Source organism: Zootoca vivipara, chromosome 3, assembly GCF_965207765.1.
Source record: "Zootoca vivipara chromosome 3, rZooViv2.hap1.1, whole genome shotgun sequence".
NCBI lineage: Eukaryota > Metazoa > Chordata > Lepidosauria > Squamata > Lacertidae > Zootoca > Zootoca vivipara.
The window spans coordinates 53,184,015-54,244,464 of NC_142586.1; the positions used below are offsets into that span (position 1 = coordinate 53,184,015).

At 41.5% G+C, this 1,060,450-nt stretch overlaps 8 protein-coding genes, 3 long non-coding RNA genes and 2 pseudogenes across 70 annotated transcripts; 6 read left to right on the forward strand and 7 right to left on the reverse strand.

Annotated features, from left to right (window-relative positions):
* Positions 1–9,129: 9,129 nt before the first annotated feature.
* CCDC185 (coiled-coil domain containing 185) lies at positions 9,130–12,449 on the reverse strand. Its single transcript, XM_035110701.3, has one exon. The coding sequence runs from the start codon at positions 12,336–12,338 to the stop codon at positions 10,242–10,244; it is 2,097 nt and encodes a 698-aa protein (XP_034966592.3). The 5' UTR covers positions 12,339–12,449; the 3' UTR covers positions 9,130–10,241.
* Positions 12,450–33,832: 21,383 nt separating this feature from the next.
* Positions 33,833–73,171, forward strand: CLVS2 (clavesin 2). The gene is made up of 5 exons (XM_035110688.3): positions 33,833–35,217; positions 41,870–42,044; positions 61,987–62,097; positions 64,657–64,877; positions 69,362–73,171. Exons 1-5 carry the CDS (start codon positions 34,829–34,831, stop codon positions 69,447–69,449), a joined length of 984 nt encoding a protein of 327 aa, XP_034966579.1. The 5' UTR covers positions 33,833–34,828; the 3' UTR covers positions 69,450–73,171.
* Positions 73,172–104,807: 31,636 nt separating this feature from the next.
* Positions 104,808–270,688, reverse strand: TRDN (triadin). 50 transcript variants are annotated; one of them, XR_015948959.1, is made up of 41 exons: positions 270,444–270,688; positions 252,902–253,105; positions 245,690–245,743; positions 241,141–241,278; positions 238,376–238,405; positions 235,924–235,953; positions 223,517–223,576; positions 222,795–222,854; positions 219,764–219,886; positions 216,427–216,531; positions 213,048–213,113; positions 208,334–208,513; positions 202,113–202,172; positions 182,737–182,802; positions 175,215–175,250; positions 174,039–174,101; positions 173,858–173,920; positions 171,328–171,390; positions 149,963–149,998; positions 148,112–148,165; positions 145,099–145,119; positions 141,860–141,892; positions 141,712–141,750; positions 140,878–140,904; positions 140,244–140,270; positions 139,483–139,530; positions 138,054–138,077; positions 135,075–135,125; positions 132,790–132,837; positions 129,256–129,294; positions 127,382–127,408; positions 123,597–123,644; positions 121,668–121,688; positions 119,186–119,235; positions 118,712–118,738; positions 117,913–117,948; positions 117,721–117,765; positions 116,158–116,202; positions 114,571–114,597; positions 110,361–110,399; positions 104,808–109,877 (listed from the first exon to the last, which is right to left on the reverse strand). XR_015948959.1 is itself a non-coding variant. In XM_088666065.1 (40 exons), exons 1-40 carry the CDS (start codon positions 270,463–270,465, stop codon positions 109,732–109,734), a joined length of 2,328 nt encoding a protein of 775 aa, XP_088522191.1. In that variant the 5' UTR covers positions 270,466–270,688; the 3' UTR covers positions 104,808–109,731. The 50 variants fall into 50 exon arrangements, 47 of the variants coding, with proteins under 47 accessions (XP_088522191.1, XP_060128642.1, XP_034965095.1 ...); XM_088666065.1 differs by lacking the exon at positions 119,186–119,235 and having other exon boundaries at positions 235,924–235,950; XM_060272659.2 differs by lacking the exon at positions 119,186–119,235 and having other exon boundaries at positions 135,075–135,122; positions 139,483–139,527.
* Positions 270,689–332,437: 61,749 nt separating this feature from the next.
* On the forward strand, positions 332,438–811,920 carry NKAIN2 (sodium/potassium transporting ATPase interacting 2). The gene is made up of 7 exons (XM_035109229.3): positions 332,438–333,221; positions 567,052–567,189; positions 593,209–593,289; positions 714,123–714,323; positions 779,159–779,219; positions 801,612–801,693; positions 808,140–811,920. Exons 1-7 carry the CDS (start codon positions 333,168–333,170, stop codon positions 808,147–808,149), a joined length of 627 nt encoding a protein of 208 aa, XP_034965120.1. The 5' UTR covers positions 332,438–333,167; the 3' UTR covers positions 808,150–811,920.
* LOC148686251 (uncharacterized) lies at positions 497,111–502,510 on the reverse strand (annotated as a pseudogene).
* On the reverse strand, positions 741,691–745,247 carry LOC132591851 (lysine-specific demethylase 5B pseudogene; annotated as a pseudogene).
* On the reverse strand, positions 811,256–842,382 carry LOC148686252 (uncharacterized). Its single transcript, XR_015948963.1, has 3 exons — positions 842,263–842,382; positions 820,545–820,649; positions 811,256–811,377 (listed from the first exon to the last, which is right to left on the reverse strand). It is a non-coding gene; the product is annotated as an uncharacterized LOC148686252 (long non-coding RNA).
* Positions 840,695–848,766, forward strand: LOC148686253 (uncharacterized). Its single transcript, XR_015948962.1, has 3 exons — positions 840,695–840,823; positions 844,045–844,163; positions 848,633–848,766. It is a non-coding gene; the product is annotated as an uncharacterized LOC148686253 (long non-coding RNA).
* A 2,941-nt stretch (positions 848,767–851,707) lies between these two features.
* Positions 851,708–899,976, forward strand: RNF217 (ring finger protein 217). Of its 2 annotated transcripts, XM_035110589.3 has the most exons (6): positions 851,708–852,535; positions 868,165–868,398; positions 877,402–877,566; positions 884,653–884,854; positions 892,953–893,024; positions 895,542–899,976. In XM_035110589.3, exons 1-6 carry the CDS (start codon positions 851,930–851,932, stop codon positions 895,619–895,621), a joined length of 1,359 nt encoding a protein of 452 aa, XP_034966480.3. In that variant the 5' UTR covers positions 851,708–851,929; the 3' UTR covers positions 895,622–899,976. The 2 variants fall into 2 exon arrangements, with proteins under 2 accessions (XP_034966480.3, XP_088522230.1); XM_088666104.1 differs by lacking the exon at positions 868,165–868,398 and having other exon boundaries at positions 851,786–852,535.
* A 4,368-nt stretch (positions 899,977–904,344) lies between these two features.
* On the forward strand, positions 904,345–922,094 carry LOC118082187 (uncharacterized). 8 transcript variants are annotated; one of them, XM_088666100.1, is made up of 12 exons: positions 904,345–904,691; positions 904,950–905,034; positions 906,109–906,235; positions 908,014–908,104; positions 909,036–909,114; positions 909,238–909,352; positions 913,623–913,807; positions 914,653–914,807; positions 915,373–915,535; positions 917,158–917,316; positions 918,045–918,212; positions 920,162–922,094. In XM_088666100.1, the coding sequence occupies exons 4-12, from the start codon at positions 908,016–908,018 to the stop codon at positions 920,360–920,362; spliced, it is 1,314 nt and encodes a 437-aa protein (XP_088522226.1). In that variant the 5' UTR covers positions 904,345–904,691; positions 904,950–905,034; positions 906,109–906,235; positions 908,014–908,015; the 3' UTR covers positions 920,363–922,094. The 8 variants fall into 8 exon arrangements, with proteins under 8 accessions (XP_088522226.1, XP_088522228.1, XP_088522224.1 ...); XM_088666102.1 differs by having other exon boundaries at positions 904,543–904,696; XM_088666103.1 differs by having other exon boundaries at positions 904,686–904,855.
* A 2,677-nt stretch (positions 922,095–924,771) lies between these two features.
* On the forward strand, positions 924,772–951,128 carry TPD52L1 (TPD52 like 1). Of its 2 annotated transcripts, XM_088666105.1 has the most exons (8): positions 924,772–924,896; positions 939,366–939,481; positions 942,109–942,257; positions 944,787–944,888; positions 946,239–946,253; positions 947,379–947,417; positions 948,353–948,413; positions 950,316–951,128. In XM_088666105.1, the coding sequence occupies exons 1-8, from the start codon at positions 924,875–924,877 to the stop codon at positions 950,445–950,447; spliced, it is 636 nt and encodes a 211-aa protein (XP_088522231.1). In that variant the 5' UTR covers positions 924,772–924,874; the 3' UTR covers positions 950,448–951,128. The 2 variants fall into 2 exon arrangements, with proteins under 2 accessions (XP_088522231.1, XP_060128646.1); XM_060272663.2 differs by lacking the exon at positions 946,239–946,253.
* A 1,023-nt stretch (positions 951,129–952,151) lies between these two features.
* HDDC2 (HD domain containing 2) lies at positions 952,152–961,426 on the reverse strand. 2 transcript variants are annotated; one of them, XM_035109238.2, is made up of 6 exons: positions 961,308–961,426; positions 959,484–959,605; positions 957,788–957,890; positions 955,477–955,545; positions 954,510–954,648; positions 952,152–952,299 (listed from the first exon to the last, which is right to left on the reverse strand). In XM_035109238.2, exons 1-6 carry the CDS (start codon positions 961,350–961,352, stop codon positions 952,202–952,204), a joined length of 576 nt encoding a protein of 191 aa, XP_034965129.1. In that variant the 5' UTR covers positions 961,353–961,426; the 3' UTR covers positions 952,152–952,201. The 2 variants fall into 2 exon arrangements, with proteins under 2 accessions (XP_034965129.1, XP_088522232.1); XM_088666106.1 differs by lacking the exon at positions 952,152–952,299 and adding an exon at positions 953,688–953,868.
* Positions 961,427–978,392: 16,966 nt separating this feature from the next.
* On the reverse strand, positions 978,393–999,394 carry LOC148686254 (uncharacterized). Its single transcript, XR_015948964.1, has 3 exons — positions 999,223–999,394; positions 996,837–996,936; positions 978,393–982,362 (listed from the first exon to the last, which is right to left on the reverse strand). It is a non-coding gene; the product is annotated as an uncharacterized LOC148686254 (long non-coding RNA).
* Between the last annotated feature and the right edge of the window lie 61,056 nt (positions 999,395–1,060,450).

A 1,060,450-nucleotide genomic window follows, 5' to 3' on the forward strand; every position in this document is an offset into this window, starting at 1 on the left:
CACATTAATATCCTTTAAAAGACAATATTCTCCAGTGCAGAAGTAGGACATGTTGGACTACAACTCCCATCAGCCCCAACCATTGGCCCTGCTGTCTGGGCCAGTTGGAAACTGAAATTCAACAAAATCAAGAGGGCCACATGTTCCCAGCATCCCCATTCAGTGATTACCAGACAAAGGAGATCTGCCATGCACACATACACCTTTTCCATTTAAAAAGGCCTCCATTTCCTTCAGCGGAAGAAAAATGCTCCTCATATAAGCAAGCTTCCCACCCCCCTCCAGTCCAATGAGGTATGGCTGTGTTTTGGGCTGGACTGGTGCAAATGGGGCCAGGGTGGCAGATAGCAAATCTATATATACCGTATTGGCCTGAATATAAGCCTCACTTTTTTCCAAATTCACAACCATGAAAAGTTAAAGTGCAGCTTAAATTCACGAAAAATTGGCTTTTACGATATCACTGCTGAAACAGACATACAGTAAAATGGAACAGGTGTGAGCGCCTGTGGAATTTTAAGGGAGTGGCATATGTTCGGGTATTATCTTTTCTTCTCTCTCTCTCTCCCCCCCCCCCCCGAATTTTAAAGGTGTGTCTTGTATTTGGGTGCAGCTTATATTCAGGCCAATGCGGTACGTAGTACAAAAACGAATTAACTAAAATTTGTAAGTGAACGGCTGACTTATAAAATATGCATAAATAGGCTCTTAAGTAATATCTGTGCTCAGATATTCCAAAGGCCACAATAAATGGGGCACTGTTGTCTTCCGTGCATATCTTCATCTTTGAATATGAGAAAATACCAAAGCTGTATAAAAAGCCACAACATTTCCTTAGAACTGTAAGATGATGATGATGATTGATTTTATTATTATTTTGCAGAAAAGCTACTTCACCAAATGCAGATGTGGTACAATTTTTAGCTAAGAGCTTTAAAAGTATCCAAAATCACACTGGCAGAAATCAATGTGATTAATGGATCCTTCTACTGTGGAACAAAAACTACACATGGTTGTCACTAGATAGTTGCTATGGCTTCTTGAAGCCTCCTGGCAGCAATTTCCTAGCTTGGCAGGGAGGAAAAGTGACACAATAGAAGATAAAAGTGTTCCATCGACTGTTCACAGTCATTGCAAACATGTCCCTCTACATACGTCCTTGACGGTACGGTTTCATTTTTTAAAAGAAGAAGAAAACATTGTTAATGACAAATATATTTTGAAGTAGGTCACACAAGCAAATATATATATATATATATATATATATATATATATATATATATATATTGTTGATTAGTCGTTTAGTCGTGTCCGACTCTTCGTGACCCCATGGACCAGAGCACGCCAGGCACTCCTGTCTTCCACTGCCTCCTGCAGTTTGGTCAGACTCATGTTGGTGGTTGAGAACATTGTCCAACCATTTCATCCTCTGTCGTCACCTTCTCCTTGTGCCCTCAATCTTTCCCAACACCAGGGTCTTTTCCAGGGAGTATACTCTTCATATATATGTATATATACACACACTACACACACTTTATTTTCTTAGAAACATGTCAGAATATACATTTGTGATTATCACATCTTCAGTAACTGCATGAGTTGGCAGTGCCCCAAAGCTACAAAGACAGGAGTGAAGAGCAGGGAAAAGATTTCAAACCACTCTCAAGGCCTGGCTGTTCTGGATAGTGCTTTCCACGAATTTATGATGTAATAAACCAAGATTTAAGTGATTGCTAGATGCCTCAACTTTAATGATGCTTAACATTTAAATTTGGTTTAGAATTATGTGCAAAGGCTTTGAAATAAATAACTTTCATTATAACGCAATAGATTATTTAATTGATACATAGGGCAGCACTTCCAATCCTTAATCAGCCCAGCCTGTCTAGAAAGTTCCATGGCCGATGGTCTTCGAAGCTGCTGAACAATCCAGAAGAATCAGCAAGACAGAAAATTTGACCATAAGAGAAGCTTGAACCAAATACAGTACCAATAAGGGCTGTGGGAACTTCCTCTCTGGTGGTATTCGAGCAAACACTTGATGAGTCATTTCCTGGGGATGGCTTGGTGCTGGATTGTTTGCATCAAGTAGAGGCTGGGCAGGATAGCCTACAAAGAGTCCTTCAACTCTATGATTTCCCCTGTCTCTCTTCCAGCATAGGCCATCTGTCAGAGTGACCAAAGCGGTTTCAAAGCCAAACCCAGACATGAAATCTAACTGAAATGGAACTAGGCACTCCATCTCATCCAAATAATGGAGGCTCTATGGTAGGCATGAAGCCAGAGTTAGTTAGGTGTGTCTTTTTTCATTATTCCTATTAAGAAATAATTACTGTTGCTAACAATCAATTTTGGCTTGGCTTCACTGGTGAGAGAAAGGGAAGAAGCCATACCAAACTGTGAGGGACAGGGGATATCGGGAGGTCCCTCCCATCTTGAGCTCCAGCCCATCTCCGAGCACTGGGGAAAGCAGGGAGAGTTCCGACTCAAGTGGAGAAACAGGAAGTGGTGTCCGAGGCTCAGGCAAGGTAGCAGAGCCACTGCCCAAGGAGGGACAGGAAGGGGGGAGCAAGGGGGGAAGGCCAATCCCACCTACTCCGGAATTGCGCAAGAAACGTCGGGGGAAGAGGCTGGGTCTCCCCAAGCTTTTATGCTGGAGAAAAACGCGCCAACCTCCATTCGGAGGTTCTGAAGAAGACCGATAAGATGTGTTAATCTCTGTAAATAGCTTTTAGCACTGTAAATACACAGCACCAATAAAACAATAAAATGCGGAGCTGTGTGGAGTCGTTTCTCTGAAGTAGCCCACCCAGGCCACTGTGACAAACACTGCACGTTTCCAAGTTTCAAAACATAAGCACAGAAAAGCATTCAAGTTACGTTCACAACCCAGTGATTTGAAGACTGATGTAGATTATTGGGAGAATTAGTTGTCATTTTATGCCATTAGCTATTTACTTATAGCTTCATAAGCTTCCATTGTGATGTTTGTGTACCCTGAGGAAAACTGTAACAAAATCTCCACCCACCCACCATAAAGATCAAAACAACTTGATTCCACGGAGCTATGAGCCATGTTACAAGGACACAAGGAAACTGTATGCGTATGTTTATTGTACTTAAAAGGTTTGTAGTGATGTACATTGGTCTCCAATTCAAGCACTGACCAAGTTTGACAGTGTTGAACAGGAGGTTGGTCAGGACCTCCCAGTAAGATCTCTGAGATACTATTGCACTAGATTAGCCAGAGATTTTACAGTAACAACACACACTCTCTTGTGCCTCCTAGCAATTAATATTAAGAGACGTGCTTGTCTCTAACAGTGCAGGCATAACGTAGCCATTTTGGTTAGTAGCCATTGATAACTTACCCTCCACGAATTTGTCTAATCCTCTTTTAAAGCCATTCAAGTTGGTGCCTCCCATGAGAACAAAAATCATAATTTAACTAAGCACTGTGTGAAGAAGCCCCTTTGTCTGTATATTTATCTACGGCCATTAATATGCAAAATGAGCCATGCGTTTCATAGCTATTTGGGATTTGTGGGTCACACTTCAGAAATTATAGAGAAGGAAGAAATGGGAATCATAGTGTTCTGCTCTTTTTCCTGAAACAGAAAATTGGGAGGGTGGGAGGTGGGTAGGAATAGAGCTAGTTCAAAGGTTAGAAAGAAGAATCTCTCTCTCTCTGAAACATTCATGTTTTATTATCCAATGTGTCTATATGAGAAAGAGAGAGCCATGGTTCATTGGGTCATATACTGTACAATATTCCCTTTTAAAATATATTTGGCACTACATTTCAAGGCTTTTTCCCACCCTGGCAGAAATCACTCCTCAAACAATACAACCCTTTGTTAGGTAGGAGCTTAGTAACAATTGGATTGTGTAGAATAGGCTTTCAGGCTCCTTTTCATTGAATCCGCGTCCATCCATTCTCAACACTTTGGCACTGCCTTTAATGAGCCTGCCTGAACTGTAGTAACCCCTCTGGCAACTTGTAAGGAAGAGAAATTAGATGGATCGCTCTCCTCTGTGTGCTGGGGATGAGGCACTCAACTTTCATTACAGGATTCTCATTTATAGGTAGCAAATCTCACCCAAAAGTTCCAGCACTGTCTATGGGCGTATGCAGCTTCCATTTCCTAATGATGGAAGCTGGTTTGAGGCAAACAGGACCAAACAGAAATATTTCTCAAAAAGCGACAGGATACTGATGGGTCATCTGCACCCCTTCACAGGGCCGGCCCTACGGCAAGGCTGGGTGCCAGGCCGCCAGGGGGCGCCGTGCTGCTGAGCCTGTGGCAGCCGTGCAACACTGGGAAACGGGGCGTGGGGGCGCCGGAGGGATCATCGCACCAGGGCGCCAGATATGCTTAAGACGGCCCTGCCCCTTCAAACACTAGTGGTGGGTGACCACCAGACCTGGAGTAAATAGTAATGTGTACATAGTCTTTGTTTTCTCTGTTTGGAATCAGGGCTTTTTTCCCAGCCAGAACTCAGTTCTGACACCTCTCAAGTGGGCGCCATTGCCATTCTAAGAGAACGAGGGAGGCATTCATGGCGAGTTCTGGCACCTCTTTTTCTAGAAAAATAGCACTGATAGGAATATATGGTTTGTGCAAATGTTTCCATGATCCAAAGACATGCAAAAACAGGCTTTGGAAATATCTGAGTTAATTAATTTCTGCCATTTCTTGCTGCTTTCTGCTCCTATTCAGTAATCAGCAAAAGCTGGCAGAGTGGGGCAGCTGCCTCAATCAGCAAATTCTGAGGGGCAAAAAGAAGATGTATGTTATTCTGAGCTCTTTGAAGAAATACTGGAATAAGTAAAGCAAGTGAGTAGAACTGGCTATTATAGCTACGTTCTTAAAGCCAATGGCCAATATTATGCCAGTTCCTGTGCAAGCAATTTGTGGAATGGCACTACCAGCTAATTTCCTTCTGCGCTTGTTCTTTGGATCCAACCCACAGTGCTCTGCCGTTTGAAAAAGCAGTGTCTTCTGAGGGCTTCAGCAGCCAAGTCCCTAAAAACAACATATCACAGAAATGTTTCCCTCAGCTACCTTCATCTGTCTCCCACCTGAAGATCCAGCTTGTATATCACAAGGAGCAGAAAAAATTGTCGCCTTCTGTTACTACACGGCATCGTCACCAGCCTAACTGAAAGAGCTGGCAACTGTCTCTCTACTGAATGCAAGATTTCCTTTGCTTTCATGCTCGGCTGGTGCTTTGTTAGGCTGTGAATGCTTTTCCTTTAGCCGTCTTTTGTAAGGACAGATTTAGCTTCAGTGTGACAGTGTTGTAAACCGACTGCTGTGCCATGTGTGGACAAAACATGACCAGTTTGGCTGCAGCCAGTTATCGTGGATCTTCTCCATTACATCACCATCAGACGATGGCTTGGCCTAACAACGCAAAACAGACTTCAGCTTGTGAGAGGTGGGTTTTTTTGTTTTGTTTTTTAAGTTAAGAAGAAAGCCTGGCGGAAAAAACACTGGTTCCCCAGACTTCTTTTCTGGTGAGGGGAAGAATAGTTGAATATCGTCTGCATGGTAATAAAGAAAACCAAGTTGGAAACATCATATTCTAGATTTACACAAGAAGGCTTCAGAGTGGGGAACGAGACAGAGAAATGTTGGGAAGCAATGTCTTCACAATTCCCCAATATAATTTATTGGAAGAGAATCCAAGGAATAAATAAGGGATATTAGTTTCATTACTTTCTTAAACGTTTCTGTAGGAATACCATGAGCAAGCAACAGAAAATAAAAAGTGAGCAAAGGGATCATTTGTAAACTAGTTGGTGTTAACCAAATATACAAGTAACACTCGTTTCTAGTCCTGCTAGAGCTCCCAGTCAAATAAGGCTTTTGATGCCTTATCTCCACATAAATATGACATTTTTCTCCACATTTCCTGAGCAGTGGTAGGTTCTGCGTTCTTTGAGAGATCATGAGACTCTTACAGATTTTTGTTGTTTTGGTTTTTAATTTTTTATAATTTGTGTATTTAGGAATGAACAGGTTGTGAGGAGTAAGGGGAACGAAACACCCAATACAACACTCCTTTCTTAAGGGGTAGACAACACATTGCCCTCTAGACGTTGTGGACATCATCCCTCACCATTGGCCATGCTCACTGGACCTGATACGAGTTATCTGAATAATAATATCCTGTTCATCCTCCCAAAGGAGCCCAGTGGAATAAGTACAATCACTAGAATCCTACAAGCCCTGCATAAATCCAACACTCGTGCACTATTATTGCGACATACCTTTGGTTTTTTTCTTTAAATCCGATTCAGTTCTTCAATTAAACCATAGCAGTGATTTCCCATAGGTTTTTTTCTATCCATTCTTTAATAGGCATTTTGACGTGCTTTTGAACTGCTAGGTTGGCAGGAGCTGGGACCAAGCAATGGGAGCTCACCCTGTCACAGGGATTCGAACCACCGACCTTCTTGATCAGCAAGCCCTAGGCTCAGTGGTTTAACCACAGCACCACCTGGGTCACTAACATAGGTTTGTGCTAAGTCAGTCTGCTGTGACTGTGGTCAGTGGTGGATCTCAAATTTCAGCATTGCCTTGTACGACACAAAAATTCAGCGACCCTCTGCCTCTCGTCTTCCATTGTAAATCACAGTTTATAATATATATATATTTTAAAAGGAAACCACATACCCATATTTAATATAAAATCTACCCTTTGGCACTGAGAGACCACTCTCTGAGTATATAATATGGCAAGGCAAGCAACCTGGTAAAGAATCAGCTGAAGTTTCTGGACAGTGTTCAAGGGGCGTCTCACATAGTGCACATTGCAGTAGTCAACTCAAGCGAGGACTGTGGCAAACACCAGCTCTGAGGGAGTGTGGCTTTTCCTCATCCCAATCTAGAACAGCCAGTCCCATCTTCCATACATCAAACAGCCCACCCATCACCGCCACCCATTCGTTATAGTGTAGAGATAGATGTTCACAGCCAGTACCATTGCCCTTAGATAAACAGATGATGGAAAAAGCACTATCATCAGCACGCAGATGACACAGTCCCCGTGACCCCAATTTCACTCAGAGATTTCATATGGATTCTTGAAATTGCTGGGGAAGTTCTTGAAGAGCTGAGATATCTGCACATTTCACTTCTTGTAACTTTATTTCAGGTCAAACCTGATGTAATGACAGTTGATAGCAGGAACCATTTAAAAGCAGAAATGAGCAAGTGACCTCTAAAAGTACTCTGTGACACAAACAGAATGTCCTCTCTCTGTGCTGCTAATAGCTTATCGGAGGTCTAGTAACTGTTAACTGGCCTTTAATGGCAGACAGACAGACTCAACATGCAAGGGAAAGCTGTAGTAGCCGATAGAGAACATGTGCAATGGATCCAGCATTTAAAGCAGATAAGGCATGATCTGAGCAGTTAAATGAGCACCATCTGGTGGAAAGGCAAGATACAAATTTTACAAATATACAAGAGACTTATGCATCCCATTGATTCCAACAGATAACAGTCAAACATTTGCTTAACTCTTCAGTTAGGATCAATGGGATTTTCAAATTTACCTTGATTAGACCAAGCCCATAAGGACACTTTAGACTAGCAGTGCTTTTTTCCCCTTAAAAATGTTTAGGGGTGTTCTCATTTTCCTACTCATATTAAAATACTGCTCCTCAATGAGGCGAAACAAGATTCACAAAATATTTAGGGGTATGCGTACCCCCCAGAAAAACACACACTGCTTTAGAGTATGCGCCATTAAACGAGTTGGGACTTGCTTCTGAATGAGAGGTTTGCACTTGTCATGTATACATGATAAGGCCAATATGTAAAACGATTCCAGCTCCAAAACCTATTTTAACAGCTCTTTCCAGATGAGAAATCTTTGTGCAACTCTTTAGTGCCCTCCTCTGGTCCATTTTAGAAGTGCTACAATCTGGCCCATTTTAGAAGTGCTACATTCTGGTGAGGAATCTTATTTTTTCAGAGAGAAGCATCTACTCCCCTCAAAAGAAATATTGTGAGCTATGTGTTATGCAAAAAGTAGCCTTTCCTATACCCAAATATAAGCATATCAACTTTTCTACGATTAAAGTGTGGTGGCAGTGAGATTGCAGCACCAAAGTGGAGAACATTTATTTCAGTTATACACCAGTTCTTAAACTTTCCAGGGTGTCTTAGGTATATACTGTACTGTGAAATCCAAACTTTGGTCAGCTCCCGGCAGGGCCAGGGTAATATCAACAGTCCTGCCATTCACGTCAGCCAGGGTGGAGACAAAAGTGATTGGGCCAAGATTGGCCCATGTGATGGTAGTGGGGTCTGCTTGGTCTGCATAAAGGCCAGATTTAGAACTTATATGGAAGAGGAAAGGAAGCCATGTGGTCCTGTTTGTTGTACTGTCTGGATACAAGTCCAAACCTTGGGCTCCAAGTGCTCAGTCAAGTATCAGATGTGTGAATCTTGAATGTTTTGGGCACTCGTGGCAATAGAAGTGAAGTTATTGTTCCTCAAGTTCTGTCATTTTATTCTCTCCAACCAACCTATCAAATAACACACATGCTTATTAATTTTTTAATTACACGAAGAAGGGTAATTAAATTACCATACTTATAATTGTATATTGTTTCAGATCACAGATCAACCCAGAACATGAATGATGTAATGATAGTTTCCTGGAAGGACATCCTAGACTAGGACTTAGGATAGGTGACATTTATAACTCTGATGTTAAGATAGAGAAATCTGATATCAGAAACTCAATCCTCCGCAATCCTGCCCCAACAAACATCAGAGCTCCAGGTCGGAGGAGATCAAAGGGGAATGATTTGGGAAGCAGTTTGGATCCAAGATTCCAAATCCTCCTGGTTTCCAGGTAGCTCTTTAGTTATACTCTTGTGCATGACTAAATCTCTCCCTCCCCATTCCTTCCCACTGATTTCAATGGGAGAGAGAAGTTTTTTAAAGCAGAAAAATGTATATAGAAATGTAGGGTATTCCCCTTTCTCTCACTTCTGCCTTACAAATTCAAGCCAAGTTGGATATGACAGTGGAATCATCTCCACATTCCCCCGCAACTTAGTCACTGTTATTGAACATGAAGTAATACAATTCCTACTTTTCAAAATATGGAAATATACTGATCAAGCTTTATTTTAAGAATACTTAATAAATTATACAGTTTGTGTTCCTGCAGTTTCCTTCATGAATAAGTTTCTAATTCACTACATTACAAACTTGACAGAGCCATCATAGCCATATGTTAAAACAATATATTCATATGTTTGCCAAACTACGGTCATTGTGCGTGCAGTGATAAGCACATGTGCTCAGCCGAAATAAATGGGACTAGTGTAAATGGCTGACTGTGCAGATTGCAGGCAACTGCTTAGGTTATTTAGCTATTAAAATAGTATTTCTTTAAAGGTAAAGGTAAAGGGACCCCTGACCATTAGGTCCAGTCGTGACTGACTCTGGGGTTGTGCGCTCATCTCGCATTATTGGCCGAGGGAGCCGGTGTATAGCTTCCAGGTCATGTGGCCAGCATGACAAAGCCGCTTCTGGCAAACCAGAGCAGCACATGGAAACGCCGTTTACCTTCCCGCTGTAGCGGTTCTTATTTATCTACTTGCATTTTGACGTGCTTTCGAACTGCTAGGTTGGCAGGAGCTGGGACCAAGCAACGGGAGCTCACCCCGTCACAGGGATTCGAACCGCCGACCTTCTGATCAGCAAGCTCTAGGCTCAGTGGTTTAACCACAGCACCACCTGGGTCCCTTTCTTTAGATAATAAATTATTGGAATATCTTTAAATATGATTCTATTATTGATGTATGATGAACTGCTGCATACTTTGAAATGAAGTATGTGTCATTAACCATTCACAAATTGTGTAAACTCCATAATTTGTGAACACATCAGATATTCATTGTAAAATAGATTTTTGCAAAATCATAATTTGTTTCAAGAATACTCAGTTCAAAGTGCCTAGCATTAAACCAAGGCCACATCCCGTAAAGAGTAGCACAGGGCCAAAGTTCAATTCTTTCTCTTCATGATCAAATCACAAATGCAAGTGATAGATTTTTAGTATAAACTGTAAATGTCTGTAAACCAAACACTTATGAGTCAAACAGTAATTAAGGCTCAAATCACTTTAGTGTACAGCAATGCAGAGTGAACGCATTACAACCATCTTTTTTTGACACAACACAGTCTGGAATGTTTCCTTAAACTTCATTACAGGCCTCTAAGGAGGCTTGCATTACGTTGTGCATCTAAAGCCATCTGGTCGAATGAATTGCGATTTATCAGGTCTCTCACTTTTTCTCTAAGGTCATAAGATGCTTTGGCTATTCTCCTAGACTCGTCGATAGCTGCGTCCTTGTTCCTTAGAATCTGATTGCTTTTCTGAGCTTTCCTTCTTAAAGCTTCTTGCATTTCCCGTAGGTGACATTTTTCGTCATAATCAAGCTTCTGTTTGCGAAAATGGTGGTTCCGTTCTTTCATACAGTTCAGCTCTCTCACACGCTGCGATCTGTCTCGGATATTTTTGGACATGATTTCTCTGGCCTGCTGGATCTTCATCTCAGCTATCTGCAGCAACATCTCCTTGCGCCTCCTCTTCTCCTCTTCCGTCTCTTTGGCCCTTACCTTGGCTATCAAGCCCTGCTCTTCTTCCTTTAAAGTCCTCTCCTTCAGTTCCCTGTTCCTTTCTTCAAGCAGCTGCTCCAGGATTTCCTGGGACCTCTGAAGCTTTTGTTCAATACACAGCCTCTTGTACAGCTCATCGGCTTTGACCCGATCTTCCACCTGGTCCTTAGCGTTCATGTGCTTGGCCTGCTTGTAGTCATTCATATCTATTTTCCTCCTCTTCCTTTCCAAATCCTTTATCAGCTTCTTCTCCAGGGCCTGCAGCATCCTTTCCTTGTACAAAGCGGAGTTCTGCTCTTTGGTACGCCTATCACTTAACCTTTTGTCCCAGAGCTGCTTTTCCTGGCACCGTTTCCGATACTCTGCTTGAAGCCGAGCACTCTCCAGCTTCTCCCTCCGCCTGCACTCCTGCTCTTTGGCCAGCTTCTTCCACTTCTTGTCACGAAGCATCACGTCCCTCTCCCTGGCTGCCAACAGCTGCTGCTCCTCTAGCCTGAGCTTGGCTTTCCGTTGATCGCGGTCCCTCTGCCACTGGTCCAGGCTGTCAACCAACTGGTACTGCCTCTCCTTCTCTGCCCTGGCTTTGTGCTGCTTCTCCTTCCTCCTCATCTTATCCCAGGCGTCGGAAACCTGAAGCTGACGGTCCTTCATCTCTTCCTCCTCCTGGTGCCTGGCGAGCATGAGGGCCGCGATCTTCTTGTCCCTTTCGGGGATCAGGTCCTCGTACCTTTTGTCTGTCAGGTCCTGCAAGCTGACCTGCGGGTCTCCCTTGCGGGGCTTGCGGCGGGGCTTGCGGCCTAGGAGGTGCTGGTGCAGGTGGGCGCTGGGGTCGCGGGGCAGGTAGGGCTGAGGCTCCTCGTCGTCACACGGCCTTGCCAAACAGTGTATGAGGTCTGCCAGGCTGTGGCTGCTGTCGCAGGGCTCCTGCCAGTCCCTCCTGGGGAGCTCCTTCTTCTCCAGGCGAGGGGAGGCCTTGCTGTCGAACTGGGCGAAGGAGAAGGAAGAGGGGCAGATGGAGGGAGGCTTGCTGGCGTCGGTGGGGAGATCCGTGCCGTACTCCAAGGGCCGAGGCACCGGGCTGGCCCACTGGTCGTCGCGGAGCAGCTCTTCCACGCGGGTGCACCTGCCCACCGGGGAGCGCGCGGGGAGATCGGGGTGCCCGGGGAATTCCCCGCCGTAGAGCGTGGTGCACGAGGTGGTGCACGGCGTGGCGCAGCCTTCCCCCGCTGGCGCTAGGTGCTGCTGCTGCCAGGCTGACAGGCGCAGAGGGGACGCGCAAGAGGCGGACGCGGCGGGCCGTTTGCCGCGCGGCGCCGTCGAGCAGCCCTTGCCCTTGCGCGGTGGCGCCGGGGGCAGCAGCAGGCCTCCCTCGTCGCGGTACGCTTGCGCCAGGAGGTGTCGCCGCAGGCCGCCCTCGCCGCCCGCCGCCTCGGGCTCCGAGCTGTAGGCGTCCGGGAAGGGCCGCGGCGGGGAGAGGCGGCCGGGGCTGCTGCGTCGCCGCGCCATCCTGCGCGGGGTCTCGGCGCCCGACAAGCTGCAGCACGAGGTGGCGGCCGCCTTCTTGCGGCCCTTGCTGGTGCTGGCCGCGCCTCGGTCGCTCGGGGAGACGCGCCACCCGGGCTCCGCCCCGAGGTACTGGCCCGACCCGCGCCGCGGCCGACGCCGCTGCTGGTTCCGCCTCATGGCCGATGTGGCCTCGGGCCCTGGCGCACGCCGCCCCCGCCTGCGCAGCAGCACAGTCGGAGTCCGCGCGCGTCACAATGCCCGGCCTAGGAGGGCCTGCGCCGCAGCTGCCTCGGCCCGCCGGGGCCCTCCGCGCAGCACCGCCCGCCGGCACCATCCTCGGCCGCTCGGGGACCCTGGCGTTGGCTTGTCGCGGTCGCCCCCATCGCCACCTCCTCCTCTTCAGACGCGCGCTTGTTTTCGCTGAAACCAATGGGGTGAATGAAGTCATTCAGCCCCAAGTTTGCATTCAACCCAGTGTTTCATTAGAGGCCGTCCGTTCGCTCCTACTGGGCGCCAAACCCGTGAAGGGGACCTCGGCTAGCCCTGCTGCCCCTAGGTGCCCATGCACGTGTTGGCCAGGCCCCCAGAAGCGCTCTCTCTCTCTCAGGCCTGCCCCTGTGACTCCCTGAATGGGGACAGGGCACCAGGGGTCAAGGAGGGTAAGCCCTAGTGGCCACATTGCTGTCACATCCACACCTCCCAGGGGGACGCGGGTGGCGCCTTATTGAATTGCAGTGGGTTTTAATGCTGTGGGCTTGCTGATCAGAAGGCTGGCAGTTCAAATCTCCGCGATGGGGTGAGCTCCCGTTGCTCGGTCCCAGCTCCTGCCAACCTAGCAGTTCGAAAGCACGTCAAAGTGCAAGTAGATAAATTGGTACCGCTACAGCGGGAAGGTAAATGGTGTTTCCGTGCACTGCTCTGGTTCGCCAGAAGCGGCTTTGTCATGCTGGCCACATGACCTGGAAGCTGTATGCCGGCTCCCTCGGCTAATAACGTGAGATGAGCGCCGCAACCCCAGAGTTGGTCACGACTGGACCGAATGGTCAGGGGTCTCTTTACCTTTAAGAATCCCAGGAGCTACACTTCCCAGGATTTTTCAGGGGAAACCATCTGCCTTCAGGCAGATGTTGTCTGACACATTATACCGTAATATAGCTTCTTAACATTTTGTAGGCAAGAGTGCAAAAACTCATAGTACTGTACAGTAAAGCAGTTTGGATAATCTGGGATGCTATCCTGAGTAAACCCAAGTGGTATTAGAGGGAGACTTAAATTTTGTACAGCGACTTAATGGGATACATAATGCTATGCTAAATATAGCTATAATGCTAAATATATGAATTTTTCAGTGACCTACATCTCGGTTAATACCATATTCCTATGTAAGTTCTATTAAGTGCAAGGTGCCTTCTAAGTAAGTGTGCACTGGATTGCAGCCAGGATTATTGAAGTCACAGGATTACAGTGTTTTAGGTTGCAATCCTCATGAGAGTAAGCCTTATTGAATGCAGTGGGTTTTAACACTCAGACATAGCAAGTGTGCATTTTTAAATACTGTTGGCAGCCTTTTGCAGACAAAAGATCAGGTGTGGTGTAGTAGTGGATAAAGTCTTGGACTTGGATCAGGAAGGAAAATCTGGGTACTGTATATGGCAACCCATGTCGGCAACCCAAAAGCTCCTCTCTTTTTTTTATGCTCAACAGCTTTGGGCAAATCTTTAAAATGTCACAATTTAGCAGCTGAACAGTCATTTCAGTTTATCTGGGAAGTGTTGGTGAAGTTTCCAAGGATAAGGCTACGTCTGGACGAGCTTTTGCAACCAGCCCCTGCAGTTCACATTGCATTGCAGCTTACTTGTATGCAATGTGCTTTCACCCTGACTTGCCGCTAAGACTGTGTTCTGTGCTGTTATAAGCCACCCTGATTTTTGAGATGTGTTACTGCATCACCTGTCCATTTGCACCTGCTCTGGAGTAGCAGCATCAAGTGGCACTGATTCAGCCTCACCATACTCTGAAGGGGGCTTCTTAGCACTTTCAGATGAAGGTATCTGTGGGAGAAGGATGTTGGAGGCCAGGCTTGCATGCATGACCCTCCTGCCCTCTTCACTGACAGTGAATGCTTGAAGAGGACTTTATTTACAACTGAATTACAGCACCTGCTTTTTATGCAGTAAGTTAAAATATGCAAACTACTGCTTTTTTATTTTTAATGTATTTCCTGGGTCTCATTTTGACCTTTAATTAAAAATTATTAGTGCTGACAAGTTATTTTGAGAAGATATAATTCCTCATACCATTAAATCTAGATAACTGGACTAGGGGGTGTAAACTCATTAAGGATGCTTGAAAGGGCTTTCTGTCTTGAGAAGATGATAAATATACCAAGTATTGCCACATGTGCAGGAATCAGGCTGTTTCAAAAATGAATAAGCATCCTAGGAGGTTGGTTTGGGATTTAAGGGGTTAATTTGTTTCCTGGTATCAAGCCTTGCCTCTCAATTAGTCAAATTGGAAGGTACTGTATTATAAGTATAAGAAGGTATTGGGCTCTCACTTGTGGGGTGCCTCAGGGTTCTGTCTCTCCCCCATGCTTTTCAACATCTACATGCAGCCGCTAGGAGAGATCATCAGGTGGTTTGGGCTGGGTGTTCATCAGTATGCGGATGATACCCAGCTCTGCCTCTCTTTCAAATCAGAACCAGTGAAGGCGGTGAAGGTCCTGTGTGAGTGTCTGGAGGCGGTTGGAAGATGGATGGCGGCTAACAGATTGAGGTTGAATCCTGAAAAGACAGAAACTGTCTCGCCAGAGTGGTGCATGCTCTAGTTATCCCTCGCTTGGACTGGTGCAATGCGCTTTATGTGGGGCTACCTTTGAAGGTGACCCGGAAACTACAACTAATCCAGAATGCGGCAGCTAGACTGGTGAATGGGAGCAGCCACTGAGACAACATAACACCGGTCTTGAAAGACCTACATTGGCTCCCAGTATGTTTCGGAGCACAATTCAAAGTGTTGGTGCTGACCTTTAAAGCCCTAAACTTCAGCCCAGTATACCTGAAGGAGCATCTCCACCCCCATCGTTCTGCCCGGAAACTGAGGTCCAGTGCCGAGGGCCTTCTGGCACTTCCTTCGCTGTGAGAAGCCAAGTTACAGGGAACCAGGCAGAGGGCCTTCTCGGTAGTGGCACCCACCCTGTGGAATGCCCTCCCACCAGATGTTAAAGAGAAAAACAATTACCAGACTTTTAGGAAACATCTGAAGGCAGCCGTGTTTAGGGAAGCTTTTAATGTTTAATATATTATTATATTTTAATATTCTGTTGGAAGCCACCCAGAGTAGCTGGGGAAACCCAGCCAGATGGGTGGGGTATAAATAAATAAATAAAAGAATAATAATTATTTAGCAAAGTTTGATGCAGCTCCTATGGTAGAGCTTTCCCAACTTTTTAGACATGCATCATTTCGGAACACAGTAATTCAGTTTTACTAGCAAACGAGGTTAAACTAGCCCCTTTCCAGCCCCAGGAGGAGTGCGGGGAGCATTTGTGTGACACACCCACACAATGCAGCTGACACACTAACGTGTCGTGACACACAGTTTGGAAAGCTCTGTCCTATGGTTTGGTGCCATAGGATTGGTACAGCTGTATTTTCTTCAATGTTTTGAAATATTTGTGGATTTAAATGTAAATCAAAGGTAACTCCAGGCTATAACTAGCTGGTTTATTGCACTGGCATTTAGGTCAGGAAGGATCTCATAGGGGGCTTTTTAAAAGTTGACCTAACAAGATTCTGCCAAGTCTTTAAATGTTAGGGACTGTCTAATTATGGGCTAACCAGATGTGTTTATTCCTACGTTGATTTCTGTATTTCCACTCCTTTTGGGAATTGCTTTGTATGCACGTAGCCACTCATCTGCTTAAGCCTTCCCCCTTTTAAGAACAACTTACCTTTTTAGTAAACATTTAATCATGATTCATAAAACCTTGTCTCCATTATTTTAAACCACCCTGCATTTATGAGCAAACAAACACCATTCTAACGAAAGAGAAGGGAGGTTAAAGCAGCCTGGGAAATGCAGACTTTTGACCTGGTGGCTGTGGACAGCTCATTGTAAGGGAAGGCAAAGTAGAGAGGAACACATTATTTGGGCCAGATCTCCCTTCCCTTCATGGTCCTGGGTGCAGGGTGCAGCTGGGGTGCCATGACACCACAGTATGTGAGAAAGTTTAAAAATGGATCTTTATGCCTCTGAAGAAGTGGGGGTTAGGTTAGATGCATAATCTTATTCCAAGTCAGCAGCAGAAGAAAATGAATGAAAGACCTAAGAGCAAGAAAGTCCAAAGAGTTCTGATTGTTGCATATATTTTTTGTGCAGATATGGGTGGATAAGATAGTAAATTGCCATGGTGTACATGTAGTTATTTGGTAATACTGATAAGCATTTCACCACACAATCTCTCACACATTTTACCATGTTTTGTGCACCTTCATACTGCTGTGGCAGTCATTTTTCTGTGGGACTATCTCATGCTGCAGTGGGAAGGCTGACCAATTGAATGGGCTATTTTCATATAATCCATACTGTGGTGTGTGTGTGTGTGTGTGTGTGTGTGTGTCTGAATTTCATCTTTCTATTTGGTAGGGTAATATATTTGATGGGCACGTTTGCTAGCACAAACTGAAATTCTTCCCCTTACTAAAAAAAGAAAGAAAAGAAAATGTGTCTACATGGTGCCATGACATTATCTGGCTGCTTCAAATATTTGTTTCAGTAACAATTGGAAATTCAGCAAGCCGCAGAAAGAGCCATATGCCGCAGGAAGACATTTACCAGGAACATAATTGTAATTGAATTTAAAGTTTAATTTTCTGTCTTAGTAACATATCATAGGATTAGCCATTTTGACCAGACATTTCCTAGCAAAATTTCTCTGTGATACCCGAGGACCCTTCTAATTATGTGACTGCACTCCACTATAAAGACTCCTCTATTGCATTCAGGTCTCTGTGTCTTTTTTGCTCACTGCATTTCAGGCAAAGTGACAGTGAATTGATGTGCTAAGGATTTGCCAATAGAAAATAAACGATAGGCAAAAATTTGGCACCTATTTTTTAAGGGGAAAGATTAGGGGAACTGCAAAACCTAATGGTTGTTTGCCTTTGGGCACTTCCAGACTCTCACTATTCTCATGTGGGCTTCAGTCACATCCCAACAAGTTCAGGCTGGGCAATTAAAGTTGTCCTGGAGCTCTTACAAAACAAACCTGCTCCCCCAAAATAATCATTTTGGGATAAGGAAAGTGATGAACAAATGCACTGGAAAGTGTGGAATAAAACTTGCTTGATGTAACATTGTTTAATATCCCCCAAACAAATCAGGATGAATTCGTTTTAAATAGCCAGTGTTGCCTAATCTCCATAAAAAACCAATAAAGTTGAATGATCATTATAGCAGGTTGCCTGGAAACAACCTTTGTTAAGTCTGTGAATTGGGTGCCTGCATTCCTAAATACAGTTTCATAAAGGCATGGATGGAGAAACTGGCCTTCCAGATATTGCTGGATTAAAATGCTTATCACCCCTGAGCATGGGCCATGGCGACAGGGGATGATGGCGGTTGCAATCTGACAATGCCTGGAGACCACAGGTTCCCTGTCCCTGCATTAAGGGAACTTCCTGTGCCACATGTCAGTGACTCCATTGCCAGGTTATGCTTCATACTGTATTGGGAGCCATGGTTTGATTTAAGTCCGCCTTCTCCCTCCATCCCTTTTCTTATCTTTCTCTAATGTCCTTTATCAATTAATTCATTTTGCCCCTGGAGTCTAGTTTTCATGCAGTTATAACCACTCCCTCTTTTCTGTTTTGCTTGTAGTATGATTCTGTAATGAATACAGTGGTACTTCGGGGTACAAACACTTCAGGTTACAAACTCTGCTAACCCAGAAATAGTACCTCAGGTTAAGAACTTTGCTTCAGGATGAGAACAGAAATTGTGCTCCGGCGGTGCGGTGGCAGCAGGAGCCCACATTAGCTAAAGTGGTGCTTCACGTTAAGAACAGTTTCAGGTTAAGAATGGACCTCCGGAACAAATTAAGTTCTTAACCAGAGGTACCACTGTATTCTAAATAAAAAATGGGAGGGGGGGGGTTCTGTGTGTAAAAAATTTCCACAGAGAGTCCAGTAGAGAGCACTAAGGGGCCATTGGAAGTGGACCAATCTGGGAATTACACTGAAGGAAATAACTTAATTCTTCCCATTTTTCTGGAAACCTAAATCTAAATATGGCAGTATTTTTAATTGTCTTAATATGTTTTGTAAAAACCTTTATCACATCTAAGCTGTTACTTGCAACTGCCTTTTTTTACTGTTCTTCTGGAGGAATTTCATTCTGACACAAATTCTTCCCACATGTGGCATCATTAGGCAAGTCTGAAAGGACACAGTTTAGGAAAAGACACTTCTTTTGAGGCACGCCAGTGACAGCAATGGGGCACTAGTTATGCAGGCTTCACAAAGCATGTGCTAGTTTCACAGTTTTCCTCATCAACCATTTGGCTTCATGGCATCATCACTGCGAAGACAGATAATGGTTTTCAAGGTGAAGAATCCCAAAGGAAACTGGCGCTAAAATTTCATTGACGGTTCCCATTTTTCTGTTTCAAAAGTACTGACCTTTCTGCTTCAGGACTAAAGCAACTTAGAGGGAGGGAGGGAGGGAGGGAGGGAGGGAGGAAGGAAGGAAGGAAGGAAGGAAGGAAGGAAGGAAGGAAGGAAGGAAGGAAGGAAGGAAGGAAGGAAGGAAGTAAAAAAGAGAATAAGCAATATACAGTTCCTACTATCTAAATGTCACTTTGCTAAGTGGAATCTATTTTACATAATCAGAATTTGTTGGTGTTTTGTGATTTTCTGGCCACAACTTACATGCTTTTTCTGTTAAGTTAAAAATCAGAAGTCTTTTAAAAATAATTATAAAAACATATTAAAGCAGTCCACAAAAGAGTATGCCACAATAAATCAATTAGTCTTTAAGGAACCCCAAGACTATTGCTTTTGCTGCAAGAGATTAACATGCCTACCACTGTGGAAATGGTTACATTTTGATAATGAAAGATCAGTGTTAGTCTATATAACTGTAGACTGTTAGAACTGTATGTACTACTTAGTACAGATCCCCACCATACATTTAAAGTACCACTAAAACACATTTAGGGATGCAGGTGGCACTGTGGGTTAAACCACAGAGCCTAGGACTTGCTGATCAGAAGGTCGGCAGTTCGAATCCCTGTGACGGGGTGAGCTCCTGTTGCTCGGTCCCTGCTCCTGCCAACTTAGCAGTTCGAAAACACGTCAAAGTCCAAGTAGATAAATAGGTACTGCTACAGCGGAAGGTAAATGGCGTTTCCATGTGTTGCTCTGGTTCGCCAGAAGCAGCTTTGTCATGCTGGCCACATGACCTGGAAGCTGTACACCGGCTCCCTCAGCCAATAATGCTAGATGAGCGCTGCAACCCCAGAGTCGGTCACAACTGGACCTAATGCTCAGGGTTCCCTTTACCTTTCAATACACATTTAAAGCATGTGGCTTCCCCCAAAGAATCCTGGGAGCTATAGTTTTCCCCTCATGGAGCGCCCTTTCTCAGCATACTTAAAACTACAGTTCTTAGAATTCCAAAGTCACATGCTTCAAATGTGTGTTGCCTGCGCTTTAAACGTATGGTGTGGATTGCAAACCCCCTAAACACAATCAGATTTGCCCATAGAAACACAGAAATATAAAAGCAGTACGTTACTGCCAGATTTGTTTTCAATCGCTTTGCAAGTGATCCCCAATATGTAATTCACCTTTTTCACAGTTGCTACACACTGGGTCAAAATTTTCATTGAGCTATCCACCACAACTTTAAATTTCCTTCCCTGGTCATTCACTGTCAGCTCAGACGTCATCAGTGTATATGTGAAGTTGATATTCTTTTCTTTTCTTTTACACTTCCTTCCACTCAACTGCATTACAATTTACTGCTCATTTGGAGACATCCTTTTTGAGCTCTTTGATATCCCTTCTTGGGTTCCATCAGCAAACCTGGACACCTCACTGCTTACCCCAACTCTAGATCATTTATGAACAAGTTAAAATGCACCAGTCCCAATGCAGATCCGTAGGGTACTCATTCCTCCATAGCAAGAGTTGTCCATTTATTGACACTCCCTGATTCTGAAGAAGATAAGAAGAGCCCTCAGATCAAAGGCTTATCCAGTCCAGAATCCTGTTCTATTGGTAGCCAACCAGATGCCTATGGAAGTCCAGAAGTAGGGCATGAGCACAATAGATCTGCTTCATTTTCTAGTTTTGTTATTGTTAAGATGACCTCTCTCTATGACATGATGGCCAAGTTTGTTCAGGAGTCCTTGGCAAGTGAGTTTGCCAAATGTCTTCTGAAAATTCAGGTGAACAATGTCTCCTGTATCACCCCCTCTCCACAAGGTTGTTGACACTCTCAAAGATCTCTGAAAGGAAAGGAGACAGGACTTAGAATCATAGAATCATAGAGTTGGAAGAGACCACAAGGGCCATCCAGTCCAACCCCCTGCCAAGCAGGAAACACCATCAAAGCATTCCTGACAGATGGCTGTCAAGCCTCTGCTTAAAGACCTCCAAAGAAGGAGACTCCACCACACTCCTTGGCAGCAAATTCCACTGCCGAACAGCTCTTACTGTCAGGAAGTTCTTCCTAATGTTTAGGTGGAATTTTCTTTCTTGTAGTTTGAATCCGTTGCTCCGTGTCCGCTTCTCTGGAGCAGCAGAAAACAACCTTTCTCCCTCCTCTATATGGCATCCTTTTATATATTTGAACATGGTTATCATATCACCTCTTAACCTTCTCTTCTCCAGGCTAAACATACCCAGCTCCCTAAGCCGTTCCTCATAAGGCATCGTTTCCAGGCCTTTGACCATTTTGGTTGCCCTCTTCTGGACACGTTCCAGCTTATCAGTATCCTTCTTGAACTGTGGTGCCCAGAACTGGACACAGTACTCCAGGTGAGGTCTGACCAGAGCAGAATACAGTGGTACTATTACTTCCCTTGATCTAGATGCTATACTCCTATTGATGCAGCCCAGAATTGCATTGGCTTTTTTAGCTGCTGCATCACACTGCTGACTCATGTCAAGTTTGTGGTCTACCAAGACTCCTAGATCCTTTTCACATGTACTGCTCTCAAGCCAGGTGTCTCCCATTTAAATTTGCAGAAATCATATTGATTCTTCTTCAGCAATATTTGTACTTCCATATACTTGATAGTTTTATCTTTAACAATGCTTTACACCAATTTACCCAGAACAGACATTAAGCTAAGTGGTCTTTAATTTCCTGGGTCGTCACCTCCACCCCCCTTAAAACAAATCTGGACGCTCAAGTAAGTCCAACTGGACCATCAATGAAGGCAGAAAAAGATCTAATTATGTTGCTGTACTGAGGATGATTGGACAAGACACATATACTCAAGCCACCCCCTTCAGTACAGTATAGCAGTTCTTCTTCTAAATCCAGCTTGGCAGACAGTATGTTTAATGATTGGTTCATGATTGACAAGGCGGCATGTTAACATGGGCTAGGACTAAATTCTCTGGTCTGATGCCTCCTTCTCCTCTGAATGCTAATGATGTCTGTCCCAGTGAAATGAATGAAAAGTACATCAATCCCTCGTGGCTTTGTGCAGATGCTCAGTTGTGACAGCTGAATTTGCCCAGGAGAAAACTCACAGCTATAGGGCCATCTGGCTATATAGCATAAACTTTACTGTGTCCAGCCAAATGTTTGGCAAATCAGTAGCTGATAGAAAAGGATTTATTGTTTTCATGCTAGATAGTGCCAAAACCTCACAGGGAAGAAACAGCTATAGATCTGTTATGGGAAATGTGTAGGCTAGGTATAATGAAATTAAGAATCATTTCTGGACTTGGTCAAATAGATATGATTATGGTATACGTAGCAAGAAAAGCTAAGAAGTAGCCACCATATAATGAGAATAAAAAATAACTGTGTTTCTAGTTATTCTGGATAAACTAAGCATTTGCTCTGTTGCAGGCTCCTTAATCATCCTATTATATCCAGCTCCTGTTATAAAACCCATGACATCCTATATTGTATCAATAAATCATAACTATTTTTTTTCAATTTTTTAGGTATCTCACAGAATATTATTTCTGAACTGCATAGTCTATCTTTGAGTATGACTTTTAATATTGATGATGGATTCACACTACTCGGTGCTTATGAAAGGTAGCTGTTACATCTACCGAGGCAAGGAGACGCAATGCGCCATCAAGGACTGAGGCATCTGGGTGGCTAGGAACATTCAGGAAGGACCAGAACACTGGTGGCATCCATACCATACATCGAAAGACCTTTCGGTGCCACTTTTGCAGTCACGACTGGCCCAAAGAATCCTGGGAACTGTAGCTTGAACTAGGCACAGTTAGCTATGGAAAGCTCCTGTCTGTGTGCTTCCCACAGATCTCAAGTTGGCCCCTGTGGGAAACAGGATAGGGGTAGTCCTTTGATTGGCCTGACTCATCTGACCTCCTCTTAGGTCCCTGTGACATATTTTGTTTGGCGTAATGTAAACTCGTAATTTAACAATGTTGCTCTTCCAGCAACGGGTGATTCTGTTTCCAGAACCAGGCAGCCAGCTAGGTAATTGCTGTCATTCTCCCTCAATCTCAGCAATAAAGTTTTATCATTCTATTCAGTATCCATTTTGGCCTGGTTTCTGCCAAGAAATGACCTCACACAAGCTGTAGCAAAAGGAGTTGATGGAAGTTTCAAGGGGTTTAAAGTAGCAGGTATATCTTGCCTTGCGAATCTGCCATCTTAGTGCATTTTTAGGGCTGTTTCCAAAGAGGCATGAAATTGTGCTTAGAAAGGTGGGATCCCTTCATCTGTGAATATGGCTCATAAGGTGCCACATCTTCATTAGCAGGCTGTTTTGCTTGCTGCAGAAACAATGCACACAGTGGAAGCATACACACACACACACACTGACTGTGCTATGATACTCAGTTTCAGTTTTCCTTCCAATATTTCTTTCATGCCCACATTTTATTTCCTTTTGTTTGATAAATGTAAGCACAGTTTTATTGATCTCCTTTTATCATTCTTGCTTTATGGTGCCAGAACTAGAGTGTCGTCTAAATCAGTTTGATATTGCAACTGTCATCAAACATGTAATGATTTCCCCTCCAACCCTCCCATCTTGAAGTAATATCAAGGGAAGATTTATACATCCATCAGTGCAATATTATTTGCCCAGTGGCAAAGGCAAATTTTACATAATGGAGAGAGCAGCAAAACCAAAGAATTCAGTAGCTTCACATGCTGACTTACATGGCCATTTAATTTTTATAGAGTCTTTCTCTTATTTGATCCTGATGACCTTTTTTCATTTCACTCCTCCAGCACCAAACACATGCACACAAGAGAGAGAGATTTCTTTCTTACTGCAGTTTGCAATCATTACCGAAGGATGAAATTTCAGTTTATGTTCAGTGCGGGAGCATTTCAGTCTTATCTTATGTTTCTAATGCTCCCTAATATTTTCCGAAAAATGTCTAACGGCAATAACAAAGCAGGAAGGCCTTCCTGTTGTAGAGCAGCTTATGTTACATAAAGCTGATATTAAGTGTAACTTTATAGTATCCCAGCTCCCAAGATACTTGATATCTCCAGCTGATCATTTATCATTCCATTTCCAGTAGCCAGGCTGTGAGTGGTTATACAGACACACCATACATCTAAAAGTGCAGGACTTCCCCCAAAGAATCCTGGGACCTGTCGTTAAGAAATGACTGGTGCTGGGAGTCGAAGTTTGGTGAGAGATAAATGACTGCTCCCAGGATTCTTTGGAGGAAGCCAAATGTTTTAAACAAACTATAAGTGTAGGGTGTTGGCAGAGGATGCTGCTGCTGCGGCTGCTGCTTGCTTGCTTGCTTGCTTGCTCGCTCACTCACTCACAGAGGAAGCTGAAGAGATGTGCCTTTGAGAAGACTACCTCTGCTCCTCCAGTGCTGGGAACGGCACAGAGCAGATGTGTGGTTTGGAGGAAATGGCCAAATTGGACTTCCTGGTATGCCCACAGCCAAAGATGCCTCACCCCTAGTGCAGATTCTGCGCTAGATGGACCAATGGTTTCACTCAGTATAGGAAGGTTCCTATATATCTGCATTTTACTTTCATTTTAAATACACACGCATACACACACCATATTTTTCCATCTATAAGACGCCCCCAGTTTTGGGGGACTCCAATTTAAGAAAATTGGGGGGGGGAGATCTATCCGTGTATAAGATGCAACCAAATAATTATTTTTAGGGGAAAAACGTAGTCTTATACATGGAAAAATACAGTAATTCTTTTCTACAATAACATTAAGCTCATCCCCCAAGTACATGTGCTTAATATCAAGACACCAGAATCAAACTCTATTATGGTTGAAGTGCAGCTAAAATTCAAAACCGCACATGCATGGAGTATTGTTCTTAAAATTCATTGTCGGCAAACTGTGTTTTCTTTGTGTTTCACTCTAAGAATCAGGACTGCAGCAGCAGTTGAAAACTATGGAATGGTTGTGGGATTATGGGGAGAGAAGAGAAATGTTAACTGGGTGCTTCACAACACATGGCCACCTAAAAGGAAGCATTCAGTCCAAAGTCTAAAATTACCTTGCTCTATCACTGATCAAGGCAGTAAGTCGTTTTCAAGGGAATACTTAAATTGTGTTGGTTTAAGCAAACTGACTGATGTTTTCACGTTCTAAAATACGGGGCTTATCTAGGCTGCCACCTTGCAGAACACATTAATCTCTTTTACATGTGGCTTTAATGTGTGTCTCATTTGTAAGATCTGCACAGGGCACGGCTGGTTAGAACTGTAGTCCCTAATGAGTGTAGCCATGGCTCAGTGGGAGAGCATCTGCGCTGCATGCAGAGTCCCAGGTTAAATCCCTGGCACAGCCAGGTAAGGCTGGGAAATATGCTTGCCTGAGATTCTAGAATTGCTGCCGTCAGTCAGTGCAGACAAAACTGATTAGGTGTCATTCCTACGTACATTACCAGGGTGTTTGTGTGTTGGACTAGATTACCCTTTCAGGCCCTTCCAACTCTACGATTCTGTGAGCTAGATTGGAGGATTGGCGGCCAAGTTCTAATCCATTATGTGCAAAAACAGGAAGAAATAATGACCTGTGTACTTGCCACTCTGTTTCCGTGAGTTCTCAGCTGACGCGCAAGTGATAACCTCTGACAATGCCTATAGACAGCACATTTATCGAGAAGTTATCCTTATTTTACTTGCACAAAGTTTATTTGGAGGTTGGACCATACCTGAGCTTTATTGAGCATTCACTCTGATTTGTTTGAGGAGAGGTTATATGGCCATGAGCATTCATCTTGATTTGCTTGCATGGTGTTTATACGTTCGTTCGTTCCACACTCTTCAATGCATTTTCAATGTACTTCCCTGTCAGTTTCCTATCAGCAAAAACAATTGTTGCACTAGGGCAACAGAGTGCTTTAATTCACTCCAGTTGTGCAAACCTATACATCCTGGTTTGTTCTCAAATTCCTCCTGCAAAATATTGAGTCTGGTGATGCCCTTAAGGATATTGTGAATTTTATTAAACTGCTTCATTGCTACCCCAATCTCTGAGCAGCACAAGATTCCAGGGGTACCAGATCCACTGACCCAGGATTCTAGCAGAAACCAGCCTTGGCTCACTCTCTCTTCCTTTCCAGCCTGCAGCTTTTGCATCCAGCTCCTAGCTCAGACCACTCCACTCTGGCCTTTTCTCTTTCTAACTAACAAGACAATTGAGGGATGGAGGCTCACCCGTTTGCCCAAAGAGCAAACGTTTGCCCTTTGTTCCCTTAAAGACTCATCTTTAGTGGCCATTACCAGGCTGGCCTGGCTATTCCAGCAATGGAATCCATGCTGGATCCTGGAATTAAAAGTGGGGTTTAGGCATACAGCGTCGTCCCTCCCCAACTCAGCCCTGTTTAGGGAGGCTTTTAATGTTTAATTGATTATTTTATTTTATTTTTCTGTTGGAAGCCGCCCAGAGTGGCTGGGGAAACCCAGCCAGATGGGCGGGATATAAATAATAAATTATTATTATTATAACAATACATTTTGTGGGTTTTATTTTCATCTTGCAGTAATTATTATTTTATGGTGGGTGAGCTGCTTGTTGTTTAGTCGTTCAGTCGTGTCCAACTCTTTGTGACCCCATGGACCAGAGCACGCCAGGCACTCCTGTCTTCCATTGCCTCTACTTACATTAAAAGTACAAATACTCCCCCCCTCTTTTTCCTAGAAAATGAATAGGTGATGGGGGGGGCAGTAAGAAATCACCAGTTCTGCAACCACTGCATTTTCAGTCATGATTCCTGAGACAGCTTCTTAACTGACTTACAAGAACAAAGTCATGTAGAGAATACCTGCAGAAACAGTGGCTTGGTTTTATTCTCCTGTATATTGTTTAATTTTATTTCTGGCTTGCATGCGTGATGACATATTGCTTCTTCCTCCCTTTTAATGTTCCAAACATGGGAAAGAATAATCAGTACTTTTAATTGCTGAATTTAAAAACATCCAGATAACAAATGGCCCCTACTTATATAACATTTTGCAACTTCAAAGTGGTATGCAGATCTTAACTCATTAATCTCAAAATATCAGTGTGAGGAAGTTAATTAAATATTACTGTGCATATTTTAGAGATAGGGAGCCTCCAGCAAGGTCACAAAGCTATAATTCACAAAACTGCTTCAACTGGAGTACTTAAATTTGAGGTGTTGGGCAGCGAAAGAGCTCGTTCAGCTTCAACAGAGCTGAAAGATGTTTGTATTGCAATCGGCAGAGACTAGTCTATTAGGGCAAATGAGGCACTACCCAGCCAGTCTTAGTCTGCCCTCAATCAGCCTCTACCTGCTCACTTTCTTATTTATTACCTCCAGTCCAGGGAGTGGCCTTGGATTCTTCCTCCTTAAGTCTCACTGTTCCCCATGTAGGGAGGAGGGCAGGGACAAAACTAGAATTAGTTGGCTCTGCCTGTCATTGGCTCTGGCGCCACCTACTGTTGGCCTCCCAGCCTCCCACCCCACCAGTCCCAATAGCACTAGCAGCCACTGATTGTACCAGCCAAAGCAATAGGCTTTGCTTAGCAAATTGGGCTGAGGAAAAGGCAACAATCTCCTTGCAATCAATCAACTGTCACTGAATTTCTTGAAATACTTGTTTGTTTGTTTTTTAAAAAGACTCCCAGAATTGTGCTTGTTGCAGAGATCTGGGCTTCCAGAGTTTCATGGGACATAATCTCACTGGCCATGGGTAGTGAAAAAAATAACTGTGGGCCAGGCAGCACACAGAAGGTGACCTATGTGAGGTCATAACGTGCATTCCTGAACAGAAGAGAACACAGCTTCCTTTCAATGGCAAAAGATGTGTCTAAGCATATGAAAACATGCTGACAATGTTCAAATTTCCTGTCTTGCATTGCAATAAGATGGCTTTACTGAAACTAATGTCAAATTGAAGAAAAGCATGTGCGTATGGGATTATCCTAGATATTTTCAGAAATTGTTCATAAAATGGAATGCCAAATCTAATACTGCAGAAAACTAGAACTGGATCAAAGGGAGTGGGGATTTAGGCTATGCTTGCAACAACATGAAAATGTGAACAATATTGTTCAAGCTAAAATAATAGTTCAGGGCAACTCATTGCTAACAAAGGTAGAAACTGAATTCAGTCTTAAAGAGTCTTTCTCTCTATGTATATAAGGTGTTCTTTAGATCCTTCAGAACTACAAGTATCATTTGAAATACATTGTCATTCAAATACATTTTTTGAGGTACCTTCTGTGTGCTAAGTTGTGACTGAGGAACCAAACTAGTTAATTCCAAAACTATGAGTGCAATTATATGTAATAGATATGACAACAAAGGAGATTAGGATTTGCCCTAAATCCTAGGCCACCGCCAGTGTAACATTACACCAGCCAAAGAAAGATGTGGCAAGTCATGGTAACTCTCCACACAGGGACACAGGAAGCTGCCTCATACTGAGTCAGACCATTGACCCAGCTAGCTCAGTATTGCCTACCCGGACTGGCAGCACCTCTTTGGGGTTTCAGACTGGGGTCTCAGTCCTCCTTGAGGTGCTGGGGATTGAACCTGGGAATTTCTGCATGCAAAGCGGATGCACTACCCCTGAACCTCAGCCCTCCCCTACTCAATGGAGAACCACCACCTGGTGTTCTGCAACCCCCCCCCCACTAAGCCAGGAACCTCTTTGCAAAGCCAGGCTTTCCCCTATACCATTGCACACACCCCAAGATGTCTAGACCTGTTAGTATAACCGAGTATCCTCTAAAACAGTATTTTAGAAGAGCGGCTAATTGTCCATGTGTTTACTGGTGAGGCATTGCAATGAATAATAGAGAAGCCAGCAGCATAGCTGCCAAGTTATCCCTTTTTTTAAGGGATTTCCCCTTATGCTGAATAGGCTTCCTCGTGAGAAAAGGGAAAACTTGGCAGCTATGGCCAGCAGGCAGAGGGGCACCTCTGGTGCACTTTCCTCACCAGCAGCGCAAAACATAAATCAAATGTTGATAGAGCTTTAGTTTTCAGTTTCAGTTTCCACAACTGCAAAGTTCAATAGTTTCTCATTGTGCCTTTCAGCAAGATGTCAATACTGTATTACTGGGGGGCAGGGGAGAGAATTCCCAATTAACCTCTCTGAAAGCCTCTTCTGCCCTAGAGCAGCCTCCATCCCCATAGCAAACTCTAGATGGTGCTGAGCTCCAACTCCCACCAGCTGCAGCTAAAGGTTGACTGCGGTACTGGGACTTGTAGTCCAAAACAGCTGCCTGAGAGCTAGGGTTGCCAGACTCAATAGAGGACAGGACTTCTGAGCCTTTAATTGCCCTGCTCTCTTTTGAGTCTGGAAGCCTTAAAGAGAAAGCAGACCCTTTGTTTAATTTACAAGCAAAGGGTCTGTTGGTTTCCTCTTTAAGGTTTCCAGACTCAAAAGAGAGCAGGGCAATTAAAGGCACAGAAGTCCTGTCCTCTATTGAGTCTGGCAACCCCACTGAGAGCATTCATTTCCAAACTAATTGCAATGAACATTTCCTTTTTTGTTTAACACACACTGTATTTATTCCCGCTTTCCTTGTGTACTGTAACATTTGGACTGTAACATTTGCTGTTATTCACTAGAAACTTCACCAACTTTGTTAATATGGGATTAGGCCCACGGGTTTTTCATTTTAAAAAACAGATCTAGGGCAGGAGGATAACCAGGAGATTATAGGCTTGTTAGCCTAATATCGGACCCAATTTCAAAGCTAAAATCACCAAACTTATAGAATGGCATTTGCCATCCTGGTAGTCTCATAGCCATGCAGGGGGATTTTTTTGGGGGGGGAGGGAGGATCATGCTGGGGATGGGAATGGATAACCACCCTCTCCCCATGTGCTGCAGTCCCAATAACAATCCCTCTTCCCACACCTGTAATTAAGTAAAGATGAAAACCAGCTGCATGGTATACACTAAGTATACCTTGTATACTTAGATGGAGGTGTACAAAATCTCTCTCATAACAGAAGAACTTGCTGTTTATAATTTTATAAAGTTCAGAGACAAAACTGTCGTGCAATTCTTAAAGCAGATGTTTAACTTGATCAGTTGATTTTCATATTTCTGGGTGGTTAGAGAACTGCAGGTGATGATTCTGACTCCAAAACAACCAAGTTATCAGTGTCATAGCAGCACTGCTCTGGGTGAAGAGATGCAGCAGCAAATATACAGGAATTCTGAGTGGAAATATAGCCAAACAAATTGTACAAATCAGCTAGTCATCAGACTGAGTTATCACATGCAGCCAACTTACTCTTGAGGTTCAGAATAACATACCGGTAATAAGAATGTTTGCACATATAAAAGAATCAACCTTAAGAAATCAGATTCTGAATGTGTGTGTGTAGGAGTCTTGCAAACAGAAATTAAAATTATCTATCACTTTTATTCCTCCTTTTTTTTTTTGCTATGCATGCCAAATCAACAAATCAAGTAATGTTTACAGTGCTTCAGTTCTATAATATATTGAAAGTCCTTGAGAATATCACGTAAAGACTGGCATATTCTTTGGTTTCTTAATTCCATCCAGACCTTTTCTATGCACACACAGTGCATTTGGAGGGGCTTTGGGATCTGTCTTAGAGGGGGAAAAGGAATAAATATTCCATAAGTGCATTTTTGCTATGAAACTCATCCAAGTGATTAATCAAAATGATATGCTGAGACTCCCTATTTATGGCTTCATATTTCAAGGGACAGAGTTAAATATCATGAAACAGTTGAGCATCTTGGTCACCAGACACAGAGATGACAGGCAGCTGCTTCTGAATTATATTGCAAATGCTCATGTAAAGGTCAGAGAAACCTGGTGACATTTGGAGATACAGATTTACTGGAGACTATTTCCTTTGATACAGAACTAACATGTGTCCAGATTGAAAAACCTATTTATTTTCTTATCCCACGATTTAGGGGTTTCAGAAGGTGCAGATTCAAAACACACACACATACACTTACACTTCTCATTTGTAGAGAATATAGCATTTCTATAGATACCATGAACAGGTTGTTAGCAAAATGTATTCTTAAAATTATTGGATTTTTCCTGGAAATTATGTATCTGCAATAAAAGGGGGGGGGGGGAAAACCTGTTGGTACCAACAATCCCACATGGATGTTTTGAAAAATTTGCATATGTGAAGAGCACCCACCCCACAATAAACATCTGCCTGGAAACCTCCTCCTGTCACAAGCCCTCAGTCTTCTTTGTGTACCACAAAGTCTTGGTTTAGTAGCCGTATATCCATGTAAAAGAAGAACTGTACGTTGGGTATATACAGTATACAATCACAGGGATTTATGGAGTAGAAAGATGTGAATACTGTGAAGAACCCTTTAGGTGAGATGCATCTCCTATGCACAGATACACTTTCTGGTACCTTGTCAGGTGTACCTCACTGGAGGCTGGGGAACTATTGCCAAGGATAGGCAGATTTTGACTCTACGGTGAGTGCCCTGGAGTGCGATACTTTTTCCCTGTAAGAGTTATTGGCAGATAACTAAAATGGGATAAATGAGTGAAATCCGGAACAACCGTGCTAATATTGTTGTAAGAAAGTAAGAGGAGCCTCACTGCATCAGGCCAATAGCCCATCTAGTCCAGCATCCTGTTCTCACAAAGGTCAACCAGGTGTCAGTGGGAAGCCTGTCAGCAGGAACCGAGTTCAACAGCAATCTCCCCACTTGCAAATCACAACAACTCACAGCCTCCAGCTGTGGCAGCAGAACACAGCCATTGTGACTAGTAGCCACTGGTGTCCACCAGCTTTGAGTGTGCCATTTCAAAAGATGTACCGTACTTTTGCTGCCAAAAAATTATGACGTGGTAAGAATGATTCAAGGAATACAGATGAGAGTCGCATCATCTGCTGTCAACCGCCGCTCACCTTTTTATGATTGAACAGATAGCCTGATCCCTCCCTTACCGTTTATCACATATTACTGGAAGTTACTGAAGCAAAACCTTATTTAATAAGATGGAAGCACTATTGAAAACATGTTCTTATAGGGAAGATAAATCCATGGGAGAATTCACACCACTTTAGGTCAATTTCCAGTTATTGGTTTGGCTATGGCAGTCATATTTATTGGATATAAAGCCATTTTTTCCAGTATACAACTATCTATGCAACGATCATCACGCACAGTCAAGGGCAACTATAACACCATCTAGATCTAGATTGAACTGCACCTGTCAATCTATGATAATCATATGGTTGGACATCACATAATATTTAGCTGTGATTTGACACGTTGTAAGCAACCCCCACCCCACCCCAGTCCCATTATGTGTCACACCCCTGGCATCGCATGTATGAACCATCGTGCCTCCCTCCCTAAGCTGGGCAGAAGCTTCCTGGCCTTTGGGAGGGAGGTGCCATACTTTAATACTCTAATTGACCAGGAACATTTAGGGGATAAGCCTAAATATGTGCCTGGCCTAGAGAACCCAAGAAACACTTCCAGGCACTTCCCACTACTTCCTATATAGCTACCGTACGGTAGCATTGAGCCCATTTTCCTGCCCTCGCCCTCAGGGTCGTGTCCTTTGGTCAACACAGCAACTAATAACCTATCCAATATAGGTTATCTGAAGAATAGGTTATCTGAATAGGTTATCTGAAGAAGTGTGCATATAGAAGTGTGCATATAGGTTATCTGAAGAAGTGTGCATATTATCAATATAGGTTATCTGAAGAAGTGTGCATGCACACGAAAGCTCATACCAAAATAAAAACTTAGTTGGTCTTTAAGGTGCTACTGAAGGAATTTTTTTATTTTACTTCGATCCAGACCAACACGGCTACCTACCTCTATCCAATATTGGAAGCTATTATTGACCGGCTAGCCACACATAGCTTTCAGCGGCTCCAAAATGTCTTGCCTTTAGTCGCAATCCTGCAAGGGAGCGCCCCAAAGCAACCGCCCTAAGCAACTCATCCCGCGCCACTTTGCACACAAAAGCGCAACAGGCAAGGCGCATTGGGGTGCAGAGGGCTTTCTTTTTCGGGTGCGTGTGTTCCGAGCGTAGATCGCGGAGGGTTGGCCGAGCAGGTGCCGAGAGCGTGGCATGATGCGGGGCGGCTGGTGGGGCTGGGCTCTTCTTGGGTAAACGCCCCTCCTACCCGCGCCCTTCCTTCAGCTTCCTCCTCCCGACCAACAATACCGAAGACTAGCGAGCTGGAGGAAGGGTCGTGCTGGGTAATAACAATGCGCGCGCGGGGGGCGGGGGCTGCATCGGGAGCCACTTGCCGCGGCAACAGCAGCAGCAGCAGCGACGGCTGCCGCCCAGGGAGCCTTGATTGACGTCGACCTGCTCGCGAAGCGGCGCATCGAGCGCCAGGCAGAGCCAAACAGCCGCCGAAGCCACCGGCTGGCTCGCGCCGGAGGAGCACAAAGAGGCGGCAGCTCCATCTTTCCCAGCGGCAGCGGATCGGCCCCTCCGAAGAGGAGCTCGCCGAGGATTGCCGCCCGCCTCCGCGCCCTGTCTGCGGCCAGACGGCGCCGCCATCCGGGCAGAAGGGCGAGGGCGAGGAGGAGGAGGGCAGGGAGAGGTTCGCCGGGGACCCACATGGGCATGTCCTTGGCTCGTCTGACCGCGCTCCTCGCCGCTGCTTCCCAGCGCTAGGAGCTGCCGTAGCTGATGGATGCCGGAAGGTGCCGCATTGCCTTGTGTGGCTTTGCAGCCTGCTTTGCTGGTGCGGATTACTTGGCTGTTCCGTTTTCGCCCCGGATGCCTTTCTCCTGGCGGATGGCTGTTTTGTGGCGAGGCGACTGAATCCTCTCTTGTCCTGCGAGTCTGTCTGTCCTCGCGGGGAGCGGGGCGGGTGGTGGGGAGGAAAGGACCTGGAGGATATTTTCACCGCCTGCCTGAGAAGACCTGGGAACGAACGAGAGGGACATGCGACAGTCTTGCTGGTAGTGGATGAGATCACTGTGTACGTAGGAGGGGAACTGGGGTGGGTGGGAGGGAGGGCGAATCCATCCCAAGCTTCATGGGCTAAAAGGAGTGGGGTGGGGTGCAAATAAGAACCTCGGGTTTTATTTCATTTTATTAAAAAAGGAAGCACCCTTCAGCAGACCAGTTGCATGCCCTTAGCACCCTGTCACGCACTGACTTCTAAATCCACGAGGATCTGAGTCTCTTATTTTGCGGGAGGGAGAAAGTCCCTGGTGGAAACGTTGCATTGCCACCTGATTTATTGATATAGTTCTTCTTGCTATCTCCATTGCACCAGTACCAAGGGTGAGATCACTGGTTTTCACAGAGGAGTGAGGTGGGAATATCTGAAGACAGCGGTGGGGTGGGGGCGCGGGAGAGAGATATCCAGTACTGATCGCCCCCAGCTTGGGGAAAGTCACTGTACAGCGGCTGTTTGGCCTTCTTCTCTGCCATCATGTTGCTTTAACAGTACCTGCTGATCAGGGAATCTGGTGATCAAGCCAACATGACTAGTTAACCCAAAGGACACTATTGAGTGGGAGGGAGGCAGGGAGCACCTTTCCTGTAGCTGGGCTGTAAGAATACCAGCTCCATCTACTTGGGCTGTGCCAAAGCCATTATTTCTGTCAATCAACAAGCAATTGCAGTGGAAGGATAGCAATTGGGGGTTCGGTTATATGCAAGGTATAGTTATACTGCAGCTTTGAGCTGTTAGTGGGTGTGGGAAGGGTGGGAATTTGAGGGCGAGGAAGAAAAGCAGCAGCTGAGTGGAGTCACTGTGAACGGGCCACCGGGAGATGGAAAGGGGAAACAGGAGCTGAGCGGGTTGTGCACACTGGACGACATCAGGGTATTTGCTTTGGAGAGATTCATGCTGTGAGGCAAAGGAGCACCCAACTTGTCGGTTCTGGAAAGGGAAATAAGGAACTCCCCTCTCTTTTTCTGGAAAGAAGAAGAACAGACTTTGTGGCATTAGGGGCTGCCTCCCTTTTTACTTCAGAGGAGTATTGGACGGAGTGGCACAATGACTCATTTGCAGGCAGGCCTGTCCCCAAAGACGCTGGAGAAAGCCCGGCTGGAACTGAATGAAAACCCGGACACCCTGCACCAGGACATCCAGGAGGTGCGGGACATGGTGATCACCCGGCCAGACATTGGCTTTCTCCGCACGGACGACGCCTTCATTCTCCGCTTCCTCCGGGCCAGGAAGTTCCAGCATTTCGAGGCGTTCCGCTTGTTGGCCCAGTACTTTGAGTACCGCCAGCAGAACCTCGATATGTTCAAGAGCTTCAAAGCCACGGACCCAGGCATCAAGCAGGCACTCAAGGATGGCTTCCCAGGAGGACTGGCTAACCTTGATCACTACGGCAGGAAGATCCTGGTTCTGTTTGCTGCCAACTGGGACCAAAGCAGGTAAACATAAGAGTTTTGGTTGTGGGTATCTGGGGTCAGATGAGACACTTGCCTGAATTTACCATCGTGCTGCAGTCCAGAAATGTCACCTCATCATAGCAAACTGAAATCCCGTTTGGCCCCAGTGATGAAATGGTGTTAATATTCCTTTCCCAGCCAGAAGAATGCTGGGTGTAAGGCGTCTTGTTTTGTCCTTAGTTCTCCGTGTGGCAAATTGCAATTTTGATGATCTGATCCAGATGTCCTGTCATAGTGGGGTGGTTTGATAGATGTCCTTCAAATTCTTTCCAAATGCAGAGCTCAGAGATAGGGAGAATCAACCTTCTTAGGTTCACATTTGCATTGGGCCAGGTTGGGCCATAAAATGTAGGAGAAGGGAATGATGAATGGAAACTTGTTCTTTTATCTTGGAGCCTTCACTTGGAGGGCTGTTGGCTAAGCCATTTTAGAGGTCCTGCTCAGTAGGGGAAGAGGGATGCTCTTGATATACCACCTTTAATATCTTTCTGTGACAAGAGCTGTGATGCCTGTAAAGGAGCAAAAGTGTTGGCCGTTTGTCCTGACACTGACAGATATTTATCCAATGCAGTTTTGCCTGCTTCTGTGAAATAAGCAGTCAGCTGGGATGACGTTCAGTAGTGCTCATTTGCATGTCACTGTTGTCCACTCTTTCCAATGTTTCCCAGCTGTTTCCCAGCTCTCAAAAGCAGCTGAGGATGTAGTGTTTGTCCTTCACACTTTGAGGACTTGAGAGGGACTTTGCCATTGTGGGCAACAAATTTTGCACAGAGGGGTCTTTGCCCATCAAATACGACAGCTGGATCTTAAATTTTGGTATGATAATATTTCTTACACCATTTTAATATCCCTAATCCTAATCCTGGCTGTGACATATAAAAGTGCCTCTAGGGCTAAATATTTGTCGTCATTTCACAGGAAAGGACACATCTCTTCTTCCTAATCTGTTTTAACCCAAATGCTCAAAGGGTGGGCACATAGAGGTGCTGTGGGCTGCCCAACATCACAACATTGTTAGAACAGCCTTCCCCAACCCAGTGCCTTTCAAATGTAGTTGGACTACAATTCCCATTGTCCTTTGCTGTTTGGCCTTACTGGCCAGTGCTGATGGGAGTTGTAGTCCAGTAATATTTGGAGGGCACCAGATTGGGGCAGGTGAAGTAAGTGAAGACAGCTTCTTCAAGTCTCTTGGAGTGAGGACTTTTAATGTCATCCTGTTACTTATGAGGGATATATTTATTTATTTATTACATATTTTATTGAAGGAGCTCAAGGCTTCTCTCCCTCTTCTATCTTCACAACAGCCTTTTGCATTAGATAAGTCTGAAAGATAGTTGTCACCCAATGAGCTTCACTGCAGGAGTGGGGATTTCAAGTCCTGGCCCATCAACATTCAACCCATAATTACTCAGAATTTGCCCCAGTTCGGAGGTAATTTTTATAGCGTTTCCTTCTGGTCATCTCCCATGTTGTAGCAGCAAAACCTGAACTTCTGCATCAGCATGGGTTGCCCAGAAGATAGCGATACTTCCTAAGACAACATTCCACTTCTCTTGGTGTCTGCATGGAAATTACCCATTGTGATATATAATTTCAGGTGATACCAATGAAATGTGGGAGCCAATCATAGTGGGGCAGAAAATTGGAACTCTGACTTGTTAATTCTACCAGTTTGGTTCAGTGGAAGATGATGGAATTCGGCTGAGATAAGTGCTGCACACATGCTGATTAAGCACTCTGTCACAATGCGACTGAGCCCACAAGGACTTGATCCAACCCTCTTGCAGGTACCTTGGAAAAGCAAGGACTTTATCTCAGAGGCAAACTCCATGACTCCTGCCAGTAAATCTATTTATCCTAAAATTTATCAGATGCCTTTCCAGGCAATGCACATCAGTTGCTTAAAATGTAGTGAAATGCAAATGCAAAAGCAGAGTAGTCCTAAAAATATATTGAGGCAGGAAATTTAATATTCATCCCCAAAGAAATGCCTTTATTCTCATAAAATCCTGCAAGGCTCCATCAAGTCTCCAGAGCATGCAGACTTCCTGGCTCAGGCTGGTCCCAGTTTCCTTTGTCTGGTGTGTGTGAGCACAGGCAAGGGACCAGCCTGGTTTACACCACTGGAATCTCTGATGTGCTGGAGATGGATATGCTTCAGGCCAGTGATGGAGAATCTGTGACCCTCTAAATGTTGCTGTACTAAACTCCCATTATCCCCGACAAGTGGCCATGCTGTTTTGGGTTGATGGACACTGGAGTCAAACAATATCTGTAGGGTCACAGGTTTCCGACTCCTCCTCTACAGTTAAAAAGGTATTGGCTATATCAGGTATGGCAAAGGCCTTTGCCCAAGGTTTTGGAGGGCAGGAATTACTAGGCACAAACAACCATGGATTAGATGTTCTGTGCTGTGATTGTTCTCATTTGCACATTCTCTCATATATATACTGAATGGATGGAGAAGGGAACAGAATTAGTGTTTGGCTCCATCTTCAACAGGAACAGTAAAACAACAAAATAGGCCTTATTATGGCATAGGTTTTCATTGACAACAGCTGTATTAATCAGATGCAGGAATTGAACTGAGACGGTAGGAGGCATGAGGTGAAGTGTAGTAGAAAATAAATCATACTAACCTAGTTCTGAATTTTCATTCAAACCCTTACATTTATCAAGCTAATACATGTAATACAAATTATTGTACATAGAGCAGAGTGAACAATACAATCTTGGCGAAATGACAACAGAAACCGAAATACAAGGAAGCCACATTTGCTTATAAGCACTTACACTTTTTTTTGGGGGGGGGGGAGGCAGTTACACCCAGGAGTTGATGTTAAACACTGCCACCATCATAAGGTGATTGGTGGGTTGTTGTTGTTTAATTAAAAAGGTAAAGATGACATCATTAGGATGCTGGATTTTGTAGTGTCAATTTTGAGCTTTTCCTGCAATTGCACATAACCATGAAATAGGCACAGCCCTGGTTAAAACCCGCTGAAGCATAATTCGTAAATTAAGCCTTTCCAAAAGTCAGTAGTTTATCATTTACGCTGGTACAACCCCATGCTGTATCAGTGTGAAAATAACAATAGCACAATCCTATATATCTTTGCTCAGAAGGAAGCCCCTTTTGTGCATGTTGGGGATTACTCTCAGGTAAGTGTGCATAAGATTGCAGCCTCAGTATGTGCATTTACTTTTAAGTATGTTTTGAGAGTTGGCAACAGTAAGAGTTAATTTTGCTTATAGCACACAAGTGCTACAACCACTTTACAGATGCGTAATTTTGTCTCTTTTCTTAAGGCATACAACATTTTAGAAATGGGATAAACAGTAGTTTTCTAACAGCATGCATAAATAGGGGGCATTAAACACAGTTAAATTAATCATGACTCTCAGATTATCTTTAGAAATTAGTTACACACCACTGAGTACATAAATGTGACCCACGAGACACTATAAGAAAACTAAGTTTCAGTGAAGGCAGCTGGATATAAAACAGAATTTAATTTACTGGCATGCTAATACAATTTTTCTCTATGTTACTGAAAGGCAATAGTTCCTAATTTACCTTTTCAGCTCTTGACATCCTTTACTATTTCTTTGAGAAAACTTGAAGATGAAGAAGGAAGAGGTTACTCTTACTTAAATTGTGTCTAATTTTGTCTTACAGACACCCTACAGTGGCCTTTGGGAAATTACACATAACTTCATATGTGGCAACATACATACTACTTACTTTTAATCACTTGATAAGTCATTGAAATGGGTTGGGTAAATATTTTATAGGCACTCCCAAAGTTGGCAAGTTTGAATTAGCTCTGAAACAAACTCTGGGGCTGGGGGATCCTGAAGCATATTCTCCAAACTCAGTTTGTACACAGAAATTTGAATGCACGTTGACCCAGTCCTCCCCCCTCCACACACAATCCTCTCATGGATAGTTTTTGATGTGGTGTTAGTTGTAAAAGCACTCCATTTCCTTCAAAGAGACTAACAGGGTTTCAAATTTAAGTGTCTCTCGGAATTGAGCACTTGGGAATTTTTCAGAATTCAAACTCTGGAATGTTGGCAAATTTCAAATTTGAGCAGAACTTCTTTTCAGCTCTACTTCAAATGTAACGTTTCAGTCCTTAAGGTCTATTTCAGAATGGAGCATGTGTTGTGTTTCATCACTCAAGAGAATACGTTAACGTAATCTGTCACGAGCCTGTGATGGAACTTCAAGTTTACATTCATCCGCCTTACTGTGCTGTCAACATAAATAACGATAAGGATGAGGTGAAATGTTGGATATTGCAAGTCCAGGGTGAATTTATGCAAATAGTTCCTTGCTGTGGGAAGACTTCAATGCAGATGTCTTTCATCATAATTTGCTTGGTACTGCCGCTTTGAAAACGAAAGCTTACAATTTGTGATTCCTACAATGTATCATGGGGCTAATGGTTCGGATGTCTTAGCCAAGTCTGGAATCAAGACCTGGTATCCTAACACCAGTTGCTGGGCTTGTCAGCTGCCATTTACACTTCCCAGGACATTCTGGACTAACATTATGTTGGGCACTTTGGAGCATTGCTAGAAATTTAAATGCCAGCTCTCAACCACCCTTGGAGTGCGACTGCCCATCCATTTTTAGTTCGAAAGCACGTCAAAAATGCAAGTAGATAAATAGGAACCGCTACAGCGGGAAGGTAAACAGCGTTTCCATGTGCTGCTCTGGTTTGCCAGAAGCGGCTTTGTCATGCTGGCCACATTACCTGGAAGCTATACGCTGGCTCCCTCGGCCAATAATGCGAGATGAGCGCGCAACCCCAGAGTCGGTCACGACTGGACCTAATGGTCAGGGGTCCCTTTACCCTTTACCTTTAAGGGATCCAGCAACATGAAAAGGGAGACACAGAGGGCATTTTGCTCATGCCTCTTCAAACCTAGCTTTGGCCCTGGTTTATCACGGTTTTTTGAAAAAAAAAATAAGAAAATTGCTGCCCTAAATTGTGTCCTCTAGTGGATATTATGTTCATCAGTGGTTTTGCAAAATGAAGCTTCCTTATCTCAATGCTATGTAAGGCAAGGAGAAGGCCACTTAAGGAAACCAAGGTATCCCACAGAGATTGCATATTGACTGCTATTTTTAAGTACTTTTAATGGGTCTTTCTGGATGAACAGGTTCTTTAAATGCTCGGTTCTTTTTAAAGTTAACGGCTGCAAACCTGAAAACAGTTACGCTTCGAAAATCCAATTGACTTCCATGAGCTTTAAGCAACTCAACAGGGAGCCGGACTGCAGCCAGTATTGCTACTCTCTCTTGCTAGCTAGCTAATGAAAATTCCGCAGGAGGTAAATCATGGAGAGGCATAGAGAAACATACTGAAGGAACATAGCTCAGTGGTAGCGCATATACTTTGCATGCAAAGAATTCCAGATTCAATCCCTGGCATCTCCAAGTAGTTTGGGAAATATTCCACCCCCAAATCCTTGAGAGCCACTGCCAGTCAGTACGGGCGAGAAAGGGATGGGAAACCTGTGTCCCTCTGGATATTGTTTGCACCATCCCTGATAGTTGGCCAGCTGGCTGTGGATGATGGGAGCGAAGTCCAATTGCATCTGGGGGGCCCTAGGTTTCCAGACCCCTGAACCTAGTACTAAGCTAGGCCAATGGTCTGACTAGGTGTAAACACCTTCAGAAATGTGGATGAGGCTCAGTGAGCCTTAACAAAGTGCTGGGCTTCAAACTCTCCCCTCTCTCCCGCCTCTGCCTCCTCTGAAACTGGAGGAAGGATTTATGCCAGGGTCCCCAAACTAAGGCCCGGGGGCCGGATGCGGCCCAATCACCTTCTTCATCTGGCCCATGGACAGTCTGGGAATCAGCGTGTTTTTACATGAGTAGAATGTGTCCTTTTATTTAAAATGCATCTCTGGGTTATTTGTGGGGCCTGCCTAGTGTTTTTACATGAGTAGAATGTGTCCTTTTAAAATGCATCTCTGGGTTATTTGTGGGGCCTGCCTAGTGTTTTTACATGAGGAGAATGTGCCCTTTTATTTAAAATGCATCTCTGGGTTATTTGTGGGGCATAGGAATTCATTCATAATTTTTTTCAAAATATAGTCCGGCCCCCCACAAAGTCTGAGGGACAGTGGACCGGCCCCCTGCTGAAAAAGTTTGCTGACCCCTGATTTATGCTAAGTTTAGTTTCATATTTAAAAATTCTTGCCTTGGTGTTATGTACAAACCAGGAATCCTATTTTAAAATACAGTATATTCTAGCCAGTTTATAAGAAGCCAACTTCAAAGCTTGGGCTATTATTAAACTAGGCAAAGATTGTTGCAAACCAAGTAACACTAAGATCTGAAATTATAAACTAAGAAGGGGGTTGGGAGTGTGCAAACCTGGCACTTCACTTGGACTCAGCCACATAGCTTCATGTTTCATACAAATGCTGCTGTGTCGCAGTGTCACCCCAATCTTAAAGGTTTGTGTATTTATCTGATCACATATAGTGAAACTGTGATTACCATACTTTATCATGTGCAAACTGGATACTTTGACAGCAGATTGCAAGTAATACATTTTCTTTTAGCATCGGAATATTGTTAGCTAGCTTAATACGATCTTGTCTTTGTTGGCAGGTACACACTGGTGGATATTTTGCGTGCCATACTTCTTTCCTTGGAAGCCATGATTGAGGATCCTGAACTTCAAGTAAATGGATTTGTTTTGATTATAGACTGGAGCAACTTCACTTTCAAACAGGCTTCTAAACTGACACCAAGTATGCTTCGATTAGCCATAGAAGGCCTTCAGGTAAAAAACTTTTTAAAAGCATTACTCATATATCTCCTAATCTTCCCTCCTCCTCACCCCCAACCCCCCCCAGTTGGTGTGCTTCCATGCTAAAAACAGAACAAGAAGAATATAAATTCAAACAATCCAGTACAGTGGTGCCTCGACTTACGAATTTATTCCATTCCGAAGGCACCTTCGTAGGTTGAAAAATTCGTAAGTTGAAAAGCGCCATTGGAAACGCGATTTCCCATAGGAATGCACTGGAAATGGAAAAATTTATAAGTCGAAGCAACCCCACCTAAAAATCCGTAAGTCGAAAAAACCCTATCTAAAACCGCCGCGGTTTCCGTTCGGATGTCGAGAAATTCGTAAGCGTGCGGCCATTTGCCCCACTCGTAAGTCGAAAAATTTGGTTGTTGAGTCGTTCGTAAGTTGAGGTACCACTGTAATTGAAATTTTAGGATCTATATTCATTTCTCTCAATTTGTGACCTAACTGAAGAAGAATCAAGTGGTTGTTTATTTTATGGCTGAGAAACCGAGTCTCATATTTGATGGTTGCCTCAAATCAATCAGCTCTAAATTATTATTGAGGGAAGAGAAATAACAAAAACTTCCAAAGGAGGCAGAGTTGGATTACTGATTTTTAAAATATATATATATATTTAATTTTCCATTTTTAACATTGATACAACATCTTATTTTCATTTGCAAATTTTTAGCTCCATAGAGCCCTTCATTTCCAGCAATTTTTATTTCTCATTCTATACATTTTAGCTAATTTAGTTGGGGTTAAAAACCATCTGTACATCATTTTCATTATATTTTCTTTCAACACCGTACATGCCGTAAATTTAATTCCTTCATTCGATAACTTTAACCACGATTCAAATGGAATGTTATGCCCAGACTCTTTCGCCCAGAGTTGGATTACTGGTGGATGTTGTGCGTTGCCCAGTCAAAGCAAATTCCTCTTCAATAGTGGTATTAATTTTGGGATAACCAAATGTGGAGTGTAAGTTCATTCCGTTTGCTGCGTATGCTTCACTCAAGTGAGTTATTTGGAGCTTTCTCTCTGTGTTGTATCTGTCTCATCTTTGCCTGGGGCACCTACGAGTCTGGATTGCAGCAGTTGACCTCTTGTGGGTGGGGAAGAACATCTAAATGGTTCTGTCTTGTGGCAGCAAGGTGGAGTAGATGGCATTTTGGCCTCTTCCTTCTGTAACTCATTTCCCCCCACTGATATCTTTTCTAAAACACAGAATAAGTTGGTTGTGCTAGTTGCTATGTATCACAAACCTATAATGTAATAGATGTGCTTCATTAGGTTTCTGGTGTGTTGTGAGGAGAGAGACTGAACAAATAACTGGATATCCATGCTTGTACGAATGATTGAAGAATTAATTTTACAATAGCCACTGCTTCGGCCACCTCAGGCCTATGGAGATGCATTTCTGAGATACTGAAGGAGTTACTTTCAGTATGCGAAATGTCATTCCTATGCAAGTTTCCCACTTCGACTGTTTCCAAGCATCGCTCAGCACATGAGTTGGGTGTGTGTGTGTTGCACAGCCCTGCCAGCTGCCACCATTGCCTTGAGTAATGCACAGTGGCCTTGTTTCATGTGGTGAATAAATGCTTCACAGCATTTATTTGGGAGGTAGGAAATTTGCTACTGGGACATTGACCACTGTGGTGAAAGTAATGTCTAGATTGGCTAAAATATTGTCCTCAGGATAGAGTTCTGAGGTAGCCTCAGTAGTTCACTAACCACATGGAGAGCTTATCATTTGTAGTTTCAGGCTATACAGTATACTTGCTGTCACCACACACCCAGTTCTCTCAATTTTCTACCATGTTTAGGAGTGTGGTGATTCTTAGCCTGAGGGCAACAGAAAATGAGTTCATTAGTGTGGCTAGAGGCACTACAGCACAATATTTTCAGAGGCCACTATGCAGTAAATGGTTGTGTGATTCAACCCTGTATCTTGAGAGTTTGCTGATACCTTAATGCTTAATGGAGGTTGCTGTGAGCTTTTCCTTAGCCATTAACCGCATACTTGATTAAAGTTATCTATAGGTTAAAGTGCTTCTCTTGCAGTTAAATCATTGAATCATGGTGCATAAGTGCTTTACGTTGTATTTAATAAATGCAAAACTATTTTCATTAAAGCAAATGTTTATCTAAGAGAGAACTGAATTTTTATATCCAAATATTGAGGTTTTTGCCTCACTTCTTACTGCAGTTGGTTCTGCTTTTACTCGAGGAAATGCTTTCATTCCCTTACACTTCAACCTCTGAAATGTTTTTATGACTCCTATAAAGCAAATGAGCAACCATCTCTGTGAGCTTTTATGCGCTTTGATATTGCAGTCAATTTTAGTAGGGTCTGCCAGAATTTTCATCGTTCTTCTGTAGAGTTATGATCTAAGGCCACTTTCCCATGTCAATTCTACACCCAATATACATCAGGCTAATGAAATGGATTCGCATGTCCCTGGACTTGACACGAGACTGTTAGATAAATGCCAGGTTGGTTGAGGAAATGCACATTTCTTTGGGGCTGGGGCAAAAAGGACTCATTTCTCACCCTCATCCCTGAGTGCAGAAAGTTACTTTCCATTTCTGGAAACTTTAGGCCCACTTATTTGTTCTTCTGGGCACCACTTTCCTGCTTCTGTGTCCACTCTAGCCCTGTGTAGCTTCTGTATAGAAGAACATAGGAGCAGGGCTGCACTCAGAAGCCCTGCCTCTAATATGATGGAAGCTGAGAAGCCAGTCTGTTGGCATCCACACATACAGAGTGGATGTCTACAGGGAAGGTGCCCCCCCATGCATACAGCTGGAGGTACAAACATCTACAGATGTTCTCACTGTTTTCACAGATGCTGTGCAAACAGAACACATGATATTAGGAGGCAGATACTACTAGGCCTGCTCCTGCTCCCGTGTCACTGCATGAGTGAGCTAGAATGCCTGAAGGGGGCTACGGTAATTTTGCCCTGTTTGCCCACCTGGTTGTTTAATCTGATTGGTGGTGGTAAGCCATGTGATGTCCCCATAGTATTCTGACATGATGATGCCACAGACACATTGAAACAAAATCACCCAAGCCCATAAGTTGAAATGACATTGTGGGAAAATCAGAAAGGAAACAGTGTTCAGGAAACAACCGGAAGAACAAAAGGAACAGCACGGAAACAATGGAAATGTTCAGTTGGAAAGTCAATCTGCCTCTTATGTATGTTGTTTTCCTCTTTCGTTCCACGCGAGCTGTGGTTACTCTTCCTTTGAAAATGCGCACCCTTGGAGTGTATAAAGACATCTCACAGGTTTTTCAAACAAAAACTAACTTAAGGAGGTAGACTTACTGACAGAGCAATCCCATTACATGTCTACTCAGAAGAAGGTAGTCCCATTGTGTTTACTGTGGCTTGCTCCCAGATAAATGGCTATAGGATTGCAGCCTTCAGTGCCCTTCTCCTGACACCTCATGTGGATTTGTTTTGGGGCATTATACTTCCTTGAGACACATTGGAATTTGGCTTGTGGACAGTTGTTCTACAAATCATCCCTTTGTTTATGTTCCTATTTATCAATGTTAAAGCATTCTTGTACACTGCAATATTAATTCAGCAGCACCCACCAAAGCATTTTAAGGAGCCATTCAGGACTCATGATGACTGCCCTGAATGGGCTAAAGTGTTGTGTTGGGAGGCCGCTTGCTGAATCTGAATGAAAACCTTCAGGTGACAGTCAGGAAAAAAGAGCATTTATAAACTGGTTCCTTTCCTTTTCTTGCCATGTGACGTGCACATCAGAAACTGGTCCATCTGAGTTACAGAGCAGGTTAGAAAAGTACAGATGGGAGATACTGAAAAAGGAGCGTAACCAATAAGTACAAGACTTGCTGTCTCGATAAACAGCTACACTATTTAATCAGTGGAATTGTATTTGCTTTGGCTTACAAGACTTTGCCGAGATCACACGGCAGCTGAGGAAGAAAAAAAACTAGCACTCTAGTAAATTAATTGCTTTTATAGGAAAAGAAAAAAGACACAGAGATGGGTGGTTACCTCAGGATTACAGGAGAGAGAAATTTGGATGGGCGACTCCAGCAGACTAGCACAGGCTGTTTAATGCCAAGTGCACCTGTATACCAAATCAGCCTGCTTAAAGGTAGCCAATATTTTGTACTCCAGATGTTGCACTACAACTCCCATTATCTCTGATTGTTGTCCATACTGGCTGGGGCTCATGGGATTTGGAGTCCATCTGGAGTCCATCTGGAGTTCTAACCCCACTAACCTGGAAGTGAGGTCCGTTGAGGACTTCTGATTGTGCACGATGAGGATTGCACTGTTATTAAAAAAATTAATAATGGTTGGAATGCATGCTGGGTGATTCTTTGGTGACCTTTCTCCCTGCAAGGTACAGAAGCACCTTGGTTGTGTGTAAGAGGTAAGGGATAAATACATGGAAGTGTGTCCTCCAGGGTGCCCTTTTGTCTTGTCTCACTTTCTGGACCCACATGCATGATTTCCCTCTGGATGTCATTAGGCAGCATATGGTCCACCTCTACCTGATTACGTTGTATGGGTGACATTTGAATTCCAGAAACATTTCAGGAGTTGAAAAATAATTTCATACAATTGAGCAGGCCACAATGAAGCCAGATAGATCTGATGTTAGCAGTTCCACATTGTCGCAGTGGTCGTTACACAGGATTGGGCTCCCAAGTCCCCTCTTGCCCAGCTCCTCTGACTTTCAGGGGTTGGTGAAAGAGGTCTTCTTGTCTATACAGTGCTACTTTGGTTTACAAATGCTTCAGGTTACAAACGCTTCGGGTTACAAACTCCGCTAACCCAGAAGTAGTTACCTCGGGTTGAGAACTTTGCCCCAGGATGAGAACAGAAATCGCGCGCCAGCAGTATGCCGGCAGCAGGAGGCCCCATTAGCAAAAGCGCGCCTCAGGTTAAGAATGGTTTCGGGTTAAGAATGGACCTCTGGAATGAATTAAGTATGTAACCCGAGGTACCACTGTATTATTAATGCACCCAACGGCTAACAAGCCTAGTGTTTAAAAATCTGTCCCTGTTTCCTTTCCCCTTTTTATGTTATTACATGTAATTGGCCTTCACACATCGCTGAGCATTTCCAAGGAAGTCTGCTAATTAATTAAAGCAAAAATTACTTAATAGGGATCCTTTTAAGAACATACAGCTCTTCCTTGCTTGAAAATATTGTGATGTTAATTAACACTTCCATAATTTCTCACGCACGGGAGAAGCTCTGTGTGTCATGGAGCTTCCTATTGTCAGTATAACTGAGTGAAGAACAGGGGCTTACATCATGATCCCTGTTCTCCCCCTGCCCCACACTTCCAACGCCCTAGCTACTGGGAATACTAGAATTTTCTTCCAGTTCTCAGGAACCTTTTTCAGCCCAAGGGCCACATTCCCTTCCATGCAACCTTCCAGGGGCCACATGCCAGTGGTGGGCAGGACCAGGGGCAAAAGTGGGCAGGGCAACAAATGTGACTGTGATCTTCGTTTCTTCACACATTTGAACCAGGCAAGCAAGAAGCGTTCCAGCTGCACAAAACTGGGCACTCAAAGAGGATACAAAAGCATAGCTAGTAAGGGGTGTGGCATGGGAACAAGGGTGTGGCCTGGAGAGAATCCCAAGGGCCAGATAGAGAGGCTTGGAGGGCCACATTTGGCCCCTGGGCCTGAAGTTCCCCATCACCCCTGATCTGCTTCCACATTCCCCTTTCCTGCACACAAGCATAATAAGGTATCCCCACTTCTCTCTCTCAGTTCTGAGTGCTTGGCACTTTCCGCAGGGCCAGTATTTAGTAGTTATATTCCCAGGGACTGATGGGTCATTTGAGAATGGTCCAGCACCATACTGGTTCCCAGGAACTTCTGTGCATCTTGATGAGATTCATTTATACTTCCCCCTCACCCCTGACCCCTGCTTTCCCGCCATTATGTTGTCCAGATAAGTTTGATATTTGAAAGCCTCCTTAGAGAACGGCATTCAGCATGACGCTTCGGTTCAAGGATGGCTGGGGCAAGGGGGCAGCCAGGCCTGTTCTGTGCTTTCTCTTTCTCCTTCGACTGGTTTTGCAGAGCTCACTGGCTTGTTGCTCACATTATGTCACAGAATCAAAGGCTAGAGATGAACTAGCAGATCAACACACTGGAAGGTAGCAGTGTGGTAAAAGGTGTTTGTGTGTGAGAGATCTATCATCTATATCTACCTACCTACCTACCTACCTACCTACCGACCGACCGGTATCTATCTATCTATCTATCTATCTATCTATCTATCTATCTATCTATCTATCTATCTATCTATCTATCTCAAATGGAAAGGATAGCAGAGCACCACATTAATTTATTAACATCTCTGTGTCAAGGTGATATTTAACTATTTGAGACAAAGTAAAAGGAGGGGGAGGGGAAAGGATATCCAGTTTAGGTTGCCATCCTTCTAAGGGAGCAATCCTAACAGCGCAATGGGATTTTCCTCTGAGCAAACGCATAGAATTGCATGCTGTGGATGTATGAATAAATCACGTGATAGGACTACTTTTTTTAAAAAAATCACTTCAAATGAGGGAAGGGAAAATAGGGAATGTTCTAGGTGTTATAAATTGATCGTGGGTGGACTCTCTGGACAGAATCATTGTTTTTTACATCTTTGTTTGGAAACACATGTTGGGGGGGGGAAAAACTTGCTCTCTTTAAGGGTAAATTTAATGTTACACAAAGGCAGAAGGCAAATGCCAGAAGTTCTTTTAAAAATTATTATTATTCCATCTCTTTGGAAGTGTCTTAAAGGGAAACTAGAGAAATGCTAAAGCTGCATTTTAAATTTGAGTTACAGAAAATCTATCAGAAAAACAGAGCAAGCTTGTTTTTAAGAAGCTAAGCTTTCCAGTGTTGTCATTTGGTGAAGTCATTTCTGGGATCTGCTGCAACAGATGAAAAACAAAAAGCAAAGTAGGCACAGTGGTAGGCCTACAATACTGCAGCTCTTCATTTGTATGCTGACAGATGGGAGAATGTATTGTTCATGCCTGAGAGGGACAAGGAAGGGCTGTCTGGGCTTGCACTTACAGTAGCTTTTTCTACATTTTGAGCCTTTTTTGTGTAATATAGTTCTATCTATTCCCCAAAATGATTTTGTAAAAGGCTGGCATAAGCAATGGGAAAGAATCTGTATTTTATCTCAGCTATTCAATTTGTATTCATGTTTGTCTTCATGTTTGTCATTGCTTTTACTTGCTGGATTTTGATATGATAAGGTATATAATTTTGAAAAGGGTCCCTGCATCCTTATCTTTGTCCAGTGACAACCTATCATCAAACACATGCATCCATGAACTCCCCGTTTCTTTTCAAGTCTATTGAATGGAAAGGGAAGTAATCATCACTCTTGTCAATGAGCAATTAATTACTATTGCTTGTTCTCCTGTAATGGCATAAAAAAACACCATGCTGATGACATTAACGGCTGTTATTCAAGCCAGGCTAATTAGCAGTTCTGGTCTAAGGTAATGTTGAGTTGCAATGAAAATCATGTCAGAGTAATGCTGGAAATATTGTCAGTTATCAGCATAGTTCTCTGTATACTTGGATGCAAAGCAGTTCCTCACTTAAGCTGACAGTTACCATGGTGAGCCTTGATCAGTTAGTATGCAAACATGCATGAAATTGTGGTACAGGAGAATAAACACAGATCTTAGATGCTTAAAGCGGGAGGCGAATAGTTGTGAACTATGTGAAGAAAATTGCTCCGTTTCTTTTTTTCTTTCTAACTCATAATGTTTCCAAAGGGCAGCCAGTAGGTTTTTAACATACAATAGGAAACTTGGAAATAGACCATTTGAAAAAGTAATCTGCCATTCAAACAACCCCCTGCTCTTCCCTGACTGCTAAATGACTGATGAAATTAGGCTTCATGTTGGTTCTAGAGCAGATTTTGGTTGGATTTTCTTAGCCATTTGAAGAAAAAGAGCCATCTAATGAACTTTCCACAATTGGATTTGTTGCTCTGGGGGTATCACACAGAGACCTCTCTCAATTGACTGTAAAGTTTGTAACCAATTGTAGGGAAGGAAACGATTTTTTTTTTTAGTTCCTCCAAATCAAGCAAGCAAGCAAGCAGGTCAGAATTGTTGTAGCTTTGACCTGAAAGCCAACGTTCAGGCATATTGATTTCTAAAAAGAGAAACTGGAATCTGGAGAAAATGAGTGATAGGTTTCAAAGTTTGGTTTGATTTTCTTTGAAAAATACGAAGGACAGCAACATTCAATTTGTTCTGCTAGGGTTTATAGATGGGGCCTTGGCCTGCTGTCAGAAACTATGCAGCAATCATACAATGCACTATTGGGGTTTTATTGCTATTTTCCCCTTCTGCTTTTCAGGAAGTGGAGAGGAGGACAGGTATACTGAATTGTTTTCTGGCCTGTTGGCAACCCTACTACAATTACGTGGTAGGGGTGGTTGCAAATTAGCCAGTCGAATAGATTGCAGGTGGACCTTGGTGGATCAGAAATTATATAAATCTGCAGCAGGGAAATGACTTTGTAGAGTTGTGACTTCAGTGCTTAAGAAGCTGAGCAGAAATGTAGTGGTAGCAACAGAATCCAGGAAATATGCATAGATAAGGTGACACCTGGAAATAAGATTTCATTCTTGAGAAAATAGCTAAGGGTTTTATCCAACACTACAGTTGCACTTGCTCAACAGACCTCTGCTTGTACAACAGAACTTCCTGTTGTCCCTCTCCTGTGCATTCCCTTTCCTCTCAAAATCTGCTCCAGAGCGTAGGTGGACGCTCCAGAACCTGTTTTGGGGGCACACAGAGAGGAGAGAAAGAGATAGTCCTGTTGTGCAAAGAGAACTATGCATGTTCAGCACTGGACACAATTCTTAAGTTGGGCTTGCTTCCAGGTAAAAGTCTTAGGCTGCAATCCTGTACCCCACTGCTTCTTTTTCTGAGAATATATTTATTCATCGGTGCTGTTAAACATCGATTGCTGGACCACAACTCAGCGTTTTATTGTTTCCCTCCAATATCCATTCACCTCGAAACATGGCCATGAAAGACACAATAAATCCCTCTTTTTCCTCCATAGAATTGATGGATTTTCTTTTGCTTTCACTCACATTATGATGACAAAAAGCCTCAATAATTTTTATTGCTTTGTGTAGGAGTGTAGCACTGAAGGAAACCCTTATGTAAGTGTAACAGAAGAATTATTTAATGACCGTATTATTTATTTATTAATATCTTGTGGACCCAGTCTAAGCTTTCAGCTCTTAGACTCTGCGTTCAAATGTTATGATTCCTACAAGAGGGTTTGTGATATATATATATGATTAAACCACTGAGCCTAGGGCTTGCTGATCAGAAGGTCGGCGGTTCGAATCCCTGTGACGGGGTGAGCTCCCGTTGCTTGGTCTCAGCTCCTGCCAACCTAGCAGTTCGAAAGCATGTCAAAATGCAAGTAGATAAATAGGAACCGCTACAGTGGGAAGGTAAACGGCGTTTCCATGTGCTGCTCTGGTTTGCCAGAAGCGGCTTTGTCATGCTGGCCACATGACCTGGAAGCTATACGCCGGCTCCCTCGGCCAATAATGCGAGATGAGAGCGCAACCCCAGAGTCGGTCACGACTGGACCTAATGGTCAGGGGTCCCTTTACCTTTACCTTTAACCTGTCAGCATCCTCCGCTTAACAACTTCTGCTTTGAAAAATGACATTATTTTCAAAGAGCTATATATCTACATTTAGTTCTGTGAATAAAAACAAACTGATGGAGCTTTGTTCTATCCAGTATTTATGTACAAATTACTGAATATTATTATTATAAATTCTGTTTATATTTATACTTTTTGTTCTGCCACAGGACTCATTTAAATATACATGTTATATGCATTACAAAAACCACCCATGTCCATTTGGAGACAAACACTTTTAAGCCTAGGTATTGGTGCTTTTGGTCAAGTCCCACCCATATCTGTATAAAAACTGCATGATTGGAGTAAATTTTAAACTTGTCTAAATGCAAGATATTTCAATCCTCTTTAGTTCCAGTACAGACATCCAAATGAGGATGGTAATTATTTTCAAAAATCATTAAGAATCCATAGGGTCATCCCTTTCAGATATGGTGCCAAGACAGTGTTCAAGCTTGGCAGTCTCCAAACATTCCCTCAGAGCTTCTTTGTTCATACAATATCTAGCAGTCAGGTTTGCACCACCTACACTAATGCTGCCATGGAGTTTCCGGCAGGAAACATATATAGCAAGGATGAGGAACCTGTGGTCCTCCAGATATCTACTGCTGCAATCACCTGTGATCAACTCAAGCTTGAGGCAGGCGGGAGTTGGAGTCGACACCTGGAAGGTCACAGATGCCTTGTCCAAGATACATAGTGTGCGAGGCAGGTGTGCATCTCTAAATATTAAAGAACACATACAGTCATACCTCGGTTTAAGTGCGCTTCGGTTTGAGTACTTTCAGTTTAAGTACTTCGCGGACCCACCTGGAACGGATTAATACACTTTCCATTACTTTCAATGGGAAAATTCACTTCAGGTTAAGTACAGACTTCCGGAACCAATTGTGTACCGTACTTAAACCGAGGTACCACTGCATTAGGAAGCCGTGATTTGATGCTGCTCCCTTACACACGTCCACCATGCTCATTCAATTCATCCAACCTATTCAAGCTCTGAACAGGGTTCAAGATGATCACCATTAGATCTATGTGAGTTGGCATGCAGCATTAGCCTGAGGTTCTGTCATGCCAGTTACTTCATGACTTTCATCAAACCTAACAAATTGAAATGACAACAACTGAGAAAACCTGAAATATTTGTTTATTGATTGACCACTGGGCTTTCCACAACTACTCTTTGGGTGTCTCCAAGTGATAGATTTGTCCCTTACAAAACTTGCCCTCACTAATGGGCAATATATTAATATGATTAGATTTGCCTGTGATGGTCTGATTTGTGAATGACATTTCCAAAGCCAAGGAATCCTATGATAATGAACCGTGCATGATGCTCATGTGGTGTGAATGGGCTTGAAGAAACTAAACATCATTAAGGGAATATTCAGCATCTGGAATAGTTCAGGGTGAATTCATACTTGCACTTTCCAACCTTACTCTGGACTTTGCACACAGCCAAATCAGTAGGGAGCTGGCTAGCAATATAGACAGTAATAAGGTGAAACACAACATTTGTTGGAGTTACTGCTGGAATAAAGTGATGCTATTTGATTGCATAGATGCAAACACACACACCCTGATGGTTTCCCACCTTTCTTTCCAAACAAGTTTCAGTATATATCTCCACAATAGAGGGTGGTTTCTTTTGAATGTGAGAAGAGCTATGTGGTGTGCATTTGTTAATATTTATTATTTATCAGGCATTTAGACAGTAGATTGGAACAGCTACTAATCTCTGTAATTATGCATTTAAACAGCAGGCGATAACAGCTCCAGAACAACCATTTAAACCTGTCCAATCAATAGTGTGCAACTTTCTGAATGTTTGCTGATTTAAAGCCCATAAACTCATAAATGTATTACTGCTGGGACAGCATTCTGTGCATTTTAAATTCAGGCGTGCAGCTGCAGATACGATCTTCAGACAAAATCTGTGCTGTTCAAATGTGTGCTGAGCTGTCAGCAGTTAGAATGAGCTGCTCTGAATGCTTCAGGGAGTTCAGTGTGCCAGGAAAGTTTTTGCAGGATCACTAGGCTAATGGACATAGCCCATTTGTGTCTTCTGGGCATGCACTTACAATCCAGCAGCCTTTAGATATCAGTCTGTCTCTTAGTTATGTGATTAGTGCATTTCAGCACCTCCAGGGCTCTGGACAGAGCAAGCATGGCTTGGAGTCAATAAGTGACTGCTGAAAACGAGCAGAATGCTTGTGAATTCTAGTAAGCCGTTTCTATAAATCTTCCCCAAACCTAAGCCCTTATATCGATTTCTGCTGGAATTTGAATGAGGGCAAGAAATTCTGAGTAAACTTCCTTCCTTCCTCCTTGTGGGGCCCAGATTGATTCATGGAATTTCCCTCTCAGTTTTTGGCCATCTAATGGTTAGGCTAAGGATGCTAATATCATTAAGATTATAGACTCATGTAGCTGGAAGAGAATGAATTACCCCAGGACAGTACATGCACTAGCTCCCTATAACTCAGCCTTGTTGATCACATGTCACATATAGGGGAAAAGGTGAACATAAACGTGGCTGGAAATAATGCTAGCTTTTCACATCTTTTGTGCACAGGCCATGGAATATGGTAGATTTCAATCAACTTGACCTTTCTGAAGATTTCAAAAGAAGTACGCATTTCTGGGGCATAGCCAGCATTTCACTTCAGTTTATTAATTGTGATAACTCACTGCTGAATTTACAGTTCTTGACTCATTGTTCATTCTATTAAGCAAATGCAACCATTCCTAGTTGCCTTAAAAACAAAGGAAAAAAGTACACAGCAAATTTTCTTACAACTTCAGGATGCAAAGAAACATTATGTGAAGCTAAGGGAGGAATTTTAGACCAAAGAAAATAGCTCAAGTTGGAATCTAAGCTGAATTTTAAAGATACTTTTGAGGGTTACTTTTCCAGAATTTCCAATCCAAAACTATTGAGAGCTTTTAAAGAATTTTGTTACTGGTTTTAACCAGGTGCGGATTGCTGCCATAGAATGCTGCATGATCTCATTCTACATATGTTGTTAGTACTTCAGTTTTAGATGTGTCATGGAAGTAGAAAAGTGTTGCACTGTTGCTTCTTAGAAGAAGCCTAGACAAGGGACATTATTTTTGAAACCATGCATTCAGAACATTGCATGGTTTTGAATTGCCAATATTAGGTAGAGTAAAAAGATAATACTGCATTTGCAGCTTACAGTGCATTTTTGCTGAAACTACTTCTAGATATGCCCCTACAAGCTGGAGGATATGTACTTGGCGGGCATTAGTTTGACAAGAAAATATTTCAGGAAACTCCAGCAGTAGGTAGCTTCTGTTTCTCCTTGGATATTTGAAAGGGTGGCTCAAGTGAGTTGGGAGTGGATCAGTACCCTGTACAATTGCTAGTAGATACCGGTAGTATATTCTTTACTAAGTAGGGTGTGCAGAATTGCAACCATAAATGGATTTTCTGTGCCTTTGGTGCAGAAGGGAAATATTAACTTTATACAGTCCTTATTCTGTCACCTTAAATTTATATCAAATGACTAATAAACACCAAATAAAACATGTCAATTTACTCAAGTCTTGATAGTTTGGGGCCAAAAGAAAAAAAAAATCACTGCTTTAAATCCCCCTTTATATAAGAAGACAGTTTCAGCCTACATTGCCTTAGATTCAGCACTTTGTCTGGCATTTGCTCTGAATACACCCCCGCCCCACTGCCGCCAACCATGTGACCTTGCACCTGTTATTGACTCACTCAAGTGTTTGATTGCTGGCTCCTTTTGTCTGTGTATCTGTACGGAGGTGTGAAAATGACTTTTTTTTTGGTGACATGATCTCTAGGCTGTCTCAGCACCTGCATCCTCTGTCAATGGCAGATCGGCATAAGCAGAATCAATTTGCATCAAGTAAGAGCCGTTTTGATTGTGCCTCTGCTTGTCATATGGCCTCACTGACGGAGGCTGCCTGCAGCTGGTGAAAATATGCCTCTTTTCTCCAAGGGCGGCTCTTGACTGTTCAGTGAAAAGATGGCAATTCTCATTCTGGGATTAAAGCCTCATCCTCTGGGAATGCTGGTGCCGCAGATGCCATTTATTTAAGAGGAGCTTGAGCTCGCAGATCCCTTTAAGGAGCACTCTGGTGTAAATCTTTTTTGTTGCACACTTGGGCATTGATCTAGCTCTGGTAATGTTATTTATTTTAAGGCATTCTGTGCCATCTTCCTGTCAGACATGACATTCAAGGCAGCTTATAGTTTCATAAAAGCAGAATGAATTTTTCAAAAAGCAACCACCCTGAAAACCACTGTAAGAGAACAGAGGGTGATGCCTAGCATGGGCATGCACACAGGGGGGGGGGTGCAGTAGCAACTGGAAGGCACCATATATCTATGTATATACTGTGCCTCAGTCCTGAGTGTTTAGGAAAATACATTTCAGCTCCAATGACATTCGGATGTCCATCTGTGCCCCACTGAAATGATGTGCATCCCCTTATCCAGAGCCACCCCTTTGACTGCCCAGTGATCATGTAACAATTTTTATGTAGGGTGGCTTAGAGATTAGGACTAGGTGTTGCATTTTATGTTTGCCTTTCCCATTAATGATACTGCTTTAAACCGCTGCTCCTAGTTTCTTCTCTGATGCTTCCAATTTATATTGTGGCCTGAAGTATTTGCTCTGTTCTCCTACTCCTCAGCACCTGCAGTTTTGCTGTAATTCATTATCTGGGTCGTATCCAACTAAGTCACACTCACATAGACCCACTGAAATGAATGCACTTACATTAATCAAGTTCACTGACTTCAATGGGTCTTCCCTTATCTCACCAAATTCACAGCGTTTCCATGACTTCTGCCACCTCTTACCGTTTATTGCACCGTCCGACCTCTTTGGGGTATTAACTTCTCTTACGTCTTCAGAACCGAGAGAAAAACTATTCGAAAACAATATTGGTCTAAGGAACTTCATAAAGAAAGCACAAATGGTCTTCCAGCTTGAAATGGATAGAATGCCCCTAGCTCTTGTCTTCTAGCAGGTCAGTAGAAGAGCTTTGCCCTTGCAGATCCTGGAGAGCTTTAGCTGTCATCTCCAATGCCTCATTTATCTGAGCACTTCTTCCAACTGACACCCTGCTTTCTGTGATGGTCTGGTTGGCTCTCTCTCCTAATACACAAGTTGCTTTTCTGTTAACTCTGCTCTTTGTCCTGGACTCTGCTGGCTCCCCCCCCCACCCCCAATAATAGACTCCCCAGTCTTCCCTGCCCCTGAGCCTACTCGCTTGATGGAATGGATGGGCTGGATGCAAAGGAGTGGTGGGAGGCACCAGCTGGGGAACCCCCAGGGGAAGAAGGTTCAGAGCCAGGGGATTGGTGGTGGGACAGAGAAGAGGGGGCTGACTGGGAGGAAGAAGTGTCAGAAACTGAAGAGGTAACAGGGTTTAGTGAGCAGGAAAAGGTGGAGGCAGAGTGCAGTCCAGAATCAGAGGCAGAAGCTGGAGCTGAGTATGGGGCAGGGCTGAAGAAGCTAGAGAACAAAATCTGCAGAGAGCAAAATCTGCAGAGACTTGTGCTTCCTATTTATCTCTCTCTAAGCAAGTAAGGTTCCTTTCTTGATGCTCTTCCTTCCTTCCAAGTGTCATCCTGTCCTTTATTCCCATTCATAATTGCCTCCTTGGCAAGAATTGCAGAGAACAATGATTTTGGTAGATTCCTTCTGTAGGGGTTCTCTTAGCTTACTCAGAAGGGCTTTCCCAAGGTAGTCAGCTCTTATGTGGTTTCTTGCCACTTCCTTCATGTTGCTCTTGCCTCTATGCAGAACCTTTTTTTGTCATCTGTTGTATTTACTTTAAAATGATTCCAAGAAAGCTGAGCCCTTCAATTATCAGGGCTTGGGGGGCATTCCTTTGGTTGGGTCCTCAGGCTATCAGCCTTTGCCAACCTGTAGTGATGGGATTTCCCAACCAAAACATGCAGAGGGCATCAGGTTGGGGAACCTTGAGCTGAGGAGCTTTTTCTTATAAAAGGAGACACATGAAAAGGCACACCCACAGGAGGTGTGGGTAAATCTAGTTAGTTTATTCAGAGGACTTCATTTTGAACAAAGGTGAGGTTAAAAAAATTAGGAGTTTTTTTCTTGCAGATCTATCAATATCACGAAACACACCATTCAGCTTTCCAACTTATGAAACCTCATTCATCAGTAATGAAATGTGTGATCCATAGCTAATGAAATGTGTAGCAACAGCTGTACACCTGAGGGGTTTGTAGAACAGTAACAGATCTGACAGCTCCAGCTAAACTTTTGATTCTGGATTTTTCCATTTCTTTCATTGAAAGAATGAAAGGCACCAGCTGCATGTTATGTCATTCTAGGGTCATATCAACCACAGACCAACTTTATATTGTAAAATAACAGGGGTAGAAGTGTGCTCTCATGCAGTGATGAGCTATACGGCATTTTAGCTTGGGGATTTAGGGTTAGGGTTAGGGTTCACGAAGCTGAATGAGAGTTTCTGATTTGGCACTGCAATGCGCACAGGAACATAACTCCAGAGAAATGATCTGTTGGTCAGTTTCATGAGTCATCATCATGGATTCCTCAAGCCTTCTCTGAGTTGAAAACAAATTAAGAACACTGGCTGGAGTCTACACCACCACCATCATCAGTGTGGTTGAAGATTTTGTATCCACAGCTTGTAGTACTGATAGAAAACAGAAAATCCAATAAACTAGCCATTAAGCTGCCATAGGAACAAAAGACACAGGTACTCCAGGTTTTATCCAAAGTACCACATTGCTTTCAGGAGAAAAGAGAAGAAAAACCACATGTGAAGATTAGCACTTGTAGACTGATGATCCTTACTGCATCAAAGGGCTGATTCTGCTGTTTTATACTCTCACCAGGTAGCTTTTCCTGTTTTGCTGACCATGCAATCTGCAACTCAGGTGTTCTGTAGGGGGGGAGAGAGGTGGATGATTCAAGAAGATAATAAAAGTCACATTTTAAACTTCTGCTGAAAATAAGAAAGCAAGGCATTCCCAGGAATCATGGAAAATTTCACATTTAAGTGTGTCTGCCTCACATTTAGAAAGTGGGTGAAGAGTTTATATAGGAGGGCTCTCATGTGAGGAAGGGCAATATATAATGAAATCATGAAATCACCATCAGAAGATGTTTAGCTGAAAAGGGAAACAGGGAATCTTTTAGCAGGAAGTTTAGGAAAAAGTCAGTGAGATGATTTCTGAGAGAGGCCCTCAGAGTTGGGAAAACATATATGCTTGAATTGTTCATCAGGATAATCATGGTGCAGGCTTGACTGGAAAGCAGGAAGGTGACAAAGGGTATATGTCTACTGCATAAGAGACTTGGCTGTTAAGTTTGAATGAATATGATCCAGCCTCTTCATAAATCTTGATAGTCGGTCAACAACAAAAAAGTTAACCTGATTGTAGTACAAATATATTGTAGCATTAAAAATTCCAAGTGCTATATGTGTTGTTCCCTAATCAGCTCTTGCTACTATATAGTTGTACATGGATATTCAGCAATTACATTAAATTGACATTTAAAAATCCATTGTTCCTTTGCACAATGACTTGTATAATTTCCCCAAGAGCTAGTGAAGTACAACTAGAATATTGCATGCAGATATGGTAAATAAGGTTCCAATCTTTTACACACACAGTACAATGTTTGTTCTGCAGCTGCAAGGAATAGATCTTTTATATTTGTATTTAATAAATATTTATGTATACTGCATTTGATATCTATGTATACATGTTTTTAGTGTATTTGTGTATGATAGATCTTTATATTTCTTTAAAAGTCTGTTAATTTATCTATATTTTGATAATTTTATGTCTACTTGTTTTTACAGTCTGTTGATTTTTTCAGTGTTTTACTTAAGGTACAGGTAGGTAGCCGTGTTGGTCTGAGTCGAAACAAAATAAAAAAATTCCTTCAGTAGCACCTTAAAGACCAACTAAGTTTTTATTTTGGTATGAGCTTTCGTGTGCATGCACACTTCATCAGATACTCTGATGAAGTGTGCATGCACACGAAAGCTCATACCAAAATAAAAACTTACTTAAGGTACATAATGTATTCTTTTTTTAATTAAATGGTCAATAAATCTTGCTTTTTTAAAAAAATCCCCACTTTGCCAGGAACAAATCTCTTAGTCTGGTCTACCTCACTGTGTTGTTGCGAAAATAAATCAGACACTTCTTTTTTTACACACAATGACTGGGTTATTATAGTGGTAGCCTAAACATCTTTACTTGGATGTAAGACCCACTGAGTTTAATGTAGTTTCCTCCTAGCTGATTAGTTTAGGATTGCAGTCTTGCTAGGAGAATTTGACATAAATAAATAAAGTTTAAGAGCATATCCCAGGAGCTGGGCATAGCAGCAAAGCATGGAAATGCATATTGGGTATACTGTATAGGCTTATGTGGGGGTGATGTTCCCAGGTACCATGCAGAATTCAGTGCGGAACACCATCTGAAAAGCCTGTAAACACCCTCTAAACTTCTGAAAACCTTTGAAAAACACTTTAAAAACCAGCAGCACTTACCAGACTGGCATGAATGGTGGCAATGATGTCTCTCAGCCTTCCTCATCACTGGAGGATGATGTGAAAATAGCAACAAAGGGGGTAGACCCAGTACCCCAAAGTGGGATTGCAGTTGCAAAGGTTCCTGGGATTGCTAGCCGTTTTCTTGCTCTTTTCAGGCTGTTTTTGCCCTTTCCATGCCTTTTTGCAGTTTAAACCAATTCATTTATATATTTCCTGGCTTTGCATGTATTTGCTGTTGCACGTAAGTGAAACATGTGTTGGGGTGTGTGTGCCTGTACTGAAGCGTAAATCTTTAAATAACTGAAGTTATTACTTGGAACCTGCCAGAAAGGATATTCTTGATCATCAAAGCTCTGCTGAAACTCATGAAATCACAGCATTTCTCTTGCTGCTTAAAATTAATCCAATAACTGCAATATGTTGAGAGAGGGGTGTGCTTGAAGTGATAACTTGGAAAGATGTTGTAGACAGAGGCTATGATTCTACAGAGAGGATGGATGTGCAGAGGGAGGTGTGTATACATGGCATGAGTGAAAAAAAGTGAGAGGGATAGATGGAACGTAGATAGGAAGGTTCATCTAGGTTACGTTTTCAAGATTTCCTTTTTTCTTTTGCAACAATGAGGCCTTGGAACTTGCATTTTAATATGAAAACCCAACATTCCAGGGTTTTTACAAAATGATTAGAATCCTGCCCCTCTGTACACAGATTCTGTGAGCCGCCAAGTAATGCAGCAGAGTCAAGTATTGCTTGTAAAATTGGTTTGCACGGTTACATTTTCCATTCTTTCATGTTTCTTTAATAGCCGCCTGTAGAGAAACAGCCAAAGCCAATTTAGAAAGCAGTTCAGTAGAGAAGCTTTCTCCCTACATTTCTTATAGAAAAATCTCTCTGAGTGTGCAGCATAGACAGAGGTTCATAAATATTCTACAGTCACATTTAAAGAATACATAATGTAGTTTCAGCTTTATGATATATTGTGAGTACTGAGTAAGTATTTACCTGTAACTCCCTCATCTCTTTTAATAATCTAAAACATAGGAAAGCAAATATATAATTGTTAGACCGAGGAACGGGACAAACTACTGTGTTAATTTATTGAAACATTTATAGGTTCCCCCTCCCCAATCAAAGACTCGTATATAAAACAAGAATAGTGTTCATTCATAAAAGATAAACGAAAGTGAATTTGGGTACATGGATGGGGAAAACAACTTGTGATGGCAAATCTTGTATCTCTTTATCTGAAAGAGAGAGAGAGCTACTGACAGGAAATTGGGCATCTTGGTTCTTGCTATCCTGAAATGAAAAATTGAAATTTCATTCTTTAAATATTACCTTACTTTTGTTCTTTGCCATTTATGTATGAAATAACGTGGCTACATTTTAGGATAGAGAATTCAAATGCCATGCATGAAATGACGTAGGTGTGATAATTGCCAATAGAATATTGGATTTGGAGTGAGAAGGTCTGGATTCAGATTCGCATTCAAGCATGATTGCACTAGCCAAAATCTCAGCCAAACCTACTGTACAAGGTTGTGTGAGGGTACACTTTGCGATGAGAAGGAAGCAAATTGCAACTGTGATGAATAAAACAAGTCCACTAACCATCTTTTATATATATTATATCCTAGGACAGTTTTCCAGCTCGCTTTGGAGGAATTCATTTTGTAAATCAACCATGGTACATCCATGCCCTCTATACAGTTATACGGCCATTTTTGAAGGAAAAGACAAGGAAAAGGGTATTTTTCTCTTGTTTGTTTGCATGGCTTTGCAAAATTGTTCTTTGTTTCTTGATTGATCACTTTGATTGGCAAGCAACACAAGCAGCAGAGGCAGTGCCCCTAGTATTGAAATAAATTCCTTATGAAACACATTCACTCATTCTAAAACTATGTTTGTCTCATCATGCAATGTGCCAATGGGGAATGGCTTCTGTTGTTCTATTAAGAGTTTTAACTTCCAATATATTAGGAAGCTTTGCAAAGTCATAATACAGTAATCATATTTTTAAAAGAGTAAGAACAATTGTAAATATATTTCATGTAAGAGATAAAACATTGATACTAATAGACTGCAGCATCCAGATGATAACAGAGACTAAACAAATTCACCTTTAAACACTGTTCCTTGATCAATCAAAGCTTGCCCCGATTTTACAGTGTGAGAGCCAGTGTGGTGTAGTGGTTAAGAGCGGTAGACTTGTAATATGGGGAACCAGTTCGTGTCTCTGCTCCTCCACATGCAGCTGCTGGGTGACCTTGGGCTAGTCACACTTCTTTGAAGTCTCTCAGCCCCACTCACCTCACAGGGTGTCTGTTGTGGGGGAGGAGGGGAAAGGAGATTGTTAGCGCTTTGAGACTCCTTCGGGTAGTGATAAAGCGGGATATCAAATCCAAACTCTTCTTCTCTTCTTCTTACAGTGCTTTAAAATGTTCTGAACCTAATTCAGTGAGCATAGTTTTAAAATGCTGCGTGTCAGTTAATAAAGAAGCTGTCATGAAATGGGACATCATCAAATTGCCTGTGTTTTAACTTATGGGAATGTACATTTTCACAAATCTTGGTTATGTTGGGTGCAGGTTCCTAACCTATTACTTTTATTGAGATGCCTAACGCTATAAGCAGCCGACATGTGAAGCGTTGGAGTAAAATACTCCCATGAAGCACCCCATCAATAACTGGACTATAATATTTTGTACCAGCTGATACTTCTGAATATCATCTCTGCAGATGATAGTCAGAAGTATCAGCTGGTACAGAATACTATGTTGACTAGTCAAAGTTATAATGCCATGAGTGGCTCATGCTAACTTAACAAAAATACGATGCCTGTGTTTTAACATATGGCGATGTACATTTTCACAAGAGTCATAACTGGAAACCTTACCTGCTGGCTTAAAAGAGAAATGGTGGTTGGACTCTGGGGCATTGATTATAATGACTGCAGCACTCTGTGTTTTCATTGCCAATTTTCATCAGTCCAGTGTACCAATTTGTTTGATGTGGACACTAATCAAACTCCAGGAAAGTACACCAGCAGGAAAACCCAACTCATAGGTGTTAGGGCTTTCCCCCCATCCCTTTCCCAAGAACAGCCCTTGCACCACATTCATGCGCTGCCTTTGAAATCCATAGGAAATTCAAAAGCAGCTTGAAATGACATGCTAAGTAGCACTATTCTTTGAAGGGAAAGAAAAGAAAGTTCCACTGTACATGCTGGAGCCCTTGAGGGTACATGAAAAGGCTAGCTAGATGGCAGCTACTAACGGTATCTAGAAGCAAAATGAGATGTAGCTGAATTAACCATTTCCTGCTGTAGTCGGAGCAAGTGGAATTTGACAAAGGAAGAAGAAATAAATTCCATGAGACACATCACAGATACCACCCAGTAGGATATTTAAAAAGACCCTGGCGGGGTGCTGTGGTTTATCTTAGATTTCTGAGGAGCAGAGCTGCTGTTGTTATCCAAGTCATTCTGGGTTTTTCTCTCCAAAAACACTGTAGTGTTTCTCGGCCACATGTCAGATTTCTTGATTTTTTTTTAGTCTGGAAAATATGCTTGGGGATATTTGGGGTCACTTACGAACCTATGATTGCCTATTCTTTTAATATAAACATACACACACACTGAAAAGCCATCTTGCTGGATATATTTGCATTCTCCCTTCAGCTTCTGCCACAAAGTGTCAGCTGCATGAAACTTATTCCGGCATGAGATGCACTGGAAGTGGTCCGAATTTTAAAATTCTGCCCAGCGGGTTTGTATCCAGTGCTGTGTGAATGGAAGTCCACATGTACCAAGAAGTATCTTTGCAACCATTTGCTTGCACTACCGGTAGCTACTTCAACCTAATTTTGGCAATCCTCCTTCCCTTTTGTACCCTCCTGCCCCACACCTCAGGCCATACTTGATAATGCCTGCCCTTGGAGAGGCTTTTCAGTGGGCACAAGAGGCTACATTGGGGAAGAGGTATGTGGACTTCTGATCGCACTGGGTACAATCCAGTACACATGATTTCTAATAAATTAGAACCCTTTAAGTGGTCCTAAAATGCAACATGCCTTAGAGTTTAGCAGAGCTTATATACATATACATTACACACATACATGTATTAGCTAGGATCCATAGAATGAGATGCGTGCACTAGTGGGATATTTTTTTACTTTTCCTCGTTGAACATCAGACATCCCCAACATAGCTGCTTTTTGAAAATCCTGCATGGATTTGCCATGTGAGAAAGGACTTCTATCCACTGAAGGTGCTGGCTTGTAATGTCTTTGATTCCTCCCTTTAACAGATATTTCTCCATGGAAATAACCTCAACAGCCTGCACCAGCTAATCCACCCTGAGATTCTGCCTTCTGAATTTGGTGGAATGCTGCCGCCTTACGATATGGGCACATGGGCAAGAACGCTGCTTGATCATGAATACGACGACGACAGCGAATACAGTGTGGACTCGTACAACACTTCTGCAAAAGAAGTCGAAAAGGACCTGTCTCCCAAATCCATGAAGCGGTAAGTTAGTCAGGCCTGTTGAAACAGAAAAGAAGGGTGTAGACAAAATGGTACCCTCCAGATTTTTGGATGGACTACAATTCCTGACCATTGATGATGCTTGGATGGGGTTGATGGGAGTCGGAGTCCCAAACTTCTAAAGGGCATGTCAGTAGCTTATCTCTCATGTAGATGATTTTCTAGCCTGAAGGACTTCTGCTGAGTGCCAGGACAGTAGCATATGATATCATAGGAACATAGGAAGCTGCCTTATGACTCAGTCAATGTTGGTCCATTTAGCTCATTACTGTTGACACTGTCTGGCAGCCGGTTTTCAAGCAGCATTCTTTATATACTTGGAGATATTAGTAATATAATCTGAGATTTTTGGCATGCAAAGCATGAGCTATGGTCCTTCCCCTATGTAATTTAGCCATTCCATTAAATTGTAATGCATTTTGATGCAGTGACATTCGTTGTTTTGTATTAAAGCGTTTTGAAGTGGAAAAAGAAAACTCCACTCAAGGCAGCTTGCAACATAGAACATTACATTTTCATTAATGACAAAGAGAGGGGGGGGAATCAGCAGTTTAAAAAGATCATAAAAATATTGTCTGCCTCATATAATAAAAGCCTGCCAGAACAGAAAGTAGTGATGGACAGGGACCAAATGCACTTCATTGATTTGATTGACCATGTATTTCTATGCCACCTTCCATTCAAAGGAGTCCCAATGTGGCTTACCAACAATAAAGAACAGCCACAGCTCTAAGCTACAATTACAATGTCTGGGCCATTTAGAGCTGACCCCACCAAGGCATATAATACCATTAACAAATCAACAATCACATGATCATAGGTAATTATAAAACAATACTAGCAAAACAGCAGCTAAAACACAGGCTAAACATTCACCCTCACCCCTCTGCACATATGGCCTCAATAATCATTTACTTTACTGATTGAAATACAAATCCCAGAAAACAAGAGGACATTGATCCAATAGAAATACCTACAGACAGAACCATACTGCAGCAAACACCTTGTCACCAAGGTGTGTGGGCAGCAGCCCCCCTTCTGTTCCCCAAAAGGAGTACGAACCACCCCCTCGCAAGCAATCTCCATCCAAGAAACAAACAAAAGCAGTGAAACAAACAAAAGCAGGTGGGCTATCCAGTAATTGGCAACGGACACACCTCATCACTCTTCCCAGTAGCTACAGCTCATCAGTGTCCAGGCTGCTAGAGCTGCCAGTGAACTGGGTGGGTGGGTGGAATTAGTTCCCTTTCTCCTCTCCCTTTGCTCGTACTACCTGGTAGTCTGAGAGCCAGTCAGATTCTCTCCATCCACGTTTCATGCTCCAGCTGCTCACCACTAAGAAATTCCTCTCTTTTGTCCCATGCAGCTGTGCTTCCACATTTAGCAGGACACAGAGGATGGCCTCTCCTTCTGATCTAAGGGAGCAGGCGGGATGGTGTGAAGTTATTGCAGGTCATGGCACTTTCATACCAGCCCTGTGGAGTGTTGTGTGATTCCAGATGTGGAGGGCAACCCATTGGGACACAGATATCAGATATTATCATGGGGGAACCAAGTTAATTCCCCCTTCAGGCATTATGCTGGAAGAACAAAAGCTATGGAATTGAAACACAAATGCAGCAAAGCAAGCCCAACGAGATATGCCCAACTTGTCAGACATTGCTCATTTGCTACACCTGTGCAAGCCACGCTGTGTGCAACAGAGTTCAGAAATTTAGGAACCAGAGAAATAACCTCTCAATAACAGGTTAGACAGTATTGTTAGGAATTACATATGTGACTACATTATTATGCTGAGATCTGAAGCTATCCAATTCTACAACATCAGTAACAAATATTAAATTACATCATTTAAGGGAGGATTTTAGAGAAAAAACTGCAGTTTCTTTCTGATGAAAAAAGTGTTAATGGAATGTAGCTGCATGAACTCTGAAGCTTTGTTCTCTGCTAGTTGACCAGCTTTGCTGGAGTAAACTGTCCTTGCTCAGTGTGATAATAGGGTAACATGTTTCCCTTTGTGTTGTCAGAAATATTAGTGCTGGCTGGTTGTCAGTCCATTTAAGTTCAAGTGCAAGGGGTGCCGCCATGTGTCACTATCCCAAAGTATCTGCTTGAATCCTTTCTTTCTAAGCCACAGCCTGAGCTCATCCACCTACTCATGTTTTTAATATCCTCCTTTGGCATTTCCAAGCCACCCACCAGAGATCTACAACCAATTTGTTTCATTAGTCAAGTACTGTAGATTAATCTTTTCTGTTGTACCTCGGCTAGTGGTCAAGTTAATCTCAAGAAGCTGGCACAAGTATTGCTTCAGCCAAGAATCATTCTGCTCCATGGCTTTGGGGTAAATACTGTTTTGGGTGCCTGCTAATGCTCCTCTTGAAAAGGCCAAGTAGGGCCTCTAGGTAGCATGTGATGCCAGTTTCAGAGCACTATTAGCCAGATGGTGTGTTGGAAATATTCCACTGCCAGCAGCCGGCAGCTGGCATGGCTTTGTATGAAATCTAATCCCCTTTCCTCAGTAACAGACCGTTTTCACCTTACTGCCAGCACCAGTGCATGGAAATCCTTGCTTGACTTCAGTAATAGCTAGTAAACCTATTTTTTGTAACATTCATTGAATTCAGATATGTGTTTTTTTAATCTGATATTTCTACAGTCAGTATTTTATTTTTATTTTTATTATTTATCGGATTTATATACCATCCTTTATCACAAGATCACAGGGCGGCTTGTCCTCTTTGATCCATAACAGTTTCACTTCTAATAGGTAGCTCCCATCCTGTGAATTAAGTTGATGTCTCTGCACTTGCTCAGGACACATACCCCTATAGACATGTGTGCATTTTTGTTCAGGAATAAGGCCTTTTGAAACACAAAAGACTGGAAGGGAATTTAGCTCAAACGTGCTAGGAATTTGTTGTTGTTTAGTCATTTAGCCGTGTCCGACTCTTCGTGACCCCATGGACCAGAGCACGCCAGGCACTCCTGTCTTCCACTGCCTCCCGCAGTTCGGTCAAACTCATGTTCGTAGCTTCGAGAACAATGTCCAACCATCTCGTCCTCTGTCGTCCCCTTCAACTTGTGTCCTCAATTTTTCCCAACCTCAGGGTCTTTTCCAGAGGGTCTTCTCTTCTCATGAGGTGGCCAAAGTATTGGAGCCTCAGCTTCAGGATCTGTCCTTCCAGTCAGCACTCAGGGCTGATTTCCTTCAGAATGGATAGGTTTGATCTTCTTGCAATCCATGGGACTCCTCCAGCACCATAATTCAAAAGCATCAATTCTTCAGCGATCAGCCTTCTTTATGGTCCAGCTCTCACTTCCATACATCACTACTGGGAAAACCATAACTTTAACTATGCTAGGAATTACTTACTTGGAACTCTGGCTCTTCTCTTCTGGAGGGTAGCCTGCTGCCTGTTTGGTAGAGATGCTTTTGCCCCATCTGGAACATGATACTTTTGCCCAGTGATTTCCCCTCCTGGTGCAGTCCCAGACCACACAGGAGCCCACTGACCTGCTGGAGGGGCTTTGTGGGTACAGGGGGCTGCAGATGAAGAGAAAGGTTGGTTGCTCAATATGCCTTCTGCTTGCACACACCAATGAATTCCATTCCATTTGTATAACTAATGTTTCTCACATTATTTCAACACCTGACTTATTTTTGTATCCAAAATGAGTAAATTGGATGTTGAAGTTCATTGATTTGTGCAAGATCAGAAGCCTTTAACTTCTATATGTTTTTATCATGGAGTAAGTGATCATGTAAACTTGAGGGTACCCAACAGAGTGCTCTCCAAATGTTGCTGGACTCCATTGGCCATTCTAACTTGGGCTGACGGGAGTTATAGTCCACAACATCTGGAGGGCACCACCTTGGTGATCCCTAATATAAAGAATTCAGTGTTGTTCTCTTTGGTGGGTGGATCAGTTTCAATCAACAGAATGGCATGTGAATGACCCAAAAAGGTATTCTTTGTTAGAATTCTTTGTTGTGAAATAATGATTGAAAGTGATTTATCTGTTAGCGTAGACAGAATTTGTATCTCAAGGTAGCATTCTGGGGTGACAAACCTCAAAAAAAAATTTTTTGACTCTGTCCTGAGAAAAGTTTACCAGCTTTCTTTAGAGGAAGTATGGAGAAGCTGTAGCCCTTTAGGTGTTCTTGGACTATAGCTGCCATCATCTGTGACTATTAATAACGACAATTTTGTTATTATTGGCCATGCTGGCAGGGTCTGATGGGCATCGATTTCCAACAACATCTGGAGGGCCACAGTTCCCCACCCCTGATATAGCGTGTGGAGGATAGGTGTACATCCTTAAATATGAAATATAAACTGGTTGTAGGTATCACACCATATTTCCCAAGCAATTTTCTGGATACTGGCTAGCTTTCAAATAAATAAATAAATAAATGAAGTCTATTTTCATTTGTCTTTAAAAAAATACTTTTTCCCCCACAGGTCTCAGTCAGTTGTGGACCCTGGAGTGTTAAAGCGCATGGATAAAAATGAAGAAGAAAACATGCAGCCCTTGCTTTCTCTTGACTAACAATGTCTGAGCATCGAACATGAATTGGGGTGGAAGGTATTGCCTTTCGGCAACAAGCAAACCATTGGGAGGAGAATGTGTACCAGCCGGAATCCTATTTTTCATGTTAATGTAGCATAACGTAATGAGGCAGCAGGTTTTGCCAGTCAGCCTGGAACATGTGTGCCCTGGGCTGGAAAACAGGGTGGAAAGGAAGAAGATGAAAAGGAGCAAATATCAATAATATATTCTGTTAAGTGCCAACCTGTTTGTAAATAGAGTCTATTCCTTCTCTTTGCATTTGTAAGTAATGGTAGGGATGTAGTACAGGAAAAGGGAAAAAAGAGTGGCTATTAAAATATGCCAGTTGAATGCACTGTAAAAGAACGAAAAGCACTCTGAGAAAAAAGAAAGAAAGAAATCAGACCTAAGTAACGTTCATCCTTTTTATACAAAGCCATATTACACCTTTCATATGGACTGCTTTATTCTGTTCCAACATTTTCCCTTTAAATGAGAAGATATAGGGTCTTGTAGACATCGTTGTAACTGGTGTGATGTTACCTGTCAATCAGATTGTCTTTCACAGACATTGCTGAGATTCATGACGGAGACTAGAAACCATATGAGAGAGAGAGAGAGAAAGAAAGAAAGAGAGAGAGAGAGAAGAAAAAAAGAAGGTATAGACACAGGGAGCCAAGCAGCATTCTTTGGCATATAAGACAACTGGTTTTTAATCTTTTAATACTAAGTTCGGGGTTTTGAGACCCATTTAGGTCCTGAGCATAAGGTGGATCTCAAAGCATCTGCCTCTTATCTGGTCCCCATTTGAGAACTTTCCTCCTTGACTGGACCATTTGTAGTAATGCTCAGCATTCCACACATAATACTCAGTAGCAACAGATTGATGCATTTCTAAAACTTACAAAACTGAAGTCTGAATACATATCTATATATTTTTACCACTCTCTACATATAAAGTGTCATTGGTAGATAAGTATATGTAATCAAGGATTTATAAAAACAAATCATACCTATTTGGTGTGTTTAGAGTTTATTATAGATTGTATATTAAGACAATGTCATCGTTAACATAGTAAAAGATTAAGTACAGCATCCTACTTTGAGCAAGGTTTAATTGTTATAAGTACGGTGTAGTACAATACCATGCTAACGCCATCTTTTGTTTTGTGATGTAATTGTGTAGATGAAACATGTGCCATATTAGACAGAAAATACATTTTTACCTCAAAAGACTAAACAGTCCCTAAAGTGGACTGAACACGGTCAGCTGTAGTTTAGGGGTATATATTCATCTTTGATGTGTGCTGATATGCTTGTGTATTTTCGCCGTACATCAAGACAAGAATGTACCCTACAACTATACAGATCTCTGTCATCAGAATTTAATATGCCACTTGAACAGGAATGACAAGATCTCTTTCTTGCAAAAAAACCAAAATGTTACTACCAAACTCTTAAGGGCTCTGAAGAAATATATTGGAATTAATTATTGGATATTTAAGATGCCTAAGATCAGGCTTAATGCTGCGACAGATTGTGTTCCCAATGAAAATCTTCAGTTTCAAGACAGTAGAATGGCTTGTTTGTTTTAAATCGCCTCCATACCATTCAGAGACAACCTTCAGATAATTCTTGGGGAAAGAGAAATCAAAATACATTCTGCCTGTACTGTCTTTGTGTAATTCAGATACTCTGTTGAGACACCATACGCATGTCTGCTATCATTGATTTCCACTGCAAGCTAGTGTTAAAATGATGCGAGGCTGTAGTGTATTCTAGACCACTTAATGGACTGCTGGATCCACAGTTAAGAAATTCTTATTTGGCTTAATTTTTCTTTTCCTTATTTAAATTATGACAATGGTGTTCTTTGCAGGCTAGAGCATTACGCTTGGTTACATATTGGAGCATTCATCATTCTAATAACATGGTAAACAAGCAACCTATCTATTAAGCATGGAAGCCTTCATAGTGGGAACACTATGATGAATGCATTAACCAAAAGGGAACCTGTTTTTGACAGGAATGGCTTGTCGTTGACAAGACCTATGCTTATCACATCCAGAGATCTTAAGTTGAAGGCTGTGATCTTTAAATAATGACTGCCTATTCTATGATATCAATTGCCTTTGGGCCATCTCACTGAATAAACACTTAACAGGAAGCCATGGCCAATCTAGGCTAGCTAGCATATGTGCCAGGACCAGCAACTGTATCTGGTTTGACCCTTGGTGGTACGTAAGCAGCCTAACATATCACAAGACTGCAGCCTCAGAGTTTTCCTAGAAATACAGCTGCAGAACCTTTAGCAACATCAGCAGTAAGAACATTGCATGTCTCTACATGGGGTTCTACATCAGTTCCCATGGAGTAATTTGATTAGATATGTGTTATTTCTAAATTGAAGCTTGGGTCTCTAACTTTAGAAGTTCCCTGTATAGCACTAATACCTTTTTGCATGGCTCCTTAGGAATGAGCAAGCTGTTTAATGATTGGGATCCTTATGATTCCAAACTGATAAGAGTTAGACAATTTGGTACAGAAAACATGTTAGGCAAAATGAAATGATAATTTGTTCTTAGCTCTATAGTGGATAAGCTTAACTGCAGGTGCAGACATTTGTAGCGATGCCAGACAAGAGGACAAGAGATCTTGGTGCAGCACAAAAAAGTGTCTGGTGTTAAAAACAAAGATGAAACACACCTGTAGTTGGCACCTGTCTGTCTCGGAAGACAACGGACAAGTGTTCTTTTACCGGTGAGATCAAACTGTTGGCAGGTTGCAACACTTACTGTGGCTGTAGATGCAGGAGAGACATGATCTGTTGCAGCTGGGGCAGATGATGATGCCCGGTTGTGCTGTTGCAGACACACCATGGTGTTTCTTCTCTCTGTGATCCTCCCAGAGGTCATTTCTCCTATGCTATGGATACACGACTTGACTGCCCATCTCCAGGCACTGCAGTCATCTGCAAGGGATTCCCATAGAGTGGGGTTTATGTTGTCAGGCTTCATGTCATGTTCACAGACATCTTTATAGCACAGAGTTGGTCTGCCATGTGGCCTATGGAATCCAGTTAAGAGATCAGCTCACCTATTACGCAATTTCATCAAACCACATTGGCAGCAACATATAATGCATGGCTCCGAAATTATATCTGTGAAATGAATAATGGCATCTGTACACAACTGTGTTGTGTACATACAGTAGATCTGGGTAGGTGGTGAATGAATGATCTTTCTGGTGGTTAAAGTTGGGAGATGTTGTGTTATATGGTATGCTAGTCACTTTGAAGTCTTAAGATTTGAGATCTGCCAAATGCACACGTTGATAGAGATAGGAAGCTCCGGGAACCCTGGAATTACGCTACAGCCAGTGTCTCATTGTACAATAATATCCTGGCTGAGGCAGTAGGGAAAGAGCTAAGCAAAGGCTTTGTTGAGTGGGAGAGCATGCTCACTTCATTATGGGCTACAGGAGCTATCCTTTCAGGACCATATGCATGTCAGTGTACCATCTGTTTCCCTATAAATCCTTGTTCTCTGGCAAAAAGCTTTTATTCAGAAAGCCTAGGGGGCGGGGGATAAATGAATTCAAGCCTCAAATACTGTGTTATGTATCACTAGGGCCTGTCCCCATGATTCCTTCCATATATATGCTGTCAGGAAATGGATTATAGGTGGGTTTATTTCATAGGTTGAATCACTCTCATTTAGAGCAAAAAAAAAAAAAGATCTTTTTTCTTGCAGTGTCAGAACTAATTTGCCCAGAGTTAACATGTTCCATATTTAAGCTTCAGTCAAGTCAGTGGCGCTTAAGCCACAGTTGACAGTTTCTGAATGTACACAGACAGAACTGCTGCTGGTGTGACTGAGCATAGCTTTATTAATTCCACTTTACAAAAGCTGAATTTCATTAAGGCTGTTATCCTGGCCTCACTTACCTGGGAATAAGCCCAGCTGAATTCAATAGGACTTACCTCTGAGTAGTCATGGTTAGAATTGCAGTGCAACTCACTTTTAACAGCACAATCCCATCGAGGTCTACTCACTGGATATTAGGTATAGAAAATGGGTATATGATGGCATCTCTAAAGGTTATTATTTTTGCAATCTTCACGAAACTTCATAAAGGAAAAAATCAATCTTACCTCATGAAACCTCTGTATACTAAGTGGCTCATTTTAGTTTTATTTTTGCATTTGAATTCTTGTCTCTATGTGCAATTTCTGAAATGCATTGTGATGCCTATTCAGCTATTGCTGTAATGAACACTCAGATAGTCCTCTCAGGAGGTAACACCATGATTTTACATAATTCAGCCTCCATATTTTGCTGAGAATAAACTGATATGTTCCAAAAGGAAGTACTCTCGTCGTACAAAATCGGGTCTTCAGAGAGCACCAGCAGATTCTAGGCGCACTATGTCCCATAGCCACAAATTAATTCTGCAGCAGATTTTCAGAGGTGGTTGAGGGAAATTAATAGCTTATTCCTGAGCAGGTTTCTTCCTTTTATGAATTCAAGAAGGCTTATGATGCCAGTAGAAAAAGTCCTTTAAACGAGAAAGCCGACCCCTTTGATAGAGGTGATCTAAAGGAATATAGGACATGATAAAAATCTTACTAATTGAGCCATCCTTGGGTACAACCTCAAAAGCAGTTTAGGAACATCCTGTACCTATTTTACATGTTTGTCTGAAATATAAACTAAAACATACTGAGAGCTAGATCCTTGGCAAAGTGATTGTTTTGACTATCATATCCTAGAGCAGCCACGGACTGGAGGTTCAGCCTTAAATCTCACATAAGAACACATGATGCACATTTTTGTTACAGGATCAGCAATTTCACATTTGAGAGAACTCTTGGGTGGATTCCACACTGACCCAGTGAGTTGTTCATTTTATTTCTTAGTAAAGCCTACGACTTCATCTTTTGTCACCACTGCCTCAGATGCTGACTCCCTTCCCAAGAAAGTTAGTTCAGGCACAGGGATCTGCCTTACATCTTCCACAGTTAAAACAGATGCAAACAATTCATTCAGATTCTCTACGGTCTCATTTTCCTCTTTTAGCAGGCCTTTAACTCCTCTGCTGTCTAAACATCCAATTACCTCTCTGCTCCTGGTGTTTTTCTTCTTGGAAATTGTTGGGTTCAACATTTTAAACAACATGCTTCTTAAATTATTATTTTTCCTTCCATCCATTATTGTCTACTTGCATTTCTTTTGCCAAAGTTTACATTCCTTTTTGTTCTCATTTCGACAACACTTCCATTTTGCTTCCTTGACTGCTTGATACACATTCTGGTATCCTCTTGGTCTTGGTGGTACCTTTCCCAGTTCTAGCTAAGCTTCTATTATTGTGGTTTTTAATAACCCCAAACATTCTGGGGAGAATGGTAGCTTTCTGCTCCTCAGGGCACATCTGGACCTCTGCCATGGCTACGATTCCACCCCCGAAGTGGTGGTCCCCAGCAAATATGCATATGTGCCATCCTGCCGCCACACCCTCCATCTACATTGGTCAACACCAATATATGGGTGGCAGCTGTGTTAGGATTGGACTCTAACTCTCTATTGGGTTGCAACTGTTAAATGTCAGTGCAAATCATGACTTCATTGCCATTGCTTTTATTACCACATCTAGTTATGTGTAGGAAAGGGTTTACTAAACCCCTTGAAACAAGGTCACATTTCAGCCTAAGTTAAGTACATGCTTACTGTTCTGAATGAAATATCTGAATCTGGCTCATGCCAAATCTCAGTAAAAAGACAGGCTTCTAAGAATACCTTTTGGTTTGTTGCCATCAACAGGCTTCTAAGATTTGTTAGAAGCTTATGAGCCCAGAGGCAGAAACTGCAACCAGGCAGTTTTGTGGTTTTATTTTGGATTAGACGCTTGATAGCAACTGATATGGCATTAACATGAACGACAATATTAAGCATAAGTATGTTAACATGAAATCAAGCTAATGAGATGTCATTTCTTTTAAAGCTTTGTACTGTAAAGTGCCATATTAATGTGTATAGTAGTGCCTGTTAGATATATAAATATGTGCAAAGCATTGCTTATCATATTGTGCTGGCATTATATCAAGATTTTTGTTGTTTGTGTCACCGTTCTTCAGGTGAAAAATAGAAACTGAGGCCTAAATGCATGCAGATTTCAGATCTGTATTCTTTGCCAATTAATGTTTGAGGCTGGTGGAAAAAGTCAAGCTGGTAACTTCCCAATTCTTTTCCTGAAATTGCCCCACGTGGTCGAATTGAGAATTAACAACACCTTGGAAAATTGTAGGACACATTAATCATTGGCCCATCACATAAGGATGGTGGAAACTTCATCACAAAAAAGGGGGAAATACACCTCAGGGTAACTGTTCTGTCGAAAAATGGTGCAAATCAGGCAAATGTTTTCAGAGAGGAAATGTTGGATGACTTGTCCATACTCTCAGTTGAGCACTGCTAGTCTGTAGTGATTAATAGATTACTAATAGCACTGGCTTTTGTGCTATTTTTAAATACACATCTAACATTATGTATTTCTGTCTCTGTGTGATGTGCAGCACAATCGTTCATATACCTACTAAAAAGTAAGCCTTGTTGAACTCAATGGGGCTTATTCTCCCAAGTAAGTGGGTATGGGATTGCAGCCAGAAGCATCTTTCATGCTCACTCTCTTTTGTGTTATACGTCTGTGCTACCTGTTCATGTGACATTTTTGACTAGGATGGGGTTAAGAATGGAAAGTGAATGATGCCGACAATTTGTGTAGACCATATTGCAGCCAAGTTACCTAAAGCTGTAAGTGCTGGATTTGAAAGAGAAAGATTTTTTTTTAAAAGGAAACACTGAAAAGTTAATTCAGAGAGGGAAATGGAACTGATTTTTTTCCAGTGTTATTAAAAGCCAGCCAGTTTTCAGATGAGGCAGGGACCACATTCCCATGTTCGTTTTTGACAAGAAAGTTACGACATAATGACATTACCTTTTCAATTTCACCTGGTAACTGTTCTTATAAAATGCACCTCCACATGGTGCCAGGTGGTATTTATCACATTAGGAAATGCTTGAGGCCTGCCAGGTGCCCCGAGGCGATATTAAATAGCAGGCACATTTATAAGAATGACCCTCCCTATGAAACTGACAGGGTAAAATTGTATTGTGATTGAATCTGGGATTTGGACCAAATCCATGTTGCTAATGAGAGTTCTGCTGAGAGAGATCTTTTTTCTTGTTCACTGTACTGACTGGGAAGAACGTATATTTATTGTACTACATTTGTGCCAAAACTGATCAGTATAAGTACATGGAATAGAATGTTTCAAATTCATTTATTTGCGCAAGACTCTTTGAAAAGTTGTAACAAACCTTTTCACTGTTTATATAAACAATATATATTTGAACAAAAATAAACAACTGAAGCTAATTAGTAAGGATGGCTTCAATTTTGTCAAAATAAAGCTTTGATGAAAAAATGGCTCAGGACATCTTGATTTTGTCTTAATTTTCATGGCTTTTTCCTTTTCTGACAGTACTGAGAATCAACAGTTTTAAGAAAAAATAGTAACCTTATGATATGTTGCTTAGATGATATTAAATATAAACATCAGCTAATTTTTGAATTATTTTTGATCCAAACTCATTTTTTTATCAGACCTCCTTATTATATTTTAAAAGTTGTTTGCATATCATAAATCTGAATTGCCTTCCTTCTAGAAGGAGCTCAGGGCAATGCACAATAAAAATCCCACCAGGACAGAAGAACATATCAAATGAACAAACCATATACAAATAACTATACATTCCCTGGAGAAAGGGGAAAGAAGGCAACATTTGATGTGCAAAAGGAAGAAGAGATTTGGGGGCTTAAAAAAAAGTACTGCAGTGTTCTGCATTGTCTAGGAACTATAGGATGAACTCTGCCTCCCTAGAAGGTGAAGCTAGGGCAAACCTGTTTCGTTGCTGCCTGTTGTATTTGAGGATGGCTTTGCTGGATCAAATCATCAAATCAGAGTCCCTCTGGTCAAGCATTCACAAACAGAGCACATTGGAAATGAATACCATTTTCAGTTGTGTGTCTCAAGCCACTCTTAATCAGAAATGTACTGCCTTTGAATACAGAAGCCCCGTTCTGATTTATTATGGCTAACAGATAGAATTTGTTTCATTGATTGCCCCAGAGCTCTAATGTTTTGACAGATAGATAATAATATCTCTCTATTAGCTCTTTGCACAATTCATTTTTTAAAACCACTATGTTTAGTAGGGCTGATCTACTGGGGCTCTTCTTCTGTTCTTAATCCAAGACACATTTTTCTCCATCCTTAATACAGTCGCATGCTTAGCTGATGGCTTTAAGAATGTTGCTGATGCTATATATGAATTCCTCTTTCCTTTAGGCAGGCAAACGTTTAATTACATCCTCTTTACAACACTCAGGTTTGCATCTTTAGCATGCAAGATCAAAAAGATAAAGGTTGCCTATTTTACATCATGGATGTAGTGATATCCTAAATTAATTAGCTACAAAAGCATTTCTAGCTTCAGCGTTCATTTGATGTTCTCTCCAAGGATGAACCTCCTACCTACTTGCTGCATTAAAAAGAATAAAACTAGAACTTAATAATAATCTTTCATTTAAAATACGGGTTTACACTTCTGAGAGACAGGGCATATCTGCAGAACACAAGCTTAGGGCAAAAGTAGATGCGCAAAACATGAAATGTAAATAAACAACAGTCAGGTTTTGGGCTCAACATTCCTGGGGTTTGAAGGAGGTGAGGGGAAGAAAAGGGGATGGAACCTTAGCCTTGGCGTAAAGTGTGATCTTTCTCCCCTCTGGTTATCTGCCTCCCTCCCCTCCTCCTTGACAAGGTGTCTGAATGGGTTCACACACTGTGTACTAGGTCTAGTGGCTTCCTCGGGTGCCTTGCAATCTGCTAGGGAATGAGGGGGGCTTGCATGCTTTCCCTTTACTCAACCATGCACCTGTCTTTGCCACCGTTGCATACATCTTCTGTTATGGCCTTCGCAAGATTCTTTCCAGATCAAGTGCTGCATTCTGACTGTGATGCCCAAGTTCCCTGTGCCAGAACTCAAGGCAATCTGTACTTGCATAGGACTTTACCACTTTTGCCTGTTTCCTTGGGCACTGTAGTTCAACAGCACCCTAAAGGCTCCAGCTGGGAATCCCCCCCCCCCCCGGATGTTAATTCCATCTTTGAAATCTCAGATTCAAGCAAATTTTATCGTAGTGCCTCATCTGCTGTTACTCCACAGCTTCTTGGTTGCAGCACTGCTCTACAGCCAGCTATGACGGTTGCTCCTGAACTTAATTCCAAAGCCAGTAGGTGGAGGAGGATTAACAGTTGCCATGGTTTATTTCAGTTTTACTGGGCTGTGTGTGTGTGTGTGTGTGTTCCTCAGCAAATGATGAGTCACCATGGAAAGAGTTCATTGCAGGTTGAAAGTTGGAAAGCGACCAATTTATACTGGCGCATATTTCTGTTCCTGAGTGTTGTGCTGGATCACAATGTCTTGCTGCTGCACTGAATTTGAAAGATGCATTATGGCAGCAATTACAGCACATGGCAAGACAGCTTTTGTCAGGAAGCATGATGAGGTTTCTGTGATGGGGCCATCTAAGGTTAATGAAGAAGAAATAGATGGTGTCGCTAGCAGTTAAGAGGCAATTCGAAAAACATGCCGGTGACATTGATGGGAGAGAGGAAACCACAAGGTGGAAAAGTCACATATAGAACTGCGATGGAGGCCCACAGGCTGAATACAGCTCTTGGGGCAGGCCATGCCCCACTCCCAAGCTCCACCTCTCTCTGCCTCTGCGCCATGCTCGCCTTGAGAGCTTTTGTAAGGTTGGAACGTGTCCTTGAACAGTGGTAACGCTCCTCCTTCCCTGGCTGGAGAGATGACAAAACCTTTGGCTATTGTGGGGATGGAATGTAGCCTACAGTACAAAGGAAAGAGTCACATCCACTTTAGCTTCTGACCCTGCTAACCTTTGCCTCTGGCCAAGCTCTGCATTGTGTTGGCAAAGCAGCAGACACTTCTGGTGCTGATCCTGCACTGTGCTGAGCTCCCAGCTGCCTTGGTACCTGGCAGGAGGGCAATGCAGCCTCACCTGCATCACAATGCTAGCTGCTATTAGCTACCACCAAACATGGACAGATAATAAACCCTCCTCTTCCCTTTTTAATGAGAAGCAGCAATCAGGAGAGAACCATAAGATTCAAGTTTGGTTTCCTTTCGCTGATTTCTCTTGCTGCACCATAAATGTATCCCTCCTCATGTCACATATGAAGAAGGGATGCACATCCGTCGAACTCATTAACTGGCTTGAAAAGCTGGACACAAAATGCTAAGCCCCGTGGCAGAGTGTTATAATTGTGCTTTCCCACTGGGAACAGAGTTTAACACTTTGGGGCAGCCTGGCAGAGAGCCAGGGTGTTCTCTAACGAGGATGGTCAGAAACGAGTTACAAAAGAGGATAGAGGAGTCCCCAGAGATAACAGCTGAATAATATTACTCCAGCCATGCCCTACCTGTGAATGTGTTAACTACCATAATAAATCTCCACCTATAGAACCACCTGGATAAAAGCAGGGAGCTTTTTCCCAGCTCTGCAAACTTCCCTTTCTATTAAGCTGCCTGCAAATGTTGGAAATAAAAGAGCTGCAGTGGTTCACTTCCACCGACCACTATGGCTGAAAGCTTCCAAACATTTCTCAGAGAAGCTGGAAGTTCCCAGGTTAAAAAAACAGGAAAACCTAGAAAGGTTTTGGGGCCATTTAAATGACCAGGGCCCTTTAAACTGGTCATGTTTTAGGTTAGGAGAGGGAAATGTGCATGTGTACAAGGACACCTGGATTCAAAGCAAGACCTAGTGTCATACCTAGTGCTTTTCTTCTAGAAAAAAATGGCTGGTATCCACTATGATGTTATTACAGTAAGTGCCACAGTGCTTTTCTGTCTACCCTTGAGTATCTCCCCCCCCCCCAACAAAAGTGTCACTGGTCAAACCCTCTAACACATCAAGGCAAAAAACTGGGACACTGTCTTCTGGGGCTACACTTTTTGGGGGGCGAGATTGTGGCACCCAGAATGGCCGCTGTGCTCTCACGCGAAAGAACAGGGTGTCCCGGTTTTCCCCAGACAGTTGAGGGGCATGCTGTGTTTGCAAGTCTCAATTCCTTCTTGTCGATTAGCTCTGTTATATGCTATTGACATCAAAGGAAATTTAGCATGCCCTCTTAGAAAGCAGTTTTATCATTGCTTCTTAAGTGGGCCTATTAAATTTCACTTGAAGTCCAAAGTGCTCTTTTACATGGCTTTGTACATACAACATTAGATTGTTGTTGTTTAGTCGTTTAGTCGTGTCCGACTCTTCGTGACCCCATGGACCAGAGCACACCAGATACTCCTGTGTTCCACTGCCTCCTGCAGTTTGGTGAAACTCATGTTCGTACCTTCGAGAACACTGTCCAACCATCTTGTCCTCTGTTGTCCCCTTCTCCTAGTGCCCTCCATCTTTCCCAACATCAGGGTATTTTCCAGAGAGTCTTCTCATGAGGTGGCCAAAGTATTGGAGCCTCAGCTTCAGGATCTGTCCTTCCAGTGAACACTCGGGGCTGATTTCCTTCAGAATGGATAGGTTTGATCTTCTTGCAGTCCATGGGACTCTCAAGAGCACCATAATTCAAAAGCATCAATTCTTTGGCGATCAGCCTTCTTTATGGTCCAGCTCTCACTTCCATATATCACTACTGGGAAAACCATAGCTTTAACTATATGGACCTTTGTTGGCAAGGTGATGTCTCTGCTTTTTAAGATGCTGTCTAGGTTTGTTATTGCTTTTCTCCCAAGAAGCAGGCGTCTTTTAATTTCGTGACTGCTGTCACCATCTGCAGTGATCAAGGAGCCCAAGAAAGTAAAATCTCTCACTGCCTCCATTTCTTCCCCTTCTATTTGCCAGTAGGTGATGGGACCAGTGGCCATGATCTTGGTTTTTTCGATGTTGAGCTTCTGACCATATTTTGTGCTCTCCTCTTTCACCCTCATTAAAAGGTTCTTTAATTCATCCTCACTTTCTGCAATCATTATATTATCATCCCCATATTGTAGATGGGAAACTGAAACAGAGAGAGTTGAACTCTCTTAGTGAGTTAAAGCAGGGGCAGGTTCTGAGTGAGAAACTTCTTGTTAACTCACCTCTGTTGTTCACCCACAACACTATGTCAGCAGCGCTTCTGTAGCCTCACCTCCAACCCCAGTCACCCATGATGCCTAAAAAGACATTTTACCCCTATTATCAAAATTCACACCCTTGCAATATTATCTGAACCCCCCCCCCCGAAACATTACGTGAATTCCTTTTGGAAGATTCTTTGAGCTCAGTATCCTACGCTGTGGCCAAATTTTGCACCTTAGCTATTAAAAAACGTAAATCTCTTTTATTGAATAACATATTGTAACAATTTGTCCTGCCCTCCGATGATGATATTGCTGATCTTTTGTTTGGGGTTGTGTTGTTTTGTATTGCTGGCTCTTGCTGTAATAAAATTGACTGACTGACTGATGCCTAAAAAGGTGTTCCCTGAACTGGGAAGGCTTGTTGAGCCTAGCAGTATAAGGTGGTGCATTTGGGAAAAGAAGAGTAAGTTCAAAGCGCCTAATCTATTGACAAGATAAAGAGAGGAAAAGGAAAGGAAGGTAAGTATCTAACTTTGTGTTTAGATTTTGTGAGTCACCATAAAATATGTCATAAAGCCACATGATTATTCCTTTGTGCTCATGTAGCAAAAGTGCTGGAGGAGACTCTTGAGAGTCCCATGGACTGCAAGAAGATCAAACCTATCCATTCTTAAGGAAATCAGCCCTGAGTGCTCCCTGGAAGGACAGATCGTGAAGCTGAGGCTCCAATACTTTGGCCACCTCATGAGAAGAGAAGAATCCTTGGAAAAGACCCTGATGTTGGGAAAGATTGAGGGCACTAGGAGAAGGGGACGACAGAGGACAAGATGGTTGGACAGTGTTCTCGAAGCTACGAACATGAGTTTGACCAAACTGCGGGAGGCAGTGCAAGACAGGAGTGCCTGGCGTGCTCTGGTCCATGGGGTCACGAAGAGTCGGACACGACTAAACGACTAAACAACAACAACAACAAGCAAAAGTATTGGAGTACTGAGGATTTGGAAACAAGGAAGCAGTGAGGCCATGGATGCCGATATTACGTTGTTATGTGTGTGCTATAGAAAGGCATTCCGCCTTCGCATTAGTCCTTTAATTGCCCTGTTACATCAGGTGCCTCTAAAGCAAGAGCAATAGTCCCACCAAACCTCATGAATATTAATAATCCAGAAATAACTTTTAGGCTAGTCCCACATGAATGGCTATATTATGCAAAAGAACAGCATGCAAGCACAGGCAGGCAAACTTGTGGGAGGCGATTAGAATGTACGAGCGGATCTATCCAGACATCTAAATCACATTTTCTAAATACCATTATTCATTTCAATTTTAGAGCTAGGATTTTTTATGAGATTTATTGTAATTTGACTCCCCAGGTGCTGAAGAATTTAGAATGGCTGTCAGAAGCTGTATCTTCAGGGAATTGCAATCTCTAAATAATACTGAAGGGAAACGTGTTTCAAAGTAATGGGAATTACATCAAATATTACCTTGGTCCCTGCACAGTCCAACATTCATTAGCTGAAACAAATGTATTGCTGTGCTGTGTTTCCCAAGGGGCCACAGGACCCCCAAAAGTTCTAGCAAATGCAACCCTATGAAGATTGGGGGGAGAGGGCGATGCTGGCGGAGAAACTGCCACTTCCTAACTAAGCCATGCAGGGCTCATACCTGGCAGGATGGGGGAAGCAACATTCCCCCCTCCTCACTATTGTTTTTCCTTTTTAGGATATTTTCCCTTCAGTTTGTTCCAGTGGGAGGGGAAATATCTGAACCAGATACGTTTGTCTGAACCAGTACGTTTCCAAGCAGAAGAAGAAGAGTTTGGATTTGATATCCCGCTTTATCACTACCCCGAGGAGTCTCAAAGTGGCTAACAATCTCCTTTCCCTTCCTCCCCCACAACAAACACTCTGTGAGGTAAGTGGGGCTGAGAGACTTCAGAGAAGTGTGACTAGCCCAAGGTCACCCAGCAGCTGCATGTGGAGGAGCGGAGACGCGAACCCGGTTCCCCAGATTATGAGTCTACCGCTCTTAACCACTACACCACACTGGCTCTCAATTCAAAGTGTTGGTGCTGACCTTTAAAGCCCTAAACGGCCTCGGTCCAGTATACCTGAAGGAGCGTCTCCACCCCTATTGTTCTACCTGGACTCTGAGGTCCAGCGCCAAGGGCCTTCTGGTGGTTCCCTCACTACGAGAAGCCAAGTTACAGGGAACCAGGCAGAGGGCCTTCTCGGTAGTGGCACCCACCCTGTGGAACGCCCTCCCACCAGAGGTCAAAGAGAACAACAATTACCAGACCTTTAGAAGGCATCTTAAGGCAGCCCTGTTTAGGGAAGCTTTTAATGTTTGATGGATTTCTGTATTTTAATGTTTTATTGGAAGCCGCCCAGATGGCTTCCAGCCAGATGGGCAGGGTATAAATAATAGATTATTATTATTATTATTATTATTATTATACAAGGCTGATGTAATTTCTGACCCATTCTAGAGCCAAACTTGCCCCTGATCTGCCTCTGCCCTGGGACACCCAGTTTTGACCCTTAATGAGGGTGTGTCAGTAATGGCAGGGAAGGTATTCAACCACAGATCGCCCTTTCCATCTGCAGAAAAGGAGGTTCACTGTATCCTGCAACCTCTTAGCCATTCTCCAGGGGAGCGTAGGATTGCTCTCTTAGTTGTCTTGTGTCAGAAAACAAGTACTTGGGGAAGGGTGTGGAGTCAAATTTGCCTCCATGTTAAATAGATACCAAGGTGGAATGTAAAGATCATGTATGCCTGCCCTCATAGCATCATGAGCGTAAATCATCTCGGATGCACAATAAAAGGGGTGGTTGAAGCAGCCCTTTGACAACCTGCATAGCTAGTAAAGCTCATTCTTAAGTTATCCCGGTGCTTTAGTTGATAGGCTGAAAATATTTAAAGACAGCCAGGGCTTCTGTATCACTAATAGAATCATAGAGCTGGAAGGGACCACGAGGGGGTCATCTGGTCCAGCCCCTTGCACTGCTGGAATCCTTTGCACCACAAGGGGCTCGAACCCATGGCCCTGAGATTAAGCGTTCCGTGCTCTACCGAGTGAGCTATGATCCAACAGTGAATGTTAGTAGCTTCAGCTTCACTGCTGCTTGATAAGCTGGAGCAGCCCAAATATTCTCCTATACATCTCCGCAAGGCAGAGGAACCCAGCCCATATTGGCTGCTGCTTGGTGCTGAGAATATAGGACATGGAGGCAGACACTTGTGCTAAGTGGGGATCTCCAAGAGGTTTGGGTGAGTTTAAATATCAGAAAGTCCATGACAAAGAACAGACCATAGAAGTTTAGTTGTGCTGCTGATGTTTGTGTGTGATCTTGCATCAAGTTAAGAGGAATTATTCACTCTCGTCAAGAAGGGGCAAAATATTCTAGAAGCAGTGGTCCTTGGGAAGCCAAGGAACAGAGAAGAAAGAGAAAACCAAACTCACATTTCGACTAACAGGGCAATCCTGCGTAAGTATATATAGTAGTTTTGCTCCCAAGTAAGTGTGCATAAAGTATGGCAGGCTACATCTTTGGCAACTGAGCTTCAATGGATAAATACAGTATTTGTGCACAAACTGAATTTGAAATGGACATGGCTCTTTCAGTTACTGGCATGCCTGTGGCTGCCAAGTCAATATCTTAGGTTAGTGTAAATGTTTGAGTGGCAAGTACCCATTTGCACATGAATCAAGTATTTACAAAGATCTTGTTCTGAATGACATGGAAATATATGCCCTTTGTGCATGTCTTGGCCCTCTACCAAAATAAAGTATAGTTTCCTGCTGTGTAGGTACCGAAGTGGAAATGCGCGAGCGTTGCAAATTATAAAGCTCATGAATACAGGGAAAGGCAATCATAAAATGCATGGGCTTCCACAGTTTATATTAAGTTTATGGTACAAATCAAATATATTTACTGGGCAACAGGTTTTATAAAGCTGAATAAAGACAAAAAGTCAACTTGTTCATGTCTGTCCTCAAACACTGTAATAAGGATGAGGATAAAGAGGAAACAAATGTGAGATATATTGAAAAATCAGTACTACCGTAGTAGAGTAACAGCCACCACCAGTAGTAGTAGTAGAAGTTCCACAGCTAGGGTGCCACCACAGAAAAGGTCTTGTCCCATGTTGCTGCCAAGCATATTTTCCCCATAAGCAGGATCACCAACAGTATATAAATGATATAGGCCATTCATAGAGACTCTGAAAAATTAACGCCAAGTTACATGGAATTGCATGAGGACAGTGAAAATATCCAAAGTTCCCCTATATCAGAATTGCTCTTCACTGCTTCCCAATCACTATAAAGTTTCATAATTCTTCACACATTTTTACAGCAAATGTATTTTAACAAGCATGCTCCTTAAAATGCTGCCAAACCCCTCAGTCTTACCCTGATGATTGAAGCATTCATTTTCAGGCGGAAGAATATTCATCTATTTTTATCTCGTGGCCACTTGCTGTTTTGATTAACTTACGCTGTAAAAACCAGGATCCCTTTTCCCCGAGATTATATTTGTCCTGGATTAAGGCAATTAAATGATAACGATGGTTTTGCTTTCACAAGGCTGCTGCTGACACAGATAAAATCTGACAGATCAGATCTCCGACAATGTAATGGTGTCACAATGGAAGCATTTCTGCTCCACTTACATCTGTGAGGAAAAAGCGACATGATTGTTCAGGAGGAGAGAGAAAAAGGCAGCGTATACTGAAGCACCCAATTAAGCCACCTCTTTAAGGCCAGCTTTCTGCTGGTCTGATATCCTTAGGCATGTTATCATAGCTAGGAACCTGTCCAGAGACATATGTGTTGCATTTGGAAGGCACCACACAGGTAAAAGCAGTTCACATATGAGTGTGCAACATCACAGCAGCAGGAAAGGGCTTGGTCCCTTTCTATGGAGACCCACATCTGAATGCATCCACATTTCCTGAGTCTGATCTGTGAAGAGCAAAAGGCTGTGTTTTCATTCCTCTCCACCAGTGTTGTGATGGGCAGGGTGGAGGGAAGTTGTTTCTCTGAAACACTGTCTCAGCATTGGGGAGAGTGTCTGCAAGTGTGTGTGTGCTGCGTGTGACATGGGTTTGTGTGTGCTGAACATGTGGCGAGTGTGCATGTATCTGTGTCTCTATGGTGTGTGTGTCTGCACACATGTAAACAAACATTTGCCACAGTTACCACTGGAGGCAGCCCTGGTAGAGGTGGCCAACTGGGTAAAAAAGGTTTTGCCATCCCTGCCCTAAATTGTGATGAAACTTAACTATGGTTCGCTGAAAGGATCCTGTTTCTTAAACTGTGGTTTGAAATTAATAAGGCCAGTTTGTTGAGGTTGATCTAGAGCAGATCAGAGGTTTTCAGACAAAGAGGAGGGAGAGGAGAGAATAGGTGAGGTGAGGTGAGGCTCATCTCTGCTTGTTCTCTAAATGATAAAATATGATTTACCAAGACACTACAAAGGTAACACACACATAGACACAGTACCTCATCAGGCCCTGGAGATTTGAATTGCTTTAAAGTATCTAGGTGTTTCCTTACCACCTCTTTTCTTATCTTGAACTGCAGCTCCCTTCTTACAACATTTGCATCACGTTCCTTTTGGGTGAAGACAAAGACAAAGAAAGAGTTGAGCAGTTCCACCTTCTCTCTGCCACCCAATAACATTTCTCCATCTTCTCCATGCAGAGGACCTACCACTTGCTGGTTCTTCCTTTTGCTTCGAACATAGCTGAATAAACCTTTTAAATTTTTCTTAACCTCTCTTGCAAGCCTGAGCTCATTCTGAGCTTAAGCCTGCCTCATATTAAGCCTGCAACTGCTGGCTACATGTGTATTCCCCTTTCTAACATTTCTTATACTTGCCCTTCTGAAATCTCAGCTCATCTCCTTATGCAACCACACTGGTTTCTTTAGATGCCTCCCACTTTCCTTTCTTGTTGAATTGTCTGGATTTGTGCCTTCAATATTCCACCTTTAAGAAACTCCCATCCATCTTGGACTCCATTCTCTTTGAGTATTTCTGACCATGGGATCTCATCCTGTAGGTCCTTAAGCTTTTTGAAATCAGCCTTCTTAAAGTTCAGAGTGCATGTCCAACTACACTGAGTTCCCTTACCTCTGTATAATGAAACCTAGGAGGACACGATCACTTCCTCCCAAGGTTCACAGTACTTTTACTTCATTGATCAGTTCCTCTCTGTTGCTTCTTCCACCTTCTGGGACATGAAATTGTCAGTGAGGCAATTGAGGAATCTGTTGGATCTTATATTCTTGGCAGAATTTGTGTTCCAGCAGATATTGTGTTCCAACCGATACTGGGATAGTTAAAGTCTCCCATGATTACTGTATCTCTCATTTTTGAATGTGTGGTAATCTGCTGTAAGAAGGCATCATCCAAGTCTTCAGTCTAGCTTGGCAGTCTATAGTAGACACCCACAATTTTTACCCATATACTCTCAGCCTGCCTCTAAGGTCATAGATCTCTTCACAAGTCTACACATCCTTTATTTACAATGCTACTTCTCCTCCCTTCCTGTTTGGTCTATTCCTTTTGAATATGTTATATCCCTACAATTTCTACATTCCAGTCATGAATCTCACCCCACCAGGTTTCAGTAATGCCTATTTGGTTATATTTGCCATCCTGTATTAAGAGCTCAAATTTGTCTTGCTTGTTTCCCACACTCTGTGCATTTGGTTTAGATAGGCCTTTGGTTTCATTCAAGAGGACTCATTTGTTTTCATTGATTGCATTAGGTCCATTCATCTCTACCTCCAAAATATGTGTTCTTGTGATGCAGAAAGAATTGCAGCATTATTCTATTTCTCACACCAAAGCAAATGTATAGTATATTTATTTCCTTGCCATTTATTTCTTAGCAATTGTGGTATTGCAGTAGTAGAACCAATTATAATACACCAGAGAACAATTTTCTCTTTGTGTTACGACATTTGCTGAAATAATATAGAAAAGAAAACTAATGCATTGATTTCAATCTATACCGAAGCCTAGGTTTAAAAAATTGCTTCAATTTTAACTTTGGGGTGTATATATAAATAGTAATGAATTTTGAAATATGGTTGCTATCTTAATTTATATAGTCTACATTGTGGTAGTGGCTCTGTTTTTAAATTAATATGGCTCAGAGAGGACTAGAAATATTGAGTTAATTTCTTTTATCTCTATTATTTTCTTTTGCTGCTCCACTTAGTTAACAGAGCTGATACATTAAAGCAATTAAATACATCAGTCAGTTGCATTCAGATTTTCTCCATGAATGGCTTCAATAGATATTTCAGATTCTCCTGCCAATTTAAAAAAGAAGATAAAGAAAAGGTTTTTCAGTCTCATGGGATACAACCTATAAAGAACAGGTTCATAAGGTGTGCATCCATTTATGAAACATATATTAGCTTAGGCATAAAATGCATGTTTGCCAATATACATAGTAGCTCTATTTCCAATTTGGTTGAGGTCTTCAGATTTAATCAAACAGGCATTGATTAGAGTGAATGTATTTCTATAAAACAAATACACCCTGTTATTTTGTAAAGGGTTCTTGCAATCTAAAATTTGTTAAATAAATGAAAGTTGTGGAGGATAAGTAGCGTAAAACACACTGTCTTAAAGCAGTTCTACATAGTTTGAAGAAGGAACTGTCATCCAGCCCACACACCAACATCACCTTCAGTCTATGCAGTCTAGGTCACATTGTGCCACAGGCTGACACATGATTTAGCAGAGCAAACAGTTCCAGATTCCTCAAACAAGCAAGTAAACTTGCATGTTGTAGGAGAAGGCAACTTTCCATAGATTCTCTAATCAAGACTCCCTCCACAAGCACAACCTGCTACCTATGACTCAGCCCCTGTTGCTAAGCTTGGGACTCATTTAGGGTCATTTAGATCATCAATCCCAGCTGAGCTCCTTTGCCAGTCAGCGCTGTGGCATGAAGCCCATTGCTCTGGCATGAGTTCAGTGCTCTTGCCTACCGACCTGAATGTCTTGCCATTTGTATGTTGTGTTCTCTGCATCTGATCCAACATTATATCCAAGGCAACTGAACATTGATCGTCACGGCATCAGTTTGAAATAGAGATTAGAAACAGATGTTTACATTGCCCCCATATTTGTTCTATCCCTCAACAATAAGAATCAACCTTTAACTCTGATATCTGTGGCCAGCACCCTATTTGCTGCAGACTGAATTTTCTTTCATTGTAAGAATGGCTGATGGAAGCTTCCCTTGAAGATAAATAGCTACTTCAACAGGGGCAGGCAGAGGGAGAATTGGTTTAACCATAGCTGCCAAGTTTTCCCTTTTCTCGCGAGGAAGCCTATTCAGCATAAGGGAAAATCCCTGTAAAAAAGGGATAACTTGGCAGCTATGGTTTAACCCTCTTCCCACAATCCCAATTCTGCTGAGTTCCCCACCAATTGCTATTTAAAGAACAAAAACTGTGCATATTAAATAGTTACAAACATTCAAAATAATGTGTAGTTTGTGTTGTAATATACCGTTACTGACTTGCACTCATAAAAGGGTTAACCTGAGCCCTGAGCTTAATTTCCAGGTGGGAAGGGCTCAGCAGGCCACGAGAAGCCTTTGCCTCTTCCTTTCTCTCTCTCTGCCCTTCATGGAAGAAGCTGGAGCTGCAGTATGGCTCACAGTTGAAGACAAACCATGTGAATGAAAAGTCTCTCTAAATGGAGATTTTTACTCAGGCTTCCTCAACCTCGGCCCTCCAGAGGTTTTGAGACTACAATTCCCATAATCCCTGACCACTGGTCCTGCTAGCTAGGGATCATGGGAGTTGTAGGCCAAAAACATCTGGAGGGCTGAGGTTGAGGAAGCCTGTTTTTACTGCTTGCATATTTCTCCATGATTCTTTTGTAAGGAAACCCAAGTTCTTTCTTTTTAAGTCATTTGGAATCTTTCTTTTTCTTCATTTTACTGCCAGTGTTGGAGAATTGTTTGCTGTAACTCCTGAAACTCTGAGTAAAATTTTCACATATTTGCAAAGCTAAGTGGCTGTGATTTATTCTAGCCTAAAACTTTTTGTGAGGAATACTTGTTTAAAGGTGGATGAGGGCAGATGTAGATCTAACCAAGTTTTAATATTCTTGGACCACTTGCCATTGTGCCAAGTCTGTTGTGAGACTGTAAGAATCTCTCTTCCAAACCCCTCTCTCCAATAGTTTGACCCTAAGTGATATTCACCCCCACTATCACCAACCCCATCAATTATTGGGGCTTGTTGCACAAATAGGGACTGGAGGGATGTGCATGATTGGCGATGATCCTAAGTGTGGGCTCACTAACATGGAGACAGCACCATCACACACCAGGTTGTCTGAGTAAGCACCTTTCCCCATATATACCTCCTAGGCTACTGAAATCCATTTCTAAAGAACTGCTACAGAGTCTGTCACAGTCAAGAGTGGCCAGAAACAAGTAACAATTTTCCTAGTGGAATTTCCCTGTTGACTGAGATGAGATTGAACAAATTTTAGAGTAGAGCTCATTTAGGAGTCCCTTTCCCCCTCCCCCCCAGTTTGAGTAGGTTTAGTTGACAGCAGGTCTATCTGCATTTCAATCCTGCTGCATTATTTGTTGCTTTTCATCAAGATTGTTGCATGGTTGTTATTTTCATTACAGTTTTATTATTCACCATTCTGAGAATGTTTTCATTGAAACGCAAATGATATTGTTTTTCAGACACTACCATGACCACCCACATCCACACCCAATGTTTGGGAAGAGTGCACTTAATATTCGTTAATGGATCCACCACCTAAAAGAATCAGTATGCAGAGGAAGGAGGTGGTCTGGCCTGTTTGGACCAAGTCACCTATCAACACACCAGCACAACCATCTGTTTGGTGCAGAGATCCTTACATGCGGAGGCATCGATGGGCACCATTTGAACTGAGACAAAACAATTCTTTCACAAAGGCTGTTCCAAAATGGAAAAGTTGAGCTCACGATGTATGTATTCAGCTAAAGGAGGAATCTGCCCACTTCCAAGCCATGGCTTTATATCTGAAAGACAGAAAGAAATGCAGTTTGGCTTCAGCTCTCTATTTTTGTCTCTGGATTCTTCCATTATGTGCAGCTGAAAGTTATTTTGGTTTTGCTGTATGTCAGAAAATAACACAGCTCTCCTTAAGGGGCTTTGATTCTGCTAATGTTATTCTGGTGACCTTCAGAAAAGGAGGTTTCTCGTATTCAAGGGCAGAAAGCAAAGGCTTTAGTGATAACACCAGCACATTATAGGATGCATGTGTGGCATGAAATGTGTGACTTTCTAATTGCAATTAAATATATTCAGGATATTAATTGCAGCTGGAGGGCACGGCAGCTTGAAGGCTGCAATAAGGATTAGGAGCTGGAGCTGGAGCTGGAGCTGGGGGGTGGGGTGGGAGAGGAAGGAACTAGTGTCAGGGGCTGGGGGGAAGGCAGATGGAGATGAAATCCTAAGGGTTACAACAATAAAGATTTTTTTATTGCCCCCCCCCCAAGATTCCAATTAACATTCTTCTTAGGAGCACCACAATGATGCTTTCTAGTGTGCTGTGTAACTAAATTGAGGTTAGGGAAAAGAAAGGAAGGAGGACCCGATCTGCCTCCCTGTAATGCGAAAACAGCACAACCAGAGTCTTATGCCCTGGCCTAAAGGGAAGAGAAGCTGATGGAAAGCAAGCTACTTAAGCGAAACCTAGAATTCTGTCGGTTGTAGAGAGCACTTTAGCTTTATTGTCCAAGGCAAGATTGCTATTATATGGAGGGAACTACCTATTGGTTCCATATAGTCACTGGAGTTAGGAGAGGTTTAAGGGGAATACCTTAACCACTAGCCAGAAATCCCAAAGCCAGGGCTGTGTGTACTTAAAGAAATAAAACCCCCAATTCTTGCTGCAAGGCAGCCCAAAATTCAGTGCTAAGAGACGAATTCTGATTATTTGACCTAAATCTAAGAAAATAAGAAAATTTGCATACTTGATCTCACATTGCATAATTTGCTTTGCTTCTTAAAACAATTCTTCATGGTTGGTTCTTGTTCTGTCACAGGAAAAGGCAAGGAAGTATGCAGGGAACTGAAGTCCTGCCTTGCAATCACTGGAAATCTTACCCAGCCAGCCCTTTGGCTTCTGAAATGAGAGTGGATCCGCTTACCTTTAGAAATATGTTCATAGCCATAAACGTCTAGAAATTCACTTTGAAATTATGCACACAGTCCTTCTGAAAAATGCATCTAAAGCAATGCCCCACTCAGCCCCCAACCTTCAGGTGTTGAGTAGGTGTTGATTTTAATTTTTTTTTTGGTGCATCTTCACTTGAATGCAAGTTGAACCCTTCACATGATCAGGAAGCTTTCTTTATCAGGATCTTCAAATATTCAGAAAGTTCTGCTTGCATTCACATGAGCATGAATAAAAGCTCTATTTGGACTTTTGCCACTCAACATGGGGAAGGTCAGGGACTGAGTAGGCTGGGTGATGCGCACCAGGATGTTAGAGGCGGGGCTTGAGTACCTGCCTCTGTCCCCATATACCAAGCACCCCCAAACTTGGCCCTCCAGCTGCTTTGGGACTGCAATTCCCATCATCCCTGACCACTGGTCCTGTTAGCTAGGGATGCTGGGAGTTGTAGTCCCAAAGCAGCTGGAGGGCCGAGTTTGGGGATGCCTGCTATATACAGTCAGAGCAGTCACATGCTGTGTCAAATGCTGAAACATGCCTTGGGTGATAATGGAGTTAAGGGTTGGTAGTGTAGTTTGGCTTTTGTGATTCTGAAATACGATACTCTTTCCTGTAGTACTGGGTGCATTAAAAATATAGCCATAATTTAACAGGGCACCGTATGAAGAAGTGCTTCCTTATGTTTGTACCGAATTGATTGCCCCAAGTTCTAGTATTAAGAGAAGGACTTCTGCATCCACTTTCTACACACAGTTAATTGGCCCAACAGTGGCCCATTGGAACATGCAACAGGCATGCACTGGTGAGGAGGCATCAGCATAACTTTCCTTCCTTCTCCGCTTCCCCTAAAAGTCTATCTTGTTCTAGGGACCTGCTTTGCAACAATTGTCTTGATAAGACCGTAATTATTTCCCAGGGGAGACAGGAGATAAAATTATCACAGCAGTGTCCCCAAAGAACTCACACATGCAATTAGTGTAACTATTAGGTGTGTCTGCAGTGCGCCCTGTGCAGAAGAGTTGTTGAGGTAGAAAATATTCAGCTGCATATCCCTGCAAGTCCCCAGATGCGTTTCAAATGCATGGGCCAGATTAGAAAAGGGTTAATGAGAGTTGAGGCTTACATTAGCTTAACATCCATCTATTAATGGCTGACACTGAAATTGCACCCCGAGGCATAGCTCCACTGATCCTGCTTGGCAGGGGGTTGGACTGGATGGCCCTTGTGGTCTCTTCCAACTCTATGATTCTATGAAACTGACAGGAGGCCCATCTTTGTAAACTCCTTGTTCCAGTCTGGTTGGCAGACAGCAGTCCTGAACACTCTCCAGAAATTGGGCTTTGCTCCTCAAGCCCTTTTAAATCTAGGCCTGGGTTAAGCAAGATCTGAGGTCAGGCAAAGAATCACAGATTCTGAGAGACGACAGGACTGCTTGAGGTCCCCTGATTTTATAATCGCAGAAAACGAGAGATACGTTGCTGCCCCGGCAGCATACCTCGATTTCCTCAAATCCAGAAACGCAAGGGCCTTTACTCTCGTTCAAAGTTCCACGTTGCCCTCGCCGGTTTTGGAAGGATCTTTTGGGAAAGTCTCATATGCCCAGAGACTTTGCGCCTGCCCACTAGGGGAAATAGGAAGCCCCGAACATTTTTTTTTCCAATGCCCCTTTTATGATGAGATACGCAGAGATAGCATTGCCGCCCAACTGGAGAGGCTTGCTGACCTTCTGGATATGCCTAAACTTAATGCTTTCCTCTTAGGCAAAGTTCAAAAGACGACCTGGATGGTCGCCAGAATCTGCGCGCAGATTTGTAGGCGCAGACCATCCTCCCGGAACAAATCAGTCTGCTGGGAAAACAGTCGAAGTGGGCCGCCAGGATGATAGGGGCCAATCTGTATGGTATCTCAAATTTATTTTTTAGGTTCTCACGTGTCTATGCGTTTAACTTAATTTTAATTCTTAAGCTGTTTGCTGTTTGTTGTTTTAAATGCTTATGTTATTCTTGTGAAAGCTGTCCTAGATGTGCCTTTCGAGCTGGTCTATAACCGTAATAAACACACACACACACACACACACACACACACACACACACACACATACCTGCATCATAAATTGCCAATAGCACTGGTAATATCTCAGAGATATTTCATTGAGAGTTGCTCCTCAATATCTTGGTATTTGCTAATCTTGTGCATCAAGATGAAAGAGGGATGCAGCATGGACCCAAATTCCCATTTACCTGGACTATCTCCAAATCTAATCCTGTTTAGCACAGAACTGAACCACACCTTGCAAATTACCAGGATACCTTGTGGTGTTGTCCCGTAAGTACAATGTTAGCAGTATTAGCAATAATAACATGCAGGCTTTTGTCATGTTTGGTGGAGGTGTCCTTTGGGTCAAATATTTGGATTGGTTCATGAGAACTGCTGCAAAATCTTTTGGTGGCAACAGATTTTAGCACAAAACTGGACATCTACTTTATGCCCCAAAGGAATGGAATGGTTCTTTCAATTTCTTGAAACTGCAGAAATGGGCACGCAACAGCAACAGAGAATAATATTAGAATGCAGAAAATATTATAAGAATTACAGTATTAATATTTAGGAGGGTGGGCTCACAGAAAATTGGGCCACCCTACTTTCAACTGCAACAAGAGGTCTTATTTTAAGTTTCCTCTATATAGTTACTTCAGGCAGGGCACTTTTAACCAACACTGGGATACAGACTTCAAATTTTCTTGCAGTTGCTGAGAGGCTCAGAGAATATTGTGTGCGAACCTGGAAGAAAACAAACAGCAAGCTATCAAAGTAAATCGCAGTCAGTTGAAAAGGCTGAATAGAGGTTAATTCAATTATTTAATGGATGTCTACTTCTGTTCTTCCCTTCGGGCAGCTGTGCTTTTGCATGTTCTGCTTTCCACTCCAGACATATTTCTTCAGAGTTCTTTCCCCTAACAGCAAGAATATTTCACCTTCCTTTCTATATACCTTAGTCTTCAGCACTATGACAGTCTTCACATACAGTTGGATGCCTAAATTTTGCTGTGCTCATTGGTAATGTGAATGACACATTCAGTCCAGGAAAAATGTAGGATATTTTTTTTTAAGTGGGAAGGTTTTTAAAATATTAGTGGACAAAGCTTATGAGCAGGCTGCACTTTTATTTATCAGATTAGTAGTTTTAATAATCTCAGTGTCTAATACCTTTGGCATGCAACAGGGCCTGAAATTTTGGGCAACTTATGCCCATCATTGCTGCACCTTCCGCTCTTGAAACTACTTATTATAGGCAGGGTCTGGGTATCTTAACCAGGTCTCACCAGAATGGCTGCATATTTTCAGACTGGGCTGGCTTGGACTCACAGTCCAGTCCAAGGAGTTTACAAAGATGGGCCTCCTGTCAGTTTCATAGAATCATAGAGTTGGAAGAGACCACAAGGGCCATCCAGTCCAACCCCCTGCCAAGCAGGAAACACCACCAAAGCATTCTTGACATATGGCTGTCAAGCCTCTGCTTAAAGACCTCCGAAGAAGGAGACTCCACCACACTTCTTGGCAGCAAATTCCACTGCTGAACAGCTCTTACTGTCAGGAAGTTCTTCCTAATGTTTAGGTGGAATCTTCTTTCTTGTTGTTTGAATCCATTACTCCGTGTCCGCTTCTCTGGAGCAGCAGAAAACAATCTTTCACTCTCCTCTATATGACATCCTTTTATATATTTGAACATGGCTATCATATCACCCCTTAACCTTCTCTTCTCCAGGCTAAACATACCCAGCTCCCTAAGCCGTTCCTCATAAGGCATTGTTTCCAAGCCTTTGACCGTTTTGGTTGCCCTCTTCTGGACACGTTCCAGCTTGTCAGTATCCTTCTTGAACTGTGGTGCCCAGAACTGGACACAGTACTCCAGGTGAGGTCTGACCAGAGCAGAATACAATGGTACTATTACTTCCCTTGATCTAGACGCTATACTCCTATTGATGCAGCCCAGAATTGCATTGGCTTTTTAAGCTGCTGCATCACACTGCTGACTCATGTCAAGCGTGTGGTCTACCAGGACTCCTAGATCCTTTTCACACGTACTGCTCTCAAGCCAGGTGTCTCCCATCCTGTATTTGTGCCTTTCATTTTTTTTGCCCAAGTGTAGTACTTTACATTTCTCCTTGTTAAAATTCATCTTGCATTTCTTTGTACTGTACAGAAGGTATTGATCTGCTGTGTAGAGATCTTTCCTATTTTATAGATTCAAGAGGGTTCTAGAAGCTTCTCTGTGTGATACAAGCTAGCGCAAGCTGGAAGTTTCTAGCCAACAAGCAAGTTTCTATTCTGCCTAGAAACAGGCGGAAGGTTCTGATGTTTGGGTTATTCCTTCAGAGAAGCTGAACAGCTGGTTTCAACTGGTTCTGTTCTCTCTTTCACTCAAGGTCATGCTGACTATAACAATAGGCCAGACGGAGCTTGAGTTTCACTTTCTATCTCTCTTTCCTTCTGGTATGGTGTTCTGTACATACGTAGTATGCTTAGTGTTAAGGTTTTAGTCCTTTTGTAAGTTATTGTAAGTTTAAGTTAAGACTGCTGCAAATAGATTTCTTATGGGCAGTACCAATCCTGAAAGTATGGCTTTTTGACCATTATGCTCATTTGCCTTCAGTAGCAGTAAAGCTCTGTCGGATGAAATATACCGGTAATTGCCTCTCTTCTATTTTTTTTTTGGGGGGGGGGAATCCTGCAATGAGCTACATTTATTTTCCTCTGCCAACTACATGTTGGAATTTGCTCTGGATCAATATTGAGCAGAATTCTTGACACCTCCATCCTAAATCCACCTAAAAATCTGGATATTATCAGAGTTCGGAGGCAATTTTGTCCTTATGTAAGGCCTTGCTCCAACATGCTGGTTAGGAGGAGAAAGACAAACCTATTAGGGGTTGCAACTATTTTGGGCCATGGAGTTTTGAGAAAAAATAGTTGCTGTGGTGCATATGGCAGAACACAAATGGTTGCCATGGGGATATCATAGCACAAAATGCCTCCTGCTTGTAAAAGAGCAGGGAAAGAATGACAAGAGCACAAAATGGTGCATTGTTGGTTTGTGTTGGAATATTGACTGAGACCTTTTATAGGCTCTACAAGCAGTGCTGGACTGGCAAACCTTACTGCACATAATGGTAGGTGCAGCACCTTCCCATCCTATCAGAATGATGGAGATTGCTGTTCAAAAGGAAAGTGGACTTGCTTAAGGCTTTTGCTTCAGATTGCTTTTGCTCAGTGCAGGACAACCGCTGTAGCAGTAAGGCTAATAGCTAGTTGACACTATGCACTGTACATTTACATGCTTTCCACAGCAGTTGAATGAGATGCTTGGAAAGGGGAGATACTTTTTATAATGCAGCTGTCAAGACATTGCCGCCAGAAAGCATAACAGGTGCCATTATGTGAAATCCTATCCAGCTGTCAGATTTTGCTTAGATTTCTCTGGTGAAGAGAATGAAGCAGTAATGGTCCTTCAAAAATAGGGGAAGAAGACCAAAGTTACATCATGGTACTCTGCATGTTTGTTTATTCAGAAGAAGAAAGTTCAGGAGTTCAATGGGCCTTTCTCCCGGGTATCTTTGCATAGGATGGCAGCCATGATGTTACATAATATATTTGGGATAACATAATATACAGAGGAACAAGATGGTTGGACAGTGTTCTCAAAGCTACCAACATGAGTCTGACCAAACTGCGGGAGGCAGTGGAAGACCGGAGTGCCTGGCGTGCTATGGTCCATGGGGTCATGAAGAGTCGGACACGACTAAACGAACGAACAAACAAAGGTATGGGAAGGAATGTTCCACCATATTGTGTTCTGGTTGGTTGTTAGAAAACAATTGGTGTCTGTTTTAGGGGCTGACCATGAGTTTAGAAGTTCATAGGAGGGTCAAATGTTTCATTTAAGGTACTTTAAAGATATGAGTGAAAGGTGGAAAGAAGCACAACAGATTTTGGATATCAAAACTGAAACAGCATTCTGCTAGAAGCTTGAAGTATTGGAAAGTGGTTGGAGTACTGTGGCAGAAAGGAGGAAGGAGAAGGCCTCTAAGAGACCCAGAAGTTGAACTGAGAGAGGCAACTTGAGAAGTATTGTTAGGTTAGGGAAATGGTCCAGAACAGGCATAGTAGTATCAGCCCTCAGTCACTCCAACTGAGCCCCCTAGGAGTGCTCCTCAGAGCCATGTGCTGTCTGTCACATGCCCCTTAAACTAGCAACTTGCCACCAGGTGCACTGTTTTTTTTTAAATCCCATTGTCATTGCTGAAATAAGGTTTCAGTCCAGTCCAGTGAGCTGCTGTACAATACATGTGTTGTGTGTGTGTGTGCGCGCGCCATCTTGTCATATACCTCAGGCAGTCAAATGTCTTTGGCCAGCCCTGGGTTATATAGAGAAAATCATGGAGCAGTGTAGATATAAAAACTTGTGATATTACATTTTGAAAGTTTATTATATATATAGTTTGCTCTGGAGTTTGCTGTCCAGAGAATGCTTTTCTGTCACAAACACTTTCTTTGAAACATTAAGTTTGTATAGGCTTGTTGAGGTTTGCTGTTCTGCTTTTGCTAGGTTTTCCTTTAGCCATAAAGTGGCCCTAGAATAGAAAAGGGGGGGGACCTGTTCACTTTCTATCTTCTTCATCAATCATCCTACGACAACCTATACAATCCATTGCAGAGTAAAAAGACAACCACTGTCTGACTGGGAAATGTAGCAATGGGATAAGTAATGCTTAAGAAATCAGTAGACTGTGACTAACTACGGTTGATGACTTTGCATGTCTCATGCGAGCTCTTTGGTACTGATGCCAATATCCACTGACACTTCCCAGCAAAGGCAAGGAAGAAGCCTTTATTTACATTGTCATTCAACATACGTCAATAACAATAACACAAAATTAGAAAGAGCAGTGTGGTCCATTTGATAGAAAACTGGGGAGGCCACATGCAAGCAAGAACAGGGGTTACGAATATATTTGATATGGTAGAGACTTTTGTTTCATTCCTTCATTTCTATTATTAAAGACTTCATTTGTTTTTCATTCTTAAAATTACTGTTTTCTTCTTAATTCAGTATTCCTTTATTTGTTTTCATTATTACATTTCCCGGCCTTTCTCCCATACCCATAACTTATTTTCCACTACCTACAGATGTGGTAGCAATCAGAACTGATTTCGCAGCAGCCATGTTATTTAACCAGAATGCCCCAGAAGAATGTAACATGTAAAGCATTGGGATGGGAGGTGCAGTAATGGCAGCCACCACATAAAATGGCCTCTGTCTCTGTCTAGATGCTGACATTTTTTCTCAGAACACCCCAGAATGATTAAGCTTAGAATATGTGGAAGAGAGGGAAAAGAAAAGATACCAGAGAAGGAGAGGAAGGGAAGGGAAGTCCTTAGGTGTTTTGTGTTGTGTCCTTGGTTTGTCATGGTTTCTTTACTTAACTTTTTAAAAAACTGTATGTAAAAACGCAAATAATACTTTTTTTAAAAAAGGTATTTATTTGTGTGAATGTTTGCATTGGTGCGCTACAGATCTGGTAACAGTTGAGCCCCTATATGTGAAAATTAGTTTTACCATGATTATTATTACTATGCTAATGGTTATGTACTGGGTGGCGAAATTAACTAACTACATCTTAATGTTTACATGCAGATTGATTTATCCATTTCAACTAAGAGATACAATTTCTCACTAAATATTAATTGGTTCCTTTTGAAGCACGAGGCAATAATATGACATTGTTCATACAAGTAATTGCATTCAAATTGCTGTTGCAGGTTGTTTTTTCCTCATTTTAAATTGAGATCAGTGATGCCAGTCCAATTCATTACCACTATATTAGTCCTTATTCAATACCAGGAGCACAAGCTACACGGCTGAATTAGAAAAAAAATGAAAGTTTGGATAAAATTTTGATCCAGGAGGTAACATTGGGAGATGGTAGCAGTGGGAATATGTTGGTCCCGTGAGTAGACACACAGAATTAAAACTACTTGAGATTAAAGTAGTTGACCCAGAAACTCCAGCGGGTGCAGAATGCCACGGCGAGGCTCCTTATGGGGTCCCAGCCGCGGGATCACATTCATCCAGTGCTTTACCAGCTGCACTGGCTCCCGGTGGAGTACAGGGTCAGGTTTAAGGTGCTGGTTTTGACCTTTAAAGCCCTATGCGGCTTGGGACCCTCGTACCTACGGGACCGCCTCTCCTGGTATGCCCCGCAGAGGACCTTAAGGTCCACAAACAACAATATTCTGGAGATCCCGAGCCATAAGGTGGCTAGATTGGTCTCAACTAGGACCAGGGCCTTTTCAGTATTGGCCCCAACTTGGTGGAACGCTCTTTCACAGGAGACCAGGGCCCTGCGGGATTTGTCATCTTTCCGCAGGGCCTGCAAGACAGAGCTGTTCCGCCTGGCCTTTGGGTTGGATTCAGTCTGACCCCTGTGTTTTCCTCCCTCATGGTTTGGATTTATGGACTACTTAAAACGAGGCTGCATTTTAAATTTTAGTATTGTATTTTAATTAATTTTCTTTTCTTTTATGTCTTATTGTAATTTTATTGGTGTTAGCCGCCCTGAGCCTGGTTTTGACTGGGGAGGGCGGGGTATAAATAAAATTATTATTATTATTATTATTATTATTATTATTATTATTATTATTATTATTGCCTGGGGGAGGAAACTCCACTTGGGTTAAATGGCTGGTGGGAAAATGTTAACGCTTCCTCTTCTCTGCTTGTGGTCATCCCGGCTTGAAGCAGCTTTCCGTGCTGAAAAATGGCCAATGGATTATTATTATTGAGAGTGGTTTTTCTCCCCGTCTCTGATCAGAACACCAGTTGGCATCCTATTCTATTTTCCTATTCACATCTTCCCATTTGCTTTGGCTTTCTTATAATTCCAACTCCCTGTCCTTGCAAAGTCATAGAAACATCTGATGTTTTTTAAAGTCACAAAAGGAAGGGGAAATAACATTCAAATGGCAGCAACAGAATGATGAAAAATGCAAGCTCTGAAATACTTGCTGGGGGGCAAGAAGACTTGCACATGTCCCATCATCTGCCATGGCCGTGCTTAAACTGACTGTTGTTGCCATGCAAATCACAAACACCTCTTCGTCACAAATATGCTCTATTCAACCCTTTTCTTATTTGCAGAGTGGATTGCACAGCCTAGGACAGGGATTAAGTCACAACCATGGGTTGAGAAGATCTTTCTTTCAACCTGATTATTGGCTGTAGCTGTGCCAATGAGAACAGGTGCCTCTGCCACTAAAGGTGCATCTAACAAGGACAGCTGAGGCAGAGGTACTGCACAGTCACCTTTGCAAGCCCATAAGAGTGATCTGCTTTGCAAATTATTAGAGGCTCCACCCCTTCATCTTCTTCCTCATTTTTCTAGGATGCCCTGTTTGCTTTTCCCTCTGCTTCCACCACACCACACATCTTTTTCTTAGGACTCAGTTACACAGCTGCAAATAAAACGTTTTAAATGTGTTGTAAAGTGCAATGTACAAATGTGACACTAGATGGCGATAGTGAGCTATGTAAAATTCAATGTATTTTTCAAAACTTTTTTTTAAAGCATTTTCACAGCATTCAAAAAATATTCCACCTTAGACTTATTTGCTTTCCCTTAGCTCACTTACCTCTGCTAGCATGTCCTCTTCAGTGATTAGTTTTTTATAATCATACAGGTAGCTGTGGGTGGAGTGACAGAATTCATCTACTGGCTGCTCTACTGCAAGACCAGCCATGTTAGCCTGCTCTCTCTCTCTCTCTCTCTCTCTCTCTCTCTCTCTCTCTCTCTCTCTCACACACACACACACACACACACACACACACACTGAATTGCAGTTTCTAGATGGGACACGAGTGGCCTTGCATACTGAAGATATTCCACACTGAAGGATTGTATTGGATGCCTGAATATTTGAATGACCAGAAGTACAATTTTAAATCTGATAAAATGTAAATGATAATGGGGAATCCTCATAGAGGGAGAAAATATACTTCAAAAGGCCAGGAAGTACAAAATCAGCATTTATTTATTTAGAAATGTTGATTTAATTTAAGGCTATTTGTCCCACAGCTTAACAGTTTTTAACATTTAGGGGAAATATAACTACGCCTGAAAATGCAAAGTATTGAGTTTTTGTGACAGTTTGTACCTAAGGCATGTTCTAATGCATAATTCATTTAAGCTGTGTCAGAGAACAAACTAGACCTAGAAAATTATTTCCTTAACTGCCTTTGAAAACCTAGAGTAATGCAAGGGGGTAAGACATGTTATTTGCTAAGTTCACAGTGGCTGAAATCTGTAACTGAATGTGCTTGCTAATTTAATTTCCTCTGCTTGCTCATGAACAAAATAGCTTCCTCTCTGATCTGCAGATTAAAAGTGAAAGGACAGAATATTGGGGTGGGTGGGTCGGTCTGCTTATACCTTTGGAAACTGAAAGATGTGAAAATTGTAGAATATGTAGAAACTCAGCAAATGTGGACAGCTATAGATCGACATGGGTGTTTAATTTCAACATATGCTATGGTGGAGACACCCATTGAATGTTGATTGATATTCCTTCTCCTGTGTCTGACAAATGTACCGTACTAGACTCACGGTGGCAGAGAGGTCAAAATGCCTGACTGTATCCCTCATGAAATGATTGATTGATTGATTGAATGTTCATGGGCAAGCAGGGAGAGCATCACTGTTGAAGTTCAACCTCCCACCTGCCACAGCTAGTATTGTGCCAGAGGCAGTAAAAGTAGAAAGGCTGATCCTTCGCTGTTGCCAGAATTGCCAAGAATATGAAAAGAAAATAGTAAATAAAAGAAAATAGTTCCTAGGGAAAAGAAAATAGAAAAAGCAATGAGTGTGAGTTACCTCTATAAAGAGTGAAGGGAAGGACAGCAGTTGGCCATAAAGGTGGAATGAAACATTGAGCCAGAAACTAGCACATCGGTACCAAGAGTGAGTCATAACCATATGGTTTCTGTGGCCAGTAATTATGGGGTAGTGGTTGAAACTAGGACTTGATAGTCAGAAAAACGCCTCATTTTTTGGTGGCAAGTTATTACAGGCAGGTTACTTGTGGCATAGTGTATGTGTGAAAGTTTGTTCATGCATAGCCCTGATATTAATGACATTTTTGAGGTGGAACAGTGCAGTGTAGGCTGTCCCTACTTACACACAGCCCAGTGGAGCATAAGGACGGCATGTGTTGATAGGAACTGCGGACATGTATTGGCTCCACACTACACATCGTGCTTTGCATGTGTGGGGTGGTTGATGGTTTGTGAGCCCCGGGCTTGTGTCACACAGGTCACACACAAGATATCAGTTTCCCTTCTCTCTTGCTCTCAGCTAGTCCTGCTCGTTTGAATTTTGCATTATCTCAGATAATGTGAGTTTGTTTATTCAGACTTTGCATAGTCAAAGGGAGTAGACAATAGCAGGTCAAATGCCAAACCCTAAATGACTCTACATCAAGACGTGAATATTTAAGCTTAGGAACATGAAGCAGTACCTTAGAGGCTCATCTATTGGGCTGAATAGGGCACTGCCCCCATCAATCTCAGTCTGCCTTAAGTCATACTAGTTCAGGTGTGCCACCAGATACCAGTTTGTTCCTCCTTAGCCTCAGGCCCTTGTAAAATTCAGTAGGGAGAAGATGGAGGACAATTACTGTAGTTGGCTCCTATTCTCATTGCCTTGGGTTCCACTTACTGCTGGTCTCTTAGCTTTCCACCCCACCCCCCTTCGTAATGAGCACAGGCTGCCACTGGAGCTCTGAAGAAGATTTTAAATTATGAATAGTATCATTATCAGATAACGAAGCTGTATTTTACTAAAATAAATGGGAAGCATTGCTGAAATAATCTGCATTTTATTTAGGAGAATAGGTGAGGCCTTCTAAAACATGAATCACTGACACGTTTTATAACACAGGGCAGTTTGACATAAACCAAACAGTGCATTTGTTTGTTAAGTGCCTCTTTGGGTAAGTACAACCTCAAGTTTCTAAACAAGCATCTCAATCTAAAGAATGATATCCCCCCGCTCCCTCGTTCCCCCCAAAAGTATCACAGAATTAATTACAACATTTAGGAGATGACAAAATATGTGCTATATCAAATATATTTTGAAGAACAAAAATATTAAGGAAGCATACTCTTGGAACAGAAACATTTTAGTAGTATGCCAAGGTGTGTACCAAATAACTATCCAGACGGAGAATGCATTCAAACACACAGAACAAAACATTTCCTGTCCTTGGTTAATTTTTCTTTTGAAGAGCCTTTTGGATGCAACCTTCATCACAACAAGAGCCTATTTCTTGCATTTCAATAGTGAAATGAATTGGGGGTGTGGTAGGCAGGGCTGAAATGTTCTTTTGTGGCAGGAGACTGTGTTTCTAATTCAGGCACCTATAATCAACCACTGAGTGCCTACTAGGGCTAAATAATAATGCCCCATTGTCTGTTTAAATTCCCTTATTAAGAAATTAATCAGAATTTCCAAGAGAATGAAATAGGCATGAGAGGCTTGATGTCCCGAGATCTGGAGAAAGCCTTGAATCTAGTTGTGGCTTTGCCTCAGCAGAAAGTTCTGCTCACAAAAGTTCTGTGTGGAAAACCTCTGGAGAGAATAGGTATGGAGTGATGAGCTACAGGAGGTACAGAGAGCTGGTGAAAACCAATAACCAATAGTGATCTAACACTATTTAACACTAAGTGCTAAGGAACATAGTATAAACCCATTGTGGGACACAACACTATCAACCCCTGATAGTGTGCCATTGTTTCTCAAAACTCAAGACCAAACATTTCACTTTCTCGTCCGGCTTCTACTCGGGGTCTGCATGCCCTTCACTTTCCCTGTGCATCTTCTCTCAGATTTTCTCAGCATTCATCTCCCAACTTCACAATGGCGATCTGTCCCTGTTTCCCCGCTCTTACAGCCACTTTTTATGCTTTCATCTTAGGACTCTCCCATTTGTAAAACATGTCTGCTTCTTTTCACTATCACTATGTAATAATTCTCAGATCTTGTGTCCTTTTCGCATAGCTTCCTAGCCATATTTATACACAAGTGCCTCTAAATCTACCAGTTCCCACCATAGTATTTCTCTTTGCTTATCTCTGAGCTACTCCCATTCCCAGAGTGATTCATGTAGTACTGCTACTTGGGCAAGTGGAAGTGCAGCCTTGCCTGCACCTCATACACAATGGATGTTGTGGAACACCAGTCTTAGCATCGTATTCAAATGTTTACTTATCAACGTAACAGAATTTTTTCATGTTACCAATAGCACTATTTTTCTTTTATGTGTTCCTCCCCTGACCTTTCTTTCCTTTTCTTGAAGCTCTTAGAGTGCAGCCCTAATCTGTTGATGTTAATAGCTAGAGTAGGGTTAGAACGACACTTTGCTTCCTCTGTGCTGACCTCCGCCAGCAGAGAGGCATGAGTGGTGCTGGTAGGGCAAAAATACTGCTAGGCTTCAGGTGATGGGCCACAAAACAGGGTTTTTCAAGGATGGGGGCAGCTTTGGATCTGCCAGATCCAGCCCCCGCATGGACACCCCCCCAAAGGGCTACATCTTTTGAATCCCTCAGGTACACCAGCACATGGCATAGTGAAAAGGTAAGGAAAAAACACCCACTACTCCCTTCTATCCTAGTCATTGTTAGCTAGCAGGACCTGATATGTGATGTCTGCTACTCCTTCCTGAACCCTCCTAGGGTTGCTATACAAGATGTCTAACAAAGCTTAAAGCTTCTAATCCCTATCTCCTGTCAGAAATTTAACCATATTTATCTTAAAACACTGGGACCTATATTTTTGTGATGAAGATTTTGTCTTTTAACACCAGGTATTGATGCATTCTGGTAAGAATAGTTCTTAGACAACATCTCTTGTAGTCTTTGCTCTCACACAAAAGCATTTTTTTAAGGAGTAAAGGATTTTGGCTAAAGATGTTGTGTGAAATTGTAACAATGCACACATTGAACATGACCCATGTAGAAAGAGACTCATTATATTTAATTCTTGGTGATAACAATATGAGCATGGACAGGAAATTTGTTTAGAGCTATACACAAACAAACTACTTTTAGGTGCCCCCCTCCCAAATTCTCACACTGATAAGAATGTATCACAGCCACTAGGAGACATGCATTTTGTTTTGCAAAATCCCTAGCAACAAATATACCCATCTTTAAAAGTTAAGTTTCTCTGGATAAAACATGCAATTCAAGTAATGGCATATCAAGGTTTCAGATTAATTGGCTTTATGAAGCAACAATCAATTCATCTGCAAAGCAAAGCAATTAATATTTCTGAGATCAAGGGCCAATGTCTGATTCATACAATTTTGACATTGCTACGTAGCTATTTACTTCCTCTAAGCCCTACTGGTATTGGGAGGAAAAAAGAAGGAAATTGGTTCTCAAATGCGCTATGGTACTTTCTACAGTTAAATAACACTGAGAAGGTGAAATCTTCAAAAAGCCCAAATTAAAAAGCTAAAAAAAGTTTTAACTGAAACTCGCAATAATGAGCAACAAATGAAATCCTCAGGAAAACTTGTGCTAATTCTTTGGCTTAAAGAAAGCTAAACTGGCAGGTCTTTGGAAAGCCAATTCATCTATACTACACAATAGACAAAGCGTAAGAAAAAGAAATGACAGAACCTTAAGGTTTCTGTGTGTCATAAGGTTGGAGGTAGATGCCATCCATCTACGAGAGGCCAGATCCTGCAGTCGGGATCTGAAACCTCTGCGCTCATTGTTTAGCATAGTTCATTCCTGATCTAGGTGGTCTGGTGACAAATTAATCTGACACCAGCTCCCCAATTTCACATCTTGATCAGGCACTGTTAAAAGTCTCGATGTTTCTCATGAGGTATAAAGTATGAATTATTTCACCAAGCGTGACATGATATCAAAAAGGTCAATCACTTCTGTATCTATAGATACAGTTGGATTGAAAGATATCAAAAGTGTCTTTTGTAGATACACTGGAGTTGTTGTTTTCCAAAACAACTTTGTTGGTTAAAGTTGTTATCCTTCCTCATTTTAGTTATCCATGGAAAAGTCTATAGCAAAGGAAGCAGTCCTGCAAGTCCGTACTTCCAAAGAGCTATTCTTCTCACTAGGACAATTTACCATGTAGTTAAATTACTTAGGTCTCTTTTGATTTAGGCTTCTATCTTATACCCAGTGTCCTGGAGGTAAGCCCTGCTGAACTCAGTGGGACTTACTTTTGAGAAGCCATCCGTAGGATTGCATTACTAGCTACCAGTCCAACACATAGTGGACTTTCTCCCTTCCACTAGTGGCAGTAATTGGACTGTTATGAATTCCAGTCACTTCTAGCTTGACCTAGAGGTGAAAAAAAAGAGATGTCCAAACATTGTCGCGAACTGGTCAAGTCTCTTAAGGCACAGTTAACCTGAAGAATTGTACCTTCCTATAAAAATAAATGCCAGTTCTATGGTAATGTTATCTTCCTCCTGGAAACATAGTCTATACACAATAAAGTTTACATGTGTTAAGTAGATTTATCTAAAGAAGTATCCTACAAACTTTTATGAGGTTTGACATTGTAACTACAAGTGTAAAACAACGTAGACAAAACATGACTATATGGAACAACTTGTTTGCAAGGACACATTATTATTTACAGACTTACTGTGACTGACAATTGGAATAAGAATATTCCGACATCCTCATCTAGACCAATATTGTGCATTTCATTTTGATGCTAAGAAATCAGTCTCAAAACATAAAATGAAGATAGATTAGGAGTTAGATGCTCATTTCAAGTATCCAAACTAAAAGTAATTAAGAGTGTAGTGTTTGTGGAAATGCAGCAAAACTGAGCATAATCTTACTTTATCTAATTGGGACAGTACTGCACAAAATAAGACATATATAGCTAAGTACACAATTTGCTTCAATAATAGTAGCATAGTTTCCCATTGTATCTCTCCAGAGCCAAATAGTTAACTGGTTTTTCCCATTTATACATTGTACACTAATACTGAATATGATTTGGAATAGTTTGGGGATAATGCATATGAAATAATTTAAAACACCAAGTCCATGTCTAAAAACCGCTAAACCCTTTATCCTTCATTTAGTTCACCTCTGCTAACCCAGCATATCCTCCAAATTTTAAAAGAAATAATTAAGTTTATCTTTGTGGATACTTAGAAGCAACTATATGGCAGGTTTTCATTGCATGCCTCCAAAGAGATCATCAGATTGCTATACAGTGTATTCTTTAAGGACAAAAAAGCTCCTGAAACAGAGTTATGATTCAGCAAATAACTTTGGCATTGATCCATTTAAATGAACACTAGCATAGATTGAGAATACTGTCACAAATTATTCTTCCTGTGCCTAAGTATTTTTGAGTGTGACATTTGGTGTAAATTGATACTTGGAAAAAGCTTTTTGTTCCAACAAGACTTGAAAAACACAAGACGGAAACATCTGTAAGAACATCCCCCTACATACACAGACACACAAACAAAAGTTTACTTTTTGTCAAGTACTATTTCAGCACCATGCTTCCCTTCAGGAAAGGAGTACTTGGAGTTTCTCTAAAATGCTGTTACATCTCCCCTCTTTTTGCCTCTGCTCCTCTGGAGATGAGCAGACAACCTTTCCAAGTGCATGTGACCTATTGGATCACATTTCTATGATCACAGGTGCTAATGGATTTCACGTGGCCCTCTGTATAGGGCACAAAGTGCAAAATTGTCATAATATCGCAAGTTGAGTGACTCTTATTGTTTTGGTGCCTTGGTCTTTGGCCCAGAAGTCTTTGGCTGTCCGGCCTTCCCTTTGTAGTCTTGAGCTGGAGTAACAGGGTGTTGGGATTTATGCCCATTGTATCCATTTACAAAGACACACTGATAGTAGCGGACAGCAGCTGGGAAGGAAAAAAGAAAGAAAAAGAATAGTCACTAACACTTGGTTTTGGTCACTATTGCATTAAAGTGGCATTAATCTGAGGGAACACCAAGTTTACCAAAGTGTAGGTTGACACTCCCACTTTACTTCTATACTGACTGTTGTTTGACTCTAACTCCCATCATTCCTGACCCTTCGCCAAGTAGGCTGGGATTCAACAACATCTGGGGAGCCACAGGTTCCCCACATCTGATATATATTATACTCAGATAGCTCCCATATATATCTATAATATTGTCAGGATTGATTTTGTTCAGCAAAATCACCCCCCTGCGATCTCATCTTCCCCATGCTTGTTTACCTCTACACAACAAATCCAATATTATGACCTAGAAATGACATGATCTTTCAAATCGAACTGAAATTGAACCCCACATACACCATTCTTATTTTATTAATAGAAATAAGATACAGTAAGAAAACATTCCAATTACAAACTCACATTTATCTTTCTTTGTTGCACTTAGATCAGTGTGTCCCTCTATAAAAAAATGTAGTAAATACAAGGTTCTTTAGTAAAAAGAAACTTAAAACGATCTTTGTATTTTAGGTCAATGATGGAAAAGGGGAAAAATATAAAATCAGCACTGTTTGGGAGGTAGAATTAAGATATTGCAATAGAAACATAGCAAGTTCTTGACCATTTGCATTGATTAGCAGTTTGCTTCCAGGTATAGCTCAAAGTGCTGACCATACAGGCACTGCAGCAGGGTGGCTAACCCTCTCCTGAGTCTTACAGTCAGTTCCCAGTTCTAGATCCAGATGGCAGGATTGGGCTGATAAGTGTCTGAAAATATCAGGCCTCTAGAAGGAAGACAGTGTGTGACCTGCACAATCCCAAAACTATGTCTTTACGAGGAACTCTTCTCTTCTTTATCAAAAATATATATGCAAATATATATTTTTGCATAATGATTATTTGGACTTGCCATCATCTTCTGAAGCAACAAAGATAAATGGAGTGTCCCTGGTTCCTGCAGCTAAAAGTGTAAGCCCTTACCAGTATGTGTGTGTGTGTATCCTATTCAATTACCATGTATTATACATGTCCTTTCTCATCTGCTCTTGTTTATCATAGAATTGTAGAATTGGAAGGGACCCTGAGGATCATCTAGTCCAGCCCCCTGCAATGCAGGAATATGCAGCTGGCCCGTACAGGGATTGAACTTGCAACCTTGGCATTATCAGCACCATGCTCTAACCAACTGACCTAACCAGGCCCTGTGCATCAACACAACCAGTCAGGTTTTCCAAGAAAGCTTTCTTCCTTTCTTAAATCCTTGTGCCATGCATATGTTTCTTGCATGAAATGATTCTCCATACAAGGGGGAAGCTTTATGTGAGTGAGCCTGTAGTGAGGCTAGCTTTTCCAGCCCCACAATGCCCCAGTGCTTGTGGAGGGTTACCTGAACCACACTAAATACACATACACAGGGACACATATTCTCACTCGGCTAATTATTGAAGAGACACCAATGAATAATTGCCACTTTTCCCTACACACAAAAGGAAGCCAGGTAAGAATGAGGAGTCTGTACTGGAGCATAAAACATACCACAAGAAGCTGCCCTGTGCCTTCACTAAACCAATTAAATCCCTGCTTTTTTATGAAAACTCAATAAACTATTGATGCTGGTCTTCTTCAAAGTTGTTTAAAGAATGTAAAAAAGAAAGAAAAAAGAAGCAAGCCATGAAACTTGACTTGAATATAAAAACTGATATTTTGGCTAATTAGAGGCATCTCTGGGCAATTCCATCTTGAGCAAAATATGTAATGAGTTATGTGTGTCAGAAGCAGGTCACCCAGCAGACATTTTTAATTAAAGCAAAGTAGTTTGGCAGAAATGGCAAGGCAGACAGTTTTTTCTTAAGAGACAATGTGAGAAAACAAAATAATTATTCATTTGTATTGATAGGTTAATTGAAGACAGGATCAACATTATGGATGGAAAATTCAACATAGTGCTAAGGCAAATGTTTCATCAGGACAAGGATTTCTTATTGCACAATGGCAATTGCCCTTTCCTCCCCCCTGCACCCCTGAATACTGACCCTTTATTCGGGTTAAGTTATTTTCTAATGAAATCAAACAATTTCAGCGAATCTATAGTGATGACAGGGCAGAAAACCTCCCTAGGCTTCTGCCTAGGCTACAAAATACTCAGCCTGGGCATTGGGAGTGTGTTCACCAGCTATTATCCCTTCTTTGAACTCTTCAAATGATGTATGAAGGAGACCACTGCAGCAGAAAGAAGTTGACCAGGAACAAGGGGGTTTAACCAAAAGAAACTAAGCTGTCCAAGAAGTGGAAGCTGTCCAAGAAGTGGAAGGATGAAGATAGGACAAGCAAAGGTGACAATATGGGCAAAATACAGGCGAGAAGTCAAAAGGTGCTAAGACCTAACAACTCTCAGCACTCTTAACAAACTACAACTCCCAGGATTTTTTTAAGGGAAGCCACAACTGTGTAAACTGGTATCACGAGTTGAGTAGGGATTAGAATCTGGGTTTAGTTCTACGTGCTAACCAATATACGGTCCCTAAAACATATGCTGCTCCTTTGACCATATCGCAGGAGTAGAAGGAGTCCTTGACTTTTTCTTTACACATTTTGTTTAATAAATTAATGTTTTATCCTTATTTCTGGAAAAAAACCTGACTCATAAATTAAGGGTATCTTGCAGCTAAACCTATTGATTTTGTCTTCATTTGGCAACCATGACAGGTTAATTATGGGGATGGCAGGTCTCAGTGAAATATGGTTTTATTTGCTAATCATAACATTTGTTTCATATTCTCTTTATATCAGGTCAGTTTTTGTTGCAACATCTAATTCATTGTGTAATATTATCCCTTGAGAATGTACTTTATGTGGTAACAGCTGTGAACTCCCTTTTTTCGCACAGCTTTCCTTTTCTTTTGTTATTTTATTCTATTCTTTATTTCTTACCAGATTTCTTTTTTTTTTAAAAAAGGATGATGGAGGTCCAAAACATCTGGAGGGAAGCCAGTTGGGCAGGCTGGTTTAGATGCTACATTTATTTATTTTTTCCCTTTAGAACAGGCACCTCCAAACTCAGCCCTCCAGATGTTTTGGGACTACAACTCCCATCATCCCTAGCTAACAGGACTAGTGGTCAGGGGTGATGGGAACTGTAGTCCCAAAACAGCTGGAGGGCCGAGTTTGGAGATGCCTGCTTTAGAACCACACATACTTCTGCAACCACGCTAGTCTTTATTGTTCACTGGCACATACAGCAGGAAAAAAAGCCCTTGACCTCTAGGCCACTGTTGGCATATTTCAAGATGCTGGGGGAGATGATGAGCAAGTTCTACCTTACATATAACAAAATGAAAGGTCAAAAATCTTCCAAGACAATTCGCCCACCTTTTAAAAATGGCACTCCCTAGAAATACTAAATGTAACCTATTAAGTAGTGGGTTGGGGAAAGCCACCCATTTTTGAGGAAACCCCATTATCCTCTTTTCTGTCTGGAATGTGCACTAAAAGAAACACTGGAAATACCACACACATCTCTAATAGAAACTGATGGCTTGTAATTGAAGCACAGTATCGTATGACTTTATGCTGGGAGGTATTTTGCCTAGCTTGGGTTCATGGATGGATGCCTAATGCTGCAGAAGTCTCCCCCCCTCCCCTGCCAACAACTGAGGTTAACCAGAGTGTGGTTATATAAGACTCTCTCTGTGTTCTTCTGATGAAAGGCAAACAGCATTAGGCACTTTTGTGGGGGTTACGATGGAGGGAGGGGTTTTTTTGGGGGGGGGAGGTGAGGCTGTTCTTTACACGAGGAACATACACACACACACAGAGAGAGAGAGCAAGAGGCAGGAACCTCCCTCCCCTGCTTCACTAATTGTAAAGGGGCTGCCATATTTGTAATCAAGTAGGCCAGGGATTTAGTATGCCACATTATAAGAAAAAAACCAAACTATATAGCAGGAGAATGGTCACTGTAACATTCAGTTACTTGCATCTTTCATTTGGTAGGGGTGTGCATTTGTTTCTGTGGGCTTACATTTTCTGTTTTAGCTACCTGCAAACAGCCACCAACCTTAGCAGCAAAATTCAGGAATTCTGTCCAAGCAACTGCAGTGTTCCATGCACCAGAAACTGTTTAGTCATGCTGGCCACATGATCCAGAAAAGCTGTCTGCAGACATCTCCTTGGCCTGCCTGAAAGCGGAGATGAGTGCTGCATCCCATAGTCTAATCTGACTCCACTTAACTGTCCAGGGGTCTGTACCTTTACCTTATTGGAAAGCCCGATTGTCTGGTGTGGTCCACATGGAAACCACAGTGTCTAGAATTTCCCATTACTTCTCATGAGCAAGTGGCAACAAAACAAAACCCTTCGCTCTTCTGAAAATTGACTTCTTGTTCAAATCCCATAACAGAATAGCAGCATCAGGATTAGTACATTTATATTTTAGGGTTTTAAATGTATTACATTTCCCGATAGGCCTATGAAGTTTTTAAGGGCAAATGACTCATTCTTTCTCAGTCCCTGACAGAATAAATAACAATATTCTTGATAACCCAAGTTGTGTTTTGTACAATACTGACATGTACTATATGTCACCTGAGAATCAAAGAAGTTAGCAGCGTTGTTAACCCTAAGCAGAACTTACTTGCTCTTGCAGCTTTTGAAATCTTGTCTGCAAAGGAAAGAAAGTTGTATGTCAGAGAGACAGAGAGAACTTGAAAGTCAATTGAACAACATAACAGCCACCCTCTTTGCTTATTAATACAGGTTTTGATGAAGTTAACTCAGATGAATATATGAAGTTGTCAGGCAGTGATGATGACAATATGCCCTTGTACAACTTCTTTGATAATGTGATTGGAGAATGTTGCTTTGCCCAGGCAAACATCTAAGAAACCCTACTGTTATCTACCACGGTAGGTGCAAAGGGTAAATGTGTTTGAAAAAATGATAAGCTCTGGCAAGAGACAGCTTCACTTGTCTTCCTACTTGCTACCTAATTCATTCATCTTTCCCTGGGGTGTGACTTTACTTATTAGAATAAAGAGCAAATGTAAAGCTCCAATTTATGCTACCTGTACTCAGAGACTGCAACCAATTCGAAATACTAATTTAAGAAAACACCTTTAATATTATCTAAACATGCATTAGGCAAGTAAAATGGCACATAGGTTGTTATGCAGGGCAAACAGTTGGCTTCTGCCACTGAAAAATGAAGAGAGCCATGAAAAATGAAGAGAGCCATTGTTGTGAGTGGTGGAATCCTGTGCATGTACTGCACTTGGTAGTGATTATGGGGCTGGCACATTGGCAGTCCAAACTCAAAGTATACATTCATAAACATGCACTTCGTTTTTTATTACAATGGAGTCCAACCTGCTCTAGTTTTAGCTCCCAGGTCAGCCAAACAACTAGTGACTACATCTCTTCAAAACCAGTCTCTGTTTTATGAACCAAATGAACATTCATTTCTCACAGAATGCTATGTGTGTGTGTGTGTGAATTGCACCAACTAATAATCTATCCCTCTATACTTTGGGAAGATAAATGTGCAGTTAGGTGGATTTGTACTGTAAACAGCACCACTGAAGGACTCCCTTCCTTTTCTCATGTGTTTTTGTAGGGTGGACAAAAAGGGAAAGAGGACACATTTTCTGTATTAATCTGTTTTGCTCACTAAAATCCAGCAGGGGTATACAAAATCTGTTTATCTCCAACTACTGGTACTTCAATTGGCATGTGTGGTCAATAATTTCAAGTGAATAAAGATGATTAGCAAAGATTATAATCCAGTAGGATCATGTGCAGGAACATAGACCACCAGTACAGTGCTGCCAAGTAACATGGGAAATCTTATCTGAGCAAACAAATCTGGTAAAGTAGGGGAATGGTAGAGTTATCCTCATCAACTGACATGACAGTACAGATGGCCAGCTTGCCAAAGTAATAAACACTGAAAACAAACATGGGAAATCATCATGTATGATCCTTGGCTCAAACTGATATAAAGTTGTTTGTAAGTTGCATTGAATTCAAAAGTAACATTCAATTATGCCATATTATGCCTATTAATAGACAAATCCCATTCATTTTAATTGGATTTAAGAAGGCCTATTTTCTCTGGGTTGGCTAATGTTTATATGTTCACCCCTACTAATAATTCAGCTTGAGCTTTACATATGTAGACATTAGAGTGACTTTGGAAACATAGACCAAATAAACTGTTGATTACCTGTTGTCACATTGTGATGGTAGTGGGTTTCCTTTACTGCTGGGACTGTTAAGCAAAACAGAAAGATCCAATTCATTTACATTCCCAAGGTCCATTTAGGAATCAAAGTTTCTCATTAAACCTACTATGTTTTATATATGTTGTAAGACACCCAAACCCAGCCAGGTGGGTGGGTTATAACAACAACTACAACAACAACAACGGTTGCATATTACCTCATTAAGTCACACACATTGTGCAGGTTAAAACAACAACATCAATAATATTTCTGACGCTAATACCACATTTTGGTGCCCTGTTAAAACACATTTAGGGTTCAGTCTGACTCATTTTCTCCTTGTATAAGAACAAGCACAAAGGTTTCCAGCCCGCTCACAGGTGCTTATAATATAATATCAGTGGAAACAGTTGGTAACCGCCTTCAATGTTAACCTGAAGATTGCCACTTGTCCAGTTTTAATTTTAATTTTAATTTGTTTGAATTAATTGTGGGATGTATCTTAATTTATTGATCGCTTGTTTTAATGCATTGTCTTACTTGTATGATGTTAGCTGCTCTGAGCCTGGCTTTGGGTGGGATATAAATAAATATATTATTATTATTATTATTTATTTATTTGTACCCAGGTTGTGCACATCCCTTTATGTTCTAGTAAAAAAATTATGGGGAGTGCATTTGACAAAGCTCCCAGGAGCACCTCCAAAGTTGCTTCCTCACTAGAATCTTGTAGCATTTCTGAGGTATTGCACTCCTCTGGTAATTAGTGGAAAGCAGAATTTAAATGCAGCTTTTACAGAAGCTCTTTAGACAGCATTATAACCTACTTTCCCCCATGGTTAAGAAGTTTCTATCATGTATGCTCAAAGAAAGTCCTGTTGACAGGGCCTACCCACTTAGTGATAAAGAGCCACACTATTGTGTCTCATTCAGGATAGCTTACGTTTTGGAACATCACAACAAAGTGTGCCAAAAGTTGGGTTGGTCTGAATTCAGTGTGTGGAGATGGGGTAGATTCATTTCTCGAAGCATTGGTTGATATGTAAGTTTTATTTGTGTGCCTTTTTGTGTGTGGCTGCCACAGATTGGCCCAGTGCACACTTCCTTCTATATGTATCAGGTGTTCAGAGAGATAATATTTTCTTCAACATGGAATGTAAATTAGCTCATCACTTCTGGGCTACCATACGACCAATACTCGTGCTGCACACTTCTTTCTACACAAAGCTATTCTCCAAGTAGGAAAAATAAATAAGTGTGTCAAATGTTCCTGATATATCTCGATGATGGAGGGCGGGTGGCATATAATAATGTGATGTGCAGGACAGATAATTCTTTTGAGTATACAGGCATAGAAACATGTGCGTTGCCATCTCTGTTGGGTGAGTTCTGCAGGAGTTTGATTTAATTGCTTTGTAGGGAAGCTAAGCACACCCTTATTATTTTAGCTGAATATAATACTCTAGAATTTTGCTGTTCTTCCTGTCACTGTAAAGAAAATCCCATGAAATATAAAACCCCTGATTTATGGCTTACAAGGTTTTATATGTAGCCCCTCGTATTACCTGTGACCTTTTTTTCTTTAAAATGTGGCTTCTCCACTTTTTTCCCTGTGTAGATCAAGAAGTGAGAAATAAAGTACAATATAAGAAGCTGAGAATCAAAATACGCAATGCACATTGTTGATTCTTTTTTCGGGATGGGGGAAAATAGCACATCTGCAATACAACAACCTTTTAAAGAAATCGAGCCCTTACCTTCTTTTTCCTTCAAAGGTGTCTCTTTTTTCTTGGCTGGGGAGATTTCCAAGGAATAATGATTAAACTTTAGTAGCCTTGAATATTTGCACTTAGTTTTAAAAACACCTGGAGGACATGTCTGCTGTGTCACTCCATCAGCAGTAGCAAGAGCGAATGTGACCAGCAGTGGCCTAGTTACTATATTTGCACCATTCTATGTCGCTCTACGGACTTCCATTGAGCCATATCTCAAAACCTTCTGGAGTACACATATGCTCTTTTTCAGGCTTCCAAGAACAGAGTCAATCATCTGTGTCTTCACACAAGCAGACAGATTGAAATTAACAAAGGTGCAGTGCTGGAGGCACTTTCGCCATTCCCTGCTGAGAACAGCAGCAACTATCTGGCAGTCTGCCTTGGTTCATCCCCACCCCCACCCCACCCCACCCCACTCTGATCTGGTTCAATGTCTTCTACAGCACAAACTATCTGCTAAGTTGCAAGCTGGGCTGCCACTAATCAGATCAAACTTCTAAGGAACTGGCGTGCCCAATCCTATGTAGAAGCAAATCCCACTGATTTCAATAGGACTTGCTCCCAATAAGTCACGAGTTACAGTTGCAGCAACTGTGAATGAATAAAACAACTGACAGTTTCAGCCGAATCCTTTGATAAGGCAAATCTAATCAGTTTTCACGGAGCTGAGTGGCTATGGCAGTTTTTATGAGCTGAAGATCTGGAAATGCTAGGCTCCATTAATTCAAATGGTGAACCTGTTCTTATTGCTCAATATCTAAGGAGGGGAAATGATGTTTACCTGCTACTGTGATTTCAGCTGATGGTTCTTCAAGGAAGGTATGCATGAATATATGGAAATAATAATAAAAAATTAGAAAAAGAGGAAGGAAATAAGCGGAAGATCTTGATAATTGGATACGATGACACTTTTGATAGCATGTGCATGAGCTATTAATTTGACACTTGGCACACGACTTTCCTGGGTCCATGCATAAAAATATCACATTTTAAAAGGTAAGCCTTACAAACCTGTGGGGAGTTGCTACCATGTACAAGCACATGTTTGGATTCAAGTCTATGTAATTTGAGAAATGCAAATCTTTAATAATGGGCCATCACAATCCTTTTCTGACTCAAAACACTAAGTCAGACGTTATTCACCCATGATATAATGATGCATTGTTTCTGCTTTGGTACATATTCTCGTTTCACTGTGAACCTTCCATCTCTATTACCTCTGTGATTACTGGAAAGAAACAAAACCCAGCACTACCTTGTTCAAATACTTCTTCCAAAATGATCTTGGCATCAATAATGGCATTTCTATGATAATGAGATAATCACTGTTTCATTAGAAAAACATTGTCTACCTATTTTAGGCATCAAGTCACAACAGAACTTCTTTTAAAACGATCAGCATGCATTAACAATTATTTTAATGTGAATAAAGCTTCTGATGTTGCAAAATTATCAACTCGTGCCACAGGCAATTAATTAAAGATAAAGGGAAATAGGATGAATTAGTAATTATTTTTTTAAAAAATACAGTGCTAATTATTTTCCTTGATAATTATCTATGTGTAGATAATTTAAGGTTTCCTTTAAGTGCAAATATATTTGCATGATCTAGCACAAAGATTACAAAGGGGTTATAAATCCATAGTTAATTAACTTGATATATTTTGAAATCCTGCACTACAACGGTCTGTTGTTATACCAAGAGATGTGAAATAGTCACTGCATTGATAGATTTGTTAGTATGAAGTTAATATTTCCAAAGTTTCACCCTTTCACTTCGCAGTGAGACGCTAAGCAAATCTTTAGTTAGATTGAGCCAGTAAAAATGTTGGTTGTCATATCAGTAAACTAAAACTACATGGACACACTCTCTGTGCGTTTCCTAGGATAAGGCAGAACAAAGTATGCATTTTGTGGCAATGCATTCTAGACACCAAATTCTGCTTAAGTCTTTAAAACAAACATTCATAAGGATCGCTGCCATCTGCTGGCTCCATTGGGAATAGCACAGCAAGGATTTGACAGAAAATTTTCACCAGTCATTCTGTTTTCAGTTTTGTTTGTTTGTTTGTTTTGCAGCAAAGTGCTATCTGACCACAGTAATTCTCTAATGGATACACACTGTTTCTAACCTACTGGGCAGTCTGCATAAATCATAATAAGGTATACCTACCAAGAACAGCAGCAGCAGCTCATATTCTCTCATGCAATCTATCCAAAACCCCATTTAATTACATTTAGATTGCAGTGAGGCCAATTCTTCCCATTTTACTTAATATTGCTTTCTGCAAAGCAGTGAATCATTATACATATTTCATGGACTTTCGTCGATGGGAATTGAATCGGGAGTTCTAAATCCAATCCTATGTTGTAGGCTGTGTTATTGCATTTAAATCTCACCCTTCCTCCAAGATGGGAAATTTCTCATTTTACCCTCATGTAAAATCTGTGAGGGAGGTTGGGCTGTGAGGTGGTCAGGGCCCCAAGGTTAGCTAGTGTTCTTCGTGGGCAAGTGGGGCTTTAACTCAAGATCTCTTTAGTCCTTGTTCAAGTTAAAGCCCACCTGTCTACCTGCTATGAAAAAACTAATCTTCCCCCTCAAAAACAGCTTTTTTTAAAAAAAGGGCATATGTATAAAACACCTCCTTATAAGTGCAAAAAATGCAAAATATTCTTCTGCATGCAAATTACATTTACAATCCAATCCAATGCTTGCCTGCTGAAAAGCAGAACACAGCCTTCCTTCTGAGCAGAAATGCATAGGATGTGCCATAAACTTGGGAGGTTGGATTCTGCATTCTCTTTACTACTAATAGCATTTGCTAAGTTAAGTTCTGCAATTATTATTATTACAGTGGAACCTCGGTTTATGAACACCTCGGTTTATGAATTTTCGGTTTATGAACGCCGCGGACCCATCTGGAACGGATTAATTCATTTTCCATTACTTTCAATGGGAAAGTTCGCTTCAGTTTATGAACGAATACTAATACTAATACTAATATTAAAAAAAAAAATACTAATAGCATTTGCTAAGTTAAGTTCTGCAATTATTATTATTAACCACCTACCATTTACACTATGCTTCTAGGGTGGGTTACAACAATGCAACAATAATATTAAAACACAATTTTAGTATTACACAATATTAAAACCAGTTTTAAACAACCCAATGTTACAGAAATAAGGTGGGTCCTAAAATATTAAGATGTTCTTGCCAGAGAAATGAGGGTAGGGAGATTCATTTTTGCCAAGTTCCCTTTACTCTTGCAGCTCCTAGTGTCACTCTCCACACTGTTCTAAATAGTAACCCCAATATCTGGAACAGATGGGGGGCTGCAGGGGGAGGGAGGTAATCAGTGCTTCCTCCCCCCATTTCACCTGTGGGGTCTCTCTGCTAGATCAGAATCTTCTGCAGGTGAAAAATGCCTTTGTCTTTGGAGGAGACAGAAACTGGCTATCCAATCCATTTGGGTTTACTTGCAAGCAAGTGTGGATAAGGCTGCAACCTTAGTTAGCTGGATTATAATAGTTAAATGTAACCACTTCAGAAAAGGAACATACTATTATTATTATTATTTATTAAATTGGTAAACCGCCCAATACCCACAGGTCTCAGCAGTAGCATAATTAGCATGACTATTTCAGAGGACTGAATGAAGAAAAACAGTGGATAGCTCTGTTACCATGCATGCAAAGTTAGTTTTCTATTGTTATAAATGTACTATGGCACATACTTTTAGTTTCTTTAGGCTTGGCTGGAAAGAAAAGAAGAAGAAAGAAGCATATGAGAACGGAATGAAGTGAGAGAGCTGATGTTGAGGTATAGGCCTTGGTTTGAAAATACCGCACTGTGTATATTCGAATCCCCACGACGGGGTGAGCTCCCGTTGCTCAGTCCCTGCTCCTGCCAACCTAGCAGTTCAAAAGCACGTCAAAGTGCAAGTAGATAAATAGGTACTGCTCCGGCAGGAAGGTAAACGGCGCTGCTCTGGTTCTCCAGAAGTGGCTTAGTTTTGCTGGCCACATGACCCGGAAGCTGTACACTGGCTTCCTCGGCCAATAAAGCGATATGAGCACCGCAACCCCAGAGTCGTCAGTGACTGGACCTAATGGTCAGGGGTCCCTTTACCTTTACTATATTTCCAAATATTCAGAATTACTGGGTGGATGAATCAGATCTTTGCAAATAATCTGACAATCTTTCCAGAGTGTTACTCAAAGATTTGACTGCCTTTGTGCTCATATCTGCTAGGCTTTGAAGCACTGCTTCTTTGGAAGTCCACGACAAACTGTTCTGCAAACTTCTTGTCTGACAACAGGTGATGTATAGAATTGCTGGGGAAACTTACCCATCAGCGTTTTCTTTCCAGAAGACTAATCAAGCCAAATGCTTTGTATTCAACATGACACCTCTCTAACTGGTGAAAAATCTGCCAATCCTTTTGGAAATACTTGTTTTGCTCATTCCTGTCTGACTTTCATCAGAAGAGTTTTTTCTTTTGATCTCCTAACCAATTTCTGTTGGGTTTAGTATTATTTCACTTGTTTCCCTCCCTTGTTTCATTGTTTAATTATGTATCAATCATTTTAAAGATATATGGTAAAAAGAGTTTAAAAGGAGTTTGAATATAGAACAATCACCAAACAATATTAGGTAACTGGTAAACATTTTCTATGGAGGTCATTACTGATTTGATTAGAGATGGGAAAGCAGAATTTTCTCCTTATATGTGAACAAGCTGTTTGTTTGCTTGCTTGCTTGTTTTGTTGGCATAAATTTATGTTGAACAGGAACAATGCCAGGTGCCCAAGGACACATTAGTCTGCTGGATTAGTCAGCTCTCCTTCCTGCTTTGCCAAGTGACTGTGCAACTATTACAATTTTCTTGTTTGTTTCATTCTGTGTATCAAATGGCACTATTTGGAATGGAGAGGAACTGAAAATAGAATATATATTAGGCATGGAGGAGAATTTTGTTTGGTTTGCATTTTAAGCAAACCAATTTAATTCACACCTCCCAGACTAATGGAACATAATTATCCTTCAGATTTTGCACTTCTCTGAATTTTACAATAGAAAGGTTATGGGAATATTTCAGTGTTGATCATTCCACCAGCACAAGCATATCTACCCACCAGATGGAATAATCTACCCCTATCCTCCCCCCATGCATGGTACTGTGAGTTGTTCTCCCCCCCCCCCGAACTGATGGGGACACACACTGTGTGTAGGGTAAGCAGTGGGGGAATAAGTCCCATTGCACTAGCAGCACTTATTGTGCTGGCTCCCACTAAACAACTGTTAAGTTTAATCTGATCCATGTAAGAATTAAATACATTTAGTGATGCATAATTTGGGATAAAATACATACCGGTATTTAAATAAAAATGTCTGTACTTCTTTTTAAGTACTGTAATAGATTAACAGGAGTTACAAACGAGCAGGAATGAAACTGAGGTGGAGTCTACACACATATAAAAAGCACTGTGAAAATGCTTTTTAAAAAAACGTTTTGAAAAATACATTGAATTTGGCATAGCTCACTGTCACCATCTAGTGTCACATTTGTATATTGCACTTCACAACACATTTAAAGTGTTTTATTTGCAGCTGAGACCTACCGGTAACATGGACCGGAAACCAATTCTGTCCTTATACATACCTGTTTTTACTTGAGGAACTTCTTTATCATGCTTAAGGCTATCTTGTTCTACAAGACAGAAGCAGCATAAAATAAACAAGGAGCCAATTTGTCAAATAACTCCTGTCATGTGTAAACTGTCTGAAGAGGACATCACAGGATAACTGCAGGTCCCATCCCCAGATGAGCATGTATTGCTATGCTCGTGTATAGAACTTCCCTATGCAGACTGTCCATCCCAATGTGTTGATGTCTAGGGATGAGCCCAGCACCAGGCAATTTTAAGATTCATGTAAGAAGGGGGCTTCTTTAACTAGATAGGACCCATTCAGGTACCAAAAAAACCCCAATACTGTATTGTAGAAAAACCCAATATGAACATTAAGAAATGCTAAAATATTTTAAAATATAAAGTTATGTATCCCCATACCACTCCTACCCAAAGTCAGTGGAATAATGGAGGAGGTTACATTACAGGAGAGAGGGGGGGAAACACAGCATAACATCTATAATCCACATGTACATTCCAGAAACAGTTCGCTAAAAGAAAAAAAAGGCAACTGCTTCATACAAGAATTAGCTAAAGCTTATTTCTGAAAATGGAGCCCATATTTCCATCTTAATAGGAGTACAGTCATCAAATACTTCTGTTAATCACCTTTATAGGGTAAAATAAACGTGTTAATTTTCCTTTAAACTCAAAAGCCCCAAGAACTGTAATGCATAAACAGTGGACCCCCAACCATGGTTATGATCTAGAGAACAAGGAATTGTATAATGGAAGCAACTGGGCTTCCATTTGTGTGATAATTAAACTTCATAAGATAAGGGTCACATTACTCAAGGGAGATTTAAAGTGAATTGGTTCTGAGGAATCATAATGGATTGCCAATTAGGAATGGCATAGAAGTACTTTTTTATCAGAAAGAATCCAGTTAATAAGGACCAGTGGAAGATAGATAATGCTGCTTTAGTCCAAGCTGCTTTAGTCCATCTGCTGCTACTATAGAGAGAGCATGTTTATATGGCAAGGCCATAATATCATACAAGAATGGCTTTGAAAACACAACATGTGTTAATAGTAAATAGACTTTTCCTACATATTTGCTTTCAAATACAGGTTTGCTTTCAAATACAGGTTTGCTTTCAAATCACTCAAATGCATTTGCAATTCTAGTATTTTCGATATCATATAAAAATGCAGCGATTCAGATTCTGTCATGGTAAGCTTTTCAAACAGAAAGAGGAGGGGAGTTATTTGAGCTGCCTTAAGAGAAGGATAAAAAATAGATCGATTTGTCAGCTCCAATTCATGACACAGTGGCAGAAAGACCCTTATAGCCCTGAGAGAAAAGGAACACCAAGGAGGTGGACAGCGTCATTTCATATTTAGATTTGAATTTTTGAAAAATGTTGCATGGGTTTTCTGAAAGCACCCAAAAACTTTTTCGTCTATTATTGTGCTGTGGAAACCAGGAAATGTTATTGATGGGAGGCAAAATCTCTATTCCAGCACCAGGGCAGCATAGTTTTGGGTCCTTTTCTGGAGCAGGCCAGAGGAAAAAGAGCTTTTTGTATCCTGCAGATTGCAGACCACTCTGCCCCAGGATGGCCCTATTTCTTATTATTTCATTTTATAAAGTAAATAATAATAATAGTAATTTATTATTTATACCCCACCCATCTGGCTGGGTTTCCTCAGCCACTCTGGGTGGCTTACAACAGAAAAATGAAATAAAACAATTAAACATTAAAAGCCTCCCTAAACAGGGCTGCCTTCAGATGTCTTCTAAAAATCTGGTAGCTGTTTTTCTCTTTGACATCTGATGGGAGGGACATCCACAGGGCAGATAAAACAGATAGAACAATTATAACAATGGATGAAAATTAAAAGTTGAGAAACAAAACTACAAAACAGGCACATCAGATCATCAGGTATGGTTCCAGATTTACCAGGATTGTGATGGAGACTACTGAAAATGATGATTCTGCTGTACATGTCAAATAACACATTCCTTAAAGCTGCTCTGGAGTGTTGGGGGGAAATCCAGAGCAATTTTGTGGGGAGAGTACAGGCAATAAAATCCACTGGAATTTGGAAGAAGGCTTGGCATAAGAAAAAACTAACAACCTCTTGCTTTAATATTCAAAGGAAGGAGCCCATTTATATATATACAGTGGTACCTCTACTTACGAATAACTCTACTTACGAATGTTTCTACTTACGAATGGAGCTCCATCCGCCATCTTGGATGCAGTTTAGATAGGATTTTTTCTACTTACGAATTTTTAGATAGGGTTGCTTTGACTTACGAATTTTTCTCCCAATGCATTCCTATGGGATTCGACTTACAATTTTTTTTCGACTTACAAATGTGTGTTCGGAACGCATTAAATTCGTAAGTAGAGGTACCACTGTATATATATAAACATAAAGCAAGTGTCTTGTTTTAAGGCACATGACATTAGCACAAATAAACTTCAAAAACATACATTAACTTCTCTTTAAACAAAAACAAAAACTGAAAGTCAATGTGTTGGGGAGAAGATGTTTGCTATTTTCCCCAGATTCCTTTCTTTAAGGAGCTCCTTTTGTTCTCTTCTCTAACACACTTGCCAGTTGATTGTAAGAACTGCATGCTGCAAACTGTGCACTCAGCTCCATTGCACAGCCACGTAACTCCAACTGACAAGGCAGTTTGGATAGAGTCAAAAATATGAAGAAGCCACTGTTTTACATATTGCAGCTCTTGTCACATGTCAGCTGAATTCTAGTACCGTACGTTCACCATCATCCTCAGTGGCTTTAGATTTACCTGGCAATTTTAATAGTGGATAGAAGAGACAGCACTAGCATATAATACCAGGGGCAAAATTGAGGCACAGCAGCAGCATAGGTTCAAAACTATTGCTTAGCACATGAAGAATCTGCAAGGAGTAGCAGTATTTATTTTATTGATTTTATATCCTGCCCGCATCACAAATAATCACAAGTCACAGTGATTATGTTGTTGGATCCAAAGCATGGTGCTAGGGGGAGAACAGGAGGACTAAGAAAACGGGCTAAAATGGACACAATTGTATTGTTTATAGGTAGTGCATGACTTTGGCCAAGGATCCAGACACCGAACACCCTGACTGCTGACCAATGAGCCTGAAGCCGGGAAATGCTAGTGGGAGCAAGGTGAGATCATGGCCACTCAAAGGTGGGCAGATACCACAGGTATTGCATTCCCAAAACCAGGATTAGGGTTACTAATAAGGAACATTTTCATTGACCAAACAATGGCATCTATGACCACTGCTGGATTTATGTATAAGCTGAACAAGCTATAGCTTAGGGTCCCACTCTCTTGGGGGCCCCCAAAAAAATTAAAGGGGAAAAAACTGGATGTACATTTCCAAAATGTAAGATAAAAAACAAATAAAATAAAACCTACACACAGCAGCAGTGTTTTGTGTTGTATATGCTCCTATGATGTAAGTAATGGGCCCCGCCTGCTAGCCTGCTCCCTAAAATATCACTGGTTTGCTCATTTCTATATATAGGATGCCTACATTCTGCATGGACTGGTTGCATATTTGTTATGTGCAAATGACTTTAGATACCAATTAGGTCCATAAATTACAATATAGCATATATTCAACACAAACAACAGCGACAATTTGTTGTTGACAAAGGACAGCTGTACATATAAAGGGCCCCATTACCTTCAGTAGCTTAGGGCCTTATCAAACCTAAATCCGACCCTGTCTATGACAACTGTTTATTCGTTTTTTTTCTGCTGTGCAGTTTAGCAACTTACTTGGTGGTTTGTGTTCCACTTTCTTGCCTAGAAAAATACAAAGACAACAATGAGCTACATTCATTCATAAAAATAAAGATTGCAGATGAAACTCATTTGAGCTCCGTAGCTTTATACTGTATTGCAATAATAAGATGCACCGGGGGAGCATTTGGGAGACATGGTTTAGCGCTGTTTCCATGGTGCCACATTGTTGCTGGAATTCCCTTCCCTCTGAAGTATGACGGATATTTGGTGCCAGCAAAATACTTCTTTGCCCAGGCCCTGTACAATATGTACAGCTATTTGTGAAGTGACAATTGCCTGTCTGTTGCATTGTTAATATTATATTCTTTATGCTTTGGTTTTAAATGTTATATTTTAATTTATAGGGCGTTCTGCACCCTCCATACTTCAGACTGAGGGACTGGGAGTGGCTGCCGAGACCACATAACACCGGTCTTGAAAGACCTACATTAGCTCCCAGTACATTTCGAAGCACAATTCAAAGTATTGTTGCTGACCTTTAAAGCCCTAAATGGCCTCGGTCCAGTATACCTGAAGGAGTGTCTCCACCCCCATCGTTCTGCCTGGACACTGAGGTCCAGCGCCGAGGGCCTTCTGGCGGTTCCCTCACTGCGAGAAGCCAAGTTACAGGGAACCAGGCAGAGGGCCTTCTCGGTAGTGGTGCCTGCCCTGTGGAACACCCTCCCATCAAGAAGATAAACAACTGTCTGACTTTTAGAAGACATCTGAAGGCAGCCCTATTTAGGGGAGTTTTTAATGTTTAAAGATTTATTCTGTTTTTAATGCTCTGTTGAAAGCCGCCCAGAGTGGCTGGGGAAATCCAGCCAGATGGGTGGGGTATAAATAATAATAATAAAGCATGTGTTCATTCATAAGTCCACCACGACTTATTTCTGCATGGTTTATTTATGTTACAAAGGCACAAAAAAGTACACATGTAGATGTGTATTTTGATTGTATCTTTTTACAAAGTGCATAGCTACAAACATATTTTCTCTCAATATGGTCTTTTAGCTGAGAACTATATCTCAAAATTCTGAAAAGGGCACATTAGCACATTAATTTGGGAGGTGCAGATCAGGCTAGTTCTTATTCACAAATAAGTACCGGCAATTCCCCAAACATCCCAAGTAAAATGCCAACCACACTGAAATGGTGGAGAATAAACAGGCATGGCTTAAGGGTGAATTGATCCTTTTGCAACATGCAGTATCATCCTATTACTTTGCCATGCATCAGGGATTGTAAAAAACAAAAAAGACTCTCTTCAAATAATTGATTCTGGGCCCTTATGTCCAGATATTGGTGCCTGAAGCTCTATTATTGAGGGTCTCTCTCTCTCTCATCAGTTAGTACTTTTTCTATATATTCATTTCAAGTGTTGATAAAGTTGTGCCTTAATCAGAATGCCAGAAAGATATTAATATAAACAGTACCTTCCCCTTCCACCCATGGACCAATGATTGGGATTCAGGATGAAAATCTTTCAACCAATTGAGCCATAAATTGGTAGGGCAAAAAACAAAACATATTTTTGGTAACTTGTCAGCCACTAAATCTGTCTGTATTTAACAGAATGAATGTCTCAGGACTTAAACATTTACATGACACACAACATGCAGCAATTCCAGGTCACCCACCGTTACATTTTTATTTTGGATAATAGAGGCTCACAAAATTGCTGCTGAGATGTTGAAGGTCTCCCATTAGAGAAATTAAGAACTGAAAAACATATCATCAGATATAGTGACATTTTCAAATTGAGATTATGCCCTTCACATTGACCAGTGCAATGCTTTATCTAGAGGAATAATTCAGTCTGTAGAAAACACAAATGCTTTCTGTTAAATACAGAAGTATCCCATTACCTGTTTTAGGTAGACTGACTTCCTTTTTTATGGCAGGTTCTGAGGTAAAAGAGAAACAATTTGTTTAAAAGTCATAATTGCTTGCCATAATTCATTTTACTGCATTCATTATTCCTTGCCTCCTATATTTGATACTAGTTTTTTATGGCAGTGCAAAAATATATATTGAGAAATTATTTTTAATCGTCAAGCATATTCAATATAAAAGTTGAAACAAGCAGCTCAGCTCATAAATCACACAATGAATTGAAACTTCACCACCACCCAATTATGGAAAGAGATTTGATAGGGTGGGGAATAAGCACCATATCATCTATTTTCTTGTTGGGTGCCTACATGGCTATGTAACATTGTCTTGGATCCCCAGTTGCCCCTCCATTAGCAGAAGTGCTTCTCACATTCACCAGTGATACCAGGGGGAGGCAACTTTTGCTGTTCTGGAAAGTCCCCCAGCCCTGATTTTTTGGAAGGCACGGGGGAAAGGAAAGTTAGCAAAAAAATAAGCTGTGTGCGAGGGGCAACCCCACCCTTTCCACCAGTTCCGCAATTGGGAAGTTAGGATTAGGGATGTCAAAGATGGAAAGAGGAGCAGAAATCACCAGCCAATGTTCACTTATTTGTCCAATGTCTAGAACTGAAATCAATACATTTGTTGTTGTTACCACTTTCAGGCTACAAAGCTTGTTGCTTTCAGTTCACACACGTTATGTAATTGTTTACTTCTCCCACTTCTTCTAGTTGTACTAGGTTTCCTTTGGTTTAAAATGAATGGGATGGAATAACATAATGACAATGTAGGTAACCAGTGGTAGCCACCCCATGTCAACAGAAAGGGAAGCAGTTTTCCTAACCTTACCTTTTTGTAAAAAGGTAAAGGTAAAGGACCCCTGACAGTTAAGTCCAGTCGCGAACGACTCTGGGGTTGCAGTGCTCATCTCCCTTTACTGGCCGAGGGAGCCGACGTTTGTCCACAGACAGTTTTTCCGGGTCGTGTGGCCAGCATGACTAAGCCGCTTCTGGCGAACCAGAGCAGTGCACAGAAAGGCCGTTTTACCTTCCTGCCAGCTGGAGTGGTACCTATTTATCTACTTGCACTTTGACGTGCTTTCGAACTGCTAGGTTGGCAGGAGCTGGGATCGAGCAACGGGAGCTCACCCCGTCGCGGGGATTCGATCTGCCGACCTTCCGATTGGCAAGCCCTAGGCTCAGTGATTGACCCCACAGCACCACCCGCATCCCTTACCTTTCTGTACTGGAAGGCAAAAGTGGGAAAAGGGGTGGGGTGGGGGTACTCAAGCCAGTGGCTTGAAAGTGCAAGGTTGCTGGTGTAGCATGGTTGTTGATATCAGCTGGTGAAACCGTCCAGTCAGCAACTATGCATTGCTCAGTGCTGGCTCTGACACCTTTGGCTTCCACTACCACCTCATAACTTAGAAAAGGAAGGTTGAGAATGAACCCCCCCTTTGCCATGACACCATTAACTGCTTCCACTAAATAAAGACACTAGACAATTTCTACAAAGAAATCGCCCACATCTTTTTGCTCATTCTATCTTCATATGCAGCACAGACTTGTAGAGAATGAAACAGCTACATTGCAAATAGTAAGAAAGCTGTGCACCTTTTAATGCTAAATGTCTGTTACTGTCAAAGATGCACAGATGACGAAATACCTTTAATCTAAATAGCAATGCTATAGCTGCACAGTGTTTCTTTGCATATTGTTACGCAATGGGAGGAAAAATCAGAGTGAGTCTGTCTCCATGGATTTCTACAGGGCACTGAATCTTTATAGTCTTTCTTTTTTCTTTTTGCAAGGTCTTTTTTAGACCCTATTTTGTAGGATCTGTGTGGCATGTCACTTATTGTGGGTTTTTTTTTAAAAAAAGAGGGGTCTAATAAAGCACAGCACTGCACATAGGATGCTTGCAGCCAATTTACACATAGGGGTTATGTTTTTCTGACAAAATGTCAATGTCCTGTCACAGACATTCAACATCACGGTGCACATTCAGTTTACTCTGGAAAATACTGCGTTCATATTATATAAATTCAAGCAGATAAAAATGACTGAGAGCTGGTTCAGATCTCTGGTCCCACACTGAAATTCCTTGTGTGGCACAAAATGGTGTAAACGAGTTCATGCGTGAATTGGAGCTATTTGCTCAATATCTTTGAATTTCTCCATCCCACAAGGATCACAGATATTGGACAAATTGTGCATATGTTCAAAGGTATGAATGCTTGACTTACAAATGTGACATAATTTGTGAAGTGCCAGGTATAGATATTTCCATAGCCCGGATATTTCCATCTATTAGTAAGACCTTCCCTTTCCATGCTAAATGTCTCAACCTGCCCTTAGTCCTAGAGTGACATAACTCCATTGCACTGAAAAGGGGAAGTTAGCAATTCTTCTCCAGATCAGATTTCAAACTGAGCCAGAGAAGAATTTGGGGGCTTGTAAACCTCACCTCTACTTTGGAGTGGGCTGTAAGCAGGGCATCTCACCTAATAACATCAGTACTGAAAAGATAATTTAATAAGAAGCTAACTTTTTGAACCCTCCTCACCGCCATATGCTTATATTCTGGAAGGAAAAAGCCTTATTTAAGTTGACAGAAAAGGAATGTAAAAACATGGATCTGAGTGGCATTTTTGCTTAACATATAACATAGCATGGTAGTTGCATTTCTGAGCAACTAGAGTGTTCCTTCATTTTTGCTGCCTCTGAAAAAAAATATCCAATTTTCTTAGTTTACAAATATGGAAATGTTAAGCTTTAATTAGGTGTACTCGCTGCAACATGGAAAATAATATACATACCATCTTAGCATAAGATGCTTTAGCTGTTGCAGAATGGGTACAACAGTACTTCTGCTGGATTAGAATATAGCTAAAGTTGACCATGAAAGTGAAGAATGCCCTATACTCCAACATCCACCATTTTTTCTATAATAGAGTCACAGTAGCAGCTCTATAGTCAAAGTGGATGGGCTTTTCATTATTCAGTCATTTTGGAGCCTGAACATTCTGTTCAACATAAAGTCAAAACAAGTTCATTATATGATAGATGTTTCGTTTGTGTGCCTTTAGTTTCTACAGCGAAAGCCCATTATGTAGTCCTAAAGTTTGTGGCGAGGAAGACAACTGAGGTTGATGGGTGGCTGAAGGGAGATTAAGTTGTAAGTGAGCATGCCATGCTACAAGACACAGAAAATGTGTCCTGGTGCCCTGTAACCAATAAACACATTCTACAGTTACACATACTGTGCTCACTTACAACTTAGCTGACATGCAGTTCAGTTACACCTTTCCTTCATCTTTATCGATGAGAGTAAAACATCCTCAAACTTTTGATAATTTCTCTGCTTTCTGTTGTGTGCGAATTTGTATATGTCTTAACTCTCAGCAACAAAAGTCATTCTAATCTTAGAATAGTCCTGGTAAATAAATGAATAACAAGTTTGCAGCTATCAATTCTCCATGAAAGAACCCATGAACTTAAAAAGCTATGCAACTTTACAAATGGCACCTTTCTCTTTGGCAGCAACTGGAGGCTTCACTTTTTCTTTTGCAGCATCTAGGGGGAAAATAATAATTAATCCTGTGCTTACAAATTGTTTCTTCTCTACGAGTCCTGAGAAGTATGTGAATAGTTCCAAGTGTTCAGTTTTCAAACTTGCATTGTGAAGTTTTACAGCATCAGAGATCAACAAGCTCAGCTGTACTTATGAGATGATTATAATACCAGTCAATTCACATGCTCTGAATATTTCATTTGATGTAGCAAAATAATCTGGCCACATGAAGTGTCAATTATCAGTAATTCCTCCCCCTAATATGGCTTTCCAAGCATCATAACTTTCCCTGGAAGCTCAGGAAAGAGATTGGGTTGAGGCAGAAGACTTAAGATGTTTAATGTTGAAAATTGAAATCAATTAGCTTCATAGTGTAAAAACTAAACATTATCCGTCCATGAAAGCAAGGAGCTTCCTGTCATGGAAGGAGAGTTGCATTTGTGGAAGGGGCCCTTCCATTCAAATCCATTCAATTCTCCTTCCACTTCTCTCTGTCTGTCTCACCTCACCCCCCATGTGTCAACTTAACTGTGTTAACGCAGAGTAAATACGTACTGAACGCAATTAGAAAATATAGGTCTCCACACCTTCCTCTAAAGTCCATTCACATCTCTTGGTGTTTTAGGTTGGAATTCAATATTCTGCTTGGTCGAGGCTAGAGTTTTGTATTTTCTATGTAATTACAGGGTGCACCTATTGCATTGTTTTATTTTGCAGCTGTCTTCAATGCAATTTAACCAAAGCTGGCACTGAATTTTGGCATTTAAATTGTCATGACCTTGACTCTGCAATTATTTTAGCAATTGAATAAATAGCATGTGGTTCAAATCTTGCTAAATGTCATCTCCTGTTGGTGTTGAACCACTGACCTTTCACATGCCGAGATCAGTGATGCTTTGGTAGGAATAGATTGGGACTGATGTGTCGGAAGCCACGAAATCATTTTGGGACTTCCTGAATATCACTTGGTTGGAGTCAAAGAATGCTGTAGCGTATAGCAGCCCTAATTGCATCCGATTATAATCTGCTTGACCTGATATGGTATTTTAAATGCAAGCCTTCTTAAAGGCAATGAATAGGCAAATGTCAAGACAGATAAGCTTCCATATATAAACTAAATGTACAAATGATCACATTCCTTGTTATCTCACATCCTATAGATACATGCAAATACAAGACTAGTTATGCTGGGTCAAGACCAAATATTTATTTAGTAGCCTTGGCAGCTTTGAATGGGACAAACAAATGAAAACCTGTAGAAGTTTTCTAACCATGAAACTAACTGTAATATGTGAAGAGGGAAGCCACAAATCTCTCTTAAGGTGAGAAGAACTGATATGACATAGTAGGCTCTACTTATGAGTTGGGATGGAGGATAAATTCGATTCAGTATGCATATAAAGCCAAATCTATAAAATTCACACTTTCTGAAGCAATACACAAACTAAAACACAGCTATCCATTGAAGATCACACTTAACTGAATTTTATGATGCAGCTCTCCAACCAACCAATGTTTACAAAAATACATATATAAGGGGAAAGTGTGCATACAAATGAGGATATTAGTGAAAATAGCATACAAATATGGATTATATTAGGGGAAAATCCTTTTAAAAATGAGTACATTAGCCAGAGCTGCACATGAAATATGTTTATTGGGAGAAATCCACACCAATATGCTGGTGAATTTTCATGAGGAATTTTTAAATCAAGAAATTGCAAATTGCTACAAAATGTGGAGAACTGAATTTAAGACTGAAAAAATGAGAAACTGAAATAAAGGAAATTGACAGATCCTAATGCATGAGTATAATATAAGATTGTGTTGGTTGGGAAGATTGCAATGTAAGTGTCTCTTAGCAGTGAGCCTGGTGACACAGGGATTGTAAATTAGAATGGGAAAATGGAAGTCAAGGATACCTGGTCTTTTAAATGGGTGTTTAAATGGCCGGAGTGAGTGTTTTTCAGCCTCTGCCTTTATGAAGTCCTGAAGGCATGTCTGTCTCAATCACACCTTCACACCAACCCATATGCTGCTGTTTGACTCCATTTATGTTATATTTGGTTTAAACTGTATTTAAACCTCTCACACATGTGCAGAAATGCTTATACTTAATTTGTGCAGAAATGCTTATATTTAATTTGGCTTAGTCAATTTTGTGTGAGCTATTTTTTAATTATAGTTTTTATTGCAATCATTCTGACTTATGTCTTTGTTTTCAATTGCATGGCATTACCTTTGTCTTTCAATGCTGGATGATGCTTTATTTCTTTTTCTTTGGCATCTTCTGAAAAAAACACAAAAACAACCCACCACCAAACAATTTCAAACAAATAATAGACTTTTCAAACTGTGTGTAAATACATACTGGCCAAATGACAGGTAATTTAGGTGAGAATGAATTATTATGAGTGAGATCCAGATTGGCTGCTCTGCAAAGAGCTCTTTCTGAAAAGTTCCTTCTGTTTACAAACAGCACAGAGATCCAGTGGAAGTTCCCTACTGATCAAAGGGAAGGGAGGAGAGGATCTCGCCAAGACTCTCTTCCTCATGCTGCCCACTTGCACCACCCCAATGCTGCTCTGGAGGGTCCCCCAACCTCCTGGAGTAGCTTTTCAGGAGAGAAAGGGGGCTGCAGGAGAAAGGAGGTATCGGTGCAAATTGCCTCCCTAGCTCCTTCCTCCAATGCAAGCAGACCTTCTTCTTCATTTAAAAACATAAAAAGGTAATACACCCAGAAGACCAATAAAACAGTGAGGATGTCCAATTAGGTAGTTTTTGGAGTATTAGGAGAATTAGAATTCTGGAGAAGGCTCTATCTTAGGGAAGGTGATTTCTGTTGGATTCTCTGCAGCCCCATCTTGCCACCTCCCATGTTGTTCTGGAAGGGCTACAGGGAAGCAGGAGTCAACCAAAAATAAAAATAAAAAATCATCCCCCCTCTTCAATAAGCACATCCCATGAACAGCATTCCAGTAATGAGAACTCCAGATCCAAGCTAAATATCTTAAGAGGGCCTACTTCATAGTGGGTTGTGACCATTCAAAGGTGGTACATCTGAATTTTGATTGTAAAAAAAATTATTCATATTATTTTCCTTGATGTAGAAAACCCTCAGCTCTCATATACAATGTGCACTGATCCTAAACACATCCTCTTCCAAGATTTCAAACAAGCTAGATTTTGCTGAGGGTTTTTATTATTTTTCTTCTGTACTCATGAATAATAACATTTAAGTGGAGCTTCCCAATTTACGTCTGGAAACTGCAATATTTAAAATCGTGGAATAACTTAGCTTATTGATTCAGAAATTTTCTTATAACCACCAACAGGAAATATGCACTGCCATTACTAAGAAGAGCTTTATGGCAATTATTTCAAAGAAAGTCATGCTGATTACTTGATTTTAGGAGATCAAACACTTTTGGAGTCTGACTCATTACTGATGTTGCCTTAAATCCCAAGTGATCTGATAAACCAGAAAATCATGCCGGAAATATTTCAGAAGCTAATGTTGTCTGCAGTGGTAATTTAGCATTTGTGATGCTGTCTTACATGTGCAATACAAATGTGGCTGAGGAACTGGAAATAAGTGATTATGGCTAGCTCAAAAAGAGTTTATTTCAGTAATGAAATATATGACTTACTTTTTGCATTTTTTTTGTCTTTGCTTGATTACATCAGACTACATATATTGCCAGCAAACCTTGCTGAAGCTAACAACTTGAACTATATTTCACTTAAAATTGAAGTACTATGATTTAGGCACAAATCTAAGCACATTTTCTTGGAAGCAAGCACCACTGAAATAATTGTAAATTAGGTCAATCTTTTTAGGACCAGATAAAATAGGAGATACATTTAATCAGTGCTTTTTTCTGGGGGCATGCATACCCCTAAGTATTTTGTGAATCTAAGTTTAGCCTCATTGTGGGGCAGTATTTCAATATGAATAGGAAAACTAGGGTAACCCTAAACATTTTTTAAGAAACCCCCCCACTGCATTTAATTATCACACATGGAACATCACTCCTCTTATTACTTTTATGTCAAATAAAAATCTAATTATCTGAAGTCTGCTCCTCCTGCAGGACAGGATATATACATGTTTATTTATATGCTCCTTTATACATTTATATTTTGACTCATATCAATCTGTCTATCTGAACATACTAGGTGAGATTCACCTAACAAGCCCTGACACCACAAACCCTGCACAAGGCCTTCTGCTTGCACAATGGGGTTCCGCCTTCTCCTCCCTCCATGCCCTCCTCACCCCTGAAATTGGCTCAATGGGGTTGGGAGAATTCCCAGAACATCATGAAGGGGGAGGAGAGGGGGATGAGTTCCATCTGGCAAGCTGCAACACTTGCAATGATGAGATGTTCACTATAACGTGACATTGAATTATACGGTATATTTTTTATACCTACCAATCCAACCAGCAAATACACACACACACACCTACTCATATGAAGTTGTGACCCAGATATTACAAGAGTCAAGAAATATGAGATGGTTTATTTGTATTGTGTCCCTTTACAGACATAAAGCTCCTCGATTCCATGGAAGTTTCCATCGGCGGAAAAGGAGGAGGAGAATTTTGATGATTTCCCCTTCTGTCTGGACACACCCCCTGCACTCCCAAATCTGTTCAAGAAGGTTGGGGAACAGTGTGGAGATGGCTCAGGAGACTGAAGGAGAAAATGTGAATTTGCTAAAGTCACATCCTTACTTTGTGGCATATAGACCGCCTCCCCCTTACCAAACAGGAAATCTATGGAAGAAAATTAGTGCAATGTGGTTTTTCTAATTGTGATCATTATTATTAAAAATCACAATTACAACTATCACACTGCACTTTTGAAATATTGTTGAATTTACCTCATAATACGTGCTTTTTGTGTTGTGGGTTAGCAAAGTGAGCAATTGTAACTATGCTTCCTACAAGGCATACTACATTTACTTGTTGTGTTCCAATTCATGCCTTATTTCTTCTTTCGGTAATGTTCAAGCTGAAACATTTGTTGAACCAAAAGAGGTTTTTGTTTTTTTAAAAAAATAATCCTGTGTTATTCTGTGGTTTGTTCAAAGAATATGTTTGTGCTGATCTTGCTGTTTCTTAAGAGGCAGAAAATGTGAACAAATAGTATATACAGGAAACGTTATTGCATAAGTGATATACAAGAGTCATAGACAATGTCATATGCCTTACTTGATTCTTTTGGTTTTGGTTTCTCTGCAAAAAGAAAAAAAAGTAACAATCCTTCAATTCCCTTAAAGTTACTAAGGCATATAATTTATTGTTAGTTTAGGGTTAAGAATAATCTGTTTAGAAACATAGCATTTGCAGAATAATTTAGTTGCTTCATACTGTTTCCTCCCTCACCAACACGTAGCAAAAGCTCTTGGGTTCCTATTTCCTTCAATCAGATCTGACTAATTCCTTAATGCAGTGTCAGCCCTAAGAATCTTCATTGGACTGAAACAATGACAGTTGAGTATGATGGATTTCTAATATTACCCAATGGCATTTCTCTTGGATGAAATGAAAGACCTAATATTTTTCACACAATATTTTATTTCTGTAATCGGTGGTTCATTTCAGGTAACCAATGTTGAAAGGAAAAGGTCACCATTATGGATGGGACAATTATTCGAATCAGGGACGATAAACAAGGTGAGAGCCCTGCTCTGCTTGCATGCAGCTGGTCCCATTTTGAGCCAAACACAGTCAGCCCCCCACTGAACTTGTCTGGATATAAATTGGGACTTGTGACCTGCTTCAACAAACATTTGCAGCTGAATCATTCAGAAAATTAATTCTACAAATCTGATCAGTTAAAATAATTAAGGCCAGAAATGTTGACCATGTCACAGGTAAATTGAATAGTATGGCCACTTCATCAACAAAAACCCACAGGTTTGTATAAAATTTGGGAATGCTGATTTATATGTACAGGTGCACATTTAGAAATAATTACCAGTACATAATGGTAGTTTCATTAGCAGTTTCATAGTGGGGAAGACAGCATAGTGTGGCTGCTTAGCCTGCTATGCCAACTGCTGGTGAGGCTCTTTAATGACCCATGTGTCCCCTTTTCAGTAGTGGCACCCACCCTGTGGAACACCCTCCCATCAGATGTCAAGGAAATAAACAACTTTCAGAAGATATATGAAGGCAGAAGATATATGAAGTTTCAGAAGATATAGGAAGTTTTGAACGTTTGATGTTTTATCCTGTTTCAATATTCTGTTGGGAATCACCCAGAGTGGCTGGGGAAACCTAGCCGGATGGGTGGGGTATGTATGTATGTATGTATGTATGTATGTATAAATAATTTTAAAGTGGATTAAGAACAGACACCCATCAAACAGAGGACTGTCTTCTGTGAGGTAGGACACATGGCCACCACAAAACTGAAGGTGACTGAATGGGTTAATTCCAGTCACTGCAGAAATATGATTAATGACATAGAAGCTGAATTTCATCAGAAACCTGATCCAGAATTATCTGTCAAGAAAGAATACTAAGGTAGCTAGAGAGACAAAATCAAGATGGTCCACTTTTTGAATGTGATTTTATTTTTAATCGCTATGGCGCTCTCCTTAGATAACATCAGCTTCACTGAGTTTCTCCTTACCTTTCTCTACCACCTTCAACGGCCTATCTTCTTTCTTTTCATGTACTGCTGCAAAACAAAGATAAGGCTTTTGTAACACTTCCAGTCTCGGGAAGAGTGGCTCAAGCAAGCTTTCTCAAAGCACTGAAAACGCTGCTGCTTATTTGAAAGCAACTGACATTATCCTGATATTGATCTAATCTACCTTTCTAATAAATGTTATAAAACTGTAGAGTTACCTTTTTTTGCCTTCCAATAAATCTGCAGGAAGAATGAAGCCTTGCACAGTTGCAAAATGAATCATGGAAAAGTCAGCTGGTATAAAACTCTAATAACATATAAGCTGGCTTATGCTGAATGAGACCGCAGGCTCACTGGTTCATGAACATCTACAATGATTGGCTATGGTTGTTGAGGGTTTCAATCAGTCTTACCTGGCCATTCTAGGGAATAAAGCCAGGAACCAGCTGCACCCCATACTGGTTGAAGGGAGTTAGGCAGCAGTAAATCACAAAGAGTTGAAGTTAACTCTTTGTACTGTGCTGACCTCATCGCCATCTTATCCCTCCTCCTCTATCGCCCATACCATGCTATCTAGTCTGCTACTGATTCATCTGCTGGAGCATGGCTTAAGGTTCCCACATGACACTATACACCCAGCTCCCAAGATTATTAAATTGCACAAACCCATCCTATGTTCACCTTGACCATGGACACAGTCCAAGCACTATACCATATATTGTATAAATCTAATTTTACTGTAAAATGTAAACAGTACTGACCTTTTGGCTTATGAACTTCTGTGGTCACTGTGAAATAAAACAGAAAAACAACAACATTCTGAAAATTTAATGGACATCTAGGATTTATCCAAAACACTCTTGTTAGGGGCAGCTGTGTAAATGGAGAAAATAAATCAATAAAAAGAAACAGCTTCGAGTTGCTGCAACAAAGGTTTCCCTTCAGTTTTAGCAGAGCTCTCAATGCAAATCCTTTCCTGGTTCAGGAAAGGGTTGCATCAGAATCCCCTTCTAAAATGAAGGTGGTGGTGGTGGGGAAACATTCATTTTAGCAGCTCCATGGGGATCTGGGTTGTGGAGCAAAAAAGCTCGTGCCATCTCCGCTTTAAGGAAAAGGACAATGCGTGAAGGAAAAGGACAATGCTTGAAGTGGTAAGGCACCTGCATAGCCAGTGGAATGTCTCTGACACCTCCACTTTTTAAAAAGGAGCACTGGTAGCAAGGCTGGGAAAAACCTTTTCCTAATACAGTACCTGATATCACTGCCAGGTTGAGCAGCAGTGAATTAGATGCACCCATTATATGTCTCAATATAATGAAGCATGTGATATTACAAGATGCCATAGCATTATATATATATATATTCGGGATATACATTTAAATTTTAATCTCTCACCTTTTGGTTTATGAGCTTCATGTGCCACTGAAAAATTAAACAAAGAATTTCAGTGCGTTCAAACTACATATATACAGCTCAGGGGGGAAGGGGGATAGCTTAGTGGTAGAAGTGCATGCCTTGAATGCAGAAAGTCCCAGGTTCAATTCCTATTATCTCCACAAAGGAGTGGGAAAAGATCCCTGTCTGAAACCTTGGAGAATTACTGCTAGTCACTGTAGACAATACAGAACTAAATGATAGACCATTTGGTCTGACTCGGTATAAGGCAGCTTCTTATGTTCCTATGTGCCGTGGCCACCTGAAACAAAGCTCTCCTACCCAAGACCTCAAGCAAAGATGCTTTGACCAAAGGATCCACCAGTAAATCATCCCATTTCAAACTGGTGTATTAATAGTATTGAGGGCCACAATGCATACATTGTCTGTATGAAATTTACATGCCTTTTAAAAAAAACCTGGCCTGCAGGAAACACTGTGATGGGGGAAACCATTGCAATGAACAACAGGTTATGGTATTTGCTTTTTGGTTAGTTAGTTAGTTTTATAAATATTTTTATTGATTTTTAATTTCAAGTAACAAAACATACCCACACTTGCTGATCTGTTTGCTCATGGAATTTAGATTCTACTTTTTAACATAAAAAGCACAGGGAACCCATGGTGGTTAGAATCGCCTCCAAATGATTTCTAGCCATGTTCTCCATTTTAATCCACTAGTTAATTGTTGTAAGGCATACTGAATTTTATAGCATTTAGTTAATTTAAAATTTTAGCTTAGAGATAAAATAGGAGAGCATTAAGTTCTATGATAACATTTCCCTCATGTCTTACCAGCTGCTTTGACAGGCACATCCTTCTTTGGGAGCTTGGCTGAAACACAAACACAAAAGGAGAAATAGTTGGTTATTGCATATCTGGAACAGGTGCATTATCAGTATGTTTAAAGAAAGCAAAGATTTGAAAAAATGAGCATATTTACCTGTTTCTACTGGCTTTTCTTTCTTGTGCGGTTCTACAAAGTTGGAGGAACAAAGCCAGATAATTTTTTTCTGCATTTTGAGGTTTACAGTGAAGATTAGAACCATTACACAGAATGAGATAGCAGACTGAGATTGCAGAACTCTGAACTGCATTACTTTAGCATGCAGGCAGGAGGCAACATTTTGAATGTTCCCCCCATATAGCCAACTTCTGCATGTAATAAGTTGGGGCATGAATGGGGCTATGCAAAATCTTTTTAATGTACTAGTTTACTAGATGCAAGGAGTGGGCAACTTTGAGAAATACCTAAATTGAGTTTAATGATGTACTAGCAGTAGTTTGATTATGGTCTTGATCTAACATGATAGAATGCGCTCAAGCACTTTGTTGGATTCCACTCAGAAGTGGGAAATGGGTTGTTTTTTTAGCCTGAGGGATGGATAATTGTGGTGGCCCTGGCCAGAGGCAAACATGGGTGGGGCCTAAGGTAAAATGGGTAGATAAATATATACAGTATGATGTTTTGGCTCCGGCTTCTGAGTGCCGAGACACTTTTGGTTCCCCCAATAGTTGTTGTTTTTTAATGGGCCCGGCCCCCTAAATGTTCAGAGGGCATTCAGCTTCGACCTCTGGCTCTCACGATGTCAGGCCATTGCAGGATGTCATGTGAGCCATGTCAGGATGTCATGCAACATCACATGCATGACATCAGGACATCACGTTGGGCCCCCTCAGTCATGTTGAGAAGATGGCACTTCTGTTACAGCATGTTACATTCCAACCATACAAAATTCAAAGGTTTCTACATCCAGCTTTAGAAACATTATCATAGTTCAAGGACACACTCCAGTTAGGTAAAAGGACTTGTGGAACAGTGCCAGAGAGGGATATGGCCTAGGGCAGGCACGTCCAACTCCCAAGTGGCAGCGATCTACTCAGAGTATTAAAAAAACAGGCAGTGATCTACCCATTGTCATTGGAGGATGGACCAGAGTCAATGAGCTTCTTTTAGGAAGCCAGAGTTGTTTTTGGAGGAATATCACTAAGATTCGAAGATCGACCAGGATCAACCAGGGCACCCTGCGATTGACCAGTGGATCGCGATGCACCTGTTGGACATGCCTGGCCTAGGGAAAGCCCTACGTCCCAGATGGAGAGGCCTGGAGGTGTTTATTATTTTGAAATTCTTCATGTCATAGCCTTTGATTAAGATCAAACTACGTGAACACTCCTCTAAGAGCTGACTCATATTCATTAGGATCACACCCCAACCTGCCTTCAATGGCCTTCTACCTTCACACTAGGGGAAGGGATAGCAGGAAGGGGTGTGGGTGCTCTCTCTCTGCTACCTGTGTGTGCATGAAAACTGGCAAGAGAAGAGAGGATATTTGGGTGTCCGGTGAAGATATGCTTGCATGACCTTGAGGACTTGCTAAGCCAATTAGGGAGTTGTTTGTCCTTCCCTATGAGAGAAGCCTAAGGTTGTCTACTACGTTCAGGGAAAATATGAACCAATGACTTCTTAGATCACAACTCAGATCTTAGCCTGTATGCTAGAGTAACTCTGAGCTACCATTCACACAAAGCAATAGACTACGACGTACTTTGTTGTAAATAGTATACCTTGTTTGCAAACCAACCAATTCTCAACAATCTTAATGTATATTTGGTAGCAGACATGTCCTTTAAATAACCTCTATTGTCAAAAACACTGACATGTCATTTTAAAATCTCATCAATATAGTTTTGATGTAAATTCAGAGTTTGCTGAAATATGCGTCAGGTTTTTTCTCACAGCTAGCTTGCTCCCCCTGCCTGATTCATGCAGTAATCTCATTGTTCAAGTAATGTTTTCAGTGTACTCAATATGATTGTTGAAAAACATGAATCATGGCATCACATCTGTCAGCTTCTTATAACTGCCCCTGATGACACACACGTATGCTCCCGTTAAAATTATGATAGGAGAAAGATGTTCTGAAGTAAAGCTTTAAATGGAGTTTTGGGCAGACCACTATACATACACCTATGTCCATAGTTACAGGTAGGTAGCCGTGTTGGTCTGAGTTGAAGCAAAATAAAAAAATTCCTTCAGTAGCACCTTAAAGACCAACTAAGTTCATATTTTGGTATGAGCTTTCGTGTGCATGCACACTTCTTCAGATACACACTGAAGAAGTGTGCATGCACACGAAAGCTCATACCAAAATATGAACTTAGTTGGTCTTTAAGGTGCTACTGAAGGAATTTTTTTATTTTACCTATGTCCATGTTATTAATACTTAGAGGGAACCAGATTATGTTGCTGACCGTGCTGCAGAAAATCTACAAATCTCTAGGCACTAAGGTTCCATGATGTACAAACATGGTTTCTTGGAAACAGAAGCATTGGGATTGAGTGGACTCCACAAAAGGACCTCTGTTAGCCTTCTGCTACTGCCATGAGCCTGCACGGCAGAAGCCAAGGCCATGAGGAACTTTGGGAGACTTTGCAGTACATGTTTCTGTACTGTAGTAGCCAATATGGTACCCACAAGATGTTACTCAACTCCACCTCCCATTTAAAAGTTTTACAGTTCAGAGCTGATTTTATGTTTTGAGGTTTCTTTTAAATCCCGTATCACTGATACAGTTTTAAAGTAGATAATCCAAATCTGCATCTTTGAGTGTCATAACTCTACAAAATTCAGCTTTCAGTTTAAACATTTAATTCTTTCCAATTTTCGCATTCAAATATCCTCACGCATAACTTCATAGTTCCAACACTGAGGAATGAGAGCTTAGGCTGGAACGGCATCACCCAGGCTGGCATGGTGAAGACTGGGTGATATTGGACATGTTGCCAGATTAGACATCATGTGGCAGCAGCAAGGCTGGCTCAGAATCCAGCAGATCCAATGCCGGCGAAACCTCGCCTCCTCCCTTCTTTGTTTTAGGGGATTTCACAAGCTATGGGCAGTGGCGATACCACCAGAGGTAGCTTCTCCCTGAGCACTGCTTGGGCAGGCAAACTGTGGTGTATTTTTGTTGGTGGGGATTTACCACTAGCAGAGGATGGTGAAGCCAGGCAACCTCCACCCCAGGTAGCACAGTTAGATATTTTATTTTTATTGTTGGATTCTAGCAAATCATCTATCTTAAAGTAGCATGGTCCTCGAAAATTTTCACAAATTCTGGCTTGTGTTTTTTTTTAGTAGGCAAAACAGAGAATGGTTTGCATAGCTCTTGCAAGCCTACCTGCTATTGACTTCTTGGCAACTTTAAAAAAAAAAGGAAAAGGGAAATTGTTTATTTTTCTTGTATGTACCACAGTGGAGTTTTGTACAGTCAACAGTAATTGCTTTATAATGTAGATATAATTCTGCTGAAGGATGTCTTCATTCAGCTGAGAAACACTTATACAATTCCCCTGAACATGCTTTAAGTGTTGATTTTATATTTCCAAAGGAAACATATACTTCAGAATGCAAGGTCTTCTTTAAAACAAAGGAATCATATGCTGTCAAGGAAGAGTAGTATTTGGACCCGCAGGAGCTTGCAGTTGTTTCATGCTGTGCTATCAAGGGAACAGAACTATTAACGATAACTTGCAGTACATTTGTCAACTGCTATGAAGGCTATCCTGGTCAGTAAGTGGCGTGCTAATGAAGTCCCTTCTGACACACAGTGGTTAGATAAAGTCTGGGATATATCCTATAATGTGGAATTGACCCATCAAAGGTTAGTAAGCTTAGACAGGTTGTTTATGGCTCATTTCTCACACATAGATAGGATTGTGGTTTGCTGTTCCCTTTATGATAGGGGAGGATTAAAGCAGAAATGCACTCACAGTACACATCATTGTGTGCACCATGACATGTGAATACTGTACTGTTAACAAGAAGCTCTCCATATAGTCTTTGTTTTGTACTAATTGAACAATGACCACTTTATAATAATTTTTGTTGCCATTAGACTGACTGCACCCTTTTCAATTTCTGTATTAAAAGTTTTATGACTGCTGTTGAATCCATCTGTTTGGTAATTCATTAACAACACAAGACTCTTTAAAACTTATTGCTAATGTCTCATTGTGTTGGGTAACACTGTATCCCAGGCACCCCCAAACTTTGGCCCTCCAGATGTTTTGGACTACAATTCCCATCTTCCCCAACCACTGGTCCTGTTAGCTAGGGATCATGGGAGTTGTAGGCCAAAACATCTGGAGGGCCAAAGTTTGGGGATGCCTGCTGTATCCAGTATTTTGAATGAATCTATCACATTACAGTGGTACCTCTTGTTGGGAATGGGATCCGTTCCGGCGGCCTGTTCGCAACATGAAAAGGTTGCAACATGGAGCACCGCATCTGCGCATGTGCAAAGCGCGATTTAGCGTTTCTGCGCATGCTCGCAGGTTACAGACACTCCGAACCCAGAAGTAACCTGTTCCGGGACTTCCGGGTTTGGCGCGTCCATAACCTGAAAAGACGCAACATGAAGTGGACATATCATGAGGTATGACTGTATGTGGATTGTGTGATATATATTTCTTTTAAAAACTATAATAAATCAATTGTATAAAAAAATCAATTACGTTTCTGCCTTCCTTAACACAGCGGGAAGAAAATAACATCGTTCTGGTGTATTTCATTTTGGATTTAAAATGGTTAATTTGAGGACAGATAAGTACATCTCCCTTGAGGGGAGTATCTCAAGAATGATACCACATTGGAAGCTCCACCCAATTCAGTCTTCTTCATTTCTAAAATGTTGTCCTGACAATATGCAAGATGGACAAGAGGGGAGGTCTTCACACAACACATAAACCAGGCATAGGCAAACTTGGCCCTCCAGATGTTTTGGGACTACAACTCCCATCACCCCTAGCTAACAGGACCAGTGGTCAGGGATGATGGTAATTGTAGTCCCAAAACATCTGCTGGGCTGAGTTTGCCTGGAGGGCCGTGTTTGCCATAAACTGTTGGGTTCGCTTCTGCAAAATATTGTGGTGACCGCCAATTTGGATAGCTTTAAAATGGGTTTACACCATAGCTGCCAAGTTTTCCCTTTTCTCACGAGGAAGCCTATTCAGCATAAGGGAATTTCCCTTTTAAAAAGGGATAACTTGGCAGCTATGGTTTACACAAATCCGTAGAGAATAAGGCTACTGATTGCTACTAGCCATCATTGCTGTATGCTACCTACTGGTATCAGAGGCAGTCTTCTTTTATATATCAATTGCTGAGGAGCACAAGAGGCAAGAGAGTTGTTTTACTGATATCCTGTCTGAAGGCTTGCCATAGGTATCTTGTTGCCCATTGTAAGCACAGGATACTAGCCTAGATGGGTGCTTCTCTCTGCCCCAACCTTCCCACCAGCCTGCTTCGTCCCAGCCCCATTCAGGTAAGGTGCATTGACAGCAGTGTCAAGAGGTCAGCTCCATGGCTCTGCCCCACCACATAGGCTGTTATCATTCAATGGTCAGCAGACCAAGTTGCTAAGCACCTCTTTTGAAATAGAAAATACAAGTAAATGGCCAGCAGGCGTTCTTTCAGTAGCTGCCAAACAGCTGGAAAGTCCTGGACTGTTCTGCCTCTGTAGCTCAATATGATGTGGTCTAAGTCTGTGGGTGATATTCAACCACATTTCATTCACAGTTGGCCCACTGAAGTTAATGAACATGACTCTATCATGCCTTCTAATTTCAACATGTCTACTCTGAGTAAAGCTTAGTAGAATACCACCCTGTGTGTCTATGAAAGGGAGTGGGGCAGAGGGGAGCTTGAGTGTTGGTGTCAGAACTGAATCAGAAGCAGAAAAATAGCTCTGGGCGGCACCTTTGGGTGGGGCTTCCTCTCTGGGGATGATGAGGAGCAGTGGGGTATACTGCAAGTTATACAGTGAGTCAACTTGGGTGTAATACTTCTATTATAGAAACAATGTAAGTCTCTGGTGGATTCTTCCTCCAAAGGAAACTAGCCCCTGGTAAGAACTGCTACTGGGACTTCCACACTGCTCAGGGAGGTTTTGTGTGCATATAACATTAGTGAAAGCTTTTCTTTCTTAACACACAACACTTGTTATAACACATGTTAGGAACTATAGACACATGCTCATAGTAGTGACACTGCACCATTATTCACAAACCCAAATGAACATTAACTTGCAGAACCCAGCAGATGGTGCTATGATGCAATGAAATGCACCATAACCAGAGCAGTTGATTGAATACATTGAAAATAAAGCAAGAGAAAACAATTTAATCATTTACCTGGTGCTGCTACTTTTACAGAAGCTGGTTGGGCTGCAGGAGCTTTTGCTGGCTCTTAAAATGAGAACAAATTAAAGCAATTACTACAAAGCATTCTATAGCAAAAACACAGAGACCCGGGGAAATTTCAGATGGAAAAGATTGCCCTTAGCATCTCTTGCATAGGAGAGCAGAGAAAGAAGATTATTAAAAATAAAGTGCCTAGCTGCATTCTACTCAATCAAAGGCATGGGGAAAGTAATGAGCAAAAACGGTTATTTGGAACCACTTGATAATTGCTTTCATTAACAAATATGGTTTTACTATTGTATCACTCTGCGCTGCATCTTAGTACAGTGGTAGTTTTCTTAGCCACATGCAGCATTTGCATATATGGCAGAAATAGTTATGGGGGAATGATTTCTCCCCCCCCCCCAGAAGGGAAGCGCAACCTTCTGAAAACATACAGCATTAAGAGTTTCCAGGATTCTTGAGGATTCAGAAATAAACAATAATACTACAGGCTGTTTCCTGAATCTCTAGCCTAGATTAGAGTCACCTGTGCTGTGCTGTGCTAGTGTCAGAAACACAAAGAACTGTGAGGGTAATGTCACTGCAGCAGGAAATAGAAGATGTTTCGGTTGCCCTCATTTTAGTCACAGTTCTCTTTCCCCCTTTTCTTCCGCTGTCCAGTGCTGGAATATACACCTTAAACAATAGGTTAAATAAAAACAATCCCTTTCATCAGTCCCAGCCCTACCCTTATGCTGAGCGAGGCAGCTGATTTGGGATGTCATGAAAGGGAAGCAAATTCTTAGTTGTTTATTTTATTTTATATTATTTTAATTGCCTGGGAGGTGAAGAGACAATTGCGGGATTTTCTGCCTCCGGTGCCAAAATACTTGGATACTATGTATCCTCATGGCATGGGGTGGGAGCACCATTGAGTATTCTGCCATCCATTTCGTGGGGATGGAGTTGGTGCTAATAACACAGTTCTATGCATGTTTTCTCAGAAGCGAGCCCCACTCTGCTCAACAGGGCTTATTCCAGGTTGCAATAAGAACTGTTATTATACCTCAAGTCAGGTACAGGGAACCTTTGGGCCTACACATGTTGCTGAACTACAACTTCCATAATCCCTGGCCACTGACCATGCTTATTAGGGCTGATGGGGGTTGTAATTCAGCAATATCTGGAGGTATCTTCACACCATTATATTATACCTGTATAAATAATGCATAATATAGAAAGGACTTTAATGAAGAGTCTCTTGTTTCTCGTGTAAGCCCCACTGAAATGGAGACTGAAGAACAGTCAAGCTTAGGCAAGTGCTTCCTATATGTTTAAGGTCACGGCATACACAGAAAAGCACAGATGCACAAGCTTCCCAGCTTTCCTTTCCAGTTCTTGACCACCAAGAACATATTCAGCTGAGATCACAGCTGACATTTCATTCCCCATGAAAGCTCTGCTTTTTTGAGACGTTAGATTAAAAAAAATAAATGAGGAAGGGAGGCAATAACTGTCAGTCACAAACAGGAATGCGGAATTGGAAATACAGTGTGAATTGATTTAGAATGGAAGAGGCAGCTGAAGTCTAAACATGTCATTTCAGAATTATAAATGGTGTCACCACCTCCTTATTTGCATCTTCTTGCAATTTTATAGCACTATCCTATGAATGCCTCTTCAGACATATGTCCCATTGAGCACAATGGAACCTGCTGTCAGGTAAGGGAATAAACGAACGAGCTGTTTTTAATTTGAGTACATTGAATCACTATCATTTGGGTACATTGGAACAGGCTGTTTTAAAACTGAGCTATATAAAAAACAGGATGTACAACCATAACTAAAAATGAGACATACTTTTGAGGTCTTTTGTCAAAACAGCTTCTTTCTTATCTGCAAGAATAAAACACACACAGAGGAATCAGCAGAGACATTGTACCAAATGCTATCACATATATTTACAAGTGATTAAATAACACAAATGCCCAAAGAACACATTTGGAGTCTTCATCCTTCATTTTGCAACACAGCACAACCTCAGGTAGAAAGGCAGCCAATTCTTCTTCTTCTTCTTCTTCTTCTTCTTCTTCTTCTTCTTCTTCTTCTTCTTCTTCTTCTTCTTCTTCTTCTATCACTCATAGCCGAGTAAGATTGTCTTCCATAAACACGGTTTTAGCAATGAGTCCGTAAGTGACTGCGGAGGCTAATTCTGGATCCACACGTCCTTCCACAGTGGGAACATTGGTTTCCGAATGGGAGTTGATCATGTTGTGGATTTGCCAAGCGTGCCTTCCTCTTAGCATGTTTCTCCCTTGCATCCTGAGTTTGAGTGTCTCCAAAGCCCATGACACTTTTGGTAAAGGCTGTTCTCCAACTGGAGCACTTGCAGGCCAGTGTTTCCCAGTTGTCAGTGTTTATACTACATTTTTTTTAGATTTGCCTTGAGACAGTCTTTAAACCTCTTTTGTTGACCACCAGCATTAGGCTACGCTTTCCATTTTAAAGTTCGGAATAGCGTAGTCACAAAAAGAACCATATTTATTTTTTATTTTTTGCAGGAATCCTATTAAATGCCCTTTCTTTGATCTAAAGCAATAAAACGCCTAGAAATTTCAAGGGGAAACTCAATTATTCTTGGGTGTACGTACATTGCTCTCTGAACTAAAAATATTTCTGGGTTAATCTGCTGCCTCTATTAGCATGTTTTCTAGGAATCACTTCAAAGCATGCTAATTACCACATTGAGATGAAATTAATCATAAAGCAGCTTTCGGCCATGGGGGTCTGCTGAAGCATTCAAGAAACGCTTTATAGTTGCCAGATATGGAAATTTTAAAAGGTGTCACTTGTAGTTGATATGAATCATTTATCACAATAATCTGCCATTACTGGAAGCTATAAAACCTGAATACACAGGCAGCATTATATGCAATACCAGATGTGAGCTACAATTAAATACTCTGAGCTCGCTTAAAAATGTTCTGAAATACTGGGATAGTGTGATATATTTTGGATAAAGAATATATTTTAAATACCTTCTTCATAGCTGTAGTGTAGTCCATACAAGTGTATTTCATTGTTGGCCTATTTTTCATACTTTACATCCTGATACTCCAAAAGAGTCAAATAAGGAGGTGATGGAATACTGAATGAACTCTCAGGAGTATTCTTTCTTTCTTTCTTTCTTTCTTTCTTTCTTTCTTTCTTTCTTTCTTTCTCTCTCTCTCTCTCTCTCTCTCTCTCTCTCTCTCCATATATATATACACGTATATGAGGTTTACATAAACACAATAAAAATACAATGGCATTTAACAAAATTTCCTTTACAATAGATTAAAATGAGATTAAAAACAAAATTATGTAGCACAAATAAAATTTAGCAGTGTTTAAAAAAAGTAAGTCTACATCTCCTTGGAAGTTCTTAAATATTATCTTAGACTGTATCAGTCTCCTGTGAGTACTTTTCAGTATACATTCATTATATGATCAGTTCCTTATTCAACATGCATTGTATCTATTGGAGAATGAAGATCTTAAGTTTTCAAAACACACCAGAAGTGAGATACAACTAATTGAGCTGCAACTATGAAAAGAACTTCACTCGCAAATCAAATGTTTAGAATGTTGCCAGGATTTTTAATATAAAAGTAATGTTTTATGAGGGGATCATAAAAACTAGTAATCGTAGCAATAATGTGAACGTTTTCAAGAAATGCAAGTCACACATTAATTATAATGGATTAGCAAAATATCAATCGTTTTGCCGTGTAGGGGGAGGGAATTATATTTTGCAAGGTCTAGTACAGTTTGTCACCTTGCATCCCCCCTGCCCCAAAATTCTTAGATCAAACATGATATTATTACAAACTCTAGAGAAGGGCTTGCCAATCCTTTGGGGTCTGTGGAAACATTTAAAAACTGAATAAACTGCAGTGAGCACAATACACATGCCACAACTCTTCTCCCTATCTATATCCCCCCCCCCAAATCCACATGACACAATTGGACTTGAAAAAAGCCTTTTGTGCGCTAAGGAAATTTTCTTTGAAGCATAAATTCAGCTGAGGTACAGGTGGAGGATGGGACCCTGCAGGCTCCAAGGCATGGGAGTGACATATGAATATCAGGACAAGGGATGGAAATACTATCTACACAGTGGTAATAAAAACAGCTTGACTACTTTTTTCCAGTTGAGAACAAGCAGTTCTGGAAAAGAAATACTGTACAGGTAAACATTCTGTTTCTTCATTTTAACAAGCAAATATTTTGACAAACATGATCTATCTATAACCGTGTGTGTGTGAATATATATATATATGAAAACAGAAAAGCTCAGTCTCCTTTTGCCACTCAATTTTACCTCAGGCCTTGTTCAACATTCCTTTGAAGTAAACTTGCAGCAATACAGTAGCTGCAAATGACATCTAAACAACACACACGGTGATAAAAACTAAAGCCCCCCCCCTTGTGCCTTTCATACAACTATATCCCTAGGTGGTTTATAATAAACTGCTATGCCATGCTGCTATTTTTCAGAAAATAGACACTTGGAGCATTATTATTATTATTATTATTATTATGAATCTTGAGTGAGTGTGAATCCCAGGTTTATGTTGCCAAGCCTTCACAAAAATGTTTTGCAGAGTATGCAATTTAGGACAATGGCAGACCAGCTTAGGCCATCTAGGACAGGGATGGGAAATCTTTGACCCTTCAAATGTTGCTGGACTACAAATCACATCACCCCTGACTATTGGCAATGCTTGCTAGGGTTGGTGGGAATTGGAGTTCAACAGGATGTGGAAGGCCACAGGTAAATTTCCAACCTCTTGATCTAGGATTTCATAGAAAGGCAACTGTCCAAGTAACTATGATGAGGCTTGAGCTGAGCTGAAATGGAATGGTGTTCATTCCATTTCATTTCAGCTCAGCTCAGGGGTGTAGCAAGATGGGAGCGGGGGGAGCGGGCCACTCCCAGCTCCCTGTTTTGGGGGGCAGCGCGAGTGCCGGCGCAGGCACCCTGCTGTGTAGTGCGCACGCGCAGCGCTGCTACGTAGCGATGCATGCATCGCACATACACGCTACATAGCGATGCCCCGCCCCCCAGGGGTGCGTCATTTTTGCTGCTCCGGGTTCCCGAGCGGCTTCCGACGGCACTGGTTCAGCTATCACTATAATGTTTCATTTGTTTAGTAAATGGCCATGGCCATGTCTCTCCTTCATTATGCAAACTTGAGCCAAAGTGTTGACAGATAAACTAAATTGTTCAATATCTTTCTAGAAGATGAGCAAAAACAGGGAAATGTCTTTCTTCTTCCTTCCCCTGGTTGGAAGTTTGTATCAAGGGGTGTTTGCAAGAGGTTAATAGTCTTGGCAGTCCACAAAATGCGTCTGAAAGACACACAGAAGACTTGCTCTCTATATTAAGGCATTGGTGTTTCCCTTGGAAATCTGATGGGAAGCAGTATCTGTTGGTGTTCACACCAAGGACCTTCTGCCATCCAACATATATTGTAAATAAAACCTTGCATGACAGAACTTGTGTACAAAGTCCTATACAACTCGGGACGAAAGTACCTAAAAGGGCACATCCCCCCTAGTATTGACCATCTCAGGTCCTACAATCGGTAGGTGAGGGCCTGTTGATGGTGGTTCAACTGGCTGCTGCTTGGTTGCACTGGCGGTGCCTTTTTGGTGGTGGTTTCCCATTTGTAGAATGCCCACCCTGGTAAGGTTCATTTGTCTCTGTCATTAATGTTAAAGAGGAAGTTAATAACATTTCTGTTTGTGCAGGCATTTGGTAGCTGGAAGAGACATTCCTGACCACACCCCCTTAGGCCTTATATTTTGCGGGGTGGGAACATTCCAGCTGCGAGTGGGACTGAAGTCAGTTGTGGGCTTGGCCAGAGCTGAAACTGAACAGTGTGCACCCGGCTTTCTCTCCGTTTCTGTCTCTCTCACTCCTTTTTTTTCTCTCTTGCCCTGCTCCTGCTTAATAAATAAATAAATCTCCTGGCCATTCACATGAAATCAGGCCGAGGGCTGTATGTGCCCCTGGGGCCACAAGTCACCCACTGTGCTGTAGAGGCTCAGGTGCTCTAATGGACCGGGAACATAAGTGGAGCCTGCTGGATCAGGCCAATTGCCCATCTAGTCCAGCATCCTTTACTCACAGTGGCCAATGAGATGCCTGTGGGAAACCCACAAGCATGGTCTGAGCACAACAGCACTGCCCTCTTTTGTGCTTTCCAGCAACTGGTATTCAGAAGCCTACTGCCAGAATACCAGACACGCTAGAAATAAAGAGGCGCCATACAAGATATTTCACTAGGGAAAGAAAGATCATTTTCCCCTTATATTTCGAATCCATACAGTGAAATCTTGCGCATACTTACTGAGAAGTCCCATTTTGTCCAGTAGAACTTACTCCATTGGAAGTGTGCTTAGGATTGTGGCCTTACTGCTATTACTGACTTGCTGCAAAAATAAATTACTAATGAAATGACTGAAGTCTTTCCGACTTTCTGCTCACTGTCTACAAACCGATCAGTGGTTCCACTTACATGGTTATATAAATCTAGCATAACCACTTCCAAGTGCTTCCAAGAAACTAGATAGGCAGAAGGTTTCTAGATACAGTATGTCGGCTGTATGTGTGAAATCATTTCCTGCACATTTGACACATTAATGGGGGCTTTTAAACCAATACATCATGCATGGATGGTACTTAATGTTCCATTTGCTGCCCCGAGCAAAGTGTCCAAATGTGTTAAAATAAAAGAAGAAGCAGGTGGTATACGTTGTCTGAAAAATAGCTTAGCATCTGAACATTTTAGTCAATGAGAGACCATTCTTCATATAGACCAGTCTTAAATAGCAGATTTGCCTGACTTTATATATTTGTTGCTGAGCAGTGTATTTTATTTCTCTCCTGTGATCTAAAAACTAGATATCTATCTGGCCAAAGCCAATAATGAACTAAAATTAAATCAAAGCCATTACATTTCCAAAGCAACTGTTATCAACTATACAGCAAAACTCTACATCCATGTCTGAGTGTATTTGAAAAGCCTGATAAGAAGAACTTATTTATATTTGAGATTATGTTGTTGGGGCAAAATCAAGGCTATCAAACATACATTTAGGGTTATTGTGGTGGTGGTTGGTTGGGAAGAGGCATGGTTAGAGTTATGTTGTTTTCAACTGGATTTTAATTGAATATTTTGCAGGCAAATTCAATCTAAAACTGTTTGTTTGGAGCTCTAAAAATGCAGTAAGCTATACATATTAACATATAAATACAAGTGTATATTTTCAATGCCACTGCAGTGATTTGCTGCAATTCACAAGCACTCCTGTATACTTAAGCTATCCTATTCCCTGTAATGGAAGATGTAGCACTGGAAACTGCCCTGCAGTTACTGGGAAACCCCACTTGTAGAGAAGCTCCAGAAGTACACACGATGGACCATAAGAAAGGATTTTGATCTAAGCATTTGTTTTCCAGTTACTGTAGATGCAGACTGACTGGATAAATTGTGGTGGATAAGCTGCTATTGTCCTGCCTTTGTTTGAGGAGAATAGTGGCTTCCTAAGAACTTTCAGCACCCTTAACAAATAACAGTTTCCAGGAATCTTTGGGGGAAGTCATGGCTGTTTAAATTGGTATAATACCACTCTAAATATACTGTGCAGATGGGGCCTCTGTATTCATTTACAGAACCTCCATTTTTAATCAACAGTAAGGATACTCAACACATCATGGCTACATAAAAATGACTGCCTAGAACATTAGAAAAAAAATAAGATTAGAGATACTTTTTAAAATTGTAGCGGGTTACTTTGATTTTTGCCTTGTTAATTTTTGTATTAATTTTATATGTGTAAATTAATAAAACATAGCAACATCCAGAAAGCTATTGCATATGACTCAAAGCAAGATGAGCAAATAGAGAGCCATTTCATTCAAATATTTTATGAAAGAAACTATCTGTTATGTGACATTGACCTGTGTTTCGGTTTTGCAGTGTTTACTGCTGCTTAGATTAGAAAATCTTTAACTAAAAAGGAATGGGTATTACTTCCCATTCCTCCAACAGTTACACAAATGGATCCTTGTATATTAGTGTTGCATGTAGAACTATTCAGTGCTGAGCTGGACAAGTGTATTGGCAAGGCAGGGACGACAATGGCTCACGGCTCTGAAATGGCATGGAGAATGAGATGCTAATGTTCAATAGCAAGATGAAGGTCTACCAGGCTGGTGTGTTGAGCACACTGCTTTATGGAAGTGACTTGTGGGCAACTTACAAGAGTCAGGAGTGACACCTCAACTTCTTTTCACACATGCTGTGCCAGGAAGATTTTAGGCAGGGCAGTTTTTCTAATAAAGATGTGCTCTCCCAAGCCCACATTCCCAGGATGTTCATACTCCTGTCTTAGCAATGTCTCTGCTGGCTTGGTCATGTCCACGATGTCCAAGATTCCCAAGAATGTGCTCTACAGGGAGCTGGCTTCAGGCACCAGGCCCATAGGCAGACCAACTTTGCATTAAATGGGCTCTCCAATCATGGAGAGCACGAGTTGCGGAAGGGTTAACAAGACATCCCCTGGGTTGTTGGGCAGATTAGGTTGGTTGGTGGAGGGGGTATGGAAAGGCTGGGCCTACCCCTCAAAAATTGCTGCTGCTTATAGAGGTATTCCGTTAAAGGAATCCTGGGGCTCAACGGGCTCTCGTCTGTACCCCTGCAAGGGGCTAAGGCCTTACAAGAGCAAGAGCCTCAGGGAGCATTTCGGGGAGGGGAGAGTGCCTGACTCACAGCTACATCCTCTCCCTCGGGGTGTTTACCTACAGACTTCCCTAGATGGCTAGCGGAAGTCAGTGCGGATCTGTCCCAGGGCGGGGGACAGATGGATTAACCAATGCCTTAGCAACCACTCACATTTGGTTGTATTTAAATAAATTGTTGCCAAATTAATGCCCAAAACCTTAAACTTAAATTGCTGTGAGTTGTTTAAGTTATTGGGAGGGGTGTGTCTTGTGACCTCGACACACAACAGAGATGTCTGCAAACATGACACAAAGGCTGGCAACATCAAGCCTGCCCTGTGGGAATATCTTGCAGATGACCGCAGTGCCTGGAGACAGACAGCTTGTGTATTAAGGATGCAATGTATAGCAGAGATCAGAGGAGGAAGGAGAGCAGAGAGAAGAAACACCATGGTGCATCTGCTGCAGCATAACTGGATACCTTCATCTGCCCCAGCTGCAACAAAGCATATCTCCCCCATATCGGTCTTTACAGCCACAGCAGGCACTGCAACCTTCCAACAGTATGATCTCACCCCCAGAGGTGCGATCCTCCATTGTCTCCCGAGACAGACGGATGCCAACAATAACAGTCTATTTGATATTTGCCACTATTGCTTTGTAAGTTGAAACTACCGTCTCCTACCAAGTCATGCACTTGCTTAACAGTTCAAAGCAAGCACTGGGTTGCTTTATCACCACACAAGCTGAATGTAAGACCTTGCCCCAAGTAACAAAAGGATATAAAGAAGCCACTTGCTCAGGCAAAGTCTCATTAAAGTCAACAGGAGTACATCTGCTGAGGGTCTTCTCTTACATCTGTAAAATTTCAAAACTAATTGAAGGTTTGAGTTTCCAACAGGAAAAAAGGATCTGTCGGATATTCTTTTGATGTAAAAGGGAACAAATACCTGCTGATGTTTTTTATATTTGCAGTGGGCATGATTGCTTTCTGCTAGGACATTGCAGCAGAATCATCAAGAATTTTGTTAAAAGTGTAGTGCAGCCTTTACTGTGCCCATTAGCCATCACAGAAGAAGAATATGCAATAATTATGGTTTCCAGTATATTATATCCCAAGCTATCTCATTAAACCCACAAACATGCTTTGATCGGGGGGGGGGGGGCACATTATGAAAGATGTTCATTCTATGCCACAAGACTAGCTCTTCAGATCCTGCCTATCACATCTTTCTTGATTGTGTGCATCTCTATGCACAAATGGAGGGGAGGGGAGTTCAATGCTAAAATCACTGTTTGTTCATTAGCAACTATTTAACTCAATTTTCGAGTATACTGTCAGATTGTACACAATAATTTGCCAAAATGTGTATTGTATGTGTACTTCAGAACTTTCACACAAGAGCAAGTATGACTAATATGGTTTCTACTGGCCCATTTTAGCAAGGGGTGCCATACATAATTAGAAGTGCACTCTCTTAAGTGCCCAACCACATGTATTTATCGCAATTATTTTCAGGAACACCTGCACATACCGCTAAGCCAATCATTATACAACACTTCATAGAGCTTAATAGCTCCAAGTCATTGAAAAGAAAAAACGGAGGATGGCACTGCATGAAAAGGAGGAGAACTACAATTCCAGCTGCCTAAAACTGGACACACATTGAAATACTCACATAATTAAGGATGCAATGGAATACCTTCCATTTATCTCTAACAACTTGTGTTGTTTCAATTGATCTCTCAGAGATGAGACATTATCAAATTCAGCAGTACATGGCTTAACATGCAAGAGCTTCAAAGGGACAAATTTCACATAGGAAAAAATGGCGGAATTGTGGTTTGAACCACAAATTCTGCACCTGAGATTTGGATTCTTGAAGGTACACATGATCAGTTTTTAAGACCTCTCTAGTCCTTTTCAGACACAGAAAAGCATATGTGGGGGAGCAAACTGGATAGGGATATGCCCATCCTACTATCCAGTTTGAGCCCATGTATGGCTGAATAGAGCTTCTGGAAAATTCAAATGTACAGGGACACAGATCTGAGCTATACAGTTCAAAAGGATTGTGTGATTCATCTCTTGCTGAGCAGTACGGATTCAGGCTGCTGAGGACTGACTTACATGCTTGAAAGTTCCATCAGCACTTGCATGCTAACTTGAGGTCTGAAGTGGTACAGTCCAGCAGGATTTGCCAGAGTCTGGGGATAGAATGGTTAACTCTTTGTAGTCCTTGATAAGATTTGGTAGTTTTGTCCTAAAAATTATGTGGGTCATCACTGGGGTTTTTTTGGTTATCACCTTGGTACCAAGGAGCAAGAGCTAGGCAATGCCAGAAAACATCAGATGAGGAAAGCTTTGCGGGTGGAGGGGAAGAAGTGTGAATGAATGGAGATGAATCAGTCAGCAGTCCACAAGTTAATACTCAAAAGGTAAGAGCATCAGTAAACCCAGATAGCCAAAATAAAAATTATGCTTTCTGTTGTTATTTGTTATCTCAAAACTTCAAATACCGCAAAGGCCTTAACCCAGTCTCCATTTCATGCTGAGCACTATAAGATATCCCTAATAATCAACTGAACTCCTTGATCTCCCTTCCTCAAAAACCACTTGCTTTGGATTATAGTGATATTTAATAGGAAGAAAGCAATAACATAGGCAAATAGAAAAGCCCAAAAGAGAGTAATGGATATTTAGCCACAAGGGGTCACCAACATTTCTTTTGTGAACAAAATCAAATCTATTAACATAGCGAAAGTTACATGAGACTTTAAAGAGGTCCTTTCTCCTCCAAACATCAAGAAGTTTAAAAATTGTCACAGGACTTTTTTTAATGCGTCTATAAAGCAGAGTAACAAAGGCCAACTTGCGGGAGAATGGCTTGGCCTTTTCTCCTCATTTCCCATGTATCGGTGCCCTTTTGAAAGCTGCAGAGATTGGCATTTCAACATCACAGTATTGATGACAATATGACTGCTGTCATGCTATGCAAAAAGGCAGCAGGGAATGCAAACACAGGCCTGTCTCTGAAGCCTGTTTCTTCTGTGCTCAGATGGCAATACGGCTGATCCAGGTATAGCCAATGATAGCCATGTATCTCCAGGTCGTAGGACTTGTTAGGCCTGAGCTAAATAAACTGTTCATCACGTGATAAAGCCATCCTTGGACCACACCACTTCAGACTACAGCTCATGTTAGTGAATGCACCCTAGTTGTGGTTATAATTGGGGGTTTTTTGTTTGTTTTTTAGAGTTTTAAAGTTCAACACAGGAGCTTTAAACCAGTCCCAGAACAAACTGTTATCCATTTGTTTTGGTATTCTCTTCTTGTAATATGACCAGAAAGCACTCAAGAAGATAGAAGGGATATTTGAGCTCATGTAGTCCAATCCCATGTTCACAACAGGATTTATAATGCAGGTTGCAACTACTGCATCCCTGACAGATGGCTGTCTAGAGCAGGCATCCCCAAACTGTGGCCCTCCAGATGTTTTGGCCTACAACACCCACGATCCCTAGCTAACAGGACCAGTGGTTGGGGAAGATGGGAATTGTAGTCCAAAACATCTGGAGGGCCGAAGTTTGGGGATGCCTGGTCTAGAGTGACGGAAAGCCCACTATCTCCCAAGGCAGTATGTTCCGCTGTCAGACAGCTCTTATCATTAGGAAGTTTCTTTCAATATTCAGCCCAAATCTGCTTGCCTGTGATTTCCACCTATTGAATCAACAGAGGACAAGTCTACTCAATCAAAGATTCAGGATTTTGACAGTTGCTTAACACTCCAACAGCTGTGAAACAATCTGCCATCTAGACAAGCCTGTGCAACTATTATGCCATGCCCAGAGCAGTAGAAGGCTGGTCTATGTGGATTTTCAAATAGGGTTGTGCCAGATATTTGTTTTGCTGGTTATGTTTGTTTAAACGAGGCTTCCAAGTCAACAACAGAATTGTCTGGTGTTGTGATCGCTGTGTGTTTCCTCCAGACCAATTAGCACCATGTTTTTGCATTATTGAAGGTCAGAGGATTAATGTGTTTTATCTACACGAACATTTTAAAAAGCTAATTAACAATCCTCGGGTTCATTTTGTGTTGAAGAGTGAAACATTAGTTTACACTGCAGGAAATGAGAGCAAATGGAAGGAAGACTAGAATAGAGAAAATACGAATGCAAATACGTCTCCCATTTAGAGGGATTTGGTTCAGTGATGCACCATGGATGAAAGAGCCCCGTTTCTGAATTGGCAGAAATCTAAATATGTATTTGGCAATTAGAGGAACCTTTTAATGAGCCTGCAAAACAGTGACCTTTAAATACAGAAAACCAGAAGGCTGTATACGGAGAGGTTTTGAAAAGGTGTTGGCAAACCATTTTCTTTTCTTTTTTTTAAAAAAAATTTTTTTAGGTGACTGCCTGTCAAAATAGTCTTATATTTTCCAAGGAAAGATGGCTAATGTATGAAATGCAAGAATTCATAGAAGCAACCAGCATATGTGAAATTTGGCAGGGCAGATAGCAGAAGAGGAGCAAGAAAGCTGTTATAATTGACTCCTGTCTTCATGTATCTCAACCCTGGGAAAGAAATCAGTATTTTCTAACTGAGCGCCATCTCTTTCCTTTCATAGATTTTCTGTCTGTAGATGCCTCTGCCTTCTCAAAGCAAGTCTGTAACAACTTATGCTTTCCTCCCCTCAGTTATATGAAAGCTCTTTCCTGCTTATTTCCCCATCTGTTCCCCCAGCAGAGTCTCTCCACTTCGCTCTTTACCTCCTTTGACCCCTATCTAGTATTCCAAGTCCAGCACACTCCTGTGTTTGTGCCCTGGAAATTCAAAACCTCCTCCATTCCTTCCATTGCACAGGCTTCGGTTACTGCTAGTTTTTGCTTTGATAATAGTGCACAATCAATATTAAAGAGAACTCCTGCCAAGGGAGGCATTAGGGTAAAAAGTCTTCACAAAGAGACACAGCATCACCTTCCTTTAGTTTTTTTTCTTTAGCACAGATGTTGAACTGAAGGAGGTCCTCCTTTCAGCAAGCTGCATTTTTATTATTTTATTATCAGGTTCTGCCTGCAAAATGCTATATGAGGGATTAAAAAAAGAAAACAACTGGGAAATCGGTAGATATTCGTGCATGCAAATGATATATCTTTCATCAGTCCCATATTCATTCATTCATTCATTCATTCATTCATTCATTCTCTTTCTCTCATCCTCCTCAGAATAAAACACAAAGGCTGCACACCTACACACACTTACTCATAAGTAAGCCTCCCTGAAATTAGTGGGTGTAACACAGAGAGAATGAACACACTATTTAAAGACTTAAGGCAATACCTATAAAAGAAACTTAAACACATGAGGAAGCCAGTGGAGATGAGTGTGCAAGATCCTAGGGATGCAGGAGAATTCCAACAAAAATGGAAAATTAAGCAGAAATCCCTGCAGTTTCCAGGTTAATCTGTGATCAGAAATGGGAATCAACTGAGCAAATACAAATGGTGTTTGTTCACATCACTGGCTTTTTGAAGTTCACAAATGATGCATACTTAATGGTGTGGTTTTTTACATTGTTTAGAAGTTTTCTTTATATTTAAATAAGTTTAAATTATGTAATGTGTGTTGCATAGCCGACAGCATGACAGAAGCATAATATTTGGCAGATTATTATTTGATGTATTATTTGACAGAAACCAAACTGCAACAGAATGGAAACAGTGCTAACAAATACAGGTTGGAATGGAAATCACTGCCTTCTAACACCCCTACTAGCTCCCTTTGTATCTAAGGAGGCTACCTGAATATTTTAGAACCCTGGAAAACTTACAAGAGCCTCCACAAATGCAATAAGCTCCCTACTTCAGACAGCCGCCCTCCACAAGTTGAAATAATAATAATAATAATAATAATAATAATAATAATAATAATAATAATTTATTTGTACCCCATCCATCTGGCTGGGTCTCCCCAGCCACTCTGGGAGACTTCCAACAAAGATTAAAATACATTAAAATGTCACACATTAAAAACTTCCCTAAACAGGGCTGCCTTCAGATGTCTTCTAAATGTCAGGTAGTTGTTTATCTCTTTGACATCTGATGGGAGGGCGTTCCACAGGGTGGGCGCCACTACTGAGAAGGCCCTCTGCCTGTTTCCCTGTAGCTTCACTTCTCGCAGTGAGGGAACTACCAAAAGGCCCTTGGCGCTGGACCTCAGTGTCCGGGCAGAACAATGGGGGTGGAGACACTCCTTCAGATATACTGGGCCGAGGCTGTTTAGGGAAACTGAAAGGCAACTGAAATGATGACAAAAGGGAGGGGAACTAGTGTGCTTCTCCCTATTGCCTTCTACTGAGACTGCCTTGATTCAATCTTATTCCCTATTCTACTTAACATCTATATGTTATTTTTGTACTTTTATAATGTAAACCACCCTGTGATCTTCAGATGAAGGGCGGTATAGGAATTTAAGTGACAATATTAATAATAAAAATAAGAGGAGGAGGAGGAGGAGGAGGAGGAGGAGGAAGAAGAAGAAGAAGAAGAAGAAGAAGAAGAAGAAGAAGAAGAAGAAGAAGAAGAAGAAGAAGAAGAAGAAGAAGAAGAAGCCACTGGTTCTGTCACTAAGGGATTTGGGGGATGAGGTATTATTACCGTAATATGTGGGCTCTAATCCATCCCCCCCCATCTGAATCAGATGTGGCAATAGAGTGTAGACAGTATAGGGCAAGGTGGGCCAATGGTCTCAGTAAGCTCAGTTTAAGGCAGCTTTCTATGTTCCTATATTCCTAACTTCTTTATATAAGTTGTGTGCAGATGACTCAATGGGGACAAATCAATGTGCATGTGTCTGAGACCAATGCCCTTGGCCTCCTCCCCAGGCTCCATAATTAGTTTTGATCTTCTCCACAGACCCCCAAATTGATTTACCAGCATGAGTTGACTGCCCCGGATGATACTGTATGTGCTAATTTAATGGGCAAAGTTTCTTTCCTTTGGCAAAATCTTTTCAACAACCCATGATGGATAAATAAAAACTGTTAAACACTAGAAATATATATATTCGGGAATATGTCCAACTTGAATTCAGCTTTATGTGCTTGGCTAACAACAACAACAACAACAACAAGTGGGTTGGCATCCGCGAAGGGGAAAAGATGGTAATTGCACCTGCCATTGCACTCACCTTGGGAGAGTATCTGGTGGTGCATGGAGAGTAAACAGTGGCATTGGTATGAGCAATTGGAGGTTTTGAGAGAGTCTGTTTTGACTACAGTACACACAATTTTGGCTTTAACCCCCATGCAAGTTGAGAGTTGATTGTATATCAGTCATTAAACAAACACACACAGTATCAGTCCCAACAATTACCTTGAATTAGCAACTGTTGTGAAAAGCCACAGGCCACGACACAATTAAGAGTGTGGACAATGGCCCAACAAATAGACAAACCTTATTCCAACTAAGACGCTTCACCCTGGCTACTCTGTTATCCTTATATAGCCCTTCCATCTTGATTGGGTCACATCTTACCTCCTGATTACTATGTCCCCCACTCTTACTATTAGTAGTTCTTTCATCTCTGCCTGCCTTTCAAATATATTCACCAGGAGATGTCTAATTGCAGGTCTTAGTCATATAAACACAACAGAATGTTGGGATAGTGGGGTGAAGTATTGATAACCGAGAGAGAGAGAGAGAGAGAGAGAGAGAGAGAGAGAGAGAGAGAGAGAGAGAGAGAGAGAGAGAGAGAGAGAGAGAGAGAACATCTTTATACTGTATTCAAATCATTGAGAAAACAATGACCTCTAGTTTTGAACTGGTGCACAACCAAAGGGATGTAAACAAATAATTATTTAGCAGTGTTGCCCTCTAAGGGGCATGCACCAGAATAAGAGAAACACTGAAGAAGTTTTAATGAGCTTCTAAGGTGAAATTCCTGTCAGAAGCAGCGTTTATACTTCTGTGTTTGACAGATTGCGTTCCTTTGTTTTTAGCAAAATGCTGCAAATAAAAACCAACAATTTATCTAAAAGAATCCCACAAACCATCTCAGGAAATGAGACCTAGTTGCTATGACACATTAAAAAGTGCAGTTTGTACTGCATTATCTGATGGGTAAATGTGGCAATAATTATTGCTGTATCAAATCAACAAAACAGAGAGAATTTATTTAAAGTGTGACATATATGCAGCATGTGTACCCAGAAATATATTATACTACAGTTTATTAAACTATGAAAAACACAGATCTGTAGGGGTGGCTTATATTGTGTTTTGGCAGATTCTTTTGGAAAGTGAGTCATAACTGTTAGTAACAGGTTGTGAAACTAGACAGATGAATACTTTTACTTTGTATTGCATAATTCTCTTCAAGTGGAATACTGAGGGGGGGACTGCATTCTTACATAATATTGTGAAGCAGATTACAGAAACAAACTAATACACCACTTCTGCATCTAATTAACTATGAAAAGTCATGCCATTATAGGCAAGTAATCCTGAGCACATTTACTAAGGAGTAAGGCTCCATGAGGAAAGTTGTGCCTATTTCTGATTAAAGGTGTCTGGGATTTCTCTGTTGCTGCTTTCACAGAACACACAGAAGTAACTTTTGAATTTTGGGTACCTATTTAATGGTAATTTTATCCCACGACCTTCATTCAGATTTTCCTTGGTAAATTGCCAATCTGACACAGCCTCACGGGAGAACCAAGGGAATCAGCTACACTCTGTCAATTATATCGTTATAACAGCATTAGAAACTTGTGATACCAGATAGCGCTGTAGAGCAGTCAAAAATTGCCTATGAGATTTTACATTATGAGCTTTATAACGTGTTTTCCTGTAACTTTTTTTTTATACATGTCTAGATCCAGCCAAGGTCTTTCACTTTGAACAAGGCCCTATTATTCCTTTTTCAGACTTGTGCCTTTCAGAAGCACATACCGGTAGATGTGTGCATTGGTTAGATCATGTGGCTGAAACAGCTAGATAGTAGCACTTGCATTTAATATAGCTGTTTTCTGTATTCAATTCATTGACTGCCATTTGTATGAATTACAGTAAAATGTATTATCCATGTCACTTTTGTTAAGAACTCATATTATTTATGGCACCACCGTGTTTTGCTTCTTGCTGCTAGACTTACATTATTCCCAGTATAATATTTCTAGTAAGTCTCAACGAAAACATTACTATTTATTGATGTGAGAGTGCATTTAGAAAAGCAAAGCGGGTTCTCCAATCATGGAGAGCACGGGTTGCGGGAGGGTTAACAAGACATCTCCTGGGTTGCTGGGCAGGTTAGTCTAGATGGCCACATGGTGACTGGGTGCTTTTGTTGCTGGGGGGAAAGGTATGTTGCAAGTTAATTATTGACAGCCATTTTAAACTCCTGCATGCAGCTTTCTGGTTTCACTTTTGCCGCGTGCAACAGATCTCCCACCCGCCCGCCCTCTTTAAGGGTCTTCTTGCGATTGACATTGCTATGCCTGTCATGGGGTCGCCTGCTTTGGGGCAGGGGCCTGGTAGGAATTTTGTCCATTTGGCTGATTGGCTGGTGCCATTTGGTTTTTGCCTACTGCGTAGCAAATCGTCACAACTTGTAAGGTTGGCGGTTAGGCATTGGTTAAAATTAGTTCGTGGAGGGGTAAGGAATCGGCTGGGCCTACCCCTCAAAAATGCTGCTGTTGATAGAGATATTCTGTTAAAGGAATCCTGGGGCTCGACATGCTTTTGTCCGTACCCCCGCAAGGGGCTAGGGCCATGCAAGAGCCCCAGGGAGCATTCGGGGAGAGGTGAAGGGCCTGATACCCAGCTCCATCCTCTCTCAGGGGGTGTTTACCTTACTGACTTCCCTAGATGGCTAGGGATGTCAGATCTGCCCCAGGGCGGGGGACAGATGGATGGAACCAATGCCTAAGCAACCACCCACATTGGTTGTATTTAAATAAAGTTGTGGCCAAAATAATGCCAAAAACCTTAAACTTAAATTGCTGTGTGATGTGTGAATTATTTTTTTGGGGGGGGTGCCTTGGGACCCCGACACGCAACCCAAAGGGATGATTCACAACTAATTCATGCGTGGGTACAACTGTTGAAATCAAGAGACCAAGTTGTGGCCTTAGCATGGCTCCCTAGTGAGGCTGCTCCAAAGTCAACAATTTGATGAATGCAGCTTACTAAGTAAGCTTTATAGTCCCCGGCATACTTTTCAAAGATATTTTAATCATGGGGAGGGAGGATCTCTGTACCAAGTGATTTTGTATAGGCCAGACTGAAATGGTTCACTGGAAACTTTTCCAGTGAATTTGGGAGATTCGGGGATGGATAAAACATCTGGAAGAAGATGGGATTGTTTTGAAGAACCACTTCAAACTGCTGCAATTGGCAGCCAGGTAGGCTGTCATATTTTCCCAGCAGAGGCAGTTTCAGTGTAGAGCAACTGGTTCGGCCGCACTGGGCACTGTGCTGCAGGGGGTGCCATGAGACATTGCACACACCTTTGTAAATCAAGAAAATCTTTAATAAAACTACATTAAAAAACAACAATACTGTAGAACAGAGTGTGAGAGGTGGGGGGCGCCAAATGTTAGCACCTTACAGGGTGCTGCTGAAATTCGAGAGCCCAAAGTCCGCCACTGCTTCCAGAATGCTTCAGATGCAACAATGTTCTGTCATAATGTGGCATCACTGACTCAGGTATTGTTAGAGAAAATAGATGGTGACTGTCATTTTTGGACAATTGTGTAAGGTTAGGAGAGAGTTCTGTTTCTAGATTTTTAGCTGGGTAAGGGTTAAATGGCAGTAGCAATGGTTTCAGTGGCATTTCTTTTTAGTGCTAATGTATTTTAAATGTTCCAGGTAACATCTAGCTGCATGGTTTTCAAATACTACATTTTGAGAGGCCTGAGCCTTTGTTGAGTTAAAACTCCAAATAAATGGAAGAACTAACAGCTCACAGAGCTAAACTCCTTTGCATGTAAATAAATGTACTTCCCCCGCTTAATGAAACTTAAATCTGGGTAAATCATGTCTAATACTGAAGCTTATTATTGCTTAAGTGCAAACACACTGTCATTTTTATTTTAGTTTTTGCTTGTAAATCACAGCCATAGGCTTAGTAGCTATGGAGAGGCTGAGGCTGAATTTGTCACGATTTTGGACTGGTGTGAAAAAAAGAGAGCTTCAGTTCCACATAGGCAAACCAATTTTTATATATGCCTAGTAGCCATATTATTATAAATTATATTATACTATAATATCTACATATGACATTTGCATAATGTTACAAAAGCCATTTCTCAATTAAAATTTTTGCCTTCTGGAATTTAAAATGCACTTTCAATAACATCCTTCTTTGTGCAACGAGCATGAGCTTAAATCAACATATTGTAATGACTGGGAATGAATTTGTGTAGACACTCCCCAAATCTCCATAAGAGATCAGCTGCTACATGGAGGCTGACTCCAATTCTGAATAAGGAAGTTCTTAAGAATGCAAGAACTCTGCTGGTTCAGACCAGAGGCCTATTTAGGTCATCATTCTGTCACCACAGTGGCCAACCAGTTGTCTATGAGAAGTCCACAATCAGTACATGAACACACTAAAACTGTCCTGCTTGTGTTGCCCAGCAACTGCTTTTCGGAGTCATGCTTCTTCTAATACTGGAGATTAATAGTAGCTAGTGGCTGTTGATAGCCTTATTCTTCCTGAAAGTATCTGAATCTCTCTTAAAATCATCCTGAGGTAGCAGAAGGAGCAACTGATGCAATGCTGCCTGAGTTTTCATCTTAGCTTAGAACATCTACTTTGGGGGGGTTAGATCCAGTCCTGAGATGACTTTTTACACACATAAATTGAATTAGACTATGAAACCTTTGCTTTGGCAACTCACTCAAGGTAGGTAACACCAATTTACCGCCCATAAAAACCATACTAGATTAATACATCCGCTGACAAACTGACATGAAGGCTAGACACTCATTTCACTCACTTAAGACAATGGGCCACCAACCTCACTGCCTAACATCAAAATGTTATTATTTAAGGATCACGGAACCAAACAGTGTGGTGCTTATGTGATTTTAGAGTTGACTGCTGAACAGCAAAGGCAAAACTCAAAAGTAATCTTCAACAATAAAAACATTTCAATGGTTCTAAACTACAGCAGTGTCAAAACTAAGAGCAGATGTTTCGCATGCAGAACCTGGCAGGGCAGAGAAAGCCTGATGTCTAAAACCCTGGAGAGCCAACACCAGTCAGTATACTGTAATATTGTGCTAAATGGCTTTATTGAGTATTTCCGACCTCTCCTTGGGCTCAGTAATAAAATTAAAATGAAATGATACCCAGGATGGAACAAGTTAACCAAATGCAAGTATTCTGAGTATATGGGAGGGAGATATAGCCTCTGCCAGTTCCTCCCAGTGCTCCCAAGGTGATCAGCACAGTTGAGACTGGCAGTGCACAGATCGTACTCACCAGCCCCGGCTGCTGGATTCAGAGATCCAGCTATGGGCATTATGCACAGCACCCTTTTATGAATGAAGCTACTATGCCACAAGAAGATACACAGGCAAAAGCTTGCATCCATATGAAATGTTGTTGCTAGATGTTTGCAGATGTCCTTGTAGCTAAAAAAGTTTAACATGTTTAAAGCAGCATGAATCTGTGAGCAGGTAAAGGTGAGCAAAGGGAGCGGGTAGGGCTGTGGTCTAAACCATTGAGCCTCTTGGGCTTGCTGATTGGAAGATCAGCAGCTCGAATCTGCATGATGGGGTGAACTCCCTTTGCTCTGTACCAGCTTCTGTCAACCTAGCAGTTTGAAAGCACGCCAGTGCAACTTCAGGGGTCAGCAAACTTTTTCAGCAGGGGGACTTTGTGGGGGGCCGGACTATATATTTTTTTGGGGGGGGGGGAATGATGCAAGAGCACCACGAGCCCCGGTGGCTGCTTACCTTCCAGACCTGAAGCACATGCATGGCTTGTTAGCCCTCCTGGGATATTTTTTTTTCCATTTGTAAAGATCGCCATATCCCTATAAAGTTGTCTTGCTTTATGAGTATTTCAGAGTTTTTATGATGTAGGTTTGTACAAGTTCTTTTCCTGAAAGTGTCTTAAGACACGCCCAGAAATAACTGGTGAGATCTAGCCCTTTAAGAATTGAGTACCACTCAGTATAAAAGCCAGTGATTAGGAACACCTTCCAGCAGTCCTAGCAATAGCTTTGTAATAACGAGACTATGGGAGCTTACATAGCCGTCTGCTGAATCTTTTTCATAAGCTATGATATCTTGGCTTTGAATTTTCTCATAAGTTTTTTAACCTTTGGGTTTAAGCAAAATTAGACTCTTTATTCTGGGTAATTTACCCCTGACTGTCTGGGAGTTTTCAGTTCTTCTTTGAGTTTATGAATCCTCCCCTTATCTTGAATATAAGAGACCTTGAGTCTTTATAACTTATTTTTTTCCCTTCCCTTCCTCCTTTAGGCAGGGCAGGGAGAAGCCAGGAGGAGGGAGGGAGGGAGGAGGCGCTGCTGCCGCCGCAGGAAGGTAAACAGCATTTCTGTGTGCTCTGGCTTACGTCATGGTGTCCCGTTGTGCCAGAAGCAGTTTAGTTATGCTGGCCACATGACCCAGAAAGCTGTCTCTGAACAAACACTGGCACCCTCAGCCTGAAGCAAGATGAGCGCATAGCTGTCAACCCTCCTTTTTTTGCGGGGAACTCCCTTATTCCAAGCCACAGCTGTCAACCTTCCCTTTTTTTTTTTTGCTGGAAATTCCCTTATTCCAGCGCTGTTTCCCGCTGCTTTCCTGGATTGTTAGATATACCGTAGACTGTCCCCGGGACAGGTGAGACTGCTGATCCCTTATTTTCAAATCAAAAAGTTGACAGCTATGGATGAGCGCCACACCCCAAAGTCACCTTTGACTGGACTTAACTGCCCAGGGTCCTTTACCTTTTAAATCTGTGAGCACAAACATTCACATCTATTTCCTTCTGTTCATTAGGTAAGTAAATATGTTGGTTGGTATTGTGCTTATAGTTATTCTTGGCTTTTATGCTCATTATTTCATCTAAAGAACTGTCACTCTCCTAATAGAAATCTTCAACTGACACCCATAAGTTATTTTGTTTTACTGATTGCAAGCCTAAGCAGACCTGCTCCGTAGATGAAGAGTGTGCAGCAATTTTAAAATATTTAATACTATAAAAGAAAATAAAGAACATATTAAAATTCAGTTTTAGCCATAAAGCAAAAAACTAGATAAAAGTGAGAAGCATTTCTCTCAAAAACACTGAATTCATAACATTTAAAAAATCAGAATTTAATGAGCTTGTAATTTACATACCCACCTAATTTAAACTTTTAATGTCTAAAAATGTACACATATAATAATGGGATTTTAGAGAAGAGAGTGACAGATTGATATTTCTTACCTGCTTTTTTAACTTCGGGGACAGCTGTCTTCTCATGAGCTTTCTTTCTTTCCTCTTTTTTTACTAAAAAATAATTAAAAGGAAGCCATTTTATATGCTAGAAATATGAATCACACACTTCAATGTGCATTCAACCAAGCACAAGGAAGAAAATGTGACATTCTCTGATCTAAATAGCTTCTCTCCAACTATTTCAGTTTCCTAGTCATAGGCTCCCAATCCAGATCCCTCTGGGTCAAACTAGGGCCCTATCTGCACTATATATTTAAAGCAGTATCATACCACTTTAAATAGTCATCGCTTCTGCCAAAGAATCCCAGGAACTGTAGTTTGTTATGGGTGCCCAGGGTTGTTATGATCAGGAGACCCTTCTCCCCTAAGAGCCTCAGTTCTCAGATTCCCCTGGAAAAGGGGGGGGGGTGTCAATTTTTAAACTACTCTGTAAAATTGTAGCTCTGTAAGGGGAATAAGGGTCTCCAAACAACTCTCACCACCCTTAACATACTATAGTTCCCATAATTCTTTGGGGAAGCCATGACTTGTGTGGCACTGCTCTAACTGCAGAGTGCTACATGGGGCCTAGATATCACGGCACTTGGGGCAGGAGGTGAGCAAACTGGGGAGGCTCTGAAAACAATGCCTTGGTCCTTGGAGGGGCTTATACCCTTTATTCATTTTGGGTGGACCAGAGAATTAAAGTTCTGTCTTAGGTCCCTCTCCATTCACTCTCTTTCCCACCCTCCCAGTCCGTTTCTGATTGACAGGGAGGGGGGCAAAGAGGCGGTCACCATTATGGGTTAGATGTGCAGCACATTTTTCAATCCACCCCCCCAATACAGGCACAAAGGGCTTCAAACACAATCAGAAACCCAGGCTTGTGCCTTGCTGATGGGAGTACAATGGTACCTCGGGTTACAGATGCTTCAGGTTAAAGACTCCGCTAACCCAGAAATAGTACCTAGGGTTAAGAACTTTGCTTCAGGATGAGAACAGAAATCACGCGGTGCAGTGGCAGTGGGAGGCCCCATTAGCTAAAGTGGTACCTCAGGTTAAGAACAGTTTCAGGCTAAGAACGAACCTCCAGAACAAATTCAGTTCTTAACCCAACACACCACTGTATATTCAATATATTGGGTGGGTACATTAAGCATTGAGAGGATTCATCTACGCTCATCCAGGCTGCCCTTTTCGCTCTAAAAAAAAATCTGATTTCTATCCCCTGCTTTATATATGATTGGGCAGACCCAGGTTTAAATAAATTATTCTGCTGCCATCTTGCCTAGTTTGACCTCAAGTGTGCTTCAGCACACACATGAAGAAGGTGGGCATCCCTCATGGCAATCCCTCATCCTTATTTCATGACAATGAAATTAAGAGGACACTTTATTAATTTGGAATATCGGAATGATAAAATGGAGGGTACAAAGGTGTACAAAGCAAGGTAGATGTACAGTACCTTCCCAGGCAAAACTACACAATTAGGTCAGCAATATACCCAAATTGCTTCCACATGCTTCATTATTTATGGGTGAAATTCAGCTGTGTCGATCTGTCAGCAGAATCAACACCATAGCTGCCAAGTATCCCGTTTCCGCTGGGAAAACCCCCTTTTTCCTACCGTTTCCCGGCGGTCTCCCGTTTAGTTTTTAATCCCGATATTCTCCCTTAAATCGGCTTCTGTCGGCGGCCATTTTTCTGGTGCCGCTTTGCCCTTCTATGGGCACCAGAAAATAGTGGCGCCGGCGCCGGAAGTCGCTTCTGCGCATGACTGGAAACGTGTAAAAGCGACTTCCGGTGGCGCTTTGCCCTTCTATGGGCATCAGAAAATGGCGGCGCCGGAAGTCGCTTTTACGTGTTTCCGGTCATGCGCGGAAGCGACTTCCGGCGCCGGCGCCGCCATTTTCTGGTGCCCATAGAAGGGCAAAGCGCCACCGGAAGTTGCGTTCACGCAACCTTCGGTGTCGCGCACTGCCGATCCCGGATCTTTCCGTCCAGGACTTGGCAGGTATGATCAACACCCCTGTCAGAGCAGATTCCCTCCCCACTGTACACCCCCAAAATCTGCCCCAGAGGGCTAGAGGGAGCTATGGAGAAGATTTGGGGCATGGGGCTAGGTGTGGCAAATGCAATGGGATGCTGTCACAAAGCTGCCCTCCCAACACTGGAATTGCTGTCATTTACCTGGATGGTGCAGGAGCAGGTCTGTGGTGAGGTCAGCATTGCACCTGTACATCGATAGGAGCACTGGATTGCCTCTGCTAGTCCACCCAAAAAGACCTACCAGTAACTAACCTCACCACCACACCACCTACCCTATTCAGGTAACTGGCAGCAATGCTGGGGTCAACAAGGTAGCTCCATTGCACCACACCTACATGGGGGGGTGCAGGGGGAGGAGAGGAAGGGGCTAAAGTGACTGCTTGGCTGTTTGAATCCATCCAACGAGGCAAGTACCCATCATACAAATTCAGTTCAGTAATGATCTATTCAGTAATGATCTAGCAGTGTCATACTTGTGCAGATTGCTTACCTTTCTTTTTAATTTCAGGAATAACTTTCTTTTCATGTGTTACCTTTTTCTTTTCTTCCACTTCTAAAACATGAATCAAAAGATGACGATTTGGCTTTGCATCTTATGGAATTACAGTAGGCAGAGTTCTTTGAACATCAGGTCAATTAATTGCCACATCTTAAAACCAGAAACACCCTACCTTTTGTTTTAATTTCAGGAATAGCTTTCTTCTGTTGAACCACTTTTTTCGCCTTTTCTTCTTCTAAGGAATAAATCCAAAAGGCATTGTTTCGCTGTGTGCATTTCTCACTTAAAATGTATAGAACTTTTATTTTGAGGATCAATTTCTACACTTGAGGAAAAATAAGAACTTAACAGGACCCAAACATAGCTGCCAAGTTATCCCTTTTTTAAGGGATTTTCCCTTATGCTGAATAGGCTTCCTCGCGAGAAAAGGGAAAACTTGGCAGCTATGGACCCAAACCCAGAAAAAATGCAAAAGGTAGAAAATGTTGCCTGGCTAAGTTGATAGCACATATCAACACATGGGGCAGGATTCAACTAGGTTGTTGCATATGTGGAATGAGGTCTGCTTGTGCCATGGAACTTTCCCCCATTCTATTTCCCGTGTCCCCTGAATCTGCTCTGAAGGGTTGGGGGGAACTCCAGAACAGGCTTAGGGAGCTTTTGTGGGGCCTACAAAGGTGGAAAGGGTGGGAAAGTCTTGTGCAGTCTTGTGCAGACTTTTCTTTGTCTTCTCTCTCTCTCTCTCTCTCTCTCTCTCTCTCTCTCTCTCTCTCTCTCTCTGCCGTGTGCCAACTCAAATGAGCAAGAATATGCACATAAGGTTTTTGCAGGGTTTTTGCCTATATGTGCAATACAGTGCCAACCAACATAGAAATACCAACCCAGCAAAAAAGGGTGGGGGTGGCATTAGATCCATATATTCATTTTGGGCTATGATGGCCTATCTAGAGTAGCAGAAGAGTGGCACAAGTGGCTGCCGGGGGGGGGGGGGAGAGAGAGAGAAAAAAGCAGGAAATATTCTCATCCTCCTTCCTCCACAAGGGAACCTCTACTGGATCACAGTGCCTTCCATGAATGGAAGAAGCCCTTTGCCAGATGGACAATTTGGATCCAATCCAGTGTCTCCAGTAAAACAAACGGAATCTACATGCTCTCAGTATGCATTAGGATTTATTCCTGTGAGCAATTAATGATGCACAGGTCAAGAACTGAGCTTGATGTTGAATTCCTGCTTTATTTATACACACATGTAGTGTATCTAGACTAGTCATATGAAGAGAGCTTCAGTGAGAACTAGGTATCACTGATAACCTAAAAACTAAAGAAAACAACAATTTATACTACTTACTTATTGGCTTTGTAGTTGTCACATTAGGTTTTCCAACTGCGTGAGCAAAATAATATAAATACTATTTTTAAAAAAATATAGTTAAACCAAGGAATAGAAATAATAAATTACAAAGGCTGAAAAAGCACAGCGTGTGCTCAGAAGCACAATCAGTGATTGAAAATATTATAAAACAGATATTTTCTCAAGAGCTAGAAACCACATAGTCATTTTGCATATTGGTTCCATAAATATAAGCAAAAACTATAGGGGAGGGTAAGGGAGTGTTTAGAAACATGCCAGAATTTGCACGAAAACCAAATTGAATCTGCCTGTATGACAAACAATACAGTTCGCTGATATCTAAAATGCAATGGTATCTCCATTAAACTGTTTAGTCACATGAGTGGCTCCTTCATCTAGACCATTTTTCTTTTCACTCCACAGTGCATGGGCCAACTCAGGTTGATCAATTCAATCCAGCACAAGTATATCTACAAGACAGATATCCAAGGATACTGCTTGGATTAAAAGTCCTCAAATCTAGCACCTTGCTATAAACCCATGACCTTCAGGAAAGGGCCATCGCTCTGTGGCAGACGAATACAGAAGGTCCTAGGTTCAAGCCCTGGCATATCCAGATAGCTCTGGTAAAAGACTCCTGTCTGAAATGCTGGAGGGCTGCTGCCAGTCAGTGTAGACAATACTTAGCTAAGTGGGCAAATGCTCTGAGTATAAGGCAGTTTCTTACACACACATGCTTGTTAAGGGATGCTTAATATAGTAAGCTCTGACTGTTTATGAACACCTGTTTATAAAATGTAATGTCTCCCCTTGTACGTCCAACAGGTGATCTGTACTATTAGACTTAACAGCAACTACCATCTGTTCTGTGTTGTTGTTTTTTTGCCAGGGCCCACTTCCCCCTGCATCTCCCATGTTGCCTTCCATCCTGTTCTAGAAGATGCCTCTTCTGAACTATAAGTCCTTCCATGTGTGCAAGGACACCAGTTGGATTCCACCCTGTATGTATAGTGTCCTTACATAGTTTAGTCACTATATGAAACTGGACTTAGTTATATCTGGGTGGTGTGTCCTGTAAGCCTTCATAGACCACTCCAAATACATTGGCAGTCCCAGGAACTTCTTAAGCTTATTCAATGAAACATGATGTTTGGAGTAAGAAATATTATGCAATAGGAACTGATGTGGGAAAATTTAAAAACAAAACACGGAAGTATCTTTGGAAGTGTGGGAGAAATGTATTCAGCATTTGATGGGAACAGGGGATTTTAAGAAGGGCACATTGTGTTTTCTTACAAGCAAATAGCCTGAAAAGAACTTATTCCAAGGTAAGTGTACATAGGATTTGCAATCCAAGCCTATTACATGTCTAGCCTCTTTTCAGAATCTTCCATTGCATTAGCTTGTCTCTGTCTCCCAAACATGTCATGACTGCTTCTTCTCTTTCACTCCAAGCCTGACACCTCAGAGATGCATAAATGGGAAGAATAAAGCATGCTAACAGCCCACATAAAGAATTAGATGGATCAAGGAGATTGCATGCTCAGTTTGCCACAATATATGCAGCTTATTTAGGCCTTAGCAGCATTTCCAAGGGTGATCTTCTGTGATATCAAAGAACTGTTTTTAAAGTTCCCCAAACCTCATTTTCTTCTGCAGGCCCTATCCTACCTGCTGCCGTGCAGAATCCTAGGTTTACGGGGAAAGTTCCTGGGAAATTGCCTGAATCAAAAAGGTGGTTTTCTAAAGTGAAATTTAACTTTTAAAAGTCACTGAGATTTATTTCTGAAGGAATGAAGGATTGAAAGATGTGATGAGAAAAATGAGAAGGATTTAATGTTAAGCCTAAAAAGGTCAGGCATATTGTGCTGAATGGTCTTTGGTGGCTTCTGCAGCATCTCATGTTTTCCACCTGTGATGTCAAGTATCTTTTAAGAGATGGAGAGGAGGAGGGGGGTAAGAGTGCTGGCTTTCAGCCAAGTGTCCTTCAAAGTCGATTTGAGTGTAACAACAGCCTGTTGATCTGCTGGTGATGGGAAACTCTAAATATAGCAATGCACTTGAGTTACAAGGCATGGTGCTACACAAACGAGACCCTCTCTGGAGAAACGCACTGCAAGGATCTGTATTTTCACACTTAAACTTCAAAGATGATACAGGTAGTCAGTCACATTAATGCTGACTCTAAAAGAGCTTGCCTGCCCATCCATCATCTGCAAGAGGAGGTAAGAAAGGTGCTGAAAAAAAGCTATCCTCAGTATGCTGTGTTGTTGTGGTGGGGGTGGGGATAACCAGAAGCAAAACTAAACTAGGCAGGAGTGAATGCCAAAAGGGCCTACAAGGTGGTCCGGTTCACTTAAGTCTTTGATGCATCCAGCACTTATCTTTTGCTTCTTATCAAAATCCCTGGAAACCGTTACGGAGAGAATTTTGTGGGAGATATTTTATATATTAGCTCAGCTTTTGATAAAATATTGCTTTGAAGTTAGAAATGAAAAAGTTCAGGAAGATAGAAATGAAATGTATTACTATTAACAGAGTCTTTCAAAACACTTCCGGAGCAGCGTGCTCAGCGAACGGGTGAGGGATTGCGCTCCTGACAACTTGAGGCAGTCCCAACGCCAGAGAAGGAAAGTGGAGCAATAGGCGGTATAAGTTTCCCCCAAACTCAGGTGGGGATCCTGAGGACAGAGCCCAGGACAGTGCAACAAAGGAGTTTCCCCCACCCAAAAACATCAAGTCGTGGAGTTAAAGCAGGGAGAATGTCAGCGCTAAAGGGCAGAACCATTCTCCACCCCTGATGTAGATATTGTTTGCATGTGGACATGCTCCTCACTGTGTGTCAGCTCTCTCCGATTTATTATATGTAAAAATAGGGCATAATATGCACACATACTGCTAATGTCACACAAAAATAGTTTACTAGAATCCAAACTCTGTATGCATCTCTATACTAGTTTTTTAGAATGAATTGCCCTGCATGAAAAGCACTATCATTTCAATTCTTGTTAGCAATGAGGTAAGGGAAATTGCTGCAAATGTGAGCAGTACAATTATCCTGATATTTTACAAGTCCAACACTTGCAATAGTATGATTATATATGCATTTATCATCTCTCTCTTTTTCTTTTTTTTAAAAAAATCCCCAAAACTTATGAAATAACTATTTTTAAACTACAGAAATATTAAGGCAATCTGTGAGCCTTTTATTGTAAATGTTAATGCTTTGAAATGGAAATTTCCCAATATAAGTCATGCTGCCCCTGCCAATCAAAATATAAAATCAATCACTTTGATTTGCAAGAGCAAAAGCTGTAGAATGACAAATGCTTGAAACAGCTATTGTTTGCTGTCATAGAACTACACGGTCTTAGAAAACTGTATAAAGAAGTATGTTATATACGGTATATAATAAGCTTTGTCACACACATGCATAGACACACATACACACCACACAAATAACTGAAACAGTAAGCGACAAGACTGCTGTTCGGTAATGAGACAATAGTTAACATATCATTCAATTTCAGACATTTCACTTCATTTTTTTTTCTTTAAGGGACTGTAGATTGCTTGACTGAGAACATGAACAGCAGAATTTTTATTTTCCATTCTGTATTACAAATCCACTTTGTGTTAGGCAACTGAGTCCCAGGGAGGTTTAAAACTGTGCACTAAAAATATATATATTAGCAAACGGAGTGCAAATGTCCTATAATATGCCAGTTGTCTTAGCTCAGGGATGAGCAAATCTAGGCTCAGGAGTCAAATATACTCCACCAAACCTCTCTTATTTTTCCTTCAGGGCTTCTGCTCAGGCCGCATTCCTCACCAGCCCAGCTTTGCACCCTCCTTGGATATTTTGCCTGGCTGGAATGTGTCCTTAAACTCAGATAAAGCCCCTTGCTTGCCAAAATGTGGGATAGAGAGGGGTGTAGGTACAAATTGCCTGCTGCATGAAGAGGGGGGTACTTGACAGAGAGGTGCCATTTTCAGTGGCAGTCCTGTATCACATGTGTAGCTCCCACCTCAATGAGCTCAATGTCAGAAATGCTCTATTTTCCATGAAGAAAACTGTCATTTCTCTCTCATCTATTTTGTTGCTTTTTTAACCTACAATTTTGTATGCCAGTTCAGCAAACTGTTTCGTTAATGCTCGCTTTCAAAGAAATAATTATCCTTCCATTTTTAATCATTATTTTGTTCATCTTTGCTTGGAGCTTTTCAAATGCAAAGTGTCACTCTTGTTCCAGATAATACTAAATTTTCTTTCTTGGTCTCTAGAATTATTACATAGTGTTTCATAATTCCAGACTATGCCTACGTAGACTATCCATATGATCCACATTTTTTTCTCAAACTTAAATGCTGGACTACAGCCCCAGACAACCAGCTCTACGCAACATGCTTTTCTTTATGTCATATTTTGCAGGGAGCTCATTTATTGCCTTCTTTTGGCTCTCCATTCTTGAATAAATCCCATTGACTTCTGATAACTGAGTTCTTGGGACGAAAATATGGCCCATTTATTTTTCTACAAGGCGCATGGATTCAGCTGTGTATGCCTCGTTCACCATTACTGCAGCTGCATGCATTAGTTAGCTAAAACGATTGCATACAGCCACCACTGGTATGAAACATACATTGTTCATTCAATAATGGCTAAAACTCCTCAAGAAGATGCAGAAGTCATAATTCTCAAGAATAGAAACTAAATATAAATTTTCATTAAATTTAAAACTTAAAGTAGTGATTACATCTCAAGAAAATGTATATTTATTATTATGACAAACAGGTTGAAACAGCAGCATTCAGTTCCTAAAGGATATGGATTTGCTAATAAGCAGAGGAGAAGCAGAACAGTTGCATCCATCAAAAACAACAAGAAAAAAAATCTGCTTAACACCAGACATTGTAAGGTTCAAACTGGGAATCAAGGATTGGTTTTATCCTTGCTCTAGCCATAGGACAGCCTGTCAGAGGAACTTGATTTTTAATTAGATATATAGATAGATGATTGATAGATAGATAGTAGATAGAGAATGTGTATAGATAGATAAATGATCCTTTAAACCATGCTGATCATTACAAGAAAAGCAGTCTGCTTTCATTTTCATTTTCAATAAATATTTATTATTACAAAAACCACTTAGATTTTTTTAAAAGTGGTATATAAATCTTTCTAAATGATTTTAAAAAATCAGAAGGGGGATTTTCACAATGCTTCAACAAAATTTTATTTCATTTCCCTCTTGCCCATCTTTCAAAGAGCACAGGGTAGCGTATATGATGTACCGGTATGTCTCGCACATTCACACCCTGTGGCCATTTTACCCTGAGAAGTTTAGGCATATTGCTGCTGTGTAGGCTGCAAAATGAAGCCTCAGAACATGAAAGAGAATTGAGTAGCTTCACAGATATTGCACAAAATTTAAAGGAAGGGAAATTGTAGGAAGAGAGTAGGCTGAAAAGATGAGGGAGATAACAGATGGAGTATTGTATTCAGTTCTGAAGAGCACAGTTCAAAAAAGAACATTATTGACAAGTTGGAAGAACTATGAGGATAATAAAAGGTTTAGAAGACAAATCACATCAGGAACCCCTGAAAGAGCTTGGTATGTTAGTTTAGAGAAAAAGAAGATTAAGAGGGAATATGCTGGTAGTTTTAAAATATTGTCAAGAAAGGAGAACTGTTTTTCACTCTACCCACCGTGGACAGGAGAGCAATGGATTCAAATTAAAATGCGACAGATTCCAGTGAAGCATTAGGAAACGTTTATAGCTACAAGGATGATTTGGCAAAAGAATAAACTTCTCTAAAAGTTGCAGAATCTTTTTCTTTTGGGGAGGGGGCAGTTTCAATACAAATTTGAACAGGGTTGTCAGGGCTTGCTATTTAGCATGGGACATCTGTAGTTCAGAACACATGTTATTATCGTCCAGGCAAACCCTATTATTTCTTTCCTGAAAGGGCACACTGAACAACTATTATCTGACCCAGGGAAATGGGCCTTTGTACTACATACAAATCCCCTCACTTTAAAGAGGGTGACTATACTGTGCTCACAACATTGCCATAGTTATTATGACGTGTGAAATATAATTGCAAAAAATGCTCTTTAAATACGCTGCTGTCCTCCCCTCATCAATAAAAATATTTGAAGACACCTGCTGTCCAAAGGCCTATGTAGTCCAACATCCTGTTTCTCAAATTAGTCAATCAAGTGCCTCTGGGAATCTCACTAAACAGGACATGTTGACAATAGCCACAACCTAAATGTGGATCCTGGGTGTGAAAAGGTTGAAGACACATACAGGCTGCCTTCATGTAGAAAACAGTTCTATGACAGACCTTCAATGAGAGAATTGTATAAAGTCAGTCACAAGGCCAGCCTGTTTTACAGTTAACCTATGAAGCAGCAAATGGTGACTGTTTTCAGACTGAATCCAATTGAATCTGTGCTGTCCTCCTATTCATAGAAACCTCTTTGATCCAGCAGAAGCTTCTGTGAATGGAAGGGGGAAATGAGTGGATTTTTGAAAATTCACTCTTTCTTCTGTAGCACCCTGTTTCACCTTCCACAGAGTTTCCCAACCCTCTGGAACAGATCAGGTGGTGGCAGCACAGGGAATTACAGAAAGAAGAGGGGAATAATCACCTTCCACAAGGGGTACTCTTGGATACAGCTCCTAAAACCGCCGAGAAAAATAATGTACGGTATTGATTGAAAAATATAGGCGCTTAGAGTCAAGTGTAATTAAGTGGTGCATAAACTGCTAAAATAAGTAAATATTCAAGGCTGTTAATCTCCAGCATGCAGTCTAAAGAATGCAGTAGCAAAAATGAGTGAGGATCTACTTGTATAACTTGAAACTGTTAAAACCACCTGAAGTTGTTCTTAATACTGTGTGAGCAGAAGGCGGATTGTGCAAGGGTTAAGGCCATCAGAAGAGCCGTGCTGGAGCAGAACAAGGCCTTTCTAGTCCAGCAGTTGCTTCTCAAAGTGGCCAACCTGATGCTTGGGGGAAGCCCACACGCAGGGTGCTAGCACAGTAGCACTCTCCTGCTCATGATGCTACTCAAAGGCACAATGTCTTCGATCCTAGACATAATATCACCATCATGACTAGCTGCCATTTTCATTCCTGTCTCAGCTCCCTGTACTCCCCATGAAAAGTCATCCCAGAGTGGCGGAGCAGGGCAGGCAGGCAGGCAAACATGGTGGACTATGTTATCTGAGGAATCCAACTGAAAGGGGGTTGGGAACCTGCCCTACTTGCTCAAGGATCACGATTTTGAGGTGATTCCATTGCAACCCTGCAAGGCGTAGCCCACAATGTTCAGCAGAACCCCCTAAACAGCCAGAGAGACTTTATGGGAAAGTCATTCATTGTGTGAGTTTCATTTCTGTTCACACAACACTGGATACAGTGCATAAGGCTGGCCTCAGTAAAAGCAGGGTTAGGATTCCCCATAAGGATCTATGAGAAATTTTTTAAGAACAGAAACTGAACTTGCCTTCAACAGCGGGGATTGCAGGTGTCATTGCTGGGGTCTGTGGAAACCAAAGGTGAGGAGGCGGCCCTGCACATAAGACAGGAATGAAACATTGATCAACAAAGAAAACATTATTTCCAATGTAGTGCCTACTTAAGTACGCATGAACAGCACTTTCTTTTTAACAGTCTCTGAGCAGCTTGGACTCTCTTCTGAATTGTTTGCGTTTATTACTAAATACCTATCAGCAATGGAATGGAATGGCAGAACAAACAGAACTCATCGGTTCTGCCTTTCAGATTGCTAAGCAAGAAATCGCAGAAGTAAAACAGCAGAAACTTATTTTTTGAATTATTTGCCATTCAATATTTCTTCAGGACTAAAGAACACAAAAGATCGTTAAAAATAAATAAATTATTAGGTTTTACATTTTAGTATTCAATACATTTATCATATAAACAAAGAAGATAGAAATTAAAACTCCCCCCACCCCGTGACTTCCCTCAACTTCTCCTTCTGGTTCTTTAACAATTTGTTACTTCTGCTTGATTCCCCCCTCTTGTTTTTCATCTTTTAATTGCACACTCTTATATTCTTATCATTTTTAAACCAAATTTTCTTCAAATTACATCTTACATTTAATTAAATTCCATATTATTATCTCTTAAACTTTACTCTTGTTTTCTTAATTGTAAGTGTTTACTCAAACCCTTCTCTGAGTCAAGAACACAAAAGATCAATATAATAAAACGCTTTCACATTCGTGTCGCCTTTTATGAACGACAGTACACTTTCTTCTGCTTTTAACATAAAGGGCCAGTCTAATTAACCAATATCCAGTGGACTGTACACTTTTTATAATAAGTAATAGTTGTTTCCTATTATGCATACTGTTCTGCCTAGAACTATAGCGCTATGATGATTTAATGGGCTGCTATGTTATGTTCAGATGGCGTGTTCCTCTCAGGACAGCTTTTTACATCACACAGAAAGAAGAAGGAACATGAATGAGTCCCAACTCCATTTATCACGCTTATGAAATAATATGCAATGGAGAAAACAATGTATTTCCCACAGGTGTCCATGCATCATTGGATCATTGTACAGCATGGTGGAATCTACTGTACACATATATTTTTTCAAAAACGCTGTTAAAATGCTTTTTTGAAAAACGTTTTGAAAAGTACATTGAATTTGGCATAGCTCAGTGCTGCCATCTAGTTTTATTTGTAGCTGTATAGCTGAGTCCTATGTCAGCCTGCCCCAACCTAGTGCTTTCAAGATGTTATTGGACTCCAGTTCCTATAACCTCTGACCTTTGGCCCTGCTGGTTGGGGTTGATGGGAGCTGGAGTCCAAAAACATCTATAGGGCAGTAGCTTGGAGAAAAACTGAAATAAACCACAGGCTTAAGGCATGTTCAGGTGTTTGCCCAAACATGTGAACTGTATCTACGGACTCGGGGCAGGCACCTACACACATGCCCCATCCTAATGTCCCTGCATGCACCATACTCAGTTCCCAGCCTTCTTGTGCTGACCATGGGAGAGTAGAACTCTCCACAAAAGCTGGGTCTCCTGTTGCACAGCATTCTAGTCATGTCCAAGTGAGCTTGAGCAGAAGCCACCTGTAGACCTTACACTGCTCAACAAGGAGATGGTCGGGGGTGAAAGATATCTCTAATGGGTGTGAGAATTTAGCAATGGAGCTTAAGTATGTGCCCCTTCCTCCTTCCACTGATAACAGTGTTTAGAGGTTCAGGCAAATGCCTGAACACACCATATCCTTTGGGGCTTCAATAAAACAAAACAGGAAGTAATAGCTTCTTTCTGAATAGCAATCCATGGGACTAGAATATTCTTGCTCTCTGCTAGTAAATAGCTCTTTCCATGCTCGGAGGATAATTACAATTAAAAAGTCGATTCTTCACCATCCCACCAGCCCCAATTACTGTACATTTGAGATGTGTTGGCAGCCAGTTTGGCAATAAATAGGTACCGTAGTTCCTGCACCTTGTTGGATTTGCCTCATGCATCTTTCTGCGATGTGGTGCCCCCTTACTCCTTTTGTATTTTCTTTTTCGAAACAGATATATCACCCTTTAGCAATATTTTCATAAATATTGAAAACAGGTGCCACTCACAAAAGGAATAGTAATACTTATGACCCAAAGGCTATGGTGTAATATGGACGCAGAGCTAGGGCACTTTTATAGCAGATGTTTCTGCAGGGACTTTTAACAGAGTAGCAAAGTAGAAAGTTTCAGAAGCTTTGCTTCTATCATCACATAGCAATATTTTTAAATGCCCACATTTGTGGAAAATTATTTTGTAAATATACATTATCAACTTTCATTCTGGCATCCGAGCCTTCAGGGCAGATAATGAATGAACAAAGGTGTGCTTTACATATTTTGAAAATAGATCTGACAGTTGATCTAGGGCAGGCACCCCCAAACTTCGGCCCTCCAGATGTTTTGGACTACAATTCCCATCTTCCCCGATCACTGGTCCTGTTAGCTAGGGATCATGGGAGTTGTAGGCCAAAACATCTGGAGGGCCGCAGTTTGGGGATGTCTGATCTAGGGTTTTAATCTGAAATTCCTAATGCTGTCCTGAACACACACCAAGGCAATCCTATACACACTTACCTGGGAGTAAGTCCCACTGAACTCAGCAGAGCTTTCATTTGAATAGATATCTATAGGATTGCACTGTTTAATTCAATACCTCAATCTTCAAGACAAATATTGCAAGGGAACCTATTTTACTTTCCCCCCGGACTTTTTTCTGCAGAGGTTGAGTTGAGATTTGAACTGTAGAATTATATCCTAAATGTGTATACCAAATTTCACCCACATTCAAGGCAGATGTTTAATTACAATCGATTTAAAACACATAGATGGAGGAAGGATGCTTATTTGGACCTGAAATACAGAATTATGGGAATAATTGTAGCCAATTTCATTCTAATATCCTAATGTTCAGCGGAGCTATTACATTATCATCAAACCAAACAGAATGCAGATTGGGCCAGTAGTTATAATACTGCACTTTGCTTGGTGCATACTCGCCAAACCCATGCAAATTCATGTTTGCATTTGCATAAAACACAAAACATGCAATTCATATAAAAATGTTATATCCAAATTTATTTAAAAAGCATGTATGTTTCCGTTTTGGTGTATAAAGCTCCTACAAGAGTGTTTTATTTCTGTTATTAACAGGGAAAGGCTGCATAGCTCAAGGGGAGAACACATGCTTTGCATGCAAAAGATCCAAAATGCAGTCCCTGCCACCTCCAGTTGCTGCCAATCAGTGTAGATAGTAGTAATCTAGAGGGATCAGTGGCCCTACTAGGTGGAAGGCAGCTTCTTATGTTCCTGTGTGATACTATGTTCACTGGAGAACTCTAGAAGCTAACAAACCTCCCACACTTTTATACTTTGGAATATTGCATAGAAGCTTACAGGCTTGTGTGTGTGTGTGTGTGTGTGTGTGTGTGTGTGTGTGTGTGTGTGTGTGTTATTTATTACTTTACTTTATATACAGCTTACACACCAGAATGGCTTCTAAGTGTTTTACAACTATAACATCAATTATAAAATACATACATAATTTAAATACGCAACCAAACAGTTCTATCCAAACAGCAAAACATAATGAATTAAAATACAAACAAAACGGGGCAGTTAAAAATGTATGGCAACTAAAATAATTTAGAACAAACAAACAAAAAATAGCTGGTGGGATGCCAATGCTGATGGTGCCTCTTGTATTACAGCAGAGAGGTCATTCTGCTGCAATACTGGTGCCACCAGTGGAAAACCCGCCTCTGTGTTACCAAAAACCATCAGGCCATGGCAAAACTAAGAACTTTGTTGTTGCAGAGTTAAACCAGATGTCATCCAACTTTGCCACAGAGAGCTGCCTAAGCCCATTCTACAGATGCATATCTCACATCAGAATACTTCTGAATATAATTAAGGAGGAATTTTGACCCATGTCTTAAAAGCAAGACTGGAAGGCTTTGAAAGCTAATGGTGAGTAAATCTGAAGCAATTATGTGCATGCATGAATTATTTGCTATAGGGAAGACTAATGATGTCACCCAAACCTAATTACCTGGTTCAGAATACAAACCAAATAGTATTCTGCGCCGTGCCTTCTGGCATCAGGTGATCATACACCCCCAACTAGCTGCATTTTAGGCCCTTATGCAAAAGCTCTGATGTTTTACTCTGAAACTATCCTAGATTACTGCAACATGAAGTGAAGTAGGTATGTGCAGACTGGTTTTTCTTGCCCAAACTCTTGTTGATTACTGTGAACTGCTTGCCTGGACCACCTGACCAAGTCTTATATTACATGAGTATTTTTCGTTTCTTTCAATCAAATGCATTTAGCTGTTTTCACTATTTCTATGATTGTTGTATCCAATTCAGATCTAGAACCATCTTTTATTCCTGTTTGGTTTAGGAGTTAGGGTGATGCTTGAATTGCTAGGCACCATACTTGACAGTGTACAGATATGGCACCATCCATGAGTACCAAAATTACATGCTAGGAGAGAACTGTAAGAAAATAGATGAGTTCTCTCATGCCTGCATACCCCAAAAGCTAAATGCTCACTGAGGAAGCCAGTTCCAAAAGGAGTTGACCCATTGCTACATAAAACTCCTCAGACATTTCTTATAATCGGGCACCTAATCCAACATGGTTCTTTCAAAGGAGGCGGATTACATATTCAGCTGCAAATCACTGAGTGTTCAGTAATCAAGTATGTAGATATCAAGGAGACTGTGAGCAAGTGTGAACCATTCCGAGGACAGATGAGAACAGGTGAGCAGAGGTCTCTTGTGACTTTCAGGAAAAGTTTTAATAAAGAAATTGAGCTAAAGGTTTTTTTTTTTTAAAAAAAATAGTTTGATAAAAAATTATTTAAAGCCCAATTAGTTTGCCCATTGCCATCTGAAAGAAATGTGATAAATTACACAATCAGAATTAATTTTTTATGGAAGATGATAAAGGGCTGATACTCAGAAGGCTGAGTAAGCCAATAATGAAAAAAGATGGCTGATCATTAAACTTCCCCAGAAGAGGACATGGTCTAGCACCTACAGGTGTTTGCTTTAGGGCCTAAGTATATATATAAAAATGAAAACAGAAAAAACCTTCAACTTGGCAGATGAAAAAAGACCCTTAGGTCAAAATGTTCCTTTTGAGAGGGCCCTCTTCTATCCTGATAAAAGGCCTATCTTATGTTTCCATGTGTTATTAAATGTCTCTCTATTCACTTTGATGAGGAGACACAGAATAGAAGAGCTGAATTAATATTTTATCCATTCTTTTGATTAAATATGTTAAAGGGGATATCCTAAGTCAATTTGCCCTCCCCTGAATAGGTTCAAAGCACGGTTTTAAATTACCTCACAACCATACTGAGAACTGAGAAAGTGGAATACAAATATCATTGCAGTACATGTCTAAATGGTCCTTGACATTAATGCCATGCTGTATGTAAGAAAAGGATGACCACCCCCACTAGTAATCCTGCTGTTAATAAGATTGTAGTCAATCAGATGTTTATCAGAAAGATAAGTGGTGGTCATTCATATTGTAGCAGGACCTTGTGGAAAACATATCCATTTAGAGCCTTTGCAATTTTCAACCATGTTGAAAGATTTGAAACCCTATGGGCAATATCCCTAAGTCATACTCATAGCAGACCCATTGATTCTTGTTACTGGACACTGAAGCATAATTTTTGTTCTGTTATTCCTATCCTGCCTAATTTGCCTTGCATAATTAAAACATACTATGACAGCCCATCTTCAAAGCTAATGTCAACTCTGGCTGGTCCTAAATCTGCTAAATACACCAAGCCTGAACCTACAAGCCTTGCTTGTCCAAAGAGTTGCCAAGGGGGGAAAGATCACTCTAAAGAAAGGCTGGGCCTAAGAGGAGTTTCAGAAATCACCCACCTAGGTAAAAGGCTGCTTACCTCTGGGAGTTGTCATTTTTAGGGCCTCCTCAGAAAACTACCTTCACTCCAGAGAGAGAAATTATAATTATAGTAAGTTTTTATGTTCATTTCTAAATTGTTTGCATTTATTAATGCCTTTATATCTCAGTAAAAATATCATTTTTGGTGAAAGGTTCTAGACTGGAATAACTCTGCAAGCTCAAATCTAACCCCACATGGCTACATCTTCAGGTAACAATAATGATCTTCAGAAGACCATATACATTGAGAATGTAGAAAGAAACCTAGCAACCAAGTACACCTTCATTAGTGGTCTTTCCAAGGTGTCTACCTTGAGGATGGGAAGCACAATTTAGGGTTACTCGTTGCAGCTAATTACCTCCTTGGCATATCTCACAAGTGGAGGTCTTAGAACCCACAAAATCCAGTAAAACAGGGGCATTCAAGTCCTCCTTTGTGGTCAGGTTTTTGACAGGAGTAATCAAAGGTAAAGCTAAGGCTTCGTACCTGGCCAAAAGGGGATGGTGCTGATGTTGTCAATGTATACAAAATGCACACCGGGGGTGGGTACTTTGAAGGGAAGATGAGAAACACATTCTTTGGTGTTGTTTGTTAGTGATGAAGTAACTATCCAAGCAGAAATAGCAGGCAGGCACTTGGACATACAGGTGAGGATGGCAGGAAAATGTCCAGTGCTGAGAAACATAGTTGGGTGGATGGTGCGTAGAAAGAAAAGAGTGGAAAACCAATATACTCCTGTTTGATGAATTCCAACAGATGGAAGGCATATTCCTGAATGACTGAAGAGAGGAGCTGGGTTAGAACTGATACATGGAAAGGTAAGGCCTAGTAGAAGCCAAACCAAAGAGGGTACTCAAGTATATCACCATGCTTTCTCAATGCACCATCTCAATGCAATGGAACAAGCAAACATTTGCAGATACTTTCTCCAAGAACATGAAGAATAAATGAATAAAGTTAACAGCCATCCACAATTTCTCTGATACAGTACAGGGAAGGCTTTCCCACCAAACTGCCAATACTTCTTAGTCTAGCTTCTCAGCTGACATCACACTTTTATTTAAATAATGGCAAGTCATAAGTTTCTGACTAACTTTGTATCACAGAATCTCAGCTTCTAACTATTATGCAGTATATTCTCGTAGTTTAAAAGTGGAGTGGTGGGTGAAAAACAAGGAACTCATAATTATGGCTATCTTTAGGAGGCTCAGAGTAGATACAACTCCCATTGCAACCAACTGTTCTGTAGAGCTCAGAACCAAGCACTTAATTAAAAAGATTATTGCTGATATTACAGTATCGCAACCTCTAATGTTCCATGAGGTCAGTGTATCCTGGGGATGCTGTAATAGGACTGGTAAGCTCAGCTATAACAAGCAGCAATGCAATTAATCATTTAAACGTTTATAATCTGGTACACTTGCTATCTACCAGGGAGCACGCAAGCATGCTAATAGGATGACCCCTGCCTCCAATATGAGGGATTAGATATTGACCATCAAAATATTCAGTATGTTTCGTTTGATTTTTTTAAAAAGAAAATCTTTGAGCCCAACCTTTCAGAAACTTCCAGGCAGATTCTGGGGGGAAAGATTGGTGTACCATCCACTCCCTAAATGGCAGGAGACAGGAATAAAGCACGATTGTGGACAAGTGAACACAGAGATATATTTAAAAAATGCTTTATACCAAGGCAGACCCTTAGCTAATCTAGCTTTCTATTGCCTATTCAGACTGGCAGTGGCTATTCAAGGACTTTCTTAACCTTACTATATGAGAGCCTTTAAGTTGAGCCCTGAGCCTTTGGACCTTCTGCATGCAGACTCTATGCCACGTAAACACATTAGCATGCTTTATACCAAATCAGACTATTGGTCTATTTAGCCCACTATGATGTACTGGTGCTCTCCAAGGTCTCAAGTAGAAACCTTTTCCAGTCCATTTTTCTTTTAAGGGAAGATCCAGTCACTTTAAAGTGAAGAACCTAGATCCTTAGTGCAAGACCTGAACTCTTCTCTTGGGCCATTTGCACTGATCTAGAGCTAGATTGGGGCATTTATATTCTGAATAATTATATTAATATATTCTACTATAGTTGTAAAGCATATTTAGAATGAGAAGATGAACATAAATAAATTTCATATATAGTATTGTTCCCAGATGTGAGCTAATCTCTTCAGATAATTATTGCTGATGGATACATTTTTCAAATGTATTTCCTGAATGGTGCACATAATATGTCATTTATTATTGTGCACTGCAGCCTTCTAGACTTTCATATTGCAGTTTACAGGATCAATTAGGCACTACTTGACACAAATCTTTTGCTCTGGTGTGAACTGTCAGCTTCACTAAGCAAATATAAATGAAGCTACCATGAAAGACCAAACTATTTTAAGTCATAAACAAAAGAGAGCAGGTGTACACAATGAAGATGAACTTTACAAGAGCAAAGCAGTGTTTTGAAGAAATGACACAAGTTGAAACAATTGCTCGTGACACTATTTCTGCAGCTAATGTGAAGCAGCAGTGGTGAGAATTTCTATATAGCTAGAAAATATTCCATGAATCCTAACAAGATGGGTTTAATATGACAAGAGGATGTCATTTGATTCCCCAGGATTCCTTTCTCTTCGTCCCCTCTGCACTCCAGTGGCCTTCTTTGCTGGCAGAAGAGCCCTAATAAGCAGCACTCTTCATCATGCTCACACTGCTCAAAAATGACAAAAGCCTATGTGCAGTACTGAAAAAAAGACAGCATCTTCTTATGGAGTTGCCAATGCTAGCTAATGGCAAGTTCACTAAACTGAAAAGAAAACACAGTAAGCAGGACTCATTTTCAGAACTAAGCTGTAAAAGCCAGGGCTGCTTAACTGGGGTACAATTTATTAAGGTCATCATCAGCATCATGATCCCATCTTTCCTTCATTGAGCTCTGCAAGCATGCTTGGATCTTCCCCATTCCATCCTCACAGCAGCCCTATGGTGTAGATCAGGTTGAGTGACAGTGGCTGTCCCTTGCCACCCAGTGATAGTCATGGCTGAACAGGGTTTTGATCACAGGTCACTCTAGATCTAGCCCAGCACTGCAACTGCTATGCAGCACTGGCAAGAGGTAGGAGAAAATCACACACACACATCTGTTGCAGATCACATATCATTATTTCTATAAGGAGCATATATATCTGTTGACAACTCACTGGTTCTGCAAACTGAGCGACTATTGTTAGAAACATACATACATTTGAAGCTTGCTTCGGGCATTCACTTGCAAACTTGTGAAGGGGCTTTTGCGGGGAACCTGTGGGACTAGCTCCACTCAGCCAGTGATGCCACACCTGCCAGCAATACTCCTGAGTCAACACGTGATTTTCTGAATCTGAAGGAGAGCACCATCATAACTTGCAGGGTTTCCAATACTGGGATGGGAAGCTTGTTGGGCACTCTCAAAAGATGGTGCTGGAGGACATCTACCGTGTTTCCCCCTTTTTAATACGTAGTCATAAAGTAAGCCAGGGCAGCAATTTTAAGCATTTGCGAAAGATAAGCCATACCCCGAAAATAAGACATAGTGTATCTCCATGCCTGCAGCAGCGCGGGCGGAGAGCTGAGCCAGCGGCCGGGCCTCTGTTGCTTCTAGCCCAGTTTCTAGTTTCTAGCCCAGCAGCTTGGAGCACCCAGGAGCACCGGAGCCAGCGGCCCTGCTTCTGCCTGGCCGAGGAGGCCTGCTGTTCCGCCGCCCGGAACCGGCTGCTGGAGCGCGCGGAGCGCCCAGCAGCCCCGGAGCCGAGCGCCAGAGCCAGCGGCCTCAGCTCCATCCAGCCGCCGCCGTCCCGCCGCCCGGAAACGGCTGCTGGAGCGCACGGAGCGCCCAGCAGCCCCGGAGCCGAGCGCCAGAGCAAGCGGCCTCAGCTCCATCCAGCCGCCGCCGCCCCGCCGCCCGGAAACAGCTGCTGGAGCGCGCGGAGCGCCCAGCAGCCCCGGAGCCGAGCGCCAGAGCAAGCGGCCTCAGCTCCATCCAGCCGCCGCCGCCCCGCCGCCCGGAAACAGCTGCTGGAGCGCGCGGAGCGCCCAGCAGCCCCGGAGCCGAGCGCCAGAGCAAGCGGCCTCAGCTCCATCCAGCCGCCGCCGTCCCGCCGCCCGGAAACGGCTGCTGGAGCGCACGGAGCGCCCAGCAGCCCCGGAGCCGAGCGCCAGAGCAAGCGGCCTCAGCTCCATCCAGCCGCCGCCGCCCCGCCGCCCGGAAACGGCTGCTGGAGCGCGCGGAGCGCCCAGCAGCCCCGGAGCCGAGCGCCAGAGCAAGCGGCCTCAGCTCCATCCAGCCGCCGCCGTCCCGCCGCCCGGAAACGGCTGCTGGAGCGCACGGAGCGCCCAGCAGCCCCGGAGCCGAGCGCCAGAGCAAGCGGCCTCAGCTCCATCCAGCCGCCGCCGCCTCCCCGCCACCCGGAAATGGCTGCTGGAGCGCGCGGAGCGCCCAGCAGCCCCGGAGCTGAGGGCCAGAGCCAGCGGCCTCGCCTCCACCCGGCCGCCGACGCTCCGCCGCCCCGCCGCCCGGAAACGGCTGCTGGAGCGCGCGGAGCGCCGAGCAGCCCCGGAGCTCAGCGCCAGAGCCAGCGGCCTCGCCGTCGCCGTCCCGCCGCCTGGAAATGGCTGCTGGAGCGCGCGGAGCGCCCAGCTGCTCAAAGCGCCCAGCAGCGCTCAGACAGCCCAGCAGCATGGCGCGCAGTGCCCAGCAGTGCCCCAAGCCAGCAGCCTGGCCCGGCTAAGAAGACCTTAAGGTGCTGTAAAAACTGTAATAACGTAAAAAAAATAAGACATGCCACCAAAAATAAGCCACCCTGTGGTTTTTTGAGGGAAAAAAGCAATAAGACGGTGTCTTAAAATGTGGGAAACACGGTATGTGATGCCCTGAACACTGGCCTATGTGGTTCCAATAGGTTGCAACTTGTCCCCTGCTATTTATTTAACTCCACCCCCATCGTTCTGCCCAGACACTGAGGTCCAGCGCCGAGGGCCTTCTGGTGGTTCCCTCCCTGTGAGAAACGAAGTTACAGGGAACCAGGCAGAGGGCCTTCTTGGTAGTGGCGCCCGCCCTGTGGAGCACCCTCCCATCAGATGTCAAAGAAATAAACAACTATCAGACGTTTAGAAGACATCTGAAGGCAGCCCTGTTTAGGGAAGTTTTTAATGACTGATGTTTTAATGTATTTTTAACCTTCTGTTGGAAGCTGCCCAGAGTGGCTGGGGAAACCCAGCCAGATGGGCGGGGTATAAATTATTATTATTATTATTATCATCATCATCATCATCATCATCATATCATCATCTACATGAAATTACTGGGGGAAATCATTCAGGGATATAGAGTTCAATGCTATCAATATCTGAGTGACATTCTTTGTCTCTCTCTCCTTTTCATCTTTCTCTAGGGAGGCTGCTGAGGTGCCAAACGAATGTCAAACTGAGCAGATGCAACAAACTGATGCTTAACCCTGACAAGGAAGCTTATCCTGTTCAATAGAGCTGATCCAGACATGGGGGTTCAATCTTTGTTAGATGGCATAAAGAAATGTAGGTTCATATTTGGGAGATTTCTTGGATCCAACCCTGACCTTGGATGATGATAATGAATTTTTTTGTACCCCACTCATCTGACTGGGTTTCCCCAGCCACTCTGGGTGCCTTTCAACAGAAGATATAAAAATGCAACAGTATGTCACACATTAAAAGCTCCCCAAAATACTAATAAAGTAATAATAATAATAATTTGTTTGTTTGTTTCCACAAGATCAGAAATGCCTTAACCTAAGTGAGGCTAGTGTGACAACTGTGACTTTTGAAAACTGCCGTTTTAGCCAGAACAGCATGTGTTACATCACCCTGGACTTCTGTAAAAAATGCACCCACATAGGCTACATAGGGAAAGTATTCGGAAACGGCAATTAGTCCAGAACGCTGCCTGGGTTGTTATATTTAAAAATAAATAAGAGTGGGCCACACTCTTTATAGAAATAACTGCACTGGGTTCTAGTGGCTTCTAATTCATTGGCAAACTTTATGGTTTGGAAGCAGAACATTTGAGGAAATCCTGTTTCCATACCAGGTCCTCCCCCCTGCTATTCTATTTATCAGAGTTCCTCTTGTGTGCATCAGCATTCCCAGATGTATGCTTAGCTGAGACCAGAGAGAAGGTCTATTTAGTGACTGCACCGACTTTCCACCGGATAGCTAAAACCTATGTAGGAGAAACAGCAAAGAGTCTTGTGGCTCCTTAAAACATTTTTTTTAAAGGCATAAGCTCTTGTTGGTTTCATCCCATGCATGAAGTATTAATTGGCAGCTATATTTAGGAAGGCTTTGGGAATGCTAACAGTTTAAGATTCTGAACTGATTTGTGTTTTAACTTGCTACATTGGGGCTGTTTTTATCTCATGAGGATGTCTATTCACACTAATGGCTACCTTTTATCTTGTTTGTACTCTGCTGCTTTTTCTCATTTTGTTTTTCACTTACTACTGTTAGCAGGCAGCCTTGAGAGGTGGGCTATAAATGTTTCAAACAAAGAAATCTTTGTCAAAAAAGATCTTCAGTGCAGGGCGTAATATGCGGAGATGTTTCTTTGCCTGAGCTCCACTGAACTGAATAGGAGCTGGGTGCAGTTCTGCTACATTTCAATGGGATTTACGCAGAAGTACTTCCTGACAAATTGTGATCAAAAAAGGGTTGACACGAAGTAAGCCACTTTTTGATTTTTTTTGCATAACTGAATAGAAATATAAAGAAACGTCTCTGGTGCTGGCAATTGTAATTACAGAAAGAATGGTTCGTGATAAATAATACCTGATTAGACTTAAATGATTCAGTGATTAAGTCTTAATTTTCTATGCTTCTCCTAGAATGTGCTTGAAATTATTCTGTATTATGCCTTCCCTTTCAGACAGATTTAAGAATGTGCAGAGAAATGATCCCAGCATGGTATCAAAAGAGTAAAAGACAAAATGTCAAACCAACAAATAATCCCCAATTTTGTAATCTGCATGGGCCATCAAATAAATGAGAGCTTTGGCAAGGATACTGGAAAGCCAGTTAGCAAAGTCTCATTGGGATTGGGAAAACCTGGGTAGAAATCTCAGCTCAACCATAAAGTGATTTGGGTGACCTTGGGCAACTCACCATTTCTCTATCTAAAATGTTTTATGTGAACATTAAAAAAAAAAAACCCCACACAAATTACCCTGACCTTCTTGGTGATACAGTGGGATACAAATGTAGTGGCTAAACAAAAAAACTAGGGCTTTGCAGTGATCACAAGATGTATCTGTAGCATTTGGAAGCAGCCCAACATGTTTTAGATCCACAACGTGTAATTCCAATTTTATTTGTTACTCAGGTCTGAATATGATCTGGAAAATCTGAAGCTTTGTTTCATTCCTGTTACCTATAATGAGGAATCTCCTTCATGGATCACTGCCTTGCGTGGTGAAGGGGCTTGAATAACTCAGAGAAGCTATGAGCCGTGCAAGGCCACCCAAGATGGACAGGTCATAGTGGAGAGTTTTGACTAAATGTGATCCACCTGGAGCAGGAACTGGCAAGCCACTCCAGTATCCCTGCCAAGAAAACTCCATGGACAAAAACAACAGGCATTTAAAAGTTATGACGTTGGAAGATGAGCCCCTCAGGTCGGAAGGCATCCAACATGCTACTGAGGAAGAGTGGAGGACAAGTACAAGTAGATTCAGAGCTCAGAAAGCGGCTGGGCCAAAGCCAAAAGGTCACTCAGTTGTGGATATGCCTGGAAGCAAAAGGAAAGTCCAATGCTGCAAAGAAAAATATTGGTTACAGGTAGGTAGCCGTGTTGGTCTGGGTCGAAGTAAAATATAAAAAAATTCCTTCAGTAGCACCTTAAAGACCAACTAAGTTTTTATTTTGGTATGAGCTTTCGTGTGCATGCACACTTCTTCAGATACCAATATGCACATCGTGTGCATGCACACTTCTTCAGATACCAAAATATTGCATAGGAACGTGGAATGTAAGAACCATGAACCTTGGTAAGTTGGATGTGGTCAAAAATGAGATGGCAAGAATAAATATTGACATCCTGGGCATCAGTGAACTAAAATGGACGGGAATGGGCGAATTCAGTTCGGATGACTATCATATCTACTACTGTGGGCAAGAATCCCATAAAAGAAACGGAGTGGCCCTCATAGTCAACAAAAGAGTGGCGAAAGCTGTACTGGGATGCAATCTAAAAAAGGATAGAATGATCTCGATACGAATCCAAGGCAGACCTTTTAACATCACAGTAATCCAAGTTTATGCAGCAACTACTGGTGCTGAAGAAACTGAAATTGACCAATTCTATGAAGACTTACAACACATTTTACAAATGACACCAAAGAAGGATGTTCTTCTCATTATAGGGGATTGGAATGCTAAAGTAGGGAGTCGAGATAAAAGGAACAACTGGTAAGTTTGGCCTTGGAGTTCAAAACGAAGCAGGGCAATGGCTAATAGAGTTCTGTCAAGAGAACAAGCTGGTCATCACAAACACTTTTTTCCAACAACACAAGAGACGACTCTACACATGGACATCACCAGATAGGCAGCATCGATATCAGATTGATTATATTCTCTGCAGCCAAAGATGGAGAAGCTCTCAGCAAAAACAAGACCTGGAGCTGATCATCAGCTTCTTATAGCAAAATTCAAGCTTAAACTGAAGAAAAGAGGAAAAACCACTGGGCCAGTAAGATACAATCTAAATCAAATCCCTTACAAATACACAGTGGAAGTGAGGGACAGGTTTAAGGATTTAGATTTGGTGGACAGAGTGCCTGAAGAACTATGGATGGAGGCTCGTAACATTATACAGGAGGCAGCAACGAAAACCATCCAATGAAAAGGAAATGCAAGAAAGCAAAGTGGCCTAACAGAAGCAGATGACATCAAGAAGAGGTGGCAAGAATACACAGAGGAATTTTACCAGAAAGATATGGATGTTTCGTATACCCCAGGTAGTGTGGTTGCTGGCCTTGAGCCAGACATCCTGGAGAGTGAAGTCAAATGGGCCTTAGGAAGCACTGCTACGGTAATAACAAGGCCAGTGGAAGTGATGATATTCCAGCTGAACTATTTAAAATTTTAAAAGATGATGCTGTTAAAGTGCTACACTCAATATGCCAGCAAGTTTGGAAAACTCAGCAGTGGCCAGAGGATTGGAGAAGATCAGTCTACATCCCAATCCCAAAGAAGGGCAGTGCCAAAGAATGCTCCAACTACCATACAATTGCACTCATTTCACACGCTAGCAAGGTTATGCTTAAAATTCCACAAGGCAGGCTTTAGCAGTATGTGGACCGAGAACTCCCAGAAGTGGAAGCTGGATTTCCAAGGGGCAGAGGAACCAGAGACCAAATTATAAACATGCGCTGGATTATGGAGAAAGCTAGAGTTCCAGAAAGACATATACTTCTGCTTCTCTGCCTACGCAAAAGCCTTTGACTGTGTTGACGACAGCAAACTATGGCAAGTTCTTAAAGAAATGGGAGTGCCTGATCTGTCTCCTGAGAAATCTCTATGTGGGACAAGAAGCTACAGTTAGGACTGGATATGGAATAACTGATTGGTTCAAAATTGGGAAAGGAGTACGACAAAGCTGTATATTGTCTCCCTGCTTATTTAATTTATATGCAGATGACACAACCTTGATGGCAGAAAGTGATGAGGAATTAAAGGAATTAGCAGAGGCTTGACAGGCATATGTCAAGAATGCTTTGATGGTGTTTCCTGCTTGACAGGGGGTTGGACTGGATGGCCCTTGTGGTCTCTTCCAGCTCTATGATTCTAAAGAAACGTTTAATGAGATTGAAAGAGGAGTGCGCAAAATATGGTCTGAAGCTCAACATAAAAAAAACTAAGATCATGGGCACTGGTCTCATCACCTCCTGGCAAATAGAAGGGGAAGAAATGGAGGCAGTGAGAGATTTTACTTTCTTGAGTTCCATGATCACTGCAGATGGTGACAGCAGTCACGAAATTAAAAGATGCCTGCTTCTTGGGAGACAAGCAAAGACAATCCTGGACAGCAGAGATATCACCTTGCTGAAAAAGGTCCGTATAGTTCAAGTTATGGTTTTCCCAGTAGTGATGTATGGAAGTGAGAGCTTATCACCGAAGAATTGATGCTTTTGAATTATGGTGCTGGAGGAGACTCTTGAGAGTCCCATGGACTGCAAGAAGATGAAACCTATCCATTCTGAAGGAAATCAGCCCTGAGTACTCACTGGAAGGACAGATCCTAAAGCTGAGGCTCCAGTACTTTGGCCACCTCATGAGAAGAGAAGACTCCCTGAAAAAGACCCTGATGTTGGGAAAGATTGAGGGCACAAGGAGAAGGGGATGACAGAGTACGAGATGGTTGGGCAGTGTTCTTGAAGCCACCAACATGAATTTGACCAAACTGCGGGAGGCAGTGCAAGACAGGAGTGCCTGGTGTGCTCTGGTCTATGGGGTCACAAAGAGTCAGCAACATAATGAGGAATCTAAAAGCAGCTATAAGCCTTTTTTTGTTTTCACATAAGTGGATAAAATGTTAGGCAAAGTCCCCCCTCCCCGCCCCCAGTGAATTACGGTAAACCTGTAGGAAACATCAGTTTTAACTTACAGTCTCTTCACAGATCTCTCACATGCCTTAGAAGCACCTCTTATAACCCATGTCTAACTGAGCCAGGCAGTAGCTTAACATGGAAGAATTTAAGTGCAGCCTCGAGCCTATTCATTTACACTGACTGCAAGAAATCAAAGTCTGCAACACTCTCCCATGGCAGGCAGCAACTCAGATTACTAGGAACTGAATCACCATGGGTAATTTTAAGGTCATATGAAAACTGAACGCTAAATGAAATGTTTCTTTTAGAAGCAAACAAGGGCACATGTCAAATGTACACATATACACATTTGTTGTAAGAGAGCCATATATTTTTCTTGTTGGATTTGTGTGCACGACAGGCAGAAATTCAACAAGGACCTAGGAGAGGGAAGGAGACCATGATGTGATTGCACAGGAAACCAAATGATTACAGGTGAACAAACCTGTTTTCTTTTCTCCATTGTAGCTTTTGTGCAGTCTCAGATATGAGCTATATCAGAGTAGCATGCTTCCTTACCTGAAAAGTGAAGTAGATAGCTTCCCGAAGAGAAAACATCAACATTATCTTGTTGCGTAGTTCCTCTCAAAGACAGCAGAAGAGGACCATTGGACGACATTATTCACATTGGACATTCTTTTACTCTCCACAAAGGAGGAATGGTAAGTTAATGGATATTTGATAAGAGAAGGTTTCTGCTTCTCTGATTCTGAGTTGATATTGGAAGACACGTCTTTCAAACCACCACCACCACTTCCCCCAGTGCTAAATAAGATGCTGAATGTTTTAGGTAGGAGGAGAGTAGTCTTCTGAATGCAAGTGAGTGAAAGTCTTTGTGTCATTTGGAAGGGTGGTGGTGGGAGGAAATCCTGTAAGACAATGTCTTGCAGGTCAAAAAAAAAGTTGTATAGCAAAATAAGATGTCTCAATACATCCCATGAGAAAACCACTGTAGCCTGACCTTGCAATGCAAAAGCTAATTGAGGTGTTTCAGCATATTTTTACAGTAATTTATCTGGGCTTGACTTTTGGGGTATTTTGCATTTTCAGAATTCTGTTAATATATTGGCATCCTTTATTATCTTTTATTTAATAATCTATTTGCACTATTTGTTGTATGCTACCTTATACTTTTCTTTGAGGGGAGAAAATATAAAAGAACAAGACAGTGTAAAACAAAATGCCAGGTTGTATCCTTCTGTATGTGCAACAGAACTTCCTCTCCAGCGCCCTCCCCCCAAAACCCCCAAAATGTCTCCATAGGGTTAGGGGAGGAAAGTAAATGGAAGTCCTGTTGCATGTGTGCAGTCTTGGATAAACCACTAGAAGGAATTTCTTTAACTTCTTTAACTTCAGTTTTTACACAGCATGAAGAACTGTGAAATGTCTATAGTACAAAAGCAATACATTTAGGAGGCATTAATTACTGCTAACTTGGTAAGAATAAATTAGCAAAAATAAATGGAGGAATCTACTGTAATGGTGGAAGTAGTAGTATCTGGGTCCTGATAAGGTGGAACAAGTCACTTGATTTTTGCCAAGATTTGGGAGCCTCACTTTAGACACCTGGCTCTGACATTTTTGGCTTCAATCCTATGTACCTGGGAGCCAGCCCCACGAAACATAATGGGACTTAGTTACTTCTGAGCAAGCATGCACAGGATTGTTCAGTTTGGCCAGCTTTCTGTGGAACAGACATTCAAAAGTGCCATTGAAATCAACGAGACAAGTAGCTATGCTGCTCCTGGATCATGAATAGCAACTGTTTCACATCTAACAGCTACATTTATTATACAAAGGATCTGAGTGGTTTTCAGGTTTCTTGAATAATTTTCTTCAAATTTTTTCATTGAACAGTTTCCTAGAACATATTCAGTGACTGGGCATACCTTCTTTATAAGTGGTAATGGCTCAAAAATCAAAATCTCATAAATGGGTGTTTTGTCTAAAGATTATTTATATTTCACATGGGCAAAAAGGCAGATTCTTTCTTCGCCATTCATTCTGGTGGTAAGCTCATCACAGGATACAATTCATTCATTGATACATACCCTACGCCCATGTTCAAAGCTGATGCCTGATGGAAGTTTCTAAGAGTCTGGCATTCACTTGATGCCTTCAGTCACCATAAGCCTTTAAGTTCACTGACAGCTCCAGCAATCAAAACCATCCTAACCAGCAACCATCACAAATTAACAGCAGTGAACATTGGAGTGACATATGATGAATACACTCTTTGTGCTGGATATCCTATTCTAAATTTTTAACAGATGTGTTTCATATGAATGATTAAGATCTGAATGTAACAAAAGGAGTAAGCTTAAATATGGTGGGCTTTTTCATTTTCTTTACACTTTTGAAGATGGCATAAAGAAATTTAAACCAAACCACCTCTTAACTTTACACATCTATCCCATCCTTTCTATGGCATAAATGCATGCAAAAGATATAAATTCCACACCAATGGATGGTTAAGGCAAATGGTTTAATTCTTTCTTACGTTTCCCCTGGTGTCACCTTTTAAATTGCCATTAATGTCAATGCATGCAATTATAGAAAAGAGCATTAGGAGCTTTAATAATATAGCCATTAGTTGATATGCTTTATTTAAACTCCGTTTGCACAGGCTTCATTTCCACTTTTAACAAATGAAAAAAGCACACACATTCCAGGAGCACAACAAAGCAGAAGCTCTCAACAAAACAGAGAGTGCAATGATAGAGTTCAGTTCAAGTACCTGTATACAAATCCCCGTGCGAAAACATGTCAATCATATAACGACAGAATGCATATTGATCTAGCAGAACAGAAAGGGGGTGGAGAGTAATAAGACACAGTTTACAGGCCTTTTCCAGATCAAGCACTAAAGAGAGAGCTTAGTACTAAAACAAAACCTTTGCCAGTTTTTCATCTCCTGCTCAAAGTAATCAATAACCAAACAGGTGGTGAAATTCATGTTTCTGTTCCTTTTTTGTAAAAAAAGAAAAGAAAAGAAGTGAGCTGCCACAGGAAATGCCTTCTGACTTTCTGCACAATGACCCCCTGTTAGCTCATTGCATCTAATCATGTAGATGCCAGGACTAGATTTCAGAGGCAAATCTCAAATACAGACAGATATTCTTGCACACTGAGGGTGCTACTAGTTTGGAAGGCCCCACCACAGCCAGGCTGTTAAGGCAGGGGACTTCTGGCCCAGGGAACAAATGCTGCTCACTATTTATCTGGCTCTAGGGGTTCTCACCAGGTCACACTCATTACTGCCCCTGCAGCACACCCTTCTCCAGTTCTCCTGCCTGGCTGGAACATGTCACTGAACTGTCACAATGCATCTTCTGTTTGCCTGGATGGAGAGATGTATGTATGGAACCTCTGACTTTTTATGTGGCTGGGCAATAATCTACAGTACAGAGTCACATCTGTTGCCCCACCCACCAGTGGCATGTGGCCCTCCGAAGGTTGCCCAGTATGGAATGCGGCCCTTGGGTTGAGGAAGGCTACCTACTCATAAGGGAAATAAAAATGGCCTATTTTGAAATATCCATGGGACGGGTTAAGGATAGTTCCTCACACTTACATTGTGACTTATGTTACTGTAAGCAACTTTTTTTATTTCATTAACTAATGACTTTGGCTATGCAAACATATAATATTGTTCTCTCTCTCTCTCTCTCTGTGTGTCTCTCTCTCTCTCTCTCTCTCTCTCTCTCTCTCTCTCTCTCTCTCTCTCTCTCTCTCTCTCTCTCTGTGTGTGTGTGTAAATGGGCAAGTCAATGTAGAAAGCCAGACAGAGCCCTGTGCTGGCATTTGCTCACATTATAAACTGGACCATGACATTCTGTGGACTGTGCTTCTCATGTTTTATATACAGCTTCATATACACAAATGCTTGCTCCAGTGCAGAACGATGTGTTAAGAATGTCACATTATTGTATGTTACATGCTATTGTTGCCTGATACTCATATGCCGGGCTAGTTTCACTGAGCTGAAGAAGAGACCTGGCCATTTCCAGTATAATATTTTAAGTAAGTAAATAAATATGCAGGCCAATGCAGAACATCAGGCACACCATCATTTTCATTCTACACAACACACACGGATTCATCAATGAGTATGCATGTATGAAAGAATGAGAAGAACTTACTGATTCAGCAGGGAGGTGGGATGGGAGTGGGAAAGGATGCAGTAATCTGAAAGTATTTTTCAGAAAGCTAGCCAGCCAGCCTGCCTGCCCCGAAGTCTTAGATGAATTTTGCCCTAGCATCAGTGGACCCAAGGCTTCATGTGCTACCTTAACGCTCCTGTCAATGGTCTGATTCATTTATCTAGCAGTGATAGGTGACAGTTTTGGAATCAGTAATGACCATTTGGCTGTCAGCAGGGTTTGCAACTGACCATTTCAGAATAGTTTCAGTTTCCTCCTCTGCTAGAGCTAGCAGCTTCCCCTTAGGCAGAATTTGTGATCCAGTAATATATTTTCTAAGCTAAGTTATGCAAGCCACTAAAAATTAAGCGTTCAGAGATGACAGAAAATTAACCGCATGATAAATTCATGTAACAGAAGCGATATATTACTGATTCTAATTCATTTTCATTTTTCATTCAATAAAACAATATGGGTTTGATGCAGATTTAGTTATGCTTGCATCCAGCCCTGTATTTTTTCAAAAATAAAAATAATCTGCAGGTGCTACAAAATAAATAAACAGCTGTACTCAAGAGATGGAGAATTCTGGATGCTTAACTAAAGAATTTAGGTCAAGTTTATCTTTCTGAGCTATCACAGTTCCAGAAGGAATTTCCATTAAGTACTACTTCTGCACCAATCCCACAACATAGAATTGAGCTTCAGACAGCATAAGTAAAGCTTTGTGAATCACCTCCTGTGATACTAATCTGGAATAAGGATGTGTAAAACCACTGCCTTTAGTACCACTGATTTGTTTGAAGGGGGGACTGTGTATTAAACAAACAAACAAACAAACAAACAAACCAAAGAGAAGTTGCACACATTGTGGCAAAGGGCTGGTGCAGGCTTGTTCATATTTTGCATGCACTAATGCATCTGCAACATTTATTTAAAATATTTACACCCTGCACTTCTGATTGCTCACATCATGACAGACATATCCAGTGCCAATTTGCAGTACCTCCTCCTCCTCCACAGGATTTAAGGAATAGCAGTAAATCTTATACACTTTACAGTGGGTCCAGAATTGATACTATATCTGCATGTGGAATCTGTTTTGGAAAATTACCACAACATTTGCAATCAATAAAGATTATTTTGTACTATCAGTTTTCTGACACAGCATTAAAATGAATGAAAACTGTGAATCAGAAGCTTGGGGTGATTTCTAATATTTAAGCACACAATCTAAATGACATGAAAGTGCCTGGGGGGGGGGGGCAGGAATCCCCATGTTTTGACAAACATTAAGTCTTAGATTGAAAGCCTGCTATGGAAGCCCCATTACGTCCAATGGCTTTCAAGTAACTGTGTGTAGGATTGCAGCATAAATGCACTTGCTCATTAGATGCAGCATAAATACATTTGCTCATTTCTTCTGAACCCAGAAGGAATGCCAGTGGAGTCAACAGACACCCTCGTATTTAATTAATTTTATAAATAATAATAGATTTGTAGAGTTGGAAAGGACCCTGAGGTTCATCTAGCCGAACCTCCAGCAGTGCAGGAAATCTTAACACATGGGCCCTTATCCAATTTGAAACCATACCAGATCCAGCTTAGCTTTACAAATATGCTAGAAGGTTATAGCACTTAACTGCAATAACCTCTAAGTGACTTACAAAGATACAGTCATACCTCGGTTTAAGTACGCCTCGGTTTGAGTATTTTCAGTTTAAGTACTCTGCGGACCTATCTGGAATGGATTAATCCACTTTCCATTACTTTCAATGGGAAAGTTTGCTTCAGGTTAAGTACGTTTCAGGTTAAGTACAGACTTCTGGAACCTATTACACTCATACCTTGGGTTAAGTACGCTTCAGTTTAAGTACTCCAAGGACCGTCTGGAACGGATTAATCCACTTTCCATTACTTTCAATGGGAAAGTTTGCTTCAGGTTAAGTACGCTTCAGGTTAAGTACAGACTTCTGGAACCAATTTTGTTTGTAAACCGAGGTACCACTGTACAATACATAAATAAATAAATATCAGTTAAAACTACAAAAACAAACTTAAGTTAAAATCCCTGCTAGAAGTATTCTGTAGGCACCACAAATTCAGTAGGGAGAGATCCTGTTTGACCTCAGGTGGAAACGAGTTCCATAAAATTGGACCCATAATACTAAATGCATGGCTCTTAGTGGGTGAAAACTGTGCATCTGAGCCACAGCATTTTGCACAGAGCCTCGCACAGAGCACATTGCAATAATCTAGTCTTGAGGTTAACTGAGCCTTGGTGTCCTACAACTCTGCAGGTACATTAAGCCATGACAGAGAACATTAGGCTCAGATGACCTGTCATATTCATAGCCCCATCTAGCCATCTCTCACACCAGTACAAATTACTCAAGCTCACAGCCCACAACCCTTTTTGGTATGAGCACTGGACTTGTGCCTCCATATTTCTATATGAAGTATCTAAGAAAAAGACAGGCATACTAGTATAGTTCTGGCTGGGGGTGGGGTGGGCTATGGAGAGGCAGTAAGAATGTGGCCATGTTCTCCCTCTTTAATATACTTTCTACAATAGTGCAAAATATTTCAAATAAAAACAACATTTTGCAATGTTTGCCTCATGTGCCACAGCTAAAGATTCATGTTAAGCAAATTCATCTTCTGGAAGTAAATATCCGTGATCCTAGGAAGAAATTTGGAACTGAAAAGCTAAGGTTTTTTGTCTCAAACCCGAAACCTGCTGGAATTTGTGTTGTGCTCTTCTAAACTATGGTAAACAGAACAATTTTTATAAGTGTTGTGCGAATTTTATTCTCATTTATACCTGTTATCTTTTCACAACTAGTCATGCTGATAATTTCCAAGGAAAGGACAATTCAGGATTGTGGGACCCTACACGCCATGCTTTCCCGTTATTTTTGAGCAATTATTTTTCAGTTCTTCAATGACATGGAAACTGCAACAACTTACAAATCACAAAGGCCAGGATGCCTAGCTGCACAGATAAAAGACGTTAACTAAAGACGGATGCTTGTAAAGACGGATGCTTGAGAAAGACACAAAAAGCACAAACAGAAGCCTAGTGGGGAATTTTCAATGCTTTGAAACATATTAATCCAATATATTAATAGCACCTCGTTCTTTGAGTGTGAATACCTATGCAGCCAAAACAGTAATATCCATGCATCAGAGGAGGGACTGAAAATTTGAGGAGATCCTAAAGTCTGCAGAAGTACAAAATATATTTAGGAAAAAAACTAAGTAGCCACACCGAAAACTGCTTAATTAGGATTAAGCATTCTCAGTGGGATGACAAGAAAACTGGTGAGAAGAGGGAATGGAATGGAGAATCTTGAAAGGGCACGGCTGGCCGGCTGGCATCCTGAACAGGAGTTAAGGAATGGAATGGGTGGTCTGGCTGGAACTGGCCAGTGAAGTTGCATGTGGCTGAAGCTGGCAGGAGAGGCTAACCTGAGAGAGACGTCACGGGGCACAGAAGAGCAAGGTAGAAAATGGAAGCTAGTGGCCCCTCTGTTGGGGAAGCTAGTGTACTGTATCCAGCAATCATTCAAAACATAAACATAAGTTCATTCTGCACAAGAGGGAAGAATGGTTGGAGAAGGGACCCTTGTCTTTGATGCTGATTTTAGCCCCCTTAACTCAGGGAATGCCCACTCACCAGAGACACATTTGTAAACTTCACTTGTTTCATATTAGATCAAAAGTAAAGGAGGCTGGTTTCCTAATTGGTGATGTAGTTTATGAGGGAGGCCCTCTCTCTGCTGAAAGGTTTCTAATTCCTCCAACTCTCCTGATTACTCTATGCTCTCTCTCTAGCACCTACACAGCAACATGAGAAGAGACCTGCTGGTTCAGGCCAATGGCCCTTCTAGTTTAGCATTCTGTTCTCCCACACACCAGACACCCATGGGAAATATGCAAGCAGAATACTTGAGTGAAGCAGAACTCTCCCCATTTGAGCTTCCCACTGTCTGGCATTCAGAGGCACACACTGCCTCTAACAGCAGAGCTAGAACATAGCCACTGTGACTAGCAGTCACGGATTGCCCCATGCTCCATGAATTTGTCTAATCCTCTTTTAAAGCCATCCAAGTTAGTGGAGATCACTACCTCTTGTGGGAGCAAATTTCATAGTTCAACTATATTTTATCCATCCTGAATCTTCCAATATTCAGCTTCCTTGGATGTCCCTGACTTCTTGTATTAGGAGAGACAGAGAAAAAACTTCTCCTTACCCAACTTTCTCTACATCATACATAATTTTGTTGACCTCTGTCATGTCCCCACTTATTCGCCTTTTCTCTGAACTAAAAAGCTCCAAATGCCATAACCTTTCCTCATAGGGGAGTCAAGGAGATGTCTGTCACTCATGCTGGTGAAACAGTTCAGGAGGAGCAAGGAGACCCACAAATCTTAAGAGAGTGGAATATTATATAGATGGACTGATGACATAGCTCCTTCTTTCAGCTAAGACTAAAGCCTTTCACCTCTTCGGTCTTATATTGGGAAACCCTTAGGAATGGAAGATGTGTTCCGTAAAGAAACATGTGGATTGCAGAAAGAACCGATAGAGGAGCAACACATTAGCCTTCCCAGGCATTTTGGTTTCATTTTCATTTCAGATGTGCTAGAATCCAATGCATTCTTATCAGTTTTCATTCTCATGTGTTAGGGGTAACTCTCTCCTTTTTTTAGGAGTACGTGTATGTATCTGGACTACTTTTAATTCACTGTCTGAATTTCTTTACCCATGCACTTCAGAGGTCCTCTGCTGCTGTCTGCTAGCATTGTTTACCTTTCTTCTCAGACTTTTCTGTAACCACCAGTGCTGTCTCTTCCTTTGCTTTGACTTTGGCAGGCGCAACTACCTCTGCTTTGGTTTCCTTATGTTTCACTCTTTCGGGTGCCTTGGGTTCTGGTTTTCTTTCCTTCACATCCTTCTTAGCCTTGTCTTCAACCTTTATGCTCTTCTTGTCTGCAAGAAATGTATTTGCAGTAGCTCTTATTGTCCATGCTGATTTATAGTTTACCGTTGATTTTGTGAGTTGCATGTTGTTATTTGTATTTAAAAAAAAGAAAAATAGTCCCCAAAGAATTTTAATTATTCTCAACAAACTCCCTGACATATTGAAGAATAAGGAAAGGAAATATCTTTCAGAGCAACTTCCCCTCCTTTTTTTCTTGTTCAAGTTCCACCTATTCTGTTATTTCTGAAATATTTTTTAAAAACAATTTCCCCCCAAAGTTGCTATAAAGACAAGCACATTAACTTACTTTTGAAAGGGAAAAAGTAATTGACACAGACTGGGAGACCCATGCCTATAGATATATTGATTTCTTGTTTTTTTTGAAAGCTTATTCTATCTAAACTTCATCAAGGATTTTGGTGCACGCAGACATGTACAGTACACTTATAGAACTGACAATGAATCAGTTTACAATTAGTTTCCTTTTAAATGCAAAAGTGACGTCTTATCATTTTTCAAAACTGTGCTGTTAAAATTAATCCATATTTTATAGGAATCAGATTTAAATGACTGTGGCATAACTTTCACAATTAGAATAGCTTTAAAAAATTCTTATTTCCACTAGCAATACCAGGAGCATTACACAGGACATATTTATTTTTCTTATGGGGTTTCAACTACATTATTATCATGTTCATCTTTTCACGTTGCATTATATTCAACAGTAGCTCAGAGCACATGGCAAATGCAAATTAGTGCTGTGCTGAAACCTTTCCTCCAATTTCTCAAAACCTTTTTTCCTGTGCAAAAGGAGTTCCCATTTTTTTCTGCCTCTTTCTTAGGGCACTTTACAATTTAAGGGCATATGGAGTTGAGCTCACCTCATCATTGTAAGGTGGCTGTGGGTGGTGTGTGTTTTTACTCCTGGTCTGAAGAAGCCACATAGGGAAAATTTATTCTTCAAGCTTTAATCAAAGCATTAGAAGCTGGGAAGATGGCTTCTGAGTGCCTGAGATCAGTGTACTTGCTGATTTCATCTTTAAAAAATAAATCTTTCTGCACTGATTTCTTTAAAAGAACTGATTTCTTCAAGAAGACTGCAATTTTTTAAAAAAATATCAGACACACAGTTGGCACCCTATCCACCTTCATGTGTATAAAGGAAAGCCCAGGATGTCACAGGATTTTCAGGAAATGGGGACACTCAGGAAGGCTGAACAGTGCACACCGTCAGAGAAAAACCAACAACTTCTAAAAAACCAACAACTTCTGGCCACTCTGCAACTAAGGTACTGGTAAGTGAAAACCTGCACACACAAACATGCATCCCAACCATAAGATGATTAATTGCTGGAGAATGGTCAAAAAATAGTGGGGAGAAATTTTCAGCATAGCACCAGTGCAAATTACAGGTGACATGGAGTTCTATTGCATGAGCAAAGGTAAGTTGTTTTCTCATACACTTCATCAGAAGCGGAACATACATTTAAATTCAATTTAACACTGAGTCTCGAAGAAGATAGCTTGGGCCCCACCATTATCTGAAAAGGTCAAGCAAATGTAGGCTAGAGAGTGAGAGAGAATGAATAGAAAAGACTTTGGAAAATAAATGCTATGATTTGGCTGAAGAGTTTCTCAGAGCTAGGTCAAATAAGCTCACTGACTCCACGGTTTCTCCCTATCCTCTAAGGCTCTGGAGTTTTCTGGGCTTTGCCAATAGTCACTAAAAGCCTTGAAAATCTCCCTTTGAGGTATTTGCTTATCCATCTTTGAGAAGCATTTTGCACCCAAAACTTGAACAAAAATGTAAAAAAAAAAAAGTAAAACCATGTCATACAGAGACATTATGAGTCAATAATATTCTATTTTTCAAATATTCTTAAATTGGTGACCCATTTATGAATCAAGCTTAGGGGAATTCACCCATCACTAGAGGATGGTGGAGCTTTTAAGGAGGTTGGGTATCACCATATCTAATTAACTAAGGATGTTTGAGCTTTTGCCTCCATCCTAAAACCTATGTGTGGAAATGGAGGTCAAAGGTGTGAGGGCGAATAACCTAGAGTTGAATTCAGAGAAAGGAGAAGTAATGCCAGTGGAGATTGCATAGACCTTGGAGGGTGTTAGCATGCATGTTCTGGATGAAATGGAAGTATCACCATCAGAACATATTTTGAATCTAGGGTCAGTCTCTACTCCTGGAAAAGCTGGTTGCTCTGATGGCCAGCAGTAAGTTTTGCAGGCCCTTCTTGGAAATGGGTACTTTGTTGCATGCTTTTGCAACCTCCAGGACAGATGAATAAAGTCTGTGTGGTGTTGCCCATAAAGGCAACTCAGAAACTGCTACTGATACAAAATGCCCACATCCTGATGATATTGGGAGGTGTCTGCATATTCAACCAACATTGTAGTGATTGCATTGGTTGTCTGGGCCCAGTTCAAGATGCTGGAATGTATCTTTAAAGAAGGTGTGGTGGCGAACCTGTGGCCTTCCAGATGTTGCTGGACCACAGTTTCCATAATTCCTGACTGTGCTGGTTGTGGCTGGTGGGTGTTGAAGTCTAGCAACATCCGGAGGTCCACATGTCCCCCACCCCTGCTTCAAAGCATTCATGGTCTGGAACTGAAATATTTTAGGGATTACCTATCCTGTTCAACACATGCCTTCACTTTATGAAGTTAGAACATCAGCTTCCAAGAGCAGAGCTTTTATTGAAATTGTCCTGAGCCTATGGAATAACCTGTTGAAGTCAGAGGACATGTAAAGGTTGCAAGAGTTGTCTAGTTCAAGTAATATTGGCAGCTAATCTGGGTTTTTTGATAAACTGCAGAGTCTTTATAAACCTGTAGTTGCCCTTGTTCTTAATTATATTGTTTCTTATTTTAAAATTAGTATTACATTGTTTTTAAAATCTGTCTTATTCTCTGTGCCATGCTGACTTCAGGAAACATGCCATGTAACATAATTCTAGACATGTCTACTCAGACTAAGTCTCATTGTTCAGTTGGAACAATTCCCAGGTAGAGATGGACAGTTTCTCTCTGTCACACCCATCTTAAGTTCCCTTAAATTTCCACAACGGTTTGTGCTCCCCTGCTACAAAAACACACATGTGAAAAGTCCCATGTAAATTCATCAGAATGGAAAACCATCAGCATTTAGGTGCATAATTCTCCTAATTTTATATGCAATTTTGTCTAATGTACAGTTTTTACAAATAATTTCCCATAATATTTTCACTCACATGTGCATTTTTATGTGCATTTTCTTTTAATATATCCATTTTTCTACAAGAGAACTACATTGCATGCACAAGTTTTGAAGAACTGCATTGCAAGTACAAGTTTTGAAGGATAGCTGTGTTTCAGTTTGTGTATTGTTTTGGAAAGTGCAAATTAGGTAGGTTCTCATTAAAATGTGAACTCCCCCTCCCTTACTCCCAGGAAATTATGAAAAGGGGCGGCTGCAAACTTAAATAAATAATTTTATCCCATTTGTAACAGGGTTTGTCCATCACAAACTTTACCAATCATACATATAAAGGCTGGAAGAAAATTAGATTGATGAGAAAACCTAAAGCTTTTCTTCTATCAAAGTAAATCTAAAAATAGAACAGAAAAATGAAGAATAGAAGTCATCCTCCTCCTCACAGCCTACTACCCTAGAATGTGTGTGGTAATTTTGAGATAGTAGCATCTTATCCAGGCATCTTTCCTCGCCTTGCTGTAAAAAGAAGTGAAACTGTCAGTGACAGAAACACACATAATCTGCTGGAATGAAAAAGTTGGTGCAGTAAATAAAAGAGGGAAAATGAACTCCTATTTTTAGATGCTATGAAAGTCACAAACAAAGAGATGGTAAACAACCCCAAAAACATCCTGATCCTCACTAAACAGAAAACTGATACACAGGTAGAAAAGCTTTGTTAGAAACACATCCCTGGAACCAATTTTGAAGGGGTAAGGTAAGGGAAAGGACAACAACTGCCTCTTATACTATACCCACAGGATACTACCAGAAAACTCTGAATATTCCCTGTGTTTCCTAAGAAGCAGCATTTCATGAAATGGATATGCTATGCATTAGTACTGGGGGTGTGTGTGGCTGCCTGTGAGATATGGACAAATGTCATGCAGCTGCTCTAAAACGAACACAAGCCCAGGGAAGGTTATTGCAAAACAAATTTGTTACACTTTAAGGTGCCCCAGGACATTTGACCATAATAGAGAAATGTGAGTAATGAAGGGATTAATAGTTCTTCATCAAAACACAACACTAAGTACACCAAACCAAAAGTGTTAAATCCATGATGGTGCCTAGGGCAGAAAATACAAAATGGGAGCCACTGGTGAACAAAATGACAACTACTGGGAAGTTGCACATGAATTGGAAGCTGCACATGAATTGGGCACCATGGACCAAGCCTTCTTGCCTTCCATTCCACCACACTTAATGACACCCAAAATTCACTGCCTGATGTAAGGCATTTTCACTGTGCCTCATGGTAGGGCCACTTCTCCATGAAATATAATGAGCATTACCTTTTGGGGAAGGCACTGCTTTCTTCTTAGGCTTTTCTTCCTTAGCAGGTTTCTCTTTGGGAGGTTCTAAAAAGGAACAGACACGATACAGCACTTATACAAAAAATAGCAAGTGAAATCCAGTTATTTCAGTGGGTCTACTCTAATTTAATTGGGTACAATTCTATTTACATTTTACATATCACCTATGAAAATCCACATGTGTAGTTGGGTCTACGTTATACACTCTATACAATGGCAAACAGCCAGGAATGCGTTCACATACTTTTAAAAACAAACCAACCAACCAAATCCCACCAATTAGCTGTTCAGGAGGGCATTGGGGGTGTGGATTCAGTGATTGCAATCTAACCTGAAATCTCCCCAAGGAGAGAGATTTCAGAATTTAAACTATGTATATAGGCTCAGCTACAGCTCATCTTTAGACCTCTGTTTGACTGCAGTCATACATTTGAACTTCTTTTCAGCAGAGAGGGATATTTGAAACAACCAGAAATTAAAGCTCAACACAACATAAATATGGATTATCACATATGCCTGTGCCACACAGACACTGATAATGAGAACTGGAAATCCTTTTAAACCCTGGTTTATCCACTGAAGTTATTTCAGACAATAGCTGTTTTGTCAATCGATAATCTCATTCCCTGCAGGGTATGAACTGTAACCCCATCTGACCACTGCAAATACTGAAACACGATTATGCTGGAAGGAAAGTTTAAATTCGATAAGCTAAAATGAAAAATGACCATAAGTGCTCCTGCAAATACCACATGTCCACTTGCCTTAAGCAAGTCATTTCCTTTTCAGGCAAATACAATGTAATTAGTTTTTCTTTAATTATCATCCATCAACCTTGAAAGTAGAGCACGAGTGGATTCTGTGCCTGGGAGAGCACTGTGTTTTCATGACAATTTCATGGAATAGTCATATAACAGGTACACCGTGATTTGTGTGGAATCACGTAACATAACATTGGACAAGTTACCCCACCTGAATCTTAGAACAGGTATCATTTCCCTATCCCATGAATCTTGAAAATACTCATGGGAATAGCTTCATCATCATTTCCATTTTCCAGATGGAGATCTGAAGCTGAGGAATCAGCTCAAATCATTCTCTGCCATAATTCCCATTCATTCCAATGAATGGCACTTGTGCAGGAAGCACTCTTGGTGCATTGGGCCTTTGGTCAATAAGATACAATTCTAGCTATATGTAGATAAAAGTGCTTTTACTTTTCTGAGCCAATGCGAGGTATGCCCATGAAGCCATGCACCTAAAAATGATTGACAGTATGGCCATGCATTGAAAACTTGTAATTTGTTACTCAAATCCCTAAAGAACAAGGCAGTTAACATTTTACATAACACTTATCTATAAACAATTCGGCAATCACTAAATTAATTAGCATTTCCCCCCTCCCCATCTACTGCCACTGTTGAAACCAGGCTGGCTCATTATCTTATTTAATTAAAAACAGTGTTTCATATATATTTTTTAACCTCACCGGCCTTCCCCTAATTTTGAAAGCTTGAAACTAATCAGATAAAGTTTTAGGTTTTGCACATATGAATTTTTAAATCTGAAAACAACTTTGTGCCAGAGGGCAAATGGGTAGACCCTCCCTCCCTCACCTGGTTGTTGGTGAGAAGGAAAAAGGCATGTGTGTGAACTAAAAGCTAGAAACAGGCTTCAGGCAGAAGCCAGAGAGTGGGAGCCATGCCTGGTTTCTGCTGGAATCCAAGGCTATGACTATAGCAGCATTGTGGCTTGATCCCCATATAGAATAGGGAGTAACTTGGGAAGGTCTGCCACCATCAACAGTCATTCATACAGATGAGGTTCACAGCCACAGGAAATCCTGTTGCCAGCTGATAGGAAGAGTGTCCCTGTTCAGCAGCCTTGTAGCACACTCTGGCGCATCGGTAGGCAAACTAAGGCCCGGGGGCCGGATCCGGCCCAATCGCCTTCTCAATCTGGCCTGTGGACAGTCTAGGAATCAGCATGTTTTTACATGAGTAGAATGTGTCCTTTTATTTAAAATGCATCTCTGGGTTATTTGTGGGGCATAGGAATTCGTTCATTCCCCACCCCCCAAAAAATAGTCCGACCAGCCACAAGGTCCGACCAGCCCCCTGCTGAAAAAGTTTGCTGACCCCTGAAGTATACAAGGTTGGAAGGTGTCTCAGGAGGAAAGGAAGTTTGCAAAAAGCTAATGAGGTGGAAATCATAGATCATTCAGTAGATGTCAGTCAGCAATCCAGTTAGATAGGCGGGGTACAAATGATAAAATTATTGTTATTATTTTTATTTTTATTGATTAGAATGTTGGACTAGAATCTGGGAGACTGGGGTTCAAATCCTCATATAGCCAAGAGGCTCACGGGGTGACCTTGGGCCAGTCACTACCTCTCAGTCTAACCTACCTCACAGGATAGTTGTGAGGATAAAATTGGGAAGGGGAAGAAGCATGCATGCCACATTGAGCTCCTTTGAGGAAAGGTAAGATGTAAATGTAAAAATAAATATCGTTCGGTTGACTTTTGTTCATGGAATGGGAAGAGGCACCAACTTACCCTTTTCCCCAGGCAGCAAAATGGCTTGAGTTTTGCCCTGGCTAGACTGTCACACAATGGCATTGTTTCACTCCTCCCCAATCTCCCAACAGTGTGAAATTCCAGGGATTCCAGGCACTTACTCAAGGTCTGGTTTCCTCAGAATGAGGGACAGCAAATACTGTGGTGTCATTAGGATACGGGGTTTTTTACACAGATATACAACCTGAGCCTACGATGGCTTGCAACATTAACACCCCAAGAAGGTCCTGTTTCTGCTATAGTCATAGCCTTGGATTCCAGCAGAAACCAGGCATGGCTCTCACTCTCTCACTCTCTGGCTTCTGCCTGAAGCCTGTTTCTAGCTTTTAGCTCAAACACATGCCTTTTTCCTTCTCACCAACAGCCAGGTGAGGGAGGGAGGGCCTACCCATTTGCCCTCTGGCCCAAAGCCACTTCTGTTGCTTCCCTAATGAGCCATACATAAGGGACTACTACCCCTATGTATGGCCTGGCAATTCCAACAATTGAATCTTTGCTGGATCCAGAAATTAGGTGGGTCTCAGGCCTAACTCCCTGATCCTCCAAACTCACAACAGTATTTATCTTCCCATGGGACAACATGATAGGTTTGCCTACCTTTTTCAAGAGAAAGACCCTTTAGTGGCTGGTGGATCATAACTGCCCCCCCCCCTCTGGCAAAAGTAGAGCTTCCTCTCAAAGTAGGACATCATCTCTCCATATCCCTGGAGGTTTATTATATGAGTCAGAACTCTTGAGTTGCTCTTTATACAGCAGAATTCATGAAAAGCAGCGATTACCTTTGGCTTTCCCCACTTTTTCAGGTCGTTCAGGTTTGCCGCTCCTGTCAGGCTTTTCTTTCTTTTCGGGCTTTTCATGTCTTTCGGGCTTTTCTTTGTGTATCGCTACAAAAGGACAAGCATATTTAGGTACAAGATATAAAAACAGCATCTTGGCCAAATGGCACCATAGCACAATGGGGCTTTCAGACTAAGCTGAGGACAGATAGCATCCCACCCCCACCCCCCTGGAACTGCTGCCTCTTACCTTCCCTTTATTTCAATGAAACTCAGGCATGCTTGCTGGGGGAATCCCATTTAAATGAATGGCTACAGCACAGCAGCAAAGCATAGGGAAATTTGTTCCTATCTCCTATCTATTACTGGTTGACCTGCTGTTTGTTTGTTTGTTTAATATGGGAAAAGCTAATTATCATTGCCATTTTTCACAATGCACTGGCTTCTAGTATCTATTTTCCTGACAAAATTAACTACTGACAGCTCGTTTTAATTTTTAAAGTATATCCACAGCATTTATTTTTTTAAAAAAATTTGCTCAGCTACTAAAACACACACATACAAACCCCATAATATAAAACTGGCAGGTGTGGGTGCTAAGAGTGCCAAGAAAAACTGGCTGAGGGCCAAAACAGATGTAGCGTCATGGTCTTGATGAACACACACACACACACACACACACACACACACACACCACTATTTAAGCACAGGAGGAAATCTCTCCCATGAGTGCCTACATAAACGTCCCTCCCAGGATTATCAGGAGAGTGTGCTGCGCTCAGGTTCTGCATATGGCTCCCTATAGGCATCAGGTTGACTATTGTGAGAAGAGGATGCTAGACTAAATGGGCCTTTGGCTCTTCTTATGTCTCTATGGCCTTCAGGGGAGGCGGTTTTCATCAGGCCCATATTGTGGGTGGAAGATTACTACACTTCCCCATGTTCCATGTTCATGGCCCTGCAACCCACCACCACAGCTGTTGTCTTGAAATAAAAAACGCATTAAATGCATTTGCACATTTAGCATCATGTCTATTTCGGCCCTGAACCGCTTGCATAAGAATGTCATTTGAGCTTTTTCTACTATGCAGTAACAATAACAAATCACCTCTAAAAATGGCGGAAATGTCCTAAACCCTGGTCCAGTGCTTTCAGGGGAAATGGGCATTCATGTATTTCCCAGTCTGGCTACCTTTAGCAAGTAAAGATCTAGTCCAAATGACCAGTCAGGGAAGATTTTATAAGCCTGAAAAGAATCATAGACTTGCAGTATTGGAAAGAACCATGAGGGTCATCTAGTCCAACACCCAGCAATGCAGGAATCTTTTACCCAATGTGGGGCTCAAACCCACAACCCTGAGATCGAGAATCTCATGCTCTACCAACTGAGCTGTCCCCAAGAGTTGTTCCCATTTTCATTTTCAATTGTCTAAGCAGGAAAGCAAAAAGGGGTTGTTGGCCAGCAACTTTTGTGGATTAGAATGGGGATGACCACACTGACATCACTAGGATTTAGGTATCAAGGCCTGCAACTGATAATTGCAAGAGATGGAGCGTTATGTAAAAATCTCTATTTTGCTTATTTATATATCCCTCCCTACTCACTCCTTCAGAATAAGAGGTTTATTTTGCCTGCTTGCCGTAGAGCACTGGAAGCCTAGGGTAGATGCTTGAAAAGCAAATGCAACAGGAGGCGGGGGAGCAGCACAGTAGTAGACATAGTCTCAAATGACTTAAATCAATTTCAGTCAGATCCTGATTCAGGGAAGCAGTTCAAAATGTCAATAAGTGTTTTCATTAATGAATGATCCTGTACACTGCGGCATTATGGTGGTGAAAAATAGCATGCCATTTTCAATGAAAACTATTATCAGTGAGCGGCTTTGCTGGGGTCTAGGACTTTAAGAGAATAGCAAGTTGATACAGAACTGCTTTGTCCAACTATACCACATAAAATAGGCTAGCTCGGGGTGTGTTATCTTCACATCAAAGCAAAAGCAAGAGAGGAGGGCCGACTCCGTCTCTGGCCTTGATTAACAGTATGATTATTGCAAAGCATGCAGGAATGTGAGCGCTTGTTCCAACCAAGCAAATGACGGATGTTTGTGGAGGCAGCTAATTACCCTCCAATTTTATTCTGGTTATTGTTTTTACACCCGCTTCTGAAGCACTTCACTTGACTGGAAATTAAAACCAGATATTGCTTCCTCTCTGCTGAGTCAAATGAAAGTACACAATAGTGTGGCTTTCACAGGAATCTCAGTAGTGCCATTGGCACAGTGAAGAACTGCACTCTCTGGCACATCGGCCAAGAAAGACTAAAACACTTTCTCACTGGCGTGACCTGCAAAACATGATAAACCAGGTCAGGGCATACCAGAGTGGCACACACATGTGGGTGCCCAGAAGGGAGCTCACACCTGCTTTCTCCAGTCTTTTTTTCTCATGTGCCATGCTGAGCTAAGCCAAGGCTAGGCCTAGTGTGTTGTCCAAACCTAGGCTCATGCTTAAGCTTGCTGACCACAAGCCCAGGTTCGGTTGACATGCTGAGCTCTTTCCTTGCTAACCACAAGTTGTAGTCAGGAACGAATCTTGGGTGCAGCATATGGTTAGCAAGGAGAGAGTGTAACCACATGCTTAGGTTCAGATAACATGCTAAGGCAAACTTTGGCTTAGCTCAACACAGGAGTAAGAAATACCAGGAAGGAGCAAAGCAAATGTGAGCCCTTCTCTGAGAGCCTGCACATTCGCAGAAAGTTATAGTTTGGCTTACAGTGGTACCTCGGGTTACAGACGCTTCAGGTTACAGACGCTTCAGGTTACAAACTCTGCTAAACCAGAAAAGGTACCTCGGGTTAAGAACTTTGCTTCAGGATGAGAACAGAAATTGCGCAGTGGCGGCAGAGCAGCAGCGGGAGGCCCCATTAGCTAAAGTGGTACCTCAGGTTAAGAACAGTTTCAGGTTAAGGACGGACCTCCAGAACAAATTAAGTTCTTAACCCAAAGTACCACTGTATTGTGTTGTGTGAACCAGGTCACTGTGTTGGAATTTGGGTCATAGCAATCTTTTATTTATAGCAGCTGTGTTCCTGTGGTTAAGGTCATCACGTTATCATTATTGGTGCCCACAGGGCAAGAGCCTGGTGCAGGCATCCAGGGCCCCACTCGGCAAAATGTACAGGAGGACCACCAAGCACAGCAGGACTGGCTTACCACATTTTGAAGCCACACCCATTGTCATCTGAAGAGGGACCATTTTGCTCACTCACAATAATTTCTCCTGTGCAGAAGTACATGGGCAAGTATGCACTGCAGCTAAGTCCCTCAACTAACCACTTACCTTTAGAGATTTCCCTTTTCCCAGGTTTTTCTACTTTCTCTGGCTTTTCAGGTTTCTTAGCTTTCTCTGGCTTCTCGGGTCTCTCAGGCTTCTCTGGCTTTTCAGGTTTCTCTTTGGGAATTGCTAGAAATAATAACACCAATATATTCATGTATCTGAAATATACATATAAAATATTTTATTACATACATTCATTTATATGAGATATACATACAGGTATATCTTAGAGGGGAACACCAAAGAATGGTGTCTAACTTGAAAACACACACTCATAGGACCTGTGATGTCTAACACATTGAGGAAAAGTGACTTGCAGTACAATCATAAGCATTTTTATTCCAGAAACTAATGCACATGACGACATGTACACCTGCACCCTCCCTCTGCCTTACACATACACAAGCACACACACAGATGGACAGACACACACTCTCATGGGTGTGCAAACAGACACAACGTGCTAACTACAATATTGTAATTTAATGTTGTGAACTGCCCTGAGTTCCACAGATGAAGGGTGGTATACAGATTGAGTTATTTGTTTGTTTGTTTAACAACTCCCTCACTTGCCTTCGCTCTCATTCAGTTCCCCAATCAGCTGTTGAGACAGTGTCTGTGAGGGCCACAGGAAGTAGGTTGCCCTCGTGTGTTTTATAAATCTAACCTATTCTGCATTGGTGGTGGTGGTTGTCATTAGAAATTAGTTTAGCTTCAAGATGGTGAATTAGCAACAATGTTTCTTTAGTAAGTGTATCTTTTCAGGGAAATCTGCATTTTCAAACACTGCTAGCTCATGGCCTGCCACACAGAATTACAGTGGTACCTCGGTTTAAGTACACAATTGGTTCCGGAAGTCTGTACTTAACCTGAAGCGAACTTTCCCATTGAAAGTAATGGAAAGTGGATTAATCCATTCCAGACGGGTCCACAGAGTACTTAAACTGAAGCGTATTTAACCTGAAGCAAACTTTCCCACTGAAAGTAATGGAAAGTGGATTCATCTGTTCCAGACGGGTCCGCGGAGTACTTAAACTGAAAGTACTCAAACCAAGGCGTACTTAAACTGTGGTATGACTGTAACACCCACAGACAGCCACTAGCTTACACTGATATTGCTGCTGTTCCACCCCCACCCCAATTTTGGCATTAAAGACATTTTAAAATCTTCAGAAACTGCTTGGGAAAATGCTTCCTCAGCAAGATTTTCCTGATAAAAATAACTTTCCTTTGAACTTTAGCAATATTCCTTATCACAAGAGAATGACTGGTGAGGGAGGAGTCTGATGAATTTGGGATTTTAGGCAGCCCTTTCTCCCTTCTTGCAAAAGCTTCTGGCAGACAGCAGAGGACAGTTGTTGCATTATTCTCACCCTGCCTTGAGAATAAACTCTCAGATCCTAGATTTAGTTCTTCAGAGAATAGTAACAATGCACCATCAATTTATAATGAGACAATAAGAACGTGCATGGAGCTTCCAGAAATAAAACAATGGAGGGGGCACTGTAATGGCAACAAAGGGAGAAAGAGGTCCTTAAATAAAAAAGGATGCTTCTTTTTTTGAGAAGCTTTCTTCCTTTGCCTGCAGGAGCTTCCAAAACTCACCCCATCACAATCCATCATTTACATCCTCTCCTGTATCTCCAAGCCATCACCTAAGAGCATTTACACCACCACTAACCCAGCATGACACTCTCTCCTCCATGACCCTTTCTGAACCCCTTCTCCTGGTTCCATCCTTCAAGCCTGAATACAACCACCACCATAGCACTCCTTCTCCCACTCCCCACGCTCATTAACAATTGCCTGTTCTGGGCTCTGAAGTGCCACTTTAACATCCTAATTTTTGTTACTTGTGACTTCAGGGACACTGAATCTAGTGGGTGGTAGTGGGTGAAAGGTGAAGAACCACTGACTTTCTTTATTTTGAAAGTCATGCTGAAGCCCCGGTGCGCTTCCATGGCCTTGCCCTGGAGAATATGTCACCAATCCAAGCGATGTCAAAATGTTTAATCATCCCTAGAATTTGAAGTCTCCTATTTTGGCAGCACCTGCCACTCTCAGATAAGCACATAGCCTTTAGCCACGGCTCTTTCTGCGTCCTTATGAGGAAGTGGTGGTCACTGTTGTCCTACAATCCGAGATTAGCATATTGTGCTGTGAGGATGCTGCCAAGGCTCACCAGGCAGGCCTGGCAAACTAATTAGAACAATCCCTTATCCTATATTTGGTGGCAGGAAAAGAGATTTGCTCATCATGCCAATACATTCTGCACTTATCCACACACACACACACACCCTGTTTACCCAGCTAATTGGTTGCACCAAGGAGACCTCGATGCTGTGTAATTCTTTTTGAAACATCTTTGATGGCAAACTGTGTTAATGTTACTGGTCAGTGTAAGTGCAAAACGAATGGTTTTGGAATTGGTCCTCTCCATCATAGTAAATGTTTCCGTTTTGGTTTGCACCATGGTTGATTTTAAGCCAGCCTGATATTTGTTTATTTATTTTTGCCCATAGCAAGTTTTTAGTTCAGCCTCCGAAAGACTGCTCTGCAACACAGCAAAAGGTCACGCTGTGTTCTCACTGCAGCTGCTTCTGTCTTCACGGGAGACTGAAGGAGGCAAGATATTTTGCAGTGCTCTCCAATGCCTTATGAACACAAGTGTCTGCAATGAAGATTAGCACCTATGCATTTTGCCTCATATATCTGGTTCTACAGGAGCTAGAGACTTGCTTTTCAAGCATAAAAATAAAAGCACAGATTCCTGGCCAGCCAATGAAGCTAACAGGCACTTAATGCTGGGTTAGCAAGTCATATGACTGAGCTGAATGGGCTTAGAGTGCAGTCTAATATCCATTAGGGTCAGCTCATCTGGCCAAGTCCCCACTGAGCTAAATGACCTACTGACTGATGGGTAAGGCTTTTCACTCCAAGAGCAGATATTTGTGTGTTTTCAGCTGTTTCTGATGAGTTCTGCACATTCTTATAAACAGAACACACTTGGAATAAAATACATAGAAATCATCACCTTTGGGTGGAGGCTTCTTTTCAATTTTCTCTTGCTTTACAGGCTTGTCTGTCTGGATTTCTGGAAGCAAAACACCAGTTAGTTCCTGGAAAGCAATTTTAAAAGTACATTGGAAAAACAACAGTGCTAGTTAGCTAGTGCACTGAATATTTGAAATTATTACCATTCTTATTTTGTTTCCAAAAAGTATACCCTACTTTTTTCCATCCACAAAGATACTGCTCAAAGAGGTTTGCAAATATAAATGCAACAATGATCCAATCATTAAAATACAAATCATGAAGACAGTGAAAATGGCCACAAAAAGTAAAACACAGAAAAACACAACCACTACATGAAGCAGCAGGATAATTCAACAGCTTGCTTAAGAAGGAATGCTTTCAACTGTTGGCAGAACATAATTAAGGAGGAAGATGTCCCAACAAATTAATAGGGGGACAGACAGAGAACTTGACATACAGAGCACCAGCATAAAAAAAGCCCCTTTGCATGTTGCAACCAATCTTGACTCAGGTTGCACACACAAAGGGTGCAACCGCCTATCATAAAGGATGGGCAGATTCACAGAAGAGGAGGTAGTCCTCCAGGTAGCCTGGTTACTTGAAGCCCAGTTTAGAACTTTATTGCTAATATCCAGCACCTTTAACTGCACTCGGAAATGCACTGGAAACAGAAAAAAGGGAGGAGAACATACCCATAATAATTTAAATAGAAATTATTACCTTTGGGTGGTGGCTTCTTTTCAGTTTTCTCTGGTTTTTCGGACTTATCTATGTGGATTTCTGGAAGCAAAACATCACTTAGTTATTGAAAGAGATACTATTGTCGCAGGAGGGCAGTGGAAAAAATATGTCAAAAACACATCAAAGTTACCTAGCTTAGAAATGAAACATTTGAAATAGAATATATATTGCCTAGACACAACAGTGTTCTTGATAGTGTTGCTGTTTTCAAAATCCATTATTTATTCCATGGGGGCGGGGAGGAACAGTAGTGGCTCACTCTGTAGGGTCGAGCTAACAAGGAACAGGAAGGGGCAAAGCCACTTACTAGGACAGGGAAGGGCAAGGCAGTGGAAAGGTAGAGGATGCACAGATGCTCCTCAGAGCCAATCCAATGCCCTGACTGGCACATCCACACACCACACTGCCAGTAGCGGTGTGTGGTGGGGGTGGACCCCCCCGGGTGTCATCCTGAGGTGAGTGACATTCGGCACACTGCCTGCCCGTGACTCCCAAGCCTATCCTGACTCCTGAGCTGTCAAAATGAAGGGGGAAGACTGCCAGCAAAGCGGCGCAGCTCCCCCTTTCCCCTGATGGCTCAGGGTAGAGTCCTAAGCCGTCGGGGGAAAGGGGGAGCTGCACCGCTTTGCCAGCGGTCTTCCCCCTTTGTTTTGACAGCTCAGGAGTTGGGGGAGAGTCGCACAGGCGGGCAGCTAGCCCCGCTGGGACACACACGGCTAGCCCCTGGGATGTGCGCAGCTAGCCCCACCCCTGGGTGCACAGCATGTGCGCCGCTCCGGGTACTGGTACATGTAGCTCCGCCTCTGCACCCTGCCATCTCACACGCCCACCCAGTAAACAAATATATATATTTTTTGATGAATTTATTGTTTCCTTCCTTCCTTTAAATTTGCAAAATGGTGCAAGGATGAAATTGTGTGTTAGTGCAACTGAGCAAGACCTCTTGCCTCATGAGTCTTTAGCAGTGATTTGCTCTTTGCTCCCCACCAGACATTTTTCAGGTGCAGTTTCTTTTGAGCTCCCTGTTGTTTTTTATATTCAGGGCTATGCATGTAGAACAGACTCCATTGCAAGTGACTGTCAATGAGTTTTATGGGGCCATGTTCACAGGGGGCAACCTGTGCCAGAGAAGAGACAAATTTCTTTGCCACTCCTAAGAGTCCTGATGTTCTTGGGAAAAGGTACTGATTTAAACCCACTACCACATTTGGGTTGCTGATACAACCTGACTGCTACTCAGTGGGGTCAGTTTTATAGCAGAAAAACAGCAACCCTAAAGAATTTGTAACATTTAAGGGGGGGGAGAAATCACATCCCCCCATTCAGCCTCCTTTCAGTGCCTTTTTTTAAACAGCATCTGCTTTATTCTCTATGACAAATAGCTTTAATTTTCTGCTAATCACATCATATCATTTTTTGCTGAGTTGCCAAAGCAGTTGTATTCTCATAGAAGACTTGCATGGCCAGTTGAAAGGATGCAATTTATCTCTATCAGAGAGGCATATTGTTAATAAATCCTAAATATTATGAATTCATGTTTAGAAAACTGACAGAATCCAGCAGCAGCAACGATAATCTCAGTCACCAAGGCAACCATCCTGATTCTCTATAAGATGACAGTACAGTTTATTAAATTATTGTGAGAGAGTATGTTTTTTTAAAGAAGTATTTCATTGCTAAATTTTCATTAGCTACCAAGAAAATCCGGAGGGGGGGGGGTCCACAGCTTTCTTTCTACACTGCTGGTTTCACAGCAGTTTAGTATTTTATTTCCTTGATTGTGGATATCACCTTTTCTGATAATAGAAAGATACACATCACCTGTAGGCAAATAATTATTTTATATTCTCTAAGATGAAAAGTCAATAACCTGTTCAACTACAATTTTAAAATATTGAGGAGATATGTTTCTATAAAAGTTTAGCAGATCAGCATAGCCTTGCACTGCTCCATTTGGAATTCCCAAGCCACGGCACAGATTTTACAGATTATGATATGAAATTGTTTTCCACATATACACTGTGGTATTTATTCAGACTGAGTATTCTCCCTGCATTATTGCCCAGGCTTAAACCACAATAGCAAGAAAATGCTTGTGTGCAAGCTAGATACATAGATATGTTTCATGTATAATCACACAAAAAGTATGGTTCAGCCAAAGTTCAGCACTAATCTCATCCACATGCCACAGTAAGACATAAATTGTGATGGGTCTTACTTCTTTCCATCCTGCTCTCCTGGCTTGCACTTGGGAGAAAAGAAACCATGATCCCTGACTCAGCATTACATCTGAACCAGGATTTGTTTCACTCCCAATAAACAATTATCTATAGCCAATGTTTGGGTTTTATATATATATACTGTATAGCTTTCTGATCATGATTTGTTGGACCCAAACCAAACATTAGCTCAGATTCAGTTGTAATATGAACATAAGGTAGGATCCAAAATTGCATGGGCAAACTTCCACTTGTGCAACAAAACCATACATTCTTCTCCTTCCGCCTGTAGACCCCATGTGCCACCAGATGTTCTCCAGAGTGCCGCCCAATCCCCCAGAACAGCTTTTAAGGGCATGTGGTAGCTGCAGGGGGCAGGTGAACTTCTGTTGCACAATAAGTTTGTTCTGCTCACACATAGGCAGAATTAGATACAATCCATGGTTTGCTTCTCCCCAGCTTGGTGCATTCATGGTAAACCATTAATTATGTTTCACTGTGTTGTGTGAACTGAGCCACAGTAAAGTTCCTCCAAGCAACAGTAGAATTTCAACTACTTAAAAGCACCTGAGATCTATGGATATAGGGCAGCATGCAAAATCAGTCATTCAATCAGTTAATTAATAACTCTCCCACTGAGATCAATGGAACTCAAAAGCACAAACATTGCTTGGAATATTCCAGTTTTTGCGATTCAAAATCCTGGAAGATTAGAGTTTGATTTCAAATGATGAAATATAATCTTATATTGACCAGCTCCTGCACCAATATAACATGAACTCTTTAATTTTAAAGCTCATATTTAAGCATTTGGGGGTGAATTCCGACAGCAATATGTCTGTCTTGATTCCTTTATGTCTAATGCATATACCAATATAGGAAAAGGCAGAAAGAATAAAGCCTATATTATAGAAGTAGTTTGGCAAGCAGTGATCAGAATAATTTTAGCTAAGCATTGTTCCTCTCCTCTGACTGCAAAAGTGTTGGGCTCAGTGAGTGGGAAATAACATCTTTAGCAATCTAATTAGCTAGATCCTTTTGTAGTTTTAACCACAGATTAACAAGGGTTTATCTCTATGCTGGCTTGCTGCTTTGAAGTCCTATTTTCTGTCAATTCAGGATGCTAACTGTCCCATACTGATGTCTGCCAACCATACAAATTAGAAAAGGACATCAGATTTTGCCTTCTGACATCCAAGGCCCCATTCACCTGTCCTGTTGACATTTTGCTGCTGCCTTCTGAACCACCTTTGTTGCCATCACTGTTCTCGTCCCCTCGGTCTTCCAGTTCAGTCTTTTCAACATCTTCAGGGGTGTTTATCAAATGGATAGTGAATGAACACAAGGTGCAACACAACACTCATGTACTAGGCATAGAAAGTCAACTTCTGCTGACTTCTACAGTATATGAAAAAAAGCATTGGCAATCAGCCAATGTACATTCTGGATTCAGAGCAAGCAAACAGCAGGAGATAGAGGGCATGTGAACATGCATGTTGACTGGGCACATGAAAAGCATGGAGCATCTAGAGCAAGGGTAGGCAACCTAAGGCCCGTGGGCCGGATGCGGCCCAATAACCTTCTCAATCCGGCCCGCGGATGGTCCGGGAATGAGCATGTTTTTACATGAGTAGAATTTGTCCTTTTATTTAAAATGCATCTCTGGGTTACTTGTGGGGCATAGGAATTCGTTCATATTTTTCCCCAAAATATAGTCTGGCCCACCACATGGTCTGAGGGATGGTGGACCGGCCCATGGCTGAAAAGGGTTGCTGACCCCTGATCTAGAGGATGAATAAGCATGTGTTTAGAAGATGAAGAAAAATAAAGGATGAGATTGAGAAAGAATGGGTGGTGGCAAAAATCTTTAAGAAACAGAGAAATAGCAAAAAAACTAAGACAAAGTGTGTTTGGGTAGGTGAGCAGGGTTAATTTTGTGGTCCCAGTCACAGCACCACCCTCCCCTAGGTAACGACTAAAGAAAGGTGCAATAAAATAACCCAATCAGATGATGATCTGGATTAAAATGGGCATTAAAATGTAGAAAGAATTTGGCTCAGGCATTGGGTGTATATCCATCCCAGCCTCCTTGGTGGAGGCCTGATACTTTTTCAGGGCCGTGTCAAGGATTATGGTTATCCCAGGATGCTGATCTACTAAGGTGGCTGTCCTAAGGTCACCACTGGAAGCTCTATGACCTCTCTGCCCCACACTTGGCTTCTCGATAGAGACTTCCACAAAGACCCCTCTAACAGGGTACCCTGAATACGCTTCTGGTTCAGGACAGGGGTGGTGCACCACTTCACTCAAAAGCGACTGCACTGTGGAAGACACACACAACCAGCTTTTATGATTGGCCCATTTTGAACTTAAGCTTTTGGCAGGAAGTTGCGCCCTGTGACCCTGCTGGCTGGGGAATTCCCAAGCGGCCAGTCCACCACATGTATTCTGTCTGCCAGGGATTGTAGCTGAGGGTGATGGACTGCAACCATTGCTTACCCAAGAAAGGGGTGAACGGCCATTTTGGTCATTTGAAGACACAGAATTACTTTTTTTGTGTTTATAGTTATATAAAAGAAGCCCGTCAAATCTGATGTACAGTGGGCAGATTTGCATTCATGAAACATTCATCTAAATGCCTTTTATGACTCTAAGCTATCCCCTTAAACCATAACAAATAACAGAGCACCTCAACTTCCTGTAGAAACACACAATGCAATTTCAATACAGGAATTCAAAAAGCAGATAAGTTATTGGTTTTTTGTTTTTTTTTAAAAAAAGGTTAAAGACCCCTGAGGTTGTGGCGCTCATCTCGCTTTATTAGCTGAGGGATCCGGCGTTTGTCCGCTTCCGCAGACAGTTTTTCTGGGTCATGTGGCCAGCATGACTAAGCCGCTTCTGGTGAAACCAGAGCAGTGCATGGAAACGCTGTTTACCTTCCCGCTGCAGCGGTAGCTATTTATCCACTTGCATTTTGACATGCTTTCAAACTGCTAGGTTGGCAGAAGCTGGGACTGAACAATGGGAGCTCACCCTGTCGCGGGGATTCGAACCGCCGACCTTCCAATCGGCAAGCCCAAGGCCACATTAGATATTTGAAAGGTCACCTGACATGCAGCTAATCCAGAGTCCCCACTGCAAGCTACAATCCTCCATAATAATATAATAATAATAATAATAATAATAATAATAATAATAATAATAATAAATTTTTTATTTATACCCCGCCCTCCCCAGTCAAAAACCGGGCTCAGGGCGGCCGACACCAACAGAACCACAATAAAACATAAAAACAATTAATTAAAATACAGATTAAAATACAGTATTAAAATTTAAAGTGCAGCCTCATTTCAAGTAGGCCATAAATCCAAGCCATGAGGGAGAAAAACACAGGGGTCAGGCTGAGTCTAACCCAAAGGCCAGGCGGAACAGCTCTGTCTTGCAGGCCCTGCGGAAAGATGACAAATCCCGCAGGGCCCTGGTCTCCTGGGAAAGAGCGTTCCACCAGGTTGGGGCCAGTACTGAAAAGGCCCTGGCTCTAGTAGAGGCCAATCTAGCCATCTTATGACTCGGGATCTCCAGAATATTATTATTTGTGGACCTTAAGGTCCTCCGCGGGGCATACCAGGAGAGGCGGTCCCGTAGGTACGAGGGTCCCAAGTCGCATAGGGCTTTAAAGGTCAAAACCAGCACCTTAAACCTGATCCTGTACTCCACCGGGAGCCAGTGCAGCTGGTAAAGCACTGGATGAATGTGATCCCGCGGCCGGGACCCTGTAAGGAGCCTCGCCGCGGCATTCTGCACCCGCTGGAGTTTCTGGGTCAGCTTTAAGGGCAACCCTGCGTAGAGCGAGTTACAATAGTCAAGCCTGGAGGTGATCGTCGCATGGATCACTGTGGCCAGATCGGGGCGAGAGAGGTAAGGGACCAACTGCTTGATGCGGCGGAGATGGAAAAATGCCACCTTTGCTGTGGATGCAACCTGCGCCTCCATGGAAAGGGAGGCGTCAAAGGTTATACCCAAACTCTTGACAGAAGGCGCTGGTACCAATTGAGCCCCTGCAAAAGATGGGAGTTGGCCCCCCAACCCCATGTCGCCCCGAACTAGCCAGAGGACCTCTGTCTTCGAAGGATTTAACTTCAGTCGGCTCCCACGTAGCCATCCAGCCACAGCTTCCAAGCACCTGGTGAGTGTGTCCGGGGCCAAGGCAGGGCAGCCGTCCATCAACAGATAGATCTGGGTGTCATCAGCATATTGATGACAACCCAGCCCAAAACTCCGGACAATCTGGGCAAGGGGGCGCATAAAGATATTAAAAAGCATTGGGGAAAGGATTGCGCCTTGCGGGACTCCACACACCAAGGGGTGCCGCGGCGACAACTCCCTCCCTAGCGCCACTCGCTGTCCCCGACCTGACTCAATGTGACTCAATATGATTGATTGCTTCCTTGTGTTCACTATCAGGCCATTTGGCATTCCACAAGATCCCACTGACATGATGGGAAAGCGAGATGAGCTCCGCCTTTGACTGGACTTAACTGTCCAAGGGTCCATTACCTTTACCTTTACATGCAGATGATTAGAGTTTGTGATCAGTATATGCCTTCTTACTGCTGTGCTGGACATAGTGTGCTAAAATCAAGCTGTTTGCTCTGTGTGCCACAGTAAACAAAAATACTATGGCTGGGAATCTTAACTGTTATAAAATATTTCCATTGCAGTCCTGGAACCATTATACATGCATCCTTCCCTCCCCAAATTACTTTACTTGGATCCACTGAGAAGCAAACAACCACTCTCAGGTCTTAGAAAACCCAGCAGCTCTGTGTTTACCAAAGAGATAGTTGAAATAGTCTGATTTTATGATGCATTCAAATACAAGTCTATTTTGTTTTCAGGAAGAGAGCAATACAGATTTATCATGGATTAAGGCTTTACTGCTGAGAATTTTAAGTGATTTCCCCACTGGGGTGTAGCTCTATTGAAGCCCTCAGTGATGAAAATATTAGTGCCAGCAAGTCAAACATATCCCTTCTTCTCCACAGCAGCAGGTGTTTTGATTTGAGAGATAATAGTTTTGATTATTTCTTTGTTGGGCAATAAGGCAAAAATGGGAGAACTGCATGAAAGTACCAGTACTTTTGATCCCCCAAAGGGGAACAAATATCACAACTGGAGAGAGACCTGTTGGAATGTAATGTAAAAGTGCTGTCTAAAATGCATAAAATATTATTGGAATGGGAGACAAAGGATGAGCAAGTAAAATCCTCAATGATACATTGGGCAATAGATATCGGTCATAATACAGACAGGGAAGCATGGCAAGGATTGTGGAATATGGATACAAAATTTACAGCATGTTATGGTCTAAGAGAAAATTATATGAAAATGATATACTGATGGCAGCGGTGGAGCTTCATGCTCTGCCACAGGGGGCGGAGAGCAGATGTGCTGCCCCCAGTGATGTGGCACGCGTTTTGGGGCGGGGCGCACCGTGCGCAGTGATGTTGCACACGTTTTGGGGCAGGGCGCGCTGTGCACAGTGGTGGGGCACACGTTTTGGGGCGGGCGGGCAGCGGCGATGGTGCTCCTGGGATCACGTCACTTGGGGCGCGCCACCCCCACCACCCCTATCTTCCTACACCCCTGACCGATGGTATCCAACACCAAGCAAATTGGCAAAAATGTATAAATCAAATAAGTGTTGGAAATGTAAAGAGAAAGAAGGTTCTTTTTATCATATGTGGTGGTCTTGTAGTAAGGTTAAAGCTTACTGGGAAATGATATATAATGAAATGAAAAGGATGTTTAAAATAATGTTTGTAAAAAACCCAGAAGCTTTTCTTTGAGGAATTATAGGGACAAAACTACCTAAACCATATAGAAACTTATTCATGTATGCTACTATAGTGACAATAACGTTAGTCACCCAGAAAATCCTATGGGCTTGGGATGGTTAAATTCAGAGCTAGCCTAACCATGTGGTGACATAAAACAAATGTTTCAACTGGAGCTAACAATAGTGGGCTATAGTGGCAATTAGTCTCACCAGTAGTAGCAGTCAGTGTGGAAGGGTGGCGGTGTTTTCCTGACCTGTCACTGCCATTGGATACTTACCAACAAGGGGAAGGGGCAAACATCAAGCAGGTCAGCATGGTGCACCAGCAGAAGTACTGGATTGGCTCTGCTGGCACATCTGCACTGCACCAAACTCCCTGCCACCTCATCTCTCCCTGTTACTCTCCCAGTACAGCACAGTGATCCTGGTGGCAGAAGGTCATGTAAGCGCCACCACTCTTCCATGCGGACTGCTACCAAGGCTGCATTCACAGGGCAGTTTATTCCATTTTCATGATGTTTTCCACATTATAGTAGAGTTTCCACACAATGTAAAAGCTTTTTGCTCTTCTGTTTCCTTTCTATTCTCACACCAGCAGCTACCAGAATATCTCTCTTCCCTGTACCTTCCTTAAATTCCCATCTAATAATTCTGCATAACATAATCTCAGCATGTTGCCTTCTTTTTGCCTAGGGTGCAAAAAGAGAACAGGAATTTAAGCTACACCTCCTGTTTTAATTAAGCATACTGTTTTCTTTGACGGAACATGATAATTTCTTTGCTCAGGTGTGGTCCTTTACTCTAGATGTGCTGCTATGGTACGGATGGATCCATGCTGGATTCATTTATGAAGGACATTCATTTTATGGTTTTTTTTTTGATGCCTGAAAGGTGGCCACTGATTTCAGGAAGCCTCTCCATGCACTGTTATGCACTACAAAAACAGTTATGCAATCCTGCAGTCTTCCAAAATAAAAGTGTGTATATTTTAACACAAAGTGCTTTGCAGGAAGATTCACAAAATTGTCTTCCGGTGAGCAGTAGTTAAGAGGCAGCAAGCCCCCACTGCAGTCCACGGTAAAAGCAATTCACATACAAAAAGAAGCACAGTGCCATATGGAGATATAAAGAGAAAATCAGCTAAACTCTGAAAGCACTAAATATGCAAATTGGGATATTCTTTAGAGACGAGTGAATGGAATAACTAATTACCCAAATGGTGCCAACATCAGCCATACTGGCAAACTCTATAAAACCCCACAGGTCTTGTGCTATTCTAGCGCTTGTATTTTAAGTGGCTCTGCAGCTTGAAAGAGGGATTTTGGATTTAGATAAGGACTGGTGTTTTTTGTTGGCTGGTTAAACAATTTCCATAAACATGAACATTACCAAAATGTTACTGCCACCCCTGAATATTATTTAAAGATTGTTGAAGTGAAAGGAGAATAAGAGTTTTCAGTCCTAAGCAGGTGGATAGAAAGGGGACAGCAAAATGTCAACAAAGTGACATTTACAGGTGTGTGACACATAGGCCCTGGGACTGTGCAGAGGCCGTATACTGTTAGTTTTTGTTATGAAAGCATTCGCAGTAGTCTTAATGGCATAGTAATTATATTTAACATCTCCTGCCTTACACACAAAGGCACTTTTTAACAGAGCAAAAGACCGGAGGTGTGACCCTGATCCAGGGATGGGGAACTTGAGAGACATATTTCTTCTTGGGCAACCTCCCAGATGGCAAAAGTGGATGTGGTCAGACACACAGCGCTTTCCATCCTCCATCCAGGCAAGCATTATTATCACAGGACACATTCTAGCCAGGTATTATCACAGGACACATTCTAGCCAGGTAAGATCACTAGAGGAGGACCCAGAGCAGGCCTAACAAGAGGGGTAGCAGAACAGGCCAGATAGAGAGGATTCACATCGCAGACCACATTCATCCTCTAGGTCTGGGATTCTCCCAGGGGCTCTTGCGTGGCCCTAGCCCCTTGTCAGGGGTACGGACAAAAGCATGGCGAGCCCCTGGATTCACCCGTGCAGCAGCAGCAATGGAGGTCCAGGCACAGCCAATCCTAACCCCTCCACCAACCAATTTTTAACCAATGCCTAACCGCAACCTTACAAGTTGTGACGATTTGCTACGCAGTGGGTGAAAACCAAGTGGCACCAGTCAATCAGCCAAATGGAAAAATTCCTACCAGGCCCCTGCCCCCAAAGCAGACGACCCCATGACAGGCATAGCAAGGTCAAACACAAAAGCCTAATTAAAGGGAGGGTGGGCAGGTAATCCGATGCACACAGCGAAAGAGAAGGCCCAATGCTGCGTGCAAAGAATATGGGCTGTCCATCAAAATTGCAACATAGAAATCTCCCCAACAACCCAGAAGAAACCAATCACAGTCATGGCCATCTAGACGATCCTGCCCAGCAATAGAGGGGTGACTTGCCAGACCCCACCGCAACACATGCTCTCCATGAGAGAACCCGCTTTGTGGTCATTAACCAACTCCAGGAATTACATTTGCTACTTGTTTTGGGAAAGAGTTAATTTCCAGACCTTTGCCTAGGCTTTTTGGTTTATGGAAATAAAAAATGTTGGAGATACAAAACACCCACTGGAAAAAGTTATCTGCTCTTGAAGTTCTTTTTTATTAAAATTGCTGGATATGTTGCTCAAGCAGGAAGCTCCATATTCACCTCCAAGCATTTTGATGTGTCACAATATGTGGAAATGTTATTATTATAGCTGTGGGCAGGGGTGGGGTGGGTGTTATACCTTAACATTTGGTGGAACTGACTGCCATTCTTCATGCATTTACATCTTGATGATTTCAAAGAGTAATGGTAATGGGGTAATGGATTCCAATGGATAATGGATTTCATGAATCCATAGCACTTAATTTTTAAAAAGGTCTTTGGTCAATATTTATTTTTACTTTGGGATAGCAGTGTCAGGGTCTAAATGGCATCTCCTTATTTATAGCACAGCCCTATGCAAGTTTACCCAGAAGCAATTCCCACTGAGCTGAGTGAGACTTAGTACCTGGGAAGTTAGGCGGCCTGATACAATAGGTATTAGAACACTGCAATATTTAAAAGAAATTCCAATAAATAACTAGTGACTGTAACAAGCTTTTAAGCAGTAGACAAAGCCTGCATGTGGCCATAACTTTATCTAGTTCGATATCTAGTTCTTTCTAACATCATTTATCTCCTAAAAATTATAACGAGTGAGCCACACACCAAGTGATGGGAATGTGTAGGAAAATATGATGGAGTTTGTGGGTGACTGTCAACCCCACAACCTCTCTTCCCAGCAGGTTTTGGCCCACTTTTATTTCCCTTGTTCCTCTCCCCCTCCACAATGGTTCTCCATTGTCTGCCTCATCAGATCAGTCTCCTTCTTTGGAGGTCTTTAAGCAGAGGCTTGACAGGCATATGTCAAGAATACTTTGATGGTTTTTCCTACTTGGCAGGGGGTTGGACTGGATGGCCCTTGTGGTCTCTTCCAACTCCATGATTCTTTGATTCTTGCCTTTTCCCACCTCCTATTCCAGCTGTGGCCTTTCCATTTGAAGTCAGCCACCAATGTATATTCAAATATAAGCATATAGATGAACTGTAGCTGGGTTAGAGGTAGATAGCCCAACAAAATTTGACTTTGCCTCCTGGCCCATTTTCTTGACCTTTACGTCCTGCAACTTGTCACCTCCCCCCTCCTTTTTACTGCCCTTGCCACCTGATAGGCCAAATTAAATATATTATAGCCATTTTGAAATTTGCAGAATAGGCCAATTTAACAATTGCTGTTTAGAATGCTTGGCCATGCAAAAATGGATATACTGGTTGATGATGTCAAACTGCCCTTTAACTCGGCTCCTAACAGTTTTAACAGTTCTCTCTCAGGCAAAATCTCACGTTATCCAGATATGTTATATCCACTCTACCAATGTTATCTTTCTGAAGGTACAGGTAGGTAGCCGTGTTGGTCTGAGTCGAAACAAAATTAAAAAATTCCTTCAGTAGCACCTTAAAGACCAACTCAGTTTTTATTTTGGTATGAGCTTTCGTGTGCATGCACACTTCTTCAGATACACTGAAACAGAAGTAAGGGTCTGGTTACTTCTGTATAAATAAAATAAAATAAAAACTTAGTTGGTCTTTAAGGTGCTACTGAAGGAATTTTTTAATTTTGTTTCTGAAGGTAGTTCTCTTTCCCATGGCAGTTCAGCAGTGATAAGCCTGGGAAAGAAGTCCTCTCATTTATGAACATCTGAAATTTTGTGGTAGAAGATGAAACTAAACTAGCTTTGAAATTTGCTTACCTTTCTTTTTCACTGGTGGTTGGATTCCTTCTAAAAAGAGAGAGAGAGAAAACACATAAAGTTAGGTTAGTTTGCAGTTTAGATATATTTCAATAAACTATTCTTCTGTGTTCCAGTCATAAGCTGTTCATGTAAAAATAAGTTATATTGGATCCACTTCTGTATGGATAGAGGATGAGGCTATGTATTAGTGGCTACCTTGTATATCTGAGATACTATGCTGAGAATCACAAGCAGGAGATGGCTATTGCTCTCACGTTCTCCACAGGCATTTGGTTGGCCACTGTGAGATCAGGATGCTAGACTGGATGAGCCTTTGGTTTCACCTAGAAGGGATCTTCTTATGTAGGGTCAGGGTGCTAATTGCCAGTGCTTTCTCTTTTACCATTAAGCATTGCTTTAGTATTAGTATCTCTGAGACAGTGAGATAGGAACCGATACCTGATCACAGAAAAATATACAAGAATGTATTAGAAGTTGGCTAGACAATAAAACAGGGATGGGAAACCTGTGTCCCTCCAACTGTTGTTGAACTCCAACTCCCACCAGCCCCTGCCAGCATGGGCAATGGTCAAGGATGGGAATAGTAGTCCAGCAACATCTGGGGGAAGGGCACATATTCACCACCCCACCTGCTATAAATGAAGGCCCTATCCACCTATCTCAGCTCTACATTCCCATCTAGGAGGGAAAAATGCAGAAATCAGAATGGCTCCCCTTGTGATCATAGCTCTCCTGTCTGAAGTTTTCACGATGGCAGGAGCTGAGCCACCATAGCTCTGCTACACTCTCACGTGTCACTTGAACTCTCATCATTGGCTGATTCTTCCTACCTCATTCTCACTTTCTCTTAGCTCAACAGATTCAATATATTACATTACTCCTCTTCTGTGCCTTAAATAGTTGTGTAGGAGGGAGATCTTCAGGAAGCTGATATTTTCCTGTCATAGTACTTCAGGAGAAGTGACACTTGTTATGTTATATGCTGTGTTATAGGGTTAGATTCAGACTCGCCTTCCATTCACAGAAGAAGGACTGAGATCCAGCAGAGGCTCCTGCTGTTCTTGAGGGTCTCCCAACCCCCCCCAGTAGTTTTGTTTGTTTGTTTGTTTGTTTGTTTGTTTGTTTGTTTTGAGGATCCAGTGGGCTGCAGGGTAAAGAGGGGAATTGGTGAATATTCCTCCCTCCTTTTCTTCCAGCAGAGCATGGGTAGAGTTCTGGATCAAGCCCACAGTTTATTTCTTTGCTGATATTCAGCTAAAAAAAGGGGGGGGTTGTGTATATTCAAAATTCAAACATACAGCAAACTATCCTTCATACTACTTATTTTCCTTCTGTATAACAACAAGAAGAGCAGAAGGCGTGTCCTCTGTTGATTCTGGCAACCCTGTTTCCTTTCCATCCCTGCTCAGTACAGTATATTGTACAGTATTGTGTTCTTCAATCTTGGATCCCCCTATCTCGGGTCTTTTACTGCAACTCACATAATCCTCAGCCAGCTTAGCCAGTGGTCAGGGGTGGTAGGAGCTCCAGTCCAACTACATCTAGGAACCCAATAATATTGCACTGTATCAAGGCCAGGTATAAGTTTTGAATGATAGCACAGGCACATTTTTGTGCTAATTTCTGTACCATTTAAATTGTCCCTCTTCAGCACTCAGTAGGGTGTCCTGTAATATCAGGGACCAAGGCTGTTAGTGCCAATAGGAGGCTGTTCAATCTGATCAAAAACTGATCAGGAACCTTTAAGGGCAGACTTTCCCAAATCAAAATGTGGGTTAGTTTTCATTTCATTCTAGTCTCCCCTCTGTTCTGTAAAGATAACAAGTCCTGACTATTTGAGCAATGAGTTCCCAAGTATTTCTGCCATGCTCTTTTGCCTGTCAGTCTGTGTATTTGACTTTGGGAAACAATCTCTCATTTTTTTTCCTGCTTCTTTGGGGCTTATTGCCTATAACAGCTGGAAAATAGGCAGAATCCAATATGCTTTTTCCTAATACAGTGAAGGGGGTGGAGGGAATCTGCTCTTGAATTTATAAATGCCAGGCTGCTAAAGATATGGGAACTCTGCCAGAAAAAACAAACAAACAGAGCAGTCTAATTCAGGTGTTGTTATTGCAGGTTAGCATTGCATAGGATGCTCTGAAAATGAACTCTAGTTGCAAACCCTTTGGAGCTTAGCAGCTTGTGTGCATGTATTGTCTCCATTAAGCAGTATCCCTTTGACACTCACATTCAACAGTCCAGCTTGATACTCGGTGTGCACAGCACAGGAACAAACTATCCTGCATGCCATGCAAATGATTTTAATCTACAGAGAGGATGCTCAATTAATGGAAAGATGTATGTAATTAGCAATAAGCATTGGCAGCATACAGCTGCATTGTTCCTGCCTAATACCAATCTAATCTAACACAACATGTGACCTTTTATAAAGATGAGCAAAACCAACCTTTTATTTTCAAGGAAGGCGCCACTTCACCTAAACCAAGAGAGAAAAGAATAACCAGATGAATAGCAGCATAATCAGATATTAGCAATATATATATAACTCCATCTGGGTTATCTTCATATTTAAATGCACTCATTGTACAATGAAAATAGAAAGATTGAGAGATTTTTATTCTGATGCTTCTATTTTCATATGTAGATCAGGGAATTTGTAGCTTTTTTGGCTCACACATAATGAGAGGCTTAATGGGAGTTTGAACATTATACCCATGTGGGTCAAGATACATGTGGGTCACATACACTGGAGCTGCCTCCCACAATTTCCTATTCCAATTGCACTCTTTGTGCTCCCCCAAAGGTACCACTCCCCCAACTCAGGTGGGGTGAAGTTGGATGAAGGGACTGCAAAATTCCCTACATTTTTTGGATCCCAAAGAGAACATTAATGCCTTGATAACTTGAAATGTGAAACTGCAAGAACTAGTCATCGTGTATTGAGTCATCACATATTTCCTCCTAAATTTAGAATTACCATAATCCAAACAGACCATATCCTTTTTAGAAGTTAGAACAAAACAAAAACTAAAATAAAAATGTATTCCATGCTAACTCTTAAACAGTATAGGATCTCTTTCAGGTTCAGGGCTTGATAAAGTTAATCTCCCAATCTAGATTTTTTAGGAGAAGTGGTGCATAATGTCAAGTTCTGAAAATCCTAAAAGTAGCCCTGAAGTTATTGTTCTTATCTGTCTTGGTTTTGATAAATTATGATGGGCTTTCTGTAATGTTCACGTTTCCCTTTGCAAGTATGTTTGCATTATTGAATTACCTTTGTGTTTATTTCATGATTTATACAAGGTATGCTTTACCCCAGAAGCAATTTCTGAGATTAGACCAGAGCCCCAAAAGCCTATTGTGGATGCATTCAAAACTAAAAAATTAAAAATTCTATTTCAAGTTTGTCAAGGATTATACTGAGGAACTGCAGAAGTAAACCACAGAATAGGGTCTAGTGTCAGAAAGACCTGCTGGTTTGTTGTTGTTGTTGTTGTTGCTGCTGCTGCTGCTGCTATTTAGTCATTGAGTCATGTCCGACTTCGTGAACCCATGGACCAGAGCACGCCAGGTTAGTATTCACATGTAATTCTTATCTAAGAGCTTTGTGGTGGGAAAAACTGGGTACTACTACTACTTCCAACTGACAAATCTTTGGAGTAACCCATTTTTTAAAATTCCAGCTGGATTTTAACTGTATTTCTTTTGAAGAGTGTTTTCTGAAGCTACAAAGCAATGATGACTAGAATCACAGAATTGTAGAGTTGGAAGGTACCATGAGGGTCATTTAGTCCAACCCCCTGCAATGCAGGAATCCTTTGCTCAATGTGGGGCTCAAACCCATGACCCTGAGATTAAGAATCTTATGTTCTACTGACTGAATAACAGGCATTACATACGTCACCTGTGACCCAAGTACCTATCCACTACAAAACTGATTATCTTTTGATGTTCCATTAACAGAGTGTCACAGTTGACTGAAGTCAGGGGTAATGTATTTTAATTACTGTGAGGGACAGGGGATACCGGGAGGTCCCTCCCATCTTAAGTACCAGCTCATCGCCAAGCGCTGGGGAAAGCAGGGAGAGTTCCGCCTCAAGCGGAGACTCAGGAAGTGGTGACCGAGGCTCCGGCAAGGTAGCGGAGCCCATGCACAAGGTGGGACAGGAAGGGGGGAGCAAGGGGGGAAGGCCGATCCCGCCAACCCCGGAATTACGCAAGAAACGTCGTGGGAGGAGATTAGGTCTTCCCAAACTTCTTTGCTGGAAGAAAACGCGCCAACCTCCATTCGGAGGTACTGACACCTGACTGACAACATGTATATAGATCGCTCCGAGCACTGTAAATAATCAGCACTTAATAAAAGCCTAAAAGGACAATGCTGTGAGGAGTCGTTACTCTAGAGTAGCCGCATTTGCATCTCTGACAATTACAATCCTAAAACAACAGAAATACTAGCCTACAGAGGCTTTTGATTATTTTGCCCAAGTTGCTGGCTATGCTTACCTGCATTGCAGGAGTTTTTTAAGTGAAATAAAAAAGGTTTTAAAAAGTGCTAGTTATGTGCTAAGGAGTTCCATTAGGGTGCAGGAGCCAACAGATATCAGCTTTTTACTTTTTCTGTTTAAGTAGCCCCTGTCACATTGCAACAAAATAATCAAAAGCCTCTTTGGGCTTGCAGTTAGTTGTGCAGTTTCCCTGGATTCCAGCCAGTGTATATATTGCCTAGACCACAGGTAGTGCATTAGAACTCAACCACTATTGTCAGTTTCAGCCACAATGCCAACTACTGCTCAATATCAAATACGGGGTTGGTCTTAGAATTCTAATGCATCCAGTGCCGATTCATTGCTCAAAGGGTATACAAATTTAAGTAGAGAGACTTGGGAATAATTGCTACTGTTCCTTGAAGTTAATTCTTTGGCTGTATGCTTGCATTGTACTTTTCCAGTTTTTGTATAATCTAGCACAACTAGAGTAAAAATAAGGGAAACATTGTAATCCTGGCCTCCTTTCCATAATTGGAGTATTAAATACTATACAAGAGCTATTCAAAAGAGAGGCCAGCTGTGAGGCTATAGTGGTCATTTGATGAATTCTTGCCTCTTAGCTATCTATTTTGCTTGACCCTACTGGACGGCAGGATAAGAATGCAGCTGTACAAAACCAATCACTTGAAAACATCAGAACATGCCTCTGGTTAAAGAATACCTCTTTCGCTCTCATCTTCATCTTCAAATATGAGGTCGGTCAATAATGAAAGAAAGCCATACACCCAGTCTGTTGTATCTTCCACTGCACCATGTACGAGTCTCAGTGGATCAGTGGTGAGCTTGTTTACAGATTGTCCTGAATGCAAAATATAAAGAAGATTAAGATAAAGAACATTAATTTAACTGACTGATTGATAGCCTTTCAATTAAAAAAGATGAATTCTCTAAAAAGTTGACTTTGATGAAGCAATCCTAAATGTGTGGGTGCCTTTTCTTTTGTAGACAACAGTTGTGATCCACAAAAATGTGAGCATATTTAAGGGCACCAATAATTTGCCCCTGGCCAGATATGCTAAATACACAGGCAGATTGTTGCCTACCTGATACCACAGACCCTGTTTAGGATCAGGAAGGGTATATTTAAAAAGTGGAGTGCCCTAACAAATAATCTAGTTACCATAGTCTATATGACGACTTTACTGCCTTAGCTCAGTCCCTATAACCTCAGGGTAGCTAAGATCAGAAGTCACGTTAGTCTAAACCCAATTGGCTTGTTGCTGAATTAGCGATTCTGCCATCGCAGCTCAACCTTTAACAGATATTCTTCTTCAGTCCTCCAGGAAACAAACTTTCTTGCTTCCCATTCCACAGATGGATACAACCCGAACCAATTTGCTGTTTATTAAAATGGCACATAGATTCTATTTGCACTTCTTCAGAGAACCAAAGCTTTGGCCTAGAGGCAGCCTGTCTATGTATCTGGCATAGACTGGAGCAAACCATTGTTATGCTTCCAGTGTTTGTACAATACTGTAGAAAACACATGGAATGAAAAATAAAATATAATGAAAAATAAAATCTGATTAAGAGAATTGTAAGTCAGCTGTGATACAACTGTGCAAAGGGAGTTGCCTGCAGAAGGCAGAACTGTGGTAAACAAAAGGGGAATAGTGCTAGGAATGGTGTGTGATATACATACATACATACATACACAATCCTGGGTGTCCAGGTTGGTAGGTCAGCAATAAAACAATAAATCACCCAAGGCTAGTGAAGTTAACTATTCAAGGGAACAAATCACAGCTCAGGCCTTGCCCTAATGAAGCATTTGCGAGGACTGAAGGTTCCCCACCTTCCCTCCGCTCTCTAAGGCTCCTCCCCTGGTTCCTTCCCCAGCAGCCTTAGGCTTTGCCTTCTTGCCTCTTGTTCCTCTGCCCTCTTCATTTCTCTGTGTGTGCTGGGATACCAGAAGGGAGGAGAGCTGGGTGCAGCAGGATGAAAAGTCTTCTTCCACAGCCTGCCTACACTCAGCTTCTGAGTCTGCACTGCTCCCTGCCACCACCTCTTCCTGCTCATTAAACACTGTAGCCTCCTCTGCTCCTGACACCTCCTCCTCCCAGTCTGCTCGCTCTTCTCCCTCTGACCACTCACAGTCGTCCCACCACAAATCCCCTGGCTCTGAGCCTTCTTCCCTTGGGGGTTCCCTAAAGGGCTCCCCAGCTTGTGCCTCTCACAACTACTCTGCATTTAGACAGTTCATGACAATGGGTCACCTGTCTTCTGCTAACACAACCAGTGCAATCAAGGTGTATATGCAGACTCTTATTCATCCCTCTTAATAATGTGCTTGTAATAGACTATATTGTAATGTGCTTGTAATAGACAAGGAGCCTTGGGCTGCCCTGAAAATCAATCAAGCCCACTGAGTGCTCAAAAACCTTTGACGTTTGAAAGGAGCATTCAATTCATATCGCCCTATTGATGCATTTACTCACCCAAAGTGGTGGTGGTGGTGGGGTTTCACTGAAGTGATGGGGTGATGGATTGGGGTAGCAGGTGGGAAATGATTTTGAAGGTGAAGTCTGTAGGGCCTCTCCTCTTTCAAGCAAATTACAAAGGCAAAGTCATTTACAGATAGGGATCACAGGGATTGCAGTTCAGCTCCATGATGCCCCAACAGCCGAAGACACAGCCAAAATCACTTATCAGAAGGAGGAGAGGGGTGTATCTACATCACTTGCTACCTCATCCCATTTCAACATGGTTATTCTTCCCATCTCCTTGCCCTTGGGAGAGGGGAACAAGGTAGCAGATGATGCAGGGCTTGGAGCAAAAGCAGAACTGAAGTTGGGAGGCAGCTCAGTGTTTGTTGTGTGCCTGCCTTGATTCAAAAATTCAAGCAGGAGTGTTGAATTTTCATACCCACCTCTAGTTTTTAGCCTTACCAATGCTTATTGTTAATTTATTATTATTACAGTATCATCATCATCATCATCATCATCATGCTGCTCAAGGAAGGTAACCAAGTGCAATAGAAAAGAGGGCGTCGGCAACTGCAGCTCTTCTTACATTTGTAGCACTATGGACGTACTCTGGGGAGACACCTGCCAAAATGCCCCCATATGCTGCAATAAGTTGCACATGGGATTGCCTTCAAAAACAGCTCAGAATTTCTAGCTGGATAAAAATTGGGCTACTGGAGCTGGCTGATGAAAAACATTCAACTAGTACTTTTCCACCTACACTTCCTAACAGTCCATTTCCAGACTCATTTCAAAGTGCTCGTGTTGCTCTTTAAACCCCTAAACAGCTTTGTCCAAAGTACCTCAAATACTGTCACCTTCCTGGACTCTTAGGTCATCTGCAGAGGTCCTTCTCAGGCTCTCCCCACCATTTAAGGTCCCGTTTGGTGGGGGTGGCCCCTTGTTTCTAGAATGCCTTCCCTAGATAGGCTCCCCTTGCACCTACTTTATGATCCTCCACAGCACAGGTCTTGGTGCTGCCATTTTTACGCCTTTTTTGTTTTGTGTTGTTTTATTCTTGCTTTAATAGTTATGTTTTAATTGTTCACCACCCAAAGAATGTTAGATATTGGGCAGTATGGAAATATTAATAGTCTTAATACCAGTAGAGATAAGTAATAAATTAAAGATACAAGAGTCTGGTTTTATTTCCAGAAGAGGAGCAATATTAAGCACTGTGATTATGCACATTCTGTTAACATTTTCTTTTCTTTTTTACAATTGTGTTATCTAAGTATTCAGAAAATCACATACAAATCTGTTTTACTGTTAATTGTGCACCTAATGTTACACAACAAATACTAGTACCACCACCTCACCACCTTAAGCTCCTTATGGCTGCCAAGGCAGTCACAAATTATAACAAACAAATTAAAATATATACCACATAATTTGTGAGTTATTTGAAGAAGACTATAAAAGTTTCACAGAAAGAGGTAGAAAATGAAGGTTAAAAAATGCTGAAAGAAGTAGATAGGTAGAGGATAGAAAGAAAGAAAGAATGACACATACAGTAAGTACTCTAATAAAATACTGTATGGCATAATGAATTTAATAATGTTTGGAGAACAGTGTTTGATGTGGGTGCACAGTGATTGGCTTCTTGCTGCCCAACAAATGGCTGATGGAACGGGAGGAGAGCCAGTCCCCACCCCTTCTAAGATAGGTATCTGATGTTGCAAACCTGACACACTAATTCCAAATCCAATGTCAGGCTTCATTTGCAAATGATCTCAATAACTATGATTCAACTCTAGAAACCATGCATAGCACACCTTTGTGTATATGGTACTTCATCCAACAAGAAAAAAACACACACACACAAAAGCCTGTCCAGTTCTACACACACATCACCTTTGATAGAATGCAGAGGTTGTCAACACACTATGTCAGGTGTGGGAAACCTTTGTGCCCCCCCCCCCCGGCTGTTGCTGAAGTACAACTCCTGTCAGTCCCAGTAAGCATGACCAAACCAATGGCCCTATGTTGTTTTCAAGGGCATTAAAACAACTTTTCTTTTTTTAAAAAAAAGAAGAAGAAGATGGCATTTACTTGCAAATAAACCCAATCTATTAATTATATTTTTTCCACCCAGTTCCCCAAGGAACTGAGAGCATCTTACGTGTAATTCCCAGGTGTCCCTTTGGTTCAGCATTTGAACTATATTTTTTCAACCATTCTCAGAGCTCAGTTACAGTGTACTTAAGCTGAAGTATTTAATGTGATTTAATGCCAATTCACAAATGTACACATAACATTTGTTTTCTCTCCACGACTTCCCACTGAGTGTGCAAATTGACTCCATTTACAAGCATTGTGTTTGAAGTGCTATGAAAGTTTGCTCTGTGCTGCTTGACTTGCTCTGGTTCATTCATGCATGCGAGCCCCTACTTAATTTTACAGTTATCAAATATAAATAAAGGGATGTGTGAACCAGTCCTAATAGCTCCATTCTCTTCAATGTGAAGAGAACTACATTGGCTTAATATTTAAGTCTTAAATCTCCCTCCCGTTCTTTCTTAACTGCTTTGTGGATCGGCACTTGTGTCGGTTTTGCTCGTTTTACCTCAGAGCATTTCGTTCCCAACAATGTATACTGCAGGTTTATTATGGAGTGTCTATATCTTTCCTGTAATGTGGAAAAACAAAACAAAAACCCTTTGCAGCAGTTGTGCAACTCAATACGATCAAAGAGCATGACAGATATGTTTGAAACGTGGAAAAAAAATAAAATGGGTTCCTTGCCTCTAGGGATCTCAGCTTTCCCCAATTCTTTGTCAATATCAAGTTGATGTATTCCTATGAGAACAAAATACACATGAAGTAAGAGTAAGAAGAGGAAAAGTTAAACCTGCCTTCCCAAGCCCCTCCCTGGTTGGCTTCCCACTACCCAGTCCTTCTACTGCCTTCCCCAACCCCCAGGCTTACTGAGCAGTGGGGATGACGGGCGCACTTGTTATTATCCTTATGAGCATCCAGGAACACTTTAAAGCAAAGTGTCTGCCTGGAGCCGTCTACCATCTTTATATCCCAAGGATGCTTATGGGGCCCAAAGGCATTCTGGGAAATGAATATGATAGGGGAGAGGGACCAGTGCTTCACTTTGAAATGATCCCAGCTGCCCAGAGGGAGGGGGAAAAAAACCCTAAAAATCAGAAGGAGTTTTGCTGGGCATCAAGGATGGTATCTGTAGGCGCTGCGGCAGCAACATCTGCTGCACTGGGAATCCCAGGGTAAAGCTACATACATGTTATATATGCCATTTTCTTTACCTCCTAAATTTTCCTGGTGAATGCTACACTTCCAATCTACAAAATATCCCAGGTCAATTTTGAAGAGGAGTTTGATACACCAAAGAAATGGGGAATTGAGAAACAGGGTCTGTTACACATAGGAAAGCAGGGTCATATTTCACTTCAGTTGCAAGGTAATTGGAGCTGTTACATGTTATAAGTGAAGACCAATGGAAACATCTTCCACAGTATTTGCATATTTCACCAGAAGACCAACCTCTGGATTCGTGCCAGGGCAATGCTTTCGAATTTTCCCATGGAATGAAATATTACATAATATAAGGCTATACAAAGTCCTTAACAGCTCGGGACCAATTGACTTACAAGGTCGCGTTGCGCACTATGTGTCTACTTGACAGCTTCAGTCTGTGGAACTGGCACTACTACAGGTGCCCCATGATATTTTGTGCACAGTTGTAAGAAATTATTATTTTAGTGTGGCAGCAGCTACACTTTGGATCTCTGTGCCTACTGACATCAGACTTTTGCTGTGCTCTTTCTAGTACATGCTTAAAATATTCTTGTTGAGGCAAGCCTATCCAGACACATAGATGTTGATGTATTTTAATCTCTTTTACTGTTAATTTTAATAGCTTTTAAATTTTAAAAATTGATCTAAATTATTAATGTCAATTTAAACTGTTTTAATTGATCATTTTACATTCTTGTAAAACGTTTAGAGGTTTTGTTACAATTAAGCTGCATATAAACTTTGTTATATACAATAAAATAAAATATTATAAAATAAGGTAAGATGATCAGGTTATATAGCTGGATCTGCAAATACAGGTCTATGCAGGGCTTTGAGAATAAAAGTTTATTTGCCCGATTCTCAAGGCTGGCTAGTTCTGCATTCCACATATTAGCTACATGAGATCCATCCACCTTTGAAAGTAGGCAAAGAACCAAGGAAGAGAATCATTCTGCAATTCCACCTGAAGTTCCAGCACCTTGAACATTCTTAATTGTCAAAACAGCTGGATGGTCCAGCATATAAGCAAGTTCTATCTGTCCCTTTGCCACCTCCAATTCTCTATACTAGATTAGGGCTGAAACAAACACAAATAGTCAAATTCACTTTCAAAATGCATTTGAAAGTCACACCACAAAGTTCACAATGCCTGCAGAATCAACAAAGAGTCGCTTTAAAAACAAACAACCCCCTGTAATGCAGGAATATGCAGTTGTCCCATAATGGGATTGAACCTACAGCTTTGGCTTCATCAGCACCACGCTCTAACCAACTGAGCTATCCATGTCTGGTCTTAGTCAGAATTAGATCTGCCATTTTTGCAGACATGAAAACAGTAGGTTTAGCCTTTTCTTTCTTTCTTTCTGAATTTAAATCAGACATCTTTTAAAAAAAAATTCTAAAGAAGTACCGGTAGATACCCCCCCCCCCAAAGTCTCAATTAATTGCCAGTAAGTCAAATCAAATGCAAGTTTAACATAGTATTTGAGCCATATCAGGCAAAATTCAAAATTATGCCTTTAGAGAGCTTGTGGTGCCCATTTGCTGCAAGAAAGGTGGGAATTTGCTTCGATTTTCTTTGATAAACACATTCAATATGGGCAAAGGTTTTCTTTATCTTCTAGGAATTGCTGTGAGGATTAAGCAATGTTGAATCTCATGAACCCCAGATGGATTTGAAAACTAGTTCTCATGCTTATTATATCCAAATTGGATTAATCTATTTCTTTGTCTGTGGCGTTCCATAACTGTTGCTGCAAGGACTGAGGTTTGGTCCAAAACGTGACAGCAAAAATGATTGTATATTCCCAAAGGAAAGAGCCACACAAAATACACTTCTCCAACTCTGAATTATTTGTCTCACTTTTTCTTCCTAAGTAGCACAATCTTAAGCAGGTTTACCTGGAATTAAACGCCACTGCATTTAGTAGGCCTAGTCCTCAGGTAGCCCAAATGATAACCTCCAGATGCTGTGGACTACAACTCCCATTATCCCTGACCATTGGCAATGTTGGCCAAGATTGATGGGAGTTGTAGTCCAAAACATCTTGAGGGCAATGCATTGGCTTTTCCTCCCCTAGTTGGTGTGCTTAGGATTGCTGCTCAAATTATTTTAAAATAAAAACTTACATGTTTTTAGTTAATGAACTGATAAGAGGTAGAGCCACACACTGGGCCTTCATAGTTTTGAAGTACAACACAAATGTTGCTCGAAATCCATAAGAAGATCTTAACATGAGCATTTCATATTGCTATTTTGCATTTTGTCAAAGCAATTTTGTTTTAGATTCGACCACATCACCACCCGATGCAAGTCTAGTCAGTTTTGTTCCAGTCAAGAATGCACCTCAAACAAACAGTTTGCCTGAATCCTCCATTTATATCATATTAATACAAAGCTTTTTAAAAAGCCAGCTTCTGCCACCTCCCAATATACTTTTCTCTGTCTCTCTTTCTAGTCCTGGAAACAAAAGACAAAAGCCCCTAAAATCTTATTTATAATGAGAAATTAGAGAAATGTGCAGGCTTGATTTAGCCCACCACAGCATACAGCTCACAGATGTTCCCAAACTTTTGGATGAAGGGATCTGTACAATCCTGGCCTGACAGTGGCTGGAGAAGCTGCCAACCTGACTGAGCTAGAGCTAGAATAAAGTCCCTTTTCTGGCTATGGGGAAGTAAGAGTCTGATGCAAGCTCCATTTCCAGCCATACCTGAAGTCACATGGCCATGGCAGGATGTTGGGGGGGGGAGTGTCTTACATAATGGATTTCATTCAGTTGGGTGAAGCTTACAAAACAATCCTCATCGGAGGCTAGAGACAACCTGAATGACAGAGCCATCAGGAGCAGGAGGACTCCCCTGCTTGAGTGCCTGAAGGCTAATAATAATAATAGTAAAGGTAAAGGGGCCCCTGACCATCAGGTCCAGTCGTGTCCAACTCTGGGGTTGCGGCGCTCATCTCGTTCTATAGGCCGAGGGAGCCAGCGTTCGTCCGCAGACAGCTTCCAGGTCATGTGGCCAGCATGACAAAGCTGCTTCTGGAGAATCAGAGCAGCACGCGGAAATGTCGTTTACCTTCCCGCTGGAGCGGTCCCTATTTATCTACTTGCACTTTGATGTGCAATAATAATAATAATTTATACCCTGCCCATCTGGCTGGGTTTCCCCAGCCACTCTGGACAGCTTCCAACAGAAAATTAAAATAAAATAATCGATTAAACATTAAAAGCCTCCCTAAACAGGGCTGCCTTCAGATGTCTCCTAAAAGTCTGGTAGTTGTTTTTTCTCTTTGACATCTGGTGGGAGGGCGTTCCACAGGGCGGGCGCCATTACCGAGAAGGCCCTCTGCCTGGTTCCCTGCAACTTGGCTTCTCGCAACGAGGGAACCGCCAAAAGGCCCTTGGTGCTAGACCTCAGTGTCTGGGCAGAACAATGGGGGTGTTGCTGTCCAGGAAGACTCCCCTGCTTGAGTGCCTGAGGGCCCTGTTCCTGCCACTCATCATCTGGCCCAGGGCGGGGCCTGACAGGCCTCATAAGGACGGTTGCTGCTGCTGCTGCTGCTGCCCAGGAGGACGCCCCTGCTTGAGTGCCTCCTTACTGCCACTCACCATCTGGCCTAGGACGGGGCCTGACAGGCCTCATAAGGACAGTTGCTGCTGCTGCCGCCCAGGAGGACTCCCCTGCTTGAGTGCCTGAAGGCCCTGTTCCTGCCACTTACCATTTGGCCTAGGGCAGGGCCTGACAGGCCTCAAAAGGACTGCTGCTGCTGCTGCTGCCCAGGAGAACTCAGAACAGAGCAGAGTTCTTTTTAAAATGTTTTTTTTTAATTTCTTTTTTACCTTTTTAAATTCTTTGTGGTGTGGGGGGTGGGATGGATGTTTAGTTGGGTTTGGGAATTTGTCATACAGTGGTTCCGCTCCTTCCTCCTGGGCCGTGTTCAGAAAGTGGTGGGGGGGATGAGTGTTCAGACCCCTGGGCTCTCACTTGTGGGGCGCCTCAGGGTTCTGTCCTTTCCCCCATGCTTTTTAATATCTATGAAGCTGCTGGGAGTGATCATCAGGGGGGTTGGGCTGGGTGTTCATCAGTATGCGGATGATACCCAGCTCTACCTCTCTTTCAAATCAGAACCAGTGAAGGCGGTGAAGGTCCTGCGTGAGTATCTGGAGGTGGTTGGAGGATGGGTGGGGGCTAATAGATTGAGGTTGAATCCTGACAAGACAGAAGTACTTTTTTGTGGGGACAGGAGGCGAGCAGGTATGGAGAACACCCTGGCCTTGAATGGGGTAACTGTGTCCCTGAAGGACCAGCTGCGCAGCCTGGGAGTCATTTTGGACTCACAGCTGTCCATGGAGGCACAGGTTAATTCTGTGTCCCGGGCAGCTGTCTATCAGGCTGAGACCCTACCTGCCTGCAGACTGTCTCGCCAGAGTGGTGCATGCTCTACTTATCTCCCGCTTGGATTACTGCAATGCGCTCTACGTGGGGCTACCTTTGAAGGTGACCCAGAAACTGCAACTAATCCAGAATGCAGCAGCTAGACTGGTGACTGGGAGCAGCCGCCAAGACCACATAACACCGGTCTTGAAAGACCTACACTGGCTCCCAGTACATTTACAAGCACAATTCAAAGTGTTGGTGCTGACCTTTAAAGCCCTAAACCAGGGGTCAGCAATTTTTTTTCAGCACGGGGGCGGTCCACTGTCCCTCAGACCTTGTGGGGGGGCGGACTATTTTTTTTGGGGGGGGGGAATGAACGAATTCCTATGCCCCACAAATAACCCAGAGATGCATTTTAAATAAAAGGACACATTCTACTCATGTAAAAACATACTGATTCCTGGACCGTCCACGGGCCAGATTTAGAAGGCGATTGGGCCACATCCGGCCCCCGGGCCTTAGTTTGGGGACCCTGCCCTAAACGGCCTCGGTCCAGTATACCTGAAGGAGCATCTCCACCCCCATCGTTCTGCCCGGACACTGAGGTTCAGTGCCGAGGGCCTTCTGGCGGTTCCCTCGCTGCGAGAAGCCAAGTTACAGGAAACCAGGCAGAGGGCTTTCTCAGTAGCCATGTGGGTGGAGTATAAATAATAAAATTATTATTATTATTAATATCACTGCATCGGAACCACTGCTAAGTTGGGAAGGCAAATTGGGGGCCCTGTGTGAGATTTGTGGTGGTTTTGATCCCATGAATGCAAAGCCTCTGGTACTCCAATCTATCTGGCCGAGGGGAGATCTTTCTCCACCAATGTGAGAATTGCTGGCAGCAGCTTCCTGTCTACTATGGCAGACTTGGCAGAACCTCCCCCCCCCCCAATCTTGTTCTTCGACCATGACTTTTGACTTGGGTGTTATTTGTTTAGCTGTTTGAAGAAAGGTCATCCCTTGATCAGTATGCAAATTTCAAAACAAAATCTAGAAATTCACAATAGTTCAGCACAGCCCTAATGAGTGCTCATATGGAAGCATGTAAGTGACTAACAGATTGGTCTGTGCAAATTATTTCGCTTAATTTTCTAATTTTAATGAGAGCACAGTGGATTAAACCTTGGTCTTCAGTTCATTTCTGTGATTGTTAAATAATTAGAAGAGTCATATTTTAACTGGCTTTGGATGGATTGCAAAGATTTGTTTAATAATTGATTTTTTTTCAATTATATGTGAAGATATCAGTATATTAAGTGCAATTAAAATAACTGTACAAATGAGGGCACTTTATGCAGACAGATTTATTTATTAGATACAATCTAATTCCCTAATAATGGCAAGCTATTGTATGTGTGAATCCTTTTAGACTAATTTCTGTCAGACATGAAAGATATTAAAAGCATTTCAATAGAGTGAGTTCTCAGAAGCATTTTAGTAGAGCGTGCCTGCCTGCCTGAAATGAATATACTGTGTTTCACCTAATTAATATTTTGAAAGTCTTACATCATTAATGGTATTTAAAAGAAGACCAGTGTATCTTATATGAACCTATTAAATTGAGTAGACCATTAGATCTATCCCATATCTTGCTTATTGAATTCCATTTAAGTACATGAAGAACACAAACCTCCTACATTTGAAATACCCCTCAGAAAATCAGAGGATTTGATCAGATTAACATTTAAGGGGAAAATCCACTGACATTATCTCACAAAGAAAAATAATTCAACACCTATATGTGTGCGTGTGTGATACACACATGCACAAATTCTTTGAAACAACCTATGAGAAACATATATAGCATAATGTTTTCAGATCTAGACTGTTTATAACTTATTTCTTATCTCTCTGTCCTGCCTGACACTAGTACACTGGACACTGGAAATGCAGAAGCTACCACATACACCTGACACTGGAAATGCAGAAGCTACCATCTACAGTATCGTACAATAAACTGATGGAAATATTCTAGGGGAAAGCTTGTACTTCCCACTTTCCCCAGGGCACCATGTTAACCACTAATCATCTACATTTGCAGACCTAAAATAATATTCGTGATGTCAATATAATGGCAACCTCTGGATATAAATACCAGCTGACTGTACTGAATCTTTTAAAATTAGACAATATACTATTTTCAATGGTTCACTCTCACACTTAGCTTGGAGATAGCAGTCATTTAGTGGTTCACAGAAGGACCTTACGAACTGTATCTACATTGAAAGTGATTGCCTTACATTTTGTAAGATATACGGGTCTCACCTGCCAGGGTTTTGTAATCTACCAAGTCGAACATGACAATGGCCACAGCTGACCAGGTAACGATGAGTGCAGCGACAAGTAGCCATGCTGCTGGTGAGCTGAACGTGGTGGCAAACTCTTCTGAAACTTTCTTGGATACTTTCACATGTGGCATGGGGACTGTTCCATTCTTGCCGTCTATCACTGTAGTGGTGGACACAGGTCCTAAGAAACAGGTAAAAGATATGTTATAAATGCACAAGTCTTGACAGTTGCACCTCCCAGCATTAAGAAAACATTTACAATATACATTTGTAGAATTTAAGGCGCAATACAAAAATGAGATTCTGCCCTCTGAGCTCAACAATAACAAAGCTGTGGATGGAATTATGAGAAGAAAATTCAAATTACATATATCTATATCAGGGCTTGCTAGAAGGCCTGGATCACCATGGCTTAGTTTTGGAAACTGCTTTCGGTTCCAAAACAGGTTGAAGGCTTTTGAGCATGAACACATGTTCTCTGCCTTGCCACAAATTAACAACATCTGCTCTAGTCTCCACATTTAGGAATGTTGGGGCTAGGGTTCAAATTAAACCAAAATAAGCTTTATTGTACAAGCCAAAGGCCATCACAAAACCCTACACATACTGTCAGGAAAAGAAATAACTGTATATAAAAAACAGAGCCACTGCCTGAAGTCTAGGGTTCATAAGCTGTAGGGCACCTTTCAAGCCCTGGCATTTCTCCAGATTCTACTATAGTTTAAGAAATTAAGCACTGATCAGAAGCAGTAAGTATTTAACTTACAAATGGGCAATCTAACAGCATGCTGTTATGTAAGTAAGTGCAAAGATAACTGAATTCTTGTAACATGCTGACACAGCTGCTGTGGTCCATCACATTACTTCCTCAGAAAATAAATTTAACGTGAGGAAGATGTCTCAATTGCCCCTTGACCCTTGTATTTAACTAAAAACCCTCAACAGAGTTTGATTTCCACCCCCCAAAAAAAGTCATAAAATGCTCATGATGCAAGTGAAATAATGCCAAATCACATTAATTTTATTTTTGACTTTTAAAAATTGGAAGCCTGCCTTTTCTCTAAGGAGCTCAGTGTATTGTGGACTGCATTACACACTTGTATCTTCACAACAACTCTTTGAAGTAAGTTTTGTATGAAAGAGAAGGATTGGCTCAATGTCACCCAGCAACCATCATGGCAGAAATTTCTACCCAAGACTCCCTGGTCCAAGTCCAATGTTTTATTTGCCTCATCACACTACTTCTCTAAATATATGCAAATCTAAAGTTATACATGTAAATGAACCTCCAGACCCTTGGAATAATAATGTTAAAAATCACATTCATGTCCATGTAACTGGTAACCACCTAACTTCCTCCAAAATATGAGAGCTAGCTAAGCTGAAGCTCAAGGCTAGATTTCAGCAAAATATAGTAAGGTAATGCCATATGCCAATTTCAAAAAAGTCACCGCCACCTGTCAGCTGGCTAAGTGATAGCTACATCTTTATGACACACTAGTATTTAGTATACTTCCATTTTAGTAGTTAAGAACACTATATTCTGCACACAGTTCAAAAGAGCATAGTCTCTGGTTTCATTATATAATATTCCATGTTGCTAAAATTAAAATACTTAAAAGCAACAAGCAGAAGGGTACTTGCACATGTTTTTCTCTACTCCAACTACCCCAACCCCACCTTTTTGCTTTTTGTAATGCGAGTCATGATGCCTACATACATTCACATAGTCTGCATCAGTTATCCATTCAGTTGGCAATGCCAGCAATCTATTGTGAGCCTCTGTGTAGCTCTGATTGGCTAAATGTTGTGGCTGTTGCCAGGATAATGACCAGTTTGAAGACCAATAAGGCACCAAAGCTCCATCCAATCATATCCAGCTATGTGACTTGATGGCAAAGCTTCTTAAATATGTAGGCATTGTCCTCACTCTAAATGATTTCTTTTGCCCTCTGTGAGCCACAGCTGCGCCATATATTTAATACCACTTTAGATCATGCCTTCCACTAAAGGATCCTGGGAGCTGTAGTTTGTTAAGGATGCCGAGGTGTTTTAGGATACCCCCTCACAGAGCTACAATTCTCAGAGCAGTTTAACAATCATGGCTGTTATTAACCATGGCTGTTAATAAAGTGGTACTGTATATATAAGTGCGTTAAATGTATGGCTGATTGGTTACACAATGATGTCAATGTTACCCAGAAAGAGAATTGTTTTGGGAGAGGGAGAAGATTTAAAGCAGCAGACATTTGGACTGTGAACCTCAGAGAAGAGATGTGAAAAAGGACCACTTTTGCGGCCTTTCTAAAAATGTTTCAGATTCCTCCAAAGCCTTTATTCCAGGCTTTAAGGCTTTAAAAGCTGCCAAGGAAGATTAACTATCTTCATATTGATAAAGAAATAATCAACCCAACAACAATTGTTTTCAAAGCTACAGAAAGCCCAAGAATCCACACTTTCTTAGTGATCCATTTTAGGAATGTCCTAAGTAATTGTATGTTGAGACAGATTAATACACTACCATTTAATAGTCTGCAAAAATCTAGCACTAAAACAAATTTCACATTCAAAAGATTGTAAGGTTGGATATAGAGGGGAAATGACAAAGATCGTGTCACATTAGAATTCAAGCGCTATTTTCACAGATTGCCTATTACCCTCAGAGCTAAAATCTTGGAAGCACTTGACTTTCTTATATTAGAAGGTGAGATGCTTATGGAAAGCTTCACTATCAAATCCCTCCACAATTTTACAGGATAAAATGTGCATTTACTTTTCTAGAAATGTTTACTATGAGCACTGTTAGAATCCATGGCTTTTCCGGGCTGAATTTTTGAAGTGGGTGGCAGGTTGGGAGTGAAGGAAGTGGCAGTGGGGCTGCAGTCATAGAAACATATTTTTTGCATCTAAGAAAGTATCTTGGCCTCTTTGTGTAAATAAAATAATTTAGCAGGCATCCTATGGTTAAGAAGCCCTAGCAAGGCTCAAATCCGCATGAAAATAATTTGATTCTCTGTTCAGCTCAGTATTTCAACATGCCTGCTATACTAGGGGCCGGGGAGAGGAGTACAACTTGGTACATATTGGGACAGTAGCAGTGCGCGTTTCCAATAGGTGCTGTAAGGTGGTGTCTATGGAAAAGGTAGGCAAGGTTTCTTGGGATACCCAAGGGATCATTACAATGTCCCCTATTGGCAGCAGATGCCTGCTGGTCTTGCACTAAGCCTAGGCATTCAGTTTTGACTGACAGGTATCCGGGAAGATCAAGAGACCTTGAAGGTCCACAGTCATGGACTGGAAGTCAATCTTCACAATTGGAGCTATTGTTCGGCTGTGTCCTTACAATCATTTGTGAAGATCACAGGCTCCCTCAGTCTCACCACAGAAGCTTCTAATGGTTTTCAGAGCTGACAAAAGCTATTCTAATTGGCCTCCTTGTCAGCTCTGCAGTTCTAACCCATTTTGCTTTTGTACACAATTTCCCTTGTTCTTTGTCCTCTTTTCATCTCACATTCCTTTCAAACATCCCAATGCTGATCAAGTGATTTGTTTTACACTCAAGATTTCTAACTTGTGATGTCGTGTAAGCCGAACAAGATTGGCATGCTACATAGCTTTTGCCACTAACATAAAATGTGGTCTTATTTATGAATGATGCATTTGGTTCATGAGCACTGTCTCGTATACTTAGATACAATCCATATGCTCATTTCTTTTTCTTTTCCATTTTAAATACATCTCTTATTCCATGTCCCTAAGCATAATTTTGGTTCAGTCAAATTGCACCAGGAGGGAAAGTCTGCCGAGTAACAAACAGTTATAAAGATCTACCACACAATGCAAAATTACAAATCAGTAACATTACACATTCAAAAGTTGAATGTTGGTGATTACGACAGGTGAGTGTGCGTAACACATTCTTCTTCTGCTGCTACAATGGCTGCTACTATATAACAGTTATATAGGTCCATTGGTGCCAGTATAGAGCATTACCTAAACCAAATAACTAATGGTTTGAAAAATCTACAGGTGCCACATCTTATTTTAAACATTAGGAAGCTAAGCAGGAAAATCTAGTGTGTTTCTGAAATTCTCCTGATCTGAATCACAGCACCACCAAATTTTGGAGTTTCAAGCCCATAGAAAATAAAGGTACAGAAAGGGGCAAATCATTTCATTCCTAAGTAAACTCACCTGACTCCCCATATTTCTCCCATGGAATATCCATATAGTGTGCAACTTTTTCCAGCTTCACTTCAAGAGACAAGAGGTTGAAGAGCTAAGGTGCTTGCTAGGTGGAGAGGTGAATCAAGTCTGAATTACATTGCTTGCATGATTGTTCTTTAAACATAAAAAGGGAATACTGGGGATAATTCAATCCTTTCCTCCTGTGCCTCAGTCTGAACAAAAACCTTTCTTCATCGAAGCTGCTATTCGGTATGGTAGGATACTCCTGTTGCCCTTATAACAAACAGCATCTTTAGATGAGTATTTTAAAAAGAAAGAAAAGATGTAACCTTGTGCACAGGACTACAAATGATAACTACAACACACACCCTTGTTTATTGGTACCAACTGTTGTGAAGTCATCACACTAAAAGCTATTATTAGTTACTAAAAAGCAGGGTTGGATTAATTGTTCTGCTGATAGCACAGTGCTAGACCTCAGCTGATTTTTGAAAGGTGTTATGTGTTTGCCTGGAGCTTGCAATGTACTGGCTTGCTCATCACTGCAAGTTTCCTCTTGTGGTCTTCAAATGCAGAGTGTGCTGTGGGGTTTGATTTTCAGAATAAATACAGATGACCATTTACCAAGATGGTAACGTGCTATTGCTGAGGAAGTTATACCATTTACCAGGATGATAACTTGCTGTGATAAGGATATAATCACTGGGAAAACATATACCATTTTGTCAGGTGGAGGAAGTAAATCTCATCCATCTGGGGACAGAGCTGACTTGAGTTCTCACAAGGACTCCACTCAGGTCCTTTCCCAGGGAATAAAAGGGAAAACTCACCTTACCTTCCATCACATCTCCCACACATCCTCCCTGTAGTCAGGCTTCCACCTACCCATCATTGGGGCTAGCAGTTTTGTTTTGGTTTTACCTTGCTTCAGATTATAATCGGCTGCTGTATTTGGGGTCAAGGAAGAATTTTTCCTTCAGGTAAATTGGCCAACCTGGTTTTTTTTGCCTACCTCATAGCAACTGTCACAACTTTGGTGGGTAAGGCATTGGGTGAGGCCTTAGTCATGGTTGAAGGGGAGGTTGTAAACCTCTGCCTGCGTCTCCAAGGGAATGAGGTATTCTGTTAAAGGGATCCTGGAATAAGTGCTCCTCTCCAAATGCCCAGGCAGGGACTAGGGTCATAGCATCCCTTCAAAAGGCAAACCACATAGGGTAGTACCTATTTGATGTACCATATGTCTTGTATTTCCTCACCACCGGTTCAACCTCTGGGAGAATCATCTAGCAGGTGGGCTGGTTGATACGGGTTACACCCAATGGCCTAAGCCCAAACATCTTACATCTGTAATCAATAAAATTGTGGCCTGATTTTAACCAAAGGATTGTTGTCATGAGCGGTCATTCAATTACATTCCACAGAGCAGGTCGGCAGGCTCATGTCTTCTGGGCATGCAAAAAATACCTCCCTTCCTTTTCCATTGATGGAAGTTTCTGCTGGATTAAAAAGTTTTCCATCAGCAGAGAACCATGATGCAGCCAAAGTTTCAGGTTTGAGAATTTAAATGTCATGTTCCTGAATGTGCATTGCCCACTGTACAACCAAACATTAGTGTGATCCTGTGCTGCAGGACGGCCTTTGCAAATAAGGGGATGAGCCATAAGCTCCAAGGGCCTATAATTAAAAGGACCTGAGGAAATGCAGTTGGGAAAAACTTTTGGCAACTATTGCCCATTAGAATAAAGTAGACAATACTAGGTTGCATGTTGTATATGGCAGCTTCACATGGTCATACTAATATGTATTATGCTTCCGAGATGAGGGGCAATTCAGAATATGGTTTTATCTACTGCAGGATTAAATAGAAAATTGCACTTAACAGTTGAATGTACAAGTTGTCATGCAAAATTATACACAAAACCATCTTCCCTACATAAAGGCCTAATAGGCCTTTGCATGGGAAAATCCAACACAGAAGAAATTTGGGAACTGAGCTTTTAAAGGCAGGGGACTACAGACAACACTCTTTAGAAACAGTTTCTGATCTGCTTATTGCCTCTGTCTTCTTTATTTTTAAAAGGCATTTGCATGGAAACAAGATCTCTCTTTCTAAAGAGTTCATCAGCTCCCGCTGCTTACATCCACCTGGAGTCATAATCCTGCCTTTGTGATATCATAATCATTTTGCACATCAATATATTGTGAGGATTATGATTACTTTAACTGAGAATGAAGCAGTGGGGACATCTGGTTTTTGTTTTTGTTAAAAAAGCAGGTACTATTTTAATGCAAATATGTTTAATAAAAAGACAAAAATGTAAACTCTGTGAATGTACTTTTCTTTTCTCCTAAACAGAATATTTTTCAATGGCTCCATAGTGCATTCATATCCTTACAAATTTAAAAGCAACAAAAACCAGAGATTTCCAAAACTTGATAGCCATGTCCGCATTATAGCGGGAGCAGGCAGAAAACCGATGAGGCTCTACTGGTAGATGTAGATCATCAAGGATTTCTGACTCCCAAATATGTAACAATAGCAACTACAAAACAATGTTTGTTTGCTTTATTCCGAATTAGTCTGAAGATGAAGAAAGGCAGTAGTGGGGAGACCAATAATGGATTTTTTGTGATAAAATGACTGTGTGCTGATTCTGGTACCAAAAAGAAATTCTGCATATGTTTTCAGAGGCATTTCTCTGTCTTAATGCTAACCACACATCCACCCAATACCCCCAACCACTATTTTATGCCTGATTCTGGTTGGTGGACATCAGCACTGTAATAAAAAGCAAAGTAGTTTTCAAAAGCTTAAAATCTGCTCATCTCTGATCTGAAGAATATAGGAAATATACCTGATGTTTCCTAGCATGAAATAGAAGCATCCCATATATAAATCTATTTATTTACAGCTAGCAAAATTCTTGCTAGTGCAAGGGGACTTTCCCTCCACTCCTCCCCACACGTGCCCCATAATCAGCTCCAGGTGGTCAAGGGGACCTCCAGAACAGTGAGTATAGAGCAGGCATCCCCAAACTGCGGCCCTCCAGATGTTTTGGCATACAACTCCCATGATCCCTAGCTAAAAAGACCAGTGGTCAGGGATGATGGGAATTGTAGTCCAAAACATCTGGAGGGCTGAAGTTTGGGGGTGTCTGGTATAGAGAGAGCAGAAGTGCAAGAAGATAATTTCCAGAGAGGAGAAACACTTGTGCTGATGGAATGATCTCCTTAGTGCTGTTGCACACAATCCTTAGTATGGCATAAGCTTTCATGGACTCAAACCAACTTTGCCAGATACATGGGCTTGAGTCCTTAATAAATGTGCTAGACTTTAAGGTGCTACAACACCTTTAGATCATTTTTGCTGCAAGAATCTAACACAAACACCTCTCTGGAAATTTATTTTAAAGCATTTTAGCCAACACCTCCGCAAGGAGCTTAAGGCCACATATATGGTACTTCTCCCCCGTCTAAAAATAAAATAAAATCCTATGAGGTTGATAAAGCTAAGAAAAAAAACTGGCATTAACTCTCTAATTTATAAGAGCACAGTCACATATTTCTAAACCTCATCTATAACTTCCAGATGGCAAGCGTATCATGAAAAAACGTGATCTGGAAGACTTTTTTTTCTTTCTTAAAATGATTGGAGTAGTAATTTCATGGCCCATTCAAAGGAGAATTTTGAAAAGCATGCTCAGTTTATTGTGAATGTATATGAAGATGAATACTGTTCCTATGAAGACATTTGGACCCCTCTTTTTATGCAACAGTAGGATTTTATGTAAGGGCTTTTTATGCGCTTCAGCTTTATTCGATCATTACAACTAGGGAAAGGGGATTAGCATCAAAAAGTCTTCAGACGCTATTGTTGATCCTGTCAAAACACTCTCACACAATTGTGAGTGTATTGTATAGTCCCACACAATCATTTCTGCTTTAAATGACTGTGAAGAGAGCAAAGTCCTAAAGCCTGGGTTTCAAATACTTAAAAGAACATAATAGCAGGTTTTAGTGGGATACTGTGTACACAGTCTATGTCATCTGTAGCTACATCACCTTTGGCAGGTAATCTCTGCCAAAGACCACGAGATCAGCAGGATTAGCAGTAGTTGGTCCAAGTATTCTTAATAGCACCTTTTCTCTTCAGCAGCATGAACTACTGTGTAGGTTTAAGAGAGCAAAGCATTTTTGGACTTATCAGAGCTATATAGGGGAAAGGAGAGAGATAGAAAATCCAGATGCCTGTGGTAAAATGAAAAGTTGTGGTTTCTCTCCATTTCCTATTTTTCCAGTTCTTCACATCTTCGCAAAAAATTGTGGTTTGCTTTTATTTATTTTTTTAAGTACTCATTAAAAAAATTCAGCATTTTTGTATGCAGTTTTTACCAACATACATATTTGTAAGCAACTTTCCCTAACAGAATGCATTTTCGTATGTTACTTTCACTAAAATATGCACTTCTACACATGCTTTCACCCAGATATAAACAGTTTCTTGTTGGAGGACTGTATTGCAAAATTCAGCAAAGTCCAGATTCTGAACAATAACTGTTTTCTTTCATGCATTTGTGAAGAAGTAAGCAGGTCCTCATTAAAAAGGAAATGAAACTGAATTCCTCCCCCAACCCTCCCCCCCTAACATCCACTCTGTTCCTCAGGCATGAAACAGAACTACTTCATTCTGGAATCCACCAAAACAATTTTGCCTACTCAGTTATAGTGGACAAGATGAAAGTTTCCAAAAACTTTGCCTTTTTGAACTTAAAATAATCTGCTGTTATCCTAGCTAAGTTGAAAATAGTTTTCCAAAGTTTCCTTATTACTAGCACAAAACTTTCATAATAACTTCACCAGCCTGATAATATTATTCAGATCTTAATCAGTCTGTTTGATATTTATAATAAGAATCAAAAATCTACTTATTTATTCAACGTACACCTCTGCATTTCACAGCCTACTGGATTGTGGTCATTCATCATGTCACCTTTTTTTATTCATTTCCTTTCCTGCTATATAAATAGTGCTGGACTTTGACATTAATTAGATAAGCAATAATCATAAAAAATGTGTACTTTCAGTTTTATTGAAACTGGATGTTCACAATACTGTTTTAGCCTCTCACAACTTACTGTTACATTACAGATTTTACAGTTTACTTCTTTCTTTTCTTTCTTATTTCTTCAAAAGTAAAATAATTATGGACTAAATCCAACCCAGATAATTTTGTAGCAAAATGAAGAGTTTTATATGTGTGGTATAAAATAAATTAACAGTAATATGGGCTATCATATCCACAAAGCAAAATAATCAGAGATTCAGTTCACAAGAGTACTCCTATTTTGCCATAAAATTAACGAGCCATAGTCCTGAAATTACAATGAGCTTCTAAAGATATGGAAAACCATTCACTATCTGCATATTCTCCAGAAATGTCACCTGAATCAAATGCAAAATAAAGTATAAAATAATGAAACCTTGATCCTCTGGCCATTTGAGCTAGAGCACTTAAATAGACTCACTTGGCTCCACCCAGGAATGAATAGGAAGAGCAGTGGCAGATTGAATGGATTCCATATTAAGCATGGAAGAAATATAGGGGTTGAAAGGCCACTTGAGAATAGGGATTACTGGTAAGTAAGAAGACTGAATCATTGCATGTTTCCTATAGACCCCCTTGAGTGTTAAGATCAGCAGTGGGGGCCCTTTTAGTAGTTCTACCACTCTCAGTCATTTGGGGGGTACAAGCCAAGAAAAAGCATTCTCTATGGTAGCACCTTAGCTGTGGAATTCCTTCTCTGCAGAGCATCTTCACAATGTTCGTTTTGTCGGAAGCTGAAGACGTACCTCATTACCCTGGCCTTTTACACCTGAGCTATATATTTTTGGACCCACCTTATCTTCTAGATTGCAATCTGGTTTTCCCCACTTTTAATGTATTTTTAAATTGATGTAACGTACCCTGGGACCTCACAGTGAAAGGCAAGTAAGAAATTAATGATAACAATATTCATTACTCCTATTCTTAGAAGAGAAAATTGTAAAATGAAGTGCAGTCAATCTAAAGAACGGAATTTAAATCAGGGGTCAGCAAACTTTTTCAGCAGGGGGCCAGTCCACTGTCCGTTAGACCTAGTGGGGGGCCAGACTATGTTTTGAAAAAAAAATATGAACGAATTCCTACGCCCCACAAATAACCCAGAGATGCATTTTAAATAAAAGGACACATTCTACTCATGTAAAAACATGCTGATTCCTTGTGTGGCACTTGTACAAAACTAAAAAAATATATTTTAAAATACAGTTGAGTATGTAGGAACAAGAAATTACAATTTCCCCATCACTTAGTTGTTTATAGGTTTGGATACACATGCTTTTATCACCTCTCACTGCCAAATGCATTAGCTTATTCAAGCTGACAAGCAAAGGTATGGCAAATATAATTTCGCGAGGAACATTTTTTTAATCAGCTTTAATGAGGAAAGAAACCCCAACACATCACTGCCTTGAATAATCACAGAAAGAGTTATCTTAAATAAATTTATGCTAACTAAATATGATTTTGTAAACCCCTAGAAATCAAATCTGCATGCGTTTATGTGTGTGTTTTCCCTTAAGGCAGCTTTCAACATCAAAAGAATTTTTAGTTGATAAAACTGTTGTTGTCACTGTCAGCAGATCCTCTTAAAAATCAAATAAAGTAACACACTTTTTTGTTTTGCTCTTTACAAGACAAAGGGAAAAAATCAACAGCAGCAGCCGCACTTTGGTAATGAATTGCTGTTGAGTGGGAGGGGGGAATTGGTCCATGCCTTGTTAATGTCCAAGACAGATGGTTAAAATGAATGCAGCAGTGGCGGCACTTGAGAGAGTGGAGCAGCAACCATCTCCCAGCACCATACTCACTAAGAAAAGCAGTGGTGAGGCCGAGAGAGCTACACGTCAGTGGCAGCCTTAAAGGTGTGCATTGCCCCAACGCAAAGCTATCTGGACCTCGCCACCACTTTGACCCAACCCATCAGGGCAAGTGCAGCACCGTGGCTGTCCAGAGGGCACTGCTGCTGCTCCACACACACTTTGTCGCATGACGCTGCTGTTATAATGCATTCTGTATGGGGCTTCCTATGGAAAAAAAATGAACTGGATCAAAGTACAGTAGGCAATAGTTAAAAACCTGCCAGTTCCCCTCTCCTGCCTGGGAGTAATTCAAAGAGATGGTTTTAACCTAAAGAGCTCTAAACACACTGGGACCAGAATATCTTAAAGGCAGCCTGCTCCAGTCTGAACTTGCTCATTTGCTAAGACCTTCTGCTGGGGCATGTCTGTAGGTTTTTCCACCTTCTGGGAGTAGTCGATGGGCACTTACAAGAACAGGGCCTTTCCTGTGATGGCCCCCAGACTTTAGGGCACCCTTTCCAAGCACATCCACACAAATACCTACTTTAATTTCTTCTATAACGAAGAGGAAAACAATTCTTTTCTCTCTCAAACCTTTGGCAGGATATATGAAGCTACCTTATACTGAATCAGACCATGGGTCTACCTAGCTCAATACTGTCAACACTGACCTGCAGCATCTCACCAGATTTCAGACAGGGTTCTCTCCCAGCTGTATCTGGAGAAGCTGGGGACCGAACCTGGGATGTTCTGCATACAAGGCTGATGATCTACTGCTGAGCTATGATGCCACTACAGAAATGTCTTGTTTAATTTTACCTGCTGGTATGATTCTTGTTGTTGTTTCTATTCTATTAATTTCAATTTTTCAATTTCTTTGTCCTATAATGCTTGTATGATGCCTTGAAGACTGGCCACCAGAAAGGCTGGATATAGACAGGTAAATAAATGCCTAAATCAAACTAAATGAATCTGTCCTATGCTTTTATCTATACCAAGCCAAAGCTTAACTCCCATCACAGATACGTTCTGCAGTATTCTCCCTCCAGGGGCAACTGCAGCTGCTGTTGATGTAAAACTGTCTGTGCCCCATGAGAGAGGGGAGCTCCAGGGGGTGCTGACCCATCCTCATCATGACGATTTCCATGAGCCAAAGAGCTCAAATTAGAAGTCGGGTGGACTAAGAAATCTATTTTAATGACTCCCTCCACTTCAAGCCAGATTGCTGAGAACTATTAGATTGCATTAAACGTCTAAGCATATGTCAGTTACATTTCTGAATACCCCAGAGACTATAGGCAAGACCTAGTGTACGACTTTACCCGTCTCTTGATTTGTACTGTTTTATGCCTGTGGCAACACTATTGTGGTATTGCAGCAGCATTAAAATGAATGATGAATTACTTCCATGTATCAATGACAAAAACATTATATTCCACTTATGTGCCACAATGTATAAAATAAATAGTAGTAGTAGTAATAGTAGTATTAGTAGCAGTAGTAGCAATATATTATTTATACCCCGCCCATCTGGCTGGGTTTCCCCAGCCACTTTGGGCGGCTTCCAACAAAAGATTAAAAGTACATTAAAACATCAGTCATTAAAAACTTCCCTAAACAAGGCTGCCTTCAGATGTCTTCTAAACATCAGATAGTTGTTTATTTCCTTGACAACTGATGGGAGGGCGCCTGTAACTTCACTTCTCACAGGGAAGGAACTGCCAGGAGGTCCTCGGCACTGGACCTCAGTGTCTGGGGAGGACGATGGGGGTGGAGACGCTCCTTCAGGTATACAGTACACACATAACATCTATTAAACCCACACTAATAATTACAATGAAAGCAGCACCAGCCCTTTCATTAAAAGCAGTCTGCTTCTAAAAGCCTGTTGAAACCATGAGATGGGCCAGGTGGGCCACTGGGTTGTTTCAGCAAGCTCTTAAGTTCTAAGGAATTGTATCAGCAGAAAACTATTGCTGATACACACCATTGTGTAACTGGCTCCACTTTGCAGCAGCATTTTGTGACTGGTAGGCCTCAGTTCAGCTTTTTCAAGTGGGCCCTGGTTGCAGATAGTGTGGCATGACCATAGCTGCCAAGTTTTCCCTTTTCTCGCGAGGAAGCCTATTCAGCATAAGGGAAAATCCCTTTAAAAAAGGGATAACTTGGCAGCTATGCCCCTGGCCTAGATGATACCTGTGTAGCTGTCAATATATAACAAAGGGATAGACCAGGCACCCCCAAATTGCAGCCCTCCAGATGTTTTGGCCTACAACTCCCATGATTCCTAGCTAACAGGACCTGTGGTCAGGGATGATGGGAATTGTAGTCCAAAGCATCTGGAGGGCCGAAGTTTGGGGGTGCCTGAGATAGACGAATAGATGCATCTAAGAATAAAACAAAAATGCATATCCAGATTGTGAGACAGTGCTTCCATCCCCGGTGTCTCCAAGTATGGCTGGGAAAAGCCACTATTTGAAACCCCAAAGAGGCTTTAAGTTTCACTGAAGACAAGGGAGCTAAATGGACCAGTAGTGGCATCCTATGTTCCAATGGTTCTTAGAGACCTAAATTCAATACACATCCAGTGTTTAAACCTTAATAGATCTAACTACTTGGAACTTTTTTTAAAAAAAATGGTATCAATATATATCTTCCCAATAGCTTTGAAAACTGGTGCAACCTATATGCCAAAATTCACCCTTCTCTGAAATTTTTGCCACCAAAAAGCCTCTCATACTCTCCATGGTGCAAATTAACAGAAATTGTAGCAGCAGAATCGACCCTACAGTGCAAAAGACACCTTTCTTTCCCAGCATTTATATCCTGCCCATCTTCCAGTACATTCAATCAAAGCTTTAGATTTTAAATTACTAATAGCAAGATTCAAGCAAAAGCAAATTAACAATGCAGATACTAAAATAACTCACCTTGTAGAAATGCCCAACTTACTTGTTTTAGCAAAGGAAATTACATTTTGTTTTACTCTAATTAAAGATCATTCAGATACGACACTTTATTACATTTTCCAGAATTTTGTTTTTCATTTCTTTTAGCAACTGAATGCTTGTGTCCCTCCCATTTTTCAAGACATTTTTGAATTGCTGCTTCTCCCTTGCCCCACAAGCAGTTAGAATAGAAATTACAAAGTCAAGCTGTCTACAAAGCTGGCACATCGGGAACGCTTTACAGTAGGGATCAGCAAAAGGATGTTCCTAGAACCAAACAGACACACAGACTCCTTTCTGCTCAAAGTGCTCTTGCCTCTGACTTAGCAACTCGTGTGTGTGTGTGTGTGTGTGTGTGTGTGTGTGTGTGTGTACGTGTACTTGTCAACCCACAAACTAGAATTTGGTGAGTAGAGGACTGTGTTCTGACAATGGGACTTGCCAGCATTCTACTTTAGGAAGCGGGTTTGCATACTGGTCCACAATCTTCTATAAACATAAAGGGACCCCTGACCGTTAAGTCCAGTCGCGGACAACTCTGGGGTTGTGGCGCTCATCTCGCTAGCTGCTGGCATAGGAGCCAACTTCTAGGGGCAGTTTACTTTGCCCCCCCCTAAAATATTTGAGGGGCCTGACTCCGCCCACCCCACCCCACCCCCCAGTTAATGGGCATTGCCATTCAAATTGTGTGGGTGGGTGTCACGTCTTGTGATTGATTATGTGGAGGCAGGGCTTACCTCCCCCCCCCAATATTTAATTCAAGCTGTCACTTGAATAAGTGCTTGCAACTTTCTTCCAAATCTATTCATGAATAAAATTTACAGCATCTATCTTTCTTTCTTTCTTTCTTTCTTTCTTTCTTTCTTTCTTTCTTTCTTTCTTCAAAAATGTCAGTAAACCTAAGCCTCCTTGAGACAGCATTGCAAAAATAAGCTATTAGAGTGAAATAACTTTAAGTATTTTCTATGAAAATGACCTGTCCCTCTGCCCTCTTGCCGCACTCTTACTTCTCATCTGCATTTTCTCCCACAAACATTATGTAGGTCCAGGAGACCACTGATGAAAATATATAACTGCATCAGCTTTATTATTATTATGCAATGCTATTAGGAAATGTACTATTGACTATAAATATGAGCAAAAGTTCCTGGGCTCCATTAATTTTGCAATCTTTACAAAGAAACAGATTCAGTCCCTAATAATGCCTAACACAAATCCTCTTACATGAAGCATATATTGCTTTAATATTTAATTAATAACGACAGTGACTTGGGGCACAGTGCCTTGGTTTGGTGAATAAAAAGTGCACAAAATATTATCTGAGAGACTTTTCTTTATAGAAAAAAAAAGAACACAGTAATAAGGTTGGGGAAAGAAAATGGAATGATCCACAATGGAAAAGGCTAGTGTTAGATTCCATTGTAAAATTGAATATTTGATTTTTAAAAGCCTGCATTTTAAGGGGGGGAGATCCCCCTTTTTCATTCTGTTGGATAAAATGTTATTTGTATATATTAATGGTCAAGACATATTAAAATTATTCATGAACTATTCATATTTCCCAGATAACCGTTTCTTTATTTATAGGCTCAGATCTCATTCTTTTTACCCGTTGCTTAGGCAAAGTTCTCAAGGGACTCTAAAAGTGTATTAATTGCTTAAGGCTTCCAGGATTAATATTGTGTAGCCTTGTATCGAGAACTGAATTTATTTTCAATTTGATACGACACATTATGGCACAGTCTGCTATCTTTAACTCTTGATCATATGTTTAAGTTACTGTTTCTCAGTGGTTAGGATCCTAGTGTTTTGCTCAATCTACTTCATCCTGTACTGGATTAAATATGGAGAAATGGGATGGGGGGGAGGGTGGGTGAGGGGCTCCTGTTTTGAGGGACAGTCCTGTCAAGTTCTGCCCTGGAAGGCGCATTTTAAAATTAAGGTTTGCAAGCCTATGCACATTAACTGACAGCAAATCCCATTGAACTCAATGGGACTTACTTCTCAGGAGACATGAGTAGGATGGCACTGTAAAAGTATTCCACAACCACAAGACAGTAAGAGTCAGCCAACACAGATCAGAGAGAAACAGAGAGATAAGGGCCTCTTTACTAGAGATAGGAGTATCTGTCCGTTTTGGTTTCACTAGGTTTTTCCATTTTAGCTCCCTACATTTCCACATCACATTCATATATATATATATATGTATGCAATTTTTCCCAACATATACATTTTTGCAAAGAAAGTTCTCCTGGTGGAAAGCATTTCTGTATGTTGCTTTCACTAATATATCTATTGCTATGCATACTTTGCCCCACCACGCATTCTGGTACATATTACTTGGCGGATAAGAGAACTGAATTGCCAAATTGAGAAATGTGTGAATCTCAACAAAAAATGGCTGTGTTTCAGTTTGCATTTAGATTAAAACTCACCTTGTTCGCACTTTCAGAAACAATATGCAAACTGAAACACAGCCATTCTTTGAGATTCACACATTTCTCAATTTGGCAATGCAGTTTGCGGATTGTTTCTGAAAGTGCGAATAAGGCAAGTTCCCCTTTAAATTCAAACTAAATTCAATTTGTACCTCATCCCTTGTCTTCACACTCTACTTTTTTTAAGGTGCACACATCATGTTTTATGGAACAGGTGTTTTTTAAAAAAATTTTTTAAAAAGCACTAACCTAAACATGTAAAGTTATGAGCAGTGCAATGAGTACCTAAACATGTGATCATATAGGAGCCCACTCATCAGAGTATCTCCCAGTGGAAGCATAGAATTGTAGAGTTGGAAGGGACCCTGAGCCTCATCTAGTTCAACCCCTTGCAATGCAAGAATCTCAACTAAAGCAGAGTGTGTCCTCTGTGGCAAACTCAGCTTTGATGTTCAGCAATGTGTCAAAAGGCACATTGTCAACTTATAGATGCAAAATGGAATTGAAGCAGGAAAGACAAGGTATGAAGCAGGAAAGACAAGGTAACGTGGTCTCTTAAAAAAGGTTCTTCAGCAGGTGAAAGGCAAATTCAAAGAAAAATAAATCTTATTCTCAAATGTGTGTGTAGCTCCTACAAAAAGCATGAGCACCAAACAAGAAGCTAATAAGTTATCTACATCTACATCTATATATCTATATAATCTATATCTATATCTTCTATATCTATATCTGCAACGTCCAGCTTTGAGATGCTTTATTTCTCCTTACTTTTATTTCTTCTCTCGCTGCCTAAGCGAGCATTGCTGAGGTTATGTGACCAAGGCTATTTTTAGAGGTGTATGATGATCAAGCTTTACTAACTAGTACAAATTCCAGCTGCCGTAGAAGAGCAGCTTCTTGCCTTGAAACTCGCCCTACAGCAAAAACTGCAATTCCCTAGAAGCCAGAGATCATGCTCACAGGCTGAGTCTATTAAAAAATGTCAAGGCTGAAATCTCTCCTTTTTTATTTCCAGGCAATTAGAACATCAAGATTGTTACAGTACCTTCTGCTGTAATCTCTGTCATAACGGTGACGGTAAGGAACACTCTGGTGAAAAAGGTTAAGTTATATTGGCAGCTGAGAGGATATGACCAGGGTCAGCGCTGACTTTTGCAGGAGACAGCAAATTGAAGGATGGGAAGTCCTCTACAGTTCTGATTTTTCTTTGGGGGTCTTTTCTTCTTCTTTTGAGCTATCTTCTTAGTGAAGCCCTGCCTCCCCACCTCCCAAGACACTAACCCCTTTCCCAAGGCAATGCTTGCAGCCCAGACTAAAGTATCAGCTCCTTACAAAAATAGCCGTGGCTCTCAGCAAATCTCTAGCGCGGCTTTTTTGGCATCCTGGACACCACATTCAGGGACCAACTCTTTCCTTGTTTTCTGTAAGCGTCCAGACCCAAATAAGACAGCAAAGCAGGTAAAAGCAGCAAGCAGCAGCAGCACAAAGGAACCGAAAAGAACTGTTTTAAGCCCCTGCAGCTTCTTAAATATGATTACAGTTCTTTTGAGGTCTGGGTCACAAAATATGAAATATAGACTTGACTGTAATCTTATCCAACCAAGCTCAAATGTATTCTTAGCACACTCTTAGCACATTCTTTCCGGGCCTTATTTGGGTTGGGGAGGGTGCTATGAAGGCAGCCACAATGACTAAAGAAGAAAACAAACCTAGGTAAATTTCACCCTGTTAAATTGCCCGTTGACACTTAAAATCACCAAAGTACAACATTTTACCCTCTGCTTCTTCTTTTTTAGTTGCGGCTGTTGCATTAGTTCATAAGAAGAATCCTGCTGGATCTGACCAAGAGTGCATCTATTCCAGCAACTTAATCCTTAAATCTGTGAGCCTGCATATTAAGAATGGACAGCGTATAAGCTTCTAGTATGCAATTTAACAAGTGTTTGCAGTCAGAAAAATATTAAGCAGTGACTTCTTTGGGATTCAAGTGCACTTATTTGCCTAAGGTATTTTGTATTAAAAGCATGGAATTTCAAGGGTGTTAATAGATGCATACAACTCCTTATTAAAATACAGGCTGTCTGGTGTCCAGATTTTAAGCTTACAGGTAGCTAAGAAGAATTTGCAAAGGTATTGTCCCAATACTCTGGAGAGCCCTGTGCATGGACAAAATGGGCTGATTCATTATACAGTGGTACCTCGGTTTAAGTACACAATTGGTTCCGGAAGTCTGTACTTAACCTGAAGCGTACTTAAGCTGAAGCAAACTTTCCCATTGAAAGTAATGGAAAGTGGATTAATCCGTTCAGACGGTCCGTGGAGTACTTAAACTGAAGCGTACTTAACCTGAAGCAAACTTTCCCATTGAAAGTAATGGAAAGTGGATTAATCCGTTCCAGACGGGTCTGCGGAGTACTCAACCTGAAGCGTACTTAACCTGAGGTATGAGTGTAATTGGTTCCGGAAGTCCGTACTTAACCTGAAGCGTACTTAACCTGAAGTGAACTTTCCCATTGAAAGTAATGGAAAGTGGATTAATCCGTTCCAGACGGGTCCGTGAAGTACTTAAACTGAAAGTACTCAAACCGAGGCGTACTTAAACCGAGGTATGACTGTATTTCAACTTCATATGAGTTTTGCAGAATTAGAAAACTTTAGCTGGATCCTCTATCACTATCTCCTTTCTGGCAAGGAAGTCTGATATATTATTATTTCCCCAGCGGTATAGTATCTGCTGCAGCACTAGGGTGACCATTTGTCCTTATTGGCAGAGAACAGTCCTCTGTTTGAGGGGCTTTTAGCAGCCCTCAAATGTCCAATCCAAGTTCAATGTAAAGATAAAGAACCCTACAAAGGGAGATTTGCAGGGACATTGAGTTGCCCATCAGCTGTAAGCACCTAGACAGTAGACTGATGAGGCATGCAGGTAACTTTGTCACAGTTATGCACTCTATGGGAATATATTTCTATTTAAATAATAGCAATCATTTCTAAATTTGCACACATTGCATGTGTATTTTTGTGCAAATGTGCATCCTCTTTTCTGTCAATGCACTTTCTCTTTTTAATGTGGTATAAGTGGTTCTCTTGTCTGGTGCAGCTTTTTCCTCCAGGCCAGCAAGAACCCTGGACCCTGGACCACACAAAAGAAGCCCATGCTCCAGCATCACTATTATTTATTATTAATTACTACTACTACTACTACTGCTGCTGCTGCTGCTGCTACTACTACTACTACTACTGGGTGGCACTGTGGGTTAAACCACTGAGCCTAGGGCTTGCCAATCGGAAGGTCGGAGGTTCGAATCCCCACGACGGGGTGAGCTCCCGTTGCTTGGTCCCTGCTCCTGCCAACCTAGCAGTTTGAAAGCACGTCAAAGTGCAAGTACTGTAGATAAATAGGTACTGCTCCAGCAGGAAGGTAAACAGCGTTTCCATGCGCTGCTCTGGTTCGCTAGAAGCGGCTTAGTCATGCTGGCCACATGACCCAGAAGCTGTACGCCGGCTCCCTCGGCCAGTAAAGCGAGATGAGCGCCGCAACCCCAGAGTCGTCTGCGACTGGACTTAACTGTCAGGGGTCCCTTTATCTTTACTACTACTACAACACGATCTCACATACTATAACATATCTTTCTCTCTGTATTTTATTTCATTTTTGTAAACTGCCTTGCTGAAGGGCAACATGTCAATCTTTGAAATAACTCATATACATAAATGGGAGTGCATCTTCTGGAAACTGGGTTAACTGGCTCCTCCAACCCAATACAATACTTCTCAAATAATTCAGTAGTCCTGTAAGGACCATTGCAGTCCCTGTTCAACTGGAATAACGTAATTTGCAGCGCATATCAGGGGCACCAACAGAGAATGCCACCTGTTTCCCTGGCTGGAGTGTTGGAGTGCTGCTGCCGCTGCAGTGATAGAGCAGGTTTACAGCATCATTACCCTTGCAGGGAGATCATAGTGACATACTCTGGCTGCTATGAGTTCTCTCTCTCTTCTACCCCCCTCCCTGCCCACCTCTCTTCTGGCAGAGAGAGGACTCATGCACAGAAGAAGGCAGAGGGAAGGGGATCAGCTAGCTAAGAGCAAGAAACAGGCAAACACCCAGGAGTTTTTTTTAAAAGGCCATGCTATCCTTTCTCCCACCCCCAATCCCTGGCACTACCTGACTGCTTAATGGAACTCTGGGCAGACATTCCCCTCACTGCAAAGGACCCTACTTCCTCTTTTAGCAGTGTAGCTTGCTGACCTTTCATGCTGTGCAGCCAACATTTTCAGTGACAGGGCCCCACACAAAAATACATATTTAAATATGTATTTAAAATATGCATTTAATAATGTTTTTAAATTCTTATTTTAAGTACACAGTTTAATGAACACTCTGTTTCAAAATAAGCATCTAAACACATTATTTTGATACATTAAAAACTGCTGAGAACCGATTTGCAACATCTGAAGAAGTATACACATTGGTAGATAGCTTAATTCAATGTTTTAGTCTAGGAGGTACACATCAGGTCATTTGATATATATTGGGGCTTGAGAAAACCAAATTCCTCAACCACCCTTAAATCAGATTAGGTAAATAAATTGATAAAATAGCATGCACAGAGTGCTGTGGTTGTGCACATTCATGACCTGCCTAGCATCATGAACTGGTTCTGAGTGTTAAGCCTGACAGCATCAGTAACAGAAGCAGCATCCTACTATAAAACTAAATTCTTGCAAATCACAGATATGGAATATTATTTAAATATCCGATGAAACCTTTCTACCAGTTGGTTCTCCTGGAGCAGGAACAGCTGATGGGAGGCTCAGGATCCCAAAGATATTCTGTACACCACTGGATTCCTCATGTCCTGACAATCCTACACTTGTAGGTCACGGTATTGAATTACTACTGACGTACAGAATGCAGCATGGGTGATGACAAACTCTGTGGGTATTGCCAGCACAGGCATTTCAACACTTGGGTGAATTCTTGACACCCCTGAAGATATGGACATTTTTAACCATCTCCTTATTAAAACTAAGGATTACAGACAAAGCTCGGGTTAAGTACGCTTCAGGTTGAGTACTTTTTCAATTTAAGTACGTACTCCGCAGACCCGTCTGGAACAGATTAATCCACTTTCCATTACTTTCAATGGGAAAGTTCGCTTCAAGTTATGTACGGACTTCCAGAACCAATTAAGTACTTAACCTGAGGTCCCACTGTACACTGCAACTTGGATCTGAGACTTGTAAAAGTATTTGACTTTCAGATGGGCTGTTGGGCTAACATAGTGTAAAATTAGTCACATACTTATCTTTAGTTTCTGAGATACAATTAATGCCTCCAGGATTCACCAATCAGTAAATGAAGCATTTGTGTTTGTGCGTGTGTGATATAGGCAAGGCAATATCTGCTTTTCAGCATTGCGGTATATCATCAGCCAAACATTGCGGTCTGGTGCTATATCGCAATGTTGATGAAACAAGTTGCATTAGCCTCAGCCTGCAATGCATCGGGTGAAATTGCCACAGCTCTCACCACAGAGCTGAGGCGGTTTCACCCCAGTGCCTAGCGGGCTGAGACAAGGCAGCTTGTTTGTACGGCTCAGCTGGGGCACTGCTTCCGATCCCCAGCTGAGCCATCCCTGTGCTCCCCCCCCCCCACTTGCATGGGAGCTAGCACCGGGCTGGGGTATCCTTTAACTGCTCGGCTGAGGGGAGCGGCAACCGCACACTTCTTAGCCGAGCAGTTAAAAGATGCAGAGGGAGGAACAAGCTGTAGGCATCTCGCCAGCGCATATTTTTTCTCCCTCTGCACAGTATGAGGGCAGAATAGGATGGCAGTTTCACTCAGCGATATATTGCTGGTGAAACCACCACTTCTCCCTCTGCTAGCAATGTTCGCAAGAGAAAGTTGCTAGCAGAGGGACTCAGGAGCAGTGACAGTTTCACCAGTGATATACCACTGAGTGAAGTCGACATTGTGGTCTGCTCCTCATACCGGTCCTGGGAGATATATTGATATATCACCCAGGCTACACACACACACACACACACACACACACACACACCTTTCTTCAAGGAGCTTAAGTTAGAGAGAACATGGAGTTCCCTCATTTTAATCTCCACTAAAGATCTATTTACATTAGGTGGAGTTATTTGTGCAGTAATCTGATCATTTTTGCCACATAGGATTCTATAACCATTACCTGCTAATCACATTTCTATAACTTCAAATTAAACCACTATCCACAGTTATAGAACAAAGGAATGATTTGTAACTTACAGTACCTGAATGTTTAAATAAACATAAATGTAATTCCAGATAAAATTTATGCTTTTAAGAAAGACAGAACTACAAAATTCAGAAGAGCAGTAAAGACAGACCTTTGTTCTGACCAACCAGTGTCCATTCACTGAAATATGACAGCTTTCAGGATACACAGAGCTGTTCCTCACAGCAGATATATGTCCACAGAGCGCATTGTAAGCATTGATAAAGGTATTATTTTGCCAATATTAGTTGAGTTGTATTTCAATATATTGTTGGTACCTTGTATTTTCTGGCTTTTGGAGTGTTATTGTAATATTGCATTTTTATATGCTTATATTTTGTTCACTTTTTTTAGTGGAATTGGTCCAGAAAGGCGCTTAATACGTACTGTATATTCCTGCGTATAAGACAACTTTTAAACCCAGGAAAATCTTCTCAAAAGTTGGGGGTCATCTTATACGCCGGGTCGTATTTCTTATATGGCGAGTATATCCCAAACTCTATATTTTAACTGGAAACATCGGGGGTCGTCTCATATGCCCAGTCGTCTTATACGCCGGAATATACGGTATTTAAATTAAACTGAACTAATCCTGTAGATTCAGTTTATGGATCAACACAGCCCTCCCTTTTAATCTACTGGATGACACTCAGAAATCAGCAGTCAATAGTCTGAAGGCAGAAGATGTGGTTTTGTTCTACTGAAACTAGGCAGGCCTGGCCCCGAAAGTGGCCTTGGGCCCATCTGCATCCCTCTGGAGAAAGAGCAGGATTTAAGTGGTGAGGGAATCTGTGAAAGTCATTTTGTTTCAGAAATAGATGCAGATGACAGTGTGAGGTGCTCAAGGTCAAAGCTGAAATTGCCAAAGTCAAGAGTCCACTCTCACTTTTGTATTGAAAACCCTGAATGGAGAGCCTATTTTATTTGGCAAGTTGTGGTCTTTGCAGAGTGTGAATGGGAGTCATGAATTAGCAGATCCTCAGCGTCTCAAGGCAGCTGCAGCTGTTCTGAAGGAGGACAGTGAATAAAGGGCATTTTAAGAGAGGAAGAGAGAGAGAAAGGAGGGGCTGCTTCCTTAATGGCCCTGTCATTCAGTTTGGCTTATGTATTAGTGTCCCTGAACAATATGTCACCACTTGTGATTGTCAATCAACATAAATTCTTGACCACACTCCAATACAGTCAGCTCTCTAATGCACTAGAGTGTATTTTATAATATTGTGGTCCAAAGAAACAAATCTTTCTTTTTCTGTTCCTCATGCCCATAAAATTCCATTTGGAAGTGTGATACCAAGATTTCAGAAGGAAGCAATTAAAACATTTTTTAAAAATTACCCAGCTTAATCTAGGAACGCAGAAAACTAAAATTATGTAATGTTCCAACAGACAGGGTAGTTTAATACTATATCATAGTTACTGTCACAGTAACCCTATGAAACAATAGCACTAAACTCCTATTAAGGTGTAAGGAAGAGCCAGCCTGTCCTGTTCACCTGAACTTGCATAAATTATTAACATCCACACAAATGCAAAATACAGTAATGTAGATTATTGCCTCAGAGTTGGTACACTATCCGCCTTGCTGGTGAGGACCAACTTGCATGTAGAAGGAACACTGATTCTACAAAAAACAAAACACCCATCTGAAGCTCCTTAACTACGTATCAGATAACTGAAGCAAAACTAGTTCAAATTATAACCAACATTCATCAATGTATTAAATTTTATTAGCATTCAGTTGTATCACTATTGTATCAATATTCAGTATGCAATAGGCATACTGAGATTAGACCCATTGAAATTGATGGACAAGACTAACATAGTTTATTAATTTTGCTGCATCTACTTTGAGTAAAATTTAATTGAATACAGCCCATAATTCTTGATTTCAGACAACCCAAACTGAAAAATGTAAGAAATTCATTAAAAGATCCAACCCTATTTTAGTTAGGCTTAAAAATAAAAACAAACAATGTAGCGATATCAATACAAGAGAACAAAAGCTTCATAGTATCTCACAAATAAAGGCTGTATCATTATTGTGCAACAGAGAAACAATACTTTGAGCTCAGGGGAAAGTTCATAGGCAAGATTGTTTCAGAGTTGTTATGGTTGTGCTTTTTGTGACAATGTCTAGAGTGGCCAGGTATTTGGAAAGTGTAAAGACTTTTTTTAAGGGAAATATTTTCATTTCATTGCAGGTTAACTGCTACAAATCAGGATGTACCAAATGCACAGCTACAGTGGTGCCTCGCTTAACGAACACCCTGTAAGATGAAATTTTTGCTTAAAGAAAGGGTTTTTCTAGCAGAGGTTTTACGAAAAATTCATCTAGCGAATTGCGGTTTCCCATAGGAATGCATTGAAATTCAATTAATGCGTTCCTATGGGCAAATAATAATAATATTAATAATAAATTCAATGCATTCCTATGGGATTCGCTAGATGAATTTTTCGTTATAAGAGTTGACCCATGGAACAAATTAAATTCATCTAGCGAGGCACCACTGTATAAGGCTTTCAGAGGACATCTGCACCCAAAACTTATTGGGTTTTTTTTTTTATTCATGGCTGTTTACAGTCATTGTGTTTTCCCTCCCGGCTTCTCCTTCAATCCTGTTTTTACTGTTTTTGCTTTACTACGCTGCCATGTAAGGCTTAGGGAGCTTGCCAGAAACCTCGACAATGACTTTATTATCCCTCCCCAATATGAACAGAACAGGAAACCCTGAGTCGGTGATATGAACATGTAGTCCAATGCCACCTGCTGACTAAACTATATAACAACATTATCCACAAAACACAATATCATCAAGCTAGGGATCACCTACTGACATGACTTACAGTGGTACCTCGTGTTACGTACCGCCCCCCTTACGAATGCTGTGGGTTACGCGCTCTGCTAACCTGGAAGTAGATGCCCCTTGTTGCGACCTTTGACCCGGGATGTGAACGGAAGTCACACTTCGACGGGGCGGCAGCAGTGGGAGGCGCCATTAGTGAAAGCAAACCTCATGTTACGAGTGGCTTCCTGTTACGAACGGACCTCCGGAACGGATTAAGTATGTAATGCGAGGTACCACTGTACCTCAATGCCATGCAACCAGACAGACTTACTACTATGACAACACCACCAATGAAAAAGGTAATGCTTCCAGTATGACAATGCTCTCACTGGTCAGAAGTGTGGTAGAAATAGGGGACATGGAGGAAAGTGGAGAATCAGCAAAACCTGGACCACTCCAGGCAATGCAGACATTTCATGTCCCATGGTGCTGTGATAGCATTTATAACTGGGAAATAAATGGTTTGGGTGATGCAGGGTAAAGAAACAGGAAAAGGAACTACCTTTTCATTCCTTTGGAAAACTATGCTTAGATAACATGCTAATGGAGGACAATGAAACTATAATAATGGTTATGAAGTACTGCCACTCTCTCCTCATAGCCTTCATTTCTTTTCCTTCCTTGCTTTGCTCTCTTCTCTTTCCTCTTTATTGTTGTGTTTATTGCTTTATTGTGTATGAGAAAATGAAAATGAAAACAATTATAACAAAAATAACTGTTTCAAAAAATCTCAGCTAAGCGCGAATTATAATTTCCACTGTTCATATACAGACTTTGAACCATTATTCAGTTTTATTGACTAGCTAACCAATTCTTCCTTGACACTAACTTCCCTTCTCATTTATCAGAACTAGTTGTTTTCCTTTACCCTTTGTTCTTTCTGGTTTACATGGGCTATGAGCCTAATCATATGTCATCATTCTCCTGTTACTATCTCCTGTTACTATTCAACTTGATTAAGTTGGAGCAAGGTGATTTTACTAGGTCAATTTCCTATGGTGAGAATTTCATTAGAAAGTGCCCTCATGTGGTGAGCAGTAGTATTTGACACATTATCTTACAACATGAGGTCACAAATTGAGGGTTCTTTTGTTTTGCTTTTTACTCTTTGTTGTTTAGTTGTGTCCGACTCTTCGTGACCCCATGGACCAGAGCATGCCAAGCACTCCTGTCTTCCACTGCCTCCCGCAGTTTGGTCAGAGTCATGTTGGTAGCTTCGAGAACACTGAGATCATTCTATCATATTGAGATCATTCTATCATTTTTTACGGGATTTCTATCATCTTTTTTACGGGATTTTTACGTGATTTTTTACAGGATTTTACGGGATATGATGGTCATCCAAAGTGATTTTGCCCATTCCCGTCCATTTTAGTTCACTGATGTCCAAGATGTCAATATTTATTCTTGCCATCTCATTTTTGACCACATCCAGCTTACCAAGGTTCATGGTTCTTACATTCCATGTTCCTATGCAATATTTTTCTTTACAGCATTGGACTTTCCTTTCACTTCCAGGCATATCCTCAACCGAGTGACCTTTCCAACACCAAACTCATAGAAACTACTTTTCAAGTTATTAATGTTGATGATTTCACTGGTAAAATGATTATATGTATACTTTTTGAATATTTAAATAACCCAGTGATTTGTATGAACGCTTTAGCTTTAAAAGAGCTTCTTTTTTTTTTAAAAAAAAACACAACAACTTTCAAATCAAGTAGGGTGTTTTTTTTTGTGTTTTTATAACACAGAGGGAAATGAAAATAAATTAGCACTAAAAAGCCGTTAACTGTTATTCCCAACCAAGCCTACACAAGTTGCAATGCAATCAGCATGCTGATGACAAACAACTATCTCTCACAAGCTATCTGAATCAGGAAAGGCAGTTCAAGTGCAGGAGTGATACCTGGGAGATTGTAATGGGCTGGATGTGAGTCAATATAATGAATCGAAAAATGGTGGTATGTGTTGTGGGCTCTTGGGTCTGGAGGGTAAATAGATAACCTGCTCTGGAAGGAGGGTCATTCCCCTAGAAAGATCAGGCTCACAGTTTTGGGGTACTCCTTGACACAGCACTGTTGCTCAAGGCCAAGGTGGCTTCAGTGACTAAGACATAGCTGCCAAGTTTTCCCTTTTCTCGCGAGGAAGCCTATTCAGCATAAGGGAAAATCCCTTAAAATAAGGGATAACTTGGCAGCTATGGACTAAGAGAGTCTCTTTTCTGACTCCAGCTGGTTCAATAATCACAGAGACAGAGACAGCTTGGCTACGGAGCTCCATTCTTTGGTCACTTCAAGACTAGACTATTTGTAAGGCATTCCACGAGATACTGCCCTTGTGCATAGTTTGGAAGTGGCAACTGGTGCAGAATGCAATGGCCAGGATGCTGCTGGGCACATACCAAATTGGCCTGAATATAAGCTTCACCCCCCCTCCCCCAATTCTGACTGTGAAAAGTCAACGTGTGGCTTAAATTCACGACCTGACAAAAATGGGCTTTTACGATATCGCTGCTAAAACAGATATACGGCACAACACGGAATGAGTGTGAGTGCCTGTGGAATTTTAAAGAAGTGGCTTATATTCGGGTGCGGCTTATATTTGGGGCATTACGGTACTATTCCAGTTCTTCAAAATATGCACCGGTTGCTTGTATGTTTCCTAGCCCAATTCAAGGTGCTTACATTGATGTACAAAGCCCTAAACAACTTGGCGCCCAAATATCTGAAAAAAATATATCCCATATAGTCCTGCCCAAATATTGAGATCTGTAAGTATTTCTGCTGCCCTGTGAAGTTCATGAAGTGGTAGTGCACGAGACTGCCTTTTCTGTGACCCCCAGGGTGTGGAGAAAAGGAAGTCGCAGCTTCACATTCCACAAATGAGGTTTGATGCAGATCCAAAGGATACTAAATGGCTTAAGTACTCCAAATTACACCTAAGTACCGTAGTGAAGCTGTGGAAATATTCTAACTCGGGTCTTCTGGAAGTAGGCCTCTCGATCTCCCTGATAGCCCAACGCTATAGCATACATAGAATCAAACAAAGTCAGTGTTTTCCTTCATAGCACAGAAGCCATTCCTAGTTTTTAAAGAGACTAGATCCTAAGAAAATTTCAGCAAGTCCAGGACACTTTGGTCTAGAGAACACCTCTAGAGATGTTTTTTGGATGCATGTTTGCTCAATGTGCCTTGTTTCCTTGGAATTTCATGGAATGTTTAATTTATTTGTTTAAACTATAAAGCTTGATGAGGAAAATGAAAAAGATCCTTTGAGAGTACGGTATTCTTTTTGTCTGCACCTGTGGAATGCCCTGCAGCAGTTCCATTCTTCTGGCAAAACAAAAGTGGTCTGAGCTACAAATGCAGCAGAATAAGGTAGGAATGAGCTGGTAAAGGTTTAAGGTGGTAGAATGGACTATACCATGTCAAACTGCAAGTGGTAGAATCATGTTTATTAATGTCCTTTTTTAAAAAAGTCCTAAAAGTGAAAAACGAAGACAGTAAGGAGCAGGCTGGGATAGCACCTCTATCTTGCTGTGCTAGAGTTTTACTTGGAAGCACATTTTAAAAATAAGCCCTTACCTAGATTCCGATTTGGAATAGCCTTTTCTAACACCTCAGGATTTCCCCCTTCATTCTGCTGCTTGTGTGGATAGACTAAGTCAGTGTTCAAACACCAGATAAAAATTATGAGAGCTCCAAAGTTAAAGTCTTCACTTGTTTTGGACCACAAATGCAGAAATCTTAAGTACTCTGTTCTTAGTATACCATTAATTGTCTCAAACTAGCTAAGGTTATAAAACAAGACTGAATAAAATACTTGAATGAAAAGCACACATGCTCTTCAGAGAAAAGATGAGACTCTAGAATAGTGGAATGAGAATTAGTTATTTGCATCTCTTTACCGTCATTACTGACCTTGATTTTTAAATTAAAACCACAGTATGTCTCCTGATTGGATCTGTAGATGGTCCAACTACAAATTGCAGGCAAATGGAGGTTAGTTGAAGACTCCTTAGGAGAATCCAGCTCTCTTTGGCAAAAAATGCTGTTGCACTTTGCCACTTGGATATTTTGTCTGCAGCTGCCCAAAGTGCAATTATTTATTTGTGCATACTCAGAGACAAGGCTGCTCTGTCAGCTGCGCCACCGCAGTAAGGGCTATAGGGGAGCACATACCAGCCAAGCAACAAGGGACTTGCCCTTGATGTGGATTCATGGCAGTTGACCTAGCTGCTGGTGTCTGTACCTGCAGGAGTCAGAAATTAGCAGGCATTTGCTTCCCAGCAACATTGATCTAAGTATCTCCCATGCCCTCTGGGAAACCCTTTGCTCCTTGAAGTAAGACTGGGCTCCAACAAGCATTAACAACTGTTTGTGTATTGTGCTTTTGGTTTCTGTTTCAGACACCCGTTTGTGTATTATGCTTTCAGACTCACCTCTGCGCTGAAAATCAATGGCTGGGTACAAAGAACATCAGGCTGATACACTGAATGCCAAGAGGGTTCTGAATGGCAGTCAGGGATGGCATGACATAAATAAAGAGTAAGCTTTTCTCTCTCTTTCTCTGCAGCATGCTGGGAGTCTTTAGTGATACTTTCCGCCCAGTATGGAATTATGGGTGCTGCAATTTCATCTAGCATAGCACTCCCATGTGCTCATAAGCACCATTCATCCAAGGCTGCAAGACAAATCTTGTGCATCTTTTTGGGGCCCTGCAATTTAGCTACTTCTCTCCACCATCAGATTCCTCTAGGGCAAGTTTGCCTGTCATACATTTAAAAAATCAGACCCATGTAGTCCAGTTTGAGGGATGAGTTCAAAATCTTCCCCATGACTTGTAATATCCAATATTTCTTTTTTAAAACTCCTCTTTCTATTTGCTAGTTGGGGGGGGGGAGGTCTGTAATTGTCTTTTTGTAATTCAAAGGAAGCTCAAAGTTCCCTTATCCCAAGGCTTTCTAAAGAAATCTATTTTTAAATAGCAGCGTATCACCTCTCTTTCCAACTTCAGAAAGACCTACCAGCCTCAGATTTAATCTTTTTCTCGTTATTTTCCAGAGCTACACATTCTTGTGAGACTTAACAACAAAAGACTGATTCCAGAGATTCTGACCTTATTCTGCATTCTGTCTATCTACAATACCACCAAATATGCCCTCATGCTCAAAAAGTTTTGGGACATTTCATATACACCAGTCGTTGGCATTTGTTTGTAATTAGCACATTAAAAATAAACCCTAAAATGCAGTTGGTAGAGACTAACTGGGTGGAACCTAGACTGGGTGGGGTGCCTAGGAGGTCACATATGGGCAGCATCCAGAAGGTCTCCATACTCCTTCTTGAAAAAGTAGACAAAAAGTAGCATGGCACCAGCCAGAAATTCTGGAATTAGCAGTCTTAGCCCTTGTCCCTGGTAGAAAAAAGGCTGCTCTGCTGGGATCCTGGGAGTGCTCTCTGCAACCTCCACCACTGCCTGTACCTTCCTGGATATGTTCTTGGGTTGGGGAAAAGGGAGAGAGGACTTGCAGGATCCAGGTGAACCAAGAAGAGAGAGAGAGAGAGAGAGAGAGAGAGAGAGAGAGAGAGAGAGAGAGAGAGAGAGAGAGCACATTTGAAAGCCTGCAGCACCATACTTAAATGCAAAGAAAAATGCATAGGCTATCTAGCATCAACAATCTACCTCCCATGCATTTCAAGCCTCCAGAAGCCTCTGTTCTGACCTGGGAAAACTAGGTTCTTTATAAGGCTCAGGCTAAGAGAAAGATGGCCATGCTGGCTGAGCAAAGACCCTAGATTTCTCTGCTGCAGCCATCTTCCTCTCTACGTTTTTAAATGCTGTCTCCAGCTCCTCAAGAAAAGGCCAAAAAGGAAGGCAATGCTTTCCCTATGCAAGCAAGTGTCTCTTTCTCACAACCCATCTTGGCACAAGAGGAAAGATTTGCTGCTTCATGTCTGCCATTTCTCTCACCCACCCTAGTTTTACAATAAAAGAAAAAGGCTTTACAATAAAGAAAACGTTTTTGCCTTCTTGCCTCCTCAGTGAATAGTCGTCCCACTGACCCATTGGTAAAAAAGAAAAGAAAAATGAAAGCTAATCTCTCTCTTTCTCTCACTGCTACAAGCATATGAGATTAAAATGGGCTTGCATACTATGTGTCTTTCGCCACACATACAGTTTCGAGAAAGAAACGAAGTAAATAAGTTTAACACATCCTGGGCTGCAGGTGAATTGTGTATATCCTAAACACTTCTATTCAATTGCAGTTTTCTTTTTTAAAAAAATCTGGAGTTATAAGCTTTGCTGTTGCTGCTGTTGTTCTAAGTAATTAGCACTCATAATTTTCAAAATAACCCTCAATTGCAGAGTGTTTGGATGTCTGAAAAACCAAAAAGCAAATAAGGCAATTCTGAAATGATCATTCTCATATGTTTTTACTGTAAGCCTTCCAGAGAGCTTTGCTACCGAGTGGCATATAAATGCTGTTAATAGCAAAAGCAAACACAGCGGTATTTCCCAAGTTCAATTTACCGTTTTGAAGAACTGTTACAGAATGTTTAACATTTAGGCTCAGCCCAGCAGTTTGGAATCTTAAATGGTAAAAGGGGGCTTGTTACATGATGGAACATCATGCACAGCAGCCACCAGTACTATAACATTCTATAGTCTGCATATGTAGCTATGTTTGGACATTGGGGGGAAAAGGTGTGTCCACATGAAAACAGCTCATGACACATTTCTTGGATAGCTCAATTCAAAATTATTCCAGCCTGATTCTTCAGTTTCATTTATGAGGCTGAACTTCCTCCTTTGCATTATGCAGAGTTTTTGCATACTAATTAGACTGCATCCCACCAAAGGGCCCTATTAACCTACTCATGCTGCATTCTAAAGTAAATTGCTTTTAAACTCGTCTTTGCTGTAGATAACAAATGATGATAGCTAGGGGTGTGCTATAGCAACCCCTTTCTTTCCAGATTCCTTCATTTCAGCTCTATGTTTTAAGATAGCCACAGAAAACCTATCAATGTCTTGGTTATCCTCGCTTTCTTGAACAAAATCTGCACATGTAACAATCCTTGTTAGTTTGTAATCACAAAATATCAATTGCAAACAAATGCATACTGTAGCGTAGGGGTGCTAAAACCATGGCTCTCCAACTCTCATTAGCCCCAGTCAGCATGGCCAATGGTCCAGGGGGATGATGGGAGCTGCAGCCATGTTCCAGCAAGTGGCCAGCCATGCATGCCAACATTTTACGTGCAAAAATGCATGCACACCATCACCGATTGTTCACACCATGGTTAGATAATGCTCAGTTAGCACTGAATATATCAGTTACCCTGCAGCTTTGAAGTGAGTCTGAAGTCTCTTCACTGCAGTGATGAAAAGGGGCTTGCTAGGAAAAAATACCAAGGTTTTGATTTCCACCACTGCTCTTTGCAACCTCTGATTATTCAACCTTGTATTAATCAGCACTGTATTTCCAACTGCACCTCTTTTTTCTCCTTCTGTGACCAGCGTGCATGTGAAGGTTTTTTTTTTTTGTAATAAATTGCATCAGGGTTTTCAGTATTGCAATACAGTACAATATAAAAAAAGGAAAACAGATATAACTTAAAACAAAACACACAAATAGGAGGCAGAGGATACATCTGTGCATACATCTGAGGCAACAGACTCGTCTGGATGATATATATCAGGGGTGTCCAACCAGTCAACCGCGATCCCTATTGATCGGCGGTAGTGATAAGCAATGGAGTGAAAGTCCCCGCCCTCCGCCCCCACCACTCTTTTCCTCCGTTGTGTCAAATGGGTATTTTCCTGAGTTAGAAAATGAAAGTAGTCATTACCGCTGCATCTTTGTTATAGGTGAGCGATGCCCCCCAAGAAATCAAAACATGCTTTTCTTTCTCCCCTAAAGCTCAACAAATTTGTCTTTGCCCTCCCCCCTAAAAGAAGCTAAACAACTTTGCCCCCCCCAAAAGGTAAACAACTTTGGCTCCCCCCCCTCATGGGTAGATCACTTCCAAAATTTTTATACTGTGAGTTGATCGCAGTCTCTTGGGAGTTGGACGTTCCTGATATATATAATGTTATGAGTTTGTGGGTGCTAGAGAGCCTAAATTCCTGGAACCAATACATGTTAGAATTTAATGAAGGCTCAAGGTGTTAAAACTTGGGGTGCAAAACCCATGTGTATTAAGTTGGGTACTAGACACTTCTTATCTTCCTGGAATCAGCATTAATTAATCCAGGTGAAGGTTCCTGCATGAGGCAATAGCCTGGGGAATGAGCTATTAAGACTACAAAGGATCAAATGAACTCTGTGTGAGACAGTAAATGGGAGGGGTCCCTCCCTCAACACAGCTACAAGATAAAGCCAGAACTTAGAGCTTAGAGCAGGCATCCCCAAACTGCAGCTCTCGAGATGTTTTGGCCTACAACTCCCATGATCCCTAGCTAACAGGACCAGTGGTCAGGAAAGATGAGAATTGTAGTCCAAAACATCTGGAGGGCTGAAGTTTGGGGGTGCCTGGCTTAGAGTTAGGAGTTCTGTGACCAGGAGAAGAAAAGTAGCAGGCAGAGGACTATGGCTAATGGCAGGGCTGCACATATGGAAGAAGTAAGATCCTCTTGGATTGTTGATGCTGTGAACCTCCATTGTAGGCTCAGGTTGTTGTTGTTGTTTAGTCGTGTCCGACTCTTTGTGACCCCATGGACCAGAGCACGGCAGGCACTCCTGTCTTCCACTGCCTCCCGCAGTTTGGTCAGCCTCATGTTGGCTCAGGTTGTAAGGTAAAGGGACCCCTGACCATTAGGTCCAGTCATGGATGACTCTGGGGTTGCGGCGCTCATCTTGCTTTACTGGCTAAGGGAGCGGCCGTACAGCTTCGGGGTCATGTGGCCAGCATGACTAAGCCGCTTCTGGCGAACCAGAGCAGCACACGGAAACACCGTTTACCTTCCCACTGTAGCGGTACCTATTTATCTACTTGCACTTCGAACTGCTAGGTTGCCAGGAGCAGGGACTGAGCAACGGGAGCTCACCCCATCATGGGGATTCAAACTGCTGAGCAGCAAGCCCTAGGCTCTGGTTTAACCCACCCGTGTCCCTGCTCATATGTATAAATGGCAGGTATGTATAAATAAAGCATATATCATGAAGTCACCCAAGTCTCTGCTGTGCCTCATTTCCAAAAGGACACAGAGCCCCTGGGTGAACCCCTGGAACCTTACACCACTGTGGAGATTGGGCTGGCATGCAACAATATCATTGAATGGAAATGAGAGGGTGAAAATGTGAAGGAAGAAGTCAAAGTGCAGTAAGTCTTTGCTGTCTTGCAGAGCAACACATCCAGAAAAAAACTCCCCCACCCAGCCTTGAAAGCAGAACAGGATCTGGACTTGCTGGGAACTCTCCTGGAAGGAACAGCAATAACTTTTCAAAGAAAATACTGTGTGGGTCATTGAAAATATGTGAGAAAAATTATTCCCCAGCCAATTATATTTAAGTTGCCCCTCACTAGATTTTCATTCAGCTTCGAAAAAGCAACAACTCTGTAACAGAGGGTTTTTTTTTAAGACTAATAAGGAAGCAGGAATTGGATTTTTTTATTATTTGAATGATCTCTTGCTATTTCCAGTTGACTATGATAACTTGAGATATTTTCAGCTTCCAAGCAGCAAAAAATGTGTTTGCTATGTTTTCAATGCTAACTGTTGTTTGGTGCAAGTGTTTAGGAATTCTGTTATAAGATGCAGCCCATCTCTCAGATCTGCAGTTCCCGGGTTACCCTGGTGAGAATGAATGACTATTAAACAAGTTAAGTAGAAATCTGTGATGTAAATATGACCTAACGCTTCCAATCTTTGTTGCAAAATCAACTTATATAAAAGCTAATGGAAAAAGGAAAGTAGCGAACGAAAGTAATTACAGGTCCTTTCCCCAGTACCACAGCTTTTGGGTTACACACACAATTTTGCATTTCAGGGCTCAGTGTGAAATTAGTGCTATAGCCAGTTTCCAGGCGATAACATGCAGTTGCCAATCTTGTTAAGCAAATCCTTCATATCTAGAACAGCAGCTATAAATAGCTTTTGACTATTAGTCATACGTTTCCATATAGATTCCCTTTAGAGTTTATATTATTCCAGCTCTATACATTATCTGGATTAAAGTTATGGATTTTGCAGTCACCAAAAGAAGATATGTAGTAACCACTATTTCAGGAAACCTTCCTGCAAAGTCTGATATGAATCAGGACCATAGCTGCCAAGTTTTCCCTTTTCTCGCGAGGAAGCCTATTCAGCATGAGGGAAAATCCCTTAAAAAAAGGGATAACTTGGCAGCTATGATCAGGACTAGTAGTAGTTCAGCCTCCAAATCTGGTTTTCAGTGCCAGGAATCACCTCTTGAACACATGCATTTCAGCAAAATAGTACCCATAATCATGTAAAAACAGCTTTTCCTTTGTTAAATTTTGTATTGATTTTCCATTTTCAAAACAAATATCCAATATCAATACTAAACATTAGTTTTTCATTCCCCCCCCCCCTGTTGACTTCCCTCAGCTTCCATTTCTGGTTTATTACATATGTAAAAAACAGCTTTTCAAAAGCACCAAGTTAACAGTACTCATCCCTTGCATTCCCAGAAGTGGCAAGCCTTTCTTTTTATTCATTCAAATAGTACTCACATTTGAATGTATTACCGTAAGTAAAACAATGAATAAACATTATATAGTGCATCACAAGTCAGTCCTAATATTATCTTGATTTTAGGTCCAGAATATATGATGGGGAAGTGTCCAGAATCTTCCCGTATGTTTTGCAGTGGAATCAAGGCCTGAATTCCGGACTCCAAAACAAGTGACAGGCCTTCATCAAATTTCTAGACAATAAACCTGGGTCCACCAAACCTTCTAGGATGAAACTAAATGGTTCTTCCTCCAGCTCTTGGACCACAAGTAATCCTTGTTTACTCTCAAATTGCCCTGAAGCTACGGTAATTGAATAATTAACTGACGATACAAAGTTATTTTATATCACAGCTTGAGCCTTTAGGCAACTGAAGAGACTAGGGTTGCCAGAATCAATAGAGGACAGGACTTCTCTGCCTTTAATTGCCCTGCTCTCTTTTGAGTCTGGAAACCTTAAAGAGAAACCAGCAGACCCTTTGCTTGGAAATTAAACAAAGGGTCTGCTGGTTTCTCTTTAAGGTTTCCAGACTCAAAAGAGAGCAGGGCAATTAAAGGCACAGAAGTCCTGTCCTCTATTGAGTCTGGCAACCCTAGAAGAGACTATTTTACACCGTGTGAAATGCACCTCTGACTATTTTGTCAAAGCAGCCAAGTTAGCGCTGTCTAAACATACAGATTCAGTATAGAAGGCTTGTGCAAAACCACTGGATAGACCAAGTGATAGCTAGGGGGAAGTATAAAAAGAAGTGGAAGGTTTGGGACTAGCTCTCCTAGGTATAATTCTTAACAAACTTTTTAATGATGCCCTTTTGGAGCAACACCTTGATTTAAAATGTGCTGACAAATTCAACTCTGTGGGGAAGCAAAAGTTGTGAAACATTAAGTACCACACCTCTCTTATTTTATTTCCTGTTTCCCCAATTCAAAAGTATGCCACATCCCACTCCAAAGGGCTGAGAATGCTAAAGTTAAAACAGGCAACAAATGCCATTAATATCCGGGGAGGGGGGGTGAGATAAAAGAAGCAACACACAACAACACTGAAAGCCCAATAGACTACACAATTTGTGATCTGCCAAACAAAGTGTGGCTTACCCACTCTGCACTATGTACACAGGTGCACTACAATCAGCAGGGCTTTTAAACCAGTGAGTAGAATTTTACCTGGCCAGTCACAACTTCTGAAGGCTTGTATTACTCACTCAACCTCTGTCCCCAAATTCACTTAGATGGAGACACATTTGAAGGGGAGAAATACGTTCCACAGAGAAATCCCATGGAGAGGAGAGGGGCTGGTGTTGTGCAGTCCTTACAGCCTGGTTGACTGGGAGGAAAGTTCCTATAATGCTTCATCAGCTCCCTGGGTCTTACCTTTATGGAGAAGTCCTCTTAGATCTAGAGGGGAAAGCTCCTCCTTCAGCCCCAAAGTAAAAAAAACAAAAACAAAACCCCCACACACCCTGAAATACAAGCTAAGGAAATGCCTTAATTTTCCAGTAGATTTGTACCCTTTCCCCCAGGTGAAGATCTTCCCAGACATGAAAGAGGCAAGACCACTAATTAACAAGGGGAGTGAGTTTTCCTTATGGGGCTTTTTAGTCCCTTAGTTATTCCTGCTTAAGGACTAGCCATTTTCTAGCTAACCTCTCTGCTTCCCCCTTCCCTTCCTCCACACACACACCATTTTTTCTCCTCCTCCTCCACCTCCTTGCCCTCCTCCTTGGGAAGGGTTCTACTCTCTGTTAGCTGTCTCTCTCTCTCCCCCCCCTCCGCTTCAGCAGTGGTTTCCTATAACAGTGTCACTGAGGGCATGGAAAGGGCTGACTGATGTTGCAGCAGAGCAGGGGTAAAACCCTACAGTTGCTAAAACTGTATTTGCTATAGAGGAGCAGCTGATGTATCCATGATTGCCACTGCCTGAATTCAGTGGGACTTATTTCTGTGTAGACATGGTTAGGATTGCACAGGAAGAGGAGGGGTGCGGGAAAATACCATGAATTAAGTCCCTCCCCAGCACACTCTTACAGGTTCACAAGGGTTCTGAAAGGAGGGAAAAAGAGATAAAACTGTGGCCATATAGACAGCTTCCCTCTCCAACTTTCTCATCTAGAGGTGCTGGCTCTGCCTTCCTCATTATTGTACCGGCTCCCCTGAAACTTGTAGAGGTGTAACAGCCCGAAGAGAGGACTCTCTTGTACTGGCAGAGACTCCTCGCACCTCTTTAAAGCATTTTCAGAGCTGTGAAATGTACAGTGAGTGTCCCCAATACAGAAGTCTCCTCACTTCAGGCTGTTGAACTCCAAATTGTGGAGATTTGGTAACAATGACAGCAAAGGGGAGCAGAACTAGCACACTTCTGCCCAGATGCCTCCCCCCCATGTGTTTCCTCTACACTAAGGATGAGGGAGAAAATCCAGGCGAGCCTACCTGATTTGCACTTTCCAAAACAACATGAGAACACAAACATAAGCATCATTTGACCTTTTCCACTTCTTTGAATTTTGCAATGCAGTTCTCCAGCCAAGTAACATGTACAAAAATGTGCACACACACACACACACACAGAGAGAGAGAGAGAGAGAGAGAGAGAGAGAGCTAGGGTAAAGTGTGTTTAAAAATGCATATATTAGTGAAAATGAAAATAAAAATGTGTTTTGCTTTGCAAAAATGTGTATGTTAGGCAAAATTGCATACAAATGTGCATGTATAGGATAAATTTGCTGAAGAATTTTCGTAATGACTTTAAAAAAATGCAAACTAATGTGCAAATGTGGAGAAATGAGCTTAAGATAGGGCAAATGAGAAACTGAGGTAATCCAAAACTGACATATTCACCCATCCCTACTCTATACTGAAAGGCAACGCCTGAAGCTGACTTAGGTTAGGAAAGAAAGTGTGCAACAGACACCAACAGGGGCTCATGGATCACTGTGGAAAGATATGGAGGACTGACAGCCTAGGAAAATATGCAGTGCTTGATCAACTACTGATTACATAGTTGCATTTACTGTTGTTGTGTTTTGTTATTACTAAAATTAAAAATTGGTCATAGAAAATGAAGGGCCTTTGAATGGAGCCTTTTGCTCTCCCCCAATATATGAGAATTAAGTGAAATGTGTTCTTGGGCAGAAAAGTAGCAATTTCTGTAGTTGCCAGTGAATATCAAACAAGAGTAAGTGAGGTTTGTGTGGTGTGCTACAGACTGTAAGCAACATAGAGGACTCAGATTAAAATCATAGACATGGGCAGTTCAGTATGAATGCAATCTACCTCACAGGGTTGTTGTGAGAACAAAGAAAATAAACATGCCAAGCACTTTGTTTGTACACTGGAAAGTGCTAGAGAAATGATTTGCAATCATTTAGGCAAGCATGACTAAGCACTCAAGTGCCTCCATTCGGTGCTAATGGCTATTATGTGTGTACTTCCCCTGAGCCTTGGTTAACAATTAAAGTTATGTAGTTATTTATGAATCCTCAAGAGTTTAAGAAGTGGACACTTATGGGTTTAGAAGTAACACAAGAGTAAAGAGGGCTAAGAAATAATTATTTCAGCATATCAGTAATTACAAAATTGGCATTTCACTCTACAGGCACTGTGAAGGAAGGGAGGGGGGAAGCAATTACGAACGTCAAGACAGTTGTTGCTAGAAATAACATTGGAGAGAGGTTAATGAAGGAAATTTCTTAAACTGTAATGCAGGCAGATTGTTGTTGAGAGTGTACTTTTAGAAAACAGTAGGCGGTATCAGTGGAGAATGTGATAACAGGATAGCGGTGGGGATTCAATTTGGAAGGAGCTGCCGCATCCTCCATCTGCATCTCTATTAAAGAAAACCCATTTTAAGACGGTTGACAAAGAGAAACTCATAGTTGTGAAATTCAAAAAATACATATGGGCAAGGGGTAGAGAAAAGATTTTTCTTCTTCCCATGACAGATGGGGAGAATATCTGCATAGTTTGTCAACAATGGTGAATCCATACATATCACAAATCACATCTAAAATAATGCTCTGACTCAAAATATTCCAAAGCATTTTGGTAATAAGAAGTATGTTTATTGTTTATGCAGTGAGCAATTAATTTTGCATTTTCTTGTGGCTACCAGATGTTCAGTTGCAGGATCTGAAAGAAGCTGTAGGGGCATGAATAAGGAAGAATGTCACAAACCTTTGCCTTGTTGGTTTCCAGGGTTTCGAAACTCCCTTAGCATTCATTTTTTATTTGTATTTTTTCCCTACATTCTCTGAGGGTAGAGGAGTAGAGGTGAGAAGAGAAGAAGGCAGAGCATAAGAGTTTCAAATGCTGGGGGGGGGGGGTGGCGCCAGAGATTTTGCCGCAAGGATCTAGACACACAGATTGAAAACAACAAACATTCAAGAAACATTTTCTGCACACAATGCAGGATTTACTTTGAGGTGTAAAAACAATAGCCCTCAACATAGGATAACTGGTGGCCATTTCTCAGAAGATGTGATTTTCCTATACCAAAATTGATCCCTTGTAGAAATGAGTCCTACCTACACATCACCCTGACAGATGGGCATATATGTTTCACTTCTACATGAGTGGCACACCACCAACCATTGTGGTTTCCTGCTATGTGTACACACAATTAGACTCATCTGCAGTTATCACCCATATTGAGAACAAAGTTTAAATTCTTGGAGAAGGCCAAAAAACTAGCATTCCTAGCACTGCAAGCCCAGATCGACTTGAGCTAGGCTCTTGCAGATTAGGTCTCAAACTCCTTGTCACCACCAAGGTACCTGAATGGGATTGGAAGAAACATTTCACTACTTTGAATAACTGCTTCACCTCCTTCAGTCTACTGGAACAATGGTCTGCGAGATTACATATTTTTTAAGCATTGCCTTTCTCCACCAGCTTTTTCACCTTTATGATAAATCAGGCTATTGGAGAGGTGAACCCATTTTTTTTAATGAATCACAATCAAATCTGCATTCCCGCCCATCTTATTCTCATACATACACCATTGATTAGTATAATACAGAACAAAATACATTGAAACCTGGCAAGTTCTTCCCGCCCCATATTTTAACATTAAAAAAACATTAAAACATAAGCTTCAAAGAAGCTCCCTCAATTTAAATATCAGAAAGGAGAAAAAATAATTAAGCAATAAAATACCAGCAAGGCAGCTATTACAACATGATAATAATTCTCCAGGGTGTTTTCAGTGGTCTCTAATCCCAGCTATAAATAGCATAAAAACAAATGCTGAAGCTTTCGTTTTGCATTCCTTTTCTGTTTTACAACTCTGTGATGCAGGCAAAAGGATGCAAGATGGTGAATGTTCAGGATGGTTTACAAAATGAGCAGTAATGCAGGTAACAAGGTTCAGTTGGGTTTACTGAAACCCTTAAAATATATTTAATTTTACCATTGTTTAGATCAAAACATACACAAGACTACTGTCTATCTGTATGCATGTTTTTCTTGGAAACAACTCACAATGGGTTTCGTTGAAATTGCTTTTCAACGAGTATGTATCCTTACAGTCCTCTTCTACAGCAGGAATCTTCAGAAGTGACCTATTGAATTCAATGGGACTTACTCCTAGGTAAGTGGGTATGTTTTGATTTAATACATAAGAAAGGCCTTCCCATGAGTCTGTCCTTACTATTGCAAATTCTGTAATTCTTGGGAATTTAAGAAAGTTTCACCATTTTGCCACTGGTTAACCACATAGATGAAGGGACCCATGTGACGCTGTGGGTTAAACCACAGAGTCTAGGGCTTGCTGATCAGAAGGTCAGCGGTTTGAATCCCTGCAACGGGGTGAGTTCCCGTTGCTCGGTCCCAGCTCCTGCCCACCTAGCAGTTCGAAAGCACATCAAAATGCAAGTGCAGTAGATAAATAGGGACCGCTCCGGTGGGAAGGTAAACTGCGTTTCGGTGCACTGCTCTGGTTCGCCAGAAGCAGCTTTGTCATGCTGGCCACATGACCTGGAAGCTGTCTGTGGACAAATGCCGGCTCCCTCGGCCTATAGAGCGAGAAGAGCGCCACAACCCCAGAGTCGGACACGACTGGACCTGATGGTCAGGGGCCCCCTTTACCTTTACCTAACTACATAGATACTAAGGATTAAAAGGACTGATGCTAATATTTTTTGGATGAATTTGTGGCAGCTGTAATAAGAATCTTGCTTCACATAGCTGGACAAAATCACTATGTAGTTCTCTTATAACCACCAGGTTGGAGTAATGGCCGCTTGCTCCCAAGTTCTGTTTAGGACTTGCAAAGGGACCATGGCTATGAAATCTCCACACTTGATTGTCACCATACCTGCATAGCAAATCAGCCTTTGACCGAAGTCTTTTTCACATGGAGGGCTCCCATGTATTGAAGCAGGAGCAGGGCTTGTTCTTGTCCATGCCTGAAATTGCATCCCTGGGCTAGTCCTGCCCCCCCCCCAATGTCTACACATTGAAATGGTGTCTACACATTGATGTCACCTAACGTGTGAGCAGCTGCTGATAAGCATGTTCCCACATCCTTGGAACACCTACACAATTAGGAAGTGGTTTCCTGCTTACATAGTCAGGACACCAACATCAAGGTTCCTTTTCAGACATCCATGCTCATTGTGGGGCTAGCCAGCATTGGTGTTGGGCCAAGAGCACAAGTCCTTTACACATGTAACATGTAGCCCTAAACAGGGCTTAAGGTAAAGGTAAAGGAACGCCTGACCATTGGGTCCAGTCATGGCGGACTCTGGGGTTGTGGCGCTCATCTCGTGTTATTGGCTTCTAGGTCATGTGGCCAGCATGACAAAGCCGCTTCTGGCGAACCAGAGCAGCACACGGAAATGCTGTTTACCTTCCTGCTGTAGCGGTCCCTATTTATCTACTTGCATTTTGACGTGCTTTCGAACTGCTAGGTGGGCAGGAGCTGGGACCAAGCAACGGGAGCTCACCCCATCGCGGGGATTCGAACCGCCGACCTTCTGATCGGTAAGCCCTAGGCTCTGTGGTTTAACCCACAGTGCCACCCGCGTCCCTTAAACAGGGCTACAAACAGTTAAATAAGTGAAGCAGGAATGAAATAATCTCTGTGCATTTAGAAAAGGAGGATTAGACAGGTGTTACACCTGCTACCTTTACCTACAAAATTAATTGGTTTAACCCCCTCACCTCAGGCATCCTTACTGCTGCTGAAATTGAGTGATTAACAGAGTCATTATCTAATTAGTGGATGATTTGGCTAAACTATGGGTGCTAGTGGTTTTACTTAAAAACAAAGCCTTGCCCAGCTGTGACAGTCATATTTGCTCTGGTAGGTATTGTTCATACGTAGTCCCATAGAGAAACCTATGAATGATCTCACCTACTCAAAATCCCCAGTGTGGGGGGGACTTGTTTTGGTGTAGGCAAACTCCATTTGCAGTCAGGGGAAAGCTAAGCCAACCTAGCAAGTTTCGAACAGAGAATTGAAAGTAGAGATGTGCTTCGGGGGGGGGGGGGATTCACCTGCTGGGCCTTTGGGTGGCTTTCGATACAATCAACCATGGTATCCTTCTGGGCTGCCTTGCTGGGATGGGACCTGGAGGAATTGCTTTACAGTACCTGTCCACACACATACCTATGAAAACGATTTATCCAACAACCTAAATGACAGCAGCAATAAGAAAAAAAAGAAAATTCCCTTCAATTTGCACTTAGTTCCCTCCTGAAGGAGATTCTTATTTGCCCAAAAGTGACCAGAGGAACTGAGTAGCTGTCTTATATGGCCTGGTAGCACAGCATGTGGTTTTAAAAAGCTGGCTTCAGAATGGGGATGGACACTGGGTGTTCTACATCTCTAGACATGACTTAAATAGTTTTACCAAAGAAAACGAACAAAACAGGCACTTAAAAAATAAATAAATCTGACACCACTTCCTGTATGATCCTCAAAACAAAGCCAAGCATTGTATTGTATTATCAGGAGATTGAGATCTGTGTCTGTGATTATGATCTCAGAGACTCAGGTTGAGACAGAAAGGCACACTTCAGCTGCAAATATGTAGCAATTACCATGAAATGAAGTTCCTGGCACTTTTTCTTGTTTTTCTTTTTTCTTTTTGCTAATCACCATGGAAACCTGTATTTGTTGGATTCACCCAGGAAACACTTTAAAGCATTTTAGGTTTTATGACTGAACAGTTTCTTAGCAGTATGATACTGCAGCCTTGCATTTTTGGCCAATAACCTTTGCGTATATCTAGTGGAACTAAACAAATAAATATTGAGAACCCCCCCCCCCCACAATTGCTTCATACTTTATTCATATTTCAGAGGGGAGCTTTATCCGAATCAGAATTTCAGATTCAGAACACTCGTGTACTATGCTAATTTCCCCCCTTCTATTTCTTTTGGGAAGGCTGAAGGTTGTCTCTTTTTATGCTAAATCTAAATGTACATTTCTTACTTTTTAATAAAGACAAGAACAAATGGCCTTCTCATCTAAAACATTATTTGGAAAAAGTATTGCAAACTGGAAATAGAAAGAACTGAATTTGTATTGAATGTGGGTCTTTCATGTCATTATCAGGAACTGTGCATCCACAGAGGTGTCTATGTGGCTATTTCAGTCACAGTTTTGGAGGCTTAGCAAGAAAGTCTGTTTGTTTCCATTGTTGAATGAAATTTAGCAGCATTCATTCTGCACACATCTGAATCTGTGTTCTTGCACTGTGGGTTAAACCATAGAGCCTAGGGCTTGCCGATCAGAAGGTCGGCGGTTCAAATTCCTGCAAAGGGGTGAGCTCCCGTTGTTCGGTCCCAACTCCTGCCAACCTAGCAGTTCGAAAGCACCTCAAAGTGCAAGTAGATAAATAGGTACCGCTACAGCGGGAAGGTAAATGGCGTTTCCGTGTGCTGCTCTGCTTAGCCAGAAGCAGCTTAGTCATGCTGGCCACATGACCTGGAAGCTGTATGCCGGCTCCCTCGGCCAATAACGCGAGATGAGTGCCGCAACCCCAGAGTCTGTCATGACTGGACCTAATGGTCAGGGGTCCCTTTACCTTTATATGCCCATATACTTAGATGCACATAAATATGTATCTATGCATATGTGGCCAGAGATGTGGAAAACTTGCCCGGGCAGAATAAGATTGTGAAATGGAAGAACTCAGAGGAAGTAGTGTGATTCTGTTTAACACAGAACATTATTTAAAATAAAGTTAAAAATACAGGCACGAAAAAGGACAAAGATACTTAATAATACCAAAGATTTCCAATAAAGGGGGTGGGGGGACTCATTGAGTAAGCTTGTACCACAAATGGGGTAATATAACCTAAAGACTATCGAGAGAGTTAGTGTAATTTATATATATATGGTTGAAAAGACTTGAAAATATGCTTGAAAGACTTCTACATGGGAGAGAAACAGTAACACAACATCTATTGTTGACATAGAAATTTACTGCTTGCTGCACTCGCTTGGGAAGCTTCCAAGCGCATGACTTAGCTGCTGTATACAATTGTTTAAGAAAGTCTTTATGCAGGAATTCAGGATTGTTAGGTTCAAAGTCATGAAAAAGCATAGTTTTAGGAGTTACCTGCAATCTAACGAGGATAACTTTCTAACAATAATTAGTAGCCATGTTCTAGATTCTAGAACATTTGCCCTGTTAGACATTCCCACTCAAAGTGAAATTATGAACAGACTAATCTACACCTGTGCCAACAATGCTAACTATAGATGCATTAGTTATTCTTTTTAACCATACCCAGTCAGGTCCCAAGTTAAATAGTTAGATGAATATATGACTTCATTACATCACATGAACCTTTAGAATAATCTTTTCAAAGGACTTATACTCTGGCATGTGCCACCCAACAAAAATCTTGAACCATTGCTATTCTTTTACAGTGAAATACAGTGGTGTCTAAATTGAAATTACTACTAGCTAAGCATTTAGTATTATCAGCCAAATAACAGGTAAAGTGCAGAAGCATCATGATGCCTGAGTGTTCCTAATATGAGAACATTTGCATAGCAAACCAATTGGGATTGCTATACTGTCAATCCTTGCTCCTAATAAGGAGTCTTCTTTTTGTTTCAGAATAATTATGTATACAGAGATTAATGCTTAAACAAAAACATGAATGCTCCTAATAAGGGTTTTCTTTTTGTTTCAGAATAATTATGTATACAGAGATTAATGCTTAAACAAAAACATGAATTGCCATACTAGCACATATTCTCTGAGAGGCACTGGTAATCTAAATTAAGTTCTATAGGGCAACATCATATTTCCCTGTAGATCCAAACATCAAAGGAAACTGCACTTAGACGTTGCATAATGTTGACTCTTTTACCCTTGAGACAGATGTGATTGTCTTATCATTAGTGAGGCAACAGCTAGCCAGTCAGTTGGTGTCAATCAAAAGCTACAAGACATTCACAAATTAGTCCTTATTGATATATAATGATATATGAATCAAAAGCAGGAGAAGGAGCAATTTGTCATTCTAACAGCCAGGTTTCCAATTAGCCTTTTTAGCTATTATTTGCTGCATATGCCACATGCATTTTTAAATAACTCAATGCATTTTAATTGAATATCAAAAATGCTCAGAGGATATGATATTAATCCCTACCAAAATCTTTGTTTTTAATTTAATAACGGAGAGGCACTTCTGTGTATTACACAGAATTATAAAAGGGGACAAAATACTCTTTTCTGATGTTAATCTGCACCTAACTTCAGGAATTATTTTGAATTGCTGTGATACTGGGGATTGACCCTGGAGATCAGGCAACATTTTAGGACCCAGTTTTGAATGTGGAATGGCTGCTGGCAGGAGTGTGTTGTGTTCAGGAGTAGAAAGCCATTGTTCTCAATGTAATACGACCATAGCTTCATTTTTGAGGGTATTATTGTGAATGCTATCCACACAGATTTTTCTTGCACCTTCCTTTGCTGGCCTCTGGATATCTGGAAGAGTCAATATTGAGACTAGAATTGCTAGTTGCAACAGATCCATTGAAAATGGGAACTGCATGTAAGGCCCTGATGCTGATTATGTGCCTTCTCAATCCCTATCCACCATGACTGATAAAATCTAGCAGGAGGGCATTGACTGGATGGGCCCAGGGAGTGTTAATACATGAGTTGGGGATACTTGAAAGATATACAGTACTGTATTTCCAACAAAGTAGCAAGGAACCAGGGAAGGACATTGACAGTGAGACATGGTAGTGTCAACAAAGCACATCCAATATAATATAGAGAATGATCTGTTATAGTGGAAAATACCCATAATTTTGTTTGCATTTGTGGAGTCTTTATCCAAAATACCAAAATCAATATTTGACCAATATGTTTTTCTGTGAAAAGGCCACACAAGAAATCCTTCCTTTCATTCCCAGCAACAGAATAGAAATGGTGTCTTCCCAAGAACTAAAAAAACAGATAAGAAATGAGACAAGCCTAATGAGATAAAACTGGAATGACTGGTTCCTTTTTTACTGAGTCCAGAAAATGCATAAATAATTCTCCCAAAACTGGGTTGAAAGCCACAGAAAGGAGGATAGTTAATGTTTTCTGAAAATGGCTCTTCTGTTTAAGCTATACTTTATTTGGATTGTGGCTTCAGATCAGCAAACCTTTTGATCCTTTTCATTTTTTAAAAATGCAAACTTTCTGTGTGTATTGCAACAGTCCAGTAATCCTACTTAAATTATCCTGAACTGGTATTATTGTAAATTCTAGCTTTTAGAGTTTTATGTCTCAGCTTTTCAAAAGCACACAGAGTTGCCATTTCTTCAGCAACTAGGACTCACAAACTATGGAAATTTCATTAAGAAATCTTTGGCATGCTTTAAAATCAACATAATGCTAAAACAGAATGAGATGCATATATTTTAAATTAAAAGAATCTGACAAAAGCCTTTACTTTTAGCCACTGAAGTGCATTAAATAATTGCATGATACTGTTGAATAATCACAAGTGGGGGGGGGAACACACCAGATAAAGATGAAGATCTTGCATCACTAGGAAATATTCAAATTTTGGCAAGCAGGGAGATTTTTGAATCACTTTCTCTACTGTGAAATGAAACTTTGGAGCAGATTCCACTTACTGGCACTACTGGCAGAAGCCTGTGCAAGGACTTGCACTAGTGCTATGGAGCTTTCCCCCCTTCTCCTCCCCCTGCACACACACTGCCATGTCCCCACTGCTTTCATGTTAAGGTATGCCAGCACCTTGATACTCATTCAAGTGTCTTCTGTGTCCCCTATTATGAGTGTGTATTTGTTTCAAAATGAGTAAAAAGCTGAATGGAGATATTCAGTTCAGTTTGCTTTTGTACCAAAGCAGATACCACATCTTGTGAATAGATGTGAATGAGGTTCATCACGTTACCTCATTCACACCAATTTGTCACTTATTAGTGGAGGGTTTCATTATTCAATGGCAAGAGAGGTCCTTTTGGCAGTTCCCTTCTTGCAGCTGCCATTTTTATTTCCCAGAATGCCCCAGACAGTGTGAATTCTGGCTACATTTACCCCCAAGCAAAGATGGACTTCTGTGATTATAAGATGAAACCAGAAATTTTAGGGGGAAATAATCACCAAAGCCTGCATGGTCCTATCAATGCATTTTGACTAACCAGACAAATTGATCTCCCTTCTCCTTCCCTGTGTGTACTGCTGGGGGCATGGAAGAATAGAGGGGGGGAGTCCCATTCTTCTAGTGGGAGACCTTGAACTGTTGGTGGGATTGGTTAGTTGAAGTCTGTCCACAGTTTCCCATTTCATTCAAACAAGGGAACTATGGTTAGCAACTTCAAAACAAGCTAGGATATTGAGCCAACTTCAAACCCAGTTTAATATCCTAGCTTGTTCTGAAGCTTGTAACCGATTTCCTACCGTGTTTCTCCTAAAATAAGACACGTCTTATATTTATTTTTCCTCCAAAAAAAAACACCACGGCTTATTTTCAGGGGATGTCTTATTTTTTAAAAAATTAAGTGTGGTACAGCGATCTACAGTTATTCAATTATAATTGTGTGTTTGCTTATTCCTTAATTGGTAGCAGTCCTAAACATACCTTACTTACGGTACTTCAACTATGACTCACTAAGCTCACAGTAAACATTCATAGGATCCATCTCAATTCTTGTCACCAGAAGCATTTCCCCCTTCCCTCGGCCTTTTGATCGCAAGGAACATGGACATGAAAGGTTTCGGAAGAGGGAGGGGGTCCTGCTTCGGTGGAGATAAACTCTCTCACGCTCTTTGAATGTGGCAGGCGCGCAAAAACTAAAATAACAGGGGGGACGGAGCGCGAGCGCGCTCAGCACCAAACTGCACGGAGAGGGACGGTGCAGCAACACAAACGGTGCGGTGCGGTGGGAGGGACACAACTGGAGCCAGCGGGATGGGAGAGCTGCTTCCCTCCTCAGCCAAACCCGGCTTGCAGAACAGAGCGGGTTTCTGGTCGAGCAAGCTGCCGGCACCCACCGGGCAGCCAACCACGTCCCTGTCTGCACACACACGCTCTCTGGAAGGCGGGCGGCAACTGCTATGCCATGGCCGCCACTTCCTCTTGCACTGTCTGCGCTTCAGCGTGCAGGACCCGGTAGACGCTGCAGCGAGGAGAGGAGGCGGTGACAGCAAAGGGGGAAGAGGAGGAGGAGGCGATGGCCTCCTCCCTTTGCAAGGCTCCTTGGAAGCCTGGGCATGAGGCAGAACCTCAGGCCCGGGAGCCGCCGGCCGGCACTCACCAAAGGGAAAGGACCCGCGCCCCCTCGGCGCGCCAGCAACGCGGCTTGCGTGCCTGTCAGCTGCACGGCTGCTGCCCCCATTGCTTGGATTCATTCACGCCGCCTCCACCATGTTCCTGGGGCACCGCACATGGCCGGCCCGGCAACGGGACTGGGGGCGGCACTGGGGGCTTCCGGTTCCCTCCGCCTTTGCATCCTCCCTTTGCAGCCTCCTGACAAGGGCGGAGGGTGCGGGTGGTGGCTCACTCACTGTCTCCGCCGCTGCCACCATGCTGCGGACCCAGCTCGGAGGTTTTGGAAGAGGGAGCGGGGGCGGGAGGTCCCGCTTCGGTGGAGATAAAAACTTGTGCACTCTGAACGCGGCAGGCGCGCAAAAACTAAACTACCGGTAACTAAACAGAGGGACGAAGAGCTTGCGGGGTGGCAATGGTGGCGGGGGGCACCCTCAGGAGCTCTAGCCAGGGTCGTCTTAAGGGGGGTGCCGCGTCCAGCCTAGCCTCTTCCTTGGCGCCCTCCAAAACTGCGCCTATCAGTATGGCTTATTTTCGGGGTATGTCTTATATTTTATTGCCTCGAGAAAATCGTGCCATGGCTTATTTTAGAGGCACGTCTTATTTTAGGAGAAACACGGTAGTTGGGCAAAAGTGATAGTGAATTAGAGCTTCCTGGTTTATTCATGGTTCATACAAAAGGAAGAGTTAAGGAGCTCAGGGCACAAGCAAAAGGCTTATACACATTTCAGCTTAATAAACCAAGATATGATAATCCAAAGCAGCTATTAGCAACTTCCTCCATTATCAGTGATAATGAGTTTTTCTCTTAATTAAAACTGAACTTGATATATGACTTATCTGATATCTTTGACTTTTGGGAATATAAATCTGAAAACTGTGCTCTACATCATCTTTATAACATTGGGTGTCAAAATACAATCACAACCTTTGAAGTAGGGTTGATTGGCAAGGGTCAACCTGTAAATAAAAGGACTAGTTTACACACTTTGTACTAACCTTGGTGAAAAGCTGCATGTACAAAACTGTAGTTACCAAGTTGTCTGAATCCTGAGAAGCACTGTGAATGGATGGAACATTAATTTACTGTCTCATGCAACTTACCTCCTTGTGCATTCAGCATGCTTACCATTATAGCGTAGCAATGGCTCACGTTATTTGATAAATATGAAAGAAGAAAATCTTAGTACTTTGTAGACTATGGAATGTGCTCACAGCCCAGCAAGGGACCAGTTGCCATGACTCCTGACTATAAAAGCAGCTGATTATAGCAATATACTATCTATATACAAGAAAATAAAAATGAGACAAGGGAAATAATCTCCATATGTTTGCCTTCTGATGGCATCAGTTTTTGTGGGATGAGCTCTTTTTTTTTAGTCTTGTGTCCCTACTCCCATTTGTGCTACTCAAAGGCCAGTCACTCTTCCCAATGGGATTGTGAACAAGTTCTCCATGCAGTTCTGACCTTAGGATACACCTACTGGGTGAGGATAGGATCATAAATCCCTTGTACTGGCATCACTCAAAGGTGCACCTGTGAAAACAGGTGTATAACATTTATTTATACATACATACATACATACATACATACATACAAACAAACATACATACATACATACATAGGGACGCGGGTGGCGCTGTGGGTTAAACCACAGAGCCTAGGGCTTGCCAATCAGAAGGTCGGCGGTTCAAATCCCTGTGACGGGGTGAGCTCCCGTTGTTTCATCCCAGCTCCTGCCAACCTAGCAGTTCGAAAGCATGTCAAAAGTGCAAGTAGATAAATAGGTACCACTCTGGCGGGAAGGTAAACGCATTTCCGTGTGCTGCTCTGGTTCGATAGAAGCAGCTTAGTCATGCTGGCCACATGACATGGAAGCTGTACGCCGGCTCCCTCAGCCAATAATGCGACATGAGCGCTGCAGCCCCAGAGTTGGTCACAACTGGACCTAATGATCAGGGGTCCCTTTACCTTTACATACATACATACATACATACATACATACATACATACATACCCCACCCATCTGACTGGGTTGCCACGGCCACTCTGGATGGCTTCCAGCATAATAAAAGCACAGCAAAATGTCAAATGTTTAAAACGTGCCAATAAAGGGCTGTCTTCAAATGTCTTTGGAGAGTTGTGTAATTGTTTATCTGTTTATCTCTTTCACATCTGATGCAAGGGCATTCCACAGGGTACGTGTGGATCAGCAATATTATTGTGCTAGCATAATGCTATCTGATGCTGGCAGGACACTGCTTCCAGAAGGATTGAGTTGCATTATGGGATAGTACTTTCAGTCAAGTCAGTCTTGTGTTTATAGAAACCCCTCTATTTGTTATACATGTGGAGGGGGATCCACATTATTAAGGAACAGTGGAGGCACACTGCTAGAACTGGGCCTCTCCCAAGGTCCTCTGAGGTCCATACATAGGCATGGTCACCTGCAGGTGGAAAGCGCTTACGGGAGCTGAAATTTGTGATTGCTAATACATGAACATTGGGGGCAGGGGTAGAGGCAAGACAAAACCACATGATTTCAAGGGCAGAGCATATGGTGCAGCCCCACTGACCCACATGGGCAACGGACCCTCCAAGTGTCCCTATTTTCCAGGGACATTCCTGATTTAGAGAAGCCATCCTGGTTTCCGATTTGATCCCAGAATGTACCACTTTTCCTTAGGCTGTCCCTATTTTCATTGGAAAAATGTTGGAGGGTATGGAGTTATCTGACTCCCGAGCCATCTGAAGGCAATCCTGTATAGGGAAGTTTTTTTTAATGTTTAATGTTTTATTATGTTTGTATATATGTTGGGAGCTGCTCAGAGTGGCTGGGGCAACCCAGTCAGATGGGTGGGGTATAAATAGTAAAATTTTCATTACAGAATGGGACATCCCTATTTCCATCGAAAAATGTTGGAGGGTATGGGACAATCCTTTAGTAAAACAGCATACGAAGGGAACTGACATCCCATTGCAAATGGAAGTCCTAAAATTCTGATTTGAAGTAGAAAAGATATATAGCTCATTCAGTCTTACATCTGCCTTCCTTACTCCAGCTCAGTATGGCTTGTGGAAGCTGTTGTGAAAAGTATCCCACAAGGGACCTATGGGCCAAGAAGCCAAGGCAGCATAATGCTTAGACCCTGCAAACCTTATTATATCTCAAAAAGTTACATGGAAAGAAAATTGTGGAAAGCCAGTTGTGGTTCCACCATTGCTACAGCAGTGCGAATTTCTAAGACTAAGGGACAGTGTGGCCTAACAGGTAGCAGGATGGGGTGAAATACCGCATTGCACTTATTGATGTGAACTAACCAGTCTATCCTTGGCCTGCAGCCTTCTAGTCTTTTAAGTACATCTTCCTGCGGAAAGTGCCATAGTCTCCTTTTTAGTACAGTTTACAGATATTATTATTTTTGTAATAAATCTCCTTTTAAATTTAATTTCTAAATGCAAATTCATGGAGAAGGAGGTTCGCACTGGCTACTAACCCTGATGGTCATATTCCACCTCTACCACCAGAGGCAGCATGCCCCTGAATACCACTTGCTGGAATGGATGGGAGGGGAGAATGCTATGGCACTCAGGCCCTGCAGGTGTGCCTCCCACAAACTCTGGTTGGTCCCTGTGAATATAGGATGCTGGACTTGCCTCATCCAGCAGACTCTTTTTATGCTCTTAAGTTCTTTATCTTCTTATTCATTTTCCAAGGGTGTGCTGCTCCTGGAAGATTTAATAAATAAAAATATTTAGTTAATTCTTGCCCTCCCCTGCCTCATCCCATGACAAAAAGTTAGAAATTGTGTGGAAGAGTGGGGTGCACACACACACATGCACACACACACACATTTTTATACAACCAAAGAACTGACGCATCAGAATTGCTTACAGTTGCTTTTTCTTTCTCATTAAAGAGAAGAAAAAAGAACTCGCCAATTTCCTCTTAGTAATTTCATAGATCGCCAAATTAGTTAAAAGAACAGAACAGAAAAGTTGTTATCTTCCCTCCACTGTACACCAGCTCTATTCTTTCTTCATTCTCAGAACAAAAGTTCAGAAGGTGGTTATTTCTTTGATAGCCCGGTCATTACTGATGCTTGTGTGGTGTCAGTTTGCTAGCTACAGGATTACAAGAAATTTCATCTTCAGCTACAATGAGCTTCAGGAAAACCAGTTGTTTTCTGAGCTTTAGCAGCAATCAGGTAAGTTCCAAACCAGTACACAGACTACATTATATTGCCACAAATGTATAATGGAAGGGTCCCATTCTGCTCTTCTATTTATACCAATGAAACATCTGTCATTTGCTTTTAGATGGGCTAAATCAGACCCTACCTGCACAAAGATTAGCAGTGCAATCTTATGCATTTCTGCTCAGAAGTAAGTCCTTTTAAGTTCATTGGGGTGTACTCCCAGGCAGCCTAAAACTTTTTAAAGGGCTGTGTCCTTGTATTTCTGTGCTGTGTGGTGTACCGTAGATAAGTATTAAATAGCATGAAGCATAAGGAATACCTTTGTTATAAATGTATTTTATTTTTATTTAACAGAATTTGTATAACACATAATTATAAAAACCTCTCAGCAGTTTGCATGTACAGTAATATAATATATATATATTAAAATCATCAATAAAAGTCAAGTTAAAAGGAAGTTGACCTAAAAAGGATTCAAAATATAAATAAAATCAGTAGTTAAAAATCCGGGGTGGAATTCAACACCACACTATATCAATGTTTGTCAACTTTATAGCTTCCTATGAATTAAATGGCCTTCAAGGATCTTCCAGCTCTACAATTTTATACTCCAGGAAAGAGCCTCCATGGGAGCAAAGATATATACACATAGGGGGAAAGTCTGTTGAGGAAAGTAGTTGACATTTAAACACATTTCAACTAAGAGATCATGATGACTAAGGACTAAGTCTTGCTGAAAGCAATGGGACAAATTAGTAATGAATTGTTTTCAATAGAGCTTGGCCATGACTTATTTTAGCTGCATCAGGCTATGTTATCTCGATACTGTGTAAAGTGAACACTCTTTGTATCCCTAGTGGAGATCTCAGGGGGCTACTAATGATCACACCAAACAAATGTAATGCATGACATGGAGAGCTCATCAGTTCTGAAGGCTGGGGATTCTTGTTGACCATCCGCTGTCACCAAGATTCTTCTAAGATAGTCCTTATACAAACAGCAGCAACATTGGCACAGTAAACATTATTTCAGAGCGAAGACTATTATCACAACGATCCTCTCATAAATTCTTCTATGGACAGCTTGTAAAGATGGAGCTTTTCCTTTGGATCTGTATGTGATAAGCATTCATCCCTAAAGCAATAGCCACATGAGGTCACTGTTGTTCATATGAGAATTACAAGTTGAGACCTTGATAGGCAAGTTGACTTTTCCCAGGCTGTGACCATTATGATATAAACTAATAAAGTCAAGTGGTGCTGGAGGAGACTCTTGAGAGTCCCATGGACTGCTAGAAGATCAAACCTATCCATTCTTAAGGAAATCAGCCCTGAGTGCTCCCTGGAAGGACAGATCGTGAAGCTGAGGCTCCAATACTTTGGCCACCTCATGAGAAGAGAAGAATCCTTGGAAAAGACCCTGATGTTGGGAAAGATTGAGGGCACTAGGAGAAGGGGACGACAGAGGACAAGATGGTTGGACAGTGTTCTCGAAGCTACGAACATGAGTTTGACCAAACTGCGGGAGGCAGTGCAAGACAGGAGTGCCTGGCGTGCTATGGTCCATGGGGTCACGAAGAGTCGGACACGACTAAACGACTAAACAACAAAATAAAGTCAAGTAGACCATGTAGCAATACAGGAGATTTCCACTGCTTAAAGTCTGGTTTGCATCTACAAAGGATTAAAATAAGAAGCCAATGGACTAGAAAACAAATGAGAATGTGTAGTTTAACTGTCTTGAAATTATTGTATATATTTCAGGAAAATGTTGCAGAAGTATTATATTCAAATTCTGAATTTCAGTGGTCTAGTTCACATCATGCTAAACCAAACCATGGCTTAGCATGAATGCATGGGTGTGTGGGTTCCCAGGAGGGTTTCTCTGCCTGCCCCATGTAGTGATTTTGCTGAGCTAACCAAGTTTTGTTCTTAGCTTAAAGCTTGGGATATGTTCAGGACTGCTAAACCACCAGCTCATGTTTAGATGACACAGTGAGCCAAGCTGTGGATTAGCTGAGTGTGGGGCAGAAGCAAAATGACTGAGAAGGAGTGAAGTTACTGTCATCTCATCTCTGGGACGCCACACTCTTGCATGTGTGAACCAAGCCAACAAGCAGAAAATGGATTTGCATAAACTGCTGCCTTCACCTTGGGGCTATTTGTATAGCCATAGTCATTAGTGTTATTGTGTCATTTGTATGTGTCAACACAGTTGCACCACAGAAGGAGGCTAAAGAATGAGCCAGCAGCATGAGGGCAATCATGGCATGGAAAGCCTTGGGTGAATAAGACAGCAGGCTGGCTCGCCAATACTGCTGCTACTATTTATTGATTTGAACCAATATACCTGCAGATGTTCAAAAAAATGTTTTAGCTAATTATACACCAAGTCTGTTGTCTTATCTCCTTCCTGCCCACTAGAATTCCAGTCCTTTCTAACTGGTATATCATATGAGTTAGGAACGTGACATTTTGAGAACACATCGGTTGCCCTTCACTGCCTTTCACATCAGCTTAAAAAGTCAATTCTAACCTGCTTGACATCTAATTAAGGCGCTGCTAATGAGGCTGTAAAAATTGGGGTCTCTAGAGAGCAGCTACTGACATCCACTGCTCCCTATATCTGAGCAATATATAGCTGCCTGTTTTTGGTCATTTACAGGGATAACATCCCCTGGTGTAACTTCATTCAATGGTAAGTTTTCAAGGGTGCAGCTATCTGTTGCAAGAAAAAAAAGAACAAAGTAGCGAAACCAAAGAAACTCTTGTTGGGTTGTGGTGGTCTGCACTTTGTATTGAGGCAGACAGATAATATTTGTGATATGACTGTTGTAGTTTCAGCACAGCTTGATAGGGCCATATCCAAACAGCGCTCAAAGAAGTGACTATAAACAAATGCATGCTGATGTCATTCTGAAGAATTTCATATGCCTGCAATTTTCTAATTAGGAAAATGAAAGTTATCTAAAAGGCAACATATTGTTCTATGCTAATGGACCATTATGGCATAACTTATTTACTTAACAGAGTTATCTGCTCAAGCTTAAATTCAATTTCAGCAGTTTTGGACACAAAAGCCCCATAGGCTTTTGCAATTTACGTGTCATAAAACCACATCCAAATCCAAGTCACTCTCCATGTGTTTTTTCACCTCCCTAAAGCTTTGCTACAGTCTTTAGTAATGTATTTAGATAATATAATTTTCCACTCTCAAGGCATTACTGTTGTGGCTATCAGCTCAGAAAACTCACAGCACCAAGAGCCATGTGCCCAGGCATACACTCACACGCAATGAGGAAACAAGTCAGAACAATTGGCACCTTATTACTCTTGCCACTTGTATTCTGCTTACTTTTCCGCTAGTTTATTTCTTTGCTTCTCCTTTCATCCTCCCACTTTCTCTTGTTCTTTCCACCTCTGACTATTTCAAGTCTCCTTTTTTTATTCTGTAAGAGTGATCTCTCCCTCCATCAGTAGCTTGGAAATGACAGGGCTGAGAAGCAGGTGATGCAGCTGGCCACAAGCCAGGTGGGAACTTACCACAGACAAGAGGTTCCCTAACCCTGATGTAAAGTGCCATTTACACTGATGGGTCTACGTAGGAGTCCTGCTACTCCCACTGTTCTACTACTATTACTAACAGCATAATTCATATGCATAGCTACTCAGAAGCAAGTCTATGAATTTAATTACTCCCAGAAAAGTGCATACAGGATTGAAGCCTAAGTAAATAATAAGGCATGGGGGAAAGTTGAATTAAAAATACATTTCTGCAAATCAAACTGAAAGAAGCAATCAAAGATTTGACTGATCTGCTGACCAGAAGGTATACATCCTTTCATTAATGATCATATCCCTCTGTCCTATCCAGAAGGCATTCCCTTTTGTAAAATGCTGAGCCCAAGGCAATGCACTAATTCAACCTCCTGAGTATATCAGAATATTCATCTCACATGTTTCTTAGGGCAATTTAGTTGGGCACCTGGAAAGCTTGTGTAAGGGCTATCCAGCCTTCCTCTGTGCCTGTACTAGGCAAAGGTCCATGCTTTCCATGTACATGTCTGAGAGGTGTGTTTTTAATTTTTGGTCCCAGCGCTTTTCTCCGGAAACCCACTGTTTACTGCTGAATCAGAACAAACAGCAATTTGTAGGTGCTCACTTTAAGCTCCTTACAGTTCCTTTCTAGTCACATCCTTACCAGCCCCACAGCTAACATCATATATTATGCTGGGCCTGATCAGGCTCATAGGCCAGCAGTCCCCCACCCCTGATATAATGCATCTGAGGGACCAAGATAGGAAACTGGGAAGATACAGGTTTTTTTCACATTTGCAACAGTGACATATCACTGCAAGCACTGTATGCTACCACTGCCAGAGGCTACCTGAGAGCTCTTCAAGGAACAAGGACCCTGCTTTTTATTACACCTCCCAACTCTAGCTGCTATCAGGGCTAGTTGAACACTGCAAATACCGTGTTTCTCATATTATAAGACACGTCTTATATTTATTTTTTCCTCAAAAAAACACACTATGGCTTATTTTCAAGGGGTGTCTTATTTTTTTCCTCCTCCTCCTCCTGCCGCGGCCGGCATTGCTGCTGCGCCTATCACTATGTCTTATTTTCGGGGTATGGCTTATATTCCTTGAATGCTTAAAATCCTGCTATGGCTTATTTTATGGGTATGTCTTAAAATATGAGAAACAGGGTATGAACAGGCAGGCACACAAGTAATTCTGTTCTGCAGGCCCTATTTAGCCAGTGGTTACTCTATGGCAACATCCTGCCATCAAAATCTCTACACAGTTCTGCATCAGTGCAAACCTGACAGTCAGCTGCAAACCTACTCATGCTAGTTTGATCCTATTCCCATAAATATCTGCCAGTCATCCTTCATGGGTGCAGTTCAGCAAGAAAAAGCAAGAGGGATGGAGAATGCTGATTGGCCATAAAGAGTTCTTTGAGGCTTCTTTCTGTATACAGTACATGGAATATATATGTTTGGAGTGATGAAGGCTGGCTGGTTAATGTACATAACTGGCCATTGTTCACATTCCCCATACTTCATGTAGAATTTCCACATGCCATGAACAGTCCATGAAGAGTGAATTGTGCACATTTCCTGGTCAACATGCATACTCTCCAGCATCTTGACATAATCTCTAACAGGCCTTTCGACAAAGTACATATCTGACTGCATTTTGTATACAGTGGTACCTCGGTTTAAATCAACAATTGGTTCCGGAAGTCCGTACTTAACCTGAAGCATACTTAACCTGAAGCGAACTTTCCCATTGAAAGTAATGGAAAGTGGATTAATCCGTTCCAGACGGGTCCGCAGAGTACTTAAACTGAAAGTACTCAAACCGAAGCATACTTAAACCGAGGTATGGCTTTATTCTCTGGGCAATGTGCTTACGTAAAAAAACAAAACAAACACAATACCCTGGAGTTCAGGACTAGGGTACCCCATTCTGTAATTTATTGTGACTTTTGGTGCCCTCTCCTGCCAATCAGCTGAGCAGTGGGGAGAAGAAGCTATGGCTTCAGCCTCTTTTCCCTCACTGCTCAGCTATTCCTCAACAATCCATTGAGATGCATGGTGGGCAGATGATTGTAGGGTTAAACCTTCCTATAATTCTGAAGATCCCCAGTGCATTTGAGTGGCTGCAGCCCCCTTTTTCCTGCAGCATAGGTGGTCCCTGCCAATCAGTTGACCAGCATGGGGAGGAATGCAGGAGGAAGGACAGTTAAACCAGGGAAACAAAGAGTTAAAGTTCTACCCATGCTGCTCAACTGAGCAGTGGGTGAAAGGTGACAAAAGGCTGCAGTGATGCCTCCCCCCTGCTGCTTTGTTGGTTGGTGGGAAGGAGGCCAAGCACCACATAAAATCAGACACTGCCTGCAGGAAAATAGGTTACCCACTTCTGAATGAGTGACAGAAACAAAGGGCATGTTTCTTAGAGAGTATTCATACTGTCTAAAAATATACTGCATGCGGGAGATATTCACATTCCTCAAAGCTTATTGGAGATTATGCATAATGACCAGAAAATGTGCATACTTCCTTCTACACAGATACATTATGTGCACATTCTGCATGAAGTATGGTGAATATGTACAATGACCAGTTGTTAAGCGCATGAACCCCTCAAGTCCCATTATCCCTAACATATATGCAATGGGAAATGCCATTATCCCTAACATATATGCAATGAGAAAGGTGGTATGTCATGCCTTATCAGATATATATATACCTTATGCACTATGCAATTTTTTCTAAATGTTTTAAATAATTTTTAAAAGTATAAGTTTGAAGGTGATCCACCTTCTTTTCCAAATGCCTATTAAAATGTACCCTTCCTATAAGTGCCTTGCAATAAAGCCTTTTCTCTAGACTTCCCCCATTCCCATTGATTAACATTGTTAAAATAATCCATTGTTGTTTTTTTACCCAGGAGCAACTTGACACTCAGGCTATGAACGCACACCACACTTTAAAAGCACTCATTTGCCTACAAGAATACTGGGAACTGTAGTTTAGCCATCACACAGCTACTTTCCCCAGCACCCTGAGCACAAATTGTTTTTATCTTTGGGAATTACCACCATTCAACCAAATTGTGGAACAGCCCACTTCACAAGTTGATCTTACTTGTGCACAGCCTGGGAGTCATTTTGGACTCACAGCTGTCCATGGAGGCGCAGGTCAATTCTGTGTCCAGGGCAGCTGTTTATCAGCTCCATCTGGTACACAGGCTGAGACCCTACCTACCCGCGGACTGTCTCACCAGAGTGGTGCATGCTCTGGTTATCTCCCGCTTGGACTACTGCAATGCACTCTACGTGGGGCAACCTTTGAAGGTGACCCGGAAACTACAACTAATCCAGAATGCAGCAGCTAGGCTGGTGACTGGGAGCAGCGGCCGAGACCACATAACACCACTCCTGAGAGACCTACATTGGCTCCCAGTACATTCCCGAGCACAATTCAAAGTGTTGGTGCTGACCTTTAAAGCCCTAAATGGCCTCAGTCCAGTATACCTGAAGGAGCGTCTCCACCCCCATCATTCTGCCTGGACACTGAGGTCCAGTACTGAGGGCCTTCTGGCGGTTCCCTCATTGTGAAAAGCCAAGCTGCAGGGAACCAGGCAGAGGGCCTTCTCGGTAGTGGCGCCTGCCCTGTGGAACGCCCTCCCATCAGATGTCAAAGAGAAAACTGGCACTGGGTTGTTTAGGATGAGTAATTTCTTTATACACAACCCAGTGTCTTCTTGAAATCAGGCCTAAGCTATTTTTATTTCATTATAGCCTTTGAGGGAACTGGCTAAGTAACATTTTATTTCTGCTAACTCTCGATGCATATTAATTTTTGCCCTCCAGTTGTCATTTGTAGTTTTATTGTTTAATTATAACTCCATTTAGATTCTTCTTCAGTGGTATTATTACAGGAGCTGCCTTGGGGACTCTCTGTGGGCTGAAACAAAGATTTCAAAAATAAATAAATGACATATTTTAGTACCGTATTATAAATTGAGTTTATACCCCACAGTCAGGGTTTGCTAAATACAAATATATTTGCTAGCGAGGTGAGAAGCCCCTACCCCTGTTGACTTCCTCTTCCACATGCAAGCTGGCAGGGCAGCCATTCGTGCCTATGATGGGATGGCATTAGCATTTTTGTGGGCTTCCAATATGATTAGTTGGAATTCTTTGATTAAAGGAGATTATTACGTTTGATCACTATCCATTTAATTCTGTCAGTGGGGAAGCTGTCCTGTATTATTATTCTGATTTTCTGATTAATGGTCAGTTCTCCAAGATAAATGTCAATTATGCCAATATTCTAGTTCTCTTGGTGTTTGTCTCTCACCTCTCCTCACTAGTGTATGCAGGCTTAAATTTAGCAAATATTGTGGCTTCGTTAGTACCCCAATCTTCTACTCTCACTTCTATATTGTTAATGAAGGTGTTAAAGAAGATTGACCTATCACTGGCTCCAGTGCTACTTCATCATTTTAATTTATCATTACCCTTTGTTTGCAGTAATTAAGCTGGATTTCAAGCCATGTGACATATTCATTATTTTCAGATCTACACCAATTTGAATTAACTTGGGCAAGATTTTGTTAAAGGGTTACTCTAATGAATCACATAAATCAAAATATGCATCTATCACATTACTTACACCCAATATTTTTGTAATTATCAGGTCTGGTTTATTCAGGAGAGCCACTTTTAAAGTCACACTGTCTGAAAAACAACATACACTAGAAATAAACATGTGATCACTTGTGGAAAAATCTATAGGCTCATAAGAACATTAAGCAGGACATACTTTCCCATTCATGGAGCTTAGGGTGAGAAAAGACCGTTTTAAAAAAATCCAGATAGTTGAATGTATTTTTGAGGAAATATTGGAAGACTTCTCGCTGGATATATAAATAATGATCAGATATGAAAACTCTCATTGTATCTGAAATATTAAAATAGAGAAAAGCAATTCAAAATATAATTGCCACTTAGATTTGAGGCATTAACTTCTAATTTACAGCATTAGCAAATTTCAAAGTGATTTGGGACTTTATGAAGATTTTAAAATAGTTCCCCCCGAATTTCTTACATAAAATGAAACTGATGGGACATAACAATATGTCTGTCTCTGTCCCCAAACACTGAAATGTGTGATTTGGACCATTAAACCCCACCCTCAATGAGTTATTCATGAATTTACCAACAGCATCAAACATATTAAATGTAAATAATTAGCACAATGCAAGGCTTTTTGTATGTTCTCATGACTAGCTTAAATTAGGAGTTAAGAATTCATCAGTCCCAAAAGATCAGGAAGGATTCCACCACACAAGCCCCCATTTACAATATGAAGAGCAACAGCTCAGACTTGGGTAGACCACCTCATTTGAGAACTAGAACTGAGAGTGATATGCCTGAGCCTGTAATTCTATTGGCCTGGGTGTAAGTCCCATTGAACTAAGAAAATGCTTATAGGTTTGCATTGTTAATAGGTCACAAGACTATGAAAGCTTGCTATTAATTTGGCAGGTGCATTGTCTTTTTTGAAATATCAGAGATGAAATAATGTTGCATCTCCCTCTGCTTTTTACATCATGTTAAAATGATGCATGCGTTATAAGAAATGGGCTTGAAAACAACTAATGACTAAAGGCACTTTCTATGGCAGCTGAAAAAAATGTTCTGCTTTATTGGAAAATAATGATCATGTCTAACAACAAAATATTATACCACTGCATTATTTACAAAGCTTTGAGAAGACATATTAGAATACTCATTACTAGGGAAGTTTCTGTGTCTCTACTCCCAACACTTTGCAAATCTAAATACTCCATGGGATAAATATATACAGTATTTGTAATACTGTTTTGTCATCTACCCGGCAGGTGGCAAGCTGCGGTATCAGCTTATAAAAACAACAACTGTTATTTCATGATATAAATCCCACTGCCCAGTTTTTGATATAGTTTTTCTTTCTAAGACTTGTGTCTGTAGTTTGAGATCAATCTAGCCTTGTTTGATTAAACCCTATCCCCACAGTCAGAACAATAACAAATCAGCAAAATGCTCACCAAGTGGTGGGGATGTATATGTAATAGCTATGTAGGTTGTTTGGTACCTCTGTGTTCCCAAATTCATTCTTTGCTCCTTTGGTCCCTTGGTCCCTGTGTTGGTTACTGGACATGCAGATATGTCTGAGGAGATTAATATCAATGTTGTCTCTCTAAAGAAAGAGGAAGCAACAATATACCACAGTACAGGTCCAAGGATTAAGGGAAATTTGTGAGCTCTCTCCAGATTAAAATGTCCAGATTACCTAACCACATTCCCCCTTCTCTCTCATTGCAGATTGTACTTTTCTGACCTAAGCCAAGAAAGACATTCAGTAACATGAGAAGAAGAGTAAAATAGACCTGCATGCAAATAGACCTACAAAAAATTGGAACATGGTTATATTTATATGTTGGGTATTTGCATAGTACTTCAGAATATCATTTATTTATTTAAAATATTTTGCAACACACAATAAAAACACACAATTAAATTTCAAGAAATGTAGTAAAAACAGCTGGACGCAGTCCATGGTCAGTTCTCAATAGCATTTCTATCAATGACTAGAAATGACCTGAGCAAACAAATATGTTTTCAGGAGGTGCTGAAAACTCAGGAGCTTTGGTGCCTGCCTCAAGCTATGTGCCGCCAGCACATTCAGGAATCCCTCAGATTCCAGCAAGTCCTGGGGGCTGATCTTAATGGATCCCACAACTGTACTGGGAAGACTACTGCTGTAAGACCAAACTTCAGCAGAAAATATTATGACCATGACAATGTACTCACTATCTCCATACCATGGTTCTTGCACTCTAAGGGAAGTACTAAATTGAGGTTATGTCCTGTTCTATGTGTATAACTGTCGTATAGGCCATGAAGTCTGAATCAGCCCATTTGAGGTGGCTTTGGTGTGTATGTTGAAGTGTGTGTTTCTCCAACCACTTCTTTCAGCTGAGTTGCAGAGGCTGCTAGGCAGCAGGGTGTGTCACCCAACAGCAGCATCCCCAATCTGTATTGGTGACCCAACATCTGGTGCCAGCCCTTGAAGTCTGCTGCAGATCATAGAGCAGGCATCCCCAAACTGCGGCCCTCCAGATGTTTTGGCCTACAACTCCCATGATCCCAAGCTAACAGGACCAGTGGTCAGGGATGATGGGAATTGTAGTCCAAAACATCTGGAGGGCCAAAGTTTGGGGATGCCTTATCATAGAGGTTCACTGCTGAAGGGAGATACAACCTAAATGGACCGCTGCAATTTCCTCCGGCTCCCCAAGCTTAATTGGTGCTGCATGGAGGCACAGCTGTGTTGTATGAACTCCATCCAGCTCACCATCCAGGTCTCCATAATATATGCCAAGTCAGCTACCTCAAATCTTGAATGTTTGAGACCTTACTGAAAACTGATCTGGCAAAATAATAATAATAATAATAATAATAATAATAATAATAATAATAACAACAACAACAGTGCCACCAGACTGAAAAACAAAAGAGCAAACCAGCACCTGAAGAATGGAGGAGCATTTCATATTAACTACCTCAATCATTCTAACAACAGCTCTGTGAGATGCTCTTATTTTTTTGCATACAATTCTACTCTGCAAAAAATATCCCGCAAAAGACGAATTAAATGGTTAAGCTACAAAAAACAGTCCTTTCGTATAAAATGGCCAGCTTTGTTCTCCATGTGGTATATTCCTTAAAAGATGAAAAGAAAGAATGCAGAACCAATTGAAAGTGTAAGTATGATATTAAGTTTCAACGCATAGCCCAAAGCCCAATAAATGGTGAGTAAACAATGAAGCCTGAGGTCATTCTTTTCCTCTGAACATTTTTGAGTCACACTGATTCTTTTCATCTGCATTTTGCTTTTTCTGAAATAAAAAGCGTATTTTACTGCTGGGCTCCACCTATATTTAACTGTGGTTCCTTCTTCTATCTGTGGTTGCTTAGCTGTTCTAACTAGTGTGTAGCTGAAAGGGTGTGATTATGACTAATAAATCCAGTCTTTGTCCACTTTATACTTCCTCTGCCATTGCGGGGGGGGGGGGGGAGACTAGCAGTGCCTGTGTGGCAAATAGTACTGAATTAAACTCACCAAAGAAAGGCATCTCTGAAAATATGCCCACAGTTACAGGAAAACAGATAAATGAAGCATCACAATCTAAAATGTTAAGAATGTATCACGCTCATCTTCTGCTATCCAAGGATGAATTCACACAACAAAGTAATTTATTTTATCCATCAGCTTGCAGAGAGAACATGATTCTGAGGCTTCCTTTTGTATTGAAGCCTGGAAATTCAATAAGATTCAATTGCACTGGCTCTCAACAAAGGACAATGAAAAGAAAACATGCTGCAGCAGGGGGGAAATGTCATATACCTCTCAGGAATGCCTACTCCTCTATAGACCTTCCCATTCCCAGACTAGAAGACGGTTGAATTATCCCTGGCTTCCTCCCCTCAACATTGTGAAATACCTTGGCTTATATTTGAGCCAAACTGAATTCTGGAAACAAGTCATGTCCTCCAGTGAATCCCACTCCACCCATCAACCCCCTCCCTCAGGCCTCCACAGCCCATTTATTTGATTGTTTGCTTGTTTGCTTATTTGCAAGCATGTATTAAACTGCTCAACATTTTGTACATCTCAAGTGCTGCACAGTTAAAAGCAAACAATGCCATTAAAACAGGAAATGCAACCTAAAACCAATTAAACAACAGCATAAAGGTAAAGGTAAAGGGGCTCTGACCATTAGGTCCAGTTGTGACCGACTCTGGGGTTGTGGCGCTCATCTTGCATTATTGGCCAAGGGAGCTGGCGTACAGCTTCTAGGTCATGTGGTCAGCATGACAAAGCCGCTTCTGGAGCAGCACACGGAAACGCCGTTTACCTTCCCACTGTAGTGGTACCTATTGATCTACTTGCACTTTGACGTGCTTTCGAACTGCTAGGTTGGCAGGAGCTGGGACCAAGCAACGGGAGCTCACCCTGTCGTGGGGATTCGAACCACCGACCTTCCGATCAGCAAGCCCTAGGCTCTGTGGTTTAACCCGTAGCACCATATAAAAACAAACCGGCAATGGACTTGGGTCATTGAAACACATAAAATGGGGTCCAGTCTTGTGGGTGGGGGAAAACCTGGGGGAAATGATAAGTATTTACAGGGCTAGTGTAGCAGTGCTCTGGAGCAAGTGGGGACAAAAGCCCTTGGTAGACATTGGGAAATGGAGTTTTTCCATGGGCTACTACACTGACATTATTGATTGGGGGATCTATATCTCACCGGGGGGGGGGAGAGCTGGGAAATGCCTCCATTCCTCCCCTGCACTGGCTTGCAGCTAGAGTGGCACTGCTACAACCAGAAAGGAAGGGAGTTGAGGCAGTGGCAAAGCTTCAGAGGCAGTGCACTTGCCCTGCACCCCTCTTCCTCTGCCAGTGAGTTGAGGTCCTGGGACTGTAGTGCTAACCTCCTTCTAAGGTAAGCAATTGGAGAATCCTGTTTCCAAGCCTAGAGGTTTCACATACCACCCTCATATATGGGGAGAATGAGCCCACAGGCTAGCCCTGCCCCCCCAATAGCTGATGTGCACAGTGGCTATGCTTTCCTGCTGCCCGTGCATTTTGCTGGCATGTGAAAAGGCTCCACATTAACTCAAGTGCAGAGCTCTTTCACAAGTCAGCTGGACATGGGGGCAGGGAGCTGTGTATGCCAGTCTCCCACTCAGGCATTTTATTGTTACTGAGTGAGGAGATCATCTGGACACACACACCCTCCTGTGGCATCAGGTAATCAAGCTAAAACTTCTCTGCATGATGTTAAATCTGCTTGAAAGCAACTTGGGGTGTTTGAGTAGCAGCATCTAAACCTAAAACAGCCTTTCCAATGACATCTATAAGGCCTATTTGTTAGCTTCCTTCCAACAGCAAGCTATGTTATTTTAATTCTCAAGAGACTGCTTTTTAACTGAATTGATATTTCACATGTTGCCTTTAGATTATGCCATTTTTAGTTATTATTATTTATTTTGTTGGCCAGTATGTGTTATTTTATGGGGAAAGTGATCCATGGTTGCTGCAAACAAAATAGAAATTGCAGGCACCTTGGTATGCAACTTATAATGAACCAGGCAAACCTTACTGTAGAGTTGGTTTTCCAACACAGTCTCTGCGTCGAGACCTTCATGTTTGCCAAAAGATTAGGAACAGTCAGATACAAGAAGAGCTATGGAGCCACTGCATGCTAATCGGAAAATGGCCCCTTGGTGTTGTGATGACCAGAAACTGTTGCCAGGGACAGGTGTAGTATCCCAAGATTTTGAATGTTGCAAGGAGCCAGAAGCTAGCACAGAGAGAGATGGACCATCTGGTGCTATTTGGTAGCTTAGTTCCCACATTGAATTCCATTTGTCCATATAAATGCAAGTGATTATATTTTTATTTTCTTTAAAAAATATATACATGTAAAGACACTTAACCAAAGGACACTTAAAGATGCTGGCAATATTAGAACTTTCAGTGGCCAATGCTTCAATCTATGATGTACTTTCCCATGCCATACATTTTATTTGATAATTGGCAAGAATAATAGATAGCTAGCCTTTTATATCCCGAAGAGTGCTTCTAATATATCCATTGGCATCCTTTTAAGATGGCTAACTTCCCCTAGAGGGTCAAGATAGATCATCAATTTTTGACAGCAAGATGGTAAAGCTTTTAAGCATTTTCTTTCACAGAGTGCTTAGATCAGGAAAAACTGGGGAACATTTAGCCCCGAGGATGGAAAGGGGAAAATATATGTCATATTCAAAATGACAAGAAAAATAGAACCACCCAACCCAAAATGTATTTATTTTTTCCAGTTATATCTGACTGTTAAAATGTTAATAGCGAACTAGCTAATTTGTACTAGGGCTTCATCCCATTTTTAGTGGTCTGGCTCAACCATAGAGTGAATATAGCAATGATGAAAGCAATGCCTCTGGGCTTGTTCAGAATGCCTGCCTCTAACCACACAACTAAAGTTCAGGCAAATGGATTACAGGGCAGGGACATAATTTTTAATATTAGCCTTTACAGGCAATGTGCATAATTATTCATTTGTTGCAGGGGTACTAGACATTTTGGGTAGTACTTCTGCTGCAGGGAGATCAAATTTTCTAAGCACTTAAGTCACAAAAAGTTGTTACTTGAAAAGGCAGTCCCTGTCCTAGTTTACCAGGTCTGCTGTGATTGGGAGTGATGTGTAGGATGTGTAGAATGCACAGGTATCACAAGTCCCTAATAAATAGATCTGCAGCATGCTTCAGAGAGAAAAGCAGCAGGCAGCAGGTGTAGCAGGTGTAGGATTGGCCCAATACAGGACCTTGGACAGTTCCTTTAGCACACAAAGAGAGCACAAGGGAGTTGCTATATGCATACAGAGAAGTTCTGACTAGATTTCCTCTGGCCAAGTCACTGTGTGTACACTGGTGTTTGAGTTTTGTTTGGAAAAGAGAGGTAGCAGAAGGCCCCCAAACAGCATGCGTTAAAACTGCTCCAGGGAAATGTGCTACAGAACCTTGTTCAAAACTCTGACACCCTGGAAACTTGTGGTCATGGTGAGGTAGAATAAAAATAAAAAAATAAAAAAACCAACCGTCATATATGCAATTGGCATTAGGCTGCATTTGACACTGTAAAGGAGGATTTGGGTCTGTTTTTTTTTTAAATAAAAAAAGCAAGATGTCTTCATGGAGTTTTAGCTATTTAGAAGAGGAGCAGCAATTGTCATGGCACCATTGCTTTCAAATCACCAGTCATCTAGCTTTAGTACAGGAAAATAATTCACAATACTATTAGACTGTAGGAACAGTCTCAGGATAAAATTCTGTGCACAGTTCCATGGAAATAAGTGACACTGAACATAGCAGAAATTTCTTCCAAGTGAAAATGCACAGGATTGAGTTTTCTCATTTTGCTAGGCTAAACAAGTAATTTACTAGTTGGTGACAGATTACTTGACATGTCTAATCAATTTCTCTACTAATTGCCACTACCTTGACCACATGGCAAACTTTCTGCTGTTTGTATGACTGCTTTTCCAGCCTCTTCACATCCTACCTTTCTGCAGGTATCAGCATAGTTCCTTATTACTATTTGTTTTTGCTTCAAGTAAATATATATATTTACTAGGCGTTCAGGCTTGTTCTGCCACCCATATTCTGTGCATTATGTGAATATTCTGCTCCAATATCTCTCAGGCTATTGTACTGTGGGGTTTGCTAGGCTCCGACACAACTCCCACAGTTTCTCTTGTAGCACTCAAGTTCCTATCTTTAGTGCTCAGGCTACTATTCAGGCTACTATCTCCATTCAGTACTGAATTAATTTAAAGCCCTCATAATTAAGTTCACTACATCTGCTGAAAACATTTCCCCCATTGCTCATGAGGTGCAGCCTTGCCTTGGCAGGAATCCTGTGTTAAGGAAGTTCAGATTGTGGCCCCAGGAACTGAATGTCTCTTGTCAACACTGTGTATGTGGCCAGTAATTCACCTTAAGCATTCTTCTCTGTTTGTAGCCATCTACTTTTTGAGGAACAATGACAAGAGCCCCACCTGGGTCCCATGGTCCTTTATTTTCCTCCCAAGCATAAAGCAGCAGGCAAAAATGTTTCTCTATAACCAAGCCTTTGGCGATTGAACATTCTATGGTCTTTCAAATGGGGTTGTGAGAGGGAGGTTATTGGTTTGTTTCTGTTTTGCTTGTTTGATGACACTGAAATAGCTCAGTCAGTAGCACATAAAACTCTAAAGCACAGGGTAATGTTTTGAGCCCCATGTTGGTCTAAAGATTCCTGCATTGCGGGAGGGGGGGGGACAGGGACGATGACGACGTTGGCTTAGATGATCCTAGTGGTCCCTTCCAACTCTAGTTCCTAGCTCCTAATACCGCACACTTATGTCCCATACATGAGTAATGTTTGGACAGGGATTAAATGTAGGTATGCATCCCAAAGTCACCAAACCCAATGCTTCCCAGAATGGTAATGGATAGATTTGTGTTGATGACACTGCAATGGGGATTATCAGTTTCATTTTCCAGTGTTGGTTCTGCTGCCCCCAGCCTCTTCCCTCTCTCTACCTGCTCCACTTGTTGCAACCTGAACTGGGCAGGAGGCAGGTAGCCTCCTTTTCATGGGCTTGTGGTTAGCATGGTTCCTGAACACCACCTTGCCATAGGGCAGGACCAAAAGGGTTGGTTCTTGGTAAGCCCTGGCAGTTTGTCAGAAATTCTAACTCTGCATAGGATCAGGCTGTTGGACACTACTCAAAATCTAGAACCTTGATGATGTCTACAGATTTACTGTTCACTCAAATAATGGAAAATATATTTTTAAAAAACAAACAAAAAAACTGGGTTACCATCAAGAAAGTAAATTTCCTCCAGTTGATGTCTGACTGGTTAAACAATCTTCTAAGCTGTAAAGGGAACAAGTAAATTGCTTCATTTTTGTATTGCTGTCATGTCAGAAAATTGTTGGCATGGATGCACTGAATTTGATCATATATATCTTGAGTAATAGGTAGACCCATATTTCAAATTAACAAACAGAATGCCTATTCTGCAAGTATATGCTTCCGAATTTGAAATAATAATATTCATCTATATTTATGTGGTGTAGTAAGCCTTTCAAGGGGTAGCCCAGACAGATTTCAAAGATTGCATCTCCCTTTCAGAACCTCGTCAACCATTAAGGATTCAGCAGTAATGCCTCCCAATCCTTTGTGCTGCGTCAAACTCAAGGAAGTCTATCAAAGGAAAGGAAAGACAGAAAACACCCACCCTCTGGCTAGAAGATTGAGAAGACAATACCCTTCTCATCCAGCACAAACTCCATTAGAACTACCAGTTGTCCTCTTGATTGCTGCATTCACAATTTCTGGATGTTTGGGAGCTCTTCTTACCGGTAGTTCATTGTTGGGACACTACTTGAGTTAACAGAGCTCCCTCCTTCCCTCTGTGTGGTTAATGCACATACAGTGGTACCTTTGGGTAAGAACATAATTCGTTCCGGAGGTCCGTTCTTAACCTGAAACTGTTCTTAACCTGAGGTACACTTTAGCTAATGGGGGCTCCTGCTGCTGCCGGCACTTCTGTTCTCATCCTGAAGCAAAGTTCTTAACCTGAGGTACTATTTCTGGGTTAGCGGAGTTTGTAACCTGAAACATTTGTAACCTGAAGCATTTGTAACCCGAGGTACCACTGCATTTTCTCCCTCCTAACATTACTACACCTGTGCTAGGTGTAGTTCCCCCCTGATCAATGTGCATGGGTGAGGGGGAGTGGGTTTAGTATCCTGTCTAGCAGCAAGACCTGTATGCTAGCAGGAGTTTTGGTGGACGTACTCTAGCAGTGTAAATGCCATCTGGCTTCCTTTAGTCCTCTATCTGTAATTGCAACTCTCTTTGAATCTTAGGGTAGAATAAACCACATTTTGAAAAAATGATAAAGAAACCCACAATCCACCCACCATCAAGCATTGCTGCAATTTATCAGCCAAATCTGACCATCTGGATTACTATATCAATCCACTCATGATAAAGAGCCACAATAGAGGCAGTGTTAGAAACTGAGATATGAAAGCTAGGAGCTAAATGGCACCTTAAACCTAGGTTGTGGGTGCAACAACGAAATGTCTAGGCACACATTTTTATAACAAGAATACAAAGCTGTGTAAGCGAATGAACTGCAGCTAAAATCTGTTTTCTTTCACATTACTGGCTAAGTAGTTAAGGCATCAATGATCTTGAAGAGCACAAAAGGTCTCTAGCATGTTTGCAGTTGTCAGAACCAAAGAGGTACCATATGTTGATATAACTGTTGGAATTTTTGTAAGCCGCTTCTTACAAACAGAAGTCCAGAACACTCCACTTTGCAGCTAGTTTTGTCACCAGGTTAAACTCCTTTCATAAGGTTTTTCTCTCTTTTTTTGTATCCTTCCCGCACAACCGATTGATGAATGATTTAATGTGTAAGCATCACTTATTACATCTTGCTGTTTATGTAGTTAAACAAGGTATTTCATAGATAACTTCCATATTCATAAAGCCATTTTAATGCACTGAATATCATCATTATTTTTTCAGTAGGATCTGTTACTTAGTTAAATGGATTTGAGACATCAAACTATTATATGACAGACGATTTTGTCACTATGCAAAATGTGAACCCTGTAATCAACTTGTTATGCCATTTCACAAAAGTATGTGACAGTAAAATAAGTAAACTGTCATTTGGGCAATCAAGCTTTGAAATCCTTCAGGACGAGGAAAAAGGCATTTGACACAGTCTTCATTGTAGCAATGAGGTTCAAAGATAATTTAAGACTATTACAGTCATACATGACTGCATAGCTGAACACAATAATATAACAGAATGTATTGGAATAGTTCCTAGTGACATAAATGTGAATTTCCAGTCATTTTTCATAATATTTTAATCACATTTTCCTCTTGATTTTAACCCACATATAATAGTAACTATAGACAGACAGAAATACAGATATACAGTTGCATGCAGAGGGTGCGTTTCATGAACAAAAACATTATTTTCATTTCACTCAGATTCATGGAGGTTTTTGCTAGAAGAAGCTGGGGAGGGGTTTTTCTCAATTCCCCTTTAAGAACATTATAAGAGCCTGTCAGGCCAATTGCCCATCTTGTTCTCATAGAGGGCCAACCTGTGGGAAACCCCCAAGTAGGATTCAAGCAGAAGAACACTCTCTCCTGCTGTATTCAGAAGCATTCCTGACTCCAACTGTGGAGGCACAGCATAGTTGTCATGGCTAGTAGCCTTCAATAACCCTCTCCTCCATGAATTTATCTAATTCTCTTTTAGAACAATCTAGGTTAGTGGCCACCACTGCCTCCTATACCACCTCCCATACTGTTCTGGTAGGATCTCCAAACCCTCTAAAACAGAAAGAAGGCTCTGCAGGGAATTCTTGACATGCAATAGACATGCAATAAACTACCAAACAAGCTATGATTCATATGAAAATTGATTATGTGGGCAAGTATCTATCTTGGAACTGTCTACCCAGGAATCAAGATGTATAAATAGGTGAGAGACATGCCTGAATTACTTGTGTTGATATGCAAAACACCCTCTTGGCCACTGCAGATGCAGTATTCTCCATCTGCAGTCTATAATAGCTAATGCTGCAAAATGTAATTCATTCCAACTGCCTGAATGGTGCTTGCTTTGGGCTGACATCATCTTGGTATGGTCTTTAACCAAAGATGGTTTTGGGTTTTTTTTTGTAAGCTTGCACAGAATTGGTTCTAATCTTTCAAATGAAAATATAGGGAAGTATTTCCTATTGTGATTAAGCAGTAGCCCAATGATGTGTTGAATTTCCTCTTGAGTAAGGTGTCATGAATTACTTTCATGCCTTGATGATGCAGGAAAGAAAGGCGATAGCTTCAGTTGAGGGCAGAAAAGAGAGAAGAGAGCAGCCTAGAATGAAAAGGCCAGGAGAATATAACACAAAAGGAGCACTGACATGTGGAATAAAAGGAGGAAGATGTATGGATGGAATGAATGTGGGGAAGAGAGCTGAAGATTCAAAGGGTGGGAAGCGGAAGGGAGAAGTGGCAGATAGAACAAAGGAAATTGGAAGGCTGACCTGGAACGAAGGATGGATGAATCTGCCCATTTCAGTTTCTCATTTCCCCAATATTAAGTTTAGTATGCCACACTTCTGCATCATTTTGCACATTTTTTTTAAAAAACTTCTCACACTTATCGCTTTATTTCATGTGTATCCTAATATACACATTTTTGTTTTCAGTTTGTGCCTAATGTACATATTTTGCAAGCATTTTGCATAATATAATGCATTTTGTGAATGCATGTGTTGTTTATGCATGCTTCCCCCTAATATACTTATTTTTAGTTTGGAAAACTGCATCACAAAATTTGGAGAATGCAAGAATCTGGAGAATTTCGAAGGATAGCTGTATTTTTTGCAAAGTTAAAATTAGGCAGGGTCCCACTGAAATGTGAACTAAACCAAATTCCTCCCTCCCACTCTTATCTGCACAAAACAGGCAAAAACAAAAATGTTGCTAAAATGATTAAAGATGTATGAAAATGTATGAGCTCCATTTCAATGCTCCATCCACTTTTCAAAGAGTTGGGAGAAGGAGAGGTCTGGCAGTCCTCTCTCTTCTTTAAGGGAGCCTTCTTCCACCTGCATCCCATTCCTTGGCACCAAGATAAGTATTTGCTCCTTGGGTGTGGAGGACAGGAGCTCGAACAAAGAAATCTTAAATTTGAGCAGGGGTGTTTGCATATGCAAAAGCTCTACTGTGCACATGTACATGTACCTGTCAGAAAATGAAGGTAAAAAGCTCTCTACTGATGGAGCTCTGCCAACAGGCAATGAAATACTTGTACCCTAGAGGCCCCCACCACACCCAGAGAAACCTGGCATTAGGCCCCCAAATGGAGCATTCCAGGGACAGGGTGGATCCAGAGCCTCTCTATTCCCTTGAGAGATGACAGCCTGCTGTTAGTGTGGGTAAACTCCCGTCACTCGTAATCTGGGGAACCGGGTTCGTGTCTCCGCTCCTCCACATGCAGCTGTTGGGTGACCTTGGGCTAGTCACACTTCTTTGAAGTCTCTCAAAGTGTTTGTTGTGGGGGAGGAAGGGAAAGGAGTATGTTAGCTGCTTTGAGACTCCTTCGGGTAGTGATAAAGTGGGATATCAAGTCCAAACTCCTCCTCCTCCTCCTCCTCCTCCTCCTCCTCCTCCTCCTCCTCCTCCTCCTCCTCCTCCTCCTCCTCCTCCTCTTCTTCTTCTTCTCACCAACCCATTGCAATGTTTACTTAAAAACCCTATCAGGGCTAAAATAAAGAAGCACATTGCTTCCCACCTTTCATGCTTGCTGGTGTAAGCTGGCAGGTCTTTGGACAAGAAATATCATTAACCACTTCCCTCCCGCTTAGGGTTGCTTTGAAAGACACTTATAAATTCATTTATGTGCCAAAAAGCATGGAAATTATGCCATGTAAGCAGGAAACCCAATTCTGCAATCTCTCACAATTGTGCTTGCTTGCTTGCAATTTAACATCTACACACACACACACTTGTATAACAATACATACTATATAACATATTTGGTTAATTGTTGTTCATCCATTTATTTTTAATCAAAATAATATTAATGGAGTGAGTGGGGACATTATTGTGAGGTAGATATTTTTAACATGTTACTATAGGAAAGGATGATTTTGCCTCAGTAATTTTCTGATAACTCGAGCATCCTTTTTCTTAAAATAGATCCATCTGCAGAGACCTGCTCAGCTGCTGAGGTGGATCTTCCACCTGGAGTCTCTAAGATGACTGTTAAATGAATGAACAGACATCTTTTATTTCTGTCAATGCAGAACCATGGGCAGAATTAAGAGTGTACTTAAAAAAAGCAGTATTGTACTGGCTCCTTTTGTATAAATATAAAAGAGAATGTGTATATATCAAAAGGGAGGTGCTATATATTTTCCAGTAGCAATTTGATTTGGAATTGAACTCTGTCTCCCACTGACAACAGGCAGAACTATATGGGGTTGTCACCCTTTCATTGGGTTTTCATCATCCTTTGAACAGGTGGAGGTTTAACAAATGTAACAGTAAGTCATCACTAACTGTAGTGGCTACTGTTAACGAAAACTACAAAATTCACTCAGGCAATACTTTTGATGGTGAGGCTGAACAAAATGGGAGAATGCCTAGAAATGCCTATCCATTCATACAAATCACCAAATAGCTCTAGTTCATGCAACTCACTCCTGGTACTATTTTATGGGTTAGTTTTCTCAAGATACTACATGTGCACTTATGCGCAACTGAACCATGTAATCTGCTCTGTTGTAAATCGGTGCATTCAATGTAAAACCAGTAATCACCACAGAAGGATACCTGGGCCTATGCCAGCTTTGTTGCTTGTTGTGACTCACAAAGGATACTGGTGAGCTGGAAATGGTCTAGAAAAGGGCAACCAAATGAACAAGAGGCTTGAGAAGCTCCCCTCTGGGGAAAGGTTACTTATTTAGGGCTTTTTAGTTTAGAAAAGGGACATGGGTGGTGCTGTGGTCTAAACCACTGCCAATCAGAAGGTTGGCGGCTCGAATCCCCTCAATGGGGTGAGCTCCCATTGCTTGGTCCCAGCTCCTGCCCACCTAGCAGTTTGAAAACACGCCAAAGTGCAAGTAGATAAATAGGTACCGCTCCGGCGGAAAGGTAAACAGCGTTTCCATGCACTGCTCTGGTTTCGCCAGAAGCGGCTTAGTCATGGTGGCCACATGACTTGAAAAAACTATCTGCAGACAAATGGCAGCTCCCTCAACCAGTAAAGCGAGATGACTGCCGCAACCCCAGAGTCGTTCGCGACTGGACTTAACTGTCAGGGGTCCTTTACCTTTACCTTTTTAGTTTAGAAAAAAGGAGTGCAGATTTGTATAAAACTGTGTGGCATGGAAAAAATGGAGAGAGAGGTTTCAGAATACTATAACCTATTATTATTATTATTAGTAGTAGTAGTACCGGTAGTAGTAGTATCCTGTCTTTTCCTGATACTGGGACTCAAGGCAGCTTACACAAATGATAACACGGATAAAATACAAAATGCTAAAAACATTTAGAAGATAATAGATAAAAAGTAATTAAATTCTAATAGAATTAAAGCACTTAAAACAAATTTATTAAAGTACAGATTAAACACAGCACTCTCAAAAACCCTTAAAAACAGCCACAAACCATTTCATTGCTTTTTTGGGGGGGGGCGTCCTATGATTTTGTTTGTTGCTTTTCTCTATGCATTAATATGAACATAAGAAAAGGACATCTAGTCCAGGGGTAGCTAATAGGATGCTCTCCAGAAGCTGTTGGATTCCAGTTTCCAAAAACCTCAGTCAATGTGACCAACAGTGAGGAATTAATGGAGTTGAAGTCCAAAACCTTCTGCAGGGCACCATGTTGGCCTCCCCTGATCTAGTCTAACATCCTGTTTCCCATGGTAGCAAATCAAGCGCCTCCAAGCAGCCTGCAAGGAGGGCAAGAAACAACTAGTTCTCCCATGCTGTTCTCTTCACCATGTCAGTACTGTATTTATATTATACCTGAAAGCTGAGGTTATTGGTGTTATATAAGCAGCTGTAAGATCCTTTTTTAAAAAAGAAAAACAGTTTTAGGGTCTTTTTTTTGGTGTTGATGATGTTATTGCCATGTCAAGATGTTTCATGGAAACCAATTCATAAATCAAAATATAAATACATAACAGTATATTCCATTCATCTCCCCTTAAAGCAATTGCAATCAATCATCGAACCAGGCTAGACTTCCTTTTCTCCTCCTCAGGAAAAAAAAAAAGACAGCTGTGTCTGTATTGCGGGGGTGGGGGTGGGTGGAATTCAGGGGGCCTTTGTAAGTCCAACCTACCTGTTCTTTTCTTGAGGTCTCAGTATTTAAACTTTCACTGAGGTTAATGGAAAATGTAGACTCAGAAAGTCAACTGTTTGTAAAACTTAATTTATTCAGAGGCTTATACATAGGAATACACCCTCACACTTCATTAAATAGACCGCAGCGCATTGCAGAACGCCTCGTTTTTGGGGATCCTGTACAGTATGTCTGTTTGGCTCGCCCCTTAGCCTGGGGTCGAGGAGCCCCACAATTTGACACGATGTGTTGGGCGCCTCATTGTCATCTATGGGGACCGACCTTTTTCTTGAGCCTTTCACAGGTGAACGCTAGGACAGCCCTTATGGGGAACTCCTCCTTACTCAAAACTTAGAGAAGCTTTCCTCATTCAGGAAGGCAAGAATGGCAGAGACCTGCTCAGCTCAGCCCAAAAAACGAAAATGGAAAAGTTGGAAGCATCTACGTCTGCTACCGGTACTGCTTTCGTGTTTTGTTTTGCTGTGGTCACTGCGGCTGCTGCTGCTGCTGCTTTCTCGCCCAAGGCCCAGCAGGCGGCAGCAGAGAACTCCGCGCTGCTCAGCCGACCCCCGAACGGTTTCTCCGCACCTTCATCCAAAGCCCCTATTTCCCCTAGACAGCGAAAGCACGCTCAGAACCAAAGCAGCGTCCTCACGTGCACCGGGCGGGAGACCAGGAGCGCGCGGGCGCGCGTAGGCGTGACCACTGGGCGGGGGCGGGCAGAGTCTCTTCCAGCCAACAGCACGCCTGTAATACCAGTATACAGCTGCCGGGGCTGGCGAGCCGAGCACAAGGAAGCCCCCGGCTGCCTGTGTGGGTCGTCGTCTCTCAAACGTCCTCTCCTCCCGCTGCCCGCCACCTCTTGTGTGAGGGGGGAAACACCATTCAAAAGCAGCAGACCACCTCCCTCAAGTTCGTTGTTTCCTCAGCGACGCTGGCGGGGGTGGGAAAAAAAAAACAAGGCGGAAAGAGAGAGAGGGAGAGGGACGCGACAGCGGGAGCGGAGGCTGTGTCGGCGCGCGCGCGCCTGCCCATGACAAGGGAGACGACCCCGAAGTCTAGAGCAGAGCCAAAGTCATAAGGGGATTGGGAGGTCCTCCTCCGCTCCTTTCCCGCTCCCCACCCCACCCGCCCCCTCCCGCTCCCCGCGTTCTCCAAACTGGGCTGGAGCGGCGGCAGCCGTTGCCTTGCTTACAAGGAGAGACAGCGCCTGTCATGCTTGTGAGCAGCGGCAGCCGCCGACAGCTCCCTGCCTCCTCCTCCTCCTCCTTCTGTTGCTGTGCTGCATTGGGAATAACCGCTCTGCCATTGACTGGAGGTGGACTCGAGCCCTCGCGAGGGGAATAGTACCTGGCCGAGCGCTGAGCCTCGGGGGCTTCTCGGCCGCCTGTCTGAGGGGGGACAACAACAGCAGCAGCAGCGGCGGCAGCGAGAAGTGCCCGCGGGAGGAGAGGGGGCTTCCCGGCCGCCGCAGCCCGCAGGAATGAGCTGAGCCCACTTTCGCCCGCCTCTCTGCCCGAGTGGGCTGGATGGCTCGCGGGCTGAGCGCAAGCTGCTGGCAAACTTGCAGGGCCCGCCGAATGCCTTCGGGGAGCGCCGCTGCTCCCGCCGGCTTCCGGGACGCCGCCGCCGCCGCCCGCGCCGCTCTTGGCGGAGGCATCTTGGCACAAGGGGAGTGAAGGCTGCAAAGGCGGCTGTTGTCCGCGCAGGGGGTGCTGCTCACGCGGTCCTAATGCCTGTTACTTCTCGGGACGCGCTGGTGGCAGCGGCGGCTGCAGGCGGGAGCCCCCCGAGTGCTGCTGCTCCGGCTTGCTTGGCTTCTTCCGGCATCTGATTGGATACGGCCGGGCTCTGCGTGGGACAGCGGAGCTGTGGCGAGGGGCCTCCGAGAGAGAGAGAGGGAGAGGAAAAAACATGGGTTATTGCAGCGGCAGGTGCACGCTGATCTTCATCTGTGGCATGCAACTGGTACGTGAGTCGTTGGTCTCGTTGGTTTTCTTTTTTTCTCTGTCTGAATCCTCTCTCCAATAAAACAAAAGTATAAACAAACCCCAAGAAGCAAGAGGCCAAATCCGACGGCTGTTTGTCGTTCGTGAGGGGGAGAAGAGGTTAGAGAGGAATGGACTGTAGGAGTGAGCTCAGGGCATGCCTACTCAGAAGTAAGCATCCTTGTTTTCAATGGAGTTTGCTCCCTGGCATGTGCGTATAGGCATTGCGGCTTGTGTTGTAACAGGGACTCCCTGAGTGACATTCACGTGGGCACGGGGTAAACTTGTTTGAGGCTGCAGTTCTGTGCTGGTTTATTTGAGAATGGAATTGATTGGGACGTAGTTCTAAGTGAACATGCATAGGATGTGACTGCTAACCTTAAAAATTAACACACACACACCCTTTCTCCTTGAAGGCTCAAGAGATCTCAAAGAGATTTGGGAACTTTGAAAGACTGAGCATGGTTTTTGTTTGTTTTTTGAAAGGAAGGTAGTTTATAGGTAATTACAATGGATGGAGGGGCTGATGAGAAGCATTGAGGGATGAAAAGTTAACTCATTTTAAGAAAGGTATGAGGTAGAGACTAGAGGTTTCCTTAATTAAATGGAATGAGCACTATTTTAGGCATGGTTATGAACTTGAGCAGACATAATCAGATAAGAGACAAAGGGTGTGTATGAATTCAGCAGGATGAATGTTTTGAAGTATGTGGTGAAATTTTTCATTGTTTCCAAGCAATGCTAAAATTATGTTGTTTCCAAACAAACAAAAAAGAGTAAACACTGTTCGACTCTATGGTGGCCACATATTGAAGATGAGATGCTAACTAGAAAATCTGTTGCAGTGCCTATTTTATGCATGTCTAACTTCACAGATGGAGTTTTTCTGAACACCCTGAATGGATGTTGCTGTTACGCAGTTAGTCAGCCTCAGAAGATGCCACATTTCTGAATGTACCTTGAATGAGTTGTCTATAGTAGAACAGGTTTGGAATGGGGCCTTAAGGGTGCAATCCTACACTCTTGACCTGGGAGCAAATCCCATTGAGCTCAGTGGGACTTACTTCTGAGTAGGCATTCACAGGATTGCAGTGTTAAAGCAGTTAACCTTGAAAAGGGAGAAAACGGTTACAGTGTGCACCCTTCCAACTGGCAGAGTACCACCAGTTTTCCCAAAAGACAGGTGCTTAAGAAGACTGTATGGGGGAAATTACCATTCTGGGAACAAAATCAGTACATGGGAAAGATTCACTTACCGTAGCAGAGCCTACACATCTGTGATGTTTCAGTGAATCTATCATCTTTGTGTGTAGCAGGAAGCATTCTGCTTGTCTAAATCCTGTTCTTCATAGAAGTATCTGATCCTGTGTGTTTGATTTATTCTTGTGCAAGTTATTTGAAAGAACCCCCCCCCAACCCTGTTAAATGTAAGTCTACAGTAAACAAAATTGTTGGAATGTAAGCTGTTTAACATTATCACTGGAGTTCCTCCCCCAAAGCTAATTGGAACAATAGTTTTATGCTTTCTATGCCAAAGGTCAGAATATAGAAACTGCCTATCTGGATCAGACCAAATATTCACCTGGTCCTGCATCCTGTTTCCAGCAATGGCTAGATAAATGCTTCTGGGAACTTCATAAGCAGGGCATGATTAGGACAACAGCTTTCTCCTCCTTGCTGTCCCCAGTGTTTGATATTGAAAGGTTTGTGCCCTTTGTTGACTCGACCCAATATAGCAACAACAATGTATTTAAAGGTAGCCACAAGAGTATTCCATATATCCTAGAGGTTGATTATAAACTTCTGCATCAACATTAGCTTGGGAGTGAGATGGCAAAAGGCAGATAGATAAACATTTACCATTTCTTGGGATCTATGAAGGAACATAGATTACAGGACTGAGTGTGTGAATAAAAAAAATACAACCACCATCCTAATACTGGAGCTTATGAAATATGCCTTACTGTTATTACTTTAGCTCTGCTGGGCCCTGGAATGAATCAAATGTAAATGTTACATGACACTCATCCATAGAGAGAGAGAAAAGATTTGGTATTTTAAATTATAGGACATAATGACAGCCTGGATGGTTAGACGGTTTATAATGCAGGATAAGTAAATATCTTACAGATATATTCAAGTATTGAAGCAGATTTCATGAACATGGAACAATGATGGAGGGATGTTCCTTTCACACTAAATAAAGCTTATTGCAATGTTGGATCTGTTGGAGTTAGGAACTGCAACTGGCTTTCAGTGACCACCAAATTTTATTCCCCAATTCCTCTAATTATGCATCAGCTTTCAAATGCTCACTCATTAGTAGTCTCAGCACTATGATGGGTTTCAGTCTGCAAGATGCCACATGTGAGTTCATTTTGGGTTGGGGAAGTATGAATAAGGCAAATGCCATGCAGACAGCTTTTCTCATATGAAAACCGTAACTGCCTGCAGCTTGCTGTTGAATGTACACTTGGTGACAAGCCTGAGATTGATGCCATATAATATGTGGAATAGCCCTTAACTGGCTTGGGTTTGGATAGGGGTAATCTTGTGGCCCTTATGGGATACTTTGTCTACTATACTTATCAGGTACTGGACTTGCTTGATGAGAGGTGTTAATTTGTAAGAGACTTATTGTGTGGAGGTTGTATGTGGAGGTCTATGTCCAGCAGCAGAGATCTTGTCAATATTATCTCTATGTTCCTACCACTATTAATCATTGTTGTACATTCACTTCATACTCAGTTTGTTGGGAAAACAGGTTCATTCCAAAAATAAAACCAGGTTTAAATATAAAATTGAAGCAATAGTTTGTTTAAAATACATTTTGAAGTTTGATTCGTTGCAGCGATGCACATGGTTGCTCAGAAGTATTACTCACTCAAGACAGTGTGGCAAACTTATGAGCAACTCTATTTAGTGGATTTGAGAAACCTGTCACCTTCCAGATGTTGCTGGCTTCCAGCTCCCATCCTCCCTGACCATTGATCATGCTAGCTTCGGCTTATGGGATTCAAAGTCCATAAATATATGAATAATCACAGGTTCCCCACCCTCACTGTATAGGATTACAGTCAATATTTATTTATTTATGTTCAGTCTGGAGGCAATGTGTTAATTTCCCCTTTCAAAATATGTAAGTAATTACTGTGGAGGTGAACATCTGATATAATACATAAAGTGGGTTTCTCTCTCTCTCTCTCCTTTGTCATGGTAGGATGAGGAACAGTATTATGCTCTGTATAATGCTTTAAAATTTGAAGAATAACCCACATGCTTGTCTTGCATTCTGTTCTTTCTTCCATTTTCTTGTTAACACATACCCACATACCAACCAGCTTTCATGTGTGTCATGGAAAACCATTTCTGACAGCTCATTTTCTTCTCCAACCTATATGAGAAATAATAGAAGGTAATAAGCTTAACCTGCTGATAGCTAATGCTATTAATTGAATCAGCATATTAAAATCTCCTCCTAATTTCTCAAAGTTGTTAAAGTAAGAGGCTGTCTTGAAGAGAGGTGATGTTGTGGACCAGAGTGGAATATGAAAGGCTGTTGTTTATTTTTTCATTCAAGACTACAGCAGTGCAACACATTGCCTGAGGCCTCCAGTCTTAACATTTAGAACACTCGATAGCAAAATCAGAGCAACTTTAAATTGAATCCAGAAACAAAAAATGAGTAGTGAAGGCTGCTGATACAAAATTAGGATATAGGATATAGTTAGACCATTGAATGCATCTGTAAGTGACCAGGCTCTTTTTATCCAGATATGGTTGCAGTTAGTGAACCAACCTAACCTGGTAAAAGACACACCTACCTACTAAGATTGCCTGTGCCTCCATAGATAACTAGAGTACCTCTAAACTCCACAATAGTGCATCCAAAACCAATTGCAAACCTCAATCTAGTTCAACTCACAGTATTTCTATCTTATTTTGATTAAGATTCCAGTTTGGCTGCCTATTCTGGATTAGCATCCAGGCATCTGGTTTCTGTTGCATCCTAGTAAATCTGTGTACCACCTGCATACTGGAGATACCTCAGCCTAAACATCTGGATAACCTCTTTGAGTGAAACTCTGTGACACCTCCAATGCTGGTGGCCATAAGTTAACATACGGTAGTACTCCTTCAATGGAGTGTTCTGGACTCCTCCAGAAAGGATTGTTGTCACTGTAATACAGTACTGTGTTTCCGGGCTCCACTCGGGCAACACAGTCAGATGGATATGATGGCTAGTGGTTTTGAAAACCACAAAGAGCTCCAGTGCTTGTTCATCTTTACATCCAGAGGTGCCAACTTGTGAGAGAGATTGGGGTGGGGGCAACATCACGTATGTGACATCCCAATGTTGCATCAAGACATCAGAGGGGCCATGGGCAGCAGTGCAGCTTCAATGGCAGGTGGCTCTTCCTCCTGCACCACTGGCTTCCCCATTCCTTCCCTTCCTTGGTAGTAGTAGTAGTAGTAGGAGGAGCCAGTCACTGAAGCTGTATGATGCTCAGATCCATGCTTGTGCCCTGGTTGTTGTGGTTTTTTTACATTGCCCCTACCCATATTGGGGGGACCCAAAAGGGTTGGGCTCCTAGGAGTTGGTGCCCCTGCCTACATCCATCTCCTGATGAAGGTCATTCAAGAGGGTGACCCAACAATTTTGGCACCATAGTCAGGGTTAAGCAGACTGTATCAAAATAATCAGTGTCATCCAAAGCTACCTGGAGTTGAAACATGATAAGCTGCTCCCCTATCTTGCCCAAAAGCAATTCTGTGGCTGATAAAAGTTTAAGGGAAAGTAGAGGGATTTAGCTGGGCCATTTTATGTTAATGAAGAAAATACAAGTAAAATATAAATGTAAAAGACATAATATGATACTGTTTACTAATAAGAACATTGTCACTGGCCAAATGTTATGTAGGTGGTGAGTGGTATTTTTAATCGCTATGCGCACTGCAAGTTTTCTGCAATTTACTTTGTGTATCCCTCTTTGAATGCAATTTTGTGAAAGTTCTTACGTAAGAGTACTCTTGGAAGTAACAGCCTTTAACAAAATGACTGTGATTACTATGAGTCAGGCATGTAAGTAGCTGCTTGCTTTGTCATCTTCGAAGAGGAAAACTTAGCTCTACATGACTAGGTTCAGAAATAATTTACAATTGTTGAAACTGCCTTACAGTTTTGGAGGGGAGGACAAAAATTATGTGGGCAAATGGATCAGTAGAAACTTTGTGATATCGTCACTTTCATGAGTCCATTGGCAAAGTTAAAAGGTAGTTAAAATATCCACACCTATAGTTGTATCTGCGAAACCCCTATTTACTGGCAGGGTTATCATTTTATCAAGTAGTTTCTGTGCCTGTGCCACAGCAGCTTGTTATGTAGACATCAAATACAGTAATTGATTCTTGTTATTTATTCAATTTATACCCCACTCTTCCTTCTGAAGGACCTTAGGGCAGCATTGGTTATATATTTTTAATAAAATTCTAAAAACAGTCAAATACATCCCAAAATAGTTAAACATTCTCTCAGCCAGTGATCTCATGTTTGTCAGAAAAAGTGTCCTTTAGCCATAAAAAGTTTGAGTGAATGCCAGTGTAGTGTCGTGGTTGAAGTGTTGGGCTAGGACTTGGGAAACTGCCACTGAAAATACCATATTATGGGTCAACACCAGTTGGGCAACCCTCAGGCACCACCAACAAGGGCTCATCTGCTGATTGTAGAGTCTGAAATGGTGATACTGTTTCTCTACATGCTCTGAAAATCTTCCACTGTCGATTTCTCCAACAGCTGTGCTTTTAGAAGCACAACAGCAGGGTTGGCCAGTTTTTTTCTCCCCTTGGCCAATTGGCAGAAATGAAAAAGGGGTGAGGTAGAGCACATGCTTTGCATGCAGAAGTCCTGGGTTCAACCCCTGGCACTTCCAGGCAGGGCTGGGACAGATCCCATCTGAAACCCTGTCTGTCGGTGTAGACTAGGAAAGAGGAAACTGAAGAGATGAGCCCTTCAGCTATCGTTGGACTCCAGTTCCCATCATCCCTGGCCATTGGCCATGTTGGCTAGGGCTGATGGGAAATCCAGCAACATCTGGTGGGCAAAATATTGCACATCGCTCATGTAGGTAATACTGAGCTATGAGAGCCATTCGTCTGACAGTATAAGGCAGCTTCCTGTGTTCCTGTGGCAGCATTGTTTACTAGAATTCATTTTGAGGCCCACATATAGCATTATGTAAATCTGTCTCAGACTCTGGCTAATAGCACTTTGGTTTATTTGGGTGCCTGACTATGCCCACACCAAGCATGTCTCCTCCAGACCATTGGAAACTACGTACATATAGGTAATTTAACTCATACAAAATGTTCTGGGAACCACTCTCATCTGAAAATATTTTAAGGCACATTTCTCTGCCTTAGTAACTTAAAAGTTACTTTTAAAACTTTAATTGTCATTGCCTTACCCAAGTTCTTATACTTGGCTTGCCACAGCTTTCATCCTGGGAACAGGTTTTACAATGGAGCCAAGTTTCCTTTGACATTCCCACGATTCCTTGGGGACGACATGACAACTAACTTGTCCTAAAGAATTTGAAAACCAATTATTGTTGAAGTTTTCTTGGGTTATGCAGCAGAGCTGGGACTCGTAAAACCAAAATCGGGCATACTTGGTTACTGGTAATTTGTGTGGTGAAAAAAGTAATCAATTTTGTTTCATATGGACTTTCTGAAGTACTTCATACATAAACATAAGTTCAGTTACCTATCTCATGATTAATTGGAATAATTCTACATTGAACTAAAGCCATCATGTATATGAGTACAGTACTAGCAGTAGATGTATTATTTGTGGTTACTAAGGTATTATAAACTTGCATATAAAGGACGGCATATGTATAATATTATGTTTGTGCAATCTAGCAATATCGTCAGAGGCATCTAATCTTCAGAAGAGACAGTACTATTATTCACATCTTACAGCATTTTTAATTGTCTGTATTGCATAAATGGTAAAACAATGATACATTTAACCACATAGAACAGAACTCGATTCTCTATACAAGGGTTATGACATAAACCATTTTTGGCTTAAAGGGCACAGAATCTCATTGTTCATTTAACGTCTCACAAAGCATAGCACTCAGAGATTCGTTGTTTCTTTCATATGAGACATTTATGAAATTGTCACAGTTCACAGGAGAAACTTTGAGACTGCCCATGCCTCAATGATAGATTCAACCAGCTTCATACTATATCATATATTCATGTAGAGTAGCACAGTTTGGTAAGATGAGTGGGGCTGTTCAAGAAAAGGCTATGTTTCATAGTCAAATAGTTTATCAGCTACTCTTGAGAGATGGAACTGTGTATGTCACAAGTGGTTTTGCTTTTGGAGCAATATCAGACACTTTTTGCAGTTGTATACTTCCCATATTCCTGCCAACCTAGCAGTTCGAAAGCACGTCAAAGTGCAATTAGATAAATAGGTACCGCTTCGGTGGGAAGGTAAATGACGTTTCTGTGTGCTGCTCTGGTTTGCCAGAAGCGTCTTAGTCATGACCCGGAAAAACTGGACAAATGTCAGCTCCCTTGGCCAGTAAAGTAAGATGAGCGCCGCAACCCCAGAGTCGTCCGCAACTGGACCTAACTGTCAGGGGTCCTTTTACCTTTACCTTTTATTTTCCATATAATGTCTGCATGTTCTACAAGATTAAAACAAACCTGACTGTCTCCACATCTTTATAGTTTGGCCATGAAATATTATCATTATTCTTTATTAACATATTTGTAAGCTGCCTTCAATAATAATTTTTAAAGCGGTGAACATTTGACAACAAAGTACAAAAATAATGCACCAGCAATAAAAACATAATATCATAATTGTTGGAATACATAGTCACAAAGCAACAAACAACTGTGTGCTCATCTTATTAACTCCCATATACTGAATGAAGCGGACAGATTTTTCAGTAGGTGAGCAGAAGATGCCAATGAGAACTCCAGTAGGAGGGAATTCCACTATTGGGGAGTCATGACTAAGAAAGCCCCTGTGTATGGCCAGAAATGGCTTTATCATTGACAAACTACATACTGAAGGGAGGGTCACTCTGTCTTCATGTGACTGAGATGGGAGCTGGCAGCCTATGAGCCAACACCAGCAATACTTACCATTGAAATGGACAATGTAGCCCTATGCATCTTTACACAGGTCCCACTCTGTTCAATGACATTTACTCTGTGGTAGTCAAGGGTTGCAGCCTTAATCTTAATTGAGAAATTCAGTTTTAAGGCTCATCTGTGTACTCTTCCTTGCATTATGAAGCAGTGCTGGAAACTATTGGGGAAAGGACATTTTAGTTTACTTGCTTTTGATATCTCTTGGGTAAGAGGGCAAATTATGCATGTCAAGTTGTCTGCAATGCAAAAGAGAAAATTCAAAGAATTAATATCTGGTAATGAAGGAAATCCTTGGAGAGAGCGAGAGAGGAATAAAATATGTTCTGTTCTCTTCTTGAAATTAAATGCAATGCACTGATAATTATTTACTTCATGAGACTTGGAGGTTGTGCATAGTTCCAAATAAAGAAAGTTTATAAACTATGGTAGTGCTTTTTTGTATATAGTAAGAATGCAAGTCTAACAGTGCAATATTTATAGTTCAAGGGGACTTCATCCCAGATAAATGTGCATTGGATTGTAGTCTAAGTGACATTTTTGTGTTTTGGTTTTTCCAATACACTCTCCCTATTTAATATGGAGGCATTCACCTTGTGCTCAAAGATTCAGACATGTGTCTAGTACAGCCTACCGACACCTGGTGCCCTCCAGGTGCTTTGGATGCAAGTCACATAAACCTTGACCACTGGCTAGGGTTGATGGGTTTTAGACTCAAACACTATCTGGAAGGTGCCACATTGGGGAGGGTTGTGCCACCTTTTAATATTTTCACAGGATTCTATGGAATATTATTGCAGTGATACTTTTAAAAGACATCTGGAGGCAGCCCTGTTTCGGGAATTTTTTAATGTTTAATCCTTTATTGTGTTTTTAATATTTGATTGGGAGCCGCCCAGAGTGGCTGGGGAAACACACCCAGATGGATGGGGTATGTATAAATATAATAATAATAATAATAATAATAATAATAATTATTATTATTATTATTATAATGACACATTATTACTTTACCAAGCAGTGCTTCTGTACAGTCAGCCCTCATTCATTTCAATAGGCTATTATTTGTAACAATAGCATATTATTGAGTCTTTCTATTAGGTTTCATAAAGCTCGTTTCAGCTTTTGAACTTGCAGTCAAAGTAACCTGGTTGATGGAACTGACAAGGCCAGAAAATGCAGACCAGCAGAATGGTTTTCTGGCTCTGTAGTCCATGACTGGGCTGTTCAAAAGGCTGCATATTTTTGGAATTTTATAACTATTTTTTGCTGAAATATTTAGGCCAAGATCCAAGAACCATGCCAACTGTTTCTATGTGCCCAATCCTAAATGTGTCAGGGCTGGTTCAGCTGCAGGTCAGCATGGAGATTCAGAGACGAGCAGTAAAGTTGATTCTTTATCCAAGAAAACTGAATACAGAGAAACCTATGGTGAGACTGGCCCCAGTAAAGCAGTTGCCAGAATGACAATCTGGGCCTCCCACTTCCCCCTAAGTCTCCTCTCCATCTGGCTGTTCCCCCCTCCCTCCCTAAGCTGGTTAGAAGCTTCCCAGGCTTTGTGAAGGAGGTGCCAGGGCTCTGACAGGACGCTGGAGCCCTCCTGACACCTCCTAAAAGCCAGGTGGCTTTGGAAAGATGGCAGGATGGATCTTGGACCCATTGGAGCCTCGTACTTCCCTCCCTAATCAGGGCAGAAGCTTCCTGGGCTTTGGGGAGGAGGCACCAGGGGAACATTCAGGGGACTATCCTAGTTCTCTTAGTCCAATGACCGCACACCACTGCCCATTACTACTCCCCTGCCTCTGAGCCTTAATCTTCTGATGCTTCCCTATGGGTTCTCCAGCTCAAGCCTCCCACCACTCCTTATCTTCCAGCCAGTCCTTGACATGCCTGTGTTTAGTAAAATATGCAACCCTTTTTGTACTTAGCTAGGTTATCAGTGATAGAATATTAATCACTTTTTCTCATGTTCATCTGGCTTACTGCTCAATGTATATTAAATCTAACAAATAATAAAACAAATTATTGTGCTAAATGCCATAGCTTTGGGGGGGGGGATTTAATTGGCACTAGCATAAACAGCCAGACATTTAACTTTGCTCTGCGTTTAACTCCAAGTAAACATGGATTGGGCAGCTCTTAGCATTAGTTTGCTGGTTCTCAATTTGGATGAAGGAAAGGTATTCTATAATTGGTTTTGAGCACTCTCTATTCGCAATCTGTGTGATTTTACACACACACACACACACACACACACACACACACACACACACACCAATATATATGAAATCTCAGAGATTGTGAATAGAGAGTGCTCAAAACCAATATTCTATAGAAATACTGGAACAAATTATATATTCTTTGACATTTTGCTGGTGGAAATGATGCTGGGAGAATGAAATTGCCTGTCTTTGTACTTGCTAAAAAGTAAACATGCATAGTGAATAGTTCTATTTCCACATGTATCCCACTTATGCATTTTTAATAATTTCTTGATTTCAGTTCATCCATAACTTATGAGAAATGTTTATCGGTTTACAACTCTGTGAAGGTGCCAGGTAAAACGTGCACACATTTTCTGTATCTCTCAAGTGTCCTTTCTTTTAAAAGCATATTTACCGTTACCACACATTCCTTGTCTTGCATATAAATTGTGGCATAATGCAAATTATTGGGGAGTGGACCCTAGCCCAGTGATAAAGAACACAACCTGCATTGCAGAATATCCACGTTCATTCCCTGGAGTCTAGGGAGGTCCCTCCCTGTCAGGGGAAGGTGATCTGTTAGGGCTATTGGGGCACAGCCCTTCCAAGGAGAATTTCAAACAATAAAAAACACCCTCCCCCCAAACCCCCTTCAAAGCTGAACACCAATTCCTGTCCCACACACATTCTATATTTCTATTTGAACTTAGAGAAGCTCTGCAAACATTTCTATCAATCGATAGCACTCAGCCTAACCTAATCCAAAAGTATAGCTCTGGCAAAGAGATCCTTCCCATGTGCTCTACGCAGGAAAACAACAGCAGCAGCAAGATGTGATTGAACTGCCCGTCAAGGTTGCCCCACCATAAAGGCTTCCATTCCATCTCTGCTTATGAAGGCTAACCAGTACCCACAGTATTGGTCTACTAGGGCTGCCTTGAAGAGCAGTCTGAGATTGCTCAGAGCTGTTTTCGTGAAAGCCACTTCTCAAAGCACATTCTTTGTAACTAGCCAGGAGAAGAGAGTGGTGGTTTTTCATGATTCCAAACTTGGCCCTCTCCCCTAAAAATTAAAATCAGGGGCAGGCAGCCTAGAAGGAGTATTTCTTTATTATTTTGTTTGTTCCTTATGAAGATTTCATTCACTTTGAAAGCACTTTGCAAATGTTAAATATTATCATTACTTATTGTTACCCAAGTGTGGTATATTAAATAGTTTACTATAAAACTTCATTATAGGAAGTAGCTTTGTTATAAAACTTCCTTGGGAGCATTTTCTTCCCTTATTTCTTGCAATAGACAATAAGCTTTTGTTTATGCACTAGTTCTCTCTCTGTGTAGCACTGCATCTGTCACTCTTCTTTGGAGAATTGCTAAAGCACAAAAAAGTGTTAATGCACTAGCATGTGGTACATCTTATTAAACTATTTACTGTATTTCACGGATCTGTCAGTTTGATCTGGCATGACCCCCCTCCATGCTCTGTAATTGGATCATAATTCTGTATTTTTATATTATTTTACTGTTAGTGGATTTCTATATTCTTTCTGTTTTATGTTTTGGTTTGTTTTAACTTACTTTCTTTACATTTAGTTGTCATTGCTTCTGCTTTATGCAATATTTAGATGACAAATTCCAGCATTATTATTTTTTAGAATACTGTATCATAACATTGTATAAACTACAGTCACTGTCACCAAAATTAAATGTGGGTGTACTTAGGGTCTATCAGTAGGCAGAAACTAAAGCCAACACACTGAGCACAATATTATTCCAGGACAGTCTTAAGGGGGGAAATTGCATTGAAATTTGGCATTGCATACTTCCTATTTCCAGAGTACCGTAGATATAGCCAGAGTGACCCCATGATTGATTCCCACCCACCGCAGTCGCTCCACTAGGGCTAATGCTGACATAATGTAGTAAAAAAGTTTATGCTCAGCCAGCAGTAAAATCAGAAGCACAACAATATCTGCAGTAACAAGTGCCAACTGAGCAATGCAGATACATTCTCACAGATTGTCTTGGTAACCCAGCTGCCACCACAAAAATGAGTCCATTCACTGACAACATCCTACGTTAGCCATGCAGGGAAGGTACCAATCAACACATGATGATGGCTCCCTGACCTCATCCAGTATGCACATAGCTTCCACAAACAATGTGTAATCAGGCAGCTAGAAAGAATCTATGAAGCCTGCTGCTGTTTGGAGATACAAGATTGAATCACTTAGCAGTCCAAACATAAGCAGCTTGCAAAGAGTCACCCTTTTGCTAGAAAAAACAGCCAGGGCCACAGGGCACCCAGTGAAGTGGCATGCCATTCCAGTTTCAACATCCAGCCAGCTCCAGTACGTTTGAGACATAAATGGAGTGTTTCCCCAGGAGAATTGTTGCAGCATTGCTAAGCAGTCACAGATGAACACCTAGCAGAACATTGGATGCAACTCAGTTGTATTTTTTGCCTATGTGAAGGGAACTAGTTCTGTTTTTCAGCAGAGAACTGTGCATCAACTAAGAGCTGAAACTACACCACTAGACTCACAGCAACAAACATGGAGGGCTACTTGATGACTCAGAGCATTGCAGTAGAAACTACGGTAGGAGCTGTGGGTTGAGTAGCACACAGGAAGACGTTCCAGTAATTGTTAACAAGGCAAAGCTTACTTCTGGGTTTGCCACTAAATTATATAATGCCTTTCAAAACATGATTATATTATTAATAGTACCTATTTAATTTCAGAAATTCACAAAACAGTCAGTTTGGTCAAACTACCATAGTTGCGTAGGACAGAGTCACTCCTGTAATGGAGTGATCAATATTTCAATGAAGCTTCTACGGTAGCATCCTTGCTTCCTGCTATAATCAACCATGTATGTGGGGTAAGGTTAATTGCATTTTGAATATGCATGGCATTGACTATATTCCCCGCTCCCTGCCCTGATAAGGTACTAAGTGTGAGATGTTAGTTTATTCACAAGAGCAGTTTACTCTACATTCATGGAGAAACATTGAAGTAAATTGTGGCTTTGGTCTTGAATTTGCAGCTGGCAACAATGGTGGATTCTTTACTGATTTCAGTAGGTTTTTAGGGGCAAAATTTGGGATTTGTGAGTTGTGCCATTGCAGCAGTGATGACAGCAGTTATTTAAATGGTCCTGAATAGTGACTATGCTTTTCCAGAATAAATCCTGTAATGTGATGTCATGATATAGGGAGATGTTCAAATAAGTTTTACTCAGAGAAGAGCCAATGAAATTAATGACATAACTTATGTTCATTAATTTCAGTGGGTCTACTCTAAGTAAAATTACATTGAATACCACCCAGTGTTTGCTAGAAGGAAATATGGGTTCTTAAAAATATTGTTAATTTTATTTATAGGTACCTACTACAAAAATAGACTGAAGGTGGCTTACAATATACATTACAACACAAAATATACAGAAGGTTAAAAAAATAGCAAAGCACTATAAATAGTTGGAGATTAATTCTAAAATAATAATGAACTAAACCCCACTTCTCTCCATCACCAAGAAGGTAGACAGTTAAAACACCCATTGAGATAATAAAGAGGTTAACAGTAAAATGCCTGCTAGAAGAGAAAGGTCTTCACTTGGCACAGAAAATATGTTAATGTAGGTACCAGGTGAACATCATAGAATCATAGAATCATCATAGAATCATAGGGTTGGAAGAGACCACAAGGGCCATCCAGTCCAACCCCCTGCCAAGCAGGAAACACCATCAAAGCATTCTTGACATATGGCTGTCAAGCCTCTGCTTAAAGACCTCCAAAGGAGGAGACTCCACCACACTCCTTGGTAGCAAATTCCACTGCCGAACAGCTCTTACTGTCAGGAAGTTCTTCCTAATGTTTAGGTGGAATCTTCTTTCTTGTAGTTTGAATCCATTGCTCCGTGTCCGCTTCTCTGGAGCAGCAGAAAACAATCTTTCTCCCTCCTCTATATGACATCCTTTTATACAAATGGGTGACCACCACTGAAAAGGCCAGAACTGGCCCCTATTAATAGTCTGGCTTCTGAGTTTAACACCAGCTGTAGGTTCCATACTCTCCAAAGGCAGCCCCTCATGCACATTGCAATAATCTAATTGGAGTTCGGGATGGTTGAGTCTGTCACTTTCTGTTTCTCTTGATTTCTCAATTTTCCAATCTTCAGTTTAGCTTACTAACAGCCATTGATAGCTTTGCCCTTCATGTATTTGTATAACTCCCCCTTTAAAGTCATCTAAGTTTCCATAGTTTAACTATAAGCTCACACTGGAGACAAGTTGCTTAGATTGAGGAGAAAACTCTGAGGCAAAGATTCAGCCGAGAATGATTGATAACGACAGGCCCAAGGGGTCAGCTTATAATACCCTGGTAGGCTGGTATTTCAGTTTAGATGGTGCCCATGAGCTTCAGACCTCAATCTTGCTGTGAGATCAGAATGCCTGTGGTATACTGCAGGATGCTTATTTCAAGCCCTTTCCCACCCCTGGAGCCCTACAATTCAGCAGTGAGACAACATAAAACTAAAGAATAAATAAATTTTGTATGTTAAGAATGCATCCTTTGATTCCTGGAATATTTTCGTTGAGCAAGATAAAACATGGTCCATAAACATCTTTGAAAGGTCAAGAAGTAAAGATGATTTATTTCATTCAATTGAAATTCAACAAGTCTCGTGTGTAGGAAGAAAGAAATAAAAAATGTTAGATGCATTCATATTTTTCAGATTGAGGACCAATGCTTGAAAAATGGTTCAGCCACTGCTGTTTTGCAACAAAATAGCAAATATCCAGCACTGCATAAATATTTCTCAGTTGTAATATATTTTGCTATAATGAAGTGTTCCAGTTCTTTCCCCCCTCTCTTTTTTTTGTCTTTGACCATCTTCCTTCCCTTATTGATTACTCACCCACTCTTAAGCAAAACGAAAACACCACATGCAATGGCACCTTCAAAAGAGCAAAATCTGTGGGGTGAGTGGGTGTTATAGATTTAGGGTAAAACCTAGAAATTAATACAATCTAGGATTGTAAGTATTGGGGTGGGAAGGGAGAAATATAAACTGCAGAGGAAGGGCCATTAAGGGAACAATAAATGGCTATTGAGGATCATTGCCAATGCAAGAGAACTCCCCTAACCCCACTCAGCAGAGAGAGGGACAGGCACCTGGCTTTTGTAACAGGTGGGAAGTCAGCATTTCATCCTTTCCTTACCTACTTATGCTTTACCTCCATTCTCCAGCAAACAGCTTCCTGCATAAAGGGTTTTAATGTGTATTTTCCACATTTCAACATGTCTTTTTTGGGGGAAGTGAGGATTACAGTTTGGAGAGGATATAACCTTTCATGAGGGGCCTTAATTGGAGGTGTCCAAAGTTTTTTTTTCTTACTGAAAATATATATATATTGTTTTTTGGCCACTTGGCTGCCCAGTGTTTTGTACTTAAAAGCAAAATTCCTCCTAGATGACACTGCCATTGCCATTAAGCTTGAAGTGTGATGTGGTTGCATGAATATTATAGGTACTTAAGCAAATCTTAGTAGTCTCTTAGTAGTGCTGTTAGTAGTCCCATCAGTTTCTCCACTGCATATCTGCATAATTTTGTGGACCTTACTTTTTCCCATTTGGCTATAGAGCTTAATGGTACATGTGGGCTCTCTCCCACTTCTTTGCTTGTTCAGAGTGAATATCCACTACAACAAGTTAGTAAAAAGGGCAAACAGATTCATAGTAGATGGTGTTAGGCTGTAAGCCAGCCTTTCCGAATCTGGTGTCCTCCAGATATTTTGAACATGGGCCCCCATCCAAGTTTTGCTCAGTTTTTACCGTGCCTGAATTATTTAGCACAATCAAATTCCAACCAAAGGGTGTAGAAAGGAACCTGTTATATGTAAATATATCTCTAATTCTATAAAATGAACTGTCAGTAATTAATGATGGGATGCTAAATTTGTACTCTGGTAGCCCACTGGCCTACTTAGTTGTAAACAGATGACTTTTCCCAGTGCAGTCATGAATTGTTATGACTTAAATATACAATAAAAGTATTAGTAATGATTTCACAGCAAAATCTTTAATTGACTCATAACTGGTTGACTTTACTCGTGTGGATTTATGGGCAAGGTTCAATAAAGTTTTATGGCTGGTTTTATATTTAATGCATAAATCAACAACACAAAGGCAACATTTTTCCACCTGCATTTTTTCTGCTTGACTGAATACAGATGTCAATTTCCACCTAATCAGTAGTGCTCAGTATTGGATAGAAATCAGAAAACTGAATGTCGGTAGACTACTGGGAGCGTAACTATTCTATATTAACAGGAGTTGATAATTATGTCAACTTTGCAATAAAATATTCAAATCATGCTGAAACTAGGGATTAAGGTTAGAATGTGTTACTTGGTTGCTTTGTGATGAGATTTGAAAACAGGGAAAGAGGTCAGCCTAAATACTTGAACTAATGACTGTATTAGATGCTCTGTTAGTAGGGGGGGAAACTCATGATAGAAAGCAGAAATTAATAGGGGAAAAACAGCATAATCAGATGAATTTGTTTGTTTTATCAAGCTATTTAGTAGACAGGCATAGCTCAGAAATATTGCAAGTTCGGATTCAGGCCATTGCAATAAAGCTAATCACACAATTGTTTATTGCTTCCCGATGTAAGTTTCCTGGTGCCAAGTTATGCTTTATATGTAGTCTGTTAAGCCCATCCTACCTGGCTGAAGAGGCTGCAGGAGAAAAACCTAGCTCCAACCCTAGCCAGCTCCATTCCCCAGGCCAGAAGAGGGGTGACAGTGGTGACCGGGGATCAGGCTGCCTGTATCTGCTCCAATGTCCTCATAAGGAACAATATCTGTGAAGTGCAATAAAGTGAAGCACAATAAAATGAAATGTTTAAATTTTGGACAGCCTCCAGATATGTGCAGATTGACTGCTGCTATTTTTATATCCTTTATTAATTGTGTGATACAATTTGAGAAAAACTCATTTAAGAAATGTTGAAATTAGTATATTAATAACATGTAAGTTTGCAACAATCATATTGTGTGTGTGTGTGTGTGTGTGTGGAATTTCAACATGTACCATCAGCATGCTAATTCCTTAGTGGTAGTCATAAGCCCCTTTATACCAAAAACTGAGGTGTGCCAGTAAAGCATTATACATCATGACTCAGGACTGAAGCCCATGAAGTGGAAGACTGGATGTGTCATCATATAAAATCTCACCAGGAAGAGAAACCCTGAACAAAAATGCATATCACTGAATTTCTAGTTATAAACATTCTGACAAGAGCTTTGTGCATCATAGAATGTTTGCCAATTAAATATATTTTCCCCAATGAGATTTTTAACACAACCAACCATAAAAAGAGAACTTCTAGGGAAGTATTCTACCATGCACCCGAGTCGAGTGAGGCTGTGCAGGTTCTGGACCAGTAGCTGGCTCCTGTAATAGGAGGCCCAGTGGGATGAAGATGAAAAATTGAAACTGAATCGCCATAAGATAGAGATGTCATGATCTGGTGGCTCCCAGAAAAGGGAATGAGGTGAATGGTCTATTCTTGAAAGAGCAGATGTGTACTGTGGGTATGTACACCTAATTTCCACCCTGTCACTGAAGACTCAGATGTCTTCAGTGACTCAGAGTACCTTTCTCCAGTTCCTGGACAGAGACAGGCTGGCCACAGTAATCCATGCTCAGATAATTTCCAGTTTGGATTACGGTAATCTAGGTAGGGTTGCTCTTGAATATGTCCTGGAAGCTATTTCTAGTGCAAAAGGTGGTAGCTTGACTTCTGAGTTGCTAGTCATAATACCTCTAGTCTCAGAGGTGTGAGTTTTCAAAAAATCTTGGATTGGTGGGTTGTTGTTGTTGTTTGCAATTCAAATTGGGGTAATTTGCACAGTGTAATTTGCAGGGGATGGGTGGCTTCCATCACAAAAAGATTCTGTTTGCATTGGAAAATTTTCTGATGCCCCTAGAAAATGGTTTAATTTAGGATACTTGTTTTATTTGTATTTCATAAGCAATGCTAAAAACTTTGAAGCTGCCAAGTTTGCCTACTATTATTTACAATTAGTATCCACCAATTATTACTAATAGACTGCTAAAATATTTTCCCCCACAGAAGAATACAACCCAGAAAATTCCTCCCTTGAAGCTTTGGTAACCAAATTTTGTTCCTGCCATTATTCTCTCCTCTACTCCATCTGGGTCATTTGAATCAGGGTCACCAATGGCACATTCAAGGAGCGAAGAATTGCAGGTTTCATGTCTTATGGTGAGGAGAGCGTGCAGTGATTGATAATGCACATGCTAAAGAAGAGAACATTGCATTCTTTGGGGGGGGGGTTGTTCGTGGAAACTTTTTGCACAGTCTAAGCACTCTTATTATTTAAAATTATTACATAGGAAAGCAATGGGGCACACTACTTTGCCTTTTCTTGAGACTAATAAGTGTGAAAGTAATTTCAGAAACTCAGCCTGATCATTTAAAGTTCTCAGCTGGTTCAAGCCCCTAGTGTATTCACTGAAATGAAACAGTCTAACATAGCCAGAGGGAACCAATATTTGCCAGCCTGTCTCACCTATCACATTTTAATCTTTGATTAATTGAACCCTACACGATAGTGTGATTCTAATAGCTATATTGGAGTTTTTATCCTCTTAAGTTCTAAAAGATCTACACGACGTATTTAGTACATACTTTCCCCTTAAAAATGGGTTTAGTATTGGAGGTTAATTTAGGAAGTTATTTTGCCCTTCTGAACAAATGGTGTCTTGATATTCAAAATCTTTGCATGCCTGCAAAGAAATAGAGCCCTTACACCAATAGCCAGCCCTTGCATTTGAAAAAAGGGATCTTTATTATGCTGCTGATCATCTAAAACTAGAGGCTATATACTGACTAAGATAAAGCTTATGAGAGCTATGCAGTGTGGATGTTTGTCAGATGCAGATGGTCCCACTGTTCCAGGTTTAAAATAAACTGGTAGGAATGTTCATCTTCTCCATAGCAATGCAATCAGAATGCTGTTTCTGTATTATTATTATTTTGCAATTCATAAAATTGAAATCTACATAGTGCAGCTGTGACATGCAGTTTAAGAGCCCTGGGCAATCTTTATCAGACTGGTTGGAATAAGTTGGACGCTGTTTTCCATGGGAGACTGAAATGTAAAAAAGAAAGCCTTAACAAAGCTGTAAGGATACAAATCTGAAAGAATGGGTGCTTAAGTACTTGCATTCCACTTTGCACATATGGAATCTCCTCTGTGGCCCCAATGCAAAAAAATAAAATAAAATAAGAAATCCCCCCACCAGACAAACAACAAAGGGTGGAAAAGAAGGATGTTTGAACCATAGACTGATTGGCTAACAGAAAGAACTAGATATAGTCTGACCCCTTTGCAAACTGTGTTAGAGTGGATTACTGTAATTAGAATTGTCCTGAATTCCCTCAGTGGAAAAGATGACAGCAAGGTACAGCCAGGTCTTTGGCGCAGGATGGGGTCCCTCCCTGGTTCAGAGTTTTTGGAGGGATTAAATTTCCACTTGGTGCTATAACCCTGCTCTGAATCCTAGTGGCCCTGAGATAGAGTACTGACTCACACTGACACCACTTTAACAGTTATGGTTTCTCTTAAATAATCCTGGGAATGACAGTTTGTTAAGGGTTGTGGGAATTGTAGCTCTGTGAGGGGTGAACTGCAGTTCCCAGGATGGAGGCATAACAATCTTCCCAACATTGGTGTGGCTGTAGCTTAATAGATGAGGCTTGAATGCAGGGCAGGTGAGGTCAGAGCCACATGGTTGGATGCTATAAAGGTTTATTGAGTTGCTGATTCCCCACTTGATTGCACGTACAATTTATTATATCTATCTATCTAATGAATAAACAATGTTTGCCCTGGTGTTGTACGAAGCCTATATACCAGCAATCTTCAAAACTGACGAAGATTATATTTTGTGACAATTACAAATTAATATTGACTCATAAATCAAGATTCTAAAATATTCACTGCCACTTTAGCAGAGCAGTTCAAAGAGTAATGAAGACTATAATTCATAACAATCAATCTGGATTCATTAGAGGATGACAGGGATCTGATAACATCTGTCGGTTGATTGATCTGATTGCTATCACTAAACTCAAGTGAGACCCAACTGCTGTTTTATAGTTTGATGTGCATAAAGCATTTAGACGCATGCCAATCTGAATTCAGATTGGAATTAATATTTTTTGTGTTTTCTTCTAAAATATGTCACTTTTCTGAATTTTAACTGGATTGAAATTATTTATAATCCTCTAAAGAATTATCAAATTTATTATATTATGTGGCTTTTCTACTTAAATGTGGTACAAGGCATGGATGCCTCTTCTCCCCTATCTTGTAATCAACATTTTTGCCTAGTCAGTTGAACAAGCAGGTATACATGACATAAAATATAAAGATGTAGGACACAGCATCCTATTATATACTATTTTGTTTTCATTTTGAGAAAGTGCTCAAATGCAGCCACATAACCTAAATTAACAGTATTTATAGAAAGGGTTTTCGCATCATTTGAGTAAAGCCACATATTGAGAGAAATAGGAGTTGTTATGTCCTTCAGCCAAACAATATATAAAAAGCCTGTTATTTAAACTGGATAGCCTGCATAAAGCTTGAAGATCTGTTTCAGGTTGCATCCTAAAGAGATAATACTTTCAAAAGGTCATAACTCTTGCTCTATGATTCCATAAAATCTAATACAGAATTGTGGGACATTTATGTAGACATGGAGAAATGACAATTGCTATGCGTCTTGGTGAAGATTAACACAATTAACATGAGAAATGCCTCTCATCCTAATCCTAGTTGCTTATTTTAATATAGCTAATATATTGGTATGTCATTTCTTTTGAATAAGCCATATTTCTTGTCATGGGGAACATAGGATGCTACCTTATACCAAGCTAGACCATCTGGCTCTGTATTGTCCACACTGACTGGCAGTTGGTCTTTGGGGTTTTGGACAGGGATCATTACCAGTCATTCCAGAAAATATTGGAGGCTGAACCTGAAGATTTGTCGCATGCAAAGCAGAAGCTTTGTCTACAGATGGACAGCTCAGTCTATTTTTGGTCCATGTCAATTTCACACGTGTTCATTCATAAATCCACCCCATCCTATTTCTACAATAATCGTTGGTTTTACTTTTTAAATTCATATTTAAATACGTATTTTGTGATTAAATGTATTTTATCACAAAATATGCACTTAAATGCATATATTTGCTCACTGTGTTTTTATACTTTTTTTTTTTGAGGCCAGGACTATCACAGAGAAGTGCAAAATCCAATGATGTTCTGGTTCATATATTAGGCTGAATTAGGTCATTTCACTTAAAAAATGCAGATCAAGTAAAGTTCTGTTGCATCTCAAGCTCTTCCACTGAGCTATGGTCAGAACACAGTACAATATGGCTGACCAGATTGGTCAGTGCAGAAACCTCACAATGATCTAACTCTGAGCTAGGCAGTTTTTGACCTTTTTTTAGGTCACAAGCATTAGAATAAGTAGCATCCAAGTCATTTCCACAATTGCTGATGCTAGCCTATGGTGTGTAGGACTGACACTTAAAATCTAATCTCTAACTCTGAGAATCTAATTTAATAGACCAATCCTGACCTGTTGATATGAGGCAAAATATTAGATCACTTGAGAACTTACTATCTTAAGTGAACTAATTGGACCTGGATTTTTTTGGATTTCACTTTCAAGTGTGTGAGCTTGTTGGGACACCCCAATAGCAGTACAGTGGTACCTCAGTTTATGAACACAATTGGTTCCGGAAGTCTGTTCATAAACTGAAGCGTTCATAAACTGAAGTGAACTTTCCCATTGAAAGTAATGGAAAGTGAATTAATCCGTTCCAGATGGGTCTGCGGTGTTCATAAACCGAAAATTCGTAAACCGAGGTGTTCGTAAACCGAGGTTCCACTGTATATCCCACTTAAACAACTCCCTTACCTCTACCTTTGGACCTCGTGGCCTTTCTCTTGTTTCCTGCTCTTGAGGCATTGTTCCCAAGCCTACAATATATATTAATGAGAATTAATGCCAAGTTCTAAATTTGACAGAAATAAATGCTGAGCACACTGGGAAGAAGAATTGAGGTCATACATATAAAAAATGTAAAACAATATTGTTAGCCATAAAACAACTTAGCCTTGATGTTAGATGAAGATTGATCCAGCAGAAATTAATTCGGAGAGGCTATTGGACTTCAGACTATATCAAAGGGGTATGCACAGAACAGCTCCTTGTGCAGCTTTGAGGGAGGCGTTTACAGTAATCCATATGATCTCGTTCTGACAAATAACGCAGCCCCTATGGATGGAAACACAGGGCCTGTGTAGGAGCTTGAACGTAATTTTGGAAAATTCACTAACCTTCAAACAGCTGTGCTTGAAACTTTGACTTCTACCTGCATCCTAAACATTAAATAGGAGAATTTTCATTTTGTTAGGGTGTGCTTTGATGGCTACAAGAGACTTACACTACAGTCTTGGAAGCTTTATAATTTAACAGAGGAAATAGCCTGATGTTTGATAGAACATAGAGCCGATCTAGTTAAGCGTCCTGTTCTCACAGTGGCCAAACAGATGCCGTTGAGAAACTCACAAGCAGGAACTGAGTACAGGAGCACACTCCCCTCCTGTGATTTCCAGCAACTAGTATTCAGAAGCATTACTGCCTTCAATCTTCTCTTAAATTCTGTTGCTGGATTTTAAAAGTGCCTGCCCTTGATTATACTTGATTAAGTCAAGTATAATCACAAAATGAAACTGGACACTTACCTTTCTACCTGGATATAATAATTAAGACATTAACTTATTAGAAGCACTGAATGATACATGAATATACTTGAATAGCAAAAGGATGCTGGGAGATGGTCAGAATGAGCTCAGGTTTGCAAGAGAGGTTAAAAATAATGATAAAGGTTTATTCAGCTATGTTTGAAACAAGATGAAGAACAAGCAAATAATAGGTCCTCTGCCTGAAGAAGACAGGGAAAAGGCAGAACTGCTCAACACATGCTTTACCTCTGACTTCACCCAAAAGGAAAGCAATTCCCAACTTAGTGATAACAGATTGATGCAAGGAGGGAGCTGCAGCACAAAATAGGAAAAGAGATGGCACCTAGCTACTGTAGATGAATTCAAATCTCCAGGGCCTGATAAACTGCACCCAAGGGTACTAAAGGAACTTGCAGATGTAATCTCTGGTCCTCTGTCTATTATTTTTGAGAATTCTTGGAGAACAGGTGAGGTTCCTGCAGACTGGAGGTTGTCCCCATCTTCAAATAGGAAAAAAAAAGGAAGATCCAGGTAACTATTGACTGGTCAGCTTGACAATGATACCAGGAAAGGTCCTAGAACAGATAATTAAAGAGTCAATCTGTGAACATTTAGAAAAGGATGCTGTGATTGCTGAGACCCATCATGGGTTACTCAAACACAAGTAATGCCAGATGAATCTCATTTCTTTTTTACAAGCTTGGTGGATCAGGGTAATGCTAGGAACATAGTGTGCCTTGATTTCAGTAAGGCTTTTGACAGTGTCCTCTGTGGTATTCTTGCAGAGAAGCTGGGGTAACTGTTAGGTAGATTTATAGCTGGTTAATCGACCAAACCCAAAGAGTGCTCCCTAATGGTTCCTTATCAGAGCCATCTTTCCCATTGGGCTTAGTGGTGCGTTGAGCCAAGGCACCAGCCTCTCAGGGGTGGCCCAGTGAGTGGGGGAGCTGTGCGGCTTTGCGGACAGCCTCCCCTTTCCCTGCACGCCCACCAGCTGTGTGCCATCAACCATATTATTATTTATTATTATTTATACCCCGCCCATCTGGCTGGGGTTTCCCCACCACTCTGGGCGGCTTCCAACAAATACCAAAATACAGTAAAATATCACAGATTAAAAACTTCCCTAAACAGGGCTGCCTTTAGGTGTTTTCTAAATGTCAGGTAGTTTATTTTCTTGACCTCCGATGGGAGGGCATTCCACAGGGCGGGCACCACTACTGAGAAGGCCCTCTGCCTGGTTCCCTGTAGCTTTGCTTCTCACAGTGAAGGAACCACCAGAAGGCCCTCGGCGCTGGATCTCAGTGTCCGGGCTGAACAATGGGGGTGGAGACGCTCTTTCAGGTATATAGGACCGAGGCCGTTTAGAGCTTTAAAGGTCAGCACCAACACTTTGAATTGTGCTCGGAAACGTACTAGGAGCCAATGTATGTCTCTTAGGACCAGTGTTATGTGGTCTCGGCGGCCGCTCCCAGTCACCAGTCTAGCTGCCGCATTCTGGATTAATTGCAGTTTCTGGGTCACCTTCAAAGGTAGCCCCACGTAGAGCGCATTGCAGTAGTCCAAGCGGGAGATAACTAGAGCATGCACATATGGCTGGCGGGCATGTAGCTTGCCTTCTAAGGCTCCTCGGGAGGAGAGCAACCCTGCAGAGGTTTAGGATGGAAGCTGCACCCTGCCAACTATATGGCCGGCAGGCATGCAGCTTCCTTCCCAAGCCTCCGCGGGAGGAGAGTGATCCCTGCATAGGCTTGGTCAACAACTCTGGGAAATTGGGGGGGGGGACGGGACCAGAGGGATCTTTGCACCATGGTGCCAGATATGCTTAAGACGGCCCTGTTCCTTATCATCCTGAAAAAAGTAAAAGTGGGGTGCTGCAAGGTTCTGTCCTGAGCCCATTGTTCTTTAACATCTTTATAAATGACTTAGATGAAGGAATTGTGAATGTTCATCAAATTAGCAGATGACACTAAACTGGAAGGGGTAGCCAATGCCTGATAACACAGAATTGGAATTCAACATGACCTTAACAGGTTGGAAAAATGGGCCCAAACTAACAAAATGAATTTCAATAGGGACAAATGTAAGGTTCTATACTTAGGCAGGAAGAACCAGCTGCACGCCTATAAGTTGGGGGACACCTGGCTTACTAGTAGTGCATTTGAAAATTATCTAAGTGTCTTAGTAGGCCACAAGCTTAACATTAGTCAACAGTGTGATGCAGCAGCAAAAAAATGCTATTCTAGGTTGCATCAACAGAAGTATAGTGTCATGATCGAGGGAAGTCATAGCTGTGCTCTAGTCTCCCTTGGTTAACCCCACCTGGAGTACTGTGTCCAGTTCTAGGCATGACAATTTAAGAAGGATATTAACAAACTGGAATATGTGCAGATGAGAGCAACCAAGATAAAGGGCCTGGAAATCAAGCCTTATGGGGAACGGTTGAGGAAGCTGGGTATGTTTAGCCTGGAAAAGAGGAGACTGAGAAGAGATATGACAGCCATCTTCTAATTCTAAAGGGCTGTTACATGGAAGATAGAGCAAGCTTGTTCTCTCCTGCTCTGGAGGCTAAGATCCAAATCAATGACTTCAAGTTACAAGAAAGGAGGTTCTGACTAAACATCAGGAATAACTTTCGGATAGATCTGCTCCCATGAGAGGTAGTGGACTCTCCTTCTTTAGAGTTTTTAAAGCAGAGGTTGCATGACCATTTATCATGTATAATCTTGCTGAGAGTCCTGCATTGCTTGGTTTGTATTAGATGATGCCCTGGGTCCCTTCCAACTCTATGATTCTCTAAGGGCAAATAAGGTTCTGAAAGGTCAAGGTCTATCATGCACGCGTCGGTTGGAGGAAGAGGAGAAATCTCTTTAGAAATGGTAACACAGCAATTCAAACCATGATTTTTTGACCAGCACCACTAATTGCACTCTTCTGAAAGATGATTAAAGGAGGCGTGACTTTTTCAAAAGGAAGGGAGAATTTTTCTACCAGTGTCTCCTAGTGTACTCTCAAAAGACATGGCTCCAGATTTCCTGTTACCCCTATTTCATCTCAGTAGCCCTGGGCATGGGGGAAAAACTAAGAAGAAATGATCCATACATCTGCTCTCCTTAGAAGTAAAGTTGCATCAGTATAATGATATTTATCATTTCCACTTGAAAAGCAAAGAGTGTAAGAGCTATGAAGAGTACTTGTATTCATGTGTGCTCCTTTAGTGCAAGAAGATCAATGCTTGTTTTTAGTAACTGCATTTAATCTCTGAGATGGTGTTAGCTGCACACTTTTGTCAAAGCAAATTTATGTGAAAAGCAAAAGTGACAGAAATTATGGGTCTGACAATGTTAAGTAGTTAAAAGCATACATATCTGGTATAACTGATGACTTGGAGATGGATGCATTGCAGTTTGCTTCTTGTGGCTGCAGTGCTGAGGATATTCAAAGCAACTCTTCTTATCAAGCGGCTTACCTCGTACAATACTTTCATGACTGCGAGAAATGTAGCAGCTTCAACATTTTCTGTGCTGGGAAAAGCTCCACCTGTTGTATGCAGCTTTTTAAAAGGCATAGGATTCCTGCCAGGGGCAAATTAGGTAGCATTAGTGGGAGGCTAGAAACACCAGGGGATTTGAGCACAGGACAAACAATAATTAGAATCCTAGAATCATAGAGTTGGAAGAGACCACAAGGGCCATCCAGTCCAACCCCCTGCCAAGCAGGAAACACCATCAAAGCATTCCTGACAGATGGCTGTCAAGGAACATGGCTATCGTATCACCCCTTAACCTTCTCTTCTCCAGGCTAAACATGCCCAGCTCCCTAAGCCATTCCTCATAAGGCATCGTTTCCAGGCCTTTGACCATTTTGGTTGCCCTCCTCTGGACATGTTCCAGCTTGTCAGTATCCTTCTTGAACTGTGGTGCCCAGAATTGGACACAGTACTCCAGGTGAGGTCTGGCCAGAGCAGAATACAGTGGTACTATTACTTCCCTTGATCTAGATGCTATACTCCTATTGATGCAGCCCAGAATTGCATTGGCTTTTGTAGCTGCTACATCACACTGTTGACTCATGTCAAGTTTGTGGTCTACCAAGACTCCTAGATCCTTTTCACATGTACTACTCTTAAGCCATGTACTACTCTTTCACTTGTACTACTACTCTTTCACATGTACTACTCTTAAAGCTATGGTTTTCCCAGTAGTGATGTATGGAAGTGAGAGCTGGACCATAAAGAAGGCTGATCGCCGAAGAATTGATGCTTTTGAATTATGGTGCTGGAGGAGACTCTTGAGAGTCCCATGGACTGCAAGAAGATCTAACCTCTCCATTCTGAAGGAAATCAACCCTGGGTGCTCACTGGAAGGACAGATCGTGAAGCTGAGGCTCCAATACTTTGGCCACCTCATGAGAAGAGAAGACTCCCTGGAAAAGACCCTGATGTTGGGAAAGATTGAGGGCACTAGGAGAAGGGGACGACAGAGGATGCGATGGTTGGACAGTGTTCTCGAAGCTACGAACATGAGTTTGACCAAACTGCGGGAGGCAGTGCAAGACAGGAGTGCCTGGCGTGCTATGGTCCATGGGGTCACGAAGAGTCGGACACGACTAAATGACTAAACAACAACAACAACACTCTTAAGCCAGGTGTCACCCATCCTGTACTTGTGCCTTTCATTTTTTTTTGTCCAAGTGTAGTACTTTACATTTCTCCCTGTTAAAATTCATCTTGTTTGCTTTGGCCCAGTTGTCTAATCTGTTAAGGTCATTTTGAAGTGTGATCCTGTCCTCTGGGGTATTAGCCACCCCTCCCAATTTGGTATCATCTGCAAACTTGCTCAGGATGCCCTCAAGCCCATCATCCAAGTCATTTATAAAGATGTTGAATAAGACTGGGCCCAAGACAGAACCCTGTGGCACCCCACTAGTCACTTCTCTCCAGGATGAAGAGGAGCCATTGATGATTGAACCCTTTGGGTTCGGTCAGCCAACCAGTTACAAATCCACTGAATGGTAGCATTGTCTACCATTGTTTTATTTCTACCCCACCCCAAGACAATATCCACTTCTCCAACCTTTCACAGCTTAACATAAAGAAATCATGCAGGTGATGCTTTTCCTAGCATGAGATAAGGTGATTCGGAAAGCTTTACTCCTCTTATGTTTAAAAGTAGGCAAAACATTATAGTAGGTAATTGCATAGGCTGGACAGTTTTAGAAATCAGAGATCCACAGGTTACAAAAGTGTCAGGTGATCATATACTAAATGGAAAAGATATCTGTGTCTTTATGCGGTATACAGAAAGTAAAATTCCACCATCTGCAGCTTCACCTGCTTTGATACACAAAAGAGCCACACCTGGTATAATTTTCACTTCTATGCAGTTCTTACTAGTGAAATTTTGGACAGAGAAGCTCATAGAGATAATGTGAAGGTAAGATAAAAGCTGGAAGCTGTGTTTTGTTTTGTTTTTTTACTAACAGTTTCATTAATCTATAGAGGGAGGAAGTCAGGGTGGCATGGTGAGCTCTAGTTCAGGCTATGCCTTTGCCCTGCAGACTGGCTCTGTTTGTGGAGCACATAAAGGGCGTAGTGGTTAGCTTGTTGGACTAGCACTTGGGAGACAGAGGACCCTCTGTAAATTAGTATATATGGTCATCCTACCCTGAGCTCCTAGGAGGATGGATGGAATAAGAATGTATGTTAGGAACTGCCAGGGCTCCGATGGGTGTGTGGCAGAGGCAGACTAGTGACTTATGGAGTTAGATGCTGCCTGCAAGGCAGGATACAGGGAAAGTCAGGGAAAGTCAGGGCAGACTGAGATGGATGAAGGTGTGCCAGATGTGGTAGAAGAAGAAGAGGCTGTCCAGCTGATAGAGGGGTTAGTAGACTCTCCACCTTCTCCCACCTCACTATCTCCTAGGACAGTGCCTTCTGTGTAGGAGAAGTCTCAGGTTGCAGGCATGCAACCCATCAAGGGATAGTATATAAAAGCTGGCAGAGGGGTGGGACTCCCCTGTTGCTGCAGGTGCTCCATTAGGGCCCAGACATGTGGACAGCTGCCTAAAGGCTAGAAGTGTGTATGCATATATATCTGGAACACCTTATCTGTGATGGGCCGTGATAATGGTATTATTATCATTTATGAGAAACCAACATGTCGGGCTTAGTTTGGCTCATTCGCTCTGTATCTGGCAATAGTTTTGTTGCTTGAGATACAAATTAGGTTATTTGTTGAAGACTGGCAAGGTGAGTTAGGAACTCAGGACCCATCTTGCCTCCGCTCATGAGCTCAAATCCACAGATGGACCACAATGGTGGCTCTGGCCTTTTGATGGCATGCATCTAAAGTTAGCTGTTGAAGCACCAATTAGGAGTAACAATTCAGTGTCATGTTCTGTAGCTCTTTATCTTTAATTTTATGATGTAGTATAAGTAGTAATTCATTAGCTAGCTCATTTGTCAATTTACTCCAAGATGCAAAAACCCTGTTAGAATCACCAATAAAAGAAATCATCCCTATCAATTATGCTCTTAAAAAAAAAGTGTCGCCGAGTCAAAAGTGTAGGGCCTCACTCCAATCTCTATACAGTAATTGTTATCTCTCTGCTAAATAGCAGAAGTGCATTGTGTCAGTAAAGAACTAATGTGACTGTATCTTTTTTAGATAGCTTTCACACTGATCTACTAAGTTATTTTCTACTGAGACAGTATCAAATCAGAGCATGTGTCTCTCCCCCCCCCTTACAGAATCTGTCTCTTCCTGATTCTTTTTGTATGGCTGGATTATTTGAGTACTTTACAATCTAGTCATAAGTCTTGAAGTGTCTGCACATAATTGCATAGCACAGGCTATGCAGATGAATGACAAAAATTCCAGTGCAATATTGGATATTATTACGTTTTGCTGGCATTGCAGCTGAATATGTTGGAATAGGATATATGTGTTAGTACTGTTACCCAGCTCAATCAGGAGCACAAAACCAATTTACAAAATAAATTTTCTACATTTTTTCTAGAACGCTGTTCATCCCACCGTATGAATTCTGCTTTTACAAACAACAACCCTCCCAACTTTTATTTTATACATACAGTGCTCTCAAAGAAGGATTTATTGTTAAACCCAGGAATCTGATATGAATATTTTGAGTGCCCCAATGTATAATGAGCAAGTTTGTACTGTTCATGACCTCAGTTACTTGTAGTGGAGTGTTGGAGAATATAATGGTGCAGGTGTTTGACTTGGTTTCCACCCACAATCCTAACCTTCATGTTCCAGAGCAGCTGAAATCTCAAGACAGCTGCATCGGCTAATAGTCAGTAGGGAAATAGCGTAAGTGACAATCACTTTGACATTGTGCCACTTCAGGGGTATAGCTGTTGTCAGAGATAAATGAACACTGGGATGATTTTATTTTTGTCTCTTAGGATCAAAGGCTTCTCTTTTTGACAGAGTATTTATAATATACATTTTCCACATGAGTTGAATAAATAGTGGATTATTCCATTTTTTGCAGGATATATATATAAAACCCTGTTTTTATGGAATCTCTTGAGTCCACCACAGATGTGGTGGATGCACAATAGTTGCTCTTGTTTTTCACAGTCTGTCAGGAATCAATAACTGAAGGATGGAAAGTGTTTCTGGAATGTAGAAAGTAACTCTAAAGAAAAGTATTTCTGAGCATGTGTAGACTATCTTGCACTTCAAAAATGCTGTATTTTGAAATTTAAAAATTGGCTTCGAGAAATCCACAATTGAGGGTAATTAATTATATGCAGCAACATATAATGCTATATAATTTGTTGTTTAGTCGTTTAGTCATGTCTGTCTCTTTGTGACCCCATGGACCAGAGCACGCCAGGCACTCCTGTCTTCCATTGCCTCTGCAGTTTGGTCAAACTCATGTTGGTAGCTTCGAGAACACTGTCCAACCATCTCATCATCTGTCGTCTCCTCCTTGTGCCCTCAATCTTTCCCAACATCAGGGTCTTTTCCAGGGAGTCTTCTCTTCTCATGAGGTGGCCAAAGTATTGGAGCCTCAGCTTCACGATCTGTCCTTCCAGTGAGTACTCAGGGCTGATTTCCTTCAGAATGGATAGGTTTGATCTTCTTGCAGTCCATGGGACTCTCAAGAGTCTCCTCCAGCACCATAATTCAAAAGCATCAATTCTTCGGCGATCAGCCTTCTTTATGGTCCAGCTCTCACATCTATACATCACTACTGGGAAAACCATAGCTTTAACTATACGGACCTTTGTCAGCAAGGTGATGTCTCTGCTTTTTAAGATGCTGTCTAGGTTTGTCATTGCATCTTTTAATTTCATGACTGCTGTCACCATCTGCAGTGATCATGGAACCCAAGAAAGTAAAATCACTCACTGCCTCCATTTCTTCTCCTTCTATTTGCCAGGAGGTAATGGAACCAGTGGCTATGATCTTAGTTTTTTTGATGTTGAGCTTCAGGCCATATTTTGCGCTCTCCTCTTTCACCCTCATTAAAAGGTTCTTTAATTCTTCCTCACTTTCTGACATCAAGGTTGTGTCATCAGCATATCTGGGTCTGTTGATATTTCTTGGGATTCATCCAGTCCAGCCTTTCACATTATGAATTCTGCATATAAGTTAAATAAGCAGGGAGACAATATACAGCATCGTCGTATTCCTTTCCCAATTTTGAACCAATCAGTTATTCCATATCCAGTTCTAACTGTAACTTCTTGTCCCACATAGAGATTTCTCAGGAGACAGATGAGGTGATCAGGCACTCCCATTTCTTTAAGAACTTGTGGTCGACACAGTCAAATGCTTTTGCGTAGGCAATGAAGCAGTAGTAGATGTTTTTCTGGAACTCTCTAGGTTTATCCATAATCCAATGCATGCTTGCAATTTGGTCTCTGGTTCCTCTGCCCCTTCAAAATCCAGCTTACACTTTTGGAAGTGCTCGGTCCACATACTGCCTAAGCCTGCCTTGTAGAATTTTAAGCATAACCTTGCTAGCCTGTGAAATGAGTGCAATTGTGCGGTAGTTGGAGCATTCTTTGGCACTGCCTTTCTTTGGGATTGGAGTGTAGACTGATCTTCTCCATTCTTCTGTCCACTGCTGAGTTTTCCAAACTTATTGCATATTGAGTGTAGCAACTTAACAACGTCATCTTTTAAAATTTTAAATAGTTCAGCTGGAATATCATCACTTCCACTGGCCTTGTTATTAGCAATGCATTCTAAGGTCCATTTGACTTCACTCTCCAGGATGTCTGGCTCAAGGTCAGCAATCACACTACCTGGGGTGTATGAGACCTCCATATCTTTCTGGTATAATTCCTCTGTGTAATCTTGCCACCTCTTCTTGATGTCTTCTGCTTCTGTTAGGTCCTTACTACTTTTGTCCTTTATTATGGTAGTCTTTGTACGAAATGTTCCTTTCATATCTCCAATTTTCTTGAACAGATCTCTGGTTTTTCCCATTCTGTTGTTTTCCTCTATTTCTTTGCATTGCTTGTTTAAGAAGGCCCTCTTCTCTCTCCTTGCTATTTTTTGGAAATCTGCATTGAATTTCATGTATCTTTCACTATCTCCCTTGCATTTTGCTTGCCTTCTCTCCCCCGCAATTTGTAAGGCCTCATTAGTCAGCCACTTTGCTTTCTTGCATTTCCTTTTCATTGGGATGGTTTTTGTTGCTGCCTCCAATACACACACACACACACACACACTAAGAAAAACTATCAGCACAGTTTAGTGAGGTGAGATTTGGTCCTACTCTCTCTGAACCTTCGGTTTGGCTATTAAAGGAGATTCATGAACACTGCTGCACTCTGTCTCTGGAATGGCAAAGTATTATTCTTTTATTTAATGTAAATCAGTATTCAATACCACAAAAGAGTAATGACAGCTGTATATAGGTTTAGCTTAGGAAAAAAACCTATATAAAACAATTGATATGATTAAATAGCAATATGCTGATTGAGATATTTTCGCATAACAATTACTTTATCACTTTTGGTTTAAGAACAAAACAAGAACTTGTTTCTGCCTTTCAAATATCATACTTATTTGATTTGGCTGTTTGAAGATGTGGTGTCCTCGGCTGTGTCCACTGAGGCATGACAAAATGTACTCCAAGCAATGTTTCATATACTTCTTTCTGTACTCTAATTACTTTTGCCTCTTTATATTAGTTAGTTCTATTCACCTATAAGTCATTTTGAATTTCTTAAATTGTAAAGTTTGATGTCATTTTGAAATGCTGCATTTTTAGCAAAATGGGGAACTATTCCTTTAGGCTTTAAAAATTTGCAGTCTCTCAGGCAGACCACAGTGACAGGTGAGACACCATTTGATACCAACATTGTAATAAAATAAAAACCTGATGCAGTGAAAAAGTACAGAAATTGCTAAGGCGGCACAGTAGTTTGAAAAGTACTCTTCTGTAGTCAAGACAAATTCTTGGACCACAGCAAAGGAAATTAAGAGAGCTTAGAATGAATTTATGCCAAAGCCTGTATACAGGTACTGCTTTTCCTGGAAAGGTGCCAGATTCAGTATGGGTCAGGCCTGTGATTTGTCAATTTGGACATTATGCCAAAATAAAATTGCAGTGAAAAGTGTTTTTAAACCATTTTTTGTTGTTGTTCTGGTTTGTTGTCTGTTTGCAAAGAATGTGCTGCCAATATGTCCATCATCATGCCTAAACTTACCTAAGCTTCCTTAAACACAAGCCTGAACTGCACTTGTGAGAAGTGAAATTAAACCCTCTCTTCAATAGAGGAGGAAAGGGGGAGGAAGTAGATTTTTATCATGTGATCTCTTAAACAGGTACAATTTTCCTAGAAGGAAATCTGGGACATTGCCTTTATCAATGATTTAAAAATGGTAAACAGCCTATTAGTTTCTTTTGCCAGAACATACAAACCTGCAAGTGTTGTGAACACCAATGATGAATACAAATACCGTAGAGATATTAGCTGAATTAAAAAAAGAGATTCAACCTAGAGAAATAGTACATTAATGCACAGAAGGCACTAGGTAATAATGAGCATATGAGACAAATATTAGGAAGAGTTATAAGATGTAAGTCACTCAGTTGAGCTCACAGTTTGGTATTAGGTAAACGTCACTTCTTCCCCTCCCTTTTTGTAAAATGTGGATAAATAGTGGTTTGTTATTGAGTTAGTATAGGAATTACTGAGGAATTACTCTGGCACATAAATAAAGCATTATTTAAGTCCCATCAGTTTCATGGGGAGTTAAAGCATGTGTTAAACTCTCTCCCTCTTGAAATAAATTGACTGTAAATGGTCTTAAATTGGATGGGATCCTATACCTAGCATTTATAGAACTTACCTTTTTCACAAACCTCGTTATAATGTTGGCCCATCTAACTCAAAGCTGTCTTCACTTGCTGGCAGCAGTTATACAGGTTCTCTCAAAGCCCTATTGGGAAATGTTGGGGATTGAACTGGAGACCTTCTGTTCACAAAGCAGATGCACAACCACTTAACCACAGTCCTTTACTGCCCCCCCCCTATTGCTATGTTGCATGGACCACCCACAAGGTGGCTGGTACTGATAATAATTTCTACTGTTGCCTATGATTTGAACATTTTTGTTCTTTCATGACTTAGATCTCTAGCCCTTTAAAATGGTTCAGAATTTGACAAAGAAAACTACTCAGAGGAAAAACACCCTTTTAACTCTTTTTGCTGTCATAAAGCATGACAAGAAGGTTCCATTAAACTGACCTGATTTTGTTCTAAAATAGACTTCAATTGACCCTACTTATTTGAAGAGATTCATATATTTAATGGATGGAAACAAAATAGTTTGCTTTCACTTTGATTACTGCAGCCGTTTCCCCCCCAACCTCTTGAAATATGTTGATGATTTTATTTATTTATTGTCCTCTTATGCTGCCAGTGATGACCACGGAGGACTTCTTCCTACAACTTTAATTCCATCTGATTGTCACAGGATGAAAAAGCTAAATTTTATTGGCAGCTGTATTCAAATAACATTTAATGTTTAGAACTATTTTATCCAAAAGTAAAATCTAAAGACCTAGATTGCATCCTATGTATGATTTACAGATTATGCATTTTTGTCCTGAAATTTTCAGTATTGCCCCACTTTCTAAATTATTTCAGTATATTGTGAATCTTTTCTGTTTGGTGAATATGTTGTATCTCTCTCTCTCTCTCTCTCTCTCTCTCTCTCTCTCTCTCTCTCTCTCTCTCTCTCTCAGTTATGCATTTACACTGAAAACTACTTATTGCTTATTGTGGCTAATAATTCTACAGCCATAGGCTACTGCACTTAATCCTTCCAGATGGTATTGACCAATCCCATTTTAGACCCTATGGACTAATGCTGATGGCTGGGTTCAGACAGTGGGTTAACAAGATATTTTATACCACCCTTCAAACAAATTCTATATCACTGTACAACAAAAGAAAATATACAGTAAAATAGTTAAAACAACATATTAAAAATACAAAACACACACACACACACACACACACACACACACACACCTAAAAATACATCACTTGCATCAGATCTGAGGAGAAGCCCCCCCCCCCTGGTTATGTGATAGCCAGTGGCTTGGCTTGGCTTCAGTCACAAAGGTAATGGCCTTTTTATTCATTCAGGGTTTTTTTATTTAATTTTAAAAAAACCTACTGTATTTTGCAGATTCTTGGGGTGGTGCCAAAAGTTGTAATTCTTTGGCAACCTAACAACTTAAAATTTGTAATGATTTTAAGAGGGCTACTTAGTCTAGATTAAATTGCATGTAGGAAGAAGTTGGATCCAAAGCACATTTATTTGGAAGTAAATCTCATTTGTTTAAAGTGATGGTTATTCCTACAACCCTCACATAAATGCTGCATTAAATAGTTCTGACATACTGCTGCCCAGGTTATCGGCATGGAATGTTGCTTAGTACCATCCAGAAGCTGACGGGGGCTTATTGGAGTTGTAGTCCAGATGTTGGACTCCAGCTCCCATCATTCCTAATTACCAGCCATCCTGGCTTGGGCTGTTGGGGGCTGGAGTACAACATTTGTAGGGCTACAGGTTCTTACACAACTGCTTTGAAACAACAAACCCATTATCTCTATATAATTATTCACCATCACCTGTAGGATGCACAGTAGAAAAACAGTCTAACTGAAATTGCTCACAATCCTTTGGACTTTCCTTCCTTCTTGAGTCCTGTGAGTAGTCTAAAGCAGTCCAGGCCTGCCTACTGAGCAGGCTTCAACAGCTAGCTCCAGGAAGAGAAAGGTAAATGCCACACATTATGCTGGTAAATACAGACGTGCTGGGTTTCTGGTCAGTATTGCTACTAACACAAACACTTCTTCTTCTTCTTCTTCTTCTTCTTCTTCTTCTTCTTCTTCTTCTTCTTCTTCTTCTTCTTCTTCTTCTTCTTCTTCTTCTTCTTCTTCTTCTTCTTCTTCTTCTTCTTCCCCCATCCATCTGGATGGGTTTCTCCAGCCACTCTGGGCGGCTTCCAACAAAATATTTAAAATACATACAACATCAAACATTAAAAACTTCCCTAAACAGGGCTGCTTTCAGATGTCTTTTAAAAGTCAAGTAGTTGTTTATTTCCTTGACATCTGATGGGGAGGGCATTCCACAGAGCAGGCGCCACTGCCGAGAAGGCCCTCTGCCTGGTTCCCTGTAACTTCGCTAATATAATAATAATAATAATAATAATAATAATAATAATAATAATAATATAGCATGGGTTATAGCCTGAAAGCTAATTAGAAGGGGTAATAACATTAGATTTTGCTGGTATGCACATCTGTGATTTAAATAGCAAATCTGGTTTGAAGAGCACTGAGGAATTTACAGAGACTTACTTTAGTGTTATGCCTGTGTTCAACCATTTTCAGTATTGTAAATGTCCTAAGCTCTCTTGCCCAATTATGGATTTTCTCTTTGCTTATCTTCAGACAACATACTGAAGCCTTAGCCTGAGCTGGCAAGTTATTGGATTTTTCATTGTATGCCTTTTTATCTAAAAGTGGTGGTGTTCAACTATATTTTGATGGATAAAAAGTGTGAGTACAATTGTGATTAATCTGTTAGTTTGTTCTTTAAAGGTTTACATTCCCCCCTGCACTTTTCTTTCTTTGGGATCCAGCTTAGAAAAATTCGTTTTTGGAAAGCCTTCTTAATGGTGTTTAAACAGGAGGTGTTTGATGACAGGCCAATGCAATTTCAAACCAGAAAGTTTATCACTAATATCTGTCAGAGGGTTAAATGGACAAGAGTCAAGTCCTGCCATTCGAATGATGGTGCCCTAAGGATTGTTCCAGGTTCATGCTAATAAGCTTGAACTAATTTGACTTGGTGTCAGATAAGTTAGAATTTTTTTTCATTTCCCTTTCAATTCTAAAATTGTTAAAATACAATTTAACTAGTTTGTATCAATGTCACACACAGCCTTTTTCCTACTGTGTGAAGCTGAAGGCTAAGAATTAAGTATTCATTCTTTACTCCTGTGGGTTAGGGGAGTTCGAGATCAACTTGGAAAATGCCAGTTGAATTCCTTTCTTCTATGTTAGTTTGATTTTGAAATCAGGTTGTACTGTGTTAGTTACAACTATGTTGATTAAGTGGTCTACAAATTGTGTGGTGTAGAAGAAAATAATCACTTTTCTAGTCTGCCAAAGACTGTATAGCTGAGAAGTTTTTTTTACATGGACTAATTTGATTACAGTTTATAGCACAACCACTAGAGCAGAGATTGGGAACTTGTAGCCCTCCATATATTGTTGAAATAAAACTCTGTCTGGTCCTAGCCAGTGTGGCCTTGGGCTACGGACAATAGGGGTTACATACTAACAACTTTTGGGGGGGGCACAGGAAGTTATGATAGTGGGTTTCCATATTTGAGGCTACTTGGCAGTCACGCCAATCTGAATGGCTTTTTGTTGATAACTACTTCTCACCTGGGACGCGGGTGGCACTGTGGCTTAAACAACAGAGCCTAGGGCTTGCCAATCAGAAGGTTGGCAGTTCGAATCCCCGCTCCTGCCAACCTAGCAGTTTGAAAGCACATTAAAATGCAAGTAGATAAATAGGTACCGCTCCGGCGGGAAGGTAAACTGTGTTTCGGTGTGCTGCTCTGGTTCACCAGAAGTGGCTTAGCCATACTGGCCACATGACCTGGAAGCTGTACGCCAGCTCCCTTGGCCAATAACGCGAGATGAGTGCTGCAACCCCAGAGTCGGTCACAACTGGACTTAAAGGTCATGGGTCCCTTTACCTTTACTAAGATTGTGGAATCTGGATGGCTTTTAAAATGTTGTAAGTGCCAAGAGTTTATGACTGTATTTGATTATGTGAACAACTCAATGTATGGATGAACCATCTCACTTATTTTATGCCTGATTTGAGCTTTTTTCCCGCCCCCCTTTTCTATATGCAGTTAAAATATTGTTTGCTTATGATAACTTGTCAAAATATATAGTCAAAGTTCCTTAGTCTTAATCACTTATCATCATCAACAAAATCATTCACTTTATAACTTTAGATGGAAATAGTGATTGCTTTTAATAAAAAAAATGGAATTGGAATTATGGAACAAAAAGCACTTACGAAAGCAAAGCACTGTAAAAATCAATAAGCTTGCTAAATAGCTATGTGAGGTTGGGTGGGAAAAGGCTTGAGAAAGTGTCCAGAGCCTTTGGGGGTTTAAAGGCATGAACTAATCCCAGTTTGAGTTCAGTACTCTGTGTGTGCAGCTGAACTCCTGCCTTGTTCATTCTTAATTTGGCAGAGACAGGATCAAGCCAAGCCCTTTTAAGACCCATTTATTTCATTGGTAGGGTTCAGCAAATGCTCATATCTTTCTCATTGAAACAACAATAGAATAGAATAGAATAGAATAATTTACTGGCCAAGTATCAATCATACTTGGAATTTTGCTTCGACTACATTGCAATGTAAAGAAAAAACGTACCTCATACAAATAGTATTCCCCTCACAATACAACAGCACAGCGAAAAGATCCCACACCACCAACTGGCCTCCCTTCCGCCCACAACTTGCTTAACTTCAGCTCAATCATGCTCTAGAATATGCTTCTTCAAAGAAGCATAATTTTCCAAAGCACCCTCACCTCCAGTGATGACTGATCCTGCAAATTTTATTTTTAACATGCCATAGCGTGAAGATTTCTCCTTCAGAGTATTTTGCGCACTACGGAGTGGGTTGCCAGTGGTGCCGCTCCAGTGCCGGGATCCCAGCGCTGGAGTGGCACCACCAGCAAACCACAAGCATGCCGCGGAGCGAGGTTTTTTTAAAAAAAGCCTCGCTCTGCAGCTTGCTTGCTCACCTATTAGGTGCACACTTAGCTTTTTCCTGCTGGGGCAGAGGCGAGGGGCGGGCCAGGGAGGGGATGAGAACAGAAATTGTGCTCTGGTGGCATGGCGGCAGCAGGAGGCCCCATTAGCTAAAGTGGTGCTTCAGGTTAACAACAGTTTCAGGTTAAGAACGGACCTCCGGAACAAATTAAGTTCTTAACCAGAGGTACTACTGTAATCACAAACTGGTCTGTTGAGGCCTTTGCTACATGATAGAGTATTGCGGTTCAACTTCCTGTTTACCTCCTCTCTCTAGTAAACTAAATGCCTAGACACCAGCAGTGACTATCTAGTGCCAGATCAAGTTGGGCATAAAGGTGTCTGCTTTAAAAAATATTACCTGCCATTTTTGCTCTATTATGTTTAAAATTGATGAATAAATTCTGTAATGATTTTGAAAAAAAGATAAAATGTTGGAACCCATGTCACATGGGCTGATGGCAGCTCCGCAGTAGACCGTTCCCTTTTCCCCTCCACACACCCTATGCCTCTGCTAGCAGGCACATAGCAAGGGAGGGGGGAAGGGGGCAGGCCGCCCCTAGCTCCACTCTGGCGGGGGCAGCGCCCCAGCCCCTGGCCTGCCCCTCACCTCCTCCGCCCAAGCAGGAAGAAGCAGAGCGTGTCTACGGAGTGGATTGCCGCCGCTGCCCAGCAACGCGCTACATAGCGTGCTCTGCTTCAGAGCGCGCCAGGCGAGCAGAGCAGCAGTGCCAACCTGGGCGGACTGTGCATGTGCGGACGTGCACAGTCCGTCCTGGCTCACACGTTGTGCATCGTGATGTCAGGACGCATGTGCACTGCGGAGCGATTCCCTGCTCCTAGGGGGTGCCGCCCCAGGCAGCCAAGCGGCACCGTTCGCCACTGTCTGCTGGGAAATTCTGGGAGGTGGATTGTACAGCACAGATGGTGGAGTGAGGGGCTGCAATAGTAGTGGAAAATTGTTCCCTTGCCCAAGGTGTATTTGCATGTGCTGTTCTTATGAAGCATTTCATGGGGTGCAAGGGACTGCTTTGGGAAAGGCAGGGAAAATCCATTTTATGAGTGGTCATGCACTTGTTCAGTTCTGGATGCAGCCCATTGCTTCATTTTGTTTTGCCTAACTTTGATAATTTCTTCAGCTCTGTTTTCTATCAGGAGCTACAGTGTGATCTTTTGAACTGAAGGCCTGGAGGGTAGAATTTCCTTTTAGTAATAAATTTCTTTTTAAAAAAAAGAAACAACCCAAAAAAATTGACTGTAGTTTTCAGACTACCTTTAATTACTATAAATGAGATTTGCATATTTCATTTTTAAATTCACTTTTCATTTTTAATAACATTTCTATTGCTTCCCCCTCATTAAGACATTATTAATCCATTTTTAATAGAATGCTAAGAGCCAGCACTAAAAATAGCATCCTAGATGCCTTCCCACCTAAGGTTAAAGAACTGAGCAGTCTATATCTGAACACTTTAAGCTATATAAAATAATATCAGCTCTGTCTTTATGATTTGCCCTCATTTGATATTTCCTATTGGACCTGGTCTTGTCTTGTAGGCAGCATGGCTTGGTCAATAGAATTCTGAATCACACACCCTTTGTTCTGCAGGTGAACATCTGGTCGTGCGGCACCAAAAGAATGTATATGTCATAAAAGCAAGACAGCAATGCAACAAGATATTTTTGTGCAGTTATGATACCAAGTAAAAAAATAAACACATGGTGCATCAAGTCTGAACTGCTTGTGCATTTATTTTCAGCTTGTCTTTTTGTAATACATATGGTTCACTTATCACTTACATGGCTAAAAATACAAATGTGTAGTTCAGTTATGATGCATGGAATCCAAATGTTCAAGGATACACATTAAATTCAAAGTGTCTCCAAGGGCTATGAGTCACAGAGTTTATGGCTCAATATCCCCACCCCACCCCATTGTCACAATTTTCCATTTATTTTTCCTAAAATATGGTTCTCATTATCACACCTATGTTGTTTTCTTTTATTCTGATGAGTTTTGAAATGCTGATTCATATGTGCAATATAAGGTGTACAGCATCTGCTATGTAGTTCTGAAGCTTTAGGCTCATTGTGTTAATTTGGGAGCAGAAATTATCTGCTTTTCCTGAGACCTACATGAGTGACATATGCTTGGTAGGATAATTGAGGGGAATGGAGAGCAAAGAAATTTATTTACCTAAATCTTAGAAGTTCAGATGAGACATTCACAGAGAAGATGTAGAAATTGCTTTCAATATTACTATTGTAGGATGAGATTGCATGCCTCACTGCATAGAATAATTTCCTGTGCCAATTGGAAGCTGCATTTGCAAGTCCAAGTTATTTCTCAAATAGTGCTTATTCAACCTCTCTTTAAACTTAGTAGATCTTCCCCATCCTTCACTGCCTACTTAAGTATAGAAATCTCTTTGGTTAAATCTGTCTAGCTCATAAAACTACCCCCCGGGCCAAATCAGTCACTCTGTCCTATAATCAAAACAAAACAAATAAAATAAAATAAAAATCCTTCTAGTAGCACCTTAGAAACCAACTAAGTTTGTCTCTAAGGTGCCACTGGAAGGATTTTTGTTTGTTTGTTTCAACTATGGCAGACCAACATGGCTACCTACCTGTAACTGTCCTATAATCACTTATTCTTGCAACCTTCACAGTTTGAAGTGGTGTGTGATATGCTATCCTATTTCTTTTTAATGGATGTAAAACAATATCAGGACCCTATGTAGAGCCACCCAAGGTCCAGGCTTAGGTTTTGGCTGAAACAGCAGCTGTCTATCCAAGTGCCTGCCTGCTGACTCCACAAACAGCTGCAGTCTAGGCAAACCTAGAAGATGGAAGTGGGACCTGATGAATGCTAAATGTGATAATATTTGAAAGGACATTCAACCACTTAAAAACAGCTGTTAATACTTCAGTCATGTAAATGACACATTTTTAATGTGCATTCAGTACTATATTATTTCTCTAATAAGAAAACATATTTCTAAAAAATAGCATTCAGTCTGTGTATCAGCTTGGCCTTCCACTACAATCATTTTATGCCTGAAGCATATGTAAAATGTTTGGAAAATGGACAGTATCATGCTGACTCTACTTTTCTTTTCTGAAATGAGAGAGTGAGCACTATGGATGCTATCTGGTGAATTGCCTACCCAAAATATCTTCAGAGGATTAGGAAATCCCCATAACAGATTTAGGGAGCATGGGGGAGAGGAGAGGGTGGGGAAGTTTCATTGTAATGCCAGAGGTCCTTGCATTAACAGCAGCACTTTGCTGGATATTGCCAAAGGAGAATATCTGGAAACCTTTTTGAAGGCATGTTGTATCTAATATTTGGACACACCCAGTAGTGTGTCTGACTTCTGATATAGTGACTGTTAATTCTTTTGAATAACTATGTTAATTCTTTGGAATAACAATTGACTACAACCATTTCAAAGCATGAGTGTATTAAATTCAAGCTTGTTAGGAAAAGGGTATGCAATTATAAATATGGTAAGTGGACCATAAGGGACACAGGTGGCGCTGTGGGTTTGCCGATCAGAAGATCTTGCCAATCAGAAGGTCGGCGGTTCGAATCCCCGCGACAGGGTGAGATCCTGTTGCTCAGTCCCTGCTCCTGCCAACCTAGCAGTTCGAAAGCATGTCAAAGTGCAAGTAGATAAATAGGTACCACTCCGGCAGGAAGGTAAATGGCGTTTCCGTGTGTCTGGTTTGCCAGAAGCGGCTTAGTCATGCTGGCCACATGACCCGGAAGCTGTACGCCGGATCCCTTGGCCAGTAAAGTGAGATGAGCGCCACAACCCCAGAGTCATCCGCGACTAGACCTAATGGTCAGCAGTCCCTTTACCTTTACCTTTAAGTGGACCATAGCCTAAACTGAGTCTCCCTAGTTTCACATGGAACCATCTCACTTCCTTCCCTCTGGGTTGAGCACTCTCCACATTCCTTTGCCACCTCACCTTATCACTTTTCACAATTAACTGAGACTGCATTATGAACTCCTCATTCCTTTCTGAAATCCTAGTGGATTTGCAGGCTGCATGTTTGAAATCCTTAGCTGTGACAGTTTAAATCATAATGTTTGTGCTGTGAGCTGCCCTTCTTCCCCAAATACTTCAGAAATACATTCAATAATATTAGAGGTTTGTTTTCTGGCCCAATTTAAAGTGCTTTAAAGCCCTGCAGCTTTGAACCTGGTTAACTGAAAGACTGCCTCATTCCCTATCTATCTTCCTAAACCTGAAAATCCTCTTTGGAGTCTCTATTCTGGCTGCCTCTGCCAAGTGAATGAGGGAGGTAACTACTAAAGAGAAGTTCCTTTTGGTGGTGGCACCCTGCCTGTGGAATAACTTCCACAGGCAGGGTCACCTGGCACCTTTTCTATTATATTTGTATTTATTTAACATGATTTCTATGCCACTAAATCAGCAAGAACATGTAAGTGTTGTGTGTGTGTGTGTGTGTGTGTGTGTGTGTGTGTGTGTGTGTAAAACAATGTGAACTATGTATAAGAACAATACACAAAATCAAACTTTAAAAAACCATTTTTAAAAAAATCAAAGATTAGATAAAACCTTATTTGGCACCTTTTAATTCATCTAGGCTTTTATATTGTATTTTAAAACTAGCCTTGGGCTGCTGTAGCTTAATGTGATTTTAATTTGAGTAGTAAACTGTGTTGTCTCTGTTACAAGTATTATTTTTGCTGGGAAATATTGCTTATTGAAGATTTTAATTATTGCCTACACTGTATTTTTAATACTTTCTTGCTTGTAAGCTGTTTAGTGAGTATTTATTGATGGGTTGTTATGTAAATTTAATAAATAAGTGAGAATGGGTGTAAAATGTCAAATAGATTTGAGTTGGGCCACATGTAACGAATGAAAACGTTTTCTTCATTTATTACTAATAAATTTTAGTTGAAGAAGTGGTGGAGCTAACTTAATGTCACCCTGTGCAAGTAAAGAGAGAGAGTGCTTTAACTGACAGAAACAAGGCTTCCTTTCTGGGAGGTGGGAGGATGCCTGGCTCTGATGTGTAACCGTTTCAGCAAGGAATCAAACAAAATACCTAGCAGGAGATCATTAAAAAGTACCCTGTCACTTCAGGGAGACCATGTATTGTAATGCAGATTATATTGATTTTCTGCAGATTCATGTGCGGAAACTAAAGGCTCCTCCAAGTGAGCATAGGTACTAAATCTCTTTGAGTTACACAATGGGAAGCAGCAGCATGGTTGGTGTGGTGCTTCTCTTATCCAAAAGTTGAGATCAGGAGGTTAATAGTGGGAAGTTTCTGGACTTCCCCTTGAAGGCTTAATAAATTATTGCATTCACACTTGGTGGATTGCTAAAATGAAAAGATTTGGGCACCAGGGTATAGAGCTTTTTGGCTGGAAGTATACATTATTATTCTTCCTGCCTCCCTGCCCCCCTTTTGTGCACATTAAGTCCCTTTATCTGGGGAGGAAGAAAGTTATCCTAGATCAGGGGTAGGCAACCTCAGGCCCGTGGGCTGGATGCGGCCCAATCGCCTTTTCAATCCGGCACACAGACTGTCCGGGGATCAGCATGTTTTTACATGAGTAGAACGTGTCCTTTTATTTAAAATGCATCTCTGGGTTATTTGTATGGCCTGCCTAGAGTTTTTACATGTGTAGAATGTGTGCTTTTATTTAAAATGCATCTCTGGGTTATTTGTGGGGCATAGGAATTCGTTCATCCCCCCCCTCCCAAATATATATAGTCTGGCCCACCACATGGTCTGAGGGACGGTGGACCGGCCCACGGCTAAAAAAGCTTGCTGACCCCTGTCCTAGATATAAATCCAGAGCTTGTTTTCAATCTGTCTCTGTAATTACCAATGCTGATTCTTTTCTTCCCTACCTCTGTCCCCCACCCCAAAAAGTATGCTCATTTTTAAATTTGAGCTGTGTCAGCTCTCATTACAATTAGGCATATGGAACTAGAGATCATTTTACTAAGAAAAGCTATAGCACAACTGTACAAAAAGCATAATGAAGGAAATCTTATAATAATAAAAGTAGGAAATTATTTATTTTATTTCACAAAATTTATACACCACTTAAACATAAAAAACACACCTTGAAGTGGTTTACAAAAAGATTAAGACAATAAAATCAATAAAATTTTACAACCCTACTTTAAAACATACAAGAGTTAAAATACTAAAACAGGTTAAAAATACCTCAACTTTATAAGCATCTGGATAGGCATGTCTAAACAAGAATGTTCTTAGCAGGTGTCAAAAAGAGTAAAGTGGAGGTGCCTGCTTGATCTCAATAGGCAGGGAGTTCCAAAGTGTATGTGCTGTCACACTAAACAACCGAGTTCTTACAAATGCAGAATGAGTATTATGTGACATATGTAGTAGTGCCAATTCCGCTGATCAGAGCAGCCAAGTGGACGCATGTGGGATAAGGCAATCACATAAGTAAACTGGTCCCAAGTTGTTAAGAGCTTTATATACTATTAGTAAAACTCGGTAGATTTCTGTGTAATTTGCATAAATTGGTAAGTATGTTGTTGTTTTTTAGTCGTGTCTGACTCTTCGTGACCCCATGGACCAGAGCACGCCAGGCACTCCTGTCTTCCACTGCCCGCAGTTTGGTCAGACTCATGTTCGTAGCTTCGAGAACACTGTCCAGCCATCTTGTCCTCTGTCGTCCCCTTTTCCTTGTGCCCTCAACCTTTCCCAGCATCAGGGTCTTTTCCAGGGAGTCTTTTCTTCTCATGAGGTGGCCAAAGTATTGGAGCATCAGCTTCAGGATCTGTTTTTCCAGTGAGCACCCAGGGCTGTTTTCCTTAAGAATGGATAGGTTTGATCTTCTTGCAGTCCATGGGACTCTCAAGAGTCTCCTCCAGCACTATAATTCAAAAGCATCAATTTTTCGGCAATCAGCCTTCTTTATGGGCCAGCTCTTACTTCCATACATCACTACTGGGAAAACCATAGCTTTAACTATACAAACCTTTGTCGGCAAGTATATCAGATGCCAAATAATTTTAGTACTGGGCCATATTATTCAGTCCAGACTAATTTTTAGCATTTTGGGAACAGGGAGTGAAAACTTTCAGCTGGAGTTGGGATAACTTTTTAAAGATGAAGTGGCAGAGGGTCTTAACCTTCCGGTGGGTGACTTTCCCACCCCACAACCCTCCTGCTAGCCAGCTGCTACCCTGTACCTGATTTGGGTTGGTCAACCTTGGGGTTTAACTGAAAACGGACCAGCTGTTATTTTATTTATTTGCTGCCATTGTCTTAACTTGTACAGTTAAACTTTCTTAAGGTATAAAAACCTTGAAAATGCATCGCTAGATGGCAAAATAATTTAATCATTCACCTGCACACAGTGTTGGACAGTTGTGGCATGTTAACAAGATGAAAGAAAAATACAGTGCCAATTATCTTCCAGTTTACAACAAAATCTATGCATGGTTGGCTGGCGGTGATAATTACTTTCCACAGGTCACACCAAAGCTAACGTAGCTGGCCAGACCACGTTTTCTGCACTTCTTCAAATGTTGAGGCGGATTGATGGAAGGAAGTGATAAAATGAAGCATGACTATATAAGGCAAAGGGGGAGAGCGCCATGAAACTGCTGGCAAACACAAACCCCTGTGTTCCAAAATGTAACAATCTACAAAAATGGAAACGCAACACGCTGGCTAATAACTGTTAGTGAATATATAATTGATTATGATGTCATTCAACATATATGAATAAGCCACTTTAAAATGATGTATGTATGATACAACACATCTCACATAATATACAAGTAACTATAAGTTGTTATATGTATCAGAGTCAAACAAAGAATTGAACAAATCAATGAATAGTGAGAAACACCAAGCCAACTCTCAAAGGAAGACATCTCCCTGAAGTCTCAAAAGGACAGGATATCCGGAATAGTTCAACTGTTTCGGAATAAAGTCTTCATCAGCGAATAATTGTCAATGAAATATTCATACTAGTGGGGATCATGCTAGTGGATCAGGGCTCTGGACGTACTTGTATATTTTGTGATATGTGTTGTATGATATATGCATATTTGTATATTTTGAATGACATCATAATATATTCACTAACAGTTATTAGCCAGCGTGCTGCGTTTGCATTTTTGTAGATGAAACTGCTAGCGGGCACGTGAAAGATCTTTTGGCCTTTTCCTTGTTTGTTTGCTCCCAGTTTAGCGGCTAACTTTTGTACCAGGACAAGTAGTCATTGACTGGAGGCTCTACCCATCTTCTGGCTAGGTAAAGGGCTAGTGCAGCTGTGGACTCATTCTGGGTAATGGGGTTTCCAGTTACTGAGATCTTTCCTTGGGGCTCTCTTTATCCCCCAAGGAACCAGCCATCAGAGTCTACTGACAGAGGTGCCTTCTCAGGCCTCAGGGGATCAAAAGTAATGCAAGTGCTAGTTTGGTTGTATGAAATACCTAAAAATGCCTTACGTATCTTTTGTATAAAGCAGGCATGTCCAACAGGTAGATCGTGATGCACCGGTAGATCACTGGATGTCTGCGGTAGATCACTGGTAGATCACTGGCTCCCTCCAAAGAAGCTGAACAACTGGGCTCCCCTAAAAAAGCTCAACATTTTACCTCCTCCCCGAAAAAACTCAACAACTTTGACCTGAACCCCCCAAAAGGGGGTAGATTACTGCCAGTTTTTAACTCTGAGTAGATCACAGTTTCTTGGGAGTTGGCCACCCCTGATATAAACAATAGTATTATGGTTCTGTTGGAAAAGAAACACACACCAGCAAACAAAAAGCAGAGTTCTCATGCTAACTACATTTTTCATAGTTCTCTGCTCTAATTTCCTCTTCTTGCACATACTTGGTGTGTTTGTGGATTGTGTTATTATTTTCGCTACAGGGCGACACTGGACTTACCGGTAGTTGTATCTGGGTGGAGTGAGGAGTTTCCTGTTGCTGTTGTGTTCTTGTTTAATGGACACACTAAGGTTCTTGTCTGGCTTTCTGACTAGTGTGTCCTCTAAGTCTTCCACCCTTTAATTTAGTACCAGAATTTAGTTTTAATGAGTTCAGTTTTGTCTTGGAATGCAAATGCAAATAGCAAATTGTGCAATTTCTAGAGATGTCTTGAGGCATGAGGGGAAAATTTTTTAGCTGTCACTTTGAACTGCTTCACTTTTATGTAATGGGTCTGCTATAAAAGAGGTAACAAATACTACAATTGGTGTATTCAGAGGGGATTATCTGCTTCATATGCAGTCTTTGTGGGATTTAGAAAACAGCTGTCAGACAAAATAAAAATACATGATTTTTTGGACTCATCTCTTTAATTGATTTTAATCTATTTGCATCCGGCCTTAAAAAGTTCCTTGTTGATGATATGGCAAATAGTGTGAATATAATTAGTTAGCAATTCAGTGAGCCTTCCGGGGGAGGGGGGGGGACCTTTCAAGTCTCTAAAAACAGCTATTGTGAGTTCAATCCTGAGAAAGTAAGCATTTCTATGCCTTACAGAAATCAATATTTGCATCCACAGTGAGGGACTTTCTCTGTCTTTTGCTCCTAGTTCAGTTTTCTGAGTAACCTCTGGTCTATTCAAATGTTCTGTTGAACACACAGAAGGTGTGAAATCACACATACACTGTCCTGCCTCCCAATCCTATAGTATTAAGCATTCATCTTAATGTTTGTAAGAACCTGCATGTGTATAAACTGTACATATATCATGCAGAGCATGCAGATGTTAAGCTGAGTACTGTATACGAAAGTCAGAAGTAGAGACAGACAGTGCTTTTCTCCTAGAAAGAAGGTGCCAGTACTCACCATGAAGTTTTTACAGTAAGTGTCACACTTTAAACCGGTGTTTTTCTCCTAGGAAAAAAAGGTTTCTGTACTGCGTACCCTGAAAAAAAATCACTGGAGACAGATAGCACATGAAATCCCACTTCATATGTTAAATGTAATGGGTAAATAGGCCTAACATTTTTGAGTAGAATAATATAATGAGATATAATAATAATTGAGTTAGAACTAGCATAGCAGTTCCTAATTTTTGTACAACTGGGGTACCAAGGGAGGCAATGGATGCAGCCAGTAGCAAATGGGGGGTGGGGTGCTCCTCACCGCATGGGAGGTGCGTAGGGTGTCACGGGGGTCTGTAGCAGCATGTTGGCTGCTGTGCATCTGGGGGTGGGATTCTGGGTGACAGGAGCTTGAGGGTGGCACATCAGTAGCTGGATATTTCAGGCACTGCAGGGGGGCGGAGCCACTTCCTGTGAAATGGGCAGCTACAGAATTATTGTGGCTGCCTTTAAAAAAGCTCAACAGCGACTTTGATTTCCTAACAAAAGCTCAACAACTTTGGTCTGCTCCAGGTGCTGGCAGGGTTTGCTACGCCACTGAATACAGCCATGTAGTCAGAAGTGTACTAGGGGCTGGTCAGGTTGGCCCCTGCTAAGGGCAAGGACAGAAAAACTGTGCCACTCTTGGTGCTTGGTAGGAGAAATCTGGATGCTGGCATGGGCTGTTGCAGCAGCACTGTGGATTCCTCTTCCCAGTTGGCTCTGCCCTCCGCTCCCCCAGCTTGCCTCGCTGTGGTGATGTGGTGACTGATAAATGTCAGGTGAGGCTCTTAATTTATCACAGCTGAGTTGCTTTTCCCTGGTGTTTTTCCTGCACGTGCCACTGCATGCTTATCTCAAAGAGCAAGGCTCATTTACTTAAGCAGGGCTTACTTCCAAGTAAAGTGTGCACTGTGGCGCATCCTCCCATTTAGTTCTTTTCTGCTGGTGCCTTGTTGGAAGTAGCAGGAAAGGCAAGCAAAATATTGTTAGAACTTCCTGCCTACGGCTTGTTAGATTTAGGCTGCAGTCCTGTACCCACCTTTTGGGGAGTGTGCCCCATTGATCTTGGTGGGATTTACTTTTGAGTAGATTGTGCTGTTAAACGCCCAGTTTAAGAGTAATTTGAGACAATTGAATTAGCTCATTTTTTTCTGGACATGTTGATACATCTCCTTACCAGGAGCGCAAGGGAACCTAGGTACACCTCTGCATGTAGTTGAGTGCATTTTTCTCTGGAGTTGCATTACTTTCCTTATCTGCAACTTTACAGGTTCCTTTAGTGTAAACAATGAGCCAAGCTGTCTGAAGATTGATAATACTTAGTGAACTTCAACAGACAAGCAAAGTGAATTCCTATCTCAGATTATTGGATCCAGCAAATCGTACTAACATACCAGAAATTCATTCCTGTGGTGCTTTAGGTTATTTCTCTCTCTCTCTAACTTTTGTGATATTATGATTTGAAACAGACTGAGTCATTATTTCGACTGGAGTGTTAGGTATAGATTTTGCTCTAGATTCATGGTGCTACTTTAGTACCTTAGCCTTGAGCTCATTTAAGGGCATTTAAGGGCGGAGGCAAAAAGAGTGGTATACTGCTGCATTATTCCAGCATTGAACCACTAGGATTATGAGAGTATGTATCATCAGAGTGTCTCTTCTTTGGTTCACTGACTTGAGTGCTTGCAGGAATAAATCATGTTTTGTTTCTACTCCAATTAAAATGATGGATGTTTGAAACCACTGCTACAGGTTCTACATCCTCTAATCCAGGGGTCAGCAAACTTTTTCAGCAGGGGGCCGGTCCACTGTCCCTCAGACCTTGTGGGGGGCCGGACTATATTTTGAAATAAAATATGAACGAATTCCTATGCCCCATAAATAACCCAGAGATACATTTTAAATAAAAGGACACATTCTACTCATGTAAAAACATGCTGATTCCCGGACCATCCACGGGCCGGATTTAGAAGGTGATTGGGCCGCATCTGGCCCCCGGGCCTTAGTTTGGGGACCCCTGCTCTAATCTAATGAAGCCTGTATAAATGAATAGGTGGTCTAAGGATGAGTTTGTGGGGGAACAAAACTTTACTGCACATTGCTATCTACTGGTAATAATGTCCCACAATTAAATGAATTAGCAACAGCAAACAGATTACTGCCAGTGTTTTTATTACCCTCTTTAAAAAGTTGGGGGGGGGGGGAAATGCCAATGGAAACAAGAAGTTGCCTGTGTGCTGTATTTTATAATGCTCAACATAGTGAATGAAGGTTAGGTCCTGCATTCATAGATGTTGGCCTGTTCCAGTTCCCAGGTTGCTTTTTTGTTGAGTTCTACAATGATGCAGAACATACCATGGATTGTCATGCTGCATAGTGTCCATGTGCTTTAATTTTTTTATTAAAAAAAGCATAGTCAGATAATAAGTATCTCAAATATATTATTACTTCTGCCATCATGAGCAGACCATGTGGAGTTAACACTGGCAAGTTATGCAGAGGCAACTGAGTGTTTTTGAGTACCATTGAAATACACTGAAGCACAGTTCCACTGCAAGCACCACTCATTTCAATTGAATTTAAGCCCCATCCCCTTTCTCTAGATTGAATGTTGCCAATGCTGTGCCCCCCAGATGATCTCCCATCACTCCTGGTTGTTGTTGGCTTATGTGGCTGCAACCAATAGGAGCTGGGAGGCAACACATGAAAGGCACATGATTGGTTTCCTTAGATCAGAGCTGTCCAACAGATCAATCGCGATCTACTGGTCGATCGTGGGATGTACATGGTCGATCCTGGTCAATCAGGGCACCCTGACCCCCCCAAAAGCTCAACAACTCTGGCTCCCTAAAAAAGGCTCAACTGCCAGTTTGTTTGTTTTTAGTGGGAGGAGATCGCAGTCTCCTGGAAGTTGGACAGCCTTGCTCAAGATTGTGCTCATGGGTTTCAGATGCAAATAAAAATAAGAGACTAGCATTGGGAAAGGAATTATACAAAATCTAATTTGCATGTGAATTCACTACACCATCCTAACCAATGTGTGGATTTGGTGTCTACTGGATGTCAGCTTTCCAGATCACCTAGTTGCACATCTTGTATGAAGTGGGCCAAGGGCTGACTTGCTTGTCTTAAAGAGCAGTTATAGCAGCCTGCAAGTGGCTAACTAGCATGTAGTGATCCTGTTACATATTGAAAGCATGGCAGCAAATTCCCTTGGGAGTGACACATCATTACTGCCATGCGTTTTCTATACAATTTCTCCAGAGAGTGACAACATGTCATAAAGTCCTGGTGTGTGTGTGTGTGTGTGTGTGTGTGTGTTGCGGCTATGTTTTCATTGCTTTCCAAGTGTACAGTGGCAAGAGCCCCCACATTTGTACACAACTGTAATAACATTTTAAAGACAAGCGAGAGAAGGCAGAGGCAGCTCTTAGACCAGCTCAAAAGCATGTTACTAGATTTCCGTAAACTAAAAAACATTCTCTGGTGGGTTTTTTTAAAAAAGAATTTGTGCAAATTCCTCTTAAAATATCTAAATATCTGCATGGAATAAGGACAAGGCAGGCATTACACCAGTTACATGAGGAACTAGGACCATCTAGAATTTGCTCTTGGTCCCATTCATACTTACATCAGAGTATGGATCTTCCTTGAGAATGCTCACTTCCAAACTTTGTCTATATATGTGACACCACAAGGCAGTAAAGCAGAGGTGCCAAGGAAAACTTTCTATCTTCTTTATCTGTGCTTGACATTGACACTAACTCTCTGTGTGGCTCCCCTGTAACTAAGCACCTATTAAGATTTCAGGACTGTAGTTTTGTCAGGATTATCTCACTGGTCAGAATTTCAAATAACAGTACCGTAGGTGTTTCCCAAAAGCCATTCCTTTGTTCAGAAACTTCCATATGCAGATACACACAAACTAGGAACTGATTCAATTTGACATATGTGTATCTACTATGCAAACAGTGTGTCAGTATGTAGTAGTCAACCCTCCTCTGTTACAGTAATTTGTTGACTAAAAATGGCAACACAAGAAACGGCTTTGGAAAGATGGCTACATCTATTTAGCTTTTTTCTTCCAGGCTTGTTTACACAACCATTTGACATCATTGAATAGGAATATCTGACTGAAACATGAAGAAATGAGGCAGAAAATCCATTAAGGAATAGCTTCCATACTTCCCATGAGGCTTGCGAGAGGAATTATCTTGGCATAGTTCCACCCAACTACCACAAGAATCATGCTTGATTTTGCCAGATAAAAATCTCACATACCATGTAACCTTTCTTTGTACCTCTCGAAATGAGCTGCCAGCAAGAAAAAGATCTAGAGTTATTTTGGTTTAATTTCTTCATTCTGGTCCTGAAGCAAAGGTAAATGTAAGGTAAAAGGTAAGGGACCCCTGGGTAAGCCCAGTCAAAGGCTGGGGTGTGGTGCTCATCGTGCTTTTTAGGCCTAGGGCAAACAAAATTAGGGTGTGAATTGGATGAATTCCTTTAATCTCTTTGAGTACCAGAGACCAGAATAACAATAACAATAACAATAACAATAACAATAATAATATCTTATTTATACCCCGCCCAGCTGGGTTTCCCCAGCCACTCTAGGCAGCTTCCAACCGAATATTAAAAACAATACAGCATCAAACATTAAAAACTTCCCTAAACAGGGCCACCTTCAGTTGTCTTTTAAAAGTAAAATAGTTGCTTATTTTCTGACTGACGGTCGAATAAAGAATAATGAAATGAAATGAAATGAAAATAGTTGCTTATTGCCTTGACATCTGCTGGGAGGGTGTTCCATACAAGAATGCTTGTATTGCTTGAGCTTTCTGCATTCTAGTCTTGACTATTATGAGTTTTGATGCCATGGGATATTCTCAGTGTAAAACCAGCTGGTCTCAGACAGAAGCTGAAGGCTCCTCTCCCCACATACATAATTCTGTCTCTGAAATCTTTATAAAGTATGGGTATCCAGCTAATATTATTTTATTTATTGGGATGAGTGTACTGAAAAAAGTGTGTGTGCATGTGCTTACATAGTGATTCCTTGAGAATACATTGAGTAAACTCCCTTCAAATAAAAACAAGTCTCCCAAGCCAGCAACTGCAGCATTCTTTGAGCTAAAATTTACATGGCAAAAGTAAAAAATCCTTCCTTTTAAAGCGGGCATCCCCAAACTTCGGCCCTCCAGATGTTTTGGACTACAATTCCCATCATCCCTGACCACTGGTCCTGTTAGCTAGGGATCATGGGAGTTGTAGGCCAAAACATCTGGAGGGACGAAGTTTGGGGATGCCTGTTTTAAAGTCTTGTTTTAAAGTCAAGCCTTGTTCTAGGTGCATGTCACTGATGAGAAGCTTATTTCACTGGAGGGTCTACATTTCGTAATGCCAGAGCAGTAAATCAAATTCCAGAAGATAAATTAACATGGAGCAAATTTGTACTGGCTCTGTTAATAACTAATCTGGCATTAGGTTTTTATTACATGCACAATAGGAGCTTTGAGAAGCAAAGAGGATGACGAACAGGCTCATACTTTGGTATTTTATTTAAAAGTTAAATCTCTGCTTGCACAAACACTTCTTCTTGTTATTTTATTTTCAAAGTGCTGGTGTCTGCTTATTTCCCAAAGCATATATTATTGATTGTCACCCTCCCTTTGACAAACTTTACAACCATACATTTCCAATACTTCCTGAAAAATAGCAACTGAGTGAACATCATGGTATTTCATGACATTTTCAAATCTGAACATCTGGGAAGTTGAGTGTGACACTGACAACAAAGCTGACAATAAGGTTGATTGTTTTACAGCATCTGTATATAGCTGTGTCATTGGTGCCTGCTTTAAAAACAAAACAAAACAGCTAACTACAGCCTTTCTGTTTTTGCCTTGAATATAAAATAATATACCACATTCATTTTCATAGAAGTTTGTGTGTCATGTGGTTCAAAAAGAAAGCAATGCAGACATTCACTAAGGGGAGGGAGGCATTATTTTATATTGAAAGAGGGGAAACTCAGCTGCAGAATGCAGTATAAGTGATGGCATTGGGAGAATTGGGAGGATTTTGACAATCAGACATCTTTCTGCCTAAAATGAAAATGAAGCAGCTAAACATTAATTACTCGTACTATGACTATTATATGTTGTGATATAGAAGAAGATATAATCAGAGATGGGGAAGGTTTCCCCCCACCCCTGTTATGTTTTGGAAGTCTGGATTGGTTAGTGTGGTTGAATAAGTAAGTGGTTTATAACAAACATAAAAATTATTTGATGGGATGCAACATTTTGTAAACTGCTTTGACATTTTATTACAATTAAGTGGTATATAAATGTGAAATCAAACTTGTAGAGAGGGTTGAAATGGTTAAATAAAAAAACTGTTTTGTCTTTATCTGCTGTATCTTATGTTAAATATGATTTTTAGTGCTTTTGTTGTTTTGTATGTATGTAAAAAAATCCTTTTGTTATTATTTTTATTTTAATAAAATTTAAAAAACAATCTTGAAAGGAAGGGAAACTGGAGGTTGGGGAATTAAGTGAGAATAAAAACACTTATGTAATTTTACTAGTTGCTATATTTGTATTAATTGTAATATGATTTGTTGAAAGCTCTAGAGCAGGCTTCCTCAACCCCAGCCCTCCAGATGTTTTTGGCCTACAACTCCTATGATACCTAGCTAGCAGGACCAGTGGTCAGGGATGCTGGGAATTGTGGGTCTCAAAACATCTGGATCGCCGAGTTTGAGGAAGCCTGCTGTAGAGTTGTATGGCATGTATTTGTAACCTTATTCATGCTGGGCATCCCATAACCTGCCTCACAGATATAAGAAAAGTGTTTACGTTCCTGAGTATGAGCATCACATTTTGCTGGGAGATCATCATTCTCTAGTGTTAGCCCTTCTTTCCCTTTGGACAAGGATTACTGCTCAAAAAGAGGGCATCTGTTTTACACACAGAGGGAGACAATATTGAGTCCCTGGCAACTGCATCCGAAGACCCCTATCTGAAACTCTGTGATCCGTTTTGAATTATACTAAGCTAGATGGACCCAATGGTCGTGAAGCAAGATCCCATGTCACGCAAGCAGGAACAAAATGGCTTCTCCATAGCTCTATTAAAATTAGCAACTGGTACTGTAATTGGAAGGCCCGTCAAAACATACATGAGATGCAGATGGGGTGGCCTTGGTGTTGCATGGTCCTCTGTTTGAAGGGCTGTTAAATCCAATGCTGGTATAGCGATAACTATTAGATGGGAAAGCAAGGATACTGAAGCTTCCCATCAGTAATTAGAACATGGACATTAGAGTAAGCTAGCACACAGGTCACCAACTCATAGCCTTCCCAATTATGGTGAGATGTTTTCTTTTTAAAATTATAGTAATTATTTCTAAATTTTCAGCCATGCATATAAATTAGCATATAGAGGTTGCTTTCTTCCTGGGAAGGCATTTTTTCCTTAAAAAAATAAGAATAGAATGGGCTTCCTGGTCATGGATACACAATCTCATGTAACAAAATCAGTTGCAAAATTTGTATTCCATGCTATAAAGATTCGTAAGCAACTTCTACAGAATTGTTAGAGGTGATGGCTTTGATTTTGCCCTAATTTTAAATTTTTAGCACTACGTGGAGAGCCAGTGTGGTGTAGTGGTTAAGAGCGGTAGACTCGAAATCTGGGGAACCGGGTTTGTGTCTCCACTCCTCCACATGCAGCTGCTGGGTGACCTTGGGCTAGTCCAGGGGTCTGCAACCTTTAAGAAAAAAAGAGCCACTTGGACCCGTTTCCGAAGAAAAAAAATAAACTGGGAGCCGCAAAACAGGGACGTAATTAGAAATCAGAGGGCCCCATAGCAAAATTTGCCATGCCCAATAATCAATGCCCCAAAATGCCATAGAAAATTAATCAGGGCCCCAGTGTACCATAAATCATAATCAGTGCCTGATGTAAATAATAATTAATAATGAGGGCCCAATGTCATCCTCGTCATTATAAAAATAACTTTGAGTTTGGGCTGCCTTGATTACTGGGAATGGGCAAAACTCTGACTCCCTTATTAGGACACCTGTATGGTTTCATGTGTGTTGCTCCCATCAAGTGAACTTATAAAATTTCCTCATATTGAACCAACCCATTGATTAATACATCTACCTCAATCTCCTGACCAGGCCGGCAGGAGGCCGCAGGCAGGCCGCAGGCAGGAGCAGCAGCAGCAAACACGCGCTCCGAGCCCGCAAGCCGTTTCTGCTGCTGGGCAGGAAGAAGCGTGCCCGTTTTAAAAAATAAATAACTCCCCCCCGCCCCTGTGAGCCTATTGGCTGCAGAAATGCGGCGGGGAGGGGCTGATGCAGGGAGGGGGCCGACCACACTCCCCGGGCTGCTAACGTCACCTTGCGTCCTTTTTGCACAGCGCACGCGCACAGCGGAGTTGTGGACTCCGGCGGGCACCGTGCGGGGCGCAGGCGCACAGCGCACCGCCGCAGCTGTGTGCTGCGGCGGCGGCGGGCACCGCGCGAGTGTCTGGCGGCCGCATGGTTCAGGCGGCGCATGGCTCGGACGCCTCCTCCCCTCGTATCCGCAGCAAAGGTGTAAAAGAGCCACATGCGGCTCCGGAGCCGCAGGTTGCAGACCCCTGGGCTAGTCACACTTCTCTGAAGTCTCTCAGCCCCACCCACCTCACAGGGTGTTTGTTGTGGGGGAGGAGGGGAAAGGAGATTGTTAGCCGCTTTGAGACTCCTTCGGGTAGTGATAAAGTGGGATATCAAATCCAAACTTCAACTTTATTTTGGGAATTTGAAGGTCTGCGGACTATTAATACATTTTAATACCAAATTCCTTGGAGGCTTTCTGATTTAGTCTTCTGTGAGTTTTGTCACCCTAATCGTATGGTTTTACAGAATTGCATGCATATGAATTACTAGTCAGCAGCAACAGAACTTTGCATAAGAACATGTCTTGTTTTTAATGTAGCTTTTCTGCCATTATATAAGGATGACTCAATGGAGAGGGTGGCTGTATATTGGTGAGTAGCAGCTAATGGATGAGTTGATATCTGAAAATGATAAGGTCTAAAAGGTGTTACACAAGTGGTTGGATTTTAAAAAGTGCATTGCCTACTTGCCTTAGCACTTATGTAAGTCTTAAAACATTTATTGCTGTAAAAAAATTATGTATAAAATTGCATAGAAGGAGGCAGTGTTTGTGGTTAATTCTTTTAAAACGTACTTCAGACCTCATTGATTTTAATTTCTATAATTCTGAAGGTGACTTGCATTACTATATTGCCAAAACAAAACTAAGCTACTGATATTTGAAGTACTAGAGTGGTATTTGACTAAGTCATACTTGGAGAAGTCCTATTTCAATCAATTGAGTTAGTTCATATTCAAGCATAGTCTATGACTTTGTTGGATACCATCCTAGGCAGCCTAATATATTGATTTTAGAGAGGCTTTGTCCTCGTTTTCTGTATTAAAAATGCTCCCACAATTCCTATTTTAGAAAAAAAAAATTCCACGAGAAGAAAACCAGTTTACTGTAGTTATCACCAATAATTTTCAACAACCAGGGTGCTTCTAAGAACCATCTATGGGTCCCTAGACATTAGGATTAATTCTGTTAGGGCTGGGAAATACTCTTGTCTGGAATCCAGGAAAGCTACGGAGTCAGTATGAGGCAGGTTTGTCCAGTGTGGTATCTCCAGATCTTGTTAGCCACAGACTCCCTTCAGCACCAGCCAATATAGCCAGTGGCCAAGGAAGTGGGCAATTGGTGGAAGGCACCACTCTGGCTAGCCTTGGTTTAGATTTAGATAGTACTGAGCTAGATTGAGGAGCATAAAGCAGCTTGCTATGATATTGCTAGGGTATCTGCTGTTCTAGCTTTGCTTATCAACAAGCATAATAATACAACATATTACATCTATCAGCGACAAATTCCTGCTGTACACTGTGCTGCAGTTATAGGTTATTTTTATAATACACTTTTTTTTGTTTTGGGGGGAGCTTTTTCAACTCTTTTACGCTTCTTTTGAAAACAAATCCTACTTACTGAACTTTCTAGTTTCTCTATGATTAGTCATTTTAACTGGGAAGAGTTTGCAAAAATTATTATTAAGCCCCCCACATCATGTTTTGCACAGCACCATTTTGGATACATTGTCTGCTGCCTTATTTTTATCAAGTATGTTATGATGGTCTGAGTCATGGGTTTTTCAAGGTGTTTCTTAAAAAATATATATGTGAAAGCTTGTGTGGAAATAACATTGCAGTATGTATGATCTGTTTTAAGGGCTTACAGCCCAATCCATATCTTGATTTAGCCAAACTGCTTGGGTTTATGTGAATTTTTGACATTGGTATTAGTGGGGCCAGCAGTTAAGTTTTTGTCCTACAATACTGACATAATGTAATGGATCAGGATCAAAAGAACTTGAATTTCCTCTGTGCTGGAATGTGTTTTCCTTACAATTATAGCTGCTTATACCACACTAGAGACCACTACCAGAGTTCTAATAAGAGAAGAATATAACAGCCTTTTTGGTTCAGGCCTATCTATTCAACATTCTGTTGTCAAGACGGCCAACCCAGTCAGCTCTGTGAAATGCTCAACAATATTCTCCTGCCCATGATCCCCAGAAACTATTATTCAGCAGTAATATAGCTTTCATAACTGGTAGCCATTCTTAGCTTTATTTTCTATTAATTTGTCTATTCTGCTTCCAAAGCCATACAACTGAGTGACCATCACTACATCACGTGGAAGTGCATTCCATAGTCTACCTGTTACCTATGTGCTTAATTGAACAATATTCTGGTTCTAGAAAGGGAGAAGATTCTCACAATCTACTTTTCTTACACTATTCATACTTTTATAGCCTACACTGCTGTCATGCCGCCACCATTACTCAAACATTATTTTTTTCTAAATTAAAAAGCCTCAAGTATTCTGGCTTGACCTTAAATGACAGTTGCTGATTATTTTTATTTGCCATTTTCTGAATCTTTTCCAGTCCTACAAGATCGTTTTCTTGAGGTGTGGTGGCCAGAACTGGTGACCGGAACTGTGCATAGTTTTCCAAGCATGGTCGGAATATAAATTTGTATAATGGCATTATGAAATGGGCAGCTTTGCTTTCAGTCTCTCTTCCCGATGACCCCCAACATGGACTTCACCTTTTTCACAGCAGCTGCACGGTGGGTCGACATTTTAATTGAACTATGCACTATGCCCCAAATATCTCTTTCCTAATTGGCCACTGTGAATTTATATCCCGTTAATAGATAAGTGAAGTTTTGGGGAAATTGCCCCAATGTACATCACTTTACACTTGCTGATATTGAGTGATTTCCCATTTTACTGCCTATTCTCCCACTTTGGGGAGTCCCTCGCAACCCCTTTCAGTTATGAACAAGTTAAAAAGCACCAGTCCTTGAGTCACCATACATTTCTCCATTGTGAGAAATGTCTATATATTCCTGCTGTTTGCTTCCTTTATTTTTATCCTGTTACTGAACCATAGGGAGACCTGTCCTCTTATGCCATGACTGCTAGCTTTATTTAGAAGTGTTTCATGTGGAACTTTATCATGAGGTATTTGAAATTCCAAATATAGAACATCTACTGCAGCCTGCCCCAATGTTGTGGACTCCAGAGGTTTCAGACTATAAGTCCCATGCTGGCTGGGGCTGATATGTGGCTTGAGGTTATCCTTGGGGAAGGCTGGTGTCCTGGATCATCCCCATCCACCTGCTCTGAAAGCTTAAAAGAATGAAGTGTTTTGGTGTGGCACCTTAAATGCTAACAATTTTATTATGGCATAAGCTTTCGTGGAGTAGACTCCATAAAATACCTAAAGTATTACCCTGAGTTACAGGTGCATATACATGTGGTGATGGTGGTGGAAGGGCACTTAAATGCCTAATAGCACAGATGGTGAATTGCATAACTAACAGTGGTAATTCATAACTTGAGATGTTTACTCAGAAGTATGCAGCAAGGCTTATTTCCATGTAAGCATGTGCAAAACACGAGTCTTAAAGCTCATGTTAATCTAGAGTTGAAATCGGAACGTTCAGGCACTGTTTACGGCATACTGCCTAGATTTCCTACATGCCCCCCTATAAGTGCTCATGTAAAAATATCCCTGGAGCAAAACTAGCACACGTAGGACTATAAATACTGTGAATTTAGTTGTCAAGAAATGCTTGTGGATCTTTTAAACCTCTGAAGCAAGTTGGAAAGAATAGGCTATAAAAGTGACATAAAGTTGTGTTTTGCTTTCCATCCTTCGGCTACAAGTTGTCATCTGCCCAGTGAAAATGGTATATAATGAGACCAGCCTTGGTTTAGATTGAAGTTGCAGCTTTGCTTTCCTTGTACTTGCATGTTTTACAGCCACTGTGCAACAAACTGAATTTCTCTCCACTCAAGCTGGTGTCTGGATAGTAGGTTACTTTATAAGTCATTGGACCTACTTTATAAGTCAATGCATAATTCTCTGCCAACATAAAATAGAATCTGAATGGTAACTCTTATGATAAAATCTCTTGTATCCATTATCAAAAAAGTCTATTTCCATGTGAAGGTAGAAGTTTAAAAATATTGCTATTTAACCTAATGCTGTGTCATTGAGTGGCTGGCAATTTCTGATAGAATTGCTTGTGACCAGTAGTAGTCCAATCCAGACCTTTAATTTTTTATCTTACAATTTTATACACTGCATATTAAAAAATAGTAATTCCCTAGGTTATGTGCATAATAAAATCAACATAAAATAAGATAAAAAATTATAAAACTGTCATAAATATGGGAAACCCTGAGTAAATGACAGCTCTGTCTATATGTTCTACCTTTATAGCTATTCAAGCATGTGTGCGTGCGTGCGTGCGTGCACACAAATATTCAGGAGTCAGCAGATTTTCTGTTTTCCTTTATTATTCTTTTGGATTGCTCAGATCTGCATCTCACATTTTCTAAAAAATAGTTAATATATGTGGATTTGTAAAAAAATCAATCAATCAATCTGATTGAAGAAATTGCATCAGTTTTCTCTATTATGTGTATAGGTGCATTCATAAAACAATGCTCCTGTTTTGTTATTCATGGCATGCTTACATGTATGTGTGATTACAACAAGGTCCTTTGTGAGGTGTTTTAGTGATACATGTGCTGCTGCTGCTCAGTGGTTTAAACATTTTTGTGTGTGTGTGACAATGTTAAAGGCAAAACTAGATAGTATGGTAGCTTGATGCCCTTTCAGGACATTTTCTGAGCCTCTGCTTTTCAATCTGTGGGAGCTGCCCCTGGACTACTGCAACTTTTGTGCTGCTGTTGCAATATTGCCTGGGGTTCTATGAACCCATCTACCGTGTTTCCCCCTTTTTAAGACGTAGTCATAATATAAGACGTAGCAGGATTTTCAAGCATTTGAGAAATATAAGCCACACCCCGAAAATAAGCCATACCTAAGACGGCCCTGGATAGAGCTCCTGAGGGTGGCCAGCCTCGCTATCGCCACCTCCGCCACTGCTGCCACCCCGCACGCTCTTCGTCCCCCTGTTGTTGTTTTAGTTATTTAGTTTTTGCGCGCCTGCCACATTCGCAGAGCGCGAGAGAGTTTTTAATCTCTGCCGAAGCGGGCCCTCCCCCCGCTCCCTCTTCCGAAACCACCACCGAAACCTCCGAGCCGGGTCCGCAGCATGGTGGTAGCGGCGGAGGCGGTGGGTTTGTCAGGGGGCTGTGAAGGGAGGACGCGAAGGGGGAGGGAAGCCCCCCCCCCGTGCTGCTGCCGGGCATGTGCGGAGCCCCAGGAAAATGGCAGAGGCAGTGTGAATCCAAGCGATGGGGGCAGCTAACAGACACACGAGCCACGTCGCCGGCATGCTGAGTCCTTTCCCTTCAGTGAGTGCCGGTTGGGGGCTCCCGGGCCCGAGGTTCTGCCTTCCGCTGCGGCTGCCGAGGAGCCTTGCAAGGGAGGAAAGGAGGCGAAGCCGGAGCCACCTCCCCCTCCACCGCCTCCTCCTCCTCCCCCTTTGCCTCTTCTCCCCGCTGCAGCGTCTCCCGGGTCCCGCATGCTGAAGCGCGGGCAGATGAAGGTTCGCTCCGCATAGGATCGGCCTGCCTCTTTCTCTTTTTTTGCCCAGCTGAGGAGACCTGCCGCCCCGCCGCCGGAATCGGCGGCTGCAGAGCGGAGCGCTCCGCAGCGCCGAGCGCCCGGCAGTGCTGGGCAGAGCAAAGAGCCAGCGACCTGTTGCCTCGGTGCCTGGAACCTGCTGCTGCTACAGCGCCTCGCAGAGCGCCCAGCAGCACCATGCAGAGCACCCAGCAGCACCCCGAGCCCTCGGCCGGCCCGGCCAAGGAGGCCTTAAGGTACCATAAAAACATAATTTAAAAAATAAGACATCCCCTGAAAATAAGACACCGTGTGTTTTTTTGAGGGAAAAAAGTTATAAGACGGTGTCTTAAAAAAGGGGAAACACGGTATCTCCGCTGCAGGGATGCACAACATAAATTCCTAAACTATTATTTTCTGTCAGAATAGAAGCAACAGTGAAAACTTTATCACAAAGTTGGATTGCTGTGAACCATTCCTGTTCATGCTGTGAATTGCTCTGTTTCTAGGTTTAGCTGCCTGCAGTGGCAAGATCAGTGTTTTCCTTTTTAAGTTGCAAGTTTAAATAATAGATATAAAAAGATACATTGCAATAGATCCAAAGCCTTTATTAATTCTACACTCCAGTTAAAGTCAATACCAGCAGGATAACAATGGCACAGCAGAAATTTATTCAGACTGTGTTAGTGTGCCTAATGACAATGGTCTATGGAACATGTATGCCACCCTTTTAATATAACTTACTTAACCAACAGGTACAGATTGTTGTACACACACACACACACACACACACACACACACACACACAGTGTTTTCCTGTACCTTGTAACCAAATACTGTGGCATAGCAGTAGCCTATGTTTAAACCAGTATTCCTCACTTTTTGAACCAGGGTCCACCTTCTGAGCTTATTCTACCCTGTGTCCCACCCTACCTCAGCACCCATAAGATGTTTTGGACAAATTTTGAAGTTAATTTTTCCCATAGTTTGATTAAAGCTGCCATTTGAGAGGTAACAAATGTGACTCCTCTCTCTCTCACACACACACACATAAAATATTTCTACTACTGTTGAAATATGTACAATAGGCATCCCCAAACTGCGGCCCTCCAGATGTTTTGGCCTACAACTCCCATGATCCCTAGCTAACAGGACCAGTGGTTGGGGAAGATGGGAACTGTAGTCCAAAACATCTAGAGGGCTGAAGTTTGGGGATGCCTGATGTACAACATGATCCTTTCCCCTCTCCTGCTAGTGCTTGGTTATGATTAGCTCTCTTAAGATGAGAGCTGGTCCTGCCCCTGGGCATGAGGCAACAATCTCAGGCAGCGGATGTGGAGGGCAGGGTGGGAGGGAACAGCAGCAATGTGTTGGAGGACAAAGTGGTATGTTTCTGCCATGTGCCTCCTAAGCTACAGTAGTTTGCTTCTTTAGGTACAGTGGAGGAAGCTGTCCTGTTGCCAATATTGAAGTAAACTCCAACTACCCATCCAGTTGATGTTTTAATCAGGAAATGTAAGGTGATGTAGAATTGATTTGAATGAATGAATAAATAAATAAATAAATAATATTAATAAAAACTATTAATGGTGCCTCAGTGGTTAAAGAAGCATTTGCAGAAGTCTGGTGAAGGCATTTATGCCTGTCTTCCCTACATAGGTTACATTGGCTGTGAATGTACAATGAGGAAATCAAGTAAAATAAAAAAATTCCTTCAGTAGCACCTTAAAGACCAACTAAGTTTTTATTTTGGTATGAGCTTTCGTGTGCATGCACACTTCTTCAGATACAGTGAAATAGAAGTCCCCAGGCACTTATGTAGAGAAGGGGTGGGGAGGGGTGGGGATGGGGAGGGGAGATCACTCAGAAGGGTGGTGGAAGTGGGTGATTGACTGACAGATAGCTGTTGATGACCGAAAACGACTGCAAATGGTTTTGCATGAAAAAGCAAGGGTTGAGATGGCTGAAGATCGCTTATCATGTATAATGAGATAAGAATCCGATATCTCTGTTCAAACCAGGTCCCTCCATTGTTTTGAGCTTGGTGATAAGTTGTAATTCAGCAACTTCTCTTTCCAGTCTATTTCTGAAATTCTTTTGTAGTAAGACAGCTACTTTGAGATCTTGTATAGAATGTCCTGGGAGATTGAAGTGTTCTCCTACTGGTTTTTCTGTCTTCTGGTTCCTGATGTCAGATTTATGTCCATTTATCCTTTGGCGTAGGGTTTGGCCTGTTTGTCCAATATAGAGAGCTGAAGGGCACTGTTGACATTTGATGGCATACACAATGTTAGAAGATGAGCAATTAAATAGTCCAGAGATGGTATGTTGGATGTTTTTGGGGCCAGTAATGATGTTGTCCGGGTGTATGTGGCAGCAAAGTTGGCATCTGGGTTTATTGCAGGCTCTGGTACCAGTGTCCATGTTAAGTCTGGTGGTTGTATTATTGTGGGTGAGGAGTTGTTTAAGATTGGGTGGCTGTCTGTAGGCAATGAAAGGTCTTCCTCCCAGAGCTTGAGAAAGGGAGCTGTCATTGTCCAGGAGAGGCTGTAGATCTCTGATGATGCGTTGTACTGTTTTAACTTGGGAGCTGTATGTGATGACTAGTGGTGTTCTGTTATTTTCTTTTTTGGGTCTGTCTTGCAGCAGGTTCTCTCTAGGTATCAGTCTGGCTCTGTTGATCTGTTGTTTAACTTCATCAGGTGGATATTTTAGTTCTAAAAAGGTTTGCTGTAGATCTCTTAGGTGAGATTCTCTGTCTGTAGAGTTGGAACAGATGCGGTTGTAACGTAGGGCCTGGCTGTATACGATGGATTGTTTGGTATGTTTGGGATGGTAGCTAGAAGCATGTAGATATGTTTGTCGGTCAGTTGGTTTTCTGTATAAGGTGGTGTCTATACGTCCATCCTGTATTTTTATAGTAGTGTCCAAAAAATGTATTTCTTGCATAGATTGGTTCATTGTTAGTTCAATGAGGAAATCAAGATATATATTTTTAAGCATTGTGATTACATAAATTAGACTGACAATAGCTTCTGTTCCAGCCAGAGACCTCACCCCTGCTTCATGGTGAATGGTACCATCTTGAAACCCATAGCGGCCTTCCATTCCATGAGTAAGATATGACTAGCCAAATTGGACACATGTCAAACAAAATTTTTGTGTCATGTTAATGTGCAGTGAAAATAAGTTTTACAAGATGGACCACAGAGAGGTTTGTTAACTTAAGAAAGTAGATCATAAGTACCTTCTTGCAGAAACAGGCAGCTAATTCCAAGAGAGAGGCTGAGCTGTAAAGTAGGACTTGGATCTAGAGCACATAGAAACTGACCGTTCACATGCAATACCTGCTTCCACAGGAACATAATGTCAAGTTCATTTGGAACTGAGTGAGAAATGATGGTTCATATTTTTTTTTCCTTAAAAAGGGTATGTAGAAAATGAATTGAGAACCATAACATGGGTGGAGGCACCTTTTCTCCACTGCACAATTGCGTTTAAAGGCTCAGGGACTGATATCAGAAGAGGTGTAAATCCTAGATGTACTGGAATTTCTTTTCCCTGAGTTCTATAGCTTGAGATTGCAGCTATCACTCTCAGCACTCAGAAATGCACAGCAGTGGTTGTAAATATGGAATCGACTTTCAAGTGTGATGGAGCAGTAAAAATGTAAAGGCATAATCATGCCTGTTTCTCTCCAGTGCCCAAATTTTGGCTTCAAAGAGGAACATATATTAGAAACACACACAAACACTTTCTCTGTCATGTTTTACTATTTCTGCTTGTGAAAGATTAAATACTTCCAGGTATGGAATAATATTTCTTGAGAAATGGCAATAGACTAAAGGCAAAGGAAACAATAACAGAATAGTGTGTGCATTTTAATTCTATCAATCTGTTTCATGGGTTTTCTACATAAATATTGTAAAGTCATATTACATGTGTGCAATTCAAAGTTCTTGCTCATCTGTTTAAAATAGAATAATCAATAAAATGCACACAGAGGTCACATTGCCCACATATCTGGATTATCACATTCCTTGTAACCTCAGTCCACCCCACAGCATTAAATGTCATCTTCTGGAATTTCCAAAAACATTTCTTTAAAAATCCCATTTTAAATAGGTATTTAAATTAGACAGAGAGTACTGATACTGTAATAAATTGGTCATAGAACAAATGGTATTTTGAAGAACTCAATCCACTTGACAAAGCATTGTGGATTAACAGGATCAGTAACCTGATTCACAGAGCATGCTGAGGACGCATTTGGTTCATCCTTAAGCTACACAGGTTGAAAAAGTGAGACCAAAGAAATTATAAATCTTAGAAAATGTGAACACAGCAACTCAAAGTTCAGTATCCCTTATTGCATTGCTAGCAGTTCTCACCTCACTAATGAATTACACTTTGCATAATTTATTATATTTCTGCCCTTGTATCTCAGTAACAGGAAAGTAACATAGCCATGGAAAACTCTGCGGTGAAGAAGTCATTCTGTTTTAACCCACTGTGTAGCCCAAGGAAAGCCAACCTGGTGTCCTTCAGCTGGTGTTGAATTCTACCTCCCATCTTCTACAGTCAACATGGGCAATAGTTAAGGATTATGGGAGCTGAATTCCAACATCTGAAGGGCCGCATGTTGGCTATCCCTGATATAGCCTAATGTTCTTGAATGACTTGAGCTCAGAGGTTGAGGAAAAGTTCCAAGGTTCCATCCCTAGCACTTCCAGGTAGGTCTGAGAGACAACCCTCCCTGGAATCCTGGAGAGCCATTGCTGGATAGTGTACTGTAAACAATACTGAGCTAGTAGAAGGACCAATGACACGACTCATTATATGACTGATTCCTAGGTTTATGATTCAGTTTAGAGAATAATTAATAATACAGTATTGTAAACATTTGACTGAAGTTTTCATAGGCACACAATAGCAAGGAATCTCTAACGCCACCTTCTGCTGAATGAAACATATTTTTATTTAATTAGCCATAGACAACTTTTTGTGGGATTTTCAGTAATAACCCCCCCACCCCCCGAAGAGCAGCACTTTCCTAGAAGGAACTTGCCTTTCAGTGCAATATTGGCATCCCGCCTACACTCTTTGCAAAACACTTGCCAAGGGGATTCTTCTGAGCATTACACTGGAGATTGCTTCTCAAGTTGGCTACAACAACTACTTTAAAGAAACTAATCCGTAGTACAGTGGTACCTTTGGTTACGAACTTAATTCGTTCCAGAGGTCCGTTCTTAACCTGAAACCATTCTTAACCTGGGGTACTGTACCACTTTAGCTAATGGTAATGCCGCTGCATCACCAACACGCGATTTCTGTTCTCATCCTGGGGCAAAGTTCTTAACCCAAGGTACTACTTCCAGGTTAGTGGAGTCTGTAACCCGAAATGTTTGTAACCTGAGGTACTACTATAATATAAAGGCTGAATTCTTCCCAGTCTTGTCAAGAGAGGCGAGCAGATGCTGCTACACATCACACTGCAGATGAGGAGAACATTTTTCACCCCTTTTTGTTCTCAAAAAAGGGATGCCCTCAGTGACTGAGTTCTGTACAGTCGTACCTCGGGTTACGACCACCTCGGTTTGTGAACAGTTCAGGTTACGAACTGCGCAACCCCGGAAGTGTTTTTGCCGCGCGCGCGCAATCTGCGCATGCGCAAAATGGCGGTGCCCATCGCGTTCGGTTTACGAACTATTCGGGTTACGAACTGCAATCCGGAACGGATCGCGTTCGTAACCCGAGGTATTACTGTATATTTAAAAGTTCTATTGCACTGAAACTTTATAACAGTGTCAGCAGCAAGGTTTGGTAAGGTTTATCTTATGATGTTTTTCTTACATTCCCCTTGAGTCTGAACTCCATAATGTTTGAGAATATATCTAACTATATGCTCGTCTCTGGTGTGTGCATTACACATTAAAACTTATTGTAGTTATCTAGGATAGACAGCTGGCAGCCTAGGGACTCATGCTGGTAACCACGGTTTCCCCATGTGGCTCCCAATATAGCCTCAATCATCCAAGCTCCCCTGATTAAAATGTTCACACATCCCTATCTCATGTGTAGTAGGTCAAGTCACAAAGTTCTCTAACCCCTTCTGACTGTGAACCATCAATGAGCTATTTGGCAGAATCCTTCTCTTAATATGCTCCTCTACTTTCTGGATCCAAAGGGTGACTTAATCCTGTGTGAAGAACACACATATTTTTTCAGAATATAAACGAAGGTACTTAAGGAGATTGTGTGCAATGATAAAACACAAAACATGATTCAAAAAATTGGCAACACTAAGTGTCCAAACTCTGGTTGAGGCCAGTCAGACCGATGTAGCATGGGGGATAATCAACAACACTCCTAATGATCTCAGTCACTGAACTGGGATGTAAGGGCTTAAGTGGTCCTTAAGGTGTTTGATGTGTTTGGGAATAAAGTTATATATGAGTGAGGCAAGAAAATAGTAAACCACAAAAAGCTAGTTTGTTTCCTGTTGCATATTCGTAGGTACATAGTATAGACATACTATATCTGTAAAAGTGATGCTTGTTGTATGGGGGTGTATGGGGTGTTAGAGGAGGGGAAATACCTCTACTGGGGGACATGGCATGCTCCTTCTGGGGTAGTTTGTCCATCTTTGGTCCCCACTCTGCAGTCAGCTCCCACCTGTGGGTCCTATAAGTTGTTGGCATGCAACAGCTGCCACACACAGGGAGCAGCTTCACATGCAGGACACCCCTGTATATAATCCAAAAATGGAGTCATGCCTAGGTATGAAAACTTAACTGCTGAATTGCCTATGTTTTGAGTATGTAGCCATACATTCTTTTGAAATAAACCATTTGTATTGCATTCTAAAGTATCTGGAGGATTATGAAAACTAAATCCCTTCAGAAATAGGTTATGCTATACTGGATATGACATCAGACAGAAAACCCAAATCAAACTCTTTCTAATCCAGACTACTTGCCATATCTATCACACTAATGGGTATGGTAAGAAATAAGCCCAATTAACAGTTTCGTTTGGCCCTATAGAGACAATATATTTCTGACTACTACACTACTTTAGATTTCTTCAAAGGCAGATTCACTGGGGTCTTATTAATGATGATAATGTGTATTGAAGTCTTAAAGAAAATGGAATTGTATAATTTTATTTAAGACTCCATTTGGTTATTAGATTTCATTTCTGAACAAATGATCGCTAATTAATAAGGAGATTGTTTCTAATGCTAGAACTTCCTTCTTGTTCAGGTTAATTTAGATCGGTTATCAAGTCATGAATTTCCACCAATGTAGTATAGGAGGAGTGTACGGAATGTTAAGTCAGCTTCATCATGCTAATGTCTTGGCCTCTTCTCTTGGAGTAGTAGGAATTAGTTTCATTGTTAGTACATGCCTCTTGACACCTGTAAAAAACAGAAATGTGTGAATACTTTATTCCAGAAGCTGTGATTCATTTAGAAGAAAGTGGCATGGAAAGTCAGAAATGACAATGTCATGTTCTATCATTTCTTCAACATCAAACCCAACCAAATCCTTATTCTTTCCCTAGCAAGAGAGCTAATACCTATCCCAGGAGTTAATTCCCAGTCAATTATTTTATGTTGGATTTAAGTGAATTCACAGTATTTTTTCCAGTTTGACAACACGGTTAGTTGTTCAGCAGCTGCTGGTTTCCTTGCAGCTAACTAATCTTCTGTGTTTTCTGCCTTACTGTACATTTTCTACTATGCAGCTCTACACACAGATTTGAAGTTAATTCTCTTAATTTCCTATTGATTTATAGTGTGGCTTAAATTTGTGTTAACATTAAAAAAGGAAAATTATTTTTAGTTTCTTTGTTTCTTAAGTTAGGTTAGCCAGAAATCTCATCTGTAATGACATAATTTTTGTATAAGATAATGTTACTCCAGGAAGTATAGTATACAGGAAAATAAAATAAATACAGTGTTGTGAGTAGGGACATAAGAAGGCATCTTTTTTTCTCTCATTTCACCTTGTATTTGTCAAATGCAGGGCTGTTTTCATTCTGATGCAATTCATCTTTCACCAAAAACTTTGTTGTCTCAATGTTCACTGTGTAGAAATTAGGTATAAATTACCTAAGTTATGTTGCCATAATGTTCTTCCACCCCATTCAGGTCAATGCAGAGGAAGTGCAATACAGATGTTGAGGGGGGACCCCATAATCAATTTTGATTATTTGAACTGAAAGCAACAACAGCAAATACCACAACTGAATTCAGTGGAATGATTTTCATTCCAAACATGGGATGTGTAAGCAAACATTAGCAGTTTCTGCTTCCATTTCTGTTTTCTTCAAAATTTCTCCAGTATCCTAGTTATGAGCTATGTGTTCTCTTTGCTCTTTTCCAGGATTAATTGAGTGTGATAGAATATCCCTTTCTTTCAGTAAGTTGCACTCTGTAGTTGAGGGTTTCTCACAAGAAATTCCTGAACCAAATAAGGATAACAGAATGTATTTAGGTCTGGCCATGTCATCTCATGGTTATGTTAATTCAGAGTAGGCTACTTGTATTTGTAATTTTTTAGTTAGAATGATTGTGGCTATGTTTGTATCATAGCAATTATATTGACCCTCAGCTTAGTTTCTAATTGAACATGATAGATTTTAGATCTTAAAAAACAAACAAACCAGAAAATGTTCCCCTCAGTATATAAACATGCATCTTCTGAGGCTAAACATAACCCATGAATGGAGACACACACAAAAGAATTAATATACTAAGTTTCAATAGCTTTGAAGATTATATGAAGAGAATGTGGAAGCCAATGAGATTAATCATAAACATAGAGATTGGGTAAGTAAAATTTGGCCAACAATGCAGCTAAATAAATTAAGTGAAATTGTCAGACTGAGAGATCTGGAACAGCAACAATTTAGAATCAAGTAGCAACTTTTTATTATTAATAATAGTTTTGTTCAAGATTTACACATTTATTTTAATATCTAACAATTCCTTTAAAATTTTTCATCTCTATGCCCCATAAATAATTAAACTAACTCAACATTTGTTTTTCTTTTTATTCTATTATGAATTTAGACAACCTATTACAATAAATAGTTTTGGAAGACTGGATATAATTTTATTTGGTTTCCAATTAATTGAATATTAACTGTTCATTATAATTTAAAACATTGGCATTTTGATTAAATGAATTAAACTTATTTATAACGTGTATCAATTGTGTTATGTGATCATAATATTCAGGATGAGCAGTATGAATTAGGTGCATGGAAGCGTCTTGAAGCGAATTGAAGTGTGTGAACTAAGAAAGAAAAATGGCAAAACAATGCAAGAAATAATAGCAATCTAAGGATAGGAAAAATAATAGATTTTGAAAATATGAAGATGGAGGTGCTGAGAGGGGAAAATAAAGAAATAAACCAGTGCCAACATCAATATTGGAAGCTTGTAAAATGAAAAAGGCAATAGTGATACTGAGAAAATAAAAAGGGAAAGATATGTTAAGGGGTGGGGGAACAGTATGATTTTAGAAAAGTTAAACTGAGGGGAAGGTAGGATTAAAACATTGTGGCTGAAAGCTGTAAGCATAAAGGTAATGCAGAATAGCTCCGTTGGTAGAGTATGAGGCTCTTAATCTCAAGGTCAGGGGTTCGAGCCCCACCTTGGGCAAAAAATCCCTGCATTGCAGACAGAAGAACTAGATGACCCCTGAGGTCCCTTCGAACTCTGCAGTTCTATGATTCCATAGGAGACCCCAAATTGAGTCTTGAGGCTCATATAAGGGAAAGAGGAAGGAAGAGGCCAAGTAAAAGAATCTATAGTGCCTGCATTAGGTTCTTATAAATAATATGTAGTATTAGTAGTTTAGTAATAATAGAGCGGCAGGTGAGTTAAGCTTGAAACCATGAGAAAACCGAACTTTTGAAGAATGTGACTGACAGTGTCAAAAGCAGAAGACATTTTGAGGAGGAGCAGAACAGAGATGTCTTGAAATTCGGCCTGAAGAAGATTATTTGAAATTCAAGCCAGACTGCTTTTTAGTTGAATATACAGAGCAAAACTCTGATTGAAAAGGATTGAAAAGAGAGTGACAGAAAAATCTGAGTGAGAGACTTGAAATAACATGTTCTTTGAACTCAGGAAGAAAGGGAAGGACAAATGGGTGAGAAATAAATGTGAATACCTGCTCTGCCATTGAAACATCATTCCAGTATAGATATAACATCAGAATTTGTTGTTTTCAGTATACTAAATGATTTGGTTATAGTTAAGGAAAAAATGGGTAAATCTTTTTTATTTGAATCAATGGAACTTAAATTCTTTAATCTCACAAATCCCAGTGAATTTGGGTTACAGGTAGGTAGCCGTGTTGGTCTGAGTCGAAGCAAAGTAAAAAAATTCCTTCAGTAGCACCTTAAAGACCAACTAAGTTTTTATTTTGGTATGGTCTTAACTTTACCTGGAAAATGCTCTTATTTCTGACATTTTGAAAGAGAAAATTTTCTCTTTCCATTATTATTATTTTATTACATTATGCGTAATGCTGTGCACAGTCCCATCATCCAGCTTCCCTGCTCAGAGGGCAGTCGCTCCAGTCTTTTCATCACTTTGGTTGCCCTTTCTGCACCTTTCCCATCCCTATCATACCTTTTTGAGATGTGGATGACCAGAAGTATATAATGGTTTCCTCTCCTAATTATTCCTGACACAGAGTTCACTTATTCCACAGCTGCCACACACTAGGTCAACATGTTCATCAAGCCCCATGACAGCCCCATTATCTGCTTTCTGGTCAGTCACTGCCAATTCAGATTTATTTATTTATTTATTTCTACCTACCTTTCGGCAGCAGGGATCAGGTAAGGGTACAGCAATTTAAAATTCAGAATTATAAACAGTTAAAATAAACTGCAGCCACAGGAACAGCCACAGGGAAGTTAATATTTACTTGCCCCTGTGTGCATCATTTTACACTTGAATCATATTTGCTGTTTTAATGCCATTAAACCCAGTTTGGAGAAATTCTTTTTTTGTTTTCCTACCCCAATTTTGTGGGTGGCATCAGTGTTTGGCTACCTTGCTGTTCATCCCAACTCCAGATAATCCGTGAACAAATTAAATCTAAAAAAAGGGCCTACTAATACCTATCCTTAGAGTTGGATTCCCATTTTAGAAATGTTGAAGGAATCATAAGCTTCCAATGGGAATCAGGGTATCACCCTCCCATCATTTACTATGAAGATGTAGCATATACAGTATATATTTGTTCCTTCAAAGTTAACGTTTTCGATATTCTTCTCTTTCATGTCTTTATTCAGATTTGATGTATGTAGGCAACATATTAATCGCTGCTACAAAAAATGGTTTGTAAAAGCATTCTGAATACGTAAGTGTTGAAGCACCAAAACATAGCATTGTGAAAATTAGGGAACACCAAATGTGATCTGTCAGCCACTCTACTGGAAAGAGAACATTCAGAAGTCACAGGTCAAGGAAATAAGGTTGCTAGGCCATTTCCAGAAACCATTTCTATTCATTATACCAGTTGGAAATTTACAAATTTGTTCTCAAGGTCCACTTTAAATAATTGCAAAGTTTAGAAACGGAATGAATGAATCCCAGAATAGATGTAAGGTTGTTCGTTCAATCCAAGGGAAGGCCAAAAGAATCTCAAAGCACAGAAGTATATCTGAAAGTACATATCTTTATTTAGCTATAATGGTTTATTAGAAGAGGAATAGGCAGATCAAAGGAAAAATGAAGATAAAATTGTCACTTCATATTTTTACATTTACAATATGCTGAGAGCAAGGAAGAACTATTTGTCAGTAATGTCATTTGCCTGGGATTCTGTAATGAAGAGTGTGAATAGGAACATTTCATTTTCCTCTGTATGCAAGTTATTATTCATCAGTGGACACAAACAGAAATATGCTTGTGCAGAGACTAGAGTGTTTATTGGTCAGAATATTCTAAGCCTACTTTACCATTTATATTCCATAATAATTAACATGCTGAACATTTCCATGCCAGTAGCATACCTGTATATTTTAAATATCTTGCAGTAGAATGGATGTCTTCACATGCAGTTCATGTGGTGAGAACCTTATATAATTTTATATGGTCGCCACTTACCCACATGGTAAGAAGTTTCAAAAGCATAATTACAAGGCATATTTTCACTGGATGAACCTACCTGAGTTATGCAGTTTCTGCAATATTTGCTTTATTTACAAATACATGAACAGCAAAGAACTTTTTTTTTTTGGAACCAAGCTGGCACTGCTGCGGCAGGCAACAAATCTGTTAACCCTATAGCTGAATTCCAGAAATACCGTCTACACACCAAAAATTATACCATATCAGCCATTCTATAGCTCATGTGCCCCCCCCCCCCCCCGTGTGGGGCAGTCTGCTGTTTTCTCTCTAGCCAGAGGGTATAACTTTTTGAACATGGTAGGTCTTACATTCAAAGACTGGGTAAGGATTCTGAGCTATCAAGCTTCTTCTGTTAAATCCCTTGCTCCCATCAGGCAACAATTTATACAAAATCATAGTGGTAGATTGACATAGCAATTAAAAAGGCCCAAATAATCATATTACAGTGAAATATGCAGTCCTTACAGTGCTGTTTTTCAACTGCAGTTTCCAGTGCTTGCTTTGTTAATCTTTATTCATGTGTAGAAAGTGGCAACATTCGTACACCATGTTAAACAGTAGTGGTTGGTTAATGAGTCGTTTACCATGAACATGGCGATCACTCAGGCTTTTCTCCAACAAACAATGGTTGGGAAGCCAAGAACAAACATTGGCTTCATATTGTGATTTGTTTGGAGCACAGGAAACTCAATTCCAGGTTCAGAGATAACACTAAGCCAGGGATCATGGTGGAGGAGGAGAACTAAACACGAACCACTAAGCAGAAGCCATCTGAACATCACAAACCATAGTTAATGCACAAAAGTAGTAATGAGTTCTTCAATTATCTGTATAAGCACATCTTTAAAAAGTATTAGACGTGTGACAACAGCATTAAGAAGGGATTCCCCGTTCTTTTCTTTTTACTAACACACCCTAGCAGTCATCAAACATTCATTGTTGTTGTTTTTTTTAAATGCCTACTTGCAATAATATTAAGTTAGTTCCTAGAGACTATGGGGAGTGGGCACAAGTTATTTCCATGGATGTGAAGACAAATATTCAGCCAGGGATTTTATAAAGCAGTGATTAATACAAAGTGACAGCTCTTCATTCTCGTCCTCCTCTTTAGAGCTAAAGTTGGAGTGCAAATGCAACCTCTGAACAGCAAAACAAACAACCCACCCCAAACATGATACAAAAACTAGGAGTTCTTTGAGCATTCACCTCACTTCTGCTTCAGGACTGGCATCTGCTTCTCATTGCTACCTACATTTCAACATGATGTGCTAAGATGCTGTCCACTTGTGCTACGCAACAAAGCCAGGTGGTCGCATTTCTTCACATTACACCAAAAGATAGCCAACAATGCAAACTGTATTTTGTTAGTATCAACTTCATCCATTTCTTGCTGTATATCAGATCCAATTCAAAATAACTGTTGGGAGTGCCTCCCCCCACTCTTCAAGTGCTCGAAAATGGATGAACTTTCTTATCTTAGTTCAAACCTCACCTCAGGCAGAGACCAAGCTAGGAAATGTCACTATGGAAGATGACTGCTTCAGAAAATGATGAGTGACAGAAATCATAGAAATGCAGTTTTGTGCGTCAGTAAAATATAATAAAGGCAACCTACACTTTTTATTCTGGATCTTGTGTGCAGTGTTTTACATACATTATCATGCAGCACTTGGATAACGCAGGGTGGCTGTTTCTGTCATTTCTCATCAGTGCCAGAAAACAGCTTTATATTATGCAATCATGAAACTGAACACTAGCTGTATTCCAAAAAAATGTTTTCATTAAAGTCCTATTATGTTCTGGAAAATATTTAGTTATAAATGCACTTCAATGATCATTTTAATTCTAATGCTATTTAAATATCTGGGCAATGGATTTACTTAGTTACCCCTTTCTTAGCAAAGTTTCCCTTGATCATATGAAAGAAGCATGATTGGAGAGAACAACAGAAAATTGTAAGTTTTCAGAATACTGGCGACATCTGTTAGCAGAACGCTACAGCTGTGCTATGAAAAGACAATCGGAACCTCGTTGTTAGTGCTTCTCAAAATAAAACTATTTCACAAAGTGTTTCAGCACATACTGTTGATGGAAATGTGCTATTGTGAAATGAAAATATTGTGGTGCCACCAAATACCAGAAAGCAAGCTACTTAGAAGATTTTTTAGCCCAAGGGGGGAAAGAGGTACACAAAATTTCAAGCAGTAGTTCCTCAACTCACCCCCCTCCATGGACCACGTGAAAATTACTGAGGGTCTTGGCAGACGACTGTGATTTTTCTGTCTGTTGTAACAATTGCAATGCACCATTGTTAGATGCTGTATGATTTTTAATTGTATTTTTATTGCTTCTTCTATTTCTTATCTATTCCATTTTCTTATGTTACAGCTTGAATTCCTTAGAATCCAAATTGTAATACAAAAATAAACAACATAAGAAATAACAGAAGCAATAAAAAATATTTAATTTGATAGATGTGCCAACTCCCACCTTCAACTACCAATTCACAGACAATATGCAGACCACCTGAATTAAAGTTCCAGGCCAGTGGTGGTTTGTGGACCACAGTTTAGGAACCCCGATCTAAAGCATTAAAAATATTAACATCTGCATCATACCTGGGTAAAGCCAACAGAGTTTATCTATCTTCTAAAACAACCCATTGCATTCCATTCTGAACTGAGACTGTATATATATTGAACTCAGGAACAACAGATTGCTGTCTGTGGTACATGTGAGGCCTTTCTCTGCTGGCAGATGAGGAAGAGAAAAGAGCTAATGTAGAGCAGTGTACTTTTTCATTCACTGCAGTTGACCATGCAAGGACCTTGCCAGGCTGCTTGTGAGCCTCACTACACTGATTTCAAGCCCAGGAAAAGCTTCAAGTGCTGGCCTGCTCTTGAGGACTTCCCCACACAATCAAACTCATATAATAACTGCTAGGGATGCTGTCAGTGCTAGCCCTGCCATGAGCAACTGCTTTGGGTGGCAGGCGCTGAGGGCTGGAGAGCAGACAGATTTGTGTGAACCCCTGGATGCAGTGAAGGACTCTTTCCCATTGTCACTGTTAAAGTAAAAATAAACTGCCGCTTCATTTGGCGTTGCTCATGATTAACTGTGCTGGAAAAGCAAAGGTTTGCAAAAATGTGTTTCTCAAGAAAAAGCAATGACTTGATGGTGTTATAATTAAGCCATTTATGTCTTGTTTTGGTTTTTTAAAATCAGATTGGGAGTTTGCTGTGTGTGATTTTCCTAGGGAGTGAGGCGCAAAAGCTAAGTCTGCACATTTCAGTTAGAACCATGTATAGTAGTGGGGGTGTGTGTGTCACTGATCACTGGGACCATTGTGTGGAAAGAACGGTGCTTAACTTTTCCCTACTGCTTTCCTGTTGAAAATCCCCCCTCCCAAATGCTACTATTTGCAGGTGCAGAAACAAATAGGGTGTTCAATAGGGTTTCAAAAGTTAAAGGGGTATGCAGTGCAGTTCAAGAAGGATATAAAGATACTCAAACATGTCCAGAGAATGACAAGTCCTGTGAGGAAAGCCTGAAGGAATATAGGATTAATGGGATGGTGATTCAGTGAAGAAGGGTCTCCTGTGCTCTTTAATACTGAACTGCCATTAATGATTTATAATGTGCCATTCCTATCAGATCAACTTCAACATAAAAGCCAAAATACTACCAGTAAAAAAGAGGAAAGGAATTGTACAGCATGGCATTTCAGAGGACAGTGAGTGTGCCGAGCAGTTAATGAGACGTAATAGCTTCCTTTTGAAAAGGAGACAAGTTGTTTTAATCAAAAAGGTCATGCATGTCAGATAACATTATTGTTTTCGATGTTAGCTTGACTTAACCTCAATCTGTGGGAATTAGTTTTCAGCGTACATTACTAATAGAAAATAAATTTGTCTGGAGATGTTGGTAGAAGTGATTTTGCTGAAGCTGTGATGTCAATAAAGAATAAAAAAGTATTGGCATCAAATTTTAAATTAATAGAAAATTTTGTCCATTGCTAAAGTTCCTAGAGACAAGCAAGTATTAAATATGCAACATGGAAATGACTACACACCCACCCACCCACCCACCCACACCAGAGAGGAATGGCTTGAAGTTTCAAGGCAGCCCCCTTGAAGTCAAGTTCCTTTATGTTCCAACAACTTTATGTTGTTCTCCATAATTACAGGCAACACAAAACTGGCTTACGGGTGGCTAAGGGGGCTAAAGGTTTTTTGTGAGGTCTCCCCCCTGTCTCCCAGCAGTTGCTATTTGGTAGTTGCCTGAATTGGTTTTTGAGGACAGAAGAGAGAAGTGGGAAGCTAAAACATGACTAAAATTCACAGGTTCATTGGATCGAGAATCCATCTATTCACATCCCTCTAAGATTTGAAGTGAGGTCAGCATCATGCTTGGTGACTGTAAAGAAAGATGACAAAGTATAAGATGGCAAACTGTTGCCTCCAAAAACTGATGCACTGATTCTTATCATTACTTAGGAAAGATTGTGGATGTACGTTCCATTCTATAGTCTCCTTTGCTGATGCTTTAATCTTTGCCACCCCCTACCTGTTATAGTTCACTCAAGTGAAAACTGGCAGGTTCTTTCTAATTTTATTTCTTTCCTTCCTTTATCTAGGGTTTTTCTCCCCTCTTGGAAAGGAAATTGAATCAAGATATTTTTGGCTCTGAGCAATGTAATCCAGTTTACAAAATGAAGCCTAGTTAAAGTATTGGGAACTAGAAATGAATGCCCATATTGAAGAAAGTCAGGCATAGGTCACATTGGCTTATAAAAAAAGATATGAGTATACTGGATACAGTATTGCATTTTTTAAAATGAAAACGTAAATATGATAAATGAATGTGAACAGTACCTTTGACTGTAGTTCTGGGTTTGGGTGGCAGCAAGGATCAGAAGAGTGGGACAGCTGTATCTCTTTTCTAAAGAACTGTGGAACTTTAAAAATCTTTCCCTGTATTATTCTTGAGGATGGAATTTGTCATTTTACAGCAGGCTTCCTCAAGCTAGAATTGTTGTTTTGAGACTACAATTCTCACCATCCCTGACCACTGGTCCTGCTAGCTAGGGATCATGGGAGTATAGGCCAAAAACATCTGGAGTGCCCAGGTTGAGGAAGCCTGTTTTACAGTAACAGAGGTTAATGAACAAGAAAAGGTTGTGAATATTGATGAGTTATTAAGTGGCAGCATGGTAAATGTGAGTTTACTTGCAAACTGGGTGCCACACTCTTTATAGGCTTATTCTACTTTCACTCAACACACCAGTTTAGTAGTTTAATTTGCTCCTGAACTGACAGCTGAACAGTAATACAAACACCTTGGACAATCCCGATCAAACACAGATCAATGCCAGGTCACATATTCCAAGGTAATAAATCTGGATTGTAGTGCTTTACTCAGCTATTTATGAGGGGAGGGGAAAGAACTTTAAAGATGAATTATACAAATCAATTGTGAAGCCTCATATAGTAGAGAAAATGGCCAAATGGCTCTTGACACAGAATCAGTGGCTTCAGACCAACCAGGCAATTGGTACTGAATTATATTAAGATGAAGTCTTGTTCTGATACAAGTAATTGCATATCCAGGGTACAGGTCCACTATATCTTATTCATGTCCCACCCATGCCTGCTGATAATATGGAAGCTATGTAATGTTAGGTGTTTTGTTTTGTTTTAAAAATAATAATCACTGCATATGTGAATATATCCTCATAGTAGAAACAATAATATAATAAAAGTGTATGTCTGAAATCCCAGACTTTTCTTTTGTGTGAGAATATCAGGAAATAATTTCTAAATGTCCTCAACATGTTGAAATGTTATTCACTGGGGATTAGGAAGACAGAGACAAAGAGCAGGCCACAACTGATAACCTGATGCCTCAAATGAGCATAGGGACATGCTGCTGAATCCTAACTTGGCTGCAAGTGATGGAATAGCACTGTAGGATGCCTAGTTAAAAGCAACTTCAGCAATGAGTCTTATGATTCTGTGGTCATGCTTGGTCTTTGGAGGTTGTTAGCAAGGCATCCTGGGGCTTAGATGGAGTTAGCTGGTGCACAGTTCTTTACTTTTAAAAAGCAGGTGTGTCTATAAAGGTGCACAGAGTGGTGGCACCCATTTCATACCTTCAAAAAATTGGCGAGGAGCATTACACTGTGGAGCAGGAACCTTGGCAACACAGGATTCCAGGTCGTAGGAAAGCTTATATACACATTCAATCAACCCCTTCTCAGACCTCTCAACTCAACATGGGAAGCTCAGGGCTGGAGTAGGTGTCCTCAACTACCACTCCTGTGTTTAAACCCTTACTCCATTTTTTTTGAATGTACAAGTAGGACCATGGGCACACGCTGATGTAATTCTACTCAACCAGTGTTATGTTTGTTTAAAGTGCTTGTCAATCCAGATTATTCACACAGGCTATCTATTTTAGGGCTTTATGAACACTCCCCCCCCCACACTTTCCAGGCACTGGTCCACACTTTCAAGCTCAGTGCACTCCCCACCATACCCCACCCCCACCCCGCTGGAGCTTTCCCCTCAAAAACCATAGCTGCCAAGTTTTCCCTTTTCTCGCGAGGAAGCCTATTCAGCATAAGGGAAAATCCCTGTAAAAAAGGGATAACTTGGCAGCTATGTCAAAAACCCACTCTTTAAAGCTGAAGTGCAACAATGACCGTTTCCCCAACATAAAAGGGGAGGCGCATTTTGCGCAGTCACGTGCAGCCCCCCTCGGATCCCTGAGGCAGTTCTGGAAGTTTGGAAGCTGGCACTGCCTACCTGAGGCTGGAGGCTGGAGTCGCCGCCCACTCAGTTAGCCGACCAATCCAGCCAAGGGGAGGCGTGCCAGGGGGATTGGCCAGGTAGGATCAGGTAGGCTTACCTGCACACAAAGAAGAGGAGCCATTCTTGGGAAGCAGCCGACAGAGTCAGAGCTTTCCCACCCTCCACTCCCTAATTTTATGCTTGCTTTACAGGTTATTTACTTCCACAGGCTGCTTGCTTTACAGGTTTTTACTTCCACAGACGTACATGCATGCAGGCGCTGCTACGACAGGCTGCTGTTAAAGGGCTGGAAAGGAATTTCCCTGCATTGGCAGGTTCCGTCTTTCCCGTAGCAATTCGTCACAACTTTGGCGGATGCAGGCCTTGGGCAGAATCCTTTAGTCATTTACATAAAGGGGAGGGGCGTGGGGGCGGTGGCCCCCCCGCCCTATTGCGGCGGCGATAACAGGGTTCCCGTAAATGGGGCACCGGGGGGGGGGGATTTGGCGATGCCAATTGGCTCTTATTGCCCTCCCCTTCCAGTGGTGGCGATCGAGGGGGGTGGGCTATCTGCTTGAACATATGTTCTCCAGAGTTAGCCCAACCCCCCCCACATGCTGGACAACCCTGAAGATCACCCCACCCCGGCTGGGGGCTGGGAGGGGTATACGCCCAATGCCTGCACCAAGGTCTTCCTACATCTGAATTTTAATAAAGTTGTGGCCACTTTTAATCCCATAAAACGTGGTCTTGTGTCATTATTCCGCTTGGGGCTGCCCTGGGGACTGGGGGGGGGGACTCCGCCTGACTGCGCAAACTGCAGTTGGGGTTTTCTGCTGCTTGCCATTTGCTCCAGTTTAGCGGTCAAGAGCAGGTTTTCATGGGGAAAGCTCCAGAGCAATAAATAAATAAATTAAAAGTTACTCAGACACAGAACTTTAAAGTGTGGACCATGACTGGAAAGCACGGAAGTAAGGTACGTGTGGATAATATGTAAACCATATAATGTGGGTAGTGGCAAAGCTGCTAACTCTTGTTGAAGGAAATCACACATGCTAAGCATGTAACATAATTGTTGTTAAAGTTATTGTTACGACCTCTACTACTACTACTTTCTTTTTTAAAAACAACTTTGAATAATACTTCCTGGAGAAAAGTTATGTGTTATTAGGTAGCCTGCTTTCAGCATTTTAGATGTTAGCCTACTCTACTCAATGAAGTTATTGGTTCACATGCTTTGAATAATACCTGAATTCAGTTCCTCCACTTCCCCCTAATGCTGGTCCAGTTACATTACTTTTTACTTATTTCTCACTTGCTCCCACATATGTCAGCTTGCCTTTCTGTATCACAACAGTGTGCTTCAACTAAGGAGGCAGCCATCCATACTTCATACAGTCAAGGGCCCATTTGTAATTAGGATCAAAGTCCTGCTTAGAAGAATCAGTCAGCAATGCTTCAGTTCTAATAGAATGAGCATATAAATCCATAGGATTCATTAGCCTTTAAGGCATCTGAAATTAATTGGGTACCATACTGGAGATGCAGATTATCTGTTGCTTTAAAATGGCTGAAGCATTCTTTAGAGTGATCCAATTATCCAAGATATTCAGATAAGTTTTAAACACGAAACAGAGCATATGGCCATCCCTGTGGGAGTTCTCTGTGGCCCTCATAATCTCTTTCCATATGACATGTGTCAGTTTAAGTGAGTTGCCATCTGTATATTAGATAGCAGTGAAGTATACCATTTACATAGCTATACCATTTTCTTGTACAAATGAAAACCCACATGCAGGTTGTTGCTCGCCTGGTGTAAGTAGCATTTGCAACCATCTTAGACAAATGGGAATGACATCCACCCCACCTCCCTCAAGTTTTCCCTTTTATAGTGGACTTTCTGTTGCCTGAAAAAAAGAAGAGGAAAACTTTTCTGAATGAAAATTTCTAGCCACTGTTGCAGCAATGTAGCACATACGTCTGGATCCTAAATCACTCACTGTAAGGCGCTTATAATTTCCACCCCACCTTCCAGCTGCCCATTCCATATCCTGTACCATTCGCATGGGTCTCCAAACTCCCTATATATATATATATGCAGGCAAAAGGGTCTTCAGAGGAAAAGAGGAAAAGTTAAAGTCCTCTTCAGTGAGCATGAACACTGTTCTGTTAGTTGAAAAATAGGATCCATACCAATATTTCTTTGTAAGAGCAGTGTCCTGGCTATTTAATTGACCAGATTTTGGACCAGAAGCCTCATGATTTTAGGCTTTGTCCAAACCTAGTAAACTAACACTGCAGCTCTTTTAACATACGAGATGCATTCATGGGACATCATAAAACTACTGGGAGTGAGGCAGTGTTGATGGCTGTACTCTCAACCATACATTTTGTGAATTGACAAAAGTAGGTGCTGATGCATTGGACGTGAACTCTAGGATAATTCAGAGTCCTGCTCACATAGAAGCCTATGAGTGAACAGCATGGCCAGTGGGACCACAGTGTGTCCCTTTGCCCAGTAAGCATGTGAAGGTAAAGGCAAAGGGACCCCTGATCATTAAGTCCAGTCACGGACGACTCTGGGGTTGCGGTGCTCATCTCGCTTTACTGGCCGAGGGAGCCGGCGTTCATTCGCAGACAGCTTCCGGGTCATGTGACCAGTATGACTAAGCCACTTCTGGCAAACCAGAGCAGAGCATGGAAACGCCGTTTGCCTTCCTGTCGGAGTGGTACCTATTTATCTACTTTGCACTTTGACATGCTTTTGAACTGCTAGGTTGGCAGGAGCAGGGACAGAGCAACGGGAGCTCACACCGTCATGGGGATTCGAACTGTTGACCTCCCGATCGGCAAGCCCTAGGCTCTGTGGTTTAGACCACAGCACCACCCGCATCCATGCTTGTGCGGGTGGCGCTGTTCTCATGTTTCAAGCGCAGAGGGTGTTCCTGGCCTCTGATCCCCAGTAAGTTGCAATCTATCAGTATGGGTGTCAGTCTGTTGCTATTCTGGTAGACTGCACTTGGCTCAACCTGCCAAACACTTAACAGTTTTAGTGCTTGCCCACACCAGGGTTTACTGTTTTGTTTTGCTTTTTCAGTTGTTTGCATTTCCATTTAATTTGCACAATCCACATGATGCTATCCTCAGACAGTACCAGTTTAAATGTAGGTTTACACGATATGGCGATAATCTAAAAAAAGGGGGGCGGGACATCAAGCTCCAAACTGTTCCACTAAGTGTTGCAGATGATGTGTTTTAGGATGGTGGATTATTCATCATTTTCTGCTATTTTTCTTTTCACATCCACTAATTCCTCAGGGTTTCCATTTCTTTTCTAGCATTCTCATAACTTTTTCTGATGCAATCTGGAAAAAAGCAAAGTGCATGTGCAACTAAACTATCTATCCATGCATGTCCATATTGCAGCCTATTTCAAATGGGGGGAGAAAGTGAACTAATAAAATAATGCTCAGATGTGGACAGGCGCTTACTAGACTGTCCCTGATTAACAATATAGACGAGTGAAGGAGAACAAGACCTGAAATAGATTCTTATCTTGGGAGATAGTGACACTTTTAGCAAAACGAACTGGAATACCCAATAAATATTTTGAAATATTATGCAAATATAATGCTTTCCATTATAGGTGGTGTGTGTGTGTGTGCGCGCGCGTGTACATATACACACACTTGGTTGGTGATGCTTGTTTTTGTGCAGCTGAAGGCTCTCCATGTTTACTTATGTTTACTAAGTTCCATGGTGTTTGATAGTAGTTACTTCCAGCTGTGTATAGAATGGCAGCCTTAATAATTATTAGCCCCCTATATGTCTCTTTTCAAATGTTTAGTATTAGTATTTTGGAGGCTTTATGTTAAATATATAATATAGTAATTTAAAAGCAACCAAATTAAGAACTTCTGTAATATTAACAGTATTAATTAAATTAGATTCTGCTAGTCTATATTTGGTAACTGGATTAGATTTGATTTCATGTCTTTGAAGTTCTTCAGGAAAACCTGAAGAATGATAAATGGCAGCAATATGCTGCTGTATAAAAAATATCAGACTTGTGAAGAAAACCCTACAGAAAGCCTAGAATTCATTAATGGAGTTCCCCCCCCCTCCACCTTTCCATATAATACAGTTGCCAAAACAGCTAGCCACAACAGCTGCTAATGGATTTAATAGGGTTGACCACTGGGTTTGAATACTGGAGCATGCAGTGCCTTAAAATGAAAACTGCGTTACTACCTCAGGACAAACTGTATGAATTTTTAGCGTTCCATTATGGGACTCTCCACAGCATGGATATAATCTCTAATTCCTTGAAGACTCCATGCCGCTTTTAAGAAACGTAGAAGTCTGTTTTGGTGCAAATAAAACTCCAGTGACCTTTTCATGCAAAAGGGAGGCTTTCCATTTAGATAAGCCCTTAAAACCTGAAAAGGTTGTGGAAACTAAGGGGAATAAAAATAATGAATTCTTCGAGTGCTCAGACGAGGGATGTTTTAAGGAGCCAACCTGTCCAAAGCATTTACTGTGTGGTATGTGTGTTTCTGTCGAGTAATATCCTTTCCACAGATGAAGATTTTGAGTACAACTCATGTTTAGCTTTAAAACAACTTGCCCCATTTTAGCCACTTTGGGAGGCACTCACAATCTCCATAGGGGCAGAGGCTTATTTTGTACTACTGTAATTGTTATTTACCAGTATTTGAATAGGCTTAATGGTAGGCAATTCAATGTAGTTATCTGTGGTGATAGGGTTTTGGGGGGGGGGGGTATTTATGCTCCATCAACAGATAGAGGCCACCTTTCTTTGCTGTGGCTGCATAGAAAGAGGACTAGAGCCCTATTCTTTATCTTGTCCACGTCTGTGTAAGATAACAATGCAGAAAGCTTACTATGGTTTTAATGCAGCCTCAATGAGTGATCAGACCACAGGGAAAGGCCCTTTTTGGAAGCTATACGTAGTAGCTGGGTTCAGGTTTGGGGTCGAGGCTGGATGGTTGAGCTGTAGAAGCTTATCAAGACCAATAGAGGAGCTTACTAAAAACTGTGGTAGTCATATTGGCTGATATGAGCTTTATTCTATGTGTTTATTTTTCCTAACACAGTTCTATAATTTGAAAACTCTGCCATGATCTTGATTACATAAATAGGAATGTGCTGGAAGTGAATACTTCCCAAATGAAGCTTGCCTTATTTCCTCCTTGCTTTCATCAAAATCTTATTTGGTCATGGTGGCAGCATTCTGAGCAGTGCCTGACTAATGCTCCAAAAGTCAGGGCCCCTGAGATGCGTAACAGGGATTTCAGATGTTCTAGGAGCCACACATCCCAGATCTCCTTGTTCCTGGTGTTCTGCTAAGAAACTCACAACAAAAGGATAAGGAGCTGTGTGCCATGCAAGGTGCCTAAATCCCTACTAAATACTGGAAAGCTACACATTTTCAGATTCCTTGTTGACTTGTATATACTCTGTATCTCAGTTTACATTCACAGAGGGAGCAGAAATTTTCAGGGAAGTTGTGTTGCATTCATAGGACAGCAATCTGCCATGGACAAAATTGTACCCTTAACAAGGTAAACCTGAACTTCAATGACCTGTAAAACTCTGATACAGATAAGAAATGCCACAAAGCAGATGCTTATAGAAATAAATAAATCTTTTTTATTTTGGAAATTGATTGGGAATAAGGCTAGGACTGGGGCAGGACTATAATTTGAATAGATCCAGAGCACCAAATTGTATGAGTGTTACTGTAGCTCTGACCAAAGCCAGAAATTCAGGAGAAGAATTTGCAGCAGAATTATTTTAGGAATTCACCGTTGCTTATTCTGGATGCTGTACACCTTCGAAGATCTGACCCAAAGAGCATATAATTTGAATGTGACTGTGAGGACTGATTAGTTGAGGAGGAGGAGGAGGGAAAGTGGAACCAGTGATTTGTCCATGAGCTAGAATTTGCAATTGTATGATAAGAATCATCAACAACATGTAGTGCTCAACATCAGTTTTAATTAACATTGCTACCTTTGTCCTCTGAAACTCGGGAGATTAAAAATCTGTTCTACTAGGAAAGATGACTTTCCCAATCAGCATCTTGATTCGTAGTTAATCAAGACTGTTGGAAAATGGCAATGGCAAATAATATATATAGCAGGGACAGTGGTGGAGAATATATATAGGCATGGATCTTTCAATAGGATTTCTAATGTATACAAATATTTATAAACTAACCATGTATAAAATATCAAGGTGCTGTACAGCAAGGTAAGCATGAAAACAGTACAAAATAATATAATTATGATGAGCTCCTCTTAAGAAAAGTTAAGGAACTGAATAGGCCTCCTGGCACAAAACGGTAATCAAGAGATGCCTGAAAATTAGCAGTTAGAATGCCTGTCAAATATTTGCTAGTAGAGTAACTCACAGCATGGGATGCCCAATTTCTAATTTAAGATCAGTTGGTCATCTGAAACACAGTAGACAACTAACTTCTGGATGATCTCAGTGATAAAGCTGGGATATAAGGGCTCAGGCATTCCTTAATGGTCTCAGGTTGGTCAGGGCTTTGTATATTGATACCAGAAGCTTGAACCTGGCCTGATACCATATGGACAGCCAATTGAGATGTTTTAGCAGAGGTGTCACATGCTGTCAGCTGTCTGCCCCCATCAACAGTTTAGCTGCTGCATTCTGCACTAGCTGGAACTTCTGGGCTAGGCCCAAGGCACTGCAGTACTCCAGTCTTCAACATAGCTGCCAAGTTCTCCCTTTTTTAAAGGGAAATTCCCTTATGCTGAATAGGCTTCCTCATGAGAAAAGGGAAAATTTGGCAGCTATGGTCTTCAAGTTACTAATGCATGGACTCCAGTGGTCAGGCTAAATGCAGCCATAACACATACCAGATAAAGTTGGGGCATCTGAAGACAAATATGTTTCTAGTAGTACTCTACATACATGGTCTTTCAGAGGGTGTGTACTCCCATACAGAACAGGCAGTTGACCCGTCTTCCAGACATGGGAACCACCTACTGCTGGAGCTTCTCAAGATGCAGCTCACTTTATCCAGTCCACCACTGTATTCTGGCACTTGTCCAAGCCTTGAAGAGCCTCTGCTGATTCAGGTATTATGGAGAAACAGAGATACATGGCAGCAGCATACTGATGACACTGTGCTGCAAAATCCCTAAGGACTACTCTCAATGACTTTATGCACATCTACTAAGAAAACTTAAGAAAGTTCATGGTATGAAAGCTTCTCTCCTCATTCCCTCCTTCGCCAGCAACCACCTTCACTCCCTCAAAAGCCTCCTCACTCCCTCAAAAGCCTCCCTGGAGTGTCAGAGGGCCTCTAGCCAATTTGGATGATTCTTTTCTAGTCCAGCATCCCTCCCAATCTCATCCTGTAATATTTAGGAGAGTCCTCAACCTTGGTAAAGGTTTTCAGAAAGTTACACTCCCTTGGGTAAATATAAACATGCCTGTGTATCTAATTACTCTGATGTTTCCTGAACTGGACATGCATTAATGATGTTTTGGTGGTTTGGGGGGGGAGTGTTGGGGGGAATTATGCCATCAGAATAGAATTAACATATGTGAATAATTGACATAACCATGAGCATGAACTGAGAACCCAAGAAGGCTTATGTTATGCATTTATAAGCACACGCCATAGGTGAAAGCTTACATTATGACCAGGCCATTAGTGAACTTTGGACTGATTGAATTCTACTCCAAGTTTACAGCAATATGAGGAGATTTGAGGTCCCAGCTGAGAGCTTTAAAGTGGGTTAAGGTAATCAAATTATTGTAGTTCTATTTGAAGGTACAAGAGAGTGAAAGAACAACACTTTGTTCTGCTGAAAGTGAAGGATTACACTGGAAGCATACTTAGCTCAAACAAAGTCCTCATTCTGTCCTGTTTAACAAGTAAAACATAGAAAATCTCTTTTCCCCCCCAATCCTGTTCCCCAGATAATTTATTTGTATTTATAGTTGTTGTTTTTTAACTTGGTGCTATTTGTTCAGTTAAGAAGACATTCAGAAAATGGAAAAGAATAATTAGCACCAGGTTGCATCTTGTATTGCTCTTCCAGGGCATTTGATCCAGCATAAATCTCCAGTAATTGAAGGGGGAAGATGATTTTCACAAATTGTTCCGGTACTGCCTTTCACATTGTACTGCTTGTTCTGCCAACCATCCTGAGCAGAAGAGGAGCTAGAGATGGAAGGGGAGGAATCTGTTAGCATTGGTCTCCACTTGATCAAAAGTCCTTCCACAAGTGGAAGGACATTATTAACTACAACTCTTAGTACACAGGTTGCCAACGCAGGACCCATGCGCACCAGTGCACCTGCTGAAGACTTGTATGATTTTTTTGAAAGCTCTCAGGAAAATCCCTCTCCCAAAAAACAAATCAATTCACAAGACACTGTATTACTGTTTGCCTGTTCTGGCTAGATTTCCTCCCAGATTGAGCACATGCTCTTAAATATAATTGGATAGCAGGATTGGACTCCCTTCCTCCTGTATGTTCAGAACTTTTGAGTGCTCTGGTGGCTGAGTACCTTCATTTCCTTTGATGGTGGTAGTAGTTGATGAAAGAGCCTGATTGGAGGCAGCTGGCGTTGTCTGACTGATTTGGGTGGCAACTGGCAACAGATTGGGTTATTTTCCATTATCCCAGCCTTGCTATGTGCTCAATGGATCCCCACATCATAGCCAAGTTATGATACGCCACTTCTTGCAACAGCCATTGTGAGGCTCATGTCCACAGTATTCTCTCAAATATCCAAATGTGTGCCTGGGCTCCAAAAGGTTGGCAACCAGAGCCTTAGTATTCCCTCTTCCTGTTTTATTACAGTCTTGCATTGTGTTAATAATTGAAGCTATAGAGGAATACAGTACTGTATAACCTTTCAGTGCGTGTTTCTGCACCGACCTTTTACATCAGTTAACACTAATCTCTGTTTGTCACACATCTAGAAAAGCTTTCCCCAGCTAGGATCTATTGCAAATAGTGGAGTCAGAACAAATCCTCATCAATTTCTAAGCAGAGAAACATTGCTTCCCTTATGTCAGAGAAAGCAGCAAGGAAGCTTCAGAGGGAATGGCCTTTTAAAGGCCCCGTTGCTCTGTCTTTGTCTGAAGCAACAAAGTTGACTTCTGATTTAAAGTGTCAAGGTGCTCATTCTTGTGCAGTCTTTTCCTGAAACTGAAAAGGAGTAAATATATAGTTGCTTTTTACACAGGTATTTCAATGTATATATTTGCTTCTTACACAGGTATTTATGTCTTTGTCCCGTTCAGCCTATAAGTGAAGGCCATAGCTGCCAAGTTTTCCCTTTTCTTGCGAGGAAGCCTATTCAGCATAAGGGAAAATCCCTTTAAAAAAGGGATAACTTGGCAGCTATGACTAAGGCTCCTAAATTTTAAAGCAGTTGGTTTACAAAAGTGTTTGCTGTTGTTGTTTAATCATTTAGTCATGTCCGACTCTTCGTGACCCCATGGACCATAGCACACACTAGTGTTAGTGAACTTTATAGCACTACTTCATGTTGTCTGCTGACACTTGACTATGGAATTTGGGCTCCACACAGGTGTTGGCAACTAAACAAGTTTATTAACAGTGTCCTGTCCGTGATCTCACTCCAGACCTGTAGCAGTATTCCTCTTAGTCCATGTAAAGAGTGGAGGGGCAGGGGGGGGATACATCTAGCTTGGATTTAGGGGGGTGGTACACAGTTCATTCAGGGTGCCTAAACTAGGGATTAATGAATCTGCCAGTTTTTATTTTTCTGTTTCTCATTTTTCCATGCTTAGGTTCAGTTCACTACATTTCCACATCAGTTTCTGAATTTTTTAAGACATTATTTTGCAAAATTGAGAGCATGTAGCCTGCATTTCTCCTAACACAACATATTTTACTAGAAAATTTCCCTAGGATAATGAGCCCTTGTATGCCTGCCAGGACTTGCTTGTTGTTGCAACCAGTCATGGGTGAGCAAGGGTGTGTGGCTTGGGAGTGAACCAGAGGATGCAAAATGGTAATATCTCTTTATTGATATTAGATCCAATTGGCTCTTATCAGGAAAGTAATACTAAACATACAAACCTGATAATGATAGAATTCTGTTTGAGCTACTTTTCAGCACATATTAATTACAGCCTGCAAACATGCATTTGACATTAAGAGTAACAACTTCACAGCAAGGGATGAGGCTTTCAGGCAGGCTTGAAGCCCATTTCGTTTCATTAAAAATTATTCTCAGATGGCCTGGTGACTGTTGTAGGATGATACTAAGGGGACATGGCTACAGCCACCTTCTCTGTTGTTACTGTAGAGAGGGTGGGTGTGTATCAAAGATTTGCTTTACAGTTACAAACCTCTCTAGTATTTTATATAAAATTTAAATTATAATATATACTAATTTACAGCTGTGAATTTCAAGGAGATTCCCACTGAGACAATTCACAGTCTTTCAATATGAGAGCCCTAGAGAAACTGAGAATACCACTTTGAAGTGCCATCTAATTCAGAACTCTCTCAAAAATCAAAAATCCTATTTTGCAACATTCCTAGATCTTCCTTCTCAAAATTACCCTGAACAGCACAAACAGAAGTGTGTTGTAGCTATACCATTATGAAATATGTTCCTTACATAGTCCCTTTCACATACCATATAGATGACTTTGTGGGATAACAATCCTTCTGTATATACTTATGTGAACCAGGTGCTTAATGTTGCTCTCTCTCTAATTTCTTAAGACCTGGTTTAAATGGAAAGTGAAAAGACTCAGAGCAGATGGCAATGCATTTCCATACCTGCTCTTCACTGTGAGGTCATCAGGGTGGGTTGCAATAATTTTAAAATGCAATATTAAATATATATATATATACGGCCAAGAGAATAGGGTAGTCCTAAGACGTGTGTGTGTGTGTGTGTGTGTGTGTGTGAGAGAGAGAGAGAGAGAGAGAGATGTCTTAAACACATAATAAAAGTGACATAATGAAAATGCCAGGTGAACCTCTTAGGGGAGAAAATTCCACAGCTTTGGGGCTGCCATTGAGAACGCCATTTGGTGCACTCCCCCAACACCCAAATTTCAGAGGACAGTGGACCTCAGGGCCTGTTCCTTCCAGGGGAGTGCAACCCTGTCCAGAATATCTATCAGCTTATCTCTCCATCTCCTGGATTCTAGAACTTGGAACACAAAACACCTCTATCTTTTTAGGATTCAGCTTAAATATATCAGCCCACATCACCACCACCATGTTTGATTTAACACTTCAGCTGCCTTGCCTGTTTCAGATGGAACAGAGACATAAAGCTAGATAAATGTTCCATCCACTGTGAGTAGAGCTTCTGCTAGAAAAGTGCGTTAAGGATTTCAGTTACACAAAACAAAGCGCAGAGGGATTGAACTCATGGTGGATACTTTAGACTTTTCAAAATAAGAAAACTTTTCTGAGGACAGTAGCAGATAATTGTTTGGAAACCATTCTTAGTATGGCTAGGGTTGTGAAAAAATTAGGACTAAGCTGTTTAAAACAACAACCAATCCTTTAGGTCAGCATCCTCAGATGGTTCCCTGCTAAAAAAAATGATAAAAAGTAAATAAATCACAAATTGGTATTAACTGATTGACACTATTCCATGTGGGTGCATTGTGGGTACAATTACTAGGCCGGACAAAAAATGAGGGACAAGAGTTGATGACCGGAAGATAGACAGATGACAAAAATATACATCTCAAGACAAACGTGTTTTGCTGTCTCCCAAAAGAGAGGTTTGACACTGTAAATATCAGTATTGCAAGCAAGCTAGCACCATCAAAAGGATCACAGGAGAATTACTGTACCTAAGAACCTCATCAAGTTTTTCATGGCAATTGGAAAACAGCCTCTTTAAATGAGCATAAGACCTCTGTCTTATGTTCTGTTATGTTCTCTTTCCATGTAGCTAGTAGAGGCCCCTTGCAGAATCCTGATGAGAAGCTTTCTTTAATTTGACTTTCCAGTCACTGCTGGGATCACTCAACATTCTGTTCCCTGCAGGAAGTCAATGTCACCAACCACTGCCTTGGGGAGGGTACTCAGCAGCCGTTTCAACTAGAGTGTGAAACCTGCTAACCCTTCCTTGCTTTTCCCTACATGATATTCTTTTGATATCATTAAGTGAGCTGTGGACAACCCACAGTATACTTGTATCCCTGAGGTTCTCTTTCAAGAATAAAAAAATGACTGGAGAAGTATGGAGTCTCTGAAATATTTTAAGATGTTTTCCAGACCTGAACAGCCATAGAGTTCTTAAACCAGTCTGCCCATATAAGTCTTAAGATTTGGGAAATCAGAGTAAACTTCACAAATATAATGCATGTGGGGGGATTGTTTTTAAAAAGGAAATAAGATCTAGTATTTAATCTATGCTTTTTCATACTGGCCTAGTTTGCACATAATGCTAAGCCAAACCCCAGTTATATGTGAACACACAAGACTACAGGTACTCTCAGCAAAAAATGTGGTCACTTATCGTAATTTCCTCCCTGATCTTTCTGCTATCACTGTGCTATCCAGAGTTAAGCCCTGGTTTGGCTTTGAATTACATCTGAACCCAGGCTCATGTTTTGTCTCACTCCTGACAAGCACAAGCTGTAACCAAAGTTTGTTCTTGGCTTACCACTTATAGTTTGTCTAGGGGAGCTAAACCACAAACCTGGCTTCAAATTACAGGTAGGTAGCCGTGTTGGTCTGGATGGAAGTAAAATAAAAAAATTCCTTCAGTAGCACCTTAAAGACCAACTAAGTTTTTATTTTGGTATGAGCTTTCGTGTGCATGCACACTTCTTCAGATACCTGAAGAAGTGTGCATGCACACGAAAGCTCATACCAAAATAAAAACTTAGTTGGTCTTTAAGGTGCTACTGAAGGAATTTTTTTATTTTATCTGGCTTCAAATGTAACACTAAGCCATACCAGGGTTTAACTCTGGCAGCAAGAGAAATTGATGAGGAGTGAAGGAACCGTGATTTTTGCCATGAGTACGCACACACTCGTGTATTTGAGTTTAGCAATGTTATGATCTAACTGATCCACTGTGTCAAATGATTGGTCCAGAAGCATTGGGTGAATGTTATATTCTATAAGTTATGTCAGATCAACATTAATTCACCCCATCCCCAACACTTATTTCCTAGCATAGCAAGTTTTGTAAGAGAGTCCCTTCTTTGTCTAGGGATGGGTTGATCTGTAAATTTCAGTTTCTTTCAGTTTTTTCATTATTCCAGTCTTAAGTTTACCCCCCCCCCACACACACATTTCTGCATCAGTGTGCAAGTAAACAAGTGTCCTTGGATACCACACTTCTGAAAATACTTGAAAGGGGTAGAAGGAAATGGACAACATTACAGGCTTATCTGAATCTAGTGGTTTGCTATTTAAAGCCCATTAGGAAGCTGCTAGACAGGAAGGAAGCAATATCTATAATTTATCACAGTAATTTATCTCTGTGTTAGAACTATATTTGCTATTGATATGCTACACACCAGTTTCATCCGCAAGGTCAGAAAAACAGAGTGAGGTGATAAGTCAGCGTTAAAATGAAATGAAAAGGGTTGGGTTGAAGTTGACAAGAAATTTCGTAATGGGCACAAGGGCAAATAGGACAAATAGGGCTATGCACATAGATTCTGGAAAGACCCGGTTCATTAAGCCTTTTTACAAATCAGGTTCAGGGATTGTGGTCCCAGTCAGCTGTTTTTTTGCTTACCATATTCTGGGTGTTTTCTAGCCATTATTGTGTTGTGCAGGTGCCACAACTATGGCAACTGCCATATTGGACACAAATAGGAACCTCCGGTCCCCAAACCAAGTGTGGCCCCCAAGGCTTCTCTACATGGCCCTCAGCACTTTCTGTAGGCCACATCCCTCAATGTACCTGCATGGAGGACGGAGGGGTGTATGCAGTGCTTTTTCTGGGGGATGCAGGGGGATGCATACCCCTAAACATTTTGTGAATCTAAGTTTGGTCTCCTTGAGGGGCAGTATTTCAATATGAGTAGGAAAATGAGAGTATCCCTAAACATTTTTTTAAATAAAAAAAGCACTGGGTGTATGTGGGCTTGTGTATGTGTATGTGTATGTGTATATGTATGTACCTCTGACTTTTGCATGGAAGTTTCATAGATGCAACTTCAGCTAATTCTAACACACATCTTAACACACACGGGTCTAGCAACCAGTTTTATCACACCAGCCTTAATGATATTCTAACACTAAGTTGATCCAGAGTAAAGGGTGCCCTGCACCCACAGATTCAAAACACTATGAACCAAACCATATTTCACCTCAATCCCTTTTGCTACACACATATTCTTCTAGGTTGAAAGGAGAGGCTAAAAACAGTAAAAAAAAATGTTCACAATTGTTTTGGGTGTAAAAAAAAACACCCCAAAGTGATGAGATGGGGTTTAGGGAGCAGAGACTGGTAAAAACATTGGCCTGCAGAATTGGACATGAGTAATGATTTGGAATCAATATAAAAGGTTGACTGATGCCAATAAGTGGTTTATGGAAGCAATTTATTTTAAAATTAGAATGAGAAAAATTGCACAGTCTAAAGAAACTGCAGCAGATTTTCTTCAAAGCAAAATGAAAGAATAGGAAGCAGTTACATGATTTAGAAAAGAGCAGGGCAGACTCAGCATGGCAAAATGCCAGACCACTGCCATCAGTTAGATATTTGTGTTATAAGTGTTAAGAATAGTATTTTGTACTTGAACGTATGCCATTTGTTCTCCAGGATTGTAATACTATGTGATTATGAATTTATCTGGAACTTGGGGGAATACCATAAATTTAGTTGACTTAGTTAATATGACTGGAAGATGTGGCAAAGGAGGGTGCTCTCTCTCTCTCTTTGGCCTAGGTGTTAAGAATGTCTCGTGAAGATGCTCCTATTCCCTTCACAAGTGTCTCCTTTTTGCAACTCCTTGTTGTTGAAGCCTCAGACAAAGAGTTTAGTATTCCTACTCTTTTACTCATATCTAGCACCAGCTGTGCAACTGAAGGAATACAACAAGTAAATGGTAGCTGTCAAAAGGCAAATTATAATTAGCAGCATTTTTACATTTTTGGCTATGTTTCTATGTTTCGTATCTGAAGAAGTGTGCATGCACACGAAAGCTCATACCAAAATAAAAACTTAGTTGGTCTTTAAGGTGCTACTGAAGGAATTTTTTTATTTTACTTCGATCCAGACCAACACGGCTACCTACCTGTAACCAAAATAAATCTCAGTTAGTTTCAAGTTGTCTACAAGATATGTAGCACACAAAAAATGTCAACTTCTTTAAAGAATACCCAATGATACCGTAGTTATTCTGTGGCCCGGTGGGAGTGTAACTCACCTGTGCTTTAGAGTTCTTCCAAAACTATTTTTATGTCATTCTGTGGGCCATATACCTGCCTAAAAGAGATAAAACACCTCTTCTTAGGATCAAAGCTAACTTCAAAACGAATATGATCACCACGGCTTATTTCATTGTGCTTTAAGCTTGTTTGTTTCCCCTTCTTTTAGTACCACAGTTTTTCTTATTAAAGTTTTTTCCCTGGAGTGGAGCCACACCTCCTATTTAAAAATAATTTCATTTCTGCTTCCAGCTCAGTGGTGCAAGCTGATTCTCATTCATCAACAGGAACCTATCAAATTCCGGAGCAAAACTCTCCCCTACCGAACTTAGTAAAATGACCCCCACTAATATCTAGTTTCTTAGACAAAGGGGGGGGAGTATCAGACTAATGACTGCCCACTCCATAATATTTTATATAATTCACATTTTCTCCAGGTTCCCAGATTTTGTGGAAACACTGGAGTGCCTGTGTGGAATCTTATTTGGGGTGTCTCCTATTCCCCACTTTCTCTCTACACATCTTCTTCTGTAGGTGCTCATAAGGAGGATACATTAGCCACTTCCTCTTTGTGATAATCTTTAAATTTGAGGAACATTTTCCCCTTCTAAACACTGGAGTAGTACAGTATATGAAAGCAAGGGGACTTCATTGATCTGTTATAGGAGTTTGGGTTTGTTGCTAAATCCAGAATCGTGAGAATTAAAGCAGTGTGAATATCACTGCTGATACTATGGTTCCTTAAAAGTCATCTAGATCCAAAAGATCTAGATCTAAAAGACATAACATGCCTGTATCCTATCTGCATTTGTGAATCAGACCCAAGCACATACACTGAAAAGAGCATAATATTGGACTTTACATACATAGCAGGAATAGGAATGGCTTTACAGTTCTTGTTGTCTCCTGTCTAAGGATATGATTTTGTCCATTAGATTGCTGGAATGTTAGGATCCACTGATTAACACTAACCTATTAACTTGGCAAAATTCACTTTCATTCCAGCTAGACCAAAACAAACTGAAAAGCAGGGAGTGGGAACTGTAGACTCTGTGGCTGTCACTCTCCTGTTGGACTCTTCATCCTATTTAGCCTTAGAAAGTCCTAAATTGCTTAGGTGGTTAGAAGTGCCTATTGGTAGAGTTGCCTTGACACATGAAGTGGGACACACAAAGGCCATTGGCATAAAAGCATCCTCCTTTTAGTCCTCTCCCCATTGAAAAACAATTTGGGGAAAGTGGCACAGGGAAAACAACAGGCTCTGTCTGAAATGTCAGGATCCTGGAGGTTCTGTGGTAGTTTCTTCTCCTATCCCGAGCTGAGCTTCCTTAATCCAGGTTTGGTTAGCTGTCTGTATTATCCTGTAAGTGTTGATGACAATTTCACGAAACATCAGACACAGAAAAAAGGTTGTGTGTATCCATTCTGGATGAAGATCCAGTAGGAACTGGAGAAGTGGCAAAATTTGTCCTATGCTCCAGCGTATGATAAAATACTTTTTTCCAGTATAAACTGTCCACATAATATTTTTATAGGATACTAACTAACCAACCAACTAACTAACTACCAGTAACTAACTAACTTCATTTTAGCTCTTAAGGATTTTGATAGGTATTGTGCAGACTCCTGTTTTTTAAATGAGGTAGTATGCAATGAAATAAGAGATAGACAGGGTGCTAGTAAGCAGAAAATTCCTATGCAGCAGTATGATAGTATGTGACCTCCGGAATATTCCTAGAATAGCACTGGCAGACTAATGGAATAAGCCATACATCTGTGCCTTGGTTAAGTATTTGCAGCTTTAGCATGGCATGATACAATTTTAAGTAACTTACAGAATATAACTGGCTTCTGCATATAATAAACCATGTGTACCTACTAATAAAGCATTCTATTTGTAACTTATATCATTTTTCTTTCAGAACTCATTTCTGAAAAACAGTTTGGGGGTGTGTGTTTTTTGGTTGTTTTAAAAAGCATGAGAAATAATAGACAAGGTACTGCGGGAAAGAAATAGCTCTTTGTGTAAGTGATGTGTTTTATCCTTTGTTCTCAGTGTTATTTGATTGAAAGGCATCTGAGGTGATTTAGTTAATTTAACAAAGCTGACATCACATCACACTTGGCACATTAAGATAGAGGACAGAGAGCTGTTTGCTGGTGGTTCACTCATTAGTGACAAATGCCATTCCACCCAAAGAGGGAAACAGACCTCTGAATTATTAAACATCTGGATCAGCAGCTCAGTTGGGAATTTTCTTGGGTCATGGATGTTGGCAGGTTGTCAAGGAAACGGGAATAATGCAACTACATGCTTAGGTTTATTGTGAAATGGCTTCATCTTTCATTTTTTGCTTTTGATTACTAATACTGTCTGCTATACGAGCTCAGTTAACGGCAGGAAAATAAAACTAATGTGCTTTTTATTTGCTATCAACACCTGCTATGCAATAACGTTCTAGGGCTTTTTTCTGTTTGTTTTCTTAAACTTTTACTAAATACTTTATTTTAATGTCATTCTGAATGGCTAATATTCTCTTGTATTTTAATGGTGGTGTAATGAATTAAATGAAATCCTGCAGATTTGGGGAAGGAATCAACAAATTAGTCCCATCAGTGGAAGCCCTGCACAAGGACATTGCATCATGGAGCTTTTTCTCTTCCTCCTACATGTCCCCTGTGCCACCCAAAATTGGCTCGGGAGGTTGGGAGATTCCCCCAGAACAGTGCATGTGGGGAAGAGAGTGGAGATCATTCCATTTGGCAAGTTAATATGCTTGCTCTGACACAATGATTGCCTTAGCACAACATTAAGCCCTCCCATTATTTTTTTGCCTTGCACAATATTAAGACTCAGCTACATTGGCAAAGAAAAAGTGCTTTATATGCGTTGTATATGTGATATAACACTGTGACACCAGAAGGCACTGTGGAGTCCTGTCTTTCCCTACCGGATTTTTCTGTATGAGTTTAAAACTCATTTAACCAAATTTTTTCTTTGACATGTCTGGATCCAGCCTTAGAACCCCAATTCATTCAAGACATCCACTCAAAACAGCTATCCTGTAGTATCAGTAATAGATTTATAGCAGAGAAAAATTGTCCTTTAAAGTTGTCATATGATGTGGCTGGTGTTGCTGTCATAAAAGCAGTGGCACAAAAGCTTATCACTGAGATGACAGGTTGTGCTGCTGTTAATAATAATAAAAATGCTAATTCTATGCTTGGAACTCCCCCACAGAACAAGGGACCTCCTCTCCCTTCTGTCAAACTTCTTATTAAAACTCTTTCTCCAGGAAGGCTTTGGCTTACCCCCTTAATCTTCTATCTTAAATGAAATAAACTCTTGAGTCCATTTAAATATAGTCATCCCTTTGCCTTCTCCACTTCTCTCTTCCCATCTGTGATTCAGGATTGTAACTGTTGGATCAGGAACATGTTTTTGTTGTTACTTTATAAAGTGCCAATTATGTTGATGGCCCTGTAATAGAAGAAGAATAAATGGTCTTAAGTCCAGGGCAATATTGCTTTTCACTGGCAGGTTTTGCAATGAAAATCACTAAAAATAGCTCTAGCATCCCCATTTTTATGTTCACTTTTCAATGCCCCAGTTCCTCCATTTAATTCCTGTGTGAATTGTAGCTTTTGTACATCAAACTTCTCTGGCAGTGATTTCACACCCCAACCTGTGTTTTTGAGATGTGTGTTACCCTTAAGTAATGCTGTTTTCATCTCAACAATTCAATTGCACCAAAAACTAAGAAAATGTCAACTTTTAGAAACCAACCCTTTCATCTCATTTTGTGTCTACATCTGAATGATCCTTGTACTTTCATTTGACAAGCTATATTATCAATATTTCTGATAATCTGTTCTACATTACTATATACTGTTTAGTTCTTTACAAGCAAACCTTTTTACAACTACAACAGCAGCAAATTTAATTCCTTGTGTTGCCTGTTCATAAAAACTGGGATACAATATGTATCCCATAGCAATCGGTATCATCAAGCCCATTTCTTATCTGTTTCAAAGGAGTTTCTTTAATGGCTAATGAAAGCTTTGGAAAGATTAGCTTTTGAAGAGGAGAGAAGCTTTCATTTATATTTCTTCCCTTTTGCCATCAGCTAAATTTTATAAACCATTTTGCTACTCAGTATTAAATTCAACTGATGCACTATCAAAGGGTATCTTGGTGATCAAAGTTTCATTTCTGTTGTTATCAAATGGCATTCCCAGGCGGAAACTGGTCAGCCCAGATCTCATAGACAGCCAGTTTCAGTATAAGCGTCAAAGGCTATAGCAGTCAATAACACAACTAACATTAGTTATAGTTGTGGAAACTTTGATATGCACAGGCACTGAAGAATAGTTTCACTGCTTCCATTAGTGAATGGAATGGAATTCACTGGTCAGAGAGTCATGCTTCTCCATGTAACTTTCATGTAAACAATCACAAAGCTTACATTATAAGTAATGTTCATTATGCTCTTTATGGCATTGATGGCATTTCATGTACAAAACCTAGCAATTAATAAATACATGTTTTTGTTTCCCGGTACAGTGCTATGAGGAGCTGCCTTCCCTTTTATATTTCTAAAATAGTACTTGGCCCCAACACTCATGGTTACTAAGAACACCACCCCATGGTAAAATCTTAACATCCAAGTGTGCTTTTAGGGAAGGAAGCATTCTTCTAGGTGTTTGGCCTAGGTAGCGCCCCAGGACTTTAAACATCAAATGAACACCTTTAATTGGGTCCAGAAACAAACTGGCAACCAGGACAGCTGCTTTAACACAGGAGTTATAGGAGTTCTAAATCCACAAACTACATTTTGGACCAGTGAAGTTTCTGAGTCGTCTTCAGGAGCAACTGTATGTAGAGCATGTTGCAATAATACAATCTGGACATTAACATGGCATGGCCAAGTGATCTCCGTTCAGTAGGATCCAAAATGATATCTCCAGGTTAGATGAATAAGAGAATGTGTTTTGATGCAAGCAAATGTAAAACGATGCACACATTTATTGTTGAGGTCTGAACTGGCAATGGAACCGACAAGGAAAGGAATTGAAAACTGCCAATATCATAATGCCATTTATACAAATCTATGGTGAGACCTCACTTGGAACACTGTATACAGTTCTGGTTGCTATACCTCAAAAGTAAAATTGTAGCTGGGAAGGCAGTGTTGCCTGTTGGAAAGTCCTGTTGGCCACACAGAGAGCCACACTCATCTCTCGGGCCTGAGATCCCCCACCCCTGCTTTAGATCTTAGGCACCTCCAATGATTATCCCTTATTTTCTTTTCTTTCTTGAAAACATCTAACTGCAGCTAATCTTGTCCCAGTTTGCCAGTATGGTTCAGGGAATGAACTTAAGGCACACTCAATTTCAGAGTTCAAAAATGCTGACGGACTGTAATTTCTGAAGACCCTGAGGTAGATAAAGAAGAATTCGGCAAGTATTGACTAGGACTGACCTGAAATTGATGCTAATAATAATAATAATAATAATAATAAAAAATAGTTGCTCCAAATGCTTCACTGCTCATTCTTGACATTTATTTGTTACTCTTTGAAATGTTTGCCTACATTTTTCTGGATTTTGAAGTGCACACGTTTCCTATTCATTGACAAGTTGTATAACGCTACTACAACATGTATGTTCGTGTGGTATGCCATTTAGTTCTTTTGGTATACATGACTTCTGTACTACACTGCCATAGGAATAGTCATGTAATGTTATGTCATTTCCAAGTGGACTACATAGACTTTGTTGTTGTTGTTTAGTCGTTTAGTCGTGTCCGACTCTTCGTGACCCCATGGACCAGAGCACGCCAGGCACTCCTGTCTTGCACTGCCTCCCGCAGTTTGGTCAAACTCATGTTCGTAGCTTCGAGAACACTGTCCAACCATCTTGTCCTCTGTCGTCCCCTTCTCCTAGTGCCCTCAATCTTTCCCAACATCAGGGTCTTTTCCAAGGATTCTTCTCTTCTCATGAGGTGGCCAAAGTATTGGAGCCTGAGCTTCACGATCTGTCCTTCCAGGGAGCACTCAGGGCTGATTTCCTTAAGAATGGATAGGTTTGATCTTCTTGCAGTCCATGGGACTCTCAAGAGTCTCCTCCAGCACCATAATTCAAAAGCATCAATTCTTCGGCGATCAGCCTTCTTTATGGTCCAACTCTCACTTCCATACATCACTACTGGGAAAACCATAGCTTTAACTATACGGACCTTTGTCGGCAAGGTGATGTCTCTGCTTTTTAAGATGCTGTCTAGGTTTGTCATTGCTTTTCTCCCAAGAAGCAGGCGTCTTTTAATTTCGTGACTGCTGTCACCATCTGCAGTGATCAAGGAGCCCAAGAAAGTAAAATCTCTCACTGCCTCCATTTCTTCCCCTTCTATTTGCCAGGAGGTGATGGGACCAGTGGCCATGATCTTGGTTTTTTTGATGTTGAGCTTCAGACCATATTTTGCGCTCTCCTCTTTCACCCTCATTAAAAGGTTCTTTAATTCCTCCTCGCTTTCTGCCATCAAGGTTGTGTCACCTGCATATCTGAGGTTGTTGATATTTCTTCCGGCAATCTTAATTCCGGCTTGGGATTCATCTAGTCCAGCCTTTCGCATGATGAATTCTGCATATAAGTTAAATAAGCAGGGAGACAATATACAACCTTGTCGTACTCCTTTCCCAATTTTGAACCAATCAGTTGTTCCATATCCAGTTCTAACTGTAGCTTCTTGTCCCACATAGAGATTTCTCAGGATACAGATGAGGTGATCAGGCACTCCCATTTCTTTAAGAACTTGCCATAGTTTGCTGTGGTCGACACAGTCAAAGGCTTTTGCATAGTCAATGAAGCAGAAGTAGACGTTTTTCTGGAACTCTCTAGCTTTCTCCATAATCCAGCGCATGTTTGCTATTTGGTCTCTGGTTCCTCTGCCCTTTCGAAATCCAGCTTGCACTTCTGGGAGTTCTCGGTCCACATACTGCCTAAGCCTGCCTTGTAGAATTTTAAGCATAACCTTGCTAGCGTGTGAAATGAGCGCAATTGTGCGGTAGTTGCAGCATTCTTTGGCACTGCCCTTCTTTGGAATTGGGATGTAGACTGATCTTCTCCAATCCTCTGGCCATTGCTGAGTTTTCCAAACTTGCTGGCATATTGGGTGTAGCACCTTAACAGCATCATCTTTTAAAATTTTAAACAGTTCAGCTGGAATATCATCACTTCCACTGGCCTTGTTATTAGCAATGCTTTCTAAGGCCCATTTGACTTCACTCTCCAAGATGTCTGGCTCAAGGTCAGCAACCACACTACCTGAGGTATACGAGACCTCCATATCTTTCTGGTATAATTCCTCTGTGTATTCTTGCCACCTCTTCTTGATGTCTTCTGCTTCTGTTAGGTCCTTACCATTTTTGTCCTTGATTATGGTAATCTTTGTACGAAATGTTCCTTTCATATCTCCAATTTTCTTGAACAGATCTCTGGTTTTCCCCATTCTATTGTTTTCCTCTATTTCTTTGCATTGCTCATTTAAGAAGACCCTCTTGTCTCTCCTTGCTGCTTTTTGGAAATCTGCATTCAGTTTCCTGTATCTTTCCCTATCTCCCTTGCATTTTGCTTGCCTCCTCTCCTCCGCTATTTGTAAGGCCTCGTTGGACAGCCATTTTGCTTTCTTGCATTTCCTTTTCCTTGGGATGGTTTTCATTGCTGCCTCCTGTATAATGTTACGAGCCTCCATCCATAGTTCTTCAGGCACTCTGTCCACCAAATCTAAATCCTTAAACCTGTTCCTCACTTCCACTGTGTATTCATAAGGGATTTGATTCAGATTGTATCTTACTGGCCCAGTGGTTTTTCCTACTTTCTTCAGTTTAAGCTGGAATTTTGCTATAAGAAGCTGATGATCTGAGTTACAGTCAGCTCCAGGTCTTGTTTTTGCTGACTGTATAGAGCTTCTCCATCTTTGGCTGCAGAGAATATAATCAATCTGATTTCGATGCTGTCCATTTGGTGATATCCATGTGTAGAGTCGTCTCTTGTGTTGTTGGAATAGAGTGTTTGTGATGACCAGCTTGTTCTCTTGACAGAACTCTATTAGCCTTTGCCCTGCTTCATTTTGTCATTTCATTTCCATTTCATTTTGTCATTTTCATTTCCATTTCATTTTGTCATTTCATTTCATTTGTCATGTCATTTCCAAGTGGACTACATAGACTTATATCATCCATTTTGAAAGTAAGCCAGCAACATGTTGTAGGAGGAGAAATGATTTAAATTATTAGTAAAACTGATACTGTGTAATTGAAAAGTTAAGTATGGGGAATACTGCTCTCAAAAGTGCAGTAACATAGTATTATAATAAAAGAAGATGTTTTGCAAAGGTTTTGCATATTAAGAAAAAATGTGCCCTTTTGAAAAAGCAGGCTAAAAATAAACATGGGAAAGGTAGGACTGTCCCTGAGAAAAACAATATTTATTTCAATTGGGACTGAATGGAAGGAGTGCTGCTGAGTGAATTAAAGTATTAGTGTCATCATTTACATGCCAAAAATAACACAGAAGTTTGTACATTAAAAGGACTGAATTCACGAGAGATCCAAAAAGACTGGGCACCTTCAGGTGGGTGATAGATTTTGTGTTAACTTCAAAGACTTAACAGCAGAAAGGTGTTTCATTTACTTTCATTGGCTTCTTGGGCATCTACAAAAGCTGTTAAAACACACTTTTCTTCTTTCACAATTCAGAATGGAAATGGAATTTTATGTAAGAGTTTTATAAATAGTAATTTGCATATTTATTAATTAAGCTGAACAATTATACAGTTTAGCCATCTATGGTAATTTATTCCAGTTGCATAGTGTTGAAAAATGTCCACACACCATATATTTCACATATTTTAGGATATATGACTAATTAGTAAACTGGCAGTGCTTACTATTTAATATTACGTCTGCATGGAATTATATTATGAAATGTGACTATTGGTCGATATTATGTATAGCTTCATCAGATGTATGGATCAGTTTGCATAATCCTTCTCAATTATGTCATAGAGGGTACTAATAAGTTACATAAGCAGATAAATTTTAAGGCCTTTATTCACATGCTTTTCATCTGCTTTCTTTCCATAGTGCATATTTCAATTTGTAGCCTCTTAAGTTAACTCCATCACAAAATGTGGATTTATCTTAGTATCTCATTAAAGTACTAGGTGCATGGACTTTATAAGACAGTACTAAATTGAAAATGGAAATAAAGAAGACAGTCAATAACACGGTGCATAGATGCTAACTCACTGGGGCCCTGGGTGCCAGAGCATCCACAAAATTCCCCATGAAGGGGCCAGGCACCCCCAAATTTCTGTGCTAGGGCCATGCATGCTGCATGGCACCCACAGCCCCAGGCACCCATGGTCATGGGGCCTATCTGACATTCCTGACACAGTGAAAGCTCAATGAGCCCCAAACCTGGAATAAAAAGCCAGAATGTGAGTGATGGGTGAACTAAAGGACACAACTTTATTTAACTTTCACAATGTAAATCTGCAGCAAGGGCATGACTACCTGTGCAGTAAATTGGCTAAGACATTGGTCACCTTGCTGCCTCCTCCTTACCTGCATTTTGCTAAGCCTGACTAGGCTAATCTTGCCTTAAGCATATGCAGTAGATACCCCCAGTTCTGTCTGACAAGCCACCCTCTTGGATGACGGGGGCTGGCAAATGCAGTTCATTGTGAACAAGCGTGAAATGATGCATGGTGAAGGTGAGGAGGGCATCTTAATTTCATATATATGTTTATGAACTGGTGGTGACTAACCAGAATGAGACCTTGGGATCATAGCTGATTGCTCAATGGACCCAGAGCATGGCAGGGATCCATGCTGGGATCATGAAGAAAGGAATTGAAAATAAAACTGAGATAAGGCCATTATATAAATTTAGAATGCAACAGCATTTGGAATGCTGTGTACATTTGTGGCTGCCTCACCACAGAAACAATACAATAGAGCTTTAAAAGGTTCAGATAAGGGCAACCAAAATGATCAAGGACATGGAACAGGTTGAAGCATTTTGGTCTTTTTGGTTTAGAGCAGGCATCCCTTGTTGTTTTGGCCTACAACTCCCATGATCCCTAGCTAACAGTACCAGTGGTCAGGGAAGATGGGAACTGTAGTCCAAAACATCTGGAGGGCCGAAGTTTGGGGATGCCTGGTTTAAAGTAAAGGCAAAGAAGATTCGACATGATAGAACTTTATTAAATTATGGTGGTTAGAGAAAAGTTTTCTCGCTCTCCATGTGTAGGATAGTAACCTATGAATTATTAGATGTAAATTACGTGTCATCTGCTTACCCATTGTTATTAAGAGTGGTGTTGCCACATGAGCTTGCCCAAATGGTACACTTATCAGTAGAAGACTTTCTTCAAACCCCCCTTCCTTCAATCTGATTGATGTGCAATTATTATAGAGGGCATTTTCAATAGTGCCAACTTGTATGTGGAATTCTGTCTCCAGGGAAATTTGCCTTGCACTAGTGCTGATGTATGTGAGATAATGTTGTGAAGCACCATTATAGCAAAATCACAAGCTGATGTGGAAATGTGGAGAACTGTATTTAACACTGGAAAAAAATTGAAACAGAGAGAGAACAAAATTGACAGATTCATCCATACCTTCTGGTACTCACTTCCTCGCCTTCTGTTTAGTTATAGTTTTTTAGCTACTAAAGCAAGACATGCTGCTGAAATTTAGGGATAGGAGGAAGAAAGGTAGAGATGAAAGAAAACAGGCCAAATATTATAATCGCAGAACCTCCATACCCTGCAACATCGTGAAGGCCAAATCCAGGATGGCATCTTTCTGAACTCCATCTTCTCATTTTTTTTATCGTGAGATCCCAACAGCCATTTGGGTTGCTCTGATCTTGCACAATTCCACACTGTGGTCCCCTCCCCCACAGAAATCACTTTTGGGCCATGGTGCCCACATTTTGGGGCACCATAGCAGATCTCAACACTGGAAAGGCTTTTTCCCCCGCAAGGGGGGGGGGAATGTGCTTCAAAATTGCATTGGTCTCGACAACCAAAATGGCTGCTGTTCTCTCACGATAAAATGTGGGATGTCCTGTTTTTTTTCTGGGACACATGCATAGCTGCCAAGTTATCCCTTTTTTAAGGGAAATTCCCTTATGCTGAATAGGCTTCCTCGTGAGAAAAGGGAAAACTTGGCAGCTATGGACACATGCAAGGTGTGCACCTCTGGTTTCAAACTTCTAGTAACCATGCTGCTATTAGTTGTGCTTTCAACAAATCTGCCTAAAAGACTGGCTGGCACAAACAAGCTTTATGCATTCCAGGAATATATGCACTCTCACAGTATTTCAACAGTAAATCGTTCATATTCCCACAAGGCTTGATGACAACCATCTTCACCTGTGACCATAGCTGCCAAGTTATCCCTTTTTTTAAGGGATTTTCCCTTATGCTGAATAGGCTTCCTCGCGAGAAAAGGGAAAACTTGGCAGCTATGCCTGTGACAGTTGCAAAGCATGCTGCCTTAGGGTTACAAAGCCTTGATGTGATGCAACCACGAATGAATGAGCTCAAAATCACCCAATATATTAAGTGAAGAAGGAAAAATGTAAATAGAAACCATGTGAAATTGAAATAGGCAGCTTTTAATTTTTAGGGTTTTTTTCCCTTGCAGAAGAGGCCTGCTTGGGGCCAGGGAAAGGGAATTAGAAATATAATTCTACCTATAGGCTTCAGGAATAATTACTTAATAGTGCAATCTCATGCATGCTTACTCAGAAGCAAACCCCACTGTTTTTCCTTGGGTTTCCTCCCAGGCAAATGCTCATAGTAGGACTGCTGCTTAAAAGCAGTATGTTGCAAAGATTTTGGCCAAAAGGTATGTACCGTATACGGTATGAGTTGCTAACTATAATAACCATAGGGAGCAAGCAGGAGACTAGTGGCTCATCTGAAAGATGTGTTGGCACAAACAGTTATTGTGCCAACACTTTTATTTCCATGAAAATGTAGGGACTAGCAGCTGCTATGCATAATACTCACATTTTCAGCAGATTTTATTCATGTCTGCCCTTGTCTGAACAATCACTGCAAGCATCATGAATAACAGCTTAATACTTAATGGGGGGGGGCAGGGATGGTAACCTAGTAACCTTTGTGTAGTTGAAGGCTTAAAAATGAGGCTAAGTGGTTCTTTCATGGCAAGAGTGATTATAGTGTTGCAGCTTATTTCAATGTATTACATTTTGCCCACATTTAAAAACAAAGTTGATGCATGGTTTTCAGAACCTAATTCACTAGTATAACTTACTGTACTAGTAAAGTTACAATATTACTCAACATAAAAAATGGCTGAGGTTACCATGTGGGTGGCTACTTTGATTTGCCTACGTCATCCTCAACCATTATTAATAATACTGTATTTTTCTGTGTATAAGATGCACCCTATTTTTTCGAACGCCAAATTAAGAAATCAGGCCAGAGCCTGAACCCAAGCCCAGGCCGCCCACACCGGAGCCCGAACTTGAACACCTGTGCATTCACTATCCATGTATAAGATGACCTCTAATTTTTGACTATTTTTTTAAAAGCAAAAAACATTGCCTTATACAGTACATGGAAAAATACGGTATATTATTAATCAGAATAAATTAAACAATGCCCAAACCCAGTCCATCCAAAGCAGAATTAGGTATCTAATAGTCTCTTCTTCACCTGCCTGCCTCCTTCCCTTTCCTGCTTGACCTTTGATGCGCCTGTGGTAGGGGTCAACCTAACTGGAAGTGCCTGATGAGTACCTTTCACACGAAGGGGCAATGTTGCTAGGGACAATGGAACTTGTTGGAGAAAAGCAAATGCATTTCCTTCTGAACTTCTAGTTATTGCATGTGCTAGTTTAAATCACACAAGGGCACTGTTTGTGTAGCAATATAGCCAGCATTTGTTTGTAAGTCTCTATGTTTATGTTAACCCCACCTCTAAAAAGCTGAGTTTGTTTGTTCTTCTCTCCAGATAAGATATCTGCTATTTATTCTCTCTTAACTCCGCTCATACTGTAAATATTTTCTGCATGAATAAAGTTTTTGAGTTCCAGAAACTGTGAATGGTTATTCCAGTCTAATTTAACCCAAGCTGCAAGGTCTGCAGTGCTAACAGAACTTGCCATTGGTCCTACTCCTGATATTACATAGCCCCCTGCCCTCTGGCATCCATTTACTAACTGTGGACAGCTGAGTTGAGTAGGCTGCATGCATAGGCAGTTTGTATGGAAACTGGAATCCTGTGTAATCATTATTTCACCTTTGCACAGTCTATGTATTAAGCTTCTCCAGCTCAAGATGCCCATGAACATTAGAGGGTGGGGCCAGGGAGCTTTGCAACCTCAAAGACAGGTCCAGCTCATCAGGGCCAAGATGTTAGACACAGCTCTGCCATTGTTTGTTTAGCCAGGGTATGGTGTGTTTGGAAGATTCCATGGTTCATTTTCTGACTTATGGTTGTTGTTAGCTTATAAATCATGGCCTGTTTTTAACAATAGTTTGGTGTTGTGCCTGAACACATTGCCTTGTTTTTGTTGTTGTTGTTTAGTCGTTTAGTCGTGTCCGACTCTTCGTGACCCCATGGACCATAGCACGCCAGGCACTCCTGTCTTGCACTGCCTCCCGCAGTTTGGTCAAACTCATGTTTGTAGCTTCGAGAACACTGTCCAACCATCTCGTCCTCTGTCGTCCCCTTCTCCTAGTGCCCTCAATCTTTCCCAACATCAGGGTCTTTTCCAAGGATTCTTCTCTTCTCATGAGGTGGCCAAAGTATTGGAGCCTCAGCTTCACGATAATCATGGTTTATTTGGCCATGCCATCCCAGACAAGTTCCAGAGAGGCAAGAGCATCTGGAAAAGAAGCTGAGCTTTGGAGGCAGATTGTGGTTTATTGAATAGACGATGGTTTAAAAAACACCATATCTTAACCATGACACAACCATTGTCTGGAATAAGTCTACCAGGAAACCAGCCTGGAAATTTTGAATGAGAAAAGTTGCCTTTCATTTTTGCTTCTTATGTTTCAGTGCTCACCCACAGCACATAAAGTAGGTGGATGCAAAATGAGATGGTGATTTTTAACATAACCTTTCGAATTATGAGCAGTGTGTTCCTCTCAGACCTCTTGCTGTGCAGTCCAAAAATGATTTCAGTGGCACAGTCAAAATGATTTACTGCCACCCAAATAATGAATTAAAGAACATAAGCAATAAAATGAATGTGTTGAGGTATAACAGTAGGTCGTCTTTACTTAAGAGTTGTATTTATGAGGGAAGGAACCATAAGTAAAGCAAATAGGTGATTATACAGAATAATCACATCATAAATTGAATATAATCTGTTTTTTATAAGACAGATTTTGGGTCTCTTCTACAGAATTCATCTTATTTAGAAAAGTTTATGGTTTTATTACTTCCTAAGGTAAAAAGTGATACATTTTTAATGTTGGAAAGACCATGAGATGAATAGATTTTCATTAGAATATATTTCTAACTGTGATTAGGGATCTCCAAGGAAATTTCCTCACAGGCTCAGAACACTAACTCTTGATCACATGTTTTTTTTTTGCAAAAAATCTTTATTAATATTAAAATCAATACAAAAAGAAAGAAATAAGCATTTCATTTGCACCATAATCAATAAAAAAAACAGCTTCCAAAACTTTAACACATCACTTTCATTTAAATTTTCTCTATTACTTGCGTTACTCCCCCTGAAACAAACATTAAATTTAGATTCCCTTCTTATCAAATTTCCCACTTAAATTCCTTGTGGTCAGCTAGTCGAAACAGATCGCCAACTCTGTTTTAATATCTTTTTTCTTAAAATATTCCTCTACATATTCCCATTTCTTTTTGGAACTTTGCTTCGATTTATTCCTAATTGCCGCTGTCATTTTATCAAGGTTCATGAACTCAATTAATTTTAATTGCCACTCTTGAATTGTGGGTATCTCTTCTCTTTTCCATTTCTGCCCAATCAGTAATCTTGCCGCTGCGCAGGAATAAAGGAAAATGTCTATCCTATCCCTTGGGAGGTTTTCAGGTACCAGACTCAATAAAAAATATTCTGGGCTCTTTTTAAAAGTGGTCTTTAACATTTTTTTCAACTCTTCATAAATTTCCCCCCAAAATTCCTTGATCTTGACACACCCCCACCAGCAATGCATATAATTTCCTCCTTTTTTTTGACATTTCCAACAATTTATTTCTTCATTCTTATATATTTTAGACAACCTATCTGGTGTTAGGTGCCACCTGTAAACCATCTTAAACATATTTTCCTTTATTCTAGCGCAAGCCGTGAACTTCATTGTAACTTTCCATAATTTATCCCATTGGGCCATATAAATTGGCCTTCCTAGGTCCTGGGCCCATTTAACCATAACACATTTGATTGCTTCATCCTTCAATTCCCATTCCAAAAGGAATTTGTAGATCTTCGATAAAGGTTTAACTGTATTCCCCAATAACAACTCCTGTAATTTAGATTCCTCTTTCCCGAAGCCAATTTTTTGATGTTCTTTAAATAAGCTTTGTAATTGCATATATTGTAGCCAGCTCGAACAGCTTGATTTGATTTGATCGTAGGGCTTTAACACTAATTGTTCTCCATCTTTTTCTATTAGGTCTTTATACGTTAACCATCTCCCGTTTTTGCTTCTGCCTCCCATTGATGTCATCTCCAAGGGGGAGATCCACCAGGGTATTTTAGGTTCTAATAAATCCTTGAATTCTCGCCAAATTTTTAGGATTGATTTTTTAATTACATGATCTGGGAATTGTTTAAATTTTTTTGTGTCATTCTGCAAAAGATATGCGTGCCACCCCGTAACATTCCTAAAACCTTCTACTTCTAAAACTTCTTCGTCCTCTAGTACCAACCAATCTCTAAGCCAGCAAAAACATGCAGATGCATAGTAGATTCTCAAGTCCGGGACCCCCCATCCTCCCCTTTCTTTGACGTCGGTGAGCAATCTATACTGAATCCTTGCCTTTTTCCCCTGCCAGATGAAATCACTCAGATCCCTTCTCCAATTATCAAATACCTCCTTTTTTCCCACTATAGGCAACATTTGGAATAGGAATAAAATCCTGGGCAATATTACCATTTTGATCGTAGCTATTCTACTTGATAGTGATAAATTTAAATCTTCCCATCTTCCCATCTCCTTTTTAATATCCCTCCAGACTTTCCCATAATTGTTTTCAAAAAGCTCTATATTATTTGCACTAATCTCGATTCCCAAATATTTAACTTTTTTGACTATTTCCCAATCCTCTGATATCCCTAGATTTTCAATTCCTTCCTTTCTTATATTTTTGACTAACATTTTAGTTTTCTTCCCATTAATTCTCAATCCCGATACTTCTTCGAATCTTTTTAAAACCTTTTTTAAGATCATAATTGATTCTTTTGGATCCTCTGTCGTCACTATCATATCGTCGGCGAAGGCATAAATTTTATATATTATCTTTTTAACTTTAATTCCTCTAATTTCCCTGTTTTCTTTAATATCCTCCAATAAAAACTCAATAGACAATATAAATAATAAGGGGGATAGGGGACACCCCTGCCTCGTTCCCTTTTTTATCTCAAACTCCTCCATTACCTCTCCATTTAAAATTAATTTTGCGAATTGGCTATCATAGACCGAATTGATTACCTCCAAAAAATTCCCCTTAATTCCCATTTTAGCTAACGATTTCTTCATAAATTCCCACGATAACGAATCAAAGGCTTTTTCTATGTCAAGGAAAACAAAAGCTGCCCCCTTGCCCGGCGACCAATCCAAATATTCTACCAAATCTAAGAGGATCCTCACATTCCTGGCCATTTTCCTACCTGGCAAGAATCCTTGTTGATTTTGTTCTATAATCCTGTTCAAAATTCCTTTTAATCTACTCGCAAGGATCTCTGCAAATAATTTATAATCTACGTTGAGGAGCGAAATGGGTCTAAAATTTCCGACTTGTTTAAATTCTTCCTCATCCTTCGGGATCAAAGTAATAAAGGCCTCTTGCCAAGATCTTGGTATTGGCCCTCCTTCCATAATTTTATTAACTAAATTCTGATATACCCCTCCGAGCTCTTCCTTGAATATTTTATAATGCTGGCTGGGCAGTCCATCCGTCCCCGGGGACTTACCCACTTTTGCTTTCTTAATGGCATCATAGATTTCTTGCAGAGACACTGGCTTGTTTAATAAATCTATTTCTTCTTTCATAATTATTTTCTCTTTTTTCTTTGAAAAATAATCCTCTAGCTTCTTTTCATTAATATTCCCCTTCTCATATAATTTTTTATAATACTGTATAAGGCGTTTCTGAATATCTTCGATTCTTGTCAATTTTTCACCTTTATCTATTATCCCCGTAATCAATCTTCCCTTTTGCATTTTCCTTAATTTCCATGCCAGTAATTTCCCTGTCTTCCCTCCCCATTCAAATGTTTTTTGTTTACTCCATCTTATTTTATTTTCAATTTCTTCCCCCACTAATACTGAAAGTTCTCTTTGTAAAATTTTCATTCTCATCACTAGGGCCTCGTTCCTTGGGTTACATGCCAATTCTCTTTCATTCTCCTTAATTTGTCTCTTAATTTCTTCCAAATTTTTCTCTCTTTCCCTTCTAACTTTATTTTTTTGTTGAATATATAGGCCTCGAACAAAGGCCTTACCTGCATCCCACGTAGTTCTTAAATCTACCTCCTCTGATATATTATTCTTAAAAAATTCCTTTAATAATTCCCTCATTTTTTTAACAAAAGTCTCATCATTCAAAATTCTTTCGTCCATTCTCCACCTATTAAACTTCCTATTCTTTCCCTTTATTTTCATCATAATTGGGTTATGGTCTGTAATTGATTTAATCATTATTTCACTTTTAACTACTCTTTGTAATATAACAGGGGTAGACCAAATCATATCAATTCTAGAAGCTGATTTTCTTGCATTAGAATAATACGTAAATTTTGTCTCATTTGGGTTATCTCTTCTCCAAACGTCTTCTAATTCATAATTTTGTATCATATTCAAGAAAACCTCTGGTAGTCTCCCTCTATCTTTTTTGCCCATCCTTGTTCTGTCTAATTCAGTTTGTGTTACTCCATTAAAATCTCCTAATAGAATTATTCCTTCATCTCCTATATGTTCCCCCATCTTCCTTCCCAATGTTTTAAAAAATTCTTTTTTACAGCCGTTTGGCGCATAGATATTCACCACTATTATGTTCCCCTCTGGTAAGTACAAACGCACGCCTACCATCCTTCCTTCGCTATCCTGAAATAATTTTTCAGCTTTGATATTTTGTTTAACATAAATTACCACCCCACTTTTCTTTTTCTTATTTAATGATGTAAATTCTGTTCCCAATCTCTCATTAATTAATATTCTTTCATGCTTTTGGGAAATATGGGTTTCTTGTAAACCAATAATATTCCAAGAACCCTTCTTTAATATACGCTCAATTTTATTCCTTTTACACTTATTGTTTAAACCATTAATATTCCACGAGATTATATTGAAATCCATTACTTTATTAATTAAATTGATTTAAAATTCCTTAACCTAAATTCTCAAAAAAAAAAAAAAAAAAGGGGGAAAGAACAAAAAACCGCTTTTTGCCAAGGAAGGGTTGATAGAGTTGCGTCCGTACTCTTTCCTATATGGAAAATACAGAGGTTGGGGAAAAAGGAAAAGGAAAAAGGAGGAAAATATCGTTAAATCCCAAATACAAAATCAAGCTTTTAAAGGACTTTGTTCCCCAGCTTTCAACCATTCAGTTAACCCGAGTTGTCTCCGTCACCCTCCCCCTCTTTGAGTAACTCTTTCCTGTTCCTATTGCAGAACCTCTCGGCCTCTTCAGCTGTTCTAAATGTTTTCCTCCTACCCTTAAAAGTAAAGGTGATTCCTTCAGGGTACTCCCAAACAAACCAAATTTTTTGCTTAAGCAAGATCTCTGTCACATTTTTATAAGCCTGCCTCTTAAGTCTAAATCTTCTTGGAATTTCTTTAAAAATGGCTACAGTTTTTCCCTCAATTATCAAGCTCTCTTGTTTTTTCTTTTGTAGAATCTTATCTTTCAAAAGTAAAGAACTTAGAAATAGCATACAGTCTCCTGGGCCTTTGATATTTTTGGCTCTGTCCACTCGGATTCTATAAATCTTTTCCACATCAAGCAGTAGATCTTCCTCCTTTACGTGCAGCCAATCTGCCAAGCCTTTAATTATTTTCTCTTCTATCTGTTCGTTGGCTGTCTCTGGCACGCCTCTCATCCTCAAAATCAATTCTTTCTGCTTCATTTCAGGTAGAGCAATTTGATCGGCTAATTCCTCTTGCATTTTCCTCAGTTTCTTTATTTCTTCCTCTTCTTTCTCCTTCACTGATCTCATCTCCTTATTTTCCGTTGCTATTTTCTTTATTGTGTCGTCTTGTTTGTTCATTCTCACATTCAAGTCCTTCACTGCCTTATCCAATTCTTTATTTCTGCCATAAAGTTCTTTCATCTGGCCGGACAGGTCTTCAATCAATTTGGAATTCCCTTCTATCTTAGATTCCACTGATGTCATTTTGGATTCAACAGATGCTATCTTAAATTCAACAGAGTCCAATTTCTCATTCAAGGATTTATTCATCCCTGTAATTAATTCTTTCAGGTCTGCCAAGGCATCATTTTCTCCTGGTGTTGATATAGATAGCCTTTTCTGCTGCATTCCCGCCATTGCTGTCGTGTTTCCTTGCTGCTCTTTATATTTCCTTAAAGGCATTCTCTGTCGTTATTTAGCTGTTACACAATCTTTCTGTGTTGTGACAGAGACCTGTTCCTCTCTCAGTTTGGGAGCTCCCTTCCCCACCTTTAGCCACACATCCTTTTATATTGGGTCAGATTTGTCAAACTGGGGAGATGGGGCCCGGGTTGGGGGGGATAGAGCCTTTGCGAGATCTTTAAAAAGCACAATTCCGCTCTTACGTCTGGCTGTTAGTTGGCAGTCAGTCAGTTTGTAATCTAAAGCCTCCAGACCTTCCCAGATCTGTCGCTAGGTTACTATCCACAGCCGTCTCTTTGATCTTCTTAGTTGTGCTAGTAGGCACGTCTCCTCCTCTCCCCTCCTCCTCTCCCCTCCTCCTCTCCCCGTCTTTCCTTCTAAGCCGGAAAAGAACCCTTCAGCGTGGCTTGGCAAAAGTCCAAATCTCCATTTTAAAGCAAAGCTCGTGAGTCCATAACTCTGGGGCTCATTCTTCTCCACTCTTTTTTACTCAGTAATTCAGCAATTACAATGTAGCCCCCAATGTTACAGTCCGCGATCTTTTCTTCTCAAGCCTCTCTCCTTCCCCCACAGGGCTGTCAGCCGCAAGACTGTAGCGATATGTTAAAAAGTTTCTCCGACTTTAATCCCCGCCCGTGGATTGTCAAACCCTCTCAGTTATTTTGTAAACTCACGGAGCGGTGTTTCTTTTGTCTTCTTTGTCGAAGAGATCTGGTGCTTCCTAGGCGAGTCCTTGGGGCGCCGCGGACAACGGACACTTGTAGCTATGCAGCCGCTGTTAACGTCGTAGCGTGTGGCTCCTCTCGGCAGCTTTCACCCGTTTAAGGTGCCGCTGCCAAGTTCCGCCACGATTCACGCCGCTTTTCTTTCCTCCGCAAAGGACCCGTACCCTTGCTTTCTATATGGAGGGGGATTCCAGGCGCCTACCCCCCTCAAATAGCTGTTTGTCCGCCGTTTTTTGCTCCTGCGATCGCGGAGCTCTTTCTTCCCGACCCGCTCTCTAGGGCACCGTCACCGGAAGTCCGATCACATGTATGCAAATAAACTTGAAGGAAGGAGTCTTTGCTCTCATCTAAATAATTCACCTTCAGCTGGAAAGAATAATGGAAGCTGCTAAGGAAGTGTATAAAATTAAATGCAGAGTTTGCTACCATATTTCAGCCACTGAGCACGAACAATTCATCCCTACCATGCAGTATACAAAAGTAGTTGTAGAGAATAGTAGGGATGCTAGATTTCATTTGCAAGGAGACAAGTTGTCTCGCAAAACCCAGCCATGCTTAAGGACAAGGACATGGGGAGACATGAGGAGTGTTCAGGCAAAAATGGTGTCCCCTAATGTATGGATAATTCAAGTTACTTGAGACAGACCTTGCTGGTTTTCTCATATATATATATATATATATATATATATATATATATATATATGGATTGTGGAATGAAAATAAAGCAGTATTGCTGAAAACCTTTATCTGAAGCATTCAATAGGAAGGAATTGGTATCTTGGTTTTATGAATTTGTCTGTGTGTCAATTTTTATCTTGTTTAATAAAATGTGTATTTTGCAGAGCAATTCTTATTTTTTGTGAATTGGAAAAGTGGGGGGGGGGAGAGCCATAGATTACTGAATTCTTGGAACAGAAAACTGATATTTGGCCGTCATCAATAAATCCTATGTATGTTGCAATGGAAATACTTTCATTTTATCTGAGTAGGACAAAACTTTCTTCTGTAATATATTATAAATGAGATTGATGATAAACAGTGATCTATGTTAACTTTTAATAGGTATGGGCAATGCCCTTCCAAATTGCTTTGTTTCTCCATTTGTTTCCATTATATTACAAAAGCTTTGGTTTTGTCACAGACATTTGCTTCCCTCCCCCTCCATTCCCGTTTATTTTTTTTACCATTTATTTCAATGTGAAAGCCAGCTGTTCTGCTGGTGCCTTTATCTTCAGGATTTTTCATACTATTGACACATATTTTCAGGCATCCTACTTCCTATCCCCCCCCCCAAAAAAAACAAGGGATCAAACATGCAAAATTTCAGAGAGGGGGAATCCCAACTTATAAGCAATTAAAATGGCACACTATCCAGGCTTAAGATGGCAGATTTTACAAGAAAATGGGCACGAATAGGCAGACATGGGGAGCAGACTTGACAAAGCAGAGGACAGAGGCAGATTTAGGGGAGTGCAACCAGTTCAGTCGTATTGGGTGCGGAGCCATGCGGACACTGCAGGAGATGTTGCAGCTATGAAGTAGAATGGAAGGCAAGAGGTGGGGAGTGCTGAATTTGGCAGCGCACAGGCATTGCGCAGATGCACGTAAGCAGAAGACAGCATGATAGTAAAGCAGAGGCACTTACAATGGCACAGAAGCTAATAGAGAGGCAGGCCTAGAAAGCAAGCTAAAAAAAGCAGAATCTGCAGGTGCATGAGAGCAAAGGCACTGTGAGACAATGCTTCTGAGATCATCATAACTATACACAGAGGAAAGATAAATATGTGTGTAGGGTCGTAGTGGATGCAAGAACTTCCCTTTCAATTTCCAGAAGTTACTTACCCACACAGCAGAAGGATAACAACAACTTTCAAGCCAGACTATTTCAATTATAAACCCTCACTCCAGCCAGGCAGCGTTGCTGTCACACCCACTTCTTGGAGTAGCTTGGGATCAATGTGACAAGTTGCATTGCTCCAAAGCCAAGGAAGCTCAGCTAGCAGGAAGCAACCAATCCACTTACTGGAATGGTATGGAAGCAATACATTTTATCATACAATGTAATAAACACCCCCTATATACCTATCATCACCACCACCACCATCATTTGTATCTCTTCAGTATACAAGATCACAGGGTGGTTCACAAAAAAATAAATACAAAATGAGACCACAAAATAAATAGTAAATACCAGTGGCATAGCGAGCCACTGTGACGGCAAATTGCCATGCACCCGGGGTGGGGTGGGGTGTGGCATCGCTGCTTAACAACGCATGTGTCACTACGTGGTGGAACCTGGGGCGGATCGGCCCCCCCCCATTGCGACGCCCCTGGTAAATACATAATAAAACAAAGACAAAAACAAACCAAAAATCCCCTCCCACAAAACATTTATAATGCCATGGAATGTTCAATCAGCCAAAGGCCTGCTTATAAAGAAACATTTTTGCCTGGCGCTTAAAGATATGTAATGATGTAGTATAAAAACAATTTAAAAAATAAATAATTTCACAGAGCAATCAGGTGTTTTTGTCAATACTAAATTGAAAACTATTGTCTTGCCACAACTTTTGCCTTTCTCTGGCAAAATGTGTATTTTAATTTCTCCTTTTCTCATCACTTCAAAACAATTTTTAATATTAGTTTATATTCCCTGAAAGATACCTAGTATATCTTTATCTTTAAAACATGATGTTATAATGCAGAGGTATTATAATGCATTGTGTTAAACCACATGTTGTTGATGCAGATTTCCTGCCAGATCAATCATCTTTCTACCTTCATATACATTTTTGCCTCTGGCCACAAGTAATTGAAACCAGTGTCTATCTTTGTTTAATTTGCATTGAATGATAAAGCATCCATGTCACTCAATACTCTGCATATTTACTTGGAAGTAAGTCCGCTGAGTTTAATGAAGCTGGCTGCCATGTAAGAGTGCATAGGATTTACAGTGATATGATTTGATTTATTATATTTCTATGCCACTTTTCAGTCAAATGAATCACAAAGCTGCTTACGAACAAGAAATAACAATAATGTAACAATAACATAATAGAACATCACAAATACAACATAAATCACATAGTTCTAGTTACAGGTAGGTAGCCGTGTTGGTCTGAGTCGAAGCAAAATAAAAAAATTCCTTCAGTAGCACCTTAAAGACCAACTAAGTTTATATTTTGGTATGAGCTTTCGTGTGCATGCACACTTCTTCAGATACACATCTGAAGAAGTGTGCATGCACACGAAAGCTCATACCAAAATATAAACTTAGTTGGTCTTTAAGGTGCTACTGAAGGAATAAATCACATAGAATAATTAACAAATCATCAGTGAAACAATTAAACAGTCTATAAAACATTACTAATAAAACAATTGCATACATGTCCCCACCCCACCCCCACCCCGATGGAGGACCTACTGTGTTCACTCAGACTTAATTCAAAATGCCTCTCCCCCTATGGATGCCATGGGTAAACTTACTCAGGTTTCCATGCTCCAATAGGTTCTGCATTCCAGTCTGCACTCAGCAAAAATGTCAAACAGCTTCCTTAACTTGAAGCACAAAAAGACAATAACTTTCTTGTAGATAAACCAAGCAGGTCATGCGTTCCACTTACACCAACATTCAAAGGAGAGCCCACTCCTTTCTAAGGCAGACTGCTCCACTGTTAAACAGCTTATACCACCAGAAAGTACATTCTAATTTTTAGTCCCTTTTCTTGTAGTTTGAACCCATTGGTTCAGGACTTTCCCTGTGGAGCAACAGTAAACAAACTTGCTCTACCAGCAGTGTGACAGCCCTTCAAATATTTGAAAATGGCTATTGTATTGCCTTTTAATCATCTCTTCTCCAGGCTAAACGTACTCAACTACTTCAACCTTTCTGCACAGAACTTGGTCTTCAGACCTGTCACCAACTTTGTTTCCCTCAACAGTGAACTCGGTTCTCATTTTATATCCAATAACTTGACTACAGTCTCAGAGATATTAGTAGTTTTATCTGAAATTAAAGTGTTGCCTAAATACCAATACTCGCTGGCATAATCATAATGTGAAATTTTAGGACACATAATACAAACAGTACTCATTAATCGTGAAATGTAGTCATGATAATTGGCAAAAACTGCATAACCTATTTTAGAACAAATCTTGTAATAGATTAACTGAACAAATCTTTGTTTATCTACTAAATGCCTGTGAATTGTCCTATTTCCATTAAAATTCATTGCAATACTGGAAAAGATAACAGTTGGATCTACGTGGTTTAGGAGGGGATGGATGAGGTGATGGGAGATCTGTAATGAGATCCCCCACAACTTTTAATTGCAGGGGAGCATGCATTTTCTCAGCTCGTTCCAGGCTGCTATTGACCCCGTGGAACAAGGCATATACATGTATGTATTTTTTGCCCTGTGAGGCATCTAGCAGTTCCAAAAGTGATTTGGAAATCATCATGGAAGGAAAGCATTAACCATTCCAGTCCTGCAGTCCCAGTGTGAATTTGAGCCTCATTGTTAACCTGTTATAAATCTGTCTCCATCACATCCAGGTTGGTTCTTGGGCAGGCACATATTTGCCATATGAACATTGGGCTAAATAATAATATGCTTTCCTGATGATGGAAATGGAATTACCGGTAATAATAATAATAATAATAATAATAATAATAATAATAATAATTTATTATTTTTACCCCGCCTATCTGGCTGGGTTTCCCCAGCCACTCTGGGCGGCTTCCAGAAGGATATTAAAATACAACAATCTATTAAACATTAAAACCTTCCCTAAACAGGGCTGCCTTCATTGCAGTCTCACAGTAGTCTCATTGCAGCCAGTATTGGGATCTCCATTTTGTTACGCAGCATTCAGATTCACATGAAGATAGGGACCACATTCAGAAAAAGGCTTTATGGGAATTTCCTTACTAGTGAGCAGCAGAGAAGTCCACTACATTGCTCATGTGAAATCTCATTTTATATTCTAAAGGCCCTTGATGAACTGTGACCCTTCTCTTGACTGTGGTGACTTTTGAGGGTTTTTTTTAAAAGTTTTCCTATGTTTAAATAGCAGTTTGCAAACCAAAGTCTCATGATTATCCTCTCCCCCAAATTCCTATGCTACATAGCAAGTCCAGTTTTTAGTTTTGCCCATCAATTTTTTCACTGCCACACCGTTATTCTCTGAATATTGGAGATGAAAACAAGTCTTAAATATCAGCTAGTTACTCGTACAGCTCAATCCCATTTGTGTTTACTCAGAAATAAATCCCACTTCATTTAATGGAGGTGACCTCTAGGTAAGTGTGCACAGCCCAAATTGTTATGCTATGTTGTTCTAGGAGACCTGTGTAATCTTTTACTTTTATGAGGTAACCTGAATCTTTACTCAGTTAATATTCAGGGAGGGGGGATATCAAAGGTAGTCAGATGACAACTTGAATGTAGAACATCTCTTTACTGCATTTTTTGAAATGTTTTGTTCTGAAGACTTAAGTTCATCTAAAAATATGTCTAGATATAATAATAAAATATAATTCGTGCATGTATGTGCTTGTGTGTGTGTGCAATCACTTTGCATACTTTCTCCCTTAACCCAGGGGTTGTCAACCTGGTCCCTACCGCCCATTAATGGGCGTTTCAGGATTCTAGGTGGGCGGTAGAGGGTTCTACAACGCAAGCTGAATCCTCCTTCAGGAGGGCGTATGGAAAGTTTACCATCAAGAAAGATGCATTAGTGGGGGGTAGGTATAAAAAGGTTGACTACCCCTGCCTCAACCTGTGTTTTGTCTTGTGAGCCACATTGTATAAAACAAGGCTGTGTTTCCCCCTTCATTATAATGGGGTTGATACCTTTTCCCCTTTGGACCAAAGTGGATGAAATTTACATGCACTGGTATTCCTCCAGATTTGCTTGCCATTTTGATGAAAAATAGGTCAAGGGATATTCCCTTATGCAGAGAAGTGGGTTATCTATTTCTTCTTTTTAAAATAATTAAGAGCTGGTGAAGGTGTGTGCATCCCTGCTTGTACATTTAAAAAAATATGTTGCAGCTTCATATTGGCCTATTTTCTAGTGGTTTCTTTGTGCCTTCCAATAGGCTTTGCAGCTCTTTGATAGACCTTGCCACGTGAAACTTTCCAGAATACTGCCTGCAGAGTTCTGAAGAACTCTGTTGTTCCTGTTAAAGCAGAACAGTGTAGGATTCTTTAAAAAGTTAGATGAAACTTCTAATTTCAACTTTTAAAAAAAACCTTCCAATGCTGTGCTACAACAACAAAACAACAAAAATCAGGCGCTCTTTGGTGCTCCACAGGGAACATTTTCAACAGTGTCACTTCTTGCAAAGCCCATGATTCTAAAGAAACAGAGATACTGTGTGGGAAATCATAGAGCTGTATATGCTCAGAAACTATGCTTTTGTAGAGATGTACAATCTGATTTAGGGGGCAGTTAATGACATTGCACTTAAACTAGGGAGTATCCTCATTCAGTATTCTAAACTTTCCGTTCTGTGCAGTCACTCAAGTTCTTTGCGCAACTACACTCTGTTTGCATCAACAAAGACTATAAAGGTATGTCCTTGTACCACTTAAATATGTTGACGTTAAGGAGGGTGTTGGAAAGGCAGCGGTGCTTTTTCCATGTGGAACACACGGTATCTAAATATAGGCAAATAATAAATCTGTATCATTAATCATTAATGGGTTAGTAACAAAATACAGGCTCAGCATAATCCCTTTGGACATTGACAAGTGCATGCTGCCACCTTAAATAATGGCATAAAAAGGTTGCACAGCTACCCAATATAGATTTACCATAGCAAATGAGTTTGCGTTACTGTATATATTTTGTTGTACATTCCTCTATTATCAATAACATTCTTTATGCCTCATAAAGGGCAGCCCAAGCAGGAAAAGAATAATTGCCATTCTGCATGGAGTCGGTTTATTGATGAGGTGGACAGAAGTAATATTTTTAGCCTGCTGGCTGTCCATCTGTAAGCAGTTTCCTGGAGCTGCCACTTCTCCTTTCTCAGGAAACTGTTATGGCTTTGTCTACCCAAGGAAAATAATGAGACCCATCTATCAAATGGCAAGCAAACAATAAACTCTATACCTTCCAATTAATTTGTTTTTTCACCTCTGTTTACCAATGTGCATGCAGTTAACTATCCATCATATTATAAGCATTTAAAGAAGTACATTTTTCAAAGGCTGAATCCATTAACCCCTTTGCTAGCAAATATATTTGAATGCCCTCCAGCTAAAGAGGGTATTTGACAAAATCAGTCATTTTAGAGAGGCAGCAACCTAACCATATAAAGTGCCTAGTGAAGCATACTGAAATGGTCTCAATCAAACCCATGGGGTGGCCAGGTCTTTATTTTCAGTGAACGTTGGTTTCAAAATGTAACATGTTTTAGGTGAGTAAATAATACCTACTTCCTCTTCTTCTCTTGTACAATGAAACCTTTGGATGATGCTAATACTAGCAATGGGGACATTTGGGGGTTGGTACACACAGATCTACAGAAATGAATCGCAGAGGACAGTTTCTTAGCTGAAAATGCCCCCCCCCCTCAGATTCAAAGTGCCTTTTCAGTTTACTTTTGCTACCATCTATTTAAGTCCTTAATAGACTTCACATGACAGCAATAAGTTCTTGGAAGGTAGCGTGCAAGCCACCTGTGCAACATTGCAAAAGGCAGCATCATGTTGCGGGCAGCTGGTGCAAGTGTTTGATTGTGGCCTTGTAAAATGTTTGATTTACTCTTCATTCCTAAGACACTCATGCCAACAAAGAAGTGCTTAGCCTAAGTAGCAGCTGCTACACCTCCACAAGGTCAAAATTTATGACTTGCACCTTGAAAAATACAAATAAACAGCTAAAAAATTCATTGGTAACCTTGAACACTGATGAACATTCCTCACATAGAAAACCCCAATGGTCCCCACATACCCATTTTCTCTGTCTGTTGCAGATTGCAAGCCCTATTCTGCATCTGCAAGGTTCAGCAACCTTTTGTAGCTGTGGGCTGGCCAACCGTCCCTCAGACCATGTGGTGGGCTGGACTATATTTTTTGGGGGGGCGGTGAACAAATTCCTATGCCCCACAAATAATGCATTTTTTTAAAAGCACATATTCTATTCATGTAAAAACACCAGGCAGCCCCCACAAATAGCACAGAGATGCATTTTAAATAAAAGCACACATTCTACTCATGTAAAAATATGCTGATTCCCGGACTGTCCGCGGGCCTGATTGAGAAGGCGATTGGACCGCATCTGCGGGCCTTAGGTTGCCTACCCCTGCACTACAGCATATAGAGCATTGTACACCAAACAAATATTGACAGAGTAGCAGAAGCTGAAATATACATGATATCTGTTCCACCTAAATGGGGCTGCTTAAATTTTGTCATTATTAGATTGGGGGGGGGGCATTATGAAATAAGCCAATCAACAGAGGTACTGTTTAACATAATTGCCCGGATTAGAAAAGTTATTGTAGGTATACCATGGTATTGTAGGTACACCATGTCCCCTACAAAATATATAGTGAATTATTTTTATTTACATATTCCATATATAGTAAAAGGTTTGCCATGATTGGGATAAGGGAGGAGCTGCTATTTGCGAAACTCAAGCCTAAATGTGCAGTTCTTTGGAACCCAGACAGTGGTATGAACAGTGGCAGATGCAGCCTACCACAGTATACAGCAGTAACAAAGGAAAGGAGGACTTATAACATCTAACAGTATTTGGAATTTACAATCTTAGGGTGAAATCCATGAATGAGAGTGAGTGTTGTCGAGGCATGAACAGACTTCTGCTCACACAATGGAACTGCACCTTTTATCTCCTCCTTCCTGTAGCTCCCACCCCCAAAAATTTATTCCGGGGTCAGGGCATTGGATTGTGCCCTTGGTTCATTTTTCATTGTGGCTAAGATTGGAAATGTCTTCTCTTGAGGTGCAGTGGTAAATCTGAAGTACCCAATGTCATGGTGATAGCCCCTATAAGCCATGTCCTCAAGGCGAGACAAGCCCACAAAGAGATTTCAGGCGACTGTGTTGATACAATATGTGAAATACATACCAAAGAACAACCTGTCATACTATAATGGCCCAGTGCAATTCTGCACATAGCTTCCTGGGAGTAAGCTTCACTGTGCTCACCGGTGCTTACTTCTGACTGCACAGGTTCACCTGCCATACATAAAACATACCGCAAAAGACCTGAAATGCACCCTTTTCCATTTAATTTGAAATGCAATTAATATTGCAAGTATTACTATTTAAGCATAGCATGTAGTAAGAATGCCATCAAATGGAAAGTATCTAGCCTTTGCTTCCTCTATGCTAATATGTCAGAAATAGCCTTGAAAGCCTCATTATCACCTTGTTCACTTGCTGGAGCAAGGAAGCTCTATCAGTTACCAAGTACTCTCTGGCAGTACTCTCTGCTCTGAAGAAAATCGTGAAGCTGTATTCTCCTGCGTTCCTCCTGGACTTCTAAATGATATTCTTCCCACAGGTGGTGAATAAGAGAGATTGATATTTCACATGCCAGACAACCACACAAAGCTGTAATATTTAAGTATCACATACATGCATCCAGCCGAAAAGCACAGTTCATTTCCCCCATATAGCCAAATCGTGGCATAGATGTATTGTTGTTGTAAAGAGAGTATTGCATATTTGGTTGTTGCTTTATTTTTACTTTATTTTTATCTACTACAAATCCCTTGCAGAAATTCAAAACTCCCGACTAGTTAAACAAGCCTTTACAGCCCTTACCGACAGCAGTACCTGGTCTAAGGCCATGGAATTCATCTGTGACCGCTACTCCCTTCCAGACTTTGCTGCCCTGACCTCATGGGAAAACGAAAAATCCACAGTTGGATCCTAGCTAGGGATGAAGCTTTCGATCTAGCACAATCTAAAGCAGCCAAACTCTCCACGTGGCTTCCCCATGTGAAGGCAGTTAGATCTCTGGCCCACTAACTGAGTGATCTGACAAACCCCACGTTAAGAAGGACCTTCACACTAGCTCGATTCCACGTCATCCCCACAGCATTCTTTCGTGGCGTTTTCCCCAACACACCATTGAACCTTCGACTCTGCCCATGCAATGAGAGAAAGATTGAGGACTATATACACTTTTTCTTTTACTGTCCTTTATATGCCTCAGTTAGATCCAGGCTTCTCCCTTTAATCCCGACGACCTTCACACGGGACATCGACCGCTTGAAGTACCTATTGGTAGACCCCAAAGCCTTGGTTTCACGCAATGTGGCCACCTACATTTTACAGGCCCTGAAACTCAGGGCCACCTTTTTGGCTAACTTGCCCAGCCCTAGTCCTATGTAAACCCCTGTTATACTCACAGTCAACACGCCTTGCTTTATCTTTTACCTTACCAGTCGCACTCAGCTGGATTTTATATTTAATGTTATAGTTGTATTTGTTGTATTCTATGTGGTGGTGTGACAGTTGCCTGTTTGATCTTTTATATGTGCTATGGCTATATGGCTAACGCAATAAACTTTGACTTGACTTGACACAAAGCTGTAATATTTAAGTATCACATGCATGCATCCAGCCGAAAAGCACAGTTCATTTCCCTCATATAGCCAAATCTTGGCATAGATGTATTGTTGTAAAGAGAGTATTGCATATTTGGTTGTTGCTTTATTTTTGTAAGAGTTTGCAATGGTTTGAAAACTATTATGTTACTGATTTTGTTGTTGTTGACAGAAATACATTTGCAGAAAAAGTCAGAGAGAGGTCAGCTCAGTGTAAGTTAGCTAATTAATGGGGCAGATGTATGACCTGGGAAGACATCCAGATCCATCTTTTTAAAAAATTATGCATGTATTGGCTTCACTGAACAGTTCCCCCTCTATTGCAAGTGTAACTAATGGTGTTCAAGCCTAATGAAACTTTGACATAATCAGCAGTAAAAATATTCTGTCTTTATTTGCAGGTTATGTGCATGTGTGCTCTCTCTTTATATATATATATATATATATATATGCATTATAAACAATAGCTTCTGCTTGTCAAAATTCACATTACTGGATTCTAATCATTTAATGTATGTGTGAGGCATAAGTAGTTTAATCCTGCCGCCTTTGTTGGTGGGCACACATTTTCTGTTGCTGCCATGTCTGGAATTACAAAGGTTAATATGGATTACCCATAATGGGAGCAGCAGTTCATTCACACAAGCATTGGGACAGTCTTTTGGGTGGCGAGTGGGGTGGGTGTGCAAAGAGCTCTGAAATGAACTCTCCAAACTGTCTGAAGGGAAACAAAATGGCAAAAGAGATTCAATGTAACTTCTTTCGCTGCAGATTGATTAACAGTATCAGCTATTAGCCCTAGAGGAATAGTGTACTTGGAAGGCAAGAATAAGATTTCATAGGAAAAGACCACAAACCCTGCGGTATTCATATTACGTTTAAAGCAATATAATCCGTTGTGATCAATTGCAGATTTTTTCTTTCTTAAAAAGCTCAAATCCTGGGAAGTATTTTGTGAGGGGGGGGGGAATGCAGTGCGAGTGTCTTCTGCTATGAAATAAATGGCACAGGAAATCAGTGAAGAACGAGCTCTGTTCAAGAACAAACCTTCCAGGAAGCTGACGTAGATTGAATCCACGTTATGCTAATAACTACCGACTGATGTTAGGGTCATTTTTGAATGAGACACACATTTAACCCTACAACACAAGAATAAATCTCAGTTAATGCTCAGTACAGATGGATCACATATTTGTTGGATTTTGCTGTAGGCACTTCCCATGCTAGTTTATCTCTATTTCTCTCACAGGCCCTATATTGGCCATGGTTATTGCTATTCTGAGTTGTGTGTTGGTTCACAAACCCCTTCCTAATATTTTGACAATATTTAGGTGCTTCAGTGGTTGTGGAGCTGGGGTAATGCAGATCTAACGGGTGGTATTAAAATGCAATTAAAAGTGGACAAATCTCTGAAACAGATTTTGGACAAACCTTCAGATGTCTGCCTGTTGTTCTTGCCTCTTAGAGTTGATACGTAGGACTATCCTCCTTCCATATTTTTGCCTGCTTTGACTACTTGATTGTGATAAGTAGGTTTACCTGACCCTTTCACAATGAGAAAAGGCTGCAGTTTTGTATGCCAGCTTTCAGTCAACATTGGATTGCAGTGGAAAAGCTGAAGGTTCTCTTTTCAATAAATAAGTCAGATGGATCCATTTGCCCTAGCAGCAAGCAAACCAAATCTAGACTGATTTCAATATTTGACAGAAAACTGGTAAAGAATCTCTTACAAAGTTAGGCATCTTTAGCAGGTTTCCAGTTGAACCACCTGGTGGATTTTACTTTTAACTACTACAATAACATAAAAATTGGCCACCAGTAGACCACCTACCCACCCTGAACCTATTAGTCTGAAATTTGGCATGTTTTATCTACTTTTTGGGACGTGGGTAGTGCTTTGGGATGCGGGTGGTGCTGTGGTCTAAACTACAGAGCCTAGGGCTTGCCAACCCAAAGGTTGGCAGTTCGAATCCCCGCAACAGGGTGAGCTCCCATTGTTTGGTCCCAGCTCCTGCCCACCTAGCAGTTCGAAAGCACATCAAGTGCAAGTAGATAAATAGGTACCGGTACCACTCCGGCGGGAAGGTGGGAAGGTAAACAGCGTTTCCGTGCCCTGCTCTGGTTCACCAGAAGCGGCTGAGTCATGCTGGCCACATGACCCAGAAGCTGTCTGTGGACAAACGTCGGCTCCCTCAGTCAGTAAAGCAAGATGAGCGCCCAGAGTCGTCCGTGACTGGGCCTAATGGTAGGGGTACCTTTACCTTTACCTACTTTTTGTAATTTGCATGCAGGGTAATTCCATTGGTTTATGTAAAAATGTTCTGGTGCTGGTAGGAGCTAAAACCATACTTTTGATTGCCCAGTACTGCACAGATCCAAAGTTGAATCGGGTAGTCCATTAAGCACTTCGGATTCAGGTGATCTGTTTTTCAAAGTGCAAAACTTGGGGATTAAACCAATTTGTTTGATCAGTGCACAACCCTAGTATAAAGTTTTGTGTGAAATATGCATGTATAAACAGATAGATAGAACTTAGCTTTTCAGAGATCAGCTTAATATGTGTTGGCAAGATTTGATACAAAATTGTCAGTGAGGGTGTGTGAGTTTCTGTGTGTGTGTGTGTGTGTGTGTGTGTGTGTGTGTGTGTGTGTTAGGTAGGGTAAGAAGCTTGAAAATAGTAGCTGTGTGTAAGAACAGCCTTGGGTGAAAGGGGTCTGTCTCAAACATTTGTGAGGTCAAACTCTTGATCTTCACAGCTGGCTTTAAGGAATCATTGTAACAGCTTCCCATCAGCCAATTAACCTAAGTCCAGGAAGAATCCCCTTTCTTCATCGCCAAGTAATCTACCTTTAGTGCTGCCTGCTGGCTGGTGTCTGTGGAAGGATTTCGAAAAGCTCCTTCTAGGTTTAAAGGATTGGATTCTCTGTTACTGTAGATCATGGGTGTCAAACACAAGGCCCGGGGGCCAAATCCGGCCCGCCAGACCTCATCATGTGGCCCGCCGAGCGCCCCAGCCAGCGGGACCTTGCTGCTGAAGCGCTGCGCTGACAAAGCGCCGACAAACAGCTGGGGCCGGGGGGGGGGTCCCTTCGCACTCTTTTCTGCCGCTGAATCAAGGCGGCGACCCCCCTTCCCTTTCTTTCTTCCTCTCTCTCGTTCTTATTCTTTCTTTCCCTCTCCTTCCTTCCTTCTTTATCTCTGTCTTCTCTCCCTCTTTCTTTTTCTTTCCTTCTTTATTCCTTCTTTCCTACTCTTCTTTCTCTCACCTCTTTCCTTCCTCTCTCCCTCCTGCTCCCTCTTTTCTTTCTTCCTTCCTTCCTTCCTTCCTTCCTTCCGTCCTTCCGTCCGTCCTTCCCATCTTTCTTTCTTCCTCTCCCTCATTCTTATTCTTTCTTTCCCTCTACTTCCTTCCTTCTTTCTCCCTTTCCGTCTTCTCTCCCTCTTTCTTTTTCTTTCCTTCTTTATTCCCTTCCTTATTTCCTACTCTTCTTTCTCTCCCCTCTTTCCTTCCTTCCTCTCTCCCTCCCACTCCCTCTTTTCTTCCTTCCTTCCTTCCTCCCTCCCCTCCCCTCCCCTCCCTCTCCCTCTCCCTCTCCTCAGAAACATAGGATGCTGCTTTATACTTCTGGCCCTTAAACCCTGGAACCAGGAGAGCAGCTCCAGTGAGTCAACCTCAGCCAGTCCCTTTGGTGAAGGGTGGTGGCTCACTGGCAGAACATCTGTTCTGCATGCAGAAGGACCCCAGCATCTCCAGGTACTAGTAGCTCTGCAAAGGTCCTGCATGAAACCCTAGCGAGCCTCCACCACCCAGTGCAGTTACCAAAAATCATTTTTCAATAAATTGTACAATAATTGTACATTTGAATATCTACTTGCCATTATTCTGACTATGTTTCTGCTTTCAGAGCTAGTTATTACTTACATTATTACAAAAAACAGTAATAATTGAATGCAGTGACAATAATTTATGATAATAAAGAGTGGACACATAGTCCTACAGATACAACCGGCCCTTTGAGGGTGACCAAACTGCTGATGCGGCCCCCGATGAATTTGAGTTTGACACCCCTGCTGTAGATAATACTTAACACATATAAGAAGATAATGTTTGTAAACATCAAGGCCTGTGCTGCCTGATAAATAATTCTACTGAAATAGTAAAGGACTGTTCAAGGATTGCTGTAAATGTCAGCATCTTTCCTCTCATGACATTCCTCAAATTGACTTTTGTTCACAGGAGAAATCACAAATGCACTACATTTAAAGATGGCATGAACCATTTTAATAATAATAATAATTTAAAATTCATTCCACCAGAAAAAATAAACAGAATTTTGTAAGCAAGCAAACAAACAAACAAACAAATTATATAGGAAATACAGTAGATCATTTCATTCACATAAAATTCAAGATCATATGTTTCAAAACACACTCACAGTTAAACCTGCAAAGTTTACAGCCCTTGTAGCTTTGTGTTGTTGGTCAAGCTGAAACTATAAACTAAATATGAAAAATACACAGTTGTCTAGGTCATTTCACTTGCCAGGATTTAGAGAAAGTATAAAGGAAGCAATAAATGCAAGCTCTTATTCTTTCTAAATCATGGATTTTATAGCCTGCCGGCATTTGGCCACTTACAGAGTAAGTTTATATGGGGTGATGTCTACATCCTTTGCTTCTGTCACATTCCTATCTCAATAAATGCATCCAATCTTAAATTAATATATGGCTCCCCTTAAGCTCTTTGTAACACTATATCTATCAAATAGATTGAATAAGTAAGTTAAATAACATAAACTCTTAGCTTTTTCTTTTTCTTTTTGTCTAGGTACAAACATAATTTTCTGTAGCCTTAGATTACATTCATACAACCTTTTAAACATATTTCCTGTCTCTTACTTCTCTGGGCAGTGAAGCTTGGCTATCTTTGCAAGGCACAATGAGTTAAAAGGTCCTGTTGAGCATAATTGTGTGTGTGCATGTGTATGAAGTTTTTAATAGCACAAAATCTGCCAAAATCAATTCATTCTAAATTTGGGGGTGATAAAGCCTATTGTTTAGAGGAAACATTCAAGACACATCACCAGACACCAGATGGTAGCACAGCCTGCTGTCAGTTTCAAAATTCCTAGCCAGCGCTTGACACAAAGTAGCATGGTGAGATTAGCATGCCTTATTCATTGGGTAGGAATACTGACAACTTTTTTAAAAAAGTAGTTTTTAAATGCTGTTTTAATTTAAAATGCAAATAAATGTCATCGTCCCCCCCCCAAATTGTAAAATAAAGTTTTCCCAACATCAACACCTTTTGAAAAGTTGCAAATTTAGTTGTTAACAGACAGAGCTTAAACTTGGACGCATCATAGGGATATGCAAAACTTTCACTTTCATAGATTTGTTTCCAGTTCCCCACATGCTGGTGGAGTAACTATAGCAATGAAACTCTTCCAAAGTTTTAATCTGTGTGCACATCTGAATCATTATTGTACATACATGCTTCGTGGGGAATTCTTTGTAGCAACTGGATGTGGTTAATATTTCAGCATGTCCAGTTGAGAAAGAAACAAGCACAGAAAATTTCACTATTGCATGAGAACTTGTTCATTCAGTTATCACACATTGGCAGAGCCAAACCAGCCCTCCTGCCAGGGCATTCACACAACTCTCACCTCCCCAACATACCCCCCTCCCCCTCCCAGTAAGTTGTAGTACCTCTGATTATAGGAGGCTATTGAGGCAGCTCCCCCTCAACCAGCAAGCCACTCCTGGTAGCTACCAGGACCTTCATTGATTAACGCTTCAGGATTTGAAGTGGAATTGAAACATGTCCTCTCTGAAGCCCACAGGCGGATGCAAAGGGTTTGGAGAACACTGCTTCCCTCAAATTTCTATTGTAAATTGTGGTTATATGGGGTTTAAATATTTAGCTTAGTATAATACGGCATACTACATTTCAAATCCAGTCCAAGAATATGGCATTGTATTATCATTAGCATTGTAAAACAACTTACTTTAAGAAGATGGTTTTCATTAAATTAAATTGGTTCATTAATGGAACCTAATTCATTGGAATGCAATTTTGCACTGACAATTTTGCTAGTGTGTTTTTGTGTAAACTTCTATGGGACCAGAAAAGCAGCAGGTATTGTAGCAAAAAGATAGTCATCTCTAGAAATACTATGTTAGGCATTAGCATAATTTAGTAATATAATTTTGCAATAATGAAAGGAAAGTCAGCCAAATATCTTTTTTCTAGAACATCATGTAGGCCAAATGGTACAAATGCATGTTTCTGTATACAAGAGAGATCTAAATTAATACTGGAAAGTAGCTGTGTGTGTGTGTGTGTTTAACTCCGTTGCTTTTTAAAATGTCATATGTTTTCCTTGGGGAAAGAAAGTAAAAAGGCTTCCAGGGATAAATATATTAGCAACCTTGAAGTAATTGTGTGCATGGACAAGTTAGATGGCTCACCTGAGTTTGGTTTTTAAAAGCAAACAATATATTAAAGTAATGTATTATGGAGGTGGCAAGTAACAGGGTTGCAAAAATGCATTTATTTTATTTTTATTTTGCTTTAAGATGGCATAGGACTGTATGAAAGAAATAAAAAAGTACTCTCAACCCTTTCCTATCTTGGCTTGTAAGTTCAATGGATGGGCCCAGTTATTAGTGGTGCAGATGCTTCCATGTGGCAGGGAATTGTGCTGTCTGCTTTGAAGGGGAAAGTGGTACATCTTCTCAAGAAGACCTCCCTGTCACTCAGAAGTGTGTGACAACTACTGCCCACACTCTGGAATTGCACTGCCAATCCTGACAGATGTTGCATAAACCCACCCCAAACATCCAAACACTAAGCATGAACAAACATCTGTAAAAGGAACTCAAAATGCACAGATCCTCTACAGCAGGGGTAGTCAACATGATACCTTTTGATAGACTGCAACTCTCATCACCCCTGACCATGCTGACTGAGACTAGTGGGACTTGAAATCCAACATCTGGAGGGCAGGATGTTGCTTTCCCTGCTTTACAGGACCTGAAATCCTGCACAGTCTCATTTGACATTTTGAACTAGAAACAACTTCTAGAGGAAATACCACTACGTTTGTATTCCAGCAGAGCATTATGAACTGCACACATTCATACACCAAGCTAGGTAATTACAATTTCTGCTGTCATCATTGTCTACAAGTTAAGGACTGAGGTACTAATGTTCCAACAACCAAGATACTCTCATACATTCTGCGTACATGTCGCAAACCAGTCTTTTCTTAGCAGTGCTACATAGAGTTATATCATGCTATTTCAAACTTGCAGATTGTAGCATTTAACAGGGATATCACATTTATGTCTAAGTGCTCTCTCTCTTTCTCTTTGAAGGAGTTTATCAGTAATATTGTAAACAGCTCTCTGGGGACTTCATTTTTATTTTCCTCCTCTGGAAAATAATAGGAAGCAATCATCTTTTCCACCAAGTGGCATTGTATTAAGCATCAAGTTCAGCAGTCCCCTTGGGGGGTTGCTGAAACCAGTTGCCAAAATTAGTGTGTCTATATATTGGCATGTGGTTACACGTAGTTATGGTAAAATGCATTTCGTATGTCCAATGCTCCTTGGATGCAATTGCTTTCATGGGATAGTTTATGGACCCAGTGGCAAGGTCATTTAAAAAGAATCAGCAGCACTTAGTGCTGAATGCCAAAAGAAAATAAAACCTTGAATACACCAAGCATTTATCTAATGAAGTAAATAAGCGTGTTTGCATGAATAAGTTATTGCTCTGTCTCCTTGTTAATCTGTTTGACAGCAGGAAACCAAGGTGATGTATTAGTGCTGTAGTTCTCCTTCTGTTTTAATGTCATGTACTAATCTCCTTTGTATCAGATCAGAAACGTTTGACACAGTATTTTCTGATAACTTCATTTCTCTTATGGTCACTAGTAAATTTGTATGAAAGGCTGTAATAATTTAATTGAACACAGGTGCTTATAGAAAGTGATGTATAACCCCCAGGTGGAGACTTTTGATTCATTTATTTTTTAACCAAAAGCTTCATTAGAAAAATGAACAATGGAATCTAAAATTTCATTCAGTTTATCTATGGCAAGAAGTATGAGGGTCTGAGATCTGTTCAGATGTGTTTTAATTCCTTTACCACAAAGGATTTGGCAAGCATTTTCCCCCCTCACACCTTTGTGGTCAATTTTTGTGGTCTTTTTTGGCAAACAATTTCTTTCAGACTTTGTGGTCAGTTACCTTAAATATTTATTGGAATACTGGACAAGATCAAAGGCTATCTGGATCTTATTAGAATGTGTTTCTAAATAACTGACTCAGTGAATTTCCCCAGAGACAGGGATGGGGCACTTGCAGCCTTCAGGCCAAAATAGCCCTAATTTGGCCTGTGAGGCTGTTTTCCCTGAGCCACCAATATCACATGTAGACTACCCTGTTTCTCATATTTTAAGACATACCCATAAAATAAGCCATAGCAGGATTTTTAAGCATTCAAGGAATATAAGCCATATCCCGAAAATAAGACATAGTGATAGGCGCAGCAGCAATGGCGGCCGCGGCAGGAGGAGGAGGAAAAAAATAAGACATCCCTTGAAAATAAGCCATAGTGTGTTTTTTTGAGGAAAAAATAAATATAAGACATGTCTTATAATATGAGAAACACGGTGTGAGGGACAGGGGATATCGCGAAGTCCCTCCCCTCCTGAGTTCAAGCCCATCCCCGAGCACAGGGGAAAGCAGAGAGAGTTCCGATTCCAGTGGGGAAGCAGGAAGTCGTGTCCGAGGCTCAGGCAAGGTAGCGGAGCCAGGGTCCCAGGTGGGACAGGAAGGTGCAAATAAGGGGGGGAGACCCATCCCCCCAACTCCGGAATTACGCAGAAAGCGGAGAGGAAAGAGGATGGGTCTACCCAGGCTTTTGTGTTGGAGAAAGACGCGCCAAAAGCCATTCGGAGGTTCTGAACCCGACTGAACACTTAGCTCCGTGTAAATAGCAATGACTTCAGCACTGTAAATACGCAGCACCAATAAAAGAATAAAATGCAGAGCTGTGTAGAGTCGTTACTCTGAAGTAGCCCGCTCCGGCCACTGTGACAGCAACCTCCGAATCTTTTTTTGGGCTACTTTGGAGTTGCCGGGATGAGTGCGTCAGAGGCGGAGAAATGGCGGCAGATCGCGGAGAAAGCCCAACAGGACCTGCAGCAACTGGCGCTGCAGGCACAGGGGGAATTAAAGGCAGCTAAAGAAGAAACCAAGAAGGTCCAGGAGGACCGGCTACAACTGGCGGAACAGGTGAGAGCGCTTCAGGAAAAAGAACAGCAATTAAGGGCGGTGGCGGTAGAGCTCCAAAACAAGTTGGATGCCGAGAAAAACAAGGCGGGAGGGGCCCCCCAACTCCAAGTGCTGCCAGGAAGGAGAGCGGGGACCCTAGTAAGCAAGTTCAATGGAGACCCGAGGGAATATCATGGCTTTGAGACTGAGATCGTGTATGCTCTTGAGCTGCACCATGATGAGTTCCCTGATGATGAGCACAGGGTAGCGTTTATTGTGGAACACCTTACAGGGGCGGCCAGGGAGTGGCTAAGACCGTTAATCGCGACAAAAAATCCTTGCATGAAGAATGTCAAACTATTTCTAGAGGCTTTAAAAACTATGTATGCGTCCGATAGCCATATGGACCAGACCAAGGAGGAACTGCATAATTTAAGGCAAAGAACAATGACAGTTCGCGAATATTGGGCGAGATTCACCATGCTAGTGCACAGACTGGGGTGGGAACTGCACTCGCCTCCGATGGAAGCGGCGTTCTACCTGGGGTTGAATGAGGATGTGAAAGATGAGCTCTCGAGAGGTCCAAAGCCCAGTAATATGGATCAGCTGAGCAAAGCGGCTCTGGCGGTGGGGGTGAGACAGGAATCCCGGTGGAACGACAAGCAAGCAACGCGCGCAAAGCGGGCTTGGTTCCCACGGTCGCAGGAGAAGCCACTCCCCCAACAACCCTTCCAAGCCACGCCTGGGGCCAGCCAGGACCAGGAACCCATGCAAATTGATAGCGCGCGTGCGCGGGGGCTTTTCAAACCCCAGCGGCGACAAGACGCAAGGAGGGAAGGGGCGGGAATTGCTTTCTCTGCAACTCCCCCCAGCATCTCGTCAGAGACTGCCCACATCGCAGAGAGTGGCAAGGAAAGGCGGGAACGGTTGTGCCCTCCCCCACTGACGCAGCACCACAGCAGGGAAACGGGAAAGCCTGGTTGCAGGAGACAAGGGGCAGCAGCCAGGCGCAGTCAGCAGACAACAGCCCCAGCCCGCCCACCCGCACAGCGCGGAGCAGAGCCAGCCCACCCCTCCCAGAGCAGGAGTGGTTCTAGAAGTGACGCTAACGCTCCCAAATGGCTATCCCCTGACGGTCCTCGCCTTAATTGACAGTGGTGCATCAGCCAACTTCTTCTCGAGAAACTTTGCAGAAGAGCACCAGATCCAGCTTCTGCAGCTGGACTTTCCCCTGCACGTAGCCACCATTGACGGCAGGGAGTTGCTGGGAGGGGCCATCACTCATCAACCCCCCCCATGAGAATGACGGTGGGAAGGCACTCAGAGACACTGGCATTCAACGTCACCACCATCTCAGACCCCCCCATCGTCTTGGGCATGAGCTGGCTGGCGCGCCACGACCCCTCCATCAGTTGGCACCAGAGATGCATCACGTTTGGGTCGGACTTTTGTCTGGAACATTGCATGCAGCACCAACCAGGGGAGGGGCCTCCAATAGCCACGGTGGCCACCATGCACGTCAAAGGGGGTGAGGCGATACCCAAACCATACTGGGACCTGCAGGAGGTCTTCAGCGAAGCGGAGTCCGACCACCTGCCCCCACACAGGTCTTTTGACTGCCAGATCAACCTGGTGCCAGGGGCAACGATACCCCCAGCCAAGCTGTACGCCATGTCAGATCAGGAACTGGAGGATCTGCGTGCGTTTATAGACAAGAACCTCAAGAGGGGGTTCATCAGAGAAAGCAAGGCAGCAGGGGGCAGCCCGGTCTTCTGGGTGGACAAGAAAGACACGCAACAGCGCCGTCTTGTGGTGGATTTTAGACGGCTCAATTCAGTGACAGTGCCAGTGGCTTTCCCCATGCCCAGAGTGGACGATCTCCTGACAGCGGCACGCAGGGGCAAGATTTTCACCAAGCTGGACCTGAGGGGGGCGTACAACTTGATCAGGATCCGGGAAGGCGATGAGTGGAAAACCACGATGTTCACGCCTCTGGGCTCTTTCGAATATCTGGTGATGCCCTTCGGGTTGCAAGGGGGCTCAGCATGCTTCCAGGCCTTCATGCACCACGTCCTGGGGTCCCTCCTCTTCAAGAACTGCTTGGTCTTCCTGGATGACATCCTTATCTATTCCAATGACCCAGTGCAACATGTGAAGGATGTCAGGGAGGTGTTGCAGCGCCTGAAAGAGAACCACCTGTATGTGAAGCTGGAGAAGTGCAAGTTTCACACCAGGGAAGTAGACTTCCTGGGCTACAAACTGTCAGACAAGGGGCTGGCGATGGACAAGGACAAGGTGCAGGCCATCCTGGACTGGCACAGCCCCAGGACGCGCAAGGATGCCCAACGCCTCCTAGGCTTCGCCAACTTCTACAGGAAATTCATCAAGAACTTCTCGCGTGTTACGGCTCCCATCACGGACTGCCTGAGAGGCAAGCAGAAGTTCAGGTGGACACCAGAGGCGCAAGCAGCGTTCGAAAGCCTCAAGAGGGTGTTCGCTTCAGACCAAAACCTGTTCCACGTGGTGCAGGATGCGCCCCTACGCGTGGAAACAGACGCTTCAGACAGGGCTTTGGGAGCGATCCTGTTGCAACTGGACGCCAACAGAGAGTGGAGACCTTGTGCCTTCTTCTCCAGGAAGCTGACCCAGCCGGAGCGCAACTACACGGTGTTTGATAGAGAACTTCTTGCGATCCACGCTGCTTTCCAGCACTGGCGACACTTCCTGGTGGGCGCCAAGCACCCCATCCAGGTGTGCACGGACCACAAGAACCTGGAGTTCTGGAGAACAGCCAGGGTGCTCAACCAGCGGCAGATACGGTGGGCAGAGTTCTTCTCGAACTTCAACTTCTCCATCCACTACATCCCGGGGGAGCAGAATGTCAGGGCGGATGCCCTCTCCCGCAAACCAGAGTACATGGAGCAGGAGTTGCCACCAGCACCCAGGCACATTTTTTCCCCATCAGCATGGTCCTGCGGAGCAGCAGTGGTGAGCGAGGCAGAACTCACAGCACTGACAGCAGCTGATGAGTTTGCCACCCGCATCTTCAGAGAACTGAGAGGGGGGAGGGAGCAGGCAAAAGACTTTGCAGAACGCAGGGGGCTGCTTTTCTACAAGGGGGCACTGTACCTGCCCACCACCCAGCTTAGACGTAAGGTCCTCAAGCAGATGCACGACAACCCAACGGCGGGTCATTTTGGAAGGGACAAAACCGCTCACCTAGTCATGAGACACTTCTGGTGGCCAGGGGTGCGGGAAGATGTTAGAGACTATGTACGGGGCTGTGACACCTGCCAGCGGGCAAAGGTAGTCAGAGCAGCGCCAGCAGGATTGCTGGAGCCCTTAGCCACACCACACAGGCCGTGGGAAGTGGTGTCCATGGACTTCATCACGGACCTGCCTGCGTCCAGGGGCAAGACCGCAGTGTTGGTGGTGGTGGACCTTATGTCCAAAATGTGCCACTTTATACCGTGTGCCAGGGCGGTCTCTGCAGAAGAGACAGCCAAACTGTTTGTTGACCACGTATTCAGACTGCATGGATTACCTTTAAGGGTTATTTCGGATCGTGGCCGCCAATTTGTTTCCAGGTTCTGGAGGCGGCTCATGAACCTCCTGCAGGTGGAGGTCAGCTTATCGACGGCTAGACACCCGCAGACCAACGGACAGGCGGAGAGGGTCAACGCCATTCTGCAGCAGTACCTGAGATGCTACGTCAGCCAGAGACAAACGGACTGGGTGGATCGCCTGCCACTGGCGGAATTTGCCTACAATAATGCAGTGCACGTCTCCACAGGGGTGTCGCCCTTTAAGGCCAACTACGGGCGCGACCTCAGATCTTTCCCGGAGAGGGAGGGGGAGGAGGAGGGCCCACTGGCAGAGGATTGGGCAGAGGAACGAGAGACGGTGCACCAGCAGCTCAGAGAACACTTGGAGAGGGCCAAGGAAGCCTACAAGAAGGGGGCAGATCGCCACAGGCGACAAGGGGAGGTCATCAGGGTGGGGGGACAAGGTTTGGTTGTCCTCGGAGGGCCTTCCCATTAGAGGGAGGTGCAAAAAGCTGGCGCCCAGACGGCTGGGCCCCTTCACGGTCACGCAACAGGTCAATCCGGTGGCCTTCAGATTGGCACTACCAGAGGACATGAGGGTGCATCCAGTGTTTCACAGATCGCTGCTGTCGCCGTACAGGGAAAGCAGCAGGCTCCGAGACAGCGAACAAACCCCCGAGGGAGGGGGGGAGAGGGAAGGCAGGGAGCAACTCAATGAGGCCACGGCCATCCTTGATTCACGGAGAGGGGTGGGGGGCCTGGAGTACCTCATGGCATGGGAGGATGCTCCACCGTCACAGAATGAATGGGTCCCAGCCACTCAGATACGGGAGGAATTCTTGGTGGAAGAATTTCACGCCCTCTTTCCCCACAGACCCAAGCCCTGGCACATGGAAAGGGAGGGGGAGGGGGAGGGGGAGGGGGAGGAAGTACTGGAGAGCAGTTCACCATGGGGATGGGAAGCGGAGTTTGAGGAACCAGAGGAAGAAGTATGGGCGTCGCCGAGATCCACCCAGTCAGAGGAAGAAGCAGACTGGCAGCACATTTTTACCCCCACCAGCTCTGACGCCACGGACTTTTTGGGATTCCAGTCCTCCCAGGCGGAAGGGGGGGGCTCGCAGGACTGGGGGGAGGTGTTCACACCAACGGGCTCGGAAAGTACTGAGTTCTTAGGCTTCCAGTCGTCACCGACACCTGGGGGGGACCTGGGGAGGGGAGAAGGGGAGCTTGGGAGGGGGGTGGATGTGAGGGACAGGGGATATCGCGAAGTCCCTCCCCTCCTGAGTTCAAGCCCATCCCCGAGCACAGGGGAAAGCAGAGAGAGTTCCGATTCCAGTGGGGAAGCAGGAAGTCGTGTCCGAGGCTCAGGCAAGGTAGCGGAGCCAGGGTCCCAGGTGGGACAGGAAGGGGCAAATAAGGGGGGGAGACCCATCCCCCCAACTCCGGAATTACGCAGAAAGCGGAGAGGAAAGAGGATGGGTCTACCCAGGCTTTTGTGTTGGAGAAAGACGCGCCAAAAGCCATTCGGAGGTTCTGAACCCGACTGAACACTTAGCTCCGTGTAAATAGCAATGACTTCAGCACTGTAAATACGCAGCACCAATAAAAGAATAAAATGCAGAGCTGTGTAGAGTCGTTACTCTGAAGTAGCCCGCTCCGGCCACTGTGACACACGGTATATAAAGTGTGGAGTGGGACAGGTAAAGGATTCATTGGACGCCTGATTCTTCCAGTTATTCACCTGCAAATAGGGTTTGCATTTGGCACTTTTTAAATCTGATGCCAAACAGAAGCACTCCTGTGATCAGCTCAACTCAGGTGGAATGATTAGAGGCTCCGAGTGGAGCCAAACTGCACAACAGATTTTTTTGTCCCCCCCCCTTTTAAAACTGACTTGAATTCAGGCCAACCAAAAGGAAACACTTTACATGATGTCATATTGACAGCATGTGATTGGCAGGTGGGTGGTGTTAAACCATAACAGGACCCAGTGGCGGAACTTCATGCTCCGGCACCGGGGGAGGGCAGGGCACATCGCCCAAAGGGGCGTGGCATGCACCCTGGGGGGCGGGGTGCCACCGCCTGCATGGGTGGGGTGCCCAGTGTGGGCGGGGGGCAGCCGCAATGGAACCCCACCGGGATCGCGCTGCAAGGGGTGGGGCACTCCCCCCACTTTCCTCTTCCTCCGCCAGTGACAGGACCTTCTTGGTAGTGTCCTGTTTGTGGAATGCTCTCCCTGATGAAGTGTTATCTGTCTTCCTCATTATTAACGTTTATGAAGAACTAAACAACATCTCTGTTTACCTGGGCATCTGATGACTGAAAGACACTGTTCCTGGAAACCTTGAAATTAGTGGTATTAATTGTTATTAATGTGACAGTTTTACATAGTTTTATGAATTCCTAATGTTTTCAAAGGTTTTAGGTGGTTTTTTTAAAAAAAAAAAGTTTTGCTTTATATTTAATAGTATTTTACTCTGTTCGGTGTCTGTTGGCCTGGGCATCTTTGGGAGGAAGGGTAGGATATAAATTTAAATAAATAAATAAATATCCCAGGCTCTTTTTGTGCAGGTTTCTTCTGCATCTGAGGAGCCACTTCCTAAGTCCCTTACTGACCCTCTTCATAGTCCCGCAAAGGTTGTCCCTCTGATGCTCATACAGTGCTGAGGCTGACCTTATATACTGTTCAGCAGGATTCTCTAGTCAGTCAGCATATTTCTGCTGGAAGGTGACCTATAATTATGGTCCAGTAGGTTTGAATGGATTATCAAGTCAATGACCAATCATAAACTGGCCACTTTGGACCCTAATGCTAAATACATAAAAACAGTCTTGCATGGTGCATCTCTTACACAATGGTAACATAGCTGCCAAGTTATCCCTTTTTTACAGGGATTTTCCCTTATGCTGAATAGGCTTCCTCGCGAGAAAAGCGAAAACTTGGCAGCTATGAATGGTAAGGAACTCCGGCAGGCTATAACCTCAACAAAGGAACTAGTCTAGTTTATATTTTAATATTAGTTAGATCCAGGGGTTAGAAGGATTTCACAGGCAGCCTACTCCCATAACCCGCCCCCCCCCAAAAAAAACACCTTCATAACATAATTGTAATGAAGCATAACTATGTAGAAAAAATACCACACCTTCTGAGTCACAGATATGATACACAGATACACAGAACTTTCCATTCAGGCTGAAAATGAATAAACGAATGTCATTAGGATAGTACACATTATACCAGGGTTTCTACTCAGTAAATAGATATTTCACACAGGTATCTGGGGAAATCCCAATGGTCTGTAAAAAGGTGATTTTGGAAAAGTATTACCTGCATTGTCCCAAAACTTTGCAGCTGCTTATTTTTGTGCAAAGGAAGGCATCCCATAGGAACTGCCCTTCAGACTGAAGACAAGAATTATATGTTTAGGACCCCAGTAGTGATGGAGCTGTAAAAGAGTGTTGGCCCTGGGGAATGTGTGCTTCATACTCTCAAACTTCAGAGACCACAGTAACTTTTAAATTGCATCCTATTTTTTATTTGTACACTTCAAACAGATATGTGTGTTTCAGAGTAATGGCAATTTGCTCATTCTTAGCAAGTGTTGATCTTTTGAATTGTAATAACACTTATTTATTGATAGATTTGATTTCTTACCTGGCCTTCACCATGAAGTCGTAACAACAGTAACATGTACAGTTATAAAACAAATACAACTGTTATAACCATAACACACGAAAAGTGTAAAAACAATTAAAAACAGTTTTTTATGTAAAAGAACACCACACACAAACACACACACACACACACACACACACACACACACACACGATGCAAAGAAAATGATTCCATATATAAATGAATCAAAAATCCAATACAGATGCAGACAGGGGTCTCCACTTAAAAGCCTCATTGAAAGAACAAAGGGGGGGGGAGACAATTGAGAAGGAAAACACAATTAAAGAAGCAAGAACATTCCTAAGCGTAGGTGCCAGCACACTAACACCCCAGTTCTTATATAATAAAGAACAGACCTCCCATACATCTTCTGCAGAGCATAGTAATTGTTTAGATATAAAATAAAAAAATTCCTTCAGTAGCACCTTAAAGACCAACTAAGTTTTTATTTTGGTATGAGCTTTCGTGTGCATGCACACTTCTTCAGATACAGTGAAATGGAAGTTTCCAGGCACTTATGTAGAGAAGGGGTGGGGAGGGGTGGGGATGGGGAGGGGGGATCACTCAGAAGGGTGGTGGAAATGGGTGATTGACTGACTGATAGCTGTTGATGACCGCAAACGACTGCAAATGGTTTTGTATGAAAAAGCAAGGGTTGAGATGGCTGAAGATCGCTTATCATGTATAATGAGATAAGAACCCGATATCTCTGTTCAAACCAGGTCCCTCCATGCTTTTGAGCTTGGTGATAAGTTGCAATTCAGCAACTTCTCTTTCCAGTCTATTTCTGAAATTCTTTTGTAGTAAGACAGCTACTTTGAGATCTTGTATAGAATGTCCTGGGAGATTGAAGTGTTCTCCTACTGGTTTTTCTGTCTTCTGGTTCCTGATGTCAGATTTATGTCCATTTATCCTTTGGCGTAGGGTTTGGCCTGTTTGTCCAATATAGAGAGCTGAAGGGCACTGTTGGCATTTGATGGCATACACAATGTTAGAGGATGAGCAATTAAATAGTCCTGAGATGGTATGTTGGATGTTGTTGGGGCCAGTAATGGTGTTGTCTGGGTGTATGTGGCAGCAAAGTTGGCATCTGGGTTTATTGCAGGCTCTGGTACCAGTGTCCATGTTAAGTCTGGTGGTTGTATTATTGTGGGTGAGGAGTTGTTTAAGATTGGGTGGCTGTCTGTAGGCAATGAAAGGTCTTCCTCCCAGAGCTTGAGAAAGGGAGCGGTCATTGTCCAGGAGAGGCTGTAGATCTCTGATGATGCGTTGTACTGTTTTAGCTTGGGAGCTGTATGTGATGACTAGTGGTGTTCTGTTATTTTCTTTTTTGGGTCTGTCTTGCAGCAGGTTCTCTCTAGGTATCTGTCTGGCTCTGTTGATCTGTTGTTTAACTTCATCAGGTGGATATTTTAGTTCTAAAAAGGTTTGCTGTAGATCTCTTAGGTGAGATTCTCTGTCTGTAGAGTTGGAACAGATGCAACATCCAACATACCATCTCAGGACTATTTAATTGTTTAATATAAAATATACTCCCTTCCCTTTTCCGTCCTGTGTTAACAACCTTCACACAGGGACACAAATAGTTCCAGGGAGATTCTGAGGATTTCCTAGTGGCATGTGATGGAGTATCATTAAATTGTTACTGTTCCTTCTTATAGCAAACTCACATAGTGAGTGTCAGTAGGATCTTAGCCAAACTGGGATCATAGAGAAACTAGAAGGAGGTATCAGCATGCTTGGGGAAACTGCGAGGAGAACAATATATACTTTTCTTTCTTTCTTAAAGAAAGCAATCTTTATCACGCCTAAAAAGAGTCCAAAGAGGACCAAGCATTGTCAGTAGCCATAGAAGTCACAGAAACACAGAACTGGATGAAGCGAGGAAGAGTTGCAGACACTGCTTAGAGGACAGAGGCAGGTCCCACTTTCACTGATTATTTTAGCATACAATATGTCCTCACAATCTGCAATCATAATTTGCTTGATTGTTGTGTGTTTAAAGGTGTGTTTGGTCTACATATTGCTTGAAGTGCTGTTGGCAAGATCAGAAGATGGCTTTTTCAGTTTTGTTATCCACATTTGGAACTCCTTGCAACATAAGATCTGTTTGACCACTGCTCCTCTGGTGGCATTTTGGTGTCTCTTGAAATCTTCTTTGTCCGGACAGGCCTTTGATTTGAATGTTGATTTTCCTGGTTATCTTCAGTTTCTAGATCTTGTTGCCATTTCATTTGCATTTGTTTGCTTCTATCTTGGTATGTTTTGTGATTTTAATTTTAATATTCTTTGCTAGGTAGGTTTTATTTTCTTTTTGTTTGGTTGTAAGTCGCTTTGGGTTGCCCTTGCCCTTGCCCTTGGCAAGATAAAGTGACTGATGAATTTAATAAATAAAATAAAATAATGCTGACTGTGTCTGGTTCGAGGATCAGCCTTTCTGTTCATAGCTGAGCATAAATCTGAACCCAGATTTTTCAAATTCAGATTCAGCAATCTTGTGTCTCCTATGAAGGAAAGCTAAAATCAAAACATGGAAACTTCATTATTATCTGTTCATTTCAGACTGGTTTCACATGCCTTTATTCGTGGAATAAATACACTCTGTCTACAATGGACAGAGCCTTCTTTGAATATATAGCATTAGCATACTTTGGGCTGCTGTTGAGAAAACACACTTAATCCCTCATTATTGCCACTTCTCTAAAACAGTTTGCTACCACAAAAACATACTGCATAACTGAAGGGATGCTTTTATCTGTAAATTCTAGATTTACTGGAAGGAGGAAATGTTTTGGCAGGGAAAGCTGGTAAACAGGCTGTGAAAGCCTCCCTTGCTCATTTTTGGTTCCCAATGCTGCTGCTCCTGTCATCTCCTCTGAAGGTGGAGGAATTTGTGCTGATTGAAACCCTGTTGTAGCATGGAAGATGCTCTCACAATCTGTAAGTCTAATTTGCCTGATTCCGGCACCTGGCATTTTTAAATTCCACTGAGAAGATTGCAGCCTGTTTTCCTCCAGCTGGTTAGGTGTATCCCCCTCCCACTCTTCAAGTTTTCATATTGGTTCAGTTTTTGATATTAATAAATAATTAAAATTCAAATAAATTCATATTATAAAATGCAGCCAATGGCCACTAATATTTCAGTGTCTGCTAGAGGAAACAATACCTTAATTTCAAACAATAAGCATAGGATTACTTATAGCAATACCAGAACTCTAAATTTAGCATTCACAATTTGTGACAGCAATTGTCAATATGGCCAAAACATGTATGTTCAAAGTTCCCTCTCCTCTCAATTTCGCTCATTTGTATCTGCCCTCCACAGTAATATATATTTATTACTTAAGTTATTACATTTATATCCCACCTTTTCTTCAAGGTCACATACAAATTTCTGCCCTCTCCATTTTTATCCTCACAAGAACCATGTGAGGTAAGTTAGCTGGAAGAGGGTGACTAGCCCAGGGTCACCCAGTGAGCTTCATGACCAAGTGAGGATTTGAACCCTGGTCTCCCAGGTCCTAGTTTAGGGCCACTATACCACATTGGTTTTCAACTACCATTGATTATTGTGGAGGAGCCTCTTAATTAGACTGTGCTACTGACAGGAGTGCTAACTTGGCCCCGTGACTGTGGGTGCCTGGGGACATGGGTGCTGTGCAGCATGCCTGGCCTTAGCACTGATTGCGGGTGCCTGGCCCGTTCATGGGGAATTTTGTGGGCGTTCGGGCCCCAGGGCCCCAGGGAGTTGTCACATATGGCTAATGAGCTGTCTTTTCTTCATACTAGAGAGGTCCATAGCATCAACACCCCAAAGCGTTCTTGTTTCTCCCACCGCTGCAGCCTTGGATTCAAACAGAAATCAGCCTTGGATTCAAACAGAAATCAGCCTTGGATTCAAACAGAAATCAAACATTGTGCTCTGCCTTCCTGGCTTTCCAGCTTTGCTACTTTACTTCTAGGTTACATCACAGCCAAGCTCAACTCTCAAACTCTGACTGTCCTTCTAACTATCTAAGAGTTCAAGGAGGGGCCCCACCCATTTGCCATCTGGCCCAAAGACCCCTTTCCCTGATTACCTTAATGGCCCCCACCCAAGCATTTCCTCATCAGGAAGCTGGTCTGGCTTATAACACTTGCAAGATCCAGGGATTAAGGAACCTTGCTTAAATTCTAACACTTGCTGAATCGAGGAATAAGAAAGATCTGGCACACAGAAACTCATAATACAGTAATATATTTTAACTGTGCCAAGTCTCTGGGAAAAGAAACACCCTCCCAAGCTCAGTTGGCCGAACTATTAGAGTTACTTCCTCTGGGAGTGTAAAAGGAATATGAACTATAGTTCCATCTGGCCAGAGTGCTGTACAGACAAAGAAAAAGTGTAAATGCCACTAAAGTAGAGCAGAAAATGTTTTTTTGACTGGTGAATAAATGCTGAAGCCACAAGTTGAAGCATGAGACATTTTTGAATGAACAACACTGATCCAGTGATAACACTTTCTCAGTGTGATTTCTGTAAAAGGAATTGATTGGCATAAATGTAATGTCTTCATCAGATATTTTCTAGTGGAACAAATGGTATTTGCCCACAGTGAGTCTAATCCTAGTGAGCAGATAGGATGTCCATCAGCATCATTAAGGATGTTGAGTAGGAAGGTCTGTTGGAACATCTTTTTTTTAAGTAAGATTTATTGCCTTATCAAAGAAATAAAAATAAAAATATCACTCAGAATTTCAACACCCTTGGAGATGGGAACAAGCATTTAGCATCATAAACCCCAGGAAGCTATCAAGCTAATTATAATTTCTTAGCTCTAATCCATCTGGCTAGCATTTAGACCATAGTGTTCTGTGAGATGTGTGCTATAGCTGCTGTTCATGCAATTATGTAAGGGGTTTCGAGTCATTTCTGGTTGTTAGCTTGCACTGATTGTAGTGTGTGTGTGTGTGTGTGTGTGTGTGTGTGTAGCTCTCCAACACAATAAGCTTCATCACAGTACAGGGATGAGGAACCTATGCTCCTCTGGATGTTGCTGGACCTCCATCAGCCCCAGCTGGCATGGCCAGTTGTCAGGGATGATAGAAGCTATAATCCAACAATATCTGTAAGGCCACAGGCTTCCCATCTCTGACACAGGATGTCATCTTGCATTGTGGCCAGTTATTCAGAAGGTTACTGGGTTATCCCACTCCTGTGAAATGGCAGCTCCTGCCATGTCCTCTTTGACTGATCAACTATTTCAGAGTCAAGTTGTTGCTCAGCCTCTGTACCAAGTCGTATGCCTTTCTTCATGACTATTAAAGTGGTGGAATACTCCATTAAATGTGAAGTGTGGATGGGGCCTTAGGCTTTAGTTTGCTTATAGCAGTGTCCCACGGAGAGTGAAACTATGGAATATCCACACTTCCCATCTTCCCCAGTGCACTTGAGGGGTAGAGCACAAAACATCATTGGTGGGGATTTACCCCACCCACTACCATTAGAAACACAATAAGAAATTGTTACAGGGGAGAGACAATGAGGAACATCATAGAAAGGGATGTTTCTAGGACCAAGGTGAAACTCTCATACTCCTTTGTTATTTTTTTACCATTGACTGGAGATGTTCTTACACTTGAAATATTGAAATGCCATTTTGTTTGTTGCTATTAATTGTTTTTATTATTTCTCTTATTATGAAATTGTTCTTTAAATTGTTAATTTTGTTATAATAGTGCTTTGTTGTAAGCTGCTCTGAGTTCAAGAGAGAGAGGGGGGGGCAGGCTACATACCAATATGATGAAAAGGTGAGTTCGCCATGCTCTCATTTTAGCACTTCAGAGGTAAACCCCAAATTCGGGAGAAGAAGAGAAAACCAGAAATCTGTGGCTAATATTACAATGGCTGGGACCAACCCTGTTGGCAAGCTACAGGTAGCAGGATTACTGCAGGCCAAGTACCATCTGCTGTGTAAACTGTGGGGATTGGGTGGTACTAAATGAGTGCTTCCAGTTACTTGAAAAAAATAACCAGTATAGATATACCTCTGTCTTACCCAAAGCCACATCCATCCATCATTTAGGTGAACATCCAGACTCAAGTTCTCTGTGTCTTAATTTCCTTCTGAAATGAAAAGTATGCTTGCTTTACCCAGTTGTTGAGGATTTATGAGCAAAATGCCCATGAGCAGACAAAAATCTGTGTAAAGATAACAAAGCAATAGGTGGATAGAATCAGCTAGTGACCTGGCATATTGAAAGTTTTCATGATGCTTTCTTTCACTTGGGGAAAACTGAATTTTATTTACAACTTGTTTTGTTTTCTTCCATTCTGCTTTGATCGTTTTGTGGAATGTTCCCTCCATCCCAACATCCATTTATGTTCAAGCAGGTAATATTACAGAGGCTTATGGCTAGCGATCTGTGATAGGAATTAAATATTCATGGGAATGAAAGATTAACAGCACTGACTAGAGGCAGGTACAGAAAAGGGATGTACAGAAAAGTCTCGCTCAGCTGGGTCAGCAAGCACAATCCTCCTCATTTCTGACCCACAATAACCCTGATATGCCAGCCATATCATTGAGCAAGTCTGGGAAATTATATTACAAGAGAGGAGTGCAGCTAGAAAAAAAATCACGTATTAGCCTCTCAGAAATGACATCAAAAACTTTGTTGACACTGAGGGCGAAGTGAAGCCATGACTCATCTTCACCAGAGATGTAGGAAATAACTTTCCCTGGGTGTGTTTCTCTTTCTTGCCCAAATCTGTACTTCCTGTAAAATGGATCTCAAGAATTACAGCGCCATAGAAGGGTGGGGAGGATTGTCCACTTTTCTTGGTAAAGTTTAAAATAAAGTCTTTCCTTTGTTTTCAATTGTCATATTGATTTGAAGAACTCTAGAGGGGGCACAGATTCCCCACCTCTGGCATGGACCATCATCAGCTCCATGGCCACTTGACTGTCAGCTAGTTATTGGGTGATCCCATTCTTTTCTTTTAAATGGTCATATTGATTTGAACTTGTTGCTTAGTATTCAGCTAGACTCACTGAAGCTCCATTAACCTTAGTTACAGTTTGCTCAGTATTTTGTCACGAAGTTGTCTACACATCACCTGCCTCTCTTTTTTCTTCTTCTCTCATCTCAGAGCACTTGTTTACTTCACACATAAATCAAACCCCATAGAGTATGAGTGCTGTTAAACACATCGGCATCATAGCTGCCAAGTTTTTCCTTTTCTCGCGAGGAAGCCTATTCAGCATAAGGGAAAATCCCTGTAAAAAAGGGATAACTTGGCAGCTATGATCGGCATACACTTGTGACCTGTTTTCTAGGAATCAATTACTTCCCTTCCAATGGGTGTATTTGCAACCAAATATAACCATTTATTTATGACAGTGCTTCATACACAGAATCTGCTGAAGTCAGTTTGAGAATTTGCATGTTAAAGATGAGTGATGGAACCCACTCCCAGGTAAGAGAACATAGGATTGCAGCCCATGAACACTTATCTAGGAATAAGTCCCCAGAACTCAGTGTGAGCTACTTTTCAGTAGGCATGCACAGAGTTGTGCTGTTAGGCACTTGAATGCAGATTAAAGACAGACGTGAATGCAGATTAATGGCAGCATTCCATACCATAAATTCCCAAGAGTTGGAAAGGTTGCCTGTTCTTGATGGAGTTACACTCCTTCTGAAGGAACAGGTGGCAAGGAATACCTATACCAGCTTCAGCTGTTCATGAACCAGGATAGTTGAGATACATTACTACAGGCATAGACAACCTCGGCCCTCCAGATGTTTTGGGACTACAACTCTCATGATCCCTAGCTAACAGGACCAGTGGTCAGGGATGATGTAGTCCCCAAACATCTGGAGGGCTGAGGTTGCCTATGCCTGCACTAGTACATGCTCTGGTAACCTCATGCTTGGAGCGTTGTAATGTGCTCTCCGTGGGACTCCACTTGAAGCCAGACTGGAAGCTGCAGCTAGTACAGATTGAGGCTGTTGGGTTACTTACTGGTGCCACAAAATAGGGTTGCATTTCCAACTCCTAAGGAGACAAACCACATTCCTGTTTCTTAAGAGGCCGCATTTAAAGTGCTTACCTTGATGTATAAAGCTCTATATGGTTCAGGACTCAAATATTTGAAGGGTTGTTTTTCCCATTATCAACTGTTCTGGGTCTAAATATCTGTGGAGGGCCCCTGCTTGTGGCTCCATCAATGATTGTGATTCATTGTGTGGTGATGTGGATCAGGGACTTCTCTGTTGTGGCCCCCCTGGTTGTGGACCCTCCCTCATTGCAGATATAGCTGTCCCACATTCCTACATCAAGTAAAGATTGTGAGGTTCTTTTATTTAGACTTTTAAAATGGCTGAAGTAAAGAACTGTTTTTCCTGTTGCTGGATTGTTCTTTATGATAGTTATTATTTTTATGATTATTAGTTATTAGTTTTATGATTCTTCCATATGGCTATATTGTATGTTATTTATCTACCATACTGGGTACCTTTAGGCTGAAGGATAGGATGCAAATTAATTAATAAATAATCATCAGAAATAAGGTGCATTGAGTTCAGACAGACTTACTCCCAGGTAAGTAAGTGTAGTTGGGATTGCAGCCTAAATTTGCACACAGGATTTGTTTCATAGCCATTTGCTTCCATCCAGCATACTTAGTATTTAAATGAAAATGCAATTCTCACAGATTTTGCTGCATCCATAGTGCATTAATTGGCAGTGCACCTTCTTGACCTGAAAGGAACATAGAGTGTTCCGCCTTAGGCAGGCAAATTATACAGTCAGGTTTTGCAGCAACATGGAGCTGATGATGAGCAGATCTTTCAAATGAGTTCAGTAGAAAGTCATTGAATTACAATATGCTTAACTAATAAAGTCCACATTAGTTAGTGTAGTATTCGTATGCCCTTAAAAATGCAGAGCTAATCCCATCATTAAACTCCTTGTTGTACAGTATTTCTCTATTATATGCATGTTCAGGTTTAAACCTTTCCACACCACTGCTAAAACATTGTAATTTGAGGAATCATTATTAATATACTATTTTAATTAGCTAAATGGAGGTTTCAACAAATTAAGGAAATTAGAGATGAAACATAAGCATTAAAAAAACCACCTGTAGGAGTAGAGATAATTTGGTCATGGCAGTATAAAAACTGTCAGAGCACCAATGAATGCAGTTTCTTGGCTAAAAAATTAAGTTTCTCTGAAAACTCTACTAATGGTCACTAGTTTCTACCCTGTTCCTTGCTCTCTAGCTGCCCATTACAAATGGAAACAGTGAACACCGGGCACCCCCTTAGATTTGATGTTCTTTATTTGTACAGTGCAGAATAAGCAAGTTGTTGAAAAGAAGGTTGTCTGAATCCTTCTTTGAGGAATAATTTAGACAACCATCCAAAGGTGATGATATTGGTTGGATTTTTTTTTTACCTGAAGTGAAGTACTCAGGTAAATTAGTCCTTCCCAAATATTAATTGGCTATGTGACCCAAACAACTTTGGGAAAACAAAATAAAAAAATCCTTCCAGTAGCACCTTAGAGACCAACTAAGTTTGTCATAGGTATGAGCTTTTGTGTGCATGCACACTTCTTCAGATACACTGAAACAGAATTCACCAGACCCTTATGTATAGTCAGAGGGTGGGGAGGGGTATTACTCAGAAGGGTGGTGGGAATGGGTGATTGGCTGATAGGAGTGGTAAACCTGTTGATGACTGTTAACGACTGTAATTGGTCTTGCAGGAAAAAGCAAGGGCTGAGGTGCTAAAGAAAGCTTTATCATGTATAATGAGATAAGAATCCAGTGTCCTTATTCAGACCAGGTCTCTCCATGGTTTTAAGCTTGGTAATGAGTTGCAATTCAGCAACTTGTTTTGACTGCATCAGACCAACACAGCTACCTACCTGTAACTACTACTATGGAAGGCACCACATTGAGCCGCACTTCTGTTTCAGTGTATCTGAAGAAGTGTGCATGCACACGAGAGCTCATACCTATGACAAACTTAGTTGCTCTCTCAGGTGCTACTGGAAGGATTTTTTGTTTTGTTTTGACTGCGTCAGACCAACATGGCTACCTACCTGTAACTTTGGGTAAGTATGCTAAGTGGCAGGATGGTCAGAGTTGGCCATGGAACAAAGTGTCATGTGGAAACAAACATAAGGCCACACCAGTGTTTGCTTAGAGAGGAAACTGCAGTTCGGAGCTCAGTATCCAAACTGGTTTCTAAGTTTTTGGTTGGAATTGAGTCTGCTGAAACCATAACTGTTTAGGGAAGTACAAAGGCTATAGTCTGCAAATGACTGACTTTGTTACATTTTTCCATAATACAGTACTGTATGGCTAGCCTCCTGCTGTGCTAATTACATATTTAGCCAGAATGGCTGTTAAATTTATCTGTGCAAAGAAGATAGGTTTTCTCTTGCTACCTGTGATTTATATTTCTAGTTGCTATGGTGTCCAGGAATACCAGAATACTTTTGAAGAGGCTATCCCTTTGTAAGCCTTGATTTATTTTAAACATGATTTGGCACAATGTTGCTTTGGGATGAGGGAGTCCTGAGTATGTAGGAGGGATTATTTTTAAGCTGTTATTTTTATTACCTTCATCCAGCCTTGAAAGTATCGAGAAAATTAAAGATAAAAGTAGAATTTAAATAACTATACAACCCAAAATAATTTCTGAAAAGAACCAAGCAAAAGGATGGAGCAGTCTAAAGTCGTTTTGTCAATTATTTATTTCATCGTTACAGGTAGGTGCTGGTCTGCCGTAGTCGAAGCAAAAAATATAAAAAAATCCTTCCAATAGTACCTTAGAGACCAACTAAGTTTGTTATTGGTATGAACTTTTGTGTGCTACTGGAAGGATTTTTTATTATTATTTCATTCCTTTGGCCTTTAACTACTGTATCTATGGCCTTTGAGAAGTAGGTGGGGTGTTTTTAGTTATTTCTTTTTCTTTGTTTTAATATATCTTTGTGTGTTTTGTCTGTTTGTTTGTAAGTTGCTTTGGTTCCCTTGGGAGGTATTAAGTGACTAACAAATAACAACAACAACAACAACAACAACATTCTTAGTTACAGGTAGGTAGCCGTGTTGGTCTGAGTCGAAGCAAAATAAAAAAATTCCTTCAGTAGCACCTTAAAGACCAACTAAGTTTATATTTTGGTATGAGCTTTCGTGTGCAAGCACACTTCTTCAGATACCTGAAGATACTTCTTCAGATACCAGATACCTGGTATCTGAAGAAGTGTGCTTGCACACGAAAGCTCATACCAAAATATAAACTTAGTTGGTCTTTAAGGTGCTACTGAAGGATTTTTTTTATTTAACAACATTCTTAGTAAGGGATAAGGATTAGTAGGAGGTTAAATGGCAATTCCCTAGGAACAACATAAATGGACAAAAAGAAACGTGCAAGCTTTTCAAGAAACAGTAAGGGCAACATTTACCCAATGAAGAGGAGAAAAGGCATATGCATGCCTAGAAGCCCCTCCAGGTTGAATAAAGACTGCCAAATTACAAGTATATAGGTTCTATCTGTGTGTTGGATACCTTTTAAGGTTTAATATCTTTTTCCAAAAATGAATAGTCTCTCTCTCTCTCTCTCTCTCTCCCTCTCCCCCCCTCTCTATATATATAAGCTGTACCTGGCCACACGTTGCTGTGGCCCATACCTGTGACTCCCCCCAGCCTGTCCTGACCCATGTCCTATCCCGCCCCCTCCTCCCCCACCCCCGGCTCATCCCTGTGACTGGCCCCACCCTGTCCTGACCCATTACCTATCCCTTCCCCTCCTCCCCCCAACCCCCCACCCAGGTGAGTCCCCACCTCCACTCGGCACAGTCTGTAAAGCTGAGCTGAGCTGTTTTGGAGAGGGAAGCTTTTTTAGATGCAGTACCAATGTAGTCGTCACTAGAGGGTGCTGTTTTGCAACCTCTCCTGTTCATGTTTGTATGGTATCCCCCCAATTTTTTAACTGTGACAGGTGTGACATCTGTATAATCTACGTATATGCAAACACTCACACATCTGCAAGGAACGTTGTGTCAAAATTTGAACGCAATCGGTCAAGCCTCTAGGAAAGGAACAAGCCAAACTGTAGACAAACAGGTTCAGGTTTGGTGGCTATGTTTGTTTCACTAGACACTTTTAAAGCTATTGGTGGGGGATAATTATAAGGTGTTCACTTTCTTCCCAGTGGCTTTGTGGGTAATAACTTTATTAGGAAAACAGCACATACCAAAGAGGCTTCCCATGGTAATTACCCTGCAAAATTTCTATGTAGGAGCTAAATAGTTATGATAAATGGGGTGGGAAGAGAGTTTCAGACTTGTGTTCTGTTAAATTGCCACTAAAATTCACAGTAACCAAGTGCAAAATTGACTTGACATGAATGGGTGTGTGGGCCACTGAGGGTGGGACAGAGGGCTACTAATGTATTGGGCCTACAGCAAGCAAGGGGCCCTGACTCTGGGTTTTATTTTTTTACTATATTTGTTCTTTAAATTGTTAATTTTGTTATAATAGTGCTTTGTTGTAAGCTGATCTGAGTTCAGGTGTTTGTGTGTGGACAGGCAACATACCAGTATGATGAAAAGGTGAGTTTGCCATGCTCCCATTTTTGCACTTCAAAGGTAAACCCCAAATTCAGGAGAAGAAGAGAAAACCAGAAATCTGTGGGTTTTATTTTCTAAATTATATTTTAAGTAAGCTTCTAGCCTGTTGAACACGAATGTTTTTAACCAAAATGTGCAGGTATCATTCAGAGTAATTGCTTTGTGAGAAATGAGCCTGTCATTTGTCAGTGTTTTTAGCAAATGAGTGAAGTCAGAGCCTGATTGATGAGTAGAGTCACAGAGAAGGGACTTCATTGCCCATTTTGAAGCTGTTTTGACATCTTTCTTGGGGTTGATTTTTCACTCCAGGTTCAGGAAACAGAAGACTGCCTGGTTAATTTTGAAGGGACTGCCTTGTTCTTTTCATCTTCCATGGTAGAGAAGTAATTGTTGCCCAGAAAAAAATTAGTTGAAAAATCCAGATTTTTAGTGTAGCTCTCACTGGGCAGTAGTAACAGGTCCATCCAAAAGCAAGACGTAGCAGCAAAATATGTTCTCGATTACTCTGGTATAATCTCTCTCTCTCTCTCTCTCTCTCTCTCTCTCTCTCACACACACACACACACACACACACACACACACACACACACAGCATAAATGCTTCCCATTTTGGAGTGCACCATATGGGTTTTGTATTCTCAGAAGACAGGGAAAAGCAATGACTATGTGTCTGTCTCCAAGGTCACATGCACTTCCATAAACATTAGACTGCACCGTTTGAGAGGGATGACTACTAGAGCTGCCAAGTTATCCCTTATTTTAAGGGATTTTCCCTTATGCTGAATAGGCTTCCTCGCGAGAAAAGGGAAAACTTGGCAGCTATGCTTTTCCCCCTAGGTATATAAACATTAAAAATATTACCAAGCTAATTCAAATAAAATTCACCTTTAGTATATTCATATTCCAGGAAGCGCAGGATTTTGGTTGAGAAAGGATGGGTTACACCAGCCCTGTAAAGTAGTGTTGTTGTACAAATATTGCTGAGGGGTGTCTAAGAAAGATTGGTGTACAGTAGTCCAGTGTTGTTACCTAGTCTCTGGGAGTGGCAGTATCTGTGTTGGGGGGGGGGATGTCATGCTCCTTCTGGGGTAGTCCGTCCAACTTTGGTCCCCACCAGCAGCATTTTCCCAACAAGCAACTTTGATTTTCCCAACAAGCACCTTTGAAGAAGGTGAGAGGTTGCATAGGCTCTGGTTCGACTAGCTCCCTGCACCCTTGCAGGCAGCGCTGACCCAGGGCAGCAGCATAGGTCAACCAAGGGTGAACACCTGGATAGGCGGAAAGCCATGAACAGACTATGTTCACCACCCAGAGGTCCCCCTGGACTCAGGCATGGGCACAACCCCCTCTCGGGGGTTGAACAAACCAGTTGAGTCCATGGATTCATTTAACGGAATACCTTTCACATAGGGATGGCGAGCATTCTCCCATCCCTATCACCTGAACAAGTGCCTATCCGTCACAAACAAGGCAAAATTGAATTGTTCTTAGTCCAAAATTATTTGGAATGCTATATCAGCTGAGCACGATCGTTGATCAGTGGAGCAGCCATCTTCCTTCCCCTGGAGTCAATTCCACGGGGGCATTTTGAAAGTCATTGCTTAAAGGGAGACCCACAAACACCTTGTCTGAACTAGTAAGCCCTTTCTCTCTTTCCAAAATTGTTACAGTTTGTCCTTACTGTCTCATGAAAAGTCACTGAATATCATCCCAACTTTTGCAAGGGACAGATGATTGGCCCAGCTTTATTCCATGCCTGATTCCTGGTGTTTAAAATACACAGTGCCCTTTAATGCTTTCTCTTTCTTCAGTCAGATAAGGAAAAATAGAGGGAACAGAGACTGTCTTATGGTTTCAAAAGCTTTGTAAATTAAAGTTGCTTAAAAGGGTGTATTTTTTATTTTTTTAAAAAAAAACACAATTCTGCCTCAGTGTTCTAGCTCTAACATGCTTATATTCTCAGGAAAATGGCTGGGGGGGGGAGGTTAAATATAGCAACTCTACCTGGCACAGTAAGGGATTTTGTAAAACTGGGGTGGAGGTAATATAGTCCCCCTCATTTTCAAAGCATGATGTCCTCCTACGCATTAGACAACCTGTTCACAGCCTGCAAATTGCCAGGTGCACAGCTGTGCAAGGTAGTTTGCGTCTTTCATAACTCTGCAGCATTTTGTAGGGAGAATGCAGGGTTGCATACTTAGCCATTTTTGCTGCTTCACTTGCACGACCTCACATCCCCCTTTGTTCTGGATTACTGTATTCATAGTAAGTTGGTGGCCTAAAGTAAATACCATCATTCACTTAGCTCCCCTTTCTCTACCGTTATCTAAAATAAGTATGAAGCAATGTTGTGCTTAATTATAGCTACAGAATTTGAGATGAAGTAACAAGGGGTAGGAAGTTTTGTATCTTTTCTAACCTTCATAAAAAGAACCCATTGGGGGCAATTGCTTTGTGGGGAAGGGCTCAAAAAGCATGAAAATACTTGCATGGAAAAGAAGGCATCCCCATCACCAACACATATGAGGTTGGTTCAGCAGCAAGGCATTCCCCATGCTTTCCACACCTGGTTAAAATAAGGACCAAGCAGTGGCTTCATTTGCCCTCGGTGATGTTTGTAAAGCAAAGGCTTCCATGCTTGTTTCAACAAGCTTCCCTTTAGAAGTGCGGGCTGTACTTCTTGTTTTCTCCAGTTGCTTTCAGAATGGAAAAGTGGAGTCAAGTATTACTTGCACAGCCTGCCTTATTTTAAGGTGTGGAGGCAGGGGACTCGCCTTAAAATATAGTGTAACAGTTCTACAATATCTATTGATATGCATCAATATACACTTTTTCTTCCTTTATGCATTAAGTGTGAACAAGGCTTTTTGTATAGTATGAGAATCAGGTATGTGGCTTGAATATCTGCATTTGTTGGTTTGTATGATGCTAGTGCAGCGGGTGTGTGTTCATGAAAGATAGACTCGGGTGTCTTCACGTTCCACATTTCAGTTAAAACTAAAAGTAAAGGTAAAGGTACCCCTGACCGTAAGGTCCAGTCGCGGACGACTCTGGGGTTGCACACTCATCTCACTCTATAGGCTGAGGGAGCCGGCGTTTGTCCGCAGACAGCTTCCGGGTCATGTGGCCACCATGACTAAGCCACTTCTGGCCAACCAGAGCAGCGCACGGAAACGCCGTTTACCTTCCCGCCGGAGCGGTACCTATTTATCTACTTGCAGTTGACGTGCTTTCAAACTGCTAGGTGGGCAGGAGCTGGGACTGAACAACGGGAGCTCACCCCGTCGTGGGGATTCAAACTGCTGACCTTCCGATTGGCAAACCCTAGGCTTTGTGGTTAGGACAATAGTCTAATTATAGACTATTGTCCTATAATTATCTTTTCCATATATACAGTATATATAAAAAAGATCAGAAGCGGGCACTTTTTATGTTTTAGCCTTTCATGTGATGTTGCAATTTGGTCAAAATGAATTCAGCAACTGGCAAAGCTGTTCTACTTGTATTTGCTTAGTGCTTCATTATAGATTCATTTATGTTTTATTTAATTAGCAGGGCTCTAGTAGTCATCCCTCTCAAACGGTGCAGTCTAATGTTTATGGAAGTGCATGTGACCTTGGAGACAGACACATAGCCATTGCTTTTCCCTGTCTTCTGAGAATACAAAACCCATATGGTGCACTCCAAAATGGGAAGCATTTATGCTGCATTGATGCCAAATTAACTGTCATTACATTTGAATAAAAGGTGAACAGTGTAAGGCAGAAAGCCAATAATCATCTAGTGCCGCTTAGATTCTTTGTACAAATTGAACATCTACATTTTTAATAACAATGCAGAAGACCAAAGTATATATCTGTTAGGCTGAATATGTGAAATAAAGATATGAGGCCACAAATGAGGTTAAGTGCCACAGCTTTATTGACTATTAGCACAAGGATCTGCAATGGAAAAGGGTTTACTAACTCAGTCTGTGCAGGAATCCTAACTGGAGGAGACAGATAGACATGAGCTTCATGGCCATGTGGGATTTGAACTCCTAGTCCCTCCTCCCATTGTAACCACAATACCAAACTGGATCTTCAGCAATTGGTTGTGTTGGCTTGGGGCTGATGGGATTTGGAGTCTACTGACACCTGGATGGCTACAGGTTCCCCATCCTGGTGGATCGTGAAGTGCATTGGGACACATGGCGAGATAACATATTCATTTTTGGGATCAGCAGCTGTTAACATGCCTAGCAAAGATTAGGGCCTCCATGGACTGCGGCAGTCTACCCATAAATCTTGTTTGGCCACTGAGACACTTGTTGTTGTTCTCTGTGCCGGCTCCAGAATTTGGCGTGGGGCTCTAGCACAGCACCCTAGTGAACATTTTTCAGCAGGGTTACAAATTTGATTTCAGTTTTTCAACAGGCAGTGTTTTTCTTTTTGTTGCAGAATATTGTTGATTCCTGCTGCTTAACATCTCTAAAATGTGCCTCTTTCTCTTATGATAAATAGAAAATCTTTAGTCACTTTCACTTGGAATACTGTAATTTCTTCAAATATTTTTGAATATACCTTTTTCATGTTTATCTGTTTCTCACTTGAAACCTCTCTCTCTCTCTCTCTCTCTCTCTCTCTCTCTCTCTCTCTCTCTCTCTCTCTCTCTTTGAATCCAGTTGCTTATATTTCCCATGCTCGTTACTTTTTGACCATGCTCCCTTTTTTTGTTTGCTGTGTGACTTTGGCTTTCTTTTATATTCCCTTTGAGATGCATTTAAGCATCTGTACTCTGTTACACTCTTTCCTGGCTTTTCATAGCACTCTTTCAATATCCCCTCATACTCTTCAAAACTTATGTTATCCTTTGTGTTTCTCACCTGTATGGGTTTTCTCTCTAGACCTTAGTTTTTGGAATGCTATTCATATATCCGCTTCAATTATAAAATGCCATCTGAAAACCCATTTTCTATCTCTGTTATTTGGTTTTAACAGAGCAGCTAGATGGAACGAGTGCTTAGTGTATGTGTATGTGTATATATATATATATATATATATATATATATATATATATATATATAAGCAACAGTAGCAGCAGCAGTATGCACATATTTTTCAGTATAACCTCAGCTCTGATCAATCATTACATGTGTTCTCCTTGAGGTTTTGATCTTTTCATTTATTTATTTATCTAAATTAATTATTCATTCTAAATATTTTAAATATGTATATGTGCCTCTGGACTTAAGGTGCATTGTAAAATCTAATTTATTATTTTCATTATTTATTAATAGCAGAAGCCACTTTTTGAGTGGCATTTAGTATATGGTTTGCATTTTCACATGAGGTTTCCAAAGGACTTGATGAGCAGAATTTTGTGTGTGTGTTTGTGTCTGAATTTGTGTGTGAATATATAAAAACAATATATTTTTAAAATGGAACAGAGCATAGGCAACAGAAGTTAGGCTATCCTTGTCCAGATAGGGGTGCAGCTGCCTTCACTGCTACTTAATAGGCTCAGTAATGAACCCTCACTACTGTTCTATTGCATTCAACTGGAGTTTTCCTCCACATGCATTCAAATCATCTTCCAACTTGTCTCATTGGCCTAAACTCTGGAGTATACCAAGGAACCAAGTGGGCTCTATGAGTGGGAGATGGTGCTCAGGGATGATTGTGTCAATGGCCTGAGAGATCCACATGTTCCAGAGGTTGGCCAGGGCTTTGACAAGACTGCCAGTCATATCAGCTGGAAAATCCATGAGAGCTGTCAGGAAATTTATTGGATCCACCAGCCTCCAAAGGCAGACCATACTAATAGGTCCCCCACCTCTGCAGAGGTGGAAAGGTGCTGAAAGCCTAAATCTCAACAGGAAATGATCTGACCTTGATAAGGGACTGATGTCAATATCCCCCACTTTCAGATCACCCTCTTCCTGCTCAGTTGAACAAACAAGGTCCAGACTGTGGCCTGCCACATGCGTTGGGCCAATGACATGATAAAACAGTTCCATGGTTGTCATGGTTGTCACAGTCCTGAGCCACCCTAGAGCCAGTCAATCTAGAGCCAGTTTGGGGGGCCTCAACTCCACCTGTGGGAACAGCTCTGTCAGCTCAGGCAGGGAGACTGCTGGGCAGCAAGGTGGGCACTAAACCAGCAGAATCCCCATTCTGTCTCGATTGCCCACACACTCTAGATCTCTCCTCAACTGGACAGAAAGCTTGGAGAGAGAGAGAGAGAGAGAGAGAGAGAGAGAGAGAGAGAGAGAGAGAGAGAGAGAGATGGCATTTCTATAGACTGCAGCAACCCTCCCCAACCCTCAAAGTCTGCTCTGATGCTGCACCAAGTACCCAGGTTGGCACAACAGTGTGAAATCAACTCTACCCTGATCACTCACCCAGGTCTCAGTGATACAGACCAGCCACCTCATTCACAATCAGATCATGGGTGAGGGTTATCTTATTCAGAGCCGACCTGGCATTCAACAGCAGCAGCCACAAACCCAAGGGCTAGCAAATAGGACAACCACAGTTCCCCAGGTTGGAGGAAGGGCTGGCATGTGGCACAGTCACTAACTGCCTTGCTATGTATCCGTTGCCCGGCCTGTCCCTTCCCCACCCTGGTGTACAGCACAAACTGACTCTCTCAAAGGAAGCAAGGATACAACCCACTATGCCCCAAACAGTCCACAATACTGTTGTGAATGCCAATTGTCCCTCTTTAAGCTTGTCAGTACTACTGTCATTAAATGCAGTGTATAAGCATGTAGCAGTAATTCCTTGAAAGTATTGTGACAGTTTCTGTTTAGACCTTTTGTGTGACAAGGCTGAGAGACTACTGCTATCCAGCTATCTAACAAAGAAAAGGAATATATGATAGGGAAAATGGAAGACATTGAAGTGCATGAAATAGCAAACATCCTTTCACAATAGTACCGTGGTTCATCTTTTTACATTTTACTCACCAAAAGTAGCTAAGAAGCAAGATTTGGCTCCCTGACAACTTTTGCATTGTGAAAGTTCAAGGCATGCTGATTTGATTATTTACTCACAAGATGTGTACTGTATTAAATGTAAATTCTATAAAATCCCCTTAATGCCAACTATGTGTTAGGATAGTACAAAAGAACCACTGAAAAATATCCAGCAGATGAACAATATATCACACACACTTAAGGACCTTAAAAGCACAGGTTGTCCCTTGAAATTAGATTTGGACGGTATAATTGAAGTGCAGTGTGAGTGCATTAGCATCGTATTCAAATAGTACCTTGTAATGGTATCATGGAAAGGTTTTGCTTCTCATCCAGTCACTCTATCTCTGCACCCGTAAATCTTTTGTAGAGCTAAATTGACTTCATTGGTAAATGATTATTGCCTTCCAGAATGGGAGCTTCTCTGCCTCTAAAAATAAAGCATTACAGCTCTCTTCTAACTATGCAAATAGGCCTGCTGCTTGCAGATGTGATCTATAGTTCTGTTTTTGTCAGTGGAAAAATGGCCACAATAAGGGTGCATTTCCTGTATCTTAAAGTATTGCACATTAAATTCCAGAAATCATGAATTCTAATGGAAAAAATATCAGCCTTAATAAATTAACTCTGTACTGTACAATCAGGTAAAGAAACCATCCTAATTCTGACAGAGGCTGTCCCTGGACTGTGCACTTCAACAAAATGAAGAAAGATGGTGCATGTTGCTTGCTTCACCTTTCCGGCAAACACTGAAGTGAGCTGGCCTTGAGGGGAAAGTCACAGGTGCACTGTTTACACAGAACGTCCCAAGATTGTGACAGCACTGCTTTTAATGATAACAGCTACATTAGTTTGTTTTAGAGCGGTAAAAAAAAACCAACCCTTTTTTATCAATCAGAAAGGTTCCTATAATTTAAAAGGCAGGATAAAAGGTAGGCTAAAGGACCCCTGTCAGTCAAGTCCAGTTGTGAATGACTCTGGGGTTACGGCGCTCATCTCGCTTTACTGGCCAAGGGAGCTGGTGTTTGTCCACAGACAGTTTTTCCAGGTCCTGTGGCCAGCACGGAAATGCCGTTCATCTTCCTGCCAGAGTGGTACCTATTTATCTACTTGCACTTTGACGTGCTTTCGAACTGCTAGGTTGGCAGGAGCTGGGACTGAACAACAGGAGCGCACCCTGTTGTGGGGATTCAAACTGCTGACCTTCTGATCAGCAAACCCTAGGCTCAGTGGTTTACGGCAAAAGTTACTTGAGCCCCAGATGCCCTTGAAGATTGCCTGTTTCAATCATGCCCCTCATTGCAATCATTAAGATTTTTATTTTTTAAAAAAACACCATTTGCTGAACCTTTGTCCATGGGCATCACAGCATGCTCAGACACACACACCTTTAGTGCCCATCAAGGCCTACTGCCACTTCCAATTTTAATTCTTTGAAATTCTTACCATGGGTAGCACTGGGTCAGCAGAAAGTGTAGTCATCCACTCAGCAAACTCCCTTTACCCTGAATGCTGGGGAGAGACTTTGTTGCTTTACTGTTTTGGTTGTATGGAGTGTGTTTTGCCTGCTTTTTCTTTTGTTTGGTTGAGTGGAGGTTAGTTTAGGGAGGGGTGTTTCCTGCTTTTTGCTCTGTGTTTTGTTTGATTTAAGTGGGGGGAGGGATGTCATTTGTTTTGAGGGTGTGTCTAGGGATCACAAAATCTGTAAAATAGTTATTTTTCTGTGCACACTACATTTTCTTAGATTTCCATTTGTGTCCAAGGTCCATATTGTTCCAGTTCCAGTACCTATGCAACTAGTTTAATTTGTTTCACTTCAGTGCTTTACTAGAATCCTAGCCTAAATTTATTTTGAAAAATTATGGGCTACTGTAAAGCACTCTATGTGGGGCTGCCTAGAAGGCAGGTCTTGACGCTGCAACTAATGAAGAACACAGTGACTAGATCTGCTGACTGGGGCAGTTTACCACAAGCCACTTTTAAAAGAATTGTCCTGGCTGCCAGTATGCTACCAATTCAGGTTTAAAGTTTTGTTGCAGAGCCATTAACATCTTCAAACAAGGCCCTGGTCATTCTTCAGCACACAGAAGCCTGCATCAATAGGTCCATCTTTCAAGAATCAGGATGAGGGCCGTTTTGTTATGGTTTTCACTCCACGGAACAACCTCCCCTAAGAGATCAGACAAATGCCTAATGTTTGTGGGTGGATTTTGGTACTTCCTAAAAACTTGCAACTTCTACCAGGCCTTTGCTGTCCATTAATGTTAATGAGCTGAGTTTACTTGGAACATTATCATTAAACTGGAAATAAGAGAAGCGTCCCTCGGAATGTTTTAACTATTAATGGTTAGAGTGAGAGTTCTGTCATATTCAGTTTCAGATTTGTACTCTCCAAAAGTTAGTACTTAAAAATGTTGGCAGTCTGGAAGTGACTCTGGACACACTGAATTTTATGTGAGGCTAAAGAAGTCAATAGTGGCGATTTCTTCTTTATTACAAAAGACAGAGCCTCAGGGACTCAGGGACTCAGGGACGCAAGATGCAGCATTTAAAGGTTTACTTCTCTAGCTTGCTGGTCCAAATATAATCCAAGATAGAAGCAACAAGATCTTATCACTTTCTAATGGCTGATTTATGGCTTTAGTCTATTCCCAGTGACAACTTATAAAAGCATGCCTGTTGGTATCCAATACAAATAACTGGGGTCAGTGTGGACTACTGACTGAAATCACCTAATGAAACTCTTTGCCCTCCAATTTCAGATGTTTCCTGTTGGTGGACTGATGATGGAAACAGGCACTGTGGTTTATTGTGTCACAGATGCCTAGTGCACTTGTGTGTGGTGTATCCTGCTAGCATCTTTCTGCAAGTCCAAGGATTCTTTTATATTGTTTCAGCGTGTGCCCCACCCATAATATAACCACATTGTAGTACATCATCAAACAATTTTTTAAAGGGCTTTGGTGGCATGCAACTCAAAAAGCATTATATTTTCAGAGGAAAAAAGAACAAAAACCTAAGCCCCAGAAACTGCACCTCGTCTCAAAATAGATGTGCAAAACCATTTACTTGAGCAATATTATCTTGCGATTCCTTCTGCTATTTGCTTCGCATTTCACTAGTGCTGCATATGTTTAGTATTATAGCAACCCTGCAGCATTATAGAAAAATATTTTTCACTATCCCTATTAATAGTAGTAGGACTAGTAATAGTAATAATCACCATCCTTTTCCTAAATGTGAAAAGCTAGCGCTTACAACAACAACAACAATTTATTATTTATACCCCGCCCATCTGGCTGGGTTTCCCCAGCCACTCTGGGCAGCTTCCAGCAGGAATATTAAAATACAATAATTTATTAAACATTTAAAGCTTCCCTAAACAGGGCTGCCTTCAGATGTGCTCTAAAGGTCTGGTAGTAGTTTTTCTCTTTGACATCTGGTGGGAGGGTGTTCCACAGGGCGGGTGCCACTACCGAGAAGGCCCTCTGCCTGGTTCCCTGAAACTTGGCTTCTTGCAGGGAGGGAACCACCAGAAGGCCCTCAGCACTGGACCTCAGTGTACGGGCAGAACGATGGAGGTGGAGATGCTTCTTCAGGTATACTGGACCGAGGCCGTTTAGGGTCAGCACCAACACTTTGAATTGTGCTCGGAAATGTACTGGGAGCCAATGTAGGTCTTTCAAGACCGGTGTTATGTGGTCTCAGTGGTTGCTCCCAGTCACCAGTCTAGCTGCTGCATTCTGGATTAATTGTAGTTTCCGGGTCACCTTCAAAGGTAGCCCCACGTAGAGCGCATTGCAGTAGTCCAAGTGAGAGATAACTAGAGCATGCACCATTGGTGAGACAGCCCGCGGGCAGGTAGGGTCTCAGCTTGCATGCCAGATGGGGCTATTACCAGTATTACTCCCATATTACCAGTATTATTCCCATATCACAGAGGTGTGGCTGAAAGACAGCCCTTTCCATAAAGTTATCCATGTCCAGGGAGCTATTGGCTGTGCTGAGATTTGAACCAATGTCCATCTCTATTGCTTACACTGTTAGCCACCATTCTATACCAACTCAACACTGTTTGCTTATGGAGAAGACTGAATTAGCACAGAAGCTGAAGCAGTGGAAACAATGTCAGTGTGTGTTCTCACCAAATCCAGAGATGTGCAAATAGATTGGACCTGTTCTATAAATAAATACTGGGATGTAGATTATTCTGTTTTGTTGTTTGTCTAGCACCTTTTCAAAGCTTCTGAGGCTTATTTCAAGCATTGTCATGTGCGGGCAACAGAAATAAAACCCTCTAGTCAAATTCTTGACTAATTTTCTTGATTCTGTTCTTTGTGGAATGCAGAGTTTATTCTTTTCTAATTAAATATAGAAAAATGGAATGGTGTTTTTTAAAAGTGATATGTAGTTTTATTACACATTTCTGGGCCGTTGACCTGTAACATAAATTGGTTGCTTTTATTTCAGTTGTTGTCCCAGCCTGAATTACTTTTTCATCGCATGTTGCTTTTCTCAGCTTTCAGGCACTCAAATCTGTCTTATTACTTTCATGCCCTTTTCTCAGTAGAATCAATCGATAGAAAGTGTTTTTAGCAGTGACACATGACACCAGTTTACTGCAGTGTAGGTGCTGGATGGTATTAACCCTGTTGACCTCCTTTTACACTGTGTTTTGAGTTAAATAGTAGGTATCATTTGTTGATTCTTTAATATAGGTCCTCAAGGTGCTTGAACATGCCTAGAATTAGGCTTGAGTAATATACATGCCTTCTTGAATTCTGAAGGGACTCTTCTTCCACTTCACAATTGCTTCAGATTATGTTTAAAGACCAATACACTCCTGTGTGTAAGAGTCCTTTATTCCAAAGGAATAGCCTCCCTCCCCATTCCCAGAACTGCAGTTCTCCACAAAATAATTTGTTGTTGTTGTTGCCAAATCTGTGGATTCGCATCATAGTCATCCCAGGCTGGTTCTCATCATGCTACAAAAGGCACATTCACATATACATTTGTTTAAAACAGGCTACTAAAAAACCATTCAGTAAAGCACACCAGCACAAATATATATGTAAACTCGGTAAACTTTGCCCCAAATGCCTGGGAGAATAAAAATGTCTTCACTTGCTGACAGAAACTGACCAGAGTTTATCTCATTGATACCTCCAGCAGAAGGGAGTTTCACAGTCATGGGACCACACAGCAGGGCAAGACCAGTAGATACAGTGGATAGTATACTGCTCTCATTTGTCAGGCATGAAAGAAATAGTTATGATATATGTGTCTTGCAAGTGATTTCTGCAGTTCCTGAAAGGGACTTTTCTGTTAGCCTTACTCCTCAGCTATTGTTTCTTACCATCACACAAATATTCACTGATACCCATTAGAACTTCAACAATAGCCATTGGCGTGGTGGGACAGAGCTGCAGAGACACCCTCCTGACACTGCCATCACTACAGCTTACCTGGGTGGGACAGAGTGCTGGCAATGTCAGGAGCTATGTGGATGCATTAGCAGGTGTGCCAGATTTGTTTTACCAGTGCATCTGGGCAGCCCTAATCGTGCCACCATCTTGCCCCACCCAATTCCCATCTAGGGAAGATGTAATAGTGGTTGGAGGGCAACTCTGCAGCTCTGTCGCACCACCCTAGCTACTACTACTATTTTGTTTCTTCTGTGTAAGCGGACTGTCAAAAGCTTCTGCTTGTCCAACTGGAATTTAACTAGATAAAAAATATACATTTCTTTGTGTAGAGAAGTGGTTCTTAACCTATGATCCATGCACCCTAGGGGATCCATGATGGGCTTCAGGTCTGTGCACTAGGTACACATACACACATACACACACACACACACACACACACACACACACACACTTCCAGATTCCTTCCTGTTACTTTGCAAATTGTCTTTGTGGGGAGAAAAACTGGGGAGGGCATCCATAGCTTTCATCAAATGCTCAAAGGGGTCCATGAGTCAAAAAAAAGGTTAAGAACAAGGGGCCTAGAGTGCATGTGTTTTGTCCTCTTTCTACATAAACAAATACTGAACTGATTTGTAAGAAAAACTCAAGGATATGCTAGTACTGTACGAACAGTGGGCATATAAAGGGACATTAAATGCATGGAATATAAATTCTTTTCATTCAGGTTTAATACAGCATTAATTCTCTTTTAAAGTATTTGCTGTACATATCCCCTGGAATGATGCATAAATAACAGGGGAAATAATTATCATATGAATATTGCTTCTAAAAATATTTTCTGTAACTTCTAAGCCCTGAGTTTAGTGACCCTCCTCAGCACACACTAATTTTCCATAGTAAACACAGTTTCTCCTTCAGTTCCCTTTTCTTATGTCCTTATGAACCTTCATTTATACGATTTGTATGCCTTTTGATAAACTGATTGTATTGGCTGAGTTTTGAAGTATAAATTTTCATCTGTCTCAAATCAGCATTTCCTCCCTATTTCAACTTTACAATTCAGAAAAATATTTCAGATACACCACATTAATCAGAAATAACCTCTTCCCTCCTTGCCCACCCCCTCCATCCTAAGCTAGGAAAGTGCAGTTGATCAAAAATGCATATTAAGACCTCCTCATCTTGGAACTCTTTTGATGAGTTTTTATGCTTCTCTGATGGTTGCCAGAGGCTTTTACTGGTGTCCTCAGTGTCCCCTCTCCCCACTAATATAAGCCTTGAAGGAAGCATTATGTTGTAAAGTTGATGTCATATGTTCCCAGGACTGTTTATGGATGTGTGTTGAAAGCTAAAAATATATTTCTATGGTAAGACCCAAAGTGTATCAATTAGCCTGGAACAGTGGAACACCATCTCTTGGGGCGGGGGCAGCAGCAAGCTGCTTAGGAATAAGTTCACTGATTAATTGGAGTTCATTTTGATCCCCACCCCGCCCCCATGAACAGAGGAAAATGATTGACAAAGAAGAAGATGAATACTGTACTTGAGAAAAGAAATAAGGACGTTATATAATCCCACGGAAGGTTTCTGATCTGACTGCCTTGAGAGCCAGAAATAAAGGCTATCTCTGAGTGAAACTCCAGGGCTATGAGTTTGGTTCCTAAACTATGCATCATATTTTCTGTTCTGATGGCTACTTGCTATCAGTTCAACCATAACTGCTGAAAGTATAAGAAGATGTTTTCACACAGTGAAAGCCCAGTATGCTCTCCCATGGAGAAGAAAATAGCCATGAAATGTTCTTTTAAACTCACTTTCACTGGGGAATCAGGAGCAAAACAGTATCTCCCACAAGAAGATCAACAGTACCTTATGTCTTTCAATTTTATTTCCCATTGCTATGCAGTGTTTGTTTGTTTATTTGTTTGTTTTGCATTTTCCGACCACCTCTTACAAACATTGTCAAAGAAGGAAGAAGGTTCCATTTGCATGGTGGATGCCCCAACACAGAGACCTATCAGCCTGTGCATTGGTGGTTTTAACTAATGTATGCTGCTATAGGCCCTGCACTCACCACCTTCCTTATTTTACAGAGGATTTTGAAAAGTTCTTTCCACAACCTGATAGGCAAGTTATGTTTCTTTACATTTTTCATATTATCATTCAACTTAGCTTCAGCAAGGTGCTAGCTTCATATGTTCTCAGACCATACCACTTAAATATTATAACACACATACACTTAAATATTATAAAGATAATGTTACTGTGAAAGGTATGCTGTTCATAATCTTTTGGGACTTCTTTTAGCTAGCATCTGCTTCTTTCCTACAGGACCATTCTCAGCAATTTATTCTTGATCTTTATCTGTGGTGCTGTGGTCTAAACCACTCGGCCTCTTGGGCTTGCTAATTGGAAGGTTGGCGGTTTGAATCCCCATGACAGAGTGAGCTCCCATTACTGTGTCCCAGCTCCTGTCAACCTAGCAGTTTGAAAGCGTAAACAGCATTTCCATGTGCTTTGGCTTCTGTCGCGGTGTCCCGTTGTGCCAGAAGCGGTCCCGTTGTGCCAGAAGCGGTTTTGTCCACATGACCCGGAAAACTGTCTGTGGACAAACACCAGCTCCCTCAGCCTGAAAGCAAGATGAGAGCCACAACCCCATAGTCGCCTTTGACTGGACTTAACCGTCCAAGGGTCCTTTACCTTTTTACTTTTATGGACTGGAGGCATCAAATCAAGACAGATATAGTTTGATAAAGGTTCCTGGAGATTCTTAACGAGATTCATTTTTCACATTAGAACAAAACAACTAAACCTGCTGCATTCATCAAACTCTTTCATGATGTAAATAAGGTTCTTTGTTTAATGCTAAATTATTCCCCCACCCACACCATTTTTAGATAGATTTTGCATCTGAGCAAAATTGGTTTAAGGTCTGAACATCAGGCCTTCAGATTCTGACTTTGCTTCTGTATAACACAGAAAACAAAGGCTGAGGTTATACAGTAACAATTACTTTTCACCATGCTTACATAACCATGTTCTAACTGATATACAAACACTCATGCACTTTAGATCCATAAGAGGTATGTTTGCCTCTCTAATGATACAGGGTTTTCCTTGTGCATACAAATGTGTATATTCCAAGATATGCCAGGTTATCAGAGGTAATCGTTTAACGTAGTTGCATATCATCACTGAATGGTGCTGGCATGGGAATTTTGAGAATCTGGTATTTGGTCCTCTTTATGAGTGTCTGCATTGTATCGTAAATCCTGCATACTACAGTTGCTCTTTTACTTGGTAGTAGTAATCTGCTGCTTGTGTGTCTTTATACTAATGGCAGTCTCCACAAAGGAGGCTATTTCCTTGTTAACAGATTCTAGCAGAACGGAAAGTGTGTGTGTAACAACTTCCTATTTTGAAACTCTTGTCATATTATCCTGATGTCCATACCTACTCCACAAACTGAACCAAATTAAACCAGATCATACCAGACAAAAGTTCTAAAATAGGCTGACTTATGCAGAATATGCCAAGCACTAATCTCTTACCACATTGTCACATGTTATGATTAAAGTAATGTTTGTTTCAGCCAAATTTATGATGTAAATATAAAGCCTGCATTGGATGGAGAACTCATTCTCATTACCAACACCTCTCATCCACATTAGCAGCAACTAAAATATCACTATAACGGCTAGAGAGGTCTCTTTCGTTTCCGTCCCTGCTTTCTCCCTGTCTTTTCCTCTGCACTGCATATCTTTAATCTTGCTGCCATAGCTTGGGAAGATCCAGGGTTGATTGGATTGACACAGTTATATCAACTGCTATAGGATCTCTCTGTGAGTTCTCTGCATTGAAGTGACTCATTGAGCAGGGTAGTGGAGGCATGGAGATAGAAGCAGAATAAGTAAGGAGGATTAGATGATAGATAGATAGATAGATAGATAGATAGATAGATAGATAGATAGATAGATGATCGATAAATAGATAGATGGTAGATGTTAGATAGATAGATAGATAGATAGATAGATAGATAGATAGATAGATAGATAGATAGATAGATGATAGATATAGATGACAGATAGATAGATGATACAACAGCATGCTGGACTGCTGGGCTAATTGTATGGAAACTTGTATCATGGGCCTGTGTCCACAGTCTTTCACATACTAAGCAACGCCCCTGGGTCAGTCCTATGCAGATTAAAGTATTGCTCTAGTTTGCACATATCCAGGAAGGTGCCAGATTGGTGAAGAACTAGGGTTACAGAATAGAGTCAGGAGCCACCAGGTCCTGATGTGGAAACCTTCAGACGTGTGTACCAGCTGCATGTTGTAGCTGCTGATAGCATCTGCCTAGAGCCCTAGGCAGTTAAGTTCCCTCAGGCCTGGCTACTGGAGACTTCTAGACGTGTCCTGCTCAGTTCTATGCACTTGGCGCAGACCACAGTGTTGATTCAAATGAATAAAACTGAGGTAATGGATGGTAAAAGCAAATATGTGCCAGTAGCAAGGCCCTTGGGATATAGCCAAGATATAAAACCAAGTGCTGAGTCATGATTTTCCAGTTCATATGCTTAGCAAAGGAAACACTTTACAGAAGGACTGATAAAATGTTTTGCAGCTTAATGCCTCTTTTTTCATGCTGGTTGCACTAATTGCAGTTATAGCTAAACAATGGAGTACAATCTTTATAATTATTCAAATAAGCATATTTGCTTCTGTGAAGCAGATGTTAAAAAGGAGGCGAAAAATGTATTAGCTTTCCATGCAGTTTATTTATTTATTTTAAGATGGAAAACATCAGACTACTCATCATTGTCAAGAGATTTTAGGCTTCTTACTATTACTGTATTTGTACTTGGGCTAATTTGATTGTAAAAAGTCCAAATTAGTTTTGGGGTGTTTGAAAGAAGATGAATTACATGATAAGTTATTTATAAATAATAATAATAATAATAATAATAATAATAATAATAATAATATGGTAAAAAAAATTAAAAAATCATTCCAGCTTCAGATACACTGAATTAGTTCTAATTCAGTGTATCTGAAGAAGTGTGCATGCACACGAAAGCTCATACCAAAATAAAAACTTAGTTGGTCTTTAAGGTGCTGCTGGAAGGATTTTTTTTATTTTGTTTCGACTACGTCAGACCAACACGGCTACCTACCTGTAACTAATAATAATATGGGTGACTGTTGTTCCTGTCATTGTTTTTAAAATAAAGTTATTCTGGCAATCATAAGATCTTTAAAACTATTTATTAATGTTGACTAAAACCATTCTAAATGAACTGATCCATCTTGGGATGATACATACATGGAAGCAAGGTTCTCCATTGATGGAGCATAACAATGGGTGTTTACTCCTAATTCTACAACTAGTCCAGCAAACAAAGATGTGCTCTCCTAAACCCACATTCCCAGCATGTTCACAATCTCCATGATGTCTATGCTGGCTTGGTCACGTACAGAATGGAAGATGGCAGGATCCCCAAGGACATGCTCTATGGCAGGCATGTCCGACTCCCAAGAGACTGCAATCTACTCTCACTATAAAAAAAAACTGGCAGTGATCTACCCATAGTTTTGACCAAAGTTGTTGAGCTTTTTTGGGGAAGCCCAGTTGGAGATGCCTGCTCTATGGGAATCTAGCTCCAGGCACTAGGCCCATTGGCAGACCAACTCTGTATTACAAAGATATCCAAACATGAAATGAAGGCTGGCAACACTAACCCCACTGTGTGGGAATCTGCAATAAAACGTGTCTCACCCATATTGGTCTCTGCAGCCACAACAGGCACTGTAACTCTCCAACAGTTAGACTTTACCCCAAAGACTTTACCCTCTTGCATTATCTCCTGAGACTGATGGATGCCAACATGTACCTGTGGCTGCACACACATAGCCCATTAAAAGATTCATGCTTCTGTGCATGGAATTGGGAGATTAATTCAGTCAATGCTATTCCCTTTTCCTTTTCAGACAGTTGATTGGTGGATTTGGGATTCATTTGATCAAGAGCAAGCATTTTGTTGCCTTTCTGTAGCTCCAAGTGCAGTACAATGACCTCAAAATAAGTGCTTTTCGGGGACAGCATGCTTTAAAATAAGAGATAGTAGAAGAAAAATAACAAAGCTTTATGAAATATTAGGCAAAAATAGAACCTGAAATGGTGTATAAATAAGTTTTGTGTGTATGCCATTGACATTTCCTCTCTTTGGTCTGGAGAAGGGCTATGAATCAGGGGTAGTGAATGTGCTTTGCTTGCAAAATGTTGCATTTTGCATTTTGCAAAAGGTTACATTTCCCAGCTTCTTCAAGTAGGGCTTTGACAGGCCCTTTTCTGAAACCCTGAGGATCTGATGCCCATCAGTGTACTGCAGACAATACTGAGGTAGATGGATATAGTTTTCCCCCTATGTTAGTTTCTTTAAAGCAGGGATGCGGTACCCGTGACCCTCCAGATTTTGCACAACAATTTCTCAGCAGCCCCAGCCAGCATGGCTAGTGTTCAGGAATGATGGGAGTTGTAGTACTGTACAACAACATCAGAGAGGGTCCAGATTCCCCATCCCTGTCTTATGTAATGAGCAACTTTAGTTAAGCCAATAAACAAACAGGTAAGCAGTGCAAATCCAAAGCCTCTGGCCCACCCCAGACAGTAGTCTAGCAGTGGCATGGCCATCACTGAGGGAGAGATGAGGTAGACAAACAGTGCATATGTTCTGTATTTCCAGCCTTAGATATTGATCACTTACAGCTTTTCCTCAATTGCATGCATCTCATTTTCTAGCTAGATATTGGTGCCAAATGTTTGAGTCTCTTAAATCACAATATCTCTGTCAGGGAAGTTATAAAAATAATTACTCTAAAATGGAAAATTCACAATTCACTTAGACATTCCTAACTGCTAAGGACTTTACTGAGAGAAGAAAGAGAGGTTCTGATATTCAAAGAACCTGAAATGTATCAGATAAAGGTCTGCTGCACTTTGTACATTTTGAATGGCTGAGGGAACTGAACAGAGCAGTGCCTTAATCTTTTGAACATTGACTCTTAACTGCCCTTATGAAGAGAAAATGGATTTTGTTGTCAGAAGTCAGTAATATTTTTCAGTCGTAGGCCAATTTGATATCACATTATCACACAAAAGCCAGTTTGAAAGCTGTTGTTTTTCCTAGATATCTTTAAGACATGGGTGTCTAACCTGTGGTCCTTCGTATATTTTTAGACTCCAACTCCCATCAGCTCTGGAGAGTATGGCCAAAGGTTATAAATTAGGGCCACAGATTCCCAACCCTTGCACTAATTTGTAACATTTATCTTTAGATGTGCTATTAACTGCCCTGAGATATTATGATGATGGGTGGTATATAAATTTAATTAATAATAATCGCAATAATAAATAAAACAATCAGCAACATCAAAGAAAGCTCTGGCTTGGAGATAAATTCATCTCTCTCAGCTTCCCTAATATGATATTAATCTAGTTACAGGTAGGTAGCCGTGTTGGTCTGAGTCGAAAAAATTCCTTCAGTAGCACCTTTAACTCATTAGCAAGCTTAAAACCATGGAGCCACCTGGAATGAACAAAGACATAGGATTCTTATCTCATTATACATGATAAAGCTATCTTTAGCACCTCAGCCCTTGCTTTTTCCTGCAAGACCAATTACAGTCGTTAACAATCATCAACAGGTTTACCACGCCTATCCGCCCATCACCCATTCCCATCACCCCCACCCCCACACTCTGAATATACATAAGGGTCTGGTGGGTTCTGTTTCAGTGTATCTGATGAAGTGTGCATGCACACGAAAGCTCATACCAAAATAAAAACTTAGTTGGTCTTTAAGGTGCTACTGAAGGAATTTTTTTATGATATTAATCTGTACAAGTCTTCTGACAGTCTTCAGCCATGGCCAAGATTCACCTGGGAGCATCCCAACTAGCCTTTCACTGGCTGCTGGAGATATAGCAGCACTGTATGCACCAAGTTCTGAACCTGATTTGTGAGCAACTTTGTGAGGACATAAACAGACTGCTTTCATTTTTATTGTTTTAGGTTAGGGATGGAGAACCTGTGGCTTTCTAGATATTATTGGACTCCGGGTCCCATCATTTATGACTATTAGCCATGTTGGCTGAGGCTGATGGTAACTGGAGGCCAATAGTATCTGGAAGGTAGTCCTTGACAGTTACAGTATTTTGTTTTGTGGGATCTACCTCTTTTGCTGAATCTACTACCAGGAACCCCCACTCCCCTAATACAGAGGGATAAGATGAGGATGCTCTGTGGCAAGTATATATTTTGCATGTAGCGACATGCACACATATAGAAAACTCTGGAATTCCATAACTTAAAAAGGGGGGAAAAACCTGACACATTTTCACCACATGAGAGAATATTTATCTGCCTAAATAAATGCAAGTTTCCCTATTGAGTCATTTAAGGCTTGAAAAAAGTGTTTAACATGTCTATTATATATGTTAGAACTTCAGCATAATAATGCAGAATTATCGAGCAGTACCACAAATTCAATAAGGGAACACGCAGACCAGGCTTGTCAGAAACAATAATGATGTAGACTAGTGCAAAATCAATGATCCAGCAAGAGTTTTGATTTTCAGTTAAACGGTTTCCCTGAATTATTGTAAATCCTTCAAGAGTGGCATTTTTCAATAGGCAGCTTGAACTCACTGTAACTATTACTCTGGTTGGCAAGTCGCTGGGAACACTAAACTGAAGCACAAGGTCTATTGATCCTGGCGAGGCTTGAAATGTTAGGTCTTGCAAATCCAAACAATAAAAAGAATAAATTTGGGGTGGGAGAAATGCTCAAAAGCCAGACTCCTAACATTTCCATAATTGGAGGACAGATTTTGATATTGGGATCCTAGGAGGAACAGATTTCCTCATAATCATGTATTTTATGACTCCATGTCTAATACAGCACCACTGTTATGGAGAAACCAACAGTGAATATAGCCTTTGAGCTACTGATTTACTGAAACTTTTTGAAGGACTCTTCTGAGCTGCTGTTTGTAGTGTTGGGCTGCCAGATGTGTGGTCTACTACAGATCCCGAATCTGGGACCTGAGAGATGCCAGGAGCAGGGAGTCAGACTGATTGGCAGTCTCTAGATATGGCCAAACAGGGAAAGTAAAAGGAGATAACCTAGGCCAGCTGTAACATGCCAGAACACCTATAGGCCAATCACCTATTAAAAATATCCAGGTGAGCCTTGCTCATTAGTATCAGCAACTAGGGCAGGGATGTGCAGAAAGCAGCTTGGAGTCTATGGACAGGCCTCTGGGTGATTTGCAGTAGATCAACAAGGGTTTCTGACTCCCAATTTGTTTAAAAATAGCAGCAAAACAACTTGTTCCACTTAAATTAGGCTGCTGGAATGAAGAAAACAAAACAGAAGTGGATTTTGTGTGCAAGGAATTTTAGCTCTGATGCTGAAAGCAATCCCTAGGCTCTAAAGAATGTGCACTTTTAGATTAGTTATGACAAACCTGAAGTCTGTCCATCCCTGACTTAGGATGATCTGCTCCTGTTGTTCCTTGTGCTAGCTACACTTGGTCCTTTCCCTGCCTTGCCATTGCCTCTGTCTCTTCCATCCCAGCCCTGATACGAACTGGGCCTGGCACAACACAAGGACTACAACAGCATACTGAATTTCTAATAACATTATTTGGGTTAGTAATACTGATGAACTATTTCTGATACAATACTGACTCCGACTCAAACACAATACTTGGACTTTCTACTCAAGGAAACCCAGAAACATCAGTCAAGAAGTCAGCACACAGTGAAAGTATCAGCTCAGATGCTGGAGGCTCCTTGGTGATAGGACCAGAATCATGTCCTTTTGACTCTCCCATCACCTCTACTTTGGCAAACCTCGACAGTTCACCAACCATCTTCTCAGTTGCCATGGGAACTTTGCATTCAGGGGGCAGAGTGGTGACTTTCTCAGATGGCTCACCCTCCCCTTCTGTGTTGTTCAGCAACAATGTGGCAGAACCCTCTCCCAGTTCACTGCTCAACCTCTGATTCCTCTTCCTTTGACAGGTCTTCCCATCTCATTCCAGTAGGCACTGTGGTAGCCAGAACATAATCTAGTGACTTTCCTTTATTTGGAACTAGCAGCCTTGCACCTGGCATCATTTGGGAGATCTAAGAAAAATTATGGTAAACCAGTGCAGTTTTGAAAGTTTACACCCACCATCTTTATTCAAAATGGCATCCAGTTTTATCTATACATAGATGAATACATGCTCCTTGATCTCAGGAACCGTCATTCAGATTTGGTTATGATACCTTAAAGAGTGTCCAAATGCAAAGAAACAAACAACTTTCCAAAAAATATGGTACATGAATGGAGAGTCAGAAAGTCAAGAAAGTAAAGTAAATGCTAGCTGCTGCATGTGAGGATCATTTTGTACATTTCTCTGTATTGGTCATGGTGAGCACAATGCACATACAACTTATTCGGGTTAATCACATTTAAGTATGGCTTGAGAAGTGATGCTCATTACCTGCATGCACAATTTCAGTACTGTAATATTTAGCCAGTAAGTATATAAATGCAGTATCGTTTCTCAGCTCATTGAAATCTTTATTTTTAAGCCTGCTGCTTCACCATATGAACCTTTAAGGAGCTCTTCAATAATTGCATGTGGTTTCACAATAGTCGTGAAAAGAGTGCTGGTAATCATTTTGTGTCTCTCTCTCTGTGTGTGTTTAATCCTTAATACTTTCACTGTGCCTTTGAAATGAAAACATGGAAAGCAGCAAGTGCCTCATTAGCTGTTGTTATTTTTTTCCATATTTATTATTTATTTTGATATATAATACATGAAAAGCTTTCTGTGCTCTTATGCCACGAATGAAAAATACAGCCATAAAAAGGTCAAATCAGCTGCTACTGTTCACGTCTGAAATAGAAAGTAAATTCAGTCAAAATTCATGGGAAAACTTGGGGGAGTGCAAAAGAAATTGAATTTTCATTCAGCATTTCAAGCTTTCTCTTATATAAATATCATGAGATGACAAGGTATTAAAAGAACAAGCAAACTATGATAGTGGCACACAATACAACTAAAATTAAAAATTGTTTGAATATACCTGTTCCTTAAATATGAAAAATTGCATGTCAAGATTACTCCAGTCCTCCCTTAAAGTCCCAAGGATCTTCAAAACCCCACAGTGTCTCTTATTTTCAGAGACCACCTGGTGAGCCCATTGCTCTCACAAACCTGGATGCCCTTGCCATCATTAATACTGTTTGTTTTACGTAAATAGTCCTAATTACAGTCCCACAGGGTAGGCTCCCTGCCTCACAGAATTCCTTCTCAACTCCCTTAAGCTTGCCACTGGATGTTTCCTGGTCCCCTGATCTTCCTTGCCAACTGCCCTTCCTTCCTTCCTTCCTTCCTTCCTTCCTTCCTTCCTTCCTTCCTTCCTTCCTTCCTTCCTTCCTTCCTTCCTTCCTTCCTAATGTAGCCCTGTGGCAATAGTTGCCAGCTGTTCCTCCACATCTCTCCTTATCTCTCTATTCTCTTGTCCCTTAACTTTCTCCTTCTCTTCAGTTCTCCTTTCTTCGGTGACTCTTGTATCCCCTAGCTCTGTGTGGCCATTTGGCTCCTGCTGTGTTGTTGTTGTTGTTTAGTCGTTTAGTCGTGTCCGACTCTTCGTGACCCCATGGACCTGCTGTGTTACTGGCCCACATCTCCGCTTCTGGTCTATCCTGACCAGCTCCCAGTTGGGATACAAAATTAAAGGAGTAACAGGAAGATTGCTGTGATGCTCCCTACATGACTGATCAGTCACAAGGTAGAGAATCAAGTTACCATGTGGAGTCTAGAGCTGTCCACATGCTAGCTGAACACTTTTGCGGAGTGCCAGGAGAAGCAGGAGCCCCTTGAATTCCATGACAACAACACACTGCTCTCCCCATGCTTTTATTTTCTGCAAATCCATATATTGTTGGGGATATATCTACTTAAGCTGGGGTATATCTATTTGGCATAGGATGCTTCTCTTGGTAATGGAGCATCTGGCAACTCCACTGGTGTCACTTAGCAGTCCTTTTCTTCCAATCAAGTCTTGGCCTGCATCTGACTTACTGAAGCCAAATGGAGGAGGCAATATAAGGCAATGAGCCAGCTCCCCACTGCCTCCTCCCACAGTTGAGTTACAGCAAATGCTATGGCTACAGTTCTCTTTCAGTCCTGCTGGAGACATAGTGATCTTCTCACATTAAAGCTACGGAAGACAGCAATTAAAAGCAGATTGTCACTGTGGTTTGAATTCAGATAGCAGGAGCAAAAAGTAAAATAAACATAAACATAAACCACAATTAGTATGGTATCTGGGGTTATTTATTTCCCACCTTCTCCTCCAAGAAGCTCAAGGTTGTCCACATGGTTCTCCCCCCCCCTCATTTAAATCCCACAACAACCCTGTGAGGTAGGTTAGACTAAGAGGCAATGACTGGCTTCATAGCTCAGTGGGGATTTGAACCCTGGTTTCTCCCAGATCCAACCACTATACCACACTGGCTCTCAAAATGTATTGAGGAAGTATGATCTTGTGAACTGAGGCCTTTCCACAAAGCATCCATTGTGACATCTGGGGTTTCTCAGCTGTTGCCACCCAGTTGAGAGGACTGACCTGGTTCAGTACACCCAGTACACCCAGTGTGAAAGCCAAGGCTAATAGAGGAAAGGCTCCATACTTCTAAAATTCAGCATTATACAGCCTTTCATCAGACGTCTAGGGTAGGAATGGAAAGTGTATACTGTATAGTAGAGCTTCTGTGGCCAACAGCCCTAAGGGACAAAAGACCCTGAACTGAAAGCAAATGCAGGGCTCCCAGCCCTTATTTTTCACTTTTGTTTTGAAGTGCCCTTTCCTTTCATATTAATCAGGAGAGATGCTGCAGCCGTGACATCTCTGCCACTTGTGTCTTTCCAGGTAGGGCTCTATAGCTGTTCCCCCACAGAATAGTCGCACAGGTACTTCCTCCATGATTGCATCTATCCCTTGGGATCCAAGTCACAGATGTCTTGCAACACATTTGAATCAATCTGTCTCCAAGTGAGCGGTGGCCTCTTTCTTTCCATGTCTCCTTGGGTATTAAGGGAGCAGTCTCATTGATCTTCCCTTTGTCCTTATTTTTCTTCTGTTTGCTTTGTTCTCCTTGAATGATGATGCCAGTAAGTATTAGCTTCTTTTGAGGCAACTGGTATGCAGGTCCTGGCTAATGGTGCTATTAATATTGTCATCCCCACTGGCTAGCAAAGGTGAAACACTGCTGTACTTGTACTTTCTTGTATAGAAAGGTTGCAGAGTAGTCTATTATTCAACGTCCTTGATCCTGAGGAAAGTCCTCTACTTGATTTATTTGAAAAGGGGCAAAGGGTACCTCTGAGCTACTAACATCAGGTCCAGATCAATCCCAATGTGAAATTTCTTAGGAACCAAATCCCATATGGTCCATATGGTCTATAATGCACAGCAAACCACACTTTGAAATTTTCATGTTGTAAACCACCTTGAGCAGGGTTTGAACTGTGGAAAGACGGCATACAAATAAAATTGTGTGTGTGTGTGTGTGTGTGGTGAATGATGTGGGCAATCAATCCACTCAAGGAAATATTGAAAATTTCAGTCTATTTCAGGGACCAAATTGGCTGAAGAAAAGACTCAAAAAATATATATTATAAAGATGGGACCATTTTTAAATAATTCAGTTTTTGCTCTTTCTTAAGTCCCAAATGGGAAACAGTGTGAATCATTTATTGCATTAGCCGTATGGCCATAGCACAAGTACAGACAGGCAACTGTCGCACAACAATAAAACTACAACAAATACAATTAGAACATTAAATATAAAATCCAAGTAAATGCAACTGGTTGGGTGAAGGTGAAACAGTGTGCCTTGTGCCACACAACAAAAATTGAGTATGTAACTTAACTTATTAAGCCACACACCCCCAATCCCATTACAGTCATACCTTGTTTTGTGGCTGGGATCTGTTCTGGAGCCCTGGCCACTAGCTGGAAAGGATGCAGGGCAAAGTGCTGCGTCTGTGCACATGCGTGGATCGGTTTGTGCTTCTGCGCATGAGCAAAGTGTGATTTAGCACTTCTGTGCATGTGCGAGTGGCAAACCCGGAAGTAACCCATTCCGGTACTTCCGGGTTTGCCGTGGATGTTCGCTGGAATGGACACTAGACAAGGTGGACGTTTGCGGAGGCATTACTGTAGTGCCATCAGAGCTTAGAAATGTTTTCACTCCTCTGCATAGTCTCATAACCCTCAGATAGCTTTGTTGAATGTTGTCAAATAAACATTCTTGTCCAAAAATGCAGAGCACCAGTAACTACCACTGAATTACCACAAACTACCTTCTGTTAGTATGTAGTTATACAACATATGCCAGTGTGAAATCTTTTTCATTCATATATACGAGAATGATTTTACATTGGTATGTATCAGGAGTTTAGCACCTTGAGACCAAGAACCAAATACTTCTTTATTGAGCTCTAAGGATTCTTGTGAAGGCTGCATTACTTCTTCCCAGTCCTTACCCCTTACCAGTCTTCTTATGCATCCTCATGTGCTTTTACTTGGACAGAACATAAGAGTCTGATCTGTTGCCTCACCAATATTTTGCCCTTGGTTCCATCCACTTTTTCCTTCTATCTCCTGCCACCATCAGCATATAAGCTGTGGACGCTTCCCTGCAAGAGAATATGGTCCTACCGTGTTTCCCCTTTTTTAATACGTAGTCAGAAAGTAAGCCATGGCAGGGTTTTTAACCATTTGAGAGCTATAAGACATACCCCGAAAATAAGCCATACTTCCGCACCAGCTAGCAGGACCCAGCATGCCGGCCGCGACAGGAGGAGGAAGCCTGCCGGGTCGGGTCAGTGCCCGGAAGCGGCGGTGGCTGCTTTAGTGCCAATAAAGCGTGCAGCAGTGCCGCACGGAGCACCAGCCAGCAGGACCCAGCTCCTGCAATGCCGGCCGCGGCAGGAGGAGGAAGCCTGCGGGGTCGGGTGGGTGCCCAGAAGCGGTGGCGGCTGCAGCGCTGACAAAGCGTGAAGCAGCGCCGCACGAAGCACCAAGGGCACGAGCGGCAGGAGGAAAGAGAGAGAGGCTCGTTACTTGCGGCACTTTAAGAGAAGCAGCCAGAACCGATCTCCATATTCCGAGCCTCCCTTTTGCGCGTGCGGGCATGTTAAAGCCCCGATCACTTCACTCCCCACTTCTTCCTCGCCATCCCTCCCTTTCACGCATTGCCTTGACCCCGCAGCCCCCCTCCCTGGCCATCTTCCCCTAAGTGCAGCGCTGCTTCGTGAGCGCTGCAGCCGCACGCTCTCTGTGTGTGCTGCAGCCGCACGCTCTCTGTGTGTGCGCGTGTCTCTTTCTTTCTCTCCCTGTGCGTCCGTCTCTGTGTGTGTGTGTGTGTGTGTGTGTGTGCGCGCGCGTCTCTCTCTCTCTCCCCCCGTGCGTCTCTCTGTGTGTGTGTTTGTGCGCGTCTCTTTCTTTCTCTCCCCGTGCATCCGTCTCTCTCTGTGTGTGTGTTTGTGCGCGTCTCTTTCTTTCTCTCCCCCGTGCGTCCGTCTCTCTCTGTGTGTGTGTTTGTGCGCGTCTCTTTCTTTCTCTCCCCGTGCATCCGTCTCTCTCTGTGTGTGTGTTTGTGCGCGTCTCTTTCTTTCTCTCCCCGTGCATCCGTCTCTCTCTGTGTGTGTGTTTGTGCGCGTCTCTTTCTTTCTCTCCCCCGTGCGTCCGTCTCTCTCTGTGTGTGTGTGCGCGCGTCTCTTTCTCTCTCTCCCCCGTGCGTCTCTGTGTGTGTGTGTGTGTGTGTGTGTGTGCGCGTCTCTTTCTTTCTCTCCCTGTGCGTGTCTCTCTCTCAGTGTGTGTGTGTGTGTGTGTGTGTGTGTGTGTGTGTTTGCGCGCGCGCGCGTCTCCCCCCCCCACAGAGAAAAGGTTCCGCTTCGGCTCGTCATTCAGCCGCGCGCGCGCGCCAGGGGCATGGGCCCAAGCCTCGTCCCCCTCGCGCTTCCCTCACAAGCATCTCAGAGCGGGACGGGTCACGGCCTCCCTCCTCATTCCTCGGCCGGCGTGAGAGAGCCCAGGGAGCAGAAGGATCCCAGGTTTAACCCCCAGGTACCCCCAAGTTTGAAATTCTGGAGAGCTGCTGCCAGCCTGGTTGACAGCAAAACCTGGATAGCACAGTAGGCTAGAGTGTGGTGTTTATAATGTGCGCGGAAGAGAGCACCGAGTGTCCTGAGCCAGTGGGACCCAGTTGTACCAGCACTTAAAAAAAAAGACACCCCCTGAAAATAAGCCACCGTGTGTTTTTTTGAGGAAAAAAAGTTATAAGACGGTGTCTTAAAAAAGGGGAAACACGGTAACCCCTGCCATGTATGTCATTATTTTTATTTAAAAGTATATAAAATGAGTTTAGAATATAATTGTGCTATTTAAAAGATGGCACTTGTGTTTGCAAAACCTAGTCAGACTTCCAGTGACAGGTGCAGTTTTATAGACTAATTTGTCTCCTCTCCAAACACCTTTGAAGAAACATTTCGGCCAATACATGATTGTCTTCTGAAACCAGTGCATGGACTTTTAAAGCAATTAGGCTTAGGCTTTATTAACGTTCCAGAGAATGGATTCCTACAAAGAATAGTTCTCCTACGCATCCTCATCCCTTACGCTTTGTGAATATGAAGGCACCATTTTCCCACATCTTTTCTGTCACAATACTGTCTTGCCTGTCCATACTATATTTCAGCACAGCCTCCAGATTGCAAAAAAGGACTGGCTGTATCTATTTTGGCTTTAGTTCTTCTTAGTAGCACAACGACTGCTTTAAGTTATTGGGATTATGCAAACAAGGAGCTTTTGTGGTTGTTATCATCAAGTTGGTGCTGGAGGAGACTCTTGAGAGTCCCATGGACTGCTAGAAGATCAAACCTATCCATTCTTAAGGAAATCAGCCCTGAGTGCTCCCTGGAAGGACAGATCGTGAAGCTGAGGCTCCAATACTTTGGCCACCTCATGAGAAGAGAAGAATCCTTGGAAAAGACCCTGATGTTGGGAAAGATGGAGGGCACTAGGAGAAGGGGACGACAGAGGACGAGATGGTTGGACAGTGTTCTCGAAGCTACGAACATGAGTTTGACCAAACTGCGGGAGGCAGTGCAAGACAGGAGTGCCTGGCTGCTATGGTCCATGGGGTCACGAAGAGTCGGACACGACTAAACGACTAAACAACAACAACAATCATCAAGTATCATTTAGCATATACTGAGTCAGACAATTGCTCAGTATTGCTGTCAATGACTAGCTGGAGTTTGCCATGGTTTCAGACAATTTCTTACATATTCTTATAGTTTTAAAATATATTTCATTCTCTTCCCATTAATGCCATCAAGTTGTGCTAGCTGGGGTTGGTGGGAATTATAGTCCAAAACATTTCGAGGGCACAATATTGAGGAAAGCTGCCTAGACTGAGTTTGTTGAGAATATAACATGACATCCATTCTTATAACATGGAACCTGTTGTGAGCATATAGATCAGATATTTAATGTTTCCTTCTATGAATCAAAATAGAGAGAACTTTAGAAGAAAAATGGTGGCTAGAGCAATAATTTGTAAGAAATAAAAGATGCCAAAGAATCGATAGGAGCTGCATCAAGCTTGCTTGGCAGCCATATCATTCATATGATCCCTGAGAAAGTTGTAATTGACCTACATCAATGAATGAAGTTTTTCAAAGTATTGCTATAAAGATTAACCATCTGGGGAAGCTTCTAGAATTATATTTGGACAAAACTAAATGGAGTATGGATTTCTGAAAGTGGAGAAGAAACAAAAGACATGTCCCCTCCCCACCTGGTATATAAATACTAGGAAGATATATTTGTCCTTTCAGAGCTTTGTTAGAAATGCAACATGCTATGGCTTCCTTCCTAGTCCATGGCCATATAGAATCAGAGGACAGAGTATGGCAGGCATCCCCAAACTGCGGCCCTCCAGATCTTTTGGCCTACAATTCCCATGATCCGGAGCTAACAGGACCAGTGGCCAGGGGTGATGGGAATTGTAGTCCAAAACATCTGGAGGGCTGAAGTTTGGGGATGCCTGAAGTGTGGTAGAGCCTCAGTCTTAAGTTTAGAACATCTACGCTCTCCAGAAGCAACCCTTTTCAAAAATTGTATATTGAAAATGGGCCAAAATCGCCCATGTAACACACATTGAGTAAATACTTTTTCAATAGGTGGTGATGTTTTGTGTCCTTCAACATCACTCCTTCACTCAAGGTGGGTATTAAATTCCTCTAGTCTCTCCTATCTATTCAGTCATGGTAAGCAAGAATCAAGAACACAGATGCTTACCTGTCACTGAGATGGTAAACTTCTATTTCAGCTCTACAATTTCAGACTGCAGCTGTTTGCACAGAAAACTGATTCTCCTCTATATGGAAAACACCTACACATATACAAACACCCTACACATAGAAAATTTGATTTCAAGGAGAAGGATTCTTGCTAAGCCTTCTTCCTAACATGCTAGATTTCTGCAAAGGAGCATTCCTTTACCTCAGTTTTCATTTGCAGGTTGAAGTGGTACATCAGGACCCAAGCTTACTAACTCAGTGACAGCTAGGACTCAATCCATGGTCACTGCAGGAAAAGCATAGGGCCATATACAAAATCTGTTACGGTACATATTCCCAAAAGAAAGGGTTTGAACTAAGCAAAACTCACTCCCCATGAATGATGAACTGACTTTTCGGCAATATTAGGGGGTTGGACTGGATGGCCCTTGTGGTCTCTTCCAATTCTATGATTCTATGAATTTATTTTTGTGTTCAGCGTTACATGAATGGCATGGTTATTTTTTGTTGTGTGAATTTTGTGGATAAATGCTTTTAGTGTATTTGCTTCATTCTGAAGGATTGTTATTGTATATTTTGTCTATTGTCCTTGAAAAGCACTCCAGGAGTCCTTCTGGCAGCATGAAGCTGTAGTAATGGGAAATTATAGTGCTAAACACTGTCTCCTGTTATTATAGGTTGGAGTTAAGACTTCATCCTTTTAGCTTATTCTTGTAGGTACTTTCATTTTCCTATGCAGATGGGTGTTTATTGATGAACAGGTTAACAGCCTTTATTTCTGGGCCAACAAAGTGAGCAACCCTGCTGTATCTATATTGTATTTGCACTGTTTTCATTTACTGTTTTTCAATGTTCTAAAAGCAAGAAGGGGGAGGAGGGGGCAGTAAAAGGCGGGGGGTCATGTCTGTAATAAACAACTGGGAGAGTAAGGGAAGGTCTTGGTGAGGAAAAGAAGGCTCTGTCTGGCAGTCCTAGCCCTCCAGTGACAGAGGGGGACAGAGGATAAGGATGGATCAGGGAAGGGGGCAGTGGAATTGAATGGGGTAAATGTAGCATTTGGAGGACTGAAGGGGTATATAGGAGGTAGAGAGGGGGGAGGGAGCTTTAGAGCTTTGGTGACAAATGTAAAGAAAAAGAGAAGGAAGGGGAAGATCGAAGTGGATGGGGTTAACGAGGGCACTAGCCGTGCTCTGGAAGAGCAAGAGGGTGCATTGAGCGAAATGAAGGGGATCCCTTTTTGGTAGACTCAAACTTCTCTCTCTTCCATTCCTCAGCTGTGTTGTGCAAGAAAGAGAAATGATGTAGAGCCCTCAAATATTCCATAGCACTTTGCATAGTGTATTTCACCCCTGGTACCATGGGTTGTCTTCAACATGAAGTTCCAGACTCAGTGTACTAATCTGGAACAGATGCCACACTGTGTGCAAGATGGAATTGAGAAAAAGGAGGAGGGAGGGGAAAGGGGTTGCAAAGGTGGATGCCAAAAAGGAAGTAGGAGGGATTAGTAATGAGAGTGAAAGTAGGAGTAGAAAAGGGGCTGCAGAATAGAAGGGGATTGTGATTTCATTATTCAGCCAAAGGTGAAAAGGGTGTTTAGTAGATGCAATGTGTGGAAGGAGGAAAATGCAGGCGGTTGCCATGGGATGGTCTGTATGTAAGAGGGGGTTGCAGAAAAGGAGGGGAAGGAAAGGCATGGATGTGGGGAGAACATGAAAACAGGTGCACAGCAGGTCTGCAGAACAGAAGAGAAATGTGGCTTCAAAAATAGGGTTGGGAAGGTGAAAGGGGGATTTTAGTAGCTCCATGGGGTGGGAAGGGGAAGCTCTAGGGGGTTAATGTGGGGAAATGGCAGAGGGCTGGTGAGTGGAGCTGGCAGGGAAAACACACACATACCCCAGCATTTAAGAACTTAACAAAAACAATATGTGAAATGAATTGAACTGAATTGTTTATGAAATAACTGTCAAAAGCGAACATTGTTGGTTGGAAATTCAGTTCATTGGGTATCCAGATTCTATTATGCTAACATAAATCTCATATGCTGAGAACAAATGGGATAAGACTGATAAAGCACATTTATGTGCTTAAAAATAACCATAATTATTGTGATGTTAGACCAAGGGGTTTAGGACAAAACAGAAAATGACGTAGAAACAACTTTGATGAGGAGGAGCTGATGGTTAAAAGGTTCAGGGAAGAGTTTTAGATTCACATAAGTATTTTCTCCACTGCATCTGAAGGAGTGAAATTGTAACAATATTAACCTCTGATATTGACATACTTTAACAAATGAGCAGTGATAAAGAGGGAAAGGATAAAAGAACTTATGGAAACAATGCTGCCAAGCTCTGCTGGTTTCATTATAGACAATCAATTTTCTACTGTCCTGCTAGCCTAACATATTATTTAATGCTTCTGATACTTTACAAAACAAGTCACTTTTTTCTTCTTAGAATTATTTCATACATTTCCAAACTCTGGGTGAAACTCAGAATGTTGCACAACACAGAGAAGTGTTGTGGATTGTTTATCTACTGATCTCCAAGCTCTGATTTCCAGGTGTTAGAAACAAACAAGAAAGAAAGAAAGGGTAGTTATCACCCATTTCCCCCAGCTTCTGATCTTCTGAGGGCATCTGGCATGGAAGACAAGATTAACTTTTCTCAGGGTGCATTCAGACCTAGGAGGGTTGTGTGTGTACAGATTAGTGTGTACACAGCCATTGTTTGTTTGTTTTTCATTTCACCATAATCCACATTGAGATGGGTTGCAACTGCATACATACTAGCTAGCTATATGAATCAGGCCTGAAATGGAACAGTGAGGACAACTGTTCTCATGCAAATTAATAGACACAAACAAGAGCTGTTAAGTACCGGTACCTAATTATTGCAGTCTCTTTCTTCTTTCCCCTCTGACCTCATTGTTACAATCCCCTCCTCCTGAAACTGTGTGTGTGTGTGTGTGTGTGTGTGTGCACGTGCACGCGTGTACCTGCAACTACATGGACAGAGCAATTTAGGTCCATTCAGTATAATTTTCACTGGTGCAATCATAGATCCATTCTGGTGTGTGGGTGTGTGCGTGCATGCTTGGTTTTTCTGAAGTTTTCAAAATAACACACCAAAATCTGCATGTAAATTGTACATATTTTGTAAACAGTCTCCCCCTAACATTCAACTTATGGTGTATTTCAGTGCTTTTCAATGCATTTTCATCTGAGGTATGCATTTTTAATGCAGTTCTTACTTAAAATGCATATTTATGTGCACACTTGTTGGTAGTGAAATAGCAAAATCTGGGGAAGGTCATAATCCAACTGGAATTTGCTCTGCAAGTGAGGTTGATAATGCTAAATTGGGTTGGTCCAGTGTGAAAAGCGTCCTGAATAAATTTCTCTTTTATTCCTACTTTCAACTCAGGATAATGCTTCATGCACCTGGTGAAGTCAACTGTAGTCCATGAAAATATATCCCATACTATATGTGTTAGTCTAAGGTACCACAAGATTTATTGTTTTTGCAGCAGAATAGGATGGCTACCTACCCATCTCGAACTAGAAAAGGATTTGTGTTTCTAACACATTTTGTACCCTGATAAATATATAGCTTTAATCAGTAAAACTCTAAACTCATTCTGTGTTTGTTTTCATCAGTCTCAAAATAGCACACCCTGTTTTCTTACTTATTGAAAACAAAACAGCATTATTTTTTTCTGCACATTTTCTTCATCTCTTTTTAATATGATAGGCAGTAGCAACCCACATGGTTTTTGTTGCTGTTTCAGTGCATCAGATACTATAACAACATGAGTGCCCATAGTAAAGAAAATCCATATGGGATGCTGCAACAAGGTGAGCAAATTAGCCCAAGGTCAGTGAGGGCAAAGAATAAGAACATGGCAGGAGAAAACAAAATTATTAATTCGTATTGAGAGAGAGAGAGAGAGAGAGAGAGAGAGAGAGAAACAATACACATGCTCAGGTAATGATTTGTTTAAAAAAGAATTTGGCTGTGTGAAATCTGTTACTATGGAGAAAAAAGCACAAAAATCAAATTATCACTGATGAAGCTATTGCTACAATCCTAAATGTTTTTACTAGGGAGTAAGCCCAACTAGTCACGGTGGAACTTAAAATGTATGACTACCTGTTGGTGAATCTGGGTTTGGTGCTGTCCTTTAGCTGAAGCCCCGCACCTAGAAACCAAATGAATGTCTGGCTTTTGTTACAGCAAAATCTCTCTCCTCCCTCCGTTGTGAACTGCTCTGTCTCTTTTCTCCGCCGCCCCCCTTTTTGAACTGCTCTTTTAAAGATAAATAATACATGCTTTTGTATTGTGAAGAACTGCAGTTCTAAGTTAACTGGTATTGAAGGTGTACTGTTGCAAGGCAGACTTTAAACTTCAGGCCAAAAAAATGTTAGTATAATAATAATAACTCTTAATAGGGATCATTGCAGTGAAAAGCAGTTAAAGGAAATTAGGTATCTTTTGTTGGAGGTGTAATTTAGGAACTACAGACACTTAACTTGCAGCCTACCTAATGGCATCTATATCTTCTGGTTCTATTCATGGCAGCTGCTAATTTCTGAGAAAAAGAAAAATGCTGGCCATTCATTGAAGGTACTGCTGTTTGTCTTGAGCTTTGCACAAATTTGCAAAATAGGTTTTCAGTGAAGAATCTCTATATTTTGCTGTAAGCAACAAACCTAGGAGTGCTCTCCTTTCTGTGGTTGGTGCACAGAAGGATTCTGAACAAGGACACATTAGGTTGTTGTTGTTGTTTAGTCGTTTAGTCGTGTCCGACTCTTCGTGACCCCATGGACCATAGCACGCCAGGCACTCCTGTCTTGCACTGCCTCCCGCAGTTTGGTCAAACTCATGTTCGTAGCTTCGAGAACACTGTCCAACCATCTTGTCCTCTGTCGTCCCCTTCTCCTAGTGCCCTCAATCTTTCCCAACATCAGGGTCTTTTCCAAGGATTCTTCTCTTCTCATGAGGTGGCCAAAGTATTGGAGCCTCAGCTTCACGATCTGTCCTTCCAGGGAGCACTCAGGGCTGATTTCCTTCAGAATGGATAGGTTTGATCTTCTTGCAGTCCATGGGACTCTCAAGAGTCTCCTCCAGCACCATAATTCAAAAGCATCAATTCTTCGGCGATCAGCCTTCCTTATGGTCCAGCTCTCACTTCCATACATCATTACTGGGAAAACCATAGCTGTAACTATACGGACCTTTGTCGGCAAGGTGATGTCTCTGCTTTTTAAGATGCTGTCTAGGTTTGTCATTGCTTTTCTCTCAAGAAGCAGGCGTCTTTTAATTTCGTGACTGCTGTCACCATCTGCAGTGATCAAGGAGCCCAAGAAAGTAAAATCTCTCACTACCTCCATTTCTTCCCCTTCTATTTGCCAGGAGGTGATGGGACCAGTGGCCATGATCTTGGTTTTTTTGATGTTGAGCTTCAGACCATATTTTGCGCTCTCCTCTTTCACCCTCATTAAAAGGTTCTTTAATTCCTCCTCGCTTTCTGCCATCAAGGTTGTGTCATCTGCATATCTACACATTACACATTAGGTACCCGAGCATTAGAGTTAAACTATACAGCAATTGTGTCATGAACTGGCAGGCCTATGGGGAGGAGGAGGAGGAGGATCCCAGCATAGCTGCCAAGTTATCCCTTTTTTAAAGGGATTTTCTCTTATGCTGAATAGGCTTCCTCGCGAGAAAAGGGAAAACTTGGCAGCTATGGATCCCAGTGAGGGGTATAGCCAGGATAGGGACAGACTGGGACAAACTGGGGATGAGGAAGGAGAGGTTGGTGTAGGAAGTACTTACAGGGTGACAGAGTATGATAAGGTGATGGAGGTTAGTGCACAGGAAACAGAGCAGCAGGACCCATCACCAGAGCCAGAGGGGTGCCTGTCTCCATGAACACGGTGGGCTCTGAGGTGTAGGGAGCAGTGGGTGGGGTGCTCCAGGAGGCAGAGGCATGCAAGGGCCCACAGTCCACTTCACTAGCTTGCCAGGTGAGGCTTGCTAGCTCTGGGAGGAGGCATGTGATTCTTCAGCTGGAGTGGGCTTGGAGCAGGTGAGGCTCACATGCCTCATCAAGCCCAGGTGCTGCAATCAGCAGGCATAGTAAAAAGGACAGCAGAGTTCAGGTGCTGTGTATGCTCATGCTGAAGGACTATAGCTTCGATGCTGCAGGATCTCTCCAGAACTGTGCTTCAGTTTGGACATGTGGGTTGACCCTGGATGGGGAACTTGGCATACTGACTTGCTGCCAGGTAGGCCAGGGCTTCAGGATATATTGGTGGTGAAAGAGGGTGAACTGTGGGAGCAATTGTGATGGACACATTATGGCCTAGTCCAAATCAGTGTCCCCAATCTCCCAACCCACTGTTATTGTTAACTATGGCTAGGTAAGAGCCAGCATTTACAATTAGAGTTAGAAATAGGTTGTCCTTAATGTTGCTGAATTATAACTCTGAACTATGGAGATTGTCTTTGGAGAAGAGTGGTGTAGGGTAAATTTGCATGCAAGAGGGAAGGTAAGGGTACACTACTACACCATGACTGACAGATGAGAATGTGATTTCACTGGACACCTGTGTCCAAATGCAATAAACTGGATGGAAGTATTTGGAAGTTCATAACAGTGTACAAATTACATCCCCAGAATGCATACATTGAGAAATTAAAATGGGATTTATTTATGAAGATGAGCACCGTTTGGGCAGATGTGTGGCAAATGAAGGGTGATAGTGAATTAACTTCAGCATAAGTAGTCAGATTCTAACATTCACCCAATTTAATTAGTTAACTAAAGTCTGGAATCCTGCACAAATCTTTATGGGGGTAAGGTCCATTCAGCTCAATGGAGCTTACTTCTGAGTAGACAAATGTAGGACTACACTTTAAATAAATACCGGTAAATCTGGAAACATATATATCAATGGGGCTGAGAATAGACATTTTCGTCTGTGTGTGTTTCTTAGCCTATATTACTGTAGTCAGGAATGAAAAAGACAATGTTTTAGCTGTTTCCTACCTCATTTTAATTTGTGTGAACAGCCTTATATATTGAGATTTTAGGTGGTTGGCACCATTATTTAAACGGAATTGAGTAACTGGTTAAAAGGCATATGATTAATCAACTAAAATGTTTTAATTGATTTGTCAGCCTTAGTTTCCTGACATTTATTTAGTGATTGCATTGCACTGATACAGTATGCTTTTAGAAACTAAATTGAATTAATGAAGCAATTTGTGAATACAGTTCATGTTCTATAAACCTTTATTTACCCATGCCTCTCTATAATTTACAATAGAGATTTCCCTAGGTGAAAGCAGGCATTATTCCACAAAATGGTTGTCGTGTTTCTTTTTTTACTTTATCTAAAATATTTATAGCTTGCTTTTCTTTACCAAACATGCATCCCAACATTGGATAAGTTCTTAAAATACAAACATAAAATAACCTAAAAATAAACATCAGTAAAATCAGTAAAGCTTCATAACAGCAAATTAGCAGCAATAACTCCTCCAAAGTTCTGGAAGTTTCTGCCAAAAACGGATGATACTGTCAACCTTATTTAATATGGGAAGGAATTCCTTAATTAGGGTGCTTGTATTGGCTTGTGGGTTGAGTATGCTGCTTTATGGAAGTGTGTTGTGGGCAACTTACAACTACCCTGAGCAACACCTCAACACTTTCCACATGGGTTGCGTCAAAAAGATTTTGAGTGGCAGAACAAATGCTAGGAATGTTGGTTGGGAGACTGGATGTTCACACTCCTGTTCAATGGCATCTGTGCTGACTGTTCAATGGCATCTGTGCTGACTTGGTCATGTCCACAGAATGGAATATGACAACATCCCCAAGGATGTGCTCTACGGGGATCTGACTTCAGGCACCAGGCCCGTTGGCAGACCAACTCTGCATTACAAAAATGCCTGCAAATGTGACATGAAGGCTGCCAAGATCAAACCTGTCTTGTGGGAATTTCTTGCAGATAACTGCTGTACCTGGAGATAGTCAGGTCATGTATCCAGGGCAGCAAACATATAGGCAGTAAAACAATACAACTGAATACATCTAAATTATTTTTAGATAAGTTTTTAATGTTTGATGTTTTATAATCTGTTGGGAGCCGCCCAGAATGGCTGGGGAAACCCAGCCAGATGGGTGGGGTATAAATAATAAATTATTACTATTATATAGATTAATTTGGTCCAGTACAGCATCATACTCTCTCTCTCTGTGTGTGTGTGTGTGTATGAATATACCGTGTTTCTCATAAGACACATTTATTTTTTCCTCAAAAAAACACACTATGGCTTATTTTCAAGGGATGTCTTATTTTTTTCCTCCTCCTGCCGCGGCCGGCATTGCTGCTGCGCCTATCACTATGTCTTATTTTCAGGGTATGGCTTATATTCCTTGAATGCTTAAAAATCCTGCTATGGCTTATTTTATGGGTATGTCTTAAAATATGAGAAACAGGGTATATATATGATTACATACACACAACACACACACACATCACATATTTTGCAGGACTGTACCATGTTGGTAAAGACCGCTATCAATAAAGTGCAAATAGAACAGTTATCCCCAGTTCTGACAGTAAGTTGAGCAGCAAGAACTCATCCAATTAGGCTGAGCAAGGAAAAAAGAGCAAAACCATTAAATGAAGCCAATTGTCTGCAGGTAGGGAGGAAATATATGCTGAGCTAATTAGGCTGCAGACCTCTGGCGAACTCTGAAGTCAAGTATCACCCATTCTGGTCTGGGATATAATGAAAACTGAGAAAAGTAGCTAATTAACTCAACTGTAATAAGAACAGTTATCTCAAGAAAGGGCTATTATAGATATGTATTTGTTTTGTTGACCTCAGAGGCCTATGTAGCTTTTCTCTGGAGATAAGAAATATCTATCTTCTCTGAAAACTCAAGACACTATTCACAGGTGTTTTTTTTTTAGTGTAATGGGCCAAACAGCACTTGTTAAACCCTTTTTATGAAGGATGGTATACTAATAAAAATAATATTTTACGGGAGGGGAGTGGCACTAGCAAGAAATAGGTTGCTATTCTCTAATAGCAAGCTCTGTGCGTGAAGGGAGACAGAATTGCAGCCAAAGCCGGGCCACAGACAGTCAAGGTGAAGGTATCAGGCAGAACACCAAACTTTGTAGAAATGTAAGAAAAAATTTTTTGACAGAGGATCCTAAGGGAGCAACCTCTCCTTCCACAAGTTAACAACCCAATGAGCCAGAACACTGTCTGCAATCTTAAATCCATTTACTTAGGAGTAAGCCCATTGAGGTCAATGAGACTTACTTCTGAGTACACATGTATGGGATTGCACAGTCAGTGCTGGGTGGAATAGAAAAGGTGGAGAATGGAATAGAATGTAGATAAGATATATCATAGCTGGAAGGCTTGAATCCTGAATGTGGTACATTTCTTTTTTTTAACCAATTACCTATTTTTTTAAATCTTTATATTTTAACACATGTTCAGCTGCTAAGTTTTATAAACTAGAAAGCCCTGATTTGGGCCAATGTCTTGGTCTGTTCCCTGTCTTACATTCATGAAAAAGAAAACTCTGTTTTCAGGATCCATTGCCAAAAACAAAAGTTTGGGCAGGTACAACTGAGATAGGGCTGTTCAAGTAGGCTAAGACGAGGCAGAATAATTTGTTAATAGTGGTGAAGGGTTGATTTGGCAGATATGAGAAAGCTAAACGATGGGCATAGTTACGATAGTGAAAACCACAGCTAAAACCATTAATAGCTTTAGGTTGCTAGTCCCATTGTAAAAAGCCCAGGAGGCTTTAAATATTAAGAAATGCCAGTGCAACCAGGTTTTTGTCATTGGATAACAACCCCATATTTCTTTTCCAGACCACAATGTATTCTACCTGAAAATAATAGAGTGTTGATTATTATGCTGCTATGATTATTGTGTGGCATATAATTGCACAAAGCTAATTGACTCCTACTTGTTGGTGACATAAGTGATCATTAACGTTATTTTTTTAAAAAAAATCAAAATTACTTGATGTTTGTGTGTACCTCCTCTATAAGAGTAGTGTTTATTAGTTTTGTTTATTAGGTAGTCCTGAAAATGTACAGTTACAAAATATAAGGATTTCAATTATATTTATCATTGTGTTTGAGAAACAGCGCTTGATTTCTAAATGTAACAGCCCTGGCAGTAAATTCTCCCTGGAAGCAATACGATGTGTCATATAACCTTTCTTTTTATGATACTATGTCTCCCCTTCTGTATGACTACATCAAATATGTCGAACAGGTCTTGAACCTAGTTCCAAAACCAAACCTGGTGAGCCCTGGAACACATTTAATTCTGCTTAAAAGATCAGTACAGGATATACTGTTGCCCTAAAGATTAAAATTCTTCCCTTGGAGCAAATCATTGAAACTAGCTAGATCTTCCCATATGTTTATGCTCTTACTTTGCTCCTGTTCTCTTTAAACATTGAAAGAGCAAGCAAATGCATTTGTGTGGTACTACTGCTGTACTTGCATTCTCCCTGAAAACTGTCAGGCTAGTTTGCCAGTATTTGGGTCTTCGAAATTTGTTTCTGTGTGAAGGCTCTAATCCCTTTAAGGGTGAAAATTCAAGGTCACATAACTTTGAAGCACTTAAGAAATAAAATTACTTGTATTCAATACGAGTTAAGATTGAAAAGTATTAGAATATTACAACAATATATTAAAACAATTTAATGTTCATCATTTAGCTTTTGACTGAGGATTTTGTAGATTTAATTTTTGCTTGTAGTAGATATTTACCCTTCAAAATATTTTTTTGCTTGCAGTACAAATGGTTATTTTCATATATTTCAGTCTTCTGTGTTCATCAAATCAAGTACTTGAACTCTCATTCTTATCTTTATTGCTCTGTAATCAGCCTTAGAAACTGAGATATGAAAGATAGGAGCTAAATATTTATGTATGCAACCACTGCAGCCAGAGTGCTGCTGGCTCAGAAATGGAAAACGCAATACATTCCAACTGTAGAGGAATGGAGGGTAAAAATGGTAGAATATTTAGAATTGGCTAGACTGACTGGGAGAGTAAGAGAACAAAAAGACCAGAAAGCTCAAAAAGAGTGGGAAAAATTTAGAGAATATCTGAGAGTATATGGTAAACCAGCAATAACATTGATTGGCTTGACATAATACCTACAACAGTTGAAAGAAAAAAGAAATAATGGAGAAATAAACAAAATAATGGAGAAATAAACAAAAGAAAAACGTATAGAAGCAAAAGAGAAATGAATATAGAAAACCAAATGCATTCCTATGGGAAACCACGATTCGCAAGACTATTTTTTCACAAAACGAATTAGTCTTGCGAGTCACCATCAGATAGCAAGACATTTTTCGTCTTGCGAAAAATTTGTCTTGCAGGGCATTCGTCTTGCGAGGTACCACTGTATCTCAAGGGCTGTCACATAGAAGATGAAGCAAACTTGTTTTCTCCTGTTCCAGAGGGTAGGACCTGAACCAATGGCTTCAAGTTACAAGAAAGCAGATTCCAACTAAAAATCAGGAAGACCTTTCTGACAGTAAGAGCTGTTGGACAGTGGAACAGTCTCCCTCAAGAGGTTGTGGACTCTCCTTTCTTTGATGGTTTTTAAGCAGAGGTTGGATGGCTATCTGTCATGGATGCTTTAGCTGAGATTCATGCATTGTAGGGGGTTGAACTAGATGACCCTATGGGTCCCTTCCAGCTCTACAATTCTATGATTCTAAGCATACATTTTGTTTTCAAGTACTACTCACTCTTTCCCTCTCTGTCTCAAGTTTAAAGAATTCAGAATGGTGGTAGAAAATAGAGAGCTGAGAAGCTATTAAAAACAAAGCGGCACTAATATCTTATAGTTAATTTCATAGGTTTAAGATAGAAGGCCTGTGCCTTTAACAATGTTTTATGAATTAACCGAGCACTGAAGTATGTTTGCGTGAATTAATAAGCTATTCTATTTGTGTCTCTGTATTTAAGTGGAGTTTCTTGAATGGTGTGTGTGTGTGAGAGAGAGAGAAAGAGAAAGAAAGAAAGAAAGAAAGAGAAAGGGGGGGAGGGAGGGAGGGAAATAATTGAAAATAAATGTCTTGAAAAGACCTATGAAGCCATGTTTATACCAACATTGCTCAGTCGGTAGAGCATGGGACTCTTAATTTCAGGGTCATGGGTTGGAAACATGGGAAACTCAGAGAAATAAAAAAATGTCAGATTTGTTCATCCCTAAGAGCAGAAGTGAGGAAGCACTGGCCACCCAGATGTGGATTTTTAGTTCAACAGAAACATCTGGAGGGCCAAATGTTCCTCACCCCAGGTCAAGGACATTAACAGCATCAAGTTCTTAAAAACTCTTCTCCCCAAGCTGTACACAGACGTATATCAACACCAAGTTGATATTCTGTGTGAATGGGTAGTAAAGTATCTGAATATTTTAAATAAACAAATTGACATTAATCATCCTGGACCAAATCAAATGTTTTGATTTTCATTTGAAATTGCTAGACCCTATAGCCCATTCTAAGTGTTGTTCCATTGTAAAGGTAAGTAATTCAATGCTATACGGGCCACTCCACTCATCCATTCCTTTCACTCCTCACTGTTTTCCTGTCACTCAGCATCCACTCCACATACACCTGGACCCTTATTCTGAACAAATAATAAATGCTGCTTCAGGCACTGACCTTGTTTCTTGCTATTGGTTCCCGTGGTTCTATGATTGATAGTGCTACTGTAGATTTGAGAAATTCCTTAAGTGACAGTCCTGAAACCCATTCTCCGGTGGCCAGTTGTGATTTCTTATTGTTTAGTGGAACACCTCTGAAGCATGTCCCTTCAGGAAGGTACTCAACTATGTCAACATTATAGTTATATGACTGCAGTTGAACTTGCATTAAATTTGCAGAATATTAATGATACAGAGAATATAGAGAAATAATGATAGTGATAAGAATGTGGCAAATGATATACTTGCCATCTCATTACAAGGAACCACAGTCAATTCTGCTGTTTGATAATACAATATAATTGTTGCATCCATATTCACTCACTTTTATATTGCACTTGAATAATACACACACACACACACACACACACACACCCTGCTATATCAAATATTATCTCTCTCCTTCATTTCTTACAAATGGATCGATTTGGGATCATAATAGTAATAAGCACAAAACACAAACCAGGTCTCTGGTTATAATGGAAGATTCTTGTCAAACCTAACTGATGAGAATTGTAATCAAGGGAAGTTCAGCTTGTTTAATGACAGTGGAATATACTTTCTGTGTGGGAAGATTAATTTCTAAAATTGCATTTTTTCCATAAAATTAATTGACAACCTACTGAACCTATATAGTAGCACATCAACTTTCCTTTTGTTTTCATTTCCACCCTTGCAGTTAAGCAATATAAGGGAAATGTATGCTATTGAGTTTATTATTTAATAAGTTGTTATTGCAATGTATACCTGGCCTTTGTGCCCATAGCACTCAAGGCAGCTAATGATACATTGAAAATACAATAAAAGTAAAAGAACATAAATACCAGTAGGTAAAAAACAATGTGAAGGCCAAATCAGGATACAGGAGATGTGTATCCACCTCTGCTCATCTTAAGGTTTTGCATGCCAGAGTTTAAGCCTCTTTCTTCACTAGCTCTGAAAAGAATGATCACTGCAATACATAAGTTTATTATTATTATTATTATTATTATATTATCATTAAATATTTATACCGTGCCTTTTCCCTGACAGGAACTCAAGGCAGCTTACTGATAAAAATAAGAACAACTAAAACATAAGTGGAAAACCCCAATCATTAAAAAAAACTATCAAACATTGATAGATTAATTCTGTCTATAATCTATTAAACCATACAGTCAGTTCCCAAAAGTCTATGAAACAAGAAAGTCTTCACCTGCCAACAGAGGTGGGCTACATTCATCCTGTAGTCCAAATACAGCTACCAAGGTACTTATGCTAGATAAGGATAGTTTCAACCTTCTTTTTAACTCTCTCAAAAAATAAAAGTTAACTTTATTTCTGTTGCTCACAGCTTTGGAGATAAGCCTGAAGACTGGAGGGCACTGTGCTCACAAGTGATTGCAACCAGCAGGCAAATAACAGAGAATTCCACATTTATACATTTAGAATTTTGTGTGGAGGTAGATTCTGATTTAGATTCATGGGCAATGGCAATTTCAGGACCCTTCATCACCCCAGCTCACTGTTAGACTGAGGACATTTCAAACAACATACTTGAGGCAGAATATACTGCAAGGCAGGGAAAGCCTATGGTACTGTATGCAGTATTGAGAGAAGGTGGGATCCATCTACTGTATACAGTTGACTGAAGGAAGGTGGAGATATCGGTAACTTAGGGAAACAGTGTATGAGGAAAATGGCACAGGCTTGGCATACTAAAGACAGCCTCGAACCAGAAGCTTCTGCCAGGGAAGTGACCTTTTGCACAAAGCTTACTGATATGACAAAAGTAACAGAAATTTAAGGCATTACTGGAATTCTGGCCACATGTGTCTTGCTGGATATGTTATCATGTTATCATAACTGACAGTGCTTTTAAAAATATAGTCGTTTTAAGAATGTGTCTTTTCAGTACATCAGTCAATACAGATTAAGCAAAAGTGACTGTGCAGTAAATAAAATAGGCTATTAGTAGGTCTTAAAGCTCAAGCTTCTTCCATAACATTTTATATAATTTGAGCTGCAATAATTATTGCCAGCCTTTTTTTTTTTACAGGGACAAGAAGTCTCTGAGGTTTGCTTGTGACTTAGTTTGTGTATACACAGAGAGAGGGGGGGGGCTATAAATAAATAGCATTTTTATTTTATATTCTATTTCCAACTTTCAGAGAAGTGCCAAAACAGCTATAACCACACACAAACAGGATATACGAGCAAGCTTCGGAAAACAAGGTTTCCAAGAAGTACAAAACAATAATAGGAAGAAACAGCCCAGTAAGGACTGAGCATGCTCGGTGAGCATGGAATACTTGTGCGACGAAGCTCCCAGAAATCCCAAATAACTCACAACTGACACGATATTTTAGGTTTGGGTTTTTGGCATTATTTTGGCCACAACTTTATTCAAAATACATTTTAATTCTGAGTGTTGGCTTAGGCTTTGGTTAATCCATCTGTCAACTCTAAGGGACAGGGCCATTTCCATCTGACCCACGTTGGGTCAGGACCATTCCATCTGCCCGGGTTGGGCAGGACCAATTCCATCTGACCCATTTGGATCAGGACCATTTCCACCTGACCCCCTTTTGGGTCAGGACCAGCCCCGACTTACCTAATGGTAGGTAAGTCAAGTAAACACCCCAAGGGATTGGAGGTACTGTTCACAGGCACTCTCCTCTACCAAGGAATGTTCCCCAAGGCTTGGCTCTGTAATGGCCGCACCATCCTTGCCTATGACAGGATGAATGGACTAGAGTCCCTGAGCCCCAGGATTCCTTTAACGGAATACTTCTATAAGGAGCAAGTTAGGGGGGTAGGCATTTTTATGCCATGCCCCTCCTATACCAATTTTTAACCAAAGCCTAACGGCCAACCTAACAAGTTGTGGCAATTTGCTAAGCAGTAGGCAAAAACCAAATGGCAACAGCCAATCAGCCAAGTGGCAAAATTCCTACTGGGCCCCTGAATACAGGCGACCCCTGAAAAGGCGAAGCAATGTCAACTAAAGCCTATAACACGGCGGCGGGCGGGTGGGAGATTCGAAGGCTTTCCGAGAGAGGCTAAAACGAAAGCAACTGGGCATTAAGTAAAATGCTGCTGTCAATCAAACCTGCAGCACGCCTCATGACTCAGCCTAACTACTGCCCACCCCCTCCCAGATTTCTTTCGAGCTCGTCCGCAACCCCCACTACGCTCTATGGAGCGTAATGGGCTTTATTGACTATTGTGGGGTGGGGTGAGCAATCAGAAAACAGGATGGGAGGTGGAATAGAATGGAGTGGCTGGAAAACAGACATAGATATAATGATAGATGCAGCCATCTCATTGGACAGGTCAGCCTGTGGTTCACATTGAGAAGCTATTGTTAAATGAGAGCTTTCTATAGAATTCAGTTGAGAAATCCAAGATTTTAATGAAGCCATGAATAGGAACAAGTAGGTATGCTCCATCCCCCCTCCCACACCCCCATCCTCAAGCTAGCACAAAATAAAGCTCTTGGTGTAAAACGTTTTAGAAAAATAAATAGCCCTGCTAATGCAAATTCCAAAGCAAATGCAATTAACTATCTCAGGTTGGAAAGGTTTGTGGTTGTAAGAGAGAATGATTTAGAACAGCCCTGCAATGTAGTTTACAATATCACATATCAAGTTCTGAGGGTTTTACAACAATCCTGCAGTTTTGTCTCGGTGGTTGGACTAAAGCTGAGAGAGCAGCTGGATTTTATCCCCACATTGTGGGTTAGATTGAGAGTACAAGACAAGAATCCTGTAGGTCATGTTATGGCTATAAATCATTGCAGTTTGGAAGATTGGGCTTGAGAAAGGGGAAGTGGGAGAGGGAGCACTGCAGTGTAGTCCATTATCAATATTGGGTCTCAGATCTGTTAGGATTTCCAGTCAAAAACCCTCCATACCCTTTAGGTTGCACCAAAGGTCAGTCTACTTAAATTGCCTCCTCAGACCTGCCACCCAGGCCAAAACAAACACACAGTTGCACGCAGAAGCTTCATGCTCCATTTGTTTGCATGCAGACTTGGGGCATTTTTCAATGTTCAAAAGCTAGCTAAATAAGCATGAGAAAAGACCCAAGCTACATCAGGGACAACTGTTTTTTATAGTGCTAACATCTGTTTTCAATCCTATTACATGTATTTAAAACACATAAATGCTCATGCATGTGTGCATATACAAGGATACCCTGCGACTTTTTATTATGGGGGCCTGCTTGTTAAAATAATGTGGCATTGTACAACCACTGGTGTGACGGTATTAGGGAGGATGTCAGTTCATTGATAAGGCTCTTAATACAACCAATGTTTTTATCCGAGTTTTAAAATATTGGCTTTATATGGCAGATTGCATGTGATACAATATTATTTTTACCTCTCTTACATTCGTCTTGGTTCTCCATTCATAATTGTTTTACTAGGGCTGCTGTTTTCCATTCAATGTAATGAAAAGAAAGTGCATGCATACAAACATGAAGTGCATAGAGCTAAAGGAGGGGCTCTTCTAGACTTCTGTAAAGTGTAGATCAATCACCTCGCAGATAAGTACTGGCCACTGTTCCAATAAGTGCTACTTGTTAGCCAGCAAAGCACTTGAAAAGTTAGAATGAGAGCAAACAGAAGCATTTGTGAAAAAGCATAACATGTTTAGACATGTTCACTCTTTGAGGTTCCGTGTCCTTTTGACCAAGATTCAAGAATAGTAAATGCACCAAAAGTTAAAGCATATTCATTTTTCTCTAAACACTATGCACTGAATGCAGCATAATCGTAGGGGACATTCTACAAGAGGTTTCTGAAAAGTCTTTCAATGCGTATTCTTTAAAATTCTCCCAGCCACTAGATTTCCATTGCCTGTCTGATAATCTTTGATTAAAGAATTACATTTGTTGATGTTAATATTTATTTTAACAGGTGGGGGATTTATGGCACTGAGAAAAGACCAAGGAAAACCTGTCTGTTTGAAAGTTCATGTAAATGAACAAAGTGGTTCTATTTGTTACACCATCAACAACTTCATTTCTATACTTAGCTCTTACTTGGCAGCAACACTTGTTCAACCTTTGAACTTTTTACTTAGTGCTGCATGGGCAATTTATTTAGATTGCTCAATAACAAAATACTTTCCAAATACTTAACAAAGTGTAATTAAATATATTGTCTTGAACACATTTACTCTTTAAAGCCTTTTTTATGTGTTGGAATCCAGCAGAATTCTTTGAGCTCATTTCCATAAAGTTTGTGGCCTGTATTATTGCTCCTGTTTGTCTAGAACTGGTGAACCATCTTGGTCTGCAAGTGTTTCTCATATGTTCAGACTCTTTTGCAAAACGAGTGCCCATAGGTCGAGGGTGGCTGCCCCTGTAATATGCAGGTTTATATGCATGTCTGCAATGTGGCTGTGTGCATGCCAATGCACATATGTTGGGGGTCAGAGCCTGCAGCCCTCATTCTGCACACATATATTGAAGGTTACAGGTAGGTAGCCGTGTTGGTCTGGGTCGAAGTAAAATAAAAAAATTCCTTCAGTAGCACCTTAAAGACCAACTAAGTTTTTATTTTGGTATGAGCTTTCGTGTGCATGCACACTTCTTCAGATACAGTGAAAAAGTATCTGAAGTATTTTTCACTGTATCTGAAGAAGTGTGCATGCACACGAAAGCTCATACCAAAATAAAAACTTAGTTGGTCTTTAAGGTGCTACTGAAGGAATTTTTTTATTTTACATATATTGAACACATGGAGGAGAGCCGGATGTTCTCTTCAAGACACCTAGTTTGGTGGTCCTAGGGGATTTTAACATCCTGGTGCAACTGGACTTCTCCGCGACCCTTCCCCTCTGCAGGGAGGTGGGACCGATTCGGATGGTCCGCCCCCACCACTTAATGGATCCAAATGGTTTCCAGAGAGTTGTAGGGGGTGCTTTATCCCATGTTGATGGCCTTTCAGCTGATTCCCTGGTAGCCCGCTAGAATATGGAGTTAATCAGGGCTATTGACTGTTTGGCTCCAAAGCGCCCTCTCCAATTGCATGGAGCCCGGACAGCCCCATGGTTTTCCACGGATCTGAAGGCAATTAAGCAATCACTGAGATGGCTAGAGCACCGGTGGCAGATAACTAATTCTGAATCTGACCGGACACGGGTTAGAGCTCAATGTCCAGCCTACCAAGTGGTGATAGTGATGGCGAAGAAGACCTTCACCGCCTTTATTATATCCGCGGAAAACAGCAGCAGGAGACTCTTTTAGGTGGTTCACAATTTAGCGGAACCACCTGCTCCATCGGGGCCCTCTACGAGCCACATGATCTCCTGCAATGATTTTGCAGGGTTTTTTTGCAGATAAAGTCGCTCAGATTCCCCCATGCTTTTTAACATCTACATGAAGCCACTGGGAGAGATCATCAGGGGGTTTGGGCTGGGTGTTCATCAGTATGCAGATGACACCCAGCTCTACCTCTCTTTTAAATCGGAACCAGTGAAGGCAGTGAAGGTCTTGTGTGAGTGTCTGGAGGCAGTTAGAGGATGGATGGTGGCTAATGGATTGAGGTTGAATCCTGACAACACAGAAGTACTGTTTTGGGGTGACAGGGGGCGGGCTGGTGTGGAGGACTCCCTGGTCCTGAATGGGGTAACTGTGCCCCTGAAGGACCAGGTATGCAGCCTGGGAGTCATTTTGGGCTCACAGCTGTCCATGGAGGCGCAGGTCAATTCTGTATCCAGGGCAGCTGTCTACCAGCTCCATCTGGTATGCAGGCTGAGACCCTACCTGCCTGTGGACTGTCTCATCAGAGTGGTGCATGCTCTAGTTATCTCCTACTTGGACTACTGCATGCAATGTGCTTTACGTGGGGCTACCTTTGAAGGTGACCCGGAAACTTCAACTAATTCAGAATGTGGCAGCTAGACCGGTGCCTGGGGGTGGCCGCCAAGACCATATCACACTGGTCCTGAAAGACCTACATTGGCTCCCAGTATGTTTCCGAGCACAATTCAGAGTGTTAGTGACGACCTTTAAAGCCCTAAGCGGCCTCGGCCCAGTATACCTGAAGGAGCCTCTCCACCCCCATCATTCTGCCCAGACACTGAGGTCCAGCGCCGAGGGCCTTTTGGCAGTTCCCTCACTGTGAGAAGCAAAACTACAGGGAAGCAGGCAGAGTGGCGCCCGCCCTGTGGAACACCCTCCCATCAGATGTCAAAGAGATAAACAACTATCTGACATTTAGAAGACATCTGAGGGCAGCCCTGGTCAGGGAAGTTTTTAATGTGTGACATTTTTATGTATTTTTAATCATTGTTGGAAGCTGCCAAGAGTGGCTGGGGAAACCCAACCAGATGGGCGGGGTACAAATAAAGTATTATTATTATTATTATTTATTATTATTTCTGCTAAATATGTTTTAGGTTATGAGTTCTCCCTACAGTGCACAGATTAGGGTGAAATGGTCTTCTGGAGTCACAGTTGTGTAATTTTGTTTTGAAGTCCTCTTTTTACACACACCTTGTTTGGATTGCATAATTTCCCTCCCACTCCTCCTTAGCAATAATTATGGTTTATCATAATTGTTGCAGACATAAGCACAGTTACTGTTGATCATAGTTTGCACTCATTTTCTTCTCTGATTTGATAGGAAACCAGGGTTAATGGTAACCATAGTTACACTGTTCAGATATCATGGTGAACCATATGATTGCTAACAAGAAATGGGAGAGTGGAGAAAAGACGTCTGTGAGCCACCAGGGCAATGCCAATTGCCAGTCTAAAGGTTAGCAATATCTGAGCACAATGTCTGAACCGTGACACTATTGTTAACACATACAAACCTTTATGGAAAGTAAACTCCACATGGGTTAGCAAATGACATCTATCCCAGAAGCAAACAGAAAGAATATCCAGTACAACAGGCCTGCACATTTCTGTACTAAATAACAATAAACTGCATCATAGTAAAAGACCTTTTCATTAGGATTGCTTTCATTCCTTTCATGTAATGCATAATGAAAGTGTTGCTATTCATAATAACTCCTTAGGAAACTATTTGCTGCAATGAGCAAATTATTCAATGAATATCAGCTTCATTTTTTAAGTTATCCATGCACAGCTTTGCTACTATTTGTGAATTTGTTAGTAGTTTAATATTGTTCAACAAATGCATACTGGAAATAGATTTGGGCATGTGAAATCTGTTGTTGTTGTTTAAAAAGTCTCCAGTGGCCCTGGCTTTAAGTAGCTATTATTTCCGCCTTGTAATTAGCCCTCTATAGCTTGGTCCTAAGCAGGGCTTTTTTTTTCAGCCAGAACTCACTGGATCTCGGTTCTGGCGCCTCTCAGGTGGGCGCCATTGCTACTCTAAGAGAACAAGGGTGAGTTCCAGGACCTCTTTTTCTAGAAAAATGGCACCGGTCCCAAGATTAACTGAGCTAGGAAAGCCATTTGTAGGATGAGGAAGTCCAGGTTGGTATGTTGTTATGAAGGGTAGTACTACACCAGTATAATATCGTTATGCCAGTATTTCAAGCAAACATGTTAACATGCATAGCTAAGATAGTTGTGTAAGCTCCATGGTACTGAGAATAACATAAGAACTGTCAAGTACAGTCAGAGCACTGATCCCTCTGGTTCAGGCTTCCTCAACCTTGGGCCTCCAGCATAGCTGCCAAGTTTTCCCTTTTCTCGCGAGGAAGCCTATTCAGCATAAGGGAAAATCCCTGTAAAAAAGGGATAACTTGGCAGCTATGGCCTCCAGAGGTTTTGAGACTACAATTCCCATCACCCCTGACCACTGGTCCTGCTAGCTGGGGATCATGGGAGTTGTAGGCCAAAAACATCTGGAGGGCCAAGGTTGAGGAAGCCTGCTCTAGTTCATCATTCCATCATCCAGCAAGAATCAGTCACATGCCATAGGGAAAATTACAACACAAACAAAGCATGATGGTGATGTTTGTTGCTAAATCCCAAGCTGTTCATGAACAGTTTCTTCTTCTTCTTGCTTTCATGACTGGTTGTTTTCACAATATCTATCCTAGCTGTGTATTATCAGATGCTTTTAAAAGACCTTATATATTAGTGGCCATTCCAATCTCCAATGGCAATTAATTGCATTAGTTAATTATATGTACCAGCAGTGTGCACTGACTGCAATATTTGACTTGTATCTGAATGTGTAGCTTTGATAGAGCAGCCCAATCTGTTTTTGACTTGTTCTGTCTTTCTAGTTTGACTCATTATCTGTGACTGAATTAGATCTATTAAAAATGAAGCTGTGTGACCACCCACCCCATCTGGTATATATTTTGGAAAGCAGTTTTTCTGTCTGTTTTCTATAGGTTCAGATTCCTCTTGAGATATCAGCACCAAACTCAGCATGAGGTTTCCCAAGGTCAGATTGACACTTTCCATCAACATTTGGATGCCAGAAAGACTTTAGTGTGACTGTACCCTTTTTTTTAAAAAAAAATCTGTTTAAGATATTGTCAAGCTTGGCACTAAGGTTCCCGAGGTGGGTGGGTGGGGGGTCTTGTAAACATTTGAACACTAGGCTCCATTTTGAATCAATACGGTAGACCAAAACATGACTTTGGTGTAACTTCACACAAATTTTAGTGTGACAGCTCCAACCTCACAAATTATACTATCACTTAAAAATCATAAAAAGTTTGTTTCTAAATATTCCTGGGCAGTGCTGGGCACTTCCTACTATTTCAATTTAATAGGGAACTTAAAAGGCTGTATCATTTCCCCATTTTCACAGAAGTGGATGAATGTTGCGGGCAATCGTCTGCTACAAGTGGATTAATTCTGCAAATTTGTAGGCAGGTCTATCTTTCACTCACACGGGCTGCTTTAATGCAGGTGGGAGAGACTGACAGTGAGAGAAAACTGGCCTTGATGCCTGCTTTGCTGACATAAAACTGGATTTCTCTCTTCATTTTGGAAAATGCACAGGGAAATTATTTGGAAGAAGAATGAAATTGGCGTAAATAAATTGAGGGGGAATTTGAGGGGGATCTATGGAGAAATTCTTGCAGATGGCTTTAAAAGGGGATTATACAAATCATTGGAGGATAAGGCTATCAACATGTAACAACGTATGGCTATGTGCTACCTCCAGTTGCTAGGAAACAACAACAGTGGGAGATAACTATTGCCCTCTTACCCTGCTTGTTGGCTTCCAAGAAGCACTTGGCTGACCCCTGTGGGAAACAGGATGTTGAACTAGATAATCTTTTGCTCTAATCCAGAAGGGCTCTTATGTTCTAAATTAGGAGTGGGAATCCATTTGGTAAGCCTTTGGGAATCCTTATCTTTCCCACCCCCTGCACACCAACTGTGACAGGTTGGTGTGCCATCCACCTGTCAATCACCTGATGTCACAGTGATGTCAGGTGACCTTTTTTGCATGGCAATGCGCAAGAAAGCTCCAGTGATCAGCTGATCATCATAGTTGGCAAAACGTCATGCCCAACTCTATGCAAGCCCTGCTGATCAACTAATTGTGAACACTTAGAATTCTTTAAGGTATCTGCTCTGCATGTAGGTTATATCGTTCTTTCTGAATGCACTGTAGTTTCAGTCTGGATTGTATAGATGTATGGGGGTGGCAATATCATGTACAGTGGTACCTCGGGTTACAGACGCTTCAGGTTACAGACTCCACTAACCCAGAAATAGTACCTCGGGTTAAGAACTTTACCTCAAGATGAGAACAGAAATCGTGCGGCGATGGCGCAGCAGCAGCGGGAGGCCCCATTAGCTAAAGTGGTACCTCAGCTTAGAACGGTTTCAGGTTAAGAACGGACCTCCGGAACGAATTAAGTTCTTAATCCGAGGTACTACTGTATAGCTGACATTGTGTTTCAACAGTGGACTTGTAAGTATACACAACAGCTGTAGATAGATGACCAGAGTGTTTTCTATAGGCTGCAACTCTTGACCTATCAGATTTCATCACTTGACCTGCCAGGCTTTTCTCCTTGACCCAAACAGCCTTTGCTGGTGGGAGATTTGAAGTGATTCAACGTTTTGGCACCCAGTGTTTTGGAGATGCAAAAATTCAGCACCAAAATACACATTAAGGCAACATGCTTAATAGGCCAACCAAAATGGTGCAGAAGTTTGTGCAATGTATAGGCTTTCAGGTTCTCTAGAACTCTTCATCAGGATGGATGGGTGATACTGGAGGCATGGATCAAATCTGCACGGAGTCAGTTTCAAGATGGAATGTGGGATGAGGCAACAGACATTCCAAGGCGGCACATTGAAGTGCTCTGCAGGTTTCAGTTTGAACCTACGGCTGATGGGAAGAAGAAACATGCAATATTTGATCCCCCACTTTTGAAAATAGAAAATCCAGTTTTTGTGTAGATGGGTGGGCTTTAAATGCCAAGGAGAAAATGTTCTAACAAGAGTAGCAGATTTTATTCGATGTCTTGGGTCTGCAGTCCCATCAATAGTGTTGCTGATGTTTTTAATTTAGATAGATTAGGCAAGTAGCTAGGAAACACATTCAGTTGCTGTTCTCACAGTTAAGTAATTTTCTAGTTCATTTTTTAAATTTTTAATTATAACAACCAGTGGTCCATAAATTACAAGTGCCCTTGGATTGTTAAGGTTGGATTTAATTTTCTGGTTGAACATTTTGTTGAATATTCATTTTGATTGAATATTTGACTCCAATAAAATAAGTAATCCTGGAAACTAATAGGAATAGTTTTAAAATTACGGTTGGAAAAGAGCAGCTCTAGAAAAACATGTTTTTAAAAGATAATGATCCAATTGGAAAAGTAATATGCAAAAAGTAGACAATAAAAAGTAAGTCTTATTCGTAATACTATTTTCCCTTCTTTTGCAACACGGATAAATGTAAGTTGTTGCTGTTTTAAATACTTCATTTCAGGTGGCAAAACCTGAAGGAGTACCAGGTAATATAGTGAATGCAGCAACTTACAGATACATCTCTAAGATTTGTTGCCTGACTGGGTCTGTAAAATACAGTTGACGGGGACTGACAGTTTGTGGTCTGTATTTGGCTGGGTGAAGTTCCCAGCTCAGCTGATTTCAGAGGAGATGGATGAGTGATCCCTAAGGTGGAGGGGGCAGTTGTGTGACACATGAACTCCCACCAAGTGTCCTATTGTCTTCCCAACCCCAAATCATGACCTTTGAAAAGAGGGAGGGGAAACTGGTGGCATTGTGGGCTCTCTAGCAACAGGAGAAACCTTCCTAGCAGCTCCTTAATTAGAAGCAGTGCTACTGAACTTCCACGGTTGTGTTAGTGCTTGCCAGTGAGCATGCAATTTTACATTTTCTCTTGTCTTCAAAACTAAATCAGGAAAAATTCCTGATTTTTTTTCCAGCCAGAACTCACTGGAACTCAGTTCTGGCCCCTCTCAGGTGGATGCCATTGCCATTCTAAGAGAGAAAATCATGGTGAACTCCTTTTTCTAGAAAAATAGCACTGCTAATACTTTGGTATGAAAGGGGAGAAAGCCCTGTCTATATGACATACTCTACAGCAGGGAGTCAAGAATCCCTGATCCCCTCTTTGACTCCACTCTCCATGCAGCAATAGAGAGTGTGGCAGGAGTTCCTGCTCATATGAATTTAACTGATTATTACTTTATATCTAAACAGGACAAGTGCCACACAAATTATGTGCTAGTTTTTCACATATAACATGTGAAAGATATATGAACTTCCAACATTCATGAAAGTATTGTGTGCCCAGATCTACAGGCAGTTTGTGGAGAATAGAGATGACTGGGTGCATGAGGCAAGGCTGAGAGTTGAAAATCTTGATGTTATAATAATAAAACAAGCATTATACCCATTTGGTGGCTTAAAGGTAAAGGTAAAGGGACCCCTGGCCAGTTGTGGACAACTCTGGGGTTGCGCGCTCATCTCGCTTTACTGGCCAAAGAAGCTGGCATACAGCTTCCAGGTCATGTGGCCAGCACGACTAAGCCACTTCTGGTGAACCAGAGCAGTGCACGGAAACACCGTTTACCTTCCCGCTGTAGCAGTACCTATTTATCTACTTGCACTTTGACGTGCTTTCGAACTGCTACGGTAGGTTGGCAGGAGCTGGGACCAAGCAATGGGAGCTCACCCCATTGCGGGGGATTCAAACCAGGGCCATCTTAAGCATATCTGGTGCCCTGGCGCCGTGGTGCGAAGATCCCTCCAGCGCGCCCCCCCCATTTCCCAGCGCGGCTGTCTGGCGGGCGCAGCACAGCACCCCCCTGGCGGCCCGGCGTTCTGGAACCCAGCGCCACCCAGCCTAGCTGTAGGGCCGGCCCTGATTCAAACCGCCGACCTTCTGATTAACCCACAGCGCCACATGCGTCCTATTTGGTGGCTTAGTAGGGGCATTTTCTGTGGTAGCTCCTAAGTTGTGGAATTCCTTCCCTGCAGAGGTGTGTCTGGCACCTTCATTATATAGCAAATGCTGAAGACACACCTTTGTGCCCTGGGTTTTGACACTTGATATGTGCCTTTTTAGAACCCACTTTATTTCTTTGATTGTAAACTGTTTTAAGCTGTTTTAAAATGATCTTTAATATTGTATTTTAATCCTTGCCCTGGGATCTTAGGGTGAAGGCTGGGTAATTTTTATTAGTACAATATTAGTATTAGTACAGTGAATCAGAACTCCGACCTTCAGTCACTGCCATAAATCTCAAAACCTTACCAGTCTTAATATTTACCCTAGAGTAGCACTGCCAAAGTCAATGGGATTGCTTTAGAATTATTCGTAGCAAAGTGGGCAACAATAGCAATTACAGTCTGTGTTAGTCTGTATTTAAATCTTCCTTTCGTCTCCATAGAAAAATATTCAGTCCTTTGCCAAGCTATATTAATGTAATAGTTATGAGATAATATTTATCATCGGCAGTATGAATCTTTTGTACATCTATTTTAAACTCTCATTTTCTTTGTGAAATATGTATCTAATAAAATTACTTTCTAGTAAGATAAAATATCATAAATATGTGTACCACTGATGCACTTACTATGTGGCATATTCTTTAGCTTTCATTACTCTTTGATTGATGAAACCTGCTTGGTATCTTAGCCTTTGTACTGAATTAATGTTGGCCCTCTCGGCATAGATATCGGTAGCTAAAAAATAATAGCTGGGTAATATTATTCATTCTGGCTCACTGCAGTGCCATTTATTCCATCATTCCTACAAAGACCTAAGTTGCACTTTGCTTGAATATCTGCAAATATACCCCTGGGGCAGTGTTTTCTGGAAAACCACCACTTATTTTTGAGAACTCCTCCCTCCATAGTCATACATTTTCTTAGGCAGCTGACGCGTTTAGTCTAAAATTACTATCATCAGTGTATATTTAAGGTAGCAGTGGGTATCTTTCTCAAATATTATAAATGTAACCAATTCAAGTGCATACAGATTATCTTGCAAAAAGCTTCAATTAAGACAGTAAATAACAAGAGGATAAAGTTGTTTGGATCAGAAGAGCTTCATTGTAGAATTGTGTCTTTGCAGTTCCTTTCAGGAAAACACATTCAAACAGACAATTTGGACCAATGGCGATATTCCTCAATGGGACTTTCCTCCCTCTCTTTCACCTCAAGCACCCTCAAAATTACCTCCAGGTGGGCAAGAGCATGGCAAGTGGAAGAGGCAAGAGCGGATTGTTCTACATGACATGTTTGGAGTTTGGGGCTTTGGGAAAGTAAATCCAGTGTGTGTCCCCCTCCCCCCCACTACCCCAACACCCAAAGTATTGAAGGGAGGTGTCCTGGGCAATCTTTCAGAGCCTTGTGAACTATCTTTAGAATACAAGAGTGTAGCTTAGTCATGCAGTCTAAAAACACACACACACATGAAAGTTTATAGTGAATAAATTAATAAAATTGATAACGTTTCTTCAATTAAAAACGATTGTGACAGCTATGCTGGGCTGCAGTAGGAAGTCACAGCCATGTAAGTGTATGAGCATATGATGAACAATAACCGGGGCCCCACTTACCTGAAACAACAATATGGTTTCCACTGAGCTGTAGTTACTTCCACATTCTTAGTCTCCAGCATTGTAGATTGCATAGTTACCGGGGATAAATAGTTTTTCTGCCAAATTCCATAATTCTTCAGTGAAATTTAAGACAGCCTCACCAGATTCCATGATGAATTCTGGCTTGATCATCCAAGTGTGATCAAACATTTCCAGATGATGCAACATCAACACAAAAATGGGTAGCAGGAGTTTATAAGTGAGCCCTGCGACCTTGTTTATCTACTTTAACATAGCTGCCAGCCTTATTCTATTTATTCTGTTCAAAAAAATTTTTTAAAAGCTATAATATGACTTGCACCACTTGCATTTTTACATTTCTACATATGGAGCAGCTTTAGAAAAGGATTTTCTCCAGAAGCAACCAGAACATTTTCAAATATTAAAAGTCACCCTTTGGGTGTGCAAGTAAAGGGAGGAAAATGATCAATTTTCTTAGGAAAGCATTTTAAGAAATAAGCCTTTATCTATAACAGAACATCTTTTCTAATCTTACCAGAACAAATGTGCAGTTAGTTATGGATCTGTTGGCCTCTCTGAAATGTGAGTACATTTCAAAATTTCCTACATCTGTTGGTTTTATACTGGGGGGGAGAGAGAGAGAGAGAGAGAGAGAGAGAGAGAGAGAGAGAGAGAGAGAGAGAGAGAGAGAGAGAGAGAGAGCTGAGTGGCACACCTAATAGCAGACCTTGAGTATTGCGTCACAGTAATCACTGGTGGATTTTCTGATTGCAAATTGAAGGCTGCTTTACATTTACCTGATATCCAGAAGGGTATTCTTTCTTTCTCGTTTAGCTCTGATTTGAAGCTTTAGGAAATAGCACAGCATCTTGTTTTCAAATGTATCAAAAATGATTTCTTAAAATGCAAAAACAGGATTTTAAAAAATGAAGTACAACAACTGATTAAATGTTACTTGGTTTCATTATCAGGTTGGGGCATTGTTTTCCAGGTACCCATGATACCTGTGAGAAGGAGGTAGAATTCTGTCACATTGTCCAGGAAATCCTTATCAAAACACAGCTTGGTTCTCTGGTGGCCTGGGGTGTAAGGCTTGATAAGTGAGTTCTATTTTGTTGCCTGAACACCAGTTCTTTGTTGCAGAGGGCATTTATTAAGGAAACAGATGGAGAGACATCAGTTATCTTTTGTACCTTCTGTTTTCTACAAAGGCCAGGAATCACAGTCAGAATAATTGAAGGCGTCATAGAATAAGTCAGGTATGTCAGGAGAGAGCAGCTTTACTAAACCTTCAAGTCTTGGTGTGGTTCCCAGTAAAGCAAAGCATTTCAATCTTTATGTTTGTGTTTGTGAAGGATGTTGAAGAAACTCAAAAGAATGAAAAGGTTTTTTGTTTCTTCGCTTTTCATTGATGAATATAGAAAGGCGAATGGGTCTTTAGAAACAACAGCAGGTGTTCAAAAAGCCCATGTTGCATGCCTTAAATACTTTATCTAGAATGCGTGCTCCCCCCACCCCACCCCCATTAAAATTCCTTGTATACTTTAAGATACCACTTTAAAGGTTCCCAGACTTTCAAGGGTGACATTTATGAGCATCTGAATTGCCCTTGTGCACATCTGGGCTCTATCCAATAAGTTTATATCACCTGAATAATTTCAATAGTGCTCCTCCCCCATATTTACTTACTGGTTGCATCAACTATTTTGGAACTTGAGCAACTATAATGTCCAAAGACCAAACATTTTTTGCCTTCAGTCCATAGTTAGTTAGTGAAGGGAATGGGGAAGAGGTGACAGGTCTCAGGCATTCCTTGCCACTCTACATCCTAATGCAGGCATCCCCAAACTGCGGCCCTCCAGATGTTTTGGACTACAATTCTCATCTTCCCTGACCACTGGTCCTGCTAGCTAGGGATCATGGGAGTTGTAGGCCAAAACATCTGGAGGGCCGCAGTTTGGGGATGCCTGTCCTAAAGTGAGGGGGCAGGTGGACTGGCCATGTTTACTCATGGATGAGCAAGAGGGGGAGAAAAATGTTTAGGAGTTAATTTACTACTTCAAATGTTTCAATTCCAGAATTAATTACAATTTGTTCAGCTTCAGGATGTCATTTCACCCTCCATGTTAATGAATAATTGAATTTGGCAGTTATTTTTGGGATAATATTTTAAGTGTAGATAATAGAGAACATTACTTTTTTAAATGGGAGTACATGCTATCTCTTTTGAGATGTTTAAATTGTGAGGGGCAGCAGACTCTAAATTATTAATAGATTATTAATTTTTATTCTTTAGGGTGTTTCTTAATCCACTGAAAGGCCCTGGGATAGGTTAGAGCTTATGAAACACAATACAATGAAAACAATGAAAAACAACTCCTCACACATAACCCCAAAACAATAATTCCACACAATTTATGAGAGGGAGGACACCAAAATCAATTCTACAAATTTCAAAGGCAAGGATAAAATATGCATTCATAACAGCAAGCAGTGCTAAGCTGTTGAAGCCCTGTACAGTACATCCATTCTGGACTGGGCTACCATAGCAACACTTCACAACTAAAGGATATATGGGTGAGGTATTCTCTGACAATAATGTATTTGTGGTGTTTTCCAGAATTAGTATTACATTTCTATGGCAATTTTATAATTCCATACTTTGTGTGTCACATGTGCAGTATGGAATTTGAAATGCCTCTATAAGCATATATAACTTAGTTCTAATATTCCATTCTGCTTTGTTTTAATTTCAGCACGTACACCTTCCCCACCACCCCCATTTCCTTAGGCCTAGTGTGTGCCCCAAATACAAAACCTCAGGAGTAAACAACCTGACAGTTAAAGGCTTGGGAGCAGGGAATCAGCGGCGTAGCTAGCTGCCTGGCTGCCCGGGGCAGCAAATCCGAAGGCACCCCACCAAGGGGTGGGGTGTCCGTCGCGCTCATGCGTCGCGCATAACTACACATGCGTCATGACGCACGGTGCATGTGTCGCGGTGCATGCGCACACAAGAGGCATGCAACGTGCCGACGTGGCAAACCCTGCGAGCAAGCCGCGGAGTGAGGCAGTCAGGGCTTCTCTTCCATGGCAGCAGCCACGGCAGCGGCCGCAGAGGTGGTCAGCCCCGCCCAGCCTGCTGCCCCCTGCCCAGCCTGCTGCCCGGGGCAGCGCGCGCCCCCCATTACTACGCCACTGCAGGGAATCACAGATTGCTTGAAGGCTGCCTTAATTTCAGGTGCCCTTGCAACTTGCAAACAGTGTTGGCCAGTGTGGTGTTATAAAGGATCTGCAACTATGTGGAAATGTAGACTACATAATAGTTAAATATATGGATGCTCTCACTCAGTTGCTATACTGCAGCATTCTTGACATAAAAGCTAACTGATGGTGAGTTGATTTAGTACAGTATGATGAAGCTTTCTAAAATGCTGTCTGTGACTCTACTGTATCACACCCACTGCATATGCATCATTACCCTAAATCAGCCTGCTCACCCACCAGTCTTTCACCCTGAAACTTAATAAGCAGTGGGTTCATTACTGACCACTTTTAGAGGATGGCAGGTGGCCGATAAAGCACTCCATGGAATTTTCCATCTGGCTTTCCACGTTTGTTCCTATCCAGGATTTGCTAAGAGATACCCTTTCTCCTCAAACCGCACACTTCAAAATGCCAAAAATCATTTCTCTTCTGGTGCTCTGACTTCCATAATGCTTCATCAATCTGACATGACTTTGTGATGACACACATTTTTGATTTATTTTCTAGAGTGACATTGTATCCTAGGTATACACTCTTCATGGTGCTTTGGCATTTAGTGCTCAGCAGCTGAAAAGCCCTATTAAAGCAGAATAAATTCACACGGGGCATTTTAAAAACACACATAAAATCATATTAATTTTGATGTTGTACAGGAAATTCAGCAATCAACCTTTGCCATAGTTAATACTAACCAAAGTTCCCCATTTAACTATACTCTGTGGTTCCTTAAGGTATAAGAAAAGCAGCACACACACACACCCCAATAGCCTAGTAATGATAAGGTTTGAAGGGCCTGCATGGCTTGATTCATCAATGTGTCACCAGCACTGTGAAATAAAACCATAAAAGGAGTCCACAAAATCGACTGTGATATCTAAAGGATTTCTGAAATGATCTTTAAATCATAATAGGAAACAGGAACTTTGATAGGAAACGGGAATGGTTAGCAGTAAGCATGATTAAAAATGGTGCTGATATTTCCAATAACTCTGGGAGAGGGGGTGAAAGGAGTGGGGCAAGTTATCATGACAGGCTCTCAATCTTTTAACCATGGTGAAGGAGGAGGCATTGAACTTCTTTGTATTGGGCACTAAGTCAAACTATGGTTTAGCACAGGGGTCCCCAGACTTTCTGCGCGGCGGGCCGGTGCCCGCCGCGCCGACCGCGCGGTGGGCCAGAGGGCAGGGGAGTGCGCGCGCAGCGGGCCGGAGGGCGGGGGAGTGCACGCCCGTGCGCATGCGCACACGCACACGGGCGGGAAAAAATCGCCAAAAATCGCTTGTGCGCATGCGTATGGGCCTCCCCCGCCCCGGAAGTGCACCAGAAATGACCTCTTCCGGGTCGGGAGAGGCCCATACGCATGCGCACAAAGGATTTCCGGCGATTTTTTGCCGATTTTTTAGATCGTCGCTGCGCCGCGCGCCGTGAGAGCGGGCGGCGGCAGCGGGCGGCGGGAGTCGTCGCGGGCCGGATTGGAAGGCCGATTGGGCCGCATCCGGCCCGGGGGCCGTAGTTTGGGGACCCCTGGTTTAGCACAAATGTGTGGTTGGGTTGGTTTGGCTTAGCATGTCATCCAAATGCAGGCTCATGGTTTGTAGAATGGCCAAGGTTTGTTTTGAGGTATACAAATTTATTATTTGGCTTCTCAAGACAAACCATGAGCCCAGGTATAGATGACATACTAAGCCAAACCATGGTTTAGCTCACTACAGCACAGCAGGAGGCAGACTAAGAGAGAAGCACAGCGGCTATGATATACTCTAGATAGAAAGTAACCCTCTCAGTCACACATTCATGCTAAGTTATGGTTTGGCTTAATGTTATGTGTGAAGCAGTTCAACATGTCTGCACTGACCCTGCGTGTGGTTTCACTCCTATGCTGCTTACATCTCAATAATTTGTGATGGCCAATATCTTAGACTTAGACTTTCTGCAAACATGCAAAAAATGAGATTAATACACTGAGAAAACTGTGTCCTGGAGTAGCCTGAATGACACTTTGACTTAGAAAATAATGCAGTACTTAGGCACATAAACTTGGTTTTATTTCACAGAAAGCCATGCCATTGCATCTTTACAGATAACTCTTAGAAATAGGTTTTTCCCCAGGCTCTACCACTCAGTTACTTGGGTGACCTGACTCAATTAACTTAATTGATTCTTGGTTAGATTGTCAATGGCAAACACACAATGCTTCAGTGCCTAAAACCTATTAAAATCAAAAGGGATAACTAGACCTGCTAGGAAGCCAAACACTCTCAATCCATGCATGAAACTGTATTCCACATAATTTAAGAACTGGACAAATAGCAAAGCCCTGAGTATTAGGGGGCAACCCTGAAATGGGCAAATCCAAGAATACTGCTCTAGTGCAAATGGTTTAATTACTGTTCATAACCTTTATAGCCTCAAACATTTTGTCAGTGTTGGGACATGAGCAGCAAAGTTGTAGGAAGTGGGCTGAGGCACAGTGAAGTGCAATAAACACAGGACAACCATTTGGGGTTTAAACAAGCCACAACTTTATTGATTACAGATGTCAGCAGATTTTGGCACAAGCATTGGCTGTATATCCTGAATCAACCATCTTGTCTGCTGGTAGATCATTTGGTAGGATTAAGAAAGGTTCAGGATAGGCCTGTGACGTACAACAAATTGGGAAGAACATTGAGGGGGCCATCAGCCCATGCCTGGGTGTCTGGACAGCACCCCCCTGTGGATCCCTTTAATGAGAATGAGATACCTTGATTCCTTGCACTGGAGGGGTATGCTGACCCCCCCCCCCAAAAAAATCCACCTAGATTAAGAATATAACCCAATGCCTCCAGCGCCGGCTGAGGGCTATGCATGGCTGGTTTTTATGGCCAGGGAGTGGACCAGAAGGAAGACATTTCTCCTCTGGTACACTCCCTAAACTGCACCATCAAGCTCGTCCACATTTGGCTGCAACTACAGGTGAGCCTCAGGAGCCAGCACAGCCAGCAGAAAAGGAATGACAACCTCCCCCAGCTGCGCTGAAGCCAGAAGATCATGCCACTCTGCACCAGGCTGCAACCTCCACTCTCTATTAACTTGCAGGCAAGCGGCCATTCTCAGCAGACAGAGATGAGATTAGAGCCAAATGCAGTGTCGGGACTAGACAGCAGGTAGAGAGAGATTAGGGCACTAGGCAGGAAAACTGGGAAAGGTAGCAACTTAGAAAGAATAATAAATTGTGGCTGATAATGATCTTTCCTGTGCAAAGAATCAGAGTTACCTGGAACCAGTTATGGCAAGGCCAGGTGAAAGCAGGCAATGCTTGGGTAGTTGAAGCTATGCTAGAACCTGAAGTATAATACCATTCTGCAACCTTTAATGTTCTGCTCCAATTTGAAGCCACCTGGTTCTAGTTCTGGTTGTCTCTGATACATGATATTTGGATCTTTGTGCTCTGCATCTTTCAGAATACTCATCATTTATCCAAGGGTATTTGGAATTTGGTTTATTGAAATCTGGCACAGAATACTGAATTGCATATTTTCTCATTTAGGTCATTAAAGGCTGAAGAATTACCTTTTTATTTGTACATTTTGTTTTTAATTAGCAATATTCCCATTAAGAATGTATGTTAGAAATATGTTCAAATTGGCTAGTACACCTAATTTAGCGTTTTCATTGATATGGTCATTTAAGCAACAAAGCAGCAACTCAATGGCATTCAGTGTATTTTTATATTGCTACCAACTGCTGAGAATTTCTGTTGCTCACTAACTTAAATGGAACATTAGATTTCCCTCATAGCTTTCTTCTCCTAGACTAATCCATGTTCAATGGGTCAAAAACAATTGTAAACACCTAGCTTTTTGCAGGTCATGATTGCATAGATAATTGCTTCTTACCATTCAAAGAGGGTCATTAGCTAACAAGCCGGAGTACTCAAAATGGACAAATTTAAGTGGCTAACCTGAAATTTTCAGCTCACTTTTTTCCTGATAGGCACTGCAGAATAGTCAGACGCAGACAGTTTAATTTGCCTTTCATAGCCTGTGACAAGGCTCATGATTATTACATACAACAAAATATTCAGTGCAACAAATTAGCAGATTCTGCTGTTTTGGACAGGCAGCATTTAAATTCCTGCCACTGAATTGTTGGCTGCATCCCACATTGTCAGCATAATAATTACTGCTGAGTTTTTGGACCTCATCAAGTCAGCAAGGTGATAACCCTATTGGAACAGATAGGGATATGAGATATGGCCAAAAGAAAAAAGGACAGAGTATTGAAATGGCAACATCTCTGCGTTAGAACCCTGGCAAGTGCCACTTGAATTATGGCAGTTGTTTGGCAGGGGCAGGACTATTCTGGAGAATAGCTTGCAGCAACACTAGATTACAGCATTTGTTGCTTCCAAGGGGAATTGCTGTGAGCACTGAAGCAAAGAAACCAAATCGGAGGGTGGAGAAAGTGAGGGTTAGAAGGCAAATGTAGTATGGAAAACTGTGATTTGTGACAGTGTTACAAGCTCCTGTTTCACTGGACTTGCTTGCATTTTCTGCCAAGGAACAAAGTCCATGATATAACCTAAAGAGGTATATGCGCCTCTATTTTCTCTTATGCTGTTCTTCTAGCCTTATCCAATGGACACTGGTGCAGCAGCAAGCAGGCTATATAATGTCAACTGAACAGATGATTGCACATAGTCTGGCTAGACACTGTAGATGACCTATGGGGTGTCTGTCTAGCTTCTCTCTCTCACACACACACCAGGTGATCATCATTGTCAGAGCTGGCTACTCATATCATTGTTTAGGAGAATCCTGCGCAAAATCAGTCCAGCACAGATCGCTGCATATGAAGCCCTGTGTCAGGTTTTTACCCTTTACCCATTGTTACCCTTTGTTAAATGCATGACAAAATTCAGCAGATATATCCCACTGTGCTAGCAGGACTCCTTATACAGGACTTTCACTTATGCAGCAGGTTAGGTGAATCCCACACATGGTCAATTTTATAATAAATGTTTAATATATACAACAATATACTTTTCCCCATACAAATCTCTACATTTAATTTGGTTAAAGGGCATTCTGTTCGACATACAGTGGTACCTCAGGTTACAGATGCTTCAGGTTACAGACCCCGCTAACCCAGGAATAGTACCTCGGGTTAAGAACTTTGCTTCAGGATGAGAACAGAAATCGTGCGGCGGCAGCAGCATGGCAGCAGCGGGAGGCCCCATTAGCTAAAGTGGTATCTCAGGTTATAAACAGTTTCAGGTTAAGAACGGACCTCCAGAACGAATTAGGTTCTTAACCCGAGGTACCACTGTATACAGTACGTATATCTGTTAGTTTTGATATAATCTCTTTCCTTTAGGGTTAAATTTACCCCCATTTAATTTTTGTATGAATGAAAAATATTTTACCAAAAATAAATGCTAGAGGTGTGAGCAAGACATTTCATATTATAAAAATAATAAGTAACATCATATCTTGGTAGAATTTCATATTTTTTTATATTTGCCACTAGCAGTAACTTTAAAGATTCAATCTGTTTCCTAGGATGTGTAGAATGCAACAGTGTCTCATTAGATTTGTGCTTGGCTTGTTATTGCAGTTGTTAATGAACAGGAAATCAAATACGGTATGGAGACTACTAGTTCACTGCATCTCAAAGATTATATTGTGCATTGCAAGTTTGTAGCATGGAAATTGCAAATAAGCCATATTGAACATCTAACACAGAGAACAGTTTTCACATGGCTAGCTTTCTCTGATATAAATCTTGTTACTCTGTGTCAGCGAATGCTAGGTAGTATGCAGTACAGACTGTCTTCTAAAATACATTGATATTAATCTTGTCCCTGTATATCAAGTTGGTAACTCAAGTATCCATACATACTAAATGTAGCCTGAATACCCTCTCTTCATTTGCAGGACCACTTGTCTCTCACTAACGGGGTATTCAGAAACTTTCAGGATGTGGGTGAAGTTTTAAAGAATTCTCAGAGGATGGTGGTCTTACACTTTTCGCACCTGTGGAACAACAGTATGTCACATTCTACCATTCAGAATCAAAGATCACAAGTCTCCCAAAAATCTACCCCAGGTTCTTCTGACTGCCTAATTTAGCAGCTTTAATGCAGCCTTCCTGGGCCTCTGAACAACTTTTCTAAATCAAAGTCTTTCTTGCCTTCTCTCTCTCTCTCTCTCTCTCTCTCATATAATTTGTATTGATTTTGAAAGTGTGTGTGTGTGTGTGTGTGTGTGTGTGTGTGTGTGTGTGTGAACAGACATTACAAGATATTCAAAACAAATATGCCACTCAATACTTTACAGTCCAAACAAGAAAAAGAAAAGAAGGAAAGGAAGACAAATTACAGACTAAGCATCAGAGTCCTTTTTAACTGTTTCATCTTCTTTACAGGGTTTAGCAAATGCAGTTAAGGCATAGAAAGTCTATTTCAGCTATAAATCATTCCATATACTAAGTGAGGGCTACTGGAACCTCCATTTTTATTAAGAAATTTTAAAAAATCACACCACATCAAAAAGTACCCTTTTTGTTATTCCTTTATGTAAATGTATATTTTGGGTTAGCTTTTCAGATAAAGCCCCAAACCAGACTCTATTATGCCAATATTCTAAAGGAGCATTTTCCTAATATTTCCAGAATCTTGTAATGGTTAATCTAGGCACCAGTAAGAGGAAGTGGATTACATCTTTATTCTTACAATCAAGATTTTGCCCATCTCTGATATTTAAAAGTGCAATGGATGGAATCACAAGAACATTTAGGCAAGAAATCGAGCACCTGGCACTAGAATCTTTCCACCTTGTATAAATTTACCACATGTGTAAATAAGTTGCTTTTGAGATGTATGTGTGACAGGTGTCAAGTGCCATCCAAAAAACAATGTTAAGGTTTGTTTCCTTACCTAACGCTGAAATTGAATGTATAAGTTTAGTGGCCCAGATTTTTTTATATTTATTTATTTTTGTCAAGCATCTACCTTGAGTTGAAAGCTAAAGCATTATTTCCAGCATTCTTTTAGTGCCTGAAGGGAACCCATATTGATTCCAATCAGTTGATAAATCCAGCCCTTGCTATAATTTCTTTCAGAAAGAACCACATTTCATATGCATTCAAGTTTCTGGTGGCACCTAGTGAGTGGTTTTTGCTATTCATAAACGTCGCTAAGCATCTGTACTACTGAACAAGCTGTTCTGTAGTTACAGCTGCTGATATCTGATTGGTGCCAGTCTTTCCCACTGCCAATGAGATAATTATACAAATAAAGATTATTGGCAATGTTTCAGTGTTAAAACCTTCTGTAGTGATTGCCCCCTTTCCTTGTATTTATGCCTATATCTCTCAGCATTACTTTCTTTCTTGTTCAATATTGCACATTTGCTTATATTTGATTTTTGTCTTCATATAGTGAATTCTGATTGGACTTGAATACTTTGTTCCTGAAACAGATCTTTCCTGCCTATCCATATAATGTATTTTCCATTTTCTTGAAGCAGTTCTCAATTTCTTGAAGCAACCTCTTGTCCTCGCTGTGATCAAATTTTCAACCCTTTGCATTGCATTTCAGTTAACAGTTTGGGTCCCCCACCATAGCTGCCAAGTTTTCCCTTTTCTCGCGAGGAAGCCTATTCAGCATAAGGGAAAATCCCTTTAAAAAAGGGATAACTTGGCAGCTATGTCCCCCACCAACCTTCTAGAGCAATTTGAGATTGGTGCAAGGCACATGTGAGGAGCAGAGGTGGAAAATCCTGTTGCACAAGAGGAAGTCATTCTGCTTCCACAATTATTTAGTTGAATACATCCCATTGTTACCTGCTTCTTAATTTCCTTCCCTAGACTTTATAACTCTCAACAAGTTGTCACAACCCATGCATTATACAGACGTCCCATGATTCCTTTCCTTTGGCAAAGTTGTTTTATATTCCAACAGTGCAACTGAAAATTAACTTAGTGTGATTCTATGCATGTCTCCTTAGAAATAAGTCCCGTTGAGTTCAATGGGATTCACTGCCAGGTAGAAAGGTATAGGATTGCAGCTATAATTGTCTGTTGAGGACTATTTTAGTACTATTCATTTCTGAAGTGACAACTGTTGTTTTGCTTTTAAGGGTCATGTGATTACAGAGATTAGTCATCCTTGGAATAGTACTTTAAAAAACATTGCCTCATACCTAAACATACAACCCATTCCCACAATCATGGCTAATCATACTCTGCTAGGTTCACCAGAAAGATGGGATAAAAACAAATAGCAACTCAAGAACAAATCCAATGGTATATGATAGTCCAAACAGAGCAGTCCAAAGAGAGATCAACAAGTGATGCAAGACACAGAAAAGTTCAGCATGTGACATTTCCATCAATGACAACACTGCACATGTGACCAGATAAACCTTACCTTCAGAAATCCTTAGTACCCACATTTATTGTATTGTATTTTTAAAAGGAAAGTGTATTTTGGACAGTAATTGGCAGCCAGTAGGAAAACCACTTTCCTCTCAGCACACACACTTTAACATACCATCTAGCCAGTTTAATCTTATGGAATTGTCATCTTGAAAACTTCAGTCAGTGGATACATTTTTAATTGAATAACTCAATGCATTATTTACTTACCCATGTTGTTTTCCTATTAGGTTTCTACCTCACAACCTTGGTAATAAAATAGATACAAACGTACATTACTGGTCTATAAAATAATGTGGGGGTGGGGTGGGGGATGCAAAAAATTAGGAGAGCAAACTGAACAACCAGAATGAAATACAGAGATTTGAACAATATGTTGTTCTGGGCAAATGTGTTTAAAAGTCATCACAAAAAGGCCCAGTTATCTGTATGGTGTGGGGCTCAAACCCCACCCAATAATTTTCTACTTTACTGTGAAAGGGAGGGGGGAAATGTGCTGTCTCATTCAAGAATGCCAAGAAAGATCCACTTTAGAAATATATAATTGAACCATAAAAGATACATAGAAGAACCATCAAAATAATTGGAAGCATGAAAAAAATGGGAAAGAAATTCAAGCATGTTCAGGGCTTTTCAGCTTAGAAGAAAGAGAGCAGGAGGGTGGGAAAATAGTTGTGTCATAAGTAGTGTGGGAAAAGTGAATAAGGTACTATTACCTGCTCTCTTTCTCCACACCAGTTGTGACAGGATTATCTCCCCAGCCTGTCATAACACAGTGTTGAAATAAGCAGTTATTTCTAAGTTCATTATTATAAATCTTGTAATAAATGTCTTCAGTAAAGTACATCTCTGGGATAGGAATGTGAATCACAAATGTAAACATTTTGATCAATGGTCACTGTAATTTTATTCTGCATTAATTGTGTTTAAGAAGTGAAACACACGATCAGAAAGTTCACATGATGATCAGCTGTTAGACAGCACCACATCAGCCTATAGTTGGAGAACTGAAGACTTGGTTGTTCCCTGATACAAAATAGTAATAATAAACATCCTTTCACATAACTACTGTGTTTTGGAAAAGACTAGGCTAAAGCTCTTCTCATTCCTATACTGGATTTTTGTATATGCTGTAAGTTTGCTCTCAAACCTCTGAAGTTACATACAGTTACATACATACATACATACATACATACATACATACATACCCTGTTTAGGGAGGCTTTTAATGTTTAATAGATTATTGTATTTTATTTTTCTATTGGAAGCCGTCCAGAGTGGCTGGAGAAACCCAGCCAGATGGGTGGGGTATAAATAAATTATTATTATTATTATTATTATTATTTATTATTACAGTGCAGATCTATTCATGTCTACTCAGAAGTAAGCCCTATTGAGTTCAATGGAATATACTTCACGTAACCATGTATAGGAATGTAGCCATAGTCAAGCAACAGACATCAAGTGGAATTGGTGATCATGTCATTTGACTATAAATTCAGAGCACAAAGAAACTTCAAAGAAGAAGATGGGGAAGGAAAAGATGTTCCTTCTAAAAAGTAAAAAGAAAGAAAGAAAGAAAGAGAAAGAAAGAAAGAAAGAAAGCCTAGAAATACTCTGTGAATATATCTACCTTGCTCATAAGAAACAATGGATCAATTGAATTAGGCATTTATGTCATGCGGGTACCTTAGTTAATTTTAAAGTTAATATTGGGCCTGAGATTAAGTACCACCAGAATAATTAATTTTGTTTACTGATTTTATTTTAATTTAGAAAAGCATTCAAGGACATAACCAATCAAAGTCTCTGGAGGGAACTAATTCTTATCAGTCTGCTGCTGAATATTTGCCCTCAAAAGCCAAAATTGATTCTCATGTAATCCATTCAGAAATGGTGATGTTTGTGTTTATTCTGCACCCTGGAATTGGGTCCAAAAGTACCACATGAAGATGTTTTTATACTGTCTGAAGCAAGAGCCCCTCTTTAGGAGCACCCCACCACTACGTTTTCTCAAGATTATTAGGAAATCATCACCCCTCTCTCTCTCTCTCTCTCTCTCTCTCTCTCTCTCTCTCTCTCTCTCTCTCTCTCTCTCTCATCAGCTCAGAGAACCTACAGGAATCACTACAGTGCCCCATGTATTTGGTGATAATTGCTGCTAAAAACAGGGCCTCAATGAATGATTTGTCCCAATATGTGTTGGACCTGGAGTAAATTTCATTTCAAGCACCCTCCTACTCAGTATGGATAAGAGGTTCCTTCCATACAGACCAGCTGAAAATAAGTCAGAAGGTAGAATGTTGGTGAATTTAGACCATTGTGATGTCCATTCATAGCTGAGCTATAGCTCCCACTGATGGATTGATGCTGTCTGTTATGGAGTTGGGACTTGATTTCTCCATCCAGATGTATGACAAACAGTGTTTGATTGGTCAAAATCAGTGCACTGAGCATTGCTTGATATTCTGCAGAAAACCAGTTTCTGGATTCTTCCAGAGTTTGGTGCCGTTTCAAGGATGAATGTACAGTATTGAGCACACTTTTTGAACTTAGAGATGGGCAAATTTGTCAGTTTTGGTTTTCTCAGGTTCTCATTCCACCCCCCTCCAACCTTGAGTTTTCCACATTTCCATCAGTCTGCAATTAATTTATTTTTTAAAAGAGTGTCTGTGCATTTTAGTGCAAAATTTTCCTAATAAGCACGTTTTTATTTACTTTTATCTAATATGCAGTATTGCAAAGCAATACTCCCTAATACATTGTTTTCACTATCATATGCATACTTTTACCTTACTACAGGGGGGCACAACATGCAGACCTCCAGATGGTTGTTGGACTACAACTCCCATTATCTGTGATCACTGACTATGCTGTCTGGGAGTTGTAGTCCAGAAACATCTAGAGGGCCACAGATTGTGCACCCCTGCCTTAGAATCATAGAGTTGGAAGAGACCACAAGGGCCATCCAGTCCAACCCCCTGCCAAGCAGGAAACGCCATCAAAGCATTCCTGACATATGGCCGTCAAGCCTCTACTTAAAGAGCTCCAAAGAAGGAGATTCCACCACACTCCTTGGCAGCAAATTCCACTGTCGAACAGCTCTTACTGTCAGGAAGTTCTTCCTAATGTTTAGGTGGAATTTTTTTTCTTGTACAGTGGTACCTTGACTTACGAAGACGATCCGTTCCGCGGCACTCTTTGTAAGTCGAAGTCTTTGGTTGTTGAAGCGCCCATTCTGCGCATGCGCAAAGCGCGATTTTGCACTTCCGCGCATGCGCAGACTGCACGTGCCACTTCTGCGCATGCGCAGAACATGCATACAGCGGCAAGGCTTCCGGGTTTGCCGACTTCGGAAGTTGAAACCTTCGGAAGTCGAGTCATTCGGATGTCAAGGTACCACTGGTGTTTTGAATCCATTGCTCTGTGTCCGCTTCTCTGGAGCAGCAGGAAACAACCTTTCACCCTCCTCTATATGACATCCTTTAATATATTTGAACATGGCTATCATATCACCCCTTAACCTTCTCTTCTCCAGGCTAAACATACCCAGCTCCCTAAGCCGTTCCTCATAAGGCATCGTTTCCAGACACATTTTTGTATAAACTGTTTGGTTGGAGAAATCCATTGCAAAATTCTGAAAAGTGTGAATTTCAAGGGATGGTTGTCTATTGTTTACCTATTGTTTCAGAAAGTGCAAATAAAGGAGGTTCACCTTTAAATATGAACTGAATGGAATTTCTCCCCAATCACCTTTTCTATTATGTAGCAGTTACATCAGCTCTGATTTGATCTACACGAGAAAAGTGTTAAATCTGGCACAGAATTTAAAAAGAGCATTTCTTTTTGTCTTATTGATGCACCATTGCTCTTAAGGGGAACGGGACATATTTTACATTTTTAAAACATTTAATGCCCCCCAAGACTCAAGGGGAGAATTCAGTGTAAAATAGTAAAATATATGTGAAAAGATGTATGTACTTTACACACATTTTAAGCATTTTACGATTCCCCCTGAGAGTGATGGCAGGTGATCAAATTCTGTAACTTCCAGCAGGACTTACTACGGTGATTTCAATGTGCATGGCAACGAGCTACTTTTTAGGCTAGCTGTACACAGCTGGATGAAATCGCTTTTTAAAAAGAACATGATTAGGCAGACAGCCCTCAGATCACCTTGTGAGAGCTCAAAACTTAGACCACCTCATAAGTGGTGCGAGGGTTATTGTTTTACAACCAAGCAGTATATAAATTTTATAAAACAAACGTTCCCCCCCTTGTTTTTTCATTGAAAAAACTTCTGTGCAAATTTTTAATGATATATACTTTAAAAACCTATCCTGAACAACCCACATGGAAACGGGATGGAATGGAATTTTGTCCTGTCCCATGATGACATTGATTTATTCCCTGGTTCTATCCCTAGTTTTTAATAACTCAAGTAGGTGAGAAGTGTGATGGAAAGTAGCTCCGAAAGGGTATATTTGTATGTGAGTAATATATATATATATATTATGTGTGTGTGTGTGTGTGTGTGTGTGTGTGTGTGTGTGTAAATATGTGTATAATACAGTGGAACCTCGGTTTATGAACACCTCCGTTTACGAATTTTCAGTTTACGAACACGGATTAATTCACTTTCCATTACTTTCAATGGGAAAGTTCGCTTCAGTTTATGAACGCTTCAGTTTATGAACAGACTTCTGGAACCAATTGTGTTCATAAACCGAGGTACCACTGTACACACATATCTCTTGGTTATGAGAAATTTCCTCAGGAATGCATCTGAAGTAAAGGCTAAGAGAAAGGATGAGTTGGTGCAAACGGAGGGGAAAGATGGGGTAGCTGTGTCTTTAACTTGGCTTGGACTTCCAAACTAGCTAGTGATAGAGAGCCTGTCAGTAATAACAGTAATAAATGACAGGTGTAGTCGTGCTGTTCCTGCTTCAACTAAAGCATCTCCTTGAATGGGAATAATATCTTGGCAAAATTGTCCTTGTGAATATTTTTTGCTATCGGATTATAACTCAGTGGACTGTCACAGAAATGCTGTTTTCAGTAAAACAAAAGGAGTGAATTGTTGCAAAGTCATCCCAACTTTCCCCCATGCTTCCTGAACCATATATCTAGTGAGGCAATGTTTCTAGTGGTGGTAAGTGAAGAGGGGAATTCTTTCCAAAGCCTCTGACTATTTTTTTCTCATGAGTTATTCTAATCAAATCATTGTTGCTGTTTAATCCTAGGTATGTGTGCTGGAGAGACAGATATTTGATTTCCTTGGTTATCAGTGGGCACCAATCCTGGCAAATTTTGTACACATTATTATAGTCATACTTGGCTTATTTGGAACCATCCAGTATAGACCTCGCTACATAACAGGAGTAAGTACAATTCACCTTGTATCCTTAACTCTGTATTTGCCATGTATGGTACAAAACAAACAAACCTGGAGGTGGGAAGAAATTTTATTTGGAGATTTGAAGTAATATGCCCAGTATATCTAGGTAATTGTTTTCAACACATTTAAATGTACAGTGTTTTTTTTAAGGGTGGGTGGGTGTGGGAGTATATATTTTTTTAAAAAAATCCTACAGAAATATATTGCTATATTATTTATTGCTACATTATTGCTATACACGTGGAAACTTAAATTATTTCTGCTATTGTTTGTATAGAGAAAGCAGGAATGCAATCTGTCTCCTCCTTGCTTCCAAAATGGATTAAACTTGAAAACCATCAAACAGCAGAGGAATCCTGCAGAAAATGGCCATAGTAAATACTGAAAGCCAAGAAATAGATGGAGAGAAAATAAGACTTGCAGCCTGATCCTGTGCATGTTTGATGGGTTTCAAAGTAGATCACAGCCTTAGAACAGTGTGCTAGTAACAAATCTAAGTGTGAGTTGAAAGTCAGGTAGGTAAGTGCTCGCTTCGGCAGCACATATACTAAAAATTGGAACGATACAGAAAGTCAGGTAGGTAGGAGTTAAAGCTGAAGGGTGATCCAAAGAAGACGAAACTGATGAGCTGTAGTGAAGCATGGTAAAAAGAAATCTGTTAGCAACCCCTAAACATTACTACATGGCAATTAGGCTATCAAAAGGGGGTGCAATGCAATACAGTTTGAGCTTAGATCAGTGGTCTCCAACCTTTCTGGTCCTATGGACATGTCTGCAAACTACAGCAACTGTTATGAGCACCACACACACTCTGGCTGCAACTTTACAAGATACCCCATACCACAATTAGGCTTTGAAGAAAAAGCTTTCTGATGACCAAAGAAGGCTTCTTTCAAGTCCAATTTCAGCGTGAGAGGGAAGACTGTGGGCCCTGGAAAGGCCTCTCTGGGCATATGTGTGCCTGCAGTTGCCACATTGGCAACCCATGAACTAAACCAGTGGCTAGAGATAACATGGATATAATCCTCATAAGAGGGAACTTCTAGATCAGGGTCCCCAAACTAAGGCCCGGGGGCCGGATGCGGCCCAATCGCTTTCTAAATCTGGCCAGCGGATGGTCCGGGAATCAGCATGTTTTTACATGAGTAGAATGTGTCGTTTTATTTAAAATGCATCTCTCGGTTATTTGTGGGGCATAGGAATTCGTTAATATTTTTTTCAAAATATAGTCCGCCCCCCCCCACAAGGTCTGAGGGACAGTAGACCGGCCCCCTGCTGAAAAAGTTTGCTGACCCCTGTTCTAGATGTACCACAGACTTCTGAATTTGGCAAATGATAATGAGTGAGCAAATTGAAAGTGAACCTGAGATTCCCTTGCAGCAAACTCATTCCCACTTTCCTATGTTGCAGACTTATTATCAACCTCTGACATCTTCCCTAATTTATGACATGGCTTTTTAATATCAATTTGCAAGCCCTCGAGTCAAGGACTGTCCTTAGGCTTGGTTTGCATGTATTTACCAGCTGCAGGTGAAGGAGATGTGGTATCCTGCCCACAAGTCTGGGAGTGCCTGTGCTCCCTCATGGCATACCAGGCTTATACTTGTAGGTATCCTTGTTAGCACAGAGGCTACATGTGAAAAATCCAACAAGTGTAGGCTCAATTGATGTAATCAACAACCCACATACATTTTGGAAATTGGCCAAATGATTCAGACCTTGGTGCATCAGCTGTATTCAAATATTATGCCATTTGTGAATGTCCTTTGGGCCCATAGGCATGGATGCTGCCCAAGGACAAGGCAGAACAGTATACAGTAATCCCATTGCCCCTGTTGCATATGGCTGGGATGTTTGTCCAAACAAGCTTAGTACAGATTAAAATCTTAGCAATCTTTAAAAGCATAATAAAACCCTATTCCTTTAAAAACAACAACACACCTCTTATTCCTTTCTTTATGATCTTAGAACTTGTATTGCTCAGAAACATTAATAAAACACACTATTCATGATGCCCCTACCTCCTAACCTTTGTGAAGATCCTTCTTTCATTCTTTCTTTAGAATAAGTCCTGTGAAATAACATCAGAGTGACTTGTGGGTTCTTGACATTTTTACAAGCAATCTCCTTCTGTACTAAATATATAGCACTTTGTACTGGATAAAGCACAGATCAATGAACTTTGTGGGTGCTTCACTGACTACAAGCGTTGCCACTCAAGGATAAAGAAATCTTTCTTTGGCTTGGAATGCCTCACTTTGGTGGTCTTCCTGTAACCAATATAATGAAAAGGAAGTTCCAATATATATATTTTTTGCACAGCAAGTCAAGTCCCCTTAATTTTTGGTAATGAACCTTGGAAATGTGGAGTCTCTGTCTGAATCTTCAGGTTTCTACACCCCAGTCTTTCATACAGCAGCCCATTTCATATTTTCATGTGAAATCAAATGAATACATGCCAGGGAAGTGGCACTGTGTAAGTAAGTTCCAGACCTGACCTACATACATTCATTTGAATGCATCTGTAGAGAGCCCACAATGGATATGAGCGTTGTTGTGTTGGTGTATGCATGGCCACACTTAGTAGGACAAATTGGCAGTTCACATTTCCTGCCAGAAGCTCTTCCTGTCAATGGCACAAATTCCATTCAAAGTAGCACAAAAGTGGAGAACAGATGCAGTACCATCAAGAGAAGAATGGCACCTTAAAATATTAGAATATATAGAATTTGCCAGCATGACAAACAGATTAAGAAACAAAGATGATAAGAATTTAAAAGAGGACTGGACATTTTATATATAGAGAAAATATGGGAAAAAAATAGTAAAACAAGAAATGAAGTGTAACAGACTGAAAGAAAATACTCAGCAGTAGATGTGGCAAAGTGGGACAGTGTAAGGTAATGAAAATAATTTAGTAGAATAAGAAAACGCAGTCAAAAAGACAACAGATAGGAAACCAGAGAAAGAGCAGAAGGGGAGTTAAAATTAAGGCTCATAGGAGTCAATTAAATTGGAGGAATAAGCTATGTCACTACAGTATTATTATTTACAGATATATGTCTTATACTTATGCTATTTTCCCCTCTTCTTACTATCATGTGTTTGACTGTAACATACTATGCATTGATAATATGATTTTAAATTTTTAAAAAAATCAATTCAAAGTCTTTCACCTGGTAAAATAGTTCACTATCACCAGTTTGAAGTGGGTAAAACACAATCTCAAACTATTTGATAGATATTAGGGGTTATGGAACTTACCTATGAGAACAGAACTTCAGTTTATTTGCAGTCTCGCCCTACAAGTCATCGTACTCTTAAGAACAGCAGACTATCTATCTCATTGACTCCTATCCTTGGTATAAGGATGGATCCTTCATTTGGAATGGCACTTTTGGTGCATCTGTAGTGCCATTTAAAGTTCCAGAGTTCCTTTACTGAGGAAACTTCCATCCCCTTTTAAAATAGCAATACGTTCCATTGTGTAAAAACATAGTTTCATGTTAATATTAGTAAAGACTCAAAGAGCATTATTGCAGCAGGTAACATTTACCATAATAATGGACCTTCCAAACCTCTCGGATGGGAAAAGTAAGTAAACAAATCCTCAGTCTTAAACTGGAGATTAGCAGTTAAAATTAGTCCACCTTTCTATTTTTACAGCGCAAGATGGTGCTTTAACTACTTCTGTGTAATCCTCTGCTTGAGTTTCAAGAGCTAATATGGATTTATAGGATAAGGTTGCAAACTGTCATTTATTAGCCTTAAGCTGCAATCCTAAACACATATATTTGGAATTAATTTTGGTGAGATCAGTGAGATTTTCTTCCAAGTAAATTGGGATTTTTTGTTAGTTTCATTTGTCAGTTTTATGGATTGGTGTGCTGCTGAGAGGATACATGATGGTGGGGAAATGGTTGGGAGGATGTTTACTATTGGGTGCACATCCCCCTCTGCCAGAATCCTTTAAGCCAGGCATCCCCAAACTGCGGCCCTCCAGAGGTTTTGGCCTACAACTCCCATGATCCCTAGCTAACAGGACCAGTGCTCGGGGAAGATGGGAATTGTAGTCCAAAACATCTGGAGGGCCAAAGTTTGGGGATGCCTGATATAGACTAAAACTCTGCTCCCAGGCTGCTGCAGGCTGCTAGTTAAAGGGCCCGTGACCATTAGTGCAGCCCCCTCTAGGTGGTAATGCTTTGGGATGTGGGGCCTTAATTCATGTATTCTCTGCAGCACTTCCATGATCCTTAAAGGAATCATTTGTTGATTCTTCAGAGTCCCAAGGCAAAGATACATCTTTGGTGTTTGGGTCACTATCCTATATATCTATCTATCATCTATCTATCTATCTATCTATCTATCTATCTATCTATCTATCTATCTATCTATCTATCTATCTATCATCATATTTATGCACCACTCATACAGCATAGCTCTCTCCATTATAAGCCAAAATTTTAATGAATTCCTTCCTTTGCCTTTCACTCCTCACCCCAAGGATCCTTTAATCAGCGATAGGACTTCTGCCTTGCAACATAGAGAGTGGCCCAGAGTTTACATTTTTTAATAGGTTCTCATCAGCGAAACCATCCCAGAAAACATTATTTCCACAGTTCCCCATTTTGCAGTTCATTCAAAGATGTGTGTGCAACAGGGAGAGACTGAATAGCTGTATGTTTGAGAAATGCAGTCCTTGTCAATTATGATAGGGACTGACCTGATCTGCCCTTCCCAGCCTAATATGTGGACTGAAATGTAATGTATTCATTGGATTTTGCACTTTACTGAAGGTTGCAACAGGGTTCACAACTCAACATTATTATCTGTGCTCCACTTGCAGAAGAATGAGCAGCCTGCAGGGTGGGATAGCATTGAACACACCAATCCAGTAATGGGTTAAATATGCCCACCACTGTAATACTTCCAGCGTGTCAGAGCTTGGTGTGCCCAGTTTTTCCTTCTCTTGTCTTTTCACTGGGGAGAAGAGGAGTAAGCTGCCATGCTCTTAAATCCACCATGGTGTGCAGCATTCTGGTGATCCTGCCCACAACCTGCTTGTTTGGCAACCAGCCTTAACTCTGTAAACTGGAGCTGAGACTGTCAAGTAGTTCTAGTTAAAACTTTTCATGAAGCTCCTGTTACTAGGCTGTTGATCCTGCCCAATCTCCCCTGCCATATCAATTTGTGATTAAAAAATAGCATAAGAACAAGAAATTCTTTATTACTATGAGAATGGTGAACTCTTTATTGCTTTATTGAGGCAAGGTGAGATGACTGCCTCAGGTGGCAGGATCCACCAGGGCAGCAGATCCCAATGTTGATATTTCTTCCCCACTTGTTCCTGATGTAGAACTTCCCTCGCTCCTTGTTCCTTGGTGGGGAGGGGGACGCCCCATCAACCAGTAGCTGGCCACAGTCCACAAGCATTCTCTACTTTTTAGGAAGGGTGGTTAAGTTGGGAGCAGGGAATCCTGGCACCCATGACATCAATTTATAACCTAGGAGTGGACCAAAGTTCTCATTCCATTGAATCCTCTGATTGGCTCTCTCTGTGTGTCAGGGTTTGTCCTGGCCTGCATCACCATGATGCTGCTTCTACTCGAGCACTTCCCTGTTGGCTGCACAGGCAGCACATGGAAGTCCCCCATGGAGACAGTGGCGAACCAAGAATTATTTTTGTAAATATTTATGTTCCATCCTTCTAGGGCCTATGCACCATTCCATGCATAGTTTGAGATAAAATACGTTTAGGAATGTGTGTTTCTAGAGGAACATATAATGTTTGAGCAAAATGGTGGCAGCACATATGAACATCACATGAATCCAAAATAAAATTGCCCATCTATCCCTACTATATCCATTACAATCCTTCCCTGATCTTTTTTTGTGTGAGCAGACATTCTCTTCACAATGTGACTGTATCTTCTGGGTGGCCAAGGCAGGTGGGGATGTTCCATTGTTGCCCTGAGGTCATACTGTGAAACACTCACGGTACCTTTCACTTTTTAGCCACAGTGCTTTGTGTAGTAACACAGTGGCTAGCTTTAGCTTTGTTCTAAAAGCTGTTTCATGCTGTTTGCCTTTCTTCCATGAACCTATGCACTGAGCCCCCTGTAAATCTTGTTGTTATGATCACTTTCAGTGCTTATTGTTTCAACATGTTCTTCACTTTCCTGGTGGACTGCAGGAAAATAGCGAATTACTTTTTCAAACCATCCCTGTTGTCATGAGTGCTATTACCAAGAAAGAAACATTTTACAGCTGACACTGAAAAGCAAGATAAACAACATGCATGGTTGTAAAAAGCAGCAGTAAAGAGGTTTCAAAATTTCAATTCCTCACCATTTCCATAGTTTGCCTGTCAATTGTGCTATTTATTATGAGATTTGCTTTATTGTCTATGGACAGGCCCAAATGATAAGGCTACACATAATTCTTGTCAGATAAGCTCAACTGCAGATAATAAATAAATTTAAAACTTAAAGTAATAAGGATCTCAGTGAAGAAGCATCTCCTGTTATGTGAATTCAGCAGATACTGTGTGCATTATAAATTCCTATCAAGGAGGCACTTTATATAGTCTTTGACACAGAAATAATTCCACCCCTAAACATTTCTACTGTAGCATAGTTTTTATCTTTGCAAGTTTCATGATTTTTAAAAAATAAAAAAGACATTGTGAAGAGATAAAGAGGAGCTACTACTAAAATAGGTTCTTATCACTCCCTTGTTCAAATCCAGTGAAAAGTCAGCCAATTATGTATCTCAAAACTCTTTATAGCATTTTGCATCCATTGCAGTATCCACTCTTTCTTTGTTTGAACACAGAGCTAAACAATTTCAAGCTTGAAAATCCTCTTCATATATTATTTAAGAAATTAATATCTGCTCTGTAACCATATTAGAGCACCATTTGTTTATCTATAAGGTTCAGAGCTTGACATGAGTTGCATAGCTCATCAGTGTGATGAGTTAACAACAGATATTACTTTGGGTATAATCTTAACATTAGTCAAAGGAGATGATATATTTAGATTTAGTCAGTTCACTCTGGCCAAAGTTTGCATATGGAAATAACATGTTTTCTTTTCCAGTAATTGCTCATTTGTATCGGTTTGCTGGAATGTATATTTTAATTATTATATAAAAGTAAATTTGAGAAACTTACTTAGGTGCAAGAAATTTTTGAACAAAAAAGTTATTTTCATAATTCTGGACATTTCTCAGCATATCCTGGTAAATTTACTGAGGCATGATGGAAATCGGGAGGAAATTGGATCACTTGTTGAAGACAAATGTCAGGTCTATTTTGAACACTTACCAATCAGCCATTGTATATGTCATCCTTCACTGCTAAATGAGGGAAATGAGAATGAAATTTGGTTATTAGCCAAAGGCACTTGGCTGACACTGAAATTTACTGGTAATCAGAATGTACCACCGGTTTTCTATTTTGCTAAAAAAATATATTGGTAAATGTCAACATTCTTCATAACATTTATTCTTAATGCATTCTTGGCGTTCTTCATGCATCTGATGAAGTAACCTGTTACCTGCAAGAAGTCTTATCAAATAAAGTACTGGTCTGAGTGCTACAACAGCTTTTGCAACCAGACCCAGGCATAAATAGGTGAAACACAAGTGTTGTGTCAAACTAGGGTTACATTTTTGTTAAAAACATCTGCAATATTATTAACAATGAGAAGGCCAGGAAGCTAACTTCAACCTTTGATGATATTATTGAAGGAAAATTATGGGATGATATCAAATGTTAGTCATACTCAAAACAGACCTATTGGAATCAATGGACTTACATTGCCTATGACTTACTTTGATATCAACGCCAATGTGCTAGATGCCCTTTAGATCTGCAGCTGCAATAACTTGCTCTCGGTGAATGTGAATGTCGTGGCAAGGCAGTTTTAAATCAGCTTTCTGACCTACTGAGTGAACTCTATTGTTTGTTCTTTTTCTAGAAACTGCTTTGTGATCATTTTTCAAAATGAAAAGTGACATACAGACATGTGCGTGTGTGTGTGCGATAAATATAGAATAATTGCCCTCCCTTTAGGAATTATGCATTTTTTCATATTTCACATTTTCAACAATACTGCTGATAAGTATGAAAACGTGATTTCTTGCACTAGAACAGATAGTGGCTACTTGAAATGACATCAGATGGATGCACATAGAACATATTTCGGAAGTCAAAACAGAAAATAGTCTTGTGGCACCTTAAAGACTAATAGATTTATTGTGTCATAAGTTTTCACAGTCCACAGCACACTGTCAGATGCACCAAGTGTTGTCTTCTCTTGGCAGATATATATACACACATGAGTACGGAGGGGAAAAAAGAATTCAACAGTAGAGTCAAAAGGCCATGAAATGTAAAAAAAAGGTTCAGTATGCTATGCCAATGCCCAAATGTTTTTATGATAAGAACCGATAAACTCATTTCCAGCAGCGATCACAGGGAATAATACTTTCTAGCTATCTGGTAGCTTGTTTCTCATTTGCAAAGTTATCATCACCAGTGACTGTAGAATGAGAAACCTTTCCTCTATGTGGCTACATATCAAATAGCTTTAATTTAGCCTCACATTTTATAAAGATTCATCCTTAAGCAATGTGCAATGGCAAAACCTGTTGTTGCTGTAGATACCAGCTGAGGTCAAGAACGTTCCCCAGCAACTTCCTTTAATTTTCAGTAATTTTCCTTTCCTTTCTCAGAAGTGGCAGGGATTGTCATGTGCTGCTAATGTGTAGCATTAGATTATATAAGCCGATGCTGAGGAATGCTTTTGTTAAGGTACAGAATGCATACACACAAAATGAGTTACAGGAGTGCCAAAATTTCAGCTATGATTAAATTTTCCATTTATATTAGAGCTGCCATCAAAATTTGACCATAAAGGAATTTTGTTATCTCTAAATATTACTCATAAAAATTATAAGAGGCCTAAAAAAACTCTGCATTCTCATCCAATAAAGTTATTTTGGTCAACCCCCCCCCCCCAGTATGCCAACATTCTGCAGTAATAATTGCTATATATTATTGAATTATTTAACCCTTCTTCAGAAAACCATCTCCTGTAGCTGCATTAAATCCCATGCTATCCTTGACATACATAATGTTTAACAATGCATTCCTATACATATTTACTCAGAAATAAGTTTCACTGGTTGTGTGAAACAAGTGCTCCCATATAGGATGGAAGCACAACTACCATGTCAGCTCTCAAAAGAACTGATGATCACAAAAGTGTGTGCCATGTACGCATATTTCCCCATACCCACAACTTCCCATAAGAGCAACAGGAAGCTTTGGTAGCACAATAATAGCTCCGCCCATCAAAAGCCTGGGGTGCAAGGAGATGAAAGGCATAAGACAGACCTCACTAGGGAGAGCATTCCACAGATAGGGAGGCACAACTGAAAAGACCCTCTTTTTGTCATCACCCTTTTAGCATCACCCAGAGGGCATTCCAGAGAAGGGCTTCAGAAGAAGATATGTGTGTCCAGGTAGGTTCATATCAGAAGAGGCATCCCAGAAGCTATTAGGACCTGAGCTGTAAAGAGTCCTATAGTTCAAAAGCAGCATTTTGAATTGGTGTTATAAGATCTGTTCTCATTGAAGAGTTGGGGATCTGCATTCTGTACTAACTGAAGCTTCTAAAAAGCAGCCCCATGTGAAGTGCATTGCAATAGTCCACTCTTGAGGATATCATAGCATAGCTAACTGTAGCATATTCCTTTGAATACCGTACTATACATGGAACATGTCCTAAGAAATGTCTTGAGTCCTGCTGGATCAAGTCTGATGCTTCCATGGCTACTAGTCTCAATGAACAATGAACTCTGTAACTGTCATTGTATATAATAGCTTAGCTGAATAGTATCAGGAAAGAGCGAGGTCTTCAATATTGAAATACTGTGAACTTTTGTCAGAATTGTAAAGGCTCCATGTTATGGCTTGTACTGTGCTTTCAACTTCATTCTCAGGCTTCATTAAAGTCCATAAAAAGACTTTTGGGGGCTAAATTACCAGCAGTCATTGAAAATTGTAGCTTGCTGTGGTCCATCAGAGTTACTGGTACAAATTTGTGCTAATGTGTGCAGCCAGGACTCTGCACCTGAGCTTTCCCCTGGTTTTAATCTCTTTTATTTCTTTAGTTGTAAATTAATTGAACATTATCAATATTTTAATTATGTGCATGTGCATGGAAAGCCTTTGGCTACTGGGTAAACATTTCATTACTGTTAATAATGCTATTGCTGTTGCTACTGTGACTGCTATTATTACTAGACTATAATAATATAAGAAATAACATAAATGGAGATTAAATGAAGTTAAAGAAAAAAGAAAGGGCCTGAATAGGTGTTTTTTTTAAAGATAATTTTTATTAAAGATTTTCCATTTAAACATTTCTCATGAATTGATATACATTACATAGACATTTAACCAGAAAAAAATGATACCAATGGCACAACAGAAAAAATAGAAAAACAGGAAAAAAGGAGAAAAAAGGAGAAAAAACCCCAAAGAAAAACAAAACAAAAATTATTCAATCTTATCTAGTATTCCATGACATATCTTGGACTTCCCCGTTCCTCCCCGCCCGAGTCCATTTTAAACCCAGCTTCAGCAGTTTTCCCATTTTACGTATTTCTCTTATATCACAATCTAAATTATAACATAATTAATTAATTTCACATCCAAGTTAATTCTCTTAAAACAGAAGAAAAAATAAAAATATCGAATCTACAAAAAAACCATTAGCCTCTCATTTCCCTAAAAAAATACTCCCAATTAATTATCTAAAACTGAATAGGTTTCATGAGGTTACAAATACAAGACATAATCTGTACAAGTAATTTTCTGTTACATCAATACTTCAGTGCTTAATCCAAAGCAACTTCTGAGCTTTGACTTTTCTCACTAGGGAGCTTCTATAATATAGATCATATCATCATGTATTGGTCACATAAATAGCCCTATTGCTTGCTGTCCAATTTTGATTACTGTTCCATAGTTTCATTCCCTAGGTGCTTCCCCCATCACACCCCAAGAGGACCATTGCAATATTGTTTATCATTAGGATGGGCAACTGTTACTTGTTCTATTCCCACTCCCATGTCTACTGCAATGAACTGGAATATTCTTCATATGACATGCAGAAGCCCAAGGCCTCCTGTTTCCTCTTCCCCACATGCTCCCATTCACTTGCTTTCTTCCAGGCAACACAACAAGCAACAAACCTTTAGTTTTCTTCCCAGAAAATTGTTTCTGTCTGGGTAATAAAATATATCAATTTTACAGAAGGCTTAATGGAACTTCTAACTTGGCTCTGCCTGGCATGGCAGGGGTACTTAATGAAATCTGGGAGAGCCATATTTTGATTCTCAGCTTCAGTGACTCCCACTTACACTCAGGGTAACGCTGAATAATAATCAAATTTGAGGGCATCTTGACTGAAAACTGGGGACATAGAGGACAGAACCATTCAAACCCAAATGCTCTCAGTCATTTTTCAGTGAATATCAAATGCATTTCATAAGTAGTCTCTCCCTTCCCTTGTTGCACTACATTGAAAAGATATAGTAAGCTGCCTTAACCAGGTCGTTATTTGCCATTCTACCCTAATATTATCTGCCCTAACTAGGAGGGACTCAAAACTGCTTCAGGCAGACATTTGTCAAATCTCTTGCTATCTAATCTTGCCAGAGATTGGATATTGGAGAGATCTTTTGCATGCAATGCATGTACTCTGCCACTGAGTTACGGTTCCTCCCTGTGTCACAGGACTATTTCCACACATTGCTTGTCAGCAAACTGGCTTTGCCCCAAGAGTCTGTTTGATGGGCCTGCAAAGAATTGTGGCTCACTGATTAGTCTATCTGTATGATGGTTACATTGTGCTGGAAAGTCACTTACGTCACTTTCTCTACATTTTTATACCACTTGTTTGTACTAAAATGCCCAAAGCACTTTACAAAATGAATAAAACAATAACATTGGTCAGTTAAAAAAACTGTTTAAAAACAAGTATTTGAAACATTCAATAAGCTAATACCAGATGAAAACACACAACAACTTCTAAACTATTGTGTTGTGTGAGGCAAATTAAATGATGTGTGACGCAACATTTTATATTGAAACTCATATTTTCTCATTTCTGCAAGCCTCTTACCCTGGCACAAGAAACAGGAGGATGAAATGAGAGTTCACCAGGATATTGATCATATTTTAACTGTTAATGAGGTATAGATGAAATATTCATATATACAGTAGAAACCTCTATTATTCTATCTGCCCAAAATAGCCTGCTCCTGACAGCTGCGTAAGTTTTGGGGCTGTTAGTGAGGAAAGTACAAGTCATAACTATTTGGAAATGTTAACATTTGGAATTGAAATTATGTTCTTTGTGATACTCAAGGAAAGTATAATTAAACCAATATATGTGCGAATAACAGAGACAGCTTATGATCAGATTAACAACATTCACCAGATTTCAGTTTTATGTCGTGTTGGTTTATCTGATGCCACATTCCATCAGGAAATAATGAGCGTTGGTGAAAAGTTTTGCATAATCCTTCACCAAATAAGAAAAGTTTGGCTATGTTTATCAGTTTATTATTGTTAAGTTACCAGGGTTCAGAGGCTAGTCACATGACTACAGATTCAAGTTTGTAAATATGTTTAACTTTCCTTGAATGAGTCCCAAAGTAAGGTACCAATTAGCAGGTTAATGAAGAAATCCCTTTAGATTTAAGCCCTGATACTGAACATGTAGAAAGTGAACAGAATTGCATCCACTGTGTCAGCCCCCCATTTTATAGGTGTTAGTCTTTTTTTCTATTTCTTATTGATGCAACTTTGGTGGAGAAGGACATTGCTCAAGATCAGGCATAGGCAACCTTGGCTCTCTAGGTATTTTGGAACTACAACTCCCATGATCCCTAGCTAACAGGGCCAGTGGTCAGGGATCATGGGAATTGTAGTTCCAAAACATCTGGAGAGCCAAGGTTGCCTATGCCTGATCAAGATCCACAGGGGAGTTGGGAGTGGTGCCTCAAGGTCTTGAAGGGCCTGGGGGCACCTGCTACATAACTGAGCTAGCTGGCAGATGCCACAAGAGCAGCTTGCACCATGGTGGGCCTTAAGAGCTTGGCAAATCCCACATTGTGTCCCCATCAGACAGGTTGGGTGACTAATCAGCCAGAAGACAGGCTGCCTGATAATTTTTGCCCTATGCCAGATCAGCCTCTGGGGCCTTGTTTGACCCATAATGGCCTTTCTGTGCTCAATCATTGCTCCCTTGGATTATACCTAGCTGTGAATGCATGGTGAACAGAATACTGACAATCTGGAGATGACCTAAATCACAGGTCCTGAGATCCTTTATTGAGTGCCAACAATGTTTAAATGTATGTTCACATTTGAGGATGAAGGCCTAGTTTTAAAAATTGGTCCCTGTTTTTTTATAATTTGCATGTGAATTTTTTTAAACACAGTCACCTCTACAAGTGGGTGATAAATTACACATACAGACACCATTTGGAGGATTGCCGACTAATTTCACACCTTTTAACTGCAATTAAGTGCTTGCTTCCAGCATGCTGAAAACGGAAATATATTCCTGATAGCAATTCATATTTTAAAGGCTGTTGGCTGGCACTACAGTGGGACAGTCCACCAGTTAAGTTAAAAATAAGATCTTAATTCTGGGAAGCACTACAAGGTCTACATAATCAAGTGCCCTGCCCTGTGGCAAGATCTTTCCAGCATTGGCACCCTATAGGCTCTCTGTATTATATAAATTGCCTGAGTTGCAGTTTTTATTCCAGCTACCCTTCCAATTAAATCTAATTGGGATAACTCATGATTAGTTGGTCCAGGTTTATTCTCAGAACAATTTTGCAGCGCATATATTTACTTCATGCCAAAACAAAATCCCACACAAGACTTACTCTTTTGAAAGACAACATGGTAAAGAACTCTGTAGACCTGACTCAAATGTTTGTGAGATTCAGCTTTGTTTCAACACTTGCATAACTGATGAGGAAGAACCATTTATCAAACTGCAAAGAAAATGGCCTTTTAAAAAATTGTGATTCTGGATATTCCAGCCTGGAATAAAAATAATGATAATAATAATATAATTGTTTCCCCACCCTCACCCTAAGGTTCCAGGGTGGGTTACAACATTAAAACATTAATCACAGCTTAAGGCTACAGTGAACTGTACAGTGATAATTATCACTGAGTTATCACAATGGCGCATAGCTCAGAGAAGCTCTGAACCTAGGAAGCAAGAGATCTGTGCAGCCCCATAGCTTCTGCGGGGGGGGGGGGCAATGCTTTGACATACACTTGTATAAAGAGAGTCCATTTGTCATGGCTTCCAAACCTGGCCTCTTACAGTACACTGAGGAAGACACCAGTTGGGAGGGCATATAGACTGCTCCACTTGATGATCATCCTCAACTCAGTTGGAGAGGACCTAACTCTTGAACCTTCCTAGGACTCATAGAATGAAGCTGAAATAGCATTCCCAGGCCTAGCACAATGTAGAAGTCAGTGTCTCCATACTTAGGCAAGAGCCCTTTAAGTCAGTACAACCGGCTCCTTAAGGAAGCAGAGCAACTGCAGTACAGGCCATGCCAACCTCCATAAGGCTAAAAATGGGTCCAGCTCTTGATTTAGACACCATCTTTGAAAACTCCAAAGCTCAAGCAGCAGGGCCTGCTGGGAGCTGCCCAGGGTCCTGACCTATTAAGAAAGCCATGCTTCAAACTGCTTGCCTCACCAGACTTGACTTGTTTCTTGCTTCCACTTGCCCATAAGGTCCAGCAGAGCAAAAAACTTTGACTCTCTGGAGAACTTGGTCAGATAATGATAGGATTGTCCTGTTTCAATTTTAGAAATTTTTCATCTGACATATTCTGAAACAATTAATTTATTTTCCACTCCTAAGAAGAGATATTGCAGTTCCTGTGTACCCAGATCCTTATATCCATTTACTGCATTTTTTAAAAGTACTTGTTAAACTGAGTCTGAAAGTTTAAAAGCAACATTCTATTATGAACCCATTTTACCCCTAAATTATCTCTCCCTGCATGGATTCTCTTCTGAAGCTTCAATGGTTTTCTCACTTCCAGCTGTATTTATTTCTCACCTTTTATAATTGCTTCTTTTCCCCTTTCTACTAATCAGTACACACATTACCAGTATGACTCTAGCTTTCAAGTATCAATACACAATCAGATTTCTATCTATTGTATCCACAAGCTGCTTGCATTAGTAGAAGTATAGGATGTTTTATTAGTATTCCAAGAAAGTTAGGAAAGAGTGAGTTAATTACTGGGAAAATCCTTAAGATGTGTACTCAGGAGCATCCATTGAATCTCTGTCTGAAGAGGAGCAACCATTCTTTGCTATGGCTAAAGGAAGTAGGGGAGTGAGGATTCCCTAGCATTGGACTTGATTGTTCCAGCCTCTTGTGATGTACCGTAGGAGAAATCACTTTAAATGCTTCTGAGCATGCCCCCCCCCCATATAAGTGAATGGCTACAATTTGCTCCTGGGACACTATTTCAGAGGTAGCCAAACCTCTCCTATCTCCACTGACACTGGCAGAGATTCCATTGGGGGCAAAGCATTTGTGGCTTTAGAAATGCATTGTGTTCCCCCCTCTCCCAGTGGATCTTTACTGTAAAGCTTTTAGGTCTGTGCTGTGTTTATAAATTTATGCAGTGACTGACACCAATCCAATTCCTAAATGGCAGGAATCTTGCTGAATACTCCAGGAATACAAATGTATGCTAATCATAATGATGAATGCAAATGCCTTATCCTGCAACAATAGAAAGTACTACACAGGCCACTTTAAATGCTCACAGCCCTGTAAGTCTTCACATGCATTTACTACAGTCCTGTTCAATGTATGCCACATCCTAGGATTCCGGCTTTAGATTTGGACATTATAATAGGAAGCATTTAAGATTTTATTGTTACCTAGTCAAATTCATCTTGGTTCTAAAGTAGGCCACAGTAATATGAATCTCTCATATCATGTATGAATAAATGGTGGCTAAAGTACAGCTAATGTTTTGTTTATCCAGCATCAAATTTCTGGTGTCCTAGGACTGTGTGACCCTGTGAGTGCAGAACTGATGTGATAAATGCATTTGCGGCTTCCTTCAAGTGAAATTAGTTTTCTTGAAAGAAGCCAGTTTGGGGGCATTAGAAAATGAATCATGGTTTTATCTCCTGAATATTAGCACAGCATGTCCCCACCTCCCTTGCTCTCCAGCATATGTATCAAAACCTTGGCAAGGGAGGAGGCACACCAGTTCAGCCTTCCTTCCCAGTGTTCATTTATGCAAATTCGCCATGACCAAATATTTCAATCTTTGGCCTGTCTGCCACATCCAATCTAATCACAGCAGTTTCTGCTACAGAACTCATTACATTGGTGCAAGTGCTTTATAAAATTATAAGTCAGCAAAATGTGGAAGTGATTTGGCTTATAACAACATCTTTCTTTTTTCAACTGCATCCATTATATTGCCAATTGTAATTTATTTACATATTTGCTTTTCTGTTACCTCTGTTTCCTATTGTTGCCCTTTTCGTTTCCAATACCTTCCTTTGTGGACAGCTGATCATCACTAAAACCACCCAAACTTTTTTTTCTCAATGTGATGGTTGTTGATTTAATAACAAGACACAGCATTTAGTTTGTTTGCCATAAGGTGTTCTAACTGTGGCCTTTCACTATAGTAGAGTAAAAGACCATATTGTTTCAGGTTCAGCCTAAAGCACAAGAATTGTGGAATCATACTGTTAAAGAATATATTGTGCCAAACAACATAGCTGCCAAGTTCTCCCTTTTTTTTCAGGGAAATTCCCTTAAGCTGAATAGGCTTCCTCGCGAGAAAAGGGAAAACTTGGCAGCTATGCCAAACAACCCTGTATAATCACACATAGCTTTAATCCCCCCCCCAGCATTTTATCAATACTCCATTGTGAGTTTTTCTCCAAGTGCAAATAGCAGGTGCAGGTGTCCTGATCCAGATCAGGGCCACAGTGAGGAGAAAATAATTAAAGATCCCTTACCCCTCTCATGCCAGGGCTTCCCATGCCAGCTAAAGTAAAAGCAGCTACACAACAGAAAATTATATTCAAAAGTCACATTTTAAAAAGTAAGCTTGACCCTTGCTATTCATGGGAAACAACTCTCAGGTTCTTACCAGACATATTATAGATATGCAAACCTGTGGCCAGTTTGGTTAATTTCGTGTGTGTGTGTGTGTGTGTGTGTGTGTGCGTGTGTATATATATATAATTCCTAAATATATTTCTAATATTGACATGGAAAATACAGTACTAAAATGCTTTCCATCTTTCCATTTTAATTACTGAAAGAAATGTGGGTAAATCAGGTGAGTTGCATTTTACTGAAGTAGTAAGGATGCTTGAGTCAGGATTTTGAATTTATGGATTCATTGCTGATTATTATTTTTAAGTCACATTTTTCTCTTTGAGATCTATAGCACTTAAGCATGTTTAAGTGTGAAATAATGTAATTTTCCTAAACTGAGCCTGAGCTTTTGGCTGTTTTGACAAAGAAGAGACAAATACATATGCTTATTGATATCATTAAACCAATAGGGTCCATTAGAAGAGCAATTAATATTTGCCCCCAAAACGAATGTAGAAATCAGCCTTCAACTCAAAATGGGTTGACTATTAAGTCACAAGGGAATTCCTCACAACCTTTGTTAGGAATTCTGACAAGGGGAAGGCAACCACACTAATTTGTGCTGCTAAATTGCTGTGGAAAAAAACTGCCCTGCTTGTATGATTGTGGTGCTTGCAAATGAATCAATAAAGCCATCAAAACTGCTCAGGCATTTGGCCACAAAGCAACAGGAGTTTAAAGATAAGGCTATAGATTTTCTTTCAAAAGGACATTACAAGAATATAAGAAGGTTTTTTAAAAAATGAAAAATGAGTTTACAGTATCAGCAAGAGAAAATAAAGGATACATAGCTGATTTCTCTTTTCCAGCCCCTTGTCCTCAAGTGCAAGCATTTGCTGCCTTTGCCATACACAAATAGGGTTGTATCCAACAGTTGCTCAACTGATGCTAAGACTTCCATCAGTGGAACAGGAAAGTAATCAAATATTATGCAAGGGGAACTCCCAGATTTAAAGGGGCACAGAAACTGCAGGGGGAGGGAAAGTTGTTTAAAAACTGTTTCTCCCCTTTTGGCTGATGGAAGCCCTACTCTTAGCTGAATTACACCACTGAATACAACAGAGTTTGTATAAAAACGTTCAAGGTGCAGGCACTAGTATACAAAGTCATCGCCACCAATGGCTCTGATACGGTATATGCACTCAGTTGTCAGGGAAGAATCTCTTTCATTAAGCAAAATAGAAAAATTCCTTCCAGTAGCACCTTAGAGACCAACTAAGTTTGTCATTGGTATGAACTTTCGTGTGCATGCACACTTCTTCAGATACACTGAAACAGAAGTCACCAGACCCTTATACATATAGTGAGAGGGTGGGGAGGGGTATTACTCAGAAGGGTGGTGGGAATGTGGTAAACCTGTTGACAACTGTTAATGACTGCAATTGGTCTTACAGGAAAAAGCAAGGGGTGAGATGACTAAAAATAGCTTTATCTGAAGAAGTATGCATGCACACAAAAGCTCATACCAATGTTTAAAATATGGATAGATTCAAAACTGCTGTGAAAATTGTAACCTAAATTTTCATATGTATAATGTACGGTTTTTTCATACATTATAATATATATTGTTTATTATATATTTCATTTATGAAGCATTTCCTATGAAGCCTCTCATGGTGAGTTCACAGTACAGTCGTACCTCGGGTTACGACCACCTCGGTTTGCGAACAGTTCGGGTTACGAACTGCGCAAACCCGGAAGTGTTTTCGCCGCGCGCGCGATCGCGCGATTTGCGCATGCGCAAAATGGCGGCGCCCATAGCGCTCGGTTTGCGAACTATTCGGGTTACGAACTGCGATCCGGAACGGATCGCGTTCGTAACCCGAGGTATTACTGTACAACAAAAACATATCTAAAAAATTGCAAAAATAAAAACAATTTGAAATTCAATGCAAATACCCACTGGAATAGAAATGTCCACTTCTTGAAAGAAGAAGATCTTAGTAGGCATTGAAAAGAACATAGAGGGAGGGTTCCGGTTCCCGCCTGCAGGAATGGCGGACCTGTTTTTCATCCCTCCGACCTTCGTAAGGAATTTGGCAGTTGCTAGGGGAGTAAATGGCAACCCCCTACCCTCTCCGGGGGTTACGGAGAGGGGCCGCTGGCCCGCGATGCCCCCAGACCCACTCCGACTGTTTTTGGAGTGGGGGGAGCTTGGGCTGAAGCACTTACGAGGGCCGGGACTCCCGAACGCTAATCTGCATGGCGGGGATTTCCATGGTTAAAGAAGATAATTAGGCTTAAATCTATGGACATACTTCAGAAGGAGGGGAAGAAGCGCTGTTTACTGCTGAGAAATTTATGCTGCTGAGGGAGAGGAGTCAAAGGCTGTATTTCATCTGGAAGGATTGATGGGGACGGAGCGATAAGGGAAGTGAGTTTTTTTTATTTTTCTTCATATGAGCTACTTCGTACCTTCCCAGACGCGATGTCCTGGCTTGTTTGGAGTGAAAGAGAAGCAAAAGACTGTGTGAGTTGAACTTTAGAAACTGTTGTTACTGAGCATATTTTTTAAAGATGTGGAGTTGCCGACGAGAAAAGCCCCCCTCTAGTTGGACGGGAGGAGTGCCTGGACGCGTTCGGAGGATTTATGAGCTGTGACGCACTTTGAATTGGAGCAGCGACCTGAAGCTAAGTTCAGCTATAGGGCAAGGAGATCCATTAATTTACCAAGAGTCTATGCATGGTTTGATGTCTGGATCTTCTGCCTGGAAAAGCTGTAAATTTTACAAAGATCGTTAATCTACATGGTTATGAGAGAAAACGAAAGTGATTTGAGTTTTTTAAGATGGCGCTGCTTCGTGTTGACGACGCAACAGGGAGCTCCAGACCAAGAAGATTTATGGGGAGGCTGGACTGATTAACCCACACAGGAGAAAGAACATTTGTGAAACCTTGTTTGATATTTATCTCAGCAGCTGGGAAACAATCGGTTGAAAGAGGAAAACATCTATGGAATAGAAATGTCCACTTCTTGAAAGAAGAAGATCTTAGTAGGCATTGAAAAGAACATAGAGGGATGGTGCCTGTCTGAAATGTTACAGGACATAATTCCAAAAGATAGATGATGCCACATTGAAAGCTTGATTCTGACATTGTGTGTCATGGACCTCCTGATAGGATGGTATCTGCAGGATCTCCTCTCCTACCGAGCACAGGGATCGGTTGGGTATATTGTTGAAGGGATGAGATTTTGTGTGGTTATCCTAGCAGTTGTAAGTACCAGCACCTGGAGCTTAGCTCACCAAGTTGTAGCTTCCATTAATATTTTTATACAAATTTACTTTTTTCCAGTTCAGCAGACAGTAAAGCACAATGGACATGAAATAGGTTTTCAGCAATTCCCCCTGCAGGAACAGAGAAGTGTGATTGGTTGAAATAGTAGAACTATGAAACCAGAACCTCAGATACTTAAAAGAGTCAGCATGTTCTAGTCTATGGCCATCCTTGGGCTTTCTTTTTGAAAAATTCATAATCTTCGATTTTCATCATTAATTGTTTGAAATTCATTTCTACAATAATATGCAAATCCAAGTAGTAATCTAATTATCAGTGATCTGACTGGTTGAAACAGCAGGCTATTTAAACAGGCAGCATTATTTATTACTACGTCCCCAATGCAGTTTACACCTTCAATAAAACAATCCATCAATTAAAAGGATAAACCAAATACCAATGAAACCAACATAAAATAGATAATTGCAGTACTTTTTCCACTCAGTACTTCAGGATTTGCATAAGCCTTTACCCATCACCAGTTTTCCTATTGCTGTTGAACTCCCCATGAGAACCAGTCATGGGTCTCCATCACTTACCAATTCCTTAGTTACCAATAGTCTTGCACACCTGTAAAAGACCCAGACAATTAACTGATAGTATGATGCACAGATGTGGAATATGCTGTGACATGTATCCCAATGTTATTGTTTTTTACTTATGCATAAGTCTTATGGAGTTGAGTAGAGGTTATCCCAAAATAAGTGAACATAGGTTTGAAGCCGAACTCATTCTGCAACCTATTGCAGTGTCAAACAAAGCTTCTTTTCCCATTTCAGCACCTTATTCATAAGTTTTTCTTCTGTTATTTGTCTTTGGTTTGTCCTGCCTTCAGTTCTTTTGTCTTTTGCATGTAGGTGCTTCAGCAGCATTCTATTGTTCTTCTGTTCAATAGCATCTTCATTTTATGGTGCTATAATAAATTAGTGCATGCAGTTGTCACAAAAGTGGTTGAGAAATGCAATGGAACATTGTACACCAATGATTTTGAGCTTGTCAGTGGGAAACCTACTTTGTGCAAAAGAACTGGCAAGGTTATGGATGCTGCCTGTCAAAGGCCATTACTTGGCGCTAAGACCCAGTCAAACACTCCAACTGACTGATGAGTGGGCACCAGGCCATCAAAGCAGATGGACATGAGTGTGCAGAGCCAAAATACAATGTATGTGCATCAAGTGTAAATGTTGATGGCAGGTTTCCCAGCCAGTGTCTAAGCTTATGCATCTGTAGTTACAGAAATGCCAGGCTTGTTCTGGATTAAATTTTCAAACAATTAAAAGGAATGGGGGCAAGGGAAGAAATGTTTTTTAAAGCAGGCCTGGGTAGAAAAGTGAAAATAGAGAAGGTTTAATGTTGAGGATCTCATCTGCTAAATTCTCTCAGAGACACTTCCACAGGTTGAGCCACAACCAAAATTACTATTGACTGGATATTATTCAATCAATAGGAAATTGACTGAATAATTGACTGAGCCTAGTCTTAAAATCTTTTTAAGCTTCCTGCTGAGCTGTGTTGATATGCCAAATCCCTAGTATAGAAGCTCATTGGGTCTGGTGGCCTCATCTTCATAGCACAGTGAAGATTTTTCTGGCTGGCTTTTGCAGACTGTTGGCTTTAAAGTATTTTTCAGCACAGAGCCCTTTTAATGATAGACATTCGCATTTTGCAAAACCACAGGTAGACTTTCTCTCCATTGTCATGGGGGATGGAATGCAGGCTTCATTTCAAGCATATTTTCAAACGGGCTGGCTTCCTCTCATATCAGGGTTTCCAGCCCAGGCTTTGAAACTGTTTCTTTAAAAGCAGTGAACTCTAAAAAGTAGTATCTAGAAAGAAAACTGCCTAGCCTATTGTTTACATAAATAACATAAGCTGCTCATATAGTCCAATACAGTATTGTCTCTCTCAGCTGACAGTCTAAGTCCTGGTTTCTTTCATTCATTCATGTATCATTTCTGTATATTTAGCTCTTCAAACTACTTTCTAGTTTCCCAATTCATTATTGCAATAATGTCCACAATTTGTACCCTCATTACTTTTATACCATTTTCATTCCACTGTCTATACTTGATTCCCCCCCCCAGTGTTGCTCATGCCTTTTATAATCTGTGGCATACCTTTGCTTTTATTTTATAATAACCTCACATCTCCTACTAAGTGAGTTGGAAGCAGGGTCCTAGAAAACACGAGAGAAGACTGAGCTGGTGATGGCAAAGGCAGGAATGTTCAGTGAGCTGGTGACTGGGAGGGAAACAGACTGTTCATCAGGCAGTATAACAGCTGGGTGGGAGCCTGTTGACTCCTCCTGTCACCTGATCCTTGCTGGGCTGACAGCTATGATCTGCCAAGGTGGCTCAGGGATAACTATCTTCCAGAGCTGCCAGAGTCACTATTTTGAGACTTCTGGTCCCTTATTAAAAATAAACAGGAAAAGAGAGAGAGAGAGAGAGAGAGAGAGAGAGAGAGAGAGAGAGAGAGAGAGAGAGAGAGAGAGAGAGAGGTGAGTCTAAGGAAGGGAACAGCAGCAAACTGAATCCTGCAAAAGATTCAGTGAACTCTACAGAGGTTCAAGCAGTCTTTTGTAAGTCTTGCTAGTCATATTTTATCTCATCATGCTGAGTGCTGGCAAGCCTGCTGAATCCCTGCCTGACTTTCCCTAAGTTCAGGACCCTCTGCAGTCTCTAGTCTTGAGACTTCAAAGCTTACTTTCAACCTCTCATTTCTGGAAAATGACAGTGTTGGGTTTTCTCAGCCACTGTCCGCAGGTGTACATGATGAATTTGATAGTATTGTGGTTACACCCCCCCCCCCCCATAAAATTGGTGCCGTAGCTCTTGTATCATTCCCTGCCTTGCGCTCTTGAGCATTTGGCTTGAGAATTCTGTTTATGAGGATCCAACACAGTAGCTGAGCTATAGTGATTAAAAACAGTAAAAAGATATGGGACAAAAAGATGTCTTGTATTACTGTATAGCAATCACTTCTCATGCAGTGATACAATAACTGCAACCACCGTTGCATGTTTTCTTCCATACTGAAGGGATTTGTAAGTGTTTACTTCTAAGAAAACGACATTTTGAGATACCCAAAGCACTCCTGTCTAATGCTGCTAACTTTCACTTAAGCATAATGGTCCTAGCCTGAGCATTTTAAAAATACAGACACAAATACAGAGAGTATTTGATGGAGACATTGTTGATATAATTGCAGTTCTCTCATGATAACTTGGATGTGCAACAAGCTATTATCCATTATGACACAATCAGTCACTGATGGATTGTTGCTTTGTATTAAACAATTTGCCCAAGAACACGAGCCCATACTAGGGGACAATAAGCTTTTTAGAGCTAGGCTATTACCTATCGCATGATGAGTATCACACACTCCTTTAATAATCACGGCAGTCTGTGTTTTCTGCTCCATAGTGGAACTCTGCTCCTATTTTTGACTTTAGAAATGTTACTTATTGTTTACACATGTGCACAACAATTATTCACATTTCAGCTATCTCACTCACAGCCCTTCAGGTGTGTCAGAGATGTTTGAATTCTAGTGCATGGGCCTAAGAATGAATATCCATTGAACTGCTTCCTTTTCATCCTCTCCTTCATAAGAACATAACAGTCCTGCTGGATCACACAGAAATAGGATATTGACCTTATGCCATACCATTTTCCTCTGTGAAGCTATAGCTAATAAAATGTTACAGTCATCATACATTCTGGGTTGGTGCCCCTGCATCAGCTATGCTCTTCTGGTTGCAGCTATATATGCAAATGATGAAAATGCCATGCTTTTGTGTAACATGGGGCCACCATGTTTTATCATGATGGGAATGAGTTTTTGAATCAGGCATTACCCCCTATTTTCTCTGGTGTCTCTACACTGAGGAGATTTGCAGCTTTTGCTTTGGTTTTTGATTTGCTACACTTTAATACCAGTTTGAGGTCTGGACATAATTCAAATCTCAACTGTGCTTTGTTGAACAAGTCTGCTACATGTTTTGAAGTTGGCTTGTTTCAACAAACCATAGTTAAGATTAACCACAATTTGTTTGGTTCAAACAAAATAGCAAACTATGGTAAATCAAAAACTGTGACCAAAGTGGAACGAAATGATTTTCATTGAATTGCAGAACAAGAACAACTATTCTTATCAAAACACCATGGGTTGGGTTCAGACTTGCCTGAGATCCAATGGAAACTTCTACTGCAGGAAGAGGGAGGTTATCTTTACAAATACCAACCTTCTCCTATAGCCTACAGCTTCAAACCCACCCCACCCCCAGTTGTTCCAATTTTGGAGACTTCTGGAGCATCATTTTAGTGGTGAGGAGGCACAGGCAGAATGCAAAATAACTTCCCCTTTCCTCCACAATGAAGCTCCTATGCTAGTCTGGATCCAGTTATTCCCCCCCCACACACACACACAAACACACTTTTATGCAAATATTGCATTTGAAATATAACATATGGTACACACAGCAAATTATTATTATGAAAAAGGATGGCAAAATGTGGAAGGTGGTCAAAAACAAAAGCACTGTAATGACCACAGAAATATGAGGTATCAAACTAATAAAAAGAATTTAATGATGACAGTGTGTAAAATTAAAAAAATGGAATATAATAGCACTGAATAACTAAAACACAGACACAGTGTTTAACATGGATAGAACAACAAAGAACATTTACTAAATAACAAAATGAGGATGCATAGCCTTATGGCTGTGTTTATAGTAGCTTGGAAAACAATTTTCCACATAAGTGATATAATGGGCCTGTATAATCAATTTAATTATTGTGAAAATGAGGCACATTAGCATAAAGGTCCCCCCCTTAATTTAGTCTTGTAGAAATATCAGAGGTTGTTTTGGGATTTTTGTTTGTTTGTTTTGGCAAAGACTCTAGCAAAGAAATAAAAAGGGGTGCATAAAAGGTTGGTCCATGAATGTAGATGCAATGGAGAGAAGAAGGAGGGTTACAAGGGGTAACAGAAAGCTGTGCTAAATATGGAAGTTCTGTCCCTGTCCTCCTTTACACTGTTAGAAACTCTCCATTGACCTAGTTTCTGAATTTCTACACCTGTATCAGGCAGTTTTAGAATTTCAAATAGTCATCTGCAGCCATGGCACTTAGAAATATAAAACTTCTTTGTCATAAATACTGAGATCCTTAGCTTTATATTACATTAAAGTCTTGCCACAAGCTGCAGTTCTATGTAACAAGACATATTAATACACCTGCAAGTTTTCTAAAACCAGCAGCTATAACTAGTTTGTTCAAAATGGAATGGAAATATATTCTTTTATGAATGAAATTCCACATAGCCTTAATGCATCGACAATGCTAGGGTGTTGTTGTCATTTGATATTTGTAGTTTAAGCTTAATTTAAACACCACTGATTTTGGGATTCATGATGCATTATTCCTTTTTCCCTTTTTTTACAGTACGCTGTCTGGTTAGTCATCTGGGTTACATGGAATGTATTTGTTATCTGCTTCTACTTGGAGGCTGGAGACCTATCAAAGGTAATTTGCCATTTGATATATCTAAGTCAACTGATGTTAACACCCTCCAAATTCTGAGGATGTTGCTTTGTATCTATTTAAACTCCTTTCATTTTTTTTAAAATGAAGAAATCACATTGAGAACAATGAATAAACTGCATGCCTTTTGCTGTGCATGTCCTAAATTGTTGCAGAAATCATGTAGGTCTACAAGCTACCTACATGATTTTGTGTGATTTAGGGTGTGTGTGTGTGTGTGTGTGTGTGTGTGTGTTTGATGTGAGAAATTTCAGTAGATCTCATACTTTCATTTAATGAGAACTTCACATCTGTACTTATCAAAGCTGATAGTTAATCAAAGGATAAATACATTTGTATTTTGTAGCTTACTGCTTTCTCGTTCCTTTATAGAGTTGTGAACCTAATGTGAAAACATAAAATAGTTTTGCTAATTAAATGCGAGAACTGAGGCATGATAGTGAGCCAAAGTTCTCTACTCCTTGACCCCTTGTTAAGATTATTGTGATGGGTTGATTAGTCTGTGATATAAAGGATATTTAAAGGAGTGAGAGTTTTTGGTTGTATCTTATATTGTATGTGATTTCAGTGGACTTCTTTTCACAAATGTAGAACACAGCTGTGGCTGAGCAAGAAGTACTGTTTCCCTTTAGTCCTCTTCTGCCTTGAGTTTTATTATAGAACATAAACACCCACCTCCTTAAGTTTATATCCTACTGCATCTCAATTTACTTGATGCTCCATCATTTCTGCGCTGTAGGAAAATAAGCCATGATCTAGCTTGTGTAGTCTGAACCCATGGCTTCTTCCTCTCCAAACAAGTCACTAGCAAAGGTTAAGGTTTGTTCTTAGCTACAGGAAACAATGGGATCTAAATCTGAATGCTGGTGGTTTACTGCATTTTGTTACCATAAAAGTAATGTAAAGTTAGTGCATATGTTTCTTTCCTGGGAGTAGAGACATCTGAGGACATTGATCTTTGCAAATTCCAGTATAAACCAACCTGATTCACATGTCCTGGACTCATTTCAAGATGGGTTTAACAATCAAACCCTCTTCCCAAGGAACTCTGGGAATTGTCGCTCTGAGAAGGTGTCTCCTGACAACCCTCAATGCCCTTAGCAAACTACAGTTCCCAGGATTCTTTGGAGGAATCTATAGCTGTTTAAAATGGTTTGATATTGCCATAAATGTAAAGTGCAGATGGGGCCTAGGCTGTTGAGTCCAATAGCTTCTCCAATATCTATACATATTTCTGAAACTCCCTGGTAACAGCTGTATCACTTGATGCTGACCTATTCCTGATGTCCTCAATCACCAATCCATCACAGGCCTGCAGAGATTAGAATGTTAATATAAAATGTCAGTACAGTATAAGATAGTGATAGAAATAATCTAAAAATGTAGAAAATGATTTGACCTAGCTGTAAACCAGCAACCATCTTGGCTATGAAACTCTAGTGTGCACATTGCAGAACATATTCAGGCTAGTAATGAGGTAAACTGTGAATTTCGTCTAGAGGAGCATCTGTTAGATTGTCTCATAGATATCTCATTGAATTCTTTGCATTACTTGAATTTGCAGCTGAGAATAAATATGACATCAAATGTGTAATGGCACTCCTGAGCCTTTCCTCCTGCTGGGAAAGGAAGATTGAATCTTTAAAAAAGAAAGATATTGCACTGAATTAGCTCTAAATAGAGAATAAAAAGTAACCTTTAGGGAAGCATGGGGCTAAGCATTATCTTACACAAGGGACATGGCTGAGGTTGTAAACCATGAGAGATAATCTTGCACAAGATGGTTTTAGGAATTGCTAAGTAAAAATTATAGTCTAATAATTGCCCAGCTGGGTATACTTTGTTGTATATGGGTATGATTTATGACTCTCTGCCACAAAAAAATATTTGTGGGGGTGGGGAGAGGTAGGTTTTGAGGCTTGCTTCTCTTGCCTATGTACAACTGGTTTTCTGTCATTACTCAGTAATATCAAGATGCCAACAACAGATTTCAAGCTACTGGCATATCTTCTGTGGAGAAGTTTAGTAATGGCTGCTTCCTTTGCCCCCCCCCTTCCCCTTGTCACAGAGGTCATGTCATTTTTTACAGCTGCTCTTTATTGAAGTGAAAAGAGCCCTGATAACGATAATGGGCTATTCAGAACGATGAGATTACCAACCTCCTCATAAGATTGAAGCAGTTAAAGAACTGCCAGTGAGGAGCCTAGCAGAGCTGTTCACATCACATTATAGCCTGGGACAGATACATAGTTTGAAGTTTGGCAGTGGACTCAGAACACTTTGTGTCATTGTGTCACTGTTAATGTCTTCCCTGTGACAGCATGGCTTTCACAGCCTGTCAAAATTATTATGATCATGTAGGCTGGTGACAAAAAGGACAAAAGATATGTTTTAGAAAGCTGCTTTATACACATACAATTTGCTGTCAGGAATTCGTATCACCCAGAGCATATCCTGTTACACAAGTACTGTTAAGTCACTAGTCACCATGTTGCCACCACCTCAGTCATATATCTGCCTTACTTAGTAGAAACAGACTGATTTACTAATTTTTAATGTTATTTTTAAGGCAGAATTTATTCCTAATTCACAAACAGGTGCATCTGGTGCCCTTACTACAAAGCAGCACTGGGTGTTTGCATCACATTTTCATTTTCCTCTTATTACCTTTAAAGAAGGTAACTTGAAAGTATTGGCATGGAAAGAGTTTGCCATGTTATACTGAACACAGGATTAACTGAAAATATTTCTGTATTACTACTTGCGGAGTCAAACTTGCCATGGCATCAAGCGTAACTTGGCATTAAAAAAAGATACATCTAGTGGCGCTCCAAAATCTTCTAGGTCCAACCCAAAGCAAGTCCCATTGAGTTCAGTGAGGCAGTAATTGATGACATGGTGGGGTGGTAGTACTTACCACACCTCAGATTTGTCATGCTGTTGCTGCTTTCCAGGAGATAGAGGGGCAAGCCAGCGGTAGCAAGGCTAGCATGGTGCAAGCACACTGGCAAGAGCACCAGATTGGATCTGCTCATGGGTTTGCATTATACAGACTTTACTGCCGCCCCCTACCTCTCACTTAGCAGCGACATGACCAATGGTTGGTCAGATGAGTGATGCCCCTCTACACCGTTCCCTATTCCTCCAAGGCCAGTGTTGACTGTTAATATGGCACAGACATCACACATTCATCCCACTGCCCTCCTACTTCCTGTCCTCCTCTGTAAGCCCATATCTTCTTTTTATCCATCAGTGTGAACTGCAACAATACAGTTTCATTCAGTATTAACTGAGCTGAAGTTTCTCAGAAGAGGCTTTGCTGAGAATTTTCTCTTCCTTCTCAACACTGACTATTGTAGAAAATCTCCACCATCCTCTTTGATGATATTAATTCAGCTTAATGCCCTACTACTTTCATCCCCATCAAATGGGGGTGAACAGTTTGGGCAGACAACTTTTGCTCAGCCTTCCTTTAAAACCTGACTCTTTAGGAAGACTTTTGTGGCTAGTTGATTATATATACTTAGTTTCCAATGATTTGTTTTTGGTCTTGTTTTGTTTTATGAGTTTCTACTGCACTGTAGTTTTGGTAATTTTTTACTATGGTATTATTTTTCTGTGTTTTTGTTTTATTTGTTTTTTATAATATTTCTAAATTTGTTGTTGTTGTTTAGTCATTTAATCGTGTCCGACTCTTCATGACCCCATGGACCAGAGCACGCCAGGCACTCCTGTCTTCCACTGCCTCCCACAGCTTGGTCAGACTCATGTTGGTAGCTTCAAAAACACTGTCCAACCATCTCATCTTCTGCCGTCCCCTTCTCCTTGTGCCCTCCATCTTTACCACCATCATTAGGGTCTTTTCTAGGGAGTCTTCTCTTCTCATGAGGTGGCCCAAGTATTGGAGCCTCAGCTTCAGGATCTGTCCTTCCAGTGAGCACTCAGGACTGATTTCCTTCAGAATGGATAGGTTTGATCTTCTTGCAGTCCATGGGACTCTCAAGAGTCTCCTCCAGCACCATAATTCAAAAGCATCAATTCTTCGGTGATCAGCCTTCTTTATGGTCCAGCTCTCACTTCCATACCTCACTACTGGGAAAACCATAGCTTTAACTATACGGACCTTTGTTGGCAAGGTGATGTCTCTGCTTTTTAAGATGCTGTCTAGGTTTGTCATCACTTTTCTCCCAAGAAGCAGGCGTCTTTTAATTTCGTGACTGCTGTTACCATCTGCAGTGATCATGGAACCCAAGAAAGTAAAATCTCTCACTGCCTCCATTTCTTCCCCTTCTATTTGCCAGGAGGTGATGGGACCAGTGGCCATGATCTTGGTTTTTTTTATGTTGAGCTTCAGACCATATTTTGCGCTCTCCTCTTTCACCCTCATTAAAAGGTTGTTTAATTCCTCCTCACTTTCTGCCATCAAGGTTGTGTCATCTGCATATCTGAGGTTGTTGATATTTCTTCCGGCAATCTTAATTCCGGCTTGGGATTCATCTAGTCCAGCCTTTCACATTATGAATTCTGCATCTAAGTTAAATAAGCAGGGAGACAATATACAACCTTGTCGTACTCCTTTCCCAATTTTGAACCAATCAGTTGTTCCATATCCAGTTCTAACTGTAGCTTCTTGTCCCACATAAAGATTTCTCAGGAGACAGATGAGGTGATCAGGCACTCCCATTTCTTTAAGAACTTGCCATAGTTTCAGGCCCGGCTCTAGGTAAGGCCCCGTTGGCGCGGGGCGCCAGGGTCCCGGGCCAGCAGGGGGGTGCTCGCGGCGAAGCCGTGCTGCGCGCTGCGAGGGCGGGGGCGCCAGAGTGATCTTCGTGCCTCAGCGCCAGGGCGCCCAACCTGCTTGAGACGGCCCTGCATAGTTTTCTGTGGTTGACACAGTCAAATGCTTTTGCTTAGTCAATGAAGCAGAAGTCTAAATTACTTAGACTTAAAGAAAACTCAAAGTGGTATGCAACAGTAAAAACACATATTGAAACAATTTAAAATGAAGAACTAAGAAACTAAAAACTAAGAAACAGATAACAGTGTAGAAGTTTCTAGTTCAATTGGTCAGAGAAAGCCCAAGCAACCAGATGGGATTTTACTACATGAATTCTGCACTAGCTGCAGCTTCCATTCCATTCTTATGGTAGCCCTGCATAGAGTTCAGTAATTCAAATAGATCAGCAATTAATTAATTTTATTGTTTAAATATTTTGATATCAGTTCCTTGATGTCAGCTCCATACGCATGTAGGTTTTACCTTTTCACACATGTTCAACTCATGGACATCAAGGGGGGCTATTGGGATGGGGCTACCTAGATCTGCCCAGCTCATATGTTTTAACTTGTGAGCTAGCTTCTGAAAAAGACTTTATTCCTAGGCTGCTTTAAAGACTGCTTTCAACACCAGATGATTTTGAGCTCAGCCTAGAAACAAACTGGTCGCCAGTGAAGGCGACTTAATGCATACATAATATGCTCTGGTTTGCAAACACCTTCCTCCCTCCCACCCCAGATAGCAGTCATGCAAAAACAGGCTTAACTAGGTGAAACTTCCTAACTAGCTTCAAAGGTATAGTTTGGATTTAAAGATATTAGCTTCTTTTTCAACTATATTTTACATTGCCTTTATTTTATTGTACATATTTATCTCTCACTGTCCCTGTGAGAGATAAATATGTACAATATGTACAGATATGAGGCAGAATGATTGTCTGAAGCACTAGTAGCAAGTCACTGAGGATAAACTGTGGCACATTAAAATAAACAATTACTCCAAGGAGACACATAATTGGAGATACTAAATATCAAGGCACAGATTATAGTAGCAGAAAATGCTTACATTTGTTGAAAAGGGAGTTATAAACAGAGGCATTCCCACTGGTTGTTTCCCCTTTCTAAATCGTTTTGAATAGGTACGGGGAGAGCTATGCTTTCCTCTTGAGAGAGTATTGAAACCAAACATGGGAAACCAAACCAACTATGAACATAATTAGATGGTAGTGGGCAAACTGCATTGTGACCTGATAGCCGGATAAAGAAGGCACATGGGGTGGGTTGAACTAGGACTGCTTTATTTAAGATTAAAACCCATTAAAAAAAACCCTGCTGAGGGAAACACTATTGGTGAAGGAGCAAGTATGAATATGAAATAATTTGCAGCCTTTAGGGGAACCAAAAGCCCTGCCTGCAGGAACCGGATGCACAGCTATCCAGCCCACCTCCCATTCCCAAGACCCACCATGAAGGTGAGTAGGAAGGCCTATGCTCTTCCACCCCCCACACCTTGAGGTCCCATAGCTTTGGTTCAATGAAGCAGTTTAGCCTCAAGGGCAGCCCCTATCCCAACCCAGAGCCCAGGAGAGCAAGCCTCAGGATGAGCCCATCACCCAGAAAGGTGCATAAAGGGGGTCACTACTCCCCTTTCCTCACCTGAACCACCAAAGGTGATGGGATTAAAGAGCAGATTAACCTAATTAACAACATAGGAGTCCATCTAGTGCCCACCACCCAGTCAGTAGGGCTGGGATTTTCAACCAGAGTGCTGTGGCACCCTGGGGTGTCTTGAACAATGGATGGGGTGCCATGGTCAATGCTGGCCTCTGTCCCACTTTCCTCCCCTCCTTCCTCTGATGTCCTCTTGTGTCCCTGCCTCCCAAAGACTTGCACACGTGTTTATTGCAGTAGCCCTGGCTATAAGCTCCCCAAGCAAACAGTGCCTCTGGAAAACACCTCTCTTTGGGGCAGAGGAGGAAGCTCCTGGAGGACTCCCAAGTAGAGGGGAGAGGAGAGGAGGTTGAGGGAACACTCCACAAGGGAGGCTGTTCAAAAAGGGGTAAGGGGCTGCCGGTTCTGCAGGCAAAGGATGACATGACTGGGCTCCTGAGCTCCACATATATTTATCCACATTCTGCAAATAAATAAATAAAAAAATTATATACTTTACTATGCTATACTGCAGACATAGGCAAACTCAGCCCTCCAGATGTTTTGGGACTACAACTCCCATGATCCCTAGCTAGCAGGGCCAGTGGTCAGGGATCATGGGAGTTGTAGTTCCAAAACATCTGGAGAGCCAAGGTTGCCTATGCCTGTGAAAGAATAATATGCCACACATCTATAATTGGAGAGGTTTTGTGAGATGGTGATGAAGCATGTTCCTGGCTGTAGCATAAAATGACGAGTTCACTGAGATATCCACATGCATGGGAAAATCACTGGTGCAGTGCCGTGCAGAGCAAAAGATTGCCTTCCTCAGCCTTCTTGATCCAGTGACACCTGCAGCACCAGCAGTCTACCTTGACATGCTGCTGCAGGTGCTGGGATTTCTGGAGTGCAGAAGACTATCTGTAAGGCTACTGTAGATCAGCGACAGGGGCTGGATCTCTAGACGCATTTAAAAAAAAAAGCGTTTCAGGAAAACACATTGTAAACATTCATAATGAGAAATCACATTGGCAAAAGATGGGACTCCACATCGCCATCTGGTGTCACAGTGTTATAGCGCATATAAAAATCTCTTTCTTTACTACACTAGAGAGCCCTGTAGCAGTAAGAGCATAATGAAATGGACTGTTGAGGTTCTCATACACAGCATGCATTGAGGTCCATACAAATACCTAAGGTAGTACTTCCAGCATCCTGGTATTAAATTTTCAATAATGAGTCAGTTAAATGTGACATTTCAAAAGAATGTTTAACATACCAGTTAAAAATACTAACTGTTTCGTAATGTTTAAAAGGTAGGAAATTAATTTTTTAACATGACAATGTTCATTGTATTAATCCTTCCATATTAGCTACAAGAGTGATTTGGCAGTAGAGATGTATTGGTGCCTTATTAGTTTATAACCATCAAAGAAATAATTAAATTGTTGTGGTTCACATTTATAATGAAGTGGTTAGCAGTTAAATTTCAGTGTTGTGTGTATCCTAATAAGGCTACCTGCAGGATATTTAATTTTGAACACATTACCTTCTTCGGATATTGGTTTAACAGATGTTCTGTTAAGATAACGGTGAAATTAAATTAGTTTTCTTCTCAAAGCATCTGGTTAACTTTGTAGGTAAATGCCTTTGAGCACGAAATCCGACCAGGATTTTTTGGACAAATAGCTATCAAAATGTTTTAAGTAAATGACTTCATTTTATTTTTCCAACTTCTATTACTCAGGGCAGATTTGACATGGTTGATCATATATCTAACAAATGAAAATTGAAAATAGTGCTGGGATCCAACAGCGTAGGGTTATATTGAAGGTAGTTTCATGGGCAGATACTATTAAGCATGCTTGTGGTTCCAGATAAATTGGTTTTCAGCATTTTTTTTTAACCTCAGCATCTCTACCAGTTAGAATGGAACTGATTACAAAATTAAATTCCCCATTACTGTAGATACAGCACATTTGGGCAAGCTTTCATGAACACTTCCATTTTTGTACTCTCAACTAATAATTCATATGGTAATGAGAAGTTAAAGGTGATAGAATAGAGGGGAAATTGTATTCATGGTCTGTTAGAAATGGTTGGATACACCGCAGCCTGCATTGGAGGTTTTGGGCTAGTTTATTATTATTATTATTATTATTATTATTATTATTATAAGATGCTCAATAAAATAAAAAAGAGGAAACTGGTCCTTCTTGAATTTCACATTTGAAATACTATTATTAAAACAGCCAAAAACATATTGCTGCTGAAACTTCCAATACAGTTTAACCACAGTTCCCAAACATCAGCCCAGATATCACAAAAAGGTTTTGGAACACTTAATAAAGGGGGGAATTACACCAGTAGTAGTTTAAGTAGTTTCTATGAGAAGGAGTTACACACTTGTAAAACAGCTGTTGAAAATGCTTTTCTATATGACCTAATAAAGTGCCAGACTCTGTTCGTTAGTTGTCTTCCTGAATTCCCTTTGTATAATCTGCATCATTGGAAAACTTTAAACAGATTGCTAGTGTTTGGTTAAAAAGAAAAAGAAAATCCATGAAACATCAGGCCTGACAGCCTATCTGTACTCCGCATCAGTAGAGCCCCTCCTCTGAATAAGATATCCGGTATCTGTTTGGTATACCTGATTGATTTTGCTGTCCATGTGGCATACATCTATGTAGAATAAACCTTGCTAGAATTGGTGCAGAGACAATAAATTGCTCCCGACTGCATACCCTCCAACATTTCTCCGAAGAAAGTAGGGACGTCCTATTCCATAATGATCATCATCATATAAACATAAAACTTAAAACATATAAAACATAAAACTATATAGGGCTGCCTTCAGATGTCTTCTAAATGCTGTATAGTTATTTATCTCATTGGCTCTGGGGACACCCTAAGAAAAAGCAGGACCTTCTGGTGTCAAATAAAAAACTGGGGTGACTTTTGTAAATTTGGGGTGTCCCTGGAAAATAGGGGCAGTTGAACAGTCTGAGACTGGTGTAGCTGAGGGTCCCAATCCTCATATTACACAGAGGCACAATGGAGCTTTGCATACATAGGATCCAAAGCCATGAATACAAAATGTGACAAGCTCCATTTTGATATCATATGCTGGCAATAGCTTTCTACTCAACTTGGTGAATCTCAGGTGGTCACTGTGGTGGAGCTCTGACAACCAGCAGCATGGTGGAGGCCAGGATAATGTCCTAGCAACCACCCCCACCCCCACTGCCACACATCATCTACATAGGAGTTAGGAGTGCACTGAACATCAGCTAAATCTATTAAAGCTACCTAGTACACAGCATGCTTTTAAATTTATTTTTATATGCCTGAATTACCCTTCTGCGTTTTTTCTAAATAAATCTTAATTTTGTGGTGATTATTATTTATTTTGCCAAGGTTATTCAGCAGTTCTTGACTAACTCTGATATTTAAAAGTGCAGCACTCTGTGTGTAGTAGGGAGGAAAGAAAATAGATATTTGGGAGACCATCCATTAAATACAAAAGGCATGCATGAACTATATCGGGTCTCCCCTAATAATTTGTGAGTTCCCAGCTCTACAATTCTATGATTCTGTGATCTTGGGAGAGATTGCCCATCTCAATTCATTAAGCACATCAACTTCACCCCTGGTTGTTACATCTTTAAGAACTCCCATCATCCTAGGTATTTAAAAAATGGTATCAGTATTTGATAACTTAGCTTAAAAACTGAAAAAAGCAGAGGTGTGGGGGAAGAGATTTTGAGAATAAGAAGCATATGCCTCATCCAGAACAAACTTCTGTGATTTTAGGAGACACACCAGAAGGACCAGTTAATGCACCTTAAAATAGAAAAATGGAACTCTACATTAATATTTGGAAAATAATAATAATAAAGCAGTTACTTAATACATTAATATGTACAATTACTTTAAATAAAAACAAGTGCTTAATACATTAAAATAATTACCTAACACATTATTAAAGAGGTTCCATTCTGATAAAGTTCATGTGCAATAATCAGCATCACTATCTTTGTGGTATATTGTAGAGCAGCTGCCTGGCAGACACCAGTGACTTTCACCACTCAGGGTAAAGTGTTTAATAAACATGCCACAGCTTGCTCAGCTCAACCTGTGAATTTAAAGTTGTTTATCTGCACAATACCCCAATTTATTGTAATGTGTTTTTTCATGCAAACCTACGGGAAATTTGTGATGGGCTTAGGATGAAGTCCAACAACCATTTGCCTCATTGTTGAACTCAATAAGACTTTCAACTAATGCAGACTACAACTAATCCAGAATGCAGCAGCTAGACTGGTGACTGGGAGCAGCTGCCGAGACCACATAACACCGGTCTTGAAAGATCTACATTGGCTCCCAGTACATTTCCAAGCACAATTCAAAGTGTTGGTGCTGACCTTTAAAGCCCTAAATGGTCTCGGTCCAGTATACCTGAAGGAGCATCTCCACCCCCATCGTTCTGCCCGGAAACTGAGGTCCAGTGCCAAGGGCCTTCTGGCAGTTCCCTCGTTGTGAGAAGCCAAGTTGCAGGGAACCAGGCAGAGGGCCTTCTCGGTAGTGGCGCCCACCCTGTGGAACACTCTCCCATCAGATGTCAAAGAGAAAAACAGCTACCAGATTTTTAGAAGACATCTGAAGGCAGCCTTGTTTAGGGAGGCTTTTAATCTTTAATCGATAATTTTATTCTTCTGTTGGAAGCCGCCCAGAGTGGCTGGGGAAACCCAGCCAGATGGGCGAGGTATAAATATATTATTATTATTATTATTATTATTATTATTATTATTATTATTATTATTATTTCATTTGAGTAGGCATGTAGAGGATTGTACTTTACATTTCTTTAAATTTCCAGAACTTTTTAAGAACTTTAAGATACTGTATGTTTGGTTGGCAAATGAAGGTGGGGTAGGAAATGGACAAAATAATACTCTTTTCCTCAAATGTTTCTTACTACGCTATTTTGTAATGGAAAGTCAGGTAAAATACACATTATTCCATTTTGTCATATAATGTCATACATTTGTGAATTCAGCCCTAGAGAATCCAGGTCGAACTTAATGCATCTCCTTTCAACATCTGCAGCAACAATTTCAATGGGATTAATTTAAGGTGTATGCTATCTATTCAGGAGTCGATTGCAGTAGTATAGCATTATATTCCACTTATCAAGCTACTGCAAACACCTATTTGGAAAGAAATTGGATTCTGTGTTTTGAGGGTAGGACTTCATTGATTAAGTAACCTTATGAACTGAACAGAAGTGCACTTGATTGTTGGTTTCATACTAAGAGTGTGCTCTTCAACAAGCAACAGAATAACAAAGCCCCTTTCTCCCAAAATAGATGACTAATCCAGCAATTCTGAGATGATCAGAACTTCACTAATCTGATTTTTCTTAGTGGTAAATTTTGTCTCACATGCTGCTGATACCATATGGTACAGGCTGTGGGACGGAGGTGCCTAATTAGCCCCTAGCTGTAATTCCTCCAGATGATCCATTAAAGAAGCTTTCAGACCAATTGACAGTTTCAATAAGTTAGAAAAGCAATAACTGAAAATCCAAATTTGGAAGAATTTGCAAACAGCCAAGCTATCATTGGCTGTTCCTGTTTCCTGTATCATTCATGTATCTTAGTTCCTCCCCTAAGTGTACAGACAAAGGGGGGACCCCCCCTAATATTAATAACTACTTGATGCTGGTCAACGTGGCATTGATGTAAAGGAAGACATTTCTCTGGTGGGAAAAGGAATCCCCCCAACCGTTTGGATGGAAGCTAGGTCATCAGGGCAAATGGGGCACTGCTCCCCCAACCTCGGTTTGTGATCTGTCTGCCACCATCTGTCTGCCTTCTTACTTGCAGCTATTCCAGGGGGTGGCAATGTTTGTCAACTTCTTCCTTAATCTCAGTGCTGTCCTGGTGCAACTCCAGAGAGAAAAGGATAGGAACAATAATAGAATTAGCTGGCACTACCTGCCATTAATTCTGGTCCCATCTGCTGTTGGTCTCTCTGCCTTTTGCCCTACCAGCCCCAGTGAGCACCAGCCACAACTGGGACTCACCATTTGCTAGGACAAGCCCAATATATTTTGTGAGCAAATATCTTACATCAGGAACAAAGGTGGGAGGAAATCAGCAGTGCCTCCTATTTGCCAAGAGGCCACTGCAGAGGCAGCATTGAGGTAAAACAGGGTCAGCATTGAGGACCAGAATGGCAACATCAGTGGACAATACATCCTTTGGAAGCTGGATTTGCTGCCCCTATTGATTCTGCCACCTGATGCAGTCACCACTTTGCCTCATGGATGGGCCAGCACTGACCTTGGCAATAGCATATCTTATTTCTTTTTCCTAAAGGTCCCCCCCCCCCTGATTCTGCTACTTTAGCTGACAACAGAAACTGTATTGGCAACCTGGTCATAATTTTGTTACCCACCACAATCTAGAGTTGCTCCATATTATGGGAAGAAAATGATGGGAATATTTCAAGGAAAATTCTGCAAAGTGGCCTTCTTCTTTTAGTAGTTGGTGGGAAGTTAGCAAGTGGTGGGAACTCAGAAATTTCCTCAGACAAATGACTTCTGATCATTTTTGGGCTTAGCTCTACTACTTACTATCAACCGTCTCTACCATTTGGCCTTCCAAAAATCTATGCAGGGACACAGCTGAGAACTGCTGGATGCTCAGCTGATTCTCCTTCTCAAAGTAAACATTATGAGTAAGTGTGTGTGCATGCTTCACTTTCTCAGTGTGCTAAATTTGTGCTGATCTCTTTTGACCCAAGAAGAGCACATGGAAAGTTCATTGAAAGTAGAGATAGAAAATTAAAAATTAAAGATTGAAATTAAAGATTGAAATTAAAGATAGAGAGTTGAGTGAAACTGCTGAGCGTTGATCAAAGAATATCAAAGTTCTAATAGCAGGCAAAACCTGACTATAGTTCTTTTAGCTACTTCCTGGGTCATTATGTGTATTTTCCCCCCATTTTTAATAAAGGGAAAATGTGATGGGCTCTGATGTAATCAGGCATTTGTTTGGAAGGGAGGCTTGGGGAAAGGCTTGCTAGGTAACTGATTACAACTACTATGTAATTAGTTTTTCTTCATTAGCACATATAACCTGTTACAGGAATAAGAACATAATGATAATTGCACGACTCTTGGGTTTTGCTCTCTGAAATACCATAATGAATGAAACTGGAGTAATTGGGAACTGTTACAAGAAATGTTTCCTTCTCACATATTTAAAGTAGGCTCACTTCCCAGGCTACTGAAATATCTCTTTAATTTTGTATTGACTTTTAAAAATTAAGAACACAATCTACTAGAAATTCTCCTCTGCAAACCCTTCTGAAATACATGGGAGTTGCACACGAGCACAATAGCTTTGTGGATCCAGAATTGGCCTCCACAGTCACTTACGAACCCATTGTTAAAACCGGGTTTATGGAAGACAATCTTACTCAGCTGAATTTGTATACCATACCACCCTTCATCCAAAGATCACAGGGCAGTTCACAACATAAAAATACAAAATTAGAACACAAAATACAAAAACAAGCCAATATTCCTCCTCCCATAAACACATTTAAAAGGCCATATAATGTCAATCAGCCAAAGGCTTGGTTGAAGAGAAACGTTTTCACCTGGTGCCTAAAGATATGTAATGAAGGTTACTGGATGCAGAGTAAACAGTAATATGTACACAGCTTTAACTGGTCAACAGAAAAGGAGGCCACTGCTTCATTGGCTTGTGTTTTGAACTATAGAAATTCTTTTTGTTAAAAAGATTCCAGCACAGAGATCTTCTCAGTTATACTGCAACAGAGCTCCCGGTTTTGACTGGGGCCACACAGCACAAAAGTGAACCCTAATCTGACTTTACTCTGCCAGATCTTTGTTTCTTTCCACTCAGCGTTCCCACAAGTGCATAAATGTTCATTTGCCATATACTATGCTTATTTCTACAGAAATTTATTTTAGTTCTCTTCTTCTAGATTTTTTTTAAAAGTAGGATTGGGGAAGTGTAAGGATTTAGACAATTGTGTTTTGCTTGGCATTTAAAATAAAATGTTGCAATTGTTGAGAAGTACATCCTTCTGTACTTCCAGAGGCATAAAACAACATGGTGCTAGTTTCAGCAGACAATTTCAGTCAGCTTTAATTAGGGCTTTAGAAGTGTTTACAAGCCAGTTACATATTCATATGTCATTGACAAATAATTGGGACTATAGCTAATAGTTCAAACTCTCATACAGTTTTTGCACCTGTGTTTGGATTCTTGCTAAACTGTTATTAAAAAGCCTGATTGTGAGATTGACTTTGTTCATATTTGGATATTTAATCATAGCTGTCTCTTTCTGGAACATTTGAATATTGCTTGGCAAAGCAGAAATAATAGATGTCCAAAATATATTGAATTTAATCCATTTGGAAACTGGTTTTTTCACCTAAATTGTGTATTTAGGATTGGAGTGTTAAATGGCTTACTACCTCAAGATGTTAACACCAAATGTTTGCTCCAGTATCTATACCTGTGACATCATCACAGTCCTGAAATATATGTGTAAATAGGATATAGCATTGGCAATTATGCTAGCACTCCTTAAAGCCTATAATTTTAGCTGTTCTGGGTTGTGGATTGGGATGTTTGTGATGAACGTTATGTTTCCAGGGATACTGATATAAAAGCTTTTCTAACTTTGCCAGCAAAGTTCATGTGCTTCTGTAATATTCTGAATTCTGTGCTCTGTGAATTTTGGGTGAGGGAAAATAAGCATCTGGCACTGTGTTCTAGTTTTATGCACATGAGTATCTTGTGTATACAGCATTTTCTTCAGTTTTGAATAACTTCAGGATTTCATAATATTCCAGTTTGTATGAAAAAATACTACGGTAACCATGTGAGCTTTGTAACATAAACACAAAGTAAAACATTAATGAATAATTTTACCAACAACTATTCCATGTTCACACCTCGCTCAGGGAAAACAGATTTACAATGGAAGCACACAGCCACTTATTGGATAGTAGCTGCTTTGAACTTAAAAAACTGTTTTATTCTTACAAGAGCTTTGAGAGGTGGGTTAGGATGAAAAGGGGAGGGAGACTGAATTGGACCAAGGTGGTCCTGTGGTCTAAACCACAGAGCCTTGGGCTTGCCGATCAGAAGGTTGGCGGTTCAAATCCCCGCGACAGAGTGAGCTCCCGTTGCTCAGTCCCTGCTCCTGCCAACCTAGCAGTTCGAAAGCACGTCAAAGTGCAAGTAGATAAATAGGTACCGCTCCGGCGGGAAGGTAAACGGTGTTTCCGTGCGCTGCTCTGGTTCACCAGAAGCGCCTTAGTCATGCTGGCCACATGACCTGGAAGCTGTACTGGTTGGCCAGTAAAGCAAGATGAGTGCCGCAACCCGAGTTGTTCATGACTGGACTTAACAGACAGGGGTCCCTTTACCTTTTAATCTAGCTTTGTGTTTGAGCAATCCCCAGTCTACCTGGTACCTCAGTTCATTACTTGAGATTTTATGAGGTTGTTTTGATTATGTTTGTTTTAAAACAATATGCATAGTTGTATGCTAATGTAAATAAACACAGGTCATAAGTATTGTGCATGGAATTTTAAAGTCATCATCTCTCATACAATTCCATCCTGTTAGCAACTGAACATGAGTTGCTAACATTTCAGCACCCTTTTTTTTTGCCACCATTTTTATCTGTTGGAGAAATTTGGCATGGAGGAAAGGGTTACTTTCCTTCATGATTGTAAATCACCTCATGGATGGGATAAGCCAACAAGTGCATGGTCAACCAAGCCAGTGGCTATGGTAATGGCCCAGTGCGTGTCAGCTCAGTGTCCAGGGTCTTGTGCTGTTGTGTCAGTCAGAGTAATGAGTTGGAGTCTGTTACATCCTGAATTGCTGGAGCAATAGAAATACTTCCTATTTGTATATATCTGTATCTGTATCTGCAAAGCCTGCAAGTTGTATGTATATATCAATGTCCAGAACTGTATTCCTGAAGCCTTATCTTCTGTAGCAGTAAACTACTCTGGAACTTAAGTAGCCTGTGTGGTGAGTGGAACTGAGGGCAACTTCCACTGCGTGGGAATGTCACCTCAGATTCCCAACAAAATCATCTTAGGGAGACTCATGACATACTTAGAAAATTAATTATCTGTAAATGAGAACAGATACCTCCCATCCTTCTCCAAGTCCCTTCATCCTTGAACCATTGGACCATGCTGACTGACCCAAAACATCTAGATGGCACCTGCCTTACATACTGACTTCTGTGAGGGAGGTGTCCAGGTGTTGGTTTAATTTTCTGCCTCTCATATATAACTTTAGCTATGTTTATGGTTTTCTATTCAGTTGTGGCAGGCAGTGCAACATAGTTAACAGAATGCCTTTTCTGACATAACCTATGCTCTCTGTATTGGACAGCAAACCAGGTTTTGTTTTGTTTTTTAAATCTAAGTTTCTCAATTCATGGGAAACAATCCAACCAGTCTGCTTATTGATCTGATATGACCTATCATTTTCTACCCCTTCTAAAAAAATGCTGTGGTCCCTAAGCAATATTTTACAAACAGAACAAAAGATTTGAAGCAGAGTATTATCTAATATGTATATACTGAGCATAGGAACCTAGCTGGAAAGCATTTTACAGTACTGTATAAAGCATAGGAATATTATACACTTTTCCACCTGAGTAAGATGAATTGCCCAAGATGGAATTTGGTTAGGTTGGCCAGGGCACTGCAGAGCAGCCCAGGGTATTGTGATTTTTGGCAATTTCTTCTCTGCAGATTGTCTTGCTTCTGTATCAGTTAGCAGTGTTTCTAACATTTTCAAGTGCATATTAGAAATGCATTTAATCTTGTTTTCATAGTTTTCATTGCAGGCTTAAAGAAGTGATACCATATATATATATATATATATATATATATATATATATATATATATAAAAGAATTGTAGAAACTTATAATACTTCATCTAAAGAAAAGAAAAGAAAGTTGACAATTCAATAGGTAGCATCAACAAAATATTATTTTATGCAAATGGAAGGTAAATAAAAGCATTTTCCCACTTTCAGTACCCCCAAAAAATGATCCCTAAGGGACTCTCCAGAATGGGATGGGGCATGGGTAGAGGCTTCCATTTGCACAAATGGGCTATATTTTTATTGCATCATAAGAGACATTTTGAAAGGTTGTGCTTTTAAAGAAGATGCAAATGTATTTCAACAGTATACCTGCATAAACTCCCTCCTCTCTCTTTCTCTCACTTGCACTTCTCTCACTACTCCCCTCACTGGCTTTTGTCTGCAACTTGTATCTGACCTTCCTGGCATTTGTAATGCTCCTCTATAAATGGTTCAAGTATTGTAAAATGAAGAAGAATAAAATGCCTATCACATAATGCTGAGATAGTAAATGTTAGTCACTGGCACTTTTAAAAAATATATGCCTTCTTGGTTGTCAATGGCTACTTTTTAAATGTTATTCATGTTCCGTTTAATGGGCTTATGTAAGCTATCTATCACTGATTTAAAACTGTGTATAATAACTCCAGATTTCTGAAGACAAATGTTCTGGCGTAAGTAACTGCAGTTGCTACTGCAGTGGAATTAAATGCCGAGATGCTTGTGGAATGGATAACAATAGTACTATGAAATATGTCCTTTAGAAGAAGTGGCAGGGCAAGAGCATTTTATGAAGCAAAAACTTGCTGTATTTGAACTTAAATACATTTGCACTTTTTTTTACAACTTTAGATATGTTGTAATAAGATTAGGATTTTAAAAAATCAATTCAATCAGAGTGTTCAAATGTCTGCACTCATTAACAAATTGTGAGTTTTAAATCCTATTTAAGTATGCTTGATTTTTCTTACTTTAATTAATCTCCAGATTAAGATTGGTTTGCTTTTTGTGCCCTTTATCCCATTATTAGTTTCTACCCACAAAACTTTCAATGGAACGTGTTGTGATATATGATTTGAGTGCTCATCCCTTGCACTTAGAAGGCCACCTATGGTTTTATTTTGGCCGCTAGAGGCTACATAACAGTTTAGAGAACATTTCTTAGGAGGAGTGCAGTGGTTTGTTTGTTTGCAAATATTTAACTAACTCACATCTTCCTTAGCTGTATTTTTTCTTAGCAGAAATGCTATGTATCACTGCAGACTTAATTCATATTGCGGAGCTTTCCTTGATCCTCCTCTTTTCTCTAGCCTGCCACAATCTCAGAGAGGGAGGGGAAGCACTCCTGAGGGTCAAGGGACTCTCTGGAATGGGGCATTGGGACTGCAGCAACAGGGAAGATTCAATGAAATTTCGGTTGGCTGCCTTGCATAATAAGCCGAAGTGCTGTGTACAAGATAGGTTTAGACTGATGCTCACATATCCAATATCCTCTGAAAGGCTTTGGCAGCTAGAAATATTGTCATTCAATTCAAAGGTGAGCCTTCTGCTCACCTATTGCTCTAGAGGAGTTTTGAGGGTGCTGAGAGATATACTGCTGCCGCTGCCATGTGGTAGGAACAGCCAGGTACTCATCCCACTATTGGTCAGATTTGTGGGACTTGCGCTACCTGCACACTAGCCAATGTCTGGCCTGCTTCATGGATCAGCTGTGTTGTGCTTTAAATAATTTGATACATCATATTTGCTTAAATGTTGCAATTATCCTTTTGTAAATCACATATGACAAATGCAATATGGCTACGTAAAGGCATACAAATGAATAGATGCTGTATCATACTGTACCATACTGTACTTTATTCAGCAATGAAGAATATTTGGTATCATAGGTCTTGAATGTAATGAACACACATTCAAATAAATGTAGAGTATATCTTAACGATCACTCGTAGCCGAGTAAGATTGTCTTCCATAAACATGATTTTAACAATGAGTCTGTAAGTGACTGTGAAGGCCAATTCTGGATCCACAGGTCCTTCCACAGTGGGGACATTGGTTTCCGGATGGGAGTTGATCACGGTGTGGATTTGCCAAGCGTGCCTTCCTCTTAGCACATTTCTCCCTTGTGTCCTGAGATTGAGTGTCTTCAAAGCCCATGACACCTTTAGTGTCCAACTGGAGCGCTCACAGGCCACTGTTTCCCAGTTGTCAGTAAAACAAAAAAAATTCCTTCAGTAGCACCTTAAAGACCAACTAAGTTTTTATTTTGGTATGAGCTTTCGTGTGCATGCACTAATATGAATTAGTGTGCATGCACACGAAAGCTCATACCTGAATAAAAACTTAGTTGGTCTTTAAGGTGCTACTGAAGGATTTTTTTTTAATTTTGCTTCGACTCAGACCAACACGGCTACCTACCTGTAACCAGTTGTCAGTGTTTATACTACATTTTTAAAGATTTGCCTTGAGACAGTCTTTAACCTCTTTTGTTAACCACCAGCATTACCCTTTCCATTTTTAAGTTTGGAATAGAGTAGTTGAGTATATAGACCAGCACTGCACTGCAAAGAAAGGGAGAGGGAGAGGTACATGGATTAAACAGGATTTAAGTACCTTTGTCATTCCATGCCAGATGTTTTGCTGCCAAAGATCTGAACAGCCACACTGAACAAAGGAAACATCTATATGTAATGTGTCCAAAATAGCAGTATGATTTTGACTACTTAGTCATTCCACCTTTTTATTTACCTGACTCAACATAATGTGATTAAAATGGCATGCATGCAATTAGAAGCAATCATGGGTGATTGCAGACCACTTTAATTATTTATAATTTGCTCTCCCATCTCCTTCCAACTCACTAGTTTTATGATCAACCTAATGTAGTATGCCTAACTCTTTCCCAGGCCACTCAAGACTAGGAAAAGTAAATGTCTTGCAGTTCTGTCCCAAATCAATATGTGATTTTCCAAATGCCGTGGAAAGCCTTTGCTGTCTAGTTCTTTTATATTGGCACTTAAACTAATCGAAAAGCTAGTGAGGAAAATTAATTTAGGGGCAATTCATATTTTCTCAATGACATTTCTAATTTTCAGAGAAGAAGACATGTTGGAAATGTACACACATACAAATAGTCTGTGGACTACTAAACAGTCCTAAGGGTGACTGGCTGATTTCTATACACTTGGCATTCCAGTGTGCAACACAACACAGGGGCTACACTTTTCCTTGGTATACATTGTTCCATGTTTTTGCTCTGGCTGGACAGAACAAAAGATGTTTAATGATGGTAGGAATAAAATGGCACCTTCTCTGCTGATTTACAACATTTAAAGGCTGCTGCATTTGGAAGAAAATGCCAGCTTCTTGGCTATAATTGTTGGTAATTTGTTGGAAGGCTTGAAATCTAGTTGACACATGCAAAAGAAGAATAAGGCATCTGCGCTGAATCTCTTTTTTTCCTTTCTTGTGGCATGGAAGTCCCTTTGTATGAGAAATAATGTGCACGGCACTAGAAAATGCACAGCAGTTCAAAAGTCCATTACTGCTCAGTTCCTGAATACATTTCCATGTAGATCAAAGGTTATGTGACTTTTCACTCATAGATTAGCACTTCGAAAAGTGCAGCGAAACTTTTTACTGTGGATAATAATATGCCATAGTTGAGCATGTACTCTAATCAACAACTTTTGAATACCTCCAGGGCCTCCAGAATAATTGTATTCAGTCATTTCATAGAATATATTTCTAATAGGGAAATCTCTCTCCCCCCCCCCTTAGTTGCTAGAGACAGGTTCCCTAGCAGTTCACATATTTATAAGAAATGTTCAGTCCTCGTTGGAAAAAAGGGGCAGGGGATCTGCTAAATATGTAGCAGGTATTTCGTATGTCAGTGTGAACCATATGAAATGTAGAGAAAATGAAGATTGCAACCACTATTTAAATCTCACCTGTACTGCCTTTTAGCTGCCTGGGCAGAGCAATCCTATAAGAAGGGGCTGAAGTGAACGAATCACCCAATCCAGTCCTGCTGGGCTCATGCTAGCTGAAAGCAGGTGGAGATAAGGCAGATAGCAAATCAGTACATTAACTCCAGAGCTGGCATACTTTCCTCTCTTGTCCAGGAAATGTAACAGGGTAACATGAGAGCTGTGGATCCAGAGCCTCTCCTGATCATAAGAACATAAGAAGAGGCCTGCTGAATCAAGCCAAAGACCTATGTAGTCCAGTATTATTATGGGAAGGTTGATGAATATATAATACGTTGTGTTTTAGGATACTGCTTGCTTATAATGAGGTTGTGATCCTATTCCATTAAAATCACCGGAAGTCTTGCCTGTAATTTCAGTTGGATATGGCTTGCGTGTGATACTCACTTTGGGGCTTTCATTTGCCTTCATGGTGGTATTAGCCATTACATCCCATGATACCCTGAACTTATGTATTTCCATAATCACCCATTGAATTACAATTTTATTATGGTGTGTATATCTGAATGAGTCACTGAGGCCCACTTTTATAACTTTGGGGGAAATACCTGTTTTCTAAGTCAGTTATGCATATAACCTGATAGTTGAGGGCATTGCTAGCATGGTGCGGTGTCTTTCCTGCACTGGATTTTAGAACTACAAATTTCTGAAATGAAACCTACACACTAGTATAGCAAATACTTTGACATTATTGGTTCCCATGCAAATCTTACAAATAAACTACCCATTCTTCCAGAGAACTCTCAATATGCAAGTGAGAAATTTATTACCACTGCTCACTTAGTTAGCGATGATTCCCTCCCTGTTAAAGATTACATTAAGGTGTCTAATTTTAATGCAGCAGAAAGTGCTACAGTAATTGCATGGCAGCCTCCCAAATGTTTCTGCTATCTTAAAGTTTAGTGTTTGCTCTAGGCCTGGAGAGCTTCCAACTTATTGCAGATGAATGTATCAAGAAGTGTGCCCTGTACCAAATGCCTGGAAGGGGAAATGCAAGGAAAATCAACAACCAAAATGTCATTCTTATCCTATCAGCAGCACCTTCAAGAATGCATTCCTTGAAGTCATTAATTTAGCTGTCTTTCATGTGGTGAATGGTGAAGAGATAAAAAGGATATCTCATTTTGGTTTCCCCCTTTCAGTCAGTACAAATTATAAATGTCTAATTCATAATAAGTTACTATCTCAATTTTGGCAATCCCTGATAAAGTGATTTGCTTTATAGATCTTGTCAAGAATGTGAAAATGGAGAAAGCGTACTCAGGGAAACCTAATGTTTTGGATACAGTCTAGTCTAGATGCAGGTGAGAAAAGATCAAGGAGACTAGCATCAGTTCTGGAATAGGATGGCTGCGAGATATTCCCAGGTTCAATCCCCAGCATCTCCAGGTAGGGCAAGCAAAGATCCCTGCCTGAAACCCTGGACAGCTGCTGCCAGTCAGTGTAGACAATACTGAGCTAGACTAACCAATTAGTGTGGTGTGGTATAAGGCAGCTTCCTATGTTCCTAAATACTAGCATATGCTCTTAGGAATTTTAATATATTGCATGCTGATGTGTATGGTTTTAAAACATAGAGGATGCTAAAAATATTTCCTAGCAAACATGCTTCCTGTTCAAATGGGGAAAGCGTCACCTAACCTCTTACCACCATAAATTATTCTACCGTTAGCAGCTTTGGCTTATGCAGTGTTCAGAGCCAGTACATAGAAACAGACCATAGATAAAATATTAAGTATCTAGAATGGAAAGAGACAGCAGAATCCCTTGGGTTTTAAGAACTGGTCTGTTGTTAAACTAGTGAAAGGGAGTGTGAATTAATTTGTGACTGAAATGGATGATAGAGCAATGCATTAGCGAAATGAACTATTACTTAGATCCTCTCTGTGGAAGGACTGAGTCAAAGAAATAGTTTAATAGTAACCAAATGTGTTTCATGGGCAGGAATGCCACAAAAGTAGGGCATTCATTTCCAGGCTTAAACCTGCAGTTTTAGTAGGGAGTGAGACCCATTGGATATAGTGGGACTTAAATCTAAGTAGACATGCATAGCAATACACTGTAAATAAGCTTTGACTTAGTTTCATCCTGGAATATGAATGCAAACCCTACATTGATTATAGTAGGGGATTTCTTCTAGGCTATATCCTGCATATAGGGTTTACCAACACTTTCACTTGTCCCATGTCTAGAAAGCATGGATCCAAGAGGTTTTCGGCTTGTCCTGCTGCTTTCTCTGGGAAAACCTACTGTTTACTGCTGAATCGGAACAAATGTCAAACCACAGAAAATATTATTTATGTTTGTTCCGATTCAGGGGTAAACAACAGGTGTGGATGAGCCCTTAATGATGGAGCAAAGGACAAACAAGAGGCACAGATTAATATTGGGCCAAAACCTGTCCTCCAATTTCTCAGATTTCTTCCCCTGCAAAATATGCTTCTATTTTTCTTCCTTGCTTTCAGCATGCTTTAAATTTCCTTAGCATTTTTTTCTGAATTTTGGTGAATGTGAGGTGAGGCTTATTTTATTGTTGTGAGCAATTTGTAGCCTCTGATCCAAAAACGCTGCACTCTCTTCATCTGAGCTTTAACTAAGGTGCAGGAATCCAGGGAGGCTGACTACTGAATGCCAAAGACTGGTACTGTTCCTGTTTTTGATTTTAAGGGAACTTCTTCCTTTCAGCTTTGAAAAAAAAAATATATCCACACTGATTTCTTTAAAAGTCTAAAGGCTTCATTTTAGAAAAATAACTATTAACAGCTACCAGATGCACAGTAAGCAGCCTTCCCACCTTACCGTGCTGACAGGAAAGCCCAGCTAAAGATGTCACGGGCTTTTCAGAAAAGAGGAGCACCCAGGAAGGCTGAAAAATGCAGGCCACTGGAGATCTTATTTGTTGAATGAAAGAACACACACAAACACCTCTTGGCCAAGCACAATAAACCACTGCAACCTATCCATCAGAATTTCTCTGATTTTTTCTCTTCACTTTGATAGTTTTAAAAAGCAATTTCTTTAAAAAATGCAGGATTCGGGGCGGGGGGAGTATCACACTCGAAAGTAGCAGCCAGCAGGGTGCTATTGCTTTGGTGCTGGCTTCTGGATGCTGCATGTCACTGCCAGTTATCAAGTGGGCTGGAGGGGCAAGGAAGTGGGGAACCTTGTGCATTGCAAGCACAGTTGGTAGAGCCAATCCAGTGTTCCCAAAGCTCCACTGTGCTGAGCTCACCATCTCCCTCTCAAATACCAGCAATAACGCACAGCACTGGGAAGCCAACATAGCAAGGTAGCCATGACCCACCAGCTTTTGCTGGCACTATACCAAATATCCATAAATTCTGCCAACTATTACTTCCATCCAATGATGTTTTTTTGAGCATTCCTATCCTGGTCCGTCTCATACACAGAACAGTTTTCTCATTCATTTAAACTGAAATAACTGATCCATATGTATGTAACTCTGTGCATGCAAATCGGCTTCCACAACTTACATGAATAGGGAACTCTGTACAGTTTATCAAGTTTGGGTAACCTCCCCCCATCTGTTTGTTGAACCACAAATTATATACCGCTATATCATAACAAAAACATCAAAGCAGTTTGTAATAGTATCCATATAATAAAAAACGCATAATTAAAAATCAGAGACTGTAGACTATTATGGAAAATTATTGTTGCAGGGACACATGGGATATGATTACTATATTTGTTTACTGAATGAATTAGTAAGGATTAGGAGCATAGTGTAGTTCTTTGTTACTTATTTGGGAAACCTTGACAGTAAGACGTAGAATTGTTCATTCTTTAGAGGCCAAATCCAATCGATGTTACATTTTTTCAAGTCTTTTGAACTGCATGATAAAGCAACATGTTGAATTTCTATGAGTAGATTCACAACCAACACATTTTTTAAAAATGATCTCTATAATTTGCCTTCTGTTACAGCTATTGGCCGAAATCCTAAAATGATTTGAGAAGCAGCTATTGTTAAGAACTTAAGACCCTGTGAATTTCTAAAACCCTCACTCAGCTATAGTGACCTTTCAGTCCATCTCTTCTTGTAATTGTCAAATGTATCTTACCGCATTATTAAAAATACACAGAAGAAAAACATTTATACATTTCCACATAAAGTACCTCAAAGAGTCTTTAGTACATAAGTCTACACACCTCAGTCCCCCTAACTGTCTGGGAACCAAACTGGGCAAGACACTGGGCATGCTGGTTAGCAGCATGGAAGAAAAAGGGGGGAGAAACCCCCTCTTTACCCTTTGCTGCTTGACTGATGCTCCAGCATAGGGCTCACATAGCTCATTTTCCCAGACTGCTGTGGCAAGATGTACGTTTTCTAGGAGAATCCACAGACTGACTTGAGAACGACTGACTGTGTCTACTTATCTCAAATCAATATGTGAAATTTAGTCCCTTCCCCCCTTGCCCCTCTGATATACTCAGTTTCTCTTCCTCTTTTATACTTAGCCTTTTGTATTTCCCACTGCAAATCCTATGGGTCCTTCTGCCCTCCTTCCGCCTGCTTCTCAGGTCACTGCACATGTGTTCTCCTTTCTCCCTTTCATTCTTCGTTACCTCCTGGGCCCTCTTCCTATTCAGCTTCCTCCAGCATCCTCAGTTTCGGATCACCCTTCCTTCAGTCCTCTCTACCTTTGTATTCTGCCAGCAGCACACCAACTCTTTTCTTGTAGGGCAAGAGGCAGGTTATCTGTATACTTAAATGAATAGAGAATCCAAGGCACAAAAATTGTAGTTTATTCAGAATCAGATTTAAAACATTTTGAAAATGGGTTAATCATCTAAATTTTCATGTACAGTCCAGCCTTGTTAGGGCTTGATTTTCTCCCTATTATTTAGCTATTCCACCTGTGACTTTAAGGAGTTAAAAAGTAATATAGCCGTTCATTTTCAAATTACTTTTCGTTTGCCTTTTTCACATTTTCCTCCTTGTCCGTGGCTTCGTAAATGTGCCCCAGTGTTGCCCCTACTTTATTATTATTTGCATATTTATATTCCATTGGCACAGAATGACTAGTCTAGATTACTGCCCCAGTGCTGTTGACCTTTTTCATAATCTGATTTGCATACTGTTAATTGTGTAGGGAAGGAAAGATGCAGGCACAGTGCCCTTTCCGCTTCTGTCTCCAGCATTATTGTGAAATGGCAAGATAAGCGCAGATATTAACTCTTTTCTGTTACATAGAACTGAGAAAATAAAGACAACCTTTATATATAATCTCTGTCCCCATTAGGGTTTCAATGAATTAAAGCAGTTTAGATGACTAATTGCCTTTTTATTTTATTAGGAAAATGCAAATAGGCAAATACAAAAAGTAATCCTAACATATAACAATCCTTTAATTAATTCAAAATATCATATTAATTTTACTAAAATAAACAAAATCAGTGTACGTCAGACTATATCAGTGAATATAATATCTATAGTTGACTATTATATTTATGTTTTGTATTCCAATGATTTGTAAATGAGCTCCACTTTTCAATAAAGTAGCTTTCATGTAATTTTAAAGTTTTTTTAAAAAATTGCCCAAACCTCACTCATACGAGGGTGATCTTGAGGTTTTCCAAAGCTATCTGTTTTTCCCCCTTGTTAATCAATTACATAATAAATTTTAATAGTACCCAGATATTATTAAAGTTGTTGGGGATAGTCTATTTGCAGGGCTGTTGGTGGTTATATGAATCTATCCATGCTCCAAGGTGTCAGAGGTTCTTTTTCTTGACCCACCTTTAAGATAATTTAGACGGACAACTACAAGTGACAGGGCTGTCTCTGCAGGGTCCCCTAGGCTATAAAATTCCTGCAAAAGGAATGTATGGTTGACCCCTTCAGTTGGGGTATTGAAAACAGCTACTAAAACAACACCAGTTTAGATTGCCATTTGGACATTCTGCTGCTTATTTTATTTTACTGTATTTTATTTTTTAAACTGCTTTGGAAATGGGTTTATACAGCTGTCATTTATTAGTTGTAGCAGTAACATTCATTTTTATTTGGGTTCTTTATCAATTTAAATTTTATCAGATAATATGCTTTTTGTCCCACAGCAGAGTGGCAAAGATGAACCCTGTTAACATTGGGTTTTTTAATAAACAAACAAACAAACAAACAAACACACACACACACACACACACACACACACACACACAACAACAGTGGGCCAATGGCCCATTTAGTCCAGTATCCTGTTCTCTCAGTGGCCAACCAGATGCCAACCAGATGCCAGATGCCCACCTGGGATTCGCAGTAACTGGTATTCAGAGGCATATTGCCTTTGGACAAGTGGAAGTGGAGCATAGCCATTGTGGCTAACAGTCATTGACAGCCTTGTCCTTCACGAATGTGTCCAATCCTTCTTTAAAACCCATCCAGATTGGTTATAACGCCTCCTGCGGAGCAAGTTCCATAGTTTATGTGCTGCATGATGAACAACTTTCTTTTATCTGTCCTAAATCTTCCAACATTCAGCTTCTTTGGATGTCTATGATTTCTAGTGTTATGAGAGAGCAGGGAAATTAGCACTAGCACTTTATGTTAGTGGAGAGGGGGCAGAATATACAAGCACCAAGCTGGTGCCAAATGTATTGCTCTGCTTTCTTTGGACCATATCAGCGAGGCTGAGAAGGGGGTCTTATTGTCTGGGCAGCCCAGGACCTCCATACACACTGCCCAGGCTTGCACCCCAAAGGAGGTCACTTAAGTGCTGCTAAGGCAGTGGTTTAATTTCACCCCCAGAGGTGCACTCCATTGTATTTCGAAACAGATGGATGCCAACAACAACAACTGAATGTAAAGACTTTGATTTAAAGACTTTAAACTACTCAATACCCAATCCTCAGTTCAGTGATCCTGTCATGCTCTTGATGATGAAATTGGGTGTGCAAAGGGGCCTCTGAACACCTCTCCTCCCCATGAACTCTTAAACTCTGCCTCACCACCCTTTCCTCCCCCATATCACAAGTACTAAGAATCCTGGGAAACTACACTTCCCAGGCTCCTTGGCACCTAGAATGCTCCAACAGTAGCATCCCAGACACCAGGAACCTCAATTTTGTCACAAAAGTTCAAAATACTTCAGAAGCCTTTCTTTCTTTGAAATATATTATTTTCCTTTTCACGTATCCCAGTCTAATTTTCCCCCTCCTCATATTGCCTTCTACCTGCAATAGAATTTCCGTATTTTGGTACAGATACTTTATATTCAGCTTCATTGATCCCAGTCTGTGATAGTCACAAAGCATCAACAGTACATCTACAAGCTGCAAAAACAACTCTGCCTTGATCCCATTCAGCTGTCATCTGCCTTATGATATCTTTTTTGGCCTTTGGGGTCTCTCTTTCACAAGCAGTGGAACTACACTAACTGCTCTCACACTTCTATCAAAAACAGAGATAAGAGACACAGTAGAAAAATCAGGTTGTTTAAGTTATGACTGGAAATATAATTCTGCTTGCCTCAATGTGCACTGCAGGGTGAACCCTGTACAGGAGAGAGAGAGAGAGAGAGAGAGAGAGAGAGAGAGAGAGAGAGAGAGAGAGAGAGAGAAGACACTTGACAGCATCCACAACTTCAAAGGCAGGGCTGTTTGTACACAGCATGTGGCACAGGTGCACATCTTTATCATTTTATGTAGAATTCTGTCTTAGCCAGCCCTTGCACATTTTGCTGGATTGTTGTGTATGCTGCTTTGGAGTGCCTGCAGGGCCCCATTGCACATTGCTCCCCAAGGGCCCAACAGCCAACTGGTTTAAGATGTTTGGGAAGTACTGAGCTTACAAAGCACTTCCTGCAGCATTTCCCAAACGCCTGATGGCAGCACTTCTGAAGTTGGTTGTCAGGTGTCTGGGAAGCACTGCACAAGGGACTCTGACAGCTGTAAATTACCTGATGTCATTATGATCATTATCTCATTGTGACCTGCCAAGGTTGGCCCCAAAGTGAAGGAGGGTAGAAGGATTTGGCCTACTGAGACCAAAATTTTCCCACTCCTGCTATGCATCATGGAATAATATTTGTGGGACTATATGGTATCGCATTGTATCCATAGGAATGCCACCAAAACTGGCATATCTGCAGTAAGCTCCCTTTACAGATGTACTGTTTATCACTATTCGTTGATGGGAGTGTTGTGGGTTTTTGCCTTGTTTTTTTTTTTTACTGTGTCTGTTCCCACCTTTCTAAAACCAGATGTTTTCTCTCATAGCCAATATACAGCTACCCAGTGACTCCCACTGCAATCATTGTTCCATTTTAGTTTACAGAGATTCATCAATTAGCTTCTCTAAATAGACATAGTTTACAACTGGACACTTGGTTCTAATTTGTCCCATTTTTTATTTTATGAAAATCCACTTTGATAAAGCATAGTGTCTTTATGGCCATTGGTTCTTCAGACATTATTTTGTCTCGTGAACACAGAACGTATGAAGCTGCCTTATGCCGAGTAAGAGCATTGATCCATCTAGTTCAATATAGTCTACACTGTCTGGCTGCAGCTTTTTCATTTTATGGTGGGGGTCTCTATTAGCCCTACCAGAAGATGCCAGGGATTGCACATGGGACTTTATGCCTGCAAAGAATATGCTCTACCCACTGATCTGCTGCCCTTCCCCAAAATACCTAAGGGTATTCTGCAATTCAAGCATATCTGCAGTAACATAAAAAACAAATATACCATATCTTTGAAAATACCTCTGGCATTCTATCAGAGTTGGCTTTTTAATGCCAATTGGTTAAAGCAGGTTATTAATTTTATGCTTGTGTGTAAAACCAGCATAGGCATATTATTTTGCTTTAACAATACTGTGAACTCTTAATAATACATGACATGTAGTAAAAGAGTAAAGTAAATCAAGTATCTTTATCCATAGCAGCTATAACCAACACTATTATTTCCTTTAAGTGGGTAGTGTAGCCTCTCTTCCAAAGCTGTTTCTTTTTGTTGCTGCTAAGTCAGCCTCTTTCATATATGAAACACTATTTATTCAGAGAAATGCCACCATGGTTTTATCAAATTTGGCGCCTAGCATTTCATTGGTTGATGATCCCCTTCATCTTCTGTTACCAAAAAAGTTTCCACCAGAGATTTTACAGAGCTCAGGATCAAAAGGGGACCACACAATCATCTATTTCTAGCAGCTACAATATTGCACAGATTTCTGCCCCCCAAAAGAAGATTCTGAAACCCACAAATGGATTATGATAATATGATGTTTCACAATTATATTATAAACCTTACAATTAGATTGCAAACTCTTTGGGGACACAGCTCCATTTCCTTTAATTTTCTAATATCAAATTGTAAATATCATGCAATCCATTTTCAGCTATGGCTTTAGCATGGGCTGCGAAGTGTTTTTCAAAGCCTTCCCTGGACTTCCAGAGTCTCACAACTTAACCCTCCTCTACCCAATCTTCAGTACTCCCTTGTCAAGCCCTGTACCCTCACTTCACCTTTGTTCTGCCAATCTCAGATTGTATGCCCTGTAGGCAAGAACTGTGTCAACTTCTGTGTTTTATGCTACCTCTCTATGAGTGCTTTGATGCCAGAGAGACAGTGTCTTCACCCCAGGCTCTCTTGGATAATTACTCAGCATTTGGGTCCCAGCTTTGAATCAGGTTTGATACTTAATTGAGCCCTGAATCTCTTGCATGATGACATTCTGTGTTTGAAGCTTCCCATGGCATGTGATTCATTTTTCATGCATTGCACAGGGATGGCTTTACAGAGTCACCATTTCATGCACCTTCTCTTTCCAAGTCATTTCTTGCTACTATAGTATTGTTGTGTCTGCAGATTCTGTTTTTACTCGAGTACTTCAAAGGTGGTCCTCGGTAGTGTTTTTAATTAAGCATCTTCTTGTGGAAACCTATAAACACTGGCTCGGCATTAGCTATTGTCTGAAAGACACACATGCAGATGCACATACACTCAGGTGCACATACTGGCGCTCTAGCAGCTTGATAGTATTACTATAATTTACCATAACCACACAAAAAAATCACAAACTAAGGTGACAGGGTTATGTGGGATTTGTAACATGCTTCTGCCCTGACTCCTAGAAACAGAAAGGCTTTATTTTTCCTTACTGTATACTATTCTGTAGATGGCTAGTACTAGAAGTGAATTATTACTTAATAATGCAAGGCATATGCCACAGCATATGAGAGCCAGTGTGGAATAGTTGTTAGAGTGTTGGATTAGGACCTGGGAGACCAGGGTTCAAATCCCCACTCAGTCATGAAGTGCACAGGGTGACTTTGGGCCAGTCACTGTCTCTCAGCCCTAACCACCTCACAGGGTTCTTGTGATGATAAAATGGAGAGGGGAGAAGTGTGTAGGCTACTTTGAGCTCTTTGGATCAAAGGTGGAATATAAATGCAATAATATATAAATACATAATAAACTAGAGGTGGGGAGGGAATAAAAGAGCCAAGAGGGAAATTCTGGCTACCAGTACTTGGAGGGTTGAAGTGTACATTCTGAGGCATTGATTGTGCAGGCGCATATAAACACATGGTACAGAGAACAGTTTTTATGAGGGCTCTCAAGTTTTTATGGGCAGGTGCCGCACTCCTGGAATATGGTGTTGCATGTAAGTCATCTTCTGCATCGGCACCCTCTATGACTTCATATAAAATTCCAGAATTCTGATAAACTGTCACAAAGAAAAATGATAAAGGGTTTTATGCTCAATTTTGCTGGAAGGGAGAAATGCGAGGGCTGTCAGTCTGGGTCTTTAGAACAAATGAGTCACAGTTCGTAAGGCAGCTCAATAAGGCTATCATTTCCCATCAGCTCCCATCCCCTGACAGTCACAAATTTATTGTCTGGGGGAAAGCGAAAACCGGCTAGGTTTTGGTGCCAGGTGAGTCCGACACTATTACTCCATCAAACCAGACTTGTATAGACAAGAGCCTACCATGAATATTTGATATAACCTTCTTCCCAGAAAGAACACAGTGAAAGTGTTCTCTCATTTGCTGAGAAATGTTTCCTTTGTGTCAGCTTGAATCTCTTTGAAAAAAAGGCCATTTGTAAACCACAAAGCTTTCTCTGGCGTTTTCACTTTTTGCTTGGATTGTTTGGCAGTGCATTTGTGGCATGCTTCTTATTTATAGCTTTAGTGGAATGAAACAAAAGAATCCTCAGGCTGCTAGATTTTTCTCTTTTTTCTTTTATCCAATGCATTTGTCATTATCCTTCTCACATGGTAGCATTATGCATATTGCAACACACCCACCTGTGTTCCCAAAGAAAATAGACTTTGCCATTCTTAATAAAAGGTAAAGGTAAAGGGGCCCCTGACCATTAGGTCCAGTCGTGACCGACTCTGGGGTTGCGGCGCTCATCTCATATTATTGGCCAAGGGAGCCAGCGTACAGCTTCCAGGTCATGTGGCCAGCATGACAAAGCCGCTTCTGGCGAACCAGAGCAGCACAAGGAAACACCGTTTACCTTCCCACTGTAGCGGTACCTATTTATCTACTTGCACTTTGACGTGCTTTCGAACTGCTGGGTTGGCAGGAGCAGGGACCGAGCAACGGGAGCTCACCCTGTCGCGGGGATTCGAACCGCCAACCTTCTGATCGGCAAGCCCTAGGCTCAGTGGTTTTACCCACAGCGCCACCCGCGTCCCATAGCCATACTTAATACTTGTGCTTAAAATGTGCTGATTTCTCAAGCAGAAAACTAAGGCTCTGGATAAAGCATGGTATTTTTATCTTCTTACTAAGGGTAAGCATTTCAGTTTGGTTTCCACTTACAATTGATGGTGATCAAAGTCTTCTGTTGGAGATAAACTGTAGGGTCTTATTGAAAAGCTCTACATTATTGGGGTTTCTTAACTGAAATCTGTATCTCCTTCATCACCGAAGGGGTGATTTATGTTTTGAAGTTGAATGAAGTTTTATGTATATATTTTGTTTAATGTATAACTTACATTAGTCCTACTTTAGTTGTATTTCTCTACTCTGTCTAGTTTTTAAGCTCTTCAGAGTCATTGACCAAGGTCTTTAACTTTACATAATACTTGATTCTTAAAAAAATTATAGAGTACTAGGGAGTGGACCTGAGACCCTTCACATGTAAATCTTGTGCTCTAACACTGGTTGGTGATTCCTCCCTATCGCCAAGTTCTGCTGTAAACTGAAATGAATATTTATAGCATCTGTATTTAGCAGGTTACCAACATCACTAATGTATGCTGCACCAGAGAATCAGGAGCTCAGTGAAAAATCACAGCATCTTTATAGACTCATATGCAAGTACTTTTGATATGGTCAGAGTATAACGCAATTCCAGAGACCATAAAAAGCTTTCAAATTATCACTCAGCATACCTTAAGGGGAGAGGAAATCACCCATATGAGCCAGGTCTTTTATAGGATTTTAATAACCCAAATATTTTCCAATCAAGTTGCCTATTAAATTATATCGGTATAACTAGTCTTCAAATCACATTTTTTCCTGAGTGCTTATGTTCATTGTTTTCATTTTTAAAAAAAGAGTCCACAGTCAATTTACAGCCTTCAGCCTTATAAAACTTTGTATCAATGTATTCTGCTTATATATATATATGTACTGTATATACTAGCAACAGTGAATAATATGGCATACATTTCAGGCCACTACAAGCTAGAGCAAAATAGTGTACAATCACAAGAACACAAGAAGCTGCTAAACACAAAGTCAAAGCATTGACCTAACTAGCTCAGTACTGTCAATAATAATAATAATAATAATAATAATAATAATAATAATAATAATAATAATAATAATTTATTATTAATACCCCGCCCATCTGGCCGGGTTCCCCCAGCCACTCTGGGCGGCTGTCAACACTTACAGGCAGCAGTTTTACAGGTTTTAGACAGGAGTCTTTTTCCAGCCCTATCTAGAAATGCCAGGGGTAGAACTGGATACTTTTTTATATGCAAAGCATGCGCCATACCAATGAGCTATGCCCCCCCGCCTTCCCCACATGATGGCTAGTGTATTTAAAATGACAAAGGAGGGAAACTGAGTCTTATCATTCACCATTAGTAATAAACAGTATTTATAAGAGGTTTTTTTAGCACTGATGCAGCTACATAATATCATGAATCCTTCCCAGCACTCTATGCAAACTGCGATTCTGGATCATAACGAGGATTGCTGTCAGTATCACTTGATACTCTGGCTCTCATTTTGAAAATACAGTGGTACCTTGGTTTATGAACACAATTGGTTCCAGAAGTCTGTTCATAAACTGAAGCGTTCATAAACTGAAGCGAACTTTCCCACTGAAAGTAATGGAAAGTGGATTAATCTGTTCCAGACGGTCCATGGAGTACTTAAACTGAAGCGTACTTAACCCGAAGCATGGGTGTAATTGGTTCTGGAAGTCTGTTCATAAACTGAAGCGTTCATAAATTGAAGCGAACTTTCCCATTGAAAATAATGGAAAGTGAATTAATCTGTTCCAAATGGGTCCGCGGTGTTCGTAAACCGAAAATTCATAAACCGAGGTGTTCATAAACAGAGGTTCCACTGTATATTTATCCACATTCTGCAATTAAAATAAAAAAATTATACTTTACTATGCTATACTGCAGGCATAGGCAAACTCGGCCCTCCAGATGCTTTGGGACTACAACTCCCATCATCCCATTTTTTAAAATATAACAGGACCAGTGGTCAGGGGTGATGGGAGTTGTAGTCCCAAAACATCTGGAGGGCCGAGTTTGCCTATGCCTGCTATACTGCATGTAAATTTTCAAATGCTTCTTTCATTGTCCTTCAATCTTCCTGACACATTTGCCATCCTGCCACACCCTTTGAGAACCACTGCCCTAGAAGCTGCAGTATCCTCCATTTGAAGCTTCCTCTTACACCAATAGTGTTCCCTCCACAGGATTTTTAGTTAACAGTTTAATCTTAAATAAACTGGCCCCTTTTCAACCCAACCTCTGTGTCTCTATTTATTCGGTCACCAGGTCACAATGTGTGAAGTGGGCCAGTGTCAGCTCTGTGAAACGTTTTTTATTCTCATGCACATTAAAGGGGTTTGGCTTGTTTTCGTTCATTATCAGCTTAATTTTCTCCGTGCTTTCTCCGAAGTGCCACTGAGTTCAGCACGCCTCACACCCAAGTAAGAGTACAGAGAATTTCAGTTTTAGCCTAGAGTTTTAATCAAAATCTATGCACACTCCCAATGTCCCTTTATATCTGCATTATATTGCTCTTCTGCTTCTCAGAGTTGGAGAATTTCAGCCATACATGTTTCAGATTGCTCAAGGCTTGTAAATCTGCCACCTAGGAAGACAATGGAAGAGTCAGTAATGATGCATAAAATATAGACTTTGCCCAACTGTGCAGCAGAATAGAAGTTAGGTAAAATAATATGCATCACTGGAGAGGGGGGGGGGAGAACTGACATAAAATAATGGCCTTTCTCTATGCAACTCTCTCTGTAGCAATTTAAGCATGAATGCACAAGGCCCCTCTCTATGAATCACTTATCTGTATTCATAGACAGGTGATCCAGGAGCCCATAGGTAGCACCCAGATGGTTTAAAATCTTGGATCTAATATTTCAGTAAATCTTTCTATTAATACATATTCAACACAAACGTAATTGGCCTTGGAGAGCTAGAATCTATCTCTAAACTTCCCATTGATTAACAGAATAGCCTCATTAGGTTTACATTGTCTCTGTTTAAAGTTTGTAAATTTTTCAGATGATTGCAAAATCCATGATTTGCCTGTCAGTATAAGCACTATGATATTATTATATGTGCTTAAGTGTTGCCAGAGACCATTTCTTTAATGCATCAACCACGAACATTCTGATCCTTTTTTTATATAGTTTCCGGTCACAATCCTAAATAATAACACAGTGGTACCTCTACTTACGAATTTAATGTGTTCTGAACGCACATTCATAAGTCGGAAAAAAATTGTAAGTCAAATCCCATAGGAATGCATTGGGAGAAAAAATTCGTAAGTCAAAGCAGCCCTATCTAAAAATTCATAAGTAGAAAAAACCCTATCTAAACTGCATCCAGGATGGCGGATGGAGCTCCGTTCGTAAGTAGAAACATTCGTAAGTAGAGGTACCACTGTAATAAACAACAACAACAACAACAACAACAACAACAACAACAACAATAATTTATTATTTATACCTTGCCCATCTGGCTGGGTTTCCCCAGCCACTCTGGGCGGCTTCCAACCGAATATTAAAAACAGTACAGCATCAAACATTAAAAACTTCCATAAACAGTAATGATGCATAAAATGATGCCTTCAGTTGTCTTCTAAAAGTAAAATAGTTGCTTATTGCCTTGACATCTTCTGGGAGGGTGTTCCACAGAGCGGGTGCCACTACCGAGAAGGCCCTCTGCCTGGTTCCTTGTAACCTCACTTCTCACAATGAGGGAACAGCCAGAAGGCCCTCGGTGCTGGATCTCAGTGTCCGGGCTGAATGCTGGGGGTGGAGACGCTCCTTCGGGTATACAGGACCGAGGCCATTTAGGGCTTTAAAGGTCAGTACCAACACTTTGAATTGTGCTCGGAAACGTACTGGGAGCCAGTGTAGATCTTTCAGGACCGGTGTTATGTGGTCCCGGCGGCCACTCCCAGTCACTAGTCTAGCTGCCGCATTCTGGATTAATTGCAGTTTCTGGGTCACCTTCAAAGGTAGCCCCACGTAGAGCGCATTGCAGTAGTCCAAGCGGGAGATAACCAGAGCATGCACCACTCTGCGGGCAGGTAGGGTCTCAGCCTGCGTACCAGATGGAGCTGGTAAACAGCCGCCCTGGACACAGAATTAACCTGTGCCTCCATGGACAGCTGTGAGTCCAAAATGACTCCCAGGTTGCGCAGCTGGTCCTTCAGGGGCACAGTTACCCCATTCAGGACCAGGGAGTCCTCCACACCTGCCCGCCTCCTGTGCCCCCAAAACAGTACTTCTGTCTTGTCAGGATTCAACCTCAATCTGTTAGCCGCCATCCATACTCCAACCGCCTCCAGGCACTCACACAGGACCTTCACCGCCTTCACTGGTTCTGATTTAAAAGAGAGGTAGAGCTGGGTGTCATCCGCATACTGATGAACACCCAGCCCAAACCCCCTGATGATCTCTCCCAGTGGCTTCATATAGATGTTAGAAAGCATGGGGGAGAGGACGGAACCCTGAGGCACCCCACAAGTGAGTGCCCAGGGGTCTGAACACCCATCCCCCAACACCACTTTCTGAACATGGCCCAGGAGGAAGGAGTGGAACCACTGTATGACAGTGCCCTCAGCTCCCAGCCCCTCTAGATGTTATGGTCGATGGTGTCAAAGGCCGCTGAGAGATCCAGCAGAACTAGGAAACAGCTCTCACCTTTGTCCCTAGCTCGCCAGAGACCATCGACCAGCGCGACCAAGGCAGTTTCATTCCCATGGCGAGGCCTGAATCCCGATTGGAAGGGATCCAAATAAAATATGCAAATAAAAGTAGGTTCTTACCACAGTTTCCTAGCTGATGAAGTCTGAGCTGCACTCTGTTCAGAATGGTTTGGTTGCAACACTGAACCATAGCTTGGTGTTCTCTGAATGAGCTTCTCAAGTTTCTTTTTTTTTAAGGTAAGATAAGATATCTTTATTGTCATTGTCCCCTTGCAGGAACAACGAAATTACTCAGTTTCTGACCACCTTCCCTTTCTGACCACCTTCCCTTTTCTTCAACACTAGAGAGGGAAACTGGAAGCATCTGCTTTCTGCTTTAGAATAGCCACACTTTGCTGTTATGTTCAGACTGGGTGTGAGTTACTTTAAATGTTAATATATGGTTTATTGGAACAAGCTGGTAACTGGAACTAACTTTAAACTCAAGCACAGGACATGACAAACTGATTAGTCTAAACCTGGAAGTGAAAACTTTAGATCTCCTCCTCTAGCACAAGAAGAAAGGGGAAGCTTGAACAGCATCACTTGCATAATGCTGAACTATGTTTTAGTACTGCACCCAATACAAGGTGTAATTTTGCTTCCAGAGCTTGTCCTTGCACAGAGTATGGGTGATTCTTGGGCTTCCATACCTCTCTTTTTGCCGCCTCACTGTGCATAGGTGGTAACAGGCAACCTGGAAGAACAGAATTCTTTAACAAGGGCTTTCCTAAACTCTGTTTGGAAGCAAGACTGGAGTCACAGGATCAGAAAGAGATCTTTTTTATGATTATTAGAACTTTTGGCCTCTAGTTATTATATTCAAGATTTAGGGTTGGGAGAAGTAGCATGTGATAGCTAGCTACAAGTACAAGATCTAGGGTGACTAGCCCTTGAATCAGCAGCTGGTCTTTTGGAGTATGCATGAAATTCCACAGGAACTGAAGTGTGTCTTCTGTGCAATACACAGCTGATATAAAGCTAATTTTGAGCTAAAAAATTGGCTCTGTTCAAAGATGAAAGAAGTACCTCCGGTTTCATGTTATCTGGTATCCACTTCCATGCTCTGTAAAACATCTCTGTGAATTCTGACATTTTTCAATGTCTGTTTCCCCAGACAGAATTGGTTTGTCCTGTCTCACATGGCTATTGAGAAGAAAACTGCAGTCAGTATAATAAGCTGCTGAGATGGGATCAAAAGAAACCCTAGTTGTATAAGAGCATGTGCCAAATTGTCAAAAGGCCTGTTATAAGCATTATAATTTTCAAGTGTGGCAGGCACTTAACAGATAATACCTCCATCTTTGGTTAAACAAGGTTCACCTTCTCCATCACACTCTATTGCCTCAGAGAACATCAGTGGGAACAGTTGCCAGGCAATTGACAATTCCAGAAAGAGACGTTTTACCTCCTTTAGGGGTTGAGTGAGTTCCACTGCTCACCTTCATTCTATGCCTTAGAACAGGCACCCCCAAACTTCTGCCCTCCAGATGTTTTGGACTACAATTCCCATCTTCCCCGACTACTGGTCCTGTTAGCTAGGGATCATGGGAGTTGTAGGCCAAAATATCTGGAGGCCCGCAGTTTGGGGATGCCTGCAGAAGCATCAGTAGACTTTGCTGCCTCATAGGCAGAGGCCAAAGGGCAACACTAAGGAGGACCAAGGATGAGGGCAGGAAATGGTTCCTGATTAATCCACATGCTTTTTCAGTACCTAATAGCAGATTTGGAAGATAGTGGTGATTTAATTGCCTTCCACATATATGTCTCAATGTGATGTACAGAATATAATTAAAAATAGTTAAAACCAGCATAGAATACAACTGAAGATGAAAAAAATATAATGCAGTTGTCATAAACCCTGCAGCATTTTCAGGGTTGATTGAGCTTGAGTTGGCAGAAGGAGAGGAGGAAACTGGGGTGGGGCAGACTAAGGCCAGAGGAGGGAGACTGTCCCTACTGGGCCTTGTCTTTAAGAGCTTGGTGGGCAGGGTGTGGTAACTGTTGAGACATCTTACGGTAGTTGCTTCCATCCAAGTCTGATTCCAGAACTTCTGAATTGTGGCTCTTGATTCTGTGTCTGTTGCTTATACCATTACTTGCATGAATAAATATTTCTTTTTTACTTGCACTTAAAAGTCTTTGTCTGCATATGTTAGGATGGATGCAAGTCGGTTATCTTTATTATGAGATTTATTTATTTTCTGCAAGCTAGTTTTATAGCTGGATATCATTATTCCAAATAAAGAAATAAATATTGCTGACCATCGTCAATCTTATACAGAGGGACAATGTTTACATAAACTGGTTATTTGCCAGGCTCCTATAACAACAACAACATCCCTATACTGAACAAAATACAGAGTTAAAATTGATAATACAGCAAATTGACAAGACTTGTTAGCCATATAAATATTAATACTTTCATACTCTGCCACAAAATTAATTGTGTATGTAAATGTGAATGATCTAATAAAGGTGCAAAGGAAGGAAAACCAGCCTGTCATATGTAGGGTCACTTTAAATTTCACCCGAAGTTTTAACCACAATTAGCTCAGCACTTTGGGGTTATTACCTGATAGGCAGCAGGGGCCTATTAGAATTAACAAGCAGCTCATAATCTATTACAATTAGGCTTAATTGGCCTTCTCAGTCTCTGTTCAGCAATGACAATCATTTCAAAATCTTAAAAGGTGGTTTTCCCCCTTTGGCCACTGCCAAGATCAGTGAAAGATATTGTAAGAATCAATTGCTAAGGAATGTAGAGTTTTAATCTTGACGTCTGAAATTCTAAGGTTTACTCTTTCATGCTTTTCAAAATTATGATGCAATTAATTCTCAATACATATCAACAGAGCCCTGGTAAATATATGGGATTAATAAAAGCTGTTTGCGCAGCACCATCTTTATACCCCCTCCCCCCCTTTGAGCAGTTGCACCTGATGGAACCTGTATACAATGATCATTAGAGCTGGCCTCTGAAATTTTCAACATCCACAAGCGTAGTAATAGGTTATGTGGCATGTTTATAAGGTATTTGTTAAAGCACCTGGTTACAATTCGTGCAGTTGCTTTGTGGAGGTTCCTGAATAATAGACATGGAGAGTGTTGAATAGCTCTAGGAACACAGACGTTGCCAGTGAATGCCTTCATGTGGAACATGACGCAGATTTAGTTGCAGATACATTAAAAATAAAAGCATAGGTGGTTTTAGCATGTTGAACACATTAGATGTAAATAAATTAGCCTATTATGAACTGCTTTCATTCAAAGTAGTGCTAATGCAATCACTCTGTCTGCACAAGCATTTCTGCTTGCCTGGCGGAATAATCTGCTCTCCCTCTTTGTTCTATGGGTTCTCTCTATCCAGCCCCAGGCAATCAGGGGACACTGGGGCATGCAGGGGGGAGTGGAGAATAGAAAGCCCTATTGCACTGGCTTCCGATAGTGCACACTATTTGGTTGAATTCAGACCATTGTCTTCAGAAATGATGGCTTCTGATATTGACCATTCCTGTTAAACCAGCATCAAAGTGATTATTGTGATGCTAAATCCCATCTGAAATGGACATAGTTTTATGTAAACTTAGCAATGACAAAAGGCAAGGCCCCTTTGTGGACCAGGAACTGGTTACCTAACAGGAATCAGAGTAGGAAGAAATGGACAGTTCTCCCAATATCCAGTTTGGGAACCAGCACTTTTCTGTATGTTTACTTCATGTCAATAGAAAGCAAAACAGACTGGCTATAAAAACGATCCTTTCAATATTTCAGATTCTGTCTTAACTGTACACACACACAAAAACACACAATTATGCAGGATCTTCTTAGTTTTGTTCCAGTATAAATTATTGATCAATTTGGTTTATGGTTAATGTATGTAGTGTGTGTCCCTGTGCTGAGTGCTCCCTCTTCTGAAAGAAATTTTCTTCATCCACTGTGATCCCTAGGTATTGTCCCTGGTCAATCACTGCCAGACCTTGTGAGCATGTATCTGAAATTTATTTATTGCCATGGCATGCCCCACTTTAGACTTGTTTACATTGAATTGAACAGGTCCTTCTGGAGCTCTTCGCAATCCTTTTTTGGTTTAATAACCCTGAACAATTTAGTATCATCAGCAAACTTGGCTACCTTACGGCTTACCCCAAACTCTAAACCATTTATGAACAAGTTAAAAAGCATTTGTCTTAGGGATATGTTACTTTTGTTTTGTTTTGTTTTGTTTTGTTAGAAGATCAGCAATTTCACACAGAGTTCTTTGAGAACTCTCAGGTGGATGCCATCTGGGTCCAGTGATTTGTCAGTTTTTATTTTGTCTATTAGGCATAGAACTTCATCTTTCATCACCACTGTTTACCTCAGTTCTTGTGATGGGAATGGCGGAAGATTAAATAAGCATGCTGGTGTACAGCCTATGCTACAGGAATAAACTATGGACAGGGGTTGAAGTTTTCTACTGCTGCAAATTATGTTGAAAACAATGGACGTATATTGGACCCAGATTCACCATCTGAATAGCATGGTATAAATACAACATAGTGTACTTGCCATGTATCCTGCCGCATGTTTTGCTGCACATGGCACATTGAGTCTAGATTAGGTTAACCCCACCAGACTTCATCTGTCCACCAGACTCTGCACTGAACCTCAAGCTCTTGTGCCTGGAAGTGTCCCTATTTTAAAGCAATTTATTCTAACTGTGGTCAGTGAATGCACTGCCATACCTTTTCTTTTCTTTTCTTCACTAAGCTTTTTCCTGAAATGGTTGGTCTGCATTATTATTATTATTTTCTGTGGGACTAGCAGATTCCTTTTCTTTTAGTTCAGTTTCCTCCCAGAGATTTATTCATCAGTGCTTGATATAGCTTTCTAGCTTTGATTTGGTTTTTATTTCATGGGGAAAAATTGTTCTCCTGGTATTGTAGCAGTTACTTTTAAATATGAATAACTTCAAGCATCAGCATTAAATGGCTGTATGCCTAGTTTCTTCCTTTTAAAACACACACACACAAAAAAAAACCCTGTTGCCTCCAAGGATGAGATCTGCTCTGTAAGAGAAATTTATGGATGAAGTCTTGAACAATTCCTTTAACAGTGGCATGCACAGCTTCCTCCTGAATCTTTGAGCCAGAAATGTGAGAAAATGAAGGTGACTGAAGCCTGTCTGATAGGAAAAGAAATGCCCGAAGAGTGATTATGTGGATCCACAGATAGCAAAACTGAATCTGCTGCCTTCGCTGTATTTATTATTCAACTGGATGAAAACCTTTATTGAAACCATGATAGGTTGGAAATGCACAATTGTAAAAACTGTCCATCCAAGAATAATTGTGAAGCCCTGAATTAAGCAGCTAATTTCTTGTGTCATGGTGAAATCTCATCATTCAAGTAGCTTTTGCATTTTATTGGATTTCTTCTTCATATATTAGCAAAGAACCGCTCTGTTTCCATGGCTTCATTAGGTATGCAATCCAATGTGAATTTAGAACTCCACTGTTCAGTGATGAGTATTACTCCTCATGCACCGTCTCTCAATATGCATAAATCATCCCATGACATCAAGCTCTCCAGCACTTGCTCACTACATGTGCACACCAGAGTCCTGTGAAGTTTTGAGCTGTGGTCAATAAAGTAGTATTCTTTTCTCATGGTGCAAGACTGAGCCAAATATAAGACTTTATGAGAGTACCAGAAGAGATGGTTAGAAGGTGACTCGTGGGAAATAAAGTTTGTTCCTTGGTATCTGAGAACAAACGTAACCTCATGGCCACCGTATTATAATTCACCTAGCACGAAATGATTCTAGTCCACCCCCCTGGTAGATCAACATAGCTGTAGACTTTTTCAGAGAATGAATGCAAAGCATTCTCTCTGACATAGTATCTTTGGGAGAGAGCTACTTCACACATTTGGCTCCCTATGAGAAAATCAGGTGATAAAGACAGTGCCGGCCCAAAACATTTTGCTCCCTACTTCCTGCCTTCATCTGTTTCCCACTCTTCTGCCATCTGAAGCTGGTTGCTACACCCTGCTGCAGCCCTGGGAAAATCCACCATGTGAAGACTTTCTACTACCACAGTTATTGCATGTAACATGACGCCGACTCTTGAGGGAGATGCCTTTATAAATTGCTATTTAAATTTTGGACAGGGTTTTCCTCTGCATTCCTGTATTGTTTTTCTACCCCAGCTATCAAATCAATTCTGCAATAAAAGCACCTCAAGTCCCAAAATCCTTCTCTTTAGGCACTGTTTTTTTTGGTAAAAAGAAACGGTGAAGTGCTGATACTCATATACCAATAAAAGTGTTGCGCATGCCAGCACCAAATAACTACTATGCCAATACTCTGTTCCTTTTAGTACTATCATAAAAACTCCTGTCTTTAGTTCTGTTGCACCAGTAGAGGTTTTCTTGTGCCTCCCCATCCCGAACATGGTAAGAACTGGATATTGTGCTAGTAACATTTGTGAGCCACTCACCTGTTATTTTCCAATGGCCTTTGGGGAATGTCAAAGGAAAAGATTGGCTAGTAATTCCCTATGTGCCATTCTGAGCTGCTTTAAGAGGCAGGGTGGAAACATAAGAAATCAAAGTAAACTTGATTTAACTTAACAACTGAGCATGAACAATGCTAATAAATCTGCAATTCGCCTCTTTCAAATACAAGCTTCTATATAGCTTCTAATTGCATGCAGTTCTTGAAGCATAACACCGTTTCAGCTGTGTAGATAGGCTGAAGACATTTCTTTTTCCTGTCCCAGCATTAATAATGAGAAATGAGGTTAAAGATCATTTTAACCAAATTAGGGCAAACTGCAGTTACAACTCAAAGCTTTTTTTCTTTTTTTAAAAAAAGTTTAATCTTATAGTAAGGGACTGAACACAAGCACAGTTCTTAAAAAGAAATGCAACAGCATGTATAAGCCGATAGTGTGGTTCGTTCTCTCTCTCTCTCTCTCTCTCTCTCTCTCTCTCTCTCTCTCTCTCTCTGTGTGTGTGTGTGGTCATGAAGGAAAGTTCTCCAAATCTTGTTGGATGTGAAAGTGTCTGTTTTCATATGAAAATGTTTGTCAGTTTCCAGAATATGTATCACCACCAGTATTCAGTTTCAGCTTATCTTGAGAGGAGGATGATATTGTAATTTCTTTTCATTTTATAACAATTTCTAGAAATTGTAGAGTATTGATACACACACACACACACACACACACACACACACACACACACACCAAAAAAGAACCTATATAGGTGTGAATTGATTTACCTCAGATGTATTGCTAAGGTTTGTTCAGAGACTGTCAATTTACAGGTTCTTTTCTTCAGAGTTAAAAACCCCACACATGTGTGAACAAACAATGTAGGCAGGACATTAACAGCTAGATACAGAAACACAAGAGGTAGAGTTCTGTTGAGCTCCAAGTACTGAATACTTTGCTGATACTATTTTGCTAGGAAATACTAGTCTCTGTTCCTTATAAAGATTTAAATGAACACATCATTGTTCAGCAGATCACGCATCTATCAAAATGAGCCGTGCAAACATTGCATTCATGCCCCCTAAATACTCCATGTACACAATTTGTACAATTAAACCTTAACCCACCTTTTAATGAATTTACCATGTCTAATGCTTTTTGTTTCAAATATGTCAACATCTATCATTTTAAATGCATTGGTTTTAGCCTGCTGCAGGAAAATAGCAACAAATCCTAGAAAGTAAGGAATACCAATCTATGACTGGCAGATAGTAAATGGATGTTGACACTGTGATTTATCAGTCTAGGTGATGGCAAGGACATAAGTCACTAGAAGTGTGTGTCAAAAGGCAAACAAACAGCAACAGTGATCATAAAAAGTGTGTTACCGGTACCCTTACCAAAGCCTTATGACATAAATTGGATCACTGCAATGTATTAGGGATGGGGCTGCCTTGAAGATTGTTTGGAAACTTCAATTGGTATAGAATAACATGGCACTATCTCCGGGCACTATTCAAAAGGCTCATTCTGGCCTAATAGCATTCTTAGTGGCCTGACACTTAGAATGTCTGAAACACTTCACGTATTTAATGTGGTAAGATTTCAATTGCTTCTTCTGATATCCTCCTTCAGTTGCTTCCATCTTTGTATTCATTTTTTTGTTAAAAGGAAAAATGCTAGGTATAATAAATGGGGAATTGCCTGTCTGACTAAGATCCAGGTTTGGAACAACTACTCTTTGGTGAGAGAACCCCAGCAGAGATTTAAAATCACAAAACATGCAGCAAAGTAAAGCATGGAAACATGGACGGTAACACCTTTAAAATATCCCTTTCTTGCTTCCAAAGTTCCCTTGTTCCCTTAGCATAGAAAGAAACCACAAGTTTGGTAAGTTAAAATGGTTTACCTACAAACTTTTCAAAGGTCAGATTCTGGTGCTTTTTCATACACCAGTAAGAAAACACAGACAGTAGAACTTAGGTGCCAAAGTGATAAATGTTTCTGTATAGAAACAGAAAGATGGCTTGCTTAAGCCATGCAGGCTGAGCATGGAGCAACCAGCCCAGACTAGCGGGGTTCACAGGCTTGATAACCCTTCCTCCTAAGGTGAGGGTGGGGGTGACCTAGCAAAACCTTGCAGAACAGGTTACTCTATGGTCTTAACCCCCTCATGCATTAATTAGACAAGCATTTTGGTTATATGACGCTGCTTATCCCATCCTTTAGAGTTTAAGCCGGTGGAAATCGGTGGGGGGGGGGGGAGTTATGGTGATGACTCATTGTGGACTGTCCTCCCCATATATGTCTGCCAGGCACCATCATTGTCAATTTTCAGGCTTCAGATATGAACCATCCATTTTGCCCGAGTATTAAAGAATAATTTATTATTATTATTTTTCTGGGCAACTGTTAATATTTTTATCTGCTGCTTCTGTCGTTTCTTGTGCTGCCTGACTTTGCTGCTATTATTGTTTGCTGTTATGTGATTTTGTAAACTGTATTTATTATTTGGTTTTATTGTTACATGCTTTAAGCTGCCCTGGGAGGCAAATGCTGAAAGCTGGAATACAAATAGTGTAGGCAGGCAAGCAAACAAACACATATTAAACACTTCCCAGTGACTGAAAATAAAGTGTTATAGAATTCAATTCAAAGCAAGAGTTGGCAGTGGAGTTTTGGTTCTGCAAGTCCTGAGCCAGAACACTGGAGACAACCTCAGCAAGGCTCATGAAGTCAGCCAGAAGCATTATTGCTGTTGCATCTCCAATGGTTAGATACCTTAGATAGCCCTTTTAAAAACAAACATAACGGGGTCCAGTATATTCTAAATATTATTTTTTTGTTGTATGAGCCTCAATACACCCTTGTTATATAGTACTTAAAACAGTTTCCCACTGTGTGGTCAAAATTGAGATCCCTACTGTAATTCTTTACTGTGGGCTTGGGTGAAATGATGTCATAAGACTAGACAATATACCATAAGAAGCACTGAGAGTGTGAAATGATCTATGAAGTCACTTATCCTGAAGGGTTTGTGCAACTAAGTGAAAATTAGGGGGGGGGACAAATTATTCTCATTTTGCATTATTTTTTATCTCAGTCTGTATTTTTGAGTGGACAATACTACAGCTGGTAGTTAATGTAGAATTTGATCTACTCTTACATTAGTTGCGCTACTGGGGTATATAAAATGTTGCCAGAATGGGGTTATTTAAAAATAAATAAGTATCAGCTTGAATACAGATAAAGGTAGCAAATCCAATTAGGAAGTACATTTTGAAAAAATCTGAAAGCCAGCTTTATCCTCCTTTGCTAGAGAAACACAGCTGTGTGGAGTTGTGCTAGTAATACAGTCTGCATTAAGCAGATTGCAGAGGAAAACAGATATCCTTATTTTGGACACAATTCAAATCATCTTCTAAGGTCACTTGCTCTACTTCATTATCATGCATAGAACTTGTTCATACCTTGTTATACACCTATCAACTCTAAGTGAGATATTTTCATGCTGCTTCTGTATTGAGAGGCATTGCATTTTGCAATTTACAATATTTAGTGTCCAAGTGGATAACTGCCAACCACAATTTACCACATACACATTTTGCAGAGCAAAAGCCTCTGTAAAAGTTGTTCATTATGCTGGACAGGCAATGTGCAGATGTTCCATGTAGGGCTACAATGCTTAATTGATTAATCAGTCAAATCAAAGGAGGGGATGATCAAGTCAGCAGGCCTAATTAGGCATAATATGAGTCCCAGTTTGGCCCACAAGCCTGCTTTCCCCACTCACTCACCTGCCCCACACCCAATGTCATGTCTGCAAAATAAAGATGTCCAATTGCAGGCATGTCTTGATTCCAAATTGGCTGCATACAGACTTTAAAAGGGCTCCTTGCAACAGCTGACTGGCACCAACAGTGAATCTTCACAGAGATTTGCTATAATGGTTGATCAGCTGACTGACAGGTACAACAAACCCCTTTGAACTTTGACACTGGTATTCTGGGGACAGAGAAGGGATGAGCCGGCCTGGATCCACTGCTGTCACTGGTCAGCACTGGGCCCAATCAATGTACCATCTCCAGGGTGTAGTGGTAATTTACTTGTCCCCCAGCATCTGTCCAGGTCAGCATGAACAGCAGGGGTGCAGATGCAGCCATTGTTTGGCCGCTCTGTTGAACCCTACTGCTCGCTAAGCACAATTCTATGCTTATCTACTCAGTAGGAAGTCCTGCTGCATTCAATTGGACTTACTTTAAGGTAGGTGGTACTGGATTTCAGCCTAAAACATATACAATTAATTGACTAGATTGCTTTAATCAGGTGAGAGCCATAATTTCAACCATTGTTAATTTGGTTCTAATTTGCTGTAGTGAGGAACAGAATTTATGCTGATGATACTGTGAAAACGGTTGCTCTAACTTGGACTGAACACTTGGCTTAACACTTTAAATAAGACTGTAGAATGCAGTCATTACCAGCCCAGAAGAAGTGCAAGGTACTTTCACCAGCTGGTTTCCTGATGCTAATAGAAATAAGAGCGTAGCAGTTTCACAAATCTGATACCTGAAGTTTAGATAATCAGCCACAATACATCTCTGTACAACAGATTTTCTCCAACGTTATCAAAGGAATGGATACTGGATTTAACAGAAATGAAATTTATTTCTCTTAACCCCCTCCTACAGCTGTTTCTGTCAGCTTAAGGCCTGTAGGCTTTATCAGGCCAACTACCACTTTTCACCTCTGAGTAACTGGCTATTGGTTGTGCTCTCATGCAGAGCCAAGGGATAATCCTGTTTAAACTAATCAGCTTGTTAACTGCTTATTGCAGAATCTGAGTTTGAATAGATGTAAGCCCCTATAAAAGAAAGCCCCTTACACCCATCTACTTATATTTGATTCCTGGTCACTGAGCAGCTGCTGGTTATAAGGGAGTTACTAAAGCTGCCATTGTAGTAACCTTTCTCTTTGCAGCTACCAGGAAGCTGCCCCATGAACAACTACCTAAGACCAAATATCAAGTACAATACCTCTTAACTAGATCAACGCTTGCATGTAACTGTGCCAGCTACTAAAGCTCTGGAATCAAACTCACAAGCAGGGGCGTAGCAAGGGGGGGACAATGGGGGCAGTCTGCCCCGGGTGCTACCCAGGGGGGTGACACTCGGCGCACCCCTTGCCTCTGCGCAGTCCTACAGGGGAACAGCTCTTTCTTTTGAGACTTGGTTGAACAATAGATGAAGACAAATTGTAAATGAAGTTCAAGGCTTTGAGAATATTTGGACAGTAGGGTGGGGGTGGGGAACTTGAAAGCCTGTGAGTTCTAAGACTGTGATTAGATGGTGATTACAGCATAACTTGGATGTAAGGATGTGCTGAACAAGGTGGGGAAAGAGGAAGGGCTTGAAATAACCAAAACTAAGATGGATTGCTTTGAAAAACTAGTATGGAACAGAATTTTCTTTCAGTTACTGACTCTTCTCTTTTACCTAACAACAGATATAAACAGAAAACATTGGATCAATTGATAACATATGTGACTGATTCATTGACAAATTGATAGCATTATACATGTGGTCTTTTAATCAGTGAATTAAGGAAATTGTGGTATTAGAAAGGAATAAGGAAAGGAGGGTCAGAATTGTCTAAAAAGGAAAGTATGAGGAACTGATTTTTATTGGAATTCTTATGGAAGAAATGAAGTGGAATATTTCAGTGGGTAATAAAGTTTCCTAACTGAATCTGTGCTACTTAAACCTAAATAGAAGCTTAATAATTAAAACTAATGGGAAAGTTTGTTTTAGGAAAGCTAAGAGGAATCAAGAGTAAGGGGATCAATTATGTTTTCTTTCTTTCTTTCCTTTATTGAAAGAAGGAAAAGTATAATACATTAGACATGGGGCGGTGGGAGACCTTTGTAGAAGAACACCCAGAAGCTAGACCAGGCAACAGAAGAGGTAAAAAGTTATGACGTTCTACACAGAAGGTTTCAAGTAGAAATGTATGGAATGCAGCTCTTTCGGAAACTGCTTTTCAACGTATCCTCCAAGACTGCCTATGGGCCGCCTTTATCTTCTTTCTTAGTTATGAGCCACTCAAGCCCAACTTCCAGCCATCTTGCCTGCCTCTGAGAGGGTGTGCATTGTCAGGTATAATGTGCTGTGGGAAGAAAATAATTGCCCCCCCCCCTGTTACTATATCTTCCACCCAAATGCAATATCCCTGGGAAGAAAAGCATATAATCTTGTCCCATTACTTCCAGGGGCATTTGTGGCAACTTCATAAAATACTTTTTTTCAATACAGAAAAATACAGAATAAGGGTACAATCCTATAGTGGAGTGGTGTGCCCTGTTTTGGGCAGTATCACCAGTGGTAGAGGTAGTGCAGCAGGACTTTCCACCAGCATACCATTCACTCCTCCAGCTGCTTGTCGTTCCTCTTGACTGGAAGAGCAGGCTTGACACGGCTTCCAACTGCTTTTCACATAGCCATCTTTTAGATAGCTCTGCCAACACATCCATCTCAAGTTTCTCTTTTCTAAACAGTTCCTTCTGTGGGAGAATGGGTCATGCCTTTAATAAAGACAGTTCTGGATTTACATATAAGCTAAACAAGCTATAGCTTAGGGCCCCAGTCTCTTGGCCCCCCCCCAAAAAAAAAATTAAAGGGGGAAAAACTGGATGTACATTTCCAAAATATAAGATAAAAAACAAATAAAATAAAACCTACATACAGCAACAGTGTTTTCTGTTGTGTAGGCTCCTGTTTGTTATGTGCAAATGTCTTTAGAAACCTATTAGGTCCATAAATTACCATATAGCATATTTTCAACACAAAAAACAGCGACAATTTGTTATTGACAAAGGACAGCTGGACATATAAAGGGCCCCACCACCTTCAGCAGCTTAGGGCCTCAGTCATCAAACATAAATATGGCCCTGAACAAAGATCATAGTATTAATTTTCTTGAGCATAACCTGTAGTTTTTATCTCTACAAATATTTATTCTGGCAATGATTTCATTACTTGGAATGCAACAAATCTGTCTGACCCCTTCAGGAAACAGATGTTTTCAGTGCTGGGGAAGTCCTATGTTAGGGTGTCTAGTCTTACATAGATTAGCACTCTCTTTGTTCCCAGCTGATTGGTCTAAGGTTCTCTGAAACTTAGTCACTACATATTAGGAAATACATTATCTGTTGAGAAAACAATACATAGCTGCCAAGTTATCCCTTATTTTAAGGGATTTTCCCTTATGCTGAATAGGCTTCCTCACGAGAAAAGGGAAAACTTGGCAGCTATGAAACAATACAGTGAGAGAAAAAATACAGTGACCTTTTTCTGCACAGATTTGAAACATTTTAAGTGGTGAATTACCTGCTGTAGATTTTTAAAAGGAAAGGTTATTCACATCAAAACCTTTATCATTCCTCCCCCAATTATTTTGAATTGTGAGAGCCATCCCGTGTAGTGGTGGTGCACATTTGTATTCCTGAGTTACTTACAAGAAGCAATGGTAAAGTATTTTCCTAAAATTAAATTGCTGCCACAGAGCTTATGTTGTTTATAATTTATGTTTATATAAAATTATGAATAGTGACATACACATCAAAATAAACTCCTGATTCCAAAGCTTGAGGGAGAAAAGATGTGAGGCTGCAATAACAGACTCCTAAAAATAAATGATTCAATGATTTTAAAAAATAGATTTAATTTAGTTAAAATGTTCACTGCCAGTCTGCCAGCCGAAAGACTCCAGCAGTGCCTCCTTGTTTCTACTTCTCTCTTGTTTAACAAGCATATGCAACAAATCCATACATTAGCATACAGTAGTTCAGTTTGAAAATAACCTTAACTGGGCAATATGGGTCTTTGACTTTTCCGCCATAGGTAGTTATGTTCACTATTTTACAGAGAAATGGTAAGTTGTGAAAACAATCACCTAGTTATTGTCTATACAGTCACACCTCGGTTTAAGTACACCTCGGCTTGAGCACTTTCAGTTTAAGTACTCTGCGGACCCGTCTGGAACAGATTAATCCAATTTCCATTACTTTCAGTGGGAAAGTTCGCTTCAGGTTAAGTACGGACTTCCAGAACCAATTACACTCATACCTTGGGTTAAGTACGCTTCAGGTTGAGTACTCCGCGGACCCATCTGGAACGGATTAATCCACTTTCCATTACTTTCAATGGGAAAGTTCGCTTCAGGTTAAGTACGCTTCCGGAACCAATTGTGTACTTAAACCGAGGTACCATTGTATCATGAAATTAGGTGGTAAAACAACAAACACAGACCAAAACCTACAGACTTGGAAGTATATAGTTAAAAAGTGAGGGCTGTTCATCGCCAAATATAGGGTGCCTTTTATTCATCCATGGGCTCCGATTGTTCTATTAGTGACCTTCCACTGTCTAACATTCAAGATAACTAACACATGTTAGTAATATACTGTAGACAGTGTGCTTGTTGGCACGGTATTCCCCAAATAATGTGTCCAATTTATTCGAGCCATTCCTAAGTGAGACAGTACAGTACCAAGATGCCTTGAGGTGGGTCATTTCCCCAAAAAAGTTAAAATACATCAACTCGCTGCCTTCAACCATTGTCTTCTTTGAGAAATCAAGCTGTCTGGGGAAACACCCTGAGCTTGAGAGGGGAAGGGTGGATAGGAAAGGAGGAGAGAGAGGGGGGGTATATTACATTTGGACAGACAGGACTACTTTTCATCACAGCAAAAAAAAAAAATCAGTATCACTCCAATTAGAGTGATCTGGAGGAGAGATATTGAGGGAGAGAGAATGAAGAAACAAAGTTGTTCCTCAAGTGGGTTGTCATTCTCCTTTGTGTATTGGCTGTGAGAGCATAAGCAGTGGAGTTAGACTATTGAGGTAGCCTGCTTTTTCCCATTTGTTCTTTCTTTTCTTTTCATCATGAAGGCTACTTGTGTGGCAATGTCTCTCCTTCCCCGTGAAATAAGACACAAGACACAATGAATAGATTTTAAGTGGGCGAAAAGGCCACAACTTTATTGGTTATGGATGTTGAGCGGTATTGGCTTAGGCATTGGAACCTAACCGACTATATCTGACTGCAACCCGTGTGTTGCAGTCTGGGATAAAATTAACAACCAGAAAGGAGCCCAGTGATGTACATCTACCGGAACTCCTCCTGTGGCCACCGTTGGGGCGTGCCCTACGGCCCTGACCTCCACAGGCTCAGGACAAAGCTCCGCCACCGGAAACCTTTAATGGAATACTTCTCGAATTTCTGGGCAGATGATGACATCATCTGCCCCCATTCTTCTTTTTATGCAAATTTCCAATGCCTAACCGCCAAACCAAAGTTGTGACGAATTGCTACGAGGTAGGCGAAAAAACCATCTTGGCTAGCCCAAGTGGGAAAAGTCCTACCAGGCCCCTGGCCAACCAGGCAACCAACCGAAGTCCATAGCAGCGTCAGCCTAGCCTAAAGGGTGGGTGATCCAATCGGGCTGGGAGCAAGGGGCAAAGAGGCAGAGTTCCCGCCTCCGGCCTGTTTAAAAAAGGGGAAGCCCTGCCCCCGGCCGACTTTATTGGTTGGCCCGGGTCTGATGGAGGCGGGAACTCCCACATCGTGAGGGTACAGTCGGTCCAGACCACAACTCCACCCCCGTGGGAATGCAGAAGTGGTTTTCCAGGAACAAGGGGTGGTGAAAAAAACCCTGTGCCTTTCCCCCTTTTAAAAAACAAAGCTACAATTTGCCTAGCAAAATAGCCACTGGGCCCATTTGTCTGAACTTTGGCAGGTTTCTTACTTGTTCCCACATTTGGAAATTGATGTACCATCAAAAATTATGGGATGAAATGTGTCCAGTGCCCACCCTTGCAAAGAGAACCAGCTAATTTGGCAGGTTTGATATCCTCAAAGGGGCAAGAATGCCTGCAATTTGCATCAAACTCTGGCAGAAAATACTAATTTAAAAAGTTGGGTACTTTTTCTTACAAAAAAGTAAAGGATTTGTACAAGAAAACTCCTGTCTGGGTCTGGCTGAAACGTGGCAGATTTAATCCTCAGGAGGGGTGCATTTGCCTGCAAATTTTATCCACTTGCACGAAAAGGAATAAAGTTACAGTTTCAGATTTAACAGATGAGATCTGGACCCAATAACGGGTGGCACAAAACAGAGTCAAAACAGATAGGGCTGCTTTCAAATGTTGCAAATAAAGATGAAAGGCAAATATTGTGGTGGATGCACATAATTTACATGTCCATCTCTTAGTAAAAAGGAAGAAAGGAAGCAACATAAATGTTGAAACACTTACCGGTAGTTGGGTACGAAGTTAGCCAAAATTTGTGCACCCCTGGAGATCCACTGTATTAAAATATCCACATTTTAGATTTGTTCGAAGCCATTTAACAGGCATTGTTGTTAACATTTCCCATCCACTGTTAACAGTCAAATCTTTAGTAAGCCAGCTGGCATTTTGATTGGGATGAATTACCTGCACCAATAGTTTATATGTTTTGGCCATTAGTTATATTTTGAGCAATTTTTAAGTCGGGAAAAGAATGAAAGATTATTCTCATTTTTGCCTCAGCTATCTTGTACTAATATGGGAACTGTGGGCCAATAAAAATATCAATATTTTTTACCATCCTGAACTTTTCCTCTCTTTCTCTATGTGAAGCTATTACTGTCAGACCTATACATTTAAATCTGTCTCTAGAGACACATATGTAGAGTGAAGGTTGACGTTCCAGCTTTCAATTTTATTTTGTATTTATTTTGGTACTACATTAACGATGTTGTTGACATAAACGTTCCTAATAACCTCGAGATTTCGCCTTTCAGTTGTTTTTTATGTCATCATCACAGATTGATATTGGCCATTTGGTGATACTGAAAATGGAAAAAAAGAAGATTGCTCTTCACTGGAGCAGATGTAGAATTGCTGTTGGAAGGTCTTGAACGAAAATATCTTATATACTGGCTATAATTCAGGGCTCAAGACAGCTAGTCTTGAGGAGTATCAAAATCAGTGCGATGGCATTGTTTTCCTCCTCAGCAAAACAAAGTTTCATGGCCAGTTCCTACGATAGTATGACTTTTTTTATATAACTGTAACTATCACATTATACTTTGGTTGTGCCAAAGGTACAACCTAAGGTAAAGTCTTAGGTGAAAGAAAGGGTTTTATGTGTCTTACTCTGGGATTTGGGTAATAATATATTACTTGTACCCTGCCCATCTGACTGGGTTTCCCCAGCCATTCTGAATATAAAGAACACATTGTACATCAGGCATCCCCAAACTGCGGCCCTCTAGATGTTTTGGCCTACAAATCCCATGATCCCTAGCTAACAGGACCAGTGGTTGAGGAAGTTGGGAATTGTAGTCCAAAACATCTGGAGGGCCGAAGTTTGGGGATGCCTGTTGTACACCATACACTGAAAACTTCACAATACAGCCCTGCCTTCAGATGTCTATGGAAGGTTGTATAATTGTTTTTCTCTTTGACACTGAAGGGAGGGTGTTCCACAGGGCAGGTGCCACTACCGAGAAGGCCCTCCGCCTGGTTCCCTGTAACTTCACTTTGCACAAAAAGGGAACTGACAGAAAGCCCTCAGAGATGGACCTCATTAGTATGCCTTCCATTGCACAAACACATATGTTATGTTTGGGGGGGGGGGAGAGAGAGGTGGAACTGGAAAGGGACAGAGAGCTTTTTCTTCTACACAGCATGCTAACTTCACATGTATACACACCCTTCCTTACCTAGTTCTACATGTGTGCATACAAAGGTTTTTGTGCATCTTATTGTGTAGAGCAATCCTGAGCATTTACCTGAGCTTGCTTAGGATTCCAGTCTTAGCTTTGTAGACACAGGCTATCCTAAAGTGTGAGGGGTAAAGTGAAGAACATAGCGGGTTGATTCTGTCAGGGTCCTTCCCATAGCTTTCCTGGTGCATTTTAAGGGTGTTTAGGCTGTTCCATCATTCTAATCTGCAGTAATAGCTAATCTTTTTTGCCATAGATTTGCAAACAGTCTGGGGATTGATATGCTTAGCACTCTCAGTGGACTCATTTAAATATAATTAGATATGCTTTCTTACAGAAGTTTTCTGGAACTGTTGGAACAGTTCCACAGAAATGAACGCTCGGGGGGGGGGGGATCTCTCTGATTGTATGTATGTTCATTTAAAAAGTATTCTTTTTAGTGAAAATTGTGACAGATGGAACTTCTTTTCAGGGGGAAAGGGCTTGAGAGGGCAAGTGGACTGAAGGGGTGCCCCCTATGGCTGTGTCACTTGACTATTTCATAAATAACCTTGAAAAATAGTTAGCACTAGAGGAATGGAGAGTGATTTGTCCCTGCCCTTCCTTAGGCTGTGTTTCACAACTAAGATCAAGCTTGTGCTGCCTTCTAGTTCCAAGGCCTGGTATTCATGTTGCCCTGGCAGTGTGGCAGCTACCAGAATAGTGCAAAATGCCCCATATAAGCAGGAAGCGTTCAGTTTGTGGCTTGTCTCCACACTATCATTTAGCCATGGGCAATTAGCTTTAACTCTGACATCGAATGGACTCCTGCCATGTATGTGTTCCTGAGCTTCTCCTGTTACCCAAGTGCCATAGGAAGGAGCAATCCTGGTGTGATTCCTATGTTTGTTGCCAGAGTAGCATAATGGCCCAACCTAACCATCTATGTGCATGTCCCGATCAATATTAAACATGCTTACATTACACTGATTCTATACTTTGAAGATTGTACTGTCTGACGCATATCTTGAATTACAATTTGTATTTTGTGTAAACTTGAATTATTTACAAGAGGCTTTCTTTTTCTTCAGGGTTAAGAAAATAGTTTGCTTGCTTGCTGCTCTTGAAGTTTGTATTTTTTTAAATTCAATGGAAAAGTAACCACAACCATTGAAATAGTGAGCTTATATTTTCTTTTTTAAAAAAGTTGCATAGCAAAAGAATGTCAGCACTAAACTGGCTTTCTGATCCGAGAACATTAAATTATTTTAATTACATTTTTAATTATGTTTATTTTTTTAAATGCCATTATCCACAACACTGCACCTATTCCACTTGAGGGAATTTCATAATTCTTCTATTTTTCAGTCAAAAAGTTCCACAGTCTGAACTTTCAGTGACGCTCTTTAAACTATCTAATACTTCTTGACTGTGTCAAAGCCTAGTTATAAGCCATACTGATCTAAGATGAGAGTCCTGCTGAAAGTGGTGGCAAAGTGCAAAATAAGTTCCCAACCCCACTCCCACCACCCCTAAAAAGTATCCAGTATACAGTACTGGTGCTGTAGATGAATCTGATATCCATATTCTTTAAGTGACACTTCCTGATAGACTAGCATTACATGTTCCTGATTGATCAATGTGACATATATATAAAACTTTATCCTTGACAGAGTATCATTTTTGAGAAAGTATCGTGCCCCTGTTTTGGTATCTACATATTTTTGTACCTTTTTACTCCTTGGTGCACAGCCTTCAATGCCAGCTGCTGACCACTGACTCATAAGAGCTCGGTGAGAAGGTCTCTTGTCCCCAACTCTTTCATTTCCCTAGGTAGACATGAGCTAGAACTGTTAGGTTCTTCTTCCTCTCATGTGATTGAGTAAGAGTCAAATGTCCTTGTTGTCTATCTTTGGTCTGTGCTGCCGCATTGTCTGGCTGAGTGATTTGCAGGGCACTGTTTAATGTAGCACTGGCTATTTGTACTGTGCAGAGCACAGTGTATGTGTGTCATTTGTCTCATTTTTGCCTTGGTGGATGGAAGCTTTGTGTATCTGAAAGTAGCATTGTCTAGGGACAGAGGAAAAGCAGCTAGCGCTAATTTAAGGAAGCCAAGAGGGACTGCTGTGGGCTCTAGTGGTAACTAATGAAGATGTAGGAAGCCAAATAAAAAAATCTGCTTCCTCGGCCAGCAAGAACAGGAAATATGTTTTTAGGTTGCTGTGAAGCCAAGTAGCTAATGAAGCTTCTGAGGGCAAATGCTCAACAGAAGGCCAAATGCTAGAAAGATTAAAGTCACAGTGTGATTTTAAGAGATGGAACACAGTCTCAAGAAATCAAATCACCATCTGCTGAGAATCCCCCCCTGCCAGTGAGCATTACCTCAGCTACAGAATTCCCTCCAGAAAGAAGTTAAGTTAGCCCTAACCATGGTAGTTTCTAGGCAGAAATAAACCCCTTTTTATTTTGCCTGGCTTTCTTTTTTTAAAAAATAGTATTTATTAAGTTTTCCAATTTAACAATCCAATGAAAACCACACTAAAACATTCCAAATTATAATACAATAAAAAGCCGAATTCATGCCAAATTATATGTGTTTGGGTGACTTCCATTTATTTTGGCTGGCTTTCAACCATGTTAGAATTCCAACTTTTTTCATTTCTCTGCTCTCTCAAGCTTTTAACAAACTTCTAAGTCTGATTGATTTCACTGGATCTGCTCTAAACACAACTAAATCTGAATCCACCCATTGTTTTAAACTGTTTAATGAGCCTATTGTTTTAGGGCAGTGGTTTTCAACCAGTATGCCATGGCACCCTGGGGTACCTTGAATGATGGTCAGGAATGCCACAGGCAACACTGGCCTCAGTCCCTCTTTCCTTCCCTCCCTTCCTCTGGTGCCCTCTTGCGTATCTGCCTCCCAAAGACTTGCCCAGCTGTCAGCGGCCCTGGCTGCAAGCTCTCCAGGCAAGTAGTGCCTTACCATCTAATACTGTAGAAGAAATCTGATTTAAATATTTCTAAAATTAAGGCATCATTATTTGTACTATATTTCTCTCCTGCACATAAGTGCCACCTTACTAAAACATTGTAGCAACCTGTAAATACTATCTTTAATTTCTTTCTTTTGGGGGGAAAACACAAGTACTTTAATACATAAAGAGGTTGCTTATATACCTTGCTTTGAATTAAGTGTAATTTTGTTGTCTGAAAGCAGCCTTCCTAACAGCTTCTCACACTTCTGCAACTTCTCTCTAGTATAAATTGACATTGATTATCTAAGTGACTCTGGACAGGACATGCTTGCCGACAGAAATAATAAGAGGCTCTACTAATGCTTCTTAAGACTGAATGCCAAAGCATGCCCTTGAGGGACTTAAACAAGGGAGTTCAAAATTAGCTGGAGCACTGAGTTGGTCACTTGTTAAATAATTATCATTTACTTATCCTGCTGAATCTCCCCTATGCTCGGCTCCCCATCGGGCACATAAATTCTTTCCCATAGCTCAAATATAAATTATACGTATGTGTTTAGCAGCTTAAGCCATCATGCACAGAAGCATGCTAGCAAAACTTTTATGATGTTCCTAAAATATTTATGCAACTGGATTCAGCGAGAGGTAGCGCTTCACCCTTTTAAGATAACGTGCTTCTATCAGCTATTGGTTCACATTAAAAAATAAAAGACATGTACCTTTGGGCAAAGCATTTCACATTTATGGTGTCCAAGTATACCAGAGTGTGCAATTCATTTGAAATGCAGCACATTCTCATGGTATTTGAAAAAAGTCTCAGAAATCAAAGGAGTTTTTGACCATAACTTTTATAAGACTGGTTTCCAAAGGAGCCCTGGGATTCCTGAACACGGTCAGTAGTGGCTGACACATTTAAGGGAAGGACAGTTAGTGGACCACCACCCAACCTCTCCTGTCAGATGTGCAGCTGCAGAGAGCTGGCCACATTCTAGACTTGGAATGACAGCTAGGCCTGAATAGTAGCCCCACTGAAATGAATATGCCCCATAGAATAGTTTGTAAAGTGTTGTGTGTGTAGGTGAGGCTACATAAACACCTAAATCAATAATACAAGTCAGTATGGAAAGATTTATCTGAAGGCGGGTTTCAAAACCACTGCCATGGTAATATTTTGATGATATCCCTATGTCTTTTTGGATCTAGACCAGGAGTTCCCAAACTTAGGTCCATTGACCACCAGTGGGCTGTTAGCTTTAATCAGATACCACCATGTGTCTGTGGGAGAAGGCATATCCATTGCACTGAATATTCACATTTATTTTAAATTGTGTATTTATTTTATTCAGAGAGAGGGAGAGAGAGAGAGGGAGAGAGAGAGAGCATTGTTTTACTGTCAATTTTGGCTGGTGGCCTAGCTACACCTCTATCTGGACAGGGATAGCCTAACTTTTGTAACTACAGTGGAACCTCGGTTTATGAACACCTCGGTTTATGAATTTTCGGTTTATGAACGCCGCGGACCCATCTGGAACGGATTAATTCACTTTCCATTACTTTTAATGGGAAAGTTCGCTTCAGTTTATGAACGCTTCAGTTTATGAACAGACTTCCGGAACCAATTACACCCATGTTTCAGTTTATGAACGCTTCAGTTTAAGTACTTCGCGGACCCATCTGGAACGGATTAATCCACTTTCCATTACTTTCAATGGAAAAGTTCGCTTCAGTTTATGAACGGTTACTCCGCGGACCATCTGGAACGGATTAATCCACTTTCCATTACTTTCAATGGGAAAGTTCGCTTCAGTTTATGAACGCTTCAGTTTATGAACAGACTTCCGGAACCAATTGTGTTCATAAACCGAGGTACCACTGTACCGGTACATTCTGGTAACCTCTAGGTTGGATCAGTGCATGCATTATATGTGGGGCTGCATCTGAAGACAGTTAGGTAACTGGTGCAAAATTTTGCAGCCAGACTGCTCACCTGTACAAGACAGTATGAGCATATAATGCTGATCCTGGCCTGACGCTGGCTCCCAATTAGTATCCAGGCCCAATTCAAAGCGCTGGTGCTGACCAAAAATCCTTACAGGGCTCAGAGCCTCAATACCTTAAGGACTGCCTCTCTTCATATGAACTAGCCCAGATCCTGTGCTTGTCATCCATAGTCCTTTTCTCTGTCTCCCGTCCCAGAGAGGTTCAGAGGGGTACAACATGAGAACAGGCCTTTTCTGTGGTGGCTCCCTATCTGTGAAATTTCTTCCTAGAGAGGCTCGCCTCGTACCATCATTACGTGTCTTTAGGCACCAGGAAAAAACATTCCTCTTTATCCATGCCTTGTCATTAAATAATATATGGCTTGTTAAATTATTATTATTATTTTAATATCATCCTGTGTGTGATTATGCTGTGTATTGTGCTTTTATTATTATGCTGTGTAAAATATGTTCTTAATGTTGTACACCATCCTGGGATTTTGGATAAAGGGCAGTCTAACAATTGAATAAATAATAATAGTATCTGTATGCTCTCAGCCTTTGAAACTCATAGTTTGGGGCCTTGTGGCTTTGGGATATTTCATATTATTTTTCTTTTAATTTATAAACTTGCATTTCTGCCTACCTAAAAACATCCCCTGAGTATTTAGAAACCAGGCTCTTTTTTTTTTAATGATACACAAAGGGCATTAAACAAGTGAAAATTTCTAGCTAGACTAACAGAAACATTTACAGGGCAGGGCACTTGACTGGCATCTCGCTCTCCGTAGTCTAAATGCCCTTGTCCTATAAAACCCTTGAACTATTATTGCTTGTTTGAATCTTGCTGATATTTTTAGAAATACAGCACTATAGTAGAGTTACAAATAAAATGCTCTGCACATGTACACTAGGTTCTAGTTTGTGGCCATATTTCTACTCATACAGGAAATAATTGCATTTACATATGCAAACCCAATCATTTCCAGTAACCTAGGACTTTGGAAGCAAGGTTGTTTCATCATAATAATTATGTTTGTAAAGCTATCCTTAGCTCAAATGAGAGGACAGACTGCTGAAGGTGTCATTGGCCTTTGTGGCAACCTTTAGTGTAAAATTATAATTGCCTTAAAGGTGAAGGGAAGCTGAGTTCTGATCAATTTGTCTTTATTTCCATGGGACAACTCAATGAATGTGGCAGATTTATGAGACAAGAAAAATAGAAATGTTTAGTGTTATATCCAATTTTAGTCATACTCAATGCACCCACGGACATTAATGGACGTGAACAGGAGGTTGCAGGTTCTCTCCCCATATGGGACAGCTGTATATTGCAAGGAGCTGGACTAGGTGATCCTCATGGTTCCTTCCAGCTCTACAATTCTATGGTTGTATGACCAAGTTAGGCCCGTAATTTCAATGAACCTATGTGTTTGTTTTTACATTTGTACAGCACTTGTCCAGCAAGAAACTGGAGACAGCACTGAAGCAGTGGGTGTCATGAGCTCAGAGTCCAGCAGTGATCAGGATACAGTGGTACCTCGCAAGATGAAATTAATTCGTTCTACGAGTCGTTTTGCATTGCGAAAATTTCGTCTTGCGAAGCGCGGTTTCCCATAGGAATGCACTGAAATTTAATTAATGTGTTCCTATGGGCAAAAAAAGTCAAAACAAAGTCAACCCTCAGCCTGATGGGGACATAAGAATGCGAGGGGAGCCTGAGGTGCCACTGCCCGTTCGCGTGCAGCCTCTGGAGTGCAGGGTGGTGAGGCTACTTCGTCTTGCGAAGCACGGCCATAGAACAATTCGTCCTGCGAGTCTCCCAAAAAATCACAAAACGCTTTCATCTTGTGAGTTTTTCGTTGGGCGAGGCATTCGTCTTGCGAGGTACCACTGTACTGAGTTAGTAGCTCAGAGACAGTTCTGTTAGTGACCAGGAGCCCCCTGAATCTGAGGCTGGAGCCCACTAAAGCAGACCCGGCAGCACCATGTGCACCTTCCTCTAGTCCTGAGGAGCTGAATGCCTGCAACCCTACCTTAATTCAGATTCAGGGCCAAAATCTCAGGCTTTTTCTCCAGAGTTATATAGCTAGAGGTCTGCAGCACAATGTACTGTTGCCTTTAACTGCTTACTGGTGTAGCTGGGAAATGACTGTAGAATGGAAAATTGGCTTTCTGTTTACGAGAAAGTAGAGCTTATTGGGCTTGAGAAGGCGAAAACAAGCAGAGGGGGAGAATGCATATATTAATAAGACTTATTTCTCTTTTCATTAAAATTTGTTTTGATCTCTTTGAGTATAAAGAATATTGAATCTTAATCTTTGATCTGAGACCTTTCACAGCAGACATTTCTGCTTTGTGACATTTTCCCTCGCGTTTAATTGATAAAAGGAGTGGTATAAAACGTCAGATATGCATTTCATCACAAATGTTAAGAGCTTGATTTTAATAAATATTATACAGTTTTCAATTATGCTGTTCTTTATGCCTTTAAGGATTTTCTTAGCACTAAAAGGCCCACTACTTTAAGCAATCTGGTTCACAGCAAGGTGTTGAACTTGACATTTTATACAGCATAGATATTTGCATCCTTTGCCTTTTCAATTCCAAGCATGCTAATTGTGCATTTTCAGATGTGTGTGCGTTTTTTCACTGATCTTACTTCTACTTTACTTCTACTTCTTACTGCTCTTCTGATATGATGAAGAAAGAGGTTAGAATAATTGTAAGCTGTTGTTATACATTTCAGTGGTCTCTTCTTCCCCAAGATCCTCAATGAGCTACCAGGTGAATAAGGAATCTGTCTTAAATTGCCATCAAGTCATCAAATAATGTAGAGAGGTGACAAAAGACTCTGTTGTTGTTGTTGCTACTGCTGCAGCAGACTAACACGGTTATTGCTCTGCAAAGTCACAAGGGAACTTGTATTTAACTAGCATGGCTACCAGTTTCTGGCCCCAATTTTAGTTTTACCCAATGTTGTTGAACTTTTTAAACAAAACCTCCAAAAATGGCTTGCTATACATCCGGATTGTCCCAGACCTTTGGCCAATTTCCACCCAGATACTGCTTGCGACAACAGTGTTCTGGTTATGTCCATAAAATTCCAGACGTATGACAACTCTAAACTATGCACAAATTTGGGGTGCTGTAGTACCTTGAACTCTACCCTGGAACTATTTCCCATTCATCTTATATGCTTTGTCATTTTTCATTCTGCAGAAAAAGACTTACAGACTTTTAAGACTATATTGGGATAGGATTCAGTCACATGCTGGGAAATTCTGGTTGTGCAGCAGTGGTAGGTAGGTTGTTGCACAAGAACAACAACAACAACAACAACCCCGGTTGGATTTTTTTTGCAATGGCGGAAAACACATTGGAAAGTATTAAATAACACTTGTTTTGATGAAACATCATCTAGCCAGTGGCAGAGCTTCATGCTCCGGCACCGGGGGGGCGGAGAGCAGGCGGGGGCGGGGCTGGCACGCATCCCGGGGGTGTGACACACTGCCTACGGGAGCGGGGCACCCAGCACGGGTGGGGGGCAGCCACGATGGCACCTCACCAGAATCGTGCTGCTGGGGGTGGTGCACTCCCCCTGTACTCCTCTTCCTCTGCCAATGCATCTAACCTCCCTGCAAACAAATCAGAATGAGGGCTTATTAAAGAGCCAGCATCATGTAATCTCCCCACAGACAAATGGAGAATAATGCTCAATAAAATATATTGTATGGAAGTGCCCATAGTTTATATTTTGCTAAGTTTACTGCTTCCAAACAATTATCTAAGCATTAGCTACTATGACAACAAATTGCCTGATGTTGGTCATCTCTTTAGTTCTGCTAAGACGCATTTTTCCCCATCAAAAGAAAATGTGCCAGACTATCTACTTAACAAAAGGAACTGCTCTGAACATGTTTTGCAATCCTCCTTGTCTGAGGATTCAAATCTTACAGCTAACAAATCACAGGGCTGGATGGTGTTGTTTCATTTTTTAAAAAATGAGGGGTTCACAACTTTCAGCAAGCTCAACCTCATTGTGTCACTTCACCCATAATATGTTATAGCTGTCAAATGACATCTCTGACCATTAACTATTATGGCAATAAATAACCTATACCTGGCCAACTCTTTATACAAAGTCCCATTCTCCCAGCAAAATGGAAATGTGCTGAATGGCTCTATTCAGTAGGCAAGAAGATTGTGTTTATGAGTGAGAGAAGGAAAGGTTTGTACTGCAGAAATTTGTTTTATAATTCTAAACTGATAGCTAGCCATAATTGATTAAATGTTTGGGTTTAGATGATTCCCTGCTCTGTATAAAATATTCAGAAACACAAGATGGATCCAAGCAATCACAGTATTTGGAAACGAATTGGCTCAAATTGGGTCTTTGTCAGTTTCTTCATTCCCTTTTCTGAAATATCATTGAAAAGTCTCCTTGTCTCACCTTTGAAATGGCTGGACAGTTCCTGCAAAGCATCAGGCACACTAGTTGATTAGAAATGTAAGTGAACTCCCTTGCGGTATGGAAAGAGGTTGTTTCTGACAAATGGAAATGTCTGCTAGCAGATACATAAAATACCTAGAGAGCACCTGATGGGCATCCATCGATGTCATCCTGTCTATTGCAGGAGAAATCACATTGTGGGAGGCAAAATATCTGCAACCCTATTGTCCTTTGAAACAGGTTTTGTTAGCAAGACAGAGTGAATCCTTGATATTCTGTTTCGGAAAACAAAGAAATGAAATCTAAAGTTAATAATTAACATCTCTCTTTCTCTCCCTTGTGTTATTTTTATGTGTCAGTATGTACATCTATTTCTTCACTAAAAACAAGCCACCATATTTCACCTATTATGTTACTTTATATTGCTGTAACTTTCCCCTGCCTCATTTCTTTCTGTCTTTTGCTGTGTTCCCATAGCTGGGGGAAATTCATGAAGAAGGTTGGGTTCTCTGCAACATGTTACAGCTGAAGTTCCCAAAGCATACCATTACCTTTGGTGATAACAAAATGCATTTATCTTCTATGGCATTTTAGATAGTTTCACAGCCTGCTGTGTATTCTAATGAAACCTGTATCGCTACCAATTAGACACCTGCAGTAGAAGTGGGCTATGCAAATGCAATGTCCCAAATGCTATTTTCCATCTCGCATTAAGGTTTCAAACTAAATTTCATTGCAGATAATGGCTAAAGGCCTTCTCCCCCAAATTTCAGAGTGCTACATGGAATGTCGCCAAATATCTCCTACTGATTTTAATGGAGGTGGTGTGTTCGCATGTCTTTGAAAGTGCATTTGCATTGCCTCCTACATTAATAAACTTCCCCTCTTTCAGGGAAAAAAAAACCTCCTACACTTTGATAGGCTTGGCAGAACTGTAGGTTATTGCTTCAAGCTTTTCATCTTCAGAGGCATGGAGTTCAAATGTGACTTAATATAAGTCACAGAAGACGTGAACAAACGCTCCCTAGTAATATAAATATGGTGCAAAATAAACAGCAGGTAACTGATTTATGGAACTGCATTTCTATCTAGGGGTTCAGGTGATAAAATAAACGATGAGAATTCAGCACACTTGATTTATTCTACATCCAGAATACCAAAATAAAATTATAGCTTCATAATTCAAAGTTACTTGCTTCGTTCTTCCCAAACATAGGTCTGAGCCTAAAGTCACAAGACACAACCTGTTTTTTGCTATCTTCATCTTTCACCCTGTCACTGCTGCTGGCCTTCTCCCAAGCTGTACTAGTCATTTTTAATTGCTGTCCCCCCCCCCACCCTATGCCATGGAAGATTTAAATTATCTTCGTCATTGGCAGACAGCAGAAGCCCTCTCCTGCCTCCCAGTTTCTTTGGGGTTTTTGTTTGGGGTTTTTTATTAGCCAATTGCCATTTTCTCATAGGAGCTGTGTCTTTTTATTAAAGATTTACTTAATTTACAGAAATATGTGCAATGTCTCTCGTAACATTTTTGCAAATCAATTTCATTTGTTGAGACATTGGGAAGAAAAGGGGAAAAGAGGTAGATGGGGGTGGGCGTGGGGTGACGATGTTTCTATTTTGCTTAATATATGCGGGGGGTGTCAGCATCGCTTGTGTAGGTTCTCTGCTGTTCGTTTGTGTTCCTTTAGTGGTGAGATATGTTGGGGTTGGCCTGGGATATGGTTGTTCATTTCTGGTTGGCTGTGGTGGTCTTTGTTTCGTGCGTGAGTGGGGTGGGTGGGTGTTTTGGATCAGGTTAGCCATATTGATTTGTATGCTGTTAGTGGATTTTTGTTATTGTTTTGTTGGGCTGCGTATGTGATAAAGGGGAGCCATACTGGGGTGAAGGCGTCTTCTTCTCTTTGTCCCCGTGTCAGTTTCAACTTATTGGTTAATTTTTCTAGTAAGGCTGTTTCTCATACAATTTGGTACCGTTGGTCCATGCTTACTCCTGACAGGTCTCTCCAGTGTCTGGTTATGGTGTTTCTGGTTGCTGAAAGTAAGTTGGTTATGAGTTCTTTGTGATGTAGGTGGGCATTATTGTTTTGGAAGATGTTTAGCAAGGCCAATTCTGGGGTTATTTCTAATGTTTGCTTGGTTATTTTAAATATTTCTCTTATGGTTGTTGTCCAGAATAGTTGGATTTGGAGGCACTCCCACCACATGTGGAAATATGTGCCTGTTGAGGTGCACCCTCTCCAGCATTTTGAAGTCAATAGCAGCTCATGAAGAAAGGCAGTGGGGCTGAACTGCTTACCTAGCTTCACAATACCAGCTTTGCTGTCAGCTACTGGGAGGGGAGCGGCAAAGCAGCAAAGGTTGGCACAGTGCTGGCACAGTGGAAGGAGCATAGGGTTGACTCTACTGTTGTGTGATAACACCACAGCTAGCCAACTAACCAACAGTGACTCCAACATTGGGAAGCCTGGTAAGAAGCTGCAACCACACACCTGCCCTGTCAGATGCTACTGAATGAAGTATAGTCTCTAGCAGTTAGGATTTGCTTTGTAAACACAGAAACATAAACAATGCAAGCAATGTGGAGACTTCCAGAAAGTTATCAACGTGGGCTAGAGCAGGGGTCACCAACCTTTTCAAACCTCATGCACACATTTCAATTTTTGAATGACTGTGCTGGGCACTATGGAATGTGAGCCTTGGAAAGTACATAGAGCTGAAACAGGAAACGGGAAAGGCAAAACAACATACATTTTTACATGGTCCTAAGAAAAGGGAAATGTTGGGATGTCTCCAACTAAGTCACACTCAGAGCAGACCCATTGAGCTGAAATAATTTTACAATGGGGCAGGGGACATTGGTGGCTGTATGCTTATGAAAGTTTGTCTGAGGAGGAAAATAGTGGCATGTAGGTTTATAAAGCATTGTGTCAATATACCCCATTGAAAGCAAGGTAATAGCTTCACAGCTATTTAGATGTTCATTCCAATCCATGTTCATTTGCCAATTGTTCCTAAAAGTAGAATGAGACATATGGCAACATTTCCACAAGTAGCTGAGATCAGCAGGGGTAGAAAAGCAGGGGTGAAAAAATATGTACCAAGAAAGTAGATACAGATACCCAGGAGCATATATAGATCTGAGAAATGTCTAGTTGCTGTAATATATTTGGTAACAACTATATTTGGGAAGAGAGTAAATCATTTTGCTATGTACTTTCAGTTCCATAAATAATTCTCAGGTTAAAGAACACTGCAATATGTGTTGGCCAAGAATATACAGTTTTGATTATGGTATTTTGTAGTCGCTGCTTGCAGAATAGAAGAGGGAAGATTGGTTATTAACTTCTATCAGTTTTCTTTTCCTTTGGGAACAGCCTGGGAGTATGACAACTTTGTCTTATTGGACCAAAACTGCTTTGCATATGGGTCCGGTTGGGACAGCGGATAAACCAAAGGGACTGAAGCGACTACCATATGTTTCATTCCCCTGGCATGGATCATTGTAGAACAGGAGAAGCAGCATCTGAGCCAGCATTTATCCTTGCTTAATCTATGCAATATCAGTGTGGTTACATTAGCATCCCACTTCATCGGTTCTGAGACTGAGCCCCAGCATTTAAAAGATATGCTGGCAAACTTTATCTTGGGAATTAGGAAGAAAGGAAGCCTCTCCGTACCAAGTTGGACCACTGTCTGCACCAACTGGCTGGGGCTCTCCAGGGCCTCAGACAGGATATTGCCCCAGGACGTGCTAGGGATTGAATCTGGGGCCTTTCATTGAAGCATTCACCTTTTAAGACTTGCTAGATATGGTCAGGGGGACCCAGGTGGCGCTGTGGTTAAACCACTGAGCCTAGGGCTTGCTGATCAGAAGGTCGTGGTTCGAATCCCTGTGACGGGGTGAGCTCCCGTTGCTTGGTCCCAGCTCCTGCCAACCTAGCAGTTCAAAAGCACGTCAAAATGCAAGTAGATAAATAGGAACCGCTACAGCGGGAAGGTAAACGGTGTTTCCATGTGCTGCTCTGGTTCGCCAGAAGCGGCTTTGTCATGCTGGCCACATGACCTGGAAGCTATACGCCGGCTCCCTCGGCCAATAATGCGAGATGAGTCGGTCACGACTGGACCTAATGGTCAGGGGTCCCTTTACCTTTACCTAGATATGGTCAGATCACCTTTTATGTCACAGGGCTCAGTTAATAAGAAAAAAACTGCATTTGGGCAATATTTGGCAACTGTTACAGATGCAAGAGTTTCAGGACCAGACTTTTTAACCCTTAGCTATGAATGTGTTGAGCACATGCCATTTGGGCCTTTTTGCCCATTAGGCAGCTGGAAAGCATGTCTTCTATAGCCTTTTCAATATTGCAGCCTTTTATTTATGCATACAACATGGAAGGGAAATACTTTTCACAAAATAATACCTACTTTCATTTCCCTGCTTCAGGTTTTATCTCATTGTTGTTGTTGTTCAGTCGTTTAGTCGTGTCCGACTCTTTGTGACCCCATGGACCAGAGCACACCAGGCACTCCTGTCTTCCACTGCCTCCCGCAGTTTGGTCAGACTCATTTTAGTGGCTTTGAGAACACTGTCCAACCATCTCGTCCCCTGTCGTCTCCTTCTCCTTGTGCCCTCAATCTTTCCCAACATCAGGGTCTTTTCCAGGGAGTCTTCTCTTCTCATGAGGTGGCCAAAGTATTGGAGCCTCAGTTTCAGGATCTGTCCTTCCAGTGAGCACTCAGGGCTGATTTCCTCAAGAATGGATAGGTTTGATCTTCTTGCAGTCCATGGGACTCTCAAGAGTCTCCTCCAGCACCATAATTCAAAAGCATCAATTCTTCGGCGATCAGCCTTCTTTATGGTCCAGTTCTCACTTCCATACATCACTAGTGGGAAAACCTTAACTATACGGACCTTGTCAGCAAGGTGATGTCTCTGCTTTTTAAGATGCTGTCTAGGTTTGTCATTGCTTTTCTCCCAAGAAGCAGGTGCAGAAAATCTCATTACAGGAGCAGAAAATCAAAATAAAATAAGAATCAATGCATTATTGGAGAAATAAATCAGATGCAAGCAGAGAGTGATCAGAGTGGCCTGTGTAATATATTCATAAGCACCACAATAATAAGGGGGAATTGGTGGAGGGAACCCCATAGCCTGCTTGTACACTTTATAGTCACTGGGCAGTATTGGGTTTATCTGGGTGGAATCAGGAGTTTCCTGCTGCTGCTCTGTTTTTGTTTAAGAGAAAAAAGAAGCTCTTGACTAGCTCAATGATATACGTTTCATAAGCAAGTATACTTGTCAGCACATCCTACTGCTGCTAGGAGCCATTTAGATGTTTCCTAGCAATTTTGCACCTTGTGCTTTACAGAAGTGCTTTGGCTGAAGTACATTTTCTTCCCAACAGATGGTTCTGAGGTTTCAAGCATAACTGCCTCAAAAGTAGTTTAATCTGAGGCACAATGGAGGCAATACAGCAGGTGCCCTGTAGCAAACTTTGTGACTTTCACCCTCCTAGCGTGGCTTTGCTTCCTCAAAGCAAATGGGCAATCTATATGTGAAGGATATTATTTATCACTGTTTGTGCATACAATAAAAGGAACAATGCCGTATTAGAAATCTGTTAGGCTGGAAAGGCTAGAACCTATTTGTGCCCACTTGCTGTGCTGGGTCAATGAACAAGTCCCGAGGGATTTTATCTTAGAGTGGAGTGCTGTAATGTAACACTGGAACTCCTAAAGTACCAACTGAAAAGCTTCCTCTTGAGCTAGAAATTGCTCAATGCAGTAAACTTTCTTCTTCAAGATTACTCCAAAGCATTCTCGGGAATATTAGAGCCAGCAGAGATTTTCATTTCACAACATTTTTAATTTCTTTTTGCTTTTAGCTTGTTTTTAAGTTTTTGTGGTGTTATTGTTTGGTTTTATGTTTTCATATGGTTGTAACCCACTGTAATAAATGTTTATGATACAACAATATACATATTTTAAATAAATTATGAACATGGATAGGAAATGTAGTCTTATCTACCAGTGTTCTAAAAAGCAAAGCAAGAGGTGCTTGCTGGTTTGCTTTTGCCAGCCAGCCTTGGAGAGGGTCCTTCCTCTCTTCCAAACCATCATCACTAGTTGCAACTATTTGTCATTTGGACCACCACAATTAGGTACTGTCGGAAGGTATGATGAACAGGTTTTCTACAAAGCAATTGCCAGGGACAGCATAATGATGGGTAAATAGTGGTGATGTCACTCTTTCATCTTCAAGAAAATGTAAGACAACTGGTCAGTACAGTTCCCCATCGGCTGTCTTAATTGCTGATGGACAGAAGTTCTTAGTATTCCAAATAGGTACTGCTGTACAGATGGTGGGATGGAAATGTTGAAATATCATCTAGGAACATATGCTGATGCCTTATACTCACATAAGCCTAATTGTCCATTCCCATTCAGCTGGTTTATATAATACTAGTCTGTGCTCTTGGTAACAGAATATACAGAATCTCTGTTATCATTCAATTACTGCACCATTCCCAGTGGATTGTTTTGACATAACTCCTGTCTGGAGTGGGACAGACTGACCACCTCATCAAGCTTCCCATCTTTCATACATTGATGAATCAGACCTTGAGTTAGGTTACATAGATCTTCTAAACACACCAGAAACTTAGGTAAAGGTAAAGGGACCCCTGACCATTAGGTCCAGTCATGACCAACTCTGGGGTTGCGGCGCTCATCTCGCATTATTGGCCGAGGGAGCCGGCATACAGCTTCCAGGTCATGTGGCCAGCATGACAAAGCCGCTTCTGGCGAACCAGAGCAGCACACAGAAATGCTGTTTACCTTCCCGCTGTAGCGGCACCTATTTATCTACTTGCACTTTGACGTGCTTTCGAACTGCTAGATTGGCAGGAGCTGGGACCGAGCAATGGGAGCTCACCCCATCGCAGGGATTTGAACTGCCGACCTTCTGATCAGCAAGCCCTAGGCTCTGTGGTTTAACCCACAGTGCCACCCGCGTCCCCTTACTTGGGGACAAATCTTCATTCTTCATATGAACATTTTCAAAAACTAATATTTCAGAGTTCGTTCTTAAGAATAGTAAGTTGATTATTGTGAAATCAAACTGTTTTTCTAAAGCAATAATAGTGGGCAAGAAGGGCATATGAGCTTCCTCTAATATTTGATGCAGCCCCCCCCCCTCAAAAAAAATCCTTACACTGTAGCATGCCAAGAAATGTGCCCGTGCAACACCACAAACCATGATGTTACTTTAGCTTTTTGAAAGCATTGCATTGGCTCTGCAGGAACAAATAGTGGGAAATGTTTCTCGTGGGCAGGCCAGACATCTCAATAGATACTTTGAAATCATAATAAAGAATCACTCAGACAAATGGCTCTTTCCCCATATCTACTTTGCATATTTTAAAAAGAAACCTTGGGTAAAATAAACAGTACATTCTCATCAGAGTAAATGTATTTTAAAAAGTCAATGCCAAAAGTATTTCTCTTAGTTGAATAGATCATCACATATTTAGAGCCCAGACACTAGCATACCTTTATTTTCAGGGTCGCAATCCATTTATAAATATTTAGGATGTTGTATACCAGGACAAGTACTAGTGCCATAGTTGGGTGTTTCCTATTTTCAATATCAAACATTAAATTAAACAATTAACAGGGACATGGTGAATTTTTTAAAAAGTTTATATTTACTTAATTTTTTTGAAGTGTGGGAGCAGCTTTATACTTGCACTAACATATTTTCTGTGCTTTTGAGCTGAATGCCATTAAGTAAGGCTATTGTCCTCCCAGGGGACACCTGGTTGTTGAAGTCTCCATCAAAAAGGGGGCTTCTTAAGAGTATGACTATCAGAGGGTCGTCGTGGCTAATCTAGAGTAACTCCGCCTGAGTCCAGTTTGTCTTCAAAGACGTTTATTGTGCTATTTATTTACAGTGTAGAGACAGCTTAAAACATGACCTCTCATCCCAAATCAGAATCAATGGCGTACATCTGTTCCTACACCAGAAAAGTAGTCTCGGCACCCCAAAACGCCGCCCCCTTGACCTGCATTGCGGCGCTCTCCTTCTGGCGCCGGAAGGAGTGATGCCCTTTCAGCTTCCTCCCTCAGCGGTCGGTCGGTGCCCTGGCTCTGCAGCATCCCTAAGCATCTGCCTGCATCCCTCCGCCCCCCAGCTTTCCCATTGTTCCTCCCTCTGATTTCTCTCCTCCTCCGAGTCTCTCCCTCCCCCTCTGGCTGCTTCAGAGCCACTGGTGCTCTCTGTACTTGATGAGGTGGATGTCAGGATGATGGGGGCTGGCTCCCCGTAGGGAGTCACCCTTACAATGACAACAGCTGTCTGTGCACTGGCCCAGTTTTCATGATTCCTCTTTAAAGAAGAAGAGAAAGATGGTCCCTTAAAGAAGAAGGGAAAGTGGTGTGCCCACTTCCCTGTGCTATGATGCAGCCAGGGCTCATAGTGAAGCAAATATGTGAATCACCAGCTCATTGTATTAGGTGGGTTTACTGACCCAATCACAGAACAGCTAGGGTAAGCCCTGAAAGAAGTAGGCCAGGAGGACTGAAATGTGCTGCCACGTTATGATGACCTTGCTTGGGTCCCAGTGGTTGTCTGAACTGACAAGCTATCATCTCATGCTGGTGCTGGGAGCTGGTTCATGGGAACTTCTGCCTCATGACTGGGATTCAAGATACAAATTCAGCTTCTGACTGCGACATTCAGGCTTGTGGTTATATATGGCTCATAAATAACCTGATTTTATTTTGTGCTAATGACTCATTGAACTTATGAGTGCTTCCTGGAAATTGGGGACTGTTACTGGAATCCATTAATGCATCAGAAGACTCATTAAGTCCCTGCATGACTACAAAAAAAAAATACTCATCTTCCTGTACCTAGGGCAGAACATTGTTTTCTGGGCCTTGGTTGTCTGCATATTAAATATAAAAATGTCTCTATATATGGTATTGTAGGAAATCTAAAGACATTTTCCAAGGGGAATGGCAGAGATGTTCCTGAGCTCCCAGGCCTGGCAATTAAAATCTGGGCTCATGATATTTGCTTCAGTTACCAAATAAGTATTAACTCGTATCACTTTCCCAGGTCCATTTTATATATTCCTCTCCAAATGTAGCAATGGTGTGGTGGTGAAGCAGTGGTTCTGACCCACCCTCCTAATGCTGAGTTGCTACTGCTTTCTGTGTGGGAGGAACAAAGGGGCAAGGTTGTGGGGAGGTCAACACAGTACAGATGCCTTTGATTTCCCAGCCTCTTTCCTTTAAATCCCATTGCTGGCAGAGCCAAGTAGCCACAGGGAGAGGGAAGAAGAAGGTGGTTCTCTCTTTACCATCTCTGGTGCCTGGCACATTGCACAACAGCACACCAAGAGTTAAGGCCCCAGTATGCCCCTTGGGAACCATGCCATAGTCATTGAGAAACAATACATCCAAGAGGCCTTGTGTCTACTATGCATCATTCCAGAAAGCCAATAGAGAAGGGAAGGATCCTCTCTTTTTCCTCCTCCTGTGGCTGCTCACAATCCAATAAGTGCCGCGAGCAACACCAGCCAGTAAGTGGAATTTGAGGAAAAGGTGGAGCTGGGCCTGAAAGTGAAAGAGCCAGGCAGGGAGTGAATTTTGGAGCCTCACAGTGGCTCAGAAATTAGCAAAGCTGCTCCCTGATTTGTTTGGAACTAGCTCAGTTTATTTCCAACCCAATGCAAACTGGGCAGAAGGAAGAGGAGCTGCCCACTTCTAATCTTTTATGGATGGTGGTTGCAGAAAGATGCAAAGTTGCACCAAAGATGCTAAGTAAATATAACCCACCTTTGTTCAGCTTTCCTTCAGGCTGTCAATATAATAGACCAGAACATCTGGAATCTGGCACCAGAAACAGGTCCTTATTATCAGATGGCACACAATGCTTTCAGGCTTCATTTTGGAGGAAAGGGGGAAATTCCTGTCTATGCACTACAATCGGGAGTCAGGAATTAGTTTTTATGAAATTTCACACGAACCTGTTTAATTATTACACTGCTTCTAGAGAAGAAATTAAGCTGGATGGCCATAAATGCACTTAAATCATATTCTAATCAACCTTAAGGATTCTGTTTACACTGTGAAACTTTAAAATGTTGCCTCATTGAATATGCACAGAATTTTGCAAAAGCAGTATGAATTGTAACTTTTGATTTCTTTGGAAACAGCCTTTTAAAAAGTATAGAATATTACAGTACAGGGCTTCTGTGGAAACCCATTGAGGCAGTTTGTACTGGTGCTTAAACATTTTGTGAGACACATTTCAGATAACTTCCAGAAAACAAAGTCTACACATACTTAAAAGAGCTGAATATATCTTTCCCTGATCAGTTTTGCCGAGGTATCTTCGTTTTCTTTGTGAAGGCAAATATAAAATTAGAAGCAATCCTAGTCTTTTGAAACATGGATAGAAAGTTGATTTCATGGCATGTGCATAATGTCTGCAAGAATGAAGCATCATTCTTGCTTTCCATACAATAACTGAGAAGGAAAAGCTCTGTATATAGGAGTTGGTACATTAATTTGCTTATATTCTTCTTTCCTACCTGTTACTTTTAACCTTTAGTGTAGTGGATTTTAAATTACTAGCTGCCCCAATTCTTTGCATGTATTTATTTGAATACAGGCAGAGAACGATGAGTGATATACAGCAGAATACCTCAAAACTTGGTCTATTTAGCACTTGTGTTCTTTATCACCAATATGATGAGGCTTATGCCTTTTTACCTAATGCTCCTATTTAGTTTTGTTTTGCCTTGCTTTGCTTTGGATTCATGTTTTCTAAATCCACACATGTTCCAGTTATGTTTGCTTCGTTCTGGAAGAATAGTGATTGTAGTACATGTGCAAGGAATGCTACTTTATTTGTAGACAGTAAACAGGTAGTTTAAAGATGAGGCAGTACTAGAACCGCAACAATCAATTGTCAAGCTTAAGTGCTCCTGGCTTGCAAAAGCCTCTTCAAAACAGCCCAAAGGAAAGCCACACTGCATAATTAAAGCATATGATTTGTGATTACTAAAATGCATCTGTGACGGTTCAAGGAGTGGCTTGACCTGGTTGAATCTTGTGCTTGGTAAGCTTGGAAAGTTTGCTTTAGCATGCTGCTTGTCAGTTGCTGCTGGTACTAGATGTCTGTTTCTTACTGTTTTTTGGAAGATATCAAGATGTTTAAGCCAAAATCTATTAGGAACTACTTAGAATGTACTTCGCTGAGCAACTCCATTCTGCTACTAAGCCAGCCCAGTTCTCTGGATCTGACCTCAGATAAGGGAGTTCTCTCCTATGGCGGCACAGACCTCAGCTAGTGATGTGTGAAACAAAGCTAATCATGCCTCAAAAACCATTTGTGGTCTTCATATGCTCCTTTGAAATGGTGGGGGCGGGGACTCAAAAGGGTTTTTGCACAGCCTCCTCTCATGCAAGCTCCCACCTGCCCCCATTTGCCAGAAAAGACCTTCCCTCTGCAGAGGAAGAACTGGTAGCGAGATCATGAGTTCCTGTGTTTGCTGCTAGTTTTTGTTTTTAATTTGACAGGATTTCCCCCAATGACAAATACACAGAAATTCTGGATACTTGAATTGTTTCCTCTGGAGCAGCAATCACAAGCAGAAAAGGTTTAAGAATAAACCAATAATATCCTTTTCTAGATTCTAGATTGGAAGTGACTAACTGATTTTGGTTTGACCAAACTGTGGGAGGCAATGGAAGACAGGAGTGCCTGGCGTGCTCTGGTCCATGGGGTCACGAAGAGTCGGACACGACTAAACGACTAAACTAAAACAACAACTGATTTTCAGGGGCCCAAGCATATCCTCTGTCCAGCATCATGATGCAGTTTCCCTCCCTGATCACCAGATTGATTGTGTACAAATCAGCTGATAAGGTGGTCCTGGGTGCACAACTGAGAAAGTATAAACCCACTTTTGACCACACCCAAGGTCAAGGGTAAATGTCACCCTTAGGCGGCAAAGTTTACATGCCTCTGATCTAAACAATGAGTGTTTCACTCTAGCCTTCTCTTTGCCTAATTGGCAAAATTTGTTTTCCTAAATCTCAGTTATTGCTACCGGTATGATTTTATTCATTGGATAACAACACAGAAAGGCAGGAACAGACTTATTTCTCACAAAACACGATAGTAAGAGGATAGCGGCTGTACCTTTTGTCTCCTATCTTTGGTTGTAGAGATGCTAGGAACTTGTTTTTAAAAAGAAAGAAAGCTGGGCATCAGGGGAAATGCAGGCCCAGGTGCAGCAAGGCTGTGGGCAGCCTGCAGCTAACATGGGAAGATGAAAAATTACAGGACAATCACTTTAGGATAAAATAGACCACAATTTTATTGATTACAGATGTACATAGATCTTGGCGCAGCACTTTGGCATAGCACCTCCCCCCCCCCGGCTACTGGTTGATTTCTGAGCAGGGTTAATCCCCATTGACATCCATCATATTGGGGTGATTTCTCTAAGATCACAATTAGGGGGGGGGGGTGTCACGGCTCATCAGCCCCCATCTGGGCATCAGAATGGAAACACATCCCCCTAGACCCATTTAGTGGAGTACATTAAATGGAGTACACCAATGGAGTACACCAATCCCTTTGAGTGAGAAGGGGGGTCCCAACCCCCTTTGTCTTATTTCCTCCTCCTCTTTGGAAGTCAAGCGCCAAATGGACCTTGGGCAACCTAGCTTTATAGCCAGGGAGAAGATCTGAAGGGTAAGGTTCCTACTCAGGTCTGCTCCAAAGTCCCACCGACACTGACCCACCCATGATTGGTCAAAATCATTGGCGAGCCACTATAAGCTCCTGCTCACTTCCTCTGTTGGAGGAGGAAGTGAGGAAACTGGCATCGCCACCCAACCCCCCCATCATTGCTGCACCAGCCCACAATCACTGCAGTTCTTATAGCTCATATTGGGAGAAAACAGCTTCCTTCTTCCCCGCAGACAAGCCTTTCTTGTTCATTTGATAACTCCTGCAATGTCATGACATGCAGGGTTACAGCAGCATTATGGGATAACTTTGGGCATTCACAAACTCCCTTAAGGTTGGCACTGGTGTGCCAGGAACAACCACTATTTTACTGGTCATTCCCTCACCACATTACTTTTTTTAACACTTTAGCACCCAGTTGTGTATATAATACATCTGGAATCAGTAGTAGTTTCATTGCCTACCCCAAGCTTTGCTTTGGATGCTATGCCTAGGTTTATCCTATAATGCTTATGAAATACTGTGCGTCATAATGTCTGTTTGCAAGGTCAGTGGTTCATACCATTGGGCTATACATTTTATTATCTCTTATTTGTAGAATATAATTTCCAGAGTCCTCCTGTGATATGAAATAATCCCTTCTATGTTGTTGTTGTTGTTTAGTCGTGTCCGACTCTTCATGACCCCATGGACCATATCACGCCAGGCACTCCTGTCTTGCACTGCCTCCCGCAGTTTGGTCAAACTCATGTTCATAGCTTCGAGAACACTGTCCAACCATCTCGTCCTCTGTCGTCCCCTTCTCCTAGTGCCCTCAATCTTTTCCAACATCAGGGTCTTTTCCAGGGAGTCTTCTCTTCTCATGAGGTGGCCAAAGTATTGGAGCCTCAGCTTCACGATCTGTCCTTCCAGTGAGCACTCAGGGCTGATTTCCTTCAGAATGGATAGGTTTTATCTTCTTGCAGTCCATGGGACTCTCAAGAGTCTCCTCCAGCACCATAATTCAAAAGCATCAATTCTTCGGCGATCAGCCTTCTTTATGGTCCAGCTCTCACTTCCATACATCCCTTCTATAGTAAGAAGTAAAGATTAAACACTTCCCTTCAAATGAATGGAGTAGTGTTTTCTTTTGTTTTTTTTAATTTCTCGGCACAATATTGAAGGTATCAATTTCTATAGTGTTATTTTGCTAGAATAAATTTCCTTCGAAATAATACAGGAATGTTCTGGGTTCCCCACACACAAATGTATTTTGAACCATCTTTGCTTTGGAAAGTAAAGACTCCAATTTCTTCACATAAAAGCTATTTTTCCAATAGTGTCATCTGTTTCCTAGGAGACTCGATCACACTTGTGTTAACCTCTTTCAAGTTCCCCCTGGATGGATCTGTCATGCAATTAGGTTACTGAGGGGCTGCCATGACAAATAGGATTCTGTTTGCTTTTGATATACTTACGAGCTGGAAGCTTTACTTAAGCTTTTCTGCTAGTATATGGTGTCTTAGGAGTGCTGCATGTTGTTTTAACTAACAAGCAAGCAAGCAAACACATAAAAATCTACCCCATTAACTCTCCAGCAACTTTGTTTCATTATTTCTCATTTATTTTATTTTTTTATGATTTTTAGAAATTCTGTCCATCTTTTCCCTCCACTGGAGTCACTCAAAGTGGCTAACAGAAGATTAAGAAGCAAAGAATAAAAACAATAATTGCATCCAGTTCATTAACAGAATCTAAATACTGCTTAATCATCAAAGCCTCTAAGCAGTTTATATAATCTGGCCAATAATCCAGCCATTCACACAAATGAAATGTAAACACAACATATCTCAATACTAGAAGCAGCATTTTACCTTTATTTTTTTTAAGGAACCAAGAGAACCAGAACTCACAATTAATATCTGAAATACTAAAAGTGTTTGATGAAGGGGGGCAGGGGGAACAGGCCTTCTGATGCTGGCAACAGAAACAAAGACACAGATGTTCAAGCTTCTTGTGAAAGTGAGTTCCACATACTGGGTGCTGCCACTGAAAAGGTCCTCTCACACATTGCCACCAAGCACACCTCAGATGTCAGTGGCTTGCAAGGCCACATCAGCAGATATCAAATGATGCACTCAGGGAGAGGGTTTTCTTTTTCAAGGACCTTGGTTCAAAACTGTTTAGGGCTTTAACGGTAGTAACCAGCACTTTGAATTGCACTCTGTCATGAGCTGGCTTGCCAATGAAATTGATGCCATAAAGGGGTTACATGATCTCTGCTGGTCAAGATTTCAGCAGCATTTGGCGGCGACTGAAATGTCCAAGTGGTTTTCGAGGACTACTCCTCACAGTGTGTGTTAATGTATGTCCAGCTGAGCTGTAACTAGTGCATGTATGGCAGTGAGGCCAGGGGCAAATGTGGGTGAAGCAATAGATGTAGTTGTTGCCTTTCTATAGGATGTGGCTTCCAGCCACAAAAAGTCAGGGATTTCTACACGCACAGATCCATGTGCATTTCTCCAAGCAAGCAGAAATCTATACCAGTTGCAGTTCCCAGACTAATTTTAAAAAAGACATGTGGAGCACATTAAAATTATCTACCCAAGTTTACCAAAGCATGGGGCACTGTGGCCAGGCCCTCTGTGGCCAGGAATGACTACAGATGGCAAATCAGCCAAATCTGGGAATAGGCAATTCCAATGACACCGCGTGGGCTTCCAGGGACAAAGCTGAATCAGTGAATACCCTCAGACAATACACCTTATTCCTTCAGAGGGTGTACAACTCTGTCCAGAACAGGAGACCTTCTAATTCACAGACCCAAGACCCACCAATACTTTGTTGGGGATTCAAACTCGGTATATTGGCCCACATCCAGTTGATTATTGCTCTTGTTGAAAATGCATACTGTTAACCTATACTGCACCAGCTCTGTCATTTATTTATTTATCATTTAGCATATACAGTGGTACCTCAGGTTACAAACACCTCAGGTTACAGACTCCACTAACCCGGAAGTAGTACCTCAGATTAAGAACTTTACCCCAGGAACCGAAATCGCGCGGAAGTGACGCGGTGGCAGCACGAGGCCCCATTAGCTAAAGTGGTACTTCAGGTTAAGAATGGTTTCAGGTTAAGAACAGACCTCCGGAATGAATTAAGTTCGTAACCAGAGGTACCACTGTACTCAGATATTCTTGGAAGGCACTGTTGTTAGTAGCTGCAGAGAAAAAAAATGCTTTGTTGGGGATCTGCTATTAGGTCTGCTAATGTGGACTCCACCATAACATTAATCAAATAACGCCCCCACACAAATTCTAATGGTATTATGGGTTACCTGTGAGGAAATACAAAAACTGTTTGTCTCATGCCGAATTGTAATTCTTCTTAGAAAATTATGCTGTGCAAATACTGCATTGATCTTGAGAAAATATAACATTAATAATATCTAGAGGGTTAATATTCTAATGATGTATGTTCAGTGATATTCTTCACAATTAGTATTTCATGATGGATGTCAGTGGTATTAATTTTTTTCACTTTAGCGAGCAAGGGATTAGCTGTAAATAGCCTGAGAAAGGGCTGTAGAACTTTCTTATGAATAAATTAAGTGTGAATATTAATCAAAATAATAAATGTAACTTCTAATACCAGCTTGCATTGTTTTATGAACTGCTCAAATATATATAATTCAAACACATATAAAAATGTAGCACTGAAAGTAATTGTAATAATTAAGTTTTAAGACTTTTTTTCAGAGAAATGTGATAAAGAATCTGGATATTGTTCGGTTTTTGTAAATAAATATATCACAACTTGTTACATAGTTTTATAAGCCATTTAAACCAGAGGGGTTCCCCCCTTTGACTTATATAAAGCTCAACATCAGGCATCCCCAAACTGCGGCCCTCCAAATGTTTGGGCCTACAACTCCCATGATCCCTAGCTAACAGTGGTCGGGGAGATGGGAATTGTAGTCCAAAACATCTGGACGGCCGAAGTTTGGGGGTGCCTGCTCTACATTATACTTGAGACAAGAGCTGCCACAAGTGGAAGGTCACTTCCTAAGCGGTAACAACACAGGTGCTGATGCTTAATGCATCAATGTGGTGTGTGTGCCAATTCGCTGCATATGAGGAGTTTACTGTGTGAGTTAAACAAACAACACCTTTCTCATTTGACAGGTTTTCTTTCCAGGGCACCCTTTTCTGAGGAGCATGGTGTAGCTAGTTGCCAACCTTACAACCTTAATGACTTCCAAACTGGATTATTTTAATGAGTTCTGCATTTGGCTGCCTTTGAAACATCTCTGGAAACTTTGGTTGATCCCAGTGTGCAGCAGCGATGGTGTTAGTGGGTTTACACCTGTGGGAGACTATTTTGCAATAGTTTTGCTGGTTGCTGGTTTGTTTCTGGGCACAACTGAAAGGACTAGAGATTACTTTTGAAGCAAAAAATGGTTTGAGCCTACTACAGGAAACTGAATGCAGATTTCCCCCCAAAAAATAGCAAGAAGAGACAAGAGGCCCTTCTTAAATGAGCAATGCAAAGAAATAGAGGGAAACAACAGAATGGGAAAAACTAGAGATCTGTTCAAGAAAATTTGAGATATGAAAGGAACATTTCATACAAAGATTACCATAATAAAGGACAAAAGTGGAAAGGACCTAACAGAAGCAGAAGACATCACGAAGAGGTGGCAAGAATACACAGAGGAATTACACCAGAAAGGTAGTGTGGTTGCTGACCTTGAGCCAGACATCCTGGAGAGTGAAGTCAAATGGGCCTTAGAAAGCACTGCTAATAAAAAGGCCAGTGGAAGTGATGATATTCCAGCTGAACTATGAAAAATTTTAAAAGATGGTGCTCACTGGAAGGACAGATCCTGAAGCTGAGGCTCCAATACTTTGGCCACCTCATGAGAAGAGACGACTCCCTGGAAAAAGACCCGGATGTTGGGAAAGATTGAGGGCACAAGGAGAAGGGGATGACAGAGGGCGAGATGGTTGGACAGTGTTCTCGAAGCTACCAACATGAGTCTGACCAAACTGCGGGAGGCAGTGGAAGACAGGAGTGCCTGGCGTGCTCTGGTCCATGGGGTCACGAAGACTTGGACACGACTAAACAAAGGATACTTAGGGTCCATCTTTTCCCAAACCAGCCTATCCACTCCCTAAGATCTGTGAGGGCGGGATTCTTTTTTGTGTCCCAGTAATGGCTAAGGCAAGGCTGCTCAGGAAATAGTAGGGGCCTTCCCTGTTGCCATGCCTAAACCGTGGGACTTCCTGCCTCACAGGTCTTTTGGGCCTCTTTCCTTATTATTTGCTGCCTGGCCAAGTCATTTATTGCTATTACCATTATCATTCGTATTCTACCAAGCTTTTGACCTGCTAGATTTACTTCTGTTTTATTATTGTTTATTGCTTGATTTTCATTGGACTTGATTGTGTCCAATGATGTTATATTATATTAAAAATGATGTAAGCTGTTCGGAGTGTTGCAGACATAGTGGAAAAGCTAAGAAGAATTCATTGTGTCCAGCCCGTTAAACTAATGAAAGCTGCAGTGAAATGTTAGTCACTCCATGTACCCTTCTTCTTCCATTTGAGGATAAAATGATTTCTCCCAATCCCATAAAATAAAAGTTGACACACAAAAAGGTATTGGCATATCAATGCTAACATTTCCCAATATTTTCAAAATATTGCGGCAGCCATCAATAAGACTGTACTGTATTGAATTTTGCAAAACAGAACCCTGAGCTCCCTAGTGCTATTCAAGAAACATGCTCCTCTGCCCTAACAAGATACACTGACAAGTACAGAAAGACAATGCTTGTATAAACTGTACAGAAAGACAATGCTTGTATAAACTGAAGATTTAACAATACAGTGGTGCCTCGCTTAACGAATGCCCTGCTTAACGAAATTTCCACTTAACGAAAGGTTTTTTCTAGCGGAGGTTGCCTCGCTAGACAAATTCGTTTTATGAAAAATTTGTCTAGCGAATCGTGGTTTCCCATAGGAACACATTGAAATTCAATTAATGCATTCCTATGGGCAAAACAAAAAACAACACCCCCCCCAAAAAAATTAAATGTATTCCTATGGGATTCGTTAGACGAATTTTTTGTTATAAGAAAAGACCCGTGGAACGAATTAAATTCGTCTAGCGAGGCACCACTGTACACTGGAAGAGCTCTCTTGATGAGAGGACTATTTTATTTTATTTTTACTATCTAGTATGGGAAGAACCTACTCTACTGTAATACACTGGGATATTCCCAATCTAAAGCTGCAGTCTTGTATCCACTTACCTGGCTACAAGGTTTCCAGGTAATGCAATGGATCAGTAGGTATGCATGGGATGGTACTGCAACACATTGCACGGCTTCACAAAATCAGCTAATTTATGCTCATGAAAAGAAAAGAAATATGACCCACTGTGGATTTGGTGTGCTTGGAAGGAATTGTAGTGTTGCCGGGGGGGGGGGGGTTCCCCTGCCAACATAAGCACCACAGAATCCTTTGCAAGCATCCATGTCCCATGTGGGCGGTGGGGATGATCCTTAATAATAGTTGGATTTCCTGTGTTAACAGCTGAGGCCACAGGCGCCAGCTCTTAGGGGTCAAGCCCTTTTGGTCCCTACCTATTTTTGGGGGTAGGGGCCAGATCTCCTCTCCCCAATGTCCCAAAAGCATAGAGCTGAAGTGCAGAGCTGATTGTGGTGTGCCTCCAACAACCATCTCCTCCTTCTCCTGCTGCAGAGGGGAAGAAGGGTTGAAGCAGCCTTCTGCCAGTGGTGGCGCCAAGAAGAGGAGGAGCCTCTGCCCACCATGCCATGCCGCCATCACGTTCAGCTCCACCCCCAGCTTCTCCCAGCATCCTGACATCATGCACGTAACTTTGCCTCTCCCCCCTCCCCATCTGCCCATGCAAGCTGACACCTTTGACTGAGGCTGAAAATCCTCATAATTAGTTTATGATGACAGAACGGCTGTAAAAGCTCTTGATGCTGAATTTTATCGTGCATAAGAGGAAATTGTGGTACCTTTTCCCATTATGAGTAGTACCTTAACTATGTAAGGGCAACTAATGATAAAACAGTCTTATTCAAGAGAATGAGACACTGGGAAATCTGCCTAGCTCCAAAAGCTTTATTCATCATTTGCAGCATATGTATTGTTTTAATGGTAAAAAAGACTATCCATTTTTGTTTAAGCATGATGAAAGAAAGAAAGAAATCTTTACAGAGCAAACTGCTTAGAGCCTGCTGCTGCTTGGTGACCACTAGTATCATAAAATGCAGAGACGTCCATGGTAAAATCCATGTGGAACCTTGTGAAAGACCCAATGCACATTTAGCTCAGCTTTGAGGTTCGTGTGGCAGAAACACAGAAATCCGACTTAAAGGAAATTTGAAAACGCCAAGCCGACTCTCTATTGTGCAGTTCAGAGTGGGGAAATCATCAAGGGTTTAAAATATGCAAAAGCCTCAAGATTCATCAACTAAATAATTCTAGATGTTGTTCAGCATGGCCATAAGGAAAACACTGCCGACAAAGTGAGGATTGGAATGGTACGATGTGAACTGTGAATCTATGAGCTGGAATTGTCTTATCAAAATGTCTCAAATAAGGGGTATATAGGAGCTGTGGTAGAGCAGGGATGGCTAACCTGTGGCCCTCTGGATGTTATTGGACTCCAACCCCCCAACTGCCCTAGCAGAAATGGCCAGTGGTGAGGGGAGCCCAGCAACATCTGGAGGCACACAGTTCGGTATACAGAATCCAATATGAAAGGCATGTTAGCAGAGCTTGGAACTTAGTTTAATTAGATTGGAATAATCACTTACAGCTTTCAGAGTTCAAAGGCTCATCTCCTTCAGCATTCTGTTCTCACAATAGCCACCTAGATGTCTACGGAAAGCCTGCAAGTAGGCCATGAGTCCAAGAGCTCTGAAAGCTAATAACATGCCAAGTCATTCCCAGTTTATTGCAGGGAAGTTGTGGGATTTGAACCCATGTCTCCAAGATTGAGACCTAAATCCCACACATTCTGTACTGCAAAATATTGGCTTATTTCCCCCTTTCTTCTCCTATACTCTGAGGAATAGTTTAGATTGCTTTTATTTTATTAAACTGACTCCTGGAAATGTTTTCCTTAATGCATGTAACTGTAGAAATTCAGTTCAAAGAGATGCTCTTTAACTCTTCCCTACTATTATAAAGGTTCTGATTGCTCTGTGTCCCCAGGGCCAGCCCTATGTGCAGGCTGGGTGGCGCAGGGCACCACGGCGCCGGCCCGCCAGGAGGGCGCCGCGAGCTGCACCCGCCTGCTGGCCGGCTGGGCCGCTAGGCCGCCGCGCAGCACGCTGTGCCCACCGTGCAGGAAAACGGGGCGAGAGGGCGCCGGAGAGATCGCGCTGTGCCTGCCCGCCCGCCCACCACGCTGGGAAACGGGGCGGGAGGGCGCCGGAGAGATTCGGCGCACCACGGTGCCAGGGGCGCTTAAGACGGCCCTGCGTGTCCCCATTGGGTGTCTGCAGAAATCAAAAAGTGTGAGGCAGGAATCAGATGTATGCTTCTCTTTCATGATGAAGGGAGAATAACTTACTGTATGCAGTAAAAAGGTAAAGGGACCCCTGACCATTAGGTCCAGTCGTGGCAGACTCTGGGGTTGCGGCGCTCTTCTCGCGTTATTGGCCGAGGGAGCCAGCACACAGCTTCCAAGTCATGTGGCCAGCATGGCAAAGCCGCTTCTGGTGAACCAGAGCAGCACACGGAAACGCTGTTTACCTTCCCGCTGTAGCGGTACCTATTTATCTACTTGCACTTTGACGTGCTTTTGAACTGCTAGGTTGGCAAGAGCTGGGACCGAGCAATGGGAGCTCACTCTGTTGCGGGGATTCGAACCGCTGAGCTTCTGATCTGCAAGCCCTAGGCTCTGTGGTTTAACCCACAGCACCACCCGCGTCCCCCACTGTATATAGTAGAGAAACATTAATAATACCATTCAAGAGTGGTGGGATGCATATCAGGGTTCATCCAGGACTAAGATTTTTATTGCAGGTTTAGAGAAAACACTATTTGCAAGAGAACTGCACTGCTTTGCATCACCGGCAAGGAACATTTTTCAAACAGAGGGTTACATTCTGATCTGGGCAACCTTCCAGGACCATATGTCAGTGGTGGGTAGGTCTAGTAGCAAAAGAACAATTGCTTTGGATAGTAAGCTTGTTTCTGCATATGCACGCCCTTCTCTGCCATCCAGGCCACTAGGAGGCATCTTCAGAGTTCAAAGACACATTGCAGCCAAGCAAACACTCAAGGATGGTGAGAAATAGGGGTAGAGATGCGTGTGAACTGGAGAGGAAGGAATGCTGCTTTGGGAGAATGCTAAGGGCCAGGGAAAGAGGTCTAGAGAGTCACATTTGGCCCTCACATCTGGGATTCCCCACCCCTGCTTACAATATTAAAACCTGAGTGCTATGATCATGTTCCTCCTAGTCCTATGTTTCACCAAAACAGTAAAACACCAAAATAGTAAAAACCTGACTGTCTCCACTATCAAACCTGCCTTGCCACTTCTGCTGTTGTGTTTATTTATCTACTGCCTTGTTGATGGCTAGGTAGTGAATTGGCAGAGTTGTAGATGAAAGCCTGTTTCTGAAATTGGATTAATATTGGTTTCCATCCCCACTTTCAGGCAACCTTGCAATTTGTAAAATTGAGTCCTTGATCATGTTCTTTAGAGCACAGCCTGGAGATAGCAAGCACTCCTCCCCATGTCAGCCTTTATGTCATCGCAAAATTTTATAGAAGTTTGTTGAGGGGGAAAGATAAATTTACAGTGCAATCCTATGTATGTTTACTCAAACATATGTGCAACTGAGTTCAATAACAAGTAAGTGGGTACAGGATTGCATATAAGGAATGTGCACAAACCACAAGATTTCCCATTTCAGTGCTTTGGGAAAGAGCAAGGTTCAATCCAAAGCTGTTCCAATTTGACCCAATGTCTGATTCTGACTCCCAATATGGAATAAGAAAGCTCTTGTGCTGCTCCTATTCACTATTATGAGGAAATAAAAATGGCTATAGCCTTTTCCCCTTTTGACAGAATTGAATGTAATTTGCAAGCATATTTCTCCTTTTTTAAAAGGGGCCATCTGTAACTTTGGAGAGGATTGTTTTTGGCAGAATATGATTGAATTTGCAAGTCCATTCTGAGGGGATGAATATTGTCAGATTTCAGAAGGATGTATGCAGCAGTTTATGTGCAAGGATAACCTTTGCAGTTTATAGTGGTCAAAAAAAGACCCACTTAATCTCTCCTGTTTTATAGGCAATTTGTATGCAAGTAGCATACATTAGGCATGTGCTCCTATGTGAGAAACCTGCCAAATTGAAGACAAATCAGTCTAGGAGTTTTGTACTGGGTATCTCGAAAGGTTGATTTGGCTGAAAACAAAAAGGGTTTTGCTTCCTGGTTTGTGTTTTGTGGCTATGAATGGCAACCACAGCATAGGTTTTCCTAAAATATAAATAAATACCTCTTGGCACAAGGATGGAGGATTATGCTCGGGAACCCTCAGGAATCCAAGAGAGGGTACACCTTGCATCCCCATCTGTAATATCATTAAAAATAGCCCCTCCCTCTGCTGCAATTAGTATTTGATGGGAAACTTTCATTGGTACCAACTGGAGGTTTTTTCCTATTGCTAACTGCCACACGGGAGAAGGCCAGTTCCCCCCCCCCACCAAATATTGCAGCTGTAGGTCTAGATAAGGCATCCCCAAACAGCGGCCCTCCAGATGTTTTGGCCTAAAATTCCCATAATCCCTAGCTAACAGGACCAGTGGTCAGGAAATATGGGAATTGTAGTCCAAAACATCTGGAGGGCCGAAGTTTGGGGATGCCTGGTCTAGATCTACCCTCCCAAAGCACTGCATTTCTGAGAACAATACACACATACACACACAGAGTGCTTGGTATTTAATTTTTTAAGACCTTCTGTGATTGCTAAAAGCTTTGAGGCCATAATTGTCTCAATGATTTAGATGCAACATACAATAAAAATGCATAGTATTCTGTCTTCAGCAGCATTGACTACCCCTTCCAGTTTGGTGTCATCTGCAAATTTGATGAGCATCCCAATACCTTCATCCAAGTCATTTATAAAGACGTTGAACAACAAAGGGCCCAGGACAGAACCCTGTGGCACCCCACTTGCCACTTTTTTCCCCAGGATGACGAGGAACCATTAGTGAGCACTCTTTGCATTCAATCAGCCAGATACAAATCCACCTAAAAGTAACCTTGCCCAGCCCACATCTTACCAGCTTCGCCACAAAAATATAGGGGACTTTGTCACGAGCCTTGCTGAAATCAAGATACACTATGACTACAGAATTCCCTTGATCCACAAAGCTTGTAACTATCAAAAAAAGAAATGAGATTTGTCCAGGCTAAGTTGTTTTAAGAAACACTTACTGGGTCTTAGTAGTCACAGCATCCTTTTCTAAGTGCTGGTAGACTGACTGTTGAATTATCTGTCCTAGAACCTTCTTTGGTATTGATGTCAAGCTGACCGGCCAGTAGTTACCTGGATATTCTCCCCACCACCACCACCACCTTTTTGAAGATGGAGACAACATTTGCTTCTCTCTAGTCCACAGGGACCTCACCTGTTCTCCAGAAATTTTCAAAGATTTTAGACACGAGTCTCTAATATTACATTCACAAGCTCCTTTAGTACCCTTAGGTACAGCTCATCAGGCCCTGGAAATCTAAATTCATTCAAAGTAGCTAGGTGTTCCCTTACCACCTCCTTTCCTATCTTGGGCTATAGCTCCCTCCTTGCATCATTTATTCTGTTATTAGGTTGGGCACTGCTTTCCTTTTGCGTGAAGCGGCTAAGTGGATGTTGAGCAATTTTGCCTTATCCCTATCACCCAATAGCATTTCTCTATGCTAGAGACCTACTCCTTGCTTGTTCTTCTTGCTTTGAACATAACCAAAGAAACCTTTTTTGTTACATTTAACCTCTCTTGCAAGCCTGAGTTTATTTGGAACTTTGGCTGACCTGACGACCTTGCAAGTGTTGGCTACTTGCTCTTCATTCATGATTTCTCCTTTCTTCCATTTCTTATACACGTCATTCTTAAATCTCAGCTTATCTGTAAGCTACTTATGCAGCCACACTGGTTTCTTTAGGTCCCCCCCCCCCACTTTTCTTTGTTGTTGGAATTGTCTGCCTTTGTGCCTTCAATATTTCGCCTTTAAGAAATTCCCATCCACCCTGTACTCCCTTCTCTTTAAGTATTTGTGACCATGGGATTTCACCCACTAGTTCCTTAAGCTTTTTGAAATCAGCCTTCTTAAAATCCAAAGACTACATGTCTGACTACACTCAGTTTCCCCTTGCATTTGTATAATGAGAGTAGATTAAAAAGTGTGGTACAGTTCTCACATGGGGACTTTGAATAAGCCCATATGTGAAAATTTCACTCACTATGAAATATCTGCCACAACAAACAGGTGCACTGAGGTTACTCAAACATAGGTTTGATGGGGAAGCTGGTAAACAAAAAAAACACGAACTGCAGCTTGCTCTGAAACAAATATTTATGAAAATGTCATGATGTTTGTAATCCCACTTGAAGTTTGCACAAGGCTTTTGTTCTTCCTTGTGACTCCCTCGTTTTGTATAATCATAAAATCCTAGGGCCATAACAACCACAGCAAACTATGGCAAGTTCTTAAAGAAATGGGAGTGCCTGATCACCTCATCTGTCTCCTGAGAAATCTCTATGTGGGACAAGAAGCTACAGTTAGAACTGGATATGGAATAACTGATTGGTTCAAAATTGGGAAAGGAGTACGACAAGGCTGTATATTGTCTCCCTGCTTATTTAACTTATATGCAGAATTCATCATGCGAAAGGCTGGACTGGATGAATCCCAAGCTGGAATTTATATTGCTAGAAGAAATACCTCAGATATGCTGATGACACAGCCTTGATGGCAGAAAGTGAGGAGGAATTAAATAACCTTTTAACGAGGGTGAAAGAGGAAAGCGCAAAATATGGTCTGAAGTTCAACATCAAAAAAACTAAGATCATGGCCCACTGGTCCCATCACCTCCTGGCAAATAGAAGGGGAAGAAATGGAGGCAGTGAGAGATTTTACTTTCTTGGGTTCCATGATCACTGCAGATGGTGACAGCAGTCACGAAATTAAAAGACGCCTGCTTCTTGGGAGAAAAGCAAACCTAGACAGCATCTTAAAAAGCAGAGACATCACCTTGCCGACAAAGATCCGTATAGTTAAAGCTATGGTTTTCCCAGTAGTGATGTATGGAAGTGAGAGCTGGACCATAAAGAAGGCTGATTGCTGAAGAATTGATGCTTTTGAATTATGGTGCTGGAGGAGACTCTTGAGAGTCCCATGGACTGCAAGAAGATCAAACCTATCCATTCTTAAGGAAATCAGCCCTGAGTGCTCACTGGAAGGACAGGTCCTGAAGCTGAGGCTCCAATACTTTGGCCACCTAATGAGAAGAGAAGACTCCCTGGAAAAGACCCAGATGTTGGGAAAGATTGAGGGCATTAGGAGAAGGGAACGACAGAAGACGAGATGGTTGGACAGTATTCTCAAAGCTACGAACATGAGTTTGACCAAGCTGCAGGAGGCAGTGGGAGACAGGAGTGCCTGGCGTGCTCTGGTCCATGGGGTCACGAAGAGTCGGACACGACTAAACGACTAAACAACAACAGGGCCATAATATGGAGAACTTCTCAAATTCACATCATAGTGTTATGTTTATTAGGCTAAGTAAATGTAATAAAAGCGTGCAAGCTTTCAAGTTCTTAGTTTGAGAGAGGGTCTGACTTTAGGTGCACCCAAAGCCTTGTGCATGCACAGCAAGACTTCAGTTTTTGCCTTTGAAGAGCCAGATGCTGGCACTCTTATTCCCCTGCTATCTCAGAAACTGGCCCTGAAACCCCGCTTTTGGAATTGTGAACATTATCACTCTACAACTCAACCATTGGTCCTGCTGGCTGTGGGGGATGGGAGTTGGAGTCAAAAGATATCTGGAGAATACCATATTGGCTACCAGTGCTCTACATAAATCATTTTAGCAGGTTCTGAGGAACAGTTGAGATTATGAAGCTGATACACATTATTATACTATATTATGCATTGTGATGGTTTGTGAATGCTCTGGCATGATTCAGATGGTCAGTTACATAAATATACACACACACAAACACACACACACCAGCATTCTTTCTAAAGCTGTTTGATTCCAGACTTCACAGCATAGTTCATTGTTATGCAAAGTGTTTTATTTTAACTATATTATCTGACATCCCCAAATCTACACAAATCTACACATCTTCAGCTCAAATGAGTCCATTATAAAATAGTCTCTAATTCAAAATAGCAACTCATAGGTAACGATAGATCGGTGGAGGGATTAGAAATGTCATCAAGGTCAAAATCAAAATTGATTTAATCTTCAGCATTCTTGTGCCAAGTGTAACACTAATATTTGCAAGTTTTATAGAGTAAAAGACCACATGGAATAAAAGTTACCTGGGAAGAAGAAGAAGAGAATCTCTCAGTAGTTTCTTAAACCAGTTTGTCAGGTTTAAAAAGCTACCTGGGACTCTGGACATGGACCTGCTGCTAGAGAAAGTGAGTTCAGGGATAAACAGAGATTATACCAATTTGGGACTATAATGGACCTCTTTGATTCTATTACATGCATGACAGGCTTCCTGGTGTACCCCAGCAGAAATCTTCTTTGAAATGAGCATCAAGGAGTATGGAGAGATTGATCATTTATCTGAAATAATGTTATTTCTCTGGTTTATTCTGTTTGTGCAACCACTGGAAAACTATTTCCTTTCTTGACAGAAGCATCTAACAGAGCTTATCAACCTCAGGGGGGGATTCTTCTGCCACAATAAATGGGTTCCTTATTAAATAATTTTTTTACTGTTATGTTAATACTAACATTGCAAATTAAGTACCTTCTAAAACGTCTCCTTGTTATAAGTTGTATAACTCGTTTCTTTCTTCGTCAGGGCTGAGGGCTTCAGTGTTTTGACTCATTTTTGAGCAAGGAAACAGCAAGGTTGTGCTATTGGCCTAGAAAAAGTGGGATATTAACCTGTTGTGAGCTATATCATAGAGCAGTGGGCTCACGTCGTGCTTGGCAGCCTTTCATAGGAAACTACGAACTGTTCCCAGGAGAAGGGTCAGTTCTTCCCTAGCCCTTCCAAATGGATGCTTTGCTTTGCTTTTGAAAAAGCAACCTCAACCTACTGCTAGACACTTCAAATCAATGTCTATTCTGTGCTCATTTATATTTATTTATTGACAAGGACATGCCAGTTTCATTTGTGAAGAGCAGATGGGAGAGCTCTCCATTCTTGCTTGTGTGTAGTGAATATATGCACAAGAAAGCTGATGCACACTCCTAGCAATCATCTTCCAGGATAATTTAACCAACAATGCTAGAGGAGGAAAGAGGTGGATGGTGCATTATGCAATTCTCTTCCCACCTCCAACCCCTGCCAGTTGCTTCTGATCTGTTTACATGCCTAAAGGGAAGATGCATACATTTTGTCCCCTAACCTACTTTAGGTATTTCTTCGGGACACTAAAGCAGTAGCTGTTCTTCATCTTGTACAAAGGCAGTTTAAAAAAAAGTATGCTGTTGTTATCATCTGACGTGCAGCTGAAGAGCTAGTGTTAACAATTAAAGCAAACCTTTTTATTTTAGTTTTATTGTCCGGAAACACACACTAGGCAACTAAATTCCACATGGCAGTAAAGAGCATGTTCAATAAAATATCTTGCAGGGTGGTGCGTAGGTAGGCAAGGAAATTCAGTTCTCCTGCAGTGCACATGCTAGCAGAGAGATTAAACATTTGGATCCAGAACAACTGTAGTGTACCATTGTACAAGAATATGCCCTAGGTTTGGCACAGAGACACACAATTACATGTGACCTGGATAAATTTTTCCTTCTGTAACAGAATGGCAAATTCCCCTTGTTTATATAAGGGACTGATGAAACAGAACCAAGCTGCTATTCTATTGCATAGGCAAGAAGGGCTAGTCTAACCTTAAGCACAGTAGTAGAAAGTGGGTTTGCTGGAATTGCAGACCCTTATTCCACCAAAGTTAACTTCCCTGGCAAATCTAGTAATTAGGATCACCTCAGTTCAGAAAGGCACCTAAGCATTAAAGAAGATTTAAGCACATGCCTAAAAGTTCAAGCATGCCCTTAAGTATGCTAATGATTGAGTTGTGCATGTGATTAACTCATTTCATGAGTGTAGATTGTGGTAAATTGAAAGGCAGGCTAGGTAGAGAGATTACGATAGAGAGAGAGAGAGAGAAGTTTAGGCATATCTGTGTGGGGTCATGAATATTAATAGTTTTGTCTCTCTCCGATCTTTCAGCAAGCAGTTGTGATTTTACTTATCAGTCACACCTACGTGATTGTGCCTTGTCTTAATCAAGTAATAGGCACTTTCATGAATCACATAACTCATCAACATACCACCCACCACTCCCATCCCATATTCACCTTAGGATCCCACCCTACGACTACTAACCTTAAGCATCCAAAATTATAAAATGGCTTTGGAAGTGATGAGCTTTGAAGACATGTAGGTTCATTGATTTATAGATCCTGTGCATTTCCAGGATTCCACCATCATACGTTGGAATCCACCTTCCCACCTCATAATATCAGCTAGTTGGAGAAAAAGTGGGGGTTCAGCAGTCTAATAAGGCCATTTGACTGCTTCAGGGGCTTCAAGTTATGACAATATTTTAGTTATGACAATATTTTGCTACCAGGTATTACTTAGAAGTAGAGGACATGAAAGGATTCATATTTTTACTATGAAATTGAGGTAGCCACATTTCCCTAAACTTTAAAAATGTTTTGAGTTGAGAGGTTTTTGTGGAATATGCTTTATCAGCATCAGTCAGTGGGAACTTTGGGGAGCGGCACGTATTAGAAACAGGTTTTACTAGGGTAGATGACTTACCTAAATCACGAAAGGCAGCTAAGAATTGACAAAATACCAAGGCAACATATTTGTGACTCTTCATGGCAGAGTGGAAGGTAATAAAATGGGGATAACACAGAGATACATCCATCTCTAATTTGTTGTATACATATAGCAGGCAGATGTTAACAGTGTAAGAGACTCTTCTTTTCAGTCACTTAAAAATTTACTGTATTGCTTCAGCACAGATACACATTCCGCCATCTATCCTGAAGAGCAGGGGCGGCTTGGCCCATTTTTACACCTGAGGTGAAACAGGAAGGTGCTTCCCACCTGCTGCCCCCATCCCAGCCCATCCCAGCCCAAGCTAGGTGTCACACAACAGTGGCTTCTGGAGAGATCCAGACCCTCCAACTTTTCTCCAATGAAAATAGGGACGTCCCATTCCATAATGATAATTTGACTATTTATACCCCACACATCTTAACTGGGTTGCCCCAGCCACTCTGGCCAGTTTCCAACATATCATAATAAAACATTAAACTTTTTTTTTAAAAAAAACACTTCCCTATATAGTATTGCTTTCAGACAGCTAGAGGGATGGATAACTCCATAGCCTCCAACATTTCTCCAGTGAAAATAGGGACATCCTAAGGAAAAGTGGGACACTCTGGGATCAAATCAGAAACGGGAATGGCTTCTCTAAATCAGGGATGTCCCTGGAAAACAGGCACACTTGGAGGGTCTGCAGATCTCTCTGGAAGCCACCACCACTTTTACAGTAGTGGCAGGGGTAGATGGGGTGCCATGGGGGTGCTGCCTCACAGAATTCTTTTGCAACCTGAGTGCAGAAGAAATGGTTGCCCGGCATGTGATGTCAAGGCACATGTGTCTGGTATGCTGGGGAACAGAGCCAGGACCTGTGCTTTTTTTACCCTGTTTTCTTTTCTTTTCTTTATTTATTTTTGCAAGTTATGCCCCATCTCTGATATTATGAAATGGACATTAAGAATGAGGGGAATCCAGAAACATCTATCCTAGAAAACCAAATCCTTCAAGATTTTAACATGGGATTATTGAAGTATCAGATTAAAAGGCATTGAATATTACGTCTCAAATTAAATTAAATTAAATTGCCTCCTTCTGAGACTTTTTCATTAGCCTAATCATAGCCTTTGTCCTGGATAATGATTTTTAGCATTCTTTCTTACAGAGTTTTACTTTTCTGATGAGTAGGAAATAATCTGATTTCTAGCCTCAATGTATTCATGGTCATGTTTGTATCCTTGATACTTGCAAAATATATTTCCCCCCTCTACATTCTCCTTTTGCTTGACATTCTTTCAACAATTGTGTTCTAATTGGAAGTGAATTTTTAAAAAGAAAAGCCCTGCTAGTCACAGGGGGAAAATTAGGTACAGTAATTACTAATAGCAATCCTGATAATAAAAACACACCATCTGCATCTGTCATGGGGCACACTTTTTTTTTCCTTTGAAGCTTTAAGCTGCAATTCATGAAATTTGTTGCATTCATTGATTGGCTTAAGAGGAGTTTGGCAATAGCTTTAAACTCCAAAAACCTGCTTTGAAGCCAAAATGTAGCTGTCAATGAATTGAATTTGATGTTCTAGCTTTCTTGAGAACAATGTCTTGCCTTTGAGAAGAGTCTCGTGAAATTTAATATAATTGTCAATCTGATCAAGGGAGACAGAGAGAGCAGTTTATTAACATACTGTAGAAACCAGACCCTCTTGTCAGTCTACAAAGAGTAGGGCATGTTGAGAAGAGTATGGTGCATAGTTTAGTGTGAAACCACTTGAACACACATATAAACTTCTCTCATTCATATTCAGTGATACCCAATTAAACGTATAGTCTTTAGTGGAAATCATGTTTAAACTCTTGTAACTTTTTTCATCATGTCCTTATTTCCTTTAGTAACAATTTAAAAGCAATTATGAATTTTTAAAAATATATATATTTGAAGAGTGCAGCAATTCGGGGGGAAATGTTAGCATACTTTGAATTGCCCTTCTACACATGATCGAGTGATAACTATGCAGAGATCTATCACCACATATTTCTGTAAACATGGAGATACGCTTCCTCTGCTGAACTGCGCAGGGAAACCCACTTGTGTAAGTACTATGTTGCTGTATTGCAGTGACTGTAGAATTCCGGACTAGGCTACAGTTCTGAAATTCTTAGACTGTGCATTGTGTGTCATTAGATCTATTCATGCCTTCAGTATTCATGAATGAGTGGTTCCTCGGGTTAAGAACAGCCCTGTTTATGAACAATTCGGTTTATGAACTCGGCAAAACTGGAAGTAGTGCCCCGGTTTGCAAACTTTACCTCGGTCTAAGAACAGAAGCCGAACGGTGGAAGGGCACCGGCGGCGGGAGGCCTTGTTAGGGAAAGCACGCCTTGGTTTAAGAATGGTTTTGGTTTAAGAACGGACTTCCGGAATGGATTTAGTTCGTAAAGCGAGGTACCAGTGTAATTGCATAAAGAGGTTCTCAATAATGAGCCTCTTCCCCTATCTACTGATGCATGCACCAGTCATGCCCCCCTGCCAGGTAATGGGCATTCAGAATCAGTCTGGAGGGGGCCTATTCACAGTGGCACAGCAAGGTCGCCCCAGGTGCCACCCTGTAGGGGGTGACACTCGGGGCAACCCCCCCCCGGTGAGTGAGCAGCCAGGCGCCACCCAGTAAAAAGCCTCACTCGGCGGCTGGCTACTTGCTCGGCCAGTGCACGCTTTGCTTCTTCCTGCTGACACCCCTCCCTGGCCCGCGCCTCGCCTCTGCCCCAGCAGGAAGAAGCAAAGCGCACGCCGAGCAGGTGAGCGAGCAAGCTGCAGGGCGAGACTTTTAAAAAAACCTCGTTCCACAGCTTGCTCGCGGTTTGCTAAGAAGCTAAGCTGTTATATGTTCTAGTTGCAGCTTTCCCCCCCCCCCACTGAAAATAGTAGCTTCAGGGGTGAAATATACTCGGAGTCAAGAGTGAATTTCATGCTCTTTATTCAGCTCATAGTCATCAAGGAGGAGAAGAGAAGACGAATGGCTCTTTTCCCCAAACCATCTGCTTATATACATTATTTACACAATGGGCCTTGCGTGATTGGCTACTTCAGGGCTACACCTGTGGGCCAATTATATTATGGATTGACTTCTGCCTGCAGCCTGATTGGCTGCTCCTACAGGCCAATCAGGTAGCAGATTCACTTCTGCCAGCCGCCTGATTGGCTGCTCCAGCAGGCCAATCAGGTTGCGGATTCACTTCCACCTGGAGTTGGATTGGGTAGCTCCCGCTGATTCTGAATCCTATTGTTCTAGGATTCAGCTCAGTACATAACACCCCTCCCCTCTAAGTTCCAGTCCTGCCCGGGAAGTTGCATTCGTAGTCCCCAAGGTCTGCTGGCCGCCTCCGTGTGCGTTGTGGCCTGGGGTGTTCCTTGGTCAGGGGTTCTGGTTCTGGCTCGTGTTCCGAGGCTGCTGGCTGTGCCAGGGCTGTCTGGTCTGGCGCCACTGAACCACTAGGTTGTAGCTCTGGTTCCGGTGTCCTTCCAGCCTCGGGGCGCCCCTCTGTGCCTACTGCTTCTGCTTCCTCTGCCCACCCCTCTCGCTCTACAGGCCTCACTGCCCTGCTGTCCCCTTGGGTCCCCTCTGTCCCGCTCTCCTCCCGGGTTCCTCCTGGGAATCGTCGCCGTAGCTGGTCGCAGTGGCGGCGCCAACATTGCCCCCCTTCCGTTAGTACCTCGTACGACACGGGACCGGTCACCTTGGTGACTGTGGCGGGTACCCATGCTGGGCCTGCCCCAAAATTCTTTGCATACACTGGGTCCTGGGCCACAAATGTCCGGGGGTTCCTGCCTTTCCCCACCACTACCTCATCCTGAGCTCTGTCGGGGTGAAGTCGGTCCAGTCTAGTTGCAAGGCGCCGGCCCATTAGTAATTCAGCTGGGCTCCGGCCCGTCGTTGTGCTTGGGGTGCTGTGCTGTGCTAGAAGAAATGCGGCAAGGCGGTATTCCCAGTCCCCTTGTGTCATGCGGCGGAGGCTGTCCTTGGTGGTCCGCACCATGCGCTCCGCTTGGCCATTGGTGGCAGGGTGGAATGGTGCTGAGCGGATGTGGCGGATGGCGTTCTGCGCTGTGAAGGTCTGGAACTCCTCTGACGTGAATGCGGTTCCATTGTCCGAGATGAGGGTGTCAGGGAGCCCGTGGGTCGCAAACAGCTTACGTAGTACCCGGATGGCTGCCGCCGTAGAAGTGGATGGTACCAGTGCGACCTCCAGCCATTTGGTGTAGGAATCCACCACTATGAAGAATGTTTTTCCCTGGAAGGGGCCAGCGAAGTCCACGTGCAAGCGTGACCATGGATGTCGGGCGGACTCCCAGGGCTGGACTGGGGCCCTTGGGGGATCCGGGCGGGATTCTTGGCAGGTCTGGCAGTGTTGGACCCAGGCCTCTATCTCTCTGTCAATCCCCGGCCACCACACATAACTCCTGGCAAGGGCCTTCATCCTCACTACCCCTGGGTGTGTCTCGTGTAGGGCTGTGAGGACCCTTTTGCGGAGGGGCTGGGGAACAACGACCCTGCTTCCCCATAACAGGCACCCCTTGTGGGCCGACAGTTCATGTTTGCGGTTTGTGTAGCCAGCGAATTCTGGCCCGGGGCTGCTGCTGGGCCATCCTCGCCACACCCAGTCCAGGACCCGGGAGATGACCCTATCTTTTGTGGAATGGTGTGCAACTTCTTGTGCCTGAATGGGTCGGTCGGGAAGCAGCTCCAGGGTCATAACCTCTTGCGCAGGCGCTGGGTCGGGGCCTGTTTCTGGTAGTGGTAGCCTGCTGAGGGTGTCTGCGTGGCCCATCGCCTTCCCAGGGCGGTGGATTAGTGCATACTGGTAGCCGGCAAGGAAAATTGACCACCTGAGGACACGTGGAGACAACACTTGGGGGGTCTGCTTCTCGGGGGCAAACAGGCCAAGCAACGGCTTGTGGTCAGTCACTATGGTAAAGGGCCGCCCGTACAAGAAATCATGGAATTTTTTTACGCCCTTCACGATTGCCAGACCCTCCTTGTCAATCTGTGAGTAGTTTCGTTCGGCTGCAGCAAGCGTCTGGGAGAAGTATGCCACCGGCACCTCTCTTCCATCCGGGAGTTGGTGTCCCAGGACAGCGCCGATGCCATAGGGAGAGGCGTCGCATGCCAGCACCACTGGCAGCCTCTCGTCGAAGTGTGCTAAGACCGAGTTCGAGACGAGCAAGTCCTTGACTGCCTGGAATGCGGCCCTTTGTCGCTGGCCCCACACCCAAGGGGCCCTTTTATCTAGGAGTCTGTGTAGGGGCTCCGCTACCGCTGCCTTATGGGGAAGGAAGGCATGGTAAAAGTTCAATAGTCCCAAGAATGACTGAAGTTCGGGCTTGCTCTTGGGCGCTGGGGCCTCACAAATGGCCCGTACCTTGTCACCGGTTGGATGGACCCCTTCTGCGTCCACCTTAAATCCCAGAAAGTCCACCTGCGGCACTCCCAGTAAACACTTTTCCCGCTTCACCTTGAGGCCCGCCGTCTGGAAACGGTGCAGGACGGAGCGGAGGCGGTCCTCAAATTCCTCTGGTGTGGGCCCGGCGATCAGTACATCATCGAAGAAGGGGGTGACGCCAGGAATCCCTTTAAGGAGAGAGTCCATTAGATTCTGGAATATGCCTGGTGCCACGCTAACGCCAAATTGCAGCCGCTTAACTCTGAATGCCCCTCTGTGCGTCACAATCGTCTGAGCCTCTGCTGTGGCTTCGTCCACAGGCAACTGTTGATACGCTTGGGCCAAGTCCAGTTTGCCAAAGATTTTTGACCCAGCCAGGGTGGCGAGGACATGGCTGACCACTGGCACTGGGTATGCATGGGCCGTGAGAGCCTTGTTTATGGTGCATTTGTAGTCTGCACAGATGCGGACCGAACCGTTAGGCTTGACGGGTGTGACAATTGGAGTTTCCCAGGGGGCGTTGGGCACCGGCTCCAGCACTCCTTGCTCCACGAGCCGGTCCAATTCCTCGTCTATGCGGGGTTTCAGGGCGAACGGGACCCGGCGGGCCTTGTGCCTGATGGGTCGTACAGCGGGGTCCAGCTGTAGGGCAATGGGGGGTCCTGTATATCGTCCCAATGCCCCATCGAAAACCCCTGGAAACTCTTTGCATATGGCGTCCACGTCCACTTGTAAGCTAGTGCGGTTCACCCCGGTAACGGCTAGCCCCAGAGGTCCAAACCATGCCAGTCCCAGTAAGCTAACGTAGGGGCCCTTAACTACCAGCAAGTCCAATTGTTGCTTTCGCCCTCGATATTGCACCCTGAAGGTCCCCACCCCCATAGTAGGGACCTTACGTTTCTGGAAGTCCCGGAGGGTGAATGGGGCCGGCCTTAGTTTGGGACCCCCATTAGGGCACAGTTCCCTTAATGTTCGGGCCGAGATTATGGATAGAGTTGAACCCGTGTCCAGCTCCATGCGGCATGGGGCTCCCTCTATCTGTACCTCTATATAAATTTTCTCTGTGCTGGGATGGGGCAACTGGAATACCTGGTAGTCCGTGATCTCCGTCGAGTTGCCTTGGTGCATGGTGCCGTGTGACCTGGGGCTCCTGGGTCGGTCATCTGATGCTTGTCGACGCGTGAGTCGAGCCCGACACACCCGGGCGATGTGTCCCAATTTTCTGCACTGCCTGCACTCTGCGTTGCGGAAACGACAGGTCCTCCTCTCGTGGTTCTCCCCGCAGCTTGCACAGTTCCCTCCTTCTCGTCGAGGCTGCTGTGGTGTGTGTGCTGCTTGAGTGCGCCGCTGTACTCGGTGTACTTCCTCCCTGTCAGATTCGGATTCGTCGGTGAGGTCTTCGTGGTAGACCCTCGGTTGGGATGGCGGGGCCGGTCGTGCCTCTTGCGTTGACCTCTCGGCGGCTTCGGTTGCCAGGGCTTCCTCCAGAGCAATCTGGAACGTGAGGTCTTTTTTGGCGTAGAGGCGTCGTTGCAACATCTCGTCCCTCAGGCCACCGACGAGGCGGTCACGAAGCATGTTCTCCAATTCTGAGAAGTTGCATAACCGGGCGGCTTGGCGGAGGGAGGTCACAAACCCAGTTATGGTTTCCCCCGGGGCTTGCCGCTTTGCGTAGAAGGCATTTCGGCAAGCTACCACCGAGGGCTGTGGTGAGAAGTGCTCCTTCAGCCGTTCCATTATTGTTTTGTAAGAGACGGTAGCGACATCTCTAGGTGCAAGGAGAGCCCGGGCGATTTCAAACGTCTCCTCTCCACAGACGCTGAAGAATGTCGCCCTCTTCATGGCATCGTTGGTGACTTCTTTCGCTTGCAGGAGGAAGTTGAAACGGGCGGCGTACCCTTCCCAGTCTCCTGATGCTGGTTTGAATGGCGAGAAGCTGCTGTCGGTTGCCATTCTGGGTTCCTTGGGTCCTGGAGCTGAAGCCTGGATGCACGGTGCGATGCAGCGGTGCAGCAGGTGGCGGTGCTGCGGTGCAGTGCGTGGTGGCGGTCAGCTCAGCAGGATCCCACCTTCGTCGCCAGTGAAATATACTCGGAGTCAAGAGTGAATTTCATGCTCTTTATTCAGCTCATAGTCATCAAGGAGGAGAAGAGAAGACGAATGGCTCTTTTCCCCAAACCATCTGCTTATATACATTATTTACACAATGGGCCTTGCGTGATTGGCTACTTCAGGGCTACACCTGTGGGCCAATTATATTATGGATTGACTTCTGCCTGCAGCCTGATTGGCTGCTCCTACAGGCCAATCAGGTAGCAGATTCACTTCTGCCAGCCGCCTGATTGGCTGCTCCAGCAGGCCAATCAGGTTGCGGATTCACTTCCACCTGGAGTTGGATTGGGTAGCTCCCGCTGATTCTGAATCCTATTGTTCTAGGATTCAGCTCAGTACATAACAAGGGGAAAGAGTTTTCAATAGGAATGTGGCACATAAGGAAATGGTTGCTGTCCATACACTGCAGCCACAATCCTGATCGGACGCCACCACACACACCCAGCAGCTGTTTTTATAAGTTGAAAATAAGGCATGTTTAATATTAAATATATTGTCTGCTATGGTTCTTTCATTCTTTTCATGCAGAATTTAATGGTGTGATTTATAGTATCTATTGCAAAATAGCACCCATTTATGGCAAAATAATGCAGAGTGTGGTGCACAGTTTTCAGAAACCAGAATGAGTCAGAGAAATAAAATAAAATTATCAGCAGAAAATGATGGTGTTGAATGTCTCTCATATTGGCCTTCCACTGTGTATATTCGGAGGTGGCCATCAAGACATCTCATAAGCTTCTCTTAGTTTTCCCCTTCTGTAGAAATAGAGTTTGCTATGTTTACGAATAGCAATTCATACCTCAGGGCAGCAATTAATTCAAAAAGCTAAGTGCTGTTATTAAATCACTAAGCAAAATAATCTGTCTAAATAAATTTTAAAAGAATAATTAGCAGTTACGCAGGATGCGGTCTTTGCCATGTGATGAGATTAAGAACCAGATAATTCTATCTGGGTTTTTTAAAAAAATCATTTTTATTAATTTTCCAATAAAAACAACCAAATGACTTATATCTGTGGAATGCAAAATATGTAAATATGTGCTATTTCATTTTCCAATTATGCATTTTAAAAAATAATGTCATTTTCGATTTTTGTTAGATTTTTTAAAGCAAAAAACACATTTCTATCTTTTAAGAAGCATGTATCCCTTTCCCAGCTTTGTAAAGTGTTCAATTTCTAAAAATAATCATTATCTTAAAGTGTGGTGACTAGCAACAGCCTTTCAAGGGAAGTTTCACCTAATACCTTTCCTAATGTTTTTATGATCAAAGAGTTCATCTAAAGTTCAAAACAGTAGTGTGTAAGAGAAAAGAGTCCCTGAATAATTAGTGCTTCACTAATTTTATAGTGAACTTGTTTATATTAAGTGATAGAGGAGTAGAGCTAAAAATCACAGGAAGCATATGATCTGTAGGAGAAAGGAGAGAGGGGCACGAGATACCTAGGCTTCCTCAGACAGAAGTGGATTTGGAATATTTCATTATCTACAGCCACAGCAGGTAAACTAGACCAATTAGCCTCTGAAAAACATGCTCCACATTCCCACTTTCTAGCTCTCTTTCTGTCACTGTAACCCTCCCACTGATTTTTGGGTACATGCACGCATATGTGAAAACATGTCACGTACATACGACAGACACTTGTGAGCATACTGGTCCCAACAAAACACTGGCATTCTGAACTGTGTGTGATGGTGGGCATGGCTTTGCTCTGACCTGTGCAAGCTGTCAGTTTCATGAGGAAATGGCAGAAAGCAATGGGAATCCCAGGACCAGCCATACCTCAGGCAGCGACAGGTAGTGCCTCTAAACTAGACTCTTGTATTTCCTATACACCCACAGCATTAGAATTCTAGAATATACCCCCATTAGATACACATTCCTATGCACATGCTCATAATTCTGACATTTACTGGTTGGAGGAACACAATGTTATGTAAGAGGTGTGACTACAGGAATGCAACTCTTCCCAATTCAAGCACAATGCTCTGTTAATGTGGAAGCACACTCACTCTCTGTTAACAGTGATATGTGACCAATAGTGCAAAGAATCAGTGCCAAATTCACTCTTAAAAGCCACCATACCATTATAAAAGATAAGTGCAGAAAGGCCTAAAGACAGTGGCTACATCCTATAATGGGATCATGTGTGCATCATAATAGGCCATGAATCATGGCTTACTACCAAGGAGCAGTGTGCTGATGCATGCTGGTCAATTGCTCTGTCCTGCCTGGCCTGGGAGAAATAAACCATGAGGCATGGCTTAGCACTGCATGTGAACTCAGGCTTTGCTTCTCCTCTCCCCCCCCCCCCAAAGACATAACTGCAAGGAAAGTTTTGTTCTTGGCTTACTGCAACAAACAGCAAAGAAGCAGCAACTTAACAGCATTCATGGCAAACACTGGTTTGTTATTATAATTATTTTTATACCCTGCCTTTTTCCCAGACCAGGACACAGATAAAATACAAAAAGCTAAGATCAGATGAAAGACAATTGTTTTAAAGTAATTAAACTCTAATAGGATTAAAATAATATAAAAAGAAACCTTATTTGAATTGTATTTGGGTTGTATTTATTTGAATACAGATAGGTTTATTTACCTCGGCTTATTGCAACATTCGAAGAAACCTACTTATTCAGAGAACTATAGACAAATGATGACCTTGTTGGCAATGCCTGTTCCTACTGTTGTTCTGGTTCAGCCCCCTCTTGGCTTTGGCATAGCAGGAGTAGGCACTTCTGCCTCTTCTAGCTGTGCCAACTGCCGAGGATGCACCTGCCTGGCCCTCTGACCAATCACAGGCATGCAAGAAGGTGTGGCTTGGGAGTGGACCTGAGAAGAACCTCTTCCCTCTGGCCCACTCTCCAGCCATATAAAGCTAGTCATGCTGGGGCTTTGGGTTGAATCCTTAGTCCCTGCTCTTCTGTCTTGGGGTATCCCCTTATGGGAGCCTGAAAAGGTCTTCGTGTCCAGATTCCCTGCTTGGCTGTTGATGGGCCCTATAACCTCCACTTGCAGTGATCTTGGCTGGTCACTGGGGTGTGATGTATTTTGCAGGGTGACCCTTAACCTTGGTCAACCCTTTTAACCAGCCAGTGTTTGGATAAACACCCATTGGATACACACCCAATGGGCCACACCATCAGACATCCGTCAAAAAAGATTTGGTCTTACTTTATTCCAATACTGTTTTGTTTTGTTGTGCAATAGTATGTCCCCTCACTCCTCCGCCACTGCCTCTACCATGCCTGGGCCCACAATAGGCCTCTTTGCATTTCTAGAATGTGCAAATTAGGCCAACGATATCTAGAGTTACACTTGCACTCTCCTTACAGAAAAGTAATAGGCACTGTACCACTACATATGCTGTGTTTGTTAATAATTCCTTTCCCTATAATTTGCCTTTCACTTTTGTGCACACATCTGCTAGATGCTAAGATTTACATTTTTTGGTAAGAGTTAAATGATAAAATACAACTAAATAGGCTCTCTATTTTTTGAAAGAACGTAACTCTGCAAGGACAAGACAAAATGCTGAGAATGCCAGAGATATTGTTGAATTGTATATCTGTTAAAGGCAGTCTCTAAAAAAAAAAAAATCATTAGAACAAAGCGCATTTGAGATGAAATAAGCATGGTGACATCAGAAGTGATAATGCTATATGAATCACAAAAAGGAATGATTAATGGTATAAAGGAGTCACAGATCCTCCTACTGCAGCCACCTTTTGGGCTGACTTATGATCAGTAAGAAGAGCAAATAGTGAGAAACATTAAAGGGTAAATAGAGAGAAAACCCATTTGGTGCCTTATTGGTCACCTCCTGTTTTGAATAATACTCAGTAACAAAGGGGAACAGATCTTTCTCTCTCTTCTGCATGAGATCCATTATCTCTGATTAATTTCACATGTTTAATAAAACTGAGTCTCAAAAAAAACCCCAAAAAACCCAACTATTCCATTAAGTTCTGAGCTGAATACTGATGGGGCATTATCAGCCTTTCCAAATAAAAGCTTAATGGTTTGGATGGCAAGGTTAGTTAGGCCAGGTCAGAGCACGCTAAGCCTTTTAGCATTGTGTATGGACAATTCAAATTTATTCTTATCTAATGAAATAACTGGCTCAGAAGCTTGGAAAGCTTTAAATACTGAATAAAAGTGTAAACTCTCAAAGTTGGAAAGCTTCAGCTTAAAATCTTGAAGAATAAAATCTTCTAGAAACAGTCTGGCCATGAGATCAAAGGTTCATAGGCAAGTTTAAACATAGCAGAGATGAACTTGATGGTATTGTATCAAAGAATATATATGAACAGTTTGTGTCGTCTCCCACAGTGGTCCCATAAGAACCATGGATGGTGGGTGTTTCAGGTAATATAATGTACATTTGTGTCATCAGCCAGTTATACATTTGCACAATATGTACAAGAATTGTGCATAGAATAATGTATAACATTTCCAGCAATTAAGGACACTGTATGCCCATTAGGGTTAGACAATTTACATACATTTTATATGTAAATGATCACCTGATGTACATGATTGTCCATTAAGAATAATCTTTGGTGCGCTTTATCTTATTTTTCCTACATAGATTGATGATGATAAACAGTAATTCAAAGCGACTTACAATGACAATTACAGCAAAAAGGGTTCTAAGGATTTTAGTTCTCATGCCTTTGGAAAAGCAGTCCCCTGTAAGGTCATCAGAATCTGCTGGTGTGTTTTATTGGGTCTGGACTTCAAATCCCAGAGATTCCCATGAGCTGTCTACCAAGCACAAAACCCCCTCCAGGTATTCTAAGGTCCAAAAAGGGATCCCAGCTGTGTATCTTAATATTCAGAGATTACTCCTCATCCCCTTAATGGTCTTCGTCAAAGTGTGACGGAGATCCTTGTAGTTGTGACCTCTCCAGCTGCCTTTCTGAGGTAACATTTTGGCTGCCCTCATTTCTCTCTTGGATCAGGAATCCACTTGAAGGCAGTCGACTAGCTCCACACTTCTAATTCCACATCTTCAGCCCTGTATTAGGAAAATTTTAATGTATGATGTTTTCCAATCTTTTATATATGCTGTAAGCCTCCCAGAGTGGCTTGGGAAACCCAGCCAGATTGAAGGGGTATAAATCAGGGGTAGGCAACCTAAGGCCCGTGGGCCAGATGCGGCCCAATTGCCTTCTCAATCCGGCCCGCAGAAGGTTCAGGAATCAGCGTGTTTTTACATGAGTAGAATGTATCCTTTTCTTTAAAATGCATCTCTGGGGCTTGCCTGGTGTTTTTACATGAGTAGAATGTGTGCTCTTATTTAAAATGCATCTCTGGGTTATTTGTGGGGCATAGGAATTCGTTCATTTCCCCCCCCCAAAAAAAAATAGTCTGGCCCACCAATGGTCTGAGAGACGGTGGACCGGCCCACAGCTGAAAATATTATTATTATTATTATTATTATTATTATTATTATTATTATTATTATTATCCTTGCCTCCTTCCTCTTGACAATATACGGGCAATATCTGTACCTTCACCTCCCTTCAAATCACCTGATCTTTGCTAGGCAGCTGTCTGGCAATCCTTCTTGTTTGTGAGTTGTGGGTTGTTTTTCCTACAGAGCCAAAGGTCTCTTACATAGTTGGGCACCTTTATTAGGCAGTGTTTCATAGCACACAGTGGTTTTTAAATAGCTTTTTGGCAATGGATATGCAAGTATAACTAATATATGAATTCAAAAATGTATGTCCTGTGGCATGGCTTAATTTTTAAATATAAGGTATGGAGTCAATTTTAGCTGAAAATCTTACTTGGGTGCTCTTACATGAAAGCTATTCCTCTATCCAGGGAATAATTAATTTTTTTGTGAGAAAACAGTGGCATTCTGTGTAATGACACACTTTCCTAAGTATGTGCTGCATAAGACCTATTGTGATGAAAACATCAAGGTTAAAAATTGCAGCCCTGAGCTTCCGGTTCAGCGCCAGCGCCGATCGGCGGGGTCCCGTCTCGTCTCCGAGACGGCCCGTCTCTGCTAGGAGTGGGGAGGGCAGCGAGAGCGACGCTGCGCCCCTTAGAACCTCGGGAAGAGCGTCCCGGGGGCGAATTTTGCTCGGCAGAGCCCCAATCCGGACTCCCCAACTCTCCGGTAAGCTCTAATAAGAGCTCCGGAGCGAGTAGGGTAGAAGTCGCGGGGGCCATTTTGAGCGGTAACGTTATCCTAGCGGAGAGAAGCTTCAAGCCGAAGGCGGAGAGCGCTGGATTCTTCTGAAAATAAAACGATTGGAAATAAGAGTGTAAGTAATCTCACGATTTGGATTATAAAATAATTTGGACTTGGGAGAGAGGGGGGAAAGAGGAAGCCACCCCCCCCACGGCAATTTAAGAGACAGTAAATAGAAACCCGAAGCCGTAAATAGAAGATTTCAATTTAAAAGGTTCCCTCAAAGGCATCAAAGAGAATCTCCCCTAGATGCAGGGTAAAAGGGGAGAAAAACTGGTTGTGAATACCCTGCAGAAAGAGGTTAAGATTAAGAAAGACCTTTCTTTTCCTCGGGAGCCGGCAGCCCAGACAACCCAGTGAGCTGATCAGGATCTATAAGTCGAATCTTATTTTTATTTTTATTTCTGGACTTTTTGGAAATTTTTTGGTTTATATGCTTTTGAAATGTGAGTTTGAACTTTATTTCTTATAAGACTTGGAGAATGCAGCCAGCTTGTTAAAATGGAGTCGAGAAAATAAACTGTGACCATTTTCCACCCCATGTGACAAGTTTTGACCTTGACAGGATTGAACTATGTCAACAAAAAGGTATTCGCCTGAGTTCCAGCGAACTGTTTTGACCTTAATGTGGGAAGTAAGAATAGAACTATGTCAAGAGGAGACACAACAGCAAGAGTTACAGCAACAATTTCAGATGGTGATGGCAGAATATGACTTCTTAGAGGATGAAGCTATTGAAACCGAAGAAGAGGATTTTGACAATGATGGGGACTGTGATTTGGAAGGAAAAGATGAAGATGAGGACTGTGATAATATAATACAAAATGAAGCGCACCACGAAAAAATTATGATTTTACTCTACAAAAAGTCAGATGGAGTGCCCCTCCTTTGAGGGGGGCACGATTGGATTTACTGGAACTCCAGAATGCCCACAGGGAAGAGGAAAAAAATAAGCAGAGAAGAGAAGAAACTCAGGGGTGCTGTATGGAGGCCTGGATGGCAAAAGGCTGTAAAAAGGGGGTGGGGTGAAGGGAAAGCGAAGTTGTGATTATTAGGATGGATTAATAGGATTAAAACTGGACTGCTGACTATGGAACTTGCTGGATTGGGGGGTTGGAGCCGGAAATCGGGGTTGAAAGGTTAGATTGGGAATAGTTATAGTTTTAAAAGTGAATTGATTTTGAAAAAGGTGAAAATATGGAGGCTTATAGAGGGGGTAAAAATTAGGCACGGGAAGAAAAAATGGGAGTTTGATTTTTCAGTGATTTGGATATTAGGTGAAAATGATAATAGCCAATTTAAAAGTAGTATGAGGTATAAAGGTAATTATTTCATAGAATAAGAAACTGTTGAAGAGGATAAAAAAGGGATGAAAACTGGGGAAGGGGGGAGGTTGGGGAAGCCCACAAAATATGGTTTATCAATTATGAATGGAAAAAAGATTATTTTTGTTTTGTTTCGTTTTTTCTTTTTTGTCTTTTTTTCTTCTTTCTCTTTTTCTTTTTTCTTTTTTCATTCTTTTTTGGTATGAGAATAGATGTTTGGATGGATGACTTCCTGCGTACTGCCCTGGTTTCCTGGAGTTCTCTGGTGGCAGGGGGGGGGCCTTTGGGGGCAGGGGAGGGGGAGGAGGACAGAAATCCAATCATAAAATGGACCATCTCTGACTGTTCACCTGCGTGGGATACTTCTGTGGCAGGGGAGGACCCATGGAGGGGGGTGGAAAGAAGGTGGAAAAGGTGTTCATGTATGTACCGTCTTTTGTAATTTGTAAAATCAATAAAAATTATGTTTAAAAATAAAAAATAAAAATTGCAGCCCTACCAAGTTAAAATGTCACCAGCTTCCATTGCTGCTAAGAAGACCCACCAAGCTAATTGCTGTCATTGGTGAACACACAAATCAGGCTTCTAAAATGGGTGTGCTGATATGAGTGAAGACAGTCCTTTGGTAACCCATTCCCAAATCATCTAGTGTTTTAAAACTCAATACCAGCACTATAATTTGGACCCCGAAACACACTCTCAACCAGCTCAACTGGTGCAAAACAGGTGTCACATGTTTCAACCACCTAAGCTGAGCAGCCACATTTCGCACCAGTTAAATATTATGAATCATCTTTAAAGGAGCCTGTGCAGAGCATGTTATAGCAGTCCAGTCTGGTATGACAAGATGCTGAGAGGTCCAGAGAGCCAAAAGTATTCCAGCATCACTTACCCTTGCCCCTTCCATTCCCAGGTATAAGGCTTCCACCAGGGCAACCAAGCTAGTTCCTTCCTGAAACCAGGCTTGAAATTAGTCTGGAGTGGACTGGACCCAAACAAGATACATGTCACTGCAGAAGCAAATTCATTAGCAATATCATATACAATTCAGTGCAAGGAAATCAACATTCCATCACTTATTCTCAGTAATTTAATAGTTATGGTGCTTGTGCATTGTTTGTTGGAATGTTGCATTTCCTGTATTGGATAAATGTATATTATTTTCATGAAATCTATATTTCACAACATTCTGTTAAACTACCAGCAGTATACTATTAATTCTGCTACTTTGAGTTCACATTTCCTAATGTTTTACAAGATTCTGAATTCTCTGAAGAAAGGGAGGGAGGAAGCCCTCAATACCATTTTCCCCAGCCGGAGCCCTATTGAATAAGACCAGCTTTCCAATTCAGAGTAATAAAAGCATCGATCTTCTAGCTCTCTGACACAGTAGTCCCTCTAATTCTGCATTAGCACTAAACACAAACAAAAATTTAGTATAAGAAGCCCCAGGAGACAGTTCAACCACATTTCTGCATTTCCCAAGGCCAAATCAGCTACGGAAAACTTAATTTAAGAAACTGACACAGACACCACAGTTAGAATGGTAAATCTGCCATCTGCCAGATACCTAAATAAAGTTTTCAATCACCGATTCAGCCTTCAGAAATAGGGAGTTTGGTTTCTAGCTGCCTCTCCAGGAAGTCATTCTTATTAAAGTTCATTGCTTTTAGTGCTGAAAGGTATCTATCTGGAAGGACTTTGGGGAGTGAGGGCTGGTGGCTGAACAGCTTTTTCTTTCATGGACTCAGTTGATTAAAAAACTGGGATGCAAAAAATGCTGCTTTAGAAGGTTCATTGTAAAGATAATGGAAGCCCTTTCTGCGCCATGGGGTATGCCATTTAGTGGGGAGAAGCTGTGTAGAAGGAGGCTGTTGGGCCGCCATAGCAAGGAAGACGAGAGGACTTCCAAAACTGGTTCCACAAGCTGTGTGACCTATAAAGATGCCTTTGCATACTTGTTTCTGGATGTTATGTTACATGGATAGAGAGGAGAGAAGCAAAGTTCATTGACCTCCCTTTCCTAGGGATGGGGGGAGAACTTCAATTCAGTTTGCATTTAAAAGTGATCTTATTTAACTGGCACTTTTCAAAGCAGTGCATGAACAGAAATACATTCAAAATATGAACTTTTGCAATGCAGTTCTCCAGCCAAGTAATATGTAAAGGTAAAGGTACCCCTGACCTTTATATAATATATAATATAATATAATAATATAATAGGAGTATAGCATCTAGATCAAGGGAAGTAATAGTACCACTGTATTCTCCTCTGGTCAGACCTCACCTGGAGTACTGTGTCCAGTTCTGGGCACCACAGTTCAAGAAGGATACTGAAAAGCTGGAACGTGTCCAGAGGAGGGCAACCAAAATGGTCAAAGGCCTGGAAATGATGCTTAGGGAGCTGGGTATGTTTAGCCTGGAGAAGAGAAGGTTAAAGGGTGATATGATAGCCATGTTCAAATATATAAAAGGATGTCATATAGAGGAGGGAGAAAGGTTGTTTTCTGCTGCTCCAGAGAAGCAGACATGGAGCAATGGATTCAAACTACAAGAAAGAAGATTCCACCTAAACATTAGGAAGAACTTCCTGACAGTAAGAGCTGTTCGGCAGTGGAATTTGCTGCCAAGGAGTGTGGTGGAGTCTCCTTTTTTGGAGGTCTTTAAGCGGAGGCTTGACGGCCACATGTCAGGAATGCTTTGATGGTGTTTCCTGTTTGGCAGGGGGTTGGACTGGATTGCCCTTATGGTCTCTTCCAACTCTATGATTCATAGGGCCACACATTTGAAACTTGGCCATCTGTGTCAGTAATAAATCATAAGAACATACAGCCTGTTAACCAGGCTGATAGCCCATCTAGTCCAGCATCCTGTTCCAACAGTGGCCAACCAGGTGCCTGTTGGAACTCTTCTGAGCACAAGAGCACTGTCATTTCCTGTGGTTTCCAGCAACTGGCCTTCAGAAGCATACTCCCTTTGACCCTGGAGACAGCATAACTTCCATCATGGCTAGTAGTCATTGATAAGACTTATCACTGGATTGAACAAAGGGTTTGTAACCTTGAAAGACCTCAATCTCAGAGTCATGTGTTCAGAATGGTTTAAATTAATGGACCTTCAACAGAGCTAGAGTTTATATCATACAGTGATGATTAGATTTCAGTTGTGTAGGAGAAGAGGTGAATAGCACATAAATTGTGGTCCCCTGGTGGAGCCCCTACTGCCTGCTGGTATACATGCAAAGCATACTAAAATATTAGGTGGGCCTTGATCTATTCACCAATATACTTCTCATGTTCTTAAAAAGATCCTAGGTGTTTCTGCCTTAACTTTTAAGAGATTTAAGAGAGCTGTCAGCAGGCTATACACAAATGAGGATTTGTGGATCAAGGCCAGTTATGTGGGTTCAACAATACCGTACCCTGTAACAAAAATGTTTATCCAAACATCTGCTTTTCTGAATGTGCAATCGCACAAATGAAAATATACAGCATCCAGACCTGTGCTTGGAAATGTGGCACATTTGAATGTGTCTTTTTAATTTTAATGACACATTAAAATTTAAATAGTTACATTCTTTGTCTCTGCCCTTGAATTTATCACATTCAGGTGGAAGCTCAAGATTATTATTATTTTCTTAAATGGCCATAAATATTTAGGTGGCTTTTGCCATTCTTCAGCAGCAGCACAGAGGATGATTGTGACATGTTCGTAATGTTAGCTTTTTGGTGCTGCGTTTTTAAGCCTCCATTGACCTTTTATTTTCTACAGTAAATGCAATATTTCTCCAGACTGTTTGGACAATGCCCAGAGGATAGGAAGAATCACAGATCCAGGGTTTTTCGGGTAGATGGGCTTGCAAAGTTTCTGCATCTTTTTAAAAAAAATCCACTTAATTGTTTACTACTTTATGCAAAATGCACAGTATTTAGGAATGCCAATTATTTCTACCTAAAACTCCACCTATCCAGATAGGAGACCCCCACAACAACTCGTAGTGCCATGCCATTCTGGCTTAAAGTGGTTACAGTGGAGACAGAGCTGGCCATAGGCATTCAGGTGGTTCAGAGGGGGTGGGAGCATGAAGAGAAAGCATCAAGTGGAGCACCCACCTCAAATAAACTGAGGCTCTGCTCTTACAGGTTTCATTGCTCAACTCTGAAGACCTAAAGGAAGGGAAAATCTGACCTCCTTTGGGACCAAAGTAGCAGCAGCCTCTGTCTTTTAAGCAGGAGGCTGGAGCTGAGGGAGGCTGTCTGGATCAAAGTGCCTCCTGCTACACTCTTAATAACCTGCAGCCCTAAAGCAGGTTGAGGGTGGCAATGGCAGTGTGAAGCCCCCCCCCCCTCTTCAGCCCCACAGTAATTGAAAGCAGGAACCAGATCAAGAAATCCCTTCCAGTCCCATGAAGCAAATCCTTGCTACTCTGCAATATGTTGGGGTGCTGGTTCAGTTTCAATAGAAATGACACAACTGTATGAAAGGAGAGATCAAATACTTGCCAACATGTCTCGGCACAAAGAATGTCAAGGTACATGCAGTTTTGAAACCAGAAGTCAGGAGTCAAGTCCCTCTTCTCTCAGTGCAAAAAAGCTCAGCTCTAAGGCATTTATAACTAATAAATTGTGTGTTAATAATTGAAGTGAGTGCCTTGAGAGAGTATTTGCAGATCAGCTTTATCGCATCAACTAAGAATAAATGTCTTCAAGACTTGACTGCTGGGCAGGCAATGCCTAGAATCTCTCCGTTTATACATCAGTAAATACAAAATTTGAATCTTGTGCTTGCAAAGTTCGCTCTCAGTCATGTCCAGCATGTAATGACTTTGTTTCACCTGACTGCCATTCTGAAGCTGGTAAGATTTTCCTAGAAAGGTATATGCTGTGACTCACTGTGAAGCATACAATCCCTCTCCTTTAGATTAATGTAGTTTCAACCTTTAAAGAAGATGAAAATAATGTGCTGAAGCCCCACTGTTCTCACCATGGGCTATATTCCTGCACTGGTTTTCTCCCTGGCCTCTTGCCATAGTGGCTGTTTCAGTGGCCAATGATGCCACCAACCTATTTTTATGGAGGTTTCCTAGGACTCTTCTTTTTTGTACACTTGCTTCTTGCCCACCCAGAATGCGCTTTAAGTCAGAGTTGGAGAACTCACATGCTTGAGTATTCTATAGTGCACATTTTTATCTTTAATACAGTTGTAACCTCTTTCAATTATTTATTAACTCTTTATAAAATATTGATGAAATGGAGCCTTGCCACAAAGCAATTTGCCATCATGGCTGTTGTTAAGATATTTCACATATTAACTGAAGCAAATGTCAAGTGCAGGGAGCCAAGCAACCACTGCACACACTTTTTTATTTTATATTCACTTAACAGCTAACTGTAGATTTATTTGTATTTTATCCTTCTCCACTCTTCTGTTGGCTAACCACATTGCTTATAACAAAACTAAGGCCTTTAAAAGTGCACCAAATCAGAGATTCGTACCTGAGTTGGATTAAACAGGCTGTGGGTGAACCTTATATTGAACTGTATTTTAGGGCACATCACTTTTCCCCTAGCTATAAAGAACAACCACTTTCTTGTGTCTATTTCTAAAGATATGTGCAGTGGCAAGAGCTGTGTCCTGCCACTCCCCTCTAGCAGACACTTGGATCCCCGCACTGGCCCTGCTTTGAACACTCCTTGAGTGTTATTACTGGGCTATAAAATACTTTTTGCTTGCTGCTTTATAGTATTTTGAAATCACTTTGAGATGTTTCATAGGAGCTGATTTAATAATACTAATACTAATAATATAAACAAGCCTACTGCACAAAGGTGTCCTGGACCCCTGGCCTAGCTGGCAGCTAGTCAGTATGCCAAGTCCAAAGTCTGAGGTTCAATCCACACAAGCAAAGTCCAAAGACACAGTCCAGGGTCAACCCAAGAAGCCAGGTCTGAAGTCCAACAGTCAAGATACAATCCAGAGTCAAACCCAAAGCACAGTTCTGTGGAGGTACAGGAACATCCAAGTCAAGGTCCATCAACATGGGCAGGTGAGAAGAGCAGCGCTTCAGCTCTGCTTCATTTCTGTACTTTGCATGCTGATTGCAGCATCTGGGTTTGACCCTCACCTGTTCCAAGTCTACTCCAGCTGAGGAATCACACAAATCCTCCCAGAGCTAGCGAACCCCACCTGGCTAGCTAGGGAGCTGGGCTGTGGGCCCTTGCCTTGCCTCAGCCTCCTGCTGATCCCTATGCCTCAGAGCCCGCTGTGTTTGTGGGGACAGGGGCCTCTCTGGTTCTGGGTCCTGCGGCTCTAGATCCTGTGCACTGACCCCCACTGCCTTGTCATCCTCTGTCACCCCGTGAGCACTTCCTTCCCCATTCCCTGCTTGCCCTCCATTCCCAGCTATAGCCCTCACCTGGATCCTCTTCCTCCTCTCCATTGTTTTGCAAGTTCATGGCAATAGGTGACAATAACACTTGTTGCTTCTGGTCCTGGGATACTGGCTTCAGAAGGTTGCCTAGAAAGAAATGCAGCCCTCATGTTGAAAAATGCCCCCCACCCCTATGTTTTAATGTAGGAAATGTGATGGTGCACTTCCAAATGCTAGGCAGTTAACTGGCATTTTACATTTTCATTTTAAGTAGAGTATGAAAGCTGTTCTCCTTTCATAGGATAAGGGACCAGGTGCCATGTTCCATGCTGCTAGAGATTTTAAGGGAGTTCAATGCAACATATCAGGAGATATTCTCTCCACTAAGAGATGTTCCTCATAGCAACATGTCAAGTCATGCCCTAGTCGGGCTCAGCTAGTATTCAATTGCCAATGGTTAATCTAGTCTTGAATGAAAGAGTGGAATTCACGTTGTTAAATTTATTGTGGCATGTAGAGCAAAATGAGATGACATATCATGGCAGAAAATTAGAGCTGAGTTTATATAGTTTTCTTAGTTTCACGTTTGCTTTTATTGTTGAAAAGCACATCCGTTTTCCAGGGTGTTTTCAGCAGTTCTCAGAAATTAAATCTAGTTTTTATTTAATTTGTGGATACTGGAAGAAAATGTACAAAAACTCCTCATTACGGTTTTTAAGAATTCTGCTGTTCTTGAACTAGCTCACAGGGAAGTTGTACAATCTCTTAGGCTGGCAGACCAAGTCTAAGGAAGCACAGTTCTAAGGAACTTAAGCAAAAACCTTTTTTATACTCCCTGTATCGCCTTCTCTCCCCAGCATACATGCTGAATAGCCGCTGCCCCCAGTCCTATCAACAATTTCACAATCAATATAAAGGGTGTATTCATTTAGGTCAGGGAAGTTCATCAGGTTTGGCCAGACATACTCAGGAATTGTACAGTTTCCTTACTCCAAAGATCCACAAGCTTTCCTGAATTGTGGGCAAAATTAGAAACAGCACAGTACTTGGAGCTTTACAAATAAGCTTTTGTGGCTTTCCCCCAGTCCTTTCTGAATGACTCTTACAAGAATCAGAGAAACAGTTCCATTTTCTTAATATTTGCTTAGCTGTTCAAAACTACTTCCCATCATTGACTAAGCAAATTCCATCTTGAAACTTGGCAAACAGTTCAGTTCAGCTCTACTAGACATGGATTTTTGTGTTTGATACAAGTTGGAATCACTAAGGGCAGGGACGAATTGTTTTGGTGAGGGACTTCTAGTGTGAGGGAAATATAGTGTTTACTGGATCAACTTACCCACTTGCCTATTGACAGAATCAAAGATTTCTGAAGAGTTACTAAATTATTGTATTTTAATACTGGTACTTCTGTTGGAAGCCGTCCAGAGTGGCTGGGAAAATCCAGATGGGCAGGGTATAAATAAATTATTATTATTATTATTATTATTATTATTATTATTATTATATTACTATCTAGTCTCAACTGTTCCAACATCAACTGTTCATCAGACATGAACTTGTCTCATCTAATACGTGGTTCTTCTTGGTTGTGACTTTGTTTGAGCCTGAGGTGTGTGTGTGTGTAATCAGCAGTCATCTCTGCAGGATGGTTTTTCAACAGGATGATTGGCAAACATCCTATGCTGCTCCACCAGTATATCTTACAGAAAACCAAGGGCACTATTTCTATATGGATTGCTTTCCAACTGGGCTGGGGAAGAAAGTCAGTTCAGATTGCACTGAAAGGCTAGCCTACCTAATTTGAACCTTCCAAAACAACACATGAACCATTGAAAGGCACACTTTTCCAGCTGTTGCAAAGCACTTCTCCAGCCAAGTAACTTATTTTTAAGAATCATATCCTTGGGTAAAGTGTACATGCATTTGTTCGTGAAAATAGCATACAATAACACATTATATGTGGGGAAATTGATTAGCGAAACTTGTGTAGTAGGCAAAAAATGCAGACAAAATGTGGCTACTAAGATAAATTTACACTAAAATGCTGGTTCATTTTCCTGAAGACTTTTTTAAAAATCACAAACTAATGAGGAAATGTGGAAAACATAACCAGAGACCGGAAACTGAGAGAAACCAAAACTGACAGATTTTTACCTTTACCTTAACTTCCAGAGGGTGGGTGGGGAATCAGATCACAGGTGTTTAAAATTAGTTTCTAAGCTAGAATTCATGAGAGGAGGCATGCCTAGATAAATTCTTTCTTTAAAAAAATTATGTTACATTCTCACAGGCAGGCCACTTGTGAAGTTGTCTAAGCAAACCATGTTTCTAAGAATCTAACCTGTGCCTTTCCATTGGAATAAACCCATACCTAACTCATTTAGAATCATCTTTTGTCACCTTAAGAATGCCAAGCAAGACACTTTTTTTTTTTACATCACGCCCCCCCACTCCTGCTTCTCACTTGGACAGAATGCTAAATCTACTTTAATACACTCATTTTCATTAGCAGGGCTTTCAAATATCATCAGGATTTACAAAAGATTGACGGTATTCATAGGCAATAAATAAAACTTGCACAGATGTAGCTCTGTGTCCTGAAGAGGAAGCAACTGGGATTATAAATTCATCCTCAACATGAATGCTAGTAAGAATACAATATTGACATGCCAAATGTGTATCAACACTTCCTGTTAAGTTCTACAGCTTCAAGGCAGCTGTTTCTCTGGCAGTCTTTGAAACACAGATGTTGAACAGAAAACATACGGCAACTACTCAAGGCAGGGTGGGAGAGGTCCCTTGCTATTATTGCAGACATTTTTAGAGTCCACTAAAAATTCATTCAGCCTGTGGTATGCTCAGCCGTGTTTTAAGCAAGACCTATATTAATAGTGTGTACAACAGTGGTATACACAGCACAGTTGTAATAGTGGTGTTTCATCTTAAATTTTGATGCTCCAAAATAATAGATGTGAAAAATAATAAATTAATCCACTGGTTTTTGTGCTTTAGTACCAGTTGTTTTCTTTAGTTGCTAATAAGTTGAGCCTAAGCTGTGCCCTCAGCATTACTTGTACTACCTAAAAGCGATCTGCACTGTTAGAATTGACAGCATCAATTGCTTGTTGGGTGTTGCAAGAAGTGAAAGCTGGTTTCAGTGATCAGTGGAATCTGAGGAGACAGCACTGATCTCTTGGGGCTGTGAAGGGCAGCAGCGGAGATGCCGCCTTCTGCTGCATTGAAGTGCCCTTGATCAATGCTTCCCTTCTCCCCAAAAAACCTTAACTTAATTTGCAAAATGTTAATGATAAAAATAGTGGGATTGTCTGCATAATATGTGGGATTGATTGGGTTCAGAGAGGGCATTTGTGACGTGAAGCTTTGCCTTTCCTCTGCATGACTGAGCACATGTGCCGGTTCTATTTCTCTGGATATTCCTTTCTACTGAATGTGCCAGCTGGTGGCAGACTTTGTTTTCACTGAAAATACATGAGACAGCCACGGTGCCTTGGGAAATAGCTTTCGGCAATAAGTGTTGCCTAGTGAAGAGTTAGGAAAATAATAAAACGGAGCTGTGTATAAACATTTTTATGGAAGCAGAAGGGGGAAAGGCAAGAGCTTGGTGTGGTTACAATGTCACATGTATTATACATACATTTTAAGGCTATAAGAAGAACCCTGTTGGATCAGGCCAAAAACGCACCTAGTCCAGCTTCATGTTCTCACAGTGGCCAAAGAGATGCCTATGAGGTGCCTACAAGCAGGACATGAGCACGACAGCACTCTCCCCACTTGTAATTTCCAGAGGTACACCTGCCAGTGGACACATTTATAAATGTGCCATCCTCTTTGGAACATAAATAGAATGGAGATGATTCAAATTCCAAATTCAGATTCAATTTTTATTTGAGTGTCATGAGTGAATGAGACTTTCAGCCCCATGCTTCATTCAGCTCTCATGCTTATTCTTAATGGCTCTAGATGTCTGTTCTTTCTAATGATAAGAGAAAATTGAACCTTGGTCCATAATCCTACTACTTTTTTATCCTTTTGACAGGAAACAGATCTTATACTGACCTTCAATATCTCAATGCACCGTTCTTGGTGGATGGAGAATGGGCCAGGCTGCACAGTGACATCTGTGACCCCAGCCCCAGACTGGGCACCGGAGGACCATCGCTACATCACTGTCTCAGGTTGTGTTCTTGAATACCAATATATAGAAGTGGCTCACAGTTCCCTACAGATCTTTCTTGCAGTAAGTATCCAATTATCTCCTCTTTCAGCACCCTTTTGTGTAGTATATCCCAACAGAGTACAATGTAACTATATAGCTAGATAGGCATGGTTTAAGCAATCATTAAGTTTTAAGCATCTGTTTTCAGCATGAATCACATTCTTAAAGGATTACCGGTTAGTTGGCATCCAACTGTCTCAGGAGACAATGGTGGAGTGTGCCTTTATAGGTGACATAAAATTGATGGAAAGTTACAGTAACTGCTGTGGCTATAGAGACCAATATGGGAAAGACATGTTTTGTTGCAGCTGGGGCAGATGAAGGCATCTGGTTGTGCTGCTGCGGATGCACCAAGGCGTTGCTCCTCCCAGCGGTCATTTGTCCTCTGCTCACTGCTATAGATGCACAGCCTTACTTCCTGTCTCCAGGCACTACATTCTAATATTAATAGAGGGTGAAAAGTTAAGCAGTGTACTTCAGAATAACTGTAAACTATAGGTCTGTAATGCAAGCCTGAGGGTGCCATGTACACATTCCACACAACATTTGTGTATTACTACAAAATTACTGTATCACCAAAATTAATGCAACCCACTAGACAGTTAATTGACACCTACCAAGTATGTGAGAAGCTCTCTCCTGCCAAGCTTTGTGTGCAACCCTATGTTGGTTTATTCAGTTTTACTTGAGCTCATGGACTTGGTGCCTAGTAAATGTGTATATAATGTAGCATGGATGGTGTAGCAGTTGTGTGCCCAACAATGATAGCAAATAGCAACTGAGGGAGGGGTTACACTGGAATCCGATGAGGAGCTTGTCTCTGCCTTGCTATTTCTATGTGAACCAAGTAGAATCAGTCAACATAGTGTGTTGGAAAGATTTCCTGCAGTCTTTTTTATTTACATCTAGTGTTTCTATCATCTCCGTTTCTGCAGATAGGAGGTACCTAAATAAAGTAATCCACATATATGTCCTTCAGTTCTAACATACCAAATTTCCCCCAGTTACTGGTACTTTGGTTTAGAATGACCACAAATCATTCTCGGCTTTGTGGTATACTTCACTTGGTTCAAAATGATGGATTCTTCTTTCTTTCTTTGGCTCCTCTGTTTGACCAAAACAAATGTCTGAGGTATGAGCTGGTTTGGTGATAAAAGTGTATTAACTCATGTTGCTCTATACATTAAAATGTCCTCATTCACTTAATGGCTATTGATTTTGCCCGCCTGTTTCAAAGTCACCATTTCATTTTCAAATCCCTCGAGTTAACAAATATAATTCCATCAAAATAAAATAATCTTAGTTGAGCTATATTCACTACACATTTCAATTCTTGAACAATAGCCTTATAAAATGTAGACAAAGCAAAAAGAAATATTTTAAAAACAATCATTGTATGACATTTTCTTGTTAGCATCTACCTGTCTTGGGAGACAATGAAGGAGTGTGTCTTTGGGAGGTGAAGTCAAGCGGTTAGATGGTTACAGAGCCTGCTGTGACTGTAGAGACTTGATGCAGGAGAGACATGTTTTGTTGCAGCTGGGGCTGATGAAGGCATCCGGTTGTGGTGCTGCAGATACACCAAGGCGTTTCTGCTCTCTGTGCCCCTCCCAGTGGTCATTCCTCCTTTGGTCACTGTTATGGGTTCATGACCTGTCTGTCTCCAGGCACTATGGTCATCTGCAAGCAGTTGATGTTGCCAGCCTTCATGTCATGTTTGCAGACATCTTTCCTTTTGAAGTGTGCATTTTAAAGAATGCCTGTGTTTTGGTTTGCATATTGTTTCTTAAACTGCAAATTAGGTAGGTTTGTTGGCAAATGCAAACCAAATTGAATCCCCCCCCCTAACACTACTATCTATATCCTTACAATGGCATGCAGCAGTTGTAGGATGAGCAAGTAGAGGATTAAAACATTTACTCACTTTGTTCGTGTTTGTTTGCCTGTAGTGTGATTTGTGCCATTTTTTCACATTCTTATCAATAATTTCTGGACCAAGCAGCAGCAATTTTCATCCATTGTTGGGTTACCACTCTCGTACACTGCAACGGTAGTGTTTTGGCTGGGTGGATTATACAAATATATGGCAGATGGGAATAGGTCACAAACATATATAATTTTGAATCCTTTGCTCCAAGTGATTTATTTTATGTTAAAATAAGACAAGCCACCTAATATTTGCAAAGCACAATCTATTGTCATTATAAATCAGAGATTTATCATTGACTCTAGTAAGAAGAAAATCACACCTACAAACGGATTTTTACACAGAAATAGTAATAATAATAATAATAATAATAATAATAATAATAATAATAATACTGCCATTCATCCGAGGATCACAGGGCAGCTTACAGTGTGTGTGTGTGTGTGTTTCTATATTTTGTATATGTTTCAACATTATGCTTTTGTAGGAAAACAAAAATCATTTTTATGGGAATTATTTCCAGTTTACCGTTCAGTTCTACCAGACTAAAGGGATGAAGGTGAATGAAAACTGCAAAGGGCCCAGTGGCTGGATAGATCTGTCAATTCCAGTTTCTCTCATTGGTCTCGTCTTGATTTTAGTTTGCCACATGGCTGCCTTGGAGACATGGCATAACACAAAGTGGCTGCCAGATCTAAAAGGGCAGAAAAGGAAACAGGACCACAAAACAGAGCAGATATGCCCCTCACCAACCCCATCCCAACATCACCCGGGGGGGGGGGGCACTTATATCAGCCACCACCATGGTTGCTCACAATTGAAAACCTCTTTGCACCTCTATTCAGTTCTTGGTGTCCAGTTCTGTCATCCAATAAAATGTGGGCATTTATAAAGGTGTGTGTTTCATGTAGGAAACACTGGGCCACTGCAAATAGGAACTGAGCAGGAAGAGCGAACATTCTCTCGTGCACTGTGAATTTTGGAGGGGATATTTATTGAGACCTTTCACGGGTGCCATAGTAGGTTCTCCTGGGCACACTGGCACCCATGGGAAACCTCGTCCTAAGGTAAAGGTAAAGGGACCCCTGACCATTAGGTCCAGTCGTGACCGACTCTGGGGTTGCGCGCTCATCTCGCATTATTGGCCGAGGGAGCCGGCGTATAGCTTCCAGGTCATGTGGCCAGCATGACTAAGCCGCTTCTGGCAAACCAGAGCAGCACATGGAAACGCCGTTTACCTTCCCGCTGTAGCGGTTCCTATTTATCTACATGCATTTTGACGTGCTTTCGAACTGCTAGGTTGGCAGGAGCTGGGACCAAGCAATGGGAGCTCACCCCGTCACAGGGATTTGAACCGCCGACCTTCTGATCAGCAAGCCCTAGGCTCAGTGGTTTAACCACAGCGCCACCTGGGTCACTGTGAATTTTGGAGGGGATATTTATTGAGACCTTTCACGGGTGCCATAGTAGGTTCTCCTGGGCACACTGGCACCCATGGGAAACCTCGTCCTAATATGTGTATTTTTGTACACATTGTTTGGTTTGAGAAGTTCATCACAAAATTCAAAGAATGTGGATTTTGAAGGATGGCTGCATTTCTGTTCATGTATTGTTTTAGGGAGCGTGAACAAGGTAGCTTCACATGAAAATGCAAACCAAACCAAATTCCTGATCCACCCGTAGCTGTGACAGATGGATCTTATGTGTAATTTGTGTTCTGAACTCCACTGACTCCCTTTTTGTGCTACAGGTCTCTGTCATACTAGGCATCCAGTGTGTACACACACTCCCTACAGGGGATAAAATAAGCAAAAGATAATTCAGTCAGTAGAGCATGCGACTTTTAATCTCAGGGTCGTGAGTTCGAGCCCCATGTTTGGGGGGTTGGAATTCCTGCAATGGAGAAGGTTGGACCCATGTGGTCCCGTCCAGTTCTATGATTCTATTTGCGATCAACAGTCCTAAGTGGCACTAATTGAACCAAAGAAAAAAAATTATCAGCTGCCCTTCAGGTGCTCTCTCTTCTCTAAATGCAAATGTAAATAAATGTGCTACATATGCTACTAAGCATAATTCAACAGTACTGTAACAGAAAAAAAATGAGAAAAAGTCCTTTATTCATATACTGTAAATACATCATCACTAACAACTTAAATACAACCAGCTACAATAATTTATATAAAGGCTGGCCATTTCCATATTGATCCTGCTGAGTGCCTTCCTATATAACATGCTATGTATTGACCACAATTTCTCTTTGCTTGCACTGAAACTAACGTAATACACTGCAAGAATTATCATGGTACCATTACTTTCTGTTTAAAAAACAAATCCCGTAATCAAGTTAGCTGTTCTAGAGCTTTCCAGTAAGTGCTTGCCTTTCAGGACAGCATAATTAATTTTAGGGCTGAGATGAGTATTTGGGACCTTGTAGTTTCGGTGTGCAAAGGAGGCCTGATATGTTTCTCCAAAGTCCTGCAAAAAAATCAGATTGTTACAGTAAAAGGATCAAGCATCTGCAGCCTCAGGGCCCTTTTTGTCCTTATTCTGAATTACCTTTGTTTGCCTTTGAATATTACCACCAAGCAAAATCTTATTGTGGTGACATTACCATAACTAGAAGGACTGTCTTCAAACAAAAAGCAGCAGCTGATTGGAGCTGCAAAGAGGTCAGCCATTGGGATGCTGCTGGTTGAATGCAAGTGTTGCAGCAGGATGGGTTGCTTAGCTTATGTGCTGAGGAGACACTTTTTCACCACCTTCTGTACTTCTCCTCCTGAAAAGTCACTCAAACGTACCCACACTGTGCATTTAAGGTGCGTTTATGGCACATTCGAAGCCCATGACTTCGCCCCAAGAATTCTGGGAAGCGTGGCGTGTTAATGGTGCTGGGAATTGTAGTCCAGTGAGGCTACATGGCATTAACCAGTGCCATGACCAGGCCCAAAGGCAGACTGCAGTGGATCCAAGTAATATCTTCAGAAGCACACAGATTATCAATTCAGAATCATTACCTTATGTTCACACATGCAGAGAAATTTCTAGAAGACATTGTGGTTTTTATGAATCCTAGTGTCAAATCAAGTAGTTTTCAAAATGCAGGTTATGCAGCTCTAAGATCAGCAAGATAGATCAGCCGAATAAAACAGGGTAAGCAATGTGACAATGAATGTACTTTAACAAACAGCTGTTTACTGATTGTGGCAGGTGTTACGGGCATCGTCATATGGATCAATTTGTTAGAGGCTAAATGGTAGAGTGGTCAGTGTTTCCTTGTAGTGGTGGTATCCTATGTAGATCTAGATCCCTTCCAGCGCTTTGATTCTAGGACTTTGAACACTGCTGACACTTCTGAGCACTGGTTCAGATCGGAACAAAAAGCTATGGCTACAGTTTCAAGGGCACAATTTCCCCCACAAACTAAGGAGCCAATTCAGTTTTCTAGAACTAGTGGGGAAAGAGGAAGAAATGCGTCCTGAAGTCAAATGCAGCTTGCCAGTAAAATGAGAGATATCCTGTTCTTTTTTCCCCTCAGGTCTAAACAAAAAGTTCCAAGGCTCAGATTTATTAGTCCCTAACTTTAGGACCCTTCCTCCAATCCCTGGTTGGGATTAGGCACTAAAGTAGAAGTGAAGACAGCCACATATGGCTGGCTGGAAGACAAACCTGCTTCCTTCTCTCTTTAGTGTCCCAGCCACCAAGGGCATGCTCTTAGTTATGAACAGTGCCTAGGTTTGGTTTGGTTTTTGCAACCCTGTTTGACTAGGTATTGCTCCCATTTCATTGCATTCTATCTTTTGCTCTGACTTTTGCTGTATGCAAATGAGAAAAGAGTCAGATTTGTCAGAACTTCAGCTCCAGTGCCTGAACCACTTAAAATCAAGTTTATGATGAATGTCAGTATAGTTACTTTCTGTTAACACTTCTCAGAACAGCCAAAGACCTTTAGCATCCAGATGGTGAGAGTGGGGGGCAGGGTGGGTGTGACAATTGTAGATTTCTCTTTTGCTAGAAGAAATTTCCATTATACTTCTGTCAATCAAACACTGCAAGAGGTTTTCAAACAGCAGGTGCTATCTGTATATCCTTAGCTCACATCCTGCTGAAATGAGTGGCTTTCATGCCAACTTTAATAAGGAACATGTACATATTACATATCTGCAGCTTACAAGTGAACGTTCATCTTGAAGAATTTTCTTACAATGTATTGGAGAGAACCCACCAAGGCTTTCTGTGAATCAACAGACTGGCAATAATTTGTCATGTTAAATGAACCAAGATCTTTTGTAATCAAGTTTGGGCTCACTGGGCATGGTGGAGAAAAAGAACCTTATTTGATTAAGATGGAGCTCTTAGTCAATACAATTCTTTTATTATTATTATTTTGTTAAAAGAAGAACTATTGATTCTAACTGATATAGATAGGTGCCATAGAAACACCATTCCTTAAGTCACGAACGAGTGAAATTAGTAGAAGGGAAGAAGGGTTTGAGCCACCCCCCACTGATAATGTAATAACACCGTCATGTCTTATTAGCAAAGAAGTGACCAGCTTTAAGCTGCTGTGACATTGCCTCAGAGCATGGTATATTCCTGAGAGTCTGCTTCACAGTAATATTAAGGAACACCTCATTAGGGGTGGAAGTACTGAAAAAGAAGCTTCTTTTTTACCTAGCTGCATTAATGTATTGTTTATCAGGTCTGATTTACCTAGTCACCACAAGCCCTTCCTTTTTAAAGGGAATTTCATATACAAAACCTGCCCTTGATCTTTTACAAAGAATTTTTATTTTAAATTGGGTTTGATGGAAACTATATGGAATAATTCAACACTTTTGTCAGCTTCGCAATGAATTCCATGCCTTGGGCTCAGGGAGACTAATCCTGGACTGTTATCATTTTATCTTGCAGTTCATCATTACTATAATGTACTTGCGAAATGACTTTCATGATGATGGATTGGCTGTATTAGGAAGGAGGGCATTTATATTGCAAGGGCCCTTTGGAAAGCACAGAATGGTGCCTTGCACCCACCTATAGAAACTCAGTGAGGGCCTCACTTCACTTAGTAGTGCCTCCCATGTATTTCCCATTATCCCCAGCAACCAGAGAAGGAACCTGGCATCTTTACACAATTCAAGAAAAGTATAACAATTATTATTATTATTATGGAAGTGCACCTGCTTTTTGTGCTTCTTGGAAAATATATGAATAGTGAAATCACACTTATTGAGATGTGCTAGTTCCCCATCCCAAAATGTGGGTGCACAAATTACTAGGATATCAATTTTGCATACTTCCGGTGTAATGTGCAAAGCTGTCCCTTCCCGTGCATGTTTATCAATGAAAACGCTGCATGTATTATAAAGAGGCAGGTTTGGGGGTAGAGTGAATGGTAGAGAGCAAAAATAATTATAGTTCTCGTATTACTTTCTCTGAGATATGCCTTTATTAAGCCCAAGTGCAGATTCTGTGGATAGCCGTTAACAGATTAAAAATTGTGGAAGTGAAGATGCAATTAGAAAACCACTTACTATGGAGCAGTCCCAAAGGCATTCCACAATAAGTAGTTTTGGTAATGGTGAGAGTAAATAATCAGCTCCTGACTGAGTATGTGGTTTCAGGACTGCAGTGTAAGTGGGAATAAGAATTGCAAAGCTAGAGCCTCTAGCATAATCAAATACATTGTGGAAGTATTAACCACAAAAGATGCACAGTCTTTGCTTTCCCTTTTGGCTTCTTACCAAATAATTTGGGCCACTCCTTTGTAGATATGTGTATTAGAAAGAGGCACAATGAACCAGGATAGTATAAAAGAGAGGGTGTTGGACCAGGGTTCAGATCCCAACGCAGCCATGAAGTTCACTAGATAACTTTGGGCCATTTCACTGTCTCTCAGCCCTACCTGGGGGCCAGTGTGATAGTAAAAGTAGCACAGGGGCAAGGAAGCTCATGCTTTTTTCATAGATTTCCCAATCTAGTTCCCCTGAAATATATATATATATATATATTTCAAGGGGGGGTCAATGCTGAAGGATTAGGTAGGAAAGCTGCTGAGGGAAAAGGAAATTGCCCCAAATGGTACAGAAATACCTTCACAGGCAGAACTTGCCTCTACTCCAGCAGCCTCCCCTTTTCTCAAAAGAGAAATATCCCCCAAATATCCGGATAGCTTTTTCAGGGATACATGTAGCTAAAGGCAGCAGTGGGTGAGGATATCTCCTTGCATGATCTTCCTTCCAGTTGCACTACTTGGGATGCAAACTTTATGGGGCATAGAGTATGTCGCACCCTTTGGACATGATTTTGATTTCTCTCTCTCTGATAAGTAAGAAAAATAATAACTTAGTAGTGCACTCAGAAGTGGCTAGCCTGGGGCGACGGAACTGCAACACTAGCTTCCCAGCATCAGGGTTATTATTAAATCTCTATACCTCCCTTCATCCAGAGATCACAGGGCTTTTTATAATATAAGAGTTTCTGCAGCTTACTGGGTTGGGACACTATGGACACTAGTGGGGACACTATGGGCACAACAACAGAAACCACCTTGCACTGCACCATATCACCCTTTCTGCTTCCTCAACCCCCCCTCTCCCAGGAAGTGGCAGTTCCATTGCTGCCAGGAAGCTAGTCTTGCCCCTCTGCTGTACCAGGTTAGCCATTTCTGAATGTAGTGATTAGAGTGCTAGACGAAGACCAGGGAGACCAAGATCAAATAACCATACTGCAGCAAAGCCACTGGTGACCTTAGGCAAAGTCACTCTTTCTGGGAAGAAAAAGGGAAAAGAGGTAGATGGGGGAAAGATGGGTGGGGGTGGGGTCAGGTGACGATGTTTCTATTTTACTTAATGTATGTGGGGGTTTTTTTGTCAGGGTCGCTTGTGCAGGTTCTCTGCTGTTCGCTTGTGTTCCTTTGGTGGTGAGAGATGTTGGAGTTGGCCTAGGGTATGATTGTTCATTTGTGATTGGCTGTGGTGGTCTTTGTTTCGTGTGTGAGTGGGGTGGGTGGATGTTTGGATCCAGATAGCCATATTGATTTGTGTGCTGTTGGTGGATTTTTGTCATTGTCTTGTTGGGCTGTGTGTGTGATAAAGGGTAGCCATACCAGGGTGAAGCCATCTTCTTCTCTTTGTCCCCATTCCAGTTCAGCTTATCAGTTAATTTTTCTAGTAGGGCTGTTTCCCATACTATTTGGTACCATCTATCCATGTTTACTCCTGACAGGTCTCTCCAGTGTCTGGTTATGGTGTTTCTGGTTGCTGAGAGTAAGCGGGTTATGAGTTCTTTGTTGTGTAAGTGAGCATTATTGTCTCGGAAGATGTTTAGTAGGCCCAGTTCTGTTCCAGGGCCACCTTGAGGCCCTTGGGAGGGGAGGCAGGATATAAATATTAATTATTTAATTAATAACAGAGAGAGCTGTGCCTTACAGCCACCAGAATATGCTGCTGAAAGGGGGGGACCCATGGTGTGATTTGCTCTGATACCTAGGAGCAATCATCACATGAAACCATGTAAGGATAAAACAGTACCATGAGTTGCGGTACACCCATGACTGCAATGGGTGATGGTGAGAATAAACTCACAGTGTGTTGCTGATCAGTGCAGTGCACGGTCCTGAATGTTATGGCAGGATGGCAGTAAATTCATGGGATTGCTGATGGCTTTGCATGAGGGTCATGTCTCATTTCTACAAATGGGGTAGGTTTGACTAACATCTATTAGAACCTTCATCGTTTTTGTTATAGGCTCTCGGGACCTGTCTTAAAAAATTATTTTTTTTAAAAAAATGTTCTGCAGGCTTCAGTGAACTATCATCAGCTAGTTACTAGATTTTCATCTGGTCTCACTGTAGCATTGGAGCCTGCCTTTTCTCATGTCACTCACTGTGCCTTCTCACGCAGGCATTCCTTCATTCTGCCTCTGCTGCTAGAAAGAGGCAGTGGCAGGCAGCTTGAAGCGAGCAGCTGTCCTCAAACAAAGAAGGTAGAAATGGAGGAAAGGCTGTCGAATCCATAACAATAAGCACATCATGACATAATTACAGTAAATCTCCAGAGTGATCTTTATGCACATAATGCCATATGTTTTCAGAAGAGGAGATGTGCCAGTGTGTGTATTATAGTGGAATGTAAGCATCTTTTAACAATATTCCGGTAGTGCTGAATTGATTGTGTGTTTTTTTAATCCAGGAAAGTAGCATATATGTGATGAGAGAACAAATCAGTTAAGTAAGCTGTAGGTAAAATTTTAATAATGATTTTTTTAAGGCTGAAGGGCATAAAAAGACAAGAGGAAATGATTGGCAGACACAATAAATATTGTCCTGTACAGATCATCAATTTAACCCTTCCGAGCACTCATAAGTAATCATTTTTCTGGTGCTTTTGTAATATCCTTTCATTAGGTTATGCCACTATGCTATAACAACAGTTATGGGAACAATTCTTTATCACTGGTACTGTATTTTCATTTCACAGATCAAGAACTTGTTGTCACTCATCCAGATCCTCTCAGTTCTTGTTTTTATTTGCATGTGGTATATTTGCTCCAAAAGGCAGCACAAATTGGGTCCACTTTATTCTTTTCCGACACTGTGTGTGAAAGTGACTCAAAATATTTTATCAGAATTTGAAGCTAGTTCACTCTGGTCCAAGTCCACAATACAATCCTTAATGCCACTGTGTTGCAAATGCTTTGTCACAGAAAAGCTCAAAGTTTTCAGGCATGCAACAACTTTTGCAGCACAAATTCATCGGGTAGAAAGCATCCTTTATTGACAGGAAACTGTCAAGGTTCTTCACATACAAAAACTGGATTGGAAGGAAACAAGGAATTTGTGCCTACTCTGGGGAGAACCACCTCATATTCTAAGTCATGGAACCTGCTCAAAACCATTCAGTGAATTCCTAATTGAAGGGGCATTTGGATCCTCTATACCAGAGTGGGAAAACAATTTTTTTTCTTGCCAAAAGCCACATTCCCTCTGAGGTAATTTGTTTGGGGCTGTGTGCTATTGGAGGCATTAATTTAAAAAGGGCATCACTGTTCAGCATCTTTATTCTCTTTTTTATCATTTCCACTAGATGCTTCAAGGTGGGGGGCCTGCATGCCAGCAGGAAGTGCAACCAAAAGTGGGTAGGGACCCCCTCTTTTCAGTCTCCTCCTGCCACCTCATTCTCTTTAACTCTGCACTTGCTCTCCCACTTCTTTCTACTTGGCATGCTGGGGGCAAGGGAATGTTCTTCCCAGAGGTCTGACTCATCACATCCCGAGGGCTTTTCCTTTCTCCTTCATCTATTTCAAATTTCCCATTTTCCCTCTTTCCTTCCCTCCTTCTCTCCTTCCCTCTCCAAGCTTCCCATCTCCCTGTGTGAAATTAGGTCAAGGGCTACATGTTGCCTCAGTTCACTGGTTGGTCACCAATGCTTTATACATTGTATGACCCAGGCTACAAATGCCAATTCAATGTCCTTCTAACAATACATGTAATAGATGTTTCACTGTTCATTTTTTCAATGTCTTTGTTTGACTTTGAGTAGGTTAACAGCATTTAATGCTCCTACCTACAAAGCACTTGTCAATATATGCAATAGCTTGTGGTCCGTCAAAGATTAATAAACTGCGCCCTCCATGCCTGCTTTGGGAAATAACTTAGTCTTCTGAAGATTTAAACAGGATGGTATTTTGTTTTTGTTTTTTGTTTTTAAATATGGGTGGAACAGCTTAAAAGCCAATTGATATTGTCAGTATTAGCTGGTTAGACTACCCTGTTTTTCAGAAGATAAAAAGCCTAATGTCCATTAGAAAGAAGCTGGCAGTGGACCTAAGTGGTAACAAATCATAGATCAGCCAGCTACCGGTAAAGTTCAGTGACTCCAAAGGTTTACAAACTTCAGTTTTCAGGAATCAATGTTGTATTTAGTTGGGGTGTTTATATTTGATAAAGAGCTGTCCTAAATCAAGAGGCAACATGATTCCATCTTTTTTCCCTTATTCCAGAATTTTTAGAATCATGCTAGTCTGAAATGCATACATACAGTATTTGTTATATTGAACCATCACAATGTGAATGTATTTTTCTTATTTAAAACCAAAATGCTAGACTTGCTGTTAGGTAGTATAAATCCTAAATGCTACAAGAGCCTATGAGCCTACAAGCTTAGTACATCTTAGATTTCCTACTCCCATTCTTCTTTGGCAATCCTTTTGCTTTCTTAAAATTCATGTTTCAGAATTCCTTGAATAATCATTTCCTGAAAAGGTGGGCATGGTTGTCTTTTCCAGTTGTCTGTGACAACACATTAATTATTCTCACAAGAAAAAGTGTTTTGGCTTAACACAATCTATATGTATATATATAGAAATGTAAAAGGGGCATGTGGGTAGGTCTCCACTTTTCTCCAAAACTGCTTGACCGATTGCGTTCAAATTCGAACACAATGTCCCATGCGAATGTCTGAAGGATCTTAGAAAGACAAATGTCACACCTGGGCCACGTTAGACCCCCAAAAACCCCTGTTCCAGAACACACAACTCATCCTAAAGTGCATGCTGGGAAAAGAACCAGGTTGCACACCAGCACCCTCTAGCGGCAGCTACACTGGTACTGCACCTATAAAACCTTCCCTCTCAACAGTACCTCAGCTCCCGTTTGCATACTAGGCCGAAGCCTTTACAGACTAGGCCAAATGGAGATACTGACTCACCTGGGTGGGGGTTGGCGGGAGGAGGGGATGGGATAGGTCAGGACACAGTGGGACCAGTCACAGGGATGAGCCGCGGGTAGGGGGAAGAGGGGCCGTGATACATCATGGGTCAGGACAGGGTGGGGGAATCACAGGGATAAGCCGGGGTGGGGGGAGGAGGGGGCAGGATACATAATGGATCGGCACAGGGTGGGGGGAGTCACAGGGATGCGCCTGCATAAACAGAACACGCGTAAAACAGGGTGACTCTGAAGGTGATGGGAGTCTGAAGGGGGACTCTGAGTCTCCATTTAACAGACTGAGCCACAGCAATGCGTGGCAGAGCCAGCTAGTTGTTCCTATGTTTACATCATGACGAAATGAAATAATCCTGAGGCTGAACCTGACATGACATTTTAAAGGCACAGAGTTCACTCCATTATCTGTAAACCAGTGAATGCAGGTGTCATCCAGTATCTATAAATGTAACCTGAAAAGCAGCACTTTAGTCTATTCAATCCATATACTGCAGTTGTAGAAGGAAGTTACCAGGATTAGTGAAACTATACCCATCAATATCATTGAAGTACAAAGTTGCAACTTAAGTTCTGTTCTTTCCTGGGCACTTTGCTAATCAAAAGGTCCACCACCAGGTTCAGAATGCTTGAGAACAAAAGCCCACATTTGATCTCAATGTCATTTGTGGTTGCATAATAAGAACAGGTGTAGGAGTGGATTAAGATGAGTTTTCCTTTGGGGGTGGGTTAGAAGCATTTTCAACTTTTAGCTGTATCTTGTGATGATTTAAAAGAACTTTTGAAGTCAGGTTATACAGTCAGAGAAATCACCCTTTCAAAAGTTTTGTAATTTCTACTTGAGCTAAGAAGCAGCTCTATCAAAAATTTGAACCATGCTTATTGAAACCAAAGGCATTGCTGGCATGCATTGAACTACTACCATGTGACAAGCTGTGTTTAACTAAAAGGACACACTATGGAGCAACTTTTTCATCTTAATGAGGAAGCTAATGTATCCAGCATGACAAGACAGTAGAAGATGGACGAGAGAAACCAGTCTTCTAGAGTGAGCAACAACAAATAGCAGGGCAGAAAGGGGAATACCAGGATGAATGATGTTGCACTAAGTAAACGCAGTTACACATGCGCTGGATTAATTACCAAGTTCTGCAAACATAAGCAGGAAAATAGTAGACTTATTTAGGAATCACCACCGGGGATCAAAAGATGTGCTGTGGCAAATCACGCAAAACCAACATTATGAATCCCTGGAAAGTCCAATGTTGTAAGTTCATCACAAGCAGAATAATTGTATGCGAATTGTACCAATTAAGCAAGCAGTAGTACTTTGATCTATTTGATCTAATAAATCAGTAAGAGTTAATCTATTAGACATCAGCAGATGATGCTAACAATTTATTTGAGATGCATTATTCTAGGGTCTCTGTCATAATAGAAAAAATATTACAATAGTAATATTATGAGATACAGGCACACAGAAAAAATAAATTGGAATTAGAAAGCATGGAGTGGTTTTACATCCCAGGCCTATGACTGTTTACTTGCAGGTAAGTTCTACTTTGCTAGAGGGGTTCAGTGGATATGGCCCCCATTAAATCACGCTCCACAAAAAAAGGGTTTTCCAATACCGAGCTGCCAGGTTCTTCTAAGTACACCTCACACCGAGTACAGAAAAAGGAAAGTATGGAAGGTACAGGCCAAAGCCAATGAGCAGCAGTCCTGTGCATTCAAAAGCTCCTCGGTGATAAGGCAGCACTCCTGGAGATACTGCTGGGACAGAGAAGAGGGCAAGGAAGAAACCAATCAAGCACTGGCTGGATGAGCATTATTCATGGACCCATTGGGACGACTCCACAGCCCAGCACAGATCCACAGGCCACACAGGTTGGGAACCACTGGTTTAAGAAGCATTATATTTATGTATAGGGACACGGGTGGCGCTGTGGGTTAAACCACAGAGCCTAGAGCTTGCCAATCAGAAGGTCAGCGGTTCGAATCCCTGCGACGGGGTGAGTTCCCATTGCTCGGTCCCATCTCCTGCCAACCTAGCAGTTCAAAAGCATGTCAAAGTGCAAGTAGATAAATAGGTACCGCTCTGATGGGAAGGTAAACAGCGTTTCCATGCACTGCTCTGGTTCGCCAGAAGCAGCTTTGTCATGCTGGCCACATGACCCGGAAGCTGTCTGCGGACAAACGCTGGCTCCCTCGACCTATAGAGCCAGTGTGGTGTAGTGGTTAAGAGCGGTAGACTCGTAATCTGGGGAACCGGGTTTGCGTCTCCGCTCCTCCATATGCAGCTGCTGGGTGACCTTGGGCTAGTCACACTTCTCTGAAGTCTCTCAGCCCCACTCACCTCACAGAGTGTTTGTTGTGAGGGAAGAAGGGAAAGGAGAATGTTAGCCGCTTTGAGACTCCTTCGGGTAGTGATAAAGTGGGATATCAAATCCAATTCTTCTTCTCTTCTATAGAGCAAGATGAGTGCCACAACCCCAGAGTCGTCCGCAACTGGACCTAATGGTCAGGGGTCCCTTTACCTTTATATTTATGTATTATTTATTTATTTAGAGCATTTATGCCGTGCTCTTCAGCCAAAAAGCTCCCAGAGTGGCTTACATAATAAAAAACAAGGCAGTCCCTACCTACAGGCTCACAATCTTACAATCTATGACACACAAGGTAAAGAGGACAAGGAGGGAAGAGGAAAGTCATAATAAAAACTCATTACCTCCATGTGTGTGAGAGAAGTATAGACCAGCAGGTAGAGGTGATGCTTAACCATTTATCTCCTGGTGTGTGTTTTTTTCTGAGCAAAACCCATTCCTAAAGTTCCTTTTTATTCTGCCCCCTGCAAAGTGTCTGGTTTGGTCTGAAGTTATTTACAGTCCAATTTCACATAACATCATTATGGAGACTCCAGTCTTTGTATTTGTGAAGAATGACTTGTCTGTTTGTTTATTGTTCTAAGTTGCTTTGAATAACTTTGGTTAAGAATAGGTAACTAAGTAAAGTTTAATAAATAAAATAAATAAATTGTCCCTGCTCTCATTATCAGGCAGTTTTATCAGTTTCAATCACTTACTACTATTCAATATGGCAAACACATGTAGGCACAATTTAAATACTTTATTTACAATCTGTATAATTTTTACCACATAACATTAAATGACATATCTCACTTTGGCAAATCAAAACTTGAAATATAAAGTAAGGTAAAATTAATATGTGTGTGTGTGTGTGTTTAAAAATGCAAATTGCTTTATTAGCAATGGTAAAATCACTTTTTCAGGCAGGGAAATGTGCTGCTTGTATATTGATGTGTTGTGCTATTCACTGTGAACTAATGCTTTCCCCAGAAGTTAATTAACAAACTGCAGGCTTGCATTGTTGCATTACCTTTATTAAAATGTGATGCATAATGCAAAATTGGCTCCTGGAAGCAAACCTAGATATCATTCAGCAAGTTCCCTACATAATGCCGAACTAGAGATGTGCTACAAGGCAATATATGACCTTAATTTATTTTGTTTACTGACAAATAAATGCCTCTAAAGCTGTAGAGATAAGCAAGCTGAGATGCAGTGGTATCTTGCTATTTGGAATGTTTGTTCAGTAGAGAATTTTTCATCTCCTGACGCAGAATAATGCACCTGTGACCATAGCAGCTGATTGGAACTGGAGTGGATGCACAGAGGCAGATGGATTAAAACTGTCATAATTGTGGGTTTTCCTCCCCCCCCCCATCTTTCCTGGATTATAATTTTAACAGGCTCCAGGTGATTTCTATTTTTTGTAGCATCACTCATCTCAAATAAGTCCTGGCAGGCTTGGAAAGAGAAGATAGATGCATTTGGATTCCCACCCCCCCTCATATGAGCCCATTTGCATTGTGAGCACTTAAGAGAGTTGTGCTGTGAAAAAAGCAATTAGCTGCTTTAGTCTAGGGTGCCATTTAGAATATCCAGGTCTGTGCGCTTCATCATAAAATTGACCTTCTAAATTTTTTATCTCTACGATTCTCATATATATATATATATATATATATATATATATATATATATATGAATGATAAAGCCTAGAGGGGAGGAAAAAGAACTGGTTGCACATATAGAATTTATTAAAAGAAGTCTAGCTCTAAAGTACTGCTTCAGTTTTCTCCCTATTACTATGAATACCAAGCATATGGTATTGCAGCCTTAATGTTTAAATAACATAATGACACCCATGATAGATGATAGATAGATAGATAGATAGATAGATAGATAGATAGATAGATAGATAGATAGATGTTAGATAGATAGTAGGTACATAGATAACATAGTCAAGCTATGCTCAAGGGAGTTAACAGTAATTTTTTTACACGTGACTCTGAAACTCATTACACCACCATCACCATCCTACACACACATTTGTTTTGTGATCTTTGAATGATGTCCTCTAAGAACTGCTCCATATTGCCACAGTCATGTGGCTGGTGCTGAGAAATCCTTCCATGTGGCATGAGCAGCATGTGCAGGGGGGTGGGGCATGCTGTGTTGTACGTGAATGTCTTGGCCAAGTAGATGTATCCACTGCTGTTGTCATGGCAACCCAGTAGGACCAATCCACAGAGCAAGCATCTTATGTTTGGCAGCACCTATTTAAGAGGATTGCTGTGTGGATTGTCCCTGATGGGCTTTCACACCACTGGGCATTCAGTTGTGAATGCTCGCAATCCCAGGTGGCTCTTTTCAAATGTCTTAAAATAGTTTCCCTCCCATTTCATACATCAAACATTTATGAGGGCTGAGCTTGAATTTGAGGGTGGTTTCACACAGGGCATTTTTAAGGTGGCACTGGTAATGTAAGCATTCAACAAATGCAGTTTTTCAACCACAGTGGGTTACAACATGTCAGAAAACCCAGGATTGGCTTGGGCTTGTTGGTACATAACATGCAGTTGATCCAGGAGAAACGCCTATTTTCTGCCATGTGATGTGTGAAGTATCCCTGAATCAGAGGGTGCCTGGTGTGGAAGTGGATTGGCTGGTAGAAGGGCTACAGAGTCATCAACCTGGAGCAGGCACCTTCTTGCAGAATGCATATGTTTAAGTTAGCTGCTTTTGTAGCACATTTGTGTACATGTTCCTTTAAGAAGTATGGCAAAATTATATTTCTGCACATGCTCTATAGGAAGCTGAAGTGTGGAGCAGCTACCTTTTTCTTTTTCTTTTTTGAATTATACCCTGCTTTCCACTATCTGGGTCCCCTTGGGCCACAGGGAGAAACAAATATGATTTCATCTGCCATGAGGAGCTGGTGATTAGATAAGGAACAGTTGGCCACCTCCTTACTGTAAAGCCCACAGGAGCAGGGCCGTGGAAGTTTCCTTTTCCTTTACAGAACTTGTTTTAAGAAGCCTGCTTTGGAACAGCAGAGAGTGAAGCATAAAGGTTTCCTCTTTGTGAACAGCTGGACTAAGCTGCAAAATAAAACTTTTGGAACTGTTGGAGAACCTAATAAATGAAATTATCTGGCATTATTCTGGAAGAGAGAACTTTAAGTAATCTAATACAGTGGTACCTCGGTTTATGAACACAATTGGTTCCAGAAGTCTGTTCATAAACTGAAGCGTTCATAAACTGAAGTGAACTTTCCCATTGAAAGTAATGGAAAGTGAATTAATCCGTTCCAGATGGGTCCGCAGCGTTCGTAAACCAAAAATTCGTAAACCAAGGTGTTCATAAACCGAGGTTCCACTGTACATGTTTTATTGTGGCATTTATGTAGAATCCAGACATGCATATATGATCAAGACAGTATATTGCTTGATTTATGAATGTTACATCCAGTGCTTTTTTTCTTTAAAAAAACATTTAGGGGTACTCTCATTTTTCTACTCATATTGAAATACTGCCCCTTAATGAGGCCAAACTTAGATTCACAAAATGTTTAGGGGTATGTGTACCCCTGCGTCCCCCCAGAAAAAAAGCACTGGTTACATCATGTTTGGCTTTGCATCAATCCTTCGTTGTAAGTCCCTCCAGAGACCCTGAATTGGTTGAAATTATATAAAAGCAGAACAGAATTTGGGGAAGAGTCACACTTTTACCATGTTTGCTATGACTAGGGGTATCAGATGCAAATAAAGGAAGTGAAAGCTTTATGTAGAAGAGAGAATTTCAGGAGAAGCATTTTTTTCCTTCCTCTGTAAGACAGACTGCACCTGCCTGAGTTCTGTCTTTTATAGATTAATTAAAGGTAGTGGAGCTCTAAGTTCCTTTTGTATATGGCCAGCCTATCTGAAGCCATTTTAATTTTCCCAGCTCAATTGCTTAAGCTGCAAACTTCAAGACAAGATTTAGGCTGGTGTGATGGTATAAGGTAGCAGTAATATTTGACTATTCTCTCTCTTAAATGAAGGTGATATTTCTTTTCACTTCTCTGAGCTAGTGGTGAACAGATGGGAAGGAGGGGACCATAATAAAGAACCATACTTTATTATGTGGTGGATGTGTGTGTTCCATTAGAATATTGTTGCAGCTGAAAACATTAAAAAAACTGTTTAGAAGAGCATCTTAATATATGAGAAGGAAAATGGTGGCATAAATATCTCTATGACATAAAAATGACCACGTGGAATATATTTTTATCTAGGCCACCAGTTCAAATCTAGCATGAATAAAATCAATATAACTGTGTGCAACAGTTATATTCCTACTCTGGTGATTAATTGCTGAAAATCCAAACAATAGTTTATGCAGTTACATTAAAAGCAAAAGAGGAGTTACGTGTAAGGCAGCAGTCGATAAATGTGAACAAGATGAAAGGCTTGTTCTCACTAGTTATACCCTAGGCATGGAGCAGAGCCAGGAGGACAGTGAGAATTGGAAGTGTGAACATCAGTCTGTCGTGGAGTGTAGGAATAAAAAATAAACCAGGATCTTCCTTTGAGGAAACATAAGCCATAAACCAAAAGCACTTTCAAAAAGCCAAGGTACACTGTAAGTGCTCCCACTGGAGTTTCAAAGACATGGCAAGGAAGAATCAAACAGAGGGATGTAAGATGCTTATGAAACTCAGTTTCCAAGCAGAAGAAGTGCCAGAGAAAGAGCTTGACCTGGATCATATTCTGGACACAAAAGAAGATCAGAACCTCTGACAGAAAACCAGGACCCATGAAATACTCCTGAAAGCAAGAGAGCAGGAGTTGAGAGCAGAAAAGAGAAAAACAACAGCACTGTTGCTCAGTTTGGGAAGCCTGTATGGTTTTCAAGCCTAAATGAAGATGAGATTCCCTTAAAGTCTCAACGACTCGGCTGTATCACATAAATATTACAGGCATTATTGGATATTGGCAGGATAAGAATGGAGTAAAGTGTCACTGAAATGTCCAGGTGTAAGGTGTTAGCCATGAAATGCTGCAGTTCTCTAGCAGAACTGAGAAACAATGCTCTTTATCCTCTAGTTCAGTAGTGGAGAAACTGATGCACAGGTCTGATCTCTCCCCTCCCCTCCCCTCCCCTCCCTTAAGTATTTTTATGATTTCCCCAAGCAGCAGAAACAAAAATTATATTGTATGGACTGCATTGGTAGACATTTTGCTTGGGCAGAGCTGCATGGATGTCTAAGCTTTACCTAACTAGACCAGGAATAGTGCTCTGGACTCATCCCATGTATTATATGCAGATGTATTATGAGCTGAATTTTAAATAACTCTATAAAGATGTTATTAATTTCCCTGCCCAGTGTCTTTAATGAAGTACTTACATCAAGTGCTCTTCCACCTTTCTGGAAAATGTCTAAAATGATTGTGATACCTAAATCAAATGGAGGGAAAATCATATATTTAGAAAGTTCATTTTAACTTGCTAAGATACCTAAATATTCACAGCTTCTTTAGCAAGGAACTTGAATACATTAATTAATCATGCCACAGTGAAAGATCAATGTAGTTTTGACCTTACAAGACAATTAATGGACAATGTCAGAAATACTTTAAATGTACTACATCAGGCAGAGCAAACAAAAAAACTGACCTATTTGTAGTCTTGCTGTCATGGGACTGCCAGGGAACGCCTTTGAGTAGGGGGGGGGGAGGAGAAGAGTCAGAACGGGACGGTCAGGAAATGACGGAAGAGGGAGAGGGGGAAGAGAGCAGGAGGGAGCCAGGAGGTGTCAAGGCTCTCCGATGCTGAAACAGACCCCCAGCACTGCACAGGGAGCTTGGGGACAGATGGAGAGCCTATGCCTGTACCTTCGGCCCAGGAAAGGAGCGGATTAAAAAGGAGGGATCAGAAACATCCTTTAAGGCTTCCTCGCCTCTTATGTTGGAGGAGAAGCAGGAGGAGGCCACTCCCTGAATGTGGAGGATTCGGATGCATAAGTTGTACTGTGGCTGCCTGTACATACCGCTATCTCTGAGTGAGCAGAGGGTGCTTATTGCGAAGAGTATACACAAACCATCACACTTGTTCAGTGATGTAAACAACAGACATGATAGCAAACAGCTTGGGCAGCATTTTGGGTCAATATTATTGAGGACATGAACTTGGTACACAACTAGTTAAAAGCCATACTAGAGAAAGCTGTTGCAAAGTTCATTTGGGTGGGGTGGGCAGGTGGACAATAGTTCTGCTCTGTCCAGCTTAAAAGCACACACACACACTCTCTCATCGGGCGGAGAGCACAAAAGAACCTGCAGCAGTAGAGGAGCTTCCATTCACAAAGTTAAGCTAGGTTGGTTGATGGTGCATCACTGAGGTTTTCCAAGTGTTGAAGTGTCTCTCCTGGTGTCTTCAAGTCTTCCCACATGGCCCTTGGGGCTTCAACCTGGACAACCTCTCTGCAGTGCAACATGGAAGAAGGGGTGCTCAGGCAGAAATCATCTTGTTCTGGAAGCCTCCTAAAGTTTAAATCTTGGGCAACAGTTCAGGGATAGATTGGCTACTTCCATCCATGCTGGTCAGGGCAGGCCCTGACTCCCTCTCACCAGGGCTTTGTAGTGACTTTAGGGTTCAGCAGGGGATAGCCAAGCTACATGGTATATATGTCCCCTCTGTTTTCCCAGTACATTCATAACAAAAGTTGGATCCAGACTTAGTCATGTTTGGGGCAGATGCATTGAAATGAATGGGACATAAGTTAGTAATGACCAACTGTTTTCATCGAGTCCCACTGATTTCATTGAGTATCCAACACATTAAGAGGCATGTACAATTTGTGACCCAACAAACACAAAAGCAGGCAGCAGTAGCATGAGTTTTATTGAACTCCTGGTGGACCACCACATGGCTGGTAGCTTGCATCTTATGAAGTGTGCCCAAAGCTTTATAGGCCTGCCTCTGTGTCAAATCTTTGGGACAAAGGTTTCTTCTTTCCTGTGCTATGATGCAATAGTTTTAGACTCCGGAGCCAGCCTAGCTCTCTTCTGTGAGTCAGGAAATGCTGTCCATGTATAAGGTTTCCTACTGTGAAGGTAGACTAGCATGGGAGGAAACATCTTCTGAACATGTGCCCATCAAAACTATGCAGAACTTGGGTTTGCGCTTCTAGTCTCCTTAGACTTTCTCCTTCCAGATGGACAGCCTTTAATCCCTATGTTATTTTAGTGCCCTCCTTAGTATTTTTACCCCTGTTTTATTTTATCCTTCTGGAGGTGAGATGATCTGAATTAGTTAATTCAAATTGTACAAGCACTTCAGACACTGGCTGTGATGTCCTTGAGCTCTGAAGGAATCCAGTGCCCCTTGCATTAATTTAAAATAGCACAGCACTGAAGATATAAAATGGAATTTTACTCAGGGCTGTTGTGGCAGTTCTCCAAATGGTTCCTTTTACTTTTAAAATATAAATGATTGTATAAGACTTGATCTGCTCTACTGCTTCACATGTATTACATTTAACAACAGATAAGGAAAGAAAAGCTACTTCAGTCGCAGCTCCAGCAACTGATCTGCAATGGAATGCAACCATATCAGAAGCCATTCTAATTGCTTATGTCATTTTAATGGGTTGTGTGAATATTTATCATGCACTTTGTGTGCTTCTGTCAACATCCCACAGCTGCCTTCCTTTAAGGGTATGGATCTGATATTTCAGATACATCCAGGGGTCAGTCTTTTCCCAATACTCTCTCTGAAGGCAGCCAGTGCAGATTATTTTGGAGGCTTCAGACTTTGGTAGGGTTGCCATATGCCTGGGATTTGGCTATTGGGAATTGCATCCGGGTGGCAATCCATGTCAGCAGTCCTGAACTCCACAAGAATAGCTCAACAACTTCATTTTTATTTTATTTTTTGAGATTGTTCAACAACAACAAAAAGCTCAACAGCTTTGCCTTAAAATCTCAATAAATAACTTTTGTGTCTGGATTTTGACTTTCTGTAGGTTGTCTAAATTTTCTGGTTTTAATTGATTGTATCCATTTGTATTCTATGTTATTAAGTCACTTTGAGACTTGTTTTGTAAAAAGCAACTAATAAATGTACTGTATATTACTTCTTCTTCTACTACTACTCCACGCAATATGTAAAACCCACTCTTAAACACCTTTATTTGGAAGTCGTACTGATTTCAGTAGGTCTTGCTTTCAGACAAATATATTTAGCAGCCCAATCCAGATACATATTTACTCTCAATGCAAACTGAGTTCAACTAGAGTGAAACGGTTGGGAATGGGGAAGAGTGTGCAGCCATGCTGCCTCTTTCCATGCCATGGAAATAACCTGGATATAAACTGTTGAAGAGGACTATTGTTTTTATTAAATTATTAGTGCTGTTTTGATGTTTACTTTCTTAAAAAATGCTGTAATGAGGTTGTCCACGATACTTCTGCAGTTCAGCCTAAATGATGAAGAACTTACTACTGAAGTATTAAAAAACTGGAAGTACCTGAGCTTATTTTTGAAGGATGGATTGATTTAACATTTAAGAGCTATCTCATTGATACAAAGCTCACAGTGGTTGGCTACTCTGTTTCCATCCCAAGATTTAACAATGTTGCTGAAATGTTTTGCATGGGTGCTTATTTCCCTCTAGTCAAACTCCAGTCTATCATTCTCTTAGTTTACAGTGTGGTACCTCTACTTATGAGCACCTCTGGTTATGTATCCTTCGGGATACACACACGGCAAACCCAGAGCTATTTTTCCGGGTTTCAACGCAGTTCTACTGCGCTGTGCACATGCGCAGAACAGGCACCTCCAGTTGCGAAAACCTCAGGATCCAACTGGAGCTCAAGAATGGATCCCGTCCGCAACCAGAGATACCACTGTATTTCAAAAATGTTCATCCTGCTTCCCAGTCAGTGGAAGTCTTATAAAGAGGCACCCACGACCATAAAAAATATGGTATATAGATTTAGAAATCCATTCCATACAACTAAAAGATGTATAGACATAAAACCACAAGATACACTGGTAATCATAAAAATATCATTATCCTAAAGTCCTATGATTCCACTGTTCCCTCATCTCCTCTTGCAGCTTCCCAGGGGTATCTGATTGGCCATTGTGAGAAGAGGGTGCTAGATGGGATTTGGTATGATCCAGTAGGGCTATTCTTAGAATTTGCCATTTTTTATTCTGTGCTAAATCCTGTTACTCACCTGATAATAAATCAACAGTCTAGGAATTGTGCCATGCTAAAATAATATAAGAGCCCAGCAGGAAGTGGCTGGAGGAATTCAAGCACAGCCAGCCAGCATAACTGGCCCTGCCTTGCACAGGATAGAGGTTCATGGACCAAAAGAGAGGCCTAGGCAACTGCAAGCTTGAATCAACAAATTAAAGTTCTACTCTATTTTTAAAGCACAGTGCAGGTTTATGCCATTGGATGAATGTATTAAACTTGGGGTAAAGACAAGATAAACCAATCAGAAGGAATGCTTTGTGTGATTAATGACTATGCCATATCTAATGGGGCACATGTTTAATAGTCTCCAAGGTTCTGACAAGTAAAATAGCAACTAATTGTGGTGCCTAAGAATTATTCAGTCCTCGAGGCCTAAACAAAAGTTTTCGTTCGAGTTGAGGAAGGGTGGAGGTGTTGAGAAAGTTTACTTATCTTCTTTTCTTCAAACCACACCAGCTGTCATAATACATATTTATTTTCTGAATTTTGCTTATTAATGGCTTATTTCACTTTAAGCTCTTTCAACCTACGCAGCAAGAAGCAGGCAAACACGGAGGTTTTTTGCAAGCAGACAACAAAGGAAAGCGCTGTACTTACAAATCTAATTTTCATCTAAGTACTGTAGATTGCAGCTCCCTGAGGCAAAGTCCTTGATATCAGAAAACCAATTTCTGGCAGATTGGAGGGGTTATTCCCCTTTGGTTTTCCAGCATCAGCGAGGAGATGGGAATAGAGGACCCATTCTCAGGAGGCTGGCAACTTCACAAAAGAAAAAACAGATGGGACCTGACAGGCTATTTCCAGGAGATGGAGTCTCTGAAGCAGGAAGCAGCGATGCCTGAGTGACTACTGGGAGGCCCCTGCTTTTAAACTGGGAGAGTCAAGGACTCTGATGAGATGACAGCAGGCAGCATGCATTGTCAGGCTTCCACCTGTCCCATCAACATTTACACTCCCCACCCCCTTCCTAATATATAATTTGCAGGTTGTCTTGTGAGTGCTGTATTGTTTAACCCTGATAACACCCTTAGCTGTACTCTGTGAATATTTGCTATTTATTTGTTTTTGCCGTTTTCCAGAATTTGAGGCTGCACTATGTAGGCATAGAACCTTCAGCTATTTCTATACTAAAATTATATCTCTGATTCCCTATTCTTCCCTATCTCTTTCCAATGAAAGAGCATGCAAGGATAAGAACACTGGGGTGTATTCTGTATTCAGAGTCCACCTCAGAATATCCTACATTCTGAGAGAAAATTATATTAGGCATCAGTTTTCCCTTCTCTCCAAATCCTTCTGAAATAAGCACTATTTCCCACTTCATCTTGGTATTTGAATTCGGGTTTTATTTCCTTCTTCAAAGTCATATGTCATCAACTTTCCTGAGCCAATTATGAAAAACATCTGCTGGCAAGATTTGTACAATGAAACCAATTTATCTACAGTTAAATTTTGTATTTTGAAATAATTTTGGAATTTTGTACATGACTACCATTAGCCTAGGGACGCGGGCGGCGTGGGTTAAACCACAGAGCCTAGGGCTTGCCGATCAGAAGGTCGGCGGTTCGAATCCCCATGACGGGGTGAGCTCCCTTTGCTCAGTCCCAGCTCCTGCCAACCTAGCAGTTCGAAAGCATGTCAAAGTGCAAGTAGATAAAGTGGGAAGTTAAACAGCATTTCTGTGTGCTGCTCTGGTTCACCAAAAGCGGCTTTGTCATGCTGGCCACATGACCTGGAAGCTGTACGCCAGCTCCCTCGGCCAATAACGCGAGATGAGTGCCGCAACCCCAGAGTCGGTCACGACTGGACCTAATGGTCAGGGGTCCCTTTACCTTTACCTTACCATTAGCCTAGGGCTTGCTAATCAGAAGGTCAGCAGTTCGAATCTCTGTGACGGGGTGAGCTCCCATTGTTCGGTCCCAGCTCCTGCCCACCTAGCAGTTCGAAAGCATGTCAAGTGCAAGTAGATAAATAGGTACCGCTCCAGCAGGAAGGTAAACAGCATTTCCGTGCTCTGCTCTGCTTTGCCAGAAGCGGCTTAGTCATGCTAGCCACATGACCTGGAAGCTGTCTGTGGACAAACCCTGGCTCCCTCGGCCTATAGAGCAAGATGAGTGCCACAACCCCAGAGTCATCTGCAACTGGACCTAATGGTCAGGGGTCCCTTTATCTTACCTACCATTAACTCTCAACAAGTTGTTTAGAGTCCAGTTGACCCCAGCTTGCTCAGTTATCTTTTCCCAGAGACCACTGAGGGGGGAAATATGCCCAGTTGTGAAGATACTTGATCTCAGCCCCTTATATTGTTGGCTGTGAGCTGCTGCTGTTGCTGCTGCATCTAAGGAAACTGATAAGCAAATTCTTGGCTGTGATTAAGTCTAAGATGATGAGGGAGGGAGCAGGATTGGGTCACTTTTATGTCATGGGAAACTGATTATCAGTTTCCCATGACATAAATGCACAGAAACTTTCCAGCCATTTCCAAATCTGATAGCATGAGAGACTGGGTACTCCACTTCCCAGTCATCTTCTAAGTATGATCCAGTTTTGGCTGTAAAAGGACCCAGTCAAAGGCGACGATGGGGTGTGGCACTCATCTCACTTCAGGGTGATGGAGCAGGCACTTGTCCACAGACAGCTTTCTAGGTCATGTGGCCAGTATGACTAAATCACTTCTGGTGCAACGGAACAGCGTGACAGAAACCAGAGCACATGGAAACGCCGTTTACCTTCCTGCCACAGTGGTACCTATTTATCTACTTGCACTGGTGTGCTTTCGAACTGCTAGGTGGGCAGGAGCTGGGACAGAGCAATGGGAGCTCACCCCATTGTGGGGATTCGAACCACCAACCTTCTGATTTGCAAGCCCAAGAGGCTCAGTGGTTTAGACCACAGTGCCACCTGCACCCCTGTTTTGGCTCAGTGTACATCCTTTGGGAACCACCTTTTTCTTGTGGTAAGTTTTTTAACAGACATTGTCCCCTTGACTAACACTGCATAGCAAGAACACAATTTGATAGCTGACCAAAAACTGTGGAACTCCATTCCCCTAATAATATCTGAGCCTGTACAACTTCAATAGCTCTGCAGGGCCTTCTTGTTTGGTACTGCTCATATACAGTATTTTATGGATTACAAGAACAGTAGACTGCAGACACTGCAGTTTTACACTTTATGCACTGTAGTTCATCACCGGGCAATATTTACGAATTCACTCTCTCTGAATCAGTAACCCCCAGTTTACACACATCCTCCCGTAAAGCCTTTTCATCTTCAATCAGTTATGTCTTTCTCAACAGTACGTAGATGCTACCACTACATCAAGAGTCTCTGCTTTGGCAGCCATTCTGCATATCATATCATGAGAAAACAAACATTAGTGGTGTAATAAGTGATAGTGCTCCACATATTGACGTCCCAATGGCAACCAGTCAACAGGGCAGAAATTAACAGCTTCAGCAGAGTTGAAACCTTGGTTAAAGCCACTATGATAGGCTCTTGGAAATGTAATCACAAATTTACCAGCACACTGGTAGGTACAGTAAATAGGCCCACCATGAGACATTAATGTATTGGGATTCATAATTGTAACCAGCTGATGTAAAAGGTCTGGCTGAGATTCAAATAGCTCTGGAGCCAACTTCTTCATTACATCTTCCAGTTGTTCAGCTGCATATCCTGGGGCTCCATACCATATTTTAGGCTCCCCCCAATGCAGATAGATGATAGAATAGCTCCAGTGATCCTCAATATGCCAGTGAAATGAGGAAAAACAAATCCCTATGTGTAGCCAAGGCAACTTCATTCCACATATATCTGCAGTGATGTGAGCAAGTACAGATTGTTCCATCACAGGCATATGCAGATTCCATCCACTATCAATATACTCCTCTTCTTCTGGTTTTACCGTAATTTGATTTTCCCACCTCTCACAGGAAACTCACTGCAAACTCCTTTGAAGCAATATCAGCACCATATTCTACTATAACATCCTCTTCAATTGTGCTAACATGACGCCAAAACTCTTTCTCAACCAATTCTGTAGGAACCACATGCACTGGCATATTAAAATAATCTGACTTGCAGGCACCTGCCATTTCTCCAAATGTGCGAAGTGTGCAGTCTCGTGCTGCCTGTTCCAAACCAAATACTTCTTGTGGTTTATTACATCCCCAGTCCCCCTCGGGGAATATCACAAAGAGGTGGTATTAAGCAAAAGGTATGGTAACTGTCATCACAGCCATCTCATAGGAGCAGACTATCCCCATCATTACCACTGCCGCACAACAGACAAACATACAAATCCACAGCATTGAAGCTTTTCTTAGAACATCCCTTTGGTTGTTCTCTTTCTGTTTCCCAGATGGCTTGCGTTTTTTCAACCATTTCCCATTTCACTAGGCTATGAGACTCTTTATCACTGCCAGGCTCAAGCTTTGGAGGGGTGGTTCCCATTCTATGTCTCAGATTGTGAGTTTTTGTTTCTATAAAGGTAAAGGTAAAGGGACCCCTGACCATTAGGTCCAGTCGCGGACGACTCTGGGGTTGCGGTGCTCATCTTGCTTTACTGGCCGAGGGAGCCGGTGTACAGCTTCCGGGTCATGTGGCCTGGCCAGCATGACTAAGCTGCTTCTCGCGAACCAGAGCAGTGGATGGAAATGCTGTTTACCTTCCTGCCAGAGCAGTACCTATTTATCTACTTGCACTTTGATGTACTTTTGAACTGCTAGCTTGGCAGGAGCTGGGACCGAGCAATGGGAGCTCACCCCGCCGCGGGGATTCGAACCGCCGACCTTCTGATCAGCAAGCCCTAGGCTCTGTGGTTTAGACCACAGTGCCACCTACGTCCCCTTTTTGTTTCTGTAGCTTCCTCCAAATCAGTTTTAATATTAGGCGCCTCTGCTCTCATGCATTTTGCTCGATGAGCAGGTGGACAAGTTTCAGACAGCTGAACAGGCTTGTCTTTCAGGAATATAATGGGGTTTTTATTCCTTGTCCTTTGTGCTGCTGGTGGTATCTGGCTTCTGAAGACACTTTTCCAGAACTGCATCATCCACTAAACTCATCAATTTGGAACAAATGTCTGGCGCCATCAGACTAGCTCCAGTCTAAAATAAGTTGTAAGGGTAAAGAATGTGCTCATAATGAGCACAAATATGTGAGCCCACAGCTTTGCCAGGAACAAACCCCTTCTTGGTAGCTATTTTAGTCCATTTTCTGTCCTCACACACCAAGTCAAATCCACCTTCTTCTGCAACCAGCCTATTAAACTGGAATAAATCCAAGATCTTTCTTTCTACATGTGGAATTTTCAGTGTGCATCACTGAAGTTCCCAAAACTTTGCAATGTGGTATTTTACGTTTCCAAGTGTCTTGTACTACTTCTTTTACTATTGTCCTCTCATTTGTGTTATTACCTGGGTAAGAAGCTGCTGGAATGTAATAAATAAGAAAAATGTGTGGGCAGCTTCTTGAGAGTGGAGAGCACAAACTGTTTGACCTTTGCTTGTAACATTGATTGATAGGCTAGAAGCAATTGAACCAACTTGCTATTTTTCATCGCATCTTTTTTCTCACTTGAGCTGCCCATCTTTATTTCGTCTTCATTAGTCTTAGAGTGGCTTGTACAACTGGCACTTGATTTAGACATGTTCACCAGCACAAAGTTTGCAAACCTCTGAAACAAGTGATTGTAACCAAGCTAGACATATCAGCCGTGAAGCTAGTGTAAGGTTCTAAATCAAGACTTTTTAATGTGCTTTTCTGGCAAGAGATTTTTCTTTTCCTACATTAAGCAAATATTAATCCCTTAACACTTAATCCCTTAAATTTGGCTCTGTGTTATACTCACAATCATAGGGCAAAAGAGCAAGGTGGAGGACTGCTGGAACGTAAGTGGAGAAAAGCTCCAAATAAGTATAGCCAAACACTGGTGAGTGTGCATTTTCAAGCATACTTAGTGGCAGTGAAGGCAGCAAAGAAGGCATACTTTGCTACCTCCATTGCATCCTCAGTATGCCACCCTGCACAACTTTACCAGGTAGCAGGGCCCTTTGCATATTGGCCTGAAAGAGGTGGTAGAACAGACAGAAGTTTGCTGTGACTTGTTTGCTAAGCATTTTGAGAATAAAATCGCTTGCGTACCTGGGACCTTGACACTGTTGCTATAGCAGTTGAATCTTGAGAGGTGTCCAGAGCACTGTCTAATTCTGTTTTGTTGGATGGATTTCAGCTGTTGAGGCTCAGGTGTGTGGACAAGGTGCTTGGACCCTTGACATAAAATCCAGCAGGGAAGAGACAGCTGCCTGGGCCAGGGAGGTGGTCAATACCTCTTTACAAGAGCGGGTGTTTCCTGCCTGTTTGAAGGTGGCAGTAATGAGACTGCTTCTTAAGAAAACATCCCTAGATTCTGAGAACCTAAGTAATTACCAGCCAGTTGCACTGTTAGTGGGTGGTTTCCTAGACTGGATGGATGGGAGACTGCCTGCTCTTGAGGGAGTTACACTGCCTTTTAAAGGGGTGTTCTTGGATCCATTACTGTCACTTGAGGCCCAGGTGGCCTCAGTGGCTCAGGGTATCTTTTGTCAGCTTTGGTTGGTGGCCCAGCTATGCCCCTATCTGTAACTTCTGTGGCCTGCACTCTGGTAACATCTAGGTTGGATTTCTGCAATGCATTATACATGTGGCTGCCTCTGAAGACGGATTGGAGGCTTCAGCTGGCCAGATTGCTCACCAGTACAAAATAATTTGAGCATATAAAACCAATCCTAACCCAACTGCACTGGCTGCCATTAAGTTTCCGGGCCCAATTCAAAGTGTTGGTGTTTTACCTATAAAGCCTTACACAGCTCAGGACCTCAATACCTTAAGGACCACCTCTCTCCATACAAACTAACCTGAACCCTGCACTTGTCATCCGAGGCCCTTTTCTATGTCCCTACTCAGAGAGGTTCGAAGGGTGGCGACATGAGACATCTCTATGGTGGCTCCCCATCTGTGGAATGTTCTCCCCAGAGAGGTTCATCTGACACCATCATTTGATGTCTTATGCACCAAGCAAAAACATTCTTCTTTACCAAGGCCCTCAGCCTTGGTATCTATGGCCTGTTAAATTGGGGAGGGGGGCTGTTATTATGATTATTTTATTATGTTGTCTATTATTATTCTGTCTGTAATTATTATGCTCCATAAAATATGTTTTTAATGCTGTACACTGCCCTGGGATCATATGATAAGGGGTGGGATATTAATCAAGTAAATAAAGGTAAAGGGACCCCTGACCATTAGGTCCAGTCGTGACCGACTCTGGGGTTGCGCGCTCATCTCACATTATTGGCTGAGGGAGCCGGCGTATAGCTTCCAGTTCATGTGGCCAGCATGACAAAGCTGCTTCTGGCAAACCAGAAATAAATAATAAATAACAATAAGATAGAGAGTATATACACACTAGGAATGAGGAAGAAATTCAATTCACATTTAAATAGAAACCTAAATAATTCTCACTTTCAAAACAGCAGAGAGATTAAAACACAACCAGTCTTCAACATTCACACTACTCTGAAATTTGCAGTGCAGTTCTCCAGTCAAGCAATGTATTTCAAAAAATGCATATACTGGAGTAAAGTGTCCATAAAAGTGTGTTTTAGTAGTTAAAATAACACAAAAATATATTATTTTATGTAGGAATTGCTTTGCAAAAATGTGTATATTGGGCAAAATTGTATGCAAGCATGTTTATATTAGGAGAAATTCAATTAAAATGTTGATAGAGTTTCATGAGGACTTTTTTTAAAAAAAATGACAAACTGACCTGAAAATTTGGAGGGCTAAATTTAAGTTTGAAAAAAAATGACAAACTGAGAGAAACTAAAATTGACAAATTCACCCATCCCTAAAACACACACACACACACACACATTCCAACACTGATCAAAGTCTTGCCTTATATGGAAACCAACTCTAAAGTTTTGTGTTGTAATGCTTGAATAATTTTTTAACATCTTCAGATTCAGATGGCTCTCCAGAGAACTAGCCCATATCTTCGTATAAAAAACAACCCACCTGCTTTTCTATAGTGCTCTAAGGCTTTCAGAAGAAAATTAATCGTGTAAAAAATATGAAAAAGGAGCCAGTCACAGCCTGTCTCCTCCCAGGGTCCATCATCAGCCAGCACCATTTCACTTCCAGGGAGGGTGAGACACATTCTGTCGGCCAGCTGAAACCAATTTTATTATATCATGTTAGCCAACTTCGGTTTTTCTTTCAAAAAGGGCAGGATATAAAAATGAAAAATATGAATTAAAGATGGTGATTAAAAAATGGAGTCAGATATCCTTCCTGTCCAAGTAGCTGCCTGTAGGGATGCAACTACATCATCTAGAAAGAAGAATGCAGTAAGAAAAAGAAACCCAGACATAGCCTTATGAATCACAGCATCTTTTGCCAAGTGATATTGTCACCTTGATCAAATCATTTAACTCTCACTTGTCCCCAATTTTATATGCACTTCAGTAGGCCCATCAATTGGTATATTTTTTAATGTTAAGAATTTGCCTGTTGGGTTGAAGAGGTGAAGCCGAAGTGAATCCTTTATCCCGTTTGCTGCCCTCCTAGAGCCACTGTTAGCAACCCAATGACTAACCAGATTTATACCGATATTTTAGGTCTTAATTAACCTATGTAGAACTTACAGGCAGTTAGATTGTCAAGGAATATGAAAGCAGTGTGGATCCAAAAGGGCAAGTATAATATATTGCAATGTGAGGATGTCTAGTTCCTTCTGTTATCAAGACCATGGTGGTTTAGATAAGCTGTAAGCCAGAAGCAGGTCATTAACTACCAGATTGAAATTCTGTGGACAAGGATTTTCTCATGTTCTTCCTTAGATATTGACAAGCCAGGCAATGTGCTATTTCACTGCAATAACACTGACCATGTGAAAAAGAAATATATGCTTGTGTGCATTCAGTGGATGCCTGGTATCAAGTTCTTCAGGGTTTGTTCCTTAATGTGTGCTCCATTTATCACTTTTTTTAAAAAAAAAAAAATACCAATTTAGTACCATAATATGAATGTATAATTGAATTTGCCAGCCTGACAAGTAACTTTTTTCAGTAGGGTTATGAAGGCAGCCAATCTGCCATCGGCAGCAAGCCACAGCTATATCTTGGATTTGTACTGTTTAAATATTCGTGCCTTGCAAATAATAGAATAAACACTCCTTCTACCACCACCCCTTTATTCCCCTCCAAGCCCTCAAGACAAATATTAATAATACAAGAGATTGTGGGAAGATGAATAAAGCATAATTTGAGCTAAAAGCCTACAGATGGCAAAGAAATGGAAAAAGCTAAGTGAGGTGGAAGAGAAATGTGTAATTGAGCAACACCAGCACCATATGTCAGATGCTGCCATAAAACAAGACAGCAAAAGGAAACCTTTGCCTTTGCTCTGTGGAAAACACCAAAATGAGTGCTTGGGTGAATGTCTTTCTAACTCTGATGCATTAATCTCATCAGGGAGATCTTACCTGATCTTGCATTTGACAAGTTAGTATCTCTTTTTATATAGAGAGTGACAGTCCGTTGGTCTTCTTTTCCTTTCTTGATAAGACGGGAGAGCCATTCAAATTTAGCTGTAGCCAAAGTGATGAAAGTGAATTAGGCTGAAAGCACACACATCTCCCGTTAGATGTCCTGGAGAGCTGCTTCCTTCAAAGCCCCCTCAAAATGTTTGAATTGTTTCCTCTTGCATATTTCTAAGCCGTTTGTCAGAGAGGATTTCAAAAGATGGGGAATGATCTGCCAGTCTGTCTGTCTAGTCTGTGATTGTGTGCATTGCTTCCCAAGGAAGATCAAAGAAAATGCTAGCTTTTCCGGAAAATATCACTTTGAAAAATAAATAGAAGAATGTGATACTGTGGCCTTAGTTCTGCATGTATGAATAGGGAGATTTCTCATGGGCAACCACACAGCTGAAGTTTCATTATAAAACTCTGGTGCTGAAGTTCTGCTCACATACAATATTTCTATTACCAAATGGATAAAATCACTAGTCTTGCTTGAATTAAGATCAGATAATTTATGGAGTCATTCCACTTGACACAGATGAAGCACAGAGAAAGAGAAAGAGAATGGTAAGTACATGTAATGATGATTGCTTATGATTGTTTCATGGCATGAACCTTTGCCTGGCCCTCATTTTCTCAATAAGAAACTAATGTGATGCTAAATATTGGTCAGAGGCTGACTTAAATGCATCAAATTAACTCCAAGTTCCTGCTTGGCATGCAAGTTTGTCCCTTGAAAGTTTCTGTAGGCTGACTACAGATTTCTTGTTTACCTCAGAGATGGGGTGGATGAAAGTCAAAGCTCGTTGGTGGTCTGTGTTGAAGTGAAATTTGGAAGGCCACTCACAGCAAAGCTTTGGAATGGACCATGGCTTGCACCATTAGTCTGGCACAGTGGTGGATGCTTAGCATCCTACGGGGTATGGCTTCTTACTGGATTTGCTTGAGCATCATCACAAATAAGCCTCCTTTCTCATTAGGATGTTTGCATATTATGATGCCACCATCCCAGCAATCCACCTGAAGCATCTATTATGCCTGCATCTCCAGACCAGCTCACCATGAGTAAAGTATAACAATGCAAGGGCTGTGTCCCTGCTTGCTGTACCAGCCAATTCTCCTTCCCTCCTTGCAGGGTTCCCAGCATCCACTGCCGCTGAAATTTTAAATGCAGGCTTCTAGCTCACACTTCCCCCAGTAGTAGGGTGAGACAGGAAAGAGGAAAATAAGCTTCTTTCTCCCCTTTGTTTCCCCCACTACCATCACTGCTGCAGGAAGGGAGACAAGAAACTTTTAGCATGCAGGCTTTTTCTCTTCCTACAGCCGGCATCCCCAAACTCGGCCCTCCAGCAGTTTTGGGACTACAACTCCCTTCATCCCTGACCACTGGTCCTGTTAACTAGGGATGGTGGGAGTTGTAGTCCCAAAACATCTGGAGGGCCGAGTTTGGGGGATGCCTGCCCTACAGCAACAGTTGGGGCAGCAGCAAGGAGGGTGAGGTAACACAATGAGAAAATAGCAGCATGGGGAGTGCAGGAAGGCTTGCAAAGCCTGTCCCACAGCAGTCTTTTCAACAATGAAGGCTGAAAGGAACAGCACAGGGGGGCTTGGGCCTTCTTCTTTCCATCTCTGTGCCACTGCCACTGCTGCAGATCATGAGGCCGGCCAGCTGGCACTTCAGGATGCCTTTCTCCTCCTTCATTTCTCCTCCTGCTGTTCTTCATGATAATCGGTAGTGGTGGTAGTAGGGGATTCTGAGGCCAGCTATAGAGGAGGAAAGTGAGCAATAGCACCACCAGCTGGCCTAAAGATCTGGATCTGACAGTCAAGGGCTCCAAGTCTGGCAGGCAGAAGAGCCAGAGGAGCTGGCCACAGTTCATTCTGACTGTTCCTCTGCAGCAAGTCTGGGCTGCCACCTCTCATCACGCTGTAGTTCACAGCACCACCTATTGGCAACCATGCAAACTACTGCATGACAACAGTGCAATGCAAATGTGTATTATATAGTGTATTTTATAACTAAATTAAAGTACAGAATAGTCACCAGCTAATTAAGAATATATTCATAGTATCTCTGAATATGTCACACATAATAAAGATAGTATGCCTTACACATTCCACTAAATGCTTCAAAGTTGTAATATTTTTTCTCTTTCATCTCCATTAAGCAATTAAAAAGAGAGATTGCATTTTAATTCCTTTATGTTTATTTAATGGTTCTTTCGGAATAATTGGTGCAGTTGGTACTACAGATTAATGGCAAAGCAGGAGGGAATGAAAAAGGATGGCATATTTTCAAGTTTATTCTCAATGCGGGGGGGGGGAGTCTAGGAAGAAATTAAGCATACAAGCAGTCTTTTTACTGTTTACTTTTGAAACTTTTTGTCCTAAATTACAAATTCTATGGAAGTGAACCATTATTATATTTTACCAGGTTTAAAGTAACAGTGTGGTGAAAGTGACATGCTGGGGGGGGGGGAGAGAGAGAGAGAGAGAGAGACCAAGTTCATTTTATGAGTAAGTGAAGCTGCACTTAAGTGTCAGAGCTTCAATTAACAAGATCTGGGAAATAACCACTTCAAGTTAAGATCTAAAATGCATGGCTCAGGCTGATTTTGCTTCAATGAAATTACTTTTAAAAGTGTATATGATCAGACTTTTAACAGGCAGGGAACTGGGCTTATTTCCAAATTGCAACTTTAAGATTTATTGTATTTTTACCCTCCTCTCTTTAGCCCAAGCCTTGCTGGCTGGCTGCAATTAATACAGATGTTATGGTTTTTGATTTGCATTGCTACAGCATATGAACTCAATTACTTTTCATTTGTAGCCCTGAAAATGGCATAAACCCCCTTTGTGATGAAGTTTTTCACTGCATTGGTAGAAGTTACTGAACCATGGAACCAGGCAGATATCAAGTGAGCCACAGAGAGTACCTTCCTTTTGTTTCTGTTTAATATACTTTGCTTCCCTTATGTGATTCTGCTATGGCAAGAGGTCACTGATGCAAGTGCTGCAGCTGATTTTTAAATGGCTCATTATAAGATTTTCTCATGGGGAAAAATAAGACGATGTCTAATTTTTGAATGCTATGACAAGGATAACTAAATCCATGCATAAAAATGCACAGGTCAAGATTTTCTTCCCATATTATCTTTAAGAAAGCTTTGCTAATGAGTGCCAATTTTTACTAGTCTGCTTTCCCTCCTCCTGCTCTGCAGATCTAATAAGCCCCTTTTTCAGATGCTATGGCAATCCCCTCAGATTACTTGGTTTCTGAGCTGTAGTCCTAGTAATCAGTAGTAGTCAGAGAGGAGGGCTGGCGCCACCCATGTGGCCTCACGGTTTACCAGAAGAGAGCGAAAAAGGTGGCAAGGAGGTTGGTGCTGTGTTGGCATATTGGGGGAACTAATCCATCATTCTTTCTAAAGTACCTGCATAGAGCTAACCTCCTGTCTCCTCATTTCTCTACCTCTTGGTACCTCTCAGCAACTCTACTTCTGAGAAGCTAGGTGTGTGGAGGTAGCTGTCCTCACCTACCACTCCTACTGGTAACCTCCAGGAACAAAAACAGTTTCAAGTAGTGCTATGGCAGCTCAGGACTTCATGGCTTCCATTACAACCATGGGGTTCACTTAAAGCAGTGATGGCCAAACTTGGCACTCCTGGTGTTTTTGGAATACAACTCCCATCATCCCTAGCTAACAGGACCAGTGGTCAGGGATGATGGGAAATGTAGTCCCAAAACAGCTGGAGGGCCGAGTTTAGCCATCACTGACTTAAAGCATCAAAAGTCCTGACTATAAATAGTTTTGGGTGCCACTTTCCTTTTTTTGTTTCAGGCTTGTGGCTTAAGTCATTTTCATTATGTTCTAACTGTTATGAATGTAAAATATGACAATGATTTCTAATGATTTTGCTTATTGAGTACTTTATTTTATTCGTAAACCATTTTGGTGAAGAGAGAAACATTTTAAAAATTAAATAAACCTCCAACTCCCAACAACCCCAGGCTGCATGTTCAACAATTAGGTCAGGGATTATAGCATTCGGGAGTCTAACAACGGATGCTTTCAGAATATCACTGTTTTCAAGGAGGATTCAGTAGCATACCAGGAAATGCAGACTGAACAATTAAAGCTGATTTGGAGCTCCTATGAAACAAAACTGCTTTCCCAAATGATCAGACTTTTGTGATATGGAAAGCAATGGGGAAATGCACTGGAAAGGGTGTGATAACAGCTGCTTGATGCAATGACACCTGATCTCTCTGCAAACAAATAATAGTGAATGTTCATTAAATAGTCAGTGCTGTGTAATCCCCCTGCAAACAAATCAGGATGGATGCTCTTTGAACAGGTCATCTGGAAGTGACCAACATCTGGAGAGCCACAAGTTTTTCATCCCTGCCCAGAGACATGTTCCCCATCACCCCCTAAGTGACAAATCTCTTCTGTTTTGAGCCTAATCAGTGTCCTTTTTGTGTTCAAAAAGATACATTTGACTGAGATTCATCCAAAGATAATTATTGTAAAATATCCTAGTTTGTAACTGTCTGCAAATCCTTTGACATAATTTAATCTCTGGATGGGGTGAAACATATCATCAGTTTCTAACACTGTCTCCTTTCCCCTCTAATACAAGGTTATTTTCTTTCTTTTCCTTTAGTTAGGGCAGAGGTCAATTATCACTCAGTCCAACAATAAATGGACTTCTGTCTCATTCTCATTGGCGAAAGTGAAGCCTAGCAAGAGCATCCACCACAGTTCAGATGCAGTTCAAATCATGACCTACAGAAGGCTTATTTTTAACCACCCAGCTATAATTTCTCCTGTCATTCAAATTGCTCAAACTATAAAGCACATGAATTGTGGGAACTTAAAGTCACAATAACACTGTTATACTTAACATTTATCTAATAATAGTGCCATTTTTTGTTGCTGGGAAAAATGGTTTAGGAGGAAATAAAGCTGGACAACAGCCTGTGAACACAGCTGCCAAGCAAGGAAGCAAATCAACTAATCACATCAACACTTAAACCAATGATAGCTGTTTTACAATAGAGGAAAATTGAATCAGACACATCAAACACCTGGCGCAGTAGGGCACTTGCTAGCCCCATAGAGATTTGTGTTCGTGGTGGAATAAATTTCACCATCATTACTGGCAAGGATTTATGATCGTAGGATTTAATTGTTGTTGCTTGGATTAGCATGGTCTGTACTGACAGAACATACATTAGTGGTCTTCTCAACTATAAGCAACCAGATCTGCTAGGTAGAATCACATGCATGAGAGTGTTCAGAACATTTCACAAGACTTACTTCAGCAGTTCTTACAACAGGCCTGCTGATGTGTGGCATTCCAGGCCAGATACAGCTCACTATCATACATGGCTGCTCACAATAGTGCTCAAGGACCCACATGATATTCCTGCCTGTTTTGGACAGTAAAAGCAGCAGTGGGCTGTCAAATGCTTGGTAGGCCACAATACCAAACAAAGGCATCCTTTAGCTCGGTGTCTTACAAGCTGTGCAGCCTGCCTTATAACATCTCCGTAAGGGACTGCAGTATTATTGCCTCTTTGTTACATATATCAGGGACTGAGAGTGAGAGATAAACCACCATGTGGGATTGTGCCAAGAAAATATTTGGACAAAGGCTCCCATACGGACAAAAGCACCAGGAGTTGTTCTGGCCACGCTGCCTCCTCACACACCATAGTCTGTGATTTTGCCACATCCACCCATTTACAAGGAAGTTGCTCAGGACGGAACAGATTTTCATGAGACTAACATTTTTAATTTCATTTTTTGTTCTCAAAATAGTATATAATGAAATAGAAGAAAGGCAAAGGAGCCCAAGGAAACATATGAAGCAATTCATGTTGTTTATTATAAAAGGAAAATGACCAGCATTAAACCCTAGGACTATGGAATTTGATCCACATTCTGCAGGAAAGAACCATGGCCCTGTTTTATTTGTGGAGGCTCCATAGTGCCTCCCTGCTGCACAAAATGCACCCGGGGCTAAACTCTGGCATTCAAGACAGGCTATTGGGCAAAGATCTGATGTTCCCTGGTACATATTAAAGCTTACAAAGCAGTAATTGTGTTGATACAACTGCCTGTAATGTCAAAGAACCATATGTGCAGTGCCAAACATCACATTTATGATATTTCTGTGGTGCATTGGCTAGTGCTTGTCTTCTGGAAAGCACCAAAAGCGTGGGATCAGTATGCAACTTTGTTCAATTATAACCCTGGTCAACTATGCTCTGAATAGATCAATGACAAGATTTACGAATGTTACAAAAGCATGACATGAACTTATTTTATTATTGCATTATATCAATAAGACTGTTCCTGCAAGCTCAACTAGGTGAAGAACCAAACCTTGTGCTCATTTTAAGAATGGCATGAACCTTGTGGGAATTCTCAATTATGTATAGCAGGCATCCCCAAACTCTGCCCTTTAGATGTTTTGGGACTACAACTCCCATCATCCCTAGCTAACAGGACCAGTGGTCAGGGATGACCAGGCTGCATTTCTCAAAATACTGTGCATGACAGCCTAACAGCACAATCTTAAAATTCGCAAAACCAGCAGATAAATGCAGGAGACTGTATTGAGGGTGATTTAGTACTGAGCTACATGAAATGTGAACTATAGGTGGTCAGGTATAAAGCTGAAGCATTACTGATCTTTCTTTTGGGTTTGCAAAACAAAATGCACAAGTTTATAGGTGCAAGCAGCTGGGGATTTTCACTCCAAATGTTAATCTCCAAACTGCCTTGATCCATTTGAAAGAGTAATAGTGAGAAGGCAAATGAAATTCAATATAAAGTGATGTGTATTGGAGCAAAGCACCCCAAATTCACAGACACACTGATGGGATCGGTGCTGGCTGATGCTCTCCAGGAAAGACATATTGGAGTTGTGATAATGATCAATGAAATAACAACTGAATGAGTAGTGGCAGTGGAAAATGCAAATTCCATATTAGGAATTATTGGGGGGGGAATTGAAAGTAAAATGACTAGAATCAAAATGTAGAGGTGTACAGTACATTGATTCTGTGTGCGAAGCAAGTAGAAACAATCTGGGTGAGGTTTTCAAATGCCCAAGTCAGACTGTGTCATTAACAAGTCAAATCAACAACTCCCTAAAGTCCCAAGTTTGCTCTATGTACTCAGGTGTCCAAAAGCACTGCATTTCCTTTTTTAAGTGAAACCAAACTGACTAAGGAAATGACCTGAATTTGAACAGGGATAGGCAGAGAAGTTGGGTTGGATCTTTCATTTGATGGACAGGCCTACAATAGGTTTTAATCACAGTGAATTATTTTCCCAGGATACTCCAATCACATTGATTTAGGGGCGAAAAGTTGAAGAAAACAAAAGTGTTTGCTTTTCACTTGGCTGTTGTTTTGCCTGGGACAGTAGGGTGTTTAGAAAGGCAGCAGATTATTAGTGTCCTTCCCAATCACCTGGTTCCTAACAAGCAATTAAAATACTTCCATTGATTCGTGTTCATTCCACTCTATTTATTTCTCCTCCCCCCCCCTACCCCCGGATCCTGGTTTGTGTTGGTTTGGCTACTAGTTTTCAGACTTTTGGAGAGCTCAGTATAGAGTAATTCTATTTTCCTGTTCCTCAGATCCATTGTTGGGCTTTGCCTGTGATTTATTTTTCTTCCCAGTTTTAGTTCGCTTGCTAGAAGTTTCATTCTCTTCCATTCGGTTTTAGAGTACCTGCGATTTCAGTGAATTTTGTTTTTGCTCTCCAACAATACGAATATTTTTATTACAGTTTTCTACCTCTGGGCCTGGCACTTTCCCACCACTCAACTGAACCTGCTTGCCCCTTAAGTTAGTGCCCAGGGGCTCCATGTCACCAGTTTTTAGACTGATTGTTCAGAAAACACTAGCAAAGGTTAATTGAGTTCACTTCTACCCACCCCAAAATGGTGATGTTTGCCCTTGTGAGAGAACCACTGCACCTATCATTCCAAATTTGGCAGGCTCCATCCCCCGAAGGGGTGACCAATGCATGCAAATTACATCCAATTCTGGCAGAAAAATGAAAGCTAGATACTTTTTTCTTTAAAAAAAATAAAATAAAGGTTTCCCATGCAAACTCTCCTGATTGGATCTGTTTGCAATTTGGCAGGCTTAGAACACACTGGAGGGGCTCTTTTGATTGAAATTTTCATCTACTTCTGTAGGGGGCAAACAATTCTGAAGGTTATAGCTGTTTTCAGATTCCCCATTACAGTCAATGAGGGAAAACAGAGCTTCAGGTTCAACAGATCTGATTTGGAGTAGATTAACATGTGGAATCAGAAAGAGCCTGAGTGGACTGGAAACAGTTTGGGTTGCTTCCCAATGCTACAGATGCTGGGGGGAAACAACATGCCTTATGTCTGAGCTTCTGGTTGCAAGATCCTTAAAGTTAGGGTGCTAGATTCCTTTTGTTTCAGCTTGGATTCACAGGATACATGGAGGCAAGTAAGTGTGCAAATGGCTCGTTGAACACACAAAGTGTTGTTTAGCATGTAACAGCAGAACAGATGGGTGTAACTTGTGAGGCAGCATGCCAAATAGTGATTTATGCCCATGACAAGTCTTTCAAATGAGCTGGTGATATGGTGTGGATGGGGAGAGGATTACTTTTACATATACAGGAAGCAGATATGTGATTTTAAACAAAGATTGGGAAGGATCTGGTTGCTAGTTTATGCTCGGAATATCTGTGAGTAGTGTATATCGGATCTAATTCAAATGTCAGAAAAGTGCATCTTCTTGCAAATAAAGCTCATATTAAAAATGTACCACAGAGGTATGCAAAACTTTTGTTGTGTTTGAACTGGCCACAAGTCCTCATCATAGATGGCTGGTGAAAGCCTAGTTAATGGTGACAGATTATTGTTCTATTCTAGAATGAGTATTTTCTGTAGCCTTAAGTAGTATTCATCATTCTACCTATTGCTATTATTGCAGTATTCCCAAACATCCCAAGAAGATAAAAACCCACAACCCTTTGTATTTAGGGCTAAAAAACCCTTGGCTTCAGCTAACATGGAACCTTCAGCTAACATGGAAGTTCTCCCATTTGAGATGAACTCAGATAATACCAAATGGCTAGAGAAATTTGTTCAGTCTAAGCAAGTTGTGTTAAGAGTGAATATTAGAAAGGGAGGATATTGCAGGCTGTCTTCTAAAGCTTTTCAGTAGATACAGCTGAGAAATGAATTTTTGGACAGATATCAGCTTCAGATGAATCCATAATGTACTTTTTTATACGTAATGCTCTCAAGACTAAGCAATATCACAATGACTAGTAATCATAACTCCCCCCTCTCTCTCGTTGCATGAGAATGAATTCAATAGCCGCATTAAAGTCTCTTCCTGCTACCTTTTAGAAACTGATGCACAGATCTTTTCCACACTGTCCTTATTTAAAAAAAGGTTGAGGGCCGAGTCTCTTGAGTAGCTTTATGGCTTGGCTTGGCATTTTAGTCTTATCATGCAGCTGCACAGATCATCTGTCCTCAAAGATGGTTACATGACTTGGACACTACTGTGTGATGTCCTATTCCATCCTCTTATGTTCTGCCAATTAGATTATCCTGTTTCTCCTTTGATTCCGCTAAGGCAATGAATCCCTGTAATAAGGTCATACTTTCACTTTAGCTTAGACTTTTTAAAATATATTCATACACATACATAAGGCAGTGCTCAGCAGAGCCATCTTCCATTTACTCAGTCTTAGAATGCACCTATGATAGCACCTTCTCTGGCCATAACATTTCTTAATCATTTCTTTCTTGCCACTTTGTTTTCCATCTATGACTTATTGTCTACAGTGTCTAGCATATTCTCAGTCTAATGATTGATAGGCCATTTAGAGATGGTAAGTGTTATTATTATTATTTGTTTTAGATAGGGAGGTATGAAGGGTGCAGGGTTGTGGAATCTTGGGTCTTTGACTGAACAATTTTCCTTTGTTTTGTAAAAGACCCAAGTGCACAAAGAAAGCTGTAAATAGTAAAATTCTAGCTGCACAGAATATTTTAAAAAAACAGAAACTAAGAATTTTGAGTATAATTTGTTTGTTTGTTTTTAAAAAATCACATTTTGTGAATTTTCACTTTTTTTGATTATGTCTGCTGCCTCTCCTGAGATTCCCCACCCCACCCCTTGTTTTACTACATATTCCTGGCTCCTACGGTAGTTCCTTCCTGGATTAGTAATGTGCATAACTGCATGCAATCAGTTATTCAGTAAATAAGATAATATTGTGCCGTGCCTTTCTGGACTATATCACTGAAAGAAATGAGAGTTAGGGCGATCCTAAGGATGTTTACTCAGAAGTAAAACCAACTGAATCAGCTGGATGCAAGGAAATTATGCAGTGGCAGGCAGCCTCAGGAGGCAGATTTGGTGTGTCGTATGAGGGCAGCAAGTTGCTGGTTATGTATGTATGTATGTATGTATGTATTTATTTATTTATTTATTTATTTATTTATTTATTTATTTATTTATTTTGTTATTGTATTTTTAGCCCTAAGGAGAGACTAGAGGTGCACTTTCTCAGATACCAGAATAACTTGGCTGGCGTTAGGTACCCTGTACCTCAACTTGGTGGGATTTGGACATTAGCTGGCTCTGCCTTAGGCGCCAAAATATCTTGGGCTAGCTGTGGTTGAATGAGACATGGGCTGCATGCATGCCACACATTTAAGGTACATTTAAGCCACATAACTTTTCTCAAAGAATCCTGGGGACTGTAGTTTGCTAAGCGTGCTGGCAATTATAGCAATTGTGGGGGAATCCACGTGCTTGGAATGTATTGTGTGCAATGCATGCTGCCTTACTCCCTCCTAGCAGTGCTTACGAATACAGCCTAGGCTAACACTTTCACAAGGAGTACTGAAGGAGAAGCATTTTTTTCAACACTGCTAAAAATGCTCAGTAAAAATGGAACAGCTTTGGCTCAGCTGTATGTAACATTATTAACCTTGCTAGGCTTCCTACATTTAAAACATAAATAAGGGCAGGAACATCTCTATAAAAGTGAGGGAGGGAACAAAGTGGACATAGAAACCTAAGTAGATGTCTGGGCAGATTAATTTTTTTATTAAAAGAGAGGAAGACGCCAGTAAATTTGGAGGAAGAGAATTGAGATAATGAGTTGGATTAAATCCAATAGCTATCCAATGATACGGAAGGGAGGGTGTTACATTACCCCTCCTTTTGTAGACACCTCCCTTTTTGGAGATAAGATAGTGCTCTGCAACACTCCATAATATAACCACCAGAGGGCCAAAAAGCCTAATGCTACTTTCCAGACTCACTCCCAGACCTATGATTGTAACCACTGTAACCCAGGGCAGCCAATTCCCATTCCCTGGAGCTGGTCCTGGAGGATACCATGGTCAGTGATATCAAAAACCAACAAGAGATCAAGAAGCAGGAGCAAGGTCACGCTCCCCTTGTCCTGCTCTACAAAGCTACCAAGGCCAACTCTGTCCCATCACCAGGCCTAAACTGAGATTGGAATGGATCTATGTAATCAGCGCCAGCAAATAATGCTTGTGGTTGCCCACCTACCCCCTTTAAAGAAACATTTTTCCATTACCAAAAAATAAAATAAAATTGCAGCTTAAAATCCCCCTCTCTGAAAGAGACAATGCCAATCACTGTAGGCACTCCTGAGCAACATGAGCTATTGGTCTGGCATGAAGTAAGGCAGTATCCTATGTTCTGAGGTGCATTCTGTAGCTCTCATAAAATCTCATTACAGTGGTACCTCTACTTACGAATTTAATGCATTCCAAACACACATTTGTAAGTCGAAAAAATTTGTAAGTCGAATCCCATAGGAATGCATTGGGAGAAAAAATTTGTAAGTCGAAGCAACCCTATCTAAAAATTCGTAAGTAGAAAAAATCCTATCTAAACCGCATCCAAGATGGCGGACGGAGCTCCATTTGTAAGTAGAAAAATTTGTAAGTAGAGTTATTTGTAAGTAGAGGTACCACTGTATAGCTCAGCGCAGTCAGCCGTTCTAAGACTTTTTTTTTTTGCATGCAAGCCTGTTAGCAATTATTTAGAAAATAATTGCAGAGTAATTAATATGTAAAGGTATTTTAGGTTGTTAGAAGTTATTCTGAGTCGCTTTAATGTGGGTTCCATTAGTGCAAGTTCCTTCCCTCCTGAGATCGTTCAGGATAAGAAGAACAGTATCAACCACTTTCCTAATATATTCTCTTATCATAGTTCCCTAATATCAAATTCAGATGGTGCAGTGCCCAACAGGACTGTAACCAAAATAGCACACAACCACACCCATCAAAGGGGAGGGGCGTTAAAGTTCAACAAAGACGGGGCATGCTCAGTTGCCTCAAGAAGTCAGCAATAATTCCATAGGGTCAAGGCAATCAATGGAAAAGAGCAACAAACTGACATCGGATTATGTTTGTCGCCAATCCCATGGAATATCTCCTTTACCCCACCTCCCATACCATTTTTATGCTAGAAATGAAAAGTAAGGGGTTGTGGGGGAAATAGAAGAAAGTGTGCTGAGGGGAAATTTGAAGGAGGTGAGGGGGGGGCATATATGTGTACAGGGAGGGAGCTGCATGCAGAACTCAAACCTTGTTTCTCTTGTGGTTGGCATCCGTCTGTGTCAGGAAAAGAGTGTATTTGGGGGCACATAGTCACCAACACAAACTCCACATATTAACTTTGTGTTGTGCAATTATTTCCTTTTAAAACGAAGCAAAAGAATGGCCAAAAAACTCCCATATTCAGTATTCAAAGTATACCTTTGAATATAACAAATCTTCCTATGTTAATTTTAATGTAAGCCCATACCAAATACATGTTTATGTTGCAGACTGTTCCTTGATCCATATTTATGTTTAATTAATTACTTCTGCATTTCTGAGCCAGGAATGTGTAAACAAACAATTCCCATCTACCTGCAGTTTCACAAGAGAAAATCAACTGCAGGGAGTTGGACTAGACGACCCTTAGTGTCTCGTCCAACTTGGTGCCCTCCAGATGTTTTGGACTACAGCTCCCATAATTCCTGGCCTTGGTCATTCTGACTGTTGCTGAAGGAAGTTTCTGTCCAGAACATCTGTAGGACATCAAGTTGGGGAAGGCTGCCCAAAATAAATATGGTTACAGGTAGGTAGCCGTGTTGGTCTGGGTCGAAGTAAAATAAAAAAAATTCCTTCAGTAGCACCTTAAAGACCAACTAAGTTTTTATTTTGGTATGAGCTTTCGTGTGCATGCACACTTCTTCAGATACAGTGAAATGGGAGTTTCCAGGCACTTATGTAGAGAAGGGGTGGGGAGGGGTGGGGATGGGGAGGGGGGATCACTCAGAAGGGTGGTGGAAATGGGTGATTGACTGACTGATAGCTGTTGATGACCGGAAACGACTGCAAATGGTTTTGCATGAAAAAGCAAGGGTTGAGATGGTTGAAGATCGCTTATCATGTATAATGAGATAAGAATCCGATATCTCTGTTCAAACCAGGTCCCTCCATGGTTTTGAGCTTGGTGATAAGTTGTAATTCAGCAACTTCTCTTTCCAGTCTATTTCTGAAATTCTTTTGTAGTAAGACAAGATCTCAAAGTAGCTGTCTTACTACAAAAGAATTTCAGAAATAGACTGGAAAGAGAAGTTGCTGAATTACAACTTATCACCAAGCTCAAAACCATGGAGGGACCCCTACATGACAAAGCTTGCCATTTTTATTTGATAAAATTTATGTATGAATGAATGAATTTGATTAAAATTTGCTAAATTTTATTGAAACTCGTTTACCAGGTATTGTCATGTACTACATGTCAGCTGTCAAATAATTACTCTGCATGTCAAATACAGTCAAGCACTGACTGCTACCTGGCAGATACTGTCAAAACTACTGTTTCATGCTGGCTGTCCAATACTGTTAAATGTCCATTGCTCCGTGACAGAGTACCAACACTAGCTTTGTATTAGATACTGTAACATGTTGACATCAGAACAAAAGAGGCCTGCTGGGTCAGGCCATTTGCAGTCGTTTCCGGTCATCAACAGCTATCAGTCAGTCAATCACCCATTTCCACCACCCTTCTGAGTGATCCCCCCTCCCCATCCCCATCCCTCCCCACCCCTTCTCTACATAAGTGCCTGGAAACTCCCATTTCACTGTATCTGAAGAAGTGTGCATGCACACGAAAGCTCATACCAAAATAAAAACTTAGTTGGTCTTTAAGGTGCTACTGAAGGAATTTTTTTTCAAAATAAATATGATACACAGTGACCATGCCCACTGCAAACCAACTTTTTCATCATTGACCTTGCACAACAATATATTTAAAATCATTTGAAGCCAATATTTTCAATTAAAAGAAGACCATAGGGGAAGTCAAGAGTAGATTCTCTAAATGTGCCTGGATTGTTGTTGTGTTTTGTTTTTCAGAAAACTAAGACCCACAAATTATTATGCCTACAAGCCCAAGGTTTCAGGCTGAATATTACTGATTTAGTCAGCAGCAGAAGAGATTGTCTCAGCTGAAGCAGTTGGTGTTAAATAGGTCTCTGATGTCTGACAGGCTGGGGTCTAATTTTGACTTCCCTGGATCCTCCTAGCTGGCACCTTCCCAGACATCACATTATATTAACAAGGCTCATAAACTGTCAGAAATAACTCGTCCACTTAACTGGCTGGAATGATGCAGATTTTAAGGACATGGCCTTTCCGAGAATTGTCTGTCTTTGTAATTTGTCATCTCCACAGCCAGTAATATAGTGTTGCTGGATTCCTCAGCTAAAAGTCTTTGCCACATTAATTTCTCAGGAGACTATGGCCTCTTTTGACCGTTTACCCTTAGGGTGTCCTCTCACACCAGACTCTGAGGGTGATGCCCTCCAACGGAACGGTTCCACATTATACTTTCTGACAAACAAATTACTGTCTTGTCAGGTATAGTAAGTACCAATGTGATTCTCCATTACATCTTTATAAGTGTCAGAGGCTGTAGATTTCTAAAATAGCCCTTTCTCAAAAGGGCTAACTACACATTGCACAGAAAACAGATCCCATTGGGTTTTTGTTTTGTTTTTTAATGAAAAGCAACTTGGAGAGAGGTACATGGTGGAGAGATTGACAGGGAGGGGAGCTTAATCCTTTGCCCACTCTTCAGAATATCCTTACCTATAAACCTACCTGAGAATTGGTTTCTCCCATTTATTCTTTAGGTTTCGAAGAATGCTGGAGGTGCCATGCTGGTTTGGGTAGCAATTATTGAAGGATAGCCTCTAAATGTGCCTTGCCTTGTTGCTGACTTAATTTTGCTTCAGACTACAATGTTCTATGTTCTTTCCTCCTTCTCCCTGAACCTTTCATATACAGTGTGTGTGTTGCCCTTGTCATACCACCATCACAAGGCAATCACAGTAGTACTCTTATTAGAATCACATCAGTATCTTAGACTAAAGCCATCCACCATGGAGGTAGTGCAATGGTAAGTCTGTCATGCAGCTCTAGGTTTCTAAAACTATTAACTGTCACCAGAGCTTTGAAGTTCACCGCTTTTCATCACACTAAAAGGGAATCAGTAAAGGAATCAATCATTGCCAAAAAGTCTTCTTCATTTCATTTCATATGTTAGGATTCATAGTGCTTATTTGATCACATTTGTTCAGCTGACCATGAGTTCAACCACAACCATGTGGGCAGCCAAGAGGGCTTTTTGAGCATTCTGTGGGGCAGGCTACCATTGGTAGAGACTGTCTAGTTAACAGAAATTGTAGAGGAACAACCCAGCCACCACTCCCTTCCAAGCACTTTAAAGCATCCTGTACCTAGCAGATGCAATCACCTGAAACCATTTGGTGAGGTAACAGGTAACATATAAAGGATGCATTTTGGACAAGTAGACTCTAGGGTGGCAGGTATCACAGTCAGTGGCAATGGCTGAAGCCCTCTGTGTGTCACAGTGACCTTGCTTCAAAAATAGCCCCATTTTTGTGTTACTCTCAGAAAGCAGCAAATTAAGTCAAAGGGGGCTGTATGTCCACATATTTGGTGCTCATCCCATCCCTGCTGTCCATGTGTTAACACATTTATCAAACCCTAATTAGCACTATTCTCTCATTAACATTTTTCTCATAAAAATTCTTATTACAAAATAACAGGCCTACAATGCACATGACACTATATTAAAGGCATGTAATGAATTTGGATGGATTTGTATGTATGGTTGGTATGGGTTAAATTGGTCTTTTGAATAACTGAAAATCACAGCTTAGCCTATTGTACTTCAAAAAACTTTCCTGAAGCAATTTCAGGACACATGAAGTCACAGTCACAACACTACTGAGTCATCTCAGCATATGTCAATTCACTGACTCAAAAGTCAATTTATGTTGATTTCAAAAAAAATGAAAATAATGACAAGAGTACAATGGATTTTTTAAAATGTAGACCATTAACGTGTTGCCATTTTCAGAAATGCTTTTTCGGGGGTTTTTAAGACATCTTTAAAAAATATACCACTGAAACATGTATCAGGAGAAGAGCTAGTAGGTAACAATGTGCAAACAATTCTTTATTTCCCTACTCTTGTTGCCACAATGCCAAGCTGTTGTGATTTTAAGATGAAAGAATGCTCAAATCTAGGCACCCATCATTCATATGCTAATCTCTCACCATATGGGTTTCCTGCAAGTGAAGGAGTTTATACTCAGCAGAAAGGAGCTTGTCAGCGCTTGTCTTTGTTTACCAGAAAGCTTTGGGGTGTTGTTGTTGTTTTGCTGCCATCAGAAATACATCTCTGCAAACAATCACCACTCCTCAGAATATGCAGATCTTCTATATCCACAGGCCCTCAAATACGTACCTAGCATTTATAATCATCAATTTCATCTAATCCAGGTGGTTGCTGGGTGTTTTTTTCTCCTAACGCTAGGCATTTATTTGGAGGGCTGTGAGCAGTAGGTGGTTTTGTCAGATCTGCAGTAGCATAAAGAACCAATTTTTCTTATCCTAATCCTATAGCTGTCTGGAAAAGGTGACACACAGTGAGACATAATGATAAGAAAAGCTCAAGCTGCCCAAGGCGGTCAGATACCAAAGCCGGATGATTAAACTATTCTGTAACATTCCCAGAGTCCCAGGGTGGGGGAGGGAGATGTGAATGGTTACTTTTCCAAAACCACCAGAGAAGAACGGACAGAGACAGGCACTGTCCTCCTTGCCTTCATATTCTTCCATACATAGAAAGTGGAGCCGGGTGGGTGGGGGAGAACCACCACACTTCTCTGTAATGTGTTTGGAGAACTAAAGGGCACACAGCACCTACCCGCTCCATTTAGCTAAGCTGGGAATGTGTCAATATTAAGCACTGGCAGCTCTTACACTCAGCCAGTGCTGGGTAGGGAGAGGAAGGAAGAGATGAGAAGGGAAGGGAAGAGAAGGAATGACAGCAGTTTCAGCAACTTCCCCTCTCAAGCAGCATCCTTTTTACCAGCACAGCCCCCAAAATAAGAAGGAAAGATGTTGCTGTCCACATGTAGGGCCAAATGTAGGGGCAGGATGTAAGCCCTTCTGGCTCTAACCCCTGACTTCACACATTTTCAGCTGCCCTGTTTTGATACAGAAACACTTATCAAGCCAGGCAGGTCAGTGGTTTCAGCACCATGGAAAGCTCCTGTAAAGCCTGGTTGTGAATGGAGGTCATTTGAATCCCTTCACACAGCCTACCTCTCTCAAGCTCCACACACAGTCCCACCTGAAGAGTGTGAATCATTAAACGGCCGACTCTTTGGCCGTAACATGAGTGCTTCTCCTCTATTCTGTGACCTCCCACCTAATCTGCTCCCATGGTTGGGCAGAGAGTGGGTGGTATTTGACTCCTCGTGTCTCAATTAAGGCATCCCCAACCCTGGCTCAGGTTCCACAGTATCCAGAATCTGTTCCAATTTCTCAGCCCAGTAGTACAGCAGCCCCAGACCTGATCAGCTTATTCTGAGATTGAAGCCGATGCCACTCCCCAAATATCCATGTGTTGATGTGGATATCTACAAAGAAGCTGCTTTTGTGCATGGTCCTGGTTGCATTGAATCATTCATGCAGACAGCTATACACACAAAGCATTTCCATTTGCAGATATCTGCATGCTCTTGTTATCTCTCGCTTGGACTACTGCAATGTGCTCTATATGGGGCTACCTTTGAAGGTGACCCGGAAACTACAATTAATCCAGAATGCGGCAGCTAGACTGGTGACTGGGAGCAGCGGCCGAGACCACATAACACCGGTCTTGAAAGATCTACATTGGCTCCCAGTACGTTTCCGAGCACAATTCAAAGTGTTGGTGCTCACCTTTAAAGCCCTAAACAGCCTCGGTCCAGTATACCTGAAGGAGCGTTTCCACCTCCATCGTTCTGCCTGGACCCTGAGGTCCAGTGCCTAGGGCCTTCTGGCGGTTCCCTCGCTGCAAGAAGCCAAGTTACAGGGAACCAGGCAGAGGGCCTTCTCGGTAGTGGCACCCGCCCTGTGGAACGCCCTCCCACCAGATGTCAAAGAGAAAAACAACTACCAGACTTTTAGAGGACATCTGAAGGCAGCCCTGTTTAGGGAAGCTTTTAATGTTTAATAAATTATTGTATTTTAATACTTCTGTTGGAAACCACCCAGAGTGGCTGGGGAAACCCAGCCAGATGGGTGGGGTATAAATAAATTATTATTATTATTATTATTATTATTATTATTATTATTATTATTATTATTGCCAATGAGCATCAGGTGTAGGACCAAAACCTGTGGTTTAGACCTAAGCTTGGATGCTGGAGGCAACATCCAAATAGGATGACAGGGCTAGCTGTAGTATTGCCAGTGACTTCAGGGAAGAGGGCAAGTGCAGACTCCTCTGTAGGTTTTAAATACAAACATAAATGAAAATGTGTCAGCAGAGGATACCTCTAACATCCTGTAGACTGAGCACCATTACCTCATCTAACAGTGATCTGTGACATTGTTCTCACATTTGAAAGTCACATTGAAAATATTGAGGAGGAAGCAGGGCTATTGTCCCTGACCCCCATTCATTCAGCTGAATATGAGAATGTTGTTGTATGCATGCTTGGGATCTCTGACCTTGTGCACACCTCTACTGTATTTCATAACTTCCACTTAACATTCAGGGGACAGAGTCACTAGACACAATCCACCTCACCCATCCATGTGCTGAGGGTGGGTTTGAAGCTCTAGGATAATGATAGAAAACAATCGTTATTGCATTGTGACTTCCAAATCCCCTTAATACTGATCTAATTCTACTCATATTAATAGAATAATATCTTGTCTCTTTTGTTCCTAGTCCTGAAAAAATCAGTATAGTGTGTTTTCTCCATGGTAACGCATCGGTCCCAAAAAAGAAAATTTTGCATAATTCAGAATTCAGCATATTTCCATCCTTATAAACTCTGCTTTTGAGTAAAGGATTTGACCTTACCCCTACATGACAAAGCTTGCTTTTTTTATTTGATAAAATTTATGTATGTATGAATGAATTTGATTAAAATTTGCTAAATTTTATTGAAACTCATTTACCAGGTATTGTCATGTACTACATGTCAGCTGTCAAATAATTACTCTGCATGTCAAATACAGTCAAGCACTGACTGCTACCTGGCAGATACTGTCAAAACTACTGTTTCATGTCCAATACTGTTAAATGTCCATTGCTCCGTGACAGAGTACCAACACTAGCTGTGCATTAGATACTGTAACATGTTGGCATCAGAACATAAGAGGCCTGCTGGGTCAGGCCACAATGGCCCATCTATTACAGCTTCCTGTTCTCACAGTTGCAAACCAGGTGGGCACATGGGAAGCCCTATATTATGTTGCAAATACAGATACAGAACAACAAATGTTCAGGGAATATTTGGAGACTGCCTGCCATCATTTTCAGAGGACTCATTTCAATTCTGATTTCTCATAGAACAGGGAGTGTCCTGAGGAATAGCTCAGATGGTAAGAGCATGAGACTCTTAATCTCCTGGTCATTGGTTTGAGCCGGTTGCAGTGTTGGGTACTACAGGCAGTTAGACTAGGTGATCCTTGTGGTCCATTCCAACTCTACAATTCTATGATTCTATATATTTAATGGTTTTAAGGATGGGTTTGATTTATGTTTTATTGTGTTTTGCATTGTTGTAAGCTCACTTGTGGGCCCTTCGAGGCAGGGTATAAACATTATTGAAAACCACACATTTTATAAAGATGGAAGAGTAGTGCTTAGGCGACTGCTTACAGAGATTGTCGTGCTCTTCTCAAGCATGTCATCACGTGAGTTTTCAAAAGAAGCAGCGTCACTATGGTTTTGCTAGACTAACAAGCAGATGATGAGAAACAGAAAACAAACTATCACCATGCCCTGCCTTGCTGTACACTTCAATACAAAGCCATAGAATAGTTTTGTGGTGCTTTTTAGTTTGGTGTTTTATTTTTGGTTGAGCTTCATTTTTCCTGAAGTGGCATCAAAGAATGGTTATTAAAGGAGATAAACATTATTCATCTGCACAGAAAGCAAAAGCCTGTTTCTGCTTCCAGATTCTCCAAGTCATTCATCTTCATTTTCACAGCTTCCTCTTCCTCGCCTCCTTCATCTAACCTCCGTGGTCTGTTCAGCTTCACTTTTCTTCCTTGCCCAAATACTTTTGGCTTGACTGTCTAGCTTAATAAAGTTACTTCCTTTTGATGATCAATCTACTGTTTGAGTATTAAAAGGAAATAAGAGCATATATAAGAATTATGTGCTTTCCTAGAGAGTGTCTCCCTAAATCCGACGGTGTTCTCAGTGTATGAAAACAATTTGTCTCCATAAAGAGGGTCAGGGGAAGTAGTGAGACAGTATTTTGATAAATATTGATTTTGCTTTAGTATGATCACAGCACTTGATGACCTTGGGAGCTCCAGAAGTATGCTCAGACTAGAGTCAAGAAAACTTCTAGCTTCCAAAACACTGTAAGATTAGATGGCTTAAGAAACATTATTTCAGATTTTCATAATCCTCTATTAGTTTATTGTGTGATGTTTATATGGCAGAAATCTAAGTGGGAACAAATATCAATTTCTAGTTATTAAAGAACCTTTTAATGAGGGTGAAAGAGGAGAGCGCAAAATATGGTCTGAAGCTCAACATAAAAAAAAAACCAAGATCATGGCCACTGGTCCCATCACCTCCTGGCAAATAGAAGGGGAAGAAATGGAGGCAGTGAGAGATTTTACCTTCTTGGGCTCCTTGATCACTGCAGATGGTGACAGCAGTCACGAAATTAAAAGACGCCTGCTTCTTGGGAGAAAAGCAATGACAAACCTAGACAACATCTTAAAAAGCAGAGACATCACCTTGCCTATAAAGGTCCGTATAGTTAAAGCTATGGTTTTCCCAGTAGTGATGTATGGAAGTGAGAGCTGGACCATAAAGAAGGCTGATCGCCGAAGAATTGATGCTTTTGAATTATGGTGCTGGAGGAGACTCTTGAGAGTCCCATGGACTGCAAGAAGATCAAACCTATCCATTCTTAAGGAAATCAGCCCTGAGTGCTCACTGGAAGGACAGATTGTGAAGCTGAGGCTCCAATACTTTGGCCACCTCATGAGAAGAGAAGAATCCTTGGAAAAGACCTTGATGTTGGGAAAGATAGAGGGCACTAGGAGAAGGGGACGACAGAGGATGAGATGGTTGGACAGTGTTCTCGAAGCTATGAACATGAGTTTGACCAAACTGCAGGAGGCAGTGCAAGACAGGAGTGCCTGGCGTGCTATGGTCCATGGGGTCACGAAGAGTCGGACACGACTAAACGACTAAACAACAATTGTAAACTAAACACAATTGTAATCATATGGAGAGGAAGGAGCTGTGACAACTGGCCCCACCGGTACTGTCACATCCCAATGTGTCTCACTCTTCATGTGTTTGAGGGGGGTGTCTGAAGAAGAGCCTCTTGAATATACATAGGCTCCCCCACTTTATGGTATAGAACTCTACAATTATGTGGAATGAGTGCTTGAAGAGGGTTTTTGTGAAAATGGTCCACCCCCATCAAACCCTTGCCATTTCAATACTGAACACTGTCCATCTATATTGGGCGGGGGGAGCATGCATACTCACAGTGGGTCAATGTGTTAATTGCAAAGTGGGCTCTAGTCCATGAAAGTTTATACCAGAAATCATCATCCTTTTAGGCCCATGGACTTTTAGGCCCATGGATTTTTGTGTGTGTGAGTGCTGAACCTGCCACCAGCACCCCTCAGATCACTTATCTCCTCCCTTCCCCAGATCAGAGGTAAAAAGGGAAAAACTACACAAAGTTCGCTTTCCCAGAGGATCTGGATAGGAGTTGAATCCAGCAGAATTAAGTTGAAGCCTTGAAAAGCAGATAGGTTGTAAAGGGGAAGGGGAAAGGAGTCTCATTCATCCAAATTTATCTTTGTATCCTTATCAATGTACTTTCAAAAGACGTAAAAGATAATCACCCTTATCACCCTCAAAGAACTCTAGACACTGTAGTTTACCCCTCACGGAATTACAATTCCCAGTAACCCTTAATAAACTACAGTGTCCAGAATTGTGAGGGGGGGTTGGGGGGAGGTGCTTCAAATGTGTTTTAAAGGTAGGGTGTTTACACGGCCTAAACTTGCTATCCTCCTGAGTTTCTGTTGAGTAGTTTGAGAAGCAACAGTAGGGGAAGGGATGCTTAACCACTGGGAATTCATTGTCAGTGGCATATGCACTCCGGCTCATAGTCTGAGTTGTTTTAAGGGAATGGATGCCATAGGGCACTTCTTGAACTATTTCTGGGAGACTTTTCACACATTTAAGGTGTACATCCAGTCAGTATACAAGTATAAACCTATAAATGATCCACAAATGGGGTGACAATCATGTGTTTGCAAAGTGATGTATCATACATCATATTATATCATACAAGTACCTCCATCAAGTAGCTAAGGTTAGCTAAAACTCTTTGTAAAGTGTGTGCGCGCATGTATGTATGTATGTATGTAGAAAATGAGAAATTGTTCAGTGCCTCTGAATGGTTTGTGATATCTCTGGACCAGGCTGCAATGCTCACCCCAACTCATCTGGAAGAAAGCCCCACTGGATTCAATAAGACTTGTATTTGAGTACACATGGTTAGGCTTTTATTTTACTTGATCTCCATAACATCTGAATTCTCTCAAAGCTGGGGAGCTATGGATTGACTCTAGGCAGTATACCTTCTTCCAGCTCTTCTAATCATTGCATTCTCCACAAAAGGAGCAGAGGTTTCAGGAAACTTCTCAAAGGGACAACGTGTTTCCATGGCAGCATTTCTATCTTTAGGGTAATTCTCTTAAGGCAGAGATAGGGTCTTTCTCTCCAACATCCCCCAAAGACTCATTATCTCCTTTATAATGGCGACTTTAAAAATCAGACTCAGAACCTAAAAGGTAACTCAACGCTGGTGGCACAATACACATGCACACAAAAGTTGAGGTCTGTTTTCCTGAAATACACTTCCTCATTGATAACACTATAAATCTGGTTGTATCAGATTGTCACACATACACAGCTGACCTGTCATTGCTTCTCCTTTCTATGCATAAACACTATTGAGAAGCAACTGAATGCCTTTCCCTATATGTGAACTAATAACCAATTATTAGAGAAAACAGAGTTGCAGATGTGAACTTTAACCAAAACTTGATTTAAGCATCAAGTTAAAATACTGGGGACACCTGTACAGAAGTGGTATGCTGGGTGGGGCAGAACCCCTATGCTAGCTCCCTGCAGGTGGTTCAGGAGGGAGGGACAAAGTAGCAAGGAGGTCAGTGTGGTGCAAATGCACCAGCAGAGCCAACCCAGCACACCTGTCATGCACTTGAACCAGACTAACCTCCCTGCTACCTTGTGTCTCCCAATCAACAATGGTGATGTACCTGCCATGAAGCTAGTGGAGTGACTCCACCTCACTCAGCGAGCCGCTTCTTGGTTTGTTTCATGACTCTGCATATCCAAGCAGAAACCAGCGTCCATGTGAACATAGGAGAATGTTCACTGGTAAAAAAAATGCAAGAGTCAAAATTTAATGAAAATTCTCTTAATCTTTCACTTGCTGCTTACCACTTGTTTGGAGCTTCTTCCTTTGAACTGCAACTTCAGTATGATTTTTTGCTTAAACGGGTTCTTTGTAAGACAGGAGTTACCAAATATTTGGGCTTGGTTGCCTAAATAATGAGAAACTGTAGTCAGCATGACACATACACCACAACCCTAGACACACTGCAACCACACACGCATGCATGTACACATGACAACCACACATACATGCACACACTCACTTTCCCCCTTCTGCTTGAAAAAGGTGTGTTTGCTCCCCACCCCCAGGTTGATCTTCTTGGAGACTGCAGCTGGGAAAGCAAGAGTTAACCTGCACTCAGCAACTGCAAGGAAGATCACACACAGCCTATGCAACAATTACATCATTAGAGAACTTTCCAGAGAGGGGTGGGGTCACAGCCAGAAAGATAAAAGTCAAGCCTTATTCCCCAGTTGCAACCCTCAAAATTGTTATTAGGCTTCATTTTTAGTTTTATTTTTGTTTTAAAATAATCAACTCCCATCTTACATTAGCCCTAATATTTAGAGAAGAGAACACATTCTAGTTGAGAAAGGTATGTCGTTAATCAGTAAGATTGCCTCCTGAAATTTATTTAATGAGTTTTTGCAATACTTAAGGGGATGCAACTGGAAACAATTAAAAGATCAGTGGTATGTACAATTTGTGCTACAGTACATTTGCTGTGTGGTATGTGGGCAAAGGTTAGTTAACAAGATATTAACTTTTGACATTTTAGCAACAGGCGTATGGCAAACTCTGTTAATAAGAACATCCTCATCCCTGTAATTTTAGACCACTTTGGGGACTGTTGAGCTGTAAGTGTGATCCAATGATTTGCAAAAATAAATCAAAGAGCCAAGGCTTGCACATGTGTGGGTTTAACAGCCCTTCAACTTTTGGTCACGTAAGTAAAGGCTATAATAGCTCAATAAGGCAAAGACGGCCTGCTGACAATCACACAAGGTTTCACTGTTCTTTGCTACAGTGCATGTTAGCTCCTGCAGTGAATTCTCATCCCTGCTAGTGTGAAAGCCTCCCAGCAGAGCCTCATGACAAATGTGAAATAAATGTGGGATTTAGCTCTGATGTAACATAGAATTGTAGGTAAGATACAACCAAGACTATAAATGCTATTTTTAAAGAACCTATCAGCAGGTCTAACTTTGTCTCCCATGTGTTTTTGAACTTGTGTACATGAGATGGGGACTACCTGAAAGAGAAGATTATATCAGAGAAACCTGCAGCTTTTCACCTAGAAACTAACCACTACCCCAAGGGGGGAAATGGTTCTTTTTTCCATGGGAAGTAGTGCCATTTTCTTTTTTGAGGGAGTCATTTGGGTCTTTTCAAAGAGTAGCACCTGTGGGAAGATTTGGATTGGGGCCAGGGGAATCAAAACTCTGGCCATATGCCTTGGGGGAGGGTGAGTCTGCGGTGGGAAACAGAATTGGGGGGGGGTAGTTTTAAAAAAATACTGTACCTTTGCCTGTTATCCATATTTGTTATTTACTTTCATGTCAGGAATCCAAACAGATCACAGAGCCTTGTGCATTCCCTTTAAGCCACCCTCCCAATATCATCATGGTGTTATACAAATCCATGGTGCAACCACATTAGGAATACTGTGTACAGTTCTGGTTGCCTCGCCTCAAAAATGATATTATAGAGTTGTAAAAAGTTTAGACAAGGGTAACCAAAATACACAACTTATTACAGCAGTGAAACAGAGCACCTCAGTAGCAACTCCCACAAGGTGAAGCCACTTCTGCTACTCTAAGGAGCATTGTGAGATAAGCTGCAGGCAGGAAGGGTTTGGGATTCCCACTCATGTGCCCCCTTTTTGTTCTAAAAATTGTCCCCTGGTGTATACATGATTGGACAGAGCTGGGCAGGAACAAAGGGGTTTGCTGCCTTTGCATCTAAACTGGCCCTCAGCTTTGACCTATTTTTAAAGCCACATTTCCATACCTGTTCCCACCATCTGGTGGGCATATTGATAGTGAACAATAATTACTTAATGGCAATGTTGTGTCTGTAATCAGATTGGCATGAAGAGATCTCTGAAAGTAGGTTTTATCTTAGCAAGACAGCCTACTGTAACACAAATGTACTGTTGCATTTCATGCTTCAGAAGTGATTGAATCAATAATTGCATCATCCAAGAACTGGAATAAATTATTCATGCTAGCCATTTTGGATATTAACATACAAGACAGGTGGAGACCTTGTGTAATCCTGATCCTTGTTTAGATGTGCATTACTGTATGTTAAAGTTGTGTACTCTTTGGCTATTAATGAACTAACATATACAGAGTTTGTGAAAATGTGACTCATCATTTTAGTTTTTTACTATCTTTCCTTCCCATTCTTTTCTTTACTATTGCCTGATATCTTTACCTGTCAGATGTGATCATATACCTTTTAACACACCTTTATTCACATAGTGTTTAGCGTGGGAATTGTGGTAAATTTCAGGTCTGCTAAGTGCACACTGTATTAGCGGAAGCCAGGTAATATAATAAATAAATGATTCCTAAAACTGTACATCAGAATTTCTCACATTTTTCAACCTAGTGAGCTTGGGGATGTCTCCCACCACTTTTCACTGCACAACTGTGCTAATTTAGCACTCTTGCCAATGGCTATGTTAGAAAGATGTGAACATTTTCTGCACAATGGCCAAAAGGTCAGAAAGTGCCATTGCTTTGCCGACCAGCCTCTATACACCCATCTAGGGCTGATCACCAGCTGAGAAATGGCAATGAAGAGGATGCTTCAGTGAGCAATTATAATTGGATCTATTTTGAGGCATGCTTGACAAGCTGTGCTGAGCCACAGCAGTGAGTCTCCTTATGCTGGTTGGGAAGTACTGTTCTACAGAACTCAGCTGGTGACTATGTTCAAAATGTGACTCTGCTATCATACACCATTAAAATGATCAGCCCTATCTAGTAGCTGCAATATCCATGCAGGGCTCCAAAAGAACAGGGATGTCCCATCCTGATGTGAGGAACAGCTTGGTCTGCACATCCACCTTGCTCATATGAAGTCTTCCAAGCATCAAAGAGAATAGAAGCTCTGCTTGTAGAGCACTCCATTTTAACATTTAGGCCCTATTGAGCTGTGAATCGTTGTCAGCATTTTAAAGTGTTGAAGAAAACATATCCTGTAGTACTAGTTTTAGTAGAAATAAATGCAGGTGCAGAGAATCAAGTGATAGGAAGTTATTCTGATCTCAGTAATATCAAAGGAAAGATCAAAATGGCAATTGATTTATAAGGAACAATTTCCCCTGATGCAATATGTGAAGCAGAATCATATACTACTACCAAATTTTGTTGGGTGAGAAAACAGCAGCTTTTAATTTCACCCCTTATTTTTTACCAGCACGTGGGAAATGTTTGATACCCTGTAAGAACAAAGGGAGGTTAAGTGACACTGCAAACAGGGCCTGTGCACGTAGGCCTAGTACCATAGCGTTGTATACACTGGGGAGGAGATTGTAAGCCTGCATGTTTTTCTCATACTCTACTGCACTGATAGCCAATAATAATAATAATAATAATAATAATTTTATTATTTATACCCCGCCCATCTGGCTGGGGCAGATCATGTGCAAAACAGTCAACATGGTGCTCTCCAGAAGCTTTGGACTCCAGCTCCCATCATCTCCAGCCAATAGTCAGGAATGATGGGGACTGTAGTCCCCAACAACTGGAAGACACCAGGTTGACTACCTCCCTTTGGCACAAAGGGAATGTGCTGGAGCAACTGTCACAGGCTTCTATTGGAAATTCCTTGCGATACTACTAATGATGAGCCACACAGCCCAATTTCTTCACCATTTGGACAACTTCAAGATTTTAGATCTTGCTTTTTTATTCTTCAGTGAACATATACAGTGAGGGGGGGAAGTATTTGATCCCCTGCTAAATTTGCCCATTTGCCCTCTGACGAAGAAATGACCAGTGTATAATTTTAATGGTCTATAGAAGAAGAAGAAGAAGAAGAAGAAGAAGAAGAAGAAGAAGAAGAAGAAGAAGAAGAAGAAGAAGAAGAAGAAGAAGAAGAAGAAGAAGCTGCATGTGGAGGAGTGGAGACACGATCCCCCGGTTTACCAGATTACGAGTCTACCAAATAACAACAGGAAAACCCCCAGAAACCCAGAAGACAAAAGTCAGAGATTGATGTGCATTATAATGAGTGAAATAAGTATTTGATCCCCTATCAACCAGCTAGATGTCAAACAGATCTTCACTGTATGTAATGAGCTAAGATTAGAATGACCTGCTGTAAGGGAGAGAGGTTTTACCTGTAATCCCAGCCATAGCTGCCAAGTTATCCCTTTTTTTAAGGTAAATTCCATTATGCTGAATAGGCTTCCTCGCGAGAAAAGGGAAAACTTGGCAGCTATGATCCCAGCTCGTTACAGTACCTGTACAAAAGACACCTGTCGACAGAAGCAATCAGTCCAGCAGATTCCAAAGTAGCCATCATGACCAAGACCAAAACCAAAGAGCTGTCCAAGGATGTCAGGGAAAAGGTTGTAGATCTGCAGAAGGCTGGACTGGGCTACAAGACTATTGCCAAGCAGCTTGGTGAGAAGGTGACAACAGTTGGTTCAATAATTGGCAAATGGAAGAAACACAAAATAACTGTCAACCTCCCTTGGTCTGGAGCTCCATGCAAGATCTCATCTTGTGAAATTGCAATGATCATGAGAATGGTGATGAAGCAGCCCAGAACTACACGGGGGGGGGGGGGATTTGTCAATGATGTCAGGGCAGCTGGGTCCATAGTCACCATGAAAACAGTTGGTAACACACTACGCTGTGAAGGACTGAGATCTTGCAGAGCCCTCAAGATCCCCTTGCTCAAGACAGCACATGTACAGGCCCGTCTGCAGTTTGCCAATGCACATCTGAATGGCCCAGAGAAGTGGGTGAAAGTGTTGTGGTCAGATGAGACCAAAATCAAGCTCTTTGGCATCAACTCAACTCACCGTGTTTGGAGGAAGAGGAGTGCTGCCTACAACCCCAAGAACACCATCCCCACCGTCAAACATGGAGGGGGACATATTATGCTTTGGGGGTGTTTTCCTGCTAAGGGGACAGGACACCTTCACTGCATCGAAGGGACGATGGACGGGACCATGTATCATCAAATCTTGGGTGCGCACCTCCTTCCCTCAGCCAGGGCATTGAAAATGGGTCAAGGATGGGTATTCCAGCATGACAATGACCCAAAACACACAGCTAAAGCAACAAAGGAGTGGCTCAAGAAAAAGCACATTAAGGTCCTGGAGTGGCCTAGCCAGTCTCCAGACCTTAATCCCATCAAAAATCTGTGGAGGGAGCTGAAGGTTCGAGTAGCTACACATCAGCCTCGAAATCTTAATGACTTGGAGAGGATCTGCAAAGAGGAGTAGGACAAAATAGCTCCTGAGATATGTGCAAACCTGGTGGCCACCTACAAGAAACGTCTGACCTCTGTAATTGCTAACAAGGGTTTTGCCACCAAGTACTAAGTCATCTTTTGCAAAGGGATCAAATACTTATTTTACTGATTATAATGCACATCAATCTCTGACTTTTGTCTTCTGGGTTTCTGGGGGTTTTCTTGTTGTTATTCTGTCTCTCACAGCTACAATAAACCTACCATTAAAATTATGGACTGGTAATTTCTTCATCAGAGGGTAAATGGGCAAATTTAGCAGTGGATCAAAATACTTTTTCCCCTCACTGTATTCCTCCACTATAGAACCTAATGAATATTATGTATGTTATACCTCTGCTCAATAATCTACAGTGACTGCTAATTTGTTTCTGGGCAGTTTCAAAGTTTTGCTGTTAGTATATCCAGCTTAGGACAAGCTTACTTTCCCCATACATGCCTAGCCAACTGTTTCTACCTGTGGATTTTACACTTGGTGAAGTGCCATATAATGTTTGTTCTGCATCTGTTGGCAATTTATTGTGGCAGCATCTTCTTTGTTTCATTTAGCCTATTCATGCACAAAATTTTGTTATGTATACTTGTTTTTAATGTTTGCCGATTTTATGTTTACTGTTGATAATTGTTGTATGTATACTTCTTAGAGTGTTCTTTTAATTAAATGGTTTATAGTTCTTTCTTAAACAAACATTTTGAAGTATTCAAAGCAATTCACGTGCTTCATTTCGGTAACCCTATTATCAGCATTTTACAAATGGCAGAGGGGGTGACACAGATGAGTTGGGTGGCTGGCCCAAGAATTTGCTCATTCAGTAGTATTGTTTTTCCTTTGCCACTTTAATGTTTTGTTGGGTTGGGTTTTTTTTAAGATTCTTTGGCAGCTTTGCATTTCCTCCACCCCTCTTCTTTTCTAGAATATGCAACCATGCAGATATTTATAAAGAGATGGGGCAGATCTCAACACAAGGCCATTTACTCATTCATTATATGCACGTGGATATGATGCTATTGTTTCCTGATTCAGGCTTGCAGGAGTGTTGTGGATAATATAATGATGTTAGGGTGAATTTTTTACAGTGTGAAAAGGCCTTCACTGGGAAAGTGGGGGGTATTATTGTATACTAATTTTTCTATATGAATTTCATTCCTGAGTGAAAGGGGGAAAATGAGTGAATTTTTGAAAGAATTTTCCAGCATCGCAGTACACCAATGCAGCCATTATAGCTATCTATCACTGTGGCAAATGTATAATTATGTTAAAGTATTGCAATTTTCATAGCAAAAATAAATAAATGCAGGGAAGATTGTTTTTGTCTTATAAGCGCACACCATTGTTGAGAATTCCAGCCACTTTTACTGTATATCTAATTCTGTTCCCTTTTGTTTAAGCTGGCAGGATTCATCTACGCCTGTTATGTTGTGAAATGTATCACCGAAGAAGAGGACAGCTGTAAGTAATAAAAGTTTATTACATGGCAGTTGAAACTATTTTTTATATCATCCATCTCACTCATCCATCCCACTCCAATATCATTCTGAATACTTTGTCATACTGTAAAATGAGAAATGGGTTGGGGGCAGGGGGTAGAATATTTGAACTTAGGCCATGACAGTTCGGAGCAAATGGTGGAAATGGTAAAATGCAGCTACAGAAAATAATTACTTTCTGAAATGAAACACTACAAAACAAAACTTCCTCTAAAAATACCGGTACTTCACAAAGACCATACTTCTTGCTTCTCATTCATCTTAATTCTTGCTCTACTAATGTGTGGGTAAAGTTCTTGTAAGGTTACTATTCAGATTTGTTGTAGTAGTTTTCACAAGAATAGAGTGCAACAGTTTCATTTCATGTTAGTTCATGTTTCTTCCAATCAAAAATAGTCCAGGAAAGGGGTTAAATGCTTGGAGTTTCTCCTGGTTTGTTGTGTCTGAAAAACCCTGTTGAGTGGAATGAAGTACATAAACATAATGCAGTGACTTTAGCTTATCTTCCTATAATCTTGCTTCTTACCTAATCACTTTTATTGTTTGGTTCAGTTTGCTATCAATATCAATCAATTAATCTTTATTTGCATTTTCACTGACCAGCATTTTCACTGACCAGTTTCTCCTGTATATATGAGCATATATCAATAGACAAACTTTATAAATAAATGTAAATATCATAGCCATACAAAAACATAGCCACTATAGAAATCAAAAATACACTTCCTGTTAAGAACAGTTTACTCAATCCTTTCTGATAATATTTGTGTCAGTCTAGCAAACGCATGCTGGGGAAGAACAAACTGCAACCCCTGGCTTATGTCTGAACCAGAGATTGTGATTCATTTAGCTCTCAAACACAGATGATCAGTAACTCCCAAACAAACCTTGTCTTATCTCTGTGGAGTGAAACAAAGCACATCCCCTCTTTCAGACACAACACCAAGCCAGTGATTATGGTTTCTTTCTCTGCAGCACAAATGGGGTGCAGTGAAGAGTGTACAGTTGGCTTGTGTATGGTATATCAGGAGTGGAGAACCTTTGGCCCTCTAGATGTTCCTGAACTACAACTCCCATCAGCCCTGGTAAGCATGCCCAATGATCATGGATGATGGGAGTTGTAGTTCAGCAACTTCGTGAGCTGGTTTCCTGTGATCTCCAAATGTGGTCAATATTTCTCACACAGGGGTCAAGAAAGAGGAAGCTCCATGTTCTCTCCCCCTCCCCAATATTTATACACACCTTTACCTGTGTTGTTTCCCAACCTCTGCCAGAAGCAGCCATTTATGTGGAGCACAATGTAATGATGTCATGATACAGATCAGTATGCCTAAAGTGCAGGGGTGAAACTACCATGGAACTGCCATTTTCAGCAGCAGTCTGCTGAAGAGGTCATCTAGCTATATCCTGAATACATAAAAACTCAGTTTAGAATATTTCAGTAACCACCATAGTTCCAACATTCTGAAATTGCACTAAATTTAAGCAAGAGAAATTTAAGGAACTATATGGATTTAACCACATGTGGTTTTCTCGTTATCAAACCAAAATTATTTCCATGTTTGGGGACAGAATACATACATATCTTATGGTCACAGTGGTGATAGAAAAGCAATGCAGGAGGGTGTCTAGATGTGTTGGCATCATCTGCCAGAGCACCATGGTAATCCCTGGGTCCTACTTGCTCTGTAGTCAGTGAGGTAATAATGGGGCTTTCAAGTTTCTTTGTGACAAATTAGAGTAGAGGAAGCCAGAGAATAAAGAAAATAGACAAGACAAGTCTGGGTGCTTCTTTCTTTTTGATGGGATCCCTAATCCATGCTAGCAGTTTAAACAGCAGCACTTCTTTACAAGGTTGTTTGCATTTGAAATTAAAATGTAAAATGTTGCATTTTAGCTGGCTGGAGATGTTTTGTTGAAGTTCAATGCACAATGCATTCTGCAAATTGAACCTATGCAGTCAGAAGTAAGCATCACTGGATTCAGTTGAGCTTATGGTTGCCTGTGGTGGTTTTTGTTTCATAGTTGAGCTTATTAAAAACAACAACCAATGCATAGGATTGCAGACATGCTCATCCCAATAAATTTGATGTTATGTTATGTACTGTAGCTGCTCTCTCTGTGCGTGTTAAGGGAATAACACATCCAACGTCATTTTTAGACTTTCCTTGGAATATGGCTATGAGGAGAAGCTTTCATGATATATTCCTGAACTTCAAAATTTATCACTACACCACTGCTTAAGGCTGCTCTTTTCCTCTCTCACATTTTACATGCAGCCTAGGGTTTGCTATGAGGAAATTCACTCTCAACAGTAGTTCAGGGTCTGACATAAAACATCATGTTTTAATGATCAGAGAATGTGCCAGTGTGTGCAGTCTGAATTGATTTGTCTTTCTGTTCAGTTGTTTACGTCCTGACCTGTCTTAAAGGTGTAGGCCAGGCAAGTAACCAACATGCTTTCAATTATTGCTATCCATATGGATAATATTTCAATAGATCTACTGATCAGGAGTATGACTTGTCTGGGCACCATCCTGCATGTCTGCCATGAGATTGATGTTTGCCAGTTTCAGTCTCTTGGTTACCTTCATTTTCCTATAAAAATTAGATGATGTGGAGTTTCTGGTGCCCAGAACACGCCCAAATAGTACATTAAATACAGTGGTCTGCACTTGTTCAAAAAGTTTATATTCCATAGCTAATTTGTGGCCCTCCAGATATTGTTGGGCTACAGCTCCCATCATCACTGACCACCTTGTCTGGGTCTGGTGAGAATTAGAATCCAACAACAGGATTACAGGTTAGCCACACCTGCTACAGAACTTCTAAGGGATCCATAGCTGCCCCACCTTCCATGGCCCACTTTGACAGGGCCATGGAAAAGGCCGCCAAATTCAAAAAGTGCTGGATCAACTGGAAATACTTAGGAGTGGAGTTAGAGCGCACCCCCAGTTATTCCTTTTTTGCATGGTCCTGTGGGCTGACCCATCCCAATCCCATGCCTGATGTCAGATGGTGTCATGAGATGGACAGGAAGGCATGTTTTAGGCCAAAACATGTCATGGGTCAAATGTGGAGGCCTGGTTCCCTGGTACTATTTTAAGGGTTAGGGTTAGGATTCAACTGAGTAGATGCACAGAAGGGAGGGTCATGGAAAGTGGATGGAAAATAGCAAAGGGTAGCCAAGGTATCTAAATAGGATATAAATCTCTATGAGAAATTATGTGGAAGTAATAATGGGGGATAGATAAGAGACCCATTTAGGGAATAGGAAACCCAAGGTCTGTGTTGCCCCAGTCCCTTTCCTTCTGCATCACTCTCTGCTGATATTGATATCGTAAAGCATTTGTCTTCCTAAAGTCATTGGCATTATTAGCTGCAGCAATTTAAAACCACTAAAATGTCAACACCTATCTTTCCTGGGTGGGATATAATCTTTCCCAAGCATCTTGTTTGTGTGTTTTGTTGTTTTTTTAGGAAATCTTATTAGAGCTACATTTTCTTAAAATTGCACAGTAATTCTATTACTTTGAAATATTCATTTAATCAGTTTAAGCTCTCTAGCAATTTGACTCCTCTAGTACAAGCTTTATGTCAGGAAATTCCAGCAATTCAATATGTTTTTTTGAAAACATCATTAAATATTTAGTTACTTAGTGAAAAGCTCTCGAGGGTCATCAATAAAACAGCAGTCTTGTGGGATTTGTAGGTTACATGAAATTAAAAGAAGAGACTTGCTATTCACTGAATTCTTTCCCTCTGGGCTCTTCTCTGCCTGAGGAAGAAGGGCTGATGCAAACCGGGCATTCAGAAGACACTGCCATGACTGTCTAGAGAAGCACAGTGTGATTGGCCATGGAAACACCAACTTAGCTCATAAGAGCAATGTCTTCTTTCAATGTTCATGACTCCATCTTTGGATGTACACACTGGCTTCCCCCAAGCAGCAATATTTGGCTTAAAGCGGAGGTCAGGAAGGGAGAATCCAATGCAGAGGTTTTTGTTGCATTTCAGTATTTTGCATTACTGCTTGTTACTCTGCATCACCTCCCTTGCTTTCTTCCACTTGTTTTATCTGAAGCAAACACCAAAAAATGGCTGAACTACTAATGCCACAATTACTATTATTAGAAAACATGATCTGTGCTTTGTGTGGCTTCTATCCTCCTTTTCTACTATGAAATCAGATCTTGAGGAATACTTCACCTTGTGACTGTTGCGGTGAATGACCTTAATAAAAGTAGTCAATAGCCAAATATCAATTTATTAATGAATTAATGTATCTATAAAGAAAGGTGTATCTACTGAGTTCAGTTGGGCTTATTCCCAGGTAAGTGTTTGTAGGAGTATATTTCAATGCTGCAATCCTATATATACTTTCTTGGAAATAAATCTTATTGAAGAGGTATATTAGAACCAGGCAGAGGTCCTTCTTGGTAGTGGCGCCCGCCCTGTGGAACGCCCTCCCATCAGATGTCAAGGAAATAAACAACTATCTGACTTTTAGAAGACATTTGAAGGCAGCCCTGTTTAGGGAAGTTTTTAATGTTTGATGTTTTATCATCTTTTTACTATTCTGCTGTGAACTGCCCAGAGTGGCTGGGGAAACCCAGCAAGATGGGTGTGGTATAAATAATAAACGTAGTAGTAGTATTATTTCAGAGTAACGTGATTAGGAGCTGGTTAAACACTGCCAGCCTAAATTCACTTACTGGAGAGGAAGTCCTATGAAAATCAGTGGGACTTGCTTCAGATGTAGTAGATCAGACAGAAAGGTAGAACATTAAATCTTCTGATTTGTTTAGTTCCTACTTGCTGATCCATGCCTTGCTGATTTCTTGCTGAACATGTTCCAGGACACCAAATACCAATATCTGTTAATGTGAATGCTCAATATTTCTTGGAAATCCATACTAGATTGGGTTAAAATGCTGTTAGAATGTGGATTTCTTCCAGCCATTTAAGCCACACCTTATAGTGAAGCATGCATTTTAATCCATTTAATGCATTTTAGGGCAGACCTAGTAATGTCGTTTATTCCACGTAAATGCATGTTGCACATATGACATCAGAATTTATCAAGTATCTTTTTTAACTTACTGAAGATTGCAATATTGTGCTATTCATGTTCTAAAAACAGTGCATTCTAATGTTGCAGTAAAGATGCAAAGTTGTTGTATTTTCTGTCTTTAAATTTCAGTAACTGATAGCTGTACATCACACACCCTTCAGACAACTGATCCAGGGACAGTGATTGCATGTGGCAGCAGGCTCTGTTCTGAATTTATGCATGTTCAGTGGAACAGGAACACTCACCTATTTAAAATGCTGAGTTTGATATTTAAAGCCCTTGATGGGGCACGACTTTGGCTCCAGAGGAAAGGGTCTTTTCAGTAGTGGCACCCCAGCTGTGGAATGATGGCATTGCGGCACCTAAGACCTTTTTATTATTTCCAGGCTTTTAAAGAGCTTCCGGGTGGCAGTTTAGGATTGTAAACATCGAACTATCACAAACCAGTCATTGACAACAGGCTTTATTATTACAGGGTTTTTCCTGGAAAGGGTTCATCTTGATTAAGCAGGGGGGGAAACAGGATGACATTTTAATGACAATGACAGCATGTAGATGAAATAAATTGCATGCTTGAGGAGCACCTTTCTGAAAAGCACCCTTAATTTCTATCCTTTGTTTTTATACTGTTCGTTTGTTGTTGTTGTTGGTTTTTTTTCCCCCCAGACTGGTTTTATACTGCTGTTTTATGTTGTGGTATTTTTACATTATTGTTTTAATTTGTTTGATTGTGATTTAAACTTTTTGTATGCTGCCCTGAAAGCTAGTTGAAGGGGAGTACATGAAATAATAATAATAATAATAATAATAATAATAATAATAATATGCCCACACAAATTATATGAGAGATTGGGCATATAGCAGGGTCCCCAGTGTTAAGAGACAAACTCATGCGCAATTGGTTGGTCTGTACACTGCCTGTGTATTCTCACATTCTTCTGAACCCAAGTAAAGTAAGAGATGGAGCTTGCTGCTTTGAGCCTGCTCCTTTCTCCCAGACTCTGGATCAGTTGTCTCTAGAGGGCTGCTTGTGTTTATACAATGGTGTATATACATTTACTTAGGCTTTTCCCTTCACACTTCTTTTGAGTCTTTGATCTACTCCATAGTTGGTATTCCAGACTTTTATACAATGTCAGTGCTAAATGCCCCACGCAGTCAGTCAGCCAGTAGGACATAGGCTGAAAAATAAACAGTTGAACACTGGACTCTTTCTTTAAAAGCTGTAAAACTAGGATGCAAAAGAGAGATACAGAAATAGACAGCAAACATTGCATTGTCAGGGGAGTAGTTTGTTATATGGATCCATGTTCCTGTTTTGTATGCATTTCCTCCCTCCCTTCCTCCTCAGGGATCCTTTTATGTGGCCAGAATAATTCAAGATCATGCAGAATTTGCAGCCTAACAAACTAGAATGCTCTGAGATTACTATCGCTTACATTGTTTTGGTCCTATAAATGGTTCCTTGAGGCACAGAAAAACCAAACCAAATGTATGCATGTATTTGAAGCTCTAACACAATTTCAAAAGCTTGAATATTTTCCCCAGCTGTTCAGCAAGCCTTTAATAAGAAAGCATGATGTTGGGGAAAATGAGAACGGTTGTCGGAGCAATCCTATATACTCACATAACCTCGGGTCTGGAGATATACTGCCACTACAGCCAACATATCTAATGTTTACTAAGTCCAGGTGGGGAGGGGAGGGTAAGAAACACACAACTGGAAAATTCAAAACAGCATGAAAATGGCAGATATAAACCCAGTGTCCAAATGAACACTGCCAAAGCCCTCCAGTCATAAACAGTATCATCTATGGCACCCACATGCTACCCAAATGCAGTGGTGGAGCATATACCCACACTGCCCAGGGCATGCGCATTCCCAAGAGGTGCAGAGGGTGCCCTCCTAGGTGTGGGATAGCTGTGCACACACCCACCGATCCCGCTTCCTTCCTCTCCTCTTCCCGGTCGCCTGCCTCCTTCCCTCCTCTCCCCTGCCTGCCTGTCTCCTCCAGCCAGGAGCACAGGGCAATGGAGCACCATCCACCCATCACTCCTGCACCTACCGCCAGCCATCAGGGGAAGGCACAAGCTGCTGCGCTGCACTCCCGGCTGGAGGAGGCAGGCAGGGTAGAGGATGGGAAGGAGGCAGGTGAATGGAAAGGGGAGAAGAAGGAACCAGCAAAGCAGCTCAGCAGCCCCCCCTTCCCCTTCCCCCCCCCCCACGGCTCGCGGTAGGCATGGGAGTCTGAGTCACAGGCGGGCAGAGCACCGAATGTCACGCCCGCTTAGGGATGACTCCCGGAGCGGTCCACGCCCCACTACCACCACCTTCCTCTGCCCATACGTGGAAGGAGCCAGAAAACTGTTGGCAATGGGGGGGAAACACACTGCAATTCATTGCATCACTATACAGCATACAAGATGATGCTGAAGCAACCCCACACCATCAGCCCCAGTGGCTTAGCCAGCAATGACCCTGCTACTGCTAGGCAAGCCCCATCTCTATAGACAAGGGTTCAAATCCACTTATGTTCCTCTCATTTACTCTTTTTATGAGCACAACACACACAGCCTCCAGTGGCTCACTCTATAGGTCCCAGGGTTGGGAAGCAGAAGAGTTCAAGCCCCAGCAAGGGAAAAGGAAAAATATGGCTCAATTCTTCTCTTGCATGCCTGGCTTTAAAAAAGAAATATCATGGCACCTCAAACTTACACTGCAGGCTCCACAGAGCAGCTCCCTAACAACTCAGCCACAGCAGCAGGCATCAAACACCTCCTAGACTGGAGTATCCTATTTTTCTGCTGCCCTCAGCCTCAACCTCAGGAGTGCAGAAGCTGCCAGATGAGTCCTGGTTGGATAGAACAGGCCATGGTTTTAAGGCAGGGGATACATTGTTCAAAGCCAAGGAATAACACCAAACCCCAAACACACCTGAGCCAATTGAAACACCACATGGACCCAATGCCCCCACCCCATTTGGTCCATTCCTGGCAGCCCATGTGACCAATGGAACCCTGCCCTGATATCTTGCCTAATAGGCTGACACTACTAGGTAGGACCCCAGCAGGTAACATTTTCTCCCATCTCCATTTTCTCCCACATCCTCAACTCATAGCACCCTCGCAGCAGCCTTCATTCCACTTGTGCTCCCTGATACGCCTGCTCCCTTGCTGTCCATGTGTCTGACTGAGCAAAGAGGGAAGAGAGTCATTGCCCCTAGCCTATCAAGCTCTAGATCCAACCTCACAGTCCCATGCCACTCTGGCATGAGGTGCCTAATAACGGAGAGGGGGGGGGAGAGTAGCAATTTCATTGTGCTCATATGGAGGGTCCAGAAAGGGGAAAACATATATGTGGAGTTAGCACTCCCGCAGGACCCCTGTGTCTTGGACAGTGCCTCAACAAACAGCAAGGGTGGCAAGTGCAATGTCCCCTATGGCATCTACTAAAACAAGTAGATTAACAACCCCATGGAGGAACATTCAGGAGCATCCCATGCACTGCTGCTAGTTATGGGGTAGGTCTCATCTGCATGGAATGGGGGTGGGAGTAAGAGGGATAAGGGGGCTTCCAGACAAGCTACTTATCGAGCATTTGTTCTGATTTGCTTGCAGGTAGATTAGATGGCTTTTGGTGTTCATGAATGCTCATAAACCTTTGCAGGTAGATTAGATGGCATTGCATGAAAGCAACTGTTATGCCACACTGCCCAGTACAGGTATATTATATCACTTTCCTTATTGCAAAAAGCCCAGTAAGCGGGTTCATTGCACAAGACCTCCCAATCAGCTCAAGTTGTGCAGTCTGAATTTGCTGGTATGTGTTTGCATGCCACCTGAAAATGGTGGTTGTCTGAAAGTGCCAGGAGAGGAAGAAGCAGCAGGAAGCAGTTGGAACACATGGCCCCTGAACCTGAGTACACAGTAGATGTTTGTGAGGGAAGCAGAGATCCAGTGGATCCAGGGCTACCTCTACCTCATCCCCCTGCCTCACCTCAGAGCACTTTCAGGAGTGCTGAATGCCAACTGCTGTCAGTGGTAGATATTTGCCTGTGGAGCTTTCCATGGCCACAGCAGAGGCTTCCTTAGCAAGCATGGGTGTGCCACCTGCAGACCTTTCTGCCAGAGGCAGAGGCAAAGGCACCCACCTATCCTGTGAATTAAGATTGCTCTGCCCATCCTAATGTTTGCAGAGCCACAAACAGACTAGCCTGGTCACAGACATAAGCAGACACCTTGATATGTTGGCATGGTGTAACTGTGAGAAACCTAAACTTAAAGCCCAGCTGAGGTGCAGCTGGTTTAAATAATAGCAAGCAATTAGGCTGAAGACAAAATCAGCGGTGGCATTTTATAATTACAATTAATTTAAAGGTTAATTTCCTTTGGTGCTAAAATCTTATTTAAAACATTTACCAGGAAAGGAAATTAGGATGTTACTATTAAGATGCATGGAGTGCTTCTGGGAATCCATGCCTATTATCAGTAGAAAATTAGGTTAGGCTCAAAGTGGGAATTTCAATTCATTTTAGTGTATAATAGGTGGCGATCAGGGCCTTGAGTTGGTGAGTTTTGGTTAGGGAGTCTGTAAGATTTGCATTTCTTTTGTTTGAGGGATTAATTGCAAATGTTTTTAACAAAGGGGCTGGTTTAATACGTGAACAAGCACAACATGAAAAGAAAATTGGTTATGGATTGCTGCCTTCCTAACTAATGAAGTTGATGTTAAGGAAATCCCTGAGAGACATAGTTGTGCTATGAAAAAATATTAATAAATAGATTTACACACTGAAAGTGGTGCTGTCACTACCTTCCTATATGTTAATTTTCCTTTTCCCTTATTACCTGGTACATCCCTCCCCGAACATCCATCACCATCTCCTAAGGGAGCTGCCAAGCCTGTGTTTCAAATATGTCTAAATAATAGTGGTGCTTTGATGGAAGAAACGTTTGCATTGGTGTCTCATCATCATAACAGAATACTGTTTAATAAAATCAATTCCTGATCACTATAAGGGAAGAGGGATTGTGATCACCATGAATTTTATTATGTTTTATGTTTTTCTTCATCTGTCATAGTCTTATTACATGAAATAATTTCTAAAATGACTATTTTTTTAATGGCAGGGGAATCTTCAGTAGAAATAAACAACAGCCTTGAATAGTTGGCTGGGTGGTTACATGGGAGCCAGTTGAAGTTAAATTCTTCAAAGACAGAGGTCCTTTGGCTGGGTCAGGGGCCAACTCCCATCTCTTGCGGGGGTGCAATTAGTGCCAGTGCCGTCCATTAAGAGTTTGGGTGTAATCTTCAACACCTCCCTTTCTATGGAAGCGCTGGTTGCAGCCATAACAAAGGTGGCATTTTTTCATCTCCACCAAGCTAAGCAGCTGGCCCCTGACCTCGCCACTGTGATCCACGTGATGGTCACCTCCAGGCTTGATTATTGTAACTCACACTTTGTGGGGTTGCCCTTGAGACTGACCCAGAAACTCCAGCGGGTGCAGAATGCGTTAGTGAGACTCCTTGCTGCAGGATCACATTCAGCTGCACTGGTTCCCGGTGGAGTGCAGGATCAGGTTTAAAGTGCTGGTTTTAACCTTTAAAGCCCTATATGGCCTAGGACCCTCGTACCTAAAAGACCGCCTCTCCTGGTATGTCCCACAGAGGACCTTATGGTCTTCAAATAAAAGCATATTGGAGATCCCGGGCCACAGGGAGGTTAGGCTGGCCTCAACCAGAGCCAGGGCTTTTTCGGTCGTGGCCCCAATCTGGTGGAACACTCTGTCACAAGAGACTAGGGCCCTATGGGACTTGACATCTTTCCGCAGGGCCTGCAAGACAGAGTTGTTCCACCAGGCTTTGGTCAAGGCACAGTCTGACCCCCCTCCCTCCTTCTGTAATCCTTACAGAACTCTAGCCCAATGGTTGACATTAATTTGATTCTGAATTGATTTTAGAATGTATTTTAATTTTTAGAATGTATTTTAATTTTTAGAATGTATTTTAATTAATTGACAGTGTGATTTTATGTAGACTGTGCTATTTTTACTTATTGTTAGCTGCTCTGAGCCTGGTTTTAAGATTGCAGTAACTTGGAGATTTCATTAACCTGATTAATTTGCCTCACTCATTTCTGCTGTTATTCCTCATATTGTGCCTAGCTGGTACCGTCATAACAATAACCAAATGCAAACCGTGATGTAAAGCTTGGAAGTGTATTGGGGATTCCAAACCAGGGTTTCAAAGAATATCGGTGTAATGCCAAACCAGGGTTTAGGCAGGCAAAAAGAATACATATGGTCTAAAACAGGCATCCTCAAACTGCGGCCCGCCAGATGTTTTGGCCTACAACTCCCATGATCCCTAGCTAACAAGACCAGTGGTCAGGGATGATGGGAATTGTAGTCCAAAACATCTGGAGGGCCAAAGTTTGGGGATGCCTGGTCTAAAAGAAGAGAGATGGGGGGTGCAGTACCACGACCTGCTCCTGATTGCTAAACCATGGCTAACCTTTGGGTAGCATTACATTGCAGCAGCCCTAGGCAGCAAATATAGGATTCCAGTCTTCTGGGTGATATAAGCCCACATCCCCATGGCCACAAAAAGTTATGCATCTCCCACTACATAATGCTTTATTTCTCATACCCTTCATCCACCCCGAAAAATAACTTTTGAAAACTTAATGGGCTAATGCAGCTAAAGTAGCATCCAGTTCTTTGATAAATATTTCTTTAAAAATGCACTGCCTAGCAAAATTCTATTTCTCTCAAACTCTCATCTGAGTTTTGGCCTGCTAAAATTTACAGCTGAATACCCGATGATGGGAGGAAGAATGGCCTACTGGCTCCCTGGAGCAAACCAGAGTATGTATTCCTTTAAAAATTTGAATGTTTTCTTAGAGTCTCCTTTGTTCAGAAGGTTTGGTTGGGGGGGGGAACCCTTGCAGGGCTTTTTCTATAGTGCTTCCTGCCCTGTGGAATCAATTCACCTCTGATATTTGCCTTAGTTTGACCCTTCTAGTAATTCACAGGCACTAGGAGACATGCTTGTCTGGAGTGTTTTTGAAGGGATTTTATGTCTTCTGTTTGTGGGGAATTTTTTAAATGTTTGACCTGTATGTGTATTTTTATTGTCTTTGGTGTTGTTCTGTTGCCTTTATATAAGCTGATTCTTTGGTAGACAGAAGAGGATAAAATGTTTGCATAGATTATATGTTTGCATGTATATATTGTTGTCTGCCACCCCAATCTCCAAGTGGTGTGCAATTCCAGGGGTTCCTGGTGCTTACACCAGGGTTCAGTGTCATTGTAATGAGGGGCAGTGGAGACTGCGATTTCTTTATAATACATGGCTTATTTACACATATATATAACCTGAGGCTACAATGGAGGGTCTCACAGCATTAACACCCCAGAAGGACTTGCTTCTCCCATCATCACAGCAGAAATCCAGTACAGTGGTACCTCGGTTTATGAACACAATTGGTTCCGGAAGTCTGTTCATAAACTGAAGTGTTCATAAACTGAAGCAAGCTTTCCCATTGAAAGTAATGGAAAGTGGATTAATCTGTTCCAGACGGTCCACAGAGTACTTAAACTGAAGCGTTCATAAACTGAAGCGAACTTTCCCATTGAAAGTAATGGAAAGTGGATTAATCCGTTCCAGACAGGTCCGCGGAGTACTCAACCTGAAGCGTACTTAACCCGAAGCATGGGTGTAATTGGTTCCGGAAGTCTGTTCATAAACTGAAGCGTTCATAAACTGAAGCAAACTTTCCCATTGAAAGTAATGGAAAGTGAATTAATCCGTTCCAGATGGGTCTGCGGCGTTCGTAAACCAAAAATTCGTAAACCGAGGTACCACTGTATGACTCTCCTCAGGCTTCTGCCTGCAGCCTGCTTCTTACCAGCTCTCACTAACACTAGACTCTGGCCTTCTCACTACCAGCCAGGTGAGGGAAGGAGCCCATCCATTTGCCCTCCAGCACAAAGATTTGTACTTGGGGTCATTACCAAAATATTGCAGAGAGGTATTAAGTAACTGGTCTATGCCTCAAAGTGACCAACCTCTCTTTTACTCTCTCTCTCTCTCTGCTATCCTTTGAAATGTACACTCATCTGAATTGTGTAATGCAGTTCTCCAATCAATTACAAAACTCTATTCCTGTATTCCTACAGTGATTTGATTTGTGCTAAAACATTGATCGATTGCTTAATTTTATGGCAGGAATTGTAATTATGAAAATTGACCATAATATATCCAACTTTTTCATATATTTGATTTTAATTTTGCTTTTATTTGATGGACTGCTTTATTTTTGTTTGCTTTTTGAACTGTGTTCATGAGACTCGGGGGCTTCTTGAAAGTGTATCTAGGGTTCCTCAGTGAAATCAGTAATAGTGTAGACAAACATCCCTGAAGGACAGCTGGCTCTGTTCACAACTTATCTTGCCCTGTAATCTGAGAAGTTAGGAGGATGTTTGGTGTCTTCTAGAGCACTTGTAGTTTATATGGGCAACACTGAAGTTCAACAGAGCTTACCAGTGTCCTGCATGAATTGAGTGTGTACCCTAGGACAAAGGCCAGGGTTCTCTGTGGCACACAACAGCTTCATGGGAGATTGTCAAGGGCTCCTCTACAGCCAAGTCAATAGGGAAATTGCTTTAGATTCTGTCTCACTTTTGGTCCTCAGAATTCTCCTTCTCCTGCTGGAGTTTTCCTCCATTTATAGCAGTTGTATCTCTCTCTTTCCTCCATCCCACTTCTTTATCTCTTTACTTGTCCAGTAATAAGCTAGCCTACAGCAATCTCCCGCTAACAATTTGTTCCATTAGGGACACAATGGTCCTACCATGCTTGCATTTCCTCTAGATGACACTGATTGGGAACAACCTGCAGATTTTTCCAGGCTATTTGAAGCATCTTGGCAGTTTGAAAGTCCTTCAGGGGCAGTTTTAAAATGCCCCATGTGTAAAATGGTGCATTATAGTGGAAATTGTCATAGAAATATCCTAGCTCAACTGAAACTTGATTCAGGAAGGGGAAAGAATATATATATATATATATATATATATATATATATATATATATATATATATATATGTATGTATGTATGTATCCTATTTCCTCAGAGAAGTCTTTATTATAGGCTGTTAACAATTATCGCATTTATAAAAAGTTCCATGTTCATTCATAGACCAGTAGATTCTGCATGCAGTTGTGTGTTAGGGGGAAGTTTGCATATACTTTTGCAGCACTGAACATACCTGTAGCAAGGAAAAATAGAGAACCAAAAGGCATTGTTTGCTGTCTGTTTCTGGGCATGCTGATGATAATCCCCAAAATAGGTGCTATGTCGATGAGCTTTAAGGCAAAAAGCTGTAAATATTTTTCCCCCATGTAACATTTCTTTGGCCAGGAAATTACTGTAACTTTTGAGTTACAGGCCAATGTATGCTACTGGAAAGATTTGTTTCCCTGATCTTTTGAGACCCAGTAGAGCCCGGTTTATTTTAAATATTTGTGGGATTTTCTCTCTCTCTTGATGTCAAGTGAAACTTCAACATCAACATATTCATTAAGTCAAAAGTAAGAATAAGTGTGCAAGAAAGGAAAGGTTACATGATGTGCAGCCCATTCCTGTGCATGTTTATTTGGAAATAGATCCCAGGGTTCAATGGGATTTACTCCATTGAGTGTGCTGGGGGGGGGGTAGTATTCAAAAGATGTGTGTGTGAATAAAGGTTTAGTTTGGTTTTAGATTGTGAAATGGTTGCTTTTTTGCTTCTACATAGGAGAGTCAAAAGTTCACAGGAGAAAGGAAAAACTGTTCTGAAATCAGGTTCAATGAGGATGGTTAAATTACTATTTCATCTGTTGCCAAAAGGTTACTATATACTGATAGATTCTTGTGGTTTTTTTATTAACTCCTTTTCAGTTAAAATTTGTACACTAATTTTGCAGACATTTCATAGCTCTGATTTGGCAAATGTTCAATCTAAACCTTTAAGTCTCCTTTTCCTTTTTTAAAATTCTAATTATAAGTATTGTTGTGTAGTTTTAATAGAAACAAAAAATGAAAGTTCACAAGAGACTAATGTGCACAGGAGGGTCAGAGTTTCAGCCTATGAACCTGCAATTAAGGAGAAATAGAAACATAATCCAGATTTGACTCTCCTCCTGTTGGCTAAAAGGTTGAGAGCAAAAATACTGTAAAGCTAGTAAGTTAAAGAAAGGAAGAGTTGCAGGAGAAAGGACCAAAACATTAAGACGAAGGATCAGAGAACCCAGTTGGGACATTATAGCAGAAAGGAGCCAGGAAAAGACCGCAAAGGGACCCAGAAGCTGAACCCATAAGAAACAGTGTAGAAGAGTTTTGTATGTGTTTCTCTATTTATATTTTTATATATTCTAAAAGCATGTTTTCTGAAACTGCCTCTAAGTGTTGCCTCACTAAGACACTAAGTAAAAGCATAGCTTATTTTAGGGAGGGGTCCCTGAAGCCTTCCCACCTGTGTGCCTATGCCATATTACTCCACGCAGTATTGATATACAGAGTCTGCTTAGTGGATGTAAAGAAGAGGGAGAATACATCAAATTTGTGGCAGTGGTCAAGGGGTTGGTTTGGCTATTTTTGCTTGCTTCCCTTCCCTCTCATAGTGCAGACCACTACAGCCCATGGTGCCACTATGTCTGAAGTGTGACTTCTGGGCCACTATATGACTAGAGAAGGAAGACTCAAGAATTGAATCTACATCTGTGAAACAAGTCTTTCATTGTCCCTCTTGTGAGTCGAGAACCCGCCACCCACTTGGACACAATGTATTTAAGTTAACAGGTGGGAAAAGGCCACAACTTTATTGGTTACAGCATGTGTGTGGTATTGGCTTAGGCATTGGATTGAACAGACTAGATGACTCCCCCTCTCAGCATGGAGTCATCAAAGGTTAACAACCAGAAGGTGGAGCCTGTTGATGCAAATACAACTGGAAGCTCCCCCTGATGCCACCGGGGGTCGTGCCATGGCCCTAGCCACCAGCAGGGCATCGGACAGGATCCACGACTGCCGGATTCCTTTAACGGAATACCCTAAAGATGGAGGAGTAGGCAATGGCCCAAACCTTGCCCCCTCCGACACATCACAGATATACCAATGCCTAACCGCCACCCGAGCCAAAGAGCGCACCGCCAAATACTCTCACAGCTGCAACCAATCCCTAAGGCTTTTGATAATATCTGTTAACCAAATGTCATTTACAATATCAGAGAAGCGGACGCCATCCTTACAAAACAGAGCAATGTCACTGAACCTGATGCCAGCGTGCTCGATCACAAGGCCATTTTGGGAACGTAGCTTGCAAGCCACCACACAATTCAGAAGTTACCTGGTTAATGGAGGCAGAGAACTGCCGCGGCTGCATTAAGTGCAGCTAAATCCCGCCCCAGAGCCAGCCCTATTGGCTGGCTACTGGAGGCGTGGTGCGGCAGCAAGGGCAGGTAAGGCAAGGAGCCAACACGCCCCCTTGCTGACGCGGGAGCGACTTCCGTTCACAACCCCTCCCCTCTGTAAGGAGGAGAGACTTTCTCTGATCTGAGCTTTTTAATAGCTGTGTGTGTTCACATTTGATATCTGGAAAGGGAGAAACAGACAGGACAATCCTCACTGGCTGAGCAGAATATATCACCAGTTTGGAAACAGTCCAAAGCTCAGGGAAATCTCAGGGAAGGGGAGGGCCTTTATGATATGGATGTTATTTTATTTACATTTTATTGATCCAGAGTTTCTGAAGGAAAATTAATGAAACTGCCCTCAGTCACAGTCTGTTAAACATATCAATGTTTTACTAGAAAATCATTTATATGACTATTCCCATGATAATCTTTATCATACAATCTTGCCCTCATCACTGCAACATTTTAATCATTTTCAAATACACACCTATGCATGTCTAGTCAGAAGTAAGTCTAATTGCATTCAAGTAGGTTTCCTCCCAGGTTACTGGATATGGGATTGCCGCCACAACCAGATCATTTTTGTAGAGTTGGGTATTTAAGGCCAAGTCATACGTTACTTTCCCCCATGCAGAGGTTCATAAATAGGCTTCCGCCTGGTGGCCTCTGCACAATTGGGACTTATTTGAACTTGGACTTACAACAGTGATAAGCCAAACACAGAAATGCTACATGTCTGTGTTAGTGGGACTCCCACACTAAACTCAACACATAAATGTCGTACAGTATTCCACTCTGCATACCGGTAGTACTGTCATGAGGAAGCAGTGATTAGCAGCCTTCACACTAAATGGGTGATATACGATTCAAATCTGATTTCTTTCAGTTCTGTTAACATTTGCTACTACGCTGACTACTTGGTTGAAAATGAGATGGATGATTGTGTTGTTTTACACCATGTTGCTTTCCTTCTGTGTGCCCATCTGCTTTTTTCCAGCTGACTCACTGCTGCCCTTTGTGAGGCCTCTAAAAACCCCACATCTATAACCTGTGCTAATGAAAGCCCTCCTTTTCCAGGGAGTTGCTATTCCTTGTGAAAAAAGCTTTTGCAAACATTCCTACAGATAGCAAAACCCAACTTAGGGAATGTTTTAGTGAAGTTGCATAGGTCTGTTCCGTGTCTTTAGTGGAGGATTGGCTGAGCAGTTGCTGCCACTACAGACTATTTCTAAAAATTTGCAAAGATTAGAAGGTAGTTTTGGTTTGCTCCAAGAAAGCTACTACCAGGGGGGAAGGAACAGCTTAGCAAACCTGTGTGTGTGTGTGTGTGTGTGTGTGTGTGTGTGTGTGTGTGTGTGTGTGCATGAATGCAAACCATTTGTTGGGGGTTTGCTCAGTATGTGCAGTGGTGCAGTGGTTTTGAAAGTGAGCAGTGGCAATTGCATTAGGTGACTTCAAGACATTTGTATTGGAGTTGCCAACCTTTGGGAACATGTGGGGGCATTTGGGAGCGTGCCATGCAATGGCATGCAGTAAAGTTTTTTGTGGGGGAACAGATAGAGCCAAAGGTATCAGCTTATGAAGGCGATTGGGAAGGGTGATGTTGTGTGTGAGAGCATCATGCCTCCCTTTCTAAGCCAGGCAGAAGCTTCCCGGGCTTTGGGAAGAAGGCGCCAGGCTTTAATAATTTAATACTCTAATTTACCAGGAACATTCAGGGGGCTAGCCTAGTCCCCCTAGTCCACTGACCACATGCCACTGGTTCCATGTACACCATCTCCTCTGGTTACTTCTCTCTGTCTCTCTTCCTTTCCTGGGTCACTCTCCCCCAGGCAGACATAAAGACGGAAAACACACACACACACACACACACACACACACACACACAGTACATCATTTGCTTTTCAAAAGGGTTTGAGTAAAAAGACCGATCCAGTGGAATTAAAATAGATCCTCTTGCTTTTGCATGATTTTACATTGAGTCCACCTCCCCATCCTAACACCATGAAATGAATGCTTAAATTAGTAGACTGCACAGTAAATATCACCGTGCTTTCCAGGGTTGCCCTGGCACAAATGCATCTATCCAAGGCACAGATCCTCCTGAATTATCCATGGCTCTTATATAGGATGACAACAAAACTGCCACTAAATGACAGGACACATGAATGGACACAGATTTAACAATGGTTCTGAGGGGATCAGTCATAAAAATTATGGTGATCTGCATGGATTTCCCCCCCCCCCATGTTTTTTACCATGGCAGTGTTGGAAAGCACCATATGCATGATTTGTATGATTCAGCCAACAAGAGATAAGTGATTTAATGGTGGTTTGCATAGTGGGGACCCCAAGAGGAGGGAATCTATTTTGATGAATCTGGTGTGTGTGTGTGAGTGTGAGTGTGTGTGTGTGTGTGTGTGTGTGTGTGTGTGTGTGTGTGTGAGAGAGAGAGAGAGAGAGAGAGAGAGAGAGAGAGAGAGAGAGAGAGAGAGGCCATGCCTGATCACTTTTCCCTGCCATTCTCTCACTACTTTATCCCCCTGCCACTGCCTGCTTCCCCACAGTCTCCCAGATCAGTTACTTTTTTCTCCTACAACCTTGGTCATTCCACTTTCTAGTCAGCATCTCAGAGCTGAAAGAGGAAGTGAGAAGTAGCTTTTCACTTCCAGTGTCCCTCCCTTAGCACTACGTACTTTGGGGGGTGGGAAATAAGGGCACAGTGAGTGGAGGCAGTGCTAAGTTTCACGGCTGATGTATTGTGCTCACAGACACCACATTGGTGATCCCAACTTTAAAAGCATCAATTGAAGAATTATGATTTTCGCATTGAATTTAGGACCAACAAAATAGTATGGTAGATTTTTGCAGCCATGTTTTTAATGCAACAGTCCTAACCATGGGAGAATGGTTGATTATCTGATACTTACATCAAGGCTCAGCTAACAATGCCTTTTCATCAGACCCAGGCAGTATTTGTCACAAGATAAGTCGCAAGTGCTACATGATAGTTGTGCAAATCTACCCTTGTCTCCATCAGGATATGAAAGAAATCCTGATTCCCAACATAACGTGTTGCCCATTGCAAAGTACAGATAAAGACCACAAAGATTCATTTTGTCTTCTTTTTCTTCTTTCTGTAGTGGTAAAGTACATTAACTAAGTAACATTTGGCAAATATCCAAAATAAGACCTGTGACACAGTCATTTCTAGTGTGTGTGGGTACATCTCAAAAACAGTCCCCCTCAACAATAAACTCAATTTCACTCATGTTTTCACCATTGTCACCATCTGTCTTAGGACTGGGTGGCAAATACGCAGCCTTGTAAAGAAATGAATCTGTTTTCCCAGGCTTTTGAGTGGGCAGGATTAGGATTTCTCTACACTGTGGATGCATTAATATTTATTACAACAAATAAATTACCATTGCAATCTAATAATATTTTATCCCTTTCTACTGGACTTGAAGGAACAGATGTGAATTATTTATCCCCCAACTAGAAGGTTGCAGTGGACACTTGCCAGCCCATTCTGCTTTATCGGTCGTCTGCGAAGGATACCAATGTGATATCAGAACAGGCACTTTGACCACTCCTGCCATCTCCAGAGGAGGAATAAATACAGATATACACAGAGGCAACTTATTTAGGCATTAGCATGCCTGAATAATCTACGTGTTTTCTCATAAACTAATTGTGCAATCTTGTAAATGGAGGAGTAAATCACATTGGAAACTACCAGTGTGACTTCCAGATAATCATACATATGACAGGTCTATAAGAAATTTTAAGATCGTGCCTCCATGAAAGAAGTGACTGTAAGCTTTTGATGTTTCACATCAATGGGATTATGCCTCTGCACTTTCAGATTTGCTCCTGAAGAAACATAGTTAAGAACCCTAACTGGTGGCGATGTTCTTAAAAGATCAAAAGCAACTTTTCAGTGTGTTTGATTAATCAGTTTAGGATTAGAACATCTGTGGTCATTCAGTCAATAAGGTTTATTTATTCAATCCCATGCCAATACTATCAGACATTAGAAGCTGCATGACACTTTTAGTGACCTTTTAGGTTCTGCCAAAATAAAATGCTCAGCAGAAAGGACAGCAATTGGCATGGGGTTTGGAGACTATAATAAAGCCACAAGCAACTTTTAGATCAATCTGGTCACCACCACAGATTCAGGAAAGCTAAGTAGGAGTGTGCCATGAATAAGGGGAAAAGATTACATTGTACTGCTAGTTTACATACATTGGGAACTGTCCTTCTGGAACCTCTCTTCTGTGCTCAAGTCTTTACAGACTTACAACATCCTAAAACAGATGCCCACCCCCAGGCTTCTTTTGTGATGGTACTCACCTATACAAAATACCAACACCACTTTTCTTGCATGCCCTTGGCATCTATTTTATGCTGGCACCCATTGAATGTTTGTCAATACAGTGGTACCTTGACTTACGAAGACGATCCGTTCTGTGGCCGTCTTTGTAAGTCGAGGTCTTCGGTTGTCGAAGCGCTGCTTCTGCGCGTGCGCCGACCGCACACTCCATTTTGTGCAGGCGCAGGGCGCGCACGACAAAAAGACTTCTGGGGTTGTCGACTTCGGAAGACGAAACCTTCAGAAGTCAAAGCATTCAGTTGTCGAGGTACCACTGTACACAAGAACCATCATGCCATTTTTTACACACACCCCAAAAAAAGCACTGCACACCTCTTTCCCCATATGAACCTGCCTGAAAGATTGACTTTTGATGCCCTTCTCTGCATGCTGCCTTTAAGGGGGGGGGTCTGGAGGGTGGCGATGAGAGAATGTATATTTTCAGTGGTAACTCCCTAATTATGAAATGCTCGCCCAAGGGAGGCCCACCAGGTCCCAACTTGGTCATTGTTTCAGTGCCAGACATTTGTTTGTTTGTTTGTTTGTTTGTTTTCCTGGTCCCTTGATGAGATGCTTTCATTCCCACTATGTTTTTCATATGTTTATGCTTTTATATTATTGCTATGTTGCTGTATTTTAGTCATCTTGTAAATCTTTTGGGGATCTTGTTGTGGCGAGTAATTCAAAAATTCAGTAACCTAACCATTCTGCTGAAGAATCTCCCAGAATTCTAGTACTCAGGCCATCCAAAGCTACTGACTAGAAGCAAAAAAAGAATCACTTTATGCTATGAAATTCATTGCCACAGAACATTAAAACTTACAAGTAGTTAGTAGTGATGGCTTCCTTGAGTACCTGACAAAAGAAATCGGGAAGATGGCATATAAATTCACTGGTTCCAAAGCACTCTACTGGAACAAAGAAACAATGCAGTTGCTCCCTTGGAAAATATAAGGTCTGACCACGTCCATCTAGGCTGTCTTTAGCACTTACTGGAATTCACAGGTTCCTTGTAAAGCCTGGGATAATTTTTCAAAGAGCATAGATCAATTTCCTTTCATCTGTTGCTCACAGAACCAGTGTGGCAGCAGATGTGACACAATAATCACAACCAGTTAAAACATGGAGGCTGCAAATTATTGGTTTACAGCCTCCTACAAATGTGTAATTTATACATTCCAGTCAGGTGGGCTGCTCATAAACAAGAAGAGCAATGGTATATAGATAAACTGTTATAATCTGTGATTGGCACGCTGATGAAAACTTGCTCTCTATATAGTCATTACCCTGTAGATTCTGTACTTCGTTTGCATTCTCACTTCCATTTTAATAAACTATTGAAGGGGGGAAGGTTAGCCAATGTAATATGCATGAAAGCTTGTTTAAAAAGGAAAATGCCTATCACTTCTGAGAATGTCCGCAATGAAAGCAATTTCCTCCTTTTCAGTTGACTTCATAGGTGGATTTGACTCTTACGGCTATCAAGGCCCACAGAAGACATCTCATTTACAGCTACAGCCCATGTATATGTGAGTACCTAACTTTCAAGTTACTCTATCAACTGCTAGATGTTTATTAATGATTAAAAAGTAGCACTTTTTAGGGGATGTCCAATAACTCCTTTAAAAGTACATCTGCCTGGTACGCATTACTTATATTACAATGCTGTTGTATGAGTAGGGAATCTCAGGTTTGCATTTTTACCACATGGATTGGTCTGAATGCACTGGTGGCCTTGCTGCCATTTCCAGCCAAGCATATTCACCACTTGCATGGAGAGTCCATGAAATTTTACCATCTACATCATCTTTCAAACAACTATTCCTGTGGATCTTTCTCTCTCAACAGCTTCTTTGTTGATGAATGTACATTAGCCCTAATTTACCTCCGGGTGAACGGAGTTCCTATTATTCCTAGTGATCCTATTATTATGCTCAGCTGTCAGACTATTTGTGAAACATGGCAGCTTTCTCAAAATACAGTTTCTCATCTGTGTGTGCCCAAAGAAATGCTTTTTCACTTTTGTCACAGGATTCTACACTTACAAAATGTTATTTCTTCCTGTCACTGTTTGTGGCTCCCAGGTACTCAGAACAATTCAAATCCCATTTCTTCCTTCGTATAGTATACCTTGCCATCAACATATGGAGCCTTCTAGCTGAGATATTATCCCATTCTCTTTATGTCCTCTGCTTTGAGAGTAGCTGATTGCATTTACAGAGTTTACAAACACTGGCTGGGAAGAAAGCTGAAGCTGTAGGGCAAAGAAGTCAATATAAATTTTGAAGCTTGTAGCTGAGAACAAGGAAACACTGGAGAAACATCTGAAACTTAGTGCAGGTTTGTTGCTATTTTGCTACAGTACTGCTCACTGACATGTAGGAGATATTGGCTATATGCAGAAGACAACAGAGCTGTTGATATTTCTACTAAAGCGACAAAGGACACAATGGCTGCATTTGCATGTCATGATAAATTTGTCCAAATTTATCATGTTAGGCATGAGAATTATCCATGTTGGGAAAGAGAATAGGAGAGACTTGCGTTTGTTTGCTTGCTATCCTTTCCCCTCACCTACTTCAGTAAGACTGCAAGGAGTTCAGAAGCTGTTAGAGAGAACTGTTGTGCTTATGTCCTGTTTGCAGGCTTCCCATAGGGATCTGGCTGGCAAATGTGAAAATGGGATGCTGGACTAGAGTCCAGCAGAACCTTTCTTACACTCATAAGCTTTTGCTGTAAAATAAAAAAAATTCCTTCAGTAGCACCTTAAAGACCAACTAAGTTTTTATTTTGGTATGAGCTTTCGTGTGCATGCACACTTCTTCAGATACTTTTGCTGCTGCTTCTTTTTTATTATTAAGCGCAGCTTGTCACATCATCCGAACCCAACAAACTGTGATTAACTGTAACTATGTCTTTTGAAACAAGCCAACATCAAACCATGGTTTATGAAGCTGACTTTTTTTCAACAAGTCACAGCTAAGATCAGGCATAGGCAAACTTGGCCCGCCAGATGTTTGGGGATTACAACTCCCATCAGCCCTAGCTAACAGGACCAATGGTCAGGGATGATGGGAGTTGCAGTCCCAAAACATATGGAGGGCTGAGTTTGCCTAAGACTGGCTAAGATTAACCACAGTTTCGGCTTGGGTGTCATGCACTGCCATGTCGGCGAGCATGTAAGCCCAAGGTTCACCTAGACTCATAATAGTCAGCCATTGTCATAATCCAATAAAACCCTTAAGACCAAATTTATACAGAGAAGCAGCACACAGTGCTGACCACCTGATGCTGTATATTTAAGAAAGTAAATTGGGGGGGGGGGTTGTACAACAGAACAGTCTCATATATATGAAAGCAGAAAGCTAGCATAGAATGAGTGAGAATAGCTTTAGCTAAGTGAGCTTTTTTCTGTTTGAAGAGCATCAGCACCAGAGCATCCTTCTTGCTATACATTTTCTGACCGAGAATCTATATAACCTTTACACTTGTCCATTCCTGTATCAGATACGCCCAGGAGAGGGAGGGCTGCACAGAGCTTGGCATTTTGGTGCAAGAAACAGGACTTGGTGCAAGAAACAGGCAGGGGAAGAGAGTAGCATATTTGACATGGTTTTGTATATATGAACAACGCAAGCAAGCTGTGCAGACCCTATAAACTCCCCAACACAGGCTACTGGGGAATGACCTAGATGGCTTTCCTCATCCAGAGATCCACAAGTAGAGCATAAGCTGTCCCCTTTGCACTCATGAAGTCCCATTTACCACTTCCTGGGAAGCCCTTAGGTCCCAATCCCACATCTACCTTCTTCCTTTGAATGGGAGATAGAAATAGAGAGATCAGCCTATTTCTGTTTCCGTTTCCATTTCACATGTAGTCATGCATAATAAGTCTGTTCCAGACCATTTCCTCAGTGATTTGTCATTAAAAGAAGCAAATCCATACAGATATTTGTATTTAAATATATAAAATACTAATTAAATGTTTTGTGTTGAAATACATTTTATTTTAGCTCAAGCAGTTCTACACATATTTTATCCTAAAACATATTTTATGCATTTTGGTACTTTTTTCAGCCAAAGGCCATATAGAAAAACTGGAAAAAGTACTAAATTGAGAGTATAATTATAGGCCTGTTCATGAGCTACCCTGAGAGGTGTGAATTAGGTCACTTTGCTTTAAAATGCAGAGCAAACAAAGTTCTCCTGATAGGGGATATAGCAGGAAAGCAGTGAGCATTTTAAAGATGATTTCTGAAGGGCTTGGGAGTTGTTTTCTACCCTTCTTGGGAATTTTCAGGATTCTGTACCAGCTGTCATAATCAGCCAAATTTCAAGCAAAATTATGTATGTGTTGATGCATGATCAACTCGCATTCTTGCTTATGCCCAATACATTGCTCCACGGCATTCTACCATGATGATAGAGCCTGCTTTCATCTAATTGCACTGAAATACTCTTGACTTGTCAATGAAAGCAACAATTTGGAACCACTAGTGCAAAAGATAACTGAACCCCCCGTAGAAACTTTGCAATGTTGGATTATTAAAAATGCATGCCGCCAAATATTTGAATTTTAGAATAAGCAAGTACATGATGTTAATGTTTTTGGTAGTCTAGGAAATAATTTGAAGGAGAGAGACGCTCAAATAGACAATAGAAAGCCAGACTCCGTCAGTTCTTTACTACAGAAACGTTGGTTTAAAGAGAGAGAGAGGGCCGATGACAGTATGTAATATCAAATGCATAATGTGTTGGAAAAATTGCTCAAGAACAGCTCGCCATTACAGAAGAATTTTCCTGTCATTCTCTGAGGACTTTCAGCCATGAAATGATCTGCCTTCTATACAGAGCCAGTGTGATGAAGGCATGCAGTTTGCTTTATGAAGCAGAATTCCTGAGACTAGTGAGATTCTCAGATCTTATGGCCTGATTAAAACTCATTAGGATTTACTCATTAGGGTCATTTTCCCCCTTCACGTCATTGCTATAATCCGGACATTTACATTAAATCCAATGTTTCTCTTGATGTTTTTTTTTCCCAAACAAAAGAACTCCTATACACCTGAGGCCTGCTGCAGGGCATGACATCCTTCCTTAATTATGTCATTTGCATTTTTCTCTTCTTCCAGAAGAGAAGTGCCAGGGTGCTATGCTGTTGTTTCATTTATAGTGCAGTGGTGCCTCGCTAGACGAAATTAATTCGTTCCACGGGTCAATTCGTGTAACGAATTCTTCATCTAGCGAGTCCCGGTTTCCCATAGGAATGCATTGAAACTTAATCAATGCGTTCCTATGGGCTCCGGGGGACTGGCGGTGGGGAAGGCAGGCAGGCTTAGGGTTAGCCTGTCACACGAAGATGGGGGGCGCTGTTTGCCGGGGCTTGTCAACCCCGGCAAACAGCGCCCACAGATCTTCGGATCTGTCCCCCGATGCGCTACAGCTCGGAGAAGCAGGCAGGGAGACAGCAACAGCCCGCAGCTTCCCGGACTGTTGCCATCTCCCTGCCTGCTTCCCCGAGCCGAAGCGCATCGGGGGAGGGAGCCAAATTCCTCCCCTTCTTCCCGCTGCCGCCAAGCCAGTCCCTGAGCCGAAGTGCGGCGCGGGAGGGGGCTTTTCGTCGTTTGCCTCCCCCTTGGGGGAATGCAAACGGCGAAAAGCCCCCGCTGCTGACTGCCTTCGGCTGGGGGACTGGCTGGGCGACAGCGGGAAGAAGGGGAGGAATTTGGCTCCGCTTTCCCACACACACACTGCCCGGGGATCGGACAAGGCTTGAGAAGCCTCGTCCCATCCCCGCAGTGTCGGGCGGTGGGGGGGAAAGCAGAATGTCAAGCCCTCTACGATCCCCGCTGTGTGACAGGCGGGATGGGGGGGAAGACAGGAAAGATCCTGCCTTCCCCCCCATCCCGCCCGACACACAGTGGGGGATCGTAGGGGCGCCGGGCGGGTCTCTTTGCTGTGAGGGGGTGAAGCGGCGGCGGCTCAGCGCACCCCGGGCAAAGAGACCCGCCGCCATAGACGTGGGTCTCTTTGCCCGGGGAGGTGTGCTTAGCCTCCGGTCGCCGCCGTCGCCGCCGCCTGTCAGCTGTTGAGTGGCTTCAGGCCGCTCTCCAGAGGCACACACGCGCCTCAAGAGAGCGGCCTGAAGCCGCTCAGCAGGTGACAGGCGCAGTGGAGGCGGCCCCAGGCACCCCGGCTTTCTCAGGGAAGGCAAGCGGGGGACACGTAGCCCGCCCGCCTTCCCCAAGAAGGCAGTCAGCAGCGGGGGCTTTTCGTCGTTTGCGTTCCCCCAAGGGGGAGGCAAATGACGAAAAGCCCCCGCAGCTCACTGCCTTCGGCTTGGGGACTGGCTGGGTGACAGCGGGAAGAAGGGGGGAATTCCTCCCCTTCTTCCCGCTGTCGCCCAGCCAGTCCCCCAGCCGAAGTGCGGTGTGGGAGGCGGCTTTTCGTCATTTGCCTCCCCCTTGGGGGAACGCAAATGGCGAAAAGGCTCCGCTGCTGACTGGCTTGGCGGTGGCGGGATGAAGGGGAAGAATTCCTCCCTTCTTCCCGCCGCCAAGCCAAAGCCGCCTTCCCTCGGCAGCAGCCACCGCTTTGTGCCGGGCGGCGGGAGAAGCGGTTCCTCTGCTTCTCCCGCCGCCGCCTGGCACAAAGCCGGTGTCGCTTCCCTCGGCAGCCGCTGCCTGGCTTCAGACGGCGGCTGCCAAGGGAAGCAGCTGTGTGCCAGGTGGCGGCGGGAGAAGCGGCTCCTCCGCTGGCACAAAGCTGACATCGGACGGGGCTTCGGAGAGGCGCAGCGCTTCTCCGAAGTCCCGTCTGATGCTCCCGGGTGTCCATGGTGTGGTAGTGGGGGGAGAAGTGGGGGAACGGATCAGTTCCTCCACTTCTCCCCCCCTTCTTCCCGCGCTACAGCCCTTTGTGTTCCGCTGGTCTCTGCCGGTTGCCCCTCACCGGCAGAGACCAGCGGAACACAAAGGGGAACGAACTGCAGCGCAGGAAGAAGGCAAAGGAAGATCAGCTGAGAGGCGGTGACAGCTGTCAGCGCCTATCAGCTGATCTTCCTTTGCCTTCTACCTGTGCTGCAGCTCATTCCCCTTTGCTAGATGAATGCCCCTAGGTTTTGCAATCGGAGGTTTTTATGACCACATTTCGCAAGACGAAGCGGTGGCCATAAAAAACCTCATCGTCTTGTGAGGCAACCTCCGATCGCAAAACCTATTCGTATAGTGGAAAATTCGTCTTACAGGGCATTCGTTTAGCGAGGCACCACTGTACACCAAATGCTTTGCGCAAGCCCAATGCTCTCATATTTACCTTCGAAAATGTATGAGGTGGGCCACATAGCTCCATTTAAATGGATAGCCATTCTGATCCAGGCAATGAACAGGGCTTGTATGACAGGGAGGCGGGGCGAAGGTAGACCTGGAGCAACACTCACACGGATCACCTATGAGGGAGAAAAATGCTATGGTGAGTGGCACCGGGGGGGGGCTGCTATAGCCTAGCTCTTCTCTCCTCACACTTGACCAATGTGTGAGGCTGTCAACCTCCCTGTGATCTTCGGATGAAGGCCAGTATATATTATTATTAATTATTATTATTATCATGGTTAGGCGCCTATTAAGATAGGAGTGCCCAAGATAGAATGCCAGACTAATACATGGCATTCTCTCTCTGTTCCTCTAACCTGTGATTGTTGGTGCCCTTGTCTGAAGGAGATTAGGTGTTTCTTAGAGTATACACATGATTTCCACAAACCTCACCTTAAAAGTGTTTGATGAGTTGTGAACTATATATGCCAATGGGCAATGACATCTAAATCTCTCCTGTATGTATATTATTTTGAAAATTCAACAAAAAATAATCCCCTCAAAAAAGTGTTTAAAACCTTTTGTGCTGATATATATATATATATATATATATATATATATATATATATATTATTATTATTATTATTTCTGTCTCTTTCTTTTAGGTCAAAGTAGACAAAACAAAGTCTTCGGTTGGGGTCGAAGGACTAGTCAAAGAACTTATTCCAGCACGGCCTCCTGTGGGTGCAAAAGAAGGAAGAAGTCTTAACTTTTCTGTTTCAAAATATAATACTAGAAGAATGCTGGGACATGGAGGCCTCACAAGTACAGACTGCAATGCACAAGATCCTTTCTCTCCCATCTTGGATTTTCCAAATTCTTATACAGAAAGTTCAGAAGGAGAAGCGGTGGCACCATCTTCTGGTCACTGCCTACCTTCTCTTCCCTTTGCTCCTGCCTCTGAATTATGAAACTTATCTCATCCATTTTGGTTCTGCCTGGAGCTGTATCCTCTTCATCAATAAACACTAACAATACCATGATGACCTTGAAACAGAAGTCAATAGACAGCAAGTTGTTTGCCCTAAAGGCTGTATAATACATACTTGCCTTAACCTATCCTAAGTTTCACATCAGAGAAATTTGGTGTGGACTTTCTGAAGTAACTTCCTTTAGGCTCAACCATGCTGTTCATTAATTGTTAAAGATTTCTAAGGCTGTGTCAGGTAACAGACTCTGCTCCCCAGTAGTTCCAGAGTTGGCTGCATAAGAAAACCACCCGCTGGCAGACAGAAGAGGTGCTTTAAGTCTCCAGAAGGGCTGGGATGCAAATACACTTTAAAATACTTCTAACAGAACAGGGCTCTTTGGGGAGCTGGAAAATGCTAGGGAGGAAAGGAACATTTACTAAAGTAATAACTGTAAAGAAACAACAAAAACAGTGCTCCTTAACCCCACTGTTTTTATTTACTGCACTCTAGGTGCTTTTATAAATGACTCTAAATATGTCTTTTACTAATGACAGAGACGTCTGCATTATTTCTATCAGCAGAGGCCAACTGAATATGTATTAACTATGTTTACTCTTTTATAACTTAATTCCAGTTGAAAATCCTATGTAGGTGAGCTTTTTTAAAAAAAGAAAAACCTGCAGCATATAAGATATTTCTTTCTGGGTTTTGTTTTGTTTTGTTTTAGTTGGGGTGGGAGTAGTTGCGTTGGTAACATTTTTGAAGACCTTTTTGTGATATTTGGGGGATCTGTTGTGTGTTAGAATGTGTATCTTAACTTTCTGTATTATCGTGGCTGGGGAAAAAAAGCTGTGCTGTTATGTAGTTGGCAACAAGATGCCTTTGGAAACTTTGCTAGTAGATCAATGTCTTTATGAAATACTCTTGGAGTCCTAGAAACGTCTGTTTGTTCTGAATTTGAGCTGTATATTCAGCCACTTCATTGGCTTTTCAATGGGAAGAGATATTTTGCTCAGGATTTTTTGGAACCGGAATTGCCCTCATTTCTTTATTTAAAACTTGCGTGGGTATTCCAGCCGTAGGCACTTGATGGGGAGAGGTTCTTCTACATATTAGCAAATTGCCCATCAAGTCGTCTTCAGGCAACTTTTTTCTACACTTGCCAAATATTTGCATTCTGTGTGGCCTATAAAAACCATCATTCCCCATGACAACGTTCAAAGCCTGTTCCAATAGAAACACCAGTCCAACTCACTCCCCTGCCTCCACCTCATATTTTTGTATCTTTCAATGGATGTAACATGTCACAGACAAAAATAAATCTGGATGCGTACAGGACAGACATGCACTATAAACATAATCAGATTCCAGCAACTAAAGTGGGATGGGTGTAACCAAACTGTACTATGAGGAAATCTGCATAGTATAGTGGGTAATACATGTAAATTTCAAAACCGTAATCCTACAAGATCAAGCATCCTACTCTTAAGCAGTTGCATAATTCTGTTTACACTGCACTGGTACAGATTTTCAAGGTGCTCTATAATTTTTGTTGGCTTGTTCGCCATTTTAGGCTAGGACCAGAAGTCACTGTAAACCTAACATTCACTCACTATTGGTGGAATTAGTCTGGAATATGATGCATGAAGTATTGAATCCTTAACCTTACTTTTCACATAGGTGTGTTAAGGAGCATGGACCATATTACATAGTGAAGCAGCAGGACTGACCAAGCAGCAACTCACTGACATTCTATCTCCACTTATGGGGATAGACACTGCATATCAGCAAACTTAAATATGTATTCTGGCTCTGGAGTAGAGTTTTGATCTCCTGAATGCGTCCATAGCTCAGACTCCTGGTCTATTAAAGGAGGATGACCATACTTAGCTACACAATTTTTGGAGAATCCGTTGCTTTATATAGGTTGCTAACACCATAAAGGCCTAATTACTTTAAAAATAATTGTGTTTATTTTTACTGTTTGTATAATCATATATATATGGGAGTGTACCATCACCAAGCTTCCTCAAATTCCCTATCAGGAAATGTTTGTGGTTCAGTTCAGTGTTAGCAAATATGAACAAGCTAGCCAGCCAGCCAGTGCTATTTCATCGGCATATAGGATGAAGGTACTTCTTTACATTTGCTTCCCATGCCTGCACCGGTATCTACTAGGAAACAGCCATTTTGCTGCAAATAAATGGTATATAGAGCTCTTTCCTAGAATGTATCCCGCTACCCCCACTGCCAAATATTGCTGTATGTTTTTAAAAAGAACTGCATCCACTGTAAAACAAAGCTGAATGAGAAGAGGGAATTACCGTATGTTCCCTTATTTCCCATGGGTTGTATCACCCCTAGTGCAAAAGCCTCCATGAAAGATACAGAGTTTCTCAAGCTCATGTGCAGGTTTACAATGGTCCAGCCTTGCTCTTATAGCAGCACTAACACCGAGTGCCAGCTGCTTTTCAGACTGTAGCGCGATAGCAGTTCTCAGTATAACTAGTGAGTGTCCAGAAAGGAGAAGTGCTTGTAGGAGAGGGGATGTCGGGTAAGGAAACCACTTTCTCTGCTTTAGTGTGGGCACTGTCCCAACGAGAGGTGGCTTTCACTATAAAAGGGACTCCCAACTGAGTTCTCCTCCTATAGGAATATATTTGGCTAGAACTTCTTCCCCTGAATTTGTCTAGGTGAGTTGTAGGCTTCTTCCCTCTAGCAATGCCCCTGGGGAAATGGAGTTGAAAAAATGACAGTAAGGCATTTTGTTTTGGTTTTCTTGCAAGAGATCAGAGAAAGGAGGAAGCTACTCACATTTAAAATGGGTTGGCATGTGGAGAGCAGAGACACCTGGGGTTGCTACTGCCTGGAGATAAGAAGAGAAAGTCGCTGAAGACCATGGTCATCGAGAAGTGAGATGGTTCTGCTATGACTGTAAGAAGAGAAAGAAGGTTAGAGTGTCTCTTCTCCTACTGCAAGAGTAAGCAAAACAGAGAATTTTGAGGCATTGCAATGAAAATTCTACACTTTCTACGCCACCATACAAACACACACACACACACACACACACACACACACACACACACACACACTAATAGGCCTTCATACTTGCTTACATTGTAGCTAAATCACTACAACCAAAATGATTTCAAGACTGTTGACTACTACAGTGTATAAATTAATGGACACATCTGCTATGGAAAGAGTTTTAGAGCACAGTTGTGTGAGAATATCTGAAATACTGTTGTTGAATTGTACAGCTGTATCCTCCTCAAAAATCCAGTGAAGAATGTTATTTTTCTAGACTGGGCTTTTTGTTGTTGTAATAAATCCAAATATTTAGAAGGCAAGTGTTAACAATCCAAATGTCCTTTTTTTTTCTTATAGTCATTTGTTAATTCTGAATGTATTTTTAACAGAAGGTGGATTTTTTTTGACTAACTAGTGTAATTTGCAAAATAAATGGAGAAATATAGGTTTCCAAGTGTTTCATGGACTCTTCCTGCTTTTCACAAGTTTCATAGATTACAGTAGATTCTCAGAAGAGCAAAAATACAAAAAGGAACAATCCTATTATATTTACATGAAGGCAATTTTGAGCTGTGCTCCACACAGATGTGTCAGCACCGAACAGAAATTGCCAGGTCATGACATCATTTTAACTCAGTCATAGGTAACTGGTATTTTCATTATCTACTGACACTAAAAGGCTACTTTTACAAGGCTGACTGTAATAGACCCGCTGTCATTTAGAATACGCCTTTTTTATTTTGTTCTCTCATCAGTGAATGTAACCATGTGATAGGTTTACAGCAGCCAACAATGTTAACTACTGCATTAAGTAATCCCTGTTAAGAGGGAGTAATGTTCTATTTTAGTACTGAATCCTCATTCAGGTTTTAAAATACTCGTTCATCACACAGTCCAAGGGGGGAATAGTAGAAAGTAGTTAAGAGAGAGGCAAAAACCTAGGAAGTTTGCTGATGGGACCACAAACTACCCTTGGACTAATATCCCAATTTATGCTAGTAAGGCTGAGGTCCAGAAGGAGGCATGGTCAGGTGGACATCCTTGATCTCTTGACAAAGTAGCAGTGCATCCTGATAAACTCAGCACACACACCCTGCTTGCTGCTGCCAGCATAGTAATACAAAGCTACCCAAGTACTTATGGCCCAAATATGTCAATACATGGGCAGGCGGTAGGAAAAGCTAGCAAATATACCATATGTTCCAACTGCCCCTGTTTACCATATGTTCTTGTTCCTTTCTCTGGAAAATCACTCTATTTTGTCCCTATGTTTTATCTTTTTGTGTGTTGCTATCGTTGTCATTCTTCCCAAGGTCTCTATAAGTAAATTGTAAAGGAATGGATGCTTCCTGTCCCTAGCAAATATGCATATGCATGTCTGTGAACAATAAGGCACCATGAAGTGCACAGCCCCCCATTTCACACACTGCACCTGTTTGAACCACTGATTATATATTGTAGGAATTTTCTGTTTTCCTAGTATATATTTAATCCCAAGGATGACCACCCTCCTGCTTTTTAAATCAGGAATTGTGCAAAATAAATAATATTGTGTGCAACAGATGGAATAAAAAGCATTATATAACGGAGGGATCTCAGGCTTCAATGTGATAACAGGGATGCTAAAAAACAATTTCCTGTCTCCATCCATAAAATGTTCCATACACACTTTGTCCACACAGGAGGTTTTCTCATCTTGGCTGCTTGTTGACAACCCCAGAGTAAGCAAGCAGGTAATGGAGCCCAGCCAGCCAGTCCTTGCTGTTGGGAATGGACAGACAAGTAGGAGGCCAGGCGGGCAGGCAGGCGCTGGGATGTCCTTTCTTGTACTTGGGAGCTGAGTGCCCAGTGCTGAAGGGGAACCTTTCTGCCATACAGGCCCAGCAGCACCCACTGTTGCCACTGTTGCCTCCCAAGAAGAGTTTGGATTTGATATCCCGCTTTATCACTACCCGAAGGAGTCTCAAAGCGGCTAACAATCTCCTTTCCCCTCCTCCCCCACAACAGACACCCTGTGAGGTGGGTGGGGCTGAGAGACTTCAAAGAAGTGTGACTAGCTCAAGGTCACCCAGCAGCTGCATGTGGAGAAGCGGAGACAAGAACCCGGTTCCCCAGATTACTAGTCTACCGCTCTTAACCACTACACCACACTGGCTCTCAAGGCAAGGTGCTGGCCTCACATTCACCCTGGGCCACTAAGGCTGGGGGCATCCTCTTTCTAGGCCCCTGTGGGGCAGTGTGAGCAGGCACCTCTCTTTGGGGTGGCGGCTGAGGGTGTTCAAAAAAGGGTGAGGGGCTGCCTGAGCCACAGTGGTGTCACAGAAATAATGTAGTTGGTCAAGGGAGCTGTGGACTCAAAAACGTTGAAAACCTCTGTCCTAAGACTTCCAAACTGGATCTCATCACTTAATCTGAAACTCCTATTTTTAAATCTTACTACAAACCAAAGCCCCTACCTTCTTATTCAGGTGGGTACCAACAATACTGCCAGACACTGCCTTGAATGTACAGCAAAGGACCATGAGACTAGAAAGACTAAAAAGACTAGATCATGAGACCATGAGGGTAGAAAGCTGGGGCACAGGTGGGTTTTTTCATCACGCTTTCCTGTCGAAGGTCAAGGCCCCTGAAGAGAGAGGGAAATACTGGAAGTAAACAACTGGCTGTGTAGGAGGTGTTGTCAGGGATGATTTGGCTATAGTGGTTAGCAAGAATGTGTTAAGAGTCTTGCAAACCTGGGAGAGGTAGTCAATGCAGAATCGGGATTCAAGATTGTGGGCCAAAACTAACAAAATTATTTTCCATAGGGAAAAATGTAAGATTCTACACTTACTGGTAGGTGGGAAGAACCAACTGCACAAATGTAAGATGGAGGACACCTGGTTTGCTAGTAGTAGAGGTGAAAAGGATGAAGAGGTTTTGGGAGACCACAAACTCAACGTGAGTCAACAGTGTGACGCAGCAGCAAAAAAGCTAATGTTATTCTAGGCTGCATCAACAAAAGTATAGTGTCATGGGAAGTCATAGTACTGCTCTATTCTGCTTCTGACAGACTGCACTCAAGAGTACTGTGTCCACGCTGGAATATGTGCAGAGGGGGCGACCAAGATATTCAAGGCTCTGGAAACCAAGCCTTACGAGGGAGGGAATTAGGTTGTTTAGTCTGATAAAGAGGAGACTGAGAAGAGATATGATAGGCTAGCCATCTTCAAATATCTAAAGGGCTGACTTATGGAAGATGCAGCCAGCTTCTTTTCTCCTGCTCCAGAGGGTAGGACCCAAACCAATGGCTTTAAGCTACAAGAAAGGAGATGCCAACTAAACATCAGAAAGAACTTTCTGATGGTAAGAGCTGTTTGACAGTAGTAGACTCCCTTCACTGGAGGTTTTTAAGCAGAGGTTGGATGGCTGTCATGGATGCTTTTATTGAGCTTCCTGCATGGCAGAAGGTTGGACAAAATGACTCTCAGCATCCCTTCAAACTCTATGATTCCATGATTTTAATAGTTTAATTCCAATTATAAAAATCATTCTAAATCCAATCCTCTACAATCAAGCAAACCTCCACCTAATTTTTCCAGTAAGACTAGACAATGCTGACCTTCCGTACAGCATCAAAAAAGAGAAAGCAAAAGTAGATTTAACACACTGCAGAATTTATCATAGCGGCAATAAAAGCCTTCAGCTCTGATTGACTAAACTAATTTGATGTTTTAGAATTTCAAGCAAAACGCAGTCCTGCACAGCTTGTGAATGGTGCTCACCTGCCATGTGTGGTGGGTTTTCAAGGTGCTTGAGAAAGCAGCTTTTCTTGGCTCTAAGGATTGCCAAAATATGGCAGTTTTTTTCTATTTCAAACTATACTGATATTGGGGGGGATGAAATGTTTCCAAGAGTTGAATAAAGACATGGCGAAAATCACATGGAATGAAAAAAAAAACCAAGAATAAAACACCAACTGTTAAATGATAAAAGAGAGAGAGGAGGCTTCGCGCTCCCCGACCTAGAGTTATATCAGGCATCCCCAAACTTCGGCCCTCCAGATGTTTTGGACTACAATTCCCATCATGCCTGACCACTGGTCCTGTTAGCTAAGGATCATGGGAGTTGTAGGCCAAAACATCTGGAGGGCCGCAGTTTGGGGATGCCTGAGTTATATCATGCAGCTGCAGGACTTTGTTGTTGTTGTTGTTGTTTAGTCGTTTAGTCGTGTCCGACTCTTCGTGACCCCATGGACCATAGCACGCCAGGCACTCCTGTCTTGCACTGCCTCCCGCAATTTGGTCAAACTCATGTTCGTAGCTTCGAGAACACTGTCCAACCATCTTGTCCTCTGTCGTCCCCTTCTCCTAGTGCCCTCAATCTTTCCCAACATCAGGGTCTTTTCCAAGGATTCTTCTCTTCTCATGAGGTGGCCAAAGTATTGGAGCCTCAGCTTCACGATCTGTCCTTCCAGGGAGCACTCAGGGCTGATTTCCTTAAGAATGGATAGGTTTGATCTTCTAGCAGTCCATGGGACTCTCAAGAGTCTCCTCCAGCACCATAATTCAAAAGCATCAATTCTTCGGTGATCAGCCTTCTTTATGGTCCAGCTCTCACTTCCATACATCACTATGTATAGTAGCTGCAGGACTACTATGGCTTAAAGATTGGATAACATTAAGGGACTCTGATGTACTAGACTTGGAGGGATATGATAATCGGTATGGGTGGCATGCCTATTTAATATATGAGAAGGTAAAGGTCCACAGGGGCTTCTTGAATCACTTAATATGGAAATCATTATATAACATCTGGATGAAGTACAAAGGAATATTAGAACCCAAGATTCCCCTGTGGACCTCGCCTGCAGAAGCACTGGCAGTTAAGAAAAAGAATATGGAAGGGGAATGGGCCACATACCAATTATTATTTGAAGGACAACAGGATGAGCCCACGCTGAAAAAATATAAAGAAATTAAAGGGCACTTGACAGGCTGGCTGCAATATTTTCAAATACATCAAAGATTAATTATTGATAAGAAAGCACGTCTTGAAAAAGAAACATCAAAATTTGAAAAATAATTGATATAAAGTAAAGGAAGAGATATCTCGCAGGTATATTAGAATGGGAGGTAAAGGAAGAACAAGTGAAAGTGGTAATGGTAAGATGGGAGCAAGACCTGGGTTATAATATTTACATGGAACAATGGAAAAATTATGGCCGGTAGACCTGTTATAATCTCATGGAAAACACAATGAAGATGATGTACAGAGGGCACCAAACTCCAGAAAAACCTGCTAAAATGTATAAAAATAGATCATCTATATGTTGGAGATGTAATAGAGAAATTGGGTCTTACTTGCATATGTGGTGGAATTGTATAGATATCTGTGTATTTTGGAACAATATATATGAAGAACTTTAAAAAATACTTAAATTTACATTCAAAAAAAGGCCAGAAATATTTCTATTAAGCATACTGCCAAAAGAAATAGGGAAATCAAAAAGAACATTGTTCATGAACAGGACAACGGAGATCAGAATCTTAGTAGCAAGAAACTGGAAAAATACAACAATACCTAATATGGCAGATTGGCAAATCCTAATGGTAGAATACCTGCAGCTAGCAAAGGTGACAGGAAAGATTAAAGGACAAACAAAACAAATAGTCTATAAGGAATGGAGATTTTTTAAAGAATACTTTAAAAATTATGGTATAAAAGGAAACCTTTTGGCAGAACTAGACTGACCCTTGTACAGTGGTACCTCAGGTTTATGAACACAATTGGTTCCAGAAGTCTGTTCATAAACTGAAGCGTTCAGTGGTACCTCGGTTTATGAACACAACTGGTTCCGGAAGTCTGTTCATAAACTGAAGCGTTCATAAACTGAAGCAAACTTTCCCATTGAAAGTAATGGAAAGTGGATTAATCTGTTCCAGATGGTCCGCGGAGTACTTAAACTGAAGCATTCATAAACTGAAACAAACTTTCCCATTGAAAGTAATGGAAAGTGAATTAATCCGTTCCAGATGGGTCCGCGGCCTTCGTAAACCGAAAATTCGTAAACCGAGGTGTTCATAAACCGAGGTTCCACTGTACTGTGTAAATATAAGTTCGTAGGGATGTATAAAGAAACTATGTAAGAAATATGTAACTGTGTGGTATAAGGTAATCAATAGACAAAGTACAGTGAGACTAAGTCATTTTTAATTTTTCTCTTTACAAGTTTCATAATTATTTGCATTGTTGGATGTATGAATGATGTTTGTTATATTATTTTTGCTGATTCTGATATTATTTGTTTGTTTCTTCTATTGTTTGTTTGCTTGTTTGTGTGCTTGTTCTTTTGTTTGTTTTTTGTTTGTTTGTTTGTTTTCCTTTTCCTTTCTATATATGTATTTATTTTAAAACAATAAAGATATAGGCCTATTACAAAATATGGCAGTTGTAAACCACTTGGTCTTGGACTGAAGCCCACACGAAGCTTAAAGACAGGAGGAGCTGTGGGGCAGCAGACCTGAAATACTGAATTGAAAAAGGATCCAGGTACTAGGGAAATTAACAGGAAGCCTGGAGGCAGGGTGTCGCAGGAAGTGAGCCAAGGCAGTGATGAACTTCAGGTTCCTGTTGCTAAGAAACAAGAATCTGAGGGCTAAACATCACGCCTACCTGGCTGCTATCTGCAGTAAACAGTACCTTTTGGAGGCAAATAACAAAGGGAGGGTGGAATAAAAGTAGGCAGCTTAAGCACACTATTCTAGAAACATGAGCAACATCACACACAGTTGGGCCATTTGAGAGAGCAAGGTGGAAGAGGCTGAGACCTAAGAAAACACTACCATGATATTTGTTTCTTTACGAGTTGACAGATTTCAAATATTCTTATTAATAAAATAAAGACAGGAATGAAAAAGACGATGAGGAAAGAAGGGCCAATCACGGGGAAGTGTAGGAAAAACTCACAAGAGATCTAAGGTCAGGAGAAGTGGTACATTTTAGGCAAGCAGAGGAATGTGGCAGATAACCAGAGTCCTGGGTAATAAAGGATGCTAGCCTAGACATTTCTCTGATAACTAGTCTTCCGTGTTCATAATTTTGTTGTTGCATGACAGAGCATTTAGCCATGTGGACCCTTCTCTGCCCAAAGTGGTGTTCGAAAAAACCAGGTTTATGGCCTTAGCGAAAACTAGGCATCAAGGTCTGTATTGAGAAAGAATAATCTTTATAATAATGTAGGGGTTGGCAACCTTTTGGGGGCTGTGGGCACATTTGAAAACTGGAGAAACTCATGGGTATAAACCAATGACATTGGCTACAATAGAAGGCTTCTTTTGAGCCTTATTACAGCAGGCAGAAGGGAACCTGTGGGCATCAGGGCGAATCCTGACATAAAGAAACATTTATATCAAAAAGAAGCAAGGAGATCAATTTCCCAAACTGAACATCGTGGGAAGCAAAATAAACCTCAGACTTGGCTGCTAGGCTCCTTCTGTAGGATAGGAAAACAACAAGCTTTCTACATCATTCTGTCTGCACGCTCTTGCTAAATTCCAACTTATTAGGGGCCAGAAAAAATGTTGGCAGCCTGATTTCTGACTCTTAACCCAGGAGTGCACTTCCTTCTGTCAGCTCACTTCAGAATCCTAAACACTAAAAACCGGGGGAAACCGCAATATAGCCAACAGTGCTTTTTAGTTACATAATTGAATCCCACACTATCTGACATAAAAGAAATTATACACATGTGTACTTTTAGATTAATGCATTCCATACTTCATTTTACCCTGATGTGCTTTTATATTGGTAACTCTGACGGTGCCGCACACACCAAAAAGTCTGCAAATTGATGCTGTCACCAAAAGATGATAGACTGATTCAATTAACCAATAAGTCATTTTAAGAGCACTGCTGGGAGTTACTTACTAAGGCCGTACACAGATTAGTCTCTCTTCAAGAGTTTGCATTCTGTCATTCTACTTCGTTATTCTTAGTATTCATTAATAAACCTTTGGAAAACACCCTCTTCTCAGAGGAAAGCAGAGTCTGCACAAATCTGCTTCACATTTGCTACAGTGCTGCTTTGTTGGGCTGAGCATTTACTTTGCACGAGGCAGAGGTTCCAGAAGAATATGTCCACTTCTGAGAACTTCCTCATAATCTGATGCAACTTGAATCCAAGGCAAAACAAGCTACTGTAGTTGCCAAACTCCAGAACCGCCTCAGAAGGGTATTTTTTTCATGGCCCAATTTCATACATTTTTGTACCTCCCTCAAACTCTTTATGTGGTTACATTTACTCCTTCATACTAATAGATAAGATCTCTTTGTATAACGCAGTATACAAAGATATAAAGTGTGAGATATAAAAACCATGGAGGTACGGGTGGGAAGCAGTCTCTAATGATATATTAAACTGGAAATTAATTTGCAATTTTTAAATTGCTAATCTGAGATTTCTTAAATTTGTTCATTTGTTTTTTAAAAATTGAAACTTAATAAAAATTGGCAAAATAAAATGAAAATTACTCCTTCATACATATGCTAAAGGTTGTACATTGCAGGCCAAAAGGAGGAGGAGAATGAGGCCACAGAGAGGGGATGCTGCTTCGTGATTGACAATTCTAGGGAATGGCCTTACCAGGCTCTATTTTACTCTCAATAACATTGCTTTTAGGAAAGAAGATGTAAAAGGAACGTATCAGAAGCTGTTTCAGGTATTTCTCTCCTCTCTGCAGGCTGACTGCGTCTCTCTAGCAGTGGTGGCAGCAACACTCTGTGGCTTCCAAGTACTGTACAGTTTGAGAACCACAACTAACTTCAGAGACCAGAAAGCAGTTTAGCTGAAACCAAACTGCACAATCCGGACTACCTCGCAAATGGTTCCCTATTTTTCACCCACCCCCTCTGCTGCCAGACGAAGGTTATTATTTATTTTATGTATCTGTTAACGTTATATCCCACTCTTCCTCCCAAGGAAGTCTAAATAAAAATTTTCAAGCTATCTGCAATATCCCCTGGTGGCTACAGGCTTGATGGTGGTTGTAACATATCCATGTTTATAAGAATATAAAAAACAGCACTTACCAAGACCTTATTGCATTCTCTGGGCGTGACTCAGACAGCTTCTAGCTGCATGCTCAGAAAACTGCTTCCAGTGGATTCAGTGCACTTCTGACCCATGTAATGGCTCTGGGTACACAAGACAAAACAAGAGGAAGAGCTTGAAACAGCTGTGCTCTCCAGAGCCTCCAAGACAAACTTGTGCTTCAGTTTCTAGGTCTTGATCTTGTGACCTTAGGGTGAGTCCTCAAATTACCAGCTTCTTAATGCTAAGGCCACATTCACACCATGCATTTAAAACACAAGGGTACCACTTTGAAAAGTCACGGCTTCCTCCAAAGTATTCTGGGAGCTGTGGTTTGCACTGTGAGAGTCGCTAGGAGACCCTCGTTCCCTTCCCAGTTCCCAGAGTGGTTTAAACAATCAATCCCTTTTGAGAAGGAACTGGGAATTGTGGGTTTGGAAGGGGAATAAGGCACTTTAAAGCTCAGGACCTTATCAAAAACTACAGCTCCCAGAATTCTTTGAGGGAAGCCACAGCTGTTTAAAGTGGTATCGTATGGGGAGAATGTGGCTTAAGGGAATACTGTTTCTCTAAATTGTAAGGTCTATCATTACAAGACAAGCGGAGAGCTGCTCATCCCGCACTTTCTCCCTGGCTGCCTCGGAAAGGGAGGGTCAGGCACCATCTTCAGGCTAAAGGAGCTGCCTGCCAACAGCTAAATATAGGGGCCATAAACACCAGGATTTTTCTGCATCAAAGTTAGCAAAACAATAGATAGTGGTATTCTTGTTGTACTGCGGTCAGGATCTTGCATTAAACACATAAATGTCAGGACTTTTCTGGTCCAGCCCTAGCAAAGTATCCCTTTATTCTTTTGTTTTAAGGGGTGTACATTCGCTTTCAATAAAATTTGCAGTTTACAAAAATTCCAAACAAGTTGAAAACAAATTAGAAACATACAAAAATATATTAAAACCATAAAATTCAATTGGAGTGTCAAACAAACAAGCCCAGCTTGGGGGGGTGGGGGCAGGATCAAATGGAATTTAAATATTATAGCTATTTTTATAGCCTCATTTCTCAGGATCGATAACTGATATATGAACTTGTTCTTTACTTCATAATTATAAAAAAAGATACAGATGAGAAGTGGTAGAAGGACTGCTAGTTGTGTATTCCTCATTTGAGTAGCAAAATGTTATACTGTTGACATGTAGGCTGATACATGAACAGATGTTATTACAAGGCAGAAATGGTTCTATGAGGAGTAAACTGGAATAATGTGATTCAGAGTATCTGAATACAGGCTTCTTGGGCCAGACAAAATACATATGGAATACAATCAATACAATTTATATCATATTTTTCCCAGTACAGTAGCTAATAGCGGCATTGTAGAATGACTTAGTGGGAAAGAGATTAGCAGATTAGCAGCCCTGCAACTGTTTTGAACTATAAATGGATCTTCCATATATAGATTAGCCTACCCCTGTGTTAGAACTGAGTTGTCACTGAATTCTAATAAAGTGAGGGAATGAGGCAGTTTAAAGCATAGCAGGAGAGGGTACTAAAACACGCATATATTCCTCCCTCCAACCATTTTTGTCCTGGTGGGCCTCCAAGACGGGAGGTAACTCTGAACTTCTTTGGGAGGCTTTTCTTTCTTTCTTTCCTGAATTAATAGCCATTAATTTGTGAAGCTTAAAGAACACGGAGCAAATACATCAATAAGGCAGTCGCCATCAGCAAGAAATTAACAATTCCCTTTCAAGCGCACCACCACCAACTGCAAGCTTATGTTATCTATAGCGTTGTATCAAAACACATGAGTGTATTGCTGAAATGCCAGAAAGTTGGGGGGGGGGAGCCTCCGCATGGAAAATATGTCACAGACCAGCGGCTGTCTAGTTGCAGGCACATTCGCATCAGGGTAATAATGCTACTGCTGACAGATTTTTTGACATATTTGGAGCAAGTGAAAGGTTTTAGACAATGGAAGAAGAAACTGCTCTCTATTCATTTGGGTTCTTTCGCTTGGGGAATGAGTATAAAGCAATTCCCTCATCATATGCAATGGGAAAGTGTTTTAATGTCAATTAGATCCCAAGAAAATCCCAAACAATTCCAAGTTCTTTCTGCTCCCCCCCCCCAGTTTCATTCCCTTTTTTCCCCCTTTTTACATCCAGACTAGTCTACCTAAGGGAGAGACTGATGTGCTATTCTGTTATTTGCAAGAGAACTTGCTGAGCTTTTAGCCTTCATCCAAGGTATTAGGCATTCACATACTGACTCAAAACTTCCACTACTTCCTTGGCATCAGTTAAATGGGAAAGTTAGAACTGCATACCATCCATATTTTGAAGACAACTAACCCCCAAATCCCAGGATAAACTCTCCTAGCAGTGTGTTTATATGTTAAACAGCATGAGGAACAAGGTAGTATACTGAGCGTCACTCTAGATCACCAGAGGTCCCCTGGCAGCATCTTTTGGAATCATCTTTTGGTCAGCAAACCTTTTCAGCAGGGGGCCAGTCCACTGTCCCTCAGACCTTGTGGGGGGCCGGACTATATATTTCGGGGTGGTAGTGGAATGAACGCATTCCTATGCCCCACAAATAACCCAGAGATGCATTTTAAATAAAAGCACACATTCTACTCATGTAAAAACACGCTGATTCCCGGACCGTCCGCGGGCTGGATTTAGAAGGCGATTGGGCCGGATCTGCCGCCCCCCGGGCCTTAGTTTGCCTAACCATGAACTGGAGATATAGGATGAGTGCCCCCCATCCCAAACTGGCCCTGCATTGCATCTGACCCACTGCAGCATCAGTGCTGTGGAACTCCCTCCCTTAGAAGGGTTTGATTGACCCTCATCATTTTAATGTTTGAGCGGCTAATACTATTGTTCCCACCCAGCTTTAGTGTCATTTAACCTTTCGTCTCCTCATTTTTTATGCTTACTTGTTTTACCTTCTTCTTGGTTTTAATTTAAGAAATCGATTTTAGCAAATTATTTTAAACTTTATATACTATGTTGAGTATACTACATTTATAAAGAAAACCAAGTATACAGTACTTTTATAAGATAGATAAAATATATCCAGTTCCTCTTGTTTCTGCACTGTTTTAGCTCCTTAATAACTGGGAGAAACAAAGCAAAGGAGAAGCATAAAGTAATAATGAAATTTACAAACTAGCTGAATCGATGTTCATTTTACTTAAACAATAGATTGAAAATGTGGGTTAGCAAGGGGTGTTTAAATCAGGTGGGTAGCGGCTGAAGGTGTGAAATCAGCGTGTGTATTTATTTCATAATGAATTAAAACTTGAAACCAATGGGCCCCATTCAGTTCATTATCTATTCATTACTCAATTAATTGCATCAATAACAAATGGGCACCAATGCTGTTTGTTTTTGTTACACCATGCAGTGCTTATTTCAAGCTGGGCTCTCTGTTTTGTTTTAGTTGTAGTGGAGCTAATTTCAGTGGTAGCTCCCTGACAGCAGCCATGTTATTTTTCCAGATGCCCTAGACATTGCACTTGCTCTGGTACATTAAAACTAGAAAAATAAAACTAGGAAAGAAACAAGAAACAAATGGAACAAAAGTGAATGTATGTAGTGAAATGAATATACAGTAACTTTAATGTATAAGGAACCAAAATGAAGCCCCCTTACAAATGAGCAATGAAATGAACGAAGTTTGTAATAATAAAAAGGAATGAAATAATCTTGCATATCACTACTTCTCCCTAAGACTTAACAGGTGCCAGCAAAGTTAATTGAACAAGCTGCAAAATGTTGATCAGCTTCAGTTGAAATAATTTCTTTACAGACGTTCATGGCATCTTCAACAGTAATGACTATATATCAGAGGAATTGCAACCTGCCTTAGCTGGCAAGTTCTTCTATTTAACCTGTAAATTGATGCATAAACAGGTTTATGAAAAAGCCCAAGTGTCCAATTCTTGCCCCACGAAAGAGAGCTGAGTCTTCAGAAGGCTCCTAAATCTTTCTACCCTTTGGGGAAAAGGCAACCTTACCACAAAAGCAAAGATAACTAAGATTAATGGGAAGGGAAGCAAAAAAACAAAAACAAAAAGCAAGCCTATTCCACAAAAGAAACGAAACTGAGAAGAAGCTAACAGTTGTATTTTGATGTTTATGCAGTGCCATCACTAGCCACTTCTTCACACCTATATTGGCTCATAATTCAACTGCCCTCCTGTTCTGCTCCCATCTGGGAACCAGCATTGTGTGGCCATTTGAGAATGGCTGTGGAAATATTGATGCTGAAATTCTAAGATCTCAGGTCATTGAGCTCATAGCTCTTGCAAACACACATACATATACACACACCAGCTGGCATGTTTGTCTCCTTCCCTGCCAACAGTGTTCGACAGCTGAATGTACTTTACTGTTAGTTGATGCCTATGCACTGAAGCTACAGAGACACAGTGCTCCCAAGGAAAGTGCCAGGAGTTTTTTTTCTAAAAATTAAAATTAACAATTTTTTAAAATCCCCAAAAATCTCAAAGCTGCCTACTCTTTCCTGTCCTTCTCCCCTCCTCCCCATTTAATACCTCCTTTTGTGAACCGAGAGAAAAACTCCTGGAGACATTTATCCCAATTGTCTGTTCTCTGGGTAATCAGCTCCCTGTACCAGTCAGCTGATCCTAATCCAAAAGTATTACTATGGTAACAAGGTCCTTCCCATGTCTCTCTGGGCAGAAAAGCCATGTGAAATTTGAATATTAGGATGGCTGCCTATTCAGCCCATGCTCTGCAGTTTCCCACTTCTCCCTGTTGTTATAACAGCCATCCAGCCACCAGGCCCATGCAGGAGGTGGGGCAGCAAAGTACACTTGCCCTGGCTCACAGAGGGCTAAACCGGCTGGGGGACATGCCAGGGACCAGCTGCTTTTTTCTTTGTTTGATTGCATAACTTTATTTTAAAAAGACTCCCGACCTGGTCCTCAGACAAGCTCTGCACAGACCTTGAAGTCTGTGGTAGGACTGCTTGAAGAATAGCCCTCCTGGTCTCTAATAGGGTCATCCAAATCATACATCTATTCTGAGCATGCTCAGAGTTCTTTCCTTGAAGTCCACATCTCATGTTCTGGTAACCAGAGAAGCAACAGGGCATGTTCCTTACTTTGAAGAGCTTTTGTTGTTTTGTTGTATTTGTTTTGTGACCGAGAGAGAGAGATTGCACGCAAGCAGCAATGGACACTGTGTGAATCTTTCTGTAATAAATATCTACTTTTATTTAATCGTTTTGCCTTTACTTTTTTCTGAATTGGGGAATTAGGAAGAGAAATGGTGCAGCTTGTGTATGTGTTGCAACAAACTCTGTATGTACTATACCTGTATTAACCACTTCCCTGAATTCACTCATTAAAAGCTACAGCAGCAGCTGGTTTGGGCAGGGCAGGTACGTTTTCCAGGCAAACCATGTGCTCTACAACTGAGCTACAGCTCCTCTCCAAGTGTAAAAAGGAGATTATAAAACAAAATGACAATATACTAGGCCCTGCATATCATGGTAATGTTCAAAAGATGCCAAGCAGGAGACTCGTATGTGGTGCCAGTTTCATCAATATAACACTTAAGGTTCATGTTCCTCAATTAAGGCTGTATCTTTATCAAACCTTCCCTACTGACTCACAGCCACTTTGACCATAAAAAAGTGGAGATAAAGTGAAGCCAATGTACCACAACTAATAACCACATGGAAGTACAGGCAATTGCATTTTTCATTATTACTTTTGGGTCACCTCCAACTTAAAAGATTCCCAGTGAATATCCTTTGCCAACTCTAGAATGAATGGATCATTCCACAAGCATAACGAGAGAGAGAGAACCAGTGAATGACAATCAGAGCCCTCAAACTGCTTAGAAAACAAATATGTGGGTCGCTGTTGGGAAGATTTAATGGCAAAGAACTAACACTGATTCTTTTTCCCCTCTCACCATCGTAACTGCTCTCATGCAGCATGTATGGCTGATTACCACGTTGTCATTTTAAATGAAGTTGAAAACATGCTGACAACTCAGTAATGTTTTCCTTTCAGCTCTACAAATGCTGCAGCAACTGATTACAACTGGATTGTAAGTACCTAACAAGAGCATTACAAAAAGAAAAAGACTAATGAGGAGAGAGGAAGTGGGGAAAATGGGGTGGGGGAGAATTGCAACACAAAAATAAATTAAATTAATGAAAAGAGAAGAGGAAAAAGAAGCCATTTAAGTAGTGTTCATTATGCTATAATTTAGAGCTACAATGGCAGTAAAAAACAATTCTGTAATGTATTCTCTTTATGGTTTCATGTCCCAATTTGTAAATTGTCTTTCTGCCTCCATTATTCTCTCTCTGGGGGCAAAACGGATGCATGAACTACTCCAAGCCATGATTACAATGTGAAACAGAAGCAGCCACAAACACTCTCAGGGTGTTGTGCTTGCCCTCCTTCCTGCCCCATCAAAAGAAGAGTTCTTGCTCACATGTGGGAATATTTGACATTATTTTGAATGTGCACATTAGAAGGTGGTGAAAACAAGATGTGCAAATGACTTCTGCTTCTACTTCCATTCTTCTAGTATAAAGTGGAAATGAGGAATTTGTGCCCTGCCCATTTGTGCATGTTTCACCGATCCTTGTAATGCATAAAGTGGGCTTCAGCAAACATTTTGCAGACCTTCAAATGTAAAAATTAGATGATACCAGTGTCGGATATGACTTGCGGTTAAAAATGAAAAACAAAATCTAAATTAAACCCATCTGTGATGCCATGAAGGTATTTCCGGCACAAATGGCTGATTAGAGGAGTTAAGTGCAGGATTGCCAATTAACTGGCATAATTACATCTCTTGTTTTTCAAGGGAAACGATGGTGCTTTTGTGAGAGCAAATTGTGCTTTAATTATGGTAGAATCCTATTTGCTAAAAGTGAGAGTTATTCTCCACACCTCAGGGGTTCTCAAACTAATATATCAGTTCTGTTTGGGCCTCCCTAATTGTAATTAAGGGCTTGTCCGGACAATCCTGATTGTTGAGCTCAGGCGCATCAGCTTCCTGTAGTTTAAGTATGTGCCGTGTGTCTCACAGCCACAGTGGTTTCCTGCTGGTCTGCCTCCTGCTGTTTTATTCAGTTTGCAAGCGTAGATGTGATTCTTGCCCATGAGCTGGCTTCCCATGCTCCCAATTCATGCTACAGTTGCCTGCATGTGCCCAAGCAAAACAATGACAGACACTTTATTTGATGGTGCTTGTCTCATCTCAGTCCCAGGAGGAACAGATCAAAGGAGCAAGGAAGCAAGGTCACATATGCTGCTTGCATGTTTAAGAATCCCACAGGAGAAATGCTACAGAAAGAGACAAATGCCCATTGGTCTAGTGCAGGAACAGCCAACTGGCTGCCTTCAGGCATCATTCAATCTGCAAGATGAAGGCTGCATAAACAGGTACCATTTTTGCCCTTTCAAATGATGGCTTCACTTTTTTCCCCCTATGTTTTAAAAATGTGTTTGGTAGCTCCTGAAAAGAGAAATAAATGGCGACACAAATATATTTCTACTACCAAAATGCAGGTGCAAAGTATGTATCCACAACGCACTTTTCACAAACCCTACCAAAAATGTTGGGGTATAAACAAGCAAAGAAAACGGCAACCTCGTGGTATCGCTGTTGCACCAGAACCAACAGCCAGGACTTTCTCTGTTACTACAGTTTGCATGCATGGATTCAGAGCTTCTATAACTGATATGTGTTCCTATTCCACATTGAATTTGTTGTGCTGGAGTCAGTAGCTAATTTCTTAGAGAACTGCAGGAAAAGATGAAAATAGAAGAATGACCTGATTAATGTCATTTGTACAGAAGGGGGGGGCACATTGCTGAGTTTTAAATATTCAGACTAATCCTTGGGAAGTGTAGTTACATCAGAAAGCTAAATGTTTTCCTACAGCTGAAGCAATCTAATTGGGGAATTAGAATTCAGAGTATGTGCAAAGTCCTATTACGTTGCTATTTGCAATATAAATCTTAACACAATTTTTACTACCCTACTCAAAGCCCTGTAAATAACCACTTTAAAACCTGCATCTCAGGTAAATGCCATTAATTCCCCAGAGACACAATGCAGTCACATTATTTCAGTTTTTATTGTGTCTTTATTATTCAGCTGTGTGGAGCTTGATCCTTGTGTAAACATTAGATTTTATTTTCTATAGTTGTCCTCAGCAAAAGCAGTTTTGGCTACAAATAACCCAAAGTATCTATTCTGCTCAAACACTTTCCTGCAGCCTCAATGGTTATTTCTTAGGTTCTATAAAGGGGGAAACAGAAGCACTAAGAATTCTGTATAGGAATGAATCCTCATAGGGTGTAAAGGGTTCATTTTCCACATCCTCTCCAGCCACTGAATGCAGACACTGAACCAGGACTATGCCCTTAAACACTGTGGGGGCCAAGCACACACTGCTAATATCTGCACCTAGCTTGCTCCATCTATTCAATGAGCTGCCACTCAGAGTTCATGTCCTTTGACTGATCATAATGCAGAAGCTTCGACAGGTTAAGGAAAGTACATACAGACCTCTCATTGTCCATGAGGAGCAGGTGCACTGACATTGGTCCATCAAGCCAAGTACAGTCTGCTGCAATTCTCCAAGTTTCAGGATGGAATGTTTCCTAGTCTTGCCACAAGAGATTCCAAGGATTGTATCTGGGACCTTCTGCATGTGGGGCATTAAGGTTACTCCCCATCAAGAAAATCATTTGCACCTGCAGCAGCTGCACCTTTTACTTGCCTAATGGGGCGGAGCTTCTTCACAAGTTTCCTGGCAGGTGGGCTGCTGTGGCTTATCAGGAGAGAGAGAGAGAGAGAGAGAGAGAGAGAGAGAGAGAGAGAGAGAGAGAGAGAGAGAGAGAGAGACAAGATGGCAGGGGAGATGGCACCAGGAGCGCCAATCTGGCACTGCTGCCTGTGTGTTTCTAGTGTACCAGCCTCCCTCCTGCCACCTTGCCCCTCCTCTATGCAACAGCAACCCTCCTTCCAGTGAGCTACCATAGCAATTCTGCTCCACCGGCCAGCCTCTCATGCTGTTATTGCAGTATCATTCTTTGGCAAATGTTCCCATATGTGGTATACTGTGTGGTATCTATGTGGCATAGTGGTCAGAGTGTTGGACTAGGACAGAGGAGTGCAAACCCCCATTTAGCCATGAAGCTCACTCCATGATCGTAGGTCAGGAATCAGCTTTCAGCCTAACCTACTTCATGGGGTTATTTTGAGGATAAAATGTGGAATGTCTGTTGCCTTGAGTTCTTCAAAAAAAGGGGGTATGATATAAAAATGTAAAAGGACCCCTAACCATTAGGTGCAGTCGCAAACGACTCTGGGGTTGCGGTGCTCATCTCGCTTTATTGGCCGAGGGAGCCAGTGTACAGCTTCCGGGTCATGTGGCTAGCATGACTAAGCCGCTTCTGGCAAACCAGAGCAATACACGGAAACGCCATGTACCTTCTTGCCGGAGCGGTACCTATTTATCTACTTGCTCTTTGACATGCTTTAGAACTGCTAGGTTGGCAGGAGCAGGGACCGAGCAACGGGAGCTCACTCTGTTGTGGGGATTCGAACCGCCAACCTTCTGATCGGCAAGCCCTAGGCTCTGTAGTTTAACCCACAGCACCACCCGAGTCCCTGAGGATACGATATAAATATATATAAATGAATTCCCTCCTCTGCCTTCCACCTCCTGGCTTGCTGTGGAAATTCTATGCATGTAACAGTGTTTTTGGCCTATGTAACTGCCTTTGGTGGGGATTAGAATCCCCTTGAAATACAAGTGCTTTGCAGAAGCGTTCTTTGAATCAGCCACCCCACTTCTCCTTTAAACATCAGAGCAAGTAGACAGATGGCGCCGGGGGTAGAGGGGACTCCCCCCCCATTTTCTTGCCTTCTGCTTTCTGTTTCTCCCCAAAGTTTAAAAAAATAAAGGGGGTGGCTCCTTCAAATAGAAGTTTTGCAAAGGGCCTTAAAACAGCCTGCCAGAGGCCCAAAGAGGAGCAAGGTGGCTGCCTTGAAGCCTTTGCAAGTCTCCCCAGTCTCCCCTTTGAATCCACCAAGATGGTAAATTTAAAGGGGGAGGGGGAGACTTGCAAAGCCATGCAAGGGATTTTGACAAGTGAGCGACCCTACCCACCTGCCGATCATGTGACGCCATAGTGACGCCATGTAATTGACAGCCCACCTACCGGTACTTGTCAACTTTGGCCTCCAAGGCCACAATCCCATGGAGCCAAAAAGGTTCCCCATGCTTGTCTTAAACCAAGTAGCAAGTGTTCTAGCCTGAGCAAGAAGGAAACATCTTTGCCACTAGCGTTCAAGAAAAACCCTGAAAAGACTGGAAGATGCTAGAATAAGTAATTTAAAAGTTGTCTTGCCTATGTCCAGTGCTTTACCAGCTGCACTGGCTCCTGGTGGAGTACAGGATCAGATTTAAGGTGCTGGTTTTGACCTTTAAAGCCCTATGAGGCTTAGGACCCTCGTACCTATGGGACTGCCTTTCCTGGTATGCCCCGCGGAGGACCTTAAGGTCCACAAATAACAACATTTTGGAGATCCCGAGCCATAAGGTGGTTAGATTGGTCTTGACTAGGGCCCAGGGCCTTTTCAGTACTGGTCCAAACTTGGTGGAACGCTCTCTCACAGGAGACCAGGGCCCTGCAGGATTTGACATCTTTCCGCAGGGCCTGCAAGATGGAGCTGTTCTGCCTGGCCTTTGGCCTGGACCCAGTCTGACCCCTATGTTCTCCTCCCTTATGGTTTTGATTTGGGCCATTTTAAAATGCGGCTGCATTTTGAAATTTAAATTGTATTTTAAACTGTATTTTATTTAATTGTTTTTCTTTCTTTTACGTCTTATTGTAATTTTACTGGTGTCAGCCGCCCTGAGCCCGGTTTTGACTGGGGGGGGGTATAAATAAAATGTTGTTGTTGTTGTTGTTGTTGTTGTTGTTGTTGTTGTCGCCAGTCAGCTCTTTCAAGCACTGGGAAATGATCATATTGTGCTTTATTGTGTCAACATCAACAATTGTATCCACACTTAGAGATATACTTCACTTTATATCACAGAAGACTGAAAATCTGTTTCTATCAGTACCTGTGTACACTGTCTGATTTTTTTGATGAATTCCTATCTTGATCCCATCAAAAGACCTTAATCCTGGTCTACAGAGGGTTTGCATAAAAGCTAGAAGTACCTTATCTGTCTTCCTTCTGCCTTTCTTCAGCACACACAGATAGCAGAAGAGTGAAAAACACACATTGTGGAAGAGCAATAAAGGAATGCTTTGTCACAGTACTGGATATCAGAAGATGAAACATTTTAACTCATAAATGAAGCATCCCCACCACCAAAGAACACCTCTGGATTCTTCCAAACTTGTGACACTGAACTCAAGCCCTACTTGAACTACAGTGGTACCTGTACACTTCAGGTTACAGACTCCGCTAACCCAGAAATAGTACTTTGGGTTAAGAACTTTGCTTCAGGATGAGAACAGAAATCGTGCTCTGGCGGTGCGGTAGCAGCAGGAGGCCCCATTAGCTAAAGTGGTGCCTCAAGTTAAGAACAGTTTCAGGTTAAGAACAGACCTCCAGAACAAATTAAGTTCTTAACCAGAGGCACTATTGTATTTCATAATCTGTCCAGCAGATTTTTTTTCAAACAAATGCCATTCCAATGGGAGCCTAAGAGCACACCCATTTATGGGATTAAAGCAAGGGTGCTGGCCCATCACCCTACATTGCCCAAAATTTCCTCCCAGGAAAACTAGTTGCTGACCAAGACTTTATACATTCATGATTATCCATATAAAACTGGAGTAGCCAACCAGATGTGGTTGGACCACACTTCTCATCAGCCCCAGCCCAAATGGCCAATGGTCATTAGTTTTTTTCCCAAAATTTTGAATTAGAGCACAGTTTGAACTGAGACTGGTGCCTCCATGGTGATGCTTTCCTGGGAAGAGAGTGTCTAGGCATGTTTGGGTAGCCTCCAGTTTAGGACTGTCTTTGAAAACTACTCCAAAGCTTCAGTTAATCCAAAATACAGCAGCAAGCTAACTCTCTGGGAACAGTTCAATGGAACACCTCTTCCTAGTCTTGGAACAACTTCACAGGCTACCATTAACTGCCTCACATTGAAAGCCTTTATGGAGATGTTCTCAGCTTTAGAGGTTAGGCTGGTGGCAACAGAGCAAGAGTATTCTTGACTGTGATGCCACATATGCAAAGCACTGTTTCTTCAAAGAGAATCATAGAGTTGGAAGGAGCTCCGAGGGTCATCTACACCTAAACTCCTGACATGCAGGAATTTCAACCAAATCATACATAACAGTTTGGCTAGCTCAGTTGGTTAGAATGTGGTGCTGATAACACCAAGGTTGCAGGTTCGGTCCCCATATGGGAAAACTGCATATTCCTAGATGATCCTCAGGGTCCCTTCCAACTCTATCATTCTATGACAGATGGCCATTCAACTCTGCTTAGAAACAACCAAGGAAGGAGAATCCACCAACTCTCAAGGGAATCCATTCCACTATCAAACCGGTCATATTGCCAGAAAGTTCTTAGTAATGTTTAGTCAGAATGTGCTTTCTTGTAACTTGAAGCCTTTGGTTCAGATCCTAGCCTCCAAAGCAGTGGAAAACAAACTTGCTCCATCCTCCATGTGACAAACCTTTAGATATTTGAAGATGGCCATCATATCTCCTCTCAGTCTCCTCTTTTCCAGGCTAAACATACCCAATTCCCTCAACCATTCCTCATAAGATTTGGTTTCTATGTCCTTGATCATCTTGGTTGCTCTCCTCAGCATGTGTTCCAGTTTATCAATATCCTTCTTCAATTGTGGTGCCCAGAATTGGACTCAGTACTCCAGATGTGGTTTGATCAAGGCAGACTAGAGGACGACTATGATTTCCATTGATCTGGACACTATACTTCTGTTGATGCAGCCTAGTTTAGCATTGGCTTTTTTACTGCTGCATCACTCTGTTGACTCATGTTAAGCTTGTGATTTACTGAGACCCCCAAGATCCTTTTCACATATACTACTGGCAAACCAACGTGTCCCCTGTCTTATATTTGTGCAGCTGGTTTTTCCTGCCTAGGTGAATAACCTTACATTTGTCCCTATTGAAATTCATTCTGTTAGTTTGAGCCCAGTTCTATAATATGTTAAGGTCATATTGAATTCTGATTATGCCTTCAGTGGCATTGACTACCCCTCCCCATTTGGTGTCATTTGCAAATCTGATGAGCATCCCCTCAATTCTTTCATACAAGTCGTTTATAAAGACGATGGACAACAATGGGCTCTGGACAGAACCCTGGAGCACCCCACTTGTCACTTTTTTCCAGGATGAAAAGGAACCATTAGTAAGCACTCTTTGGGTTCGGTCAACCAACCAGCTACAAATCCACCTAGCCATTATCTCACCCCTCACCTCTTTTTAACCAGCTTCTCCACAATAATATCATGGGGGGGGGGGGGGCTTTGTCAAAAGCCTTTCTGAAATCAATATACACTACATCAGGCTTCCTCAAACTCAGCTCTCCAGATATTTTTGGCCTACAACTCCCATGATCCCTAGCTAGCAGGACCAGTGGTCAGGGAAGATGGGAACTGTAGTCTCAAAACATCTGGAGCGCCGAGTTTGAGGAAGCCTGAACTACATCCACAGCATTCCCCTGATTCACCAAGATTGTAACTCTGTCAATAAAAAAGAGAGATTTATCTGGCATGACTTGTTTTTAAGAAACCCATGCTGGATCACAGCATCCTTTTCTAAACGCTCACAGACTGACTGTTCATCAGGTGCCAAATCTAATCTGAGAGTATGTAAGGGCAATTGAAGAGTGGGACCTACATTTTAGAAATAAATGTTCTTTCAGTACCAGCTGAATACATTTTTATGTTCCCAGGCCTTTTTAAATGTCATATAATTGCTTTTCTTCTTCTGCTGTGGTGTTTTTATGCTCTTGCTTCTGCTGCTATTATATATTTTGCTGTTTTTTGGAGGTATTGTTCTAATTATTGTTGTTTTTATTGACTCTTCTCTGCCCACCCTGAGAGCATTATTGCTGAAAAATTTTAATAAATTACAAAATACAAAGTCAGGACTGGGTAAAAGAGTGTGCATATTAACAACTCCAATTTTGATGGATTAATAATTTCATATACACATATCCCCTTAAGAGAAGGCACACAAGCCTTTTTATTAGTGATAGTCTGCTACAAAGTATACCTGCAAACAAGGAAATATGCTTAAAGGGCATCAACACTATTACTTTTAGTAGAATTCAAAGCACCTGTATGTTACTGAGGTAGCTCAGTACCTTTTGAAATAAGTAAAATGGAGCACATAACTCTCTGTGATTTACCAGCACCACCTATTGGCAAAATATAATATTAAAAAGGGAGTTCCTCTTAAGAGTTTTCTTACCAAAGTATATCTGTACAGGTTACAGATTTTATCCAGGTTCACGGTTTTGCCCCTCAAGCCCTTCTAAGTCTGGGCTTGGGCGAAGCAAAAGCTATGGTTAGGCAAAGAATTATAGACACCAAGAGACAACAGGACTGCTTAAGGTGCCCCAACTACAAAATTGTAGAAATTGAGAGATAGTTCCATTTGTGTTTCACAAGCTGGTCTCTGACCGTAATAAATTTGTTCATGTATCCAGATTCACACTGTTGGTCCTTGTTCTATACCAGATTTGTTCAGCCAGTCCTTTTAGAATGGCCCCGAAAACCTCCCCACTCTCCAAGAGGCCTTTGAAATGTATTTAAAAGCCATTGCTTTGAATCAACCACACTTTGCTTGCCACTTGAGGGCACCTCCCTCCCCTTCCTTCGCCCTTTCTATCACTTGGCTGTGTCAAACTATAGTCCCCTCAGAGCAGGGGACTCATCCTCTTGTACAGAGCAAGTCTGATGGCACTCTGTGATATAATTTCTATACATATGTTAATAATAAAACAATAATATTTAAAGTAAGTATTTTCAAAATTAAAAAAATCATTGGGATGAGGATGAGCACAGCCAGAATGATGAGTAGCAGGGTGGGTGGGTGGAGGGTGGGACATGATTGTTGTTTAGTTGTTTAGTTGTGTCCGACTCTTCATGACCCCATGGACCAGAGCACGCCAGGCACTCCTGTCTTGCACTGCCTCCCGCAGTTTGGTCAGACGCATGTTGGTAGCTTCGAGAACACTGTCCAACCATCTCGTCCTCTGTCATCCCCTTCTTGTGCCCTCCATCTTTACCAACATCAGGGTCTTTTCCAGGGAGTCTTCTCTTCTCATGAGGTGGCCAAAGTATTAGAGTCTCAGCTTCAGGATCTATCCTTCCAGTGAGCACTCAGGGCTGATTTCCTCAGAATGGATAGGTCTGATCTTCTTGCAGTCCATGGGACTCTCAAGAGTCTCCTCCAGCACCATAATTCAAAAGCATCAATTCTTCGGCGATCAGCCTTCTTTATGGGCCAGCTCTCACTTCCATACATCACTACTGGGAAAACCATAGCTTTAACTATACGGACCTTTGTTGGCAAGGTAATGTCTCTGCTTTTTAAGATGCTGTCTAGGTTTGTGGGACATGATAGAGGTGTATAAATTACTCATGGTGGAGAGAAAGTGAATAGAAAGTCATTTTTCTCATTCTCTTATATACTCAGGCCATCCATGAAGATGAGTGTTAGAACACCCAGGACAGACACAGTACAGAGTTAGACTATGGAATTCGCTCCCAACTTGGATAGCTTTAGAAAGGGATTGGGGAAATTCCTGGAGGGTAAGGCTTCCAGCCACGATGACTATGTTCTGCCTTCACTGTTGGAAGCAGTATGCCAGTTACTGGGAATCACAAGTGGGGAGAGTGTGTGGTTGTGTTTGGGTCCTCCTCATGGGCTTGGCCACTGTGGGAAGAGAATGAGCTTTTGGTCTGATCCAACAGGGCTTTCTTATGTACTAAATATGTTCATGTCTCATTGGAAGTGAGAGCAGTGAATTGGCACATCTGAGTTTGTTTTTTTAAAATCATTGTCGTTTTGTTAGCCGCTGTGAGAACAGGTTGCTAGCCTAGATGGGCCATTGGCTGCATCTAGCATGCTCTGCTTAGGTCATAGCTGTCAAGTTTTCCCTTTTCTCACAAGGAAGCCTATTCAGGATAAGGGAATTTCCCTTAAAAAAAAGAACTTGACAGCTATGGCTTAGGTTCATACAGTACTTCCGCAGAACTCCGGCTCCCTGCAACATGCCGCTACTTCCCTCTTTGTTTTCAGTGGCCCCATTTCTGTTGGCGCTCAGCACTTGAGTTCACTCTTAGAGAGGCAGTTCATGTGATCAAAAAAAGAATCAAGCAAGTGCATTTTTGAAATAAGCCAATGTTCCGGAGGAGACTTCATTATTGTAGCATTTCTTATACTAACAAGCATACACAAGAGGGAGCTCTAGGACCAATGAGAACTTCACTGAAGCAAACTGGATTTTAAATCTGAACAAAATAACCCGCACTTCATTTTTCCCCCCACCTGAAAAAACAATAAGGGCAATACAAAATATATGGAATGAAAGGCAGATTGAGGATTATATCACTGATTGGTTTGATGAAAGGATAACCTATGCAGCTGTCCTTGAAACATATTTGTAATTTTCTTATGACGGCTTCTTTGTTTGAAGAGCCTACCCTACATGCTTGATTCAGGAAATAAAAAGTACATTTGGGCGCATCTGTTAGGTGCAGGAAATAATACATTTCAGAAAGGCAAGGGCACATATTTTCAACTTAGTTGTTGTCATTCTAAGTGGGACAGGGTTGCATTAACAGGGTTTCCAGGTGCTGATAGATCCTTGTTATTTCACAGGATGTGGACAGGCTGCTTGGACGAGTGAAACTGACCACCTGTCTCCTTGATCTTTGCCCATCCTGGCTTATAAAAGCTATCTGGGAAGGGCTGGGCGATGGGCTCCGCGGGGTGGTGAATGCTTCCCTCTGTGAGGGAGTCTTCCCAGACCCGCTGAAAGAGGTGGTCATTAAACCACTTCTTTAAAAAAAATCTTTAGATGCGGCCAATATGGCCAACTATCGTCCAGTCTCAAATCTACCATTCTTGGGCAAGGTGATTGAGCGGGTGGTTGCTGAACAACTCCAGGCATGCCTGGAAGAAGTGGACCATTTGGATCTCTTCCAGTCAGGATTCAAGCCTCATCATAGGACTGAAACTGCCTTGGTCGCACTGGTTGGTGATCTCCGGCGGGCTAGGGACAAAGGTGAGAGCTGTTTCCTAGTTCTGCTGGATCTCTCAGCGGCCTTTGACACCATTGACCATAACATCCTTCTGGACCGTCTAGAGGGGCTGGGAGCTGGGGGCACTGTTATACAGTGGTTCCGCTCCTTTCTCCAGGGTCGTGTCCAGAAAGTGGTGTTGGGGGATGAGTGTTCAGACCCCTGGGCTCTCACTTGTGGGGTGCCTCCGGGGTCTGTCCTCTCCCCCATGCTTTTTAATATCTATATGAAGTCGCTGGGAAAGATCATCAGGGGGTTTGGGCTGTGTGTTCATCAGTATACGGATGACACCCAGCTCTACCTCTCTCTTAAATCAGAACCAGTGAGGGCGGTGAATGTCCTGTGTGAGTGCCTGGAGGTGCTTGGAGGATGGATTGCAGTTAACAGACTGAGGTTGAATCCTGACAAGACTGAAGTACTGTTTCTGGGGGACGGGGCGGGCGGGTGTGGGGGACTCCCTGGTCCTGAATGGGATAAGTGTGCCCCTGAGGGACCAGGTGCGCAGCCTGGGAGTCAGTCACAGGGATGGTGGTGGGGGCAGATTAGGTCATGGATCTGAACAGGGTGGGGGCAGTCACAGGGATGAGCTACAGCAACGCGTGGCCGGGCCAGCTAGTAGCATTATAAAAACCATGTGGACATTATTGTGATGTTGTGGCATGCAAATAAAATTCTGTTGTTGTTTAGTCGTGTCCGACTCTTCGTGACCCCATGGACCATAGCATGCCAGGCACTCCTGTCTTCCACTGCCTCCTGCAGTTTGGTCAAACTCATGTTTGTAGCTTCGAGAACACTGTCCAACCATCTCATCCTCTGCCGTCCCCTTCTCCTTGTGCCCTCAATCTTTCCCAACATCAGGGTCTTTTCCAGGGTCTTTTCCTTTAATTCCTCCTCACTTTCTGCCATCAAGGTTGTGTCATCTGCATATCTGAGGTTGTTGATATTTCTTCCGGCAATCTTAATTCCAGCTTCGAATTAAGCCTTTCGCATGATGAATTCTGCATATAAGTTAAATAAGCAGGGAGACAATATACAGTACAACCTTGTCGTACTCCTTTCCCAATTTTGAACCAATCAGTTGTTCCATATCCTTTAAGGAGCAGAACCAACTATTTAAAGGTTATTTAATAGTTTAGGTGTCAGACCTCACTCTTGTTCTCTTGAGCTAAATTTCTGATGATGAAGAGACAAGGAGAAGGTTCTCAGAAACAGAGTGCAGATCTTGAAGCAGCTTCATATGGGCTATTTTCTCCTGCGTACCCTGCAGTTTTCTCATTGCATGCTGTGACCAGCTAGAATCATAAATTGATATGACCTTTGCTTGCTATTAAAATATAACTTGCTGCACACACACACACCCCAGGAGATTCCATAACATTAATGGAACTTTTAAAGGTTTACAGTAGTGTGTTGCAATGCTTCCCCCCCCCCAAACTAGCGGACATTTCTTTATGAAATAAGCAGAGGAGATGAAGAAGGAGAAATAAGTGGCACATTGCGTGCCATGAAAGTTCCAGAGCTAACCTGAATTTGGAAATCAAAACCAGGAAGCACCTTCAGCACCCTTTCATTTTAAGGGTTCACTGAACATCTTAGATTCTGGGTTTCCCTTCCCTTTGCTACTTCCGACGCTGTTCTTACACTACAGTATAGCGAACACCACTCAATATATGGTTAAAGAGAGTCACTTGTAGCCTGATATAGTTGACACTAGGGTAGCCTGCTTCAGGCTGGTGCCTTCCAGATGTCGTGGGCTGAAACTCCCATCAATGCCAGGCAGCATGGCCTGTAAGTCAGGGCTCCATGAAAGTCCACCGCATGCTTGTGAAAGAGTTTCCAGGGAGAACAATAACACCACAGGAACTGATGGGATTCTCCCACCCACTGGCCCCATCTCCAACCTCTGTAAATTCAGCTGAACTCTGTACAAAACTTATGGAAGCTCTACACATGTGCAAGCTGTCCACGGAGCCTTTATCCATGTGGTCTGTATCCCACAAATAGAAGCCTATGCGTATAAAGTCTAGGCCAGTGGTTCCCAATTGAGAGTCCACCAAACCCACCCAGGGGGTACGTGGCACCATTCACATAACAAAAACTACCATAGAGAAATCAAAATTTTCAAAAGTAGGGGGTCCATGGCTTGACTTTTGAAAGGCAGTGGAATTTGCTACCAAGGAGTGTGGTGGAGTCTACTTCTTTGGAGGTCTTTAAGCAGAGGCTTGACAGGCATATGTCAAGAATGCTTTGATGGTGTTTTCTGCTTGGCAGGGGGTTGGACTGGATGGCCCTTGTAGTCTCTTCCAACTCTATGATTCTATGGCATGGGGTCTGGATTACTTAGCTAATTGGGAACCACTGCCCTAGGCAACTCTTTCAGAACAGCATAGCTGAGAAGGAAGAAATGGGGTCACTTATTGCAACAGGCAGTACCAGCCCCAAGGTGGCATCAGGATGAGCCCCTTGTCCAGAACACAAGCTCAGAGTGAAGCAAGGTGCTATGTCAAGCATGCACTGCCACAACCTGAGGCCACAGGTTGAATCAAAATTAGCAACTTCCTTCAGGGAAGGGCTGCAGAACACATACTTGGCATTCAAAACGTCTCAGGTCAGTTACTGACCTCTTCAGGTAGGGCTGGGAAAAATCCCTGTCCGACGTTCTGGAGAACTGCTGCCAGTCAGTGGAGGCAATACTGAGCCAGATGAAACAATGTTCTGACTCACTTTAAAGGCAGCTTCTAGTGTCCCGCCCCACCCCAACCTGCACCTGCAGTGCCTGCGACTGATGTCACCAGTAACTACATTCCATGCAGCTCGCCAACCAAAACAAGTTTAGAGGAAAGTGACTATTTAATCCCTCAGAGCTGTTTCCTTTAATCAGTGAAAGAATCTGAACAGCCTGGAGCATCATGACGGAGGTGATGGAACTAGACTTGCTGCAAGAGTAAACGTTGTGGTTTCTACCTATTTCATACTTTGTGTAATATTCTTTTGACTAAGTAGTATAGCAGCAGAGAGTGTGTTTAAGGGGTGCTTAGAGTTTGATCCCCACGTTAAGCAATTTCACCTATGCACAGGGAATGGACCATAACCCCCCACATAAGTGGGGATACGCCTGTACTGGCTAAAGTTATTGCATAATTGTAGAGACAGCCCAATGACTGCAGCTTTCAAACTTTTCAAACTGACTTATCTGCTGAGGAACCACCACTCCGCATATTCAGGGGACTCTAGCATCATGTTCTAGGGTTGCCAAGTCTGTCTCCAATCTGAAATGTTAGCAGTTTAGCTGCCTTCTCAGGTTCTTCTGGGGAAGGACTAAAAATCTCAGGATGAGTGCACAGAATCAAGGGAACAGACTTGAGAGCATATTACTTTTAATTTTGTCCTTTCTACATCAATATTTACCTTAGCACTCAGGCTATGTTCCCTTTCTCATCTGACCCCATTATCTAACCTATGAACAGGTCCTGCCCTCCCATGAGGTGAGGAGATGAGGCAGCCACCTCAGGCATCAGATCTGGCCTCTTCCATGGCTACCCACCAGTGCAGCCACCATCTCCACACCCACCTGCCACTGCCGCCTCCCCTAAGCCCAGCTGCCACCTATATCTTAACTCCCGGATGAGTCTCAGGATGTGGGTCCTGTCTGACAACTCACTGAAGCCACATGTAAACATGTAGAACATACCCAAAACTATCATGGGTTTGTGCACTGATTAGTGTAGCTGGTTAGGTTGTCTATCAGGGAAGCTTATCTGCTCTTCTTGATCATCTCCTTGAAGAATCTCTGCTGGTTTTCTAATGCTCTCATAACTCCCCAGATGAGTTTTTAAACCGCCGATTAAGTATTCTGAACCATAAGTGGCTAATCCAGAGCCAAATTGAAATTAACTCCACTTTTATTGCCTGAATAGGGTCCTTCGTCAAACAGGGCGGTCCTGAGAGTCAGCATACTGCTTACTTCAAAACTGGCTCTTTAGATAATGTAGCAACAAAATCTAAACACTGTCAACAGTCCTGTGCATTCCAAGCAAGTAAACCCTATACTCTCCTAGATTTGGTTTCCCTAAGGCAGCAGCTGAAACTGCTCAAATTTCTCCAGACTCCACAATAACAATGCCCTCCTGTCTACAGCAAAGCTTTCTTTTCTGAACGGGGATCAAAGAGACTATGTCAATTCTTTCTGTTGATACACAGATTAAATAAGATCAGTAAGCTTAATGTGTGGGCCACCACAAGTAAATTCAGGAAACGAGGAATGTGCAGCAGACCACAACTTAGTGAACTAATGTATTGCATGGGTTCAGGAGTGAGAATAATAGAGAGTCTCTGGTTTCAAGAGGAAATCCCGCAGCCAAATACATCTGTATTGACACCTACCTCAAGAGAAATAGCATTTCAGGAAATGGGCTTGTTAGGGGTGGGCATCTAAAAAAATTGAGTAAATAGCCACATTCTTGTTTTCCTTCTTCATGCTTCTCAACAGGATTTCCTTCTTCCATCACGAGGAACTCTTCGGTTCAGTAGCAGGAATAATTTCCTCTTTCTTACTTGAAAGAGAAGGCAAAACAGAGATCAGGAGCTTGGGACACAGACAGCACTTTAGTCAGGAAGAGGAGGAAGATTACTAATGACAAGCTGCTGTTATTTATTTGCACTCCTCTTTTATCTATGAATAGTATTAGAGAACATAGCTTCCAGAATTACATACACATGTTAGCACATTAGCATCTGCAATTCCACATTATAGTTATGTTTGAACCTACACTAGTCGAGACAATTGTGGTCATTTCCAAAGGAAACACAGGCTCCCTATGTCACATTCAGAATTCACATATCTCATTTGGCCAGATGGAATATACCCATTTACTTATTTTAAAGAACGTTGATAAACCACTTAATATTCCCCCAAACCACTTATGCTAGAGCCAGTGTGGTGCATTCTGGAGATTACAGTGCTGGACGGAGACCTGAGAGACCAGGGTTCGAATTCTCTACTCAGCCATGAAGCTCACTGGATGCCCTTGGGTCAACCACCACCTCTCAGCTTCACCTAACGCACAGGGTTGTTTGTGAGCGTAAAATGGCGGGGGAGGGGACAGACAGGGAGAACTGTCCATGCCACCTTGAACTCTTTGGAGAAAAGGTGGGCTATAAATGCAATATTGTTGCACACACCACCCCAACATCCAAGTAGTATGAGATTCCTGGAGTTCCAGGCACTTACCTGTCATGAACTGGCACAATGATGGGGACAAGGAAGAGGATCCTGGTGAGGGGTGTAGCTGGGACTGGGGCACACGGAGGCAAGCAGGGGATGGGGAAGTAAGTATTCACAGGGTGATAGAGGATGGCAAGGGATGGGGTCAGTGCACAGGAACCAGGGCAGCAGGACCCAGAGCCAGAGTGGCCCCTGTCTCCACAAACAGAGTGGGCTCTGAGGCATAGGGAGCAGCAGGAGTGGTGCTCTAGGAGGCTGAGGCAGGCAAGGCCCCACAGGCCAGCTCCCTGGCTGGCCAGGTGGGGCTCGCTAGCTCTGGGAGGAAGTGTGTGATTCCTCAGCTGCAGTGGGCTTGGAGCAGGTGAGGGTCACCTGCCTCATCAAGCCCAGGTGCTGCAATCAGCACACAAAGTACAGAAGGGAAGCAGAGCAGAGGGTGCTGCTCAACTGCTCATCTTGATGGACCTTGACTTGGATGCTCCTGCACCTCCACAGAACTGTGCTTAATGGGTTTGACTCTGGATTTTATCCTGGCTGCTGGACTTCAGACCTGGATTGACCCTGGACTGTGTCTTTGGACTTTGCTTGTTTAGATTGAACCTCAGACTTTGGACTTGGCGTACTGACTAGCTGCCAGGGGTCGTATTTCCTTTTGGATTGTGGTTTTGTCTTTATGATATATGGTTTATTCACATGTATATGCAACCTGAGCCTATGATGGAGGGGCTCACAGCATTAACACCCTAAAAGTCTTGTTTCTCCCATAACCATAGCCTTGGGGTTCAAACAGAAATAAAATATTGCTCTCAATGTTGTTCGGACTCTCTTTCTCTCCCCCTCCCTCCCTCCCTCCCTCCCCATCTTGCTGATTTACCTTTAGGTCACATCACTACCACTTTTCAACTCTAAACTTGGGCTTTGTATTTCTAACTTTCTCCCAGGTGATCACTGCAACACAGGAAGCTAGCCTGGCTTATATTTTAACATAGCAGGATCCAGGGGTTAAGAAGATTTCACATACAACCTACTTCCTCCCCTGCAAACTCCAAAACTCAGAACGGTATGTATGTATATATGTATGTATGTGTGTGTGTGTGTGTGTGTGTGTGTGTGTGTGTGTGTGTGTGTATGTATGTATGTATGTATGTACAGTATGTATTATAAAGTGGTGTTGTATCATCTAAGAAACAAAGAATAGATTTGAAAAATACAGCAATGCAACCTTTGCACCAATTTAAAAAAACTTGTTTTTCATGTTTAGATTTATTTTCCTTGTTGCTACTGCAGAACCCCCTCCTCCATAGGGGGGTGGTGGAGATTATTCAAGTGTATGGAGGGGGAATTAATACAGCCGAAGGACACTTTGTCCCCTCTACGCCTTTAGTTGCTCCTTGATGAAAGCTGTAGCAAGGGTTACAATGATGCTTCTGAAGCCTGAGGCAGAGCTCAGAATATTGGGTTTTAAAGTTGTAACTCCCCCCCCCCCCCCGGTGAAACATTTCAACATAATACTTCTATCTTTACAGTACTTAGTTGTTGTCAGAAACAGTAGAAACTGCAATACTGTATCTGGCAAACTTTCTGGAGAATATGTCATTTGTCAGATGGATTTGGGTCAGAGATGGGCGAGGATAAAGGGAAACAAGTACAGAAGCTAACCAACACTGTGGATATAAATAAAGTCTGGATAACAAGAGAGACTTTTGGATAAGGGAAGTTTTACCAAGCTGGTTGACTGGAAATCAGATTGTGCAAGTGAACGCAGGGCCATGATTTCTCGTAAAGAGAGAAATGTTTTGTCCCTAGAATGGTCTATTATTGATACCTGACATTTCTCTTATCTATCTAATATAAAACAAAACACTCTGAAAAACATTTTTCACTCTGAAACAACATCTGGCTCTTTTGGCAGGCTGTGTAAGGCTAAGCAGCTTAAATCTGGGACGGAAAATGTTTCTCTAATAATCCGCTTATTTGCGAGTGGCCTAAAGAACCAGACAAACGCTGGCCTTATTGATTAACCTGTCTGATTTTAATTATATTGCTTTTTACAGACCCAATTGCAATTTTAGTGATGTGATAAAACTGCATCTCTCATCAACTACCCATACATTTCAATTTTAAACAAATACTGTAGTTGTAAACACATTTGAGACAGACTTCAAAAATCCCACTAAAATCTCTGGGGATTTTAGAAGCCTAACTGACAAGATGGTTGGACAGTGTTCTTGAAGCTATGAACATAAGTTTGACCAAACTGCAGGAGGCAGTGGAAGACAGGAGTGCCTGGCGTGCTATGGTCCATGGGGTCACAAAGAGCTGGACACGACTAAACAACAACAACTGTATGCAGGGCTGTGGAAAATATATTTTACAGGTACTCTGAATCAAAAACAGTGCTTGGCAACCCTAAATGTTTTCCCAGGATCTGAGGATCGGGATCACGCTTACCCTCCTGGGTTAGGTGGTTTAGACTAGCCAATAAACCAGGGGTCGGCAAACTAAGGCCCAGGGGCCGGATCAGGCCCAATTGCCTTCAGGATCCGGCCTGCGGACTGTCAGTGGATCAGAGCAGGGATTCTGTTTGTTCGGGCTGCACCATTCCCCCCCCCTCTCCCTCATACACACCGCGGCGGCACCTCCTCCCTCCCTCCCTCCCTCCTGGCTTCTCACCGCCCTGCCTAGAGGAGGAAGGGGGCTGGGCTGAGCTGGCTGAGCACCATTTTAACCAACCCCTCTCCAGAGCCAGCCCTTTCACGCCGCTCGTCTTCCGCCCGCTGCCGCTGCCCTGGTGCTCCTGTGGGCCAGAGAACAGAGCGGATGAGCTCCCTCTGCCTACCCACAAGAAGAAGAAGCAGAGGTGGTGGCGGTGGTGGCAGCCCCTGGGAAGGTAAGTGCAGCAGCTGCGGCTGGGGTTGGGGGGGGGAGGACTACTTGCCCCCCTCGCCTCTTCTTCCAGCTCTCCCCCCCCCCCAGTGCTGCTTCTCCGGCCCACCACAAGGTGGGACAGTGGACCGGTCTGCAGCTAAAAAATTTTTGCCAACCCCTGCAGTAAACCATTCAGGTTCACTGGCTTCCTTCCAACTCCACAATTCTATGACTCTAAATCCTATGGTGGGAGGGGGAACAGGAGGTCCATTTGGCTCATAGTCCCAACATTTAGCAACTTGATTTATTTTTATTTTTTTGGTGTTTGGAAAGTTTTGCAACTTCTTTTTATGCACATCAGGCTGAAATGTGACACACATTATCGGAACTTTTAAGCAAATAAAATATTTCCTTTGGTTAAAAAGAAAATGTTTGTTGATAGTTATCCATATTAAAGAGTTAAAATGTTAATAGCTTAGTATAAGGCCCAGCCCCTTCCACTCTGGGTGGCTGTGAAGTAAACCCCTTCCATTCTCTTTGGCAGGAACGCCATGCTGAAGTAGTCTGTTGATGAAGAGGGTTCCCTGGCATCAGAAGCCGGTCTATCCACCATTTGCATTTATTTATTTATTGAATTTATATACCACCATTAGCCGGAAGTCTCAGGGTGGTTCACAAAAAATATCACAATACAGGTGAAACTCGAAAATTAGAATATCATTGAAAAGTGCATTTATTTCAGTAATGCAACTTAAAACGTGAAACCAATATATGAGATAGATGCATGACATGCAAAGCAAGATACGTCAAGCCTTTATTTGTTGTATTGTAATTATTTGTCTTTAGGCAGGTCAATTATTAATGGAACGTAATTAATGAAATGTAATAGTGATGTTTATTTTTGTATTATTGTAAATATTTGTTTTATTACTGTGGAATTTCCAAAAGAAAGCATTTGTAAAAATTAAAAGAAAAATTAAAGTTGCATTACTGAAATAAATGCACTTTTCGATGATATTCTAATTTTCCGAGTTTCACCTGTATATAAAATCAAAAACTGGAAGAGTGTGCAGCTTTCCTTTCCCCCTTCACTTATTGTGATCTGCTGCTACAGCTAGGGGGGCTTTGGAGAAGGGGAGGGGGAAGAATGAGGGGCAGCTTTGCCATCACCTTGTGTCCCAAGCCTATCCATGGGTACTTGAGTACATATTGACCTGCTGGATCACACCAAAGGCTCATCTTCATCCAACATCCTGTGGCCAGCTAGATGACTATGGGAAGCCCACAAGCAGGACCTAAATACAACAACACTTTACATACTTGTGAAGCAGCTGGCATTCAAGAAAGTAGAAGCAGAACACAGCCTTCATGGCTAGCAGCCATAAATCATAAAGTGTTATATTTTATAGTAGGATCATAAATGGATGGCATCTTAACATACCAAAGTAGTAAGGCCTTCCATACTCAGTCTACATCCATAACAGAATGCTGAAGTTCAGTTCATACATAATTAACTTGCATCTATTATACATTTGAATTTCACAAGTAATTCACAAGCTTTCTGTATTGCCAAGTCTGTACCATTGGGGCTCTATCCATAATTTGCCCTGTTAATTGACAATAAATTTCCCATCTATATGGCCATATGCACAGAATACTTGATAATGAAAGAGTGGTTTCTTCGTCGATGGGTGATATATAATAACAAATTTCCTGAAGAGTGATGCCTGCAAAAAAAATCTGCCAATCATTTTAGGTAGTTTATCAGTAGTCTGACTGCAACCCTTGCTACTGCCTAACTGCAGAATTTAAGAGAGCAAAGCTGCTGCCTGCAACCCTTGCTACATCCTAATGCCAGGGACAGCTGTGCATGCCAAAATTCCTGCATGTTGGGCTGCTGTTGGAGACGCAGAAGAGAGACCAGATAAAAAACTGACAACCCCTAGTTACAGAGTTTGTCCATATTTGATCATTATTTAGCTGTTCATCCACCCCCCCCATTCAGATTAGACAGGATACTCCATTCCACACACATCATAGTTTCCCATTTTCAACTGGCTGGCAACACTCTTGAGGCTATTAAGCAATCAGATCTCATTTGGCCATGCAGTTTTTGTTTGCTTGTCCCCTTACAGCACAGGTTGGAATCTTACAGCCCTAGGGCCACATGTAGTTTTTTGCTTAATTCTGGTGGCTCTTGGTAGCAAGAAGAGGGAAATGGGGGAAAGCAGAGAGACAGACAGACAGACACAGGGAAAAGAAAACATGCACCCTACACCTGACTAAGGGGTGTTGTTTAATTGTTATTTTGTGTCCCAAACCTCTCACTTCTTCATGTCCTCTATCCTCACCTGTGCTTCCACCTCTCCCCCTTGCCAATTCACACTCCATTTTCTGCTTTCTCCCTTCTCCTTCCTTTTTTTCTCTTCTTCCACCAAGCAACACAAGCATTTCCTCTCATTTGGTTCAAATCTGGCTTATGAGCTCTGGAAAGGTGGCTTCATTCATCAAAACTTCCAAATCTGCTCTTCACACCTACTACTCCCACCCCTTTTTTCTGTGCAGTCACACACACCTACAGTCTTGTTGTTTTCTTGTCTTGAAGAGATTTTGCTCCCCAAGAGTTGACTTTCTCAATTTTTTTTTTTTTTGCTTCTGCAGACATCATGTTTCTCTTGAGCATGGCACAATACCTTCCTCCTCTTCTTCATGGCAGCTAAGGCTACCTAATGATTGGCAAACATCCCCACATTTTGCTGCTGTTTGGAACAATTGGTATAGCCATTACCACCAGCTACTGGAAAAATGAAGGGGAGGAGAACGCAAAGGTGCTGCACAGATGGTATCGTTTCGCTCAATGGATTTCAAATTAAAATGTGCCTTAGGGGCAAGATATATGCACAACTGAATAAAATTCATCTCTTGAAAAATTATGGTAAACATAGAAATGAATACATATATAGAATACCACATCATATGCTTGCTATTCTCTGTATTACTTGGGAAGGAATTACAGATCAGTGCTGGAGCATATGCTAATTATGCAGAAAGTCCTAGGCTCCATCTAGGTGAAAGGTGGTCAAGAAGCAAGGTTGGGGCAGACCTCCACTTGAGACTTTGGAACATTGCTGCCTGCCAAAGGAGATATAAATGTTACCTGAAAACATAACATGCAGTTATGATTACAGGTAGGTAACCGTGTTGGTCTGGCATAGTCAAAACAAACTAAAAATATATTTTCTTCCAGTAGCACCTTAGAGACCAACAAAGTTTGTCATTGGTATGAGCTTTTGTGTGCATGCACACTTCTTCAGGTGTTGGTTGGTCTCTAAGGTGCTACTGGAATTTTTTTTTTTTTTTTGCAGTTATGAGTTGGTGCTGACAACAAGGTGGATGGGTTCATCTATTATAAAGGTTCTTACACTCTGGTCTGTGGACCACCTGTGGTCCACGCGCTTCCTTCAGGTGATCCGTGGTGTGTCTGTAGGTTTGTGCTTGAAGACGGCAGACAGCATATCCCTTGCATTAATGCTCATATGGATTTTAACTTTATTTTAATTGCGTCTTTTATTTCTTAAATTGCATATTATTACTCTGATTTACAAAGATATCTGCAAATGATACATGAAGGTTGGCGGCAACAACCCCCATAGCTGCCAAGTTTTCCCTTTTCTCAAGAGGAAGCCTATTCAGCATAAGGGAAAATCCCTTAAAAAAAGGGATAACTTGGCAGCTATGAACCCCGCCATGAGGGAATCCCTTGCAGACGACCAGAGTGTCTGTAGACAGACAGGTTGTATATCCAGAGGAGGAATGACTGCTGGGAGGAGCACAGAGAGAATAAACGCCATAGTGCATCTGCAGCAGCACAACTGGATGCCTTCATCTGCCCCACCTGCAACAAAACATGTCTCTACCACATTGGTCTCTACAGCCACAGCAGGCACTGTAATTCAACAGTTTGACTTTACTCCCAACGGAGTATTCTATTGAATACAAATTGTAATAGAATAAAATGCAATATATAAGAAATAAAAGAAGCAATAAAAAATAATGATCATACTGCATCTAGCACACTGCATTACACTTGTTCAGGGAGGAGAGGACTATTAGCAGCTACTAACCATTATGGGATGCAGGTGGCACTGTGGGTTAAACCACAGAGCCTAGGGCTTGCAGATCAGAAGCTCGGCGGTTCGAATCCCCACAATGGGGTGAGCTCCCATTGCTCAATCCCAGCTCCTGCCAACCTAGCAGTTCGAAAGCACGTGAAAGTGCAAGCAGATAAATAGGGACCGCTACAGCAGGAAGGTAAACAGCGTTTCTGTGTGCTGCTCTGGTTCGCCAGAAGCTGCTTTGTCATGCTGGCCACATGACCTGGAAGTTGTATGCCGGCTCCCTCGGCCACTAACACAAGATGAGCGCTGCAACCCCAGAATCGGTCATGACTGGACCTAATGGTCAGGGGTCCCTTTACCTTTACCTAACCATTATGGCAAATGCTCTACCTCCACAATCGGAGACAGCAATATTCCCGAATGCCAGTTGCTGGAAACCAAGGGAGGAGAGGGGGAGCTTGTGCTTGTGTTCTATTCGCTGGATTCCCATAGGCATCTGGTTAACAACTGCGAGAACAGGATGCTAGACTAGATGGGCCATTGGCCTGATCCAACAATAGGCAGAAAAATCATTAAGTGGTCTACCAAGCCCCTCGTAAATTTCAAATATGGGAAATGTTTGGGAACCACTGATCTATTATTTAATCAATGTCCAAATTCTCCACCCATCTATATATTGCCATTGTCCAGCAATGTGGCCTGGGAATGCTTTCCATTTGAAGGGCGAGATATAAAGATATACCGTAAATATTAAAAATCAATTAACCAATAACATGAATGGGTTGCGACTTAAAATGAGCTCTTTTTCATGTTTTTCTTTTTCCGATAAGCAAACACAACAGTGTGTGGTACTTGTCTGTGCACACATAAAGGAAATGAATTTTATTTCTGCAGAGAATGGGGGGGGGGAGCATTACTGCTGTCACTGTGGGGAACCTGTCATCAGTCCCAGATACCATGGCCAATGGTGGGGGATGATAGGAGTTGTAGTCCAGCAACATCTGGAGGTTCCCAAGCCATGATCTTTGTGATGGGGGTCTAAAGTAAAGGAGAAAAGGAAGAAGTGAAGTGAATGAACTCATTCCCGCCCCGCCCCCCAACCTATTGTTTTTAAACGTACATCAGCTCTAGAATTAAGAGGAATATAACTTACAAATATCACAGCTCTAGTTAGAAATTGTACAAGGAAGACGCTAACAGTTATATTAGATTTACGAAATGGGTAACTGGGCGTGACCTTGGGTGTGCTAGAAGGGACATTAAGGCTTTAATCCTAAACAAAGTAAGTTAAGATCGAACCCTTCTGAACTCCATAACCAGGCACAGATCAGATCGCATTACGCGTCAAGGAGAAATAGAGACACCCTATGTTAATTTTTTTAAAAATAAAAATCGTAACGCTTTAGAAGAAAGTGGTGGTGGGGAATGTATATGAGAGATACAATTATCATAAAATGTAATAATACAAAGGGCGGGCGGGGGGAAGCGAAAAGCAGGGAGCCGTCGGTGGGAAAGGGCGGCGCGCGCGTGCCGTAGGCTCTAGGTAGCGCCGAGAGGTGTGCCCGGCTCCGGGAGGGGCTCGTCCTCCTCTTTGAACTCGGCTCGCCTGGCAGGATGAGGCGGTCCCTGTCGGGGCGGCGGGCCCTACGTGTGCGGGGCTGGCGAGGCGGGTTGCAGGCGCTCCCTTAGCGGTGGGCGCAGGAGGAATCCCCGCAGGGGGACGGAGCCAGGTGGCGGCGGCGCTGTACGCCGTGCGGATCCGGCTGGCGCACCACACGTCCGGGAGGCGGCTGGATGGGAAGCGGCGGCCGCGGCGGCGAGGGCGGCGGCGGCGGGGGGAATGGGGGAGCAGCTGAGCACTGCGAGCGCCCCGCGGGAGTCAGCCGCCGCCACAGCCAGCGCCCCCGGGCCGCCTCTCTCGGCCGCGGGGAGCGGGAGGGCAGCGGCGCCCCGTCCAGAGGGCGACCCGGGGCCGCTGCCGCCGCCGGCTCCTCCTGGTGAACCGCTGGGCCGGGAAGCGGAGGCGGAGGACGGTAGCGCCGTCGCTCGCCTGGAGGAGGGCTCCGGCTCGGAAGCGGGAAGCAGCCCCAGCCGCCGGCTTCCTCTGAGGCCCGTCTACTGCACCGTCTACTGCGTGGAAAGCGACCGGCGGCCCAGCGCCCCGCCAGCGTCTCCGCGCCCAGGAGGGGACCCTGGCCCCGGCGTCTCGCCGCCGCCGCCTTCCTTGCTAGGAGGAGGAGGAGGAGGAAAAGGTGGCGGGGACGGCAGCCTGGAGGTGGACTTGTACCTGCTGCCCGAGCCGTTCTCCGGGCTCATCTCCGGGGACTTCGGGCCCTTGCTGGTGCTGACTTGCCGCGTGTGTCTGGAGGAGAAGCCCCTCAAGCCCTTGCCCTGCTGCAAGAAGCCCGTCTGCGAGGAGTGCCTCAAGTTCTATCTCAGCTCGCAAGTAAGCATGGCGCGCTCCCACCTCGCCCGCTTTCTGCCTTTCCCCCCTCAGCTCCTTTCGCCTGCAGGCCTGCGGTCTTCCCGCCTTGCTCCAAGGATACTAGGTCAACAACGCCACTGCTCTCCTGCCGTTACAACTTCCAAGGTTATGCCCTAGTCTGGCCTCTCCCCAGCTCAGATCAGAAGCAAGTGAGCTCAATTTTAGAACAGCTGTTAGGGCTCTGAACATGTGCAGAGTGCCTTTCCTAAGCCTTGCCTGCTTGCCATTCCACACTAGACTGAGAGGGGGGGGGAACAAGGCCCCCAACAAGTAAGTTGCGACTTCCAGGATTGTGTGAATGGCTTTTCCCATGGAGGTTGCAATGCCTAACCCCACACTGGCCCTGGGACCCAGCCCTATTGAGTAGGTCTCATGAGTAGACATGGTTAACATGGTGCTGTAAATCACTATTGTGATTTGTTGTTGGGGGGGGGGAGGTAAATATTCTGCTCCTTTCCCATATGTCAGTGTTTGGCCTGTTCAGTTGTAAGGACAAACCCATCTCCATTTCCCTGTAAGGAGGAAAAAGCCATCCACTGTGTAGGTTTGTTCCTTCACCCACCCCAGGAGATACAAACACAATAGCTTAGCCTCGGATCCTAATGTCTCCTTTCTTTGTGGGGGAGTGTGTTGATTTAATATCAGCTGATTCCTTATCACTGAGGAAGGTCATATGGGCCATTGAAGGCAGTACAAAGACTAGATAATGCATCTGTTATTCAGGAGGTTAACTGCCTTCTGTCTATTGCGACTTTACTCACTGATGTAGGAAATCCTAGCTGGTGTTTGTGTTTTTGTACATGTACACAAGCTCTGTACATATTTCCATGCCAGAGCTGCTGCTTGCATTTATTTTTCTGCCCAAAAACAGTACAAGAAGATATGGATTACCATACTGATCATTAAGGGGGAGATTAAAAATCACTGTAGGGTAATACCTTCCTAAGATCAACTGCAATTCTACAAAGTAATGAGATGTATTTCAAAAAGAACAGCTGTTTCCAATATGCTGTTGATCATTTTTATGTTAGTCATACAGAATGTTTAATGAATGGAGTGAATTTAGAGTCTTCATCTTGTCTACACTGATAAACCACTAATATCGTGTGGTGTGTATGGTTAAGGTGTTTTCGTAATTTTCAGTGGGTCTTCTCTGACTAGAATACAATTAGTTGAGCAGCATCCATAGAAAATTCCTATGCTCAGTTCTGGGGCTTAATTATTTCTGTTTGAACCCCACCCCTTTGAGCTTGATCTTGTAATTTTTCAGCTTCATAACAAATTCAGGTCTTTCAAGACTGTCGGAATGTGGACTTGCTGATAGTCTCTACTGATATGTGCACTTCCTCGTTGTGTTGTATAAAATTTCCCAGTCCTTGCAGGGATTTCACCCTTTCTAAGTGTCACAGAGGCAAAGGTACAACTTAGAGAGGCCTGTACAGCTTTGAGAGACTTGTGTCACTTTTCCAAGTATTTAATCAGAAGGAAAAAATACTTTTATCTAGAGGTGTGTGTTTTTTTAAAAAAATCCAACTGTGCATTTGTCTTCCTGTTAAAATAACAGGTTCTCAACAGATTTGTTAAGTGTGTTGCTGCAACTTCTCAGTGGTATTTCTGACTGATGACAGCAACACAAAAGGAGCAAGTGATCGCATACCTATATAAGCAAGCTGGTTATTTAATTGTAAGGTAAAAGGACCCCTGACCATTAGGTCCAGTCGCAGATGACTCTGGTGTTGCGGCGCTCATCTCGCTTTATTGGCCAAGGGAGCCGGCGTACAGCTTCCGGGTCATGTGGCCAGCATGACTAAGCTGCTTCTGGCAAAACAGAGCAGCACACAGAAGTGCTGTTTACAGGTGAAACTAGGAAAATTAGAATATCGTCGAAAAGTGCATTTATTTCAGTAATGCAACTTAAAAAAAAATTTTTTTTACAAATGCTTTCTTTTGTAAATTCCACAGTAATAAAACAAATAGTTACAATAATACAAAAATAAGCATCGCTATTACATTTCATTAATTGCATTCCATTTATAATTGACCCGCCTAATGACAAATAATTACAATTGCAACAAATAAAGGCTTGACATATCTTTGCATGTCATGAATCTATCTCATATATTGATTTCGCCTTTTAAGTTGCGTTACTGAAATAAATGCACTTTTCGACGATATTCTAATTTTCCGAGTTTCACCTGTATAATCCTGCCAGAGAGATACCTATTTATCTACTTGCACTTTGACGTATTTTCAAACCGCTAGCTGGGCAGGAGCTGGGACAGAGCAATGGGAGCTCACCCCGCCGCGGGGATTCGAACTGTCGACCTTCTGATTGGCAAGCCCTAGGCTCAGTGGTTTAGACCACAGCGCCAACCACGTCCCGGTAATTGTAAGGTAAAGGTAAAGGGACCCCTGACCATTAGGTCCAGTCGTGACCGACTCTGGGGTTGCGCGCTCATCTCGCATTATTGGCCGAGGGAGCCGGCGTATAGTTTCCAGGTCATGTGGCCAGCATGACAAAGCTGCTTCTGGCAAACCAGAGCAGCACATGGAAACGCCGTTTACCTTCCCACTGTAGCGGCTCCTATTTATCTACTTGCATTTTGATGTGCTTTCGAACTGCTAGGTTGGCAGGAGCTGGGACCAAGCAACGGGAGCTCACCCCGTCACAGGGATTCGAACCGCTGACCTTCTGATCAGCAAGCCCTAGGCTCAGTGGTTTAACCCACAGAGCCACCTGGGTCCCAATTGTAAGGTACTGGTATTTAATTTGTTCAAGTTGTATGTCATAAGCAATTATAGTACTGAGTAAGTTGCAATTTGAGAAGTATTTCATGCTTGATCTCTCAATAATCCCGGCCTGCAACGATGATGTGTTAGATCAGTGTTGCACTGCACACCACTTGAAACTTTCAGCGTTCCATGCTTTATTTGTCCAAGAGAGGGCGCAGTATAAATAGTCTGTTCTCTGGGCATTTGTGGCAATTTTTAGAGGAAGCGTCAAGGTGAGGGAGGAAGAGTCTGCATACATCGCTAGGGAGCTGATTCTATCTTTCAAAGCCCACCTTCATGAAACACAGTTACCATCAAATGAAAGAAATGCTCTCTGGAGCATCACTATTCTTGCTCCCACAGCCCTCCATGTGTTGGGAGCTGAACCTCTGCAGTGGGGAGCCTTTTCTACACCTGAAGAGGGTTTAAGCAACTTGTCCAAAGGAGCTTATTTGAAGGGGAAAGTAGCATTGTTGTTGTTGTTTTAGAAAAACACCCCACAAACCTGTTTTTTTCTTTCACAAAGTTTCACATCTGTACCTGTACATGGTGCCAGGGAGGATAGGTGGTGATGCTTTAGTTAAATTTAAATTTAGCAGCATAGACCCAGGGCCCAGCAGAACTCTTTCTGCTATTGTAAGACTTTTCCAGGATTGAAAGTTCTGAATCTTCAACTTTATGCCTCTGTCCTAAAATGGGTGTGATTTTTTTTTTACCTGATCCACAGTTCATTTCTTCCAAATAACCAAAATGGAAAACCAAAATACCTCTTTGTTTCTATTCCTTGTTTAATTGTGGACAGGTCATTTCCCCTTTCCACCTTTTCTGAGGAAGGAGGAACTTAACTGAACAGAATGGGAATTTCTCCTGGATTTCTGATTTTCACTGCTTTACATTTTCTGGTCAATGGGTCTGGTAGAAGTCAGCATCAGTGTGTGTGCATGAAACAAAATACTGATTAGAGCCAAACATCTTTTTCCCAGTGTAAGGCTCAAAGTGAGTAAGGAATCCTTTATAGCCCAAGGACCATGTACTCTAATGGGAAACCTTCCATGGACCACATTCCAGTGGCAGGTGGGGTCAGAGCCAAAGGTGGGCATAGATTTGATTATTTCCTTTGTACCGGAGGCCACATTTCAGCCATGCAAAAGATGAGAGTCTCTGCATGCACACACACATCTCCACCCAGACGAGCTAGAGGTCACAGTTCATGGACCTGTGTCAGCCAGGCAGAAGCCCTTGAGACACAGAGCAGTCCTGGTAAAGAAGTGTTGCCTGGAAATAGATGTGGTCTAGTGAGAATTCCAAGAGCCAGATAGAAAGGCCTGAAAGACCACATTTGGTCCCTCATCCCAAGGTCCTTCACCTCTGCTCTAATGAATCAGTGTTGCATCTCTTTCCCCAGATGCATGGAAATGAACTGAATGGTATTTCAGATGTTTGGCCTGCTGGAGAACTTCTACTCTGCAGACTGGTGCTGGCAAGCAGGGCTGATGTATGGAGGTCAAAGTGACCCACATCAGCACAGAATCTTTTGCACAGCTAAGTCCATAGGTCCAAGTCTTGAAAGACTTGAGCAAATATTTAGCTGAGAATATGCTGTGCATCTAAATGAAGGCCGGGGGGGGGGTAGTTGGTTGGAAATATGAGCATTTGTTAAGAGCACCTGCTTCACTTTTCATAAACCGTATTTCGGTTAGTGATATTCCATGGAATATGGCGTGTGGTTGGTGAAAGGCAGGACTAATATAACTTTACCAGATGAGATGAGCTTGCAGGAATGAAGCAACTGGGTGCCCTTTCGATTCATACCAAAAGCACAGAATTGTGGCAGCTTTACTACACAACCTTGTGCTCACTAAGCAGAATCACTTGGTGAGGAAGCAGGGAAAATATTCTGCATGATATCATTCTATAAGTGTCATACTTGAAAACATGTGTTGGTCATGTGCTGGCTTGAAGCAGGTGGTAGGAAAAGACTGGTTGTTCAGGCCAGCAATGGCAAATGGATTGTTTTTACAGTGCTAGTAAAGGACTAGTACATTCTGGAGACTTGAAAATTAGAAACTGTTCATTTGTTTACTGTAGAGCTTGGCACATCATCACCAAGATATAAAGTTTGAATAAGGATAAATGCCTGGTATTCCTCATGGAGGGAGCATACTTGGATTCACTCTAGCCCTTTTTGGATGTACTGTAGCTTCATTTAGTAAACACACAAGGGGGAAGTGAGATAAGCATGCTAGCTCCACCTATTTGTTCTTGTCACCTTCCAACTCCCTGAGGCTGTCTGAAGTTGGGAGCCTTATGTACTTAGGCAAGGCTCTCTGTATATTTTAGAACCTTAGAACAGTGTTTCTCAACCAGTGTGCCTCCAGATGTTTTGGGACTACAACTCCCATCATTCCTGACCACTGGTCTTGCTAGCTAGGGATGATGGGAGTTGTAGTCCCAAAACATCTGGAGGCACACTGGTTGAGAAACACTGCCTTAGAAATTCAGGACACTGAGTACAGGAGGCTCCCAGCTTCAGACCATCACCATTAAACTCAGAATCAGGGCCAGCTCTACCATGAGTCAGAGTGAGGCAACCACCTAGAGTGGCAATTCAGAAAAGCAAGGAGTGGACAGAGATGGGTTTGCCATAGGATCTGCCCTGCACCCCACAATTGCAGCCTTTGAGTGCAGTGGAGGTCTCATCGCCAGTGTCAAAGTAAGATTCACCAACCAATCTGGTCAGCTTTCATTTGAAGAATTGGGGGGGGGGCAGTACTGTCCTTCCCCTGAGGCAGCAAAAGGAAGGACAGTTCACCACCTCTCAAGAGAGGAGTCTGTTCTATTATCAAAGTTCTTACTGATGCTTAGTTGGAATGTGCCTTCTTGTAACTTGAAGCCATTGGTTCAGGTTCTAGCCTCCGGAGTAGGAGAAAACAGGTTTGCTCTACCTTTCATGTGACAGCCCTTGAGACATTTGGAGATGGCTATCATTTTTCCTCTCAGTCTCATCTTTACCAGACGAAACATACCCAACTCCTTCAACTGTTCCTCGTAAGACTTGGTTTCCAGATCCTTTATAATCTTGGTCACCCTCCTCTGAATGCATTCCAGTTTGTCAATATCCTAATATCTTAAATTGTGGTGCCCAGAACTGACATGGTACTGCCGGTGTGGTCTGACCAATGCAGAACAGAGTGGTACTTTTACTTCCCTTGATTGGGACACTATACTTTTGTTGTGGAAAATTAGAATAGCATTAGCTTTTTTTGCTGCTGCATCACACTGTGGACTCATGTTAAGCTTGTGTTCCTCTACCACCTTGTTTCCTATCTTGGGCTGCAGTTTTCACCTTGCATCGTTTATTCTGTTCTCACCCAGTTGGGCACTGCTTTCCTTTTGGGTTAAAACACAGGCAAAGTAGGTGTCGAGCAGTTCCGCCTTCCCTCTGTCCTCAATAACATTTCTCCATCTTCTCCATGCAAGGGACCCACTACTTGCTTCTTCCTCCTCTTGCTTTGAACATAGCCAAAGAATCCTTTTTCATTGTTTATAACCTCTCTTGGAAGCCTGAGTTCATTCTGAGCTTTGGCTCACCTGACCTTCTCCCTGCAACTGTTGGCTACTCATGCATACTTTTTCTTCATGATTTTTCCTGCCTTCCATTTCATAATGGAAAGTAAGCTCCCTATGCAGCCTCACCAGTTTCTTTAGATGCCTCCCACTTTCCTTTTTCTCCCCCCTCCCATATCTGTCCAAAGATATACAGAAAGCTCTTACCCAATACAAAAAACCTTTTCATAATACACTAGAACACACACCCCCCAGCAAAATATCTATTTTTATTGATATGTGTGCATAGCTCTCGGGCTGCAGACTGTGCTCCCGGCGGTGGCATATAGTGTTGGCAGAGGCTAGGGCTTAATGTTTGGGCGCCTCTTTTGGGCTGCCTTTTCCCAGTGCCAAGTTGCTCCTCTACTTCCTCCCTCCATCTCTCTTCCTCAAGAGAGCTGAGTTGGCTGTGCTGGATTGAATTTTGTTGGATTGGATTGTTATTATTGCATATAGGATAGTTTTTCAATTCCTGTTTTATATTGACAGTATCCTCTGCCTTGGTATGATTTTAATGAGATGCAGTAGATCAACATTTGAAATAAATAGTCTGCAGGGAGGAATTCAATGTAGTGCTAAGCAGATTGTTCCATCAGTGCAAGCATGTCAGCTTGCCAGACATTCAGTCTCCCCTCTCCGCACCCCCTGCCACATGAACTGTTATGGGGTTCCCCCAACACACTTACATCAGAGCCAATTTGAGGACTCTCAGAGGGAAAGGAGGGAGTGAAAAAAACAACCTGTTGTATTAGGGGAAGGACTTGCATTGGCTTCCACTATTGCTACTTGCTAGTTGAATCTGGCCTTATTTGTTGACATACTAAAATGCTACTAGGCGATACTTGATTCATGGTGCAGAGAGAGGTAGGCAGCATCACAGAGAAAATTCATAGGAAAAACAGATATGGGCTGGGGATAGAAGTACTCGTCTTCATCAAGTACAGCTGGGCATGATTCTGAGCACTGAGCAAATAACAAGTTGAGTCACTGCTTCAGCAGAGCCTCTTTAGCCAGACATGTTTTCCTACCCGCATGCACATTGGGCTCAGTAGGTGGCAGAGAACATCCCCAGCAGCTAATTAGTGGAAGGCTTTTGCAGTTTCCATCTGCAGATAAGAAGCTTTGCTACTGTGCCATCTTGCTGATTTTAGTTTCCTGTTCCCTATCAAAACTAGAACTCCATAGGTAATATGACTGAATTGACTCTGGTTTGACCACCTTGTGTGTTTCATTGACGTAATGCTGCTCTGTTGACATAGCATGGTATTTACTATTATCTCCAATTGCTTCCCTATTGAAACTTGTGCCACCCCAAGGCTAGACAAAGGACATGTTAGAGTTTATTACACTAGGGCTGTATAATAATTGACACAGTTATTACCCCACACATTAAGGAGTTCATGGCTGAGTGAATTTGAACCTGGGCCTTCCCTGTGCACTCCAGCCACTACACTAAACCAGCTCTGATTAATTTTACCATCTAGTTTATAATTAATTACATAAACATGCCTAATGCAGCAACAACAACATAAAGTGTTTTTTAAAGGAGCTTGTAGAACAGGAAAAGTTTCTCAGGCATCATAATTCAAAAGTACATGTGCAAATTAATTGAAACAAAGCATGTTTTCTATCTTGCTCGTAATCCTGTACTCAAAACAAACATGAAAAGTCAGTTGATCATTATGGTGTTGGAAGCAGAAGGAATGATGTGCTCGCCACAATATATTGAGGTTCTACGAAAGAGAGTTATTCCAGAGCTGGAAAGGAGGTATCCTGACGGTACTGGGATATTGCAGCAGGACCTAGCCTTCTGTCACACATCGAAAGTGGTGAAGAAATTCATGACAGAACAGCAAATACAGGTACTTGATTGGCCAGGTAATTCCCCAGACGTAAATCCCATTGAGAATTTGTGGGCTACAGTATAGGCAAAAGTCGCCTCCGTGCTGTAGACTGTACAACTATAGAGAAGATCATTCAGGCACTGATTCAAGTGTGGTACAAGGATCCAAAACTCAACAGTGACTGTTTGAAACCAGTAGACTCCATACCGAACTGTGTTCAAATACTGCTTAAAAATAGTGGAGGTCATATCTGTTACTAATGTACGTAGATGTGAGTTTTGTATGTGTGTATGTGAGCTTTGTACAATAAACTACATTGTTTGTTTAATTAATTTGCACAAGGGTGTATAAAAAGCTCAAGTGTGCTGTTGCCTTCTGCTAAGAGTGGTTCTAACAGTGACATTTCCACTCAAAAAGTGTCCAAAATCTTTTCCTTGCAGAAGCATCTGAACCTTTTTACTATGCATGTGTCCATTTTCCTGAGGGCCACTAGCACTGAGTATGAATGCTACACATTTGAGTGTGTGGAGACATGCAGTGGGCTGACTCTGTACTTGGCTATGCTTGGATTAGATGCACTGAAATCAGTGGAGCTTAAGTTAGTCAAGTCCCATTGCTTTTCAGGGGTCTGTTCTAAGAATAATTAAGGTCTTGATCCAACCCAGTAAGAAATATTTGGATTCTAAAGATCTTTTTAATAGGTTTCCTGTTATAGTAGTTTTGCCTGGTTTTCACATGGTCCAGGCCTTGCTTTAATTCCTTGAAGTCTCAGTGCTAGCTTTCTAAGGAAAACGAAAACTTGGTAGCAGTATTACACTGACAGATTTTTCCTTTATAAAATTGTGTGGGTTATTTTTGTTTATTTTTTTGACGTTTGTGGCTGAGAATATAATTGCTTTAATGTAAACTAATAACAGCAGAGCTACCAGATTTTCTATAGACACCCAGACAGATGCAGTAATTGCAGGAGGCAATTCAGATGCCATCCCCGAGAACTTCAGACATTGCTGCATTTCGACAGTGGATGTGTAGTGCAGATTGTGCAATTGTTGAGGGCTCTTGGGTCAGGAAATGAATGCATGTGGCATCCTGCTTGCCTGCAAATCCTCAAGTGTTCTCTGTTGCTCACAATGGGAAGTCCGCCCCCCACCATGTTAATATAAGAAGAGAAAAACCCAAAACCCAAAACTAAAGCTTCATGAAAGGCACAGTTTGATAGCAAGCCCCATGATACCATAGGAAAGTCTTCTTAAACTACATTTGTGTTCATGCAGGTTATGCAAGTGAATTCCATGTCAGTTATATGTCGTGTGAAGTAATTCCTACTCTCCATCTCTTTCTCATTGTATGAGGAATCTGATGTAAGGTTTTTCCTACAGATTGACTGATGACCACAAGGAAGTTGTTAGTAAACTGAACCGATTGTGTTTTAGCTGTGTTTAGCTGGGAGATACTTTAGTACAGGGTTGGGGAACCTGTGGCGTTCCAGGTTTTGCTGGTCTATAACTCTCATAGTCCCTGACCATTGGCCATGCCAGCTGAGTACCAGAAGTTGCCCAGCCCTGATTTAATATCTGCCTATCCTCTTTGTACATTCACCCCTTCCAGCCGATATGGCTGGCGTGCTTCTCTTCCTCCATGCCTTTGCAGGATGTGATATATATCTTTCATCTCAGGCAGGCGTTGGAAAGAAAAACTGTGTGGAGGACACAGATATTATTTTAAGACAACAGCTTTTCTTTCCTGGATGGTACAGCATTCCAACAATTCCATCAACAGAATGTTTTGTAATGTTCATATGTGTCAGCCTACTAGTGGCCTAGGAAATGTCAATGAACACAGACAAATTCTATTTACCAGAAGAACCAAACCGCAGGAAACATTTCTCCAACATCAGATACATTGTTTCGGCATTCAGAAAGAACTGTTTTCCAATTGAACATCTGGAGGAATTGCTTGCTTACCCAGAAATCTTCAGGTCTAGAATCCATGTGACTGGGGATGGAAAACAAATAATCTTATCAGCCTCTCCAGACAGCACTTCGGAATGTCATCTCAAGTTGTCAAGAATTAGTTGCCTCTGTGTATACGAACAGATGCCTAAAATATCATTGTGTAAAGAGTGCACTTAGCAATATGGTTTTATGTGCCTATAGAGTACATTGTTTTTCCAATAACAAAAAATTGAACATCTAGTCTGGATTTTATTTTCTCCCCCACACCTCTTATTTTTTACACGTTCTTGGGCAATTACTTAAACCAAAGAAGGCATAAGTGCTGTTTTAGAACTGTGTGGGGTTTGTTTGTTTTTTAATCCAGACTCACAGCTTGGGACTTTACTGGATTCAGGATTGTTTTTCCAAGCTCAGTCTGGTGCACTAACTTCACTTGTTCCTGTAGAGAGTAGATCCGAATACTATTCCATATGCCTTAGTCACATCTAGGTGGTGTTTGCAATGTGTACGTTTTCAAGGATACTGTTAATAGAAATCTAACTTGCTGGGGTTTTCTTGCTACATGCACAACCAATGAAATAGCCCAAGGATGTACAGTATCCTGGAATAGTATTGCATCATCTTGTCTGCTTCCATGCTGTTAGCTATCATGTTCATTTCAGAACTAGGGAGCAAAGTTACCTTAGAAACTTTCCAGGAAGGAAGGTACTGTGTAGTGACAAGGGGTTTCGACAAGTATGAGGATTTAGGTGGAATCATAGAATTGTAGATTTGGAAGGAGACCTGAGGGTTATCTCATCCAACTCCCAGCAATGCAGGAGTCTCAACAGATGACTATGGATATGGGTTTCTTTACCTTGGTGTTGGCATTCCTACCTCACTAGAGAGAGAACTCCTTCCACAGAAAACTGTGTCTGATTTCCCTATGAAAGTAGTTTGATGAAAGGAGTTCACCCCTTTTCCTTTTGGGGAAGGGCAATAGCTCAGTGGTATAGCATCTGCTTTGCATTCAGAAGGTTCTAGGTTCAATCCCTGTCATCTCCAGGTAGGACTGGGAGGCAAGCTGAAATATACTCGGAGTCAAGAGTGAATTTCATGCTCTTTATTCAGCTCATAGTCATCAAGGAGGAGAAGAGAAGACGAATGGCTCTTTTCCCAAAACCATCTGCTTATATACATTATTTACACAATGGGCCTTGCGTGATTGGCTACTTCAGGGCTACACCTGTGGGCCAATTATATTGTGGATTGACTTTTGCCTGCAGCCTGATTGGCTGCTCCTACAGGCCAATCAGGTAGCAGATTCACTTCTGCCAGCCGCCTGATTGGCTGCTCCAGCAGGCCAATCAGGTTGCGGATTCACTTCCACCTGGAGTTGGATTGGGTAGCTCCCGCTGAATCTGAATCCTATTGTTCTAGGATTCAGCTCAGTACATAACACCCCTCCCCTCTAAGTTCCAGTCCTGCCCGGGAAGTTGCATTCGTAGTCCCCAAGGTCTGCTGGCCGCCTCCGTGTGCGTTGTGGCCTGGGGTGTTCCTTGGTCAGGGGTTCTGGTTCTGGCTCGTGTTCCGAGGCTGCTGGCTGTGCCGGGGCTGTCTGGTCTGGCGCCACTGAACCACTAGGTTGTGACTCTGGTTCCGGTGTCCTTCCAGCCTCAGGGCGCCCCTCTGTGCCTACTGCTTCTGCTTCCTCTGCCCACCCCTCTCGCTCTACAGGCCTCACTGCCCTGCTGTCCCCTTGGGACCCCTCTGTCCCGCTCTCCTCCCGGGTTCCTCCTGGGAATCGTCGCCGTATCTGGTCGCAGTGGCGGCGCCAACATTGCCCCCCTTCCGTTAGTACCTCGTACGACACGGGACCGGTCACCTTGGTGACTGTGGCGGGTACCCATGCTGGGCCTGCCCCAAAATTCTTTGCATACACTGGGTCCTGGGCCACAAATGTCCGGGGGTTCCTGCCTTTCCCCACCACTACCTCATCCTGAGCTCTGTCGGGGTGAAGTCGGTCCAGTCTAGTTGCAAGGCGCCGGCCCATTAGTAATTCAGCTGGGCTCCGGCCCGTCGTTGTGCTTGGGGTGCTGTGCTGTGCTAGAAGAAATGCGGCAAGGCGGTATTCCCAGTCCCCTTGTGTCATGCGGCGGAGGCTGTCCTTGGTGGTCCGCACCATGCGCTCCGCTTGGCCATTGGTGGCAGGGTGGAATGGTGCTGAGCGGATGTGGCGGATGGCGTTCTGCGCTGTGAAGGTCTGGAACTCCTCTGACGTGAATGCGGTTCCATTGTCCGAGACGAGGGTGTCAGGGAGCCCGTGGGTCGCAAACAGCTTACGTAGTACCCGGATGGCTGCCGCCGTAGAAGTGGATGGTACCAGTGCGACCTCCAGCCATTTGGTGTAGGAATCCACCACTATGAAGAATGTGCAGCGGTGCAGCAGGTGGCGGTGCTGCGGTGCAGTGCGTGGTGGCGGTCAGCTCAGCAGGATCCCACCCTCGTCGCCAGTGAAATATACTCGGAGTCAAGAGTGAATTTCATGCTCTTTATTCAGCTCATAGTCATCAAGGAGGAGAAGAGAAGACGAATGGCTCTTTTCCCAAAACCATCTGCTTATATACATTATTTACACAATGGGCCTTGCGTGATTGGCTACTTCAGGGCTACACCTGTGGGCCAATTATATTGTGGATTGACTTTTGCCTGCAGCCTGATTGGCTGCTCCTACAGGCCAATCAGGTAGCAGATTCACTTCTGCCAGCCGCCTGATTGGCTGCTCCAGCAGGCCAATCAGGTTGCGGATTCACTTCCACCTGGAGTTGGATTGGGTAGCTCCCGCTGAATCTGAATCCTATTGTTCTAGGATTCAGCTCAGTACATAACACAAGCCATCCCAAAATCCTGGTGAGCCATTACCAGTCTATGTCGGCAATACTGATCTAGATGGGCCAATAGCCTGACTCTGTAAAAGTTAGAATCCTGTGCTCCTATGTTTTCATTTTTTCTTCTGGTAGCAGTCTTCCACAAACAGCTACACATTAAGGGTCTTAGTTTTTATGTATATATAGTATATCTTTATATACCGTCCATTTATATATTCTATCTTTCTCATGGTGCTGACAAATCAAGAAAAGCTTAAAGCTATAATAAAAACCATCATATTAGCTTGCCGATGTTAACAACAGTAGCAACTAGTGACAGCAATAACAAAAACCTCAAAAGCTTTCAGATCAAACAAAGATGCTCAGCCAGAGGCCTTCTTAACTAATCAAGGAAGTAGCCAACTCAATTTCACTCAGAGTAGACACACTAAAATTAATAGGGTAAAGTTTTTGCTGGTCTCCTAAAATAATAAAGAGGGTCTAGTGAATATCAGCTGGTAGAACAATAGATAGGCACCACAAGAGAAAAACTGGTAGAGCTCATCTGACCACGAGGGTCAAGGTCCTGTCATTGCTTCATAGTCACTTTAATTTCTACCATATGATTTCATGCTAGCTAGGGGGAAAGCCTGTGGTGTAAATAGTAAAAAGGTAAAGGGACCCCTGACCATTAGGTCCAGTTGCGAACGACTCTGAGGTTGCAGCGCTCATCTCGCTTTATTGGCCGAGGGAGCCGGCGTACAGCTTCCAGGTCATGTGGCCAGCATGACTAAGCCGCTTCTGGCAAACCAGGGCAGCACATGGAAACGCCGTTTACCTTCCCACCGGAGTAGTACCTATTTATCTACTTGGACTTTGACATGCTTTTGAACTGCTACGTTGGCAGGAGCAGGGACCGAGCAACGGGAGCTGACCCCGTCATGGGGATTCGAACCGCCAACCTTCTGATCGGCAAGCCCTAGACTCTGTGGCTTAACCCACAGTGCCACCCACGTCCGTTGGTGTAAATAGTATTTTCATTTAATTTATGGTTGTGCCCATCTAATACACATGAATGTTAAATCATCCTAAGTTATTATGCTATTTTCCCCTGTTGCTATCCCCCACTGTCGTCTCCTTTTTTCCTTAACATGTTAGTCTTCCAACATCTCCATACAGACTCCCCAGATTTAACCAGAGATCCATGTTTCATATGTTATTCTTTTGTGTTGGAATATCCTGTCCATCCATATGACGTCAGGCATGAGACAGGAAAAGCTTCAAATTGCACTGAATTCAAGCCATAACTGTAAAGGAATGTTCCTTCGTATAATGCAGCTTGAATTTGGCATGGTTTTGTATTTGGTTGTCTTATTATGTCCCACTAGTTGTTGGCTCTTTTCCGAAGTTACTGACTGACTGAATAGTTGGATTATGGGTGGAAAGAACTTGGAAGTAAGTCCTGGGAAGCAAATGTTGTTGTGGAAATGTGTCATCAAAATGGAAAGACAACTGAAAGGGAAATTGCAGTACTAGCAAGAGGGACTGTCCCTGTGTTAAGTATTGGCTGTAGAAGACAATTTCCCTTGGCATAAACATTTAGGATTAAAATATTGTGCTTGCCAAGCAATCTGCAGTTGCTTGAAGTGGTTGGATGAATGGTTGCTTTTTGGAGAATTTCCAGTCACACAGGTGCTAAAGCTGTGTTTAATTTTAGGTACACATTTCAGAAATTAAATTCCTGTGTTTAAACAACTTGTATATGACCAGTTTTTCATAAGATGCTTTTGCCTTCATGCACATTGTGCCTTCATTCTACTACAGTTAGAGTAAGATTTGCATGTACAGAGGTTGGAAGATTAGCCAACTTCGTTCAGTATAACTGCAGCATAACAAGCAGTATCAGGGGTGTATCTTTGATGTTCTGATGCAGTACAGAATCACAGTTGCACTGCTAAGAGGCATTTTAGGCTATGGAAATTACTATTACTGATTGTGCCAAATGAGAAATGCTAAGTTGCTGATCCACCACACAGCACCAAAGAAAAGAAAATTGCATCAAACTCTAGATTTTATATATTTTGAAGCTGTGTATGATTAAGAATTAGGGGACATGGGGAGCTAAAAAGTTCATTCTGAGCTCATTTAAGATAAAGCGCTTGAACTACAGAGAGGTTTCCTTCTCTTGGATCTTAATCAGCTGATAACCTGAAAGGTGTTTCTGAAGATGTGCTGTTATAGGTTGAAAATGCTGGTATGCATTGATGAGAGAACATTTGCTCTGAACCAGTATTAACTTAAAATCCCTTGAAAACAGATTAATTATAAGAAGATCAGTTTCTTCAAAATAAAAAAATAGTTTGTTATTTGGGCTTACATATTTCCTGTAAAAGTTAAAAAAAGTAATTTCACAACTGCATTGTGTGCAGTTAAGTGAAAAGCCATGCTATATTCATTTTTGTTATATATTTACAAGTTAAGTATTGGAACTTGGTGTGGAATTGGGTGTCCAGTTATTATTTGTGTGCCCACACCTGTTTGATCACAGCTCTTGTGTTTATTTGCAGGTGCAGGTGGGGCAAGCAGACATCCAATGTCCCATAACGGAGTGTAGTGAACACCTGGATGAAACAACTGTCCTCTACAACTTGCCACACGATGACATCATCAAATACAAGTACTTCCTGGAACTTGGCCGTATTGGCTCGAGCACCAAGCCATGCCCTCAATGCAAGCACTTTACAACCTTCAGGAGGAGAGGCCACATTCCAACCCCTCCCAAAATGGAGAACAAGTACAAAGTGAGCATGCTCACCAAAGCTATGGATTAGATGGCACAGCTGTGAGCTGCAAAAGTAGGCCAGGATATGGTGGGCATTAAAAGGGCTTTCTTCTCTTACTGGAACCTAATGTAAGATGTGCTTTTAGAATACAAATCTATAGGTTTCATACACCTTATTAGCTAATTAATGTCAGCTTTCCAGAGTAGCTGGCCAGTTAACTTATTAGTTCCTTTCTTTATTGTACCACATTGTTGTTTATTTTGAATTAACCATGCAGCCTGAAATATTTCATGAAGTCTGGCAGTTCCTACATTCCACTAAACATTAGGTGAATACCACCATACTTTGAAGTAAGTATTAAGTTGCATGTATCCATGGTTGAGCTTTCTGTAGGTTTTAGCTATGCCGTTTGATATCTGCAGTGGAAGCTAACTTAGAAATTATTATTTTTTAAGGCCAAGCACTTGTTGATTGACTCTTAATTGTGGGCCACCTTCTCTTATGTGCTCTGATTCTCAGTAATTAAATAGGAGTACTGAAATAAGTTTGTAATGAGGGGGGCCTGTCTGGGTAAATATAGTGTTCAAGACTTGTAAAACTATTTTGTAGACTGACCAAAAGTCAGTTGTATTGTCATGCCAATGAACACAAGAGGTCTTACCATTCATCTACTACTTGCTGTAGTTCCCTAGGCCCTCATCTTTTCCAGAGGGTTTCATGGCGCCTTCAGAGAAGATTTGGGGGCACAGGAAGGATAAGCCCCATTCGTGCAAGTGAAGGTCTATTATGCAGGTTCCACAATGGAATGTTGTTGTTGTTTAGTCGTTTAGTCGTGTCCGACTCTTCGTGACCCCATGGACCATAGCACGCCAGGCACTCCTGTCGTGCACTGCCTCCCGTAGTTTGGTCAAACTCATGTTCGTAGCTTCGAGAACACTGTCCAACCATCTTGTCCTCTGTCGTCCCCTTCTCCTAGTGCCCTCAATCTTTCCCAACATCAGGGTCTTTTCCAAGGATTCTTCTCTTCTCATGAGGTGGCCAAAGTATTGGAGCCTCAGCTTCACGATCTGTCCTTCCAGGGAGCACTCAGGGCTGATTTCCTTAAGAATGGATAGGTTTGATCTTCTTGCAGTCCATGGGACTCTCAAGAGTCTCCTCCAGCACCATAATTCAAAAGCATCAATTCTTCGGCGATCAGCCTTCTTTATGGTCCAGCTCTCACTTCCATACATCACTACTGGGAAAACCGTAGCTTTAACTATACGGACCTTTGTCGGCAAGGTGATGTCTCTGCTTTTTAAGATGCTGTCTAGGTTTGTCATTGCTTTTCTCCCAAGAAGCAGGCGTCTTTTAATTTCGTGACTGCTGTCACCATCTGCAGTGATCAAGGAGCCCAAGAAAGTAAAATCTCTCACTGCCTCCATTTCTTCCCCTTCTATTTGCCAGGAGGTGATGGGACCAGTGGCCATGATCTTGGTTTTTTTGATGTTGAGCTTCAGACCATATTTTGCGCTCTCCTCTTTCACCCTCATTAAAAGGTTCTTTAATTCCTCCTCACTTTCTGCCATCAAGGTTGTGTCATCTGCATATCTGAGGTTGTTGATATTTCTTCCGGCAATCTTAATTCCTGCTTGGGATTCATCTAGTCCAGCCTTTCGCATGATGAATTCTGCATATAAGTTAAATAAGCAGGGAGACAATATACAACCTTGTCGTACTCCTTTCCCAATTTTGAACCAATCAGTTGTTCCATATCCAGTTCTAACTGTAGCTTCTTGTCCCACATAGAGATTTCTCAGGAGACAGATGAGGTGATCAGGCACTCCCATTTCTTTAAGAACTTGCCATAGTTTGCTGTGGTCGACACAGTCAAAGGCTTTTGCATAGTCAATGAAGCAGAAGTAGACGTTTTTCTGGAACTCTCTAGCTTTCTCCATAATCCAGCGCATGTTTGCTATTTGGTCTCTGGTTCCTCTGCCCTTTCGAAATCCAGCTTGCACTTCTGGGAGTTCTCGGTCCACATACTGCCTAAGCCTGCCTTGTAGAATTTTAAGCATAACCTTGCTAGCGTGTGAAATGAGCGCAATTGTGCGGTAGTTGGAGCATTCTTTGGCACTGCCCTTCTTTGGAATTGGGATGTAGACTGATCTTCTCCAATCCTCTGGCCATTGCTGAGTTTTCCAAACTTGCTGGCATATTGGGTGTAGCACCTTAACAGCATCATCTTTTAAAATTTTTAATAGTTCAGCTGGAATATCATCACTTCCACTGGCTTTGTTATTAGCAGTGCTTTCTAAGGCCCATTTGACTTCACTCTCCAAGATGTCTGGCTCAAGGTCAGCAACCACACTACCTGGGGTGTACGAGGTAATATTCCACAATGGAATATTACCTATTATTACTGTTTACATAGATAGTCTGTATTCCCATCTTTCTCCCATTAATATCTAGACATTGGTGTAGAGCAGCGGTTCTCACAGGTGGAATATACACACATATAAAAAATGTTGTGAAATGCTTTTTAAAAAAAGTTTTGAAAAATTAATTGAATTTGGCATAGCTCACTGTCACCAACTAGTCACATATTTATATTGCAGTTTACAGCACATTTAAAATGTGTTTTTTTTTGTTTTGTTTTTGCAGCTTCAGGTAGGTAGCCGTGTTGGTCTGACACAGTTGAAACAACCAACCAACCAACCAAACAAAAAGTCCAGTAGCGCCTTAGAGACCAACTAAGTTTCTTCTGGGTATAAGCTTTTGTGTGCAGTTCGAAAGCATGCCAAAGTGTGAGTAGATAAATAGGTACCGCTCTGGCAGGAAGGTATACAGCGTTTCCGTGCACTGCTCTGGTTCACCAGAAGTGGCTTAGTCATGCTGGCCACATGACCCGGAAGCTGTACGCCGGCTCCCTCGGCCAATAAAGAGAGATGAGCGCCGCAACCCCCGAGTCGTCCGCGACTGGACCTAACAGTCAGGGGTCCCTTTACCTTTAAGGTGCTATTGGACATTTTTTTATTATTTGCAGCTGTATAGCTGAGTTCAAATTGTGGTCCGTAGACCATCAGTGGTTGGTGGGCTTCATTAAGTGGTCTGTGGCATGTCTGTCAATTTGTGTTTGAAGGTGGGAGATGGCACATCCATCACATTAAATAAAATATTGATTTTCGATTGTATTTTTATTGCTATGAATTCCAATTGTAATATAATAAAATATAATATAATATAATATATAAGAAATGCAAGAAGCAATTAAAATGCAATTAAAAACCATACTGCACCTACCAAAGTGTATTACAATGGCTACAACAGGTAGAAAAACTATTAAGTGGTCCACAAAGACCCTCAGCCATTTTCATAGCTGTCAACCCTCCCTTTTTTGCGGGAAACTCCCTTATTCCAAGCCTCAGCTGTCAACCTTCCCTTTTTTGCTGGAAATTCCCTTATTCCAGCGCCGTTTCCTGCTGCTATCCTGGATTGTTAGATATACCGTAGATCAGGCATAGGCATAGCTGCCAAGTTTTCCCTTTTCTCGCGAGGAAGCCTATTCAGCATAAGGGAAAATCCCTTTAAAAAAGGGATAACTTGGCAGCTATGGGCATAGGCAACCTTGGCTCTCCAGATGTTTTGGAACTACAGCTCCCATGATCCCTAGCTAACAGGGCCATTTGTCAGGGATCATGGGAGTTGCAGTTCCAAAACATCAGGAGAGCCAAGGTTGCCTTTGCCTGCCGTAGACTGTCCCTGGGACAGGTGAAGCTGCTGATCCCTCATTTACAAATCCGAAAGTTGACAGCTATTTTCAAGTGGTCTGTAAGTAGGAAAGTTTGGGAACCACTGGTGTAGAATCTTGGGCAAGGGTAATATTTGCATAAATCCTGTTCAGATTATTGGTATGTAGGTGAGTTTTACATGAACAATGTGAGTAAATGTTGCAGAATGCTTGGCTTTGAAAGCAATTTGTAAGAAAATCTTTGTGCCACAAGTACCATAAAGCTAAGAAAAAAATGTGTAAGCTCTTTGCCAAGGTTTTCCAATTACAGTATGGAATGTTTTTATTTGCATGTAAAACCCTAGCAAATGCTTTTAGCGGGTGGCGCTGTGGTCTAAACTGCTGAGTCTCTTGGGCTTACTGATCAGAAGGTCGGCGGTTTAAATACCAGTGAGTGAGCTCCCGTTGCTCTGTCCCAGCTCCTGTCAGTCTAGTAGTTTGAAAGCATGCCAGTGCAAGTAGATAAATAGGTACTGCTGTGGCGGGAAGGTAAATGATGCTTCCGTGCACTCTGGCACTTGTCACAGTGTTCTGTCATGCCATAAGTGATTTAGTCATGCTGGCCACATGACCCAGAAAGCTGTCTGTGAACAAACACCGGCTCCCTCAGCCTGAAAGCGAGATGAGCGCCGCAACCCCATAGTCGCTTTTGACTGGACTTAACTGTCCAACCTTAATTGTCCAGGTCCTGCCCACCTAACAATTTGAAAGCACACCAAAGTGCAAGTAGATAAATAGGGACCGCTCTGGCAGTCAATCCATATTGATTTGGTGATTGACAGTGATTCTAATCTAACTCCTTTTGAATTTTTGCTCCTGGTCCCTTTTTCAAATTACATTCTGCTGATTTACTTGTTCCATTAAGTTATGTCAATGTAAGGAGCAGCGTAATGCGAGATTCGGGACTGGTGTAATAAGATTTAAAGTGCATTATATAACTGGATAGCTTAAAGGTATCTAAATGCATTCCAGTGTTTATTGCTGCTATCTTCCATGGGTTGAACCCAGATTTGATCATGATTAGAGCAGAGCCATTGATACCAATGTGACTTAGGTTAGCACTGTTTAACGTGTGTCCCGTTGATTTTAACTCCAGTTGATTTCAATGGAAAACATAACTAAGCCTGTATCCTGCCCTTTCTTTACTTTTGAATGGTTTAAACCAGAAACAACGTGAGAGTCCTTCTTTCCATTGATTTATATGACTTACACTCCACCCTTTCAAGCATGGACTGGAGATGGCATACATAATCTTAAAAGTCAGAATCTGCATCCTGTGCACACCTGCACGTAGAATAAATACCTAGAATGCTTGATCAACTAGAAATGGAGTGTACTTAGCCCTGCCAGATCTTGCATAGCAGCAATGTGCCTGTGTGTCTGGAGCTTTCACATGTGACTGGTAGGAAACATTGCCGCCTAACCTTGCAGGTTGTGTGTAGGTCTTGGGTTCATATCTCTGTGTGGATATTAATGAAGTCAATTGCTGTGTTAGAACTATTTATAGCTTTAAAAATTATAGGCCTATCATTTACAAATATTTGATTGGGTGTTTGCCAGGGACTGGACTTCTAATGAGAGACAGACAGTACAGCTGTGGAATTTTCTCCCCAGGGAGCTCTCTTGCTCTCTTTCCATTTCTCATGGGGGTGTTGCATACATTTTCTGACTCCTGGAGGCATTTTATGACAATTTTGTGCCATTTCAAAAGACTGCTTTTAAGGTTGCTGTGTTTTATAATTGTTTCATGTTCTGTCTATCTTTGTGCTTTATTACTGTAATTTATTATCTGGAGACTGCTGTGCAAACTGAAAAGGGGGATCTGAATAAAGTAATTAAATATAAAGTAGCAGGTCTTCCCTCAAACCTGGAGAGCTAATTAAATTTAGGAACTTGGAAGTGTGCCAAAGGTTTGTGTGCTTTCTCCTCCCCCTCCCAGCTTACGGTTCCCTTCTCTATATCCTGACTTTCTCTAGCCACAGATTGTCATGACATATACATTTACAGGCTAGAGTTTCCCAATTTGGACATTATGACGAACTGTGTTTTAAGAAAACCAGGAAGTAGAGAACAGAACACTCAAACAAAAGTGGCAGAGGGAGCACATGGAGCCACATTATGTACCTGAGCCTTGAAACCATCTTTCAGAGGACTGTTTTATGAAGTCTGAACTAGGCAACTGTCTTTAGGTAGGATGTATGTTATGGTTTTCTTTTTCTTTTTTGTTATATATAAATATAATTGTAACATTAAATAATGTATGCACTATCTGTACCCTTTGGGAGACAGTGGAGGTGCTGTGTCAGAATCGAGATAATGCTTTTTCAAATGGCTCTCCGTCCACAATCCGAATTTCATGCTTTTTGTGACTCCCATGTCCCCTGGTAAGCTGTGATGAGGTGTGATGAGAAAGTTAGAAAAAATGTCTGCTGTAGTAAGATCATTGTTCATATTTATTTCTAAAATAAGATTCAGAAGTTGTAAATGTCCTGGCTTGCTTTTGATCCACTTTTGCCTTGGAGAATTCCTTGCATTTACTATGGTGAGCATTTTTCTTAGTCATAACTCAAGTGAAACCCCCTTTGTCCCACAGTACACAAGAGCGGCTGGTAGCAACTAGAAGACAAAAAGTCCCCAGACAGCAGGAGTGTAGGACATGTGCCCATCATCCCTGGCCATTGGTCATGCTGGAGGGCTACATGTACCATTTACCTGCCATATATAAAACCAGCAGAACAACAGTGGGAGTCTAAACAACAATCACCTTCCATATTTTATTATACTGCACAAACTAAAAATGGACTTGTATTGTGGGAATTTATTGGGCAGGCAGATTTTTTGGGGGGGCGCGGATGTATTCAGTCTCTGCCTAGCCCAGAAGTTTGTTTCATTTTCATTTCTCATTTGTATTCTATCTTTGTACATTTCTGCCTTTTTGCAACCTATAGCACGAAGGCAGGTGACAGATGAAGTGAAGGCTTGGTGTGATTGCATGCTTTTAGAAATAGAACACCAAAGATGCCTACTGAAGTATCCAGCAGACAGGCTCTGCTATTAACTCTGTGGGATTCTCTTTCATCAGAGGAAAAGTCAATATAGAAGGGCAGGGAGAACTTTCTCATTGTACTTGGTAAATGATGTACAATGGAAGCTCATATTCCTTCTTTTCTTGAACTCTGCCACTGAATTTTTGTAGGAAGTATATCCTGTAGATGAGAAATGGAAAAAATTACCGGTAAATAAATAATATTAGTGGGAAGGAGATGTATGGAATACGATATATTCAGTACTTTTATAATACTTATTAGAGGTTGGCAAATAAACTTCAGTCATCCAAATAATCTAATCTTTCTTTCTTTCTTATTTATTTATTTCTGTTCTGGAAATGTATAAACTATTTGCTATATATAAAAAAGTTCTCCTAGTGGTATACAGTTATATTTAAAAGTAGACTAAAATGCACAAATCGGTTAAAAAACAAATATGCATAAATATAATGTGAAAACATACATAAATGTCAATGAAACATTTGCAACAAATGTAACTACTGTAAACCATGTGTCTTGATAAGTACACTCAAAACAGAAACAGTGTCTAAAACAGTGTTGTGAAGACGTCTTACCTGATATCAATAGGCAAGGAGTTACGCTAAAGGAACGATTCCTTGCAAATGTTCAACAAATACTGTGTAGCACTTACAAGAATGCAAGCTCCACAGACCGAGGTAGTTGAATAGGCACATACAGGGTGAGGTAGTTCCATAAGCAAACTGATCCTAAGTCATTAAGAACTTTATATACCAATAGTAACAGGTTGTGCTTTGCCCAGTATTGAATCAGCAGCCAGTGCACATTTTTGAGCACAGATGTAATGCCGACAGACTTGTGCTCCTATTAGCAATCACGTTGTAGCATTCTGCACTACCTGGAGTTTCCGGACCAAGTGCAAGGGAAGCCCCAGATAAGAGTGTGTTGAAGTAATTCAGTCTTCAGGTTACAAATGCTTGGGAGTTCTGGGCTCATGCTATTCTGACCCAGGAACAGTCACAGCTGTTGTAGCAGCCAAAGCCGGTGAAAGGTGATCCTAACTACTAAAAGCCACTTGGATCTTCAGTGACAAAGCTAGATCCAGGAACACCCCAGTTGGCATAGCTGCTCCTTCAGGGGGGCACAACCACATCTACAGTAGGCAATCATTCAGTTTCCCAGACATGAGAACCACTCACCCACAGAGCCTCTGTTTTGACAAGATTCAAGCTCAGTTCGTTTCCCCTCATTTAGGCCAATACTGCATCCAGGCTCTAGTCCAGGAGCAGTACAGCTTCTCCCAATTCAGATATTATGGAGAAATAGAGCTAAATCTCAATAGTGTCCCTTTCCCCATTTTACAGCTTTTAATGTGCAATATAGTGCCATATAGCACAGCACGGGAAGGCCTTATTCAGGTGGAAAAAAAGTTCCTCCTTTTTTTTCGCTGCTCCTAAAACTCTTCTCTCCATCCATGAAGCCTCAACAGAACTACAAGGCTCCTGTTTCAGGATGGAGCCTTGAAAATGATTATTTTTCCTTTCATGAGGTAGGGAGAATCTGCAATGTCTTGTTATTGCCCTTAATATTAAATACAGAGCTTCATAAAGGGGCTTGCATGATAATGCCCAGTGTAAGGAATGTTGAAAATGCTGGCCTTCCCAATAAGCAGCTGGGGATTTTAGTTTTTGTTCTTTTTTTAATGTGGCACTGTTAGTTAAACACATCTTCCATCTTATGTTTGTATTTGGCCAGCTTTCCTGAGCCTAAGTGCCTTACAGTTGCCTTACTGTTGTTTAGAGACATTTCAAAGAAAGTAAAAGTGATGTAGCAGGATTATTTGGGGAGGGGGGGCTGAACCATCCATACGTATAGGAAAATTAGCATGCAGTGCCCACACCCTAGTTTCAAAACCTTTTGTGCAGACTGGCGTGTCCACAAGTTCAGTAACCAGCAAACTGTTTGCCAACAGTTGAGGCCTCTCATGCTGCATTTCATAATAATAATAATAATAATAATAATAATAAATGCACTGCTGGTTTGGCTAAGAAGCTGCAAAATTATCAAAGCCATTAGTGCAGCATTCTTTGCCATCCCCCATTACTTAGTCATCTGCCATAGGTTATTTTGGGGAAATGCTCGTGCAATCTGAACTGTGGCTTCCTAATCACATTTATTGGGCAATCTTCAAAACTATTTTATTGTTTTGTGCTCTTGTTTATACAGATACAGTGCCCAACCTGCCAATTGGTGTGGTGTTTTAAGTGCCACTCTCCCTGGCACGAAGGTGTCAACTGCAAAGAGTATAAAAAGGGAGACAAGCTGTTACGTCACTGGGCCAATGAAATTGAACATGGGCAAAGAAATGCTCAGAAGTGTCCAAAGTGCAAGGTAAGAGAGCGCATACTAAGTTACGTTCCTGTTTGCTGCTCGAATATTCTGTGAAGTTTTCCAAACTGAGATGCCTTAGTGAAATTCATGCTCATCAAGTTAAGTGTCATCAGTTCTGTTAGATTCAGAATAACTTGATCCCTGTCATTTGCTGACATTGCTGCTCTTTTACAAAAGTGCTTATCTGTCACCCTATTTATGTTTGTGCTAGCTGAACTGCTGAGTTTCGAAGTGCTTAACATTGCTGGTCTACAGAAAAATAAGGAAAGAACTCAAGCCTTTCAATACAAGTTAATGAATGTGTTTGATATTTATGGCATGGCACTTTCACAAGAAGCAAGATTTGGGGGGGGGGGGCTGTTGCACCATTCTGCACAAGGAACTAATAGTGCAGAGTTGGAGAAAAGGAACAAGTGAACAAGATGCTGATGCGGTTTAACCTGGCAATGACTGACCTGGAAAGGGATCCTGGGGATGTGGTCGGATAGCTCAATGAAAATGTCAACCTGGTGTGAAGCTGTTATTTGGATTATTAGGAAATGAATTAAAAATAAAACTGCCAGTATAAATAATACATTTGTGGTACAGTTCTGGTCACTGCACCAAAGAAAGAAAGAAAGAGAATATTTTTCAGCTGCAAAAGGTGCAGGAAAGGACAACCAAAGTGATCAAGGAACAGCTCTTCTTTGAGAAAAGATTACAATGAGTGAGGCTTTTTAATGAGTCAAGGGGTAGGCATGTAAGTAAGGGGAGACATGATAGAGGTGCGTCACATGCAGTGTGGAGAAAGGGTGAAATCTCTCTCTTCTATATAACACTGAAACCTGGAGTCAGGGCCGTCTTAAGCACCTCTGGCGCCGTGGTGCGATGGATCCCTCCAGCGCCCCCCCTCGCCCCGTTTCGCAGCGCGGCGGGCAGGCAGGCGCAGCTCGGCTGCCGAGGGCACTGCTGCGCAATGGTTGGGCGGGCTCAGCGTGCAGCGCTACTGCCGAGGGCGCTGCTGCACAGAAGAGCGGCGGGCGGGCCAGCGCCGTGGTGCCCTGTGCCACCCAGCCTGGCCGTAGGGCCGGCCCTGCCTGGAGTGTTGTGAGTAGACTCTTAAATCCCATCTCTAACATCAAACCTGGTCTAATATATAATGTCAATATATATACAGTACCTTAAAAATATGAAATCAATAAAGTTTGTATCTTTCTTTCATAGTAGCCTGTTCGATATAGCGCAGGTGGGAGATTGACCTACAATTGAGACAACACTTTAAAAGTAACATACAGTGGTACCTTGGTTTAAGTACACAATTGGTTCTGGAAGTCTGTACTTAACCTGAAGCGTACTTAACCTGAAGTGAACTTTCCCATTGAAAGTAATGGAAAGTGGATTAATCCGTTCCAGACGGGTCCACTGAGCACTTAAACTGAAAGTACACAAAACGGAGCGTACTTAAACCGAGGTATGACTGTAATAACATTTATTATAGGAATTAATATGTGTACAAATGGGATTAATTTAAACATCACAATATAATGTGAGGTTACAACTATGAATGTTATTTCTGCCATAAAGTTGATATTGTTGATATTGTTACTAAGAAATTCAGGATTCACTTTTGTCAAAATAAATCCCTGATTAAATCCAGGGTCTAGTTATCTCTGTCATTTAAAAGTGTTGTTTTTTGGATTGAAGTCTTCACACAGATCCAGCCCTCACTCTTCTACTTATTGACTTGATGGATTTTCAGCTGCAATAATGATTTATTTATGGGCCAGGAACACCACTGTGGCTTTAGGTTCCCAGTTGCTTGCTGAAGTCTTTCACATTCCTTAAGCACAAAACTTCTCAAACTGTCTATCACCAGCTGCTGTCTTCTGTTACTTCTCCTTCAAGAGTTTCTTGAGGTTATGAATCTTCCTCTCAGGCTTAGCCTTTTCCCCTTCGACATTGATTCTTCTCTGCCTGCTCTCCATGCATTCTTTAGTTTGCTCTTCCTTTCTCAGGCTCTTTTCTGCCTGATTTGAGCTCCAACTGACCCTCTTGATAGTTCTTTGGCTGGTGTTTTGCTCTTCTTGTGGTCACAGATACTCCCTTCTATTGAGTATGTTTTTAGAGTGACCCTCAGATTACCATTCTAATGCTCCTGATCAGTATAGATACCAATTACTTCTAGTTCTGCTAACTGCCAAATATGCACCTACCCTTAGCAAATGTAACCAAGGTTTTTGTTAGCTGCCAGGCCTCATATGCCATAGTCTTTGCAGAGGTTTAAGCCAGGCTTGGTCAGATAAAACTTTACCTCATGTTTCATTTCAGGCTGAAGTATTTAATCATAGTACAACTCTTAACTCTAAACATCTATCATTTTACCTTAAGCAATAATAGTTAATAGTGTTTTGTTTTGTTTTTCAAAATGGCTCATCCAAGGAAGGTGAATGATAGGATACACAAAAGGAAGTACTTCTTCAAGCAGCAACTACAGAATTCATTACCACAGGATGTAGTGATGTCCAACCATTCAGGCCACTTTAAAAGAGGGCAAGACAATAAAAAGGCTATCAGTGGCTACTACTCATGATGGTTATATTACCTTGGGTATTGGAGGCAATATGTCTCTGTGTTCCAGTTATTGGGGAGCACAGCCTAGAGTACAGTTAGACCTGTGTCCTGTTCGTAGTTTTTCCATAGGCATCTAGCTGGCCAGTGTGAGAACCAAATATTGAACAACTAGGCCTTTAGTCTGATCCAGCAGGGCTGCCTTGTGTTACTATGGGCTTCAGCTGGTGCTGAATGGTTGTGACCGCAGCCTTCATCCCAAGCTTGGAGTTGGGGAAGGGTCAGGGATCACTGCCAGTTTGATTCCCACACATCTCTTCAGCTTTAAAGTTTGGAGAAAAGCTTAACATGCCTGCCAGAGGGGAATGCTACACTTTTGATGGCATGCATGGTGTGTAAGATTGATAAAGCCTTTCTCTTAGTCATTACAGTCATACAGGATGTAACTGGTTTGGGGTTTGGTTTTTTTTGTTTCTCTTGGTGCGCATGTTTTTAAGTAATACGGATTTCTTCTAACTCCTTGCCCTTACTTGGCTGAATTGTCTATATATAGGAGAAAGCAAAAAGACCAAATTAGCATGTCCCTTGAAGGTATGGGGCAGGATGATATCTAGAAGTTGTCTTTTGTAAGCCCTGTAAGTCTTTTGTAAGTCTTTTGTAAACTGCAGTTCTGATTCTGTGGTAGATGAAGCTATAGGGACAATGTGGAATACGCATAGAAAGGAATGACAGCTGCTGTGGACAAATGCCAACTTTTGTTTTATGTTAATGCTCCAGCATTAACTCTTGCTTTGTACTATGTGATTCCTATTAGAGAGGTTGCATAGCTCAGCAGTGGCATTATGGCAAATGATGTGACATAACAGCTGAAACAGTATTATTGTATTTCTCTAAAAGGATAGCCTGCAAAGATTGTGAAGTACCTTTTTCATATCAGTGTTCACAAATCTCTTTCATGTGCTGATGCCTGCATGTTGTTTTTACAACTTAATTTTTTCCCCTGCCACTTAGTAAATAGTAAAGTTGTGACAACTTGCACAGAAAAAGAATAATGGTTTACAGTGAGACATTTTCCAGTTCATTTCTCGTGTTTAAAATCTTGTGGCAAATATCTGATTAAGAGCGCTTGATAGCAAGCCTGAGAAAAATGTGCACTGAGGACTTTCAAAGTGCTAGTCAATAATGGTCAATTGACCATTTTTGTTTGATCACATCTTTATCTACTTTGCTGTCAAATTCTCTTTGGATGAGATCCAACATCATGCCAGCAGATGTAGTAGGAATCCTCCCTTCATCTCCTCTGCTCTGCAGCCCCCTGTTTGCCCCAGTCTTCTCCAGAGGACCCTCCAACCCCAAAGAGCAGGTGCAGAGGCTGCATGGGAAAGAAAGCAGGATCAGGCCCTATTTCCACAAGAGGAATTGTGTTGCATCTCATTAACTATGTTTCAGAACTAGTCAACTGAAACAATTGTATTATTTTCATGCTGATCAACCACTCCACATTTTTGTTTCTGGATACTTTACATAAATAAATGAAATGAGTTAATACTCATACCACTCCCTGCGTAGCTTTGCAAATGTGCTAGTAGATTTATTGCTCCACTTCTAGTTTGTTTTGAGGAATTTGTGGAAATCCCTGAAGCTAAGAGGTTTATTAAATTAATATTGTTAATGTTAGGGTAGATAATTTTGAAAAGGTAGTGGCTATGTGAATAGTATTTGGAGCAGCTAATTGAGAGAATAGATTTACATATCTGTTTAATCAAATAATAGCACTAAAATGGAGAGCACCTGATTTATCAGCACTCTGAAGAAGCAAGCAAAGGAGTCAAACGGCTGTTGATAGTCTCTTTGAATGGAGTCCAGAACCCCTCTGGAGGAATGAGGAATATTTTATATAACAACACTGTAAATTGTATTAAATAAATAGGCTTTATGTGCAGTACATGAATTTATATCAGACTTGTACACTAAGGTTTGTAAAATGATAGGGTAGCGAGGAATGGTAAATATTTCTACCAACTGGTTCTGCTTGTTTTCACAAAACTGCATTCTCACTGTTCAAAAAGGAAGTAGGTTATGTTTTGGAACACTTTGTTCTGATATGAAACTGATGTTTTGGTTTTGCAGCATTGCTTTCATGTACATTCCTTGTGTTTACTGTGAGTATGCAAATCTTCAAGGCTATTGTGATTCCCGAAGATGAGAGATGATAAATCCCTTTTCGGGAACAGCTGTCCTAAATTACTATACCACTTCTATTTACTTAGCTAACTACTTGCCTAGTGCTTGTATAATATCAAGGGAACATATTTTTTTATTTGCCAGGCAACCTTTGTGCTGTTTCCCCCCCTCTCAGGGCCTGACTTCGTACTTCTGAATTGTGGGATATTAAATGGGAGGCAAAGGAAGTTCAGGAAGATTTATGCTAGACGATTATCTAGTTTGTTAATACAAACTGTAAATCTTGTCCTCATTATATTAATCTTAATATTGAATATACTACTCAATTTTCTAAATGGGCTAGAAAGTGCCTTTCAAGGACAGACCAGGCCCAAACTTGCTTAGTTTCAGCAAGATGCTGGGCTTTGTACCACATGGGGACCAAAACAAGACAGAAAGCACTCCAGAAAAGATGAAGAGTTCTTCCATTAGCTTTCAGCATTTCCAGTCATCACAAGTAAAACAACCTGCCATAGTGCATGTTACATTGATTGCGATTTTTTAAATTAAAAAAAATACATGCTTCAGATTTTTGACCTACTCATTAAAGTAAAAAAAAATGCACAGAATACTGGAAAGTCTTGAGAGTTTCTGCATATGAACTAGAGATACACATGGAATTTGATGAATAACCACTAGGTTAAAAAAAAACTAGGAAGACACACATGTAATACAGAAAAATGTTAAATATAAAAGGTAGATTACGTTTTGAGTTGCTATATACTGCCTTCAACTTTATGGAAATGCATAATACACATTTTTAAATAGATCAAGATTATATATTTTAATATTTGCAGCTTTAAATTTCATGTATTCAGTCTTATGCATGATGTGATATCTTTGGTGAAACTATTGTGGAGGTGAGCCAAGAGTCATGGTGACTCTTGGGGCTAAGAAAACATCCAGGTGACAAAGAACTGGTGGAAAGGAAAACTCATATGTAATTCTTATAGTACCCTCTGCTTGCCATTGTGACAGCACTACTAGTGCCCTAATAAATGGACTATTTATTAATGCATTTGCAACAGAACAAATGCTTGCAGGTAGAGAGAAGGCATGTCATATATAAATAAATGGATCACAGGGCATAAGACAAGAAGTATAAAGTAAGAGTTTTTTATAAAAAAATACAGTAATGTATTGCAGTATTCTCAAACTTATTGAGAGAATTGTTTTTAAGTACTGGATAACACTACAATAAAAATGCAGTAATATGAGCTGAAGATGCAATGAAAAGGTTTTGAGAGAAATTCCATGGGCTTCTGTTGATGCTGTTGAATGATGGAATAGAATTTTAAAGGCAGTATATAATGTATGATGGAAATGTATTGATGAATGCAAATGTATATGGGTCTTAAAGTAGGTTCATGAACATGAAGGGAATTAAAGCTATAGAATGCTACTCCTTTTCTGCTGCAATCCTACACTTATCAGAGAGTAGATCCTACTGAACTTGAAGGGACTTAATTTTGAACAGCAATGCATAAGACTGCAGTATACAAACAGTGAATTTGTAAAATGTACCCTTAATTCCTGCAGCCTCAAACCAGATCCTGCCAATGTGAAGTCTCATCAGTTTCTTACTCATAATATCTAACCCCCTGCAAAATTCACACACATTCCTCTTCTATTGTCTCTGTCTGTCCTCACATCTCCATTAAGTTCAAATTTAGGGCAGAGATTGTCTTTTTGTTGCTATTGTTATGTTGTAAAATAAATCAATGGTGTTATACAAAAATAAACACAGAGAGATTACTTCTACTGAGCCAATGATCCATCCTGAGCAGTATTGTCTACTCATACTGGCAGTGGCTCTCCAAGGAAGTAGGCACATGCTAGCAGATCTGCTACGAGATCTTAATTGGAGAACCTTTGGACTGAACCAGGTTCTCCAGTGAGCTGTGTCCCTCTCTTGAAAAATGGTGCAGCTACCCTGTTCACTTGGGTAGGGTTTGTCTGGGAAATAATAGAACTGCTGAAGAATCCCAACAACTCTTAAGTTATGGAAGCAAACATTAACAGTACCAAGAGTAGTCTCAAGTTATTTAGTTTCTTTTAAATTATTGTATTTGTTTCTGTATTAAAAGCAGATTACTGAAGCTTCCTAAATGCCACAGTCACAGTTTCTGAAAATCAGGCTGTTTTGCAATTTGAAGAGGTTCTACTAAGTCCGTTAACAATAAGTCAGTAAACTTTTTTTCAGAGATCCACCTTGTATGATTCTTTGTAAGACAATTGAATTGACTAAGAACCAACTTGTTTAATTTTTTTAAGAAATAACCTTTTCTCTTCTTCTTTTCTATTTTGCCTGTAAAGATCCATATCCAGAGAACAGAAGGGTGTGACCATATGACTTGCTCACAGTGCAACACTAATTTCTGTTACCGCTGCGGGGAGAGATACCGCCAGCTCCGTTTCTTTGGAGATCATACATCAAACCTCAGTATATTTGGATGCAAATACCGCTACCTCCCCGAGCGACCACATTTAAGGAGATTAGTGAGAGGCTCTGTCTGTGGTGAGTGGATGATGACACTTTGCAAAGAAATGTTCGATGAACACATATGGCTAAACCAGCAAGAAATCCTTTTTTAAAAAAATAAACATGTAACAAATGAAGTCTAGTGAGTGGTGTAGCTTCTTGGGATGAAATTGAGTTGTTGAAGAAAACAAAACAGAAAAATAGAAAACAATATTGTATATTGTGGCAGACAGCATGAGAAATCCGTAACAGTGAAAATTACATACCAAATTGTATTTGTTGTTCACAAACTTCATAATTTTCTGTACCTAGAGCACACACAGTCAATTGTGTAATGATGATTTGTACTTTGTATCTAGAATTTGCTTCAAAGACTCAGAGCAAGTTATAGGTAGGTAGGTGTTGGTCTGCCATCGAAACAAAATAAAAATAAAATAGAAAAATTCATTCCAGTAGCACCTTACAGACCAACTAAGTTTGTCATTGGTATGAGCTTTCGTGTGCATGCACACTTCTTCAGATACACTGAAACAGAAGTCATTATACATGATAAAGCTATTTTTAGCCATCTCACCCCTTGCTTTTTCCTGTAAGACCAACTGCAGTCCTTAACAGTCGTCAACAGGTTTACCACACCTATCAGCCAATCACCCATTCCCACCACCCTTCTGAGTAATACCCTCCCCCACCCTCTCACTATATATAAGGGTCTGGTGACTTCTGTTTCAGTGAATCTGAAGAAGTGTGCATGCACACAAAAGCTCATACCAATGACAAACTTAGTTGGTCTCTAAGGTGCTACTGGAAGGAATTTTTCTATTTTATTTTTATTTAATTCAGAGCAAATGGGAGCAAACCAGGTGTCCATTATTATTGAAGTAGACTATTACATTGAGTTGGCCTGCTTATGTGTAGCAGGAGGTTTAACAAACTGAAGGACATCATCCTCTTTCTATGCTCCTCCCGATGGAAAAATGCAGATGGGGACAGATATACCCCTGCTTTAAATCGTTTATTACTTACTACAAAGCTCGATGACTAACCTCTTTAGCGACGAAATGTCAGATTACCGGAATGATGCCCGAGCACTGAACCACTGATATAGCACAAGTGGACTATTTATTACTGCATTTGCAATTGTTCAGATAAAATCTATTTTGGAAAGAGAAGAAATGAGCCCTGAACCACTCATATATTACGTACAAGTGAACTCTTTATTTACTGTGTTTGCAGTTGTTTAAGATAAAACCTATTTGGGGAACAAACTTCTTTTGCCATTTTTATTGTTTGTTTACAGATAGTTACCTTGGTGATACTATCTTGTGTCGATTGCAGTATGTGTAGCATTAGCAGCCTACATGCTAATGGACTGATTTGATATAGTGTGTTCATACATAATAGGCAGTGTGCATGGGATGATTTCAAGGGAATGTGCTTTACTAATAACTGCAATCAAGTCTGTTTTGGATCTGCTTTTTCTGTGCAAGTATATTACACCAAAAAAGAAACATCAGAACTGAGCATGCTTTGTTAAGATCACCGTGAGCACTACATAGTTTCAAAAAATTCCTTCAGTAGCACCTTAAAGACCAACTAAGTTTTTATTTTGGTATGAGTTTTCGTGTGCATGCACACTTCCCATCAGGTATCTGATGAAGTGTGCATGCACCCGAAAGCTCATACCAAAATATAAACTTAGTTGGTCTTTAAGGTGCTACTGAAGGAATTTTTTTATTTTGTTTCGACTCAGACCAACACGGCTACCTACCTGTAACTACATAGTTTAGTTATTGAGTGGGGAAATCTCTATATTGTTTCTCAAATTCGAATTGTGCCTAATCTAAATGGAATCACTAGCTAGCTAGCTTTCCACCCTTTGAGCTTTGTGACTTCTTGTATCTCTTGACTGCATTTCTTATCTGGATAAGGCTGTGTCATTGTTTTTGAGCCAATATTTGTCTAAATATTTAGAAAGTGATTTTCAAAATAAGCAAAACCTCCCACCAATTTGCAGAATTATGTGGATTGGTTAGGATTACTTTGTGATATGTGAAGAGTTTCCTGCATATGCTCAGGGACTTGTGCTTAGTTCCTAAAAGTTGCAGATGGCTGCCATCTGTCCTGCTAACCCCGTTCCTTAACTCTCTTCTGTTGGCAATGCTCTCTGCACAAGTTCTAAAATACCTTTCTTTACATAGTTCTAGTACTGAAAACAGACTCCATCCTGGCACAAATTAAGTCCTCAACCAAAAACACAGTTATGGAAAAATATGTGGAAAAGTATAGAATGTTTAATTATATTAACATATCAGATAAACAAATTTTTCAAAAAATAAATCCTTGTGGCATTTGCCCGTTCTTTTGGAAATGTCTGTACAGGGGGAGAGAAAGTGTTAATAGGTAGACCAATAGAAATAGAGGTGGAGCCACCAATAGAGGTGGAGCCTCCCTGCTTTTAAAAGGCTTAGCCAGAGGTTTAGACAGTTGGGAAGACAGTTGGAAATAGAGAGGCAGTTAGTTCGGTTGGTTTCTTGTGGGTGGGAGGCATAGGAGTCAGAGTGGGTTAGAGACAGAGGGGAGACAGAGAGAGTGAATCGGATTACAGTGTTTCAAAGTATTTAAAACTTTTTTGCGTTCACAATAAACTGGAATCTTTGTTAATATGTTACAACCTGACTGAGTCTGAATATATTACCGGGGAAACCTCGTTGGTGGCAGTGGAAGAGAATAGACATGGTGGCACAGGGTCAATAGTGCATGGAACGACCGAGGGCTCTTTGTGAACGCCAAAATCCTTAACGTGCCAAATTATTGCAATATATTACAACATATCCTAAATGCATTTTGACACAGATATCTTTATCAGTGGCATAATACAACGGGGGGAAACTAAGCATAACTGTCCAATAGATCTTGGCTCTTGCATATGAGACTTTCAGAGAGGAGGACAGAGATAATTAACTTCAAATTGAGTTTATCAGCAATCAACCTGGACAAACAATTATTCATCAAAATAGCCATCAATGTTTCCAGGCCAAGAAATATAACCTCCTTTCTACAGAATCAAAGCTTAGTGAATAAACTCTGTGTCAAAATGTGTTTGGCTTATGTTGCAATATATTGCAGTTATTTGATTTACTAGGGATTTATTGTTGAAGTATTTATGTGATAGTTAATTTACTGTAATAAAAAATTCTGTACCTTTTTAAAAACATATTTTACATATTTTACTGGACGATGGTTTTGGGTGACTACCATAAGTTTTGTGTTAAGGATTACAGTATTTTTATCTTCATTTGTCTGCAATTGAAGCCATGTCAAAGTCACTCTGTTACTTGATACTAAATACTGATTTTGATCTCTGCAAGATAAGAGGATATGGGTACCTGGAAATGTCAGTTCTGTAAAACCTTACTTTCAACACTTACTGTAAATAGGGGTTAGTTTGTCGTAAGTGATGGGGGAGGAAAACCAATTGGGGGGAGGGAAAAGGAAGGCACTGCTCCTTTGATATTATTAACAAAATATTTTTCTCTTGTCCTACGAAGTGCCAGGGAAAAAAAATTATGTTTATGGTTGCTAAAATTCTGAGATTATAAGCTTTTTAAAAACAGCCTTAAATTCCGGGTTGGGTTTTTTGCATTACCTTTTCACAGCTGTTTGAAGCCATATTACAAAACAACATTTTCCCCTTTTGGATGCTAGAAAACAATTTAATAGGTGTAGATCCTGAGATATGAAGCAAAATGTGCAGGTGTTTTTCTTCGGGGTAGATGATGTGGGAATGTTAGGGATGTGGATTAGGATATATTATTAGATAGATCCTATCAAAGCTTGTGTTATCAAGCTTCCAATATCAGCAGAGTGACATTCCCCTTTTGTGCGAAACAGAAGTATGCGTTTAGGTTTGTTAAAACCTCTACAACATTATACTTCCTGGCAAATCCCCTTTTTCCCTCTTAAAAGAAATACACGACACAATAGTATTAAAATAAGATAGAGTTTACTCATATGACATCCTGAGTTAACAGTGTAATCTCAGAAAGGCAGGCTTATAAATATTCCTGCGTATAAGACTACTTTTTAACCCAGGAAAATCTTCTCAAAAGTCGGGGGTCGTCTTATACACTGGGTCATATTTCTTATACAGCGAGTATATCCCAAACTCTATATTTTAACTGGAAAAGTTGGGGGTCGTCTTATACACCCAGTCGTCTTGTACGCCGGAATATACGGTATGTACATCTGGAGTCTGCTTAGAAGAGTAAGGCTCCATCTGGTCTCTCTCTTGGCAGCAGGCCGAGAGGGAGAACCATCCTAACTGGAGATTCTCTGGAGATGTGTTCCCATGGAAGAAGAGATATGGCTAAGAGAGAGAATGGCTGCTGGCTAGGGGCTTTTATCTGCCAGCTAATCCATCTCATCTGCATGTCTGGAGGAACAGGAAACTGAACTTAGGTGTTCCTCCAGGTGAGTTCCTCTTAGTGGACACTCTAGGAACTGTTGTGACTTGTCTGCCCCAGTATTCCATCCCACAGATGGGCGTAACAAACTATCATTTCACTGTTTTACTTCCTTCTCCCTCCACCCCACCTAGAAAATTAAGATGGATGCCATCCTTGCTCTGGATAACTTAGGTGTGGAGAAATGCTGTGTATATTTCCATCTGTATTTTTGCTTTGAAAACTTTCATGTAACCTCTGCTGATGTCAGAGTGTAACTGTCAAGATTCAAAGACCTTGTGTTGCAGGCTTGTGCAGATGGTAACCATATTGCGTGGGGTTTACATTCCTGGCCCCCACGCATGTTCCTGCCCCGCTCTGTTCCACCACCATTCTGCCCTCTTCCAGATCCAGAAGGACCCATAAGCAGTCACACGTCCATTGGATATGCGCAAAATAGTCACTGCTTGGTGAGAGGTGCAGAAAAGGGAGGGAGAAACTACTGAGTTTAATATTTATAAACGGTGTGGATCAGGTAAATTCATTGTGATTGGTCACAAAGAAAAAGACTGGTTGATTCGAGTCGGTGAAGAATGGGTAGTTAAAAATAGCTGGATGAGGAAGGTGTGAGGCAAAGTCCAGAGAAAGCTGAAGACAAATGATCAGTTGAGGCCTGAATATTAATTTATTCACTCTGGCATGTTAAGTTTGCTGATGCAGATCAGAAGAAGCGAGTTCGTGGCTTCATTAGGCTAAGAGGCTGCCCTGTGTAAAGGGCTTATCAGAGGAAGGTGTGTGCCATGAAGTGTGTACATGTGCACAGGAAAATGAGTGAGTTGTGTACAGTATCTCACTTGTGGGGTGCCTCAGGGCTCTGTCCTCTTCCCCATGCTTTTTAACATCTACATGCAGCCACTGGGAGAGATCATCAGGGGGTTTGGGCTGGGTGTTCATTAGTATGCGGATGATACCCAGCTCTACCTCTCTTTTAAATCAGAACCAGTGAAGGCGGTGAAGGTCCTGTGTGTGAGTGCCTGGAGGCGGTTGGAGGATGGATGGCGGCTAACAGATTGAGGTTGAATCCTGACAAGATAGAAGTACTATTTGTGGGGGACAGAAGGCAGGCAGGTGTGGAAGAGTCCCTGGTCCTGAATGGGGTAACTGTGCCCCTGAAGAACCAGTGGGCAGCCTGGGAGTCATTCTGGACTCACAGCTGTCCATGGAGGCGCAGGTCAATTCTGTGCCCAGGGCAGCTATCTGCCAGCTCCATCTGGTACGCAGGCTGAGACCCTACCTGCCTGCAGACTGTCTCGCCAGAGTGGTGCATGCTCTGGTTATCTCCCGCTTGGACTACTGCAATGCGCTCTACGTGGGGCTACCTTTGAAGGTGACCCGGAAACTACAACTAATCCAGAATGCGGCAGCTAGACTGGTGACTGGGAGCAGCCGCCGAGACCACATAACACCGGTCTTGAAAGATCTACATTGGCTCCCAGTACGTTTCCGAGCACAGTTCAAAGTGTTGGTGCTGACCTTTAAAGCCCTAAATGGCCTTGGTCCAGTATACCTGAGGGAGCGTCTCCACCCCCATCGTTCTGCCCGGACACTGAGGTCCAGTACCTAGGGCCTTCTGGCGATTCCCTCGTTGCGAGAAGTCAAGTTGCAGGGAACCAGGCCGAGGGCCTTCTCGGTGGTGGCGCCCGCCCTGTGGAATGCCTTCCCATCAGATGTCAAAGAGAAAAACAGCTACCAGATTTTTAGAAGACATCTGAAGGCAGCCCTGTTTAGGGAGGCTTTTAATGTTTAATAGATGATTTTATTTCATTTTTCTGTTGGAAGCTGCCCAGAGTGGCTGGGGAAACCCAGCCAGATGGGTGGGGTATAAATAAGTTGTTGTTGTTGTTGTTGTTGTTGTTGTTGTTGTTGTTGTTGTTGTTGTATTGTGAAAATGTTATAATGACCTTTTTTAAAATATATATGTTGTGTTGTGGCCACCATGTATGTTTTTCCTGGTACCAGGGAATGCTCCCTGTCATTATTTTAGCTTTTTAGGGCTCAGTGTGTAGAGGTTGGATTATCTTTGCAAATAACAATACTAGTAGCTGCAGCAATGGTAATTACATTGGCTTTTCAATAAGCTGACACAGCAGCTCTTGGAAATGTTAACTCAATAAAATATATAATGAGTGTACTGACTGCCGCATTACACAATTACTGATAGGTTAACAAAATTACTGATGGAGGCTACCATTCATGGACACAACACCACTCCTTTTTGAAAATTGTAGGAATAGATGAGGTTATTGGAAGGTTATCAAACAAAAGAAATATTTCTACGGTGTGGTCCCTCTTCTGTAAACTATGATCCCTTGTCATCAGTGAACACAACACAGGAAAACAGTGTTTTCAAAAGGCATCAGAGAAATAGTGGGGCAAAAATATTAATTTAGCCAGCATCTACCCAGCTGCTTGGGGAGTTAGGGGGCTCGTCCAAATTGTGACATTTTGGCAGGGATTGCAAATCCCACAGATTCCCTGGAAACAGGCAAAATACAGCTCTTTTAAATGTATTAAGTTGCTAAAGCAGCATCTGAATCCAATTAAGTGAATTAAGTAATCACTCACATGCTGCATTACTAATTGTGCACTGCATACAAGCCATGAAATACATTTCCCCATATTTACAGGGATTTTTCTCCCTTGGCATATAACTAATTTAACTGTTGCCTTCACTGCTAAGAGATTTAGCATGACTAGAGTTGTAATGTATTATTATTTATTAGATTCACATAGGTGCCCATTGATAAAAGATTTCCTGGGTGGCTTACCAAAAAAATTGATAACACAATATACAATAATAATTTTAAAAAAATAGACAATTACATAGAAGGAGCAATCCAGATTTTTTAAAACAACAACAACAAACAGCTATAAAGATTGGATATAAAGGTTTTAACAGGGCACCAAAAAGATCATAAAGAAGGCACCAGGTGAGTCTCTCTGAAGAGACTGATTCACAGGTGACTGTATATCCCTATATATTTAGTGAGCAAAGAGATGCCTTCGATATCCATGCTGAGGCTGCCTCAAATGGGCCAGTTTGGGACTTCATGGCATTCATGAGATGGTCAGTGATCCAACACATGTAAGTGGCTAGGTAAACCCCTCTAAAGAATCAATATCCTTGTTCCAGTTATAAGCATATATGACAAGCATATTGTCATAAATGAAAATTTTAAATTGTTCTCTATCACTTGGGGGGGTTGGGGACACCTTAACTTATGGATAACCAAAACCAAACATTTAGCATTAATAACCAATGTAAGTAAGTAACCAACCGATGTTCTTGTAATATGCTATCAGAGGATGTATACAGTGGTACCTCTACTTACGAATTTAATGCATTCCGAACACACATTTGTAAGTCGAAAAAATTTGTAAGTCGAATCCCATAGGAATGCATTGGGAGAAAAAATTCGTAAGTAGAAGCAACCCTATCTAAAAATTCGTAAGTAGAAAAAATCCTATCTGAACCGCATCCAAGATGGTGGACGGAGCTCCATTCATAAGTAGAAACATTCGTAAGTAGAGTTATTCGTAAGTAGAGGTACCACTGTACATTGCTTTTGTGCCTATAGGGGACAGAATTACTTGAAATCTCATGTTAACATTTTTTTTTCTTTCCTTTTTAGGTGGGAAGTTGCTTATTGCACCACTGATACTGGTTTTGGGACTGGTAATAGGAGCCATAGCTGTTATCATAGGTAATAACAAAATCCTATAAACAGTATGAGGTAGCATTTTGAAGTACGGAACATATCCATTTCAATGATAATTTATGTCAGAGGGGCAATGAGCAGAAATGGGGCAATTTATGGGAAATTGTTTGGAAGTAACTTGTGTAAGTGGAGCTCCTGCTCATAGAATTCAATTTTCTATTATTATTCTTACCTCATCATCCCCACCATAGCCCACCTCATTAAATAGGGTCCTCTAAATCTCTGATCCTTTTTGGAGAGACAAGACCAAGGAGACAAGAGGGTGAGGAAGGCACCCTCCACCCAACACCTCCTGCAGGCAGATCTCTGGTTCCATCACAATTAATACATTCTTCTTCTTCTTTGGTGATCACTCGTAGCCGAGTAAGATTGTCTTCCATAAACGCAGTTTTAACAATGAGTCTGTAAGTGACTGTGGAGGCCAATTCTGGACCCACACATCCTTCCACAGTAGGGACATTGGTCCCCGGGCGGGAGTTGATCACGTTATGCATAGTGAAAGCAGTAGAGTACCAGTTAAAACAATTAAACAACAATCCAAACTAAAAAATTAAGAAGAGCATAATGTTTAAAATAAATTTCCACACCACAGATAACAGAGTTTTAAAAGCTGGTTGGAATTTTAGAATATATTTATTATTACCGGTATTTATTAAACGTCCATATCACCCTCCATCCAAAGATAACAAAGCAGTTTACAATATAAAAAATACATACCATAATAACAAACAAAAAAGCATTATTATTATTTACTAAGCATCTGAAAACCAGAAGACATCTGGTTGATCTGCAGAAGGCCCTGTTTTGTGCTTGCCTGCCTCATGTGTGGATAGAACAGTAAGCAGGCCCTCAAGGGTCATCTGGACAGGTTTGTGTGAGAACAAATGGTTCTGTACATTGAACTGAGTATAAACAGATGGGTGAGGTTTTGCTGATTATATACCTTAATATGCCTGAAATGTGCATCCTACTTCCACATCTCTAGTCAATGCCTTACAATTATGGCTACAATCCACTTCAAAAGTGGAATTCCCTAAATAACTGTGGTGTGGATGTGCCCCAAAACATCCAATCCTACTTCCTTCCAGGTGCCTTTGCCAATGGTTGGTGTTACAGTGTTATATAACATAGACACATGTGATATTAGAGGCAGATTTGCCGAAATTCAGCAGCCTCCCCGCCTCTCATTTTTGGTTCTGCTCAATTCACTGCATCATAGTTGTGACGCCCTGTAGCACCCCCTAGGCTCAGCGCCCAGTGTGGCAGAACTGGTTGTGCTGCCCTAAATACGCCTCAGGTAATAGCCTCTGAAAGAATAAATTTATATTGCCTCCTGATTTCCTGGTGCTCCTGTGGTGAGAATTTGTTGCTCTCACAGCCGCAGCCCATGTTCGATTCCCAGTCAGAGGGAAGTAGTGCTTTAGGACAAGTTATTCAGTTATTCAGTGGTTAAACCACTGAGCCTAGGGCTTGCTGACCAGAAGGTCGGTGGTTCGAATCCCTGTGACGGGGTGAGCTCCCGTTGCTTGGTCCCAGCTCCTGCCAACCTAGCAGTTCGAAAGCACGTCAAAATGCAAGTAGATAAATAGGAACCGCTACAGCGGGAAGGTAAACGGCGTTTCCATGTGCTGCTCTGGTTTGCCAGAAGCAGCTTTGTCATGCTGGCCACATGACCTGGAAGCTATACGCCGGCTCCCTCGGCCAATAATGCGAGATGAGCGCGCAACCCCAGAGTCGGTCACGACTGGACCTAATGGTCAGGGGTCCCTTTACCTTTACCTTTTAATTCAGTTATAGAGCATCTGTTTTTCATGTAAAACATCTCATATTCAATCCCCAGCATCTCGAGATAGGGGTGGAAATCTTCTTTCAGAGGGCCTGGAGAGCTGCGGCTAATAAATGTAGATACTAGTGAGCCAAATAGCCTGAGTCAGCATAACGTAGCTTCCTGTGTCCTTATGTTTTGTGTTTGTAGAGTTTCATATATGCTGGAATAAAAGATCAGCTAGGTTTTTTTTTAATTGCTTTGAGTTAGGCTTGCAAGAAAAGGGCAAGTACTATGTGAGGTGCAGGAACATCCAGACAGCTTAGAACATTAAAGTTCTAGCTTACATTCATGAACTCTTTTGTTTTAAAATACTTTTCAGAACTGCATTTTCACATTTTTTTTTGTATAACAAAGTTAATTCAAGTAAACTGATTTTTGTTATTATTGATAAACCAACTAAAATCTCAACTACAACTTATATGGCTGCTTTTGATGCAGAGTGACTGCTTCTTATATCCAATTTGAATGGGCATTCTGAAAAAGGTTTAGCATTAACAATATCATTGGAAATAAGGGAAATTCTATGTTTGCTGCCTTACTGTAGGCTTCTTCTCTTCACTTGGCTGATAGAAACCCAGGGTGCATTTGTTTCTATTCAGTGAACTGTGTTCTATTCAGTGAACTGTATATATATATATATATTAACATTCTATATTTTCCTTTGGTGTTGGCAGGTTTATTTGTGTTCCCTATCTATTGCCTTTGTAAAAAGAAGAGGAAAAGGCCACGAACAGAAATGCCCTGGTATGAGTGAGCCATTATATATCTGAATGGAGCCAGTCCTGCAAGAATTGTGGAAAATATGTGCAGCATGCTGTGCTAGTTAACTATCCTGGCTGAGAATTCAGGGGCAACTGCCATATCTTCTCTGCACTGTACACTACTAAAGACAGGCCAGATTACTTCCCTGCTCTGCTACTTCAGACAAAATGGAGGCCTCTCAATTTTTAAAGGTTTTTTTTTTAACCCCCCTCCCAAAAAATCAAGTTTACTTTGTTAGATAGCCTACATCTGCATTGTAGCTACACATCTACTGATTGGCCCACAAAAAGAGTATTTAATTTGGCAACCTCTTCCCCACCCCAAGTTACTGGCGTAACTCTCAGGTGGCCTTCCAGATGGAGTTTTCAGTGGACTTGTTTGTTTCAGAGGCTGGCTTCATACATAGAAGTGGTTATTCTGTCTAACATCATTGGCATAATGACAGGTGCTGAATTCAGTAGCTCCTTGTTTTGTATGTGCAACTTTGCCCTAAATACTGAATCATGTGTGCTAATAGCTACTGTAGACAAATTCCCGGAACCTTATAGGGAATTTGGTGGGGAATGATTGGAACAGTATCTATTCCAATTAAAGTGACAGAGAGATTTGTCTTGGTTGTTTGGGAGAGCATTGTGTCATTTTCAGTGTTTTTGACCTGTGCAAGCTGTTTAGCAAGACTTAAAATGTTCACACCATTAACTTCCACTGAAGTAAGTTAGGTGTAAAAGCCTGCCTTTTATGGTTGTTTCTGGAGTCTGACTAAATACATTGTGGCACATATACACACTACAGACCAGAAGAAGCATGTTCATATCTGAATATGCAATAGCAACTAAGAATGTGGCCAAAACCAAGACAAATGCAACTATTGGAGAATATTTCAGAACGTTTAGCACTATCTAGCTGGGGAAATAGCAATTTGTTCTGAACAGTCCAGCAGTATACTGTTTTTCTAGCCTGCACCAATACATGCCCAAAGTGAGTAGGCATTTCTAGGTTTTTCCTAAGAAGATACATTCAGGACAGCTTCATATCACAACGTCACTTAAGACACAGGATCTGTTAGTGTCCTTCTTACCGTTAGGCTCAGCTCTGGAGCAGTGCACATCATGTAAATTATATGAGTGTCCTGGTTTGCCTGATTTCCATAGTTCTTCCCCAAAGGTTTGGGAGTATTATCAATATTAGGTGAATCACACACAAATTTGTAGGTATATTAATCTAACCCACACATTAAATCATTTGTGTGGAGTTCAACATGTGTATTTCCCAAGGTCCAGGCCTTCTTGCCTACTAAGAGAATTTATGAATTGTCCCATTTGTATTGCACATTAGCAGTTAAATTAAAATGTCACCTGTGGAGTGTTATGCGTTTTAAACAATGAATAAATTCAGTAAAAACTAGTGCTATTTTTTGAGTTCAGGTACCTGGCAGTCTTATTTATGCATTGTTCTTTTTTTTTAACTTGATACTTTTTGTTGAACTCAACATGTGAGGGACATGCAGCCCATTGATTTTAAAGTTAAGAATAAGGATAATTAAGGAAGGGCTTAAAGAAATTATACTGTCCTGTTACGTTAACAAAAGAGAATTTCAGAGAAAGGAAAACCATGCAAACAATCCATTATATAATGATGGATTGTATCATAAGGTGCCTTTCTAAGGGCCTTTGATCCAGCAAAGGTTCCCATTAACAGGAGGGAGAGAGTGAATTTTGCTTTTACCTTCCTGCCTCTGCAGTCCCTCTCACTATCTGCCATGCTGTTCTGGAGGCTACTTATAGAATCCTAGGATCCAACCTAGACACAATATTATTATCCGCTGAAGTTTCTTGTTATCTTCAAGGTTCTGTTACTCAACAGAGTAGTGAAGTATTTGAAAGTCCTATGTTCTGTTGTAAGGGCAAGTAGACTCCACAAATATATAAAAAGGCAACATACAGTTATTTGGAATACATTGTACATTAAAATATTACAGCACTTCATTGCTGTAGGAGTTTGGTGACAGTACAAAATGCATCACAATGAATATGTATTAATTGCTGGACCATAAAGCCTCCTCTAGAATTGATAGTTTATGCTGTTTATCTGGCAATATGTCTGCCTTATGTTTCATTTTCATGTGGTAGCATCAGTCATCTTGCAAATGAAGGTCTTTAACAATACCCAAATTTACCACCTTTTCATCCACTAAAATTAGATTGATTTTAGTGGATTATGAAACCTGGCTTACTAGAGAAATGAATTAGAATGCAAACATTTCAAAGAGAAATTATTTTTGGTAAATGAATATACACTATGCTGTTTCAAATATTTTGAGCTTGCTTAATGTTTCTCCTTTTTTGTGTTGTCTCAAAGTTGACTGCTGCCTTAAACTTTTTTAAAGATTGTATATGTTTACCTAGCCCCAAATTGCATTTTCTCAGGCCAAACTTGTGTATTTTCTTTGGTTTACTCAGGGATTTTAGTCCTTCATTAAAATGTCAAATACTCTTATGAAAAAAGCTTTTCTAATATTTAGAAAACATTCAGACATAATTATATAATGAGATTTGGTGTTTGTAGTACAGGATGCATTAAAGCAATCTTGAGGCCTCATATAATTCATGTACTACTTGAGCTTTCTTCTATGTTTGATTTTTGCTCTCTACACATTTGAAATATAGCCCTTACATGATCCAGGAATTTTCACGTGCAGCAGCAAGTTCTGTGCAAGAATCTTTCTGCTTACGACCGTTGGCTCTAGAGACAGGAAGTGATCTCAAGTCTTGACAGAGATGGTCACTTGCTAGGAAATGACTGATCTCTCTCACATACATACACACACATGATCAGCAGGGGATTTGAACCATCATGGCCAACTATTATTTCAGTAGCTTGTGAAGGATACAGGAATGTCACATGGTATTTCTGGGTGGCTGAAGATTTTCTTGTCTAAACAATACTTTTGTGTCCACATGGGACCACATTCTGTAAGTGGGTGTAATCCCATATGTGTTGCTCCATTGACAGAAGGCACCCTTCAGCAGAATGGGGAGGGAGGCACACTTAAGACAACTTTGGCTGATATCTCTTGTCTTGAAATGGTTTATAATACTAGGATAAGTGAAAGTGAAAGGCATGTGTTTATGTTATCTATATAAGGGTAATTCAAAGTTATTTATAGAAGCAACTCTTTCCCACAAAGATACAAAAATAGCTTCACTGACACAAAGGCATGACATTTTAATACTTAGATGAAATGTGTATCAATAAAACCCTATGGTTATGCAGATTTAGTTCACTGAGTATTTGAGTGTAACCTCAAGATGTAGATTTTATATTCAGTTTTATATTAACTTGCCTTTTCCAAAAATGGAGCATTAGCAGTTATCATACAAGAAAGGAAGAGGTGCATTAGAATACTGGTTTGCCAACCCATTTGTAAGGCTATTTTCTTAAATAATTATCCCAAAGGGTTATTTTTTAATTTCCTTTAAACATACTCATCTAGCAACCATTGGGATAACTGCTGATTAACTATGTAGTAAAACTTGGGTGAAATCATATTGTTTAAAAATCTGTTTTGCTGAAGTTTCAGAAAGACTGTTCTGTGGTAAAACTGTTCAAGCCATTCATTGATTTGTTTTATGCAATTTGTATCCTGTCCTGTGATTATTATCTGTTGCTTTTAAATTGGAGTAACTTTATCTCCATTACAATGAAATATGTCCCTATGCCTCTGACCATACCTCACTGACAGTAAGGGAATATTGCCTATTTTTTCTCTCTCCAATGCTTTAAAAGGGGGGGGGGTATAATATAGCTTATCAGAATGAAAGAGAATTGAAATTGTCTATTTGGGGGACAGAACCTCCATTGCTTTTATTAGTTTAAGAGTAAATACAAGACTGGATTATTTGTTCTAAAGTAGAGCATCTATAAAGTATTTTATTATCCTGGAACACTGCATATTCCAGTTTCAGAAGGTTGAATTTTTTCCAATGTATTCAGACATTGCCAAATAAAGATAGTTGTATTTGCAATGCAAGTAGGTGTAAACTATAGGTTTCAATAGATTGCCATTTTGGTCTTGACTACTGACATTCAGCCTGGATTTAATTTCAGTAAATAGGAAGCTGTTCTCTGGTTGTAAGAAATTCATGCAATGCTTTTGGAAATGGGCACAGGAAAAATGCTTAGATATTGATTCTTCTCATTATTAGCGCAATTTTTCTAAATCCATTCAGGGCAATTTTTTTATGCATTGGCTGCTTTAATAATGGGTGGTTGTAATCACTGTAAGAATGCTGTTTCTCACTGTGGTAAAATCTTTGCCAAGACATGCCATGAATTATAAGAAACATAAATATAATATCTATCCCAGGGCAAAAGAAAACTCATCTTAGCTGAACCAATATTTCTCATCTTCTTTTTTAAAAAAAATAATTTTTACAGAAAGCTGCCCCCAAATTGTTAAAGTAATTCTGTGAGTGTAAGTGAGGTGACCTTCTGTTTTAAATAAAATACTTTTATACCGGCCACTTTTCCTTACATCCCAGACATTCCAGTCTAGCAAGGAAAATTCATGCCTGAAATAATGCTTCTATTCATTTCTGGATGGGGCCCCATACTGTCAAAAAATGCTGTGTGTGGAGACAAAGTTCTGCATTCTGCACTCTGGCAGGTGGTCATTCAGTACTGTTTAGGTTTTTGTATTTTTTTAAATTCTGGACACCCTTTCTTAACAACAGGTGATTAGAAGTTGCCATTGCTAACCATATGTCTCTGGGAAGATTTTTAAGGACATCGTTTTGTGTTGCAGTGAGATCTTTGGGTCAGGGCTAGAACTAGGGCTAGAGTTTCATAATGCGTAGGATACTTAATATTTACTGAAAATCTTGAATGTTCACCTGCAATTGCAGTCATAGCCAGAAGTTTCAAGAACAAAGAAGTGAACTTGTGTGCTATTTTGTGTGCCATCCTTAATAAAATGAATTAATGTATTGCCAATTGTATGTGGTGTCCTCACAATCTCAGTTTTCTGTTTCTGTAAAGTTTCTAAAGAAATTGTACATAACCCTTGACTATGTGTGAAGGTTTGTTTGTTTTTTAAATTAAAATATATTGGGACATAGTAAAACTTCATCTGCAACTGTTGTACTTTTGAGTTTTCCATGGGATTTATTGGATTATATAATAGAATAATGACAATAGAAGTTACTTCTGAGAAACTGGTCTTTCAGTTTGGTAGACTGATTTATGCAAAATGAAGATCAAATGGTATAATTCCGGTGGTAAAAGCTAAATAAAAAAAAGCACTTGCTTTTCTTTGTTTTGGCATCAATGCCTTCATTTTTATTGTGCTATCACCTAAATCAGTTTGTATTACAGCTGTGGTTCCCAAACATTTTCCACCATTTGAAAATTTAATTTTCTGCATGTGCACTGTGCTAGCTGCTGTATGGTTTTTATTTGTTTTCCCATTATTTTTATTCTTTATGTATTTACAATTTGAATTCCACAGAATTGTAATACAATGAAATACAGTATACAAAACAAAAGAAGCAATAAAATGCAGTTAGAAATCAATAGGAATATTTAATGTGATGGATGTGCCATCTCCCATATTCAACCACAGACATGCCAAGGACCACCTGAATGAAGCTGAGGGTGGCAGACCAGTTTGGAATGCTTGTGTTACAGAATTAATTTCAGTGACTTGGATCCAAAGTGCTCAATGCACAGAAACTAGCGGGTGCTGGCTGCAGCCTGTCCTTTCCCTGCCCCAGTGCAGCACCTTGTACTACCTTAAAAGCTCTCCTGCAGTGTTCCCAAACTCAGGAGTAGCTTATTCTGAGGTATGAGGGCAGGAAAACCCTGATGCACTTCAGCCAGTGACATGTGGTAGTGGGCATAATGTAAATATTCTTCTTAAAATAAACACAAAACTTGGATTTGGATTTGCAGAAAAGCCATCCACAAATACAGAACTCTGCTAGAGTGCATACAAAGTTATTGACGGAAGGATCATGTTAGTTAAATAATCAAGTTGATTAGAATTCAAAATTTCAGCCCGCTGAAAAATATTTTTCTCTCACATGTGAGTAGTCATCTTCTGACATGCATATGCCTACGTTTATGTATGTAAATGGCATATATGAACTGATTAATGTGTGGAGACATATGTGAATGTCAGGTTTGCTATTGCGGGGGCACTTTCCCAAGAATTATAGCTGTTCCACACCTTAGCATTTTGGTTTTCAAGAATGGTGGGCAGGGACAGTTTTCAGTGTAGAGGAAATGTGAGCCAGCCATATAGTGAAAAGAGAAGTTGCTAAATGATAATGCCAGTAGCTGTTACCTGAAAACACTCCACAGAAAGCCAAATAAGTGGGTACACCTGCTTAGTCAGTGTTTGCTTCCTACTTCAATTAAATGTTTTACAGCATGACACACATACATTAAAAAATATGTTCATGCCTTGCAGATCATCTCAATTGAACATCTGTGTAGAATTTTGTATTAACTTGACTTTTCCGTCTATCCTTGTAAAGGACCAAAACTAAATATGTGAAGAAGTTTTGCTCATTTAAATAGGAAGCAATTATTTGTTCAGAAAGGGGAAGAGTAAAATAAGGTATGGAGCGGGATGGTTGTGATAAATAAAATATTAATTCCCCTCCCTTCCAGAGCTACATTTCAGTTCCAATGTGAATATGATACTAAGTTTTAAAATGTAGCTTTTAAATTGAAAAGTACATTCTCAGATTAAACAGTCAATTGAATGGATTTAAAACTGCCTTTTACTGCACTGCTTTAGTCTTGTTATCTTTTTACTTTTATACAATTGATCTGTAATTCTTATAGCATTATGACACTTCATAACATAAAGCTGTTATGCAAAGTCATTCCCTCTACCTAAATAACCATTTCAATATTTCAAAATAATTTTTTTACCTCTGTATGAGACTTCAAGCAAACAGATCTACAACTTAGTATGCAATATCTAATTTTTTTAGTACAAAATATACCCCCGTCCTCTCACCAAGCTTCTTTCACTGAGGCAATTGTTCGTATAATCCAAAGTGAGGATTCTGACATTACAAAACACAAACTGCTCCTTGTAGCAATGGTGTGGCAATGAACCATTGTACTAGCAGTCTTCTTCCTATATAATACACTGCTCAGTTTTTTAAAATATTCGGTTCCTCTCCATTTTCATAAGGAATACCTTTCTGGATCGCATGATAGGGCCATCTAGTCTGGTCTCCAACAGCATTTAGTTTTGCAAGCTCACAGGCGGGGCTTTGAACATCATGGTCATTTCTTGTTGGTTGTCCCAGGTAATACCACATTTGTAAATGGAGGTTCCATTTACCTATTTATGGTTGATATCAATGGATAATAGCCATTCGATCTTGAAAACAATGTTTTGTTTGTGGTGTTTAGATTAAAGTTTCAAAGTACTTAAGTAGCAATACATTCCTTATACACGTTATATCTGTAGGAGCTTGGCAAACAACAACAAAAAATCCAGTAGCATACACAAGGCAATATTTTCCCAGCACCTTCCTAAACATCTAGGCTGCTAATGTTCATTTTGTACATCATGTTGGCTTTAACTTGCATCAAAAACACTTTGTAACATTTGCCTGGCCTTCTTAAGCGAGTGCCTTTTGTTTCAAGATGGCCTAAACACTGTCTTTTGTTGGTGTAGAATGTACTAGTACTGTTTAAATATGTCCTGGCACAGGGATCTAATATCGTCATTAGATAATACACAGGTTGTATGTGCACATGTATACAAAACTTAGAATACAAGGAATAGCATTCTCTTGCTGTATGTCCTGCTGGACAGGACCTTTTGAAAATTGGTTACCTTGCTGCTGATAATTTATGATTGTTATGTACTACATTTCCACTCTGTAAACCTATTTATAATAAGCAGTTTCAGAATAAAGTGTTGCCACATGAAGATCAGAAGCTGCTGGTAAAATTGATAACCCAATGCTTGAGAATGCATTCCATTTACTGTTTTTATTAACGGTGGTTTGTGATAAAGATGAAAGGAAATGGGACCATAATGACACTAGAAATTGTGTAAAAAAAATTAAATACGAATTTGACCCAAAAACTGTAATCTTCTGGGTGTTTAGTGTCTAGAGTTTGCAAATATATTTATAATGGATTTTTTTTATTTGCACGCTATTGGATTAAGGTATCTCCTAGAAAATGTTGAGCTAATAAAGTTTTGAAGAAGAAAAAAGACCTTGCCTTGATTTTTCATTGGGTTAATTTTATTATTGCAGTATTACTCTATATATTGTACGCCACCTGATGGACTTGCCTGGAAAAAAACAGCATATAAATATGAGCCTGGTTGTAGCATTATAATGTCCTTATAGCTAAGTAGTACTCGGAGGCAGGTGTAAATATTCCCAGGCCAGCTTTGATCTCCTGCCGTAAACCAAGCACTGTTCTGATCCTTTTTCTGCAGCGCCTAGCAAGCATCGCCCACTGGTTAATAATAATCACAGGTTATTCTTAGTTATTTTCCATCCCGCCAGGAGGACCCCCCCCCAGGGCACGTTGCAACCTGCACTTGCCCATCTATAGAAGGAATGACTGTCGCTTTTCCGCGGCTAGCTTCCCTTGCTGTACAAGAATTTGGCGAGAGAACTTTAACTTTTCCTCAGAAATCTTTTCGTGGGGAGAATTTCCACGTTTGGCTCTGAAAAGTGAAAGCTTGGAACTCGGAGCAGGGCTTCGCTTAAGCCAGGGCGTGAGCGTTGGAAAGCCCTGTCCGATGATCCAGATGGAAGGGAGCGGTTTCCAGACAGGCTCGGAGCCAACCCACCAGCTCGCCTTTCGCCTTCAAGAAGCGAAAAGGAAAAGCTTCGCAGCTGGCGTTACCAGGGAGCGCGGCTGCTCAGAGCAAGACGCGCCAGTCAGGTGCGTCGCCTTCCTCCAATCCGCGGCGCTGCTTCCCAAATGCGTGCCCGCCCCTAAGAAGCGCCGCTTAGCGGAGCTGTTTCCGGAGCTTGGGTCGCCATGGCAACCGGGACAGCCGCTCTGGCGAGGTGAGGTGAGGCGGTTGCTCCCGGGGACCCGACGGGGCGCTTTCCTATTTGGGGAGCCCTCGGCTGAAGGGAAGGAAAAGACCTTCGCTGTCTGATAGGCAGCCGTTGGGGGCGGGGGCAGATTCAGCTCTCCCTTGAAACCCGGATTTGGTGCGCAGAGGGAAGTGGGGTTTTTTTTTGTTTAGTTCTTGTTTCCACGTTGCAACCTTCGCAAACCGCTTTTGCACAAACTCGCTTGTTACTCTTCTTTTCTTGCAGTGTCGGAATAAGCAGCTGCGCTGCCAACTCCCTCCTGCCACCTGCCTGAAAAGCGTAACGGATTTTTAGGACATGAATCGCCATGGTAAAATACAACCGTGCTTGGTGCTTCTAACGGTTATAAAACTGCCCGGTTATATTAGCAATCTTAATATTTTCCTCTGTGTTTTTTATTACACCCCCCCCAAAATACATCCTTGTGATTATCCTTGGTGTAATTATGATTAAAATATAAAAGTGTTTTTAAAAGCATTTGCGCAGAGATATATCTGCGCAAATGCTTTTTAAAGGATTCCTGCTCCACTAATGGAAGACTTGCTGTGAGCTGAAGCCTCAGAGACACACCGATAGATGGAAAGAAAGAAAGAAAGAAAGACTTTTATCCAATCAGCAGCACTTTGGGACCAGGGATCTAATACAGCCTTCCAGACCTCTTTATCTGGTCCCTGGGACTCTTCCCAAGCCACACCCCTTCTCAGACCACAGCTCCTATCCCCAGGCTAAAGCCCACAAGGGGACAGTTTTATCAGTAGCATCCCCCCCCCCCGAAAGTTTCCTATGAAGAAATGTGGCCTCTAGGTTGAGTCGTTTCCCCACCCCGGACTTGACCAATGGAAAGCTATGTACTGCGCAATTCTGTTATCAGCTTCCTGGGTGTAAGCCAGTGGAACTTGCTCAGTAGCCTTGTAGAGGATTGCACTTGTAAGTCTTTTAGTGTGCCTTGCTAGCTAGCATGGATTCATTTCAACCACCTTGTTTAAAGGTATCATAGTATTTTCTGTTTTCCATTGAGAAATGACACCATTGTGCTAATGCAATGTAGTCAGCAGGAGTGGCTGAGTAGACAGATTCAAAACCCCACTTAGCCATTGTCACTGGGCTGGTGTGAGAATAAAAATTGAGAAGGGTTATGTACACTGCCTTTAGCTCCTTTGTGGAAAGATGGGATATAAATGTACTCATTATTATTATTATTATTATTATTATTGTAATTTTTTATCTTGCCAGTCTGCTCAGAGGAGGCCAGGATGGCATAATAAATTATGCTATTATCTCTTATTCCTTTTCAGCTAATGTAGACACATTTTGGGGGAATCTAAAGCTTTTGGGATTGCAATTTTTATTTTATTATTTGCTGAATTTTTATCCTGCTTTTCAGACCATTGTTGCCTCCCATAGTGGCTTACATCAATACAAAGGAGAAACGGACCTTGTCAACGGACTTACAATTTAAAAAGTCAAGACACACAAGGAAAGAGGAGTGGTGGAAAAAGGAAGGCAAAGCGGTGAGTTACAATTATTTATATCCAGTTCATTCCAGGCTGATTTCCCCTTGCTGGTGTACTTGCCTGAATAGCTGGTGAAATTCATCATCATGCAAGTGTTTCTCCTTCCCCCTTCTGCTATTCTGGGGATTCTCCTGTGCAGATTTGGGGAAGATGCAGGGAATACCTGGCAAGGTGTGGGAGTCAGGTTGCACTTGGGGGACTGGCTTCCACTAGCTCAACAACTTAGGTGAATCTGACTCATTGACTCTTGTTCCTTGGCCAATGGTTGGAGCCAAAGTATCATTTCCCTTGCTTCTGCTATCCCAGGGCAACTGTCAGCTGAAGCAAAGTGCTTCCTTCCTACATTCCTTCCTTCATGAAAAAGCAATCTTCCTGCAACTGCTCCTTCTCTGGCAAATAGATGGGAACAGGTTGATCTTCCCCTTGCCTTGGTTCAACTTTCCAGTGGCTCTATGTCCATTGGCTGGTGGAAGAAGCCAGAGAGTACTTCCCTTTTACTTTCAGATAATTTGAGATAATGTGGAAGGTGTTTCACTCTTTCTTCAGTTTTTTATTATTATTAAAATGATTTGGGGGGTGGTTGGCTTCACACTAATTTCAGCTTGCTTTTATGAGGTGAGAGGATCTATAGTAATAAAGAGGCCAGGTGGTGCTGGAAACTGCTTTCTGAAACAACCACTAATTCAGTGCAGCTTTCCAATAAGGCCAACTGTCTAATGTATTAAAGTATTTCTGTTGTTGCCTTCCCCCCCCCTCCAATTCTGTAATAACCTGAACAAAGAGTACCTTATATACCCATAGAACAGCTATGCTTTTATAGACTCCCTCTGTAACACTTTGTTGTTTAATACTCTACATTGACTTTATTCTGAATTAACCCCTAATGTGCTATTCTGCTTCATTTTCAGCTTTGAGGCAAAAAGAACTATGGAAGGATATATATCAGCATACATATTCATGCACATATATGCTGGTGTCTTTGAGCCTATAAACACTACATTGGTGTAAACCTTATTGATTATTTATGATATTATTTTTTCACATAGAAGTGAAATATAAGGAGGATTATCATACACTTTTAGATCACTCAAGGTCATATGTCTAGATATGCAGTAGTCCACATTCTCAGTTTGTAGCAAGGTTTCTTTAAAATCTGTTTGTGAAATATTTAGATGATTTATATTCAAAGCAATAAAATCGGATTATATCCAAATACTTGAACTTAATTTAGCTGGGCTTTGTTAGTATGTCCATTGTAGAACACTGCAGGATATTTGGAGAATAGTTCAAATATTTTCTTGAAATACTGCCATTGGAACCTGTCTAGTTAATCTGTCAGGTATCATTTATATCCTTTACATACAGTGCACAGTGTTTCTGAACAATAAGGGCATATTTCTCAGTCTTGAGAACTTAAACTGCAATAGTATGAGATGAAGGAGTTGGGAAAGTTTATTTCTTGAGGCAGTGTGTGCTCTGATGTGCACAAAGTTCTCCTTTTTGTGAGAATTTTCTTACTTATTTAAACAGAGGTCAAAGGGAATAAAAGGGAAACTTAGCAGAATGCAGAACTCATAGGCATCATGGGTTATGTGCGTCATTTCATCAAAGTAGCTGTTGAAGAAGTTAGGCACAAAATGTTAAATATGACTCTTGAAAGCAGATTGTTTCAAAATAATATTTTATTTTTTAAAAAAATGCATAATAAATAATGATTTTATTCTGCTTGATAATTAAATGTTCCACTAAATGAAAATTATTTTGTTTGGTTTCAGAAATGGAGAATTCATCTTCAAGCATAGAATCTGAATACATCAAGAACCTCCAACAGCAAATTTACTTCCTTGAACTGGAAGCTAATTTTCTATATCCTGAACCATTAACTAAAAACCAATCTATTAAATAATCACAGGAATGGAATACAGGAGTCCGTCCCCCCCAACACATACACAAGGATTACATTCCTGGACTCCGCATGAATACGTTAAATCACGTAAAATGGGGAGGGTACTGTTGAGAGAGGCTGGAAAGCGGCTCTTCCTTGGCAGGTCCTGTCCATCCCACATGCCTTCCCCAGGAAGCGATGTGCCTTTGCACATGCATGCCCTGCCTGCTTCTGGTGACCAGAAAGTTGAGCTGGGGATTAGTGGCTGGGTGGCACCAAGTGCCCAGAGCTACTATGGGGCCTGTCGGTGCTCTCCCTGTTAGTCTTGAAAGTTGCTGGTGGTAGTGTCTTTTTACCTAGCTTCTCCCCCATCCCCAAGAAATAATGTTGCTGCCTGCTTGTGGGGGCGGTGAGGGAGACAGTGATGATGATTGGAGGGCAGGCAACTCTTGGATCCTGCCCAAGGAACAAAATTGACACGAACAAGGGAGGGAGGGAAGGGCAGGTGGGTAGAGGTGCAGAGTTGTGCTGGCCCAGAGGAAGAAAGCTAAGGAGGGTATATGAGTTGGGGCAGCGAGACACTCGAAGTGGCTATGCAAACTGTGTTTGCCCACTCTTCAGCTCGCTCACTCTTTCTGTGCCATTTTTGCCTATTTCCCACTTCAAATCATTTATTTGTTTATTTTGTGGTGACACACACAAACCCAGTTGCGCGTGAATAGAATTCATATAAATCGTGGTGGTGTGCCTGTATTGAAAAGAAATACTTGAAAAGGAACATTGGAATAAATTATTTTATTTTTAAGGTAGCTGAATGAAAGCAGCTTGACAATTTTCAATTTTAAAATTTGACAGTTTTCTTTTTTAACATTAATTTCAAATTGCATTTTGTCCTTCACTTGCTGTCATCACTCGTGAACAAGCTAAAAAACACACCAAACTGCAACCTCTCATTGCATCTGAAACAGAACAAATGCTGCGAAAGCTACAGGTGTTTTTCCTTTATTATTTCTCTAATGGCATAATCAATATTTTCCAGTTGAACATGTAAATCTTGCTCCCTTATTTAGGCTATCAGTGTAGTATTAGTAGTAGTAATAAATATCTTTCGCAGGAATTGCAGTCTTATTTTGATGGCCTTCAGCTGGAGCTAAACAGAAAAGAAAGTGGTTTGAACATACTGAAGACAGAGAGGGAACAACTTAGTAACCAGATCAACATGGCTGATGGTAATGTTTCATTTGGTGTTATTCCTGTGACCAGAGCTGGGTGGGGGAGTTACTCAAGGGTACACAGTACCAGCACCCTTTTTCCCTAGAAAAAAAGCACTGGTTAAAAGTGTGGCACTTACTGTAATAACTTCATGGTGAGTACTGGTACCCTTTTATCTAGAAAAAAAGCACTGCCTGTGACTGACATGCGGTCTTGGTTTCTTCTTTCACCGTGTCCCTCAAAATTTTTATTTTTAATACTGGACATTAAATAGTGGGAAATTATGGAGGCTTTTAGCTTCTGAACACTATGAGTAAGGAAAGCCCTTGACTTAATGAGTTGGCAGTTGTGGGAGAAAGGACTGTTGGTAGACATAACACTAAGATACATGTTCTATCAATAGAGCAAGTCTAAATTCATTTTCCAGAGATCATGTGCATCTCCCTGTGTGTTTCTGAACACAATTCAAAGTGTTGGTGCTGACCAAGTCCTAAATGGCCTTGGTCCAGTATTCTTGAAGGAGCGTCTCAATGTTAGGAGTCGTCCTACACACAAGTACCCCCATCTAGATTGCTCAAATCTTTAATAAACTCTTACAATTACAATGCTTGTCAAGTCAATCTTGTCAGGGTCATAGCAATCAGTTCTTTTGCTGTAGACTCTGGCAGACTCATTAGTGTATCTAATATGGAGGAGTAAACACATAGACTAAACAAGCTCATGAAGAAAGGTTTGTGTACTTGTGCAATCGCAGTTGCACTTTTTTCAGCTTCTGTATTTGGAGAGATCTTTCTCATGATGGTATAGGTCATTCAATTTCTTCATGCAGTCAGTTGAATGGAAGAATTTTAGCATATGAGAACAGACTTAATAACACTTTGGATGGTCATTTATGGGCATCTCATATATAAATACAAAACCGATTGGGTTTCGGGTAATCTGGAACTATGCTGGATACATCATTTCCTTGTTAAATCAAACCTTTTTAAACCACTGGGCCTTTACTAGTTCTGAAGAGCCAAGTGGTACTTGCTACTGATAAATCATTACACAGAAGGTGAAAGAAGCAAGATGTTTAATAGGGAGCATGTGTAAATGCTGCATTTTTTAAGAGTGAGGTTCAGTGTTCAGACTCCCTCCCATACCATGCCATTCTTTTAAAAAAGAATACCACCACCACGTGGTGAAAGTGTGTATTACTACTTCAAATTATGCCTTCAGGATAAGTATGGCTGGTTTCCGGTGATGGAGTTTATTGATTATCCCTTCTGTAATGTAATTGTATTTTTGCATTCTTTAATTCTGTAGGCTATTGTTGCCAATGGAAGGCTGTTTTCATGCCTAATTGTAGCTTGGGGGAAGGGATCTTTGTAAAGAATGCAGCTGGAGAGGGAAGAGATATCCTTTCCTTCCCTAGCTACAGTTTCCATGAAGATTACCTTCCCTTTGACAGATTTGCTTTAAAAGGTGTCTCTTTCTCAAGTTCACTGAGATAGTAAAGTTTGTTTATTTATAAAACATATTCATATACAGCTATACAGTGTGTGTGTGTGTGTGTGTGTGTGTGTGTGTGTAATCAGAGTGGTTTACGACAATTATACAGTCGTACCTCCGGTTACGACCACCTCGGGTTGCGAACAATTCGGGTTACGAACTCCGCAAACCCGGAAGTATTTTTCGGCGCACGTATGCTCCGCGCATGTGCAGAAGCGGCGCGCGCGCGCTTTGCGCATGCGCAAAATGGCGCTTCGGTTTACGACCTTTTCGGGTTACGAACTGCGATCCGGAACGGATTGCGTTCGTAACCCGAGGTACTACTGTACATGATATCATACAGTAAAAAAGTATAAATTTCCAAAATCAGAGATCAGCTATTACAGAAGGGTATTTTCTTAGTTATCAGCATAAGCTTGGCAACGTAGAAAAGCACAACATTGGTCCCTGCAGAAGTGCATGCAGCATCATGACTTATAATGAGGAGCATGCTTTGACTATCATATTTCAAGCCTCGATTGAAAAACAAGTAGTCTCCACAAACACAAGAATTTCATGAACTATAATAATCATAATAATAATTCATTATTTATACCCCGCCCATCTGGCTGGGTTTCCACAGCCACTCTGGGCAGTTTCCAATAGAACATTAAAATACAATAATCTATTAAACATTAAAAGCTTCTCTAAACAGGGCTGCCTTCAGATGTCTTCTAGAAGTCTGGTAGTTGTTTTTCTCTTTGACATCTGATGAGAGGGCGTTCCACAGGGCGGGTGCCACTACCGAGAAGGCCCTCTGCCTGGTTCCCTATAACTTGGCTTATCGCAGCGAGGGAACCACCAGAAGGCCCTTAGCACTGGACCTCAGTGTCCAGGCAGAACTATGGTGGTGGAGATGTTTTCATTCTTGAATTTAATGTGTGATTTTGAATTTATCTGTCTTTTAAATACTATCTTTGTTTTTATTTCTCTTTCTAAAAAGCAGCGTGTATCTTTACTTTTGTTCAAGAAGTCTGAGGATTTCTTCTTGTTTTCCATTTTAATACTACTGTTTAATATTCTATTTTTAATATGATCTTACTGCTTGTTCAAATATATTTTTCCACACTCAAAACCAGTGCTCCCCCCTTTAAAAATGGCTAGATTCACAAAATGTTTAGGGGTATGCGTACCCCTGCGTCCCCCAGAAAAAAAGCACTGCTCGAAACCGTAGTTTTATTTATTACATTTTCCTTTTGGTTTACATTCCCTTCTCCCCACCTTCTGCTCTATTAACTTTGATACATGTTTGAGTGGTTCCTGCATCTCCTCCTACCTCCTATTTTCTTACAGAGTTGCCTAAGGCACTTCTTTTGACCTTTTCACTTTACATCCATTATCCAGTTGAGCACCTCAGTTTGTATGATTTTAAGTGTCACACTATTTTGGTGATGTATACATTTCTTCATTGTATCTCCTTTCTTGAAATCATCTCTATCCAAAGGCAGTTTCAGATAAATGGCTTTTCTTTCTGAAGCCTAACATTTAGGATATGAATGCAAAATGTTGTGTTCTAACTGTCCAGTAATTCAATTCAGCCCTTAGTTTGATATCAACCTTGAAATTCCTCTGCTTTTGAGATTTAGATCTTTGAGATGAAAAAGTAGGTCTCTAGCTCGAAAATGTCATGACTGATGTTGACTCTAATGCAAATTATCGTCCCCCTGGAAACACAAAAGTAACACAGACGAATGGTGTGGTTTTTAAACTTCTTTCTACAATCTATAATATTATATGCAGTTGACATTCTGTATTATTATTTACAATCCTCCACCACTGGTCTCCTTCCAAGCAGCCCCCTTGTTGGTACTGTTTTCTTCCTTTGCCTACAGGGCAGACACACCAAAACAAACAACTTTAATTCCCCCTCCCCCCAGCTTAGCTTCTTCTCCTTTGACAGATCTCTTAACTGTTGTTATGTTTATCTGAGTTTGGATCATTTCTGTAAAATATATTTTATTAAACTGTATCAGTGGTTGACTTTAGCTGGCTGCCTTTACTCTTCTGTTCTGTTTTTTGTTTTGTAATACTTCATTTAGCCCTTCTTTAACAAGGAATATCTGTATGATAATGGTTCAGTGATGAAGACTTTTCTGAGAAGTAGGCCAACAAGAAGGGGAGGAGGAATAGAGTAATTTTTTTCAATGATGTGGGCTTTGGGAACAGTATCACAAGAATTATACAAGTTATGATTCATGAAAATACAGTTACTTGACTGCAAGCTTTGTATCAAGCTTTGAACTTCAATTTGTGCAAGCATGCAAGCTTTGACAGATGTCACTTTTTTGCTCACTTTTAATGAATTTCATAACCGTCTCCACCCTGGACATTATAGTAATGTAGATCTGCATTCTGTGACAGAAAGAGAAGCTTTTAATGTCCCCCTAAGGAGTACATATGGTAACATACAATACATTTAATGAACATTTGCCATGAGTAGATCAGGCAGACTATTCACAAAAATAAAAAACAACACATGAGAAAGAAATTGAGGGTCCCTGCTTCTCATTCTGAGCTCTTCTAAATCCACCTCTAAAGATATGCTTAAAAGAAAGCAGCAAAGAAACTTCTAGATTTGGTTTCATTTCAGTTAGTGCTTCCTCAAATGGTGTGTCAATTAATTTGGCAAAGGAACAATAGTTGGACTTCTTTTTTTAAGTGTTCTATTTTAGGTTTTAGAAATAAATTCCTAATTATGCTAGCAATAACTTTGATATAATTGGAATTTTACATTCCCCTCCCTTCCTCCTTTAGAGCGTCATTCAAAGGAGAAGCAGGCTTTGGTAGAAGAAATCATAGCACCAAAGAGACAGAAGGAACAAAATGACAGAGAGATCTCTGCAAAAGAGGTAGAGATACTGTGTGCTCAACAGGAACTGGAGCAGCAACAGATGAACCTGAGTAACACAGAACATACTATCCTTGTACTACAAGCAAAGGTGATCTAATTGCTTTGTTTCTAGCAATTACTGCAAATACCAATATGATTACCATTGTAGTCTGGCAGAGGAGGACAGCAGTTAGATATCTCGCACTAGATATGCCTATATGATTCAAACAACAGTTTAGGAAAAGTGACCCAAAATGTCTTAAATGAGGCAACCAAGGGGAGGTCAAAGCCTCAAGACTGTTACCCAGTCTGGTTTGGGGGATATCACATCACAGTTATGGAGATACTATTTCAGTCTCCTTGCTGAAAAGAAGGCCAGTGTAAGGCATCTTATGATGTGGTTGGTGCCTGGAATTAGTCATCACCATATAAAAACAGGTGATTGGTGTAGATGGAGCAGGCCATCTGTTTGGCTGTGTTCATACAAACTCAATAAAGCAAGAAGCCCCCTGTATAAAGCCTTCAGTTGCTTGTGTGTGTATTTTACTCATGCTATACAGTGGAACCTTGGGTTGTGAACCTGATCCATGCAGGAGGCACATTCACAACGTGCAGCATTCACAACCTACAGCGTCACATCTGCACACGTGCGTGACACGCTTCGGCGCATGTGCAACGTGTGATTTAGTGATTCCAGTACTTCCGGGTTTGGCGCGTCCGTAACCCGAAAACGCGCAACCCTCAGTGAATGCAACCCGAGGTATGACTGTATCTTTGAACTCTTTTTGGTGAAAGAGACCAGATTCAGAAACTTCATCTGCGTACATGATGTTGTTATCTGGGAAACTGCAGAATGGCAACCATTTGTAAGCCCCAAATATTGACACATTCATGCAACCAGGTTTGTGCTGTGATAAACTCTACTTACCTTTCACCTCTTGAAATTAAATCAAGGTTAAGCAACGGTCAGAACAGCAGAAGACGGTGGAGTTGCAGCTTTCTGAAAAGAGGCAGGAGTTATTGAAAGTTCAATCTGCTGTGAATGAAATGGAAGATAAGATCTTTAAGAAAACAGTAGCGATGCAAGAACAAATCACTCACGAACTACGGTATCAACAAATAAATCTTGTAGATGGTGAAGGCTAGTTGAGGTTGCATTGTTTTAAACTCAGCAAATATCCACAAAAGTTACAAGACCATCTGCCCACTCATGCCTTTATTCATAATTGGTTGCATCCAAGTAGCCTTAAAGCCAATTCACTTCCAGCTCTTGGCCCAGTCATGAAACATTGTCTCCCATATGGAGGACCTGTCTTACAGTTTTGAAAACTGCTGCGATTTAGTAATAACAGTTTCTGCTGCAGGAAAGAGAAAGTTGTGTCTTGCAGAACTTCATTTCGTAGCCTGGATTTGGGTATCCCAGCACACAAGGGACCAGGCTTCATCCATGTGTTTGGAGAGCATGCTTATCAGTTGATTATTGCTCTTCTATTATAACTCATTCCTTTATTTGTTCAAGTTTTTATTTTTTATTTTATTTTTTTACTGTGGTGACTTATTTTATTGTGGATTTTAATTGTTGTGGAGCTGCCTTAGGAAGTTAGGTGTTCCTTGAATCAAAAAGCAGGATATAAATGATTGGATAAATAAAATGTGCATCCATTTTCTGGTTAGGAATGAGATATCTCTCCTTCATCAACAAATACGTGAGAGAGAGCTACTGGCAGAACAGGATCGTTTCTTAAGAAGTAAAATGGTGGATGATTATACAGCTTTGAACAAGGAAAATTCTGCACTGCGGTCCAGGCTTTTGGAACTTACCAGGCAAACAAACATTGTAAGGAAAGAAGCAATCTAACCAACTGATATAAACTATTTGCAGAAGATTGTACATAGGAGACATCCTGTTTTTCAACAGATTTGTGCTTGCCAAATAATTATTTTTTATAGTTCATTTACATAAACCATAAATAGTTGACGAATAAAGAATCTGTAAATTCCTGAAAGCTATTGATAGAAATAGGCCAACTGAATATTCATTCTTCCTCTATCTCTCAAGGGGTGAAAATGTTACTACTTTTAAAATACATCTATGTCATGCAAATTAGATTGTGAGATCTGGGTATAAATAATTTCCTTCAGTGTTTAAATAACACTCTGGGAAAATAATAATAATTATATAATATCCCTTGAGTGTTGAGCAAAAGCATAAGGTTAGGACAATTCAGACACCAGGAAACAAGGAAAAGAAAATCTGAGTGACCCGAATGTGCGTTTTCAAGGGTATTACATAGGGTTGCCAGACTCAATAGTGGACAGGACTTCTGTGCCTTTAATTGCCCTGTTCTCTTTTGAGTCTGGAAACCTTAAAGAGAAACCAGCAGACCCTTTGTTTAATTTCCAATTAAAGGCACAAGTCCTGCCCACTATTGAGTCTGGCAACCCTAGTATTACACAGGAAGAGCTGGATACATTTATTCACTGCAGCTGATTCTCCCCTCCCCTGATTCCAAACAGATTAAAGACACACAGAACTTGTTTGGATTTGAAACTGATTCTTCATTTATCTTCAAAGTAGACAAATATGGATGTGTATCCATTGTAAGTTATGCTGGCCAAAAAAACAGTCATGTAGCAGACTTGTGCTCTATATTTTTCCTATTACCTGTTTTAACCAATTTCATTTGTACAACTGGTTAGGCCAGGGGTCCCCAGACTTACCGCACGGCGGGCTGGAGGGCAGGGGAGTGCGCACGCAGCGGGCCGGAGGGCGGGGGAGTGCGCGCCCGTGCGCATGCGCACACGCACACGGTCGGGGGAAAATCGCCGAAAATCGCTTGTGCGCATGCGTATGGGCCTCCCCCGACCCGGAAGTGCATCGGAAATGACCTCTTCTGGGTCGGGAGAGGCCCATACGCATGCGCACAAAGGATTTTCAGTGATTTTTTCCCGATTTTGAAGATCGTCGCCGCGCCGCGCGCCGTAAGAGCGGGCGGCGGCGGCGGCGGGAGTCGTCGCGGGCCGGATTGGGAGGCCAATTGGGCCGCATCCGGCCCGGGGACCGTAGTTTGGGGACCCCTGGGTTAGGCACTAAAAGCATGTGTCTCCTGAGTTGTCCTTCATTATAAGTCATAGCTGCCAAGTTATCCCTTTTTTAAAGGGATTTTCCCTTATGCTGAATAGGCTTCCTCGCGAGAAAAGGGAAAACTTGGCAGCTATGTTATAAGTGCATGCTTTTCCAAATCTTTTGCTGGGCGCTTTCATTAAGGAGGCCAATTAACTAGGAGCTGTAGGAAGTTAAAGCCTGTGTAGGCAGACACAGGAAAGTGCCAGCTACACAACTAAATTATTTGAAGGTTATTACTCCAAATGCCATTGATCAACTGCTGTGCTTTCAAGAACTGTACGAGATATGTAATTTCATGCTTAGTCCACCCTTGCTTGTATAACTTGCTACAGGAGAAAGCACTCAAGGAGGAGAGTTATACATCACACTCTGCCAGCATTGCTCAGTTTCTTACTTTGAAAGATCGTGAAGAACATCTGCAACAAGAGATCAAGAGGCACCAAGAACTCCTGAAGCAGGAAAATAACATCTTCCAGGATCTTGAGGATAAGGTTATATAATGCTAGAGATTCTCTCAGTGCTTTATAATTCTGAAAATGAGCAATAGGACTCATTTCTTAGCAGGTTCATAGATCAGAACACTAATCTAGGCATGAAGGGATACTGAAGGATTTTTCTTGACTAGGTCAAACTGTCTTCTTCTTTCTTTCTTTGGCAACCTCTTGCTTTTGTAGCTAAGTAAGATTGTCTTCCATAAACATGGTCTTAGCGGTATGTTCTTAAGTGACTGTGGTGGCCAATTCTGGATCCACACGTTCTTTCACAGTGCAGATATAGGTTTCTGGGCGGGAGTTGATCATGGTGAGGATTTGCCAAATGTGCCTCTTAGCTCATTTTGTCCCATGTTCGTGCTTCTTCAAATTCTATTATGCCTTTGGAGTGCTCGCAGGCCAGTGTTTCCCAATTATCTGTGCCTATACTGCATTTTTAAAGATTTGCCTCGAGAGCATCTTTAAAACTCTTTTATTGTCCACCAGTATTTCACTTTCAGTTCTTAAGTTGGGAATAGAGTAGTTGCTTTGACAGACATCCGAACCACATGACCAGTCCAACCAAGTTGTTGATGCTGAAGAATCATTGCTTCAACACTGGTGATATTTTCTTTTTCCAGTACACTGACATTAGTTTCGGAGACAAAACATTTCTGAAACATTTTAATTTTGATACTTTAGTCTTTTATTGTCTCTATGGTTTATTTATTGTTTGTGGTTTCTAACAGATTAGAATTTTGGAAAAAGGAAACACATCTTTTAAGTTAAGCATTGCAACAATGAGCAGTCAAGTAACTGAAGCTAGAGCCTTGTTGGACAGAGAGGAGCAGGACAATGTTGAACTAAAAAGAGACAAAGTTCTGCTGGTCGATCTTGCATCTAATCTACAGAACCAGGTAAACTCTTTTATCCAGTCTATAATGAAGTTGCAGGTCTGCAAACAAAGCCATTTTGAGCTCAGTTGGAGCCCAAATAGATAATTGCTATGTATATATAAGAACATAAGTAAAGCAGATACCTTGTGAATCCCACAAACAGGACATGAACACATTAACGCTTGCTTGACATCCCCAGCAATTAGTATTCAGAAGTGTACTGCTTGTTACCAGAAGTAAGATAGTCATGATGACAAATATGTAAATCATGTTATTTACATTGGGGACATTTGCTATTATGAGCTTCCCTTGACAAACCCTACTTTATTTGATGATGATTGTGGTGGACAATGCATCATCATAATTTATATAGCACTATAATTGTGTATGGTGCTTTACTCAAAACTCGGCCCTCCAGATGTTTTGAGACTACAATTCCCATCATCCCTGACCACTGGTCCTGCCTGCTAGGAATCATGGGAGTTGTAGGCCAAAAACATCTGGAGGGCCGAGTTTGAGGAAGCCTGCTTTACAGAGGACCAGAGGGCCACACCCCAAGGTGGCTTAGAATGTAATACTTGACAAAAATGAAATAACAAAGGAAAGGAAAGGAAGTGGAAGCAGGTGTAAGTGAGGGAAATATGCATTTATATCATTTGTACATACTTTATGAAGTCTGAGTAATCCTTACATTGTACTCTTATGTGTGTTTATTTGGAAGTAAATCCCATTGAATTCTGTGGCAGTATTCCCAAGAAAGTATGCATAGGGTTGCAGTCTTATTATAAAGCACAAATATAACTGCAAACCTAATTTGCTTTTGCTTGTAAGCCTAGGGCCAAACTACATATTATACTTATGCATATCATGATGCTTAAAAATGTGATTAGCACCCGTCTTTCCTCTTTTTAAAAAAGCAGCTGCAGGGAACCCAGTCTGGATTGCGACCATGTGAGGGAATTAACATTTTCCCAATGTACTAAACCAGGGGTCCCCAGACTTACCGGGCAGCGGGCCGGTGCCCGCCGCGCCGACCGCGTGGCGGGCCGGAGGGCAGGGGAGTGCGCGCCCGTGCGCATGCGCACACGCACACGGTCGGGGAAAAACCGCCGAAAATCGCTTGTGCGCATGCGTATGGGCCTCCCCCGACCTGGAAGTGCATCGGAAATGACCTCTTCTGGGTCGGGAGAGGCCCATACGCATGCGCACAAAGGATTATCGGCGATTTTTCCCCGATTTTGAAGATCGTCGTCGCTCTTACGGCGCGCGGCGGCAGCGGGCGGCGGGGGGCGGCGCGGGCCGGATTGGGAGGCCAATTGGGCCGCATCCGGCCCGGGGGCCGTAGTTTGGGAACCCTGTACTAAACTGACCTTGCTATCCATTAGTTTCATCCATTTGTAGACCTCTTACTTTTTTCTTTCTAAGTAGGCCTCTTACTATTAATGAATTTCTAAGCAGTTTACAATAAGAAAAACCCAGATATGTGATTAAAATATACAGATGTACCATAAGCACAATTTCAGATGATTTACATTGACAAATACAAATATATAAAGACACAATATCCATATCTATAATAACTATATATAACTAAAATTGGAGAAAATTTCTAGGCAGCATGGTACAAATTCCCAATCAACATAAAGCACACTATTCACAAGCCTTTCGCACAATATTAGTTGCACCATCCATTCGAAAAACCACTGCAGCTATTCACCACCTGATACAGTATGCCTGATTGCAGCACTGTTGGGGCAAAAGGTTGCTTGAGAGGTGATTTTCAGGAAAGAGGAATGGGTTAGCATCCTCCAGCTGCTGTAGCCCAGATCCACTGTACCATTTCCTAAGCACTTGCTTTTTCTTGTTAGGAAAGAGAAGGAACAGGTATTCAGTGTATTTTTTTAAAAAAAATGTTTGCTTAATATTTGTTCCTAATGAACATCTTTTCTTTCACAATTTTCTTTCTTTAGCTCATTGATAAAGAAAGCAGTCTTCTACAGACTTCCAATAAGATGCTGCAGCTGGATGAAGCAATATCAGTGTTAAAAACAAGGCATGTGTTACATCAGTGTCTTGAATCAGAAAAATGGGATAAAATCTCCAAAATGGCAAATTCCATGAAGAAACTCAACAAGTCAATGACAGATGTTGTAGTCAAAATGGGAAGATAGGAATCTGGTACTGTAGATGGGTTTTGATGTCTTAGAATTTGAACACTGATGAATTTTAAACAACATTTATATGGTGTAATGTGACCTAGACAATTAATAGTAGAAATTGACTCCCCTACGTTTCTACTATTAGAGGTGTCTGCTGGATCAAAAATTCTTTCTACAAGCAGAGTGGCACACTTGGGTTTCACCTACAATGTTTAGGGTTTTTTATCTGTTTTTGTAGAACATATAATTGAACATTTTGTATGTCCTCGTGTGTGTGTGTGTGTGTGTGTGTGTGTGTGTGTGTTACTTTAGTGGTTGTGTGTGACTTGCTCTTCAGTGCATCATATTAGAGCACCTTCCGATGGTAGTCTTAGCAGCTCTTAGTTGATATGGTCCAGCTTAAGCATTTCCTTGGCTGGTTGTTTTATATGGTAATACATTGATCTTTATAATTTATATATAAAGTTTGAGCACTAATACCTTGCCAGCAAAAAGTTCTGGTTATCTGTAGATGAAAATCCACTGGCTTCTATGAGCCTTCTATGTTTATGTTTAAATGTGTCTGTTTAAAAATATGTACAAATACCAAAACCCCACATCTATGGTTCTCAAATGCATCTTCCTATTCCCACATAAATAACAAATCTCTTCTTTATCCCAAGTAGAAATGCAAATTGCAAAGGAGCCAACTTGCCCAAGAAAGCAATTAATAATTTATATTCCACAATAATTCTGATTCAAAACCAGTTCACAGGCAGATTTCAGGAAGATCATCATCACACATGTATAAATTGAAGGATGCCTTAGGCAGCTATATGATCTTTCACACTTTTATCGGTAAGAAACAAAATTAAGATGCAATATAAAGTTTGGAATGTGCTGTGTTACAGACTGCTTCAGGCAGTTGCTCATTTTAGGAACCCCCCCCCCAAAAAAATAACTGTATGCCTTTTTCCTCCTTAAATCAAGAAGACTCATGTCACTCTAAATCCTTTCAAGGAAAAAGTCTTAACCAGGCATCCCCAAACTCTGCCCTCCAGCTGTTTTGGGACTACAACTTCCATCATCCCTAGGTAACAGGACCAGTGGTCAGGAATGATGGGAATTGTAGTCCTAAAACAGCTGGAGGGCCGAATTTGGGGATACCTGGTCTTAACTAATTGTTCCAAGAGGAATCTGCACAGTTATGCTATTGATATTCATCCTCTTAAGTGTATGTCCATGTAAATGCCACATTCCAGACAGTGACTTGACATGAACCTAAGTGGGACATATGGCTTTTTTCCCTTTAAAAAAAACAGACATACACAATACAAAATGATTTTTTAAAATGCCACTATCGCAAGTGGAGAGTCCAGCTTTACATGTGAAACTAGTGAGCCTTTGGGGGATACAATACCAGTTTTCTCTGCTTTTCTTCATAGCAGGTTCATTGTTAAGTATTTATGTTCTGAGCTTCATTGTTATTTTTCCCATTTCATCATAGATGAGAAATTACAGTTAGAATGTGCCTGCTCGAAGTTACTCAGTTCACCTGAAGCTGATTTGGGATTTGGTTGAGTCCTTTAACAGATAGGGGGAAATAGATATAACATTTATGTTCATATGTTTGTTTTACACTTGGATAATGGTAGGTTTGGCCTTGGAAAATTTACAGAAATAACCTGAGAATGAGAAAAGTTGTGTGCTATCCTTTACTGTACTGATTCACTACATGGTTTTATTATTACTATTATTTATTAAATTTGGGTACTGTCCTTCATCTATAGATCTCAGGGTACTTCACAGCATAAAAATACAAGGAACACAAAGCAGTAGTTTGACTACTGTAATTCACTCTACGCGGGGCTGCCCTTGAAGCTGTCCCAGAAACTCCAGCGGGTGCAGAATGCTGCAGTGAGGCTCCTCATGGGGTCCCTGCCATGGGAGCATATTCACCCAGTGCTCTTCCAGCTGCACTGGCTCCCGGTGGAGTACAGGGTCAGATTTAGGGTGCTGGTTTTGACCTTTAAAGCCCTTTACGGCCTAGGACCCTCGTACTTATGGGACCGTCTCTCCCGGTATGCCCCGCGGAAGACCTTAAGGTCCATAAACCTTATGGTTTATAGTAATACCTTAGAGGTCCCGGGCCCGAAGGAAATCAGATTAGCCTCTACTAGAACTAGGGCCTTCTCAACACTGGCCCCGACCTGGTGGAACACTCTGTCCCCTGAGACCAGGGCCCTGTGGGACCTGATTTCTTTCTGCAGGGCCTGTAAGACAGAGTTGTTCCGCCTGGTATTTGGCCTGGAGCCATCCTGATTCCCTCCCCCATTTTCCCTTTCTTTTTCCCTTTTATGAGACTGCATTTTTAATTTTTAATTAAATTTTGATGTATGTAGTCTTGTTGTTTAGTTGTATTTTAATCAGTTGTTTTATATTTTGTGTTAGCCGCTCTGAGACCGGCTTTGGCTGGGGAGGGCGGGGTATAAATAATTTAGTAGTAGTAGCCCTGAGTGCTCACTGGAAGGACAGATCCTGAAGCTGAGGCTCCGATACTTTGACCACCTCATGAGAAGAGAAGACTCCCTGGAAAAGACCCTGATGTTGGGAAAGATGGAGGGCGCTAGGAGAAGGGGACGACAGAGGACGAGATGGTTGGACAGTGTTCTCGAAGCTACGAACATGAGTTTGACCAAACTGCGGGAAGCAGTGGAAGACAGGAGTGCCTGGCGTGCTATGGTCCATGGGGTCACGAAGAGTCAGACACGACTAAACAACAACAGTAGTAGTAGTAGTTATCCTTACAAGGAGACAGAGTGGTTAAAGGGCTACTCATAGCTACTCATGCAGGTTGGATCACAGCTGAGCATGGATCTGAACCTGTCCCAAACACCGCTCTCTGGCCACTACACTAATAATAATAATAATAATAATAATAATAATAATAATAATAATAATAATTTATTATTTGTACCCCACCCATCTGCCTGGGTTTCCCCAGCCACTCTGTGCAGCTCACAATAGAATACAGTGGTACCTCGGTTTACAAACACAATTGGTTCCAGAAGTCTGTTCTTAACCTGAAGCATATTTAACCTGAAGCGAACTTTCCCATTGAAAGTAATGGAAAGTGGATTAATCCGTTCCAGATGGTCCGTGGAGTACTCAACCTGAAGCGTACTTAACCCGAGGTATGAGTGTAATTGTTCTGGAAGTCCATACTTAACCTGAAGCGTACTTAACCTTAAGCGCACTTTTCCATTGAAAGTAATGGAAAGTGGATTAATCCGTTCCAGACAGGTCCGCGGAGTACTTAAACTGAAAATACTCAAACCGAGGCGTACTTAAACTGAGGTATGACTGTATTAAAAATATGTTAAACATTAAAAACTTCCCTAAACAGGCCAGTCACTGAAGTTTCCTCATCTGTGCACTTATGTATTTGCATTAAATAACACAGCCACCTTGCAGTCTTATAAAAGTAACAACATCGTTATAAAAACATACTGAAGCAGCAGCAGAAAACAGAAGAAACTGCCCAGCCGATTCCAGAAATAAGCAGCAACAATGACTCTCAGAACTAATCAAGAAGGAAGATCCACTGGAGCAAAATGGCTTTCACTAACTTTCTAAGAGTGGTTACAGGTAGGTAGGCGTGTTGGTCTGGCGTAGTTGAAACAAAATAAAAAAATTCCTTCCAGTAGCACCTTAAGAGACCAACTAAGTTTGTCTTTGGTATGAGCTTTCGTGTGCATGCAGACAAAAGAATCTGAAGTATCTGAAGAAGTGTGCATGCACAGAAAAGCTCGTACCAATGACAAACTTAGTTGGTCTCTAAGGTGCTACTGGAAGGAATTTTTTTGTTTTTGTTTCTAAAAGTAAAAACTATGGGGATTTGGTGTGCCTCTTCAGAAAAAGAAGTTGCAGCTCCTTGCTAGCATGGACTCCCTCAGAGAAGTGGGGTGGGGAGTAAGCAGGACATGCAGGGACAAAAACATCCTCTCACTTAAGCTGGGTTTTAAAAAGTCATTCTTATAAAAACAGCGCGGTGCTTTCTCTTGTCATTAGAAAAATGGGGAACCTATGAGCCAGACTGTTGAGTCATTTTTCACATTTCAGCGATAGGTACTACATGCAAAACAATTAGGCGATAGTACATCGATCTGAGGCATTTTAAACGTGCGTTTTCCAGCTGAAGGTCGCGCCTCCACGCCACCTGCCCGCCGGGGCGAAGAGAAACGTGTTGACCACCGCGCAGCTTGTCACGTGTATAAAAGCGGCCCCGAGGGAGGGCGGCCGGCCTGGCGCGTGGGTGCTGGGCGGGAAGTAGGCCTGCAGGTGGCGCTATATCGAAGCGCCTCCCTGCGTGCGTGAGAGAGCGAGAGGGAAGGAGCCGAGCGAGCGCGAGCCGGTAGTGGCTGAGGATTAGCAGGAGCAACAGTCGCGAAGAGCGGGAAGCGGGGCAGCGCTCGAGTCGCCAGGGGCCGCAGCGAGTCTCTCCCCAGCCGAAGAAGCGGATCCCGGAGGGCCCTGGAGGGGGAAATGGAAGCGCAGGCGGAGGAAGGTCAGTTCCTTCGGCGGCCAAGCGGTTCGGAAAGGCGCGCACGCCTGTTCCTTTCTGGAAGCGGTGTCACTCCGCTCTCCTTTCCCCTCTCAGTTTTGCGCTCGGTGATCTATCTATATCTATATATTGGAGTGGGGGGTAATGTTTTGGAATCCACACCCCACCCTCATTCTGCATGATAGAAGGTAGAAAAAGTTTTGAAGAGACCCGCATGGCAAAATTTGATGAATAATCGGTTGTTTCTATGGAAAGTGTGAGGTCCACTGTTCTTTCTTTCCTGTGACTCGGTAGAGTTATGGATGCTATTATATATATATATTCTCAAGGTACATTTTTGAGTGCTTCGAGCAAAGGTGTCTCGCTTTGCTGTGATTAGCTGAAGTCGGAGCTGTTTCCTGAGAATCAAAACACAGCTGACCACCTTGAATGGCCGGTTCTCTTCTTGTCCAAACTGCCACATTTGAACCTTAAGAGAATCCAGTAAAATCGCCCGCTCCCTCCACTCCACTTATTTCTCATAAAATGCAATAACTGGACTGTTTTAGTGTGTGACATGCTTGCATGTTGTGTGCTTAGCGTAACAGCTGTGGAGCACAATCCTGAAGTTGAGTCCCATTGTGTTCAGTAGAATACATTCCCATGTAAGCATGCATTGGTTAAGCTGCCATCCCGGTTACTTTCCAAGCACGATCCATTCACCACCACCCTGAGCAAGTAATAATTCTATTGTCGTTCTTCCTCCTCCTCCTTGGACTTAGTGTATAACGTTTCAGTACTGTAATGTGTTTTTAAAATGCCCCCCTTTTGTACACTAAAACAGCAGTAGCAACAACAACAACACACTTGTATTTTCCACTAACATTTTTTGTCCTCATCCTGGGATAGGAGTGCTGGTTACCTGTCGCTCACAGAACGAAAGTTCCTTTGTTGACTTGGAACGTAGGGAAAGCAATAAATAATTTGTTTAATTAAAGGCTCTCATGGGCTTTGGGGATGAAACAACTTTCACAATACCTTCTGAAGTTTTATTTTGCTAATGATCATCTGGTTGATGTATAAACCATCTTTCCATGAGGGCTACTGCAGTATTATCTCTCTAGGGCTTTGCTTGGATTGCTGCATAACAAGCTTGGCAATTCAAAGCAAACTGTTGTAATACCTCCTAAAAATCTACTGCTCCATAAACCTTATTCCTGATCATAGCTTTTGCTTTATTGACCAATAGTTTTCTCTGTTTGCTGTGTCTATGTACACATCAGATTTATGGCAGATTTCATGCATTTTAGTTCAATATGGGTAGCATTAAAATGTCTGCTATTAGTAGAGGAATATCTAGTAAAATTAGAGCTTTTCCATGCAGCATTTGCTTCTTAATGACCTCTGTCCTCACAGTGGAAAGTATAATCCTCTTCTTATGACTCGGTCAATCGCATGCACACTGCTGAGTTGTTTCTAGGCCTAGTAATCACTGCAGAATATTCTCCACCTTGTATTTTTAAGTGAAAAGAAGCACTCTTCCATGTCAACGTATCTGAAAATGTTTGGTTTCTTTTTCTTGAGGGAGAAATGTGCATAAACCTCTTCCACCTGCCTTACGACAGGAATAAAATTTTAGAGCTCCTTGTTGATGAAATATGTATGCTAGTAACCGTGTTTCTCATATTATAAGACACGTCTTATATTTATTTTTTCCTCAAAAAAACACACTATGGCTTATTTTCAAGGGATGTCTTATTTTTTTCCTCCTCCTCCTGCCGCGGCCGGCATTGCTGCTGCGCCTATCACTGTGTCTTATTTTCGGGGTATGGCTTATATTCCTTGAATGCTTTAAAATCCTGCTATGGCTTATTTTATGGGTATGTCTTAAAATATGAGAAACAGGGTAATTAGTCTCAAGAACAATGCAAGTGGTGTTCTTAATTCACCATTACTTGTCTTTGTTAATCATCTGAATCAGTGTTAGAAACTGAGATATGAAAGCTAGGAGCTAAATGGCACCTTAAGCCTAGGTTATAGGGGCAACAACGGAATGTCCAGGTGCACATTTTTATAAAAAGAATACAAAGCTGGAAATAATGAACTGCAACTAAAATATTATGTTTATTTTTCACAGGGTCTAGTCCTTCCCCATATATTCTTAAGAAGGTCTCTTCTCCAGTCTTCAGAGAGTAGCTGGAAATGGGGTGGCAGAAAAAGGTCCTCATTTCCTTCCACTCTGCAGTTTTAATCTGAAATTAAAGTACTGCACCCAGAACTCAGAAACTGCTCGCACTAATGACATTTCCCATCGCAAAATGCATTTCAAACACTGATCTGAATGTAATTGGGCTCTGTTTCACACCTCAATCCTATGTTTACTTATCTAGGAGTATTGATGGAATCTTAACTCCCAGATGGGCCTGTTGGGATAGATTAGGTCAGAATGTGACAAATCCCCACCGCCCCACAGCTGAGCTGGCCTGAACCCAGTATAAATGACTTTAAAACAGTGTGGAGGTGGGGTTGCCTTGGCATCTCTAGCCCTGTGCTCACAGCAGCCTAGGCAGAAGTGGAGGGACAGGCAGATGGTTGCACTAGCTTGCAGCTGGTTCAGCCAACAGGCCTGGCTCAGATACCAGGCTAGCTTAGCCCTGTCCCTTCACTGCCCCCCCCATTTTGTGGCTCTGCTTGTGGGCAGATGGGTAAGGGTGTGTGCCAACAGGGTGATGCTTGCATCATTCTGTAGGCAGGATGGGGGGGGGGCATCAGGGCTGGGCATCAGTACAGCTTTGGCCATTCTAACACACACCCCTGCCAGCTCAGGTCAAAGTAGTCTGGTTTGCCTTGCCACCCTGGCATATCTATTCCTGCTGGCTAGGAGGCAACTCTCCAGTGCAAGTTATGCTGGTGTAGAGGGCAAACTGTATCCTAACTCTGTTCATTCGTGAGTTTCATCCACATATCTTGGTGTAATGCCTAAGGATTTTTTTTTTTCATTTCAGCAGGCATTTTATGGTTTTTGTTTTTAACTGATTTTTGTTGTTGTTACTTCAATGTTACTGTGCACCACTTAGAGACTAAGGTGTTAAGTATCAAGAAATAAATAAAATAAACTTACAGTTTCAAAAATGCAGGTGTAATGAAATTCATCTCATAGGACAGGCAGCAAATATTGCCACTCCCCCACCTCCACCCCCCACTAGATGCAGTTAGGCTGCAACTTGTCTTACACAGGAGAGTTGTCCCGTCATATCTTCACTGGTTAGGATTGCTCTCTAAGCTCCATTGCACTCAGCTGAGTACAGTGAATTGAGCAATAATCTCTACATGGTGTATAGATGTAGCCTATGTACTGTATAGTTTAAGAAATTGTCCACATGTAGAGCCACTGTCAATTGTAAATCTCAGTTACGTGCATCTACACAAGCACAATGTTGCCCCAGCACCTTCCTGTGTGTATTTACTCAGAAGTACCGGTAAGTGAGTTTTATGTACATATGATTGTATCCTAAGCACACACACTTTCATGCCATAAGATGGAATTCAAACGTAAGAAAAGTGGCAGATGGGCAGCAACTTACGGATGATCGCTGCAAAAAAAAGAAGAAGAAGAAGAAGAAGAAGAGGTAACTGCGTGCACCAGTTCAAACCCTTTAGCCCCTAGCCCCAAGAGCCACTTTCTACATTCCTGCCCTGTGATAGCTTCATGCACAGCCTTCCCTCAAGTATTGTCAGATTACTGTATAAATGCTCTGCTATAACTTGCTTTCCTATTTAACAGATGTGAGCCTGGGAGAAGCTCTTATCTGCAGTTTTACTCAGTGTGTGGCATTTAATTATTAATTGTAGATCTAAATGGGCATCAAAGGCCAGAGCACTCTCTGTTCACCTCCCTTATAGTGTCAGCAAAATGACTTAGCAGTTAAACCTTATTTTGAGGGATTACCCAGAATACATGTAGTGCTTGTGCTGCTTACATGCTTTCTACATATTCTTATTCTGTGGGGCCTGTAAAGGGGTATTTATTTTGTTGTTGTTGTGAAAAGGTTATGAGGGGAGGAAAAGGTTGGTGTATTGTTTGGTACCCACACAGGGAACAAGCATTTTCAAGTAACAGGCATGCTCCTTGAACCCTTTGTTTAGTGGTTTAAAGAAGCTGATTAAACAAAATGAAAGGGTTTTGAACTGCAGTTCTTGGCTTGTCTAATAATTCTAGCTTGGATTGCAGCACAATGGGTTCTCCCCCATTTTTGGCTTGCTTCCCATTTTGTAAATGGAATTCATCAGTAATATTCTGAAGCATTATGGTAAATTCTTCACCACAAAAGACAACTGGGAATATATTAAGAGCTGATGAGCTGCGGCATGTAATTTGAATTTGTTCATATCTCAATCTCACAAATATCCTAGTTATCGCCATGTCAGATTTGATAGGTCTGTTGCACTTGGAGCCAAACTAGAACAATCTGCATCTATGGCCATGCTGTCTAGCTCTAGAGTCTGAGGGAGGCTCCTTCCATTGACTTGGCTGGACTAACTGCCATTTGGCTCCCCCCCCCAAAAAAATCTCTAACTACTCCCCAAATGATTATTTTTAACATGGTCATTAACCATTAATGTAACTTTGGGAAGAACCGGTGCTCAATTTGTAAGCTTATACATTTTTACAGTGCCGAGAATGCTATACTATATACCAGGCATCCCCAAACTTCGGCCCTCCAGATGTTTTGGACTACAATTCCCATCATCCCTGACCACTGGTCCTCTTAGCTAGGGATCATGGGAGTTGTAGGCCAAAACATATGGAAGGCCGCAGTTTGGGGATGCCTGCTATATACTACATAGTATTTTTATAATTAACTAGCTGGCCCTGCCACACGTTGCCGTGGCTAATCCCTGTGACTGCCACCCCCCTGTGTCGATCCATGACGTATCACGCCCCCTCTCCCCCCCACCCCGGGTCATCCCTGTGACTGGCCCCACCGTGTCCTGACCTATCTCGTCCCCTCCGACCCCCACCCAGGCGAGTCAGTACCTCCATTCGGCCTAGTCTGTAAAGGCTTCGGCCTAGTATGTAAACGGCAGCCAAGGTGCTGTTGAGAGGGAAGGTTCTTTTCCCAGCATGCACTTTTGGGTGAGTTGTGTGTTCTGTAACACTGGTTTGGGGTTTTTTACGTGGCGTAGGTGTGACATCTGTCTTAGCAAACTTCGTAAGTGTAATCTCACGGTAGCATGGGACGTTGTGTGCAAATTTGAATGCTATCAGTCAAGCAGTTTCGGTGAAAAGTGGAAACACACCAACCTGCCGTTTTTACATTTATATATATATAGATAATGGTTGGAGACATGGTATCAGGTGCCATGGAGAATGGCACTTATGGAGAAGTGAATTCAGAAAGAGCCATGGAACAACCAAAGATGATTTGCATACTATATGAAGCAATTTCACTGCTTACACTGCGAAAACTAAACAGAATTGTAATCCACCCTTAACACATGGGAGACCTTGGACAGCTACAGATGACTCTATTGCTTGTGTAATGTTGACTCTTGATTTTTGTTATGGTTATTTTTTTGTGTTTGTACCTGCAAAGCAAATAGTCATTCTTTAACAGCAGCAGCAGCAGCAGTAGTTTGATACTGGTTCTTCAGCCCCTTGTCTGTCTTGTTGAGCTGTTATGAGATTTTTGTGAATTTTGTCATGTTCTGACCTTTTATTATAAACATATTAATACAGAATCTCTTCCATAATGAGTCCAATGTTTATAGTGTCTCACTGCTAAAATACTGTTACAGGTTTTCAATCAGAGTGGAGTTATTAGTGTGGATTGCCTGAGTCAATACTTAGACTTGACAAAGGAGCATTAACATTCTATGACATTCCACTGATGTACCTCCATGGGAGCTAAGAAGACTAGGTGACGGTCAGTAGAGAGCAAGAGTAGACATGCACTTAAATGTGCAGTGGGTAAGTTATCTGGGTGTGTGAAAAGAACAGAAGAATGCAGCTTGGGTGAGACTGAGTATTTACAAGGTATTTTACATGCACCTCCCTTTCACAGGGTAGCCTCTTTTTAAGCTTACAATCAATATATTGTAGCTCATATTTTGAGTGATTTGGTATCTAATAAACCTGATCCAGGGTCTGTAAATATTTATATAACGAAGTTTGCTCAGATCCAAATCTTGATTAGATACATTCATTTGCTTTCAGTAGGAATACCATTGGGTGTGTTCAGACGATTAGATTCTGACTTAATATGCAAGGATGTGCAGTAACTGTTCCTTTACTCGTCCCTTCACATGAGTGGCAAAAGAAACCAGGAATCATGATTAATTGCATCCAAACAAGCTAAAATCTTAAAAAGCAGAGACATCACCTTGCCTACAAAGGTCCGTATAGTTAAAGCTATGGTTTTCCCAGTAGTGATGTATGGAAGTGAGAGCTGGACCATAAAGAAGGCTGATCGCTGAAGAATTGATGCTTTTGAATTATGGTGCTGGAGGAGACTCTTGAGAGTCCCATGGACTGCAAGAAGATCAAACCTATCCATTCTTAAGGAAATCTGCCCTGAGTGCTCACTGGAAGGACAGATTGTGAAGCTGAGGCTCCAATATTTTGGCCATCTCATGAGAAGAGAAGACTCCCTGGAAAAGACCCTGATGTTGGGAAAGATGGAGGGCACAAGGAGAAGGGGACGACAGAGGACGAGATGGTTGGACAGTGTTCTCGAAGCTACGAACATGAGTTTGACCAAACTGTGGGAGGCAGTGGAAGACAGGAGTGCCTGGCGTGCTATGGTCCATGGGGTCACGAAGAGTCGGACACAACTAAACGACTAAACAACAACAAGCTAAAATCAGAATCCAACTTTAAGGCTTGTTTGGAAGCTGCTAATTGTAGTTCACAGTTTGGACATGAACAGGAAGCTCTGGTTAATTGGTACTGTACTTGCAAGTTTATTTTGTCATTTGCATAAAAAAAGAAGTGGAGGATAAAGGAGCATGCAGACGGAAGTGATGCGGTTGCATGCAGCTTGGGCACTTCCTAGTTTATTAAGCCAAAATTTTATTGTCCCAATGCAAACAGTCATTTTGCCGAAGAAATGTTGAACCACTTTGTGCATTATTAATTATGTCAGCATATACTTGACTTAAAAATCAGTTTGAACCAAGAGTTTTGTTCCTTGTTCCACATTTTCTATAACAGAGAATAGAAATATTTTCCAGGCATTCTGACATGCCAGCAAATGTAGGACAAAACCTTGAGGGTTTAGATACTTGCTTTCTTGTATTTGTTGTTATGCAGCTTATATTTAAAGCACTTTGTGAGTCTCATTTATCAAGTAGTAAGGTTTTAGCTGGAGCTTTCTCTCTATCTCCATTCCTTTTCTCAACTTGGAGATCTTACTTTTCCCTTGGTTGACAGGGTAGTCTATGACTAGCTGCTCTTTTTTAATTTTTAGAGTAGAATTAATTGTAATTGTTAATATTTGTATGCTGCTTTTCCAACGGCCAAGTTCAGCTCAAAGTGGCTCAACAATAAGTATTAACAAATACAAAGAGCACTTCCTAATACAAAAGAATTATATAAAAAGGTATAATAAAACACAATAACTCAACCAAAACAATATAGAATAGCAAAACCACAAAATATGAATCAAGCACACTGGATAAGTATTAGGAATGCCAGTTAACCCTGCAACCAAAAAGGGAAAGGACCAGAATTGAACAAGTGTTCTGACAAGTCCAAAAGGAGAAGATTGTTTTACTTTATTGAGAATCATAAAGATTGTCATTCTCTGTCATCAGCCTTTCTTTTCTTTTTTCATAGAGTTGATCTGAAGGTTCCAGTATCTGTGTTTTATGAATAACTTTCTTGTTTCCTCTTTTCTGTAGGTTTGGGTAAGAGTTCTTCCACTGTCAGGGAGAATGTCACATTTGCTAATATTTTATTGGCCCTATCCTAGAAGTGAGAGCAGAAGCAGCCTAATACAGGCATCCCCAAACTGCGGCCCTCCAGATGTTTTTGGCCTACAACTCCCATGATCCCTAGCTAACAGGACCAGTGGTCGGGGAAGATGGGAATTGTAGTTCAAAACATCTGGAGGGCCGAAGTTTGGGGATGCCTGGCCTAATACAACGTTTCCTCAATCTCTGAAAAAGTGTGAATTATGACAATGAGTCCAGTATTCCTTTCTGGGTTCATCTGTTCCTCTTAACTTCTGTTAACTCTGGTACAGATAAATCTCTAGACTTAATTGAACCATTGTTTAGACTAGAACCTCTGTATCATTCAGGGCCCTGGATTAATGGCATTGTCCTGAAATAAAATATTTTAAGTAGCATTATTTTCCCCAATTTGTACAACACCACTCTAGCAGTTAATCAACAAAGCAGTGGCAATTTGCTTTTAAAGATCTATTGACTTCAAATATTAGTTTAAGCAGCAGGAAAGAAGTATAATAAGGCTCTGCACTGCCTGTAGAGAAATGAAATTGTGCAGTTGGCTTGAGTACATATTGCTGAAGGGTGGCATTTTAACTAAAAGAATTTAAGCAAATGTGAGAGCATTTGGCCACTACCCATAATCAAGCAGCTGTTTGGGAGGAAGCAGAGAACTCCTGTAATTTCCAAAGTTTCTTTCTGTGTTGTTTCTTTTGAATGCGCTTGATGTGCCATTTAAGTTGTCATAAGGTCTGAATTAATTAGGTGCACAAGCTGATGATAAAGAAGGTTGTACATGTGATGGAGAGAAATAGAAATGTAGATCAGGCAGCAACAGACAAACATATGTTAGCTGGGTCAGCATGTGCTATACTTCATGGATAATTTGAAGCTGACATTTTACAGTATGTCTAATTGAGCTACCCCATGTACCCAGAACTTCTCACTGTTTTTTCTAAAATATATACAACATGTCTATTAAAATACGGTACTGTATTAAAATACTTTACGTTTCTGACATTGTTGGGCAATGCCTGTAAGCCCCAGTTAAGATAATTGGACCAGGTTTGGTGCAGCCATGATTATTGGGAAGCACAGAATTATTTATGGGCTTGAAAATACTGGATAATGAAAAGTGGCAGCACTGTACTTGTGCTTGACATATTGCTTCAAACCTAGACAGGTTTTCTTGCTGGGCTTTTTGGAGCTCTGGAGAGATCCCCCCCCCAATCACATTGTCACTGTGATGGGTAAACTCTATTGTCCCACTGCAACGTATATAAAAGGATTGAAGTCTTGTGCCATTTAGAATATGGTCATCTATTAAGGGGAATATTAGCAGCACCATTGGAACAATGCTGTAACTGTATTGATACCCTCTTAGAAGGATTGTGCCGCTCAGAAATCCATTCCACCTGATGGGAGCCACTTTAGAAGTACTGTGGCACTATCTGCTGGGATCAGCAAGGGTATTGATTCTATTTTGTCCCTCACAGTGTTGTTGTCTTTAGAAGGAGTGTTGTTGTCATCATAGGGATGATGATGATGTTGATGATGATCTGTTGTACTCAGTCCAGGCATCTCCTTTCCTTCTGTGGCAGCTATGTTCTTTAGAATTAACACTGCAGCAGATCTAGAGGGTTTGGGCTATTGATGCAGTCACAGTGCAGATCAGTTTAGTGTACAATAGGAACGAATAGTTCAAGTGACTTGGGTGTGCTGATTTCAACTCCGCCCCTTTTGAATTTCTGTTCAGGTTTCCAGGTGGCTAGATGTCTTTAAAGTGGATGTGTGGAGTGGGGAAAAGGCTAGTGGCAGTCTGACTGAAAGTGGCTGACTTTGAAAAGTGACAATTTGGTTATCCATATGTCATCATTGTATTAAAATACATTAATGAAGCAATATCATAACAGTAGAACTTGAAAAATCTCAAGGCCTCGAGTGATCAGGTGTATAGATATCTGGGCCTAGCATCTAGGATTTGAAACATGTTGCCAGTCCTAGATCCTAGAAATACTCTGTTTACTCAAGTCTAATGCACCATCAAATCTAATGCACACCTCAATTTTCAGAACCTTGAAACCAAAAAAACTATTAGCTGCCGAATGTAAATTTGCCATCAAATCTAATGCACACCTTAATTTTCGCAACATAATTTGGCCAAAAAAGATGAGCATTAGATTAGAGTAAATACCATATGTCTTAGTGTGAGATGAATGCAGTGTTTTGTACTAAGTGCTTCCTGTTTGCCATCCATTTACATATTGTACTTGCTACTGGAATCTAATCATTATGAAATAAATAGTTGCATAAAAAGATATTTAGGCATGATGTCATGCATTTCAAAGAATGCTTGAATAGTATTCTGATCTGTTGCTCAGAGGAAAGTTAGAAAGGTTTGCAATGTGACGCTTCTGAAACTGAACAACAGAAGAGCTGCCTTGGTATAAAGCCACAGAGAAGCATATTTATGTTATAGGTAAAGGTAAAGGGGCCCCTGACCATCAGGTCCAGTCGTGTCCGACTCTGGGGTTGTGGCGCTCATCTCGCTCTATAGGCCAAGGGAGCCGGCGTTTGTCCGCAGACAGCTTCCGGGTCATGTGGCCAGCATGACAAAGCTGCTTCTGGAGAACCAGAGCAGCGCACGGAAACGCCGTTTACCTTCCCGCTGGAGCGGTCCCTATTTTATCTACTTGCACTTTGATGTGCTTTCAAACTGCTAGGTTGGCAGGAGCTGGGACCGAACAATGGGAGCTCACCCCGTTGCAGGGATTCGAACCGCCGACCTTCTGATCAGCAAGCCCTAGACTCTGTGGTTTAACCCACAGCGCCACCTGGGTCCCTTATTTATGTTATACTGAAGACAATTCTGGGGATTTGGGGGCAAAAGAATTCTTAAAAACTTGAACGTCAAAATATATTTTCAAATTTGGGGGATATTATGGCTCAGTTGATTTCTGGGAGCTATCAAGGGTTTATCCACAGTGTTGCTCTTGATGGGGCAACGCCCTCTGAAGGAGCCGGTACATAGCTTGGGAGTACTTCTGGATCCTTTGTTGTCACTTGAGGCTCTATGGCCTTCCATCAGCTTTGCCCATATCTGGACAGGGATAACATAACTTCCATCATCTAGGCTCTGGTAACCTCTAGGTTAGATTGCTGTAATGCACTGTACTTGGGGCTCCCTTTGAAGCCAGTTCGGAAACTTCAGCTGGGGCAGCATTTGGTGACCAGGTGGCTCATCGGGGCAAGGCGGTTTCACCAATCCTGACCCAACTAATTGGCTGCCAATTAGTTTCTGGGTCCAGTTCAAAGTGCTAGTTTTGACCTATAAAGCCCTAAACGATTCAGGGCCACAATACCTCAAGGACTGTTTCCTCATATGAATTGATTCAGACCCTGTGATCATCATCTGAGACCCTTCCTTGTGTGCCTTTCCTACGAGAGATCTGGGGGTGGCAACATGAGAATGAGCGTTTTCTGCAGTAGCTCCCCATTTGTGGAATGCCCCCAAGGAGGCTTACCTGGTGTCTTCATTACATATATTTTGGTACCAGGCAAAAATGTTTCTCTATAACCAGGCCTTTGACTAATTTGCATACTATGGCCTTTTAAATGTGTTTGTGGGAGGGCGATAATTGGTTTTTTGTTTTTATTATGTATTTTGTATGTTTTATCTTGAATTTTTATGTTGTGAACCATCCATCTATGGATGAAGGGCAGTACACAAATAATAATAATAATAATAATAATAATAATAATAATAATAATAATAATAATACACCTTTATTTGGTTTGAACAAATGTCATCTGCAGTTTCCGAGGGTTTATATAGGAATGTCTAGAGATTATTTATTTGTAGGGGTGAATCAGTTGGGGACATGCCTCATCTGTCTTATTGGTTCATTTTTACAAGGAACAAATAACTAAAAATATTTGGCTCAGTTTCCAGCTGGACATGATTCATTGGTCTATTTGACAGAAAAATGGATTTCAGCTTGCTGGTACCGATAGAATAACAACAAGAAAAAGTGGCTATATTTGCTTTCACGGTGGTGAAATTGCAGAAATCTTAAATGGAAACGGAAGGTATAGATTGCTACAAGGATAGCAATCATATTTTGTGTGTTAGGACTGCATTTTATTGATATTAGGAATGCCAATACATCTAAATTGGTGCTATGGTGTCCTTATGACATTCTTATTTCTGTTAGGTCAAGACAATAAATATATACACAGATGGCAACATTTGGGAGCTGGGCTGCTTGTTGCTTAGCAGCATATTTTGAAGGGAGAGTAAGAAGATGAGTACTGTATAGAAATTCCTTCAGTAGCACCTTAAAGACCAACTAAGTTTATATTTTGGTATGAGCTTTCGTGTGCATGCACACTTCTTCAGATACACTAGAAACAGAAGTGTCAGACCCTATATATATACAGAGGGTGGTGGGGGTGGGTGGGAATGGGAGATGGGCTGATGGGAGTGGTAAACCTGTAGATGGGTGTTAATGGCTGCAGCTCATACCAAAATATAAACTTAGTTGGTCTTTAAGGTGCTACTGAAGGAATTTTTTTATTTTGCTTCGACTCAGACCAACACGGCTACCTACCTGTAACTACTGTATAGAACAAATTCTATGTACACAGGTCTCTTTAAAGAGAATATTCCTTCTTTTGACAAGTTTTAAATGGAAATGTCAAGTGAAGCTAAGAGGCTAGGTACATCATTCAAGTATATTTTATGTACAAAAGAAACTAGATTGCAAATTTCAGGTCTTGTCCATGGAGCATGGAGGACAGGGTGCAGACAATTGTTGTGCATGTAAAAAGATCCCAGATTCAGTTACTCTGTGTTGCGTTTAAATAATTTTTTTTACAGAAAGACTCATTCTTGCTGGTACCATCTTAATATTTACAACCAGATGAAGGTTTCATTTTTGTAATAATACATTTTCAGAGTAGTTTTTACAGTTATATTAAAAATTACTGATTTGGTTATACTGTTAGAAATACATAGACTGATAATTATGAAATTATGGTGAGGTTTAATAGTTTAACTGTTTATATTTGAACAACTTTTCTGCTTTACTTTATTGGAAGGAGAAAAATAATAATTTCCTCAGTAACAATTTAATCAATTTACTTAACTAAAACAATAACATTATAGCATATGTATCCATGTTTGTTAACAATGCAGTTAAACAATTTTTAAAAAAAGTTTTAAAAAGTTTTAGCGCACATGAAAAACTTAAACAAATCCTTATTTCCTGATGTTAATAGCCTTTGGACTATAATGTAACTTAAACAGAAAACTATCTTAGATTTTTCCTCCAAAAGCATTTTCTTTTAAAAATCTAATTTAAATTAAAAAAATGATTTACATTTTTTAAAAAATCCTATTTAAATAAAAAAATCATTGATTTTTATCCACCCTGGTTCCCACTAACTTTTGCTATGACAAAACTTGTGTGATAATGTCTCCTAGCAGAAGAGTGGATGCTCTCAATAAAAGAATTTTATTTTCAACAATGTGTTTCTCTTCTCCATGCATATAAGTGGTAATTAAAAGGTATATATTTCATTTTTCAAATCACCACATTTTCCAGCAAGGTAACATTGTGGTTATATTCTGGGTGCCAGTACACCGTAGAATGTAGACTGTACACTGGCGCTTGGGTAGCTCTTTCATGTGGGTTTTTATTTCTCCTGTACAAATTGATTGTATGTGTTGTGACTTGAAATGGCCTTTCTGGAAACAAAAGACTGGTGTGCACATGCCGTGAGCTATGTGTAAAAATCCACTTGGCTTAAAAGAAGAGCCCTTCTGGATCTAGGCCGGTCTAGTCTAGCATTCTGTTCTTACAGTGCCTAAACAAATGCCTGACAGAAGCCTGCAAGTGGGACAGGAGGGCAATTGCACTCTCATATTCTGCAAGTTGGGATTTGGTATTCATATGTCATCTGATGTACATAACTATTTTCCCTTGTACATATTCTAAATTGGGAATAAAGAGTCATTGTGGATCAAATAAAGAAGTCCCCAAACGTATTTTGATAATCAGACCTAATTTTACATCTTTCCAGTACAATTGAAATAAATTGTTGTTGTTGTGTGTGTATCTCATATACGTTATTTCAGCTTGTTAAATATTTAGACATTGGCTGCTCTGGGTTTTTTGTTTGTTTTGCTTCTGTTCTTTTGCTTTGTTTTATGATTTGGTGCTGAGTCCTTGCTGAAAATGGCAGCAGCAGTGCTGAAGCTAGCAATGGATTTCCAAATTGTCAAGCAGAGCTCTTTTCCACCTCTGGAACCTACCGGTAATCACCTGTTAATCAGATATCAAATCTGACTCATTCTGCACACAAAGCATTTGCTATTCTTCTACATGATGGTCCCTCCTTGTTAAGATCCTTACTAATTCAGAAAAAAAAAAGATTTAAAAGAGATTTGAACAAGCATAAAGCGTTTTGTTTTGTTTTAACAAGTTTGCATTTCCTGTCTAGGAAAAAAAATCTCTGAAACTTGTCATCTTACTTTCAAAGGTCTGTTGGAAAGGCAAGTGTTGCATGAAGTAGATGAAGACATGGTCACTGATGTTGATTTTACCAACATGATTTCTGAAGAAGAGCAAGAAGAATTAAAAGCTGAACTTGTCAAGGTAACGTTCTTTGTCTCCTGAATATGTCATCTTAAACTAAGGGCTGGTTTTGGAAATCACTGCTGATGCCAATCTTTTCCATGCAATTCTCCTTGGGCACATTCCTATAAAAGCAATTGCATGAATTTCTTACCCATATACCATGACTGTATGCCTTACCACCATATGTGTGAAGTGGTTCCTGCATGGATTGAGCAGAGTTCAACCTTTTTCTAATAAAATATAATGAAAGGCAGGGCAATAACTAGCCAAGAAGTCCCCTTCCTTAAACAGAAGCATTCTTGCATATGGATTCATTGAGAACGTAACCAATGCAGTAGAATGGATAGTGTGCCCAAATCCCAAATTTGGGGTGCCCTGTCCAGCCGTGAAGTGCTTTGGGCAACTTTCATGTATCAGTTTTTTTCCTGCCGTACAGTTTAATAGAATAAAATGGAGTGATTCTGTGTTTCCACGTATGTTACTCGAGTTATTTGGAGAAAGAGCTTGGATATAAATGTGATCAATAAAATAACATTGAACCCATCAGTTCAAAATACACAAATGAGCTTTCTTTGATTAATATACAGTAATACTTGGAAAATAAAGTATTTGTTCTTTTATTTTTTTTGTCTCCACCACCCCTTTTTGAGTCATAAAAGCAGGCATAAATTATTTTGTGTTTCACTTGTATAAGTCTTTGTCCCCCCCCCCCCATCTTGCATTTTCAGTGATGTGAGCAGAGGTTAAGGCCTTCATCCTCCAGGCACATCCCACAATACGTATTGTTTGTAGTCACAGCAGTTCATGGTATCTAGGCCAGCTCAGATCACAAGACTGTCCTAAATTGTTCACAGCATTCAAATGGTATATAATTACATTGTTCAAAGGAAATGCATTGGGGATTTGCATTTTGAAATGCTTGGAATTTTTCAGAATTTACTAAGTTTCTGGAGCTCTAATGAATTCATTCTATTTGGAGTGGCTGCTGTACTTCCAATGGGAGTAGTTTGCCTTCTGGTTTTCAGTGCCTTTGAAAACATTTCCCTGTATCATTGCCTTAAAAGCCTTAGAACTGTCACATCCCCATCTTAAGATTTTCCCCAAAGCCCTGATTCCCCACTTCCCAATTATATTGTACTGCACAGGGGTCCCCAAACTAAGGCCCAGGGGCCGGATGCAGCCCAGTCGCCTTCTAAATCTGGCCCGCGGACGGTCTGGGAATCAGCATGTTTTTACATGAGTAGAATATGTCATTATATTTAAAATGCATCTCTGGGTTATTTGTGGGCCTGCCTGGTGTTTTTACATAAGTAGAATGTGTCCTTTTATTTAAAATGCATCTCTGGGTTATTTGTGGGGCATAGGAATTCGTTCATATTTTTTTTTTCAAAATATAGTCCGGCTCACCACATGGTCTGAGGGACAGTGGACCGGCCCCTTGCTGAAAATGTTTGCTGACCCCTGGTACTGCATTTCCCAACTGCATTTTCCCAGTTGTATTGTTTCTTGAATAATCCACAAAGTGTACAGTGAATATGAAGATTTTCAAGGATGTTAAGGAACATATAATTCAACATATAATTCATATAATTCAAAATGTAATAGGTAGCTTCTGAGGGGAGATAATTTATTTATAACTTATTGCTGTGTATATAGCTGATACCTTCTGTGCAGTTAGTTAGTCATGAAAACTTAGGTTATGCAATTTACTATTCATATGTATAAATTGCACTCAATGCCCAAATGACAATGAAGTTGCTCATTTTAATTCTGTTAAAAATAGCCCAGTCCAGAAAGGGCAATCTGTGTATGGAATTAACATTTTCACATCATAAGATAAATATGTCTCTGAAGAGACTACCTCGGAGAATTACAATTTGAAAATGAAACTAAACGTTGTATAATCCACCACAATGTTTCATTTAATGAGACATTTGCAATAATAGAAAAGTAGCTGAAGATGTTTATTTCTTTAAACTGGGACTAACCAGTTTTTTCCACTAAAAAAAATAAAATAATGTGAAGTGACTGTTGTATCTACCCAAGTCCTTCTCTGTTCTACTCCCCCCAATTCACAACCTGACTATTCTGCTTTACATAATCAGATGAAATTTAAGGCTATATTTAACTTAATTGGTTTTATTATAATGACACAAAGAAAATAGCTTTCTCTTTGCCAGCATGTTTTTTCACTAGGCTGCTTTTTCTGTCTCCGATGGGAGCCTTTTTTATTTTACATACACTGCCTCTCCTTAAAAGGTGCAAATTACTTCCTAACCATCTGTTCAGTACATATGTACATACAGATCCTTGCGCATGACATTGTGCAGCTCATTGCCTGACAATCTTTCAATTTGGGCCATTATGGCCGATAAACCCATAAATCAGCAGGCAAACACATTGCTCCTACCTTGTTTGCCAGCCCAGCCATTTCTGTCTTTTATTATATTTGTAAATTTTGGTAGTCCATAGGTCAATGAGAAAAGCAATGAAATATATGTGAGATCATTTTGATGCCACTTTATTAGGTCTAAAGATTCAAATACAATGGCATTTTTGTACTTGAAGAAGTTGTGTCACCTAAAACCATGTTACGTTTATCAGGAAGAGGTATAATACAAACTTTTATCTGTTATTGTATTCAGCTTGAAGATGAAATTGCAACTTTGCGACAAGTGTTGGCAGCAAAAGAGAAGCATCTTGTGGAAATTAAACAAAAGCTTGGCATCAACCTGATGAATGAACTGAAACAGAACTTCAGCAAGGGCTGGCATGATGTGCAAACTACAACTGCGTGAGTAAAAACCTTCTACACATCCTTTTCCTTTGTACTCCTCTCATTATGAAGACAACATGGTGCAATGGCTAATGTGTTGGACTTTGTTTAAAGTGAGCTGGGTTCCAACTCCCATTGGGCTTTGAAGCTCACTGCATCGCCTTTGTCCCCATCCTTGCTGAAGATAAAAATGAAAGCCTGTTAATGTGCCACCCTGAACTCTTTGGAGATGATATGGAATACACACGTGGCAAATAATTCAGTACATTTGGTCAAATGTCATTTTGTTGTTGCTATTGCTATCTCCAGTAAATTGAAATCTATTTAAATACACCTTCAAGGGGTCACTTTGCATGCTTTATTCTACAGGTAGCATACATGAATTTTATTTTCTTGCCACCTGACTTCCTTTGCTTTTTTATGAATGGTTCAGATGCCTTTTTTTTTGCAGTCAACACAGAGAAGTAGCGTAATGTGCAATGGACTCTGCAGCCACCCTACTTTGTATGCTTACTACAAGTGGAAGTGGCTCTTTTCTAATATAACTGCAATAGCAGCATGTAAACAGTAGGACACTGCCATGTTGACCTGGTGGCCATTGTTGAACTACTTTGTGTGGATGATGGCAGGGGCAGACTTTGCTAATATGGCGCCCTGAGGACAAAATTTGGTGCACACCCACACCGTATAAATGATGTTGTTGTTGTTACTACTATAACAATTAGTGTCTCCTCAGTTGGGTGCTCTGTGCAGAGGAACTGCCCATGCTGCCATAAATCCAGCATTAATGATGGTCACTGCTGACATGATGGAGCTGGCATTTTTTTCTGTTCACAACAGACATAAAGATATATTGGTCACAGCACACTGGAGCCCTTCCAAGGATGGAAACTATGCATGGTACAGCATTCAACTAGGTTTTGTGCAGTGTGGACCCATTGGAATTAAAGAACACAATTATGTTCATTGATTTCACTGCATCTAACCTGAATAAAACTCAGCTGACTATTTTGCACAAGGAAAAGAACTCAACAGAGAGAGAACTTTAGTTGCAGTCTCTTCGTTCTAATAATAGAAAATTTTCCTGAACTGGCTTAAAGAAAATAAGCAAGAACGTTTGTTCATTGGTTTCTACTATGATGGTTGCACCAGCTGCATGTGCAAATCTGAATAGTTATTTTTTGAATGCCATTCCGTTCCATTTATTATTTCATAGTAGTACTGAAAATATGAACAATATATTATTAATGGCATTTTTAAGGCCAGTACCTTAAATATATACTATATCTCCAGGCAGAAGAGAAGGTGAACTTGAAAATGCACACTCAGCAAATAGATTAATAGCTGAATAGGTAGCCTCTGAATTTTAAAAAGCTTAGTAACCCTGATGAAGAATGCAAGCATAGCAAGTCAAAGCATGTTGCATAAATCAGCCATGTGCATATTTAAGAGGATTGTGGCTGAAGCATTCTTTGCGTTATCTGACTGTTAGGAGAAGCAGCAACACTGTTTTGGATATGCATCTGTGGTCTAGATACCATCAAGGAACCCTAGAATAATAAATGCAGTGTTGCAAAATTACTGAAATGGCTTATCATTGCTTGCCTACTTATTACAGTTGTGTCCCCACCTTCCTCCAAGGAGCTCTGGGACATTTTATCCCTGCAATTCTCCGAAATGGCTAAGGCTGTGAGATAGCACTTTGCCAGTGACCATCCAGTGAGTGTAATGGCTTTGTGAGGATTTGAACCGGGTTTCCTTGATCAAAATTCCAACACTCTGCACAACTTGTGATCAATCAGGCTCAATGCCTCCCGCCAGCCAGCACTGGTGGTCTGCCATTGGCTTGACAATGCCTGTGGTGGTGTGCTTTGCAGTTCTAAGCAGGAAGAAAAAACATGAAGTTTGGTGATCAAGGACTCTGTCCCGGTTGTGCACCTTGCTGTTCACTTCTATTTCGTGTCTTGGAGCCTTGCTAAATATTATGCAAAATGCAGTAGTAGAACTTTTCTCAACATTCTTGCTCATCAGACTGTAGAAGGGTAAAAATATTTTGAATGCTTCACATACAGGTTTAATAGTAATAGTAGCAATTATGATTATGATTATTATTACCTGCCTTTTACCATAAGGTCCCAGGGTGGCTTACAGTATAAAAATGTATTAACTAGAATGGGAACAAACTTTAGAGAGAAATATGCAGCAAAGTACTTTTAATGTTGGAGACTAGTCTTTTCTTGTTGTATATGCCCTGGCAATTCTGGGTACATCCTGACATTATTACTTTATTTCTACCAATTTCTCTGCTATGGGTAAAGTAGTTTATGTTTGGGCCATATAAAATACAGTACAGTTAACTCCCATATATGAATATTAGCATTTGGTAAGCTATTTTAAAACCACCCCCTTCTCTTGTGCTGTTCCTGCAAATGAGTTTAATGTACAGCAGTCAGAGTTCTGATGGTTTTATGATTTGAACAGTATGAGAAGCAAATGCCTTGAACCTAAAAGGTACTTGCTTACACTGTAGTAACTGCTAATTCTTAGATATAAGAAGACACAAGAGACTCTGAGTCAAGCAGGTCAAAAGGCAACAGCAGCTTTCAGCAACGTCGGAACAGTCATCAGCAAGAAGTTTGGAGATATGAGGTACAGACGTTTTGATTTAATTTCTGGGAGAAAATTAAATCCCACCCACCCACAATTCTTTAATTCCCAGCATTGCAAGATTTACATTGAATCCTGGCTAAGGCGACTTTTTCCTGTTTATCACAAAGGAACTAAATGATAGCTTATTAAGATGTATTCCTGATTTAAATTCTGGCACATTACCAGAGAAACCAGGGAGATTACATGTTGGAATTCCATCTTCTAAATAATGCCATAAAATACATCAGCGGGGATACAACAATTGCATCTCCCTAATTCTTTTCATGAACGGGGATCTTGGAGAGAGAAATGTTTTGAAGAGTGAAGCGTGCCTCGAAGCTATTCTTGAAACACAAATACAGCAACTTTATTGTTTTATCAATAAGGAAGGAAAGCCAGTTATGAACTACATTTGCTCGTGTTGTCCCTTGCTGACCTTGTCCTAGCCTTGTCCCTTTTCCTCCTTTCTCTTCCGACTGCTTGCTCTTTGGGGCATAGATAATTTATCTGTGTATACTTTTCTTCGACATAGGGTCCCTAGATGTTATTGGACTCTCTCCCATCATCCTCAATAGACCAGCTTAGATTCTCTTATCTGTTTCACAGCAGCAGTACTTGATCAATTGCTCTTCATACAGTAAACAATTCCCAGTGTTTCTAACTGATCCCAGTGTTTCTAACTGATCCTTGTGTTTAATTTTGCTCTGTAATACAATTTTATCAGCTGCAAGTAACTGGTCCCACTACCATTAAGTTGCATCTATTGCAACTGATTTGATAAGAGCTGGAACGCAGAAGTAGTCCAGGGGTTGTAATTATTTGAAGCTTCTACTCCCTCTTCCCACTTGTGTTAAAAAGAAATGATCATTATTTTGCATTCTGACCACTCTTCTTTTGATATTAACTTAATTTTCATGGATAAATATATATGATGTTTTATCCAGTTCTCTTAAGGCAGTCATGAGTCAGGGCTATTCATGTTATGTTGTTCTGCCTGAATGCCATTGTGCCTGAAACGAAGGCTTCAGTAACAAACACAGATTACTTAGCATCTCATGCTTAATTGACACAGCTCTTTGGTGGGCTAGTTTTCAAACTGGATTATGTGCTTATCTTCAAACCAATTTGAAATTGCAGCTGGTGACTTGTTGTGGAAGCAAGCTCAACATTAACAAACTTCACAGGTTTCCAAAGAGAGCATAAACAGTTAGCAACTTAGCTAAATTTAAACATTTTAAATGCACTTGATGTTGAGTGTTCCATGTACAGGATTTGGGGGGTGGGGGGTGAGATCTGTAATTATACCAGTGCTTAACTCTTCTTAATTTTTTCCTTATGCTGCTGTTCCAGGTCACATTCACTTGGGTAAGATAAATGCATGTTGCTGCTCCATTTGGCATACTCCATTTTATGGAAAAGGACACAACATGATTTCCTCCATTTGTGGTCCAAGATTAGAAACTTGTATTATTTCAACTGGGACATCTTGATTTTATAGTTTAATTAGGCAGTGCAGAAATTGCTGAAGACCCTGAAGAAAACCTTGGATAGAATTCAGAATGTTGCTAATGCGCTCCTGATTAGATTAGACCAAATTTCCCATAATGAGGCTTTCAAAATGCTTTTCTACCAAACAACAATCCTCCCTTCACCACCCAAGATTGAAACGTAAGGACTAAACATTCAATAAAATTGTTTTTGATTGTTTCTCCAAGAGTGGGCATTATCGTAGAACAATAATTAATTTCATCAATTGTTTGAATCCCAAACAATTTTATCTCTACCCTGAGACCCCTGGGTATAGAGTGGTATATAAATTCAATAAATAATAATATCCAGTGTCTTTTATTATTTATCCTATGGAAGATTCTTGTGCCTACACATCAACCCCTTGCCATCTCCTTTCTCAGTGCACTGTGATTAAATCTGGAAATCTTCAATTAATCCCACTGCATCCAAACTGGAACAAGCCAAGATTTTAAAAACTTCAAAGTGTGGTTGAAGATTCTAGTTTGTTCCAAACAAAATAGGAAACTATGCTTAATCGAAGACTTCCAGGTTTAATCACAAAGTACAAGTTCCACAATAAATACTGATCTGCAAGTACCCATTCTCTTCCACTACTGGAAATATTGCCATCTGTGCCCTCCCTTCCCACCCACCCACACTCTTGCATTCTCAGTTTGTTGACTGGTGATGTCTAGACATCTAATGTTAGGAACAGTCCATTAGGTGAGTAGGTGAGCTACTCAAGTTATAGCCATCAGATGGAAACAATTTTCAGTTGCAACTGTGCCACCCATGTACAAAGCAGGCTTTTTAACAGATGCACATCTTAATTTAGTGAGTTTCAGGATTGCTTCTTTCCAGGACATAAGAATGCTAGAAATTCTTACTTAAAAACTAAATTAGTCTGCAGTTGTGATTTTATTTGTATTGGTCATATTATAAAGTTTTATGTTTTCTCTCTTCCATGTTTTTCAATTGCAGTTACTCTATTCGCCATTCCATAAGTATGCCTGCTATGAGGTAAAAGTTCCACATCACCTTCTTATCCTGACCTTTGAATGTGTGTTTTCAGGCTTCACACTATTCCTGTGACAGTAATTTGTTTTTAGTACTGAATATTAAATTGTCGTAACCCTTTGGGATCAGCCTTCTAGTACAAGTGTTCTTCATACAGAAAGTAGGAAATTCAAATGTGGCACCATTGACCATCCTCTGTTGTTCACGTGTGAGTAGTCGAATTCCCAATCCACATTCTCATAGATTTCACTGAAATATATTTCCAAATAAGCTTTGCCACCATTTTCATTTGTGAACTGCCCCAGCTGGCAGACAGTTATGGCTGTGAGCCAATTTGCTTGGATGGCCAGGTCTACCTTGTCCTTCCTAACCAGAGTCCTTTCTCCTTGGCTGGGGGGCAAGTTGGAGTAATTGTTGTGCTCCCTACAAAGCCCTGTCATAGAAAGGACTTTGTAGCTTATCAGAAAGATAAACAGGTGTCACATTAGTTAATGTGAAGTAATATGAAGGGCATATGATCCATTCCCACATGTCTGTGGTTTTAAAGAACACCTCCTTAGGGCCAAATGTCACATGGCCTTGTATGGTGGCTGTTTAAGGCCTCCCATGCTGGCTGTTTTTTTAACCAGATTAAGACCATGGGTTGCTTTAACCCTTTTCCCCAAAGCATCCTAATCAGGATCAAGCCACCTTGTGCCTGATTTCCATTGGATCATGACCTAAGACTTGAAGCAACAGTGATCCCAATATGGCTTGGGTATCCACACACTGGCTATTCGTTAAACACACACATGACCAAATAATGTTGCAGCTGGTTTGACCCTTAGCTTGGTGGTAATTAGAAGCCAGAGATGGCGACACAAGCCATTGCCATCAGAACCCAATCCTGCAAACAAGTGTAAGACTATCATGTTTTTCTTTGTTGTACCTTCTCCTAGGAATTCTCCTACATTCAAATCCTTTGAAGAAAAGGTTGAGACCACTGTCACAAGCCTTAAGGTATGGATTAGAATTGAGAGAAAGGTTATGGGCTGTACAGTACTAGCTAATTTTTGTGGTGTGTCACTGAAAATTAACTGAAGCCAGAGTAGTCCAAACCTTATCCTAAAATGAACCCTTGATTGTTCCTGCACTTCCAGGGAATTTTCTGTGCACATTTGTACATCATCAATGCAGCAGAAACCAGAGTTCCCTTTAAGCCCTGCGTACCTGAGAAATAACTTCCTATTCTTTGTTCCATCATGAGCTTTAAGATCAGTAGAGCAGCTTCATGATTGTACCACATGTGGCAACACGATCAAAAGCTATTATTGGTAGCTGTGTCACATTGTGAAGCCCTCTTCTCCTGAAGGGTCAAGCCAAAACTTATTCCAGAAGCACTAAGACTTTCCTGTTTGGGCTCATGTTTATCAGTCAAGGCTAAGGAGGCATGGATTAATCTAATTTCTATTAGTATAGATATTTGGGCCTCCCACACTTCTCAAAATAGTTTGTTCACATATAATATGAGCATTGTCTTGGAAGTGCATGATTGTTCTTTGTCAGTTGTTTATTATCTGTCAAAAGATGTAAAACAAAACAATTATAAGACCACCAAGGAAGATGAAGGAATTTCCACAGCAGCCGCCATTTGCTAATAACCCACATTTTATGCTTACTAAAAAATAAAGATTCTACTCAGGAAATATTTTTCCTAACTGAAAAGATTATTTTAAACTAAATAACTTTTAAAAATTAAGCAGGCTTATAAAAGATACTGGCATGAGTTGAGAAATTAAACATATTTAAGAGTAAGTAAATGTCTGTGATCATGAAATGTTGTCTGGGAGATAGGGGGACAAGATTAAATCTAATTAAATGTGACAAATATGGTGCAAATACAGTCTAAGAGAATTTTAAAAATTGCCAACTTGGTCACCGCTAGCACTTGTGCCAAAGGCAAGATGGACTGCACTAAGTTCATGCTCTGAAATCCCCTTGCTTTTTCAATACCACTTGTCAAGCTGTCAAGAGTTCATCCAGCCTTTATCAGAATCAAATGCTTAAATAGTGCAAACCACCACAGTGTCATATACCAACTTTTATTTTATCTGAGCACCTAACCAACTAGCTTTGCTGTATTCTCCCATAACCAGCTGAATTCCAAACTGGCATGGCATTTAGTTTACAGGTACTCGTAAACTGAGCAATTTCCCACATGTAAAGAACAATACACAGTGGTTCCTCGACTTAAGAACTTAATCCGTTCCAAATGCACATTCGTAGGTCGAAAAGTTCATAAGTCAAAAAGCAGTTTCCCATTGGGAAAAAAATATTTGGAAAAATTCGTAAGTCGAGGAAACCGCATTTAAAACCGCCAATGGTTTTCCATTCGCATGTAGAAAAATTCGTAAGCGTGCGGCCATTTTTCCCGTTCATAAGTCGAAAACTTCAGATGTCGAGTAATTTGTAAGTCGAGGGGCCACTGTAGATTTATTATGGTTTGAATCAAATTACACAGAACATAATTTATATTTGGAAGTTAACCTTGGGCAAATTGCTGCTGTTTCATATTCAACATTTAATTTTAAGCTTGCCTCTTAACTTTTTTGTGGAAGTCAGTACATATCAATACATTATTCTCAATCTGGCACTGACTTCTAGCATCTAGTACAAAGGGAACCATTTTAGACATTCATTACCAACCTTGCCTTTAGTTAACACTATAGTTATAATCTGCTACCTTGAGAGCTGAGGAAACAAAAGTCAACATAGAATTAACATTCTTCGCAACTGAGGTTACAGAGCCCCTTGAGTTATAATAGTCCTAAGCATTTATTTGGCATGAAAATGAAAAAGAAAATTGAGGCAAATTGTTTAGCAGAATGTTAGTTACCGACTGCCCTTGCTCATTCCTTTCAGACAAAAGTTGGGGGTGCGAGCCATACCGGAGGAAGTTTTGAGGAGGTTCTCAATTCTGCTGCCCATGCCAGTGCTCAGAGTTCCGCTGTGAGCACTCGACTCCCAGAAACAGAAGAGGAGCTTCAGTGCTAGACTGCAGGGATGCTAATCATTCTCTCCATCCCATGTCTTGGGTCCAATTCACATGTGAAGCCCTGTTTATTTTTGCTTCAGGATTGAGTATGACTGTATGCGGAAACATTAGCGTAAAGCCGGCAGTACCCAGAGTGAACCACAGTGATTCTTGTAATAAGCCAGAAATGATTTCCATCTGTTGCCATATACTGTCCAGTTAACTCTAAGTACTTCTTTATGTGGTCACTTGCCTACATACATGATTGCATGGGGAGGGGAGTGAGTCCTATTCTGGGGGAACAAGTTTGGGGTCTCAACTTCATAAATGCTTTTACACATCCAGCTTCTATAAGAAGCGTCACTTTTGAAAATGGCTTCTACCAATGTTGTACTCTTAGAGATTTGTCTATATGTGTATATATGTTATATACTGAATTTTTGAACATTCTGTTCAAATAATATATTGCTGAAATACTCACTTTTCAAATCTTATGGTTTCTCTTCCTTCTCCTACCTGCTTCTGTCTTCAGCTAGCTTTATTTTAAAGGTCAGCTATTTCATGAGACATGCCATTTTGTCCTGAGGGACCAGCCTACCCACCCACCACTGTTCCACAGAGACTGTTCTTCCCTTTCTATCTGTTTTCGCGGCCACAGCAAAAGTACTTATGTTTTTAATAAACGATTTGCTTTTCCTCTAGTTAAGGAGTCTGTAAACTTGATTTTTCAGCATCTAAAAGCATATATGGGTGTGAAAGAGTTGGAGGTTTTATATATTAAGCAGCTCTTAGCTACTGTCTACAAAAAGTGCAATGACATTTTTTGCTAACTTCCGCAATAATGGGACAGCTACATCCTTGAGGATTCTGTATGTGAAAAAAAAGTAGTGGCTGTGAGTTACCCTCTTAGAGGAAGGGATGAGGAGGCAAAAATTACCCTTTTTCTGCTCTTCTATGGTATTTGGAGACTTTCTGGAGCAGAGTGGGAGGCAGTGCTGGAAATCTCCCCACTACTTGATGCAGGAAATATTGCCAGCACCTTGGGCCCATGCACAAACAAGAGCCTAAGAAGAAAAATCAAGCTAAATCTACTGGTTTCTTTGAACTACAGCATGAGTTATCTTTGTTACTGACTTTCAAATTTCTGACAACTTTCAAATTTTATTTTCTTAACCTATTATCTAGAATATCATGTAAACTATATATTCTTCAAATTGCCACAATAGCTAAGCCTCTAGCATTATTTAAATTTGTATACCACACTTCATCCAAAGATCTCAGGGCAGCATAGTGAAAGGTAACACTCAAACCAAATTCAGTGATTTCTGGTCTGAACTCTTGGGGCTTTTACTGGATTTCACACCCATGAACTGGACATTGGGGGGGACGGGGACATCTTGTATTGGCTTGCCTAATTTACTAAAACCTCCTCCTTTTATTCTAGATTTGCTATGCAGGGGGTGCAGTGAATATCTAGCAAGGCAGCACTTTCTCCTCACAAGGAGCTCTCTTTTAGCATGTACACTGAGCCTATCTCAGAAGCAAACACAGAAACTTTTTTGTATCCAATTTACTCATATGCTACTGAATAGTGTGAAGGGTCCAGTTGACTTCTATAAAACTCTTTTCTACATCATATAGTCCTACTTTTTATTATTTTTTATAATGTATTTAGTAAACGAATAGCATTCCAGTGGTAGTATACTGCAAAACCAAACACACAGTAGAGATTATAATTTATTATAGATACAGCTGAAAACATTTGAAAGGTGACTCAAGATGGACGATCTTTGTTTGCTGCATCTATTTTTGTATTTCTTTCTGTATTTATGGAAGACACAAGCTGGACTATTTCAGGGTGACTAAATTTTCCTGTAGATTAAGAGATCACCATTAACATGTTTTTTTCATTCTGCTGTGTATGTACCAAGAATATAGCAGTGAGATAAAAGCACACTTCCTCAACAAGAAATGCTTGTTCTTGTTATGTTGGATAGCCTCTCATGTTTTATACTAAGCTGCTCTTACACTATTATAGTTTTAAAAAGGTAAAGGGACCCCTGACCATTAGGTCCAGTCACAGACGACTCTGGGGTTGCGGCACTCATCTTGCGTTATTGGCCGAGGGAGATGGCGTACAGCTTCCCGGTCATGTGGCCAGCATGACGTAAGCCGCTTCTGGCAAACAAGAGCAGTGCACGGAAACGCCGTTTACCTTCCCGCTGGAGTGGTACCTATTTATCTGCTTGCACTTTGACGTGCTTTCAAACTGCTAGGTTGGCAGGAGCTGGGACCGAGCAACGGGAACTCACCCCGTCGTGGGGATTCGAACCACCAACCTTCTGATCAGCAAGCGCTAGGCTCTGTGGTTTAACCCACAGTACCACCCACACCCCTTATTATAGTTTTAGGAAGGGACATTTCAAAGTATGGAAAATTCCTGATGCTCATGCCCTGTGATTTCCTTAATCCTTGAAGCATCAGGGCATCACCAGGTGGCAGCATGAAGCAGCAGTGTGGTGACATTCTTGCCTGCCTTTCAAAGCAGGATTTTGGGACCATCAATGGTTCATGAAGCTTGGGGGGGTGTCATGTGAAAGTGTTAGGTAGGCTGAGAATTACCAAAACACTGGAGACATGAAGTGGTATGGACAGTTCATGCTCAACAGGACTTGGGCATGTGTTTTTAAACTAGGGGAATATCAAAAGCAGTTAGTGATTCTAATGTGGACCTCCACTCCAAGGGAGTTCCCTGTGTGATAGCGTCCATCACATGGAGGAATTCGACCGTTCCCAGAAGGACTAGGTGTAATTCAACCATAGCTGAAGTATACGTGCTTAACCCACTTGCCCACCATGTGAATAAGCCGGTGAAGCCAATACTAGTCCAAACCATATTATATTGGGGTGCTTTGCATGATTGTGATCTTCAAAACAAGTGGCAAATGAAAGGGTGTTTGAGACCAAGGGCTTAGTATTGTTTTATATTGGATCTCTTCTTCAAAACTTTTCTACCATTATAATTATATACATATAATTAGCTATATATACTAGGAGTGTGCACTGGCCCCTAAAATTTGGCACTGCATCTCTATCTTTTTAAAAATTCCAGTCTGTTACTCAGTTACTCTATGCTCTAAAAAGGACTCTTAACTCCCCGTCTCGAAAACAGGTATAGAGACTTTTCACTGGGGAAGCAAAAGGGATTTTATTTCATTCACTGAACTGCAATTCCCCACACAAAAAACAGAACTCAGAGGTGCTCATCAAAATTAAAGAAAACCTTTATTAGGCCAGATAAAGATCCAAAATTCATAAGTAGAAATTTTTTGAGAGAAGTTAGTAGGAGGGCAACTGGCATGTGTTCTTCCTTGTACATTCTGTTTTTTAAAAACTCAACACCTTCCTTTCTGGTGCTTGTTTATGTCTTCCAATAAGGCCCTGCAATATGAGGCAGTTTAGTTCCCTGCAGAGATCTGAAGAGCTGTGTTTATTTTCCCACTAAAGCAGAGCAATGTAGGATTAAAAAAAACAAAGCTTCTAACTTGTTTCTAAGAATCCTCCACTGCTGTGCTTTAACAGAAATAAAGTAAAATGCGGTGTTTTTCAGTGCTCTACAGGCAACATTTTGGCCGAGAGAAAGAGAGATGCAGGAAAACACAGAGCTGGAATACTAAAAAAACAAGAGTCCCCTTGAGGGGACCCTGATCCAACTTGGGGGAGGGAGCAGTTACTAGCATTGTGCTTCAGTGCAGGGAGGGGGGAACCATCCCAAATCACCCCACTTTGCCTCATTATTCAGCCCCCGATACAGAGTCACTGCACACCCCTAATATATATTAATAGCAAATTCGGGTGCTGACTTCAGGCAACTATGTAGCCAAAACAGTGCTACTAGAAAAAAGAGCACCAAGGTTGAAAAGATTAGCAGGGTGGGGGGTGGGGATGAGGTGGCATGTCTGGCTGTTTGAAACACCATTTTCCATTTACTCTGCAAATGTTTGTTGCAGGTTCCATTATAAAAATAATACGAAGCTACACAATGAGTGTTTACGGAAAAAGGAGGGGTGTGTGTGTCTTACCTGCCGTTGTATCATAGAAGTCTTGAAGTCTTCCAGGTTTTTTCTCCAACTCTTCATACTCCAAGGCTTGAAGTATCATCTCACACTGGTCCAGCTCTTTCACAAATTTTGCTTCTGCAGTTGACTGGTGTTCATATTCCTAATTGGGGTGTGCAAGGTGGTAACCCACTTTACTGAGAAGGAAAAAATCACAGAAACTGCAACTGTATGCCCTGCTGTACAAGGGAAGCAGTTCATTTTTGAGCCCACTGGTCTAACCCATGTAAAGGATTTCTAGCCAAATATTGAGAACCAATACAATACAAGCAGCACCAGTTTCTGCTGAAGAGAGCATCAACCAAACCAATACCTTGCCAACAGGTTTCTCATAAGACCTGAATGATGGAATGCATTCACTGCAAAACACAGGAGTTTCCCACTGGTTAGACATGCTTGTCAAATACTTTCTTTTTCAAACCAGTTCTTGCTTTCTAATATGCCAGTCTCCTGTGGTGATCCATCTGCTTCCACTTTTGAGTTTTAACTGTTAAGTGCACACCAGCTTCTACTTTGAACTCAAATCTATATGGTTACAACCATTTTTTCTAATAACTGACACCCTGGATAGCTCAGTTGGTTAGAGTTTATCCTATGGCAGAAGTCATTGCAATAATACAAAATATGTTAAGTCTCCTCAGGCAAACCTTACTCCAAACCACTCCTAAGTCCAATGCAGCTCGCCATGGCGTTCAGCTGCATAACAGCCCCACTGGATTTTATAAAAAGAGGCAGGCAGCAAACTCAGAAAGCTTATTGTCTCCCTACCAGTAGTTCCCCCTGTAACATATCCATATATAGCTTGGTAGCCTGCTTTACACCAAGAATGCTTCCAAAAAACAGTCATTATATAGGTATATAATTGATGTTTAGTAGAGATAAATATGAAAAAATGAAAATATTTAAGCCATTTTAGATGTTTAAAACTTACTTCCCAGAGTTCATAAATTTCTTTTCTCAGCTCCTCGGACAGCAACCGGGTCAAATGTTTCATAGCTTCCTAGAAAAAAAAACAGAATCCTGCATTTTATTTGGTGTCACTCCATTATTGTTTCCCTGCTTTGGACAGAGATGAGCTGCACTCTCACACACCTTGGCAGTGAAAACCTGAAAGGATTAGCCAGATGGTCTTGGTGAATGGGGAAAGAATATGAGCACGCACACACACACACACCTCCCTCCAAAATGTAGTTCATCCCTCATCATCTTAAGTACTAACGAAAAGATGGAAATTATGCAAGCTATTAAGCAATCATGTGCTTCCCACAACAAAGCAAGTGAGATGTGTTTCGGAGCAATAATCTGGAAATTCAAGCACTATGCAGGATACCCTCTTGTCAGCTTCTTCCTGAGCAACTAAAGGAACATCAAAAGCTTCAGTTCTGTGGAAGAAGCTCCCATGCGAGCACTGCCTTTCCTGGAAACTGATGTAACTTAACACTGGTAGATGCATAAACTACACAATGGAGCCCTCCCTTCCCACATAGATTCAAAGTTTTCTTGGCAATTTGGGATGGGAAGCTGCAGCAGCTCCTACATGATATGGGAAGAGCAGCATCAGATTTAAGCGGTACAGGCGGTTCCCCTGTACAGGGAGCTGAGTCGAGATGGCACAAAATTGAGAAGATCCAATTGAGAAGGGTACCAAATTCTGTCCTCACTCACAGAGCCATATTACCAAATATTTCCAAAGACCGCCCCTGGGAAAGAATCCATAAGGTTGTTGGTTGCTAACTTTTCAGCCCAGGCTGGACACTCTTGTGAAAGCCACATGCCAGTGGTGTGTGGGGCCAAAGCCAAATGTGAATTTTATTTTTGCACAGTGGGCTGGTTTCTACACCCATTCACACACACCCTACGCATCATCCGGGCAAACAATAGCCATGATCAGAATTCAAGGGCACATTGCAGCCAGGCAAAAACACTCAGGTGTTTGGGGGAGAGGGAACGAGGACAGGTAGGGGTGCCCTGGGGAGAAGGCCTGTCAGGGAGGCCTGAAGAACTGCACTGACCCCCTTCCCAGCCTGAAATCCCCCACCCCTACTTTAAAAGCCCAGGAGCAGTGGGAGAGGAGGCAGCTACTATAGGCCTCCTTGTCCATTCTCCAATGCTCATTGCTCACTATAGCAAGCAGGAACACAGTCTTGCCCAGCAGACAGCTTGTTTTCAGCCCGTGTATAATTTATAAAGGGGCAAAGGAAGGAGCAACGGGTGACCTCTGGAGATCATCAAAAAGCACCAATGGATATGAATGACAAGGGTCCACTATGCAAATGACTGAACATAGGAAACGTCTGCCATGTTCACAGAATTGCACTGCCACAGATTGTGTGTGGTGCCCCTTACTTTAAATATTTCACACATAACAAGTTTATATCTCAGAGCCTTTTAGTATTTACTGTCCTTTGACATGTCAGCTACTGGCACAGAATGCAGATCAGTTTTCATGAGAGGTAGGAAGTTTTCAAATAAGTCACTTTCCATCTACTCTTCTCCTGATAGAAAAGACAGCTGAATGTCAGCTGATGACAGAGCCTATATGTTTGAATCTTCCTTTCTAGAAAGAAAGGCACTATGGAATCCCACAAACTAGACTGCTTTTCCTGTAAGAAATCATTTCTTGCAAAATACAGTACAAGATTGTGCCCTCTAGTCACCCTGTATCTGTTCAATTTCATTATTAGAGCCACAGAAACAATTTTGTCCTCAACTGGGTTGACAGAAAACATCAATGAACTTTAAAAAGGTGCAAGTTCAAATAACAGAAATCCCATGGAAGCTTTGTATCATGAGGCTGAACCCTGTGTGTCTTTCCAACTTCATTCTACATAGGAAAAACAAGCCAGCCGCTTTTCAAGAGAACAAACGCCACAAATCAGATGACAGAAATGTCGGCGGTTCGAATCCCCGTGATGGGGTGAGCTCCCGTTGCTCAGTCCCTGCTCCTGCCAACCTAGCAGTTCGAAAGCACGTCAAAGTGCAAGTAGATAAATAGGTACTGCTCCGACGGTAAGGTAAACGGTGTTTCCATGTGCTGCTCTGGTTCACCAGAAGCGGCTTAGTCTTGCTGGCCACATGACCACATATCCATGAAAGTTTACGGCTTAATATTTTTGTTACATCTTTAAGTTTCTGCAAGACTCTTTTGTTTTGAGGATCTTTCAGACTTTACAGACTAATCTTGCTCCTTTCTTTTTTAGAAGTACCATAGACCATCAAGCTACATGTGCCACCATACTGACCTCCTCTCGTCTGTGTTTCTCCTCTTTGGAAACATTGTCAGCAGGAGCAATGTCACCAACTATGCATTCAGCCATATCGTGAACCAGAGCTAACCGGATGCATCTGGGAAGCAGAAAATATTTAAAGACGTGATTATTAAAAGGCAACTACAAAAGATAGTATTGTATAACAATCTCTGCATCCTGTCAACTTATTCTGCAATTCATTTTGGTTAGTGCAATTATATTTATTTCCTTAAATATCTACATTAACCTTAAGTTTGGTTCCAATAAAAATCCAAAATAACAGTAGTGTAATATCCTATTAGGACCAAACATCAATTAAAATGTCACTGTCATACAAAGCTTCCAAATTCCCCCAAACTCTCTTCAAACTAGGTAAAGGTAAAGGGACCCCTGACCATTAGGTCCAGTCGTGACCGACTCTGGGGTTGCGGCGCTCATCTCGCATTATTGGCCGAGGGAGCCAGCGTACAGCTTCCAGGTCATGTGGCCAGCATGACAAAGCCGCTTCTGGCAAACCAGAGCAGCACACGGAAATGCCGTTTACCTTCCCGCTGTAGCAGTACCTATTTATCTACTTGCACTTTGACATGCTTTCGAACTGCTAGGTTGGCAGGAGCTGGGACCAGCAATGGGAGCTTACCCCATCGCAGGGATTTGAACTGCTGACCTTCTGATCACCAAGCACTAGGCTCTGTGGTTTAACCCACAGCGCCACCTGCGTTCAAGCTAGATGTAGCTAAAAATAGAGGAAAAGATGTTTCAGAGCCACAAATCTTTTCATCAGGCTCTGAAACATTTTTCTTGACTTCCTTCATCAGCAACAATAATAAAATGTCTAGCCTGAAGAAGAGTTCTCTGAATCAAAAGCTTGCTCACTACTTTCTGATGTTTTAATAGGTTATGATAAAACGGTATTTGGTGTAAGTAAATATACCAACCTGACAATTTCAGTAGTAAGCCTGGCAAAATAATTGTTATCACCAGTTAAACTCAGATTTAACTTTTGAATTTATTCTATTTTTAAACCTGTCTGGATTTACTTCAGTTATAATATTGCACAACTTTAGATTACATATTAATTTACCCAGCAGAAGTCCTTCAATCATATTGGTGAATGTGAATTCCACATTCCACCAAGAAAGAAACACATACTGGAAAGATGGCAAGGAGAGGGGAGGAATACATCCTTGGGCTTAGACCTGGGTTATAGCTATCCTTTATCTTGGGCAAGGCACTCTCTCAAATTTACACACACACATTTTTGAAAATTATATAATGGCCTAAATTTTCCATTATGTTATTTTAACATTGGCCTGAATTCAGCTGACTTGCCCAGCTAGCAGAAGCCCACATTCAGCACAACACTGAATTCCTCCTATTAATCCAAGATTATCAAATATTGTCAACCCTTTTTGACCCACCTAAATAATAGTTACAGGAGTTGATACAATCAAGCAGTATTAAAACAACACTTCTGTTTTTCTATTCATTGTGTAGTTTGGCAATATACAATACTGATGGTTCAGTGTTGCAAATAAATAAACCTGGATCCAATTAAAAGTAAAATAAGACAGTTGCAACTAACTTGATTCCATCAGGAATGGAACTTCAGTGCAGCTACTTTTCACTAAGCCACAATGTGCAGCCCCCCATATTCATTAAAGATGCCCACTGCTCTCAGTATACATACCTGTCTTTATTAAGTGCTTTATCTTCAGTTACCATAGCCATGATTGCCATCCTGTACATATGGTCTGAAACGCTCTCTGGATTTGCTACATTTCTGTATACCCAGCCCGTCCGTGGGACTCTCTAGGCAAAAAGAGTTTAAGCAATACTGTCAAGGGGGGGGGAGGGCAAACCCTTGCATGTATCTTCTTTTTTATACCCAACTGCCATGTAGAAAGGCAAGCTGCCATATTTAACAGACTGTTAGTCATGCTTACTAATATTGTTAAAAGACAAAAACATCATTCCAAGACAGTGTTCCTATAAGCACCTGTGCCCCAGAAATAAAATATTTACTTCCTAGTTCCCCAGGTGGATAGTTTTGTATACTGGGTGTGAAATGTTGAATTTTGATAGATCCTGCCTGTTTCCTGTTACGACTATCTTACTAAGCTTACTGCAAAGCTGAACTACTAACTGCAGTCTTTAGGTTCTTCAAGGCAACAGAGGCAATTTATTAGGCAATCCACAAACTGCCATTTCTTCTTGCTTCTTTCATAAGCCCTCTCTGCTCTTCGGCCTTTTATTACTTGTAAACTACCTCACTTTCATGGCCGGCCAACTTTTCCTCCAGTGTCCCTTGGCTTTACCACCATCCCCTTTCGTAATAGATTCCTTAGTATTTCTACGATATCCTGTCTCCGGGTCCCTAAACCAGAGTCAGAACATAGAAGTCCTACAGCCAGCTAAGAAGGTGACTAGACACAAACATTGTATGTGCCTTTGTACTAAGCAAGTCTAATCTGAGCAGAAGCACATGTTTATGATTGCAGGCTTATCCTAAAGGTAAAGGTAAAGGGGCCCCTGACCATTAGGTCCAGTCGTGACCGACTCTGGGGTTGCGTGCTCATCTCGCATTATTGGCCGAGGGAGCCGGCATACAGCTTTCAGGTCATGTGGCCAGCATGACAAAGCCGCTTCTGGCGAACCAGAGCAGCACACGGAAACGCCGTTTACCTTCCCGCTGTAGCGGGACCTATTTATCTACTTGCACTTTGATGTGCTTTCGAACTGCTAGGTTGGCAGGAGCAGGGACCGAGGAACGGGAACTCACCCTGTCGCGGGGATTCGAAACACCGAGGTTCTGATTGGCAAGCCCTAGGCTCTGTGGTTTAACCCGCAGCGCCACCCACGTCCCTAGGCTTATCCTACGCAGGTCTAATTGTACATCCCACTGAGCTCAACAGGATTTGTTGCAGGAAAAATCTGCAAACTGCAGTCCTAACCCTGCCTCGGCCCAGTATACCTGAAGGAGCATCTCCACCCCCATCATCCAGCTCTGAGGGCCTTCTGGCGATTCCCTCACTGCAAGAAGTGAAGCTACAGGGAGCCAGGCACATGGCCTTCTCAGCAGTGGCGCCCTCCCTGTGGAACACCCTCCCATCAGATGTCAAGGAAATAAACAACAACCTGACTTTTAGAAGATATCGGAAGGCAGCCCTGTTTAGGGAAGTTTTTAATGTTTGATATTTTACTGTATTTTTAATATTTTGTTGGAAGCAGCCCAGAGTGGTTGGGGAAACCCAGCCTGATGGGCGGGGTATAAATAATGAATTATTATTTCTATTACTATTATTATTATTATCCTTACTCAGAGGTAAGTCCTGCTGCATTCAATGGGGCTCACTCCCAGGTAAGTAGGATTTGCACTGCAGTTTTGTGTAGGAGCACCTTTGGGAGACGATACTGCGAAGATGGGCAAAACTGGTGCATTGACACCCCCCCCACACACACACACCCCAACCCCGCATTTGCTCCCGTCCACTCAGTCGGGGTCTCTGCTCACCTTCAGCTGCCCCACCAGCTTCAGAAACTGCAGCAAGCTTCCCATGGTTCTGGCTACGAGCGCAAGAGCCTGGAGGCGACAGGAGCTGCAGCCTCCCGCCTTCCTGCCCAAGAGTGGGTGGGGAGGAAGTGACGTCACCACAGGCTCGGCTTCCAGGTTCCTGCGCCACTCGGCTGCTCATTGGCCCCGCCCCCGAACGCCAGCCAACCTATGGACACGCACGCGTGAAAGCCTTGGTTGTGGGGAAGTGACGCCTCGTGAGGATGCGCGCGAGGCGTCCTCTGCACCTGTTCTGCCAGCTCGAGGCATTCGGAGGTCTCTTTGGCTTCTTCTCTTTAAGGATACAGGACGTTGTTTTCAAAAGCAGGAGCTTCGCTTCCCCTCGTCCCTCTCGAGGGTGGGAAGCAAAGCGGAGTCCGACGCAGCCGCCCCCACTTTCCTTCCTCCTCCTGGTTTCTGTAGATATTTCGTAGCACGTGGTTAAACCCTTGCCACTCCACAGCAAATACACCCATTGAAGCGAAGCATGCGCGTAATTTTGCTGAATTTCCAGGTGTGCTCAACGTGAAGCTGCTCGGGAGGAGGGGAAATCGTGTTGTTTCAGCCAAGGTTCTTGGCACGTGTAACCTAAGGTTACCAGATTTTTTTCAATGAATAGGGGGGGCTCATTACTACACGTTTGCGACGTTTATTCTGCAGCGATGGCAATGGCAGAGGGGTGGCCGCGGTCTCGACCTCAACAGCCACGTTTCCCCCCTTCCTCCGAGGCTTCTATCTGCTTTCTCCATGAGCCTGGGCAGCCCCTGAATTGTTGGTTCTTCGGTGGTGGTCAGGGGGGGGGGAGCGGTGCACAGTGGGTCAGGCATGGAAGGCAACTCCTACTTGCGTGCAAGCAGGAAGGGGCGCGGATCCCTCAGCTGGAAAGGGAGGCTTCACTATAACCACACACAAATAAGGACTGTAGCAGGGTATCTGTTTCACCGTGTATCTGAAGAAGGGTGCATGCACACGAAAGTTCATACCAATGACAAACTTAGTTGGTTTCTAAGGTGCTACTGGAAGGATTTTTTAAATTTCGTTTTACCGTTAAATAGTCATGATTTCTTACATAGGCACAGCGCCTCCTACAGTGATTAAAAAGGAACTGCCCGAACGCACCACATCACACACTCGGTAAAAAGGGGAAAAAAGTATTTAAATTTTTGCATTTTAGCCTGATATAAATATTGGATTGCCAGCCCTGCATTTAAAACGCCACTGCAATGTATACAATAGCCAGAAGAGGAAGAAAAAGTTGCCGCAAAAGGGAGAATTTTTATGCAGCACATTGCACTCCCATGTAGATACCCATCCAGATACAGACCGGGGCTGTTTCTGCTTAACAAATGGACAGCTACATGCGCATTGCAACGAGGCTACAATGTATTACGCGAAAGAAATTTGTTCTGTGGCATATTTAAGCCCTTTTCTCTTCAGTGAGTTTCCCCACCAACTTGCAAAGTAATGTTAATAGTACGCCAAGTATGTATTAGAACATTTAATTAGGAAACAAGCTCCGCCACAATTCAAGCCCCTTAAAAAACACACCCACCCATGTTGTAATTCAACGCACGCTTGGAAGACCATATAAAATAGGCAAAGGGTTTGGACAGATGGATTTTATTTCTATGCCACTTTTCATTCAAAAGATCCCAAAGCGGCTTACAAACAAATAACAGTAACATGGTAGAACATAATCTTACTGTGCATTAAAATACCCATATAAATAATGTATGTAGCATTAATTACGTGAATTAGGAATTACCTGAGCGCACAACACTCTTAAGTACTTTTGTTGTTGTTACATTTTAGCCTGACAAACAAAATCGAATATGCAGAGAATTAAAGTGTATTTTTACATTGCATTTTTACAAGATAGCAAACTAGCAAACTTCAAAAACAGTAATCAATAACAGCAGCAAAAGCGGGGGGTGGGGTGGAGGACGCCTTTAGCACTGTCTTATGCATGTAGGGGCCCGTGACCTGCCCAGAAGTTGCGGTTTTTACAGCAAAACCGGACTACCATTGCAACCGGCATAAGTTGCTGGAAAGGATAATTAACTACGAACACCCCGTGTCCCCCCCCCCCAAAAAAAATTGGGATCCCCTCCAAACCTATGCAAGCCTTGCTGTAAGGCAGGAAAGCTCCTTAACCAACCCATCGCCCACCCCCAGGGGGAGGTGTTGGCTGCCAGTCCTTCCTGCTGCTGCTGCCGCCTAGTGGAGCAACTGAGTCATTTTTGACTCTGTGGCGTTTTATACACCGACGTCCACAAGGGGGTCAGTCAGCTGTGCTGTGCTTGGAGCCCCGTTTTCTCGCGTTTTCTTCCCTGGAGGCCCCTCCCCCCAAAAAACACCTCCTTGGAGGCCCCACTGGGCTGCCTCTGCTGCCTGTTCCCCTCTGTCTCTCCTGCTGCTTATCAGCAGCAGAGCCAAGCAGCAGGGCACTGGGGGGTGCGGAGGTGGGGGAGGGTTGGCAGGCAGCCACAAATGTTAGGGCTTTCAAGGGTGATGCTTGGTTTTCCCAGAGGATTCTTCCCTTTGTGTTAACCCTCCCCCCCTTCTCGTTATTATTTATTGCATACATATCCCACCTTCATCTCCAAGGAGCTCAAGGTGGCTCCATGATCCTCTCCTCCTTCAATCCCCACAACAGCCCTGTGAGGTGGGCATAGGCTGAGAGGCAGTTCCCGGCCCAAGGTCACCCCAGTGAGCTTCATAGCCCAGAGGGGATTTCAACCCTGGTCTCTCTCATGTCCTGGAGACCCGCACTCTAACCACTGCATCGCACTGTTGTGTTTCCTCTGGCTTGTTCTCCCAAACCTCACCTAGAGGCAGGAGGTGATGAAGTAAAAGTGGCTTGGCCTCCTCCTCTCACACACACACCCTGGGGCAATTGCCGCTGCTCTTCCTCCTTCTCCCGTTGGCCGCAGGCGCAGATGCCCCGAGGAGGCAGGGACAGTGGCGCTGAGCAGAAGGGGAACAGGGACGGCTGCCCAGCACTAGGCGGGGAACAGGGAACAAGTGTATGCAGTGCCAGTTTTACTATAAGGACTGGTCAACTTCTGCCAGGTCATCGTCCCACATCAAAGCGCTCCTGTAGGTGCTGAGGTCATTCACAGAGCCTCTTTGCTACTGTAACCACTGCTCTGTAACCACCGCCTTTCCCATTCCCACAGGGCCCCATTTGCAACCCCTGCTAAGCTCACGAAGAAGGATTTTGCATGTTTAGGAGAAGGAAAGTGAGTGTCCCGGATTCTTTGGGGGGGAAATCTGGTAACCATAGTGTAAATAAATGAAACTTTGCTCTTTGAGCTTTGGGGTGCTGAAGTCCTCCTTGCGGTGGAGACAAAAGATGAAATACCACATATAGCCGGCAGGAGTCAGTGATTGCCTCATAGTCTCCCATCCAACTTTTTTGCCGTTGTTGATTCTGCTTAGCTGAATAAAGTACTAGTGGGTCACTGCCACCAGAGCTATACGTGGAACTCCGCTATCAGCTCGTCTTATCGTGTATTTGATTGCTTTTTTCTGTATAATAAATCGCCTTCTGGCAGCAAATGTTCACAAAACAATACTGGAATAATAATAATAATGATGATTTTATTATCTATACCGTTTCCTTGAATGGCAGCGTGAGTTTCCATTCGATTTAATTAACGAGCCTTGTTTGCTAGTGTGAGATCCCCAGGCACTCTCAGAAGTTAGCTCCCCCCCCCTCAGGTCCTGGGCACCCCCGTCCCCAAGGAAGCCGGAGGTCCGCCATCCCGCCCGCCCCCTGGGAGCAATCAAAGGGGGGGCGGACGGTGCAAATGAAGCCCCAATAGGCTAATAATACATTTTGCTCATCGGGCATTGGCCTGGACGGTGCATGAATGCTGCGGATGATTCACGGAAGGAGGCTGGCTCCCCTCAACCGTTCAACCGTTCAACCATTTAGCAAAAAAACAAAACAAAAGGGGATTGCGGTCCTTTAATACTACTCATCTGCTGTGCGGAACAAAGAGTTTCTACTAGGTATTTATGGGTTCGGGCCATTCTCCTTCACGACGGCAGGTGGCGCTCTTCGCCCACCGTCTGCTGCCTCGAAGCCGCTGGAGCTCTAGACGCCAAAGAAGTTCAGCGCTGTCCCTTGCGAACCGAATTGGCACAGCTGCACGTCAGCGCCTCTGTCTTTTTCTCTTTCTTTTTTGTAAAGCGACAATGTTAAAAACATAATTATCACCGTCTGTAATTTTCTATGTTTTTATTTCCTTCCGACCTCACTGTTTACAATTCTTTCTTCCGCCAACCGTGCTTGTATTGCTTAGGTTTTGCTGGCCTTTAGTCACAGTTGATTTTATTCGCTACTTTGCCCTGGCTTCTTGGCTGTTATTTTATTTTGTATTTTAACTGTCGTTTCTTTTGTGATCAAAGCCTTCTGAATTCAAAGGAAAGGCGGTGTATAAATATTTCAGATAAAAATAAATAAATGTGCCTGCAGCAGAGGATAGCATTTAATGCATCTGATGTTGTCCACAAAATCTTAAGCCACAATAAATTTGATAGTCTGTAAGGTGCCACAAAACTCTATATTTTCTTTTTGCCAACAGAACTATTCATTATCATGATGAATTCTGCCATGGATTGTTGCCTGCTTTAAAAGTATCAGGACCTTCGGCTATCAGGCAGAAGGAATATGATTTTTCTGTCTGGTCTTATGGGAGCATCAGCTAGATTCTAGTACTGTATATGTCATTTCATTTTACATTAGATTAGCTATCATGGAGATAGGAAAAGTTTGTGCCTCCTTCATGTCTGCTTTTTTTGTGCAAAAAAACCCACCATTGGCAATATAAAAACAATGAATACATATATATAACAAATGCACACAAACACATTCTGGTCTGCTTTACATGCCATACTGGCATTGCTTTCAAAATACAGTAGATATGCTGTGTAGTACTGGATTTCTGCAGGATAAATTTAATTTAATTACAGTGATCTGCTGAATAATTGCTTCTAATATGGATCCTCAAATATGATATCCATGTCTTAGGTTTGCTGAGCAAGAGAAAAAGATTTTGGGGTGAGCAAGCCAGTGAAACATTTTAAGTTCACATTATCTAGTACAGTACACTTCTGGAACAACTAGTCAATATTTTTTTCCTGTTAATGTTCCTTGTGCCCAAATTGAAAATAAAAACAAAAATCCTCAATAGAAGCTGATTTTTCAGTAATAAGTAAAACCAAAATAACACTCCACAGAATGTTGTTTTATAATTTAAAGAATACATTTGTTCTATTTCTTTGGTTGGTGGGGGGAAACTGGACAATGAGATCCAGAATCTCAAATGTATGTGCATATTTTCTAAAATGTTTTTGTATTTTCAAACACTTTTCAAGGTCAGTGGGGGGAAGGGGAACTAAATGACCCTGCTTCTCTGCAAGAGCAGTTTGTAGCATAACAAGTCTGTTATCCACTGGTTCAAAATGGCCCTGATATTTGACAGCCTCTGTTCTGACTTAAATAAAAATATCTTGACCAGTTCATCATAAATACTCAAGTATAGCCACATGAATGAACAGCAGTTTCTTTAAAAGGTGGTTTTGCTTATGGTTTATAGTGCTGCTATCCTTTCAGAAGTCTGGATGTTTTGAAATGCAAAGAACCCCCTTTTTTCATAGCAGAAGATCAAATAATTCTAAGCAGGCAGTGCTATAATCCATCTATTCAACTTGTCTCTTCTCATTTGGAAGGTCCTTCTCATGCAGGATTCCGTGGATTTTAAGCTGTCTTTTCTGAAAACTGCTTCAGGTCCCTTCCCCTCTCACCTAGAAATTGCATAAAGAGAAAGGTACATTTTCTTCCTTCTGCTGGTCATTACAAATTGCACCCTCTTTGTATAATGGAACAATGTAAACTCCACCTAGTCCCCAGAGTACCAAAAAAAATCAAAAATCAAAAACAAGAACACTCAAGTGTTCTGCTTGTTGCTCAAAGGATCTAGATGTCACTCTTTGTGAAATAGCAGCCGTTTTGCATTTCTTTCTTCCAGCACTTCCAGCTGTAACAAATTTCTCGAGACCCTTTCCTCCTTCCCCAATATTGCCACACAGTGACGGTTTGGAATTCTTCCTTTCCTCAGCCTCTTTGAGCTTTTAACCTTAATTCTTCAGCATTCTCCACCAGCAGTATATTTTTCATTGGCAACGTGAGGGTTAGTAATGATCCCATGCAACATACAGACTGATAGCATCTTTGCACAAACCTGATACTTGTTAGGGTAGCGCAAACTTTCAGCCACAAGAAATGGGACAATTTTCACTTTGATGGCTTACTTTAAAACGTTAGGGTTGCCATCGTATTGTTTTTTATTGGCCTTGTTCCAGGGCTTTTACCAGCAAGCAGTCACTTGGAGCGACTTCTCTGTGGCTCAGCTCAGGGACCGTAGTGCTCCTTGCTTCCACAGCTCAGGAGGTTTTATTGACTATGACCTCTAGGATAGTTTAGGAACTGGACAGTTCCTTAGAAACCAGCTTTTTGAGGCTTTTGCACAGATCTCTCTGGGGTGTGATTATCCTTTGGGTTTTTGAAGGGAAGGCTATTTTGCAAATCTGCTCAGTACAATTCAAGATGAACCCTGAAGCTCGTGAAAATGGACTCTGCTCTTATGTCAATACTTGCCTTTCTTATGAAGTTGCTATAGGAACAAGTAGAACTGTGATAGTATTTTGGGGGCAATGCTGGCATCGCCCTGAGCAAGAAATGGGCCTTGGCTTTTCTGTCCAAAAGAAGCTTTTCACTGACATAAACTCAAGAAGCACAATTCTACTTCTTGATCCTCATTTGTTTGCAGGGAGATTAGACTATGCCGTCTGTTTATTACCAAAAGTCTGAACTTTGGGGGAAGCAAGTTTGTTATGCAAGAGCTTCAAATCAACTATAGGTGCACAACTTGTGATTGAATCCCATCCAAAAATATTGGCAGTCTGGAAATGCCCATAATGAGATAAAAACTTTTAAAACAAAAGATGGTTTTTTCTCTGCGTCTTTTCCCAATTCAAATTTTAAAAGTACATTTTGAAAGCAAATAGTACCTTTTTAAAAGGGTGTGGCTGGAGGGTCATACTGGATCATCTGAAGATGGAGCTGGGGAGTAAAATCAATAAAAAGCTCTAAACCAAAATGAGTGCTGGCGTGATAAGGACAATGTTTGTTGGAACTCTTAGGTTGCAAGTGGCTGGCTAGATGAAAATCCTAGAAAGATGTGAAAATTCCTGAATGAGGAGGGAGTCATGCCTGGCTGCTGCCTAGCAGAGGCTGTTGACCTAGCCTTGTAAATTGTACTTGTAAGGTCATTTCCTTCCCCGATTAGATTTTTTTTTTTAAGCCACCAATGTGAGTATGTCAACATGGAGATTTCCTACTGTGCTGATTTTTTTCCTTTTAATGATAAATGACAAGCTGAGGATATACACAGATCCAGACATATCTCACCCTCAGTAAGATATGTGGATCCTAGAATCAAGGTTATTTAAAATATCCCTTGTGTAATCTGCTATGCCCTTCTGTTCAAGGAAAGGTTTTTGATGCAGTGGATGCCTCTACTAATGGAAGAAGAAGGGAAGCTCGTTCTGTGTATTCTAGAGTTGCCATATTTCAAGAAGTAAAAATCCGGACACGAAAAATTGTTGAGAATTGCCCAATAGCCTCGCTGCCACTGCTGAGGCCACCCACGCCAGAGCCAGAGCCAGAGCCTGGATCATCCATGCCAGAGCTGCCCATTCACAATTTTTTAAAACCCAAAAATCTAGGACATTTGCTTTAATCTGTAAAATTCCCCACAGGTGGGCATGTAGGACCCTCAAAAGAGGACATGTCCAGGAATTCCCAGACATATGGCAACCCTATTCACCCTTCCGTTGCAGCTCCCAGCACACACCCTGAAAATGGGCTTCAAAGGGTTGGGGGCCCCTCCAGAGCAATGTGAAAAGCAGCAAGGAGAAGAGAGAATAGGCAAAAATGGGTTCCTCTTCCTTTTCAGTTAGTTGGGGCTTCCAGTGGATCAAAGGCCCTTTTGTGACCTCAGGGATACCAGCTGCGTCCTACCTTGCCAACTGTGTACCCTGCAACATTTCTCTGATGAAAATAGGGATGTCCTAAGGAAAAGTGGGACATTCTGGGATCAAATCAGAAACCAGAACAGCTTCTGTAAATCTGGGGCTGTTCCTGGAGAACAGGGACACTTGGAGGGTCTGCAACTGACAGGCGAAGGGAACTTTCAGCGACATCCTAAAGAATCAACTACATGGGCTTAAATCCATATCTGGAGAATTAATTGCATTTGGGAATTACACATTCCCATTCCATACAGCAAGCTCCATGGTAAAGTATATGATGCTTCAGAGATGTGTTATCTCTGTGAGATGTGGCAGGGGAGGAAAGGGAGGGGAGGGGGAAGCCTAGATTGCCAGACAGTGTTTTGTGAGCATCTGTTACTTATAAAAACAAAACATTGTGTCCAGTTTGTAGAGAGCACTGCAGAACGTACTGTAATACCCCGTGCACAGAAAGCATATCTGCTTTTATTTCATGTGAGAATAATTCAGAACAACACTTTTATCAGCATTCATCAGCAATAAAACAGCAGTGCTTATGTGGCTTACAGTCAAGTACATGGTGTTATGATATATGCGCCCAGCAGCCAGCAGTGAATTGCCCGGAAATGTACCTCATGAATGTGTAAAAATCCATTCTAACTAAATATGATGGAAAGAAATCAGGGGCATGTGAATGGGCACTTTTGGTCATGAGCTGCTCTTCTGCTTTTCTAGATTTGAGATTCTTGGCTGTCACTTTTGTGAAGGAAAACCCTCTCATTCCAGAATGTGAGGAATATCACATGCTAAATTTATCATAAAGGCAAAGGGACCCCTGATCATTAGGTTCAGTCATGACCGACTCTGGGGTTGCGGCGCTCATCTCGCGTTATTGGCCGAGGGAGCTGGCGTACAGCTCCCAGGTCATGTGGCCAGCATGACCAAGCCACTTCTAGCGAACCAGAGCAGCGCATGGAAATGCCGTTTACTTTCCCACTGGAGCAGTAGGCTACCTATTTATCTACTTGCACTTGGATGTGCTTTCGAACTGCTAAGTTGGCAGGAGCAGGGACCAAGCAACGGGAGCTCATCCCATCGCGGGGATTTGAACCGCCAACCTTCTGATCGGCAAGCCCTAGGCTCTGTGGTTTAACCCACAGTGCCACTTGCATCCCACTAAATTTATCACAGTGACACTTAAAAAATCCACTTACCTTCTACAGTGTTCTTTAGAGCAACCTAACAGGAAGACGTAATCAGATTTTTGTCAAGTATATTCACAATGATCAAACAGGATGTATTAAAGACTGGTTATTAAATATGAATATATGGATGACTTTTAACATTGTTGCATATAATATATATATAATCCTAACCTTCATACTTGGGCCCTAGGTCTTGGCTGTTTTACGCTTATTCTACCTGTAAAAGTTTGGTTGGAACAGCATTCTTACAAATGAGGACTATTACAGTAGGTTGGGTATTAAGCACCCATTAACTTCCAGATAACCCTCTTATGAAACTTCAGAGCAATGGTAGCCACCGCTGGTAGTTCACTCCAGTCTCCAGGTGTTGTGAGCTACAACTCCCACCATCTCTCACTGTTGACCATGGTGGTTGGCGCTGGTGGGAATTGTAGTCTACAATTTGCAAAGAGCATCACATTAGCTGCCTCTACTTTAGAGTCTTTAGGTGTTCAGAGCAATCCCAAGAATGGTAAACAGCTGTGGCACACACACACATATACACAAAGGATAGCAGCAGCAGTTGACTGTGCTTGCCATGGTTTGAAGAAACCACCTTCCAATTATCAAGCAGTGGGTGCTTAGCTTTTGAACGGCTAGACTGTTTTCAAGCATTTCAATAGAGTTGTGCCCTGTTTTTGCCTAGCTCTTTCTGCCATCTCTCCTCCCTTCCCAACTACTCCAACTGGTGGGCATAACACATTTGGTAAGTGGTCATTAAAAAAAGAAAAAAGTTTCCTCAGTGTACCAAATTTTTCTTCCTATACACAAAGATCCCAGAATATATTTCAAGGCTCTTGGCAGACAAATGATTCCGCCAGACGGAATTTATATTTTGATAAACTGGCATGTAGATGTCTTGCATTACAGCGTACCTCATGTACTGACAAGTCACAGTGGTGACATTCAGAAGATTATGGCAATGCTTTAAGAATGATTCAACATGAATCATATCCATTGCTTGCACTTAACTTAACCAGGCAAATGCAAACAGTGACACAAAGCTCAAGCTGAAAAGCATTTGGTGGCATTCATAATTGCTTAAGATAATAAGAATTGGCTGACCTTTAGGCTAACTAGTGACCAGCAATCCAAGACATTATAAAATCTTCTCCATCTGACTTTGAGTAACCCAGCCTGTTTTTAAGCAGGGCTGGCTTTCTACAAATCATGTCAGTACGATTCCTCCTTCCTCAAAGCATCTTCTGGAACTTTTGTAAAAATTGCCAAACCAGACCTGACAGCTTAATGACAAGAGGCTGATGAGAGATGATGAGCATGTTGGTTAGATTATCTTAAATTAAAATAATTTCTGGGGAAAGTGTATCTTCTGACTCTATGGTTCCCTTCTAACTTGCTTTACTTGTTCCTTTGTAAAGAAATGGCTTATTATGACAACGATCCTAATGGAGTTCCATCAGCGTTTCATACTGGTAATACTCTGTGATTTAGGTTAACAAATGTGTTGATTCTATTTTAACTGACTGCCAAACTAGATGTGATCAGATTTCCCAGTGTCCTTTGCTTTGCTTCAGAGCAGCTGTGGGGTGTGTGGGTGTGTGATGATTTGAGAGGTCTACATTGGCTCCCAGTACGTTTCCGAGCACAATTCAAAGTGTTGGTGTTGACCTTTAAAGCCCTAAACGGCCTCGGTCCTGTATACCTGAAGGAGCGTCTCCACCCCCATCGTTCAGCCCGGACACTGAGATCCAGCGCAAAGGGCCTTCTGGCAGTTCCCTCACTGCGAGAAGCAAAGCTACAGGGAACCAGGCAGAGGGCCTTCTCGGTAGTGGCACCCGCCCTGTGGAATGCCCTCCCATCAGAGGTCAGAGAGATAAACAACTACCAGTACCTGACATTTAGAAAATACCTAAAGGCAGTCCTGTTTAGGGAAGCTTTTAATCTGTGATATTTTAATGTATTTTAATGTGTGTTGGAAGCCGCCCAGAGTGGCGGGGGGGGGAACCCGGCTAGATGGGCAGGGTATAAATAAATAAATAATAATAATAATAATAATAATAATAATTAAAGAAGTGCTCGGGAAGGAGGGTCCAACTTTAACCACTTTTACCATTTACGCAATTTACTGTGCTTCAGGATACTTGTTTATAGCTAAATATCAGTCTTCTGCGAGACCTATGAATTAAACAAAACAAAACAACCCACCCCGCCCCCCCCAATGAAAATGGATGCTGCCTCACCCACCACCAAAAAGCATGCCTCCATTTTCCCCATAGAAACCAGGGGCTGCATTATGCACAGACACATAAATGGCTGCATGCTACCCAGAACAAGAAAGGGGTAGTGAAGGGTGGGGAAGATGGGATTGAGCAAAGGGCCAGAGAACACAGCCCATAAATATTCCATCAAGGTGCAGACAGGAAACAGTGGGATACATATGAAAAATCTAAGACTAATACCCCCCCCCCCCAAATTGGGTGGTTGTGCACCAAAGATACAGATTTGAACCCCCCTCAGGGCCAGCTCTAGGTAGAGTCCCGGTGGCGCGGGGCGCCGGGCCGCTGTGCGATCTCCACCCCTCAGCGCCAGGGCGCCCGACCTGTTCAAGACTGCCCTGACCCCCCCCCCCTTTTGTGACATAACCCCTATCTGGAAGCACTCCAAACCAGACCCTCAAGCTGGGACTCATTCCAAGAGGGAGGACAGATAGGTATCTGCATTCTTCCTTAGCAGTCTGACTATTACTTAGTTATATTTAAATGCACTTATTCTTATGGGCTACAGCAAGATTCCGTCCTCTTGTTCCTTTCTGTTTTACTTTACTTTACTTGAGGGGACATGGGTGGCGCTGCCGATCAGAAGGTCGGCGGTTTGAATCCCCATGACAGCGTGAGCTCCCGTTGCTCTGTCCCAGTTCCTACCAACCTAGCAGTTCGAAAGCACGCCAGTGCAAGTAGAAGGTAAATGGTGTTTCCGTGTGCTCTGGCTTCCGTCATGGTGTCCTGTCGCACCAGAAGCGGTTTAGTCATGCTGGCCACATGACCCGGAAAGTGGTCTGCAAACAAACACTGGCTCCCTCGGCCTGAAAGCAAGATGAGCGCCGCAACCCCCTAGTCGCCTTTGACTGGACTTAACCGTCCAGGGGTCCTTTACCTTTTACCTTTACTTTAGCATATAGCATTACTTGCAAAACTTCCTCCATCAAATTAACAGTAACATGAAATGATTGTACTGTTGTATATGGAAAGGGTAGAAGAATCCAAGATTCAGATCCCTCTTCCACCATGAAGCACAAGTCATTCTCACCCTTCCTGAAACCTTAGGGACTCTCTGCCAGTCAGTGTTGACAATACTGAGCTAGATAGACCACCTCCGGTGTTTATGTTTCTTACCAACCTCATGCCATTGCTGTAAAGGAAAAAAAGGTTTCTTTCAAGTCCTTGGAAGAACGAGTGAAGAAAACAAATGCTACACATTCTATTATTTTGACCACAAGAATGATCCACAAAGCAGTTAAGTGGCTTGTGTGGATCAGTTTGATTCTTTTCATGCCAGTTTTCGGTGGTTAAAAAATAATATCAACATAAATGATAAGATAAAAATGTTCTGCTTTTTAGATGAAGCTGCCTAATGATTTACTTGGGAGGATAGTTCAGTACAGCTACTAATGTGAATACAGCGCTCTCTCTCTCTCGCTCTCGCTCTCGCTCTCTCTCTCTCTCGCTCTCTCTCTCTCTGTGTGTGTTAGAATAAAGTGATTACTATTTATTTCCCCCAGACATTAAGTATTGGGAGCATTATTTAAAAAAGACAAAACATGCACAATGCCAGGTGAGGCAAAAGAAAAAAGAAAAGAAGAAGAAGCAGAGTCCACAGACGTGCTCAGGTAACTAGGTTTGCTCTTATGACTGAAGGGGGGAAAATGTGATCAAAGTTATCGTCCTCCCCTGGTGTATGTGAATATAAACTAGGAAATGCATTGGAATATGTAACATGATTGCATTAGAAGTGGCACAGAGGTGCAAACATATCCTGTGACCTTGCTATCTGCGGGAGACTGGGATGCAATCCAGCATTTTTTATCCCTGTAGAAAAGAGGGAATGTGGCATCGTGTTCAGCTAATTTAGTAGAGTTCAACTAGAGTACAACTTAAAAGTCCTAAAATGGGGCACATAATCCTGTAGGCCATGTGAGAGGGATGGACTAGAGCTGTTCATATTCCTCCTGTGTTCCTCTCTTAGGCACAAAATTACTGCTAAGAATGGCTTTTTAATATAAAAATAAAAAGCGGGGGGGGGGGGGAGGAAAGAAAGCCCAACCTCCTTAACACAATAATGGATATATTTGGAAATCTTTTCATCCTTCTTTTGGAGCCAGTGTACGTCTCCAGCTCTTTACTACTTCGACTTGTAAGTATGGAACATATTGCCGTCCTAAGGAAAATCCTGACTTGTCACTACTTTGGCACCTTCTGAGTGGTCTCCTTGCACTGTACTGTATCTCAAAGTACTTTACAGAGCAATAAATTACAATACCAACAGCCATTATGACCTCAGTAAGATCCATGGGCAGCCAAGAACAGCTCCACTGTTACCATCAGTTAATTAGTTGTGCTATTCATTAAACAAGGGAGTGTGAGCCAGGAAGCTATCCATTTTCTGTTTGCTAAACTGAACAGTGTCCTAGAATGGCAAAAGAAGGAGAGAGAAAACCAGCCACATAAAGAGCCACTGCGAAAAGGAAGCTGGAAATCAAAGGCAATGTGCCTTGCACATACATGCCTACAGCACATTTGGGTGGCACAACCAAATATTTAGGAGAACACATGACAGGCCAAAAGTGTCTCTTTTTGGTTACAAAAGTAGCTCTCAGATTTTGTATTAGCTGCTCTAGCTGAACCAATGGAATTTTGCAAAATGGTCCGTTGGGTGCGACTGAAATGAGGTCTAAGTTAAGACTCCTGGTCAGCCATGGCATTAGAAACAGGGATGTCCAGATCTCACTTCAGTCTACTCACTGGATCAGTATGGCTTTCCTTTAGCCATTGAGTTTATATGTCTTTAGACCCAAGCCTGTGATTAAACAAAGGGGCACGATCATTTTGAGTCAAATATTTTGTCCTTCTGATGTTCTTAAGCCTTAAAAACAGCTTTTTCGAAAAGATAATGAAAGCTGCAAGACTCTCCACAACATACATGTGGACAGATGGCAGTAGAGTTCTCCATCCTCCGATTTTTTAGTTAAATATTATATCAAGACTCAGTATGACCAAAATGTAATCAAAATATTTGCTCATGATATTGAGGCTGCACAAGCCATTAAGTCCACCCACCTGCCCCTGTCTCTCTCCATCTTGACTACTTGCAAGGAAGCTTACCTTTATTTTGTTAAACAAATATTTTATGTAGCTATTCGATTTTCATTTATTTCAAATATTTATAGGCCACATTTCTGACAAAGTCCTATCAAGGCAGCCCTGCTTAACTGAAGGCTTTTGCGGAGTGAGATAGGGTTGCCTTGAGATCTGCATTTAATTTATTTGTTATTTGTAATGTTGGGGGGGGGGAAACAAGCCTCGCAGAAAGCATTTTATACCGTCCATATTTCACACTGGAGAACTCAGGGTTGTATCTTGTACAATTGATGTCAAGCTGTCATTCCTTTTCTCTTTCCAAAAGGATTCCTAGCTGGGTTTCTTGAGTGAGGAATCCCAGCCTTCGTCGAGAGCAAATCATTGCTGAAAGATCAGCAAGCCTTTATGTTGTCAAAACAAGACTGGTTGTAATTTTCTCTTTCTGTGTTTACAGAAAACAAGGTCTTCCTTCCTGCCCTCTTTCTGTCTCTTTCTGAAATACAGACAATATGCTACTAGAAAGCTGATATTCTTTTGTTAGCTTGTGTTGTAGTGTCTCTTCATATCCTGCCACATTCTCTCTTGCCTGGGTTCTGTGTGTATGTGTTTGTTTGCAACCCTTTCCTGCTCCTGTGAGACGTGTGAACTATATATGGCCTGGGAAATCTGTGGCACTGTTGGTATTTTTAAACTGCCTTGGCCTCCGGTCTGAACACTGCTGTGACGCAGATAACAAAATTTGCAGTTTCTCATGGGAACCCAGGGATACCCCAACAATTGCTTGTAGTACCTTAATGTGTGTGCATTTATTTGTCCTCAATAATACAAACCACACCGGCCCTCCTAATAAAAACTCTGCCCTGTTGACATCTTTAAAATCAACTATGTATGCACCTGAAGACTGGCTGGCGTCAAGCTGCTTCTTGGTCATGAGCATGTGAAAAGCTGCAGTTCTTTCATTTTGTCCCACCATTTTTTACACTGCTAAACTGGCAGGCTCTTTCTCTAAATGCAGTTTGGTCCAAATGGTGTAGCACTGACATCCAAAGGAAAGGTTCTGCTGTCTGCAGTGTCAAAAGGTTTGAAAAACAATTTTTTTTAGTTGTAATTTTCTATTTGTATATATGTTTGTTTGTGTGTTTGTATTAATGTAATGTAACTCCCGATGCCACTAGTGGGCAAACAATCTTGATTACTGTATATTCCTGCGTATAAGACTATTTTTTAACCCAGGGAAATCTTCTCAAAAGTCGGGGGTCATCTTATATGCCAGGTCGTATTTCTTATATGGTGAGTATATCCCAAACTCTTTATTTTAACTGGAAAAGTTGGGGGTCATTTTATATGCCCAGTCGTCTTATACGCCGGAATATACGGTACACATTTATTTAAAGACCAAACAAAACATTATAACATAGTGGGAGAGGCTGAGAATGGATTGCAAAGAAAGAAGCCCTTTACCATTATGCCCTGTATGAAATGCAACATTTCTGAAGAACGTGGCAACTATTGGAGAAGATGCTGAGCTGGATAAACAATAGCATGGTTCAATGTGGATTATTTTAAGACTGCTTCCATATGTAAGATTTCAAAATGCCATCTCATACAATGCCCCACTTTAATTAGAATTTACACAAAAAAAATTGGGGGGTGCAATTTGTGGTGTTTTTTTGGGGGGGTTGACAGCAGCCCCTTTTTCATGTTCTCTTCAAATGGCAGCACAAAATGTCATCTCTTGTCACAAACCGTTTCTGAAACTCAGCTCAGTTTCAGAAGTAGTTTGCCGCAAGGCAGGTGGGAAATAGCTGGCGTTTGAGAAACAGATGTCGAAAACTTCCCTGCTTTTGAAAAAATGGCCATGTCATTCTTTGGATCTTGAACAACTCCGGTAGTAATCTAGGGTGGTTGCTTTCCTTGTTCGCTGTGGGAACAATTACAGTATTTGAATATTGTTTTCCAGTCCCCTTTTAATTTATTTTCTCAAACTTAAGCTGACTAATGCAGTTCTATGCAGGTTTATTCAGAAGTAAGTACCTGTGTTTAATGCTGCATACTCCCTGTTAAGTACATTTAGATTGCTGTCGGGCAACTTCAGCTGTTGGGAAATCTGTGACCCTCCAGATGTTGTCCCATCAGTCCCAGTCACCATGGCAACAAGCAACATCTGGAAGGCCACAAGATCCACACCTGTGTTTAGAAACAGAGATGGTGAATTAAATGACCCAAATTTATATTTATTCATTTATTTATTAATTTGGTGTGTGTATGTTTACTTGTTTTTCTTCATTTTGCATGTTCTTGATTAAATAAAAATATATTTTAAATAATTTTTCAAGTAATACATTGTCCGTATAGATCTTCCTTCCACTGCTGGTCTTGGTTCTTGAATAAAGCATCACTGCAAAGAGGTTACTGTTTGAATTTTATTTGTGCATTTCAGTATTATTCTTTTTTAAAAAAGAAAGAAATAAAAAGAAAAAACTGTGAACATATTGTTTGGAGACAGCATCTGCTGGAAACACCCATACCCAAGAGCATTTTAAAACCTTTCTGCTCAACATACTGAGAGTCGTTGAAGGAAACTCCTGCATTGTTTGTAACAGGAGCATCATGAGAACCATTTTTCTTATGATACTTCAGTGTATTAAGAATTTTCCAAAAGTCTATGAAATGTCTTGAGTTTCTTAAGCCCATCTCTTCGCGAGAGAATAATGCCTCCTTTTATTTCAAAATATTGGAAGATGTATTTAGAAATAAAATCAAGAAACCCCCTTACATTAAGGGTACTGTGCAATGTCTGGTTATTAAGAAGCTTACTGTACTTTCCTTTAGCTACAGATAGGAATAATGGGTATGGTTCAGTTTGTGCTTCTCATAACTGTTTGCACCACACTCTAAGCCAGACCTTGGCTTAGCAAGACCACACAAACGTGTGGGCTGCTTTAGAGGAGCTTGCAGCTGCTTTGCTCTTCCACAGTCCTTTTGGAGGTGTGTAGGTAGTAGCTTCGGACTTTCGGGTGGCTGGCATGTCGCCTACTGTGCAAAGGCATGAATCACGTTTGAATGACCCGCCTACATTTGCCTCTGGCTCTGCACACCACTGGCATGTGCCCCTCAGAAGGTTGCTTGTGAGGGAATGTGGCCCTCAGGATGAAAAGCCCTGAAAGAAAGCACCAGGCACTTCAAAAATGCACCATCCAACTATGTCCAGATATCATCATCACTGAGCAGTTACTGAAGAAAGTGAGAAGATCTGTGCATCTGCTGACCACAACTACTGGGCATCATGGTAGGGCAAGCCTGTACAGTATAAGCAACTTGCAGTGGTATGAACTGGTTATGTAACTGAAAAGTGCAGGCTGCTAAGAAATTCTGGGCAAACACAAGACAATACAAACACAGGATTTAGTACTGCAGCCTTCTGAACTGGTTTTGTGTACAGATGTTTCTTATTGGGACTCAAGAAGGCTAGCAACTAAACACCTAAGCTACCTTCTTAGGATCACAGTGGAATAAGTTTGCAGGGTAGACCTCTGGTAAAGAAATGCTATTTAACATTAATGGTTAATATTAAGAGAGCTGAAACATGAGTCAGCTTGGCTTGGCTTCGTGCAATGTGGCACTGAAAAGGATCGAGGAATCCAGAGCTGAGGTTCTCCACCTTTGCATTATTTGAAGCATCATTCCATCAAGTACCTGTGATAAATCCAGTGATCGGACGATAAGCAAGAATATTACATGGTCATTTGATGAGTCCTCAAGTCATTCTTCTAGTGAAGGAGTTCAGAGCTCTAGCAGATGTTTAGCTTCACCCTAGGACTTCAGGGCATTGTGAGAACCAACATACACACCATACATTTAAAGCCCATTTTAAGCACATGCCTCCCTCTAAAGAATCCCGGGAACTGTAGTTTGCAGTTCCTGCACTAAACAAACAAGATTATTTGGGAGGTCATGTGCTTTAAATGTATGGTGTGCATGTGGTACTTGATGCATCATAACATCATGGAAATAATGAAAAACAAACCAAAAACCTTGAGTTGTATCACCCTTCAGACAACATTCAACAGATGAAATTTTTCACTACTGCACATGTGGGGTCCTAGAAGGGCCTTCCTAAATTGAATCCTGTACAATTCTACATGCCAGCAGCCATCAATGGTCATTTTTGGGTCATCATGAAGGCATTGTCTTCTGTCTGACTTGAAATAAAGCCAGATCAGTTGCAAATCCCATAATGATCATGCATCACATAGAGAAGTGCCACACTTCTATAGTTTACCCACAGCTGGAGAACTGCTGTACAAAATTATCTCCCATTCTGCTGCCTAAATTCCTTCATTTTTGTATCCATAAATTATCCATCTCTTATGCAGACCTCTGTCCTGGGTAACATTCCCATGGAATCTCAACTAGGAGCTGTCCTTTCATTTTCTTTTAAACTAAAGCTCTGCCCTGCCTCAAATAAGAGAAAACAGATACATCTTCGCTTGTGGAACACATGCTGCTTGGAACATGGCAGTCATTGGCCAATATTTACAGTTGGAAGTTAACAGCCAGTCATTTAACCCAGAAGCGACACTTAATTTTTGAATTTGTTGCTTAGTTGTTGATATTCTATTTAAAATAAAATAAAAGATCTACATCTTCTTAAAGGGTTTAGAAAACGACACAGCTACAGCACATATTGCACTTTGGTTTCTATGGCAACAGGTAAGGGGCATCAAGTATTGGCATCTTCCCAGCTTTCTGTGCTTCGCTGTAGCTGCATGCTGCTAGCCTGAGGGAACTGGTGGGAGGCTGTCCATCAGCCTCAGTGGTGGGGAAATGGTGCCACACACACAAAAAGGCACTGCCTCTGCTCCCATGTCGACCCATTGTGTGAGGCTTGCCTTTCAGACAGAGGAGTCCCCCTTTCCTGTTTGTTCAATGAATGGAGGAAGGCTGGTACTAGCAGACGTGACAGATGAATGAGGCAAAGGCCGAGCTAGAAGAAGAACTCAGTAGCTGAATCACGGTTGAACAACATGACTTGAGATAAATGACTTCCTCCACCAATGATGAGACAACAAGGCTGAACAGGAAGAGTGACAACATTATCCGTTCAGGAAAGAGCAGGCATTTATGGTGGTCATTTTCTTTTACCAAAATAGATGAAAGGAAGTAGATTGTGTTTTGGTGGGGTTTTAGAAGTCATTCATAGTTCATCATAGTTCACTTGGGTGTCCAGGTTGAAATCCCTGGCTTCAAATACCACTTCAATCAACGAAGCAAATGGAAGATCTTTGGACAGTAACTCCAACGTACTTTACAAGGTGGTTGTGAAGATAAAATAGGGGAAGCATGAGCAAAATACGAATGGAATAAATCAATACAAATTGATGCACTCTGATGCCCCACCTACAGACCCAGGCAAAATGTAATCACGTGAAGAGTTGGAACAAAACTAAATGATTTTCTTTTTAAGGGATTGAAATTCCCTTATTCTTATATCATCAAAATTAAATTACTATTTTTTTTTCAATTGTGTTTTGCATTCCAGTAGTAAGGCTATATGTTGAATTGCTGTCAGCTGTAATTCTATTTTGTTAATCTGAGACCTAGCTCTTCACTGCAAAGAGCACACAACTTCTGTGTATTCCTTACCCTTCCATCTGCCCTCTCTACTGGTTTCCAGGGTGAATAAGAGGTGCATTCAGATGCAGACATTATTGTATTAGTTTGTCTGGTTCTAATGTTAGTGCTTTTGTCCCACTTCCTGATGTTCATTTTATACTGCATTCCCTGTATTGTTATGGAACTGTGATCTTTTGATCAATATACTGCCATGTTGTGCTAAATTTCATTCGCACCAGTGGGCAGGGTAGGACACAGCAGCATAGCTATATGTCAGAATACTGCCCCCAATTTCATCACACAGCGTGATCCATGAAAATGGCAAGAAAATTGCAGCACAGAACTCACCCAACTTTCCAGGTTAATGGGGTTGCAAAATGATGTTTATCTGAAAGCAATTTGTTCTTGTCTCAGGATATCCTGCATCCAAGTTTCTACTTATACAAATATCTTGTGGACACGATGGACAAAAGTCTTATTGGGTAATGATTAGCCAAGATATTCAAACCCAGCCACTTTTTTTTTTAAAGACAAGTAGTACAACAATTTCCTAGGTTCACACATGAACGAACCACCAGTTTGATTTATAAAAGTAAAGAGTATTGTCTGATGTCTGCAGAAAAATTATAGGTGTTATGGAAGTTGGAGTTGTGATGACGGCAGCCTAATTTCCTGTTCTGTACACACTGGGGTTTTTTTTGGTCCCACTGTAATCTTCGGTTGAACAGGGTCTTCAAGTGTTTGAAGCACAACAAAAACCTGTTAACGGAGGCGATAGTGAGATGAGTGTGTGTACCATGGACAATGGTGCCTCTGTCATTCCACCTTCAACTGCCTGAAACAAGTGCTGTCTGTTTCCAGTGTTCCTTTCCTTTTTGCTTTTGATTTTTTGCGGCACGCACAGTTTAAGCAGTCATCAAGGAGAAAAGCAAGACAGAGCCAGGGGAAGCTGAGTAAAAGGAGAAAACAGTCCACCCCCTGCCTCCGCATTTGTTTGTACTCTCTTCTGAAATAAGAGAAAGGCGAAACTTATGGCAACTAAGCCTGGAGTCTGTCTAGAAAGAAGTGGATTGATTGGTGTGGTTTCTCTTCAGCCACAATGGTTAAGTGCGATGTACAGGCTGACTGGACTCGTGAACATTTTCGGCCTCTGGGCCTTCTGTAGAGGAGTGGAAAGGGCTCTACAAATTTTAGAATAAATCAAGCAAATGTACGCTGTGTAACTGTCAATGCAGAAATATTACAGTAAATTTGGTGATGTTTTTGCTGGGTGCTGTCTACTTTCACTGTGTTTCAATCAGGCCAAAGGAAAGGATGCAGCCCGACTTTTCCCACTGGTTGTTGCTGAAGCATCTCTCTCTTTAACAAAACAGCTGTGTTTCAAAATAAAAATAAATTTTGCCCTTTCAGATACAGGAAGTGGTAAAGGAAAAGGGAAGCAGCAGCCTTTTATGCCAGCAACTCCAAATTCCAAATCCTTGCCTGGCTTGGCCTCTCTCTCTCTCTCTCTCTCTCTCTCTCTCTCTCTCTCTCTCTCTCTCTCTCTCTCTCTCTCCCTCTCCCCCTCTCTCTCTCTCTCAAATTGACTGCTCTTTTGTGCAAATCTGGTATATAAAAAACTAATAATAATAAAATACCATAGGTAAAGAAATACCTGCGTTCATACCCATAATGGATTTTAGCTTTCCTGGTTCAAAGCAACAGACAGAGATGATGATTTTACCACTCTTATTTTCAAATCATATATATACTCTCTCTCTCTCTCTCTCTCTCTCTCTCTCTATATATATATATATATATATATATATATATATAGGATTTGTGTTTCCATTGAAACATAATAATTAAAGGTGCATGCACTTAGGTAATCTTTGCATGCCTGCAACATATTTCAGGTTACTTGGTTTGGAAAGACACAGAGACACATTTTTAAAATTATTTTTGACTGCTTTTTTATGCAAATCTGATCTAATGAAAAGCTTGCATATTGAAACACTTTTTAAAAATGTAATAAATACCCGCATGCATGCACACAGCAGACCACAAGATTCCAGAACTTATGGTGCGTAGGGAAGTAGTGTTTGAGGGGAGGGGACCACAACCCACCATGTGGCTATATCCCATCAAACACCAGCCACCAGCATAGATATGTAACGTTGAGATAGATTTCAGGGCCTTAATATTGAAGGCCTTCATGTGTAAATGAAGGTGCAAAATGTGTGCTGGAAACAGTGACTCAGAACATCAAAGCCAGGTCGCACAACAAAATGCACATCTACAGTAGCTCAAGAATACTACATGGACAATAGAACAGCTTTCAATAAAACAGAAGCTGGCCAGCTCTGCAAATCATTAATGGCAGGATGATAAAAAAATTAATCCCTTGAATAAGTTGTCTTTTCACTTTCATCTCCTCCTCTTGGGGTGAACTGTTCACTTTTTATTATACAACTGACAAAAATTGAGAGTGTTCAAGGATAAAGCAGCATGTACACATGCACACATAGAAACAAAAGCCATATGGCTGCAATTAGATCTATTGCTATGATATGTACACATTTGAGCAAATCACAGATCCCCCTCTCACATGAGCATCTTGTTATGCGGTAAATCACAGTCATTTACTGGAAGAGTTTAGAGAGCGAAGGACATATTAAACCAAATTTAGTCTAGATAAATCTCTGCTCTAATTAATGCCACCTGGGCAAAATGATTTCCATACTTAATCAATAATAGCACGGTAGTTAAGCAGGGACAGATAACATCTATCCTTCAAATTCCAATACAAAATGTATACATTAGAATGAAACATCTCTCCCTAGTGTTCTGGGATGGTGATTCTTCTCCTTCCCCTCCTCCTATTGGAGTTTTTGATAGGCACATGCTAGATTTTACCTCTGGGATTGGAAAAATCAAATTGAGGGCATCGTCAAACATCAAAGTACAGCAAGGTTTGTATATTATCAGCATGTGCAAATCTGTATGTAGAGACACCTTCAGTTTAAACAGAAATATAGTACATTCAATCATGGAGAGGAAGACTTTGACCAGGTGAATGATGGGCCTGCTTAGTCTGCTGACCAGGAGCCAACTGTTGATGGTCATCTGCAAGGCCCCTACTCTCCCTTCTTATGGTTCTTCATCTACCAGACTTGGGATTGGACAGCCCTTCAAATAGAAGATGCCTTCAAACAGAAGCCTCTCCTTTGTATAGTAGGATACATGGCCACTTACTAGAAATGACAACTGCATGTTTGCAGACAGTGTAGGCCACTGAATGCAGGTGGAATAGACTGTTTCTTTCAAGCCCTGACTTGAGGGTTCTTCTTCTGTTCTTATGGTGAGCAAGACTGTAGCCCAAATGTACAGACAAGGAGGCATAGGCCATCAAGAAGCAGTGCTCCCTTTTCAAAGCAGAAGAAATGTTGGAGGCAGGGCAGGGAAGGTATCTCCCTCCCGCTCCCCGCAAATGCTTTGGAAAGGCAAAGGTGCTTGAGTGAAAATTGAAAACAGACAACAAAATTTTGGCATAGTTGGTGGGGCGGAGGTGGGAGTTGACAACACAATGGTATGTGAGAGATGATATGAACAGGGAGCAGCCCTTGAAGAACTTCAAAATGAAAGCAAGTAATTTGTAAGTGGGTATTGTGTGTGGAATCAAGGGTGACAAGTGAAGAGATGACAAGACCAAGGTACTTTACTTAGAGCTCAAGGGGGGGAAATGCCTGGCAGAAGATTTGTATTTCATTCTAATTTAAATCAGGGGAGAGATTGCATTCTCCAGGCTACGGGAAAAATATGCTTTATTAAGGAGGAATACGATGATCTTGCTGGGAATCCTAGCCAGGTCTAGTTGTGGGTTTTGGTTCCTCCCAACACTTGTAACGAACCTTTACGTTTAACTCCCCAGTGAGAGATCTGCCCTTCCCCCAGAGAGAATATTATCTTGATCAAGGGCCAGTCCTACCATTAGGCAAAGTGAGGCAGTTGCCAAAGACAGCAGATGCTGGTGGGGTGGAGAGAGGGGAAGCAGCATCAAGGTGATGAAGGCCAGAGATTTGTGTGTCACACACTGAGCTCTTTAAGCTAGTTTGCTGCCTTCAGGTGCAGCGCTGGGCTATGTACACATTAGTAGCTTAAAACTCAGGCATGAAGTCTGACTTTGGATTGGTTTCAATGTCTTAGCTTAGTCTGCCTCACAGAGTTGTTTTGAAGAGTATGATGGAGCTGTGTATATCACAATGAGCTCCTCGGAAGAAGGGTGAGATAAAAAATATACAAGACTGAAAATCCTATGGGATGAGTCCTTATTATTTCCATTTTACAGATATCTATGCAAGTAATAAAAGAGTTGATGAAGAATAGTTAGAATGCATGTGCAATTAAAGCTACCTCCAATTTAGTTGTAAATATTATTTTGTTGTTCTTTCTGGATCGTAAGCACTAAAGCTACCATGCAGGATATTTTAAAATGTGCCTATGCAGTACTGTAAGTGATTATCTGAAACCAGTTACAAGTTGGATTTTAGAAAGTAACTAGAGGTTCCAGAGGGAAATGCTGAGCAGGACACATACTTCAGTCTTCCAGCCCTGACTGACTGAAAGTTTGCAACTGTGTGCTGCTTTCTGGTGCCATTTAAAACAACAGCTGAAACAATATTTTTTCCCTGCACATCTCAGAAGTCCTCTTGGTGTGCAAAGCCCCTGAGTTTGGTTTCCCCTCTTATTTTCCCATTCGCTCTGCACCTACACAGGGAGGACCCACTTTGGGCACAGAGCTATGGTAGTGTTAGCCTCAATACAGACATATTTTTTTTACACACTGGATTGTATCTGATTAAGTAATACTTAAAGTAGAGCCTCATTACTAAATGAAGTCCATTGATTTCAATGGATCAACTCTGAATATGACTTCATTTAATACAACCCATGGTATTTTTCTCCATTATGAAAATTTTCGATTTATTCAAACCCTTGCCTTTCTGTTCTTTAGCTAGACCTGTTACAAATATCCATTATTGCACTGTCATGCGATTGTATGCCCCCTATGAATGTGGGAGGAGGAAAGTCAATAATTTCATGGTGAATGATTTCCAAAATGTTCCATTTTCCCACCTTAAAAAGAGGTGGATGGGTTTCCTTTCTTTCCTTTATTTCGCTGGCAACATACCTTTCCCCCACCCCCACAATAATATATCTAGCAATGACATAATGCAGGGCTACATCATCATTTACCATTGTTCCGGTACCCTTTCTTGAAGACGAACTAAATAATGTCGACCAGATCACTCTTACCTACATGTGTTTGTTGACTTGCTTAAAGTGTTCATAAAGGGTTGGTGATATTGTGATTTGCTTTGCAGAAGCCATGCTGATTCTTCCACAGAAACGCCTATTCTTCTAAACGTTAATCGTTCTAGCTTGAATAACCTGGGGCAGAAGTTAGGCTAATGAGTCTGTAACATTTTTGTCTCCATGTGGATACTTTTTAAAAATTGATATGACACTGGCTTCCGTCCAATTCTCTGGTACCATGCATGTAAACGTAAAGGGACCCCTGACCATTAGGTCCAGTCATGACCGACTCTGGGGTTGCGGCGCTCATCTCGCGTTATTGGCCGAGGGAGACAGCGTACAGCTTCCAGGTCATGTGGCCAGCATGACAAAGCCGCTTCTGGTGAACCAGAGCAGCACACGGAAACGCCGTTTACCTTCCCGTTGTAGCGGTACCTATTTATCCATTTGCACTTTGACAAGCTTTCGAACTGCTAGGTTGGCAGGAGCTGGGACCGAGCAACAGGAGCTCACTCCGTTGCAGGGATTCGAACCGCCGACCTTCTGATCGGCAAGCCCTAAGCTCTGTGGTTTAACCCACAGTGCCACCCGCATCAATACAATGCATGTATTACATTGCAATTTAGCAATTTAGCAATGCATGTGTTCAAATTAGTTCTTTGAAAGTCATCCCTGAAAAACCAGGTTAGGTGTGGGTACAGTATCAGATTGACATTTTTTCCACTGTGAAAACTGGTGTAAAGGAAAGAGCTTGAAAAAGTCCTAGCAAATTCAGTGCTATTGCTGACTAAGATAAGCTCTCTTTAAGTTGGTGTTGTCTTGCTCCTTTTCCTCCCACTGTGTAATTTAAATGTTGTTGAGGCAGGCAATCGGAATAGGACTCCAACTGGTCATAAGAGGGAGACATTTCACAAGGGCTAGTGGAGCACAGAAAAGCAGAGCAAAAGGATCTTTTGGGGACTTTCAGGATTGTGGAGTTTGTTGTGCAGTATGAAAAAAAATGGTCTAGAAATGTTCTAATGAATCATCCTATTTAAAGAGTCTGACTGGTCACTCTGTTTCCTAGTCTGTATGTATTCAGACAGAAGAGGCATCACCCATGAAGTTTTGCAACATTTAAAAACAAAATACCATTCAGTAGAAAAGCTAGGGAGAACTTTTTTTGTAAGACAATCTGTAGTGCTTTAAGGAAACTCCAGTAAACAAATAAACAAAATGGAAAAGGCGGGGGGGGGAGCATGCACCGACAGCTGGACATTTTTACAGGAAAATATCATCCTGACCTTCCCTAGGTTAAAAGCTATCAATCAAGTTTAAATTTAGCTCCCACGCAGTCCCAGATGAACAGGAGGCAGTCAGGGCAAGGAAAGCTTAACGCCTGAGAATGTTTGTACTGTGTGGCAAGAAAAAAAAATTAAAAAGAGCCACCCAGGCTTAAAGTCAACAAAGGGCAGCCTGTAAAAACAAATGGGGCTGATGAGAATGGGGCTGCCACCAGAAAGCTCATTAGAGGCCAGATGCAGCCACTGGGGCCGTCTCTCGGCAGTTTCCTCATAGACAATTCCCCAGTTCCATTGATACCGCAGACCTTCTGACTCAACAGCTCTCCCTCCCCCCCGCCTGCCCCACAACCCACCAGTATAACGAAAGAGCCCAGTCACCAGTTCAGATACAATGCACAGCCCCGGCATGAGATCTCTCCCTTTCCTGAACTCCTCTTGTGGCGCACTAGGCTGCGGCTGAAGGCAAGAGGGATGAGAAAACAGGAAATGTCAATGTAATTGTCCAGGAAAGCAAGTGGCTGGGCGGAGTGGCGGGGAGGAAAGTCATTGTCCAGGTCACTCATCAAGCTTGGACATAATTGGTTCTGGACTTAGGAGCTCAGAACCATAGAAGCTCATTGGGCATCTGTGCACATATGTTCCAGGTCAGTGGCAGCAGTCTGCCCTAGGGGTGTGCGTTAAGTGTTTTGCATTTCATTCCTCAATTTGCTCACCTTATTAAAAACCTAGTTCACTGCATGATTCATTCAGGGGGGGGGGAATGCTTTTCATTCATTCATTCATTCATTCATTCATCACATTTGTTTAGTTTCATTTGCTTCACTGTTATTTCTCATTTTCCCTACTTCCTCCTTTTTTATTTGACCACTGCAAAGCTGATTTCAGTAACCATTTCCACTGGCCACTGCTTTATTTTTTTCTAGGATACTCTGCATGTTGCAATGTCCCAAAGTGCTGCAAAGAGTGGCAGCTCCCACTGGTGGCCACCGTGTCGTTCGCCCCCCCCCCAGATGTCTGGAAGTGATCCTAACATCCAAGACATTCTAAGGGGAGGTGACTGATCTTCACTATAAAAAGTGCTGCTGCACTGAGCTCTGCTAAACCCACTGACATTGTGCTGCATCCTTGAACTATTGTTTGCACATGAATCTGGAATGGCTATTGAATTATTTTCTATTTGTTGTTTGATATATTGCTATTTTTGACATCGTTGCGTTGTTTAGTTTTTTGGTGAGCTCATATTATAAAGCAAGCTGCAATAATTTTGTGTGTGTGTGTAAAAATGAATTATCCAAAATGTAAAAAAGGAAAGGTTAAAATTTTCCTGCATTGTTACTCTAACGAATATGGGGAAATCCTAGTCAGCATTATTCTTTTTTTACTTTTCCAGATGTATTTAAATAATAATAATAATTGTAGTCGAATGCTTGTGATGAAAAGCTGCATTGTTCTGGAATGCAGGGACAATTTTCTCAGAGAAACAATGCCAGAGAAAATCTTTGAAATGACTCAGTGATGCTTATTAGTAATGGTGAAGTAATGAGAGGTAACATGATTTCAGGGATGCAGTGGAATATTGTGTATCTTTTTGTGGCCTGCCTGAAAGCAGGGGGGTGAGCAAGCCTTTTTCTCTGAAGGGCTCAGGGATAATATGGGCTACATAATCTGAGTGGCAGGGGGCAGGGAAGCCGAAGCCAGTGGTGGATGGACTCAAAGCAAAAAGCAGCCTGGCCATCCTGTCTGTCTGTCTGTCTGTCTGTCTGTCTGTCTGTCTGTCTCTTCCCACTCAATAGGTTGCCAAGAGAAGGGCAGATCAGTCTTGCCAGAAGGTTTAAATGATGGCTTGCAGAGCCATGGAGCCCTCTACCAAATGATTCAACCAGACCAGAGCATGCATGTGACTGAATCTATCACGATTTATTCAAATCACAATGCTTACGTTCGGTAGGCTTTTCATATGGCAGACATCCATACCACATAATAACCATATTTTGCACCATTTGATCTTAAATGATTTATTTGTTGTTGCTAGACTGATCCCTTACTATAGAAAACTAAATAAAATAATGTTCAAAGTGGCTATAGTGAGTGCCGATTCACAGAATGTTGTTGGAAGGGACAAGTCACCATGCAGTGACTTTCCCTTTTTATTTTTATTTTGCAAATATGGGCTCATGTACATGCGTATAGATGGAGTACCCCTGCACATTAATGCATTCTGGCTGTGTGGGGGATGGGGAACTAGGTACACTGGCATTTAGGACTGAGGTCAACCAGTGTGATCCGACTTCTGCCTTGCACATTAGGGGAATGTGCAAGGCAGTGTGTCTGGGGGTTATCTGAACACCCCTTTTGATGTCTTGTCAGATAGATGAACTCCAAGAGCAGGGTCACTGGTGTGATCATGTTTCACACCTCCACAGCCCCGCATAATGGTATTACATAAGCTTTGAACAGTCTTCTGTGCAAGCAGAAAAACACCACTTGCCTTTGCTGATGTAGTACTTTCCTTAGGAAGCAAGCAGTAACTCAACACACATCTATGCATCTCTGGGCCTAGTTTATCATGCTCCTGAATCTTCTGGTGCCCATTCTAGCCTGTGCAGTAACTGAATGCCCATTTGTCTTGAGATGGCCTAAGGTTAGCTGGAAGCACGGAGGGGCAGGAACAGCCCCGAAAGCCTCACACTGGCTGGGAATGTCACCTGCTGCCTGGAGAAGGGCAGACCCCGCAGGCAGCAGAGGTCAGCTTCTCAAGTGGGATCAAACAAAAAATGACAGGCGTAGGCCTTGCCCATAAAAGGACCTCTTTGAGGTCAATAAAAAAGCAATTCATTTTCCCCCTGTCCCCGTTTAGACCCTTTGGAGCAGGCAAGTATGAGAAAAGGCCTGTGAACGGTTCTTGTTTGGAGCCTGGCCAACCAACCGAAGGACGCCCAGGCTTTTTTCACAGGACCTTTAGCTGCCACAGCTAACCCACAGCCAGCTTCAGCTGCAAATTCGTCTTCTGTGCTGCCTTCCAGGCTTTCGTCCGATCCACCTAACCCGCCCCCCCTTGCAACTCCTACCTCCCCCAGAGTTGTCTGCTCACCACATTGCACGCCTGTGCCAAAGCAGCTGTCTCTTTGCAGGCTAAAATAGTGAGAATCCAGGACAGGAAATGCACAAGACCCTCGCAGACAGGCAAGATGAAAAACTGACATTTTGTCACACGTCGCCTTCTTCCTGTAACTCGCCCTCTCCTCCCTCCCTCCCTTGCTTTTTAAGGAAAACTGTTTGCATCACATTTCGGTTAACCTTCATATTAACTTTTTAAATATATGTGTGTGTGTGTGTGCGTGGGTGAGAGAGCGATAGATCTCTATCTGACAGAAGAAGCATTGCTCTCCCTTTTCCAGTTCCCACGAAAAGCCTTCCATTGCAGTGAATGTATGACCATCCAACCAAACGAATGGGTGTGCTGAAAAGCGTAGCATATGAAAAATAATCAGGAAAGGTCAGGCTGTGGGCAACATACATTTATGACTGTGGGAAGCAGCAGAGGCTGTTTTCTTAATAAAAAAAATATCCAGCAGACACTATATATCTGTGCTTCTGTTCCATGGGTCTGTATATCTTCGTTGCACCCATGAAAACAGATATCTTGGTTTTTCTCCCCTCCAGTACTTAATGCAGTGTAACACTAAGTTAATTGATGTGACAAAATCCCTAAGGTAAAGGGACGTGGGTGGCACTGTGGTCTAAACCACTAAGCCTTTTGGGTTTGCTGATCAGAATGTCAGTGGTTTGAATCTGTGCGATAGAGTGAGCTCCCGTTGCTCTGTCCCAGCTCCTGTCAACCTAGCAGTTCGAAAGCACACCAGTGCAAGTAGACAAATAGGTACTGCTGTGGCAGGAAAGTAAACGGCGTTTCTGTGTGCTCTGGCTTCCGTCTTGTTCCATTGTGCCATAGTGATGATGGGCAACAGCACTCTGAATTAGCAACAGGTAACTGGGACCCAGCTCTGTATTCTAGTACAGAAAAAGGGAATTTGGATCTGAAAAGCCAATTAATATCCACACTGAAACAGTCAAGCCAGTTTTTACTCCCATCATCACACAACAGCTATGACCTAGGATTCAGTCCTCCTGTGAGATTATGGCACTGGTTCCTCCTTCCTTAGCCCTACCTCTGGAGTCTTTCAGAGCACCGACATTTTATGAATGAAAAGCTGGTATTTGAGCTCACTAGTGAAACGCAATTTTTTGCATGCCTGTGTCACGCAAACCTGGGATTTCTTAGGGGCCCTGGAGTTCTGACACACTCATGGAGCATCCCCACTGCAAGTGCTGTCCTGCCTTGTTTCTTTCCGTATGATTTTGTTCTTATGTAAGAACATAAGAAGACCCCTGTTGAGCCACACCAAAGGCTGGTCTCGTCCAGCATCCTGTTCCCACAGTGGCCAGTCAGAAGCCTTTTGGTGACTCCACAAGCTGAACCTGAAGACAAAAGCTCTCTCCTAAACTTGTTACCCACTGGAGATCTGGTGCATCTACTGAATGCACAGAGGGCTCTAGATTAGGACGATTCCCCCCTCCCCTGTCTATCCCATAGCTGCCAAGTACCCCGTTTTCCCCGGGAAACCCCTGTTTTTACTTACCTTTTCCCGGTGGTCCCCCGTATCACTTCGTCTCCCGTTTTTTTCCGTTATTTTCTCCTGCCGGCGGCCTTTTTTTTTCTTTCCGATTTGCCCTTCTATGGGCACCAAAAATGGCCACCGGCGGCTTCAAAAGTCGCATCTACGCATGTCTGGAAGTGCATAGAAGCGACTTCCGGGGTCGGCGGCAGCCATTTTTGGTGCCCATAGATGGGCGGAGCGATACTGGAAGTTGCGTCGACGCACTTCCTGACATGCGCACAAGCAACTTTCAAAGCCGGCGGCGGCCATTTTTGGTGCCCATAGAAGGGGAAAGCAACACCGGAAGTTACGTCGATGCAACTTCCGGTGTCACACAGCTACCGGTCCCATATTCTGCAGTCCGGGACTTGGAAGGTAAGGTCTATCCTGACATTATATCTGTTTCAGTATCTCTACAGCAATCTGTACAACTGCTGTAATAAGAAAACAACAAAACACCCAAGCACAACTGGAGCCTTAATCTGAAACATCTGTACTAGTGTAAAGCACCAGTGACGCTGCATGACATTTCTAGAATACCAACATAAATCCTTATTCTGTGATGTTGTTCTGGTGCGGCTTTGGGACGAGTTGCACAGTTACTGCTTAATTGCTGGTGATGCACAAAATTTGCATCAAGTGTCTCCACAAGCCAAATTCTCCCTTCCTAATCAAACTCTTTACTGAAAAACTAGCTCTGAGCAAACTGGAAGCTGTTCTCACTCTCTGTCTGGTATTATAATCCAGATGGGGAAAACAGTGAAAATCTGCTGAACGGGCCCCAAATATATTCAAGAGGCTTAGGACCCTCGTATCTATGGGACCGCCTCTCCCAGTATGCCCCGCAGAGGACATTAAGGTCCACAAATAATAACACACTGGAGATCCCAAGTCACAAGGTGGTTAGGCTGGCCTCGACCAGGACCAGGGCCTTCTCAGTACTGGCCCCAACCTGGTAGAACGCTCTGTCTTTTCATAGGGCCTGCAAGACAGAGCTGTTCCACTTGGCCTTTGGTCTGACCCTGGGGTTACCCTCCCCATATGTTTTATCTTATAATGGTTTTATCTTACTTGTAGATTTCTAATTTTAAAATTGAATTTTAACATAGTATTAATCTGCATTTTAATTGAATTGTTTCTTTTATACTTGCGTTGATATTTTTGCTGTTAGCCGCCCTGAGCCCGGTCTTGACTGGGAAGGGCGGGGTATAAATAAAATAATAATAATAACAATTATTATTATTATTATTATTATTATTATTATTATTATTATTATATTACAGGAAACCGTGATAAGGATGCCAACATCTCACGGGTCCTGTATTTTGTCCTGCAAATGTTGACACACTTCTTTGGAACTTCATAGTAAGCTAAAGCAAGCTCTTACACTCTGCCTCCCAGCTAGGATCGCAACAAGCTCTATTTTTAATTGTATTTTATAGGTTTTATATTAAAGTAATGAGCATGATCCATGGAAAAGTAAGTGCATTAAAATTACATGAATCTCACTAAGAGTACTGAACCTGAGCTTAAAATAGCCCCCACTGGAATGTATGGGAATGAACATTAACTCTGGCTGGATCGTGCCCCATCTTTGATAGCCAACAAAACAGCGTTGCTGAATGTTTTGTTAGACTCAGATTTTTGCTGTTTCAAAAGTATTTTGGTTCGCAATGAAAGGGTTTTTTTTTAATAAAAAAAAAGTGGTGATCTCTCATCCTATACACATCCAACCCTTACCAGCTCAGGGCAGGTAAAAATAACATATGTGATATACTTCTAAGCTAAATGTACAGTCTTAAAAAAGTTAAACTGATCCATTCCCAAAATATGATAATTTAAATGCATCTGTGCAGGTAATCAATGTTTAAACATATTAGATTGTCTTAGACCATACTGTTTTTAAAAGTATGTACAGTGGAACCTTGGTTTATGAATACCTCGGTTTACGAATTTTCGGTTTACGAACACCGCGGACCCATCTGGAACGGATTAATCCACTTTCCATTACTTTCAATGGGAAAGTTCGCTTCAGTTTATCAACGCTTCAGTTTATGAACAGACTTCCGGAACCAATTGTGTTCATAAACCGAGGTACCACTGTACTGTAAACTCATTGCCATTTTTTGGTCTCTGCAGATATTTATCATTCCACATAAGACATAATATGATGTGAGGTGCCAGTACGGCTGCTGAAATTCTCTGATGCTGGAAGCATGGGATCTATGAAGAATACTTAAGGGGCTAAAACATCAGTGTTTACAGTTTCCATCTGGATTGATGGAAATAATTCTAGAAGAGTTGAAAGTGGTTTGGGGATATAATACACGTGAGAGTATGGATTAGAGTAAATATATTCCAGCTATTGCATCTTGCAGGCCACATATTAAAATGGGAATGATGTGGGGAGACATTGTTGAATGACAGAAGATGAAAATGTGCCTACATCAAAGGGGCAATTATTTATTTGGGGTGTTTTCACACCTATGGCTACAATAAGGTCAAATTATTCCCAGGTGTAATTTGACACTAAACTCCTTGGATACCTTCTCATATTGTGCTCTGTTCATGTCAACTGGCAGTGCCGACACAATATGCACATTTCCTTAGGCCTGGGACCACCACAATTCAGTCAACGACTAGGATACACATCTAAAATTGATTAGATTGTGGTGTAGTGGCTAATGCTGAAATTCCTATTTAGCCATGAGCTCAGTGGATGACTCTGGTGCTTTCTCTATCTCCCTTTCCTACCTCACAGGGTTGTTGTGAGGATAAATGTATGATACATTTTAGATGTCTGGACTTATGGAATGCAATAATTTGTGTTTTTATTATTGTATCCTTGCTTTGATTTATACAGTATATATTAAGCAGTGTGTAGGAACTGAACGGTTTACAAAGAAATAAAAACCCTATATGAGTTGGGAATTAACGGGGCTCATTTGCTTCCTTTTCTGGCAGATAAACACTTCAGGAGGTTACAGGTAGGTAGCCGTGTTGGTCTGAGTCGAAACAAAATAAAAAAATTCCTTCAGTAGCACCTTAAAGACCAACTAAGTTTTTATTTTGGTATGAGCTTTTGTGTGCATGCGCATGCACACGAAAGCTCATACCAAAATAAAAACTTAATTGGTCTTTAAGGTGCTACTGAAGGAATTTTTTTATTTTACTTCAGGAGGTGTTGAAAATAATGAGGTACAGTGTGGATTGCAGGCAGTCTGGTCTGTAGAAGGGATTAGGACAGTAGCAAATGTTTTTTGGTGTTTGTTTCGTTTGTGGGTTGAGATTTATTTCAGAAAGGCAGCAGTAGGATATAGATAGGGAGCTGCTTACAAAGACACACAGTGGAAGATCTGAAGAATTCAAGGTTGGTGCAGGAGGAAGAAATTTATGCTTCCTGTCATAAAATCCTAAGAACTCTAAGAGAAAGAGCCTTGCTTCAGAGAATTTTGGCAAGTAGGGAAGAATCTAGATAGGACCAGCGGGATGAGGTTATCCTGCTTTATTTTCATTACCTCTTTTGCTCTTTGGGGATTGTTTTGCGTGCATTATAATAAATAATATAAGATATAAAAGATATGAAACAATTGATTAAAATACAGCTTAAAAACAAGATTAAATACGGTACAACATTAAAATGCAGCCTCATTTCAGTAGAAAATCAAATCAAAAACTGCTTGGGGAAGAAAATGTCAAGTCTTCACCAGGCCAATTATCCTTCACCAGGCCAATTATACGTCTTGCGAGGTACCACTGTATGGTTAGAGCTATCCAAATATACTTTAAATATCAAAATCAATGCAATATAGCCTTCAACTCTGGCAATGTCTTTGGGCTGCCTGGATGGAGGGTAGGATAGCCTACTAGACAAAGGTCAAGTTCACATTTGCTTCTGGCCCCGCCCACACACTGGAATAGGGTCCCTTGAAGGCTTTCCATAACGGAATGTGGCCTGTAGACTGTTCTTCACGCCTTACTTACAATGTTCACATACCTTTCCCCAGTGTCACGATGGCAATTGTTCCCATGCCGCAGATGAAATGAGCGTTAAAACTTCTGCCAGATTCCACAAGATTTCCAGAAGGGACTTTTACCTCATGTGAAAGATCACACAAAACATGAAAATGATCAGATAAAAAAACGATGGGGAAATGAACTAAAGTGCCATCTGTATGTAGCCTTGGAGTTGTGCTGTCAGCTATTTGACCTCTACCACAGGGTGCTTTCGGGGACCCAGGTGGCACTGTGGTTAAACCACTGAGCCTAGGGCTTGCTGATCAGAAGGTCAGCGGTTCGAATCCCTGTGACGGGGTGAGCTCCCGTTGCTTGGTCCCAGCTCCTGCCAACCTAGCAGTTCGAAAGCACGTCAAAATGCAAGTAGATAAATAGGAACCGCTACAGCGGGAAGGTAAACGGCGTTTCCATGTGCTGCTCTGGTTTGCCAAAAGTGTCTTTGTCATGCTGGCCACATGACCTGGAAGCTATACGCCGGCTCCCTCGGCCAATAATGCGAGATGCGAGAGTGCAACCCCAGAGTCAGTCACGACTGGACCTAATGGTCAGGGGTCCCTTTACCTTTACCTTTACAGGGTGCTTCAGCTCTGACGCAGCATCCTGGATTGGTGGTCAATGTCAGTGGAATCCCTCATTTGCACCATCCTGCCAGTCTTCTACTTTGAATGACGAGCCATAAAAGGCAGAAAGTGCTAAATTATTGGATTTTAGTCCTTTCCCCCTCCCAGTAAAGTAGATTAATACATGACTGGTTGAGTTTGAAAGCAAACATCAGAAGATGGGATTTAAATAAATAAATAAATAAATAAATGCCCACCCCCGCACACCCCAAACCCATTCCCTTTGCCTCTCAAAAATGCAGTCTTTAATTCATTCAGATAGAAATGGAATGCTCGTGCTAAGCCATCAAAATGTTCATAATTTCTTAAAGATGTTCTTTCATATGATGCAGAATCATCCAACCCAATAAGCCATTAACTTGCTTGTATGCTTTAAAAAGAAAAAGAAAAAATCTGAGCCAAACAAACTTCCCACTTCCTTTCCATTTGGTTTCTCTATGAATGAATCCTTTTCAGGGGAAATGTTAGAAAGATATTTTCAGATCCCTAGACAATATAGGATCAGACCACAGAATTAAAGTGTTTTCTTTGTCTTATGATAGCTTTCTTGTGTAGGTATTAAAACATGCTTGGATCAGATCAATAGTTTCCTTTGAATGCAGCTAGAGAGAATCAAATGCTTAAGCCAGCAATGCACTGCCATTATTATCATTTTTAGAAAGGAATTTAGATACTTCAGTGTTTAAAAAAGAATGCCCTGCAGTTTATTTAACATACAAATGCAAAACAATCAGGTCTGCATGTTAGGAGGAGTTAGATGCTGCTTGCCATTGGTGCACATAGAGGTAAAATAACATCGGTTTAAACTGGCCACTACTTGATTTAAGTACAGTAGATTAGGTTGAGAGGACTTTCTTTTAAAGCAACAATTCAATTTTGCATTTACCTTGCAGTGGAGTTGCATGTGGAACTGAGTTATGGAGAAAGTAAAGCTAGAATTGTCAACATGAGGTCAGCAGTCCCAAGAGCTTTGTTATTAGGCTGTAGAAGACAGCTGCCTATGAATGTCATATTATAGTGAGCCACAAACAGAAGATACTGTACTGAAGTGACAAGGACCGAAGAGCTCATAAAAATACTTTTAATAAACCAAATCCACTTGGCTCACACAGTTCAAAACATACTAGTATGAAGCTGGACTGTGGAGGAAAATTATGTCCCGATCTCAAAATACATAGACAGCACAGCATAACATTTAGATATTTCATCAGGTTAAATTGTTTGGCATGAGTTAAAGCTATGTAGATTCTTGTGCTCAGAACAGATGCCATTCACAAGTTGAATGGCAGTCCATAGTCAGCTTGATTTCTGCATAATAGAAATGCCAGTGCATATCCTCTGACTAGGGGCTGCTCATTCCAATCACCAACCACCCTGGCATCCCCCCCTCCCAGCACACACATTAACCCCCTGGAGCAGCCTTTCATTAACCCTTTCAGTTCCACAGCCTTTCTTTACACCCCTTCACCCCCAGGTCCATGCCTCCCTGCTCCTTTCCTGTACACACCACCCCCCATGGTAAACTTCTACATTTTCTTCTCCCCACATATTGCAACAACTAGGCACCCATTTCACCTTCTGCTCAGTTATGAAGCCAACATCCCCTTCTATTCTACAGACCCTTTCATGCCTCTGCTTTCATCCTTAACCCTATTCCCAGGCATTTTGCTCCCTCCATTTTTGCAACCCCATTTGCACACCCACTTCACCTTCGCTGCTACCTTTTCCCTCCAGCCCTCTCCTTACCTTTCTGCCATTTTCCTCTCAGTTCTTCCCACCTTTCTGCTGTTGTTTTAAGCCACCCAACTTTCCCGCTCTCGGGGTCTCTCATTTCTTGCTCCCATGCCATGTGTCCACTGTGGTTGTACCACCTGCCTTCTCATTTGCTCCCCTGCCCCAACCTGACTTCATGCAAATCCACTACAAATCCTCCAGTGGAGGCTGCACAATGACAGACTTAAGATTTTTATCTACATAGGAAGATAAAGCAGCAGCCATGCTCTGTATGCCAACAGAATTGCAGGGCTGGTGGTTCAAGTCAAAGAAGCGTAACAACTCGATTGCTAACTTCCTCTCCATAAAAGAAACATTGTTTCAAGCAAGCTGGCCTAATGATCAAGTTTACCACAGGAATGTGTTGGCAATTATAGCAATCAATGCAGAGCTTTTTTGTTTTGCTTTTGAAAAATTCCCTCCCCTCCCCCCCAGTTTGACTTATCTGATATCTACTTAGTGCTGAGGGGGATGCTGTTCCTGGGTTATTGCTGTTTTGGATATGGAAAAGGCAGTACTGGGGGCTTCCTTTTAATTATTAAAGGAATGGACTGCATTGCCTTTCACTGCCATATGCAACAAAAACACCCGTTTGCAAGATGCAGAGCTGGTGTGCTCACACAGTGCAATAGCATTGCAACAGCATTACAGTAGCATTGCCCCAAGGTATCTTGTGTTTCTGTGCATACTTCCTATACTGCAGTAGTGATGCGGCTATTGCCTAAAATGCACTTGCCTAGTAGATGCACCATCCAGCCATTATAGAATTGGTTAGGCAACTTGCCATGTGGATCAAGGGCCAATCCAACGCGATGCTGCCCTCAAGAAACTGAGCCTCTTGATTTAAACATGGGTCTCATGCTCCTTCTTCAGCATTCATGAAAAATACTGCCGCCTCACATCTGGTTCTTTCCTGTCATCACACTGGATGGCAGGGACTAGCACACCCATTCCTGTACAGAGCATCAAGGAAAACATTTAGGGGTGGCAGAGTTCTGACCAACTCATATTAAAAAAAATATTGTCTAGTGCATGGATTGCTCCAATATTTCTTTCCTGGTGTAGGAATGTTAGGACTAGGCAGCTAATTACCAATCTTCACCCTTTTCTCTCAATGCTGTTCAATCTGTAGATTAGAGATGGGGGAGCCTGTGGCTCTTGAGTCCAGATGTTGCTGAACAGCAACTCCCACCACCACCATCATCATCATTTATTACTTATACCCAGCTCGTCTGGCTGGGTCTCCCCAGCCACTCTGGGTGGCTCCCAATAGAATAGTAAAAACACGATAAAACATCAAGCATTAAAAACTTCCCTAAACAGGGCTGCCTTCAGTTGTTTTCTAAAAGTCAGGTAGTTGTTTATTTGCTTGACATTTGATGGGAGGGCGTTCCACAGGGCGGGTGCAACTACCGAGAAGGCCATCTCTAACCACTTGTCATGCTTCCTGAGGCTGATGAGAGTTGAAGCCCCAAAAATCTGAAGAGTCACACGTTCCCCATCCCTGGTACAGATAATTTCAATGTCCTTTTCTTCTGTCATTTGTGCATGTTATTGTATAATCAATAAATACATACCAGTCATCTGGTGCCAATAAGAACCATGCATAATGGCCCTATCCTTAAACGGCCTCAAAGGCACTTGGTAATGATCTCCCCCCCTGTAAATTGCTGGACACTTTGATGAAGTTCAGTCACAGCAGGCTTCTTTCATGAAGGAGTGCTTATGAAACAAGAACCCACGAATCTGTACAAGTTACAGTTCCAAATTTTGGTTGCAATGACATTTCCAGAATTGCAAAGGATTAACTGAAACTACTCACAAAGGTCAGCTGATTTGCAAGCAACCTGAATTTGCCATTCTTCTCACCAGTGATGATACTGCATACTGTGCCAAAAGATGGTGCCACCCCCCCCATCTCTGCCAAGCAGTTGCAAGATTCCCGGGGGTTCCAGGCACTCACCCAGGGTCTGTGTTCCTTTGGAAAATTGAAACACAGCAGAGACTGTCATAGCTGTAGACATATTTATTTTGTTTTATATATTCTGTAAGCCATCCAGAGTGGCTGGAGAAACCCAGCCAGATGGGCAGGATAATAAACAAACAAACAAACGAACAATAATGTTTATTCACCTATTTACACCTTCAATTTGCATGGAGGGAGTCCAGATCTTACAGCATGGTCATTTCAAGAGGGGCTTGCCCCCCCCCCCACAGCAGTGCAGCCCTGGAGCCAAAGGCATCTCTCCCATTCAGACTTCAGCCAGCCTGCCCAAGATGGACCCAAGTCTTTGTTCTAACCCTCCTCTTCCCAGCACGACTTGCTCTCAATTTCGAACCCACATCCCATCACCATGGCAACCTCTGTAGGCCCAGGCTCTCAGGTGGGCCACCAACACCTTTTGACATGTTAATGCCTCTAACCCAGGTGAGGCCTTGGCTTGGAAAGAAATCTTAGCCTGTACTTTTCCACTGGCTTCCAGTCTTCCCTTCCATACTCCAAATAATCAAAAGCCTACCATTTACTAATTTCTAGGGTTTAGGGAGTACCCACCAAATCCATAACAATACATTTGAAAATCTAACATATTTGAAGGGTATCATTTGTGGCTCATCTCACTTGCTTCTAAACATCTACTGCTCAGAAGTTCATTGTCCCTGTTAATAAAAAGACCCAGCAAGGTATTCTTGGAAGTTGCATATGGCATTTAAATGTGGAGCTAGCAAGCAGTTGCCTCTTGTCAGTACAATGTTCCTCTTGTCCTTTCTGGGCATACAGAAGTGAGCAACAGCCAACATTACTACTGTGTACCAAAAAAAGAGAGAGGAAGTAAATAAACGCGACACTGTAGAAATACAATGGAATGACAGTGCTGAATCTGTGGGGGTGAGGAAGGATTGGCAGGAGGTCTCCCAGAGACAAGAGATCTCGTCAGATGTTATTTGAATGTGTAGAGGGATGAAATCCTGGGGAGGGGAGGGAGAGAAAAATACCTGATTGTGTGGAAAGAACAGAAATGTCCCCAGGATTGAGAAGGCCCTCAGCAAGGAGCCTAATGTGGGGCCCCTCCTGTGTTAGTGGGCGTTCTTGGTGGTAGCAGCTGTGGTGAGCTGCAGCGGCAGCATTCCATTGAGTGCCAGGTGACTTCCAGTGGGAGGAAAGGGAGGGTCTGGGAGCTGCCATTTTCATTTCCCACAGTGCCCTCGTGGCACTACATCAGAGGCATTGAGGGAAAACAAAATGGTGGATCTCAGATCGTCCACAGGATCATCCAAATGCCACTTGCCACAATGCTTGGAATATATAATTGGTTGGGGTTCCAGGCAAACATATTTGGCTGCCTGAAGTGGAGCCCAATAGGTGTCTGAACTCAGTAGGGCCAACAATTTTAAAAAAATAATAATACAGAGGATGGCACAGAAAGGCCAAAGTGAATTTCCTGGGAGTGGGAAGCTTTGTCCCACATGATCTACTTCTGAAAGAGAAATATTCGTGTATTTTGCAATAATGCTGCAACCTGAAACATATTTTGCCTGAACTAAGATCTACAGTATTGATTTTGATGGTATTGAGTAAGCTTGTTTAAGGCGGCAGCCTCACTTTTCATTTCCAGTTTATGATTCAATTACCATTTGTATTTAGAAAACAATTCCTTTAAATCAAGTAAACACAAGGACCCATCAATTGGTGGTGGCGGGACTGAGATACAGTGTACTTGTCTGGGGAAAGTGCCCCCCCTTTTCCCAACACTTTTAAGCGTTGAAGTACTTATATAGGGAACTGAAAACTGCACCCTACCCTACGTTTTCTGTTTGCAACAGCCATACCATTCTCCAAATCCATATACAGTATAGTTGTCAAGAGCTCATAATTAAATATCCTTGCCATGAATCTAAAATGGTCAGGCCTCTTTTTAGGTTCAAGGAGGCTGCCTTCCTCTTTAATCTGCAGGAAGCTGGAAATCCCTTTCCCTTAAACAAGTGGAGTTGACAGCATTCACCCAAGAAGGCATGCTAAATCCAATAAGCTTTCTGTCTTCTTTAGTACCATCCTTACTGATATCAGTCCTATTTGGACAAGGACCTTCCAGATTTGTCTGAGAAAGATCACAGAGAGAAACACTAGAGATTACTTCCACCCCCTATCTAGATGGTCTTATCCGGAAATTTTTTGAATGCTACTGAATCTTTAATTAACTTCAAAAAGAGCCCAAGGTCTTTTGTCTCAGGTATGTAAACATGAAATCCACAGATTTGTCACTGTTTGGTACGGTGAAGCTTCAAACCATCAATTAGGAGAAGGAGGTTTGATAGAAGAATGCCCATCTTGACAACAGGAAAGAATGTTTTGCTAATTATAAACACACTGTGTAGAATTGTTTCCTTGATTTCTCCATCCCCAATTATATATTACATATCCGATGACTTGACAAAATAGCCCCTATTCATCCTTTAATGTTAACCTGATCCTGTGCTTTGCAAATTCTTTACTATGCCCATGAAATTCAGAAAGACATTTCTCTGGGTACTTTTGAACAGCTCTAAATTTGCATCTTTCATCCAAATCTTCTTTAAGAAGTGTTCTAGGCTATGCTAAGCCATTCAGTAGGCTTCCCCCCCCCACTACTAACCCCACAGTCCAGGGGTGGGCCACTGATGTCCTGGAGCCACAAGCTGCCCTCAGCCTCATTTCATGTAGGTTGGGAGAATGGGATGGAAGAGAATGGGAGAAAGGGAATGACAGAAAGAGAAATAGAGACAGTGGTTGGTCCTGCTCACCATTGGTTCTACCATACCCCTGCCCACTTTTGGCTCTGGCCCACCCACCACCATTATTTGGCCCCTTGACAGAAAAAAGGTCCCCCAAAGCAATTTCACCTTACTTCTGAAGTATAGCTGAAAACAAAACACTCCTAAAATGGGTGAAATGGCTGAGAAATAGACCACTATCTGAGTCAGCATAAAGCAACTTCCTACAACTGTGTGCTCTCCAGTCTATGGATTCTGCCACTGATATTCACCTCCAAGATATCATAGTCAAATCAGAAGCAGCTAAAAATATTAATCTTGTATTTTTTATTTTTAAAGTCCACAGTTTAGATTCTAGAGAGTCTTACTATTTAGTTGCTAGGTATTATTCAGTGTTGTGAAAATATCTAATTCCATACAGGAACATAATTGGACTACAGTATCTGAAGGAGGTTGATGTTTCTTAGAAGACAATGCAAGTCTGAGGCTGCAAATATATATCCTTCTTTCTTACCACCCCTGTTCCTCTCCATTACCCCACCAGCACCACCTTCTTTGTAAGAGTGGTTAACAAAAGTATAGCTTTCCATTTTGATCTAGAGCCTGGGATTCTGTGCCTATTGAGCGCAACCTTTTGCCTTATCTAAACCTTTCAGTGGTGGCCACTTGGGAGAAGACATGCAATGCCACAATGACTCCCAGACAGGAAAAAGCGGCCCCGGAGGAAAAGAGCATGCAGGTCTCGGCTTAAATGGATCTGACAGCTCTGCTCAGAGAAAGATGTTTATCCCTGTTTATGGACGTGTCCTTTCCCCCCTTTTATAATTCTCATGGCTGGTGTTACTTTTTACAGCATGCCTGACTGTCTGGGAAGGGAGCAAACTGGTCACATGCCTTTGAAAGCAATTGGGATGGGTGAGAAACAATCCCACCAAAGCTGCTCGTTTGCAGTGGGCTTGATTCCTTGCCATAACATTTCCATTATCCCCTATAAAGCATAATGCCCTGCGTCAGTGTTTATTGAAATCACTGTGTGCTTTTCCAATGGCTTCACTGGGAGCGGAACCAAGCGCTAATTGAGTTTGTGTGTGTGTGTGCATGCAAGTACATTAAACATGCACATGCATTTTTAGACATATAGCGGATGAAGATAAGAATGAAGGCAGGAATGTATTAGGTTAGCAAAAATAAAAATAAAAAATCAAATGTTATCCATCTCAATATAATTAGTCAAAAAGTTTATGGATCATTTATATTCATTGTCTTTCGGACGCACAAAGAGTATGTGCAGCCACTGTCTTTCTTTGGTGTTAAACACACCTAAATGCATTTTTGCATTTTTAACTGTATAAAATGTACCAGTATTTTATATCTTAAAATGTATCATATGGTAAGGGACTGAATCTCTGAACTGGTTTTTCTTCCCTTTTTAGTGAATCACCCTTTAACGTTTTAGAAATCCACATTAAGATTGTGAAGTATTATCCCATTTTATTACTCGAATTTAATAATAATAATAATAATAATAATAATAATAATAATAATAATGGCAGTCTCCAGCTTCAGTGTAAGGGTTTCTGCGTGTGCATCAAGACTCTATTTTCTCTTGTTCCTGCACTTGCATGCCTCCCGAATCCACTCCAGAGGGTTGTGGGAACCACTAGGACAGATTAAAACAGATTGGAATTCAGGTGGAGGAAAGGGAATTCTTTCAGGGTTCTAAAATACACAAGGGTGCTTTTTCAATATATGTAGAAATTCAGCCCCCAACCTGTGGAGGGAGGTGGTGCAGGAAGAGTGCTGAAGATATGCTGGAGGCAGTGTGACCAACATGCATATCTCCACTTTCTCCTTTGCACCATTGTGCCCACAGGGAGAGAGAGTAAGGCAGCTGAACAGGTGTTGGTATCCGAATTTCTTGATGGAGTACACCTCTGGGAGTAAAGTCAAACCCCTGTGTTAGCAGCACCAAAGTGACCTCTCTGGGCTACAAGCCTGGCCAGTGCGTGTGGAGGTCCTGGGCTGTCCAGCAACAGAAACGCCCCCCCCTGGCCTTGCTGAGGTGGGCCAAAAGAAAGCAGTCTGCAGAAGTTGCCAGAAGGAGGCATACAAGGTGCTACCCAACAGTCTTAGGAAAGCCACTCTGGATTTGTGTAAGGTTTACTCCTTAACCTTTTCTTCCCCTGAAGATATCCCACAAGGAAGCAGAGGTTTAGGATCAGAGTTTTCCTTCTCCTAGACGGCTACCTTCCCAGGTTGGCAAGTCCCACCTGCCCCTCACCTCCCTCTACAGCATGTGCAGAAACTGCATTCTTGACTGTTGTACCCACTATGGGTCTCATCCACTCAATCCGCCAGAGCCTGTCTTCGCATGCAGGGGAAGTCCCTAACTCATGGAGAGCTTGAGATCCATCGGCTACCCTCGCCTGGTTTAGCCGGCCAGTTGAAGCCGTTCCAGGGGTGTGGCCGTTATCACATGATGACAGCTTCTAGCAGAGCTGTAGCTATGGGGAGTCTAAACGGGGTTTTTGCCTCAGGTGAAGCCTCCAGAGGGGCGCCACTGAGGCTCCCAGCCTGTGTGTGTTTTGTCTTCAAATAACAAATTGGATCTTTGACCTGGGTGAAATAAAGCCTGGTTTCGCCCCTGCTTCTAGCAGCCACCGGTGAGACCTAAGCGCAGGGTGGGGTCCAAAGGTGGACAAACAACCATAGAAGCAGCACAATGTGTCCCTCACCAGAGGTACTACCCCAACACCCCACAGAGCTAGTAACAGCAGCCAACCGGTAGTGTAAAGAATGAACATACAGTATATATAGGCAACCAAAGCCTTAGCTTAATGTAGGCTGAAGCATATGCTGGGAAGAGATGTATGACTGTATAATAATGTATAATATTTTACATCTTTTATCTATATCTTTGGTGATGTTGATAGAAGAGTGAAATTTCTAGCTCAGCTTAATCGCAGAGAAGACACATGGGGTCTTCCATAATATTCTTTATCATTGTTTTTAAAGGTCTAACCTTCAATCCTCGCCAAGAGGATTTTAATATCTCATCAGAAGGAATCAGCATGTGATGGGATTTTCTGGAAACCAGAAATGATTCCAAGTATCGTGTTTATTAAAGCCATTTTTATTAACAATTACCTTCACTTCCTGTATACAATGAAGTTTTCTACAAGAGCCAAGTATTTCATCAAATACATATATAAAGTTTTGTATCAGAATGAATTCAGTGATGAACTGAGCTTGTGCTTACATCTTGAAAGCAGTAAGCATAGATTTATTTTGCATACACAAAACTATTGTTCTGTTCAAACAAAGGAAGACTCCCAAACTGCCACCTGCATCTATTTTTCCCAGGGAGATCTAAGGGAAAGAATAATGATGCTCACTTTTTGGAAAGGAAAGAGTTTGTTTTTATTTTCCCATTCTCAGAAGCTGGATTGAAGCTGACATGGTGATTCATACTGTCTTAAATCTTTCATTGGCTTCAGCCTTGAACTTCTTCCCATTCATTTTTTCCCCAAAGCTCAGAACAGCATTGCAGGGGCCTGTCACCAAACCAATTAGCAGCGTTATGGTTATTTGTTGTGCTGGGGTTGGTTATACTGGATTGAATGCTATGCTTTGAAGGAGTCAGATACTGTGGTGACAAAGAGATAAGAAGTCCATATTTTGAGAAAAAGCAGAGTCGAGTCTACATCTTAGGCAGCAGCAGCAGCAGCAACTCTAGTGCCAAAAAGAAGTCCAACATAGACCTCATAATGAGCCTTCTCTGCACTTCTTCCATGTTAGGCTTCAGGAAATTTCCCAGGCCAAGGAGCAAATAGAGTAAACCAGAGAAACCACTGAATAGCATATACTTCCCAACCAATTATAAGTTTAGCGCTATCTCTTTGCAGCAATAAACTAAGGTCCACCTAGCTCCATATTGTCAACACTGTTTGGCAGCCACTCTCCAGGATTGCAGCCTGCAGTCTTTTCCAACCTTGCCTGAGGATGCCAGAGGTTGATCATTTTGCATGCAGCATGTGTGCTCTGTCACTGAACTGCACCCCCTTCCTGATACATTGACATCATAAATATTCTGAATGAGAGAAGCCAAGTTGGGAAGAGGAGTCAATGGCCCGCCTCAAACTTATTACCTCTGACTTGTGGGAAGCTGCTGGAGGTGTTGAACATAAGCTTCGGAGCTAGGAGATCTCCAGATTCAGCTGCTGAGAGACAATGCCATTTGTGGATAAGTATGCAGACTCTTCAAGCATCTGGTGTATCGGAGAAGGAATGGCAGGGTCCATTTTGGTGCCTGCATGTAGTGAGGATACAATTCATTGAAGATTTCCATAGAACACAAACAACCCCCAGTTCAGTGCACTGTTAATCTAATGGCGCAGAGTCCCATAATCTCATACAGATCAAAGCCTGTGGGAGCAGTCCCTGTTAGCCAAACTGCAGCTGCACTCAGATCCTGTCTACACCCTTCCTGTTTCTTGTAGTGGCTTTACCTCTGTTCCCAGCAGGGTGATGATTAGCACTCCTCCATTCATTCCCTCCGTTCTCTGGGGAAGGAGTTGTACTAGCGCTTGCCTTGCTGTCTGCCTCGGCTGCTCATTGTTTCTTTTCGCAAGGTGCAGATAGTAGGCGAGACACTTCTTTGCTGCTTGTTAAGATAAGGCTCCGGAGTGGGTATATTTTGTTACATGCATATTCTGAAAATAGGGCTGATATTTGAACATATCAAAAGCTTACTTAGAGGAAAAAAAGCTTTTTCCTTTCTGGGTCTTGAAAATGCAAAAGGTTACGATCTCAATTACACTGCTGTAAAGTGAACTCCAAATATCATAGATTTGTTATAAATCCTATGCCATTTTTACAAAGATGGGTTTTTTGCTTATTACTCAAGTTACAGCAGGCATGGAGGATACTGATTATCTGAATCCATTTCAAACTGGTTCAGTCCTAGCTTTGGCGTGAAAATGACTTGATTTATGATCTCTGTTGGGAGAAAGTCGACGGTAGTCCAACCCTGTTGATCTCACAGCATATTTTACCATTGGCTGTGGTAGCATCCTGCGGCAGCTTGGCAACTTGTGGGCACTCTGCAGCTTCTGGTTCTGCTCCTGTTTTTATTTCCAAAGAGTAGCACTGGTCCTCGTGCTGGTCCCACCTATGGAAGGGCCCACCTATGGAAGGAGATACATTTGGTGGTGGCATGGGATGGAGCCTTCTCAGCAGTGGACTCCAACTATGGAAGATTGTCCCTTTGGCAGTCTGATCCTCCACCCCTCACTGATTACCTTTCATTATCAGCTGAAGGCATTTTTATACATCCAGGCTTCTGAGGAATAAGAATGAGAGCCATACCAGACATCAGAATGCTGTGAAATTAAAGAGTTGTTTGTTGTATATTATGTTTTAACTCTAGCCTAATTTTTTTTATTGCTGTTGATTTAAAGTTGTAAACTGTCTGTGGCTTGTTGACAAACGGCAAGAGAGAAATTAAACAAATTAATGAACAAAGAAACAAACAAGCAAACAAACAAATTATACCGCATTTTTACCAGCATAAGATCTCACGTAAAGAAACAGAAGACTGTGGTTTTCTGCTGGTTAACCACCAGAATGTTCTGGTACATATTTAACCTGCAGAGTTTCTACATTGCTATGAATCCATCACATCAGAGGTACACAATCATTATCTACTGCAAATGGAGATTGTCATGGGTGTGATAACACCATTTGTGCCCTCGCTGTATCAGTGGAGGGTGTGGGGACAGAGCTCAATGGCTGCATGCAATGGCCCAGATTCCATCCCAGGTTAAAAGATCTCATGGAGCCAATCTAGGAAAGACCTCTTCTTGAAGGCCATGCTAGACACAGTACTGACTGAAATGGCCTATTAGTCTGACACAGTAAAAGGTCATTCCTGATATCTTACTAAAATTTGCTGTAGAATTTCCTGCATAGGCCAGAATCATAGAACTGGAAGGGACCTTAGCCCAGTTGCCTGCTAATGACATCCAGCCTCCACATAAAGACCTCTGATGAATGATAGTCCACCATCTGTCTTAGCACCATCTAAAGTAATTGCAGCTCACCAGTCATATACTGTTTGATCATTCCTATGCATTCCATTTTTCCATTCCTATGCAGGCAGCGAAGTGAGAGGTTTTTTAAGCTTCTTGTTGACTGCCTTACGGTACTTGTTGGGCTGCTGTGTAGTCCATTGATGGGGAACTCACATGGGGGCATCTGTGTGGGCATCCTACAAAAGAGCCATCCAGATATATATTAAAGAACCAGGGAATTGTAGCCTAAGGAAGGACCATAACTTTGCATGTAGAAGGTCCCAGGTTCAATCCCTTGCATCTCTAGGAAGGGCTGGGAGAGAACCCAGCCTGAAACCATGGAGAGACATTGCCAGTTTGTGTAGGCAGTACTGACTGAGATGGACTAACAGTCTGACTCAATATAAAGCAGTCTCCTATTACTAGTCTTCAGTTATCCGCTTATTTATTAAAAATTTCTTGTTTGCATGCAGAGGTCCTCCAGCTAAGGAGATCAGGTAGTGTGGGCTGAGACATAGGTCAGGGCTGGTTAACACGTGACACTCCAGACTACAAATCCCAACACACATATCCCAGCCAATTGATGGGAGTTGTAGTCCAATACCATTTGGAGAGCCACACTGTAGCTAAGAGAGCTGCTGACCCTCATAATGGACAATAATGGCTTGGTGGACACATACCGGTAGTAGAAGGCAGCTGGTGTAAGTAAAGCAGCTTTCTAGGTTCCTAACCTGAAATACTTTCATATAGGAAATCCCAGATTCAGCCCTCTATTTTCTCCAGCTTTGTTTGTTGTTTGTTCAGTCAGTTTATTTGTTTGCCTTATTTGACCACCTTCCATTTTGTGCACGCATATAATTGTCCTTTCCCATTTCCTCTGTCTCTCCCATTTCCTCCTGTTTCCTCTCTCACCACCAATCTATATGGTGCAACATCTGTGGGCTCGTGGCTCCCCGCTTCCCGCCCTGTATTCTTGTAACTCAAAAATGGAACCACCAACAAGGTATGCAACAATGAGTAGGAAGGAGAATCTGTCTGATATTGTGTCCTGTGCAGGACAGCACATTGTTCAGCTGCACGCTGTCTGGATAAAGCTTGCCGTCAGGTGTGGGGAGTTGAGGCATGTGGTGGGAAGGGAGAACAGTTTTTTTTTTGCTGTTAATAAAGGAAATCAGCTTGTGTTCCCAAGAAAATAGTAATTGAAAAGTTTGAAAGGCACAAGAGATAAGACAGGACACTTCCGTCCTACTCACCGCTTTGCTTATTCCACTTAATTGCAGCATAAAAGGAAACAGAAAGATGGAGTAAGTAAATTAAATGGCCAGACCATCCCACAGTTTGTAAAGGACTCTGAATGGAAAAGATTATCCATTGTCTCCCAGCTCTTTGGACAGTGGCGGACCTTGCGGGTCTCACATTTCGGCAGCACCCTGTGTCTCTTGCCTTTTGCACTCTAGTCCAAATCTTAGTTGCGGCATCTCCTGTGGTGCCCCCAGTCTAATGTTGATATTGTGAAAGCATGGATAACTGGTCAAATCAGTTTCATATGATAGTATAAAGATGGTAAAATCAGTTTCATAAATGATACGATAAATGATCTCTCAACATGGGCATAGCCAAGGGGGTCTGGGGGAGCATTTCACACACACACACACACACACACACACACACACACACCAAGTAAATAAATAAAAATACTTAACTGACCAGTTGTGTTGCAGATGACTCAGTTCTGCCGCCCCTCCTAACATAAAGCTTGCCCCCCCCCCAAAAAAATAAATCCTGGCTAAGCCCATGTCTCTCAAGGATCACCCTTAAACCCTGGTTGTTTGCTCAATATGTCCAAGTGGTTGGACAAACTTACTGGTAGGACTCAGCTATACAGGTGCAAATAAAACATTTCAAGTGTGTTTTAAGTGCAATATACAATGTGACACTATTTGGTGATGACGAACCTTATAGAAAATTCAATGTATTTTTAAAAACACTTTAAAATACTTTTTATATGTTTGTGGGTTCCACCTTAGTATGGGGCCATAGTATCTTCTGTGGGGAGGCATTTCTAAGTTCACTGAATTTATTTCATAGAATCGAAGCCTAAATACAGCACCTGCTCATCCCTGCTATCTGATGTTCCGAAAGCTCAAGTTGAAATCCAAAGGGAGCTTTTCGCTGCTGACACAAGGGTGAAACAGAGATGATTAAGCTCTAGCATTTTGTCTTAGACACATAAGCAGGCACTCCGAAGCGCTCACTCCCTTTATCTCAAATCTTGACCCCGTTCTTCACCTTTGGATCGGCATGCCTGCGATTGCTGGAAAGTTATCTGTCACGGTAGGAATTTGCCCTCTGCCTCACATGCACCCATTTTACCAGCCACTTGCACACCGGACTGCAAGGCTAACACTTCAACACTCCTAAGTGGAGAACCTGAAAGGAGTTCAGTGTCTCCATCTCAGGCGAGGTGTAGCAGAGTCAAGTGGGAGGTCAAGAAGAACAAACTAGGTAAGGACCTCAGCAGGCATTTTGGCTCTGGCCAGCTCACAGGAGGCATGCTGTTAAGCAATGCAAAAAATAAACTATCCCTTGGAAAAAAAAAAGCGAAATTCAATGCTAGGAAATAGCCTTCACGCATGGGCACACAAGGGTAATTGCCATTTGGCAACAGCCTCAAAGGCTTTGTCATCTGCAGCCCTAGTAATGCTATCACCTGTAATGCACAATTGCCCATGGTTTATGTAAAGCATTGACATATACACTTTGTAAAAAGAAATGCCAAGGGCACAGACAAAATGCCCACCAGAGAGACCATAATGTTCACCCACTGACAATGGAGGTGGAACACAGTCGTTGGGCCTAGTAGACATTGGGCATGCAGAGTAAAGAGAGAGGGAGATAATTATGTTATGCAATGAGAAATCCTTGTGCTATGGAACATTCTGCTTAGTGCTATGTTGAATATCACCACATGTCTTCATTCTTTCCCCTCATCCTTTCCGAGCCCCTCATATCTTTGTTGCTGGAATCTTAGTTCAATTTAAAAAAACAAAACGTATAGTATTATTCAGATCTACAAGTGCCATAAAATGTATCCACGTTTTGCAGATTTTTAATCTCCTAGACCCCAGCGTTCTCAAAACTGTGGGGCACAAAGGGATCCCAAAGATTCATCAAACACCCCAAACCACTGACAGGTTCATGCATTCGGTGCCTAAACCCAAATTGACCATAGCTCACTGTCAGCACAAATGCAAAAAAAGTCTGAAAACAGTAAGTAGCTTTTTGGAGATCTGTATCTGCCGCCTGGAGCTGTTGGGAGTTGTAGTTCAAACCATCTGGAGGGCAACGGTTGGGGGAAGGTTGCTCTATAGAGATAATTCGCGCAAGTGGATCAATTCTGCACTTATGAGGGATACAACAGTCGGTTCTAATCTCCAGTAAAAATAAAGTAAGGAAGAAAATTCCTTCTTTTTTCCATTTTGTGATGATCATTCAGTCCAATGGTAGTTAAAACCGACAAGCCAAGGACTCCAGATAACATTGTCTCTCACATTCACCAACAAACCCACCCTGACAGACATCTCCATTTACACACTGCTGTAGATAATGGATTTTTGTTTGTTTGTCTGTAAAAAACAAAAAGCGGGGGGGGGGAGCGATCCCCTCCACATTGTACCATGATTTCACCAGTGTAGCCAATTAGAACATTACATTGGTCTTTAATAAATTTGTATAGGGTGTCTGGGAATCCTGAACAAAATTAATATAGCGATATCTGGAACACATTGTTTTGTGTTTTTATGTCTTATTCAATATGATGATGCTGATGATAAATTTGTATTCCATCCTTCAACCCTTGTTTCCCAGGGCAGTACAGAGCAATCTGAATTGTGGCCTGTAACTGTTTATGATGCATCTAAATTGGGTTTTTTTTTAAAAAAAACACGTTATTGTTATTTGCCAAAATGAAATCCAAAAGCGCATTCTCACTCTTGGATGGGTGTCAGTGGATGAATACATTGTCTATTAAATCTGGAAAACAACAACAATAATGATAATCAGTACTGGAAAAACCAACTTCTCCCATAATAACACAATATATAGTTACAGGATAGAAAACATTGAATTTTTATTCTGTGCCAAGTTCAACTTTTACCATGCTTTGGGGACCAAGGATGAGGAGAGTTATTAGTATATTGAGTATTTTTCCTGTACTTTTATTTTAGGGATGTTCTCCAGTTTCCCAAGAAGGACACAGCTAGGTAGGAAAGAACAGGAACTTAATTTATTTGATTTGATATGCTGCTTTCAAATAGTGTAGTGAAGTGCGTGCAAAAAAACTCTAAGTAATGGGAGGGAAAACATGATATCATTATGGAAAAGCTGTTGGAAATTACCAGTGGCTCTAATAAACACCTTTCCCCATCTTTTTTTTAAAAAAATTATCTCTTCATTGTTGCTGCACTTGAGCCAGAAAAGATTATACATTTTCCTTTCTAGCTCACTGTTCCATACTTTCTACAGCCTAAAACTCACTGCCAGAAGTCTGATCAAAGTCCTAAGACCTTTACAACACATTGATGGGCTTCATCCGCAGTTGAGAAGTAATCAACATACATAATTTATGTTGAAGTGTCTTTGGCTATAAGATCTTCATGGCAAATGCAACACTTGTATCTTAATTCTGGAATGACAATGGCAATGCCTTGTTTTCTTGTTTTTGCCTACGTCTGGAAATATCAGTACTGTATTCTAACATTGTTTTTGAGGTAGCCTAATGCTTACCATTTTTCCTGCAGCAGCAATATAATGTAAACCAGGGTCCCGAAAAACTGAACTCACACATATTAACGATAAACAGAAGAAGATGCCTTATACCACCAGACCATTGTTTCATCGAGCTCGGTATTGCCTACATGAATACTTCCCCAATCTGGTGTCTTCTACATGTTTTGGACCCATTAGCCAACATGGCCAATGGTTAGGGATGATGGATGTTGTGGTCCAAAATCCCAGGTTAGAATACACTAGCAACAGCTCTCCCGGGTTTGAGATCAGTGGGTGGGAGGTTGGATTTCTAGCCAGTGATTGTACTTTGTACCTACTGCATGCAAAGCATGTGTTCTGCCACTGAACTACAACCTGTCACTGGATCTGGTGCTAGCCCTACTCAGAGTAGACCCATTGAAAGTGGTCATGTTTATTCTTTTGAATGGGACTAGCACTGGGTGCAACCCATTATCTATACTTATTCATTCAAATAAAATTTTGTCTACTTCCATTCTGTTGACTTAATTTTTTAATTCATAAGAGGGTGTTTTTTTAAAAAAAAAATATATGAACAAACTTGGACATTATCCCTATAAATATCTATAAAATCTAGACTTTTACCTTATTTTTCATATTTGTGACCTTTTAAAGGTGCTTGACCATATTTCTTGAAATATGCACATTTTAAGGCATTTCCCACATATTTTTGTACATCAGCAAAAACTGCATTGCAGAGGCTGATGTTTGCACTAGGTTCTGCACGTTAGTTTAGGGTGTGTCATTTGGTTCACTTTGACATGCAGACTAAACAAAATCCTTGAATGCCCTAGCAGAATGATTTCTGTCCTTGAATTATGCATTCTGAGTGGGACAGGAACATTATAAAACTTCCTTGCACACTGGTGACAAGGCAACCATATGCCCCTGGGAAGAAGTTACACTGAGGAAGGAATACCTTTGGGCCAGCAGAACTGCTGGGTGTACCTGAGGATACAGTAGGTGAAAATTGGAAGTTAGAATTCTTTGCTGACTCGGGGTTTAGTCCCTGACAGCAGCATAATGTGATGCCTGCAAATGAAGTATTATAAGTTAAAACATTTGCAGCAGAGTCACTGGAGATGACTTCCGCTGCCTCCTTCTCTACCCCCACATGTACATTGGAGAACAGGATCCTAGTGAATACTGCAACCACTCATGGCACATCACTGACTTTCGGGGTTGGTGTGCTGTGCAACAATCACAGAGAGTGCAATGAGATTGAGTGTTTGGGGGGGAGGCTCAGTTAATTTCATTGTACACAGGTTGTACATTGACAATAAAGGTATTATTTATTATTATTATTATTATTATTATTATTATTATTATTATTATTATTATCATCATCATCATCATCATCACCAGAAGACTCAGCAAGAGAACACAGGTCTCATGTATCAAAATGGATAGCATGGGGGTTACCTAACTCATTTTGTCTCCATCAAATTCAAGTTGAACGTGCTCAGAGTCAGCAGTTGTCTGAATGAGGGATAATGAACTGAAGCCAATTCAGACAAATCAGAATTTGCTGAGGATAGCTAGGTGGTGTCTGCATATTGATGACCCCGCACTCTAAAATATTTATTTAGATTTACTAATACCCCCACCTTTCAGATACATTACCAGGGCATCATACAAAAAATATTGAGAGCACCATAAAATAATTAATACATTAAAATCAGCTAAAACCACCAACTCTATAAAAGCAGTATCCAAATAAAAATAGATGAAGGAAAGTGAAAAAGCCTGTTATGGAGTCATTCAGACACAGCCATGCATTGACTGCTACTTCCATGCACAGCTATGTGGGAGCATGATCAGTGTGCAATGCTGCTTTGGAGGCAGAAGTTCAGCTTTCAGGGATGTTGTGATTTTGCATATCAGCATTGCCATGCGATTGCCATGTTAGCTTTTTCGTTTCTTCATCTATATTTGTGTTGTTGACTTCATGAGCACGGGATTGTGAATATGTGACAGGAGAGAGCCAGCAGTATATAACACTGAGCAAAAACAGGATTTGCACAAGAGTATGTAGCCTAATGAGTACAAACTCAAATCTGGCAGGTCTTCCCCACGTGAAGCAGTTACTGAGACCTCCCTACAGCTGCCCAAGTCCCTTGCTCTCTAGGGTTACCCCCCAAGCAATCTGAGACTGTGCCTGCATGAAGCTAACTTCTCTTTTGGCTTCCTCATGCCTCTCCTGGTTCTGGGAGAGCTTGTTGCAGCAGGAGGGGGAGACACATGTGCCTCTTCACCAGCTAGACTCATCTCTGCCTTTTGGCCTCCCTCCTTCTCCTGTTTCTGCTTCTGCCTCCAAGTCTGGACTGCTCTGCTGCAGACTCTCTCTGCTCACTGTTGCCTCTTCAGCTTCCAACACCTTCTCCTTATTTTCTCCCTCTTCTCCTTCTGACCACTCATCATCGTCCCACCGCCAATCCCCTGGCTCTGAATCTTCTTCCCTTGCAGGTTCCCCAGCTGGTTCCTCCCACCATTCTTCTGCATCCAGCCAATATGCTTGCACTGATATGCTTACCCGTGTATAGCAGCCACTCAGCATACCAGGACCATAAGATTGCCTTGCCCACCTGATTTGCTTTAAAAATGGCGGCTTGAGGTGGCTCACAGAAACGGAATGTATGCTGCTGCAGTGTGAAGACCCATTAATTTTAATAGCACTTTGGGAGACTTGGTTTTTTTCAGATCCTCAGTAGCAGAAGCCACAAGAGACTGCTGTTCTGGAGTTCTTCGAAAAACAAGCCCCAGTAGCCATTTGGAATTGTTTGTTTTCAATTCAAAACACAAACATTTGAGAAGAACTCGTGCCAGATACGTGCCCTGCTCCCACTTTTTCTCATCTCTGCTCTCCATTCAGAATAGATTCCAGCATGACTTTTTTTTTTTTACTTCACACAAAAATATCTGGTTTGAATTGGGAATAGAAGTTTGCACAATAACCACTGGGCCTTGTTGTGGCTCAAGAATAAAACTCAAACAGAGACTGCAGCTGTCTCAGTACGGTCTGCTCAATGTAAAGAAGAATGAAAGGGGTTCAAAGTTAGGGGTTGAGCTGCCCCAGCACATTGCTCTTGTAGTGGGCGACTTCTTCCCTACATGGATTTCATTATCCTTGCGGTGAATGGCCATCTGCATCATCTGAAACTAGCTCATATTTGCAAACCACCTTGGGTGGCACTTATGTATCACTAAAAAAAGAGGATTTGCACCATTGGGTTTACCATAATTTCCCTTTCCAGGGATGTCAATTGGAAAAAGAAATGACGGCCTGTATGGACTCCTTGGCAGACATTGGTTTCCCCATACAATGCAGAGCCAGAACTAGGTGTCTTAGGGCCCCAGGAAACACAACGCAAAACATAACCCACACACCCCACACGCACCCTGAGCCAACCTGGTATATTTTAAAATGTAAAATAGCACAATGGTTGTAATTAAATGTACATAGCATTTCAATTATGGTAACATTATGACAGCAATTATCGGCAAATCAGAATAAAAGGAAAAGCAGTACCCAAATCAAGCTCATGTGCATATCTACATTTACTAAAAACAACCCATGTACTGTATATGCTTGCTTCTGCTGCCGTTTCTGAACACATTTACATTTACCTTGAGAATGAGTAAGGATAATGTATTTTTAATAATAATTAAAAAATGAGCATCTGAAACAACATGCCTGTGTGGATGGCTGTCTCCCAACTATAATATTTTAAAAAGGAATAAGGAAGGAAAGATGCTGTAGTGACCAGCATTAGCCCCATTGTGTCCTGGCCTGCCTAAGCTGATTTTGGCATGCCTATGGAAGTTGGAAGAAGAGTCCATTGAGGAGCAACATAGGAAGCTGCCTTATAGCACGTCAGATCCCTGGTCCATTTAGCTCAGGGCTGTCTATACTGCCTGGCAGGAGGGTTTCAGGCAGGGGATAGTCCAGGCATCCCCACACTGTGGCCCTCCAGATGTTTTGGCCTACAACTCCCATGATCCCTAGCTAACAGGACCAGTGGTCGGGGAAGATGGGAACTGTAGCCTAAAACATCTGGAGGGCCGAAGTTTGGGGATGCCTGGGATAGTCCTACATGAAGATGTTGGGGACTGAACCTGGGAACTTCTGCATGCAATGCAGTTGCTCTGCCACTGAGCTTTTTTTAAATGAGAGGGAAAAGACTTCCAGTGCTGGTATAGTTTGCCACCCTTCTCATGGGCCTGAAGAGATTGGAGGATTCCTGTGGATCCAAGACACTCCTACCACTGATGGCAAAGGGACACCGACAGTAGACAATTCTGCCACCATCCAGGGAGGACTCCCAGCAGCAGGCCTCCATTTCTAAGGTGGATCTTCCTCTCAGCCTATGAAAGGAGGGAGTCCACAATATCCTATGGCTCCTGGGACTCCCAACAGGGACCACAGGACTGCACCCTAAGTGAAGGTAAGCTAAGATGAAGCAGAAAAGTAGTTCTAGGTATGCTTTCAAATGTAGGCGTGCTTGCAATTTCAATGCCGGCACATATTTATTAAGTTAATAGTTAACTAGGTTTACTACTTTTGTAACATTCAATTAAGCTTACAGGAGGAAATGTATAGCAATGTGCTAATATCATGTTCCCTAATGACAGGCTTACTGTTGGAGACATGTGTCTATTATTCTTATTCTTCCAGCATGCAGCTTTAGGAAGGAGGTGGGTTGGACCTGCATTGTAAATAAAAGCCATCTGCTTGTTTTGTGTATGCCTGGCACAAGCTCAAAAACAAGCTATAATTTGGACCAGGAAGAAGCTGGAAGCAAAAGCAACTTATTACCTGGAAGTTAAGTAAGCCCTGGTTGTGGATAGGGCAGTGGGTCTTTTATCTTCCAATCTGGTACAATTATGGCACGAGCCTGATGCTCAAAAGCTATATTCCCTTAATGAAGGGCAAAGCAAGGTCTAGTCAATGAAGCCTAATTCCACTCCCCGCCCACCAAACATTGTTTGATGAATGTCTTCACAACATTTTCACAATGAATAATTTCCTCAGCAGAATTGATGCATGTGAGTTGATGCCAGCAAAGTCACTGTTGTTTCCCTAGAGACCAATAGAAGAAAAAGGGGAAAGGTTAATCAGATATAAGATGTGGTTTTTTTGACACTTCTTTTTACATTGGCATCCTTATAGCCTTAGCATCCTTGAGTGTGACTCAAAGCACTATTTATGAGGAGAATCAGATCCATCTTCTTGTTCCTCCACCCACATTCTTTTTGGAGAGACTAAAGCTCGCCATACCCAGATGACTCGAGTTAGTGTTCTGGCCTGAACGGCGGCAAAACTACCACAAACACCACTTAACTATGCCAAAGAAATTATATTAGGGCCAACTGGCATTTAAAATAGCTTAAGTTTACTTGTTTTCAGTAATTACTTCAAGGTTTCTCAAAACCATGTTAAAGGTGCTGGACAAATCAAAAATACTGTTAGATTAACATCTCTAAAATTGCAAATGTAAAAAGAAGAAGATAGAAAATCAACTTGGCATCTAGACTCAGCTTGGCACTTGGAGCCACACAGGACCCATATTTTCCATGGAAGAAAGAGAAAATGTTTGTGGGTGAAAACAAAGAGATGGCGGGTGAAATCATAAAATGTTGTGTCAAAACCGTTCTTACTGTTTCATTCCACACCCACCCACCCTGCCGGGCTGATGCTAGAATATCTTTGAAACTTGCCGTTCTCTCAGTTTCCCAAGTATTTCATATTTTTCTTTAAATTAAGCCCTTTAAAGCACACAACGCCTGAAATGGCACCAGATGATTGATTGAAAAGGACTGGAGAGTTTTTTAATTTTAATATTTCATAATTTTAAAACCACTCTACATTCCATGAATACCTGAATTACGGACAGAAATAAAACATAAACACAACCAATCACAAAACAGTATTAAAAATAAAAACCAGCAATAATTAAAAATAGCAGTTATAAAAAGGCTGATTTTTGAAGGCTTGTGAGAAAAGTTTTCAACAAACAATGAAAACATACCGATGACAGGTTATGTTTCTTCATTCCTATGGGAAGAGACTGTCAGAGAACCGGTGCAACAACACCCAATACACATGCATGAGTCCCAGCGTACTTTACCATAGGGGTATGTGACACCATCAACAGATCTTTATCCACTGATCTAAGTGAGTAGGTGGATGGGATGTAGGGGCAAGAGAAAGATTCTCAGATACCGTGGTCCAGAACCATGTAGGGCTTTATAAACCATCAAGTCAAAATGGGGCTTAGTAGCTGCATGGGGTAGGAACGGGAAGGTCTAAGGCAGGCATCCCCAAACTTCGGCCCTCCAGATGTTTTGGACTACAGTTCCCATCATCCCTGACCACTGGCCCTCTTAGCTAGGGATCATGGGAGTTGTGGGCCAAAACATCTGGAGGGCCGCAGTTTGGGGATGCCTGGTCTAAGGGGTTACCATGGAGGGAGGGGCTGAGAAGTGAGAGGAACAAGCAGGATGCCAGAGCCTCCCTTGTATGAAATAAGTTAAAAAGGGGAACAGGTTCCTAAATGAATACGAGACACCAAAATCTCTGCCCCACCCACAACACTTTATATTTTGAAAGCTTATGCAATGCCTATGTACAATTTTTCAACGATGTTATAGAACAGGCTTGGGGAGCCTATGACCTTCCGGATGTTGCTGGACTACAACTCCCATCGTTCATGACCATTCACTCTGATGGCAAATGGGAGTTCAGAAACATCTGTTGGACCTCAGGTTTCCTATCACTCTTATAGAAGGACACAGGTGGAGGTGGAGGGTAATCAGAGATGGGTTATTTGCAACACGGGAAATGCTTGCCATATTTTGCTCACAAAGAAAATTGTATGACGTTCTAAAGTTATAACGAAATAACTTTTATAATTATTCACTGAACCGCAGAACAAAATATTGAATCTACCCCAGCAAACTCTTTAAAAGAAGCCAAGTTTAAATTTAGCCCAGCGGTATGTGAACTTGAAGCACAGAATAGTTTTTACCCGCTGGGTTTAGTGACACCCGCTTTACAGATGTAAAGAACTTGATATAAGGAGAGTCCAACGCCACCAAGACGACTGATCACTGAAGTCTAGAGAAAGGTTCCTTGCCTGGACTTTCTTAGAGGGCAAACGGGAGAGGAGTAAAAATGTCACTAGTGTTGTAACACTCAAGCAACCATCAGGTGTTTTTGCCAGGAAAGAGAGAGAACATGAAGTGATGTGCTGAAATGTGGACCAGTTCTGAACCTGCATTATTTTTATTGCGTTCTTAGACAGCGTGCTTTGAGGAGAGTGAGAGAAACAAAGTGTAGCGGTAGGGGGAGAAAAATCAGAACAGCAGAATTTTGCTACCCCATGAACTGAAATTTATAGTATGAATGCCCCAAGTTATTTGGCTTCCCTGAAAGTGTGTTGCATTGCCAGAAAGCTTTATTGCAAAGCAAAAAGGAACCCAACTTTAAAGGTCAAAACACCCAAACCTACATCCAACCTTGCTATTTATCAAATTCTCATTGTTGTAAGAGGTGGTTTTTTTTGTGTGTGCTAACATTCAACTTCCACACAACCATGAAGTTAATGTGAATCATTAAAAGTCTGCGCCGTGCCATTTGTTTCCTTTGATAAAGTATCTTGCTCACATCTTTCAGCTAAACAGCCTTTGCCCAGTTCCTGTGGGCAAGTGCAAATGTCAGCGACCAACAGAGATAGGGCTTGAACAGCTTTCCTGGGCTTTGGGGTGGTAGACACAGAGGCGGACAGAAATGGCAGGCTGCCGTCAGCCATTAGTGGACAGGTTTGAGATCGATAGGCCGTGGTAGTAAAAACAATTTTCGTGTGTTCTGATGCAGGGGATTACAATATCATATGCTCCAACATTTTTCAGGTGAAAATAGGGATGTATTATTCTATATCAAGAAGCTTTCCCCACATTTAATCTCACTGCACACATATATGTCATATACACATCTACATTAATCCTCTTGAGTCAATTACAACCTCTCAGTCTCACCTACCTCACAGGATTGTTGTAAAGAAAAAAATATGTGCGAGGGAAGGGATCGTGTACAACACCTTCAACAGATAAATGGAATGAAATAACATTTTAGCTGTAAGCTGTCTTGAGTTCCTGTCAGGGGAAAATGCGAAATATACTAACCACAACAAAAGCAACAATGGAAACTGTGAGAATGATCAGAAACATACCAGAGAAAACCCTATTGAACTCAGTGGGACTTAAAAGGTAAAGGGACCCCTGACCATTAGGTCCAGTCGTGACCGACTCTGGGGTTGCGGCGCTCATCTTGCGTTATTGGCCGAGGGAGCCAGCGTACAGCTTCCAGGTCATGTGGCCAGCATGACAAAGCCGCTTCTGGCGAACCAGAACAGCACACGGAAACGCCATTTACCTTCCCGCTTGGAGCGGTACCTATTTATCTAACTGCACTTCAACGTGCTTTCAAACTGCTAGGTTGGCAGGAGTTGGGACTGAGCAACGGGAGCTCACCCCGTCACAGGGATTCAAACCGCCGACCTGATCAGCAAGCCCTAGGCTCTGTGGTTTAACCCACAGCGCCACCTGCATCCCAAAAATTTATCATAGTAACACTTAAAAAAACACTTAACTTCTACAATGTTCTTTAGAGCAACCTAACAGGAAGACTTAATCAGATTTTTGTCAAGTATATTCACAATGATCAAACAGGATGTATTAAAGGCTGGTTATTAAATATGAATATATTGTTGACTTTAATATATATAATCCTAACCTTCATACTTGGGCCCTAGGTCCTGGCTGTTTTACACTTCCTCCCTGCTCTCGCATACTATTCCCTTCTCCCATTTCAGAGTATCTGTTTGGGTCGCATGCTCAGTCAGCTGAACAATGGCACTTTGCTTTTTAGCTCAAGTTCTGGCGAGTGCATGCAAAATCACAACACACGTAATGTAAATTCTGTACGTTAGAGACAGAATCACGAAAGCGCAATTTTGAGCAAGATCCAGTTGGCAACTGTGAGGTGTCCCAGCTCACAGTGACTGCTCCAGAAATGAACAACTATTTTCTCCTGCAGACTTTCCAATCCACTTAGAACATTTTCAGGACACTTAGCAAGCCACTTCTTCTTTGGCCCAGTTTCCACTGGTGAAATTAAGGTGCCTTGCAGTAATTTTATTCTACACAATGTAATTTTACTAGGTTTTATTTTTAAATGCTGTTCCACTAGTCCTTCAGATTGGGTGGAGTTGCAATCCAGATTCATGAATGAATGTGATGAAATCATATCATTAAGGTATCCATGTACAACAATGAGCCATCCAAACGAAGGTACTCTTTTGCATTGGGATGTATAGGCTTTGATATGCCTTCTCCATAATTTTCTTTTAATTTTTTTTAAAAAAATTAAGTCATTTGGTGGTACTGCAGGGGCGGGGTCTGCTATTCTGTGACAGAATGCCTAAGTATATGAATAAATATCATACGAGCTTGCCAAGTCTAGCCACAGTCCAACGCCAGCAAGAAAGCTAATAAATCTCTTCCACGGCCACCCAGAGACACACAGTCTAGCACTCACCTACTGAACGGGTACACTGCACACTTCTAATCTGCCTTCCTGCAGGAACAGTCCCCTGGTGCCAATATGAAATCATACTGTGTCACGTTCCAGGGCTACGTAGCAGCCTTTCTGGGAGCACTTTCTCTTGAATTACAACCTGCGGTCAGTCGGACATAATGGAGAATAGCTTGTAGGAGCTGAATGGGAAAGTCTGACAGAAATAAAACATAGTCCTGAGAATGGCAGGAAAAGCCTCTATTATTCCGCTTCGTTCTATCTGCTGTGAGGCCATGCGGCGCCTGGAGCCTGTCTGCCTTTAACTCGCTTCCCTGGATTTCCGAGTCATAGCCACAGCTCCTGCTCAACGCCAGATATTTCACTCTGGAGACGTGCTACACTTCCTGATATAGGATGCACTTGCATGTATCCCAGTGACCTTAAACACTAATAAAGGAGTCATAATATGACCTAGACAGGCCTTGAAAGCCAATTGTAATGTGAGTGATTGATGGCATTGAGGGGGTGAGGAGGGGAGCTTGGCGGAAGTATTCAGTTGCCTAAATTTGTCCAGGAGCCTTGATACTGTGATCTTTTTATTACCGTGGGCAAGAGATTTCAAAACACACTTGGAACGTCTCTCTCCCTGTTAGCAATAGCTAATCGTAGAACATTAGGGGATTGAACAAAGCAATCGCAAAGAAATAGTGGCAAGCGTTTGGTCAAAGCGAACTGGTTCTGGGTCTCTTCTCCTATGCATGCTGGGGGAATTAGGAATGGCTTTTTAAAATGCCTTTCATAACAAGACATTGTGCACTTTACAGCTAGGAAATCTCTTCCTGCTATTCATCTGTATTCCTCAACTACAATATAAAATAAGCACATCAGAAATTAGGACTCTACGTTTTTTTTTTTTAAAAAAAAGCTATTGTAAAAAAAAGTTCTACTCTGGTCAAGCTGCAGTAGTGTATCCAGTTCTGGGTGCCGCATTTTAAGAAGGTGGTGAACGAAGGCATGTCCAGAGGAGGGTTGCCAGGTTAGTGAGGTATTTGGACACTCGAGCCCTATGAGAAATGGCTGAAAGAGCTGCTGGGTAGGTCCAGCCTGCAGAAGAGAAGATTAAGACCACATATTGTGTCCTCCCTCAGTGTTGTGTCCTTCCTCAGTGTTGCAGTGAGACCTGGCAACCAAACCCTGTGTTGTGGGTGGGTACGATTGGATAGCCACAACACCCTATTGGTAGGTCCCTCGATGCAGGGTTCAATCAGGCCAATGGGGCGCTGTCTAAATGGATCGAGGGACCTATATATACCCATGCACGTGACCCTGAGCTTCCTCTTTGGTCTGTGCATTGGAACACACGCCCACCTCTCTCTATATTTAGGGCTTGCGTGCTTGACCTTGCTATGCCACCGTGTGTCGTCTGTCATTGGGACAGGGGCACGGCAGGAATTTTCTCCACTTGGCTGATTGGCTGGTGCCATTTGGGTTTCGCCTCCCGCGTAGCAAATCGTCACAACTTGTAAGGTTGCAGATAAGCTCTGGTTCAGGTGATAGGGATGGAGCAGCATTCTCACCATCCCTATGTGAAGGGTATTCTGTTAAAGGAATCCAGGGACTCTATGGTTTGGTCAACCCTGTGAGGGGGTTGTGCCCGTGCCTGAGTCCAGGGGGTGGACATAGCATGTCCCCGGCTTTCCGCCCATCCTAGGCTGACCTACGGTAGAGCCCTGGGTCAGCGCTACCTGCAACGGTGCAGGGAACTAGTCGAACCAGAGCCTATGCAACCACTAACTTGCTGAAATCAATAAAGTTGTAGCCTAAATTCTGCCAAAAAACAAACCAAAATTTGAGTCTTGTCTGAATTTATTTAAGGGGAAGGTTTAAAGGTCTTAACATGCAATTAAACCCTCCATTTAAAGCACTATGGTACCACTTTAAACAGTTATGGCTTCCCCAAAAGAATCCTGGGAGCTGTGGTTTGTTAAGGATGCTCAAAGTTGTCAGGAGTCCCTTGCTCCCCTCACAGAGCTACATTTCTCAGGGTGGTTTAACAGCCCATCCCTTTTCCCCAGAAACTCTGAGAATTGTAGCTCTGTTAGGGGAAAGTGAAGGATAATTTGAATGATTTTTTTTCTAAAAGTTAATGCAGTGTGCAGACGGCTCAGAACTGAACTAGGTACTGTGAACACAGTACACCAATTAATCCTGAACTCAGTGTTAAATTTACACACAAGCAGAGTAAGATAGTTTAGGGCCTCGAGTTATGGGGGTCTCTTAACTACAAAAGGAAAAACGACTACATTTCATGTTTTGCATTGTTACATAATGGTACACTTTTCCTGTTTGTTAACACTATGGGGTATCTTGAACTTGACATCACTTAGGGCTTCCATATTTCTTAACCCATCTCTGCGTGAACTCAAAGCTATATGTGATTGATGTAGGGACATGCTCTGGTCCTTACTTGAAGAATAGTGCCAATTGAAATCTATTCTCCACAAAGCTCCATACTACAGGTATGTGCAAATTTTAGCCAGTCTCTGAGATTGGTTTGCCATTTGATTCATGGGCTTTGTCTGCCAAGAAGAACACAGCTACATCAGTATCCAGCAGATGCCCAACAGACCTAGAATTTGCCCCATGGCAGACCTTGTCCTTTGTAAACATTTCAATGTGGCTCAATGAATATTGTTAAGACTCGGATCAGGAAAGATGGAATTTTAAATCTCCTAGTGTTGCCCAAGTGCATATTCTTGGGCAAATCACTTGTACCGCCCCGGTTTCCTCCAGTGATATAAAACAAGCCTCAAAGGTTATTCATCCAAATAACTGTTAATATGTTTACAAGGAGAAATGCAGAAAATGAATGGAAAGAAAGAGTTGCCTTGTGAGTGAATGAGATAAAGACCCCAGAGTACTTTGTACATAAAAGACCCTGTTGCAATTAGCAATGATGTGGCTGGGATAAAAGCCTTGTTTTTGTTTAATGCAGGTATATCTGGTCTCTGCCATTTTCAGCGGGCCTTTGCGAGTCTGCCCTAATCTGGGCTTTCTGCCACTGTTTTAGTCCACAGTTGATAAAACGGGCAGCAAGACTGAAGCACCCTCTAGAAAAATATCACCACACCAGTCCAAATGCCTGAGATTTGCATAGCACGGAAAGGGTTAGTTTTTATGAAGACTCATAGAAAGAAAAACAGACAGCCTAAGAACAGCCTTGCGTTGGGAGGAGGGTTAGAAAACGAGGCTGTTGCTGTTGTTTTCATTGTGTGCACTCTAATCAGGGAGAGTAAGAACAATAGTGCATGTAATGCTGATTTTGGAACGGGTCCATGCAGCTTTTCCCAGGCTAGACAGCCTTGGGAACCACTGATAGTGTGGCACACCAGGGGCACAGCCTTCACCACCAAGCACAGGGCAGGGCAGCCTTTTCTGTGGATAAAATATGTGAGGGATGACAAGAATCTTCCCACCATGGGAAGTGGCGAGGATGTCGAAAAATGGTTTTTAAATAATAATAATAAAAAGATAGGGGGAAAGCCGAGAACAGCGCAAAACTGCAGGACACTTCAAACCTGACCTTTTCCCTACATGGAGAGTTCTTCAGCATTAGAAGCAGCACGCGGCAGCATGGACCATCACACATGTTTATAGCTGCATGCGCACGTTCTGGGGGGCCCACCAGCTCTCCTGTGCATGGGCAGGCGGTGAAATCACAGGCATGACCCACTGCCAACGAGGAGGAGGAAAACACCGTGTGCACAACACACCATTTTCCTACACAGAAGGAGGCAAAAAAACAAAACAAAAAAAACAGTCAAGTTAGAACTAAGCACAGTTTTGTGTTCGTCTGCGTAATTTTCCACCAGCCAACAATTCCTGACAGGGTGGGAAATATTTATTTACTGGACTTCCCTCCCTCTTCCCCCCCCCCTTTTCATTTGTTTGTTTGCTTCCCTTTCTTATATGCCCCGTCCCCCCCCCTCCACACTTTGAAGGCAAGATGAAAGGACCCTTGTGGCTGTTGCTGGCAGAGAGAGCAGTGTGGGGTGGGGTGGGGGGGAGCCTGACTGAAGTGTGCTTTAGTTTAAGATGCCATATTTTTCTCCTAAGGGAGGGAGGAAGCAGCAACAACACAAAAAAGGAGTTAGTCAGCTAAACATACACATGCACACCCCAGTGCATTACTCTCCACTGAGAAACACATTGTATAAATAGCCAGGGATGAAACATGTTCCTAATTTTTCATAGCTTTTGTTTTCAAGGACAGAGGGCTTACGGGTAGCTAAGATGTGGGGTCCCCCCATGAAGTGGTAGCTGATGGGGAGGTTTTCATGATTTATAAAACAGGGAAACCTGTCACAAAAGATTATGATGAGATCTGACAGAAGCTGCAATGCAGGAGTGGGGAATCACAGAATTGTAGAGCTGGAAGGGACTCTATGGATCATCTAGTCCAAACTGCTGCAATGCAGGAATATGCAGCTGTCCCATACGGGAATCGAACCTGCAACCTTGGCATTATCAGCATCATGCTCTGGCCAACTGAGCTATGCAGGCCCTCAGGCTTGGGTGGCACATGTGGCCCTTGAAGCCTCTTTATGTGGCCCTTATAAGGTTACCAGAGGTGTATCCTATAACACAATTCCCTGCATTATGGCTTGTCCATTAATTTTAGAGATTTATCCTATCTGAAAATGCAAAGACCTGTTGTTTCGTCTTTTAAAATATGTCTGCACTGAAGTTACCACATTGCTATTTGGTGTGTGGTGCTGATTCACACTTTAGGATAGCATGCTGAACGCATTAATCTGCTCATCTGTTCCTTAACTAGGCTCCTATATCCTAATCTCTTCCTGTTTCCAAACACAGTTAGTTTATTCTGGGTCAGCTAAACTGTCCCGCGGGATGCACAGCCAGAGTTTCTGGTTTTTATTATCTGCCTAGGTCCCCAATTTACTTTTTAAATCTCCCATGGGAATTTTGCAGCAACACATTCCAAGCCCTGATTTTACTTGCTTATTTTTGTACTGTATCCCGCTGCTCGGCAAGACCTAAATTTGTGCAAAGTATAGTCAAGAAAAGGAAAATAAGCACAGCATGAGAGTGCAACAGCTATACTTTCTGGGAAATGACTGCACCTGCCCTGTTCTATAGTTTTTTATTAGTATTATTATTTCTGATCATGGAGGTGACTGATCTTCTACTTGTGGCAGCCTGCAGTCCCACTGATATTAGGCAGGGGTGTAGGAAGAGGGGGGCGATGGGAGCGTGCCACCCCCAGCAGCGCAATCCCGGTAGTGTGCCATTGCGGCTGTCCCTGCCCCCAGAACATGCGCCATGCCCCCAGAAAATGTGCCATGCCCCTGCAGGCGGCGGACCACGCCCCCAGAACACGTGCCACACCCATGTGGGGGGTGCACCATGCCCCCAGAATGTGTACCCCGCCCCGCCTGCTCTCCCCCCCCCCGGTGCCGGAGCATGAAGCAACGTCACTGCCATTAGGTCCCTAACTCAGCATTGCTGTCAGTGTCTGCCATCATTTGGACCCTCCAGTGGTGCTACAACCATCCCTTCACTCCATCCTGTTGGATGAGAACAGGGCCACAGGCACTCCCCCAGACAGCAGTCCCTGCGGGGGTCACCCTATATGTGATGTAAGTCTCAGGAACCCCTGCCTGGACTGACCACACATCACTTCCTAAGGGCGGGCTGGAAGTATTTTGATTGCCCCATGCCCAAGCCAAACCTCTTTCATCTGTATTCAATAAAGTTATGGCCTGTTTTGACCCCCAAACCAGCCTCATTGGTCTCTTATTTGCATGGGTTGGGGTATGGGAACCCGATGCCTGGTCCTGCAAGGGCTAAAGGCAGTACTGTGGGGAGGCAGAGTCCACCGGCCAGCCCTACTATGACTACGAGGACCCCCTTAAGCCCTTTTGCAGTGCTGTATGTCGTAACATTTGCTTCTTTTGTAACCAAGTAAAATGGTCAGTGATGCTATGCTATATTTATTTATATGAAAATATTTATACACCACACTTTTGCAAAACTACAAGCTGGTGTACACCATTAAAAAAACACAATAACAATAAAACATCGGCAAAAAACCCAAACAAACCCTCAGTCACAACCTCAGTAAAAACATCCATAAATACTGGTTGGTGAAAGAAAGTTCTCATTTTCAAAGACCTGTCTAAATAATACAGTTCTGAGGCAATATCTAATAGAAGGCAGTGATTATTCCTGCTGAACTTTTATTGGCAGGGAGTTCCCTGGGCGGCAGCAGGCCATACTAAAGGCTAAGCCCTTTGAAAAGGCTGATTGAACCTTAGGTGCATGGGAAACAACAGGAAGAGCCCCATCACAGGATCCACGGTCCAGTATACCTGAAGGAGCGTCTCCACCTCCATCATTCTGCCTGGACACTGAGGTCCAGCACCGAGGGCCTTCTGGCGGTTCCCTCATTGCGAGAAGCCAAGTTGCAGGGAACTAGGCAGAGGGCCTTCTCAGTGGTGGCGCCTGCCCTGTGGAACGCCCTCCCAACAGATGTTAAAAAGGAAAACAACTACCAGACTTTTAGGAGACATCTGAAAGCAGCCCTATTCAGGGAGGCTTTTAATGTTTAATAGATTATTGTGTTTTATTTTTCTGTTGGAAGCCACCCAGAGTGGCTGGGGAGACCCGACCAGATGGGCGGGGTATAAATAAATTATTATTATTATTATTATTATTATTATTATTATTATTATTATTATCATCATCATCATCATCATCATCATCTCAGTTATCCAGGTGGAGAAAAAGGGATCAGATGATGGACCTTAAGGTGCACTGAGCCAAACTTGTTGAATTAATGCAAGGTCTTTAAATCTGGCGTAAAAGGAAATTGGCAGCCAGTGCAATTCTCTCAGCAGAGGAGCAGCATATTGCTGATATGAACCAGTCTGGCCACTTAATTGTGCACTAGTTGCAGTTTCTGAACCAGACAAAAGGGAAGCCCCATATACACTGCATTATGGGAATAAAGCCTTGAGGGTACCAGTGCATGGACCACGGTGGCCAGGCAATTGCAGTCTAGGAATGGTTGCAGCTATCTTACCAGCCAGAACTGGTAGGTTTTGGTATTTCGTCCAGGTTAGCAAAACCTGGCAAGTGGCATAAACTCAGTACTGTATCCTCCGGCCTGTGCCTAAATATGGAACTGCGACCTAGGAATTCCTTGTCTACTGGATCTGATCACTTTGCCAAATCCCACTTTTATACCCAGTGAAATGTTTCAGCATCACATCACATGCATAGCTGCCAAGTTATCCCTTTTTAAAAGGGATTTCCCCTCATGCTGAATAGGCTTCCTCGCGAGAAAAGGGAAAACTTGGCAGCTATGATCACATGTCTTCTCTGAAACATCCATCTTCTGCTATGTTCCCTCTCCAAACTTGAGTAGCTCTTTTTCAAGCTCAGTAAAATTCAACATCACTTTTCTATTTTTAGGTGGGGGGAAAAAACCTAAGCTTTCTTTTCCAATGGTATTTCTCAACATTTTGCAGTAGGCCAGGGGTCCCCAAACTACGGCCCCCGGGCCGGATGCGGCCCAATCGGCCTTCCAATCCGGCCCGCGACGACTCCCGCCGCCCGCTGCCGCCGCCCGCTCTCACGGCGCGCGGCGCAGCGACGATCTAAAAAATCGGCAAAAAATCGCCGAAAATCCTTTGTGCGCATGCGTATGGGCCTCTCCCGACCCGGAAGAGGTCATTTCTGGTGCACTTCCGGGTCGGGGGAGGCCCATACGCATGCGCACAAGCGATTTTTGGCGATTTTTTCCCGCCCGTGTGCGTGTGCGCATGCGCACGGGCGCGCACGCGCACGGGCGCGCACTCCCCCGCCCTCCGGCCCGCTGCGCGCGCACTCCCCTGCCCTCCGGCCCACCGCGCGGTCGGCGCGGCGGGCACCGGCCCGCCGCGCAGAAAGTCTGGGGACCCCTGCAGTAGGCTAACCCTCTGTAAACAACAAGAATGAATGAAAAATGAAAAATGACTCTGGTGTGTTTGCTTGTGAGAGGTGGTTGCATTGTTATTGTTGCATTGTTATTGTTGCATTGCATTGTTATTGTTGCTAGTGCTGTATAGATTTGATAGCTGTTCTTGCAACATGTGTAGCATGAACAGATTATGGATCATGCCTTCATTGCTAATTTATTGATTTGTGTTTGTCTCTGGTTAAGTTGCTTGTAAGTATAGCTGACGTACAGTAATGATTGGCTGAAAGACTGCAGTTAAAAAGAAAAGAGGTTTGCCTGACTGTGTGTTTCTATCACTTTCTTCATCTCAGGCTATCACACGGTGATTGAGTTACAGTTCAGTGAAAGAGGCTGTGGGAATGAATCTGCCAAACAGGAAACCATCTTAGCAGCAGCCTCTACAGGAGCTTCAGTGTCAAATACTGAAGTTCCCTATTCTATAAACTGAGAACAGGTACAAAATATTTTTTAAAAAACCAGTAGGAAACTGACTATAAAATCACCATTAAAAGGCAATGGAAATGCTAAAAGAGGGAAGAGAATCTAAAAGCAATTACACCTCATTGATTTGACAGTTTCTTCATTTCCGATAGAAATCAGTGGGATTTAAAAGAGGAAAACCTTGGCTTAATTGAGCCCACAGGCAGCTGAATTATATTCAAGTCAATTCGTGATCCATCATTAGTGAACACAGCAATTTATCCTCCATGAATTTATCTAATCCCTTTTTACAGCTGTCCACTGCCCAAGTTGGTGGCCATAATTACTTCTTGTGGTAACAAATTCTATAGCTTAACTATGCACAGTTTGAAGAAGTGCGGGCACACTACTTCGACATACTGAAGATCTAATGGAAGAGATATACAGATCTTTTCTTTCTGGGCAGAAGTGGGTATGTGAACTCAGTTATCTGACTTCTCCTTGGTGTGCTGAGAATGCAAATGAATCTATTTGTTTATGTAGATTCTACTGAAGGATAAACAAGATGATTAAAAAGAGGCCTTCTCCAAGAGGTCATAAACTTGGGTGGAATGGGCAAGGCATTCCCTGAGGACCCAAGACATGTAGGCATACAAAACAAAACAAAATTAGGCACCTAAAATTATGCCTGGAGGACCATAACAACTTTTGAAGCATTCATGTAATGTGTGAGTGGAAGGGCTGAAAGATGGTTTCTTGACCCTCCATGTCATCGAAATTATTGGGTAGATAATTTTATTCTCTGTTCTTGGCTCTCTCTTTTTTACTTTTGCCTGTGTTAAAAATTTGAGGAGAGCAAAAAAAGTGGGAAGGAAGGAAGGAAGGAAAAAGTTTCAAATGCAGCCAGTTCCTTCCTGCACTCATTCTACAGCCTTCTGCAATGAAGGATAAATGAATGAAAGCTAAACTGTGTTCATCCTTCTTTTTAAAAGGTTGATTGCCTTGATGAAGTTCTAGTTGCACTTAGAAAATACGTGAAATTAAGTTGTACAAAAATGTGGATGGTTATAAGAGGCACATCCCACTAAAAGCAATGCAGTATGAACAGATGACATTCCCTTCTGGATACTTCCAGATGCATATCTTATTAACTCCCACAAGAAATCTGGGTTGGAGTGGATGTCCAGGGAAGCCTACAACCAAATGTAGCAATCCTAAGCAGTAGGTACAGTTGTTAAAGTGGAAACTGCAAAATGACTCACCTTGACTTGAGCACTCAAAACCATGCAGCAACAGGTCAGCCGTGGTAGCCACAGCTAAGGCACTGCTTTTTAAAAATAACGTTTGGTCTTCAACAAAGAAAAGTATATCCAAATATAGACAACGTATTTGCTTCTTGTTCCAACACCTGAGCCCCCAGCAACTGAAAAAGTGACTTCCTATGATCTCATTTGTTTCAGTTTAATGTGAACTAAAAGCTCCCTCTCACAATTTCTACTTTTCACCTACCCTGTATTGCATTTGTGTGTCTCTCCTCTTCATGCTTACTCTTTCTCAACTTGAACTCTCCCACTGCTACCAAGAAGCTCCATTCATACCAGACTGACCATATGCCTGTAGCTTGCAGTAGCAGAAGTAAATGACAAGAGGTTGCATGTTTGGCCTAAAATATCCCTTCACATGATGCTGCCTTTTGGAATGAGCCTTTAAAAACAAATAGAAGAATGAATGAATAAAACACCTCCTCCACATTTCCTGGTTTTTCTTAAACAAAGCACATTTGCGAGAATCTGCTTAGTGCTGTTGGTGCACATACTTTCAGAGGAAAATGTTCCTCTGCTTAACTTTGATGTAATGAAAAGAAAGACAGCGGCCACAGTGGGGGTGGATGGTTGGGTGAGGGGGGAGATCAGCAACAACTGTGGTGTAATCCTCCAGGGAGAATCATGAGTAAGATTCTTAAAGCTAATCTTTCCATATGTCCTCAGTCACAAGCAAACACAGTAAGACATAATTACAACCATTCCTGTTGAGCTATAAAGTCCTGGAAAATATTAATTCACCAAAACAAAAAACAAAAAAAGGCCTAGTAAATTGACAGTGGTTGTCTTTACTGGATTTCAGTTCAGGATTCTCTGTCAAGTGCTCCACCCTTTGTGTAGGAGATTGCTCATGCCCCAATAAACCAGTTGGTCTCAAAGGTGCCACCATGGCACATTTTGTCTTCTTGCTGTGAATGTACTGCCAGTTTATGCAATCAGCAGAAAAGTCACTTTTCTCAGGCTGGAGATACAGGAAGTATATTTCAAGAGTTTCATAGGGGCTCAGTTCACGTATACAAGCCTGGTGGACAAAACCAGCACATAGGTTGGCAAACTACAGGTGGCCCCTTACAAACCCACTCCACCCCAATAGGAAATGCTTTTAAGAAAGACTAAAAAGAAGAAGAAGAAGAAGGCAAAAGAGCACAGAGTTTCTCAAAAGGAGGCTAGGCTAGAATCCTCAGCTCTGACATTTAGTTTTCTGCTTGCAGGAAGTCTTGAGGTGGTAGAGTCCAAAGACATTTTGCCACCAATCAAGTGGGAAAGTCTTCCCTGTGGCTTCTCCTGCACATTATTTTTTTTTTGGGGGGGGGGTATTTTATATACATTTATTTTCAACAACATAGCTGGATGAAACCCTAATGTCGCACCCTAATTTTCATAGGATAGGTTGATATTATGTACTTCTGTGTACCCAATCAGCCATCTAGAATGTATGTACCGTTTTAGTGCTTCATTAAGCAGTTTTGTGAACTCCAGATAGTGGGATTGAGGATCACAGATACTGAGTACAATTCCCAGTGCAGTTGCTTTGAGATAAAAATATGTGGCACAGCAATTTATGGCAACAGAGGTGGTAGGGAGTATGGAGAGGGGCAGCAAGGAACAGGAGACAAGAGTTGTGCAAAGGTCTGATCCTGAATGTTCCTGTGCACAATACACATTCTGATCCTGAATGTTCCTGTGCACAATACACATGCCATGCTGGGGATGAAAACATTTGAGTCTCTGGGAAGATTTGTTTATTATTTTATTTATTAAATATACAACCTCTCTTTTCTCCAACAAGGCACCAAACAAGTGATAGAACAATAAAGCAATTCCAATGCAGATTAGACTGGAAAGATCTCAACTTAAAAGGATTTGTTGGAAGTGAAAGGTGTTCAGTAGGTACTGAAAGGACAATGGAGCCTGCCCAATATTCAAGGGGAGGAAATTCCAAAGGGTAGGTGCCACAAAACCCAAAGCCTAATTCCTATATTATATGAAACAAATTTCCTGATAGCATAGTAGGAGGCCCACACCTGCAAAACACAGTGATTGACGCGAACTATAAGGGGTGAGACAATCTTTCATGTATCCTGGTCTTGAGCTGTATAAGGCTTTAGACACCAAAATCAGGACTTTTAGCCTGATTGCTATTTATGGCAGCAGCATATGCAAATACTGGCCTAGTTATGGTGTTACTATGTATATATAAATAAACCATGGTTTAGCAAACCATGAATGGTAAATCAACAATAAGCCTTGCCTTCCACTCATGCTTTGTTTGGAGAGAAACAAAATTAGGACAGGGCTGGTCCAAGACATTTTACTGCCTGAAGCAAAGGACAAGATGGCACACACACACACACACACACACACACACACACACACCCACACACACACCCAGTTCAAAAAGATTGTAGTTGCAAGCAGAGCAGTAGACATAGTGGGGACTGAGGAAATGGAATCCAAAGAAGAGAAGGTCAGTGACATCAAACCTTATAGATAGAGTCACATTACTTTGCACAATGTGAAAGCAACTGGAAATGATGTAATTCCTTCAGGTTAGTCTCAGAAGAATAGCAGAATGTGGTGGTTTCATAGATGGTAGTTTTGTGTGACCAGGAGACATCATCTTGCTAAAGCAGCTCTCCTATGTCTCTCCCTACCACCACCCTGGTCTAATCTTCAGGGAACATATTCATCTCCTGGCCTGTCACTTTCTGGTGACTCTCATTCAACTCCTCATACCCCAATCACATGCTTACTCAAAAGTAAGCCCCATTGTGTTTAATGGGGCTTACTTCCAGCTAAGCGTGCAGGGGGTTGCAACCTCAGTCTTACCAGTTCTACAACATCCAGCTTTACTTAATAAAACGTGGCGGGATTAAGATCAAACATTTCGTGGTCCTTCTGTACCATCCTGTTTCAAAGGGAAACAGAGAAGCGAAATGAAAGAGGCACTACTTTGACATCAGTCCTTGGCATGCAAGGGTACGCTTCGCTCTACAGTATGTATATATATATATATATATATATATATATATATATATATATATGAATATGACAGCATATTTTCAATTCTTCATAAAAAGCACAAAAGCAAAAACAGATGACAGAGAACCATCGTCACTGAGATACTACAAATAAGTAAACAAGCTCTGTACCGTTGCTATTTTCTTTTAATGAGAGCAGTCCTGGGAGGCCCTGGCGCCTCTTTGGTGCTCATAGCTAGGGCTTATAAGAGAGAGAGAGAGAGAGAGAGAGAGAGAGAGAGAGAGAGAGAGAGAGAGAGAGAGAGAAGGACAGGGAGGGAGGGTTCTCCCTTCCCCTTCCCAAGCCTAATTACATGGCAAGGCTGGCCCCCTCCTAGAGGAATCTAGTCCATGGTGGGGGTCTTGCCTTTGAAAATGCCTATGGTTGTCACCACGGCAAAATATGAAAACCCTTTATTATATGGAGCCTGGTATTAGGCTCTTAAGCAGTCTGCTGTCAGAAGAAGCATGGCAATTTTCCAGCAGCATATGTAGCTGCAATGACAAGACAGAAGGGCACACAGCCCCTTCCAGAATCAATAAATATTTCTCAATATTATTAATGTACTCTACTACTTCATTAAAGGTGTTTGAAAGTTTAAGTTTTGGCTGTAGCAGGCTTGAAACTAAGTAAGCACACAACACAACAACAACAACAACAACAACAACAATACTTTGTCAAGAGAAACATCAAAATTGTAATACGGAACAGTATTCGTCATATCCGCGCCCAGAGAATTTATTCCAGACCTGTTAACTTTCACTACTAACATTTTAGGATAGTCATGTGTTGATGAGTGGTTAGTTGTGTGTGAGCAAACCATGACGTTATGGGGAATGCTGAACACCAGATGCCTGCACAAGATGCTTAATGCAACAAATCATTTACAAAGCATTTGGAAAACAAACACAAAGCTCATTTTCGAAAACAAGAGCATGTTGCCTCCCGCACATGAGAAAGTGATCACAGCAGCCGGCGCCTCCTCCACCACCACCCATGTCACTTACCACCACCACCAAGTTGGGATGACTGCAAACACACACAAGGGGGGTGGGGCGGGGAAACCAGCCTTGTGTTTTGTCATCGTATATTCTGTGGCTAGCAGGTGTAAACCAAGTTGCGGGTGGGTGGGGGGAATCTTTTCAAGCAGAAGCTTCTGTTACAGCATATCTTCAAATGTTGAGGTAGATATCCAACAATACAGAGATTGTCCACAAGAAATCATTTCGTATCAGTGCCGGCCACTACCAACGTTCACCACCACTACTCAGTTGACCAGATGTATGATAAATTGTCAACATAACAGAACTTCTACTGTAAAATATCTGCATACTAGCCCTGTTCAGGCATTCGTTTCCCTTGCATTTTAACAACTGGGGGGGGAGGGGGCTGCTGCTGACAAGCTTTGCCCTCCTCCAGCACATCACAGTCCCATTTTCACAGCTGTCCACAGACTGAAGGGCGTTATTCTGAACCTCTACTCCTGCTTTAGAACCATGATTATGCAGCATTCTAAATCCCAAGGTGCAGGGAGGGCGTCTCTATGAGTAGACAAGGCTGCCCACTTCAGCAGAACTCCCTTTGGCTAAATCTCTGACACACCAGAGGGGACAAGGCTTGCCAGCATATCCCTCATATGATTGTGGTCAAGCCTGAATTGGGAAGGTGGACAGGTAGATAGATGGACAGACTTTGCCTGAAGAGAGACCTTTCAATGACAACTGTAGTTCAAGCTTACTTTCTTAGGGCTACTACCGTAACTGTTAAAAGTACTTTTGGACAGACGTGTTTAGAAAATATTCTAAATAAGGAGTTGGATTCTAGTGTGTGTATGTATGTATGTATGTATGTATGTATGTATGTATGTATGTATGGGACGTGGGTGGCGCTGTGGGTTAAACCACAGAGCCAAGGGCTTGCCGATCGGAAGGTCGGCGGTTCGAATCCCCGCAATGAGGTGAGCTCCCATTGCTCGGTCCCAGCTCCTAGCAGTTCAAAAGCACATCAAAGTGCAAGTAGATAATTAGGTACCACTACAGCGGGAAGGTAAACGGCATTTCTATGTGCTGCTCTGGAGCCAGAAGCGGCTTTGTCATGCTGGCCACATGACCTGGAAGCTGTACGCCGGCTCCCTTGGCCAATAATGTGAGATGGGCGCTGCAACCCCAGAGTCGGTCACGACTGGACCTAATGGTCAGGGGTCCCTTTACCTTTTTATGGATGCATATGTATGTATGTACATCAGGCATCCCCAAACTGCGGCCCTCCAGATGTTTTGGCCTACAACTCCCATGATCCCTAGCTAACAGGACCAGTGGTTGGGGAAGATGGGAATTGTAGTCCAAAACATCTGGAGGGCCGAAGTCTGGGGATGCCTGATGTACATGCTGCTATTCCTCAACCACTGCTTCTGTGCAATCTTTGTTAATATTGATGGAGCATGCATCGTTTACAGGCAAGCTCCCTTGACCAGAATGGGGACTGTGCTAAAGGGGTGCTTGGTGGACTGTGTTTGTGGGCTGCAGGATTAAACCAGTATGTTTCACAAGACAGAAAGGGAAGACTGAAGAAAACCATACCCTTACCAGAGTCATATTTATTGGAGCTGGACTTTTGAAAATGCTCCACTTCAGTAAGAGGCACAGGGAAACAATTATCCAACTGCCTCATATTCAACAGAAGAAAGGAGGAAAAGGCAAACATTAAGAACAGATTGTGTCTTCTTTTTGCCTCAAGAATGCACTGCTTCAAATATAAATATTTTTGGTCATATCATGGTTTGTGGCATTTCATCTGTAGTGTTTAAAGGGAGCTTATTTCAATATATATATATATATATACACATACACAAAGGTTAACTTCCTGTCCGTAAAATAAGAATTTTACATTAGTGGTATTAGGAACACCAAAGTTAACAAAGGAACCAGCCCCTCAAATATAGCAGGCTCTTGGGTTTTTGGAGACTAAAGCTTTACTGCCATAAACACAAAAGGGGCATTCATAAGATCATTTGAAGCCAGATCTGCAACCTGCAGAAAGCGAACAACTGAATGACGAAGCACAATGGACAGTGCCCCAGCTCAACATCACAACCTGTTGCACTGTGCCTTTGTCAGAAATTAATCCAAGATGTTGTGAGGCAGCTCTGCTGAACTCCTCATGGGCTGGGCAACAGCACCGGGAATAGATTCTACCATCATGACATAAGAATATAGGGAGAGACATGTTGCAGCAGATCTATCTAACCTAGTATTCTGTTCTTATGGAAGCAAATTCCATAGTTTAAATATGCAGTATATGAAGAACTGCTTCCCTTTGTTTGTCCCAAATCTCACACCCTTCAACTTCCTTGAATGACCCCAGGTTCTAGGATCATGAAAAAGGAGAAAAATATCTTCCTGCCTACTTTCTTCATGCTGTGTATAATTTTATAACCTAATAATAATAAATTATTATTATTATTATTATTATTATTATTATTATTATTATTATTATTTATACCCTACCCATCTGGCTGGGTTTCCCCAGCCACTCTGGGCGGCTTCCAACAGAAGTCCAACAGAGAGGACTGTCTCGTAGACCCGCAGATTGTCCAAGATTGTCAGCTTGCATCAAGGTTCAAGCGGCAGGACACTGGGTCCCAGAGCACGACACGGCTGGCACTCTTCAAAGCCACTCTCATAGCCGGAACTATCTGTTTGGTAAAATAATTAGATTTGGACAATAAACAGACATAGTCTGGACCGAAGAAGACTCAGACTTCAAAGAGATTCTCATTATGGTGTTTGGATTACAAAGGTGATCAGTACATTCTTTTTTTCTTCTCAATACATACAATTGTTTTTCTATGCCAAGCCTCATTAAGAATATATATATATATATATATATATATATATATATATATATATATATAAGTACAGATGGACTCCTATTCATAATTGAGTATTCAGTTGTGCAGCTTTACTTAGACTTGAAAGACTTGATAAAGATAAAAGAAGAAACAAAATGGCGCTTGTTAATATGACACAGCACAGAAAAATGAGAGTTCCTCCCTTTTTCAAGGGAAGTGAGAGATGCTTGCTGGCTGACTTTGTATTGATTTGAGACAATAACAGTATGCTTAACATCAAACGACAGGCTTGGACAACAGCCCAGATTGAAATAACTTAACAACATGGGAGTTGCTGCGTCATTAAACTCTAAACAATAGACTTGGACAACAGCCCTGATTGGAAGATTGGAATGAAGTTGGGAAAAGCTGCGCTAGCAATTAGACAGTTGGAAAAACTACAGTTACAAATAAAGCTGTATTTGATGGATGAAAGGATATATGATTTCTGACATGATTGAGAATCGCATAGCCAGGGACGGAGAACTTTAAAGCGTTAAGATCGGAAAGTGGAAAATATGAGAACAACAAAAAGAAGACAGGAACGAATATATTGGAGATATACTTCAAGAGGTCCATACTATGGAGAGCCCGGAAAAATTAATAATGAATAATTTGGACTGTAATTTGGTTTTTTAGTTTAGTTTATTGTTTTTAATTGGAATATGGTTATGGGTATGTTAACTGGCTGTTTTTATTGGAAAATTAATAAAAATGATTAAAAAATAAATAAATGAAAGTGAACAACATTCACAGGTACACTGATGCAATCATGTGTATACCACATGTGTTTCCAATGTTTACAGTTGTGTTGCAACTGACATGCAGCATAACAAGGCAAGCTCGCTAGACTTGTCTTTCACAGGAAACTGCCACAGTAACATTGCTGACTACAAAATTCACCGGACATTTATAGGTAGCGCCTTTAAACTGGATGAAGAGCTGATTTTATTTTCTTGTAAAGAACATTATTCATAAGTATTCCTCCACAGATAATCTGCTAGACTCACCCATACTGTTACTTTATCTATACTGTATATTACCAGGAAAAAACAACATAGGAGCATGACACAGGAAAAGCACTCCTCATGCACCTTCAGTAATGTATAGACCAGGCCAAGGAAGGAAAAAATAGAGTGATGTAAGCTTAAAGGTTTATAAGAGTTATAGCAGCTTCAGATATAAAGCACTACTGTACCTTCCCTTCACTCTGCTTCTATTTGCACTTTGCCTTCCAACACACCAATCTTTTAAGACTGTTTAAACATTCTGGATTCAAACCAGTTCTAAATGTGTTTGACTTCACAGCTCCTTTGAAAGGCTGCAGATCTCCTGTTAACAATTCTCACTACATTCACAAACAAAAGTACAGTAGAGCTTGCCAGGATTGTAAGAGATGCCATGACAATTGAACAGGTTTCAGTGATGTTTACCTTTCTCAGGCAGTACAGATGACGTTTTGGAATATAAAATGTACTTTCTCTGTAATATGAAGTGTCTTTATTCCAGATTTGTCCCTTTTCTTTGCTCATCAAGCTTTTTACTTATTTCTGAAAGCTATAATGATCCCACTCAAATTCCATTTTTCCTCATCTGTGCCCTTCTCATATTTCCCCTGTCTCTTCTCTTCCCTGGAATTGAAGAAAGGATGGCCAAATATGGTGGCCAGATCAAACATGCTTCTTGTCTATGGACTTCATCATACAATTTCAGGCAACGTATTAAGGGTAGTATGGCATTTTTAAAACAAACAAATCGTCAAATCCAAAGAGACCGACACAAGATAACTAGTTGAATTTTGTTTGTAGGGGTGAGTCAGATCCTATAGTCCAGATTATAGAAAGATATCCACGGTTGTCCAACTCATCCAATGCCCCTTAAAAGAGCTTTCTGTTAAATCAATGGAGGTTTCAACTTTCTGCTAGAAGATGGTTAACCTGTGAGGAGTTTGAGGGGAAAGAGACACATAAGAAGGAATGAAAAAGTTCCCAAATTGTGCCCTTAGGAGCGGCAGTACAGTAAGCAAGGACTGCAGGCTTTCTCTGAAAATCCCAAAAGGGGGGGGGATTTGAGGTGGTTTAAAAATTATTAAGGAGTTGGGGCCTGAATAGCCATTTTGGAAGACTGGACTGCAACAATTCTTTCAATGCAGTGATTATTCCTACCACTTTACAGTGAAGAAGTTAGGCCTCCCCTTAGAAACACAGAAGAAACTGTTCATGAAAATGTTAACTTTGTTGAAAATGCATGAAAAAGCCATTGTTCTTATGGGCCATAACTAAGTGCCTCTTAACAATGTCACTACAGTATTGCTCATTTTCAGCTTCTGATGTTGACAAGGCCATGGTGACCTAGGGTCATCTGCTGAGTACACACCGGTCATGCATGTTCAAGCAAGATGCCTACAGGCTGTTTTGAATAATTCAGGTTTTCCTATCATTTTTCCCCCTTCACGGTGCTTTTCTCATTCCACTGAGCCTCACAGGCACAAGCCATCTCCTGAGTCACAATTGATAATCTACATCAGGGTTTCCCTGAGATTAGAAAATTGCTACTGGAGTCCCCAGGCCAAATCTTACTCCCCGAAATGTACAAACCCCCATGATAGTTGCATTACCAGATGCAACAGTGCTTAGTGTTTTTAGGTGCTTAGTGTTTTTAAGTGTCAGGTGTAACTTCAGCCTGAACACAGCAGAGTTTGTGCAGGTTTTTCCAGAAGCTTCTGGCGGTAACTTAAATGACTAGACATCTGGACGCAGAATAAACTATATACAGGATTTATTAAAAGAAAAGAAAATCCAGAGTTTCTATGTACAACTTTAGAACTCAAAAACAAAGTAAAATAAATCCTTTCCTCTCTGTCTCTCTCACTCACTCACTCACAACTGATACAGCACCTCTCCTCCTACACTGACTACACTCACCACACCACGTCCTGTGCTAGCTTTCACTGATAACAGGTCTCTGTGCTGATCATCAACCAATGAGAGCACAGTTACTATGGCAGAAGTAGACCTTGGCTTTCTGCCCAGTGTTAATTGCTTGTCCTTGAGTTGATTGTGTGAAGAAGCAATCTGGTGGTTTCTCATGCTACCAATTTTGCAAAACCTGAACAACATATGGAAGGAGGAACTATGTGAGCACAAATCCAGTGTCCTGATGTGGATCTTGTGGATCATCATTCTTACATTCTGTCAAATGTACTTTTTAAATGTTTCTTTTCTTCATAGGCTTAAGGGGAAATGTTGTTAGACTCAGATGGCAAAAATAGCCAAGACACTAGATTTATGTTTGTGAGATCTTCAGTTGCATCGGATCCCAGCAGAGGAGAGGAGCGGCGATGCAAACACTGCCTCCCCTCCTCTCTGCCACTTCCACCCCCAAGTCAGGCCAGACCCAGGAGTGCAGCAGCGACCAGCTGGTGCCTGCACCCTCCTCCTCCCTCTCGGCCAACCGAGGGGCAGCCCTAAGGAGAAGGAAATGCAGCCGCCGCTGCCCCAGCCCCAAACGCTGAGTTGGGTGCGGCTTCCCTCAATGAAGGAACCTGTCATGGGGGCGCCTGGTTGCAGCCCCTTCAAAAAGAATGCGCCAGGGCTAAGGTCCCCCCAGCACACACACCCCACTACACCACTGGCTTGACTTCACCGCTGAAGGCGCACTCTTCCATTGTCTCCCGAGACAGAGGCCAGCCTTTCTTGTAAACAAGTTATACTATATAAACCGAGACAGTATTTTTTGAGGGTAATAAATGACAAATAGTTCGCTTATCCTATGAAATTAGTTACTAGACTATCTTTTGTAAAGGTGAGGAGCTCCGGAAGTTCCACTGAAAGGCAGTATACAAATCTTTTAAATAAATAAGCTTACCCATGATTACCCAAATGAAAGTGAGGGATGATATATCAGAAGTATAATATGCTACATATGGGTTGTACATTTGGCACACAGTATTTTATGTTGCTCCAGAGGGCAGGGCCCAATGCAATGTGTTCATTTAATTGGTTACATACAACTCAATACAATTAAACTATGTACAGTGGAACCTCGGTTTATGAACACCTCGGTTTACGAATTTTTGGTTTACGAACGCTGCGGACCCGTCTGGAACGGATTAATCCACTTTCCATTACTTTCAATGGGAAAGTTCACTTCAGTTTATGAACGCTTCAGTTTAAGTACTCCGCGGACCCATCTGGAACAGATTGATCCACTTTCCATTACTTTCAATGGGAAAGTTCGCTTCAGTTTATGAACGCTTCAGTTTATGAACAGACTTCCATAACCAATTGTGTTCATAAACCGAGGTACCACTGTACTGTAATACGTAAGCATTAAATCGGAGGGATATTCTGAGATCACCCTATACGCCCCCCAAGGCCTGTGTAAAAGGATGCCTCTTGACCTGACATCAAAATGAGTACAAGTCTGATGTCAGGTCAAGATGCACCATTTACTCAGGCCTTGGGTGCTGTAGGATGATATTAGACTCTTTCAGGTGGTTCGCAGTTTAGTGGAACCACCAGCTCAATCGGGGCCCAGCACGGGCCACATGATCTCCTGCAACGATTTTGCAAAGTTTTTTGCAGATAAAGTCGCTCAGATTCAGGAAGAGGTAGACTCCACCATGGGCGCAGGGCCGGGGCGGGGGAGTGCCGGAGGTCTGTCTAGTCCAGTTGCGTGGGATCAATTCCAATCTGTTAACTCCGAGGATGTGGACAGGCTGCTTGGACGAGTAAAACCAACCACCTGTCTCCTTGAGTGTTTAAAAAAGCTAGTTATAAGTTATAAAAGCTAGCCGGGAAGGGCTGGGCGATGGGCTTTGTGGGTTGGTGAATGCTTCTGTCCATGAGGAAGCCTTCCCAGACCCGCTGAAAGAGGTGGTTATTAAACCGCTTCTTTAAAAACCATCTTTAGATGCTGCCAATATGAACTATCGCCCAGACTCAAATCTTCCATTCTTGGGCAAGGTGATTGAGCGAGTGGTTGCTGAACAACTCCAGGCATGCCTGGAAGAAGCGGACCATTTGGATCCCTTCCAGTCGGGATTCAGGCCTCATCATGGGACTGAAACTGCCTTGGTCACACTGGTTGATGATCTCCTGAATGGGGTAACTGTGCCCCTGAAGGACCAGGTGCACAGCCTGGGAGTCATTTTGGCCTCACAGCTGTCCATGGAGGCGCAGGTCAATTCTGTGTCCAGGGCAGCTGTCTATCAGCTCCATCTGGTATGCAGGCTGAGACCCTACCTGCCTGCAGACTGTCTCGCCAGAGTGGTGCATGCTCTAGTTATCTCTCGCTTGGACTACTGCAGAATGCGGCAGCTAGACTGGTGACTGGGAGCGGCCGCTGAGACCACATAACACCGGTCTTGAAAGAACTACATTGGCTCCCAGTATGTTTCTGGGCACAGTTCAAAGTGTTGGTGCTGACCTTTAAAGCCCTAAATGGCCTCGGTCCAGTATACCTGAAGGAGCGTCTCCACCTCCATCGTTCTGCAAATGCTACAAATGCTTATAAATTTAAGGAAAGCATTCATACCACACTAGATCACAAGTCACCTTGTGTGAAGAAGTTCTGACTGACACGTAGAGAGTTGCACAACCAATGGGGCTTGATTACAGGACAATTGTTTCAAGAATGAAACGATAGTGTGACTGTGTTATCACATACTGAATTCAGTACAGGTCCACCCAGTGCTATTTTGCTAGAAAAAGAGGGGCTGCAATGGTGCCCACCTGAGAGGTTCTGGAACTGAGTTACAGCTGAAATAAAGCCCTGGGTTCACCCAAACCACATTTACAATTTGTGTGTGTGTTGTGCAAATACAACTCACTCATGCATCACTGGAGCAAATTAAAGCAGAATAATATATGTGTTTCTATGCTGGTTGCTTTTTATAACATATGACCAAAACGGTTAAGAAAACATAAATTATTACAATGTCATGCAAGGAAAGTATTCGGGTCAAATCTTTATTGGTCTTTATTGACCTAAGTCCGAAGCAAATAAGCTATTCCAAAAAAGAAAGAAAGAAAAGAAAGGTGTGAAATACATAAAATGAACCAATAAAAATGTTCCATACACAAATACTGTACTGAACCAAAACATCCAGATTAAATATATCGATACAAAAATCTAACAACTCTAAAAACCCTTTCAAACAAATCAAATTTGCTTGGCCCTCCTGAATCACCCCAGCAGCAAACCACATTAAAATGGTATTCTTCTGGTCAATATATTAAAATGTCAGCAACATCCCTAGAGAGCTAATGGAGAGGGTTGGTATTACACTCAACATACATTCCAGAATTGTTACATTAATCCTTCATTACAGTCGTCCACATCAGATTTTAGGAGTCTGCTGGTGGTTTCAAAACATATGGATTGTACACTGCAGGTACTGTAGGCCTGCAATATTTTAGTGCTAAATTTTGGCAGGAACAGGGCTGCTGGGACTTCCCTTAAAAAGCCGTAGGAAATCCATACTGGTCCTGTGGTTGATTTAGCAAAGCTCTTGGTATTGTTGTTATTTTACACAAAAGTAGTTAAAACAAACATATTTCTGGCAGTCAAAACCCAAGTAAAATCCCAGGTTCTTAAGCGACCAATGTGGATGTTTGCTGTTTATATGCATATCTCTGCATAAAAGTACCATAACACATTAAAATGGGGATTTTTAGCATGTTGAAGACATTTGGAAACCAGTATGAAAGTGTTATTTCCCAAAGCGGACAGTCATAAGTGCTGTCAGAAACGTATTTTCCAGATATGTGGAGTTTTCATATCGCTGGTAGCAGTACAATGATAATGATTAATATAGTATATAAGAGTGGGAGGAATATAAACATGGTAACTAAAGACTTTAAAACTAAGCATTCAGAAGCAAAATCAAATCTAGAGTAAGGATGCCTGGACAATATTAATTGTTTCTGGACCCAACTCCCATCCTGTAATTTACCTGGGAATAAGCCCTATTGAATCCAAAAGGAGTTATTCTACAACAGTCAGCCTAAGTGAGAAATCTCCACTGAAGGAGCATAAAAGTTTCACACACACAAACACACTCCTCTTCCACAGTCCTTCCCATACCCTCCAAAAAGTCTCCGATGAAAATAGGGATGTCCTATTCAGTAGTAGTAGTAGTAGTAGTAGTAGTAGTAGTAATTTTATTTATACCCTACCCTTCTGACTGGGTTTCTCCAGCCACTCTAGGGAAGCTTCCAACATATATAAAAACATAATAAAACATCAAACATTAAAAAAAACCTTCCCTTAACAGGACTGCCTTCTAAAGATGTCTTCTAAAGGCTGTATAGTTAATCTACTTGTCTCAGTGAGTTGCATTTAACTCCATACCCTCCAACATTTCTCCAATGAAAATAGGCACACCCTAAGGAAAAGTGGGACAATTCCAGGATCAAATCATAAACTGGGATAGGTTCTGTAAATCTGGGACTGTCCCTGGAAAATAGGGACACTTGGAGGGTCTGCCTTTCTTTAATCTTCTGTCAGCCAATTAGCCAGATGTGACCCACCACCCGAACCTCCCTCCCTCTGACTCAGTTTCCCCTTCCTTCTTCCTAACGCCCCTCGAGCTTCTTCACAGTACTGCAAATGCCCTTTAACCTCAGCCCCTTCCACCTCCTCTCCAGCCTTCTAGCTGACCCCCAACATCACTGTAGGCCTAAAACTGCCACATGCACATGCTTCCCTCCCTCTAATTCCTCCCCTTTACTCCAAGACAGTTCCACCCTGCCCCTCCCCAATTCATTCTCTTTCCCTCTTTCCTTCTCACCAAAGGACGAAAACTGTCACATTAACCTGCCCACGCTTGTTTCTCTCCGCAACCCCATTATCAAAAGGTTTCCTTAGAGCAGCTTCATGCCACCCCTGCTTTTAGAACCTTTGAAAACAGCCAATTAAAACAGAGCGACGACGCTCTTATATTCTTATAATATGCGATGCAGATATATGTTCCTGATCTCAAACGACAAACTGCTGAAAATATGGATCATGCATGTGCTGAAATATTGTCCGTGTTGGTCACTAGATTAGAGAAAATGTAGGCAAATGCAAAAATAAAAGCAAGAGCCTTTTATTTGAAATGCTTGAAGCGAAGAGCCTGTGGATGAGGAGGGAGGGGGAGAGAAAGGTCTCTGAAAACCAGATCCTTCAGAATTGTCCCACAGAACCTGCTCATCCTTCTTGCCTATTTCCACCATATTCCTTTCATGTCATTTCTGTCTAATACAAGTGGGGAGACTGATCAAACACATTCTGCTCATACCACTGAAGCCACAGACTCAGCATCCCAGCTGTATTCCTAACCTCACAAATTCACAGCGAAACCATCTCCAATGTTTCAAAAGCATTGCTACTTTCATGAAGAAGACAAAGAGAGGCAGTGGGAGCTCCTTAATTAACTTGACTTATTTCTGCACATTTTCTTTTACTAGACATGTCTCCTTCTTTGTTAGCCGTCTGGCGTTTAATATGAGAATAGAAAAGAAACAGTTTCCCCATATTGTGGAAATTCAGTACATTATTTTGTTGCTTATTTTTCCTGTCAAAGTTTTGGCAGTTGCAGAAGAAGTCTGAGCTCAACTACTCAAATGGAGAGAAGGGAATTTAATGTGAAGTTTTGTCAAAAATAAATTTTTAATCCAAAGCATTTATTTTCTATGCTGAATGCACTTAATAGGTTGCATCCTACTTAGGTAGAGAGTACAACAAGAAAGGCAGGCGTGGCAGATTTTATTTATTTATTTAAAAAACACCACTCCATCTCCAACAATCTTATTTAAGGCAATGCAGCAAAAGTCTGCCAATTTAGAAAGTTCTTCCATGACTGATTGGAAAGTGCAACATTAGCTGTCATTTGAACTTCCAAGGGCAAGGCAATCTAGGTTTGGCCACTGAAAAGGCCCTGTTACACCATTTTCAGGTGTAATCCAGTTACATACCAGCAAATTCAAGTTGCCACAGTTTCAGTTGATTTGGTGTTCATGTACAACAAATCTACTTCTTCTCCCAAAACTGGGCTTTTTGAGATGAGGAAAGTGACAAGGAAACACTCTGGGAAGTGTTGGATAATGATTACTTTATGCAACAACAAATATACCCAAAAGAATGCTCAACAGCCCACATCACTTAACCTCCCCACAAACTTTGTGCCAACAAAATAAAAAAATTCCTTCCAGTAGCATCTTAGAGACCAACTAAGTTTGTCATTGGTATGATCTTTTGTGTGCATGCACACTTCTTCAGATACACACCAGATCAGGATGAATGCACAATAAGCAGGTCATCCGGAAGTGATCTTGCAGTGTCCCATCTACTAAGAGCCTGAACTTCCATGTAAGAAAAAAGTGTGCTCTGGCCCTGTACCCTTACTGAAGTGATAGGAAGCTCTTTTGAACACAGGGGTACAGCTTTTGAAAAACCAGAGAGGAAGCAAAGTCACTACTAGTCTCTTGTACCTCATCTTAAATGTCTGCAGAGCATGTCGCTTCTAGCACAAGAGCAGCCTAGTAACTGCTGAGAGCTGTACAGGCAAGTGGGTTGGAGCTGTTCAGCTCTGCCTTGCTGACACACAAACAAAATGCTCCATGAGTGCTATTTAATTGGCCATAGCTGTTACAAATGGAGAGATGTGCCACCAATGGCATAGTACAACTCACAGCAATTGTGTTAGGGGTTCCCCCCCACACACGTCCAGATCTTCCTTTCTAAAGCAGGAAGACAGCCCTTGTGTAGAATTTGTTGAATTAACTGATGTCTCTCAGCCAACATGATTCTTTTTTCATCCTTAATTCTAAGTGATATCCAGTTCATGTGGTTTGTGTTGCTGAGAGATTTGTTCTGATGAAAGTTACACGAATCAAAGGAAAATTCCAGGGGATTATCTATGCAGCACAGTTCAGTCCATAAATTACTCCTTATTGGATTCTGCTGCTCATGATAACTTTACTTGGGCCTGAGCCCTACTTCTCAATCATTCAGTTGAACAAAGATCACAGATTCTACCCACAAAAAGTGACTGGCCCAAGTGCCTTTTTTGACTAACTAATTACCGTTATTGATTTTCAATATGGAATTCATCACGTTGATGCCATTGACTGTTGTTGTTTTTAATGCATTCCTGCCTTAGAATAACATTGTGCTGTAATTAATGATCCACATTCTGTTTTCCAGAAATAAAGAGAGGGAAATTGTATCATTTTTATTTATATGCTCTTTTACGGGCGAAATCCACACTGAAATGTTGGTGAACTTTCCTGAAGATTTTTAAAAGCAAACTTCACCCATTGCTGCAGAAATGTGGAGAACTTAATTTAAGACTGGAAAAACAAGAAACTAGGAAAGCTGAAGCTAATTAGATTTGCCCATCCCTACTCAAGAGCAAGCACTTTGTGTCCTAATAAAAGTTGGAAGCAGGATGAACAATAGCCTTTGCATTCCCCCCCCATCACTGCTACACTAGGCTTATCCACACTTCCCCTTGTCCAGCTGCTTCCCTGCCCCCCCCCCCGGGAAACTGTTCTTTAGTACTCAATCGGCGCAAACAGCAATTCAGGTTTTCTGCAGCTTGCTAATTCTTCCAATCTATCGCTAAGGAGCAGGTTTTTCCCATGGAAAGGAGAGGGGCATGGGGAAGACTACTTGCACCTGTGCCTTCCACCTGTGGAAGAGCCCACTGTGGAGAAACTGCACTGCGTGTGAAACTTGTGTTTCTTTTGCGCTCTGCCTCTGACCAAAGACGTATTCTTGCTGAAATGTGGTCAATCAAACATGGTTCTTACTTGCACTTCACTACTTCCCTTCCTAGACTGTGTGACTACATTCAGTTCCAGCTTAGAATAGGGATTAGGGAGAAATTTGATTCAGCTTGCATTTAAAGGTGACCCTACTTAATCGACGCTTTCTGAAACAATATGGAAACCTAAACACAGCCAGCCTCCAAAGCAAGCCACCTTTAATTCATGAAGCTGGCTTGTTTTCATTAATGGTGTTTCAGATCAACTTGTTTCAAGCTCAGTAGACTGTGGTCCATCTGAAACTCACATGACAGTTTATGATCTCCTTACAGCCATGCCGCGGGGGAGGGAAAGAGCATACTGTACAAGCCTGGTGGAGAGGCTAGGCTCCTTCTTGTGGCATTAAACTGTTGTTTGCTATTACGTCTGAACACACTCATTGTGAGCAGTTAATTGACACCTAGCTCTTTTAAATTGTGCTACGAAGAAGTTTATAGTGGATTCCTAGTCTCCCCTTGTTTCAGTTAATTGTTGGTGTATCCACAGTGACCTGTAACACTTCAACCACTGTGAGAACATCTTTTGTTTTTCGTCTCCAGCCGAGTCTTGGCAATCAAACAGCAGGTTGGGTCCTACATACAAAGGCACCTCCGTATATGCCAGTGACCCTTCCCCTCACTCCTTCACTCGCTCTTTGACCCAGGCCCTCAGACTGTTTAACACACATCACTGCATTGTAGGAGGTGAAGACAGGCATCACTCATTCTTTATTGTACTGAATAATGAAGTAGGTCACAAAAGAAGCTGTGGCAAACTCCTTCTCTTTCAGGACACTTAAGCAAGCACCCCAGGGCCTATATGTGTTTCCCTCTGCAGCAAACAGACTATTTTTATTTTTAATTATTTTGCAGCATTACACAGTCTTAAGCATGCTTACTCACATACTCAGACGTTAAGCCCAATTCAGTTCAATGGGACTTACTTCCTAGTGAGTGTAGTCAGGACTGCAGCCTTAGTAGACTTTTAAAGGCAGCCATATTCTTTCTTTTTTTAATTACCCTCCAATCTTTTCTGCACTCTTTGTAATATACAGACTGTATTATTAACAGACTTGAAACAGGTCTGACTTTTGCAACCAATGAATTTAAAGGCAAACTAACAAGAAGCATAGCTGCCAAGTTTTCCCTTTTCTCGCGAGGAAGCCTATTCAGCATAAGGGAAAATCCCTTTAAAAAAGGGATAACTTGGCAGCTATGACAAGAAGACGTCCCATCCTGATGACATCATCCCGCTGCCCATTTAAAAGTAGCACTAAAAAGATACTGCCTTAGGAACAAGGCCTGCTGGGTCAGTTGCAGCAGCTGTAGCCAAGGAAGACCATCAGCAAAGAAAGATCAGCTGGCCTCATCTTCTGAAATCTGATGTTCTGAAATCACAGGGTATTGCTGCTGGAGAGAAGGGGCAGCCTTATTTGGTTTCACTGCTTTTTATGCATACATATATATTACACCTTTTAAAGAGGCCAAACAGATGTGAACACGGTGATATTTACTGCAATTGCTGACATCGTCCTATTAGTATTCAATAGGTTTTTACATAAAGCACACAACTGCAATCTGAGCTGTATTGATGGAACATAATAGGCATAATTCCACAAAATTCATATGAAATGGCTTTTGCATAAATGTCCTTGTAGATATTCCCTTATATCTGCAACTTAGAATCATAGAGTTGGAAGAGACCACAAGGGCCATCCGGTCCAACCCCCTGCCAAGCAGGAAACACCATCAAAGCATTCTTGACATATGCCTGTCAAGCCTCTGCTTAAAGACCTCCAAAGAAGGAGACTCCACCACACTCCTTGGCAGCAAATTCCACTGTCGGAACAGCTCTTACTGTCAGGAAGTTCCTCCTAATGTTTAGGTGGAATCTTCTTTCTTGTAGTTTGAATCCATTGCTCCATGTCCGCTTCTCTGGAGCAGCAGAAAACAACCTTTCTCCCTCCTCTACCGTATATGACATCCTTTTATATATTTATAAAAGGATATACATCTCTATATATCTTATTAGGTGGTTGTACACTCCTGGAAGCAAGATTTCTTTTAAATAATTATAAGAATGCGTAGGCTTCCCTCACTCCTGAGGAACTGTACGCACTTCTACATGAATGCATTTGAAAGGAAAGAATTCCAAGCACATTCTTCAGCCATGGAGTGAACCTGGCTTTCTCCCAGCTTTGCAACTAAAATGCCAAACAGTGGTGTATTAGCATTGGGGTAGATTTTGACTCTGGAGTTTTATTTATTTATTTATTTATTTATTTATTTATTTATTTATTTATTTATTTATACATACCCTGCCCATCTGGCTGGGTTTCCCCAGCCACTCTGGGCAGCTTACAACAGAAAAATGAGATAAAATAATCTATTAAACATTAAAAGCCTCCCTAAACAGGGCTGCTTTCAGATGCCTTCTAAAATCTGGTAGCTGTTTTTCACTTTGACATCTGATGGGAGGGCGTTCCACAGGGCAGGCGCCACCACCGAGAAGGCCCTCTGCCTGGTTCCCTGCAACTTGGCTTCTCGCAACGAGGGAACCGTCAGAAGGCCCTCGGTACTGGACCTCAGTGTCCAGGCAGAATGATGGGGGTGGAGACGCTCCTTCAGGTATACTGGACCAAGGCCATTTAGGGCTTTAAAGGTCAGCACCAACACTTTGAACTGTGCTCGGAAACGTACTGGGAGCCAATGTAGATCTTTCAAGACCAGTGTTATGTGGTCTCGGCGGCCGCTCCCAGTCACCAGTCTAGCTGCCACATTCTGGATTAGTTGTAGTTTCTGGGTCACCTTCAAAGGTAGCCCCACATAGAGCGCATTGCAGTAGTCCAAGCGGGAGATAACCAGAGCATGCACCACTCTGGCGAGACAGTCTGCAGGCAGGTAGGGTCTCAGCCTGCATACCAGATGGAGCTGATAGACAGCTGCCCTGGACCCAGAATTGACCTGTGCCTCCATGGACAGCTGTGAGTCCAGAATGACTCCCAGGCTGCGCACCTGGTCCTTCAGGGGCACAGTTACCCCATTCAGGGCCAGGGAATCCTCCACACCTGCCCGCCTCCTGTCCCCCACAAACAGTACTTCTGTCTTGTCAGGATTCAACCTCAATCCGTTAGCCGCCATCCATCCTCCAACCGCCTCCAGGCACTCACACAGGACCTTCACCACCTTCACTGGCTCTGATTTGAAAGAGAGGTAGAGCTGGGTATCATCCGCATACTGATGAACACCCAGCCCAAACCCCCTGATGATCTCTCCCAGCGGCTGCATGTAGATGTTAAAGTTACACACACACACACACACACACACACACACACACACACACACACACTGTCTAGGAGGCCATGTATATTGCTTCATCTGTGCAGCACCCACAATTAAACACCACTGCATGCTGTACAGCTGCTTCTACAATTCAGATATGTTCAAGCAAAAGTACGGAAAAAAAGTGTCAGTAAAAAAAGTTATGCACAAAAGGTGTTAAACCCTGATTAAAACAAAGAAAGAAATGTTCTGGGCATGTTCAGCTTCCCATTTTAAACACGCTGACACCACAACTCCATCCTAACTATGGGAATAAAAATGAGTTTGCTCCTGCTACCCTGATGCTAAACACATTTACTTGGAAATAAGCAACATTTAGTCATAGAATCCTATATAATAATGTCCAAGTTGTCCCTGCGTCCAGTTGTCCCGTGTGTCCCTGGGGTACTGCGCATGGGCCCCAGGGACACAGGGATTGGACAGCAGAGACGACGTACACACACGCGCACACGCTCTCCCCCACCCCACCCCTCTGCCAACTGCCACTCCCGGCCGGACAAGCGTCTCAGTGTGCTTGCGCTAAAGAGCGAGGAGGAGGAGGAGGCTGCTTTAGCCCCCTTCCCCCCCCCCTACGACCAGCAGACCAAGGGGCTCAGTACCTTGGATGCCGGTCTGGTGGGACATGACGGCAAGCAGCCGCCAGGAACTGCCGCCTCTCGGGCCGGGGGCAAAGGCAGGAAGCAGCGCCGGGGAAAGAGAGCCGCAACTCAGCGCCTCGCTTGCCTTCGCCCTGGCGGAGCCTCCTTCGGGCCAGGCAGCGGCGCCAGGACTCGGGCCGGAGACACCGGGGAAGTGGCAGAGACACCAGGAAAGCAGCAGAGCCACCGCTGCCATGTGCAGCTGAGGACGCGGCGGGCATCGAGCCGAGGGGGCCGCCGGGGAGGCCGCCTCGAGCTCCGGGCTCCTTCCTTCCTCCTCCTCCTCCTCCTCCAGCAGCAGCAGCAGGAGCGCGACAATGGTGGGACCCCCTCCTCCTATCTCCCGGCAGCTCCGGCCGCCCCTCGCGGCTCCTCACGGGCGTCGCCATAGCCTCTGGCTGGCTGCTGGAAGAGGAGGAGTAGGCTCGCTGGCCCTGGGATCCACCCACCGCCGCCTCCTTTCCGCCCCTTGGCTGCCTGAGCCCCGACACCTCTCCTTTTCCTAGCGGTGCCCATGGTGTCCTGGTCGAGGAGGTGGCGTCGCGGCCACGGCTTCTGCCGAGACACGCGCTCTAGCGCCCGTTTTTAAACGGGCTGAATTCCACTAGTTATATACATATAAGAGAGAGAGAGTAAAAATAACAAAAAGACCATCTGTGACCATTTACATGCCTGGCTGGCTCCCCCTACATAGAAGAAGAAGAAGAAGAAGAAGAAGAAGAAGAAGAAGAAGAAGAAGAAGAAGAAGAAGAAGAAGAAGAAGAAGAAGAAGAAGAAGAAGAAGAAGAAGAAGAAGAAGAAGAAGAAGAAGAAGAAGAAGAAAGGATGCTGTGATGTGGTGACCAGACCAAAGCTTGGTGGGCCCTGGAAATAATGCCCATTCCAGCCTAAGAGCTGATGCTGGCCCTGTTGGCTGCTGCCTCAATAACCTGCTGCTCTCTGGGTGGTCACCTGCAAGGGGAGCGGGAGTTTAGCTGCTGGCAACCCTGGTGACAAATGTGCACCAATGGTGGCTTGTTAATTGGGGGGGGGGAGAGAGACTATGGTATTCTCCTGACAGCAGCAATACTGTGCTTGTCATCATGGGAATGGAGCATGGTGAGGTTTTGGCGAGGTTGGTGGATTTCCAAGTGGTCTTTTTCTTTTCTGGAGATCACTCATAGCCTAGTAAGATTGTCTTCCATGAACACGGTCTTAGCAGTCTCACAGACCCCTCTTGACATCGTGATTTGGTCAGAAAGTTGCCCCAGCAGACCGTATCTTACCTGAATGTTACTATCACTGTACAAAGCTTTTATATAAGGTATAAGCGTCTTTGATGACATTGTCTGATCTATATCGGAAGCTACTGCAGTCAAACAGCTGAGCAGATAATAACAACCACTACATGAAACAATTGAGAAAGCACATTCATTGAGAAATATCACAGCCAAACAGAAAGTTGATTTCAGCATTGATAGATACATCTGTCTCTTTAAAAGTTTGAGCAGATAGCTTTATTTAAAAATGTGTGCTGAAATCTGATCATAGAATCATATAATTATGGAGTTGGAAGCAACCCGAGGCTCATCTAGTCCAACCTCCTACAATGCAGGAATCTCAACTAAGTCATACTGTACTTAATAGATGGCCAGGTACTCCAAGTGTGGTCTGACCAAGGCAGAATAGAGTGGTACTATGACATCCCTTGATCTGGATACGGTAGTATACTTCTGATGATGTGGCCTAGAGTAGCATTAGCTTTCTTTGCTGCTGCATCACACTGTTGATTCATGCTAAGCTTGTGGTCTGCCAAGACTCCTAGATCCTTTTCACATGTACTACTGGCAAGCCAGGTGTTCCCCATCTTATATGTGTGCAGCTGGTTATTCCTGCCTGCCAATATTCTTCGCTGTTGTTGTATACATTCATAAAACAAGCTTTTCTGTTTTGTTCTTGGAAGGACAAGAAAGCATTTTGTAAAACCTCCAGTATTATCATCAAAGCTTCACTCCTTCAGCCCATGAACCATCTTTATGTGCCAATTAAAAAAGCAGAAACAAGAATACTAGAACTGGCCTAACCTCTCCTCCTATCAGCAACAGAAGGACTACTGTTAAAGGATAGTAACAGCCAAGCTACTGTAAACTGTTCCTCTCACCCTTTGGGTGTCAAAATCAAAAGAGCTTTGTCTAATGCTTGGAATCCACCTATCAAGAAAACAAAATCCCCACTGATTGTGTGTGTGTTTGGGTGTGTTTTTTTTAACTCACCGGCAAGAAGCCGATTGACTAAGAAGCATTCAATAAAATGTCACACCCCAAATCTGGCACCCTGCATTAACTCTGTTGCACACTCACAGACTGAAATGTTGCATGCCTGTGTGGGGTTGGTGGAGATTTTTTTTGAAAGGTGACTCTGAGGCGAAAGGTCAGTGAGGAAACACTCATGAGCTCCTTTACTAATACTGTAAAGCTAGGAGCATTCTGGATTGCGCTCAAGCCTGCAAGCAAAACTCCGTAATTAGATATTTTGCTTTAGGACAGAGCTTTCCAAACTGTGTGTCGTGACACGTTAGTGCATCGGCTACAGTATGTAGGTGTTGCACAAACTCCCCCTGTGCTCCTTCTAGGGATGGAAAGGGGTTAGTTTAATCTCCAGTTTGCTAGTAAAACAGAATTGCTCTGTCGCGAAATGATGCATGTCTAAAAAGTGTGCCACCGACACAAAAAGTTTGGAAAGCTCTGCTTTAGGAGGATTGGACTACTAAGTTTGCAGATGACACCAAATTGGGAGGGGTGGCTAATACCCCAGAGGACAGGATCACACTTCAAAATGACCTTAACAGATTAGACAACTGGGCCAAAGCAAACAAGATGAATTTTAACAGGGAGAATCTTTCCCAACATCAGGGTCTTTTCCAGGGAGTCTTCTCTTCTCATGAGATGGCCAAAGTATTGGAGCCTCAGCTTCAGGATCTGTCCTTCCAGTGAGCACTCAGGGCTGATTTCCTTCAGAATGGATAGGTTTGATCTTCTTGCAGTCCATGAGACTCTCAAGAGTCTCCTCCAGCACCATAATTCAAAAGCATAAATTCTTCAGTGACCAGCCTTCTTTATGGTTCAGCTCTCACTTCCATACATCACTACCATTTAAGCCGGCTTCTTTGATTTTCAGTAAACCTTTCATTTTGGTGCGATTAGCCAGTTATGAGAGGCTTCCTTGCTTCAGTGAAATGCCTGCCTAATTTATTTGAATGTACAATTGACACAGGTGGCACTGTGGTCTAAACCACTGAGCCTAGGGCTTGCCGATCGGAAGGTTGGTGGTTCGAATCCCCGCAATGGGGTGAACTCCCATTGCTGGGTCCCAGCTCCTGCCAACCTAGCAGTTTGAAAGCACGTCAAAGTGCAAGTAGATAAATAGGTACCACTCCGGCAGGAAGGTAAACGGTGTTTCCGTGTGCTGCTCTGGTTTCGCCAGAAGCTGCTTAGTCATGCTGGCTACATGACCCGGAAAAACTGTCTGTGGACAAACGTCGGTTCCCTCAGCCAGTAAAGTGAGATCAGCGGTGCAACCCCAGTCGTTCGCGACTGGACTTAACTGTCAGGAGTCCTTTACCTTTACTTTTAAAATTGACACTAATCATATACAGTAACTGATTTGCTCCAAGGGAGGAAAGTGTAACGCTTGCCACAACACTTTGTTTCATGACTAGTCTGGTTCTGTTAGCTACTTGTACCCCATTGGTCCCAATATAAACACTGTTTGGATTATTTTATTTTATTTAAGATTAACTGATACATTGTCTTATACACTTAAGTGTATATTTGATAAATAATGATAAATAAGTTGAGCAATGCATGGGTGTCAACTAGCACGTTCATAGAATACATATTTAACCACAGTATTTAGGTAACAGAATATCACATTTTGTATTTTCTCTATTTTTACCATCACCAATCCCCATAGCTGTGGGGCATAATTTATTCTGCCATTTTCCTTTGTTAATTCACAAGATCTTAAGTCTTACTTCTTGTGACTGCAAGGGTCCCACAATCATTCCAGCATTTTTTTTGAATGATAAAGTAAATAAAAATATACAGGATCCGACATGAACTATGACTATTTACATTATAGGGCTGGACCAACAGCTATTGTGAATGTTCTAATACAGTAGTATTTTCAGGAAAAGGTGATGTAATTCATTGATATGAACTACACACAGATTTTTTAGCTCATAGCGATGAATTCCTCCTTAAGAATAAGGGTAAGTATTGCCCACCCCCAAAAGCAAAGGCAGTACTGTTAGCTATCAAACAAACATAGTTTTAGTGAGTCTGGGCTGGGGGGGGGAGAAGAGATAGACAGAAAAATGTATTTAAAGTGACTTGGGAGAGCAGTATTTAAACTTCAGTCTAGGGATCTGATTTTGATTCAGAACTGTGACACTCTTCATTTCCATGCTGTTTTGTTTTATTATATTTAAAGAAGGAAAGGCTTTGGGAGGGGGGTTGGTTCATTTTTCTGGCAGAACTCCACAAAAGCTTGTTTTTCCTCCTAATTATT

Excerpts from the sequence above, each read along its gene's own strand:
- CCDC185 (XM_035110701.3), bottom strand. The coding sequence starts at position 12,338 with ATGAGGCGGAACCAGCAGCGGCGTCGGCCGCGGCGCGGGTCGGGCCAG.
- CLVS2 (XM_035110688.3), top strand. The coding sequence starts at position 34,829 with ATGACTCATTTGCAGGCAGGCCTGTCCCCAAAGACGCTGGAGAAAGCC. Across the intron at positions 35,218-41,869 it reads GCCAACTGGGACCAAAGCAG|GTACACACTGGTGGATATTT; the intron begins GTAAACATAAGA and ends CTTTGTTGGCAG. Across the intron at positions 42,045-61,986 it reads TAGCCATAGAAGGCCTTCAG|GACAGTTTTCCAGCTCGCTT; the intron begins GTAAAAAACTTT and ends ATTATATCCTAG.
- TRDN (XM_035109203.3), bottom strand. The coding sequence starts at position 270,465 with ATGACAGAGATTACAGCAGAAG. Across the intron at positions 219,887-222,794 it reads AAAGAAGCCTCCACCCAAAG|CAATTCCCAAAGAGAAACCT; the intron begins GTGATGATTTCT and ends TATTATTTCTAG. Across the intron at positions 173,921-174,038 it reads TCCTGAAATTAAAACAAAAG|AAGTGGAAGAAAAGAAAAAG; the intron begins GTAGGGTGTTTC and ends TTCATGTTTTAG.
- NKAIN2 (XM_035109229.3), top strand. The coding sequence starts at position 333,168 with ATGGGTTATTGCAGCGGCAGGTGCACGCTGATCTTCATCTGTGGCATG. Across the intron at positions 593,290-714,122 it reads AGGCTGGAGACCTATCAAAG|GAAACAGATCTTATACTGAC; the intron begins GTAATTTGCCAT and ends TCCTTTTGACAG. Across the intron at positions 779,220-801,611 it reads CACCGAAGAAGAGGACAGCT|TTGACTTCATAGGTGGATTT; the intron begins GTAAGTAATAAA and ends CCTCCTTTTCAG.
- RNF217 (XM_035110589.3), top strand. The coding sequence starts at position 851,930 with ATGGGGGAGCAGCTGAGCACTGCGAGCGCCCCGCGGGAGTCAGCCGCC. Across the intron at positions 877,567-884,652 it reads AGAAGTGTCCAAAGTGCAAG|ATCCATATCCAGAGAACAGA; the intron begins GTAAGAGAGCGC and ends TTGCCTGTAAAG. Across the intron at positions 884,855-892,952 it reads AGTGAGAGGCTCTGTCTGTG|GTGGGAAGTTGCTTATTGCA; the intron begins GTGAGTGGATGA and ends TTTCCTTTTTAG.
- LOC118082187 (XM_088666098.1), top strand. Across the intron at positions 909,353-913,622 it reads CCAGATCAACATGGCTGATG|AGCGTCATTCAAAGGAGAAG; the intron begins GTAATGTTTCAT and ends TTCCTCCTTTAG. Across the intron at positions 913,808-914,652 it reads TCCTTGTACTACAAGCAAAG|GTTAAGCAACGGTCAGAACA; the intron begins GTGATCTAATTG and ends AATTAAATCAAG.
- TPD52L1 (XM_088666105.1), top strand. The coding sequence starts at position 924,875 with ATGGAAGCGCAGGCGGAGGAAG. Across the intron at positions 924,897-939,365 it reads GGAAGCGCAGGCGGAGGAAG|GTCTGTTGGAAAGGCAAGTG; the intron begins GTCAGTTCCTTC and ends TTACTTTCAAAG. Across the intron at positions 939,482-942,108 it reads TAAAAGCTGAACTTGTCAAG|CTTGAAGATGAAATTGCAAC; the intron begins GTAACGTTCTTT and ends TATTGTATTCAG.
- HDDC2 (XM_035109238.2), bottom strand. The coding sequence starts at position 961,352 with ATGGGAAGCTTGCTGCAGTTTCTGAAGCTGGTGGGGCAGCTGAAG. Across the intron at positions 959,606-961,307 it reads AGCTGGTGGGGCAGCTGAAG|AGAGTCCCACGGACGGGCTG; the intron begins GTGAGCAGAGAC and ends CTTTTTGCCTAG. Across the intron at positions 952,300-954,509 it reads CTTCTATGATACAACGGCAG|GAAAATTTAGTCACCCTGAA; the intron begins GTAAGACACACA and ends CTTAATCTACAG.